Raw genomic sequence first — 1153433 nt, 5'->3', positions numbered from 1 at the left:
TTCAGTTTTTTGCCAAATAGTTTAAAAGGTTTTTGAAAAAATAAAGATTTGTAAATACTAATACTGTGTCAATGAAAACTGAGTCCTTGTAATATGGTGATTATAGAATGCAATCTGCTACTAATGGGGAAAGCCACTTAAATTCAAACCTAGCAAAGTGACCTTATCTGTGATCATTCCCAGGAATGGGCTCAAACCACATAATTCACATCTGGAGTTTGAACACACTGAGGTGGGAAAGTGTTTGGATGTTAGGATTTGTTTCAATCCATGGGTGGTGGAGAGCAGAGGCTTAGGAAAATTCATAGCCACATCTGCCTTCAGATTTCAAACCTGTACAGAGATGGGGATATAGTTTGAGCTCATCTCTAGTAATTACCAGAAATCTGAGATTTTTTAGGAGCTTTCTTAACTCAATGCAACAAACAAAATGAAACCTTGGTTGGTAAACACATGGAAATGTCTTTTAAAATGACTAAATCCCACTTTATCACTCATTGCAGGGCTAGCAGACCTTCTCCCTATTTCCTTGGGTTATTACTTTCTGTGCTCTAAAGGGCATTCTAGAGCATGTACAATTTGCACACAATATGCAATCATCACATCACAACCCTGGGTAAATGCACCTGTGGAAGTTAAGAGGGGGTGGAAATTACTCTGGGGTAGATTCCACTCTTTTTCAATGTTGTAGTGTTCCAGTTACATTCAATCACATGTGTATGTAAAAGTAATATTGATAAATGATACAGGGTAATGTCTTTCCCCCCCTGTGTAGGTAAAGAGGGAAAGGATTTGCAGAGTTAGCACAAGGGAGGTGAATGACTGTACACCTCAGATCTTTGGAAGCACTCTGCATGCTGTTCCTCTGAGGGGATGTGGTATGTAGCTATATGACTGTAGGATTTTTTTTCTTATGTACTGCACCTTTACATTTTTACAAATCTGCTGCCTGCTGGAAGTAGCTGCCCTTTTTCACTCTTTTCAGATGCAATCTGTTGGAGAAGAGAGGTACACACACTGTGCCATCTCAAGACTGGATGTAGGTTAATTTGTGGCCCTGATTATATTAAACATTCATTTGGGTTCTTTAATAGAGAATGTAATTATTACCCACAGAAAAAGTAATGCCATGCGATGCTTGAGCCCCAGTCCTGCAATTTCTGCACACACCCACAACTCTCATAAAAGTCTATGGGTTTTCTGAGAACCTTTCATTTTGCATATGGAGCTCTGGGGCACCTTTTTGGAAATTTTTCTTACTCCTTAAAGCACTCGGTTGGTTAAGGGAGGCATAGATCAAAAAGAGCTTTAAGTCAAAATGAGTTTTTGAAGGAAAAATGCTCCTTGTAATAGCTCTAGGCGATCTTTGAAAAGGGAGCAAATAACAACCACAACAAAAAATTGCATTTATTTAGCACCCATCACAGCACAGCTATCCCTGGGCACTTGACAAAACTTGCGTGTTTGCATTAAAGAAACGCTGAGAGATCACTGAATATGAATATATGTAAATCACAATATAAACTTCCAAAACATTGCTTATAACAACTGTTTTATTAAGTCACTCTCTCTTTGAGTTTTCGTGAGTTTAGGGGAAGAGGCAGGTCACATTTCAGAGTTTTCTCTCAGCTTTCAAATGTATTTGAGTTGTGTGCCATGAAGTGTATGAGTTTGAAGAATCCAGGTTTGGGAAGGTATTTGGAGATATCATCTGATTTATAATAGTGACTCTGCAAGTCATCCAGAACAGGAACAAGCATGAAGGTTTGTTTATTTGAAGGAGATACAAGTTGCTACTCCTTGCCTTTTTTTAGCTGTATTCGTCAATAAAATATGATCATAGTTTTGGGGAGACTCATGAAGTTTCCATCTGTACAGTCAGAACCTGTCAAGACAATTTTTGGAAACTGTATGGAAAACATTAGCAGAATTAAAAGCAATCTAAATATACAGTCAGGTAGCATGTGGATATAACAGGATGGCAAACACCTTATTTTTTTTAAACAAAGAAAAGGATTTGCTATTAGATAGATTTGAATGGCTAGGCAGTGCTGGAGAACATTCTGTGTTGATCACATGTAAAAACTACAGTAAACAAAATGAATTAACTCTCCATTTATGCCAATATATTCAGAAGTAGCCAAGTCACTCTTGCTATCAGTCTTTCACATTGTTGTGAATTACTGTGTGACTAAAGGGCCAAATTCCTGCTACATAGGGGAGTTTGGCCACTCTTGCAAATCCTCTGGCCTCACCTCACAGCTTCCAGCTACCCACTCATTGACCATAGAGGGGGCTGCTGCAGAGTGCTGGTCCTTAGCATGCCAAATAGGGGGTACGGGTCACATTCATCCCTGCTCCAATGCAGAGCCCGGCACTGATGTAGCAATCTGGTGAGAATGTTACATGTCCTCCTGTGCCCAATTTGCAGAAGACATGAGTCTTTTAGAACCCCTGGGTCTAGAGTGTGGCTTTTAAGATCAAGCAGCAGAGACTTATCTGTTCAGCTTATGGTTCAGTCCCCTTGTGCCCATCGAGAAAGCAGCCATCACCTAAGTGAGGCTTGCTCAGTATCTGAACTGCTGTGGGTCTCAGATGCTCAGAGAAAAGGTATCTCTGTCCAGAAGGAGTTCATAACTCACAGGTCAGTGTGTGTTAACATCTCTTTCTGTGCCCAGTCCACAGAAGCTGTGGGTCTGCTTCAGCTTGAGAGGCTGAATCTCCAGCTCAAGCTGCAGTGATTCATGCTTTTGGCTGAAGAAGTCCCCACTTTAATCCCCAGTGTTGGCCAAAATGGTGGTCATCACATGGACCAATGGGATGCAGCTTGCACCCTCCCTATCCTAGGGCTGCCCAAGGGCTGATCCAATTCCCAGTGCGGTTAGGGCAGTCTTAAGGGATGCTGTAACTTGAGCCCTGGCTGTCATGGCCTCTATGGACTTTGTTACAGCCAGATAATTGCTGGCTACCACTTCTGTTGCCTGGAATTCATCCTTTACTGACCCCAGCATGTTCCCCTGAACTGGGGGCTCCTGTAGGGAAGACAGTACAGAGCAGACTATGTTGGCTCTGTGAATAGTGGAGAAGGCCTATTGCACTGGGCATATTCCCCAGTGGGGAAACAGCTTATAGCTGCTATGGTACTATTTGGACCAGCTTATCAGGCATAAAGGGCCTATAAGTGGGATGACCAGACAGCAAGTGTGAAAAATCAGGACAGAAGGTAGGGGGGTAATAGGCACCTGAAAAAGACCTGAATATCAGAACTGTCCCTATAAAATCGGGACATCTGGTCACCCTACCTCTAGGACACTGAAGATTTCTGCCTTTTGCCACCATTCACATATCCCGGCTCCACCCAGTGGCTTTTTGCTGAATTTAGGGCCTTGCTCACATATGGCAGGGAGGCAACCTTGGGTCCTAAAGAGTTTGCTGAATATCACAAGATCCCTTTTGTTCTCTCTGCACTAAATGAATTGACACAGATTGCTAATGTATTATGTATCTATTTTGTGCTCATTACAAACAAAATATCATGACAGAGAAGTGTCACCTGCTAACATCTTCCAGTGTAAGATTAGTGATTGAAAGGAAGGGGAATAAATTCCTGTGAGTGATTGTCAGAGGAAGGTGAAAGAATTAAACAAGAGGAGGAAGAGGAAGGAGAACGTTTCACGTGTAATGGATTTTTGATGTTTTGATAATAAATATTTAATAAATTCCAGACACCGGAAGCACCAAGAATCTCTCTCTCTCCCTCTCTCAGGATATGTCTACACTGACACTGCAAGTTGTAATCCCCAGCTCAAGGATGTGCAGCTGTGGCAGCATGACTGGTGGGAGGGGCTAAATGCCCCAAGTACAATCCTGTCCAAGACCATAGGTACGTAATCAGGGCGTCCAGCCCCACCCACCACTTACACTACTCCAGCTACACTTTAGGTTTTAGTGTGGTAGCTCAACCAGAACTAGCGAGGGTTCATCTCCTCAAGCTGGCATTTACACCTTCCAGCTCCCGTGTGGACAGCTCCACTGTAATTTGCACTACATTTACTGTACAACACACAGTATGGTAGACCCTATGTAGCATGCCCTGCACATAAAAACCCATTAAGGGGAAAGGAGACTCTGGAAGCACCCTGTGCTAGTGGACTTTCCACCAACTTGTTCCATCAGAGGTTACATTTGCTGTCAAATGGTCAGAATGTTCAGTCCCTGACCCACAGATTCCCCCCAAGCTCTATGGGAAACTTGGAAGGTCCCACACAGATCTTAGGAGAAACAGTGAGATCCAGAGCAGGCACCTGAAGGCCCTGTTCCTGAGTACTGCTCTCCTGGCCTCCATGGAAGTACAGTGACAACGTCCCACTGAGCAGCCTTCGCCTCTCCTACCTAACCCACAGTGACATGAATACATGAATGAAAAGAAATGAGATCAAGTAGTCCTAGGCACTTAGATACCATGGGGGACAATGCCACAGAGCCAGCATTCCGCCCCTTTCCCTTTCTTCTTCCCTCAACCAGATATGTCTATCTAGGATTTTATACCAGGTTTCTCACTATCATATCAGAGTGTTTAGCTCCACATGATCTGGTTCCCCTTCACTCAGGAAAGTAGCAGGGACCATCTGGCCTGATATTAGACTCCAGTTACCCTGCAAAAATCTGAAGTAGTACCAGCGTAGCTGAGGGAAGAATTTGGGATGTACCAATAAGCAAATAATAGCCTGTTAACGTTAGAGTTGAAAATGGCGTTACCGTGCACAGGGGCTCAGATACTATCATGATGGGCACTAATACCAAGCCCGAAGATAGATACTACAATAAAGGAACAATTTCTACAACTTCTCTATCTTTAGTTGTTTCTACTGGGAAAAAATAAAACCAACAATTTAAGCATGAGGCTAAAAAAATAACAAACACCAATTTCTCTTTCGTTTACAGAAATGACAAGGAAGTCATGCCACACTACACAGTGGAACAAATTACAGGGTTATTGAATCAGCAAAGTACAACACTATTTGTAAACAATGCGATACTGGGCTCTGGAGAAATACAGAGGGAGTTTTTTGGCACTATTTGATGTCCTACAAAAAATATTAAATCATTAGTTCAAGCAATCAAACAGGGTAAATAAGTGAACAGACTTTCTGCTAAATGACAGTGATGTTATGTGCTCAGTGTTGATTAGTGTCTTAATTTTAATCAGCTGAGAAATCCTGCAGGGGAAATATAAATACAACAATAATTTGTTGTTTTGGAAAGAGTTTTTCTTTGTGGTGTTTCAACAGATGGTTATTTTTGTTTCCTGGAGACAGTGCATGTGCAAGCCATTTATGCTTTGATTTAAAGTGGAAGGTTAGTGCGGCATTTTTGAAATTTGCTTCCCCCCCCCCTCAGTATAAATTCTTTGCATTCTGATCTGGGTTCACATCACTGATGCTGCAAAGAGAGGAGTAAAATGAATGCAAGCATCTGTGCAGATGCACAGTGTACTTGTGTGCTATGTGTCAATTCTATAAAGAGCTCCATTAAACAAAGCAGATTGAATATTACGCTGGCTAATTCTGTTAGTTTGCTGTGCCAAAAATTGATAAATTCACTTGTTATGCACTCATAAATTTCAGCAAAGTAGGCTGAGAAACGTGCCAAGCGTAGTGACACATGTTCCTACTTCCTACCTCCACCAGTGTCCTCAGACAGGAAGAGATAACTCAAGAGAACCTTATCTAAAAACTCTTTCATATTTTTAACATAGCCTCAGGGTCCTTACTTCTTTTTTAGTCAGTTCTCAGGAAAACTCACACTGAAGTAAAAGTTGAGTGAGGACTTTAGACCACTGTCAGGGGTCGGCACCACCATGTTGCACGACAGACACTTGACAAAATTTCCGTACTTAGTGACGGACACTGGGGGGGGGGGGGGTTATGTCATTCAGTCATTCAACGTTTCTTGAAAAATTACCATGGACCTCAGAGTTTTTACCATGGACACTTGTGACTGTGTACAGACACGTTGCTGACCCCTGACCACTGTATCTACACTTTACTGCTGGTAACACTAAGCTAAACTGGCTGTTTTATGTTGTTTTAGCCTGCATACCACATCCAGTGAAAAACAAATGCCCAAGGTTTTCAGAAGTGATTAATGGCTTTGAGTGCTCAATTTAAGATACCTTAAAGGAGCCTGGTTTTCAGGAAGTGCTGAGAACCTACCCTCTGAAAATCTTGGTCCTTCGGGGCATCTCAAGTTTCCCCCGGTCGACACTCAGAATCAAGGCACTGAAACCACTAGTTACTTTTGAAAATCATGAGCAATAATTGTATTTAGAAAGTGCCCCTATTACTTTACCCTGCCCAGGGGTCTGCACCAAAAATGTCAAATAACTTCATCTCATAAAATGAAATACTCCCAATTGCTGGGCCTGGCCCAACTGTGTTCTGTGCAAGACTAGGGAAAGGGTGGGGGAGAGAAATATCCCATTATGTCACATTTACATTCCCTCAATCCTGGGGCCAGCTGCAGACTGTTTCTACTACTGCTGCAAGTGAGGATACATCTTCACTGTAAAAAAAAGGGTGTGTTTTTAATTTGGGTTTAAAATAGCAGTGAAGACTTGGTGGGGAACGTCATAAAAAGGGTTTTAGTATTTTTATCTTTGAAGAACCATAGAGTTTATCACTATATCCTGAGAGAGATGGAATAAATCCATGGAAGAATGACAGATATAACTGAAGAGAGGTCTACGGCAGTAGTAGTCTTCTGCCTAATCTCCTTTCTTATCTCTCTCTGTTTCTCTCTGATTTGAGCTTTTTATAGTGACTCTTGAGTCCTCATACAAAATCATAATTCCTCTTGTATTGGGACTTATTCTTTTGGGCTTAAAAAACATTGTTCATTTCTTAGGAGAGAGATTTTCTGGGCATCTGTGTCTGTAGTAAAGACTTACACCATTAGTTTTAGCTTCCTTTCCCTTTGTTAACCTCGTGTTTTGAATGTACATTAGCCAGAAGGATAATCTCTTTGATTCATTTTGTTAATCTTTGTTAATAAATCCTTATTGCTTGCCTTGTTGTCTATTTTTCTATGTTAAACAGCTCTACATGTCCCCCAAGATTTTCTAGGGAAAGCTCTGTATCTTTTAGTCTTTATATTGCATATTAAGCTTGTCAGAATCAAAGTCCTTTCATGTTCCAAGGTTCACCAAGTGCTGTTACTTGTTGGAATTAAACCACTGTACTATTTTATCCTTCTTTGTATGGTTGCTTTTGAACTTTTTAATTGTGTCTCTTTATACACACAGGTCAGTGTATGATACCTTCTTTGCATAATAATAACAGTGACATTTTTGTAGTATATTTGTTGTGCTTTGTTCTTACCCTTGTGGAAAAGGTCTATAGAAATAAACAGAAAATGAAAACCTTTCTATAGGTGCTTTCTGTCATCCACCAGAATATAATAGACAATTATATCCCCTGTTGTGGAATTCTACAGGTTTATTAAAAAAACTATTCAAAATGTATCATTCTTTATTAAACATTATGGGCTAGATCCTCAGCTGGTGTTGGCATAGCTCCCCTGAAGTCAAGGAAGATATGCTGGTTTAGCACAGCTGAGGATTTGGTTTTGTGGGTTTTACGAATATTTTCTATGGGAGCTTATTTGATTTCTGAAACATCCTATTGTTTTATCCCTCATTAAAGTGTTTGTTCCTCAACTACATTTCCAACGTTAATGACAGTCCAAGACAAACTATATAATAATTCTGGGTTTTCACTTGGTGGGGATGGATCCTATCTGTTGTGGGAGATCACCTTCTTTACAGGTGTCAGATTCTACTTCCTTTCAAACAGGATACAGAGTCTATATCAGGGGACTGCAGACACTAGGTCTGGCCACCTAGGGGACAAAGAGGGGGAAATGGGTAAAAAAGAGTGTTTTATTTTTTTCTTCCCAAGTGGAATCTAACAAACTGGTTACTTTCCCCAATTTTCTGTTCCTTTAGAAAAAAAGCCAGAAATGTGATATTATGACCCAGAAGTTATACACACACACACACACTCTTACACTTTGTTAGGGCATAAGGGGTCTTCATTAATCAACAAGTCTGGGAAAGTTTGGACCTGTCTGTTGTTCCTTTGTTTAACCTAGCAATCAGTGACCCTAGAGACTTAATGAAATAGGCCCCACCTAGGCAAAACTTCCTTTGTAATGTCAAAGTTTGACTCAGACTCACAATTTATCAGACCACTCTGTTTTATTAGCAAAGCTGCTCTGCTAATACATTTAGAAGTGAGCCCCCCTAGTGGGGCTTGTGTCTTTTAATTTATACAATTTTTTGGAGAACAAGTTACAGAGAAGTTACAGACAAAAGAAGAAAAAGATTTTAGTCACCACCCTTCGAGATCCCTGAGACCAGTCATGTATCTTCAATTACCTGCCACCCTTAACAATCTCCTTTAACAGCTTCCAGTTAACTTAACTAATTGCCCTTCACACCTTCCATTCTGATGCCTGTTTCTTAGATGTGCTGGCTCTATCTTAATTGCTTCTCCATTCAAAAGCTAACTGTCCCTACGTGTGCTCCCTCAGATACTTTGTAACATGTTTTGGCATGCCATCTCATATACAATGTATCCAGCATGTCCCCTTATACAATGTTATACTTCCACAGTAACTAATGGGAGTTTTACCAGAATTGGGACTGCAGAGTTGGGCCCTTGGTTATCAGACATATACCAGAAGTATTCATTTGAATATTATGAATGATTTAGCTTCCTATGTTTATGACACTGCAGTAATTGGAAAGCCTATTCCACATAATACAGAATTATTAATTACTATTTTCTCTCCCATCTTACCATAAGTCATTATTCATATCATGCACATTATCACAGTTTTCTTGGTTTTTCTTTTCCTTTCATGGAATTCTCTTTAAGGAATTTAGCTATAATGCAAACTTTGTACATTTTTTAATTAGTAAGGTATTCTTTAAACATGACTTACAACAAGATACTTGATGCAGAAATCACTGTAATAGGTTTTAAAGGTGCCTACTGGATTTTAATTGAACACTCTATGATAAATCTGTAATCACAACACATCAGCTAAACCACATACAATCGATGTGGAATAGAATTCATGGCTATAGTTGCGTGAAGGGTTTAGGATTTGGTGAACTTGTTGATCTACATTTTGGGTTCACATAATGAAAGTTTATGCTCAAATAAATTTGTTAGTCTCTAAGGTGCCACAAGTCCTCCTTTTCTTTTTGCAAATACAGACTAACACGGCTGCTACTTTGATAACTTATTTGAGTTCACAACTCCTTGTAATTTAAACACATGAGGCCAGACCCTTAGTTGATTTAAATCAGAGAATGAGCTCAATGGAGCTATGTCAGATTATACCAGCTGAGGAACTGGCCCATTTTTGTTTTTCAATAGACACTGAGTTTTAAACAAACCAGCATATTTTTCCAGCTGAGGATAAACCTTTGCTCTCTATGGTTGTTATTTCCTATGCAGTAACTAAGATGTGCCCATTGCTTTACATACTGATATTTATTCCGTACGTTAAAGAGCTTGCAATTAAGACCCAGATAGTAAAATGGGAATCTGCACAGAGCCTCCCCATGTGGAAGAGATTGCAAGATCTGGACCTAAATGAAAACAATATCAATAAAAATAGACAACACAGCAAGGGATTATGAAAGGAGGATTATTGAAAGGATTATTAATGATCTGGAGGATGGTGTGGATTGCACTCTCAGCAAGTTTGCTGATGACACTAAACTGGGAGGAGAGGTAGATACGCTGGAGGGTAGAGATAGGATACAGAGGGACCTAGACAAATTAGAGGATTGGGCCAAAAGAAATCTGATGAGGTTCAACAAGGACAAGTGCAGAGTCCTTCACTTAGGATGGAAGAATCCTATGCACCGCTACAGACTAGGGACCGAATGGCTCGGCAGCAGTTCTGCAGAAACGGACCTAGGGGTTACAGTGGATGAGAAGCTGGATATGAGCTAACAGTGTGCCGTTGTTGCCAAGAAGGCCAATGGCATTTTGGGCTGTATAAGTAGGGGCATTGCCAGCAGATCGAGGGATGTGATCTTCCCCTCTATTTGACATTGGTGAGGCCTCATCTGGAGTAGTGTGTCCAGTTTTGGCCCTCACACTACAAGAAGGATGTGGAAAAATTGGAAAATGTCCAGCGGAGGGCAACAACAATGATTAGGGAACTGGAACACATGACTTATGAAGAGAGGCTGAGGGAACTGGGATTGTTTAGCCTGCGGAAGAGAAGAATGAGGGGGGATTTGATAGCTGCTTTCAACTACCTGAAAGGGGGTTCCAAAGATGATGGATCTAGACTGTTTTCAGTGGTAGCAGATGACAGAACGAGGAGTAATGGTCTCAAGTTGCAGTTGGGGAGGTTTAGGTTGGAGATTAGGAAAAACTTTTTCACTAGGAGGGTGGTGAAACACTGGAATGCATTACCTAGGGAGGTGGTGGAATCTCCTTCCTTTGAAGTTTTTAAGGTCAGGCTTGACAAAGTCCTGGCTGGGATGATTTAGTTGGGGATTGGTCCTGCTTTGAGCAGGAGGTTGGACTAGATGACCTCCTGAGGTCCCTTCCAACCCTGATATTCTATGATTCAATGATTCTGTGAAAGGAGGAGGCAACTAGGGTGAATCAATAACATCAAGCAGTATGAGGGACAGAATGGCCCTCTTCACCCATACACCTTTTAGGCTGGCACAGGTGGGTACTTTGTGTGGCCAACCTTTCGAAAAAGTGACTAGTGATTTTGGATGCCTCAGTTTTTAGATGCTCCTTTTGAAACAGCTTACTTGGCCCCGATTGTCAGGGGATGGGGTGCTGAGCACCTTTTGAAAATCAGACCCCTATAAGGTGCCTCAAGTTGGACACCCAAAATCATTAGTGACTTTTGAAAACCTTGAACATTGACATAATCTGTTTAATTATTCTCATCTTCTCTCTTATATCCACACTTCTTGTATTCGTCATTTCCCACTCTGCCTCCTTTGCTCTATGTTCACAGTCTTTACTCAGCAGAATGTGAATCCAATAACGTATGAGTCTGAGGCCAATATTTAAAGCTATGGTGTTTGTAGGGGTGTTGAAATAGGCAGTACAATTTTTCCCACCCCTGCTTGTGTTATATCTCATAGAAATTTGATGTTATCTGATGTACCGTGGCCACCATTAAGAAATCATTTGCAATGGTACCTAAGACATCAGAATACTCCCTTACAGCTAAAATAGGAAATCACTGCAACATCTCAGATGCTGACATTTTAATGGCAGGCACTATAAATTCAGACAGAACAATAATGAAAATAGGAAGGAACTTTGGCCCTGATCATGCACTTTCTTTCTTCCATAATGTTTACTTGCGTATAATTTAATTAAAGTACTTTAAAGAAAGTTTAGATTTCATAATCTGACCTTGTGCTCTGTACACTCAGTCCTCTAAAAGGCAAACTTCATTAGTGGTTGCAAGTGATTATTATTATTAATAGTTTGTTCCACCCAAAACAAATACATAAGGTCTCCTGCCTTGAAGATCTTCCAGTCTCATTTAAAGATTGATTTAATCCACATTTCTAGTTTAAAGATGACACAATGAGGGAAAGAACAAAGAAACAAGAGAGGATAAGGGATGGGAAAGACAGAGTTACATAAAGAGACTTATGTGACGACTTTGGTCAGTTTGTGTACATCTAATAGACCATAAACTTTTAAAAAATATATCCTCTTGTTTAATTTGTTTACTGTGGCTTTGCAGCAGAAATATTTTTTTAGGAGAGATATGAATTAGCAAAGTATGGATTGGTTTTGGGAGGGCAATCCAAATATAACAGACAGCATGTAAATAGGCAAACACTTATTGTAAACCCTTTGCACACTGGCCACTAGAGGGCAGTAATTCATATACTCACATTCATTATAACCAAAGCAGTGAAATTTTCACAAACTATTTTCTATTTCCTTAAAGGAAACCCTATCTATACTGTACCCTCTTACAGTAAGTATTACATAAGTTCACTTATTATTTACAAAGGAAGAGCAACAATTTAGGTACTTAGCTAATTAGACATTTCTGTTTTTGCTTTTGACATTTACATCAACTTGAAATTTAGCAGAGTAGATTACTGAAAGAATTTAAATTGAATGTTCTAGTGATTAAGCATTTAAAACTGAATGCTAATGCATTTAAAACTGGGTTAAAGCTATAATGAATATAACATATTTAGTGTTAAAGTGGACCAATTAACAACTAAGTTTCAAGTGGAACTTATTTACATGTGCATTAAAAAAATCCCCAATTTTTGAGTGGCTAAAGTTGAAGTTATCAGTTTGGCACCTCTCTGCTGTTGATAGGAATTTGCTGCTCCTCTAATTTCTCTAGATGCCCAACCACTATCTCTTGTCCTTCTCAGGGGTCTTCTCCATCCCCTGGGAGATTCTTTCCAGTTCCCCTGCCCTAAATCAGAAACTGCTTTAGGAATAGAAGATATGGAGGTCCATCCAAACAGACGGAATAAGAACCCATCATTTCATTAACAGGAAGGCCATAAGGATGGACACCAATACTCACAGATCTCTGTGTGTGTTGGATGAGTTTGAATGACTTGGCTTCTGTTAATGATTATGGGGCAGACGCTGCTGCTGTTACATTGAGATTACTACACACGTAGTCCCATGGATTTCAGTGTAGATACTCAAGTAGTAAGGGAACCACGGAGAGTGAGAAAGGGTGTCAGTGTTGGACTCTAAGTGAATAGCTTGGATAATCCCCATTTATTGTTTTGAAGACGGGGACATTTTAAACTTATCTACAAATGGAAACTCACTGAGAGCCCACCTGGCCAAAGATCATCTCTTCGCAAAGCCTTCCTTTGGCCTAGCTGTCAAGGTTCCTCCCCCACTCTGAACTCTAGGGTACAGATGTGGGGACCTGCATGAAAAACCTCCTAAGCTTATCTTTACCAGCTTAGGTCAAAACTTCCCCAAGGTACAAAATATTACACCCGTTATCCTTGGACTGGCCGCTACCACCACCAAACTAATACTGGTTACTGGGGAAGAGCTGTTTGGACGCGTCCTTCCCCCAAAAATACTTCCCAAAACCTTGCACCCCACTTCCTGGACAAGGTTTGGTAAAAAGCCTCACCAATTTGCTTAGGTGACTACAGACCCAGACCCTTGCATCTTAAGAACAATGAACAATCCTCCCAACACTTGCACCCCCCCTTTCCTGGGAAATGTTGGATAAAAAGCCTCACCAATTTGCATAGGTGACCACAGACCCAAACCCTTGGATCTGAGAACAATGAAAAAGCATTCAGTGTTTTACAAGAAGACTTTTAATAAAAAATAGAAGTAAATAGAAATAAAGAAATCCCCCCTGTAAAATCAGGATGGTAGATATCTTACAGGGTAATTAGATTCAAAAACATAGAGAACCCCTCTAGGCAAAACCTTAAGTTACAAAAAAGATACACAGACAGAAATAGTTATTCTATTCAGCACAATTCTTTTCTCAGCCATTTAAAGAAATCATAATCTAACACATACCTAGCTAGATTACTTACTAAAAGTTCTAAGACTCCATTCCTGGTCTATCCCTGGCAGAAACCAGCATACAGACAGACACAGACCCTTTGTTTCTCTCTCTCCTCCCAGCTTTTGAAAGTATCTTGTCTCCTCATTGGTCATTTTGGTCAGGTGCCAGCGAGGTTACCTTTAGCTTCTTAACCCTTTACAGGTGAGAGGAGCTTTCCCCTGGCCAGGAGGGATTTCAAAGGGGTTTACCCTTCCCTTTATATTTATGACACTAGCCTTTACTCTGCACAATTCCTGGAGGCACTGGAAACTTTTGACAAAAGACTGGTGTATCTTTTGATACGGTATCTTCACTCCCAGTTGTGTACAGCTGTGTTAAGACTGGCCTAGTTATTTTTGACCCAGCTGCAGAAAGCCTCATGTTACATTTCACAGCATATGCACAGAGAAGTTAGACAAAAACATAAACTACTATTGCTGGAAGGCTGCAACATAGCAGAACTTTATTTCTTAGAATTCAGAATTACGCACAAGAACCCAAAAAGAGAGAGAGCAAAAGTCGGCTGCTCCCTAAAACACCAAGGAAACTCCCTGAGAATTTAAAGTGATAGATCACAATTTTAAGAGTTTTCAATAAACAACACCTAGGAGAAAGACATACCTCTTCATCTCTCCCCTCATGGGATAGGGGTAATCTTTATTTTCTTCCTCCTCCTTCTGTACTCAACTAGAGCAGAAGAGGAGTAGGAGGTGATATTCCCTTTGGAATACATTTGACATCTATTTGGCATTTTATAATTGTTGAATTCCAAGGGGATTAGCCCACCTGTCAAGTAAAAATATCAGGTTTAGAATAATGAATCATAGAAGATTAGGGTTGGAAGAGACCTCAGGAGGTCAACTAGTCCAACCCCCTGCTCAAAGCAGGACCAACCCCAACTAAATCATCCCAGCCAGGGCTTTGTCAAACCGGGCCTTAAAAATCTCTAAGGATGGAGATTCCACCACCTCCCTAGGTAACCCATTCCAGTGCTTCACCACCCTCCTAGTGAAATAGGTTTAGTTTTCCCCTGGACTAATGCTCCGAATGTATAAACTTTTACACTAATATCACTAGACAGGTTTCCACAAACTTATTTTAATTCCAAGGGAAACAGGATTTTAAAAAATAAATAAATAGCCATTCCTCCTGCAGCTTCCATTCATAGATTTTTTAGGATGCCAGGAACACCCAATCTGACCTGCAAAATACAAGCCCAAGGATCTCATCCAGTAATTTCTGCATCTAGCTCAGAACTTGTGCAATCTACACACTGCAGCATTGAGTTATTACATAAGACACTGAAATGGAAATTGACTGGAAGCTAAGTACAGGGAAAAGTAAAAAATGACTTTTTCACTTTCATTGTCAAAGATGAAGAGAAATGCTGAAGGGTAAACAAGCAGCAAAAACCAAAGATGAGTAAGATAGACTTTCAATATTTTTCTTTGTATTGATAAGTAAAGTATGATTTGTAACACAGCTAAGGAAATGTGGTTCAAAAAAATACTGAATCTGATTTTTAACCTAAAAGTATCTGACTCTGACAGAAGATAATTGAAGCCCCCTGATATGTACTGAAACAATTTAGCATTGGGCATGACTTGGTCCCCCAGTTCCGTGCTCCAGCCTTGTTGATTGGCAGGTGATCTACCCCATTTATTCACTTGGCTCATCTAGCAGGGCCTCCATCTGCCTCAGCCTTCTCTCTTTCAGTTCATGGCCAATTTGTAACCCTGACATCTCTCTCCAGCTCTTACTAACTGTAACCATGCAACTGCTCAACAGACCCTGGATTCTGTTCAACTCCAGCCCTCACGTCTGTCATCACTAGAGCACCTGCCACACCCACATAAATCAGGCACAACAGCTCAAGGTGGGGGTTAGAGCACACTTAACAAATGGGTAGACTAAGGAGATGATCTGGAGCACACAACCCCTGCTGCTGTGGGGTGCAGCTATGTAAATCTAGGGGAGATGTTGTGATTCTGTATTCTGGGCACTGCACTTCTAAATGGAAGGAGATTCTCTGCCCCTTTGCTGGGAGGGTGGAAGAAAGGGATAGTGCTATGAATCCTGCATGGAGAGAATATCATCCTGTGCACATAATCTCTCATTAGGCTTTTTTCCTAAAATAGGCAACATATTATTATTTATTATTTGTATTATTGTAGGCCCAGATTCACAAAAGGGCTTAGGTACCTAACTTCTATTTTAGGCACCTACATTGAAAATAGGGGTGTCACTGAGATCCTCCAAACCCCTGCTCACCTGCTGCTTAATCCTGTAAGTGCCTAAACTCACATTGTAACCATCAAAATTCCCTAGATGTCTACATTTCTGCCCCTGGGCACATGAGCATGCCTCACTCTAGGCATCTGGATGCCTATCTTGTGCCTAAGTCCCAGAGGCTACGTCACCTTAGTGCTCATGAAACCTGTGGCTGGCCTGGGTCAGTTGACTCCAGCTCATGAGACTCGGGCTCCAGTTTTTTAAATTGCTGTGTAGACACTCAGGCTTGGGCTGGAGCCCAAGCTCTGCAATCCTGCAATGGTGGGGGTCCCAGATCTCAGGCTCCAGTCCCAGACCAATCCTCTACACAGTACAGCAATGTTTAGTCCCGTTGTGACATTCCCCAGGGTACAATCCGGACTGGTGAACAGCTGTGTCTCCTACATTCTCCAGCCTGCGGTGCCTTTTACGCTGCTTCACTATGGGAGCAACCACTCCTAGTCTGTTCATGCACAGCTTCCAGCATGTAAATTACTGCCAGCTACACAGTCTGAGTGCCAGCCACTCTTGAATGACAAGAAAATTTTTTTCTCTGCATGAGGAGAGCTGGAGCTTTACATTAAAGGCTATTGCTTTTTCACATCCTTACAGATAAAAACATGAGTTTGAAGAGTCAGCTGATAGAAACAAAAGGAGCCAGATTCTTCTGAATGACACTGGTTTTCACTGCCATCACTGCACTATGATAGGGAGACAACGTGGTCCAGTGGATAATGCACTGATCTGAATTTCAGGAAACCTGGGATTGAATCCTGACTCTACCACTGACCTGCTGCATCATCTTGGACAGGTCACAAAATTTCTCTGTTGCTGTTTCCCCTCCCCCACTTTGTCTGTCTTGTCTACTTAGAGGATAACAGATTTGGCATGCATTGTCTCTTACCTACCACAGTGGAGCTCTGCTCTCAGCTGAGACTTCCAGCAGCTACAGTAATACAAATGAATAATAATCAATGGGGCTATTCCTGGTTTAAGCAGAATGACTGAAAGAAAAATCAAGCCAGCTGAGTTGTTTAGATTGGTAGCCTTTCAAAAGACAAAAAATCCCATGTTAATGCCTTATTCTTCCTTTGGCACATGCCACCTACTCTAGAGTGTTGTGAGCACCCAAAGCACTGTCTAAACAGTACATCGTTTGTATCGTTGATAGAGCAGTATAAGTGTACACACAGCCAGACTGTATTGATCTCTGCCAAATACTAGGCACCTGGCCCAAAGAAATCTAAAGACAAACACAAACACTACCAATCAGAATAGCATGCACATATTGTGAGACATGACAACTCTAGCTATCACATCTTAATGAAGAGGTGGGGATTGTTTTGAGTGGGGGGAGAGAGGTATCTTGGCGTATAATAAATAGGAAGCCATTTCTCATGTATGAAAGAAAGCATGGACTAAGGACCTGAAGCAAGGAAACATGCACAGATCATAGAAAGCAGAAGGAAATGCAGGAGGAGATAAAGGCAGAAATATAAGCAGGGTGAAGTAACAGAGAGCTTTGAACGTAAGGAGCTTGAACTTCATACAGAAGGAAAGTGGAAGCTAGTATAATTTTAGGGCCAATCTGGCAAAACAGACAGGAGTAACTTTACTCATCTGAGTAGTTATTTTACCACCAAAGTGTTTGCATAATGGAGACTTTAGAATAAAAAGTAGGAGGATTGATTCCCCCCCCCCTCTCCTATCCGGTTGGAATTCTCCTGTATGTGATTCTTCTGTCATTTATTTTGACTTGGTGTTATATATACTTTTTTCTGGAATTTCTGCATCTCTATATTCTTTTCCATATCCCCCTTTTCCTCTGTGTTGATTATAAAAAAGCACTGAAAGTTCTAAAGGTGATAAAAATCACAGCTGGTTTCTGCTAAGTTTACGAGCTTATAATAAGTCTTAATAAAAGTAAAGTGAGAAGTTCAGAATACCAGGGAGAGAAAAAATAATATATTAGGAAGGAAAATTTGATTTTAGTTGTGTTGTGAATATTTTCTTAGGGATGCTTTCAACCCATTCCAAGTAAATGGAGTGTTCAGCAGATGGATGGCTCTCTGTTGGCTGGCATACACCCAGCTGGGCATGTCTAACAAACAGGTGCTTCAGTTTATAGTTGTTAGCAGGCAGAGTGGTGCCAAAAGTTTTGCATACACTCTCCCTGTGTTTGCAAAGCGGGTGTTGGGGGGTGGAATTACTGAAGAGACATCTGGCAGTGTTATTGTTTGGTTGATTTGTGAAGTTACCTATGAGTGAGTGAGGTGAGAGGTTGGGCAAGTTGGTCATGAGTTGCTGAGTTTACAACTGAGGTTCCGGTTTGGGTCATCACTGGTGGAAGGCGGAGACAATTTATTGTTCCTTAGGGCAGGTCTACACTTACACTGCTGCATTGGTTCAGCTGCAATGCTTAGGTGAAGATGCTCCTATGCCAACAGGAGAGCTTCTCCCATCGGTATAATTAATCCACCTTGTGAGAGGTAGGAGCTATGTCAATAGGAGGAGCTCTCCCGCCGACATAGCACTGTCTACATGGGGGGAGCGAGGGAAAGAGTTAGGCTGGTATAGCTACATCACTCCAGAGTGTGGATTGTTCGTGGCCCTGAGCAACATGGTTATACCAATATAAGTGTGTTGTGTAGATCTGGCCTCATAAATTTAGGCTTCAGAGAACCCAAGAATAGCACTGGCTGGGAATTATTTTTTTCCCTGGAAAATTTCAGATTTTTTTTTGTCAAAAGCCCCCAAATCAAAAGCTTTCTGCCAAAACTTTAAAAATCCATTGGGAAAACTGAAATGGAATATTTTGTGTCAGGTTGACCTAAACAGAAATATTTTCATTTGGTGAACTGAATTGAATTGCTTAGTTTTTGGAGTTAGTTTGACATGCTCCCAATTTCCCCTGTATGCCAGGAACCCTGGCCAGATTTTATCTTCCATTGTGCACCACAATCTCAACTCATTGTGACCTACTGCGGTGTATCATAGGACTCGTACGGCTGTGATTCATCAGGGGAGATGTAGTCTGGCCAGGGAGCCTGGCCCATAGAACAGAAGGGGGACCTAAGGCTCCCAAACTACAGCTCCCTTTTGGGACCAGGGGAGTTCAGGAGGACACGGTTTAATGTTGAACCGAGCTGAAACGAAACATTTAGATTCACAAACACTGAAATATTTCATTTTGATCAAAAATATTTAAAAAATGTACAGATGTTTCTGAACAGAAATTTTGTTTTTTGTCTGAAAACAAAAAGCTTTTTGTTTTTTGGGGTGTTTGGGTTTTTGCGGAAAAATCAATATGTTCTACTGAATGCAGCCAGTTTTAGTGAAAAATTTCATTTAGTTAGAAACCCAATTTTCCATGGAAAACACCCTTTCAATGAAAATTTTCCACCACTCCTACCCAAGATTTTAACCATAAAGTCCTGATCAACATTCTTGGGTTATGCAGGCAAGACCATGTTTTTCTCTTTCAACTGGTGGCTGATCTCCTGTTTGTAATATGATTAAGAAGCTGACATCTGATTTTTCATTCTGCTTGGCACTATATCTTACTCAATTAGTTTGCTTTAGGTCTGTGCTTCCTTTTCTTTTCTACATACAAACCAGCCAAGAATAAAAGCCTCACAAAACTAACTAGTATATAAAGAATAGAATAGGGCCTCTTGCAGAACAAGCAACATACTCCCATGTTTTTCATGTTTTTTATGTTTTTCCACTGAATGCATCCGATGAAGTGAGGTGTAGCTCACGAAAGCTTATGCTCAAACAAATTTGTTAGTCTCTAAGGTACCACAAATCCTCCTTTTCTTTATACTCCCATTGCGTGTCAATAAGAAAAATAAATCTGATGGCATTATAAATTGATTAATTATATTTAATCAGGTTGCAAATACGCTGCATTTTTCTTTTTCTTAAATATAGTCCCAGACAAATAGGAAAATGAATCAGTACTAATTGTGTACATTGTATATGAAGTGAACTTGAAGACAACTAAAAGTCACACAAATCATCAATCTGACAGGTGATGATAAATGACAAAAATAATAGTAGCTGCTTTGAAATTATGAATATATCAAGTATACTAAAAGAGAAAAGTTAGTTCATGAAGTTGGTGTCACACTGCCTGGAGTGGCTCACGACCGTGAGTACCTACATCAGGACAGACTGTCAAAAACAGGGCAGACTCCTCAAACAGGTGGTATGTTCTCTCATTAGATTTTACCAAGCCAGTGATAAATGTGAACTCCTGGATCATTGTAACAGTCTTAGCATGGAATCACTGACAGTCCCCTTCGACTAGGGTGACCAGATAGCAACTGTGAAAAAATGGGACAGGGGCTGGGGGGGTAATAGGAGCCTATATCAGAAAAAGTCCCAAAAAACATGACTGTCCCTATAAAAACAGAACATCTGGTCACCCTACCTTAGACTCTCCAGTCTATCTCACCACCCAGGCAAGCTGGCCTTAGTGATGAATGGTCACCTACACCAAAAATCACAAAATATTCAGGTTGCTTCCAAGTCCATAGAGACCAGTCACTTACCCCAGATCAAGTGGTACCTGTTCTTACACCAAAGACAAAGCCTGTAGCCAGTCCTATAATAAACTATCTAAAGGTTTATTAACTCGGAAAAAGAAATGAGAGCTATTTATAAGTTAAAGCATAAGAACATGAGAATGGCCATACTGGGTCAGACCAAAGGTCCATCTGGCCCAGTATTCTGTCTTCCGACAGTGGCCAATGCCAGGTGCCCCAGAGGGAATGAACAGAACCGGTAATCATCAAGTGATCCATTCCTTGTCACCCATTCCCAGCTTCTGGCAAACAGAGGATAGGGACACCATCTCTGCCCATCCCAGCAAATAGTCATTGATGGACCTGTCCTCCATGAATTTATCTAATTCTTTTTGAACCCTATTATAGTTTTGGCCTCCACAACATCCTCTGCCAAGGAGTTCCACATATACACACAAATGAGTTGCAATCTAAATCCTATTAATGACAGAGTTGTAGAGATCTGTCAATTCAAAATATCTTTCAGGGCGGATTCCCCAGGTAACCCCGGGGGATCTCTAGTTCAGTTTAGTATCTCTGGCCATGTGAGAGCTCGAACAATAAAGAGATGACAAATTTTCATGTGTCTTTGTTTTTATTTCCTTCATTCAGGACAAGCTTCCATGCATGTAGCTTTTCCAAGGTGTGATAGGGCCATTCACTGATTCTTTGTATTGCGATGTTCCTTGATGGCCCACCTGATTTTGATAATCCTTCTGGATGGGTGTGGGGGGGGGAACACTCTTCCCATCTGAGTTTACAAGTTTAGAGTGAACATTTTCAAAGTTATAAAGCAAAACTTACAAACATTCCATTGAGTTTAAACACTAAAAACATTCTTATAAGACTAATACGTATTTTGAGCAACACTAACACATAAGTGAATTGGTCTGGTCTCCAGCTATGAGTTTATCAATTCTTAGCTAATGCCTGCAGCCTTGGCAAGAGCTGGCATCTCGCCCGCCACACTCCTGCAAGAAGAATCACATGGTTCTCTACTTAACTGGGATTGAGAGCTAATCATAGAATCATAGAATCATAGAATATCAGGGTTGGAAGGGACCTCAGGAGGTCATCTAGTCCAACCCCCTGCTCAAAGCAGGACCAATCCCCAATTAAATCATCCCAGCCAGGGCTTTGTCAAGCCCAACCTTAAAAACATCTAAGGAAGGAGATTCTACCACCTCCCTAGGTAACGCATTCCAGTGTTTCACCACCCTCCTAGTGAAAAAGTTTTTCCTAATATCCAACCTAAACCTCCCCAACTGCAACTTGAGACCATTACTCCTTGTTCTGTCATCTGCTACCACTGAAAACAGTCTAGATCCATCATCTTTGGAACCCCCTTTCAGGTAGTTGAAAGCAGCTATCAAATCCCCCCTCATTCTTCTCTTCTACAGACTAAACAATCCCAGTTCCCTCAGCCTCTCTTCATAAGTCATGTGTTCCAGACCCCAAATCATTTTTGTTGCCCTTCGCTGGACTCTCTCCAATTTATCCACATCCTTCTTGTAGTGTGGGGCCCAAAACTGGACATAGTACTCCAGATGAGGCCTCACCAATGTCGAATAGAGGGGGACAATCATGTACCTCGATCTGCTCGCTATGCCCCTACTTATACATCCCAAAATGCCATTGGCCTTCTTGGCAACAAGGGCATACTGTTGACTCATATCCAGCTTCTCGTCCACTGTCACCCCTAGGTCCTTTTCCGCAGAACTGCTGCCTAGCCATTCGGTCCCTAGTCTGTAGCGGTGCATTGGGTTCTTCCGTCCTAAGTGCAGGACCCTGCACTTATGCTTGTTGAACCTCATCAGATTTCTTTTGGCCCAATCCTCCAATTTGTCTAGGTCCCTCTGTATCCTATCCCTGCCCTCCAGCGTATCTACCACTTCTCCTAGTTTAGTATCATCCACAAATTTGCTGAGAGTGCAATCCACACCATCCTCCAGATCATTTATGAAGATATTGAACAAAACCAGCCCCAGGACCGACCCTTGGGGAACTCCACTTGATACCGGCTGCCAACTAGACATGGAGCCATTGATCACTACCCGTTGAGCCCGACAATCTAGCCAACTTTCTACCCACCTTATAGTGCATTCATCCAGCCCATACTTCAACTTGCTGACAAGAATACTGTGGGACACCGTGTCAAAAGCTTTGCTAAACTCAAGAAACAATACATCCACTGCTTTCCCTTCATCCACAGAACCAGTAATCTCATCATAGAAGGCGATTAGATTAGTCAGGCATGACCTTCCCTTGGTGAATCCATGCTGACTGTTCCTGATCACTTTCCTCTCATGTAAGTGCTTCAGGATTGATTCCTTGAGGACCTGCTCCATGATTTTTCCGGGGACTGAGGTGAGGCTGACTGGCCTGTAGTTCCCAGGAAACTCCTTCTTCCCTTTTTTAAAGATTAGCACTACATTAGCCTTTTTCCAGTCATCCGGGACTTCCCCCGTTTGCCACGAGTTTTCAAAGATAATGGCCAATGGCTCTGCAATCACAGCCACCAATTCCTTTAGCACTCTCAGGATGCAACGCGTCCAGCCCCATGGACTTGTGCACGTCCAGCTTTTCTAAATAGTCCCTAACCACCTCTTTCTCCACAGAGGGCTGGTCACCCACTCCCCATGCTGTGATGCCCAGCGCAGCAGTCTGGGAGCTGACCTTGTTCGTGAAGACAGAGGCAAAAAAAGCATTGAGTACATTAGCTTTTTCCACATCCTCTGTCACTAGGTTGCATCCCTCATTCAGTAAGGGGCCCACACTTTCCTTGTCTTTCTTCTTGTTGCCAACATACCTGAAGAAACCCTTCTTGTTACTCTTAACATCTGCTAGCTGCAGCTCCAGGTGCAATTTGGCCCTCCTGATTTCATTCCTACATGCCCGAGCAACATTTTTATACTCTTCTTTATAGTCCAATCTTCCACTTCTTGTAAGCTTCTTTTTTATGTTTAAGATCCGCAAGGATTTCACCGTTAAGCCAAGCTGGTCGCCTGCCATATTTACTATTCTTTCGACACATCGGGATGGTTTGTCCCTGTAACCTCAATAGGGATTCCTTGAAATACAGCCAGCTCTCCTGGACTCCTTTCCCCTTCATGTTATTTCCCCAGGGGATCCTACCCATCCGTTCCCTGAGGGAGTCGAAGTCTGCTTTCCTGAAGTCCAGGGTCCGTATTCTGCTGCTCTCCTTTCTTCCCTGTGTCAGGATCCTGAGCTCGACCATCTCATGGTCACTGCCTCCCAGGTTCCCATCCACTTTTGCTTCCCCCACTAATTCTTCCCGGTTTGTGAGCAGCAGGTCAAGAAAAGCTCCCCCCCCAGCTGGCTCCTCTAGCACTTGCACCAGGAAATTGTCCCCTACGCTTTCCGAAAACTTCCTGGATTGTCTGTGCACCGCTGTATCGCTCTCCCAGCAGATATCAGGGTGGTTGAAGTCGCCCATGAGAACCAGGGCCTGCGATCTAGTACTAGTAGTAATAATGGACGACATCAAGCAGGCTGAGGAATTTAAGGCCTATTTTGCTTCAATCTTCACTAAAAAGGTATATTGTGACCAGATACTTAACCCAATTAATATTAACAACAAGGAGGAAGGAACACAAGCCAAAATAGGGAAAAAGCAGGTTAAAGAATATTTAGATAAGTGAGATGTATTCAAATTGGCAGGATCTGATGAAATTCATCCTAGGGAACTTAAGGAACTAGCTGAAACAATCTTGGAACCTTTAGTGATTATCTTTGAGAACTCATGAAGGACTGGTGAGGTCCCAGAGGACTGGAGAAGGGCAAACATAGTTCTGATCTTTAAAAAGGGGGAAAAAGGAGGACCTGGAAAATTACAGACCAGTCAGCCTAAGTTTGATACCTGAAAAGTTACTGGAACCAATTTTTAAACAATGAATTTGTATGCACCTGGTGATAAGTAATTTGCCAAGAACAAATCATGCCAAACCAACCTAATTTCCTTGCCTGGCAGGGTTACTGGCCTACTAGATAGGGGAAAGCTGTAGGTGTGATACATCTTGATTTTAGTAAGGCATTTGAAAGTCCCATATTGCATTCTCTTAAACAAATTAAGGAAATGTAGCTAGAGGAAATCTCTATAAGGTGGTGTCAAGGCTGATTTCCCACTCTGGCACTTTGAGTGCAGAAGGTGGGGACCCGCAAGGACTCTAAAAATTAATACTTGCCACTCCAGGTTTGTATTAAATTCTCAAGGTTACAGCTTTTTCTGATCTTGGATTGGTAAATGCTCCCACCACCCAAGTACAAAACCCCTCTGAGAACACAGGAAGGTGCGCTTGGTAATTCCTTCCTGTGGGGTACCCTCAAGCCCTTTTACACACACCCCCACCACTCCAGGGAAGCGCTGAGAAAGAAAAACAAAGGAAATCAGCTGTTGCCACCAGCTAATTAAACAACATCTGCGCAAACTTCTTAGGACACAAAAACCCAATTCTGTTTTTAAAAAAGGTAAATTTTATTAAAAACAAAAAGAAAGAAAATGCTAGATTAATCATCAATTAATCATTTTTTGAGGTCCAGCTTAAAGGTTACAAGCAAAACAAAAGCATTTGGGGTTAGCACAGAGGAGTCCACAAGCCATAAAGAAATAACAGGAGATAAACCTGATCGTGTCTTCCTAGACATTTCCTGATCTACTTACATATCTGGGGTTTCAAATGAGTAGTTTCTAGGTATGATACCAATGATTTTTCATGCCTGGCCCCAAGTTTCTTACAGCATAGTTGCTCTGTGTCTGTTTCTCCCTGAGAACAAGAACAGACAGACAAAAGGGGAGGCTTGTTTCAATTTTAAAAAGTTCTAGCCTTCCCATTGGCTCTTTTGGCCAGGTACCCACGCAATTCCTTTTACCTGTGTATTGCAGTGACTTTTAACCCTTTACAGGTAAAGCAAGTAAAGAATAGCTACTAAGAGGGATTTTATAGCTAAGTGGCTGGCTGGGTCCCTAAAAGGGAGCTGCCTCCCTCCCCCCTTCCTTTATCACAGGTGGTATCATGGTTTCAGTTGAAAGACTGTACTCAAAGACTAGTTATCAGTGGTTCACTGTCAAACTGGGGGCACATATCTAGAAGGAATGCTCAGATCCTGGATCTAGTATTATTCAATATTTTCATTAATGACTAGGATTATGGAGTGGAGAGTACACTAATAAAATTTGCAGATGACACCATGCTAGGAGGAGTTATTAGCACTTTGGAAGACAGGAATAGAGTTCAAAACAACCTGGACAAATTGGAGAGCTGAAATCAACAAGATTAAATTTAACAAAAACAAGTGCAAAGTAATATACTTAGGAAGAAAAAATATCAAATGCACAACTATAAAATGAGGAATAACTGGTTAGGTGATAGGACTGCTGAAAAGGATCTGGGGGTTATGGAGGATCACAAATTGAACATGAGTTTTTGGGGAGTTAATTTGGGAATGAATAAGCTGCCATCATTCCACTAGTTACAGATGAAGGGATTAAACTGCCATCTCATCACCATTTGTACAGAGTGGTAAATGTACTTTTTTTCCCTGTATTCTATATAGTGCTGTGTTAATCTTTGACTAATCTCTGAATAAAAAATTCCAATTGAGCTGATTATTTTAACATCTTGAATTGTTATTAAATTATTATTTAATTCGAACATTTAATTCGAACATTCAACATATCATTGGACATTTTTATGAACAGGTTGGACAAACACCAGTCAAGGATGGTCTAGGTTTACTTGGTCCTGCCTCACCACAGGGGCTGGACTAGGTGACTTATCAAGGTCCCTTCCAGCCTGACATTTCTATGATTCTATGGACAGACTTCTGGGGCTGGGCAGAGTTCTGCTAACTTTACTGGGGATGCATGTGAGTGCAGGGAACTGCCCAGGAAGTTTTCTTTGCAGGATCAGGTTTTTCAGCAATTTCTGTGGTTACCATAGACTGGTAACAAAGCTAAAGATGGGGGGTGAGGTGGGGGACTGGTTTTCAAAAGATTCACTTTCGTGTCATGGGTTCCTCTTGGGAGCGAAGTAGTTTTATCTCTATTTTTACTCTAGCAATACAACATATACACAATAATAATTTGTCATGATATAGCTTACTTTAAGGTATTATGTCTGATGTAACAATATTGTAGCAGGTCTCACATTTGTGAGAGCTCAGTGAATAGACAGAAGAACTTTAAGTGCCCAGATGCCAAAAGCATATATGCATTTGTAGATTAATAAGAACCTCAAAGGTTTTCATGCTAGCTAGTTCTTTATGAGCCATTTTAGAGCAGGTCAGTCATTTTTTCATAATGGAGCTAGCTAAATATTATTGCATATGTGATGTATTCACTTAATTTTGCCTACTGTTCAATAATTATTTTGCATTATTTGACCTTCAGTTAGCTGATCAAATACTATTCATGAAGTGATTCAGTAAATATTTTTATTAGATTAGCTCTAATTATGAATCATGTTTATTCATATTAATCCATTCTTCTTGTTGCTTAGCAAACTATCTGCAAACTGATCATTGTTTACTTTGAACACATTCACTGTTTCAAAGGGTGTATTTAATAGCTTCAAGGATTGATTCTTCCAGATATGGGCTATTTGCAAACTGCTCACTTTGACTGCTTTCCATTGGTTATTCTTGTTGTGTGGTTGGTCACTTAAGTCACATTATCATTTTTGTTCTTTCTTTGAATGATTGAAACTTTTTAAACATGAAAACAAGTAACAAATATTTAATAAGGCACTTTCAGTATGAATTCATGGATGAATAGTATTTGTGCTAAGAACCCAGAGAACCAGGCGTTGTCTATGTTCTTGTGAATAAGAAATAATGTGACACTATGAATCACAACAGACTGGGGTTTTTTTGGCTTTTATTTGTGAAAATATTTGCAAATTTTTTTTTATTTATTTAGTACTGTTTGATCAATTCTAGTTGTTACCAGCTAATAGCAGATGGGCCCCATCTTGCACTGGGACTCTTCAGTGGATCATAATGAAAAGCTGTACATGTGACGGCAGAATCAGTAGAAAATGGTTGGTTATGTCAATTCAATTAACACTTTCCCTCAGGGCCACAGGGTACATTTCCTGGTTGGTATGACTGAAGCGTGGGAACTAAATCACATTCTCATAACTGAGCAAGACAGATCTATGGATTTACAGCTTCGTCCTATAATTGTAAGGAAACAAAGGTTTAGTTTCAATGCAATGCTCCCTATTTCATTTTTAAGACTAGGATTTTTAAAGGAACCTAGAAGAACTACGCACCCAAACCACACTGAATTTCAACAGGAGTTGGGTCTTCAACTCCTTCGAAAATCCCAACCTAAATCATTGTTTCTAAACATACCCCAAGAAACAGCCTGCACAGTTCCTAAATAATTAGAATAAAAAACCTGGTCACAGTTTCAGAACCATGGCTGTAATATGTGTTTAAGGAAAAAAGGACTTCACTGAAATTGGTGCTTCAACTTTTTCTCTCCAATTGTCTTTAGCACATATCATTTACTGGGATATTGTGTTTCCTAATGATGCATGCCATCTGCTTTACTGTCCTAGACTTTATTTCCGAGGCAGTGATCACTCTTTCAACCTATTCAGCAGAAAAGTGGTCTTACTGCAGGGTCTTCTTAGCGAGCTCTGCCTGAAGGTCACCCTGAATATCATTAAAATATTTCTCCCTCCTCCTTTGTCAAGTTCTTAGGCTATGTCTACACTGGCGCACACACCTGAATACTGGATTGTGTTCATGCTCGCACGTGCTCCCCTTACTTATGCCGAGAGTCCACCTATGCCATACTAGACACGGGTACAATGCCATGTACATGTGTATACTCGCATCTGTGCTGCCTCTGTAGGTACACAATGTTAGTGCTACCATTTAAGGCGTGGTATCTCATGATTCTGTGCATCACAGGGAGACACTGAAGGAACAAACTTCTTTGTTGTGCTTTGTTGGTACTATTCCCTGCTTTCACACATTTGCCCATGCTAGTTCCTGATCATGTCATGCCTCACTATTATCTCTGCAAAACTGGATGGAAAACATGGAGCAACTGGATGATGATCTGGTTCCAGTTCTGCTCCTGCTCCTTTATGCTGGACAAAAGGTTATGTAGTGGCGTAGACGCTTGTCAAGATGTTGGATGGAATTTGGGCAGCATTTTCTGACACAGCAAGGATGAATTACATGACAATTCATTCAGCTCACACTGTACCGGTATAGCAAATGCTGGTATTTTTACGGTGTGCCCTTTGGTTGACTGTCGCCTTTGGTGTAGGCGAACCAGCACAGTATGGCGGGATCACATTGTTTTGGACACCTGAGATGACCAGCAGTGGCTTCAGAACTTCCAAATGAGGAAACAGACCTTCATGGAGCATGAACCAATCCTTCAACACCAGAACACTCAATACAGGGAAGTCATATTGGTGCAGAAGAAGGTGTCTATTGCTCTGTGGAAGTTGGCAACACCAGACAGCTATTGATCCATTGCAAACCACTTTGAGGCTGAAAAGCCACTGTCAGGTCCATGGTTGTGCAGATTTGCAAGGCAGTTAACATTGTGATCTATCCATGGGTAGTTGCCATAAGAAAAGTTTCAGATATAATAGCTGGATTTCAGATGATGAGGTTTCCAAACTGTGCAGGGGTCATCGATGGTACCTGCATCCCAATATTTTGCTCACCAAAAGGGGCAATCTAGTATGTGAACCAAAAAGATTATTGTTCTGCAAGGCTTAGTGGACCAAAGATGCAGATTCATGGATCGCAATGTGGGAAACATTGGAAAGGTTCATGATGCCAGGCTGCTAGGGAGATCAGGATAGTACTTGAAGGGGGAAGGAGGGACTTTGTTCCCTAGAAACAATATGGATCTCTATGGTGTGGGTCTGTGCCAACTGTATTTTGGGTGACCTTGCATACTTACTCCTCACTTGGCTCATGAAACCATGCCCCCATATCAATGACGCTGTAAAAAGGGAATTCAGTGACAAACTGAGTGGCTGCAGAATGGCCGTGGAGTGCTCTCAAGGTAGGCTGAAAGCATGTTGGTGCTGCATTGTGCTGCTCTTCTAAGGTCTCCCATGTAGTTGCTCTATGCTGATGGGAGAGAGCTCTCTCGGTGGCATAATTAAACCACCCCCCATGAGCAGTGGTGGTGATGTTGGCAGGAGAACATCTCCCGCCAACATAGCACGGTCCACACTGGCGCTTCTGTCAGTGAAAATTATGTTTTCACATCCTTGACTCACAAAAGTTTTACCAACTAAAATGTAGACATAGCCTAAGATGCAACTGCAGCATCATCTATACCAGGAGGGTCAAGTAACCAGTCAGGGAGGGTCACCTCCTCCGCTAATTGTTTACACAAAACTAACTGCAAGCACTTAGCATTGTACAACCTAGGGAAAGACAACAGTGGACCATTAAAGTTAATGGAAGACAATGAAATGGAAAAGAAAACCCCAGTACTGGAAAACTAAGGAAGAAGAGAGTTTTCCCTGCTCTGTGTAACCATGAATTACGATAGTCTTAGGGCAAGTCGACACTTAAAATGCTGCACTGGTGCAGTTGCCCCGACTCAGCTGCGTCACTGTAGCGGTTTAATGAAGACACTCCAAGCCGACGGGAGAGAGCTGTCCCATTGGCGTAGTTAATCCACACCCCCAAGACGTGGTATTCTCACGCCGACATAGTGCTCTCTACACGACGGGTTAGATCGGTACAACTATGTCACTCAGGAGTGTGGATTTTTCACACCCCTGAGTGACCTAGTTATACTGATATAGGTCTGTAGTGTCGACCAGACCTGAGAGAAAGGGAAAAAAAACCCTTGCAAACTCTTAAAAGGGAAGAGGGTTTGAAGAGAAGTCGATCAAGAAACCAGGGGCCAGCATCTAAGCAGAGTGCTGTCCAGCGAAACACTGGATCCCTTCTGGGGCAGAAGGCATGCTGGAAAATTGTTCAGAGGCAATAGGGATCTTGTATTAAAAAGTGAATTTAGCCAACACAGAAGTGTAAAGCCTGTGATTGGATCTTTATGTTTATTTTCTGTGTATATTGTATGTGTTTGCTCTTCCTTAATATTTCATCTCTGAATCTATGATTTTCTATTAAATAAACTTCTTGTTTATTTTTACCTCAGCCAGGTCTCTGATGTGCAAACTGGGTGGAATGTGGGTGTGTCAAAATGAACTGATAGCTGGGGTGCAGGTTTCATTACTTCAGAGGTGATGAACCAGAAGGGAAAAGTCTGAGTGTCTGGTAGTTAAGAAATTGGGGAGATGGATTTGGGGATCACCCAGACAAGGAAGGGTTCTGTCACCACCTGTCTACTGTAACTCTGAGTGCCTTAATGTTGTTGTGGCTTAAAGCTCTGACACCAGTAGCTAGCTTACAAGCATAAGGTCTCCAGCCTGGCTTCCCCCTGCCCCGTTAACTCCTTGCAGCATTTCCCCACTAGCCCTTCTGGTCCCAAGTCCCCCCAAATCCATCTTCCTGAGCTCTTAACTACCACTTAGACATTTCCCTTCTGGTTCAGCTCTCCTGAAGGAGTGAAACCTGCCCCTAGTTATCAGTTCACTTTACACATGTCACACAGGTTGTGACTGATGAGCTGGTTCTGGGGTCTTGGCAGCAGGCAGACGCTGCACTCTTTTGGTCCCCCATTCAATTAGCTTCTCCCTTGGGAACCTGGAGAACATAGCGATTTTCAAAATACCAGAACTGAAAAGAGAAGTGGCTTACCACATCTGCAAAGGAGATCCGATAATCTGTGCCAGAAAGATGTTTCTGCTAAAGGTCACCCCACTGCATATGGCTGAATGGAGTGGTTTGGTCAGCTCTGAAGGTAGACAAGGCACATTTGTACTGTGGGTGAACCTGAAGAACCAGGTGGAGTTTTGCTGTAATAGAAATTTTCTGAAATATGCTTGCACGATTGGGAGATAGTTCAAATGGAAATTGACTATATTGTCAGCTACCATATGGAAATTTCATGCAGAAGGAGATCTGAACCACAAACCACCACCACCTCTGGGTTTACCAGGAATACCTGTGCCTACTTATGGACAGGGAAAGAAAGGGACATGCTGCAGCTTCATTAGGTTTTCTGAAGATTCAGCTGAGCATCGCAACCCTCACCGTAGACAACTGGAAAGGGACACTGTTTTTATCCTAATGCCAGACTGGATCTTTCTCCCACCCCTGCTACCGCTGGCTTGTGTAACATGGCTCTGTGAAGGCAAAGGGACAGAGAAAGACTTCATAATCTTCCAAGGGAGAAAAGACTGCTGTAGCTAACTTTTCCTTGGACAACCACTTGTAGGTTTTCTACAACAGCATTCTGTTCCCTTCCTCATCTGGGACCTTCCCTCTCCCACTCCATCCCCTGTTCTATGTGGCTCTTGTTTGGAAAGAGACAGGTTGATCAGAGGTGTGGGAGAAGACCTGAAACTGTGTGATCTTTAAAGGGAGAAAAAAGACTAACTTTTCCTTAAACAACCAACTAGGTTTTCTACAACTAAATTCACTACCCCCAAGTAGGATCATTCAAAACCCCTGCCCCCTGTCTGTGCAGCCTCGGAATCAACACTACCTGACTGCCTGCTGAAAAATGTGCAGACATGGGCACACTGGTTGTTTTTTTCTTTTATAAAGCTTTTGGAAAAAATATCTTTAGTTATGTAATGCTGCGGTTCACAGAAATAAATAAAGTCGTTGATTTATAACTGTCTCCCTGGAGAACCATTTCAGGGTGGAGCAGTAAAAGGGCCAGATGGAGGAAGGAAATCTGCAGGAGTCTGGTAAGAAGATGGAGCTTGACAAAGTACTGGCTTCAGCATTGCATGGCATACTATCCAGGGAAGAAAAGTCAGAGTACAGTACTTCAAATACCCTGGATCTTAAGATCAGGAATTTAGCTCCAGCACAAGAGGAGATATTGGTGGGGGGGAGGTTGGGAGACCATTGTAATTTACCAGCCTTGAGTTCCTGCTGCAGTGTAGGGTTCTCCTCAGGTTTGTAATGGGGGTGGGGGGGGGCTTCTTCAACTTGCTCCTCTGGATAAAGGAGTAGAATAACATGCTTCTCCTCCTCCAGGTCTGGGGCACCCTCTATGGTTCCTGCTGCCTCCTTGTCCATGTGCCCTGATCAGTGTCCTGTTGGACAATGAGGTAGGTGGGGCTGAGGAAGGGATCATAAGCCACTCCAAGTTGTGTATTGGGACCTTGATAGCACCAGTCAAGCTCCTTGTAGAAGGGGCATTCACGATGAGCCCTCCTGGACCAACTGTTGGAATCTTTGACCTTCTTACAAAGGTTCAGTACGTTGTGGTGATGGGGATGGAGGACTATTGAAACTTGAGAGTACATTCCTGTTACCCCCGTTCACACTGCAGACTGGCTTGGGTATGTGGGCATGCCACAGCTAAGGCATGGACTTACCCACACCCCTCAGGCATGCTAGCTTACTCGCCCTCTACTCTCCTTGAGACATGTTTCAGGGGTTTAAGTGAGGATCACAGGAGGGTTCTGGCACAAGCCCACTCAGGGACATATATACAGTTGATAGTGTAGACATACCCATAGTTTGACTAACTAAAAGGCTCAGTTGCCTACGCCTGCAAAAAAATTCCAGGGAGGGGGCTGAAGCAGAGAACATCTCTGTGTGAGTCTCCTTGTGGTTTTCTGCCCACTCTTTCTGGTGCAAGAAGCAGCATTTGTCTCCCTCGGTGCCCTATTGAAAAGGTCCTGAGGCCATTCTCCAAACCCCACAATTGGATTATAGGAGATCAGTTGAAGTCTAGGGCCATTCCCACTGAGTGGCTCCACACTGGCTCCCACTCCACACTGGCTCCAAGTCTCTGGTAGAAGTTTAAGCAGAGACAAGAGGTAGCTGTGCTGACATTCCATATAGCCATGCTGCCTGTAGCGATCCTGCAGCCAGTGGTTGCCCCAAAAATGCCTTTTAAGAGGACTTGCCAACATGGAAGGGCAGCACAGACTTCTTATTCAGCCTATTGCTGTATTGTCTTTTTGTTCACAAGGCTGATGGGTGGGAAACAACATGCATTTTTCTTTGTGGCCACCTAGGCCACTCCTGACTCTCCCCCTTCCATCACATGACCCTTTGGACCTGCAGAATGGATCCCTCTGGCATGTCTCAATGGAAAATACCAACACCTCCCTACTCCTCCCCTCCCCAAAGCCAAACACAGTCCTTTCGGAATGGGAGCAGGACTGCTAGACAGTATGATCAGGTCCTGAATAAAGAACAGGTTTTTAGTTGGCAAAATGATGCCCTTTCTAGCTATCTTGAAATTATTGCATTCAGCATTCACAGCTGGTTAAACACGTATGATGTCCTGGTCCCCAACGTCCATGAATATGAATTGCACCAGTTTCATCAGGACAGTGAGTAAAGCTAACACTGTTTCAATTCCCTTATTGGTGAAAGTGCTATTGCATTCATACACCGTGTCTCTTTACACTTCATCGTTCTGGCTGTCATTTTATGCTAAATCAGAATATTCAAGCAGTGCAAGAGGAGGAGAAAAGGGTTTCACAAGCACTTGAGGATACCAAGCAGACGTGTTATCACAGGGCGAGGAGAAAGTGTCAGGGATAGGTCCTGTGCCGGACACGTTTGTCAGCAAAAGCTGCAGCATCACAGAAAAGACACAGCATCTGGCTCTGTATAAGAATACCAAGCTTATACAAGGACATTCCCGAACATGGCTCTAGGGGATAAACTCAAACATATAGGAATCTAGGTGACATAAATTGTAATGTGCAATGACATTTTGCTTAACAAGTATCTAAAACAGTACTGTTGGGAGAAAGATTAAAAAATATAGTGGAGCATTCTCATCAGGTAAATAGCTTGAGGCAAATAAACGGAACAAGAGTTTGCACCAGTTGTGTTCATTGCCTTTGAATATAGGACACATGAATAAAAGAGAGATTGCCTATGTGGATTCCACCTGTGCTTACTGCCTTCCCCAGTGCCCTGACTGATTGGGGGCATAGTCACAAAAAAGAGCCCAGAAGACAGATTGCCTTGCTGTAATCAGGCAATGGGCAAGTGAGAGTTTGCTGAAACTACCGTGATCCAGAGCTGAAATTGCTTGCAACAGCAAGGAGGCTTATGTAGTTATGCTGAACTTCAAGTGGCTCAGTTCACTCTGGACAAGCATCCCAAAGTACAGATTCTTATCCAAAACTTTCTGTTCTGGAAATCAGTCTGGGAAGCTTGTGAGAATAGGGTTTCTAGGGAATTGCTAATCACTTGCTGAATTCATCTGGGTTAATACAATAGGCTCTGTGACATTATTTTAATATTTCCTGTCCTGAAAAAGAGGGCATGCAGAGGTGCACAGAGATTTGAAAAAAGGATGTGATTTTTTAAAAGAAAATTTAACCCAGAATCCTTTCTCAACAGCAATTTTGCATATGCAATTATTTGCAAGTGCAAATGAGGGCATCAGCTGTAGATCTCTAAGTACCTGATCTGCATGCACAATCAGGTTGTTAGAAGTCTTTTGTGTCTTCATTTGCCCTGGTAAATAGTTGCACTTATAAGATTGTGCTGGCCATTTGGGATATAAATTCTGGGTGTAAAAATTCTGTTTTTGAAAACAGGGTCCAAAAATTTGCTGACCTGTTTCTACCTAAAAAATGGTACTTGTTTCAGATTAAGGCATAAACTGCGGTTCAGACTTCATTCTAACAAGTTCACACTTCCTTCAACCTGACCAGCATTCTAAACAAAATTATGTTTTCTCTTTAAGGCAGTGCCTACTAAGGTCATTCCCCAAAGTGAGGCTGTCACAACTCTTTTGACATGAATTTGGCTCATTTTTCAGTACGTCATCCAGGAAGGTTTGCATTGTAATGGGACAGACTGTATGTATTCAAAGGAAGACTGGGATTAGAGGAAAGCACCATAAGTGACAAAATATTCATTTATATCTCTTGAATAAGGATTAAGCAGTGAAGTTATAGAAGGTTCTGGTGACTGCAGTCAGGGTACTGTAGCTGAATGTAATACCTCTGTATTTAAACATTATTATTGGAATGGAACCAAATTGTTTGACTTTCAACAACAACCACCATCAAAAAACCCACCCTGATTTAAAGTACCTCTTCAATATTTAATCTTTTTTCTGGTGCTTTTATTGGCTGATGATTTCAATTCCTATTAATTCATTAGCATTAATGAAAAGAATCTCTTCTATTTTTAATTGTTAAGTTTTCATTGGCCAAATTCTGTTTGGGGTTGCAGCAGTGTAAATTGAGAGTAACTGTAAATAATCTAGAAAAATCTAGATTTTACCTCAGTGGTGTAACTGAGAACAGGATTTGGTCCCATATTTCCAGATCCATATCAACTACATGATTTTTATTTCTCAGATCTGCAGACCGTATATTTCAAATATAAACCTGGATTATATTAGCACTGCAGACCTAGGCAGAAAGCATATGTCAAGAGGCCCATCTTTAGTAATATTGGAGCCTTCCATATGGTTCATTCTTTTTTAGCCCACATGAGAATTTAGTGCTGAGAAGGAACTAGTATCACCGAAGTACCCTCACATGTCTGCCTGTTCATTTTAATTCTGTCCCGCCACACCAATGCTCTTTTAGTCCTAGGCTATTCTTGAATTTTTTGACCACATCAGCTTCTATAAATTCTCTCATCTTTTAAATCTATAAGGGATCCTATATATTTTCATCCTTTTCTTTCTTAGGCTGCTTTCTATGGCTCTCCAAGTCTTTTTTTTTTTTTTTGTTTCTTTGTAAGTCACGTACAGTGTGATATGAACAAATAAATATACTCAAAAGTGTTGAAGGCTTTCTCAGGTTAGTCATGGTCAAGTTAGTTAGATGAGTTAAGTTTAGAAGGAAAATGATATAGTCTTAACTTATTATTATTATTATTTATTAATGTGTATTACGTAGCACCTAGAGACCTAAATGAGACCACCCCCATTGTACTAGGTGCTGTGCAGATACATAGTAAAAGACAGTCCCTTTCCTGAAAAGATTACAGTCTAACAAGACAAAGGGAGGGAGAGAAAAGAAAGGCACAGAGAAATTAAATCACTTGCTAAGGTACCCACTGTGACCCTACACCCCATATTCTTCATAGTGTTATTGTTATGACACAATATGACAAGTGGGGGGGGGAGCTGTGCATATCTTCCTCTACATTGAGGGAGGGAGCTGTATAGATTTCTATGCAGCACAAGGCAATACAATTTTGGGTTTACAACTCCAGAGCAGGTGTGCACTTGAGTGCTGGGCAATCCCTGAGCTGAGTCATCCCACACAGAGCTGATCTCAGTGTCTGTGTCCTTTTGCAGCTGGGTGTGGCCCTACCTCTGTGTGTGTGCTGGAGGAGGCTTGTGGGCCTGGCACAGCAGGACAAGGTGAGGGAGCCCAGGCTGGTGGAACAGGTGGGCTCAGTGGGACCCCAGGACATCAGGTGGCACCCTGGAATGAGGGGGTAACCTGTCACACCCTCCACTAATACCCACACCTTCATGTTGGTCCACTGAGTCTTTATTACACATTTATCTATATGGTTCCCATCACCACAGTATCTGAGCATCTCACAGTCTTAAATGTAATGTTATCGCACTACAGATGGGGAACTGAGGCACAGGTAGACTAAGTGACTGGCCCAGTGTTATATAGGAAGTCTGCTGTGGATCAGGGAATTCAACTCAGGTGTCTCGGGTCCCAAGAAAACATTCTAACCATTGGCTCATCCTTCTTCCCCCCTCACTATTGGGCTAATTGTGTATAAATTGTGCTTGATAATAGATAGCTTCCCTGGCACATGTCCCCTCCCACTCTCAGGCACACTTTCAAATGGCCTATTTGCAGTCAGCCAATAGGATAACTGAACTGAAAAAGAAGAAGAAGAAGAAGAAGAAGAAGAATTAGCCTGAGCAGACCTACAATTCCTTATATCACTGGGTGCCTCAAGACATGGTAGCCTGGTAAGAAATATTCTTACTGTAACATCATTTGTATGGGAAACTGTAGGCTAAAACACAATTTCTAAAAATTGATGGGGTTTGACTGGCTTTACAAAAACGGCTTGCTTATTGCATGAAACAGCATCATTTCTTCTACTACTTAATGAGAAAGGTAAAATGGTACCTTTTGAAATTATGGGATACTTGTGGAATGGTTACCCTTCCCTATTACACCTGCTATGACTAAAGTTGATCAACTTTTGTCATGCAGAATAAAGAAGACAGTGGGCATATTTTTAGGCTTGTGAGGAGATATTTTTCAAAACAGTCTAGGGGACTTAGAAACATGTAATCCATTAAAATTAATGAGAAGGATGCATCTAAATTCCCTAGACTATTTTGAAAATCTCAGCTGATAACTGCACAAAAGTTTTCTACAAGAAATAGCCTTGTCAAAGCCTGAACGTTTTTTTTTAATTTTTGTAATTTTGAGCTGAGCTGTCAGAGTTCAGAGATCAACTGAATTAAGTCTAAAATATCTCAAAAATTTGAAAACTGTCAGTGGAAGCCCAATTTTCCCAGTGGTCTGTATTCCTGAAAATCTAAGAATAGCTGTGTAAGACAATTTTCTGCATTAGTAACAGGATTTTAGATAACTCTGCTAATGAACTATCTTTTGTTGCTGCAATAATGAAGCAAGTCTTTTGTAGTGTGCTAAAAAATACCACAAAAACAGTTGGGTTCAATTGCAAAGTAAAATATCGAACTTGTTGAGATAGAGTTTGAATCTATAATTCTAATGAAAAATAATTAAATTTCGGTATGTAAAAGGCCATTTTTATCAGCATTGTCTTGATAAAATGAACTGACAGCTGGTAACATTTAGCTATACCTTCAAAAATATGCAGCTTTGACAGGAAGTTTGGTTTTGTGATTATAATAAGATCATTAACAACCCTGTCTGCTGTTAACAAAGGACTGAGATTAAAAGAATTCTGGAACAATATTCACTAAAGACTGGACTTTTCTTTACTTACAGGACAAGGATCACAGCCAAGATCTTCATTCAACTCTCCCCAGTTCCCATTAGCTTCAGCCACGTTGACCTGCACCTGCCATTTCAATGGAATACCATTTGGTTAAACAATGTGATCCTATGAAGAGAACAGTTGGAGTAATGGTTGCAACTTTGGTTCAAAATGTATGGCAGACATTTCTGAGTGAAGATTGTGGTGTCAGCAAAATATAATTGGAACAGGAGAATGGAAAAGTTCTATCCACTTCAATCGTTCACTATTATTCTCCATATTCCATCTGTATATGCAACCCACCTTTCAGCATTTGTTACACATCCCTATCTGTGCCTGACCCACAGCAGATCTTACTCTGCTACTGCTCTCAGCTAGAGGAACTCGTCTTTTACCTCAGGCTGTAGAAGCTCTGGCTCAGGATCAATCTCTAGTGACAACATGGATAACTGGTTAAGGGTTGAACAAGGAGATATTTTCTCCTCTCCTCTTCATCACAGGCTAGCCATGTGTACGTATGCATACCTTTGCCTTATAGTAGATGGAATAATGATGCAAGCAGCAAAGATAACTGGGTGCCTAAATGTAACACACTGACTTCATTGGGATAAAAAGGCTGAAAACTAAGATACAGAAAACTCAGATTCATCAGAAATTCACAGAGAGTAAAAATGAATCCTTGTTCAACTATACATAAAATAAATAATGCAGATTTTCTGATTCCCCTCATGCTGCTGACTGTATTTGGGCACTCACATGTAGGAATTCTATTGCAGCCTGACAAAAATATAATTCTTGATTCAGTTCAATGCCTGTATTTAGCACATGAGTAATACATAGGGTTCCTCTGGCCACAATGCTGAAGAGAAACAAAGTGTAGCTATATAGTATAGATAGAAAAATGTAGGAGTTGAGACTAAGGCCTGGCCTACATTACAAAGATAGGTTGACGTAAGCCTCCTTGCATCAACCTAGTTGTGCATGTGTCTACACTTAGATTTGTCTCCCATTGATGTAAGATCTCCATTACACCATCATGGTAACACCACCTCCCAGAGTGGTGCTGAGCAATGGTTGATGTATTGAGGTCAATGCAGTGCAAATGTGGACAGTGCACTACCTATGTCAATCCTAACAGTCCTCCAGCAGCTGTTCCACAACACTGACCACACTGGCCACAATTGTAAATTTCACTGCCCAGGGATCATGAAGAATGGAAAGCTCACTCCCTCCCCTGACCCTCTCGTAAAGCCCTGCAAGTTTTAGAAAGGCCTTTTCCTGATTGTCCAGCATGGTGAGCACACCTAACAGCTCTCCACTGCTGTGTGCAGCTGACCAGGCTGGCTATACACTTCAGATGTGTTCCAACTTGGAGCTGACAGGAGGTATTGGATCTCATGGGTGTGTGGGGAGAAGATGCTGTGCAAGCACACCTCTGGACTAGCCATGGAAATGTGGACCTCTACAAACAGATTGCATGAGGGATGCATGAGCAGGGATACAACAGGGATCAATAGCAGCGGCACATGAAAGTGATGGAACTGCAACAGGCATATCACAAGGCCAGGGAGGCCAACAGTTGATACGGGCCTGAACAGCAGAACTTTTACAAAGAGCTGCATGCCATACTTGGCAGAGACCCTATCCCACCCCCACAGCACTATGGATACCTCTCAAGTCACAGACCCTAGTGAGGAGAAGGAGGAGGTGGAGGAGAATGGGGGACATATGACCAAGGGGTCCAGCTATGCTGTGAGCCAGGACCTGTTTCAGACTGCACTGCAATACAGTGCATTCCAGACATCAAACATGAATGAGCCTGATGCAGAGAAAGGAACTTAGGTAAGTGTGTACATTTATTTCCCATTACAGAGATGGTACCCCCAATTTAGCAGGACACACCTATTGACTTTTCATTAATTTACTGATGCTAGAAGAGGTGTCGGTACAACAAAGAAAAGTGGAGTTGTTATCTGTTTTTCATTCCCCCTGTAGAGTTAGGCAGTGGGGCCACGTGGAGCAGTTTGTTTTTGTACACAGGGATGTCCCTTGAATCCTCCTGAGAGATCTAAATGAAACTTCCATGGAGATATTGTGCAATCCTCTCCTGCAGGTTTCTAGGAATGGAGCCTTATTTCTTCCACTGTAGTAGAACACCCTCCCATGCCAGTTGGCAACAATTTTAGCCGTGAGCATTGCAGTAAACTGGCTAGCAGCATATGGGCCAGAGCAGTTCAGCACGCCACCAGGAGCTGTGGTACCTCATTGTACCTTTGTTACCCCCAGGAGTGAGCAGTTAGCTAAAAACACCACAGCCCCCATAAAATTGTGCCAGTATTCAGTCCCATCACCCTGTACTCAAAGTTGCATGCAACTGAGCAATTCCCTCCTCATTTCTTCCTCCCTGGTGGGCCATACTCACTATGGCTGAAGCTGTGAGTGATGCTGTGCACAAGCACGCCAAAGCAGAAGTGTCACTAAGCTTGTCTTGTTTAAAACTTTAGGGAGCACGAGAAGGGAGTTCTGAATCTTAACTTTTGCTTTCCCCTGTGAATATACTGACAATGGCACCTCTGTGTGTTTTATCTGTAGCTGCTGTTGTTGAGGCCTTGAGGGATTCCCCCTCCACACTCGTGGAACACCAGAGCCAGTTAAGGAGAGGAAAGAAGCGGACTTGGATGACTCGTTCAGTGAGATCCTGCAAGCCAGTGTGGCATCAGATGGTGAACAGCAGACCGGAAGGATGACTATTGTAGGCTGAATTGAAAAGGAAAGAGTGGACAGGAGAAAGGCCCAGGAGTCAGAGTGGGAGATGCACCAGGACATTATGGGACTTCTCTGGCAGCAAACACAGATACTTCAGACTCTTGCGGACCTCCAGGTTCAACAATCCTGGCCTTGTCTCCCTTTGTGGTCCATGGAGAACTTAAATAAGCACCTTCCTGCACCACCTCAACATTCCATGTGGCATCAGGGGCCAAATCCCTACCTCATCACTCCACATCAGGGGACATTAAGGACAGCCACAGCTTCACATACACGGACCTGTGAGTCATGGTTGATGTATGTGTAGCTAAAATGGACATGAATATTCCTTCCCCTTCTTTAAGCTCTGTTCCATACATTTGTCAAGGATTTAATGTATTTGCTTTTAACTGGCGCAGATTTTTTGAAGTATTTTTGTTACTCAGTAAAAGTCTATTGTTTGGAAAATAATTTGCCTTTGTTAGTTTTTAACATATGCTACAGAATGCCTAGCAGTAGTGAAAGCACCCACTTAGTTGTTATTGTACATTGTGACACAACTCAGGGAATCAGTGACAAACACAGTGTAATAATCATAAATGTACAGCAAGCACCACAACTTTAATAGTTGCATTATCAGTGTTATATTCATAGATGTGCACCAAGCGCCATACAGTTCGTAACAGAGCTCCAAACTGCAGGGCCACGCAGAGAATGGTACACTTGAATGCATTACCGTGGCTTATTGTTAAAGTGCTCTTTCAAAGTCTCCCGGGGCTGTATAGCTCCACACTGAGCTCTTCTGTTAGCCCTTGTGTCTGCCTGTTCAAACTCAGCAGACAGATACACCATCTCTGCCCCTCCACCATGGTGGCAACTTCTCCCTTTGTTTCACAGAGATTATGTGGGACACAGCAGGCAGCTATAACCATTGGGACATTTTTGTCACTGAGATCTAATCTTGTAAGTAAACAGTGCCAGCATCCCTTCAATCTACCACAAGCACATTCAAGTGCCATTCTGCACCTGCTGAGCCAGTACTTGCATCTTTCCTTGGTGCTGTTGAGGTGGCCGGTGTACAGCTTCATAAGCCTGGGGAGTAAGGGATAGGCTGGTTCTCCAGGTTCACAATTGGCACCTCAACAGCGTCAATGGTAATCCACTGGTCAGGTAAGAGAGTCTCTGAACAGTTCAGTGTTCTTAAACATGTGAATGTCATGCACCTTCCCTAACCAGCCACCACGGATGGTGGTGAAATGTCCCAGGTGATCCACACACCTAACCACAGAAAAGTAGCCCTTTCTATTGATGTACTCTGGGGCAAGGTGGTCTGGCGTCAAACTAGAGATATGTGTGCTGTCTATTGCTCCTCCACAGTTCAGGAACCATCCACTATGTCCTGCATGTTGCTGAGAGTCACAAGCCCTGTGTAGTAGGAGACAATTAATGGCCCTGCATGCTTGAATGACAACAGCTCCCACAGTGGATTTTCCGGTTCCAAAATGATTTCTTACTGACCAGCAGAAATCCAGCACTGCAAGTTTCCACAGTGTGGTCTCCACTGTCTTCTTCACTGTCAGTGCAGCTCTCATACTGGTCCCCTGCAGTGAAGAGCTGGGGCAAGCTCAACACAGGAATGTGGCCTTTCTCATCCAAAAGTTCTGCAGGCAAAAGTTCATAATCCCAAGCCTGCATTACGATGCAATCCCATCAGTCAGTGCTCATTTCTTGGGCCCAGAAACAGCATTTGCAATTGCTCTGTGGACAGTCTTGAATTCTTTCTTGCTATGGCCACAGCACTCTGACTTCCAGGAAATCATCATGTTCCTCACGGCTTTTCTTGTGGCTCTGCAAATAGTGGAGGATTGTGTGTCCTGTGCGTGCGATGCTCTTGACAATAGTGCTTCTGTCAGAAATGGTGGACAGCAACAAGTGCCTCGCGGGTTTGTGGGATTTTCAAAATAGACACAAAAATTATGGGATAGAGACGGCATTATGCGGTGGAGAATGTCACATGTTGGGAACTTGACCCTGCAGTATCAGTCACCCCTGCACAACTCATTTCTGCACCACCATGCATTGCCAAAACTTCCCAAAAGACAGTGCACTGGACAGTGGTATGTTGCACAGTGGGATAACTACCCCTGGTGCACTGCATTGTGCATCAAAGCAACCACGCCTGCTGATTATGCACAGTATCGGCGCAATGTACGATGTACTAACTGTGGCAGCTTTATGCCAATGTAATTGCATCAGCAAAAGTTAATAGTGTAGACACACCCAAAGGCAGAATTCGGTAGCATCAAGGTAAGGAATGCATTTTCAATACAGAAAGAGATAAAGACTTAGTTCCAATGCTGTAAAGATATTCGTACAAATTACTAAGGCCTTAAAGAAAGTGTAGTAGCAAGTAAGTGATGTGTGCTGTGAAGGTGAGCAAACAGCACACAAAACAAGCTCAAGGATATAATTGGATGAAAGATGAGAGTCTGTGATAAATGTCATTAAATATAGTGAACAGTGAAACACTATGTTGGAAAAAAGATCAGAAATGCTGCCTGAAAATAGTATATTGACATGATTTACTTGTGCAGTGTTCTCCACAGCAAACAAGGTGCTACCAGACACATGAAATGAAGCATCTAAGAGGCACTGAACATAGCTACCAGCACCCATTTAAAAGCTAATACCAGAGTTTTCCCAACAATTGGAAAAGTTTGTTGAATAGCTGTGTTACCAACTCTAGCAATTTGATTGTGAGTCTCACAAAAGGCTGAAATATTCAGGAATAAGTTAGTTCTCATGAGACTTTCAGCCCAGCACCTTATAGTGGTTTGGATAAGGTTCAGATGAACACTTGGAATTGTGAGCACTGAACTTCACACCCTATTTTGGTTTGCCTGTGATCAGAGAGGAAAGGATGAGATTTACCCATCCATACCTGGGAGAAAGCATAATCTAGTCATCAGAACATGGGGATTTGGTTTCAAGAGTTCTAGGTTTAATTCTTGGCTCTGCCACTGACTTGCTAGTGTTGTTGAGTTAATCCATCTGTAAAATGGCTGAAAGAGTACTCACTTACCATATGGTGGATTTGTGAGACCTAGTCAATCAGTGATTGTTAGAATGCTTTGAGATCCTCAGATGAAGATTATAATCGGGGTTTTCATAATAGATTAGTTATAACCATGCAGAACAGTATTTGATTTAGTGGCAACTAGCCAAAGAACCTTACAAGAACATTACTATCTTTATTCCAAGCTCTTTGGTACATGTTTTCAATGCAAACAATGCAGAGAACTGGTGATGTCTGAAAGCCAATAGGTAAAAAGGTAACACATATGGAGAATCAGTTTTAGCCGTGGGTTAAGATAATGGATTAAATGAAAATGGAATGCCTAAAATTAGGCACTTAAATCTACATTTAGGCATCTAAAATAAGTGACCTGATGCCTGCAGCTCCCAATTAATGTCAACTGTGGTGGTAGTTTTATTATATGGATATATATCCCCTAGGAGCTAGATTAAGATATCCCAGTTTATTTCCCATTGTCTATGAAAGATCCAAGGTCTGGTCAATGTCAATCCAGTTTAATTTGAACTGGATGGGTAGATGTTATGTCCTATGTCTTATGGACTGAGACAGTCAGTCCAAATGTCTTCTTTCATCCGAGATGACATTAGCTTTCTGTCTTTCATAAACAAAGTTCCAATTCTTGTGTTGCATCAGTTAGGCCAAGGACATAGACCTGGCAGAAGTAACCTGGCAGAGCAGTATTGTTTAAACTGAGTAGGTTTTACAATATATTTACAGAGGAAATTATTCCACAAGTTCGATTTTTGTAATGGATTTCATTCTTGGTAGTGCTGGTAATAGCACACCTTTCCTGATCACTCTTGTTACAGTCTGTATGGTAACATCCATTGTTTCATGTTCTCTGTGTGTTCCCTACTATATTTTCCACTGTATGCATCTGAAGTGAGTTGTAGCTCACGAAAGCTTATGCTCTAATAAATTTGTTAGTCTCTAAGGTGCCACAAGTCCTCCTTTTCTTTTTATGGATACAGACCAACACGGCTGCTACTCTGAAACATGTCAAAAGTTTTAGAAGTTCAGTTCACTTTGGATACACACTCAAACTTCGAAATCTGGTTCCACTCAAATCTAAGAACTACAGAAATATGTCAAAATTAAAAATAAAATAAAGTCTTTACTAATTTTTTTTGAACATCTAAAAATTCTGGTTCACTTAAAATTTTTGGCAAAGTTTGGGCCGATTTTTTTTTTTTATTCAAACCAGTTTTTCCATCCCTAAACATTAATCTCAAGTGTATTCACATGGTTGTTGAAGAGGTAACTTCAGGGGTATTTCATCTGAAACACTCTTTAACTATACAAAGAAGAATTCATAGCTTTACTCTATCCTTGTGTTTAATCAATTCTTTTCAAAACAGAAACTTATTAGCAAATCCCTGGAGTAATGGTTCATGTTTGTGTTGGAAAGCAAAATAAACTTCTTATACATTCAGTGATAATGGTTTAGTTACACGCCAGGTTTTATGAAGGCCGTAATCTCTAATGTATGTCATTCCAAACAGACTAGAATATTCATTTATTTTGAGGGTGATAAATGAGTTCTAGAAGGTGACAAAGATTTGTGTCTTGCTCTGTTGATCTAACAACTCTCTGCATTTCTCTGAGCTAAGAAAAAAAACGGAGTTTTGCCAGCTTGATGGGGGAATAAAAATGCCATGGACTAATGAGTACCAAAATGAACTGAACTGAACTGAATCCAAAGCAGCTCAAACTTCAGGCAGTTTAGACTCAGAGCAGACAACTAAAATTTGCAGTGTGACATTTGCCAGTGTGCCACATTTGGGGCCACATGGGACATGATGATTTTTTGTCACAGAGAAATGTTTATTAATGAAAAAGAGAGTTACTTCTTAGGAAACCATTTCCATACCATTTGGGATTAGTTGGCAAGGAGGATGAAGGAAGAAAGTTCCTGGGGTGGGTCAGTTTAAAATTAATTGATTTTGCTGGACCATATAGGCTTGTAAAGCATATGATACAGAATTGAAAATGTGAGATATAGTCACATATGGACAGACATTTATTAGCTATTGCCTAGCATTGTTCTTTTATTTTTCTAGATTTGCAAATGCAACTAGATTTGAGAGACACAGATACAAAGAAGGTGATTACTATAAATTATTTTTTTCCACCCTCCTGGGGAGGGGTGGGGGGTGGAAGACCTTCGTGGCTGAAATATTCAAAGCCTAATCTTTGTACAAAGATGAGGTTTTTTCCTTTTTTTTTCATTTTTTCAGCTAGCCTTGACTTTATTGGGGGGTAAAAATATACATTCCCCATTCCCATATGATAATTTCTTTCCATACAGTGTGAACGCAAAAACAGATCAACATGAAAACTTGGGGGCAGGCTGTGAAATCCCTCCTCACATAGAATAGTATCTTACTCCATGAATAGTCACATTGATATCAGTGAAAAGTACTCAGAAAAGGGTTCACAACCTGACCCTTGGAAGGTAAGTAATCTTCTTAAGAAAATATATCCACAGTTTATGTTTGGAATAATTGGTTGGAGAATAAGCTAGGGTTGCCAAGTGTCCGGTTTTCAACTGGAATGCCCAGTCGAAAAGGGACCCTGGCGGCTCTGGTCAGCACTGCTGACCGGGCCATTAAAAGTCCAGTCAGCGGTGCAGCAGGGTTAAGACAGGCTCTCTGCCTGCCATGGCTCCGTGCAGGTCCTGGAAGTGGCTGCCAGGTCCCTGCAGCCCCTAGGTGCGGCCGCTTCCGGGAGTCGAGCGGAGGCAGGGCAGGCAGGGAGCCTGCCTTAGCCCCGCTGTGCCACCAACTGAGAGCATTTGAGGTAGCACCACCTGGCTGGATCCCACACCTGAACCCCCTCCCACCACCCAGTCCCCCTCCCAGGTCAGAACCCCCTCCCACATCTTAACTCCCCCTCAGAGCCTGCACCCCAACCCTCAGCCCCAGCCCTGGGCCTCCTCCTGCACCCCGAACCTCTCATCCCTGGCCTGACCCCAGAGTCCATACCCCAGCCGGAGGCCACACCCCCTCCCAAACACCCCCTCCCATACCCCAGCCCTGAGCCCGCTCCCGCACTCCAAACCCCTCGACCCTAGCCCAGAGCTCCTTTCTGCACCTCAAACCTGTCGTCCCGGGCCCCACACCAGAGCCCGCACTCCAAGCCAGAGCCCTCACCCCCTCCCGCACCCCAACCCCCTGCCCCCAACCTCCTGCCCCAGCCTGGAGCCCCCTCCCGTACCAGTTTGATTCAAACCAAAAACAATTTTTAAAAATTTTTTTTGTCAAATTGAAATACTTGATAAAATTTTTTTTGTATCAACCAAAACATTTCAGATCAACTCAAAACTATTTTTAGGTTGGTTTTTTTTTTTCATTTAGAGTCAGATGAGTCAGAGTCAACTTGAAACAAAATTTTTTGTTTGTTTTTCATTTTGTTTTGATTTTGAAAATGTTTTTTCATTGTCTTGAAATTAATTGTTTTTGTCTTAATTTTTTTATCGAGGTTCTGCAATTTCCAGGTGTCTTTTGTTTTATTTTGTTTTTTGGATTTTTTTGTTTTAAATTGACCAATTTTGAAAACAAAATGCCATTTTGAAATGAAAAGTTCATCGGAAACATTTTTGAAAAAATGTTTTCATTTTTTCAGCCAAAACTATTCATCAAATTCAACCTTAGACTGCAAATAGTTTCACTGCCCCCCAAATGCATTTTTTTTGCAAAATTACTATTTGTTGAAATTTTTTTGGCCAGTCTTATGTGTGATTAGTAGGATCTGCTAAGGGTTTACCTAAACCTATTGAAACCCTGTCTCCTTTGTGACATCCCAAAACAGTGTGACCAGAGACCCAAAAGATACAGGGGCTTCTGCTGGGACTGGTACATGGGTGACTGTAAATGTCCTATTGAATACATATAGCAAAACCTTCCAAAAGAAGCATAAACCCTGTTTATGAAAAATTGATTTTAAATTTGCATGACTAAATGGAGTAATTGCATCACCGTTATTGCTGTAGCCCTCATCCTTTTATATCTTCCGTGTGATTTGTCACCATCAGTTGTATAACATCTAAAATAAGCCCTTTGAGGCAGGGATATGAAGGTGTAATTCTGTCTTGTGTGAAGCACCAAGCATATTTTTGGATGCTATAAAATAATAAAAATGATAGCAGAGGGTCTCTTTGAAATTCTGCTGCTCTCTCCAAACTCTAGGTTTAATATAGATATAGATATATATCTTTCCATTACCATGATAACAGGTGTGCTGGGCATTGCTTAAGCCTTGCTACATAGGTGCTACATATGGAGATGTCTGCCTATTGAGAAGCCTCATGTGGGTGTGTCTGCAGCCTCTAAAAGGGTTTCACAGCAGCCCTGCATAGCCCAGTATGGAGGGCCACATTTATGGTAGGTCAGGTAGGGGCATTGAGTACTGGCTTTTAAGGCCCAAATACTGTTGTGGGGGGGTTGCACTTCCTGTTCTAATCTATAGGCTGGGACAGTGGCTGTCTGGAAATTGCACAGCAGACCCACACCCAGGATTTCACCTCTACAACCATCCTACACTCCACCTACATACAGCTGGATTACTATGGTTCTATGCATGTGGGGTGAATCTTCTCTCTGTGATACTCCTGCCTGTGGCTGATCTTGGAACATTCGAACATGGAACATGGGTTTGTTCCACAGTATGAATAGAGAAGCTGCACAAGTTACGGTAGACTCTGTTTGCCCTGAGGGGTTGGTGAGATGGAGAATTCAGAAGAGACTTGATCCTGTCTCCCATATATATATATGCATGTGTTCTCTCCTGGTTCCATCCACCTTGCAGAGCTGGAAATTAGAGGGGTTTCTACAGGGTTGGAGGAAAGCGGGTGCATCTCATAAAAACAACAATGCCCTTTGCCTTAATACCATACGCATCAGCCAGGATCTGTAGGCACAGGAAGTCTACTGCTTGTGGGAGGGAGTGGAACATGGGGACTTCACATTTCAGCATATACTCCAATCATTCAGAGGCAGATTGTTCTTGTGCAAAATTAAATGGTAAATCTAGATGCAAACTTTCCCCCTCCACCAGCGTACTATGAGGTGCTTGTGCTTATACTAATTCATTTGTGTCAAGTAATATATTACTTAACCTGATTCGAAGACAGGTGGGTGAGGATTCCTAATAACTAACAAAATGCCATTTCTTTAAAAATGTCATCTTTATTAAACTGAAGGTGGCATCTGCAGACCCTGATCCATCTGCAGAGGCAAATGTCTTTAGTTATTACTGGAATATGACCAGAGAAGAGAGAGAGGTTGAGGGAACAATGAGTGACAAATGCTGAATGTTCAGTGAAAGAATAAGCAGCGTCTTGGCAAAAGTCATTTATTTATCCAGCCAACAGGAGTGAGATAAGGGGAATCAAATCCTCTTGATGTAGGCACATAATGCATAAATGGGCCCAGGCCTCTATTCCTTGCACACAGCGCAACTAAAACTCCTATTGATCTCTATGAGAGGTTGGGGCATGCTTAGAATGTATGATTAGCCTATAGAAGGGAAGCGCTTGCTAGCGGGGCTGCCCTGTCATATAGTGTCTCACACCCCCTTTTTCATTTCTCCACTCCTAGCACAGTAATAGAGTAATTCAGAGTCAGGCCCATAAGATCCAACCATGAAGTGCAAAGTTATGGAGACTGTTACTTGTTTGCCAAGTGATTTTCAGGGCCTCATGTTATTTTCCTGCTGGAAGGGAAATTAGTGACAGAGTCCACGTAATTTTTACCATTATTTGTCTATTTACATTCATCCTTATTCTAGGAACAGAGATGGTTGCAAACTGCATATAGGCCAGTCCGTCTTGTAGAAACCTCAGCAAAGACACTGCTTTCCTTCAATCAAGAAGCAGCTGTCTTAGGTCTCTGTCTCTTTTGGGCCCTGTCTACACTTGGAAAAAAAGGTGTGTTTTTACACTGAAAGCCAACACGCTGTAAAATCCTAGTGTAGACAGCAAAGTTGCCATTTTACCTCCACTTTGCTAGGGTTCCCAGGGAGGTTCACCTCAACTATCTAAATTCAAGTAAAATTACAACTTTCCCAGTCAACAATAGGGTTTTACAATATGTTACCTATCATGATATAAAAACAAACCTTTTACCCTGTGTCACCATACACCTGGAATCCTACTGCTTAACACACATTCTTTTTGCCTTCTTCAACCCCTGTGTTTTACAACCTGGAAACAACCCTAACATAAAACCTGCTCATCTGGGATCATGTAATGTTCCAAAGTAGCCAGATGATTTATTTGTCTTTTGTGAAGCTTCTCTGCAACACACATGGACTTAAGCATGGTTTAATTGCCCCTCAAGGGATTTCTTTAACCACACACTCTCCTTAACAAAATTCTGAGTGTGGCTACTGCATGATTACTTTAACTTTTTCTATGGAAATGTTTCATCCCGAGGACTTGTACATCATTGACTCATAACCTGTGTGACCTGTTGTCATGACAATATAATATCAGTGACGATATTAATGAAACTCCATAGGTGAAGTTGAATTTAACCATAACCCATACTAGGCTGCAGAGGTGATGTGTGTGTGTGAAGGGGGCATGCGGGGTCACGTGCCCCTCCCTCCCCCTGATTTGCTGCTTGGCTTATATTGAGCATGCTCACACTCTGCCTCCCGCTCCCCCATCCGCAGGCATGGACAGTCTGTAGAATTATACTGGGATGTGCTCCATTCCCTGCTAATGGTCAGTTCAGATCCTAACTTAACTACACAGAGAAATCTTGAATTCATTTGGATACCTTCACTGATTTCAAAGGAGTTGAACCCTTCATTGATTAAACTGTAATGAACCAGCAATTACTCTGCATATACACAATTCTTAGGTCTCAGGTTGTTGGTTTTTTTAATAGCAAAAAATACCAAAATAGATCACAGGCTAAGTACTTGCCAAGATCTGCATCTGAAAATCAGCCCATATTAAAATACTAAATATATGAAATTACCATTGTAATTATTTCAAAGTATTTTCCTGCTTTCAGACTAAATAAACAAACCCAGCTCATCTTTTTTGTTATTGGAAAGGGGGATGAAATGCTCTCAGAGGATGAAGATTTCTATGGCAACTGCCAGCCTGAAAGGAACATTTTGCAGCATTATGAACCTTCTGAAAATACATTACTTTCAAACCACGTTGTATTTAATTAGTTGGCCATGCCACATTTTCCTCTATCACTTTTTCCTTTAAAAGAGGATATTGAGGTTGTAAAAGAGCAGAACATGTATAGTCATCAGATTAAATTGCAGAACACTGAAAAGGTCAAAATCATTGCAGTATAGTAATATGTTTCAGAAACTGTCGCCAAAATGGAATGGCCGTATTTGAATGCTTACTCATGCAGACATTTCAACCAAAAGTTGAAAGGGAAATATGAATTACTCCTCAAGTCGGGACTTGATCATAGGACTTTACAAGTTGATTGCAAAGAGAATCAGAAATAATAACAAATGAAGTCCCTTCTCATTCTAGAGTGTTGGTGCCACCCCACAAGGCTTATCTTTTCTTTAAGATGTGGGCAGATCTCTTCCATTGACTTCATAGGAATTATGTTTGTTTACATGAACTGAAACTCTGCCTCTCTGTTTCTGTGTCCAAATTTAAGAGATCAATCTTACCCCAATCATTTACTGAAGCAATTTAGATAGCACCATATGGAATTTACTTGTATCATTTAGCTTCCCCAGTACAGACATAACTCTCAGAATCTTTCTTGTGTGGCAGTTGTACTTTGGCTGGGGAATGATCATTTACCACAATGGACAAAATCAAAGAACTATAGTTTGTGCATTTGTGAGTTAATATTTTCTCCCTGGCATTCACTTGGAACTGTCCCAGTTGTTGAAAGCTTGAGTTGTTTATTAGGCCAGCTTCCCTATTTAAATACAAGCTGTCACTTTTCATCTGCTTCTGTCTTAGCGGCTGGTTAGTCATTTGGTCACTTGATTATCGAGGAATGGAGGGGGAAAAGAAACAGATTGGTAAACAAATTGAACTGCTCAATATTTGAAGAAGATCCAAGGGTGAAAAAGACTCAAAATATTCTAAAATCTGCTGGCTTCCACAACATCAGCAGTCTAAACTATGTTAAAGGAAAACCAACTGTTAGGATATAGATACTCAGGCCTGTCTGCAAAGGCCTGTACTTTAAGAATTTAGGGGTATTCTTATCACTTGGCTAGTTCTAGAGGTATAAAAGAGAATCAAAATCACTGTCTGCTGGTGTAAGGGCCTTCTCTTACTGTGACAATTTGAGGCCTTGTTCTTAGGCTAAGGCCTTTGGCTAAGCAGCAGAGGCAGCCATAAGCTAGGAAGCGAACGGTCACATCCTCCCATTCCAAACTAGTCACATTGAAATAAGGTGCTATTGGGCTGTCAGGCACTATCAGGACAGGATTGTATTCCTATCACCTCCAGAGAAAGGGAAGTGCCTAGAAAATGTAAAAGGAAACTTAGTTTGATAGCATCCTGTCTGGCAAGAACTCACTTATTAATAGCTGGGATGTGAAATCCTCACTTCTGTATTGTTTTGTCATTATAGTTCCCACTTTGCTATTGTTTGTCTGTATAATCTCTGTCTGGTTCTGTGATTGTTTCTGTCTGCTGTATAATTAATTTTGCTGGGTGTAAACTAATTAAGGTGGTGGGATATAATTGGTTAGCTAATCATGTTACAATATGTTAGGATTGGTTAGTTAAATTTCAGTAGAATGATTGGTTAAGGTATAGCTAAGAATATAAATTAGGGGCAAACAGGAAGTAAGTTGGGATTCGAAAATAAGGAAAAAGGAACTTGTATTTAAGCTCTCTGGAAGTTTACCCCAATAAACATCGAATTGTTTGCACCTTCAGACTTTGGGTATTGTTGCTCTCTGTTCATGCGAGAAGGACCAGGGAAGTGGGAGAGTGAAGGAATAAGCTCTCTAACACCAACGTGTTTTTAAGTATAAAGGGAGATAAGATTAACTGATTTATATGTCTAGATGAAGCAGTGACTTATACTGGAGTGTTTCAAAACAAATTGATTAATTACACCTAAGGGTATGTCCACACTGCAGCTGGAAGCATGCCTCCCATCCTGGATACACAAACACGAGCTAGCTCCATGTGAGCTAGCATGTTAAAACTAGCAGTGTGGATTATACAGCCATCTACACCTAAGCTGGGGTCAGGTAGACATGTACTCAGGCAGCAGCTGACCTCTGCTGCTGCCCATACCATAACATCCACGCTTTTATTTTTAGCGTGCTAGCTCAAGGAGAACTAACATGTGTCTATCTACCCGGGATAGGAGCCACAATCCTAGCTGCAGTATAGACCTACCCTAAGACAGTTTAGCAGCTTCTTTAGTATAAAAAGGTTTGTATCTCATTGGTTGTTCATTATGTTGTGTGAATAAACAGATTATTTCAGAGCTAATGAAAGCTTTACCTTAACAACCAAAGAGGCATAGAAGGCAGGGATGGGAAAGAACTATTAGCACAGTCAATCCTTCTCTCAGCCAATGCAGGTTTGTTACCTATGGTACATTATCCAGGGTTTTATCCAGCATAATTTTAAATATCCCACACAATGGACTTCTGCCACTTTCTTTCCTAGACTATTCTATAGCCTAATAGCTGTTGAAGCCACTTATGACGAGATAACTGGCTCTGTGGATGAAGGGAAAACAGTGGACGTGTAATTCCTTGACTTTAGCAAAACTTTTGATACGGACTCGCACAGTATTCTTGCCAGCAAGTTAAAGAAGTATGGGCTGGATGAATGGACTATAAGGTGGATAGAAATCTGGCTAGATCATTGGGCTCAATGGGTAGTGATTAATGGCTCCATGTCTGGTTGGCAGCCGGTATCAAGTGGAGTTCCCCAAGGATCAGTCCTGGGGCCGGTTTTGTTCAATATCTTCATTAACGATCTAGAGGATGGTGTGGACTGCACTCTCAGCAATTTTGCAGATGACACTAAATTGGGTGGAGTGGTAGATATGCTGGAGGGTAGGGACAGGATACAGAGGGACCTAGACAAATTAGAGGATTGGGCCAAAAGAAATCTGATGAGGTTCAACAAGGACAAGTGCAGAGTCCTGCACTTAGGACAGAAGAATCCCATGCACCGCTACAGGCTAGGGACCGAATGGCTTGGCAGCAGTTCTGCAGAAAAGGACCTAGGGGTTACAGTGGATGAGAAGCTGGATGAGAGTCAACAGTGTGCCCTTGTTGCCAAGAATACTAACGGCATTTTGGGCTGTATAAGTAGGGCATTGCCAGCAGATCGAGGGACGTGATCGTTCCCCTCTATTCAACATTGGTGAGGCCTCATCTGGAGTACTGTGTCCAGTTTTGGGCCCCACACTACAAGAAGGATGTGGAAAAATTGGAAAACGTCCAGCAGAGGGCAACAAAAATGATTAGGGGACTGGAACACATGACTTATGAGGAGAGGCTGAGGGAACTGGGATTGTTTAGTCTTCAGAAGAGAAGAATGAGGGGGGATTTGATAGCTGCTTTCAACTACCTGAAAGTGGGTTCCAAAGAGGAAGGATCTAGACTGTTTTCAGTGGTAGCAGATGACAGAACAAGGAGTAATGGTCTCACGTTGCATTGGGGGAGGTTTAGGTTGGATATTAGGAAAAACTTTTTCAGTAGGAGGGTGCTGAAGCACTGGAATGCATTACCTAGGGAGGTGGTGGAATCTCCTTCCTTTGAGGTTTTTAAGGTCAGGCTTGACAAAGCCCTGGCTGGGATGATTTAGTTGGTGTTGGTCCTGCTTTGAGCAGGGGGTTGGATTAGATGACCTCCTGAGGTCCCTTCCAACCCTGATATTCTATGATTCTATGATTTTATGAAGTAAGGAAGTTTTTCCTAATATTCTGCCACAGTTCTCCCTTTCTTAAATTCATCCTGTTACTTTTAGATCCTTGTGTTCTAAATGATCTGTCTCCATCCTTGTTAACATTCTTCTGGTGTTTATAGACTGCGTTTCTCCTTTCTATGTTGTTCAGAGAAGCTAGACATAGTGAACTTTTCTTGTCTTTTCTCGTATGTCACTTCTTCTAGAACCTTGATCATTTTGCTGTTCTACTCTGAACTTTCGCTAGTTTGTCAATAAATTTCTGTTCATGTGGTTAAACTATGGTACATGGATAATGAATTTATTTGTGTGTATATACAAGAGGTGTACTAGTGACTTCCTCTGGAAACTCATAAATTCATATATTATAAGGCCAGAATGGACCATTGTGATTATCTAGTCTGACCTCCTGTATAACACAGGCCATAGATCTTCCCCAAAATAATTCCTTTTGAATTAGAGCATATCCAGAAAAACATTCTTTCTTGATTTAAAAATTGCCAGTGACAGAGAACATACCACAACTCTTGGTAAATTTTTTTAATGGTTAATTACCCACACTTTAAAAAAATTATACCTTATTTTCAGTCTCAATTTGTCTAGCATTATACCTATCTCTTCTCGACTGAGAAGCTCATTATCAAATATTTGTTCCCCACATAGGTACTTATAGACTGCAATCAAGTCACCCCTTAATCTTCTTTTTGTTAAACTAAAGAGAGAGGCTCAAGGAGCTCAATCACTATGAGGCACATTTTATAATCTTGTAATCGTTCTTGTGGCTCTTCTTTGAACCCTCTTCAATTTATCCACATCCTTCTTGAACTGTGGTCACTAGAACTGGACACAGTATTTCAGCAGTGGCTGCACCACTGTGAAGTACAGAGGTAAAGTAACCTCTCTACTGTTACTTAACATTCCCCTGTTTATGCATCCAAGGTTTGTATTAGCCCTTTTGGCCACAGTGTCACACTGGGAGTTCATATTCAACCGATTATCAATTGGGTTTGAGCGCCTGTGGTTCTTCTCTTCAGCCTCTAAGACCACTGGTGTACAGTAACCAGAGAGCCTTCTTAAAATGAAAATACTGTTTATTTTACAGTAAGAACTAAGTATTTAGAGAAAAAGCATATTAAAACAACAGTCTACATACATCTATGTTTTACCTAAAGACTTACTATACCCTGATGGTAACCTAGACAGGCCTAACTTCTTCAGACATCCCAGTTGGTGCCTATATCCCAGTCTTCTTCCCTGGAGCATCTACCCACCTATTGATAGACAGTCCCTTCTAAACTGATATAGTTCTTTTGTTTTTTTACATTCCAGGGCTTTGGCCCTTCTCATCAAAAGCAGTTTTGTAGGTTGACTGGAGCCAGAGGTAAAATTGTCAAAAGAAAACTGATCTGGTGTTGTCTCTTACAACTCTTAATGTTTGCTGAGACATGGCTTATCATGAGCCATTCTTTTTAATTCCTGCTTATTTTTCCTGACAGCCCTCTCTTAAACTAAACCACTATATTCACACTGTAAACATCCCGTCAACAAACAATATTCATAAATTATTACAGAGCAACTCCAAATCCATCACATTTTTGAAATCTAAGGATTTGGTAGGAATGGAAACTGAAGTTCTCTGACTCCAGTGGGTACTGGATAGGACCTTTCAACACCTTCAGTGTAAATTTCCCAGTGCTTGTTTCTTTCTCTATTTCCTTCATTAGCTTGAACTTTTAGGGATAGTGGTGACAGTTTATTCTATATCTTAATCTTAATCCTGGGCCTTCCCTGTTACTAGTTCTGAATCACACCAGATTATGGAAGTTGTGTTATATGGGATACTTTCTGTATGAGTCCATGAGACACTGGACTGAGTCAGATCAAACTCATTTTACATTAGAACTTAGATCACTGTGAAACTCCAACAGCTCCAGCCTTCCAAGGGGAGCAATGGGGACAAAACATGTAAATGGCATCCAGATGGAGCTTGATAAGTTTATGGAGGGGATGGTATGATGAGACTGGCTACAAGCCATTGTAGGCAATCAGCAGCTGCTAGTAGCAAATATCCGCAATGGCCGGGGAGGGGGAACTAGATGGGGAGGGCTCTGAGTTACTAAAGAAGATTATTTCCCAGGTATCTGGCTGTTGGGTCTTGCTGAAATGCTCAGGGTTCAACTGACCACCATATTTGGAAAGGAATTTCCCCCCAGATCAGTGTGGCAGAGACACTGTTTGTTTGTTTTGCCTTCCTCTGCATCACTGGGCATGGGTCATTTGCAGGTTTAAACTAGAGTAAATGGTGGATTCTGTGTAACTTGAAATATTTATATCAAGATTTGAGGATTTCAGTAAATCAGCCTGAGGTTATGGGCCTATTACAGGAGTGAGTGGGTGAGGTTCTGTGGCCTGCAATGTGCAGGAGGTCAGACAAGATAATCAGGATGGTCCCTTCTGGCCTTAAAGTCTATGAGTCTATCAACTGCTTGCAAAAGGTGACCATACTGGAGCTGATCCTCCGCAGGTGTAAATCAGCATACCTCCCTTGACTTCAACGGATTTACATCTGTTTATGACAGCTGAGGAAATGAACCACTATCTTTGAGTCCGAGACTGCAGAAGTAATTATCACTATAGGAATTGGAAAATATGTTTCCTATACATTTAAAATCTACATTGCTATTTTTCATTGCACAAAAACAGATATAAACAACTATTCTTATTTTGAAAGCAATTATAAGACAATAATTGTAGGGGGAAACATTCCAGCTGTAAATATGTAGTAGACAATGGTACATCAGACTTAGCTAAGAAAATTAATCTGTAACTTACCCAATGAAAAATTACTTCAGCAGTAGTTTAGAAACATTGCTTAGGAAAAGTTCTGTAAAGAGCAGTGACTTTGGAGTTCTGCTCATATCTGAAAATAGAGCTGGTCACAAATGGTAAGTAGATTCATTTAGTGGAACATGTTTTGTACATTTTACAAAAAAGTGAAGAAAATATTGAATTTTTCCTCATTTTTTTGTTCAATAAAAATGAAAAACAGTGAGAACCACTTTTTGGTTTTTGAAATTTTTCCCTCCTTGTTCCATTCCCCTTGTTTTCTCACTGGCAAAATGAAAAAGAAGGGCCTAAAGGGGCTTAAAAAGGAGAGTGAAAGAGGTATGGAAAATGGAAAACTGGGGGTGGGTGGAAGGGGGTTGGTTTTGAAAACTGAAAAAATAATTAGTTTTTTGGTTGCTGGCATTTTTGCTGAAAAATTAGAAAACTTAAAAAAAAAAACAACCCAAAACTTTGTCACTAAAATTTTAATTTTTTTAAAAAGGCCATTTAATAAAAAAAAATTATTTGAATTGATAAATTTTGTCCAGCTCTATATAACAGTTTTTTTTCAAATAATGGGGCTACTTCTACATTTCATTGAAGAGAGGCCTCTGGTTCTGGACACATCCTGCTTCTGGGGGAACCCATCTGCACCACTCTGTTCACTCAGGCTTGGAGCACAGTGGAGGATTTGGGCAAAAGTCAACATCAAATACAGGGTGTGCATAAATATGCTGCCATACATTGCATTCTGGGTAATGTAGTCTTCACTTTTGTTCTCCATACTGCTCATTTAGATAACGCTTGCTGTCCTCTTTATTCTTCCAACCATTTTCCACCAGCCAGAAAGGGAGACAAACAGCTGCCTCCACAGCTGATGCCAGCATCACTCTCCTGATGCCTGGCAGGTGTTACTTATGCACAAATGGCTGCATTCCATCCCTCCAGCAAACTGGGTGCCTTAGCACTGAATTGCACTTGGCATATATTGTCCCACAATTGTTCCATCATTAATCCAGTTTGTGTGGAATTGGTAAGCTCTAGTCTCTGGAGTCCAGCTGCAAGATCAGGCCACAGGTATAAGACTTAAAGCACAGAGATGGAGCTCAGAGTTCTTGCCATCAGAAACCTGATCTCATCTGGAAACGTTCTTGACCATTATGTAGTGGTTACACATAAATAAAGTTATGCAAGAAAAGAGTCTCATGTTGGTACCACTGGAATAATTTGCTCTGAACTATAACATTAAGAACTTTGAAAGAGGCTTATCTGCAACACTGGATGTTTCATAATACTGCAGAACTTAGAACTACTTTGGCTTTTGTCAGCCACTTAACAACCAGCGGGAGTGCTCACTGGCTCCAGTTTTGACTTAGGGATCTTAACTCCTTCAGCCAGCTACATACCATTAGATGAAGGACAAGTAATGTAAAAGAATAAATAAATCATGCAACATGGAATACACTTCCTTGTAGCTGTGAATCAAAATATTTTCAGTATTTTAATGTGTACTTATATATTAATAATCTTCCTTTTTACAAGGATTATGATGAAACAAATTCTATCCCTTTGGGCCTGATTTCCTAGACTTCAGAGGCTGAGCTCCAGCCCAAGCCAAAACTTCAAAGTACCGTCTACACGGATATTTTTAGAGCTCTAGTGTGAGCCTCTCGGAACTAAGTTTGTTGACTGGGGCTGGGAGGTTCACTCCCACAGGCTTCAAACTGCTGTGGGTAGGTAGACTTACCCTCTATGAACTTAATGGTCCCTTATGGGCCTTAAAATATGAGTCCATGTAATCAAGTGTTCCTCTCACTATTACCTTTATCTCCCAATGTCACCCAGTTATTGCACCATTCAGTTACTACAGGTGGGCGGATCCCTACACCTATGCGGAACCCCTTGGAAGCCAACGGGACCTGCAGGCACAGCATGTGCCAGTATGCATCTGTCAAGGTTCCTTCCCCACTCTGAACTCTAGGGTACAGATATGGGGACCTGCATGAAAACCTCCTAAGCTTACTTTTACCAGCTTGGCTTAAAACTTCCCCAAGGTACAAGCTATTTTACCCTTTGCCCTTGGACTTCCACTGCCACCACCAAATGTTTACCTGGGTTTATTTTTATTAGGAAAGCGTTGTTTGGAAACGTCTTTCCCCCCAAAATCTTCCCAACCCTTGCACCCCACTTCCTGGGGAAGGTTTGGTAAAAATCCTCACCAAATTGCACAGGTGACCACAGACCCAAACCCTTGGATCTTAAGAACAATGAAAAATCATTCAGTTACTGAAAAGAAGGATTTTAATAGAAGTAAAAAGTAAAAAAGAATCACCTCTGTAAAATCAGGATGGTAACTACCTTACAGGGTAATTAGATTCAAAATATAGAGAATCCTTCTAGGCAAAACCTTAAGTTACAAAAAGACACACAGACAGGAATATCCATTCTATTCAGCACAGCTTAATTTCTCAGCCATTTAAAGAATTCATAATCTAACACATATCTAGCTAGATTACTTACTAAATTCTAAGACTCCATTCCTGTTCTGTCCCCGGCAAAAGCATCACACAGACAGACACAGACCCTTTGTTTTTCTCCCTCCTCTCTGCTTTTGACAGTATCTTGTCTCCTCATTGGTCATTTTGGTCAGGTGCCAGTAAGGTTATCCTAGCTTCTTAACCCTTTACAGGTGAAAGGATTTTTCCTCTGGCCAGGAGAGATTTTAAAGGTGTTTACTCTTCCCTTTATATTTATGACAGTATCTAATTGCAGCATCAGAGCCTTAAACTGTGAGCCAAAACCTGCTGTAGTCAGAGGAAAGACTCATTTTGATTCATTGGGCTTTTGAGCAGGTCCTTAAGACTATAAGATTTCTGAAATGTGGAATCTCTCTTTCATGGGTTTGCACAGCACCAGACACAATGGGGCCCTAATCCTGACTGGGACCTCTATGTGCCAGTATAATACCCATAATAATAATAATTAATAATAAAAGCCCTTTGATTAAATGCAAAATGATAACAATCTCTGTTTCAATGTAATAAAGTGCAATATATTGGGTTCCATTCTCCATAACACCTATGCGAGTGTAGGGCGATTCCATTGAACTCAGTATGGTTACTTTGAGTCTTCACCAGTGTAACTGACAGCAGAATTTGGCCCAGAATTTTTCCTCATCTTATTTTGCATCCTCTGGGAAGACTGGAGGCAGCCACCCAGTTTTTAAATAAAACCCAACACAGTTATTTTTCCTTCACAGGTAGCCTCCTCACTTCCGGTGTTGATGTCATTAGGAAACAAGGACACTTCTATACAGCAAGATTTCTGTAATCACAGAAACTCGAGGCTTACAAAAGAGGAGAAAGGTAGCAAAACTATGGTAATCAGAACACATTAAAGCAGTGGCCTTTCTAATCCATTATTCCATCTGGGACTGTGGTCAGTACCAGCTGCTTCACAAGAAGGTGCAAGAAACTCTGCAGCAGGCAGTAATTGGGTAACTTTGCCTTAGGGAAAATATTCCAACTAACCCTTTGAAATGAAAGATTGTCTATGACAGTGGCTCATTCAACTGTCTTGTAATTTTTGTTTCCTTAAAAACCTTTCCACTCCACATCTATTGCTAAATTTTAGAGGTGAAGACATTTGGAATGACTTGCTCAACAAAGTGCCATTTCAATCTGGGATTTAAGACCCCCAAATGTCCATGTTTACCAGGGTTTGTTTTTTGTTTGAGTGTCTAGACTGAGAATAAAAAGTTTGCATATGTATTTTATGCCTTAATTGCCTTGAGAAATTAAGTCATGTTAGTAGTGATAGAAAGTCAATTTTCCTTTAATTAATTGTACTTTATTAGTCCCATGATGTCCTGCTATTGAATTAAACTTTACATCACAGGAAGAGTTATTATTTTTCACATTATATGCATTCCCACACCCCTCCTCCTCCTGGGAAGCCTGAGGATTTAAGTCCTGTACCTTCACCAGAGATCTTGTTAGAGAGAAATGTAATTATTTTTTGGCACATAAGTTGGACTTTTTGGGACACTCGATTACAATATATATTAAACACAAATGTTTTACTACTGATAATTTACATTTCAATTAGAAACTGCATGACTGTGCTTATTTAAAAAAAAAGCTGATTGTTAGGATATAGATATTCTGGCCTGTCTGCAAAGGCCTGTACTTTAAGTATTTAAGGGTATTCTTATCACTTGGCTAGTTCTAGAGGTATAAAAGAAAGAATCAAAATCACTGTCTGCTGGTGTAAGGGTCTTCTCTTACTGTGACAGTCTGAGGCCCTGTTTTTAGGCTAAGGCCTTTGGCTAAGCAGCAGAGGCAGCCATAAGCTAGGAAGCCAACAGTCACATCCTCACATTCCAAACTAGTCACATTGAAATAAGGTGCTATTGGGCTGTCAGGCACTATCAGGACAGGATTGTATTCCTATCACCTCCAGAGAAAGGGGAGTGCCTAGAAAATGTAAAAGGAAACTTAGTTTGATAGCATCCTGTCTGGCAAGAACTCACTTATTAATAGCTGGGATGTGAAATCCTCACTTCTGTATTGTTTTGTCATTATAGTTCCCACTTTGCTATTGTTTGTCTGTATAATATCTGTCTGATTCTGTGATTGTTTCTGTCTGCTGTATAATTAATTTTTCTGGGTGTAATCTAATTAAGGTGGTGGGATATAATTGGTTAGCTAATCATGTTACAATATGTTAGGATTGGTTAGTTAAATTTCAGTAGAATGATTGGTTAAGGTATAGCTAAGAATATTACTATATAAATTAGGGTCAAACAGGAAGTAAGTTGGGATTCGAAAATAAGGAAAAAGGAACTTGTATTTAAGCTTGCTGGAAGTTCACCCCAAACATCGAATTGTTTGCACCTTCGGACTTTGGGTATTGTTGCTCTCTGTTCATGCGAGAAGGACCAGGGAAGTGGGAGAGTGAAGGAATAAGCTCTCTAACACTGATTACACTCACAAAAAAAGCTAGTCAAGTCAAGTTAAAGGTTGACACTAATGCACAAAAGTCAGGAAATGTGTTACCAGTTTCTTGTACTAAGCTGCTGATCCAAACCCTAGCTTGATCCGATGGAGGACCTGATTTTTAAAAGTTCACCTAGGTGCATCTGCCAAACACCCTAGGTCTGATTTTCCATTGCCCTGTACCTTGTGGAGTCTTTGAAACCTGTGCAAAGTGGGTGTAAAATGCTACCAGATCAGAATGTCAGCTTTTTAGATCAAATTTGTGCTGTTGTTAGAGACTACTCAAGGCCCAGGGCAATGGATGACTATGGGTACATGTACCCCACACAAGCCTAATATGGAGATAGCTTTTTAAGTCATCTAAAGAGAAGAAGTGTGTGTGTGGAGGGGGAGGAATGAGATATGTCTGAGTCATTGTTGCTCCACAGATGCAAAATTAGCATTCATGCCCAGAGTTTCTGGGCATGCTCAATAGGTTCCCTGTAGCTGGACTAGTAGACTCTATTGAGCAAAAGCAGACAGGGCAGCTGCTTTACAAAAGGACATGTGACCAGCATGGGTTGGGAGAAGTTCAGCTATCAGAGCAGAAAGCAGTCTGTTTTCCCTTAACTTTGAAGCATTCTGCAGCAGATTGATAATACTGTTAACTTTCCCACAGGGAAACCTTGTTAGTTATAGAAGGGGAAAATTGGGAGGAAAATTAACTTTTTTCATTTTAATTGAATACCTTGAATGTTGTTCAATTTTCACCATTTTTATCACTACGGTTCACCAACTATTTTCTTATTTAAATGTGAGATGGGGAAAGAGTCCTTTATGTTTTGCTATTCTCAGTTCATTATTTTTGTGCTGTCAAGGATATTCATTTACACATTTTAATCAATAATGATTATAGAATGAGTCAGTTAATTAGTTAGCTGATTAGCTAATTGCGTGATTCCGCAGTCCAGCAAAGGAGGAAGAAGAGTCTGCACGGGTTCCAACTGGAAATTTCTGTAAGCCAGAGTAGGGAAGCTCCTGCCACCCTGCTTTTGACCCAGCAGACTGTGTCGAGCTGATGAATAAGGACTCTGAGACTCAGGTGAACTCAACCTGAGCTTTTGGAACCCTGAGTTACTTCTCCCTGTATTTCTGCAGGGACTGACCTGTTTCAATTTATTTTGTTATATATTTCTGTATAACTGTGAAGATAATGTATGTGGATCATAAAATAGCTTTGTTTTGTAGTGGAAATTAAGCTGTTTTTTTTCTTCGCTATAAAATGTTATATAGTTGGTACTTGAGAATTAAGTGCATTCATCTTGTTTTTCAGACTTGATTGTGGGCAGGGTGACCCTCTGCAATCCTTGCTCAGAATCCTCCGTGTCTGAATTCTGGGTCTCCATGTGCTTTTCTAGCAGAGTTGTGTTGAAGCATTAGAAGAGGAGTGGTAAAGTTAACTCTGGACCACCCAAAGATTACTCACACAGTCATATACATGCAAATTGTCACAGGCCCTGCACAGGTTTCCCCTTCAGAGATTGTTTTAGGTTCTCAGAAAGGGCAGCCCATCATAAACACGTAGGCATGCACAACATCTATAAAAAATTAGATATTTCTCGGTTTTCCACGCAAACTACCTAATTTGTTCATGCACATTGGGCATTTGGGGGCTGGTTCTGCTCCCACTGAAATGAATAGGCTGTTTGTGGGCCCAGCTGAAGGGTACAGAAAAGAGTGCCCACACTTTTTAGCTGTATGTGGGACCAAACACCCTGCATTCTAAATGGAATAGTAAAAGGGAAATAGTAGCTAATCAAAACACAACCAGAACTCAGACTCCCCTGATGTTTCCCAATTATTCGTTAGAAATGTTTGGAAACCACAAGTGTTAGATCTACAGGAGGTGGTTTATTGGCCACAGAAACTGAGAATAAAGGGATATTAAATGGGGAGGCTGAGAAAAGATTTATTAGCTAAGGAAAATCAGTATGAGTAAACAGTGTGTGGTAATGAGCTAGAAGGAAGGAGGGGAAGTTTACAGAATTTCCCTGAGAGGGGGCCCTGTTTTCCAATGTGAAGAGAAGAAAAAAACATGTTGAGCAGATTGTAGCAGAGAGAGTGTGAGCAATATTAAGTGATACAATGTATTATTGTGAATAATTAGCTACATTTAAAACTTTCTCCATTAACAGTTCTTCAACTAAACGGTGACTTGGAGTTGGGAGCAACAGGCCCCCAACTGCAAGAGTGTTGTGTTGTGTGCATGTTCTCGATGATTTTTATTGCAGCCTCAGCAGAGACACAGGATCCGATTTTCAAAAGAACTGGCCTCATTCTGTTCCCATTGAAATCAGTGGAAGATTTACTATTGACTTCAATGGAAGCAGAGTTAGGCTAAAGTGGGTGAGTTTAATCCCACTCAGTGTCCAGACTGCTAAAGATATGTTGTATGAGACTAAGAGGGCAACCCCCCCAAATATCTACCAAACCCTACATTCTCTATCTTATATATCATGTAATGGTCAATCAACACAGGACAGTGCTTCATTACAATCACATTATTTTGCAAACAATAAGGTCATGTCCAAAATCTTAGATTTTGTAAACTTTTGGGGGGCAGTGCCCTTCTGAAAAACACCTGGTACACCTCTAAGGGCTCATACATACAACTCTGTACCAACATCGTTTATAATAGGTGGTTTTGCAACAATGAGTTTGTTATTAGTTGTCATTAGTTTGGATAAAGAAAAGGAGTACTTGTGGCACCTTAGAGACTAACCAATTTATTTGAGCATAAGCTTTCGTGAGCTACAGCTCACTGCATCGATGAAGCGAGCTGTAGCTCACGAAAGCTTATGCTCAAATAAATTGGTTAGTCTCTAAGGTGCCACAAGTACTCCTTTTCTTTTTGCGAATACAGACTAACACGGCTGTTACTCTGAAACCTGTCAGTTTGGATAAGTATCCAAAATGTTGTATATCTATGTGAGCTCTGCTGTGTACCCCAATAACTGTGTACCCCAATAGGCCCTGGCTTTTCCTTGCTGTTGTTCCCTTCTGAGGGAAGATCTGGTGGCTTCCTTTCCCCCCAAAACCTTTGGGGTCAAATTGCAGTATGGTCCTTTTATGGGGCATCTCACCCTCCTCAGTCCTCTCCCAGTGTTTTCCCCTTCTCTTACTCATTTCCCTGAACTTCCATCTGGTTTGGACTCCTCTTCCCTGTTAATCTATCATACCCTCCCCTGATCTTTGTAATAAAAACATGCTCCATTCAATGGTATTCATGGCGATGCGCAACTAGCTAATAGCATGGCTTAGCTCACATAATTCTCAGAAAAAATGCTTGATCACACCATTTATCACCCACAAAGTCTGTCCTGTCCATGGTGCTATAACAGTAGTAGCAACTGACTCTTAAACTCCCTTTTCATGTATCAGAGTAACAGCCTTGTTAGTCTGTATTCGCAAAAAGAAAAGGAGTACTTGTGGCACCTTAGAGACTAACCAATTTATTTGAGCATAAGCTTTCGTGAGCTACAGCTCACTTCATCGGATGCATACTGTGGAAAATACAGAAGATGTTTTTATACACACAGACCATGGAAAAATGGGTGTTTATCACTACAAAAGGTTTTCTCTCCCCCCACCCCACTCTCCAGCTGGTAATAGCTTATCTAAAGTGATCACTCTCCTTACAATGTGTATGATAATCAAGGTGGGCCATTTCCAGCACAAATCCAGGGTTTAACAAGAATGTCTGAGGAACAGTGGGCGGGGGGGGAGAATGAATAAACAAGGGGAAATAGGTTGCTTTTTATAATGAATCAACCATTCCCAGTCTCTATTCAAGCCTAAATTAATTGTATCCAATTTGCAAATTAATTCTAATTCAGCAGTCTCTTGTTGGAGTGTGTTTTCGACGTTTTTTTGTTGAAGGATAGTCACTTTGAGATCAGAAATCCAGTGACCAGAGAGATTGAAGTGTTCTCTGACTGGTTTATGAATGTTATAATTCTTGACATCTGATTTGTGTCCATTTATTCTTTTACGTAGAGACTGTCCAGTTTGCCCAATGTACATGGCAGACGGGCATTGCTGGCACATGATGGCATATATCACATTGGTAGATGTGCAGGTGAACGAGCCTCTTGACAGTGTGGCTGATGTTATTAGGCCCTGTGATGGTGTTCCCTGAAAAGATATGTGGGCAGAGTTGGCAACGGGCTTTGTTGCAAGGATAGGTTACTGGGTTAGTGGTTCTGTTGTGTGGTATGTGGTTTCTGGTGAGTATTTGCTTCAGGTTGGGGGGCTGTCTGTAGGCAAGGACTGGCCTGTCTCCCAAGATTTGTGAGAGTGTTGGGTCATCCTTCAGGATAGGTTGTAGATCCTTGATAATGCATTGGAGGGGTTTTAGTTGGGGGCTGTAGGTGATGACTAGTGGCGTTCTGTTATTTTCTTTGTTAGGCCTGTGCTGTAGTAGGTGACTTCTGGGAACTCTTCTGGCTCTAGCAATCTGTTTCTTCACTTCAGCAGGTGGGTATTGTAGTTGTAAGAACACTTGATAGAGATCTTGTAGGTGTTTGTCTCTGTCTGAGGGGTTGGAGCAAATGCGGTTGTATCGTACAGCTTGGCTGTAGACAATGGATCGTGTGGTAAGGGTGAAAGCTGGAGGCATGTAGGTAGGAATAATGGTCAGTAGGTTTCCAGTGTAGGGTGGTGTTTATTTGACCATCGTTTATTAGCACTGTAGTGTCCAGGAAGTGGATCTCTTGTGTGGACTGGACCAGGCTGAGGTTGACAGTGGGATGGAAATTGTTGAAATCATGGTGGAATTCCTCAAGGGCTTCTTTTCATGTAGTCTTTCCAATACTGGGAGTTCATGATTCAGTGGTTGAAAATATTGAATTGGTTTGATTAAATCAGTTCTTGTTTTTACACTTGTATATTCTGCTTTTTAAATAATTAGGGATTTCTTTCCTGGAATATTCTTTTCTTGATCAAATGCAAAAGCGAACAATTGTCCCAAAGAATACTTAATCCCACTGACATGAGACAGAGGTGTAGTAACACAAACCTTTTCCTGGTCTATCAGTACTGGCTTCAAGCTATGCACCCCGAGCTGTTGAGTGTCTCAGTAACTTCCTTTACCTTGGGTAGCTAGGTGCAGCTGCTGCCCTGCATCATTGCCACCTGTGTTAGACATAATTTTCAGGGTTCTTGTTGGGTTTCTCCACCTTTCATAATGCCCAAGTGATATTTCAGACCAGCCTTCATCATTGATGGCATAGCTCCAACGAGCAATCTTCTACTTCAGATGTTACACCCCTCCACAACAATAAGGTACAGGTCAGACTTGGAATGGCGGGGGATCGGCCGCGATCATGAGGCATATTATAACCAAGTGGCGGATGATGTTCAATTTGGCTTAGCCAGGGGAGACTTAAAGCTGGTACTCCACACAATCCACAACCTCAATGGTCAAGAGGTAGTCATTACAAACAGCATCCTGAACTACAGCCGGGCCATCCACATAAATCGGATGATGACATCCTCTCACATTGGGTGGAAAATTATCACAGTGCCCTGCACCAACCTCCAGCTGCTGCTTGTTCAGAGCTGGACAATTTGGCAGCCACTGTGGTTTCGGACCCTGACACTTGTACCTATGCACCAACGTTGGATGAAATGAAGGGTGACATTTGCAAACTGAAAAACGGACATGCAGCTGGCACTGATGGCATCCACCGAGAGCTGCTACAATGTGCTATTGACCCTGGAGCGGAATCACTTCTGGCCATCTTTCATCTTGTATGGAGAACTGGAACCTTCCAACCTCCCGGAAGGACAGTTTTGTGATTTCACTTTATAAGGGCAAGAGACTGTGTGGTGAATGTAGCAGCCACAGGCCGATCACCTTGTTGTCTGTGCCCTGGAAAGTGTTTGCACATGTTCTGCTGGCGCATTTGGAGCACCTGCTACATTGAAAGTATCGTCCTCAACAGTCAGGCTTTACGAGGAACAGGTCCATTTTGGCCATCCACTTGTTGTCGGAGATACATCATGAGTTCAAGAAGCCTCTGTATGTAGCATATATAGATTTTTAAGGCTGCGTTTGATTCAGTTGATCAGGTCACACTATGGGTGGCCTTAAAGGGCACTTGGACTTGACTAGTGAATGGCATAATGGAACGACTGGCTGTATACGTCTAGGGAATCAGATGTTGGCACCTTTTAAATCAGTATCTGGTGTCAGACAGGGCTACACTCTTTTGTCGGGCAATCAATTTCATAATGTATCATTCCGTCAGGTCCATAGGCATTAAGATCAGTGATCTCTTTCTCTCTCAGACCTTGACTATGCTGATGACATTGTTCTTCTAGTACAGAACCCCAACAGATTTTGGGAGGCACTCCAGCACATGAAGGAGTTGTCCATGGTTGGTCTCCAAGTTTTACGGTCAAAAACAAAGCTGCAAAATCTAGGACCAATCTAGTCCATCTGCGACTCCAATCTCTTTGAATAATGAAACTGTCGAAGGAGTCTCCAGCTTTTGCTATTTGGGTTCTATGCTCACCAGTTCCTCCAACTCTCACACGGAGGTTCTCCATTGGATTGGCATCGCAGCGTCTGCCATGGGTCATATACAATGAGTATGCAATCAACATAGGGGAAGGGATAGCTCAGTGGTTTGAGTATTGGCCTGCTAAACTCAGGGTTGTGAGTTCAATCCTTGAGGGGGTCATTTAGGGCTCTGGGTAAAAATTGGGGATTGGTCCTGCTTTGAGCAGGGGGTTGGACTAGATGACCTCCTGAGGTCCCTTCCAACCCTGATATTCTATGACTCTATGATCATATCAGCACGCCAACTAAGTTCAGGATCTATTCAAGTTGTATCCTCTCCGTACTGTTGTATGGTTGTGAAACATGGACATTATGCAACTCAGCTGGAGGCTTTCCACACAAAATGCCAATGTTGTCTATTGGGCATAAAGTGGAATTACTTCATTTGTAATGCAGATGTTTATGGTCACTCTGGTCTACAGACTACTGGGGTCATTGTCCTCAGACAGCATCTTATGTTTTTCATATATGTCGCAAGAATGCCACAAGACGTTCCAGCAAATGCCATTGAAGGTGGCTTGTAACATCTGGGATAAAATTCCACCAACTGAGGGGTGGAGGCGGCCTGGAGGCCATGGGTTCATCAAGTCTGTTCCAATCTTGGACATTCGGGCCATCAAGCCTTTGCGGCTGCACCGGAGGAGACCAAATGGTGAATGATTGTTACAGGCGACTGTACAGCGTCGGAGAAAAATATATCTTTGTGAGGAGTAATCAGGATTAAAAATTCCTTTTTGGTAGGTAGTGTAGTCCTGCGAGGGAGCATAGGATTGGGACTCAGATCTGGGTTTTATCCAGACATCAGCCAAGTCATGTGTGGTGCTGGGGACTGAGTAACCGAGAGTCTAGCTGGGGCATTTGGAAGTCCTTGAGGTTATGCACAGCCGGTTGGAACCAGATACTGGAACCTGATAGAATAAACCAGATCTCTTGCAAGCACCTTAAGCTTGCAAGACCCTGATCCTCAAAGGATTTAGGCACATAACTCCCCTGGGAGTGAGATGCCTAAATACCTTTGAGGATCTGGGCCTGAGAGATCACTGAACACAGCATCCTGTAACCCCTTTGTACTGTGGTTTACCCTTCTGTAAAATGGAGATGATTTATTTCTTTTTAAGCACTTTATTTTAATGTTACTGTATAATTTATAATTCTAGGTACTCATCCTGTGCTGGCATAGCTTAAAACACAAACAATAACTGTCCCCGATGCATATAACCACCCCAATCCCCTCCCTTCTCAGTAGCTTGAGAAAAGATAAGGATAAAAAGTGCTGCATAAAAAGCTAAGTAATACTGTGTATTCCTTTTTTTCTTCTTTATTTAATAGACCTCTGATTTGTTTCTTTCACAGCTGTTTAAAACCTGTAGAGGTTTATGTTTCTCTTCACCCAAATTACCACAGTGAAAATACTCTGGTAAGCAGAGCCAAAAGCAGAAGAAAGTATGTTGAAAGGTTACATGCACAGAGAACTTATGAAAGGAAGAACGTTCTTCAAATCTGCCTGCCAAGGAATTTTCTTTTGTTAAAATTCAGTCTCATTTTGAGGGGGAAAAATCCTTTTTCCAGGGTCAGAGCTTAGATTCCCTTGGGGAACTTCTAAAATTCCAACACTAAAATGGTGGCTCAGATTTCTCAAATGACATGTCTTTCTTTTTACCAGATTAGCATTTTTTCTCATTACTGAAAGGCTCACAAAGAATGCTTAAATAGGCTTTTCTAAATTTGCACATCCAATAGAAATATGGTTAGAATGTTACAGCATCTGGTGTGCCTGATGATTATTCATATACTCCAGAAAGATGACTATCACATGTGTCCTTACTGTTGTTTTTTAAGGAGTCTTTTGCTATTACATATGGTTGAACTCTAACTGGAAATAAGGGATAAATTAGGAAAAAATATTGATTTCCCATCTGGGCAAAGTCAGTTTCTGAACTGGATGGGCACATACCATATCAGGCATGAGCACCTAATGAAACTGCAGGATTTTGGGTGGGGGGGTAGCAATCTTGATGAACTTTAACCTTTTGCAAGGTCCCAGTCTTTTTTTGCTTTGCAAAGTGTAGACAATAACGATTAAAACCTTGGTCTGACCGAAGTTGTTGGCAAAACTCCCACTGACTTCACTGGGACCAGAATTTCACCCTAACGGTCCTAAGCTCTGTTAGTATCTGTTGGTAAATATTAATCCTCTTAGTCCTTTTCTGCTTCCAAATCATATTCTAATTGCCTCATTTTCTCCTTCATTTTACTAACCACGTTACTTAAAGCCATGCAGGTTACAACAGACCTTGTATAGCCATACCTTTTAACTTTCTTTTTCCTTTTTTTACCTTTTCCCTCTGTCTCGTCTTCAAACAACTTACACACGTATTTCCAAGGATCACTTTCATTAATTGCTTTTAATGCAAATAAAATGGTTCCTTGTTCAGTAACAGCTTATTATAAAATCGTCCAGGGTTTTCCACTTGTCGGCTGAGATTTTTCTTATTTAACCTATTTCAAATTTTTCTTCTTATTATTAATCTTACTTTATTCTTTCCCCCCAAGGTACCTTACTGCCAAAGTACCGCAGTGTGCTATGCACGTAGGCTTTAAAACAGTAAAGAAAAACACTCTGTTCCTAGACTTTTCCAGAAAACATAGTTTGCAACCCCAGGTAATCTGGATCCAAATGATACTGTTATTGACAATCACGTTGGGGGTCACCAATTTTTTGTGTGTGTGAGTTAATGGTGACTCCAGATTGTTGAATAACAGGCTCAATTGGAATTATTTAATCAAAAATGATCAATCAGGGATTAGTAAATACTCTATAGATTACAGAAAAAATAAATACATTACCACCCTTTTCTTGTAAAATCAAGAGTTGGGTCTGTGTCTCTTCTTCATTGTAATTGGAAAGATGAATCAGGTTTCATTCTCCAACTAAATTCCAGCACCAGTGTCATTATATAGAGTTCTCAAACAAAGAGACCTTCTTTGCTAAAAGAAATATATGTTTTGATGTCATTTCTATACATTCTCAATTTACCTAATTTATGTGTGAAGGAATAATTTTCAGCTCAGAGGACTAACAATTCAAGATAATATCTTTCAGTGAATCTTTCTTCCCCTGTAATCATTCTTCCCTGTTGATTCCCTAATAGGAAACATCTGCTGTAGCAATTATCCCTTATCAGTTTCCCAGGTTTATATATGCTTATGTAAGCTGTGTGTGTGAAGGGGCTGCTTTCTCAGACTACCTTGAGGTTTAGACATAGAGATGCCATAGAATATTTGATACAGTCTAATGCACAGAATTTCTGAATAGGGTTATTTATTGTTCAAGGACCAGTGATCTGGGTCTTAGAATTCAACATACTCTTTGTTACTATCCTACAGATTTTAAAGAATAGATAATATATAAATTAATCAAATATACAAAAAGAAAATGACTAAAAAGATGAACAGTGAATAATTTACTATTATTAACAGATACAGCTTATCATTTCCAGAAACCTCCTTTTATTTTCTTATCTCATGCCTAAGCCTTGGTGGGAATCACAAAGTAGGTCTTCCATCTCAAGAAATTGCCCAAATGACTAGATTATGGGAAAATCTCCATGTATCTCCTGTTGACGCTGTTTAACTGTGTATAAATAAATACATATGCAGTGGAGTAGAGGGATTGGAACCTGAGTGTCCCACAGCCCAGATGAGTGACTTAAATATGGGGCTACCAGAGTCATTCTGACTCCATCTTCCTCTGGAAGTTTTCAGAGTTTTTTCCCATGGCCTATCTCTTCCTAGAAGGGCAGATAGCTAGAGCTCCTTGAATAATAACAGAAGTGATTTGTGGGACTTCACTCCATTGTTATCCACAGAGATATATCATTTGTTCATGATTATTTAGATGTGACTAGTTTATTTATGAACTTACTTGTGAATCCTGGAATCCCACAGTTTTTAGCACAAATGATCATTCACTCCATAGAGAGAAGTATTTTCTTGTTCTCCTAGAGGCAGAGATAGTAGCTGCAGGAACTGAAACAATTTAGGTGGGCAAAAACAATAAGTGTAACCTTGGCCCCATTCAAGTCAATAGATGTTTGCAATTGACTTCAGTTGGGCCAGGATTTCACCCAATCTGGCAAAATGGGAGAAGACTGATTTCCCTGCTGTAATGACTTGGAAAGTGTCACTATGCTATAATGACTGAAAAATCTATTTACAACACCTAAAACGTTGGGTTAGCACTTGAGCATCTCACTTGACTGCTTTTAACTGCAATGCTTTTACTATGGCTGTTTATATATGTATGTACAGAGCCTAGCACTGTGAGGGTTTGATCTCCATTTGGACTGCTAGACATTACTACAATGCAGACAATTAACAATAATAATACTCAGCAGTAAAGGTCTGGAGGCTCAGACCACATATGTTTAATACAAAAGCTGCCACCCAAGGGATGAAGGGTGGCCTCGCATTACACACCACACTGAAAAAACTAGATATTTTGATCAACAACACAGACACTAAACCCTAAACAGATCCCTGATTTTTTTTTTTTTTTAAGGTCAGAGCACAGAAGAGAGGGCGCAAGGGTAAAATTCACCTCCGTGCAGAAGTTCAGCTCGAGGCCTATGTACCACTTAAGCCCTGTTTTTGAGGCCTTGTGCTGGCTGTCTGCATAGAGGTAAATTTCACTTTTTAGATCTCATTCAAAACACCTCCTGTACAGTGGGTGAAATCCTGGCCCTATTGAAGTCAATGGCAGTTTTGACACTGACTTCAGTGGGGCCAAGATCTTACCCTGAATACTTCAATCAGACTTACTGAAGGGCTGTGTCAGTCCTTCCAGGACTGGAACCTGCAATTTCAGGGACTCCTGGTTATTCTTACCTGATACTTAGAACACTATGTTTCATTCTTCAGGGGTGTATATTATAGGCTGTATGTTTTACCTGCTGCTATGTACACACATGTAGGAAACAGTCAGAAGGGTGGGAAAAGGCAATTTTGATACAAATTCCAAAGATTTGTTTTAGTTTTTATAGAAACAAGACATTGGAAATAAGCATAAGATTTGAAAGTTCATTCTTCATGATTAATGCTTTTGAATATTTACATTTAGCTTTGCAAGAAATGAGAATCTTTGGTTTCCTGTTAGATGGCTGTCGCACGATAAAATATTTTGAAATTGGATGTTACCGGTCATGGGTTTGTATTTATATATCCATTTCATGCTTCAAAAAATCAGCTTCTTAAAATGTAATACTTGATTACAGAAAAATGCTGCCCAGAAAAATAAATAAATAAAATCCTGATAGATGTTGTTCAGCTGTCTGATAGGAAGGGGAGGAATGTGACAATCTGGGAGAGGTACGAAAAGTATCATCAAAATAGCAGCTGCTTTAATTAAGTCATTACACTTGGCCCTTTTTAAAAACAAATAGCTAGTTCTGTTTAAAAAAGAATGAGCCCCAGACAGGTGTTGTGTCTGTAATAGTCAGATGCACAGGAGGGGCTGTGCACCACGAGAGGTTTTGAAGTGTGTAAGTGGGGGGAATTCTTGGGGCTAACTTCATTTTCCCCTCACGTCCTGCCTGCCTCCCCACTCGAGCCAGCTAAACTGTTATGAGACGCCTTTCACCTTAGGGGCAATTCTTGCTTCCATAGAAAAGATTCCTTCTCTTCCTGCTCACCTAAGATATATCCCAGCAACCCCACCCACGACTGGCCTTCCCACCATGAATGCTGTAAGAGACCTGCTGAAAGGAATATTCTCCCCCTGCCATGAGACTCATGATTGCTGGGCTCTCCTCTCGACAGATTTCCCACATTATTTTCCCTCTGTAAGACATGGGACTTGCCTCAGTGTACCAGAGCTCTACCCTGCAACCACCCCATCTTCTCACAGCTAATGAAGAGAAATGGCTGCAGCCCGCTGTGGTCCAATCCCAGACTCCAATCAAGTAAACCAAAGGCTTCTCCAACCATAATAATTTCTAAGGCCTCATCTACACTAACAAGTTAGGTTGACTCAGCTACGTTGCTGGGGGTGTGAAAAATCCACAGCAGTGAGCGAAGTAGTTAAGCTGACCTAACCCCTGGCATAGACAGCACTAGGTCGATGGAAGAGTTCTTCCACCAACCCACCCACAGCCTTCTGGCAAAGCGGATTCCCGACACTGATAGGAGAACCCCACACTAAAATGCTACAGCAGGGCAGCTGCAGATGTGCCACTGCGATGTTTCAAGGACAGAGAAGTCCTGATGTCCTCTTCAGCTCATAAAGCTCTTTTTGCCTGGTTTTCCACTGCGCTATGTGAAGAAGCAGCAAGTGTGGATGGCCACTTCTGGGCCAGTCTTTCCCTTCTGCGTAGAGAAGGAAACCAGGAAAAATGTAGCTTTGTGCAGCCCAAACTTTTCCCTTGGCCGCTTGTTGAAGAAATAAGATGGTGTAGGCGCTTCCCAGAGTCTGTCATATATTCTCGCTTGAGGAACTGTGGGAAGAGGTGGCTGCATTTAGTCTGATACGTTCCACCCCAAAAGAACTTTCGTAGATGATCCAAACCATTTTGCAGCAAAATCCTCGGTGGGAGCAGCACCACTCGAATTAATATTCTGGAGGAAGAATGAAAGAACAAAGACATCTCATCCTAGCCATCTGCTGCAAGAGAGAGACCTTTTTTCTATTACCTTCCTCTGTGCCTCATTGTATCCAGTGTTGTTGTAGGCGTGGCTGTCCCAGGATATTAGAGGACAAGGTGGGTGAGGTGATATCTTTTATCTGACCAACTTCTGTTGGTGAGAGAGACAAGCTTTTAAGCTTTCACAGAGCCGAAGAAGAGTTCGAAAGCTTGTCTCTCTCATCAACAGAAGTTGATCTAAATATTACCTCACCCACTTTGTCTCTCTATATGCCTATTGTCGGTTAAGCTCTGAACAAGCAATACTTGATGTGGATAAGGACAAGCTAGCAAAAAGATACTTGCATTTATTTTTAAGAAGGATCTTCTTTATGTACATGCCAGAGCAACAATTTAGAAAAGAGTGTTCAACATCAATAGCTTCACCATAGCTGAGTGCTACTTCAAGGGCAAGCTAACAAGAAAGCTGTCTCTCACTCATTTCATTTCCTAGTGCCAGTTACTAAAGAAGTCTTCTCCTCCTGCTCCTCGTTTTGCTCTTGGTAATGACAAAGAGAGCAGTGAGGGAGGCTGTGAGTTGTATCGGGCTCACTATAGACCTGAGTAAAATTTACCCAATTTTGTCTAGTAAAATTTTATGTCGACATTTTCATTATTGTGAATGATTTCATACCCTTGACATTTCACTGTATGCAAAAATTTCAAGCCCTCTGGCTAATTTTATATCAAAAGAATGTGGTAAAAATGTAATTTTCCCCCTTGAAAGTGAGCCTGTTTTCCCTTGAAAACAGGGTTCCATTTCACTGGGAAAAATTTTAATATTTCTCTAAAAAATAATGTGTATATCTCAGTAAAGCTGCCTGTGTAAATGATCACATTTTGAGGACTTAAAGAGAAGTGTAAGGAAAAAAAGATGAATTTTGATTGGGTGCTGCATCTCATTAGAAATATTTCACACACCTCTCATCAATATGTGGATAAAGGGTACAATGTGTAAGGAACTGGGCTCATTTGCTTTCCAGGGAGAGGTTGTACCCGGAAGGATCTCTTTCATACCATCACACAGAATTGCTAATGCAATCAGTAGAGAGCAGCCTCACCTTTCAGCCTGATTCTGGAGGCATAATAAATTCTGAAGCTAATTTCTACTCTTTTTTCGGTGACAGCAGTTTGAAATAGACCTTCAAAGGAATCACAGCCGTACTTTTAGCCTTTGGAAATTACATTTTCCTGTGTTTCAAGTATGTCCCATCCTTAACCTCCTCCCGTGTCCTTCCTCTCATTTCTTATGCTGGCAAGTGCTAATGCTGCCACCACGTGAGTCTTTGATCCAAAGACAATCACAGACTTTGTTAAAGTCAATGGACACTCTTTCAGACTCAATGGGAGGAGCAATTAGGCCTCTTTATGTAGTGAGATAACTGGAAACAATGGAGCTACTGTCCAAGGCTGAAGCAGAGCTAACCCATGTAGTTTCGCACAGCATTCCCTGACTGAAAACACAGGAGGCTCGGAGTTTGAATTTACAAGGTATCAGTGGCAGAGGGAGAAATGTGCCTGCTCACAACTGCTTCTCCAGGCTAAAAGGGTGCAGAGAGACCGATCTTCTTGGCACAGAATTCACTGAGCAGGCACCCAGGGTATTTCTGAAGAAGGAAACTACCTGCTGTTGTTTGTTTCCATTGTGTTCATGGAAACAGGACATCTTTGTAAATAAACAAGATTGCACCATAAAAATACACAACTTGAGATTTCTCAAGATTATCAATTTCTCCTTCTAACAGAAGCAAACCTCCAAGGCTCCCCATAATGGCTAACCACTGAGGCCAAAGGGTTAACATTATAATTGCAAAACAAAAATATATTAACTAAATTATGTAACAACCAGGAGATAAATGTACATATGCGTTGTATAGCACTATATATAATAAATATCTCACAAAAATGTTGCTTATTCAGTTTTTAACATTATATTAAATGGAGGTATGGAATTTCAGGCTGCTCCTGGCACCAACTCAACTTCTGATTTGCAACTTTTGTATGAGGTGATGGATTTTAATAGTAATGTTTCTTTCTGAATGTTCCTCTCACCACTCAAACTTTACATGCCAGAAGAGGACAATCAGGTCTGTCCAACTTTGATTAGATATGTACTCGTCAATCTATATCTCACTGTATAACTCCATCACCATCTAGCCTTTCCCCCAAATAACGACTTATCTTCCTATTTGGATTAATTTCAATAGCTTGTACTGATGAGTTGGCAACTAGTTCCATACATCAAATGTCCTTGCTTTTTATGCTCTTGCTTTTTAACTAGTAACTATAATATTCAGGTGATTTGCATGAATCTGTCCTGTCCTTTTAGGATCTTGAAAACCTTTGAAATTTCCCCTCTTAATTTCCTTTTGAGGTCTGATCTGCCTAATCTTTCTCCCTGAATCTGTTTGATTGTCTTCCACTAACCTTTTCAAGCTCAGCAAAGTCCTTGACCAAAACTGTAAACTACAATTCTAATCTAATTTTGGTCTTGCTAGTAGTTTAAACAGTGTCAGCAAAGCTGCTTCCAATTTATAATATATGTCTCCATGCATACATCTCAAGATCTCATTTACTGTTGCTAAACATTGTGCAGATGGTTTTAGCGTATTATTGATGATCTCTCGCCAGTCTTTTTCTTGCCCTTAATAAGTGCTGTGTAGATCTGCAGGGAGACTTTATTCACAAGGGAAAGCATTGAGAAAGTGGCTGGGGTGTGGGACTAAAGGTTGCTTGCACTCTAATTAAACAAAATCTTAAAGTCAAGAACTGGATTCTGTAAGTAACAAACCAAGTTCTGTTTTTACTACTACCAGCTCAACAGGTAAGAGACAAAACATAACTAACTCGTCGTTCATGACCAGCTTAATTATACTGAATGCCAAAATAATGTACTATGTATCATAGGTATGTATGTATCATAGGTTTTATCAGATGCAATAGCACCTTTCACAATAAAATCAAGTGAAGCTTGAGTGATCAATTGAAAACATGCTTGAACACAACTACGAAAATAAAAATAAGTACTCTAATGATTTGGGGAATTCTGGTGGAATTTATGAAATTGCTGGATCAATGACTGGCTCAGCAGGTGTGGGGTCGGCCATTTCTTAACAGGGGTTGTGTCATGTGCCTCCCAGATGGGGAACAATGGAAAGTCATTAACATGAATGGATCTCATTCAGGTGGGAGCGTTTTAGGAAGATGGGTTGGCTGTAGCCTAGAAAAACCAGTTGGACTATGTTTGTATACAGTGAGCGGGTTTTGCAGCAGTCCAAACCCATCCCCCCACCCCTGAAAGGGGAAACAAAGAAAGAAATCAGTGCTAGGGCTTAAAAACTCAGAGGGATTGACAGCACTAAAATGGAAGTTTGGGCAGAAGCAAGGAACAAAGGGGAATGCTTTTGTAGCAGAGGGGTTCTTTTGACTGTGGGACCAGCTAGGGAACAAGGAAGCTCTCTGCAGGAGTGAGAGATTTCATTGTTCAGCGGAAAAGCCATATTCAAGAGGGGGACTGAGGTACAATTTCTGAGTCCCAAAGAACACTCAGGAGTGGTGAGCAAGCTGAGGCAGGGAAGGGCTTGTTGTTTTTACCTAGATCTATCTTTTGTGCAATCTAAAGTAAAGAGTAATAATTGTGTTACAAAACTTTGCAAAGCTTATGTGTTTTGTGCTTCCTCTATCACATCTCCCTGGAGAGGTAGAGTGTAAACCAGCATGCTCACGTGGTTGGAGTTCTCAAAAACAGTGTGCTTAAGCAACAGCGGTGGTCTTGAAGGGGGTTCTGGGGGCCTAGAGCAACCGGACTGCAAGGTCCTGCTTCTGTGAAGGGATGATAGAGTCTGTTCCCAGGAAGTGGGCCAGAAAGGCCAAGGGGAGAGAAAGTGCTAGAGCCTACCCAGACCAAGGGAAGCTTAAGAGAGGCCTGTGTGATGGGAGCCAAATGCAGCAGCCTGGTGAGTGTCCAGCAGAGGGAGCTCAACCAGGGCTGTGACAAATGCGCATCAGCACATAAATTAATCTTAGGTTAAAGTTAAGCAATTTATCTTCCATAGCTATTGCAATAGCTTAGTACCTCACTTTGCAGGCAGCCTACTCTTACAAACAGAAATGGAATTACAGCGATGTCAGTGTGACTATAGTAAAGCTGGCTGAAATTTGCTGACAATCTTGGTAAATTTTGAATTTCAGGGGGAAAGTGGGATAGAAACACTCTGGAAAAAATGGTCTCAAAATGTTTTCCCCCTTTCAACTAACTATAAACGTAGGGTCTAGCTGAATAAAAGCTTCTGGTAGGAATATCATATATATTGTAGGTATGTGTTTATGGCTATGTGTATATCAGAAAACATCTATGTCCAGGCTCTTATTTTGTTAGCCTTTGTTCCTAGACAGGATTCCAAGGCTGGTGATCAGCCGGGCTTGTTAGGCTGCTCTTGCCTTAGCTCTGGTCACATACATTGTTGTCTTCTTCCTTCCTTTTTTTGGTCTGGTCAGGAGTTATCTCAGAAATCCACAAACATTCCTCCTCCCACAGTTTCCACATTTTGGAATAATTTAAAATCCTTTAGAGAAAAGGAGATCTACTCCAGTGCTGTTCATTAAAGCTGGTTGGAAAATGGTAAATAAGTGCTGCAATTTTTTCTTAAGTTTTCCAATTCTTTTTGATTAAAATCTATGGGTTTGTTTTTTTCACTTTTCATTTTCTTGGGTTTTAGGGATCTTCCCCCTTTTCTCTCCCTTTTGTCCCTTTTCAGTGGCAAAATAGAAAAAAAGGGAGGAGGAGAAGGGGAAGGAGAGTAAAGGGACAAAACAACCTAAACCAGAAAAGGCTGAGTTTTGACTTTTGTAAACCAAAACATTTTTGATTTTGTTGTTGTTGCTGCTGAAGGATTTCAGTTTTGGAAAACTGGCCATTTTACAGCTAAAAAAAGTTACGACTGGAAAGTTTTTAACAGTTGTGCTGTTAAACTATTCTTTAGCTTTCTCTCTCAATTGAGTTCTCAGGACTCAAACAGAGCTGCACAGGTTATCAAATAAAAGCTTTTTAGTTTTCTTTTTCTCTTGTAATACTTAACTGCTGCTCTTTCTTGTCTTACTGCGTTCAAGTTAACTATAGCCAATTTCCTTTTTGTTATTTCAGTCTTTACTTCTGACTGTCACACACTTAAAAAATATAAGAATACCTACCAGAGATATTTCCAGTACTGCTGCTGTAATCGAGACACCTACTCTCAAGCTATTACTATGTGGGCTTCACAGTATTAGCAAGTTAGGAAAGCGAATAAATTAATATATTTAATATTAACAAATGGAAGGAAAACTTCATTTATTTTCCAGCTGTTACTCTGGTGTGGCTTTTGTGAGTCATATAAAATAAAGAATAATAGAAAACACTGTAGACATGCAAGCATCAGCCTTGCCTCTCATGCTGTGAAATATAATTAATAATATTTCTAGCATGTACCTGTCTCTCTTTTGAAAACAATTTGGTAATAATAAGTGTGACTCCTTCAGTGGCTCTAAAGAAGAAAAGTAAGGGTTAGGAAGTATATGAAAAGGGGGAAATAAATCAAGGGAGAACTAGAGAACATCAGTAAGGATGAAATGAAGCCATCACAAAAGGCCCCGAGTTTAGCGCTCAAGCCAGATCCAAATGTTTCTAAGTCCAAACCTGAACCCAGTGTTAAGGAACATTACATGCCTCTAGCATCTGTAAATACTTGTAGTTTCCTGGAGAACTGTGTGAAACATTTCATATCAGTGGGAAAAGTGAAGAAATGTGCCTTTGCTGTTTTCAGTACATGCAGAAAAATATATTTCCATCTGGATTAGTTTCACCAAGTGTGCCATAAAACAACTTATTTTTCCATCTGAAGACTGCTTTATACACTTGGAATTGTGCGAAATGCACAGCCCGCTTACAGAGGAAGTTATAAAATACAGCTGGTTGCATCTCTCAAACTTGATTGGAATGTCGTTACCTACACCCTCACTAAAGGCTACTGTTGCAACAGGAAGTCCCCAGCAAGTTAAAAAAAATATATGGATACTCGAAGTTCAGATTGTTAAAATGGACAAAAAGATTCCTAGTTTCTCTAGAGTTCTTCTGTTCATGTTATATCCCCAATTGCCAGAGATTAGCAGTAAAAGACTTTGTTGCTGCTGCTGTGGGAAATAAAGGGGTGCTGTGAAAATGTTAGGAGAGAAATTGGATCTAAGTCAGAAGAGCACCCCAGAAAGTGAGGAAAGAACACACAAAGAATAGAGCCAAGGATCATCAAAATCCTTCCCTCTGATGCAGCATATATTGATTCTGATATTTCTGCATGTGCTTCTGAGGACAATATGGGCACTTGGACAATACCAATGCCCTTAGAATTGTGCAAACAAAATTAAATTTGTCAAAAATCCAGACATTTACAGTTTGTTTAAAATGTTCAAAAATAGTCCATTTTGTGAAAACCATACAACTCATGACTTCAGTGTATTACTGTGGTATATGAGCCTGCACCTTCTGTAAAAGGGGCTACAAGTTATTTGGTAAATAGACATGGGTAATTCCCTATCACAGATATACTGGCTAGAGTGGAGTTCTTTAGGCCCTTGAAGGTGTGTACATGAAGTGTACACTTGATGTGGTGGACTGAGTGGGAGCCAATGGAGGGATTCAGAGAGATGGTTGGTTGTGGTGATGTGGAAAGAGACTATGCAACTTCATATTGACCACTGGATCCATTTCATGTTCCCAACTTACAATTTGGACAACTATTTTCCTCTACAGCACAAGAACTTGGAACTGTGGACCAACATTTGGAATTCTACAGCTGAGCATCCCACTTAATAAGTTTCTTGAATGTAGGACTGATACTCTTTGTTATATTCCATTGAGATATTGTACATCCTTGACTTATTGATTCTTGACTTATCTTAATGGTGTTTTTTTTCTTTTATTTCACTTTTATGTGTTTGTTCTGATAAAAGTAATACATTTATTGAACAACAATGGAAGTAATGAAGAAAGGCCTAGAAAAGATGTGTATGGCTGAAATTCATCTCTTTGCAGAGAGCCAGCAAAAGGTCTATGCACCACTGAAGTTGTTTGCCTTAGCAGGCCTACACTATTTTAAGCATAGACAATAACTATACTATCTGTTTGTACCACACCTAACATATGGAGCTGTAATCAGGGCATCTGGGTGCTACTGTCATATAAATAAATAACAGTGGTGTTTAGGCTTTGCTCTGGCCTTCTGCACTGGGGTGAGTTTCGCCCTGTATGTATTGGCAGTGGGGGCACGAGCAAGAGCTATATTACTGAACATGCCATGGTGAGGCTAATTTTTTTCCAGGGAAAAGACATTGCATGCATGGGAAAATCTACTTTAAGAACCTACTTGCCAATGTGTCATGGGGAAGCATCTAACAATGAGGAACAGGTCAGAGTAAGGAAAAATGAGTCACAGAAGCAAGACAGGAGTAAGTTAGGGAAAGGCACCTAACTGAGTTTTGTACCTCTATTATCTTTTTATTGTCGTATCCACTTGTCACTGCACTAGATAATAAGGGAAGCTATGTGATGTATTGGGCAGTTGCTATAAGTAAGGTGGCACCTAGCCAATATGTCTATCAGATAATACAGCCTATTGCTGAATCAATCAGAAGGATGACACACTTACCACAAGGAACACCCTGTCAAAGGTGGCTAGATTTCTAGTTCATGACCACTGTCCTAGTAAATAAGTGGCTCTTTCTGTCGTTTTGAAAAAGCCCTTACTGTAGTGAATCTGAAGGAAAAGCTGTTTGACAAGGTTGCCATGTGCTCTGCTGGACAGCACATTTGTCATAGTGACAGGGAACGTTCACATAAAAATAAAGAATCAGAGGGGCCTATCCTTCATTGTCTATATGGCTGAAACTCACTTGCAAAGACTGTAGCCAAAGCAACTTGGAACAACACAGAAAAATTCTTATGTTTAAGGCTTCCAACTTAATATCAGAGAATATTAGTGAGAAATGAAGATGAAGCTCCTTCACTATTAACTAGGAGCAGATAAATGAAAAAGACCCGAATGGCTGACTACTCCCCCCTCTTCTTCATAGAATTCTATACCCTCAACATGCTCTGGGAATGGGAGCTTGGTCTGCAGATGGTAGATGTATAACATGGTTCAAAACTAGATAAAGAACTTAGCAAAGGAAAATAGATTCCTGACCGCCCTTCCTGTGTTGGTGTGGGGGGAGCCCCGGAAGGGGGTAGTAGACTACGCCTCCACCCGCACACTAGTGAGGAAGAGTCTAGCGAGGGCACGCTGGATGATTCCAGGGGCAAAAGTGGCCCTGCGATGCGTCCATGGCGACACCCGGAGCTACCAGATGGCCCGGGTGCCTTTGGAGACCCAGGGGCACTTCCAGTGGCAGCAGGTAGGGGTAATAAAGAACTTACGCTACCCGGTCCTACTGGGAGGTGATTGGGGACCCCCTCCAGGCAAAGCCGGGAGTCGGGGCATGGATCCTGGGGTAGGGGGAAAGAGGAACAAAAGGGGGAGAAAGGAAGTTTGAATCCCCAAAGGGGCAAGAGCTCCCCATCGCGGCAACAAAAAAGGAAACTCCTAGACAACCGGTCAAAGAACTTGGGGAATGTTTGTTATGAGGCAACAGGGGATCCTCCGGGCAGGAGTTTGGGCCCCGAGAGCCTGAGGAAGGCCAGGACCTGGAGGCCAGAGAGCCGAACCCAGAAGTGGGGTACCTAGGCCACCAACCACGGCCCGAACAAGAGTGTAAACTCTGCCGGGCCAAGGGACATAGAGGGAGGCCTGTCCCTACCGCGGAGAGGGGAGGGGGGCAGGAAACCCCAAGGAGGACCCGCAAGGGTAGTAGAAGCCCCGCCAAGGGCTGGATATGTCCGGCTGCAGAGGGTTGGGAGCAGGAGGAGCCTGGCAGCTCATTGAAGCGGGGAGACGAGTGGCAGGGCAGAGGGAACCCCATGAATGCCCTGCTAAAAGGGGCTGGCCGCACCCTGCTTCCTGGCAGGGTGGCTGGTTATGGGGGCCCAGGCACTCAGCAGGGGGCCCAGCTGCAGGCCCTAAAGAGGGCTGGCCCAGAGGAATAAGCTGAGCCAAGTGGAGGCAGCTGTGCTGAGTACTGGGATGATTATATAAACCCTGAGAAAAGCTCAGTCAGGGCTAACCGGGTAGAGGACAGGAGGGCTGTATTTCTGCCTCTGTACCAATCTAAGGACGGCTCAAGGGCCAGAAGACCCTGGGAAGGGTCTGTCGGGGGATAGCGGCTGGGGGAATTGGGGGCTAACGGGAGCACTGTAAGTAAAAACACGAAGGTGAATCAGCACAGGAGGGCATTGAGACTCTTTATTTGACCAGTCTAAGCACAGGGTGCAGCTGTGAGGGAGGGGAAGCCTGAGCAGGCCCTGCCATGATCTCTGAATCAATGGAGTATAGTAATGGAACATTACAGTCAGGAGCTGAAGTTTTAGCATCTACAAGCTAATTAGATCACATTGTTGAACCTCTCCTCTAGTCTATTTAACATGGCTTTGCTAACTGTCTACAAGGAATGGCCCTGTTTACCATTTCAGTACTTTCTAATATGTCCTTAAATATTGCTTTTAGTTCAACCAGCTTCCTGGTTGCTTAACGCTCATTGGCTCAGTGTCACACAAGTATTCAGACATCTTCACACAGGTTTTTATTATAAGCATGCTTTCACTGATTCTGGGGCCAGTGTAACTGACCAGAGGACTTGTTTGTTTACGACTGTTGTCAAACTAGTGACATTCATGAGAATGAGCATTCACCTTTCACCTTTACAAGTCATCATTAGCTAATTTAGTACACCGAGCCAAGTGAAACAGGTAATGACAATGGGGAAAGTACAGAAAGGTTATTTTGTCACAAGAACTGCTAATATTGAGATGCGAAGCTTTGTAGGATGCAGAACTGTACATTATAATCCTCAAATCTGACCTAGGTTAAACATGGTGTGACTTGCCTTTTACTCACGAATGCCCATCAACCCACAAGAAGACGTGCATTTGTTTTAATGCTTCACTGTGTTGTGACTACTATGAAAATTACCATAAATATATTTCAACATCTGGTGATTAAAACACTGTCATCTAAGTGGATGTTTGTTGTCTGAAAAATGCACAGCTTTGTGAGCTTCCACAGCTGGATTGCTGTGGTGACATTTCCATTATGGCTATGGTCTTTTGTGACTTTTTGGTTTCACTGTGAACATTTGGCAAAAGCAAAAACTGCAAGTTTCACATGTCGCTATTTCTTAGCCCTGGTATCTAACACGACTTTACAATGAACTGCAAAAGTCATTTCTTATTCATGATGGGTCTAAGCTTTCCTAATAGTTTTGAAATGTTTTCCTTTGCTTCTTTAATTTTTTTGCCTTTACATATTAGTACCGCCCCATCCACAAGTAGGAAAATAGTGGGGATATTTATCAACCTCCAAATTATATTAATTGCTTGTTATGGTTATTCATTAATAACTATTTGTATTGTGGCACAAGTCATAGATTAGGTGCTATATTAATGCATAACAAAATGATGGTCCCTCCCCTGAAGAGCTTAAGTGGAGAGTATTTTAGGACGTGCCCAAACATACCTGTGTTTCTCTCAGCAGTGCACGAGGAAAGATCTGGACCATTCCAGATTCCTCAGCCACATCACAATTCTACTGGTTCCAGGTTTTGGTATTCCTGGGCAACACAGTATGGGGAGGAAGGGAGCAGCCCTCAGTGGTGAAAATACAGGTTAAGGACTATTTAGAAAGTCCATGGGTCCAGATCTGATGCATTCAAGGGTACTGAGGGAATTGGCTGATGTGAGTGCAGAGCCATTGGCCATTATCGTTGAAAACTCATGGCGATCGTCCCAGGCGATTGGAAAAAGGCAAATATAGTGCCCATCTTTAAAAAATGGAAGAAGGAGAATCCGGGGAACTACAGACCAGCCAGCCTCACCTCTGTCCCCGGAAAAATCATGGAGCAGGTCCTCAAGGAATCCATTTTGAAGCACTTGGACGAGAGGAAGGTGATCAGGAACAATCAACATGGATTCACCCAGGGCAAATCATGACTGACCAGTCTATTGCCTTCTATGACGAGATAACTGGCTCTGTGGATATGGGGAAAGCAGTGGACGTGATATATCTTGACTTTAGCAAAGCTTTTGATACAGTCTCCCATAATATTCTTGCCAGCAAGTTAAAAAAAGTATAGATTGGATGAATGGACTATAAGGTGGATAGAAAGCTGGCTAGATCATCAGGCTCAACGGATAGCGATCAATTGCTCCTTGTCTAGTTGGCAGCCGGTATCAAGCGGAGTGCCTCAGGGGGTCTGTCCTGGGGCCAGTTTTGTTCAGCATCTTCATTAATGGTCTGGATGATGGGATGGATTGCACCCTCAGCAAGTTTGTGGATGACACTAAGCTGGGGGGAGAGGTAGATACACTGTGGGGTAGAGATAGGGACCAGAGTGACCTAGACAAATTGGAGGATTGGGCCAAAAGAAATCTGATGAGGTTCAACAAGACAAGTTCAGTGTCCTGCGCTTATGACAGAAGAATCCCATGCACTGCTACAGCCTGGGGACCGACTGGCTAAGTGGCAGTTCCACAGAAAAGGACCTGGGCATTACAGTGGACGAGAAGCTGGATATGAGTCAGCAGTGTGCCCTTGTTGCTAAGAAGGCTAACGGCATATTGGGCTGCATTAGTAGGAGCATTGCCAGCAGATCGAGGGAAGTGATTATTCCTCTCTATTCGACACTGGTGAGGCCACATCTGGAGTATTGCATCCAGTTTTGGGCCCCCCCCAGTACAGGAAAGGTGGAAAATTGGAGAGAGTCCAGCGGAGGGCAACAAAAATGATTAGGGGGTGGGGCACATGACTTATGAGGAGAGGCTGAGGAAAATGGGCTTACTTAGTCTGCAGAGGAGAAGAGTGAGGGGGGATTTGATAGCGGCCTTCAACTACCTGAAGGGGGGTTCCAAAGAGGATGGAACTGTTCTCAGAGATGGCAGATGACAGAACAAGGAACAATGGTCTCAAGTTGCAGTGAGGGAGGTCTAGGTTGGATTTTAGGAAAAACTATTTCACTAGGAGGGTGGTGAAGCACTGGAATGGGTTACGAGGGAGGTGGTGGAATCTCCATCCTTAGAGGTTTTTAAGACCTGGCTTGACAAAGCTCTGGGATTATTCAGTTGGGGTTGGTCCTGCTTTGAGTGGGAGGTTGGACTAGATCTCCTGAGGTCTCTTCAAACCCTAATCTTCTATGATTCTATGATGTTAGTGGAATACTCCAGATATTGTGATTCTGAGAGCACAGAGAACTGGAGAGAGAGAGAGACCAAAATGCAGGTGAGTGTAAATCAGTGGTTCTCAAACTTTTGTACTGGTGACCCCTTTAACATAGAAAGCCTCTGAATGCAACCCCTTCTTATAAATTAAAAACACTTTTTATAAATTTAACACCATTATAAATGCTGGAGGTAAAGCGGGGTTTGGGGTGGAGGCTGAGAGCTCATGACCCCCCATGTAAGAATCTTGTGACCCCCTGAGGGGTCCCAACCCTCAGTTTGAGAACCCCTGGTGTAAATCTACCTGGGGTGAATGCACTACATCAGGAGGTTAAGATAAGGGTGCCAACCTCCAGGATTGTCCTGGTGTCTCCAGGAATCGAAGAATAATCTTTAATTAAAGATTATGTCATATGATGAAACCTCGAGGAATATGTCCAACTAAAATTGGCAACTCTAGGTTAAGAGGGTGTTAAGAATTTAAGTACCCCATATTTGGAGCATTTCAGGAAAAAAATATTTTGAAGGACATTTTCAAAAAGAATGAAAAAGGTATGTGTGTAGAGAGGAAAACAGTCAAAATATTTTATAATTACCATGTGTGTTGAGTCATCTGCCCCACACTGGCCTATAAGGGGCCATAGGGAGCCTGCACAGAAAGGAGCCAATTAGAGAGGGGCTGTGAGGAGCAGCTAATTGGTGCCGGGCAGGCCCATATAAGAAGAGCTGCAGGGCAGAGCAGGTTTAATTGCTCCCTGGAGCTCAAGGAGGGACGACTGCTGGCCTTGCAGGAGGACTAAAACTACCACCCTGGACAGAGCAGTGCTGGGCAGGATTAGGTTAGTGAAAGCGAGCTCCTGGCTTGCTGCTAAGAATGGTATGCTGAGGCCCCTAGGTAAGGGCAAAGAAGGTGTGGGGAAGTGGCACAGAGAAATAGACTGAGAGGCTGCAGGGGATGCAGCACGTGGCTGCCATCTACAGGGTCCCTGGGCTGGGACCCAGAGTAGTGGGTGGACCTGGGTCCCCTTGTCCACACTCGCCACTCAGGAAGTGGCTGGACTGTCAGACTGGTATTGTCTCCTGCAAGGGTGGGGTTCAGAAGGTAGCACAGCTGGAGGGCTCTGTCCTGAAGAGGATGCCATGGTCCTTGGAATGACACGGGTCCAGAAACGGAAGTGATAGTGGGTGAGACACCATCGAGAGTCAGCACACCAACCTGTGGAGTTGAACTGCAAGATGATGAGCAGGAGGTGCTAGTGTGGTGAGTCGCACCCCGTCACTCCATGTAACAGGGACTGATAATTGTGCAGAGTTCTCTTATAGCAGCATTAATGCCATATTTCAGAGTAACAGCCGTGTTAGTCTGTATTCGCAAAAAGGAAAGGAGGACTTGTGGCACCTTAGAGACTAACCAATTTATTTGAGCATAAGCTTTCGTGAGCTACAGCTACATCTTATTAATGCTATAGCTGAACTGCTTGCAGTGAATATAATATAACAAATGCAGAAGAAATACAAGGAAAAGATATTGCACTGCAAGCAATTTTTAAACTTTTTTGATCTTATGTACAGAATAAATAAGTTTGTCAAGCTTCCTTCTCCACTCTGAACTCTAGGTTACAGATGTGGGGACCTGCATGAAAACCCCCTAAACTTATTTTTACCAGCTTAGGTTAAAACTTCCACAGGGTACAAACTATTTTACCTTTTGCCCTTGGACTTTATTGCGGCCACCACCAAGCGTCTAACAAATATATAACAGGGAAAGAGCCCACTTGGAAACGTCTTTCCCCCCAAAATCCTCCCAAGCCCTACACCCCCTTTCCTGGGGAAGGCTTGATTAAAAATCCTCACCAATTAGCATAGGTGAACACAGACCCAAACCCTTGGATCTTAAGAACAATGAAAAAGCAATCAGGTTCTTAAAAGAAGAATTTTAATTGACGAAAAAGTAAAATCAGGATGGTAAATACCTTACAGGGTAATCAGATTCAAAAGATAGAGAATCCCTCTAGGCAAAACCTTAAGTTACAAAAAGACACACAAACAGGAATATACATCCCATTCAGCACAACTTATTTTATCAGCCATTTAAACAAAACAGAACCTAACGCATATCCAACTAGATTGCTTATGAGCTCTTTACAGGAGATCAGACCTGCATTCCTGCTCTGATCCTGGCAAAAACAACACACAGACAGAGAGAACCTTTGTTTCTCTCCCCCTCCAGCTTTGAAAGTATCTTGTCTCCTCATTGGTCATTTTGGTCAGGTGCCAGCGAGGTTATCCTTGCTTCTTAACCCTTTACAGGTGAAAGGGTTTTTCCTCTGGCCAGGAGGGATTTTAAAGGTGTTTACCCTTCCCTTTATATTTATGACAAAGGTGATAAAATAATTATTTAAATTCAGGAAAAAAGAATACTAATGAAACAATCAGTGATGAGAACAAGTACAATATGTCGATGCTGGGTAGCTCTTTGTTTTGTTTTGTCTAATTTATTCTTATAGTATTTTCTGAAGTTAGATTACACACTTTAGTTTTACACCTATGGCCCCAAATGTGCTAACACATATATGTGAACATCTCATTAAGGAGACTATTCACATACTTAAAGTTACAAACATGTTTAAAAATTAAGCACATGCATAAGTATTTGTAGGATTGGGGCCGAAGCTTGTTTGAACAACCGCTGAAAAGGAAGGAAAATAGAGTAAAATAATTAATGGTGCTCCAAACATTCAGCTCCAAAGGTGATCTCAAAGACACAGCATGAAATCAAATCACCGGCTATAATTAATCACCAGACCCTCTAAAATGATGAATAAATGTGAGACTCTTGGTTTTGCTAGGAAATGATTACTAACAAAACCCAAATATCCAGCTGTAATTCGGAACACATCACTCAAAAGGCAAATGAGTACTAGGGAACTCTGAGAAAGAAAACAAGTTGGCTGTAATTGTGTGCATTTTAACAAGCAATCCTTCTCTGACATGAGATTTTTCAGGATTTTTAGTTGATGAGCCAGTTTTCCAGATGGTAGAAATCAGTGTAACTGAAATGAATTGCCATCAGTAGAGATCTGACCCATATTATAAAACCACTTATTAAACTGTACATCTCTGAAGCGCTTTTCTTTACATGAGAAAATGTTTCAGAGGTGATATCATTTCTTGTTCACTTTAGAAAGCTGTTAAAGATTGCTTTAAATTGTGCAGATGAAATAATGTTAATAGAAAATAATAAAGTAGATACATTCTCACTAATTTGGAACTCAATAGTTTGGAAGAAAAGTCAAGTAGTCTTTAGGTTACACAGATATTGCTTAATAGTCATTGAATTCTATGGATAGTTCTAGTCACTGGAGAGCTACCATATTTTTCCAGTCATGTTCTAGAAACATAATGAATTCCTTTTAATATAATAGATATTGGTGATGTGGCTGAGGAATGTGGAATGGTCCAGATCTGCAAGACTGACTTCCATGTGCACTGCTGAGAGAAACATAGGTGTGTTTAGGCACGTCCTAAAATACTCTCCATTTAAGGAGTATTCATCAGAAAACTCCAATCCAGATGCATGTTCATACTGGCAGCAGTGAGGTGGTTATGAATTAAAGAGTCATTTCTTCTCAGTCTGCAATCTGAAAGGTCAGCAACCTCTATCCTTTAGATAGCTGTTTTCTTCTCTTATTGGAGAGAGAAGCTTTTTGCTCCAGCTGGTGTTAGCCTCCAATCTGACCCCACTAGTGTTCCAGTATTGTAGTTTATTTCCCATAAGACAATGATTGCAAGATAAAGAAATGATCTTTTTTGTTCATTTTTATGAATACCTGTTGGGGTGGGCTAAAACCATCCTCCCCAAAACTCTGAATTTTCTGGTATTGGTAAATTGCTTTGGAGAATTGCAAGAACATTCTAAAATCACTGTATTAATAAACCTCCCCTTCAGTCCCAGCTGCATTCAGGACTGTAACATAGCTCAGAAATCAAAATGGGTACAAGGATTGTCCATGCTCAAACCTGTCACTTAGGCTCAGGATGGCAATCGGGTGGTTTGCCCATCCACTCCTTTGTATGTGCAGCAAAATAAAAGTACAGGTGATTGTATTAGAGCTAATTGAAAAATGGAAGGAAGGGGAGACCATGAACATTTCATAAAAATCTCTCCCCCCATCCTTCCATGTTTTTGTCAACAATTCAGCAACATTTTGGATTAAAAAAATACCACATCTCTCTCTCTCGGCCATACAGCAGCATCTGTGGCCAGAAGAGGTGCTCATGCTGGATTTCCCCTTCTAAAAAAGAGGGGGGTTTCTGAGGTCTCTGGAACTTGCTCCTACACACTATCTGAAACAGCCCGAATCTGGTGACCTTCTGGTTATGCTGCAAAAGATACCTCTGCAATACAGTTCTTGAAGAGGGCTGAGGGTGTGTTTCCTGGAATGATGAAGGAGTGCAAAGGAACTTTTAGGAAGGAGGTTGGTTGGCAGAGGGCCTGTCTGAATGATTGTTTTAATGCTGCAATATTAACATTAGGGCAAGTAAGGTGAAATGGCCCCATTGCATTCAATGGGAGTTCTGCACCTAAAGCCATAAATAGACATTCTTTTGATTATTTATATAAACATTTAAAAATATTGACTGTACAAGCAACAGTGTCACTGCCTCTGGATTTTGAACAAGAGGAGAAGAATCCTAATACCATTCTTTTGCTCCCCTTATTTTCTCTCCTAATCAAATCTTTATTTTCTGTCCTCTTCTGATTTTATTTTTTCCCTTCTAAACCTTTGTTCTGCTGTCATGCAGTCTGTAATGGGGTGTCCACCCAAGACAAGGTAAGCAGGTTAAATTAATGAAATAACCAGAGAAGCTGCGCCTAGGAGAGGGCCAGGGATTGAAAGGCTGATTGATGATGGAGTCCAGCTGAGAAATAACAAGAGGGACAGGGATGAAGCCAGGAAAATGGCAGCAGAAAGGGGCTGCACAGGAAGTAGTCTGCAGTCACTCCCTGGGAGAAGGGAGGTGTGTTCGGTGCTACGGAGTTAAGTAGTCTGAAGTTACTCTGTGGGAGTAAGGATTTTGGGCTGATAAACTCAAGGAAGAGGGAGCCAGAAGATGTCAGAAGGAGTCCAGGGAAATAGCAAAAGGTCTGGGAGCAGTTGCTAAATATAGGGTCCCTTACCAGCCCCTGGCGAAGTGGCACAGTCTTGGATGTGAAGGGAAGACTGCTATTGTTGTTAGAGAGACTTTGATACCCCGGATGGAGCGGACTATGGTGACCTGGCTGGAAGGCCAACACATGAAGAGGGAGCACCCTAAGGCGCAGAGACAGAAAGAGAGACAGACGGACAGAAGGCAGGGTGCATGAATGAGCAGTAGAAGGGAGCATTGGACCTGGAAAGCGCTAATCCCCACAGCAGCCAGGAGGAGGTGCCCTAGTAATGAGTAAATCCTGTGACGCAGTCACATCTCTCCTTTCTTACTGTGTTTGCATAGTGGCCAGCACAAAGGGGCCAATAGTGCTATGTAATACAAATAAATAATAGGGATATTTGAATTTTTTTATTACAGTTCATTTGATCTATGACTTGGACCAAAATAGATTCTGCTGTTTAAATCACCCCAAAATTTTGGGGGGTTAGATTTGGACCACTCCTGGTTGGGTTTTGCTTTTTCACCATCTCTGAACCATCTCTAGTTTTCACAGAGTAAACCCCTGACTGCAGTAACATCTGCTTCAGCATAAGTAAAATACACTACGTAGCGGAGATTTTGGTCATTACTATCCATTATAAGGGAATACCAAGAAAACCTGGAACCAGGAGAAGTGTACTTGTTTGTTTTCACGAAGAACCAAACTCAGTGCAGGCTTCTGACAAAGAACCTTGCGCAAACTTCATACACACTATATATGGCAGCAAACTGGCTTGCAGCTCCAGGAATCTAAAAGGAATTTTAAAGAGCTTTATATTTAAAGAACAAAACAAAAAGGCTTGAATAGTTCTGACCAGGAATTGTTACAGTCCTTTTTCTATACAATAGCCAAACTGTCCATTTAAGTCACCTGTCAACGTGCTGGTAGAATGAGAAAACCCAAGCCTCAATTTTGTCCCTCTTCCTAGACAAGCAGGGTTAAAGAGCAACTGATTGACAAAAATGGGGGAATGAGCAGGTTCTCCATTGCTCTTTTGTAGTGGTTTATACGAGTGCAAAGTGGGTGTAAACTGTTACCACTTTCATTGAATAGTGTTTTACCTACACTGGTGTAAATGTCTCCACAGGTGCAAGGCAACAGGCAACCCAGCTCAGATTCTCTAATTTACCTTTATATTAGACCAACTCAATTCTATGTACATTTTTGTAGTGAATTTGGTAATACACAATATTTCATGCAGCAGATTTGGTGGGAGCACTACTCCATTATACTACTCCATTGCTACTTAGAACAGTAGTTTCTGAGGGCTGGTTTACACTGAAAAGTTACATTGGCATAGCTACATCTCAAAGGGGCGTGAAAAATCCATACCCCTGAGAGATGCAATTAAGCTGACCTAACCCCAGTGTAGACAGCGGAAGTGGATTACCTACAGCGAAGGGAGAACCCCTTCTGTTGCTATGGTATGTATCTACACTTAAAACTCTACAGCAGTACAATGTAGACATAAGGCTATGTCTTGTTTTTAGAGCAAGATAGTGAACTGGAGTTTGCTACCTAACTATAAAATCCTAGTAGACAGGGCGCAACTAAATATTACCTCAGATGAGGGGTATAAAGTTGTCTTGACTACCTACATTGAGGTAAAAAACTGTCTGTGCCTTGTCTCCACCAGGATTTTACACTGAGACAGCAACTTGAGTTTGCCATCTCACTGTAAAAACACACCTCTTTGGCACACAACCTGGGTAAGTCATGCCATATATGCAGCAGTGCACTTGATAAAGACCTGTGCGGAAGAGATGCAGGATTGAATTCATGCAGGGGATGGGAGCGGAGAATAGCTGGCAGCTATTCAGCCACCCCCATACAAAAATATTACAAGTTTTGAAATGCATAGTAGGCTTACTGCCCCTGAAGAAATATTTCACCAAAGATAAAATATACAGCAGCATATCCAGTGCAGAGAATGTGCCTTGGTTTCATATTAGCTATTCTGCTACCATAGGAAGGGAAGATACTATTCAGCAATATTCAAGCTGTCAAACCCAGTGCGGGCTGTCTTTGTCCCTTTTAATCAGAGATTCCAGTACATTTTTCACTTAGGAAACTAATTGACAGATAACACATTTATATGGACATATTTTAAAACTGGAAAGACACACACATTTTAAAGTAAAGCAGGGCCCTTATTCTAAATTCTGCCAAAGGCTGCATTATTTTGGGGGGTGTTGTTTCTCAAAAAATAGGGGCAAATAAGTAAAAATTCTCCCATTTGGATGATAGATAGATATAGGTAGTAACAACTCTTTGCATGAATAAACTTAATCTCAAAGCACTTGACAACTATTTTACTTATATGTTATATCCGGTTTGGGTTTTTTCTTTAAATTTTCAGTTCTTGTGTCTAAGAACTGTCTTCCTTCATGTTTGCATAGTGTTTAGCACAATGGTGCCCTGATCTTGACTGTATTTCTTAATACAGAAATAAGAAACAATAATAATTAATAAAAATAACTAAATCTATGAAAGTTTACAGCATCCTTGTGAGGTAGGTAACTTATAGGAAATTCCCTTCACTCATCACTGAAATGCAGCTACCTCTGTAATAGACTAGAGCATCTGTTTAATTGATGCTCACAGCAATATAATACAATAGTTTAGGAGAGAAGGGGTGTGTGTGTGTAATGTATTGTAGCTAAAATTAGAGTAGGTATCTAGGCAGGCACAGAGTAATTACTTAGGACAGAATTTGGCCTGGATATTGGTGTGAACAGCTCTGCTTTTATGAAGCATTCCATGGACTTGTTAAAGTCCATAAATAGTCAGGACCTCCTGTTTATTGCTCTCTACAATAGATGAGTTCTTTTGAGAGATGTACAAATATTGTACACATTGTATAATATCACACAGTCTAGCACCTTGGAGTGGGACCTGATGGTGCAGGCCTATCAGGACTCGAGCAGACCAGCAGAGGCGAGCCAACCCCCAATGCACCTGACTACCACTGAGACTAACATTACCTGTGAATGAAGTATTATTTGGATGGGGTTTATGGTGAGAGACAGTTCTGGACCTCCATAAGATGGACAAGTAGTATCTGGGACTTGGGGATTGACCAAATTCCAGATGTATTGATTTGGATTGCTTAAATACTTGGATGTATATATATAATAATGAGTTTGCATGTTTCTTTTGACTGTTTTCCTCTTTTTCCCCAAATAAGATGATACAGTGTTCACAAGGACTCATAGTGCTTGCGACTGGGGAAAAATCTGCAAATGTGACCAAGTTTTATTTAATGTCCCAGAGCCAAGAATAAGACTAAGGTTGTGAGTGAAGGCTTGAACCACAGTTTTATTTATTTTAGAAATGGACCACAAGATAGATTGTTGTAGTATTGGCACCTGGCAGATGGGTTACACATCTATATGAGCATGGATGATAAGAGGGGTATTCAGTGAGAGAGGCTGGCAGTGTGCAGCAAGGGTCCAGAATGCCCTAAATTGAGATGGGGGTAATTTGGACAAATTATTGGAGTGCCAGGTTCCAGAGAGATGAATGCATCTGCAAGGGTATATCTTCTGCAGTATCACAGCTTCACACATTGTTAACAAACAAGCACACTTTGCCTTTTTGTTCTGTGGCTGCTGATCAAAATGGGACAAATGCATCCTTAAGAGCAGTGGAGTTAGTTATACCAGGAATGAACTTGTCCTCATTGAGGACTATACCCATGGCAAGTTCCGAATTTTGAAAAGAAGAAATTTTTGAGTCATTAGCACACAAAAAATACTTCTGAAATATTTTGTGCCTAGTGAAAGAAAACTATGTGCCATCATTGCAGGAATAGCAAAAGAGACTATTGGGTGTGACTGCAGCAGGTATTAACAGGGTGGTCGAAGAGAGGGAGATAATGCAATTGGCTGTTCAGTGCCTATGTTTATTCCTGAGGGTCAGTCCTAGGCCAGGTCTACATTAGTGACTTGTGCCATAACAGGTATGCCGTAGAATCATAGGACTGGAAGGGACCTCGAAAGGACATCTAGTCCAGTCCTCTGAACTCATGGCAGAACTAAGTATTATCTAGACCATCTCTGGGAGGTGTTTGTCTAACCTGCTCCTAAAAACCTCCATTGACAGAGATTCCACAACCTCCCTAGGTAATTTATTCCAGTGCTTAACCACCCTGACAGGAAGTTTTTCCTAATGTCCAACCTGAACTGCCCTTGCTGCAATTTAAGACTATTGCTTCTTGTCCTGTCCTCAGAAGTTAAGGAGAACAATTTTTCTCCCTCCCTCCTTATAACAACCTTTTATGTACTTGAAAACTGTTATCATGTTCCCTCTCAGTCTTCTCTTCTCCCAACTAAACACACCCAGTTTTTTCAAGCTTCCCTCGTAGGTCATGTTTTCTAGACCTTTCATCATTTTTGTTTCTCTTCTCTGGATTTTCTACAGTTTGTCCACATCTTACCTGAAATGTGGCTCCCAGAACTGGACACAATACTCCAGTTGAGGCCTAATCAGTGCAGAGCGGAAGAATTACTTCTCATGTCTTGCTTACAACTGTCCCATTAATATATCCCAGAATGATGTTTGCTTTTTGAGCAACAGTGTTACTGTTGACTCATATTTAACTTGTGATCCACAATACCCTGAGATTTCTTTTGGCAATACTCATTCCTAGGCAGTCATTTCTCATTTTGTATGTGAGCAGCTAATTGTTCCTTCCTAAATTGAGTACTTTGCATTTGTCCTTATTTACTTCAGGCCATTTTCCAGTTGGTCCAGATCATTTTTCATTTTAATCCTATCCTCCAAAGCCCTTGCAACCTTTCCCAGCTTGGTATCATTCGCAAACTTTATAAGTGTACTCTCTATGCCATTGTCTAAATCATTGATGAATATATTGAACAGAACTGGACCCAGGGTTTACAAAAGTGGCATGTTTTGTGTGTTGCATTGTACTTGTAATTCAGAGGTGATTTCTTTTTAGATTCAAATTAGAAGATTATTCATGGAAAATACTTTGTATTGAGAGTTAAAGATGAAATAAAAGTAATAACAAAATGTATGTGTGGTAAATGTCATATATCTTACAGCCAATGTGAACTTTCATAAAATAGCCTGAATATTGAGATGCAGGAGAAGAAGAGGAGTTTTCAATGATTTGATATTCCCTTTTTCATCACAGATGCATTTTCTGTCTAAAATTAATGTTTGATTTACTTGCAATTGATTTGATTTGAAACCTGCTTCTTAAAAATAAACCTTGACTGTGAAATAAAAGCAAAAGGGAAAATCATCTTGGTCAAATTGGTTTAGTGTTATCTGCTGCTACCTTTGTCATACTATAACCAGTGTCAATACATTTTCACTCACCCCTTAAAGCTTTACCCTTTATCACCCTCACTGTTATCCTTAAGGATCAAAACTCCCATTGATCTTTACAAGTGATTGGAAGGTCAGTGGCCATCTTACCTGATTAAAAATTCCTGGTTGGGGCCCCAAAGTGAAATATAATAATATCCATAGTTCTACTGCCTTTCCATTTGAGCAGTGCACCTTGACACAAATTTCCCCTGGCATTTAATAGGGGCTAGTATATCCATAACTCTATCCAGTGACTGCCTGCAGTGTCTGCTTTAGTTTCTCATATGGTATAAGGTACACATATGATGTAGAATTCTTCTCAGTGAAAGTGCACTTCAGCTTACTGCAAGGAAGAACATCAAATCTTGATTTAAAAGTTGTCAGTGATGGAGAATCCACCATGACCCTTGTTCAGTTGTTCCAATGGCTAATTATGCTCACTTTTTAAAAATGTACACCACATTTCCAGTCTGAATTCATTTAGCTTCAACGTCCACATTTTGGGGCACCCCGGGTCTCTCCTGTTGAAGCCGTTGCACTTTGGATAAATACAAAAAGAGTAGTTGGGCCAGAGAGAGAGTGAGTGGGAATGACACTAATCCAGTGGATGGGGCACCTATCCAGGGAGGAGGGGTGCAGGAGCCCCCGGGTCAAATCTCCCTGCTTCACTCACTATCTTTATTTATCCAGAGTGGACCAGGCTCAACAGGAGAGACTGAGGAAGTCCCACAGCTCAGTGATTAGAGCCTTCTCCTGAGAGATGGGATACCCCCTGTTCAAATCCTTTCCCTTCCTCTGCCAGGGAAGGGGGAGTTGAACTTGTATTTCCCACATACCAGGTGAGTATTCTAACCACTGGACTAATGAGTAGGGCACCACCACCTCCTCCAGCTGTTTTGTGTGGAGTGAGGCAGGTGCCTCAGTCATGCCTGCAAGAAACAACATAGGCACCTAAGTCAGGAGAGGGGTTCCTGTTTGTGAGTCTTCAGCAGAGCTAGGCATGTCCCTGCATCCTGGATTTAGGCACCTATGGCTGAGAAAGTGCAGGGCTTGATACGGCATCTCCCGCTGGCTAGCTTAGGTGGGCGGTCACCTAGTGTAGGTGCCTATCTCTCCCCATTCTTTGTGGAGGCACCTAGGTGCGCAACTCTGCTTTGTGGATTGCAAACAGCACTGCAGAATTGTTCCTTTGAGTTTCTAACTTTTAGGTACCCTGACACTCAGTATTGCAGCGCCTAAGTCCCTGTATGAATTCCACCCTTACTGTCTGTACTGTGACTGCTCTTATGTATAAAGAGAATTTCTGTTTCCAGAGGTATTGTGCCATCACTTTTCACCATCCCCAACTTCACTAAGAATGAGACATTATAAAATAAATTAGAACACTGCTCAGCCTTGCTTTTGTAGACTTATTTGAAGGTTACACCTAATTTGATGCAATTTTGATGTTCAGGCTCCCAACTGTGAGGAAGCCCACTAGCAGTACATCATTCATAACGAACAAGCTGCTGAGAAACCAAAAACAGCTTTAAATAACAGTTGGTATATTTAAAAAGGTGTTTTAGGTCTCTATGCAGAATAAAATGCACGTTACTGCAGCCTCTGGCTTGTCACAAACTTTAAAAGTCTGAAGATCCTGGCTCTGTGGGAAACTAACCTCTCCAGGCAAAAGATCGGCCTAATGCAGAATCCCAGTATGAAAAGTTGCATTAAGATAGTGAATGAACTCCTCTCTTCAGGCTAATTTTTGCTTATCCCACTTCACTGCTGACTGGACAGTAAACAAGAATGACAACTGAATTTGATAGTGGAATCTAGTCTTGCAGGTCATGCAAGACACAAAATCTTACATTAATATTTCCCTTCATTCTCCATAATATTCTGTATTAGGGAGCATGAGGGACTTATGTATCCCCCTCCCTGGGAATTACTATTTTTGAGAGTTATGTCTAGTCTAGCTTTAAATTGTTTGAGTTAATTATCATTACTGAAATGAATTAGGCAATTTTATAAGTAGTGTTACTGTAACATATAGCCATAACAAGAATAAAATTCAGAATGGAGGCTAAATTCCTGAGTTTTGCAGCATACATAGCTCATAAAATCTCATATTTTCTGATATTTCTAAAATGTACTGCCCCCATGCATGAGTTCAGGACTGAATGACATTTTGAATTATTGTCCATGGCTCTGGGAATTTCCTTAGCATTTTTGTAGATCCCACTAAACCTCAGACATTTAACTTTAATATTAGCCATATCATCAGTTGTTGCAAATCTGCATACTCGCATTCAAGTCAATGGCACTATGCTGTTTTACATCAGCTAAGGATCATCCCCAATATATTTGGTCGTCATGGAAGACAGGTGTCAGTGTATAGAAAATGTAATGTACCCAGCTCACAAATAAAGGACTGGATATGGAAGTTAAAGAAAGTTTTATCTGCATACAGTCTTGAGCATTAGTTCCAGCGTAAATTGTCACTGAAGAATTGGTATTTCCCAGCGCTGGTGAAAATGAAAGCAGCAAAACACCCAAATATGCTTCTAATTATGCCATGGCCTTTCTCTCTACAGGTTCTTCCCACTAGTCCTAAATGAGCTGTGACAAAGCAAGAGGAGTGAAGTACTGCTTCCATTGAAATCAATGAGAATTTTGCCATTGGCTTCAGTGGAGCCAGGATTTCATCCAAGGTGTACAGGGCTCATCTGAAGCCAATGGAAAGACTTGGGTGGGCTTTAACAGTCTTTGAATAAGGCCCAAATTCAGCAAGCTCTCTGTATGAATATGTATTTTCATTTTTTTTACTTGATATTATACATGTGGGAGCCAGAATTATTTTCATTGTTATTTGTGTTTAAGGTTGTGTCTAAAGGCCAATCAAGAGTGGGGCTGCATTTTGGTAGGCATTGTACGGCCACAGAGTAGTAGATAGTCCCTGACTCAAAGAGCTTATAGCCTAAGTAGAGAAGATGGCTACAAGGTGCAAGCAGAGGTATAACAAGCAAACAATGTGATGGCAGCAAACATCATGTTAGAATCCTTGAGATGCAGTCATGGGTTTGTGCAGAGAGATAATAGGTTTCACTGGGACAAGATGGCTTTTAGCAAGCAATATACACAAGATTCTGCTTTATGTTTTAAGGAAGAGATGAGCATACTCAGATCTGATAACTGCCTTCCCCCGCCCCTGCTCTGTCCCCCATATATATAGGACATATTTAAAGTCATGTTCATTGATCATCTTTCTATTTCTCTTGGCCGGTTTTCTTAGACTTGCTGGAAGCTTAGCATTCATCTTGCTGGATACTGTCTCCCTCATTTGCTTTAAATAGAGCTGTAGCTAATTGTTCATCAGCGTTGCCACTCACTTGTGGAAGTTCATGAGCTATCTGCCGTTTGTCAGAAGCTTTGCTCTTCATCATCGTCATCCTGAGTGTGCATGTTTGGCTTAACAACCTCCCTCCCATCCCCCAAAATGACCATTAAAAATATCATACCACTAAGAATGAGGAAGCTAAGCAAGCTGCTTTGTTGGTTAATGAGAAACAAAAATAAAATTCCCATAATCAAATAGGTCAGCTGATGGGCAAAATAAAGCATTTTTGAGATTCCTGGGTAAAAATATGGAGATGGTTCAGTAAGACATATTATGCCAATTTTTGATGTACATTTGATCAACATTAATTGGATAGTTTACAATGAAAGCCATTGCCTGTGATATTCTAACTCCAAAGATGTTCCAAAAAAGCATTTTAAGTGTTTCTTAACTTAGTTTCTATATATGACAGTGGTAACAAGTGATGCTTAAGACTGAAATTATAGGTTTTAAAAACTGGAAATGTTTCTAATGGCACAGGCATGGGATGCAGAGTCAAGACCAGGTTCTATTTGTAGGCAGATATTTCTCTGTGCCTAAGTTGATCCATCTCTATAATAGGTATACAACCGTAGTTATTTGTATTCACTTTTTTAAACGCCATGCATTCTTTGTTCTGTATGTGTTCTCATTTATTTTCATGCAACACTTTTTTGCAAATGTCACCAGTTCCTAATTATTGTTACAAAGGATGAAGTTTTTTATTCTAAATTTATTTTATGCATTTTCCAGATGTGCAAAAATAGGGAAAAGTCAGTACTAATGTTAGCAGTGCTGGAAGGGTCTCAGCAAGGCGCTTGCTGGAGGCATGATCCAGGAGCTCCATCTGAATCCGTATATCATGTTGGGGGTTGGTTTTTTGTGCGGTTTTGTTTCACTGATGATAGAATTGAAAGGTGGAATTTTCAGAAGTGCTAATTATTGGCCTAATTCAGCTCCCAGTAAAGTCAGCGGGAGTTTTCCTCCAAACACATAAAAGATGCTAAATCTGGAGAAGCAAAACATGATCATTTTTAGTTTTACTTTTAATGGACATCTGGACTTTAATCTAAGGTCTTTTCCAGTATCATGCAGGTGGCTGCACTCTCAATCAGAGGCTTTTTCTATCCTGAAATAAAACTGACTGGATTAATTCCAAGCAAGACATTCTCTGCACTACCTTCTCAGTGGAAAAGGCAATTGGTATTTCTCCAAAATCTGCTAAACTAAAAGCCAGGAGGGTGGCGGAAAATGATGGCAGTGCACACTTTAGGTAGTAAAATAAAATTATCTGAAAATCTCCTCTTTGAACTACTCAGGCAATTTCAAAACTAGTGAAGTGCACTGCAGCACTTAGAAAAAAAGATTACGATCCCAAAAGGTAAAAGTGGCAGGTGTCCCGCTAGGGGAAGTGATTTGGACTTGTGTTCTTTTATAGCCAAAAGAACTTGAGCTAAAAGTTCTGGATATGGATATCAAGGATGATCTTGCAGAAAGCGTGTTGGGTTCCAATGTTGGAAGCCTCTAAAACACCCAGGAAGGAAGCCACGTTATCATAACTTTGTCTGGTCAAAGGGCTCAAGGCATATTTCTGCATTTTGCACTTACTAATTTTTGGGTGAGTTTGTGTGGTTGTTTGTGTTTTTCATTTTCTTTCAGGTTATTTAAAGTTACGGGGTCAGCTGAGATTGTGAGTTTGGGGACTATTTGAGCCTTTGTTCCCTGGATCATCTTTGATCAGCTTCAATCAGCCTTGTGATCACCTTCCCCCGTGTGAATAATGAGGAGGTAGGGCTGACCTAGGAGAGAAGGCCTTAAAAACCAGAGGCTAAGCAACCATGGGAGCTAGCAACCAGGGAAGCTTGTAAGAGGGAGTCTTAATATAATCACTATGGTTAGGAAGGGCCACATCACCAGTGCCAACGCTGCTCCTGTCTCCTCCACCTATGTCTGTATCTAGAGAACCTGACCATGGCTATCTCTACCCAAATCCTGGTGTGGATTTGCAGACATCGTTGCCCGCATTTTCCACTCTCAGAAAGCCAGGCTGGGGGGAGCGTCCAGAGTGAAAGGTGCCTGCTGGTGGAATCTCTCAGGGAGAGCTACAGGAGTAGGTGGCCAGGCTGAGAAGCATCTGTGTGCCCACGAGGAATTCCTCAAGAGTATTCCTATGGAGACGTCCAAGGCTGAGGAAGCTATCTAGCTAAAAAGGACTGCTCTCATGCCACCGGGGGAGGAGGAAATAGCTCTGCCACAGGGAGGACACCAGCTCTTGGTTACTTCTGGCAGCCTGGAGCCTTGGTTAGCTAGAAAGATGGGGGGATATTCTACCCTGCTTCCAATTGCCCGCTCTCTTCCAACTGAAGGGTGGGGATGCCATTCAAAACCACATACTGCATATGTTGCCGGAGATGGTATATTCTGCTACTGCAGAGACAGCAAGCCCAAGCAGATGCTTATCTTGTGGATGAGGGGCAGGCCCAGTTTGAATGCTTGATCCCTATGAGCCAGCACGGCATGTAAGAATTGGTCACTGCCCAAAGGGAAGGAGGTGCCTTCATCTGGGACTAAGGAACCAGGGTTGGAGGGGCAGTTGAGACAGTTTGTGAGTGATGGAGGTAGCGTTCCTTTTAGGTATGTGGGATTTGTTATATTCCGATTGGCTAGTCTTTAGAATGACAGTCTTTACAGAGTCTGTGCTGAAAAAGGTGTTGGGATAGCTCTGTGCTTTGGAGTGAATCCTGCAATCTATCCTGTTAGACCTATTTGTGATGTGAGCATATAAATGGTTTATATTGTGCCATTTAGAAGTTGATAGGAGGGTATATTAGGAAACTATAAAACACTTGCCCTCTGAAAACCTAAGGGGTCTTAGGTTGAATACCAAAAACTTGAGCCACCCAAAATCACTAGCCAATTTTGAAAATGTAGGCCTATAATTGATTATTTACCAAATGTTCTTTATTATAATTATGTAAAGCAGAGGTTAATTTTAATGTTAGACCACAACTTTGTCAAGAAGAATTTTCTTCTCTTCTTGGATTATGCTGACTTTTTCTCTTTTGTGCTAAGAGACTGAGCAAACTGTGGATACCACAAAACAGTAAAGATTTTGGGAGGCATTAAGGGAAAGGAAAACTCAGCCAAGATACCCTTACGTCTACTGCTACTGCCTACACCTAACACCTGTTTATGTCCTGACTTCAGCTTGCCTAGTCATAGAATCGTGGGACTGGAAGGGACCCCGAGAGATCATCTAGTCCAGTACCCTCCACTCATGGCAGGATTATCCTCTGCCTTGTAACTTACCTGCTGATTGATAATAGGGTTGGCAGGAAAAAGGAAAGTACAGTGGAGGCCCTGTGTTTTTTAAATTTTGGTTATAGTAATGAGTACTTTCAGATAGTTCTGCACCAGAATTATGTGGTTTCTCCAATGTCATGTATTTATTTTGTTTTTACTGAATAAAGCATTATTGCTCTATTCAGTAAAAATTACATAAGAATGGCCACACTAGGGCAGACCAGTGATCCTTCTTGTCCAAGTTCTATCTTCCAACAGTGGCCACTGCCAGATGCCTTGAGAGAATGAACAGAACAAGGCAATTATTGAATGATCTAGTCCCCAGTCCCAGCTTCTCGCAGTTGGAGGTTTAGGGACACCCAAAGCACGGGGTTGCTTCCCTGCCTATCTTGGCTAATAGCCCTTGGTGAACCTCTACTCCATGAACTTATCTAATTCTTTTTTTTTTAACTCAGTTATACTTTTGGCCTTTGCAACATCCCCTGGAAATGACTTTCACAGGCTGCCTGTGTGTTATGTGAAGTACTTCCTTATGTTAAATTAAAACCTGCTGCCCATCAATTTCATTGAGTGACCCCTGGTTCTTGCGTTATGTGAATTAATAGATGGACAGTGGATGCTATAGTAATACTTACCTATCTCACAGGGATGTTGTAAAACTTAGTTAACTAACATTTGTAAATCACCTTGCAAATCCTTGAATTCAATGTGCTATAGGAAATCAAAATATTATTGTTCAAGTATCAGTTGGATGGAGACAGTCCCACATAACTGCAGTCAGTATTTTAAGGGAACTTTTTAATAGGCATTATAAAATGGCTCATTTAGTTCTCAAATTTATAGCACCACCTAGAACAGTGTCTGAGAATATCAAGGTACCAGCCAACTCTCAGTTTTAAAAGCAGAGGCTTTCCTTCTGAAAGGAGGAAATGTGTTCTTGATAACTCCATTTTGTCAGAAGAGGGCCACAGTTCTCCTAAAAGATACTTATGATACACATTTCTGTTCTTTGTGAAGAGGTACTAGCTATTAGCTAGGATAGGCAGGGATGGTGACCCTCGCCTCTGTTTGCCAGAAGCTGGGAATGGGTGACAGGGGATGGATCACTTGATGATTACCTGTTCTGTTCATTCCCTCTCGGGCACGTGGCATTGGCCACTGTCGGTAGACAGGATGCTGGGCTGGATGGACCTTTGGTCTGACCTAGTATGGCTGTTCCTATGTTCTTAGGAATGATTCCCCCAGAGGAAGAGGAGGAGTCCAATATGATGAAGTAATATGGTACTGAACAAGTCATATTTTTAGATGGAGGGAAAACATGAGTTGCTTGAGGAAAAAAAAATCCAGACACTTTGACTGCCCTTGTTTTCAGTTGGTTCTGGTTGCTGTTCCAGCTCCTAAGAGGAAAATGTCTCTTGTTGTGTGTCCTTATTTGGAAGGAAATGTAGAGAGTCAATGGAGTTGTAAGGAAATCAGTGGAGCTGCACCTGCTTACACTAGGGGTGCATTTGGCCTGATGACTGGTGGAGATGAGAAATACATGCCTCGTAAATGATATGTCTTGAATGACCTTTTACAAATATAGCAAGATTCTTTTGAATTGAAGAAGTGAATGCATTTATGCTAGTGCTTCCCCATGGAAATGGTGATATGGAAAAAGCATGTAGTGTAATCAGGAAAAAAACAATCAGACTTTAGATTATTTCAACAAGTCAAGGTTACTCCAAGGTCGCTGCTGCAGTTAAGAAATTCAAGGAAGAAGCTAAGCACTTCTGATCAGTGAAAGTGAGTGATAAAATTTACAAAGAAGTGGAAAAATAGCTGGTGTTGAGCTGATACAACAAATAATTAGGTTCCACAGTAGTAATAACTTGCAACTAGTTTCAAAGCTATGTAGCTTTCAAATGTTACAATAAAGTTGGTGAACCATTACAATTCACTCAAGGGCATCCTGATCCTCAGGTCTTTCTCATATGATTTGAATGGGGGTTGCATGGTACCTGGGGTGCAGATATAAAATAAATTGATTACATATAAGTTTTCTTCTATTTTGGCATTTCGTGCTTGGCTGCCCCGCAACTATTATTGAACAGCTATATATGCTTCCTTACTGGTTATATCAATTACTTGGTGCTTTGCAGTTAAATTGGTGTCAGATAATGAGTTATCGATCATTAACTGGACTGAAAGTGAGGGGATGGATGGCCTGGAGGTTTATCAGGATAACCTCTAACTGCCATGTTTGCATAGTTATCTGTCATGCTATCATGAAAGCCAGCGTTTTTAAAAAACCTACTAGGTCATGTAACTTCACTACCAAAGTTTCCTACAAGAAGAGCTGGTTAAATTTTTTTTTTGAAAGAACATTTTTGCATCAGAAATTTTTTGTTGTTGTTGAAATAGAAATATTTCATGGGAGTGTGTTGATTTCAATTATTCAAAATTGAAACGGAATGTTTTGTTTCATTCCAACTGCCTTCTTTTGTTTCAACTTTTACGTATTGTATTAATTATAGTTTATATTGTAGTTTTGAATTATTGGAAAGTTTTATTTTGATAAAGTTGTTGCAATGTTTAAACATACCAATATTCCACAATTTCCATTCTAAGACTTTTTGTTCCGATTTGGGATAAAAACAGATAAAGTTGTTGTAATTTCCCACGAGACAGAAATTCAGTTTTCCAACCAGAACTACCTACATGTTCATTGTCCAGTCTGGTAGGTATGCTGAATAATGAGGCTTCCACCTCTTCTCTAGAGAGATTACTTTACCCTATAAGTTTATTGCTCTTAGAAAAGTTTTCCTAATAATCAACCCAAATTTTCCATTTCTTAATATCATCCCAAGGGACCGCCATACGTTTTGTTTTTCCTACTGGTTGGAATGGACTTAACTCTTGATTTATACTCCAGTTGGACATATGCACACACTCACCAAATTATGCACAGAACCTTCAGTTTGTTGTTGTTCTGATAGTAAGGCAAACACTATCTCTTTTAAAAATTTTCCTAGTGGCTGTAATGATCACTTTGAAAAAATGATCATGAGAAAGAGTACTTCCTGATGGAACTGCAGCCAAGGAAAGGACATTTTTGTCATAGCAGCTCCAACAGTCTCTGCAAACTTAGATCTACAATGGACAGCCATGCCTTCATGCTCTGTCTTCTGGACAGCTCACATTTCTAAGGCTATGTCTACACTACTGCGGTACGCTGACCTAAGTTATGCAACTCCAGCTATGTGAATAACGTAGCTGGAGTCAATGTAGTTTAGGTTGACTTACTGCGGTGTATGCACCATGCTGGGTTCACGAAAGACACTCTCCGATCAACTTAGCTTACTCTTCTTGTTCTGGGTGGAGTACCGGGGTCAACCGGAGAGCGCTCTGCCATTGATTTACTAGACCCGCTAAATCAATTCCTGGTGTACTGATCGCCAGCGCATTGATCCAGTGGTAGTGTAGACATAGCCTTTAGTAGCTACTACTCCAGGGGTCTGTGGAGCATGTAAAAATAGAAGGTACATCTTGATTCAGCTGATGAGGCGGAAGATTGCTCTTATATATAATACATGTTTTTAAACATTTAATGGGGCTTCTACAGCAGAAAAAGACTGAATGTTTTCCCCATTGAATGAATCTGTTTTGTCTGCTTCTTTCATTCTGCAGGAAATTATGTATAGCACATTTCAGTCAATACATGAAGCTGCTCTGCTTAAGTCACACGTGACATGCTGGCTCTGTTTAGGAGTGGATAGAGTATGGTGTGTTTTTATTTTTGTTTTAAACCTCAGAGGAAAAAGAAACCCAATTTGTTTGTTCAGCTATTTGGAACAAAATATGAGCTGCTCTAGGCTGGTGAAAATATTATTTTTAAGCTTTTTAAAAAGATTTATTTCCGCTGTCTAATTAAAATACAGACATCAAATAGCTGTTTAACAGAATTGATACCTTATCCTCATGCATGTTTTTCATTCAGTTTGAATGAAAGACTGATCAAATGCAGCACTCCCGTGAATTCACTTCAAATCAGAATTACCCCTCGGTAAACTTTTTTCAAATCAAGCACTGAAATAAAGGATCTTTATGTAATGGTTGTGTGCAGAGATTTCTAAAAGGAGCTGGAGAGTTTGGAAAAGGAGGAAAATGGGCTCAGACTAGTACATTAAAATCTCTGAATGATAGAAAAACACTTTTAAAAAAAATGAGAGTTCATTTAAGCCTGCCTGCAGGCAGCTTTCTCTTGTGTGACTTACTCCCAAGGCCCATCTGTACATAAACATGAACTACTCTTGAACAATTTCTCTAATGTAGTGCATGAGATAAAAATGTATTTGCCTGAAACCATTGGGCATGAATTTTGTTTCACCATTATTCCTCAACAAACCATATTTATTATGGCAAACACTATAAAAACCTCTGTACGCTCCTAAACTGCTGCAAAATTGCGCTAAGTGCAGAAGGTGCTATGATTTACATCAGTGTGAGGATTTGGCACTGCAAGTCTCTTTAAATACTGTACCGGTAAGACCACAGATAAAGTATCATGTTCTAATCTCCCTAGGAAGTAGTAGACAAATTAGAATTAATGTAGAGAAGTAAAATGGACAAGGAGTTGATGGGGCAAATTCACAAAAAAGAATGATAGGATAGCATTCTGTATGTACTGAACACACATTCATCCAGTAACTCAGGAGTTAATTACTACATCTGTTATGGATGTGTTAATATGTACACCACAAGTTAGTTTTTGATATCAATTTCATCTCCAGTGGAAATCAAGAGCAATTTGATTGAACTGAATGGAATTAGGAATGATGTACTCCAGTATAATTTAGACCAGTAGGCCCAGATATCTGCTGCGCTTCTGTTGTCTAGAAGTTTCAGGAAACAGTGTAAAGGTTGTGAGAACTGGTTCTTTCCCCTGCAGTCTAATATCAGCCTTCATCTGGAGAAGTGCTGTGCTCAGAGTGATTTAGCGGTAGAGTGCTGACCTTTAGCAGTGGCTGAAGGATGGCCTTGTGATTAGAGTGCTGGCCTGGGAGTATCACACTGAGTTCCCTGCTCTGTCATTGTGTAATCCAGGGCAAACCACTCAGGGCTAGATTCACAAAGAAATGGAGGTGTGGTGCTGCTGGCATCACTTTTAAGTGCTAAAGCCTGAGTTTGGTGCTAAACTCTATGCATGGGGAGAGAGACATGGCTTAGAATGAGATTCACAAAAGCCAGCATGTGAGATGGCTCCCTACCTGAACTAACCAATGGGAAAGGCCAACCTGAGGGCTGTGTGCTGAGCCTCACCCCTGTCTTGGAGATAGATGCCTGGGGGCAGGGAGGCACCTCCCTCCATCTGGGATTCTGAGCTGAAATCTTCTCATAATGTTAGGTTCCTGTGCCATTTTAACAAGAAGCCAGGGGAGCGTGGGAAGGAGGAGAGGACTCCCCTCATAACTTTTAGCCCAGGGGTTAGGATACTCGGCTGGGAGGAGGAAAACTGCCGGTTCAGATCCCCCTCCTTCTCCTGAGGGGAAGAAGGGATTTAAACTGGGCTTTGCCACTTCTCAGGTGAGGCCTTAGCTACGGGGCTGTGGTATATTTGGATATAGGGCTTCCTGAATCTCTCCCGTTGAAACTATTCCATTGTGAGTTCAATAACTTTAGAAAATCATTGGACCAGAGAGAAAGGAAGACTGAGGCCAACTCTGATACTGTAGTCTGGTGGTTAGAGCACTCAGCTAGGACATAGATTACCGAGGATCCAGTCCTTTCTCTGCTGCTCCTCAGAGGGAAGAATGGACTTGGACTGGGGTCTCCCACCTGAACACGCTCACCACTGGACTAAAAGTTATGAGGGAACTCCCCACCACAGCCATTTTGTGTAAGCTTCCCTATAGGGGCCCTGTCTGGTAGGCGAGGTCTGAGCACACTTAGTGGATTGAGCCCCACCGGCAGGTTAGGTGGAGGAAACCTATCTTCTCCCGGATAGTGCATCACTCTTGGGCGTAGGCTTCTGGGTGCCTGGCATAGGGCTTCAGTGTGTATGCTCAGAGGCAGAGACTTAAGTGCTTAGGGAAATTTAACTTCAAAAACTGAGTGAGTTTAGGCATCTATGGGATTCAGGGAAAACAGCAAGGGCTTGTGTATCTCAGTGGGGCTTGATTAGGCAGCAGTTAGGCACCTAAGTCCTTTTGTTAATCTAACCCTCAGTCTCTCTGTGCCTCTGTTCCTCATTTGTATAATGGGGATAATATCACTTCCCTGCCATGCAGGGTTGTTGTGAGCATAAATTAATTAAAGATTCTGAAGTGCTCAGATACTACAGTAGAAGACCATGTAATACTAGAGAGTGCTGTGTTAATTTTTTTAAAATTTAAATCAAAGTTAAGTATTTTAAAGGAGATTCAAGTGGGCTCTTGGCTATTGGCTATTCTTCAATGCTTGAAATATACCCAGATTTACCCAAATGTAGCCAAACTTAAACCACACACCAAAGAACTTTGGAGAGTCAGAATTTGAATCCAGAATCAAAATGTTTTGAAAAGCTAGATTGAGCTGACCACAGTTTTCCCATCTATGGCTTATGCTAGGTTACAGCACAGTCTCTTGAAATATTTAAGACTTTGGTAAAAGTGTCAAAATTGTATAAGAGCATCTTAAGGTAAGTCTTTCCGTACCATTAACCTTTTCTCTCTTCCACCTTCCCCCGCCTGTTGTAAAGGGACAAAAATATAATTAATTAGCTGGTTCAGAGCACAAGACATTCTATACAAAATACATAAAAATCCTGAATTGTGCATGGCCCCATTCACAGGAAATAAAACAAACTTTATAGCCAAGGAGAAAAAATGCAGTTTCCAGGAAGCTAAGCGTCTGGAACAACATTGAAGGAACACTGTCCACAGTAGCAAAGCAAATGGCATAACAGAATAAAGGACTCATTGCCTGGAATATTGAGCATCATGTTGTGAACAAATGCGAGAGAGTGTAAAGAATATATATATGTGTATATATATAACTGGGGAATTGGAACTCATTGGGCAGCATTGCGAACTAGGAACAGGCACCAGGATGACGGGAGGCTAGTGCTGGCCCTAACTTGACTTATGTTGCTTTAAGTAAATTATTTAAGGTCTGTGTGCCTCCCTTTCCCCATCTGTAAAACAGGGATGCTAACACTTCACCAGATGTTAACTGTGGAGAAGCCATAATATCTCCATAGTTAAGCATTAAAATGTCTGATAAAGAGGCAACACTTTGTTATGCTGCCCCAGTAGCAGACTGGGAGTAGATTGCAACTCCAAAAAAACTCTCTCCTACTACGTGTATGTACAGCGGCTACCAGAATACATCCTTGATCTCAGCTGTAGCCTCTAATGGTATGTCTACACTACCATGAAAGACCTGAGACACTGAGTCTCACAACCCAGTAGGGTTGCCAACCTTCTAATTGCAGAAAACCAAACATCCTTACCCTGCCCTTTGCCCTGCTCCTTTCCTGAGGCCCCCATCCCTGCCCCGCCCCTTCTCTGAGGCCCCGCCCCTCTCATTCCATCCCCCCTCCCTCCATCGCTTGCTCTCCCTCACCCTCAGTCACTTTCACCAGGCTGGGGCAGAGGGTTGGGATGCAGAAGGGGGTGAGGGCTCTGGCTGGGGGTGCAGTCTCTGGGGTGGGGCCAGAAATGAGGGGTTCAGAGTGTGTGTGTGGGGGGGTCTGGGCTATGGCAGGGGGTTGGGGTGTGGGAGGAGGTATGGGCTCCAGGAGGGAGTTTGGCTGCGGGAGGGTGTTCTGACCTGGGACAGGGAGTTAGGGCAAGGGAGGGGGTTTGGGGTGTAGACTCTGAGCAGTGCTGACCTCATGCGGTTCCTGGGAAGTGGATGGCATGTCCCTCTGGCTTCTAGGTGGAGGCACAGTGAGAGGGCTCCTTGTGCTGCCCCCACCTGCAGATGCCACCCCCGCAGCTCCCATTGGATGAGAATGTGCCTGGATTCCTGGCACTAAGCTCTCACCTAGCAGCATTCATGAGTAATGGTTTCTACTGTCTCTGGTGAATATGAGACTCTGTCTCACCCTGGTCACAACTTCACTCCACAGACACTATAGAAATTGTGCAATAAGGGTAAAGCTTGTTTGTGCAGGAGAAAGAGACTACTTTTGTATCAGTCTAAGACTGTGGAACGAACTCCCACAGGGTCTGAGGACTATCACAGACCTCACCACCATCCCCTCCAAGTGAAATATGCACCTCTTTGACCTGCCTTCTCTAACATAAACAGCAGCAAATCATGACAGGGTAGTTGCCCCTTAAGGGCACTACTGCCTATTGGTTAGTTCACCCCACTCCTGTTATGGCTCTTAAGAACTGAAAGGTCCAGTTACAGATGCAAGATTGGGCAGTGGGCAGACCTGATGGGTCTGTATAGGAACAGTGAGACACTGTTCCCCTCCACTAGTCTTGGGCTAAACTTTGGGTAAGTGTGGATAACCCCTAACTTTCCCTGCTAGGGTTACAGCAAAGTCTTCATTGGCTGACTATGCGGAAGAACACTTTACTGTCAATGGAGAGGAAGGTGATGTAGCCTTTTTCTCCAATTTCTCCACATCTTTCCTGAAGTGAAAGATTTGGAGAAAGGCCAGAGGACCAGAACAAAAATGTTTAAAGGTCTATTAAACATGACCTAGGACAAAAGACTGAAAAAAATTGGGTTTGTTTACTCTGGAGAAGAGAAGACTAAGAGGGGATATAGCTGTGTTCAAGTACATAGAAGGTTGTTATGAAGAGGAGGGTGATACAATGAAGAACCACTGATGGGAACAAAAGGCTGCAGAACTGCAGGAAGTGGCTAACAAGCAAGATCTGAAGGCCTTCTATGAAGGTCTCTGTGCTGTGTTTGGCCTGAAATTCAATGATACAGCTCCTGTCCTCACAGCAGATGGTAACCAGCTGCTCACAGACAAAGGCAATATTCTCTCTTGCTGGGCAGAGCACTTTGATAGTCTCCTGAACTGTCAATCCACTATGTCCAATGAAGCCATCAACTCACTCTTGCAGCGTCCTGTCCTGGAGGAGCTATCTGTGGATCCTGCTTTGGATGAGGCTTCTGAGGCTATCAAGCATCTGGCCACAGACAAGTCTCCAGTGTGCAAATATGGAGATGCTCACCTGTTCAGGAAAGTCAACAGCCTTTTGAAGACTAATGGGAAAAGGGAACCATGCCCCAGGAGTATAATGGTGCTTTTATAGTCCATCTATATGAAAGGAAGAGAAGCACATCTAGCTGTGACATTACAGAATCTCACAGCTATCTGTATCAGGGAAGATCCTTGTATGGCTTGTCCTCAACAGGCTTATCTCTCACCTACTTGATTTGGTGTATCCAGAGTCTCAGTGTGGTTTTTGTGCTGGCCGTGGTACCATGGACCATTTTTGCAGGCCGAAAAGTACCAGGGAAGGATCATTAAAAGAACAAGGATTTGTACATGGTGTGTGTTGATATGACCAAGGCCTTCAACACAGTGAATCACAAGGGTCTATGAAAACTCCTTCATGAATGTGGCTCCTTGGAGAAGCTGATTGCTATCATCTGCTCATTTCTCAGTAGCATGATGGCCAGGGTGTGGTGACTCCTGGCAAGCTTTCCCTGTTACCAATGGCACCAAATAAGGATGTGTAATGGCTTCAGCTGTCTTTGCCATTGTCTTTTCAGCCCTGCTCTTGTTTGCATTCCAGGGCTTTGACAAAGGTGTACACATCTGGTTTTGATTGGGTGTCTAGTCAGGCCATAGTGACTCAGGGCCCACACCAAGATAATCAAACAACTATTAAGAGAGCTCCTGTTTGCTGATGACTGCACCCTCCATTGCGCGCACACACGCACACACACACACACACACACACACACTTGCGGATATTCAGCTTATCATGGATCACTTTGCCTATGCCTCAAAATGCTTTAGCTTCACAAACAGCTTGAAAAAGATGGAGGTCATGTACCAGCCAGCACCAGGCCACCAGCATCACGAGCACCATAAGCCCATCATCACAACTGACAATACACCCCTCAACTTGGTCAGGAAATTTTGCTGCCTGGATAGCTGAAACCTGTACTTTCTAGGGTGATCAGATTCTTCAGCGCCTGGCCAAGGCCAGCTTGGTATTGACAGGTTTACCCACAGGCTCTGGAGGGAGCGTGTAGTCTGCTTCAGAACGAAGACAAAACTCTATTGCACTGTTGTACTCACTACTCTCCAGCTGCAAGTCACAGATGCTGTACTGACACTGCATGAAATAGCTGGAGAGCTTCCACCTTCACTGCCTAAGATTCATCTGCAATGTCAAGTGGCAGGACAAGATCCCTGGCATTGAGATGCATGCTTATCAGGGTTCAGCTTTGCTGGGTTGGACATGTGTCCTCATAGAGGTTTCCTATATGCCAGTGGTCCTCCCTCTCCATGCACCACAGTCTGAGGACCTCTGCTATATACTAAAGCAATTCTCTACAGCCAGCTGAGCACAGGAACTCACTCTAAGGGTCGACCCATCCTCAGCTATAAAGACACCTTGAAGGCCAAGCTCAAAGCATGCGAGAGGGACATTAAAGCATGGGAACTCTGCACTGGACAGCCTGAGATGGAGAAGTGTGTGCCATGAGGCCATGTCCACTTTTGAGGAATGGCAAATAAGGTCTCGGTGGGAAAAGAAAGCACAGCATAATGCCAACATCCCCCACCTTCCCCCAACAATGACTACACTTGCAAGATATGTAATGAAATGTGCAAATCTGAGATCAGACTCACTTCCCATGGGAGAAGCTGTAAAAATAAAATAAACCCTGAACTCAAGTCAATAGTAGCTGAACACTCCTCCGCTGAAGTGATGGGACAGTCCATCGCAGGCAAGGACCCTGGAAACAGGGAGCGTTCCCAGGAGTAAGTAGGGTTTGGAAGGAAATGCTGGTACTACTGTATTTCTTTAAGGGCTCAGGACCAGGAGCCTGGCAGACAGGATGGAGCAAGGCTCTCTTTTCTCCCAGCTCACCCTCAGTTGGCTGGGAGAAAAGGGGAATAAAATGCTGCCTCCCTCATAACAGGGCAGATGCCTGTAGATGCGAAAGGGAGTAAAGGGCTCCTGCAGGGTCCTCAGTTAACATAAGAACGGCCCAGAGGGAATGAACAGAACAGGTAGTCATCAAATGATCCATCCCCTGTCACCAATTTTCAAGCTTCTGGTAAACAGGCTAAGAACACCATCCCAGCCCATCCTGGCTAATAGCCACTGATGGAGCTATCCTCCATGAATTTATCTAGTTCTTTTTTGACCCCTGTTATAGTCTTGGCCTTCACAACATCCTCTGACAAGGAGTTCCACAGGTTGACTGTGCAGTGTTTGAAAAAATACTTCCTTTTGTTTGTTTTAAACCTGCAAACAAGGAACAGGAAAGTAGTGACAGGAGAAGGCTGCCAAACCTCCGAGCCTAAGGACTAAGTGGGCCAGCTGAAGATCACAAGTTGCAGCCCAGCTCCAGGAGGAGGGCTGGGGCACCTGCCATAAGGATAAGACACAGAGAAGATAACCCTGAGGGGGCTCGTAACAGAGCTTAGAAGGCAGACTTCAGAGGAATCACTTTTGAAGAAGCACTTTTTTTTATATGGGACTTTTAGTTATGGATCCTTTTGTATGAGGTTTTGTAATAAACAAGCTCCAAAAAGGGTATTATTAAGTTAAGCATCAAGAATGCCTGAAGTGGAATTATTGTCTTCCTGAGAAGGGAAACTGAGGCAGGGAGTACACACAGTGTCAGACTAACTTAGCAAGGGGTGCAACAGGGCTGGCACACCCTTTGACACATGTACATTTAGAGAAACAAAATCCCCAAACAAAACCCTACCCAAACTCTCACCTACACACGTATTTCTTTCCCTGCAGAGAGGATGAGAGAGAGAGAGAATGAACCACATGTGAAAAAATGTCAGTCACGTCACTTAAAGTACTATTGGATAGTGCTCAGATACTACCAGGATGCGGTGGCATAAGGACCCATATAGAATCAAGTGGTAGCATGCTCTGTAACGATGATCAATATTCCATGTAAAAGTTAAAATTAAAAAAAAATTGACCCCAGCTTGTCACCACAGCGGCACCATCGCTCAGTTGCCGCTCTGCAAAATTCTGCTCTCACGCCCCCAAGATCAGATAACACAGGCAATGACAAAACTGAAATTAGACCAAACAGATCTTTAGCGCAGCTTTTACTGCTTATGTCCACAAATGAGTCTTTAATAAACCTCGGCTGAGATAAGGTTCCAAGGTTGCCTCTTTAGGAAACTTCAAGGGATTCGAACTCACAATATCCCCCTTTTTTTAAATGAGTGCATGTTAAGTGAGTGGGTGTCTGTAATGAAAGTGAAATATATTGTAAAATAAACGTTTCCTAGGAAAAATAAATTAAAATGGTTGGCCATATAATAAATGGCTATAGCATAGTTACCATGGTATCTTGTGAGAGCCTCTCTCTGGTCATTCTAATTTCACATCAATAGCTATCACCTTATCAAAACATTTCAGTGCCTCAGGTGGTCTGGCTATTTCAGATACAAGCTGAGAACCCTGGCCTTTTGGTCAATACGTCGATTTCAACCAATAATTTCTGATGTGTGGAAACGATCAATATTTAATGCCATCAGAAGTACAGGATTTCACACTTTTTAACAGCTTATGCCTCAGTCCTCTAGCATCACAGATTTAAATTGTTTGGGCTAATCTTATATACCCCAACAGCAACCAAGCTTTTCACTTAGGGGAGTGGGGGGAGCTGCATCTGGCAGACCCAGATTGTCTTAGTCCTGGCATGAGCACGGGAAGGAAAAAGGAGCTATTTGTTATGCTGATCCTCATGTCAGGGCTAAAATAAGTAGCAGGCCCCACACTCCAGAGACTGCTGCTCTGTGCACCATGTGATTAGAAGTTCCCTCAAAGTAGGTAGGAAGGAGACACGGCTGGCATGCCTTTGTCTCCCCTTTAGTAGCCCATGGAGCTGGTTAGGTGAAGGAGGGGAGCATGCTTTCCCATCCTAAGGCAACATCTACACTGCACATGCCTTACAGCAGTATTTTGAGTATATACATTGCATGCCTCATCCCCCTTCCCCGGGTGGATATAAATAGCAGTGTAGATGGTGAGATATTGCTTGGGTGAGGCATGCCTGACCCCTGTGGGTCTGTACCCTCCATGTTTCTCTACATGCCCAAGCAATGCCTCCCACAGCTACACTACAGTTTTTAGCAGCATAGCGTCCTGCTGATTCCCCGCTGCTAGAGCCTTTGTCTGCCACAAGAAGCTGCTGGAGCCTTCCCTGCTGCCTCCCCCTGCGAGCACCTTTCACTGAGACGTGTAGCTTCATAGTGTAGTGTGGACGCAGCCTGCTTTTCACTGAGGCGTGTAGCTACGCATACCCTATGCGCTGCCACCAGTGGTTTGGAATGTATCCATACCTATGTGATGGTTTGGCCCACGCACTCCCCTGTATGTTGGCAAGCACCATCCTGGGAGGTACAATCCCTGGAGTTTCCTTGCGAATGGGATAACGCCACTTAATGATGCAATTTGGTGACATCAATATAGATTCTTCCTAATGATGGTTCATATAAGCAATATACATTCGTTATCTAATCTCGCAACAAAGAGTCTACAATGCAACTGTATTCTGAGACCCACACAATGTAGAAGTAAGTAAGATTGCATGAGAATAAAGTTATAATACATTTATAAGCCAAAGGTGCAGTGGTAGGAACTACAAATGGTGGACTACACACGACTGCATGTTGGGAGAATTTCCTCGTTTCCTGCCAGGAAGACCCGCTGCCCTCCCAGCAGGAAGTTTAAGCACTGAAGCTGGGAGCAGGAGCTGTGCAGAGAGGTGGCTGCAGGACTGGAATCCTGTTCTGTGTTTTGTTACAGAATAAAACTAAAACTTTGTTCCTGGTGGTGTGTCTGGTTTGTGGTGAATACACACTGGCACACAACGCAGAGCCCCGTCCCCCAGAGTTGTGTAAAAAGTCACAAGGCCCTATCTTGAGCAAATCCTACAGGGATGGTGAACAGGAGTGTGTGTGTGTGCATGTGTGTAGGGGGGTTACACATTGATGATAATATTTATACAGATGTAGCACCTTACATGCAAAGATTTCAACATGCTTTACAAAAACTAAGATTCACAACACCCCTAGGGCCTATGTAAGTGCAATCGCTATATTACAGATTTCAGAGTAACAGTCGTGTTAGTCTGTATCCGCAAAAAGAAAAGGAGGACTTGTGGCACCTTAGAGACTAACCCATTTATTTGAGCATGAGCTGGATGAGGCGAAATGGGGTGTAGATGGGGGGAAAAGAGGATAAGTGGCCTTGCCTAAGGTCACAGACCAAGTGAGTGATAGAGCTGGAAACAGAAGCTAGGAGTCCTAATTCCCAATCCGCTGTTCCCACCACTAAACAGCATAAAAAGAATAATTATATGAGGAAACCTCTTACAGCTGGGAACTCTCATACCAGACAGTTAGTCTGACTGCAGCATCGTATTGTGGGCTGATACAGCAGTGGTGCAGAGAGCGCACTAGCCTTCCGGCATTAGGAAGGTGTCTGATTTAGCGCTAGCCTAAAAAAAACAAAAGGGAAACACGCAGTTGGCAGTTTCTGCTCAAGAGCCTCGAGACTGGCACGGCAGGAGCGTGCAGGTGAGGATGCAGGTGGCTAGGTAGAGTCAAGGGGGGCTGTTTGTGGAACACTTGCCTCCACACGGCTCTGCCTGGTGTTATGCTAGTGGACGTGGGAAATATGTAACCCACTGGTCACTGTGTGTTACCTTCCATGTCCCCACCTGACCCTGATCCACGTAGGGTATGGCTTTGGTTCAGCTTGAGACCCATGCCCCATGAAATGGCTATGGGTAAGTAATTGCATATGAGTCTATTATGGGGTTTCTTGGACTTTTCTCTGAGATATTTGGGGCTAGGCATGGTTGTAGATAGCATACTGCACTAGAATGGCCCTGGTCTGATTCCATATGATAATTCCTGCATTCTGTTCTCCTTAGAAAAGAGACAACTAAGGGGGGATATCATCAAGATGTATAAAATCATGACTGGTGGGGAGAAAGTAAATAAGGAAGTGTTATTTACTTCTCATAACACAAGAAGTAGGGGTCACCAAATGAAATTAATAGGCAGCAGGTTAAAAAAAAAAGCAAAAGGAAGTATTTTTTTCACACAACGCACAGTCAAGCTGTGGAACTCCTTGCCAGAGGATATTGTGAAGGCCACGACTATAACAGCGTTCAAAAAAGAACTAAATTCAGTTCATGGAGAATAGGTCCATCAATGTGTATTAGCCAGAATGGGCAGGGATGGTGTCCCTAGCCTCTGCCGGAGGCTGGGGGTGGGTGACGGGTGATGGATCACTTGATGATTACCTGTTCTGTTCATTCCCTCTGGGGCACCTGGCATTGGCCACTGTCAGAGGACAGGGTGCTGGGCTGGATGGACCCTTGGTCTGGCCCAGTATGGCCATTCTTATGTTCTAAATAAAAGCAACTGAGTGATTTCAGAGAGAGAGAAAATCTGTCCTTGCTCCTCTGCATGTTTCCGTAACATCTTCATTCGTATGCAAACTGGTCTGTCTCTTTCCTTTTAATACTTCTTCCATCGATATGCAACAGCCATTATAAAGAATCTGGTATTGGATTCCCAGTTCTCATCTTGTCACAGGGTTTCTAGACCTAGAAACTCCATGTACTATAATTCTGAATCTTGATTAGACTGATATTATTGGGAAGTGAATTTATGGCTTTCAAGAGTAATAGGATCAATATCCATAGAGTAATGGGTTAGGTAACCATGCCAACGCAATTTACCTGCAAGACTTGAGGGCAGGTTACTTTTTAAAACACTGAACATAGAAGTAATTAACTTGATCCTGACAAGACATACAAACAAATAAGGATGCACTTCAAGTCATCTGGAAATTCTTTAGATGAAGAAATAAGGCTAATGCTGAAAACAAAATGAATTCAGTAGGTGGTGTGCGAAACAAAGTTCCCCAGCTTGAGAAAACATCACAAGAGTTTCTTTTTCTTCTGGGCAAATATTTGTCTCATATTGCGGTCTCCTTTCTTTCAATAGGTACCTGAACTTTCTAGGTGTTGTTTGCCACGCAGCAGCACCCATGTGTAGTGGTGTCACTCAGGGTATCCTGTCACTGGAATAATGGCGTGCTAGAGATTGAAGGATGGGGCTATTTCTTCTTCTGTAGTTTTCTAGAGAGGGAGATCCAGTGTCTGCCAGGAGAATTATCTCAACCGCACTTTTCACCACCCACAATTTCCACTGAAAATCAGGCCACAACTGTGAATGTCATAGCAACAATGAAGCTCGAATTCAGCCTGTGTATAAGCAGAGTCAGTGGAGATACATGTACTTACACTGCGTCTGTACCTTTACAAAGATGCATGCTGTGATAGGCTTATGTGAGTGTATGGTATGCATCTTTTGCTAGAGATGGGAAAATGTATCCGCTGAATGTCCTGTAAAATGCAAGTATCCTGTGGGGAAGTATTCTTTCTATCCACACTAAGGTGAGTAACAAATAATCACCTGCTTATTACATTGTTAGCACTGAGAAATGCTGATTTGAAAGGTTGGAGAATTGCTCTGTAAAGACAGGCACAGCACATTGAACAATTATTGTTGTTACTTACAATTCACAATACAGCAAAGGTCCATATCACTTTACACATATGGGCCAAATTCAGATGTGGTGTAAGCCAACACAACGTAACGTACTAGGAGTGGCTTTTGGCCAAAGTCCTGGCCACAAGGAACTTAGAAATTGGCTCAGACCTATGCAATACTCTGGATAACAGCTAGGTAGTGATAGGTGCAGCTGTCAGTGAGAAAGATCATGAAAAGAGGAGCTTAAGGTAAGTGAATAATTAGTTTAGAAGAAGAAAGGTGCATAAGATACATAAGATGAAGAAGGCCATTTCAAACACAGCAGACAGTGTGAAAGGAGGCACAGAGGCAAGAGTAGGTGAAGGACACAAAGGAACAGTTAGTAGGCAGCCTTGGGAGGAGTGTTGTGGGAGATGGAGACACTCTGGTGAAATGACAAAGCAGTTGTGATGAAATGATGGAGCTTCATGTAAATCCTCTATGATTCCACCTGTGTTCCCACCCTTATCTACCCATTTGTCACCACCTTATATATTCACCTTCAGGTTTCTTCTGTTTCCCCTCCTCCCCCAGCTCACTCACAAGTGATGTTTCCATTCCCCTAACCTCTGTCTACTGGCTCTGTCCCTAAATTGTGAGCATCTTATGGCAGAGATCGTCCCTTCTTGAATGTCTGCATAGCACCTAGCATGTTATGGGAACTATCATAAAATAATAATGGGGGTGCTGCACATGACACAATAACTATATAAATTACACATAGCCCATGTGGATGCAAACTTAGAACTCTGGTCCTTCAGTTCCAAAACATAGGATACTAACACTTAACATAAAGGAAGAACATCAGTAGCAAGTTACTTACCCTTTCTGTGGGCCGTCCTCAAGAAGGAAACATCAAAGAAACCTACAAATCTTGACAGACAGTGATGTAGAGAGAGACATGTTAGTGAAACAAGGGATGGTATCTTGGCAGGAAAACATTTTTTTGTCAAATGCATTTTATTCTCCAGTTGTGTATAAATTATTCTGTGTAATGCTTTTGGCTCCAAACTCATGCTGTAAACATAATGCTAACAGCTGGCAAATCTGTCGTGCCCTGCTTCTGGTTTGCAGTATTGAATTTTATTTAAGAATAGCATCAGCTCGAAGCTGGCAAAGTGAATCAGAGTTATCATGTTTTATCTAGTGGGCCCATAAAATCACAACCTGGATCAGATCACTGGAGCCATGCGCGCTGGCTAATGAAATCACATTTCTTTACAATGGCCATATGGGCAGAGTTAGAAGATACAACTCTGTGTTAAGGAGGCAAAGAGGTAAATTATGAACACATTCTACTTGTCATACTTTGAATAGACATCCCCCGCAAAAGGGAGTGTTTTCCACATTTAAGACTCAACCTTGAAGTCCACGTAAAACAAAATTCCCATAAAAGTAAAAGAGATTTTTGCCTGAATAAGGGCTCCAGAATCAAAGTCCATTGCAAGCTGGGGCAGCCTCTGATCCAGATGATCTCAAGTCTGGGCAATTTTTTTTGGCCAAAACTTTTTTTCTCTGAAAAATGAAAATTTGGGTTGACTAAAATATTTAGCCACAAATTGTTTTGGTCAAAAATATTTTTTGAAAATAAAACCCAAAATGTTTCATTTTGACATTTTAAAAATGTTTTGATGTTTTTCATTCAAAACCACTTTGTTTCAACTATTACTTTAATTTTCTTTAAAAATGTTAAACTCTAAAACAAAATGTTTCATTTTGGGTGGAACAAAAATTATTTTTTCCCCTGCTCTTTCAGTTCACAGAAGAATTCAACCACTTTTAGTTTTGGGTTGACCCAATTCCCCCCCCCCCCCTTTTTTTTTTTTTTGGCCAGTGAACTGAATGCTGGAGTCCTTACTTTTTATCTCAGTCCTAATTCAGGCAGACATAAATCGGACTGAGCGGGGTTTGGATTTAAGGGCTTGAGTCAGTGTCCTTTGAAATCAATGGAAAGACTCCCACTGATTTCAGTGGGACTGGATCAAGTCCCTAGACCAGTATTTTATACATGTTAAGGTTACTCCTTCTCATTCGTGACTCCTAAAGAGAAATAATACTCTCCTTTCCCCCTTTAAATGGCTTTTTGCTGATCTTCACAGCATGTGGAGTAGGCTTAGCCAGTCAGGGAACCTGAACACCATATAACGAAACCAGGTAATGAAAACTATGCAAAGCAGCTTGCAAATCAAAGATGCACTACAAATAAGAAATTGTTTCTGCCAATCAGTGAGTGAAAAGCAACAGGCAAAACATTTCTCAGGACATACAGAGCATTTTCACAGAAGCGCCGCTGGACTTGAAAAGCACGTTTTAAAATGTAACAAATAGCAGAGCTCTGGAGTTAATTACTTGCAATCTGGAGCTTTGGAACACTGGACCAAGATCAAACACATTAAACTTGGATCACTGAATGCACAGAGGGGGCTTTTTAGTTCAAAGGACTTGATCGCACAATTTGTTATGTGACGGCTGACAGCTGAACTCATATGGAACCCCATTGATTTGTTTTATTTTTTTACTTCAGTGTAGTGCTGTCTGAATACAGCAGTCTGTGTGCATGCAACACATTGTCGGATCAGGGCCTAAGCATCCTCTGTTCTGATGTTACTGTTTCCTGATCTTTCTCTATTATGTTTACCCCTTTTTGTGGCTTTCTTAATCAACTCTAATTCATTCTCTGAGCCATTTTTCCTTGTTTTGTAGTTTTTTCTCTCTGTGTTTTAGGAAACTGCTGTCCTCTGAGCCCTTTCTTCTATACTCTTCCCAGCTCTCTCATTTATATAACTGCTCATGCTTGGCTTTGTAATTGCCCAATCATGTACACTATCTTTTTTTGAGCAGGCTTGAGGTAGAATATAAATAGATATTTCCTTAGAGTAATTTGATTTTACAAATGTAGTGTGGGTATCTGTAACATTGTTCTTCTAAATCCTCAGCTGTACCCAATATAAAACAGAAGTGTGTGTTAATCCCTTCAATTCCTAATCCACACATTGATAAATGGTAACTTCATATTCAGACATATTCCTGCAAACATAGGCACTGATGTAGTGCATCAGATTAGTGGGCCATCTAATCCCGTATCCTGTCTGCACCAGTGGCCAATAGTAGATGCATCAGAAGAAGGTGCAATAAAACCTTGCAGTAACCAGTTTTGGAACAACCTGACCACAGGAAAAAAATTCTTCCTAACCTCTATTAGTTAGGAGTTGGTTTGCGCCCTGAAGCAAGAGAGTTCATATTCCTTTCAAAATGCCTTTTTTCCTCTTTAAAAAATAGCCTTACTGTTCTAGCTCTGCAGCTTCTTCTGATCCATATAAATGTCCCTGGTATCCTTACAGCAGTCTTGGTTAAAATTAAGAACATTTTTGGTATTATTTGGACTTGCCAGTGATTGTACAAGCATTTATATTTATTTATTTGTATTTGTATTTATTTATACAAGTTTGGAACACATTAAAATAAATATTGTAAATCACTCATGACTAATAATAATTAATAGGCATTATTAATACTCCTACACTAAAATATTTTATATCAATTTATTATTTACCATCCTAAAGGCTCACAAGACATGTAGATTACAGCTATTGTTAACCTACCTACATTACATATCAGGAGTAGGCAGTACTCTGGTCTCCAATGATTACTCTTCAGTAGAAACCACAAAGCAGTGATGCATTACTGCTCCTCTTCCTCAAAGATCCTCCTTTGTAGGGTCCCATGGGACTCAACACTATTCTCTCTTCTCTTTGGTATCTACACGAAACCATTTAAAAATACAGTGAAACATCATGGGATTCACTACTAACAATATGCCAATGATGACACTGAATTGCAGATCTCATTCTCCACTGATGCGCCAACCATTATTACTAAAATGTCCCCATGCCTACAAGAGATTGGCTCCCAGAGGAATAGCAGCTGGCTGTAACTGTACCGAAGCAAGACCAAAACGATGCTACCCAAGAGAATCAATGTTTGCAGGTTACCCAAGAGAATCAATGTTTGCAGGCTTAGAGGGTCTAGAAGAGCAAACGATTAATTATGCTTTTCAAAATTTGCCCCCTAAGAACCATATTTTGACATGAACTACTTATAATGCTTGGAGTAAGAGCCCCCCTGCCCAACCCAACCCTGTAGATTTCCTAAACAGACTACTAGACCTTGGCTCCAGAAGCATAGAAGTAAGTCAGTCTAGATGTCCACTTACTCCTGCCTTAGAACGCATGGGTTGCCTGGGACTGAGCAGATAATGGGCGGAGCCATAGCTCCAAGCCCCAACTTGCTTCATAGAGTAGCTAAACCAGCATATTGAGGAGGGTTAGTAATTTACTGCTGGCCTGTACATCAGAAGCAAAGTGGAAGCTGGGGAGGAATTTTGACTAAGGGGGTCATCTAAGGGTTTCAGGGGCTAGGCCTAGGATGGCACAAGCTATGTGTCACCCTTTATTCAGGACTGTGCCTAAAGTCACAATCAAATCCACTGTGCGTGTGTATGCAGGCTAATGGGGAGAGAGGCAGTTATCAATGTCCTCTGGTTCTGTGTTGTTTTTTCTTCAGCTGTATAGTTTATTTAGCTGGGCATTTTATGCCTGGGGGATTTTTATTTGTTGTTAGTACCATTTGTGAGAGCTGTTGTTTTTTAAGTCTGTCTAAGAGCAGCTGGCATCTTTGTGGAGCTATTGCTGCATGGATGGTTTGCTGTGTATCTCACACACTTCCAAAGCTGTGCGGTGTGATACTATCTTTATTTTTTTAAATCACCATTCCTTTGCTGCAGTTTTTTGCAATTAATCATTGGCTGTTTGCTGGTATGTTGCTCTTCTTTAAGTTTTGGTATCCATAGAGTTGCTGCTCTCGCCCTGGAAATATTTAACAGGTGGTTTAAATGTTGCGCTGAACTCTTTTCTATGGAACATTTGTTTTCTGTATCCTTGTCTCACTTTCCACTTCTCAGTGGTACCTGTTGCTAGTACTGTCTAAAGGACACTGAAGGATATATCTCCAGCTGAACTTGGTGAGAGGCAGGACAGCTTGGGCACTTGGGATTGCTTTCAGTTCTGAGGTGATGAAAGTTAATAGTTCTGGACTGTTAATATTAATGGTTACATCTTTATCTGCTTTCCTGATTGACTTTTCCCTCTGCATTTCAGCACTGGAATTTAGACTGTCTTAAGCTGACTTTCAAGAACAGTAAAAGGTTAAAATAAATTATGGTTTCCATGATTTTTATCATCTTTTATGGTTCCCTGTTTATTTTCCCCCATTTATATTCCAGCCTCTTTTTTTTTATTGTCTGAGGGTATGTCTACACTACGAAATTAGGTCGAATTTATAGAAGTCGGTTTTGTAGAAAGCAGTTTTATACAGTTGATTGTGTGTGTCCTCACACAAATGCTCTAAGTGCATGTAGTCGGCGAAGTGTGTCCACAGTACCAAGGCAACCGTCGACTTTCAGAGCGTTGCACTGTGGGTGGCTATCCCACAGTTCCTGCAGTCTCCGCCGCCCATTTGAATTCTGGGTAGAAATCCCAGTGCCTGATGGGGCTAAAACATTGTTGCAGGTGGTTCTGGGTACATATCGTCAGGCCCCCGTTCCCTCCCTCCCTCCCTCCGTGAAAGCAAGGGCAGACAATCGTTTTGCGCCTTTTTTCTTGAGTTACCTGTGCAGACGCCATACCACGGCAAGCATGGAGCCTACTCAGCAAACCGTCACCGTATGTCTCCTGGGTGCTGGCAGACATGGTACTACATTGCCTCACAGCAGCAGTTTATTGCCTTTTGGCAGCAGACAGTGCAGTATGACTGGTAGCTGTCATCAACGTAGTCCCGGGTGCTCTTTTAACCGGGCGCCTGGGCAAACATGGGAGTGACTCAGCCAGGTCATTTCCCTTGTTTCGTCTTGTGGCGATTCAGTCCTGCACTGTCTTTTAATCTGCAGCTAGCAGAAGATGATGGCCAGTAGTCATACTGCACCGTCTTTTGCCAAGCATCCAGGTGTTGACGATGGCTAGCAGTTGTACTGCACAGTCTGCTGCCAGCAAGATGTATAAAGATAGATGAAGTGGCTCAAAACAAGAAATAGACCAGATTTGTTTTGTATTCATTTTCTCCTCCTTCCCTCTGTGAAATCAACGGCCTGCTAAACCCAGTTTTGAGTTCTATCCTTGAGGTTTTGAGTTCTATCCTTGAGGGGGCCATTCAGTTTTTCGCAAAGCCACCCCCCTTTGTTGATTTTAATTCCCTGTAAGCCATGTTGTTAGTCGCCCCTCCCTCTGTCAGGGCAACGGCAGACAATCGTTCCGCGCCTTTTTTCTGTGCAGACGCCATACCACGGCAAGCATGGAGCCCGCTCAGATCACTTTGGCAATTAGGAGCACATTAAACACCACATGCATTATCCAGCAGTATATGCAGCACCAGAACCTGGCAAAGCAATACCGGGCGAGTAGGCGACGTCAGCGTGGTGATGTGAGTGATGAGGACATGGACACAGACTTCTCTCAATGCACGGGCCCTGGCAATGCAGGCATCATGGTGCTAATGGGGCAGGTTCATGCTGTGGAATGCCGATTCTGGGCTCGGCAAACAAGCACAGACTGGTGGGACTGCATAGTGTTGCAGGTCTGGGATGATTCCCAGTGGCTGTGAAACTTTCGCATGCATAAGGGCACTTTCATGGAACTTTGTGACTTGCTTTCCCCTGCCCTGAGGTGCAATAATACCAAGATGAGAGCAGCCCTCAAAGTTGAGAAGCGAGTGGCAATAGCTCTGTGGAAGCTTGCAATGCCAGACAGCTACCGGTCAGTCGGGAATCAATTTGGAGTGGGCAAATCTACTGTGGGGGCTGCTGTGATGCAAGTAGCCAACGCAATCAAAGATCTGCTTATATCAAGGGTAGTGACCCTGGGAAATGTGCAGGTCATAGTGGATGCCTTTGCTGCAATGGGATTCCCTAACTGTGGTGGGGCCATAGACGGAACCCATATCCCTATCTTGGCACTGAAGCACTAAGCCGGCGAGTACATAAACCGCAAGGGGTACTTTTCAATAGTGCTGCAAGCAGTGGTGGATCACAAGGGACGTTTCACCAACATCAACGTGGGATGGCCGGGAAAGGTACATGACACTCGCATCTTCAGGAACTCTGGTCTGTTTCAAAAGCTGCAGGAAGGGACTTTATTCCCAGACCAGAAAATAACCACTGGGGATGTTGAAATGCCTATAGTTATCCTTGGGGACCCAGCCTACCCCTTAATGCCATGGCTCATGAAGCCGTACACAGGCAGCCTGGACAGTAGTCAGGAGCTGTTCAACTACAGGCTGAGCAAGTGCAGAATGGTGGTAGAATGTGCATTTGGATGTTTAAAAGCACGCTGGCGCAGTTTACTGACTCGGTTAGACCTCAGCAAAACCAATATTCCCACTGTTATTACTGCTTGCTGTATGCTCCACAATATCTGTGAGAGTAAGGGGGAGACGTTTATGGTGGGATCGGAGGTTGAGGCAAATCGCCTGGCTGCTGCTTATGCACAGCAAGACACCAGGGCAGTTAGAAGAGCACAGGAGGGCGCAGTGCGCATCAGAGAAGCTTTGGAAACCAGTTTCATGACTGGACAGGCTATGGTGTGAAAGTTCTGTTTGTTTCTCCTTGATGAAACCCCCCGCCCCTTGGTTCACTCTACTTCGCTGTAAGCTAACCACCCTCCCCACCTCCCTTCAATCACCACTTGTAGAGGCAATAAAGTCATTGTTGCTTCACATTCATGCATTCTTTATTCATTCATCACACAAATAGGGGGATAACTACCAAGGTAGCCCAGGAGGGGTGGTGGAGGAGAGAAGCCCCAGGAGAGGTGGTGGAGGAGGGAAGGACAAGGCCACACAGCACTTTAAAAGTTTAAAAGTTTAAAACTTATTGAATGCCAGCCTTCTGTTGCTTGGGCAATCCTCTGGGGTGGAGTGGCTGGGTGGAGTGGCCCCCCCACCGCGTTCTTGGGCGTCTGGGTGAGGAGGCTATGGAACTTAGGGAGGAGGGCAGTTGGTTACACAGGGGTTGTAGCGGCGGTCTGTGCTCCTGCTGCCTTTCCTGCACATTGGTTTGAGCCTCCAGCAGCCTCAGCATTGAATCCTGCCTCCTCTCATCATGCTGCCGCCACCTTTCAGCTTCAGCCCTCTCTTCACCCACCACTTACTCTCTTCAGCCCGCCACCTCTCCTCCCGGTCATTTTGTGCTTTCCTGCACTCTTACATTGTCTGCCTCCACGCATTCATCTGTGCTCTGTCAGTGTGCTCAGAGAACATTTTATCACAAGTGCCTTTTTTTCTCCTTCTAATCTTCGCTAGCCTCTGGGAAGGAGAAGATCCTGTGATCCTTGAAACACATGCAGCTGGTGGAGAGAAAAAAAGGGACAGTGGTATTTAAAAAGACACATTTTCTAGAACAACGGGTACACTCTTTCACGGGAAACCTTGCTGTTAACATTACATACATAGCACATGTGCTTTCGTTACAAGGTTGCATTTTGCCTTCCCCCAGCACGTGGCTAGCCCCTCCCCCCTCCCCGTGGCTAACAGCGGGGAACATTTCTGTTCAGCCACAGGCAAACAGCCCAGCAGGAACGGGCACCTCTGAGTGTCCCCTTAAGAAAAGCACCCTATTTCAACCAGGTAACCATGAATGATATCACTCTCTTGAGGATAACACAGAGAGATAAAGAACAGATGTTGTTTGAACGCCAGCAAACATACACTGCAATGCTTTGTTCTACAATGATTCCCGAGTACGTGCTACTGGCCTGGAATGGTAAAGTGTCCTACCACGGTGGATGGAATAAGGCTACCCTCCCCAGAAACCTTTTGCAAAGGCTTTGGGAGTATATCCAGGAGAGCCACAAATGCGAGGGCAAATTAATCATTAAACATGCTTGCTTTTAAACCATGTATAGTATTTTAAAAGGTACACTCACCAGAGGTCCCTTCTCTGCCTGGCGGGTCCAGGAGGCAGCCTTGGGTGGGTTCGGGAGGGGTACTGGCTCCAGGTCCAGGGTGAGAAACAGTTCCTGGCTGTTGGGAAAAATGGTTTCTCTGCTTGCTTGCTGTGAGCTATCTACAACCTCATCATCATCATCATCTTCCTTGTCCCCAAAACCTGCTTCCGTGTTGCCTCCATCTCCATTGAAGGAGTTAAACAACACAGCTGAGGTAATGGTGGCTGAACCCCCTAAAAAGGCATGCAGCTCATCATAGAAGCGGCATGTTTGGGGCTCTGTCCTGGAGCAGCTGTTCGCCTCCCTGGTTTTCTGGTAGGCGTGCCTCAGCTCCTTAAGTTTCACGTGGCACTGCTTCGGGTCCCTGTTATGGCCTCTGTCCTTCATGCCCTGGGAGATTTTGACTAATGTTTTGGCATTTCAAAAACTGGAACGGAGTTCTGTTAGCACGGATTCCTCTCCCCATACAGCGATCAGATCCCGTACCTCCCATTTGGTCCATGCTGGAGCTCTTTTGTGATTCTGGGACTCCATCATGGTCACCTCTGCTGATGAGCTCTGCATGGTCATCTGCAGCTTGCCACACTGGCCAAACAGGAAATTGAAATTCAAAAGTTCACGGGCCTTTTCCTGTCTACCTGGCCAGTGCATCTGAGTTGAGAGTCCTGTCCAGAGCGGTCACAATGGAGCACTGTGGGATAGCTCCCGGAGGCCAATACTGTCTAATTGCATCCACAGTACCCCAATTTGACCCAGCAAGGCTGATTTCAGCGCTAATCGCCTTGTCAGGGGTGGAGTAAGGAAATCGATTTTAAGAGCCCTTTAAGTCGAAAAAAAGGGCTTCATTGTGTGGACGGGTGCAGGGTTAAATCGATTTAACACTGCTAAATTCGACCTCAACTCCTAGTGTAGACCAGGGCTGAGTTATATTAGTAGCCATTGGCCGTTGGCTGCTTTGGCTCACTGGGTCTGAACTGACATTCCAAGCTAAAAAACAGGGAGATAGAATTGAGGAAAGGAGAAGAAAAGAAATGGAAGCGAAGTATCAACATGAATATGACATATGAAAGAAGGGAGTGACATGAGAGAGAAATATTGGCAAAAATGAAAAAATAGGAAAATATAGGTGAAGAATGGGAGAAGAGGTAACTTGGTGGATATGTAGCCAACTAGATGGCTCCTTCTCCATTTACAGTGACATTTGTGATAGCTTGGAGCTTGTCTCTTCACAGTTTGAAATAAGCAAAAGAGCTAGTCAAGAATTTTCCACCAAAATTTTTTTTTCTCTGTAAATGGCTTTTTGATGGTATGGAATTTTTCATATAAATTTCTGGGTTTACAAAAAGAAAACCACCTCAAGACTGAAAACATTGTGGTTCTCATTTGTTAAAACTTGGTTTTCAGAGAGGATATTTTTTTCCTGACAAAAACCTGGAAAATTCAGCAAATTTTTTTTAAATTTTGTTTTCTTTTCGGAATTTTTTTGTGGTAAATAAAATCAATTTTTCCACCAGCTGTACTAAGCAGGAATAGGTAGAAAGAGACAGGAGTAATTCTTTCTGAGTGAAATCCAGCTTTGGCCAAAGTAGTACATCTTACAACACTTCAGGAGTTTAATTTAATGTGAAAGGCTTGTTCAGCAGCCTTGTGTAAGCATAATTATATTGTATGGAACAAAATTGTATGTTTCCAAAGAAACATGGGCAGTGTCACATTTGTCTGGTTTTTTTCCAGCAGAAGCAGAAGAAAATTCCTGCAATTAAAGGCAAAATGTTCTGTAATTTTCCAGCGGGCCACTGCCTTGATGCTTTCACACATTCTGTTCTACCTCCTGTGCCTCTGGATGTTAGGGACTCCATCCTCTCCCCAGTTCACCTCCCACAGCTGGGTCTTTGCGGGGCTAGTGTGAGTGATTACATTTTCTATGCTCTCTCTCTCTCTCTCATTCATCTCTTTCTCTCTGTTTTGGGGCACTGTGAGAAGGAACTAGAAACATTATTTCTATATACTGCAGTGGGGTCTTTTGGCAGTCAGTATAGCTTCAAAATCAATTTCCCTGTAGGTTCATACTTACAAAGTGTTATTCACATGAGTAATATAAACAAACTGTGGTCATATGTAGTATCTATAAGCCCCCCTCTTCATCCACTAGAATTGAATCTGGGATTTTCAGCCACTGTAGCATGATCGAGCCCCTGCTCCTTTAGCAAAAGGAGAATTCCTTTAGGAATGAATCAAGAACAAGTTGCCGTAGCTGCTTGGGACAGCTAATAGAACTAAAAGATATGATTACATATGTGAGCTCAGTACAGTAGTTCAGTGTACTTAAGGACTACTCACGTGAGTTAGGTAGAGAATAAGGGTCATCTATCATACCAGGGCCTGAAAGAGAAAATTTCTGTATCCTAAAGAAGAGACTTAAGGATAATTGATTTAAACCAGGGGTAGGCAACCTATGGCACGCGTGCCGAAGGTGTCACACAAACTGATTTTCAGTGGCACTCACACTGCCCGGGTTCTGGCCATCATTCCAGGGGGCTCTGCATTTTAATTTAATTTTAAATGAAGCTTCTTAAACATTTTAAAAACCTTATTTAATTTCCATACAACAATAGTTTAGTTATATATTATAGACTTATAGAAAGAGACCTTCTAAAAACATTAAAATGTATTACGGGCACCCGAAACCTTACATTAGAGTGAATAAATGAAGACTTGGCACACCACTTCTGAAAGGTTACTGATCCCTGATTTATACAGTGCTTTGAAATTGTAAAAGATACCGTAATGGCCAAGAAGTAGTGTTAATAACTGTTGCAATGTATTTGGAGATTTGGTTTCTGAAATTTTGAAATATCTTTGTACCAGATAGTTATGAGCTCTCCAGCAGTGATGAGATATAGCACTGTGGGGTTTATGTAAAAAAAAGACAGGATTAAATACCACTGACACTGTTTTGTAAAAGCTTACAAATAATGTAGTGCATATTGAGGCTATCCAACTCCATTTTTCAGGAGAGACAATGTGACGTTACTGGGAACAGTGGAGTCAGACGCTTTCGCTATCCAGATGGATCTACTAGAGCCTGACTACAGAAAATTACAACTTAGTGAAAAACAACTAAACAAACATCTAATCTTTCCTCTGCTTAATAAACTCACCAAGCCAAACCCTCCACACAAACCTTGACAACTCATTGGGGGTGGGAAAAAGATGGGCTCTAGCTTTCATTCTGCAGGGAGACCATGCAGCTGAAACAATACCTGTTTAAGAGTGGGAATAGTGACTTCTACCTATCTAGATACTTATCTGACCTCATCTCTCTAGTATCTGAGCACCTCGCCATCGCTAATGGATTTTATTTTCACAACAATCCTGTGAGGTAGGGAAGTGCTTGTCCCAATTTTTTTAAAGATGGGGAACTGAGGCACAAGGTTCATTAAGTGACTTGCCAAAGGCCAGACAAGAAGTCTCTGAATGAGCCAGCAACTATATGCAAAAAGAAAAGGAGTACTTGTGGCACCTTAGAGACTAACAAATTTATTTGAGCATAAGCTTTCATGAGCAACAGCTCACTTCATCAGATGCATTCAGTGGAAAATACAGTGAGGAGATTTATATACACACAGAACATGAAATAATGGGTGTTATCATACACACTGTAAGGAGAGTGATGAAGATGAGCTATTACCAGCAGGAGAGTGGGGGGGGGGAGAAAACTTTTTGTAGTGATAATCAAGGTGGGCCATTTCCAGCAGTTAACAGGAATGTCTGAGGAACAGTGGGGGGTGGGGGAGGGAAATGAACATGGGGAAATAGTTTTACTTTGTGTAATGACACATCCACTCCCAGTCTCTATTCAAGCCTATCTCCTCACTGTATTTTCCAGTGAATGCATCCGATGAAGTGAGCTGTAGCTCACGAAAGCTCATGCTCAAATAAATTTGTTAGTCTCTAAGGTGCCACAAGTACTCCTTTTCTTTATGAGAATACAGACTAACACGGCTGCTACTCTGAAACCTGTCAACTAAATGCAGGTACAAGTACATGCTAGACCATCTGTCCTAGCCACAGTCCTTCTGCATCCCTTAGACAAATTGGGATCACTGGATTAACATGTATGCAGATTCACTTAGACCAGCTTTGCTAGAATTCACAGTAAGAATCCTATGAAGTATTCATATTAGTGTTTATATAGCTAATTGAATCATCACTTTTTTCCAGTATTGCAATAAATAGATTCCTTGTTATGAAAATGGAACAACTAAGTGATACTGTCATTGGAAAGGAATGTTGGAACTGAGTAATGATTCCCGCTGAAAGGTAAATACCAAGGCATTTGGAGAAAATAAACTTGTGAGAAAGCAGGGAAATGGGTTACTGCATTTTGTAAGTGGCAAGGAAACCTTCAGCTGGGCCCAGATTTCAATTCCAGGAACATTATTGCCAATCTACTTGTTAGGGGGCTTATTCCTTCACCCACTTACTTTCCTGGTCCTTCTCACATGAACAGAGAACAACAATACCTGAAGTCCAAAGGTGCAAACAATTTGATGTTTAGTGGGGTGAACTTCCAGCAAGCATGATTCCAGTTTCCTTCCTTCGTGTCCCCCTTCCCAGCTCTGACACCACAGAGCCTTACACCTGCCTCCCTGTTCCCATTCCTGCCCTTAGCCAAACATGATTCCAATTTCCCCACCCCCATTCCCTGTTCCCATTTCCCCCTTTAGCTAAACATGATTCCCATTTCCCCACCCCCATTCCCTGTTCCCATTTCCCCTCCCCACACGCACCCACACACCCACTTCCTGATTGACTGCAGACTATATAGTAAAACTTGAGTTCTGCTTAGCTATACCTTAACCAATCATTTTCCTGAAGTTTAACTAACCAATCCTAACATATTGTAACATGATTATGTAACCAATTATATCCCACCACCTTAATTAGTTTACACCCAGCAAAATTAATTATACAGCAGACAGGAACAATCACAGAACCAGACAGAGATTATACAGACAAACAATAGCAAAGTGGGAACTATAATGACAAAACAATACAGAAGTGAGGATTTCACATCTCAGCTATTGAAAAGTGAGTTCTTGCCAGACACGATGCTATCAAACTAAGTTTCCTTTTACATTTTCTAGGCACTTCCCTTTCTCTGGAGGCAATAGGCATTATCAGGACAGGATTGTATTCCTAATAGCCCAATAGCACCTTATTTCAATATGACTAGTTTGGAATGTGAGGATGTGATCGGTCACTTCCCAGCTTATGGCTGCCTCTGTTGCTTAGCCAAAGGCCTTAGCCTAAGAACAGGGCCTCAGACTGTCACAGTAAGAGAAGGCCCTTACACCGGCAGACAGTGATTTTGATTCTTTCTTTTATATCTCTATAACTAGCCAAGTGATAAGAATACACCTAAATTCTTGGAGTATAGGCCTTTACAGACAGGCCTGAATATCTGTATTCTAACACTACTGATGGAGTGAAAATAACATACAATAGAACAGTTCTAAAAGACTAACAGAAGAATAGGAGTACTTGTGGCACCTTAGAGACTAACCAATTTATTAGAGCATAAGCTTTCGTGAGCTACAGCTCACTTCATCAGATGCATATCGTGGAAACTGCAGCAGACTTTATATATACACAGAGAATATGAAACAATACCTCCTCCCACCCCACTGTCCTGCTGGTAATAGCTTATCTAAAGTGATCATCAGGTGGGCCATTTCCAGCACAAATCCAGGTTTTTGTGCTGGAAATGGCCCACCTGATGATCACTTTAGATAAGCTATTACCAGCAGGACAGTGGGGTGGGAAGAAGTATTGTTTCATATTCTCTGTGTATATATAAAGTCTGCTGCAGTTTCCACGATATGCATCTGATGAAGTGAGCTGTAGCTCACGAAAGCTTATGCTCTAATAAATTGGTTAGTCTCTAAGGTGCCACAAGTACTCCTTTTCTTTTTGCGAATACAGACTAACACGGCTGTTACTCTGAAACCTAACAGAAGAATGAGGTTGCAGCAGGAGTGAAAGCTGCTACCTGTTCCACTGCTTTTAGAGTCTGATCCAAAGTGTGTTTAAACCATATAACAACACAAATTGACTTCAGTGGACTTTGGGTAAAGGCTCCTAGTGGAAAACTCTATTGCAACTGCCTTAGATGGGACCTGGTAGGTTGGGGCAAATGTCCAGCAGTGTATGAGCACATGTAAGGCCCATAAGCTTTGGTATGCAGCTCAGTTGGTTAGTATCATCTGGGTGTACATGAATCAGCATTATTGAGCATGCACCCATTTCATTTGAGAGCTTAGACTCCTGTATTTCAGGAATAAAGAAAACAGCTTGCTCATAAAAGTGCACATTACTATGCTGATCTATGTTGGCTGAATTCATCCATTTGTACAGTGCTAGCAGCCTTTCTAATCCCATTGATGTGGCGTTTGGGGAAGATAGTTACAGTGACTGAAGCCCTTTGTTTTGCTATTGCCATTCCTGAGGTACAGGGTGAATGGGAGAACTGGAAAGAGATATTTGCTGTTTTGCGTACACTAGGGAAGATATTTTTATGTTGGCATATGTGGTTTTGGCTATAAAGACAATGGAGCATATAATATGGAGTCTCCATTTCATTGAATCAGACCTTGAAGTTAGTGCAAGGAGTTGTCTGGAACGTGACTGTGATGCAGCGAATACTTTAACTGACGGAGCAGAACTGACAAATATTGCACCACAGGAATGGACGGATGCTCATGGCATGGTTACGTCAATGCTTGGCAAACTATATAGCAAGGAAATAAACCTCGTAATGGCAAAATGTCAAACTTGGGCTACATCTACACTCGGAGCTAGGGTGTGATTTCCAGCTCACATAGACAAACATGTTAACTCTCATCTGAGCTAACCAGCGAAAAAAAGCAGTGTAGCTGTTTAGCATAAGCTAGCTGCCTCAAACTCAACCCTCCTTCTCCCCCGCTCCGAGTCCCATGGATACATCCTCAGGGTGGTTAGCATGTGCCGGTGCTGCCCAAACTATCACAGCTACGCTACTGTTTATAGCATTCTAGATGAGAGCTAGCATAAGTATATGTAGGCAAGCTGGGAATCACACCCCCTCACTCATAGTGTAGACACAGCCTTGGAGTCTTAAAAGGCCTTGAGTGCATAGGAAGAGGTGAGGCTACTTTCATTGGTTATCTCTCCTCACAATTTCCATAATTAGATCAGATGCATAATCTTAAGGCTAGGATGGACCATGATGATCAGCTGTTCTGATCTACATAACACAGGCCAAAGAATCTCATCCAACAATTCCTGCATCAAGTCCCTCACTTCTGTTTGAGCTACAGCATATTTTCCAGAAAGAGTCAGGAGCCAGGGCTGCTTGCGGTTACAGTGGTTTTTCTCATCAATTTCCATCTCAATAGTTTCCGGAGGGCTGATTGGACTGAACAGTCTCTTCTTAAAATAGATGGAGATCTTGACTACAATAAAGTATTATCTTCAAGGCCCTTTAGCCCTACAGATGTCTCCATTAGCAGCACCTCTGAGGTTACAACTGTTACAGCATTTTCTATTTTTACAATCTCTTTATTAATTTTTAAACAACTCTACAAAACTGCAGAGTGGACTTGCTAAAAAATCCCCACAAGCCCACAGCTAATAGAACCAAAATACGACGTCCAAACAGCACTGGGACAAGACATAGTGTTCATTTCCTTTCACAGATAACTTCTCACATTGTTTGTCCCCTTTATACTTTCAACATTTGAATTAGGGAGAGACTACGAAGGTCTCCCCTACACATGTCAGCAATAGGGAAGGGGTAGCCCTATTCCCCATGAACACTGATGGACTTGGGGACTGTCAGAGAGCAGAGCTGACCTCCTGTGGCCCCAGCTGGCTACAGAGCTGGCGGGAAATCCCACCCATGCTTCCTGCCACCAGCTCTCTTCCTGTTGAAAGATGGGGATGCCATTTGATAAAGTGTTGCATGGGCTAGAGGACAGATACTACTCTAGGGAGACTGCAAGTCCAGAGCCTGAGTCAGGGCTGTTGGTCAGGTCTAGAGGGCACCCTGGGTGCGCGGCTAATAGGAACCTGCATTGCACTGTATGCAAGACTCAGGCTGAGCACAAATGTGCCCTGATTGGTGACTAAGGGAGGATTTTGGAGGGACACTTGGCCTGTTTGCTAGCAATGAAGACTGTTTGCTCACTAATAAGTGTATTGCTGTAACGTCTACAGTCGAGATAAAGTCTTCTCCACCCAGAGGGAAAGGATGGGATTGGAACAAACTACCAGAGAGGACAGCTTCCACCACAAACACATGATATAAGCAGATACGCTATTATTAGTTAATGTATTGTGAGTGTCCAGGAGCCCCACCATGGACCAGAGCCTTTCTGCTAGGTGCTGTATAACGCAGAGCAAAAAGACATTCCCTGCCTCCAAAGGGCTTACAATGCTCAGTTACAGTGGCATGGGGTGACTTAAAGACCTATACAGACATATAACTTGAAGTGCCAGATTTTCAGAGTTGTGTTCTGTGAACCTAATTTACACCTTTTTTTATCTGTATTCCAGTAGTACCTACAGGCCCCATTGTGCTAGGTGTTATACATACACATGCTAAGAGGCAGTCTATGCCTTGAGGAGCTTACAGTCCAAATCAGCAAGACAAGACAGACAGTCAGTGGCAGGGGAACCAGAAGTAGACTGACTTGCCCAAAGTCACACAGTTGATCAATAGCAGAGGCAGGAATAGAACCCTGGTGGCTTGAGTCATAAGCCATCACCCTATCTAGTGGCCTGTGCAGTATAGGGTAATAGTGTGTGAGAATGAAGAGCTATTACTACTTATAGAGCACCAAGGATCAATTCCCTGATCTGAAGAGTTTACAGCCTCTGTCCCCAATCCTGCTATGGGATCAATACAAACAGTCCCCACACAGAATACGTCAATAGGGCTCTGCACAAGTGCCAGAGTCTGTTTGCACAGATCAGATTGCAAGAGGGAGGCCTAAATTAAGACAAGAGCAAAAGGACTTCATGGCAGAGTGAGAGGGAGATGAATCCAGGACAATTTTACCATACAATTGCTTGGGTGATTAGTGCTTGCACTGTGTTGGCTACTTTTTTTTAAGGCTGTAATTTACAAGCCACTATGATCATTTGCAAATGCACTTATTGCAAACAAACATACAGTAATGGTAACAGTGCCTGGAATTTAAATACAAATACTCAGTTCTGGAAAAGTCTGGTCCTAGAAAGGATGCGTAGAGTTGAACTAGCTGGGCATGCTGATAAGATATAATAAAGCAAGTTGGAACTGTTAGTCAAGCGGATCACTCTCCCATTTAATTACTGTTATTCATCAAGGCTTAGGATCCTACAGCATATCACAACAGTACATAGTGAGCGAGGCCAAAAGCAAAGTGATTTCAACTACTCAAAAATGCAGATTATTAACAGCTACACTTTTTTTGGAGCATGTTATTGGTTTTATAAATTGTATTAACTGTTTTTTCTCTCATTTTTGGCTCTTAACCTGTGGTTATTTCAGAAACTCAGATACCTACAGAGTTGCAATCTTGGACAATCCTTTTCTTTTTAAACACAAACAAGCAAAAAACATTTTTAAAATTCTTTTTAACAGTCAGAATTAATTCTGTAGGTAGGAAAGGCCTTGTCATGAATATCAGTGTGATCAATAGTGATCCATCACAGCCCAAGCTGTTCTGATATCCTGCATTTATATTGGCATAGCAGCATCTTAAGTCGCCAAAATGTATTGTGGACTACATGGTTGACTAGAATTGGTGCTCATGGCCATCCACAGTTATTGGGGGGAGACAGAGAGACAAGGTGGAAAAATTATTGAAACTGAACTCTGCTCACAGCTACTTTTTATTTGTGTTCTTTTGCTAGGCTCTAGCAAAGCATTAGATGCTGCACTAGTTAAAAGTTTGCTATACATAGTGGTTTGTTTATGTTCACCTCTGGATGCATGCTGACCTATTCGAGGCTTTACCATGGGGGCAACGATTGCTTCTCGAAGAAATCAAGAAAATGCCACAACTATTCATCACTGATAAAGATTTGTTTTGATTGCAAGTGGCTTAACTCTGATTTTGGAGCCCAAAGTTCTATATCTCACAACACCCACGTAGCACATAGGGTTACTGTGAGTCTTAAATTATGTTTGCATAGCTTTTTGAGATCTCAGGTGATAGGTGCTAAAGAAATGCAAATGTCAGCATGATACAGACAGAACACAGTTGCAAATAACAACTTGTCTGTTATCTACAGTGTATGCTCAACACAACTGCCTATTTTATAGGAGAATTGACAGGTGATATCACTGTGTGAAAGCTTGTAATGGTTCTAGATTCTATTATTGTTTCCACTCAGAAACACAAGTCTTGCAAAACATAATTAAGTTGTACAACTTCCTTTGCTGTAGGAAAAGACTGTAGCCTACTAAATGTAAAACTATTGCTGTGAGGCATTGATTATGGCTGTGCTAATTTTAACTGACATTTTCAGTACTTCTGTATCATCAGTACAATGCTAATACATTCTGAGCAATTACTTCAGCGCATAACCATAACCAGTGATGGATGACCCTTGAAAGGGTCGAAAAGTTGGTACACATAAAGCAGATCCACAACTTTTTTCATTCATCTTCTTAGGCCTGGAGCAACTTCAGCTCACACTTCTTTAACTTTCTGTACTGAGGCTCCTTCTTTTAGTCAGCCTTCCACCAGTGATCTGCACCCTGGGCTTCGCTCCAGACACCGTCTCCACCTTTTAATCTGTTCAGTGTCAATGAAAGCAAATTAAAAACAACAACAAATAAACCCAATAAGGAACTACCAAAATAAGTATGTAACCAAAAACATTTCTCATGAACGTTTAACTATAGAAAAGCTCTCCTTTTCCTTCCTGGTATATGTATCTGTAGCACACATTTTTTCCTGAAAGAAAAGTTTGTAGGTTATAAACCTTTCTACAGTATTTAAAAATTCATTTCTTGTAGGTAATGATCATTGGAACAAATGACCAAGACTAGATGCCTTTCAGGAAATGAGCTTTAGCCACACAAGTTATTGGTCTCAATTCCAGAGTAACTGGATGAAAATTATGTGGCCTATTATGTACAGGAGGTTAGACCAAATGATCTGATAGTCCCTTCTGGCCTTAAAATCTATGAAAACCTCTCTCTCTCATGTAATTTATCTTTTATCTACCATCCCCCTTCTCCCTGCAGCCTACATTCTCAAAGGTATTTTAGGCATCTAACTCCCACAGAAGTTCGGATCTGAGGATCTAGGCCACAGATGCGTTTTGTTTTTCTTTTAAATGAATCCGTTAGTGGTTGTGAAAAATGCTGTATTGACATGCCTGGAGATGGCTATCTAGACTTTGGCATGAGGGCCTGGCATCAGATTGGAGTTGAGGGTGTTCAGCACCTTGCAAATCAAGAGTGGAACAGGTACATCTTAGGTAGTGGCTACTCAAGCTTCCCTACTCCTTTCTGTCTATGGACTTGTCCTTGCAGGGAGTGCCAACAAAGGTGTCTATTAGTGCAAAGGGTGATGGTAGCTTCACTCCACCATGAGCTGAACTGTGACTAATTCACTTTATACAGATCTCTGAAAATCCTTTAGAAATTAATGACTTTGAATCATTTCTAACCTGGATTACCTAGCTGGGTTGGATTTCAAGCAGTCTGAAAGATTCTTTGGCCTGTTACCAATCCCCTGAGCAATCTCGGTCTCCAGCACACAGCAGTTTGAATTAAATAAGAAGTGAACTCATACCACATCAAACTGTCTCAGAACGAAATTGCTTGATTAAACAAGAGTCACGTCCTAGTGATCTGAACTCAGGACAGCAAGCCAGGAAGTCGTCCTGAATTTTAAACCTTCTAAACAATGACTCTGTCTGTGGCCTGGGACAAGCAAAGTAGGCCCCGATCCTCAAATGTAATCCAGAATGTTGGCACAAAAGTTGTGATACAAAACATCTATGCTTCCAGATAGACTGCGGAAATAATGGATGACTTTAACTATCTAGGCAATAAATTGTCATCAAATGAGCGCAGCCAGTCAGTCATTCTAAGGAGAATTGGTTTAGCAGCCTCAGTCATGAAGGACCTGCATAAGGTCAGGTGCCAAAAGAAGACAAAACTATATGCAAAAGTATGGATTTAATCAAACCTGTGTACTTCCAATGCTCTTATATGGGTTTGAAATATGGACATTGCTTAGAGAAGACATCAGGAAGCTGGAGGCATTTCATATGTTTCTTCGTTGCCAGTGGTGACTACAGGATATAAACTGGTTTGACTTTATCAATAGTAGGGGTGTATCGTTGAGAATGGGCCTTGAGAGGACTGCAATCATCATTGACCACAGGCTCTTTTTGGTCATGTTGTCTGCCTCAGAGACAAGGTCCATGCACACGGAGCTCTGAAGATCAGACTTGAGGTCAGGATGGGGGGGAGAGGGTCACTACCTGCCAGCAGTCATGTGGTCACCCAGGATTAACCTGGCTGAATCAGCTCAGTGAGGAGCTCTTGGAGCATTGGAATAAAGCCGTAAGGCATGGTCATGGACGTTCGGTGCTATGATCCTTTGCTGTCTAACTGTATAGTTGTTACTTGATGATTCTGTACCTTTGAGGAGCTGGCCTTTAGTGCCTGATCCTGAAATTCTTACTCATCTGAGCCATTCGTACTCATGAGAATACTGTTATTGAACTCAAACTATTTTTATGTGTCGGAACTGTTAAGGATTTGCAAAGTTGTGCACTTAACACTCTCTAACATCTGTAAAATGGGAACATTAATAATTACCTATATATTATACCCAACAGCAGTTTTGCTATATATGTGCTAAGTATTCATTCCTTAATTAAATTTGTTTTTCTGACCATAACTAATTAAATCATATTCTGTCTTCAGAGCCTCTGATTTAATGTGTTTACTCTTTTATATTAACCTTCAGAAATATGAATTGATGCTCCAAGAGTTAAGTGATGAATCCATTGCAGTCCCTGTAAGTCAATGTACAATGCTGTTGCTTGCCTAGAAGTTTTCAGGGGCTACTTTGTTTTTTTCAGCTTCTAAAGAGGAGTTCAACATTTATTGCCACTTGTTTTAGCATATGTTGGGTTGACATTTTTAAAAGAGTTCCCCACTGAACTTCCAAGAAGTGTAAAGACACCCAGTTTTCTTTTTTGGAGATTTCCAGCCTGGATTCTCACTTGGCCAGAGAGCTCTAGCAAATGTAGATTTTGCTTTCACTTGCCTGTATTTGTCAAGAAGGCTGTGGTTTGAAGTATGAACCTTGGTTCCCCGACATCTTCTCACCACACTGAAGCTACGCTTTTTGATTCCAGGAAAAATTATATTTCAAACTAGAAAAAAATAGAGGGTCTGGGAGTAGTGATGTGGTTTAGTCAGTCAAAAGGCCTAGTGGTCTGGGCCTCTGATTCAGTCTTTCTGTCAGTTCAGGGTGTCCTGGCACTCAGGATGAGGTCCAAGCTGGACTGACCTCTCTGCTGGTAATCCATAGGTCTGCCTTCTGTTACAGCGACTAAGTCTCCTTTGTGACTCGCACTTAGAGTTCCTATAAACCACCATAGTTGTAAGTGCCAAGGATATTTCATGAAAATATTCAGCCTTGTCAAGAAAGCTCCTGAGGGTTAAAGCTTGGTGAAAGGGAGGGAGCACCCAAAGTTATGTCTGCAAACATTGACAGTGTATAGTGCTACTTGATCTATCACTCCAAAGGATCCCAAAATACTGTGCAAATAGTAATCTTCCTAACTTCCATGTAAGGTAGTTACTATCCTGATTTTATCGTGAGGGAAACTGAGGCACCGTACTTCTGTGTGCATTTGCTCAAGGTCACTGGGAAAGCCAGTGGGAGAAATAGTTGCAATTTTGTTTTAAATTGAAAATGTTGATGGCATTTTTTGACATCTCATGGTTTGAAATATTTTCATAATATTTGTTTCCCTGGTTTTTAACTAGTAAGGCCCAGGAGTCCCGAGTCTTGGCTCTTTGTCCTATATATGCTCACTCATGTCCTTGGTATTTTGTGTTAGATGGGTAAAGGCACAAAACAAATCCAGGTTTAGGTAACCCAGGAACAGGCTCATCACGGTATAACAATCACAGATGAGCAAACTCCCTGGCTGACTCCTGCTGCCTGCACCCCCACAGAGCCACAGGGAAGTTCAGCTCTAACAGAGACAGACATCCCAAACAGAATATTCAAACAGACTTTTTGAATAACACTGACCACTGTGCAACAGTCATTCATTCTGATAGCAGATTGAAGGAATGATATGTAAAGGAACGGCGTAGTTGGCAACAAGTCCTCACTTATTAATTTCAGGCCCAGAGAACCTCCCATAATGCAAATATAACTGCCTACCTTCCCAGTATTTTGGTTTGAGATTCATTTTGTGATCACAAACTAGCCGCAGCCAAAGGCCAAAACAATATGAAGGATAACAGCTGTGACTACAGGGGAGAGAGAAAGAGATTTTTTTTTGTTCAAGAAGCCAGTTAATATTTTTTATTTGTTCGTTTAAAATACCAGTGCATCCTCAATTCCGGCAGAGCCTGTTTTGTTTGGATTAAAATCATCAGACAGTTATATACTATATACTTAGTGTACAGAACCATATTGGCACTTATTTTCCAGAGTGTCACAAGCTGGAAGGTTAATCTCAGCATATTTAATTTTCAAGATGTAAATTTAAAGGGGCAATTATGTTTTAGTAAGCTGTAAAGCATAAATGCATAACTCTGCTGCTACCATGCATTGCCCTATCAAATCCATTTGCAGCCTTCCCCTTGTCATCTGTATAGAACTGAAGCTGCTTATGCTAGTTCTCACAATTCAGCTTTAGCCTTATTCTCTATTCTCCTATCTGTGGTACTTACGTGGACCTCACCATTTTTATCTTATTTGTCCCCAGAACACCCCTGTGAGGGAGGGAAATATTGTTATCCCCATTTTACAGATGGGTGACTCATCCTTCATTCCATAATTTACTGTTCCCATTGTGTTCTTCTCCCGCTCTTGTCTCTGTGACTTCTACTAGACCCTATATGCTTGAGATCCTGCTTCCTCCATCCTTTCCCTCAAGTGATTCCTGAAATGACAGCTGTTTGAAAGGATAGTCCAGTGATTAGAGTGCTGACTTGGGCTCCAGCCCTTGCTCTGGCACAGACTTCCTGTGTGATACTGAGCAAGTCACTTAGGCCCAATTTGGAAAGGGGTTTAGGCATTGCTGTGTCAGTAGTATAACACCTAGTTGATTTAGGAGGGTGTTAGGGGAGAAATATATCAAAGATTGTGAGGGGGGGCATCTAAGTACTTTATATATAGAAAAATTTGCCTCTAGGCTTTGAGACATTGAGGAAGGATGACCTGGGATTTTTCTAGATCATCATTAGGCACTATTGTTGTTCCACACCCATCCAGCAGACAGTATATTTAGTGGGCAGTTAAACAGTTACAAACTGTTAAAGAAAGAAGTTTGGAATAAGCCAATACGGGCTGCAATCTAAATCAAAGCTGAGTGAGACAAAGGTTCATGCTTTCTGGAATACCGCATCTAAACTAGATAAAAAGGTACTGACAAAAGTCTTTAAATAAATATTAAAGTGGACTTACAATCAATGTTGCTTTGATTTTTTCCCCGTTTCTTTCTAATGCAAACACTAAAGAAAATAATGCCGCAAATATAGGTATAGATTTTTCTTCCCTAAGCAAATACTGTAGAACAAAGGTTTAGAATTTTTTTTAAAATATGAGCTTCCTCAATAAACTAAAGAATTTCCAAACAACTCCTAATATATTCAGCTTTGAAAAGGATTTCAAAATTACAAAGAAGCGATAATCTGGAATTTATCGAGCCTAATTCTAATGTACACAAAGGCCCCTTTTTCATCATTTTAGCAAAGTGAAGGATCCAAAATGTATGTGCAAATATAATTTACTTCCACTTTAAGGACTGTTGTATTAATTTAGATGGAATAAAGAGGCCCAAAATGTCAAAGGCACTAACATAATCCAGTCACTGAACAGCATTAAACAGTTTTAAATAAGATTTCGGGTTTGGTATACAGAGATCTCAGATTGCTTAGTACCACAGCAAACACACCATTAAAAATCCTTTTAAATTTTAATTAAAGATACAGAAAAGAAAGAAAAATAGTTAAAGCATTTGAAATGCAAAGTATTAAATAAAGGCTTTCATTTTAACAACATCTCTTGTTCCCTTTCCCTTTAGCTCGAAGGAAAAAACCTTCCTTTGACAATCTCTTAGATTTTATTAAAGATAGTAATAACTGTCCTTTTGGAGAAAAGAGAAGTTAGTTAAGATGGGCTGGAGTTTTTATTGTTGCTGTTGTTAAAGTCCAATCTAGTTTACTAAGAGGATAAAACAGGACAAACACATACAAAAGGGAGAGAGAAAAGAACAGCAACGATAGAAAATGCAGCTTCTGTCTCTGGTGTTGACTCTCATGTGCAACCTCGCTGCTGGAAAAAGACAGGCACAGCACACTGTCCTAACAACCACTCCAAGACCTGGCCAACTTATACAGTGTCAAGCTGTTTAGGGTGTTGCTTTTAGCTGCCTTTTTACTCACAGGCTTGTAAAATATGTAGTCTTGCCTGGCTAAGCCAGGCTCTTTTTAAACAGAAGGAAAAAGGAGAGGGAGAGAGTCTATCATCCCAGGTGTTTGAGATTCATACAGAACTGGTAGAGGTGGTGAGGTCATCTGGCTTTGTCTCTCTGGCCCAGTCTGGTCAGGACATCTCTCAGGATCAGGATGATGAAGGTCTGGGGTTGCAGCAGATGGTGGGGGTGACAGACAGGATAGTGAAACTTGCTCCAGTATCCAGTTTTATTCCTCAAAGTCTCTTGAAGGACACCAAAATGGAGTGATGGGTGAAACAGCTCATTATTTCCACCAATTAGGCCTAATTTCTGACACATCAATTTTGGTTTACTGATTTCTGGTTCCACACGTATCGTGTTTACCAAGCATGACTGTAACACAGTCCATGAGTTAAATCAGTAATCCTTTTTCTTTGGACTAATTCAGACTTTCTGTCTTGCTTTTGCACCTTTACTTATCAACATTTATTGTTATTTGTTTATTTATTGTGACATCTTATGAATTTACACCCACTTTTCTGCAGTAGAGCTGACAATTAGGGTAAATTTGTAGGACCATTTATCACAACAGAACCCTTTGCATTGCCACAGAGAGGTGTGAAGTAGCTTAGGGCTAGATTCACAAAGGGGATCTATATAGACACATAGAAGTAGAAGGAACCACGAGGGTCATCTAGTCTAATCCCATGCCAAGAGCCATGATTTGTTGTGTCTAAATCATCCAAGAAAGATGGCTATCTAGCCTATCCAGAGAAGGAGCTTCCATGATCTCCTAGGCAGTCTGTTCAATTGTCCTATTGTTCTTACAGTTAGGAAGTTTTTCCTGCAATTTAATCTAAATCTGCTATGCTGTAGTTTGAACCCATTGCCTTGTGTCCTGCCTTTTGTGGCAAGAGAGAAATTTTCTCCATCTTTTTTTATAGCAGCCTTTCAAGTACTTGAAGGCTGCCATCACGTCCCCTCTTTGTCTCCTCTTTCCCAAACTAAACATACCCAGTTTTTTCAGCCTTTGCTCAGATAGCTTGCATTCCATCCTTTTGATTATCTTTGTCACTTGTCTCTGGATCCTTTCCAGTTTCCTCCAAAGTGTTTGAATCTTCCTCCCCCCATCTTTGTCATTAGCAAGTTTTATCAGTATGCTCTCTATTCCTACATCCAGGTCATTCATAAAGATGTTAAATAACACCAGACCCAGAACAGAGCCCTGTGGAACCCCACTTGAGACCTCCTTCCAATCTGACATCATTCCATTAATAAGTTACACTTTGTTTGTGGTTGTTTAACCAGTTATGTATCCATTAAATGGTAGTTTCACCAAGCCTGCAATTCTCCAGCTTACTTATCAGAATGTGCCTAGCTGACACTTTAGGCACCTAAATTCAACATTTGGGTGTCACTTGCATTCACAAAACCACTGCTCAGCTACTGCCTAGTCCTATTTGCACTTAACCTCCTAGGTACCTAAGTTTCCATGTGTAAAGTCTCCTAGGGGCCTAAGTCCTGACACCACTGAGCTGCTCAATACCTAACTCACACCTACGCCCTGGTAGGATTCTCAAACAAGGCATTCCTCTATCTCATCTCCGTGGCCAGATCCAGCAGGCATTCTTCAACATCACCTGTCCTGCACAAAAGGCAGCCAGGAGGAGGAGGAAGAGGAGGTGGTGGTGATGTGCCCTTTACCCAGTGGCCCAGTGGTTTGGGCACTGAGCTGGGAAGTTAGAGATCTGGGTGTATGTATCTGCTCTGAATCAGATACAGATATTAATCCAGGTCTCCCACATCCTGGATGAGAGCTCTAACCCCTGGGCTATTGAGTAGGAAGGCGGAAAGGGTTGCACCACTACCATCTTCTCATTATAGCTTTGCCTGGTTTCACTCTGTACAGTGTACACGCAGATTTCACACAACCTTTATAGAAGCTGCATTGGGCACCCTGTGCATGTTGTATCTGAACTACAACAGACCCAAAGAAGGTTAGCTATTGCCAGCCAATTTCATTGCCTTGCATTCTTCATCTTCTGTCGGTGCTACCTCTTGTGAATTCCATTTGGAAGAGAAAGGATCAGATTCTCAAACCCACTAAAGCTTTGATTCTTGAAGATGTCGGCTGCATATACTTAATTTTACACATGAGTAGCTCATTGACTATAAGGTTAACATATGCATGTGTTTGCAGGATCAGGGCCTACATTTGATTTGACCTGCTCCCAGGGCCAGTTCTAGGTTTTTTGCCACCCCAAGCTCTGAGAGCCCAAGCAAAGACAAAAAAAAAAGGGGGAGGGCGGGGGGGAAGTGGCCAGAATGCCGCCCCTGGAATTGAGCCACCCCAAGCACCTGCTTGCTTTGCTGGTGCCTAGAGCCGGTCCTGCCTGCTCCATTTGCTAATGGAGGCTTTCATAAATACCACTGAATTTATGTCTCTTTTTGAATGCATCTGCAAGATATTTTGAATCCCACTCTCTTCCCCTTGAAGTTAATGGGAAAAATGCCATGAATTGAAGTTCAGTCCAAGAGACTAACTAAAGCAGAAATCTCTCTTTTGGACCAATTCAATTTCCTTATCGAACTGCACATCTAGGCTATTTTATTAGCTATTTAGAGTGGAAATTCATCAACAGCATTCCCCCCCTGGAATGGTGCTTTCCTCATTTGCACTCACCTAATTTAAAAATAAAAATGATTCTGACTGTGGAGTTCTCCAAAGGACACTTTTACCCAGAAGGTTTCTCCTTTCTTTGCTTCAACAAAACACCTGCAACCAAATCATTATTTTGTCTTTTCAAGCTACAAGTGCTGGGTTTTTTCCCCCTTCCACTTTTCATCCACAGTGCAATCAAGCATGTAGTTCCTAATCATATGGAACATTTGAAAACGATGATTCATTGTTAGGAGCACCGAGCTGGTCATTAAAATTTAAAGCAAGGTTATCAGAGTTATTTCAGTTGTGGTCTTTGAGGTAGATTTGAGGAATGACTTCCAGCCAATTACTGCACTGCCTGACTTGTGTCTCTTCAACTCTCCACTCCTCTCATCCCTGTCTTTTTCTTAAAGCAAGCCGTTGGGATGACTTTGCCATCGGATCAAGTGAAATTCTGAAGTCTCCATCTGACTATTAGCCAACACCTTTTGTGAGCCAATTGTAATATGACAGCTCTTTGTTCATATTTTAGTGTTTTCGTTACTTTTTTTTCCCCTAGCAAAAGCAGAGTTCTCTAGCATTATATTCCCAAACACCAATAAGAGAGACTAGTGTAAAGACATTTTCAGTGATCCTTTAAAATCAACCCTAAAAACTAAGTCAATGAAGATCTTTATTCTGTCCTAAATTTGCTGCAAATATACTGTCTATGGGTTTTTGAATATCCATAATAAAATATTCGTATATATTTATGTAAAACATGCAAAACTCCTTTCATCCAGAAGGATCCTAAAGTGCTTCACAAACTATGGACCCATTGTTACAATCAGACTCAGTCCATGTACCTTTTCAGCTGCAGGGAGCCACACTAGTCAGTGAGGCTCTGCATAGGTGCAGGGGTCCTCAGTAGCAAAACTAATACAGAATGGGGCATGGACGAGTGCAGCACCAGTGAAGATGCTTCTGCCAGCATTGGCGCTGGATAGTAGAAAACTGATTGACACACAGAACAGTTCCCCCTGGTTGGCTGAGGAGAAATGGCTGATCAAGCGCCCTTAACCTTAGTAACAGTGGCATGGGATCGTTAATGCAGAACACACAGGACCTCTCTTTTTTAAAGTTTCATTCAAAAATCCATCACTAGCTTTGAAAGTGAAATAGAGCACAATGGCCACATCAATGCAAGGGACTGAAAAGTAGTTTTACCCTGGCAGTCTGAATTTTTAACCTTTGAGATCAATAGCAAAAAACCCACAATGGGGGGAAAATACCTGGGGAGAGTGTGCGAGTTCCCAACTTTGTCGTTTCTCCACAAGCCATTCGTTTGCTGAACTTTGCAAAATGAAATATTTATGCAAACACCCTGGTGGCTTTCCTTTAAAGGTGGTTGTGTTTGCTTGGGAAGAAGCACAGATGGCTCTATTCACTCAGGCTACATTCTTTGCACATCACCAGTTAATTTGCTTCATTCTCATTCCTCAGCAAGCCTTTCAGCATCTGTAGTTATCAGACCTGCAAGGGTACACCTGTGGCTGGGCACAGCTTGCTCAGTGCTTCAGTCTCTCAGGGGAAGGGCTCAGCACTCAGGCGGTGGCTGGGAAAGTGGGTTAGTGCATTCCCTGTAATCTGAACTGCATGCATACCACACGTCAGTGAATTGTAAATGCAGAAAAACAATATTCCCTTGGAGAAAGCTCACACAGCAGGAAGGTGACAGTTTGAGCAACAGCAAATATTTCTAGTATAACCCTGAAACAGAGGGGGCAGAGGAAGTAGAAAGGAGTATTGTTCCAAGAATTGGGAGGCTTTCTGTGTTGATTGTTAGGGGCTAATTGTCTTGATGAAGGGGTGACCCACAGCTGCACTGCTCCAGAAGCAGAGCACAAGTTGAGACTCATGGAAAACTCCTCTCCTGTGCTCCCTTCATTTCTTTTCATGGAGCATCTTAGTCCCCTAATGTGCCCAGCCAACCGCCTAGGCTGGCCAGTAGAGGGGGTGGAGCCAGAGCTTCTACTTCTCATCCCTACCCACTTGCTTGCAGTATTTGAATAGCCCTTGTTCTTCCCCTCTCTGGCTGGAATCACAATCTGAGCAGGTCCAAGTAAGGGTGTGGGGGAAACTGTTGTCGTCCCCCTTACTCACCTGCAAAGCTGAGTAAGGCCTGCGACTATCTAGCCATGTATGGTGCAGCTGCTCTCTAAATGCTGCACTAAACATTATTTGTCCATACTTTACCTGAGCAGATATTGGTTGCATTAACCACAAGCTGTAAGTCAAATGGTAGTAAGGAGAAGCTACCTGGATTTACATCCCCTGTTGAGTTGCCAATGTTTTAAGAAGATTTTTCTGCTAGAATGCAACCTCTGCTCTTACCAGTGGATTACTTTGCAATCCTGCAGTAAGAACTCAGCAAAAGGGATTATCTCCAAGGACATTATCCTTGCTATGGATTTTGGAAGAGTATCCTTCCTGCATGACAGTACTGCTTGCTGTACATGAGTAATGGTTTCATGTGATTCAGTTTTTAACAGGGGCCGGAGTTATGTAAAGATAAACCTGTTGGTGCACAGTTCTCCTCAGGCAATCAATATCTGAACTCTATATCAGGGTAAACCATAGACAGGCAGAGCTGGGGTTGACTTTTGAACAGGAAAGTATCACTGAGCACCAGCTATTTGAGAAAGTTGCTCAGATAGATCTGAACTCTTTCTAGACCTAATACTGGCAAAGTAATATTGAAATGAATGAATGAGCACCACTACATAGTGCCTTCCTCCTGAGAATCTCAATGATTAAATGATAGGCTGCCAGAGACTGAATCATTACTCACACTGAGTAGCACCTCACACTGTGAGTATCCATGAAAATTAATCCGCAGAGTGAGGTGCTACTTAATACAAGGGTGTTAAGAAGGTGGCCCAAACTAAACCCTTCTGACACCTCTGTGAGAGGTTCTTATTTCCACTCAGGCAAATTGAGGCACAGAGAGGCAGGATCAAAAGCAAGTTATTATCTGTATTGTGGTAGAGTCCAAAGACCCCAATCAAGAAACAAGATGTGACAATCAATAGGTGGGAAGAGGGAAGGAATAAGGAGGTTAATAGTAATAAGGTCACATGGTTACATAGGTTAGCTCTGCAAAATGTGAAGGTTGAGTCAATGGAAGAGTAAGGAACAAAACACAGGAATTCTGAGTCTGTACTCTAATCACTAGATCTCTTTTGACCTACATGTCAGTGGAGCCTTTTAATGAATACGAGAAATACTGAATATCCACACTGCATGTTTTTCAGAGGAGTGTGAAGTGTGTCCAATACCGACTGAAAGTCAGTGGGATTTGGGAAATTTACTCAGGCTTCTTTGGGTTAAAAAAAAAAAAAGCACAGTTAAGAGTTACTTTGGTTTGCTGATTTCCTGTGTGTATTCTGGTGGTACGTGGATCTGTATGTCAGGGTGCATCAGATTATAGTTATCTGTAGTCAAGATGAGAGCCAAAAGAAATTCAGTGTGTTGCTTCATAAGGGTTTCTGAAAATGTTCTCTTTGGTTTCGATCCACATGGTTTCACACCTTCTAAGTTTCTCTTTGTGTTTAAAGTTGTAGTGATGGCTGAACCTGAAACCCTGGATTCAAACATTCCTAAATTTGTATGGTGATTACTAATCTAATTTAGATCTGGATCAACATTTCCTAAGTGGCCTCTTTCTTTATTTTGGACAGGCCCAAAACCCAATTGTAAGTGTGATTCACCAGTCAGCCTGCCCCCTTGTAGCAGGGTATGGCACAGCAGGGTCTCCTCCTATTTGGCATGGCTGTCAGCTGACAGTCACACCAGCCCTGAGGTAGTTTGCTTCTTCTTGAGATTCGGCCCTCCATCCAGATTATATATAATCCCGCCATTCCAGGATAAACAAACAGTCCAACAACCAATAGTCCATCAACCTCCCAATTCCAGGCTCTCTAGTCCTTACCACTTGTATCAGGGAGTTTCAATAACCCTTCCCTCTTGTGTCCAGAGGCTTCCATCCTATCTTCCTCAGTCAGTCAGTAGGGAAACCCAGGCCCCAGCCCCTCCTCTGGGTTCCGGTCCAGGCACCCTTTAATAAACAGTCAAGGTCTGGCTACATGGACCCCTGACTGCCTCCTGAAGCACTTCCTATCAGCCCTATCTCAGGGTTTTCCAAAAGCCTTTCTCTGGGCTTACTGTGCATTTGCATCACTCTCACTAAACCTCCTCTCCAGGCTCACTGCAGAGCTTCTTAGTGCTTTCAGCCATCCAGCTGGTTCTGCTGCAGGAAACTTTGCTCCATTCAGAGGTGCCAACATTTCACTTTCCCCCAGGGGTGCTGGACCGCTGCTCCGCTCCATGCCATGACCCGACTCCACCCCTTCCCCCAAGGCCCCAAGGTTAATGAACTGGATGCAGGAATCATGGAGTAAAATTCAAAGGCCTGTGTTATATAGGAGGTCAGACTAGATGATTAAAATAGTTGCTTCTGGCCTTAAAAATCCATGAAAAGCCCTCCTTGGCTGGAGAGTCCAGAAATATGATGAATTTTCTTGCTGATTTACTTGGTAAGAAAATGAAGTGTTCTGTAGATCAATTTCTAACATAAATAAAAAAACAAACAAACAAAAACGGACAGCAAATAACACACAGAGAATCAAATCCAACAGATAATACAGTGCAGCCCGATTATCCACATTGTAGAGTTGGAGGCAATTTTTTCCTTTAACAGGCTCATTCCTTTGTCAGATGATATTTATATTTGGTGTATGGAAAGTTCACAGAACATACAGCACGGATATTAGTGCATAGCAGCATATCGCATTAGCTGTTCTAATACTCATTCGTGAGTCCGCCCAAGTTGCTCCATGCATCTGCAACCATAATTGAGAAATAGGGCCTAATATTAACACATTAAAACTGGGTTCCATTGCCAGTGCAGGGAATCCTGGCTGTACCACTGACTTAATCTCTGTGCCTTGGTATAGCCACCAGTAGAACAGGAAGCTTGTTTGCAAATTGCTGAGCTCTTTGCTTGACAAGTCCTACTCTCATAAGTGCAAAATATTTGACTTCTGAACTACAGCTCATGATTGAAATGTGCCTCTTGCTGGTTGAAGGTGCAAGTTAGGTAGTTAAAGGAGACAGTGCTAGGGATTAACACCACCGGGCATTCAATTTTAGCTGCAAATTGTTCTCACAAAAACAGAGGTTGGGCCTCAGCCTGAAGCGTTACCTGAAAACATTCACTTTTCAGCATATTCTGAAAGAGAGTCTGAGCTCATAATTCGTATTGAACAATGTTCAGGGAATCTGACATGACTTCCTAGGAAGGGAAAAAAGGAAGGACAGTTAGCAAACGCAGTCTCTGGTAGCAGTGGGCTGTGGATGTAGACTCAGTGATGGTGCACTGGCTGGCAGTTTTGCTGTGTGCATGTTGAGGCAATTTCTGATCAGTCCTCTGCTGGTACAAAAGGCCCTGCCTGCAACTTAAGTGGGACACTAGAAGTGGGTGAAATTTTTCCACTGAACAGTTCATATTTGGGTCAACCAAAACATTCCGCAAATTCGTGTCGAATTTGCTGAGTTGTTTCATTCAAAGCCACTTCCCCCCCCAAAAAATTGACATTTTTGTAACGAAATGTTTCTCAATTTGAAAGTTTTTTGTTCCAAATTTTACTTCAGTTTTTATTAGGAAAAAAGGTTAAAAACCTCTTTAAAACTAAATGTTTCATTTCAGGTCAGATGAAACATTTTTGTTGACTGGAAATGACATTTTTCAGTTTGCCAGCAAAACAAAAACAACCAAAAAAAAAAACCCCCTAACCAACCAAACAAAAAATAACCCAGCAACCCACACCAGTTATTCACATAGCTCTCTAGGGTATTCCTTCACTGAAAGAGGGCAGTTCTTAACAACCTGGGTGGGTGATATTCACTTCCCAGGTATCCCAACCCTTGGGGAGTGCCCCAGCACATGGCTGAACAGCTCTGACTTTGGAGTAGGGCCAGCATTTCCTTGAAGAGCAGGGCCATACAGGTTGTGCTGGCCTATATGTCTAAAACTCTTGCTTCTCTTTAAAGTCCTTCTTCAGAGACTAAAATAGGGAACGAACAAATTAAAAACTACTTAGACAAGTTAGATGTCTTCAAGTCACCAGGGCCTGATGAAATACATCCTAGAATACACGAGGAGCTGACTGAGGAGACAACTGAGCCATTAGGGATTATCTTCATGGAAGATGGGGGAGATTCCAGAGGACTGGAAAAGGGCAAATATAGTACCAATCTATAAAAAGGACATAAGACAAGAAATAAGGACAACCCGGGAAATTACAGACCAGTCATCTTAACTTCAGTACCCAGAAAGATAATAGAGCAAATAATGGAGCAATCAGTTTGCAAATACCTAGAAGCTGATATGGGGATAAGTAACAGTCAGTATGGATTTACAAAGAACAAATTGTGTCAAACTAACCTAATAGCTTTATTTGAAAGGGTAACAAGCCTTATGGATAGTGGGGAAGCAGTAGATGTGGTACATCTTGACTTTATAAGGCTTTTGATACGGTTTCGCATGACCTTCTCATAAACAAACTAGGGAAATACAACCTAGATGCAGCTACTGTAAGGTGGGTGCATAACTGGTTGGAAAATCATTCCCAGAGAATAGTTATCAGTAGTTCACAATCAAGCTGAAAGGGCATATCAAGTGGGGTCCTGCGGAGATCAGTTCTGGGTCCAGTTCAGTTCAATATTTTCATCAATAATTTAGATAATGGCATGGAGAGTACACTTATAAAATTTGCAGATGATACCAAGCTGGGAGGGGTTGCAAGAGCTTTGACGGATAGGGTTAAAATTCAAAATGATCTGGACAAACTGGAGAAATAGTATGAAGTAAATAGGATGAAATTCAATAAGGACAAATCCAAAGTACTCCATTTAGGATGGAACAATCAGTTGCACACGTACAAAATGAGAAATGTCTGCCTAGGAAAGAGTACTGCGGAAAGGGATTTGGGAGGGTCATAGTGGATCACAAGCTAAATAGGAGTCGTGTGACACTGTTGCAAAAAAAGCACACATCATTTTGGGATGAATTAGCACGCGTGTTGTAAGCATGACACGAGAAGTAATTCTTCCACTCTAATCCAAACTGATTAGACCTCAACTGGAGTCTTGTGTCCAGTTCTGGGTGCTGTTTAGTCTGGAGAAGAGAAGACTGAGAGGGGATATGATAACAGTTTTCAAATACATAAAATTTTGTTACAAGGAGGAGGGCGAAAAATTGTTCTCCTTAAACTCTGAGGATAGGAGAAGAAGCAATGGGCTTAAATTGCAGCAAGGGCAATTTAGGTTGGACATGAGGAAAAATTTCCGAACTATCAGAGTGGTTAAGCACTGGAATAAATTGCCTAGGGACATAGGTGCTGGAACTAGTGGTGCGGGGGGTGCTGCCACACCCCCTGGCTTGAAGTTACATCAAACCCATCATATACAGGGTTTACAGTTTGGTTCAATGGCTCTCAGAACCCCCATTATCCAAATTCTTCCAGCACCCCTGCCTAGGGAGGTTGTGGAATCTCCATCACTGGAGACTTTTAAGATCAGGTTAGACAAACACCTGCCGGGGTGGTCTAGATAATACTTAGTCCTGCCATGAATGCAGGGGACTAGACTAGAAGACCTCTCAAGATCCCTTCCAGTCCTATGGTTCTTTGAATAGGCATTGTAATCACAAGAGTAAGTCACCACATTGACACCAACCAACCATCCCCTGAAATAAATCAAATCCTAAACCTAAACAAAAACCAAAGTAGCACTACCCCCCCCCCCCGCCCCAGCACACAATTCCTTCCTCTCCCCTCCCTCCCCCACTTCCAAATGGTGAAGTGTCAGAGATTCTGTTAAATCCTCTTGGGACTTTGTTGCTGCTGTTGTTTTTACATTGAAGATGTTCAGATATTACAGAGATGGGCAACAGAATAAAAATTCCCCTGTATGTTTACATCCAATGGAAATGCATGAGCCTTCCGGGGTATATTCCGTAGGCAGATTTAGTAGACTTTTCACATTTATTTGGCTAGAGATATAATTTGAATGTGGAGCTCTCAGATCCGGGTATTCTAAGTATTTCTTAATGGCTCACCCATAGTTAAGGCTGATTGTAGCTATATATGTGAAGCATGAGTCACATGATCTGTAAAGCTTTATACCTTCTCCCCGCCCCCCCCCAATACTTTTTTGTTGTAACCATTTTGTTGCAGTTGGCTGGGTATTTGTGTGTCTGCCTTTTCCATTTACAGAAATGTAGCAGAGAGTATTGCAACAAACAACATTTTCAAAATGAATTAATGCTCAAATCTTCCCTTGGGGAATTTGATTATTAGGAAATTGGAAACAAAATCTGACAAGTAAATAACCAGCTTTTACTTGTATGTGCAAATACATTGCCTTAATTTAGGCAACAAGGTAGGTAGCTGATCATTCTGAACATGCATTTGAGTGTATAAACTGATAGCCTTGTCCCCTCATTTCATTCCTCCCAGCTAGACAGCTAATTTTTAATTGTATCTCATTTGGATGTGCACTACTAGATTTTCTTCTCTGAAGTATCACGGTCAAAGATGTTCTAGTACAATGAAAGCAGAATTAGGCCAAAGGACGGGGCTTTTTAAAAATGCCCCTCTCCTTTGCAGTTTAAAGCTGCGGTGTGTCATGTGTCTTTTGCAAAATGTAGCCATCAGGCATGATTTTTTAAACCTCAGCTGCCGCTTTTGCATACACAAATAATCATGGATGCAAACGACTAAGCCCACAAATCAGCTAGCTGGACATCCAAGACTAGCAAATGAAGGCTGTACAATGCGAAATTGCAAGTACATGGGGGGGGGGGGGGCTATTAAAAAACAAACAAACAGGACCAAAATGTTGAACTGATTAAGTAATAGGGAGTGTGCTTGTTTTGCTAGAACTTTGAGACAAAGGCATTTTCTCAACCTAAGCTACTTTAGAACTGTATAGTGACCCTTGTGACATTAATTGGTAATCTCAGCATTGCTCCTTGTGGAGAAGTATCAAAAAAATATCGTGCTACTAGGCAGCAGCTGGCACCCTTATTGGTAGTCTTATTAAAGGCAAGGACTGAACTGACCATAGGAACTGAACTCTAGCCACATCACCAGGTCAAGCTGGAGAGGAGGTGAAGGACCTTGCACTGCTTTGCTTGTGCTACCTCCAGTGTGAATAAATGGAGGATTTTTTCTCCAAAGGAGTCTTTCTGACTCCCCTCATTCACAGAATATTCATTTTAAATCTCCCTACCGTATACTGTGGAGATAATAGTTTAAAAGGGTATCTGGCTTATAATGAGCCATTCTGAGTCTGACTGACCTCCTCCACCAGGCACCAGGATCATTCTCTTTGGGAAAGATGCCCAGAACGGTTGTATCTGGAGCAATTTTATTTTTGCCATCTGGTGGATTATAGATGTAACTGCAGCAGCAGGGGTCCACATGTTCCAGGGATACATTGGCAGAGTTGGAAAAAATTAAAAAAAGACACACACTCAAACCAGAACATCAGATCTGAATCCCTTCGAGTTTTGGGGAAGCCAGTTTTAGGCTGAGGTTTGTGGGTTGAGTCACCCCCCCCACAAGGTTTATTTAAACCTTTTACGTTTTTAACTGCGAATGAAAGGGTGATGCTCCAGCCAGTAGGACCCAAAGCAGAGACAGCTGCATTAGGAGGAAGGAGGTAAAATGGGGCCCATTTAAGGCTACCCTTCCCATTTAAGGCAAGTGAGAACCCCCCACTCTGGTGATATTAGGGTCCAGTGGTGCATCCCCTCTGCCCTACCCTGTGGCCTTGGGGGACAACTGCAGAGAGGAGCCAGCCAGAGACTCCAGCCTTACAAGAAGCAGCCAAACCTGGGACCTCTGGGAATTCTAGTTAAAACAGTAGAATGGTCTGAATTTCCCTGCCCTGTGCTGATTGGCTGTTTGCACCAGCAATCCCAATAGTCTTATCACCTCAGCTGCACGCCACACCTGCTCCTCCTTCCCCGCTCCATTCCCCTCTTCCCCCCTTGCTTCCCTTTTTTCCCCACTTAGCTGATCCCTAGCTAAGTAAACCCCCTGGCTCCCCCCAAAGAAACACTTATCGTGTAACTAACATGCTAGTCGCAGTCATCACATTGTTCACTCTGCTTGTGTTTTACAGTGGTGGTTCTCAACCTGTGGCCTAAGGGGTCTGCAAAAGACAGACTGAAAACTGACTGAACAGAATTCAACTACATATACAAACAGTAGATTTCCAAAGGGGTCCACACCTTCATTCAAAAATTTTTAAGAGCACGCAAGTGAAAAAAGGTTGGCAACCAGTGTGTTACAACCCTTCCCCATCCTGTGTCTGTCTTGTCTGGTTAGACTGTAAGCTCTGGGGAAGGGACTATTGTTACTGTGTTTGTACAGTGCCTACCACAATGGGATCCAGGTCCAGGAGTAGGGCTCCTAGGTGCTGTGGCAATACAAATAATAATCATAACCCTAACAACAACTTCTCTGCAATGCTTGCCTGCTTTTTGGTTTTTGTAAGCAGTCAATGAAGAACTATTTGTCAGGGAATGTTAAACTGTATTATACTAAAAGCAGCAAAGAGTCCTGTGGCACCTTATAGACTAACAGACGTATTAGAGCATGAGCTTTCGTGGGTGAATACCCACTTCATTGGCTGCACCCACGAAAGCTTATGCTCCAAAACGTCTGTTAGTCTATAAGGTGCCACAAGACTCTTCGCCGCTTTTACAGATTCAGACTAACACGGCTACCCCTCTGATACTTGTATTGTGCTAGCGGCAAAGAGTCCTGTGGCACCTTATAGACCAGGGGTCGACAACCTATGGCACACGTGCCAAAGATGGCACGCAAGCCGATTTTTAATGGCACGCTGCTGCCTGCTGGGTCCGAGTCGCCAATCCCCGCTCAGTGCGCTGCCGAACCCAGGCTGGGGCCCCGGCAGGCAGCAGTGTGCCATTAAAAATCCTGCCCGCCCTGGCCCGCTCTTCTCCGCCTCCACCACTGCAGGGGCAGGGTGAAGAAGCTTGGTCCTGCCAGCTGCTGCTGCAGGGCAGGCAAGGTCCCCCCACTCCCCTGCCATGCTGGGTTCCTGCCCCTCCTCCTCTCTCTCCCTGCTGCCGATCAGCTGATGACCCTTGCGAGGGAGGGGGAGAAGCGGAGCCGCAGCGCGCTCGCTGCTCCAGAGAGGAGGTGGGGAAGAGGTGGGGACGGGGCCTTGGGAAAGGGGGATGGAATCAGGGCATATCCCCTCCAGCCCCCTGCTGTGAGCCAGTCTGGGCAGGGAGCTGGGAGCACCCCCACAACCCTAGCCCACACCCACACCCCCAGCCCTCTGCCCTGACCCCTGCACCCCCCTCACACACACCCCAGCCCTCTGCCCTGACCCCTGCACCCCCCACGACCCCCAGCCTTTACTCCAGCACCCCCACACATATCCAGCCCCCCCACACCCCATGCCCTGACTCTTGCACCCCCCACATTCTCACCTCCACCCTCAGCACCAACCGGGAGCTCCTGCACCCCCCCCCACGTTCTTACCTGCACCCCTCGCACCAAATGGGAGCTGCCCAAGTAAGCACTCCACACCCAAACCTCCTGCCCCAACTCTGAGCCCCCTCCCTCTTTCTAGTTCCTGGCCAGACCCTACACCCCAACCCCCAGCCTGCTCCTTCACCCCCAGCCCTGTGCTCAGCGCACTCCCACCCTCAGCTCAGTGCAGAAAGAGAGGAAGAGAATGGGCTAGAACCAGGGAGAAGATAGGTACCCACTCTATGTGGGCAGGGCAGGGATCCCAGACCGGCAGCGGGCTGAGCAGGGCTGGCAGCCAGGACCCTGAGCCTCTCAGCCCACTGCCGGTCTGGGGTCCCGGCCGCCGGCCCCGCTCAGCCCGCTGCCGGTCTGGGGTTCTGGCTGCCAGCCCCTTGCCAGCCGGGGTCCCGGCCGCAGGCCCCGCTCAGCCTGCTGCCGGCCTAGGTGAACGGAACCCCAGACCAGCAGCGGGCTGAGCGGGCTGGCGGCGTAAGATCAGCATTTTAATTTAATTTTAAATGAAGCTTCTTAAACATTTTGAAAACCTTGTTTACTTTACATACGACAATAGTTTATTTACATAATATATAGACTTATAGAGAGAGACCTTCTAAAAAAAGAGCGTTAAAATGTGTTACTGGCACACAAAACCTTACATTAAAGTGAATAAATGAAGACTCGGCACACCCCTTCTGAAAGGTTGCCGACTCCTGTGATAGACTAACAGACGTATTGGAGCGTAAGCTTTGGGTATTCGTCGGATGCATCCAATGAAGTGGGTATTCACCCATGAAAGCTTATGCTCCAATACGTCAGTTAGTCTATAAGATGTCACCGGTCTCTTTCTCGCTTCTACAGATCCAGAGGAACAGGGCTACCCCTCTGATACTTGTATTATATTATTCAGCCACAAGGTGGCACTGTGTGTAAAATAGCAGGGATCTTATGATGACCACATCTGGTGTGTATAAGCAAGCTCTGTAGCTAGACCATATCTGGTCCAGGAACGCAACATGGTGTCAGGAGTAAACTAAAAACAGAAACAGAAAGAGCAAAGGTTGCAGACAGAAGGAACAGTACCAAAGGTTGGAGGATTTCATCAATATGCCACTCTTCAATGCCCCAGAGAACTTCAGCTTTGACAAACCTTCACAATGGACAGACTGGAAGCAATATTTTTCAAGAACTGGAATTGCAAGAAAACTCCACACAAAAACTGAAAGTATACAGGTATCTTCTTTAATTTATACTATGGGGAAGCAGGCAGAGAATATCTTTAAATCCTTTGAAGACAGTCACAAAGATGATGATGAAAGCATTCTGGCTAAGGTTGATGCATACTTTATACCTGAGAGAAATGTGGTTTACGAAAAACATGTTTTCACCAGAGAATTCAGGAACCAGGGGGAAATGTTGAATGTTTTATAAGAAGCTCTGCATACATTGGCTGAAAACTGTGATTTTGGGAATGCAATACATGAAAACATCAGAGACAGGCTGGTTATTAGGTTAACATATAAAAACTTTTCACAGCAGCTACAGCTGAAGAGGGATTTAACACTAGCCACAGCTATTCAAAGCAATCAGAGTTGGTGAAACAGGAGCAACTTGACAAACGTGAAAAACCTGAAACTAGATTAGCAGCTATAAACAATCACTTGTATGTCAAAAATCATCATCATAAAACTCCTGAGGCAAGGACAGAAAACTCCCAGGGACAAATTCCAGTCTACATGCACAAAGTGTGGAAAAAATCATGTCCCAAGAAGTGATGCATGGCCAGCCAGAGGCTCCTGACATAATAATCACTTTAAATATGGAGATTTTGCAACTGTTCGATGCACCAAAGTGGTCAGGGAGATGACATATTACAAACAGACAATCAAGAACCATTCTTTCTGGGGCCTATCACTTGTGATGTCATACAACCTGCCTGGAGAGTGAAATTGAATATTCATAGCAAGACTACTGACTTTAAAATAGACTCAGAAGCTGATATCAGTCATCTCAAAAGGGATTTAAAATAATCTTCAACACCTCCCACAGCTCAAGTAAAATGACATAGCTCTAAACTAGCCCTGGAGGTATTCTTAATGGCATAGACCAGTTCATGCAATGTTGATGTAGCTGTGTCCGTCCCAGGATATTAGAGACCAGGTGGATGAGGTAATATCTTTTATTGGACCAACTTCTGTTGGTTAGAGAGACAAGCTTTAGAGCCAGTTCATCACATAAACAACTTAGAAAGACAAAAGCTGTGCAATTCAGAGCATATATGATTAAAGGACCACAGACTAACAGTCTTCTCAGCCACAGCGTGGCAGCCATGATGGGCCTAGTGAGAAAGGTGGAAGAACTCAATGGAATATTTAGTGAAATTGGACTTTTGAAAGCAGATCCTGTACAAATAAGCTTAAGAGACAATGCTGAACCATACAGCAGTGGTTCTCAAAGCCGGTCTGCCGCTTGTTCAGGGAAAGCCCCTGGCAGGCCGGACCAGTTTGTTTACCTGCCACGTCCGCAGGTTCGGCCTATCGCAGCTCCCACTGGCCGCGGTTCACTGCTCCAGGTCAATGGGGGCTGCGGGAAGAGCGGCCAGCACATCCCTTGGCCTGCGCCACTTCCTGCAGCCCCCATTGGCCTGGGGCGGTGAACCGTGGCCACTGGGAGCCGCGATCGACCAACCGTGTGGACGTGGCAGGTAAACAAACTGGTCCGGCCCCCCCAGGGGGCTTTCCCTGAACAAGCAGCAGACCGGCTTTGAGAACCACTGCCATACAGTGTACATACACCTCACAGGATTCCTTTTGTTATTGCACATGCACAAGCATAAAATTATATGTGCAGATTGAAAAGGAGTGCCTGGCAAGCATATGGGCTTGTGAGGCGTTTTACAGATATTTGTGTGGACTGGAATAGTTTACACAGATAACAGACCATAAACCGCCTGTAACCCTCATTGATGGACAAGACCTGGATCAGGAAGCTGAGATGCCAGTATCTATTTCTCTGGTTAATGAGATTTAACCTCATTTCTAAATATGTTCCTGGGAAAAATCTGGTAGTCGCAAATGCTCGGTCAAGGAGCCCACCATCACACTCAACTACCCATGAGCTCAAAGATGAAGTAAAGGCATACGTGTATGCTGTGGACACAGACCTATGTCTGAAGAGAGACTATTCCAGTTACAAAAAAGCAACTTTGCCACACAATTCTAAGTTACATTAGGGGTGGCTGGCGTAAGTATAATAAGAGGTCACCAAGGAAGCGCCTATACTGTGTTGTGGTGCATGGACAATTAAGTGAGTCAAAGGGACTCATGATTAAAAGCAATTGCGTCGCATTTCCAAATGAAATGAGAGGAGAAAACATAAAACTCATCCATGAAAGACATCAAGTATTAATGGAACAACTAGTCACTGTGGTGGCTGGGCATCAGCAAGGACATAAAGAATGAAGTGTCTGCATGTGAACATTGCAGAACTAACAGGCCAACACAACACAAAGATACTTTAACACCACCACCTTTCCCAGACAAATCTTGCTGCAGATTTATGCAAATTCAGAGGACATTATTACCTGGTGGGCATGGACTATTTTTCCAGGAATATAGAACAAATGTGTTTGAGACAAAAAACGTAGCTGTGTTATCAAGAAACTGAAAAGCACTTTTGCTCATTTTGGTATTCCAGAACAACTAGTGACAGACAATGGACCACAATTCACTGCAGCAGAATTTAAGTAATTCCAAATAAAATATGATTTTGATCATATTACTAGCAGTCCACGTTACCCACAAGCAAAGGCAGAAGCTAAGAGAGCTGTATAGACAGCCAAGAAAATCCTACAACAGGAAGAGACATTCCTTGCTTGTTTGAGTTACAGAAAACCACCAGTAGCAGCTACTGGATATAGTCCAACACAACTCCCTATGGGAAGACAACTCAGAACTACTGTTCCAACTTTGGAAAAGAATCTATCTCCAAAGTGGCCACACATGAAGAGAATAGCCGAATCAGCTAAAAGAGTTTAGGAATACTTTTAGAAGAGATGTCACTCGGACAGCTGCTAATTCTAGAATACCGTGACTATGTTGATATCAAGCTTGGCAACAAGAGCACACTGTTGACTCATATCCAGCTTCTTGTCCACTGTAACCCCTAGGTCCTTTTCTGCAGAACTGCTGCCGAGCCATTCGGTCCCTAGTCTGTAGCGGTGCATGGGATTCTTCCATCCTAAGTGCAGGACTCTGCACTTGTCCTTGTTGAACCTCATCAGATTTCTTTTGGCCCAATCCTCTAATTTGTCTAGATCCCTCTGTATCCTATCCCTACCCTCCAGCGTATCTACCACTCCTCCCAGTTTAGTGTCATCTGCAAACTTGCTGAGGGTGCAATCCACCCTATCCTCCAGATCATTAATGAAGATATTGAACAAAATCGGCCCCACGACCGACCCTTGGGGCACTCCGCTTGATACCGGCTGCCAACTAGACATGGAGCCATTGATCACTACCCGTTGAGCCCGATGATCTAGCTAGCTTTCTATCCACCTTATAGTCCATTCATCCAGCCCATACTTCTTTAACTTGCTGGCAAGAAAACTGTGGGAGACCGTATCAAAAGCTTTGCTAAAGTCAAGGAATAACATGTCCACTGCTTTCCCCTCATCCACAGAGCCAGTTATCTCATCATGGAAGGCAATTAGGTTAGTCAGGCATGATTTGCCTTTGGTGAATCCAAGCTGACTGTTTCTGATCACTTTCCTCTCCTCGAAGTGCTTCAACAGAGCAAACTCAAAATCTCAAATAGATGGCAGATGCAGACCATGAAGATGACGACTCTTATTCCAAACCAACTGGAGACAGTCATTGTAACTAATGGATAGCCAGATGACCAAGTTGTTAGTGTTCAGGTCGTGTAATTAGAAAACCAGTACAACTCAGAGATACTTAAGAGATTGCTACCTACTGAACTTCAAAGACAGCATGCTAGTGTAAATATTGTAAATGGTTGGAATGTAGAATTTAAGGGGGAGATGTAATGGAATGCTAAATGTATTATACTGTTGATCTGCTAGGTGGGACTGTGTGTAAAGTACCTTATATAAATGAACCTCAGTCATACCTGGCAGAGTAGTAAAGGAACTTGCGATGAACACAGCTGGTGTGTATAAGCAAGCTCTCTAGCCAGTCCATATCTGGTACAGGAATATGACACCATTCAAAAGAAGCCAGTTGTTGGAAGCAGGCCAAAAATCAGGATTATTACTGCAAGTTTCCCTTTACTGCCAGGAAGTGTGAACAAGAACAAAGCAGATGCAAGCACAGCATGAACAGCAATAATGTGCAGATGCTCCCTGTAATGTATGTGTTAGCCAGTCTCGCTGCTATCTGTGTTCTAGTAGCAGGAGACTGATGGCTCGTTAGAACTCGGCAGGGCCTTTTTGGAAGGACAATTTGCTGCGGGGAGTAGTTTAGTGCTAGGAATGATGCCTCCTGGAAAAATAGATTCAGCATGTATTCTCCCCCAAGTGGGGCTGTCTCAGCTTCAGTAATGGGTGCCTGTGGTGAAATTCCCAGGCCTGCTGCATGCTACTTGCCTCTCTAATAATATTTATCTGGGGGCTTTGGAGGGTGCAGTGAAGTGCAAACTTAAAAAAAATAAAGTAACTGGTCTGCTTTTTCTCTGCCACAAATACACAGGTGGAGATGTGGACTAGCTGGCTGCTCTCTGAAGAGAGAGTCATGTAAGAAACTAGCAGCCATAATAAGTGATGTAAAGAAGGGGAATAGAATGCCATTAAGAATAGACTACGCCCCCCTCCTAGAAGACATCTCAAGAGAGGTGGGGCCTAGGTACTATAATGGGAGGACAAGGAGTCCTCTAGTCAGAAGACAGTGGGAGGGTAGGTCATTATTCAGACAGTGATATTTGTGTTCAGAAGTCCCAATATCATAGATGTATATTTAATACCAGAAGGGACCATTGCATCTGACCTCTTGTATATCACACGCCTTTACATTTCATCCAGTTACTCCCGTACTGAGCCCAATAACTTGTGTTTGGCTAAAGCATCTCTTCCAGAAAGGCATCCAGTCTTGATTCGAAGGCATTAAGAGATAAAGAATCTACCGCTTCCCTTGGTAGTTTGTTCAAATGGTTAATCACCCTCACCATTAAAAATGTGCCTTATTTCTAATATGAATTTGTCTGTCTTCAGCAACAACATGGTTCTTGTTATGCCCATCTCTGCTAGATGAGAACCCATTACTACCTAGTATTCTCTCTCGGTGAAGGTACTTCCACACTGTAATCAAGTCACCCCTCAACCTTTTTGATAAGCTAAACAGATTGAGCTCTAAGTTTCACTGCAAGGCATTTTCTCCAGCTGTTGAATCTCCAAATTTTCAACATCCTTTTAAAAAACATGCACATGAGAACTGGGGGCATTATTCCAGTATCGGTCTCACCAGCACCATATACAGAGTTAAAAATCACCTCCCAACTCCTAATTCCCTGTTTATACATCCAAGAATCACATTAGCACATTTTTTGCCCCAGCATTGCACGGGAAGCTCATGTTGACTTGCTTATGCACTATAACGAACCTTGAATATATCAGTATACAGTAGTATTTAACCCTCTCTACTGAATTCAGTACAGCCTAAAATTGCAGTGGATCTGGCCTTCATGACAAATTCACATTGTCCCTCATTGCCTCTTATTTTTATACCCCCACGTATACAACCCTCTACCACATGCAGACTTGTCTCAGACAGAGTCCTTTCTTTCCTCATTGACTCCCACAAAGGTGCCTTGGTAGACAGATCTGCACACAAGCAGCACAGGGGATTACAGATCACTGGCGGCCTTGAAGGGAGGTCTCAAATCACTTTAGTAGTATTTTGTTTTTACATCTTGCAGAAATGTGCTTTTTCTTCTTTGACCTATAGCAGGCCAAATTCCACCACCCTTACCCACGCTGAGCGGTATTTTATTCCATCCGTGAAGTCAAGGGGACTCTTTGCAGAGTAAAGTTCTCAATATTACAACCTTAATGTAAGCGCAATGTGATGGCCCTGGATTGTCAGCAGCAGGGATCAGACCCAGAATCCTCTGCCTTCACCAGCATGAGTTTCTGCTGCCTGAGCTGAAAGACTGATCTGTTAGCCAATGCTATGACAGCCTCTCCAATCTCTATAGCTGGCCCAGGGACAGTGCACCACACTGAGTGGGAGTGGGTTACGCACACACCCTGGCTGGGGAAGTTCATCTTGGTCTTCAAAGTCCAAAATCATCTTGTCCCTGCCCAAATCCCACTGGAAGTGGGGAATCTCAGCTTCTACTGTGGAGTGACTCCTGGCCAAGTGGGGCAGGGATTAGCTGCAGGCCACCAGATTGATTCTGGGCCAATCATCTGCACAAGGGTAGACTGAGTGATGGGAGATACACAGCTAAAGCCTAAAGACATCTTATTTTGCAGCTGCTGGAGGGATCAGGCCCAAGAGCAGCTTTACCTATGGTGAGCAGGCCAGGGGAAGTTTAGACCTAGCACGTGTCCTGACTAGCACAGTGGCCATGAGGCTTGGCACCAGGTAGCGCAGCAGCATTTCCAACTCTGACAGTTTTATTGTGACTCTACCAATTCTGGGGTGTTTTACCTGACAACATGATGAAAGGCTGCCAACTGATGCGTTTTCCTCATTCAACATGGCCACCATCCCCTCTTACTGCCAGTGGGGTTGGAGCCAGCAAGATGGCCGCCATTTCCTTACAGGCTAGCTCGGGGTAGGCAACCTATGGCACGCGTGCCAAAGGCGGCACACGAGCTGATTTTCAGAGGCACTCACACTGCCCGGGTCCAGGGGGGCACTGCATTTTAATTTAATTTTAAATGAAGCTTCTTAAACATTTTAAAAACCTTATTTACTTTACATACAACAATAGTTTTGTTATATATTATAGACTTATAGAAAGAGACCTTCTAAAAACATTAAAATGTATTACGGGCACCCGAAACCTTACTCAGCACACCACTTCTGCAAAGTTGCCGACCCCTGGGCTAGCTGTATGTGACTGTGTGTTAGGGGGCTTCTTCCTTCACGCACTTACTTCCCTGGTCCTTCTCACATGAACGGAGAGCAACAATGCCCGAAGTCCAAAGGTGCAAACAATTCAATGTTTATTGGGGTGAACTTCCAGCAAGCATGATTCCAGTTTCCTTCCTTAGTGTCCCCCTTCCCAGCTCTGACACCACAGAGCCTTACACCTGTGTCCCTGTTCCCATTCCTGCCCTTTGCCAAACACGATTCCAATTTCCTTATCCCCATTCCCTGTTCCCATTTCCCCCTTTATCAAAACATGATTCCAGTTCCCCACCCAGTTCCCATTTCCCCTCCCCACACCTACCCACTTCCTGATTGACTGCAGACTATATAGTAAAACTTGAGTTCTGCTTAGCTATACCTTAACCAATCATTTTCCTGAAATTTAACTAACCAATCCTAACATATTGTAACATGATTATGTAACCAATTATATCCCACCACCTTAATTAGTTTACACCCAGCAAAATTAATTATACAGCAGACAGAAACAATCACAGAACCAGACAGAGATTATACAGACAAACAATAGCAAAGTGGGAACTATAATGACAAAACAATACAGTAGTGAGGATTTCACATCCCAGCTATTGATAAGTGAGTTCTTGCCAGACACGATGCTATCAAACTAAGTTTCCTTTTACATCTTCTAGGCACTTCCCTTTCTCTGGAGGTGATAGGCATTATCAGGACAGGATTGTATTCCTAACAGCCCAATAGCACCTTCTTTCAATGTGACTAGTTTGGAATGTGAGGATGTGACCGGTCACTTCCCAGCTTATGGCTGCCTCTGTTGCTTAGCCAAAGGCCTTAGCCTAAGAACAGGGCCTCAGACTGTCACAGTAAGAGAAGGCCCTTACACCGGCAGACAGTGATTTTGATTCTTTCTTTTATACCTCTATAACTAGCCAAGTGATAAGAATACACCTAAATTCTTAGAGTATAGGCCTTTACAGACAGGCCTGAATATCTATATCCTAACACTGTGATTCAGGCACCAGACTACTCAGGAGATCTGGGTTCAGTTCTCGGCTCTGTCACATTGCTGTGTGATCTTAAGCAAATCATTTAGTCTGTGTCTCCGTTCAGCTCTCCTGCTCATTCTCTGTCTACGTACAGCACAAGCTGTTTAGGGCAGGAAGTGTCTCATATTTTGTGTACTAGCAAATGGCCCCCTGATTTCAGTTGGTGCTTCGGGGTGCTGCTGTGTGTGTATATATATATATATATATATGGTGACAAAGTTCCTCCTCTGCCTTGGTGGGTCCTGCGCTTATTGATGGATTTGCTCACCTCAGAGGTTCACGGCAGCCCTCAGTTTGGCCACTTTCATGGGTCAAATCTGTCATTCACTCAGTTAGCCTCATCACTGGCCAGCATGGGGAAAAGGAAGAAGAACAATCCCCGCAGTCTCTGCTGATCCACCTAGTGGATCAGGGAACAGGCCAGAGACCTTCCCCTCTGGTGGAACCCACAGTCCAGGTCAAATCCTCCAGTATCAAGTAGGGAGTTGGGGGGATGGAGGGAACCTGGGCCCACCCTCTACTCTGGGTTCCAGCCCAGGGCCCTGTAGATTGCAGCTGTCTACAGTGGCTCCTGTAATAGCTGCGTGACAGCTACAACTCCCTGAGCTACTTCCCCATGGCCTCCTCCCAACACCTTCTTTATTCTCACCACAGGACGTTCCTCCTGGTGTCTGATAATGCTTGTACTTCTCAGTCTTCCAGTAGTACGCCTTCTCACGCTCAGCTTCTTGGGCCTCTTGCTCCCAGCTCCTCACACGCACACCACAAACTGAAGTGAGCTCCTTTTTAAACCCAGGTGCCCTGATTAGCCTGCCTGTCTTAATCCATTCTGGCAACTTCTTGATTGGCTGCAGGTGTTCTAATCGGCCTGTCTGCCTTAATTGTTTCCAGAAAGTTCCTGATTGTTCTGAAAACTTCCGTTACCTTACCCAGGGAAAAGGGACCTACTTAACCTGGGACTAATATATCTGCCTTCTATCACTCCGCTGTAGCCATCTGGCCTGACCCTGTCACAATATGTGTGTGTGTGTGTGTATATATCAAGGGGAAAGGACCTATTCTGCCAGGTTCTAGAATTTTGATGTTTTGGGCAAATCCCAATCAAAATAATGGAATGGATGATACAGGAATAATTAGACGAAGAATTAATGGAGATTAATGTAATTAATGCCAAGCAACAAGGGTGTATGGAAATAGATCTTGTGAAATGTACCTGATGTCTTTTTATGATGAGATTACATGTCTGGTTGATAAAAGCAAATAGTGTTGATGTAATATGCTTAGAATTCTCTAAGGCATTTGACTTGGTACCACATGACATTTTGATTAAGCAACTAGACTGGTACAACATCAACAAGGCACACTTCAAACGGATTAATAACTGGCTAACTGATAGAATATCCTCAACAAGGAACAGGAGAATCCTCATCAACTGAATGTTTCTAGAGGGGTCCTGGAGGGATTGGTTCTTGGTCCTTTGCTATTTAACATTTTGTATCTATGAACAGGAAGAAAACAAATCATTACATATAAAGTTTAGAACATAAGAGTGGCCATACTGGGTTGGACGAATGGTCTATCTAGTCCAGTATCCTGTCTTCTGACAGTGGCCAATGCCAGGTGCTTCAGAAGGAATTAACAGACCCAAATCATCAAGTGATCCATCCCCTGCATCCACTCCTGCTTCTGGCAGTTAAAGGCTAGGGACACTCAGAGCGTGGGGTTGCATCCCTGACCACCTTGGCTAATAGCCATTGATGCACCTATCTTTCATGAATTTTTTAATTTTTTTTTCAGATGGCACAAATATTGGCAGAAAATTATAAATAATGAGGAGGCAGGTCACTAATATAGAGCAAACTGGATCACTTGGTAAGTTGGGTGCAAGCAAACAATGTGCATTTTAATATGGCCAAGTATAAAGTTATACATGCAGGAACAAAGTGTAACCCATACATGCAGGATGAGAGATGATCCTGGGAAGCTGTGACTCTGGAAAAAACCTGGGGGTACATGGTGCATAGTCAGCTGAACATGAGTTCTGAACATGAGGCTAATTCATCCCCGGATGTATGAACAGGGGAATCTTGAGGAGGAGTAGAGAGGTTATATTAGCTATGTATTTGGCAGAGAGGCAAAAGCTAACGGAATACTGATTCCAGCTCTGATGTCCAGAATTCAATATGGATGTTGAGAAATTGGAGCGGGTTCAGAGAAGAGCCAAAGAATAATTGAAAACATGCCTTAAGGTGAAAGACTCAAGGAGCTTAATCTGTTTTGTTTTGTTTTGTTAAAGAGAACATTAATGAGTGACTCCGTTATAGTTTGTAGGTACGCATATGGGGAACATACATTTGATAATAGAGGCTCTCTTCACTCTAGCAGACAAAGGTATATAACCCAATCCAATGGTTAGATTGTCATAAATATAAAGGGAAGGGTAAACCCCTTTGAAATCCCTCCTGGCCAGGGGAAAGCTCCTCTCACCTGTAAAGGGTTAAGAAGCTAAAGGTAACCTCGCTGGCACCTGACCAAAATGACCAATGAGGAGACAAGATACTTTCAAAAGCTGGGAGGAGGGAGAGAAACAAAGGGTTTGTGTGTCTGTCTGTAGTCGTCTTGGCCGGGGACAGAACAGGAATGGAGTCTTAGAACTTTTAGTAAGTAATCTAGCTAGGTATGTGTTAGATTATGATTTCTTTAAATGGCTGAGAAAAGAATTGTGCTGAATAGAATAACTATTTCTGTCTGTGTATCTTTTTTGTAACTTAAGGTTTTGCCTAGAGGGGTTCTCTATGTTTTTGAATCTAATTACCCTGTAAGATATATACCATCCTGATTTTACAGGGGGGATTTCTTTATTTCTATTTACTTCTATTTTTTATTAAAAGTCTTCTTGTAAAACACTGAATGCTTTTTCATTGTTCTCAGATCCAAGGGTTTGGGTTTGTGGTCACCTATGCAAATTGGTGAGGCTTTTTATCCAACATTTCCCAGGAAAGGGGGGGTGCAAGTGTTGGGAGGATTGTTCATTGTTCTTAAGATCCAAGGGTCTGGGTCTGTAGTCACCTAGGCAAATTGGTGAGGCTTTTTACCAAACCTTGTCCAGGAAGTGGGGTGCAAGGTTTTGGGAAGTATTTTGGGGGGAAGGACGCGTCCAAACAGCTCTTCCCCAGTAACCAGTATTAGTTTGGTGGTGGTAGCGGCCATTCCAAGGATAACGGGGGTAATATTTTGTACCTTGGGGAAGTTTTGACCTAAGCTGGTAAAGATAAGCTTAGGAGGTTTTTCATGCAGGTCCCCACATCTGTACCCTAGAGTTCAGAGTGGGGGAGGAACCTTGACATGGTGGCACAGTGGTGGGATTAACCTGAAATCATTTTGAGATCCAGTTGAGATTTTTTGAACTAGAAATACAGATTTTAAAAAGGAATTTTTAGGAAGTCCAGAAAGCAGCTTTGAAACTGAAAGCAGCTTGGTTTCTCTCTGCTTTGTGGCCAAGCAGAGACAAAAGGGGATTATCTTGTGAATTGCAGGTTTTCTTTGCCTAGAGGCAGGGTACTTAACTCCTGCAGGGAAATTCACAGTCTTCCAACCCAGAGGTTTTTTTTTTTTTTTCTTTTCTTTTCTTCCTAAAAGTAAATAGGGGGTGTGTGCTCTACCCATTTGCCTGGAGACAAAAGTGGCAGGGTTTTTTTTTAGGATTTTGATTTTTTTTTTTTTGTTTTACAAGGAGCACAGGTTTGAAAAGAAATTTTTTTTTCTTTGGGCTGGGTAAGCAGTTTTCCAAGTAGTTGGAGGTTTTTTGCTTTAATTTGGGCCCAGAGCAGAGACAAGGGAATTGTCTTTTTCTGTAGGCTGACAATCACTATCAGAGAATAGGTACTCTATTCCAGCACAGCAAAAGTTTACAGCCAAGTTTTGTTTGTTTATTTCTAAACCTCGGGTGTAAAGTTAGTTAAAAACAGAGAGGTTAGAATGGCCAAATCCTCAGCTCGACTACAGCTGGAATTAGCCAAATTTCAGGCTGAGGAAAAACAAAGGGAACATGAAAGACAGATAGAACTCATGCGGCTGGAGAAGGAGGTACAGGAGGCTGCCCACAAGAGGGAAATGGAGGCAAGGAAGCATGTGGAGGAGATGGAGAGGATAAAGGCCCAGCAGAATATACCAACAAACCCTAGCAATCCTTCTCCAGGTACCACTTCCCATCCCAGAAAGTTCCCCACCTACAAGGCAGGTGATGATACTGAGGCCTTCTTAGAAAACTTCGAAAGGGCCTGCCTTGGGTACAACATCTCTACTGACCAATACATGGTAGAGCTGAGGCCGCAGCTCAGTGGACCCTTAGCTGAGGTGGCAGCTGAAATGCCTAAAGAACACATGAACAAGTATGAACTGTTTAAATCCAAGGCGAGAGTCAGAATGGGGATAACACCCGAGCAGTCTCGTCGGAGGTTCAGAGCCCTAAGGTGGAAACCAGACATGTCATTTACCCGACATGCCTACCACATTGTAAAACATTGGGATGCCTGGATATCAGGAGCAAGTGTTGAATCTCCAGTAAATTTGCCCTTCCTAATGCAAATGGAACAATTCTTAGAGGGTGTTCCTGAGGAAATAGAAAGATACATCCTAGATGGGAAACCCAAAACTGTAATTGAGGCAGGAGAGATTGGAGCCAGATGGGTGGAGGTGGCAGAGAAGAAGAAAACTGGTCGCAGTTGGAGCGGAGACCAGAAGGGACCACCCCAGACCACACCCTATTACCGGGGGCCGCCCAAAGCCCCACCTACCTCCCAAAGAACCCTCCAGACCCCTTATCGTCCCACCACCCCGTTCTCCAGCAACCCTCCTCGCCCCGGTGACCCGTCAGCTGGACGATGTTTTAAATGTAACGAGCTGGGGCATGTAAAGGCCAACTGCCCCAAGAACCCCAACAGATTACAGTTCATTGCACCGGAATCACACCAGAGGTCCACAGGCCCAGATACCTCCCAGATACCCTTGGAGCGGAGGGAAACTGTGAGTGTGGGTGGGAAGAAGGTCACCGCGTGGAGGGACACCGGAGCACAAGTGTCAGCTATCCATGCTTCCTTAGTGGACCCCAATTTAATCAACCCAGAGATCCAAGTGACGATTCAACCCTTCAAGTCCAACTCTTTCAATTTGCCTACAGCCAAGTTGCCTGTCCAGTACAAGGGCTGGTCAGGAATGTGGACTTTTGCAGTCTATGATGATTATCCCATCCCCATGCTGTTGGGGGAAGACTTGGCCAATCATGTGAAGCAGGCCAAGAGGGTGGGAATGGTCACCCGCAACCAGGCTAAACAAGCCGTGAGGCCTAGCTCTGTTCCGGAAACTTCTATCAGGACCCAGTCAGAGGTGATGGACCTGGACCCCAGGCCAATGTCTGCAACAGCAGTAGTGGATCCAGTCCCAGAGACCCAGACGGAACCAGTCCCAGAACCGGAACCAGCCAAACAACCAACACCAGACCCCGTGTCAGCACTGAATCCAGTACTTGCAACCTCAACACCAGAGGGCCCCACCGAACCTGAACTGGCAGCAGCCGATAACCCTACACAAGAGGCTCAGCCGGAGCCTGAATCCCAACATAGTGCACCAGCGGAGAGCGGTTCACAGTCAACAGAAACAGCTCCATCCCCTATATCGCTTCCAGAGGGACCAAGCCTAGGTCCACAATCCCATGAGGAACTGATGTCTCCAGCATCAAGGGAACAGTTCCAGACCGAACAGGAAGCAGATGAAAGCCTCCAGAGAGCTTGGACGGCGGCACGGAGCAACCCACCGCCTCTCAGCTCTTCTAATAGATCCAGGTTTGTTGTAGAAAGAGGACTTTTATACAAGGAAACTCTTTCTGGGGGACACCAGGAAGACTGGCATCCTCAGAGACAGTTGGTAGTTCCAACTAAATACCGGGCCAAGCTCTTGAGCTTAGCCCATGATCACCCTAGTGGCCATGCTGGGGTGAACAGGACCAAAGACCGTTTGGGGGGGTCATTCCACTGGGAGGGAATGGGCAAGGATGTTTCTACCTATGTCCAGTCTTGTGAGGTGTGCCAAAGAGTGGGAAAACCCCAAGACCAGGTCAAAGCTCCTCTCCAGCCACTCCCCATCATTGAAGTTCCATTTCAGCGAGTAGCTGTGGATATTCTGGGTCCTTTTCCGAAAAAGACACCCAGAGGAAGGCAGTACATACTGACTTTCATGGATTTTGCCACCCGATGGCCGGAAGCAGTAGCTCTAAGCAACACCAGGGCTAAAAGTGTGTGCCAGGCACTAGCAGACATTTTTGCCAGGGTAGGTTGGCCCTCCGACATCCTCACAGATGCAGGGACTAATTTCCTGGCAGGAACTATGAAAAACCTTTGGGAAGCTCATGGGGTAAATCACTTGGTTGCCACTCCTTACCATCATCAAACAAATGGCATGGTGGAGAAGTTTAATGGAACTTTGGGGGCCATGATACGTAAATTCGTAAATGAGCACTCCAATGATTGGGACCTAGTATTGCAGCAGTTGCTCTTTGCCTACAGAGCTGTACCACATCCCAGTTTAGGGTTTTCTCCATTTGAACTTGTATATGGCCGTGAGGTTAAGGGGCCATTGCAGTTGGTGAAGCAGCAATGGGAGGGATTTACAGCTTCTCCAGGAACTAACATTCTGGACTTTGTAACCAACCTACAAAACACCCTCCGAACCTCTTTAGCCCTTGCTAGAGAAAACTTACAGGATGCTCAAAAAGAGCAAAAAGCCTGGTATGATAAACATGCCAGAGAGCGTTCCTTCAAAGTAGGAGACCAGGTCATGGTCTTAAAGGCGCTCCAGGCCCATAAAATGGAAGCATCGTGGGAAGGGCCATTCGTGGTCCAGGAGCGCCTGGGAGCTGTTAATTATCTCATAGCATTCCCTACCTCCAACCGAAAGCCTAAGGTGTATCATATTAATTCTCTAAAGCCCTTTTATTCCAGAGAATTAAAGGTTTGTCAGTTTACAGCCCAGGGAGGAGACGACGCTGAGTGGCCTGAAGGTGTCTACTACGAAGGGAAATGTGCTGGTGGTGTGGAAGAGGTGAACCTCTCCATGACCCTTGGGCGTATGCAGCGACAGCAGATCCAGGAGCTGTGCACTACCTACGCGCCAACGTTCTCAGCCACCCCAGGACTGACTGAACGGGCATACCACTCCATTGACACAGGTAATGCTCACCCAATTAGGGTCCAACCTTACCGGGTGTCTCCTCAAGCTAAAACTGCTATAGAACGGGAGATCCAGGATATGTTACAGATGGGTGTAATCCGCCCCTCTGAAAGTGCATGGGCATCTCCAGTGGTTCTAGTTCCCAAACCAGATGGGGAAATACGTTTTTGCGTGGACTACCGTAAGCTAAATGCTGTAACTCGCCCAGACAATTATCCAATGCCACGCACTGATGAACTATTAGAGAAACTGGGACGGGCCCAGTTCATCTCTACCTTGGACTTAACCAAGGGGTACTGGCAGGTACCGCTAGATGAATCTGCCAAGGAAAGGTCAGCCTTCATCACACATCTCGGGCTGTATGAATTTAATGTACTCCCTTTCGGGCTGCGAAATGCACCCGCCACTTTCCAAAGACTTGTAGATGGTCTCCTAGCGGGATTAGGAGAATATGCAGTTGCCTACCTTGACGATGTGGCCATATTTTCGGATTCCTGGGCAGACCACCTGGAACATCTACAAAAAGTCCTTGAGCGCATAAGGGAGGCAGGACTAACTGTTAAGGCTAAGAAGTGTCAAATAGGCCTAAACAGAGTGACTTACCTTGGACACCAGGTGGGTCAAGGAACTATCAGCCCCCTACAGGCCAAAGTGGATGCTATCCAAAAGTGGCCTGTCCCAAGGTCAAAGAAACAGGTTCAATCCTTCTTAGGCTTGGCCGGTTATTACAGACGATTTGTACCGCACTACAGCCAAATTGCTGCCCCACTGACAGACCTAACCAAAAAGAAACAGCCAAATGCTGTTCAGTGGACCGGAAAGTGTCAGAAGGCCTTTAACAAGCTTAAAGCGACACTCATGTCTGACCCCATACTAAGGGCCCCAGACTTTGACAAACCGTTCCTAGTAACCACAGATGCATCCGAGCGTGGTGTGGGAGCAGTTTTAATGCAGAAAGGACCTGATCAAGAATTCCACCCTGTAGTGTTTCTCAGCAAAAAACTGTCTGAGAGGGAAAGCCACTGGTCAGTCACTGAAAAAGAATGTTATGCCATTGTCTACGCTCTGGAAAAGCTACGCCCATATGTTTGGGGACGGCGTTTCCACCTGCAAACCGACCATGCTGCACTAAAGTGGCTTCACACCGTCAAAGAAACTAACAAAAAACTTCTTCGGTGGAGTTTAGCTCTCCAAGATTTTGATTTCGACATCCAACACATCTCAGGAGCTTCTAACAAAGTGGCTGATGCACTCTCCCGTGAAAGTTTCCCAGAATCAACTGGTTAAAATCGTCCTTGAGATGTGGAAAATATTGTTAGTCTTTATGTACTTGGTAGTATATTTAGAGATGCATGTGTCTTATTAACTCTGTTTTCCTAGAGCTCCAGGAAGAAATCCCAGCCAGTGTTTCACCCTAGCTGAGATTTGGGGGGCGTGTCATAAATATAAAGGGAAGGGTAAACCCCTTTGAAATCCCTCCTGGCCAGGGGAAAGCTCCTCTCACCTGTAAAGGGTTAAGAAGCTAAAGGTAACCTCGCTGGCACCTGACCAAAATGACCAATGAGGAGACAAGATACTTTCAAAAGCTGGGAGGAGGGAGAGAAACAAAGGGTTTGTGTGTCTGTCTGTAGTCGTCTTGGCCGGGGACAGAACAGGAATGGAGTCTTAGAACTTTTAGTAAGTAATCTAGCTAGGTATGTGTTAGATTATGATTTCTTTAAATGGCTGAGAAAAGAATTGTGCTGAATAGAATAACTATTTCTGTCTGTGTATCTTTTTTGTAACTTAAGGTTTTGCCTAGAGGGGTTCTCTATGTTTTTGAATCTAATTACCCTGTAAGATATATACCATCCTGATTTTACAGGGGGGATTTCTTTATTTCTATTTACTTCTATTTTTTATTAAAAGTCTTCTTGTAAAACACTGAATGCTTTTTCATTGTTCTCAGATCCAAGGGTTTGGGTTTGTGGTCACCTATGCAAATTGGTGAGGCTTTTTATCCAACATTTCCCAGGAAAGGGGGGGTGCAAGTGTTGGGAGGATTGTTCATTGTTCTTAAGATCCAAGGGTCTGGGTCTGTAGTCACCTAGGCAAATTGGTGAGGCTTTTTACCAAACCTTGTCCAGGAAGTGGGGTGCAAGGTTTTGGGAAGTATTTTGGGGGGAAGGACGCGTCCAAACAGCTCTTCCCCAGTAACCAGTATTAGTTTGGTGGTGGTAGCGGCCATTCCAAGGATAACGGGGGTAATATTTTGTACCTTGGGGAAGTTTTGACCTAAGCTGGTAAAGATAAGCTTAGGAGGTTTTTCATGCAGGTCCCCACATCTGTACCCTAGAGTTCAGAGTGGGGGAGGAACCTTGACATAGATATTAAATCTATTCAAATTGTGACTAGAATAAAGTTCATATTTTTAACAGTGAGAGTAATTAACAATGTACCAAGGTTGTGGTGGATTCTCCAACACTGAAATTTTGAAAGCTACAAGCTGCGCTCTAATTAAAATGACAGGTTTCAGAGTAACAGCCGTGTTAGTCTGTATTCGCAAAAAGAAAAGTAGTACTTGTGGCACCTTAGAGACTAACCAATTTATTTGAGCATGAGCTTTCGTGAGCTACAGCTCACTTCATCGGATGCTGTAGCTCACGAAAGCTCATGCTCAAATAAATTGGTTAGTCTCTAAGGTGCCACAAGTACTCCTTTTCTTTTTTCTAATTAAAATGGGAATTAAATCCAGGAAGTCCTATGCCCTATGGTATGCAGGAGGTCAGATCAGATGATCACAGTGAACCCACTGGCCTTATAAAGCATGCATCTATGAGTTAGAGATCTGTTTTATACTCACACCCACATGCCTGAGTTCATGAAGGCAAACACCCCTGAGCACTAGTATGCTATTTTAGTGCTAAGCTGGAGGTGGGCTAGAGTCCCAAGGTTTGGATTTCCATCTGCAACTGAATCAGAAGTTCATCACTGTTGGTTTTGCAGGGATGTGAGCCAGATAGGAAGTTTGTTTCTATCGGATGAAGCTTGTGCTTGTTTCTAGCGTAAACAAATGAAAGAAACCTGCCCTTCCCCTCTACTCCATTTACGTATCTTCCCTTTCTTTTGGTCTTTTCCCACTCCTAATTTCCTTGCACCTATTTACTTGCTGGCCTTTCCTCTTGGGACAATCACCTGGTCAACTTCTGGTTGCCAGTAGCTTAGATTGTTATAATAATGAGGCAGTAGCTTTCCACTTTCTCCGTATGCTGTTGTGTTAGTTACTTGTCCTGCTTTAATTATCCTTTTAAAATGCCTCTAACAGCCTTGTGATTAATCTACACTGTGATTATTCTGTTTCCATCTCACACTAACTCTTCCTTGGTTACTGAAATATTCATGTCTGGAGCGGGTTGTTGTGAGGCTGGATAGCACATTGTCATAATAAAGCTATATGGATTTTACATGGTTGGTGCCATTTTCTTTTCACACATTCCAAACCCTATAGATTATGTTTACTCTTTCAAAATTAAAGAGTAAATAGTATTTTTCAAATTTTAGAAGTTAAATAATTTATCAAAAGAGTCTGCTTGTTATGAAAATTATTTCCAGTTATCAAGGATAATGTATACACCAATACGTATAATCATTTATACGTCAGAGCCACAATGCAAAGTGGAACACTAAGAACAAAGTAACTCTGACCTAAATTCATAATCACACCATTACCACCAAGATGAATCAAGTGATTGGATGAGATCTGCTCTTTAATGAAGAGCAGCAAGCTGAAGCTGAAACTGAGTAAGTCAGAAGTGATGCTCGTGGGCAGAGGACAATACTTTGAAGAACTTGCAGCCACGGTGCAGTCTCTGTTGGTTGAAAATACAAACCCACAATTGGTGATATAGTGTGTAGTCTAGAAGTACTCTGATTCCTTACTTACACTGTGCTCTCACATAGACTTGTAAGACCCCCCTGCACACATGGCAGGACTAAGTATTATCTAGACCATCCCTGACAGGTGTTTGTCTAACCTGCTCTTAAAATGATGGGGATTCCACAATCTGCCTAGGCAATTTATTCCCATGTTTAACTACCCTGACAGGAAGTTTTTCCTAATATCCAACCTAAACCTCCCTTACTGCAATTTAAGCCCATTGCTTCTTGTCCTATCTTCAGAGATTAAGGAGAATAATTTTTCTCCCTCCTCCTTGTAACAACCTTTAAAGTACTTGAAAACTTATCATGTCCCCACTCAGTCTTCTCTTCTCCAGACTAAACAAACACAGTTGTTCAATCTTCCCTCACAGGTCATGTTTTCTAGACCTCTAATAATTTTTGTAGCTGTCAAGGTTCCTCCCCCACTCTGAACTCTAGAGTACAGATGTGGGGACCTGCATGAAAACTTCCTAAGCTTACTTTTACCAGCTTAGGTTAAAACTTCCCCAAGGTACAAATTAATTTTATCCTTTGTCCTTGGAATATCCTCTGCCACCACCAAACTCTAACTGGGTTTACTGGGAAATGTAGTTTGGACCTGTCTTCCCCCCCAAAATCCTCCCAACCCTTGCACCCCACTTCCTGGGAAAGGTTTGGTAAAAATCCTCACCAATTTGCATAGGTGACCACAGACCCAAACCCTTGGATCTGAGAACAATGAAAAAGCATTCAGTTTTCTTACAAGAAGACTTTTAATAGAAATAGAAGTAAAGGAATTACCCCTGTAAAATCAGGATGGTAGATACCTTACAGCGTAATTAGATTCAAAACATAGAGAATCCCTCTAGGCAAAACCTTAAGTTACAAAAAAGACACACAGACAGAAATAGTCATTCTATTCAGCACAGTTCTTTTCTCAGCCATTTAAAGAAATCATAATCTAACACATACCTAGCTAGATTACTTACTAAAAGTTCTAAGGCTCCATTCCTGTTCTATCCCCGGCAAAAGCAGCATACAGACAGACCCAGACCCTTTGTTTCTCTCCCTCCTCCCAGCTTTTGAAAGTATCTTGTCTCCTCATTGGTCATTTTGGTCAGGTGCCAGCGAGGTTACCTTTAGCTTCTTAACCCTTTACAGGTGAGAGGATTTTTCCTCTGGCCAGGAGGGATTTTAAAGGAGTTTACCCTTCCCTTTATATTTATGACAGTTGCTCTTTTCTGGACTTTCTCCAATTTGTCCACATCTTTCCTGAAATGCGGCACCCAGAATTGGACCCAGTACTCCAGTTGAGGCCTAACCAGCATGGAGTAGAGAGGAAGAATTACTTCTCTTGTCTTACAACACTCCTGCTAATACATCCCAGAATGATGTTTGCTTTTCTTTGCAACAGTATTACACTGTTCACTCATATTTAGCTTGAAATATCAGCATCTGTAACACTTTCTACCATGTCCGCAAGGCAAGGAAACTCCACCCTTTCCTGGTATACAAAGATCTGGCCTCAGTTATTCTTACCTTCATCACCTCTCAGCTGGAGTACAGCAAAACAATATTCCTGGGCATGCAGCCTTCAGCATATAAGAAACTCCAATGATTCAGAATGCTGCACCATGTCTCCTCAGCAACACAGGCAAACCTGTCCTCTGCTCTCTACACTGGATTCCTATAGAATTTTGAATCCATTTCAAGGTCTCAGGCCTGATCTTCAAACCCAGGGCCCAGACCAAGATGTGCTATCTAGAAGATAATCTAAAGCTCTGGGATGAAGACCATGGTGTGCTTATAGCACAATGGAACTCTCAACAATAAGAGTAAAGCTCATCTGTGCAGGAGACAGAGCTTTCTCTGGAGGCAACACACAAGAATAGGTATGTTTATATTTTAAAAAAAACCAAACCCCACATCCTGCTAACAAGACACTCCACTGCACACATTTATCTCCCTTGGGAGAGGATGAGAAAACCTCCTCACATGTGCCACATGTGTAGTCATGTTGCTTAATGTACTACTGGAAGGTGCTTAGATACAACAGTGGTTAGTGAGGTATAAAAACCTATACAGAATAGAATAGAAGGTCTTGTGATTAAGGCACTGGACTGGGGAGACTTTGATTGACTTTAGGCAAGGCACTTAATCTGAGTTCCACATCTGTAAAATGGATATAATAGTAGTAGAATTCCCAGATAGGCAAATTTGCCTTTCATGTTAGAAACGTGTACGAAAGACCTGAAAACACTGATCTGCAGCATAGCATTTGTGTCTAACTGAACGGCCTTGTCAAGCTCATTTGTATCTGGTAGCGTGGGTTCAGACTATTTCCAGTCAAACAGCTTCTCTGAAGGTTAAGAAAGAAGAGGGACACTGCTGGTATTCTGTTCAGTTCTGCCAGTCAGAGAAGCTTGGATAGAAGTGCTTATAAAGCCAAGCCATTTAAACAGCCAATGTAGCTCATCCTGGATTAGTGACCGCTTTACCCACCCTACTACATAATATATGGTAGAAGATCAACTGAGGCCCACTGGAGACAGTACACACAATTCTTGTTCTTGCTTGAAAGAGAAAATATGTTCAAGGAGGATTCTTAGATACTATTCACTTCTCTCTCTGTGTAATATCTTGTTTTGACTCCCCAGTCACCTTCCTTTTGTCCAGGTCTGTGATCTTCTGCAAGTGTTATGACCTGCTCCGCTGAGCTGGCCAGTGGACTTAGTTACATGGTAAGGATCGACAGGCAGGCACCCATTGGAATCTGTGAGGTTCCATGCAGGCGCAGGTGTCTGCTAATTGCAGGACTGGGTAGAGCTGTTAGGAGACTAGAGAATTAGAACAGTTCAGTCCAGGCTTTAAGGAGAAAGGTGTTTCCAGAAGCATCAATTTTCATAATATTGTTAACAAGGATGGAAGGGGAAAAGTCATTGAATTGTAGAAGTCCAAAATGGTAAGAGACCTATTCTGGCATCCGGTCCATCTCCTGGCCAATGTGGGATTCACTTTCTATGGTATATCTAGCACTGAGTTCTAGCTTGTTTTAAAATATTTTGAGTGATGGGGCTTCCATCACATCCATTGATATCATTTCACAATTTGTTCAGATTTCCCCGTTTTGAATTTTTTCCTTATTTTTCCCAGTTTAAGTTGTAATTAATTTAAATATCAAATAAGATCAGTACAGCCAAATTTATCACATTGATATAATTGCCATAGTATCTGTAACAGCCTGGACATAGAAGTATTTCTTTTAAACAATGTTTCTGAGGTTATTTCACATGATCCTGACTCTCTCCTCCAAAATATGCCAACTAAACTAAGTCATTATTTTAGCACACATTAATAATGAAGCCTTTTCCTCTACAGAGGGATGGATATATGGCCAATTGAATACTCAATGTTCTGTCCTTGAACAGAGTTCATATCCATAACCATTTATCACATGCAACAACCAAACAATTTCAGTACATTAATTCTGCCCAAATCAGCAAAAGATTCATTTCTGTGTTTAGTAGATGGGCTTAAGATGGAAAAATAAATAAAACTTATCGATACAGCCCATCACAGAAATGGCCTTTATCAAGCTAGAGTCATTGAATAAAAGCAGGCATATCAGAGCAAGCATTCTTAGGAGGCATATACAGTGCCATGGGGTGATTGATTTCCTCAGAGGTTGCTGATTGTTAATGTTATTTGTGTTTGAATATTTAAAACTGTTTAGGAATAGAACATTACGAGAAGCAACTGATGATTTTGACACTCTCTGTAATTCTCCTGGTTAAAAAAAAGTGAAGGAAAAACAAAGTTAGGTTTTTGCCCAATTGTGCTTAGTTCTGGTGTGCATAAAAAGGCCATTTCCCCCTTAAAGCTATAAAGAATATCAGGAATTTTGTTATTGCTGCTAGTGAGCTCCTTGGATGACCAGAACTTTTAGTTACCATTTGAAGAGGTAAGAGCACTGAATCCCTGATAGAGATGCCCAGTCCCAACAGTGTTGCAGTTGTTTGCTTGTTGTTAACCAAAACAAAGGAAAGGTTTTTAAGTCTGACTGTGAATTCCTTCCCCTCAGTTACTCAGCTTTCCCCTTCTTTGTCTTTGTGATGTCATTGTGTAAGTTCTCCCATATTTACAGGTGGATTAGAGCAAGCTGGCTGTGTGGTCAAGGCACTGGCCTCAGATTCAAGAAATCTTTGTCTTGTCTCTGCCACAGACTCCCTCTGTGATCTTAAACTAGTGGTTCATCATAAAACAGGAACAACAACATTTCCCTTTTCTTGTCCAGTTAGACCAGTGGTGGGCAACCTGGTGGGCCACCGACAGTTTGTTTACATTGATTGTCTCAGGCACAGCTGCCCACAGCTCCCAGTGGCTGCAGTTCTCTGTTCCTGGCCAATGGGAGCTGTGGGAAGCGGTGGCCAGCACGTCCCTGCGGCCTGCGCTGCTTCCTGTGGCCATTGGGAGCTGCGGATGGCCATGCAAATGTAAACAAACTGTCTGGCAGCCTGCCAGTGGATTACTCTGACGGGCCATGTGTGGTCCATGGGCTGCAGGTTGCCCACCACTGAGTTAGACTATAAGCTATTTGGGGCAGGAATTTATGATTGTACAGGGCTAGCACCGTGGGGGCCATATCTCAGTGGGGGGTCTTTAGGAGCTAGTGTAATGCAAATAAAAAATAGCAACAAGACCAGAATCTCAGATGAAAACACAAACAGAAAGAGGAAAAATACCTTACAGGCATTCTTTATACACAGCCAGCCAAAGAGGAAACCATTCCCTTTTCCTTTTGTAGGGCACCTTTAAGAAACTTTTGACCTCCCAAGCTTTGTTTCTGTATCCAAAACTGTTTCAAGTGGAGACCCAATCATTCTGCCCTGGCTGCTGAGGTGGATAATATAGTCTTCATCTCTTTCTTTGTGCCACAGGTAACTTGCACTGACAGACTTGAATCACTGGGCTTAGGACATCACTACATCTGTTAAACTGGCATGTGCCAAGAAGCCTCAACCCAACTCTTGTAGAGTCAAATGAACACCAATGACTTTTCGACTGTATGTTACCAGGGAACGCTCCAGGCATGGGACAAACAAGCAATGAGGAGATAAATTTCACTTCCTCAGGCTATCACCCCCACGAACCCTTTGCTAGTGCACTTTGTAACTTGAGATGGGAATTTTCCAAAGTTTGCCGAAGCCCAAGTGGTCCACTGCGCACTTGACCGGGGGCTCAGCATATATATGGGGACTCCAGGCCTTTTTGTAGAAACAGTCTGTTGATGTACGAAAGTCTCCTGAGATCTCCGGGTGCTGAGTGTTCCAGGAGGCTGTGCCATACATGATGTGTGCTCCTGCAACATTCACCCATGTACTCAAAGGGCCCTACATGCCCAGTCAGGTACTTCTGAGTGAGTGGTGCCAAAGGCACAACTAAACTTGAAGGTGCATGTTTAGCCACTCAAGCACCAGTCATTTGCTCATTGGTTTCCTGGATTCCCAGTATAAACAGATTAAAGGCATCAGCTGAGTGGGTGGAGGCTGAGAGAGAGTGTATCAGAAAAATGGCAGGGAACAGGGTATGTGCCAGACAGGGCAGGGAGCCTGAGAAAGGATTCCTCTTGAGTTTTGCACTTCTGGGTAGGGGCTTCACCAGCCACTGGTTTAGCCCAGTGCCCAACCCTGCTAGGGTGCATATGTGGAGTAGGAGGAGGGAAGATTTGTTCTGACTCAGAGACACAGGTGGTACCAATGTCCTCCCAAAAATGAGTCTGAGACAAGTACCAAAAGGCACTGGTAGTCCAGTGGTACAGATTCACTCTGGATGTCATCATGTGATGAGCTGAGGTATGGTCTGGAGAAGGCAACACAGGGGTCATAACTACAGAACCTCCCACCACCTCCCTGCAGATAAAACTTGTATAAGCTCATCTGCTCCCTCTTTCTAAAAGACTTAGTATTATGGTGAGAAGGGGAACACATAACACCCCCATGGACAAATATCTAGGACGCAAGAATTCATTTTCTGTCCATGCTAGACAGGGTGGCTCACTGATCAAATATGCAACATACAAAAAAAAAACACCCATGCAATCATATATATGTTATTTCCCATTGTTATTCATATAATTGGTAGACTATCATGCACATCAATTTTATTATGATTTTATATTTATATGTTGGTGAGTCCCCAAAACCCAATGTGTTAGACCTAGTGCAAGATATGGTCCCAGCGCTGCAGAGCTTCCAAAAAAGCATTCGCTTTACTTTTGTGCAATGCCCTATTCTTACTCGAAAGATTTTGTGAGGCACTGTGGTTCCTTCAAACTATGAGACTAACGCAGTAGAGCAGCTCTGTGTTCCCTGTTTGTCGCTGTGGATGACTAGATGTACACAGAGGCTCACTTGAGGTTCATTTCCTTGGGATGCCCTTAGCTCTGGGAGTTAAAAGCACTGATGCATGAGTAATTACATAGCTCTCAGTGCACAAAGTAAAGGTTAGTTTTTCTCTCGGGAATAGGGGAAAGGGTGGGGGACGGAGGGGGAAAAAGGGAAATGGGTCTTAAAGAAAAACACTTAGTGTTCCCTGGAGGACTTCCTGAGCCAGCCAGCACTATTGGAATTATTAGGATGCTGTAGCGAGGCGGTCTGGCTCCCCGCCGCCCCGGAGAGGGATGAGCTGGCCGAAGCCCCCTACAGATGCATAGGGCAAACACTGACAGGACAGGAAGCCTGTACTGGCACCAAGTACTGCAGTGACTCAACGTGCATCAGTGACTTCAAAGGATGCTGCACAAATACATATTCAGCAACTGAACTCTATGCATATAAATAACCTCCTCCTCCTCCCAAATATAAAGGTTTTACATGAAAGCACATTGATGTAACAGTGTCAAGTTTGACTTTAAAAAAACACAAACCAACACCCCAAAACCAGATAGCAACATTTTCTCTTTAAACTCTATTGATTTATTTCCCATACTGTTATTTTGTTACATGAAACTCTCAACTGGATTTAATTTATTAGGCCCAAGGGAGGACAGCATCTTTTTGTGCCTGAAATAAAAATATTCCCACTTGGCCAATAAAATACTGAATCATGATCAGTTTATTAGTGAGCCACTATTTTAAATTCAAAGTAAAACCTCACACATACAATTCATCATGGCTTGGTTTACCCTACACTCATATTTCTCTGCCCTTAAATGTGATATAATAGAAAAGGCTTCCATTAATCCCGACTGACAGTCCCAAATAGATTTTTTCAAGGACTCTAGCACAAAAATAAAAGCAGTGGTTTAGAACATGTCCTCAGGTTTGCACCTGGACCATCATTTAGAGATAATGATCCACCTCTTTCATATGCTAGGGCAGATCGGGAGTAATTCATTGAAATCAAGTTATAACTGTGTGAGAGGAGAATCTGGCCCAGTATCAATAGACAAGAACATAGTCACAGATAATGGTTTCCTGTTGCTAGGTAAGTGCTGAGGCAGGGAAGAAGAGATGGCATCAAGGCAAAGCAGAGATGTTTATTTTCAAAGCCAGGCACGTTTCTTTTGCTGATCACATTCTACTCCAGGAACTTCCCTTTCTGTCTACAGAAAAGCTGGGGCCTGACTTTCCCCACCCTTGTACCTATTTACACCAGCGTAACACGATTTCAGTGGCATTGCCACTGTAGTGTGTACTGGTGTATCTTAGGTACTTATGTGGCCCCCGTCAGCAGAGAATATAAGCACCTCACACTGCATTTATCCTCACAATAGTCCTGTGAGGTAAGGAAGTGTTATTATCCCCACTTTGTAGTTGGGGAACTGAGGCACAGGGAGACTTAGGGCTTGTCTTTGTGGACACAGTTTGCACCAGTTACTACACTCCAAGACAAGCCCTAAGTGGTTTGCTCAGGATCACATAGGAAGTCTGTGGCTGAGCAGGGAAATGAGCAAGGTCTCCCAAGTCGCAGGCTAGCATCCTAACCACTGGGCCAGCCCGTCTGTAAAGACTTACAGGCCCGCTACCTCATTGACTTAAAAATGGGTTTATTCTACTAGTTTGCAAAGTCGGAAGGGACAGCTGTGATCATCTAGTCTGACCTCCTATATAACACAGCCCATAGAACCTCCCCCCAAATATTCCCTTTTGCTTTGTGTGGTCCTTTATTCTCCTGGCTGTGTCTTACTACACTCAAAGCAAAAGGGAATATTTTGGGGAGGTTCTATATAGTGTAGCGAGACAGCTCAGAGGGCATGGTCTCATATCATGCTGGTACTTTGTCCTGTACTTACTAGCTGCCTCCTTTTTTTCCCCAACAGCAAACAAGCAGAAAGATGTTAAGACACCTGTCCCTTTGGCAGGTTACAAAATTCATGCTTTCAATGCGGCCAGGCCTAAAGTGTCTGAGCCTGCTCACCAACCAACATTTTTAAGAGCAGCTGTGGCATGGGAGAGTATATGAAAAAGACAATTCCCCTTGCCCTTACCTCAGTGGCAACCAGTGAGAATGACCAGAATAGTTCCTAGAGTTATAGTAGGCGAGTTTCCTCTTGTGTTGGTAGAAAGGCTTTTTGCTGTGACTCAAGAGCTGATGAGAAGAGTCTTCAGTTGGAGGAGATCTTGGCACTTCCCATCCTGTCTGATTGCTTTTCCCCCCTCAAGCTGCTGCATGTATGGGCTGGTTTCCAGTTTACTGCTGGTTATATTCCTCCCTCCTTCTCTCCTGCTTCCCAAACACACAAAGGGCAATCCCATGCTTTCACTTGGAATGATTTAGTTTAGATTAAAAGCCGAATAAAAGAAAAGTCTCAAACAGGGAGAGACTGTTCGTTTTGGTGGAATAGGGGGGCCCAGAGAGTTGAAGGGTTAAACGGGATCCTGTCACTGTACAAAACAAAACAGTTTAAATGGGTCAGGGTTAGGCGGGCCCAAGATGCCCCCATATTAATGCACCAGTTTGACTCCTTTGTAAGATACCCCCTTTTGATTCCGTTCACATTCTGGATCCCTTGGGGAAAGGCTGAATTTTTGCTATCCAAACTGCAGAATGCTAGCAATGCACAGTGTAGGCTAGGGATTATGGATTACTCTACCAGCTGGCTGTTGAACGAAGTAATACAGTGTCTTCCGCTGGCTAGATCCTTTCCATCCAGCTCAGCACGGGCAGAGTCAGCATGTTTGCTACACTGCACCACAATGATTCTTTAGTCTATCAGTTAAGTAAAGGACTTGTCATATAGCAATTTTGATGGCTGGAAGGGATTTCATTTAACATATCATGTACATTCCTGGGTCCTGTTTGACTTGTCCTGTAGATGATTTCCTACCCTGCAGGATAAATTCTATTGAGTAGTTCCTGTAGAAAAGTCTCTTGCAAGACAGGAGGGGCTATAAGCCTCTACAGCTGCAGCCCAATCATATTTAGCACCAATGGATGCTTCCAGAAGGAAAGTCTAAACTATCACCTCCAACCTCTGCACTGACTCCACACCTGCATTCCTGGGGCAGTCATTGACTCTGGTGAGAGATTGGGAATGGGCAGGGAACTCAGGATCATGCACAAGGTATACAAGCCCTCATTTTTCCACAAAAAAACTACAATCTTTCGTGCTCCAGAGGCTGTGGATGTTGGGCTGTGTGTAGGTGGTCAGTTCCAAAGCTCTTACTCACATAAGTAAATCTTTAATTGGCTAAGCCAGCCTCTTGGAGTCTTAAGAGTCTCAGGCATGTAGGGGAGTCATGCGGGTGGGTCTGCTACTGTTAAATCTCAGGTTTGCCTCTTGGCTACTTGGGGATGCGGAGCCTATTTCCGTAGCAGAAAACTTGTCCAGGAAGTGTCTCCTCTCTGCCCCCATTTCTCCCAGTGGCTGCTGTGATGATTGGTGCCTCCCTTGTCACTAGTGAAGTTCTGGTGCAGGGATAAGGGGAGGATGCAAATACTCCCCCAACTTGGCTGATTGGGGTGCTGGCATAGGGGATATTCATCTTTAGGTTGAGCTGGTTAGCCTTTCAAGTTACTCTCTCTAATACAGGGCCCATCACTGCGGTATCTAAGAAGCCCCACAAAACTGACATCCCGAATTGATGTCACCCAGGGACCTCACTACGGTACGCAAGTCACACACTACCCAGCTCAAGAAAGTTATGTGATTGGATGCTCTGCGTGCCTCTTGCTGTCTCCCCTCTGCCGAGGGGCATGAGAGTTGTTTTTATTCTGTTTTAAATCCAAGGACATTAAGTTGTCCCTTCTGCAAATTCCATGGTTATTTGTTTCTCTATATTAACTTTGAAACTTTAAAGTCTCCTACCAATTTGATATTATAATTTGGCACTGCTTGGTACCTGCAGCTCCTTAGCAATTATTCAGTACCTTGCATGGTCTCCAAGGCTGCAGAAGTTTGCAGTGATTGACATCTGAGAAGACTGTGTGTGTGTGTGTAAGTAAGAAGGGCTGTGGAGAATGGGCAAAATGACTAAGTCTTCCAAAACCAAGACAACTTATGGGGTTCCACTCACCACTAGGCACCTCCGCCTCACTGCTCTGGAGATGAATTCTTTCCAATATGCCATCCCTTTCTTGCAGTTGCTCACTCGATCACTTTGTTATGACTCAATTGCTCCCTCTTTTGTGCTTGGCCCTCCAGCCAGTTCACTGTAGTTTGCCCCTTTGGGGGGGATGGGGTTGTGTATCAAAGTCTCTCTGTACCAACCAGCCAACCCAGGCAGTCTTCCAATTCACTGCCTTTCAATGGTGCCACTTCCCTTGTGGCTGGTGGGGAACCCAGGCCCACTCTCTTCTGCTGATTCCAGTCCAGGGACCCTACAATCAGCAGCTGAGGTCTGCACTGTCCCACACATTGCTGCTCCTCCCCTGGACTACTTCCTACAGTGCTTCTCTCAGGCTCTATCTCTACGCTACCCAGGTAGGCCTGTCCCTCTGGACCAAGCATCAAAGAGAATAACTACAGAACTCCTCCTTACCACCCCTTTCTGTGCTATACCTGGCTTTATATAAACCCCAACTGTTGCTGTCCAGGTGAGCTTCCTCCTTTAATTAGTCCTCACTGCTCCTTGACTGCTCCTCCAGGTGCAGCCTAGACAATTAATTGGCTCATCTAGCCACCTTAACTTTTTCAGAGGCTGGTGTTGGGTGACAACCCCATCATAAACCTTTAACAGGATACATGAACCCAGGGGGATAATGTTGTCCCTAGTGATTCCCCATCAATTGTCAGTGAAGAGAACCACAGAGACTCTGAGAGGCTTGGGGTTTTTTTTATGGATTTTAATTGGAAGGGGAAATACTAAAATACTAGAGGTGAGCGCTTCCTAGATAGTGTATTGATGCATTTCTCATGTTCATTTAATCCTAATAAATCTAATATCAGCATTTCTTTTTCTAAGGACAAGGTGGAAATGGAAAAAACTGGTTGATGCTCTAGATTATAGAATCTGCAGGAACTATTGGACTAAAGGAAAGGCTGGAAAGCAAGAAGCTTGAGGGATTTTTTCAGGGGTCATTTATTAAACTGCCTGGGCTGGGCTATTTCTTGATAGGTCACGATAGAAAATTGCTATTTATTGAGCAGGATCGTGCCATAGAGAGAGGCTGTGCTGTCTCATATAAATGCTTAAGTATTATTTTTTAGAGCAGGTATTTGCGTAGGAGCTTTCTGACCCTTATAGCAGACATTAATTTTCTCAAACAAGTTTTTCAGAATGCAAAAAAAATATTTTTTTTTGATACATTACACTGGATCACATGGCCTCAGAAATAAATACTTCAGGGAGAAAAAAGAGCAAATATTTTGTTCCACTGAAACACCTCCCCAAATTACCAAGTCAAGACAAACACTGTGAAAGAGAAGAAACACCTTTAGGAATAAAACGCTGCTTTTAAACAAGACTGAGGCTGTGCCAATGCCTCAGGAATAAGGCAAAGTGGAAAATATAATAGGAGCTAAGGATATCAAGTCTAAAATGGCTGCCTCTCCAGCTACTTCCTCCACTTTCTGGACCAAAAGTTGTCCCTGATACATTCCAAGAACTTATTGGCGATTTTGTGTTTTGCTGTATTACTTTCTCAACAGAGTCTGGGTGGTTAAAGCCCGCTCCCCATCCTGCCCCGCATTAGTACCAGGTCCTGTGTTTGAATATTTACATTGTTTGTTTTAGAAATGTTGCATATACTGCCTAATTCTGATTTGGTGGTCTATGACATCACCCCTATTTTTTAACCCTTTTAGCTTCACCCAGAGACACTCAACTGGTCTGCCTCCCGCTTCCTTCTGGCCCTCAGAACAAGAGCCTATATCCTTTATGTAGCATACAACACCTTCTCCCTTTATTCCCTGCCTATTCTTGCTGAACAAGCTATACCCCTCTACACATGCAGTGGGTATAAGAGGTGAAGGGAGGCTAAGCCTCCCCAAACAACTGGCCCACCACCTTTGGAGCACACCGCTGCTGAAAAGCGCCCCAGCCATGCTCTGCCCCGCTCCTCCTCTTCCCACCTCTGCTCTGCTGGCATGGGGGCCTCACGTGAGGAGGTGAAGAAGCGTGCAAAAGCCGTGAGTGGCCAGCCATCAGGTAGGCAGGGGGCAGGCCCTGGGAGAGGGCAGCGAAGAGGTGTGAGTGGCAGCAAGGGGGGGTCTCGGGAAGGGGGACTGAGTGGCTCTGGGTGTGACGAGTGGGCAAGGCTTTAGGGGGAGGAGGCTAAGCAGAGGCAGGCCTCAGGGTGGGGCCACAAACCAGGCACGCGCAGCCTCCCCAAATGGAGGAGTCACGCGCTGCCCATGCCTCACTATACCAATATTCCAGTCATGAGACTTAGCCCACCAAGTCTCTGCGACGCCAGTTAAATAATAATTTAGTTTATATATACCAGGGAAATGTGGTCTAGCTGAAATTACTATAAGGTGGGTGCACAACTGGTTGAAAGACTGCACTTAAAGAGTAGTTATCAATGGTTTGCTGCCACACTTGGAGTCCCCTGTCCAGTGGGCAGAGCCAGTGGGACCCTGTAGTGGGGTTAGGCCTGGGTTTAGTATTATTCAGTATTTTCATTAATGACTTTGATAATGGAGTAGCGAGTATGCTTATAAAATTTGCAGATGACACGAAGCTGGGAGTGGTTTGCAAGAGGACAGGTTTAAAATTCAAAATGCCCTTGACAAATTGGATAATTGCTTTGAATTCAACAAGCTGAAATTCAGTAAAGACAAGTGCAAAGTAGTACACTTAGGAAGGAAAAATCAAATGCACAGCTACAAAATGGGAACTAACTGTTTAGATGGTAGCACTGCTGAAAAGGATCTGGGCTATGATTCTGGCATGTTGTATATAAGACACAGAAGGTAATTGTCCAGCTGTACGTGGCACAGTTGAGACCCCAGCTGAAGTAGTGTGGCCAATTTTGGGCACCACCATTTAGAAAGATTGTGGACAAATTGGAAAGAGTCCAGAGGAGAGCAACAAAAAATGATAAAAGGTTTAGAAAACCTGACCTATGAGGAAAGGTAGAAAAAAACTGGGCATGGTTCGTCTTGAGAAGACTGGGGACCCTGATAGCAGTCTCCCAATCTGTTATAAAGAGGATGGTAACAACTGTTCTCCGTGTCCACTGAAGGCAGGACAACAAGTAATGGGTCAGAAAGTTTTTCCTCCCATGTAACATAACTATAAGGGCATTAAGCTCTGGAATAGGCTTCCAAGGGAGGGCATGGAGTCCCCATCATTGGAAGTGTTTAAAAAAAAAGTTGGTCAAACACCTGTTGGGGTGGTCTAGGTTTACTTGGTCCTTCCACAACACAGGGGGCTGGACTGGATGACTCCTCGAGGTCCCTCCTTGACCTGCATTTCTATGATACTTACCAGATGGAAAGGAGAGAGCCTACAGCAAAGACACCTCATTACAGGCTATATCTTCTGTTGTTGCTTAAAGGATCAGAACATGCCGGGAAAGTATCTAGTAAAGGCAAAGATGAGAACTAAATGCTACCTAGGAATTTATTAGAGGGAAAGGGCTAAGCTCCTAACTCTAAGGGTTGGGGAATCTGTGCAGAAGACCACGTTCTGATGTGTTCAGAGCTAAATGGTAGGGTGTTTTGAGATATTTCATGTAATTTCAGTTTCCTAAAACATGTTTATATAATATCAATCTGGATGCCTTTTTGACATCAGTTACTGCCCATGCTTAAATTTAAAACCAGCTCATCATGACTAGTAATAGGAATGAGGCAGATCTACTTATCAATTCTCATAAAGAGAAGGAGTACTTGTGGCACCTTAGAGACTAACCAATTTATTTGAGCATAAGCTTTCGTGAGCTACAGCTCACTTCATCGGATGCATTCAGTGGAAAAATACAGTGGGGAGATTTATATACATAGAGAACATGAAACAATGGGTGTTACCATACACACTGTAACGAGAGTGATCACTTAAGGTGAGCTATTACCACCAGGAGAGTGGGGGGTGCGGAACCTTTTGTAGTGATAATCAAGGTGGGCCATTTTCCAGCAGTTGACAAAAACGTCTGAGGAACAGTGGGGGGGTGTGGTGGGGGAATAAACATGGGGAAATAGTTTTACTTTGTGTAATGACCCATCCACTCCCAGTCTTTATTCAAACCTAAGTTAATTGTATCCACATCACCTTCAGCCCCCAACTAAAACCTCTCCAACGCATCAGCAAGGATCTACAACCTATCCTGAAGGACTCTCTCAGATCTTGGGAGACAGGCCAGTCCTTGCTTACAGACAGCCCCCCAACCTGAAGCAAATACTCACCAGCAACCACACCCCACACAACAGAACCACTAACCCAGGAACCTATCCTTGCAACAAAGCCCGTTGCCAACTGTGTCCACATATCTATTCAGGGGACACCATCATAGGGCCTAATCACATCAGCCACACTATCAGAGGCTCGTTCATCTGCACATCTACCAATGTGATATATGCCATCATGTGCCAGCAATGCCCCTCTGCCATGTACATTGGTCAAAATGGACAGTCTCTATGTAAAAGAATAAATGGACACAAATCAGATGTCAAGAATTATAACATTCAAAAACCAGTTGGAGAACACTTCAATCTCTTTGGTCACTCGATTACAGACCTAAAAGTTGCAATTCTTCAACAAAAAAACTTCAAAAACAGACTCCAGTGAGAGACTGCTGAATTGGAATTAATTTGCAAACTGGATACAATTAACTTAGGCTTGAATAGAGACTGGGAGTGGATGGGTCATTATGCAATGTAAAACTATTTCCCCATGTTTATTCTCTCCCCCCCCCACTGTTCCTCAGACGTTTTTGTCAACTGCTGGAAAATGGCCCACCTTGATTATCACTACAAAAGGTTCTGCATCCCCCACTCTCCTGCTGGTAATAGCTCACCTTAAGTGATCACTCTCGTTACAGTGTGTATGGTAACACCCATTGTTTCATGTTCTCTATGTATATAAATCTCCCCACTGTATTTTCCACTGAATGCATCCGATGAAGTGAGCTGTAGCTCACGAAATCTTATGGTCAAATAAATTGGTTAGTCTCTAAGGTGCCACAAGTACTCCTTTTCTTTTTACAGACTAACACAGCTGCTACTCTGAAACCTGTCATAAATTCTCATGTTCTTTTAAATTTGTGAACCCATTGGTGTAGCCAATTAGCACGAATCAGGCTGTAACAGTAGCCCTGTACTCAGGGGATGATGACTCTTCTCATGTCATAGGTCCTTTCACAATATTAGGGAGACAAATATTATTGATGGGAGATACTGGTTAGGGCCTGATTCAGAGGTACTGAAAGCACAGCTTCCACTGATTTCCGCTTTGGGTGCTCAGCACCTTGAAAATCAGTCCCCTAGATCATTTTCTCTGCCAATACAGGAATATTCACTATGGTTTTTTAATAGTGCGTTGTCCATTCTAAGGCCCCCCCAACCATGCAAACACTTATTTGAGATTACTAATCTAAGTAAGACTTGGCCCTAACTGTTCCAAGCAACAGGATTTCAACTACTTCCCAGGGCGGATTCTCACCCCACTCAATTGAATTAGCTCACTGTCAAGAAGTGTTCCCTTATATTCAGCATAAATCTTCCCTTTTCTTAATTATGCGCTATTATTCCTAGTTATACCTAGTTTCCCCTATTTCCCCTAGTTATATTTATTCTTATTTCTATGCCATCCCATTTTCCCAAGTTCTACCTAAAAAGTTCCTCTCTTTCTTTAGGTCTCAATCCTGCAAACCCTTATGCACAAGCTTAATTTTAAGCATGAGTAGTTGGGTTGAGTTCAGTAGGATTCTCCGTGTGTTTAAAGAATGTACCCATGTGTTTTCTATGATCAGGGCCTTACTGTTCATAATTTTCAAAGAGTTCTTGCCTGTTATTTATCAGCAGTGTGCCCTTGTTGCCAAGAAGGCCAATGGCATTTTGGGATGTATAAGTAGGGGCATAGCGAGCAGATCGAGGGACGTGATCGTTCCCCTCTATTCGACATTGGTGAGGCCTCATCTGGAGTACTGTGTCCAGTTTTGGGCCCCACACTACAAGAAGGATGTGGATAAATTGGAGAGAGTCCAGCGAAGGGCAACAAAAATGATTAGGGGTCTAGAACACATGACTTATGAGGAGAGGCTGAGGGAACTGGGATTGTTTAGCCTGCAGAAGAGAAGAATGAGGGGGGATTTGATAGCTGCTTTCAACTACCTGAAAGGGGGTTCCAAAGAGGATGGCTCTAGACTGTTCTCAATGGTAGCAGATGACAGAACGAGGAGTAATGGTCTCAAGTTGCAGTGGGGGAGGTTTAGATTGGATATTAGGAAAAACTTTTTCACTAAGAGGGTGGTGAAACACTGGAATGCGTTACCTAGGGAGGTGATAGAATCTCCTTGCTTAGAGGTTTTTAAGGTCAGGCTTGACAAAGCCCTGGCTGGGATGATTTAACTGGGAATTGGTCCTGCTTCGAGCAGGGGGTTGGACTAGATGACCTTCAGGGGTCCCTTCCAACCCTGATATTCTATGATTCTATGATTCTTTCCCACCCACCCTTTGTCCTCACCAAGCTAAACTATCTAGTCTGATTTAGATCGTGCAAACTTTACTTATACTGGTGAACAATTGCTTATTGGAGGAGCTCAAAGGACTTCTTGGGTGAGTAAGTGCTTGCCAGTGTATCTAGGGGTTGTACTGTCATCCTCACTCAAACTCTTTAATCTTTCTTCATAAATCAGTCTCTAGCCTCCTAATTAATTTTTGTTGCTCTCTGTGAATTCAGCTGGATAAAGCTTACAGACTTTTTACCCTTTCTGTGTTGTGACAAACAAAAATCCTCACAAAGCTAGTCAATGTTCTTGTTTTCACTTTGGGTCACTCAGTGCAAATAAAAAATGCCTGAACTTTATACACCATACCACACAGGAGGACGTTTGTATCAAAACTTTATTTATTAAACAAAAAAATGCACCATTGGAATAACATTTCTATAAAAATGAATATGAGACTGTTCTACAGTGCATTACAAAACCCCCTTTTTCTTCATGTAGCAGTATACAAGAGTGTGTGTAGAAACAGTCATTTATTTTTACATCGTAAGCAAGTTTCCTTTCGCATAGAACGAGATTTACACTTAAATATTGCAGTCACTAGTCTAATTTGGTTAACAATGCTAGAATTTGACAATTTAAAGAAACTGTTTATAGGCTCAAAATGCCATTTTTAGGCCTTTTGTAACAACAAGATTTTTTTTTAAACTAAGGCTAGTTAAAGCTGTAGTGTAACCCATTTCGACCAGATTAAGGTATCACTAGTAGGCTAACAATTTGTTTGAATTACCTCGCAAAGCCCTTTAAAGGAAGAGAGAGCACTGTTTTCCTTAATGTTGTAATGATTAATTAACAGTTTATGTCAGTGTTTCACAGACACCATCTTTTGTGTGACCTCAGTGGCAGATACCAGTGAATATTTAGCAAGATATCTTTGCCAGTTACTCTTGAGTATTCTTATAGTTAGGTCTGAATAATATAGTTTCAAAACACAACACACTGAGACATGGGACACAGCAGCTTTAACAGCCAACTCTAGGTTTCCAACCAGATCTCCCTTTTATCATAAATTATCCAAAAGAAAACACTCTAAATAATAAATTAAATATTACTTATAAAAAGTACACCCTTCCCCCCAACCCTCCCATCCTACACATGGTGACAATTCAAAAATGTAGGAATTGCCAGGTATATTTTACAATAATAAAAACAGCAGTTTTCCCTTCTTCTACCAACATTGCTTTCTTGCACTTCAAAATACGTGTACAGCATACAGTGAGAGACTCTGGCCTGTGCTGCTTTATGACAGATGTACTGTATTGTTATTGTTTCTCTCCAATCAAAAAAGGTCAGAATGAAGATGCTTAAAATGCTGTCTGCTGAGATCTAAAAAGAAAGACTGAGCAAATTCAACTTGAAATCAGACAGGACACTTGCTGGCCAACAGAGAGACAAGTCAAACAGATAAGAAAAATAATCTCTGAACACTTTCAGTAGTTTGTGGCTTTGCTAATAATCAGCTTCCTTTATCCAGTTTCCAGTGCTTCCATTTCTGACAGAATATTGAATGCTTTTCATCTTATCCACCCTTTATGTTACTTATTTACACTGTACAATGTGTATGTTTGTGACCTGAAATATTTTTATTTTCCATATTTTTACATGCTTATATATAGATTCAATAATGTTTAACACCCTGACTCTGAAAACACATATGCATGTGCTTAACTTTATTACCGTGAGTAGGCTCAGCAGTAAGTTACACATATGCACAAGTGTTTGCATGGGGTTGCCAATCCTCCAGGATTGTCCTGGAATCTCCAGGAATCGAAGATTTATCTTTAATTAAAGATTATGTCATGTGATGAAACCTCCAGGAATACATCCAACCAAAATTGACAACCCTAAGTTTGCAAGATTGGGACCTAGCCATTTTTAATAAAATACAGATTTGGCATGCCTATTAAAGGATTCAGTGAAGATATTCGGCTGTCAAATAACAAGGGATAAGGGGCTACTGGAAACAGGATCAGAATGTTCTTATGGAAATAATCATTTCATTATGAGGTTGAGTCTTGATACAGTAAGAGACATGATTTTCTAAAGTATCACAACTGATGCCTTGGTTCTCAAGTGTGTTACTCTAGTTTTTGTTGATTCAATTCTGTTGATTGCAGTGAGTCTGCATTAGTGTATAACTGGAGTAACACTGTGGAAAATCAGACTTGAGAATAATATTGCATTTAAGAGAGGACATTTTTATAACGCAATATAAAACTCACCAGCTCCCACCAAACTCGATGACAAAGCTCCCATTCACTTCAGTGCTGAGCAGGACAAGGCCTTTTATCAACACAACAGTTCACCAAACGATTCTTACAATAAGGATGTGGGATTAGTAAATTATGATTTTGCTCTTCATGTTAAAAAAATTCTTAGGGCAAACTTTGAATGTACAAATAACTTGGCCATCATACTTCTTCCATTTAAGTTAATGGAGTTTTTCCTTCAGTGGAATCAGAGAGGTGCTATTTATGTTTGTGGTATATTTGTATATTAGTGGGGTGGTTTTCAGATTTCATTTGTTAAACAATACAAAGTTGTGAGACTAACCTGGGAATTGTGTTCACAACTAGGGGTGGGCTAACTGGTTTGGAGAAAATGAGTAATAACTCCTGAACTATTGGTAACATTGTTTTGAAACTCCAAAAAGGTAAATTAGGCCTTTGAGACTGCAATCTCAATCACCTGGGTGGCTGCTGTACTCATATGGAGCCACAATGATTTCAGTTTGCAATACTTTGCAATTCATGGCTTCTTCTGGTCAGGAAGCAGAAATTCCCATACACCATGGTTTGGGCAGCTTTTGCAGTATTATCCAGCCCAAGCCATGAAGTAATGGAGATCATATGGGAGTACACCAATTTTTCTGCTAGTTTACCAACCAAAAGGATAAATGGCCTTAGATAGGTAACTAAATGTTTGGATGGTTTCCTGAACTAAGCCTTCCAAAAAAAAAAAAAAGCCAACCATCACCAAACTAACTTTGACAGCCAAGTTCTCAAGCTAGAGGATTCTTAAACAATGAAGTTCTTGGCAGCATTCCATCTGTGAAGTCTTTCTCAGAAAAATGAATATGATACAAGATATACAGCTGCAGAAGTGTTGACTGCAAAGTCTATCTGCTACCTGTAATGGCAGCCAAGGAAACCATTCCTAGGTGTGAATAGCTAGCTACTTCCCCATGGCAGCTTTACAAATTCGTTACAAGTTGATTTATCTTTCTTTACATTTACGAGGGTGTTTGTGGTAGAGAATGATTCAGTGTCAATAATTTTTCATTTTAAATATTCTGAAAGCTTAGGAATCAGTCAAAACTGAAATAAATTTTACAGCTGAATTCACTGCAAAAGTAGCACTATCAAAATATGCCTTTAAAGGTTCTGTGCCATTACACTCATGTGAGTCTCCCATGTTTGGATGTTTATGTAGAAGGTCAATATCTTTTGAAGTCCTAATGTGGGCGTCAGTCCTTCAAACCCGTCTGTTTAACTTTACGGAAGTGAGTTGTCTCATCTAAGTCAATACAACTTTGCAGGACTGCGGACAAAGTCTGAGCTAAAATAAATTCCTGTGTTCTCTATCCTATAAATAAACTATGGGAAAGAACAGCTCATTCTATTAGCTAATACCAAGAAATGCTAAAACTTTTCATTCTAGTTAGTAAGATGCTTCTGCTGCAAGTTGAGTTTAAAATTTGCCAGGAAAAGTAGAAGTGTGCCTATTGAATACATATTTCACATAAAAAAGTAACCAACTGAGTTTTTGGATTAATTTTTAATTTCTCCATTTTCCAAATACTCTAGCCAATTACTAAGCTATGAACATTGGTAGATTACCTCAATTTGTTCCTCTTGCCAATCCAGTTTATACAGTTTAGGTTTTGCACATAAGTCTCCTTTAAGATTTCACTTGATAGCTAAAAAAGAAGCTGTAGCCCTGTGACTTATATCAAGCTAAATGAAAATAAACTTGGGTCTACAGGAAAAATGAAGGATCTCTGGGCAATAATGCCCTTCAGAAACTTTATCAGAGGAAGTCCAGAGATTCTGAGTAGGATTATTAAATAAATAGCTACTTTATATTTGCAGGTATGACTGCAAATGCCCACAAACTAGGGATGACTGAATTACTATGTAAAATTTAAGAATCTCCTCTTCCTGAAGACTCACAGATATCTAAAACCAAACCTATTCTGAATCTTCTTCAGGTTCTGAAATTTTGCATTTCTTTTTCAATTTCCATTTTCTCACTGAGTTTAGAGATGGCAATGCTTTACAATTCACAAGAAAGGCTGTCCTCGAGAAATCCAGACCAATTTTTCAGACATACAAGGGTCTAACATTTGAATCAGTGGGAGTTGCACATTCACAAAATGAATATGATAATCCATGTCACAGGACAGCCAACACCATAACCAATGTTCAAATAAGCATCTGAATATCAGGATGCTTATCCAAACAAAATCCAGCTGTCAAAACTTTTGGGGTTCACCCGTCACATATTTTAGGTAATTTTGTACCATGGATATATTCAGTTTTGGGTTAATGTTCTATGGCTCAAAGCCCCTTGTTAAAGTCCTGTGAGTCAGATACTGTTTTCCAGAGTAACTTAGACTTATTCCAGAAGAAGGGAGTGCAGAATGTGGCCCTATGGTCCCATTTCAAAATAATTGACAATCTGTGCTAGAAGGGAAGAGGCTCTTTTTCAGAAGCTGTATTGAAACCTGCCTTGCAGAAACAAGGTAGTAGGCTGGACATTATAGGATCCAATACCAAGGCTATGAATTTGGTTGTCATCATGACAGATTTGCTTGCTTTGTTTTCAGTGGAAGTTCTTAGTTACAAATCTAACAGAACATAAAAACTCAACCTCTCACCTTCTTAACTCTTAGGAAATATCTGACTAAAATCTTAGTCAATTGAATAAAAATATATTTTGGTAAGGAACATTTTCACAAACACACTAGAGTTCCTAATGAAGCATTTGAATTCCATCCTTCACATCTGATTTCCTCTCCAATACATGACTGTAGAAAATAATCTGAATTATTACTTCTGTTACAGTGCCATTTTATGCCAAATATTTTATTCAGGGATTCACATATAATTACCCACCTAATAAAAGGAACTATTAGGTTGTAAAGATCCCAGCCCTTCCATGCTCTTTTAAAATTATGACCTACTCAAGCTTGAAATCAAAGGCAGAACTGAATTGAGTAATTCATCTGAAACTCTCCTATTGAGTTTTGCAGCCTCCTAACTGATAAATATGCAAATTAGTTCCCTTTTGGTGATTCAGCTGCATAAACAGGGATTAACTCTGAATGCAGCTCAAAATTCAGCAATAAAAAGTATGCTCACAAAATTTAGTCAATTCAAACAGTTATAGTTATCAATAAACGCTGCAATATGAAGCTAGACTACTAGAAGAGGGAGGAAAACACTGAAAGGGTTCCTCTAAGTTCACAGCAGTGTCCTGATGCTAAATTATGATTGGTTGGTTGTTTTTTAACTATGACTGAACAAGGAATATTTTACTGCAATCAAGCACCTGTAATTTGTTTCCCTATTATGCAACACAGTTTCTGAATTCATTTTCTTGGATTTGTTGCTTCTCTGTAAAAACTGTGATATGTCCATCACTGTTAACCGATAAGTCTTATCTTTCACTGTGCCTGACCGAGGGTTGCTTTCCAATTTCTGCAGCCTTCACTGAGTTAAGGAGAAGCCATTGGTGACTGAATCACAGAGTTAATGGAACCGAGCAGTCTCAAACAAGAGGTGGAGCAGTAGAGAAAGGATGCGAGGAACTTCACCCCGTTTTCCTCTTTGCTGCTGTGAAAGGTGGCCCTGGAGGAGCTTTCAAATGTCATCACAGTGCAGTCTGGCACCAAGGCCACCCATATTTAGAAGTGTTCTATTCCAAGTTTAAGCACATCATTAGTGTGTGTCAGAGAAGATTGCATATCATATCTTCTTTTTGTAAGCATACGGCAGCTGGCAGCATGCCACCAATGCAGGTTTTTTTATGTTCCCATTCTCTGTAGCCAGATATAAAATGTTACCTATGGGAGGATTTCCAAATACTTGCAAAAATGGGTGGATTTTACAGCAACTCGCTAATGCATACCGCTTGTGCAAGATGAGTGATTGAAATGACAAAAGAAATGGGAGTTATTTGTCTGGTTTTGTGCTGTTGGTAACACTTCCAATCCTTTGGTGCTATGTCGTGATTATTTGTTACAGGTGCTTTCATGTAAAAAAAGTATATAAAAAACAAAAAAAACCCAAAGAGTGAACTTCCACCCTGACAAATTATGGCATGGTATATGTTTAAAAATACATTTGACTGACGTAAAACTAGATTTTCACCAAGAACTATACACCTCTATTAAGTAAAATGTGAGATAGTCATGACACCTCAAGTATTACAAAGGCTAACAGATCAAAATGAGCAATCAAGTGGCATCACCTTGGTCTCTGCTGTAGTTGTTTCACTTATTTGCAAGGGCTGCACTTTAATTGCTTTAGATGCTTGATCTATCGTAACGTAGCATATTTTTTGTTATTTAATTTTTAGGACTCATCAAGACTCTTCCTTACGTTGAATGAATGGTACTGCAGAAAGGGTGGTTTTATGGGGTTGTGTATGTGTGTGGCATATATGAAGTACTTGTATGCTGCAATGTTCTTGGATAACACAATTTATCTATTCATCAACAGCTGTTAGAAGGCTGAGCCTGTAATAGCGTTAAGTTGCTTCATTAACCCCTCCAAACTGGCCATTTGTTCACTCAGATCATCCTGTTCATATACCTGCAAAAAACCCAAATCAACAGTCAATGTGAGCAATAACCAAAATCTGTTTTAAAGGACACAGAAAAGACAAGGAGGGGCAGAGCCACTTGAAACAATGCATTAAAACAGTTGTTCTCAGATTCATCACTTTGCCCAACGGAGACCCCGTCACCTCCTTGCTCCCCTTCCACTGCAGTCAGCAACCTCCTCTCCTAGGTATCTAGTTGGTGAACTCAAGGACCAAACTCTGTGATGAGTCCTAGAGTTCCAGTATATGCCATCCAGCAGAGGTGTTGCTTGCAGTACTCCAAATCTTGGATTATTCCAGACTGGCATGAGACTGAACGAAGGACTGGGAATGCAGCCATGGTGCACTGGGATGTACTACAGAGGCTGCTCCTGGAGTTCATAATGAAGGGCCTGATTCTGCCAGGAGCTGAGCACTCCCAACTCCCATTGTAGCCAGTGAGTCTTAACTCTTACCATTGCTGTTAACGGGATTTGAGGGCACCCAGCGCCTTGCAGGAGGTATTCAGTACCCTGCAGGATTAGGGTCTGTGACAACAGTGGAAGGGGAAGTACATTGGACAGCCGACTGAGTACCTGTCATGAAACCTTAAATGACCAGCAAATGTACCTATCATTGGGAACCACTGACCTCAAAAGTTATAGAGACAAGAGTAAAATGAATGATTCTCCGCTTTTGATTCACTGAGTGAGAACTCAAACACTAGTTATTTATGTGGGACTTTTCAAAGTAAATGATTTGAAAGCACTGTGGGAAATCTGCAGCCTAAAGGTCTGGACAAAGTTAAGGATCCAATAACATAATCGTACCTCTGCAGAAATAAACTTAAAAAACTCCCACAATTCACCCCTCCACCCCCAAAACTCTGACTACCTGAAGAGCCTATTAACTCCTGTCATTATTTCCACCAAGTGCTCACACACTTGCTGAGTTTGAAAAGTGTCCCTCTTGGGAAATAAATTGCGCTGCTGTTATAAGATGTTTAGAGCCGAAATAGCATTTCATGTAATCAAATGTTCTGTGCTAAATTACTCTTTATGTCAGTAATTTTACCAAGTAAGTCATTTTCATTTCTCTTCCCCCAATACAAGACTCCGTGTCCCTTATCTCCTCTCTGCGGGAGAGCCAGCAGGGCTTGGAAGAAGTTCAGAGAAATAGTAAGGCTGCAGTAATCCACAGGACTGCTCTGTGACCACATTGTTCAGTACTGGATTTTACCCACTGGTGCACTGGCTCAGCACTACCCTTCATTCCAAGCACTAGTGGTTTCAGTCCCATTGCTGTTGTAGGGTTAGACTCTAAATCATGGAATCATGTTACACTTGTTGAACGAAGGTCCAGGTGATTGCCAGAATCAGGAAAAAAAATTCCCAACTCAGCAAGGGGAGTAAAGAAGTTTGAAAAGAAACTTCTTTAGTTAGACGAGGATATTTATCTTATCTGCTTTGGAAAGAGCTTTGAGATCTGTGGATAAAAGAACCAGGGCATAAATCCTGCAAGTAAATCTTGCATTTACAAGAGTCAGTGCTAAGCATTATTATCAACGTTACAAAGAGCCACTGGCAGCATAAGCATCACTAGAAAAAAAGCTACTGGGTTAGGAAAGGGTCAGGTAATAAAAACCAGTTTTTTGGAGATGGCTCCACACTTTGACGGCCATTACTCTAACATAACATGAGACAAATTCTCTCAGAACAACACAATAGCACATTGCTTATGATACTACTAACAATAAGAGGGAACATAATTTAACTGTTCTACATTTCTATGGGCAGCAGACCAAAAATCTCTCTGTGCATGTCAAAAGCAGATTTCTTGCTTTTTCCCTTCCCCAAGGTTTCAAACATAAGAGGATTAGGTGACAAGATGCCAGATGAACCTGTCTCATGATGCCTAGTAAGCCACTCTCACATGCAAGGAAATGAAAATAGATTGTACATAACAGTCTGTCTCCCTTATTTTTTTCTTCCTATTTAGTTTCTTTTGCTCTTTCCCCACCTTTTGTGAAGTACTGCATCTAAGATTGGTATCGTTTTAAATTTTCTGATTATTTTTTCAGACATCTTTTCCCTCTGATCCTTTCTTTTCATCTTAACTATCCCTTTCACATTATTTTCTCTCTCCATTGTCTGGTATTACTTTATAATCTTTTATTCCTTAACTTATTTTTTCTGACATCAGTTTTCTCATTCATTCTCTCTTCCATCAGTCCCTTTCTCCTTCTGGATCCCATGCTTGACAACTAGAATTGTTTTGATCTGTTAGTCGGTACAAAAGAGATCATGTAAGTAACAATATGAATTATATGTGCACAGAATACAGGTTATCTGTCCATCTCTATCAGACAGAGGCCCAGATCCGAAGGCCACTGAAGTCAACAGAAAGAATCTTACTCACGCTAGCAGGCTTTGGATCAGACCTGTTGTTCCTTAACTGCTACTCACTGGTATAACCTAATACATCAAGTAGGCAGAGATGAAGCTGTTCAACTAAAATGATTGCACAGAATATGATTTACAACTATGACCCTTCACTTAAAGTTAATATGATTTGCGATGAGACTCTTGTTTTTTTAAGATTGTTCTTACGTTAGCTGGATCCTCTGTCTGTTTGTGGCCCTCTTCTGACACTTCTGGGGCTGTTGGCACCGAGACTGGAAGCAGAGGGGATCGTGCTTTTCCAGCTAATCCAAGTGATGCTGTTTTAACCTGAGCCTTGGGAAGATTAGGCCCTGAAAGAGGAAACAAATCACAATAATAATGTATGAATAATACATATAGGGGAACAATGAGGTTTAAGCCTTCTATGCAAAATGCACTTGATTTAACTGGTTATAATTGGTTTTATATTTTCAATCCTAAATACAGATTATCTTTTCCAAATGTTCTTATATTGCTTCTTTCCTGAAGGGAAACCAATGCCGATTGGAACGCTCTTGTTAAAACTCTGTCAATTAGATTTCACTGTGAGCAAGCTCTAAATCCTATTGCTGCCATATTCAGATTGTCAAGTATTTTGGGATGTCTTTGTAATCCAGATGGCAGCTGTTTTTGCCACTAGGCCAGACCACGGTGGGCTCATCTCCCAAAATAGGACTTAAAATCCTGCCCAGTACTAACACTTCAGCATTGTGGGTGGTGGGAGAAGTAAGGGTTGCTACTTGCCACTCGTCTAATGAGACATTATAATGAGGTCCCCGGTGGTTTTTCTGGTGGAAATTAAAGGTCCTCTCTCATGTTTTATCTTTTAAAACAACTGGTAATAAAACCAGTGTCGTGGTCAATGTGTCCTCTCTACATACAATAACTTCTGATGCTCATGGATATGTGGAAACTATTGCTGCTGACATAATGTCTGGCTACTGCACAAAGTGTATGACTGATTTTAAAGACACTGGAATGGTTTGAGAATGAACGGTACAATATGAAATAAAATGTACAGTATTCATTAAAGAAATTGGGCACGTATAAAGGACTCATACTATTAGAGGTGAGGTTTTCAAAAATGGTCAGCTTTGGCATAACTCTGCTCCCACTGAAGTCACTGGTAAAAGTCCCACACTACCAGTTGTGTAAAGCCAACTCAGTCCATTGCATCTACTTTATCCCTTCTCTTGAATATCCCTTAATCTGACTCTCTTCTACCTTGCCTCTATGGACACTCAACCACTGCAATGCATATTTGCTTCCTATGGTACATTTTAGGTTGATATGCCCAGGTTATCAGCACTCTCCAGATTGAAATTTGTTTGGCAGAGTACATTTCTTGCTAGGGTTGTGGAATCTCTCTCAAAGCATGGTTGCTATCAGTTGTCAGGAGATCACTGCTAATACAGATGATCCTGTTAGGGACAATGCTCCATTTTCTATACTGTGCAAGACATTTTTTTATTCAGTTCATTTGTCTCTCTGGGAATCAAAACCAAAAAAATATATGAATGAATGAGTCTGGCCCACCAGCCTCCCCTCCTTATCTCCCATAATGTTACTAGGAGCAAGGCATTTAAAATGTCTGTGTGTTTGTCTACTCATGTGTAAAATGGGTACAATAATAATTACTTACCTCACATAGGTGAATTATATCTAGATATGGTCTTAAAACCACCACTATCTCTGTAGTATCGGAGTCATGTTAGGCTTAATTAATTAATGTTTGTAAAATGCTATAAAATACTTGTATTAAAGATGCTAGGAGAAGGTGCAAGATGGCATTATATAATATTTTCTATGTCTATTACTACATCAGTTTGCTCTCCCTCCTCCATATATAGATTAAATCATTGGGAGTAAGGTGCCTAAATACTTTTGAAGATCTGGGTTTATCTTCCCAGATTGGATTATCATACCATCCAGTCTGATATCCTGCCTCTAATAGTGGCCTATGTGTGATGCTTCAGAGGAACATGAACATCCCTCCTGGCCAAATAATACACCAATAATACCATCTTCCTGATGTCCTGACCCTGGTGGGAAATATCTGACATCCCGAGGCATGAGAACTGATTATCCTATTTTAACAAGCAAATATCAGTTTTGGTCATACAACTTATCCAGCCTCTATTTAAATCCAGACTGTCCTTTCTAAATTATAGGGTTTAACTTTAATCATTCATTGCTCTTGTTCTTCCCCAATAGGTTCCAACCTGATGAGCTCAGTCATTGTAGATCATTAATAGATCATGAAGAGTAATTCTCTGGGGCCATCAGTTGTTCTACCAAGAGGAATAACTCTACTATGGTAGGAAAGGCAGCTGCTGCAGCTGGAGCAGAGAAAGTACTCCCCTACTCCAAATAACGGATTGCAGTCATGATAGCTTTTAGTATTTTTACAGCTCTAGTGAGTAGCCTGGGGACAAAAGCTGCAGATTAATTCCCTTGCATTTCAAAGAATTGTTTTTACATTTTTAATTAGTTTAAAATGTGTATAACAGAACTAAAATACCCAGGACCCACAGCAGAAGAAACACAAAAGAGCAAAGAGAGAATGAAATCCCCCCCATTAGAGACTCCCCTAGCACATTAGTTATAAGTAACTTCCAATAAAGAATTATAAGACAAAGACTAAAAGGAAAAGAGACCCATGTATCAAGCTCTTTGATAATACAAGTTTAACTGAAACAACAACAAAAAAGGAAAGTCAATACTGACTAAAAGAGATCACTAAAAAAGATACAAACCCTTTGCTTGCTCCAGTTTAGTAGCTAAAAAAGTTCTTTAATAACTGGTGCTCCAAAGTTCCCAGTACTTCAAAGAAAGAGTAGAAGTCACAGATATCTCCAACAGATAAAATCGCTTAAATGTCACAAATCCAAGTTTCAGAGTAGCAGCCGTGTTAGTCTGCATCCGCAAAAAGAAAAGGAGGACTTGTGGCACCTTAGAGACTAACCAATTCATTTGAGCATAAGCTTTTGTGAGCTACAGCATCTGATGAAGTGAGCTTATGCTCAAATAAATTGGTTAGTCTCTAAGGTGCCACAAGTACTCCTTTTCTTTTTACACATTCAAGTAAATTTTTTAAGAAAGAAAATTTGTTTAGCTTCCATTTCCTCAGAGAAAAGTGATTTTCAAAAGGAAAGAGGCTTTTTTCCCTCTTTTTTTGGCTATTAAAGGATTTCTGCTGATGTTGAAGTGAATGCAGACACCCTCATTTGCATTGATGGAAGCATTCTTTAACATTTGTGTTTGACCAAGCAATTTCTGGACCCTGGCTGTGGCATCAGAATCCATTTGACATTATAAGAAATCAGTACGTTTTGTAAGGCATGCAGAGGAAGAAGACAAAGCTCTCAAGATAAAATGAGAAACCATCCAAACCTGAACTTTTAAATTCTATTTACACAAAGAAAAACATTATGAGTCAGAGGACATACATGGGTGTATCTATATTGATTTAAATGGAACTGTGTCCATTTACACCAGCTGAGAATCTGGCTCTATAAATTATTAATACCCTTTTGTTTGTAGTTTCAAAATGCGCTCTGTAGGTATCTGTCCGTATAAAATAGCAGGAGCAGAGACCAGAAACTGTCTGAGAAGCCTGGATGACCCAAGCCCACAATACTGGGGGCCTTTCACCAATGGGTCACAGGTGTGAATTTTGCCAGTGTTTGTAGTGATCAATGTTCAGTGGTCCACTATATGTGAAACAGTAGAGTGGTTTCAGTCCAGTTGTGAAAGGCTGGGGCCCCAACTGAGCAAAGCGCTTCAGCATATACTGAACTTTAAACACATGACTAGTGACTTCAGTGTGGCACACACATATTCTGAAAGTACATCGGCCTCCATATCACAAACCCACAATTATAGCTACCACTCTTGTTGGAGGTCTCACTGAAGAGACCAATGACTGATTGCAATCACAAAAGTGATTCCTCTGGGTCCCGGCTGAGGCACAGTGAAGGGTCCTGTGCTATATCTGTTGTGAATAAAACAGGATTTCTGTTTCCAGTACTATCCAGGCAGCGCCTTTTGCAAGCTCTGAATTCAATCAGCATTTTTTTATTTATGCCTGGCTGCCCTTGACTCCTATAGGCTTTTAAGGGACTCAAGCAATCCCGGTTCAATTCCTAGCCCTGCCACTGGTTTCCTGGGAGTCTTGGGCAGGTCATTTCCCTCCCTGTGCCTCAGTTTTACCATCTGTAAAATAAGAATAATTATACTGATCTCCCTACGTAAAGCGCTTTGACATCTAGAGATGAAAAGCACTATATAAGTGATAGGTCCTCCTCCTCCTTCCTCTTCTTCCAACCAGTGCTCACTGGAGTTCAGGAACAATTTGAATGGGAACATATCCTTGATTCTGCTGATGTGGTACAGAATAAAGTAATGCAAGCCTGTTCTCCCAATATACTGTCTGTACAATACATAACATATTGTTGTTACAAGAACTTGCTTGGTCTTTGTGACCATAGCATCTGGGCCTCAAGCCATGCATCCACCTAGGTTTAGAGCTTACTTCAATTGTTTGCATGTTGATGTGCAATGCTGCTGAAATATAAAGCAGAGTAATATAAAGTGTTCAGTAATGCCTTCTGAAACAAGACACTGCCTGGAATGTGCATCTGACAGTCATATAATATATAACTAATGAGCAAATTAAGTGTTTAATATTTTTAAAATATTAAAGATTTAAAAAGGTAAAAACACAATTTAGGTGCTGGTGTGCACAGACTACAGACTATCATGCTGACCGATACTGTCTTATTGTTCACTCATACTCCCTGATCTGTCTGTATCCATCTGTTGTCTCTTGTCTTATACTTAGCTTGTAAGCTCCCTGGGACAGAGACTGGTTTTTGTTTTGTGTTTGTACAGCGCCCAGCACAATGGAGTTCTGGTCTATGACTGGGGAGTCCAGGTGCTATGGTAATACAGATAAAAAATGCAATAAACTGTAAGCTGGTATGGGCAGGGACCGTACCTTCTTATACATTTTTAAAGCACTAAGAGTAACCTATGAAGAAAAAGAGTGCAACTGTGACTTCTGTAACTGTATGATTTATTTTTATTTATATTAGCACCCAAAGGGCCCAATAAAAATATATTTATTCAGATTCCTATTGCAGTACAATTTGACTGGAACCTTTGGGTACCACTGTAACATAACAAAGAATAAAACTAAACAATTGCTAGTCAGACTTGCACCATGCTTGTTTACTGGTTAGCACAGCTATACTGTATAATGTTTCTTTCAACAAATGACTTCATACTGTGACTTGCTTGATCTTCATGGATTTGGGGAGAAAGTAAACATTTTACATGGAGGAGAATGAGTCTATGTGAACTGCAGAAATATTCTGCTACAATATTCCTGCTGTAATGCATATTTGTACCTGTAAATCCCCTGGTAAAAATCCTGTTACTAATATGTAACTCATTATAGTAATTGGCCTTAAAGAGCTGCTTTTCTGTACAAAGACAGATGTTCCCTCCTGGATATTGTTAGAGAAAAGCCAAATTGACAATTAGCATTTTGTTTCCCCTTCAGCTCACAAAAACAACAGGCAATTTCTAAAGCTTGTAACTAAAATGACAACCAGAAAATGTTACTTAAGTAACCCTACATTTAAAGTTCCCCAGTAAATGTTTACAGACCATTATCAAACCACACACAGTATATAATTTCATGAGTTATACATACAAGAAAGAAACAAAGAATATTAAAAAGACCAAGCAGACCTTTCAAAAAATACACTGGACACAGAAGGTTGATGTGGTAAGTAAGCTCATATATGCAAATGAATTACTAATTAAATTAACAACATTAGTTTCTAATGCTTCCAAACCCAGCAGGACCCTTAAAAGAAAAATAGGAACTGCCAGCTCATGAAGAGAAAAATGACAGCGCTCATCAGGTGTAGTTCTAAGTAGCCACAGCATGAATTTACTGTTTTAAAGTTTTATTTCTCAGAAGGGTTATTAATTAAACACTTCATTTGCTCATTAGTTATACAACATATGGTTGCTAGGTGAAAATTCCAGCTAGTGTCTTATTTCAGAAGGCCTTATTGAGCACGTGACGTCACTCTGCATTATATTTCAACAGCACTGCACATCGGTGGGCAAATAAGTATTCTGTAACATCATTAAATGAAGATAACTGTAAATATATTGCATGCAAGAAGCAATATCTCAGATGGAAAGATAATTCCATAATTGTCCACTATAGGATTTCTTGCACTTTCTTCTGAAGCATCTGGTTCTAACCACTGTAAGAAAAAGGGTCCCTAACTAGATGGACCACTCGGGTGTGATTCAGTATGGCAGTTCCTACGTCCCTTTCTTATATTCTGTTCTTCCTACAAGTGTGCAGCCATGAACATCAATGCAGGCTGAGCAAGGTATCAGGATCTGAAAAGAGAATTTTGCTCTAAGAGGTGTATGGGCACACTTTAATGGTTTCAGTTTTTAACTTACTAATATTGAATCCACTGACTCCATAAAGAGTATTGGAGGGCAATAACATGCTGTCAATTTTAATTCTGAATGAATTCCCCACCCCCTTCTCCATTCCAGCTAGTATAGCTCATGGAATTTTTAGGGTTGGATCAGACCCTCAGTAAGACATGTAGCCAATTCCTCCGCACTCAACCCCCAGGACCCTAACATGTCATGTGTATAACTCATACATTTAGAGTCACTCTCTTTTTTTGAAAATAACTCTTTCATTCACAGACATGCAGTTATTTAAAGAGTGGTATTTTCCCTCCACCCCCATTTACACAGAGAGTTTTTAAAACTTACTTTTAAGGTTTCATTGAACAATACTGAGAATGAGAGGAAATACTATGTTTGATGAGGTTAACAATTTTTATCTATTACATATTGTATTTTCCCAGTTTCACCGTAAAGTGGGAATTTGCAATCTGGGAATCATTTTAAAGTAAGAAATTGCTAGGCTCAAAAGGCAGAAGCTGACTGAATGTTTACATGTTCTTGAGGAATTTAAAAGCTAATTAGGCAGACATTCAAAAGACCATAAGAAATAGACCAAGTGAGCTCAGGTAAAAGTCAAGCTGTTAACTAATTAACTAGCCTGTTACCATTGCAGGAAGGATCAACACATAACAGCAGGTTTCAGAGTAGCAGCTGTGTTAGTCTGTATCCGCAAAAAGAAAGGGAGTACTTGTGGCACCTTAGAGACTAACAAATATATTTGAGCATAAGCTTTTGTGAGCTACAGCTCACTTCATTGGATGCATTCAGTGGAAAATACAGTAGGGAGATTTATATACACAGAGAACATGAAACAATGGGTGTTACCATACACACTACCAAGACTATGAAAAGAAGGATTCTGGGTGGACTCCTCCTGAAGGTCGAAACAACAGACTGGACTTCTACATAGAGTGCTTCCACCAACGTGCACAGGCTGAAATTGTGGAAAAGCAGCATCACTTGCCCCATAACCTCAGCCGTGCAGAACACAATGCCTCAGAAACAACTCTGACATTATAATCAAAAAGGCTGACAAAGGAGGTGCTCTCATCATCATGAATAGGTCGGAATATGAAAAAGAGGCTGCTAGGCAGCTCTTCAACACCACTTTCTACAAGCCATTACCTTATGATCCCACTGAGGGTTACCAAAAGAAACTACAGCATTTGCTCAAGAAACTCCCCGAAAAAGCACAAGAACAAATCCGCACAGACACACCCCTGGAACCCCGACCTCGGGTATTCTATCTGCTACCCAAGATCCATAAACCTGGAAATCCTGGATGCCCCATCATCTCAGGCATTGACACCCTGACAGCAGGATTGTCTGGCTATGTAGACTCCCTCCTCAAGCCCTATGCTACCAGCACTCCCAGGTATCTTTGAGACACCACTGACTTCCTGAGGAAACTACAATCCATCAGTGATCTTCCTGAAAACATCATCCTAGCCACTATGGATGTAGAAGCCCTCTACACCAACATTCCACACAAAGATGGACTACAAGTATCCCCGATAATGTCACGGCAAACCTGGTGGCTGAACTTCGTGACTTTGTCCTCACCCATAACCATTTCACATTTGGGGACAATGTATACCTTCAAATCAGCGGCACTGCTATGGATACCCGCATGGCCCCACAGTATGCCAACATTTTTATGGCTGACTTAGAACAACACTTCCTCAGCTCTCGTCCCCTAATGCCCCTACTCTACTTGCACTACATTGATGACATCTTCATCATCTGGACCCATGGAAAAGAAGCCCTTGAGGAATTCCACCATGATTTCAAGAATTTTCATCCCACCATCAACCTCAGCCTGGACCAGTCCACACAAGAGATCCACTTCCTGGACACTATGGTGCTAATAAGCAATGGTCACATAAACACCACCCTATCCCGGAAACCTACTGACCGCTATGCCTACCTACATGCCTCCAGTTTTCACCAGACCACACCACACAATCCATTGTCTACAGCCAAGCTCTACGATACAACCGCATTTGCTCCAAACTGTACAAACACCTACAAGATCTCTATCAAGCATTCTTACAACTATAATACTCACCTGCTGAAGTGAAGAAACAGATGGACAGAGCCAGAAGAGTACCCAGAAGTTACCTACTACAGGACAGGCCCAACAAAGAAAATATCAGAACGCCACTAGCCATCACCTTCAGCCCCCAACTAAAACCTCTCCAACGCATCAGCAAGGATCTACAACCTATCCTGAAAGATGACCCATTACTCTCACAAAGCTTGGGAGACAGGCCAGTCCTTGCTTACAGACAGCCCCCCAACCTGAAGCAAATACTCACCAGCAACCACACCCCTCACAACAGAACCACTAACCCAGGAACCTATCCTTGCAACAAAGCCCGTTGCCAACTGTGTCCACATATCTATTCAGGGGACACCATCATAGGGCCTAATCACATCAGCCACACTATCAGAGGCTCGTTCACCTGCACATCTACCAATGTGATATATGCCATCATGTGCCAGCAATGCCCCTCTGCCATGTACATTGGTCAAACTGGACAGTCTCTACGTAAAAGAATAAATGGACACAAATCAGACGTCAAGAATTATAACATTCAAGAACTAGTCGGAGAACACTTCAATCTGTTTGGTCAGTCGATTACAGACCTTAAAGTGGCAATTCTTCAACAAAAAAAACTTCAAAAACAGACTCCAACGAGAGACTGCTGAATTGGAATTAATTTGCAAACTGGATACAATTAACTTAGGCTTGAATAAAGATTGGGAGTGGATGGGTCATTACACAAAGTAAAACTATTTCCTCATGTTTATTGCCCACGCCCCCACCCCTGCTGTTCCTCAGACGTTCTTGTCAACTGCTGGAAATGGCTCACCTTGATTATCACTACAAAAGGTTTCTCCTGCCCCGCTCTCCTGCTGGTAATAGCTCACCTTACCTGATCACTCTCGTTACAGTGTGTATGGTAACACCCATTGTTTCATGTTCTCTGTGTATATAAATCTCCCCACTGTATTTTCCACTGAATGCATCCGATGAAGTGAGCTGTAGCTCACGAAAGCTTATGCTCAAATAAATTTGTTAGTCTCTAAGGTGCCACAAGTCCTCCTTTTCTTTTTGCACATAACAGCAGTGATTCATCATGTAGAGAGTAGCTGTGTTCGTCTGATCTGTAAAAGTGGCAAAGAGTCCTGTGGCACCTTTTTGACTAATAGACATATTGGAGCATAAGCTTTCGTGGGTGAATACCCACTTCGTCAGATGCATGTAGTGGGAATTTCCAGAGGCAGGTATAACGGGGTTAGTTCAATCAGGGTGGATGAGGCCCTCTTCTAGCAGTTGATGTGTGAATGCCAAGGGAGGAGAAACTGCTTTTGTAGTTGGCTAGCCATTCACAGTCTTTGTTTAATCCTGAGCTGAGGGTGTCAAATTTGCAAATGAACTGAAGCTCAACAGTTTCTCTTTGAAGTCTGGTCCTGAAGTTTTTTGCGGTAGGATGAATCATAGAATCATAGAATATCAGGGTTGGAAGGGACATCAGGAGGTCATCTAGTCCAACCCCCGCTCAAAGCAAGACCAATCCCCAATTTTTGCCCCAGATCCCTAAATGGGCCCCTCAAAGATTGAACTCACAACCCTGGGTTTAGCAGGCCAATGCTCAAACCTTTAAATCTGCTATTGTGTGTCCAGGGAGGTTGAAGTGTTCTCCTACAGGTTTTTGTATATTGCCATTCCTAATATCTGGTTTGTGTCCATTTATCCACAAATCAGATATTAGGAATGGCAATATATAAAAACCTGTAGGAGAACAATTAAGCCTCCCTGGACACACAATACCAGATTTAAAGGCAGCCATCCTGCAGCAAAAGAAAAGGTATTCACCCATGAAAGCTTATGCTCCAATACGTCTGTTAGTCTATAAAGTGCCACAGGATTCTTTGCCGATCATATAGAGAGTTTGCCTGTAAAAAGGAAACAGCTTCCAACAGACTTGGCAGAATTCCAGTTAGTCCCCAGTCCAGCAAACATTTATACATGTATTTGATTTTCATGGGACAATTAATAGTAGTAAAGTTAAGCACATGCATAAACGTTTACTAGGATCGGGGCCTTATTTCCTATATAGGCTCCCGATTTTGCAAAGCATTTAAACACCTGCTTAACTATAAGCATAAATAGTTTCAGTATAGAATATTAATATATGTCATCTATAATAGATATTCTGTATACTGGGGCTGAATTAAGTCTTTAGTTTTGTAAGCACTGAGCCATTTCCTTGCAGCATTAACAGAATTGTGAGACACTCTGCAGGATTGGACCACGAAGGACTAAGTAAGGTACTACAGTCACATTAAAAGATATTTAAGCTTTCATTTAATTCTTTCTTCAGTCTCAGATGCTTCTGACTATAAAGAAGGTGACAGACAAAACTTGAATCTTTATTTTTTTAATTTGTAATAAATAAATGTAATGTTTTTATTGTTATGAATTAAATATTTGTAGAGGGGTTTCTGGGGACGGTTATGTATACTGCAATGTGAAGAGGTCTTTGTTTCCCCTTTCAGTTCCACAACAATCACAAAAGGATCAAAGACAACTAACGGGTTATTTGATACTGACTGTACTAAAGTGTGTGTTCTAGCTGTTTAAATGTAGTTCTGAGCTTGCTTGTAACTACATGGCAGAATGCCCCCATTAAGTGAGATGGTGCCTCTCAAGGGAATGGAATATGAAAGCATATGAAAAATATTTGAAGACTAGACTGTTTTACACTATAAGTAAAAAAAAAATGAAAGAAATAAAAAGATATTTACATCATCGGTAAAAATGGAGCTTTAAAAAATGACTTTCCCAGATGATAATGAACAGCGGCTTGACTCATTCTATAGGGGAGATGCTTTTAAAAAGAGCCAAAGTTTCATTTGGGTAACTTTGATATTGTGGGGAAAGAAATTCAAACAGGCAAACAGAAAAGAGAAAAAGGAAGAGGTCATTTTGTGAATTTCAAACGTACAATACCAGCTATTTCATGGAATTGCCAATTGGGAAGACTTTTGAAGGATGTTGATAAGCCTTATTTTTAATGTAATAAGTCTTCATGATAGATGTAACAAATGATGGGTATAGAAAGGACACTTGAAGATTAAAACAATCACAGAGAATGTTAACACGTAGAAGATGAAAGTCAAAGCCTTGAAACATACGAGATGTTTGTTCTGTCCTTTCAGGGCCTCTCCATCAAAATTACAGCTATAAACTTTAAGACCATGAAGACACTCACAAATTTCAATTGGGTATTATGATGTTTTCTTACAATTCCGTTATATGAAGTTAACACATTTGTCAGAATTCCATGAAAAATCCGGTGACTGTTAGTGTTTTACTTTACATCATCACATTGATCCTCTTTGTCTTTTAATTCTCAACAAGGAAAAAGGCTTTTCATCTCTCCTCAGGAAATATGCAATGAGATCAGTGAGCTGTCAGTATAAAATGGATGTTGCTGATCAGTGATAATGAACACAATCTCAACTGCATATTCATACATCCGAAAAAGATTTTCCTCCTCCACCTTTGTGACACTGAGCCAAGCCATATTAGATTGACTCACGCTTTGAAATGTAGACTTGCATTCTTAGAAGAATTGGAAGAAGGTAGTGATTGTATTGGTCTATTTACATATATCTTGTTAGAGGTTAACAATGTAACCAGATGGTTCCTGTCTGTTCCTGTCTTTTATCTTCAACTCAACTATCTTTACCTCAGCGAGCAGCCCCAGTGGTGCTCCCCATGCCTATATCTCCCACCCTTGGTGCAGCACCCCAGGGGGTCTTGCGAGCCATTACGGCAGCACCCTGCTAGCCCAGTGGCAGCCCACCACCTCTCCAGCAACCTTGCAGCATGTCCCCCAAGATGCTTTAGCATGGTGAGGGTACCTTTGCCCATGTGTCTGCTCTGGGGACCTGTGCTCTGTACTGTGAATAGCAAAAGCACTTTGCCCAGGCAGGAGCTGGCTGCAGAGGGAACTGGACTCAGATTCTCCGGTCCCTCATCATCTGGATAAAGGTGTGACACTCTTCAGCCTCGGCACATGACGTTATGGCCAGTGGCAGCCAGGCTGGGTCCTCTGGGGCTGAATATGATGGGGAGGAAGGGGAGAAGAGGTAGAGAAGGGTAATGGGCCAGGATCGCCAGTGGAGTCATTGTTGGGGCCTGGGCTGTGGAGCCTGTGGCCCAGAGAAGGCCAGCACAGACCCAGAAGCGGGGAAGGTGGGATCAGAAGGTGCGCAGATTCAGTGTGTTTCCCAGAGAGTCTTCCCCTGACAGCAGAGCTCCTCTGGAGCCCAGAAGGAACTGAAAACCCTTGATGAAGGGGAACCTGGTGCCACTATCTGGCCTCCCCTTGGTTTGGGGGGGGAGGTGGGGGTGAGGGGGCTCCTCCAGGGCAAAGCAGCAGCAATGGCCAGGAGCCAGAGGGATCAGTTTAGAGAAAAAGTTCAAAAGAGACTGAATTTCTAGAGCTGAGCTCACAAAGGGTGGACGGGGAGTGGCCACGAGAAGTGACTGCAGGCTCCTGGAGGGTGCAAATGCCGTGGAGCAGGGTGGATAAAAATCAATTATTCTTTTTTTAAAAAAAATCAAAATCAGATTTTTTTTTTTAAAATATCATATTTAAATGAAATAGAGGTTCAATTTTTAAAAGTAAACCTATTGTAAATTAAGTTTGAAATTTAAGGCCTAAATTTATTATAATCTATTAAAATAATTTAAATTAAATACAAAAAATAATATTCACCAGTACAGCTTTGCAGCCAAGCTTTTAAGCAACTAACATTTTTAAAAAGATAAAAGTTGAGGCTGTCACTACATTTTCTTTTTTTCCAGTTAACAACCACTGTAGAACACAAATGAATCCTAATTGTGGAAGCATTTACCTATATCACAGAGATTTCTAAGTTTTATGATATGCTTTGTACTGCAGATAATAATGGTGTTGGTTACAGATCACTGTGGTCTGCTAGCAGGTTGGCGTTATGCTGAAATATTTCATAATTGACCCAAGAAACTGATATTTAAAGGCAACCTAAGACCACCTGCATGCATGCAATATGTAATTTTTTCTTACGCTAGTGTGCACACCTTTATTTTGTTATATTTGAACTTCTTGAACCACTTGACTTTTGGAAAACTATTCTTTGTAAATGTCTATTCATCTTGCAAGGTCTTTTCTTAAAATATGAAATATTTCTAAAGCAGCTTGAACAAACTTGACAGGACATTAATATTAAACTTCAAATAACAAACACTGGTTTTTAAAAAACATAAATGGTAGTTTGATAAATTGTATGAAATCTATTGTTTCCACTTGTATAATTTCCTTACGCTTATTTGAGACAGAACTATACACTTTTTAAAATTAGATTTCAAGATCAAGTTGGGGACCTTATCTGCCTTGTGGTTTTACTTTAACACAATAGTGCCCAGACCATGATGGGGCCTCTTGATGTTAATGTAATATAAATAATAACTACAGGTGTTAACATTCTGAGCAGTAAAAATAATATTTGCCTCTAAGTTGCTTGCAAGCAAGTCTTTAAACCACAATTTGAGGACTTCAGTAGCTCAGACATAGGTTAGAGGTTTGTTACAGGAGTGGGTGGGTGAGATTCTGTGGCCTGCGTTGTGCAGGAGGTCAGACTAGATGATCATAATGGTCCCTTCTGACCTTAAAGTCTATGATTCTATGATTCTATGAACTCAAACTGCTGAACTGGTGTAAGTCACTGACTAGGCACTTGGAACCAGAGTTTGCTGAAGTGGATCACTTGATGATTACCTGTTTTGTTCATTACCTCTGAGACACCTGGAATTGGCCACTGTTGGAAGACAGGATACTGGGCTAGATGGACCTTTGGTCTGACCCAGTATGGCCTTTCTTATGTTCTTATTGATTCAGAGATCAAAAGGGGATATTAATATTAAGATGGAATTTGGGTGTAATAATATCACTGTCTATGTTTCTCTTTGAAATTTGCACTCAACTGTCTATGAACTGCTTAATGGATAATTACCTTATGCCGATGAATGCAACTAATTACCTTGTATATATAGGATACAAAAGGTTTTACTTCAAAGCCACTATTCTTCACCCAATGAATATCTGCTGTCAAGAGACTATCATAGCCTACCAGAGATCTATAAAAGTATTCTAGGGCCCTGATCCTGTATCTGAGATCTACTTAAGCTTTGTCAGGAGAATTTAAGTCTCCTCAAAACTGAGCTCCAGTCTGGATCCCCCTGATATTGGACATGGTTTGCCTATTTTGGACTATAACCTGATGACCTGATGCTGAAAAGAACTTTTTGCAACTCAAAAGCTCACCATCTCTACTATGAAACGGACCTAAGAACTTTACTCATATCTGTATGTATAATGATCTTTCAACCAATACTCTCTCTCCTTTTCTTTTTTAATAAATTTTAGTTTCGTTAATAAGAATTGGCTGTAAGCATGTATTTGGATAAGATCTGAAATATCCATTGACCTGGTGGGTAATGTGTCTCATCCTTTGGGACTGGCAGAACTTTATTTTCGATGAATAAGATTTTCAGTAATCCCCATCATATTTGACTTGGATGTCTGGGGTGGAGGCCTAAGGCTGGGCTGCTTTAAGGGAGCTGTGTTTTTGGCTTCTGGGTAACCAGCAAGGTATTGTAGAAGCTGTTTGGTTGCTGGATTGGTGAATCTAATTATTAGAAATAACCATCAGTTTTGGAGATCACCTGCCACCCCATTCTTTGCAGTTTGCTCTCATTAAGCAATCTCAGTGTACCCCCCGGACCCTGGTCACAACCTGAAAACCAGGTGGTAAATAAGCCATCCATGCAGTCTTTTTATGGATTTGTAGTGGATCTTTTGGAAAAACACCCAACATTTTCAAAGAGAGTTTTTTAGAGAAGATGTAGTGATTCTCCAGAAAACCATTACAAAAAAAAAACCACCAACTTGACAAAACGTGTAATCAATCAATTTATTTCTATAGGGGCTTGATCCTGCAAAGCACTTAAGCACATGGTAAATTTTAAAACCTTAAGTAATTCCAGTATAGTCAATAGTGCTATTCAGTAGTTAAAATTAAGCAGGGGCTTAAAGTGTTTTGCTGGACTGCGGCCAGACGTCTCATTAACACGCATGATTAAACCCCTGTGATCCTTCATCACTGAAGTATCCGAGTTGAATGGAGGAAGCTTGATTTAATAAAATGACATGGGAGCCAAAAAGTTTGAAAGGGTTTTTAGGGGAGAGGGACAGGGTATATGGGGGGTGGGATTTTGAACATAAATGACAACAGTCTTTGACTTCAAAAGTTGTGGTTTTTTTATCTGATGCTAATGTGAATTAATTTAGGATTCCAGCACCAAAAGGCTGTGAATATGCCATTAGTTTACCAAAAAAAGTTTCTAACATACCTCCTGCCCTACCAGTGTTTGCTGCAATCTCAAGACACCTGTTACTCTGTATTCTAGATAATTTATCAAGAGAAGAATCTAAACCTGCCATTTCCAGCCAACATTAAAAGATGAAGAACTGGAACTAGAAGGGCCACAGGTTGCATAGTTTTTATGCAAAGAAGCTGAACGCTCTCTTTAAAAACTATTAGGTGAATTGGTGGGAGTTAGAACTATATATAAAACGACAGTAGGATTTTATTTAAATTTTCCATTAGCAATGGGAAATATTGACTCTGAGGGGTAAATTTCTAAAAAAAGCACACAGATTTATCTGTGCAGTTAATTAATTAGTGTCAGTTGGAGTCATGTGAATAAATGCCCCTGTTCCATCACTCGATTACACCTCTCTGCTTTGTGCTTAAGTACAGTTCTGCTCCACAGGGTGTTAGATTTATAGTCTCCCCCAATTACTTCCTGATCAGATTTGCTTTGCTTACAATTAAAGAGTTGCCCTTTCCCTTGGAACACAATTAGCAGTTAACAGCTATTAATTATTATTATTATTATCATTCATATAGTAGTAGTGCGAAGGAAGCCTAGTTCTGGACCAGGAACCCCTTGCCCTAGGTGTGGTACAAACACAGAACAAAATGAGAGTCCGTGCCCCAGGAGAATCGAGCTTGCTCTCTCATAGCTTTGTTGGTTCTGCAGTGCCAACAAAAGCAAAACAATAGCAGCCTTTTGTTTGTCTGTTGCTATATTAAGCAGCTATGATTCTAAACACACAAAAGTATAATGGAATGCTAACCTGTATGATACTGTTCAGCTACTTGGTGGCATTGTGCAAAGCAGATCTTATTTAAGGTAACCTCAGCCTGTATTTGTTTTCTCTTTTAGGTATTTAACGGGGTCTGTGGAATTGGTGATGCCGCAGAAGAACAAGGTGGTGACAGTGCACGAAGTGGAGACTGCCATCCTAGCCTTATGGTTCTCGGGTAATCATGTCGGAAAGCTGAAGTGTTCTGGTACAAAGTGGATTGCAACCAAGGTGGAGGATCCTACAGCAAAAGCAACTCCCAGGAGCAGGAATATGGCCTGGGGGACCTACAGGGTGTGGTGTGTTTAAATGGAGTGCAGGTAACACTTGGAGGAAACTTTACGGTTATTTTAGTAGATCACTGAACTGTCGCCCATGAGTTCGCCCACCAAGCCAGGAAAATGACTAAGGCCACGTCTACACTTAGAGCGACACAGCTGAACCGATGCAGCTGCGCTGCTGTAAGATCTCTGGTGTAGCTGCCCTCTGCCAACAGGAGAGAGCTTTCCTGTCGACGTAATTAAACCACTCCCAACGAGCAGCAGTAGCTATGTCGGCAGGAAAAGCTCTCCTGCTGACATAGCGCTGTGCACACTACCACTTATGCTGGCAAAACTTACGTCACTCAGGCGTGTGTTTTTTTACACCCCCGAATGACATCAGTTTTGCCGACATAAGTAGTAGTGTAGACATGGCCTGAGACTTTGACCTGCTCTCTGAATGTGATTAAGGACTGGAAGAGTACCACTCGTGAACGTACTGGAGTAACAATGCCTCCTACTCCAGAATTGAATCAAGATGATGAACCATGCCTAGAAACACAAGCAAGACCTAAAAATGGACTAACGATAAATCGTGAACATCAGATTATATATAATAACGTACAGTACCAACTGATACCAGTAGTATTGAATTTAACCAATTTTTCATCTCAGCAGCTCTGTCATGGAAAATATGTGTGCCTCTATGTGCAAACGATGCAGAGTTTCAGACAAGCAATGGATGGGGTGGAGTTGGAGGAAAGTTGGTGGTCTGAGAAGGGAAAGAGTCCGGGAAAGAGAGATAAAAGAGAGACATAGGAACAGTGTTGGGAGTGAAGGTATGGGTAGAGTCTGATAAAAGCCTGCTGTGAATGTTAAGAGTCTGTTCTGATAACATTTAACAGCGTAAGCATAAGTAGAACTGCACTTATGTGAGAAATTACAGAATAATCATGTTTGTGAGAAAAAGAAAAGATAAAGTAACTAAAAAACTAGAAAAGACCAATTTAAACTAACACTAGCTCTGTACTGACAGGGGAGGAGAGTTAACAGGGAAATGTGAGATTAATACATATGTATAAGAGAAGATAACAAAAAGTTATAAATAAATTTGTGTAAAAAAGGGAGGTCAAAACTGTACTGTCCTGTGCTGGAAGTGACTGTGATGAGATCATCCCGATGAACTTTCCACTTGTAAGTGATCACCACTTGCTGAGTGTCTTGCCTTAATAAAGATGTTAGACCGACCTGCCGAGTAAGTGAATCTCAATCCAACAATATGTGGCAGAACATTAAAGGGTCTGATCCTGAACATATCTGGTGTGTAGCTCTGTAGCCAGTCCATATCTGGTACAGAAGCCTGATTTGCTAGTAGCAGCCCTGCAACCTACTGTGTACAAGAAATACATGACAGGGAGCAGATCTGTTGAATAAGATGGTGTCACTTTTTACAGTCATTTTTCCAAACACAACAGCAACTTCTTAGGCTACAACTACACGATGAGCTAGGGGAGTGATTCCCCTTGTCATATACATGTATTTCTGCTAGCTCTCATCCCGCGAGTGGAAGTATAAATAACAATGTAGCCACGGCAGCACATGGAGGGGCAGCGGAAGCACAGGTGAGCTGTGCTGAGAATGTACCCACTGGTGTCAGGCGGGTTTGCCATGACGCCCCTGCCTGTACTCTGTTGGCTGCACTGTAGTGTTATACTCATGCTAGGCTGATAAGAGGTAGAACAAGCGTGTGTACGCAAGCAGCGAATCACACCCGAACTCATAGTGTAGATATAGCCTGTAATTATGTCTTCTCTGGCCAAAGAGGCCTTTATGTATGTGTGAGATTACTATGGCACAGGATTAATTAAGTTTTATTAAATCCATTGTTTCATATTGATTTTACCTCTCATTTCTGTGGGTGTGATTTTTGTTTTTGTTTTTTCAGTTTTCTCTCTTGTTTTTCTGGTTCTTTCTTTGAAATCTTCATACAGAGGAAGAAAAGTGGCAGACACAGCAACCATCAGACTGAGCTGATTTCCTTAGGCAGGTATGCTGCGGTAACGTCTAACAAAGACAGTTAATGGGTGGCTATAACCGGGCACTGGTAGGGACTTGTACTAATGTGCTGCCATAATTTATTACTTTTTTATATTTATAGGCATGCATGCTCAACTACTTCTTGCAAAAAAAAAAAAGTTATGCCAAGAATACATGATGTCCTGACGAGCCAGAGAACATAAATCAGTCCACATTCTGTGCAACCCTCCCCTACTACTTCCGGATTATATCCAGTTTAAATCACACCTTACAGTGTGTAAGGAAGAAAACAATATCAAACTCAATTTTTCTGTACAATGATGTACTTTTTAGTTCTGTCATTTCCCCTGGCATATTGGTCCATGGGAGATTGAAAAGATGGGAATTATTACTTCTGTATATACATATTATGCAAAAAAAAGGAAAGTGGCAATAGAATACAGCACTTTTACAACTGCAAAAAAATACAAGGGCTAAAGTTATAAACCTGTGATACAGTATAAAAGGCTCTACTTAAGAGGTCACATTTTCTATCCCGCTTACAGCACACTTCCAGCTACAGAAGACAAATGGCTTGCTAATCCAGGTTCATTTAAAGTGCAGCGGATCATTTCAACAGTTAAAAGGAATTTCCACTTGTCAGGAATTTAAAAAAAAACAAAACACTCCTTTCCTGGCCATTTGTAGAATTTATGTCAGATCCATCATGCAATAAGCTCAACACTCCATCAAGCATTTTCTATTTAACCTGAAAGTCAAATCGCTTAAATGTCTATGTCCATGATTTGCAGGGAGAAATGACCGCAGCCACAGTGGAGCGTGGAAAGGAAAGATTGTGCAGTGGCTCTCATGTCTTCAGATTTAGTATTAAGAATCTGAACCAGTGTATCATAAAGCGGTGATGAAACGGTGTGATCTACTATAAAATATCTATGACATGGGCCATCTTAAAGCAGAGAGCAAACTCAATGGCCTCAAGTAAAAAGGAGTAAATTTCAGCTTTGGGGTATGTTGCATGTATGACCTGAAAAACTGGATTGTGGCCTTTTAAGTAATTTATTAGTTCCCTTATGGTAAACTACTATAGAACTGAATAAATGATGTTAATCTTTCTACAGGTTTGTATGTACTAGTTTATAGATGTTAATAGCTAATTATAACACTTCTGTATGTGTGAGATTACTATGGCACAGGATTAATTAAGTTATATTAAATCCATTGTTTCATATTGATTTTACCTCTCATTTCTGTGGGTGTGATTTTTGTTTTTGTTTTTTTCAGTTTTCTCTCTTGTTTTTCTGGTTCTTTCTTTGAAATCTTCATAAAGGAAGAAAAGTGGCAGACACAGCAACCACCAGACTGAGCTGATTTTGGTTGGCTAAAATGCCTGTAGAAAAGATCTTCTATTAGGGCTTGTTTCAATGCCCACTGGGAGGGGGGGTGTCAACAAAAAGACTCCCATTGACTTAAATGACCGTGACATTTGGCCCTTAAATTCTGTGGCCATGATTTTCAAAAACAGGGGCTTAAAGTTAGTCCCCTAAATCCACATTTATGCATATGAATAAATGGTCTGATTTTCAAAAGTGCTAACATACACAAGCTTTCACTTCATCCCAGTTCATTTAAATAGGAAGTTTCCATCACTGTTATTTTTGATGGGATAAGACACTTGCCCAACATGTGTTTGAGAAATGAGAGAGTGATGTTTTCCATGACACTCACTTAAAGTAATAAACATTTTCCTTGCTCTAAGTCAGGGATCGGCAACCTTAGAGAAAGCCCCTGGTAGGCCGGGCTGGTTTGTTTACCTGCAGTGTCTGCAGGTTCAGCCAATCGCAGCTCCCACTGCCTGCGGTTCGCCGTTTCAGGTCAATGGGGGCTGTGGGAAGCGGCGCGGGCCGAGGGATGTGGTGATCCTCTGAGCTCCATACAATTATCAGGGACTACCCACAAATAAGCCAGTGTGTCTCCACCGTGGCTCTGGTACATGGCAGCCACCTCCTCTGGAAATGTGGATCCAGTGGTCATAATTAATGTTAACTTTTGTCTAATTAACAACACAGCCTTATACAGCGTAGGGAACACAGCAAATTCTGAGGTAACATAATTACAGCAATTTTAATGGTGATCACTGAACTTTATATGGGGATGGCTAACATGCCTTTACTTCCCCCCACCACCAAATCATGAAGATTAAGTGCAAAAACCTGATTGCCAAGTAGTTCTACTGAAGTAAGTAGGCTTATTCACATAATAAGGTCAGTAGGATTTGGCCTTAGGTAAACTTGTGGTATTACATAAGGATGAACAGACCCTAACACATATAAAAATATAATTCAGTTGTAAGAGTTGGCCAAAAAAAAAAAAGACTTTCCAACATTGTAGGGTTTCTCTGCTTCTGTCTGCTGTCAAAAATTGAATTACCTGGTGATGGATAGCAGGTGTTCAAAGTAGAAACATGGTGCTTTTTTGGTAGTCCTGTAATCACTTACAGTTAGGTAACATATGCTGTGTGGCAAGAACACTATGTTCAGAGAGCAACATCTGAATATATAACAGAATTCAGTAGAGCTGAAATTTCTGAACTGCAGGTAATTGTGCCAAATTGAGCAACCCACCAAACTGCACAGCGTGAATTATCAATATTTTTTAGTTCCCATCCTGCAAACGTTATTCACACAGGTAGTCCTTATTTACCAGATAACGCTATTGACTTCAAAAGCACAACTTATAAGAATTATTCATGTAAGGATTCTAGGATATTGGGCTTATATATATATATATATATGAGCCCAATATCCTAGAATCAATATATATATTGTAAGGCTTATGTTATAAAACTCTTCTAATTTTATTGCATTTAATACAATATAGAAGAGGGGTGAAATATGGGGTGGTTTGTAGTTGTGCTATCCGAGCAGCATCCCAAGAAAGGAATCTCTTTAGAAAAGCGCAATTCCCTCTCTCTGTTCCATAGTCCATACTAGCAGCAAACAACTACCTTCCCCATGACAGCTCCAATGTGGAGATGGTGCATTGTGGAGAATGGACCTAAGATTCTACTCTTTCCCCACTTGCTTGTGACGCAGGATAGTTGGTAGATCAGGTCAATTTTTTTGGCAAATAGTGTATTTGCCGAAAAATGCAGTTTCAGTCAACATGGAACTATTTGTAAATTTGAACCAGGCCATAGATTATTTTGGGATAGGGGCACACTCAATCTCTCCTTTTGAAGCGGTTCCTCTTCCTATAAATAATCATTGGAGCAGGGATTTAAACTTGAGTCTCCTTCACCTGAGTGAGTGTCCTAAACACCAACCTAATGACTCTGTAGTGATTCTCCTTCTCTCTGGCCAAATGACTATTCAAGTACTTAACACAAAGTGGAGGAGCTTCGAAAGGAGAGGCTGAGACAAAGCCATCCCTATAGCCTGGAATAGGATGAAGCCTGGGTTCAAATGCCTGCTCCAGAGCAGGGATTCAAACCTGGCTCTCCCAATCCCAGGAGAGCACCTTAATCACTGGGACACAAGCTCTAGGGAGGTCCACCACCAACTTCTCCTCCTCCAACCACTTTCTGTATCTAGTCCTTTTAAAATGACTGGAAACAAAATATTTCAGGTCAAACTTTTGTTTGACCCAAAACAGAATTTTTCAATTTGCCAACGTTTTTTGGCATTTCTGGATTTGGTTTGATCCAAACTGATTTTTCCACTCCTATTTTTCAGAACTGCCAAGAGAACAAAAAAATCAGGTATTTGTCCATCTCTAGTAGTGAGGACTCCTGGCCCCTTACCTCTCTGCACCTGGACCCATGGTGCAGGGAGGCAACGCAGGAATTTAAAGAAGGGTCTTATTAGCATCATTCTCATCTCCTAGTGTTTTTTTCGTGTAACTGTTTTCTATTTCTTTCCATTCCCTGCAAATTTATTTTTTATTTTTAACGAGTTTGCTGTCAGGACTGCATTCCAGACAGTTTTTCTGGCAAATATACATAATCCTTTCATTATCAAGAAAGTAAACCTTGAAACAGGAGCCAAGAATTTGGCATTGGTTTAATTTATTGTAGCAAATATGAAATTTGAAACAAGACCAACTTATTCATTTGGCTCCTGATTTATTTAATTCTCCTCCCTTATTAGTTAACTCTAATTTTAAACTATTGCCTTATTCTGAATTCCCATTCCAGAAAATCCTAATGAAATGCTGGAATATTATCATAAAATTGTCTGAATTCTTTTTTCATTCTACAAGAACTTAAAGAAACTTTTTTAAGATACAGGACAGTCTATATTTTATTTCTGACAGTTAAAGCATGTCTTTTTCTTTCAAGTGAGAACTTAACTGTATTTAATGGAGCTTCCCTGTAGAGGATAAGGAATTTTAAATGTAGAGGACTGCAACTTTTAAAAAAGTCAAAATATAGGTAAGGGTTGACCTTTAATTCTACAATTCTCACCAGGATGTCACTTAGTTTCAGTTCTACAAACCGCCTCAGTCCGCAGGCACAACCATCACTGATGTCAATGATGTGACTGGCAGTGGTGTGTATAGATAGAAGGCGCAGTACATGGACATTACAATTTATAGCCAGATTGTGCCTATTAGGGTCTAGCCCAGGTTGCTGGCAGAAAAGAGCTGCTTTGTTCCAAGGGGCACCTCTGAAAGGCACTGGAAGCCTGATTTGCATTTACACTCAGGCCCCCACTTTACGCCACTTTGGAGCACTTAAGTGGGCATTAAGGACATTTATGCTCACTTCAAGGCCCCCTCCAATGGCCAGAATGATGTAAAGAAACTTTAGTGCAAATGAGTGTGAGGCTCATCCCTTAGAGTACAGCATGTGCTCCTCTCCACTGCTGCTCCTCCCACTCTCCTTTGAGGTGCGTAGCCCTCCAGGGAGTGTTGAGAACAGTCTCTGTATTTAGGAGAACACAAGGACCGCAACTGTGGCTGGCTTCTATCTGGGGTTCTGCAGCAGGAGGGAAGGTCTTTGTGTCCTTCACTTTCCTTGCACATCCATGCCGGGTGCCGGCGCAGTGCAAATTAAATGCAAAAAATAAAATGGTGGCAGTCAATGGAAAATAAGCAGAACAAAAATCAAAGCCCTACTGCAGAAAGAGGAAGGATGGTCCAGTGTCTAGGTCTTGGAATATCTGGGTTCAAATCCCTAATCTGCCCACAGATTTCCTGCATGGCCTTTGGCAACTCACTTAGGGCCAGGGCTAGATAGGTATTTAAGCTCCTAAAGATGCAGATAAGTACCTAATGGGATTTCTCAAAAGCATCTAACTAGGTTCCTGTGGGCTTGTGAAAATCTCACAATGTGCCTATCTGGATCTTTAGGCACATAAATACCTTTAAATATCTGGCCCTTATTTCTATGTGTCTCAGTTCCCCACCATTAAAATGGGGAAAACAGCACTTCCCTGCCTCACATGGGTATTGTGAAGATAACTAACTTAAAATTATGAGGTGCTCACAAACTATTCTGAGGGCAGAGGTCAGATAAGTACCTTAGACAGATAATCCCTGCATCCAGGCTCGGCTAGAATACTGCACCTTGGTGGCTAATAAATAATACCAGTCATTCTTTCCTGAATTATTACCTGTTTGAGACAAAAGTGGTGTATAAGGGACTTTCGGTTCTATTGCACTCATTGGTGGAGGTAGCAAGGGGTTGGCAAAGCTGCGGAGAGGGTGCGTAGGCCGGACACAGGCTGTGGGAATCGTTCTGCTTGGGGCGTCCTCATTGCTGGCATGTTCAGGCTGTGTCTGTGGCAGCATGGATGGCTGTTGTGGGACTGGTCCTTCACTCACCGCTGTAAGGGAATAATAAAATGAACTATTATTGAGATATTTTTTCAAATCCTATTTCTTACTTTTGTGATCATTTCCCAAAGAACGGGAAGTGCCAACCTTTAACCTTTGAGGAGCTCTAAGATATATGTAAACATTTTTTTTTCAAAAGATATGAATACATGAATTAGAAACAAGACATTCCTAAAAGCAGACATGTGCCAGAGTGCTGCAATAAATCTTCCTTCAAATAAAGTACAGAAAATGACATTTTTAGCTCCCTCTGTATATTTTATTTGTATACAAACTTCTTAAGTTCCCATCACTATTGGATCTAGGTGCCTTTAAATTGTAAAAATCAACCAAAATCATAAGTATATCATATGGATAGTGACACAAATCCCAGTTGCTGGAACTCATTACATTCTGCCCTATATTATTATTATAGCCACAGCTAATGAGAGTTGAAGACAAAAAAGGGACTTAATTTCTATTTAACCAAATACCAACATCATTTTTCCTTGAAACAGCGTAATATTCACTGTGCCAAAGCAGTCAGTTGCTGTTTTATTATCCTTTACTCAAAGTCAATTTTTCTGTGATTTAAACACGCCATGTCAACCTTCAAACATAAATCAAGGTTACTCTATGTTCTAGAGCGTTTCTTATAAAAGGCTCTCAAAAATTACCTCTCTCGTGAACTTTCTATGCCAGAACAGAGTTACAAACTTGACTAAAGTAATGTGAAAGAAAAATTAACAAAAAGGAAAACATTTCAGTGGATGAAATAATCTCTTTTTTTTGTCTGCTTTGTATCCAGACTGGTAATTACAACTGTTTACGCATTTTCATCACGGTCACTGAGCAACAGCATGGTCTGTTACTGAGAATATGCACATATTGCAAATGGAACTACAGAGAAGCTGCTCAGTGATGTTTTCAAAGAACAGTGTCAGGATAAAAGAGATGCCATGTGACAGTGCCAAAGCTTCTGAACACGTTAAGGGCATTTGTATTAATACTGTCAACCGGCGCTACTCAAAGTGGTGGTCCGCGGGCCGGGGCCGGCCCCCGAGCCATCGGCTGCCGGTCTGTGCGCACATTGGAAAAAAAATTGCTGGTCCCCCGCATCAGATAGCTTGAGAAGCACTGCTGTAAACCACTTTATTTGCACAGTCATGGGCCATGTGTGAAAGTGATAAATGCTCTGGGTTCATTTTTTTTTTAAACTGAAAAATTTCAGTCAAGACCCCAAACAGCTCATCCTTCTCCTATAGAAAACAATCTTCCTGACACTTAGATATCAGATCTAGTTGTTATACTGGGAATGAAAATACTCTAGAGGATCTGGTTGCTTTCAAAATCCAGAACTCATTGTCGAAATAACGTAATTACAGAGCCAAGACAAATCTCAAGGCACTTTATAATAATGAATGTCAATGTATATAAGTAATTACAACCTACTAGGTGGCAAAATTATTTTGAAAAACGGAAATGAGGGTTTTTGTTCCAGAATCCTGTTATCTGTTCCCAATGCAATATTGCAGACCTCTCCAGCAATTTGGAACTCCAGGCAGAGGAGACTAACTACAGGATGAGACCAAGGTCACAATCATTTGTAGTTTGTAAAAGTTTACTTGGATTGTAGTGAAGTTTCCTTGTCCTCACCTTCAGTGCTCTCTGAATAATGATGCCACTTCCTGGCATCTCCACTCTTCTTCCCTTCCACTCCCTTGCTATGTGCACCCTTTCTACTCTTCTTTCCTGACTGTTCTCTTTGGACTAGGATTTGACTTGGACCACATGCCAGTGCAGGAGAGTAAAAACACCCTTTAAATCTCTGACTTGGTGCACAGAGGTAAACTAGTGCTGTGGGAGCAGGCTGGGAAATAGTAGGGACAGAGAATGGGTGGAATGTTGGCTCCATCTCTACTACCTGCTGGCCAAGGAGAAACTGGAGAATCGTGACTCAAAGGTATGTGTCTCAGTGGCAAGGTCTTTGAGGGTGACTCCTCACTCACAGCGGTGCTTAAAGGAAAAAAATCCAGCCTTTTGTCTCTTTCTCCTGCTCTTGGCCTCACATTTTCTTTCATGATATTAGGAACAGCCTGCTTCTTCTACTGTGCCCAAGGCTATCATGTCCTTCAAATCCACTTCTTTTGGGAGTCTGCTGGCTCGCATGCACAGACAGGAGAGAACAGGCACATATTGCTAACCTCCACTGACCTGCCTGATATCTTCTGAGTTTATGATCTCAGAGAGAAAAACTTGATCAGCTGGCACCAGCAGTGTAGAGAGTGATATTTTTAACATTAGATTAATGGGCATTAGATATAGTTCCTGAGAAAGTTTTTGTATAAATCCAAGTGGGCTAGAAATGAAAGATGGTGATGGATATTGGAAGGGAAGCACAGTTGTAAAATCTGAAGACTACAATAACTTTTATTATACAAAAAACTTGATGGGGTTGAGCACTCCATCTACAATTGAAGGCAAGGATTCCATAAAAATTAGAAGGTTAAACTGGGCTGTAAATAGTGAAAGTAAGTTGTCTGAGGAAGATGTCTAGTATTTGAGAAGGGAGTTTTAAAACAATAAAACGTACATGCTTGAAAAACTAATGAGAGCCATCAATTCACAGTTAGTTCAGGTTCCTGAGGGAATGGAAGATGGAAGCTCTGAAAGTTTATTTAAATAATGGATGAAGATGAGTCCATTGCTGGTACCACATGATCCAGTTACCTCAATTTCCGACTTAGAAGCTAGACATTTGTCCTTATGAAACTCAGCATGGATGTCTAATTCCAGAAGAATTCTGATTACTTGAACAGATATTGTAGTTAAAAAATAAGATTTTAATGGAAGCTAGGCTCTCAGACAACCCTGAATATGAAAATCATTGTAGTGGGTCCCAACTGTCCTCACTGCTGAAGTTAAGAGCTTTGACAAGGTAAAAAAAAAATTGCTGTACCTTGGCACCTGATCCAAATCCCAATGAAACCAATAGGAGAACCTTCCACCGATTTCTAGGGGCTTTGGATCAGGCCCTAACTGTATGATGTCAGATGTATGAATTGTTCATTGCACATTTTTTACTGAGTGATATCTTTGAGAAGGACTCCCACTTTGAATGTGGCTGTTTGCCCCACTCTGACATGAGATAAGCCCGGGCTATCTAGCGTATGTTTAAACATGAATGGCCATCATGACCCAGAGGATGACCACGGTATCAGACTGGGATTTAGGAGGTGTGAGTTTTATTCCTAGCTCTGTATGACCCTGGGCTGCACTTTTCTGTGTTTCTGTTCCCCCTCCCATCCGTTGTCTGTCTTTTCTACTTAGATTATAAACCCTTTGGGGACAGGTTCTAGCTATTTGTACAGCACCTACACAATATGGCCATCATTTCAGTTAGGGCCTCTGGATTTATTGTTATCCAAATAAGAATAATAAATTTGCTAAAACATCAGTTTTATTCTCAGGTGAGAAGTTTAGGCATTTATATTTATATTCTTGGGGAAAAGGTGGTGTGGGTGTTGGTTTTTGGTTTTGTCTTTTTTTTTTTTGCATTTGCAAGAATAAGACCAAATCCAGCTTCACTGAAGTCAATAGAAATATTTCTGAAGTCATTTATGATGGACCCCCAAATAATTCATTTCTGAAAAAAAATTACCTTTAAAGCTATTTTTCTTACTTATCCAGTCGATAAAGAACAAATATAGAAAATGAGGGAGAAAGAAGAGCCTCAGTCAAAACTCAAGGATTGGGCCCACAGTTACATTGGGTCATGTCACACCATCATTTGTACGTGCAACAGTCCCCAATGAAATCACAGAGAAGGCCTGCCTAAAATAGAAGGCATGATATAGCCCAGTATTAAAGTATCCTTTCTCTCCTCTCTTAAAAAACTGGTTAAACTGAAATATCAGTGATTCAGCTTAACAATACTTCCTACCTAAAATCCCAGAATTAAATATTCACTGTTACAGTTAGCTCCAAGAGGAAACACTGTCAAGAAATAAGATTTATTTTAATTAAAAAATGAGTATAATTCACTTTTGCACTTTGAGGTGAAGCTATTTTAGTTCCTTGCTAATCACGTATTGTTACCTCAAAATGGTGAGGACTGTTTCTTTCTTTTTTCTTCTTTTCTTTAGCTTTTTGTTTGGTTGGTTTTGGTTTTACAACTAACAATCTTGCCTTTACTCATATTTTCATATTACTCATATTTGGTGATGATGATCTGCCCCTTAGAAGGGAAGCTGATCTATATTGGACAAGTGGAGGCGTCCATATGACCTTCAGAGTCAGCCAAGTCAGAGCACATTACAATAGCTCAACCTAGAAGTGATTAAAACGTGTTGTGGTCATGTTCACATCTGAGAGGGAAGTCTCCTGGACAGCACCATTTTGAAAACTGGAGAACAGACCTCCCCCTTGCCCCCAGTTGAGGGAGACACTGCAGCTCCTACTAGTCCTTAAAACTACTTCTTCCTGACCAGTACCACTTCAGTGTTTTTCCTAGTTGAGAATGAATCATCAGGTCTCATCCAGTTGCTCATTTCTGTCATATTCTGAGACCTCAAAGGGACAGCATTGTCTGTGCTTGATGGGGAGGAGACAAAACTGAGTGTCCTCTGCAAGTTTGATGACAGTGCAGTCCACGGCATTTCACAATCTTTCCCCGGCATCCTGAGGTACACGTTAAAGAGCTCAAAATACAGACCAGACAGATTCCTCAGGTGAAGGCTAATGGTTAGGAGGAACTGCTGCACAGAGTGAAGCCACCTTAATATGGCACTGATATATTTCCTGGGAGCAAGGATAGAAAAGCAAATGTATAATAATTGGCTTATATAGATTTCACTGATAGTGTGAAACAGACAAGCAGATCTATTATTCCAGGAGGTTCTGGTTGAGTCTGATTTAGCCCTTCATTTTTTTTTTAAAGTTTTCTTTTCAGTAGAAGATGAACGGTAAAACTTGGCTTAAGGAAGATTTTCAATATTGGAAGCTTTGAGGTCAACCATGAAGAGTTTCAGGAACAGAAAGAGGTGTTGGAGCATGGTCCACTTGGCAGAATGCACAGCAACACCCTCCCTAATGACATTGCACAGGATGTATTCAAAGATTGCTACCTCCTGATCAATAGCACGTTCAGCCATGCAGTACAGTAGGTAGAATTCACTGCAAAGGAATTACTGCAGTGCATGTATTTTATTTTTTTTTACTTTTACTGCAATGGGGCAAGAATATCATGGCTTTTTCACTGTGTAGTTCAAATGGATACAAACCTACCTTATGCACCTTCCCTAGTATGATCTTCAATTGCCATTCACTGTCAAGAAAACCCCACATGATCAGATGAAGACAAAGAAGTGGGTATGACTGAGTCAGAATCCTAGATTAATTTTGCTGAAACCAATTTCTGCAGAAGAGAAGCCGTATGGGAGACCTGGTAAGGTGATCCAAACATAAAGCAGACGCTCCAGCTGCTTTTTAATGTTGTCTGCTGGACGAGCGTGTGGGAGGGAAATGTGAAACAAGGAGTACAGCCTCTCTTTCATATGATGTGTTGCTGCCAGTTCCTGTGTCAGTGGTGGCAGCATTAGTAGCGATAGCAGGTATGTACACACACACACACAAATCTATCTAGCCCCCCCTCCATTCTACTCAGGCAGAAAGCTAACCCACCATGCTGTTACAGAAAGCTAGGCAATTGCTTGGCTGGTTGTCTGCATGTCACCGATAAAACAAACAACATATATAAAAATAGTTTCTGCCTTATGGATTTTTTTGTGTATGGAGTTTTGTGGCACTTCTTTCTGTCATATTTTGCAGCTGAGTTTCCTGCATCTCTGATGGATGCTGCAGAAGTACCAGCAGGACAGTGGGGTGGGAATAGGTATTGTTTCATATTCTCTGTGTATATATAAAGCCTGCTGCAGTTTCCACGATATGCATCTGAGGAAGTGAGCTGTAGCTCACGAAAGCTTATGCTCTAATAAATTGGTTAGTCTCTAAGGTGCCACAAGTCCTCCTTTTCTTTTTGCGAATACAGACTAACACGGCTGCTACTCTGAAAAATGTCTTCTTTGATTTCCCACCTGGTTTGTTGCATGTGTGGGAATTTATCCATAGATAAGAACATAAGCATGGCCGTACTGGGTCAGACCAAAGGTCCATCCAGCCCAGTACTCTGTCTGCCGACAGTGGCCAATACCAGGTGCCCCAGAGGGAGTGAATCTAACAGGTAATGATCAAGTGATCTCTCTCCTGCCATCCATCTCCACCCTCTGACAAACAGAGGCTAGGGACACCATTTCTTACCCATCCTGGCTAATATCCATTACTGGACTTAACCTCGATGAATTTATATAGTTCTCTTTTAATAACTCTCCTCACTTCTTCTACTCTGCTGTGTAAAAGCGAAATATTTGAAAGTAGTGCCTCACAATTCCTACTGGAGAGCTGCAGAAATATCTGCTTTGGCTCAAACACTGCTGTACAGAAATGCTCAGCTGCTCTCACTGCCTGCTTCGAGTGGTGATTCCAGGGTGGGCAGGTTGGTCAGACTCAATTCAAAAATGCATTTTTTCCCCAAGAAAAGGGTAAGCTATTGATCAGATGACTGAGGTGTGCTATGACATCCTCTGGGGAGAAGTCTGGCAAAGTGGGTGCCATGTAAAAGGATTGTTTGTGGATGGAAGCACTTGATGGGGTGAATGCTGTGAGAGGTCACAGGAGAGGTCTGGAGGTATTAGAAAAAAGATGAGGTAACGCCACAAGGAGGGCAAGATGATAGCAGCTGACCTAGCAGAGTTCAGAGACAGGAGAAAAGGGCTTTCTTTCAAAAGGAGGCAGTCATGTTTCAATCCATCCTGATGGAGGCCATCTACAAGATATGGGGGAAAGGACACCAGCCTCCTGACGAGTGCTCTTCAGGGGAGTGTCGAGTTTGTGCATGCCTTACTTTGTGTTATACTGCTGACAATTTATTAAATATATAATCCCTTGTGAAATGTACCATGCAATATACTTATGAAATGTACGGTCCCTGCTCCACATTGCTCCTGTGAACACTATTGCAGTGCCTATCAGAGGTGCAATTGCCCATGCATTCACATTTTGTTCAACTCTCCAGGATAAAGACTACACATTCCAATCTGTCAATCTTCTCTTCCATCTCCATGGGTAGGCAGAATCTAACACCTTGTAATGTGAAGTTAAAATTCTCCCTCCAAGTCTGGTGTCCATACATCACCGAGCTGTGCTTCCGTGTGTTAAATCTGTGATTATTTTGGGGTGAGGGAGGTCTATATTCTCAGAAACATCCAGCCAGAGTTAGTCACGCCCTCCAGAGGCAACTACCACCTACCCTTGTATTGGACCCAGTCATTGTAGGGGAAGAAGGTGACAATGATACTGGGTTCATGGATAGAACATCTAGGCCCACAGTCTACCCACAAGCCTTCTACTGAAATGTCAATTGCCAGTCCCTCTGGGCCTGACCATAATGACTGAAAGCAAAAATCAAACAGGATAAAAACCACTCATGGAATTTATTCTCCATGAACTAGCTGCACAGACTGCCAGGAATATGAAAAATGTGTGTGATAGATTGACATAAATATGTCAATAATTCATACCGAAGAGTAGAATAAAGTTAAGAGGGAATTATAAGAAAATATGAGCCCTCCAGCTATGATAATTAGCATGCAAAAGCATGGTCATAGGCTAGAACATATGACCCATGATGTTAGGACTGCTTATTTAAAAATAAAGTGTGAAGGTGAGGCTGATGGACAACTGTTGTGTGCATATGCTTTCCAAAGAGCATTATAAACTGTAAAGTGAGTACAGGACAAAAAGACCCCAATCTATTTCTCTAAAGAATATAAGTCTGGTAAATGTATGCCAAGGCAAGCAGTGTGGGCTAGTGGAGAGTGCAATAGTCTGGAACTCAGAAAACATGGATTCTATTCCTGGCTCTGCCATTAGCCTTCTGGGTGATCTTGCACAAGTCATTTCAACTCTGTGTGCCCCAGTTTTCCCATCTGTAAAATGGCAATAATGATACTGACCTACTTTGTAAAGTGCTTTGAGATTTACTGATGAAAAGTGCTATATAAGAGCTAGGTGTTATTATTTCATGCAAGACTGTTATATCCTTCCTGAAGGGTCCATATGTGGTAATATCTTTGTGGAAGATGCCATAGAAGGCAGTTTAAACTAAAGTGAGAGGATGAGGGGGCAAAGGATGGTATGAGATGCCTGAGTCTAAGAAATGCTGCTCTGTCAAACCATCAGGGACAAAGGGGCAATCTGGTAAAGTATGCATTCTCCAGAACAGTACAAGATTTCTTCCAAGTTTAATGGCATGACTTGGACCTATCTACATAAGTTGGTGCAGAGTTTAAGGCTAGATACATTATGCAGATTGCTTTTTTTTATTTTGATCCAATTCTCTTTCAATTCTTAATAAATCTCATTTTGGTACAAACCAAAGGGTCTTAAAACTTTGGGGGATTTGAAACAGATGATCCTGAATAGGTGCAACAACTTTCAACCTCTAAGAAGAGATGTGAAGCAAGGCTGTCTGGTGTCGCCCCTGATCAGTATTCTCAGTCCACCTGGTACAAACTAACGAGCTCTCTACCATAATGTTTTGATCCTCCAAATGCACAAGAATGCCTAATTAAACACAGATGAACACTGAGTTTAAGGAGTATATGATGACAGTGTTTTATAAGGAGCAAGTCTGCTGGTAAGAAAATATTAGTGCAATTTTGGCAAACCTGGGTTTAATATAGAGAATGCTGGGTGGGATTTTGAAGACCAATCAACATTGGCCTAATTCCGTTCCCATTGAAATCAATGAAAATGTTTCTACTGATGGCAATGTGAATTTTGACATTGATTTCGAGTTAGACCAGGATGGAGTGCTTTTTGAAAATGCAACCCACAATGTATTCTTTTTATATTGTCTACTGGTTAACTTTGAGAAGAAGAAATTAACTGCAAAGACCGCATGTATTCTTACTACACTTCAGAATAATACTGTACTACACAACTTCAGATATTTTCCTTTTTAGTACTGGCTCATACCAGAAAACATTCAGAGGAACCCAGTCACGAGGTGAGATGTCATTTTGTTCAAATGAATGTGTACACAAACTCTAAGCTAGTTATAAGCCTTCCTTTACAGTATACTGTCCTCCTGAAAAGAAAATAATACTATGTTTGCCATTTCATAGATTCATAGATTCTGAGACCACAAAGGACCCATTCTGATCATCTAGTCTGATCTACTGCAGGCCACAGAACTTTCACAAAATTATTCCAGTTTGCACGAGAACCGATCTTTTAGAAAAGCAGCCAATCTTGATTTAAAATTTGTCAGTGATGGAAAATCCAACACAACCCTTGTTCCAATGATTAATTACCCTCACTACTAAAAATGTATGCCTTATTTCCAGTCTAAACACCACTTCAAAACACTTCATCAGAGAACAAACATCAAAATAAAAGGTAAGGCATTGTACTGACTTCTTCCTGTTCCAAAGGTTCGGTCAACAGAGAGTGTTGGGAATGGCACAGGCCGGAGGGTGAACTGCGGGTGTGGATATCCACATGTTGGCGATGGCAGAATTCCTGGGTACTGGGCACTTTCTAGTGTTGGCACTGGGATGGCACTGACAACAGCTGAAAAGAGAGAGAAGGAGAAAGAGAATTAAAGATCTCTTAACATTTGTAGAAAGTTAAAAATAAATGGATGGATCTCGCAGAAAACTACAAATGGCCACATTTCCAAAGCAGGTGCCTAAATTGCAGCCACAAAATATGTATTTTGTACAGTGCCTGATACAGTGGGGTCCTGATCCATGACTAGGGCTCCTAAATGCTATGGTAATATAAAAGATAAATAAATAAACAAACAAACAATGTGTGTATGCTCTTTCTAGACAAACCAACACACATACATACACCACATTTGTATACAGAAATAGGCATGTTTCATGTGACTGGGATATTTTCACATATAAAAAGCCGCTTTTATGTATGAAACTATCTGCACACATAAATGCCTGTTTCAAGGGTGCAAATTAGGCAGACAAGTTTGAATATTTTCCTGTTAAGTGACAAATATTTGAAATGGAAATGGATGAATCAAGGCTCCAAGAGCCAGGATATGATCTTAGTGACTCTACTAAAGTTATTCCTGCTTTACACCAGTGTAACTGAGATTGGCCTTACTTCCTCAGGGCTTGGCTACACTTATATTTTATAGCGCTCTAACTTGCTGGCTCAGGGGTGTGAAAAATCACCCCGCTGAGCACAGCAAGTCAGACCGCTTTAAAGCGCTAGTGTAAACAGGCTCCGAGTGCTGGGAGCTGTGCTCCCAGTGATCGGAGCTAATCCCCTCCTGGAGGTGGATTACCAGGAGCGGTGGGAGAGCTCTCTCCTGGCGCTCGCACGCGACCACACTCGCACTTCAAAGCGCTGCTGTGGGAGCGTTCCCACAGCAGCGTTTTGAAGTTTCCAGTGTAGCCATGGCCTCAGTGTGTACATTTAACTCTGAGTGTTCTAATGGGAATTACAACCAAGAAAGAGAGGAAAGAGAAACAATGCGTTATGCAAATTAATCTCCTGAACATTTAAGGCTTCTCCAAAGCATATGAACCATTTTGGTTTGGAAACTGGCTCAAAACCTAATGAAATCAGGATTTCTTGTGAGTGAGTTCCAGTATGTTCTGGTTTTGAACAATCCAGGAACAAACAACCAATAACAAAAACAATGGGCCAAATTCTGAATTCCTTTACCGGTTTTTATGCACTTCTTACTCAGGGAAACTCCCACTGACTTTAACAAAAGTTTTGCCTGAGTAAACACTGAGTAGTAACTTCAGGATTTGCCCCAATGATGATATTTTTGGCTTATGTAGCACTTTTAGCACGTGAATTGCAAACAATATAATAAATATTAAAATAGACATTATTATTACTTCTAGCCCTTATTAAATCCACCACACAGAGTTGTAAACTGGGCAATTTGCCCAAGGTCACACAAAGAGTCAGTAATTGGGCCAAAGCTGATTCCTTATTACTTCTTTAAGCACTAAACAACACAGTCTTTGTTGGGCATTTCTGTACTTCCAGAGGAAAACGGGAGGTGTAGAACCGCACAAAACTTTTATTAAGAAATGATAGTCGTAATATTTTGAACGTTCAAAATGTCTAGGTTCAATTTACCCATCCTCAGAATAGAAATCTTACTATTCAAAGATTTAATTTCATCCGTGGAAATCATTTTATTCACACTTTTAAAAGGTTAAATAATAGTCTTCCTGTTTGTAACATTGTTAATGCACTGCAAAAACAATCATTCTGTATTGAGTCATAAAAAATCCAACACATTTATTGAAGGCCATCCCTTCATTCTTCTCCAAGATATAAGTAATAAGAATAAAAAAAAATCAGAGTATTCACTGTAATATTATATTTATGTAGAGAAGCTAAGGGAAAAGATAGCTTCAAGCATTTTCAAAAAGTCTCTGCAATATGACAAGAAATTTGTTCTGACATAGCCTAACAAGAGTTGAATTTGTATTTGATATGGATGCTTTAGGAGTTTGAAAGCAGAAATTCCCTTACCAGATTTTGGAGCTCCCTGATCACTGCCCTTCTGCGTCAAAAATTTTCAATATGTCCTATAAACATGTAATCTAAGTATGGCTTATTGAATTTACAAAGTAGAGATGCCAAAGCTGTGCTCAGTAGCCCAAAGTCCACAGATGTTGCCAAACACAGTATCAACATGATTATTTCCACAACTTGGGAAAACATACTTAAAAAAAATCAGTGATAATAAACCCCCAAAAGTGATTCATTCTATGAGCATATTTCTTCCTCACACAGATGTATTATAAAAAATAAATATACTGGAATTCTGTAGGTAAATCACAAGAACATAAAACTAAGTAGTCAAAATTTTTCTACCTCCTTTTTAAAAATCTGCCCTTATATAATGATACACTCTTATCAAGTTATTTGTTATCTCAGCACCTACCCTATTATAACATTTTGACTAAGCCAATCAGAAAATGGAAAATCTGCTGTGGTGATGCTAAGAAGGAGCACAGGTCTTTCACCAGTAGATAACACTCTGAATTCAACTGTCCTGTTTTCCAAGATTTTACTCCATAATTTGTCAACATTTTGATACAACAAATTGTGATATAGCCTCCTGCACAAACAGACTTGGGATCAAAATCCAGATCTTTGATTTTAAATGCTTGGGGAGAAGGAAGGTGTTTAGGACTATGTATCAACAGCTAGATTTCAGCCTCTTTTCTGGTTCTCAGCTCAGCTCTCAGCTCTTTGATCTGAGTATTTGACATCAATTGTGTTAGTTATGAATTGGAAACACTGCTCTGAATTGTTTTTCAATTTTGTCCTTGTGTGCGTCCAGGTCTTCGTTATTAATGAGATCAAGCCAGATTTCCACTGAGACTGTGACTTTAGCGTCATTGGACTGTAATCTGCCAAGACCCTATGAAACCCCCTTCAATTGCTTTATCAAGTTTAGTGCCTTCCTGTGAAGGAATTTAGAGACTTAAGAGTATCACAATGGCTACATTTCAATAACGATGATGGCTTCAAACAGTCTCACTTGTAGCATCATGAAACTCACCAATGTTTTTCCCTTTCACGTCAATACAAAAAGTTTCATTCAATAGCTCATTTGATCCTGAAGAACCCAAATAAACTGATTTTCTGTGCTTTTTAAGATCAGCTTAAATCACATCTATTTTGTCACTTAACAGTGCCAATGTGTTTATTTTACGTCAGAATAATGACCTCTTTTGATTTCTTCAGTCCTTTCTATAACTTATTTCCTATCACTTTTAATGTTTGGCACATTGAGTCAGATAAATTAAAAAAATACGATAAAGCCCCTCAAAAACATACCGCTTTTATTTTATGGAGAAAGAAACAGGTTTTTTACAACCCAGACTAAAAAGTTCCCAAATTAGACCTAAATGTGAGATCAATTTCTCCCGCGCCCCCATGTATCATTATATAATCTCTCTATTAGACATATACTAGTGGGAATAGGATACAGATAGAAAACAGGACCTCACCCTTCTAAAACTATTTATGATTTGATCCTAAAAAACCCAACAGCACATTTATCCATATACACTGACCTATAAAGCGGACTGATTTTACTTATACCGGTATTGTCCCATTGCAATTATAATGAGTTTGATTCTGATCTTGCCTACAACACGTCGACATCAGTGTAATTCCACTGCCCTTATTCATATCTCCCTTGTATCAGGTAAATCAGGAGTAATGCTACTGCAGCTAGTGCAGTTATTGCAGCGTCAGTCTAGTGTGAGAAAGAGGATTATCAGGCCCATCAACATCAGTGATGTGACTTCTGATTTTCTCTGAAGTAAATGAGATCAGAATCCAACCCACTGAATCTTTATCCTGTGCATTCTCCAATATTTTTTACGTTTACAACTCCCCTTAGGGAAAGTATGTCAGGCCGGAATGTCAAAGTGTGCATGTGACCGCGTTATCTACAAGTGGATACAGCCTAAAAAGGAGACAGGTCCCAAGAATGATTTTTGCCTCTGTATATTTAAGTACTTCCTTACCTTAAAGTACACGTTGTTCCATTGACATCAGTGGGACTGCTCATGTGCTTAAAGTTAAGCACCTGTGTAATGGATTGCTGGATCAGGGCCTTATAGATTACTGGTAATGTAACATATACCAAATAATGTCTAGATTTAATATGTGTTGCGCAGTTCTTTGAAACCAAGGGATTCTTTCCAGAGATAAACATCTCCATCCTGTAGTCCATGCTGAGAATCACACTGCACAGTAATGCATAAAGAATGAGGAGAACTTGTGGCACCTTAGAGACTAACAAATTGATTTGGGTATAAGCTTTCGTGGGCTAAAACCCACTTCATCAGATGCATGGAGTGGAAAATACAGTAGGAAGTCTATTATTGAGTGTCCAGGTTAGTGTTTTTGTTGTGTGATGTGTAGTTGCTTGTGAGTATTTGCATCAGGTTGGGGGGCTGTCTGTAAGCGAGGACTGGCCTGTCTCCCAAGGTCTGTGAGACTGATGGATCATCCTTCAGGATAGGTCTACAACCTATCCTGAGGGACGATCCCTTACCCTCACAGACCTTGGTCAGTCCTCGCTTACAGACAGCTCCCCAACCTGAAGCAAATACTCACAAGCAAGTACGCACCACACAACCAAAAACACTAACCCAGGAGCCTATCCTTGCAACAAACCCCATTGCCAACTGTGTCCACATATCTACTCAAGGGACACCATCATAGGACCTAACCAGATCAGCCACACCATCAGAGGCTCGTTCACCTGCACATCTACCAATGTGATATATACCATAATGTGCCAGCAATGCCCCTCTGCCATGTACATTGACCAAACTGGACAGTCTCTATGCAAAGGAATAAATGGACACAAATCAGATGTCAAGAATTGTAACATCCAAAAACCAGTCGGAGAACACTTCAACCTCCTTGGACACTCAATAACAGACTTAAAAGTGGCAATTCTTCAAAAACAAAAACATCAAAAACAGACTCCAATGAGAAACTGCAGAACTGGAATTAATTTGCAAACTGGACACCATGAAATTAGGTCTGAATAAAGACTGGGAGTGGATGGGTCACTACAAAAACTAAAAACTAATTTTCCCATGCTGATATTTCCCCCTACTTTTACTCACACTTTCTTGTCAACTGTTTGAAATGGGCCACCCTGATTACCCCTACAAAAGTGATTTTTCCTCCTGTTGTTAATAGTCCACTGTAATTGAATTGTCTCGTTAGAATTGGTTTAGTAACTCCCATGTTTTCATGTACTATGTATATCTTCCTGCTGTATTTTCCACTCCATGCATCTGATGAAGTGGGTTTTAGCTCACGAAAGCTTATGCCTAAATACATTTGTTAGTATCTAAGGTACCACAAGTACTTCTCGTTGTTTTTGCTGATACAGACTAACACGGCTACAACTCTGAAACCTGTTGTAATGCATAAAGAGTACATTTGTTGGCTAAATTTTATAATTAAGAACAGCAATGATTATAATAAATATAACTCTTTGTAACATGTGTCCCCAAGTACTGTACACATAGGAAATGTACACATAGGAAATGTGTGGTCTAGTGGTTAGAGCAGTGGACTGGGAAGTTAGGACTTCTTGATTCTATTCCCACCTACTGAATCATTGTGAAGCCTTGGGAAACCATGGTTTACTCCTTTGTAAAATGTGGCTAGTGCTATTTACCGTAGTTGTGTTATGAGGCTTAATTAATTAATATTTGTAAGATGCTTTGCGATCCTCAAATGGAAGAAGCTCTAGATGCACTATTGTTCTCACATACAATTGTAAGAGGGAGTAAGAGATGCGCTACTCACGAGGGTTGTTTGGTTGTGAATCCATCGGAATCATGAGCTTGGCACGAGTGGCTCTGCGGGCAGCAAGCGAGCGCTCTAACGTGGACATGCTACTTCCCACATCCTCCGTGTCAGGACCTAGTGAAAAGCAACACAGTGGCTATGTTAATAACGGCTAAACACCAAACTGTTTCCCTCTTTACCATATGTCTTGCAGTAAAGTGGATGGATATTTTTTCAGACATCTATCATTAAAACCGGTCACTTAAATGGTATCATCTCCTAATTGTTCTGCACAGACTACTTTGGACACCATTCCTGAATAAAATGGTTGTTTCTCATTTTCTTACAACTGTCTTTAAATGTAAATTTCTCCCTTTACAATCAAATCCTGGTTTAACTCCCCTTTCTCCCTGCCACTGAAACAAAAATTGCTTCATAAAAATGACACTAACCCTGTGCCTCAACATTTCTTGTTACCCACTTCCCTTAAAGTTCAAACAAAGTATCATGGCCAGATTTGGGTGCATAAAGTAGGACGTCTAAATCCATAATCTAGCACCTAAATAACTGGCCTTATCTGCAGAGATGCTTTATATGCACCCACCAAGTCCCAGCCAATTCAAATGATTGGCTCAGCAGCTACAAAAATCAGGCATTATACCTAGGTACAAAATATAGATGTAGGTATCTTCAGGTAGCCAAACTGAAAGTTTTAGTCCAATTATACTCATACAGAGATGTTTGGTGTAACCAAAGAAGCTAGGGTAACTATCTCTGGTCACGGAGGTACCTTATTTTCCGTGGTTTGGTACAGTAATTCCCAATGAAATAGAAGATACATTTTCTGGTTCCCAGATTGTATCATATCTCATATGTATATTATATTAATGTCACATAAGTAGTTAAACTACCATGGGAAAACGAGTTTATTATCGCCATAATAACATAAATTGAGTTTATTTGGTATCTTTGAGTAGTTCACCTCCATTTTACCTACTCATCTCCACAGGGCTATTACTTTCTAAACCTCTGAGCAGCTCATAAACTTTTTTTTAAATAAGTGTCTCTACAAAACTATTTCCTTCAAATTATCTTGATTTAATTTTCAGGACTAAAATCTCAGTAACTGTTTTAAGGTCCAAAATCTAGTGATTAAATAGGGCGAGGACAATATGTTTTATTCAGTTGATATTTTAGGATTCCTAGTACTATAAAAGTATTTGTATGTGGCCTAGTTGTTTGCATGTATTTGTATCTAGCTCTTATAGCGAGGCAACTGGTGTGCTGTGACCACTGATTATCTTGGGTTTGATCCAAAGATCATTGAAGACAGTGGAAAGACTCTAGTTGATCATAATGGGCCTTGGATTAGGGTCCATGATCATCTTACTTATGAACAGATTATAAAGTCTTTGGGGCAGGGATCATTGTTTTGTTGTATGTTTGTGAAGCGCCTAGAGCAATGAAGCTGGGGCCTCTCGGTGCTAATCCAAGACAAATCAAAAAAAGAAAAAAAGACAAACCACTATGTAAGAGTTCAAACCCTAAAATCCTGACAGCAACCTCTGATTTTTAGATCATTTTAGAGGTTTGAAATCCAATTAGGTCTGCCATTTCTTTCACACTAACGCCTGTACCTCCTATGGTAGGTAAGGAATAGAGAGTCACAAACCATAGTAGCAGCTGAAGAAATCTAAGCATTTACCATCATATATATCACCAAAGAATCTGAAATACTTAAAACCCTATGTGATTTTCCAGACTAACTTGCTTCTGTCACTCATGAATGATGCACCCATGCAAACTCATGCCAAATATACTTATATTTTGAATCTATATATTGCTTCTTCTTCCCCACCGCATTACATTTTATTACTGAAAAAAGTTTCTCTAGCAAAAGGGAAGCCTGTACAGTTTAAGGATAGAAAAGAAAAGCTAGGCTGTCTGTATACTACACTGAAATTGCATTCTTTGCATTAGAGTTTTTTTTCTCTCTGGACCAAATTCTGATCTCACTTACGATGGTGAAACTCTTTTTTACTGTGTTGTCTCTCTGCTCCATTTTTCATTTGATTTTTTTTCCATTGTGTTCACCCCCACACTATGTCATTCCCTTCCTCCCCCCGCCACCAATAGGTTCTCCTAAAGTGGAATGCAAACTCACGGCTTGTCTACATGGAGACATGCATTGCAAGCCAGGAATATACAGCATGCTAGCCTGCCGTGTTCACCATGTGGAGCCTGCAACTGCACACTAAAGCACTATAGTACACTTTGACTAGCTGGTTCACACAGTAGTGTCCTCATGACCAGTTTGTATGTGCAGGCTAGGGCACTGAAGATTTACACCCCAGCTTGCGGTGTACTAATTGACCGTGCAGACAAGCTCTCAATAACGTTTGATTTCCAGCGAAGTTCTGAGCCCATCATGAAAGAATGGAGTAGAAATCAAACATAATGCATATTCTTCTCATTATTAACCGATGCAAAGTAGCATGTCATTTTGGAAAAATGAAATGTACCTGTTCTGCAGACACTATTGAATTGCTTAATATTTGATTTCTTGAAAAATCATTCTTATCCATTAAACCAATTGGGAATATTTGATTACGATAAGCTAAAACCTTCCAATATTGTATAAAATATACTCTGCTCATCAATTGTGGGTCCAGGTGATTTTTTCCTTCCCTCAGATCTCAATTTCAACATATGTACTGCTCCACTTGCATTAGAAGCTACCCATGCAGCTAGTCATGCTGTTATATTAGACAGGAAGTATCTGCCACCATGCCCAGTCGCAGTGTTGCCAACTTTCCCAATTTTATTACAAGTCTCCTGATAATTGGTGTTTGTTAGAGCCCCAGTTGCTGGAATCTAGACTGGTTATCATCTGAGAATCCCAGATTTCATTTTTTTGTGGCTACAGAGAAAAGCTTGACAGCATGAACTCTAAATACTCCAACATCAGAAGGCAAATAAACAGAACCTAAAGTTAATTATTTTTAAATCTCGTGATTTTTTTAAACCAATCTGCGGATGGCTTGACTTGTGATTTTTGAATGCCTGGAGCTGGCAATCCCACCAGAACTGTATTGGGCCTGTTAATCACTGCTGTCATTGGTGGAGGGGGCCTGCAGCAGGGGACTCCCTCAGAGGCACATTTTAGAGCAACCACCGTAGCACCCTTTACGCATGTACATTGCACATTTCCACCCCGTGTTGGCTTGATTCTGCCGGCTGCTCCCTTTGGTGGGTCTAGACTCCCCAGTCCTTATGTCTAGGAGTGCAACAATGGGAGGGTGGCAGGCCCATGTATAAGGAATATGAGCAGCCTTTTCTCTCTCAGATAAAACTGTATCTAGCTAGGCCAAATTTGGACCATAGCACCCAGATTTATTGATTTTAGGACTGACTGTGTTATTCTGCCCCCCAAAGAGACTATTTACATATCACTACAGATGCTTGAAGTTAAAAACAACTCCAGGCAGAGCTGGGACATTTCAGTGAGCACAATGGCGGTGCTGTTACCAGACTGTGAGGCACTCTTGCTGCCCAGCTGAGTTTCAGACTGGCTGTGGCTGACTGGTGTGATGTCTTGACAGCTCTGCATCGGCGAGTCTCTTCCTGAGGGGTCAGAACCTGACGGCTTTTCAATATTCTTCATCTCCATCTCTTCATGGTGTATCCAGAGGTCTGGGGGCCTCAAGTCTTTCTGGCTGCCCTTCCTTTTACCAGCACTATGGGTAGCACGCTTTCTATGGAAAAAGTCAAAATTGAAATCTAAGAAAATTGAAATCTAAGAAAATAAAAAAAACCAAAAACCTTAAATATTAAGTGATCTCAGGTTACACAACAAATAAATCCAATTAGGTTTGTCCTACAAGGCTTAGGAACCAGTTATCTTGGATCTGGCTGCTATGCCTTTAGGCCTCTAGAGATAAATGTATTATTGCGATATGTTAAATCCCCAGGGCATGGGGGTAGGTACCACCACATGTCTGTCTAGCACCAGCTGCTTGCTGATCCATGAAGTGGCACTGGCATTAGTTCCAGATGAGGCCACTTGCCAAGCCCTTAGAGCTAGACATAAAGGTGTCTCACTGACAGCATATGTTTAGGAGATGAATGAAAGGGGCAAGTGAGAGGAAATACTGCTGTTTGCTCCAGGGGGTGGACTTGGGTCTCAGCAGGGTAGGTCATCTGTGCACCAGCTGATGTGCAATTGGAGAAAAATTCCTTCCAGAAACAATAGGGGAATTGTGAAGTTCCTCTTGGGAAGACTATAATTTCTGATTTAACTACATATAGCAACAACAATTGAATAGTGCAGAATATATTCCCATAGTGTCCTGCAGGCCTCATACTTTCCATAAATGGCTACAGCATACATTATATTTCTTAAAAGTATATTAAAACATTATTTTTATCCCACAAAAGCTAAGAAATTCAGAGTGATATATCCCACAGCAACATTAACTTTCCTCCTTATGTATATTCATTACAATATGTTCTATCCTTACAAGACCACACAGTGTATGTGTGTATGTACACAAAACATGCACGCACACATATTCAGAGACATATGTGCATCTGCTGTTACAGAAAACGTATGCAACTTAAATATAAATCAAGAGCTCTCTGTTGCAGCTACCTAAAAAGTTTCACTGGGGATGCATTATTTAAACTCACTTTAAGCAATCTAAAAATATGGAAAACGTGCAGCCCCTCTGTTTTATTTTTAATGGTATTAATTGCAGAACAATCTGCCTGAGCATTCACATAGCATTTTTCATCTGCAGATCTCAAAGCAGTTTACATAAACGGATAAGTATAATCTGATTTATAAGTGAGGAATGTGAGATACACCTCGATGAGGCCAAAATTTTCAAACTTGGGTGCACATTTAGTCATCAGAAAAACAGCAGCTTGATTTTCACATGTTGAGCACTCCCAACTCTTATTCAAACTTCAGAAACAGACTTCAAAGAGAAACTGCTGAGCTATAATTCATTTGCAAACTTAACATCATCAGTTTGGGATTGAATAGGCACTGAGAGTGGTTGGCTCACTACAAAAGAAATTTTCCCTCTCTTGGTATTGACACCTCCTCATCAATTATTGGGAGTGTACCACATCCACACTAACTAAATTGGCCTTCAACATTGATTCTCCACTTGTAAGGTAACTCCCTTCTCTTCATGTGCCAATATATATTTATGCCTGTTTCTGTAATTTTCACTCCGTGCATCTGAAGAAGTGGGTTTTTTACCCACAAAAGCTTATACCCAAATAAATCTGTTAGTCTTTAAGGTGTCACCGGACACCTCGTTGTTTTTGTGGATATAGACTAACATGGCTACCCCTCTGATACCAACTCCTGTTGAGCCACACAAGCTATTCATGCCAAAATGCACTTTATACATCTACCGAGTCATCACAGGCCTGATTGAAAGACCATTGAGCCAGGAACTCCTGAGTTCTAATTCTGCTCTGCCATTTATTTACTTGATCAAGTTGCAATCAATAAAACATTTACTTACTGCAACTATCTCGCATGGGAGTCATGAACATTCATTTGTTTGTAAAGTGCTTTGAAGATATCTGGTGCTGAGTGCAACCACTATTAAATCTTAAATGTCTTTTTGGTAATTGAATTAAAAATTAAGATGTACTACTCTTTACTTTTAAACTTTCCAATACACACAGACAGAGTATGGTATTATACAGTACACCTTGTGGAATTCACTAAGACACAGTACACGTTGAATCTTTTAAGAACGCTCTTTCCACTTTGCTGAAACATTGCCTTTTGTTATGCAGACACTAGCTTGGATGAGGCAAATAAGTGAAGACATAGCTGATAACTCATTAGCATCAGACCTTGGAAAGGATGTTTTGTCCCCTGCAGGAGAACAGCTTTTTGTCTCTGATTTAAACCAATTACTGTACCATATCATAAGTCTTCCAGCAGATAGGGATTCTATCTCCCAGCAGCTGTAGACAAATAAATAGAAGAGAAGCTCAATGAAGCCTTTTGCAATTCACCCCATTTGCCCTGACAGCATCGTACATATAACACTTGTCTGCACTTTTGTTTTTGTAACAGGCTACAGTAAAAGGAACGCAGCTGATATAAAGGTGCTAGTAAGAAAAAAATCTCTTTACAAATGAGAAGTGATTTCACTTTCAGCTCAGTTATTTCCTTCAGGTTACCATGAAAGGAGTGGAAATGACACGTCTTCCCTACCACCATTCACACCACCAACAAATGCAACCTAATGCCTGGCAGGCAAGAGTCAAAAACATAAGATGCAGCTAATGAGCAATGTCAAGGTGGGAGATGCAGAGAGAAAGGAAAAAAGCAGAAGACATATCCCAAGAGAAAACTGCAGAGACATACTGAGGATGTCTAGTGGCTGCTGACTTATTCGCCTGAACTTTATTTTACTTTCTTTAAGTCTCCACCTAGCTTCTCCTATCTCTGTACACATTTGCTACCATCAGTTACAATTGTACCTTGCCGGTAATCTTTATTTATTTCTCATATTTTTCCTTTACCCACTTCAGATGCCTAACGTCATATTCTCTACCTGACAACTTCTGAAGGACAACCTCCTATTAGCTAGCTGCTGTGCTCTGGAGTGGCTTAGGAACAGAGGATTTACCTAACTGGATCAGAGTAGAGGTCCACCTATACCAGTACCTTGCTTCTTGCAGTGGCCAGTACCTGAGTTTTTTGAACTTCTCAGGTTTTAATTTACATTGCACATGTGAGATTTCATGGTTTTAGCTTGCTGCAAAGGCCATTAATAAGCATTATATTATACAATCTAAGCACAATGTCCTTTACCATCCAATCCTGACAAACTCCTGCAGCAGTGAAGTTCATGGATTGGCTATATACTGCATAAAGTAGAATCACAAACACATAGGGCTGGAAGGAACCTCAAGATGTCATCTATTTAATCTCTCTATGCTGAGGCAGGATTAAGCATATCTAGACAATCAGTGCCAGATATTTGTCTAACCTGTTCTTAAAAATATCCCGTGATGGGGATTCCATAACTTGTGCTTAACTATCCTTATTGTTAGAAAGTTTTTCTTAATATGTAACCTAAAGTCCTTCAATGCAAACAAAGCTGATTATTTTTTGTCCTACCCTCGGTGGACATGGAGAACAATTGATCACTGTCCTCTTTATTACAACCTTTTCCATTTGTGAAGACTGTTACCATGTCCCCCGAAAGCCTTCCCTGGTCTAGTCTAAACATGGCCAATTCTTTTAACCTTTAGTCCTAGGTCATATTTTTAATATCTTTAATTTTCTCTCTATTTACTGCCCTTTACTTTATGTAATTTTGTCTCATTGTTTACTTGTACTCCTCCATCTGTCTCTCCACCTGTTGTCTCTTGTCTTATACATAGATTGTAAGGTTTTTGGGGCAGAGACCGTATTTATATTCTGTGTTTCTCCAGTGCCTAGCACAATGGGGTCCTGGTCCATGACAAACAAATAAATACATATATTCACACATACATGTGGATACTAGGGAGATGTGTTATATATAGAAGTTAAATTGCCTGATCTTTTATTAATGAATAGTAAGGCTGCACATGAGCATGGGTCACAGGGCTGTCCCCGGCACTGGCCAATGAGGGCAAACAGATGTAGTTCCCACCTGAGGGAAGTACGAGTGCCCATGTTCTGAGTGCATGCCAGGAAACTACAGAGGATATGACTACTGAGATGTTTCAGAATTTGAGGCAATTCAACGTACTTCAAGAGCTGTATCGCCTGCTGTAGGTACAACAGAACAACGTAAACCTGACCTCTTAATCATCCCACTTTCCTGCTTTTTATAGAGGTCTAAATTACTGGAAAGCTAGTATGGCTGATACATTATTCCTCCCTGAAGTCAGAGACAGAAAATAGCTATTAGGTTTCCTAATCCATCCCTCTGTCAGTACAGTGTTTTCCTACAGTATATTTTATAGTGCTTTGCCCACTCATGTTTTAAATGCCTCAAGGATGGCCTTCCCTGCTCTTGGGAGATTACTGTACACTACAGTATTAAAAACTTTCATTGTTAGGAAGGTTTCGCTCATATTCAACATGAATCAACCTTTTCTTGATGTCATCTCATTCACAGGTTTTGAAACTTTGGTTTGGTTTTGGTTAACACAGTCTCCACATCCTCCAATCTCTTTTACACAGTAGCAATCCAATAAGAGCTCTCGGCAGTGTTCAAAGCCCATTGCAGTCAACAGAAAGGCTCCCATTGTCTTGCATGAGCTTCGGGGCCAGACTTTTCAAGAGCAAGGAACCCACAGTTGAAGCGGATTGTCAAAATAACTCAGCATTCAACATGTTGAGCTCTTCTAAAAACCTGGACACTTATTTTGGTGTCTAAATAGGGAATGATTTTTTTTTGAAAATCAGCCTTGAGTGTAGGTACTAAATTCTTTTGGAAATTTGGCTCCCAGTTACTATATTATACTATAAACTCCGCTGCCTCTGAGCTTGATAAGTCAAAGCTAATTTCAGCAGACGGTGAAACAATTTAGTCACATATTCTTATATTCTTATACAGAACAGGTAATCATCAGGTAATCTATTCCTTGTCGCCTCTGGAAAACAGAGACTAAGGACACCTACCCTGTCCATGACCATCCTTTTGTTGCTCGCACTCTTTTTCAAGCATCAACAAAAATCAATGCAATAGACTTTTGACTTGCACTTAGACTAACTATTTGTCATCCTCATACGCAAAACATGATTAAATTTTATATCAAAAAGTTCATTATTTCACAATAGTATAATTACTGTATAATTCTGAATCAATTAACTGGTAAAATCCAACTCGGTGGCAAATTAGGTGACTCCAGTGGAATATCTTCTTCTTATACCAGGGCCAGATGTCACCTTTAACTTTCTGGGACTAGAGCACCCACGGAAAAAAATAGAGCACCCACCGCCAGCCTCCCCAATCAACTCCTCCTCCTCCTCACAGCACCTCATGACCGTTGGTGGGCCCTGCTGATCAGCTCCTCCCGCTCCCTCCCAGTGCTTCCTGCCCACTGCAGTCAGCTGTTCAGTGGCATGCAGAAGGAGCGAGGAGGGGATGCACTCTGGGGAGGGAGGCTGGAATGGGGCGGGAGCAGGCAGGGGTGGGAAGAGATGGGGCAAGGGTGGGGACTTGGGGGAAATGGGTGACGTGGGAGGCGGGGCCTTGGGCAGAGCGGAGCTTGAGCACACCCCGGCAACTTGGAAAGATGCCACCTCTGGTGCACCCTACACTGTCCCTTTAAAATATATGAAAATGGTCTCAGTGCTGTTTTCTGGCATTTTTTACATATATATGAATAACAGGAACAACAGATGTTAACTTTCTTTTGCAGGACAAAAGCCTCACAACAGGCTGAAAACTGAGCCTGAACTTCTCCATTTTTCAGCTGAATGGGGAGAGGAAGTCAAGTCAGGCAGTCTGGTACCTAGAAGGCATTATCAGGCATGCAGACAGATCACATTTTTCCTTAAATCAATGGAATTGATTGATTGAACAGAGATGGGGTGGGCCATGAGGGGGCTGGGTCTGGCTGTCTGATTCTGAGAAGCAGCCCTCGGCCCCAATAAATGTTTGAGCTACTTTTTAGCATCACCACACCCTCTCCCATTCTACTGTGTGCTCCCAATGTGCTCCATCAAGGGTAGGCCATCTGTGGCAAAGGGACTGGAGTTGGGAATTCCCATATGACAGGGAAATTCTCTCCACTGGCCAGTTGCATCCAGTTTCTGGAACTTTTGCACCCTCTAAGTGGCACAACGTGGCTGGATCTGATTACATATTTCAGCCTGTGATGCCACATCCTCTAAATGCTCATTTGAGGACCTTGCTCATACCATCTTTGAAACCTAACAACAGAAAAGACATTAAAAAGTGGCCACTTTTTTGTCTGTTTGTTCAGGTATTTGACAGCAACATACTTCCTCTGTTGTGCTGAAGAACGCCTGGTGCAGATCACAGCCACGATCACCACGACCACCACCGTAATGACCCCAACGGTGACCACAATGATTACTAGAAGGTTGCTGTTCTTCTGAGGCGTTACACTGCCATGTGGAGGATGCATCTGCCCTATGGGAGGTTCTGAAAAAATATAAATGACGAGAGTTTCAGCAGCAAAATTTAACAACAGAATGTAAAAAAAACAGATGTCATGTACAACAACAGTTGGCAGAGACTGCTAGATCCAGGGTATAGACCTTTTGCCCATCAGATTGCCTGGATAAGTTTTGTCCCCAGTTGAGAGAGACAAGGAAAAAAAGGTATTTTATGCCACACAAATACTTCTCTGACATAATTGATGAAAGGTCATGGTTTATGAGAAATAGCCAACTTATTTCATGCAGGAAGACAAATTACTTGACACATTATGATCACAATTTACCCCCCTTCTCCTTCAGAAGCCACCCATAAAAAAAGGCACAATTTAAAGCCTGTCTGGGGTGTGTGAATTCTACTTAAAAACAGACAGTGGGTTCAGAATGGTGTCATAAAGCACTGAAATTTATGTTTCACTGTGTTTCAGTGGTATAGCAAACAGGAAAATATTGAAGCAGTAAGGACTGAGGTGCAAGGCGTTTACTGGAGATTAATGACCAGCTGCTGGGAGTTGATGGCTATCAGCTCATTATTGCTATTAGCAGCTAAAACTGAAAAAAAAAAGCAATATGCATTTTTATTCCTTTCATAGCCTCTATTGATATTTACTGGAAAATTAATGTCTTGTGTATTAGCCAACCTGAATGTGTGATTCATCTCTCAAGATTCCATTCAGCTCATAATCAGCCACACATTATATTCTATTGTATTTATTGATATAGCTCCTCTGATGCAAGGTGTTAATCACGCTTCACTTGGAACATAATAGCAGATACAGAGGTCAATTCAATGGAATGACAAGACTGGACGCCAAATGATTAAGTTACATCATTTCAGGTTTCAGATCCCAATACCACGGACTTCAAAGATTGGGCCCTTGCTCACAAGCTTTTATGGATGCTACTACATGGTTGATGGCACATTTTTCAACTGCGTCGACAGCTTCTTGCATAATTTACATAGAAAAACTCCCCTTGCATACCATCCAGAGATGGCCCAATCATGCAGTCTTTATTTAACAAAATTTGCATTTTGGTCAAAGGAACTTTTTGCCAGAGTAAGGACTGAAGGTTCAGGATCATACATTATAGACACTAATGCAGGACAATATGAACTTTGGTTATTTTGTCTGCTAATGGATCCCATAAAGATTAAGAGCTCAGGAAAACCAAGAGATGATGACACTCAAGTTTGGAGAACTTGTCAATAACTTCATGAGCAGAGTCTGTCAAGAGTTTTCAGACAGCGGCATCATCCCAAAAGCCCATCTGTAACTTAAAAAAAAAGTGATTGTGAAGTCATTTTACCTTCATTAGAACTGAATGAGCAAATGACAAAGGTCAAAGCTTTCTAAATTGACATTTTAGCTAGTGATAAATGTAATTTTATTGTAATTTTCTATCTTCATTCTGTACTGTAGTGTCATTTCTTTATATAACAAATTAATTTGTTTAAATAAATTGACTTTTTCTCATAGTTCTTTTTCAAGCAATGGAACACGACAAGCTCTTGTGAGTTTCATGGCTTTTGTCATTAGAAGACCTAGTACAGGAATTCAGTAGTTTTTCATTTCCATATTGTGTATAAAGAATATGACATGTATAGTAAACACTGTAAAACAAATTAGCCCTTCCTCCTTCCCTAGTTCATGCATCCATCCTCTGTTCTCTCCGCAAAACTCAATTTTTCCATAAAGCCAACAACTATTAACCCAGATCCGTAAAATCCGCTAAACCAAGCAAAATAAAGAAGCTGCAAGACAGAACCTTTCTGAAGGCTTTTCAGTAAATTTTGCCTCAAAAGTCTACTTAGAATATAAACTTCACAGAGCACGGACTGTGCCTTCTGTGTCTTGTACGGAGCACATGGGTGCTGCTTAAATAATAATAATTATTCCTATAAAAACAGTAAACAAATGGCAGGTCTGGTGTTCCATTCTTAACTAGTGAAGTAGGGGTAAGTCCATGGATGTAATACTAGTATAAAATTGATACAAGATGGAGGAAATTGTTCACGGCTTATTTTAATTTTTCTCTTGCAACCCAGGATAGTGATTCATATAATAAAGTACTGACTGGATTTGTCTGATCATTATTAAGGTAACAGAATCCATGTTCACACATTTTCCTCCAAACAAGATGTCCTGGACTCTAAACCCCCCTCGACCTCTTTGAAGCCAGGAACAGCCAACCAACAGGAATAGGCACAGGAAACTTCAAAAAAACACCGTAACAACTTAAAAGACATATCCAGACAGCAGTAATCATTTAAGCACACACATTACCTTTACCTATATAAACCACAAATTGATATTTTCTAGAGGCAATAGGAAGGGTTTTCTTTTTTAAAAAATTACAGTATCTCTTACATCTTAATATAACACTTGCTGAAAAAGACTAGAGAAGCTTCTATTAAAAAAGAACACCATGTTAAATAACAGCCTTCATCCTATCTTTCACACAACATAATATCCTTTAGAAACATCCATATTTTCTACAGTTTTCTCAGGGACTTAAGACTACACAGTAAATATGAATTATCTGGAATCAAGAAGCCTCAGATTGATTATTTGGATTTTAAACAAGATTGTTCAGCTTCACAGAACTGGCATATAGCAATGCAAATGTAATTATTAGGTATTTCTGCACTTCTTCCCCAAGGGTGTCCAATGTCCTCCAAACAAGCCATTATTTTACTGTGCAACTTCTTTCTCTACTACACACTGTAGGCATGTGTCAAGGTTCCTTCCCCACTCTGAACTCTAGGGTACAGATGTGGGGACCTGCATGAAAGACCCCTATGCTTATTTTTACCAGCTTAGGTTAAAACTTCCACAAGGTACAAACTGTTTTACCTTTTGTCCCTGGACCATATGCTGCCACCATCAAAGTGTCTAACAAAAACAACAGGGGAAGTGCCCACTTGGAACCGTTTCCCCTCCCCAAATGCCCCCCCCCAAGCCCTACACCCCCTTTCCTGGGGAAGGCTTGATAAAAATCCTCACCAATTTGCATACGTGAACACAGACCCAAACCCTTGGATCTTAAGAACAATGAAAAAACAATCAGGTTCTTAAAAGAAGAATTTTAATTAAAGAAAAAGTAAAAAAAAAACAACCTCTGTAAAATCAGGAAGGGAAATACCTTAGAGAGTAGTCAGATTCAAATCCCTCTAGGCAAAACCTTAAGTTACAAAAGGACATAAAAGCAGGAATACACATCCCATTCAGCACAAATTACTTTATCAGCCATTTAAACAAAACAGAATCTAACGCATATCTAACTAGATCGCTTACTAACTCTTTACAGGAGTTCTGACCTGCATTCCTGCTCTGGTTCCAGCAAAAGCATCACACAGACAGAGAGGACCCTTTGTTCCCCCACCTCCTTCAGCTTTGAAAGTATCTTGTCTCCTCATTGGTCATTTTGGTCAGGTGCCAGCGAGGTTATCTTAGCTTCTTAACCCTTTACAGGTGAAAGGGTTTTTCATCTGGCCAGGAGGGATTTAAAGGTGTTTACCCTTCCCTTTATATTTATGAGAGCATGTAGGTAAGTCTAGTGGCCAGTAGGTTTCCGGTATAGGGTGTTTATGTGACCTGTATTTACCTACATGCCTCCAGCTTTCCTCCAGACCACACCACACGATCCATTGTCTACAGCCAAGCTCTATGATACAATCGCATTTGCTCCAACCCCTCAGACAGAGACAAACACCTACAAGATCTCTAGCAAGCATTCTTGCAACTGCAATACCCACCTGCTGAAGTGAAGAAACAGACTGACAGAGCCAGAAGAGTACCCAGAAGTTACCTACTACAGGACAGGCCCAACAAAGAAAATAACAGAACGCCACTAGCCATCACCTTCAGCCCCCAACTAAAATCTCTACAAGGATCTACAGCCTATCCTGAAGGATGACCCATCACTCTCACAGATCTTGGGAGACAGGCCAGTCCTCGCTTACAGACAGCCCCCACAACCTGACGCAAATACTCACCAGCAACCACACATCACACAACAAAAACACTAACCCAGGAACCTATCCTTGCAACAAAGCCCGTTGCCAACTGTGTCCACATATCTATTCAGGGGACACCATCATAGGGCCTAATCACATCACTATCAGAGGCTCGTTCACCTGCACATCTACCAATGTGATATATCCCATCATGTGCCAGCAATGCGCCTCTGCCATGTACATTGGCCAAACTGGACAGTTTCTACATAAAAGAATAAATGGACACAAATCAGACGTCAAGAATTATAACATTCAAAAACCAGTCGGAGAACACTTCAATCTCTTTGGTCACTCGATTACAGACGTAAATGTGGCAATATTACAACAAAAAAACTTCAGAAACAGACTTCAACGAGAGACTGCTGAATTGGAATTAATTTGCAAACTGGACACCATTAACTTAGGCTTGAATAAAGACTGGGAGTGGATGTGTCATTACACAAAGTAAAACTATTTCCCCATGTTTATTTCCCCCCCCTACTGTTCCTCAGACGTTCTTGTCAACTGCTGGAAATGGCCCACCTTGATTATCACTACAAAAGGTTTTTTTTCTCTCCTGCTGATAATAGCTCACCTTACCTGATCTCTCTTGTTACAGTGTGTGTGGTAGCACTCATTGTTTCATGTTCTCTGTGTATATAAAATCCCCCTACTTAATAATCCTGTATTTTCCACTGCCTGCATCTGATGAAGTGAGCTGTAGCTCACGAAAGCTTATGCTCAAATAAATTTGTTAGTCTCTAAGGTGCTACAAGTACTCCTTTTCTTTTTGCAGATACAGACTAACACGGCTGCTACTCTAAAACAAAGTAGGGTACTTAATAGCTGGATCTGATTTTGTTTAAGATACTATTACTAAGTTCCTTTTAACAGCAGGAGCTATGTCTAAAATATGAAGCATACATTTGTCAGCTGGCAAAATATATTCAAGGAAAGGTACTGAGTTCAGTATTCCCTCCCTATCTGGTCTGTGGAAAGTAATCAGTCTGACTTAATCAGTTAGGTGCCTTGCAATAATTGTGTATTTTCCAGACTGGCTTTATATAGCACCTCAGGTGCTCTGTTCTTCTCATTTGTTCAATAATGTGAAAACTAAAGCTCCATTAGGTAACTGGGGAGGAAAAGGTGTTGATTGTATATCTAAAACTCAGTTGATAGTGGTCAGATTCAGTTAATCTTTAGTAATCCACAGCTTTTCCTCTTGTGTCTTGCTATATCAGCTCAGGTTTAATTAAGATTGCATTTGCCAACAGGAGGTTTAACACATTGAAACAAAATGCCATGAAATATTTTTTATGATGTTTTCCCTTTACGATCTTTTGGTTCTCTGTTTTATTTCTTATACTTCCTTCTTATCATTGTTCTTATGATGTGAGATAAAACTAAAACATCTCCTACGAAGAAAATAGCTCACTGGTTTTACAATAAGCTTCTACTAGGGAAAGAATATCTTTTTGACTGGAAATATGACAGGGGATTTATTTATTTTTTACTTTGATGGTCAGCTTTTGAAACAGTCAAAAAAGATTTTTTTTTAATTTGTCACACACAAAAAAAGAGGACTTCCTTTCTGATATGCTTTTTAAAATGTAATAATTTCCTCTTTCTGTGGTTTACAATTGCTAAATCTACAATACATATAATAACTATTTAGTCATGGTTAGAACCTGCCAAGGGATAATTAAATTTTCTCAATTATCTATTTCATTTTACTCTTTAATCTCCTTTAACCTCTTTTCTCTTGCAGGCTACTTTGCACCAGTGCTTACAGAGGGGTGCCTCAGTTGGCAATGGAATGTAATACTACTGCAGGCTGCCTCATAGCAAAATCTTATCAATATCAGCCTTGTTTAAATTTCACTTAACTCCACCTGGTCTTCCTCTCTCAAGTGTACTAAGATCCGTTAATGTCTATCTAAACTACAGGATCTGAAATATAATTTCAACTCATCAAAACTGTTATTCCTCTTCCTCTACTGGCCTAGGGCATACAGGGGAAGCAGCAGACATGATATATCTTGATTTTAGAAAGACTTTTGACACAGTCTCACATGACATTCTCATAAGCAAACTAGGGAAATGTGGTCTAGATGAAACTCCTACAAGGTGGGTGCACAGCTGGCTGAAAGACCGTACTCAAAGAGTAGTTATCAATGGTGCGCTGTCAAAATGGGAGAGTGTATTTAGTGGGGTCCCATAGAGGTAATTCCTGGGTCTGGTTCTATTCAATATTTTCATTCATACTTGGATAATGCAGTGGAGAGTACGCTTATAAAATTTGTGGATAACACCAAGCTGGAAGAGGTTGCAAGCACTTTAAAGGACAGGATTAGAATTCAAAATGACCTTGAAAAATTATAGAATTGGTCTGAAATCAACAAGAAGACTGAGGGGGGACACAACAGTCTGCCATTCTGTTAAGGTCTGTTATAATGAGGATAGTGATCAATTGTTCTTCATGTCCACTGAAGGTAGGACAAGAAGTAATGGGCTTAATCTACAGCAAGAGAGATTTTTGTTAGGACACATGTCTAATTATAAGGGTAGATAGAAGCTCTGAAATAGGCTTCCAGGGGAGGCTATGGAATCCCCATGACTGGAGGTTTTTAAGAAAAGTTTGGACAAACACCTCAGTCAGTAATGGGCTAGGTTTACTTGGGTCTGCCTCAGAGCAGGGGCTTGATGACCTTGAGGTCCCCTTTCCAATTCCAATATTTCTATGATTCTGTAACACAAACTATCATACTATGAATGGGATTTTGAAACTCACCCATATATGAATGGAACAATCTTATAAGTGGTGAAGAAGGTGATGGGGAGGGAGAGAGAGGATGGGGTTCACTGCTGAAAATGGACTTAATAATCAAACTTAATTAGATGGAGTCTAGTTTAGTCTATATTTACCATTGAGGCTGCTTCTGTCAATCAAGTTCGTGTCAACTGGCCAATAGGCCCCATCTCCATGACGACCTGTTAACAGAAAAGCATGTGTCAGAAACAGAATGACAGATAAACTGATCTAAGTGTGATCTGCTTCTTGAAACAGAGTCCATCTGACAACATTTAAGCCATTAGACAGTGAGGGGAAAAGTAATTCTGTATGTGCATGAGAAAATCTGTCATAAAAGTCAACTTTTAAATGAAGCTGAATTTCAAGCCTTTGAGAGGCTTGCCTTTTTACATTCTTTCTCCAACAGTCCTTGTTAAAGGGACAAAATAAGGTGAGGCAGTAGTAACAGTCAGAATGTTCTTCCTCAAAAGCTGACAGATCTGATGGAAAAGTTAGTTCATAGCACAGATGAAAGACATAATATTGGGCTTCCCTCACATTTATGCGGCTTATGTTCATTGATGGCTCCCAACTGACATTTCTTTGAGTGCAGGTAAATTGTCATTATTATTCTACAAGGTGACAGTACATCTCATCTAGTGTCTGGGTGTCTAGTATTCCTTCTGTTACTTGCCACAGAAGATAAGTTTAATATTTGATTATATTCTTATATGGGGAAAGTAACCCCTGTATAGTTTAGTTTATAAACTGATGTTCTTTGGGGTGCTATACTTAATATTGAATCAAACCAGTCAGAAGAATGTAAGAACACTGTAAAATTGTCAAATAGTATTCCACAAGATATTAAGCAAATATATATATATATATCATTTAAATATATTTATTTAATATTATTTATCATATAAATATATATATATATATATATATCATTTTATTCCATCCCCAGAAATACTATTTTTCATGGAATTGCCATTTTTTACATTGAAAATGCAGGAATTTCAAAATGGATATGAAGTGATTATTGTTTTAAAGAAACTAAAAAATCTCCTTTAAAATTAATATTTGTTGTTGTTTTTAAGAAAAGAATATTTGCCCCATTTCACAGGTTTTACACAAACGTGGAAAATAAGGAAAACTTTGACTTCTGAGAAGTTCATATTTTGAACTTAATTTTTGTATGCTTATACCAGTAAGCAATTTTAGGGGCAAATTCAAAATGGTGGCTATGGCCACCTTGAGCCACCCAGGTGATGGATCTGTGATGTTGCCAAGGACTATGCTTATGCCTTCCCCATTCCTGGTAGATGGGGCATGTCAGGGTTGGTAGGGAGCAGGGTAGAGCTCTGCTATACTATGTTTATCTTCCACTGGTATAGGATCAATCAAGGACCATAAACCACTGGTAGAATGTAGTGCAGCTCTGGTGCAGGACAGAATCTGAGTACTTTGCCAGTCTAGGAATCCTATACCAGTAACATACTGCTCATATGGATGCAGCTTATACTAGCAAATCTGTGCTCTTGGCAGTATTACTTATTCCACCCCCATCCCTCTCAGCAAAACAAGCTGTACCAGTAAAAGTGAAATTTTGCATTTATTACTGCATTTACATTAGGGGCTTCTGCTGGCACATCTACGTTTGTCAGGGTGGGATTGCACGCTTTCACACCCCTAACCATTACAGCTATACAGCAGACACCTGTAGTATCGGCATGGCCTGAGTAATGTACTTTCCCAATAGATAGCGAGGTGACTAAGTAGATGGTATTCTTCCCTCTGAGTTCGTAATAAATCAGCATCCTAGCATGGAGTCATGGAGTCCTGTTACTTCCATTTTTCAGGTGAGACATAAAAATGAGCCGATGACCAATTCTGGACAATAAAAAACCCAGGAGTCTTTTTAGAAAAGTTGTATGGGGGCATTTAACCCCAAATGTTCTAATTAAATTCCAGCTCTGGTATCTAGTGTTTAGTTACTTCGAATCCCTCAGTAGTTGCAGCTGGAAAACATTTTCTTCACTTCCTACCATACACTATTATTATATTTGTGCATTGTTAAACAGTTGCAGCATTTCTTTCCAGAGGTAGCTGCGTTTTGGGGGAGTATGAAGTGATTCCTATGTATAATTTTGTCTATCAATTTGTAAAGTGCTTTGCAACGAAAGGAACTATATAAATGTAAGATCATTATCATCATAGGTGACTTCAACATAATCATCTTTTCAATCAGCATAATTGCACAGCAAGGTTGTACAATATTTAGCTGCAACAAGTACAGGCAAAAGTGAAATGAATGTAGGCTGCACTGTAACTCTATTTACAAAAACTGCACTGTATATAAGTAATATTCCCGGGTTTGCACTAGCAGCTTTCAATATATGGGGATAAATTGTCAATAGAACCAAGTAAATTGGGTGTCTCAGTGGGAGATGCTGGTGGGTACTCAGTATTTGTTTAAAATTTTGTCCTTACTTAGGCATCTAAGTGGGACTTGATCTCTTTTAAAAATCTAGCCCTTGCTGTCTGCTTTAACACCTCTCTACAATTTTAGATATTAGCACTCTTCAAGGCATTACATGTCACATTAATTGATGTACAAATATTTTAGAAACTGGAGGCCAATTTAAGGTTTCATGATCCTCATGAAATCATGGATTGAGTAATTGAGCAAAGTACAAACAACATGGCTATTTCAGAGTCCTAAGGCCAGAAGTGACCTTCAGATCATCTAGTCTGACCTCCTGCACATCATAGGCAACAAAGCGTACCCACTTATCCCTGTACTGAGCCCAATAATCTGAATTAGGCTACACCTAATTTACACCTCCCAGAGACTAAATTACTCTATCACACAGGCAGAGAATAGGAAGGACTGAGGTGCCACAACAGCTAAACCCCCTGCAATGGCAGGGAATTGATTTGTTGAGACTTCTTCTAAGTTCATTTTCAACTGAATTGCCCTACAGGCAAACCCTGGTGAACCTGACCAGAGTAAGAGGAACACTGGGATTCCAAAGATCAAATAACACTTACTACAGGGCTAGGTTAAAGCACAGGTAATATAGGCTTGTACCTAGAGACCCAGCTCTTGAAGTCGTATGATTATAAATAAAACAACTGTAATAGTTATTCTTGAAAATGTGACCCAGAGGTAATCAACACAGTGATGACGGTCTGAGTGGGCACACATCATGAAACAATAGCACTGAAAGGCATAAACGGCACTATACATCTTCCTGGATGTTACCGCCAAGAATTGCTGTGTAGAGGAGGGGTCACCCACTCCTGCCCTGAAGGGCTTGAAATCAGACCTAGGAGAGGGCTGCTGCTAGGGAAAGCAGCAAGCCTCGGCTGATTGGGGAAACAGCCACAGCTGTGGCCAAGCCACACCAGGGCCCAGCTGGCCTTTATAAGGCGACGAGGACACACTCTTTCTCTAGATGTTAAGAGGGAGGGGCCTAACTGTTGGGAGCTGAGCAGGGTACCTAAAGTGGAGCAGGGCTGGGGAAAGGCCAGAGGAGCTGCAGAGCTCTAGCCTGGGCTGATAGCCAATGATGGACCTATTCTCTGAGATGCTTAGGACAGCTCTGAAAACACTCAGTGTATGGCAGGAAGAGAAGAGTGCAGCCATACCCACTTACCTAAGCAAATACACCCCAACTTCTGGGGTAAATAATGGGGGGTCCTCTGCTGCCACCCCTTCCTCTCATGCTTCTGTTCTTGGGGGAAAGGAGGATGCCCCAGGATGCTCTGGTAGGGGAGGGAGAACTGTGCCACTGTGCAAGGGATGGGGGGAACAATCTTATAACTTTTCATAAAAAGAAAGCTTTCATAAAAGGAAAGCTTCTAAAATGTCTTTTTGGAGGGATAATCAGCTTCATGGCAAAGGAAAATGATTTAGTTTTATGCATGAAAGCTAATGTTTTCAAATGGTCTAACTTTTGATAAGTGTTGATTAGACTGATAACAGGGCAGAGAAATAAATAACACTTAAGCCCAGCACACAATATTTCAACAAAACTAGCTATCAGCAGTAGCTAAAATTGGATTTATGGTAATATAGATTTATTCTGGTATTAAGATAAACAAACAAACACAATTATTCAACATTTTGATTATCTTGGAAATCTACACATTTAGGAGGTTGTAAAGCTGTAAGGTAAATCTTCAACACAGCGTGCTGGAAGCTAGATGCTAAAGAGTAAATGGTGCTGGTGCAGGACTATTAATGCTGTACTTCGAGCCAACATGCCTTCTTGGAAGCTTTCTTCATCTAGCTCTGTGTGGAGCTTACCACATTCTTCCTTTTGAAAAGTAAAATGATGCACAAGTCCATTGCTACTTTGAGCCCAAGTGCTTCATTCTGGCTTCATGTCTCATTCTCCCATTAGCCTACATACTTAGTCTCATCTACACACAAAACCACCTCCTTTGTGAATCCTTCTGCACTTACAACATCACCTCCTACCTTGCTAAGCCTGCCTCATATCACTGTGATTTTTTTTCTGCCACACTCAGAACTGTTGCTATTCCCCTGTACAGTCTTCCCCTGGATGAAACCCCACCTTTCTCACTTCTTCTTCTTTAGTGGAGACCTTATATTTCCCCCTCAGTATCTGATCTATGTAGTTGGCACAAGGCTGGGTTCTCGGTACTCTGCAGTTTTTCTCTGAGTTGTGTAACGGGTGGCAGAATTCAAACTAGCAGAAATATGTTCAAGAAGTGCCAACTTTTCACTCAAATTATGCAGAAAGGATGGTTTTAACTTTGGACATCACTTCAGTGTGAATGATTTCTGACATTTCTATTTCCCATTTGTCCTCTGTCTTCAATTAGCTCCTTCTTTTGAATGCTTCTGTGACTAAAGTCCTCCACTGGAAAATGTCCTTCTCCCACAACTATAGCTGAACTACCATTATTTTTAATATGTTTTAACTTTGCCTCATCAAGGCCACAAAACTTGAAGTTCCCTCTGACTACAAATTTTCTTTTTCTTGTCAGTTCTCCAGCATTTGTAAATCTGGCATCAATCCTGCTGTAACTCTAGCAGACTTCTTCATTGTTAGCTCATTTTTCCTGATTTATGCTTCATCATTTATATTTTAACTACTGAAAATCCCTTATCTCCAAACTTCAGATATCCCAGAATGCCCTGTCCAGAGTACTCTCACTCCAGGAATTATTGCTTCCATTCTCCTTAATGTTAACTATATTATACATGGGTACTTGCTATGAAGAGTAGTGACATCATTATAGTATGTCTTGCTCTCCATGAAGGACTCATCATCTGATTCATCTGACCCAGATACATCCTTTCTTTACCAATGTTTTCAGCCCTATACTCATTTAACCCTGGGAAAATTGAGAAGTAGTCTTATTTCAGTTTACAGAAGCTGTAAGCAATTTTCCTTCCCTCCAGGAGCCATAGTTTGAGACATGATGCCAGCTATAAGTCCTTCGGCGCTGTGCATGGATACCAGCCAATGCAAGGCCGTAATATGACCATTCTATTTTACTTCAACAAAAAAACATTTCTTATGGGTCACATGATTTTCCTCCACAGGCACCAGAGCTGCCAAAACAAGCTCCAATACACTAACGGACACTCCTCAGACATAGTGTACAATGAGCAAAAGAAAATGTAAGAGAGCCCAGCTCTGCCATTTCGCGCTTCATGTTATTCATAGACATCTTCATTGCCAAAGTTAGGGATTGCCTCCTGGTTGTTCACCCTTGTATTTCCTTAGAGGTACTGACAGTTTTCAATCATAAAAAAGAAAATTATATTTAGTCAAAGATGTCTCAATTAAACCTCTTCATTGTGCCAACACACCAAAAGCAGTTTTTCTGCCATAGGATTGTTAGCACAGACAGCTTTGGATATAAGCTGCAGCATCACCCATTCCAAAAGCCACTGAGTATTCTATGTGCCTGCACCCATGGGTGATAACTTGGCCATGCACTTGGTCTGAGTCTGCAGGCTTTATCATGCACAGAAAGGTCAATCTTGGGACTAAGGCACTGGACTGGGACTGAGGAGATCCAGGTTCAATTCCTGGCTCTGTCACAGTGAGTCTGGTCTCGTCACTTAAGGTATGGCGGCACTGCCCTTGGGTGTGAGCCTCCCACCTTAAGTAGACAGACTTAGGTTTGTGGGGCTCGCGCTAATGTGCGAAAAATAGCTGTGCAGATGTTGTGGCACTGGCAGAGGTTTGGGCTAGCCACCTGAGCCAACCCTATTCCCTGGGTCTGAGCTCAGGTGGCTAGCCTGAGCCTCCACTGATGTTGCAACATCTACGCAGCTATCTGTAGTATGCTAGCACAAGCTCTGCTAACACAAGTCTGCCTACCCAGACTGCAAGGCTGACTCCCACTTGCAATGTAGATGTACCCTTAGGGGCAGATTTTTCAAAACTGATCAGCATGTTGGCTGCTCATTTCTTTTGAAAATCTGGTCCTTAGTGCCAGAATGAGAGCTGCCGGGTGTTAAGTACTATTGAAAATTTGGCCCTTAATTAGGTGCTTAAATGAAGCTGAGCTCTTAGGAAACTTGGTGCCAGTTGAGGGTGCTCAGCACTTGAAAATCTTGCCTTGAGACATAAAGCAGCTGCAAGAGAGAAGGTCTGAAACAACTGAAGCTGGCCTTCTAGCAGCTTTGGAGAGCGAGCTCAAATTGGATTGCCAAGCTGCCACCTGGGAAACTGGCTATGAAAGCCGGCCAGGTGTATATAAAAGCAGAGTAAGGAAGGCTGATGGAGACGAAGGAGCAACAGGAGTTTGAGCATGGAATTGACAGACAGGAATTTGCAAGAGGAAGTAGGAATCTGATTGCCAGGAAACCCATCCACAGGAAAGCTACCCACAAGGGCCTGCAATAGTTTGTTGTAAACACGATAGACAGAATGTGGGACTGGAAAAGTGGCACACACAAATAAGAGGAGAGATAAGATTAACTTGCTACACTGTACAGTTCAAGGTGGCAACTCCATTAGCTGCTCTTTGTCAGGAGGATTGCTACTCCCTTTTAGACTTAGATTGTCAATAATCAATAGATTGGGAAGATGACTCCGTACTAATCCACTCAGCCAGAAAGAAGGATGCCAAAGTTACTCAATCCAATTCTTGGGACTGAGACAGCCGCTTTTGCACCACTCCAGTGGCTAACCAGGATTCCTTCAGTTTTGGGAAATTCCTACCCCTGTTGCTACAATCCTCGTGTAGGGAGCATGGCCAGGGTGTTACTGAATTCCATCTATCCTCAGCGCTTGAATGGCCTCTTAGAGGTGATGGGCATAAATCAGGTCAGTTCTGGTGGGCCCCAGGATTAGGCAGAGGATGGTGTAAGAGACATAAATCTATCTGTGCCCCCACCAAGCAGAGTTCAACCACACCCAAGAATGAGGGCCACAAGGGTATCCAGGAAGTGGGGGAGGAGAGAGGCCACAGGGGAGAATATTCACAGGGTCTTAAGTTTGTTTTCCTTCAGCCAATTAGATGCTGATATATTTCCAGGCAGGAAACTGGAGTTTTGAGTAGAGATGAAGTTATCCCTTGACTACATTAGCTATATCACCTCTAGATTTGCTCAACTTTCAGTTTCAAACATTGTAGTGTCTCAGCAAAGCAAAAATTAAAACCAATATTCAGTGATATCTTTTTAGCTTCTTTCCCAAGAATGCTAGCTATGCATTGCTCATTAGCAAAGCTTTCAATGTCTCTCCCATTAAGGATGACTTTCTATGGGCTGCTTCATAATATTAGCCATATAACTGAATCCCTGCTGACTTGCGTGGTGGGGAGATGTTCCACAAACAAACGTGGCATTTTAATTTCTGTTTTCCTTAATCTCCTTGCTTATTATACATACAGAAACAGAGTATTTCAACCCACAGCATTATTTGTTTAGAAATAATCAGACATGCTGCCGAAAATCTGGTGCATATTAAAAGTCATCGTCCTCTCAGCACCTGGTAAAGACCCAAACCAGGCAGCACCACCTGATATTGCTGCTTTCTGTGTCTCAAGATTTTAGAGCACCTAATTTTACAGTGAATAACATGAGAGGTGGAGAACACTTTGAATGTCAAGGAAGGAGACTTTCAACAAGATCAAAGCACATGCGACCAAGTACTTGTGCTAACCACATGAATCCAAAATGGTTTTCAAAGAAACCTGAAAACAGGCACTATTTTCTTTGACCTCACTGCAGCATATGATGTGGTATGGCCCACGGGTCTTCTTGTTAAAAATTAAGAATCCTTCCACCATGGGTCACTGATGTCATCGAACTGCTACTCCAAGATAGACGGTTCAAGGTGCATGTAGGTGAGCAAACAAGTGCTTTGAAAAAACAGATGAACGGGTTGCCCCAGGGATCTGTTCTAGCCCCAACCTTTTTCAATATATACATCAATGACCTGCCACCAACCCAGTCATGGAAGTTCATCTATGCAGAAGACATCTGCTGAGGGCTACAGGCTCCAACTTTCTCTGAGCTGGAGAAGACCCTGAGTAACGAAGCTGCAAAGCTTGAAGATATGGTGCCTTCAGCCTAGCACCAGCAAGACAATCTCTGGCATATTCCACCTCCACTACGCCAACTCTAAGACGGAACTAAACATCATAATAAATGGCCAGAGGCTGAAGCATATCCAGTTTATTTAGGTGTGACCCTTGACCGAACACTGACATACAAAAGCCACCTGAGGAAGATAGCATTGAAGGTCAAGACATGCAACAACCTTCTCAGCAAACTGGCAGGTTCTTTATAGGGCACAAATGCTCCATCCCTAAGGACCTCAGCCCTTGCTATCTTGTATTCAAGAGCAGAGTACTGTACACCAGTTTGGAGACAGTCAGCACACATCACAGCACAGATTTGCTGACTTACAACTCAACTCAACAACGTGCATCATACCAGGAACTCTCTGACTGACTCATCTTCCATGCATAGATGACTTGTGCATCCTAATACTGGTGGGGCACAGTCTAAAGGGGAGGACACATGACCACCCCATGTGTCTCCTGTGCCCAAGGACCCCCCAGCCCTGAGCCCAGCCTGGGGCCACTGTGCTCTCCCCACCCCACCAAAGTTACCTGTGTGGGGAAAGGCTCTGTCCTTCTCCCACTGTGCCTCCCCGTGGCACATTCAGCCACTCTCCCTGGCAGCTGGGCCTATCTGGGGAGCAGAGGTGGTGGGACAGAGTCACTTCTCACACTGGCTGAACTAGGCTGCTCAGGGTCACTGCTCTGTGCAGCGTAGCAGCTGCCTGAGAGACAGCCCAGCCACCACTGCCACTGCCCCAGCCAGACTCTTGCAGGCAGCAGCGGTGCTGCACAGAGCAGTGAACCGAGTGGCCGGCATGAGAAGTGGCTAGTCTCACTGCCTCCACTCCCCGCCCGGACCTGGCTGCCAGGGATGGGGCCAAATGTGCTGGGGGGAAAGGCATGGCAGGAGAAGGACAGAGCCCTTCTCCTCCCTGGTTGTCTAAGCAGAACTCTTGAGGGGCATTTGACCCTGCATACTCCCCCCACGCATGGCGTATGCTTCTATGGCTCCTAGTTCTCAGCCACACTGCTCACCCTTACATAATGAGGGAGATTGCAGCTGGCAAGTTGCTTGAGAAGTTATGTGCCAACCCAAGCTTGCCCTTGTTTAATGACCTTTTTAGTCCACCAGCTATATCTCTTTCATCACGACACCTATTGTGGTTGAGGTTGCCATGCTAGGATGTGACAGCAGAGCCCTGTGGTGGGAAGACTGGTGCTTAACTTCAACCAGCAGTCAGTTCCTTGTCACAGACCCTACTGACTGCTTGCCCGGCTTTGAACTGCCAGGTCATCTGTGGGCCCTTCTTTACCGATTCTGGACTGGACAAGGCCTTTGTGCAGCCAACCAGCACCGTTGGGGGTCTTTGAGACAATCCAAGCTGCAGCTGTGGTGCAGATCTAACAATGATATACATTGTGGAGGAGTGTCTGCTAGCCAAATCCAGCGGTGGGCTCCAAGAGCCCCACTTAGCCACTAGCAACATTATTGCTTGGCTTGGTGAATATGTAAACCGTAAACAAATAAATAAATTTGTTTAGAAAGCAGCTGTTTGAGATGCTCATGAATTACTCATCTTTTTTATCTCTGCTATGTTCACAGCTTCCAAGAGAGACTTAGGGTAGAATACCAAAAGCCTGGAGCTAACAGAAGCTTCAGCAAAAGGTAAAGGGGAGAGTTAGCTGCCTTCTGCTGTCACAGTATGGGAGCAGGTTGCTGTCTCTAGGCTGACATCAGGCTACAGATGTATTTGCAGTTGTTTTCATACTGACAGAGAGGAAGCAGTAAGCAAAACAATGAGACGGTTTATAGTTTTCAGATTAATGATATTGAACACTGGATGGTTTATGCTTCAAATAGCCAAACCGCAACATGCCCACTGTAATCCAAACATGGCAAAGGTTGAATGACAGAAAGTTAAGTTCTCAGCATGACGAGCCTGCCTTAAAAACCCTATTTCCCTGAAAGCTAAAACAATTAGTGCTCTATTTATTCATGAGCTCAAAACCACTGAGGTGTAACGTGGTTAGGTGCAAGCCACGTGCAATGCATTCATTCCCTATCCAGAAAAGTCAAAATCCTTTGAATTCACAGGGATCTGTTTGGATGCCTTGCTGAATGCCCTCAGAATGACGAAGGCCACCATTTTCTCCAGGATTTTGAGACATGAGTCTTGGTTTTCAGTCTTGAGTGATCTTCCAGCAGTGCTTCTGATGCTAGACCTATCTGAGGAGAACTTCTTTACATCCTGCCTGATATGCTTGTTAGATCAGATACTCAGCAGGTGTAAATTGGCATAGTTCTTCTGGTCCATTGTTTTTTCAATGTTTATAAACTATAGATAAGGCAGATGGCACTCCATTGGAATTGTACATCGTGAAATTATTCCTAATGGTAGTACATTTTATACATGCCCCTGTAAATCTGTAACTCATGGGCTACCACCAAAAGGGTAATGTTATTTGAAAATCTGACTTCTCCTCAACACACAACACAATTCTAATTTGAAATAACACAGCAGTCTATACTGGCAAATTGAACCTAACCAACTCTGGAAAGCTCAAAGGAGTCATTGCATAGATTATTTATTTGAAGAAAAAAAATCTACTGAACTTCCCCCAGGATAAGGAAAATATCAACTCAAAGACTCACATGTTCCCATTGACCAAACATTACAAATCAATGATAAAACTTACCTAAGTCCACACATAAGAATCAGCTTGTCACCTGAGAAGACATGATTGCCAAATTTGGAACCAACCTTAATTCTGCATGTAACTGCTACTATTTTCTCATTACCTACCTATATACTAATCTGCTCCTATCCAGAGAAAATATGGAATGAAGAACTTGATATTAGCTTATCATATGAAAACTGGGATAGGATAAAACAAAATAAACCAACCTCTTCATCACCCACTGTCCACTTATTTAAAAAAAAATCTTAAAGAGAAACTATTTAGACTTCAACAAGACTTTGTTACTCAGCAACTCTAACAAGCTGTTTGAAAGTATCTACACACCTCGGATCCTCTTTCATGTGTACTTTGTGCCTCTGACAAAAATTCCTTCTCATATGACCTGGTCTATAATTTTACTTTTACCTTCATATTGACAGTTATTGCCTTGGAACTTGAGCAGGCCTATAAATCTCACACATTCAAAGTAAATATGGGGAACCTAAATGCCATTTCCAAATGCACCTAACCCATGGCACGAAGGCTCCTAAGGGATTTGGGTACATTTGTAAACTAGATTTTGGCTTCTCAGTGACTTAGGCACTTTTGAAAATTTCACACTCAATGTACATTGCCTTAAATCTCTGTGTACCTCTATCCTCTGCAAAGAGCAAGGGGGACTCCCTATTCCTGGACATTCAGGGATGGATTTTTCAAGGTATTTAGGTGCCTAAAGATACAGATTGATGTCAAATGGAATTTTTAAATGTGCCTAGGCACCTAACTCACAGTGAGAAGTCTTTTGAAAATAAGAAAGTTTTTGAAAATCTCACTAGGCCCTGCTTTTAAGCAGTTCACTGTGCTCTTATTTGTTTTCTTCATCTGCTGTGCTTCTTTTCCCTTCTCCTTTGTTGACAAGTGCCTGCCTTGTGCTCTTGCCTCTTTTCCTAGCTTGCTCTTTTGACCTTTTAGATACTGAGCAGCTGACAGCAGAAGTTAGTTGCCTAGGCTGAACTAGCAGAGTGGCTTTGACACTACCAATGCTCCCACCTACTTCACTGAATGCAGCTCTCATGTTATTAGAGCATGCTGTGATGACATAGCTGTCATTAAGGGTCATGGTTAGGTCCTGCTGAGCCATGTGAGTTTCTCATCCTCCCTCTGTCTCCTCTTTCCTGTAAATCTCTTTTTTTGCTCCATCCAAACCATAATCCTAGTGGAAGGATAGGCAGGGGGTTAATGAAACAGCTGCAGCAAAAGAAATGGGAGGGAGCACAGGCAGAAAATTGAAGGAAAAAATAATGCATGGGCACATTTCTCAGTAGCTGCTTTGGAACCTGGGGAGCAAATAGGTCTCATTATAGGCATGACAGTCTTTCTAGATTCCAAAGTGGAAAACTCTGTGGGAGAAACATTGGAGATTATGTTGGCAGGAACAATCCTGCACTAACAGTAGAATGAAGCAGATGCCCTAATAGGGTAAATTCTGTTATTCTATGAGAAGGACAGATGTGATGGAATACACACTAAGGGCCTGATCCAACACTCTTAGGTATGTCTAGGGTGCTTATCACCTTATAATCAAAACTCAGCTTCTAATTGGATTTTATCTTGGTGTGTGCTTCTACTGGGCCAAATCCTGAGATCCTTACTAAGGTTTTACTTGGTGCTTACTTACCTCCACTGAAGCCAATGTCAAAATTATCTTGACTTCAGTGGGGCCAGGACAAACTGTAGTTTGTGTAAGAATTGTGTGAAAACTGAATAAGAACCTCAGGATTTGGCTCATATGCTTAAGAAATTTATTAGATGACTTTAACGTACCTCTTTACTGATTTAGGACCTGATCCAATGCACATTACATACCATAAGATGGGATCCTTAATGACATACAATACTAAGTAGTCCACAGAAATGTGCTGTTTCTGCATGGTCCAAAAGGTGCAAAAGTCTTACTATTATCCCTAAGTGAGATATCATAGATGGATGGGAAATTAAAGCCTGGTTTTTACATAACACAGTCATAAATAACTCAAAATGGTACGTTAGAGCTACTCTGGAAACATATTTGTGTATAGGTAATACCAGAATGTTTCAAAACACAGAACATGAGCTCAGAATATCCTAATGTCTGTTAAAACAACAAACTACATTTATAATGTATCAATAATGTGGCCCAGTCAAAAAACTCCCTAAACAAACTCCAAATCAAAACAAACTAGGGTATTCATAGACTATGTCTGAAATCTCAATATTAACTTAACCCCCTGAATGTATTGGTTGCACTTGAATCTCAGAATATAGTAGATTAAAACACTTTCTGAAATCTATACCCAACCAAATCAAATTTTATTCAGAGTTTATTTAATCACATATATCACAAACATTCCTCAGATTGTTCAAGGGACCGTATTTTAGCCTTTAAGTTACTTTTAAAATTTAATTTTGTGTTCATGAAAGTTGCTGGATTGAGAGCATTGAAAGACCTACACAGGACAGTTCCAGTATGGGCAGGATCTGTAAAAATCCTGACCAGCTATATGATTCAGAGTTTTTCAGTTGTCAATCCTTGGTCTCCCTTCTGGGATTGAAAACAAGATTGCGGAAATCTGTACTCTAGTAACTGAGCTGAGACCACTAACTCATTTAACCAAAAAGCAATCCAGTGATAACACTTTTGTAGTTGCTGACACTGACTTTCAATTTATGGCCTACATACAAGAGTCTGCATCTCAGTACTCCATGAGACATCCTCAGGTTCTTGTGTAATAATGGTGATTAACTATGGTCTGAAGGAGTGTAACTTTCATGTCTAAGACAATTAAACCTAACTGATACATTTAAAATGTGTTTTGATTTTTTAAGAATAAATTTGTGCCTGCCAGTACCACTGGTAATATTCAAGGTGTCTTTCCATTCTATTTGACACAATTCAGATTGCCATGATACAGTTCACCAACAACACATCTAGCAGGAGCTCTATTGCTATGACTGGCATAGCTCTGGAACTGTGTTTTAGACTATATTTAATTTACGGGACACTTTGGTGGAGAGAATCCCCTACAGGAAGTGATTGGTGATGATGTAGTGGAAGAACAGCATGAACATGATTTCTATATGGGGTTGATGGACTGTGCTTGAAAATGGAAGTCAGAAGAAAGATACAGTTTAGTAACACGAGCCTGAGAATGGGGACCAGGAGCATCTCAATTCTAAATTCGGCTCAGAGAGAGACAATAGCCCCGCCCCGGCAAGTCACTTAGGCCTAATCTTCAAATTAGCATGCACCTAAACATGCAGGTCAGCACCCACAACTCCCATGTCACTGTCAGTTTAAGTACCTAATTTTAACTGCTTGACAGTGAGCCTGACACTAGGTAAGATATAGAGCTCCCTGCATGAGGATCTCAGAGTCTCAGTATGGAGAAAAGAAAAAACACCCCTATCTTATTCTGACTGAAAACTTGAGCTCCTACTACACCTATCCGTCAGCCTTGCTGTGCTATCTATCCATCCTGTTGTTTTTACCATATTGATATACTTTTCTATATCAACTTCTATGTGTATTATATATGGCTCTTCGAAACTAGCTCTCTCTATAAGTTATCTTGAGTTACAACTGTGTTTAGTGCCTATAATAGGACAGAAAGTCCTGCTTTCTCACTTTCAGTTCAAAAGAATCATAGAATATCAGGGTTGGAAGGGACCTCAGGAGGTCATCTAGTCCAACCCCCTGCTCAAAGCAGGGCCAATCCCCAACTAAATCATCCCAGCCAGGGCTTTGTCAAGCCTGACCTTAAAAACCTCTAAGGAAGGAGATTCCACCACCTCCCTAGGTAATGCATTCCAGTGCTTCACCACCCTCTTAGTGAAGAAGTTTTTCCTAATATCCAATCTAAACCTCCCCCACTGCAACTTGAGACCATTACTCCTTCTTCTGTCATCTGCTACCACTGAGAACCGTCTAGATCCATCCTCTTTGGAACCCCCTTTCAGGTAGTTGAAAGCAGCTATCAAATCCCCCCTCATTCTTCTCTTCTGAAGACTAAATAATCCCAGTTCCCACAGCCTCTCCTCATAAGTCATGTGTTCCAGTCCCCTAATCATTTTTGTTGCCCTGCGCTGGACTCTTTCCAATTTTTCCACATCCTTCTTGAAGTGTGGGGCCCAAAACTGGACACACCAACGTCAAATAGAGGGGAACGATTACGTCCCTCGATCTGCTGGCAATGCCCCTACTTATACAGCCCAAAATGCCGTTAGCCTTCTTGGCAACAAGGGCACACTGTTGACTCATATCCAGCTTCTCGTCCACTGTAACCCCTAGGTCCTTTTCTGCAGAACTGCTGCCTAACCATTCGGTCCCTAGTCTGTAGCACTGCATGGGATTCTTCCATCCTAAGTGCAGGACTCTGCACTTGTCTTCGTTGAACCTCATCAGATTTCTTTTGGCCCAATCCTCTAATTTATCTAGGATAAAAGGATTATGTTTGTGCTGACAAAACCTTAACTGTAACATTACTCGTGATACTACACTTGTTCTTTGATCAGTGAATCAAAGTACCATGTACATTCTCAGCATAGACCTGCACTGAGCCTTGCTGAGCAGTAGTTCTGGGCAAATGGAGCTATTTTCCTATTTTCCTAGCAGATTTATATAAACAAACTTGAAATAGCCTTGTTCATATCCTGGTATTATATTTGCACAGTATTCAAGACCCTATTTGAATCTGTAGTAAAATGCATGTTTATTACAGTGGAAAAGGAAGTGATTAGATCTCTTGGTGATACAAGGAATGTATATTCGTATATGATACACAGGCTAGTTCTACCTTCCACTGACACGCTTATTTAGTTCTTCACATGAATTAAACTACAGCACCATTTTTCAAAGGGGGTGCAACCGGCCTCTCTGCTGAGGCTCTGATCTTTTTCCAAGAGGGACTTGGGCAAGTCTAGAGAAAATGAAAAGAAGACTATACTTTTCCCCCCTACTTATTAATTTTTTAAAAGGGCATAGCCAATGCTGTATCTAGAATATTCAATAAATGTTCCTGTATTTTTGCTGGTTTCTACATGGATACAAGCCAGCAGACAAGAAAGAAGAACACCGCTGATCCTGACTTCATATTTAAATTATGCACCTTTTTCATGGGCAGTAGCTGTGGGACAAATACAGAAGAATCCTGAACTTGAGGTAAGACAGGCCTGGATAACCAAGCTATAGCAATTTTGTACACCACACATTCAGAAATATAACTCCAATGCCCACAGAAAAACTACAGCCCTCATCCTTTAAGTAACTCTAGGAAGGCAAACATAAGCACCAGTATGGAGCCCTACTGGGGTTCCATATGGGTGCAGGTGCCTGTCTGTACAGAGCCTGTTGGAGGGCTGAGGCCTAGATTAGTTATTTGCTATCTGAAGTGACAGCAAGAGGGGCATGACACAAAACATTAAATTGTGCAATATTATGTTATGTACATGCAGTTTTACATCTAACTTGAATTAATGCACCATACCATAATGCTTTGAAGAGCAACAGTTATCACTAACCCCCCCCACCCTTTTGTTTTCAAGCCTATTTTATGTTATATTGTTGGATTTCAAGTTGATAATCCAAATTTATTATGTGGGTAGCAAGTTAGCTGCACTGTTACCAAAATGATAACTCAAGTTTCCCTCTATTTGCATTTATTTAAAATCATTCCCAAGGTATCTGAGCAAATTGGCATCTTCTTTACACTCCTGATTTTCTATTAAGATCAGAATTGACTGATTACTTTATTGCCTCATTTGTAAACTGGCATCAAAGGTAGAAGGAACATTTTGTAACAGGCAGTCCTGGAGTTATAACAGTTGGGGATCTTACTGAAAATCAAGATGCCCCGTTTGTTTTATCAGCTAAGGCAAGTCTAATGAAATATGCTGAGATTTTTGCAGAGATCTAATGGAGTTATGTGCCCAACTCACATTGTCTTTAATTAGAAGAAGAGTGCCTAAGTGGTTTAGGCCCCACTGAAAATCATAGCCTATCTACTTATTATTCTTAATTGTTCCTCAGTACTGATAATTTTATTATTAGGGCTATCAATTAATCACAGTTAACGTATGCAATTAATGCAAAACAAATTAACTAGATTAAAGAATAGTTCCAATTAATTACCATTTTAATTGCACTGTTAAACAATAATAGAATACCAATTTAAATGTATAATAAATATTTCTGAATGTTTTTCTACATTTTCAAACATATTGTTTTAAATTACAACACAGAATACAAAGTGTACAGTGCTCACCTTTTAGTATTATTTTTATTACAAATATTTACATCATAAAAATATAAACAAAAGAAATAGTATTTTTCAATTCACCTTATACAAGTCCACTCAATCTTACGTCTTGTTCAGCCAATCGCACAGACAAACAAGTTTGTTTACATTTATGGGAGATCATGTCGCCCGCTTCTTAACTACAATGTCACCTATGAGTGAGAACAAGCATTCACATGGGACTGTTGTAGAGGGCGTTGCAAGGTATTTATGTGCCAGATATGCTAAAACATTCGTATGCCTCTTTGTGCTTTGACTTGTAGGCTGTAAAGTTTTACATTGTTTTGCTTTTGAGTGCAGTTATGTCACCAAAAAAATCTACATTTGTAAGTTGCACTTCCATGATAAAGGGATTGCCCTACAGTATTTGTATGAGGTAAACTGAAAAATACTATTTCTTTTGTTTATATTTTTTACTGTGAACATATTTGTAATCCAAAATAATTAAGAGACCACTTGTACACTTTGTATTCTGTGTTGTATTTGAAATCAATATATCTGAAAATGTGGAAAAACTACCAAAAATATTTATAATACATTTAAATTGGTACAGGCAGTCCTCGACTTTACAACGTTTGACTTACGATGAGATGTTTCTGAATTGATACCTTGATTCGACTTATGACAACTGGTTTTGACTTAATGACGCTCGGTCCTGTAATGGAGTGGATTGCAGTTCCAAGTTACGATGTTTTGACTTACAACGCAATTTTCAGGAACCAATTGTGTTGTAAGCCGAGGACTGCCTGTATTTTATTGTTTAACGGTGCCATTAAAATTGTGTTCATTCGCAACAATTTTTTAAAATCTCATGCTTAATTGCAATTATTTTTTAAATTGTTTGACAGCCCTATTTATTGCTTGTTAGGCCTGCTTAGAAAGAACAATTATTTTAAAAAGGCAAGGGTGGGGGGTTAATTTGAAACTATTTTGCAGCCCACAATTTTTCACATTTTCCAAAACAAAATAAAATTGGTTTTTCATGTAAAAGCATGAAATTTGTGTGTTCTGGTGAAAAAACTAACATTGGTTGAAATCAAATGTCAAGTTTCAAAAAGATAAATGTTGAGATCCCTGTCCCCAAAGATAAAGAATGAAATCCTGAAACCTTAGGGTGGATTTTCAAAACAGTCTAAGGACGTATCTTCACTGGGGTAGGAGGTATGTTATTACCTTGTGGTAACTTACATGATGTAAAATCCTACTTAAGATACAGTTTATAGCTTTCACAGGTGCTAGCAAGTTGAGGTACAGACTATGGGAGAGCATAGGCTTTACACAAAGCTTACACAAGTGAAAGCTACAAACTGCATTGTCTTCACTAGGATTTTACGTCATGTTAGCTAACTCGAGTTAGCTAACAGAAGGTAACACTGCACCTTTTCCCCAAGTGAAGAGAGACCTATGGGGTTTGGATACCTTCTTTCCATTGAAATTAGTGTGAAATGGGAGTTCAAATCACCTTCTTAAACTTCGTAGCCTTAAACTTTTCAGATATCATTGTGAATATTTCCCCCTCTCAATGTTTTGAATGACATTACTTATGTGGAAGATGCTATAGTTGCATTGGAAACGGATGTCGACAATAAATCAGTTTGGAGTAAAAAGAAGATGAAAATTTCCAAGCAACAGACAACACAAATAATAAAAAAACTGTAGTAAGTTAACAGCAGAAGAAAAATGACTAGTTAGACAACATTTCATATTTGATAAACATATCAATGATAATGCCTTGAAAAGTTGACTAAACTTTGCTTTTATTAAACAGGGGCTGCTGACTTGAGAAAGAAAATGATTCCTGATTTTTCACTGCAACACTTCAGAACTTTAATCTATAACCCATGAAAGGGTGCAAGAGCGGTCTGAATATTATGCTGAACTTAATTATACTTAACTGTGAATTATTCAGAAATGCAGCAGAGAGAGTAAAAATTTATTTCGTACAAAGAAGCTTGACATTTTAATTGGTCCTTCAGAAAAGAGACAAAACAATTTCCTCTCAAGAAAATTTACATCTTCCCCATCAAAGCAGCAGCCTTTGCGAAGCAGAACTTCATTAACAAGATTAATTATCATGCCAGTGCCTGCCTCATCAGGTGTGCAGCCCAGGTGAAAAACAGAATGCAAAGTGACGAGTAACATCGTTCCTAACATTCAGCACTGATTCTAAGAGAAAACGTGACAGATTGAGGCTACTGTACCTTGGTCATTAGCCATTTTGTCAGGGTGCTCGACTGCAAGAAAAAGACAATATCATTAGACTGTGACAGCTCCTAGTAGGCAAGCTGACATATCAAATCAACAATTTTGTTAGCAAGTTTTCATATCAAGTTGCTGCTCTCCTGCACTTTTGGCAGATTGACTGGGACAAAGAGAGATATTTTACCATTTTCCTGTTCAAAGAGATTCTGAAGAACAGACAGGACAAGTACAAGTCGCACTGTATTTCTCATCAAATGTAGTCACAAGTTCTTAAAAAAATAAAGCAGTGAAAACTATATATTTCCTAAACTTGCTGGTCTATGAACTTAGAAGTATCCCCTGGGAAGTTTAATTAACCTTGGAAGTGAAAAAGAGAAAGAGAGAGAGAGAGAGAGAGACACTGTTCCTTGAATGGTTTCAGAGTAACAGCCGTGTTAGTCTGTATTTGCAAAAAGAAAAGGAGTACTTGTGGCACCTTAGAGACTAACCAATTTATTTGAGCATAAGCTTTCGTGAGCTACAGCTCACTTCATCGGATGCATACTGTGGAAAGCATAGAAGATCTTTTTATACACACAAAGCATGAAAAAATGGGTGTTTTACCACTACAAAAGGTTTTCTCTCCCCCCACCCCACTCTCCTGCTGGTAATAGCTTATCTAAAGTGATCACTCTCCTTACAATGTGTATGATAATCAAGGTGGGCCATTTCCAGCACAAATCCAGGGTTTAACAAGAACATCTGAGGGGGGGGTAGGAAAAAACAAGGGGAAATAGGTTACCTTGCATAATGACTTAGCCACTCCCAGTCTCTATTCAAGCCTAAGTTAATTGTATCCAATTTGCAAATGAATTCCAATTCAACAGTCTCTCGCTGGAGTCTGGTTTTGAAGATTTTTTGTTGTAATATCGCAATTTTTATGTCTGTAATCACGTGACCAGAGAGATGGAATTGTTCTCCGACTGATTTATTAATGTTATAATTCTTGACATCTGATTTGTGTCTATTTATCCTTTTATGCAGAGACTGTCCAGTTTGACCAATTGACATGGCAGAGGAGCATTGCTGGCACATGATGGCATATATCACATTGGTGGATGTGCAGGTGAACGAGCCTCTGATAGTGTGGGTGATGTTATTAGGCCCTGTGATGGTGTCCCCTGAATAGATATGTGGGCACAGTTGGCAACGGGCTTTGTTGCAAGGATAGGTTCCTGGGTTAGTGGTTCTGTTGTGTAGTATGTGGTTGTTGGTGAGTATTTGCTTCAGGTTGGGGGGCTGTCTGTAGGCAAGGACTGGCCTGTCTCCCAAGATTTCTGAGAGTGTTGGGTCATCCTTCAGGATAGGTTGTAGATCCTTAATAATGTGTTGGAGGGGTTTTAGTTGGGGGCTGAAGGTGACGGCTAGTGGCGTTCTGTTATTTTCTTTGTTAGGCCTGTCCTGTAGTAGGTGATTTCTAGGAACTCTTCTGGCTCTATCAATCTGTTTCTTCACTTCCGCAGGTGGGTATTGTAGTTGTAAGAATGCTTGATAGAGCTCTTGTAGGTGTTTGTCTCTGTCTGAGGGGTTGGAGCAAATGCGGTTGTATCGCAGAGCTTGGCTGTAGACGATGGATCGTGTGGTGTGGTCAGGGTGAAAGCTGGAGGCATGTAGGTAGGAATAGTGGTCAGTAGATTTCCGGTATAGGGTGGTGGTTATGTGACCGTCGTTTATTAGCACTGGAGTGTCCAGGAAGTGGATCTCTTGTGTGGACTGGACCAGGCTGAAGTTGATGGTGGGATGGAAATTGTTGAAATCATGGTGGAATTCCTCAAGGGCTTCTTTTCCATGGGTCCAGATGATGAAGATGTCATCAATATAGCGCAAGCAGAGTAGGGGCGTTAGGGGACGAGAGCTGAGGAAGCGTTGATCTAAGTCAGCCATAAAAATGTTGGCATACTGTGGGGCCATGCGGGTACCCATAGCAGCGCCACTGATTTGAAGGTATACATTGTCCCCAAATGTAAAATAGTTATGGGTAAGGACAAAGTCACAAAGTTCAGCCACCAGGTTTGCCGTGACATTATCGGGGATAGTGTTCTTGACGGCTTGTAGTCCATCTTTGTGTGGAATGTTGGTGTAGAGGGCTTCTACATCCATAGTGGCCAGGATGGTGTTATCAGGAAGATCACCGATGGACTGTAGTTTCCTCAGGAAGTCAGTGGTGTCTCGAAGGTAGCTGGGAGTGCTGGGAGTGTAGGGCCTGAGGAGGGAGTCTACATAGCCAGACAATCCTGCTGTCAGGGTGCCAATGCCTGAGATTATGGGGCGCCCAGGATTTCCAGGTTTATGGATCTTGGGTAGTAGGTAGAATATCCCAGGTCAGGGTTCCAGGGTGTGTCTGTGCAGATTTGATCTTGTGCTTTTTCAGGGAGTTTCTTGAGCAAATGCTGTAGTTTCTTTTGGTAACTCTCAGTGGGATCAGAGAGTAATGGCTTGTAGAAAGTGGTGTTGGAGCTGCCGAGCAGCCTCTTGTTCATATTCCGACCTATTCATGATGACAACAGTACCTCCTTTGTCAGCCTTTTTGATTATGATGTCAGAGTTGTTTCTGAGGCTGTGGATGGCATTGTGTTCTGCACGGCTGAGGTTATGGGGCAAGTGATGCTGCTTTTCCACAATTTCAGTCCGTGCACGTCGGCGGAAGCACTCTATGAAGAAGTCTAGTCTGCTGTCTCGACCTTCAGGAGTCCACCTAGAATCCTTCTTTTTGTAGTGTTGGTAGGGAGGTCTCTGTGGATTAGTATGTTGTTCAGAGATGTGTTGGAAATATTCCTTGAGTCGGAGACATCAAAAATAGGATTCTAGGTCACCACAGAACTGTATCATGTTCGTGGGGTTGGAGGGGCAGAAGGAGAGGCCCTGAGATAGGACAGCTGCTTCTGCTGGGCTAAGAGTATAGCTTTAATAGAGACTGGGAGTGGCTAAGTCATTATGCAAGGTAACCTATTTCCCCTTGTTTTTTCCTACCCCCCCCCCAAACGTTCTTGTTAAACCCTGGATTTGTGCTGGAAATGGCCCACCTTGATTATCATACACATTGTAAGGAGAGTGATCACTTTAGATAAACTATTACCAGCAGGAAAGTGGGGTGGGAGGAGAGAAAACCTTTTGGTAGTGGTAAAACACCCATTTTTTCATGCTTTGTGTGTATAAAAAGATCTTCTATACTTTCCACAGTATGCATCCGATGAAGTGAGCTGTAGCTCACGAAAGCTTATGCTCAAATAAATTGGTTAGTCTCTAAGGTGCCACAAGTACTCCTTTTCATTTTGTTCCTTGAATAATTGCATACAAATCACCTACATATTGGAATCTAGATCTGAATTATAATGTTATTGTTTCCGCTTTTTACAAAAGAGGTTTTAAATTATTTACACGTTTTTGAATAATAATTACACAAATGATGGTGTGATTTGAAGTGCATCAGACAAGGCTTCAGAATTCAACAGACACACTGAAAGCTCCTCTGAATGGTTAGCAGCTCCCAGCAATTTATTAAATGATACAGAGTATTAACTTTCCCTTCAGATTCAGAAATAGCTATGATTATGAAAAATTATCCAATTTTCTGGTTAATAAAATTTAAGAGAAATTTAAGCTACAGGAGATTTAAAAAAAAAGAGTTTGACACACCTGAGTTTAAGTAGCTGAGTAAGTAGTCTATAAATATAGGGTGTTTTTTAAAGGTTGGTCTAGTCTCCTTTTGAAGAACACTACATAAATTCGTTACCCACCTTCATGTTATGACCACCGTGTTATCCCATGATTTAGCTTACAAGATGTTGCCATGAACAATAAAGGCCCAAGATGGTGGCAACTTACATGTAGCACAATGATATTAGTGTGTCTATTTCTGATTACGTCATCAGTACCTGTTATTGTAACTCCCCTCAGTACTTATGAAAGTTCCATGCTTGCAGCAAAGGGAAAACAGACACCTGAATGATCATCATGCACTCTATTATTTCAACTATGTTAACAGAGAAAAATGTACAGAGTTGTACATATTCCCTCAAAGTTTCTAGAAATCTTTTGGGGAGAATGGGTTTCCCTGCTGAGTAATATCTGGGATTATGACCTTCCCCAGAGAACAAATTAATTTATAAAAACATTAAACCCTTGATTGCAACTGCAGTTACTTCATTCCAACTATTTATAACATTTAAAAGCTGACCTCAACTTTTTCTGCCTCCTTCAAGTTATTAAGGAGATGTAACCTGTGATATCTACAGTGTTGTGAAATACTGCTGTGGTGGGTCAGTAGGTAACATTTTTCTCTGGCAGGTCATAAAGGTTCACGTTTTGTAGCTTAGGAGCAAGGATTTATTTTTTAACCACCACTCCAATACAGCATTAGAGGGCACTGTAATGCTAGAAATGCTGCCCCACATCAGCCTTGCCAAAGAAAAATGGGACATCGGCAATATGTATTCCTGACGTCCTGCAGCAAGTCCCCAAATAAAGACTTTCCCTGCTTATCTTGGTCCAATGGCATTAGTAATATCTGACAAAATTGAAAAGCCAAGATAATTCTCTCTCTCTCTCCTTTTTATAAACAACTGACCATGTATTTCATTCATCCTTGAAATAAAGCTTATAAATGTACTGCACGTACACAGATTTGTAGAAAATGCAGTATGTGCATTTTCATATTTTTATCTATGCATGGTGGTTTATTTTTGTGTGCGATATTAATAAACAGTTCAAATACTATTATTTTATTTGCTTCATTTAAAGTTCAGTAGACAATTATGGTTTGTTTCTAAATTGAAGCTGAAATTTAGAATCAAATTATGTTTCAGTTGAAAAGGGGGTAAGTACAGTTCTGGGATTTATTAGTTTCTGCTACAGGTGAAAAACATAAGTTATTAATAAGTTAAAATTGGAAAGAATGAGGGGATCTCCTACTGATTGGACACTACTACATTCAGACTTTCTTAGCTAGCCTTTTCATAAGGCAGTCAGAAGTAAATTCCAGACTGGAGTTGCTTCCCTATCTTGCTAAATAGTTTCCAGTTACTTTGCTTCAGAAATGTATCATTTAATGTTATTAATTTACATACAGTAAATCTAGTGGAACATTGAGATTGAAGTTCTGCTCTCCCACTTGTTACTGCATGCATCTTTAACTTCTAGAGGAATCCATGTCAATATGCAGTTTAATATTTCAACATATAAAAATATAATTTACTTCTAATTTTCTTTATATTTTTTCAGGACATCTAATGAAATCAACTGGAACCTGTTCACATAAGAACTAAATAAAACCTGAATCAGGTGATTCCGGTTTTGGTCCAACATATATAACACCAAAAAAGCGACGCACTCCCTAGTAATTAATTACGGGGTAGATAATCACATCTCACACCCTCATCTCCTCCAGGCACATAAGAACGACCTGGTAATGCCTGTATCCAAGGAATTATGTCTTAAATGGTGAATATGACCATACCCAGCCAAAGAACATGCAGGCTGATCCTCAGCTGGAGTTATGACAATTTAAAACAGCTGAAGATCTCTCCTTGGATTACATTTTGTTACCAATGGATCTAAGGGGGAAAAACCATAAGCACTTTGCTCATGTGGCAGTGATATGTACAATAAAACGTATCTGTTCTTGTACAGGTCACTGCATAGTTAGTTACTAAAGGCATGTTACGGAGAAAAAAAAATTCAGCTGCAGTTTTATAACCGACTAGGGGTGTGGTTTCCTTGAAAGAGCTTTGTGTGCTATAATATCTTAAATCAGATAAGGGGTGACTTTATAGATCTTTGATGCTTCCTTAGTTCCTTGCGGTTTAAAATATCTTGTGATCAAAACACATATTTGCCAACAGAGCATTCATTACCATAAGTCACATGCATATCTCCTGTTAATAATCATTAAGGTCAGGAAACCAACGTTTCTGCATAATGCAGAATGCACTCAAGCCTTCAGAAGCTCTTTTCGCCTTATAGGTAGAGACAGATTTGTCAAAAAACAGCTGAATATTATTGAACATGACATATTTAGGGTGGATAACATTAAATATTCACGTCAGGGTATTAAACATAGTCCTTGTAGACTATTACAAGATGTAACAAATGTGTAAATTTATCTTTTTGGTATCTCTTGATGCACTCTGATATAGAATTTATTTCCCAAATGAATTTTATGGTACTTTGTGTAAACACTACGAAGTAGGTGATATCTAGTCCATTAATCTTTTTGTTTAGTTAGATATCTGGGTCTCTGTATCTTTTGATGTCTCATTACTCTGTCATTATATTTTGATTCTTTGACTCACTTTAAATTCTCTCTAACAGAGTTCTTTTACTTGGCACAAATTGGGAGCATGAAATTAACTTGGCACCCCTCAAGTTGATAGAGACTAAGCACTTGCAAAGTGCTTTCTATTCACATTTCATGGTAGTTGAGAATGAATAATCAGGATCCTACAAATAATTCATTCAGCGTGAAACCAGACTCGGACAAGTAAGTCCTGAAAATCTGGATAGACTGTGATAAGCTCTGAACAAATTAATACATTTTTTTCATTTTTCTGACTCCTGTTAATTCACTAAAACTGTTATATGAGGGTTTTCACACTTAGCCTGAATATTTGATAACATGGTCTTTATACACATAGATAATGGCTAGCCCTCTGCCAATGCTGCTGAGTGCACTGGCCAATTCATTGCGATGCTAGGGACTGACTGAAAATGGAGTCTCCCTTTCCTCCTTCAAAAGCAGCAGGAGTAGGAAAAATGACGTTTCTGTTCCAATATTTGTTAAAGGCTGAACTTGCATAATACCTCTTTCCTACAAGGAAAACAAGGATAAGATGTATGTAGATCTACAGAGTATTGCATATGAATTGCCCTTTTGCTCAGTCATTTTCATATATATGTTTAAATTAAAGATAGGCCTGAAGCAGAATATTGGATCCAGACCTCTTACTCCCCACAAATGGAATTGGATCTGAAACCTCTGATCAGAGCTTTTCAGCTCTGGCCCATCTTCATTTTAAGCAGCCTTCTGTGAAGACATTATTTTTTATACTCAAAAGCTTTGGAATTTTTGCTCTCGAAAAGCTACAGCTCTACTACATGTGACCCCAGTTTCCTAAAATAGGCACATAGCTTATGTCACTCTATTTGTTTCTTTAATTAATTGCCTTTTAAAAAAGAAGACTTTATATACTGTCATGTAACTACATAAGTGACAGTTTCAAACATAAGGCACACAATTGCTGCCAGTATCCTTTGTGCCACTTGCAGTAATATAGTCTACCTTTTCATGGCTAATAATGTAGGGGCAGATTGTGACAGATCTTTGCATTTGTGGATTATCTCTCCACTTCCACTTTCAATGGGGCCAAACATGGTTGCAGTCCAGAGTTCCTGTAAGCACAGGCACTGCTCTCCATTAACACGCACTGAGGCACAAGCCATTGAAAAGGTCCCCCTGACCTTACCTTTCCTCCATCCTGGCCAGCAAGAGAGATATCTGGCACAGACTTGTTTAGGCCGACAAATAGTTTGTTCCAAGTAAGAGAGAAAATTCCATATGTATCCAATTAGACTGTGCCTCAGACAGTGTTGCCCTGTTCTTTAATTATTTTGCATTTGTCTGATCAATTAAAAGAAGGAAATCATAATTTTGTATCCCTATTTTCTAGATATGTGAGAGAGTCACTACTAGTTCTTTACAGCCACCAACAGAGATAAAATAAATACCGAGGTGAAACAGTATCTCACTAAGAAATTGCAATCATGTGCAATTAGCTTCCTTGTTCATGGGAGAAAATGGAATGATGTCATAGTTTTTTTTACCCAATGGTATGCGTGTGAATACAGCTGCTGCATTATTATGGCGTTCATTTTTGTCTACTATGGCACTAGTTCCAGTCTCTCAATAACGGTTTCAGAGTGCCTTCTAAAACTTTTGTATTAGTGTTAGCATAAGTGACTCCTAATGTCACTGAAGTAAACTGCAAGCATTGAAGCATGAGCATGTTGTATATCTCATTAATATACAGCTATCTAAGAGAAAAATTCAAACCTTTCAGAGTCCGGAAGAGAATAGGGTCAGAGAGCGGTCCCACTCCTTTGGCATTGCGAGCTTGGATTCTAAAGTAATACACAGTATCTAGGTTGAGGTCCATGATTTGATGAGTAAGTCGGTCACCACTGATTGACTCCATAACCCAGTCATCAATTGGAGCATTCTTGTCCAAGGTGTAAAACAGAATATAAGCTGCATAAACATTGTCTTGGTTAGTACATATAGTGCATTTTACAAACTATATTTAAAATTCAAATTTCAGACAAGATAAATGTTTTTTATTTCACCTACATTAATGACAGGTCTTTCATTAAAATCTATTTTGATGAATGTTACAAGAATTAATGCATAATTTTCCTATTTCCAGATCAGAGTATCAATTGCAGTATTCACTGCAATATAAAACATAGGATTAACAATTAGGGAAATACCTAGCACGCTTTATTGTGTTATATTTGTTACTTGTACATAACACTTGTCAAATTCAGACTCGTGATCCAGTATATCAGTCATAAGCCATATGTGATAAGTCTTTAGTGTTTCAGGGCTGTTATAAAACTAAACAACATTGATGATGCACATCATTCACTGGGTGCTCATGAGAAACCATGCAATATTTCCTGGTAACTATACAGTAAATCCATTTGAAAAAACCATGGTAACTCACTGTAATGCTATCACTGTATCTCACAATCCCCAGGAAAATAAAATAAACCACTGCTGTAGGTAATTTGATTTAGTCCTAAATTGTGCACAGGAGCCTGTCCAAAAGGTGAATACAGCTGACTCGCTGAGTAATAATGACCATAATATAATTAAATTTAACATCCTGGTAAGGGGGAAAATACCAAAGAAACCCACCACAGTAGCATTTAACTTCAAAAAGGGGAACTACACAAAAATGAGGAAGTTAGTAAAACGGAAATTGAAAGGAACAGCCAGAAAAGTACAATGCCTGCAAGCTGCATGGAAACTTTATTAAAAAACCATAATAGAGGCTCAAACTAAACGTATACTCCAAATTAAAAAAAAAAAAGCAGTACAAGGATCAAAAAATGTCACCAGGGCTAATTAACAGAGTAAAGAGGCAGTAAGAGGTAACATTCAAAAATTGGAAGTGAAATCCTAGTGAGAAAAATAGAAAGGAGCATAAACACTAGCAAGTCAAGTGTAAAAGTATAATTAGGCAGGCGAAAAACATGTTGAAGAACAACCAGCAAAAAGTACAAACACTACAAGCAACTAAGGACACAGAAATCAGACACAGGAATCTTGCAAAACAGTCAGAGGGGCACTGGATGATCGAGGTGTTAAAGGAGCACTCAAAGAAGACAATGCTGTTGTGGAGAAGTTAATTTTTTATTTTTTTGCATCAGTCTTCACTGCTGAAGATATGAGGGAGATTCCCACACCTGAGCCATTCTTTTTAGGACTCTTTTTTTTTTTGAGGAACTGTCCCAGACTGAAGTGTCAATAGAGGAGGTTTTGGAACAAACTGATAAATTAAAAGTAATAAGTCACTAGAACCAGATGGTATTCACCCAAGGGTTCTGAAGGAAAATGCAGAAATTACAGATGTGAACTTGCAGAACAACTAACTGTAGTACGTAATCTATCACTTAAATTAGCCTCTATATCAGATGACTGAAGGATAGCTAATGTAATTCTGATTTTAAAAAAGGACCCAGAGGCAATCCCAGCAATTACAGGCTAGTAAACTTAACTTATTACCTAATTTCTTGCCTAACTTACCAGGCAAATTGAATGAAATTATAGTAAAAAACAGAACTATCAGACACATAGATGAATACAACATGTTGGGGAAGACTCAGCACAGATTTTGTAAAAGGAAATCAAGCCACAGCAGTTTATTAGATTTCTTTGAATGTGTCAACAAACATGTGGATATGTAAAAACAATGAAGAGTCCTTGTGGCACCTTGGAGACTAACACATTTATTTGGGCATAAGCTTTCGTGGGCTATAACCCACTTCATCAGATGCGTTGAGTAGAACATACAGTACGTAGTACATATATTACAGTACATGAAAAGATGGGAGTTGCCTTACTGAATTGGGGGGGGGGGGTCAATTCACGAGACCAATTCAATTAGAGTGGATGTGGCCCATTTTCATCTGTTGACAAGAAGGTGTGAGTATCAACAGAGGGAAAATTACTTTTTGTAGTGACCCAGCCACTCCCAGTCTTTATTCAAGCCTAATTTGATGGTGTCAAGTTTGCAAATTAATTCCAGTTCTTCAGTTTCTAGTTGAAGTCTGTTCTTGAAGGTTTTTTTTGCTGAAGAGTGGCCACTTTTAAGTCTGTTATTGAGTGTCCAGGGAGATTGAAGTGCTCTCTTACTGGTTTTTTAATATTACAGTTCTTGATGTCTGATTTGTGTCCATTTATTCTTTTGTGTAGAGACTGTCTAGTTTGTCCAATGTATATAGCGGAAGGACATTGCTGGCACATGATGGCATATATCACATTGGTGGATGTGCAGATGAATGAGCCCCTGATGGTGTGGCTGATGTGGTTAGGTCCTATGATAGTATCCCTTGAATACATATGCAGACAGAGTTGGCAATGCGGTTTGTTGCAGGGACTGGTTCCTGAGTTAGTGTTTCTGTTGTGTGGTGTGCAGTTGCTGGTGTGTATTTGGTTCAGGTTGTGGGGCTGTAAGCGAGGACTGGCCTGTTTCCCAAGGTCTGTGAGAGTGAGGGATCGTCCTTCAGGATAGGTTGTAGATCCTTGATAATACACTGGAGAAGTTTTAGTTGGGGGCTGTAGGTGATGGCTAGTGGCATTCTGTTACTTTCTTTATTGGGCCTGTCCCTTGTAGTTGACTTCTGGGTACCCTTCTGGCTCTGTCAATCAAGCATTCTTAAAACTACAATACCCACCTGGGGAAGTGAAGAAACAGATTGACAGAGCCAGAAGGGTACCCAGAAGTCATCTACAAAGGACAGTAACTATGGGGGGTGTGAGTGATTGCTGGACCCAGACAAGGAAGGAGTCTAGTCTGTGAAAGAAGCTTATTGGAACATCTCTAAGGGTGAGATTTACCTACATTTAGTTTCCTACTGTATTTGGCTTAGACTTGTGTGGTTTTGTTTTATTTTGCTTGCCAATTTACTTTGTTTTCTCTGTTATTACTTGGAACAACTTAAATCTTACTTTTTATATTTAATAAAATCACTTTTTGCTTATTAATTAACCCAGAACATGTAATTAGTTCCTGGGGGAGCAAACAGCTGTGCATATCTCTCTATCAGTGTTATAGATGGCAGACAATTTATGAGTTTACCCGTACACGCTTTATACAGAGTAAAACAGATTTATTTGGGGTTTGGATCCCATTGGGAAGAGGGTATCTGGGTGCTAGAGACAGGAGCACTTCTTAAGCTGTTTTCAGTTAAGTCTACAGCTTTTGGGGGACGTGGTTCAGACCTGGGTCAGTGTCTGCAGCAGGCTAGCGTGTCTGGCTCAATAAGACAGGGTACTCGAACTCCCAAGCTGGCAGGGAAAACGGGCTTAGAGGTAGTCTCAGCACATCAGGTGGCAGTTCACAAGGGGGTTTCTGTGGGGTTTCTGTGACCCAAACTGTCACCAGAGATGGTATGATGGGATAACATGATTCTGGCAATTAATTGGTCTTTAACTATTCATGGTAAATAGGCCCAATGGCCTGTGATCAGATGTTAGATGGGCTGGGATCTGAGTTACTACAGAGAATTCTTTCCTGGGTGTCTGGCTGTTGAATCTTGCCCACATGCTCAGGGTTCAGCTGATCGCCATATTTGGGGTCGGGAAGGAATTTTCCTCCAGGGCAGATTGGAAGAGGCCCTGGAGGGTTTTCGCCTTCCTCTGTAACATGGGGCATGGGTCACTTGTTGGAGGATTCTCTGTTCCTTGAAGTCTTTAAACCATGATTGAGAACGTCAATAGCTCAGACAAAGGTGAGAGGTTTATCGCAGGAGTGGGTGGGTGAGATTCTGTGGCCTGCATTGTGCAGGAGGTCAGACTAGATGATCATAATGGTTCCTTCTGACCTTAATATCTATGAGTCTATCTATAAAAGTCATTGTGAATATTTCTCTGAAACCATCTGCTTAAAGTGCAATGGCAATCAAAAAGGCCCACCGAATATTAGGAAAGGGATAGCTAGTAAGACAGAAAATATCATAATGCCACTACATAAATCCATGCTACACTCACATCGTGAATACTGTGTACAGTTCTGGTTGCCCCATTTAAAAAAAAAAGATATATTAGAATTGGAAAAAGTTCAGAGAAGGGCAACAAGTACAAGTAGGGATAGTGGTGTTGGAACAATTTTTATACTGGAGGTGCTGAAAGCCATTGAACAAAACTGAAAACCCCCATATATGATGGAAACCACTACACAACAGCGAGTGCTGCTACACCCCCAGCACCTCTACTTCCAGCACCCCTGATTAGCAGTATGGAACAGGTTCCATTTGAAGAGAGATTAAAAAGACTGGGTATTCATCTTGGAAAAGAGACAACTAAGGTAGGAATTGATACAGGTCTATAAAATTATGGATGGTGTGGAGAAAAGTGAATAAGGAAGTGTTATTTACCCTGTCACATAACACAAGAAACAGGGATCACCCCGTGAAATTAATAGGCAGCAGATTTAAAACAAACATAAGGAAGTACTTTTTCACATAAGACACCGTCAACCTGTTGAACTCATTGCCGGGGTATCTGTGAAGGTCAAAAGTATAACTGGATTAAAAAAAGAATCAGAAAAGTTTATGGAGGATAGGTTCATCAATGGCTATTAGCCAAGATTGTCAGGGATGCAACCCCAAGCTCTGGATGTCCCTAGAGCGGACCTCAGAAGCTGGGAGAGGACAACAGGGGGATGGATCACTTGATAATTGCCCTATTCTGTTCATTCCCTCTAAAGAATCTCACACTCGCCATTGTTGGAAGACAGGATACTGGGCTAGATGGACCATTGAACTGACCCAGTATGGCCATTCTTAAATTCTTATATCACTTATAAAATTCCACCACATAAAACCACAGTAACTGTAAAATAAACAAACAAAAATAGAAATTAAGTATTTTCATATAAAACCAAAGTGACTAAAACCACAAGAATTGTACTATGAGCAAATTGAGTCCCTGATCCTACAACCAGATCTATGACTGGACCCTCATGTTTTTGTGGACCCCGACCAACTTACATGAGACACCACATGGGTAAAGATAGGTGAGGTTCAGATTGAATTATTAAGCCTTATGGTATTATTTTAAAACATAAGATGAAAGCCCACAGAAATAGAAATTATAGTAACCCTTAGAATAACAGAACTAATGTGAAATAATAATTGTCTTTACAAATAATTTCCTTGGCTACTCTAATTCTTGGGAAACTTCTTGTGTCTAAATCCTCAGCTGGTGCAAATCGGCATAAGTATTCTCATCAATATCCCTCTATTCACTTTAAAATAAAATAATCTTTGCATGTCCCTGTTTCCAAATGAATTTGGGGTATTAATGCAGGGAAAAAAATGTCAGAATGAAAGGCCATGATTGTACTTTAAAGATTTTTGGCATTGTATGATGTTTACAGGATTGTATACTGTTATTTAGAGGTTGTTCTAACTATGAAAGTTCTTTGTAGTCATGTATCAGTCAGCCCATTTAGGTTAGTCCTTGTGATGATGATATGAGTGTCATGTGTCATATATTACCTCAACTATGTAACATATTACAAATCATTCAATGGGATTAGTCACATTAATAAAGTTACACACTTGCTTAAATATTTGCAGCTATGGAGTTTTGGTCATTTTGCCTTTGCTTGACATTTCTAAATAACATTTGGCCACTCCTGACTGCATTATAGATTTTCTGTATGTGTCGTTTTTCAAACAATTCCACAATGAAGAATAGTTCTCCATGGAAATTTTCAAGCAAAGTCAGCTCTCACTTACAACACTATAAATAAGAAACTCCATTAAAGTTACTGCCTTTGATTCTTCTCTCACTTACACCTATGGAAATCAGGAGTAATTCTATTTAAGTCAATGGAGTTACACAGCAGAACAGAAAGAAGACTCAAGACCACTGACTGCCCATTAATATGACCATTTTTCCCTCTGAAATTGGGTTAATGTCAGAAAAAAACATTTTCTATGACAATGCATACCTTTAACATGCCTTTCTTTTGGATGTGGTCATTGAGTGTAAAGTACTGAATATAATGTACAGGGAAATAATGAATAGAGTATTTCCAACCTGAGGTGTATTATCCCTAGGAAATTTCCCGACAGATCCAAATATATCTTATTTTACTGGTAATACTGGACCAGATTCTCCACTGGTGTAAACCACCATAGTTCTACCAAAGCCAATGGAAATATGTTGTTCGGCACAGGTTAAGAATCTGATCCAATAGGCTTTGAATTACTCACACAGGGTTTATATTTAGAAGTATTCTTGCGCCAGCATTTATAGTTCAGGATGCTTGAGCGGTATGTGTCAGGAATTAGTAGTAGTATTGGTGACATACACAGACTATCTCTGACACACAGAAGATACGCTGCATGACTTCCAGGTGTCTATCCCAATAGTTTGTGTTAATTAAACCATTATGTGCATATTTTTAAATGGAATGATATTTGTCACAATAATTCTATGTCTCTTAGATGTCTATTAAAATCCTAAAGTGATCATTTAGATGCAAACTCTCTGATAGAACCTGTTATATTTTTCATACTAAATTAACATTATGGGCTTGTAATGGGTTTCTTAATTATGCATTGATGTTATCTGCAATATTTTGAACAATAAAATTTGTCATTGTGAAGCATCCATTAAGTTCAGTCCTTGTCAGTCAATATTAGAGTTTTTCTGATCATCAGTGCTTTAAATTGTTATTATAAAGTTAAACATCTACATAAATCCTACCATTTATGAGTTGTACTAAGCAACCTATCATTATATACCTTATTTATTACAATATTGCCAAACAAACTACTTATTATTAGTCATTTCTAATTGCCACCAGAAGACCTTTGCTCAGAATTACTACATTTAGAAAGTATATTAATGCCTTCAGCAATTAAAACTAAAGGATTTATATTCTCTCAGTTCTCCATCTCACTGTAACTCTGGCACTGAATTAACTACTAATATAACTCAGCATTTCTATGCAGAAAAAAAAGAAAGTTCAGATGAAATATTATAGTGGAAACAAAGAAAGATAGAAGAAGAAGAATGGAGGAGTGAAACCAGAAAGTGAACAGAGCTGTAAAATAAAAAGATAGACATGGGATAATATAAGCATTTACCAGTAATTTTTCCATTGGCTTCTAATGGAGGCTGCCAGCTGACAATGACAGCTCGAGGCTTCCCTTCCCGAGTAATGACTGTCAAATCCTTGGGAGCAGAGGTTGGTGCTTAAAAGAATGGAAATAATAGAACACAAACCATCAGTTTCTCAGCTATATACTTGTTTTCCTTAAAATGCTATATCAGGCATTCTTTATAACTACTCATTCTGCATTTACTTCTTTTCTTAGATCCTCTGATGCATTACAGATACATTCTCAGGCAATATATGTTGAGAACTAAAACCTCGATTCTTAAGGGAAACTATTGTATCATCCCACTGGTTATGGGTACTTCTGGAAACGTAGATCCTTTTTATCCCATTCCATTCCACTTTGGTGCTTATCTTTCACACTTCACTGTGGTATTTGAACACCTACTGTCCATGTTAGGGCCTCAAGGCGTCACCATATTTAATATTAATACCACTGCTACTACCATGTTACAAAGATTTTTTTGGTGCCCATCACCATTTATGAAATTAAATTAAATGAAAATACACCTAACATGAGACATTCTGGACATAGTAGCAAAGTCCTGGGAGTATTGTGTAACAATAGTACAAAAGGAGTCCTAAATAGAGCAATATATCCCATTAAATATAGAAGACTGGGTCTGTGAGTGTCTTGTGCCTTCTTTACACTGCATGTCTGTTGCATGTTTGCCACATAATCTTGCAGAGTGGCTTAGGGGTGATCATCAATGGGATCTTCTGGTGGTGTACAGACTATCAGCAGAGTGGAGAAAGAGGGGATTGGTTATTGTTAAAGAACATAATGAGGACTGCACTGAGCTATACTGTTCCTGAGCTAGATGTTCAGTGTTTGGGGTATAATATAGTAGGTGTTAACTTAGGGCTTCCTTCACTACTGGGGTAAGTTGATCTAAATTAAGCTATTATGTGAATAACGTAGCTGGAGTCGACGTAGCTTAGGTCAACTTACCTCAGAGTCTTCACTGCGCTGGGTCGATGGGAGACACTCTCCGGTTGACTTCCCTTACTCTTCTTGGAGAGCTGGAGTACCGGGGTCGACCAGAGAGTGCTGTTCCATCGATTTTGTGGGTCTTCACTAGACTCAGTAAACTGATCTCCCCGTGGTGAAGACAAGCCCTTAGATTATGTCTACACTGAAGTCTAAGGTGTGATTTCAACACAGGTATATATAACCACATGAGATTTACCCATGCAAGTATAACTAAAAATAGCAGTGTAGATGCAGTGACATGGGCTTTAATTTGGGCTAGCATTGCAGGTAAGTATCCAGGATCCTGGAGTGCTTGTACAGCCATGCTGAAGACTGTGCCTCTTTCCTAGATTCATTCATAGATTCATGGATTCTAAGGCCAGAAGGGACCATTGTGATCATGTAGTCTGACTTCCTGTTTAACACAGGCAACAGAATTTCCCCAAAATAACTCCTAAAGCATATCATTTGGAAAAACAAACAATTTTTATTTAAAAATGGTCAGTGATGGAGAATCTACCACAAGCCTTTTGTAAATTGTTCCAATAGTTAATTACCCTTACTGTTAAAAAATTATGCCTTATTTACAGTCTGAATTTGTCTAGTTTCAACTTCCAGCCACTGGACTGTGTAATACCTTTCTCTGCTAAATTGCAGAGCCCATTATAAAATAGTGGTTCCCCACACAGACACTTACAGATTGTAATCACATCACCCCATAACTGCCTCTTTGTTGAGTTAAACAGATTGAGCTTTTTGAGTCTATCACTCTAAGACAAATTTTCTAATCCTTTAATCATTCTGGTGGCTCTTCCTTGAACCCTCTTCAATTTATCAACATCCTTTTTGTACTGTGGGCACAATATTTCAGCAGCAGAAACACCAGTGCCAAATATAGAGGTAAAAATACCTGTCTACTCTTTCTTGAGATTCCCCTACATATGCATCCAAGGATCACACTAGCTCTTTTGGCAACACCATCACACTGGGAGCTCATGTACAGGTGATTATCCACCACAACCATAAAATGTTTTTCAAGGTCACTGTGTCCCAGGATAGAATCCCCCAACCTGTAAGTATTGCCTATATTCTTCAATCCTAGATTTACATTTAGACTATTAAAATACATATTGTTTACATGCACCCAGTTTACCAAGTGATCCAGATTGCTCAGACCCATCCTCTTCCTTGTTTACCACTTGCCCAATTTTTGTGTCATCTGCAAACTTGGTCAGTGATGTTTCCTTATGTTAAATAGCATTAAGTCAAGGAACTGATCCCTGAGGGACTTCACTGGAAATAAACTAACTTGATGATGATTCCCCATTTACAGTTACACTTTCAGACCTATGCTGCTATTTTTGGCTGTGCTATTGCACGTAAATCTAATACAGGTATGCCTACACATGCTGTAATCATACCTTGGCTTGCAGTATAGACATACCCTTAGAGCAGTCACACAGCTCATTGTGAAAGGCATGTGCAATATAGAAAAAGAACAGGGCAGTGCAGTGTGACCTCCACAGCTCTATCACCATCTCCTACCTGACTTCCACTATGTGAATTTTCTGAATATTTGAAAATCTGCCTCAAAGTCTTTTTTAAAATATTGTTTCTAAAAATTTCGTTGGGTTGATGTTACATCAGAAAAAAATCTATATTAAACAAAGACGTTCTAACTGAACATCTGACCCAAAATGAAAAATATATAATGGTGCTAAATACTGTGAAACAAATGAACAACCACACACTTAACAAAGAAAGGATCATTACGATATTGAATTCAGGATTCAACAGAATACTGATCAGCTAATCTTCTAATTAATGTATCAAATGACCCTATTCAAAAAAGGATCCCAAACAATCAAGAAAGATGTAAAAAGGAAGATCACATTATAATTAATATTGATAAGTAGCTGAGACGATCATTCACTGATGTTTTGGCTTAGGCCTAATGGCTACTGGATGCTAACTTTAACTATTCCTTTGGGTTTCCTTACAGATGAGCCTGGTCATGTCAAGATTTTTGATCATTCTATTTAGTAAGGCCAAAATATTCGAACAAGGATGTTCAAAATTAGGCACACAATGCACAATTTTAGTTCTTCAAATCTCTTAACCTAGATATATTTACAGTATGACATGCCTGCACACTTAACTAGGAAAATTAGTGTAACAACAATAGCCTCTAATGGGTTGTGCTTCATAAAAAACATTCAACTCATAACCGGTTTATGACATTGGCTCATCAATTTCTGTTGAAGGGCTGAAGTTTGAGTTCTGGGATTCAACAGATTGTGAACATAAGGAATTGTGAGTAAAATTAAAAGACCAAATCTTGCTCTCAGCTCTCACTAACTCCCACTGAAGTCAATGAGAATTATCTGGGTATATCAAGGGCCAAAATTTGGCTCTAATTATTGTTTTTGTATTGTGGGTGCACACTTTCTTTCCACCCCATGTTGCTGATTTCTACTGAATTTTATATGAATATTGATATGAACATTCTTCATTAAGGGAACTTCCACACGCAGAATGGGTATAAAATAGGCATTAACAATCAGAAATACAGGATCCCTTTAGTTAATGCAGCTGCATCTCCAGCTTAATTAATTGTATGTCAACCATATGGGAAAATCTAAAGATACATATACTTCCACTGAGTTTCCCCCTGTTAAATAACTGATGTGTTCAGCAGTTGCCATTAAAAAGTCTATATTTACCAGCAGACATTTCCACATTTGACATCTGGTGGTAAATGTTGATTTTTAGTTGTAACCATTGTACTTTTGCTGCTTCTTGTCATGTACAGAAAATATCACAGATATTACATAGTCATCTAAGTTTATATATTAGTTTATATATTAGAATCAACAGTCAGTTAAGAAGGAAAATATCATACTCAGAGCTATAGATACACTTTTTATTGAGCATGGGAAATACAATAAAGTAACTAAACAGTTTGGATCCTATCCAGCACAGTATATCTGCAGTCTTCTGAGCCACTCAGTTTGTGGAAGATCTCCCAGCTCTGCAGAAGGCCTACCTATTCAGAAGAAAGACTGGCCGACTTTGGAGTGCAAAACACAAAATGAACAAAAACAGTGAACCGGAGAGCTCAAGTTTAGTAACTGCATTTAAGAAACTTCCTGCCTGCTCTTCTCCCTATTTAGATTCTGCGGATCTCCCTATGCTGAGGCAAGGCAGCTCATTGGCTTGACTCAAAAGCAATTCTTCTGAAGAGCCTCAAGGAGGGAAGATGAATAATTTATTCTAAACACATATAGAATTTAATAGAAAATACTAATCATTCTGTAGAGCAGTGATACTCAGACCTCAGTGGTTCAGGAGCCAAATTAGTGATCAACATTACCCAAAAAAGCCACAGCAGTGTGAATTCATTGTTTCATTTGTATATTTAATACATATTATTCTCACAGCAAATAAGTGAATAACTTGATAAAAAATTTGATAACTTAATTGGTTAATAGCATAGTAAAAGCTGACTGGTTAATAACTTAGATTGGTTAATAATTAAATCACACAGTGTTTTAATATCATGTGCTGAAGAGAGCCTCAGGAGACACATTAAAGAGCCACTTGTGTTTCACAAGCCTCAGTGTGAGTACCACTGCTGTAGAGCATTGTTTTTATCCACTCAATAGAATTCTATACTTTGGGATACACTTCCCCATTAATATCATTATAATATTAATATGACAGTTAAAAAAGCAAAACCCAGAGAAAAGGTATCACTCTCTATTTTTTTAAGGGAGAACAGACTAGAAGGAAAATAGAGAGGTTGGGACCTGACAAGCTCCTTAGCTTCCTTTTCCTTGCAGACAGAAATAAAGGTCCAAGCCAGAGACCTCCTAACTCTATTGCCCTTTTAATATATGTTCATTCAGCTCACTGGAGGTGTTATCTTACAATAAACATTACATGACTGCTACCCAAGCAATACTTTTCCTCAGAGTCTTAAGTAGCCATCATAGTTGTATTCCTGAGAGCCCCCACTGAGCATCTGAGGCCAGCAGTTACATAAAATCCTTAATGTCTAATATCTATTCAATGATATAATAATAGTTCTAATAATAGGGAAAGAATAATGGTGACTAGTAGCGGCCTGAATACAGAAAGGTGTGAAGACAATGGGAGTGTCATCCAGGGCTTAAATTCTCATTCCCACTCAGGACTTGGGACTGTAACCCCATGGAGGGGGCGCCAGGGCTTGAGGCTTTAGTCCTTCAGGGGAGAAGGGGGGTGTTGGGGCTTCAGTCCCCACAGCGCATGCTGAGGCTTAAGCCTCAAGCCCCGGTGCTTCCAGTGGGGCTGAAGCCCTAAACCCCAGGGCTCCAACGGGGCTCTGGTGGGTTCTGACTGAATTTAAGCCTTGGTGTCATCTAAGGAGCCTCATCCACCCAGGCAGGGAGCCGCTGACATGAGACAAGAAGTTCTACAGGTAGAAAGTTTGTATCTGTAAATAACGTGATTTGAAGAGACTGCTCAACTTCGTTGTATATTTTTTGTTTAATTTTGTAGCTGTACCAGCTGCTGTAACTCCAATTCAGGATCTTTAATCCATCTGGGCTGGAGCACATGATTTAAGAGGAGAGGCTGAGGGAACTGGGATTATTTAGTCTTCAGAAGAGAAGACTGAGGGGGATTTGATAGCTGCTTTCAACTACCTGAAAGGGTGATCCAAAGAGGATGGATCTAGACTGTTCTCAGTTGTAGCAGATGACAGAACAAGGAGTAATGGTCTCAAGTTGAAGCAGGGGAAGTTTAGGTTGGATATTAGGAAAAACTTTTTCACTAGGAGGGTGGTGAAGCACTGGAATGGGTTACCCTAGGGAGGTGGTGGAATCTCCTTCCTTAGAGGTTTTTAAGGTCAGGCTTGATGATTTAGTTGGGGATTGGTACTGCTTTGAGCAGGGGATTGGACTAGATGAGCTCCTGAGGTTCCTTCCAACCCTGATAGTCTATGATTCTATGTAATGTCCGCATACAGACACCTCCAGAGCCCACAGAACTGCACATATACAATATAGTTAATAGAACTGTGGGCCTGTGGCTTCAAAAGCATCTTCTCCTCTTCAGCCAAAAAGAATCTCTGTTAGCTGGTATCAGTACTTGATCCATTCCCAGAGGCACTAGGGGGCTGGGACAGGATCACACACACTAGAGCCAGTACAAGTCGCCTTTTATGAATTAATAAATGAGAGAGACTAACAAAGCTGCCATCTTAGTCATAGAAGACTATTTCCATCATTGTTCTCATCTGATATCCGTTTTCTTTGAAAACTGAATACCAACTAGGTCACATCATTAGTGAAAAAGATCTTTGAAGCTCACCGTATTTATGATCCATATTATTGGAAACATGCCATTTACTAAATTCCACATTTGGCTTTGAGAAACTTTAGAGGAAATATTAAATGTCTTCTGTTTTGTTACCCATAGAAAAAAGTGAAGAAAATAAATTTAGCTTTTAATGTACACTGTTGATTTGTTTTGCTGGCATGAAATTTGACAATGCTACCAACTATATCAGCAGTAGTTCAGCAATTTCAATATATTTAGTCAGTTCCAGATTTTGAAAATTCCTAAATATATTTTACTAATATGGGCATCTTTAAACAAAATCACTTTTTAAAGCTATCAAAATATCTAGACATACCTGCTTCATATGTTGTGGCATGTGCAGTCATGCTCCACGTGCTTGACCTTCGACCTTTTGTTACCATGACAGAGAATTCATACATAGTGTTTGGCTTAAGGCCTATTACACTATGGCTCAAAGCTGTTGTATCTGCTGACTACAAAAGGGGGGGAAGAGGAAAACAAATATATGTTTAAGCAAGTAAGACTTGAAAAACGCAATCCTAGAAAACTAACTTCCACACACACTTTCTCCATATAACAGAGAAAATGGAAGAGCATAATAGAGTAACACTAAATAACCTTGGCACTGTAGCATGTATTTTAGTGGAACTATTATTAGTACTATAAATAAGATACTAAACTTGTTTTCTATCATTTAGACAGTTAACTAAGGTATGGAGAAAAAATGTTTAGCAGCCTCTAATGGAAGTTTACAAATACATATTTTCTCACCAGAATGGTTCTAACTAAGGCACTCTGGTCTTTCTACGTTTCTTGAATGAATATGTATTTAATTTCTTATAAAAACTAGAACTGTTAAGTCTTGTATTTTTGCTTGTTTAATTATGCATTATTTATCAGGCTCACTACAGCATGTTAAGAACAGGTATATAAACTAATATTGATGTGCATATTACATTTTTATAATGTAGATTTACCTGATCTCAGCCTGTTCTAAGGAATGACTTAAGAGACACAGCACATTTTTATCACATGAGTAGAGCCAGAGGAAAATTGCAGGATAAAACTGGTGAAAACTGAATGAAACCCTGTCTGTATTTTCAGAGCATTATGAAGCCCCATCATACTGGGCCCAATTTCTGAAGAGTTAGGCACTTCCAGTGAGATGTTGAGCATCTTCCGTGCCCACTGACAGCAGTGAGAGTCGAGGGCATGCCACATCCAGTATAATATGTGATCTCAGCTCATTTATCTGAGCGGTAAATCTTTAACTTGTACGATATATCTGATGGCCTAAAATCTACCAAATGATGCCTGAACCACTAGAGCGGGTGAGTGAAATTTATGCCCAGTTATGCAAAACATCTGACTTTCATCATTAGAATGGATCCTTTTTCACTGTTCGGTAGGATGTGTTTGGAACTCTGCAGCTCTCTGGTATTCACCAATAATGTCACCCTTGTGTAGACATTAATCATCAGCCCTAATGATGCAAGTTAAATCTTGTAAAATGTTACAATTAGCTTCGAAGGCAGTGCAGAATACTGCTTTGCTTTGCTACTCCACAAGCATTCACACTGAGGCTTTGCACAGCTGTTAAACAAAGAAGCTTCTGTATTCAGAGACAAATTCCGTCATCTTTGTACTCACTGGGACAAATCGTAGCCCTATGCAAGATAATGAGAGATTTGCAGTTGACTTCTTTGAGACTAGGATTTCACCCATTGAGTAGTCCCCCACTCTGTGAGTAATCCTAGTGAAATCAACGTGTCAACTCATGGAGTAAAAGTGGCAAAATTTGACCATTAACTATGTGACAGATTTCCCTGTGGTGGGAATTACTGTTCACCATAAGTAAGCCACTGACTTAAGTGGGACTATTTGTGGAATGAGGTACTACACAGCATGACTGAAGGAAGCTAAATCTTATAGACAGCACTGTAGAAATTAAAGTTATATTGGTAGGATGGCCCATGCAATGATCTTTGGTGGAAGACGACCAAGGGGGAGGCCAAAGACCAGCTATGTGGACTAGACATAAGCTGACTTTATGGAGACCAATTTGCATGACAGCCAGGCATACTATCATGAGTTCTGGAAAAAGGCTATAAAAGCCGCCGACCCCAAATAGGAAAGAAGAAAAGGAAGAGGAAGAAGAGCGCTGTAGGAATTAAACTTTCCTTTTTTTTCAAACTTGCCCAGATATTTCACATGCTCAGGATGAAGGGACAGGAATAAAACAAAGGGCAGGTCTCCACTATAGCACTACATTGGCACAGCTGTGCCCCTGTGGCACATCTGGTGAAGACACACTATACCGGTGGGAGAGCGCTCTCCCGTGGCCGTAATTACTCCACCTTGGCAAGAAGCAGAAGCTATGTCGGCAGGAGAGCATCTCCCGCCGACATAGCACCAGTGTGGACAGCGCAAAACTTATGTGACTCGGAGGAAGGAGGAGGGAGAGTATTTTTCACAAACCTGAGTAATGTAAGTTATATTGACTTAGGCTGTAGTGTAGACCTGCCCAAAATGTTTGGAAAACAGGCTGGGGTTGAACATGTTCTGGACACAATAGGCTTTGAGTGAACATACATTCATTGTGACTTTTTTTTATTAAAAGTCAAGTTGTGAGATTGCTGCTTCTGTCTGAACTGGAAATAACAAAGGAACAGACTGATGTGACAGATATTGCAACTGTATGCAGACCTTGGGGGAAACATTGTATCAACATTGTATACTGTGATAGACCCAGACCAGTTGGGTACAGAAGAGTAGCCTTATTGGGATCCAGGAAGTGGGCGGGCGAAGCTCGCCCACTGCTAAAGGATTCCCCCACCCGGCCTAAGGGTGGGGGGTCCACAGGACCTGGAAAACCAATTAATTACGGGGGACAACTAATGAACAACAGGGACAAGAGTGCGGTCAAAGGGTCAAACGAAGGGAACTGGACGGGGACACCGAGCAGAGGACCCCGGACAGCGCCCACTGCTCCTCATAGGCGTCAAGGGAGTCAGTGGATGCCGCCCAGAGGAACTCTGCCCGGAGGCATGAACGGACAGAGGATCGGAAGTAGGCCCCACAGTCGCAGGAGACCCATCGGCCAACCTCCTCACCCTGGTTTTACAGATGGCCACTTTAGCCAGGGCCAGGAGGAGGCTGACCAGGAGGTCCCACGACTTAGTGGGGCCACGGACAGGGAGTGCATAGATAAAGAGGTGAGGGGAAAAGTGCAACCAAAATCTTAACAAAATATTCGTGAGGAGCCGGAATAGGGGCTTCAGCCTGGCGCACTCCAGGTAGACATGCGCCAGGGTTTTCCTCACGCTGCAAAAGGGGCAGGTGTCCAGGATTGGGGTGAACAACGCCAAGTACACACTCGTGCTCACGGCCCCGTTAATGAGCCGCCAACTGATATCCCCGGCGGGCCTCGGGACTAAGGTGGAATATAGGCTGGCCCACTGGGGCTCCTCACCCTCTAGAGGTGGCAGGAGGTCCCGCCACTTTGTGTCAGGGTGGTACAGAAGAGTAGCCCTATTGGGATCCAGGAAGTGGGCGGGCGAAGCTCGCCCACTGCTAAAGGATCCCCCCTCAGCCTAAGGGGGAGATCCACAGGACCTGAGAAACCAAATAATTACGGGGGACAACTAATGAACAACAGGGACAAGAGTGCGGTCAAAGGGTCAAAAGAAGGGAACTGGACGGGGACACCGAGCAGAGGACCCCGGACAGCGCCCACCGCTCCTCAAAGGCGTCAAGGGAGTCAGTGGACGCCACCCAGAGGAACTCTGCCCGGAGGCATGAATGGACAGAGGATCAGAAGTAGGCCCCCAGTCGCAGGAAACTCCATCAGCCAACCTCCTCACCCTTTATAGATGGCCACTTTAGCCAGGGCCAGGAGGAGGTTGACCAGGAGGTCCCACGACTTAGTGGGGCCATGGACAGGGAGTGCATAGATAAGGAGGTGAGGGGAAAAGTGCAACCAAAATCTTAACAAAATATTCGTGAGGAGCCAGAATAGGGGCTTCAGCCTGGCGCACTCCAGGTAGACATGCGCCAGGGTTTTCCTCACGCTGCAAAAGGGGCAGGTGTCCGGGATTGGGGTGAACAATGTCAAGTACACGCCCGTGCTCACGGCCCCGTGAAGGAGCCGCCAACTGATATCCCCGGCGGGCCTCAGGACTAAGGTGGAATATAGGCTGGCCCACCGGGGCTCCTCACCCTCTAGAGGTGGCAGGAGGTCCTGCCACTTTGTGTCAGAGTGGTACAGAAGAGTAGCAGAAGGCAGATATACTGGCCACTGGATTAACAGTGTTCTGTTCCCTGACTGACCAGAGCAGGGGCTGCTCCAGGCTAATGAGAGCACCTGACTCCAATTAACCTGCAAAGAGTTAGGTGAGGCCATTAAGCTAATGTGACCACCTGACTCTAATTAAGGCCCCTCTGATAATATAAAAGGGCTCACTCCAGTCAGGCAGAGAGAAGCCAGAGGAGAGGAAATGTGGCTGAAGGGCTGGTTAATGAAGACACCCTCAAGTCATTGGTAAGGGAGCCTTGAGGTAAGGGAGAAGCAGGAGAGCTGTGGGGAAGTGGCCCAGGGAAATGTTGCAACTCTGGCAGTAAAAGGTTTGCTTTTTACAGCTGCTACCATTAGGGTCCCTGGGTCGGAACCCGGAGTAGAGGGCGGGCCTGGGTTCCCCCCAACCCACCACTGCAGAAGCACCTCCTGGGAGGGAAAAACAGGCCCCTGTCAGGACAGGAGGCTAAACTGTTTTAGCATGAGGCTGTAGGAGCAACAGAGACTATGGGAATTCTCTCACCAACCTCCATTGCTGGCTTATGTTGAAAAAAGCTCAAGTAGACTGTACCCCTGGCCCTAGAGAGAGAAGGGCTATGTAGTGAGTCTCTGAAGCTCACATAAACCGCCTGGAAGCGCGGGACCCACGGGGACAACTTTGGAGCTCTGCCACAATACATACAATCCCTGTGGGCCAGGGATTGTATGTATGACCGTGTCCTTCTCCACAGGGAAGTGTTACCCGAGCTGCTTCAAGAACTAAAATAGCAGGGGGTTGGGAGGAGGGGCAATTATTAAGGTGAATCACTCAAAATGTAAACTCCTCCAGAGAGATACCACTTTCTGGAGAGGTTCAATCTAGATTTTCCTGAGACTACGAGACAAATACATAGCTTTTGGCATTAAAAAAGCCATGTTTAAATTGACTCAGGGCCTTTGTTCTGATCTAGCTAATGGACAAGACTTTCTATCTTAGGGCCCCAACCCTTGCGGATTGGAAAGACTTTGGCCCTGCTAGGGCCTCAGAAGATTGATGGGTGACTTCTGGTAAGCTTTCTGCATGCGGATTGGAACTTATTGTTTTTTGTATGTTTTCTTAATGCTTTTACTGTAAGAATAAATGTGCTTGCCTAGAGAGTAACTTGTAACTGTTGGCAATACACTGTTCATAGCCCTCAGAGAAAACGCAACACACAGGGGCAAACTTTAGGCAGAGTGCCTTTCTGGGGTATCCGAGTGTAAGGCAGGGAGCTGTGCAGCCTTAAGATCTCCAGGGAGAAGGGAATGGGACAAGGGTCCTTGGTGAACGCTGGAGACCTTAGGCCTGACTGGTCACTCTAAAGCGGACCATGGAGGAGGGGATACAGATGCAGTTACCTGGAAACTGCGACAACTAGTTCATGACACTTCAGCTACAGATTGGCTAAACTAAAATTAAACCAAACCAACCAACAAACAAAAAGCCCAGAGGGGTTTGACTCTTCATCCCCCAATTCAACTGAACTTTCAATGGAAAAATAGCAGATTTGGAGACTGTCTTGAGTTCTGGATCAACTCTAATTTCCATAATTCTCCTTCAGGTGGAATCAACATGAGCCATCTCTTTTGTTGTCCTGTTCATTAAAAATAACCCTATATGATCACCTTAAGTTTTTCCATCAGGCTTGGTTGTCCGTATAGTTACTTTATAGTTACCTAAGCTTTTGTTTCCAGTCTTGACCATTCCTAGGGTTCCTTCCTATATCTATGTGTTGTAATAAGTTAGTTTCTTCAATGAGTTCCACTTATCCATTTTAACAGTTTCCCAGCAAGAAACAGGGTGGGGTGTCACAGGCAAACACAGTTAACCTGTTGAACTCATTTTACATAAGTGTGGTTACTATAAGATGACACTAACAAAGCTAGCTTTATATTTTTTGTTTGGCACCTGCAATTTTCCACTGGGCCTGCACATGATGAACACACAGTGACAATGTGGACAATTTCATAATTGTCTAAAGGTCACGATAAATAATGCTGTGCTCTTTGGAGCCTTGCTCTTACTATAGGAACTAAATTAATAAAACTGTCTTGTTCTACTGTATTCCACATTTTACTGGGAATGGGAATAAATCTCTCAATGGGTACAATTACATCAAAATACAAAACTACAGTATTTCAGAAGCCTTAATTTTTCTACACTGGAGCTTACTACACTGCCAACAAGCCCCATGTGTATGCTACATGAGCGTATAAGAATTTGGTGATCTTACGGTTTAACACTGTGGCCCAGAACAGTGCTATCTGAGGTTGAGATAGCTATGATAGTAATTGTGACACCACTCATTCTGTGATACACTTGAAAAGATGTTCAAGATGTACTGTTATATAGTTAAGCACGTTTAACTAGTATCTCTTAAGACATTTAAGATCATCAGCATCTACAGTTAAAAGACAACTGGCCTGATTCTTCTCTCATTTACACTATTGTAAATCAAAAGCAGTGATTACACCAGTGCAAAACTAGTGTAAGCAACAGAAAAATTAGGACCACTGAATGAAATTCTGGCAGATGTGTTATGGTCACTACTAGAAAAATCATGTCCAGCAGGGGGAGTGAGAAAAAAAGTTTCCACAATTATTTTGTCTCCTTTCAAAATCCACTAACACAGTAATATAGCTCAGAGTCTAAGAACAAGAACCAGATTCTAAAAGGTATTTAGGTGCCAAAAGATGAAGATAATTCTCTAGTGGGATTTTCAAATGCACCTAGGTCCCTAATTCAATAAATATTTTTAAAAATCCATCCCTAAATCCACGTTTCTAATCACAAATTCATTTACTCACTAGTGGCCCTGTGATCATAATAAGAACAATCTGTACTAGAGAATTATGTTTGGGGTGGTGACCAGTCACTTATCGGTGAACATATTTACAGTGTATATGTGCAACTATTGGGAACAATTGCATGTTGCTGAAGAAGATAGCACCATATGGCAAGAAAAGTTAATCAGTAATTATGACATGGCATGACAGGAATGGTGAAGCATGTTCACCAGGAGTGATTTGGACATTATAAGATGCAGGATATGAATTGACTATAGTATGTAAATTGATAGAGTTTATTTTTTCAGATTATTAATTATTATTTTCTCTCCTATCCCACATACATTTTAATATTTTGTTGGCATTAGTGTTTGAAAACATCTTTCATTTACAAGCAGTAGGATATTCATCCTATTACAGGCTATTTCCAAATTGAGAAGTTTCCTGTTCACTTGGTGCTTTTTGAGTGTTTGTTGCTAATATAATAAAACAGGGATTTCCAACATCGTGGTTGATTTGAAATTGGCATCCCAGTTTCATTCTTGGGTATTATGCTGTCCAATCAATGACTTTCTAACTTACATACAATATGTAAAATTAAACATGAGAACCTTCAATAATTAGATTTTTAGTGTGGCATTTTCAGGCCAATAAATACTCTTAAAAAACCGCAACTATATATATTTGTGGCCCTATTAACATGCTTGCTATTCAGGACAAATCTCCCATTGACTATACTGGGCGTTTTTCCTGAGTGAAGTACAGAATAGGTAGATTCAGGTTATTGTCAAATAAAATACGAACACAAGAAATCACAGGTCTTCAATTCATATCCCTTTATAACTTCACCTTGTATTTAGCACTTGTAGAATAGCTGGTTCTCCAACGGACAGTGTAAAAGCGAACCTCAGTAGTCTTTTGATTCTTTGGGACAGAGTTGTCTGCCCAGCTGACTCTCACTGCATCATGGGTAAGTGCAACAGCCTGGACACCTACTGGTGGGAGCATGGGGGTGGAGATATCTGGGACTGAGGTAGGGAAATCATCAAGCAAAGGATAAAAATCAACTTCTAATGGATCAATGGGATCTGGGTCAAAAACCACCAAATGAGCATTCAAAAAAAATGAATAGCAGTTAAAACAAAAACAAAACAAAACAATCATCAGTGGATACACATCACAATGGGTTAAATGATGAGAGGGGAACAGGAGAAGAACAGAAAGAGAGGCATTAATTGAAAAAGATAATACCGATATATATATATATATATATACACACACAATATTTCACTTACATTACTGTAAATAAAGCTAACTAGCAATTAATGTTATTTTGTATGACTTGTTCAAATACTTCCAGGTGTGCTTTCTTTTCTTGGCTCCAAAATGAAGTTGAAATGCATTGTTTCTCCTTAAAATGATTTACTTTGTAGAAAAAAGAAATACATAAATGATACATTATTAAAAACACGTACAAAATAGTGTCATTCTAAAAGACACTCTGATGTGTGTAGGAGTTACCTATGCTTTTCTCTCTCTCTCTCTGCAGCTTCTTTTGTTCTTTTAATGCTATTCAAAGGAGCACTTCTACATCTGCTTAAACATTTGTCAGGCAAAAGAGAACATAATTTTAATGCTAAGATGGAGGTCCCCATTTGTTGATTTAAGAATGCCAGCATGATAAATGTGTGCATCCAGGTATGGATATGTGGATAGTTGTTTTCATCTCTGAGCATGTTTCCTCCTTGAGACATAAGCACACTTCTTTTATGCATTTGGTGATCATGCTGCCTTCAGACAGATCAATAGACTGAACATAATGATATGCAGAGGTAGGTGAACTTAGTACAACATACAGAGGCAATCTGTGGTAGGTTTTATTATACAGAAAAGTTTGCTTCCATTTCCAAAAATGCAGTTCCATATTGGAAAGCCATACTTGGCAGTTAGCCAAATGCTATCTAAAACATCATGGGCCTGATTCTCCTCTCACTTCATTGTAATTGAATTGACTTCAACAAAATTAACCCTGATTTACAACAATGTGATAGGAGAATTGGATTGCATGTCTTTTTTTTAACCTCTGAGTTTTAAGTGGTTAAAATACTACCTCTTAATGCAGAAAATGTTGGTCAGAGCAGAGTCATTATGTTAAAATGTTACCTTTTAAAAATATATATTTGCAATTTAAAAGCAAGATTATGATTTTATCAACCAAAAATTTCAGGCAGCAGTAGTTATGACACAGCACACACCACCATATTTTTTTCCAAAATAACAGACTACGTAATTAATCAAAGCACAAATTAATCTGACATTTCCCGATTGATAATTACTTCAGTTTGTCAGCTTTATATGTATGTCAAACTGCTGACACTCTTTGATCACTTTTTTTTTTGTAATTAATTATTTATGACTTCAGGAGGTCACAGACTTTGGAATAAAATATACAGGAGAAAAGCATGTTTAAAATTTTTGATGAGCAACTAGATAAGCCTTTTATTGCTGCTGTTGTTGCTGCTTCATTCATCATCAGCTTCTTTAGAAGCTTGAAAATAGATGCTTGGGAATATAGAGCAATCTGGTAGTTCACCTACGGTTCCAAAATTCATTCGGACATTCTGCATAGCAGGATGGGTTGAAACTTCTTTGCCTATTCACAAAGAATATTGCTACTCTTAAGATTTCAATTCCCAGTTCTAAACTGAAATTTTCAAGGAGATTTGTCTATAAACAGTGACATAATGAACACTTTTCATTTTTGTTTCTTTTTTGCTTACATAGTTAATGCTGTAAGGTAATATGCTTTCGGTATTTTGGCAAATAAAACACTGCATCTTTTTTCTTTCCCCATAGTGACATACTGAATTCTGAAGGTCTGTTGTACAGAGGATCATGAAGAAAGACTACGTCTTGCAAAATAAATGATTAGATTCAATCAAGATAATTCAGTACTTGACACATGCCATCACTGAGCTGAGAAACGGTGGAATTTCTATAATCCTTTGGTGTCTGAAAATAGGTCCCTAAACACTTCCTCCACTTTTCAAAACAGAGTTATTTGCTGCTGTTCATGTTCGGACATCTGTCATTTAGAAATTGCATACCCTAGATAAAAAGGTTTCTGCTTCATTTAAATCTTATTTTACTTATCACATCATTTGAGATTATATGTTACACACACACACACGAATTTCTATATCTGTCTATATATACACAATTCTTATGCACTGAAATAAATACAGTAGTTAAATCTTCTTTTTCATTCAGGGCAAGTCAGTTCAACAACCACTCAGGGAGTTCAACTAAAATGCTTCTCACTTTGCTGAATGTAGTTTTTGAAATGTTCTTCCATGAATGACCCAATGGCACTGACCCGCTTCAGAAGCTGCATCCAGAGGGGTAAGAGATTAGATAGGAAGCTCCTTGTTAGAACTGCTCTTAGAAGTAAAAGAGAAGCTGCAAAATGGCATACTTGTAGAGAGTCCTTGGGTCAATTCACCAAAGTAGAATCCAAGCTTGACATACCTTTTTCACATCTGGATAACATTTCATTTATGAGAGGTCACATACATACATACATTAAAAAAAAATTCCCACAGGCTACACATAGATAATTCTTGATCTAGCATCAACATGAAACAAAAGGTCAAACAAAAACAACACATGGATTTTGAACCAAGTTAATCAAATAAAGATTTCAAAAGACACATACTTAATCTCGCAGGCCTAGCAGGAAGAACTGACCATTTCAGATACCACACCAGGAGCGATATTAACAATGTTGAAGTCACATGCTCACTGTTAGATATTACATCTGGATACGGTTTCTCACAGTTGTCTTTGCTTTTACATTGAATGTTTTTCCCCACCTTTAGGACTTTCCAAGATTTCTTAGGGGAATACTTCACAAAAACATACGGACAATGGATGGTTTTCCATTTGGAGCTACAGTGTTGCCATTTGATTTAATTATCCTTAATGGTTCACCCTAGTCAATCTGTCTGTCAATGGTCCTTTTGCTCTCAGTGACATAAGCTTCCTTCCTCCGAGGAAGTTCTTAACATGGTGGGTGAAACACAAGGAAAAACTACCAAATGATGGTGTCACTCCAGAGGAAAATCGTTTTTGTTTTTGTATTTTTTTTTGTTAGCTCTCTTCAGTCTCACCCACTCATCCCCCAACCCCATACACGTACAAAGATCACCAAAGGAACCCTAAACTTAGTGGCACCCTGTTTTTTTGTACGAAGAATACATCTATGAAGAAAAATGTTGCATGGTAAGTGAGTAGCCTGATTAATACTGGGTATTCTGTTTTGTGTGAGTTTATATCATCATTAATTATTTGCAATACTTTCCTTCATCTTATCTGAGACCTGGCTACCTGACCCTATCTATGTCTGTGACTGTTCTTGGCTTTAATTAATTAATTTAAACTTAGCAAAAATTATAAGAGATACAGAAAATAATTAAATTCTGTCCTTGATTTGTTACAGCAGCTACAATTTTAACCTGATCTTCAGATATTCAAATTGCTTTGGGATTCATGCTGCTCCCAAGCCAACTCAATCAAACTACTAACGGATGTGCAAGCATTACATTATTTTATATCAGCTAATGAAAATGTACTGCTGTAAAATATATTTCAGGAAAGTGTAATTAATTCATTATCTTATATCCATGTAGTTCAACCATTTAAAATGGGGTGGAAAAATAATAATGATTTATTTTAGCAGAAAGTTGGATGTTGAAGAGCTCTTTCTTTATTGGCTTCCCAAAATAGTTTGCCGAATATGTAGGTAAGGCTAATGATAACTGATATGGAACAAAATAAAAATCAACATTGCCAACTCACCTGTCAATGATCTAGTGGTGGCACTTTCATAGAGAGGGACTCCTTCACCCACGTTGTTAAAGGCTTTTAAAGAAATTACATAATGGGAACTTGGCTCTGCAGGCAAAAACAAACAAGGCATAACACACATTGTTAAAATCAATGCTCTGAATCAGACGGGATTAGCATTTTCATGAAAAATAAAAAAAATATGTCAAGTGAATGCCTGTTCAAACTAAACCAACAGCTATAGAGCTGCTTAGAAAGCTGTCATGTTTTTGGTTTCATTCCATTCAGGCTTCTAATTTAGGACCAACCTTATAGTCCTTTCTCAGTCTTTAATCAAAGTTCCCATTTAATTCAATGAAAGTTTTGCCTGAGTAAGGACTGCGAGATCAGCCTTTTCTTCCACAAGAAGTAACTACTGATACACAACTCTGCATGGAGTTCACACTCCCCCTGCATGTTGCATGGGGTTTTGCTTTGTGTCACTATGCAGTATGGATTTAGCGATACATCAGGAATTGGATCCGCTGGCCCCTATATGGAAGGAAAGTTGTCAGTACGGATGCTGTGGTTGCCATTCCATTTCAATGATAGGAAACATTCCTTTTTCCCAACCCCTGATGAGGTCCCCAGCTCACCACCCAGGTACTCAGGCAGTGTATTTGGGGAAGAATTTGAGGCCAAGATTTTAAGATTGCTAACTATATATCTGACTTGTTTTTTGAAATGCATGTCAGTGCATTTAAAATGTTCCCCCCACCACCATTTTGCTGGAGATTTTGTTCTGAACCAAAATTCGAACAACTCACATACCATTATAATTCCTATATTGCTGCTGAGGAGTATATCTCACTCACTAACTTTGTGACAGAAAATTTATTGGTAATAGCTATTTTACTACTGTTGATCTTACTAATATTGAGAATTTATCAAGCCTTGAGCTATCTGAATAATGCTGGCATCCTGACTTGAAGCTCAGACATTGTATATCACTCTGGTGTGCAGTTAGCGATTTATAATTTACTAACTGTTGTACTAATGAAGACCACTAATCATCCAGGGATATACATCCAAAGCTATCCAGCTATGCTGTAAATGTGTGGGATGTGAAGGACAGAAATACTGACATACAAGAATTAACTTTTGGCAACATGAATATTCTTTGATAGCTTTCTGTGTCATAGATTGCAATAGGAATATTCTAAATATATTCCCCCAAAGAAAAGAAAGAAACAGAATAGGTCAGTTTTGTAATACTTTTTGCTACTGTTTTCAGAAGAAAATAAAACAATCCATTCTGCTGCATGTTCTCAAGTGATACCTTCAGGGCCACATTTTCTTCAGTAGGGAAGTTGATAGTTATTGTATTGATGTAAATTTTAACCAAGAATGCTGCATGCTCACATATGGGCCAAACATAGGGAACCACTTTCTTGAGATTCTTTATTTCACAGAAACAAATGATTTTAAGTGAGGAGACATGAATTAATGTAACATTACAAAGGAATTGCTGTGGATAATTACTTTATCCACATTAATATTAAATGAGTTAGGAATGATAGATGTTGTTATACTGAATGAAATAATAATAATTAACAATGTATTGTATAGTGTTGCTAGTACCCCCGAATTTTGTAATTAATATTATGTTGAGCAGAAACTGTGACATATTTGTTTAATATTCAGGTAGATGCTCTGTTCATTTCCAAAAAGAGCTAAATTTTTAAAAGTGGCTAAAGAATGACTGGAGCATTCTCCATTAATAATGCTCTACACTAAGAGTTCCACAGTGATTACTTCAATTGGTATTCAGTGTAATATCATTTGTCATGATGAAATTATTTAGTATTCATGGAAACGTAATATAGATATGCATGTGATTTCCGCGATACACTACCTTACTATCTTAGATTTCTAATCTTTGTGGGTACCTGACTTTTTTTATCTTTAGGTTCGATATGAAAATATAGTTGTTATTATAATTTAAAAAAATTGCTTAGTATTTTGCAAATTTTACAGTATGATTCTACAAGTTATTCTCTGAAACATATCATGTGATCTACATGTCGAATCAAAACACATCTTGAACCTCCAATATTGAATACTTGAAATTAATTGCTCACAAATAATCTACTGACCAAAAATTATTCCTAGGAATTATTTGGCAAACAATTTCAAACAAATTCTTTGCAGAAAAATGTGATCTGTTCACAGAAAATCCATAAACAGAAGCTATATTCATCAAACACATTCTTCCTTACAACTGTCTATCGAGCTCTAAATTATTATCCACCATCCCTTATTCTCTCTCTCTCACACACACACACAGATGATACTTTCCTGCTTTCACATTTTAACTAATTTGGGTGAGGGTCTCATTAGCAAACATGGATCATGTTTCAAGAGAACTTGGTTTGATATTTGGCTGTGAGGAAAAGAATTATGGCTTTGAGTAACAAACAAGAAAAGTTCAGAGGTTTCAGTGAAGTCTGTTGCTAATTAGGACAATAAGTAATAGACTAGGTCTCATTTAAAAAAATAAAAAATAACATTTACCATACTTTAAATAGGTCTTCATCCTCTCTTTTGAGTTTCTGCCCAGATGCATTCATAGAGATCAATCATATCCCTTCATTTTGCTATGCTAAACAAGCAAGCTTGTTTAATCTCCTCTCATCAAATAGGATCTGCATTCTCCTGTTTATCCTAATAACTCTTCTCTGCAACTATTCCAGTTTGAATTTACCTTTCTTGCTCATAGGGTTACCAGAAATGTCTTCCAAATGAAGTCTTACCAGTGCCTTGTGTGATGTATTAATTTATCTCTACTGGAAATAACTTGCCTGATAAATTCTGGGATGACAAGGTGGGTGAGGTAATTTCTTTTATTGGACCGACTTCTGTGGGTGAAAGAGACAAGCTTTTAAGCTACTCAGAGCTCTTTAGTTCTGACCTGCAATGAAAATTAATACATTGTACAAGGTCTGACCTGAAGAAGGTAGCTTAAAAGCTCTGTGTAGCTCAAAAGCTCGTCTCTCTCATCCACAGAAGTTGGTCCAATAAAAGAAATTACCTCACTCACCTTGTTTCTCTAATACCCTGGGACCAACACAGCTACAAAACATGGCAAACATCCTGGGACCACATTTGATTTTTTTTTTTTACAGCCACATTACAATGGTGGCTCATAGTCATCCTGTGGTTCACCAACACACCAGGGCTTCTTTATTCCTCTGTCACTTTCAAGCAGCTTACAGCAGAAACTCTTATTATTAAACCCTAATGCTGTGGTATTTGAGCTCAATATCAGAGCTACATCCTATTCTGAATCTAAAAAACACTACAGTAAAGTCAAATACTGTTGCATGGCTAAATGTTGCCTTTTAAATTGCACCCACTGTATATTAATATTACTTATGGGGCCACTCTGGAGTTGAGTTTTTTATTTCTGTATTCAATTTGGTTTTAAAATATAAATATTTAAAATGACACTCGGCACCCTTGACAATTAAAAAATACAATCCAAACCAGTTAAAAACACCAGTGTCAAAACAGCAACCATCATACAAGAAGACAAATTTTTCCCCCCACCTCAGTTTCCACAAACCCCTAATCTTTCAATTCAAATCTACTCCCAAATTCCCCCTCCCACCTAACATTTCAGCTTTTCCCAAATGCTTACCCAATACATGTGCTTTGAAGAGTGCCCTGAAACTCAATACCTTTGGGATATTTCAGACTAAAGATGGAGTCTCTACTTACCCTGAAAAATGTGACCGTTTTACTGTTACCTGAGATGCACATTTTACTATTACCTTCCAACTGTGGTGGCTGAACTTTGTGACTTTGTCCTCACCCATAACTATTTCACATTTGGGGACAATGTATACCTTCAAATCAGCGGCACTGCTATGGGAACCCGCATGGCCCCACAGTATGCCAACATTTTATGGCTGACTTAAAACAACACTTCCTCAGCTCTCATCCCCTAATGCCCCTACTCTACTTGCGCTACATTGATGACATCTTCATCATCTGGACTCATGGAAAAGAAGCCCTTGAGGAATTCCACCATGATTTCAACAATTTCCATCCCACTATCAACCTCAGCCTGGACCAGTCCACACAAGAGAACCACTTCCTGGACACTATGGTTCTAATAAGCGATGGTCACATAAACACCACCCTATACCAGAAACCTACTGACTGCTATTCCTACCTACATGCCTCCAGCTTTCACCCAGACCACACCACACGATCCATTGTCTATAGCCAAGCTCTACGATACAACCGCATTTGCTCCAACCCCTCAGACAGAGACAAACACCTACAAGATCTCTAGCAAGCATTCTTACAACTACAATACCCACCTGCTGAAGTGAAGAAACAGATTGACCGAGCCAGAAGTGTACCCAGAAGTCACCTACTACAGGACAAGCCCAACAAAGAAAATAACAGAACGCCACTAGCCATCACCTTCAGCCCCCAACTAAAATCTCTCCAATGCATCATCAATGATCTACAACCTATCTTGAAGGACGACCCATCACTCTCACAGATCTTGGGAGACAGGCCAGTCCTTGCTTACAGAAAGCCCCCCAACCTGAACAAATACTCACCAGCAACCGCACACCACACAACAGAACCACTAACCCAGGAATCTATCCTTGCAACAAAGCCCGTTGCCAATGGTGTCCACATAGCTATTCAGGGGACTCCATCATAGGGCCTAATCACATCAGCCACACTATCACAGGCTCATTCACCTGCACATCTACCAATGTGATATATGCCATCATGTGCCAGCAATGCCCCTCTGCCATGTACATTGGTCAAACTGGACAGTCTCTACGTAAAAGAATAAATGGACACAAATCAGACGTCAAGAATTATAACATTCAAAAATCAGTCAGAGAACACTTCAATCCCTCTGGTCACTCGATTACAGACCTAAAAGTTGCAATTCTTCAACAAAAAAACTTCAAAAGCAGACTCCAGTGAGAGACTGCTGAATTGGAATTAATTTGCAAACTGGATAGAATTAACTTAGGCTTGAATTGAGACTGGGAGTGGCTAAGTCATTACACAAAGTAAAACTATTTCCCCATGTTTATTCCCCCCCCCCACCCTCCACTGTTCCTCAGATGTTCTTGTCAACTGCTGGAAATGGTCCACCTTGATTATCACTACAAAAGGTCCCTCCCCCGCCCCGGTCCTGCTGGTAATAGCTCATCTTAAGTGATCATTCTCATTACAGTGTTATGGTAACACCCATTGTTTCATGTTCTCTATGTATATAAATCTCCCCACTGTATTTTCTGCTGAATGCATCCAAAGAAGTGAGCTGTAGCTCATGAAAGCTTATGCTCAAATAAATTGGTTAGTCTCTAAGGTGCCACAAGTACTCCTTTTCTTTTTGTGAATACAGACTAACACGGCTGCTACTCTGAAACCTTCCAGCTATATGTCTCTCTTTTGTTGTGTCTTGTCAGAAACAGGGTCATAATCTCTTTGGGACTGGAAGATATTAATGTAATACAATGAATAAATAATAATATAGGTGAATTACAAAGCCAAGAGCCCTCAAAATGAATTCCCTGCCAACAGTACCTTCTCTCATATACCAAGGGAGTTCTAACTCCAGTAACGGCACCAATCTCAACTGTCGCAGTAAGGCACAGGGAGAATGGCAGTAGGGTGACCAGATGTCCCAATTTTATAGGGTCAGTCCCAACATTTCGGGCTTTTTTTAATTTGGGCTCCTGTTACCCTCTACCCCCGTCCCAATTTTTCACACTTGCTATCTGGTCACCCTAAATGGGAGTCTATCAGATAGGCAAGTCACAAGTCATTATGGACTTTACACATCAAACCCACAACCTTGAACTCTGCCTGAGAAGCAATGCAGATCTCAGAGTATTGGTATAATGTGCTCCTGACAAGATAGCCTGATTAACAAATAGGCTGCCACCTCCTGCTCTAGCTTCTTGTACCAAGTTGGTTTAAGATGTAGCCCTGTGTAGAACTTCTTACAGTGTTCTACTCTTGGGAAGACAAAGGCCTGGAGGATCGTAGTGAGGTCTGCAGAAAGGGCAGGTAAACTCCAGCTATCTTGGTCATGGCTGCCATATGACTGTTTAACAAGAAAAAGGATTCTAACAAAGCATCCAAACTGCAAATGTGATGAGTTGAGGGGGGCTGACCTGGATGATACTGAGGAGCTGCTTGAGGGAATTTTGAAGCTGTGCCATTGATATAATGCCCTTAGGCCCCCTTGCTTGTGAAGTGTTGCTGTAGAGACCTCTGCTTCATCACAGCCACTTACAACTCCCCTCCCATCTTCCACCTCTTCTATACCTGGGGTGGAGATGGAAGGCCCAGCTGCACAGGAGGGAGTTCCCCTCCAGCAGAGGAAAGCTATACTGGACAGTCACAGCAGAATTATGGCTCCTTTGAATCATTTGAGTGGCACAAAAGGTACATAACCTGAGCATCTGGCCCATTCTGTTTTCCATATCTTCCAGTTCCCTATCTCAGCCTGCCAACATCACTTCTTTTTCTCTGGATTGAACCTTATCTGCACCCCTTGAGTCCAATGACATGGAGAGAGAGCGGAGTGTTGTCAGCACACTGAAACACTTCAACCCAGGCCTCAGCCCTACTAACAACCCCATGTATAACTTGAACAGGATAGGGGTGATAACGTGGAATCCTACGTGAGTGATCCCTCAGGGCAGAAAATGAAGCACCTAAAATTATTTCAGAGAGAAATGAAAAAGCCACCAAAAAGCAGTCCAATCTGCTCCCATTTAGGTCTGTGAAACAACCACATGCAATGACCAATAGTATCAACATATGTTGACAAATCTACTGACATCAGCATTACATATTGCCAGAAAGAGATCATTAAGCAATACAACAAGTGCCAAATGCAGGTTGAAAACCAGATTGACAAGAGCTATGGACGTCTGAGATGTTGAGAGCCCAGGTTTGGAACAAAGGTTTCCCAGCACATGCAGCAACTCAGTAAGCTGCACCATTGTAATTTGAGCAAAAGAGTCTGAGTCACTGCCTACTTCAAGATTTTGCTCTTTGAGACAACTCAGTGTGTATCTGAAGAATGCTCTCTGTAAAATAAGGAGGAATTTCTTCATAATGGGAGGCACTCAGCTCTGGCTCTGGAGAAAACTGCTAAGATATAGCAAGTTACTCTATGCAGAATACATCTGCTCTTTGAGATGGATATGGTGAAGGCTGCAGAGCTGGTCAAGCATGCCAAGGGAATTCACTGCACTACCTGTAGGAATATAGTACTAGATGTGATTCTCTTGAGGGCTGGAAAGCCCAGGGAGGGATTCTGCTTTCTTCTTGAAGTTTCCTCTGAGGCAGCATGGGTGTGCACCACCACCACCAACACAAACATACTGAACTTGACAAACTGGAGAATTGGTCTGATATCAATGAAATGTAATTCAAGAAAGACAAATGAAAGTACTACGCTTTGGAGGGAAATATCAAATACACAAATAGAAAGTGGGGAATAACTGGTGAGACAGCGGGACAGCTGAAAAGGATCTGGGGATTATGGTGGATCACAAATTGAAAAATGAGTCAACCATGTGATATAGTTGTGAAAAAGGGTAATATAATTCTTGCATGTATTATCAAGAGTGTCGTATGTAGGATACGGGAGGTAACTGTCCCATTCTATTCTGCACTGGTGAGGCCTCAGTTGGGGTACTCTGTCCAGGTCTGTGCATCACACTTTTGAAAAAATGCGGACAAATTGGAGAGAGACCAGAGGAAAGCCAGAAAAAATGATAAAATGTTTATAAAACCTAACCTATGAGAAAAGGTTTAAAAAACTGGGTATTTTAGTCTTGAGAAAAGAGGGGGGACCAAATAACAGTCTTCAAGTATGTCAAAGGCTGTAAAGCATACTGTGATCAATTCTTCTCCATGTCTACTGATGGTAAGACAAGAAGTAATCAGTTTATTCTGCAGCAATGGAGATTTAGGTAAGATACTATGCAAAGCTTTGTAATAGTAAGGAGAGTTAAGGACTGGAATAGGCTTCCAAGGGAGGTTATGAAATCTCTGTCATTGGAGGTTTTTAAGAACACGTTGGACACATACCTGTCAGGAATTGTCCAGGGATACTTGATCCTGTCTCAGCACAGGCGGCGGCACTAGACGACCTCTCAAGGTCCCTTCCAGCCCTACATGTCTATGAGTCTATGTGCCTTAATGTTACAATGAAGCCCTGATTCAACATATTTTCACCGCCATTAGGTGCAGTGAGATTACAAAGAAACAGCAAGATTGACAAGTTCTCCATCTTGCATAATCTTATCCTTTCCCCTGTGAACAAGACTGAAAAGTAGACCTGAACCCAGTATAAGAAAATTATATCCTATTTAGAAACAATCTTTTAATCCTATTAGCAGCCTTTAATCATATTAGCTGTTCTCTTTATAAAATATTGTATTAGCATAGCATTAACAACATGTCATGGTGATGCTCAAAGAAGTTAATTTCTTCTTACCTAAACTTCTCCTGTAGTTACAGCTAGATAAATTAATTTTTACTTTCTGCCTTTAACTTCTGCTATGCATTGTATACAAACCACCTTCCACCTCAGAAATGGCTGCATTTCAGTGATGGATAAGATCAACACTAAAGTGGATAAAGTAGGCCAGGTGATTTGGAATTTTTGCTTGGTTGGCAAAGGAACACTTTAAGTGATAATTGTTATTATTACAAATGAAATGGAAATATATGTCTTTTGAACACATTTTCAGTAAACTAAAAGAACTACCAATATATTGGCCATTCTGTAATATACTAGAACTTGCATTTGTTTTTCATCTTTCTGTTAAATTGTATGTTGCATTATAACAGAGAGGAAATTACTGTATTTAAAAAACATGTTAGTACAATGCAATTTAAACTAGCCTTATAGGGTATACTTCAAACATTTCTTCTGCATGTCTATAAAATGTGGGTCTAACTCTCCTATTTGTTTCAGAGTAGCAGCTGTGTTAGTCTGTATCTGGAAAAAGAAAAGGAGTACTTGTGGCACCTTAGAGACTCAAATAAGTTTGTTAGTCTCTAAGGTGCCACAAGTACTCCTTTTCTCCTATTTGTGTACATGAAAAACCAAGGATTTGTGCACAAAACTGTAAGCAATGGGAGCATCTACAAATAGTGAAGGTTGAAGTTTGGCTGCAGATGTGAAAATTCAGCCAATAATATTTTCCTAGGCCAAAAGGTTTAAACTTGGTGCCCAAATTCAACCAGCTAAATACCTATTTAGGCACCTAAGTAAATGGCCTGATTTTTGAGATACTGAAGATATGAGAGTGTGAACCTCCTAAAAAAATCAGTGGCTTTTGTTTAGGTTCCTAAATATAAACGTAGGCTCCTGAATTGAGCACTCAAGCCTGAATGTTTTGGCCTATCAAAATATGACGGGCTGAACTTTCAAACCTGCTGCAGAGGATAAAGAATGATCTTATGATTAAAACGTTGGACTGGGATTCAGGACACCTGGGCTCATATCCTGGCTCTGCCACAGACTTCCTGAGAGACTTCATTTTTCCATGCCTGAGTTCCCTGATTGTAAAATGGCATTAATCATTCTGCTACCTTTTGTCTCCTCTCTGTTTAGCCTCTTTGCGGCTATGCTCTTTGTGCAGGGGTTGCCTCTCACTATATGTTTGTCCAGGGCCCAGGTGCGCTAGGCACTGGTCTCAGTCGGATCATCCAGACGCTATGGTAATACAAATAATAACAACATAATAGTATATAAACACTTGGTTACATTTAAAAAATAGTGTTTACGTTTAATTTATAATGGTGCCCAGGGACTGCAGTGTTACCATGCTGCTGCTGCCCAGGGATTCAGGGGGTGGAGAGAGGTCCTGGCTCACCTGTTTTGCAGAAAGGCCCAAGCTTGCCCTCCGTTCTTCATCCAATGCCAGTTATTAACCTAATCCACTAAAGATGTAATGGGGAATGTTATAGGAGCAAATTCTGCAGTCTTTACTCAGGCAGGCCTCCTACTGCCTTTCCTCGACTGGAGTCAGTACCACAGGATTTGGCCTCTTCTGTGACCTGTATAGTAACGTTTCACTTGGATGACTCCTTCAGCACTCTGCTTCCCTGCCTTCCGAAGACAGTCAATGAATCATTATGAGAATTAGATGTATGCATATCCACAGGGCCAGTGTGTCTTTTCAGACAACAAACAATCCTAAGGCACTGAGGTAGTAACATGACTTTCAACTGGTGAGTTTCATGATATTAAAATATTTCATTGTGATTGGCTGTTAATTGTGCCACAATATATTGGAGTCAATTGTGTATATATAGAGATACATGTACTGCCTCTAGAAATACTTTGTTTCTAAAAAATTAGGGAGTTTGATTCTCATTATAAATTCTCTCTTCTCTGTTAAACAATCATCTGCATTAATTTTAATGCAGCTCAGGAGATCCCATCAAGAGCAAATCCCATGTATACAGCAGCTTTTAAGATGTCATCTCATCATGCAATATACCTGCTCACTGATTTCTCTTGAGTCATGTCCTATGTGCATCATAACAAAGCGTACAGGCTTTCAAAGAATGACTGTAACTTGAACATGCTTAGAAATAGGTCTCCTCCCCTGTGGAGACATGAACCTTTACAGCTCCCACAGTGCATTACAAGTTCAGTGCATACTGTATAAGTTATAAAGCTAAATAAGTTTACAAAAATAAATGGCATATGTGTTTGGAATTTATGTTACAAACACAGCTGAAATCAGTAAAAGTTAAACGGTGTAGCAAAAACTAAAGCAAAAGATATATGGACAAATGAATTAAAAATGAATAACTATAATCTACAAGGCATTCTGGCTTCCTCGTAAAATGCACTCACTGTGTGAGTAGTGTAAACTTGGCTTTGTGCAGGATTTCTTTAGGTACATGTACAGAAAGTAATACTGAGACTTTTGGAGCAGGAAAAGGCTGTCTGACTTCACAGAAATGGTACTTGCATTCAGGGAAATGTGAATGTATGTACTTAGGACCTGTTTCACAGTTTTGCTCTGCTCTGCATCAGGGCACACCACTGTATTTGGTAGAGATAACAAATCTTTGAGAAAATTCACTTGTCACTTGATTATTACCATTTGGTAATGTAACTAAATTATTCCTTTGTGATATTTGTCTCATTTATGCAGGAAACTGGGTCCAAGGAGTTTATTCTCTGGCATTCTGCGCTGCTGCAAGGAACACTACTACTAAAATCTAGTTCTTATATAATTCTTTTCACCACTAGAGAGCAAAGTGCTTTACGAAAGAGGTAAATGTCATTCTTCCCACTTTACAGATGGAGGCAGCGGGAGATGAGTGACTTTCTCAAGGTCACCTAGCAGGCTAATAGCAAAGGCAGGAATAGAACGCAGGTCCTCTGAGTTTCTATCCAGTGCGCTAGTCACTAGGCTACATTGCAGCATTGCCCTAGTCTCTTGTTCTCCTGCTCAACTTTAGTTGCCGTTCTCTTCTTTCACTCTCGCGAGGATTCAAATCTTGCCCTCGATGAGTGAGGAGACAGACTCAGCAACTGCTGCAGGATTTTGGTGCATGGGGAAGAGAGGCAAACTCTGGGAGCTCATGTGAGAAATATGGGTTTGAGGGAAAGCCTGTGCATGCTGCAGTGTCCACCTTTGGTCTACAGTCTGCCCATCCATTCAGAAAAAGGAGTAATAATACTTGCTTTCTCCCACCTTTGTCTGTCTTGCCCATTTAGATGGTAAGACCTTCAAAGTGGGGCATGTCCATTATTATGTGTGTGAACAGTGCCCAGCACAATGGGACCCTGGTTTCTATTGACCCACTATTTCTGTAAAGACACTATTGCAAGCATAAGAACAATAACCAGAGTGGTAGAAGCTTGAGAGGAGATATCCAGCACGGGCCCTGTGGAGATATCCAGCACCAAGCCTCATTACACAGGTTGGCAGAAATTCACCCTGGCTGAAGGCCAGGACAAGGCCTCTGTACCACTCAAGACCAGGACTGAAGCAGCACATATGTCTTGTGTTGACCCTCTGCCCCAGAGTGAGGCCCCGTCTACACCTAAAAGAGGATGAACTAGCTCCATCACCCAGGGGTGTGAAAAAGTCACACCCTTGAGAGATGTAGTTAAGCCAACCTAAGCCATAGTGTAGATGCTGCTGGGTCTCTGCACTGAAACCAGGATCTGAGGCCACAATACAGGGAGAAGGAAAGAAGGAAGAAAAATCAGTCTGTGTAATGTTTGGTGCAATGAATCATTTTGCAGTCATTTCTCAGAGGAAGGAAATAGAATGAACAGTCCCTGGAGTTTTGAAATGCTTTATCTTGCTGCTGCTGTGCTTTAATTTGATCTTTGAGGGAGAAAGTGGAGCTGCATAAAACATAACATGTTTTTGTTTGATTTCTACTGCTCCATTTTGTTTTAAAAAAATGTAAAGGGAAGAAAAACCCTAAACCTATAATAAAAAAAACACTTTCGTTTCCTTTCATGTCTTTGTTGGAATCCAGAACTGTCATCTGCAGAGATTAAACAAAATGAAGAGATCTCTCACTCTCGGTTTGCAGCAAACCAAAATAATCATTTGCTTCATTTATGTATGAGGGTCAAATTTAATCTAATCTGTAGTTAAAAGGGAGGTGAAGTCCTTTGATGTTCCCTATGTTATGTTCATTAAAATATAACTTCAGATCTCAAGTGCTTCATCTGCTTGTATTTGTTGATATTCTCTTTGCTCTCATTCTGTGAGCAATGATGTGATCTCCAATGTTTAATGGATAGACACAGAACTATAGTGCACGACCATAAGGGAACATGGTAGCTGCAGGAAGCACAACTCTGCAGAGATAGCTGGGCATCCCATGTGCCTCAGAAAGGGTCTCTGAACTGGCTCCACATAGGCCAGCACTGAGGCATGTGATGGGGAGAATGCTATGTGCTCCAGGTTTACTTTGAACCAGTGGCTTCAACACCCTCTGTGAGCAGGTTGGCTTGGGTACAACTGCTATTGCTACCATGAGCCTTTGGCTGGTTGGGAAGTGGATTTCACCTCACCAATTTATCTGCATTTATCCTGCCTGGATCCTGACTACTCAAGCTCTACTGGTGAGAAGCAGATTTCAGCCAAAATTAATACAATGTAAAATATAATGTAGTGTTGCAACACATTGAAGAGCGACTAAATCAAATTTAACACATCCCAGAATTTTCTTGTACTGTTCTACTCACATATGATAGATGATTAATGTGAAGGAGTTTGAAATAACTCTAATTCACTTTTTACCATTTATTTTTTATACTCTTGTTGCGATCTACACTTCATTCAGTGTAGGAAACAAAAACTATCTAGTAAGTTTCACTTTGTTTTTCTCGTCAATTTCACCTTCCTGCTCCTCACAGTTATTGCAAATCTGCAACATTTGGTTTGCAAGCACTGCAGGGGAACTAATTCCATTTAACATTCATTTAAGGAGTGAAACTCCGGTTATATATAACCACTAGTTTGTAGTCTTAACAGGGTATATTACCCCTGGGGAAATTCTGCGCCACTGCACACGCGGAGAATTCGTGTCCCCTAGCAGATTTTTTTTCCTCTGCAAAAAATACATTCTGCCAGAGAGGCACTAGAGTTATGCGTTTCACCCACCAGTGGCTGCTGTGGTGCGAGAACAGAGGATAGACGCTCACCAACCGAAACAGCTGATTGAGGAATGCAGCCTCTGCTCTCTCCCTAAGCACCGGTTTCAGAGTAGCAGCCGTGTTAGTCTGTATTCGCAAAAAGAAAAGGTGTACTTGTGGCACCTTAGAGACTAACCAATTTATTTGAGCATAAGCTTTCGTGAGCTACAGCTCACTTCATCGGATGCATACTGTGGAAAATACAGAAGATGTTTGTTTTTATAAACACAAATGGGTGTTTATCGCCCCACCCTACTCTGGGGTTAGAGCAAATGCGGTTGTATTGCAGAGCTTGGCTGTAGACAATGGATCGTGTGGTGTGGTCAGGGTGAAAGCTGGAGGCATGTAGGTAGGAATAGCGGTCAGTAGGTTTCCGGTAGAGGGTGGTGTTTATGTGACCATCGTTTATTAGCACTGGAGTGTCCAGGAAGTGGATCTCTTGTGTGGACTGGACCAGGCTGAGGTTGATGGTGGGATGGAAATTGTTGAAATCATGGTGGAATTCCTCAAGGGCTTCTTTTCCATGGGTGCAGATGATGACGATGTCATCAATATAGCGCACGTAGAGTAGGGGCGTTAGGGGACGAGAGCTGAGGAAGTGTTGTTCTAAGTCAGCCATAAAAATGTTGGCATACTGTGGGGCCATGCGGGTACCCATAGCAGTGTCGCTGATTTGAAGATATACATTCTCCCCAAATGTAAAATAGTTATGGGTAAGGACAAAGTCACAAAGTTCAGCCACCAAGTTAGCCGTGACATTATCGGGGATAGTGTTCTTGACGGCTTGTAGTCCATCTTTGTGTGGAATGTTGGTGTACAGGGCTTCTACATCCATAGTGGCCAGGATGGTGTTATCAGGAAGACCATCGATGGATTGTAGTTTCCTCAGGAAGTCAGTGGTGTCTCGAAGGTAGCTGGGAGTGCTAGTAGCGTAGGGCCTGAGGAGGGAGTCTACATAGCCAGACTATCTTGCTGTCAGGGTGCCAATGCCTGAGATGATCAGGCGCCCAGGATTTCCAGGTTTATGGATCTTGGGTAGTAGATAGAATATCCCAGGTCAGAGTTCCAGGGTGTGTCTGTGCGGATTTGATCTTGTGCTTTTTCAGGGAGTTTCTTGAGCAAATGCTGTAGTTTCATTCCTACCCATGACCGCTATTCATGCCTCCAGCTTTCACCCTGACCACACCACACGATCCATTGTCTACAGCCAAGCTCTGCGATACAACCGCATTTGCTCTAACCCCTCAGACAGAGACAAACACCTACAAGAGCTCTATCAAGTGTTCTTACAACTACAATACCCACCTGCGGAAGTGAAGAAACAGATTGCTAGAGCCAGAAGAGTTCCCAGAAGTCACCTACTACAGGACAGGCCTAACCAAGAAAATAACAGAACGCCACTAGCCGTCTCCTTCAGCCCCCAACTAAAACCCCTCCAACTCATCATCAAGGATCTACAACCTATCCTGAAGGATGACACAACACTCTCACAAATCTTGGGAGTCAGGCCAGTCCTTGCCTACAGACAGCCCCCCAACCTGAAGCAAATACTCATCAAGAACCACATACCACACAAAAGAACCACTAACCCAGGAATCTATCCTTGCAACAAAGCCCGTTGTCAACTGTGCCAACAAATCTATTCAGGGGACACCGTCACAGGGCCTAATAACATCAGCCACACTATCAGAGGCTCGTTCACCTGCACATCTACCAATGTGATATATGCCATCATGTGCCAGCAATGCCCCTCAGCCACGTACATTGGTCAAACTGGACAGTCTCTACGTAAAAGAATAAATGGGCACAAATCAGATGTCAAGAACTATAACATTCATAAACCAGTCGGAGAAGACTTCAATCTCTCTGGTCACGCGATTACAGACATGAAAGTTGCGATATTTCAACAGAAAAACTTCAAATCCAGACTCCAGGGAGAGGCTGCTGAATTGGAATTCATTTGCAATTTGGATACAATTAACTTAGGCTTGAATAGAGACTGGGAGTGGCTAAGTCATTATGCAAGGTAACCTATTTCCCCTTGTTTTCCTAATCCCTCCCCCCCCTTCCTCAGACGTTTTTGTTAAACCCTGGATTTGTGCTGGAAATGGCCCACCTTGATTATCATACACATTGTAAGGAGAGTGATCACTTTACATGAGCTATTACCAGCAGGAGAGTGGGGTGGTGGGAGAGAAAACCTTTTGTAGTGATATAAACTTTTTGTAGTGATACACAGTGCATCTGTGTGTATAAAAACAAACATCTTCTGTATTTTCCACAGTATGCATCCGATGAAGTGAGCTGTAACTCACAAAAGCTTATGCTCAAATAAATTGGTTGGTCTCTAAGGTACCACAAGTACTCCTTTCCCTAAGCACCCTGTCTGCGGGGCCAGAAGAGGAGGCACATATGATGGGGGACAGACAGAGTGGGGCACATGGGGCTTCTGGGGGGGCCACAGACTGTGGTTCAGTGGAGGGGGACAGACTGGGGCAGAGGCTGAATGGGAGTGGGGTGCAGGGGCACATGGGATGGGGGGAGTGGGTGCACGGAGACAGGAGTACAGGGACACATGGGGATGGAGGATGGGTGCAGGGACACATGAGGTCAGGGGAAGGGAGGGTGCAGGGAGACATGGGGTGGGGCAGAGGTGCCTGATTGAATGAGAGAGGTTAGGGTCTGCATGAGGAAGGCTCCACTAATCCCTAATATCCCTCCCCCCAAAAAACCCCCAAACTGTTCCATACTTCTCCCACTCACACCCCAAAAGCCTCCAGCTTCACACCCAGCCTCCTTCCCAGCAATTACTTCCCTTTCCCTCGGCTCTTCCATTACCCCTGACTCCCCCAAGCCTTTGCATTGCTTCTGAGGAGTGCACGAAATGTGTTTCTGTATTGTAGTTTAAAGGAATTATTACTCAAAGTTCTTTATTAATATGCCTAGTAAGGAATCCATTTGTCAAAAAAATTTAAAAAAGAACATTTCCTGAACCTTTTTCATTGTCTGTATTGTTACAGACATACTTGTTGACAGGTATTTTGAAATAAATTACCAAGGTAATTGAAACTGGTATGATGATTTATTTTGACAAATAAAATATGCAGAATTTTAAAATATTGTGTGCAGAATTTTTGTGGGTGTGCGTGCAGAATTCCTTCAGGAGTGGTATATGAAAAGCATAGAACTACAGCATGTAAGTGTGGTTAAAATGTTTCTCTGTGTGAGTTTTATTAGTAGTATTGTTGCTTATCATTTACAGTTTAACCCTTGTTTTCCAAACTACTGGTTAACAAAGGTTGGTTACATCCCCTAGGCTTACACTGTGGAGCTCATTATTTCCATAGATGGGCAGCTTCAGTCCTACAGAGCCATTAAGCTCTATAGGGCTTAAGAGAACCAAAAACTTCCATAGAGCTGCTCTACTCCACAGTAGTGGAGTCCCTCTTCCATCTATCCTTCTAAAAGCAACACAGGAGCTTAGTTTTGATGCTGCAAAGTTTAACTGAAACTCTCAGTTTTATGAAGTGTTCAAATATCCCTGGGAGATTTTTAAAACCAGGATTTACCTGTAGATAGTGCCAACAATGTACAAATTATTTTATAGGGAAGAATGAAGTCAAAAATAGAAGTTCTTATTTGAGCAGTTTAAATCAGAAAAAAACCCCACATTCTTTAAAAAGTCCTTATCTAGATTATGTACGAGGGCTGTGTTTTAGGAGATTCAGTTCCAGGGGTGGTGAAAAAGCATCAAAGGTTTACATTAAAAAGAGAATAATATTTAAAGGTGTGTACTCCTGTTTCCCAAAGAAACCCTTTCATGTGCTTGTAGATGAACTCCTACATTACCATCATGCTCAAGGAGATCAATTTGATTTCTTTCTTAAGACGCTTAGACATGAAGGTCCATATTTTTAAAATGTATTTAGGCATAGGTGCTGCAACTCTGAATGCAGCAAAGTCTCATTTTCACAAGTGATTTAGGTACTTATGAGCCTTTGAGATTTTGGCTCCTAAATTATGTTTTCTTCTTCTGTTCATAAATAGGTAAAAAGGGAAAGATGTACTTTAAACAATGAAATTCACATTCCTTTAATTTACTGAAATTCAATACTGTGTTCATCTGATACTTGATTAGTAAGAGTTTTTTCAACAGTTAAATCGTAACAGGTGGTTTTATATCGTACTCCTCACACATAGATCTCAGGGTATTTTACAAAGAAAAGGAAACATCATTATCAGGGAAACTGAGGCAGAGACAGTTGAAGTATCTTGCCCAAAAGTCACCCAGCAGGTCAGTTACAGAACTGAGACTAGAACCCATATCACCTGGCTCCCAATCTAGTACCCTATACTTTGGCACACACTGCCTGTCCTTTCATATGCTCACCAAAGTATTGTTTATTTGCTCTCTCACATATGGTATTAACAAAGAAATAAAGCTTTAAAGATCATAAAATGTTTCATTCAGTTTATCATAGTGAATCAGTTGTTCCAGTGCCAGACTTATTCGTTTTTCACTTACTCAAAGTTTTTGCCGATAGTCGCACATTTAGTAAACTCTGGTATGCTTCTTTCCTGTTCTTTTTCACTTTTGATTTCATGAGTAAGTTTTAACACAAAGCTCCATGGAAGTGAGCCCAGTCATCTCATTACAAGGTTTAATGCCTTTTGAGTTGCATCAGTACAAAAATCATTGTAACTTATGCGTAAAAGATTAGAATGGGCATGTGTGGAAGTTCCAGTATTGAGCATTTGTCAAAACATCCATTAATCAGGCAATAACCTTGCTATTTATAATCATAAGGGGGAAAAAAGAGAGCACATTGCAAATGGGCCTTCTTGTTCGAATTATTCATTTGGGAATCAGTCAACCACTGATTCTTTTGACACAGAAGAGGTTGAATGAGAGCAGTGGATGATTGCACCTGAAATTTATGAGACTGACACAAATATCTTTCAAACACCGCAAAAGAAAATATAACAAATTCTTCACTTACAAAGCTGAAGTCATTCCAGATTTTTATATTCTGACATGCCCAAGAAGAGTATTTCCCAGGCAGTATGACCACTTTCTCATGGGATTAATCACTCTGTTTAATTTATGCTGACTTTCAAGTGTTAGTACCCGCCAATCATATTCAAGGCAATCACCACAAGAAAGGGGACCCCCAACAATTATTAAGACAAAGTGAGTGCTGTCCTTTATGCTTTTGAAGTGATTTATTCAATATTCAAACTGTACTGCTTGGGTTACTTCTGGAGCAAGCAGCTGAAGGCTGATTAGGTAATTAAGAAGACTTCTGGGATACTAAAAGTCCATGAAAACCTGAGATGAGGTGCAGGTAGACAGATTAAGGCATAATGTTTTGTTTGGGAGATCACATATTATGAAGAACCACCTATTTTGGTGTGATATTGCCAGTCACTGAGAAAAATAAAGTAATGTATTTATTGGACCTGCTAAAATAACCTATTCCGGGAGATTGTGGGTCTTTGGCTCCATCTAATGGATAGCCCATTAAGAGGTTGATGAGTCTGCTACTGCTTCCAGCTGGTGGATTTAGGGCCAGATTTGTAAAAGTATTGAGGTATCTAATGCTGCTGATAGAAACCTAGTGGGATTTTGAAAAGTACATAGGCACCTAATCCCATTGAAATTGGTACCTATCTGCATCTTGAACAGGAGAAGGAGGAGAACACTTACTGAGGAGTTGCAGGATCCCCCTACTTTAAAAATGTCTAGCTACTTATTGGCTAACTTGGGGAAGAAGGAAGCTGACTGGGTCCTCACCCTCCCTTTTTAAACCCTAGCCTAGGCCATATGGAGCTTCTTTGTGTTCTGTTCCAGCAGCCCCACTCTCTCTGTCCTGAATTGCTAGTTCAAAGCTGTGTTTTGCAGATGTTGTGGATCTGACCAATCACCAGTTTGGGGGTCAGAAAGGAATTTTTGATTCTCAGAAGGACCAGATTGGCAGAGGCATGGAGAATTTTTATGCCCTTCTCACAGCATCTTGGAGACACAGTTAAGTTAAATAGGAACAGTATTTAATTATTGATAGTACTTGGTAAGGATGTTAGTTCATTGCAACTTGTGGCCAGAAGTAAAAAACCTGGGATTTTACTGATGGACCTTGTGCTAATGGGATAGGGATGGTCCTGTGGCCTTTGAGGGCGGAGGTTCCCCCTTTTAGTACTTTGTGCCGTGTTATAGAGTGAGTGGGTGGTAGAACTCAGAAGAGTGAGTGAGTCCTAGGGGTTGGCTGAGGAGAGCCTACCCCGAGTTATGGGTTAGATAGTAGGAGCCCTGTAATCCCAGCACTTAAAATGCCTGGTACGGGCGGGTGATTCCCTCCCCTGTGTTTAAATTTAATTAAGTTGTGGCCTGTCACTTAAAATCCATCCCTGCAATGTCTACATCAATTCCTTTTGCTTACATTTCTAATACTAAAGTTCAGCTCAGGTACTTGGTGATTGCCACTCCCCTACCTGACCATCACTAAATTTAGGGTTACAAGATATTGGATCGTAAGCCTTTCGCTAGTGCACTACTGAATACATTGCCTATTCTGCCTGTCATAAATGTAAAGGGAAAGGTAAACCCCTTTAAAATCCCTCCTGGCCAGAGGAAAAATCCTCTCACCTGTAAAGGGTTAAGAAGCTAAAGGTAACCTCGCTGGCACCTGACCAAAATGACCAATGAGGAGACAAGATACTTTCAAAAGCTGGGAGGAGGGAGAGAAACAAAGGGTCTGGGTCTGTTGGTATGCTGCTGTGCCAGGGATAGACCAGGAATGGAGTCTTAGAACTTTTAGTAAGTAATCTAGCTAGGTATGCGTTAGATTATGATTTTTTAAATGGCTGAGAAAAGAATTGTGCTGAGTAGAATGACTATTTCTGTCTGCGTGTCTTTTTTTATAACTTAAGGTTTTGCCTAGAGGGATTCTCTATGTTTTGAATCTAATTCCCCTGTAAGGTACCTACCATCCTGAATTTACAGGGGTGATTCCTTTAATCCTATTTACTTCTATTTCTATTAAAAGTCTTCTTGTAAGAAAACTGAATGCTTTTTCATTGTTCTCAGATCCAAGGGTTTGGGTCTGTGGTCACCTATGCAAATTGGTGAGGATTTTTACCAAACCTTTCCCAGGAAGTGAGGTGCAAGGGTTGGGAGGATTTGGGGGGGGAAAGACGTGTCCAAACTACGTTTCCCAGTAAACCCAGTTAGAGTTTGGTGGTGGCAGTGGTTATTCCAAGGACAAAGGATCAAATTAATTTGTACCTTGGAGAAGTTTTAACCTAAGCTGGTAAAAGTAAGCTTAGGAGGTTTTCATGCAGGTCCCCACATCTGTACCCTACAGTTCAGAGTGGGGGAGGAACCTTGACACTGCCTAATTGGCGGAAACTTAACACTAGAGGGGAAAAATGCACAGGAACAAATTTTTTTTTAATGGCAGGTGACTGACTAAAGATTTAACATGTCAGAATTAGTGAGCAGAGTGTAGGTGAGGCACTCAAAGGTGCGTGACAAATCTAGTTTATCACCTGTCTCATCCATATATTACAAATATTATGTTACCACACCTTGTACATATCTATATAATGATTGCCACTGTCTGTCACTCTGAAGCTTAACGTCATGTTTGAACCCAGAGCAGAGAGAGGTTCCTGGGACAAGAGGTAGGAAAGTGGGGAGGTAGGGAAGTGTTACTGCTGGGTCCAAACAACTGGGAAGGAAGGTTGGTATGTTGCGGTTAGGTAATAAAAGCCAAAGTTGTAACATGTAATGGGTCCAGTACTATTCAACGTACTCATAAATGATCTGGAAAAAGGGGAAAACAGTGAAGTGGCAAAATTTGCAGATGATACGAAACGACTCAAGATAGTGAAGTCCCAGGCAGACTGCAAAGAGCTACAAAAGGATATCTCAAAACTGGGTGACTGGGTGACAAAATGGCAGATGAAATTCAATGTTGATAAATGCAAAGTAATGCACATTGGAAAACATAATCCCAACGATACATATAAAATGATGGGGGGGGGGGTCTAAATTAGCTGTTACCACTCAAGAAAGAGATTTCAGAGTCACTGTGGATAGTTCTCTGAAAATATGCACTCAATGTGCAGCAGCAGTAAAAAAAATGAACAGAATGCTAGGAATCATTAAGAAAGGGATAGATAATAAGACAGATAATATCATATTGCCTCTATATAAATCCATGGTACGCCCACACCTTGAATACTGTGTGCAGATGTGGTTGCCCCATCTCAAAAAAGATATATTGGAATTGGAAAAGGTTCATAAAAGGGCAACAAAAATGATTAGGGGTATGAAACGGCTAAGGGGGAATATGATAGAGGTCTATAAAATCATGACTGATGTGGAGAAAGTAAATAAGGAAGTGTTATTTACTCCTTTCTAGAACACAAGGACTAGGGGTCACCAAATGAAATTAATAGGCTGCAGGTTTAAAACAAACAAAAGGAAGTATTATTTCACACAACGCACAGTCAACCTGTGGAACTCCTTGCCAGAGGATGTTGTAAAGGCCAAGACTATAACAGGGTTCAAAAAAATAACTAGATAAATTCATGGAGGATAGGTCCATCAATGGCTATTAGCCAGGATGGGCAGGGATGGTGACCCTAGCTTCTGTTTGCCAGAAGCTGGGAATGGGTGACAAGGAATGGATCACTTGATGATTACCTGTTCTATTCATTCCCTTTAGCGCACCTGGCATTGGCCACTGTTGGAAGACAGGATACTGGACTAGCTGGACCTTTGGTCTGACCCAGTATGGCCGTTCTTATGTGCGTATTGCAGGTAGACAATGTGCATGTTTTGCACTTGCATTCTTTCTATGTGTGTTGCCTAACAGTTTCTTCCAGTAAGCTCTGTCGCCTCATAACACGAATTACATCCAGACAACAGTGCAGGCTTTTAACTAGTATAAGTGTATGCACTGGATGCTCGGCTAGTGATTATTGATAAGCTGTACTGGCAAAGTAGATAGGGCTTTTAAACTGTAGAAGCTGAGCTGAAGAGTGGAGGGATGGTTTTATGGTTAAGACATAAGACAGAAATTCTGGGTTTGGTTTCTAACTCAGCCAGAGACACACTGTATGATACTGGAAAGTCACTTGAGGTGAAATCCTGGCTGACAAAACTCACATTGATTTCAATGGGGGCAGGATTTCACTCTTGCGCTTTCTATGCCTCAGTTTGTCATCTGTAAAATAGGAATAACACCACTTCCTTTTCCCATCCTTTGGCATATTTTCAACTGTAAGCTCCTTATGGCAGTAATTCTCATGTACGAGGTGAATATGCAGTGCCTAGCTTAATAATAGCAAATTATAACATGCCCACAAGTTTATGGGTAAAAAACAATAGTAAGTTATCCTCATGTTTACATTTTCATTTGCATCCCATTGTCCATGTCTATCTTTTTTGACTGTAAGATCTTTGGGGCAAGAACTCTTTCTTATTGTGTATTGTACAGTGCCGAACACATAGATAGTTCCTGGAAAGAGGTTTATATATGCACACATATATGGTGTGTACAGAAGTGGTAGCAAAATTGCAGAGTCATGTGATAAACTACATTTATGTAGCACCTTTGACAGCCTCACCTATACAAGAATACTAATACATTCTACACACCATTTCTTCTACTCTTTGGTAGCCTTGCTTATCTTATACCTTGTTATTCTATCCTAATCTATTCCACACTACTCAAGTTCTTATGTTACCCTCATTACCATAGTATCTAAGCACCTTCCAATGGTACATTAATTTGTTGGTTACTTTTTCTGCTGCAACCCCATTCATCTACCAATTGATACTCATGCCCATTTGCATCAACTCTCAAATGTTTCACTTATGCCACTATGTTGCCTATTGGCCTGATTTTCAGATGGGCTGAGCACCTGCAGTTCCCATGGATTTTAACTGGAATTGCTGATGCTCAACCCTTCTGAAACCAGGCCACATGTGTGTTCCTGCTCCAGTCAGAATCCTTCTCTCACTCCCATTTCCAAGCTCTCTGCCATTCTCCCCTAAGATGTCCCTGCTGTCCCAGTTCATGAAGGTATGCATTTTTCTTCATTTAAGAAGCTCATAAAAGCCATTTCCCTGAGGCCCTCAAAAGTGAGTTTATAATGTTATTTCTATTAATTAAATTATCTCCAACCATGGATTTAGGTTGCTAAGGATTTACCACAGAAGTGAGTCAGCATGGATTTGTGCAAGGTAAATCATGTCAGGCAAATCTGATTGCTCATTAATGAACAAACCTATTGCTCTGGAATCCAAATTATACTTAATTAAATATTTAACATATTTCAAAACAACACCCAGAGCATAAACAAACCAAACACACACTACAGTGCATTTCAGTCATAGGGAGGTCAGATAAGTATTAAGTTTGAGCCCTGAAACAAAGGCCTAGATTCTCAGTTACACCGGTTGTCCACTGGGTATAGCTGAAATGGAGGGCCTGAAAGGAGATGGTTGAAGAGCCCCTATTCTGGGGCTGGATTTACAGTGGTCCCATCATAGATTAGAGCATCTTTTGGGCTGCTCTAATCCACAGTGGCTGGTAATGGCCTATACTAGCTGGGGGCACACCCACCAGGAGAAATCCTCTGTTAGGAAGATGCCTGGCCTTCCAGCTCATTTGCATCAGCAGAATGGTACAAAAGGGCCAAAATAAATAATAGGATCTGGCTTAAATAATTTAAAAAAGGGTGAGAGAAGAAATATGTTAATAAATTACGCCTTTAAAAGTTGAATTTAAGTGCTGATATTCATTATTTGGGACCTTGGGCCAAATTATGAAAAACGGCCCTTAACTTAAATTCTTATATGTACCTACAAATATACACTTGGTCATGAAGATTCACAGTCTGATTTGAATATGTAAATATGGGTTCTGAACAGACAGCCATTTTGATTCTTTACTAGGTCCTAAACTTTCAGAAAATGATTATTAGGTCACCATCTCCATGCAGAATCCTCCAGTGCAGGATCATTCTCTGTTGCACACAAGACAGTATAGGATAGTTTGAAATGTGCCAAGAGATAGGGCTTTCCAACCCTTCCACTAGGAGACATCTCTAATAATGCTCATATTCAGGAAGCTTTTTCCTGATATTTACCTATTTTCCCCTTTCTGAATTGTATTCTATTATCCCCAGTTATGGGGTAATTTCCTTTCATTATGCAAAATAATTCCTTTTCCTCCATGAGGTTTCAAAATTTAAGATACCTGTAGACTGTTACTGGTATCATGTTGCCCACTTATTTACTGCTTTGCTAAAATACATATTTATCTCTTTCACTCTTCAACACATCTGGGCTACATGACCATTTTTGTTGTCTTTTTCTAATTTGTCAGTATCTCTTTGGTAACAAGGTACCCAGAACTGAATGTGGTATTCCAGGTCCAGAGCTGAATAGGACCCCTTCCTGAGATGAGGTAAATACCTTTGACTTCTTAGCATCAGGCAGAAACATGGCCACAGAAAGTGACTATCAAGGTCCCTCTCCTGTGGTGTACATCTATATAGATGGAGCTGAAAATAAATTGCTGTAATTGCAACTATTATATCACACTGAAAAATTATGTCTAATGTTCTGATCGCTATCACCCTATGTCAGTATTACTAATTCACCAGGAGTCAGACTCTTGAGAATGTCTGGAGGACAGCATGAGGGTTTGTAGAACTGGGCAGGAGATGAAGGCGGAGAGGAGTAGTCAGAGCTGGGCAGTGAGTGGGTGAAGGTGATGCACCAGGAGAGTGGGAATGCAACAGGTGTGGTGTTTGCAGAATGAGGAGTTGGAGACATTATTTGGGACCCAGGAGAAGTGGAGTTGGGAGAGGGAGGGATGAAAGACAGTGGAGTATAGGGGAGATGGTCTGTGAATGCCACGGTTGTTGAATGGGTTAGTAGGAATTTGTTCTTTGGAGCACAGAGGGAAGTCTGAAGTTTCACCATTTATTTTAGGTATCAGATTTTTATTATCATATTATGTATTAACAATACCACTTAATATGCATGGTTTGTGGGACATTTTACAACAGTTGGGATAAGTCCATCTAATGCCTATCTTTTTTCCTTTCTGTCTGTTAGTGTATTTTGATCCATATCTTCTTGAAAACAATATTTCCATTAGGAAAAGAATTCTGTCTAATCATTTTGTAGTAATTTTCTTGTAATGGTCTCTAATAGAGTTAGGTGAATAACGTAAGAAATTTTGGAAGATGTTTGTTCTAATTTTTAAAAGCATTCTTTGGGCTCTTGGTTACATCACTTCAGGGTTAATTTTTTGTGAACATTTGAGCAACTGAATTTAATTAGCACAGTTGCTCACTAAAAATTATTTTCAAAGTTGTACACAAGAGTATTCACAGACATTAAGTATAAAAAGTACACATGCCAAAATTCACAAAGTTAAGTCCCTCAACCAATTAGGGAACAAATGCATATATCTGGAAAATCACAACTAAATAACACTGTTTACATTTTGAATATTTGTGATCAAACCAGAGTATAAACATCCAAAAAAGCATTTGTCCAATACATTTGAATACTGATGAAATCTTGAACAGCTAAAGAATGTTCAGAAAGTTAAAAAGAAAAAGAAAAAAAAAGGAAGCTACATTCAGCGAATAAGTTATTTGTAACTAAATATTTGCTCAGCTCTAAATAGTTTCCTCACATTTTGGTAGAAGTTTTAGAGTAATTTCTGGAACTACAATAAATTAGAACAATTGAAGCCGCATGATGCCATGTTATGAGGCATCTCTTCAGTTGCTAGTTAGAATATCTATAATGAAAGGTGCTCATTAAAAACTTTCAAGAATTTGGTTGTATAACCATCTTCTCCTGGGGCCTTGCCAAAGTCCAGAGAACATACTGACCTATATAACTCTGTTAATATAATTTCTGTTTCTAATACCTTCCGGAAAGTGGAGGTGAGACACTTCAATTCAATCTCAGTAAAGTTACGAAACAATTTAAAGTAGGATGATTAAATTTGGAAGAATATAAATCCATTTTGGAATCTAGAAAAATGTGTTTAATCATTAACTGTTAGACCTATACAGTCATTAGTAATCACTTTTATCCTTATGTTCCACTAACCTTCTTTGATGGCCCATTCAGACCTCTTTCCATTTTGCATAATAACTTTAATCTCCATCAAAACACTTTCAAGTCAGCCTTTATCTACATAACACTTTGAGTCTTTGGACTTTGGCGGCAAAGCTTACATGTAGCTCCCTGCAAGTACCTTCATGGGCACAATTTCGAGAAATTCTGAATATTATACATTTAAGGGACATGGAATATATTAAATGGATTCAGTGCTGTTCATATGAGTTACTGGGTTGTCCAGAAAAAAACAGCTCTTTTATCATATTGGTGCTGAGAATGGGAAAACTACAGTAACATCTAGCTCTGCATATTTAATTACTTAAGAATTAACCGTAGATGATAATTGTGACAATATTGTCATTATCATCAGTCACGGACTACCAATATTTAAGGGATTTAAAACACTCCTGAGAGATTTTTGATATACGTTTCTATATGTTAGTTTTTTGCATTATGGTTGTTTTTGTTTTTTGTTTTTTTTCTAATTTTTCAAATGACTTTGCCAAGCCAATTTACTTAAAAATACAAATGCCCTAATAGCCACAGAGAAGCCACTTGGTGAAGTCACAGTGAGCAATTTCTTCACAGTGCCTTTTATTGTGACACCCCCCCCCCCCCAAAAAAAAAACCCACCCCACCAAAAACAAAAAAAAAGTCCTCCTATGTATAAAGAAAGATTTTATCTGTATGAGATTTCTCTTGAGAACAGGGTGACCACAGAAATTAATCATATCTGGTTTCTTGTGCTACTGGATGCTATTACCAAAAAGGTGTATCTAGTGATCACAGAAGAGGACTGGAAGACAAGAAGTTCTATGTTCCATTCCCAGCTGTTACAACAACTATCTGTATAAATTCTAGCGAATCATTTAACTTTTGTGCCCAGCCTTAACATACAGGTGCATTATGAGACTTAATATTTGTAAAGCATTTGAGCAAGCCTAGAGCATCACATACAAATGTTAAATAACAATAATAACAAAGAAAAATAATATCCTTGAAAGAAAAAATGCTATAGAAGTAAAACAAAGAAAACTGATTATTTCTCATGACTTCATTCAAACTGTGAACCCTTTCCCCAATGCTTGAATACCAGTATTTCATCATCAAAGTACCAGTTCCCTGCATACCAGGCCCAGCATCAAGATGAACCATCAGAGTGTGCAATGAATAATGGGATAACAGAATATCTCCTTAAATCTTTTTGACAGATACAAAATATGAGTTTTGTGAGTGCCATTAAATTCAAACACTTGGGCCAGCTCAGGGAATAGCATTTCCAGCTCCTGCTCTCTTCAAAATAGGGGGCCACATGGTGAAGTGCTTATTTAGTATTTAGATTTGCTCTGAAGTGTAGGAGCCAAGCTGATATGCTACCAAAGTTGCAGTCCAAAAATATAAAATGCTGATTATATTTTGGAGTCTATCTTCAGCTCAATGAGCTTTTCATTGGATCATCAGTTAAAGGTCTACTACATGACATGACCACTTGATTAAGAAAACTTGATCCTCCCTGATCTGGCTATTATTATAGTTTTCAGCATATGGTCAAGGACAGAGAATAATTTCAACCAATCGGTGACGAACAAATAAATGCATGATCTCAGTTTAGTAGATGAATTATTTGTTCTAAATTCCATGGAGACAAACGATTTTTATTTCCTCTTTTCCCAACTCGATCATTGATGTATCTCATTGTTTTGTAAAAGCCAAGCAGAACATGATTTAGCAATAATTTCAAACACATTAAGAGAGTGTATGTGCTCATTAGAATCAAACACTGTATATAAGATATTTTATTGATTATTGTTTCCAAAGTTATAAATGTAATGTAACTAAGGTTCCATCTAGACTGTAAGTACAATTTTATTCTGGTAACCTGGTTATAACACCTTCATTGACATTCATGCTACAGAATTATAGTTATCACCTGGTTACAGGAAGATAACCAAGTACCAGTTTTGGTCAACTGCAGGAGTCAAACCTCAGTAGCCAATGCTGTTAGTAGCTGAATATTAACCATTGTTTGTGTTGGCACAAACCATACTATGGCAAACTCAGCCATTAAGTGGCTACAAATTTGGTTTGTACACAAGGACTTAGTGATAGCCTAGGAAAAGTCTCAAAAATTAGTAAACTCCAGAAGAAACTTCTTTCTTTTAAAATCACTAAAAAACAAAGAACTACCTACCCAAGTTTTCAATGGAATAGTAGCGCTGTTTGCTGTCTACTCGCACTGTCTCAGCATATGGGCTGCCCACTCCATAGCCAATGATGTATCCGCGTACAACAATGTTTGGATTCAGCGGTGGAGTCCAACTCATGACGATACTGGTTGTCAATGGCCTGACATGAAGAGAGCTTGGCTGATCAGGAACCTGAGATTCTGGGATACAAATAAAGGATCCATTAATATCCTGCTCATTGAGTTTTACCATTCACAAAGGCAGAGTTGAGATTAAGAAATATGTTATAAGAAAGTAACCAGGAATCTCACAGCTACATACATAGTCTACCTGCAATTTCCCTTCTGAACATTCAGACTTGTTTTGAACTACATTCTTCGGCAACAAGTACATTAAGCAGCTTCTTCAACATATAAGGTCTCCTTTCCTCTTTTTAAGAAAAATAGAATATCCCTCTGTTCATCCCATTTTTAGTGTATGAATACAAAGCAGATCTGAAATTATGCAGGAAAGTGGAAAATGGAAATGTTTGGAATTGATAAAAAATATTCCATAACAAATATTGAATCTTCCTGGTTTATTTGCAAGTCAAATAAGATGCTGAAATCAACTAGATGACTTATCATGGGCCAGTAGTTTAACTACAGTATTTAATGAGCTGGTTGACTTTGTAAGTGATATAATAGCATTTATAACAGCAGTGACCTATCTCATGCCTGTGAAAACTTAATGTTAATTACGAGCAAGCAAGCTTGAACTTTCTTGGACATGCCTCTCTTGGCTTGGAGGCTGCTCTGAATAATACAACAGCACTCGGATAATAAAATGAAATAATACAATGATATCTTTTATACAAAAATAAAGGGAGTACTTGTGGCACCTTAGAGACTAACAAATTTATTCGAGCACAAGCTTTCATGAGCTACATGCATGCATCCGATGAAGTGAGCTGTAGCTCACGAAAGCTTATGCTCAAATAAATTTGTTAGTCTCTGTAAGGTGTCACAAGTACTCCTTTTCTTTCTGCGGATACAGACTAACACAGCTGCTACTCTGAAATCTTTTATACAGGTTCTCTCAAGGCATATTCATTTCTTATGTAGAACTTAATGACTTGACGTGTAACTAGCACACTTTGTCTTCAGTGAACCCATTTTTACTTTAAAGAATAGATGAATAAATGCCTTTTGTTGGAGTGTATGATAGCTACTATATCACAAGTCTCTTTAGAAGAGCAGCACAGTAGCTTGTCTTTTTGAGAGCAGAAAGAGACAAGCTACTATTTTTCCCCACTGAAGAGGCCTGTAATATAATAGGCAAATGCATGCGGGGAGTGGTACAAAATGCTGGTGTAAAACTCCAACAAAAGATATTTTGAGATTGTGAAGCATTCCCACTATAAACCTTGGAAAAGACCATAAAAAGATGAACTTAACACTTTTCAGTCCTATTGTCATATATGGTACAATGGTGTCTTTGGTATTTGATGTGCTTTGAAATGAATTCTGTTTAATGCATTTAAAATCTTTTGAAGAACTATTGAATCTGATTAGTACATTACCAGTCTGATATACAAGTTTTAAAAGTTCTTTGCACTCAGTTTTCTTAAAGTTGCTATACATGGTCATAAACTTTAAGAATGAAGGAAATGCATTGAAGAATAGCTACTGACAAAACAAAAACCAGATTACACCAGCAGTGCCACAGCAAATCAAATACAATTGTCATTCATCTCCTTCTGACCTCCAGACTTTGCTTCAATGCAGAATCTAAAGTTACTTGAACGACGGTCTTTGAATACTGATGATTTTTAAAATTACAAAAGTGGTTCTTACGTGAAAAAGACATATAGTAGCAGTTTAGCACCTTGTAATAGGAAGTCGTAGAATGAAGTGATACTGGATTCCTTGTGCATGGTAGAAGCAGTAAATCTCAAGCAGTTCATGAAATCTGAACATTCAAAAAGCTCTTGGCATCAAGCAATAATCTTTTCATCTCACTTACATAATATATAGAGATTTTAACACCAGCATAGACACCCCTAGGTAGCTGTTGGGTTCAAACAATTTTATTCTGATAGGCTGAACTGTTAGTATGAAGGAATTCAAATATACGTGTCACACAATTTTAAACAGCGGTGCTACTGTTGTCTCAGTAGGAAAAAATATAAGGAATTTACCCTTCTTGTGAAATACAGAGACAAAAATGAACCTAGGGTGAACTCAACCATTTTGGACTATTTTGCCCACATAAAAGTTTTATGAACATGGAAACACAGGACATTTCAGGGGCAGAATGCATTTTAGAGACAGAAGAATTCTATACATAATTCTAGCTTAAATCTAGCACCTGTCCTACTCCTTTTACATTGTTACTTAGATGATGCCAAAAGGTTTAGGCGAACTGCAAATGTGGTTAACCCTAATCTTTCTGAATATAGCTAAGTGCTTAGCGTTAACCATCCACTCTTGGCAGAGCTTGTTTCCTTCTGGCAAACTCATGGGAACTAAATGAATTGGTTTACTTTTGAAGGTTTTGTTCACAACCAGAAGGAACAGAAATGTAACATCACTCAGATTCTGCAAAAAACCACTGCAAATGCTAAGACTCCACCAAGAAACCTTAATTATATGCCAGGCTGTGGAATTTCCATGCACAGATGCTGGAGCTGGTAGAGCTAGGGGTGCTACTGCACCCCTGGCTTGAAATGGTTTCCCTCAGACACAGGGTTTACCGTTTGGTTCAATGGCTCTCAGCACCCCCGACTATTCAGATTGTTCTACCGCCTCTGTTTCCATGGCTGGTAGTGGTTTAATTACGACTAGAAATGATGCAGAACACAGTCCTTTTGCTTAAACTTATTATCTGATATTTTTCTACCCTGGAGTAAATGAAGCAATCTATCTACACTCCTCATCTAGCCAACTAACTCTGAAATGTATTGCCTTTGTGCTGACTAGACCCACAGTTTCTTTTTGTGATTAAACCATTTCATCACATTGCCAGCCATTATTTCTTTAGGTCCCATATCTAAAATGATCCAAAATACTTCCCCTTACACAATTACAATCCGCCTTGGATATCCAAGTAGGTTCTTTATCTGCTCAAGTAGCTCATCCCAATATCACCCATTGTCAATTCTGAATATAAGCTTCTTGGATGATAATGCACTGTAAACTTCCTTAAACACCAAATATATTACTTTAGGCCAGATCCCAAGGTGGTGTAAATTGGTGTAGCTCCATTGACTTCCATGGAGCTATGGTTGTTTCTGCCAGCTGAGTATCTGGCCCACTGTGTCCACAGCCACATTCATTCATCAATGAATACTTCCTAGTTCACCACTGTTCTCTTTATCTCTTCTACTTTATTAAATGTCTATATCTGTTTACTGAAGCTGGTCAGAAAAATTAAAATGGAACTATTTTCCATAGGAAAATGCTGTTGTTAAAACCAAATGCTTTGTAAAACGGTGTCAATTTTGTAAACATTTCATTCCAGACAAAAACTGAAAAAAGGGCCCAATGTCTTCACCATGCATTAAGCAGTGGGGCCCTTTCTCCAGATGGATGTAGGAGGTAAACTGCCCCTTTCAACTTCAGTAATGGGGTTTGTACAGAAGCTGGTTGAAAGGGGGCCATTGCCTCTTTAAGGCTCGCCCCCCCCCCCGACCTCCATGGATTACCTTTCCCAGGTAGCAAGCAGGAAAACAGTACAGCCAGAAGAGGTCTGGGTGGGGAATGCTGCCCCCTCCCTTCCCAGCTAACCGGAAGGCGGGGGTGGGGGTGGAGGTTAAAAGAAAGGAGGAGTGTTTATATGCATGGAAATTCTGGAAAAGCCCTCTTTAACCTGGACAAGGTATGCAGCTCCCAGAAGGACTTAAAATATCAGCTTTGGGCATTACACTAGTCACCCCCTTTTCTTGGGGGGGCAGAAGACGGGAGCTGGGAAGGAATTTTCCCTCACCACCAAATTGGCCTAGGTGAGATGGGTTTATTGCCTTAGGTGAGTTGCTGACCTATTGAGGCAGAAAACGGGGAGGGGGGAGAGGCTGCAATGTCACAATTCATTGTGTAATGATGTGGCAGATGTCCAGTGCAAGTATTCCATTGGGAATGGATATGGATCAGATAAAAAATGGATGGGTAAAGGAGCTACAGAAGACACACTTTAAATAAGCAGAAAAAGGGGGTTTGGGGCTCTTACAATTGGTAGGGCAAGAAGTCAACTCCTCCTCCTTCATAGCCCCGCTCTCATATGAGAGGCTCAGTGGCAGAGTCCCAGCAGGAGGGTGGCTGGGACCAGAATGGAAAAGGGGAACAGATGATAGCAGCCCCCAAGAAATGATCATGGAATTACCTGCACTGTACAATTTTATCAGCCAAGTATTCCCAGGTATTTTAAAAATAAAATTGCAGCCTAAATAATACCACATTCAGGGTCTCCTGTCTTCCTCCTATCATAGATGGGCAATGTTGTAACGGAATATTTCAGCATCATTTCCAGAATGAAACATTTCAATTTTTTTCATTGTGAAGTGATTTTTCATTTTGATATTTTCTTTTTTATAATATATAATATGACCTTTTTTAAAAAGTCAAAATTGAAGCCAAAGTATATGTGGTGCTTGATTTGAAATGATTTTTAAAATCATCCCTTGGAGAATTTTTAAAAGTTGATTTTGTTCTGATTCAAAACAACGCCAAATTTCAAGATCTGAAACACTTTGTGCAGCATAATTTACATCCTTCACACAGCTCTACTCTTTACATACCTTTTACATTTAGCCCCTAGTAACTCTCACTTCCCCATCATCTTCCAGCTAAATGCATGTAAACATCTACTTAGAGCGTATAGATACATCTCTTGGTCTCTTCTTTATTGCATTTTTTTGCACTTTTATAGTCAATATCCAGTTATGCCTTTGTTTCTAACCTTTTTCCTGTCTACCTGATATTAAACATGGTGCCAGAGACATTTCCGAAAGAAGGAATCTTGAAATTCTGTTTCTATACATAAATCCTCAAACCTGCTTTGAAAGATCTCCGTTCTACTTCTACATTTGTCAACGCTTCTAACATGAATAAAGATTCCACTCTCATTGCACTCTGCAATTGTGCATGGAGTTTCTCTGACTGTAATTTGATGTCTCCTGTCCTCGTTCATAGAAGGAAAAATTCTATGTATACGTCAGCTGCTGAAGTCACTCAGAATTGCACACAAGTATCTGAAGGCTGAATCTGGCACTCCATGTTACTTGGATTCTGCATTCTTTACCTTCTGCACTATGCACATTTTGAGAATCTTAGGGCTTGTCTACATGGTGCCAAGTAGTCAAGCTAGATTCTCCAAGAAATAAAATCCTATCCCATAGTTTCACTGCATAACGTACTATCTTCTTTGTTTCATCCTTAATCAATTACTCTTTTATGTAATGGTCCAACCACATGTCTTTCATTCAGTGAATGTCGTATGTTTAAAGGTCCTTAATTCCTCAGGCTAACTGACAACACTAAGGAAGTTATTTATATTTGGGTCACTTTAGCAATTGTTGTAGAGGGTTCTCTGGAGTTCATAGTTGTATATTTTACATATTAAATTAAGGCTATCTGATATTATTTTCATTTTCTTCCTGTATTCCCACAATTCATTTTCAGAAGAAACTATACTGTAATATAGGTTTAGCTTGTCATGCTTTTAAACACTAATTCAGAGCTGAAGTTAAACTATATCACTAATATTTATAATAGCTTCCATCTGTTCAAGGCAGTAAGCAGAAACTGAAAATCCTAAACCCATTTTCCTGGAGGATACCTTTGCAAACTTGAGTCTCTTGCATCCTTGCTATTTAAATCAGACCCTATGGGGAAAGCTAAATTTCCATTTTTTAAAGCACAAAATTTGAGGCTCAAAAATAAATATTTAAAAGCTTCCCAGCTGTCAGTAAGGGCACACAAGCTTTCCAGGGAACCTTGAATAAGCAGTGATGTTTGGCTTTCTAATCACTTTAACAAAACACACTAATTAAAAAGAATATCCATAGGGGTTAGTGTAGTTCTCTTAGAAACTGTTCATCTTTGTGTTGCTTATGCCAAGCAGACATACAGTGAAGGCAAGAAAAACTGCACAAACCATAAGAGCAGAAAGGGAATTGCGGTTAACAATCCGTGCAATGGCATTTCTACTATTTAGCTGACAGTTGCAGGACTTTGCATAACTACAGTAATAAGTCGATTTCTCCCCAGAGCTTATCGAAGTATCTCAGTGGTGTATATATTATGCAACACAGAGCACGCAAAGTGTCAGACTGCTGCAGCTTCACTACAGATTTTTCACTGGTACTGTAAATGAAAATATGTGTAGACACAATATATGAAAAAAGTCTTCAGTTTAATTTGATTATCAGGGTGTTTTCATTTTCACTGCATGTCCCTGATGATTACGCTGCTAGCATCTTTGCATGCATATATATATATATTGTTGGATGAAAACAAATATGATATTTTCATACAGATTAAATGCAAATAAAAACAAATGTGTTCCAAGAAATGCATTGTGTTTCATTTTGCAATATAAATAAATAAAGCCAAAGGATGTATTTGCTTTAAAAAACAACAACATGATATTAAATATTGAGACGTGTTTAGAATATATTTATTTTTACTTACTAAGATCTACCTCCAAATGAATGGCCAGCTGCTCTCATCTTGAGTAATGTGTCATTTCTGAAAGCGCTATCCACCCAAAATAGTAGTTAGTAGAATGATAGCATACATCACCAGATACCATAGCATATTGTGGCCAGTCAGTATGGTCACATCACTTCCAGAAGTGTCATCACCTCTTTAAAATGTTCATTGGAACCCAGCTGCATTGAATACAATATTTTAGGTGCCAAGTAAGCCAGAGAGAGTCATTCCTGGCTCCTCCATAAAAATGGAATTGGACATGCTGGTGAGGAAAAATGCTCAAAGTAGGGCAGGCTGGTTGTGAAATCATGAGAAAAGACTCTTAGTCCAAAAAAAAAAAAAAAAAAGAAAGATGACAATCTCTTGTTGCCTGTTTACTTATTGACTGTTTATTCTTTCATCCATTTTACCTTTGTTCCTCTTTAGATGCTTTTGGCTTTATTTTGCTTCTGAGCCTTGATTAGTTTTTTTCCCCTCGTTCAGTTTCCCCATATTTTCTATTGATCTCCTTCCTTACATATTTGCTTCTTGACAATTTCCTTATTTTTTCCCCTCAATTTCTATCTGCATCTTTTTTGTTCCATTTTACTTGCACTTTCTTTACTTTTGAAAGTAGGAAGATGTTTCCATTACTTTCTCTTTCTTCTTTTAGTTCTTCAAATGTCTCAGTCATTGTATCTGTCCCTTTGCTTTCAGTCACTTTTTTTCTTTTATATCAACATCTGTGCTCATTTTTACATTCCATATTTTTCAGGTTCCTGTTTCTATCATCTTTCAGTTATTATGTGCCTTCATTGCCAACCATCTGAAAACAGATACTTCAAAGACAATAATCCTCAAGACATTTGTAGGCACATTTTGTTGAGTTAGAGGCATCACTATTATTTTAAGTGTTTCTCTGATTGATTATATTTATCGTTCATAATGTTATTGGTTCACTTCCTACTAATTTTCTTTCCAATAGTCATGACACAAGGCATGAAATTCTAATACCTGATAATTACAACAAAGACTTTTGATGCTTTATTGGTGATCAGACCAGAGATACAGCTTAAGAAATATTAGTAATGAAATCTATGTACGCATTATTTGGTTGGTTATTATCCAAGATTGTTATTGTATATTTTCGCAAGTGCAGCAAAACTGGGGGAAAAAAAAGTGAGACTGAAAATGAGAGTTTTTAGAGTGCCAGTGTAAATGGGGGAATAAAATTAAGTTGTCTTGTTTTGTCCCTTCCACTTCACTTGTTCAGAATGCAAGCAGGCAATCTTAATAATGGGTAATCACTGAGTTCTTCTGCTCAAAAACACCCAGACAACAGCTCCTGCAGCTATAATCACTGGAATCTAACCCAAGACCTGCACAGCATCTGGTTAAAGCTCTAGGTAACAATTAGAATGACACCCGTCAGATAAAAACCTAGAAGGAATGTGCTGATAATGTCTGAAAAGAAATGTAATTACCATCAAGATCATTCTCTGGAGTTTCTGCTGTATACCAGTCCGAGGAGGGTCCTGTCCCATTGACTGTCATGGCAGCTACCTGGAAACTGTACTGGCTTCCTTTATCAAGTCCTGTTAAAAACATAAGATAAACCAAATAGAAAAAATAGTTTTATCAAGTTCCAAAGTTTGCAACAGAACTAGAGCAAAATGAATAGTCTCCAGTAAAATTCCAACTTCCTTGCCACATTGAGTTGTGTAGATAAACAGGTCTGCACTAATATATTCATTTACACGAATAGCAATAGTGGGTATGTTCCTACAGACATATTCATTTACAACAGAACCACTGGTCACTCTAAATTTCTATTACTGTTGCTACTTAGTACCAAATCAGTTTAACTCATAGACTCAATTCTGGACCGTATGTGACTATGGTGAAGCAATCTGGCCACCAAACCTCCTATAAGTGTTTTATCATTTTATTTAGCCCATCCTGACCGTAAAGTACAAGAAAAACTGTTATGTTCAATTGCAAACATTCTCTGAAGAAGAATGATCAAAATTAAAAACAGCAATTTAAATTTATCAGTCATTGGAACTTACAATAAAACAGATAGCAGCCTTTTAAAATCTTTGTTGTAACTCTAAGTTACTTTGCTATTACAGGTTTCTACATTATCCTACAAAAATACCTGCCTAACAAATAGAGGATTGTAAAAAGTATTTACAACTGAATATTTAAGTCATCCATTTAAAACAACTGTACAATTCAGCTTCTCTAGCAATGATTTTATTATTTTATTTTTAATATTTTATTATGTTAGAGCCTATAATAATGCGATCTGAAGGAAGTTTTGTTTTTAAACCTGCACATTTAAATATGTATTTCCACTACTTTCCCAAAACAAAATACCCAACTTAATATTTTGAAATGCAGAAAATCTTCCACACATTGAACCCCCCCACAAAGACAACCAGCACCCAGTCCTCTATGCTTGGCATATGCCTACATTTGAGTCTCACTTTACAATTAGAGTCAAAACTTTAAGGACACTCTTTCTTCCTAAGCAATGTTGAATTTTCCGAGGTCAAGGTAGCTCTATTATATTTATATTAGTGTCTACAGTACAGTGTGCGTGCATAAGTATATTTTACAGAGGGATATATCATAAACTGATGATATCAGAGGAACACATTATGGAGTCATGTGATAAAACTCCCTTCATTATGTACCTTTGACCATATCACCTGCATTATTCCTTCTAATCCATCACCACCTGGAGCTCTTTTAACACTCCAAGTCTCTCAGCATCCACCACTTTTTATTTTGAAATCACCTATCAGGTGTTTCATTCTTTCCCAACAAACCTGACATTTGTATCTCCCGAAAACTACCTTGCTCCGAATCCAATAATCACTAGTCTTGCAACCTTTACTCACGTAGTCCCATTATCTTTGAGGCTATTTACATGAGTAAGAACTACTCATTGTTGCATCATTAGGTCTTAATTATGTAAAAATTATCTCCTGCGTTTGGTGTTCTGTGACTCTAAACAAAGTTGGTGTTTTTTCAACATAAATATAATTTTCGTCCCTGACATATGTATTTTTATGAGACAAATATTTTCAAATCTCAAACAATACTATTTTATTTTAAAGTAAATGGAATGGGGATATTTCAGGGGGAGAGTCTGGGTTTCACCTATGGAACTTAACTTCCTTCACAATAAACACATATTGCTGGTGCAATATGAAAATATACCTATGAGAGTCTCACGATATCCTGGACAAACTTTATGGAATTAAGATAATCTTTACTGAAAACAAGTTAAATGCTACTCATAGACTCAGACTTTAAGACTAGAAGGGACCATTAGGATTAATACTTTTGGGGGCCAATTGGTATTGCAAATGAAACAGTGTATTGTGGAATTGATGTACCTCCTTGATCAGGGAGGGGGATGCTAACGTACTTTCTCCATTATCAACCCTTTGAAGGCACCTCCCAGGAGAGTTATGCATATACTAGTTCTTCAGGATTTTTGGATAAATAGCCTGGTTTTAAACAGGATCAGTGCCGTCTTTCTAATCCAGAAAATAGACAGGATCCCGGTCCATGGAGGGCCGCAATCTTTAGGGAAGGGTTGGAAGCACTGGGCCTACTGAGGTCCATAAGACTGTGTGCTTATTCTGAGCTGAAGCTGTGAGGAACTTGTAAGCACAAGGAATCCCCTTTGGTGGGGATTTGAAGGACTGCTTCTGCCAGAATGTAATGTTAGGGTTGGGTTGAACCCTGGTAAGCTTATTAGCATGTGTGTAGCTTCTTTATTCTTTTAATGTGTTTTTTCTGTAGCGCTTTTATCTTAAGAAAAAAATAGTTTTGTACAGAATAAAAAAACAGTGTGGTGACATATAACTGTAGCAATTACACCTGTTAACTATCTCCGAAGAGAAAGCAAGCAGGTGTGCTTGAGTAGCCTGCCTATGCTGGGAATAACACAGTGAAGGAAGGGAACTGTGCACCCTGAAAATTTACACCAATCAGAAGGGCATGAGATGCAGGTCTCCACCAAAGGAAGGCAATGACTGGGGAGCTGGAAGCTTGATACTGGGTGCCCTAGCTGGGCCATTGAGGAGAAATACAGATACATCTGCTCTGTGACAACATCCTCCTCCAGAAAGAACTGAAATGAAATTATTCTTTGTTTAATTTAATGTTACCTTGAAAGTACTGATTTGGCTGCTTACACTTAGCATGGCAATTATATTTTTAAAATAGTGTAGTGTTGGGACCTGTCACACTTGGAAGAGAGATTTCCCCCCCATAAAGTACAAGAAGAGGGATGGCGAAAAAATAAGTGTGGTAGATGTCGTTGTACTAAGAGAAAGGATTTGTGGTGGACTCAGTGGTCTGAGAAACCAAGCTAGGTTTAAGATGAACAGAGGGAATTTGCTTTCATTAGGGTGATGAAATCCAGGGGACAAAATGTATGAAAAAAGCATTAAGGAGAAAAGTAAAACAAATATATAAAGGTTGTTCCTGTACAGCCCAATAAATGTCACCTGCCAGAAAAGAAATCAATGTTTCCTTGAAGTGAAAATATATTTTATTCCCAAAGCATTTAATTCATCAAAACCTTGCAAGGCTACACCATGAACACTGACCTGTGAACAAGTACCAGAGGTTGTTTGGCTCCAGTGTTTCTATCTCACCCCTGCGGGTAGTCTTTCTGTGTCGGATTTTATAGCCAGTAATAAATCCATTTTGTGTGCCTGATGGTGGAGGTAGCCAACTAACTTTGATGCTCTGTAAAAACAGGAGATGTTAATGTTGAATTTTTTGCAAAAGAAGACGAGAAATGGAGCCACAATAAATGGAATCACAAGTAAAGAAAAGTGTGGTGGGGGTAGGTGTGGGGAGGAAGAAGAAATAGATGTCAAGGCTGTTTTTTATAACAACATTGATTAATTTTAATTACTACTACTAACTTTAGAACAAACAAATGTAATTTAAACCAGGCACCAAATAAGTTTGAAAAGATTAAAACAATGATATCACAAACTACCTATTAATTGGCAAAATTAACTATACGGATGGTTGAAGCTTGGGAGATAAATAGCACGGTCTCTTGCTAGAAAACTGTCTCAGTTTCAGGAACATTTCATCTCAACAGGCCAAAGGGATGTCTCAGCTCCTTCATGCACTTCTGTGATATTACAGCTGTCATCTTTATATGTGAACATATACTGTGGCTCATCTCCACTTTCTAGTGAACCTCGAAGTTAAAAAACCACCCATGCTAGCTGTACAAATATTTAGAGACAGATTCACATCAAGAGCTTTCTACTTCCATTGACTTCTGTGGAATAATTTCTGACTTATACTAGTCCCCATCAAAAAATCAGTTCCCTTGGTTTTAATCTTATTGATGATTCTAATACATTAGAGCATTTTAGCAGAATTGTTCAATGAAGTCAATAGCACTAAGATTGATCAAAATTTGTGTAAATACATTGGCCTGCCTTTTCCAAAAATGACTTTGATTGTCTCATTTTTGGAGCACCTTAAATGAAGCCTGGTTTTCATAAATACTGACCACCACACCGTCTGAAAAACAGGTGTCTCAAACTGGACATTCCCAATACTGAGGTGTCCCCAAATCATTGGTCCCTTATGAGAACTGAGGTAGTTGCTTTTAGGATTCTTTATGATAATTCACTTTACACCATGTTATCAACAGATACAATAAAATCCCCGAAGGCATGATTGTTATCTGAAAAGTGAAATCTGAGCTACCATTTATAAGGGAGCTTTTGTTGTTCATCAGTATCTCTTCCCCAGGACCACTGTCTGGGAATTCACTCTTTGTAAGATTCTGGTCACGTGAGTACTGAGTGCCTTTAACTCCCATTGACATCACTGGACAATTAGGATGTTCAAGACCTCACAGGATCAGGGCCCTATAAAAGTAACATACCCAGTCTTCAACAGAACCTATGCAGCCAGCTTTTGGACAAAAGGAAGAGTCATCTACAGGGCAGTGGATAGTTTTTTGACCATATACAATTAATTATCATTATTGAATTGCTTAGTCCATGCACAAATATAAGTTATGGCAAATATCAAATTAATTACTGCAATATAAAAATCAATTTTGCACATCTACTGCATAGTGATTTATTGGTCCAAACCAATTATGCATTTCAAAATCAATATGTGGGGTTTTCAATCTGGTAGAACAAGCTACATTTTTCAGTTCAAGGAATGATTGTTTTTTAAAAAATGGATTTAGCAGCTTTGGCTATAAAATTGCATTCATGTAATATGTTTATGGGAAAATGCAACTGCTGAGAAAAGAGATGCTATAAACATAGACGTAATGGAGAACATAAAATAAATGCTTCTGAATTCTTTTGGGAGGTTAACAGTAATTCTGTTAACATTTGCTTAAATGAGGGATTTTAGCTCATATAAATCTGAGAACTCTGTGGGCCCTAAAAACTGCATGGTACTGTGCACCTTTGTATGATCCTGTGCATCTTTATCTCCCTCTGAAGTTAATAGTGATGGCAGACCCTTGAATGATTGGCCCCATAGGAGCAATGGGTTTGATCTCACATTCAAGGTGTAATGCATAAAACTACTTTATAGTTAGACAAGTCCCAGTCCCTTACAGCTCTACCCAAAGCTGTCACTATTATGGTAACGGTTCACTTTCACCTCAGCTCAGTCTCCATGGACACTGCAGCAATGCTTTTCATCAATAGTACTTAACATGTGACCCTTGCTTCTCAAAAATCAATGGCTAAGGCTCTGAAGTGCTTCTTCTCCTTTACTCGGTTTGAGAGAGAATAGTAATTACTCGTACTTTAATCCTTTATGTTTTATAGAAGGGACAATTTACTGAAGGAAAATATTTCACTTCTCTCGTACCAGGATTCCTAAGGAAACCACAAAAAGATTCAGCTATCAAGTTTGTTTCATGAGTCTTCTAGGCATGGCTGAAAAGAAATTTTAATAATGCACTGAAAGGATTTTTCACCACCTGTGTATTATTGCAATAATTCCACTGTAATCAGGCTGTGTACACTGGCCTGCACGTCTGTAAGGTCATCACCAGCAGCACTGTATGGGTCTCAGCAGCCAAAGATATCATTGGCTTCATTCAGAGCTGCACTTTTGAAAGTCAGACCCTATGCTTATTGTGGCACAGCAATGGACATGGCACTACCCCACTCATAACGTGGCACAGATTACAACTCTCCACCATAATGTTTAGACACATCTTCAAATGTTTTCAAAGGGCCTATTCTTTTAGTGATTGCAAACTGCACTGCATGACACACATTAGGTTGACTGAGGACCAATAATCATAGAATCATAGAATATCAGGGTTGGAAGGGACCTCAGGAGGTCATCTAGTCCAACCCCCTGCTCAAAGCAGGACCAATCCCCAATTAAATCATCCCAGCCAGGGCTTTGTCAAGCCTGACCTTAAAAACCTCTAAGGAAGGAGATTCTACTACCTCCCTAGGTAACGCATTCCAGTGTTTCACCACCCTCCTAGTGAAAAAGTTTTTCCTAATATCCAACCTAAACCTCCCCCACTGCAACTTGAGACCATTACTCCTTGTTCTGTCCTCTTCTACCACTGAGAATAGTCTAGAACTCTTTGGAACCCCCTTTCAGGCAGTTGAAAGCAGCTATCAAATCCCCCCTCATTCTTCTCTTCTGCAGACTAAATAATCCCAATTCCCTCAGCCTCTCCTCATAAGTCATGTGTTCCAGACCCCTAATCATTTTTGTTGCCCTTCTCTGGACTCTTTCCAATTTTTCCACATCCTTCTTGTAGTGTGGGGCTTAAAACTGGGCACAGTACTCCAGATGAGGCCTCACCAATGCCGAATAGAGGGGAACAATCACGTCCCTCGATCTGCTGGCAATGCCCCTACTTATACATCCCAAAATGCTGTTAGCCTTCTTGGCAATAAGGGCACACATTGACTCATATCCAGCTTCTCATTCACTGTACCCCCAATAGGTAAATCTATTCAGAAAAAGTAGGTATTGACCTGAACTTTCATCCAACATTCATTGTCCTGTTTTATAAACAATGTACACATGTTGTGTGTACGCTGCAGCTGCTGCTTTTCTTCTTCTTCTTTTTCTGTCTTTTTTTTTTTTTGCAATGCTAATGGATAACGAGGATGCAATTTTCAAAGAAAAGGTCAACTGAACATGCAAAATGTATTCACAATTACACCAACTAGATCCACAAATCAAGTAACTGCACCCAGGAAAGAATCATAGAATCATAGACTTTAAGGTCAGAAGGGACCATTATGATTGTCTAGTCTGACCTCCTGCACAACGCAGGCCATGGAATCTCATCCACCAACTCCTGTAACAAACCCCTAACTTATGTCTGAGCTATTGAAGTCCTCAAATCATGGTTTAAAGACTTTAAGGTGCAGAGAATCCTCCAGCAAGTGACCCATGCCCCACGCTGTAGAGGAAGGCGAAAAACCCCCATGGCCTCTGCCAATCTGCCCTGGGGGAAAATTCCTTCTCGACCCCAAATATGGTGATCAGCTAAACCTTGAGCATGTGGGCAAGACTCACCAGCCAGACACCCAGGAAAGAATTCTCTGTAGTAACTCAGATCCCACCCCATCTAACATCCCATCACAGGCCATTGGGCATATCTACCACTAGTAGTCGAAGATCAATTAATTGCCAAAATTAGGTTATCCCATCATATCATCTCCTCCATAAACTTATCAAGCTTTGTCTTGAAGCCAGATATGTCTTTTGCCCCCATTGCTTCGCTTAGAAGGCTGTTCCAGACCTTCACTCCTCTGATGGTTAGAAACCTTCATCTAATTTCAAGTCTAAACATCTTGATGGCCAGTTTATATCCATTTGTTCTTGTGTCCACATTGGTACTGAGCTTAAATAATTCTTCTCCCTCCCTGGTATTTATCCCGCTGATATATTTATAGATAACAATCATATCTCCTCTCAGCCTTCTTTTAATTAGGCTAAACAAGCCAAGGTCATTGAGTCTCCTTTCATAAGACAGGTTTTCCATTCCTCGGATGATCCTAGCAGCCCTTCTCTGTACTTGTTCCAGTTTGAATTCATCCTTCTTAAACATGGGAGACCAGAACTGCACTCAATATTCCAGATGAGGTCTCACCAGTGCCTTGTATAACGGTACTAACACCTCCTTATCTCTACTAGAAATACCTCGCCTGATGCATCCCAAGACTGCATTAGCTTTTTTCATGGCCATATCACATTGGCGGCTCATAGTCATCCTCTGATCAACCAATACGCCGAGGTCCTTCTTCTCCTCTGTTACTTCCAAGTAATATGTCCCCAGTTTATAACAGAAATTCTTGTTATTAATCCCTAAATGCATGACCTTGCACTTTTCACTATTAAATTTCATCCTGAAAGGTCAGTTATGCACCTAGTTGGCCATTTTTGAGTTCACATATGTACCTGATTTGCACATGCCCCTTGTTAGAAAACCTGGCCTTGAAAACTGTCAAAAATGTGGGGAGGGGAAATAGAATTAAAACAGGAGGACTCTAGAGTAAAGTTGTGTAATTGTGCTGCACAATACACAGACACATACTGTTAGGGGGCTTATTCCTTCACCCACTTACTTCCCTGGTCCTTCTCGCATCAACAGAGAGCAACAATACCCGAAGTCCAAAGGTGCAAACAATTCGATGTTTATTGGGGTGAACTTCCAGCAAGCATGATTCCAGTTTCCTTCCTTAGCATCCTCCTTCCCAGCTCTGACACCACAGAGCCTTACACCTGTGTCCCTGTTCCGATTCCTGCCCTTAGCCAAGCATGATTCCAACTTCCTTACTCCCATTCCCTGTTCCCATTTCCCCCTTTAGCAAAACATGATTCCAATTTTCTTACCCCCATTCCCTGTTCCCATCTCCCCCTTTAGCAAAACATGATTCCAATTTTCTTACCCCCATTCCCTGTTCCCATTTCACACACCCACATGCCCACCCCCAGTCACTTCCTCATTGACTACAGATTATATAGTAAAACTTGAGTTCTGCTTAGCTATACCTTAACCAATCATTTTCCTGAAATTTAACTAACCAATCCTAACATATTGTAACATGATTATGTACCCAATTATATCCCACCACCTCAATTAGTTTACACCCAGCAAAATTAATTATACAGCAGACAGGAACAATCACAGAACCATACAGAGATTATACAGACAAACAATAGCAAAGTGGGAACTATAATGACAAAACAATACAGAAGTGAGGATTTCACATCCCAGCTATTGATAAGTGAGTTCTTGCCAGACAGGATGCTATCAAACTAAGTTTCCTTTTACATTTTCTAGGCACTTCCCTTTCTCTGGAGGTGATAGGAATACAATCCTGTCCTGATAGTGCCTAACAGCCCAATAGCACCTTATTTCAATGTGACTAGTTTGGAATGTGAGGATGTGACCGTTCGCTTCCCAGCTTATGGCTGCCTCTGCTGCTTAGCCAAAGGCCTTAGCCTAAGAACAGGGCCTCAGACTGTCACAGTAAGAGAAGGCCCTTACACCAGCAGACAGTGATTTTGATTCTTTCTTTTATACCTCTATCACTAGCCAAGTGATAAGAATACACCTAAATTCTTAGAGTACAGGCCTTTGCAGACAGGCCTGAATATCTATATCCTAACACATACAGTTTGTATAAAGTTGAACAAAAATAAAAGAAAGAAGATTGTAAATTCAAATCATCTGCTGTGGCCACATCTGATGACTTCATTCAACTAACAGATGGACTATAGCTCTCTGAACACTCTAGGAGCAAGAAACAACTCAGTTCTAATCCCAAATCTAACTCTGACTTCCTACATGACCTTGGACAATCACTTACCCTATTCATTGAACAGGGCAGGAAATTTGGGAGTCAGGAGACCTAGACCTGGACTCCTAGGCAAACTCTTAACTTTTCTTTTGTTTCCCTGGGGATAACATTTACTAACTTTTGTAAAATGACCTGAGATTGTTGCATAAAAGGCTCTGTTTTAAGTATTATTTCTGCCTCAGTCTAACCGTATCTGCCGTTTACTGATATCAACAGCAACATTGTGAAGATTAATTATTTAAAGTTTGTAAGTGTTGTGTACTGTGTGCATTAAATATTAACAATAATTTCTGTTCAAATTGTATTCTTTCAAACTGTGTACTGCACATACTTACTGTGTGCTGAAAATTCATAGGAATGTTATGTATTGCACTTTAGTACATATTCAATTTAAACAAAACTCCACTCTCCCTCAAAATGAACTCAATGTAGTGAGAGATTTATATTAAATAAGAAAGTAACCCATCATTATGGAAAGTAGAATTTTCTGGAACAGACTTCGAAGCACCAGTCATTCTGAATTTCAAGTTTAGCCATGGTAGTTCCTTCAAAACCAGCATATTCCAGCAGAGTAATTGCATCCTGTCTACACTGCACAGTACCAGTGGTTCCAATACTTCTAGGGAATGATATCTAAATGCATAGGGTCATTACAAAACCTAAACCTAATTTCCCCAATACTAATTTCCCCCAACTGTTCCTCACAACTTCTTGTCAACTGTCTGAAATGGGCCACTCTCATTACCACTTCAAAAGTTATTTTTCCTCCCTTGGTATCCTGCTGTCAGTTGAATTGTCTCGTTAGACTGACCTCACACTTGGTAAGGCAACTCACATTTTTTCATGTATTTTTACCGGCTCCTGTATTTTCCACTCCATACATCTGGTGAAGTGGGTTCTAGCCCATGAAAGCTTATGCCCAAATAAATATGTTAGTCTCTAAGGTGCCACAAGGACTCCTCGTTGTTTTATCTAAATGCAGAATACCATTCACAGCAGACACCAGTTACAAATAATAACAATCTCCTAAACACATTTGATGGAAAGCTTTAAGATTAGTTTGACCCATCTTCAGTACTTAAGAAGGAATTGTCTCATAGGATCAGACTAGCAACAGTAGCCCAGCTAGTCCAGTATCTTCTCTCCAACAGCAGTCAATGCCAGCTGCTCTAGAGGAAGGTACAAGACATTTTTCATTAGGCTTCAGGAAAAATCTGTCTTCAGAAAAAAATTCCTAACCAACTCCCAATATTCAGATGCTGCCTTATGCTGTCAAGCACGAGGGTTCCAATTTCTACCAAACCCTTTTTAAAAAAAAATTACTATTAGAATTCGTGATAGATTTATTACCCATATAAATGTCCAATTGCTTTTTGAATTCTGCTGAGTTCTTGGCTTCCATGATATCCTGTGCCAATGACTTCCATGTGCTAACTGTGCATTGTGTGAAAAAGTGTTTCCTAGTATTTTGAATTTGCCACCATTCCATTTAATAGAATGTTCCCTTGTTTTTGTATTATCAGAAAGGGTGTACCTTTTTCATTACAATTACGTCCAAGTCTCCTGAATAACCCGATAGTTGTTGAGCCAATCAGAGGAGAACATGTAGACCATTTCCTGAATCAAGTATTTTTTGAAAAACATGTGGGACTTGAGAAGAAACAACGATTATATTTGAGAAACAAGTATAGTCTTCAGGTGTATTTTAAGGCAAGTTATTGCTTCAGCTTTCTCAAATAAATGTTTCCTTTTTGCCTGAGAACATGAAAATCAATGTATTATTCGAGCAGTAAGATGTGCTAACAGATGGCATAACTGTAAAGTAATTGATTTCACCAGTAAGTTAACCATCCTGAGGTGAAGGCAGCTTAATGTACTGACACATTGCTACATGTGAATTCGCTCACTTATGGGATAAGATCAATTTCCAAGAAATGCCCATTAGGTTTTATGTATGTGTAATTGGCTTCCATGGGGCAAAGATTAAGATTATATGCAAAATCCAAACTCTCTGTTTAGAAACTGAACTATGGTAGTCTCTGGAATTGGTGTATGATGTTTAGTAAGAAATAAGTGTGTCTCACTTTGAAAGAGGTCACATGTGCTTCAGTTCTGTGAGAATACAAATGAAGCCCAAGTATTACACATGATATCAAGAACCTCAGACTAAATATAGTACTTCAATTGAACACCCCAGTTATTGTGACTGAAAATAATTTACTTGTCCCCTACGTTTCAGTCCTTATCTATATTTATGCATATAAAAGAGTAACCAAACTACGGAACTCCCAGATCAACCAGGCTAGGTCCTGAGGCTCCTTGTGAAGGTTTGGGTGGAGGAAGCTTTCCCCTGAGGCTGCAAATCAGCTAAAAAGTTATCCCATGGCCAGTATTGTAGTCTTCAGACTGAAATAGCTCTCATTTCTCTTTCCTTTGTCACTCCCCTACTTGTGTCTGTGCACAGAAATCCCCATACAGTTCTGTACAGCACACTGGGGGGTTCATCTCCTGCACTGACTCCCCAAATCCATCTCTCTCACACATACATATACAGAGCAGAACCATGATAGTTTTGCCGCATATGGGAACCATTGAAAGCATAAGAGGTGAGGGAGGGCAGAATTCACTCCTTATCCAGTTACTTTCCATTAAAGCTGGTCAGAAAACTTCAGAAGCTGATGGAAAATAGGGATGACATTTTTGTGAACACTGAATCATTTTTCAACCAGCTCTAGCAATTCTGCTTATATATGGAAAGTGATGCAATGGATATAAAGGACCTTAGTTCCAACTGTACCGCTGAGACATCAGGAAAAAAAAATTAATTCATTATGTTTGATCTCCATAATAAAAATATTTAACCCACAATGTCTATCTTGCATCCTGCATCCCACAACATTCACTTCCTCTCTTGTAGAAGAGGTCTAGCAGTATTAGTTTAAAAAAAAAAAAAAAAAAGGAACAGACCCAAAACTTCACTCTAATCTAAACCCAAAGAGAACATTTTTTTAAAATCCCTAAATTCAGATAACTTGCATTTTCTTCTCACCCCTGAAATCATTGCACGTCTTGACTTTGGCTGGGAGTGGAAGTGTTAAGCTACCTTGTAAATAGACTGTTCTCATGGTAAGCCTGGAATATAAAATACATTCCTTCTCACAAGAGAGCCTGTTTACTCAAGCTTAGAAACCCAATATTTAAGACATTTGGGTGTGTGTGGGGGGCGGGGAGGGGGCAGGTCAGCTAAGCCTTCCTACTTAGAGGGCGGATCAAAACTGAACCTCTGAACATTCAGAGATTCAATTAGAAGTTCAATCACTAGCCGGATGACTTATGTCCCAGGAACAACACTGTACATACAGTGCAAGACACTACAAGGGGAGGGGGCACAGTTAAAGGGGTACTTTACTCCTTGATACATTATTGTAAATGAAATGCCCTGCCTACCTTAACACATTCCCTTGCCCCATTAGTATGTGTATGCACAAGAGGCAGCGGAGGTTTCATGTTTAATATTAAAGCTGCAGTTCCTCAAATATACTTGCTGCTGTCAGATCTCAGTCCTCAATCCTCTTCAGCATCATCGCCACTCCACACCTGACTTACTCTGCACTGTTAGGGAAGTCTTTATTGTACAACTAACTTGGAAACTGAAAATTGATTTACAAAACAGGTCTGATGTCAGTGGACAGTTGCCTTGGATTCCCGCAGTTTTGAAGTCCCCAATCATGCTGTTTTTATCAAACCACTTTTGCTCCACTGTTTATCATAACAAAAAAATTATACGAGGATTTTGACAGCATTAAGACTCTGCCAGTGTGTTTTGGGTATTTCTCTTCTGCAAATATTTCCCCAAAGAGCTCTCAAATTAAAATGATACAGTTAGATATTTAATAGCGTCTCAACACCACAAACGTAAAAAAAATATATCAGGAAAAGAAGACTGATATAACACCTAGGACCTCTTCATGGTTCTCCTGAGTGGCCCAGCCCAGAAAGCTGGTGGGATTTTCCAAAGTGCAACATTGGTTTAACTTTAATTGTATCTTGATTATGCAGTTACTAAGAGGGAGAGAGGGGGGCATAACCATATACATGTGTCTAAAGAGTTTAAACAAGTAAAGAGAAGAATTATTTAGGGTGGCACAAGACAGTATAACTAAGAGTAATGGGATGACAGTAAGTATGGAAAAAAATCATTTCTAATTTCCACTCCCTATTTTCTATGCTTCTGTGATACAATTGCAGTTATTGTATATGCAGTCATATATTAGTCATTCAAATAACTAAATAAAAAAACAACAGATATTGCTCTCATTCTTTCTAAACTAGCCTACTTTACTATTGTATTTAAATACGATGTGGGTAATAAATATGTACAACTCAGTGAAGTACTCTTTGGAGGTAAAAAATATAGTATTAGAAATACTATCTAGCTGGTTGGGAATTTTTCAACAAAAATTTTTTCCAATTAAAAAAATGCTGATTTTTTTTAAAGCGAAACTTTTAATGGGAAAAGGTCAGTTTTGATTAATTTCCTGTTTTAAAAAAAATGGAAAAAAGTTTTGAGGCTGTCAAAAATGGAACTTTGACATTTTCTAAATGAAATGTTCCAGGGGTTTTTTTGGTTCAAAACAACTTTTCATTTAGAAATGTAAGTAAATTTAGTAAAATAAATAATAAATAAAATAATAATAATAATAATAATAATAATAATAATAAAGGTCAAAACTGAAGTGAAACATTTCAAAACTGTTGAAACAGAATGTTTCAATTGACCCAAACCGATTTCCAATTTGCAAAAATTTTCAAGATTTTGACTTTTTGTTCCAATTTGGGATAGGAAATTTTTTTGAAATCTCATTTTTTTTCCAAAGAGAGGAAAACCATTTCCTACCCAGCTCTAGTACTATATCACAACAGAGGTAAAATATTAGTTTTTAGTATGAACGCCTTCCCTTCTGACTCAGGTTCATTTATTCCAGTGATATTTGCTTTTTTCCCTCATCAGCATTCTAGCTTCCAAATGGCTATAAACATGTGGACTAATTAACCCCCCATAAAGGCCAATCAGCAAATTCACATTGATACTGATTGCAGTCTCCTGGCAAAATAAGAATTCTATAATTGTTTATTGACTGTCACATTGCATATGTAATGGCCCTGGCATTTGCCAACTCCAGACGTACAGGGACAGCAAAACCATCTGCAGAAAGCCGCTTGTTCTCATGCAAATAAACCTATTAAAATTCAAACACCCATTCAACAGCCAGTCAAGCCAGTTCTGATCTACAGTACCAATTTTATTCATATGAACTGGAGTGGGCAGGGCCATTGATACTGATGTTTAGAGCCAATTTTATTCTCCTACAACTCTGTAATATTCCACACCTGTAAAATGCTCAAGTCAACTTCCAGAATACCAAGAGGCATTTCACTGTTCCAAGGTCCATAGGCAAGTATCAATACTTCAGTTGAGTTTTCAATTACAGATGCAATAATTATGCATTTGATTAACAATTAGCAGCACCTGTAGTTGGCTATCATTTAATTACTGATTACACCAGTGCTGATTACTTAAATATCTGCATGAGAGCCCTATGATTAACAGTTTATAAAACAAAGGGCACAACAATTCCAAAATAATTAGGCTATTAAGATTCAGATTAAAACCAAATCTCTAAATATTTCAAAGAGATTTCCATTTTAAACAATAGTAATGTTCTTTTCCTTAATTATGCAGCACAGATCTGAGGAGCTTCCTAGCAATCACTCTAAGGGAGCTATTCACCTGCTTCTCTCTTGGATATGGAATATGTAAGTTGTCCATCGGAGCAAAAAACAGAACAAAAACAAACAAAAAACCAGGGATCCCACCCCTTCTAATTTTGTTTATTAAATATTCATACTTCAGCAATGGGAAGTTTGATTTTTTAAATAATGCATTCTGTGATGCTGGCTGATCAGCTGCTAGCTCATGCCAATGTCCCCAAGCCTTAATGGAACACTGAAATCAGTCTCGCTCACCTGTGTGTATTGTTAAAATAGATATTAGAATTATAAGAATGTGTTTAGTGTTTAGACTTTATAGAATGCTTTTAAGTTTCTGCCTGCATTCATCTCACCTGTAACATCTGTATCCCACATTATAAAATAATATCTGAGTGTTTGCATTGTGAGCCTCTGTCACCATGTAAATCTCTAGACAGGAAAGATACTTTAACTAGCATGAAATGCCAATCTCCAGCAGAAGAAAGGCCCCTCAACACCACACAGACTAGAGTGGAACATTAAAGAGCACAAAAGACTTTGTTGTTTACCCCCATGAAGATATGTCTTGCAAGTGAATTCCTCCCATCCAGTGAATTTGCAGCTCAAAAGCAGAATGGGGAAGGGAATAAAAAACTCTAACAAGGAGGAACTGTGTCTTATTGCTGCTTGGACTCTGGGGGCAAGATTTCTGTGCATAAGGAAGAGATCCCCAGCTCCTTAGCCTGGATTAGCCCTAAAGGACATGTAGAGTTTACTTATAGAAGCTTCTATTACCTTTTGAAATTTAAGATTAAAACTCATTTTTGTACATAGGTTTACCTGCTTTAGCCTTGGAAATAACTCATTTCCTTTTCCTATTAATAAATCTGTATATATTTTATTATAGGAGTGGCTACAAGCATTTTTTGGGTGTGAGATCTAAGGTGCAATTGACCTGGGGAAAATCACTGGTCTTTTGGGACTGGACGTAACTCGAATATGACTGTGATTCACAGTGTAAAGGATCATCTATCAGAAAGTTAGGCTTACCTCAGTGGCAGATCGGAGTACACAAGGGAACTCTCTGTGACTCCATGTTAAAGCTGTTACAGTGCCTAAGGAGTTTACAGTTGATAATTGTTTGGTGAAATCTAAGTGTAGAACTCACAACCAATTTGGGGTTGGTGCCCAGGTTCTTAATAGCATGCACTGAGGTTGGTACTACTGCTGTTAAGCTACTGCAAGACAGCTTGACATATTCATCAGTCATTCCTTTTCCACAGTGCTCTTGATTTTTTTGTCATCACAACAAAAACCACGTCACTGTGACCACATTAGATGGATGAGAGAGTTCTGCAGAAATCTACAATTTACTGCTTAACTAAGGCCTGATTCTGCACTCTTGCCTTATTCATTCTGAGTAGTATCTCTCTCCACAAATAATCCCTGATGACTGCTACTCAGTGTGAATAAGAGTGCCAGAATCTGGTCTATAAAGGTTAGGGCACCAATCTTGTTCCCACTAAAGTTAAAGTTAAAACTTCCACTTACTACAGTAGTGCAGGACTGAAATTTAAAACTCAGTTGTACTCTCTCTTTTCACTGCTGTAGTTGCTGCCGTGACACTGACTGTGTGTGACCTATAGAAAGTCACTTAACTTCTACTTGTCCCAATGCAGCTGTGTGCAAAATGGGTATAGTAAGTAATTACTTACCCCCACAAAAAGAAAAGGAGTACTTGTGGCACCTTAGAGACTAACAAATTTATTTGAGCATAAGCTTTCGTGAGCTACATCGGATGTTGTGAGGCTTATTTAGTGAAGGTTTATCAAACACGTTGAGAACCTCAGATATAACACGATATAGAAGTGCAAAGTATGACTATCATTACTATTTACTTATTATTAAGGCTGCGAGTCTGTCATGGAGGTCACAGATTCCACGAGTTTCTGGAATCTCTGTAACTTCTACAGAGGCCGGTGTGTCTGGCCTGGGGGCCGCCGAGCAGCTCGGCAGCCCCTGGGCCAGCTGCACCGGCTGGTGCTAGGACAGTCTCGAGCCACCCCCCCGCTGTCCCCCCCCAGCGGGATTCCCGGGCCGCCCTCCGCACCCCCCCTCCCCCGCACCAGCAGGGGGTCCCATGCTGCATGCTGCTGCCCATCACACACCCAGCACCAGCGGTGGTCCTGGGATGCGCGCCGCCAGAGCACACGCAGAGCACCTGGGACACCCCTTACCCCAGAGCATGCAAGATTTAGTCAGGGGCATAAAGTACAAGTCATGGGCAGGTGAATTTTTGTTTACTGCCAGTGACCTGTCCATGGCTTTTACTAAAAATACCCGTGACTAAAATGTAGCCTTATTTATTATCCTGGATGCTGTCTTTCTGGTTCTCTAATTCAAAGAGTATAAATGCAGTTCTCTTGTGAAAGGTGCAAGATCTATACAGGGGCACCATCTTGGGTCTCAAGAGGGGTGGGGGTTGAAGTCTAAAAAATTTAGGGAATGTTTCCCAAAATGTTATTGAGCTAACAAAAATGGCAATTCTTCAGCCTACAAAGAAGTGACAAAACATGCAAATATTATTAAATCATATTTCACTGATAAGCTGTTAATCAAGGAAAATGTCTTGTGAATGAGCTCTGTGGGACTGGGGTGAACAATGGGTTAGAGGTAGTGTGAAGGGGGCTGTTACAAGACAAGGACCACGGGGGAGAGGGGAAGGGGGAGAGGGAGTTTAGGTGCAGGGGATTTGGGCGTGTGAAGTGGAAGTGAGGGGCTTGGGGGGGAGGAGACCCTGGATGAGGGAGGAGATTGGGGCAGCCACTGGTGGGGGAGGGTTTAAGAGCCAGAGTCAGGTTGGCCAAGGAGGTAGGGCTGGGGGTGGAGACAGGCCTTGACAGATCTGATCCTGCATCACAAAGTTGAATCGGTTGGTGGGGTTGGTGCTTTTCTGAGCCGTGCCTATACCAGCACCCACTGGCAGCCTGACTAGGCCCTTCGCTCCTGCCGACACCTGGGGCTGAGCCATCCCGGCCCCACCCTGAGCTGCCTCAGGAGCTACTTGGATATGGCAGCAGAGCTTGGGCTCCTACACAGGCTGCTTAGTAAGAAAAGGCTGGCAACAGACCACCACTGCCCCCTCCCAAGAACCAGCACACCAAGAATCTGCATCCCGCCTTCCCCCACAGCCCCTCCCCCACCCCCGCCCCAGCTCTGAGTTCTCAGCATCCTCCCTCCCCATGGGCAGCATGCAAGGAGTCCTGGAGAGGCAGCGCATTCTCCACCAGCTGGCAGCAGTCACAGCCCGCGTTCCTCCGCCACTGCCATTCTCTACAGGCAGCGGGAGGAGACCCGTCGGCATGGCACCACGCTGCCTCTGAGGCCTAACAGCACTCCCAGCCAGGGGATAAAAGTTTACCGAATGTGTCAGGTGCAAAGGGGGGGGAGACGGAAATCTTTGCTCGTTCCCCCCCATCCCCGCCTTGTGGTACCCCTGGAGGTATAGGTATCTTTGCTCATTTCCCCTCCCTCTCGCCCCAACACAATAAAGATATGTCTACACCTGGAGCTGGGGTGTGTGTGATTCCCAGCTCGTGTAAACCTACTCACATTGGCTCTCATCAAGCTAGAGCACTAAAAATAGTAGGTTTCAGAGTAACAGCCGAGTTAGTCTGTATTTGCAAAAAGAAAAGGAGTACTTGTGGCACCTTAGAGACTAACCAATTTATTTGAGCATAAGCTTTCGTGAGCTACAGCTCACTTCTCGAAAGCTTATGCTCAAATAAATTGGTTAGTCTCTAAGGTGCCACAAGTACTCCTTTTCTTTTTAAAAATAGTAGTGTAGTTGGGACAACAGGGCAGCAGCAAGAAGGTTAGCTGTGCTGAGTATGTACCCACAGGGGTCAGGCGGCTTTGTACTCAGTCCGGCTAGCCCATACTGCTTCTGTTGCCACTGGTCATGCTACCCCGGCTACACTCCTATTTTTAGGGTGCTAGCTTAATGTGAGCTATCATATGTAAGTGTGTGCAGCTGGGAATCATATCACTAGCTTACAGAATAGTTGTAGCCTAAAAAGAAAGCAGAGTGGGACCCAGCCGCCTGTATGCATGGCAGCTTTGAGCTCTCGAAGGAAAAAAAGAAGCCACGTAACTTGCATCAGAGCAGCTGACTGAGGACAATCTACAGTGGGCAAGTCACTCTGCATGGGGCTGAACCAGGAGCCAATCAATGAAGAGGTGAAGTTACAGGTGGCGTGTACAACTGCTGCTGAAGTGCTCAAAGATATAAGAACATGAGGCTGGGAGAAGGTGACCACATCATCAAGCCTGAGGAAACAAGAAACCCTCTTATGGCTGGAAACAGCCAGGAATAATTCCAGACTATTGCACAGTTTAACCAATATTCGGAATGTGTGGTTTTGAGAATGAATGTGCAATTACACATTCACACTGTGCAAACGCATAATGAACACAGAAATGGATTTCCTACCCAACAAGACACTTCCCATGTCTTTTAAAATTTCTCTTAAGAGGTAACATTTCATATGCCAGAGTCCAAGAATACCATTAATTTCTATTGACCTTTGTAAGAACTACTGATATCCTCTGGAGAAACAAAGATAGGGAATGACAGGGCCCCAGAAGTTAATAATTAAACCTTACAGACACAGGTGCCAGCTTCATCTGGGCCCTGGAGGTGCTCAATCTGCAGCCCCACCCCCACCAGACCCCTTCCTCCAAGGCCCCACCCCTGCCCCAGACCCCGCCCCTACCCCACCCCTTCTCCCTCGCCTCTTCCTGTCCCCACTCAACCCCCGCCTAGTTTTGCCCCATCCCCCAAGTGTGCTCCATCCCCCTCCTCCCGCTCCACCCAACGCATCTTGCACACCGCAGAACAGCTGACCATGGCAGGCAAGAGGCGGTGGGAGAGAGGGGGAGGAGTTGATCTGCAGGGTTGCTGGTGGGCGGGAGGCACTGGGGGAGGCGTGAAGGGGGGAGCTGGCTGCCAGTGGGTGCTAAGCACCCACTAATTTTTTTCCATGGATGCTCCAGCCCTGAAGCACCCAAGGAGTCAGCGCCCCACAGATATTCTTGGGTTAGCATATGAACCAGTTTGTTTATTTCTACTCCAGTCCCCTCCCTTCACATATGATAACTGACTCATGTCCACTCTTAACATAGCATTGTACACAGGATTGGCCTTAAACCCTTTTTGTGGGGGCAGGGAAATGAAAGGGGCTGACTGTAGGAGAAGTGGAACCTAGGTGTGTGTGCTGGGATCTGCATATTGTTTCTGAAATTTAGAAAAGTGTTTCAATGGACAATCCTCAAAACAAGCTGGGTGGTGTGTGTGCAAAAATTCACCTGAATGAGCACTTATTAGCACCACTTTACAAATATTAACTAAACAAACACCTTAACACCCTTGGAATTGGTATACAATAACATCCTCCTCTTGTAGAGGGAAAAATTAAGGAAGGAAGTCTTAGTGACTTGACAAAGACAGAGATGGAGTCAGTGTCAGAGATGGAATTAGAAGGTACTTGCAGAAGACAATAGTTAGTATTTCCATGGAATCATGGATTTTAAGACCAGTAGGGATGATTATAAACCTGTAGTCTGACTTCTGACACATCACTGGCCAGAGAATTTCACCAAGTGTTTCCTACATCAAGCCCATAACTTCTGAGCTAGAGCACACATTTTAGAATGACAGCTTTTCCCAGCTGACCATGGGTCAAATTCACCCTGCACAGAATGCCAACACAAGGCATCTGCAACACTTTTAGACCTCAAAGTAGTGCTTAAGTTGGACTTAAGTCCTGCTTAGGCCTTTTGTAGACCCCCTGCTTGAGCGTGAATTCTATCCCATGTGAATAGTTCAAGTGGGCCTAATTTTGAGCTTTTATGAAGTTCTTACTCAAGACTTTAATGTCAAGGGAAATTTTACTTAGCTTGGTCCTTGTTCCAAGTCTTTTGAATTTGGTCCAGTTACTTCAGTGGGGTTTTCTGGCATGAGTGTGTAAAACAGAATTCAGCACTGAGCTATGCATGACTTTTTGACAGGCATAAACCCCCATGCTTTTCAATACAGTGTTTTTACAACTTGAAACCCACAGTGACTATGGGAAGAATAAGTCCTCTTTGTTACTGCTATTCTCTGACTTCTCTGTCCTGTGTTTTATACAATGTTTTTGATATTATGCTAAATATTATAGACAGATTGGAAATAAAAGACTTCTCACACATTGGTAAAAAAAGACAGGCAAAATGTGAGGACCCAAACCTCTGATACCATCTAAAATTAAAATGTGAAGTTGGCATTTTGGTGAAAAATGAAGGTGCTCGGCCATTTTCCCTAGAGCAAATCAGAATACGTTAATCCATATTGAAGAGCAATTGGCAATCCTACTTTGGGTCTCCTTTCCCCAATAGTTTTTTGTATCTTGGCACTTTAAATCCTGCCCACAGTTCACTTCTCCACATTTTGCATCCCAAGGGTGATTTTATTCATAAATTCTTATTGAACTTTATCTATTCTTTTTGCTTTAAGCTTTTTGAATTCTATAAAACATTGGCTCTTTAAACAAAAGTACTCCAGCTATCCCATATTGCCTTAAATATCTCTGGCTGCAGGCAGCTATGAAAATACATGATCTTTAATAATTATTTTAGTGTTGATCTCTATATTTTCATCTTTAAATTTTAGATGCTGGAGGGTCCTATAATTATCCTGGGCACCAGACACCAAATTCATCTTGAAAAGGTAAATGACTAGAAGTTGCTAGACAATGCAACACATTATATTGATTTTTAGGATTAATGACTAGGGTCATTCAGCACAGGTCTTTAAATAGTGCACCCACTGGCATCCGTTTAATTAATATTTTTTCCCCTGCTTCTTGTGCACATTCAATAACATTAAGCAGAGTTCTTAAAAAAAATCAACTTTGCTATAAAAATAGATTTTCCTTTTTTCCCCTTTAACTTTTATAGCTGCAGAAAAAAAAAACCCTCTTCAGCTGAAAAAAATAAAAGGACTATTTCTCCAATTACAAACCAATTACACTTATAAAAAACAAAGTCAGACATTTGAAAATAAATTTCACAACCAGACATTTTTTAAATTTGTAATGCTGGTTGAAGAGCAGCAATTTGAGAAGCCAAACAAACCTGTGCAGGACTTCTTTAGCTATCAGCTAGATTTTGATGGTGTCTTTGCAGACAGTCTTGAACCCATTAGGCAAACACATTCTACATATCTGCAACTGATGTTCATAAAAATTGTGAGAACACAACCCTTTCTGTCCATCGGGCTGAGTTCTTTATACGGCACCAATCAATGTAGGATGTAGTCAGGAGCAATTCCGCTTCCACTGAAGGCAATGGGAGTTTTGCCATTGATTTTAACGGAAGCTGGATTTTCAGGGTTGCCAGGTGCCTGGTTATTGACCCGAAAGTCTGGTAAAAAAGGGGACCTGGCAATGTCCGGTCAGACACCAAAAGTCTGGTTACTGCGGACGGGGGGAAGTGTATGTGTGTGCGGGGTGGGGGGTGGGGGGGCGAAGGCACCAGGTCATCAACCTATGCCAGCCCCTGCTCAGCCAGGGGCCATCTCCTACCTGCATCTCGTGGGCAGACAGCAAGCTCCACAGCAGGCTGCAGTTCCTGTCCCATCCCTGGAGCAAAGGGAGCCCAGCTGGGGAGGGCAAGGGAGATGAAAAGGTTTGAGTGACAAAGAAGGGTTGTAGGGGGAAGAGGAGTGAGCAAGAGGCAGGGCCTTGTGGAAGAGGTGGACAGGGGGGCGGGGTTCGTTTTTCAGCCATTAGAAAGTTGGCAGCCCTAAGTGGGGTTTCTTGGATCAGCACTAAAATAAGCAAATTTGAGGGATCTCTCAATATAAATAGTTGAAGTAGGAAGCAGACTTGGAAACTAGACCCAGGGTTTTCAAAAATAAGTTAAAGTTAGGTTCCTAAAATAATAGCCTGGGCGTTCCAAGTGCTGAGTACCCACAGCTTCAATGGGAATGCTGGATACTCTACACCACTGAAAAAAATTGGCATTACAGAGACTTGGTGGGACACCTCCCATGACTGGAATACTGGTACAGTGTGTTCAGGAAGGACAGCCAGGGATTATACAAGCTTGTCCAGAGCTCCAGAAGGACATGAGAGAAGGACCAGTTGAAAGTCTCTGGGTGAAGACAAAAGGGTAACAAACAGGGGCAATGTCATTGTAGGGATTACCATCATCCACCAGATCAGAAGGAGTTGGCAGCATTTCCAGAACAAACAACAGAAATATCCAAACCACAAAACCTGGTAGTAATGGGAGAATTTAACTATCCAGACGTCTGTTGAAAAAGTAATAAAGCAAAATACAAAATGTCCCCATAGGTTCTTAGAATGCACCTGGGACAACTTTTTGTTCCAGCGGTGGAGGAAATAACCAGTGGGACAGCCATTTTACTCTTGATTCTGACTAACAGGGAGGAACTGGCTGGAAATCTAAAGACTGAAAGCAACTTGAGAGAAAGTGACCATGAAAAGATAGAGTTCATGATTCTAAGGAAAGGAGGGAGTAAGAGCAGTAGAATAAGGACAGTGGACTTCAACAAACTCAGAACTAGTAGGTAAGGGTCCATTGGAAGAATATCTAAGGGATAAAAGGAATTCAAAAGAGCTGGCAGTTTTTCAAAAAGATATTAAAGGCCTGAAATATTAATGGCCTAAAAATCAAAAAGGAATCCTACAAAAAGTCAGTTATTCACTGCACAGTCTCTCTCTCTGTCTTTCTCTCTGAGTATTGGCATGCTCCCTTTCTTTGTGACTCAGCCCTCTTGCTAGATCACAGATATATAGTCTTATATAGTCCCCTCTTCCGGGATATCAAAGTCCTTCTGGACCAGATGTCCGGTTGGCATCTCCCATACTTCTTTGCCACTTCCTAGTGGCTTATAGGGGAAACCAGACCCACCCACTACTCCAGGTTCCAGCCGAGGGACCTTACAATCAGCAGCCAAGGTCTGCACAATTTCTATCTTCTGGTCTTGCTGCTCTTTCCCTCAGCTGCTTCCTACTTTGCTTCCCAGAGGCTTTCTACACCCTTCAAGGTAAACCCTTCCCTCAGGGCCAGGATCCCAAGGCTTCTTTCACTCCCGGGTTTCCTCCCTTTCCCTCTCTAAGCCCACATTGTGACTGCTGGCTTCCACACTGCAGCCCCTTTCTGCTACAAGCCTCCTTGTTTTGTACCGTGACTAGCTTCTCACCCACCTGGGTTTTATCACCTGGGCTTTAAATCAAGCCAGATTCTCCACCAGATGCAGCCTAGAAAGTTAATTGGCCCACTGTGTGCCATGTTAACTCATTCAGGGCTGATGTGGGGTTAAAATCCAATCCCAGGTGGGTGCAAAACTAGTTGAACGATGGTACGCAAAGGATAGTTATCAATGGTTAACTCTCTACTGGGAGGGCATATCTAATGGGATCCTGCTGGGGTCAGTCCTATGTCCAATACTATTCAATATTTTCACTGATGACTTGGATAATGGAGTGGAGAGGGTGACATCAAGTAGGGAGGGTTTGTAAGCACTTTGGAGTACAGAATTATAATTTAAAATGATCTTGACAAATTGGAGAATTGGTTTGAAATCACACGATGAAATTCACCTAAAGACAAGTGCACGTACTTCACTTAGGAAGGAAAAGTCAAATACACAGCTACAAAATGAGAAATAATTGTCTAGGTACTACAACTGATGAAAAGGATCTGGGGGTGAATCCCAAGCTGAACATGAGTCAACAGTGTGATACAGTTGTGAAAAAAGCTAATATCATTCAAGGAATGTCTTACGTAAGACACAGGAGATAACTCTCCCCTCTACTCAGCACTTGAGGCCTCAGATGGAATACTGTGTCCAGCCTTGGGTGCTACACTTTAAGAAAGATGAGGACAAAGTGACATATAAGTAAAGGTTTAAAAAAAAAGACTAAGGGGGGAAATCTGATAACAGTCTTCAAATATACTAAGGGCTGTTATAAAGAGGACTGTGACCAATTATTCCTCCATGTCCAGATTATTTTTCTGGATTACAATTTTTGGAAAATAACCCATTATAATAATAAACTCCTTTAACAACCCTGGCTGGATTCCCAGTTGCTGATCACAATTAACTTCCAGAACCTGGAAGAATATTTGAGAACAGTGAAGTACCTCAGCCTGGCAGAATTACCACTTTTGGCAATTTTGCTCCTTATTCTTTGTTACAAAGTTTTTAATACAGAAATAATGTATGTAAAGATGTATTTGAATTCTCACCATCCTCATTCACAGGGACACAATGTTCATGACATTTTAGAACAAGAACTGTTAATTTCTTGGAAAGTATAGACTAGTAAGAATTTACCAAATCACCTCATGGTGTTGTGCAAAGAACACCAATGCATTAAGCAAATTATGTGTCTGGTTTCAGAGGAAGTGCAAGCTTTATCACATCAAACTGCCTTACTAAATATTATCAACCTTTCACAAGAAGGGGATCCTAAAAGAGACTGTTCCTTCCTTCATAACATGTTAGAGTTTAGGGCCTTACTCTCTACTCCATTACACCAGTTTTACATTGGTGAAACTCCAGTGGAGTTTACTTGAGTTAAATGCACTCAAAACCAGAGTGAAGAATCAACCCCTTACTTATCTTCTGACCAAATAATTATATGCATAACAAAATGCTGCACAGTGAACCATACTCAATGCCTTGTCATCACTATTCAACAAAGCAAAACCGCAGAAATATTATGATTCTTAATATTTCCATGTCCTTCTCAAAGCCTTAGTGGGCACATCAGGAGCAGTAAATTGCCAGTACATGAGCTATTCTCAGAAGTAGTGGTTTTATAAATTTGCAGAGCAAAGCATCAGAGTTATACTGGATATAAATAAAAGTCAGAGTTGGTGGTGTTGTGCCCTGCTGAGTTGAGGCACTGCTGATTTTTTTTTTTAAACATAGTGTTTTCGTCAAACGAATGACCAAAGATTGCTCAGGAATGGTCCACAGAATAAGGGAAAATGTTCATTGTAGATTATATTCCTCAGAATTTAGTTTGTTCAATCTTTAGCACCACAACTCTACAGGAAGAAGAAAGCAGCTTAAAAAAAATCTTTGTCACATATTAAATGTGACAAACCACTTCCATGGTTTTTGCTAGTTTGCTTAGTTTTTACCTGATGTCAACTCTCAGAATATTCAGGCTGTAGTTAAGATGATAGTATAAATTAGTGTTTAGGTCCCATTTGTATTTGGCATGGAAACCTAGCTTGCAGAATAGCAAACATACAGAATAAATTGTTGTTCAACAGCAAAGAGTGACATTTCTATGAACTTCCTTAAAAGAGACGAGCTTCAATCTTGCCATCTGGGTGAAAGCACTCGTATGCATATGTGAACCTAGACGGTCAGGGTCCTAGCAATGGTAATTAGGTCTTATGTAGAATTTTATAAAGAGAGATCTCAAAACGCTTTACAAAGGAAGGTAATCAGAGTTTTACTGATAAGGAAACAGACACAGGGAGGTAAAGTGTCTTGTCCAAGGCCACAGAGCATATCAGTGGCAGAGCAAGGAGAGAGTATACGGAGAGTGGGCAAAAGAAACAGTGAGGGCAAAGAATACTATGAACCCAGCACATTCACATGCAATGAGGGAAGTAGCTAGTTATGAGAGGAGGGCACAAAGAGGTCACTGGAGGCCCAGATGTAGCTTTAATCTAGTCAACTGGCAGAGTTATCTGAAGAACAGAGATGATCCAAGCCCCAAATATGGAACTAATCCAAATTTCCTCAATGTTTGGGGGTGTCTGAATCTGGGACTTTGTTTTGTACCCAGTACTACTGAAAAGTAATGAGCATGAATAATAATCATCATAAGCACATACACGGGCAGAGGGATTTTACTACACTTGATTGCCGTAAGTAGATCTGTTAAAATGTTTGCATTGTCCCTTTAATATAACTAATAAAGATGAATGCAAAAAGGATGTTGTTGGAGATTCTTCAGAGGTTAAAAAAACCCAACCCTCTGAATCTGTTCCTCATGACCCACATTAGCTTAATCGAAGAAACAGTTATGCAAGGATGTGCAGCATATGTTTTTGGTCCATACACATGTGGCTTCTCTGGGTGTATGCTGTATGAATTCAGTTTCAATAGCTCATTTGGACAAGAGAAGCAAGATGCTGAAATACTGCTGTGTTTAAATGAAAAGCATCCAGAAGACACCATAAAAAAATGCAGGGAGGGATGGAAAGTAAGTAACTCCCTGAGCATTCAAAAAACAAGTGGAGAAGGGAAGAAACGTTAAATAGATTGTCAAGTGCAAAGTGCAGTTTAATACATCAGTATAAAAAAAACTTACAGATGTGAAGATATTTAGCTAAACACATGATATTTAATATCTAGTTTTTGACTCAAAAAAAGGCAAATAATGTTGTATTTCATGATGATACCAGATCTACTTCTCCCTAATGACAATGAAAAAACAAAGAGGTCAACAGCATCATTTGGTTTCATTATTTAAATGGTAATATGTTATCGGTCTGGGCAGCTGTTGCAGCATCTAAAAATGAGCCAGTTTTGTGTGCATTAAACCCCATATATTTTTCACATCCAGATCCAATGCTCATTGAAGTTAATAGGAGTCTTCTACTGACTTCAGTGGGTATTGGATTGGGCCCATAAAATGGGTAATTGTGGACATAAGCAAGCAATGAAACCCATTCTTATATACCAAAAATTCAGGTTGTTGTGCATTTGCCAATTGATGCAAACATCAAAACTTCGGGCCTCTTTTAGAGGCCAACAAATCTTTTCTATGATATGTAAAATTACCCATTGCATGGAAACTTTTGAAATATTGTGCTTACAGTAGGCAAATATGAAGGGAGCACAAGTTAGAATTTAGCTTTAGTTCAGAATTTTCCTACATTAGTTGGTTTAATTAAACTTTTACCCTTATTCAAATGTAATTTTGTGGAGACTAAAACTTCTTTGATGATGATTTAACTATTCTGGAAGAAATACAGTCGTATAATTAGCTGCACTGCATGCTGTGTAACGAAAAAGAGTTAGAGTTGTGCATAGTTTCTGTAATAAACTCAAAGATGTTGAAGCTACTGCTGCAATGCTTCTCCAGAATAACTGTGGTGTTGTTCCATGGATAACAAAGAACACCAACTCCTCTACTCTCCTCCACTCGTCCCCCAACTCCCCTCTTCCCCCAAAAAGAAAAACTCTGAATAATACTGGAAATTTCACATACTTTCTAAATTCTTGCTGAAAGATAACACTGAGTTTGTGAAAGGAGTCGATTATGCATTAAAAGGGTACTCTGACAGTTACTTTAGAAATTCGTAGGCAAAGTTTTCCTGGCATGACTGATTCCACTGAGTATCATGTAATTTAGGCCTGAAGACAAACTATACCTTTGAACTTACATGTATTCGTGAGTGTGAAATCTACACCCACTCAGTATGGCATCCATATGTACACACAAATCTACACATAGTGTGCATATCAGAAAAATGTAGTCTCTCAGGATAAACGGTCCTATCAACATGTTTGATTTAAGGGCTAACTCTGGCCCTAACTGGTAATTACAAGCAACAAAAAGCTGAAAGACCATAAAAGAATTGTAAAGTATTCAGCAGTGTGACATTTTATATTATTTTAAAAATAAATCCTAAAATGATTTCCACATTTGGGGGACAGTGGTAGTTCCTTAAATTTTTGAGATGGAAACCAATATCAATAAGAGGAACAGTTTAACTTTATTTTTTCTTTTGAATTTTTCATCCAACCTGACACCTGTCCCATAGATGACATTTCTGCTCAGACCGTCCATTCACTAATGTGCTTTTATTCCAGAAAAATGCATCGCTATTGCAAATGACGTGGACCACAGTCCATAAAGGGCAACTGCCTTGTCTTCCAAAGGTGGTCCTCACAAGCTGGCTTCCTTACTGTCCATCCATCCTTATTTTACACTGATCCTAAACGAACTTGGAGAAACATTTGGCTTTCTTCTTGCTCAAATAAAGTGGAAAATAATGCTGCTGTTAGAATCACTCAGGATATCATCGGAAAGACTCAGAAATAACATGGTAATCATGGTACATTTTAAAACTAATGTAACAGCCTATGTTTGCTGAGTGAAAGTGCTCCCGTTTCTACCAAGCTGACTTGAGCAAGGTCCAGATGTAAATGCTGTCATTTTTTACATATAAAGAGAGAGGACGTTGGGAACTTACATCTACCTAGCTACATTGCTCAGGGCTAAAAAAATCCACACCTCTGAGCATCGTAATCAAGCCATCCTAACCCCCAGTTTCGACAGCACCAGGTTGAAAGAAGGCTACCGCCTCTCACGGAGGTCGATTACCTACAGCCCTTCTGTCGGCATGGATAATGTCTACACTGAAGAACTACAGTGGCACCACTAGTGCTGAAGCTTCGCTACTGTAGCTTTTCAAGTGTAGTCAAGCCCTAAAAATACTGAAGGAAAGACAGAGAAAATATGTGGCCCAACTAATATAAAGCTGATCTTTCTCACTGGAGACATCTAGAATATTGTTATGACAATTATATTATTCCTCTCCTTTCCAGGGACAAGGATTTAAGTTCAATTTTAACTTCTCCTTCAGGAGCATCAAAACCAGTTTTCAAAAGGATGGGTCATATTGAGAGAACCAAATTAAGAGATACACAGGAGGGTCTGGGTTTGCTAGGAGAATGTCAGATGGTTATGCTTTGTTCCTGCAACGGAAGAAGAAAGTCTATCTAATTTAGTGTGTGTGAAGAGGCAAGATTAGATGAGAGTAAACATGCATGTTGGCTGTTTGTGGTTATAAATGCCTTTTGCCTCTGGTGTAGAGTTCCAACTACTAAATAAAACTACTTTGTTTCAAGAAAGCTGTTGGTCACTGTAGCACTGGTCACAGGTTCCAGAAGACAGGACAGACAGGTGCCCAAACCTGAGTTGGACCTGCAAGGTGATCAAATGGCTGGAATATGCTGCAGAGGTGTACCAAGTTCCCAATCTTAAAATGGAAAAATTGGTATATTTCAACCGAGACAGGTAAGAGGAAGAGGCCTTACACCTGAGGTGCACTCAGAGAAAACAGAAAGGGGGCTGGGACGCAGTTAGCTTTATATTGTGACCATGGCATGCAAGTTCCAGTCTTTGTTTTCTGCAAAACTGGGTTAACAAGATAGCAGCAATAAAGCAGTTTATACTCTTATGCGGTATCTTTGCAATGGGTGGGGACAAAAACTTGGGGCCTAACCCTGGAAGACGTTAAGCACACTTAATTCCTATAGGAGTCAATGTAATCTGAGGAAACTAAGCACTATATAGGAGATGCTCAGCACCTGTCAGGATTGGGCCTCATGTATTTTGTTTGGTTCTTTGTTTAAATGAGAGCCTAGAATATGACCAAATTTGTACCGTGTAGCAAAAAATGATAATTATGGGATCCATGATTTTTTTCATGCCAACAAATTTTCTCTTATCCTTAATATGGATTAAAAACAAAAACAAAAAAGACTTAGGGCCAAATTTTCCCATAGAATTGGCACCTCACCTGCTTAGATGCTTTTAAAGATTCCACTAGGTGCCTAGCTGCATCTTTCAGTGCCTAAATACCTTTGAAAATCTGGCCTTTATGAGCCAAGTGGTATTGGCACTTGTTCCTAAGTCTCAAGTCCCTTTTGAAAATGGGACACAGGCAATGCTGAAAATTTAGCACAGAAAAAAAGCACAGAAAAGTTCAGCTCAAAAGGGGAATATTCCAGAATGTTATGAGGCCATGAAAAATGGGATTTATGATAGAAACTGATTTGTAATAATGATAGTAGGCACAACTATTGATGCCTATAATAAATTAGATCATGAAATCAGACTGGTAGCTTATTAAATAGCTTTTGTTTTAGGTATTGTTTATTATGTGTGTTATAGTGGTGCCTAAAAATCAGGGCCTGATACAGTGTACAAACACACAGAAAGAGACAGTCATTGCTCAAAGAACTTTCATTCTAAATAGATAAGACATTCATTTCATTCTAAATAGATAAGTGTGAAAGTGATTTATCTAACCCAGCAGGTCAGTGTAAGAGCCAGGAACAGAATCTAGGCAGACCAGTGCTCTACCTAGTAGACAAACCTGCCTCTTTAAAGGCAAATATGTTGTAAGATTTCATTTCAAAGTGAAAATGTGTGTGTGTGTGTGCGCGCGCGCACGTGCATTTTTAGTACAGGTCAACATAAATTCCTGTGATTTCTACCTCAAACACTCAAAACTCATGCAACTGCAAGAATGGAAAGTGAATTTCTTTCTCGTTCCTTACTCCCTAAAATAAGCCTCTCAAAGAAAGCTCTTTATTCTTGACAGCTTTTAATATTAATCTTATTCATGGACAAATTTACTTTAGAGACCTTTTAAATACTTATTTCAGTTGTTTGTGTTCAAATTGAAATCAAATATTACAGATGTAATGGAAGCTCCCAGCTACACCGAAGCAATAAGTCTGCTGTACAACTTTCTCGCAGGGGAATCTTTGAGAGTTTCAAGTGCTTTCTTTTTTATAACTTCAAAACAATTATTTCTGTAGTTAGAACACAAAAGAGCCTTCTATAGATGAAAAACATCTCTTCCAGGTTTATCCTTTATTAGAACATTATACCTTGGAAGAATGCCAAGGAGGAATCTAAACATCTCACCTTCAATTCACCAGATTTTGACAAGTCAATGCACATATAGCAACTTTACTTTCATCATCAGTGTTTAAGGTGCATTTAATAAAAAATGCATGTTTTGTAAGGGAATATTTCTACATAAGTGCAGAGTCTGATTTAAGCGAAGAGTCAAGGGGGAAACTAAAACAAACCTCTCAAAATCCTGAGGGTGACAATGTATTTCGGGCAAGCTCATCAGATCCCAGAACACATCATGGGTCATTTTCTACAAGTAGTAACAGCTTACCCTGTAAACTATGCCTCATCTCTGCAGCAGTAAGTTATGTTGCTTTGCTATGAGAGCGATGAAGCTTTGAGAATACATTTTTTATCCAAGGCACCTGACTCATTGAATTTGGATAATAGAGAACTGCGTACCTCTCTTGCAGAAGTCATTGCTACGGAATCCATTGTTGGGGGTCATAATTCGATATTTCTAAACGTAGTAGCTTATTCGCCCTTTTGACTCACAGGAGTCACTATTCCAGACAAAAAAATGAAGTCACATATGTATAATTTGATACAGACCTCTAAGGATCTAGGGCAGCATCTCTATCTAGCACTCAGGTGAGTACTTAAAAGGAGGCTTGGGTTCAACATTAGCCAAAATTCATGACTCCTAAGAGGCATATAGTCTGTGATTGGGAAACATGGTTTCAAAAATGTGATTGCTAGGGGCTAACAACATTGTGCACCTGGCAAGGCATTCGGCTAGCCCAGCCTGAGCCATCTGGTACCAACTTGATAGCTTATTTTGTGCACAGTCAGTCCCAACCCACTCCCTCTGCTCACTTCTGATAGGCTCAAGATTCTCCTTTAGTAATTGCACATCTATAACAAGATCTTACGTTATATAAGATAAGTAGCAAAATTATATAAGTGATTTTGCTCACTGGTCACAGGAATTAGCATGAAGAGTCCTAATATTTTCAGTGATATTACATATTAAACAAAACTATGCAGCCAAAACTAGAAAACTGTTTTATACCTGGATAACAAATGACCAGAAAACTACTGATAAATTTGAGGGAGTACAGAGAATAGCAATTCCAGTGATCAGCTAGGGTAGGGGAATTTAGTTATAAGAAAAAGATGACATGAACATGTTCACAAAAAAATGCGTGCATATTTGCAGACTCAGTTAATGTAATCTCGCAAAGTACCAGTTAGGTATCCAAAGTTGTTTGCACATGCAGTTTTAATGCATGTGCATGTCAACAGAATAACTGCCCACACAAATGAAGCACACATTTTTCTGAAATATATCCCTTAAAGAAATGAACATGTATAGCTTGACTAAGTGAGAACAAATGCAGGAACAAGACAACTGTCCAAAAACATATGAAGGCTATAAATGCCAAAGGAGAGGCATAACTAGGAGGAAAAGAATGAAATTAAAAATGAGAAAATTTATGCTGACATTGAAATATTAGCCACTGGAATAGCCTCCCAAGGGAAGTGAGCGATAAGCACTATCACTCAGAACTTCCAAAATTAGATGTCGATAAACACTAGAAAAATGCACGGTAGGTAACAGAGTGAATTAGGCAAAGAGTAGGACCTGATGATATAATGACTCTTTCCATCTACAATTTCAACCATTCTATGACAGAATCACATAACCCAGAAGCCTTTATTTCCTGGTTCACTGTGAATGTAAAAAACCCTCTTACTCTAGATTAATGAACCTCAGAAATAAAGTTTTCATGAAGCCAAGCTTAGATGGACATGGGCTTCATCAAAGGCATTTATTGCCTAATTTGTTTTAAACTGTCTCATATTTCTTTACTCTCCCATTGCTGTGCTCTTGTAATTAAAAATAACTTTTCCTAAAAAAGGCAATACAAAAGAGAAAGATTGCACTCAAGATTATGATTTAAAAACCTACAGTACAAATAAATAAATAGAATAAACCCTTATGGTTACAATTCTACAGAACTGCCCAGTCACTTCTGATCCTTTGAGAATGAAGGATTGTCCTATTATGTTCCCGGTCTTAACTGTATATTGCACTGTAAATGTTGCATTTCATTTTCTGGCCTGCTAGTATATTGTGAAAAATTATTAGAATTATGGAGCTTATGGGGAGAGCTCTCTGACAACTAGTTTATAATTGAACAGGGTATGGGAGTAGCATACCTCTCTCACCTCACTCTAAGAGATGGATTATCATCATCATCTCTCTTAAATGAATAGAAGCAGCACAGTCAGGTTCACTATTGACCCCATCCATAAGCCCATGAAAGTACACCATTAATTACAGTTAAACTTTAAACCAAGGGTGGGTACGTGAATATGTTCACTGAATATATTCTACTCTATGGGCACACTGAAGCTATAACTTTTAATCATCTGCTGAGGAGTCCAGTAGAAGAAGTAGGCTGAATGTCGGCATAAACCATGCAAACTACAGCTTGTGCAAGTGTGCACAAGACGCCATCCATAATTACAGACCGTTCACTCTAAGAGAGCAAAATCTTGAAACAAGCGTTATCAGCGGTACTAGCTGCCTAAAGGTGGGTGAAATCATGGCTATGCCTTCTCTGGCCCAGCCAGTGGAGCTGACATGATATGGGAGGAATGCATGCTGCATTCTTTCAGAGTATAGCAAGCACCAGGTTAGTCTGAATTTTCAGAACCATTTTGCCTATCCCAGAGACAAAGGCACACCAAACATACAATATGCAACTGGTCAAGGCTGATCATTATCCACAGATGTAACAGAAAGGTCCCAGCTCTCAAAAACTGTTCTTTAAGGACAACACTGATTCACGAAATAAGAGCTGTCAACTTATTTCTTATTGAATTCTCTGTCTGGTTCAGATAAATAATATCTTCTATTTATTCAGTGCTTTTATCCCAAATGGTTCCCGAACACTTTGCAAACTATGAACCAAATTCTTTATCCTAATGTACTTACACACATTTTGTACATGGTATAAATTACAAAGCAAGCTGCAAGGCAGTGATGAATCAGTTCCACACACACACACACACACACACAGTACCACATTTTCCGGAAGTGGTCTCTGGTTATGGACATGTAACTTTATAAGCACAAATACATGGGCAAATGGATTTAGCGCTTGTAAATTCATCTTGGCACGCGGCAGTTAGAACCTACCAACTGTAAACACTAATATTTGTGCTAAAAAATGTGTGTGCAGGTATCTGTACATTACAGATGGAGGCCCCATGCTCAGCATAAGCATCATGGAACATGCAGCCTGGTGCACACTACTACATGACACTGAGGAAGGTGGGGACATTTTTGCTAAGGTCACTTTGGCTGTGCCCATTTTCATTAGATCTTTGGGAGCAGATTTTGCAACAGTCTTCTGTATGGCCACCTTGTGTGCATGCACACATGCACAAACATTTAGCCATGCAGATGATGGCAAATTAATGTGCAAATCCCACTTGTGATTACAAATCACACACCAATGTGTGGATATGAATATAAATTGTTACTTATACACAAAAACTGTGCACACAAATGATTATGTGTTGCAAGCTGTGCATGCACAAATATAGGTCACATTTTGATAATTTAGCCCTGCATGTCCAAGGACAGACATGCCCTCCGTTTTAAAGATCTTCTCCACAAGGCCAGCATACAATAAAATCCATCAATCCCTATTTCTTTTCCCTACATCTGGAATTTGCTTCCTTGGGTTCCAGAGACTAAATCTGGAGACCTTCAGAAGAAAGTTTTCTCAAGTATGTCTTTGGAAGAGTTGATAAGCAGCCTTTAATGGGGGGTTGAGTGAGGGACTGATTGGATAGCTGTGTAATCCCCACTTGGAGTTGGCCAGCTCCTGGCACTCTGTCCTGAGCCTGTTTAAGGGGTTCTACGTAATAGACTACAACAATAATGACTATCCCCAGAGGCCTCTGACACCATCATGCCCATGGAGTCAGTGGAGGGAGTTAAGTGGGGACAGAATGGACTTACAACACCGGCTGAGGCCAATTGGGAGGGTTCTGCATGGGGTGATTTGCTCAGACAGTTTGCTAGGCCTATAAAGAGCCAGCTGCAAAGCCCCTCAGTGGGAGGGGACAGCCTGACTGAGACAACAATTAGTTTTAGTTTCAGGTTTGAGCTTTCAGTTTGGGAGCTGTGAGACAGAGAAGCAGAAAAGTTCAGGAAATCTCTGATTAACTCCCCCTCCCCACAAAGTCTTTGATCTGCTGCATGGCTCCAGCCATTCCAGCCCTACAAAGTCCAGATTAGCAGAAATCAGACCTGGTGCTGGCTATCAAGAACCAGCGGAGCTCTCCACAGGACTCCAGAACAGGGAGCCAGGAGAGGACCTTGTCCTGCCAAGGGGAAAAAGACACCGTAAAGCCCTTCTCCCACTCCCGTTTTTTGTTTTATTTAGGCTGGCCAATATTCACATCAACACCCTGTCAAGGTTCCTCCCCCACTCTGAACTCTAGGGTACAGATGTGGGGACCTGCATGAAAAACCTCCTAAGCTTATCTTTACCAGCTTAGGTCAAAACTTCCCCAAGGTACAAATATTACACCCGTTATCCTTGGACTGGCCGCTACCACCACCAAACTAATACTGGTTACTGGGGAAGAGCTGTTTGGACGCGTCCTTCCCCCCAAAATACTTCCCAAAACCTTGCACCCCACTTCCTGGACAAGGTTTGGTAAAAAGCCTCACCAATTTGCCTAGGTGACTACAGACCCAGACCCTTGGATCTTAAGAACAATGAACAATCCTCCCAACACTTGCACCCCCCCTTTCCTGGGAAATGTTGGATAAAAAGCCTCACCAATTTGCATAGGTGACCACAGACCCAAACCCTTGGATCTGAGAACAATGAAAAAGCATTCAGTGTTTTACAAGAAGACTTTTAATAAAAAATAGAAGTAAATAGAAATAAAGAAATCCCCCCTGTAAAATCAGGATGGTAGATATCTTACAGGGTAATTAGATTCAAAAACATAGAGAACCCCTCTAGGCAAAACCTTAAGTTACAAAACAGATACACAGACAGAAATAGTTATTCTATTCAGCACAATTCTTTTCTCAGCCATTTAAAGAAATCATAATCTAACACATACCTAGCTAGATTACTTACTAAAAGTTCTAAGACTCCATTCCTGTTCTGTCCCTGGCCAAGAGGACTACAGACAGACACAGACCCTTTGTTTCTCTCCCTCCTCCCAGCTTTTGAAAGTATCTTGTCTCCTCATTGGTCATTTTGGTCAGGTGCCAGCGAGGTTACCTTTAGCTTCTTAACCCTTTACAGGTGAGAGGAGCTTTCCCCTGGCCAGGAGGGATTTCAAAGGGGTTTACCCTTCCCTTTATATTTATGACACACCCATTTCCAGATTCATCCCCAGAGTACCAGCTGCGTGGGAAGGTGCTAGGGAGGGAGCTGGGGGCTGGGAAGAGTGATGAATTGGGGAAATAGGCATTTATTGTATTATTCATGTTTCAGCATTTATTAGTTAAACTTAACCCCTTTGTTCTCTTTGTCCAGTCCCAAATAAACTCCCCTTTGCCTTTGCTAGAGTGGATTTTTTGTGTGTGCAACCACATGAAATGCCATGCTGTGTTATACTCCTTGTTAAGAGTGATAGCATTTTCCCAAGGAACACCATCCCATGCATAATGGGGGGTTGGGAGGGAAGGGTGACTTGGTAATTTCTGCAGTATCCTGTACAAATCTTATTGAATTAAATTAAACCTTACTGAATTAAGTATCCCAGGAGTTCACTGTATGAAAAAAATGTATGTGTTCATGTGGGATTGTAGATAACTTATCCAGGAGACATAGCTAATACAAACCTTGAGAAGTGTTATGAGCTTCAAAGGACTCTTTGAAACGAATGTGCTGGACAGACAAAATTAAGTGAGATTGCTAGGAAATACTTGGGAGGAGGGGAAGGCAACTTCTCACCTCCTGGACCCATCCTTTTGAAGCTGCGCCCTAAAGAGAAACCATTGTCTACCGATCCCTTGTTACATGGAGGACAAAATCAGAGGCCCACTCTAGATAAAAGAATGACCCTCGGATTCCTGGATATGCTTCTCCTGAGCAAAAGCAGGTATGAACTTGTAACCGCAGAAAACCCCTTAGGTGGAGTCTGAAGAATCATTCACCTGCCAGAGACCTTGCTGGAGTTGTGGTGATTTCAGGTAAGCTTATGCATCTAGGTTCTTTTATTGTTTTTAATGTTTGCTCTATAATGCTTTTACCATGAGAATACATCCCACATTGCTTTGAAACAGCTGTGGGATAACTCAGCTGTGGCAACTGTACGATTTATAGTCTCTGAAGAGAAGACTAAACAGGCCTGCTTAGGCAGCCTTTGTTTGAAGGGGAATTCACAGTGAAAGCAAGGAACTGCAGCCTGGAACAACCCCAGTCAGGTGGGAGGAAGATGTGAGTCTCTACCCAAGAGAGGTGATGGCTTCTTACGAGTGAATGCTCTTGCTACACAGAGGGAAAACAGAGGGGCAGTCGCCCTGAACTGTGACAGAGGTGCCAGGCATCACAGCAAACCCAGGACCAACCCCTTGAAAGGAGAAGGGAGAAGCCACTTCAACAACAGATACCAGGGAAGAGGCCTGAGCCACACCTCAGGGGAGGGGCTACAGTGAACCGGGAATAGCTGGTTTGGGTGTTGGTGATATTACAGAAGGTCTTTGTTCTTTTCTTGTATGATCTCAGAGTGGAGGTCTGACCTGGAAAACATTCTATTTCAAATATTATATATAGTTTTGAACTGCAGTAAATCCTGAGATAGGTGCAATGGGTATCCGTGATTGAATAAATATCCTGAGAAGGTTAAAGGATAATATTGCACAATGCAGCTAGGGATCAGTTCTGCTGAAGACCATCACACAAATGTTACCAAGGAGTGGGTTTTCATTATTCTATGCTATTCCAAGTTGTCACTCTTTCAGCACAGGCAAGTTGTTTATCCCTTTGCAGATAAGTTTGTACATTGTTCTTTTTTTACTGTTGAAAGTAGAAATTTCCATTATGGCATTATCTTCAGAGGCAGAACTGCTGCATATTCACTTGTGAACAGGAAAATTTCAGGCACTGAACTTACATTCTGCAATAATCTAGCAGCAAAAACAAATTAAGTCTCCTCCTGTTGGATGTAAAGGATTCAAATTTAATTATAAGAAGGCCAGCATAGCTTAAGCAGGGTATTTGAAAGATTACAGTATCCTAATTCTGATTTGACCAGACTCCCTGGATCAGTCTACCTAGAGGTCTGAGAATATATATTACCAGATCACTTATTACTTCTTGGTTCTGCTTTCCTGAATGTTTCAGTCACTTCTATATTCCTTTCAGGATTTCATGCATGTCTGGGTAAAGGAATTTGAACTCAACTAAATATGAAAGACAAACAAATGAGGGGTTTTTTGTTTGTTTTTTAAAGACACTTTGCATCTCCTAAGTAGAACCCTTGGCCATTATTTTTATTAGGTTTTGGAGAAGATTCCAATACAGCACAGCAACCCTCCAATACTAAGGGGAGAGGAGAACACCAATCCACCTTGCACTGTGGTATTGCAATCTTAGACCCTGCAGTAAGGCAGCAGCGAGGCTGGACTCCACATTATCCTGAGACTCTTTCCCTTTGTTCTCTAGCTATAGTTGCAGAACAAAATAAAGTTCTAAAGATTTTGCACAAAAACAGTTCCAGGATCCTCTCCTTTCAGATGGAGGCAGCAGGCTACACAGGCTGGAAGTAATTAAAATCCCCTCTGAATTCCTTTAGTTCCTCAGAAGACAAAAAAGAGCACAGGGGCCGATTCACCATTATCATGCTCTTAGTGTAGTCATTTGCACCAGCACAAAGTGGGTGTAAAATGCTACCAGATCAGAACAATAGCTATTTACACCCATGTGGCACTAGCATAAATGTCTACACTAAGTGCAAGGCCATGGTAAATTGGGCCTACAGTCTTTAACGCAAATTAGGCTCACTCTGAAACTGGCAGTTTCCTTGCCTAGATCTGCCACAGTCCTAGTCACATTGCCAGCCATTCCCAGCAGGCTCTAGGTGGTAGTTTGTACTTCCTTCTCTATGCTCCTGACAGGGTAATAAGCTCCATGCTTATTCTTCCCCTTCCATTAAACCTTCCCTCCATGGGAAAAAAAAACAATATGGGACTCCACGGCCTTCTGAACCCATCAGCCCCTTGTCCATCTTGGGATTCAGGAGGGTACAGACGGTACATTGCATCACACAATAATCTAATTAGATATCTAGGTTTCCTAGACACCTGCCAAAATCCATAGCTTCTATCTGAATCACTCTGTTTTCCCACACATATCAAATGTACTTGAAGAAGCATGCTCCATACCCAGCATTCCCTAATATTATATGGTACATAGCCATCCTCTGGTGTCATTCAGTGCCTCCTTGACAGATTCACCATTACAAAAATGTATTGTTTTACTCTGCATGCATGTTTGAGAAAATGTATGTTGTCATCTCCACATAACGGGAAATGAAAAGATCCACCTATAAAAAATGGATACCTCTGATGATCACCTAGTAGAATATGTAGATTCCAGTGGTATAGATAAATTTTACATTCACTACTCCTAGGGAAAATAAGTGGCAACTAATAGATGAGTTTCAACTGTCTCCTATTCTAGGGCTTTGACTTTAATAGCATAGTACAGGTGATAATACCTGTGCACTTTTATTTAATTTTCTCATAGCTTTTATGATTGAAATAACTTTGTTTTCCTCATTCAGTAATTTTGAGTACTGGAAACTCAACTGAGCAATTTTCATCCCTGGAAGAAAGGGTACTATACTAAACAGTTACTAGATGTGCAATGTACATAAAGTGTACTATATTTTTCCAGGAAGTTGACAGGCACTCATTCATTTCAAAGGGGGTTTGTTTTAAACAATCACAAGACCTGTGATACTCTTTCAGTGAGAAGATTGTAGAAATCAACCAAAGTGAAAAGAAAAAGTCATCTCAAGAAGTACAGGTCAGATAAGTAGCAGCACTGTTGACAGCCTATTAACAACCTCGGCTGACTGCATCTCCTTCCTTTATATTTTATAGGAAATGTCTCTACCTTTTGATCACCAAAATGCTTGGCTATATTAAGTTTTGGATGCCAAAAAAGTATTTATCTAACACCTGGAATGCCCAGGAGATACAGTTCTTCAACCATAGCATCTTAGCACTAAACTGGCTTTGAGAGGCATCCTGTTATTTTTATTCATCACTTATATTTGAATAACTATTAATCACACTTTAAATTCAATGGTTTTCTTTTTATGGTATCATAGGGGTTTTCAATTTCTCAAGAGTGAAGAGATAGAAGCTTTCTATATGCTCCAATAGAATTTTTTGTATTTTACAAAACACTTGTTTGCCCCAAAAACTTGTATTGTGTTTTGATAGCAAAATTAAGCACGTTGCTTACTGAGTTCTAATTTTACCAGCAATTAAAGGCAATCTCACTGACCCCCATATTATAGACTTCTGAGTAAATAAACAAGAAGTAGGGAGAGATAGAACAAAAGTTAGATTGATTTCTATTGAATAAAACTGAGTGCCTACAGTAAAGATACTCCCATTCTGTAGGACAGGTGGGATTTCACAGCTGTGGGAATGAATTGCTAAACCTTGCATATATTGTTTTTACCAGAGGTAAAAAATACTGAAAATGTCAAAATCATGTAAATCTATATGGTGTGCCATCCAAATGTAAGAGAGGAATTTTCTTAAATAGCATCAGTTCAATACATCTGAGGATGCTAAAAGATCATATTGTTCAATGTATCCATCTGTATAAAAGGCAATTAAAATATAATGTTAAGAAATATCAGAAAAATGGAAAGAAAGACACCACTGTCTTTTTTTAACACTAAATAATACAATAAAAATACAATACCATTAAGAAACTTTGCAAATGCTGCAAAAATCTTATGACTCATTACACGCCACTGGAAATCAACAGAAGACAGACACCCTAAGTAGTTGACAACCCAAACCAAGTGTATCCAGAGACAGTGGAGGAATGAATTGCCACTGTGTTCCTGATTCAGTCACTCTTTTTATCGTGAGTCAGTGTAAACATTTCCAATAGCTCATTTTATTTTCATTGTGTTTCAGTTGAGGGAAAAAAAAAAACTTGTCATAATGAACGAACAGAAGTTTATAACAAACACCCACACAGCAGCATTTAGCAGGTTATTTGAATGGACACATCACTTTAGGTTGAGCCTTTACCATCTGTTTCAGTCTCTGATTAGCAACACAAAAAAAGAGCAAAATTCACAAGTGCATCATAAAATGAAAGCTAGTGATTGGAATACATGTGTGTGATCTCCCCATGCTTTTTTTGTACATCAGAAACAAATCACTATGAAAATCTGCAAAAAGAAAAGGAGGACTTGTGGCACCTTAGAGACTAACCAATTTATTAGAGCATAAGCTTTCGTGAGCTACAGCTCACTTCATCGGATGCATATCGTGGAAACTGCAGCAGGCTTTATATATACACAGAGAATATGAAACAATACCTATTCCCACCCCACTGTCCTGCTGGTAATAGCTTATCTAAAGTGATTTCCAGCACAAATCCAGGTTTCCTCACCCTCCACCCCCCCACACAAATTCACTCTCCTGCTGGTGATAGCCCATCCAAAGTGACAACTCTTTACACAATGTGCATGACAATCAAGCTGGGCTATTTCCTGCACAAATCCAGGTTCTCACATCCCCCCCACCCCCATACACACACAAACTCACTCTCCTGCTGGTAATAGCTCATCCAAACTGACCACTCTTCAAGTTAAAATCCAAGTTAAACCAGAACATCTGGGGGGGGGGTAGGAAAAAACAAGAGGAAACAGGCTACCTTGCATAATGACTTAGCCACTCCAAGTCTCTATTTAAGCCTAAATTAATAGTATCCAATTTGCAAATGAATTCCAATTCAGCAGTTTCTCGCTGGAGTCTGGATTTGAAGTTTTTTTGTTTTAAGATAGCGACCTTCATGTCTGTGATCGCGTGACCAGAGAGATTGAAGTGTTCTCCGACTGGTTTATGAATGTTATAATTCTTGACATCTGATTTGTGTCCATTTATTCTTTTACGTAGAGACTGTCCAGTTTGACCAATGTACATGGCAGAGGGGCATTGCTGGCACATGATGGCATATATCACATTGGTGGATGTGCAGGTGAACGAGCCTCTGATAGTGTGGCTGATGTTATTAGGCCCTGTGATGGTGTCCCCTGAATAGATATGTGGGCACAGTTGGCAACGGGCTTTGTTGCAAGGATAAGTTCCTGGGTTAGTGGTTCTGTTGTGTGGTATGTGGTTGTTGGTGAGTATTTGCTTCAGGTTGCGGGGCTGTCTGTAGGCAAGGACTGGCCTGTCTCCCAAGATTTGTGAGAGTGTTGGGTCATCCTTTAGGATAGGTTGTAGATCCTTAATAATGCGTTGGAGGGGTTTTAGTTGGGGGCTGAAGGTGACGGCTAGTGGCGTTCTGTTATTTTCTTTGTTAGGCCTGTCCTGTAGTAGGTAACTTCTGGGAACTCTTCTGGCTCTATCAATCTGTTTCTTTACTTCTGCAGGTGGGTATTGTAGTTGTAAGAAAGCTTGACAGAGATCTTGTAGGTGTTTGTCTCTGTCTGAGGGGTTGGAGCAAATGCGGTTGTATCGCAGAGCTTGGCTGTAGACGATGGATCGTGTGGTGTGGTCAGGGTGAAAGTTGGAGGCATGCAGGTAGGAATAGCGGTCAGTAGGTTTCCGGTATAGGGTGGTGTTTATGTGACCATTATTTATTAGCACTGTAGTGTCCAGGAAGTGGATCTCTTGTGTGGACTGGACCAGGCTGAGGTTGGTGGTGGGATGGAAATTGTTGAAATCATGGTGGAATTCCTCAAGGGCTTCTTTTCCATGGGTCCAGATGATGAAGATGTCATCAATATAGCGCAAGTAGAGTAGGGGCTTTAGGGGACGAGAGCTGAGGAAGCGTTGTTCTAAATCAGCCATAAAAACAGTCCTAAACTAGACAAGCCATTTACAACGCACACTTTGCTTCTCTACAAAAGAAAAAGGACACTAAACTTTCTAAACTACTACATGCTACAAGGGGCCACAGCAATGGTTCCCTCAACCCACCTAGCAATATTGTTAACCTATCCAACTATACTCTCAGCCCAGCAGAAGCAGCTGTTCTATCTCGGGGCCTCTCCTTCTGCCCCTCCACCCCCACGAACATGATACAGTTCTGTGGTGACCTAGAATCCTATTTTCGACGTCTCCGACTCAAGGAATATTTCCAAAATACCTCTGAACAGCATACTAATCCACAGAGGTCTCCCTACCAACACTACAGAAAGAGGGATTCTAGGTGGACTCCTCCTGAAGGTCGAAACAGCAGACTGGACTTCTACATAGAGTGCTTCCGCCGACGTGCACGGGCTGAAATTGTGGAAAAGCAGCATCACTTGCCCCATAACCTCAGCCATGCGGAACGCAATGCCATCCACAGCCTCAGAAACAACTCTGACATCATAATCAAAAAGGCTGACAAAGGAGGTGCTGTTGTCGTCATGAATAGGTCGGAATATGAACAAGAGGCTGCTCGGCAGCTCTCCAACACGAGTTTCTACAAGCCATTACCCTCTGATCCCACTGAGAGTTACCAAAAGCAACTACAGCATTTGCTCAAGAAACTTCCTGAAAAAGCACAAGATCAAATCCGCACAGACACACCCCTGGAACCCCGACCTGGGATATTCTATCTACTACCCAAGATCCATAAACCTGGAAATCCTGGGCGCCCCATCATCTCAGGCATTGGCACCCTGACAGCAGGATTGTCTGGCTATGTAGACTCCCTCCTCAGGCCCTACGCTACCAGCACTCCCAGCTACCTTCGAGACACCACTGACTTCCTGAGGAAACTACAATCCTTCGGTGATCTTCCTGATAACACCATCCTGGCCACTATGGATGTAGAAGCCCTCTACACCAACATTCCACACAAAGATGGACTACAAGCCGTCAAGAACACTATCCCTGATAATGTCACGGCTAACCTGGTGGCTGAACTTTGTGACTTTGTCCTTACCCATAACTACTTCACATTTGGGGACAATGTATACCTTCAGATCAGCGGCACTGCTATGGGTACCCGCATGGCCCCACAGTATGCCAACATTTTTATGGCTGATTTAGAACAACGCTTCCTCAGCTCTCGTCCCCTAAAGCCCCTACTCTACTTGCGCTATATTGATGACATCTTCATCATCTGGACCCATGGAAAAGAAGCCCTTGAGGAATTCCACCATGATTTCAACAATTTCCATCCCACCACCAACCTCAGCCTGGTCCAGTCCACACAAGAGATCCACTTCCTGGACACTACAGTGCTAATAAATAATGGTCACATAAACACCACCCTATACCGGAAACCTACTGACCGCTATTCCTACCTGCATGCCTCCAGCTTTCACCCTGACCACACCACACGATCCATCGTCTACAGCCAAGCTCTGCGATACAACCGCATTTGCTCCAACCCCTCAGACAGAGACAAACACCTACAAGATCTCTGTCAAGCTTTCTTACAACTACAATACCCACCTGCAGAAGTAAAGAAACAGATTGATAGAGCCAGAAGAGTTCCCAGAAGTTACCTACTACAGGACAGGCCTAACAAAGAAAATAACAGAACGCCACTAGCCGTCACCTTCAGCCCCCAACTAAAACCCCTCCAACGCATTATTAAGGATCTACAACCTATCCTAAAGGATGACCCAACACTCTCACAAATCTTGGGAGACAGGCCAGTCCTTGCCTACAGACAGCCCCGCAACCTGAAGCAAATACTCACCAACAACCACATACCACACAACAGAACCACTAACCCAGGAACTTATCCTTGCAACAAAGCCCGTTGCCAACTGTGCCCACATATCTATTCAGGGGACACCATCACAGGGCCTAATAACATCAGCCACACTATCAGAGGCTCGTTCACCTGCACATCCACCAATGTGATATATGCCATCATGTGCCAGCAATGCCCCTCTGCCATGTACATTGGTCAAACTGGACAGTCTCTACGTAAAAGAATAAATGGACACAAATCAGATGTCAAGAATTATAACATTCATAAACCAGTCGGAGAACACTTCAATCTCTCTGGTCACGCGATCACAGACATGAAGGTCGCTATCTTAAAACAAAAAAACTTCAAATCCAGACTCCAGCGAGAAACTGCTGAATTGGAATTCATTTGCAAATTGGATACTATTAATTTAGGCTTAAATAGAGACTTGGAGTGGCTAAGTCATTATGCAAGGTAGCCTGTTTCCTCTTGTTTTTTCCTACCCCCCCCCCCCAGATGTTCTGGTTTAACTTGGATTTTAACTTGAAGAGTGGTCAGTTTGGATGAGCTATTACCAGCAGGAGAGTGAGTTTGTGTGTGTATGGGGGTGGGGGGGATGTGAGAACCTGGATTTGTGCAGGAAATAGCCCAGCTTGATTGTCATGCACATTGTGTAAAGAGTTGTCACTTTGGATGGGCTATCACCAGCAGGAGAGTGAATTTGTGTGGGGGGGTGGAGGGTGAGGAAACCTGGATTTGTGCTGGAAATCACTTTAGATAAGCTATTACCAGCAGGACAGTGGGGTGGGAATAGGTATTGTTTCATATTCTCTGTGTATATATAAAGCCTGCTGCAGTTTCCACGATATGCATCTGAGGAAGTGAGCTGTAGCTCACGAAAGCTTATGCTCTAATAAATTGGTTAGTCTCTAAGGTGCCACAAGTCCTCCTTTTCTTTTTGCGAATACAGACTAACACGGCTGTTACTCTGAAACCTGTCATTATGAAAATCTGCTCACTCTGCACTGGTATGCAGACTACTGTATACAATTATATTGACTGGGGAACACTACTAAAATGCTTCTTATCCCAAATTACCTGTTTAATTGACAAAGACATCATTTTGGATATCTTATCTGATGATTTCTGTAATCATAGTGGAATAGTCGAAATATCCACCAAGTGAAGACTAGCTAGAAATAGGTAACAGCTACCTAAGAAGAGTACCCAGAAGTTGCCTACTACAGGACAGGCCCAACAAAGAAAATAACAGAACGCCACTAGCCATCACCTTAAGCCCCCAACTAAAACCTCTCCAACGCATCATCAAGGATCTGCAACCTATCCTGAAGGACGACCCATCACACTCACAGATCTTGGGAGACAGGCCAGTCCTTGCTTACAGACAGCCCCCCAACCTGAAGCAAATACTCACCAGCAACCACACACCACGCAACAGAACCACTAACCCAGGAACCTACCCTTGCAACAAAGCCCGTTGCCAACTGTGTCCACATATCTATTCAGGCGATACCATCATAGGGCCTAATCACATAAGCCACACTATCAGAGGCTCGTTCACCTGCACATCCACCAATGTGATATATGCCATCATGTGCCAGCAATGCCCCATGTACATTGGTCAAACTGGACAGTTTCTACGTAAAAGAATAAATGGACACAAATCAGACGTCAAGAATTACAACATTCAAAAACCAGTTGGAGAATACTTCAACCTCCCTGGTCACTCGATTACAGACCTAAAAGTGGCAATACTTCAACAAAAAAACTTCAAAAACAGACTCCAGTGAGAGACTGCTGAATTGGAATTAATTTGCAAACTGGATACAATTAACTTAGGCTTGAATAGAGACTAGGAGTAGATGGATCATTACACAAAGTAAAACTATTTCCCCATGTTTATCCTCCCCCCCTCCCCCCAGCACTGTTCCTCACACGTTCTTGTCAACTGCTGGAAATGGCCCACCTTGATTATCACTACAAAAGGTTCCCACCCTCCCCCCCCCATTGTTTCATGTTCTCTATATATATAAATCTCCCCACTGTATTTTCCACTGAATGCATCTGATGAAGTGAGCTGTAGCTCACGAAAGCTTATGCTCAAATAAATTTGTTAGTCTCTAAGGTGCCACAAGTACTCCCTTTCTTTTAGCCACCTAGAAGGTATCTGCAATAGAACTTTTAAACCTGGAATACAATGCTTGACCTACCCAAGGTCATGAGACCTGATTCCATTTAATGTAAATATTATTGAATAGAGATCACCATTATCCAAAACCTGTGATCCAAAAAAGCCTGAACTTTGGGGTAATGAGGATCCAGATCCAAACATTGTGGTTTTGGTCCACCGATTATTTAATGAGCACTGACTGCTGCAACTGGTGTGTTAAGCCCTGTTCAATACACAAAAGAAGTATCAGCACCTGTCACAAGAAGCTTGTGTTCTAGAGAAGACTTTACTCTACAAAAATGACAACAACCTGCTGTAGCAGAGGGGTATTAGCCACCAACTAAAAAAGGGAAAGTGAATCTCTTGAAAACAAAAAACAAAAAAAGTGTTTTGCACATTTGAGATGGAAAAATATAAGCCATATCAAGTTCACTCAGAAGGTTTCACTGAGTAACTTTTCTAAGATTCTAGTTCTCTACTGAATGTATTTCCTTCAATAGCAGATAAATTAACTATGCTCTAAGCAAAATGGTCCATAGTGTCATTAAATCATAATATCCTATAAATAACCAAACACTGTCAGCTCAATATACCCTCTTCCTATACACCTGTTGCATTGGTATTTTTTAAGTAATTCTTTTTTTAAAAAAAAGTCATTGACAAACTCAATAATAACTCAAATAATGTGTTTCACAACAACTCTGGATTGAGACATGTCAGGGACAATCATAGAATATCAGGGTTGGAAGGGACCTCAGGAGGTCACCTAGTCCAACCCCCTGCTCAGAGCAGGACCAATCCCCAATTTTTGCCCCAGATCCCTAAATGGCCCCCTCAAGGATGAACTCACAACCATGGATTTAGCAGGCCAATGCTCAAACCACTGAGCTATCCCTCGTCCATGACTCTTTTTATAAACCCATAATTGTTTGCTTTACTGCTGGCAATAACTAGTTGTGTGCCATTCAAAGTTTTGTGTGTGTGTATATTGCGCACCTTTTCTTGCTGTAAACATACAGAATGTCTTCAGTCTCAGATACTATACTACTGGATTAGTATCTTTGCGATTGACCTATAAAAAGCATTAGTAATCCACAAACAGCCTACATTATATTTTCTTTAGCTTTATTGAAACTTTTATCATGCTAAGAGATTCCTATTAAATCGCTTTCTAATAAGCACTTTCTATCTATTAAATCCTCCTTGGTCTGCCTGTGGTCTGAGCTGACGGGGAAGGGTATGAACTCTAGTTGCTTGGTCATGCAAACTTCCAGTTTGTTATTATGTGTCTATATAAACTGTCAACTCTGAAGATGAAGGTCTTAAAATGGGAGACAAAGTACTAATCAGCAAAATGGCAACTACCAATTTGCATGGGGATGTCCTAATAGCCCAACAACCTATCTGTCTACTTACAAGCACATAAAACTGATACATTAATGGAAATCCATTTATTCTCACAAGTACCATTTCTGGACATTTGCATTTCCAGAGATTGTGTCCTTGTGTCAGCCTGATTAGCATCTTTCTGTGCTCCAAGTAACATAATTCCAGGAATTTTCAACTTTCAGGAAAGCTCCTACTAACTTCAATGGGTTTTGGATTGAGGGCTGAAAATATCTAGCCTACCTACAGGCTTTCTGAACACCCTTAGCATTACAACAGGTTTCAGAATAGCAGCTGTGTTAGTCTGTATCCGCAAAAAGAATAGGAGTACTTGTGGCACCTTAGAGACAAACAAATTTATTTGAGCATAAGCTTTCGTGGGCTACAGCCCACTTCATCGGATGCATGCAGTGGAAAATACAGTAGGATGATTTTATATACACAGAAAACATGAAACAATGGGTGTGCCATCATGTGCCAGCAATGCCCCTCTGCCATGTACACTGGCCAAACCGGACAGTCTCTACGTAAAAGAATAAATGGACACAAATCAGACGTCAAGAATTATAACATTCAAAAACCAGTCAAAGAACGCTTCAATCTCTCTGGTCACGCGATTGCAAACCTAAAAGTCACAATATTACAACAAAAAAACTTCAAAACCAGACTCCAACGAGAGACTGGTGAATTGGAATTAATTTGCAAACTGGACACCATTAAATTAGGCTTGAATAAAGACTGGGAGTGGATGGGTCATTACACAAAGTAAAACTATTTCCGAAGTGACGAAAGCTTATGTTCAAATAAATTGGTTAGTCTCTAAGGTGCCACAAGTACTCCTTTTCTTTTTGCGAATACAGACTAACATGACGGCTGTCACTCTGAAATATTTCCCCATGTTTATTCCCCCCCCACCCACACTTCTGTTCCTCAGACGTTCTTGTCAACTGCTGGAAATGGCCCATCTTGATTATCACTACAAAAGGTTTTTTTTCTCTCCTGCTGGTAATAGCTCACCTTAACTGATCACTCTCGTTATAGTGTGTATGGTAACACCCATTGTTTCACGTTCTCTGTGTATATAAAATCGTCCTACTGTATTTTCCACTGCATGCATCTGATGAAGTGGGCTGTAGCCCATGAAAGCTTATGCTCAAATCAATTTGTTAGTCTCTAAGGTGCCACAAGTACTCCTGTTCCTGAGCATTAGAGACTCATGCAAACTTGACGGAACCAATTTTACTTATTTCTTTTCTGTCTGCCAGAGAAAATATTTTTCCAGTGTCTAGGCTATTTGCTGTCTACAGTTAATCCTGATTCCTAATTAATTCTCAAACCCTATAAGCTCCAAAGACAACTAGCACAAAGACTGTCTGAAAGCCTCTGGTGCAGTAACTGGCCTGAAGCACATCTCAACTCCTGACTTTAAGGTGCTCCAGAGCTCTCAAATGTGGTAGCAACATGGGATGCACACTGAGGCATTGACTTTTTTAACTGTGGAATGTTTTAGCACAGCAAAGCAATAACATCAAGAGAAAATGAGATGAAAAACTTTGCTTGAACTTAGTTTTCAGACAATATAAATCTATAGTATAAGGGTATTGATAGCCTGAATGAATACATCAAATAATACTATTTGTGATTATATTCTCACAAAAGGCCTTTGTACATCACAGAAGCTGCTCTGGCAGACTCCAGTATTCCTTCTATTGCTGTTCCCTCGAACCAGGATGGCTTAATATTCCTCTTCAAGGCAAGTAACTAACTGAGTAAATATTATATTGAAACTGGTGCAAAGATGTTTTGACTTTTCCAACTACACTGCAAGCACCCTTCCACTCGGTAGTGAGCTGAGGCACATAGGAGATTGTTCAAAAGGCTTGTAATAACTATTTTAACTGTCTGATAGCTTCAGACATTCTTTTTAGCACTTTGGTCCAGGACCTGAAAAACCTTCTGAAATGGTCATGCATAAGATAATCATGTAAAAAGAAGCTGCAGTAAACTGCGAAAAGCCAGCTTATGAATATGGACGACGCTTTCACCTGGTTTGTTCCAGAACAGGTGGGGGAGGGGGGGGGAGCAGCTATAGTCTGAGAGTGGCAGTTAAAGAGACAGAAAGCAGAAAAAACATTGCAATGCTTCAGATGAAAAGGACTCGGTTTACTAGTAGAATAATTGGAGGAACAAAGTCTCTTTCCTGACAAAGGGATGAAACCTGTAGAACAAAGAATCTCTTTCCAAAGAGGTAAAACCTACAGAGTTGAATTTTCATCACAGATGATCTACTGAGGGCTGACTGCACCAGCAGAAAGGTGCCTAATGGAGAGTATTTTGGAAACATGAAATACTTGGCAGAATGCCGGTAAAACAGAGCAGGAGACATATTATTCTCCCCCAAGGAGTTCAGTCAAAATTTAATTACACATTTTTTTTTAACTAGCATCATCAGCATGGAAGCATCTCCTCTGGAATGGTGGCAAAAACATGAAGGGACATATGAATGTTTAGCATATCTGGCACGTAAATACCTTGCAACGCTGGCTACAAAAGTGCCACGCAAACATCTGTTCTCACTTTCAGGTGACACTGTAAATAAGAAGCCGGCAGCATTATCTCCTGTAAATGTAAACAAACTTGTTTCTCTTATCAATTGGCTGAACAAGAAGTAGGACTGAGTGGACTTGTAGGCGCTAAAGTTTTACAGTGTTTTGTTTTTGAGTGCAGTTATATAACAAAAAATCTGCATTTGTAAGTTGCACTTTCATGATAAAGAGATTGCACTTCAGTTCTTGTATGAGGTGAATTGAAAAATACTATTTCTTTTGTTTATCATTTTTACAGTGCAAATATTTGTAATAAAAATAATAATATAAAGTGAACACTGTACACTTGGTATTCTGTATCATAATTGAAATCAATATATTTGAAAATGTAGAAAAATATCCAAAAATATTTAATAAATTTCAATTGGGATTCTATTTTTTAACAGTTTGATTAAAACTGTGATTAATCATGATTAATTTTTTTAATTGTGATTAACTCAAAACAATTAATCACATGAGTTAACTGTGATTGACAGCCCTAGTAATTTTATATATATATATATATATATGTGTGTGTGTGTGTGTGTGTGTGTAATTTTATAGGAATATTACACTAACAATAACTTTCAAATGACAAATGCAAAGTTTTTAATTGTGAACCACTGGCGTTTTGTATTGTGTGTGTGAATATATATATATGCGCAAATTTGGGCATGGAATAAATAATAATATTCACATATACAGTGCATGCAAGCACACCCAAGACAGAGAGAGGAAAGCACCTTCAGGAAGAAGCTTAAGAAACTCAGATCTAGGAAGTATGACCCCATGCCTAACTCTAGTTATGGGAAACTTGGGGTTAGGTTATAGAGTTTCTTTTAAACTATTTAGCCTATCCAGGATATAGTTTAGTAAATATATAGGCTAAATATTATTAAAAATAATATTGTGTATTGACAGATATTTAAAATTAAATATGATGCTTAACTGTTGCCTTGTTCTTTAATAAAATATATTTTATTTACATAATATTTTTCAAGGTACATAGGAATTGTCATACTGGATCAGAATAATTGGACTATCTAGTCCAGTAACCTGTGTCTGATGGTGGCCAGCATCAGAAGAAAGTGCAAGAATGCTGAAGAGGGCAATTATGGAAAAACTTCCACAGAGAGAAAGTTTCTTCCTATCTACCCATGGTATTTATAGACTAGACATGATAAATCAATCCCCGCTGGATCGATTGCTGCCCGCCGATCTGGCGGGTAGTGAAGACATACCCCAAGGCTATGCCTACACTACCGTGGTAACTCGACCTACACTACGCAACTCCAGCTACATGAATAACGTAGCTGGAGTTGATGTACATTAGGTCGAGTTACCATGGGGTCTACACCGCGGGCGGTCAACAAAAGAATCTCTCCCATCGACTTACCTTACTCTTCTCGTTGGGGGTAGAGTACAGGGGTCGACTGGAGAGAGATCTGCTGTCCATTTGGTGGATATTCACTAGACCCACTAAATTGACCACCGGTGGATTGATCTCAGAGTGTCGATCCCGGCTGTAATGTAGACTGGATGAGGAGCCCAGGGAGGAAGATTGTGACTAGAGAAAAACTAAAGCCAGGAGCCTGAGACAGGGTTATCAGGCTTTCTAGACTCCCTGATGGATAGTGGGACTCATTTGACTCCTGAGGACTCCACAGGAGCAACCTAGGGAGTGGCTCTGTTTAATTTTGGAAAAATTGAACAGAAACTTTTCAATTTTTTCGAAACCTAAAGAATTTTCAGAACATATTTTCCACTTGAAGTTTTGAAATTTGTAACTTTTGTTCTGATTCCAATCCAAAATGTATTTGAAATGTTAGCATTTACATTCAGCTCTAATTGGGTCTGGGGCCAGTGGATATGGGGAACGTCAGTGGATATGGGTCAGGGATTGGGTGACCGAGGCCAAAGTATGTTGGGGGAGAGACAGATTAGTTGAGGAGCCAGGATGGGATGGAAACAGGACTAGCTGAGCAGCAAAACTAGAAGCAAGGAGGTGGGGGTAACTAGACAAGGAGACTCAGTGTTGGGGGAACTGATACAGAGGGTCTGGAGGGCTAACACTAGATTTGCTGGGACTGGAATGAAAAACCTAAAGTGTGCAGACTGGGACGAGTTAGTTGAGGAGAACGGAAGTGGGAGAAGGAGCCAGGAGTGAGAAAGAGGCAAATCTGGGACAGGATGGAGGGGAGGAGGAAGAAAGGGTCAGGCTTGGGGAGGAATGCACAGAAAAATCTGTGCCCATCAGAGCCTGAACGGAACCCAGGATTCCTCACCATTCCTCTGCAGGCAGCAAATATCTGTGGAATCAACTGACACAGTCTGTGTCTCATTCTCTTCTAGCGCTGGTACATGTAAAGGATGCTATTAGTTACTCAGTTAACTCAAGCGGCGAGGTCTGACTGGTAGATATAAAGTTTACAACACAGCTGCTGACCCATATGGAAAAAATAGCATGTGATCATATAATTAAAGATTGTACCATAATGTCTACGGACAAGGGGGCTGAATTAAGGTTGCACAAGCAGACTGAATTGTGACACTGTGTAACTTTTGAGTGCTTGATTTTGCAACCTTACAAATGTTCTTTTAAGAGTTTTTTTTTAATTGTTTTGTTTTGAAGTGTAATTTAATACAGATTACACAGTAGCCTGAAAAGAGTGCTAAACAACCTAGCTATTTTATGGCTAGGACAAGAGATTAAAAACTTCTCCACCTCAATGTACTCTTCTTCCTGCCTGTCATAAATATAAAGGGAAGGGTAACCACCTTTCTGTCCCCAGTGCTATAAAATCCCTCCTGGCCAGAGGCAAAACTCTTTCACCTGTAAAGGGTTAAGAAGCTAAAATAACCTCGCTGGCACCTGACCAAAATGACCAACAAGGAGACAAGATACTTTCAAAGCTGGGGGCAGGGGGGGTGGAAACAAAGGATCTGTCTGTCTGTGTGATGCTTTTGCTGGGAACAGATCAGGAATGCAGCACAGAACTCCTGTAAAAAGTTAGTAAGTAATCTAGCTAGAAATGCTGTCATAAATATAAAGGGAAGGGTAAACCCCTTTGAAATCCCTCCTGGCCAGGGGAAAGCTCCTCTCACCTGTAAAGGGTTAAGAAGCTAAAGGTAACCTCCCTGGCACCTGACCAAAATGACCAATGAGGAGACAAGATACTTTCAAAAGCTGGGAGGAGGGAGAGAAACAAAGGGTCTGCCTCTGTCTGTAGTCCTCTTGGCCGGGGACAGACCAGGAATGGAGCCTTAGAACTTTTAGTAAGTAATCTAGCTAGGTATGTGTTAGATTATGATTTCTTTAATTGGCTGAGAAAAGAATTGTGCTGAATAGAATAACTATTTCTGTCTGTGTATCTGTTTTGTAACTTAAGGTTTTGCCTAGAGGGGTTCTCTATGTTTTTGAATCTAATTACCCTGTAAGATATCTACCATCCTGATTTTACAGGGGGGATTTCTTTATTTCTATTTACTTCTATTTTTTATTAAAAGTCTTCTTGTAAAACACTGAATGCTTTTTCATTGTTCTCAGATCCAAGGGTTTGGGTCTGTGGTCACCTATGCAAATTGGTGAGGCTTTTTATCCAACATTTCCCAGGAAAGGGGGGGTGCAAGTGTTGGGAGGATTGTTCATTGTTCTTAAGATCCAAGGGTCTGGGTCTGTAGTCACCTAGGCAAATTGGTGAGGCTTTTTACCAAACCTTGTCCAGGAAGTGGGGTGCAAGGTTTTGGGAAGTATTTTGGGGGGAAGGACGCGTCCAAACAGCTCTTCCCCAGTAACCAGTATTAGTTTGGTGGTGGTAGCGGCCAGTCCAAGGATAACGGGGGTAATATTTTGTACCTTGGGGAAGTTTTGACCTAAGCTGGTAAAGATAAGCTTAGGAGGTTTTTCATGCAGGTCCCCACATCTGTACCCTAGAGTTCAGAGTGGGGGAGGAACCTTGACAAATGCGTTAGATTTTCTTTTGTTTAATGGCTGGTAAAATAGCTGTGCTGAATGGAATGTATATTCCTGTTTTTGTATCTTTTTGTAACTTAAGGTTTTGGCTAGAGGGATTCTCTATGTTTTGAATCTGATTACCCTGTAAGGTATTTACCAACCTGATCTTTACAGAGGTGATTCTTTTACTTTTTCTTTAATTAAAAGTCTTCTTTTCAGAATCTGATTGCTTTTTCATTGTTCTTAAGATCCAAGAGTTTGGGTCTGTGTTCACCTGTACAAATTGGTGAGGATTTTTATCAAGCCTTCCCCAGGAAAGGGCTTGGGGGGATATTTTGGGGGGAAAACATCTCCAAGTGGGCTCTTTCCCTGTTCTTTGTTTATCACGCTTGGTGGTGGCAGCATAGGGTTCAAGGACAAGGCAAAGTTTGTACCTTGAGGAAGTTTTTAACCTAAGCTGGTAAGAATAAGCTTAGGGTGTCTTTCATGCAGGTCTCCACATCTGTACCCTAGAGTTCAGAGTCAGGAAGGAACCTTGACAATGCCTTATAATCAGAATGTAAGGATTAGTACCTGCAAGACAACCACCAGCTGACTGGATTCTTTGCCTATGCGGATTACTTCTAAATTGGTAGCCAGGTCTGCATCGAACAAGCAAATAGATGAATCACTGCAGAGGTGTTCAAAGAGTAGGCAGTATTCTTCAGAAGTTAATTTCTGACTGTGAATGAGGTTATGCTTACTTACCTCATGAGGGTATTGGGAGGATTAATTAGTTATATTTGTGAAGCACATTAAGAATTAATTGTAATAGCTCAATTATTATTAATCATTGAGCTAGCACACTCTTTTGAAACAGGGTTTTACTTCAACCAACATGCCTTTTAGATGTGCATGTTTGAGCATGAGGAGGAACCTAATTTTATATAGTGAAAATTATCTTAATTATCTAATATTTTCAGATAATTGTGCTTTAGAAATTTCACTGCAGCCTCCAGATTCCAGAAGTCTGCAACATAATAGCTCTAATATTTTGCATAATTTGCCATGTAGTGTCATCATCTAAGTTCTTCTAGTGTCATCATGCAAGTTCTTCTAGTTTACATTCCTGTGATCACTGCAATAACAAAGTGGCAACTTGTGCCAATTTGCTTTATCATACTTGTTATCCTCTCACAGCACCAAAGATGTGTGTGACCACAGGAGCCAAATGAAAGGATATTCACAGCATGGTACTAAGAAAGCCTCAACATCTGATTTACCACAGTTATCCGCCAAATGTCAGACACCCCATATTCACTATGTTTGGATCAATTCATTTTAGTCTGGCTGCCACTCAATTGTGTTTCTCAAGCCACACCGTCAGAGTAAAGTGCAACAGAATTCTCAAAGAATATTGAATATTTCTACTGCAGTCAATTAGTCAGATATTGTCTTCTGGTTCCCTACGTGTGCAGAGGATTCCAACTCATGAAACATGCCTTCAGAGGTTTTCACTGTCACCTACTAAAATGACAACCAGTTTTGTTGTCAGTATAGAGGCTTTGATCCCGGAATACAGAGAAGAGGAATTCACAGTTCAGTTTCACTAGTAATACCGCTAGATATAGTAGCATCAGCATCATTGTCTTACATAAATATGCAGCAATTTAATATCTCATACTCTAATATAGCACAGAAGACTGTAGCAGGCCACGCTTGATGGCAGACGGCAGCAATTATTTTCCAAGTTGCCATTGAGCTGGAATCTTGAATTTTCCTACACCCATTGATTGCGGGCTACTAAGATTTAGACATGAAATCTGACTGGCTCATCAGCGGTCATCAAAAAGTCAATAACTATGTGGTTTTTTAAATCGGATCTAACCATTCCAGTGTCATTACATGTGTAGACGCGGCAACAATTTTAAATGAGTATAGTAATTTTTTCCATAAGCCAGTCATGCTGGATAAAAACTTCCCAATTTGGAGAAATTAAGATCATTCAGGGCTACCAGTTCTATTTATTGAATTTTAGCCAAGAACATCTATGTAAGTATCTGGTAGGTGATTACACAAATTACATTAATTTCCATGTTCTCCTCTGTGAGACTGTGGACCAAATTCATACATGACATATAAAGGTGGGTATGCAGTGTAGTTGTAGCCATGTCCGTCCCAGGATATTGGTGAGACAACAGAAGTTGGTCCAATAAAAGAGGTTATTTTGCCCAGCTTATTTTGCTAATATAAAGATGGTGTCAGTTTGCCATCCTTACCCCTAACATCAAGCTACAAATGTGTAAGCATCTTTAAAATAAGTGTAACTTACCCAGAGGAGTCAGAAGAAAGTGGAGTTAAAATTACCCTACCTATTTTAACCTGTGCCTTTTACCCCACCATCTAACTTCTCAGCATGTATCCTTCACCAACGTAGACCCCCTAGCATGTCAAAAGAGAGGTGTCAAAGGTGGTCTTAGAAGTGTAAGGGCATTTTAAGTCCGTATTAGGGGGTCTACATTACACCACCTTGAATGTCACATTTGAATTTTGGCCCCATTCATTTGTTCGCAGTCAGCTGTTTGTTGAACTAGTGCATGAGTGAGCAGAGGCCACTATTAAAACATCAATGGCAATATACTGGTGTCAGAATAGTGACCTCTTTATGCACACATGGCCAATATAGCACTCCTAGCTCTGAATCAGGCACAAGCAATAATGTTTGTGTGAAAAAACTAGCTGCTTGACAGTTTTATGTTTTAAAAAGTATGATGAAATTACCATATACAGTATACTCCCACTTATCCCAATAGCCTGGAGGACACAGATTTTATTCAGATAATTGAGAGTTTGGAAAATCCAAAGGGTAGGTGCTATTCAGTAGTGGGGTGGCCTCCCCAGTGGCTAGGGGCTTGTCTACCACTTTCTTCTTTTGGTCCTGGCTGGAGGTTTCTGCTCTATTGTCTCACCTCTGCATTAGCGGAATCCCACCCTCATTCTCCAGCATAAGATACATGGGGGACAATAAAGGGATTTGGATAATGCAGATGTTCAGATAATGGGGAGGATACTGCATGTCCCTTCTGCAATTTCTGTATCCCCTTTAAAATATGAAAAAAGTACTACTAGAAGGATGAAGATCTACATATATGAAAAAGGAATTGAGTTTAGTGACCACAGGCTACTCTCCTTGTTTCAAATAAAAAGAGCAAACAAAATTGCAACATTTACAAGCTGGAGCTTGCCCTAAGCAAGCAATGTGTTGCAGCTGCTGACATTGATCACTATCAACTCTAAAAAAATAGTTTCAAGTTTGCAAGACAATTGTCAGCATCTTGACAAAACTGCCCTCCACTTCCATTACCTTGTACGTATGTTTGTACAGCAAACAAGCTCATCCTTCCCCCGCCCCCAGCAGTAGGCCATTATTATACTGACATTTCTGTGATGTCTCACATTAAGACACAGCCAACCATTCAGTGGGTCCAAAGTAACATAAAATCCACAGACCAAAAGTATCCTTGTTTGCTCTCAGCAAGTCAATTCAATAGTGTTCTAGACGCACGGGAAAACTGACTGCTACTTGGCTCTCCTATAATATATTTTTCTATTTGTCCTTGCTTGTGTTAGCATCTTCTGTTCTTTGTGTCTTTTCAGCTGTAATGGCAGTGTTACTCTCATTTACAATTTTGTTGTTCAATTTAAAAATTCTGTTTTTATTGCAAGATGTTTTCTAGTCAAAACAATTACAGAGCAGGCATTAGGTGCAGAGGACTAAGTGATAACAAAAACCAAAGAAATCAGTGTGGAATAAAATCCCTGGAAGGATTACAGAATTAAGACAAAATAAATTAGAGATGAGCGAATAATTCACAATGAGTAATTTAGCCTCCTTTCTGGTAAAAAAAACATCCATGAGAAACTTGCAATTACCTCATATTTATTAAAAATCTTTGAAAAATGTTACTCTGATTTGATTATACCCACTGCTTATCTGAACTGTGTAGATTTTCTGTGACTGGTCCTATGTGTCACATGGTATTGTTCCTGTTGCCTGAATGTGTGAGCACACAAACACTCCTGTTGCAAAGACTTGGATGTGCAAGTTTTAAATTTGGTTTCCACAGGCACTGATATATGCTGTCCTCAAAGGCTCACAGAAAAGAAACACAGCCAGAGTAGATTCAGCTTGAAATGAATATGCAAGAAATGTTCTTACTTTTGTCGCCTACCTCTAATTAACACACAGGATGAAGCAATAGGACAACAGGGAGCTGATTCTGCATAGAGAGAAATAGTTGTAACTTTTTCAAAAGCAACTAAATGATTAAGAAGTCTAGGTCCAATTTTTATATATAACTGAACATCAGGGATTTAGGTGCCTAAATCCCATTATTTTCAAAAATAACTTGGGTATTTGGATGCCAAAGTCATCTGGATATTTTTGAAAATTTTACTTAGGGTTTTTTTTTCAGATTGATTGTTTTGTCATTAATATTTTCCACATTTAGTGCTCCTGTCCAGTTTTACTGAGCAATACTGGAGGGATATTATCGAAACTGATGGCCAAATATCTTTACTAGATTTTTAAAACTGGCGTTCAGGAGCAATATTGATTGATAAAGGCAGATAAGCATTGAGTCCCTCAGCCAGTGGTAACTACAGTATTGTAAATGTATATCTGAGGGTAGGTTCAAACATTTTCACAGTGATCTCCAAACCACTTAACATTACTGAATTAAGCAGAACAGGACCATTGTTAAATAATATTTAAGACTGGCTGGAAAAACAAGAATTCTGTTTTGTGAAAAGATTTGAAAGTTTTCAATATTTGTTTTAATTTGACATTGGAAAAAAAAGTCTGATTTTTTTTCATTAAAAAAAACCACAGGAGACAGACCCATTCCAGAACAGCCAACAGCCTAATGGTTAGGGCATTTACTTGTGGTGTGGGAGGAGAAATTGTTGAAAGAAAAGTGGTCAACTGCATTGCTTTTACAACATTATGCTTATTAAGATTGCTATTACACTAATCTCTCAAGAGTCAGTATTTTGAGGAGATGTATAAATTGGTTTATGCAACAGGTCAAATTAAGGAGAAATTGTGTTTAGAATCTCATTGCTGATTTAGTTATGAATATATCCTATTTGTTATCCTCAATAGGCATAAGCACAAAAGGATCAATATCAGTTAAAGTAAAAAAAGAAAATTTACTGTAACTCACTGAACTGTAGAATCCAAACAGTTTTGACAGAGACAAAATAAACATTTTTACAAAAACCCAATTTACTAGTTTTTCACCAAAAATAAAAGTTTTAATATTAACTATATTTTTAAAGTCAACAACAGGAGAAATAAAAGCATACTGGAACTGTTTCAGAGGGAAAGTCATAAAAAAACACTTATGCTCCACACTGGAGTGTCATGGGGAGGTTATAGGCTGTGGTGCGATACCGATGGAGCATTAGGAGTATAAACACACATCTTTTCTTTACAGAACAGGAGATAAAATAGTGATAAAATATACTGGGTGAAAACCACTTCCTGTATATAAAGCCTTAGTAAACAGCTCTAAACACGAGAAGTGTGAATGCCCCAGGGAAAATCAAATCTCCCTGTTTAGATTCTTAAGTTACATCCATCATTGTAGTATTTGAGTATCTGGAAATCCACCCTCTATGTGGGGCCTAAGCCTGTGGGCTGCAGTGCAGTGCAGTCCTCCATGACTGCTACTTCAGCCTATGGGCTAAACTAGCAGCCACAGTCCCTTTGTAATACACATGAGTGTCGGGACCATATGCGGTCTTCAACTGTCCTGCTCCCTCTAACAGTGCTGGCTTAGGCAAGACTAGCTTGGAGACCATCGGGAGCGCCCCACAGCCTATAACCTCCCCATGACATTCCAAGGTGGCGCATAAGTGTTATATATGACTTTGTAGTACAGGTAAATTTCACCCTCAGGGGTCCACCAGTTGGGCAACCCACTGAAGACTGACAGAGAACAGCATTTGGCTCATACTGTATGGGGAAGGATTAAATGCAGTGACCAAAATGATTAGTAAGTTGGATGACTGGAGGGCTCACTGGGTTGGTAATGAGATACAGAGTTTGTCTTCTATCCCACCACTCAAATCCAGTTTAGCACCTGAGTTGCCGAAGCAAAAAAACAACAACTACAAAAAACCGCTGGAGCAGCCAAACCTGCAATATCGGGACAAATGGCGTCCTGACCGTGCATCAGTTGGGACGTGGGACAAAGAACTAAAAATCGGGACAGTCCCAATTTTATTGGGACGTCTGGTCACCCTAAATGTAACTACTATCTAACAGCTGATCAGTTGCCCAGATGAAGTGAGTTGGCTGTTTCAATCTGCACCCAAAGGACAGGTATCCACATCACACACACAAAAATACTGCCACAATTAACACCTTTCTGGTAGCCTGAGAGCTCAAGAATGGGATGGACATGGAGACTAAACTATTCTGTAGGTCCTAGAGGTGGTCACTACAGATCAGGACTCAGGCACGCTGGCAGGATGTGTGAGGAAGCTACTGGCAGGGTGTCTGAGCAATCTGCCTCCTTTCCCCAGTACTAAACAACTGGCTTTTAAAAAGATTCTATAACAAAACTAAAACCATGGCTCAGGGCAAAGAAACATAAGAACAATAAACCCATTTACATTTTCCAGCTGCAAAATGAAAAGTTTGAAGAATTCTAAATATTGTAATGCCATGGAGAATGGAAATGGATGGATGATATGTTATATTTTTCTTATCTGATTTTTATGCATGAAGATTTTTATTTTCTTGCAGAACATAGTCTCTCTAATTTACTTCTAGAGAGGAGGCTTTTAGCTTTTGTAAATTCAAAGATTTCTTCAGGCTGTTTGAAGACATGTCTTTTTCCAAGAACTCATCAGGCTTGCTAAATATTGCAGGTCACACTGTATTACAACCGTACCTGAGATTAGACTTAAACAAAACAAAATCCTTGTAGTTTTTTATATAGTTCAGCAGAAAGAATTTGGAAGAAAAATATATTAGAGCATTCAATAGTTAGCTCACTCTTCCCTGAATTCTAAAGGTAGGGTTTTTCAACCATGATGTTTACAAAAAACAACAAATAAATGTCACAGTTGTTCTCTGCATAACAAGCAGTCTTAGGCGATCCTATGCATATTTTTAGTGTGTTCAAACAATGTCACTGCACATGTTTATTCAGCATCAAGTACAGCAGTGCCCTGATCCTGATTGGGCTGTCTGGGGACTACTGCAATACAAATCATTCTTTTTTGCGGGGGGAGGGAATGGGGAAGAAGAGGTTGGGAGAGAATTTTATAAGTAGTGAACCAATCTCCAATTAAGATCAATATCTATTGAAGCATGTTAATAGCCGCCAAGGACTCCATAAATATGTGCTATGCTTCAATTTGATCTCTGGTTGTAATCATACCAATCAAAGAGCTGGCTGACTTTGAATCAGTTGAACTTTTTATCTTCTTGTCAATGAGAAAATTTTCCTTGTCAATTCCAATCTGATCCTTTGCCACATTTTATAATAGCAATGAGATCGGGCAATGTTTTTTTTCAGGACATACATTTTATTTTTTATTCTTGAAATAGTTTGTATTTGAGCAATTATATTTTCTTAACAGAGCCATCATCTCCATCATGATTTCCTATTTCAAAGACTCCAGCTCATTTAAAGTTTTCCTTAGCCACAGCCACTTTTGAGAGGCAACTGATTCCACTTTAGTGTCCGTGTAACTCTTTCACCTAATTTCCAGTAGAGCTTTCAAGCAAAGTTTTGTCTCAGAGGACCCAATCCAGCACCCATGCAAATTAGTGGGAATATTTCCATTGCCTTTAACAGAAGTAATTTAAAGCACTTACCAGTACGCCAGAGTCCTGAGCAGGGGCGTGGCCTCAACCAGAAGAGGCGTGGCCTCAACTGGAAGAGGCAGGGCCTTTAAATCAAGATTTAAAGGCCCCGGGGCTCCGACTGTGGCTGGGAGTCCCAGGGCCTTTAAATCACCCTGGAACTACCAGCTGCAGAGGTGGCTGGGAGCCCCGGGGATCAGGGGCGAATTAAAGGGCCCGGGGCTCCAGGCCCCTTACCACAGGAGCCCTGCCACCGCTACCCTGGGGCTCCGGCAGCAGGGCTTGGGTGGCGCTTTAAAAGGCCTGGGCTCCCGGCAGCGGCCCAAGCCCTGGGCCCCTTAAAACACCGCCAGAGCCCTGCTGCCGCTCGGGGTAGTGGTGGCAGGGCTCCGGCTGTGCTTTAAAGGGCCCAGGGCTCCCCGTAGCAGCTGGAGCCCTGGCCCTTTAAATCACCGCCGGGGAAGCCAGTCCGGTACACCGGACCGGACCGGACCAGCTTACTTGCACTTCTGCAGGATTTACATCAGGATATTAGGAAGCTCGGAATTCAACCTATGCCTAAACCAGAAGTGCCTCATCCTCCATAGCACTACACCATTTTTTAACCAATGTGACTGTACCAAAGTCCAGAATAACAATAGAGTAACACTGAGGAGTATCAGGCCCCAATGTGGTTCATGGGGTAAAATCCTCTAAAATATAGATCAGCACGTACGGCCTGATCTAAAGCCTATTGAAATTAACAGTAAGGCACCCTTTGACTTCAGAGGTCTCAGCAGCTTGCTTGCTTGTATCCTGTCTCATGCAAAGACTCTTAAGGGGCTCGATCCATAGCCCATTAAAATCAGTTTGAGTCTAAATACTTCAGTACATTTTTAGATCAATCCCTAATCTTTTCATGGTTCATATGTAACCATAATAGAACTGGAAATACTTGGGGAAGTGAGATAGTGACTATAAAGGCCAGCTGAATAATGTCATAATGAATAATTTCCACAGCAGTTAAAAGTTAATGAATAAAGATACATTGACAGACAAGAGATAAAAAGGTAGTTGTAAATTCCTTGAGTGCTGGTGGAGTATATTCAAAAAATGAAGGACCTATAGCATTGCATAAATACTCTACAGACTTCAGAGGTAGAGTAGCAACACACAAGTCCTTCCAAATGAGTAAGAGTGACACTGTGTATAGCACCTGTTCATGAATGTAGCAAAGGGCTGACACAATGGTCAGCAAAATTTAGTGAAAAATACAACACAATGCTTAGAAAGAATCTTTAGAGTAAGCTTGAAGAGTCAGATGACCAAATCCATTAAAAGAGATGGCTATGTTGTCCACAATGTACTTAAATGCCTGGGAATGCAAAGCAGGCTTTGGGAGGTTGGACTCCAAAGACTAGAAAGGAATAAACATAGTCTGATGTATGTTTGGACAGTCTTCAGTGCCATTAAATGACCAAAATAAATAAGCACAACCTTGAACAGCCTGCTTAGTAAATAGAATCATGGCATAATTAATGTATTTCATGAAGGAAGATACAAAAATATAGCAAATAATTTATAAAAAGCATATACCTGATTTAATGCCCAAGGGGTTCCCAAACTGTGACATGGTTACCCCTGGTGGTACATGAGCTCAGTGGTCCCATTCATTCATTCTTCACAGCAATTTTTAAGAAGGTGATAATTGAAACAATAAAGTGTGGGAACTGCTGAATGGCAGCAGAGCAGCTTTCCCTCTGCCGATGCTTCAGTGGTTTACCTCCCCTGTAATCTTATTTTATTCTGTTTTTCCCTTCCCAGACCCATTGTCTTCCAAGCAATAGCTGGCTGAATAATGGAACTTGCCAGTTTTATACACTAGTGCAAAATGGGGAAGGCCCCTGGTCAAGATTTGAGAGTTTCAGTTACTGTGTGAATTTCAGACTTAGCAGAAAGTCACCACTGACTTGCCCAAGGAAAATATGGCAGATAAAATGCATTTTCCCCCTTTGCAAAGAATGAAGAAAAAAGGAATAATGGAGTGTAAGACTAACCCACTGTTCATAGTGTGTTTCATGCCCCGCGCACCCATGCCTAGCCAAAAGAGGATATTAGCCTGTTAAAGCTGACAGCTAAGGGACTTGGCTCTTTAGATCAAATTGTAGAGGCTCATGCTTTTAGCTTTGGAGAGCCTGGCGGTGACCTTACAACAGTGGGGGCTTCTCTGAGATCCGAGTTGCTGGGGACCTCAGATTGTTGTATCAAGATTCCACTGTCCAAGAGAAATATGCAACTTGTTGTTCAGTGAAACTCATCCCTCTCTGTGCTGAGCCACAGAATATATGAATTTAATATAGCGCGGAAAGCCTCACCTTTCCTAGCACGCAGTTGCTAATGGTCTTCCAAGGGTTCATTAGCTCCAACACTAAGGTTTATGGGACAACTTTTCTCCTAAGCGTATGCAGTTGAGTTTCCCAGTTCCTGCTGCACTATATGGAATGGAGTAGTCACGTTCTAAGAATGCTCTTTACTGGGAAGGTGACCAGATAAGGGAGACGTAGACATACAGTGTCTCCATCAAGGTTTAGAGGATGCAACAGAGGAGTCCACCAGATACCAAGAGTAAGGAGTCCGAGAGAGCCAGCTCTCTTGAAAACAAAAATAGGTAAGAAGAAGGATCCCAAGCTTGAGTGGCGGGGCAACTGCAGGAGATAACTATGTCAAGAAGGAGTGGGCATTCTTCTTAGAAGCACTGCTTCTTTGTAGAAGTCTTGGTCCTAATTCTCCACGGCCCTGCATCTTGTGGAGTCATTTACACCTGTGCAAAGTGTAAAATACTTTTACTAAAGTCATTTATCCCTGTTTAAAATACTACCTTCTAAGAGCTTTCCATTTATTTACATCAACGTCAGCATTCTGCACTGACTTTGCACATTTCTTACGGACTACACTAGATTCAAGGCAGTGGAGAATCAGGTTCCTTACATCCAATAAAATCAACAAGAGGCTGATTTGCTGCCAGATATTGCTAATGGCCCCAACAGGACTCAGTTCACAGATAACTTGAGAACAGAATCCTCTAAGATTCTAATAGTTCTGTCTGCAACGATTTAGGAATAGCTGTGAGCTTTGCGCCCATTTCTGTTGCCAGCACGTGGAACCTTTGGAACTGGAAATTAGACAATGCATCAGCTACATGATTATTCTTTGGTGGTATATAACTGAAAAGTATTCTATGACTATTTTCCATGGCATAAATATCTTGACTAGCTATGAGACTGATTTTGATTAAGGGGGTTGTTTATTCTCAGTCCTGAGTACAGGTTTATTATCTAAATGAAATATCACTTTTTATCCTTCAGACTTTTTATCCTTTATCCCCCAAGTTGCACCTCTATACAAGACACAAAAATTGAAGAACATATAATCTCTTGTAATTCCCAGTTTGCCACAGACTGTTGACTGCTGTGCAGTACACCATGATTCTCAGCAAAGGAGAGGACAAAAGAGGAAATTAGACAAAATAAAGCTACTACCCCATTTCCAAATGTTTGTCCATTTCTAGAACTAAATCTGAATCAAACGTTTTTGAAAGTTCTGACATATTTCGCTGACTCCGTTTTAATATTCATTTTCCTTTCTGTGCCTCTGAACTAACTTCTGCTCTGAATGAAAACCGAAAGTAATGGAATGCTCACAAAAAACACCTTTGGGAAGGTCTGCAGGCAAGTTTTGCAAACACAAGAAGTTGAACTATCGCAGGCATACAAGTGTTTGCCTCAGCTAGAAGGCAGTGTAGTCTGGTGGTGAGTGAAAGGAGGTTGGAGTCAATACCGCAGGGTTGTTTCTGCCCCACTCTGCCTCTTGGTCATTGTGTAATCTCAGGGGAACCATCCAACCTCTGTGCCTCAGTTTACCCCTATGTAAAAAGGGGATAATAGTAATACTCAGCTTTGTAACAATGCTTTGAGATCCTGGGGTTTGATGCATTGTATTACTACCATCCAAACCTAAAGCATAGCTCCTAACATTTCATCGCTATAATGAATTCCAAAATCCCAGAATATTAAAACATGTAGCTCAAGCAAATAAGTACATCCACTTGGACTGAAACAATCACTCTGTATTTCTTATGTTTAAAGGAGATCATCTGAACCATCAAACTTAGGTGTTAGGTTAGATGAGTGACTTAAAATAGAGAGATTTTGGCAATGTGTCTGATAACTTCTTTACAAACTACCTTTTCCAAAGCCTGCACAGGTGTAACAGATGCCTTCAGCATAAAATCTATATGATTCAAGATATCCGAGAAGAAATTTCACTGGCTATTTTACAACTATCTACTCAAGGTCCATTTCCAAGGGTCGGTATAATCATCATCATCTGTCTTCTGTTAATGAGATTCTTAGGTATTGATAATTCTTTTAGATGGTACAATGCTTTCTTGATATCATCATTCTTAGCTGGATCTATAAATGCAATATACGGATATAGTGTACTCTCCTTATAAACAACTTGAATTGAACCTGCCCATTTGAAGGATATTCAGAAGCCTATGGGCAAGGAATTACCAAAATAATATTAGACACTGAACCACATACCTAACAATTCAAAGTCCTTGGGGGACACTGGCAGTTGTCAAAACATTAATTCAATACTTTTTGAATGTTGATGCTGAGTTGCCTAATGATACAGCACTCAGTTATAGTTAGAGGAAGCCATTATCTGATATGCCTTCCAGAGATGATACATGACAGATGTAACATGTATTTTTCCAAACTCCCTTTTTGGCACCAGGCCATTGGCAAAACAGTTAGAATTTGGACAAGAGAAATAATATTTCTAAGCTTAATATATTAAATGTTCTTGTTAAAAATGCTTCAGTCTTCATTCGATGCATTATATAATTAAATGACTTGGCTTTTTAGTTAAATTGCACCATAACCTTGGAGGACATGTGTGCATGGGTGACAGTGAGATACTAACTAAATAGATTTAGAAAATACACTTATAAAGCTAAACCTAAAGCTAAAGAAATTAAACCCATATAAATAGCTAGAAAACTCATTAACAGCTTTAGAACAAAATATTTGAAACACGGTATAATAATGCCACCCTGCTACTGAAACTTTTTCAGTGGCATAAGTGCAAAGAATATTTACCAAGAGAATGACCCACAAATGGTGTAAAGTGTAAAGTGATAAACAAAAGATATGTTGACTTACAGACTATCAGCAAATTTCTCCTTTTTAAAGGTTAAGCTCAATGTTCATTGCTGTTCTTCCCCATAAGTAATAGGTTTAAAGGTTAAAGAGCTCCTGCGATGCAGTCCTCTTCATAAGCAATATATTTAAAGGTTAAACCCATATCCTAGGGGTCGCCTCTCTAAATAGTGGTGACAATCATTGTTTTCACGTTTTTGTGTTTTTAAATATTCACTTGACTATTTTATAATACATTTTATATTTGCCCCTGGATCTCATTAAAGTTTATTCATGTCGTCATGGGTCAAAAATCTGCTGAATATTTTGAATGTTTTCAAAAACTAGTTCCCATTTAATTTTATTTTATTTTTACTCTCTTTAGTTCTTCATTTTGCAAGACTGGAGTAAACATTGTATCTTTCCTCCAGTCTCAGTTTTAAAAAAAGCAGCTCACCTTTAGAACTTGTTTCTAATAAGAATATTACTTTGCATTTATGTAGCTCTTCCCAGCTTGTTAGTGTTTTAGAAACAACAGTTAATTAAATGAGTCAGACACACACCACAGCAACTTCTGTGCTAAGTTCCAGCCTAACTACCCACCCAAACATTCCTACATCCTTTGATATAAAAATGCTGCATTGTAGAAGCACAGGACAACATTTTCAACTGGGGTGACTAAAGCTAATCACTGAAATTGGTGACTTGATTTGCAACAGTAATGAGCTCCCACAAGCTTCCACTGACTTGAGTGCCTTAGACAAGCCTTCCTACTGGAGACACAGCTCATATAGGCAAAATATATACCAGTTACAAAATAAACTATACTGGCAAAGGGACCTTTCCCCCCTCCAGCATTATTATATTTACACTGGTACTTTTGCTGGCATAGCTACGTGGTTAGGAGTGTGATTTTTTTTTATATTCCTAACCAACATAGCTGTCCCACCAGACCTCGACTTGACCATCTGCAAAATGGGGATATCTGCTGCTTAGTGTAGCTACCTGACAAAGGTGATGTGACTGAATTCTAATTAGTTCCTGATCCTAAGACCCTCCACTCCCTCTCAAGTCAATGTATGTGAAAGGCAGTCAGCATCTGGCAGGTTCAGGCCTTAATAGATGGTCAGTGCTTTGTGATCCTCAGATGAAATAAGTGTGCAGTGTAAGTGCAAGGAATTATCATAATTGCTTAATACTCTACTGCAGTGGTCCCCAAACTTTTTCAATCATGCCCCCCCTTACCTGGTCTGTACCGCGACCCTCTCCCCCGGGAGCCAGGACAGAATGTGGGGGGAGTGGGGCAGGACAGTGGAGGCTGAGCCGTGCTTGGGGCAGGACAGGAGAGCCACCGGTACCCCTCTCACTGGAGTTGTCCCTGAGTGCTCCTTGAGGCTCCAGCAGCAGCTGCTTCTGCTTCTCCTCTTCCCACCCCGTGGTGGCAGAGGCCAGTTACTGTGGGTAACTGGACTTTTAGTGTGCAGGCAGCTGGGACTGGTTCCAGAGCAGAACTGGGAGCAGAGCTGGGCTGGGTGGCACTCTCTCCCCGCCTGGGGCTGGGCTGGGCCCACCATGTCCTCCCCAGATGTTACTTTGTACCCACACCCCACACTTTGGGGACCGCTGCTCTACTGGGAGGTGTTCAGACACTACAGTGATGAGTTCAGTGTAAGAACCAAAATAGAATATAAAAGAATAGTATAGAATAGTATACCTGCCTCATTGCTTGGGTTCAGCTGGCCTTGCAGACAGCTAGTGGTGGAGATGCACATGCTACTTCTGGTCCAACATCAGGTAGCAGAATGCATGGAGGTGGCCAGAGGGGAGGAGCAAATATGATATATGCAGATTCAGGGCAAGGACATGACCCTCCACCCCCAGTCATGGTAACCAGTGGAATGCTGAGCCACCATAAGCAATTCCTTGGTGCTTTAACATAAAGGAGAAATTCATCCTAGTAATTTCACCCACTCAGTGGCATTAAAACAGGCTGTGTGGCCTAATATGTCAATATTGTAAGAATGGTTTGGGATGGATTTACATGATATTTCAATGCAGATTTCATAGGAAAGTAATTTTAAACAGTTGAACTAAATGTGTTGTGATAGACCTGTTCATCCCTTTACTCTGCTACAGTATATAAATTCCCTTCAGTACAGAGCAGTCGCCAGACCCAGATGCCAAGCAATGAAAAAAATATTTTTCCACTGGCAAATCTGGCTCCTGTGAGTCTCATGTATGTCACACTGTATCCTACGGCATGCTTCTGATGTCTGCGTCTGTTTAAGTAGCAGAAATTAATTCCAGGAGCAAAACCAGAAACAGAAAAAGTGCAATAGCATTTTAGAGTTACAGCGTTTAAAAATGGTGGCAGCCACAGTTGCATGGAAATGATATGAACAAAGGGAGGGCACTGGCTTGGAGGACTAGAATTCCACACAAAGTGGGTGGCGTGGAAATAGGCACAGAGACATTTGTAAATGAAGCAGGCTAATGGTGCATAAATGCTGGCATCATTGGTGAAGCAGCAGCAACACGAACTTACTGTGCATAACAACCCAAATGGGTCCTATTTCCAGGTTTGGCACTCATTGTGACCATGGGCAAGTCTTCTAGCCCGTCTGTAAAATGGGGATACCAATACCACTCACCAAGCTCTGAGCAGCGTTGCAAGGCTTCAATTAAAATTTGTTATTATTTATACAAAACAACAGAGGTGCCCAGTGCTTTACAAAGGAGCTACGTACATGAGTAAGTAGCACTCAGGGTGAATATAAGTTGTAGAATTGAATTTTAAATTAGACAAAGGAGTGGGAAGGGAAAGAGAAGCAACAAACTTTCATGTGATTTTTTTTTAAAGAAAACGTTTAAAAACCCATTCTGATATTTCTGAACTATCCGTATTGTAGAGTGTTGTTTTTTGTTTTGTTTTTTTATAGGGTCCATCATCCTAAGGGCTCTTTTTCATGACGAAATGCTATTCTGATTGAACATGGTTAAGAATCAAGTTAGCAGACATGATGCTGACTACAATTTGTCCTTCCCTAGGTTGATCAAAGTCAGGCTCAACATTGCGCCAGACAACCATCATGGAACCCTTACTTCTTCAGGTTTAATCATGATTAGCTGACACAGTGCTGAATGTGATTTGCCCAGGTCTACCCTGACTACAAAGTCATGCTCAAAATCATATTAACGAACTTGATTCTTGATAATTGTATTCAAACACATGAAAATTTTGCAGTGTTGACCAGCACTCAGAGTCATATGAGTTGGAGGCAAATCATCAAGCCACAAATATATGGCTGGTGGTGAAAATAAAGTAATTTGCTAAAGGCAGTGGACCTGATTCTCCACTATTTCGCCCCTTATGTAACCATTTAAACCTTTGCAAACTAAGGACAAAGTGACTGTAAGATGCTATCACCAGTTTATGTAGATATTTCAGATTTGGTAACATTTCACTTCAGTTTTGCCCTTTGTCAAATGACTGCGCCAGGCACAAAGCAGGGGAGAGTGGGACTCATTGAGTGCTAAGTATTATAATTATTACTACTGTAAAGTAAAAGAGACTATTCAACACTTTTGCAAATAAAACATTCAAAAGGATATTCCATTATCATCATCTCTTTATGCCAGCCATTGTCTCCTTCAGCATGGCTGCAACAAGAATCTTATGCTTGTCTTAACTTAAATTGATGAGGATGATCATATTGAAGAACATTCTTCTGAACCTTTCATATACAGTTAAACAACTTATATCTTTTCACACTTTATTAACTGTGTGAATTTTATTTGGGGTAAGATTCTGCAAACAGTACTTGACAGAGTACTTATTATCATAAGTAGCCCCAGTGAAGTCACACTATGCCTTTGTGATAAAAAATCTTTGATGGATCATTTGTGGGTCTTACTGTTGTAAATATTACACCCTAAGCATGGTTGGGTCTGATTCTGCTCTCAGTTACATCAGTATAAAAGTGGTATAACATTGAGTTTCTTCTGATTTATATTGGAATAAGAGAAGAATCAGGCCTGTTACCCCTTATCTCATCTTTTATTTGGAGGAATTATTACATTCCCGGTTCTAAGACCCATAACTATATTGTGCAGTGCCTTACTTCACAAGCAGTCCCAGTCACTTCAGTGGAACAACTTGTGGATGATAATTATTAATAGTAATATTGTAGAGACTAGGAAACCCAGTCATAGGCCAGGACCCCCCTTGTGGTAGGTGCTGTTCAACCAGAGAACAAAAAGATAATCCGTGCCCCAAAGAGCTTACAATCTAAGTAAAAAGCAAGAGACAACAGGTGGCTACAGACAGACTGATGGGGGAGTAAAAGGAAAAAATGAGACAATACTGGTGAGCATAATAGGCAGTGGTCTCAGCACACCAGCTTATTGTTAATTTTTTTGTAGGCATCACAGCAAAGGAGATATTTAAGGAGGGATTTGAAAGAGAAGAATGGGAAACATGCCTCTATGTTTGCTGTACAAATCCTTGATGCTCCTCTCATACAGGTCTTTTGAAGTACCACACAGATAATGTAGACATTGAAATATAATACAACTACTGCACACTTTAGTGGCTTTAAAACTGCCAATATACGAACGGGCATCAAAGTTTCTGTGCATCAGAGAAAAATTCAAAGACCGTATTGTATTAAAAAAAGCTCCATTATAACAAAAATCAAAACAAACAAACCAAAAACAGACTGAAATATTTCTCTTCACATAGAAGGGCTCTGTTCAGACTAAAGTACTTTCCATTTTAAAAACAAAATAGGACAAATATCAACTTAATAGCTATTGCCTCTCAGCTAAAATAGCAGCTGGTCTGTCAAAGAAATCAGACTGGAATTCTGAAGTGTTTAGATCCAAGACAGGTCTCTGTCGCTCTCCAAAAGAAGATTTTCTTATAATTTTTACCCAGAGCTAGAGTTATGTAAAGAATTTCACACATATCCTCTCCCACAAGAATAACTAAGCACAGTATTATACCAAATAACTTGCTTTTAAATTAACTTTCTTGGCACATGGCACATTTTTGTAGGTGGCTCATCCTACTGACATCACATTATGAATGCCACAGGTTTTGTTTTCTTCTCCAAGATTTCCAATTTTGTCAGTAAATATGAAAAAGCACAGAGCTGTATATAACTTTATGGTCAAACACTGTTCTAGGATGCATGCTACCTCCCACTGACTAATGAAAGAGCTGCCACGCGCAGCTCTGAGAGCTGAATTTGAGCCATGTAGAAGTTAAACTGAAGGAAATACACACACAAACACTATAAATGCTTATTTTTTGTAACGCTGGGATACCACAATGGAACATGCATTAGTAGAAAAAGAAGATCTGGAACAGTCAAATATTATGTGTAAAGAAGTTATGAAATAAAATTTCATGATAAGATAGACTTTTGGCCACTTAAAAGAAACACAGGCAGTTGTGATTACGGCTACTGATTGGCTAAGAATTGCCACACACAGCTCATCTAGTCTCCGATAAAACATTCTATGATTTTTGTTACTCTGTCTTCCAATAACCCTCAGCCACTTGCTTATCTCATCCCCCAGTAATATCTTGTATTTTAGATTGAAAGCTATTTAGGGGCAGGGACTGTTTTTTACTATTCAGTACCTAGCAAAATGGAATCCTGATCTGACTGAGGCCTCAAGGCACAACCACAATATAAATGTTAATAATAATAATACTCCAAAAATCTTCTATGTAATTAAATGTTTATATCTCTCACCACTGAGGAAAAATATTACGAAGCCAGAAATCTTATTAAAGTCAGCATGAAGTTTAAACAGGTATGGGACGTGTTGAAGCAGGTTATTTTATTATACAAGGTTGCATTATGAAGCATAGTTGCCTTGTGCAATATTTAAATACAATTTGGGAACTGTGCTGGAATAAAGTTCAGCTATGTTTTTTTTAATTTAATCAATTTGTGAAATGGAAGTGTTTAACTGAACTAATTCTCAGTGACTACTGTCAGGTTAGAAGAAAAGAAAGAATGATCAGGACAAAAGCTGACAGAGCGTAGTGTTATATTTTAGATCGTTGCAAAACCGAAGCAATAAAAGAAAAACATTACAAAATTCATGCAGACTTTCACAAGACTGGAAAATAATTTTAAAGTTCAATGTGAAATTGGGAGTTAAATTATGTCTTGGCAACAAATGCCACAAGAATCATATTTCTTAGCTATAAACAAATGCATTTTAAACACAGTCCATGAAACCAGTTCTTCTGCTTGATTAACTTTGTTTTTCTAGATTTAGTGAATTTACTTTTCTTTTTACTGTATTAAGATTGTTCTTCAAAAAACAACCCACATTTAGAAATCTATTCTAGCTTTTTCAAACAGTGCTCTTGTGTAGATATACATGTCTACCAATGCACTTTCTAAAGGTTGCGGGCTTTAATGATGGACAAACATGAAATGTTTCAGAAATTCACTTTGGGACCAATAAGCACTCAGAAGTTGAGATGCACACTCTTGGAATCACTCTTTTTGAATGGATTGCTCGTCAATGGTGCCATACTGATAGCTCTAGGAAGCAGAAATTCCCTATTAACAGAAGAACACTTCAGGGACTATCCACAGAATATTTCCCACACTTCCCTGCCAATGTGCATCAATCTTGACATAGTGGGAGGGCAGTTCAGATTCCATATCCAGCATTCAATCCTTTGCCTTCAGTCTCTTCAGATTGCCAAAAAGTGTGCATGTTACCAGTCATTTGGTTCTGTGATATCGAAACTTGGCCACCGTGAAAAGAACTGGGATAAATTTGTTTTGCATGGGCTACAGCACAGCAGTCCTGTAGGCCATGATTCAGCAAAGCACTTAAGCATGTGCATTAATCCATCCCCATTTAACAGAGCATTTAAATATGTATTTTAACATCCCATTGAAGCTTTATGCTTAAATGCTTTGTGAATCAGAACTAGAGTAGCACCTTCTGATTATGCCAGATATGGAAAACCTAGAGATAAAAGGCTCTATCCTTTAGCAATAGAAACATAAATATCATTACTATAGGAACAAACACAAATAACTTTAAAATGGACTTAGTCCTCCCCATTTCTGTGTAGCATTATTTCCTACAGCATATTTTCCTGTTTTTGTTTTAAATGTCTTATCACTGAATGATCTCTACATAAGGTCACCAAAGATTACCAGCTGCTCTGTGACATGTGTCTTGAGAATAAGTCAAAGATGCACACAAAGGTTTGGAATGAGATATTTCTATACAGCATTGCCTGTGGGTACTATATGTAGGAGGGTTTAAAAAGTGGAGAGTAGTACTTTTTTTAAAATACAAATTTGCATTCAAGAGAACAAGAGATGGAAAATGGAGATCAGCATGACTGAAATTTAAGTTCATAATTAACATGAGATTGCAGAAGTGTTTCCAAAACAGTAAGTTCATCCTTATTAATGAGCTTTTGAATTAACTTGTTGCTTAAGTGTCAGTGGTGCAAAAGGAAATGTCTGAAGGGCATGTTCCATTAGACCACCTGTAAATACAGATTTCACACATGGACACTTTTCCATTATGTCTGATGGCTGCTGAAATTGATAAAGTATGTATGCACATTTCTTTTAATGCTCTGAAGTGTCAACTTCAGGGTCTAAATGGACTTCCTATTGCAATGAGTTACCAAAAAAAAATTTATGTTGCTCCAATAAAACAGGGAAAAAGAACCTCCCAAACACACAGCATAATAAAATAGTACATTGCTATTTATATAATATAATGCTAACAGAATTAATACCAAACATATAAAATATCAAATGGAAGAGACATCACCAACAAAAGGTATGACTACACTGCAATCAGAGGCATGATTGCAGCACACATAAATCTGAGCTAGCTTTGATCTAACTAGCTCGAATAACAACAATGTAAGTGAAGTGACGGCAACGAGGGGTAGCAGCACAGGCTTTACAAGCGCACCAGGGACCCTGGGTATGAATTCATGTGACCAACCAGTGCTGGGACTTCACTGCTATTTTTAATTGAGCTAGCTAGATCAAAGCTAGCTCAGGTATGTCTACACATGCTTCAATCACACCTCTGAGTGAAGTGTAGACAAACCCTAAAGACTTACCTACACAGCAAGCTACTGCATGGCAAACTGGTGCACAGTAACTGGCCATGCAGACAAGCCTTTAGTGATCTCTTGGATTTAATTGACATTTGTGCCATTATGAAGGAATTTATTTGTCAACAAATATATTCATAAAATTAGCAAGATGGAAATAGTCATACACAGGACATAGAAACACTGCAAGCCGTGTATGTTGAACATAATTTCCTGGTGAGAGTTTTTCCAAAGGGCACATTTGCCTCTCTGTCTTCTAAGTGATTGTTTCCTTTGGTGATCAGTTATGATTTGGGATTACCTTTCAATTGTTCACCTCGGCTGCACTGACAGTGCTGTTGGCTGAATCCTGAATGAAAAAAATCACTACTTAAGATGTTTTACGATACCTTTCTCCCCTTGCCTCCACCATATTTTTTCTACATTGGATTAATTCCGTTGCTCAGTTACAACTTCTCAGTTGACAACCTTAAAATATCTGAGCAAGAGCTGGGTTTTGTAAAACTGATCAGTGATTTTATTCACTGCCTGTGGGTCTGTTTTGTCTTCGTAAACTAGTATGGCTTCTTATTGCGATTTCTATAGGGGCATGTACAGTGATTGTTTTTATGAGCTAATAAGTGGTTGGCATCAGCTGGTATTAATTCTTGTGTGAAGATCAATTTAACCCTCAGGAAATTAATGTAAGTCAGTCTAATATGTGCTAATATCTCATGTCCACGTTGAAAGGATTAGATTAAAGAACGCCCATTAGGAGATGGTTGAAATTCTGAATTTCTGTCCTGAAGGAAATTCCATGATTTCAAAATGGGTATCATCTCCAACCACTTAGTAAAGGAGAAATGTCAATTTTTTTCATGGAACAAATTATTCCAAATATTCCAATATTTCATTTTGACCTTATCCAAACATTTGGATTCAATAAGATGGAAAAGTTCCATTTCCACTTTATTATTTTGACATCTGTGTTATTTTCATATAATATAAAAGTTGAAACAATAAAATCCAAATCAACCTTACCAAAGCAAAACATTTAGATTTTATTAAAATGAAACATTTTGATAATTTCCTGAAAAAAATAGACAAAAATCAATGTTCCCATTAAATGTTTCAATTTTATCTGATCAGTATTTTTTTTTATGGGAAACTGTTCTGCTGGCAAATTTTTGACCAGCTCTGGCGCCTCATGTAGAGTAGAATTTCATACCACTAGGACAAAACTCATCTGTTCAGGCTGTTTCCAGATTGTGGAGCAAACTCCAACAGGAGCTGAGAACCATCAAAAACATCACGCCCCTCTGCTCAAAGTGCAAGACACACTTCTTTGACCTGCCTTTTCTAATACAATCATATAGGAGCAGATAATACATATTTATTAGGACTGTCGATTAATCGCAGTTAACTCACGCTATTAATTCAATAAATTATTCATGATTTAAAAAACTAATTGTGATTAATTACAGTTTAAACCACACTGTTAAACAACAGAATACCAATTGACATTTATTAAATATTTTGGATTTTTTCTCCATTTTCATATATATTGTGTTGTAATTGAAATCAAAGTGTATATTAGTTTTATTATAAATGTTTGCACTGCAAAAATGATAAAAGAAATAGTATTCTTCAATTCACCTCATACAAGTAATGTAGTGCAATCTCTTTGTTATGAAAGTGCAACTTACAAATGTAGATTTTTTTTGTTACATAACTGCACTCAAAAACAAAACAATGTAAAACTTCAGAGCCTACAAGTCTACTTAGTCCTACTTCTTGTTTAGCCAATCATTAAGACAAACAAGTTTGTTTACATTTACAGGAAATAACGCTGCCCTCTTCTTATTTACAACATCACCAGAGAGTGAAAACAGGCATTTGCATGGCACTTTTGTAGCTATTTACATGTCAGATATGCTAAACATTTGTATGCCCCTTCGTGGTTCAGCCACCATTCCAGGGTACATGCTTCCATGCTGATGATGCTAATTAAAAAACGTATGCATTAATTAAATTTGTGACTGAACTCCTTGGGGGAAAATTGTATGTCCCCTGCTCTATTTTACGTGGATTCTGCCATATATTTTACGTTATAGCATTCTCGGATGATGACCCAGCACATGTTGTTCATTTTAAGAACAGTTTCACTGTAGATTTGACAAAACACAAAGAAGGTACCAATGTGAGATTTCTAAAGATGACTACAGTACTTGATCCAAGGTTTAAGAATCTGAAGTGCCTTCCAAAATCTGAGAGGGACAAGGTAGGGAGCATGCTTTCAGAATTCTGGAAAGAGCAACACTCCAACGCGGAAACTACAGAACCCAAACCACCAAGAAAGAAAATCAACCTTCTTCTGGTGGGATCTGACTCAGATAATGAAAAAGAATATGCGTCGGTCCACACTGCTTTGGATTGTTAGCAAGCAGAACCCATCATCAGCATGGAGGCATGTTCCCTAGAATGGTGGTTGAAGCATGAAGGGACATATGAATCTGTAATGCATCTGGCACATGAATATCTTGCAACACCGGCTATAACAGTGTGATGAGAATGCCTGTTTTCACTCTCATGTGACATTGTAAACAAGAAGCGGACAGCACTATCGCCTGCAAATGTAAACAAACTTGTTTGTCTGAGTGATTGGCTGAACAAGAAGTAGGTCTGAGTGGACTTGCAGGCTCTAAAATTTTACATTGTTTTATTTTTGAATGCAGGGGGTTTTTTTACATAATTCTACATTTGTAAGTTCAACTTTCATGATAAAGAGATTACACTACAGTACTTGTATTAGGTGAATTGAAAGATTGAAAAGCTAAGGGGACAATAATAAATAGCTATTTACATTTTCAATTTTTTTTTTAGAGTCAACTATGTGTTTTTGTTTGTTGAGACAATGAGAATGAACAGAGCAAGACAGGGAATCAGGGAGTTCTGTTGAATGGCCCTTTGCAAGTCACTTAATAGTTTCCTTGTCTGTAAAATATTAATAATTACCCTACTTTGTTAAAACCTTTGAGATTTACAGTGTAATAACAATAATACTTATAACTTACAAAGTGCTAACAATGAAGCACATTCTTAAGCAGGCTGAAGACTCGATTGTAAAGTAGTCTAGGATTTATTCCTCACTTTGCTACAGATTTATTGGGCATGTCTCCTATTCTCTCTGTGCCTCAGTTCACCCAACAGTAAAATGTGAACAACATCTAAGTCACAGGATTGTTGTGAAACTTGTTTTGTGATACAGCAAGTACTATTTGTAAATAAGGAGTTTCATTATATGTGTTGAGGAGAGAGACTAAGTCACGTTCTTCAGGAGAACAGAACTTTTCATGGTTTCCAGAGAAAACTGAACTCCTTTACTAGTGATAGGGAAACCCGTTTGAACGCAGTAGAGTCAGCACTGTGTCAAACTCCAGACTGCAAAATCAAGTGCCACAAGAATGCTGCCTCATTAAAAGCATTGGAAGGGGCAATCCTCACTTTGTTTGTTAGAATCAACAACAAGATTACAAAGTCTCATTCATTAGCAATGAATACACATTCTCATCTAGATTGTTACTGTAAGAAGTTTGTTGTCTTAATTACACCAACTCAGGTGGACACCTTGGCCTGTGGAAAGGAAAGAAATATAATGCCCACCAAAATGACTGTCACAAAAGAGAAACAGGGATTTGGAACGGTCAGTTCTACTAATAAGGAAGGATAAAAAGATGAATGAAACAAAGCATTGTGTGGAATTTAGAACATTTTCTCTAACATAAAATCTACACATAAATAGGGTGTGTATATACATGATTACCAAATATATATATGAACTCTGACAATGAAATGGTGAACATATGGCAGACTTACCCTTGAATTAACCACTTCCAAGGAGACATTCTGAGGCATTGCACTTGGTACTAAAAGGGGAGAAAAAATTGGAAATATGTAATTAGCAGCAGAGTCATAAAAGGCTATGTCAAATCTCTCTCTTATTGGAAAGAACTAAGTATGGCTTTTCCACACACTTTATAATCTGTTCTTAAATGTGTAGTTAATTCAGGTGGCACTTCAGGGGTCCCCTTGAGAGACAAAAAAATAAATACATCTATTTGTTTCTTCTCATTTTTGGTAGACCTATTAGTGAGCCCCTTAAACAGTTAGTCAGTAGATTTTATGCAGTGATACCAAGTAGCTGATTTCAGTTACTTGTTTATTTCAGTTGATATTTATAACAAGATCTTTCAGGTAATTGCTCTGCTGAGCACCAGGCTATTAGAATACATGCATTTCAGAATTCACACTGCATTAAGATAAATCCGTGCATGTTCTCCTAATTGTTACTAGTTCTGAAGATCTCCCAGAAAATAAAAGAATTTGAAGTCTTTTTCTGATACTAGTAAAAAATTATTTTAAAATATACCATTTTGCTCTAAAAGAAAAGGAGTACTTGTGGCACCTTAGAGACTAACCAATTTATTTGAGCATAAGCTTTCGTGAGCTACCGATGAAGTGAGCTGTAGTTCACGAAAGCTTATGCTCAAATAAATTGGTTAGTTTCTAAGGTGCCACAAGTACTCCTTTTCTTTTTGCGAATACAGACTAACACGGCTGTTACTCTGAAATCTTGCTCTAAGTAATATATGTAACTGGGGAGACACTGTTTATTAATTTCACTATTAATTTTATTATGTCCACACTAGTAAACATACTTTAATTGTTAAACGCAACTAATGCTTATTTAGCACCTCATCTTACAAGCTGCTGAGCACCCTCTTTCCAGCTGCTGATGCCCTTGGCTCCCTCAGAACGGAATCATCAGACCCCCACAGGAGCAGGCCTTTAATTTGAAGAAATAACTGATTCAAGTTCCTATCTAGTTAAAATTAGAACTTCCTTCAAACAATAAATCTATTTTTATTAAACATCCCCAAAGTAAAGCTTTTGTTCATCTAGGACTCATTTCTGCCATCCTCACCCACATTGAGTGATGCCATTGATATCAATGGAATAGTATTGGGGCTTCACCATAAAGGCGGTAGAATATGTCCTTATTAGCTAAATGTTTACAGAACAGACAATTGTCTCCTTGGTGTCTGTATAAGTGAACCAGATGTGTGCTACAGATCTGGCTGTGGGAGGAGGTTTTCATATATATTTTCTCCTAGCACACAGTCAATGTTCAACCAGTAGCTTAACAGACGATATCTTCAGACATAAATTCTTGCTTTGTGGTGCCTTTGCACATTTTGTTGCCTCCTGTCACTCAGAGATCTAGACCCATAATTCCCTCTGACCTGAGTATACAAAGAGAGTGCTGGATCACATGGTAAGATGGGCTCCCTTAAATTTGAACATACATATTGATACAGCTAAATGACCATCATACATCTAGAAGCCAAGACTGTAGGTCACACATATAGAATGTGGGGGACTGTATTTTCATAGAAACATAGAAATGTAGAGCTGAAAGGGACCGTGAGATGTCATCAAGTCCAATCCCCTGCACTGGACCAAATAAACATTGACTTTTAGTTAGGAAGTTGTTTCTGACATCTAACCAAAATTTCCCTTGATGCAGATTAAGCCCATTACTTCTTGTCCTACCTACAGACGATATGGAGAACAATTCTTCATAACAGTCCTTATCTTTTGAAAACTGTTTTTTTTTTAAACAGTGACTAAACAAAGAACTTAGGGACCACAGTGAATAATCATCTGAAAATGAGCTCACAGTGTGATGTTGTGGCTAACAGAACAAATATGATCCTTGGATGTATAAGAAGTAAAATATTTATTAGGAGTAGGGAGCTGTTAATACTACTGTATGTGACATTAGTGAAACCATTACTAGAATACTATGTCCATTTGCATTGTCCACAATTTAAAAATGCTGTTGACGAATTTGAAAAAGGTCAGAATACAGTTACAAAAATGATTTGAGGTCTGGAAAACCTGCCTTACAGTGAGAGACTAAAGAAGCTCAGTCTATTTAGCTTAAACAAAGAAAATTAAAAGGACACTTGATTGAGATCTAACACAATAAGAATAAGGAGAAGATTTCTGATAGTAGAGAGATCTTTAATCTAGCAGACAAGGACAAGCTCCAATGGCTGGAAGCCATTCATACTGGAAATAAGGCATTTTTTTTACAGTGATGGTAATTAAGAATTGGAACAATTTACCGATGGGTGTGGTGGCTTCTTAATGTGTTGGAAGAACAGGATCATAATAGGGAATATAAATGATAGTTTCATGTATTACCCTAAACAGCTTTGTTCATGAAACTGAGAACTTTCAAAAAAATTGTGAAAACCAGAGAGACCCACTTAAACTAGAGTACCTAATAGCTTACTGGTTAGGTCACTCACTTGGGATGTTGGAGACTCCAATTCAAGTCTCTACTTCAAATCAGGCCCAGCAGATATTTGAACCTGGTTCCCTGACATCACAGATGAGTACTATTGTCTATTCTGGGATGGGTCTCTCACCAGGAATTCCATCCTAGATCTGAGGAAAGTTTAATCGATACAGTTACATTTCTGAAAAAGTTTCAGTTTTGAGAAATCAAAAGAAATGTTGTTGAAAAATTTCTCACCAGCTCTAATTTCTATCAAAGTGTACCAAGAAATACATGTTTTGGATGTATGGTGCAATGAAGTGTTTGACAATGATCTTTGAAACCTTTCCTCAATATATAGCACATCATAGGGGTCTGCTTTGGAAAGGATGATGAGCAATCAAGCATTTGAACATAGCTTCAGGTTTCTTAAAGTGACAACGGAGTCTTTAGACTTTTCCCCAGTGCTATTGAGGTTTGGTATGGTCTTAGGAGACATGTTCTCCAAGAAGTGTTTACAACTGAATTTATGTTCTAGATTGTGAATGTCCATTTTGTGCCTTTTGCATTAGGAGACACAGTATGAACCAATGATTAGGGCACTAGAATGCGAATCAGGAGACCTAGATTCTATTTTTAGCTCTGCTACTGACCTGTTATGTGACCCTGGGCAAATCACCTCCTGCTCTCTTCTCATCTTTTATCTGTCTTGTGTATTTAGATTGCTAAACTTGATGGGACAGGGACTGTTCCCTACTGTGTGTTTCTAGCAGTTCCTCGTACAATAGAGCCCCAGTCTTGACTGGAGTCTTAGGCAGTACCATAATTCAAATACCAATACCAATACTATGTTGGTATACAAGGTTCAGTCCAGCTGCTTAATATCTAAGGAAGCTGTGGTTGCTCATCAGTTACTCCAGAGATCGTATTCATTTCTTCATTTTGACAAATTTAGAGACAGAATCTGTATCTGTATGACACTCAATAATTCAAGTCAAAAAGAGAAGTAATTATGGTATTCCTGTGATATTACTGACCTGATCAGAAACAGTGAATAACTGATCTCACACAAGAAAGCCTGTTCTCATGAGCTATTTTACAGAAGCAAGAATTCAGATAACATTTCTATATATAGTATATCAGTATTTGTAACATGATCATCATGATGGTGTGTGAAGGAATTGTACACTTATAAAAACACTATGCTCGCAATCTACACAAAGACCCGATTTTTTTCTTCTCCTCTCCTGCCCAAGAAGCAGGAGGAATGGTGAAGAACAAGGATTGTTTTTTTCCCCCCTCTCTATCTTCTGCTGAGGACAAGTAGGAGTGTTTGTCTGGTTGGTTTTGTCATAGCGCATCTGTGTATAAGCATCATGGTGAGGCTATGACAAAGATGGGTGGATCTTTCACCTTCTCTTGGTGATGGTGGTCAGCATTCACATTTGTGGGTGCTTATATAATCGAAAATATTTTGAGGTCCAATCCTCACTAATCCTGAGGTATTTAAAAATGTGGGATTTTAAAGGCGATCTGATCAGTGCCAAAGCAACTTGTGTCTCCTGAATTCAGGTGGGATGTCTCAGCCCAGGCAGATCAAACTTGCATTTTTTAACTAGCACATTAAACTTCAATGTTGTATATAATTTGCTCTCCATTATCACCTTAGGCCTTTTTTGTCATTATTCCTTTTCCAAGTATTACTGCTATATTGATTGTCAGTTTCAAAAGATTCCTCACCCAAATGCATTAGCCTGCATTTCTCCAGGTTGACTATAATTGTTTTTCCTGTCCACATTGATAACTTTTTCATTATTTCTCTGTCCTCACTGTGTGCAACACCTCCCAATTTGGTTTCGTGTGCAAATTTAATTAATGTGCTGTTTATCCCTTCTTCCAGATCTTCAGTCAACATGCTAAATAAATCCAGAACCAGTACCAATCTGAGTCACCTTCACAGGAACATTGCTGATTGTCTTTACCTTTGTTTACTGTACTTCAGCCAATGAGACAGTACTTATAACTAAGATAATGCGATTTAATATTTTAGGCAAAAAAAAATCTGTGGGTCACTGTATCAAATGCTTTACAACAGTCTAGAACGATTACAATTGCTTTATTTCCTACTTCTACCAATTTTGTATCTTGATCAAACAAAGCAATTGAGTTTGTCTGGTGCAATTTGTTCTTTATAAACGGATGAGGCTTATTATCTATGGTTCCATTACGTTTGATTAATCATTGGTGTATTATAATCTAGGTATTTAGAGACTTCTTCTTGCTCTTGATCAACCAGTAACCTAAAGTTTAGTGAAGTCAATGGGAATACACATCCATTAACGTCAGTGGTCTTTGGATTCAGACCCAAATTCTTACAATAGATTTCGCAACTCTTTCACATTCATACAATTTTAAAAGCACCAAGTGTCCTCTCCACAGGCAATTACTCTCTGCTGTGTCATTAAACTAAGCAGGTACACAGCACAAAAAACTCCAGATTAACTCTGCCTCCATATTCAAAAACAAATGCTGCCAAGTGCAATTACACTTCAGATCATTAAGCATTGTCTTTTTGCCTTCCTTTGCTGCATCATCACATTTTCCAAATCATAGTACATTACATTTATTTTTGATGTGGCCAATCAAAAACAAACTAATATAACTTCAGATTATATGTAGCATGGGGCAGGGGTTGGGATTGCTGGCAGGAGTCATGACTGGGAGTCACTCTGAATATGAATATGAAACTTCTTATCATTCAATAAAAGAACACATCATGTATCTGGAGGCTGGGATTAAGCAGTTTTCTTGTAATCTATTTTTAACTAACTTCAAAATGCAGGGCTAAATTCAGGCCTCATTTACACCTGTGCAATCACATTCAGAAATTTAAGACAATGGGTTGCAGAGTTTAGGGGAGGCAGAATGTTGCCTGGAAAATCTTCCTTACTAGCATTGGTGCATGCACCAGAATGAACACATTTTTACTTTCAAATCCCAGGCTACATTTGTAAATCTGGAGGTTACCCAAAAAAATCATGTCGTATTTGTAAACTGAGAAGATCTGATATGGAATCTTTGAGAGACAATAAACTAATAACCCTACCGACCATTGCTACAGAATCTCTCTTCAGAACTGAACAGAAGCTTGTATTCTGTTTTTGTAGTGCAGACCACACATCCTAATAGACAGATTGTGTTGTGTGCCATATGGATTGCAGTTATTTATTATTTGTATTTTTAAGTGCTGACAATATGCTCAGGGCTGTGCCAAAAAGAAATGAAGCCAGGCCCTGCCTGGAAGAATTTATAATCTAAAATACAGACAGAGATGAGAGGACAAACTGGGAAATCAAGAGGATGGAGTAATTCCCCCACTTTTCAGGGAACAGACTGGAAACATGTCCCTGTGACCCACACCATTTCTCGCTGCTCCCATTGGTCGGGAATGGCGAACCGCGGCCACTAGGAGCTGCGGGCAGTGGTGCAAATGCAAACAAACTGTCTGGCGGCCACTGTCTTAGAGATTATATAGGAAGGAACTGTGAGAGCAAGGATGGTCTAGTGCTTAGGGGCGCTAGCCTAAGACCTGGGATACCTGAGTTCAAGTCCCTGACCTGCCACAGAATGTCCGTGTGACCTGGAGGAAATCATTTAGCCCTCTCTGTATCTCAGTTACCCATCTGTAAAATGGGGATATTAGCACTTCCCTACCTCACTGCAAGGTACTCAGATACTGTGGGGAGTAAAGGGGAGTCCGTATAAAAAACACAGAGAGGTCAGATAATATTCTTTAGTTGGAGCTAACTATACCCAAGAGAACTGGGGTTCAGCAGAACCCAAAGAAGTCCTAAAGCATGACATCTCTCACAGAGTGTTTGCATAGGAGAAATCTGCACTCTTGTGAGTTAGAACCACACAGATTCTGGTAATTTTCTGCATTAAATACTATGAACAGCCTGAATTTCCTCTGCCACTGTTACTTCTCCCCCCACCTGCAAGTAAACACATGAATAGCTCAAGTTATAGAGCCAGCTGTTGATATATGAATAACTTTATATGCTCAGTGTCCTGACTGTGTCAGTTTGATCCTCACTCCTTAATATTTAAAAAAAAATATTCCTATCATCATTATGGATATTAATTATTTTTGAATCAAATATTAAAAAAGAATTAAAAAAACTGTCTGCCAATTTTTGGGATTAAACATATTTTAAAAAATTCTTAGGCATGATCGTTCAAAGCATTTCTGGAATGGCAAAAAGCCTGACCAAATATTAACTGAGCTGTATATTAAACAGAAAACTAAACATTAAAGAACCGGTAAATTCTATAAGTCTGTGATTCTATAGTTCCTGGAATTGAAGAAGCTATAATAAATCCCTGTGATTAAAGTATATTTCTTAGACTGTACGTTAGATCCCAGAGCTTCATGGATAATTTCTTCCTACAGACATGCAAGGAAATAGTATGTGCGGCTTCTTTATAACATCATCTACTGTATCATATAGTGTGAAAGTGCCACAGAATTTAACACCAGAAGGAACCACCAGATCATCTAGTCTGACCTACTGTGTATCACAGGATATCAATATAACCCAACACACACACACTAAACCCAACAACCGAAACTAGACTGAAGCACTACAGCCCACAGTGAAGGACGCACAGAAAAAAAGAACACAGGAGGTGAGGTGGGGACCTACAGAAGTGATGACACAGCAGTATTACAGCAACAAAGAAAATCAGGTAGAACAACAGTATCAAGGCTTCTTCATCATTTTAATTTTTAGTCCTGTTCAAAATAAACCCTTGGAAGACTGAAAAGGAAATCTGTTTCTTTAACAGAATCCCTATCCCCTTTTTCAACTGTACACCTACACAAGTCTGTTGTAGTATTCATCTTGGAGAAATAAAATAAGATTACATGGTCTTTGCAAAGTGATACAGGGGAAAATGTTGGTCATTAAGTTTTAGAGAGGAAGGTTTTGGTCTTGTGGTTAAAACACTGGCCTAGGATTTTGGAGACCTATATTTAATCCCTTGCTCTACACAGCCTTCCTACTTAATTTCTCTTTGTCTCTGCTCTCCATCTGTAAAACTGTGATAATAATTTTTCCTTTCTCCCACCCTCTGTCTGTCTGATCTATTTAGATCATGAGCTTTTTGGGGTGGGAATGTCTATTACTATTTGTTTGTATAGTACAGTACGTAGCAGAGTAAGGCCCTAATCTTGGTTGTACTCTCTAAATTCTACTGAAATAAAATAATTGTAATAAGTTCTGGTATCACTTTCAGCTTCGCACTCTTTAATTCCCTTCCCTCCTTCGCCGTCCATAGCATTTTTGTGGGAACTCAGATCACTGTATGATATTATACATAAAGGGCCAGATCCCAGGCCCCTCTGCCAACTACTCCTGGGCTATTGTGGCAGTGCAAAACAACTGAAAAGCTGTCCTAAAGAGGCAACCAGAAATCCCAGCATATACTTCCCCCGTTTCCCCCCCCCACACACACACACACACTTTGGGAATATAGTAGGGGGGCAGGGCCAGAAAGCCCGGGCTCCAGCCTTTCTTTGGCCAGAAGAATGGTCCCAATGGCACCACGGAGGCTGGTATAATTTAGTCCAGTGTTTCCCAAACTTGGGACACCGCTTGTTCAGGGAAAGCCCCTGGTGAGCCAGGCCGGTTTGTTTACCTGCGTCGTCCGCAGGTTCAGCTGATCACAGCTCCCACTGACCGTGGTTTGTCGCTCCTGGCCAATGGGGTCTGCAGGAAGCGGCAGCCGGTACATCCCTCAGCCGCAGCCCTTCCCGCAGCCCCCATTGGCCTGAAGTGGCGAACTGCGGCCAGTGGGAGCCCCGATCAGCCGAACCTGTAGACGTGGCAGGTAAACAAACTGGCCTGGCCTGCCAGGGGCTTTCATTGAACAAGCAGCGTCCCAAGTTTGGGAAACACTGATTTAGTCCATAGATTGCTCTAACTTATACCAAAGGCTTAAAAGTCTCCTAGTGGCCCTAGGATCAGGGAAATGGAAAGATGTCTTAAAGACACCTTCCTCTCCTCCCCTCACTACACCAAGTCCTCAGTGTTGCAAAAAGCTACAGTTTACACCTCCCTGCAGCACCAGGGGTAGTTTTGTCTGTGTGTGCTGCAATTGCTATATTCAGTGGGATGAGTTAAAAGGGCAAAATCTAAGTTGACAGGCTCAAAATTTGACTGTCCTTGCCACAGAACATTACAATAGTTTTACAAATATCTCCTGGATACTGAAAACTCTGTTAACTCTAAAAGAAGAGGAGAGGAACCTGGGTAAAATTCTTAATTCTCTGCTGGGCAGCTCACTCCCACCAACAAAACCAAACCAAGAGCGCTGAATTAGTTTGGATTCATGATAATTTACAACACATCATCTATGTCCGCTGCCTGCCTGCTCCTTTCCTGTAAACTGAACCTGCAACTGACAAGAAGGTTGCTCTGGAGCAAAAGACTTTTGTAACTTTTAGTCACCTGCTGGCACCCAAGAATGGAACCCACTTGTGGGGACAGCATGAAGCAAATCTACTCATTTGCTTCATGTACACATATACAAAACAATGCAAAACTGGTACCAATAGGTTTCATTTCAGACCAACACCCTACCTTCTCCCCTTGCTTAACAGCAGAGAAATTAAATGCTTCTTGGGATGCCATATTCTCCATTTTGCTGTTTTCTGGAATAGTTTCATAAAAGCCCTCTCTTCAGTGACATTTTGTGCTCCCAAAGAGGTGAAATCTTCTGACAAAATTTGCAGAGGATAATTTTCAGACTCATGAATAACAATCTCTCCCTTTCTCACTTCTGATGACATTTAAAACCAAAGTGAAGAACCGAGCCACAGTACTACACTTCACAGTCTGAATTATATCTACATAAATTATGCAAAATATTCATTTTCACTTGTTTTCCTTTTGTTTTTATGATTATAAGTGTGAAGTAATTTATTCTACCAAGATCCAATCTGTATTACAAGTGATGACTGAATTAGATGGATAGGCCTAAGTAGTACTTGAAAAAATATTGAAGAGGTATCAAATGTAAAATAATTGAAAGTTGAAGTGCCAAATGAGGTGTGGGTATCACAGATGAACCTTATAAAGGATACTACAATGATGGTCTGAAACACTACAGCCTACAATAATATTATCATAGTGTTTTTACCAATTCTGTAGGATAGCAAATATTTGTTTTTTAATAAGGGAAATATTTGTAAATACAACAGAACTTGAGGCAAGCATCCTTATCTATTTAAATCTTTTCTTCCATCATAGGCACTGCCTAGATTAGGAAAAGGAAATGTTTTTAGCAAGTGTGTTAGCTAATATATTTATAAGCACCATTGTCTTTGTCTCCACTGGCTGCAAAGTGGAGTTTTAAAATGTGTTAAGTAAGTGTTCTGCTAACACGTTTGCTAAACACTTCTGTTTTCCTAAGTTTTGTCTTCACCACAAAAAATGTGTATTTTTTTTACAGCTAAGTAGCCATGTCTCTGTAAAAATGTAACAGAAACAAGGGCAGGTAAGTTCTTCATTTAAATGGAGCTAGTCAAGGTCAACTCTATATCCCCACCTGGGTGTGTGCCTTGTCTCCACTAGGATTTTACAGCAAGATAGTTACCTAGGTGTAAAAAACCACCATTTTTTTGCAGTGAAGACACTGCCCTGGTAAAGACAGCACTACTGTGAGCTTAAGTCAAACAGTGATTCAAATACAGGACAGGAGCAGAGACTGTAATTTGAATACCTAAATTCAGAAATACACAGGAAAAAACCATGGCTATCAGAATACATGCAATTATAAAAATCTCCATCACTACCCCAACACTACCACCACCAATACTAATTATTCCCTTCTAACTTTCAAGGTTCTGTTTTCCTCCAAAAAGTTGTAACAAGTTTCTAGCAGTGAAAAAAATCTACCCAGAAAAGTCATCAAGGTACCACCAGAAGGACACACACATCCATTTTTTGTACACCCAATTATTGGGCTAATTCTCCTGTCATTTACACTGTTTTTACACCACTCTAACCAAATTGATCAATGGAGTTACTCCTGATTTACAAGTGTGGGAATCAGGCTCACTGACTTCACCAGGAGTCAGAGCAGCACTTACACATGAATATCAGGCATTAGATGTTTCCAAGCACAAAATAAATTTCAATTTAATACCCCAAGAATGCAGAGACACAAACCACAGTGCAAGCCATGGGACGAGTGACTATGCAATCACTGTGACAGGGAAGAAAGCAAACCAAACATTTTCTGCTCTAGTATTCCAAATATGAGGAAGATCTAGAAACCTGTTTCTTCAGATTACCAAATATAATAAAATACTTTCCATTAAAAAGTGGTGAGGACAAACCTGTGTATAACTTCAGGAACTGGAAAGGGAGGGTAGAGATAGCATCATGCTATGTAACAACCTTCTACCAAACTAGGAAAAATGAAAAGGACAAATGATCATGAGGGATATGACCACAAACACCTGTGAAACGATATAATGGGGAGACAATGAATCTATGATTTCTGCCTCTGAAAAAGACCTGAATATATTTATTTATTTATTTATTATTTTATTTAACAGTTTACATTTTGGTAGTCAATTTTCATTTAGTTTGTTGTGCCTACCATTGACTTGAACTGAGTATATAGTAGAGGAGATCCTAAATTTGTCCTGGTCCAAGGATAAAACTTTTACATAGTGATCCGTGATGTTCATCTACAAAGTGCACATTTTTCTTCTCCTTACATTGTCCATCCTGGCACCTGTAGTTCTAACTTACCATCAGAAAGCGTCATGACAGTAAGATCTTCAGTGGATACCCCAGGGCCATATCGGTTATAAGCCAGGAATCGTAAGGTGTATTCCGTGAATTTTTTCAGCCCCTCCAGTTTGTATGATAGTCCATCAACCTCTATATTCTGGGCACATAAAAATGATAATTGTTACTAAGGGGAAACATTAAAGAAGATATGACAGTAATGCTGAGGGATGAACTGATTACACAGTAGGGCTTTTCTATGTCTAAGAGATAATGCTAAATCCTTATTTAAGTTGCTGTAAAAGGTAATTTGTAACATAGCATTGCTTGTTACAGCTCAGTTCTCAATAGATTATGATATTAAACTGCCACAGTTCAAGATATAGCTGACTCTGGTGCTTATACCTTTGGTTTAGTTATTTAAAGCACAATAGAAAGTTACCTTACTTAAATCAATCACTCCTTCTCCCATAAGAAAGTGATAGGGAAAGGAAGAAGGGAAGAGAAGGGAGAAAATAAGGACTAGGAGTCATGGAGGAATTCCAGGAAAAAAAGGAGAGAGTGAAATAAAGAAAGACAAGAGAAGAGAGAGAAGATTTTGGGGGGTGAAGAAGCCAGATAAATCTACCCTGGGATTTATGATGCCTGTGACTGTTACAGGCTACTAATAAATTAAACTGGCTCAGATGGAGAAAAAGGGAGTCCCTATTTTACTACCCTGTCCTCTTCTAAATCTCTATTATTATTTTTTTTAAGTCACATTTCAACCACATAGCATCTTTCAATGACCTCTACAGGATCACTATGCCACTTAACTTTACATCAGCTACTGATGTACTATGTTAACAGTGTGAACTGTTTAAACTGTTTATTTGCTAGAGTGCAAGATCCTTGGAGCGGAGACCATGATCTTATATGTTTCCACATAAAAACACACAGTCATTGCAGAACACCAATAATAATGATGATGCAAATTCCCTTTGTTTATATCTCTCATTTATGAGAAATACAGATAATGCCTAGACTGGGTTTATATATTTTACACTCCTGGAATGGACCTGGCCCTGAGGAAAGGGAAAATGAGCCACTGAGGAAATCAATTAGATCATATCTACCCCCATTTCATTGGTAGAACTTCCCTTAACATCAGTAGTAGTTCTGTGTCAAATATAACAGGGATTCTGTGTCTGAAAAATCTAAAGGACTGTTATAAGGGAAGGGCTCTTTGCTTCGTTTCTAGATTTTGGATAAGAAAGGTAAACTAAGGGCTTGATTCTCTCCCGCTTACACCAATCGTATGCTGGTGTGAATCCATAAGGCCTGATCCTGCTTCCATATTAGTAAATCATAAGACTAACGTGGATTTCAATAGGCCATCCCATTTACTGCCGTGGAGATACTCCTGTCTTGCACAGTGTAAGTGAAAGAAGAATGAGTTCCTCTATATATTAAAGTATTTTGTAATAGGCCTGTGTAATATTCAGCTAAAGTGGCATGTAAATTCTCACATTCAAACCTGCCAGGGGTTCCAACAACTTGATTTTCTTCAAAAAAATCCCGTCTACTCACTGCCTTTCAATGCACATTTCCAAGGTACTTAACCTGAGGAGTAACCACTCCAGTCTGTTATGCCATTGAAGCACCAAAATTTCCACTATCAACAGGTTTAAAGCTGCTGAACAGATATCCTCGATCACTTGGATTGAACGCTTCTTCTCCTTCCTGTCTGATTTTGTCATGTCATCCAGCAAAAGCCTGCTCTCACAACTAACTGAAAGAAGAACATACAGCTCCATTAACTTGCTCACCTGTTCTTTTCCAGTAACAGTCTCTGTGCAGAACAATCTGTAACCTTGGACTGGACCATTTGCATAGGCAGGGGGTTCCCAGGAAAGAAGAACTGAGGTAGGTGAGGTAGATACAGCCCGCAGGTTTTCCACTGGCCCTGGAACTTGCACTGTATGAAGAAAAATTGCCTGAATAAAAGCAGTCATTTATTGCAGCTCAGTTCCTTAATCATTTCGTTATCCTTTTGATTGCTCTGGCATATCCAGCCCCAATATGTGTCCCCAAAAGCGCACACTTTTCCTGCTATATATGACTGTGCAGAGTTGAATGTTTTTAACATTGGAGTGAAGCGTGTTTCTCTATGAGGAAGCATTTAATAGACTTGAATGGTGTTGGGGCAAAGCACGATTAATCCATAAAGAAGCTCCGCAGAGTGATACAACATTGCATCACAATAACCTTCTAAGTACAGGGGTGGCTTTGTAAAATACTGCCCTTCGTTTAGCATGTTGTTACAAGAAGTATGAGCTATACTTGTGATTAATTCCTAGTGCATGGAAACAGAGAAATTGCTCTCCTTTCCCTTCCCTCGCATTCCTTCACCTTTCTGCACTTCTGCTTTTTGTTTTGTTTTTTCTTAATATTCTCTCCTGATTTTTCAAATCTATCTACCTATCTAATATGAGGTATAGAAAAAACAGTCCAAATCTGATCAATCCCAAGACTGGTTCAAGAAAAGGAGGAACTTTAGCAGACCCATTACTCTCTACTTATAAAAGAGCAAAACTGAAAGACACACAACCTAAAATATCAACACAAAACCCAGCTTTTCAGAGAAATACAACGTAGCCTTACCATACTTCTTGAATATCTATTCAAGCTCTGTATAGACTGGCTCAACTGCTACTTGTTTAAAAATTGATTTAATGCATCATATATTGGCTTGGCCTCCTATTACCAGTGCAACAATGGGGTTTTAGTATCACTCCTACTTACATTGTTGCTTCATGTCCCTGTATATTTACTTAACCTTAGGTATATTTTATATGCTTTCCTGTAACTATCTCTTTGGATCACAAATGCATGGTTGCTAAAAGTAATCATCATAATAAAAGTAATCTTGGGCATGCACTGAGGGCCAAACTGGGAACTATGAAACACACAAGTAATCCTATTGCCTTCATGGATTCACAGTTTGCCACTGAACATTGCTAATGATTGGTAGGAAAAAATGCAGTTTAGTGTGACTGAGATATAAGTAAAAACTTTCAAACCTGGATGCCTAAAGTTAGGTCCTGATATCCATATTTAGGCACTTAAAGAACTTTCAGGTTTGAATTTCTGGTGAAAGATAATTATATGAATTGGTAAGAAAATGTAGCACATCCCCAGTTCTGTTTCATAACAATGGTTTTGTATTTGTGCAATATCTAGCACTCCGAAGATGTTACTGGAACTCAATACTTATAAAACTAAAAGCAACAATAAAAGTGTTATAAACTGCAACCATCTGACAAAATCTTGCAATTATTGGAGTTAGTGCAACCAGTTCTAACAATACTTTAACCTGGAACAGAGTTATTTTCAGGCAAAGGAAAATCTGGGGCCAAAAACACAGAAAGCTGAATTATTTTCCATTTTCAGTATGATTTCATAAAATTTGGGGTAGGAGGTGAGAGAGGAGATTTTTTTTTGGCATGAACTAACCCAAAATGAAATTGCCTGTTTTCTTCACAAATTTCATGGAAAAGCCTCCCCCCGGCCCCCCAGTGTTGCACAGCTCTATGTTTTTATGTTTTATGTTTTTCACTCTTAATTATGATTGTCACACATTATTAATGTTATGCATTCACTGTTGACTTGAACTAGTTACCAAATAACAAAAGTGCTATACTTGGGAAACTCCCTTTACCACTAATAGCCATTCCATACATAATCATTCCTCACATGTCGGGCAATGAGAAGGAACCACTACGCTGACTAATACTTTCAAGTCTGTCTCTACAGTTCATCTGTCCCTTCAGCTGGAACCCAAGGAGAAGAGTAACAGATGAGAGAAAAAGGAAAAAAATTGGCAGAAAAGTCGCAGAACAAGTGGAGAACCAATTCTGAAAATGATCTAAACTCTAAAGACTGGTGTGATCAACAGTGTTTAATATATCTGAGTTGTTGTTGCATGTCTATACCTTTTTCTTGCCTGAATATGAAATGGTCTATTCATATTTTACATATAGAAAATGCCATCAGGCAAAACAAATTTGCCAGTTATTGTGCAGTTGAAAGATAGCAGCATTACAATTCCTATAAAAGGCTTTTCACAGTCAAATGAATGTTACCAGACAATTTCATAGAAGAAAGCTGTTAGGGTAAAACTAACAGGTTTGTGGCAAGTGACAGGGAAAGAACATGATACTTTCTTCTGCTAATACCTGTGTATTTGACAATATACTAAATGCAAAGTGGAGGATATCAAAAAGACTGCCACCCGGCCCAGAGTAAAGATCATGGTTAACAATTTCATTCCTCTGGCCCAAACAGAACTCTGTAATAAGGATAAACAATGGGAGACAGAACTTTCTCAGGGGCTAGACTGAGACGTGGAGTGAACTAGTCCCTCAGGAACCAAGGCTTGTCACTCTCTACTCCAAGTGTAAGGGGCATTTCTTTGACTTCTAACAAATACATAGCAACATGTGTATTAAAAAACCCAAAACCAAACAATTCACTCGGGTGCACACACTGCACCCTCTGGGGAGAGGAGGAAAAAACGAACAACACATGCCAGATGTCTGTCACATAGCTGAATGTACTACTGGAAGGCACTCAGATACTGTGGTGATGAGCATGGTAGGAGAACCAATACAGAATTTGTAGAAAGCTAAAAATCAGTGAAAGGCTGCCAGTGACATATACTTTTAAATGGCTTTCAATATTCACTCTAATATAGAATTAATACATTTTAAAAGGTTTTTTCCTTCCAGCTTTCCATTTCATTATATTTCAGTTTGCCTGACAGGCCCGCTAATATGCTAAACTTCTCAACACTTTGGCGTGCAGAAATTCTTTAGTCTCTGCTGATCCCTGCTGACAATAATGTAGGGGGAAATAGCATTTTGTTTTGGTCCTTGTTTTCCTGTTACTTTTTTGTTTTTGTTTTTTTGTTGGTGGGAAGGCTTTAGAAGTACAGCAAGAGCCATGCAAGCAGCACAAACCACTTCTCCCAGAAAAGTCATTCTCTTTAGATCAATCGGTTTCCTGGCCAAAAAGAAACATACCCAAAGATGGGAAAGAGCAAAGATTGAGTGCTTTTTGCCCCATATGGACTGTGCATAAACTGTGAAGTCATATTTATATTTGATCATTAATACTCACATGAACAAAACATGCTAAGCCTACTTATTCCATTGAGAATTTTCCTCCTGAAGTTTGAGACACTTTTGTAAAATAAAAGCTACATTAATTGTGAAAGAATTTGATTCTACTCTCACATATAGCAGTTTTACACCACTGCGAACCCACTGATTTCAGTGGAGTTACTCCTGATTTAGACCATGTAAATGGGAACAGAATCAAGCCTAAAGCTACAAGTGGCCAAATTCTATATCATTTTCAAGGCTGGCTTTAGAAATATGGTTCCGTTCAATATCTACATAAATGATATTGTAAATAGCATAGAGAGTTCACTTATAAAGTTTGTGGACAATATCAAGGTGGGAGGGGTTGCAAGCACTTTGGAGGACAGAATTAGAATTCAAAATTGCAAATGACTGCCCAAGAAGGAGTATTGCAGAAAGGGGCCTGGGGCTTATAGTGGATCACAAACTAAATATTAGTTAATCACTGAAACAAATTACCTTGAGAGGTCATGGAATCTCTGCCATTGGAGATTTTTAAGAACAAGTTGGACAAACATCTGTCAGAGATGGTCTAAAATACTTAATCCTGCCTCAGTGTGGGGGACTTGACTAGATAACCTATTGAGGTCCCTTCCTGTCCTACATTTCTTTGATCTATAATACCTATAACTGTCTTAATTTCTCCATAACTGCTGAAGGTTCCACTGTTTCTCATTGTGCCTGAGTGGAGTTAATAGGGCCCCATTTCAGCAAAGCATTTCAGCATGTGCTTTATGTCCATTCCTATTCAGCCAAGCACTTAAGCACATTGTGCAACTTAAGCAGTTGCTTAAAGTTAGGCACATGCTTCTGGACTTCATTGAATAGGAATAGGCTGCTGAACTGGGGTGTGAGAATTTTAACATTGGTTTCAGTGCGCACAGGTTCAAACCTAACAAAAGCTGCCTTTTTTATTACTTCCAGCAGATTGTCCCCTCTGATGTGGTAGGTCAAGACAAAGGAAACGTAGGTCAGCATTTGAATGCTTAAGGAAGGCAAAAAACATTCACAGCTGCTGAAATAGAACAGTGTTTATTTTTTAAATGGTCAAAACCAATGTTTCTAGATTAGAAGTCAATTAAAAAAACTTTGTGAGCTTAATTTCAGTAGGTGTATAGAAGTAAGAGGTCCAGGACCTGTTTTTCAGTGCTCCATAAGTGCTACTGCCTACTTTGGTCATGCATAACCAGATTCATAGAATCATAGAATCATAGAATATCAGGGTTGGAAGGGACCTCAGGAGGTCATCTAGTCCAACCCCCTGCTCAAAGCAGGACCAATCCCCAATTAAATCATCCCAGCCAGGGCTTTGTCAAGCCTGACCTTAAAAACCTCTAAGGAAGGAGATTCTACCACCTCCCTAGGTAATGCATTCCAGTGTTTCACCACCCTCCTAGTGAAAAAGTTTTTCCTAATATCCAACCTAAACCTCCCCCACTGCAACTTGAGTTACTCCATTACTCCTTGTCCTGTCCTCTTCTACCACTGAGAATAGTCTAGAACCATCCTCTTTGGAACCACCTCTCAGGTAGTTGAAAGCAGCTATCAAATCCCCCCTCATTCTTCTCTTCTGCAGACTAAACAATCCCAGTTCCCTCAGCCTCTCCTCATAAGTCATGTGTTCCAGATTCCTAATCATTTTTGTTGCCCTTCGCTGGACTCTCTCCAATTTTTCCACATCCTTCTTGTAGTGTGGGGCCCAAAACTGGACACAGTACTCCAGATGAGGCCTCACCAATGTCAAATAGAGGGGAACGATCACGTCCCTCGATCTGCTCGCTATGCCCCTACTTATACATCTCAAAATGCCATTGGCCTTCTTGGCAACAAGGGCACACTGTTGACTCATATCCAGCTTCTCGTCCACTGTCACCCCTAGGTTCTTTTCCGCAGAACTGCTGCCTAGCCATTCGGTCCCTAGTCTGTAGCGGTGCATTGGATTCTTCCGTCCTAAGTGCAGGACCCTGCACTTATCCTTGTTGAACCTCACCAGATTTCTTTTGGCCCAATCCTCTAATTTGTCTAAGTCCCTCTGTATCCTATCCCTACCTGCCATCGTATCTACCATTCCTCCTAGTTTAGTATCATCCGCAAATTTGCTGAGAGTGCAATCCACACCATCCTCCAGATCATTTATGAAAATATTGAACAAAACTGGCCCCAGGACCAACCCTTGGGGCACTCCACTTGATACCGGCTGCCAACTAGACATGGAACCATTGATCACTACCTGTTGAGCCCGACAATCTAGCCAACTTTCTACCCACCTTATAGTGCATTCATCCAGCCCATACTTCTTTAACTTGCTAACAAGAATACTGTGGGAGACCGTGTCAAAAGCTTTGCTAAAGTCAAGAAACAATACATCCACTGCTTTCCCTTCATCCACAGAACCAGTAATCTCATCATAGAAGGCGATTAGATTAGTCAGGCATGACCTTCCCTTGGTGAATCCAAGCTGACTGTTCCTGATCACTTTCCTCTTGTGTAAGTGCTTCAGGATTGATTCCTTGAGGACCTGATCCATGATTTTTCCGGGGACTGAGGTGAGGCTGACTGGCCTGTAATTCCCAGGATCCTCCTTCTTCCCTTTTTTAAAGATGGGCACTACATTAGCCTCTTTCCAGTCGTCCAGGACCTCCCCCATCGCCATGAGTTTTCAAAGATAATGGCCAATGCTCTGCAATCACAGCCGCCAACTCCTTTAGCACTCTCGGATGCAATGCATCTGGCCCCATGGACTTGTGCATGTCCAGCTTTTCTAAATAGTCCCTAACCACTTCTTTCTCCACAGAGGGCTGGCCACCTACTCCCCATGCTGTGTTGCCCAGCGTAGCAGTCTGGGAGCTGACCTTGTTCGTGAAGACAGAGGCAAAAAAAGCACTGAGTACATTAGCTTTTTCCACATCCTCTGTCACTAGGTTGCCTCCCTCATTCAGTAAGGGGCCCACACTTTCCTTGGCTTTCTTCTTGTTGCCAACATACCTGAAGAAACCCTTCTTGTTACTCTTAACATCTCCTGCTAGCTGCAGCTCCAGGTGCGATTTGGCCCTCCTGATTTCATTCCTACATGCCCGAGCAACATTTTTATACTCTTCCCTGGTCATTTGTCCAATCTTCCACTTCTTGTAAGCTTCTTTTTTATGTTTAAGATCCGCAAGGATTTCACTGTTAAGCCAAGCTGGTCGCCTGCCATATTTACTATTCTTTCGACACAGTGGATGGTTTGTCCCTGTAACCTGAATAGGGATTATTTGAAATACAGCCAGCTTTCCTGGACTCCTTTCCCCCTCATGTTATTCCCCCAGGGGATCCTACCCATCAGTTCCCTGAGGGAGTCGAAGTCTGCTTTCCTGAAGTCCAGGGTCCGTATCCTGCTGCTTACCTTTCTTCCCTGTGTCAGGATCCTGAACTCGACCAACTCATGGTCACTGCCTCCCAGATTCCCATCCACTTTTGCTTCCCCTACTAATTCTTCCCGGTTTGTGAGCAGCAGGTCAAGAAAAGCTCTCCCACTAGTTGGCTCCTCCAGCACTTGCACCAGGAAATTGTCCCCTACATTTTCCAAAAACTTCCTGGATTGTCTGTGCACCGCTGTATCGCTCTCCCAGCAGATATCAGGGTGATTAAAGTCACCCATGAGAATCAGGGCGTGCAATCTAGTAGCTTCTGCAAGTTGCCGGAAGAAAGCCTCATCCACCTCATCCCCCTGGTCCGGTGGTCTATAGCAGACTCCCACCACTACATCACTCTTGTTGCTCACACCTCTAAACTTAATCCAGAGACACTCAGGTTTTTCTGCAGTTTCATACCTGAGCTCTGAGCAGTCATACTACTCCCTTACATACAGTGCTACTCCCCCACCTTTTCTGCCCTGCCTGTCCTTCCTGAACAGTTTATAGCCATCCATGACAGTACTCCAGTCATGTGAGTTATCCCACCAAGTCTCTGTTATTCCAATCACGTCATAATTCCTTGCCTTCACCCGGACCTCCAGTTCTCCCTGCTTGTTTCCAAGGCTTTATGCATTTGTATATAGGCACTTGAGATAACCTGCATTCACTCCCCCCCACTCATTAAACACTATGTGTGCACATATGTAGCCAGACTCCCAAATCCTCTCAGAGCACAATCCTTCTCACAAACCTTCTCAGTTCTTTTGCTCTGCATATCACACAGATCTCCTAACTGCTACCTCTTACTCAAAATTTTGTGCATAGTCCTTAGTTGTTTGTATTGTATCTCTCAAATTCTATACCACTCTTTTTCAGTGAAAGGGTCTCATCTTCTCGAATATGAACAACAAACAATAATCCTTTCCCATGCATCTAAATCCTGACCTGCATTTCCTTTGTCTCAAACAGTGTCAAGGTGCCTATTTCTATTTTTATTATTATCATTATGTATTACTCTAGCACTCAGGAGCCCCAGTCATGTTTATGATTGTTGGTTTGCTTCTGTTCTTATGCAACACACTTTAAAACATTTTTCTAGTGATTCATTCTTCCTTATGAGATGCAATGATGAAAATTTTATTTTTATTACATTTCACTTTCCCTTAAAACAGCTGATTCCTATGCTGATTCGCAATGAAAACATTTAGAATGTGACACATTTACGAAGCCACTTGCATTTATTGATAATAGAGTGCATGCTTTGATTGTGTCTTTGATTTTTTCCCCCATTTCCCTGTAGTTAACAGCTTTAATGATATTTCTGTAAAATCTGTTTCTGTGCTGTATGGGGAGATGTGACTTCAAAAAGCCTGCAGGCAATGTAATTATTAGCATAATGAAACCCTTACTTCCCTGCACTGTATACAGCTGAAAGATATGACAGCAGTTTGGCAAGAAATGCAAAAACTACCCTGTTTGCCTTGGCTGCTGATCCACGGGAGTTCTGCTGGACACAGGTTTTTGAAAGTAGCTGTCGCTTAAAGATATTTTCACATTTTGTTCTGCTTTGCATCGAGTTATTCTGTATTTGCTTAGATGGGTGTGCAACTATATTCCATAGTCAAATATATTAACCTACTGTATAATGTTTTCTTCACATTACTAGCAAAACTATGGGCCAGATCACATATCATCAGATATGCAAGCAGCAGGTCTCTTCCACCTGCAGGTCTCCCACTTTCTCTGTAGAAAGTTGGCTTTGAGGGGGGACGTTGCCTTCCTTGCACAAGCTCTCTGTCTATGGGGATGGGGACTAATTTGTATCTAGTTAGGGGTCTTGGGAAAACACCTCTCCACCCACTTAACTCTACTGCAGGGAATCTGATTTTTTTAAAAATGGGAAAAAGGGAGGTACAGGAGTAAGTGACTTGCTTATTGTCACTGTCAATTGCAGAACAGGACATAAAAAAGAACAGAGGACAAAGTGCACACTTCATTTACACCGCTGAAACTCCCATTGAAGTGAATGAGATTAGAATTCGGCCTTGGTCTCGACTCCAAGTCCTGCACAGTAGTCACAAAACAACACATTATACTAACAAAATATAACACAAAACACATAGGAATACACACACACACACACCTCATCTCCATGGAAGGGAAGTTATAGAAAGCTCAGATCAAAGGAAAAGACAGTTTAGATGGAAGAACTTCCCTGCTATCTCCTCTGTGAATGCATCCTTGATTAGAAAGATACAGTGTGTCTACACAGCAAACGTGCAGCTGGCCCAGGTTTGTTGACAGGCTCACCAGAGGGGAGTGTCTCAGAGCCCAGGTTCCAACCTAAGCCTGAACATCTGCAGCCTGAGCCCAAACCAGCTGGCATGGGCCAGCCACAGGTGTTTAACTGCTGGGTAGACATACACACAGAGCATTGACATCTAAAGGAATCATTACCACAGCTTTTAAGCTCAAAGGTTCCTATACTGGTCTGTGGAGAGTTGATCTGGTCACATGGGGACAGATTTTCATTTACGTACCTAATTAAAAACCAGATTTTTTTTTTTAAAAAAGGACTCAGCACCCAGCAGCTCTCCTGGTGACACTGCAGCCAGATTTTCATGCTGAGCTGTTCCAAAAAAACTGTGGGAGCTGATCTGTTGAGCATCTTGTTGGCTCTCCTCATTGTTTGCAGCTGCTAAGTTGTAGTAAGAGACAGCCTAACATATATTAAATGATGTATTAGTATCACTTTTGCACAGGAGTAATTGCTATAGTTGCCAAAGTGAAGCTACCCAGTTGCAAATGGAGGGCGAGGTGGTGATGCAATAGCGTCTGAGTCCAGGAGACAAGCTCTCTCTTAAAATGAAATTATTGTTCGTGGTTCTGTCATCGACTTCCCATGTGAGCCTGGATAAGTCACAAAATGTTTTTGTGATTCAGTTACCCTACAATAAAATGAGGAGAATGTTTTCTTTTGCCCACCTCTAGTCTTATCTATGTAGACTGCAAGGTTTCTGGGACAAGGACTTACTCCAAATATGTAGAGCTCTGTTAGGGTGTGGGATTCACCCCTGCAGCGCCACCTGCTGGTGTCCTGGGAATTAGCTCTACTTTCAGCCTTGGAGCACCCTCTGCAGGCAGGTGTCCTGCTTATGCCGGGCCCCTATGTCCCTCCTGGACCCGGTGCCCCTTGTACGCAGGGGTGCTGCCCCCTAGCAGTAACCTCTCATTTGCAGGGTCTTCCTCCCTGGGGAACCCCAACCCCCTATCGCTACCTCACCTCAGTCGTAGGCTACTGCCAGTCACCAGCTAGTCCCCAAGCCCTGGGGCAGACTGCAGTATAAGTCACTCATCACAGGCAAGGTTGGGTTTGGACCTGCTGCCTCTGTCTAACCTTCGGTTGTCCCCTGCAACCCCAGTACCTGTTGAGCCTAATACTAGGCCACAGCCTGGGGCTTTCCTGGCAGGCGCACCCCCAGCTCCTCAGGCCCTTCCCCAGCCCTGCTCCAATCTAGGTACTCTACTTAGGTCCTTGTAGCCAGGTCCCTCCCTCTCAGAAGCTAGAGAGAGTCTTTTGAGCTTCAGCCCAGCAGCCCCTTTATAGGGTCATCTGAGTCTGCCATGCTGAAGCTGCCTCCCAATTAGCCCAGCCTACGGCTCCCAGATCAGGCCTCTCTAAGGGCTGGCTTTTAAGCCCTTTGGGCCGGGAGCAGGTGACCACCGCGCTACAAGATCCTAGCACAATGGGGCCTTAGTTTCAGGGTCTAGATACTGTTACAAATACACATGATTTATAGAGGGGACTGCTTTGATAATTATCATTATGGGGTTAAAGGGAGAATGGTGATCTTATAATGCCTCCATACCAAATATGCAATTCAAGCATGGGAAAGAAAACATGTCAATTTGAAGCATCAACAAGGCTCTTCTTTCACTGACAACCCACAATTATGATAAAGTTTTATTTTAGTGGAAGTATTCAGAAGATAAGTTCATTACCACCATAGTGGATGTTGGCTGGTTTAGAGAGAGCTGTATGAAGACAAATAGATTTCAGCAGAATGCCATCCAGAAATAGTTTTGGAATCATTCTGAATAAGCTGAAATTGTTGTGCTCTCATGGTAACAGATAAGATCAATTTTACTTTATAGTAATTCCTAAATCATGTCAGATTACGTCAGACCAATACCAAATTAAAAACATAGGCGTGCTACTCAAGCACTATTAAATCAAAATTATTTTTGCTGGACCTGAAGACGAAGGGAGGAAATTGACCATAATCTTTCTTAAATTGCAAAAGTACTTCACATTAAGGAGACAATTTTTTCTAAGTAAACACAGAGGTTGCAGATCTTATTTAAAAGCTCTGGATGGACTGTGTTCTCTCTTAAGCAGGTCCAGAAACTGGAGAATTTATACAAATAATGTAATGCCTCAATTTGCATGTTTGAAAAATATGCAAAATCTCAATTGCATATATATGCATGTACATACATATATATGCATGTATGTATTTAAAACACTACCGCAGCATAAATGGGAATGATTCGTCTGAGCCAAACCAGAAACTGCCATATTAAGTTCATTGGTGTTTCTGACCCCACAGAAGCCCTGGTGGGAGGAGCTCTGAGATCATTCAAGAGGAGATTCTTTCTTTCTTTCTTATATTCACCTTCCCAGTTCACCAAAAGACTCACGGAGCCTGGTTTCAGTCCTAGCCCAGCTGGCTCAGCTCCCATAGTGAAATCCACCCATTAACATACAGGCACTCTATCCCCAATACAGCCCATAAGAACTATGCTCTGAGGTCTGCCGGGAAGTAGCAGTCTATACTTCTAGGCACTAGCCATGGAGCAACCTAGCTGAGACCACAGACTAGAGGTCAAATCCTGGCCCTACTGGAGTCAATACTCCCTGGGGCCAGGATTTTACTCACAAAGTGTTTGTGGGTAGAGTCTAACCCTCACTTACTGTTTACATCTAATTTCCCCAAGAGATTCAGACTCTCAGTTGGGAGGCCATGAGAGAAAGAGTATGCACAAACCTGTGCAGGTTCCTGCACACAGTTAACCTTGTCTCCTGGGTTTGGGCTGAGGAGGTGAGAAACAAATGGAGCATATCTGGCCCCGCTTCCCCATCCTGTCCATTCACACAGGATCCAGAAATTCATGGAAACCTTGTGGAAACCAATGTGAACTCTTACATTGGATTCGGTGTGGAAATGAACAACATGCCATGGAAACAGCTTTTCCCTCTTGTGGGCAGCTGGATCCATGATTTTTGGCTGCCCTCTGCTTGTGGAAGCAGAGAGAAGTGTGGGGCCCTGTACTATTACAACAATACACAAAAATACCAATAATCCTAGCATTTTCTAATGTCCTAGGAATGGGATAAAAAGCACGTATCAAAGGGGACTACACATTTCCATTGAAAAGGTAATATCGGGCACATACATTATCTTTTATATGCAAAATGGCATGTCATATAGAGTGCAAATAACCTGTATTGACGAGAGGAAAAAATGAACTAAAATCAATAGAAAAAAGCTATTTACTTCAGTCTTATTGGAATTCCCTCTGAAATTACTATAATTGACCCTGATACAGTCCATTCAACCAGCAAGAGACAGATTTCCACACTGGGAAGTTTAGGTGTACATTGATATCAGCCATAGCTAGACAGGCCCCATCAAAATGGTGTAAAGAGAGAATTATCCATTTCAATTATCACTGCAATGCAGCATCAAAGAACTGGGCAACAAGGGGAATAAAGGCTCATGCCAAGCCAGTGATTTATAACAAGGAGCAGGAGCAGATGCATCCATTTTGTTTACAGCATCTTGTGTAGACTAACTTCAATGTAGCATGAGGAAGTCTAGAGTAATTGTTCTCATTGCTACTGTTATAATTATTGATGCTTTTGTGGTAACTGATGCTGATATTATACTTAGATAACAGTTACCCTGGAAAAGGACATCACAAGAGACACTCCAGCTCATTCAAGTTCTGGGCCATTTTTATACCTAACAAAATATAAACTATTTTAAATAAATTCTGCAATAAATGTAAAAAATGACCTTTGTGCTCAGAATAGAATCTCTTTCTACTGTAGCGACAACCTCGCTAATCAGGAGCAATCCAATTAAATACCTGTGTGTCTTAACCTGTCACTGATTTAGAGGGCACTTAATAAAGTACTATCAATTCTACCCTAAGTGTGAAGCCAGGGAAATCCCTTTAGAGGATTATTCATAAATTCACTAGTAGAGAATCTCTGTATGCTTCTAATGTAAAATGTATTCCTGGGTTTCTTGCACTGTGGGACACAGGATGCAGGTCTCAGAGAGGGGATATGGAGTCACTCAAAGTAAGTTGTAATTACATATTTAATGTATCCATGTGAGTTTCTAACAAGATTGGCACTTTTCAAAGGAAACAGTAGAATGGTTCAAAAAAAATGTCCAGTGTATTATGCCAGTTAATTAAGATGAATGGTGAACAGTAAATAACTAGTTGGTGCTTCTTAGAATTAAACACAAGGCAATTAAAAAAATAAACTTACTTTTTGGTTTTGATGAGTTTTGTTATCTATCTCTTAGTTTACCACTGTGCTCAGTAAGGAAACTGCTCCTAATGGGCCAGATTCTGCACATATGAGGGTGTACCTTACTCCTAGAGCAATTAATATTTAGTTCTGATTCAGCAGTGTACCCAGAAAGATAATGGAGCAAATAATTAAGCAATCTATTTGCAAACATCTAGAAGACAATATGGTGACAAGTGACAGTCAGCATGGATTTGTCAAAAACAAATTGGGTCAAACCAACCTGATAGCTTTCTTTGACATGGTAGCAAGCCTTGTGGATGGGGGGAAGCAGTAGATGTGGTATATCTTAACTTTAATAAAGATTTTGATACTGTCTCACATGACCTTCTCATAAATAAACTAGGGAAATTCAACCTACATGGAGCTATTATAAGGTGGGTGCAAAACTGGTTGGAAAACCATTGCCAGAGTAGTTATCAGTGGTTCACAGTCATGTTGGAAGGGCATAATGAGTGGGGTCCCGCAGGGATCAGTTCTGGGTCCTGTTCTGTTCAATATCTTCATCAATGATTTAGATAATGGCATAGAGAGTACACTTATAAAGTTTGTGGACAATACCAAGCTGGTAGGGGTTGAAAGTGCTTTGGAGGATAGGATTAAAATTCAAAATGATCTGGACAAACTGGAGAAATGAGAAATGGTCTGAAGTAAACAGGATGAAATTCAATAAGGACAAATGCAAAGTACTCCATTAAAGAAGGAACAATCAGTTGCACACATACAAAATGGGAAATGTCTGCCTAGAAAGGAGTACTGCGGAAAGGGATCTGGGGGTCATAGTGGACCACAAGCTAAATATGAGTCAACAGTGTACCACTGTTGTCATAAAAGCAAACATCCTTCTGGGATATATTAGCAGGAGTGTTGTGAGCCGGAAACAATAAGTAATTCTTCTGCTCTACTTTGCACTGATTAGGCCTCAACTGGAGTATTGTGTCCAGTTCTGGTTGCCACATTTCAGGAAGGATGTGGACAAATTGGAGAGAGTCCATAGAAGAGCGACAAAAATTATTAAAGATCTAGAAAACATGACTTAGGAGGGAAGATTGAAAAAAAATGGTTTGTTTAGTCTGGAAAAGAGAAGATGGAGAGGGACATGATAATAGTTTTCAAGTATGTAAAAGGTTGTTACAAGGAGGAGGAAGAAACATTGTTTTTCTTAACCTCTGAGGATAGGACAAGAAGCAATGGGCTTAAACTGCAGCAAAAGAGGTTTAGGTTGGACATTAGGAAAAACTTCCTAACTGTCAGAGTAGTTAAGCATTGGAATATATTGCTTAGGGAGGTTGTGGAATCTCCAACATTGGAGATTTTTAAGATCAGGTTAAACAAACATTTGTCAGGGATGGTCTAGATAATACTTAGTCCTGCCATGAGTGCAGGGGAATGGACTAGATGACCTCTCGAAGTCCCTTCCAGTCCTGTGATTCTATGATTCTGTGATCATCCATAGATCTCAAAGTGCCTTTACAAAGGAGAGTAGGTGTAATTATTCCCATTTTGCAGATTAAGAAACAGAGGCATAAAGAAATGAAGTGAGTTGCCCAGCAGTTGGTCCTCCCATGGGGCTCTTTTTGCAGAGCTTCACAGTATAAGTCTACTACCTCCTGCCTGCAGTGCAGTACTCAGCTCTCCTTATAAGCTCCTCCTCCAGCCTGTACATGTGTTGCAGGTGTGTGCCTAAGCCCTGAGCAGTTCCTAAACCCCTTCCTCTCCTATGTGGGCGTTTGTAAACTCCATCGTAGTTGCTTAAGAATTAAGTATTTTCATTAGCCCTCTCTTGCAGTGCATGTTATTTTGATTGGAAAATGGGTTTCTTTCCTCCTCCATTACTACAAATGTTCCAGAGCAGTTGCACGTCTGTGATGCTGATTTGTTTCTCCGATCTCCACCCCATCCTACCAGTGAATGTAATAGCTATAATATAATCACATGATTAAATACTGTGTTTAACTCCAACTGACTGGCAACTGTATATTGTCACAGTGTATAGGATGGGATTATGTGACTGGCATCTGTCATGTAAAGGTTTGTTTTATTTTATATAATTTTATCTTTAAATTTCAGCACATGCTGAAAACATCCAGTTAGCATAATCTGTGTGGCCAAAGAGTGAATAAAAGAGTGTATATTATTTATTAGCTTTGACTTTGTCGTTCCCAAATCCAAAGTCCTTTCTTTGAAGTTAAAGGAATTGGCCTTTAGGATGTGTATTCATATATGGTACCCCTTATATATAGTGAATGAGGGGGTGCAAAAGTCAAAGAGAGGCCAGTTTTTCCACAAAGCTAGATTCTTCAAAAGAGTTCAACTACCAGCAGCTCCTATGGTGATGACATTTTTCTTTTGAAAATACCAGCCTCAATAATTAAAAATCATGAGTCAGGCCCCCCAGAATCACTAGATTGTCTTAAATATAGTAAATTTGAGGTTCTTTTTACTTGCCTCCTTGCTTTTGAGCTCTTAGAGTTTTTGTGCTTTTCTCCAACATTGACAGCTAGGAACTTATTATTTTTCTTATAATAAAACCTGATATTCTGACATAATTATATACATCTGGAAGCTGAGGGTCAGATTTTTAAAAGCTTTTTATGTGCTTTTTTTTGTTAATTGAAAGACATAAGATGCTGTGTTTCAATATAACTTTTTACAATGGAATTGAAACAATGGGAGGTAAAATTAAAATGCACAGCATTAAATCTACTCAGCTTGAAACTTTATTTCACCTACAAGGAAGTAGTATTCAGTACTTGGTCTGAATTAGTAGGGCTAGCTAACTTCACACCATTAAGCAGCTCCTGATTTAACTTTAAACAGTTAAACCTGGCTTGGCTGCCTGTGTGGAGTTGTTGGAAGCAACAGTACTCAGAGGTGGACGTTAGAGTAGAACAGGGTTGTGAAGCAGAAGAGCAGGTTCAGCTCTGTGGGAAGGTGTATGCAACTGTACCTTCTCTGGTTATGCAAACTTAACCTTTGGAAGCTTCACCTTGAGAAGGGGACCTTTTATTTTTGGGGAAGTTCTATGGTCTGAGTTATACAGGAGGTCAGACTAGATGATCACAGAGGTCCCTTCTGGCCTTGGAATCTATGAAAAATTCATCCACTGATCACTTATCCCATGAGGACAAGATCAGAGGCTCAAACTGTATAAAGGAGTGACTCACAGATTCTTGCTCTGAGCAAAAGGTGTTATGGACTTGTAACCACAGAACAAAAACCTTGGAGGTTGAAGTGCTGACACCTACCCGAGCCCTTGTTAGAGTTGGGATAACCTCTGCTTATTGGCATGCATGTAGGTTCTTTTATTGCTTTTAATATGTTTTCTCTGTAATGCTTTTGCCTTAAGGATAAATGTGCTTGCTTAGGAAAAGCTGTGTGGTACCTTGTAACTGTGGGCAATTTTGCTGTTTAGAGCCTCTGAGGAGAAAGCAGAGTAGGCTCCAACACCTGGCTCCTGACTTCAAACATGCCCATTGGCCTCTGGTTCCTGAACTCTGCACTGAACACCAAGCCTGCACACCCACTTCCTGCTACTGGTTTTCCACAGATGCTGACCCAGCATGAGGGAGTTACAGCATAGCATTTTGATGCACACACCTCTAGCCTGAACTGTGGGGTAGTGTAGACGTGCGCTAAATCTCTCAGATCAGAATGGATGCCAAGTAGTGCCAAATGTCATGCTGTTTGTGATGGTGCACAAGTCTATTAGAAGGAGGTGGGCCAAACTCACCAGTTCACAAATCATTTTGCAAATGAACATCCAGCAGAAGAGAAGGTTTTGTTCACAGCCAGCCTGAACCAGTGACCTAGAAATGAAAATCACCTTTCCTTCTACCCCACTCCCATTACCAGATCTATCCCGATGTCTGGGAAGAGCAGATTTATAAATTCACTGAAATATTTGACACCTTTCCAAAAACATCCCATGACGGTAATGCCCTGAGTAGATCTAGATGATGACAAGACAACAATCTGTTAACAGTCTCACTCTTACATGTTCTGCTTTGATGTGTTGTAAAAGAGTGAGCCCACTGCTTATCTCCTTGGCACGCAGCCACAATAACTGCAGCAGTTGTTGTTTTTGGATCATTTTTTGCCAATAATGATGATGGTTCCTTCTGGCCTTAAAGTCTCAGTATATAATGCTAGTCGCCCCAGGAATACCAGATTCCTGACATTAAGGGGTTAAGTTACACCTCTCCAGTAAGATATCACGAAAAGCTGACTGGCTGTATAACTTTGCCCTTGACCAAAAGCATACAAATATTGTAGAGCATATGTCCTGAGAAACAGACAGAAGCTTCATGTCATAAAAATGACAGATGGAGATGTAAAAACTACAAGTCCATTGACCCATCATCTACCTATACTGGACAACACATCAATCTGCACTTTCTGGTAAGATTTTCTAATGTTATGAGTTAATAATCCATAGACCAACAATCCACGCATTACACTGAGACATTCTGAAACCCGGGCTTCCATTGTATTGTTGGCTAGAAAAATATGTCATTACTGTTATTATTAATGTTGAAAGCGTGAGCTAGAAATTCTAAACATTGACACCTTAAATGTTTGAATGGGAAATAACTGTGATAACTGTGTGTTGAGCAATGTTGAACATTTGAAGCGAAGGGCCCGATTCAGCATTGCCATGTGACCCCAACCAGCCACAGACTAGGAGAGGTACGAACTCAGTCCCTCCAACAGTATCTGCAAAAGGATGAGTCTGCTCTGACCTTATTTTTTTTCCTATAAAGAAAACAAAATTTGCAAGTTAAAAGGACAAAGGTGTGTATGTGTTACATACACATACGCTTTTGTTCTTTAACTTGCCAATTCATCTCTCTTTCTCTCTCACTCACACACTTATCACTGTGGAGCTAGTTGTGGCTTGATAGTTGAAACTAGGTTCTGAAATGGGCTTAAAATGTGGCACAAATCCCTGTTTTCCCCAACACCTGACCTTTTTATGTGAAATTTCACAGTGTTATTTTTTATGCTCTTTGAATTTTCTAAGATGTTTTGTTTAGATACATTTTTAATAGCAAGTGTTTAAACTTGGTTGTGGCTTACATTGGTCTATGTCAATCTGATTATTGTGTTTATAACTGTTTTAAAATATTGCTTATCTACACAAAAATTGGTTGAGAAAGAAAGCTTGAGTAGATCTGGTCAACATTTTTTTAAAAGTAGTATTTAGGGATGTTTTAGCCATTGTTTGTTTAGTTGCAACGGACAAATAAAATTTTCTCTGTTATAGACATAAAAGGTGATATTTTCAAAAGCACTTGAGGGCAGATTTATAAAGGCACCTAAAGATACAGATGGATACCCACTGAGATTTACAAAAGCATCCAAGCAGGCAAGGGGCCTTACTCCTACTGACTTCAATTAAAATCAATGGAATTTGTAGATATATTTTTCAAAAGCATGTAAATGATTTAGAAGCTTAAATCCCACTGATTTTCAATGGAACATAGGCTCCTAAGTCACTTGTGGCTTTTGGAAATCCCACCCAAAATCTTCTGTTGGCAGCCACACATTTCTGTCCAGTTTTATTCTCTCACAACTACTGTACACTGCAGACCAAACACTGCAACCTTAATTCTGTCCCTTATGAATGTCAGTCTTCTAGCAACCCCTTTACAGACTAACTCATCCCAATATAATACGCTACTGTCATAAATATAAAGGGAAGGGTAAACCCCTTTGAAATCCCTCCTGGCCAGGGGAAAGCTCCTCTCACCTGTAAAGGGTTAAGAAGCTAAAGGTAACCTCGCTGGCACCTGACCAAAATGACCAATGAGGAGACAAGATACTTTCAAAAGCTGGGAGGAGGGAGAGAAACAAAGGGTCTGTGTCTGTCTGTAGTCGTCTTGGCCGGGGACAGAACAGGAATGGAGTCTTAGAACTTTTAGTAAGTAATCTAGCTAGGTATGTGTTAGATTATGATTTCTTTAAATGGCTGAGAAAAGAATTGTGCTGAATAGAATAACTATTTCTGTCTGTGTATCTTTTTTTGTAACTTAAGGTTTTGCCTAGAGGGGTTCTCTATGTTTTTGAATCTAATTACCCTGTAAGATATATACCATCCTGATTTTACAGGGGGGATTTCTTTATTTCTATTTACTTCTATTTTTTATTAAAAGTCTTCTTGTAAAACACTGAATGCTTTTTCATTGTTCTCAGATCCAAGGGTTTGGGTTTGTGGTCACCTATGCAAATTGGTGAGGCTTTTTATCCAACATTTCCCAGGAAAGGGGGGGTGCAAGTGTTGGGAGGATTGTTCATTGTTCTTAAGATCCAAGGGTCTGGGTCTGTAGTCACCTAGACAAATTGGTGAGGCTTTTTACCAAACCTTGTCCAGGAAGTGGGGTGCAAGGTTTTGGGAAGTATTTTGGGGGGAAGGACGCGTCCAAACAGCTCTTCCCCAGTAACCAGTATTAGTTTGGTGGTGGTAGCGGCCATTCCAAGGATAACGGGGGTAATATTTTGTACCTTGGGGAAGTTTTGACCTAAGCTGGTAAAGATAAGCTTAGGAGGTTTTTCATGCAGGTCCCCACATCTGTACCCTAGAGTTCAGAGTGGGGGAGGAACCTTGACATGGTGGCACAGTGGTGGGATTAACCTGAAATCATTTTGAGATCCAGTTGAGATTTTTTGAACTAGAAATACAGATTTTAAAAAGGAATTTTTAGGAAGTCCAGAAGGCAGCTTTGAAACTGAAAGCAGCTTGGTTTCTCTCTGCTTTGTGGCCCAGAGCAGAGACAAGGGAATTGTCTTTTTCTGTAGGCTGACAATCACTATCAGAGAATAGGTATTCTATTCCAGCACAGCAAAATTTTACAGCCAAGTTTTGTTTGTTTATTTCTAAACCTCGGGTGTAAAGTTAGTTAAAAACAGAGAGGTTAGAATGGCCAAATCCTCAGCTCGACTACAGCTGGAATTAGCCAAATTTCAGGCTGAGGAAAAACAAAGGGAACATGAAAGACAGATAGAACTCATGCGGCTGAAGGAGGAGGAGAAGGAAAAAGAGAGGAAGCATGTGGAGGAGATGGAGAGGATAAAGGCCCAGCAGAATATACCAACAAACCCTAGCAATCCTTCTCCAGGTACCACTTCCCATCCCAGAAAGTTCCCCACCTACAAGGCAGGTGATGATACTGAGGCCTTCTTAGAAAACTTCGAAAGGGCCTGCCTTGGGTACAACATCTCTACTGACCAATACATGGTAGAGCTGAGGCCGCAGCTCAGTGGACCCTTAGCTGAGGTGGCAGCTGAAATGCCTAAAGAACACATGAACAAGTATGAACTGTTTAAATCCAAGGCGAGAGTCAGAATGGGGATAACACCCGAGCAGTCTCGTCGGAGGTTCAGAGCCCTAAGGTGGAAACCAGACATGTCATTTACCTGACATGCCTACCACATTGTAAAACATTGGGATGCCTGGATATCAGGAGCAAGTGTTGAATCTCCAGTAAATTTGCCCTTCCTAATGCAAATGGAACAATTCTTAGAGGGTGTTCCTGAGGAAATAGAAAGATACATCCTAGATGGGAAACCCAAAACTGTAATTGAGGCAGGAGAGATTGGAGCCAGATGGGTGGAGGTGGCAGAGAAGAAGAAAACTGGTCGCAGTTGGAGCGGAGACCAGAAGGGACCACCCCAGACCACACCCTATTACCGGGGGCCGCCCAAAGCCCCACCTACCTCCCAAAGAACCCTCCAGACCCCTTATCGTCCCACCACCCCATTCTCCAGCAACCCTCCTCGCCCCAGTGACCCGTCAGCTGGACGATGTTTTAAGTGTAACGAGCTGGGGCATGTAAAGGCCAACTGCCCCAAGAACCCCAACAGATTACAGTTCATTGCACCGGAATCACACCAGAGGTCCACAGGCCCAGATACCTCCCAGATACCCTTGGAGCGGAGGGAAACTGTGAGTGTGGGTGGGAAGAAAGTCACCGCGTGGAGGGACACCGGAGCACAAGTGTCAGCTATCCATGCTTCCTTAGTGGACCCCAATTTAATCAACCCAGAGATCCAAGTGACGATTCAACCCTTCAAGTCCAACTCTTTCAATTTGCCTACAGCCAAGTTGCCTGTCCAGTACAAGGGCTGGTCAGGAATATGGACTTTTGCAGTCTATGATGATTATCCCATCCCCATGCTGTTGGGGGAAGACTTGGCCAATCATGTGAAGCAGGCCAAGAGGGTGGGAATGGTCACCCGCAGCCAGGCTAAACAAGCCGTGAGGCCTAGCTCTGTTCCGGAAACTTCTATCAGGACCCAGTCAGAGGTGATGGACCTGGACCCCAGGCCAATGTCTGCAACAGCAGTAGTGGATCCAGTCCCAGAGACCCAGACGGAACCAGTCCCAGAACCGGAACCAGCCAAACAACCAACACCAGACCCCGTGTCAGCACTGAATCCAGTACTTGCAACCTCAACACCAGAGGGCCCCACCGAACCTGAACTGGCAGCAGCCGATAACCCTACACAAGAGGCTCAGCCGGAGCCTGAATCCCAACATAGTGCACCAGCGGAGAGCGGTTCACAGTCAACAGAAACAGCTCCATCCCCTATATCGCTTCCAGAGGGACCAAGCCTAGGTCCACAATCCCATGAGGAACTGATGTCTCCAGCATCAAGGGAACAGTTCCAGACCGAACAGGAAGCAGATGAAAGCCTCCAGAGAGCTTGGACGGCGGCACGGAGCAACCCACCGCCTCTCAGCTCTTCTAATCGATCCAGGTTTGTTGTAGAAAGAGGACTTTTATACAAGGAAACTCTTTCTGGGGGACACCAGGAAGACTGGCATCCTCAGAGACAGTTGGTAGTTCCAACTAAATACCGGGCCAAGCTCTTGAGCTTAGCCCATGATCACCCTAGTGGCCATGCTGGGGTGAACAGGACCAAAGACCGTTTGGGGGGGTCATTCCACTGGGAGGGAATGGGCAAGGATGTTTCTACCTATGTCCAGTCTTGTGAGGTGTGCCAAAGAGTGGGAAAACCCCAAGACCAGGTCAAAGCTCCTCTCCAGCCACTCCCCATCATTGAAGTTCCATTTCAGCGAGTAGCTGTGGATATTCTGGGTCCTTTTCCGAAAAAGACACCCAGAGGAAAGCAGTACATACTGACTTTCATGGATTTTGCCACCCGATGGCCGGAAGCAGTAGCTCTAAGCAACACCAGGGCTAAAAGTGTGTGCCAGGCACTAGCAGACATTTTTGCCAGGGTAGGTTGGCCCTCCGACATCCTCACAGATGCAGGGACTAATTTCCTGGCAGGAACTATGAAAAACCTTTGGGAAGCTCATGGGGTAAATCACTTGGTTGCCACTCCTTACCATCATCAAACAAATGGCATGGTGGAGAAGTTTAATGGAACTTTGGGGGCCATGATACGTAAATTCGTAAATGAGCACTCCAATGATTGGGACCTAGTATTGCAGCAGTTGCTCTTTGCCTACAGAGCTGTACCACATCCCAGTTTAGGGTTTTCCCCATTTGAACTTGTATATGGCCGTGAGGTTAAGGGGCCATTGCAGTTGGTGAAGCAGCAATGGGAGGGATTTACACCTTCTCCAGGAACTAACATTCTGGACTTTGTAACCAACCTACAAAACACCCTCCGAACCTCTTTAGCCCTTGCTAGAGAAAACTTACAGGATGCTCAAAAAGAGCAAAAAGCCTGGTATGATAAACATGCCAGAGAGCGTTCCTTCAAAGTAGGAGACCAGGTCATGGTCTTAAAGGCGCTCCAGGCCCATAAAATGGAAGCATCGTGGGAAGGGCCATTCGTGGTCCAGGAGTGCCTGGGAGCTGTTAATTATCTCATAGCATTCCCCACCTCCAACCGAAAGCCTAAGGTGTATCATATTAATTCTCTAAAGCCCTTTTATTCCAGAGAATTAAAGGTTTGTCAGGTTACAGCCCAGGGAGGAGACGACGCTGAGTGGCCTGAAGGTGTCTACTACGAAGGGAAATGTGCTGGTGGTGTGGAAGAGGTGAACCTCTCCATGACCCTTGGGCGGATGCAGCGACAGCAGATCCAGGAGCTGTGCACTAGCTACGCGCCAACGTTCTCAGCCACCCCAGGACTGACTGAACGGGCATACCACTCCATTGACACAGGTAATGCTCACCCAATTAGGGTCCAACCTTACCGGGTGTCTCCTCAAGCTAAAACTGCTATAGAACGGGAGATCCAGGATATGTTACAGATGGGTGTAATCCGTCCCTCTGAAAGTGCATGGGCATCTCCAGTGGTTCTAGTTCCCAAACCAGATGGGGAAATACGTTTTTGCGTGGACTACCGTAAGCTAAATGCTGTAACTCGCCCAGACAACTATCCCATGCCACGCACAGATGAACTATTAGAGAAACTGGGAAGGGCCCAGTTCATCTCTACCTTGGACTTAACCAAGGGGTACTGGCAGGTACCGCTAGATGAATCTGCCAAGGAAAGGTCAGCCTTCATCACACATCTCGGGCTGTATGAATTTAATGTACTCCCTTTCGGGCTGCGAAATGCACCCGCCACTTTCCAAAGACTTGTAGATGGTCTCCTAGCGGGATTAGGAGAATATGCAGTCGCCTACCTTGACGATGTGGCCATATTTTCGGATTCCTGGGCAGACCACCTGGAACATCTACAAAAAGTCCTTGAGCGCATAAGGGAGGCAGGACTAACTGTTAAGGCTAAGAAGTGTCAAATAGGCCTAAACAGAGTGACTTACCTTGGACACCAGGTGGGTCAAGGAACTATCAGCCCCCTACAGGCCAAAGTGGATGCTATCCAAAAGTGGCCTGTCCCAAAGTCAAAGAAACAGGTTCAATCCTTCTTAGGCTTGGCCGGTTATTACAGACGATTTGTACCGCACTACAGCCAAATCGCTGCCCCACTGACAGACCTAACCAAAAAGAAACAGCCAAATGCTGTTCAGTGGACCGGAAAGTGTCAGAAGGCCTTTAACAAGCTTAAAGCGACACTCATGTCTGACCCTGTACTAAGGGCCCCAGACTTTGACAAACCGTTCCTAGTAACCACAGATGCATCCGAGCGTGGTGTGGGAGCAGTTTTAATGCAGAAAGGACCTGATCAAGAATTCCACCCTGTAGTGTTTCTCAGCAAAAAACTGTCTGAGAGGGAAAGCAACTGGTCAGTCACTGAAAAAGAATGTTATGCCATTGTCTACGCTCTGGAAAAGCTACGCCCATATGTTTGGGGACGGCGTTTCCACCTGCAAACCGACCATGCTGCACTAAAGTGGCTTCACACCGTCAAAGAAACTAACAAAAAACTTCTTCGGTGGAGTTTAGCTCTCCAAGATTTTGATTTCGACATCCAACACATCTCAGGAGCTTCTAACAAAGTGGCTGATGCACTCTCCCGTGAAAGTTTCCCAGAATCAACTGGTTAAAATCGTCCTTGAGATGTGGAAAATATTGTTAGTCTTTATGTACTTGGTAGTATATTTAGAGATGCATGTGTCTTATTAACTCTGTTTTCCTAGAGCTCCAGGAAGAAATCCCAGCCAGTGTTTCACCCTAGCTGAGATTTGGGGGGCGTGTCATAAATATAAAGGGAAGGGTAAACCCCTTTGAAATCCCTCCTGGCCAGGGGAAAGCTCCTCTCACCTGTAAAGGGTTAAGAAGCTAAAGGTAACCTCGCTGGCACCTGACCAAAATGACCAATGAGGAGACAAGATACTTTCAAAAGCTGGGAGGAGGGAGAGAAACAAAGGGTCTGTGTCTGTCTGTAGTCGTCTTGGCCGGGGACAGAACAGGAATGGAGTCTTAGAACTTTTAGTAAGTAATCTAGCTAGGTATGTGTTAGATTATGATTTCTTTAAATGGCTGAGAAAAGAATTGTGCTGAATAGAATAACTATTTCTGTCTGTGTATCTTTTTTTGTAACTTAAGGTTTTGCCTAGAGGGGTTCTCTATGTTTTTGAATCTAATTACCCTGTAAGATATATACCATCCTGATTTTACAGGGGGGATTTCTTTATTTCTATTTACTTCTATTTTTTATTAAAAGTCTTCTTGTAAAACACTGAATGCTTTTTCATTGTTCTCAGATCCAAGGGTTTGGGTCTGTGGTCACCTATGCAAATTGGTGAGGCTTTTTACCAAACCTTGTCCAGGAAGTGGGGTGCAAGGTTTTGGGAAGTATTTTGGGGGGAAGGACGCGTCCAAACAGCTCTTCCCCAGTAACCAGTATTAGTTTGGTGGTGGTAGCGGCCATTCCAAGGATAACGGGGGTAATATTTTGTACCTTGGGGAAGTTTTGACCTAAGCTGGTAAAGATAAGCTTAGGAGGTTTTTCATGCAGGTCCCCACATCTGTACCCTAGAGTTCAGAGTGGGGGAGGAACCTTGACAGCTACCACACACAAATCCACAACTAATAGTGCTAGGAGGGAGCAGTTTGGTAGAGCAGTATGACGAGAATAATGAGGCCGGCAGGATTAGGGCCTCAGGAGCCTGAATCTCTGAAGTGCTGTGAACTGACAAATCTCACAGGATATGTGGAGACAGCATCCTCAAAAAATCAGAGAGCTGGATTGAAAGGCCTAACATAGGCATCCAATTGTGAGAAATTTGGCCTGAGTGTTTGTCTCCTCTTGATAATACGTATGTGTGCTCTGAAATGCTCTCTGAATAATCAAGACAGTTCTGTGTTGTCATTGATGTTTGACCACATATTTGGCTCATTTCAACAGGTGGATGTTTCCCTGAGGAAAATCAAACAACAGATTAAAGACCCACTTAAACGAAAAGCTGGCTTTTCCTTGGCCTCCAGGAAAAACCTGAAAGTAGCTACTCCACACTTACTGTTTCTACCATGGGGACAAAGAGGGATTTAGAACTGAATATCACTCCCTTGATAATCACAGTATGTCCTGTCACAACAGTTATTCATTTGATTATTTTTTATAATAGAAGAAGGCCAGAACATAGAATCAAACACTTCAAGCCTGTTTTTATCTGCTTCCATTACTCCAAAACACATTTTTTTAAAATTAATGGAGATTTGCTTATGCCTAGGGTGGAGCAGACCCTGTAAGTGTTCAAATAAATTACTGCAACTCTTTCCATAATGATTTTTTTTTAGCAATCATAAATATAGTGATAGTTCATCTTTGATACTGAAAATGCAGATTTGGATGATGGATTATAACAGAGTGGATTAGCTCCTCCTGTTTATCAGTTTCCTCCTGATTTATTAGGGAATAATGGTTTTTATCACGAGGCCAAGCCTAAGGCTTTTATTCAGAGTTCGATCCTTCTCCCACTGAAGCCACTGACTTCAATAGGAGAAGGATCTGGCCTCCTATTTTTTACTCAATTGACCTGATCCTGAAAACACTGAGGACTTTCAACTCCCCTTGCAGAGAAGAAGGTGCCCTGCACCTTGTAGAAGAGATTCAGCACCTCAGAAGATCAGGTCCACAACCAATAGAACCAGAAAAGCTCCTTCATCCTGCGACTGCTCATGGAAAATATATTAAACAAATGCCAGTCCTTCCTCTAAATTACATTATCTTTCTCCTTTCTCAAATCTGCCTTGAATAGTGAGAAATGTACTGTTACAATATATTACAGTCAGCCCTGTAGCACTCTCTTCCAGTACTAAGTGACCTCTCAGATAATGGAAATGCCCTGCCTTTCAGCTCTGTCATAACGAGGATCACAATAAACTGCCACAGAAAAGCGGTTACACTGCTGAGACCCTTTAAGACCTAGACTCATGGATGTAGAGATTCATATGATTATGTTAAGGAGAACGGATTACCTACAGTAATTCATCTTCCCTGAAAAACTGGCCTCCAGTCCTGCTGACAAAGACCACACAACCACTTCCCTTGATTGCACTTATCTCATTTCCAATCACAATAGATATGTACTGAGATATAGCAATCTTCCACTCTAACCGTAAAACCTTTAGTCTGTGGATCTTTATCACTCACAACATCTGTTGAAAATTACTGATTGTGACCAGTATTTCACTCTTTCATTTCTCACTTCACACAATTGCATTTCTTTAATCTAAAGCAGCAGCAGCAGGCAGTCCTACACTTTTTTCAATAATACATAGTTGATCTGCAAAGTCAGGTCTAGTTAACCATGCCTCTCTGAAATGATATGTTCATCTTACTTAATTTTATAGATGTCGGGCCCTCCGACTTCTAGCAGCAGTGCTCACAGCAGCCACACTACACTGATTTGGCAGCTAGAGGGACTTCCATGGGTGTGGAGAGGCTGGATTGGCCCAGAGTGTGCAGCAGACAGTTAATCCTGTCTCAAGCAGCTATAACTCTTCAGCCTGTGGTTGGTTTGGTTTCTGGAGGAGGAGAATGCCATATAATGCAGCCCCTCCTCCCAAACATTGAGCTCACCCACTTTTCCATTGTCAACAGACTATGTGGCTATTTTGTGGAGGGGGCAAAGTGGCTGGGCTCCATGAATGGGGGCATCCACTTAGCCACCTTCCTCCCTGTGTGGGATCACTGGCTTTTCAGTGGATTTGCTCCCTTCTGCACCATGCAGTGTGTGTGTGTGTGGGGGGGGGGGGTTGAACATATGGCTACACAGATGGGCCTCTGTGCTGCAGTTAAGTAGGTATAATAATACTTCCCTACCTCAGAGGGATGTAGTAAGGCTTAATTAATTATTCCTTATCAAGCCCTTTAAGACTCTTGCATGGAAGGTTAAATGTAATTGCAAAGTAAAAGGATTCCATTAGACTGCAGATGATCAAAGGCAATGTTTACAGGCTGCAAATTACATGACAGTTAAGCAGTAAATCAATCAAATTATTTAACTGTATATTGACACGTCTCCCTATTAATCTTTTCTTTTTCCAACCTCTTCCAATACACACATCACAGAGAAACAGGGTTATTAAAAGGCATGTGTCATAAATATAAAGGGATGGGTAACAACCTTCCTGTATACAGTACTAGAAAATCCCTCCTGGCCTGAGGCACAAAATCCTTGTACCTGTAAACGGTTAAGAAGCTCAGGTAACCTGGCTGGCACCTGACCAAAAGGACCAATAAGGGAACAAGATACTTTCAAATCTTGGGGAGCGAGGGGGTGGGAAGGTTTTGGTCTGTCTGTTGTGTGTGCTTGCCAGACACTGATCAAGGAAGCCAGCAATCCAACTTCATTAGAATTAGTAAGTACTAGCAAGGGAATCGTTAGCTTATTTTTGTTTTGGCTTGTGATTTTCTCTGTGCTGAGAGGAACGTGTATTCCTGGTTTTCTTTTTGTAACTTTTTGTAACTGTAAGTTTGGCCCAGAGGGAAATCCTCTGAGTTTTTTAATCCAATTGCCCTGTAAGATTATATTCCATTCTAATTTTACAGAGGTGCTTCTTTTACCTTTTTTCTTTGTAATAAAGTTCTGTTTCTTTTAGAATCTGATTGGGGTTTTTTTTAGTTGTCCTAAAAAACCCCAAGGTTGGTCTGTGCTCATCTTGTTTATTCTCAAGCCTCCCAGGAAAGGGGGTGAAGGGGGGGGAGATATTAGGGGGGAGTAGGAAATCCAAGTGGTCCTTTCCCTGAGTTGGTCTAAATCACTTGGTGGTGGCAGCGCTACCTAATCCAAGATACAAGGGAAAATTTGTGCCTTGGGGTGTTTTTAACCTAAGCTGGTAGAAATAAGCTTGGGGGTCTCTCATGCGGGTCCCCATGTCTGTACCCTAGGGTTCAGAGTGGGGAGAGAACCCTGACACGTGTCTTAATAGCTAACGGTGGTGAAGATAATGGAGTTGGTGCCCCAGCAGGGAGGCTACCTTCAACAAACACAGAAAAGCTCAACCCTCCAAGCTAGAACTAGACAAATTTCTGTACTCTCTGCTGCTCGGCTGCTCTAATAGCATCTTGAAGAGTCAAAATAATAACTCACAAAGTCTCCACATGTGGTATGAAAAGATTAGACAACTTAAGCGGGCAGGGATTTAAATCTTGACTGATAATACAGTTGTGAAATTATACACCATCAAAAGCAGAGGAAAAGGGGTTGGAGTTTAGTCCAAAGGAAGATTTAATCTGGAGACAAAGACCTTCATATAAATCCATCCCATATATTTTGGATGATTATTTCAAAAGCTGGAACTTGTGCTTGTTGATCTCTTAAACTGATTACTGAGAAACTGTATGCACTTTTAGAAACAGTCATTGACAGACATGCATTTCAGATGTCCTTTTTCACTGGTTTTTATTTCTTAACAAAGCTAGATTGCATAATACTTCTGATATTTTCAAATAACACAGATATCTTGGTATTCAATTTGTAGTGCAGCTGTATATTTTATTGTACAATAGCTACATCATGTTCCAGGAGACAGCAACATAGATACTGACTGAATTCCAGCATAGAAGAGAGTTGTTTTGAAATGATAACATCATTTTGTCAAGGGGGGAAAAATAATGATGGGAAAATATATTTTCTCCAACCATCAAATTCTGATACTTTGGAGCAACCTTCAAGTTACTGAATAGGAGAGAAATTCTATTAAATACTGTAGGAGTCCCTATGTTATTTGAGCTTCACATACACTAAGAGCAACACTAGGAAGTGTTGGTGCATGTTTATGCAAGGATCTCTTATGAATGTGCTTTCTTGATAGATACATTATTGTAATTTTTTAAATTTATATATATATATATATATATATATATATATATAAATTAATGGTTAAAAGGAACATAAAAATGGCCATACTGGGTCAGACCAATGGTCCATCTAGCCCAGTATCCTGTCTTCTGACAGTGGCCAGTGCCAGGTGCCCCAGAGGGAATGAACAGAACAGGCAATCATCAAGTGATCCATCCCCTGTGGTCCACTCCTGGCTTCTGGAAAACAGAAGCTAGGGACACTCAGAGCATGGAGTCGCATCCCTGCCCATCCTGGCTAATAGCCATTGATGGATCTATACTCCATGAACTTATGTAGATATTTTTTCAACCTGTTATAGTTTTGGCCTTCACAACATCCCCTGGCAAAGAGTTCCACAGGTTGACTGTGCATTGTGTGAAGAAGTGTCTGTTTTAAATCTGATGCCTATTAATTTCATTGGGTGACCCCTACTTCTTGTGTTAGGTGAAGGAGTAAATAACATGATAATAACTAATTTACATAGCACCTTGCATCAAAGGATATCAAATTGCTTTTCATATTTATAAAGTGATTTTCAACCTGATTTCTCCTCACTCAGGGCTGAAATGCAGCCACCTCTGGTGGACCACAGCAGGGGAATAACAAGACAAAACAGCACTGCAAAAGAGTTTCATGGCAGGAAATGTAGAATACTTTGCCCAAACAAATCTGCAGTTCAGGAGAACTTTAGGGAAGCTGAATGTAATTTCCCAAGTTGGCATTGGTCCTGCACTAACATCCCTACTTGTGCTGTGGTGGTGGAGGGAGAGAGGGGTTGTTTGTTTGTTTGTTTGTTTGTAATGATCACAAATGAGAGTATCTTGGTTTTTTCTCCTGATTAACACACCCAGTGTGTACATGTGGTTTCTCCAGTCCATTCCAAAGACATTCCACACATGTTGTAGTTGGGCTGAAGGTAGCCCTTTCCTGGATTTGATTTTATTCACAAAAGGAATGCAGAATTCAACAGTATAAAATCCAGCTAAGCCTTCTCAAGAATCTTGGCATCTCAAGAGACTTGTCTCCAAGACCTCAGTCTATTTCCCCCCACCACAAAAAGCCACAAAAAGCCACATCTCCTTCACTTAGATGGGCAACAAGTCACTTGCAACAGTAAATCAGGAAACCCCATTTAACCCTTTCCACTGAGGCAAAATGTGTTACAAACTAAAGAAGATTCCCCTTCTGACAATAAAGTTGACCTACCAATTGGTGGTGCTGTGAAAATCAAAAATTGGTCCAGCCTGGGTCCCTTTCTCTGGGACACTGATTGGCTAAGTGGGACAACCCTGACATATTGCAGAATACTCTGAACTAAAGAAAGTTTATCTTCCTTCTGAGGATGAAACATGTGTGCAAATATTTACAGCTGGAGAAAACAGAGAAGAAAGTGCAAGGCCCTGCAAAGAAGCTCCAAAATATACTGAAGACTAATAAAAATATTTCCAATTAACTATGAATAGATTAAACATCTAGCAACTGGAAAATTTTCCATGCCCTTCAAGGAGACTAGTATTTCACCCTGTATATAAAGTGTGAGAAATACTGTGTGTGTGAGAGAGAGAGAGAGACACACACAATACAAAGTCAACACACCAACTAACAATATACCGTACTGTTCAAATCTAATAAACAATTCACTGATCAGATCAAATATTTTGAAAATACATTGTAAGAACATATATTATATTACAATGAAAATAGAGGGAAGTTTATTTTGACCATCCATATGGACTCTGTTACTAATATTTATAATGAAGAATTATTTGTAAACTTTAAAGAAATTCAGCATGACAAATGCAGAGCTGCTGCAGAAGTAGATCATTACTAACTCTATCTAACTTGGAAACACCATTATACCGCATACTTACATTCAGGCTGCGTGGCAACCTTGATGGATTGCGAGCTCTCTCCTGGTCCCCATTCATTGTATGCCACCACTCGGAACGTGTAGGTCTCCTCTGGTTTCAGATTTCCCACTGTAAGCTGAAGTGTCTCAGACTGTGTTGTATTCTGTGCCCGTTCCCTAAGTAAAGACATTAGCACAGCAAAATAACTTTAAAATTAACATAGCCTTCCAAGCAATACTTATTTAATAATACTTGGCAAGCTAGCAAAGTGTCGCTAATTCTTTTAACTCTGACTTTGGGCTATAGAGTTTCTTTTAGGTGCCTGAAGCATTATATTACAAATTAACTCATGCGACGGGGCCCAAGATAAATGCTGCAAGAACTACCAGAACCTCAGAAATGTTCTATTATAAACACTTAATAAGCAACACAATCTTCTGGTTCCTTCCCTGCCTTAATACAATAGGAAATGGAAACTGATGGGAAACAAATAGCTGTTCAATAAACAGAAACATCTGTGATCTTGAGGGTGAGATGTGTACTGGATCATAAACACTGGGCTAATGACAGAAAAACAGGTTCTGATGTTCTACAACTTGTTTTGTCAGTGCCGCTAACAGATGTGCCTTCTTGATGACAATGGGGACAAAAGTATACCACCACCCAGCTAGCAGTGCTGTGTTCAGTGGCGTCAGTTACTGTAGCTAATGCAAAGAGATCACACAGAGATGAAGTGTATCCATTTGATTGATTCCGTCTCCATTACAAAGGTCTGAAAAGAAGGCAAATTTGTAAAGTTTGCGCTCTGCCCCACTTAGCTCTTTTAGCGTCTTGGCAAAAATAGCACAGAGATTATTAAGTGGTGTTCTCATATCCTAGGAAGACAAACAGTCTCTGATACATATGTGCAATTCCCATGGCTGTCAACAGCAGTTGAGCACACAGATTAAGGGTGATATATTGCAAAAAGTATCTGGGAGTGTGGCCTGTTTACGAACTGAATAAGGATTTTAGCCTCAGTCCCATAAGATAAGACTATGGTTGGTCTTGTGCATGTACCCAAAGCTGGGAGAGAGAATAAAAGGAGTCCTTCTTCCTTCGCACATCTTCTCAGATTCTAGCCAGGTTACTGATCCTGGCCTCTAAGTACACAAAGACTAAGGGTGTGTCTGTTGGTGGCATTGGACTCCCTAAATAGGGCAGGAGGAAGCCATTGTTTCATGTCCTTTCCTACTGATCAATAGACAGAAGCCAGCATCAGGAGAGCATGTTACACCTTGAGAAAGGAACTGCTGTGACCACAGCTGTGTGGAAACACCCTGCATTCTTAGAGGCATTGGGAATACTCCAGGCCCAGTGCCTCTGAGGGCAGTGCTCCTCCATACTTCCCTATGCTAGACTGTGGCTTGAAAGCCACAGAGGGATAGACTCTTCTGATTTTGAGAAACAGTGAAGGCTTAGTGGGTTCAGGCTTGGTGTTTGGGCTCCCTAGAACCTCACCTTCACAGATTCCGAGGCCAGAAGGAACTATAGTGATCATCTACGCTGACCCTCTGCATAGGCCAGGCCACAGAACTTCCCCAGAATAATTTCTACAGCAGATCTTATAGGAAAACATCCAATCTTGATTTAAACAAGGTCATTGATGGAGATTCCACCATGACCTTTGCTACATTGTTCCAATGGTTAATTACCCACACTGTCAAAATTTACACCTTATTTACAATCTGAATTTGTCTAACTTCAACTTCCAGCCACTGTATTCTGTTGTACCTTTCTCTGATAGACTGAAGAGTTCTTGTTCCCCATGTAGATACTTACAGACTGTAATCAAGTGATCCCTTAATCTTTTCTTTGTTATGCCAAATAAATGGAGCTCTTTGAGTCTATCACTATAAGGCAGGTTTTCTAATGCTCTAATAATTCTTATGAGTTTTCTCTGAACCCTTTACAATATATGAACATCCTTCCTGAATTGTGAGCACCAGAACCGAACACACTATTGCAGCAACAGTTGCACTAGTGCCAAATACAGAGGTAAAATAACTTCTCTACTCCTATTCAAGATTCCTGTTTATGCATCTCAGAATTGCATTAGCTCTTTTGGCCACAGCATTACAGTGGGAGTTCAAGTTCAGCTGATTGTCCACTATGACCCCCAAATCTTTTTCAGACTGACTGCTTCCTAGGATAGAGTCCCCCATCTGAAAGCATGGCCTACATTCTGTGTTCCTAGATGTATACATTTACACTTAGTCGTATTAAAACACATATTACTTGCTTGCGCCTGATTTATCAAGCGATCCAGACCCCCTGTCATCTGCAAACTTTATCAGTGATCACTTTTTCTTCTACTTTGGCAGGACTATGTCAACACTACTTTCCTAACCACCAGGCTGCAGTGTCAGTCTGTCTCTCTAGATTAGAGCACTTGGGGGGGGGCAGGTTCAAGTCCTTGCTCTGCTTCATTCAGACAAAGCACTGGTGAATATAGTCTACGGAGCAAACCAGCAAAGTCCTACATAGGAGATAGTGGGGACCATAGGTCTCTTCTAATGGTGCAAGCAGATAAAAAGCACCAGGTCAATTTCCTGTTACATGGGCCAGAGAGCTGTGGAGTAGAGCTGCTCCTCCAAAATGGGAAGAGGAGGGGAGCTCTCCCTTTGCTTTTAGCAGAGGAAGTAGATCTGTGCTTGACCAACCCAAACCCTCTTCACCCCTGGTCTCTTCCATCTCCAAATTCTATTATTATTCTGGTGGAATCCAGAACCAAGCTACTCCCTTCTTTTGGGAAATGGAATCTGTTGAACTCAAAACCAAAATAAGCCATATTCCAGGCTTATTGACCCTGAGTGCAACTCCGCTGAAGTCAGTGAGGTAGCAAGAGATTCATGTCAATGCAGAATCTAGCCCATAACAACCTTTACATTAATTCTTTGCAATGTGGGAATTCACAACAGTAAAAAATGAAGAAAAAAAATAACTTCAGTGAGCTGTGGGATGGTCAGACACGTATTGCTATTGCCTATGAGAACCACTTTTTTGTGGAGATAAATAAGTAACAGAAGAGGCCCTTCAACGCACAAAACAGTAGAAAGGAAGTGATAAAAGGAAAACAGAGATGAAGCAAAAATGGGAAATTCTATTCACCTAAATCTCAAAAAATGAAACTTCTCTTAAGTTCAGCAGCTCCTCTAGAACTTTTGATGTGTGTATTTGCTTTTAATATCTGTTTATCTTCATCTGTGGCAATGCTACCTGCAGTGATGTCCATCTTACACACATTAGGGACAATACACAGCACATTAGGGATGATACACAGCCTCCAGCACTTCTGCAACAAATCTATTCCAAGTAATATGAAAAGGAAATACTTGAATTTTCTTTCCCTGTTATGTAGAACTCCAGTCAAGGAACTGAAGAGCCTATTTTGCCTGCTGAGTACCGTTATTTCCCCTAATAACGGTATAAGTGTATCAAATCTACACTTTAGGCTTAAAGGGCCTGAATCTCTGCTGCTTTACAACTTGTGTAGTCTGTGCAAATTGGGTGCAAAATGCTACCAATGGCGTGCGTGAAAATGCTGACAAAGTAGCGTTTTGTCCTCTGCAAAACAATGAAGAATCAGGCCCATTGGACACAGACCAGGGTGGGATTTATAACTATTTTGTTTCTCAGACCTACATCTCAGCCTACTGTTCACATCTTAATCCATTCAGAATTAGGCCTGTCAGAACAAGTGATCAATACGCAGATAGTGATTCTGGCTAGGACTTTCAAAGGCACCTCAGAGATTTAGGTACACATCCTCCATTGAATTTCAGTGGTATTTGGGTGTCTAACTCCCTTAGGCTCTTTGAAAAAACACAGTCTAAGGTGTTCCCGTTCCTGGCTAGCTTGCTCTATACTAACCAATACTTTCCTCTTTATATGCTAGAAAAGATGGACAGTATTATATTATGGCAGGTTCCATTATTTGTCTAATTCCTATTTTGGGGGGTTTCCAGCTGTCGTATTGAGGATGTCTTCCAAATAAAGTATTAGAAACCTGACATCTGAGTCTAGAAATGTTCTTTTTGCAACTGCAATACATAATTTTCCTATATGTCTTATATCCCAGATTAATGACCTGAGACTAGCTGATGTATTGTTTTATAAAATCTAAGGAGTGCTTTTATGCTTCCCCCACTTTCTCCTAACTTCAAAAAATAAGAAATGTACCATAGCAAAAGTAAATTTTCCAAACTTGACTGCGTAAGGACTGAGTAATAACCCAAGCAAGGACCTCAGGATTTAACGTGGGAAAAATAACAAAGAAAGAAGGGCTGAGATTCATGAAATCCATTCGGGACTTTATAATTGCTTTCAAGTTCACATGGGAGGCAACCCAATACTATGGTGATGGGCAGTAGTATAAAGCCATAAGATAGCTAGACAGACAGCTAGATAGATGTTCAAAAACCGGTGTTCTAAATTAGAATCATAGAATCATAGAATATCAGGGTTGGAAGGGACCTCAGGAGGTCATCTAGTCCAACCCCCTGCTCAAAACAGGACCAATCCCCAAATAAATCATCCAGCCAGGGCTTTATCAAGCCTGACCTTAAAAACTTCTAAGGACGGAGATTCTACCACCTCCCTAGGTAACGCATTCCAGTGTTTCACCACCCTCCTAGTGAAAAAGTTTTTCCTAATATCCAACCTAAACCTCCCCCACTGCAACTTGAGACCATTACTCCTTGTCCTGTCCTCTTCTACCACTGAGAATAGTCTAGAACCATCCTCTTTGGAACCACCTCTCAGGTAGTTGAAAGCAGCTATCAAATCCCCCCTCATTCTTCTCTTCTGCAGACTAAACAATCCCAGTTCCCTGAGCTTCTCCTCATAAGTCATGTGTTCCAGACCCCTAATCATTTTTGTTGCCCTTCGCTGGACTCTCTCCAATTTTTCCACATCCTTCTTGTAGTGCAGGGCCCAAAACTGGACACAGTACTTCAGATGAGGCCTCACCAATGTCGAATAAAGGGGAACGATCACGTCCCTCGATCTGCTGGCTATGCCCCTACTTATACATCCCAAAATGCCATTGGCCTTCTTGGCAACAAGGGCACACTGTTGACTCATATCCAGCTTCTCGTCCACTGTCACCCCTAGGTCCTTTTCCGCAGAACTGCTGCCTAGCCATTCGGTCCCTAGTCTGTAGCGGTGCATTGGGTTCTTCCGTCCTAAGTGCAGGACCCTGCACTTATCCTTATTGAACCTCATCAGATTTCTTTTGGCCCAATCCTCCAATTTGTCTAGGTCCCTCTGTATCCTATCCCTGCCCTCTAGTGTATCTACCACTCCTCCTAGTTTAGTATCATCCGCAAATTTGCTGAGAGTGCAATCCACACCATCCTCCAGATCACTTATGAAGATATTGAACAAAACTAGCCCCAGGACCAACCCTTGGGGCACTCCACTTGATACCGGCTGCCAACTAGACATGGAACCATTGATCACTACCCGTTGAGCCCGACAATCTAGCCAACTTTCTACCCACCTTATAGTGCATTCATCCAGCCCATACTTCTTTAACTTGCTAACAAGAATACTGTGGGAGACCGTGTCAAAAGCTTTGCTAAAGTCAAGAAACAATACATCCACTGCTTTCCCTTCATCCACAGAACCAGTAATCTCATCATAGAAGGCGATGAGATTAGTCAGGCATGACCTTCCCTTGGTGAATCCATGCTGACTGCTCCTGTTCACTTTCCTCTCGTGTAAGTGCTTCAGGATTGATTCCTTGAGGACCTGATCCATGATTTTTCCGGGAACTGAGGTGAGGCTGACTGGCCTGTAATTCCCAGGATCCTCCTTCTTCCCTTTTTCAAAGATTGGCACTACATTAGCCTTTTTCCAGTCATCCGGGACTTCCCCCGTTCGCCACAAGTTTTCCAAGATAATGGCCAATAGCTCTGCAATCACAGCCGCCAATTCCTTTAGCACTCTTGGATGCAACACATCCGGCCCCATGGACTTGTGCACGTCCAGCTTTTCTAAATAGTCCCTAACCACTTCTTTCTCCACAGAGGGCTGGCCACCTACTCCCCTTGCTGTGATGCCCAGCGCAGCAGTCTGGGAGTTGACCTTGTTCGTGAAGACAGAGGCAAAAAAAGCATTGAGTACATTAGCTTTTTCCACATCCTGTCACTAGGTTGCCTCCCTCATTCATTAAGGGGCCCACACTTTCCTTGGCTTTCTTCTTGTTGCCAACATACCTGAAGAAACCCTTCTTGTTACTCTTAACATCTCTTGCTAGCTGCAGCTCCAGGTGTGATTTGGCCCTCCTGATTTCATTCCTACATGCCCGAGCAATATTTTTATACTCTTCCCTGGTCATTTGTCCAATCTTCCACTTCTTGTAAGCTTCTTTTTTATGTTTAAGATCCGCAAGGATTTCACTGTTAAGCCAAGCTGGTCGCCTGCCATATTTACTATTCTTTCGACACATCGGGATGGTTTGTCCCTGTAACCTCAATAGGGATTCCTTGAAATACAGCCAGCTCTCCTGGACTCCTTTCCCCTTCATATTATTCCCCCAGGGGATCCTACCCATCAGTTCCCTGAGGGAGTCGAAGTCTGCTTTCCTGAAGTCCAGGGTCCGTATTCTGCTGCTTACCTTTCTTCCCTGTGTCAGGATCCTGAACTCCTGATTTATGCTTTCAAATCCTATATTCTTACTTCAGCACCTACATAAGTGATTTGATTTTCATATGAGAAGGATGAGCATCTGTTAGGGCACTAGGCTAGGACTTCGGAGACCTCGGTTCAGGTACCTGCTCTGTGACAGCCTTCCTGTATAACCTTGGGCAAGTCACTTAGTTTTTCTCTGCCTCAGTTCTCCATATATAAAGTGGGGATAATAGCACTACCCTACCTCATAGGAGTGTTGTGAGGATAAATACACTGACAATTGTGAGGTGCTCAGATACTACGGTAATGTGGGCTATATGAAGTACCACAGATAGTGAGGAGGATCCAGCAGCTCCCACTGAAATCAGGAGCCTTTAACTTTAGGCAATCAGTTTTTGAAAATCTAGACCACAACATTCATGTGTAAAATAAACAACAGTTTCTAATGTGATTCACTTGTTTATAAGATGGAGCCTACAATATGTAATTTCCAAAGGTGAATGTAGATCATCTTACATAAGTGTATCAGGGTTAATAATGCAATTACATTGTTCCCATACACCTCTTAGGTGAGCAACAAATGCTTTTACAATGTATCAAACACCTAATTAGTTGTTACAAGGTGGAAAAGTCATGTTAATGTTCCTTGCTGTGAAATGCATATTATTAATTTAATAAGGTTTTAGCACCTTAAGTTTTTTTGGTACCTCCCACTATCTTCACTCCTGGGAAGTAGCAGAAAGACATGGATTATAACAGGAAAACAACAAACATGAACAGTGCCTCTGGGAATAATTTTTAAAAACTTTAGGATGAAAATCTTTCTGGGAGATATGTGTTAGTCAGTACAGGGGTAGCTGAGTGAAATTCTATAGCCTGTATTACACAGGTCAGACTTTGATGATCTGATGGCCTTTCTGGCTTTAAGATTTTGCGCCTGTTAATTTGTGACCAAAAAGAAAAACAAATCAATGCCTTGGTCCTTTATAATATTAATGTAGGCCCTGATGTTCCCTATGTAGACCTTTACATCAAGGGGAGTCCTATTGTCTCCAAAAGTATCAATCTCTTTGCAAAATCAGGGCCTTAATTTCATTTATCAGAGAAAAAACTGAGATTTATTAATAATAACTAAGAAGAAAGATGGGCACAAACCAAAATACCAGATCCAAACACAATCAGAATTTGAAGGGTTAGAATCTAAACATGAAGGAAAGGAGTACTTGTGGCATCTTAGAGACTAACCAATTTATTTGAGCATAGGCTTTCGTGAGCTACAGCTCACTTGCTGTAGCTCACGAAAGCCTATGCTCAAATAAATTGGTTAGTCTCTAAGGTGCCACAAGTACTCTTTTTCTTTTTGCGAATACAGACTAACACGGCTGTTACTCTGAAACCAATCTAAACATGGACTTTGCTTCTTGGGCCCATGTCTAGCTGAAAATGTTGGACAGGAATATATATCACAGTATAAATACAGCATTCCTCTTTTTATTCTCCACTGGGAAGACTGAATTCTGTGAATACTGTGCACGGTTAACTAGACATATTCTGAGGTGATATTAGAACTGAATGTAATCTTTTTCTCATAATAACATGCATTAGATCAGTGGTCTCCAAACTTTTTGGATCGCGCACCCCCAGGGCCAGATCTAGGGAAGCAAAAAAAAAAAAGAAGAGCTGCCGAGAGAGCCTGCCGCCGGCCTGCCGCCAAAGACTCAGCGGTCTAGGAGCTCACCGCACTTTGGAGACCACTGCATTAGATCATGAACAAATTGCCAAAAGCAAACAGTGGGTCTGTCCTTGTGGTGACTAATGTAACACCACACAAAGATCAAATGCCTTCATGAATCAATGCCCAAACTTGTCCAGGGTCAGCCTGACAAAGACAGAGATGGGGTGTGGGTGGGGGATGGAAGATTAAAGATGAAAAGAAGAGGGAATGCAAACAAATGGCCAGCGAGCAAATCCTGCATGTTTAAATTACATCAGGAAAGATAACTGAATAAAAGTCCAATCTGGAGGCAGGTTTTAAAAACAGTTCAGCCTGAATCATGCCAACAGCCCCAGTGTTTGGGGGAATACTTGAAATCTGAACCAGGGTGTGGATCTGAATATTGAATCTAACTCCCTATTATTATGAGTGAATTTTCACAGGGAAAAAATGTGCTACACAGTGCCCAGAACAAACAGAGCCCTGCTCAAAAGACCTTGCAATCTATATACTATGCCAGACCTAAAGCCTGTGTTCAAATGCTCCTGAGTTTTGGGGGAATTAAAGAGCTGGATCTAGAGCTAGTTTCTGTGTCTTGAGTCCATTACTAATTTTAAAGACTTTGAGTAAATTTTTCAAAAGCACCTAAGTGACTTGGGAGCCTAAGGCATTGTCTACACTGCAGAGAAAAGTCAATCTAAGCTATGCAATTTGAGTTACGTCAGGGGTTCTCAAACTGGGGGTCGGGACCCCTCAGGGGGTCACGAGGTTATTCATGGGGAGTAATAACAAGCTGTCAGCCTCCACCCCAAACCCCTCTTTGCCTCCAGCATTTATAATCATGTTAAATATATAAAAAAGTGTTTTTAATTTATAAGCAGGGGGTCACACTCGGAGGCTTACTATCTGAAAGGGGTCACCAGTAAAAAAGTTTGAGAACTTAGTTACGTGAATAATGTAATTCAAGTCAACGTAACTTAGATCTACTTACCGTGCGGACCACACTATGCGATGTCGACGGGAAATGCTCTCCCATCGACCCCCTTACTCTTCTCGATCTGGTGGAGTACAGGAGTTGACAGCAGAGTGATCTGCGGTCGATTTAGCGGGTCTTCACTAGATCCGCTAAATCGACTGCCGATGCATGGATCGCCACGTGTCGATCCCCGGTAAGTTTCGACAAGCCCACAGTCCCATTGAGTTTCAGTAAGACATAGTAGTAATAGTATTTACTATTTGTATTATTGTAGCTCATAGGAGCCCCAGTCACAGAACAGGCACTGTACAAGCTGCTCACAATCTAGGTAGGCTCCTAAGTGACAAAGTAACTTTTGTAAATGGGTATATATGTCTACATGGAAAAGTTTTACAGGTTACATAGATACAGCTATCTCAGTATCATTAACTTCTTATCAGTCTAAAAGTGTCTCTTTTTGGTAAGCTTATCTCACTTGGGAAGAGGTTTGAACTGGGGCTGTTGATTAATCTCAGTTAACTCACGTGCTTAACTAAAACAATTAATCATGATTAATCACATTGTTAAACAATAGAATACCAATTGAAATTTATTAAATATTTATGGATGTTTTTCTACATTTTCAAATATATTGATTTCTATTATAACACAGAATAAAAAGTGTACAGTGCTCTCTTTATATTATTATTTTCATTACAAATCTTTGCACTGTAAAAATGATAAACAAAAGAAATAGTATTTTTCAATTCTCCTCATATAAGTACTGTAGTACAATCTCTTTATTGTGAAAGTGTAACCTACAAATGTAGATTTTTTTGTTACATAACTGCACTCAAAAACAAAACAATGTAAAACTTTAGTGCCTACAAGTCCACTCAGTCCTACTTCTTCTTCAGCCAATCGCTAAGATGAAGAAGTTTGTTTACATTTACGGGAGATACTGCTGCCTGCTTCTTATTTACAATGTCACCTGAAAGTGAGAATGGGTGTTCGCATGGCACTTTTGTGGCTGGCATTGCAACGTATTTACATGCCAGATATGCTACACCATCGTATGCCCCTTCAGGCTTGGGCCACCATTCCAGAGGACATGCTTCCATGCTGATGAGGCTCGTTAAAAAAAGAATGCATTAATTACATTTGTGACTGAACTACTTGGGGGACAATTGTACGTCTCCTGTTCTGTTTTTCCCACATTTTACCATATATTTCATATTATAGCTCTCTTCGATGATAACCCAGCACATGTTGTTCATTTTAAGAACACTTTCACAGCAGTTTGACAAAACACAAAGAAGGTACCAATGTGAGATTTCTAAAAACCCAAGGTTTAAGAATCTGAAGTGACTTCCAAAATCTGAGAGGGACAAGGTGTGGAGCATGCTTTGAGAAGGCTTAAAAGAGCAACACTCTGATGTAGAAACTACAGAACCCAAACAACCAAAAAAAGAAAATTAACTTTCTGCTGGTGGGGCCTCTGACTCAGATGATGAAAATGAACGTGTCCATCCATTCTGCTTTGGATCATTATTGAGCAGAACCCATCAGCATCATGGATGCATATCCTCTGGAATGGGGGTTCAAGCATGAAGGGACATATGAATCTTTAGCGCATCTGGCAAGTAAATATCTTGCGATACTGGCTACGACAGTGCCATGCAAATGCCTGTTCTCACTTTCAGGTGACATTTTAAACAAGAAGCTGGCAGCATTACCTCCTGCAAATTGTAACCAAACTTGTTTTTCTGAGAGATTGGCTGATGTAGGACTGAGTGGACTTCTAGGCGCTAAAGTTTTACATTGTTTTATTTTTGAAATCAGTTATTTTTTGTACATAATTCAACATGTTCAATGTTCATGATAAAGAGATTGCACTACAGTACTTGTACTAGGAGATTTGAAAAATACTATTACTTTTGCTTTTTACAGTGCAAATATTTGTAGTAAAAATAATAATATAAAGTGAGCACTGTACACTTTGTATTCTGTGTTATAATTGAAATCAATATATTTGAAAAGGGAAAAAACATCCAAAAATATTTAAATAAATGATATTCTATTATTAACAGCACAATTAATCACGATTAATTTTATCAACCATGTCATTAATCACAATTAATGTTTTTAATCGCTTGAGAGCCCTAGTTTAAACTAAACCATAAAAGCCAGAATATACTTGTATAACAATATCCATTTAAATCTGCAACCTAGTTTACACTGAACAAAGCTTTCCCATGTAGACAATGCTTTAGCCTCCCAAGTGACTCTGGCACGGTTGAAAATTTTACCATTATTTTTAAAAGTTTGACATGATATTTTCATGATATTTTAATGGAGAAGATAAACATTAGCACCCACTAACAGATGTTTATCATTACTTTTGGTCACCTGTTCCTTTGAATCATGTTTATTTTTCCTTTCAATATGTCAGCAGATAGTTTGAAAGCATGATGTCTTTTAAACGAACATATTTTCTCATGCAGATATTCTTTTGGATGCAGGTGTGTTCTGTGGTCTTTATTTATTTATTTCCTAATAGATTTAGGTTTGTTTTATCATACTTATAAGAATAAAAAACCCTGCCCTTTACCTGTAAGTGCTTTCCTTATCAGCAAGCAAAACCATTTCAGTGTTTGATCCCCTGAAGCAAGCCTACCCAAGTGCGAAGATTAAAAAGCAGGCCATCAAAAACACACCAAAGGTGAGGGTATATGATAAATGCTTCACTTCCAAAGGGGTTTCTCTTTAGAAATGTTGAGTCAGGGAGCCCTCTTGTTCAAATTGCAGCCCCACACTACACAAACTTCTCCCTCTCTTTCCCCTTTAGATGTTTTTAGTGTCTGGTAAGGAAAGACATTCTTGAAAAGAGTCCAGCTTGTTTTCAGCAATCCACTGTTCCTATTAGCTCAAGTTCAAAGACTTGCCTGGCTCTTTGGCATCCAATAACAGCATGTAATACAAGAAAGCTGATGGGGAAAGTTTAAAATTCATTTACTGGAAAGCTGGATTAGCAGTGAGGCAATAGGTTCAACCTAGCAAGTGTACAAACTGAGGAGATTTCTCAATCTGCTTCTCAAACCTGTGAGATGGATGTCACCCAGTAGTTACTGTACAACTAAAGGTTTCAGAATAGCAGCCATGTTAGTCTGTATTCCAAAAAGAAAAGGAGTACTTGTGGCACCTTAGAGACTAACTTGGTTAGTCTCTAAGGTGCCACAAGTACTCCTTTTCTTTGTACAACTAAAGATTGGCTCTAAAGAAGTTTGATGGTATGGACTTATACATATCCCTAGCATTACTGGTACTGTCAATCGTCACACAAAATTACTGTTATTCTCAAACTGGGAAGAGCTTCTTACTCTCGAGTTACAGTAATTTGCCTGACAATTTCTTTGCATGCCTGAGGTTAATGTCAGATCCACTATTTTTGTAAGGAGAAAAATAGCTCTTCTGTAAAAATAACATATAAACAATAAATGACTCAGTAGTCTATGCAAGTGCTTAAAGGAAAACTACATTCATTTGGTTCAGCCTCACAGGCTGAAAGTTCAGAAGACCAGAGGCAGTTCTCGCCATGGCTAAACTGTGAAATTTATTTTTTAAGAAAGTTTTTAATTACAATTGGCATCTTTAAGCTAAACGCTGGAGGCTGCCATCTTGCTAAAAAGATTTTTTTTTTTAAATTTTGGAAGCATGAAAACCCTCTGCAAGGGAGTGTTAACAACTTCCATACCTGGGTTAGGGCTAGAGTCTGACACCCTCACATTGAATAGTGCCTTACCCTCTGTGAGTAGTGTTACTGAAATTAAATGGAAGAAAATATTCAACCAGTGTAAGGGAATTGGAGGCCCTTACTACACAGATACAGATATAGATATGGATATATCTTGGAATCTTAAAAAAATAACAGTAGTTTTATATAAATATTTCATATTTAAATACTGAAGTATTCTTTTCAATGTTAAGCTGTTACTGGCCATTGTTGAAAACAGGATATTGGGCTAGATGGACCACTGGTCTGATTCAGTATGGCATTAAAGCAGATGAGAAATAATTGTAATAATGCTTTGCATTGTTACCATCCCTTCCATCCTCAAATCCCAAAGCATTTTATAACATCAGTTCTGAAAGTTCCCATGTGCAGTATGGGTGGTATTATTATCCCTAGTTTATAGTTGAGGAAATTGAAGCACAGATGTTAACATCCATATTTTCAAGAATGTCCATTTATTTGGGAGCATCAATTGTTCGGTGCCCAAACTGAGATAGCTAATGGATAATGCAACGATTTAGTCACAGGTATTTTTAGTAAAAGTCACGGAGAGGTCACGGGCAATAAACAAAAATTCACAGCCATGACCTATCTCATGACTTATATTATAAATACCCCTGACTAAATCGGAGGTGAGGGAGGCGCCTGGGGGCCGCTGCTGTGGGGAGCAGCAGCTGCTCTGGCCGCCCCAGAGACCGCTGCATGCTGCGGGGATGCCAACGTGGCTGGCTGCAGAGCTGCGCCAGTAACGGATGGTGTGGCAGGCTCTGTGGCCACCAGAGCAGCTGACCCAGAGCCAGCTGCTTGGGCGGTCCTGGGGTCAGCCACACTGGCCACTGCACAAGTCACGGAGTTCACGGAAAGTCGTGGAATCCATGATAGACATGGGGCCCTACTGATGGATTGATTGTGTAACATGCTGAGCATCCGCTGATCTAAATTGGATTTTAAGAACAGTCAGCTCCTCACACAGTGGTTAGCATGTTCTAGCTATCTTAGTTACTTATATATCCCCAATTTCTGTAGTATCTAAGAATACCTTAGAATCTTTAATTGATAGGCCTGTAAATTAATCTTATTTAATGCAAGCGATTAATGCGAAACAAATTGTGACTATTTTTTTAAATCTAGTGAATCAATCACAGTTTTAATTGCACTGTTAAACAATAATAGAATACCAATTTAAATTTATTATACATATTTTTACCTAACTGCACTCAAAAACAAAACAATGTAAAACTTAAGAGTCTACAAGTCTACTCAGTCCTACTTCTTGTTCAGCCAATCGCTAAGACAAAAAAGTTTGGTTATATTTATGGGAGATACTGCTGCCTGCTTCTTATTTACAATGTCACTGAAAGTGAGAACAGGTGTTTGCATGGCACTGTTGTAGCCAGCATTGCAAGGTATTTACGTGCCAGATCTGCTAAACATTTGTATGCACATTCATGCTTTCACCTGTACACGCTAAAGGTTTTACTAATAATAATTCTAAATTTGTAAGTTGCACTTTCACAATAAAGAGATTACACCACAGTTCTTGTATGACGTAAATTGAAAAATATTATTTTATCTTTTTTACAGTGCAAATATTTGTAATAAAAATAATAATATAAAGTGAGCACTGTACAATTTGTATTCTGTGCTGTAACTGAAATGAATGTATTTGAAAATGTAGAAAAACATCTAAAATATGGTTAATTTAAATTGGTATTCTATTCTTAACAGTGCAATTAAAACTGTGATTAATCACAATTTTTTTAATCGTGCAATTAATTGTGATTATATTTGTAATCGTTTGACAGCCCTATCCATATATTATCTTCACAACACAAGGTCACAGAGAAGTCTGTGGCAGACCCATGAATAAAACCCAACAACCCTGACTCCTAGGGCTGTATTTTCAACAGAAGCCCATCATTCCTCTTCACCTTTATAGAGGCTCCACAGGGCTCCCACAAATGACATCATATTTCAGGAAGTTGTGCTGTGGGCACTGTGTACTTGCAGGGTATTCTGCTGAGCAAAATGGGTGCAGTTTTCCATTAAAGAGAATGGTTTGACTCTTGCTGTAAGAATTTCTGTAATAATTGTAGGTTTCTGTTTGTTCTGTGCAGTGCATAGCACTATTTTTCTTAAAAATCCTGACATTATTGTAGCATCATCAAATAAAACATATAATGCTAGAGATAAAGGGCCAAACCCTGCAGTTTTTTGCACATGCTAATCTCCAAAAGGGGAGTTTCTTCTTTGGTAAGACTGTATTAATTATTATTGATTAGTAGTATTAAAGTAGCGCCTCTGAGCCCTAGATATGGATCAGGACCGCATTGTGTTAAGCACTGCACAAACAAAGAACACACAGTCCCTGCTCCAAGAGGCTTACACTATAAGTGTAAGATAAGAGATAACAGATGGTTACAGACAGACAGGAGAGTACAAGTAAACAATGAGAGAATGGGACTGGGCCCTTCATAGCTAAGCACATACTTCACTGTGGATAAGGCATAGTTCCCAAAAGAACCCAAGGCTAAACCTAAAAATCTCTCTTTGCAGATGCTACTCCACCTCATAAAATGAGATCAAAATGTGGGAAAAGGTTTTTGGGGAAAATGACTATACAAAATGGTCCTGGGGTGCCAAGTATATTAGTTCTCAATGATTCCATTGCAAATTCATTTACTTCTCAAATCAATATAGGTTTCATTCTAATTCACCCTCAGAATCTGTGTTCTTCTGGCTCCTGCAAGAATACCATTAACCATCACACAGTTGAGGTGTATTACAAGTGCAGTTAAGGTGAAAGTGACGTTTAGTAGACAATGATGTGAAGGAAGGGAAAATCCATCTTAACTCTCAGATCTCAGGCTGATTTTGCCCATTAGAAAAACAAAACTAAACTAAAAGCATCTTTTTCACATGTACCCTGAGCACATTAGACAGGGAATCGTGTGAGCAACAAACAAGACCCCCACAACATCTTTATTACAGAACAGCTTTTCAATGTACAATTATAAATACTTATGAAACTGAGGCATAGCACAGTGCAATCTCCAAAACACAACTCTGCTGTTAACATCTCAGTTCTCCCCTGTAATACCTGTACCACTCTTGCACCCATTCTTGTTACTCCATTTTACACCAGTGCTGAATTAGACATTGGCTTTTTTGCTGGAGCTATCCTCCTTTATCAATTAAGGAAAGCTCACCAAATTTACTTTCACTTGTGATTTTAACAGAATTTGAACCTGTTTCTCCAGAGGGAAATGAAAGTTAAATGTGCTAATCTACTAGCCATATATTAGACAAGAAATTAAGACGATAAAGTTGTTGCAAGTAAATTGGGATTGCATAAGCTACAATCAATATACTACCCTCCTAGCCAGAAAGGTGCTCTGTTATCAAGGTACTAAGCATGGTATATGAACTTAGATAAATTACAATAGACAATCTCAGTCTTCATACTGGCTATTATTGTAAAGTATTGTATCCAAAACCTCAAGAATAGTTTGTGAGACACTATTAAAAACCTTGCGCAGCTTTAGGACCATGATCACCCTGATAACAGTAGTGGGCTGCTTAAGTCATCTTAGTCATTGGCACCTACCTGTTGATGCTTTCCCTGGAGAAGTAGACAGTGTATGCCAGGATATTCCCTTTAGTTTCTGCAGGTGGGCGCCAACTGAGACGGACAAATCGACTGGAGACCAAAACAGGGACCACATCTCGGGGAGCAGAGGGGAGGACACTGGAACTTGGGATAGCTGAAGGGGAAGGAGAGGAATCAATCAGAGAGGTTGGTGGAACAGGGGATTCAGGGCTGGTGGGAAGCAGTGTAGTTGGCACAACTGATGTGTTACAAAACAAAGGGCCAATGTGAAATGGAAGTGTGTGAATAAAATGAATGGGAGGGGAAAAAAAGAGAAAACTGACAGTAAAACCACACTTTAAAATACAACATTCTGTGCAAGCAATAATCCACAAAGTTCAAAAATACAACATTCTGTGCAAGCAATAATCCACAAAGTTCAACAGCAACAAACATATATTAGATGAGCTACTGTCCTGCTAATGTTCAGAGCTTCTCTCTTACATGTATGATCACAAAACTCATAAAAATTGCATTGCTCACACAGAGATTTTTAGTTATCTGACAAACAAAAATTTTTTAGCAACTCTTAAAAATCCATTTTCCACAAGAACCACCCTTATTGGACTGGGAAAGGCAGAAACTAAGAACTCTTCTATGAATTACTTAGTGGATGATTGCTCCCAAGTGCAATACAATAAAAAGCAGAATGGAAACTCAGATTTCAGTTTTAATATTGGTACATCTGAGCATCTGTTGTTGAGTTTCAAAAAAAAAAAAAAAAGTCAAACACACCAGGTGTATAAACAGTAAAACGAGTAAATGGCTAGGTCAGGGTTTCAGGTTGTAAAATTTACAAAAGTATTTGTGTGTGTTGAACACTAAATGTTTGTCTTATTGGTTGCGGTTCCAGCTACATATTGTTTTAGCATGCAAACTCCATAACCAGCATCCACAACCTTTTTTTTCCTTTCTGACCTAATGTGAAATCCAATGCTTAATCTCCCAGGCCGGTTGCTGTTACCACAGTCACAACTTCCTTAACTGTTGTCATGGAGAAGCACAGCCACTCATAGAATACCAGCATATTCTTATAACTTTTTCAATGATCCGTGTTTCTGGTCAAGTGTCCAAAAGGTGTGTGTGGGGGCCCAAAGGGAGTGATTGTTTATGGAGGATGCAAGCTTTGTGGGGAAGTCCCCCTGGTGGGATGTGCTAGGGGTGGAGTTTTCCTCTGCACATTTATTATTGGTTTTGGTTTTGTTGTGTTGTTATTTTAAATACTATCAAATGCCCACAGAGTAGCAGACAGGCATCTTTGATATGTTTTATAAACTTCAATGAGAAAAAAAAAAAGCTGGCTCACCGTAGTATAGTACAAAATAAGCAGACCAGGAGCCTGACATAAGCCACTTAAAGAAACAGAATGCATCATTTAAAATCAGAAATTTGCCACTGATGGTGCACCTAAAGAAATTACTTTTTTCATAACTGTTCAGCTTTATTGGCCACAAAGCAATAAGCCCGATGGCTGTCCGCAACCTCTTTTTATTTTTTGGTGTGTGCTGTGAACAGTGTTATAGACATTAACTTACACTGGGCTGGTTAACAGTTCATGAACTGTGTTATCTAAATGGCATATAAAGGATGGCTTGATGTGTTCATAAAAATGCAAAAAAAAAGTAATTTGCATTGAATATTAGATCAACCAATGAACTTATTTGCATGTCCTCATCCTCAAATTCTGGAACCCTTGCTATTAACGAGATGTCCAAAATATGGCCACATCTTTTGACTATTTTCATGAGAAGAAATACTCCTTTCTATTAAATACAATACTCAGTATGGTGGGGTCCATTAAAAAGTAGTAATGCTTGAAGGATAATTGTCCTCAGTGGAAGAATTGTGAGACCCATGGAATTTCTCTATGATATTCCTCATGCACTATCTGGTGGAAAAGAAAGGCCGTAGTCTTGACAGCTCTTGACACCTGGGGCTGATTAACTAATATTATTTTATTATTTGTTCTATGATAGTTGTATTTCCTAGAAGTCCCAGTCCTGAACAGGGCTGATTTGTGCTAGGAGCTGTACAAATGCACAACAAGTGAAATTCTCCACTCACATCTTACAGCGGTGCAACTCCATTTGTTGCAATGGAATGACAGCTGATTTGCAATACTAAGAGAGATTCTGAGTTTTGGTCTAATTTGTATATCAACACCAATGCCACACGCCTTAATCAGGCCTATTAATGAATGCTAGACTGCATAAGTACATTATGGAAGCACCAAGAACCTTTGCTATGTTTTTAGTTGAATGATAAGATAGAAATTTTATTAAGTTGACAGATTTTGTAAGATCAACACCAACTTTGAGTAGGGTAATGAAAGTTCCGAGGGGAAACACATCAAGGTTGGGAGCTGGAGGGTCTACCCACTCCTTATTGCTTTCAGTAAATACTGTAGTGTTTGAAATATGCATTTTCTGCTAACTCCAGTAAAATCTATTTCACTTTTATGGTTGTTAGCAGCAAATAGTAAACATGTATTTATACTTATAATATAGAAATAACCTGTTAACTTGCCATTTATCTCAACAAGTAATATCCTAAAATCCTTTAAAGTTTCATATGAATACACTGGATGAAGTCGCTTGCGTCTGATTAGGGATGAATTTGTCCCATTTGTTCCCACTCTGTAAACAGTGGACATTTCTCTACTGTCTTGGCACCTGGAGTAATCATTTACTCCTATGTAAAGTGAGTGTAAAACATGACAGTTCTGAGCCACTTTGCAGAGGCATAAATTACTACACAAGATTCAGTGGAGACCATAGCAGCGGATGAACATAGGGCCACATTGTCAAGAGAGCTCAGTTCCCATTTAGGCACCTAAATAAACAGGCCAGATTATTAATCTGGCTGAGCTCTTTTGAAACTCTGGCCCCAGTTGTGAGAACTGAACTCCTCTGAAAATTCTGGCCATAGGATCCATCCCTGCAGGACAAAAGTCCTGTGGGAAATGGGAGGTGTGTCGGAGTTAGGTGCACAGGCAGCTTTGACACAGGAAGTTCTTATGAATAGGGCATAGGCAGAACCATCTGTATATCACCAAACTATTTTATAGAAATTAAGGGCAACATTTTCTCTGATCTACCCTATGCATTTGATCATGCCGCACCTTTAAGCAGGGAAGATGTTGTCCGGCTGGCTGAGGGAAAGGGAACGGGGCTCTATGGGTGTGGAGGGGAGAGAACAACAAAAGGTGTTGCAAAAGGGGGGAATGGGTCAGATGGCCATGCTGACTCCTCCCCTGGAACCGGAAGGGTTGAAAGGGGACAAGCCCAGACAGGAAAAGCAGGGACAGGGAGGTGAGGGTGGGAGAGGATTCAAACACTGCGAAGCGCAGATGGAGTGGGATTGCGGAGGTCAGTGGTAAGCCAGAGGTAGGACTCTCGCAAGAATGGTGGAAGGTTGGCCCCACAACGGGTGCTGGTGGGGCCCAGGGTGCCGTATTTGATTACCAAAGGCAGCCCCCTAGGCAATAAGTATCAACTGTGGGGGGCTTGGTGGGGTGTGGGGTCTGTGCACTATTTGTCCCTCTAAGGACCTCAGGATTGTAGAGGGTAGCTTGAAAATAAGAAACAAGTGCACCCTAAGGCTGAAAATCCAAAAGGCAAATAAAAATTATACAATATTTATTATCTTTTAAAAAATATAGCATGAATTTTAAGCCACTCTCATGAGTTTGGGGGACTTCACTCGTGATTTTTGAATGTTTGGGGCTGACAATACTGTAGATAGCACCCCCTAGAATACATTCGACCTAAACTACTCCTTTCTGAAAAGTCTAGTAGAAATAGATAAGCTTGCTGGAAAATCAACAGACTATGGCTCTGTCAAACCAAAGTTCAGTGATAAAACAAGTTGTGAAGTCAAGATTCCTTCCTGTAAATGCCTTCCTCAGTCCCAATTAGGCTAAACCAATGTTATGCCACAGCTGATCTCAGCTGCCATGGAGTCCCAGGAGGTGAAACGCCATTGTTCAAATAAGGCACTTACACCGCTATCCATTAAACCAGCAAGTTTATTTGCACCAGAACAAAACTAGCAGCCAGTGAGTAAAGACCTCAAGAGGTCTTCTACTCCAGAACCCTGCACTCAAGGCAGAATTAAATATTATCTAGACCATCCCTCACAAGTGTTTGTCTAACCTGCTCTTAAAAATCTCCAATGATGGAGATTCCATAACCTCCCTAGGCAATTTATTCCAGTGCTTAATCACCCTGACAGTTAGGAAGTTTTTCCTAATGTCCAACTTAAACTGCCCTTGCTACAGTTTAAGCCCATCGCTTCTGGTTCTATCCTCAGAGGTTAAAGATAACACTTTTTCTCTTGTAACAATCTTCTATGTACTTGAAACTGCAACCATGTCCCCTCTCAGTCTTCTCTTCTCAAGACTAAACAAACACAGTTTTTTCAATCTCCCCTCATAGGTCATGTTTTCTAGACTTTTAATCATTTTTGTTGCTCTTCTCTGGACTTTCTCCAGTTTGGCCACATCTTTCTTGAAATGTGGCGCCCAGACCTCGTCACAATACACTGAGGCCTAATCAGAAAAGAGGAGAATGATGTTTGCTTTTTTTGCAACAGTGTTACATTGTTGATTTATATTTAGCTTGTGATCCACTATGACCCCCCAGATCCCTCTCTACAGTACTCCTTCCTAGGCAGTCATTTCCCATTTGGTATGTGTACAAGTGATTGTTCCCTCCTTAGTGGAGTACTTTGCATTTGTCCTTGTGGAATTTCATCCTATTTACTTCAGACCACTTCTCCAGTTTGTCCAGATCATTTTGAATTTTAATCCTATCCTCCAAAGCACTTGCAACCCCTCCCAACTTGGCATCATCTGCAAACTTTATAAGTGCACTTTCTATGCCATTATCTAAATCATTGATAAAGATATTAAACAGAACTTGACCCAGAACTGACCCCTGTGGGATCCCACTCAATATGCCTTTCCAACTTGACTGTGAACCACTGATAACTACTCTTTGGGAACAATTTTCTAACCAATTATGCACCCACCTTACGGTAGCTCCATCTAGGTTGTATTTTCCTCGTTTGTTTATGAGAACATCATGCGAGACAGTGTCAAAAGCTTTACTAAAGTCAAGATAGATCACGTCTACTGCTTCCCCCATCCTCAAGGCTTGTTACCCTGTCAAAGAAAGCTATTCGGTTGGTTTGACATGATTTGTTCTCGACAAAACCATGCTGTTACTTATCACCTTATTATCTTCTAGGTGTCTGCAAATTGATTGCTTAATTATTTGCTCCATTATCTTTCTGGGTACTGAAGTTAAATTGACTGGTCTGCAATTCCCTGGGTTGTCCTTATTCCCCTTTTTATAGATTGGCACTGTATTTGCCCTTTTCCAGTCCTCTGGAATCTCACCTGCCTTCCATGAACACAGAGCAACATGCTCTCTGTGGGAAGCAGCAGTGAGCAAGCACAGCAACCAACCATATTCTGCACTAGCTGAATTTTCCAAGTGGACTTCAAGTGCAGCCCTATGAAGAGAATATTGGGATTTGGGAACTATAGTGAGGTCTTGATCCAGATGGAAGAGTTGCAACCATCTAGCCAAAGCGTAATTGCTGCGAGCAGTGAAGGTGCTGTAGGAACAACAAATAAAATAAACCACCTGTCCACATTTCCACAGATTTGAAGCACAGACACGTCACCTCCCTCCTTCAGACAGCTCTACTAGTTTCACGCTCATTTCAGGATGCAATTAAAAATAATCCTCTGTGTTTAAACCTACCTAATGGACAGTCAACTGTAGCTCCTGGATTTCACTTTTCTACTCTACAAGCACCATTTCGATTTCCACAATCTCGCTATGTAACAGCCACCTTCTCTCCTGTCTTGCCATGTGGAACAGCCTTTCTGTATCTCTGTTTCTTCTCCATTTCATGTATTTTCATGATCTTCATTTAAAACATCTTCCCATTCCTTTGATTATATCACTTACTTTGTCTCTCTGCTATTACATATAATTTAATTCTGGAATGCAGTTTGAGATACAGGTTGTGTGAAACAAATTTATTCAGCACGTGTCTCCTTCTACCCTATATAGCACTTTCTCTCCCAATTGTTTCTGCCCTGCTCAAACTGAGAGTGGACGCAATATCTACCTTCAGATTAAAACTCTCATTTTGGAGTGAAGTATGGTCAGTGGGCTAGCACATTAATTTGTTACCATGCCAACAACCTGGCTAATCTCATTTTTTTAATGTATCGGAGAGGGGAAATTGACAGTAAAGCTGTAAAGCATAAAAAGGGCTCATTGGCGAGAACGGCTCTTGTACTTAAAACCCAGTAAGTAGGCAAATGAAAGGAATAACTACTAGCAATGATTAATTAAGGTAATAAAAACTCATTATGTAATCATAAATCGTGGACATGCATCAACCGCCATCTCATTTACTGTCACTTTAAATAGAAAAATATTAATTTCTGGAGTTTGTGAAATAATGATGTGTTAAATATTTTTCTTAACAAAAATAACGCTTCTGCTGTGAAAGAGTATTACTGTGTGAAAAAGTTACTTACCAGTGACAGGAAACGGCATATAATTGCAGATGTTAAAATTACTTGTCGACAAAACACAAAAAGTTCGATATGCAACATACTCAAACTTTACATAGAGATACAGGAGGCAATCACTCATAATTAGGGACAATTATGCCTATTGCAATTTAGTTATGATTTTTTCTAGATCGATGGCAACATTCTATATGTCTTTATTACTAATAAAATGTACACCCCCTCACACAAAAGATAAAAAAGGTTCAAATGTAATTCCAACAGTGGCCAATAACAGCAAATCCAAAAAAATAATTTAAAAAAAATCATGGCCCATATTTTCAGGAGTGACTAGTAATTCTGGGTGTCTCAATTTTTGGGTGTCAGCTTAACACCATAATGGGGTCAGATTTTACAAAACTGCTGAGCACTTAGCTTCTGAAAATCAGGCCACTTAGAGTATGTCTACACTGCAAGTGGACACCCCCAGCTGGCCCGTACCAGCTGACTAGGGCTTGCGGGGCTTCGGCTAAGGGACTGCGGTGTAGGCGTGGTGTAGGTGTTTGGTTTCGGGCTTCAGTCCAAGCTATGGGACTGTCCCACCCAAGCTCCAGTCTGCACCTGAACATCTACACTGCAGTTAAACAACTCTGCAGCCCGAGCCCCAGAAGTCCGATTCAGCTGGCACAGGCCAGGCACGGGTTTTTGTGTGTTTCAGTTAGGATATTTGAAAATAAAGGCACTCAGTATCACATTTTACACTTGGAAATCTTGTTTTTAATAATAGAATCATAGAAATGTAGGACTGTAAGCCCTGGTCTACACTAGGACTTTAGGTCGAATTTAGCAGCGTTAAATTGATGTAAACCTGCACCCGTCCACACGATGAAACCCTTTATTTCGACTTAAAGGGTTCTTAAAATCGATTTCCGTACTCCACCTCTGACAAGTGGATTAGCACTTAAATCGGCCTTGCCAGGTCGAATTTGGGGTACTATGGACACAATTCAACGGTATTGGCCTCCGGGAGCTATCCCAGAGTGCTCCATTGTGACCGCTCTGGACAGCACTCTCAACTCAGATGCACTGGCCAGGTAGACAGGAAAAGAACTGCGAAATTTTGAATCTCATTTCCTGTTTGGCCAGCGTGGCAAGCTGCAGGTGACCATGCAGAGCTCATCAGCAGAGGTGACCATGATGGAGTCCCAGAATCGCAAAAGAGCTCCAGCATGGACCGAACGGGAAGTCCGGGATCTGATCGCTGTATGGGGAGAGGAATCTGTGCTATCAGAACTCCGTTCCAGTTTTCGAAATGCCAAAACCTTTGTCAAAATCTCCCAGGGCATGAAGGACAGAGGCCATAACAGGGATCCAAAGCAGTGCCGCGTGAAACTTAAGGAGCTGAGGCAAGCCTACCAGAAAACCAGAGGGGCGAACGGCTGCTCCGGGTCAGATCCCCAAACATGCTGCTTCTATGATGAGCTGCATGCCATTTTAGGGGGTTCAGCCACCACTACCCCAGCCGTGTTGTTTGACTCCTTCAATGGAGATGGAGACAACACGGAAGCAGGTTTTGGGGACAAAGAAGATGATGATGATGATGATGAGGTTGTAGCTAGCTCACAGCAAGCAAGCAGAGAAACCGGTTTTCCTGACAGCCAGGAACTGTTTCGCACCCTGGACCTGGAGCCAATACCCCCCGAACCCACCCAAGGCTGCCTCCTGGACCCAGCAGACGGAGAAGGGACCTCCGGTGAGTGTACCTTTTAAAATACTATACATGGTTTAAAAGCAAGCATGTGAAAGGATTAATTTGCCCTGGCATTTGCGGCTCTCCTGGATGTATTCCCAAAGCCTTTGCAAAAGGTTTCTGGGGAGGGCAGCCTTATTGCGTCCTTCACGGTAGAACACTTTACCACTCCAGGCCAGTAACATGTACTCAGGAATCATTGTACAACAAAGCATTGCAGTGTATGTTTGCTGGCGTTCAAACAACATCCGTTCTTTATCTCAGGAGAGTGAGATAAAGAACCTCAGGAGAGGTTACTCTTTACCTCAGGAGAGTGAGATATCATTCATGGTCTCCTGGTTGAAATAGGGTGCTTTTCTTCAGGGGACATTCAGAGGAGCCTGTTCCTGCTAAGCTGCTTGCCTGCAGCTGAACAGAAATGTTCCCCGCTGTTAGCCACAGGGAGGGGGGAGGGTTGAGGGGGTAGCCACGCGGTGGGGGGAGGCAAAATGCGACCTTGTAACAAAAGAACATATGCTATGTATGTAATGTTAACAGCAAGGTTTACCCTGAAAAACTGTAGCCACTGTTTTATAAAATGTGTCTTTTTAAATACCGCTGTCCCTTTTTTTTCTCCACCAGCTGCATGTGTTTCAATGATCACAGGATCTTCTCCTTCCCAGAGGCTAGTGAAGATTAGAAAGAAAAAAGAACGCACTCGAGATGAAATGTTTTCCGAGCTCATGCTGTCCTCCCACACTGACAGAGCACAGACGAATGCGTGGAGGCAAATAACGTCAGAGTGCAGGAAAGCACAAAATGACCGGGAAGAGAGGTGGCGGGCTGAAGAGAGTAAGTGGCGGGCTGAAGACAGGGCTGAAGCTCAAATGTGGCGGCAGCATGATGAGAGGAGGCAGGATTCAATGCTGAGGCTGTTGGAGGACCAAACCAGTATGCTCCAGTGTATGGTTGAGCTGCAGCAAAGGCAGCTGGAGCACAGACTGCCCCTACAGCCCCTGTGTAACCAACCGCCCTCCTCCCCAAGTTCCATAGCCTCCACACCCAGACACCCAAGAACGCGGTGGGGGGGCCACCGGCCAACCAGCCACTCCACCACAGAGGATTGCCCAAAAAAAAGAAGACTGGCATTCAATAAATTTTAAAGTTGTAAACTTTTAAAGTGCTGTGCTTAAAGTGCTGTGTGGCATTTTCCTTCCCTCCTCAACCACCCCTCCTGGGCTACCTTGGTAGTCATCCCCCTATTTGTGTGATGAATGAATAAAGAATGCATGAATGTGAAGCAACAATGACTTTATTGCCTCTGCAAGCGGTGATCTAAGGGAGGAGGGGAGAGTGGTTAGCTTGCAGGGAAGTAGAGTGAACCAAGGGGCGGGGGGTTTCATCAAGGAGAAACAAACAGAACTTTCACACCGTAGCCTGGCCAGTCATGAAACTGGTTTTCAAAGCTTCTCTGATGCGTACCGCGCCCTCCTGTGCTCTTCTAACCGCCCTGGTGTCTGGCTGTGCGTAACCAGCAGCCAGACGATTTGCCTCAACCTCCCACCCCGCCATAAATGTCTCCCCCTTACTCTCACAGATATTGTGGAGCACACAGCAAGCAGTAATAACAGTGGGAATATTGGTTTAGCTGAGGTCTAAGCGAGTCAGTAAACTGCGCCAGCGCACCTTTAAACGTCCAAATGCACATTCTACCACCATTCTGCACTTGCTCAGCCTGTAGTTGAACAGCTCCTGACTACCGTCCAGGCTGCCTGTGTACAGCTTCATGAGCCATGGCATTAAGGGGTAGGCTGAGTCCCCAAGGATACATATAGGCATTTCAACAGTTATTTTCTGGTCTGGGAATAAAGTCCCTTCCTGCAGCTTTTGAAACAGACCAGAGTTCCTGAAGATGCGAGCGTCATGTACCTTTCCCGGCCATCCCGCGTTGATGCTCGTGAAACGTCCCTTGTGATCCACCAGTGCTTGCAGCACTATTGAAGAGTACCCCTTGCGGTTTATGTACTCGCCGGCTTGGTGCTCCGGTGCCAAGATAGGGATATGGGTTCCGTCTATGGCCCCACCACAGTTAAGGAATCCCATTGCAGCAAAGCCATCCACTATGACCTGCACATTTCCCAGAGTCACTACCCTTGATATCAGCAGATCTTTGATTGCGTGGGCTACTTGCATCACAGCAGCCCCAACAGTAGATTTGCCCACTCCAAATTGATTCCCAACTGACCGGTAGCTGTCTGGCATTGCAAGCTTCCACAGGGCTATCGCCACTCGCTTCTCAACTGTGAGGGCTGCTCTCATCTTGGTATTCATGCGCTTCAGGGCAGGGGAAAGCAAGTCACAAAGTTCCATGAAAGTGCCCTTACACATGCGAAAGTTTCGCAGCCACTGGGAATTGTCCCAGACCTGCAACACTATGCGGTCCCACCAGTCTGTGCTTGTTTCCTGAGCCCAGAATCGGCATTCCACAGCATGAACCTGCCCCATTAGCACCATGATGCCTGCATTGGCAGGGCCCATGCTTTCAGAAAAATCTGTGTCCATGTCCTGATCACTCATGTGACTGCGCTGACGTCGCCTCCTCGCCCCGTATCGCTCTGCCAGGTTCTGGTGCTGCATATACTGCTGGATAATGCGTGTGGTGTTTAATGTGCTCCTAATTGCCAAAGTGAGCTGAGCGGCCTCCATGCTTGCCTTGGTAAGGCGTCTGCACAGAAAAAAGGTGTGGAACGATTGTCTGCCGTTGCTCTGACAGACAGAGGGGCGACTGACAACACGGCTTACAGGGTTGGCTTCAGGGAGCTAAAATCAACAAAGGGGGTGGCTTTACATCAAGGAGTATTTCAGGCAGGACTTCACGGAGAGTTCCAATAAGAAATGGTGCACCTAAGTTATTGTTCTTATTGGAACAAGGAGGTTAGTCTGTCCTCTGATTGATACATGGCTAGATTTACCTCGCTGCACCTTCTCTGTGAGTGGCTGTAGTGTGACCTAGAGGAATGAGTCCCCTAGACGGGGGGGGGGGGAGCAAATGAGTACAAAACAAATCTGGTCTATTTCTTGTTTTGATCCACTCCATCTATCTTTTACATCTTTGGCTGGCAGCAGACGGTGCAGAAGGACTGCATGCCATCCACATCTCATGGCTGCCCGGCAGAAGATGATGCAATAGGACTGCTAGCAATCCGTATCGCCTGCCTGCTCACCATAAGACGGTTCAATAGGACTGACTGCAGGACTAAAGAGAATGACCTGGTCAAGTCACTCCAAATTTAGTTCCTGCACCCATGTCTGCCCAGGCCAGGAGCACCTTGGACATGACGATGACGGCTACCAGTCGTACTGTACCGTCTGCTGCCACAAGGCAAGGGGTTGCTGCTGCTGTGTAGCAATGCAGTACCACGTCTGCCAGCACCCAGGAGACATAGGGTGACGGTTACCTGAGCGGACTCCATGCTTGCCGTGGTATGGCGTCTGCACAGGTAACTCAGGAAAAAAGGCGCAAAACGATTGTCTGCCCTTGCTTTCATGGAGGGAGGGAGGGAACGGGGGCCTGACGATATGTACCCAGAACCACCTGCGACAATGTTTTAGCCCTATCAGGCTTTGGGATCTCAACCCAGAATTCCAATGGGCAGCGGAGACTGCGGGAACTGTGGGATAGCTACCCACAGTGCAACACTCTGGAAGTCGATGCTTGCCTCGGTATTGTGGAAGCACTCTGCAGAGTTAATGCACTTAATGCACTTAGAGCATTTTCTGTGGGGACAGACACACTCGAATATATAAAACCGATTTCTAAAAAAACGACTTCTATAAATTTGACCTTATTCCGTAGTGTAGACATACCCTAAGAGACCTTGACAGGTCACCTAGTCCAGCCCCTGGCACTGAGGCAGGACTACGTCTTACTAGACCCTCCCTGACAGGTGTGTGTTGAAGTTGTTCTTAAAAGCCTACAATGACAGAGATTCCACATTCTCCCTAGGTAATTTCTTTCAGTGCTTAACTACCATTACAATAGGAAGTTTTTCCTAATCACAGAATCTCAGTGTTGGAAGGGACCTCAGAAGGTCATCTAGTCCAACACCCTACTCAAAGCAGGACCAATCCCCAATTTTTGCCCCAGATCCCTAAATGGCCTCCTCAAGGATTGAACTCACAACACTGGGTTTAGCAGGCCAATGCTCAAACCACTGAGCTATCCCTCCCCATCTAACCTAAGTCTCCCTTGCTGCAATTTAAGTCCATTATTTCTTGTCCTGTCCTCAGAGTATAAGGAGCACAATTTATCACCCTTCTCTTTATAACAACTTTTTATGTACTTGAAGACTCGTATGTCCCCCCTCACTCTTCTATTTTCCAGACTAAACAAACCTAATTTTTTTTCAGTCTTTCTTGTAGGTCATGTTTTCTAGACCTTTAATTATTTTTGTTCCTGTCCTCTGGACTTGTAGTGTAGTGTCCAGAACTGGACTCAATATTCCAGTTGAGGCTTTATCAGTGCTGAGTAGAGTGGAATAATTATTTCTTGCATCTTCCTTATCACACTCCCACTAATGCATCCCAGAACGATGTTCACTTTTTTGGCAACAGTGTCACACTGTTGGTTCATATTTAGCTTGTGAACCACAATAACCCCCAGATCCTTTTCTGCAGTATTCCCTCCTAAGAAGCCATTTCCCATTTTGTATTTGTGCAACTGATTATTACTTCCTAAGTGTTGTACTTTGCATTTGTCCTTATTGAATTTCATCCTATTTATTTCAGACCATTTCTTCAGTTTGTCAAGATCATTCTACATTCTAATTCTGTCCTCCAAAGTGTGTGCAGCTCCTCCCAGCTTGATATTGTCTGCAAACTTTATAAGTGCACTCTCTGTACCACAATCCAAATCACTTATGAAGATATTGAATAAAACTGGACCCAGGACAAATCCCAGCAGGGCCCCACTTAATATGCTCTTCTAGCTTCACTGTGAAACATTGATAACTATTCTCTGAATATGGTTTTCCAACAGGTTGTGCACCCACCTTATGGTAGGTTTGGCTAGGCTATATTTTCTTTATGCGAAGATCATGTGAGACAGTAGCAAAAGCCTTACTAAAATCAAGATATATCACATCTACTGTTTCCCCCTATCGACAAGGCTTGTTACCCTGTCAAAGAAGGATATTAGGTTGGTTTTACATGATTTGTTCTTGACAAATCCATGTAGACTGTTAACTTATAACCCTATTATCTTCTAGGTGCTTACAAACTGACTGATTATTTGCTTCAGTCTCTTTCCAGGTACCAAAAATAAACTGATTGGTCTATAATTCCCTGGGTTGTCCTCATTCCCCTTTATATAGCTAGGTACTATATAAGCCCTTTTCCATTATTCTGGGATCTGTCCCATCCTCCATGAGTTCTCAAAGATAGTGTCTAATGGCTCAGAGATCTCTTCAGCCTGTTCCTTAAGGATTCTAGGATGCACTAATTAATTAATTATTCATTGTTATGATAAAATATTATCATTGTCATCAATATTAGTTGTTTATTATTAGGGCTGGTCAAAATGTTTTAATCTAAACTGTTTTTAAGTAGAAAACTGTTATGATATTTTCTCCAAGTGTCTGCTTTACATAGAAATTTTGTTTTTTAACTGAAATGTGGAAAATGGAAAGATGTTTGTTGTTCCCTCTGCAAAAAAACCTGAAAGTTTTATACCAGAAATGGGAATTAGAGTATCTCATGGAAGTTGTAGTTTGCTCCTTATGTCTCCATTCTCCTTTTGGGCTGGGATCTCCAGTTGGACTATGTCTCCCGTAATGTACCATGGCCAGGACTTATGTTGCACAGCTTCTCTTTACCAAAAGGGGAGCCTGTGATGCATTATGGGACTTGGACTCCCGCTGGAGATCCTCATCTACAAAAAATAATGGGGACACAAGGCATAAACTGCAACTCCAATGAGGAACTACCACATCCACTTTTAGACCAAAACTTTGGTTTTTTGGCTGAAATATTTTGAATTTGATTTTTTTTTAAATGAAAACTGGAAATTTCCTGTGGGAAATTTTCAATGAAAATGACAGTTTTTCAATTTTGTCGATATATCCACAGAAATAAATAACTTTCAGAGTAGCTCAGACTTTGTGTTAATTTTACAGAAACTGTGCTAACTGTATAGAACAAACCCAAAGATCTTGCAAGCTTGCCTTATAGTGAGAGACTTAAGATCCATCTATTTAGTTTATCCAAGAGAAGGTTAAGAGGTGAATTGAGCACAGACTCTAAATATCTACATTAGGGAGAGATTTCTTATAGCCAATGGTTCTTCAATTTATTAGTAAACGGTATACAGAGATCCAGTGTCTGGAAGCTGAAGCTAGACAAATTCAGACTGGAAATAAGGCACCTTTTAATGCTGAAGATAATTAAATAGTGGAGCAACTTAGCTAGGAACATGGTGGATTCTCCAGTGCATGTCTCTATATCAAGACTGGATTGCTTTCTGAAAGATATGCTATAGCACAAACACATTTAATGGGCTAGATGCAGGAATTACTGAATGAGGTTCTATGCAGGAGGTCAGAATGGATAACCTTTCGGCCTTAAAAATCTGTGAACCTAAGGCCAAGATCTCCTTCTAGAGACTTCAGTGAGACTCCTTGCGAGTGAACAGGTCTTTTTGTAGTATCAGGGCCAATCCTGAGAAGAGAAAAGGAGTACTAGTGGCACCTTAGAGACTAACCAATTTATTTGAGCATAAGCTTTTGTGAGCTACAGCTCACTTCATCGGATGCATTCAATGAAGTGAGCTGTAGCTCACGAAAGCTTATGCTCAAATAAATTGGTTAGTCTCTAAGGTGCCACTAGTACTCCTTTTCTTTTTGCGAATACAGACTAACACGGTTGCTACTCTGAAACCAATCCTGAGAAGGGTATCCCTGGTTATGTGGAGTCCCACAGAAGTCAAAAGAACTCTAGGCAGGCTTAAAGCTCTGTGCAGTAAGAGCCCTTTGGAGGGTCAGGGCCTTAATTTGCACGATAGGATAAACAGGATGTGACCCCCTGCTTCGGTACCCAGAACTGAGAGTCATGGTATTACCCCTCTTAGTCTCAGCAAGTGAGAGCTTTGCTTCTGCTAAGCTATGTGTTAGCTCCCTGACACACCAGCTTGTCTGCCTTACCAGCAAACTCCTCTGGACTCTGCCAGTCCAAATTTTGCCTAGCAGGTAGCCATCAGTGAACCCCAATTCTCCAGTTCCTCAGTGACACCCTTCTTCGTAGTGTCCAGTCCCTCTAAATGTAGCAACCACAAAACCTTACCAAGTTTGCTGTTCATTTAAAGAGACAGTAGACAGCCACTTATGACCTTAACTGGAGTTAACAAACACTGTATTTCAATCAAAGTACTGAGTTGGTTATGCTAAAAGTAAAACAAGTTTATTAACAAAAGGATAGAGGTTTAAGTGATATTTAGTGTAAGAAAGAAGGATGGAAATGGTTACAAATAAACCAAAAGTAAAAATATGCTTCCAAGACTAAAACTCAAATTAACAAACTAGAGTTTTTAGTTCAAAGAATTTTTCTCACCACAATCATATCTTCCTTCGCAGGTGGCTAAACCTTTAGGCAGGACCCAACACATAGAGCTCAAAGTGCTTGGTTTCTTTGACTCCTTAGGTGAAGGATAATTTAGGGGTTCTCTCCCCCCAATCTTTATAGTCCATTAAATGTTTGTGATGGATTCTTTGAAAAGTAAGCCCAGACTAAGTTCTCTCTCCTGCTGGGGAATAGATGCTGTCTCCTTCCCCAGTTATTAGCTTGATAGCTTTGTTTACCTTATATGTAAATATACCTTCATTGTCTCTACTTGATGACCAGGCTGATCAGACAAGCAAATACACATTCCTTTTTTGAGGGCAGATTGGGTTTATGAATTGCTTGCCAAATATCTCTTAAAAACATAATTCTAGCACATCTTTATAACTCTTTGTACACACCTCATACATACACCACACAATGATTTTGGGATCAGTGTGTTACCAGTCTGCGTATGATACCTTACATGACATCTTTTAGATAAAGATTATGACAACAGTGTGTTAGGTGTGGTGAGTATGTTAGGCCTGACAAGAGTTGCTGACACAGTGTAATGAAACACCAATGGACTTCTGCATCACATAAGAGTAACAGAGAGTAACTAGCTAGCTACCTAGCTTATATAGCTGCCATCATCATAATACTGTACATGTGCAGGAAAGGGATGGTGTGAGGAATGACATGTTAGGTTCCTGTGACTACTCAGCATGTGCACATCTTGATGGTCAACTTAAAGTGTTTTTAATTATTTATTATTGTTGTTATTGACTCACTTCCTATGGACATTGCAGGAAAAAATGGGAGTTAAGGAAGGAATTGAGAAAAAGGAGGGTAGTGATGAGTAGTTTTGAAGCATTACAATTGAAACCTATGAAAAGACTGAATTTTTTGATTCAAGTTTCTTTTGTTAGTTTATCACCAGCAAAAATTGCCTTGATACAATATAATGGTGGTCATGGGTCACAATCTGATTTTTAAAACTTTTTGTTGCAAGTTATTCTGAATATTCACATTCAGGGGTAGATCCTCAGCTGATATAAATCAGCATAGCTCTGTTGATATTTAAGTAATGATAATGGGCACATATTTAATGACATTCATCCAATGATCTCAAAGCTTTTTACAAATATAATGTGTCACCACACACCCTGTGACACATTATCATTGAAAAGATTTATTATATTAATTTTTCTGGTGGGTATAGAGAGAGTAACTTTTTTGAGGTCATACTATGTTTGAATGGAAGAGGATGAATTTCAATGTTACCTAATTAGTAATGGATTTGAATTTTATCAAGGTGTAAATGGAGCGAAATGAAATCCATCCAAAATATTTATTCTAAATGTTTTAAATTTATAAATAGAACTGCTCCAGAGTAAAGACATCTACAGCATGCTCCCCTCACCCTTGCAATACTGCTCAGTAGTGGCTGAAAAGTTTTGAAATTCCAAGTTTTTCAGCAACACAACAACAATAAATCTATCACATAAAGGTTTATGAAAAAATAATCCTATTTTACAATCAACTCTACTGTTGATATTCTAAACACATCCAACATCCAGATGCAGAAATATGATATTTCAGGCATGACATAAAAACATTAATCTATTCCTACTTCTGAGGCCTCAATGTTAAAAGGAAATGCTACCTAAGGAGAGTGTTAGCTCCAGGAACATTAAAACACATGATTACTACTTATTAATGCACAAGAATCTATACATTGAGGAGGCTTTTGTGTACTACTGTGTTTGGAGAAGTACCCAAAATTTTCAAAACTAGTTTGACTGAACTTAAGTAAGGCCCAATTGTAATAGATACAGGTGAGGGGGGGAAAGCAAGTTGCAGGCAAAGCCATTAGGTTTCTAGAAAGTGAGACATCTTTCCATTAAAAAAAAAGTGTTAATATATATAATATCGGCTATCAGTTTTAACCCACCCTTTCATATTTTAGAATTTATGTATATGTCATAGAATCATAGAATATCAGGGTTGGAAGGGACCTCAGGAGGTCATCTAGTCCAACCCCCTGCTCAAAGCAGGACCAATCCCCAATTAAATCATCCCAGCCAGGGCTTTGTCAAGCCTGACCTTAAAAACTTCTAAGGAAGGAGATTCTACCACCTCCCTAGATAACGCATTCCAGTGTTTCACTACCCTCCTAGTGAAAAAGTTTTTTCTAATATCCAACCTAAATCTCCCCCACTGCAACTTGAGACCATTACTCCTCGTTCTGTCATCTGCTACCACTGAGAACAGTCTAGATCCATCCTCTTTGGAATCCCCTTTCAGGTAGTTGAAAGCAGCTATCAAATCCCCCCTCATTCTTCTCTTCCATAGACTAAACATCCCCAGTTCCCTCAGCCTCTCCTCATAACTCATGTGTTCCAGACCCCTAATCATTTTTGTTGCCCTCCGCTGGACTCTTTCCAATTTTCCCACATCCTTCTTGTAGTGTGGGGCCCAAAACTGGACACAGTACTCCAGATGAGGCCTCACCAGTGTCAAATAGAGGGGAACGATCACGTCCCTCGATCTGCTGGCAATGCCCCTACTTATACATCCCAAAATGTCATTGGCCTTCTTGGCAAAGAATTGGTTGTGTCTTAGTTTCACAGAATTCCTGTTTATTTTAAATATGAAATGTGTCTTTAAATCTCCAAACTCCAGACAACTCAGAAAGTTAGGGGATAGCTTTAGTTCTACATCCATTTATATTTTCATGCCTGACACAAAGAGTTTATAGTCTAATTTGACTTTACAGTTGCAATAGTACTAATATGACTTCATTATTTAACAATTCATGCTGTGATCCTAAGATGGAACGAGCTGTATTATTGTTCTCATGCAATGCCATTCATTCAGAGATCAGAAAGCATGTTGGATATATCAGTAAGCCATTACTTATATGAGGCAAGTGAATTTCACACATCAGTTAAGAGACATGTTCAGTGTTGCACAGTAAATCAGCAAGAGTAAGAAATGAGGACCAATGATGACTCCCAGTTTTTGCTTAAGTCATTAGACAATTCTCACTTTTAAGATACTGTAGATAAATTTTAACCTGGATTCTAATAGCTAGAAAGAAAGCAGATAGGAAAATACTAATGATTTAGGGTCTCATAAGTATATTAGATTAGTCCTGAAGGATCACTAGTTACGATTAGCTGAAATATTACTCTTCTCTGGATGTAAAACTCCCATTTATCTTCAGTGGGATAAAAGGTAGCATTTGGCTCTGACATTTTAAAGGAGAAATGTTCATCCAGCCTATGAATTGTGCTCCATATTTTCAAAGTGCTAAGTGCATGCACATGTTTACACTTGCCCAATGTGGGTGCAAATATGTAATATGCAGCTCAGTTTAGGTTGAGTATATGCCAAAGTGTGAGTAAATATCAGCATATCCTTCCTTTAAAATGTTAGCCTGCGGCGATGATGTTAAAGCAGTGAGTAAAAGATTGGTTCTGATTGCCACACAAACTTCACCTACTTTTGCATTTGAATGGAAATGTGTTATTTCTTGGGTCCATAATGATGTCCTTAGAACTAAGTGGTGCAGTGCTAATTTTTACTATGCCTCCTGTGTGACATTAGGGGACCTGTAATAAATACATTATTTATGGGCCCATGTTAATAATTCCTGAAGTTACTGAAAAATGGAAAGACTGAGGAATTCACACAGCACCTCTCAGGATCAGACCCAAAGCTCTTTTAAAAAAGAAAAAAAAACAGGAAAAGGAAGCTGTACAAGATTTTTGATAGATCTACCCCTGTGCTATAATAACCAGACCAAAACTGAACCATGCACCGCTTTCTCTTTTCCTCCAGCTTCTTTTTCTTAAACACAGAAAACAGAGAAGTACATAAGACTAATAGTTTAATTGCTAAGTTGTGATAGAGTGGAGGAAGGAGGCTAGTTATCTGCTGTACTCTAAAACTAGTAAACATGGACACCTCTGCAGAGAGCAATCTGTGCATTTGCTCCCACTCTTTAGCACAGATCTTACTAGGATTACATGCAGAGAAATTCTGCTAGTGCTCGGAGGGTTCTTATGAAGAGACACCAGATTTGCCCTCTCAGGGCTGTGGAGGCACTGCACCCCATTGGCGTGTTGCTATGTACGACTCTGTAACAATGCTGAAAAGGCAGCTGCCAGGGAGCAATTGGAGTTAGGCTAAAAATAGAGGTATGCTGGGAGCGTGGACTAGCAGTAGCCATTGTTCCAACCCAGAGACCTGAACAATGGGTGCATAAAGACAGTAGAATGTGCCCATGTGTTTGCTGCTCATAGTGAGGTTGAATTCCATCCCCACCAGTCCACATTTAGTGACTTCCACAAAGCCAGGTCATTTTGGTTTGTCTTGGGGAGAACAGACTTCCACCAACGACTGTTTCAGTGCTAGAGTATTAGTCATTCAGGCACCCATTGTTACTTTAGTTACAGCTGAGTAGGCAGCTCTGTTTAAGGAAACTCATCGTCTCCTTAAATTAGTGAGGGTGTGAGGACATGCTGAAGATCTGTGGGAAACAGGGACTTTAGTTTTGTCAGACACCACAATTATGTCAGAGTCAGCAGTCAGTAGTCAGGGGAATGAATTGCAAGGAAAACTTCTCCATCAGGGGTTGTGCCATAGGGTGCATACCCAACTTGGATACCATCTAGCTGCATTTTAGGTTTGCTACAGAATCACCCATGAAGCTACTGTGAGATGATGTGCAATCCCACAAGGATCACCAAGTCCACATTCATAGGTCAACATACAATGGGGATGATGCAGGCATTTTCCCCACACACCCCTCTCCCAGCTGAGGTTCCATAGCGCTTTCATCCTCTCCCATCCCTCTGCACTAGGTTTTAAAGGAATAAAAGGGAACATGGCAGACAAAGGGAGCACTAAGGCAAATGGGCTGGGCATACCACAGAGACTGGGAAGCGGCCACAGGAAATGATGGCATAGATGTGGTTTGGGGTAAGATTATGCATGGCCCTGCAGGTGTGGACAAGAAATTTGAATGTGATGAAGTAAGAGACACAATGCCCATGGAGGAAATCAAGTTATGCAGTCCACAATGTGGAATAAGATAACATTAATAGTGGTCTTTTGCACAGCCTGAAGGAGAGGGTAAAACCAGACAGGAGACAGCTACAGTAATTAATGCAGGAACAGCCAAGGATAGTGTTCTGTAAAATACAAAAAATAACAATTTGGCTGGTTAAGGGTTTTAGCAGTGCAGACTGCGAGCCAGATATTGAAGATTCAGAGGGATAAGAAATGACAAGATAACAGAAAGACAGAAAAGAGGGGAGAGAAGAGTCAAAAGGCTAAGGAAAAATACTGGACTGGTCAATGGAGTTTAGGAAAGGAAACAGCGGAGAGACTGGGAGCAATATGTAGTTCTTGAGGGCTCTTCATTGCCAACATTTACGTGGTCTAGCTGGCATCATTCATGTAAATTGCAAATGTCTGTAAAAGGTTTGTGTCTACATATTATTTACTCTGGAGGGGAATTCTGTGTCACTGCGTGTGCGCAGAATTCATGTCCCCCACAGATTTCTTTGCTTCCCTGCAGAAAATGCAAGAGCAGTCATACACCATTCCCTAGCTTGGCAGGTACACTGTTTCAGGCACCCAGAGCAGCCGGTGGAGAGGTAAATCAATGCGGGGTTGGGGACACCCCAGACAATGGCTCCTACCCTGAGCTGGGATCAGCTGCTAGTCCCATCTGGGCTGTAGGCAGGAGAGGGTGGGACTTCCTCTTCCCCTGCAAGGAGTAGCTGAAGCTGTGTAAAACCCACTCCCAGAAACCTCCCCACAGCTGCAGGAAGCTCAGCATCCTCCCCTGCTTCCTGCCCCCATCGCTCCTCAGTTGCAGGGGGAAGGGTCACTGCACGGGAGCTGCTCCCCAATCCTCCCAACTCCCCTTGCATCCAGACCTCCTGTACCCAGACATCCCTACCAAGCCTCACCTCTTACACCCAGAATCAACCTAGTCCTCTGTACCCGAACCCCACCCCACTGAACCTCAACCCCTGCATCTGAAGCCCCTGCACCCAGACAACCCTCCACTGAGCTCCCTGACCTCAAACCCCCACCCTGATGAGTCCCACCCCCTGCACCACCCTGAACCTCCATATCCAAAACCCCATGCCACTGACCTCCAACTAGCTGCATCCAGAGCCCCAGACCACCAAGCCCCACTCCCCAGCACCCAGACCCCTCCGCTGAGCCCCAACCACCTTCACCTGGAAGCCCCTGAAAGTCCCATTACCCCTGGAATCTCCCCAATGAGCCTCTTTGCATCCAGATCTCCCACACCTAGACCTCCCACTGAGCTGCCTGCACCCAGATTGTCTCAAGCAGAATCCTCTCACCCCACACCTGGATCACCTCACACTGAGCCCTTCCCCATTTGAATCTTCCCTGGTTGAGGCTGCCTGCCCACACCTGATGTGCCTGGGGCAGAGGGGCAGAGCCCCAGGGTGTTTTTGGGGCAGGGCCAGGCCTTGTGCTGTGTCAGGGTTGGGTTCAGCCTCACCACTGTGTCCGTGTCCCAGGGGTGAGGGTGTTGCAGGGTGATCTCCCACCTTTGTGTAGTCAGTGGCCTGTGCTCCCCACTGCCATGCTGGAGCCTCTGCATTTATTTACTGACAAATAAAACGTGCAGAATTTTAAAATATTGTGCGCAGAATTTTTAATTTTTTGGTGAAGAATGCCCTCAGGAGTAACATATGTAATCAATGCAATGGAATTTTGCCAACAAAATGCTACGTAAGCACATCTCTTTTACAACCATATGTGCATGAAAAACATCTTTTCTATATTATTTAGAAAATCTAGCAATTACAAGACCCTGTAAAGTTGAATTAACCCTGGGTGATCATGGCCACTGGTTATTTTGAACGGCTAAATAAAATGTAGTTAGTGGATGATCAAATTAAGGAAGATATTATTATATGAATCACAGTTGCTAATTTGTTACTACACAGGTGGAACAATACTGTGTACAGCCGCTGCAACTGTGAGGACACATGTATCATTTATTTAAATCTGTCATGAGATACAAGCAGAGGGCTGTGACAAGGATCTAAGCAGCAGCACTACAGCGTAGGGGTGGGGGAGAAAGACAGAGAAAGCACCCTTATGGATAATATTATTTTCTTCGTTGTAATAAAGTTCCTTGTTCACTGTTAGAAAAAGTGAGTTTTCTCTGATTCTTTACCATTTTCACCTGACAGCAATTCTGTCCAAAAACTAGTGTGACAAAGTGCCTCCTCTACCTTGGTGGGTCTTGCGCTTATTGGCAGATTTGCTCGCCTTGGAGCCTCACAGCAGCGCTCAGTTTGGCCATTTTCCTGAACCCACAGTCCAAGTCGACTCTTCCTGTGTCTGACCAGGAGTTGGGAGGATTTGGGGGGAACCCGGGCCTACCCTCTACTCCGGGTTCCAGCCCAGGACCCTGTGGAATGCAGCTGTCTAGAGTGCCTCCTGGAACAGCTGTGCGACAGCTACATTCCCTGGGCTACTTCCCCATGGCCTCCTCCCAAAACCTTCTTTATCCTTAGCATAGGACCTTCCCCCGGTGTCTGATAATGCTTGTACACCTCAGTCCTCCAACAGTCTGCGTTCTCACTCTCAGCTCCTAGCGCCTCTTGCTCCCAGCTCCTCACACACACACACCACAAACAGAAGTGAGCTCCTTTTTAAAACCCAGGTGCCCTGATTAGCCTGCCTTAATTGATTCTAGCAGCTTCTTGATTGGCTGCAGGTGTTCTAATCAGCCTTAATTGTCTCCAGAAGGTTCCTGATTGTTCTGGAACCTTCCCCAGAGAAAAGGGACCTACTTAACCTGGGGCTAATATAGCTGCCTTCTATTATTCTCCTGTCACCATCTGGCCCGACCCTGTCACACTAGTCTGCTATTATTCTTTTTAGAAACATGCCATCTGTAGTTAATATTATCTACGTTTGTTTATTTTCCTTAAATACAATACTTTCTGAAATGTTTTTATTTACACATTCAAATCCTTTTTAGACACAGTTGTGAGGAGTTTCTGTTTGGGTCTTTAATTATCAAAACATTGCAGTGGTACAGTTGGGAATGTTATACTATTTATAATGTTTTGTTTGAGGTATTTATATATTATATTATATTATATTATATTACATTATATTATATTATATATTTTTCTTCCTCTCAACAGCTGTGCAAATTGTTGTTCATGTTTGCAGGAGAAAAAAACAATTGGAAATACGACCATAATGATTGCTTACTTCTGTGCAGTGACCAGATCTTCATAATTAACTGACACCACACTGGAAACAAAATCAATGAACAAAAACACCAATGATCAGCTCACCAATTTCAAAAGAAGGACTATTACGTAGATCCTCAGTCCTGCAGCATTGGCTTCATAGCTCAGGTGACAGCTGTCATAATCAATTGGTCAACAAGAAAAATTGTGGGGGAGAAAATAGTTTGTTGATTGTAAGAAATTCAATCACTCGCAAATATTTCCTTAGGAAATGCTGCCCAGTTAATCTAGTCAACCATCTTTGATTCATTGAACAATAGCTGCCTTTCACAGTAAAAGCAGAAATAAACAAAAGATTTGTTTCAAGTAGCCATGGGACTTCCAAATAAATTTCACAGCCAAATATCAAAAGCGTTAAATAGAAAATGTAATTGTGATATGTGTTCAGTTCATCATACATAACATTGACTGTATTTATTATTTCTACAGGTCATATTCAGCAATGCTTTGGAATGCTCAGTAAAATGATATTGTGGCTGGAACATCTACCTAACTGTTCCTGCTCCTCATGAGCTTATTATGCATTGTTATATTTTTTTATTGATCACAATCATCATCCTTTCTGTGACTTTGCGCTATGTACAGGTGAGAAGAATCAGTAACACTGTAGGATCCAGGTGGGAATAGCCTAGATTGTTTGCTGCCGCGAAATAAGCTGTCCTGTGGCTGACCAAATTGATGAAAATTATGATGCTTTGTCACCCATCCACAGCCATTCTGTGACTGATGTACAGCCATTGTTTGTAACTTTCATCTCTGTTTACGCATCGCCACTGAATTTGGCCTAGATACTATATTGGGTTTTGTAGCCATATAAGTCAGCCTTCATTTTGATGAAATGGTCCCCCCCCCCTTCATTGTTTGAACAGTTCTACATAAAGTGATATTTATTTGACTTAAAATGTAAGCTACTGGGACCAGAGGACCTTGAAATGCTGGTCCGATTGAAGTCTTTGGGGGCTTAACCACTGATTTCAATAAGAGCCAGGATTTCAACTCTTATCTTTTATGTACTCTATGAAGCATCACATGTACTTATGGTATTCTATAAATAATATATGATAAAATATGTTGTAATCATAGCTATTTATTATTAAGTCTATTTTTGGATGAGTGTCTCATATAATTTGCCAGTTTCACACTTCAAATCTATTGAAAGAACTGGGATCTGTGTCAAATAGAAAATCACTATTTTCTGCAGAAAATTAAGTCTATTGATCTTCTGTGCTGTGGGGGGAAAAACCCAGTGGACTTAACTATAATTAATTATAAGTCAACTAGTCCAAAACATAGACAAATTTACAAAGTCTAACATAAAACGATAATTAAAATGAGAAACATAACAAAATCACTGTAATTAATCTTGATATTCTGATTTTCATTGAAAAAAGTACTAATGAAAGGTATCTAGTATCTACACTCTGGCTGAGACATTGTAATATTGGGGCCAGTAGATCCTAGATTGGTACATACTGGCTTTGGACACAGTTTTCTCAATGTAAGCAGCTGCTCAGCCATTTGCTCACTGCTTGAGTTTGTCAATCTTCAAGTCACTTTTCAAGACTTCCCCCTTTATTCAATGTTTTCCACAGGAGAAACTGGTGTAGGGTAAGATATGAGGCCTTCTGTATTTTTAGAATTAGTTGATACTGACTGAAATGATGAAAGGAAGTATGTGATTATTATTGTTAAGGCTACGTTTTAGTCACAGGTGTTTTTAGTAAAAGTGATGAACGGGTCACAGAATCATAGAATCATAGAATATCAGGGTTGGAAGGGACCTCAGGAGGTCATTTAGTCCAACCCCCTGCTCAAAGCAGGACCAATCCCCATTTAAATCATCCCAGCCAGGGCTTTGTCAAGCCTGAACTTAAAAACTTCTAAGGACGGAGATTCTACCACCTCCCTAGGTAACGCATTCCAGTGTTTCACCACCCTCCTAGTGAAAAAGTTTTTCCTAATATCCAACCTAAACCTCCCCCATTGCAACTTGAGACCATTACTCCTTGTCCTGTCCTCTTCTACCACTGAGAATAGTCTAGAACCATCCTCTTTGGAACCACCTCTCAGGTAGTTGAAAGCAGCTATCAAATCCCCCCTCATTCTTCTCTTCTGCAGACTAAACAATCCCAGTTCCCTCAGCCTCTCCCCATAAGTCATGTGTTCCAGACCCCTAATCATTTTTGTTGCCCTTCGCTGGACTCTCTCCAATTTTTCCACATCCTTCTTGTAGTGTGGGGCCCAAACTGGACACAGTACTCCAGATGAGGCCTCACCAATGTCGAATAGAGGGGAACGATCACGTCCCTCGATCTGCTGGCTATGCCCCTACTTATACATCTCAAAATGCCATTGGCCTTCTTGGCAACAAGGGCACACTGTTGACTCATATCCAACTTCTCATCCACTGTCACCCCTAGGTCATTTTCTGCAGAACTGCTGCCTAGCCATTCGGTTCCTTGTCTGTAGTGGTGCATTGGATTCTTCCGTCCTAAGTGCAGGACCCTGCGCTTATGCTTGTTGAACCTCATCAGATTTCTTTTGCCCCAATCCTCCAATTTGTCTAGGTCCCTCTGTATCCTATCCCTACCTGCCACCGTATCTACCACTCCTCCTAGTTTAGTAACATCCGCAAATTTGCTGAGAGTGCAATCCACACCATCCTCCAGATCATTTATGAAGATATTGAACAAAACCAACCCCAGAACCGACCCTTGGGGCACTCCACTTGATACCGGCTGCCAACTAGACATGGAGCCATTGATCACTACCTGTTGAGCCCGACAATCTAGCCAACTTTCTACCCACCTTATAGTGCATTCATCCAGCCCATACTTCTTTAACTTGCTGACAAGAATACTGTGGGAGACCATGTCAAAAGGCTCACAGGCAGTAAACAAAAATTCATGGCCCGTGACCTGTCCATGACTTTTACTATATACCCCTAACTAAAACTTGGGCAGGGGGGCCAGAGGTGCTCTGGGGGAGCAGTCTGGGACCCCCATTGGTGCTGTGGGGGAGGCGAGTGGTGGTGCGTGGCCTGAGACCCCCATTGGTGCTGGGGAGGAGGGTTGGCGGGGCTCGCAGGCTCACTACCCAGCTCTGTGTGTCCCTACAGCTCCTAGGGGGAGTGGTGGCCAGGGGGGCTCCAAGCACTGCTTCTGCCACAAGCGCCAGCTCTACGGCTCCCATTGGCTATGGTTCCTAGCCAATGGGAGCTTTGGGGGTGGTGTCTGCGGGTCCGGGCAGCCCGCGGAGCCCCCTGGCCCCTGCTCCTTGGAGCTGCAGGGACATGCCTGTGGGAGACGGGAAGCACCCCCCACCAAGGTAAGCGCCCCCTCCTACACACCCAAACTGCTGCTGCTGGCCCAGTAGCTCCCCGGAGCCAGAACCGGCTGCTGCAGAAGTCACAGAGGTCACAGAAAGTCACGGAATCTGTGACTTGTGCAAGCTCTGTGACAGGCACAGAGCCTTAATTGTTGTACACAAAAATGCCGAGAGGCCATGGTAGGTATATTTTTATACTTCAAACAATTAAGGCATCTCATTTGTCTCCCATCATATAGTCATAGATTTCAAGACCAGAAGGAACTATTGTGATGGTCTACTCTGACCTCCTGTATAACACTGGCCATAGGACTTCCTCAAAATAACTCAGAGAGCATATGTTTTAAAAAAGCCATCCAATCTTTATTTTAATATTGTCATCATGATCTTTGATAAATTGTTCCAATGGTTAAGTACCCTCATGGTGAAAAAATGTCTCTTATTTCCACTCTGAATTTGTCGAGCTTCAACTTGCAGCCATTGGATCATGTTATACCTTCCTCAGATAGATTAAAGGGCTCATTATAAAATGCTCAGAAAGAAAAAAATCAGGTCTTGGGCATCTCACAGTGGGCACTCAACATTAGTGAATAATTTGAATCATAATTTCTCTGCACCACAGTTCCCCATCTGTAAAATGGGGTTAATAATTCACCTTAGAGGGTGTTGCAAAAATAAATTCTTCATGAAGCATTCAGATATTATAATGATGAGCATCAGAGAAAAGCCCAGGAGGAAATTAATAATTCTCTCTTTAGAGCAAGGTTTCAACTGATTTCTGTAAATAAGGCATGACGCCACGCATTGAACATCAAGGAGAAAACAATGAGAATAGATTCTCATTAAGTGAGCACCGTCCATCCTGGGCACAGAATGAGGCGCTGGCAAAAAAGCTGATTTACAATTGCAGATGCAGTAAACCACTATTAAAGACACCGTCTCTCTCCTCAGAAGAAATCAAATCTGTGGTTTGCAGCAGCAGTAAGTGATCAAATTCTAGTTTATTTTATTACAAAACCCAGTCTGGCTTAGTTGACAAATGGAACTGTCCCTGTCCTTTCTGACCAAACATATCTGCCTTTGAACTTTGCGACTATGCCCTATAGTTTGCAAGCTTTATTCTCTCTCTCAAAATCAAATCAACCTGTCTTACAGCAGTTGCCGCTAAATTCACAAGGCTCTACAAGCTGCTATACAGTCTACTCTGGCTTGGAAGGAAAATTAAACTGTTGCCGGACTATCTGACAAAAAGAAAGGTCTTTGGACTGCCCGACAGCATATTCAAACAGAGGCTTTATTTCAAGTATGCTCAGCAGTGCCCTTCTCCTTGGTTCCACCCCTTCTCCCAAAGCATCACTTGCATGGCTGGCATTCGTTAAGCCTATCCCCCCTCACCTCTGACTGGCAGTTTAATTCTTTTGCTCTGCTCAGCTCTCCCCTTGTGACTGATAGCTCAGTTTTATTGCCCTGCTCAGCCCCATGCCTGAGGCAATTCAGCTTCAGCCATCATCCTCTCAATGCTATTGTGCATTATAGTTCTCAGTCAGCTTCCCCTGCTCTCCTTGACTGGCATGCAGGAAATTTGACACTTCTACTTGTCCCAAGGTTTTGGAGGCAATAGGCATTTTCCTGGCCTGCAGGTTTATGATGATTATTGCATAGTGACCTTATCTTTGCAATGAATCTGTTTTTAATAAATTGCATAGCACCTAGCTACTATTGTTATAGATTGGAAACAAACCTATAAACAAATTAATCAAATCTCTCATAGCAATTTTCCTTAGGAGGAATTTTTAATTCCTGAGTCTGTGCAAACTTCACTTCGGCATGCTGCAAAGAACTGGCTGTACCACCATTGCTCACAGCGGAAATGAATGTTAATGTTCCACAATGGGTTTTTAGGCCTCTTGGTTAAGTGCAAAATCTGTATGCCGTTGTCTGTTTGTTTTTAATTGAACATTTACCACATTCCGACTCTGTGAATGCTAGGGAAAAAGCAAAGCTGAGCTGATGAGTGGCTTTACTATAATAAAAATGATTTATTAATAGGTGGGGATAATTTTACCCAAACAGACTGCAGTTTGATCAGAGGAAACAACCAACCATCAAGAGCAGGGTGGAAAAGAGATCATGTGATGAAGGCATTAGGTCTGGCACTCAGCAGAGCTGGGTTCGATTCCTGAGTTTGGCGCAGTCTTTTACTTTCTGTGTTTCAGCTGCCCCATCTGTAAAATGACCATAATAGTCTGTATTCTTCTTCTGTATTTCTTTTAGCATAGCACCTAGAGGTCCCAGCCTACTAGGTGCTGTCCAAATATATGAGAGACATTCCCAAAGAGTTTACCATTTTAGAGTATGTTGACACTGCAGTGAGAGGTGTTATTATAGTCCGGGCAGTCATTTCCATGCTAGCACAGCTAAAAAGATTCGTGTATATGCAGAGGCATGGGCCTCCATGCAGACTAGCAACACAAGTACATACCCAGTGTGCTTGTACAGCCTCTTCTGAAGCCCATTCTGCTACATCTGCACTGCTATTTTTAGCCATGCTGAGATCACACTGCAAGTTGAAATGAAGACATACCCTATATTCAAGTCATGATGCAATAACAAGGTGCAGTGAGGATAAGTGTATTAATGTTTGAGAGGCACTCAAAACGTAGGGCGAGATAAGTACTGACACAGATAGATGGGAATATAAGAGGCCTTCTCCCATTTCTAAGTTCCCAGGTGTCATGCTTGCTTTGCTCTTACTATTACCTTTTCCTGATGGAGGAGCTTCATGAGTTCAGTCATTTTCCATTTCCTTTTGAACCCAACATTTTATTGTAAACTCCTCTGTGTGCAAACAAGGTGGCTAAAATAAATTTTACCGTCTGTGATGGGGTGTACAATCCCCACACTGAGCAACAAGGGCTTAAGAGCTTAGTTTGGGCTCAGCCAGCCACACCTGCAGCAAATGCTCCATCTGCTGGAGGAGTTAAAAGGCAGCAAATTAGCTTAGTTGGTGAGCAGCACTGAAGGTGAGCAGATCTGCAGTGCAGAGTGGAGTAAAACCTAAAGGCTCCGAAGCAGCTGCCCAAAGGGGCCCTGTCATAAATATAAAGGGAAGGGTAAACCCCTTTGAAATCCCTCCTGGCCAGGGGAAAGCTCCTCTCACCTGTAAAGGGTTAAGAAGCTAAAGGTAACCTCGCTGGCACCTGACCAAAATGACCAATGAGGAGACAAGATACTTTCAAAAGCTGGGAGGAAGGAGAGAAACAAAGGGTCTGTGGGTCTGTCTATATTCTGTCTTTGCCGGGGATAGACTAGGAATGGAGTTTTAGAACTTTTAGTAAGTAATCTAGCTAGGTACGTGTTAGATTATGATTTCTTTAAATGGCTGAGAAAAGAACTGTGCTGAATAGAATAACTATTTCTGTCTGTGTATCTTTTTTGTAACTTAAGGTTTTGCCTAGAGGGGTTCTCTATGTTTTGAATCTAATTACCCTGTAAGGTATCTACCATCCTGATTTTACAGGGGGGATTTCTTTATTTCTATTTACTTCTATTTTTATTAAAAGTCTTCTTGTAAGAAAACTGAATGCTTTTTCATTGTTCTCAGATCCAAGGGTCTGGGTCTGTAGTCACCTAGGCAAATTGGTGAGGCTTTTTACCAAACCTTGTCCAGGAAGTGGGGTGCAAGGTTTTGGGAAGTATTTTTGGGGGAAAGACGCGTCCAAACAGCTCTTCCCCAGTAACCAGTATTAGTTTGGTGGTGGTAGCGGCCAATCCAAGGACAAAGGGTGGAATATTTTGTACCTTGGGGAAGTTGTGACCTAAGCCGGTAAAGATAAGCTTAGGAGGTTTTTCATGCAGGTCCCCACATCTGTACCCTAGAGTTCAGAGTGGGGGAGGAACCTTGACAGGCCCTCTGTGAGGAAAGGGAGGACCCTCTGCAGAGAGGGAAGTATTCTGTGGCCCTGGACAGTGGTGACTCCCTCTTGCTTCCTTGGGATTTGAATTTTGCCATCAGGCGAAGGCCTTGGACTGAGGTGACCGCGGCGGGGGGGGAGGGGAAACGAGAGGAAGAGGCCCAGGCTGGACAGCCGTAAGTAGTCTTGGTTGCCAGGTTACTGGTAGCTAAAAGGGCCCAGGGTCAGAGCCTGGTGGAGTGGCAGGGCCTGGGCTCCACTCCCCACAACCCCCTTGGCAGTCTGGGGCTAGGCCACGCTTCCCAACCAAACCCTGAGTGAAGACCAATACACCATCTAGCTTCAAAATAAACACATAAAACAAACAGCTGAATTCAGATTGACTGTTAAAAATTTCACTGTTTCAATCTGGCCAGCTCTTGAATGACTTCCTTCACTGCTTGTAATGCACACAACGCTTTTGGTATGACACCGGGCACAAACAGCTGGGATAACAAGATCACCAATGAAATCAGCAAACAGCTCAGAAAATGTTACCCAAAGAGCAGTTCAGGAAGGTCTACCTCTTCCAGATGTACTGGCTGCTTTATAGCTGTCATAAATATAAAGGGAAGGGTAAACCCCTTTGAAATCCCTCCTGGCCAGGGGAAAGCTCCTCTCACCTGTAAAGGGTTAAGAAGCTAAAGGTAACCTCGCTGGCACCTGACCAAAATGACCAATGAGGAGACAAGATACTTTCAAAAGCTGGGAGGAGGGAGAGAAACAAAGGGTCTGTGTCTGTCTGTAGTCGTCTTGGCCGGGGACAGAACAGGAATGGAGTCTTAGAACTTTTAGTAAGTAATCTAGCTAGGTATGTGTTAGATTATGATTTCTTTAAATGGCTGAGAAAAGAATTGTGCTGAATAGAATAACTATTTCTGTCTGTGCATCTTTTTTGTAACTTAAGGTTTTGCCTAGAGGGGTTCTCTATGTTTTTGAATCTAATTACCCTGTAAGATATCTACCATCCTGATTTTACAGGGGGGATTTCTTTATTTCTATTTACTTCTATTTTTTATTAAAAGTCTTCTTGTAAAAACTGAATGCTTTTTCATTGTTCTCAGACCAAGGGTTTGGGTCTGTGGTCACCTATGCAAATTGGTGAGGCTTTTTATCCAACATTTCCCAGGAAAGGGGGGGGTGCAAGTGTTGGGAGGATTGTTCATTGTTCTTAAGATCCAAGGGTCTGGGTCTGTAGTCACCTAGGCAAATTGGTGAGGCTTTTTACCAAACCTTGTCCAGGAAGTGGGGTGCAGGGTTTTGGGAAGTATTTTGGGGGGAAAGACGCGTCCAAACAGCTCTTCCCCAGTAACCAGTATTAGTTTGGTGGTGGTAGCGGCCAGTCCAAGGACAACGGGGGGAATATTTTGTACCTTGGGGAAGTTTTGACCTAAGCTGGTAAAGATAAGCTTAGGAGTTTTTTTTCACGCAGGTCCCCACATCTATACCCTAGAGTTCAGAGTGGGGGAGGAACCTTGACAATAGCCAAGGCACAGCCAAAGGCTGTGTGTACCCAGAGCTGCGCTACCATCCCAGCACAACAGTGCATACTGCATCTGTAGTGCACGCATGGTGCAGGGACCTTTTGTGTGGTTCAATCCAGCTGAGCATAAAAGTCAGGGAACACAATAATGAGATCAGGGCAGATAACTGGATGGCAATCACAGACTGGAAAGATTGCTCATTGAAAGCACAACCACTATGATCCAAAAGCACAGATTATATCAGCGTTACTGCACATCAAAGATGGTGTGTGCCAGGGTTCTGGGGGCTTAAATGGTATCTGCGAAAAATAAGATGAGAATATGGCTATAAAGCAGCAACTTTAATTGGCTAGGACATGTTTAATGGTAAGGAAAGAATATCCAGCCAGAATAAAAAGGGGGTATTTTTCCCTACATCACAGAGACGACTGCTTTAATAAAGCCCATACATCTTTGGCAGAGTAAGCAAAATCATCACAGAACTGGAGGCCTTCCAGACGCCCTGTGCAAAATGGATATTATCCAGTAAGGTATCTCAAGAAAAGTGTTTTTAAAAGAGAGAGATTTGCAGTTACTGTGACCTTCAAGACTTTTAAAAATAAACCATATGACTGCACAGAAGGAGAAGAAAGCCTGCCTATGGGTTCTTTGAAGAGGTGTAATGCAATCAGAATGAAGTGTTGTAGTGATCAGCAAGTGACTCAGATGTCAGGGATGTTATCTGTAAGGTGGCAGGTCAGTCTCAACTTGCTGCAGTTAACTTCCTGAATGATCACTAGGGGCACAGGAAAAGTATATCTGGAGCCCTGAGTTGGGATGGGGTTGGGACTCGACTGCAACTTCCATCATCAGCCAATGTCCTTGAAAGGTCAGTGGACCTGGTTTGCAGCATGTCACAGACCGCGTAGGCTCTTACTTGTCTTTTGTTGTAGTCAGGGAGTTAGTAGCCTGAACCATGCTCTGATTCCTCCCTGAATCCAGTAACCCTTTCCCACAGGCTATCCCAAGAGTTCTGAGTGAGCACATTACCACCTCAGACGTTTGGGGCTACTAGGTATTCACCAGCGTCCCCTGATCCCACAGGAATTTCAGGGAGCAGGAAGCGGTCTGCCTAAAGACAGTAACAAAGAGTGGCAGAGGGAGTGTTCCTGTCTTTGCTACTGTGCTAGGAACTAGGGACATTCTTCCTCATTCTCAACCTTCCCAAAAGATGATGTGGATTGGGACAAATGGCAACACGAAGCTGTGAGATGGAGATGGAGCCACTCAGTGACCCTGAAATACCCTCGGGGAGAGGCCATAGGCCCAAAGGCAGGACTGTTTATTTATTCACAAACTTCATTTCTGTATAGATATTTCTACAGCTCTCATCTCCCTCACATCCAACTAAATGGACGAGTGGTGCAGTGTCGTCACGAAACCGCTGATGACCTAGGGTGCACAATGGGTTTGAGGGGAAAGGGAGATGAAGCTGTCTTGAGGGAGAAGTTTCTTGGGGGTCCAGATTCTGCAAAACTCCAACCTCCTGCAGGGAATGGATGGTGCCAAGCCCTACGCACCAACACCGAAAAAAGTCTGATTTGGTTAGCTTATGCAAACAGAACCCTGCAGGGTTTGCTCATCCCATAATAGGCAGATGTACTTCTGCCCCCTAATGACTGGCTTACAGAAAATAAAAGTTCAACTACTGTTAAGAGGTAAAGGAGAATAAGACCGTGATCCTGTAAACACTTGTGCTTACTCTTGCATGTGCTTAACTTCACACACATTGAACTCAATGGACCTGCTCACATATGTTGAATTAAGCATGTGTCTAATGTTTGAAGGATAGGGACCTAAATGATTATACCCTGTGTTTCTGGAGCCAAAAGTTAAAGGCATTAAATGAAATCTGTTCACAGTCTTCCCTTGCAGCTTTGTTTTTTACTCAATCAAAAGATCTGCATGATGTCTATGGCAGTTGATTCCCAGATTTCATGTTTTTGTTTTCAAGTATTAGTTGCCAAAATAAGTAGCTGAGAGGATTCCCAGCCTGAAAGAATTATTGCTTCAAATTTTCTACAATTCACCCAAAATTCTACAAGAAAATCAAGGTACAGTGACAACACAAAAAAGAAGTGACAGAGATTTGTAAGGTCTTGGTACGATGTGAAAAGACACGTAAAAACATTTTCTATTCTACCCTGTTCTCTACAATGATAAAATTGGTAGCTGCAGGTTCTGTTATCAAAATGACACAACGACAAAATGCATATTTTAGTTGTGTTTGCTACATGTTTTCCTAAGATAAAATTTTCCTAGAATATTGAATTTTACAGACATAAGAAGGAAACCAGCTGAGCTAATCTATACCTTAATGAAACTCACTGTGTCCCATTAGAAAAGCAGTTTATTTTAGACAACAGGAAATATATATAGCAGGTTACGACACTAATGGTTTTGTTAACATTATCTACTTTCACATAGATTTTAAAAGAATTAGACATTATAATGGTAGTGGCTGCTATCTTTAAAGTTGCTTCTTTTTATAGGATGTGGAACTTGCCAAACCAATTTGCAGCAGCCTCATCAATGAAGTGCAGACCCCTCAAATCTGGTCAGAGGGCAGTCATCAGTGATGTGTGTGACATTGTCTGTCTTTGGCCATAACCACATGTGGGATCCTCTCACTGGCCCCAAGTAGGAAGATTGGCTACACATTGACCCTGGCCCATTCCAAATCAGTTAAGCAGAGCTCCAGAGTGGTGTGGCAAATCGAAGCTGGGTACATGGTTGATTGGGTCAGTTAGAAGAGACTTGTTTCTAACATCAGCCGCAGACCATTCTTCACAGCATGTTGATATCACAGAGAAATCGGGGCAAGGCAAGTGGCCCCACAGTGGGTGTCTCAATGACGGCGCGCTCTTGAAGGGTCAAAAAAGTTTGTGTATAGTGGGAGGCTCAGTCATCTGCTGTTGTCAGGTCCAGAGACACAGATCCTGTCTTCATTTTTTTTTCTGAAATCTGTTTTTGATTAATGTTATCAAAGCTAGAATTTGTTTGCAGATGGTCTACTTCTCCAAAAACCTACTGGCTCAATGCTGAGTATTGACTCCATTTCTGGAGAGATGCACTAAAGAATGAGATGCTCCATCACCTTGAATAGCACAGACGGAGATATTTGTTGATAGCTTGCAATGTTATGCGGGTCTTTCCCCAGTTTTGGGACAGCAATTTGATATTCGCCATGTCTTCAGAAATTAATGGATCAGTGTTCTTGTTGCACACTCCATGAGTACCTGGTTTGTACTGGGGAAATTGATGATCCAACCAGTGGACCACATTTGAAGTCCTTTTTAGGGATGAATCTTGGTCACTTGCCAATCAAAATTCCTGATGTAATTCAGCTCCTCTCCCCCTCCCGTGTTTCAGCTATTAGGCTAAAGGCAGAGAATAGGGATTGTTGGCAACCAAATGGAGCATTATCAGCAATTAAAAGTTACTGAATGGTTTCCATACTAATTTTCTCCTTACAGTCACTCATAAATTTCAAAATGTTAACCTATCAGGTTGCAATTTTCCAATGCTAGCATCTGCACAGCTGTGACTATGTTTTGAGGAGGAGGAAGAAGAGAGATTGGGGTGGGAAGAAACATTTTACTCATTATGGAAAAAAAAATCTTCTGACCATTTTTTATTGCAATGAGTTTCATCACTAAAATTGGAGGGCCCGTAACATTGAAATTTGGCCAGGAATGAAATGTCACTGATAAGTGACTTGGAGCGTTCAGAGAATAGGGTTTTGATTAGACCAAATTATGAGGCTTTGAAAGTTACACTCCACCAGTGTGCAGCACATTTTGACTAGTGGGTGCAAAAAGCTTGTAAAGTGTACAGCTACGTAAGGCGGTGTGTACTTGATTAAGAGCTTGTCTACACGATGCGGCAAAGAACACCAGAGGGGTGCGATTTGTGAAGTGCACTAACATGCTGTGCTCAAATGGCCCCATGTAGACCCTGCTGGAGTGCTCTATCTAGTTCGTGTTAACGTAGTTCTAAACGCTGTACCTTTTATAGTGTGCCAGCAGGTCTACATAGGGCAGTCAGAGTGTAACACATTAGTGTGCTCTACAAGCATACCCCTTTAGTTTGCTTTGCTGGTGCTGTGTAGACAAGCCCTACCCTCCTGAATAGTATTGTGTACTGTACATGGGCTGAAGCAAGGGCTCCAGTGCTCTCAGGCTTCCTGAGCCCCCTTCTCATGGACTCTTCAATCCCCCAGGATACTCTTCTTGTTCTGGTTCTCCTAAATGGCTAGGAGTCCTTAGCCGTAGACTTGCTGAGGCACACAGGAGGGAAGTGCCAATTTTTAAGTTCTGTGGCATGCCACCAGAATGTGAGTAGTGCTGCCATGTTGTGATTTGAGTAATGGAGGGTTTCAACCACAGAGGACCCGCTGCAAGAAACTTCATCAACAGAATTCACATCAAGGGAGACAAATCTTATTTGATATATAATTCATATATTAGTGCAATTAATTTTTAAAGAGATGATAAAACAATTTCTTGTCCCCTCCCCTATCTCCAACTCCTTTCCTTGGAGGATCATAATCATAGTGGCTGTGGTCTGAAGTGCTGGTTTTATTTCTTTTCCGGGATAGTGCTTTGAACTGAAATAGCATTTGCTCACAGAAAAATTGGAGGATTCAACAAAATAATCCTTCCCTTTCTAAATATTAAATGTGATTTTATTTTGAACAGTGGTGTCAAAAAATAAAAGTGCTGATGTTTTGGCTGGGGTTACAGTTCCTAATCATCTAAGGAGACAGACTTAAAACAAGTCTATAATAATCAAGGAGTCTAAATAATTGAGCAGAGACACACAGATTGGGGGGATGTTTTTTGTGTAACAGCATCCCAAGATTAATTATTCATAATCATGATGATGATTATTAGTCGTGTAAGTTTCACACTATATCACTTGTAAATTACATCACTGATTCCTATAACCAGAGAGGTTAGAACAACACTGAGTTAATTTTCCTTCTATTTATTATAATCCGCCATCTAAAATTCAATATAGGAGGAAATGGTTCTCTAGCATGTGAAAAAGAAGAAAACTCCATTTATTAAAGTGACGACTTCTAGAGCTCAGGTTTAAAAATCAGATGTTTAATTATGCCCCAGATCCTTTTCCCACTGAAGTTAATGGTGGCAAATCTCTCATTGATTTCTAGGGTGCAGGATAGTGCCTATAAATCAGTATGGAATTAGAAACGACACTAAAAAATGTGACGTTTAGGGCTGAACTGTGATACCCTCATGCACATTACATCATGAATAGTTTGCAGTCAATGGGGCTACTTGTGGTATAAGCTACTAACCCTGGGTAAGAGTTGGAGGATCTGGTCCCAAGTATTTAGGTAAAATATACACTATGCTGACATGAACATTGGTAGTCAGACTTGCATGTTAAAAGGAACAGTTAAATCCATATCACTTGTTGATGCAATATACTACTTATGGGAAAAAACTGAAACAATGGGCAAGTGGAACATGATTTCATTGGTTAAAGAAAAGGAAATCTTCTCAACTGGGATATGTCAAACTGCAGCTAAAGTGGTAGATGGATAAAACAGCTTTCTTCAAATTTCTTATGAAACACAGTTCATCACAAATTGCTGGCAGGTGGAAGCGATCACAAATCCTGCCAGTAAAGTTATTTTACAGCTATTCACTGATGGGAAAAGGGCACAAGGATTTTATTGCCAGCACTTTTCCACTATTCAGCAGATAACGTAATATCTGTAATACAAACTACCATGGTCTCTGTGATATTGAATTCTCTGCGACTCTCGCAGAAAGTAACTACTCAGTTTACAATACAAGACAATGGATTATAAAAAAATTATCTAAGACACCACCCAGGTATTTATGAATGTTTGCTCCTAGCCCTGAATTTTTGAAGTCAATCTGCAACCATGTGTTGTTGGTTTTTTTGCCCCACTGACAAAAATTAGAAGAAGTTGCCCTATAATACATGGGAGAAGTTGCAGTTTTCTTTTTTCAAATGCTTTAAACAAGTCCTTGGCTTTAAGATTCAGACCGGAAGTGTTCCGAGTGGAGTAGTTAAGTCTCCTTGAGATGAAGTTTTCAAATATTTACAATTAAGCAGGGCTTTTTTCATTTTTAAACTATCGGTAAACTTTTTGTTTTTCATTTGCACAAAGATAAAAATAGCTATGCCATTGTTCTTAAAATGTTGGATGAATATTCCATTTCAAAGGGCAATGTAATACACACACAGGCTTTTGGCAAGGGAGAGGGAGGAAATAGGAACATTTTTATAAGGGACCTATATGAACAAGCACAGTATTATAGCTTTAGTTTGAATAAGGTGAAATACGTAAGACATTTTCCAGTAAATGAGATTGTAAACAGGCAATTGCTAGAAAAATTAAAGATAATATTTAAGCAAACTTTAGAAAAGACAATGCATTTCATTAGCTGTGACTGACATGCCAGTTGCAAGACGCAAAAAACAAAAAAAAAATAAATAAAAGGAATGGAAGCATGGTCTAACAAATAGCACAAAGAAAACCTCCATGAAGAAAAGGGAAGAACCATTAAAAAAAGCCTCTTAAGAGCACGCCAGGTAGAGACATGACAAAGGCCAACACACAACAGATGGAGTTTGCCCAGCTTGTTTTCCTGCACATGCTTGTGGAAGCATGTGCAGGAAATGTAAGAAAAAACAGGGCTTGAGAGGTTGTCTGTTGGAGCAAAGGAATCAAGGAGATAGGTAAGTCATACTTATTTTCAGGGATCTGTGTCCAAAGACAGTATTCACTGTTTAACTCAAGATCTAAAATACTATTAAGTTTAGAACTGATTCAGGAGATTAATGCAGGGACAGAGATGTTTTGTTAGAACAGTCCAAGGTAGTGATCAATAGCCTAAAAGGAGAGATAAGGTTATCTGGGTCAATTAGAAGACCATACCACCTATGGCAGAAAGACAAAGAGCATGTGCTTGTCATTAATTGATCCATGGTAAGTATCCTCCTTGACATGAGCTCCAACCATTGAGATGGGCCTCATAAAAGAGATAGAAAAAGCAAATGTGGTGTTTGGTGAAAATGTCCTGCTTAAAGGGAGAATTAGGGTGGATTCTATTGAAAGAAAGGGATGTACCCTATTTTCTCAGCACAGTATAGAGGATACCAATTCTGCTGTTTCTAAAGCGAAGGAAGAATTGGAGAAGAAGGACAATTTAGTAGAGTGCATAATTGAACCAAGAGAATCATTATGGTGCCTATTATGAGAATGGAAAAAGGCTCAACTGGACTCTGATTGTTTCTCCAGGAAGAGGGTTTTTTTTCTTTGTTTGCACCAAGAAGCTAAACCCACTGAATTTATGGGTAAAGCTCTCTGAAGCTCATGATGGGAAAGTAAATCGTCCCCTCACAGGGGCTGAGATCTCTCTCAGTCATTGTGCTCCACTGGAATGATGAAACTGTTAATCCCCAAAGGTCACATTTGTGAATATGGGGCACAGAGTCTTTTCAGCAACTAGTCCAGGACTATGAATCTGCTTTTTGGCAGACCACAGAACTCATTGCCTATAGAACAAAATGTAGGACTTTATTTAGTCTACCCTACCACAAGAGTAAGAAGACAGGAGAATAAAGAGGAGACACACTCACATGTACATGTTGAAAGGAGAGGTGTGAATGAGAGTAATTCCAGCAGCCTCCTACAGAGGAGGGAAAAATACAATCCAGAAACCTCCTAGAGAGGAGGGAGAAATACAATCCTATCTTGTTTTAGCTCTTTTTCTGAGAGGCATTCAAGTATTAACATGATGGGAGCTTTTTGAAAACATAGATCAATTAGAAACTGTAGATTAGACAGCTATCCTATTTTAGCGGATGGGTTAGAAGAACTTCAGAGAAGTCATGTGCTTCTCCTTTGTTGACTGTTCATGCCTGTCACCTAGAGTTATGACAATAGAGATTGAGTCCATTGGAATCAAGACAAAACCTCTTCTTTGATAAAGAAGAGGCAAGTAAAGAGATGGCCCTTGGGAATGATTCTGCAATGGGGGAATAGAAAAAAGCACAAAACATAGCATCTCCAGCAAATGGAAATATCCCTCCCTTCTACACAACCCCAGCAACTGGAGATGGAGGGGTCTAAGCGTGTTTGCTCGTTGTTGTTGTTTTATTTTCTCTCTTTAAACAGGAACCTGCTCATATCATGAGGACAGTGCGCCTGGTTATTAATTTGCAAACATTTTTAAATCTCTTCCCTTAAGAAAGTCTGCAAAAATACACACAACGTTTGAGGTAAATGAGAACGGTAGAGTTCATTTAAACCAGAGTTTATCATGCAAGCCAGAACCTACAGGGGCTCATGCACTAGTACTGATTGCAATGGGTGTGAGCTTTCAAAGTTCAAGGTTATAATTGCATTTGGACATTTCTTTAATCAGATGTATAAAATTTCTTCATGTGTATTTCATTTAGCCCTAAATAAATGAGCTGACTTATTTTGACAAATTTGTGAATCCAGTCAAAATGTAATCAAACAGAAAGGTCTGCAGAAATCTATAGCTTTGGCCTGGTCTATTCAGAGTGATTTGAAGGTCTGACTTATTCTATACAGGAGCAACTCAGCACTTTGTGGATGATCTGCACATAAATAATCTACCACCATGGCTTGAAAGAGTGACCGAATGCTGCTCTTTTTGCAACCCTAGAGAGCCATTTGTTCTGTCTAAGACTATTGCCACAACACTCTCCCTTCTGCTTGCTTTTCAAGGATTGCTTCTTAATTTTGTACTTTTTCAGCTGATTGTTCTAAAACAAACCTCCAAAGTTTTACCATGCACTGCATACCAAAGCAGGAGAGCAAACACATTCCAGTTTACTTTATATATAGAATTACCTCTTTATGTGACTGCTGTTAGTTTATGCATGAGCTGTTTCTCTGGGGAATACATTATGTAGCTGGCAAACACTGGCTATTCCATGGAGCATTAACCATTTTACATAAAATCAAAAACAACTTAAATATTTCCATTGTCGTCGGCATCATATCTGATGTGCAGCAATAAGTGGAAACATTTCATTTAAAATGGATACAGTTCTAAATTGAGGCATTACCAAAATTTGAAACAAATGCTACCAACTGGTGCTACTAATGACTATTTGGTAGAAAGTAATTTAATCTATATGAAAATGAATATATTATGTTTTGTTATTATCACAAAGGGACATTAGAGATCACCAGCCAGTTACTTTGGTTTTTTTTCACTTCTTTTAATAACAGACTCAAAGTGTAGCCATGGTTCACAACAAGGGCATCAACAAATTTTAATCCAGGGGGAATTCTGTGCTATTGCATATGTGCAGAATTGATGTCCCCTGTAGATTTATTTGCTTCCCCATAGAAAAAAATGACTTTCTGACAGGGAAGCAAAGGGAAGGCACAAGAGTGGGCATGTGACCCACCCCAGCAGTATGTTTCAAGTGCCCAGAGCAGCTGGCAGAGAGGTAAATCACTGTGGGGCAGAGTGAGGGAGTGGGGAAGACTCCTACCCTATGCCAGGCTCAACTGCTAGTCCTGGCTGGGCTGGGGAGGACAGGACTTCCTCTTCCCCTGCATGACACCTGGGCCTGTGTCAGACCCATCCCCAGATTTCTCCCCCAGCTGAAGGAAGCTCTGCACCCATTGCTCCTCAGCTGTAGGGGGAGGGATTTCTGTACAGGAAGCTGATCCTCCATCCACCCAACATCATGTATCCGGAACCCCTCATCCCCATACCCTCCTGCTGAGCCTCACCCCCCACACACCCAGAACCCCCCTCGATGAGCCCCACTCCCCCTGCACCTAGACCACCCCAACAAGCCACCCGCACCCTGATCCCCACCCTACTGAGCCCCAACCACCTTTGCCCTGACCCCCCTGCAGAGTCCCATTACCCCTCCCCCCTACAAGCCCCAGTGCATCCAGATCTCTCCTGCGTCTGGATCCCCCACTGAGCCCCCCGTACCCAGATTGCCCCACACAGAACCCTCTCAACCCACACCTGGATTCCCCCCACACTAAGCCCCTTCACACTTGGATCCTGGCTTGCTGAGCCTGCCTGCCCACACCTGTTGCACCTGGCATGGAAGGGCAGGGCCCTGGGGTGTTTCTGGGGCAGGCCTGGTCCTTGCGCTGTGTCAGGGTTGCGTGCAGCCGCACCATTGAGTCTTTGTCTTGGGCAGGGGGGGAAGGACTGCACAGTGATCTCCCACCTCTGTGCAGCCAGTGGCCTGTGCTCCCCAGTGCCATGCTGGAGCCTCCACATTTATTTGACAAATAAAATTTGCAGAATTTTCCCGAATTTTAAAATATTGTGCACATAATTTTTTTTTTTTTTTGGTGCAGAATGCCCCCAGGAGTAAAATTTGAAGAGGCCTGATTCCAATATCACTTAAGCTAGTATAAATTAGGTGGAATATCACTGAAGTCATCAGAATTGTATTGTTGCAAGTGAGATCACAATCAGGTCTTATGTATTTCCACTGAGACTATTAATATGTTGTCTCCAATGCAGCAAGGAAAGGCAGGGACAATAGGGAAGCTAGCAAGTATTGCTCCGAGGACAAGGAAAGTAAGATTGCAACCTACATTGGCCACCAACACAGAATTTAGTGATGCCAAATTAAGCAACATTCTTCAGTAATTCAGTAGAAAGCAATCCAAAGAGATAAGGTTGCTCCTGACTGGTTTTTCTCAGCTTAATATGCCTGCATTTAATTGCCTATTGCCAATTAAGTCCAAATGCAAGGCAGGGCTCTGATAAAGATAAAAGAACATTAAGTTATAACTCTTGGCAAAAGAGTGTATGGAAACTGAAGTAGTCAAGCATCACTGAACTGAGCAAATGACTGGACATATATCTCTAGTTAAGATATGTCTCCGTATGGCTACATTTTGTTTTCTGTGGATACATAAGGCAATTTATTTTTAGGGGAGAAAACAAAGTTTGTATAGGACAAAATAAATCTGTACAACAATATGGTGTAGGATGTTAAAAGAAGAGCACCATTTTGATGGATATTTGATAAATAGTGGGCTAGATTCTCAATTTCACCCAATATCTGTTAAGTACAGCAGTGTAGGGAAAGACGTCTGCTGAAAGGCAGACGTCTGCAGCTTCGTGATACCAGGGCCTGTTCTGTTCAGACCCCAGTATGGTTTCAAGCAGACTCAGAACTATGCTGCTGACTGTGGCTCCTATCAGCTGGGGTTCATTATGCTACAGCCCCACCCTTGCCTCTCTCTGGTATGCCCCTGGCATCCCACTACATAGAAACATAAGAATTGCCTATTTGATCAGACTCAGGGTCCATCTAGATCAGTATCCTGTTTCTGAAAGTGGTCAATAATGTAATGGAACAAGAGGAGGTAATACAGAGGCTGGCTTTGCCTGCTCTATACCCAGTGGGGACTACTCTTGCTTGGGGAATCCCCAATTGTGGAGATCCAGCCGGCTTCCACATGGGTCACACCAAGGGAGAGCATGTGGTCCTATAATAATTAACCTAAGAAAATAGCATTGATTCTCTAACTGTATTAACATAGACAAATGTATAGTCCAGGTGTGGCCAAACCACAGCTCATGAGCCGCATGTAGCTCTTTTACAGTTATAGTGTGGTTTGTGGAGCCTCCCACACCCCATCCCATTCTCCACCTACCAGACTGGAAGGGGGAGCTTGGGGCTTCTGCCCTGTGGCAGGGTGTTGGGCCTAGAGGCTTCTGCCCTTCAGGGAGGGGGTGTTAGGGCTTTAGCCTTGCAGGGAGGCATTAGGGCAGAAGCACCGCACCCCAGCAGGTGCTGCCCTGTGTGGCAGGTTGTGCGTGTCTTGCGGCTCTTGAACTTCTGAAGTTAAAAATATGTGGCTCAGAGAGTCAGTAAATTTGGCCACCCCTGGTATAGTCTCTGGCTGCACATAATATATCTAGATCATTTTGTCTGCTTTATAGTCCATTCACAGAAAAGTCTCCAAAATGAAATGTTACATCTCACTGTATTTGCACCCTGTATATATATATATATATATATATATATATAAAAGATAGAATATACATCAGCTGTTATTCTCGTTTAAGCTTAGATTTTACACTGTTTCCAAAAGTACATCCAGTGCCTTGTCATTTACTGGATTTCAAATGAATGTTTAAAATACTATTTTGAACGTTTCATTTTGAACCTGTGGAATCCTAGGAACCCATTTAATGAAAAACCTCTCATGACACAAGCGGTGCATAGTATTGATCCTATAGATCAGTCATGAGCTAGCAGCTCAGCAAGAGAAAAATTAGGCTGTGATCAAAACAAATATCTTACTTCTTTGACATGCAAGTCCGTATTCCAATCTCATTCTTGAAACTGTGAGTACAAATGGCACATAAACAGTAACAGACAATATTTGGAAAAGGAAATTTAAGTACAGAGGGATCGAGCCGGGGGTACGGATGAGGAAGTGTGGCCTTCTATACAGATACCCTTTTTTTTTCCCTTCCTGGATGGTGCTAAAATAACAATGCACAACCAAATGAGTTTGAGGGGCAGATAGGTCTGATACAAAGGGTTAAAATATTTCTATGCCTGAAAGAAGGAGTTTCTATCTGTATCTTAGAACAGTGGGAAAAATTTATTTTTCAGTTAGCTGGCCATTCGGGGGGAAAAAATTGATTCAGGTCAAACAAAACATTCTGGGTTTGTTTGTTTGTTTTTTGTAAGCAAAGCCAACGAAGGGCTAGATTCACCAAGCTGGTGATGGTGGTGCTGCTGCCACCCTTATAACCTTTATCTCAGGGGTTGGATGGAGGAGACCTAGATTTGAATCCCCACTGTTGAGGAGGGCCTTGAGCCTAGGTCTGCCTCCTTACAGATGAGTGCCCTAGCCACCAGGCGATAAAGTCATTGTCTCTGGGGCCCAATGACTACTCAAGTATTTACACAAAGAGGAACAAATTCAACAGAATAACCTATGGCCCAGTGGCTAGGGCATTCACCTGGGAGGGGGAGACCTGGGTTCAAGTCTCTGATAGGGTACTTGAAGGACAGGTGGCATAACAGTTAGTACATCTGAGTTGCAGGCCCTTGCTTTTTCTGACTGGGCAGTAGAGGTGCCTGGTTTTTCATCTTTGGCTATGAACCTTCTGGCCTCCACTCACTTCTGGGCCTCAGCCCTCAAGCAGGTGTGATGGGGGACCTGAGTTCTCCCCTCCCCCAGGTTCCAGTCGAGGGTCCTGTGTGAAGCAACACTGACAGGGTCCTTCCTGCAGAGAGTGTAAGGCCACTGCCCTGGGCTACTTTCTACCTATGGCCCTTCAGTTTGGGACATGGCATCCATAGTCCAGTCTGTAGTTTCTCTATCTTGGAAGAACACCCACTTGCGTACCTTTGGCAGCATCCTGCCATGGCCTCAGGTCCCTCTAGGCAAGGTCAGATGTACAGTTGTAGGGGCCCTAGCCCCAGAATGTTCTGACAGTGAAACAGTAAAGTTGTCTCACAGTTGGGTGCTCCTCAGTCTCCCCAACAGTCTTTCTCTCAGTCAGGGACACAGTGCTTTTCTCCCAGTGGCTGTCCCAGCTCCCAGATTTGCAGTGAAGCTCCCCTCAACATACAGAGGCAGAGCTACCTCCAGTCAGCCGTGAACTGAGCTGGGTTCTCTCCTTTTCTTCCGCCTCCAGGCCTGGCATTGGCTGCAGGTTTAGCAGGGCAGGGTTAGCTGGGCCCATAGGCTCTCAGGCTCACTTGAACGCTTTTTCTGATGGTGTGAGGTTTCTCCGCTCCATCACATTTCGCTATTCCAGAGCAGAGATTCAAATAGGAGTCTTCCGCATCCCCCATGAGTGTTCCCACCACTGGGCTAAAGAGCACAAGAAGGACACTACCACCACCAGCACAATGTCTTGTGCCAAAATCCCTTTATAACTCTAGACTGAAAATTTGAAACGTTTTGTTTCAACATTATGGAGCGTTTTTCTTCTTTTTGTTAGGACAGAAACAATTTCTTGAAACGGACATGCATTCAGAAAATGTTTCTGTTGACCTGAATCTGTATTTTTTAGCAAAAAAAAATCCAACAACAACAAAAAATACACTTTTATCCAAAACATTGTAGCCAGCTCTAGGTACTAATATGGCCTAATTACTGTCGGGTCTGAATGTGTCACAATCTTTAATGCATTTACCTTCAAAACATCCCTGTGAGCTATGAAAATGCTATTATCCATATTTTATAGATGGGAAACTGAGGCACAGCGTGTCTAAGGGACTTGAAACTGGGTCTTCCAAAATCTAGGCAAGAGTCCTAAATGGCTAACTTCCTCTCACAATACAGCTACCCCAAGGGAGAGGGGAAAAGAAGAAATTTTATTGTCACAGGGAATTAAAAAGGAAGGAGTCCTAGCTTTTCTATGTGACATTCAATGCTTGCTTCAAGCCCTAGACGGTCCCAAGATAGTTGATATATTATTTAACGTCAATTTTAGATATATTTAAAATATATGAGTTACCCTTTTTTCTCTCTCTCTAAACTCTATACAATTGGACACATGGTAATTCCCTTTGCAATTAAAGCAATACAAAAAATAACCCCAATAAATTGTTTTAAACTCACTACAACATTCCTAAAATACTTTTTGATAACATATACAGAAAATATGGAAGTGTGATATGCTGTGATAGTTTTGTCAATACCCAGGAGTCCCCAGCACTCAGATGCCTCAAATGCATGCCAATAAAACCCTTAATAACTGTCAAGTGTTCAATATGGCTCCTATCCACCAAAGCCTTTAAGCATTGACCTTAGCAGGAGTCCTCACCTGTTTAAAATTAAGGATGTGTTGAATGCTTTGCTGGATTGGGATGTTTAGATATATATAAACATAGAAACAGAAGATCTATATAAATACATGAAATACACTCTCTCACACACACACACGCAGTAGAAGGTGGTGCTTGACAATAGCTGTTAAAGATAATAACAGTGATCAACAGGGATCAGAGCACCAGTCAAATTTCATTCAGGATGTGTTGATGCTGTCTTCATATACTTTACAGTGGGTACCTAACATAATCCTATGAGGACAAGCTGCAATATAAAGCGTTTGTTTTGGTTTATTTATGAATGACAATGGAGGGAACACAAAACTATCCAGCATACACAGAACTGGCAGGTTTTCTGCTATGTTCCCTAAGTGAAAAGTGAGTGGTTTGATATATTTTTAAAATTCATATATTCAAATAAAAAGATAAGAATCTCTTAATGCAAAACACTACTTTAAACAGTAGACATTTTCTGCTTTACAGATCGTGCTTTCTTTTTCAGGTCATCAGGGTAATGTAAAAAATGGCAGGCAGACAAACTGCCTGAGGCAAAATTCAAGAGTACACCAAAGAGTACATTCAAACAGTGGTCACACTAGAATACTTCTCTGAGTCTGGTATGATGGCAAAAAGCTGAGGTGTTAGAATACAAATTGTCAGAGACTGATAAGAAAATAATCTATCTGCAGCAAAAATGCATTACATTTTCCAGGCTCCAGAAATTCACGTTACATTGAAATAAGAACAGGAGGCAAAAATGGAACCATATAATTTATCCCAAAGTGTAAAACAATAGTTTTGGTGGCGATTAGTTCCATTTAGATATTGGTTTAATTATTTTTTTTAATTTTACAGCTTATTAAGAGTAAATTTATTGTGATCCAATTGCTACAAATTGTATGTGGAAAAATTCCATCTAACCAAGAAGTATCCTGATAATTTATGAAATCTGATAAAAATAATCTGCTTTACTGCCGTTAATGGCATTGCTATACATGATAAAACTGACAGGTCATGGGGATGAAAACCACATACATGACTGTTTTTGTTATGCCTTCGGTCAGCAATCTCAATGACAGGTGTTTGGTTGTGTGTCTGTGGTATGGTTTTTTGCATATTTAGCAGCATTTTAGACTTCTTAAGAATTTTAAGCTCAGATCAGGAAAAGTTATAGGACCTTTATAATCTAATTTTCAAAAGCTAAACGGCAATCACAAAATATTCACACAGAACTCATTGCATCTGCAATCAGATACCATTTTATCTAAGGGAGTAACTCCAACACCTTTCAGTATGGAGCAGATGCTTATCTTTACTGGTATCAGCCACTAGAGGGAGACACGATCACACGCACTAATCCAGTGTATGACATAGAATCATAGAATATCAGGGTTGGAAGGGACCCCAGAAGGTCATCTAGTCCAACCCCCTGCTCAAAGCAGGACCAATTCCCAGTTAAATCATCCCAGCCAGGGCTTTGTCAAGCCTAACCTTAAAAACCTCTAAGGAAGGAGATTCTACCACCTCCCTAGGTAACGCATTCCAGTGTTTCACCACCCTCTTAGTGAAAAAGTTTTTCCTAATATCCAATCTAAACCTCCCCCACTGCAACTTGAGACCATTACTCCTCGTTCTGTCATCTGCTACCATTGAGAACAGTCTAGAGCCATCCTCTTTGGAACCCCCTTTCAGGTAGTTGAAAGCAGCTATCAAATCCCCCCTCATTCTTCTCTTCTGCAGGCTAAACAATCCCAGCTCCCTCAGCCTCTCCTCATAACTCATGTGTTCCAGTCCCCTAATCATTTTTGTTGCCCTTCGCTGGACTCTCTCCAATTTATCCACATCCTTCTTGTAGTGTGGGGCCCAAAACTGGACACAGTACTCCAGATGAGGCCTCACCAATGTCGAATAGAGGGGAACGATCACGTCCCTCGATCTGCTCGCTATGCCCCTACTTATACATCCCAAAATGCCATTGGCCTTCTTGGCAACAAGGGCACACTGCTGACTCATATCCAGCTTCTCGTCCACTGTCACCCCTAGGTCCTTTTCCGCAGAACTGCTGCCTAGCCATTCGGTCCCTAGTCTGTAGCTGTGCATTGGGTTCTTCTGTCCTAAGTGCAGGACCCTGCACTTATCCTTATTGAACCTCATCAGATTTCTTTTGGCCCAATCCTCCAATTTGTCTAGGTCTTTCTGTATCCTATCCCTCCCCTCCAGCGTATCTACCACTCCTCCCAGTTTAGTATCATCCGCAAATTTGCTGAGAGTGCAATCCACACCATCCTCCAGATCATTTATGAAGATATTGAACAAAACCGGCCCCAGGACCGACCCTTGGGGTACTCCACTTGATACCGGCTGCCAACTAGATATGGAGCCATTGATCACTACCCGTTGAGCCCGACAATCTAGCCAGCTTTCTACCCACCTTGTAGTGCATTCATCCAGCCCATACTTCCTTAACTTGCTGACAAGAATACTGTGGGAGACCGTGTCAAAAGCTTTGCTAAAGTCAAGAAACAATGAGCCAGCGTATCTATTTGCACGCCATGTTACCAATTCTATGGGCGTAAATGCTATCACAGAATTTTGAAAATCCAGCCCTTAATGCCATTGCACAGTAAATATTATAATGTCAGTCCAAAGCCACAGCTAATTGCCAGGAAAAAGGAACTTAGGCAACAGTTGCAACCATCACTATCCATGATAAAAGCTGTCAGAAGTTGGTAACATGTAAAAAGTATTAAACAACAGAGGAACACATCCAGGGTTCAAGTCTGAAAGTATCTTTCTCCCCACCACATTTTGTCAGTGTGTTGAACGAGTAGCATGGATTGTAAAATATTCAGGAAAACACATCTCCAAAATACTGACTTCGTAGAGTAAAAGTTTCAGGCCAACACTCTTACTTTAAGAAAATAGTAGCACAGGTTTTTATTCTCTAATATGGTCATATTCCCTGTCTATGGGGTTAAAGAAGCTGCCTCTCTCCAGGCAATCAGAAAGAAGCACATGTTGCTGGAAATCCACAAGGGGTCAGAATATTTCATGTTCTACCATCTCTGTCCTAGCATGACTTTAGGCTAATGAGCTACAAACGGCCTTGTTTTCAGCTGTGTGTTAACTAATTTGTCCTTTTTGTGTCTTCAATTTATACCATTTGGCTGTTTATCTGATTATACCTGTACATCAGGTACAGTAGTCCAATATGTAGCTCACATTAATTGCACCTGCAAATTGCAGGCAAGAAAAGGGAATCCAGATTTCAAAAATCTAACCCTATCTTTTATCTTAAAACGTTTATCTTATTGTATTTGTGCTGCTTAAACCAGTCATTTTGTGTTATGCTCTAACAAAAGGTTGGAGTCTTAAAATTCCACTTGTCTGGCAGGAAATGAAATCTTTTCTATTTTTTAAAAATAATAATAGTGAATAATAATACGTAGTTCTGATATAGCTCTTTCAATAGATCTCAAAGTGCTATACAAAGCGAGGGAAGTAGCATTATCCATTTTTATAGAGAGGACAAGTGAAACAAGAGAGATGAAATGCCTTGGCCAAGGTCAAAGCGCAGGTTGGTAGCTGAGGTGGGAATTGAATCCAGGCCTCCCTTGTCGTAGCTCATTGCTTTATCTGCCTCCCAAGGAGTCAATGGCATTCATTCCATAGGGCAGATGGTATTTTAATGCTAAAATACTGCCTATAGTTTTGAGTAGCTTTGCCCTTATTTCTTTTATTGGGGATTACTGCAGTGCTGACATTACAGAGTATGACTGACAGAATAACGTGAGCAAGGATTTTAAACATAGACATAGGATTCTTACCATGTGTCCATACAAAGGAATAGTTGTGTGCAAGTCTTATACCACTGTAGTATCCAGTGATAATGAAGAATAGCTACCTTAAATCTACTATATACAATAGAAACTGGTTAGTATTCTGGAAGAATTGCCTCAGTCCACCGCCTGCTAATGTCTGAAAGCTGCCATTTCTAATGCTTTAAAAGCTGCCTCCTTCATAACCTCCACACTTAGGATAATTGCATATGCCCTGCAATGGGTCAAGAAGGATGCTCATGTCCTATACAAGATGAGGAAAATTAATTTTAATGCCTAGAAGGAAGGAACTGCTGGCAAGCCTGATAATAAACAGAATTGATTCTGTGGCACAAGACTCTTGAAGGCAAAGCCAAAAGGTTTGGAACAACTGTCTAATGCATTGCTATCCTGGGTTGGTGAAAAGGGCATAGGAGAAACTCAAAAATCAGTAGAAAGCGGGCTTCAATTTCTTTTCTTTGCTTCACTACAAAGGTCACATTCTGCTACAAGATAGACACATCACACTCAGTTCCTAATGAAATCAACGAGAACCATGTGTAGGGCAATATTTGGTCCAACATGTTTAAGGAAAAAGTAACTGCTGGAACAAATAGCCATGCATATCTGATGTTGAAGAAAAGCCAGGGTGTGACTAATATATTGGAGAAATTGTTAAAGAGCGTTTCCTCTTTATGCAAAGATTGCCCCTGTGATTCCTCCAAGGTTATGAAGTCCTTGCATTATCAGGTCTGAAAATACTATTAGCTCAAGTAACAGATGTCTGGAGGCGGATCTGCAGATGTAACTTGTGCGTGTAATTTTTTATTTAAACATTTTGTAAGGTTATTTATTTGTTTATTTTTACCTTAAGGATCAGTGCAACTTGCTTATTTTTTGCCAGCAGCTCCACCATTCCCTCTCACTCTGGCTCCATATAGATTTTGCATACACTATTTGCATAATGGAAGAATTTTCCATAAGACAAACACTCTCATAAAAAAAGGCCAAGCATGTAAATACCAACTGCATATACATTAGATGGGACAATTATGTTCCAGAATTTTGCAATTCTCAGTTACCAGATGAAGGATTTGGTTAGATAGATTACATTCTCTCTCATCTAGCCATCTACAATCTATTAAATCTATCTATGGACAGATCAAATGAATTATATTAAAAGAGAGGTAGCAAATCAGGTGTTTTTTGTTCACCTCAAGGCTTTGGGTTCTCAAAAAATGGTATCTTGAGGTCTGGTTAAAATGTATTATATAGAGAGCTGGATGGGAATTTTCTAGCAACTGAATTTCTGACAGAAAATGCAGTTTCTGCAAAATCAAAATTTTATGCAGAAAAATCTAGACTTTGCTGAAAAAAATTATTTTTCATTGGGGCACTCACAATTAAACACTTTATTTCTGGTCATTTTGACCTGAATAAGAATATTTCATTTTTTGAACTGACCCAGAAAATTTAGTTTTGAATCAGTTCAATAAAACATTAAATTGCATTTTCCTGTTGTGGTGCATTGCCTCATGGAAGTTGTAGTTCAAGTCCTCATTCTCTCCTATGGGCTGAGCTCCCTGGAAGACTACACCTGCCATACGCAATGTGGATTTTCTTCTCACCAAGCTCTGTGTGGTGCATCATGGGAGTCACATAACTCTAGAGTTTGAATTTGTGATGCTTCCAGAGTATAAGACCAGAAGGGACCATCATATCATCTATTCTGACCAATAATTTGTGTTTGATTAAAGCATATCTTCCAGAAAGGCAGACGGTCTTGATTTGAAGACAGCAAAATGGAGAATCCACTACTTCCCTTTGCAGTTTGTTCTAGTGGTTAATTATCCTGTTTTCAGGTGTCTAATTTTTATTTGAATTTGTCTGCCTTCAGCTTTCAACCATTGATTCTTGATCATAGATTCCAAGGCCAAAAAGAATCATTGTGATCATCTAGCCTGACCTTCAACCTGACTTTCTGTATAACACAGGCCAAAGAACTTCTCCAAAATAATTCCTTCAGCATATCTTTTAGAAAAAATTCCAATCTTGTTTTACAAATCATCAGTGAGCTCATTATTAAATATTTGTTCTCCATTGTAATAAAATCATCAACCTTGACTGTAATCAAATTTCCCCTTAACCTTCTCTTTGTTAAGTTATTGATTAAGCTCCTTAAATATATCACTATAAGGCAGGTTTTTTAATCCTTTAATCATTCTTATGGTTCTTCTCTGAACTCTTTCCAATTTGTCAACATCCTTCTTGAACTGTGGGCACCAGAACTAGACACACTATTCCAGCAGCAGTTGCACCAGTTCCAAATACCAAGTTAAAATAACCTCTCTGCTCCTACTCAAGATTCCCCTGTTTATACATCTTCCTCCCAGCTGATCTGGCTCAAATTTTTTTTTAGCATTGTGAAATTGGCCCTTTTAAAGCACCAAGTATGGATAGATAGATAAATCTATCCCTGGCCTGGACTTTATTCTATTTGCACAGTATAAATGTAATCAAGTCGTGATCACTTGTACATAATTTACCAGTATTTTTTAGTACTGTGATCAGTTGCTCCTTGTCTGTCAAGATGAGGTCTAATACAGAATTGAATGAAACACTTCTTGAGTTAGGAAATTGTCATCTATAATATTTAGACTTTCCAAGGATGTTTTAGTACTAGCAGCATGAGACCTCTGACATATGTTACTCAGATTGGAGTTCCCCAGGATCACAGAGCTTTTTCCCCCACACATTACAGATAGATGTGTAAGGAGCAGGTCATCCTGTTCCCTAATGTGATTGGATGGTCTGCAGCACCCGATTTTGTGCTTTATCTGTTAAGACAGTGATCCATAAGCAATCAGGATCATTTTCTTCCCAGTGATCAGTGACTTGGAAACAGGTAATGCCTTTCTCCCCAAGATTCAAGAGTGCTTTAGTACCTGGTATTTTCTGTCCATTAAGGTACTGATACCCTGTAATCAAATCATCTCTCAAGCTTCTTTTTGATAAACTAAACAGATTGAGCTCTTTAAATTTCTTATTACAAGGCATTTTTTCAGCCCTCAAATAATTTTTGTGGATGTTTTCGGTGACCTCTCCAACTTTTTAACTTCCCTTTAAAAATGTGTACGTCAGATGCTGTATTCCAGCATTTGTCTCACCAGTGCCACATGCAGAGGTAAAATTCCATTTCTATTCACTACTCCCTGTTTATACGTCCAAGGATTGCATGGCTTTTTTGGCCCCACTGTCAAATTGGGAGATCATGTTATGTTGCTTGTCCACTATGATCCTTAAATCCTTTTCAAAGTCACTGCTTTTTGGCATACAGTCTCCTTTTCTGTACATACGGCTTGCATTCCTTGTTCCTAGAAGTATCATTTTGTCTTTGGTTGTATTAAAACCCATTTTGTTAGAATGGGCCCTGCTTACCTCGTGATCCAGACAGCTCTGTATGACTGCCCTGCCCTCTGTAGTGTCAGGGTTAGTACTAATCCCCATGGAACCCCACTAGAAATATCCTCATTCAATGATGATCCAACAATGACAACTACTTTTTGAGTACTGTCAGTTAGCCAATTCTAATCCAAATAACAAGTATTATACTAATATTGTATAGCACTGATTTTTTAATCAGAACTAAGTCAAATGCCTTATAAAACTCTAAGTATATTACCAAACTTGTAATCTCATCAAAGAATGATCTTAGGTTGCTTGCCAAGACCTATTTTTCATAAACCATGTAGTATGGAATTAACTACATCCCTATTCTTTATCGAGTAAGTCCCACATCCGCTTTTTCTTTATTTTGCTGAGGACTAATGTCAGGCTAACTGACCAATAGTAACTGGGGTCATTCTGCTTACCATTTTTGAATATCATCACAACATTAACACTCTTCCAATCTTCAGGGATTTACCCAGTATTCCAAGATTTATTAAAAATTAACATCAGGGGGCCAGAGATCTCCTCAGCCAACTCTTCTAGGACTCTTGAGAGCAAGTTATCCAGGCCTCTGGGGAGCATAAGGCTCTCTAACTACTTTTCCCAGAGGCATTGTGACACAATGGAAAACTGCAGTTTAATGTTGAACTGACACAAAATAAGCATTTCTGGGACATTTCAACTAAACTTAATGAAACATTTGATTTCAGGAATGTTTAAATATTTTGTTTTGATTGAAATAATGCATTTCAACATTTCTGGAATCAATTTTTTTAGGAATATCTGAAAAAAATTGAAATATCAACTTCCAATGTGGGCTGAAAACAAATGTTGAAATTTTGAAATTTTGCTCAGCTCTAATTATTTATTTCTTTTAGAGAGGCATCAAATCTTTCCCTTTTCATTTCTATTTTCCCTCCAAAACAAAGTTGAATCCATACAGAAAAGATTGAAATACCAGAAATAAAGCCTGTTTGATAGTAAAAAGTATGTATTGCTTTGTTTACATCAATTCAATTCAAAACTAAGGATATTGTGTCTGAATTAGCCTAAAGTTCATCTAATGACTGCCAGGTCTAAACTGGAATTTATGAAGCCTTCATATAGTGACACCAGGCACTTCTTTGATCTTATGCCATTTCTAGCAGACTAGATAAAATAATTTTTAATTTTTAAGTCAATAAAACAGAGTCTTGCTCTTTTGAAAACACCCAGGAAGCTCAGGTACCTTTCCCACGTTTAACCTTCACTAACACTTTAGGCAGCTGCTAAGTTAATGGATAAAATGTGTTCATAATTTTCTCTTATGTTTTCTCTCATCCTCCTCCAAGGAACTATTTTTCACAATGGAAGAATGCATTACATAAATTCTTTGTTTTAAACTAGCACATTGACTCCTCCTTTAGCTGAGTGCATCTGAGGATAGTGAAGTATTATCCCTATTTTTACCTACAAGGAACTGAGGCCCAAGGTAAGTTAAGTGACTGGCTCAAAGACACATGGGAAGTTGTGCTTTAGCCAGGAATTCAGCCTTGGCCTCCCAAGTCCCAGTTTGTTGCCTTATCCACTAGCCATTTCTTCCATCTTGTCTAGCGTGGCTATTCTTCTTGCCCTTTGCCCAGTCACACCATGGCTAATACAAGAGTCTTCTCCTTTGCAGCCTTGCAATTTTCATTTTTCTCTTATCCTTCTTGAAATGTTTTCTCTCTCTTTCTTTCTCTCTCTCTCTCCTACTCTTATTTACTCATTTACCTATCATAAGAATTTGTAAGGTGGCTGTCACCTTGGTATCTCTTTAAGCATGAATATAAATTAAGATGCAATTAATTTACAAGCATATTTTTCCCTTATCTAAGTCCCTTTATTCTCACCCCTTCTTCTCTCTTTCTAATATTGTAATTAAACTTTGAAACTACATTCTTTAATTCTGTAAAAATATTTTAGGAATAAGGTTTGAGTGACAGAAGCTAGATAAATATAGTATTGCACTGCACAGTCACTAGCAAAATTTTAGCATAGTTATTTGGTAATGGTATCATGGACAAGCACAAAAATACAGAATAAACATCCTGATATATTCTGATCATAGGAAAAAGTAATTAACCATTCCCCCAGCCCAAAACAATCAGTGCAGCATTTGGCTGGCATTTAGACATTTACCACACTTTATTGCTCTGTCCAATGTAAAGGACTTAAATATGGCACCTTTTACTGGCTTAAGCCTAAACTGCCAAATATCTCTCTCTCTCTCATGCACACACCAGTGGCACAGACCCAATACATAGCAAAATACAACCAAACCCAAAAATGTAATCAATTTTCATCCATGACTCTCCAGCTCTCCCTAGTGGCAAATGGCAGATAGTGATAATCATGTTGATGAAGGAAAAGGTGTCCCAGAAAACCACCCACACACTGCTGGATGATATAACAGTCACTTCAAATATGCATGAGAAACACAATAACTCTAACCATCATTAGAGCCCTGCAAACACTATAGCTACTGGGTTGGGTTGCTTTAGAAACCATTTTCAAAGCTCATTGTGAAGTGACTCTGTTGTCATTTATATCAACCAGCACAGCTGTTTGCTTTGTGACTATTTTAGGCTGCCCAAAAGGAGATAATCAAGGCCCACCAATCCTTTGCTTTACTGGAAAACCTTTAAAGAAGATCCAAATAGGACATTGGTACTCAATTAACGAGAGGGGAGCTGAATGAGCAAGAGGAATCGCTTATCAGAAGTGGGGAATTTTTAAATGGCCTTAAAACGTCGTAACACCTCAGTCAAGATCAAGGATGTTTTAGTCCATTGTGTGAATCATTAGAAGTTGTGGGAAGCAAATTCTAGCAGACTGTTCACTTTACACAGAAGAGTGTAAGGTGTGCTTCAAAGATTTGAATTTCAGCTGGTATATAGCATATATGGTATGGTTTATAGTATGATTTTATGTGTTACAATACTCTTTACACGTCACTTAAAGTTTAAGGTTAACTCACTAGTTTGTACCAGCTTTGTCCACGATACTGCCCTATACTTTCCCACATCTCATTTTGAATACTACATTCCAAATGTTGTTAAGCCATGAAAGAACTCTCTAGCTGTACATATTACAAAGTACTCACGCATCTTTGCTTTGAGAAGCTTCCTATTTTCTAATGCTGAAGCTGACATCAGGTTTGCAGAGTTTTGTGGGATGCCTGGCATGGGTGAACCGAATTGTAGGAAGAGCTAATACATTTAGTTAACATAACTTCCCAACACCCACATATATACACTATAGATAGTATTAATACCATGCACATAATACCTATTAATGTGGTATGCCTAACATATATGTATTAGCTAACACAGGGTTTCCTGACCTTGGTGCCAAATGCAATTGCAGTTAGATAACATTTGTCCATAGAGCAAGCAGCAACACTAGCTCAAGTCTATGCTATAAAAAGGCATTCTGTTATATGCGGTTCCTCTGAACTGAAGGAGCTAGCAAAGTGCTGTTGGTGGAAAATAGTGGAATCAACATTGTACGATTTGTGGGACCTAGCATGATGAGTTAGTACACATCTGTTGAAATTCGTAGATGTTTTCAGTATAATTTTTTTGCAAGCCAGACACACATTCTACTAATTCTAGCAAACAGTGAAAAAAAGCCATTCTTGAGTCCTTCCATTGTAAACCAGTCCTTTGGGAAACCAGAATAGCTGCTATTCAGGGATTAATAATGTTTCAAGGCTAAAGTAAACCCGGGGGAAGGGCTAAAACTTCCTGCTGACATCAGGGATGTTTTTGGTGAAAAAGCTAGACTTTAACCTGCAAGGGTGAGGGGTTAAAGAAGTAGGTTAATCAAGGAATTACGAGGAGGAGGAGGAGGGAGAAGCAAAATGACTGCAGATGATAGACATCAGTAATGCATCTCCCAGGGATTAAGCTTCCCTCATAATTTACAGATTTACATGCATACATTCTTCTCACCTCTTCATACAATAGCTCAGTTTGTATAAGTCGATTTATTGCCAAAGTATTCTATTCCTGTTATGTAACCCATATGGAAACTACAAGCCTAAATGCATCGTCCTGTAGCTAAAGGTTTTAGCATTACAATTTACTTATTGACCCATTTCACTGTGGGATATTAACATTCTTCATGTTTGTCTGATTGTCTTTAAAATTCTCCCTTTGAAACTCCTCACATTTAGGTGTGCAGTGATCACCATTTTTTTAAAAATGTATTCTTATTCTTAAAATGGGATATTCTCTTATTAGTTATTCTCTTAGGCTGAATTGCTTCGTCTATGTTTCCAAGGCAACAGACAGGAAGCAGGAGTTAAGCAGAATCTTTCATCTGGGGAGGGGATGATGGGAACGGATGAGGGAGTTTGAGCAAGGTCAGGCATTTACCGCTGAATACAAATCTGTCACGCCTAATAGATGAAGCTCTTTAGTTTCTGAGCTACTCAGGCTGCTCCCAGCAGCCAAGGAGAAAATAAAAAGACACTCAAGCATGAATGCCAATCAGCTTGTGCTGGCAACAATGATGTATATACATGTGCCATAGCAGCTGTACCAGAGTTGGCTATGGATGAAAGGAGAAATTAAATAGGTGTCAATAATTATAGAAGGTCAGGATCTAAAGCTCTGAATATTAAATATATTTTAATAATATTGGATGAAAGAACAGGGAATAGTAAACCAACAGGCTCAAGAGTCCTGGGCCTAAAGTGCAGGGAGATTATGTAGACGTTATATTGGAAAGGCAGCCAGGCTGGCAGGTGGGAATCGAGAAAACAGAGGGACCATGAGACGTGACTGACCAGCAAGCACATGTTTAGCAGCTGCAGCTCTTCTGGATGGCCTACAGGAGGAGCTGCAGCCATGTTGGCTGGATGGAAAGGGGGAACAACATGATGGTTAGCGTGAGAAGAATTGCAGAAACTGGTCAAGGAGAGCTGGCTTGTGGGGCGCAAGGAGTGGTGAAAAGAGAGAGAACACAGTATGGCATTCATCTCCTGGCTGCTATGTGGTAAATCAGAACGAAAGGGCAAGATGGCACACAAAATATTAGGTATATTAGTGATCCTACACCAATATGGGGAGCCAGGAGTTATGCTCTATTAATGATCACACCTGGAAAACTGGGTTCAAAGTCCATCATTGTAACAAAACAAGGGCAACGAGGCTGGCAGCTCTTACATTCTCCATGACCATTTGTTAGTTGATCATCGCTATAATGATGTGATGCTTTTGCTACCTCTGAATCCCCAGAACAGAGTCCTCACTTAAACTTTCATAAAGAGGTTTTACACAGCTTAATGGCACCTAACATGAATGTCACCCAGAGTTTGTAATTCCAGATTATGCTGTCTTTATTCAAAACTCCCGTGGTATTCAACAGTACATGTACCTATAAATGGCCTGTGTAAGGAATGCAGTATTGTGCCCAGAGTAGTGAAAGAAATATATTTGCTTAATTTAACACAACAGTGTTCACCGAGACTCGTGTATTAGAATTAAAATCACAACTATCAAAGAATAAGTGGATCAATTTATATTACAAGCATTTTGCAGTGACTCCCCGCCCTGCAATTTCTTTTGCGAGGAGTTTGTGAACTGCTCATGGGCTGAGATGCTTTATAACATTGAACATGAGATGCTACAACCTGCTTAGGGCAATAATATGACGGCTGACTGGCTCTTACTTGGGTGCATACGGTATGGGGGAGAGGTAGTATGCAAGCAGTATTCCATCCCATCACGTCGTGCACAAGTGCTACTCTCAGTTGCAATTCCTGAACTCCTGAACTCCCCTCTGAATCAATCCACTAAGGAAAGGATTTTGCAGCTCTGCTTAGTTCCTAATGCAGGCCAGTGGATAAATGCCACATATAGGCCCTTTATTTGGTAGAAGACTGAATGAAAAAACTATAAAATGGTGGTTAAGCTTTTTTGGGAAAAAAATCAATCTGAGTATAATCTCCATCCCATGCTAATTATAAGTGATTGCAGATGACGTGGCGGAAATGTACTAGTTAAACTGAACCTTCCTGCAGAGAAAGCATTCACTGTACTGCTATACTTTGCTCACCGATTCATTACCGACATAAGGCTGCTTCCTGCACTTTGTAGAAATTTTTTTAATGGGATTTCAGGTAATTAGAAGCCAGCGAATAAAACATTTTATGGTTTAGTTTTACAGTTTGTAAAGAAGTATGCATAGTTACATAACATAAGCAATGTCATACCACATGCAGGTTTACATTTCTGTGAAACAGCATGGTTTAAAACAAGGCATTGTTAAGCATGCCTTGAACACTGTGCAAAATATCCATGATTTTTATTATATTTAATAGGTTATTTTTGTTCTATATCACTAATATTTACATACAGAGATACATTTCACCAAGTTAGGTGCTTCATAAAGGATTGTAAAAATACTGACAAGGGGTAGTAAAAGAGATTCTGATCTCATTTGCACCAATGTAAAACCAAAGTAATTTTGCTGTTTTCAAGGGAGTTCACATCTGAGGAACTCACATCAGAATCTGACCCATTTCTTATTGCTAGACTGGTTACGCATGGATGCTGAGTTCAGGGCATAGAGAACTCTAAGGCCATGTCTACACTACCTGCCGGATCGGCAGGTAGTGATCAATCCCCGATCGCTCTGCTTTCGACTCCGGAACTCCACCAGGGCGAGAGGCAGAAGCGGAGTCCATGGGGGAGTGGCGGCCGTCGATCCCGCGCCGCGAGGACGCGAAGTAAGTGATTCTAAGTCTATCTAAGATACGTTGACTTCAGCTACGCTATTCTCTCAGCTGAAGTTGCATATCTTAGATCGAACCCCCCACACTCACACCCACAGTGTAGACCAGGCCTAAGACACATAGACCAAAACTGAGATAAAACTGGATGAGAAAAGAAATGGTGTACAAGAAAAAGTGTGGTGTTCCTCCTGCCTTTACTAGCCACCTTCAAATTCCTCTTTCTCTTCCACACCTCTTCTTCAGCTTGCCCAAACTGCATGTGAAAAGTGTGGGTATGGCACAGACATCAATACTCTTGGACTCTGGGAAAATGGCCCATGCCAGCTGCCACTGAAGTCAGAGAAAAGAGTCCTACTGACTTCAGTGGGAAGTGGATTAGGCGCCCAAAGTAAAGGAAGTTACCAAAATATTAGATTCTCATTATTCATTACATAGCATCAGATTCTGCTCATCTAACTCATGCTGAGTAGCACTGCTCCATGAGTAGTCTCCTTCATTACAATAGCACTTCTCACATAGCAAAGTATTACTCATTGAGAATAAGGAAGGCAGAAGCTGATCCATCATGATGAGGTTATCTGGTTCTGGTTTATTTAGTTCCTGTTTCTTTTGCACAGTTAGTATTTGTGACAAATATTTCAAGGTTCTCATTCCAACTGTATTAAAACAGTTGGATCCATAAAATTGTACTTACCAAACTTAAACTGCTGGCACAAAGGCTTATTGACAACAACTGGGAACAGTTGTTGCAGCTTGAAGGATGGCTATAAAGGTTTGGTAAGGAAAATCCTTCCAGTTGTTTCTCTTTAGGGAATCTTTCACATGAGTGACTGACCCAATAATCTACCATACACTGATGGAACAGACTAAAAGACTGCTAATTAAAAGATCTAGATTTTCTTATTCCTGGTTCTAAAAGAAAGAAATGTTATGGGATACAAAGAAAAGCCTTTACAATCCATAGTATGTTTTCTTCTACAATAGAATAGTACATTAGAACCTCAGAGTTATGAACACCAGAGTTACAAACCGACAGGTCAGCCATACATCTCATTTGGAACCGGAAGTATGCAATCAGGCAGCATCAAAGACCATAAAAAGCAAATGCAGTACAGTACTGTGTTAAATGTAAACTACTAAAAATATAAAAAGATATAAAGGGGAAGATTTTTTTAAAAAAAGATTTCACAAGGTAAGGAAACTGTTGCCGTGCTTGTTTTATTTAAATTAAAATGGTTAAAAGCAGCATTTTCCTTCTGCATAGTAAAGTTTCAAAGCTGCATTAAGTCAATGTTCAGCTGTAAACTTTAGCAAGAACCATAACGTTTTGTTCAGAGTTATGAACAACCTCCTGAGGTGTTCGTAACTCTGAAGTTCTACTGTAGTGCCCTTCAAATACTGTATGCTTTGACTTGAAATAGGTTGGTAGCTGTGCTTGAGATCCTGTATTACCCATAACAGAACTCTAGCTGTAGGAAACAAGGAGACCAGAAGAATTTTCAAAAACTTTGAAAGACAAAAATATTGTTTTCTACAGAGGGTACATTATTTACACTGATGAAGTTATGATGACATGTAAGCATAAAGGGCCTTATGACCTTTTCATTTATAGCATTGTAACACCAATGGCTTCAGTGCAATTACTCGTGATCAATACTGGTATAAATGTGAGAAGAATCAAATCCAAAAAATTCTTAAGAGTTGATGCCGTGGGGACCTTATTTAGTGTCTGGCTCTAAGCCAGTGAGGAAATGACCTTCCGAGTAATTTTTGTCTATCTTCTATCAAAACCTTCTGGTAGGTGTGTGGAAATCCAATTCTGCTCTCAATTAAACTAGTGTAAATCAGGAGAACTTCCCTTTAAATCAATGTAGTTACCCCAGATTTACATCAGAATATGTGAGATGAATTTACCCCAAAGAATGGTACTGACAGCCTGCCGATGGAGCTGTATCCAGCCCTCTTACCACACTGGAAAGGATACCATGGCCCTCTCTCTTTCAAGGGTGGTGGGAAGCAAGGGGAATAACTCAGATATCTCTCACTGTTCCGGCGGGGGCTTGCAGAACCCCTCAGGAAGAAATGAAGGTCTCTTCAAAGAGGAGACATCAGAACAAAGGCCTCCTCAGCTGCAGCCACAATGGCACAACGTATCTCAGGAAGAATGTGTGCACAAATTCAGTTTAAGTCTCCTTTGTGCTGTCCCAATGCAGAGTGGACTGTGAACTGGATCAGTCTCCAGGCATACATTAGCACATTTTTAGGCTATTCTATATTACACTTACCAATGGCTCTAAGGGCCCTGACAGTAGCCAAAGATCACCAGGAGATAGGGAAGGGATAGCCATCCCCAGAGGCTATTAATGGGGAGCACAGTGGTGTGGGAGCTCTAATGCCAGCTCTGTACCACTGGAGTCCATCCTCCCACGGATGGCTACATCAGCTTTAGGCCTGCCTTATGCTGGTGTCTGAAACGCAGGAAGAATCTGGCTCAAAAAATTTAATAAACATTGTAACCTAAGAGAGTTACTTTTCAGATTTACCAAGAAACCTCCACATTTCAATTTACTAAATGAAATCCTGTCCCCTTCTATACAGGTATTAATAGTAAATGCAGCTACTTATGAGCACTTAACTGAATGAATTCGTTTTCCTTCTCTTAATGGCAGCTGCAAATAAGTTTTACTCTGAATTTACATTTCAAAAGATTTTTAAAATCAGATACAGAGGTATCATGAGCCCATGAGAAGAAGAAAGATTATGGGCCACTAGAAGGAATCTTATTTCTCACACTCATACACGTGTGCGCACACACAGAGTAGCAGAGGACTAATTTCTCAATTAACTACTCTTCAGAACAGTGGTAGCTGCAAATATGACAAAGAGATAATACCCTGTGTAAGTATTTGCAGGAAGTAGACACCAGGGCAGCAGAGAAATTCTCTGATGTGAGTAAGAACAGTTGGATGAAATTAAGAAAAGAAAAATATTAAAGAGCTTGAAGGGAAAATCCCCTAGTTGTGAGATCTACTAGCTTGTGAAAAAGTCTCCCAAAAGAATATGTGAAACAAGTGGATTAGGCTGGATGAAGACCTAGAAAGAAACATACTGAGGGAAACAATCCTGCCATGGCCGGTGGCTGAGTAATAGATACCCAGTTATACAGCCACAGCTTGCATGTGGTGAACGAAGTCAGTGTGAGTCCCTCTGCATAATCCAGTCCTCGGAAGTCTTTTTAAGAATTAACTTTTATGATTACATGAATGCTCATAGTAAACTTGGTGACAGATTCTGATCTCAGGTACAATGGTCTATGTTTAGCAATTTTACATCAGTGCAACTGCAATCAGAAGCAGGTCCTCAGGTGAAAACTGTGATAATTGATGCATCTTTTTTAAAAAAAAAAATCAGAACACAAATATTCCATAGAGTATGTGGCAAGGGCACAGTTTTAGCTTGCATAACTGATAACCCCTATCTGATCCCTCCACTAACATTCCAATTAATATAATTGAAGGGTTCCGCATGTTTAATTTTGACAAAGACAGAGTTTAGATTGAGAACCTGTGGACTATAAATTCTAACCTTTGATAGCTGGTCACCTTGGCCTTCTATACCTTGCAGAATTGGAGTGTATTCTGTGCAAAGAGTGGATTTTACTGCTGCAAAGCCTCCACTCCAGGGGAAGGAATCGAAAGGCGAGAATGTTGCTGAATATAAATAGGAATAAAGCACATTATAATTACAAATCTGGCTATCGGATGTACAGCTCTAAACCCTGAAATGATAGGCTGACACTGTCATCCCAGCCCAGACACCAATTACAATTACATCTAACTGAGGCCACTGAGCCAGACAGAGGAGGGGGCTGGATGAAAGAGGCACCTTCTCAGGGTTTCATCTCCCAAACTTCCAAGGAATTTCATTCTGCAAATTATCGGTGGATCACCCAAGCTAAATAATTAATGTTTAAATAAGGTGCATGAGATTATTCCTGAGTGGTGGGAAGAGGGAAGTGGGAGGGAAGGATGGAGAAGAAAAAGGGTAAATAGAGGAAGCCTGTTTTATCTATCACTCAGAGAGAGAAGATATTTGCATTCCTGCAAGAAATGTGCCTGTTAGGAGATTGCACAAGGCTTTTTCTGGTCACTGTTTGATCCTGCAGATGTAAATAAGTAAATAAATAGACAGACAGGATGGTGATGGGTCACAGTCCACATCAGAACAAAACAAAGAAAACATCATCTTCATGAACAAGAGCATATTCTGAAATGTCAGAATGCAAGAGTGCTGTTTTGATCTTATTAAGAGATTTGCCTGTTCCTAAACTCTAAACTGAGTTTGCCCTGCAAAATCAATTTGTGAGCTCATTACGCAAATCCATATTATACTATTTAGTCTATATTTAACACTATAACAAGGATATTCAGGGTGAATTAAGTAGATTTTATTTCTAGGTTGCAGAGAGCCAAAGCTTGCCCTTCCTCTTTTAATTCTTTTCTAGGCTCTAATCTTTTAACACTAACCAAAAATCTTTTGCATGTAAAAGGAGACAGACTCTCTCTCTCTCTCTCTCTCTCTCTCACACACACACACACACACACACACACACACGAAATGAGAAGGGAAAACTCAAGACAGTCTTCTATCATTGGATCTTTAAGTGCTACTCAAATCAATATATAACAGTCTTCAGGGTGATATTGACGATATACTTTTTGTTTTCTTATGCTAATGTTCCCGTCCTGTTACAACAAAGTACATCATTGATGCAGTACAATCCTCAATCACTACAGAACAAATAGCCTGCAATATTATACCATATATACGGAGCGCACAAGCATCTGTTACATCAGTGGAAGATAAAAAGGCTTTTCAAGCCCATTATGGAAGAAGATGTAGCATGCTCATTTTGCAAGGCAGAACTTTGCCATCAATTATATGTTAGTAATAACTCCACACTATTGGTCTCCCATGATGAGCACTGTGATGCCACAAAGAAAGGTCTGTTCTGTTGGCTTACTCTGTGAGTAGGAGTTAGAACTCTGAAGAAATCTCCTGGGTAAATATTGCTGATTTTTGATGGGTTTCCCTTGTTAATCTATCAGTATGTGAGGGAAGGGAATATGACTTTCTGGTCAGGAGGAACTAAGGGCTTTTACTGGGAGATGCTAAAGGAAAAAGGTGGAATACAGCTGAGTGAAAATTTTCCAACAATACCCTTTTTGATGGAAAATTTTGTTTTTAATTAATTAAAAATGTTTGCAGAAAGTGTCTGAATAATTTCAGTTTTTTACTAGCAAACCAAAAGAAACAAAGAAAATTATTTTTTTTTACTGTTCAGTAACACCCAAAAATCAGTTTTGATTTTCTGACACAACATTGAAAATTCATGTGGGAATGTTGACGAAGCCAAAAATGTTTTTGTTTTCAATGTAATTTTCCACAGAACAACAACAAAAATTCTTGACCTGCTCTGATTAAGGGCAAGCAGAAGTAGAGGGATAATACAGACCTCTAGGATTCCCCCACCTACCGATGAGGAAAACCTTTGGACCCTGCCTCCTGTAGCAGACACAGTATTGGGTCCCATAAAGGGACATTTAATCTAATTTTCAGAAGGTCCCCGCTTCCTTTAATAGCTCTGCTAGTCCTGGTTGCAGAGTTACTTCACAGCTGTTCCACATCCCCCTCTGTATCATGGCATGGATCCAGTGATTCACCTTAGATTAAAATTCCTACACAGATGCCCAGGGCAAGGTGTGGAATTAGCCCAGTGATAATGATCCTGAACACTTGTGGAAGCGTTTCATTCTCAAACATTAATTCACTCTACCGAGGCTAGATGGTTTCCTCTAAACTTCTGTACCAATCAGTAATATTTTCTTTCATTTTATACCCGAAAGGATGGAGCTCAGGTACAGCTGATCATATGCTGTGAACAAACGCATCACCAGTTTTCGATCAAGCAGCATCCTAAGTGGGCAGCTTGTGTGACGGCATGCTCTCTTCTTCTAAATCTTTTAGAGTCAGGGAGCAGAGCCAGCAACTGAACATTACTGACAAAAAATGCCTAATGATCAGCTTGCTGTTTCCCCACAAGCAAAACATGCTCAGATATGTCTAAGCCTTTCTTGCCTTTGAACAAACAGCTACTCAAAAGAAAGGCTTCCAGCTTTAAATCCTTCCTTTCCCGTTGTGAGGATGACAGGCTAGAACACTAGTTATAAAACCAGTCAGTACTCGGACAGCTTGCAATGAATGTGGTGATCTTATTACAATGGGGCTTAGTGCTGCCGCTCCATCTAAGCCTCCATTAGAAACTAGCATGTTTCGGAGAAAGTGGAGGGTTAACTCTTGGATTAAATTTCCCTGAGCTGACACATGGCATGTAAAGTCAGAGCCCCAGTACATATAACTCAAGTCAGCAAAACGATGTGGTAAGCACACTTGTCTAACCTAGAAGGAAAGAAACAATTTGGAGTAAACAAGTCCACCTATCCTAGGTACTTACATGACCCCACACCTCCATTACTAGAGTATTTGGGTACCTCACAGTCTTTATTGTATTTATCGTCATCACTCCTGTGAGGTAAGGAAATGCTATTATCCCCATTTTACAAAGACTTGAACCCTGGTCTCACAAGTCAGTGCCCTAACCACTGAAAAAGTCTTCCTCTGTAAGACACTGACTGGAGAATGGAGGAGAATAGCCACATGTGGAGGTGGGAAATCCTCTGGAAAGGCATAGATCCCTTTACAAGGGCCACCAGAGTTCCAGAACAGCAAGAATTCCTGCTTCTGAGCAATTCTTAATTTTTTTTTTGAGCTTAAGGAAATTCCTATGTAAAAATCTGCATCACCCTGGAATTAGGGATGAAATAATTTATCACTTCAGCAAATAAACTCACCAGAGAACATTAGTTAAAAAAATAAAAAGTCTGGAAATTCCAGATTCAGATTTCTACTTCAGAAACAAAACGCACAGTTGATGTCAGACAAAACACCTTAACTGCCTAGCACAATGGCAGACAGTTTACAATGAATGTGGTGGGTGAATAAAATATCTTTAGGGCATACCTACTTTATCTCTCTAACATCTTGGGACCAACACAACAATAACAACACTGCATGTCACACAATGGCACTCCAACAGCAACCAGAGAGAACTTCAGCTACCCACCACAAAAGTTTACCCATTTGTGTCCTAGAAAACATTACCTGCAGTACAGTGCTGAAAAGGCAAAGTTAAGGGTGTTTGGATAATCTTGGACCCTTTCAAATGTTTTAACTTGTTTTTGAAAAGTGTAACTTTATTTTGAAATACCATAGCTTTCAAATATTTGTGTTTGTTCTGAGAAATCTACAGTGCTCTCTTAGGGATTTCTTTCATGGAAGTGATAGAATATTTTAATCTTAACTCCAGGTTAGTGAAGTTACTTTACCTGGGGAGATTAAAAATGATCCAGACAAAGCTCTTAAAGGTAGATTTAGCTATACTTGTAAACAATTTAGAGTTTACAGTTGCCTCCAATGTGATTTATATGGAAAAGTATATTACCATTTTGCACCTAGCTATCCCTACCTCTTAAATTTACAAATTATTGTGTGGAAGTTGCTTATGCTCCCTAGCCTCCATATATAATCTTTAAACTATAACATGGCACAAAGGGAAATGCTAGACTTGTTGACACATTGCTGTAATTGTGCATAAATCCTTGTTGAACCTACACTTATTCCTTCCCAACATAACCACTGAAATTTCACATTTTTATAGGTGCTTTTTGTTATTTTCAAGCCTGGGTGCAAATGTCAGCGTATTCAGTTCCACATTTAAGAACTCAAGCTAGCACTAAGGCACACAAAATGGGTTTCTAACTACCTGTAGTAAATGTTAACATGGGTACCCTAATTCACCCTATTGATCAAGAAATATTTGTGGAGGATAGGTGGAATATTAAGATTCTAGGAGAACTGTGATTGTCAAGAGGGAATCTTGTGCTTTGTTTTAAATCTCCATTCCCCCCAAAAGGAGCCCAGCTTCCAAACTTCAGTGTATAAATTGGGGTACTCAAGTTAACATTTACTGTAGGTACCCAGATACCCATTTTATGTGCCTTGGTTCTAGTTTGAGTGCTCAAAAGTAGATCTGAGTGCCCTGACATATGCACTTATGCTTGAAAATTGAGATCCAGTTGTGTCACTTCCTGCTTTCAAAATAGGTTAGCAGGATAACAACAATCTCCATGATGACTCCTCTGAAACCTGTACTGGAATCACTGTTCAAGTCACATTCACCTCTACTGAATGTCAATGCAATTTCACCAGCGATGTGTATTAGCCCTTCTCCTTTATCATTTTGTTTGGTTTCTTCTCCTCTTGTTCTTTTTTCCTTTCATTTTACAGTCAGCACCAAACACCCTGCAGAAGCTAACTGTTCTGTTTATGGCTAAAATATGCTGATGCAGCTGGGCTTCCTTTAAGCACTTAATTATGTGATACCTTGAACAAAAGATGCAATGACTACTACATCTTCACTGTGTACTTGATTTCCTTCGTTTATGAGTAAATATGTGCACGCGTATATCACATGTATAATGATTGTCTCTTTGTTCTTCACCTGTAATTTAATGTAAAACTCAAAAAATAACCACATAACATTATATATATATTGCTTCATCCATGCAATCGGAAGTCTGCAGTTCACAAGATGGGAAATAAAACAAACCCAATAACCTTCTCAGTGCACATTACTTTTGAGAATTGCCACATTCAGAGATGAGTGGAAACAGATGGATAACTGTTAGATGCAGGTAGCAGTAAACATCAACAATTTGAATTTCCCAAACTTAACTGACATTATAACCTATTAAGGCTTAGCTAAAACTTGACTCAGCAAATTCTGGGGATTTTTTTCTACAGTGCTAGATCGCTATGTAATATGCTATATTACTGTAAGTGAAGACGTAAAAGCCTGAGCTTGTGCCAAACCTGAATGAGAAACTATTATATGAGCTAAAAGAAAAGGAGTACTTGTGGCACCTTAGAGACTAACCAATTTATTTGAGCATAAGCTTTCGTGAGCTACAGCTCACTTCATCGATGCCCACAGTATGCATCCAATGAAGTGAGCTGTAGCTCATGAAAGCTTATGCTCAAATAAATTGGTTAGTCTCTAAGGTGGCACAAGTACTCCTTTTCTTTTTGCGAATACAGACTAACACAGCTGTTACTTTGAAACCTGTTATTATATGAGCTGTTTGTCAGTATATAGGTCTGTTTGTTAGTCTGGGATAGAATTTTGGGTTTGACTTTTTGATACTCTTATACTAATATGTGTAAACAAAGGACAAAGACACTGTGATGTTGCTTCTGCCTAGTCAAATGGATTTATTTGAACAATGGGAATAGATAAAAGCAGTTAAAGTGTTACTCAGAGCACACTTTAAGATTGCCTCAACCCCTATCTGAAGGCAAAATCAAGCAACCAGTCAGAGGGGCAAAAAGGCTTGGAGGGGAGGTATAAAACACTAAAAGACCAAAGAAATGCCCGTCCTGACCAGAGCACAACCTCACTCCTTATCCCTCCCATTGGGTACAAAAGAGGTGGGATGAAGACCCCAGACCCAAAATGGAACATGACCCCAAGTTGTAAGGGGTGGGACTGTGGGTGTGCATTTCAGGTATAATTATGCCTCCTGAGGAGAGGGGGATGAGACACTGGGAAACAAGACTCTGTGGCGTCAGAGTTATGGAATACATGTTTGCTGGAAACAAACCCCAATAAACATTGCATTGTCTACACTTCAGACTTCTGGTCTTCTGCTTTCTGTCCATGTGACAAGAACCAGGGGAAAGGGTGAAGGGAAAGCACCCTAACACCGTTCAAGGAAACATTTGCTTTGCACACAAAAATTCCTCCTTGGAAAATGAGGCTTCCAGGGGTATAACAGTCTAGTCATCCACAAAATGCTTGAATCATAGAATCATATCAGGGTTGGAAGGGACTTCAAGAGATCATCTAGTCCAACCCCCTGCTCAAAGCAGGACCAATCCCCAACTAAATCATCCCAGCCAGGGCTTTGTCAAGTCTGATCTTAAAAACCTCTAAGGAAGGAGATTCCACCACCTCCCTAGGTAATGCATTCCAGTGCTTCACCACCCTCCTAGTGAAAAAGTTTTTCCTAATATCCAACCTAAACCTCCCTCACTGCACCTTGAGACCATTACTCCTTGTTCTGTCATCAGCTACCACTGAGAACAGTTTAGATCCATCCTCTTTGGAACCCCCTTTCAGGTAGTTGAAAGCAGCTATCAAATCCCCCCTCATTCTTCTCTTCTGCAAACTAAATAAACCCAGTTCCCTCAGCCTCTTCTCATAAGTCATGTGTTCCAGTCCCCTAATCATTTGTGTTGCCCTCCGCTGGACACTCCCCAATTTTTCCACATTCTTCTTGTAGTGTGGGGCCCAAAACTGGACACAGTACTCCAGATGAGGCCTCACCAATGTCGAATAGAGGGGAACGATCACGTCCCTCGATCTGCTTGCAATGCCCCTACTTATACATCCCAAAATGCCATTGGCCTTCTTGGCAACAAGGACACACTGTTGACTCATATCCAGCTTCTCATCCACTGTAACCCCTAGGTCCTTTGCCTAGCCATTCCATTCCTAGTCTGTACTGGTGCATGGGATTTTTCCGCCCTAAGTGCAGGACTCTGCACTTGTCCTTATTGAAGACCGATTTCTTTTGGCCCCATCCTTTTAATTTGTCTAGGGCCCCCTGTATCCTATCCCTACCCTCCAGCGTATCTACCTCTCCTCCCAGTTTAGTGTCATCTGCAAACTTGCTGAGGGTGCAATCCACCCCATCCTTCAGATCATTAATGAAGATATTGAACAAAACCAGCCCCAGGACCAACCCTTGGGGCACTCCACTTGATACTGGCTGCCAACTAGACCTGGAGCCATTGATCACTATCCACTGAGCCCGACAATCTAGCCAGTTTTCTATCCACCTTATAGTCCATTCATCCAGCCCATACTTCTTTAACTTGCTGGCAAGAATACTGTGGAAGACCGTGTCAAAACCTTTGCTAAAGTCAAGGAATAACACGTCCACTGCTTTCCCCTCATCCACAGAGCCAGTTATCTCATCCTAGAAGGCAATTAGATTCGTCAGGCATGACGTGCCCCTGGTGAATCCATGCTGACTATTCCTGATTACTTTCCTCTCCTCTAAGTGCTTCAGAATTGATTCCTTGAGGACCTGCTCCATGATTTTTCCAGGGACTGAGGTGAGGCTGAATTGCCTGTAGTTCCCAGGATCCTCCTTCTTCCCTTTTTTAAAGATGGGCACTACATTAGCCTTTTTCCAGTCACCTGGGACTTCCCCCGATCGCCATGAGTTTTCAAAGATAATGGCCAATGGCTCTGCAATCACATCCGCCAACTCCTTTAGCACTCTCGGATGCAACGCATCCGGCCTCATGGACTTGTGCTTGTCCAGCTTTTCTAAATAGTCCCGAACCACTTCTTTCTCCACAGAGGGCTGGTCACCTCCTCCCCATGCTGTGTTGCCCAGTGCAGTAGTCTGGGAGCTGACCTTGTTCATGAAGACAGATACAAAAAAAGCATTGAGTACATTAGCTTTTTCCACATCCTCTGTCACTAGGTTGCCTCCCTCATTCAGTAAGGGGCCCACACTTTCCTTGACTTTCTTCTTTTTGCTAACATACCTGAAGAAACCCTTCTTGTTACTCGTAACATCTCTCGCTAGCTGCAATTCCAAGTGTGATTTGGCCTTCCTGATTTCACTCCTGCATGCCTGAGCAATATTTTAATACTCCTCTCTGGTCATTTGTCCAATCTTCCACTTCTTGTAAGCTTCTTTTTTGTGTTTAAGCTCAGCAAGGATTTCACTGTTAAGCCAAGCTGGTCATCTACCATATTTACTATTCTTTCTACACATTGGGATGGTTTGTCCCTGTAACCTCAATAAGGATTCTTTAAAATACAGCCAGCTCTTCTGGACTCCTTTCCCCCCATGTTATTCTCCCATGGGATCCTGCCCATCAGTTCCCTGAGGGAGTCAAAGTCTACTTTTCTGAAGTCCAGGGTCCGTATTCTGCTGCGTTCGTTTCTTCCTTGTGTCAGGATCCTAAACTTGACCATCTCATGGTCACTGCCTCCCAGGTTCCCCTCCACTTTTGCTTCCCCTACTAATTCTTCCCGGTTTGTGAGCAGCAGGTCAAGAAGAGCTCTGCCTCTAGTTGGTTCCTCCAGCACTTGCACCAGGAAATTGTCCCCTACACTTTCTAAAAACTTCCTGGATTGTCTGTGTGCTGCTGTATTGCTCTCCCAGCAGATATCAGGGTGATTGACGTCTCCCATGAGAACCAGGGCCTGCAATCTTGTAACTTCAGTCAGTTGCCAGAAGAAAGCCTCATCCACCTCATCCCCCTGGTCCAGTGGTCAATAGCAGACTCCCACCACGACATCACCCTTGTTGCTCACACTTCTAAACTTAATCCAGAGACTCTCAGGTTTTTCTGCAGTTTCATACCGGAGCTCTGAGCAGTCATACTGCTCTCTTACATACAATGCAACTCCCCCGCCTTTTCTGCCCTGCCTGTCCTTCCTAAATAGTTTATATCCATCCATGACTGTACTCCAGTCATGTGACAGGTTTCAGAGTAGCCCCCATGTTAGTTTGTATGCACAAAAAGAAAAGGAGGACTTGTGGCATCTTAGAGACTATCAAATTTATTTAAGCATAAGCTTTCGTGAGCTACAGCTCACTTCATCGGAGGCATGCATGAGTCATGTGAGTTATCCCACCAAGTCTCTGTTATTCCAATCACATCATAATTCCTTGACTGTGCCAGGACTTCCAGTTCTCCCTGCTTGTTTCCCAGGCTTCTTGCATTTGTGTATAGGCACTTGAGATAACTTGCTAATTGTCCGTCTTTCTCAGTATGAGGCAGGAGCCCTCGCCTCTTGCACTTGTTCACACCACAACACATTTCTTCTTTTTCAAGGTTTAAATTAAATAAAATAAAAACAAGGCTTTGAATTTATAGTAAGAGTTCCTATATTAAGTGATAATAATTACACTTAATTGTCTGCAAGTAACTAATACGAGACTAGGAAGTACATCATTTTTCATACTCATAGATAGTCAATTCAGTGCTATTACCTAACAAATTAAATGCTAACAAATCCTGAAGTGTTAAGACTAAGTGCGCACTTATTCATTCCATCTTGTGATTCTTCTGAAGTTACTATGTAAGGTCAATATACAGTAATGGATATTGTAATTAGCATCACTTAATACAATGTGTTAGCAAAATGCCTTCTAGTTTTCTCCTGACTATTATTTATTACTATTATGTATTATTTATTAAGGAAATAAAAAAAACATATTCATTAGATTCTGTAGCTGGGTTTAAGAAAGAACTATCAATTTAAGAGGACAACGTAGCCTTTTTTATAGTTATTTTTAAATTAAACTATTTGTATATAATTTAATAACTAATACTCTACCTTCTAAGCTATAGATAGGAGATTCTCTCAAACACTAAGTTTTCAGAATAAAGTTTGTAAAATTCTATCATATTGCTATTGGGCCTTAATGTTTTCATCTTTGTTATTTTCTAAATTTGAATTTTCAAAAGGTGTCTAAATGACTAAGGAGCCTCAGTCCTGTCAACTTTCAAACAGAATAAGGTTCCTAAGTGAATTAAGTACCTTTTGAAAATGTTACCCTAAAGCCCATTTTCAGAAGTGACTTAGGTGTCCAAGTCTCATTGAGAATCAGTGGAACTTTGGCTCCTAGATAGATAGATAGATAGATAGGTAGATAGATATAGATATATGGGCCCATTACTGTTGTATCTGAGAACCTCTCAATCTTTAAGAACACGCCTCTAATGTAAGGATGTGCTAATATTCCCATTTTACAGATGGGAAATAGAGGCATAGCAACGCTAAGTAACTTGTCCACAGTCACAGAGGAGTCCGTGACAGAGCAAGGACTTGAACCAAGGACTCCCAAAAGCAAAGCTAGTGCCCCCACCACTGGATCATCTGTCCTCATTAAATCACTTTTGAAAATGGACTCTGGAAATTGCTCCTTGTGATGGCTTACTACAGCCTGAAGTTGGCAGCCTTCAGCAAGGCACACATCTTCTATCAGGCTTTCAGCACAGATAGTTTTAGGCTGGGCTCTGTCACAAGGCAACTTAAGTGGAAATGTTTTAAACCAAAAATAATTTGGCTAACTTAGCATTTTTGCATGGCTTCATTATAAATTCACAGTCATGATATTATGGTGAAGGCCATCATAAAATACATAAACAAAATTTATATTTATCCTTATTATTACTGCTTATATGGTGCTTTACATTTGAACAGCACACTAGCTATGCATATTAAAACAAGGGCAATCAGTTCTCAAGTTTCAGGGGATAAACACGTCATGATGGGGTCAGGAAGCCATTCCCCATCTCATTTATGGTAGTGTACACCTGGCTATATGCTTTATGTTAGGATTTTTTGGCTTTCCCCTGAAGCTTCAGTTAGTAGCCACTGATGGAAGCAGGATTCCAGGCTTGATAATGACATAGTAAATTCTCAATACACCCGCCATCAATTAGTATACACATTGAGAGAGATGGCCCTAGCTCCGACCTGCCACAGGTGAGCAGCGGTGATTACACCACACACTCATACAACTCTGCCCCCAAACACCGCTCTGTCTGCAAAGAGAAGGCAAGGAGATAAAACGTATTCTTTTGCAGCGTGCACTGCAACTTATGAGAGCTCTCTTGTCATTCCCACTCCTCCTCCTCCTGTACCACTCGACCTCTGGCTAACTTACAGGAAATAGCATTGTAAACTTTGCTAGTCCCTTTGCACATCACAGATGACAAACTCCAGCTCATTCTTCCTTCCTCTGAGGAAAAATGTAAGGATTTGTCTGTTAAATATGTTGACCTGGAGGAAAAAAATGGGGAAACATGAGTATAAGGCTAAAAACAGCGATGTAGTGGGTGGATGTAGCATCACTGAGCCCGCCTGTCCCACCAGCCTGCATTCCCCTTACTCTGTGCTGCTGTGACAGGCTTTCAAGCCCCCTTCCTGCACACACACAGGTAAAGACACACCCAGATGCAGCTATATTCACACAGATGCTGAGATCAGCTCTGCATGGGATAGCTCAGCTAAGGATTGCCCAGCATGCAAGTGCACACCCCCTCTGGAATGTAAACCAAAAATTGTACTGTCTTGCGCTGCACAGAGAACCATACAGTGTAAATTCATAAAGTTTGCCCTCTCCCTCAATGTGGAGAGATATATGCAACAGCTTTCTGCCCCAAGTATGAGTTCCACATTGATTTTAGAGACAAAACAAAACAAATATATTAACTACAAAAGATAGATTTTAAGTTGTTATAAGTGATAGCAAACAGATCAAAGCAGATTACCTTAGTAAATAAACAAAAATCATGAAGTGACCTTAACATACTAGATAGATAGGATATAAATTAGCAAATTCTCACCCTGAATGATAAACAGGCTGGCACATACTTAAGGCACAAGCTGCCTTGGCTTTTTCAGGTTTTCATACACAGGATAAAAATCCTTCTAGCCTGGGACCATCACTTCCCACAGTTCAGTCTTTGTTTCTCAGGTGTTTCCAGGTGTGTTGTTGTAGAGAGAGTGAGGTCCCCCCATGATGTCATTTCCCCCCTTTTATATCTTCTCCCCACTTTCTGGAAAGCTCTTTCGCTGTGACCTGGGTCAAACAGTTCCACTGCATAGTGCTATCTCTGAGAGGTTTCTATTGTACACGGTTCCTGGGGTAATCCTTGTTTGTGTGCATCTCCGCAATAAAACCATTAACATTGTGTGACCTTTTTACTGTCATCCGAAAGGTTGCTTGTGGGTGTTTTCAACCTCACAACATGGTTCAGTAACACATACACAGCCAAACTTCACAACTTCACATATGATGATAGCACATACAATTCAACTACATATTACTGTCTAGCAGATCAAGACTTTTAGACACCCCACAAGGCATACTTTGTATAAGGCATATCCTAATTACATGGCAGTGGTGAATATTGGGGTGTCAGGATGTCACCGTACCCTATACTAAATTGCCAAGGGGGCAACAACCAGCTGCAGCAGCACCCTCTGCCCCAGCACTGCAACCCTAAACCTGGCCTAGTTAGAAGGCAAGGCCCAGAGAAAGGGGAGGGGGAGACTTGAGTGTGGCAGTTTCTGCCCCAAGGGGCTGGGCCTGGCTTCCCACTCCAGACATTGCAACCTGGTAGATGGGTATGACCCTACCAATTTCACGGATGTGAAAAATGTGTCATGGACCATGAAATCAACCCTCCCCCATGAAATCTGATCTCCCTTGCTGCTGGGATCCCAGGGCTCCTAGCTGCTAGTCTGGCCATGCTAGGGGGCAATAGGAGTTGTCCTTCCCCTGCACTGCCACTCTTGGTGGGGCGATCAGATCCACCTCCAGAGGCAGTGCAGAAATGAGGGTGGTATATCCTCCCCTGGGGGCTTCCACTCCTGGTGGCTGCAGCTGGGGCGGGGGCAGCCCAGGCTCGGGGCTTCTTCCCCCTGCCACTCCAGCTGGGGGCTTGTAGCCCAGTGGGCTAGCTTGCCTTTATTATAGTCACTGCTTTGCGTTATATTCTGCTTTGCATTATATTCAGCAGTAATGCAACAGGTACATGAGATACATCTAAGGCTCGCCTGCTTGCTTGCCTATATATCTTTTCTTATTTTCTTATGGGCTTGATTATTTGTTTTATTATAATAGGTTTATATTATAGACTATATTTTGGCTGTAATGCAAGGGACATACAAAAAGTCCTGTATGTTGAGCTAAAGCAAAGTTAGCATACATGTTTGGGACCTTTCACCTAGATACATGGTGGTGAGCTAAAGCATGAGGTCCTTATATGGTTGTGACCTTTAACATAAAGGATGCATTGAAGTAGGTTGGCATAGGGGGCTTCCTAAATTCATACCCTATTAAACTTAACAGGTACACCACAACATGGAAGTTGGAAAGAACTGAAATAACCGGTTGGGACAGAAATAACAAATGTGATACCTAACCACAAAAGGGCCATAGTAACAAATTGACATATACGATAATAAGTTGAAATCATTGATACACTACTCTATAGAAAAAAGACACTCCAACATTAGTAAGGTGAGGAAATACAAATAAGGAAAAGGGAAAAAATCCCCTACTGAATATGCATGAAACATAATGGCATCAGCGTAACGTACTATAAAAGTGGCATCCCAGCCTAGGGGTGGTAGGAAAAAGATGTAGCTCTTGGGAAGTGCCGGAATGATGGCCACTGGTGATGAGGGAGAAGGTGATGATGATGAGGAAGATGACGGCTAACATTTCAGGTTGTTCCACAAGGGATGGTGTGAGTATATGGATGTGCAGATGTACATTCTGTAGTATCTCTATCTACTTTACTGAGAGTGTTTGCAACTGTGCTAAATAAACTATATTTGTAAATATAAAAGAGTTCTTACAGTGTAAGTGTTGCAACTGTGCACATCGGGGTTCCCAACTATATAATAATTTAAACAATACTGGGCCTGATCTTGGGACAAGAACCTGTCAACCTCAGTTTAATAACTGGGGATTCCTAAGTAATCAACATAATTAATACACAATCTAAAGATCAGGCAACAGGCTTCCTCCACTGCTCTATCTGGGGCAGCCTGGGCTCTGGGCTTCCTCTTGGGGCTTGGGGTGATCCAGTAGGGACTTCTGCCCTGGGGCTTCTTCCAGTGCTGGAGCACCCATTTTTCCTGAGGTGCCCAAACTGTCAGGGGTCCCTGCCTTAATCTGTCCCTGGTGTGGATTAGCAGCTAGGAGCCCCTGGCTGGGGCACTCCCAGCAGCATGGGGAAGATCCTACCCACCTCCAGGAACCTCCTCTAACTGCAGGAAGCTTGGAGGGTGCTGCTTTCAGAGCCCAGCTCTGAAGGCAGCACAGAAGTGAGGTTGGCAATCTTGGGATACCCCTTCAACAACTTTGCAACACCCTCCCCCCCCCCGCCCATGATCTCCTTTTTGGTCAGGACACCCCCACCCACCCCCCCGGTTACAACACCATGACATTTCAGATATAAACATCTAAAATTGTGAAATTGAAGTGAAGCTTGCCAAAAGTTTTCTTTTTAACCCTCAATGCTCCATAGTCTGTAGTTTGAAACTGCCTCTCCCATTTCCTGTAGCAGTGGATGGACACAAAATAACTGATTATTAAAATATTTCCAGTACAGTATATCCTCCTTGTGTAACATAAATAGCCCATGTAGTTTCCTGTTGTCTAGTTATTTTATGTAACAGATGATTTTCTTTATCTTTCTGTTTTCAAATTAGCTACTTCTTATAATGTCTGGAGCTCCCAATGGTAAATAATATTCTCACGTATCCATGGTAAAGTGTATATCCATAAGTTAAAATTTGTTTAACAAGGAATTTATTAAAAAAACATAATTGACAATTATCCATTTATGTGAGTTGATTATTTCAGGATTATATTGATTAGTTTCTTTATCTGTTTTTGCACACTATGGAGTAAATAATTCTCCTCCCGCTGCTCCCTCCTACCCCCACCAAGCTATTTGAAGGATGGATCTGAGTGAAAGTATGGGCATTAAGATAATAATTGTTTGCAGGTTCTTTGGAGAGAATTTTCCTCTGGGATCATGTCCATCATATCTGCGGTCATGCATGTCCATGATATTTATTTTTTTAGATGTACAAATGATGTTTTTTACAGTTCTAAAAATAAACAATTCACTAACAAAAACCTCACTATTAACCATCCTGTTCTCTTCATGAAGTACATACTGGGGGCTTTATCTAGAAAACCTCTAAGGTGGACAACGGATCCTACAGATTATAGAAGGTCCACAGGGATGGTCCTTCTTTAGTGGAAGCAGGAACAAAACAGGGTAGCTTTGGAGCATAGGCGGAGGCTGAAGAACCCAGGAAAGCTGAGCTGTAGAAGATGATAGAGTTAAACATTTTGGAAACAAAGTGATTATTTATTATTTTAAGGGATACAAAGGGGATGGTTATTACAGGAGAATGATTGCAGCCTTCATTATGGAAAGAAGAGCAATTTCTCCAATATGTAATTCAAAGATGATGAAATGTTAAATACAGTGCCTCCATAACTATAATCTCAGCTAAAAGCTAAAATTTCAGTTAATTTTCCCAGGAGGCTCACTTGCTCCCCAATGTCTAACCAATATATATTTAAATAGCATTTAACATTTTAACAATTCCATCTGGAATTCTAGAAGAAAGGTTATAATCTGTGTAAACTCACTACCCATTTAGCTTGCATTACTCATTTCAGTGTTGTCTAGTTTCAACTCAGCATACCACTGTATTTACACTGAACATAATTTATGGGTCTGAATCAGATCTCACACTGGTTTTATAGTTGACATCAGTGGTGTTACTCCTGTATACCAGGAGTAACTGCTGTTTAAGTCAGCTCAGAATCAGATGATCAAGCTACACGTTTGTGTAATGACAACAGAAAGATTTGGTATCAGAGCAGGATCACAGTAACTAGAGACAGAAAAGAATCTTAAGATCTTCTGATTTACCCCCTACCAGACACTATACTGGATATCTCCAATAGACTATGCATCAGCCATTTGAATAGATGACACACCTAATTTTAAGTTCATAGGCTGGCCAAGAATATTTGCAACTAACTAAAATGCCAGTAGCCATGATTTTACGAATCTCATGGAGGATAAATGGTCATCTATTTATTTTCTCCATAATGTTACTTTAGAGAATAAAAAGATTATTAATTTACGTAGGGGCTTTTTGATAAACCTGATCTTGGCTATCAGAAAAAGAAAACTCTGTTAGCTCTTTTACATGTCTTGGACTCTGTTCCCTCAAAATTAATGGTTACAAAAAGGGGTTGGTAACTATTTATAAAAGACTATATTGAAACTTCATTAGGCTCTTGTAAATACTCACCAACAGAGAATACTGGATTTAACAGGTCATTGTCTATGCCTTAACAAGAAGCAGATTGTCACAGTTGCTAGGGGTAACCCTTAGTTTGAGGCCTGTGGACAGGCCAAAACTGAACAGCTGTGCAGTGCAGAGCTCACACTGAGTGTGAAAGATATGGTGACCGTATATTGACTAAATTTAAACAGAGAGGGCTATGTACTTCCCACCATGGTCGGCCCCAGCACTTAATTTGTATTTATAGCTGGCTTCTCTGCCATCTGTGCATGCTGGCCTTCTCAACATCTCGGAGGAATTGGAGTGGCATTGTTTGAAGATCTGATTAAATAGCTAGGAAAAAGTAATCCATCATTTATAAAGGGAAATGGAGACAGTTACAATAGTATCCCGTAGCTCTTTAGGATTTTGTCTTCATTTTCTTTTACTTTCATTCTAATCCAATGCCAAACACAATAAACACTGACCAAAAGTACAGAATTTACGGACAGCATTTGAACATCTAGGTGGAAACAGTAATGAATTCTCCCATTTCCTTCAGACTGGTCCTATTGATAAATAAAACTACATTATAGTTCACGATGGCCCCTTTTCTCCAGGGTTGCACCTGTCTAAATATATTCCAGAAGCATGAGCTAAATGCAAGATTCAGCTTTAAAAAAAAATCAAACCCTTCCTCCCCACCCACCCCCACAAAAAACCCTTTTTCCCCCCATTATGATGTTTAATAGGGATGAAGTTATTTTTAGGTACCATTATATTGTTCTGCTCCCAGCTGCCCATCTTAAATATCGGTGGGGTTATGTGCTATGTATAGTTACTGTGCCAAGGTTTTTTCTTTAAGCACCTTCTTATGTTCATGTTTCCCCCAACGGAAAGGTAACACTCTGCACAGAAGGAGAGAAATACTCATCTGGCTTGATTCTGCACTATGCAGGTGCAGAGTGCTGAGTGCATAAAGGCCAAGTAAAAAAGTGATGAGCCATACCGGGAGCACAAGTGTAGCCTGATCCTGCTGTGCAGACATCCAGTCTATTAATAGCATGAGTCAGGCCTCAGAGGAGAGTTGTACAGTGAAGTGCCTCATTACCACAATGAGGATGAAAATCATGCCTCTGTCCAGGGTTCCCATGAAGCAATGTCACTGCGTAGCTGCATCCCCTGCTAGCAGGCACAGCTCACAGTGGGGGATTACTGCACAAGGGAGCTGGCTTGGGATGTGGGCTGGGAAGTGATCCATGGCTTCCCCAGGTGCTGCCGGAGTTGCATTTTGGACATGGGTTGGTTGGAGAAAGAATGAGTGAATGAAGGAGGGATTGGATAGCAAGGGAGAGGGAATGGGAGTGACAAACTGCTAAGAGGTTTAAAATTTGAGCTCAAGCAGTTATTCATTCTGTACTCAGGAACAAAGATAGAGAAAGGACATTGGTCCTGTTCCCTTTTCTGTTTACCGTGTGTACTTGTTGTGAGGGAAATGCTATGCCAGGGACTCGAGACTAGTGAGGACCTAGCAGTTAACCCTGGTTGTGCCCACCTGGAGTTACCACTTGCATTTGCACTGCAGTGCAACTACCTGGCACATTACTGCCCACAGGGCAAAGGCTTGCAGTATCATAGCCTTTCAGGAAATCAATGGTCTTTAACAACACATTACAATGTTACTAGAGTGTTCCATATTACTTGTCTAAAACACTACAGTGGGTGGGTGTGTTACTGTAGTTATGGCCCACTAGTGGAGAACACTGTTTTTGTTTTTGTTTTTTTCAAATTATGGCAGCGTTTAAGTAAAGCTTTACAATTTTAAAATTATTCTGTGCACACTTTTCAAAACAAATTCTATAGCATGTGCTATAAAACAGGTCAAACAAGATGATGAAAGTGGTCCTTTCTGGTTTTAAAATCTATCAACAACTATGAACTGCCAATTTTCTACTTTTTCCAGTCCAGGTCAGGGTGTGAATGAACTATGGCTGCATCTACGCCACAAGCTAGGGTGGTGATTCCCAGCTGGCAAAGACATGCCTGTGCTAGCTCTCATCCAGCCAGCATGCTAAAAATAGTAGCATAGCTATGGCAGCATGGGTAGCCACCCCAAATATGTACCTGTGGGGTCCAGGTGGGGTTAGTGCTGGGGGCATCTAGCCCATGACACTCCTCATCACTTATCGTACTATGGCAGCTACACTATTATTTTTAGCACACGAGCTCAGAGAGAGCTAGCTCAAGTATTTCTACCTGGGCTGCGAATCACAGCCATAGCGCCAAGTGTAGACATAGCCTATATTTCTGAATATTCACTTGCTCACAGCTTAATGACACAATTCTACATAATTAACAAACACAGCAGAACCCACTTCAAGTAAATAACTATCATATAAAACACAGAAAGCACATTAAAGGCATTTATACATGTTTTACCTTACCTGGTTTAAAATGAATACATAGTTTTTATGTATTTACAGTTTAATATTCCATAAAGAAATAAACCCCATCGGTATTGGCACAAGAAAGGACAATTTATAATTCTTGTGAAACTACTCATTTCTGGGCCACAGAAACACACTTTTGTTCCCTTGTTGTATAAGAGACACCAGCCTTTCAATCAGTCCTCTTTGCTACCCCTACCATCACAGTGCTAAATTTCACCTACCTTTTCCCCTATGACAAATATTCTGAGTGTTCGCTGAGGAGCCATACAATATTTTATTCTCCATTCCATTTGGACTATTTCTTCCATCTCCCCCCTCCACACACACACACTCCCCCTGGCCCTTTATAATCCCCAACCTCTTCTCATATTTCAGCAAGATGAAACCAGTGGTTGAAAGGGAAGACACTGTCTTTGATTTTTCATGCTGAGATTCTGACCTCCAGTGTCACTTCAGGGATGCACCCAGCATCTGTAATTGTCCCAGTGACAGAGAGTCTCAAGGTTACACCAAGACAGACCTGCATCTCCCCTAGTGCTAAGGAACACACTGTTATAAGTCAAGCCAGCCAGCTAGCTAAATATTTTTTAACATGGCTGAGAATAAAGTGTGGGGGGAGGAATAGTAGATGCCCAACTAGGATTTATGCTAATTGTATTAATCACTGATATGATCCTCTGTGTCCTTTGTATCTTACCCGGCTCAGGGATGATTAGCTGTGCGCTGGTCTGTGCATTCCCGGCATCATTTTCAGCTACACACTGGTAAAAACCTTCATCTGACTTTACAAGGCCCAGAATCCGCAAGTTGCTGCCACCCTAGAGAGACAAAGAGGGGAAAGGGAGGAAAATAATTAGAAAAAAACTGTCAAACTGAATGTCGCTTACTAAGGAGCTTCAACAATATTTTGTTTGTGAAACAAGAGCAGAGAGTACTAGGAAACATCAGCCTCCGTTCATAATGTCTTTGTCTCCAGTGGATTGTAATAAAATGCACATTCATCGCAATCAACTGATTCTTTTTGTTCTCTTTGCACCACTCTGTTACAAGGATGGTGCTTGTGCCCTTATTCACGCTGGGACAGAGGAGGGCCAGCCCAATACCTTATGCAACAATTAAACACCATATTAAAAGCTAGAGTGGGACTTGAGTGGGGAACAGGGCTTTGTATTGGCTCTTTGCAGCAGGGGAGATAAAAAAGAACTTCCAACTTTTGTACCTTATGTATAAACAGCATTCTGAAGGTCAGATCCTACATCATGCCATGAGACCCAAAGACCAGCAGCAACAGAAGGGTCACTCATTGTGTGCTGCTGATGGGCAGGATTTCAGTTTTAGCTGCTGCTAGCACTAGCAGAATTAAGTGATGTGGCAAATGTTGGCTTCTAAGGGACAATTATTTGCATAAGAAAATGCTGCAAGAGAGATTCCCTTGCTATAAATATTTCTTCAGGAAATAAAAATTGAAAGGATAATTCCCCTCCACATTATAATAATAATAAAGGGACTTTCCATTCCTTGGCAAGTACACTGATTGCTGTCTGATCCTCCTCATAACAAACAGTGATGCTGCATAAAGTAGCATGAACTTGTGATTCCATATAACTAACTGAGTAAATCTTCTCCACAAGAAAAATATGGTAAAAACCAACCTTTATTCATTGGAAGAAGTTTAATTTACAGGAACATAGTCCATTTCACTGATTATAATGGGCATTCACTAGGAAATTGGCACTAAATATTGCAATCTGATCTATATGAATGAGACATGCTAACTTTCTTATACCAAAGTCATCAAAAGAAAAATATTATCTCATGGCCTGTGGATATTTTTATCATGCTGTAACAAAAGATAGATATATTAGGGATGAGATTTTCCAAAGCACTCTACAGTGTCTCAACTCTGCTCCCACTGAAATTAGTGATAAAGCTATCGTTAACTTTCATGAGACTAGTTACGCCAATGCTTTTGAGAATTCCACCATTGATGTTTAACTTTTAATGCCCCACATATAATGCTATTTGGGTAATAAAAGATGGGAATGTGACATGGTATCACACTACCTATTATGTGCTATGGCGACAAACTTGTGTCATATGATAATGGTCATGTCAAATGACCATTATCATGATTAATGTAATTGTGGTGAAAATACTTTGCATTTGAAGAAACTGATGGATCATCATTGAAAGATCAAGTTCAGCAAATATGTTCTAAAACAGATTTGAAAACAATGCAGGGAGGGATGCCAGTTGAATGTCATACCTGTGGCAGAAATATCTGTTTCACTTTTAACTCCTATGAAAAGAAATTGCTAAGAAGCTGCAAGATCTGCACACTTCTGTGAATTCCAAATGGCATTTGTTAGCTCCCTTTTAAGAGCTCTACCTTTCTCACTTACGATTACTTAAAATGCGTACTGCAGTGTATCCTTAAAACAGACGCTTAAGGATATTAAGCCCCGTTTCCCCTTTGTCCGAGTTTATCCCCGTTGTTGCATTGTGGCTCACAGCCTGTTTTCTCTAGCTAGAAAGGCCCCATGCAGATGTGTGAAGTATCGCTAACCTCCATTGTAATTGTTGATCCGCTATCTTCAAATTTAAACATATCTATTTTTAGAAGGACAGATTAAGAAGTTGTGCATTTAACAATAAGTACACTTGATGACTGACCACTGTTGTATTCTTCATCCGCCCACATTCACTTCCTTCCCTTTGTTTGTCATCCCTTACTAACTTATGTCTGAAAGTGTAATCTCCTCGGAGCAGGGATTTATCATTTTTTGTCTGTAGTAAAGCATCATACATGACACTGATGGCACTTTATCAATAATAGGTGATAAATAATAATTTAATTGAAAATATGACATGAAGTTATGGTCAATGCTCTGTTCTGGAGGAGAGCCTAAACAAAAATCTAAACCACTGTTGAATGAAAGAGTAAGGGCCTGATCCAAATCCCAGTGAAATCAGTGGGCTTTGGGTCAGATGGTAACAGTGCACTCTGGTGCTATATCCCCTTTGTCCACCAGGAGGCAGGAGAGATTTTTAATCAGTTTTGCTTAGTTTTGCTTGTTTCCTGCTTCTGCTAAACTAGTTAAAACACTGGTTATGAAAAGAAGGAACAAATCAGAAATAAAAACATACTTTAAAATAAGTCAAATAGTGAATTTGCAATGACAAAAATCAGATAATTACCACTATCTGAAAATAATCACTAGGAATGACCACTTCTCCATTCTTGATCCAATCCACGGTAGGGACAGGCTTACCAGAGACAGCACATTCAAACTCAATGTCCATACTTTCGTAGGCATAGAGGTTTGAAGGGTGATTTAAAAACCACGGAGGAACTGCAAAGAGAGAGATAAAAACCAAAACAAATAGTGAGTGGATGTGAATGTAAATTTAGCAACCTAATAATTTCACTAGGCCTGGAAAATATTAGACAGAAATAGAAAACATATCTGCAAATCAAATTACTTCCCCAAGCCCTGTTTTTTTAAAAAAAAAAAATCAAATACCAGGGAAAACATTTATTTTAGTGAATACAATTTAACAGTCATATGATTTTTACAAAAAGGAAAGCTTAAAAACCCAGTATGGAGAGTATGTAAGATTTGTGTGAAATATACACAATAAGCACCTTGAGTAACCAGGGGTCTGATCCAAAGCTCATTCAATGGACCAGGTGCCAAAAGCATGCACATTAATATGCAGGTAAGTAGCTTTTAGACAAGTACACAGTGCAGAATGAAGTATATTTAGGCTTGAGAAAACAGTTTCATATAACCAAGTGGAACTTATGACTGGATTTACAAAATATGAGGATTTCACTAATAAGAATGAATTTTGTCCATGATGATAGAAAGAAGAAACAATCTGGATTATTTTTGCTGAGGACAAATGCTTATTAAGATAGCAATTATCTGTTGCCTTGTATTACTATAATGTATTCCCACTTTTGCAGTATGGTATATGATATGCTAATTTAATTTAATTTCTTCATTACCATAATACTGGTATGATGGAGATTTGCAATTTGAGGAAAACTGCTAATAACATCAAATTTCTAATGAGATCCCTGTCACAGAAAAAACAATTCACATACAGTTCATCATCTTTCACAGGGGAACAATGTTCACTATTTTGAATATTCATAGTTGCTAGGAAGCCAGATTACATTCATTTCTAGGTAGCATCCATGGCTTCTCATTTGAACAGAAAATGCAATTGTATTTCTCAAGCAACCATTTCCAATGTCTGATTTATAATATATCTAAATCCATTAAAAGCGGGGGGGACTGACATGAAAAGACTATTAAGGTTGCAAAATCACACACTCAAAAGTTAGGAAATATCAGAATTAAGATTGCTTGTGCAACCTTAATATGACTCCTTGTGCTTATACATTATGTGTCTGTCTTTAATTAAATGGCCACAGGTCTCCTGCTTCTTTTAGTGCACAGAATGGACATGACTCGCTTTATTAGCCATTATTCAATATTTTGTTTTCTCCTCATTGTTCAACATGTGGCCCTATGCCTTTTTATTATTTATTTGGCATACGCAGTCCAGTCAAGCCAAGCCACAGAATTCTTATCAAGGATGTTCAAGGCACAAAGACCTCCAGGAAACTGCAGTTCTCAACAATGTGTATCATAGCTTGTGGCTGCCCACATTGACATAGTAGATTGTCTCTGAACCACTACCGACATTCCACTGCAGCCTTATTTACTGTATACTGTTCAAACCCAGTTCTCAACATAGAATTAAAAATTTCCTCCTGGGCTTTTCTGTGGCACTCATCACTATAGTTTCTGCCCACTTCAAATTAATTAATTAATTTTCATAACATCCCTGTGAGGTGAGGGCAAGTATCCCCATTTCACAGATGGGGAGCTGCGATACCAAGACCTTTAAGAAATTAAAGGTCAAAGATGTCCAATAACTTTGGTTGCCCAACTTGCAATGCCTAGGATCTGATTTTTTTTCAGAGTATACAGCACTATATAGCACTTTACATGTTCAAAACTCAGCTTTCACAGACATCTATTGCAGTTGTGAGTGCTCAGCACTTCTGCAAATTAGACCTCAGGATCTCAAGTTGGCCACCTAGAAAATGAAGAACACTGTGGCCACCTGTGTAAAGTTTTGCTTAAGTGACTTACCCAAAATCACATAGGAAATCTGTGGCAGGCAGAGATAGAATCCAGTTCTCCAGGGTGGCATTTAATTGCCTTAACCATGAGTCCATCCTTACTCTTCCTGCAATCTCCTGCCTCACTCACTACATACCTTCAACTTGTGCAACAAAGGAAGTAATGTTATGACTCAGGAATCCTATGTTCTACTCCAGGTTCCAAGGAGAATATTATCTAGAAGTTATATAGACTCTTCTGCCCAGGACCCTTGAAACCCTCAGAACTTCTCAATGCCAGGGTTCACCATTCGATAACAGCAACTCCTATCAGACCTGATAAACTCACTACATCTAACATGACCTCCTGAGGTCCCTTCCAACCCTGATATTCTATGATTCTATGACACTTCAATATCATTTATTCGCAGATAATATCAAGGCATTAAATGAAAGCCACAGTGACACACTAGTCACCATTAGCATTGTGAGATGTATCTACAGATGGTGTGTAAATTATGTGTACCTACTAAAATATATTTTAAACTGTGTAACAAGGCAAAGATAATAAACAGGTTTTCTGCCAGACAAAAGAATGGCCATTCACCTACTCCTATGTCTGATGTAAATTAAGAATTGTAAGCCAAACACAATGGGAGCTACATTTGCATTCCAAGTCACAGTAAGGATATGATGTCAACATGGGGGTCAGCACACAGGAGAACAAACAGAAGGGCTCCTCAAAGGTTTACTGGACTGTAAGGAGGGGGAAAGAAAAGCACTTTGTTATCCATTCATGGAGGAAATCCCTTGAATAGTGTGGGTTGTTCATGAAAATTTGGAGCTTGGTTATGACTGAAAACCAGAAACTCTGTCAAAGACTGAACTCTTGGGACAAAGTCTACTTTATTAAATAGGAGCGGTAACCATTAATAAGTGTAGACTTAGGATTGCATTTTATGTTTTTTTCTTATATGTGTAACCATTTTTGTTTCCAGTCATTATCCTTACTCATTATTTCTTAAGTCTTAATCTTTGATAATAAATTTAGGATTGTTTCACTGTAGCTATATCTCCATGGCCTTGAGTTGTACCAGTCAAGCTGTGTGTATGCTGTTCTCTTGGGACTTACAAATTACTGTGTCCAGTGATAGGGGCTGGACATTACAGAGGGATGCTTCAGAGGAGCTTAGAGACTGGGGTACACCAGATGTTAACCTGCAAGGCAAAGTAAGAGCTGGCAGAGCCATGAGGAAATTATTTGGGTGACTAATAGCCTGGTGGTGTCAGGGAGCTGACACCCAGTTTAGCACCAGCAAATCTCTCTCTCGCTAAGATGGGGAGGGGGTAACATGGTGACACTATCCTGGGCACCCCTTTAGCCTGTCCTTGTCCGTTTCCCAGTTTCTTCTCTACCTCCCCCTCAGCTCAGTCAGGGTGCTTAATGATCGGGAATATCTAAAAGAACAAGGTCCAGAACCAGGATAGCTAAATTAATGCTGATTTTTAAAAAGGCTCCAGAGCCGATCCTGACAATTACAGGCTGGTAAGTCTAACTTCACTACCAGGCAAATTGATCAAAACTATAGGAAAGAAAAGAATTATCTGAGACACATTTCAGAGTGGTAGCCGTGTTAGTCTGTATCAGCAAAAAGAATGAGGAGTACTTGTGGCACCTTAGAGACTAACAAATGTATTTGGGCATAAGCTTTCGTGGGCTAAAACCCACTTCATCGGATGCATGCAGTGGAAAATACAGTAGGAAGATATATATACACAGAGAACATGAAAAAATGGGTGTTGTCATACCAACTATAATGAGACTAATAAATTAAGTTGGGCTATTATCAGCAGGAGAAAAAAAAACTTTTGTAGTGAGAACCAGGATGGCCCATTTCCAACAGTTGGCAAGAAGGTGTGAGTAACAGTAGGGGAAAAATTAGCATGGGGAAATAGTTTTTACTTTGTGTAATGACCCATTCACTCCCAGTCTTTATTCAAGCCTAATTTAATGGTGTCCAGTTTGCAAATTAATTCCAATTCTGCAGTTTTTCTTTGGAATCTGTTTTTGAAGTTTTTTTGTTGGAGTACTGTGACTTTTAGGTCTGTAATTGAGTGACCAGGGAGGTTGAAGTATTCTCCAACTGGTTTTTGAATGTTATAATTCTTGACGTCTGATTTGTGTCCATTTATTCTTTTGTGTAGAGACTGTCCAGTTTGGCCAATGTACATGGCAGAGGGGCATTGCTGGCACATAATGGCGTATATCACATTGGTAGATGTGCAGGTGAACGAGCCTCTGATGGTGTGGCTGATGTGATTAGGTCCTATAATGGTGTCCCTTGAGTATATATGTGGACAGAGTTGGCAACAGGCTTTGTTGGAAGGATAGGTTCCTGGGTTAGTGTTTTTGTTGTGTGGTGTGTGGTTGCTGGTGAGCATTTGCTTCAGGTTGGGGGGCTGTCTGTAAGCAAGGACTGGCCTGTCTCTCAAGATCTGTGAGAGTGAGACACAGATAAACATGGTATGTTGGGGAAGAGTCAACATAGCTTTTATAAGGGCAATCATGCCTCACCAGCCATTAGAATTCTTTGAGGCTGTCAACAAGCATGTGGACAAGGGTAATCCAGTAAATATCGTGTACTTGGACTTTCAGAAAGCCTTTGACAAGGTCCTTCACCATAGGCTCTTAACCAAACTAAGCAGTCATGGGATAAGAGGGAAGGCCCTCTTATGGATCAGTAACTGGTTAAAAGATAGGAAACAAAGGATAGGATTAAATGCTCATTTTTCACGATGGAGAGAGGTAAATAGTGTGGTCCCCAAGGATCTGTACTTGGACCTGTGCTATTAAACATATTCATAAATTATCTGAAAAATGGGGTAAACAGTGAGGTGGCAAAAACTGGAGACGATACAAAATTACTCAAGACTGTTAAGTCTAAAGCTGAATGTGAAGAGTTACAAAGGGATCTCACTAAATGGGGTGACTGGATGACAAAATAGCAGATGAAATTCTATGTTGATATGTGCAAAGTAATGCCCATTGGAAAAAATAATCCCAACTATACATACAAATGGACAGTGTCAACATTTGCTGTTACAACTCAAAAAAGGTCTTGGAGTCATTGTGGATAGTTCCCTGAAAAGATTTGCTCAATGTGCAGTTGCTGTCAAAAAAGCTAACAGAATGCTAGGAACCATTAGGAAAGAGACAGATACTCAGACACAACATATTATAATTCCACTATATAAATCCATGGTATGCCCGCACCTTGAATATTTTGTTCATCCCATCTCATGAAAGATATATTAGAATTGGAAAAAGTACAGAGAAGGGCAACAAGAAGGATTAGAAGTATGGAACAGCTTCCATATGAGGAGGGATTAAAAAACTGGGGCTGCTTGGTTTAGAAAAGAGGTGACTAAGGAGGAACATGGTAGAGGACTGTAAAATCATGAATGGTGTGGAGAAAGTGAATAAGGAAGTATTTTTTACCCTGTCATATAACAAGAACTAGGGGGCACTCAATGAAATTAATAGGCAGCAAGTTTAAGACCAGCATAAGGAAGTTCTTCTTCACACAATGCACAGTCAACCTGTGAAACTCATTGCCATGGGATGTTCTGAAGACCAAAAGTATAATTTGGTTCAAAAAGAATTAGATAAGTTCATCAATGGCTATTAGTTAAGATACTCAGGGATGTAGCCGCATGCTGTGGATTTCCTAAATCTCCAACTTGCCAGAAGCTGAGAGCGGATGACAGGGGATGGATCACTCAAAAGTGCCCTATTATGTTCATTCCCTCTGAAGCATCTGGCACTGGCCAACGTCAGAAGACGGGATACTGGGTTAGATGTTCTGATCAAGAACCATGGCTCTTCTCTGATATAAGAGAATGCTCTGCTGGAAGAGCAAAGCTCATTTATGCAGGACTCAGATCTTTCTGAGGGGCCATCGAAGGATGGAATGAACTCCTGCAGCATCTCAGAACCACCACACATCTCACCACTTGTCACTCCAAGTGCGAGGCATACTTTAATAAAAATACTCAGCAGCAGAAACGTTTCAAATCCACAGACTATTTCCTCCTCATGAGAGAGAGAGAAAGAAGAACTACATGGGGCAGATGCTTCTTTTTAATGAACTCTTGGTAGGCAATCATATACCCCAGCGATAGATTAGAATTGAAAACAGGTTGTTTTCGGAAGAAATGAAACAGAATTAATCTCCCAGAACACTAGCAGGAGAATGGAAGGGATACAGGTACGAACTGAGCCACATGCAATACTATAAGTTACTTTAATACATAGGATTGTTGAACAGAGAACAGAAATATCATAATATCATATCAATTCATATCGTATTGTATAAAAAGAGCTAGTAGCATCCACAATCTTTAATTTTGTGAAAGCTTCTTAGCGTCAGTTTCCTGTCATGCTTATCAAAATATAGGTGTGATATTGTATAGTTGTAGATAAGGTATTTATTTTAATCCTTCACCAATTACGTAGTCATAGTGATAAATTAAACTAAACTGATTCCAAAGCCCAGATTCATGGCCAGAAATAAATTAACCCCAAGTCCAGCAAACTTCAATTTCTAATCTGAGCTCCCATATACCTCACATTACCTCCAGTGATAGGCAATAATATTTACTAGCTAAAAAGCAGAGAGAAATCACTTTTCAATTCACTTTAGGAACACTGAATTGGTGTTTTGAATGAATGAGGAACAAGAATCTTTTATAACTTCTCAACTCAAATCTGTAGAAGAGGAACAACATGAGGGTAAGCCACATGACTCCTCTAAAGAATAATTTTGTAGAGCTTTTCTATTTATATGAGCAGATAGACTTATGCAATGGAGTCAAGAATAGATATTCACGTGTTTCGCCTACTTGTAAGTAACTAGAAACCATCTTTTAATTCTGGTCTAGGAAGTGGCATCAATGAACCAAAGGCTCCTTTTTTCCACTCCAGCTTCTGTTCTCTAGTCTATGTAAGGTTACGTTTCCATTGCTTTGAAATTCCAAGATTTTCCACCAGCATTTCAGAATGATCTGCTGGAGCTTCTCTCCATAGCACTTCACAGTGATGTATAAAGGACAACAGACTGCCTACAATGTAACATATGTTTTGCTCTATACAGTGGGAATATTCAGCAGCCCGTGGGCAGTTAATATAGGTAGGTGGAAGGGGGCAGTGGGATGAGAAGAGGGGGTGGGGGGAATTTGGGATGTGCAGGACTGTGGCGGCGAGAGAAAGGCGACTTTCCCCAGCTCCAGGGTTGCAGCTGCCAGGGAGAGACGGCCCTCCTTCCCAGCCCCAGCTTGGAGGCTGCTGCAGCGGGGGAGAGAGAGAGAGAGACCCCCCCTCCTTCCCAGCCTCAGCTCAGGGGGCTGCCATGGCGGGGAAGAGAGGGCACATCCATCGCATTGGAAAGGTAAGACTACTGATATTAAAATATGAGCTGTGTGCTTTTATTTGTAGCACAGAAAACACTAATGATTATTATTTTTTTATATATAGCACTTTTATCCAAAGCGCTTTACAATAGTTAGCTAACGGTACAAATAACATTTGGAAAGATCATTAAGCAGTCCGCCGAGACCCGCAGCAATTTTCAAGTGGTCCACACAAAAAAAAGTTTGAGAACCACTGGTCTAGTGGGTAGGTAAATTTACTGGACTTCTATGATATCTTGACAGCTGTACTATTGACTCACTTTGTTACCTTCAGCAAGTCACAAAATCTCTCTGTTGGTGTTTACCTATATATATACATATATATATACACACGGGGGGGGGTAGGGGAGGGGAAGGAGAGGATAATATATGCCTGCCTAAAGGAGTGGTGCAAACTTTTGTTAATTAAACATATAATGCATTTTGAGATTCTGAGATGAAAGATGTTCTTAGTACAATGTTATTATTAGAGCTGTTGATTTTTACCATTGCTTTTTCCTAAAAGTCAGTGAACATTTAAAAAAATCTCCATGCACTATTTTGTGGCTGGTTTTGTTTGGTTGTTTTAAGTGTGTGAGAGTATCCTGGCATAGTTCACAATATGGTACATGCACTGTGTGTTTGTGAATAACAAATGACAAAAATCGGATGGGTTTTCATTTGTAGTTTGCAAATTCCCAATTTTCAGCCTGTGACAGAAATATAAAGAACATATTAATATTCAAAGTCCAGGTCATGTTTGAAGCTTCAGGATTTCTATTGTGGCTTATAAAAGGAGAGTTAATAAAATCACTAGCCCCTCCCAACTGGTACTTGCCGCTGTCTATGTGCAGTGGGAGAACATCATAGGGTTGTCTCAGTTAGAATATCAGCGGCTCAAAGGTACCACACCAGGTTCACAAGGAAGCCCTGCTTTGCCTTATCCAACTCACACATTCAGCAGCACTGAAGCAGTTAATTTATTACTAAAATTAGGAGTTTCAAAATAGTTGCTGTCACTGTTCTTGTCACTCAGAAAATCTGACTGAACTTCCATGCCAGCTAAGTCTCACCCAGGACTTTGGGAGACCCAGTGTGTGGTGATTCTAGACAGCATAGGCTGCGTTCTGTGCTAGCCTGGCAGTTAGAAAATGAGATCCACAAGGTCCATATCCAGTGTCCTTCATAAAATATCCCCGCCTTTATAGTCATTACAACAGAGTCCTGAATCTCCTCAGCCACACAGGAGGCTGCATTGACCACTAGCACTGAGCTGTGGGTGTTATTTGTATACTTAATATAAACTGGTTATTTAAAGTGGAAACTTCAAAGTGGGTGAAATAGCCTGTTCCACAATGAACCCTATTACTTGCCATCATAATGAGTTTGCTAGAGTATATTCCACTTGGCATTGGGAATAGGGTTTTAAATGTAAATACTTATACACAAATAGTAAAATATTGGGTTTCTGGGCCTTGTAAATATCTTAACATGGCATGATGACACTCAAAGAAAGACAGGCCACTTAGTACTTTGCAGTTATAGTTTCTATTAGCTGCACACATAATATTTTATCAAAAACTAACTGCTATTGTATACATTTATTTTATTTTGTGGTTAACTAAATAATCTGTCATTATTATTCTTTGTTTTGTGGTAGCACCTAGTGTCCCTAGCACTATTGTGCTAGGCACTGTACTAACAAACAATAGAAAGACATCCCTAGCCCAAAGTATAAGAGCCAACAGACAGATACAACAAAACGAAGGGGGAGGTGAGGGGAGTGCAAGATAATAATGAGATAAGTTGAACTGACTGCAGAGAGCTGGGAGAGATTTAGACCCACTTATCGTCAAAGGATGAGTCTCCCAAAGAAAGCAATCCACTACTTTTATACTTACCTTTGCAAATTATAAAGATAAAGCTTTTGATCAGTGCAGCTATGTTTCATGGGCCAAATTCTGCTTTGATCCCTACTGGGCTGCTGGTGTTTTATGTCAGATTTTGGTCTAATCACTTTACATATAAATAGTTACCCACCTGTCACTCTCTGGTATCTTAGCTATAGCGGCAATGATAGTTCAAGGAACGTACAGGAGTTTAACACTGCAGACCATGCAGTGCATATATCACTAACATCCCAAAAGTCACTCCCATAAGTTACTGATCATAATTTGATCACAAAGATCATAATTTGATCTTGCCCCCGCAATACTACAGATGCAACTTTCAAGCTGATGCTTTAGGCACCCATTGACATTGTGTAGGTGATGTGTAAGGTGTTGTAAAATAGATTTCGTATAGACTCAGTGGATCAAATTCAGAGATGGGTGAGAATGTAAGTTGCAGATTGGTATGTGGGTGAGACACTGAGAAAGCAAGTAAATCCAACAGATTCTAAATTGTTCCAATGCACACCGTGAGGGGATCAGAAGAAGATACACCAGCTTAGACTCTTCTCCAAATTTGGCTTTGTGATTGTAGTCACTGTCATTTCTCAGGGACTTCTCAACGTGAGCAGAGATAGAAATTGAAGCAGAATCTTGAGAGTGGTTTGTGAATTCTTGCTTTGTCGTTTGCAGGAGGCACCACAGACAGTGAGTAAGCGCTACTTTCAAACTTTTTCACACTGCTTTAAAACTTTACTTAAATTAGACAGCTGGGGTGCTGTGACCACTGCCTATCCTATTGACTGATATTGTCTCATTATTTCCTGGTGCACCCCTGTTTGTCTGTCATATCCACCTGTTGTCTCTTGTCTTATACTTAGATTGTAGAGAGACAAGGTGGGTGAGGTAATATCTTTTATTGGACCAAGTTCTGTTGATGAGAAAGACAAGCTTTCGAGCTTCTGAAGAAGAGCTCTGTGTAACCTCGAAAGCTTGTCTCGCTCACCAACAGAAGTTGGTGCAATAAAAGATATTACCTCACTCACCTTATCTCTCTAACATCCTGGGACCAACACAGCTACAACACCACTGTATACATACTTAGACTGTAAACATCTGGGGAGTGATAACACCTTTTTGTTGTATGTTTGTACAATGCCTGACACAATGGGGATTTGATCCATGACTGGGGCTCCCAGGTGCTACCACAATACAAATAACTCATAATAATAAAAGAAAAAGGAAATGTCTCCTGTGATTTGTTTTTCATATAAAAATCCTTAATAAGGGGAACATTGGTGAGTACATTCTAATTCAAGCAATTTGTGGTGGGGTCTTTGTTGTTGTTTTAACTGGAGTTGAGAGAAAAACACTGAGAGCAAATTTAGTGAATGTAGCTGCCTCTGAAGTCAGAGGGAGCTGTGCCCATTTATATCTGGGCTGCATCTTGGTCAAGGAAACAGCAAGAAGATACAAGACGTTTAACTGGATATAAGAGAGTTGAAGGACAAAAATGGGATAAGAGGAAATATATTCATCTATTAATTCTTTTGTCTTATTTGTCTTAGTCTAATCCATGCATTAAAGTCAAATAAAAAATGGGAGCTGTGTAGCTCACAAGCCATGAATACATTTCAGAGTCTGTCAAAATCATAAACCACTCAATCTTTGCTTGTACAGTTTATTATGATGTTACCAGAAACCCACAATGAATTTATAGACTTGTAATTCGTAGATACCCATGAGTTATTCTGTATATAAACACACAAACGCAAGGAGTCTGACCTCTACTTGTGAGACTATTCGTTTTCCACCCTAAAACAGAGTTGTTTCCCTCTCCCCCATTTTTCTTTATTGCTGTATTTTTCTAGTCTGCAAAAAACATACATCCACGTCATTAGGTCTATGAATATAACACCAGGCTCATGCTGGGAAGAAGGCAGTTAGGATACCAGGGTTATCCCCATTTATAACTATGCCAGTCAGAAAATGAGGGAAGAAAAAGAAACTGCCTTGCATTCAGTAAAGATAAGCTAAGGGAGTTACTTACCAGCCCTAAGGGTGCAGTATATTTATCAGTTCATGTTTTCCCATAAGCAAACTATGGGATCTGTACTTTTCTCATGCAAAAAAAGGGTCATAATCCAGATTACATTGTTCCGCTTCGGGAGTTTGGACTGGAGTCAGTGAGAGGTTTATGTGGGGACTGAGAGTAGAATATGGCCTGAAGTTTGTAATCCTTCTTCGATACCCTTGTATCTGCTCATCCATTTCCTTCAGCTCAGTGATGATACCTGGAAAGTACAGCGATTGCTTGATATTGTCTGATATGCTTATTTACGTGTTGAGTTTGGTTGTGTGTGTGTGTGTGTGTGTTTTATTTTGTCTAGGGAGTTTCATTTGTAGCTGGTTGTATATCTGAAGAGGTTTATATATGCACACTTTTGGTAATTTATGTATGTCCCAAATTTTAGAGAAGGATTTCTTTTTACTAAAGATGACACTACCCTTAGTAACATATATGGTTTCTTTGGCAGATACATTGTAAAGTAGTAAACTGAGAAAGATTTAGATACTATAATGAAAACCTTTAAGAATAGTTATGTGCATAGAAAGTTATTGATAGGACCCATAAATAAAAGAAAAAATAAAACAAAAGCTAAGAGCATCTGTATTGTTATTTATATTGCAGTAGTTCCCAGGAATAAAAGGTATCCAAACATTTTCAGTTATTATCTTTTCTGTTGAAATCAAAATGTTCATCTGAACTTTTTGTGGGAATGTTTCTCAAGTACAAACTGGAATTTTTGATCTCAGTCTTAGACTCATAGACATTAAGGTCAGAAGGGACCATTATGATCATCCAGTCCGACCTCCTGCACAATGCAGGTCACAGAATCTCACCCACCCACTCCTGCGATAAACCTCTCACCTACGTCTGAGCTATTGAAGTCCTCAAATCATGGTTTAAAAACTTCAAGGTGCAGAGAATCCTTCAGCAAATGACCCGTGCCCTATGCTACAGAGGAAAGCAAAAACTCCCCAGCGGCTCTTCCAATCTGCCCTGGAGGAAAATTCCTTTCCGACCCCAAATATGGTGATCAGCTGAACTCTGAGCATGTGGGCAAGATTCACCAGGCAGGTACCCAGGAAAGAATTCTCTGTAGTAACTCAGATCCCAACCCATCTAACATCCCATCACAGGCCATTGGGCCTATTTACCATGAATAGTTAAAGATCAATTAATTGCCAAAATCATGTTATCCCATCATACCATCTCCTCCATAAACTTATCGAGTTTAATCTTGAAGCCAGATAGGTCTTTTGCCCCCACTGCTTCCCTTGAAAGGCTGTTCCAGAACTTCACTCCTCTGATGGTTACAAATCTTCATCTAATTTCAAGTCTTCAAGTCCTGATGGCCAGTTTATATCCATTTGCTCTTGTGTCCACATTGGTACTGAGCTTAAATAATTCCTCCCCCTCGCCGGTATTTATCCCTCTGATATATTTATAGAGAGCAATCATATCTCCCCTCAACCTTCTTTTGGTTAGGCTAAACAAGCCAAGCTCCTTGAGTCTCCTTTCATAAGACAGGTTTTCCATTCCTCAGATTATCCTAGTAGCCCTTCTCTGCACCTGTTCCAGTTTGAATTCATCCTTCTTAAACGTGGGAGACCAGAACTGCACACAGTATTCCAGATGAGGTCTCACCAGTGCCTTGTATAATGGTACTAACACCTCCTTATCTCTACTGGAAATACCTTGCCTGATGCATCCCAAGACCGCATTAGCTTTTTTCATGGCCATATCACATTGGCGGCTCAGAGGCATCCTGTGGTCAACCAATACTCCAAGGTCCTTCTCTCTCTCATTCATATATGTGCCATAACCACCAAGCTATTCTGTATGTCTTTCTCTCATATATATATATATATAACACGTCACCTGGGATATAGAACACCAAGGTTTAAGTCCCTGCTCAGAATCAAGACAGACGAGGGACTTGAGCCTGGGTCTATTGAATCATAGAAGATTATGGTTGGAAGAGACCTAACGAGGTCATTTAGTCCAACCCCCTGCTCAAAGCAGGACCAACCCCAACTAAATCATCCCAGCCAGGGCTTTGTCAAGCTGGGCCTTAAAAATCTCTAATGATGGAGATTCTACCTCCTCCCTAGGCAACCCATTCCAGTGTTTCACCACCCTTCTAGTGAAATAGTGTTTCCTAATATCCAACCTAGACCTCCCCCACTGCAACTTGAGACCACTCCTCCTTGTTCTGTCAACTGCCACCACTGTCAACAGCCAAACTCCATCCTCTTTGGAACCCCCCTTCAGGTAGTTAGAGGTTGCTATCAAATCCCCCCTCACTCTTCTCTTCTGCAGACTAAACAAGCCCAGTTCCCTCTACCTTTCCTCATAAGTCATGTACTCCAGCCCCCTGATCATTTTTGTTGCCCTCCGCTGGACTCTCTCCAATTTGTTCACAACCTTTTTGTAGTGGGGGGGGGGCACAAACTGGATGCGATACTCCAGATGTGGCCTCACCAGTACAAAATAGAGGGGAATAATCACTTCCCTCGATCTGCTGGCAAGGCTCCAACTAATGCAGTCCAATATGCCATTAGACTTCATGGCAACAAGGGCACACTGCTGACTCATATCCAGCTTCTCATCCACTGTAATCCCCAAGTCCTTCATGGGATTCTTCCATCCTAAGTTCAGGACTCTGCATTTGTCCTTGTTCAACTTCATCAGATTTCTTTTGGCCCAATCCTCCAATTTGTCTAGGTCACTCTGGACCCTACCCCTACTCTCCAGCATATCTACCTCTCCCCGCAGGTTAGTGTCATCTGCAATCAGGTTGGTCAGGCATGACTTGCCCTTGGTGAATTCATGTTGATATATCTTTCTCTCTGTTTTTGTACTGAAACATTTCTGAAGGTCCCCACACACACATCAGAAATCCAAATTCCAAAACCTCAATTTTTTTCATAAAATAGAATTGTTGTTTTTAGCCAGCTCTGCCTAGGACCCCTCCAAGCATGCTAGACACTGTAAGAACATATAATTTTTTAAAAAATAGTCCCGTCCAAAAAAGCTTAAAATCTAAGTTTTTTTAGCAATCTAAAGAGTTCTTAGGAACAAAGGAAAGACATTTTTATCCTTAGTAACGTAGAGCTGGAAGGGACCTTGCAGTCATCGAGTCCAGCCCCACCCAGTGAGGCAGGACCACGTATATCTAGATCAGTGGTTCTCAACCTATTTACCATTGTGGGATGCATATGCAGCTCTCTCTGTGTTTTAAACATATATACTAGCTCTATGACCCTGAGAATGTCACACAGGCCACAGCTGAATGCTGATTGAGCCACAATCAGCACATGGGCTGCAGGTTGAGAACAACTGACCAAAACAATCCTTGACAGGTGTTTGTCTAACGTGTTCTTAAAAACCTCCAGTGCAGGGAATTCCACAACCTCCCTTGGAAGCCTATTCCAGCACTTAACTACCCCTGTAGTTGGAAAGCTTTTCCCAATATCTAACCTAAATCTGACTTGCTGCAGATTAAGCCCATTTCTTAATGTCCTACCCTCACTGAACATGGAGAACAATTGATCCCCATCCTCTTTATAACACATCTTAAAATATTTGAAAATTGTTATCAGGTCCCCCCGCTCAGTCTTCTTTCCTCAATATTAAACATGCCCAGTTTATTTTTTTTCCTCATAGGTTGAGTTTTCTATATCTTTTATCATTTTTGTTGCCCTCCTCCAGGACTCTCTCCAGTTTGTCCACATCTTTCTTAAAATGTGGCATCCGCTCCTGGACACAGTACTTCAGCTGAGGCCTTACCAGGGCTGAGCAGAGCACAATAATTAGCTCCCCCACATGGTTTTCAGCAGTACTACTGCCCCGCCAGTTATTTCCCATTTTGTAGCTGTGCATTTGATTTTTCCTTCTTAAGAGTCCTATTTTGCACTTGTCTTTACTGAATTTCATCTTGTTTGATTTCAGACTAATTTTCCAATTTGTCAAGGTCATTTTAAATTCTACTCCTCTTCTCCAAAGTGCTAGCAACCCCTCTCAGGTTGGTGTCATCTGTAAATTTTAAAAGCATACTTTCCACTCCATTATGCAAACCATTAATTAAAAAATATTGAATAGTACCAACCCAGCACAGACCCCTTCAGCACCCTGCTAGATAAGGCTCCCCAGTTTGACAGAGAACCACTGATAACTATTCTTTGAGTATGGTTTTGCACCCACCTTATAGTAATTTAATCTAGACCACATTCTCCTACTTTGTTTATGAAAATGTCCTATGGGATTGTGTCAAAGGTCTTACTAAAATCAAGATATATTATGTCTACTGCTTCCTCCTATCCACTGAGCCTGTAATCTAAGTAAAAAGTTTTTGTTCTTGATGTTGACATTGCAGTTGGCCTTTGCATAGGGTCAAAGAAAGAATGAAATGGAATTTTAGCCCAGATTTATGTGCCAATGTCCCCACTACTAATGCTGTGGGGGACATTCAGCACAGAAATATGGACCCTAATGTGCAGTTCTGTTTATTTGCTAGTACTCTCATTGATGTAAGTGGGGCCAGTTAAATGAATAATGATTTCAGGATCAGCCTGTCATCAACTAACTTTTTAAAAACAAATACCATGGCTTCTCTTGCAGATATCTGGTGTATGTAACATCATATATTAGGACATCTAGGCACCAAAGATAACCAAGATATTTTATAGAGAGAAAAGAATTTTTAAATGGTTAGTTTATATGTTTCTATGCTGAGTGCACCCGGCAGTCTTGCTGGTGGGGTCACTCAAAGAAAAAAGCTGGGTTTAACTCAATTGTAATGTTTCTTTTGCAGTTCACCACTAAATGTGCCACCAAAATTATCACAGGTTGACAGTCTGGTTCTAAGAAAACAGTACTGCGGCATCTTCCAAAGAGTTTCTTGAAAGGACAGTCAAAGATGTGCCTTTCCTGGAGATTCTACACTGGCTTAGAATGTTGGATCTCATGTCTGAATACTGACAAATGGGGCTTCCTCCTTAAGGTACACAGGAGGATGCATTTACTACAGAAAATGTCAGAGAATCTCTGTAATGAGTCTGCAAAGGAGCCTTAGCGACTAATTGAGTGCTTGCCAGCAGGAACAGCTACTTTAGAGAGCTGCGTGTTGGGATGACCTCAATATTTCTAGAAATACCTTCTAAGAAACTATAGCTGACCTTACGACAAAAGGACACATTTTTAACTCAGAGTAATGGCAGCTTTTCCTAATGCAAAGTGTCTTCTCTTTGTATGTTTGAATAAAGAATGTGTTTCTACTGACCCAAAAAAGATAACAGCTGTCACCCACTGCCCAACCTCTGTCAACACTGAGACTGGGAAGACTCTTAAGTGCATGTAGTTAAAAGGTGGGCTTGTCATCTCATATATTCAGATCTTTTAAAAACATTTCCCTTGCATTTTTCAGTGTTAAATTGCAAAACGTGTGATTTTTTTTTAAAAGCTACATGTAAGCCAATGCACCATAGTCTAACTGTGTTAGACTGGGGTAAATTCAGAGTAGCTCCATTAAACCCACTGGAGTTACTCATATTTACAATGGTATAACTTAGGGAAGAATTTGACCCCTTTATTTATTCTCTCCTCTGTTTGTCTTCTTAAAGTCTGAATAACTGCTTTGTATCATCTGTACATAACATCATTTGACAGATCAAATATCCCCAGGTCACGAGAAGCTATATTGGACTAATGCAGTGAAACTAAAACATAGGACAAAGGAAAGCAATAGTAAGGAAATGCAGGGTTTTTAAATTGCTCTGTAGATATCAACTCTCCAAGTGATCATAACTTCAGCTGGGAGCACACATATCTGACTCTGCTTCCGACCCCCGCCACCTGCATCCATCTCTGCTGCTTGCTCCTGACCAGATAGCTCTTATTCAACCCCATCTGCACCATATCTCTTCCATGACTCTTCCACAAGGGTGGACCCTTTCGGCAGCCAGCATTCTACACTGATCTCGTGCAGCAGAATGAGGTGCAGGATCACTTCTGAAATCACTTCAGGATCAGGGTCTGAGTTTATAAAGTGCTTTGGGATGAAAGGTACCATTTAAAAGATCAGGCATCTTTTCTCCTTGGCTCTGTCCTCAAAACAGGCAGGGCTAGGTCACCACAAGATATCCAAATTCAGGGCACCTTGCAAGTAGCCTCCATAGTCAAAGTTCCTATGGATACCTGACTGGAATTTAAAGTAGTCTTTCAGAGAAAGAATACTCCTCTCCAGGTGAGCTCCATTTATGGGAGTAAAATTGGCCTAGTATTTTGTTAAGGTTGCTTTGTTGAAACTGGGCATTAACATGAGACATTTCAAGATAAATACCAGTGAGTACCCGCCCCCCCGCCACATCCTGCTGTATATTGCAGGTACACTTAATACATGAATCATGTTAGTATTCCTGCAAGGAGAAGCCTTATTACTGAAAATGGTGTTAAAATGCAGATATCATTTCATGGGCTAGCAAATTTTTTTCTTTGACAGGTTAACAAACCTTTGTTGATTTCTTTGACAGGGTGATAACCGTTGTGGATAAGGGGGAAGTGGTAGATGTGGTATGTCTTGACTTTAGTAAGGCTTTTGATACAGTCTCTCGTGACCTTCTCATAAACAAACTAGGGAAATACAACCTAGATGGAGCTACTATAAGGTGGGTGTCTAACTGGTTGGAAAACTGTTCCCAGAGAGTAGCTATCAGTGGCTGATAGTCAAGTTGGAAGGGCATATCAAGTGGGATCCCTTAGGGATCAGTTCTGGGTCCAGTTCTATTCATATCTTCATCAGTGATTTAGATAATGGCATAGAGAGGACACTTATAAAGTCTGCGGACAATACGAAGTGGGGAGGGATTGCAAGTGCTTTGGAGGACAGGATTAAAATGCAAAATGATCTGGACAAACTGCATTTGTCCTTATTGAATTTCAACCTATTTACTCAGACCATTTCTTCAAAGTACTCCACTTAGGAAGGAACAAATCAGTTGCACACATACAAAATGGGAAATGACTGCCTAGGAAGCAGGACTGTGGAAAGGGACCTGGGGGTAACATAGTGGATCACAAGCTAAATATGAGTCAAAATGTAACACTGTTGAAAAACAAGCAAACATCATTCTGAGATGTATTTGCAGGAATGTTGTAAGCAAGACACAAGAAGTAATTCTTCCACTTTACTATGCGCTGATTAGGCCTCAACTGTAGTATTGTGTCCAGTTCTGGGCGCCACATTTCAGAAAAAAATATGGACAAATTGGGGAAAGTCCAGAGAAGAGTAACAAAAATTATTAAAGGTCTAGAAAACATGATTTATGAGGGAAGATTGAAAAAATTGTGTTTGTTTAGTCTGGAGAAGAGAAGACTGAAAGGGGACATGATAACAGTTTTCATGTACATAAAAGGTTCCTACAAGGAGGAGGGAGAAAAAATGTTTTCTTAACCTCTGAGGATAGGACAAGAAGCAGTGAGCTTAAATTGTAGCAAGGGCAGTTTAGGCTGGACATTAGGAAAAATGTCTTAACTGTCAGGGAGGTTAAGCGCTGGAATAAATTGCCTAGGGAGGGTGTGGAACCTCTGTCATTGGAGATTTTTAAGAGCAGGTTGGACAAACACCTGTCAGGGATGCTCTACATCGGGGTAGTCAATTATTTTTTGTCAAGATCCTCATTTCTGGATCAAGGTATAATCAAGGTCAAGGCTCTGAAGAAAATAATAAAAAATACTAACAATAATGATAATAAGTAAATAAAAACATTTTGGGGTCTGTTTAAAAGCATCTGGTGGTCTGGATTTGGCCCACATCTGCCTATTGACTACCCCTGGTCTACATATCCAAACCGAGACAGTAAGTTCTCAATATATCTGCCATCAGACCAGCCTTGGAAACAATAGTGTCTTAAGAAAAATAATACTGATATTCTACATAAAGCCTTGCAGTTCAACCAAGTAAAGATACTTCTTGTCTTGTTTGATGCTTTTTGATTATTTTCATGCTTCTATAGTTTTCAACATAAAGGTCAGTTAGTGCAGAAATTCACAACAGCAGATCTTCACGGCTATGAAGAGGAACAGACTAGAGCCATCAGAAATGAAAATGAAATATCACTGTAGTTACACATGAAAGGTAGCTGTAGAGGATTTGGAAATATGCCAAGTGGTTAGAGCAGGCATGGGTGGTCAGGGCATTTTGAGCTTGATCCTCAATTGTAGCTGAGACATCCTCAGTGCAACTGGGGAGGTGCAAGTGGGTGCAAAGGTTATTTTTAACCAATTGAAGTCTCCAGTTCTGGAGTCAACCAATGGTCTAGCATAACATAGAACAGCCTCGGAATTTCTCTCTGTTACACCCAAATTTTCATGATCCCAAGGGGTCTTTCCAGCAGCCAGGGTCCACCAAAGCACAGCTATGCTCAGTCAACTCATTTTTTCCCTGTGAATGCTTCCTACATTGCTACAGTTCAGGGTGGTGTGGACTCAGCTATGTCCCAGCTAGTGGAACTCCACAGCCTGGCAAATCTATCAGAGAGATAAGAGGATAGGACAAGAAATTATCATCATTTACCCCTTATTTCCTATGAAAAAAGAGTCAAATTGAATGTCACATTGACCAGTTGAGAAGCTGCCAACCTTTGCTACTGTCTTCATTATATATTGATGCAAAAATCATTTTATAGAAGGGATTATTTTCATTGTCTCCATTTTAAAATAAAAAAAAAATACCCCTATTAATAGAAGTGCCAGGACCACACGTCAGCATTGAGGGAATATGCAGGGATCATGCCTAGCCTAGCCTAGCCGTAAAGCTCTGCAAGGGTGACCAATACTATACTAGACTTGAGAATATTTTGTTAATTAAGTCTAGACTCTGGACTGTGTGTTATGGTTTTGTTTTATACATAACCATTTGTTTCCAATATTTCTAGTTGCTGCTACTTGAATCTCTATGCTTTGTTAAATAAATTTGTACTTGATTTCACTATAAACAAATCTAAGTGTGGTGTATTAAGCAGAATGGTGAGCCAAGGTGAACCTGGTACTCTGGGGTATACTGTTTCTTTGGAAGCAATGAATCTTACTCTTCCCAGGGTACGCAGGATTGTGAGGCACATTGCTACCACATGCTGTTAGCATGAGGAAACCTTGTCTGGGCCTGCCACAGGTCAGGTCCCCAACTCCTCTGGCTGTGGACAACACAAGCTTTCCCCTCTAGGCCTCGCTGGCCATGCTTTCTCTCTACAGGTTAGTGATTGCCAAACTGTAACCCTTGAGCCCTCTGAGTGTCTCCCTGGAGCATCCAACCCCTGGTCCACTGAACACTCACAGTATTCACCAACCTGCTGCTTCCAAAGAAGCTGTACACCGTGGCGTACCAATTTCTCCTCAGATCACTGCTCCATTCAGCTCACAGCATTTAAATTTTACACTCTTTAATATTATATGCAAGATCCTTGTATCACACATGCGAAATTTGTAACATCAGCATTTCAGTCCCCTAGCCTCTGTTTGTCAGAGGGTGGAGATGGTGGCAGGAGAGAGATCACTAGATCATTACCTGTTAGGTTCACTCCCTCTGGGGCACCTGGCATTGGCCACTGTCGGTAGACAGGATACTGGGCTGGATGGACCTTTGGTCTGACCCAGTATGGCCATTCTTATGTTCTTATATTATGCTGTTAGGTTATGACTGTACACATTCTGCTCTTACAGAAAAGACCAATAGAATTAAATAAGTATGAAATCAGTTGAATAGGGATGAAACTAATAGGGATCTACACACTTTTAATAGGATATACAGAGATTACTTTAAAAACCCATAGAATATCCTTTCTGTAGATTTTATGAGCCATTGTATAGAATTCTTCAGCACAAACAGAAAAGGAGGACTTGTAGCACCTCAGAGACTAACAAATTTATTTGCGCATAAGCTTTCGTGAGCTACAGCTCACTTCATCGGATGCATGCAGTGGAAAATACAGTGGGGAGATTTTATATACACAGAGAACATGAAACAATGGGTGTTACCATACACACTGTAACGAGAGTGATCAGGTAAGGTGAGCTATTACCAGCACAAATGTAATTTTCTGTTAAATTTTAATAGAATGTGTTTTAAATCCTATGGAAAATGTATCCTTTTCTATAAGGACTTATAGAACCAATCATAAATGAATTATAAGAGCATTCTCTTCTAATAATCCAAAATATTGTAATGCCATTTTAAGCAATAACATTCTGGATCATTATTACAGAATAAAGGTGTAAGTTTTGTTGTAATATGGAGAAGCATGCATGAGGGATTTTGCCCCTATATTCTAGGCATACAAACAGTTAAATCTCACAATACGTTACAAAAAATACTGCTTGTCCTAAGTACAGACTTCAATATGATTCTTGAATGAAGATGCCTGTTTGAAGACCACAGCAGCAGGATGTTAATAAATGTTCTCTCCATGTAATCTACTCCTAATAGGGAAAATAGGGAGAGAAATCAAAGGTCACAGTTATCCGTCACTTCATAACAGCCTGAAGATTTTATTTTAGTGCAGCCTTTATGACTTACAGTACAGACATCAGTTATTGATCATACACCATCTGCACTGTGGATAAATGTGCCTTATTTTTTCACTGTGCACTTTATACCTAACAGTGGGCAAATTTTTGCCCTTGGATGCGTGAACATGATTCCCATTGAGCTCAATAACAGCTGAGCATGTCTCAGACACCAATATGCTTGGAAGCTTCTAAGGACTGGGATTTAGCTAAATTGTGACTAGAAGATGTAATAGGAAAGAAAGATTTAACTCATAAGAAAAATTATAAGAACAGTGGAATTTTCCCAGGCTATTTTATTTTTTCATATCTTGTCTCTGTACCTGAGGATGGCCAATGACTACAAAAAGGAAGACAGACCAAAAGGGACATGAATTTTATATTAATAGAGAATAGCTCAGATATTCACTCCACAAGAGCACTGCAGCCATGGCCTTTCATGTCTTTTAAAGAAAATTTTCAAGCCTTTTCTAAGAGGACTGAAAATAAACACCTACCTCAGGCCCTTACCCCTCCTCTATGCAAGCATAAGCATCCTGGTCCCTGTGTTTTGTCAAAGCTCAAGGAGGAATATTTTTGTGTGATTCTCTTGTTAAGACACATGCACACACTCTGCAACACTTTACACTCATTGCAATAGCACTTTTCACCCAAGTATATCAAAGCTCTTTGCAGATGTTGAAAGTCACCAAGTAGTTTGCAGACGGGTGAACTAATACAGAGAGAGAGAGTGTGTGTAGAGGACTTTCTCAAGGTTGTTCTACGAATCTTGTGCTATGTATCAGTGACAATTATAAAACAGCATAATTAATCTGCATCCCTGTGTGGCAGTCTACACTTTTAAGAACGCTGCCCCTTCCTTACTGGGCATCTGTAGCCAAAGCCGTAAGTTTTTTTTGGTGGAGGAGAAGGGGTTATGAAAATCCTTTTCTGGACTGTCTGCCCCAGAATGTTCACTGTAAAACCAAGTTGTCACTGTGTCTATTACACAGAGCTGCTTGTATTTCACTTACATAATCTCAGACTCTTTTTTCTTTTAAATTGAGGTTCATGGGCAGGTAATCACTGGGTTGAGAGTCCTCCCAAGTCACAGACTCTTATTATAACCATTAGTTCCCAGCAGAGAAAGAAAGTGACCTAGGGACTCTCCTCTCTAGTCAGCTCAATAATTGAGCCAGATCTACAATGTTCTGCTCTCCCCAATACTCTGCACCAAGAGAAGAATATCAGCTGGTATTCTCATTTAATCAGAAATTAAAGAGGCTACAATCAGATGAAAATACTGGACATGTTGGGGGAGGAATAAGAGAGAGAATTTTCCTAACTGCCTCTCTCACAGTAATGTGTGTTTTTAATCTGTTGCTGTCTCTGTAGCAAGCTTTGGTCATCAAAGGGCTTTGTTTGTTTATTATTTTACTTATTTTACAACTAGCACCATCACCAGGCTGCTTCTTGGGATGCAAGTCTCGCACCTGGGAAATGTTCCTATCTCTTGTGATACTGAACGTTTTGCAGAGTAACAGCTGCAATAGAAATTACAGCAGCGTGTCCCTCTAACTCAGGATTTGGTTGATATTACAGAATGTGGCTGAACAGCCTGTGGGAGCAGAAGACAACAGGGTAGCTGTGGATATTAACTTTTTCTTTTTTAAAAAAAACTTTTTTCATTACATCTGAGAGCTATGCAGCCTGTAGCAACAGGTTGTGGGGAGATGAGAGTCCAGTGACATATAAAACACACAAGAAAGAAGGTAGTGTGACAAATTGTAATGATAAGGCTGTGTAGGTAGCTTGCAATGTAGTGAAATGAAATTTATTGCCAGTGCTATGTTCTGCTCTAAGTGATAGGGCTCTATACGGGCCTATTGTGCACACAGACCTTTATGATTCCATAATTAAGGAGTGGGAACAAGGAGTCCGGTGGCACCTTAAGGGCTAACACTTTATTTGGGCATAAGCTTTTGTGAGTAAAAAAACCCCACTTCTTTTTTTTATCTGGTTTTTTATCCACGAAAGCTTACGCCCAAATAAATCTGTTAGGCCTGGTCTACACTATGGGGAAGGGATCGACCTAAGATACGCAACTTCACCTACAAGACTAGCGCAGCTGAAGTCGACGTATCTTAGGTCGACTTACCTCATGTCCTCACGGAGCGGGGTCGATTGCCGCCACTCCCCCGTCGACTCCGCTTCCGCCTCTCGCCATGGTGGAGTACAGGAGTTGACAGCAGAGCGATCAGGGATCGATCGATCACTACCCGCCAATCCAGCGGGTAGTGTAGGCGTACCCTTAGTCTTTAAGGTGCCACTGGACTCCTGGTTGTTTTTGTGGATACAGACTAACACGGCTACCCTCTGATACTTAAGGAGTGGGAGTTGTTTTCAATTTCAATCACAGAAGATGTCTTAAGAAAAATAATAGACTCTAGACCCTACCTTAGCTGATTCAGGATTGTTTCTTCTACTACACATACTAATAAACTAATGGGAGCTGAAGGAACACAGCCCCACACAGGACCGGGCTATGGGCAACGTGCCCAAGAAGGTGACATGGCCAATATTACATAGGAGGTCAGGAATAGACTCCAGATCTTCTAACTCCCATTCCTTTGCTGTAACCACAAAACCAATGCTTTGTCCAATCTGCTTTTAAAATGTCCAAACAAGGAGGTATCCGCTATCTTCTCTCGAGTCTATTGCACAGAGTAACCAACCAAGAAGCTTTTTTTCCTGGTAGGCACCCTGTAGTTTCCCTTTCCTAATTTCATTATGTTAACCCCATGTCACTGGGTGTACCTATTCTAGCATGTCCTGCTGGCCAAGTGTGGCATTGTAGGTCCTCCCTGCCTCAGTTTACTTTAATGTCATCAATAAGTTTAACAAAGCTTTATATAGGAAACAATGCCCCTTCTGAGGGGTCCAGTTGATTTATCAAAGACCCAATGAAAATATAAGAAGGGCTTCACCCTGGGATCTTAGCTAGGAAATAGAATAATTCAGTTTCTCCATCCCCACCTGGGTCCACCACTCCCCTGCAGTAGGGTTCTCTCAGCTCGGGTCCCTTTCCTGGAATCAGGTCTCTTGCTACAACATGGGAAGAACCCTTCCACAGATCCAGGGGGTCTACAGAGATGTGTCAACTGTCGCACCTGTCTGGGGCAGCAAATAGTTGCTGCCAGCCTGGGCTTCCTGCTACTATTTGGGAGTTCCCTCTGCCTCAGAGCAAACATTCCAGGTTCTGGTGAGCACTCCTGCTCAGCTCTCCTGGGAACTTTAAGGCTAGAAGTGACCATCGTCTAGTCTTACCTCCTGGACATCACAAGCCACAGAGCTCCTCCCCTCAAGAGCTTTCTGTCTCTAGCATCCACCTCAGCTGAGACTTTATCAGGCTTATTAACTAATTAGCGAACAATCAGACACTCTGATTGGGGTATACAAAACCTACACTGGAGAAGAAGGGGTTCAGGAGCAGATCTGGGCCCAGGGGGCCCTGCCCCACTGCACCTACAAAGCCTGCATACACTGGAAGTGGAGCTTAAAAAGAGAAGCAGAGCAGCTCAGAAGCAAACACCTAATGGGAGGAACATCCATGGAGCTCTGGCTGCCTAAAGTTTGGAGATACTGACCTGAACAACCTTGCAAAGGAGGTACTGGTGACTTGTGAAGGTCAGGAACTTTAATGTTGTGTTCAGTTCTTTATTTTTCCCTGCAGGAAGCGGGGATCCTGGTAGGAAGTCATCCAGGGAGGCAACTACATAGCATACCCCAAGATGCAAGTCTTAGCTGGCTACCATTGGGCCCTGGATTGGAGCCTGGTGGAGAGGGTGGACCAGACTCTCCTATCACCCTCTAAGGAGGGGACATTGACAGAAGTCCATCTCTTAGCAGGGAAGCTACCTGGAGTCCAGATTCTGAAGGTGCAAGGGTCCAGATGTTAAAACCCCAACCCAACGAGAGAAGCCCTGAAGTCCTTACTGACTACTGTAGATTTCTGCATCATCGGACTCTTCATGTGTACCCCAAAAGAAGTGCCCTTAAACTTGTGACTGGGATTCTGGCCTGAGTTACTGAAAGGACAGACCCCCAAACACCAGATCTATGGTGAGAAAGGCGAATGCCCAGGAGGAAGACAACCTGTCACACCCCCTGCCATATCTACAGGTGTAATTACTTCCAAATAGGTCTGAGTTGGTCCGCTCTCCCTTGCAGGAGCCTGTCACAGGTAGGCTGGGCCCTGACTTTCCTTAAACGTGCAGCCCCCATGACCCTCCAGTTATGCTATGATCTCTTTTGGGAGATCAAAGTTCCCATTTAATTTGGGCACCAGAATACTTGCAAATATATGCATTAAGGCTGATGAATGGTTGGTGGGGTGTGTAGAGAACAGGTGTGTAGAGCAAACACAAACCAGGAATCCAGTCAAAGCAGCACCATTTGCATTTGCCAAGGCAACTCTGAACATTGCAAGCCAAGTTTGTTTTCTGCCATGCTGAGGTATGGTGACAGTCTGTCAGAGTGCAAGAGCAGGCCAGAGGGACAGTGCTAAAAAAGTTATCATGTACTATTTATATGGCCCAAATCATCATAGTATCTCAGTGCCTAGATGGGCAGAAAAGGAGGAGTTGGATCAATTAAAGAGGCACTATATGTAATATTTACTATATCTAACACTTGTGTTTATGCTGTCTATGCTGTTTTACATGGGCAAAATTCTGATACTGTTTATTCATGCTAAATACATGAGTAAATAATATTCAAACCAACAGGACTATTCATGGAGGGAGGTACTACCGAGCTTGAATAAGGGTGGTTGAAATCTGTCCCACAGAAAGTAAAGTGATGGTCTCTGCCCGACAAATCTTACAATCTAAGATGAGCAGGTCAGAGACAGAACGCAGGACAAATAATCAGTGAGGGAGGAGTTAATGGAAAAGTAACAATATTTTGTCCCTTCCCCATTATTTACAAAGCTTGGGGGAGTCATGAGGCAGTCCTGACTTCTGAGTCATTAACAATGAGTCTAGACAAAGCACTGGAAAATAATACACTGTAGGGAAGAATATAATATAGTCTTTTCCAGCTCTAATTTCTCTGTCTCCCTGTTTCTATACCAGCACACGTCTCCTTTCAAAATGAATTAAACTTGGTTAGGTGTAGACTGATTTCAGTTGTGCCCAGTCAGCAATCAACCTCTTGCCTAACAAAAACCATCTAAAAACTGCAATTGGGTTAAAAAACATGTACTATGCTGGTAACTTGTGAAGTAGGGTTTCTTTTCTTCAATTCCACTAGCTTGGCCAAGATACAATATGAATAAAATTATGCAAAATGTTAAAAACACTTTCAATGGAGTAAAGGTTGTTGGAGGGAGGGAGGGGGAGTTTCTTCCCTGTTCTGCCATTCGATGCTCTGGGGACACAATAACCTTTGTTCTCAGCATTAAAAGTTAAATGCAGATAGATGAGAGGGAGTTAAACAGGCCCCCCCTCAGCTATGGACAGTCCATTACAATACTACCCTTATGCTTTGGGTGAGGCAGTTGTATTTTGATCTGATAGAAAGGAATCAACAAATTCTAATTTGATTAGCAAGGAAGAATGCCAAATAATGTTTAAGTAATCCAAGATTATTGGGAATAAAAGTGTTTCAGTTTTACATGTGGTGTTCAGTGAAGCATAATTTGACAACTATTGTTTCAACAACAGCCAGGTCATTTACTTCAGAAAACTATGTGAAGCCTTTTGTTCAGGAAATGGGCTGTCACACTTTACAGTACCAAGGGGGAAGAGGGACTAAATTGTGACCCCTCCAAGTAACAGAGTGCCTGGTCTGTTCCTGGGGAGGTGCAACTACACACTGCCTCTTATTGTGGCGTTACAATCGAGACCTAAATTACTTGCCCGAGCAAAGGTATCAAGTTAATAAAATGGCAGAGAATAGGAAGAAAGTCCTAAGTCCCTGTCTTGTTTCCTCTCTCAGAATAATAAGTGGTATTAAGATGCATATTTAGAGTATGTATTTAAAAAAAAATACTGCCATAAATCACAAAAGAAAGGTCAGATCAATACATGTCTGCTAAAACAGGAACTGAATAAAATATCATTGTTTTTTGCCAATATGTTATTTGTGGCCAAATGAAATATCATACTTTTTAGGAGCGAAGTCACACACAATGGTTCGGAAACAGTTTCCAATTATTCTAGTTCCACTGTGCATTTTCTGTTTATTGCCATCTTTTGTGTAAAAGTGAAAGCAATTCCACAAAAATTTGAAACTACATTGTGGTATCACTACTTTCCTATCAGTTACCTAAGCTACTCGTCCTTTTGTAGGCAACCTTAGGTACTGTAGAGCTCATAGTTAAATATACATATAAGAGATAATAATACATTCGGTCATATAGCTTGAATATCTTTCTATCATACTGTAGCATCTCTACACTGACTGGAAATATGACCACATGCTGTTCTTAGATACAAAATACTTTAAGCCTGTTATTAGAGACAATGTGGGTGAGCTAACATCTTTTAATGAAAGTAACGAATTTAAGTTACACTCTCGAATGAGCTCACACAGGAAAATGATAAAAGACAAAAACACCCTATCACCTGTGTGTGATTGCATTGTGAAAAGTGTTCACTCTATCTGACTCCTATAAGTAGTTCAGGGTTTGCAGTACAGTTTGATACATCCTTTAAAATGTCCAACTCCACTAGACCAGCCAATTTTTTTGTTTTGTTTACTTGATTGCTTCACCTACCTGCTTATCCTATTGGGATCCAGAAAGTGGGTCATGGGCAGATATTTGAAGTATTGCACCTAACTGCACTTGGCAGAAACCCGAGGCTTCACTCTTTTTACGTGTTAGCCTTGTGCCTGCTAGGAAAATGAACAGTTACTGAAAATGGTTCTTAGCACTGGTTCCCAGAAAAAAGGAATTGAAAAATGATGTACATGCTAGTGAAGACCTGACAAAACTATTTTAACACCATTTCAGAAAGCATTACTAAGATTTGGTAGATGCAAGCTTTAGAAAATTCTCAATTTCCTAGTGTAGACAAGCTTATTGAGATTGGATTGAGGAAATTCTCAATCCAGTACTGTGCAATGGTAATGTAATCTCTTTTGCCTGATCTACCCTAGCACTTAATCAGTTTTCAATATTAGTTCAGAGAAATCAATGCTGAAACACATTTTCAGCAAAAGTTCATTTTTCTGGGTTCAGAAAGGGCCTTCTGGCAACACTCAGAGTATCTCATGACAAAAAGTATTTCTGAATTTGTATCTTCTCAACTCTATAGTAATAAGTGATGGACCTTTCACATTTGGTAGCAAATCTTGTGGCCCTCACTTAGGTCCTCACTGCAGAGTTAGATGATCAAGAAACAAGAAGTTGGCACCAAAAAATCTTTACCTTTTGTTATTTTACCACAGGAATCCGCCTCTAGTTCTGTCTTCATCTCTCTCTCTCTTTTTTTAAGCTTTAGTTTTCTCTCTTTTGATTAAGGTACAGAGCTCTTTTGAAAGGAGAAATATACAATGAAAAAATAACTTGAAAGGGAAAAAACCTGGGGGGAGGAGCAGAGTCACGAGAAACCTTTCACTGAAAATTAAAAACTGATGAAAGTAAAAGAAAAATGTCTCACGTTACACAAAGCCTATCAGAGGGAATTTGTTTTTTATATATTCAGTGCTAACTCCATATTATAAAAAGAATGGATGAATAAGTTGGGATAAAACACAAGCTGATATGATATGTACTGACAGCCAAAACTCAAGCTGAACTTCTCTGGTGGTTTGAAAAAGTTCGGGGAACATTTTTTTAATCTTTTTTTATTATATTTTTGTGTCCTTCCTGATGAAAGTTAGGACCAAGCCATACTTGTGCTAATTTTAGGTGAACTGAAATCAGGAAAAATATCAAAAATCTTGCAAGAAATCCTGTTCTCACTAAATTTCCAATCCAGCAGCTTCTGGCCTGCTTCCACTGAAGTCAATATAAGCATTTCCTCCTCAGTGGAAGCAGGATTCTGCCAATCTGACAAATCTATATATTTCAGATGGTTCATTACATTTTGGAGTTTATTCAAACCAAGCAGAGCCCCTAAATTAGAGATATGTTTGAGCCACAAAATTTGAATCTCCCCCAAAATTGGCAGATGTTTTCAGCCAAGGAATTAACTTCTAATTCCAAACTTTCAAGGGAAGCCCGTTGTTATTTAGCTATCAAAATGACATTTATTATTGTATAGACCAGTGGTTCTTAATCTTTCCAGACTACTGTATTCCTTTGAGAAGCCTGATTTGTCTTTGTGTACCCCCAAGTTTCATATCACTTTAAAACTACTTGCTTACAAAATCAGACAAACTTACAAAACTGGCACAGCACACTATTACTGAAAAATTGCTTACTTTCACCATATAATTATCAAATAAATCAACTGGAATATAAATATTATACTTACATTTCAGTGTGTAGAGCAGTATAAACAAGAGTTTGTACTGACTACACTAGTGCTTTTTATGTACCCTGCTGTAAAACTAGGCAAATATCTAGATCAGTTGAGGTGTTGTCGTCGTCCCCCACCCCCAGAAGACCTCCGCATACCCCTGGCTGAGAACCACTGGTTTCGACCCCAGTCAGTTAACATTCTGTCCCAGCAGCACCTTGTTTTTGTTTCAGTATACATTAGTTTTACTCTTCAAAAGGGCCTCTGAACCACATAATCCCACACTGGGACTGCACAGAGCTGCTCTCAACAGAGCAAGATGTTCTGAGGTGCCTCTGAACACCCTGCACCCCACAATCTGGATCTCCATCCTAGCTTCACTCAGTCCATGATAGAGTGTGGTGATGGAGGCGGAAAAAGGATGAGGCAACTTGTTGTAACTTGTTTTATTAACACATATAAACCAATCCTGGAATATCGGTGTGTGCAGGCAAATAGTGTGCAGGCAATCTTCATACCTGCAGAACTCTCAGCCCTTTCACCCCAACACTCATGCCCAGTTCCAAAGGATCAGTTCTGGCTCAGTTAATTGACTCTAGGTAGAGAAATTAAGGCAGTGAGAAAACACCCTCCTTATTTGCCTCAGCTCCCACAAAAACTGCAACAAAACACACTTTCAAATCTAAAACTTGCTCACATATTAAGACAAAGACTATGTCTAACAGCAGCATCTAGTGACCCCAGCCATAATATTCCTTCCATCTATGCACACTGAAGTCCACTGAACATCAGTGAGTTTGATGCAAAGAAATCACTCCATTTCTGCCCAACTCTAATGATTTATATTCTCTTCTTCTGCTGATGGATCTCAGAAACATCTTTTCTATTTTACTTCATCAAAAAGCTAAGATGATGGCCTCAAGGATTTTCCTGTTATAGTCACATGTATTTTCTAGCTTGGTTCATTGCCTCCAGACCTATATCACAGATGTCTATATCACACTATGTTTTCATGCATTTTGCTGAGTCACCACAAAAACTAAGCCCTTCTAAATCTGGCTGCATTATTCCTCATTAAGGACAAAATTGACATTGATCAGAACGCAAGATCTGAACTAAAATGGAGAGCATATTGTGAAACGGAAGTCCTCAGTATAGATTCAAGGTCATAATTCTGCTTTATGTCTTCAAATTTGGTATCATCGGCACATCGAACTGTACCTCTTTCCATCCACCCTATTTAATATCTCTCTATTTCCTATATGTTATATATATACACACAAACATGACAAGGAAGTCCCCAACAAATTACCTCTTGACGTTGTCATGTTCTTTCCAGCTAGAAATAATACTTATGTATTGCCATTTTTCTGAAGTTTGACAATTTTCTGTCCAACATGCAATTTTACCCCCTATGTAGTACCATTACACTGTACCACATCTTACCAGTTATCTTCAATGTGGAACCTTATTTACATATTAAACCTTAGTAAATGGCTTTGGAAAATTTAGCATATATCTCCAACATTATTTCTCTAGTCTACCATGAAAGTAATATCTTCAGAGAACATCAACAGGTTATTTAAGCAAGACTGTCTTCTCATAAATTCATGTTGACTGTCTTTAGTCAGATTATGTTCTCACATTAAATCCCACAAAATCATTTCTAATATCTTTCTCACAGCTGATGTTACCCTCATTTTTCTACTAATACTTACTAAATCTCCTGGCTAAATGTAATATTTTGATGGCTAATTTCCTGTAATTACATTATTAGTTTGAATATCTTAAATTTCTGGCCAAAAATAAACAAAACAATGACCAGAATCACATTTGATTTTCAATGAGAACTTCTCTCTAAAAAATGCACTTTATACCAGTGTTCCATGTTCTTATTCAGGGGCCTTATAGAAATTAATGAGCTGTGCATCATTGGGACTGGACTGGATCCCTCTGTGACTATATACTGTATTTGCAACTATACAACCTCATTATTCTCCTAAAAAGAATGTAGGAAGCTCTGAAGAATAAGAATATGCTACTGGAAATAATCTTTTGAATGCTACATCTCTTTTCTTTCTATCAGCTTTATGTGATGAATGAGGGCTTATTTTTAAGTTTAAACCCTCCCAAATAGGGGCCAATCTCCTGGAGAGCTGAGCAAAAACACTTGTCAGAGGCAGGCTCCAATTCCTACTAATGCAACAAGCAAGCCTTTGGAACTATTTTACTCCACTATCCCCATGTTCTAAGGAATTGTTAAGGTCTAAGATGAAAGACATGGAAACTCCAAACAGAACAACAGGGTACCAATTTCTTTAATGTCCTCATTTCCCCTCCAAAAATATTTTATATTAAAATGTTAGTACATTTTTATTTGAATTGTATTTTTATGGATTCAGGAAATTAGGTTGAAAAAAAGGTGTAGAGACCATCTTTGACTGACCAAATATTTGTCTAGAGCAAGTTGGTTTATGCAGTGATAAAGGAAACAATCTGCCTTTCAATCTGCAGGCCAGAGTTTGGTTGCACATTCCACATTTGCTCTGTCTGAGTGGAATTTCTGTTGACATTAGTAGAAGATTTGAGTGCAGAAAAAGCATGAGAGAGCCACGCTACACAGAGGAGAAATTTGCATTTCCTGTGGCTTTATATTTTAATGAATATGTGTAATATTTATCTAACACCTTTCATCTGGACAAATTGACAGATTAATTCTCCACTGAAAGAAATCTCTCCTCTGGTATGCAGTGTGAAAACTAAGTATACCACATTCTGCAGACTGCAAAGGTGGAAAAACTTTTGGCCAAGAGCCGTGGGGCAAACACAACATACTATTCAATCTCTAATGTCCACCCTCACCTTCTGTATTAAGATTCCATCTGAAATGCACACATATGCAGAGAACTGCATGGTAGTCTATGTATTTCCAAAAGATGAAAACACCAAGTCTATACTGCTAGTACTTGAATTTGTGTTCTAGGGAGTTTTGACATTCCATGCCTGATGGTCAGCCTTTAAACTATTCCCTCTCCCAGCTCTCACCTTTACTATTTGACCTGGGAAATTTCAGATTTGCTACGTCCTTTACGCTTGCATACATTCAACTCTTTTGTAAGATTTTCATACAGTAAATGACAGTCTTAAAAGTAAATGCATTTCTATACATACCAATAGCAACCAGCATCATTAACTCTCATATCTTACATGTGTGACAGACGTAATACTTTGGAAACATGGAATATTCAAAGACTATTATACGGAGATGTGACAGATGCTATGGACCCATGGAATAATCAGTGACTATTCTGCCAACTTTATAAATATTATGTGTATCTTCCTGGGAAGGCTAGCAATTACATTGCTGGCTCAGTGGGTGAGCTAAATGATTCTTCATACAGCAACTAAAGTCATTGCAGGAAGGGGTAGTTAATGCAAATTCTTAATGCAGATAAAAGTCTGTGAAAGCTTCATTTTGTGGGGAAATAGTATAGTCTGGTTTGACTTAGTTCAAGGGGCCTTGCAGACAAAGAACTTAAAACTATACAAAATGGCTGCCCCTGACCTAGGGAGGGAAGTCACTCCCACTCGAGCCAAGAGAGACAGGACCTGAGAAATGAGCCTGAAGTACTTGAAACTTCTCCTGGTCTTCATGTGGAAGTTGGATGATTGCCCAGAAAGCTAGACCGAGCCATTTATTATTTGTATATGTTTTCTCTCTAATATTTTTTGTTTGAATAAATAGTACTTTGCTTTTTGAGAACGGGTTGATCACTGGTTAACCCTGTCATTGCCCCTAAGAGAACAGGACTGTGGGTGCTAAACTAAAGTTAGACCTGCAAAGATCATCTCAGTGAATTGCAGCCTAAGTCACAGGTCTGGAGGGCGAGGATTGTGGCATCCTATCTCAAGATAACTAGAGGCCTGAAATCGAAGAGGGAGTGCTCTCAAGTGATCATGAATGGGTCAGAAGTGCAGTTACCTCAAGAACTGTGACAACATGGATGCGCGCACACACAAAAGCCAGCTTTGGCTACATCTTCCTCATGGTAAGGGAAAGAGAATGTACATAAGCTTCAGGGGTTTGCTCTGCAGGCTTTGTAATTAGCACCAGAGAAAAGAAACTGAAGCAGGTTTATGTGACTCTGGAAGTAATTGTCATCCTGCTACAGATGAAGAGCATGGAACCTTGCTGCAAGTGAATGGAGGAATATGAAGAAGCATTAATGTGCAACATCCTTGTTGAGTGGGACAGAGTAACGTCATTCTGCTAACCTGGTTCTGTAAGGGATATTTTTACTTATCGGTTGAACACACAACTGTTACATATGCTTACCATGTTACAATGTATTCAGGTTAAGTAATATTTTGATTTTTAAGTTTGACTTTTATGCTCAGATCTATGTATCTCTTTATCTAGCAAGCTATTACTATGGACTCCATCATCATAGTGCTTGAGTGCATCTTATAACAACAGCTACCTTGACATTTTTAAAGGGTGCTCAGTTGTATATTTCTTTGTTCTCCTCACATAAATATTGCATAACCACTCAACATAATCTCCTGCATATTGGTAGAAACTACAATGAGGAGCCATGTGAATACCATAGATTAGCTATGGCTTTGAGGCTTTCAAGATATAAGAAATGAGCAAACCATTTATGCCATTCTGCTAGCAGGCAAAAGGTTAGAGTTTGGTATTCAGTGACCTTTGGAGGTTAGTGTTTTCTTCAAATAAAAACTGTACTTACAGTGACTGTAAGAGCACAGACTACCGCAATTCCAATGCACTAATGGTTTGTAAGTTACAGGGAGATGCATAGCTATGACCTGCCAGATTAAAAAACCATGACATGACATTTAACAGCTGGATGGTTGGGATTCATGGACTATGGAGCATCCCTCTTGGCAGATACAACAACAGATCAAGAAAATGTTGTGTTTATCTGGAGCTATGGATATTTTGATGGGAGAAAGCTTCAATTTAATTAGTTTAGCTCCTGATTCCAAGGTTTACACCCATTCAATCTTAGGAAAGGAATGCATAATTCACCATCTCTAATGGCCTCTTTTGTTTCCAGGACTGATTTTAATGTTTTATTACTTGTGTTAAAGTATGCGGTCCAGAATCTCAGCAAGCATAAATAAGTGTAGCTCCACTTCAGTCAGTTTGCACTAGCTGACCTGAGCTGAAAGTTTTTGGGCCTCTCTCACTCTTTATCAATGAAGTAGCTAACATTAAGCACCAGTCTGTATGCTGCTTTGTTTACCACTGCTGGCATTGCACCCTCAGGGAACCTATGCTTTCAATCACAATGGTCCCATCAGTGAACACATTGATTAATTTAATCAGGGGTTCAGAAATCAAATCACAGTTTAAATCTTGCCTAAGTCAACCTATTCGTTTCAACAAGCTATTTACAATTACTGGGGCATCCATATTTATGCTCTTTTGAACTCCATTTTTATCAGGCGTACGTTATATTAGTTCGTACTTACTGATTATTTATAAAGTGGCTTGAAACTACATGTCTTAGAAGTGCTATAAAATCAGAGCGGGGTGTTGCTCATGTTAATATCTGCAATCTGTGAAAGCAGGCAGAGCACTAATGGGTTGCATTTCAAAATCTTGCTTGTGTTAAATACTGTAAGGCTCAGGAGCTTATAAATATTGTAGAATTAAATGTTTCAAGCCTCAATTGAACCTAATATAGTGTAATTTTTTAAAAATCATCTTAGTGAGCTCTAGATCTCATTGGGAATTTTCCATCAGAATGATTTGCTGATGGAAAACAAAATTTCCACAAAATCAGAATTTTCTGTGGGAAAATATTGATTTTGCTAAACATTATCAATTTTCCATTGGGGAAATCAAAATGGAATATTTCATTCTAGGTCGGTCCAACCTGAATTGGAAGTTTTTTGTACTGATGCAAAATGTTTTGTTTCAAATTAGTTCCACAAACATTAAACTGCATTTTCCTATCAGTGCACTGCCTTTTGAGATTTGTAGTTTGCTCCCATCCACCCACTGTGTCCTAGGGTTGAACTCCTGGAGGAATACATATCGCATAACGTAATGCAGATTTCCCTTGGATCAAGCTGTGTAGGAGTCACATGACTCTGGGTGCATTAAGGGAGATGTAGTCTGGTCAAGAATCCTGGCCTATAGGAGAGAAAGGGGGCAGAAGGCTCCCAAATTGCAACTATCATGAGGCAATGTGCCACAACAGGAAAATTGCTTTTAATATCGAACTCACTCAAAATGAAATTTTGAATTTTTTTAAAATATCTGTGCTGCAAAACATTACCGATTTCAACTTTTTGTCCTGATTTGGGACAAAAACAAATTTTGAACTGTCAGAATTTCTTTGGGATAGAAGTTTGAAATTTTGCTTAGCTGTAGTCAGTTTTAAAAAATGTCATCTGTTCCCCCACTACCTCCCAACATTAGAGCAAAATTAAGAAATGAAATACGGCTTGTCAGTCATGTTCTTTACCATAATCAGTGCCAAATCTACATGCCAGCTACATACCTGAATTTGAAAGTTATGGACTATGGTGGTTTTTATATAATAATGATGGGATTTGCAAAAGCACTGGCCTGACTCTGGGCCCATTGCAGTCAATGGGAGTTTTACCATGGACTTCAACAGACTTAAAACAACACTGAATACTTTTGAAAAGACCACTCCACTAATATAAATGCCGCTCAAGTTGGTAGCTAACAGAATTAATCACCCATGAAAGCTATTTGATGGTTTATATGAGATAGTATCCTGAAGTGTAAATATTCTTAAGGAATCAGGACAGACTAGGAATGAGCATATCTAGACATATCTGTAGCTTTTCTTTTTTTTTTTTTCTTTTCCTTCCGTTATTTTTGTATGTCAACAGCCCAACTCAGTTTTAGGAGTTATGGAGATAATTGGGGCAGCCGGGGGTGGGAGGGGGGAATGACAGCTAAGTCTTTATTGGACTTGTGCCAAATAAGGGAATCTGACTCTTTAATTATTTCCTTAAAGGCTAATAATATAGCTCGACCCATAGTAACAGTCTGATTATTACTAGGCCATTTGGAATCTATTACATTTAATCAGCTACTTAAAGGGTTTGCTTGCGCTTTTGAGTAAGAAAGGAAAAATGCCTACATTAATGCAATATTGTAACTGAAAATGTGCATGCAGACGTCAGGAATTTCCAAAGTTAAGTTTCCCTGACATATTTCAAGTGAGTAAATGCTGCTTTGGGAAATTTAGGATTAAAGATGAAGACTTAAATAAAACAAAACAAAAAAGAAATTTTCAGGATTATTGGGGTTTTGTTTTTATGATAAATTTCTGTTTAAATATATGTTTTCTAACACATAACATATACAGACCCACAAGATCCGTGGTCTTGAAGACTGAAAAGAAAATCTGAACAATTGGCTAGCTTCTACTTTCAGCTACACCTTTGTGAATCAAAGACTCAATGTCACTGAAATCATTGGATTTACAGTGGTATAACTTTATTATATATGTAGCTCTGTAGAGGTGTATGATGCTTCAAAGAACCAGTTAATATGGATTCCCTGATCATAACACTTTTCATTCTAATTGAGAGCAAACCAAGTGCAAAACTTCTGATCCATCCTCATGATGGTAGACTTTCCATTACACTCCCACTGTCACAAGAGTTCATTTTATGTCTTGCCTACAAGATATCTTGTCTTTCTGAAAGAAGAGATCTGAAAGCATCTGAATTTCTGATTTAAATAGTTTGCGTGCTTTTGTAGGCAATGCTGCTATTCATAGGTTTTTCCTCCCCTCCTCCCTTCCTCAGATAGATTACTTCATTCTACATAATTCATAAACAAAGAATTGTTTATGATTTATAACCATGTAAAATTACCTAATCCTTCCACAAGTGCAGTCCCTTTTCTCCAGTACTCCATCCACTACTGGTATATAAATCAATCATCAGTGTGTTAACACTACTGCACATCACAGGCAACTAAGGAGATTACACACTAAATAATACATATACCTCTAGTTGCCTTTTCAATGTAATTCAGCCATAGAATAATATATAAAAAGAACAAGAAAAAACAAATTATGTTATTTACAGACAGCACTAGCGTCTCAGGAATCTTGGAATACTCACTATCGATCCAGCATCAAACTGACACAAGAGAGAAGCCTCTATTAGCTCTTTAAACTGGGTTTCATTTATATTGATGTTGAGCCATCAAACAGAATATAAGATTTTGAAAAGACCACACCCTAAGGCCCCGAATCTCCTCTTACTTACACTTAATGACGTTGCACTGCCAAAGTTAGGACTATTTACCTTAGGTACTCATATCGTCTCCATTTCTAGAGTATCTGAGCTGCTTGCAACATTTAAAGGAGATATGTACCCTCACAGGATCCATAAGAGGTAGAGAAGTCACATTAGCCCCAATTCACAAAGGGGAAGTGAGAGTATAAGTGACTTATCAAATGTAACATGAGAAGTCTCTGGCAAACCAGGGTACTGAACCTCATAAATCCCAGATTAGTTTTTTAACCACTCTACCATTCTTCCTCTAGGTTCTGACCCTCTACTCACATTGAGTAGTATCCTGCTTAACATGTTGTCTCATTCAATGGGCTACCTCTGAAGTATGACATTGTCCGGTGTGAATAAAGGGTTTGCAATCTGGCCATTATTTTGTAAGAAGTTTGCACATTAATTGATTCTAATACTACTTTGCCCTTTCCATTTTCCATTTGTAAATCTCAAAATATTTTACTAAAACTAATCAAATAAATTTTACTATATTCCTCTGAGATAGGTACTGTATTGTTATCCACAGTATATACAGGAGAAGTGGAACCATGGAGATGTTAAATGAATTAACCAAGGTCCTACAAGAAGAAAGTGACAGAGCTAGGATGAAAACCAAGTCTCCTGACTCCTTGTCTTATCTTTTTGTTCTCTTACAGTGCCAACTGCAATGGGGCCCTGGTCCATGACTAGCCTCCTAGGTGCTATGGTATTAAAAATAAATAAATAAATAAATAGATAGATAGATAGATAGACAAATGCTTCCTCTCAAAGATAATCGAGATACCTTGAACAGTGAAACATTTGGGGATTGATCAATGCAATCCACAATACAATCAAAGGGAGTTTCTACTTATTGACCACAGAACTGGACCTACATGGTCAACTTAAACCTTAACTACAGCCATAATTGGCAGGTTTTCACATAAAGCTAAGGTAATTTTTCATATATAACCAGTAGCAGAGGACCACCTGATTTAAATAAAGTACACAAATCAGAACGGACTGAAAACTTTGCCCAAAACTTGAACCAAAGCTTTTCTGAAGTTTGAAAATGAGTATATTTGTATATATCCAAACTATGTGCATTGTCTTTCGGCAATGAAAGAAACATAATACAATTAAGAAACAAAAACAGGTTACAAAAAGCAAGTTATCTGAGTGAGAAAACTCTCCTCCAGTCAACAAAATTAGAGCCTGAACCATTGATTCTCTCTCACCTCACCATAAGAAGAAACTGTATTTCCTTTAGTAACTGGGGAAATACTCAACCAAGAAAATCAAACATACACATTAGGATAATTGACTGGATGTTCTTCAGAGTTAGTATGTGAAGGGTGGGATCAATGGTAATGAGATCTTCTAAAGCTGTTAGTGTCCGTGTATCAAATTGACATGGTAATAACCTTGAGCCAAATTCTATTGTCATTACTGAAGGAAAATTCCACTTCAGTTAGAAGTTTTACCTGTATGGCAGTGGCTCACTAATATAGATATGGCCCATTGATTCTGGATATGGAATAGGCTGAAGACCCTGGCTTTTCAGCATCGACTCTTCTAACAATAACTTCAGAGCATTTACAAAGCATTTAACCACTGGCAAAATTTCCTATACTTATTTCCAAAACAAGAATGTATATTGAACACTGACCATGCATTATCCCATGCTTCTTTATTCTGCACAGTAAATGTTAACAGGAGAAATACAGCAAGAAAGTCTGTTCTGATTTTTGCTCTTTCACTCCCCCGTTCAGCCTTACTGGTTAAAAACTTAGAGCTTTTTGCTCATGAGAGTCTATGTTCAGCTTTAATACTTGAGAGGGTCAGACAGTTCAGATCAGCATCCAAACTTCTGAAAAAGCTACTACTTTATCAGAATCAGAATCTCCAAGGTTTTTGAGGCTTACCTATCATTACTAGAAGGCGGCTGCTGCAACACTACATAGAAACTTGTCACTTAACAGATGAAGGTTGCTGCAACACCGATAGAAACAAGAAGCAAAATCCTGGGTCTAATACTGCACTGCTTTCACCCTATGTAATCCAACTGAAATAAAGGAGATTATGCAGCGTGAAGTCATCAGATAATTTTGTCCACTGTAATTATAATGCAAAATAAAATAATAATAATAGTAAAGAGACTGCAATGAAGTTTTATAACTCAAGCACTTCAATGACCAATGACACTTAAAAGAAGTAATATGGGGAAATTACTGTAATTGCAAACAGCTCTGTTGAAACTAAAAAAATTGTTTTATACACAGATTGGGATACAGAGGAACAGTAATTAAAGTTTGTTGCTTCACATATGTTATCCCTTGGACCGGTTTGGTCCCCTAAGGCTTTTTAATGGGCTAAAAGTTATCACAGTCCACTAGTCAATTTCATGAAGTTACTAGAGCAGCCAGAAATCACTTCAAATTTATATTGCCAGAAGTAAATAGAGTACTTTCCACAGCAGAGGAATGGTTAACCTCTGGCCTTTCACCTAGAACAGTGATTATCAAACTTTTGTACTGGTGACCCTTTCCACATAGCAAACCTCTGAGTGCGACCCCCCCCTTATAAATTAAAACACATTTTTATATATTTAACACCATTATAAATGCTGAAAGCAAAGTGGGGTTTGGGGTGGAGGCTGACAGTTTGCGACCCCCCCACATAATAACCTCACGACCCCCTGAGGGGTCCCGACCCCCAATTTGAGAACCTCTGGCCTAGAATATCCTACTCAGCCAATCAGCGCACATTTATAAAAACAGAGTTCCACCCAATTTTTCTGGAACACGGATAACTCTGGAATAAAACCAACCATACAAAGATATTTCTCAATTTAACTAGAAATGATGCTGAAGCTTCAAAATGACAGTGTGCCTTTAAGTCCCTTTACAGCAGTAAGTAGGGAACTCAAGCCCTGTTGGTACATGAGCTTTTTTTTTTTTTTCCCTTTTTTTTAAAAAAATCTCCACAAGACAGTACTCGGAGGAGTAATAAGCCATAAACCCTCTTGCACTTGAATTTTTTCTCATCTCATAAAAATAGAGATTAGTCTCAATTAGGGCTGTCAAGTGATTAAAAAAAATTAATTGTTATTATTCGAACAATTATAAAAATTAATTGTGATTAATCGCATTGTTAAATAATAATATAATACCATTTATTTAAATATATTTGGATGTTTTAGACATTTTCAAATATATTGGTTTCAATTACAACACAGAATACAAAGTGTACAATGTTCACTTGATATTTATTTTTTATTACAAGTATTTGCACCGTAAAAAAACAAAAGAAATAGTATTTTTCAATTCACCTAATACAAGTACTGTAATGCAATCTCTTCATCATGACAGTTGAACTTACAAACGTACAAAAAAACCCTGCATTCAAAAACAAAATGTGAAACTGTAGAGCCTACAAGTCCACTCAGTCCTACTTCTTGTTCAGCCAATCGCTCAGACAAACAAGTGTGTTCACATTTGCAGGAGATAATGCTGCCCACTTTTTGTTTACAATGTCACCTGAAGGTCAGAACAGGCATTCGCATGACGCTGTTGTAGCGGGCATCGCAAGATATTTACATGACAGATGCACTAAAGATTCATATATCCCTTCATGCTTCAACCACCATTCCAGAGGACATATGTCCATGCTGATGACGGGTTCTGATAGATAATGATCCAAAGCAGTATGGATCGATGCATGTTATTTTCACGATCTGAGACAAATGCCATCAGCAAACGGGTGATTTTCTTTTTTGGTGCGTTGTATTCTGGAATTTCTGTATCACAGTGTTGCTCTTTTAAGACTTCTGAAAGCACGCTCCACACGTCATCCCTCTCAGATTTTGGAAGGCACTTCAGATTCTTAAACTTTGGGTCAAGTGCTGTAGCTATCTTTAGAAATTTCACATTAGTAACTTCTTTGCATTTTGTCAAATCTGCTGTGAAAGTGTTCTTAAAATGAACTACATGTGCTGGGTCATCATCTGAGACTGCTATAATATGAAATATATGGCAGAATGTGGGTAAAACAGAGCAGGAGACATACAATTTTCCCCCAATGAGTTTAGTCACAAATTTAATTAACGCATTATTTTTTTAACAAGCATCATCAGCATGGAAACATGTTCTTTGGAATGGTGGCTGAAGCATGAAGGGCCATACAAATGTTTAGTATATCTGGCACATAAATACCTTGCAATGCCAGCTACAAAAGTGCCATGCGAACGTCTGTTCTCACTTTCAGGTGACATTGTAAATAAGAAGCGGGCAGCACTATTTTCCGTAAATGTAAACAAACTTGTTTGTCTTAGCGATTGGCTGAACAAGAAGTAGGACTGAGTGGACTTGTAGGCTCTTCAGTTTTACATTGTTTTGTTTGTGAATGCAGGGTTTTTTTGAAAGCTGCACTTTCACGATATAGAGAATGCATTACAGTAGTAGGAGTGAATTGAAAAATATTATTTCTTTTATCATTTTTACAGTGCAAATATTTGTAATAAAAATAATAATATAAAGTGAGCACTGTACACTTCATATTCTATGTTGAAATTGAAATCAATATATTTGAAAATGTAGAAAAACATCCACAAATATTTAATAAATTTCAATTGGTATTGCTATTGCTATTGTTTAACAGTGTGATTAAAGCTATGATTAATTGGGATTTTTTTTAGTTAATTGTGTGAGTTAACCGTGATTAATCAACAGCTCTAGTCCCAATATTTAAAAGACTTAACATCCAAATATGAAGCTATTTAAGCAATACTTGATGATGTCTACAGCATGTGATATATTTAGTTTTAAATATACCATTCATTACAAATTTATTTCTACAAATTAGCTTGTTAAAAGTACTACATACAAACCAAAAATGTCACACAGCTTGCAGTAACATACCAAATGTTTGTACTTCATGGCCCAGTTCTGCTCCCAGTTGTGTAAACCAGGCATATAAATCTACACACGTCAAAAGCAATTTCAGCAGTATAAAACCTGTGAGAGTACAGAATCAGACCCCATACACGCACTACTCTTGAGATGTAGAAAGTATCTGCAATACTCCAATTCATTTCTCCCCTGCCATCTGTTAGGAAAGCAGTGTGAGTATGTGTGAGCACCTGTCTGGTGGGTCATGAGACCAGAGTTCTATTCCTTGGTCAAGCGACTGAACGAAGGAAGGTAAAATGAAATCTACAGCTACAAAATGGGGAATAACTGGCCAAGGGTGGTACTGCTGAAAAGGACCTAGTGATGCCATAGCTGGAGTATTGTGTCCAGCTCTGGGCACTGCACTTTAGGAAAGATGTGGGCAAATTGCAGAGTCCAGAGGAGGGCTACACAAAAATGATAAAAGGTTAAGAAAACCTGACCTGTGAGGAAAAGGTTTAAAAAACTCATCATGTTTAGTCTTGAAAAAAAGATGACTTAGGATGGACCTGATAAGTTTCCAAATATGTTGCGGCCTGTCATGAGGAGGACTGTGATTTATTGTTCTCCATGTCCTCTGGAGATAGAATATGAAATTATGAGGTTAATCTGAAGCAAGGGAGATTTAGGTTAGATATTAGGGAAAGCTTTCTAACTATAAGGGTAATTAAGCACTGAAATAGGCTTCCAAGAAAGGTTGTGGAATCGCATAACTGGAGGTTCTTAAGAACAGATTGGACAAACACCTGTCAGGAATGGTCTAGATTTACTTGGTCCCACCTCAGCGCAGGGGTTTGGACATGGTAACTTCTTGAGGTCCCTTCTAGCCCTACATTTCTATTAGTGTGGGACAGGCCTCAGCAATATAGGGGTGATCTGAAGAACAATGTGGAAGAGACCAAGGGCACCAATTAGGTAGGGCTGCCCCCAGAGTTTCATACAGGAGGTGTGCTCCCAGGTGGAGCTCTTAACTGCTCAGAATTAGTGTGGAATGTGAGTTCTGCAGAGAGGTGCTTCTCCCAGCTTGTGTCCCTGGGGCTGGGAGTCAGTGTCTGGTTTACAAACAGAGGCAGGGTTATTAAGAGAAGAAAAAGGCTGGTAATTAAATTAAGGATCTAGAAGTCACTAGATGAACCTGTAAAAAAGGAATCCCTCTGAGGGGAGTGATGGAGGGGAAGGGGGTTTGAAGAGAGAACACAGGGACTCAGAAGAAATACAGCCAAGCCCTTTGAGCCAACGTTACATTCAGAAAAGAGGAAGATGTGAGGAGCATAAGTGAAAAGATGGGGCCAAAACTCAGGGAAGGGATAGCAGTCATATACAGGAGTCCCTACTCTATCTGTGGTACTTATATTGCCCCATCACTGTAGTATCAGTGCCTCACATCACAGCCCCTCGGTGAGGTAGAGCAGTATTTTCAAAGGTATTTAGGCACCTAGTGGGATTTTCAAAAGCACCTAGAAGGTTAGGTGCTTTGTAAACCCCACTAGATGTCTAGCTGCATCCTTGGGTGCCTAAAAACCTTTGAAACTCTGTCCCTAAGGCACTGACCTGAGGTCATACAGGAAGTCCATAGGGGTGAAGGGAGGAAAGTAGAACCCAGGTCTCTCAGCTCCCTATCCACTGGACCAGCCTTTCTCTCTGCTGCATGCTGCAAAAAAAGGCCTCTGATGCATGGGAGAAAAACCAAGAAGGCCAGTTCTCTGAGACTCCAGCAATTGGTCCCAGGTGATTGGGAAGGATGTCATGATTGACAGTATGAAAAGCCACACAGAGGTCAGGAAAGATGAAAAAAGAAAAGAAAGAAAGAATGAGTCAGATGTGAGGAGAGCACTTAACCACCAATGGGTGGCAGGTTCTGCCCTAGGCTGAGTTGTACAGCAATGCCTCCTGTACAATTTTAGCTTTTAATGGAAAACCATTTTGTTGTTTAATTTTTTTGTTCCGAGTTTGAGAAAATGAAGGAATGAGAAAGTGTTGTATGAGTATCGGATGTGATTATACAACAAATTCTTAGAGTTTCAGCTGTATTCAGGCCAATTTCCAGAACAAAGAACAGAAATTGCATCCAGAGTCCATAAAGTCAATGATTATTGTCATGATTTGTGTTATTCATTGGGCACCATGTGTGTGCTCAGCACTTTTCAGAATATGCCAGAAAATGTATTCCCTGAGCCATTGTATATAAGATGTATAACTCTGGATAAGATGGCTCAGATATTTAAATATGAAGTGTATAGTTATTGACCACACATGTTATCACTTGTTCACTGTGATGTTTATATCTATGAGTGGAGGCACTGATGGCAATAGAAGTTTTACTTGATTAAGTACTAGAAGATTGGACCCTCCTACTTTCTTTCAAGAGGAAGAGCTGCCCAGAGCTCCTGTGCCTGTTTATTTTCCTTTCTTGCCTGCAGTGGCCCTGATATACCTCTGAAGTCTTAATTTTTTCCCCAACTTTAAAACGTTGAATTTTTTTGGTGCTTGATTTAAAATGTTCTCCTGTGAAAACTGCAACTCAATCACTGTAATGTTGTGTTTAAGACCCTTCTGGACCCTTAGGAGTCTTAACCAGAAGTGAAAGCAGTGCTGCCAACTTTCATGATTTTGTCACGAGTCTCATGATAATTATTGTTTTCCTTAAAGCCCCAGATCCTGGAGTCAAGTGATATGTGATTTCAGCCTTCATTCTTAAAGAACCGCAAAAAAAGTGATAGAAAGTAACCTAGATTTTTTTTTCAGAGTAACAACTGTGTTAGTCTGTATTTGCAAAAAGAAAAGGAGTACTTGTGGCACCTTAGAGACTAACCAATTTATTTGAGCATAAGCTTTTGTGAGCTACAGCTCACTTCATTGGATGCATACTGTGGAAAGTACAGAAGATCTTTTTATACACACAAACCATGAAAAAATAGGTGTTTACCAGACTCCAGCAAGAGACTGTTGAATTGGAATTCATTTGCAAATTGGATTCAATTAACTTAGGTTTGAATAGAGACTGGGAGTGGCTAAGTCATTATGCAAGGTAACCTATTTCCCCTTGTTTTTTCCTACCTCCCCTCCCCCAGACGTTCTTGTTAAACCCTGGATTTGTGCTGGAAATGGCCCACCTTGATTATCATACACATTGTAAGGAGAGTGATCACTTTAGATAAGCTATTACCAACAGGAGAGTGGGGTGGGGGGAGAGAAAACCTTTTGTAGTGGTAAACACCCATTTTTTCATGGTTTGTATGTATAAAAAGATCTTCTGTACTTTCCACAGTATGCATCCGATGAAGTGAGCTGTAGCTCACAAAAGCTTATGCTCAAATAAATTGGTTAGTCTCTAAGGTGCCACAAGTACTCCTTTTCTTTTTGCTAGATATTTCTACAATTGTTTCAATTATTGTATTCAGGAGTTAGTAACAAATTAAGAATATACATTAAATTTTTAAACCTAACCAGCGTCCCTTAAGTGACTTGACAGAAGATGTCAGAACATGTTAGTATTAGAGCTGAGTGGGTCTAATATTTAATTTTCTTTCTTTATATAGGAATTAGAAATTATTATCTGACAGGAGCACTGTATCTAAGTTATCTGCAAAAAACAGGGGTTTTCAGGTGCCCAAGTATCCTCTGGAATCACAGTTAAAGTTGCCCCCTCACACCAAAATCTGAAATGGCACCCTGGAAGAGACTCAGGACATGGCTTTGGGGACTGAAAGGAGCTAGGAAAACTTTTAGTCCAGTTTGAAGACTGAATGCAGATTTGTGTGGCTCTTATTTTACTGATACAAGTTTACAAATCTCTGCAGAGTTTAGATCGGAGACAGGGCTCATCCCTGACATCCAGGAACCAGATCTGAACTTCAGCTAAGTTTGGCTGATTCAAACCAACTCTCTAGCTTTGATTTAAAGCACAAGACCTTTCAGAAGAGGTTGGCAGTTTGCTCTAACTAAACATCAGCCCTCTTTGGAGGACAAGGCCTTTGCTACACTTAAACCCTATTTTGAGGACTTAAGTAGTGTATAACCCTCTGCACAGGAGTGAATTTCATCCTCAGTGAAATATTAAATAACTACCAGTGCCTCATGGACAGTTATGCTAAAAATAGCTCTGCTTCTATAGTCCATATGTCCCCTTCTTCTCGTCCTTTGTTCTTCCTAACTAATGACTTCTGTCTAAAAATGGGATTTTGGTTACTAAAATGTGTCTCTAACCCCTGGTGGCTCATTTCCCTGCTCAAAGTGGAAATCCTTGAACTATCAGAACTGACTGCTGTGGAAGCAATTATGTCATTGTGAAGACAGAATTATAACTTCAGGTGAGAAATAAGCTGTAGGAGTAGATAAACATGAAAAAAAAAGATCCTGTTTTCATGCAGATGTCTTCAATTATAAAAAAACCTAGAAGAAAAATACAGAAAATATAGGACATAAAAAAGAGTTGTTTTTAATAGAATGTTTATTGAAGATTTTCATGACACATAAATAGCTCTTTAAGTGGCAAGTTACTGGTTTCCTTCAGATTATATGCTTTACAATCCAATTGCATTATTGAAATGTCTTCCATCCACCAATTTATTTACCTTAAGTACATCGTGTTATTTTCATACTCTGATACCAGCCTTTACACAGAGTGTTTACAAAATGGGTTTAGGGCAATTTATTTATAAAAGTGACATTTTCACCAGCATTTAGTGTATATAATCCAGCCTATGAATTCTGTATTTAGTCTTATTCATTACAAAGATTAAACTTTTAGCTATTTTATAGCAGTGGAATAAAATCACACCAAAGCAGGAAAAAAAACATAAAATGTATTGATATGCTGATAAACATCTTCCTTATTCTCATAGATTCTAAGAGCTAGCAGGGTGATCTAAGCAAGGGATTCAGAGGAGCCTGGAGATGTGGTCCTGATACTACAGCTAATTCACTATGTCACCCTTGGCAACATATGTAGGCCTAATTCTACTCACTTTATGGCCCCTTCACACTGCTATGGGTTTTAAAGTGAGTGTAAATTAAAGCTGATCAAAACGTTGATGAATTTTTCAACAAAAAATTTTGTCAAGAAGTTTTGGGCTTTTTAACCAGTGTTGGTATATTATACTTTAAGGCTCCTTTCATTGGCAGTTGTATAAAGGGAGCCTAGTGTAAATGAAAAACTGCCCCTCTTTGCCTCAGTCATGCCATCTGAAAAATGGAAACAATAATGCCCATCTTTATAAACTCATTTAGAGCTCCTTGGATGAAGGTTTATATGTAATTACTCAGCATTAATTATGAAAGTGCTCTTATTTTTAACATTAAAGGTACACTGATCAGTTTGAGAAAGGGAATCAAATTTGAAAGAATGATGGTATATATATGCCTGATATATTATGGCTGACATTTATTACATCATGCAGAATACTATACTTTCCTGAATCATTAAGAACAAATGAGGAAATGTTATAAGCACCCCAGGCCAGGTTTTCAGCTGATATAGCTTGGCATAGCTATATTGAAGTCAGTTTCAGGGCTCCTCACTCATCTCAGTCCAACCTTGTGTCACACATTGTGACTAATTACCCCTTGGGCCCCAAGGAGCTACTTTTTTTTAGGCTGCTGATGGGAAAGGCACAGAGACAGTTTGTTTCCCTGTATATGTTTCTTTCCCATCTGCATGCTTTGCAGTGAGGCACATTATCTAAATTATTGGTCAGTCCACATATAGCCTACCTAAATTCCTGCAGGTTGTATTCTATCAGGACCAGGTCAAATTTGTTTGTGCATAATTAAAAATAAACTATCTTGAGTATCATAGAGTCTCTATTGGTGGGGGCAGAGGCTAGGACAGTTTTGGCCAGGAACCCAATGGGAGGAGGTCATTAGATACTCAGATTATAGGATGGGACAGAGAGAGAGAGTCATTGGCAAAGGATGGGGTAAAGATTTCAGTGTCTGCCTACTAGAAGAGTTCTAAGCAATGCCCCTATTTTACCCAACTAACACAGTCAAGGTGAAATGAAAAGGATCATATTCATGTGTCAGTAATAATTAAACATCAATCTTACATTCACTCTAATGTATGATGTAAGGGTACATTTACTCGTTTTGCTAGACTTAAGGATTCTGGTTCATCAAAGCCCATATTGCCTCAGTGCTTATGTCCAAACAGTGAGGCATTATGTGTTGTAAAATGCCCCTGTTCCACATTTAGCAAACTATTACAAGAGAAAAAAGTATAACATTAAGAACTGTATGTGCCCTATTATGACAAACAGTCTTCATAATAATTAGATTAAATACATCAGTCTCTAGAGGACATAATTTTATCACTCTATAACAAAACACCATAAACCTGCTGCTATTCCCAATAAGAATAACAGTTCTGATTAGACCAGGGGTGGGGGTGGAGGGTTGCTGCAGTAGATTTAGACAAACTGATCATGGCATGAAAGCAGCCCAGGGACGAATTAGATTTTTGCGAAGAATAACTGCAACATTAACTAAACACCACAGAACTGGTATAAGGCAATATCACACAACTGGGCCTAATCACTTTTTAAACAAATTTAAAATGGTAATAATACTTGATGCATTTTACTTTAAAAAAGCATTTGTCATATTAATTTTAAAGAGATGCTCCTATGGCTTCACTGCATCTTCCGAGAGGATAAAGTACCACTCAGGCCCAGTGTTGACGTGACGACCAATCTCAGTGGCACTGACATTTCAAGTTCTTATTCATTAACAATTGGACAGGAAATAAGCTACTTCCCTCCAGGAAATTAAAAATAAAATAAAATATCAGTCACAACTGGGGATGATTTCAGAACTTTTGATACACTGATGTTTTCATTCAGTTTAGGGATTGTTTGCATTTTCTACTTACTCTATTAAAACATGACAATATTTAAAAAAAGTTGTCTTTCCGCTGGGTACACAGCTGAATAATTGTGATGGACCCAGAATTAGACTGCACTCATCTTCCATCGGCTACAGCTATGTTAAAAGGAATATAAGCCACACAGCTGGATGGCCAACTTGTTTTTTCTTTTAAGTATCTATTCTCTGTATGTAGTGTAGTTGCAGCCATGCCAGTCCATGGCCACTCTATCTTGAATGGTCCCTGAGAATATGTACTAACTACTTATGCTAAACAATCTGCTCTACCTTGCATTTAGCTGTAACACTTGGAGTACTTCTCCCAGACCAGAAGAGCTCTGTGTGGCTCAAAAGCTTGTCTCTCTCACCAACAGAAGTTGATCCAATAAAACAGGGGTTCTCAATCTTTTTCTTTCTGCGGTCCCCCCAACATGGTCTAAAAGCTCCACGTCCTACCTGTTCCACATCAACTGTTTTTCTGCATACAAAAAAGCCAGGGCCGGCGTTAGGGGATAGCAAGCAGGGAAATTGCCTGGGGCCCCACATCGTAGAGGGCATCACAAAGCTAAGTTGCTCATGCTTTGGTTTCAGCTGCAGGTGGTGGGGCTTAGGGTCCCGGGCTGCAGTCCTGCATGGCGGGGCTTTGGCTTTCTGCCTGGGCCCTAGCGAGTCTAATGCCAACATGCTCAGTGGATCCCCTGAAACCTGCTCATGGGCCCCCGGTTGAGAACCACTGCAATAAAAGATATTATCTCACCCACCTTGTCTCACTATTCTCTGTCCTTTTTCTATGCTATTTGGGTTTATTTTTCCCGCTTCTTGTCCACTCCCTGTAGCTCGATAGCAGTGGTAGTTCATGTGGAAATGGAAATGTGAGGCAATATTTTTACTGCAAGAATTACCAGCTCCAAGGTAATTTTGCCAAACACTGAAAGGTAAGAAAATAAATTGAAATATTCCAACAATTCCTTGGCCAAACTCATTCTGACACTGTGGTCACCAACTAAGCAAACACATGGATTTGATAGTATAATTTAAAGTGTAGTTCTATTGTGAAAAGTAACTCTTCAAAAGAACAATATAGGGTTCCATGTTTATTATCTCAGTGATATCCAAATAAACTTTGGTCAGTTCATAAGTAAAATTATTCAGAGAAGGGGGTGCAGGGTTCACACTACCAGCACTGCAAATTCCCCTGGGATCTGAATGTCAACCTGCACTCTCTTCTTCTTGCACAATTTCACCAGAAATAAAGATTTTTCAGGCCAAATTCTGTCCTCAGGTAGACCGTTGGCTGCCTCATTTTCTTCAAGTTATGGTCTTGTCTTCTCCAAGAGGGTTGAGACCCACTTTCACTTGTTCTGTAACAACCTAAGATTGTTAACCTACCGTACACAGTGCAAAAACCTTCTTTCTTCACTGGTTCATGGGGAACTGGGAGATGCATAAAGGTCTAGGAGTGGTTAGAGGTAAAAATTCTGGTGATAACTTTGTTAGTGAGGTTTATTAAATGATGTTGCTGCCAAGAAAGCATTATCTGGGAGTAATCGTTGGAATCCATTAATTTTACTATATTCATTTCTAATGTTTGTCAAAGATGTATAGATGGGCAACATTGTTCATTGTAATATAGGCAGGAATAAATAAAATAAATGACGAAGCACAAAATTCAGCCCTGAAATTAGAACTAAATTAATAATTCTGTTGATGGCAAGTGAAAAAAGAAAAAAAATCTCAATTCATTCTCCTATAGCTGGTCTGACTACAACTTAACAGGAGTAAAAAGTAAAAATAACAAAACCTCCACCACTTACTTTTGTCACTAAAGTTGATATGGCTCTGAATACACACAAGGAGAAAACCTCTGATCCGTTCCTAACTATACCCACAAGAAAGAAAGAATGGAACTAACAGGACATTTGCTGCCCTCATATTGTTCATTTTGCTTGTGTGTTCCACTCTTCCCCCCATCACATGTCTGTCTTGTCTATGTAGATGATAAGCGCTTCAGGACAGGGACTATGTTTTTGCTCTGTGTTTGTACAGCACCTAGCACAATGGGGGAACCTTGGTCCATGACTAGGGCTCTGAGGTGCTATGGCAATAAATCATCATCATCATAGTCGTTTTCAGAGTAAAACAGCACTTTAATAACTTCTCAAATAAACAGTCCTCCATTTGAGCTAAGAACAGCATTAGCTATTGGTAGCATTATCTTTACATCCTCTGAAGGCTGCAGCCACAGTAGAGCAACACCAGGCTGAACTGGTTTGCCTATCTATAAACGTACACAGTAGTGTGAGTACCATACATTGCAGCACATCTGTTATGACAAAGGCATTGATGTGGTCAGGAAAACAATGAGACACAACACCAGAGTATGGTTAAATAGAGAGGCAGCAAATTCAATTAAAACAATTATCCACTTGGGGTAACCATCCCCAAGCTAACCAGACCTAGCACGACTGGTCCAGTGTGGACTACAACCGGCACCAATGGGGTACTACACTTCTCAGGGGTAGTATGAAGGTCATGGCCCCTCTACACCCACGAGCTGCCCAGGAACCTGCCAAAGTTGTGGCAATTGTAAATTATGCCCCCAAAATCAAACCTCCAGGATGACACATGGCAGTTTACAAATTTTGTCATAGGGGAAGAATCCCTTCTAAATCCCAAAACTGGTGATGAATCCAGGCCCTGGCACCAAAGAAGAGCCAATATACTAGTGTAAGGGTGGGGTTGAAATAGAGAGCCCCAAAAAGCTAAGGGTCTATGCAGCAAACCATAACAACTTCCTTTGTCACTCCTTCTATATCAAACTCTGTGACTTGATAGATTCCCTCTTCAAATTCTCAGGTCTTACCAACTAGTAACTCTTGAAACAACTGACAGTTGACAGTAAATGAAATGGTAAACTCTGGTTGGAATGCCATACCTGGCTTCTACATATTCGGTTGACTGACATCCCCTTCTGACATTATTGAAGATTTGCTTTTAGATTTTTCAGTGTCAATTTTGGCTATTACGTTATCAATCTTACCACTCTTAATTATTACATCCAAGTCTAGTTCTCCTCCTGTACCCCAAATTAAAATACAGTCCAAGCTTGCTGCCTCATTGCAGATAACTACTTATACCTTGCTTGGCTAAGAAGTTGTTACACAATGACAGAACTAACCTACAGTCCCGATGTGATGATGTGCTTGCACTGAAGTATCCCATTACAATTAGTAAGTCACACTTATGTACATCATTCCTGGCGATTTGGCACATTGAAGGCTGCTAAATAATTCCTCTGACTCTCCAGGGTCATTATCACTTGTCAGGGCACAGCACAAAATTCCTGAGACCTTGTCATGCCCTGATTGAACTGAACCAGCTGCCAGATATATATTGACAGGGTCCATGACTTAAGCTCTCTTCTCACCAGATCTGACAAGGGCAGAGCAGCTCCTGGGTAATATAATAAACCTGATCTGAACAGCTACTGTACAAGAGGGCTTTGACATCAGTCTTTGTTTCTACACTTCTTTCCATATATGTCATTTAAAATGAAAATATCCATAGTATATAAGAAAAGGAGTACTTGTGGCACCTTAGAGACTAACAAATTAAGTACTCCTTTTCTTTTTGCAGGTACAGACTACCACGGCTGCTACTCTGAAACGTAGTATATAAGAAGCTCCCACTGAAAACGTACTGTCTGTGCTATGAAGATTTGCTTCTTTACTTCATATTCTTCAGTCAATTTTTGTGGTCACGGATTATCATTATTAGGTTTGTTTTCCCTTTCTGGTCATTGCACTACTTCTTTTCCTAGGCCTCTAAAATGCTTTATTTTCCAAGGTAGAGCTGCTAGCTTTGCATAGGGCTTTTCCATTCATCCTAGCTCAGCATCAACACAGAGAGAATAGATTCATACCACTGATCTTAAGCTAAGCATATTGATGCAGAGGAATAAGCACTGTAATTAAATCAAGCAATATATACCTAGCAAAGCACTAACTGTACACTTTAATCAGAACCAAAAATATATTGACACCTTTTCCAAATATTAATGTAAAGCACCTTGAAAGCTGCTGCTTTGCAGTTTTAACATGGTGTATGTAACCAGTTTGGATGTTCCATCTATTTGTTTATATGATCAAAAGGATTTGGGTGTTCAAATAATAGCCAAGAGATAACACAGCATAAAAAAGGCCTAGGCAGTCATTTTTCTATGATGGCAGAAGGCAAATGTAAACTGGATATACTAAAGCTCCAGCAAGAGCTACAGAGATAAGCTAGCCTGGGTGCACTTTCATTGACTTCATCATTGTCTCCCACCAGCAAGCTTGGCTTTCACTTAATAAATGGCACCACAGTGGGGAAAACGCCATGAGAATAGTATTGATTTTTTTCTTCCTTTCTGACATTTAAGGCACACGGGGCTTTGTTAATGGAAGAACAACAACAACAACAAAAACCCATGATTAGTGACCTCAACAGAAAAAGTACTGCATTTCTGCAGGAAACTGACATGAATTAATTCAAATCCAAATCCTATGGAAAGTGTGAATAATTTTACATATGGTAGTACATTTTATTGGAATTACCTGAGACAGTACAGATTGCTAATTAAGGGCCTGGTCCAGAGAGGAGCAGAACACCTGTGATTATATAGGAGTTGTGGGTGTTTAACATACATCAATGTAACAAAGAAAGTTAACCATTAAATACATGAAGATTTCACTGTAAAGCTTTAGGCACATGAAAACTAACTAAAAGAAGCAGATCAATTAGTAGTGAATTTTTCTCCCAAATCTGCTCTCTTCCCCCTCCCTGAAATCCTTTTCAGCTTGATGGGAGCTCCAACGGCATGCTTGATATTCTTCACTTGATGATACCTATAGGAACAGAAGTTAGAGAAACGGGGAAGCACCACACAAAAAAAGCACTGAAAGCAGCAGCTTTGAGACTGAGACGCAGAACTTGGTGGGAAATACAGTTTCTGATAGTCTACCTTCAATATCTTATCACTAGCATGTACCACGACTTAAAAATAATACAAAGGTAAATCAAAGGTTCCTCCTACAGAAGTACTCCCAGTGCTTATTACTGAAAGAGAAAAAAAGGAATCTTTTGCTTCAGCCTGAAGCATACTGTGCACCAGGAAGGAGAAATGAAAATAGCGTGAACAGCAGCGGCAGGAGCTGTACCAAAACTGTTTCACCACAATAACTTTTATGTGGTCAACTAGAAGGCAACTAGAAGGCCAGAACAACAGTGTCCGCCCTATTAAGCTTATAAAAAGATACTGAGATTGTCGGTCTTCTTCACGGAGCAAAAAAGAAAGCTGACTGACCAGTGAATGCATCCAATGAAGTGAGCTGTAGTTCACGAAAGCTTATGCTCAAATAAATTTGTTAGTCTCTAAGGTGCCATGAGTACTCCTTTTCTTTTTGACCAGTGAAATTAAACCAGTCACAGAGGGCAGGAATCATACTGGAAAAAGGATGTCGTCTGTTTGCCAGACGGAGAGCCCTAAAGACAAAAGTCCTTCAACAACAGTACAAATATAGCATAGGAGCATTGGCAGTGCAAATTTTCCCTTGCCATCCCATGAGCGATTCCTCATTCCTGACCTGGACAGACCATATACAAGATTAGTGGGGTCCATCAGCACAAATTCTCATTCAAACCTTGGCCTCCTGAGTAAGCTAATAAGAGACAATTAATAGGGGGGCTTAAAGGAGATTAACACCTCACCACTGAATCCACCAAACTAATTTCCATACAAGTATAGTGAATAACCATGAAGCAACTTTAGGCTGCTACTACTTTGGGGTGGCCTTAACATATGCTTAAATGCTTTGCTGAATCTGGGCCTTAGACACGGCAGGTTCCATTAGTGCTCCCTTTGGGCATGTAGCCAGCTAACAGAACAAGCTTTCCAAATCATAGATGTAGCAAGAATCGGTGTCTGTAGTGATCATTTTTTTCACTCTTTTTGAATACTTATTTATCCAATTCATGATCAGAGCATTACTCAGTCAGGTGGTAGATCATCTCCTTTTATTATTATGCGGTCATATTTGCTCTTGTATTCTTTTCTGAGCATCTCTCACCTGCCTTTGGTAGCAGAGGAGAACAAACACCATATATGGTGACAGGTTTCAAAATGGTAGCCATGTTAGTCTGTATCAGCAAAAACAAAGAGGAGTACTCGTGGCACCTTAGAGACTAACAAATTTATTTGCCATAAACCCAAATACATTTGTTAGTCTCTAAGATGCCACAAGGACTCCTCGCTGTTTTTGCAAACACCATATAGGTGTTCTCTACTAACTATTTTCCTTTCATTTGTCCCGGCATGATGGAGAGATGCATATTTTGCAATTACCCCCTCTAAGCCATTATTATTATTACACTCCAGCATAATTATTTCCCTGCAGATTTGCACAAGAAACTACTTGATGGGAGCAGTAAACAGTGCTAGATTTCTCAACTTTAATAATTATTATAATTTTTGAATGTTTCTAGAGAATGCAACTTCAACTATCCTGCCTATCTGCTTAAGGAATAGCCTCTATTTTTGGGTCCGGATCCCATGCAACTTACAAAGGCAACACTCCCCTGGGAATGAAGAGCAAAGGATTAAGCCTTTTGCCGAACCAAATACATCTCTTCAAGCCTCTTTCCTACTATTTCTATTCTCAGTTCACCACTGACTGGTTCCAGGAAAAAGCACATAATAAAACAAACCTCTCTCTTGCAATGTGGTTCAGGCTCAAGCTATCCTGTTCTCTGTATTTTTGACATTCACATCTTCAGGACCCCCTACTGGTATGTTTAGCCATAGTAACTTGGAAAATCTGCATTTTTCAAAGACTCCTGGGTTTCTGATGCATCCTTTTTTATTCTTTAAAAACAATAACTAACCTCCTTCCTTGCTCAAAAATAACCCAAATTTATTGCTATAATGCTAATTATTCTCCAGGGCCTTTGAAATAGAAAGGTGAAGTGGAAAGGGTATTTATTTGTTTATTTTGTTGGCTAGTTATACTTTGTGAGGGGGGGTTGAAGTGAAATGACTTCAATAATAATTAAAGATTTACCAAAGGCAGTTAGAACTTGGGATAGGTACCCTTTATAATATTTATAGAAATGAAAGTAAATAAATAGAGATGGGCAAATGGGTTTGAATAAAATGGGAACCAATGCAGACAGGTTTCTGGTGTTGGTAGTAAGTTAAGCTAACTTTTTGCCTCTTATTTTAAAAAAAATTAAAATGCCCGTTTGTCCTGTTTTGGGGTTTATTTGTTTTTGTTTTGTTTTTTTGGGGGGTGGGGGGTGGGGGGAGTGGAAAGCACCAAAATATTTCAAGAAAGGCTGCTTTTGATTTGTTTCTGACCTAAAGGTACTAGAAACTAAATGAAAAATCGAGAATTGTTGGTAATCATCTGGAAAGCAGCATCTTGTGAGCTTTTCCACTCAATTTCCAGACCAAAGGATTCAGATAAGTGTTCAAGATCCAAAGACTAGAAACTGAAACTAGACCAATTCAGACTGTAAATAATGTACACATTTTTAACAGTGAGGGTTATTAACCGTTCATTGAAACCAATGAACCAATTTACCTAGAGAGGTGGGGGGGGGTTTCTCCAATACCTGAAGTCTTTGATTTAAAGAATGAATACCTTTCTAATGACAGGTTTCAGAGTAACAGCCGTGTTAGTCTGTATTCGCAAAAAGAAAAGGAGGACTTGTGGCACCTTAGAGACTAACCAATTTATTTGAGCATAAGCTTTCGTGAGCTACAGCTCACTTCATCGGATGCTTATGCTCAAATAAATTGGTTAGTCTCTAAGGTGCCACATGTACTCCTTTTCTTTTTACCTTTCTAATGGATATATACTAATTCAACCAGCAGTTATGGGCTTGAAGCAGGAATCATTTAGGGAAAATCTACGGCCTGCCTTATGCAAGAGGCCAGACCATCATAATGTTCCCTTCTAGCTTTAATATCTAAGAGTCTTTGGTTATCCCTCGATGCAAGGATGATGTCTGCCAAGAGGGTTCATTGGTGGGTTTTTAGGTGGCTGAGGATCCCAGTTGGTGCCCTGCAGATTTTCCCACAGAGGTGACAGGTATAATCGTGTGGTTGTTAGCTGGAGTGTTGTACCCTTCCTTTCCTCCGTTGTCACTTCTCTGTCTCATGAGCACATCTGTTCTCCTTAAAGTGGGCTGTGGTTTGGTGTGTGGTGTGGCACCACTGTGTTCTGTTCCGCACCAAGTCCTCCCAGTTTGTTGGGTTGATGCCTTCCTTTTTAAGGTTTACTTTCAGTATGTCTTTGAAGCACTTCCTCTGCCCTCCGCGTGCCCTTCTTCCCTGACTTAACTGAGAAGAGTGTTTGCTTCAGGAGGCGAGTGTCAGGCATACTTACACAGTAGCCAGCCCAACAGAGTTGGTGTTTCGTGACTTGCACTTCTACACTGCTGATGTTGGCTGCAGAGAGAGCGCTGATATTAATTTGTAGGTTTTCCCAGCTGACCCTGAGAATCCTCCTGAGGCAGAGCTGCTGGAACCTCTCCATCTTCTTGAGATGTCGTCTGTAGGTTACCCAGGTCTCACACCCACAGAGAAGGGTGGGGATGACAACTGCCTTGTAAACCAAGATCTTGGTGCCTGTTTGCAGATCCCTGTCATTGAAGACTCATTTGAGTACTATTCCAAGGATGTGCTGGCACAGAGAATCCTGTATTCGATTTCTGTGTCAATGCTGGCTGTTTGGGAGAGGAACGTACGGAAAATGGTCCACTTTTTCCAGGGGTTCTCCACTGACGGTGATTTGTGGAGTATGAAGAGTAGTTTGTGCAGATGAGGGCTAGTGGAGTACCTTGACTTTCCTGATGTTCAGAGAGAGATCCAGGCTGTGATAGGCACCTGAAAAAAGATTTAGGGTGCTTTCCAGGTTGGCCTTGTGTGTGCGAGAATGACGCAGTCATCTGCATACTGAAGGTCAGTGATTCCAATTCTCATGATCTTAGATTTTGTTTGGAGATGTCGGAGATTGAGGAGTTGGCCATCCATATGATACTCACTCCCGATTCCGTCAGGAAGGCAGTCACAGATGAGAATCAGGATCACAGCAAGGTAAACTGAGAAGAGTGTTGGAGCTATAACACAGCCCTGCTTGACACCAGTGCAAATGAAGAATGGTTCGGTCTCTGACCCATTGCACAGAATGGTGGCAGTCACCCCATCATGGAGTGGTCAAATGATGGAAATGAATTTCTGTGGGCACCTAAACCTGCAAAGCACCTTCCATAGGGCATCATGATTGATAGAGTCAAAGGCCTTGGTTAGATCGATGAATGCCATGAGCAGTTCCTGATGTTGCTCTCTGCACTTCTTCTGAATCTGTCATGCCACGAAGATCATGTTGGCTGTGCCTTGGGATGGCCTGAAGCTACACTGTGATTCGTGGAGTTCCTCGGCAAGGGGGAAAGGTGGTTTAGTAGGATCTGGGCAAGGATCTTCCCTGCGATGGAGAGGAGGGCAATACCTCTGTAGTTCCCGCACAAAGATTTGTCCCCTTTCTTGAATATTGTAACAATGTTGGCGTTCTTAAAGTCAGGCGGAATTTTTTCACAGGTCCAGATTTTGTTGAGGAGTTTGCTAAGTTTGTGCAGGAGGTAAGTGTCAGGACTTGGGCCGCTTATCCAAACTTAACATTTTTTTCAGTACTTAACACAAAGGCGATGTGCAATAGAATTCATTTAAAAACCAGAGAGCTGTAGAAAGCTGAATTTTAATACTATCTTCCCCCTACAGTAGGTGATAGTCAAAATGGTTTCTATTACAAAGTATGCATCCTCTCTGAGTCCTGGATGCATTCTGTGTAAAAGGTGAAAAGGCAAAACGTTAGTAATCTTATCTTTGTAGCCCATGTGTGAGGTATTACATGATGCTACATAATAATGCACAATATAGATCTCTTTGCTTAGAAACTCTTCATTTAAAACCTTTTCAATCATTTATTGATGGTTTGCTTTCAATAATCCTTTTTAAAAAATTATGCAGCAAGGATTCTTTCCAGCATTTTAAGTACTAAGTAAATGACTGCGTAGGATGTCTCAAGTACCCAAGGAACATTTGAGCTGATGGAAAGCAAACATGCTAGGTAAACTTGCTAGGTACGACTGGGCTTACTGGAAATATCTTGTGGAAGCACTGATTTAGCATTTTCTAGGTAGCTTATAGTAGTTCTGACTTCAAGATCTTACAAATTCATATTGTGCCGTGTCGCTTCACATGTGTAGATTTCCTCATACAGACTCCAACTGCAGCATACACACGCTTCCAGAGTAGTGCTCTCACCCTCTCACCAACAGGGAACCCAACTGTACAGTGACAGAAAAATCAGAATTCTGACTGCCTTAAAGAAGCCCCATGCTGGTAGTTTATAGAGTCATGCCAGAGGATCTTGTCCCCCCCTCCCCCTCACACACATACCCAAGCACCACAAACAACAACACGCCTATGCCAACAACATTTCTAAATTAAACAAACAACAATAGAATTCCTTCTCCTTTGGTGAGTTTGAAGGCTATATGCCACTTCTTTCTTGGGTTGATGAAGGTGGCTTAAAAGTGTTAGAGCTAGAGCCCTGTGTAGGAAAGGCACAATAAAGGCTCAAACTTCATTGCTGTACTCTGATAATTCTGTGCAGCAGTGGGTGCTCTAACCCCTCTCTGGCCACGTAGTGAAGGATATTAAATCATACTGCAGAATAACTACCCAGGTATTCTAGCATGTATAGTACACATTGCTGTGAGAAAGACATTGGCGGTCTTATTGGATCAGCACTACTGGCTATACAGAGTCAGAAAATGCTATTAGTCTCATTGTTGAAAGGAGCCACATGTCTGTCTTCCCAACCAGAGGTAAGGTACCATGACAGCAGCAGCTACACAAGCAAAATTGTGCTTCTGAGGTGCAGGGAGGAAGTTCACAGCCTTTTCCTGCATATAAGCAAATTAGGCCTAAAGTTACTGAACATGCCAGCCTGGACATCAGGGAAAAGAAAATGACATATCCAGCAAAGGGTTGATATGAGAAAAACCTGAGATGAGAACACAAATATGAATTTAGAGTTCCCCTGAAATCACACTCAGCAATTCAGTATTATTTTTCATTATAGCCGCTTGATTTTGTTGTGGTAGTGGTTAATGCTAATTGTTGTTAGTAGTTCCCAAAATAATTCTTTCAGATACTCAAAAAGGGGCATTCCCTGCCCACAGATGTTCAAAATTTAAGGACGGGCAGACAATTACGCAGTACTTAGTGGAGCGGAACAAGAAATAAGGAAATTTGAATATGAGAAGCTGTCCTTAGCTCATTCTGTAGCATCCTCCCATTGCTTATTTACTCTGAAGGAGAAGTTTCATGCTTGCAGCTAATGTCTGTGGGCTGCTTTTTAACATTTGATATTTCAAGCATAATTAAATAGATCACGAAGAAGATATACAAGTTGGTTAAAGATACATTCAACGTCTCCAAAGAGTACCATCCACATGGACTCTTTGCTGCTTTTATGGAGAAAATAGTTTCTCAGGGGATACCTGCCTTCTCAGTTCATGTTATTTAACAGGACCTCTGAATCAAAGGCAACCTTGATGTCCATTCTAAGCCAAGGTTCCCCTGGGGTGAGGATGATACCAAGTTGGGAATCTCTGGCACTGCATTCCTTCAGTGCTTCACTGCTATCATCCATTGTCACAACAGCTTAACTGATCACTTAATAGGCTACATCCTCTCAGCTCCTGTAAAAGTTTAATGGAATACATATTCTAACAAATATGGTATTTTAACATCAAAGCTTATTATCCTCCTCTTGAGCCACACAGGAATGTCAAAGGGAGAGACACATGCAGAATGGAGGGGGGGAAATTAATCAAAACAAAGGTCACACTTTATATAATTATGTGTGTGTTCCATTTACAAATACTTTATAAATGGTTAATAAATGATAAATGGATGCCATAAGCATGTTACGGACATGATTTATGTGTGCTATAGATAGTTCTAAGCACATAAGTAGGTGTTATGGATGATTATGCAACATAGTCATAAGTAACATATTGCCCTTTAAGTCTCAATAACTGATTACCATTTAATAACATATATGTTAAACAATTATTAACCATTAACAAACTACAGAAATAGAACCTTAATATAAAGTGTGACCAAATTGTGTGGTTCACTTAACTCTGTTGTTCACTCGCATCAGTAGCATGCAAGTATTTTATTCAGGCTAGCTTTCAAATTTCACAAGGAATACAAAATCTTTCTGTCATATTAGACTCTTTAGTATAAACATTCGGAAATGACCTGTAATTTTATACACACAATATTATGTTATACCCACAACATTATACCTACAAGTTTGGAACCGACAATTTTGCGCTTACAACAAGCCATGGCCCCAAATGGTAGCAATTAAACATCCAACTAAATGTGTCAGTCACTTTCATTTGTTGCCGACACCAAACACCGGGTGAAAAATCAGAAGCTGGTTTGAAGTTTGGCTGAAAGTCAGGCCTGTTTACCTCTGCTTATCTGTGGAGCCGTTTTCTTGCACGTTCACCTTCTGATCTGACTTCTCATGCTTTCTTTGCAGCATTTAATTATGTGACTTTAGCACACGACTCTGGATTACTTTGCTTTACTAATGTAAATCCACAAAGACAATGGAATTAGCCTCTGAAGCTAGTAGCTTTGCTTCAGATTCATGTTAGTATAAATGAAATAAGAATCTAGTCCCTACTAAGGTGGAATTCTCTATCATTTGAGGTCATAATTCAGGTTGCCATATTTCTTCTGTAGTTCAATTTAAACAAATATTTTATACCTATTTCACAGAAACTTGATGGAATAAGGATAATCAATGGGACACAGTAATACCAGGGTTACAAAATATATTGGAAGGACAGAACAGATTGTGCTGGTGGGGGAGTGGCACTATATGTGAAAGAAAGCATAGGATCAAATGAAGTAAAAATCTTAAATGAACCAAACTGTACCATAGCATTCCTAAGTGGAGCACAGGATCACATCCAAGAAATGAATATAGCTGGACCGCTTGGTAATAGTGATCATAATATAATTAAATTTAACATCCCTTGTGGTGGGGAAAACACCACAGTGGCCCAACACTGTAGCATTTAATTTCAGAAAGGGGAACTATACAAAAATGAGGAGGTTAGTTGAACAGAAATTAAAAGGTACAACACCAGAAGTAAAATCCCTGCAAGCCACATGGAAACTTTTTAAAGACACCATAATAGAGGCTCAACATAAATGTATACCCCAAATTAAAAAACATAATAAGAGAACCAAAAAAGAGCCACAGTGGCTAAACAACAAAGTAAAAGAAGCAGTTAGAGGCAAAAAAGGAGCATAAACTCTGGCAAATTAAGTGTAAAAATACAATTAAGAAGGCCAAAAAAGAATCTGAAGAACAGCTAGCCATAGACTGAAAAATAGCAAAAAAAATGTTTAAGTACATTAGCAGGCTTTCTGCTTCTGAACAACCAGTGGATGATCAAGATGCTAAAGGAGAACTCAAGGATGATAAGGCCATTAAGGAGAAACTACATAAATTCTTTGCATCGGTTTTCACAGTAGAGGATATGAGTGAGATTCCCAAACCTGAGCCATTCTTTTTAGGTGACAAATCTGAGGAACTGTCCCAGATTGAAGTGTCATTAGAGGAGGTTTTGGAACAAATTGATAAAGTAAACAGTAATCAGTCACCAGGACCAGATGGTATTCACCCAAGAGTTCTGAAGGAACTCAACTGTGAAATTGCAGAACTACTAACTGTTGTCTGTAACCTATCATTTAAATCAGCTTCTGTACCAAATGAATGGAGGATAGCTAATATGATGCCAATTTTTTAAAAGAGCTCCAAAGGTGACCCCAGTAGTTACAGGCTGGTAAGCCTGACTTCAGTCCAGGGCAAACTGGTGGAACTATAGTAAGGAACAAAATTGTCAGACACATAGATGAACATAACTTGTTGGGGAATAGTCAACATGGTTTTTGTAAAGGGAAACCATGCCTCACCAATCTACTAGAATTCTTTGAGGGGGCCAACAAGCATGTGTACAAGGGGGATCCAGTGGATATAGTGTATTTAGATTTTCAGAAAGCCTTTGACAAGGTCCCGCTTCAAAGGTTCTTAAGCAAAGTAAGCAGTCATGGGAGAAGAGGGAAGGCTCTCTCATGGATTGGTAACTGGTTAAAAGATAGGAAACAAAAGGTAGGAATAAATGGTCAGTTTTCAGAATGGAGAAAGGTAAATAGTGGTGTCCCTCAGTGGTCTGTAATGGAACCAGTCCTATTCAACATATTCATTAATGATCTGGAAAAAGGGGTAAACAGCAAGGTGGCAAAATTTGCAGATGATACAAAACTACTCAAGATAGTTAAGTCCCAGGCAGACTGCAAAGAGCTACAAAAGGATCTCTCAAAACTGGGTGACTGGGGAACAAAATGGCAGATGAAATTCAATGTTGATAAATGCAAAGTAATGCAAATTGGAAAACATAATCCCAACTATACATATAAAATGATGGGGTCTAAATTTGCTGTTACCACTCAAGAAAGACCTTGGAGTCACTGCGGATAGTTTTTTGAAAACATCCACTCAATGTGCAGCGGCAGTCAAAAAAGCGAACAGAATGTTGGGAATCATTAAGAAAGGGATAGATAATAAGCCAGAAAATATATTGCTTCTATATAAATCAATGGTATGCCCACATCTTGAATACTGTGCGCAGATGTGGTCACCCCATCTCAAAAAAGATATATTGGACCTGGAAAAGGTTCAGAAAAGGGCAACAAAAATTATTAGGGGTATGGAACAACTGCTGTGTGAGGTGAGATTAATAAGACTGGGACTTTTCAGTTTGGAAAAGAGACGACTAAGGTGGGATATGATAGAGGTCTATAAAACCATGACTGGTGTAGAGAAAGTAAATAAGGAAGTATTATTTACTCCTTCTCAGAACACAAGAACTAGGGGCCACCAAATGAAATTAATAGGCAGCATGTTGAAAACAAACAAAAGGAGTATTTTTTCTCATATAATGCACAATTAACCTGTGGAACTCCTTGCCAGAGGATGTTGTGAAGGCCAACACTATAACAAGATTCAATAGAGAACTAGATAAATTCATGGAGGATAGATCCATCAATGGCTATTAGCCAGGATGGGCAGGGATGGTGTCCCGAGCCTCTGTTTGCCAGAAGCTGGGAATGGGCAACAAGGGACGTATCACTTGATTACCTGTTCTGTTTATTCCCTTTGGGGCATCTGGCATTGGCCACTTTTGGAAGACAGGATACTGGGCTAGATGGACCTTTGATCTGACCTCGTAGGGCTGTTCTTATGTAACAAAGATATTTCCAAACATACTGAAAGAGGGTAGTATTGTAAGTGATAACAGAAAACCTGTTCCCAATATCTTTCCAGGAAAGCACCTAAGTGTGTGTTTAAGTTCATCCCTATTTAGGAAAGCACGAATGCATGTGCTTGACTTTAAACACATGTTTACGTAACATTGACTTCAACGGGATTTAAGCACAGCTTAAAGTACTTTCCTGAACAAGGACTCTTTCTTCAACCAGAACCAATGAACATGCACATAAGAATGGCCATATTGGGTCAGACCAAAGATCCATCTAGCCCAGTATCCTGTCTTCCAACAGTGGCCAATGCCAGCTGCTGCAGAAGGAATGAATAGAACAGGTAATCCTCAAGTGATCCATCCCCTGTTGCCCATTCCCAGCTTCTGGCAACTTACACTTTTGTAAGTTTATCTGAATCCAATCCCTTGAAGTCTACCCATCACTGCATTACATTTAAAACATGACCCAGAAGATAGCAAAACCATGACATGATCTGAAGATATAAAGTTATTTATATTTCTTTCATAAAATGCAGCATTGTATCATTAGTGTTATGCCTTTATGAAGTTTTTAATCAGAGTCCCTACACTGACAGTATAAGACCGTCTCCCCTACGCTTCATCATCAAGGAAGACAGAGCATTGGCCTTGTTCCTGTCTCACTCCTGCTCTGTTCCAGTCCTGCCCTGGTTCTGCCCCTGACTTGTTCCTGTCCTGCTCCAGCACTGCATTCCCTTCCTGGTTCCTAGTGCCAGCTCCCAGTTCCTGACTTTGGGTTCAACTTCTATTTATGGTTTCTGGCTCTGGCGCTGACCCCAGCTCCTATTCTGGCTCTGCTTCCTGGCTCTGGTTTCTAACTTCGGCTCTGACCCTTTGCCCCCAACTAAGGTTCCTGGCTCCCTCAGCCCAGTTCTCACCATTGAGATGAACTGCCAATGCCCACTCTGACAACCTATAGGAATGCAGGGGTGAATGTTTGAGCTTCATAAAAATCAGTGAGTGTCATGGCTCTATAATCCAAAGAGTGTTTTCATTCAGTAAGGTAGTGGTGTAACACCGACAGACCCTGGTCATCCGCAGGCGGGCGGGATCGAACCTGGGATCGCTGAAGCGTAATGCATGAGCATCTACTGCATGAGTTAAAAGCTACATGGCTCTTAGCTAAGGCTGTAGCAGACTCATTCTTCCCTAAGTGGTCTCAGGGCCACTAGAAGAGGACAGAGCACCACACCCAGGAGGTGTGTGGGTTACACTGGTCTGGATTTAAAAGGGGGGAAATGTGAAAATTCTGTTGTTTTTAAGTGACCTTACTTGACATTTTCACATACAAGAATATTGACAAAAAATTTAAAATAAATCTTTAAACTAGGTTAACAGTTAATCAACTTATTTTGGTTCCCCTTTAGCAATTGTTATTGATTCTGAAATAAAATAGTGCTATGCTATTAGTTAAAATAATGGATAGCAGGATAGATCAAATTTCTGCATTAAAAAAAAATCACTCAGTGAAGCAACTTGTACATTAGTCACAGAACTATTTAATTAAACAGAAATCCTGATGTAACAATGAAGTTGACGTTAAAAAAAAATACCAGCTAAAAATGGAAATGTAAGAGACTAGTCAGTAAGATTCATATGATTCTGGGACAGATACAGAAAATATATACAAAGTACCTCTCTAGAATGATAGCAGAGAGTCCCTATGGCTTTAATTTAATTAGCATAGGTATTATAATAATTGGAAGAAATAGCTTGAAGAAACATATCAAATCAACTATAAAACTTCAGGTGCTGAGCATGATGGACATTTGAAGCCCCAGTCACATGATAAGGACAAAGATTCAAATAGAAATCATAAGCAGACCTACTGTATTAAACAATAATGCACTAAGATGCATCTAAAAACATATGAAAGTAGAACATCCACATCAGACTACATTAAGATGTGAAGGGACTGCAACCCTTTTGGGGAAAAAATGAATACCTAGAATTTAATTTTGAAATCTGTTATACTCAAATGTAAGGTGGAATCAGCCTTCCTCAAATGTAATATTAGGTCATTAACACCATAAGCTTCAGTACCCATTGTACACGTAGGAAGTGAGTCACCGATAATAACTAGTGGGTATATGTACACATGTGTGCATGTATAATAAAATACACACACATTCACATACACCCAGCAGAATTATGAACTGAATAAAATATATATACTTTCAGCTGAAACATTTAAACTAAGTAGCCATGTGATATTACTGCTATAACACTATTCTTTATCTCCCCATTGCTTGTTACCCAACTTCTCATACCATATTTAAATAAGGACCTTGTCAAGGTTCCTCCCCCACTCTGAACTCTAGGGTACAGATGTGGGGACCTGCATGAAAAACCTCCTAAGCTTATCTTTACCAGCTTAGGTCAAAATTTCCCCAAGGTACAAAATATTCCACCCGTTGTCCTTGGACTGGCCGCTACCACCACCAAACTAATACTGGTTACTGGGGAAGAGCTGTTTGGACGCGTCCTTCCCCCCAAAATACTTCTCAAAACCCTGCACCCCACTTCCTGGACAAGGTTTGGTAAAAAGCCTCACCAATTTGCCTAGGTGACTACAGACCCAGACCCTTGGATCTTAAAAACAATGAACAATCCTCCCAACACTTGCACCCCCCCTTTCCTGGGAAATGTTGGATAAAAAGCCTCACCAATTTGCATAGGTGACCACAGACCCAAACCCTTGGATCTGAGAACAATGAAAAAGCATTCAGTTTTTTACAAGAAGACTTTTAATAAAAAATAGAAGTAAATAGAAATAAAGAAATCCCCCCTGTAAAATCAGGATGGTAGATATCTTACAGGGTAATTAGATTCAAAAACATAGAGAACCCCTCTAGGCAAAACCTTAAGTTACAAAAAAGATACACAGACAGAAATAGTTATTCTATTCAGCACAATTCTTTTCTCAGCCATTTAAAGAAATCATAATCTAACACATACCTAGCTAGATTACTTACTAAAAGTTCTAAGACTCCATTCCTGGTCTATCCCCGACAAAGACAGACTATAGACAGACACATAGACCCTTTGTTTCTCTCCCTCCTCCCAGCTTTTGAAAGTATCTTGTCTCCTCATTGGTCATTTTGGTCAGGTGCCAGCAAGGTTACCTTTAGCTTCTTAACCCTTTACAGGTGAGAGGAGCTTTCCCCTGGCCAGGAGGGATTTCAAAGGGGTTTACCCTTCCCTTTATATTTATGACAGACCTCATCCTTCAATGTTCCCCCTGGGTGGGTTTCTGTGCTTGAACAGGAGTTTCATAGGATCAGGTCCCTAGTCTGTGTACTCATTGCAGCTCATTGTCCCAGTCCTGATCAGCAGAGCTACACCCAAGCTCACACCACTGCAAGTGCTCATAGCAATAGACGTACCCCAGCAGAGTACATAGCACTGTACGCGGTATGAGATTCAGGGCTTCATCCCATTTCCATTAAAGTCAATGGAAAAAAACTCAAGCTGGCAGGTCCTAAATTCTTCTTTTTTATTACAGAAAGCCCAGCACATTTTTAGACACCGTAATAATTTATATTCAAAAAACTGATCAAAATGTGACCATTAGATTGACTTTTGACTGGTGCTGTGTGTATAGCTAAGTTATATCTCCATATAATGTTATGCTACTCAAGATAATTTTTTTTTATTTTTTCCATAGTTTATTGAAAAAAAATTACCACAGAGAATACTGCAAAAAGCAGCAACAGAAAAGCCCTATCCACAGAATCGACATTGAAATAAGACTTCTATTTCTGTAAAATGTCTGTACTGTCTTATTAACAGTATCTAAATTAAAAAAATACAATACATGGGAAGTTATTTCCCATGAGTAGGCATGATGTGCTGTTGTTGCAAGAAATAGCTTAAAATATATTGCTTGTTTCATACCAAGCTTTAAAAAGCCAATATTCAATAAAAAAAATCTGATCCCATTGAAAAATATCTTTTAATAACTATACCATACTACTCACACCTTTAAGGCTACTGCATGGATTTTGCATATTTGATGACAGCACAATCTTAGAAACAATGCTTAAATCATGTAATGGCTGTCATTTCTCCAGCTAAACACCTCTTCTCATACTCATAATATCTGATGGGCTTTGTGACACAAGTCACCACTAATTGTTCCCTTCTGCAGTGCACTGAACCTTTATACTCTTTGGTGCCGTAAGTTCAAGTCCCAAATGGAAAGTCAAATTCACAGTAAGACAGCAGTGGACTTGGGGACTCCATTTCCCTTGACATACAGGTCTTTCTCCTTAGTGAAGATGAGGGAAGGAAGCAACTGGAACTAGAATTGTCCCAATCAGCTTAAGCTTGCCTCCTCCATGCATCTGAGCAAGGAGGAAGTTTTAATAGACATCAGCCAAGACAAAGGCTTCCAGTGTCTCCTACTGATCTCCCCAATGTTAGTTTACAAACATGGTATAAGCATTATAAAAACAAACATTTGAGAGAATCTAAGAAAGGACTGAAAACAACAGCTTGTGTCATTTGCTTGCCACAAAGATTTTGGGGCAGTGTATATATCTCAAGGGTACCTTGGAAAGTGTGTGAAACTGACTATATATTTAGCAAATAAGGACAGCATTTCCTATATATTATTGTATCTCATGAATAGCAGAGACTCATGACAAGCTCAACATCATTCACACTACCTGCTGGAAGTCAGAGAGAATGCTCCTTATGCAAGAAGATAATGTGGTCCAGGGATTATAGCCAAGGACTGCATTCAGAACTATTCCTGGTTCTTATACTAATGCGTTGTGTAATCTCTCTTTGTGCAGCAATAAAATTTAGATGTTTGGTTCCCACCTCTGAAACCAGTTTGAGATCTACAGATGCAAACTCATTATCTAAGGCTGTTGTCGGTAGTGGAGAATTTAAGAGAATTTAATGGGAATTAAAGTGGGTGTTGGATACCTAACTTCACTTTGTGCCTTTAAAAATCACCTCCTAAATAGTTAAGTATTATTAGTTAATTAAATGTTTGCAATTTTTTTTTAATGATAATGACACAATGTTCATTTTGGCAGCGTCACACAAGTTTATATGTGTTAAAGCAGACCCAGAATTGAAGCATAAATCTCTAACATGCAGTCACTGAAAGCCAAAATTTCAAGTGTAACTCAATTAATAAAAGTAAATTTAAATCACTTCCAAAGGAAAAGGAAAAGATGGGAGATAGAAAGCAGCAGCATCTGATAATAGGAAGAGGTGTAAAGAAGAACAATGGTGGTGATTCCCTCTCCCAGTAGACCTTGCCTTTATAAACACACTAAAATCAACTATGTTAAAAATAAACATACAGCTTGGATCAGCTGCCTTTTATTCCCAAAAAGATAAATAACTTTGTCAATTGTGAAGAAGCTAGTAATGCATAGCACAGGTGCATAGCGTAAAAAAACATTCCCTGACATAGACTCAGTCTGAAATTGAAATGTTTTGATTCACGGGTAAACAAGATAATAGAGCTGGGCTCATGTTGCTTGCACGTAGTTTGCCAGCAGCATGCAGGGAGGCAAGAGAACTGGGCAGCTGATGTTGGAGTGCAGATTCAAATAAAGTAAGAGTAGAAGTTTTTACGGATCATGGATTGAGTGGGGGGCGGGACGGGGGTCTGAGCTACCTTCATTTTCCTGATGAAACTGGGTGGAGTAGGCACCCCTGACTGAAATTAGCCATGTGCCTGCAGGTCCAGTCTCCACAGCCGGCCAGGAAGAGAGGGATCAAACTAAGACTGGATTGTGGGGAGAATGTAGAAAAGAACCCAAGAGCTAAGGAAGGTGATCATGACTCCCAACTCAAAAGGAAAACACAGAAGTTAAGTACTTTATAACAGTACTGCTTCCTCTCTGGGTTTCACTCATCCTTTCTTCTGAAAGCTATTTTATTTCCTTTTCCTATCACGCTCTATGTAAATAGTACTAAAATAGGGCAAGCAATGCTGACCTTACCCACCTCTATGCCAAATATCAAGGTGCCCAGGTGTCTGCTCATTACCCTGCAGCAAATTATCCTATAGTATCATTCAGCATTTGTGTCTAAACCAACAGTGACAGCTTGGATCACATGTTGTAACTCATCACCGTACATGTTATAAAACATGAGTTCCACTTAAATTGTCCATAGGATCAGATTTTCAAAGACAAGAATTCCTCTGATCCTCCTCCTCCCTCCACCCCAAAAATCCTGCATCTCTCTACTAGTTCATTTGGTACCATTTGTGTACATAAGGAGCAGTGGTTTTCAACCTGTGGGCCGTGGACCCCTGGGGGTCCACAGACTATGCCTAAGATTTCCAAAGGGTCTGTACCTCCATTCAAAATTTTTTAGGGGTCTGCTAATGAAAACGATTCAAAACCACTGCTTTCAAGACAGTGTCAGACAAGAATAGGGCCTTGCTATATCACTGAACATGCTGTACCACAATGCTTCCAAAATATGAAACACATTGAAAATGCTTGCAAACTTGTGAGTGACCTCCCCTTTCACTCTCAATTGTGTCTATATCAAGTACTTAATTAGAGAAAGCAGCCTAATAAATGATGGCGCTAGATTAAAAGGAAAAGAAATTCCAGTATATAATAGTGAGTCAATGATGCTGAGACTGACACATTGCTTTGTGATAAAATGCAACAGCATGATCTGAATGTTACCTGCAGAAAACCTAACAAAATGAAGGAGAAAATAAAAAGCAAAACAAGGAGAGAAAAATATAATTGGACTATTTGCATTGATAATACCAGGAAACAGAATATATAAACTAGAAGAAAAGACACAGGGGGAAAAAAACCAAGTCTATATTATTTTTTAAATGGCCAAGTGGATTTATTTTCTAGCAGGAAAAAAAAATCATATTGCATGAAATAGGCTCCAAACAGCTCAGATATACAGTGTTTGGTTATGGGAGCAAACCATATGCCCCAGATCTCAACTCCCTCCAAACTCTGGAGCAGTTTGCAGCTAGCTACACACTTTTTAAAAAGCTGAGAGGGGAAAAAAGATCAGCTCCAAACAACTCTAAACTTTGTGGAAGCGTAGATCTGATTCTGGTCTTTGCAGGTCAGACCCAATATCTCAGTTTGTAATACCAAATCACGTCCAAAAATAAATATTACATTGAAGTTATAATTCCTTGCTCATAATGATCCAAAAGGACTTATAACCCATCTGTTCCTGTTACCTTCATTAGTGAACCTCCATTGAAGGGGACAAACCTTCCTATAATCCACAACTACAAAACTAATTTATATAAGAATTTTTAGGTAGATTTTAATTTCAGCAATAGACTCTCACTTAAAGTCCTTGTTTGCATCTATTCCTATTGCATTGCTTCCACTACTGTAGATGGATGAAAATAACCCATGAAAGACACGACAGTAAAACATCTGAAAAACTCAAAACAAAGCTCTCTTCAAGGAAATCTTCCCTCAGATACTGAGAAGAAGCTCCTATTAATTTTGTGGTAGCTATATCTGAGTATTAAGAGCAAAATCCAGCCGATAGTTTTCATGATTGTTGATTCTTCTCAATTAGACTATATGCACGCAATGGCACCAAAAGGGGAAATATATGCTTCTAGAGAAAAGGGAGAATGAAAGCAGTCCACTTTTACGAAACACAATCAAAGTTATTTGGAGGATAAATGTTGCTAGGGATACTTTCTTGATAAATATGGTCTGAAAGTCATGTGATTATTATTTATTATGCACCAAAAATGTGTGCTTAGATTCTGATCCAGTGTCCAGTGAAGTCAATAGAGAAGATTAGAGAGAGAACTGGACAAGACTCAAATACAGATCTAGGATCAGATTCACCACCTGGTTAGCCCACTTTTACACCTAAATATGCTGCTCCCTTAAGGAGCTTGCCATCTGTAAAACAGAAAGATCAGACAAGACAGAAAGATCACACAAGAATGCCTATGACTCAGAGGAAGGTGATGCATAAATAAAATATCTATTTTATTCACAAAATTGAGTTAGTTATGGCACCACAGGGGATAGCTTTTTTAGGTCTTTCAAGGAAGTGTGTTTGCAGTAGGGATGTGAATAAAGGGAGACTGGGATTGTTCTAGAATACCTGTAAGAAGGTGAAAGTTGGAGGATTGAGAAACAAGCTGAGGAGCCTGGAGTATTTGACAGAGTGAAAAGGAAAATAGGTAGGATGTTTCAAGGAAGATGACCAGAGAGGAAGGCATCATTGGGCAGAGCCTTGGAGGCAAAGAAAATAATCTTGAACTTAAATGTGGAAGATGAAGGGAAACCACTGGAGTGAGTTGAGCATGGGAATGATATGGTCCAAACGATGGGCCAGGAAGATTGTTTTGGCTGCTGCCTTTAGGATGGACTGGAGGGGGAAATCATGCTCTCCTGATTATATCAATAGGCATCAATCTGGTGGGGCCTGGGTCATGTTTCACAGTAACAACTTCAAAACCCAGCAGGAAGCCAAATTCTGAAATAACATAAAAAATAAATGCATATTGAATTAGCTATTTAGATCAAAGACAACGAAGGTCAGAACTCAGGGGATTAAAGAACAAAAATTATTACTTCTTTATCACACAAAGGCTAATCCCTTCAAGACAAGTATGTAGGAGATTTTTTTTCCATATGTTTTTAGAAAAGGAGAAGAAAAATAAACTACAGGGAGGATTACAGAAAAGAATCATCTCTGGGACTGTCAGAGAAAAGATGCTTTTTTAGTACTTCCTCTGACCTGAATGAGTAAAATCTCAGCATTTCTAGGGCAGCCATAAAGATGACACATGTTGGAACGTATTTGCCAGCTTTCCAGCCCTGTCACTTGATTTCTCTAATGGCCTAGAAAATGCACATACTGTGTCATGGACATACATAGTAAAGGACTATTATTTTACACATTTACAAGTTTAATTCAGAAGGACAACACATTTCCATTCACACACCTCCTTCCTCTGCTGGGAAGAAATAAAGAGAGTCAGTTGAAAATACAGGTTATGTTTGTGTTGGTTCCTCCAGCATGTTCATGATATTCTTTTTTCAACCTGACCACCAGTTTCTGACATTCAATATCTCAGTAAAGTGACTACCACAGCATTTATTGGGTAGTCTACTACAGGCTATAGCTCTGTGTTTAGGTGCTATGTTCCTCTACAGGACAATAACATATGTACAAGGAACAAGAAACTCTCCAGTTTTACTCAGAGTTAACTCCTAATTCTTGAATTGGTAGGCAGGATTTACCTCCCTTGCCCCCTGGGGAAGTGACAAAGAGTTCATCTCCCAAATTTGGAGGAGTTGCTGAGGCCCACAGCTATGTGTGCAAAGACCTATCTTCCACCTCCTTAGCAGTACAGTACCAACAGAGCTACTACTGATCGGGGCTCTTCCATTTCAGAGTGGAAACCAGGAATCCCATCCCCAGAGCAAATGGCATTTAATGATCATTCAATTAGCACATTTTTTTGTTCAAATCACAAGACCTTAATACTTATTTAGTATACATATCACTCTAAACAGGAAGCATCAAACACACAGTACAGAAATCTTCACCACAGTAGTTGCTACTAGGTGTACACTATCCTATTAAAACTCAAGAACCACTGGAGTGATTTGAGCATGGGAATAATATAATATCAAGATCCTAAAATAATAGAGACTGTATTGACAGCTGGTACTAAAAAGTATCATGTCAAAGCTGTAAAATACTTGGTTTTGAACCATATTCTAAATGTTTTCTTGTTTGATATTAAAATGATCCTGATGGATCTTTAAGGTCATTACTCATAATTAGCAATGGGTGAACCAAGGGATAAGTATCCAGAAGTTTAGCTGCTTAAGTGAACTCTCTGGTCTATTATCTGCACGTCTGTACAGTGCCTCGCACAACAGGGCTTTGATCTTGGTTGGGGTCTAAGGTGTTACTGTCATATAAATAGTAATAATAAAATTTATTCAAAGGCTGGAAGTTGAAGGCAGGCAAATTGAGACTGGAAATAAGGTGTACTCTTTTAACAGTAAGAGTAATTTACCATTGCAACAATTTACCAAGGACCATGGTGGATTCTCCATCATTGACCATTTTAAAATCAAGACTGGATGTTCTTCTAAAAGATATGTGCTAGGAATTATTTTGGGTAAATTCTATGGCCTGTGTTATATAGGAGGTCAGACTAGATTATCACAATGTTCCCTTCTGGCCTTAGAATCTAGGAACACATCCCTCAAAGATTCCAATAAAACAACAAAAACAGTGAGTCACTCTGGTCATGAGAGGAATAATTCCTTTAAATTCAAACCATGTCCTGAGATAAGGCAAGCAGGATTTGACCCTGAGCATGCCATTCCCTTCCAAAACATTCTGAGCCGTATAGACCCTTACTGTATTACACAATGAATTATTGCTTAAAAAATCCTCATTAAAGTTGAAATCCAGCTGTCCTTACTTGGGCAAAACCCCATTGAAGTCAGAGTGGCTTTTGGTAGGGTATGAAGGATTTGGTCCATTATACTTGCAGACAGGTTGTATGGGTCTGGACAAGATGCTATTTCTAAGAAATATAGCAGTGCATTACACACACAACTTTTATGTGAGATCCTTTGTGTTGTTTTTCTAAAAAAACATTTTTGTGCGTCTTAGAACAGATTTTAATTAAACAACCGACTGAAACACAGTAGCTTTTGGTTGTTGCAGTTTGATGGGGAACAAAAAAATTAGCCTAGTACTGCTCATTGCAATGTTAGAAAATAAAGCACAGGAGGCAATGAAAAACGACCAGTCATTTCTTTTCTCCCAGCTGATACATATCTTATTTATTCTTCCTTGTAATGTGTGAATGCTGTGCCATGCCCTATTTTGTCTTCCACCTCAATTAAAATGTTAATTTCTGCAGCCCATCTCTAATTCCAAACTGCTCCAGGCAGGGGAATTTAAACTGCTCTTAATAAAACCAACTACAGATGCTGCAATAAGATTCCTTTCAGACTCTTTGAAATCTATATTTTTAATGGTATTCTGTGTGTTACACAGTTATGTCATTGCTATGAACTTTCCCATAAGAGCAGTATTTGAAGAACTATGCATTGTAGATAAGCACTGGCAGAACTCCATACAAACATGCACACACCACTCCTTCAACAATTACTTATGGCAATTGCTCCTTTTTATACCTATAAAAGTCATAATGAAGTTAACACACTTAGGATTGTATGCCTGAGCTCTGCATCTTCAAAGTTCTCAAAACCTTTTCATGAGCCTAATCTTTACCAAATTAAGTTTTTAATCAGTAACTAACAATCCTACATTGGCAGGGAAATGGACTCAATAACTTTATAGTTTTCTTTCCCCTCTTCTCTGAGTTCTGTGATGCTGAGCTAATGACTCAGAAGATAAATGTCACTCTCACGTTTATGTGAAGCAGTCCTGATGGGTGTATTTCTAATAATGGAGGCTTACAGGAAATCTACTCAGTTAACTCCAGGAAGGGCTGAAATCCAAAGTGAGGATTCAGAATTAACTCCTGTCCACAATATTGCTGTCAGTAAGTCCTTGTGTGGACAAATCTTGACTCTTCCCCTCGCCCCCACTCACTTTTGCTGGCACACAAGAAACAGAGAAAATACCAAAAAGAAAAGGAGTACTTGTGGCACCTTAGAGACTAACCAATTTATTTACATGAAAGCTCATGCTCAAATAAATTGGTTAGTCTCTAAGGTGCCACAAGTACTCCTTTTCTTTTTGCGAATACAGACTAACACGGCTGTTACTCTGAAACCAGAGAAAATACCAAGTTCTCCTGTGGTTGGGGGGGAAGGCCATGAACAAGAGATGCAGTGGTCTCCAAAACTCCTGTATACCAAAGAACAGGACGCTCTGTAGTAATAAAGTCCCAAGATGAATTCACTCCTACACAGGATGGAGAACTGACTACATGGATGCACTGCACAAAATTCCACTACAGCCCAAGAATGTTCTGGTAACTCAACTAATTTACCACGCACACTTACACATAATAATAACCCCTGCACAGTGGTCTACATTTCAAAGCTCTGCATGACACATGGCAGTTGTATTGAGAATAGAGTACCAACACTGGTATTCCACATCCTGCCAACACTTTGGAGAGGGGGCTTTTAATCCCCCAAATCCCTGAACAGCTGCATAAAAAAAATCTAGATGAGTATTTGTGGCTCTTGACATATATCGTGAAATGGGAATGTCTCTCCTCTCACTTCCTCTTTCATTCCCCCTTTTAAAAAAAAAAAAAAACAGATTATTTGTATGATGCTCTGACAGTTCACATCAGCTCTGATATAAAAATGGGTGTACTTTTGCAGTCCCTTAACTGAATGTTTGTGTGTCCAACAGCACTGTCAACCTTCCCTACTGGCCTAATTCATAAAGAGTCTGAAAAATAATCATTATATTTGATCACTCTAACACCTCTTCAAATGTATATTAGTCTTCTCCTTTCCATTCCATTACAATTTTGTATGCATTGGCTCCAGCAGATCTCAGGCCACTGAATTCTATCATGGACAGATCTGAGGACTTGAGAAGTATTTGGAAGATCTCTGTAGAGTACAGCTGACCTTACAGCATCTACAGATTTTTGGAAGTTTTAAGAAAAGGGAATGGGAAATGTCTGTGTTACAAATATTATTTATTTATTTATTTCTGCTTTGAATTTGCTTTCACCTACTGTTCTGACAATATCTCACCATGGAGATAACAACAATCAATCAACCAATTCTGTAAGGCACTATGCACGATCATCTCCAAGTCAAGAAAATCAGGCCACTTTGATTTAGATGCCTATTGCCAAAATTTAGACAGCCAAGTTTAAATATTAAACTCAATGCCCACAGTGTTACCCCACAGTCCATTCATACAGTTTTCTCCCAATTTATTAGTGAGTCATCTGGACCAGAAAGTGAGTCAATGGAAGAGGCTGGATTAGAAGCCAGGAGTTCCCACCTTCTACTCCCATGTTTAGCCCAATAGAACAAAATAGTTTGCAAAGGCCCAGGATTTATAGCATAACAGATAATGGGCTCATTGCCTATTATACAAATAGCCACTTTAAAACATGATGCATATGGTGAGGCTGACGAAGCCCTTGCTGATCTTCCAACCAGGGACACTATGGCAACCACAGTGGAGATGTTGGTGCCAGTTGGAAATGGAGTGCACAAGTTCAGTACAGGGTCTGTTGGCTGCTCACAAGAGGGAGAAAGAAACATTAACTGGATTGGGCTCTTCTCAGAGTTTTCAGGGCTAAAGAAGGAAATGACACTAAGTAGCTGAAAAAAGAAAGAAGAAAAGTCAACGTGAATGAGCAGGTATAGACAGAGGGCATGTTCCCTCCCCCACTGAGTTTGTCATTGAGTTTAATGTGGGGATGACTGGGTTCAAACTAATTAAAATGAAAACCATATGAAACAATCACGTAAGAAAAGGCAAAGTAAGGAGATTTATAGATGTAAGAAGCAACACACATACATTAGAGGAGGATCAATGCAACAGTGTAGCTGGAAAGAATGGTGAGAGGAGCCCATCAACCCACTGCTACTTCCTCTGAAATCACAGAACTAGAAAAGTGTCCTATTACTTCATTTGAGTGGACAAGTTTGGAAATCATGGTTGGGATTGTAGTTTTGCTGGACACTAAAGCAGCCACCCTTTAAAAAAATCTGAATTCTGAAGCTGAGGCATACTGATCCCTCTTCCTGAGCTGACAAAGCATACTCCACCCCCACAGTAAAGCCAAAACTTCTGTGTAATTCATTCAATGTTTCAGGAAAGAGAATTGTAATAAGGAGCCAGAAGCAAGCAGCTAGATACCAATAAACCCCACCTGTACACAAAAAGAGAAGATCAGCAAGGCACCCAAAATGACAACTATGTAATTATACACAGGGCTCCATGGACACTGAGAAACAATGAGATCAGAATGAGGCAGGAACTCCTCACAGAAACATTAATTTATTTAATCACCATACAACAGCCTTCATTCTTGCTCTCTCCCTCCACACTCAAACACACACATTTGTGGATCATAGTTGAACATACGCATTGGCATGAAGTCTATTCATAGGAACTGTAGAAATGTGTTATCTCAAATGAAACTGTAAAATCAAACTCTAAAACTCACACCCATTTTAAACTGAAATAATTAAAACCATTTATAACAGTTACCACACCATAGTCTCTGAGATACCAAAGTTTCTCCTATAATTGGAACAGGAGATATCCACTGGTAAGTGTGTAGTAACTGTAGGCCAACACTGAGTTTTTAATAGCAATCAGTGAATTTTATTTTTAGGGAGATGTATGAAAGGGGCTTCATGTACCATCCCAGGGGGACATACAGCAGACAGATTCGCTGAAAATATTTAATGACAGAAGAGGACTGACAACTTGGAATTCCACACATAGAGGGACTGCTTTGCTTCTCTGGAAGTTGAACTAGTCTCACTCAATTCCAAAATCCACAGTCCTGAACCTTTCACTGTTAGTATAACTACTGTTAAGCTCATACACCACATTTAATCAATTCACTCCTACTGAAGTCAAAGACAAGGACTTAAGCACATGCTTAAACTCTTTGCTGAATCAAGGCCAGGGTTAATGATCACTGTCTTCTAAAAAAAGCCATTTATTTAAAACTCCAGTTCTGTAGACCATATGCGTCTCCCTATACTTGCAGTCAATCATCATGGGACAACTGAAATAGAACAAAGGGCAGAGATTTGTGGATCAACATTTTCAGTTATTCTTTCTTAACTGTATACAGCAACATAGTGAGGTGGGTGTTTTGAATGTATTTGTGTTTCCATAGAGTTAATCAATGTGATATCTGAGCAACGGACAAAATTTAATGGATTAATCCTCATAACACCCCTGTGGAGATCAGGAAATGTGATTCTTCCCAATTTGTAGGTGAAGACACAGAAGGTTAGATTCTCAGCTGGTGTAAAACCAGGGTAGCTTTGCTGTATTCAATCAAGCTGCACTGATTTACAGCAGGCGATAATTTGGCATACAGAAATTAAGTCTCCCAGAAATCTACAGTAGAGCCAGGTATAGGAATTTTGAGTCCTAGTTTTGTGCCTTAATCATAAGATCATCACTCTTTGAAAATGCATGTTCTTTTTCTCCTAAGACACTTATGGCAAAGGAGCCATTTGTGAATTTCTTGTCAATATGGAACTTTTAAATCATTTTCATAGTATTTATTTGCATGCTACCTGTTATAAATATAAGTACTGTTGCTACTGTTGCCCTATCACTAGATCTTCCCTGGGATAATGCCAAAGAAAACAACTACAAAGAACTATAGCCAGCCCAGTCGTGCCAGCAGCAGGCTACACTGCCAACTGGGAAACCTGATTTCCACTGGGGATTCAGGCTCTGAAATGCCAAACCAGAGAAAATAGAGCTCATAATCAAGGTGGTGCTTTCAGCTCCCATCCACAGAGATGAGGAGCATCTGTAGGTCTCGTGGTGCCCTTCATAACGATTCTAGAAAGTATTATCAGCAACAAGTTTGGAAGGAAATATTCATCTGCATTCTCAGTCAAGGAAAAGGTACATTAGACATCACCAGCATTCTGTATGTGTAAATTGAGAGAGGAAATAAAACAAAAGTAATACATAAATCAGCTTCTCAATCAATCTCAAATTGAGAGAGAATTTGTTGAGCATGAATTCACACAATATTTTTCCATGAAAATAATCTCAACCGGTAAGATGGACCTTTTGAACATGGGCATCAAAAATTCCAAGTATTTTATTTAGAAATTAATTGTGGGGCTGGTGTTAATAGATCCTTCTACTGCTGAATTTCTGTTGAATTTTGTTCAGCCCTTGAATCACAGTTTGACATTTTTAAATAGATACATGAAATGGTCTTGTCAGTAGCTTATCATTTTTGAACAACTGGCTTGGTAGTCAAACCAGAACTAAACTGGGCAATGAAGGAACAGACTGAGTTTATAAAGGCACTCCAAAATTCATAAGAAGAGGAACCAAACTTTTAACTGTGGTGGGTTTGTTTTTGTTTTGTTTTGTTTTTGCGGGGGGGGGGGGGGTATGGACATGCACATTTGCCACTTTGGCCAATGGTGAAATTTCAACACCGTAGTTTATTTATTTTAAAACAAATGATCCCCAAAGGGCAACAAAATAGCAAATATTTCACCCATAAAAACAATTTGTGGTTTCCAGTCTCCTCCCCCTGCACACACTATTGATATGTAACAATAAAAAGTTAAACATTTTGTGAAAGCAGAAAAAACACAAGCTTTTACCCAAGCAGTGAGGACATTCCTCACAGGTCTATTTGCTTTCCAAGAGTTCATCTTGATCTGTTTCATTTTGATTGTAACACACAAGATTTTGAACTTAAGTTTCTTCAAGTTATTGAATTTCTTTTCTGAAATTCAGTGATTTATTCCCAGTCACTACTAGTTAGGTCAATATATTAGGGACCCCAAATCCATATTCTACAGTCCTTAAAATGAGAGAAAATTTGATAAACATGACTTCTCAAGTAGGTTTTTATTAAGTCTGTTCATGCAACACAGGGTGGACAACTTCTGTAAAATGTATGAACCAAGACCACATTCCTAAGAACATGCAGCAACTTCAAAAAGATGCCTGTGAGCATACTCCATGTTAATTATCAGGCTTGCCTCATAAATGACTACAGTTTCCAATATGTCTGCTCAAGGAAAATCTACTGCAATCTTTAGGTCTCTCCTCTTTGTGTTTTTTTTTTTTTAGCTTGTAAACTGTTTAAGGCTGTTTGAGACTTTTTTGGTTGCTGTGTGTTTATACGCTAATTAACACAATGGGGTTCTGTCCATGACTGGAGAGCCTAGGTGCTATCCCAATAAAAATATCATCTCAGAAGTTTTCCTAAATATCTGTGATGTAATAAGTTAATTGAGATGATTAGTGAAATTTGTGAACACTTGCAATAGATAAGTCATGATATTATCTACTGGCTCAGCATAATCCTCATTAAGAATAGCCTTTTGTCACAATTTTCTATGACATGACTAAGTTCACAGTCTTGGGAACCTTTTCTCATGATCTCATCCCAACTTCTTCTCACCATCTCCAGTTTAAAAAAGAAAAGTGCTGCATGTGTCTAGGGAAATGAGCTAAGACTGAACAACCAGGGAAATAACTTGAGACGGGACAACCAGAAAATCCTCTCTCTCTGAAGGGGAAAAACAAATAGACCATAATACAACAATACAAGCTGGATGAATGGCATCCGCTGTGACAACTTCCACCAAGTAGATCTTTTCAGTTAAAAACACCTCCCTATGGAGCTCAAGAAGGGTATCTCTTCCCCCCCCTTCTGTTTTGTTTGTTCTCTCAAATGTAAGCCTTTTCCTAATCCTACAAACACCTTTTCAATGCAAGCCCAGTGGTCACTGCCAATCTCACTTGATTATTTACAGGCTGTTGCTTTCTTAAATGACATGCTGAGATGGGGCAGCCTTCTGAAAATCAATCGTAAAGTGCTCTGAGACATCTTCAGACAAGCAATATATGGGGCCCAGTCTCTCTCTGAAGTGTGACTGAGAGATGTTTCTGCTCTGCCTTACACAATCTAGTTTCTCTTTGTTGGGGAACTCATGAAAGAAGAAGTCAGTTCCACTCAACAAGATGTGCAAGAGTTCAATCTGCTTCTCAATGCAATGAGTTGTTGACTTCATCAGTTATATACTGGTCATCAGACTTCTCTCTCCTGCCTGGGTTAGGTATCATTTTACTTTTGACTTACTGAGTACAGTCCCATTTTAGTAAATTATACTTACGTCTTTCCACACAGTGAGTTCTGCAAAATCAAAATCTGAAAAGGGAAAGGCAAAGTTTCCTACTGAATGACTTTGTTCACCTCTTCAAATGTTATTCACAAACATCAATTTCAAAAGGTGCTTGAACATAGCTTTCCATTGTAGCAGGAGACAGATGACCATACAACCTTCATTCCAAAAGCCAGCAATGCATTATTCAGAAAGAGAGGCCAACCAACATATAGTCAGATTTGAGACACCTTGTCAAGGTTCCTTCCCCACTCTGAACTCTAGGGTACAGATGTGGGGACCTGTAGGAAAGACCCCCTAAGCTTATTCTTACCAGCTTAGGTTAAAAACTTCCCCAAGGTACAAACTTTGTCTTGTCCCTGAACCGTATGCTGCCACCTCCAAGCATTTTAAACAAAGAACAGGGAAAGAGCCCACTTCGAGACATCTTCCCCCAAAATATCCCCCCAAGCCCTATATCCCCTTTCCTGGGGAAGGCTTGATAAGAATCGTCACCAATTGGTACAGGTGAACACAGACCCAAACCCTTGGATCTTAAGAACAATGAAAAATCAATCAGGTTCTTAAAAGAAGAATTTTAATTAAAGAAAAGGTAAAAGAATCACCTCTATAAAATCAGGATGGTAAATACCTTACAGGGTAATCAGATTCAAAACAGAATCCCTCTAGGCAAAACCTTAAGTTACAAAAAGACACAAAAGCAGGAATATACATTCCATCCAGCACAGCTTATTTTACCAGCCATTAAACAAAAGGAAATCTAACATGTTTCTAGCTAGATTACCTACTAACTTAACAGGAGTTGTAAGGCTGCATTCCTGATCTGTTCCCAGCAAAAGCATCACACAGACACACAAACCCTTTGTTCCTCCCCCCCCCCCCGCCCGCCTCCAGGTTTGAAAGTATCTTGTCCCCTCATTGGTCATTTTGGGTCAGGTGCCAGCGAGGTTATCTTAGCTTCTTAACCCTTTACAGGTGAAAGGGTTTTGCCTCTGGCCAGGAGAGATTGTATAGCACTGTATACAGAAAGGTGGTTACCTTTCCCTTTATATTTATGACACACCTTGATACCAAACATGAAAGCACCCCAGGCAGTTTAATACTATCATGAAGGAGGTAGCTGTCTTTTGGACTGTATCTCTCTTCTCAAAAAGGAGTACTTGTGGCACCTTAGAGACTAACCAATTTATTTGAGCATGAGCTTTCGTGAGCTACAGCTCACTTCATCGGATGCATACTGTAGCATACTCACGAAAGCTCATGCTTGCTCAAATAAATTGGTTAGTCTCTAAGGTGCCACAAGTACTCCTTTTCTTTTTGTGAATACAGACTAACACGGCTGTTACTCTGAAACCCCTCTCTCTTCTGTTTTTCTTTTTTCTTCTTCTCCTTTCCCCCAATTTAGTGTTTTTAGGAAATGTAGGTCTGGAAGGGATCTCAAGAGGTCATCTAGTCCACTCCCTTGCACTAAGGCACAATTAAGTATACTTATACCATCTCCAGCAAGTGTTTGTTTAACTTGTTCTTAAAAGTTCACACTGAAAGGGATTACATAGTCTCCCTAGGTAACATATTCCAGAGCCGTATCTATCTTTATAGTTAGGAAAAACTTTCTAATATCAAACCTAAACCTCTCTTGCTTCAAACTAAGCCAATCATTTCTCATCCTACCCTCTGTGGCCATGGAGAACAATTGATCACCTTCCTCTTTATAACAACAACTTTTTACACATTTGAAGACTTATGTCCCCTCTCAGCCTTCTCTTCTCAAGATTAAACATGCCCAGTTTGTCAACATTCTTTACAGGTCATTTTTTCTAAACTTCTTATTTTTGTTGCTCTCCTTTAGACTCTCTAATTTGTCCATATCTTTTAACAGTGTGGTTCCCAAAACTGGACATAGGACTCTAACTGAGGCCCCACCAATGCTGAGCAGAACTGACCAAGTACCTCCTGTCTTGTGTCTTAAATTCAACACACCTGTTAATATCCCCAAAATGATATACACCTTTTTTGCAACTGCATCACATTGACTCATTCAATTTGCAATCCACTATGACCTCCAGATCATGTTCTGCAGTACCACTGCCTAGTCAGGTATTCCCCATTTTTAAATGTGCATTTGATTTTTCCTTCCTACGTATAGTTCTTTGGACTTATCTTTATTGAATTTAATTTTGTTGATTTCAGACCAATTCACCAATTTTTGTCAAGATCATTTTGAACTCTAATCCTGTTCTTCCAAGTGCTCGTAACTACTCCCAGCTTGGTACCAAGTATCAGAGGGGTAGCCGTGTTAGTCTGTATCCACAAATAAGTGTGGAGTCCGGTGGCACCTTAAAGACTACCTGGTTTATTTGGGCATAAGCTTTTGGCATAAGCCACTTCTTCAGATGCAAATAAACCTGTTAGTGTTTAAGGTGCCACCGGACTCCTCCCAACTTGGTATCATCTGTAAATTTTATAATTATACTCTCCACTCCAAGGCATTAATGAACATATTGAATAGCACCTGATCCAGGACAGACGCTTGCAGGACTCCACTTGCTAAGTTCTTTTTTACTTCAAACCAAAAATAACTACTCTACACCATCTCTATAGCACATCACATTCAAAGGCAGCACTGGCTCTCATATTCAAAGTAGTATTTCTCCTTACTTTATTAAGGCAATGCAGACATTAATATACATTCCTGTAGGTCATAGAGTATTTTCAATTACAGAGAAAAAATGTGAAATCTTTCTCTACTTGCTATGATCTATAAGGTGCTGATCACTCAGAGCATTTTAAAGATAATTGGCATTCTGCAAGGCCATCGGAGTTCTTTGGTTGTTTGGGGGAAATCGTATAACGACAGAGTAGTAGATAGAGATGAAATGAGGTACTGCTTCTACTGTGATTTCTCTGATTTGACTGTGATTGGATTTTGTTTAAGTTAGGGCTTCTGAGTATAGTATTATTTGTGTGTGTGCTTAAGCAATTACAGGGCTCCCAGAATCTTTGTGTGCATGCCTCCTTATTATCATTTTACAAATCCAAATAAATAAAATGTGGTGCCCAATTACTAAGCCAGCTGGAAGCTCAAAATGTATGTGCAGTTGTACACCTAATTTATGCACACAATTAAGATAATATGAGCAATTGTACCTACAGGGCTGGCCCACAACATTTTGGCACCCGAGGCAGGGAGCTCAAATGTCCCCATGTCCTCTCACTTTGGCCAAAACTTTGAAAGGTCTCAGTTCTGCTTTCTTCCTGTTCTACTCCTCTCATAGTACTGCTCTGCCACCTACCCCAATAAAGGAGAACAACTTAAAATGCCTTGTTCAAAATTTTTAAATGACAATTAACTTTCAAACACCTGAACAGCAAATATCACTTTTCTTGTCTGCATAGTAAACACTGGCATTTTTATCTGTTTGAATAATCAAAGTGGTGTTTTCCGTGCCTTCTTGGTTGCAAAGATTTGGACTGCTTCCTGCTGAAGGTCCACAGTCTGGGCCAGCTCATGCTCTGTTGAGATGGTTGCAAGGCCGACCAGCCTCTCCTGAGTCATTGTGGAGCATAGATGTGTTTTTATTAACTTCAGCTTGGAGAAGCTGCATTCTCAACTGGCAACTCTTACAAGAAGTGTTAGAAGTATGCGCAGAGCAACAAAAGCATTTGGAAAGAGGGTGGTCATCTTATTTGTGCACATATATTCCAGAACAGCCTTTGGAGTTGATCCTGCTGAAATGTATCTTGAAAGGGCTTTCAGTTCATCACCTAAATCACTCGCTTCAATATCACATGTCATCATGTGTCAACACTGTCTCCAGTGCCCTGCATTGCTGGTGTAAGTCTTGTTCAGGTACAGTGAGGAGTTTTGGAATATCATACAACATCCCAAATATACTGCTGTGTTCCTTGAGCTGCATGAAATGTTCTTCAACTGACTGTATTGCACAATCTAGCACCTGGTTAAAGAATTCAACTTTGAATTGTTGTTTGGGGTCTCTTATGGGATTATCCCATGCCTCAAAATCAAAATGTCTTCTTCTTTGGTGACTCTTGTATTCTTGAATGGGTGGGAAAATAGCTTCAGTGTGAAGTTCCTCTGCCAACTTCTGTGCACTCTTCAGAACATTTTGAAATCCCTCATCTGACCAGTAAAACTGTAGGTATGACTCTGCTTTGTCCAGTTGTTCCGTTGCTCCAGATATATCAAGGTCAACACCTTGGAGTCTTTTGCTTACAACATTTATTTCAAACAGTATGTCATGCCACAACACTAAGCCGCACAGAAATTTGAAGTTATGTATGTTTCTGGTGACTCCATTTCCCTCTGCCACTGTTCTCCCACAAACAGTTCCCATCACAGCATTACCCTCCATAATGACAACTATGGCATCCTCTAACTTCCCAATTTGGAGTTTGATAGGCTTTATCGCCTCCACTCGACTTTCCCATCGTGTAGCACTCAGTCATTTCAGTATCAGAGAGGATGTTCCCAGACGTTGGTTCAAAATTTGCCATCGATGAGTTGATGTAGAGAAAAATACAAAGATGCTTTGAATTATATTAAAAAATTCAGCAGCCTCATTAGAAGCTGATGCTGCATCACTGACCACCAAGTTCAGTGAATGAGAACTGCATGGGACAAAAAAAGCTTGAGGGTTTAACTCTCGGATACATGTCTGCACTCCTCTGTTCTTTCCTCTCATGTTGGCACCATTATCGTAGCCCTGACCTCTCATGTCAGCTATCGCAATTCTCATATCTTCCAGCTTTTTAAGAAGCACATTTGTCATACCAGCTCCTGTAGTACCATCAATGTCAATAAATTCTAGAAAATGCTCTTTGACAGTCACCATTGCAGACACGTTTTCACTAGGTTCTGTTGCTGTTACAAAATGCACCATTAAAGTCATTTGTTCCGTATGGCTGATGTCAGGTGTGTAGTCCAGAATAACAAAATAATATCTTGCTGACTTCAGATCTGCCACAATCTTCTGTTTGACTTTTGTTGCCAGTAACTGTATGATCCCATTTTGGTGTACATTTCTTGGGTGGTGACTCTTCTTAGATGTTTCTGGAGTATAGCATCAAACTCAGCCATCAGCTCCACAATTTTAAGGAAGTTGCCATTGTTTGGCACATACAGCTGATCTGAAGTGCCACGCAGTGCTAGGTTTTGGGTAGCAAGCATTCTCACAATGGCAATAAGCCTTTTCAGAACATTTTGCCAGTAAAGAGACTCTGATGCAATCTTCTCTTGATGCTGATCATCTATGGTGGCCTTTTAACTTTAGTCTCATCTCAAGCTCTTTCCACCTATGGAACGCTCTCTGGTGATTTGCTGCCTTCTCCTGGCATGCCAGATTTCTAGCCAGATTTTTCCAGTCCCTGTAGAACCCAATGCGGCTGGAACATTAGGAAGAATCTGCCACAAAAACAGTATGCAACATTCAGGGTTTCTGAGTACATAAGCCATGGCCTCTCCACTTTGTCATTGGAGATTTCATGCCAGTAATGTGTTGGATGGAAACTTCTATTTTCATTGTCTTTGGGAAACATGAAGTTTTTCACTTGCTGTGGCCCCTGCAGTACAAGGAAGTCCCTCAGGCTATTGCTCAAGTGCATCCACAGTCCTGGATCATCCAGATTTAAGGAACTAAACTCAGCAGCAGCTGTTTTTTGCACCTCCACCACACTCTTCTCTGATTTACACTTTTCTTCAGGAATGTGCATGGTTACATCCATTTGAGATGGAGATACGGATGCTGCAGTAGCTGCCAGGTCACCTTCACTCTGACTAACTGGAAGATCAGGCATCTCCTCACCACTCACATCTTCACTGGGGCTGGAAGGCTCACCCTGAACATTTGTGTCTATGTATCTCAGGAGAGCTCCTTCCTGCTTAGATAGAAAAGCTTCCTTTGCTTTCTTTTTCTGAATGCTGCCCCAGAGGGGCGTTTTCTTCTTTCACTCATGACTGCTGTTCTGTGCCAGCTATAGTGGCTCTCAACACTCAATTGAGGGGGACAAATAAGCAGGCTAGTAGCAGGGCCCCAGTGAGGGAAGACATCAGCGTCTTAAGGGCCTAACTGGCTCCTACTACTTCAGTTGACTGCCTGTTCTCCTCAGGTGGGTTCAGGGAAGCAGCAGGAAATAGGAAGCTCCCCTGAGAAGCTGGTGTTAATCAGTCCAAGCTCCTGGGGGTGCTACAGAGGTACATAAGAGGCTCCTCCTCTTCTCGCTTCCTGCAGCTCCTACTGCTTTCTGTTATTCCCTCACCTCTTCTCCTGCCTGCCTGTTAGGTCTCTCGTGCCCTCCTTCCTCCAGCACAGCACTCCACCATCTCTGTGCATCTAGAGCAGAGAGAATACAGATGCACCAGCAGCAGACACAATTTTCTACACTCTGGGTCCCAGTGATGCCCCCCCCCCACAGTCTGGCACCTGAGGCGACCACCTCAGTTTGCCTCATGGTAAGGCCAGCCCTGTGTACCTAATTAGTCATCAGTTGTGTTGCACAATCTTCCTTTATCTTGATATCTGTTCTCATATAATACATTTTAGATTTCACTCCTTCATCCAGAAGACAAAGCAGAACCTTTGTATGATACTCACTTTGATAGATCGACATTCCAAGTCAGCTAGTGAGGGCTTCTGCTTTTTGGGGTTTGTTTTTTGCAATATTTGAGTTCTATGTTGATGTCCAAAAAACAAGGGAGGAGGGGGTTGGGGCTCTCTCTTTGTATGAGCTGTAATAAGTGGTGTGTGTGTGTGTGTGTACACACACACTACTCTTGAGAGTAGTATATACTGCCTCATGTATACCATTTGCAATGGCATTGCATGCTCTGGAAGCTCTGACTTATGAATAGAGGAAAACAACAACAAAACAAAAATACAAACACAATATCTAACAAATATCAACACTCTCCTTCTCACTGAAATGCTTCCTGTTTCTCAAGGATGACAATTTAAGACTTCAGTAAGCCTTTTTTTTTTTAAGCTACTATAGCACATTGGGACTTACAAAACAGCTGCTCCAAGTACTAAACAGAGCAATAAAAAAAAAAAAAGAAGCAGTAGAACCAGAGCCTCATAAAAGCAGGACAGTCCTATTGGTGTGGTAAGAGTCAAGCAATTCTGCATGCATGTCATTGTAGTACTAAATGTTAACATTAGGTATCATAATCAGAGATGTATTGGCTATCACATACCCCATGCAACTGGCACTTCAGAGTCCTTTCCAAGGTATGAGATAGGGTGATGAAAAAGATCAAACATTTCTACCCATTAGGCTTCACACAAAAGTGTGATAAAATTCCCCCGACGAAAGTAAAATAACAATTTTGGAATTTTTTTTTATTACAAAAGCATTATTTCCAGTACTATAATAAATAAACAAATAATTTGTGTGGCATTATAATTTAAGTATGATATTACAAAAGGTCAATTTTCTTTTTAAAAGGTTAAGGTCTTGCTGATTAGCTTTAGTTTTCTTTTAAAGCCTGGAGCATTTGAACCATCTCAAAACGCAGGGCATGCAAAATACTGTGGTGTATATATCAATTTTTCAAATTCAGTTTCTGAAAATTCTGACATCATATCTGGTTTCTAAAGTTTTTCCTGAGCATTACTAGTGAAAGGGATACTATTCTGCTCTCAGTTCTCTTAAAGTAAAAATTTAGTAATTCCATCAGCTTTGCTGGATTCACTCCAGATTTACTCTGATGAAATCATGAGCAGAATTTGATCCAAAGTGTTCATTTCTTCTTGGGAATGAATTGAAACAACTTTGATGTTTTTATATGTAATAAGCTCTAGGTACAATGTTCAGGATAGTGCAGAACTACTTAACATTCATATAGAGGCATGTGTTCTGCTTAGAAATAAAAGTGTTTCAAATATAAATAAAATATAAAATGAGAACTGACTTGCGGAAGCCCTTTCTTTTTGTTTCCTGAGGCAACAAAACCATTTCAGTTAGTAGCAGTGAAAAGCTGAGACCAACAGAGTACAGAGTTGTAAAGGCCTTCCATAACTCAATATGCCCATAATTCAAAAAAATCATAATATCTCAGAGACGTATCTTCAAATGTAAAATAGGGCTGTCAAGCGATTAAAAATATGTTTTAATTGCGCAATTAATCACACTGTTAAAGAATAATAGAATACCATTTATTTAAATATTTGTGGATGTTTTCTACATTTTCAAATATATTGATTTCAATTGCAACACAGAATACAAAGTGTACAGTGATCACTTTTTATTTATTTTTGATTACAAGTATTTGCACTGTAAAAAACAAAAGAAATAATATTTTTCAATTCACCCAATACAAGTACTGTAGTGCAATCTCTTTATCATGAAAATTGAACTTCCAAATGTAGATTTATGTTAAAAAAAACTGCATTCAAAAATAAAACAATTTAAAATTTTAGAGCCTGCAAGTTCACTCAGTCCTACTACTTGTTCAGCCAATCGCTCAGACAAACAAGTTTGTTTACATTTACAGAATATAATACTGACTGCTTCTTGTTTACAAAGTCACCTGAAAGTGAGAACAGGCATTCTCACAGCAATGTTGTAGCCGGCATCAAAAGATATTTTCATGTCAGATGTGCTAAAGATTCATATGTCCCTTCATGTTTCAACCACCATTCCAGGGGACATGCATCTATGCTGATGATGGGTTCTGCTCAATAACAGTCAAAAGCAGTGTGGACTGACTCATGCCAAGCAGCCCACCATGCTGAAGACAAGAGGGAGGAGAAGCAGGAAGCAGGGGGAGCACATGGATCACTTCCGTAGTTGCTCCTGGACATGATCTCATCTCCCCCCCACCCTGAGGATGTCTCCGCTGCTCCCAGCCCCATAGAAGCCACATCCCAGCTAGGAAAGTGAGCATTTGTGTTGCTTTTGGTTTCAGGAACAGACACCCACTATTTCAGTGAGAGAGCAAAAGCCAAGTACAGCACCTAGGCTGTAACGTTTTAAGCCATGTTCCACTGGTGCTAGATGATTAATATCATGAACTTAAGAAGTATTGAAAATATTGTGTGGGTGGTAGGATCAGTGGGTATGCACAGGAAAGGTGGACAGCAATTTACCCAAGTGGACAAGTACAATCCAGTGCAGTTAACATTGCCCTGACTGAACATCCTTCTATTCCCACTGGCTGAACTATTCCTTCTTGCTTTTTTTAAAATTTTATTATGTATGCAGATACAGCACACTCAACAGTCTGCTGCCCCACATAAAGAAGATATATAGCCAAAGTGACGTTCAGAATTGTATTCAGTGATGCATTTGAAGATAATGTGGCTCAGCAAAGATACAATGCAGACTTAACTACAAACACTGAATAACTATAGTTTCTGCTTTAACCCAGATCTACCAGCACCAGTGACAGATGTAATAGTGTGTGGGATTTGGGAAGAAGAAGAAGACAGAAAACGCTGATTTAGGAAAAAGCTGCAAAAGGCAACCTAGTGGAAGATTCACTGAAGGAGAACTTTGTTCTTTTAACCATGGTAGCCCTTCTCCAAATGTTATACTGTAGTATGTATTAAGGAGTATTAAGAATTTTATATGTAATATCTTGGAAATAAAGGTTCACACCTTGCTGTCCTTACTCAAGCAAAACGTCCATAGATTTCAATGGGAGGTATGATTGTGTATGGCAAGCAGGATTTGACCCGAAGCATATGGATGATCTATTGAGGATGTTCTCCTTGGAATACTCTATTTTCTACAGTCACAAAAGTCAGTCACGCCATCGTTCTGTAGCCATTCTATTCACAGAGAATCACAGGAAATTAGGCATCACCTGCTAAACAGGCCACAATTCAAATTGTGCCACGACAGCTAAATTCCTAGGTCCAGTTAATAATTTTCAATTAGTAGCATGGGAGCCACAAAAGAAGTAAGATTTGATAAGATGACTAATCAGTTAGAATGTGAAAGCTCTTAAATAGAGAACTCTGGGTAAATGAAACAGTGCTTATGAAAATAAAAAGGAAGAATGAAAAAAGTCTTGATCCTGCTCCACTAATAACCATCAAGTCTCATGTTGGAAATTGTTTTTCTAAGTAGAAACCACATTAGCATATTGAAGGAATTTCTTTGGAAAAAAATTACTGACATGCCACTGACTAAATATAGCATTGATAACTGATTAGGGTTCAGGTTTCAGAGTAGCAGCCGTGTTAGTCTGTATTTGCAAAAAGAAAAGGAGTACTTGTGGCACCTTAGAGACTAACATTTGTTAGAGACATTTAACATTTGTTAGTCTCTAAGGTGCCACAAGTACTCCTTTTCATATTAGGGTTCAAACTGAGATGTTTTATATACAGACGTTCAAGTCAAGATTCGTCCCTCTCACCCTCAAGTGTGAATTGTAGTGTTTCTAAAAGGTGCTAGATGAAGTCTTCTATACATAGTTTACACAGCAACAGTGACTTCCTCATGGTATCCCACAAAACATAATATAAAGAGACAACCTGAAAGGGTAGTTCAGTCTCCATGTAAATTCAGTTCTTGGCATTTGTGCTTACATTGCTGAAAGAGAAGGAGATCAATGTAAATTGTGGTCATGACTTTTTGTGATGCAGACTTCTGTCCTCTGCAAAACCATAAAAATCATTTCACGTATGGGTACCTGACACCATAGTTAGTAATAATGTTCATTTTCCACTACCCCAGTTAAATTTTTAAATAAGGGAGATCATAGCTGAAGGTGTAAGATTAAAGATGAATGGTTCTATTTCTAATTGTATGAGCCATTCACTCTCTACTAATGCTAAAGCCACTTGGTTTTTGTTTTAGGAAGACCTCTCATGGATTATACTCTTAAAAAAAAGAAAAGGAGTACTTGTGGCACCTTAGAAACTAACCAATTTATTTGAGCATAAGCTTTCATGAGCTACAGCTCACTTCTGAGCTGTAGCTCACGAAAGCTTATGCTCAAACAAATTGGTTAGTCTCTAAGGTGCCACAAGTACTCCTTTTCTTTTTGCGAATACAGACTAACGTGGCTGTTACTCTGAACTCTTAAAAAAAAATTCCAACTTTCTTGTTGTGAAGATGCTACATCTCTTCATTTTTCAGCTGACACCCACAACTCTTTATATTGTTGATACTAGAGTTGGTAAAAAAAAAAATCCCATTTTATTTCTGTGAAAAATTTCTAAATTGTTTTGTTCAATGTTTTTGCAGAACATTTTGATTTTTTGATGAAAATATTTGAAAGGAAAAACACATGCATTTAATTTCTTATTGATATGTTTGGTTCCCTTTGAATTTTCATTTCATTTTGTTTTTTTGAAAGCCAAAATTAAACAAATGTGTCATTTTGAAGCCTAAAAGGTCATTCTGTTTCATTTTAAATTTTTTATTGTGAAAAAAAATCAATTTTTTTCCTAAATCAAATGGTTTGTGAAATATTGATGAAACTACAATTTTCATTGAAAAAAATTCAAGTAGAATCACTTCAAATAGCTCTAGCTGATGATAAATAACTGGAAAACAGAAAATTGGGGGCTGTTTTCCAACACGGTATTACTGAGTTATAGCATGCCATGAGGAATTTACACATTAATGAGAGATGAGAATTTCTCCATCCTGTTTCCATCTTCTAAAGCCATTCATAAATATGGATTGGAAGATCAAGCAAAAATTTGCCCCATTAATTCAGAGGTCAGGGCAACTTTGTATGATATGATTAATTTATTTATTAAATAGAACAAAATAATTTGCCTTCATATATATGAAACTCTTGTGCACACTGTGCTGTGTTTTGTAGAGTTTGTGCAGGCTACAAAAAGTCAAAAGACGACTTGTATCTTCTCCTCCCCCACAAAAAATATCCCACACTCTATGTATTGGGTACCGTCTTTATGAAACACAATACTGAATTAGATTTTTCATGCTACCTTCACAGAGAAATAAGTGTCCTTTAAAATATGGGCCCACATAACCAGAGTGAGGGAGCTGGGTTTTAGGATGAAAAGATTCTGTGTGTGAAATTACTGTATCCATCATTCACATTTTAAAAAATTCCCTTTTGTCCTCAGAGACATGAGGAGAGGACAAGTTCCCCCTGTTAAACACTTATTAATGAGTTTCTGGTCAGGGATTGTTTAAACCATGAATTATCAGGAATATGCTCTTCATTTTAAGAGAAGCTGCATAAAATTCTGCTGGAATATACTGCAGAAGTTACAACACACTCACATAGGAAAGAGTGGCTGCACTGAAGAATAGAACACATTTGTATGGAACATTTCAGATTTATTCCTCTATCTAAAGGGGTCATTTTTCTTTTCTGTCTCTTTCTACAGATATTATTTATGGTAAAATAGAAAACGACAGAGAAAAATGGTTTGTGATAAACTATCTTTTTGTTGTTGTTGGGGTTTTTTTGAACGGTTGGGTGGTGAGGGGAAAAAGCTTTTAAAGCTGCAGTTTTTGCAACCAGACTGAATTCAAGAACAACTTCTGGTCTCCACATCCATTGCCATGGGGAGATTAATGCATATGTGCGGAGATAAACTACTTGCTATAAAACTCTATGCTGGGAAGAAACATGGGGAGTGAGGTAGATCCAAAAGGCAACCAATCTTAATATTCCGCTGCTTGGAGATTACTGCCATTAAAAAAAATTTTTTTTCAAAAGATATTTTTATACCCCACCCAAAATCTGTGAATTGTGCAACATTTCTGGGAAAGCACCAATTTGACAAGAGTTTAATTCCAAGCTTCTATTACACAACCAAAGAGGAATTAATCCCTCACAAACAGCACTAAAATCCCCAGAGACCGGTTTCCTACCTTGAGTGGAAAGATGGCTTAGTGGTTCGGGTGCTAGTCTCACAGACCTGTTGTAAGGACAAATTCCTTCAAGATTGTGAGGACCTCAAAAACCACAATACTGAGAGCCATGCACAGTAAAAACCTCAATTGTATGAATATGGATTTTATGAGTGACTGGTTTTATTATTTTTTTCTGCCACAAATGTGAATTTGATCCTTCAGCCAATGTTCAAGCAGCTGTACAAGTTTGAAAAGAAATAGATTTGTCAGCAATGAAGGACTGCAATTCTCTCAAATTAAAATTGGGCACGCTGTATACATTTGTTACCATTCATTACATAGAATCATAGAATATCAGGGTTGGAAGGGACCCCTGAAGGTCATCTAGTCCAACCCCCTGCTCAAAGCAGGACCTATTCCCAGTTAAATCATCCCAGCCAGGGCTTTGTCAAGCCTGACCTTAAAAACCTCTAAGGAAGGAGATTCTACCACCTCCCTAGGTAACGCATTCCAGTGTTTCACCACCCTCTTAGTGAAAAAGTTTTTCCTAATAACCAATCTAAACCTCCCCCACTGCAACTTGAGACCATTACTCCTCGTTCTGTCATCTGCTACCATTGAGAACAGTCTAGAGCCATCCTCTTTGGAACCCCCTTTCAGGTAGTTGAAAGCAGCTATCAAATCCCCCCTCATTCTTCTCTTCTGCAGACTAAACAATCCCAGCTCCCTCAGCCTCTCCTCATAAGTCATGTGTTCTAGACCCCTAATCATTTTTGTTGCCCTTCGCTGGACTCTCTCCAATTTATCCACATCCTTCTTGTAGTGTGGGGCCCAAAACTGGACACAGTACTCCAGATGAGGCCTCACCAATGTCGAATAGAGGGGAACGATCACGTCCCTCGATCTGCTCGCTATGCCCCTACTTATACATCCCAAAATGCCATTGGCCTTCTTGGCAACAAGGGCACACTGTTGACTCATATCCAGCTTCTCGTCCACTGTCACCTCTAGGTCCTTTTCCGCAGAACTGCTGCCTAGCCATTTGGCCCCTAGTCTGTAGCGGTGCATTGGATTCTTCCATCCTAAGTGCAGGACCCTGCACTTATCCTTATTGAACCTCATCAGATTTCTTTTGGCCCAATCCTCCAATTTGTCTAGGTCCTTCTGTATCCTATCCCTCCCCTCCAGCGTATCTACCACTCCTCCCAGTTTAGTATCATCCGCAAATTTGCGGAGAGTGCAATCCACACCATCCTCCAGATCATTTATGAAGATATTGAACAAAACTGGCCCCAGGACTGACCCTTGGGGCACTCCACTTGATACCGGCTGCCAACTAGACATGGAACCATTGATCACTACCCGTTGAGCCCGACAATCTAGCCAACTTTCTACCCACCTTATAGCGCATTCATCCAGCCCATACTTCTTTAACTTGCTGACAAGAATACTGTGGGAGACCGTGTCAAAAGCTTTGCTAAAGTCAAGAAACAATACATCCACTGCTTTCCCTTCATCCACAGAACCAGTAATCTCATCATAGAAGGCGATTAGATTAGTCAGGCATGACCTTCCCTTGGTGAATCCATGCTGGCTGTTCCTGATCACTTTCCTCTCATGCAAGTGCTTCAGGATTGATTCTTTGAGGACCTGCTCCATGATTTTTCCAGGGACTGAGGTGAGGCTGACTGGCCTGTAGTTCCCAGGATCCTCCTTCTTCCCTTTTTTAAAGATTGGCACTACATTAGCCTTTTTCCATACACATCAATGAATTATTAATAAATTAACGTATGCACCGTATGTACTGTAATTTTGAGATGTTTACTTTTATTAACTTTGATTTTATGAACACCTCACCCCCAGGGAGTTAATAAAATAGGGGCTCTACAGTAAGTACTTTGGATACACAGTATGTATCTAGCCACCTCATCTCCTTATTTGCTCCCTGAAACTCAGTCCTTCAAACCACTGTTCACTTAGGAAACTGCCCTCACCCCACTGACATCATTAGAAAATCCTCAATAAACCGTGATGATAGTATATCAGTGATTTGTAAGTAAGAGATCCTAGAGCTATGCTGAACTATATCAGTGAAGAACATGCCATACATACTCTAATTATCCAAATCCTCATACTTGAAAAATAAAACATAATAAATAAAAAAGCAGCAACAAAACAAGGAGGGATGAAAGATCAACGTTTTAAAAAAAAAAAGAACATGAACTGAAAAAAACTAAAAGGGGTGAGACACCCATAGTTCTTCTAAATATAAACCGTCATAACACATAGCTCTCATACAGCAATGTTCATCCATACATCTCAAAGAACTTTACAGAGTAGGTTGATATTATTATACCCATTTTACAGATAGGGCAACTGAAGTACAGTGAGATAAAGTGACTTGCCCAAAGTCACTGGGAAAACCAGTATGGAACTGGTCTCCTGATGCCCAGTCTGGTGCCTTATCCAGCAGGCTAATCTCATTCCTGCAAGACGTAGCTCATTTGGTCATCCATCATTTACTGGGTGCCTTGACTCAGCTTGCTATGTACATGTGTTTTAGGGGCAGACACTATATGCTGTGCTCTCACAAACAGCATAACACAGTCCAACCATATTCTGAAAGAGTTTTTGCCCCTCCCTCCGTCCTTGGGGTTCAGATAGTGCTTTTACTTCAGATTTCAATGTATGAGATGCCTAGCAGGGACCCAGTCAGGCTGGCAGTTAGCTCCAAACTCTCTTCTGTCATTCTGTAGGATTGTCTTCTTCCTTAATACACAGAGCTACAAGAAAAATGCAAGCTTCCCTCTTAAAAAGGCAGTATTTGTTATACCATATGCAGTATTAATTACTACTGTAATTTTAGGCAGAAGCAACCATACATGGTACACATTCCCATACAAGTCACTGGGACTTTTTCTCCAATGACTGAGATTAAATAACTATTAAATTACTGTGCATGGCTCTCGGTGTTGTGGTTTTTGAGGTCCTCACAATCTTTAAGGAATTTGTCCTTACAACACCTCTGTGAGGTTAGCACCCTAACCACTGAGCTATCTCTCTGCTCAAGGTAGGAAACTGGTCTCGGGATTTTAGTGCTGTTTGTGAGGGATTAATGTTAGAGTCTTGTAATGTGACTGTCTGAAATTCCTCTTTGGTTGTGTAATAGAAGCTTGGAATTAAGCTCGTCAAATTGGTGCTTTCCCAGAAATGTTGCACAATTCACAGATTTTGGGTGGGGTATAAAAATATCTTTTGAAAAAAAATTTTTTTAATGGCAGGAATCTCCAAGCAGCGGAATATTAAGATTGGTTGCCTTTTGGATCTACCTCACTCCCCATGTTTCTTCCCAGCATAGAGTTTTATAGCAAGTAGTTTATCTCCGCACATATGCGTTTATCTCCCCATGGCAATGGATGTGGAGACCAGAAGTTGTTCTTGAATTCAGTCTGGCTGCAAATTCTCCTCTCACCACCCAACCACTCCAAAAAACCCAACAAAAAAAAAAGAATTTGAAAATGATTAGCTACCCATTCAGTTTAAAGTATATATTTATCAGTTGCTAGTGTGCTGGCATAAACAGATGACTGAGAAAAGCTGCCACGCTGCAAATTATTGTGAACTAAAGACTCTGGCAGTGAGACAAACAATATATTTGTAAGACTGTTAAAAATTAACACAGAGTGAACAAAAATGAATCCCAGCCCCATGAACCAATAAATTCAAAAACCATTTGAATAATATTTGAAACTCTAATTCTAAAGGTACTCTATGCAGTTCAACAACACTTCAATCTCGTTTAATTACATGGAACAATTTGCTTCGTAAATATCAAAAATGTATGCACTATCAATATACATACTTTTCAAATTCAGTATTTCTAGATAATGGCCAAAATTGATACTTCAATTAACTCCCATGCTAAGTCACTCAAGTAGCAGTCTCACAGATTGATTCTTTTTGAAGCAAAACTATATATACCTAAATTAGTAAAATGTTCCCCTATAACAACTAATGAACTTTACATTTGCAGACTTCAACCACATTCAGGAAACCCTCATCAAAAGAGAAGCTGCATGCTGCAAAAATAATCACGGATTTGACCACCAAAGTATTAAAGAAAAATTTTCAGAAAAATGGACTTTTTGCTCCAACTTGACTAAAAACATTTATAGTTTTGTGAAACTCATTAGACAACCCCAAATCACACGAGTTTCTTTACAGATTTGATTCTCAGCCCAATCTCATCACAAACTTTGCAAACAAACGTGAGCTAATTTAGTTTCACAACAAAACTAGTGAATTGAGACAGTTTTGACAAGTTTGCTTTGAGTTCATTTGAGTCCAAAGTTCAAAGTGAGCCAATCCACACAAACCGTGAACAAAGTATTTTTCCATGCATTGCTGTGTTTCCGTGCATTGCAATCTCTTAAATTGCAAACATGAGAAGATATCTAACTTGACTGCTTCTGAAATACAACAATAAATATATGAGCTGAAACAAAGGAAATTAACCCTTAGCTCTGAAACTTTTATGAGAAAAATAAGGGTTATTTTGATGGCAGTGACATTAGGATCTTTTGGGTTTGGGGGAGGTTGTTTCTGTTTTCATTAAACCAGAAATTTAATGAAAGAAAGTCCAAAAAACTTCCTTGTCAAGTTGGCTAATAGGTAGCTACTACATGCCATAAAAAATGCTTTTACTAAAATTCATGAGCTCAGTATTGCATTCTCTAGAGTTCAAAGTATGCTGTGCATACTTAGGGTGGGTTGAACTCCCAGGACTTTGAAGCAAACATTCATCTTGGAACAATCAGAGAGGTTCATAGACTTTTTAGGCACATCATATGGGGGGAAATGCGGGGTGGGGGGGAAGAGCCACAGTGAAAAAGAGAGAGGGTTTCATCAGATGGAAAACAAGTCAGAGAACAGATCCATTAGTCTCCTCCTTCCATGGAAAAAGGGATTTGGTTTGGACTTAGCTGGATAACAGAGAGGAGGGGGCAGATAAGGGGTAAGACATGGTTAGCAGTTAGAGCAAGGAAGTGAACTAAAGTAAAAAGAGCAGGTGGACTTTGTGGTTATGGGGAGAGGGCTTTTCAACACCTGAACAAAGATTCACTCTTGGTTAGAGGGATGGTTGAAGGCTCTGAAAGGTTCTTCTTGTGTACAAGCTTATATGTCTATCCACAGTTTACAGAGTTTGCAGTGTGATTCTTAAAAAAAAAAAGCTATCAAACATCCCAACTATGGGAGATGCATCCATTCTTGCAGGAACACTGATAGTGAATAGGAACATGAAAACCATAAAATGTATATTGTCAGCACAAAACATACTGCATTTCTGGGACTGTGTAATCTTTGTTTCTGGATATTTTAAAATGTTTAGCCCTCGTAAATATTTGCATAATGTGTCTTTTTTTCCCCAGATGGCTCCTTTAGAGAAATGTATCTTGTGGCATATAATCTTCTGTTACTTCCCACTGCTTTATCAAAACTATTTCCTCTCTCACTTAAAAAAAAAAAAAGAGTTCATTAAAAATTGCTCCACTCATTCTTTCAACGAAACCATCAGTGTAAAAATGATAAGATTGCCAAGGGGGAAACCTTACTGCTGAAGGTTAAGATAACAGGAAGCTTCATGTGACTTTCCCTTCTATAGCCTAGCTAAAGTTCAGCGAGAGTAAGCATGTTGCAGTCTGCTGATGCCTTATTCTCTGTTCTAGCTAGAGCTGTCTGATTAGTCTGCTAGTTTTCTCACTGAGATTTAATATCTACGCATAAACAGCAGCTCTCTCCTTTATATGAGAAAAAGAGAGACCTCATTTTATGATTTCTTCTTATACATAAAAGGTGCTTAAAACACTCCTGGTTAAGTCTAATTGGCCTACAGCTATGGTTTAATTCGATAAATTGAAATAAAACATTGCTCACAAACCCCATGCCAGGCTTAACTAATATGCATATAATAGACTTAAAAGGGAATCAGAAAGTAAATCCTAACTATATTGGTCTTTCCCAGCTACATACAACTAAAGTTATTCGGAGCATTCTAAAATGCTGCATATTTAAAAATTCGTTTCTCACTGATCACACTTGTGCTTTTTATTTTTTAATGCAGTCAAACTCTCACTTCACTTCTGGATTGTTTTGAGCACTATGTAGATGCTACAGTGTAGAAATCCCATGTGCCCGTGTAATAAAAATGAGTACCATAACGGGCACTAATTTGACAATATTAAAGCATGTAATATTAAAGCTTGTGCCAGGTGCAGTCTGTGGATGGAGAATTTCAGGGACTCTAGCAGCTTTCGCAACTTATCCTGACTCCTCTTACAAATATTTTATACGGTCATATGTAATTATGGAAAAAGTCAAAGCAAGGATGGGTTGCTGCTGGCTGTATAGTTATTATACATTTAAATACATTTAGGAATACATAGGAAGATCTTTAGTTTACTTTCCAGCTTCTATTTTAGGTGGAAGAGAAAAGTAGTGCACCTCATCCCAAAATCCACATTTATTTAGCAATCATTTGGGATTCACCTAGGTTTACTTATGCAGTTTATATGAACAATGATGTATCCATCACATAGATACAATTCAGTATTCCCCTCAGGCATATCTGAATTGTGTGCCTGAGCTAATAGATAAATGCAGATATTAACCCAGCCACCTTTTAGGAAGCCTTTGCTATGCTCCATACAACGTATTTTAGTTAACTTCACCTGAACCATTTGTTCCAACAGCTTTGAAAATCTGTCACAAATGGAACACCCATACTGTACACAGATTGACTGTACACTGAATACAGGTAGCATCTGAGTTCCCCAATGGGCACTAGCAGATCACCACTGTGGGAGCTGTAAATGACTTCAGTCTCTCTCTCTCCCAGCAAGTGGTGAATATACTCAGGAAAGCTAACATGAGGCATTTCTTCCAAGAATCTAAAGAACAAGGGATTGAAGGCTTCTGTGTGCATCATAATATGGGCTGAGATGCAGTAATTGGGACAGTTCTGACATTGGAAGTCTTCTATCCAGCCATCCATAGGGTGCAGTTAGAGGATATTATAGACCATACTCTGGAGACTTTTTTTCCTTCCCCTTCTCCCCCCCCCCGCCCGTTTCTTCTTCTTCTTCTTTTTTTATAAATTGAAGGTTTACAGCTGCACCGATGTGTGTTAATTGTGCTCATTTTATGCGGATGACTGTATAATCCAGATCTGATTGAGTGGAATTCACCATTCACTTCACTTAGGATCTACTAAAACCATTAAGCAAACTGAGGTTCAATCACTCTTGTCAGAGATTGAATCAAACTGGAACTTTGAGGCAAAAGGGTAGAGACTGATCCAATGAACATTGTCATGAATGTCATGTTATAATAATATATAATATTCAGGCTTTCCACAAAATCTTTTAAGTGTCATGCTTTTCGTTTTCCTGTAGTCTATGAAACTGTACACACCAAATGTGGTGCTTTAGATGTTCCATCTGAGGGACAGAATTCCACTTCCTAGAATTTTCCTCGACCAACAACAAAAATCAAACCCAATATATTATCAATTCCATTTTTTCAAATGATAATAATGAAACTGGACAACATTTTACAGGTTTATAAATGTATCAGCCTAAAATATTTTTGTCAAGCTTTTTGCTGCAGAAAGTGCTCCTGAGCGCTTCAATAAGTGTACACCCAGAACAGTAGTGCAAAACACTTTGACAGAAACAAAAAAACACTTATCCCATTACTGTATATATTTATGCAGTCTTGAACTTCTAGCTTAACAGATCATTCTCAGAAGCATTCAGCTACAAGCACTTCTGTCCATTCTGCTAAGTAACAAAACAAGATGGTAAAAATCCAACAGGAAATTTGAACATATTAAGGTGAAGGTACGAATCAGGAAAAAACTCCTACCAGAAAAATGAGACCGCTCATCCACAGAAAAGCTTTGTGCTGAAAGAGGCCTAGTTCTCTTAGGACTCCAGCAGCCTAATCACTCCTGGTTTTGTTTGTTTTTTACAAGCTGTTTGGAGTGTCTGTGTGTGTGTGTGTGTGGTGGCATGATCTGTCACTTTTACTCCACAAAACCAGTCAGCGCTATAGGGAAAGTCCCCTTTCATTTCGTGTTTTCCTAGCTTCTTGTCTTCTATCTTTGGAATGTGCCTAGCACACCGGCGATGCTACTGCAAATAAATAAATACTATGTTAACATTCATAATATATTAATGTCGAGACAGTCCTATGATACAGAGGTTTCTAGCTTTATTATCCAACACCCACAGGAGAAGATGCTGAGTGATACAAGCCCAGCACATGCAATGCAATATTTAAGAGCCTTTTGCACTGTATTTTTGAAATTACCCTTAAGGCTAGAACTCTCAGAAAGGCTCGGTACCCATAACTGGGGCCAGATTTCAAGAAAGCTCGGTGTCTGAGTTCTTTTGACAAGCTAGCTGTTATTCAGGTGCCTCAGAGGGAATGAACTCTTTCTAAAATTTGTCCCCGATTTGGGTACTGAGCACTTGAAAATATGACCCTAAGCTCTTTTGAAAATCTGGTCCCATAACCTCTTGTGTGGAGCATGCTGTAGTGGGGGTGTGGAATTCACTATAAACAGAATAAAGATGCTTTCTTTCAAGATTTATTTATTTATTGGGGCTTATTTATTTATTCGTTTGTTTGTTTGTTTTTCAGTGAATCATTTTGGCAGCAGCTGATGCCAATAGCTCTTAACAAAAGAAAAACCCAAACCAAACACATCCACTCAGCCAGTGTAAACTGAAAAGTAATTTCAGTTTTCCTCAATGGGTCATTTTTTGGCAGGTGGAGGGGTTGGTTTACAACTATATTTAATGACTTTGCCTTTATGCAAAAATAAAAAATGTTACTTATTTCAGATACTAATAGGGAATAGCAGCATAGATGTGGCAGGTACTGACTGGGGTGTAGAGAGGTGCATAGGGCACTACCCTACGATTCTGACGTGTCTTTACTCAACTCACCTAAGTAGTGCTTCACCATCTACACTGCTATATATACACCTGTGCTCGGGATGCATACAGTATATGTACTCTACACATTACCATAAGGTTAGACATAGCCTAAATTCCCATAAATGACACTCCTTTCCTGTGGGTTAGGAGAAATTTTAAAGGGCTAGAAGTTTTCTAAGACATGTGTACTAATTAATCTTTGAAACAATGAGAGAGATAGACAGACATTCTTCCCATTTGACAGCCGGAGAAAGTTAGGCATTTTGGGTCAGAGTTGTCTTGATTTACATCTGCTGGGAATCTGCCACAGTATTGTTCAGGGACCGATCTCTCAGGCGTGATGAACTGTCCATTCCACTAATTTGCAGAGTCACTCAGAAAATATAGATCTTGCCAGTCTACAGCCTTAACCACAAAATTATCCTTCCTCTTTTGAAGGACAATTGGTATCTACACTTCCACTGTTAAGGTCTGGCCAATAATAATTCACGTAATTTGATAATTTAGGCCCACTTCCTATAATTTGTTGAACAAGCAGAGTCTGTTTTGCCCACATGCAATGAATTGCAAAATCCAGGCTCAAATCATGAAATTGTTTTCTTTTCTGACCCTTTAAAGAATAAGGAGAAGTGAGTTATAAATACCAGATTAATTACTGGAGGAAGAAAGAAAATTGGGGTGCCATTACAATTGACATTTTCTCCTGCATAATGTAGAATAGTGCAGGGAATGCCAAGAAGGCATAGAATCAACATCCATAACACAGTGGTAACCATTAGTTTTAATTTATTAGGTAGTTTGCTAACAACTATATTGTGTTCTATTAGAATTTATTACATTTTATTGTCTGTTACCATGGATGTCAACACAGGCTTTACATACTCATAACTATTCTGAGTCAGAAGCAGCAACAATAAAACTTAGCAAAATCCATTCAGTCACAACCCTAAATTGTAGCAATGTAGAAGATCGTGGAGGTTAATGAACTGACATTTTGGCCTGATTTTCAAAGATGTGTGCTCACCTGCAAGCCCTGCATCTGAGACCAGACAACCTATGGGCAAATTAGTTATGAAACAGCATACAAACCAGTTTTTAAAATCAGTCTGAGTCAAGATAGTGTAGTTGCTAAGCAACAGCATTAAAAGAATGCATGATTTTTTGTTTGTTTGTTTGTTCCTCTATTCTGTTGCTTATTTCTCAGGGGGGGGAGACAAATATTTAAATTGGAATTTAATAACTGTTTTGCTTTTTAATTACACAACATTGAAAAATTAATGAATAATATCTGGGCTTCTGAAGAATAACAGAAGAGAGAATTATACATCTGCATGCATAGTCATGGTCATCAGGGTGGTAAGCATGAGTGAGAGGGACAACAAATGAAGCTATGTGCCTGCTGTGTTTGTATATGGCCCAATCCTGCTTCTGAAATAGTGGGGAAAGTCCACCTTGACTCCAGTGTTATCAGAATAAGGCCCTAAATTTTGACCCTCATGAGCCAAACATCAATCAACGCAGTACCAAAAAAAGTACAGTGTACAGCTTAGTGTTCCTACATGGACATAAGGTATGGCCTTACATGTTAGATGAAGATAAAATTTTGAAAAACACTTAAGTAACTTAAGAACCTAAGGGGGAGATTTTTGAAGGCACAAGGAGCAGTTAGACTCCTATCTCTCACAGAAAGTTATGTGGAGTTAGGCAGCCATTCTCCTTTTGTGCCTTTGAAAATCTCCCACTGTACCATTTTCAAAAGTGACTTAGGTGCCTAGGAACCTAACACCCATCCACTTTCAATTAGAATAAGGCTCCTAAGTGCCTAAAAGCCAGATTTACACAGGTATTTAGGTGCCAAAAGATACAAATAGGTGCCTCGTGGGATTTACAGAAGATTAACTTGAAGCCTGTGGGAGTTAGGTGCCTAACCTTTTGAAAATCCCAATAGGTACTGTGACAAAGTTCCTCCTCTGCCTCAGTGGCAGATTAATGATTTTTCCACCCCTAGGCCCAGAAATAATTGCCGCCCCCCCCACCCCAGCTCACCTCCGCTCCAACTCCGCCTCCTCCCCTGAGCATGCCACAGGGTCCTACTTCTCCCCACTCCCTGCCAGTGCTTGTGCGTGAAACAGCTTCGCAAAGGAGGAGGGGAAGGGGGAGGAACGTAGCACGTTCAGGAGAGGAGGTGGGGCTGGGGCAGGGATTTAGGGAAGGGGACCAATAGGGGCAGGGAGGGGGTGGGGAATGGGGGCAGGGAAGGGGTGGAGTTGGGGCAGGGCCGGAGGGTGCAAACTGGCATCGGGGGAAGCAGCCTCTGGCTGCTATTATAAATTTGCCGCCCCTGCAAATTTGTCGGCCTAGGCATTAATACACCGCTGCTCTGCCTTGGTGGGTCCTGTGCTTATTGGCGGATTTGCTCGCCTCAGAGATTCACGGCAGCCCTCAGTTTGGCCATTTTTGCTAGTGGCTCAAACCTGCCATTCACTCAGCTAACCTCATCACTGGCCAGCATGAGAAAAAGGAAGGAGAACAATCACCGCAGTCTCTGCTGATCCACCATGTGGATCGGGGAACAGCCCAGAGACCTTCCCCTCTGGTGGAACCCACAGTCCAGGTCAACTCCTCCTGGGTCTGATCAGGAGTTGGGAGGTTTGGGGGGAACCCAAGCCCGCCCTCTACTCCGGGTTCAGGCCAGGGCCCTGAGTGCCTCCTAGAACAGCTGCGTGACAGCTACAACTCCCTGGGCTACTTCCCCATGGCCTCCTCCCAACACCTTCTTTATCCTCACCACAGGATCTTCCTCCTGGTGTCTGATAATGCTTATACTCCTCAGTCCTCCAGCAGTACGCCTTCTCACTCTCAGCTCCTAGTCCCTCTTGCTCCCAGCTCCTTGCACACATGCCAGAAACTGAAGTGAGGTCCTTTTTATACTCAGGTGCCCTGATTAGCCAGCCTGCCCTAACTGATTCTAGCAGCTTCTTAATTGGCTCCAGGTGTCCTAATTAGCCTGCCTGCCTGAATTTGTTCCAGCAAGTTCCTTTCTGTTTCAAAAAAAAAAAACTGCCCCTGTTACCTTACCCACGGAAAATGAACCTCCTTCATCTGGGACTAATATATCTGCCTTCTAACTCTCTTCTGTAGCCATCTGGCCTGACCCTGTCACAGTACCTATCTGCATCTTTAAACACCTTTGTACACCCAGTTCTGAGTCTCTTTTGAAAACAGCCCTTAGACTCCTAAATCATTTAATCGGTTCAGAAAATTTTACCCCAAGCCTAAAAAGTGATTCCTTTGACAGTTTCTTGAGGAGAACACATAGGCAGCTGCATAATACAGATGCCATAAGTGGTTGCCTAGAGCAGCAAAGCATCCAGTAACTGTTTGTGTGGGTGACAGCAAGTTGGTGTGATAGAGCAGTACGGATTGGCATTTGCTGGTTTGCCTATCACAGAAGAATCGTTAGTGTTGGCCATAAGGGGGATGTGTATCGGTGTCACTACAGAATATTGAGATATAAATAAAAACAGGTTTCAGAGTAGCAGCCGTGTTAGTCTGTACCCGCAAAAAGAACAAGAGTACTTGTGGCACCTTAGAGACTGACAAATTTAGTCTCTAAGGTGCCACAAGTACTCCTGTTCTTTTTGCAAATAAAAACAGAGCATTCTAGTTACCAGTATAGTTGTTGTTCTGCAGATTTGAGGACATATGTGCAGTAGATCATTAAACTATCCATACAGAACAACAGATTACTACCTGCTATTGTGATGATCTGTCCTTTTTGTAGAATAGATCTCACTTGTTATTATGCAGTACAGTTGAATCTTTTTATAAGGCTCAATATGAGCAATTTCCATTCTGATTGTTATAGAGTATCTGACTGATCACTACAGCCAGCTCTACAAAATGATATGTTTCCTAAATTAGAGAGTTATGCATAGAAGTAGCAAAGGCATCATGCCAATACTGATCTTCCTGTGCAGATGGATTCAAACCGGTTTTCCCACAGACCGATGCATTTCCATTGCCACAACAAAGATCTGGGGAAATCATCCTCAAATTCAGTATCTCCAACAATTTCCCCTAGGTCATTTTGAGAGAGCACCAACAACAAATAGCTCCTTTCTACATGCATATTCCGCTGTTGGGTTGAACATGAATATGCATATTAGCTGAAACTGGCAATAAGTGGAGTTTTATTCAAGCCTTTCCCATAAATAAGTAGCACAAGAGAGGTGTGGCCTGTGCATTTGTAAGAACCTAGCCCACAGGTGTATTGACAAGGACTACTTTTTCAGAAGTGTCTGAATGAGTTAGGTGCTCAGTTCCCACTGAAATTCAATGTAAATTAGGTGCTTATTCTTAGATTACCAAACACCGTCCCCAGACATCCTTGATCTGGGTTCATTTTCAATTCACTCTTGTGAGAGCCCTTTAAGGCAAGACACTAGCAGAATTTTTTCTATCATGCTGCTACAGACCGAACTGCTCACATTTGCACCAACAGGTTCAAGAAAGCAAGGAACACAGCAACAAAGAAAATGCTATACTGGATACAGCAGTGCTCATCTTAGTCCAGCATCTGGTCTCGGACATTGACCAGTACCAGCAGATTCAGCATAAAGCAGAGTAAAGTTATGGAACCCCACCTCAAAATGGAAAGTTTCTTCTTTACCATTCATTCATTAGATGTCGACTAATGCATGGAAACATAGGGGCTTATATCCCTACCAAAATTCTATTTTTAAAAACTTTGTTTATAACAACTCTGGATGTTTTCATTATTCATATAAAATGTCCATTCTTTTTATAATCCTACTAAACTCTTAGTTTCAATGCTACCTTCAACATCCTTCTATATTCTAGCAATAAAGTTTTCTTTCCTTGAGGCAAACTTGAACCAGAGACTCTAAGCAGACAAATCTTCATCACACCCCTCCATTTCTCCCCACACTTCTGCTTTTCTCTTTTTATTTCTGTTTCTCACCAAAAGCAAAGTTCACCTGCGATGCAAATCACAAGAAGGCTTACTTATGATCAAAACCTGTGAGGTACCTAGATTTCTCCACCCTCGGTGATACTGCCTTTATTGTGTGAGCCTTGCATGCAGGCACCCAACTTATGGGGTAAGAAAAAACTTCCATCACAGCCTTAATAAAAACAGAGGGTCAACAAATATAACTTATTCTGTATGACACAAAGTCTACAATTTTCAATTACTTAAAAAAATGCTAGAAAAGGATTTAATAAGATTTTAAGATAAATACGGGGTATATCCCCAATAGCACTGCTTTTCATAACATTTGCAGTAACTGCATCTGTATCATCTTCATCATAATTCTTCCATTTTCTTCATAAGCATGATGCAACAGTGGATGGAGTGATTCTCAAGGAAACATTACAGCCTCTCAATCAATTGCATAAAACACATTCTGAACACTGACCAAATGGGTGTTTACTAGATGGAAAATAACTGCTCCTATGGAGCCCTTAAAGTCTATTGATCGCATAATATGTATTTTAAAAATTTTCTAAATAAGAGAAAACAAAGATGAAAGGAAATATTGATCCATCCAGTTCAGCCCATCTTTTGGAATGACTAGCTGAATTTTAGTAGGTATAAAGTTGAAGTGCCAGCACTCCTCAGAGATTCATCCATTCTTTTTTATGTTTGCAGCTCTTGCGACTTCTTTGAGCACAGGCAGCCTATCCCATTTCCCAACAGCACAATGCAAAATATTTTCCAATGCCCAAGCTAAATACATTACTTTTACTTCATTCATGTCAACGCTTAAACATATTTTTGATACTTAATATTACTGTGAAAACACCAGGAAACAAAAGACATCAATGCAAAGCATGCCCTTACAGTTCCATGGAATTTAACCACACAATTCCCACTAATGCCACGAAGAGATAAATCGTAAAAAGAATGAGAAGAAAATGGACACTGCAGCATGATGAAACTGACAAGCCTCTCAGCAGCACTGAAGAGCTGGGGCATGGGGAAGCAAAAGAGGAGGGACTTCGATAATGGTAAGAGGAAATGACAGGGTGGATGAGTTATCCTCTTGCATCCTTAGTTTGCTTCTGCATTCACTTCTGATATATACAGAAGAAATTTAAAAAAAAAACCTCTGATATCCTGTATTCTACTTTTGGACCTTCACCTCATATTGATGGTAAAAATGACTTGAAGGGAGTTTTTACAGCCTTTTGGGGATTTAAGATTTATTAATTTTTTTTAAAAATGGCCTGGGATAATGCATCATGGAACCATCTTTTGGATGGTCTGTTTCCACTTTAGCTTTCCATTGCATACATAAACATACAATGTTCCAAACAGAATGATAGATTCAGTTAGAGAATAAGTAAAGAGCTTCAACTGTGTTTGGCATTCAGAATAAAACACCTGACTGAACAATCTACGTCAGCTAGCTGCTGTGGGATTAGCTATTGGCCACAAACAGAACATTCAAAAATATTAACAGAACAGACTGATATGGGATCCTTAACTCACCCTACCATGCAAAGGTAAAGAGGGACAGATCCTCAACTGGTGTAAATTGTCTTCACTCCAGCAAATTCAATGGAATTATTACAATTTCTACCAGTTGAGGATCTACCCTGGAATGTTTCTGTGTCAGGGATTTAAGAACAGTGAATGATCTTTTACAATGTGGAATTATTTTACCATTGATGTTTAGTAATATGGTATATACTTGGACATATTTTTCACATCCAGAGTAGACTGAATCCTTCTTATATAAATGCTTCATGATTTGTGCCAAGCAGGGTAAGTTTAAAAGATGCTTCTGTAGCCTTAATATACAATTGACTGGCTTTTGTTCCTAGGCATGTCAAACAATGTTATTTCAACACAGGGCTTTTCCCCTAGCATTTACTCTGTTCCTAAATTATTCACACACAGGAACATGCTCCAGGCCTCCATCAGTCAGTATTTTTCATCCTTTTGATCTGTGCACACATATTCTGGCAATGGATGTTCCGCAGTGGAAATAAAACCAAACAAAGATTAGATTGACCATCCTTTGCAATACCGACTACCTCTTAGTCTTGGCAAACTAAACTAGACTTGTTGGAGACCTGGCTCATAACACCATGGAGGCTCATCTTTCTTGCTGGAAAATAAAACTGATGCAAAAAACAGTTGGTCCTGAAAACTCAATAGTAAAAGGTGCTTGTTTCCCTGGCTGCAGTTTGGAAGCATTTTCTAAGTTGTCTCTTTATAGATTACATATAACTTGCTTTGTAAAAACTACGAACGGTGTTTTTCTGTGAACACCACCTTTTGGACCCAATCTTCTGTTCTTGTTGGCAATCTCTGTCTAGTCAGTAACCTGAAACCATGCAAAGCCAGTGTGCTGACCTTGCACTGCTGTGAAACAATTCACTTCTGTATTGCTCTGTATGCGACATTTACAGGATCTTTAAATCACAGAAAGAAAGAACAACAATTATGTTATGTACAATAATCTCAACCCAATTAAAAGTAGCTTTGAGATCCAAGTGCAATTTTATTATGAACCTGAAAATATGTCACATTAATATGGAAGTGTTTATTTGATTAAAAATCTTCTTTATCCTCAAAAGACTATGTACATCTTCCTGGACTTGACAGGCACAATTCTAACTCTATGTTATTTGAAATCTGGCAGTCACATTATGTTTGCCATTGGAATGTATAGAATTTAGAGACTGTCAGGGATATGCATTCATTACAATAAATGCTTGCAAAAGTCAGTTTTGCAAAATTAAGCTCCAATCCAGTGACTGGAACTGGAAACTCTGACTCTCACTCCAGCATAACACTGTGCTGAAATCAGTGGGATTCCATGCTGGAGTAAAGACCTTTGCTTGATCAGTGCTATAATCCAGCCCATCTCAGGCCCATTCTTCCATACAGAAATGGCTAAAGAATCATAGAATCATAGAAGATTAGGGTTGGAAGAGACCTCAGAAGGTCATCTAGTCCAATCCCCTGCTCAAACCAGGACCAACACCAACTAAATAATCCCAGCCAAGGCTTTGTCAAGCCAGGCCTTAAAAACCTCTAAGGATGGAGATTTCACCACCTCCCTAGGTAACCCATTCCAGTGCTTCACCACCCTCCTAGTGAAATAGTGTTTCCTAATATCCAACCTAGACCTCCCCCACTGAAACTTGAGACCATTGCTCCTTGTTCTGTCATCTGCCACCACTGAGAACAGACGAGCTCCATTGTCTTTGGAACCACCCTTCAGGTAATTGAAGGCTGCTGTCAAATCCCCCCTCACTCTTCCCTTCTGCAGACTAAATAACCCCAGTTCCTCAGCTTCTCCTCGTAAGTCATGTGCCCCAGCCCCCTAATCATTTTTGTTGTCCTCCGCTGGACTCTCTCCAATTTGTCCACATCCCTTCTGCAGTGGGAGCACCAAAACTGGATGCAATACTCGAGGTGTGACCTCCCCAGTGCCAAATAGAGGGGAATAATCACTTCCCTCGATCTTCTGGTAATGCTCCTACTAATTCAGCCCAATATGCCATTGGCCTTCTTGGCAACAAGGGCACTCTGATGACTCATATCCAGCTTCTCGTCCACTGTAATCCCCAGGTCCTTTTCTGCAGAATTGCTGCTTAGCCAGTCGGTCCCCAGCCTGTAGCCATGCATGGGGTTCTTCCTTCCTAAGTGTAGAACTCTGCACTTGTCCTTGTTGAACCTCATCAGATTTCTGTTGGCCCAATCCTCCAATTTGTCTAGATCACTCTGGACCCTATCCCTGCCCTCCAGCGTATCTACCTCTCCCCCCAGCTTAGTGTTGTCTGCAAACTTGCTGAGGGTGCAATTCGTCCCATCATCCAGATCATTAATAAAGATGTTGAACAAAACCGGCCACAGGACCGATCCCTGGGGCACTCTGCTTGATACCAGCTGCCAACTAGACATTGAGCTGTTGCTCACTAATATCTAAATGAAATCACTAAACTTAATCTCTTGAGAAAGAGATTTTGTTCAACCTTTAAATTCACCTTCCAAGATCAAACAGGAAAAATTCCAACCCCAAAAGATGAATGCTTCTAAAAGCTTAAGACAATCTAGAAAGAAGAGTTATAAGGGACACTCATTAGCCAACCTAACCATAGCAATCATCTTGCCAGTGATTGTCATCATTAAACAGCCTAGTCCTTTAAAATCATTGCCAAGCATGCAGCTGATTTATAAAGTGAGGAGGTAATATTTACTGGACTTTTAAACTTTCTACTGCACAAGGAGACACAACTGACATCCTGCCAAAAAGGATTTGTACGTGAAATATTCAGAGTTAAAAATTTGGCAACAAATATTATTTAGCCTTTCTAGCAACTTCATTCCTTTCTGCATTTTTTAGCATTATGGCCAGTACAGGTAAGGGGTTGTTTTAAGATCCTCAAGAGAAATGATACCTAGGATCTTTCCAGTGAAAGACATTGGTTTTCCTGCCAGATAGTCTTTTATCTTTTAAATAATGAAGCTTTCGCCCTATCATGTGATGCAACTAACTTTGATCTAGTATTGACCCATTCACATTGCATTCAGGAGAAGATTTAATTATTGGAGTGTTTAATTTTTTAGGTGACACATGTAAAATGCTTGCCCGCCCTTTTCTCCAGAACATACTCTTACACGAACTGTTTACATGAAAACAATTATCTTTCTAATAAACAATGGATTCTTTACAACTAAATGTGCATTTGCAATTCACAGTTTTTGTTTGATAAATAACTCAACTTTTTCTGAAGAACATATACGGATTTATACCCCACCAATGGGAAATGAATAAACCATCAATTAATTATTACATGTCTATAAATTAGGCTGATGGTATGAGCAACTCTGGTAAACTTCTCAGAGAGTTTCCTACTTATGGAGATGAATTTAACAAATATATATGTCCAATTTTTATGAAAATAAGGATATGTGGGGATTTCTATTGCCCTCCATTAGTAGGTGTGTCGTTTTTGTTGAATCTTTTACATATTCACTATAGCAATACAACATAATAATTGTTGCTAAGCAATATGATACATGGTGTTAATTTAAAGCTGCCACCCTACATGCTTATGAAAATAAATGACCAAACTTTTAAAAGTTATCAAAATTGTACTTCCAAAACTTACACCCACATTTCATTAGCTTATGTGACTAGACACTTATGCAAAAAAACCCAACCCACTTTACTTTGCATATACAATTGATTGTTTTGCATGCACAATGTTTGTATTATGCATTTTTATTATGTATTTTGCATGCATTTGCATGTTTCTGTGTCAAATTTAGATCTCGTTTTCATTGTGTCAGTGATTGTGCTATCCCTTTATGCTGGTACAGCCCCAATCAAACTGTGGTCAATAAGTAACAAGTGCCACCTTTTGAAACCTCTCTTCTACCATTCATATATGACCATTATCACTGAAGTATCTGAATCCAAGTTTGTCCCCAAAATTGTAGTACACTCCCCGTTACATATTTCTCTCTGTATAAGCATGAAAATAAATGCAAAGTTAATTTCTATATAATGCATTTTTAGCATAACATTATTATATATTTATATAGAGTCATAGTCCAGCGATAGTAAAGTGCATTATAGAGAACAAAGACATGGGCTGAGATTTTCAAGTCCCGAAAGGATTTGGATATGAAATTTCTATTAACTTTCATGGAAACTGGATAGCCAAATCCTCTACAGAGCATTGAAATTTCAGCTTTGGCCCATGCCACAGGATCCTGCAATCTACTATAGGCGAGAAAAAAAGAAGATTCACATAAATAGCTGCAGTTCTTTATAATTTCATTGTTGGTTTCTGATCAGCATCTTTCGGCAAAGCTAAATAAGCCTTTTATCCCAGAAGTTTTCTTCCATTTCTGTGTTTGATTCTTTGCAGATTGGAAATGTAGGTTTACAATAAATAGTTAAGGTGAATTTTTTGCAATTATAAAATCATTTTTTAATTTTCAAAATGTAGCCAATAAAACAATATATTGTATTAATGTACCTAAAGCAATAGAAAGAAAGTTTCCATCATGTGTAATTACTATAACGTTGCATTATGATTTGATAAAAGGATATTGTTATACAAGCATTGAATATCCTATAATCCAACTTTGGGCTCTGTTCTCTAATGGAAGTATTTTAATGCATAAGCTTTAAAACCAGAATGCAAAATGAACAGCACATTGAAATTATGCTATTGTTTGACAAAGTATTATCTATGTAGTTTCTTGAATCTTATTGAATAATGCTAATGCAGCTTGGTATTGTTCTCCGATTAAAAAAACACAACACTTCTCAGAATTTATTATAATTCTGGTTCTATTAAAATTTGACACAATAGGGGAGAAAAGCCTGTTTCAAAATTTCTAGGACATCTTTTCACATGTTTCTCAGACAACATATTTTGTTAGTTAGCCACTAAACCTATCATCTGAAATAGAGGAGAAAACATTTTTATGTAGAAGGTAAAACTAGAGTGACCAGATGTCCTGATTTTATAGGGACAGTCCTGATATTCGGGGCTTTTTCTTATATTGACCTATTATGCCCCACCCCCTGATTTTTCTATCTGTTCACCCTAAGTAACACAGGAAATCCTCACTGCATCATTGCTCAGTGGGTAGCATGAAAGGTGATCTTCCAAACTTGGGGGTGGGAAACAACATATTTTTGCTTGAATTCCTGATCTTCAACCCAAAGGTTTTTAAAGCCTGGCCATTAAAAGCAACAACACAGGCACATAATACCAGATGCTAAAGCAAGGCCATGGAGTCATAAGAGAAAGAGAAAACAATAAATCAATTTCAGTAAGCAATACTATAGTTATGCACAACTTGCTAAAATAAGATTGCAGATCACCATTGTCTCCATTTGTGATGCCATAAACAAGAAAAAACAGCTAACTGAATGGAGCAAGCTGGGATTTGACACCAACAAATATTCTACTAGCAATTAGATTATAAGCCATAGACATCGTAAGAAGTTTTATTCTGCTGTTTTATGTTCTTCCATGAGGTATATTGATTATTTGTATACACCGTTTATAGGTGAGTGAAAATCCTGTTCAAAGAAGGGTGGGAACTCCACCAGCTTAGAGATAAGTACATGGAGACGCACAGAGGAAGGAGTTATATAAACGCTAACGGTTATCCACGTTCTTGGGAAAGCAAAGGACTCCTCTCGAACAGAGTCTGGAAATCTGTACTCACCCATAACTGTGAGCTGGGCAGAGGCACTACTGTTCTCATTCTTGTAGCTGACAATGCAAGTGTATGTCCCAGAATCGTCATCAGTCACATTAGAAATAAGTAAGTTACTGCCAGCCAATAATGAATATTTTTTGGATCTGTAACATTGACAAAAAAAAAAAAATCCACGTTCACATTAATCTCCTAAGAAAAGTACTCAGGATCTAAGGTACTCCACAGAGACTTTTTGGTGAGCTAGCTCTGATCTTATAATGTTGTTATTAAATGTGATAATTAACTTTTGAATGCCGCTCTACCTGATTTAAATAGCATTTCATAAAAGAAGGCATTTATGGCCAAATTCTGCCCTCAGATGTGCATGCACAGCTGCAAAGGAAGAAAACAGGAGTTTCATGTGCACATCCAGTCTTATTATTACTTAAAATGAAAGCTTGATCTCCTCAAAGCTGAACCAAATTGACAACACTTAAAATGGTAGTTAATGTTTTACCCTTACTTCACCCTGGGAAACAAATTTTCATTACATAAGAGACCCGAGTATTAAATACCTGACAGGAATAATTTCATCTCCTCGCATCCATGTGAAGGTGGGTGTGGGAAACCCAGAAACACAACACTCAAGAACGGCATCTTTTCCCTCAAGGGCTACCACATTTGATGGTCTCTGCAGGAAAAATTGCTGTCTGTGCAAACCTGGATCTGTGAAGGAAAAAGAGAGAGTTATCAGAAAATGCTGTTTGATTTCAGAACAGGGAATCAAAATAGCCTGTCACTAATGGACTCAAGGAATTCAGGTCTTCAAGTCTTCTCTCTGAAGAGGAAAAAAAACAGTAATAAAGAACTATAGAAAGGACTATGGAATGGAGATCTGATGAAGCTGTTTGTGGATGGAAGCCAATGGAGCTGCTTGATTCTGGGGCAATGTTATCTTTTTGAATAGCTGTAGAAGCATTCTTTAGAGATTGGAGTCAGAGCTGAGTCTTGGGAAGGCCACAGAAAAAGTTGCACTCAAGCAAGAAGAGACAAAGGCATGTATAATGATGTCAGAAAAGCTGGGGTCAAGGTAGTCACGGTATTTTGAAAGTGTTGATAAGCAGATTGATAAATATGAGAGGTGAGAGAGAGGAAAAGGGAAACTCTAGTAAATCAAGGAAGTCATCAAGATTATGAACCATGGACATAAACGGAAAGTCTGAATTGAGAAGGAAGTTAGGAGAAAGAGGAGTGTCCAAAAAGCTCCTTTGGCTCAAGGGAGGCTCCTGAGACAAATTTACTGGGTGATGTTGAGACACAGCTTCAAATTCAGTTGGTAGTAAGGAAGGCAGAAAATAGACAGAAAGGGTGACCAGGAAAGAGTCAAAGTAGTGAAAAGATTGGACAAAGACAGACAGATATTCCTATATTTGTTTACTGTGTATATAATAGCAAGCATCGAGAAGTTTAACAAAGGTATCACTTTACTTTACAGGGTAGATAAAACACTTGAGAACAGAACTGTGGAAATTCCTGATATGCCATGGGGATGAGATGTCTTAAGTCTGTTCCAACTCTATTTAAAATGATTTCAGAATATATATATATATACACACACACACACACAGAGTAACTACCATTACACATACTTCCATTTCACCTGACAAACACTGACACCTGCAAATCTCACTTAAGTTAGCAGGAAGCCACAACATTTAGGATCTCAGGTCCAAAGTAATGGTTCTGTTTTACCAAACATATAGCTAGAAATTTTATTTATTTGTATGCACTGGCTGATCTGTTGCTCCATGTCTACCATACACCCAGCCTTCCAAGATACACATGCCATGCCCAACTGCAAGTTAGTAGACACAGCACAGGATTTACTTTGTGAAACTCTATGCACTTCATTATGCTGGAAGTTGGATTAGATGATCAAACTGGTCGATAAGATCACTACCTTAGAAGGTGTAACTTAAAGATACAGTAGACATAGAGAAATAAAATCTAAATGCTGCTTTAAAAATGCCAATTTTCCAAGCTAAAAACAGTTGTGAACAGAACTGAATAAGAGACAATATTTGAACATAAAAATTTGAATGCCAATTACGAATTGTGACTGCTTTATTATATGCTCAGAAAAACCCACTCTTCTGCTACCATGAAAGAAGGCTTCTTTGGTTAAAAAAGTCCTGATTAAGAGGGGAGATAAAGGCAGCAGTAAAAACTAATATACAGAAAACAAATTAAAAAGTGTGGAAGCTGATAGCAATGAATACAAACCAGGAGTTAGGAAATGCTAAAAATGAGACCAAAGGTATCAATGAAAAAAAGAAAATTTGCAGCCAGTAAGCTTAAGGGCATTAAGAAATAATTCTTTAAATAGATCAAGAATAAATTAAAGATAGCACTAGAACAGGTCCGAATAACACTCAAGGATGATAAAATTATGCATCATGATGCAAAAAAGGCAGAAGTATTCAATAAATATTTCTCTTGTATATTTGGAAAGAATCTGTTTGATATATTCCTATATTACAGTGATAATTAAATATCTTTTACTCCATCAGAATCTAGGGACAATGTTAAATTTGATAATGGCTATTTAGCATCTTGTTTAGCCATTCTTAAAAAAATGTTCCCAGATAACAGCATCCTCCTTTTTCAGATCAAGCCATTATTAACTGGAGGTAACTCAATGAAGCAGAAAATAGTTTTATTTTAAAAAAACTGAAAATTTTTCTGATCTGTTATTTCTCAGGCTGTCAAGCGATTAAAAAAAATTAATCGTGATTTATCACACGATTAATCATGCTGTTAAATTATAGAAAACCATTTATTTAAATGTTTTTGGATGTTTTCTACATTTTCAAATATTTTTATTTCAATTACAATATAGAATATGAAGTCTACACTGCTCACGTTAGACTGACCTCATACTTGGGAAAGCAACCCCCCCATCCTTTCATGTATTTACAGCTGCTCCTGTATTTTCACTCCATGCATCCGATGAAGTGGGTTCTAGCCCATAAAATCTTATGCCCAAATAAAATTGTTAGTCTCTAAGGTGCCTCAAAGACTCCTCGTTGTTTTTGCTGATACAGACTAACAAGGCTACCACTCTGAAAACTGCTTACTTTGTATTTATTTTTTATTACAAATATTTGTATTGTAAAAAAAAACAAAAGAAATAGTATTTTTCAATTCTCATAATACAAGTACTGTTGTGCAATCTCTTTATCATGAAAGTTGAACTTACCAATATAGAAGTATGTGCAAAAAATAACTTCATTCAAAAATAAAACAATGTAAAACTTTTGAGCATAGAAAGTCCACTCAGTCCTACTTCTTGTACAGTCAATTACTCAGACAAACAAGTTTGTTCACATTGCAGGAGATAATGCTGCCCACTTCTTGTTTATAATGTCATCTGAAAGTGAGAACAGGCATTTGTATGGCACTGTTATAGCCGGCATCTCAAGATATTTACATGCCAGATATGCTAAAGATTCATATGTCTCTTCATGCTTAAACCATCATTCCAGAGGAAATACGTCCAGGCTGATGATGGGTTCTCCTAGGTAACGATCCAAAGCAGTGTGGACTGATGCACATTCATTTTCATCATCTGAGTCAGTTGCCACCAGCAGAAGGTTGATTTTCCCTTTTTTGGTGGTTCAGGTTCTGTGGTTTTCGCATCAGAGTGTTGTGCTTTTAAGAATTCTCAAAGCACTCTCCACACTTCGTCCCTCTCAAATTTTAAAAGGCACTTCAGATTCTTAAACTTTGGGTGGAGTGCTGTAGCTATCTTTTGAAATATCACATTGGTACCTTCTCTGAGTTTTGTCAGATCTGCTGTGAAAGTGTTCTTAAAGAACAACATCATTGGAGACTGTTATAACATGCAATATGTGGCAGAATGCAGGTAAAACAGCAGGAAACATACAATTCTCCCCCAAGGAGTTCAGTCATAAATTTAATTAATGCATTATTTTTTTACAAGCATAATCAGCATGGAAACATGTCCTCTGGAACGGTGGCTGAAGCATGCAGAGGCATATGAATGTTTAGCATATCTGGCACATAATGCCAGCTACAAAAGTGCCATGTGAACGCCTTTTCTCACTTTCACGTAAATAAGAACTGGGCAGCATTATTGCCTGTAAATGTAAACTAACTTGTTAGTCAAGTGATTGGCTGAACAAGAAGTAGGACTAAGTGGACTTGTAGGCTCCAAAGTTTTACATTATTTTTGTTTTGGATTGCAGTTATGTAACAGAAAAATCTACATTTGTAAGTTGCACTTTCAAGATAAAGAGATTTCACTACAGTACCTGTATTAGGTACATTGAAAAATATTATTTCTTTTGTCTATCATTTTTACAATGCAAATATTTATAATAAAAAATAATAATATAAAGTGAGCATGGTACACTTTGTATTCTGTGTGTATTTAAAATCAATATATTTGAAAATGTAGGTAGTCATCCCAAAATATTTAATAAATTTCAATTGGTATTCTAGTGTTTAACAGTGTGAAATATTAATCACAATTATTATTTTAATCAATTAATTTTTGAGTTAATCGCATTCGTTAACTGTGATTAATCGACAGCCCTAGTTATTTCACGTGTTTTTCTCTTGCTTCAATTTTGCCTGGCCAAATTTTTGATATAGCTGAAGTGTATCAGATACACATACTTTAATGGAAACCCTAATAAAAATGATACAGCTAGATTAGTGACTTTTTAAATTGGAAAATGCTTATCTGAATGTGAAATTGCCAAATTTCATCTAAATCTGAAATTTATTCAGCCTTTCTTTGAGGATAACTTCAAATCATAGCTTAAACTATTTAGATGAAATAACTAAGATAGACTCAAAAATCTAAGTTGCAAGGAAACTTGTTTATTTATATAAATCTTCCTTAGACCAGAATTTTAAAACAGGAGGCTTGGTGCTTGAGCACATTTGCCCACCTGCATTAGCACATGTAAACAACATGATTGTGTGGACAAATGGCAACCAGCACAGGCAATCACGCGGTTTCTCAGTATACATATGTATAATACCATTGCATAATCGTGCTTCTGCTTTTTTTTCCTCCAAAATTTGTTATTTACAGTCATCCAAGCCTCATTTGTCTGATTTCTCTCACCCTCTGACAACCTATTTCCTAGCTGGGCTACTTTTTTTTTATATCTCTAGTAGTTTCTAAATTCGCATTGTTGTGCCTTAGACTCAACCCAGCTGCCTCTCTCTCTCTGTCATCTAGCTGCTTCTACTTATTAATGTACAAATTTCCTGGCACAAGAAGGAGGAACTGTGCTGTATGGTAACAAACACCATTTCAATATCTGCCCCACTAAGACCTTAAAAGTGCAAGGCAGATCTCTATCTGAACTTTTCTTTCCTGCTTAGCCACAGAAATGCTAGTTGAAAAGGCAGCATTATCTACACATCCGTATTTCATTTGCTAGTCCACTTCAAAAGCAGATACAAATTATAAATGAGTAATTCTTGAAACATCAGCAGAATTGAATGAAATCTCTACCTGAGTGAGGGAGTGCAAGGCACGGCCAGAGACTGTAGCAGAATGGTACATAAAGATCTTAATAGAAAATCAGTTACAAAAAGAAAGGATGAGGAAATCACCTACAATTTTCTGAAAAGCAAAGGGAAGAACAGAATCTTTGGTTTCAGATCCCTGAAGTCTACTTAGAGATGGTAGGAACTCCTGCACAAAGGGGGGCAAGACCCTGGAAAGTGCTGAGGACCTCCTGGAAGTTGATGACTGTGCTCTCATCTCCCATATATGTCAATAAGAGTTAAATGTGCTCAATGTTTCCCCAAAGATGATCAGCCACAGAATCAGGACCTTAGCCCTTCCTTATGCCAGCTGTATAAAGGCTATAAGTAGTTTTGGAACAAGAGGGATCAGGTAGTAGCTAATAAATTGTATTTAATTGCTGAGCAAATATGATATTTTGGGTATTGAATGCTAGTCCCACCATCAATATTTGGAAACAAGAATTGATCTGCTATCTCAGGCTATCAAACCTGACATATAATCCTAACAAATAACTGAACAAAACTCACATGTGCTGGTTAACTGGAATGTGAAAAAGAATGTCAATTTTAACCTAAAATAATGCAACTGAAAATAACACACATCACGGTGTTATACAAACTTTTTTTTGGTGCCATGAAAGGAAGAACGGCTTTTAACACACACTGATTACTTAACAATTAGTGTATTTATTACCGTTACTTTTTGTTTTTTATGTTTGATTGGGCAGATCCTCAGCTGATCTAAAAAGTCCAATGAAGTCAGAGGAGCTATGTCAATTTAATCAGCTGAGATTAGGGTCCAATATGATTTTATTAGTGATATTCAGTGAAAAAACATCTATTGATTATGAAAGTTTACTGGATTATATTTTTACTTAGCAATAAGAAGTAAAATAGCAATAAAAATATTACAAATTCATTTCCTTTATTTTTGCCCAAATTATATGCAATTTGTCACTTGTACTTGTCATAGTCACACTCTATACATGAAGACAGAAGAAAAAAGGGAAGAAGAAAAGAATGTCATAATAAAATAAATAGAAACTAAATACTGTAATAACACTCAGCTATGCCTAAAGAAAAAGAGAAGTGGTCAAAAAAAAGAATTCACCCTGCCCCTTATGCATCCTTCACAGACATTGTAGTCTGACACACAATGATCATGAAAGCCTAGTACAGACAACCATAGCCCCCTCTGCCCCAACCAGTTAGTAGACCTGGGATAGCATATACTGAACCATTTAAAAGGGGGTCATTCAGGCCCATGCTACCCCAATGCATGTGGATGTCTATGTTCCACTAGAGCATCTGGACGCTCGCCCAGTTCAGAGGGAGTGCACACTGAACGCTCTCAAATATTATGGCAGGGAGCAATTAGGCATGATCTTTTAATGAATCTGGAGGCCCCGGTTTAAACACCAATAGCTTGAATCTGTCCTTACATAAGAATGGCCAATAGTCCATCTAGCCCAGTTTCCTGTCTCTGACAGAGGTCAATGCCAACTGCGTCAGAGGGAATAAACAGAACAGGGAAATTATTGAGTGATCCATCCCGTCATCCACTCCCACCTTCTGGCAATTGGAGGTTTAGGTACACCCAAAGCAGAGGGTAGCATCTCGGCTAACAGCCATTGATAGACCTATCCTCCATGGACTTATACAATTCTTTTTTTGAATCCAGTTACGCTTTTGGCCTTCACAGCATTCCCTGGCAATGAGTTCCACAGGTTGACTATGCATTGTGTGAACAAGTACTTCCTTTGGTTTGTTTTTAACCTGCTGCCAATTAGTTTCTTTGGGTGTCCCCTGGTTCTTGTGTTAAGTGAAGGGGTAAATAACACTTTTTTATTCACTTTCCCCAAACCATTCAGGACTTTATAGACCTTTATCATATCCCCCTCAGTTGTCTCTTTTCCAGGCTGAAAAGTCCCAGTCTTCTTTAATCTCTCCTCATATGGAAGCTGTTCCAAAACCTTAATTTTTGTTGCCCTTCTCTGTACCTTTTCCAATTCTATATATCTTTTTTGAGATGAGGCAATTAGAATTGCACACAGTATTCAATGTGCTCATACCATGGATTTATATAAAGACATTATGATATTTACTGTCATAATATCTATCAATTTCCTAATAGTTCCTAACTTTTTCTTAACTTTTTCGATTGGCGGTTCACATTGAGCAGATGTTTTCAGAGAACTATTCACAATGACTCCAAGATCTCTTTCTTGATTGGTAATGGCTAATTTAGAACCCCATCATTTTGAATGTATAGCTTCGATTATGTATTCAAATGTGCATTATTCTGCATTTATCAACACTGAATTTCATCTGCCATTTTGTTGCTCAGTCACTCAGTTTTGTAAGATCCCTTTCTAATTTCTTGCAGTCTGCTTTGGACTTAGCTACGCTGAGTAATTTTTTATCGTCTGTAAATTTTGCCATCTCACTGTTGACCCCTTTTTCCAGATCATTTATGAATATGTTGAATATCACTGGTCCTATTACGGATCCCTGGAGGACACTACTATTTACCTCTCTCCATTCTGAAAGCTGACCATTTATTCCTATCCTTTGTTTCCTGTTTTTTAACCAGTTACTGATCCATGAGAGGACCTTCCCTCTTATCCCATGACAGTTTACTTTGCTTAAGAGCCTTTGGTGAGGGACCTTGTCAAAAACTTTCTGAAAAGTCCAAGTACACTAGAGCCACTGGATCATTCTTGTCCACACGCTTGTTGACCCCCTCAAAGAAATGTACTAGATTGGTGAGGCATGATTTCCCTTTCGAAAGGCCATGTGGACTCTCCCCCAACACATTGTGTTCATCTATGTACCTGGTAATTCTAGTCTTTCATATAGTTTTCATCAATTTGTCTAGTACTGAAGATAGGCTTACTGGCATGTAATTGCCAGGATCACCTCTGGAGCCTTTTTTCTTTAAATTGGCATCATATTAGCTACTGTTCAGTCAGCTGGTACAGAAGCTGATTGAAGTGATAAGTTACATAGCACAGTTAGTAGTTCTTCAATTTCATATATCAGTTCCTTCAGAACTCTCAGGTGAATACCATCTGGTCCTGCTGACTTATTACTGCTTTATTTATCAATTTCTTCCAAAATCTCCTCTATTGACACCTCAGACTGGGACAGTTCCTCAGATTTGTCACCTAAAGAGAATGGCTCGGGTATGGGAATCTCCCTCACATCATCTACATTGGAGTTGGATACAAAGAATTAATTTAGGAAGTACTTTTATCCCCATTTCACAGATGAGGAACTGAGACCCAGACAGATTAAGTGACTTATCCAAAGTCAAACGGGAAGTCTGTGGCAGAGCAGGGAATTAAACTCTGGTCTCCCCACTCCCAGGGTAGTGCCCCTCACCATAATTTATTGTTATTATTAATCATCATTTACTGATTATTCCTTTAATCAAACCAGGGGTATGTTGTAGGTCTGTATCGTATCTTATTAATAAGGGTTGTGATGCATTTAATCTCATATCAAATGGAATTAGGCAAGAATAATTCAAATTCTGTTTAATATCTCACCCCGTAAGCCTCCCCAAGTAGGAATAACAAAGGAATTTGCAGGGAATTTGGCTCATTCAGTGTTACAGAAATGGAGAGTGCCTGGCCGGAGATAGAGACTGTCACTACTGCATTTGAGCTATGCTGTACATTACTATGAAAATGGGAACTGGTTCCATACAATGACCTATTTTGCTGGCCTGCAATACACAGTTTCTCATTCTACTAAATTACTTTTGCACTACAGTCCATTAGTAAGAGTTGTTCAGCTGAAAGAAAACTATCATATCATATATATGAATTTTGCTGAACATATTTGCTAATAATGTATATCAGGCCAGTAGAATGTTATTTTATTATTGCAGCAGTTTTTCTATTGCAAACTGCAGAACAGATTCCTTTAATATGACATTAATGTCTGTAAGTGCTCATAGTCACATTTCTAAATTTGATTAGAAGAGATAAGATTCAGACTTACTAAAACCCAATTTTGCTCTCTCCTGTCACAGAGACAAGGACAAACCAATTCCCTGACCTGATCTTACCATCACGCCTAGAGGCTGCATAGTTAATCCTACCAAAAAAGCAAAGGTTATGTGTGAACAACGATAGAGAAATCCGTCATTAAAATGATACTGATCTGTCAATATACAGACTGCATTAAAGTGTATAACCACAATGTATGAACGTGTTTGGGATTTTGCTTCCCTCCACCCCAAAGGAAATTCAGGCCTGGCTTAGCAGAGCTATAGGATGTCATATGAGCCTATGCGGATAAGCAATAAAGAGGTAAAAAGATCATAACATTCGTACGGACACCCATGAAGAATAGCCATCAAGGCATTCTTCTTGCTACAGTATTTGCAAAATACATTTACAGTCTGCAAGAGAGGCAGTGTCAACTAATGGTTGGACTATGGGATTAGGAGTCAGCTTTGCGGCTGCTTGCTGTGTGACCTTGAACCTTTGGTTTTCCTGACCTGTGATGGGAATAAAAATTTTTACAAGCCTTTGAAATAATGAACATCTTATTATTGGGATTATTACTTTTAGCTATTTAGGTGGAGAGTTTTGGGGTTTTTTTTAAATTAAATATACCAGAATTTTTTGTCAAGAAAACAGTTGCTTTGGAAAAGCTTCTTCCGCTGCGATTTAATTGTCAGTGGCAAAATGTTACAGAATGAGGAACTGTAATATAGCTAAATTAGTCCATATCCTTAATAAATTATGAATTCACGCAGTCAAGAATATATGAATGTAACCCTGCATAATTCCTTTAACCCCACTCAATATTGCTCTGTTTATACATTCAGGGATTGCATTAGCTCTTTTGGCCACAGGGCCACACTGGAAGCTCATGATTACCATTACCCCCAAGTCTTGTTCACAGTCACTGCTTCCCATCCTGCAAGACTAGCCTGCATTCTTTCTTCCTAGATGTATGACTCTACATTTGGCCACACTGAAATATGTATTGTTTGCTCACGCACACCTTACCAAACAACCCAGATCACTCTGTATTACTGACCTGTCCTCTCCATTATGTACCACTCCACTTCCCCAATCTTTGTGTCATCTGGAAACTTTATCAGTAATGATTTTATGTTATCTTCCATTAATACAAAATGTTAAACAGCACAGGGCCAAAAACCCATCCGTGCTGGACTCCACTAGAAACACCTCTGCTCAGTGATGCTTCGCCATTTACAATTACATTTTGAGACCTATCAGTTAGCCAGTTTCTTAATCCATTTAATGTGTGCCATATTGATTTTGTATTGTTCCAGTTTATTAATCCAAATGTCATGTGGTACCAAATCAAACGGCTTACAGAAAACTCAGTATATTACATGAACACGATTATCTTGATCAAGCAAAGTAATCACATCAAAAAGATAAAGTTAGTTTGATAAGTTCTGTCTTCTATAAATCCATGTTGATTGGCATTAATAATATTACCCTCATTTAATTGTTGATTGACCCCTCTATCAACTGTTTCTTATTTTTCTCAGGATCAGTGTCAAGCTGACGGTCTATAATTACCCACCTAATTCTCTATCTTTTTAAAATACTGACACAACATTAACTTTCTTCCAGTTTTCTGGAACTTCCCTAGTGTTCCATGATTTATTGAAAATCATCAACAACAGTCCAGAGAGCTCCTTGGCCATCTCTTAAAATTGACAGATGCATGTTTTATCTGGACCTGTTGATTTTAAAAAGTCTAATTTTTTAACATCCTCCTGAGTTACTGTTGGAATGGAAAGTATTTCATCACCATCATATGACATGAATATATTATCTGTCTTTTTTCCCAAATACAGAACAGAAATATTTGTTGAACACTTCTGCCTTCTCTGTATTAATATGACAAATGTACTATTTTTATGTAGCAATGGAAAAGTACTGTTGTTGGGACCCCTTTTGTTCGTAATATACTTGAAACAATCATTCTCCTTAACTCTTCTGGCCACCAGTTTTGTCTTATGCTTCTCTTATCATTTTTCTGCAATTCCTAGCATCTATTTATATCAATCACTATAAAATTTCCCTTTTTTTATATTCAATATATATATATCAAATACACACACACTTCCCATCCCAGCCAGCCTTGTTTTCTAACTAATGTAATCTCTCTCAATTTTGGCTTTTTGGGTATCTAGTAAAATATATTTAAACTGTTCCCAATTATCACTTGCATTTTTCTATTTAAATTCTTTCATCCAGCTGATCTGGCTCACAGTTGTTTTCTGTTGCACCTTCCGTAGTTATAGCTGCGTCCACTATGACTTCGCCCCTCCAATCCCTGGCCCTGCCCTTACAACAGGACTTGTGTAGGGAGCCTTCTAAAACTGCCTATTGCTACCTTACTCAATTCCTGCACGGGGAGAATTCTCTCCAAGCTGGACCCTGGGTTTTTCTGGTCCCTTTACACTTCAGAATAAAGAGTCCATAACAGGAGGGAGAGGACATCCTCTGGAACCCTTACACACAGTCCCCTCTTCTAAACATCTGGCAATCCTGCCTAATTCTGGACAATTATTGGACAACTACTGGCCCCCATTACATGTTGCAGGTAAACACTGTGTGCTGCAACACTGACAAAACCTAGCCCCGAATCTGGCACAAGTGGCTATGAGTCTTGAACAGCTGACGTAGCAGCTTCTGTGCCACTCCTCCTCCCTCCACCTTCAGTGGATGTATGACAAACAAAGGTGTATGGGCTTCTTTATACCCAGAAGATCCCAGCTGTACAACACACAGCAGGTCCAGGATTGGAGAAGAGTGAAGATGAGCTTTATGCAACCTTTTCACACCTCTTTACATGCCTCAGCTGTGCAATTCTCAGCATCTAACCCAGTATTTCTAATTTTTCAACTCTCCTATGATAGAAGAAATATCTTTCATCATTTAGCACGCAACAGTTTTCATTATTAAATATGTAGTGCCATGATGTGGTGTAAAATAGCTTTGCCATTGAAAAGTAAAGGCCACTCCAAGGCTACGGCAGGTATTCTTTTTGACTGCTTTCCATGCATATTGTGCCACATTGATTTAAAGTGAAAGGAAATAGTCCACTCTTGTCTCTATCCCCGAATTTGTAAACTAATCTATTCCCCACTTATTGACAATCTCCAATCTAGTTAGATCATCCTCAATCTAGTTAGATCTCATGAAGATCATCCTGTACAATGGGTCTTCAAATAACAAATTGTATTTCAAATACATTCAGAGGCAAACTACATGATACTATTATTGCCCTTCTTCTGACCTAAGTCCGTGCATCGAATACCTTAAACACAAAACTCAATCCTACCCAAACTAATCACAGGAAAAACCCTAATCTGGCAACAAGCCAAGGAGTTTTGAGCAGACAAGGAAAAGTCAGAAGTTTCTTGGTAGCTATTTGTTATTGCACTTACAGCTCTCTCACTCCTGTTATTTGACTTATACCAGTTCTATGCAAAAAGTGATATGACTAGGTATATATGCCTATATCTGTACTTATTTCCCCATCCGTCTGCATATATGCTATAAACAGTGATATTGGTATGTTACATGTTGTATAGCCAATGGGTTGGCCTATTCAGAACAGCATCCCATTATATTCTCTAAGTATCACAGACTACCTATAAAATTGTATACCATATCTGGAAAAATATACATTTATGAGTGGATGGTTATTTACAGCCAGGACTGAAATTAAGGATACTGTTTTGTTAACGCTTAGCATAAAGCTAGCTTGGAAATACAAAACCTTTATATAATTAATGGGTATGCCACATAAAAGAGACTTTCATAATGGAAAAAAATGAAACTACATCATGCTAATGATATGGATTTATAGTTCTGTGTTGTGCTTCCATAAATTTCAATCCCACTATGACTAAATAGCAAGAAAGCCTGTCTCCCCCCTCTCCCACTTAAACCTTTCTGAAAAAATCAGCTTTTGGATTGAAATTATCCCTGTTTGGCCTCTTCCATAACGGTGAATTTTCCTCGAAAATTTGAGCAAAATCATGACTTATGAGAAGAGCATAGGTATTTTTGAAATCTAATACCACCCCCTAACCACCTCATCCATATGGCCTAAAGAATGAGCAATAACTCCAGAATTCTATTCCCACTTTTTCCACTTATTGGCCTTAAAACACTTCTCACTTGTCTAGCATGTTAAAAACACACGTTAAGCTTCACAAAACCTGTGTGAGGTACTGAATTATCACTCTGCACATTGCAACTTTGCCACTCTTTATTCAAGAAGCTTCTCTCCAACAGTTCTCGGCATTCTTGAGCATTCAAATATGTGCAAACCTGTCCTTTCAAGTTCTTATACCGCATTGTTATGAGGAGAGGCTGAGGGAACTGGGGTTATTTAGTCTTCAGAAGAGAAGAGTGATGGGGGATTTGATAGAAGCCTTCAATTACCTGAAGGGTGGTTCCAAAGAGGATGGAGCTAGGCTGTTCTCAGTGGTTGCAGATGATAGAACAAGGAGCAATGGTCTCAAGTTGCAGTGGGGGAGGTCTAGGTTGGCTATTAGGAAACACTGTTTCACTAGGAGGGTGGTGACACACTGGAATGGGTTACCTAGGGAGGTGATGGAATCTCCATCCTTACAGGTTTTAAAGGCCCGGCTTGACAAAGCCTTGGCTGGGATGATTTAGTTGGTGTTGGTCCTGCTTTGAGCAGAGAATTGGACTAGATGATCTCCTGAGGGCTCTTCCAACCCTAATATTCTATGACTATTCACCATGGTATACATTGCCAATATACTCATCATTATGTGCTATACAGTACATTGTACACAGAGTGTACACACAGAGCAGAATTCCTCTTCACTCTTTGTATTTCTGTTTCCTGCTTAAGGTATAACCAAATGTGAATAAAATGTTTAGGGTCAACAATTTTATTTTATTGGGTCTTTCATTTTTTCTCCATGAACTAAAATCACAGTTCTCCATTGAACTGTTGACATTTTATTTTATTACTCTAAGTAATACTACAATACTTACAGTATTTCTGTATACTTACTAAAGAGTGCCATGACTGACAAATTACAGAACAAATTACATGACCTCAAACACAGAGTTTAAAAATTATGTGCTAGGGTCACAAATCCACAGGATCAGTAACAGGCCCTAGTTTTGGAACAGTCTCTTGGAGGAACTTTTTCAGTGTACTAGACCTGCCCATCACCAAGGGGTCTCTCACTCTCTCACTTCCCCCAGGGTACAACAGATGGCCTCGCCACCTTCTTGATTGAAACTCTGGGGCTTTAGCACCCCTGCCTCACACCTTGAGCATTGCCCAGTGAGTCCAAATGAGACAGGCTCCTCGTAGAGACTTGTACACTCATCAGGGATTAATGCACCTCACCAAGCCTTTTCAATGATTCTCAAATAGCATTGTCAACATAGTAGGATTTATTAGTCAATTGGAACACAGCATAGGAAGTCCTGAGGGTCAGCATAGAGAACTGAAGGTTAAAGCACATAAACCATTCTGGTTAGTCCAGAACCCTGCAAAGCTGTAGTGAACCCCCATGTTCAGGATGTTTGTCTCTCTCTCCATCTGACCTACTTCATCAAATCCCAGGTGAGAGCCCTGACTCCTTCCAGCAGTCAACTTTTATCCTCCCCACCTCACATCTCTGTCCTTTGTTCTGAAGCTGGGGGATGTTGCTCAGCTTTCCTGCTAAGAGGTGGGGAAATACATCTCTCTATGGTTGCTTGGCATCAATGTCCTGGTGACTGGATTTGTCATTGTTGTCTCAGATTCTCTGTTGCTATGGGGTTGGCCTCAGCCAGTCTTTTTTCAATGACCCATTCAGGCTCAGACAGCAAGGTGATATTCATACCTGTGTCTCTTGCCTACCCTGAGAGCAAAACAATCTCTCTACCCCCCTCCCTGCCATCGTAGCCTTGCAAAAATTGAGGGAAACTGAGGCACAGATAGGTGTCAAAATATTACAGAAAATTCCCACTTCGTTACAGCGAGGCCCCCAAATCATTAGATTAAAAAAATAATCTGAGGATTTTAAGTCAAATAATAAATATTGGGTTCTTTTTATTTGTCGTCTGGTTTCTGAGCCAGTGAGGTACACTTAGACTCCTCAACCATGAAGGCTAGAATTTCACTGCTTCCTCTCACATAAACTAACAATTACTTGAATCCAGAAGCTGGGGATTTAAGTAAAACACCAAATATTGCAAACCTGGTGATCAAATTGTAAGCCTCGGCTACACTGGAGTTAACATTAAATATTTACACACAGTAAATTTCAAACACATCATTAATGACAACTAAGTAAAAAAAAAAGTGCAAAATCCCTCGTGTGTAGTGAAGAAAAGAGTTTGGCAATTGGACCAGGCAGTAAAAAATAAGATTTTTTTGTATTTGCAAACTTCACAAACCCCAACATGCTTGGGAGGCAGAGGACAGTGAAAAATTCCTTTCTAACATTGTATTGAGATGAAGAGCAATATAGAGACAGTTTGCTGAGAATCATTCAGTTGAGTTGACCTAACTGTTCCATTACAAAATAAATGAATGCTCCGATGATAGGCGTGCTAAATATAGCATTGAAAAAAAGTCTAAAGCAATAATTTCTGTATCAGTATGTTGTTTGGGCTGATGCTGGCATCTCCCTTATCTCCAGTCTTTCTCTGAGTCTTTTTTTTTAAATCCCTCATCCTATTTCTTGGCTCCTAGTTCTATTTAGCTGTATTTAAATGCATGTTGTTCAAGTGAGCCAAGACCACTCGCCATCACTATTTACCACTGCACCAATTTTTGTGTCATTTGCAAAATTTACCAACACTGATTTTATATTTTCTTCCAGATCATTGACAAACATATTGAATAGAACTGGGCCAAGAACAGATTCCTGTAGCACCCCAGGGGATCAATTTAGCCTAATAGTGATGACTTTTGTTCAACTGGGACAGTAATTCCACTTTTATGAGAACACCTTCTCCCAGTGCTGTGGGTTTAAGTGGTGCTTAAGCAGATGTGAAGTTCTAATCTCTGGTCTTTTAATGTAGAAGTTACTTAACAACCATCGAAGTATATCTTAGCCCTTCATGCAATTCAGAGTGTGTCTTATTACTTCAATAGGAACAGCAACTTTAAAAAAAAATCTCTCTCATGTCGCCCTTACGTCTATGCTGCATTCACCCTCCTCCCTCTCACCCCCCCTCCCCATAAGTACAAGTGTGAACATGGAGCTGATCACTCAAAGGCAAATTAACTCTATTTTTCATTAAATAAGAACAGGTTGCAAGTTTTTCTTCATCCTTGGTACAGCACATTGTGTGTGATTTTTGATGGGGGGAGAAAGAGGGAGGCAAATTCTGCACTGTAATTCAGCAGAGGTAGACTGTGTGAGACAAAAGAGAAGACTCCAGAATAGGTAACACTATACCCATCAATGTTATCTGTCCCTAAGGACAATGCAGGGTTATTATTTACAAAAGGAAAATTAATGGTTTCAGACAATGAACGGCACAACTTATGCATTGGGGGGAAAAAAGTCATTGCACTTCAGCAGGATACAGGCTTCTCCAAAAACCAACTGGACCAATCAATTTACATCAGGGATGAGTTTGGGAATGATTTTGTATCATAGATTCTTTTCTGTGTACAATAAGATTCTTTTCTCTATATTGATTAGCAGAGTGTATGTGGTGATGTGAGTGTCTCTCTTGTTTTCTGAAGTCTTGTAGTATCTGTCCAAAGTGTCTGGTTGAGGTTATGTTTCTGGAACCTGAAGAAAAGGGGTGCATTTTAATTAAAGGTTAGGTCTGTGCATCGGGAATAAGAATTCTGGGGGAAAATGTGTGTTGGCTATTCGTAAAACAAAAGAAGAAGTGAAACAATGTAAGGGTGTTAGATCTTGGTTAAAAGCCTTTGCTCAGATAAGCATCCAGTAGTTCCAAAGCTCATCCCAAGTTTATCCAGTGATGCGCTGGAGTTTGATAGCAGAGGCTAGTGGCTCTCTTGTTGAAATTCTGCCACCAAGCTGAAGGCAAGGTTGGCTACTACTACACCATCCCATCCCTGCCAGAGATGACTTACCTCAGGTGCTCATAATAGTACATTGCAAGAGAAAATGTTTTGCCTTTGGAATAAACCAGATTACACCAATTGGCAGATATTATCAAAAATATTCTCATGGGAGGACACTCCCAGACACCCTTATCTATTTGATATTATAAGAGTTGAACTTGGTGTCTCTGTCTTTGGTCAAGGTAATGACAGCACATTTTGTGTTTAAATGGGAAAATAAATGAATAGATTCTCCAGTCCCTCAGCTCTCCTCTCTGCCATCATACACACATCAGGTACATGGGATTTACCATAGGCTCAGAGGGATATTTACAGGATCCCCCTTGTTAAATCCTGGGCAACACATCACTGAGTTTATTGATGTTTATCCCAAATTCAGCCATGTTGACCCAGTGCTGAAGATACTGAGAACGGGATTTCTTATGAAATTTCCACTTCTCTTTAGCTTCACTGAGGTTGGAAATTCCAAGAGAATACCCATTTTCCCAGGATTTCGGCACTACTGCTTCCGGTCCCACATGGAATAAGGAAGTGCAAGAGCTCAAAGTAAACTGAATTTTTCCAGACATCAGAAAAGATTTGACTTTAGTTTGGGTTTTGGATGATGGCCTGAGAAAACTTGCATTTTATCCAGACTATCCATTTCCCATATTGCTAGTGAGGATCATAGAATCATAGAATATCAGGGTTGGAAGGGACCTCAGGAGGTCATCTAGTTCAACCCCCTGCTCAAAGCAGGACCAAAACCCAACTAAATCAGGAATGTTGTTTTCGAAGGTGGAATTCAAGAGACTTCTCAGTGTAAAGGAATGCTGTCAAGACCTATCTTTCTATCAGATACTGCTCTCCGAGTTGTGCCTGCACTGAAATTCAATGAGGGCTGGAAGCACATATCTACAGGCTGAATTTGACTGAGAGTCTCTCTCACCAAGTTTTTAAGTGCTCTCTTAGAAGACTAAAGGAAGACATTTCCCTACAAAATGTTTCTTCTTTTTACTTTTTTCCCCCCATTCTGATTTTGGAGGAACACACCTTGCTTCTACCTATTTTTGTTTGGTAGTGTCTCGTTTATTTACAGCATTACTGATCATGTCACAAAAATAATTTCAGTTATAGGTTTAATGGTCTAAACAAATTTGTGCTCTTTGGTGGATAAATGGATTAAATGTGTCAAGTTTTGTTTTGCTCCCCATCCCCACTTTCAAAGCAAAAGAATAAGAGTATTTATCCATGTTTAACTAAATTTCCCTTTCTTTAAGCAATAAGGTCTATAGATTATAATGGAACTTCCACCTGCTTGCAGCTTGGGGCCAGCCAGACCTGTCAGTAACTGGCAGCAGGGGAATGCCCTGCCCCCGAAGTATCCTCCAGTTGAGAAAGTTTCCACAATCAGGATAATTCAAATACACTTTCTTAAGTTACAGATTTTGTTAAATATGCTTTGAGGAAAACCACAACAATTTCTCCTACTGCAGAAGATGGTAAATTCCACCAAAGGACAACTAACCCTAATCTTTCAATGCCAGTTTTCATCTCTATTCTGTTTAATCCACTAGTCTCCAGGATGAGCCGGATCTGTGGACCTTATTACCTGAAAAAAAGGCAATTTTCAGATAAGTATGGATAAGTTTTCCTATTCTTGGAGCCATTAAAATTATTTTTTGTGCCAATGTGCTTCAAGAGTGGGAAGCAAAATTATTCTTTAAATATGGATACCAGGCATGGAGAAAAACTCTGCCAAAAGGTTAAAAAAAAATGACGCTGGCTAAGACTGGATGACCAATTTTCAGAATTTGGTGAACAAATGGCCATCTAGCAGATCTCAATACAGGAGAAAATACTACTCTGCCCTGAGATTGTCAGTGTGCTCCTAAAGACTGGACTTCGATGCTGAACAGAAGAAATATTTCTTGGATTTATTTAAGGAATAAATGTTATGATAGTTGTAAGGACCACCTATCTGAATTAAAAATACAATACGGGGCCTCATTAGAGAAAGCTCCCAACTTCAAATAAAAAAAAATCAGAATGAAAATTGTAGCCCTTGAAAGGCCTACTCCATTGGATAGAGAACATAACAGCTCCTGCAAGGGTTTAACCTAGGTAATGCTGTAAAGAGCAGAATGAGGTTCCAAGGACATGTTCTATTCCCTGGGGCTGGAATAAGGTTGATGATCAAGAAAGCATTTGATGTTGGCATTTGTACAAAAAACTTCCTTTTCTTGAACATGCTAAGAACTTTATACTATAGAGACTTGATCTTTTTGCTTGGACACTGTTATATACCCATAACCAAGCCTTCCTGGGCTGGGGTCACACAAGGATATGTTTCACTGTCTTAACATGGTAGTTAAACCATGGACTTTGCACCCTCCAATAGAATAGGTTCTATATGTTGATTTCTCTGTTGGGCTCCATGAGAGTAATCACCACTTCATCCAAGTATCCATTTTAAACCTCACTGGTCCTGCAATAGCAGAGCTCTGTAAGATAGGCATCTGAAGATCCAGGGCCAAGCTAATCAAGCCTGAGTATCATAGTCTCTACATCCAAAAAGGCATAAGCTGTATCTCATTCTGATGTTTTGTATTGTCCTGTGGAGCAGTGGAAAAGGTGAGAAGATGTAGCAGGGACCTTGCCCAACTTTGCAAGATGCCATTCACTGCCTAAGATCCTGAGCCCTGACACACAGAAAGGCCCCAGGGCACTTTATTTTCTGTTTCTAGTTGCAAAGGAGTTGATCACCAGCCCATCGAATTACTTATGATGAGTGAGATATTTCTGGGTGCAGAAGTCACCCCGTTACTCCAACTTGTGCCATGTAGATCTTGATGCTGTTTGTCTCCCCCTTGCACAATGGCTGGGGCAGAAGCAGCTGGGCCGGTACTTTTCACTGGGCTGGGGTCAAAGGCAGGAGTCAAGACTAGTGACCAAGGTGAGGCAGGAGATGAATACCAACGTCAAGCCAAGCTGGGATCAATGGCAGAAGTCAGGAACAAGATAGGGCAAAGATGAGATCTGTAGCAAGAAAGAGTCTTCATTCCTGCTTGGACAGCTCTTTGGGACAATGTCCTAATTTAAATATTTGGTGTGGACTAACCAGGTGGCTGCAGGATTCTGTCTCTCTGGCCTCTTCAGACAGTGTTTCCTGCAGTTCCTAACCCTCTTCACGCAAAAAGAAAAGGAGTACTTGTGGCACCTTAGAGACTAACAACAGTATTTCCTGCAGCGCCTAACACTCCAATAATTGTTGGGTGCTGCTTCCTTGGTGGCTCAGGACCCTGCAACAATGAAGCACTGGAATGGGTTACCTAGGGAGGTGGTGGAATCTCCTTCCTTAGAGGTTTTTAAGGTCAGGCTTGACAAAGCCCTGGCTGGGATGATTTAGTTGGAGGTTGGTCCTGCTTTGAGCAGGGGGTTGGACTAGATGACCTTCTGAGGTCCCTTCCAACCCTGATTTTGATGATTCTATGAACCCTGATTATAACCTGCGAATCCTTACACCTTGTTGGGCAGTGCACAAGTTTGCTCCACCCAAGGCAGGAGAATCTCTCTGGGGTGGAGTTGATTATGTTCTTCCTACTTATTATGAAAATCCTATCGGACACACTGACTGCTACAACAACAACAGGTCTGTTATCCATGAAGTAGGGTGACCAGATGTCCTGATTTTATAGGGCAGTCCCAATATTCAGGACTTTTTCTTATATAGGTGCCTATTACCCCCCAATCCCTGTCCCGATTTTTCACACTTGGTATCTAGTCACCCTACATTGAAGATACAAATGCTGTGAGACTCAATGAATCTCTATGTTTTAGTGGCTGTTGTAATCTCTTTCTGGTATACATTCCCTGAACTGAACTGTAAAGATCACTTTTTAAAAAAATCTGATTCTCTGCAATCACCTGTTTCAGATTCCAAAGTCAGAAGGGACCATTGTGGTTATCTAGTCTGACCTCCTATATCACACAGTCCCTGAAAAAATTCCTAGAGTGTAACTGTTAGAAAAACATCCAATCTTGAATTAAAACTATGCCACTGGATAAGTTGTTACAATGGTTAATTATCCTCACTGTTCAAAATGTAAATCTTATTTCCAGTCCAAATTTATCTAGTTTTAACTTCCAGCCATTGCATCATGTCATACCTTTCACTGCTAGACTGAAGGGCCCATTATCCAATATTTTCTCCCTATTTGGATACTGATAGACATGAACCACATCACCCCTTAAATGAAATAGATTGAATAAAAAGGTTAACTCTTTGTGTCTATCATAATAAGTCACATTTTCTAATCTTTTAACTATTCTTGTGGCTCCTCTCGGAACCTTCTCCAATTTATCAACCCCCTTCTTGAACTGTGGGCATCAGAACTGGGAACAATATTCCAGCAGCAGTCACACCAGTGCCAAACACGGAGATAAAATAACCTCTCTACTCCTACATGAGATTCCCCAGTTTATGCATCCCAGGATTAAATTAGCCCTTTTGGCTGCACTATTGCACTGGGAGCTCAGGTTCAGCTGCCTATGCACTACCATCTGCAAATCTTTTTCAGACTCACTGCTTCCCAGGATAGAATTCCCCCATCCTGTAAGTAGGGTCTACTTCCTTTGTAGATATACACATTTACTACATTAAAATGCATATTGTTTGCTTACATCCCACTAACCACTCACTTCAGATTGCTCTGTACCTATCTTCTGCATTATTTACCACTGTTCGAATTTTTAAGTCATCTGTTAATTTTATCTGGGATAATGTTATGTTTTCTTCCAGACCTTGATAAAAATAGTAAATAGCATAGGGCCAGGAACACATCGCAGCAGGGCCCCACCAGAAACACACTGGCTCAGTGATGATTCCCTGTTTACAATCATATTTTGAGACCTATCAGTTAGCCAGTTTTAAATCTATTTAAAGTGTGCCATGTTAATTTTATATCATGCTACATTTTAAATCAAAATATTGTGCAGTACCCAAGTCAAATGCCTTAAAGAGGTCTAAATATATTATATCAACACTATTAACTTTTATCAGCCAAACTGGTTATCTAATTTAAAAAAAAGGAAATCAACTTAATTTGAGAGGATCTATTTTCCAAAATCCCATATTGATTGGCATTAATTACTACCCCTTTATTCAACAGGGTCCATATCAGCCACTCCATTATCTTGCCTGGGATCTATGTGAGACTGACAGGTCTATAATTATCCGGTCACTCTGTTTACCCTTTTAAAATACTGGCACAAAATTAGCTGTTGTAAGAGCAGAGAATATATAGCAGAGCTAGATCTCTGTCAACAGATGAAATAGAGTGAGATGTAGATGGGTTATCTGGAATTACTGAACAGGTATTATATAAAATCTGGATCATTGAATCATGCCTGTGTATGGTTTAGAATTCCCAATAGGCTCCAATATGAACGAGTTCCATCTCAGTGATACCACTTGTATTACATTATGGCCATCTTCATATTTGTGCACATTCTTCTGAGATAAAACCTTATATCTGATAGTATTCATTCTCAGCTCAGGCCTATAATTGACTTCCCAGGCATCATATGTCTGTGTCTGTCCTAAATCCAACATATTCCAGGAAATGTATAACTTTGTGTGTTTGCTTCAGCTTTCTCTGTACAGAACCCTGATCAGAAAAATTGTTCAGAAAGAGGTAAGTAAATTTCCTTCTTCCCTGTGTTGAGTACTTTAAATATATTGTAAATATTTGATTATCTAATGCTGATAATCTGGCCTTCCTGCCCTAAGAAGGAACAATTCTATTTGTGGGGAGGGGCATACATACATGGATGCCTAGAAGAATCAGTATGTTTATGGCCTATTCTTTTCTGCATTGATCCACCATGCTGCACTCTTCTCATGAGACAGGGAACCAGGTGCTGAGGATCAGTTGCCCTGCTGCATTCCAGGGAGGGGAGCAGAGGAAACAAGGCTGATTTTATTGTTCAGTTATTTATGGGAGCTTGTCCCCATAATCCTGCTTTTGATGGCGAAATGAAATTGGGTTCCAAGATTGTAATCCACTTGAAATATTTTCAGAGCCATTTCCCTGTCCTAAAAGAGGCTGGAACTACTTATGTCCCTCTCCCAAATAGGCCCTTTCTGGGTCCCAAATAGGGGTCTGGGATTCTGGGTCTCAAGTCCCCAGAATCACAGCCCTCTGTTGTATGGGATCCACATGAGCCAGATAGGTCTTGTTCTCTTCTGGATGCCTAATCCTGGTATATCAGTAGGGGGTTGAGGGGTGATTACAGAGGTCACAGCAAGGGGAGGGAGCTGGACATGAAGGCGTCCATACTGTGCCCAGTGCCCTCCATCCACAACTCATGGGGAAGCAGATGGGGAGGAGGTGGCTGTGCTCCACAGTGTGAAGCATGGCCAGGGCCCACGTGCAACCACGTCTGGGGTGCTGGCACTTTGACTTCACTCCCATGGCAGAGATTGGGGAACTACTTGCTCTGGAGTCTGTTCTTTTCCAATCCTGCCTGCCTCCTTTCCTGCCAGGGGGAAGGGTATCAAGGTAACCCCTCCTGGACTGAGTTGGGAGGGAGACTGCATCTACCCACAGAATTGGCCCAATATTTCAACAAGACGCTCATGGGGAGGGGCCACAGTCCACACCTTTTGCCTCTTACCTCTTTCAGCCTAGCTCTCTCCCTGAAGCCTTCAGAGCACCAGTGACTGCCCATGCCTCAGAAGAGGAAGCAGAGCTGAGGATACAATTCCTCAAATGGCAAATTATTGAGAATTGTTTATCTAAGAATTTGAAATGGAGTTTGGAATTTCCCTATGAAAAGCTCAGCAGCTGGGAGGGCTGCAACCACTGAGGATGCAGAAAAAAAACTGCAGGGAACTTTAGGAGGTGGTGTATTAACTTGCTACCAGCGAATGTTGGGTTTGAGTCTGCCCCCAAGCTGCAAGCAATCTGTAATGCATCCAGAGGAGTTGGATTTGGGAGCTATAATCCCAGTCTATCCCATGGGTTTTGCCCTGGCATCAGAATCTAAGATACAGAGAAAGTCTGAATCTCACAAATCCCATTCTGACAGGTTCAGAGTAACAGCCATGTTAGTCTGTATTTGCAAAAAGAAAAGGAGTACTTGTGGCACCTTAGAAAGCTTATGCTCAAATAAATTGGTTAGTCTCTAAGGTGCCACAAGTACTCCTTTTCTTTTTACAAATCCCATTGGCTCTGCCCATCAAATCAATGGTTTCCAGAGCCATCTACCACTCCCCAAAACAGAGAATAAGCAGAACTCTGTGAGCCATGCCCCTATAAGAGATCCATGCATGGACAGATCCATTCTAATAGTTCAGAAGTAAAATTCCGGCTCTGCCAAACTCAGTGGCAATACTCCAAGTGGCTTCAGTGGGGTCTGGATTTCACTCTGGCAATCCAAGAGACCTGCACTGTGCCCTTTGGCTTAACTAGAAGTCACATATACCTGTGATCATCCAGCAGGAAGGCGTTTCCCAGCAGATTCTAAAAAATATGATGGTTAATGTCTTTGTAGAACTTCACTGGTGTTTGCCTATAGACACACAGCACTAGAAGGCAAGGCATTTCTGCACAGAATCATCCTGCAGAGCAATCTTCTGCTGCTCAATTATATTCATGATAATATTTCTAGAAATAAAGAAGCTGGAGCTAGATGGAAGAATATTGGAGTGATGGAAAACCTGGCAGGCCAAAAGGTACATAGAGTGAGATTTGGATACAGGAATGAATATGGATATAGATACAGGAACATAAACCTTTAACTAAAATTGCATCAGCTCTCAAACCGTGGCCTATGGAAATTTGGCTAGTTACATAAGGTCAGTGACTCACCTTCACACCCAGAAGCTTCTAAAGGTCTCCAGGCTCTTCAACATAAAGAACTTGGAAACCTATAGAAGCAACTGAAAAGAAAACTTAACTGCCCCCATTAGGAGTGGCAAGGTGGGTGAGGTAATATCTTTTATTGGACCACTTCAGTTGGTGAAAGACAAGCTTTTGAGCCACTATAATTGGGGCAGCATATAAGGACATATGGTAAAAGCATAAAAGTAAAAGCATAAAAGCATAAAAGCATAAAAGTAAAAGCATATGGTTCTTACCGGTCAAAACTCTGACTTCTGCTTCATTTCCAGTTCTTGAACTAGCAGGATTTTTTCCAAGGCATCTATAGATCCCACTGTCTCCTGCTTGGATTCTGCTAATCTGTAAAGCTCCAGAGGGCAAGACAGCCACTCGGGTGTCACTCGGGCTCAGGATCAGGTCTTCCAGGTTTTTTTGCCAGTGTACCATCGGCATAGGCTCTCCAACTACTTCACACTTTAACAAAATTGTGTCTCCTGCAAAAGCTGTGACAGATTCTGTCTGGGAAAGAAACCTCAATGGTCCTGCAAGCACAAGGAAAAGAAGCAATTATATAGTCACTGAAAATATAAATTGCATGCTGTTTCTATGTTGATCTGGATTTAGTTAATCATGCAATCTGAAGAATAAGTGATGTTCAGACAAGTACGTTGAGGCTTCCGTGGCTGCTGAATGACTATCAGTGTGCCACTAATGAGTGTAATTTAAAGAAGAAAATAATAGATGTGTTTATTGACATAAGAAGAGTACCAAATAGCAACCCGTTGCTTACAAACAACTTCAGGAATAACTTTTATCAAAGTACAAACACCATGTTATTCAATACAAACTATTCAGAACAGGATGAAATTCAAAGAACGATGTACTGAAATTAGGTAGGGTTAAGAAACTTTTGTTATTTTTCACAACTTTCCACCTAATGGAATCTTTCTTCCATGCTGCACATCAAACTGTACGACTGACATACCCTCTGAAAGGGTACTATTTGTTGTGTTGAAACAAGGGACGTATATGTGCATGTTATTGCGGGGGGAGGGAGCAACGCCTATATTTAGGCTGCCTACCACTCTTCATTATGAAGGATTCTTGCAGCCTATTTTTGGAGAAGTTCTAACACAGCTGTTGTTTGCAGCAGGTCTTCAAAATTCAATAGGCCGCAAGGCTTTGAGCTAGTCTGTTAAAAAAATCACCACTTCCCCCAAGGAATGCAAATGAACGATTTAAGTATCTTTCAAAGCAATAGTGGCAGCAGCACTGGGAACATATGGGAGCTATCAGAGGTGAACCCACTCCCTAGACCCGACACATGGCACCAGTAGCTCATTCCACCCCTTCTGGGACAACCACAGTCTCTTGGTAGCAACTAATGTAGTTAGTCCTATGTCTGAATTGGTAGCACTCTCTGACTCAGAGTTCAAATTCTGCTGATGTATGATGGCAGGGTTACTACAGGGGTAGATACTAGAAATTGTTTGTAACTTTTCCTTAAAAAGAAATTACCTACAAAAATGCACGTTTACCAACCAAAACACTCCCCACCCAATGCCTAATCTGGCATTAGGAAATGGCAGATTTATGGTTGCCAATGCAACATTAATTCTGCCCCCTCATGCATATGAGCATGATACTGTCTTTAATGATATGATCAAACTATTCCCACCCACCCCAAGTACACCAGCCTTATTCCAAGCATGGGATACCAAAATTAAAGGCCAGATCTGTGAAAAGTCAAGTAGGTAGAAGCTGCAAGAATTGGACCTGGCCTGAGTGATTCAAAGATAATGCCCAGATTATAGGCCTCTATGGTGATGTTATCAATGGCAACAGAAAACTGAGGGAGAAGGGGAGAGGGAATGCTCAGTTGCCAAATGATGACGAGATGTCATCAGAGAAACAGGCTGAAGTTAGGGTTTGGATAGAGGGAGACAGGTCTTTAGCAGAGATTTAGATCTGTGAACCATCAGTATAAAGATGCTATTTGAAGCCACCCTCATGGATAAGATCATTTAGAAATAGGAGGTAGAGAGAGAAGAGCAGGTGGACAAGCACAGAGCTTCTTGGAGAGGCCTATTGACAAAAGGAGGGAGTGAAGAAAAAAACCCATCAAAAGAGATTTTGAAAGCAAATTGGAGGGGTAGGAGATGACCAGTAAGAGGCAAGAGCCTCAAAAGTCAACAGAGTACAGTACTTCAAAAAGTAGGGGAATGGTCGCTGGTGTCCAAGGCCACCAAGAGTTCAAGGAGAAAGAAAATAAAGGCCCTGGCATTTTGACCAGGAAGAAGTCACTCAAAAGTTCACTGAGTGGGTAGGGCAGAAACTAGTATGGTCTAATAGATGTATTGTTAGAGTTGGATTCAGGAAACCTGGGTTCAATTCCTGTCTTATCCACATTTCCTGTGTGATTGGGGTCAAGTCACGTAATCTACCCATTGTCTCAGTTCACCACCTGAGATATTTCACATGAAGAGGGAGGGCAGGGGTGTGAGGATGAAATCCATTAATGATTGTAAGCTGATCAGATATTATGGTAGCAAGAACTATATATTATTATTATTTATACTTCCATAGTGCCTAGGAACCCCAGTCATGGTCTAGGATCCCATTGTTCTAGGTGCTGTACAAACACACATATAATATACACACATTTAGCTAAATAGTCAAGGATGGAGTTGGAGGAGAGGAACACATGCATCCTTTAACTCAATAATGAATTTTAATGACAGTAACTGCAACCTGTGAAAAGGTTCCTGCATGTTAAAAAAAGTCATACTGCATATTGTCCAACATGTTTAGTACTTTGTAATCATAATGATCACAGTTAATACATATTTCAAGAGTACTTTGCTCTGAAAAGAGAAAGAACAACTAAACTCTACATGGTAGTTTGGAATTCCACACCACAGGTGAACAGCCATCAGCTGCACCCTTCCATAGTCTACAGAAAGATCAAAAATGCTACATTTCAAATTAAGCTGTTGGCACAGACACAGGATGAAACAGCTTTTCACACACAGCAAAGCTGAAATGAACTAGAAAAGCAGAAGCACTGAACGCTTTCCATTTTAGCTTTGCTTTAAATAAAAAATTAAAAAGTTAAAAGCAACATGAGTGTGGACAGAAAGCTTTTAAAAGCCACTGCTACATCCATGTCAGCAGAAAAGAAGGTTCATGAAAGTTTAAGAGAGCAAAACAAACAAACAAAACCTGTCCATCAAGATAGCATATGACCAAGGCTTTTGTCACAAACAGCTGGCTGTCCTCAAGAGTCCATGCAATAATCCCAAGAGTCTCCATTTTAGGCAAATAAAATAAATAAAATAACTGCAGGACCAAGGCTGATTCTCACTTCGACCTGGCCACCCTAAGTAGTGACTCCAGAACTCCTTAAGAATGTTAGGCATAATACAAACAACCATCACCCTCCATACGTCACAGATTCATTTATTGTAGGAAAGGAGGAACATGCTTCACTTCACCTGGAACCCCTGTGGCACATGCACCTTTCACCAGACACCACACAAACCCCTTCGTGAGTTCTGTGTGGGAATCCAGACCCAGAAGTTTGGGGTGGGGTTAGAGAGAGAGGAGGGTCGGAGGTCTTCCTTCCAAGCCCATACGCAAAGCAGTGCAAGTGACTGCAGACTTTCCACTCCTGCTGTGGAAAAAGTCCTTCTAAACAAGGGTGTACTGGGGACAGTGGTGGTGGTGGTGGCTGAGAGAGATATGCCTATTTCAGTGGTGAATTTGGCTCTTGTCAAGGTTCCTTCCCCACTCTGAACTCTAGGGTACAGATGTGGGGACCTGCATGAAAACCCCCTAAGCTTATTTTTACCAGCTTAGGTTAAAACTTCCCCAAGGTACAAACTATTTTACCTTTTGCCCTTGGAATTTATTGCTGCCACCACCAAGAGTCTCACAAATATATAACCAGGAAAGAGCCCGCTTGGAAACGTCTTTCCCCACAAAATCCTCCCAAGCTCGACACTGCCTTTCCTGGGAAAGGCTTGATAAAAATCCTCACCAATTTGCATAGGTGAATACAGACTCAAACCCTTGGATCTTAAGAACAATGAAAAAAATCAGGTTCTTAAAAGAAGAATTTTAATTGAAGAAAAAGTAAAATCAGGATGGTAAATACCTTACAGGGTAATCAGATTCAAAACATAGAGAATCCCGCTAGGCAAAACCTTAAGTTACAAAAAGACACAAAAACAGGAATATACATTTCATTCAGCACAGCTTATTTTATCAGCCATTTAAACAAAACAGAATCTAACGCATATCTAGCTAGATTACTTACTAAGTTCTAAGACTCCATTCCTTTTCTGATCCCAGCAAAAGCATCACACAGACAGAGAGAACCTTTGTCTCTCCCCCACCCTCCAGTTTTGAAAGTATCTTGTCTCCTCATTGGTCATTTTGGTCAGATGCCAGAGAGGTTATCCTAGCTTCTTAACCCTTTACAAGTGAAAGGGTTTTTCCTCTGGCCAGGAGGGATTTAAAGGTGTTTACCCTTCCCTTTATATTTATGACAGCTCTACTGTATATAACACACACATTGTTACAACTCATGGAAAAGATGGAGAAAGACACTATAGTTAGGATTTTCAAGAGTGCCTAAGTGATTTAAAAGCACACGACTTTGTGACCCCCAATGGGACTTGTGCTCCTAAGCTACATAGGTGCTTTTGAAATTCTACCCTGTAGATGGCTACAGATTGGTGCAGTGTGGTATAAGGATTTTATCAGTCACAGATTGGATGGCCATGTTACGTTTGCGAGGCAAAGTCACTAGTTATGTACTCAGCCCAAAGCACCACCACTCGACACCACCATACATTCTATATATACCACTTGTGTTACAGAAAAGACATTTTAGGCATGTTTTAGAGAGTTTTAAAACATTATTGGGACTTTTCATTTTTTCTAAGGTCAGGTACCTTCATTCTCAGCCCAAGCATTCAGAACACAGAGAGAGCCATAAAAAAAAAGTTTCAAAATAACCTACCATAGGCTTTTTGTATATATATAAAATGTCACGTTTTTAAATTCTGATTTCCTGGGTCCTTGCAGGGCTAGAAGCATGTGCTGTTCCACTGGAAAGCAGGGACCTTCTCTTTTCCAGTGGTTATGTACAATGCTCCTGTTTATAGGTCTCCGGGATCCCACTATAGCACACCCCAATGCTGTCACTGGTCCAGGACTACATATTGCCTGGCAAAGGCCTCAAGTCTGTACAGTTTTTATGGTGAAATTCAACAACATTATTAGGCTTTTTTTAAAATTATTATTAAGATAGTTCTTTTGAAGCTGCTCAGAAGCCTGGAATGTTGTATGCTGGTTCGGGGAGAGGACTAATGAGTAGATACTGAGACAGTCAAAACATTTATCACATGGTCAGCAATTTATCACAATGTTTTCCCCGCACCTAAAGTATTTTAAATATTAGTTGCCCCAGACACAATCCTCATTACAGTACTGACATCTGGTTCAAATGCTTTAGTCTGGCGTTGATTCCCTTGCATAGTTATACTAGTTTTAAGACAACCATAAAAATAAACCACTTCACAGTTCAGGTTCATGCCATCTATGGCTTTGAATGCACTGGGCTAGCTGCCTTTCACCCACTGTCTCAGAGCATTACACCCAGACCTGCTTTTTTAATTCTAATCTGAAAATGACATGCAGGTCTGATTTGCCCTGCAGCCTGGTTGGCAGCCTATCAGGATCCACATCTTTCCCTATAGAAGGTCTAATTATTAAGTAATTAAAGTTCATTTAATAAAAAGGCTTATCATTTGGGGGACAGACCTTGGGGTCTGGAGCATGCTTAGCTATTAAATATTCAGCAATTTAGTAACAGTCAGTAAAATCCCATGAATGAGAGCTGCTTTAAGTGTTTTGTTTGTTTCAAATTAATGTCTGCAAGGTTACATAACATCAAGGCAAGACCCTTTTTTCCACTTTCAATGCACACAGTAGCTGAAGGGCAGGGAACCAAGTTAATGAAAAGGAGCTATATGCTTCTGTTAGGTTCAGGCAGCACCAAAGGAAGAACAGATCTTCCATAAACCTCTTCCTAATTAACTCTCCCTTATTTTTATTGTTTTCATTTTGTTTTTTTAATCTTTCCTTTCCCATATTTTTATTCTACTTCATCAGAAAAACTCTCCACACTAGCTGAGCCAGGGAGTCAACAACAAAGAAAGGGGGAGAAAAGTATCAGCAAGTATTGAGTATTCATTGCTTGCAGCCAGACTTATTTGGGCTGTAATACTGTATAAATCTCACACACTAAGCTGGGTCAGGATTGGACAGTACTTGTACAAGGACCTTAAAGGATAAGTCATGACAATTCTTGCCTGTAAGTGGAACTCTTCTATTGGGATTGTGCTGAATCAGGGTGACAGAGTAGCGTTTGGTGGCACTGAGTTGCTGGAGATGCTGTCTTTTAAGAAGAGATGTAAAAATGAGGTTTTGGTCACTTATGGTCATCACAGAACCAATGACAGGGTTCCCCATCCACCAACAGTGAATGTTTTTGGCTCAGACACTAAAGTTAAGACCCTAATTCCCCTTAGGGCAATTTCTTTCTATCCAACTAAAATAACTTCTCATCTCTGCAGTTTCAGAGGGCTACGGGATTCCTTTTTCCTTCCTCTCCTAAATGGTTGTGAAGTATTGCTGTGCACCACACAGTTAAATAACGGATGTGTTCCTTCCAAAATGTTGCTGCATTTTAGGGGTTGATGAAGAAAATGGGGCCCTAAATGCTTTGGTGGAATTCTAGCTTGGGGTGAATGAATGAAAACATTTGATGGAGTGGCACTTCAGTTTGCTGAGGCAGTATGCAGAAGAAATGTTACAAAAGAACATGTATTTTAGCATATGGTTAAATAAAGGTAATTTTGTGCTAGGGTTAATTTGTATCGTCATCATCTAAATGGTTCTTTTCTTGTTACAAATCACACCTTGGGAAATTGGCGGCAGTAAACCACAGTAGAGGTAGTAACATTGATGAAAAGCTTCTGGTAAAGCTATATAATTTAGATTTCTGATTTAGAAGAACCTACTGGGAGAAAATTGAAGTTAATGATATACATTTAAAAATACTTTTATAATGGAAAGCCAACCAGAGAAGATGCCTCAACCACTACAATAGAGCTATTCTGAGTCCCTTTTGTCAACCTAATTAGAAAGATTCACCAAGCTTTTAAGTTGTTCAACTTAATGCATCTTAATAGGATATTTTATGCCTATGCAATTACACCTAAAACTTAAGCACTTATGGTTTTCAAAAAAGAAAACTTGACCAGCCAGTGACAAAGGACAATGAATGGGGAAAACAGCAAAGGCTGGAAAGTGAGGGTACAGCTACACCACAGGTGAAGGTGTAACTGTAGGGCAGATGTGCACCCGAGTGAGCCCTGGGTATGTACTTGGGTTGCTTGCCCATACTGAAACCCATGCCACCATGTCTTCACTATTATTGTTAAACATGCTAATTAGATTAAAAATAGTGCAGATGTGCCTCCCCCTGTTACAATTATACCTTAATTTGTGGTGCTAATGTACCCTGAATGGCTCAAGAGCAGAGCAGGCCAGGGCTAGGAGAAACAAAGGAAGCTGGTGAAACAGTCATCTCTGCTCTGTTTAAAACTACACTCCCAGGGGAGGAAACGTTGAACCAATGTTCAAGCTTTTGCTTAATGACATTCAAAGCCTTTCATTCTGACAGGTTTTGCCTCTGGCCAGGAGGGATTTTATAGTTCTGTATACAGAAAGGTGGTTACCCTTCCCTTTATATTTATGACAAACACATTTATACTGAAGACATTTCTGAGAAGCAGGCCAGTGTTATTACCCCCATTTTGGGGAACTGAGGTAGAGATGGACTAAAGGTAAAATTTTCTAGCGGCAACTTAGGTACTTAGGAGTTCCACTAAGGGCTTTTCTACACTACAAAGTTAAGTAGACATGAGGCAACTTACGTCGACCTAACTTTTGGGGAAATCTTGACAGAAACTTTACAGGTGGAAAGGAAGCTTAGGTTCATGTTGTGGAGTTAGTTTTCAGCTATAGATAATAAAATAAAAACAGAACCCAGAAGGAGATAAGTTTGGACTCCAATTCAGGTCTATGCACTCTGCCAAGAATGGGGTGGGCATTCAACTAGTTCACACAGACCCATGTGGGAAGTTACCATTTGGCAACAAACCCTGGATCCATCAGTCTAAGGACATCAATTACTTTCAGACATTCAATTTTTCCCCCATTTAAAAAATATTTGAACAGATACTCTTTATGTTCAATATTTGCCCGCCAAAAAGTCTCCTATTATTATGCTATTCTGATGTTCCCTTAGTTAGTGCCTCTTTGTTTTGCCATCCCAGAATGAGTAATATTGCTTTCTGCCAAGAAATCAAAAGAAGTTTAAATGTTTTCAACCAGCTTCATCCCCAAAAACAAAGCATTTGGACTCACTTCAGAGGAATCAAACTGTTTTCAATCCAGGCATCTGAGGGTAAAGTGAGATGTCATTTCTGCAATTTGCGTTTCACACTCTATTACTGAATTAGGAGCCTATTACTGCATTTCTGCTATAATGCCACTAAATCTTTTTCAGTAGATTCTGTCAGTAGAATTTCACCTTGGATATTTAGGGGGTCAAAATGCCATAAGGTTTGCATATTATATATCATAAGCCCACATGACATCTCTACAGTTGAGTTCCACCTGGGTTTGAATCACTTTGAGCATAGCTATTTGTCATCCACACTAGCTGAACTGTTAATTTTCAGTGACAATACACCTGTGGGGAAACAGGAAATATTACCCTTATTTTTTTTAATCCACTGACAAACCCACATACTGCTTTGTCCCTGCTCAGACAGAAATCAGAGGGTACAAATCTCTTCATCTTCCTTTCAGCACTTCTTGCCAAGGTGCTAGTGACTTGCAGCCAGTAAATGTAGTAGGCTTCCTGCCAATCACCAATGGAACAATTTCATCTGCTTCTCAAAACAGGAAGTCAGCAAGAAAAAGTAACAGGCCTGTCACTGCTGAGGGATCTAGAAGGAGCCATATTTCAAAATCTCTTATTAAAAACAATAAAAATGGAGTCTTTGTCATCCACATGCCATGCATTGGTAGTACATGTGTCATAAACAATGTAGTTTATTAAATTCAAAGTAAGTAGTTTGGAGCAGGGACATTGTTTTTATAAGTGTTTGTACAGTGACCAGCACAATGGAGTGGGATCTCTCAGTGTTATTACAAAAGAAATAATTAATAATCCATATATTTATTCTTCCCCGTAGTTAAACTATTTAGTTTCTCAATCACTTTGAAGAGACCTTTGGAAAATTTAAAATTCCTTTGGCAAAACCATAAAAGCGCTTTCCTAGATCACTGACATCTTCACCTCTACTTGAGCTGAATGGCTCACAATTGTCTGCCATTAGGATGCCTGAGAGATTCCTTGAGCAATGTTGAAGGAAATCCCTAATGCTCTGTTATGGAAATAGAGTGATATCATGCTCTGGGTAAAGAGATGGTGTATAATATGTCTTGGCCTCTGAGGATGAGCAATTGCTCCTAGACCCTCACAATTGTATTCTGCTGCACAGGAGACCTACAGCATTTCCATTGGGCAGCAGCTGCCACAAACAAAACCCTGTCGAATGAAGGGCTCAAAGCTCAGGCAACCCACTACCCTAATGGATTCTTCATTGTGAGACAGTGATAATGAGCCCAGCAAATGTAACAAAGGTCAGTGTGATTTGTGTAAAACTAATACATCTGTATCAGCAAATCCTTTTCATCATGGCTTATGAATCCAGCTCTATATTTTGGAGCTGAAGCTTTTAGAAATCTCAACAGCTGTCTAATGTGACATGACCAGTAGTTTATTCCTTAGTGATATCATGAGGTATTCCTAATATGACAGACCAGTTCTGACATGCTGAAGGTCAAACTGTTCAGTCAGAGGATTGACTTCTGTCATAACCAGCAAACACATTGCGTTTAGACTAGACTACAGGGCAGAAAATGCTTATGTACATTACCTTTCCAACCTCTAGCTTGCAGCATGGACCATCCATTTTCAATTTTTGGAAAGTGCTTGGATCCAAAACACACCAAAGATAAAAAACAGTATAGCATGCTGCTGCTGCATATCCTCCACTCTCTACAGTAAGAAGAAAAGGAGTACTTGTAGCACCTTAGAGACTAACCAATTTATTTGAGCATGAGCTTTCGTGAGCTACAGCTCACTTCATCGGCCCGATGAAGTGAGCTGTAGCTCACGAAAGCTCATGCTCAAATAAATTGGTTAGTCTCTAAGGTGCCACAAGTACTCCTTTTCTTTTTGCGAATACAGACTAACACGGCTGTTACTCTGAAACTCTCTACAGTGGCTTTCTACTGAATATTGAATCAAGTTCAAGGCTTCAGCCCTTATTTCAAGCCAGATAGGGTTTGTCTAGGGAGCAATTAAACACCCGCAGCTGGCACGAGTCATCTGGCCTTGCAAGGCTTGGGATACAGGAATGTTTAATTGTAGTGTAGACTTTCTGGCTGGAGCTGGAGCCCAGGCTCTGGGACCTTTCAGGATATAGAACTTTCTTAGGTGCTTTTCCCAGATTGTTGAATAAAATTCCACAAGAATTAAGGACTGTCACAAATCTCACCACCTTCCTCTCCAAGTGCAAGGCACACTTCTTTGATCTGCCTTCTCTAACAAACGCGGAGCTGTGGGTACATATTAAAACAAAACTAAAAAACACACAACAGCAGCAAGAGACCCTCCCAAAACACTCTACACTACAAACATGATTCTTCTCATGGGGAGAGGATCAGAGAGAGAACAAACCACATGTGACAGATGTCAGCGATGTTGCTTCAACTGCTGGGAGGGTGCTCTGATGCTACAGTGATGAGGGTGGCATAATTCTATATAAAACAGAAAACACTTTTCCACCAAATTAAGCTGAGTTTGAACAAGTGTTGACTGTCATAATTATAGTGTTAGTTTTACCAATTATTACTACCTTCATTTTGAGCCCAATTCTGTGTTGAGCACCCTTAACTCCCACTTACTTCAATGGGCACTAACTTCAACAGACATTAAGGATGGCAATGTTTTGCCACTTTGGACCCATTGTTTGTTTATTTACAGCAGGGTACAAAGCTCATTGCTTTCCAAACATTCAAGAAGGATGGCTCAGAGCTCACAGTCTGAGCAGACAGACAAGCTGGCCGATATCAGGGTAAGGGGAACAGCCATGGGCAATCTATATAGGTCTCCTTGTTTCACAATAAGCAGCATGACAGAAATGGGTTTTTAAGAGGGACTTAAAGATGGACAGGGTAAAAGTCATGTGGATGAGGTCAGGGAGGTGACACCAAGCATAGAGGCCCGTGTGGAAGAAGGTACAGAGATGATTGTGCATGAAGCTGTCAAACAAGTAAATAAGGCTGGGGACACTGGTGGAGCAAAGGGGAAAGGGGATAATACAAAGTGAGAATTCCTGCCCAGTAATGTCGATTATAATTGAATTACTATCAGGTAATGCTTTTAGCACTTTGGTTCAACATAGTTCCACTGTTCACATCTGCTGCCTGAGAAAACTCTGCAGGCCACCAAGCCTGTAAATGCTAATTGTGATTCTTCAGGGGGTGATAGAATGATGGTAGTGCCCTGGAGGACCCACCTTCACAGGTCCTTGCTTGGGACAGGATGTTGTAGAACCCTGAGGCCTCCCAACAGGGGCCTTAAGGGGCCTGGCACTCTCCTAATAGTTCATTATCTAACAGTAAAAACTAGAGAGAAGTACTGAAGAAGCAAAGTAGTTGAAAGGTTCATTCTGAGGAACTACACACCCAAGAATTCAAAAAATCACAGTTCAGGCCTCAAAAATCATGACATCATTGTCTTAAAATGATGAGGTGGGGAGGAGGGGGTTGTTGTTTTTTAATTGTTTTGGGTTGTATTTAGCTGTGCTTTGCTTTTGGCTTTTAGGGCTCAAGTTTATGCTTTTCTCTCCAACCATCAGAACTAGAAAATTCCTTTTTTTTTTTTTTCTACGTAAACTGAGATTCTCACATAATCACATGTATCCAAGAGCTAGGACTTTAAAGAAATCACCAAATATCAGGAGATTTGTGATAAAGCCTCAAGAGTTGGCAACACTGTATGCTTATTAATTTATACTGTGAAGGAATAGTGTAACATTACATAATCCATATTATGAGCAGTGTCAAATACTACAGAGGCATGAACATGTAAGAAACTTAGTATACTAAGCATTGTATCATTATAGACAGAAATATTTGTATAATACAATGAAATTCCTCTTATGCCCACAACATTTATATATTTATTTATAAAGATACAGTTAAATCTACTTGCTACACATGGGAAGATTTGGTCAGGAATGTATTATGGTTTTGGGATTTTTTTGGTAAATTATTAGCTAATAAAATTATCCTCCCGCCCTCCCCCAAAGAAGTTATTGTCTTGCTCATGGAAGCAGATGGAGAGTGATAGGAATTTGGGTCTGGTAGGTTGTAAGGGACCAGGGCATAAGTGGTCTGGCCTAGCGGTCACAGCTGTGCTGGGGTCCATGTCAGAGACAGTAGTGATGAGCAAGGATTGGCCTCCTGGTGGCACTGTGCGAACATCAGCTGTCCCAGGTTCTAATCTCTGGTTCCTTACATCACCCACCACCACTTCAGAGGCACCCTTCCTCCGGATAGGTTACAGACCTGGTTTATCTAAGTGATATTGATGAAACCTTTTTCCAAGTCAGGGTCATGGACATGGGCAGCAGGTTCCAAGGAGCATTCTTCACTGGTTAAAAGACATGGAACAAAGGGTAAGAATAAATGGTAAATTTTCAGAATGGAGAGGGGTAACTAGTGGTGTTCCCCAAGGGTCAGTCCTAGGACCAACCCTATTCAACTTATTCATAAATGATCTGGAGAAAGGAGTAAACAGTGCGGTGATTTGCAGATGATACTAAACTGCTCAAAATAGTTAAGACCAAAGCAGACTGTTAAGAACTTCAAAAAGATCTCACAAAACTAAGCGATTGGGCAACAAAATGGCAAATGAAATTTAATGTGGTTAAATGTAAAGTTATGCACATTGGAAAAAATAAACCCAACTATACGTACAATATGATGGGGGCTAATTTAGCTACAACTAATCAGGAGAAAGATCTTGGAGTCATCGTGGATAGTTCTCTGAAGACATCCACTCAGTGTGCAGTGGCAGTCAAAAAAGCTAACGGGATGTTAGGAATCATTAAAAAGGGGATCGAGAATAAGATGGAGAATATCTTTTTGCCCTTATATAAATCCATGGTACATTCTGAATACTGCATATAGATGTGGTCCTCTCATCTCAAAAAAGATATACTGGCATTAGGAAAGGTTCAGAAAAGGGCAACTAAAATGACTAGGGGTTTGGAACGGGTCCCATATGAGGAGAGATTAAAGAGGCTACGACTTTTCAGCTTGGAAAAGGGGAGACTAAGGAGGGATATGATAGAGGGATATAAAATCATGAGTGGTGTGGAAAAAGTGAATAAGGAAAAGTTATTTACCTGTTCCCATAATATAAGAACTAGGGGCCACCAAAGGAAATTAATGGGTAGCAGGCTTAAAACAAATAAAAGGAAGTTCTTCTTCACTCAGAACACAGTCAACCTGTGGAACTCCTTGCCTGAGGAGGTTGTGAAGGCTAGGACTATAACAGGATTTAAAAGACAACTGGATAAATTCATGGAGATTAAGTCCATTAATGGCTATTAGCCAGGATGGGCAAGGAATGGTGTCCCTAGCCTCTGTTTGTCAGAGGGTGGAGATGGATGGCAGGAGAGAGATCACTTGATCATTACCTGTCAGATTCACTCCCTCTGGGGCACCTGGCATTGGCCACTGTTGGTAGACAGGATACTGGGCTGGATGGACCTTTGGTCTGACCCAGTATAGCCCTTCTTTATGTTCTCCGTGACCATAGCCGTCCCGATTGGTTAGGTAGTACAGTATCCCACTCTGCAGTTAAAGTCAAGGATAGCATGGACTACATATTTTTCATGCCCCTGGATCTGGACTGGCAGAGGTGGTTGTTGGGACTGATCAGGAAAGGGGTCCTCTGTGTAAGTCTTCAGAAGGGATACATGAAAAACTAGATGTACCTTAAGTGATCAAGGGAGCTGCAATTTGAAGATGATGGGGTTTTTGCTGACAAATCCGGAAGGGTCTGAGGACCCTAGCTTGCAGGATAGCCTGTGCATGCAGAGGTGTCTTGCTGCAAGCCAGACCTTTTGATCCATCATGACAGCTGGGCCTTCCTGGCATTGATGATCTGAGTACCACTTGTAGTTCCTTGTCACATCTTTGAGGTTATCTTTAATCTCCTCATGGATATGGTGAATTTGTTGGATCCAGTGAGCAGCTGTTGGGTTTGGAGAGGCTGCTGGCAAGGCCAGGTGGAAGGAAGGGTGAAACCCATAACTGGCAATGAAGGGACTCTACCCCATGGAGGAGTAGTTGGCGTTGTTGTATGATAACTCAGCATAAGGAAGAAGGAAGAACCAGTTGTCTTGATGGTCGTTGACAAAGCACTTTAGGTATCACTCTAATACTTGGTAGTCCTCTTCATCTGCCCACCTGTCTGGGGATGATACATGGAGCAGGTAAAAGTGCAAACATCCATTAGTCAGAGTGCTTCACACCAAAAGTGTGAGACAAACTGTGGGCCTAGGTCTGAGGTGATATGGTCCAGAATGTACAAGGCAGCTGGCCTTTGTCCTTGCTGGAGTCTTTGTGCTGAGTGAGCACAATGAAGGTCATTAAAATGTGGAAAATGCTCACAGGCAGGGGTGCTGGAACCTTTTGTATAGTGGGGGTGTTGAGAGACATTGAACCAAACTGTAAACCCTGTATATGATGGAAACCACTTCAAGCCAGGGAGTGCAGCACCCCTAGTTCCAGGACCTATGCTCAAAAGACGGCATTCCAGTCTTCTAACACCCAGCCATCCTGCACTGCTCCTTGGCTGTGACTCTGTAGGAATATCAGCTTTATCAGGCTCAGAAGACCTGAGTTGTAGTTCCTGGATCCTTGCACAGATTTACTTACATATCTGTAGGCCCCTGGAGTGATCAGATCACGTAACTTACCTTTGAATGAGACAAATTTGATAAAAGCATCTCTAAATTCAGCCCTGAAATATAGGGCAATGAAATGAGTGTTCTCTATATGGCCACTACACAGGAAGAAGCCCAGGCAGAGTCAAATGCCAATTTGAGAAACAGATTGGTATTTTATTGAATATTAGCTGGCAAAACTAAATCATTGGATATGCATAAGAAACCATTTATCACTACTATTGTTTGTAGTGCAGCATCTCCCAGAGGCTCTGATCACTATCATAGCTTTTGTGGTAGGTGCAGTACACACACACACAAACGCAGGTTCAGAGTGTTGTTTGTATGTTAAAGATCCTATTTAAGTCCATGTCTCCTCAGATTTGACCATTACCTGTCCACACTCTTCCCCATTTTACTCTGTTCTATAAGTAAGGCAGTGGACTGACAAGAGTCTTGAAACACTCTGCATCTAAGCAAAATATCTGCTTGAAACTACCCCGTGTAAATCCAGAAGAAACCCGCTAACTCTAAAGCACAGAGTGAGGAGACTCAGAGCACAATCTGGCTCCCAGTTCTTCACCTTACTTTCACCCATGTTTACCCTAAACTGGCACTTTTGCTAAAGCACAACACCTTTGCTGTCCTTGCTGGATACCATGCAATGTCTTGCAGGGTAAGTTAAAACTTCACTGTATATGTCATTTTACTTTAGTGAACAACAGAAATCACAGATACTGGCCAGGGCGCGATATTTTCTCAAGCTTTCCCTCTCAAGAGTGTAGGGGCAAAGGAACTAGATCCTGACAGAAAGGAACAAGTCATGTATGTCCATTGGTTTACTAAATCTATTTGTCCGGCTTAAAGGACAGAAGCATGTTCTAGCGTACAGAAAAATCCTTCAACTACTGATGAATAAAGTACACACGGAGGGTCGAACCCTGCTTTATTCATTAACAAATTCCCATTGACTTGAATGGGGACATTCCTTTCTGTCAGGGTGAAATTCTCATGCTCGTAGCACCAAACTGGAGAGGGAAAACTTCTGAAGATACAACAATCTCTTCTGCCAGGGCTTAGCTTGTCTTCTTTAAAATAACAACAATGATCATAAAGGTTTCCGAGTAGCAGCCGTGTTAGTCTGTATTCGCAAAAAGAAAAGGAGTACTTGTTAGTCTCTAAGGTGCCACAAATTTATCTGAGCATAAGCTTTCGTGAGCTACAGCTCACTTCATCGGATGAATGCATCCGATGAAGTGAGCTGTAGCTCACGAAAGCTTATGCTCAAATAAATCTGTTAGTCGCTAAGGTGCCACAAGTACTCCTTTTCTTTTTAATGATAATAAAGGCTTTCCATTTATTATTCCATAATAATGGAAACCAAATGCAGCAACCTGCTAGGGTTATTTGGATTGAGTACTGTAGCATTGTTACGCTTTACCACAAATCCAAAGTAAATCAGCAGTAGCCTTCAGCACCAATAAATAACATGAATATTTTATGCTATATCATATCTAACTTCAACTTTATTTTTATCCATAGCTGAGGATGGGTTACGTGAAACTGAACAGCCCCAGTGAATTCTTCAGTATTATGTTTTCCGTATGCTTACTGCCCCTCTTCCCCCGCCACACTCTCCTCCCCCTGAATATTATGCTCAATGTTTGCATTTCTCTGCTCTTTATATCAGGGTTAGATGGAGATATACTGTAGCAGTATTAAATTTGTTCAGTGAAAAATAAAGAAGTTACATTACAGTGCATCTTAGGTGGCCTTGATACTTCACAAAAGGAGAAAATAATCCAATTTTATGATGCACCTCTCTCCTTCCACCCTTAGACACCTCCCCCGGCCCTCCATCCCATGCCAGGAATCTCAATGGGTTAGGAAGCAGCTGCTCATCTCACCCTTTCAGCAGGCAGAAGGATAGTAGTCAGCAATAATCAAGAGCAACAGGAAAAGTAAGAGGAGAGCAGATAAAAGTTGGGGCCATCTACTAGCCTCTAATAATCAAGCACTGATATGTTTTGCACTTACATAATGCTGTTTGACCAGTGCGCTCAAAAAGAGGTATAAATGTTCATCCATTCACAAAGCCTTTCAGTTCTTTTGTCAGGTAAGCAAGCATCATTTTGTCAGAGACACATTTTACTGATGGAAAAACCTATAGAAAGGAAAAGTCACTTCCCAAGGGTATACAGGGAGCCAGTGGAAAAGCTGGAAGTAGAACATTGGAGTGGCATCTCCCAGACCTCTGCTCTAACTACAACACAACATTTTAAAGGAAAAGGATGCTCGGGGAGGCAGTGCCTCCTAGTGATGAGAGCCTTACGACCAGAGTTCTATTCCCAGCTCTGTCTCCGGTCTATTGGGTGGCCTTGGGCAAGTCATTTCACCTTCCTGTCACTTAGTTTCCCCAACTGTAAAATGGCGATTATGGCTCTTATCTCCTTACTGATGAAATCACTATATAACAGCTAGGTGTTATTATTTCTACTCATTAGAGGCTCTTATACGGCCATAATCACCGAAGAATCTGAGTACCCTTCAGTAAAGTGTTAACTGGCATGACTAAAATCTGCCATGTGAAGTTTATTTGCTTTAATATATTCCATTATTGTAACAAATCTGTAGCTACATAACTCTTTACGGTAGTTCCTGAGCTGCTCACCACAATCATTTGGAACAGCTGAGATTGAACTCAAGTCCCCTTCCTCCTAAAATACAGACCCCTTCCATTTAAGGAAATTCTAATTTTCTACATTAGAAGGGCTGGGGAGTGGAACACATACCCCTAGGCCAGTTCATTTAAGTATTGTTTCTGAAATAAAGGTATAAGAAGCAAACTTTTCATTTAAGACAATTAATACACTGGGTAGTTTGTTATTAAAACATTGCTACACATGTCACAACTTATTTTCAAATTCAATGGCAAAAATGTTCATTAACACAGAGTTACTGTTGCCCAGTGATAGCTCATGCCCCTACAGAATGCTAAGTTTTGCAAAACTCAAACTTCTAAAAACAAGGAAGGCCACACAACCTTAACTCTGCCTTCCTGGAGCTGGCATGAGCCACTGAGAATTATCTGCAAGCATTCTAGTTGCTTTCAGTGTTTTAGGTGTAGCTGTACTGAATGGTGGAGCCAGTAAGTGGGACAAGTTGTCAGAGGTTTGTGATATGAGGAGATCAGGGAATTAATCAGAGCTGTGATTGTGAAATGAGTAGATTTGGGTCTGAGTCATCCCCCCAACCACCTCCAAGAGTGATGAAAGGAAAGAGATGAATATGTACTTTGCGGTTCCAGACTGCACCATTTCACTACAGAATTTTGTAGGTTGTGTCAGTAGCACAAGAACTGTGGTCTTTTTACTATTGATATTGTCAGTAATGAGATGGGATAGGAGAGCGGCCTGTGGATTTAATGGTAGCTAGGGGAAAGCATAGGTTAAAGTGGTATCCTGTGTGCAAGTATAAAGGGGTGCAAAAGGTTATGAAGTGCTCGTTAAATTTTATGAGTGTGGTATTCTTTGGGGGAATGTAGGAACAGTGTAGGTAACGCCTGTCCATTAAAGTGAAAAGGCACAGCTCCCATCCCTGCAGATCCCAGTTTATATGGATGCGGAAGGAGAGGGCCTCAAACCCCGCAAGAGGAGCAGGATCTCCCAGATTCCAGCACACTCAGCAGACAGGTCGAGGCCTCAGAGCCCTGCTGTGGGGTAGACTCCCCCAGATCCCAGCACATACACTGAGGAGCAGAACCCATAACTTCATCTGCTATCTCGAGACCCTCCCACTCCTCCTAATCCCCCATCCTCCTTCCTTGAGCCCCAAGCCCTCTTCCTTCTCCCCAATACTATAATACTCCATCCCTCACTACAGACACAAACCCCTCTCCCTCATTCCCACTTATTCTTGCACCCCTAATCATCCCTTCCCTCCCAGTGAGCATTCACCTATCTCATTTATTTTCTTTTCAAAAACAGTGTAAGCACCTTCTTATTTATTGGCTGTACTCAGATTACATTTCTCCAATATAAAATAAAATGTAAAATAGCCTTGACGGGGCAGATTTTTCTCAAATGTTTACAGCTCATTCTCAGTTCTGCCCAAAGTGGATTTCAAACTTCAAAGTCACTAAAGTCTGAGAACGTAATGAAAATGCTGATTCCCCACTACCCAGAGGCTGTACCTTGGGAACTCCTTGCTCAAAGGAACCCACCCTACCCTACACGCTCCTGAAGCATAACAAATTTCACAACAATCAGTTTAAACATGTGGATTTTAGAGCACTTAGAAGAGTCATCCTTTAAACAGGAAGGGCTTCCTAAGCTCAGCTAAATCAGAGCTAGCACTGCATTACAAGATTGTACAAAATTAGAGGGAAAATGGAGGAGCGGGGCTGCACACATCCATCAGCAACATAGCAGGCTCACAGGGGGCTAATGTGGCCCATTCACCTAAATGAGATGTTCTCATCTGAGAGAGAATGCACAATGGAGACGAATACAGCCTGAAACAATAACTCTGAAAAGGGTGAACTGCTCCATTCATATCACTGGGTGTTGCCATCCCCCCTGTCCAGTGCAGCCCCAACCCCCTACTTCTCTCCACCCCCTAAAATGCCGTTCCCCTGCCAGCAAGCATTTCCCTTCTTTAAAAAAAAAAATCCCACACCTCACAGAGACAGATTTTAGCAGTATGCTTCCTGATCTTTTCCAGATTTCTGCCCAAAGGGAACTCAAATTGTCCCTGGGTGAGGGGGGCTCAGGATCAAGGACTTAGCCTCTTGAGCTACCTAAGCTCTTGAGTCCCATAAAGCATTCCACTTACAGATCCTCTTAGCTAGGCTCTCTACACATGCTCAGTGTGATCTGCTAGGTTCTCGAGTAAGGGTCAAGTACCAGACTGGAAAACTAAACTCTTGCTCATAATTTTCTAAATTTTGTTCACCCAAAGGGCTAGTGGGTGCCATGCACTCTATGAGGTTAACCCTCAAGTCACTGAGACCCTTGTACTGAGATCAGAGCCTTGGTTTGATCTCTAGGTCAGGGGGGGATGATACACATCAAACATTGCCAGAATATGCAAACCTTTAGAAACGCTGTTAATTTTGGGGCGGCTGTATTTCAGGAACCTCTTGCTCAAATGACTCCACATTTGATTCACTAACCGTACCCCACACCTACATGAAGCACACCAAATTTCAAGGCAACCTGAGTAACTGTGCAAATTTTACAGAACTTAGAAAAGTAGAACTTTAAAATGGAAAGGGATTTTTCAAACAACTATAGGGGATCTGGTGCTACCCTTTATTATTAATATTTTAATAAAAAATTATTATTAATACTAATAATAATTAATAACCATCCTAAAAGCAAGTTGCTTTAGACCCTCACAGTGTTTCTGGTATCAGCAGAGATGCAGAATTCCCCATCTTCCGAGAAAACATTAGCAATGGGCATAGAGAAACAAAAACCAGGTCTATTTCCAATTTGCTATTAGCAAGAACCTTTTAGTGGAAAGCAGCAGTAGCAAAAGATAGTTCATCTGATCAGCAGTGCTTAAACACAGAATGATCTGCTGTTTACTAAACTCTCCCTATCAAACCCATGAATAAGTCTTAAAGTCTCAAAGACATGCTAGGCCTGCTATTATCCAGTGATGATCTTTCACTAGTTTGTACCAAAACTGAGGGCTTGCTTCAAATATGTTACTGTTTTACATGTCCTGTCTCCAGTAACCAACCTGCCTCTGTCCCACGACTTATCTCCAAATTTTGCTCCCCCCCCCTTATTTTTTTTTAAACTATGTCTGCCATCCCATGCAATCTAGGCCCCTTTAAGCCTTCTCCCTGAGGCAGCTATAGCTCCAACAGAGCAGATCCTTTCTTGGAGTGGATATGGATTCTCCTTAGACCACAGGTTCTATCTACAGCGGATTCTGAAATATGAAGACTTTCTCTGTTGCACTCTGGGAGGGATTCTCCCCTCTCCTGAGAGCCATGCACCGCTTCAGTTTTACTTGAGCCTGAGGATTTAAATGGTGCATCTTCACGGCCTCTTTGCAGGGGCCCTGATTTACACAGTCTAACACAGCTGACGACTTGCCAGAACAGAAGGGCTGAATTTATTTTGCATTAGCCTTCAGGTAATCAAAAATAAATGCACATAACTCTACTTCTGTTAATCACCAGGAACATGTTTGTTGTTTGAGATCTCCAGTAATAAAAATCTGCAGTTGATTGGCTTTATCCTCACCTTGCAGATACCTTGCAGGAGCTGTGTTTTATGGCTCTGGGCCACACAACAGGCAATCCTTATCTTAAGTATTCCACCAAGGAACTTCCAAGGTTTGCTTTTTAGAAGCATTCTTGCAAAAAAAAATACTCTTCCTAGTCCTAGTTAATATGCAACCTAAAAGCCTAGTTTGGGCAAACAGAACAAATAGAGCACAATACTATATTGTGCTGATATCTTTACTTGAGTTGTTGTCCTCATCCCCATAATTTTTCTTGAGCCAGACTTCTTACTTAATCCTTCTTATAAGCAGCCATAGATATGACAAATGTCTGTCTTCACATTGGAGGACACTGAGTCAAACTGATTCAATCCCTTCAGTGACTTCTCCTGGCCTTCTGCACCATATACAAGCTCTTGATTTTCAGGGCTCTGCAAACTGCCCTCTTGCCTATATCTCATCAGACACCTTCCTAAATCCTTTCTTGCATGATTCATTTTGCCAAAGCCTCCACTTGACTGCTTCCTTCAACTCATTCTCCCATTTGTGCCTTCTCCCCTTATATCTGAAAAGATTTTCCTTGATCTTGTGCACCAAACAACCAGCATTCCACTACTGAAGCCTCTCCTGAAAACCTGTGTTTTCCTCAAAACCATCAACTCCATCAAAAAATTAATTTAAGTACCCATACAAATATTTATAGAATAATACAAATAAGTAACTACTGGGAAAGTTCACAATGCAACTAGCTTTTACTACCTCTCAATGCCTGTGATGATGTCTCACCTTTTCAGGAAATAGAAGGTTAGGGTGGAGGTTGACAACATAGGAGTGCTAATACTAGTTAACTAACGGGGAAGGAGCAGGAAGGGATAAAATGGGACTACAGCTGCTTCTGCCTCCTGAATATAAGGCTTTGTCTACTCCACAAAGAGTTTGTCGGCAAAAGTTATGCCACTTTAATTAAAGCACTTTAATTAAACTGCTGTTGCATTTCCACACTCGCTCCTTATGTTGGCAGAGTGCGTCCACACTAGCAGCTCTTGCATCGACACAGAGAGCAGTGCACTGTGGGTAGTTATCCCACCGTGTAGCTGGCCACAGAGTACTTTGGGAAGGGTTTGCAATGCCTCGTGGGGAGGTACAGCATCACATGATGCAGATTTCTCAATCCCATTGTTCCAGGGGCACCCTAGGAGATTGTCAGCCACTTTTCAACTGAAATGTTTGAGGGGGGGGAGAGTAGGGCGTGGGGGGCATAGGGAGCAGACAGCAGGCTGACTGACCTATCCTGAGGCAGGGGGAGGAGGACACCCCTCCCCATATCAGCCCCCGGCTCTGCTTAGTACAGCAGTCTCCCTCCGCCCCTCTTCCTGGCAGAAGCAGCCCGCTCTGCTTGCCTGTCTATGGTTCTGTGGTTCCATCTGAGTTCCCTCACATCCTCCTCAGCTGCTAGGAGCCATGTCCTGAGCCGCTCTGTGAGCTCTCCATGCTGAAGAATGTCAAAGCAGCACAGCAGTTCCTCCCCCATCCACCCGCCACTCTCCACAGCAGCAGTCTGCCTCTTGCTGTGTTCCTAGTGCAGGGCAGAACAGCAGCATTCCCCTTAATGTTCCCCAAAGGGAGCAGCAGGCTCAGCTGTCTGATACTTCCTGGAGCTTTGAAAGAGGAGAGGCGCATGCCTGCAGGGCAGCAGAGATCAAAACAGTGAGCAGAGCAGTATTGTGGGATACTGGGAGAAGCCAGTTATGTCGACATAACTAACAGCAGTGTCTCTATTCTGATGCTTTGTCTCTCTAACTTTGCTGCAAAAAGCTTTATGCCTCTCATCGAGGTGGTTTTATTTCATCGGCAAACCAGCAAAGCTTTGCCGCCAAAAGTACTTTGTAGTGTGTACACCTCCACTGTTTTGTCAGCCAAAGGCAACTTTTGCCAACAAAACTTTGTAGTGTACACAAGGCTTAAAGGACTAGCTTCCAGAAAAGGTGAGAAAGGCTTCTGTAAAAGAGTGGATCTAAGGCCTTGTGTACACTAGAAAATTAGGCTGACATAAATATGTCACTCAAGGGTATGAAAAATCCACACCCAAGTGGTATAGATAAGCTGACCTAAGTCTCCATGTAGACAGCACTAGATCAAAGGAAGAATTCATCCATTGATCTAGCTACACCACTGATAAAGAAAAGAACCAGAAAACAACCCTATAATCATGTAAAGCTAGCCTCTGTCTTTTTTTCTGTGCTTTTCTGTCTTCTCTCTAAGGTTATGGGTAGAAGGAATGTGAACTGTGTGTAACCTGTACTCCCCGCTTTGGGGAAAGAATTCCTTATACAGATAAGCCTCCATGTGTATACCTACCCCAGAACTTCAAACAGACTGGGTTAACCGGCTTGAACTGGAAGAGATATCACACTGTATGTTGAACCAGGCTATAAAAGCCCATCTCTGTTCTTTGTTCGGGGCTTCACCATTTTCCTCTGTAAAGGAATTGGTGAGCCCTTCAGCTGTCGTACTTGCTAGCATTAAAGTGCCTCACTTTATCAAAGAGCCAAGACTCTGTGTTTTGTTTGGCTAATACAGAAGTCCAGGGAAGGCTACCCTCCTAACCCTAGACGGGAGGGGAAACCTTTTTCCCTAACAATTTGGGGGCTCGTCCGGGATTGCTGCTTCTCCGGACCGGTGGACGGTCGGGACTCTGAATCCTTCTTGCCGGCACCTGGGTTGCTTTAACCCTGAAGGCTTCCCGTCTCTCTTCCACCCACCGCTTCGGCGAAATAAGGCATCCCTAAAGGCACTAGGGTCCGGACCTATTGGTGAACACCGGCCGGTGGGAACTTGGTGAGTTCTGAATTTTTCCTTTGTGATTGTCTAGACAACAGCCAGAGGTTCCGTCTTTGGGAAAAGATTGGGGGGGGGGTCCAGTAGAACTGTTGATCCTTCTACGCCTCTGGGCTATATGTTAAAACATTATGATAGGGATATCAAGGCCTTACAATCGGATGGCAACAAAGCTTTGTATAAGTTTATATTTCTGTGTCAAGGTCCCTGGGTGGGAATGATGCAAGACAACGCGGAACCAGGAAATCGCTGGCCGGGGGAGGGAACATTTGAGTTATATAACATTGTTCAATTACGAAAAGTATTGTATGATTTGCAACCGCGGCAACTTAAATATTCTGGTGTATGGATAAGGGAGACCGAACGGTGCAAAAGCGCCAGTGTAACTCCTAGTTTATGTGCTGAGGTAGAAAAACGTAAAGCCATGCGGCCCCCGCCCTACAGTCCAGAATCTAGTAATGCTGACCGGAAGCTAAAAGCGTCAAAGTCTATTTATCCCCAACTCCCATTGAAAGAAGGGACCCTATACCATTGGAAGAATGTACCTGGCTATGGGGTGGGGTACTGCAGCCTGACCCCAATGCACCCACACCCCCGAACGGGGAGAGGAGCGGCCCCACTCTCCCCCTAGCTACCGATATCCCCACAACCGACACAGAGCTGGGGGACCATCCAGAGGCTGGCACATCTACCAGGGGGTTGGCACGTCCTGATCCACGACACCCCAGTGATGCGACCCCTGCAAAGACCCGGTCTCATAGTTCTCTAGGCACACCTAAGGCAAAAGTCACTGGAGCTGCAATAGCTAGTGCAGTCCAAATGCCTATGCGACAACTGCCGAGCGGTAGGGGGGGGACACAGATGGTGTATGTCCCTTTTACCAGCACGGATCTAATGAATTGGTCATCTACTTTTCCCTCATTTCGACAATATCCGGAAGAATTTATTAAAAAGTTGAAGGGTATTTTCACAATGTATAATTGTAATTATGATGATGTGGAGATGATTTTGAATCAAGTGCTAAATGAGGGTGAGAAGGAAACGGTGTATAAGAAAGCTAGAGAGGCGGTGCAAGGCAGGGCGGCTTATCCGCAAGAGAAACCTGAAATGGATTGGGATGTTCCAGAGACCGTTCGAGAGTGAGATAAAATGAGAAAGCGAATCTTAGAAGCATTCGAGGATATGTCTAAGCCTGTGTATGATTGGGGAAAGGTAGATGCATGGGTTCAAAAGCATGAGGAGCACCCAGGGGAATTCTTCCACCGCTTTTGTAAGGTTTTGAAAAACCATGGCGGCTTAGATCCAACCTCCCCTGTAGCAAAAACACAAGTGATTGGCCAGTATGTAAAAAACTTATTACCATTCGCTCGGAAGTATGTGTGTAGTCAACCAGTTTATGAAAACAAAACGCTGGAGGAGGTGGTGGGGATAGCAGCCCATGCCTGGAGGAATAGGAAGGAATTAGACACTAGGAGGTCCGAAAAGCTCCTTAATCTGCAACTGCAAGGTTTCCAAGACGGCTCTCGGGGACGAGATGCAAGCCGTAGGAGAGGAGGCTTTCGGGGACAAGGCGGAAGAGGAGGCAGCTCTACCCAGGGATGGGGACCACAAGGTCAGAACTTCCAGACACGGCCCGGGAGGGCAGGGCCAGATGAGTGCCAGCGGTGCCGACAAAAAGGACACTGGGCTGCCCAGTGCCCAAATTACCCCCGCCAGTCAGCTGACCCTCTTATGCAAGCCTACCAGAGAGTACAGGAAAGGGGGGGAGAAAAAGGGAGTACTGATTGAAAGCTAGCTGCCCACAATGCTTCGTCCCCCTTGCCAGGAACCCCCTCCGCTTCTTGGACAGTGCAGTTGGATGCAAACCACCCGGAACTTCCAGTTGTGGTGGGAGGAAAAACTTATTCAATGTTAATTGACACCGGGGCAGATAGAAGTACTCTGCAGGACCCCAACCTTCCTACCACTTCTGCAACTGTAAAAGCTATAGGTGGCTCCGTGTGCGCCCTTCCTCTAACTGCGGAGCAAACGGCCCAGCTTGGCCCGTTATCAGAGGATCATAGCTTTTTAATTGCAACTTCCTGTCCTGCAAATCTATCAGGCAGAGACTTGTTATGTAAACTACGAGCAACTATAACTTGCAGCCCGGAGGGGCTATATATCTCAGTCCCTACTTCCGTCCCTGAAGCTACGGTAATGGCATTGTTAGCCACTAATGCCACCACAATGACACCCAGTGCCCCCCTTGTCCCGGCTGAGTTATCTGATAGTCCTGAAGCATTGTGGGCCTCGGCGTCCACTGAAACTGGACTTTTAAAGTCCGCAGAACCGGTTTATATCCCTTACCGTACAGACATCCCTCTGCCCTGAAAAATGCAATATCCATTGCCTAAAGAGGTCATAGAGGGCATTCGGCCAGTCCTACAACAGCTTTTAACTCAAGGAATCATTAAAGAGGCTACCAGCCCTTGCAATACACCTATTCTTCCTGTTAAGAAACCCAAGCCTGGCCCCGATGGCAAACTGGTTTACCGTTTCGTGCATGACCTCCGACTGATTAATGCTATTGTGATCCCGAGAGCTCCGGTTGTTCCCAATCCAGCAACTATTTTAACTGCTATTCCCCCAGGAGCTACTTATTTTACTGTGATTGATCTGTCTTCAGCATTTTTCAGCATCCCTGTGCACCCAGACTCACAGTTCCTATTTGCCTTTACCTTTACCTTTGACGGATGTCAATACGTATGGACCCGCCTCCCTCAGGGCTACAGGGAGAGCCCTACCATCTTCAGCCAGTATTTAAAGCGAGATCTGGACTCTATTTCATTGACTATGGGTTCTACTTTGATTCAATACGTTGATGATCTGTTATTTTGCTCTACAGCCAAGACTGCCTGTGTACAAGACACTCGAATCCTTCTTTTTGCATTGGCCGAAAAAGGTCACAAGGTGGCACTCTCCAAGCTACAGTTTGCCCAACCCGAGGTGGAATATTTAGGGCATCGTATTTCATATGCCTCTACTGCACTTACTCAGGACAGGATTGAAAGCGCTCTGAGTATGCCGAGGCCTACCACTAAAAAACAACTCCACCAGTTACTGGGAGCAAGTGGCTACTATAGAGCCTGGATTCCGGCTTATGCGGAGTTAGCGCACCCCCTCACCAATTTGCTGCTGGATTCCGTTCCCGAACCCCTGCCATGGACAACTCTACACAACAACGCCCTTACCGCCCTCAAACAAGCATTAACTTCTGCACCAGCCCTGGGCAGACCGGATTACGCAAAGCCTTTCACCTTGTTTTGCCATGAACAATCTGGCACGGCGTCTGGCGTGCTAACTCAGCCCTTTGGGCCTGGCCAGCAACCGGTGGCTTATTTTTCGGTCCTTCTTGACCCAGTGGCTCAGGGTCTTCCGCCCTGTCTCTGCGCTGTTGCGGCTGCCGCTATATTGGTTGAGAAAGCTTTGGGACTTACCTTGGGCCACCCTCTTCTAGTTCAAGTGCCTCAAGCCATTGCAACGCTTCTTAATCATGGATCCACGCAGCACCTCACAGCAGCCAGATTGACCAGGTACGAGTTGGCCTTGCTCGCCAATCAGGCTGTTACCCTACGCCGCTGCGAAGTCCTGAATCCTGCAACCCTTTTGCCTCTGCCTGAGGACGGGGAACCTCATAATTGCCTCCACTTGGTGGATTTGATCTCCACGCCTCGTCCTGACCTCTCCGATATTCCATTGCAGAATCCTGACCTCCAATTGTTTTGTGACGGCTCCGCCTGTCGGGACGAGTTTGGGGCCTTACGAGTTGGCTATGCAGTCGTTACCCTGATGACAACGCTTGAAGCGCATGCCTTACTTACTCAAAAGTCAGCGCAAGCAGCAGAACTCCTGGCGCTTGTTAGGGCCAGTCAATTAGCTGAAAACAAAACTGTGGCCATCTATACTGACTCCAAATATGCCTTTTCAGTATGCCACTCTACTGGACAACTTTGGAAACATTGTGGGTTCCTTACCTCCAGTGCCTCTCAGATCTCCCATGTTGCCTTGATTTTGGCCTTGTTAGAGGCTATTCAACTCCCTGCAGCTGTTTCGGTTACACACTGTCAGGGCCACTCCTGCGCCTCGGATGAGGTTTCCAAGGGAAATGCTGCAGCCGATTCGGCGGCCCATCATGCTGCCCTCTGTGGGGCTCCAGCCCCTTTTCCTTTTTTGGCACCCCTGCTACTGCAACCAGTGATGCCAGCCGTTTTGCTCTCTGCCCAGCAGACGACGCCCCCGGCCGAAGTTAGCCATTGGAAATCCATTGGATGCCACCTAAATGAGGACAACCTCTACGTCAGCCCGGATGGTCGTCCGGTTCTCCCAAGACAACTCCTCCCTCAGGTTTCCCAGGCACTCCACCTGGCCTCGCACCTGGGAAAGGGGGGTTAGTGGCTCAAATGGAGAAATTGTTTTTTGCTCCGGGGGTCCATGCAGCTGCGAAGACCGTCACTGCACAGTGTGAATTGTGTCAACGGTATAATCATCAAGGAGCAATCAAACCACAAGTTATGGGACATTGCAAACTGCCTGAGTACCCATTTGCTGTGGTCCAGATGGACTTCATGGACTTACCACCAGTGACAGGACTAAAACACTTGCTTGTCCTGGTTGACCTTTTTTCAGGGTGGGTTGAGGCTTTCCCCACTCGAAGGGCAGATGCAGTATCCGTAGCAAAGTGTCTCCTCAAGGATATTCTTCCCCGCTTTGGGATAATGACTCGCTTGGAAAGTGACCAAGGCCCCCATTTCACTTCCCAAATTATTCAACACTTAGCGAAGGCCCTCGGCATAAAACAGGCCTTGCATACTCCCTATCATCCACAAAGTTCAGGAAAAGTAGAAAGGGTGAATGGGCTGATAAAAACCCAATTAGCAAAGCTATGCGAGCAGACTGGATTAAAGTGGCCTGAAGTGTTACCCATAGTGTTAACCAATCTTCGTAATACACCCCATAGGAAGCATTCGTTGACACCGTTCGAAATTCTATTTGGCCAACCCTTGCCGATTCCTCTAACCAGTGTAGACGGGTTTGCCCCAGCAAAAACTTCATTAATGGCTGGGCAAGATAAGTTGGCGGGTTATCGTCGCATGTTGCAAAATGCATTGAGTGATGCGTGGGCCAGAGTAAAAGATGCGCAACCTTTACCGCTTGATACTTGTGCGCACTCTCTTTTTCCAGGTGACTTTGTCTGTGTTAAAATCCATCGAAGGAAGCATTGCCTGGAACCAAGGTGGTCGGCCCCGGCCCAAGTCCTTCTGACTACTCCAACTGCAGTGAAGGTCGAGGGCATCGATAGATGGGTGCACTGCAGCCACTGTAAAAAGGTTCCTGCTCCAACATCCCCAACGACTGCCATCACAACCGCCGCTTCTACATGAACTGTGTACCGGTCAGTCAGCAGAATTAGAAGCAGTTACAGAACTCTGGAGCATTAGTTATACTGTTACAAATATTGTATTAATATTATTTTTTTTGTGTTGTTAGTAGCTGGTAGTGTTTATAATGTATGCATGGCTATGGGCGCTAACCTGGACCTCTGCCCTGGGGGCTTGGGATAAAAATACGTTTCTACAATTAGCCCAACATTTAGCCAACGCATGGAATGTTAGTGATTGTTGGGTGTGTTCCCACTTCTCCTCCCATTCACTGCAAGGGTTCCCCATTTTGCCAGTTCCAGCGCTCCTCGATTCTTGGCAAAATGGTTCGGCGTGGTACGGCCAAAAGGAAAAAAGGGGAAGGGGACCCATAGATTTTAGGACCTGGATCCCGAACCATCGCCCAGACTTGCTTGTTAAGGCCCCCTTGTGCGTAGAGAAAAGGTCGCTATGCACCCGAGGTAAAACTACTCTGGGAAAATACCCAAAAACCCACTGTGAGAAAATTCTAATTTTGGGAAAAAATGCAGGCACTACTCTTTGCTGTATCCCAATGGTACTGAGGTAGCCAACTATGGCCATGCTGGAGGCTATGTGGGGTACATTTTCAGAGAAAACACGACTCAATTTGCTGGCCTTACATTATGGAAATTGGGGGGGATAGGACCCAATCCTGATGATGCTGCATCCCTGGTGGGACGATTGCAGGATGTTTCTCAGAACTCAGGGGGCAATAAAGGCAACTATAGCATAGTATTAGGAGATCACCATTTATGGTGGGTTTGTGGTACTTGGGCAGGAAAAACCTTGCCCCCAAAGTGGTTAGGAAGATGCACGGTGGCCTTCGCCTGGCCAGGAGGGATGCATCGTAGAGACTTAATAGAAATCAAAGACACAACTCGACGAACCCATCGAGATACCAGTTATAATCCTATTGTCGAGGAAGGCAGTGCAGGCATGCGAGCCTTCCATATTCTTTTTCCGTGGGTGGGGGTGGGCCAACTTGAATACGCTCTAAAAAATATGTCAGCCGAAATGGTAATATTTACTAACGCCACTCGAGATGCCATCCAAGCCTTGCAAGAAGAAATAAGCTCACTAGCCCGTTACAATATGCAAAACAGGTTGGCCCTGGATCAGCTTTTAAGTGCGCAGGGAGGGGTGTGCACATTTCTCAATGCCACACGCTGCCTTTTTTGTGAATCAAAGCGGACGCATGGTCACGGATACTAATATAATTGCAAACGTGTCAGCCTTCTTTCATAAGCAGGCCTATATTTCTCCCAGTGTGGGCTTTGACTTATGAGGCTGGCTCACCAGCTGGTTGCCTAACTTTGGATGGCTAAAAACCTTGTTTGTGTATGGAGTGGGATTCCTTATGATTGTGGGTCTGCTGTGTGTCCAGTTGTTATGCCCTCTTCCACCGGGTATGTACCAAAGCCATGAGCCCAGCAAAGATATTATATATAAGAAAGGGTGGTGTTAACCAAGATGAAAAGCATATGATCTTGTTAAACAATGAATAATGAGCCATGTAAGATAATTATCTTCAGGCTCAAAGGGGGGAACTGATAAAGAAAAGAACCAGAAAACAACCCTATAATCATGTAAAGCTAGGCCTCTGTCTTTTTTCTATGCTTATCTGTCTTCTCTCTCAGATTATGGGTAGAAGGAATGTGAACTGTGTGTAACCTGTACTCCCCGCTTTGGGGAAAGAATTCCTTATACAGATAAGCCTCCATGTGTATACCTACCCCAGAACTTCAAACAGACTGGGTTAACCGGCTTGAACTGGAAGAGATATCACACTGTATGTTGAACCAGGCTATAAAAGCCCATCTCTGTTCTTTGTTCGGGGCTTCACCATTTTCCTCTGTAAAGGAATTGGTGAGCCCTTCAGCTGTCGTACTTGCTAGCATTAAAGTGCCTCACTTTATCAAAGAGCCAAGACTCTGTGTTTTGTTTGGCTAATACAGAAGTCCAGGGAAGGCTACACTCCTAACCCTAGATGGGAGGGGAAACCTTTTTCCCTAACACCACCTCTCGAGGAGATGTATTACCTACACAAACAGGAGAATCCCTCCCGTCAGTTTAGGTCGTGTCTACACTACAGAGCAACAGCAGCACAGCTGTGCCGCTGTAGCGTTTTAAATATAGACAAGCTCTCAAAAGGCAATCTGAGAGGGAATAGCTTTTAGGGAAGAAGTTGCATTTCCCCCTTCCTGAGTGACAGGGATCTGTGCAAAAGTCACCCTGACAAAAAACTTGTATGCTTTTTGTTTTCCTTTGCTACTATAAAGCTTTATTTAAAAAACAAAAAACCAAAAACCTAGGTGAGTTGTGGATATCAGCTATTTCCCGTGCTTAAAGTTTACTAACATTGTACCACAATCCTCTTCCTTTCATTTAACATCGCCTCCCAGCACCCTCAGTGTCTCTTGTCCTTTTGTTTTAACCCCATTTTAAAGTAATGCCTTCCAAGAATAGCTCTTCCACCATGCATATCTCTATAAAGCACAATGTATGTCTCTAGTGCTATAAAAACAATCATTCACATTGCTAGAGAGAATTCTCCAAATCCTGTGGTTAATCCTTGAACAGTGACAGGTGCTAATCCGTCCGGAATCAGAGAGGTCTAAAGGCTCTCTCAATGGGCTTCGAATGCTGATTTCGAAAGAGTGGAATCTTTTCTGTCCAGTGGTTTCAATACAGCTCTCATCCAGAGTATGTCTATGTGAAGTTGTAGCTCTGAAGTTACCAGGACGACCACAAATGAAAAATGAATAACATATGCAGTTCAGTAATCACCAAGACTGGTCAATGAATAGTATCATGGATCCCCACCCTACAGACACATATCAGGTGCAGTCCTTTTGACTTCAGCAATAAGTTTACAGGAACAGGACCAAGGTTAATATCTGCATCCTGAATTGCACTAGAAGAAAGCTATAATGCATTAGCTTTTCCTTTTTGGCTAAAGAAACTAATTCTGAAATTCAGACTCTGAAGACTCTTAAAAAATATTATTTCCTCCAAACAGCTATGTCAGGGGATTTTTAATTACGAATCGTTTTTTAAACAATTACTGAAAAACGATTTTGTTATTTATGGTCAATGTTTAGACTAAAAGAGGATGCTTTAATTACAAGATTATTATTTTCTCATTGGTAATGATTTGGCTCATTAGAATGCTAATCCCTTTCCTTCATTTTACTGACTGTTGTAACCTTTCTGGTGACTTTGATAGTATAATTACTCACTTATGACCTGATCCTGTGAGCTGCTGAGTGCTTCCTGGGGCGGGGGGGGTTCTCAGCACCTTCAACATCCGTGGACTTCTAACAATGTCCAGGACACTCAGCATGTCCTACATTCAGGTCTTTCTAGAGAATATAACTGCACAGTGAGGCAATGACTAGTGCAACATTCAGCCAAATAAAAACAGTGAGCTAGCAACAAATTGTTCCTCATATTATGTGCATGTTTAATGCTTGGTGATCACTCAAGACACTTGCACTGTTTCATCTTTGTGGCCTCTTAAGGATGAGATGTTTGATTCTAATTACACAGTATATCACAGAAGTGTCTAGCCAGCAGAATTCAAATAACAACCAGCTCATATTTTCCTAATATTTCCAACCATTTAACCACTGGGACATTTATAAAACTCTGTCTTCAAGGTTTGACATTTTAAAAAGGCACATGAATCATGCACAGAAGTCTTAGCAAGACCAGACATGAAGGGAACAACTACTTTTCTTTAAAAAAAAATTGGTATGGGAATATAACTCCTGAAACAGGGTTACTCGGCAGTGTTATCACTTGCATAGCGTGGAAAGAAATAACAAAGATTCTAACCCCCGCCCCCCACGCACCTCTACAGTATAGCTTCAAATGACCACCTCAGTTTACCAATTGTCTGGCCAAAATCTATGCTTATATTTACCCAATAGTCCCAGACGTATTTTCAGCAGAAAGTACTTTTCTCATCTTTTCTATCAGACTATAGCAATTAGAAGTCACTCTCTGAGCTCAATATACACTATATAATCAAATCAATGTTCTTTGCAAGATGACATTTTAAGAATGCAATACATTTCAAAACTCTAAACTCTTTAAGGGTTCAGATTTGGGCATCCTTAATAAAAATGTACCTTAAATCTACGAGTAGTTCTGTTGAAACCTATGAGACTATTCACAGAGCATCTGATTTTGATAGCCTTGCCTCACTCTGAATAGTACCTTACTCCCCAAGTAGCCCCACTGATGAGTAAAGGAGGTAGAATCTGGCCCTAAATATGTGTAAAAAAACCCCATAAGTAGCAGTTCTAGAGTTGATGGGAAGTGGATGTTAATTTTCTGTTTATTTTCCATAAACCAATAAAAACTATTTTCAACAATAGAGTACTTGCAGTTTTAAGTATTAGCATAGTACAGATCTACAGATTTGCTTTAAAGTAATAGCTTTATGCCTAGTCGAATATTTGTCTGAAAGGAATGTATGTTGTATAAGTCCCATGGGCCCATTTAATGACCATTGATCAAGGAAGCTTGATTTATAATATTTTTCCCTTCAAATAATGAAAAAACATTTATTGCATATTGAGAGAGGCTATCTTTTATTGGTCTTATAATTCATTAGTAAATCATAACATACAAGACATCTCTACAGTGTGGAAAAATATAGGCATTAAAAAACCTTGTTAACCTTGTCTTGCTAGCAACTATCATCTGCTTTTATCAGCTGGAGAAAAAATACACAATAGAATAAAAGAAATTTCAAAATGTTTATCATCCTTCCTTCAGGATGGGCAGGAATGGTGCCCCTAACCTCTGTTTGCCAGAAGCTGGGATTGGGTGACAGGGCATGGATCACTTAGGGATAACCTGTCTGTTCATTCCCTTTGGGGCACCTGCCATTGGCCACTGTCAGAGGACAGGATACTGGGCTTGATGGACCTTTAGTCTGACCCAGTATGGCCATTCTTATGTTCTTATGTAAGAAACACTCTGAAGAGTTACAAAGATTGTAATAAGAAAAGGAGTACTTGTGGCACCTTAGAGACTAACCAATTTATTTGAGCATGAGCTTTCGTGAGCTACAGCTCACTTCATCGGATGCATACCGTGGAAACTGCAAAAGACATTATATACACACAGAGACCATGAAACAATACCTCCTCCCACCCCACTGTCCTGCTGGTAATAGCTTATCTAAAGTGATCATCAAGTTGGGCCATTTCCAGCACAAATCCAGGTTTTCTCACCCTCCACCCCCCCACACACAAACTCACTCTCCTGCTGGTAATAGCCCATCCAAAGTGACCACTCTCTTTACAATGTGTATGATAATCAGGGTGGGCCATTTCCTGCACAAATCCAGGTTCTCTCACTCCCTCACCCCCCTCCAAAAACCACACACACAAACTCACTCTCCTGCTGGTAATAGCTTATCCAAAGTGACCACTCTCCCTACAATGTGCATGATAATCAAGGTGGGCCATTTCCAGCACAAATCCAGGTTTTCTCACTCCCCCACCCCCATACACACACAAACTCACTCTCCTGGGGCGGAGGGTGAGAAAACCTGGATTTGTGCTGGAAATGGCCCAACTTGATGATCACTTTAGATAAGCTATTACCAGCAGGACAGTGGGGTGGGAGGAGGTATTGTTTCATGGTCTCTGTGTTTATATAATGTCTTCTGCAGTTTCCACGGTATGCATCCGATGAAGTGAGCTGTAGCTCACGAAAGCTCATGCTCAAATAAATTGGTTAGTCTCTAAGATGCCACAAGTCCTCCTTTTCTTTTTGCGAATACAGACTAACGCGGCTGTTACTCTGAAAGATTGTAATAGTCACCTACAGGCAGCAAGACTGGTCACCACTTTGATTGCTAGGCAGTTTTATAGGATAATTACGTACCACACCAATGTCATTAGAGGATATTACCAAGACAATTGTGAAGTTTGCATTATCACTAGCTAGGATGACCATACATCCTGTTTTGGCCAGGACAGTCCCCTTTTTAAGCCCTGTCCCAGACATCCCAATTTTTTTTGGTAAAACTGGCCATTTGTCCCATTTGCTCTTGCCAACTGACGATCAGTTTTGCCAGAGAAGTGCGGTGTGCCCCTCTAGGGGAGCACAGAGGGAGTTTCAGGGGGAGGGGCAAGTGGTGATGCAAGGCTAGGGTGACCAGATGTCCCAATTTTACAGGGACAGTCCCAATATTTGGGGCTTTTTCTTACATAGGCACCTATTACTCCCCCATTCCTGTCTCGATTTTTCAAACTTGCTATCTGGTCACCCTATGCAAGGCGCTGGGTGGCAGGATTCAGGCGGCCAGCTCCAGCCCCAGCCCTAGGCAGCACAGGGCTCGGATGGCCAGCTCCAGCCCTGGGCAGCAGAGGGCTCAGGTGGCCAGCTCCAGCTCTGGGTGGCATGGGGCTCCAGTAGTGCAGGACTTGGGCCGGGGCGATGTCAGGTGGCTCAAGCCTGTCCTGCATGGGGGAGGAGCAGCTCAGCCCAGTCCTACGTGGGAAGGGAAGCACGGAGGGCTCAGGGGAGTGGCAACACCAGGTGGTTCAGGCCAGCTCTGCAAGGTATCCTGTTTTACTCTGGGATATATGGTCACCTATCGCTAGCTACCATCAATGTCCCCAACAGGCTTTTGGGGTATCATTCCCATCCCTTTGAAGACACTGAGAGTCTTGCCACTGACTTCAGTTTAAATAGAAGCAGACCCTTTATTCTGAAGTCTTTTAAAGGTTTAAAAAGTAACACTTCAGAAAAGATGAATATCACCTATAATTTTTACAGGTATGAAGGCTATTCAATTATCCAAATAAAGCAAATATAGGTAGAAGTGCTCTTATTCCATCACATAAATGGGACATATTTACCTCTCTGTATTACACAGTTTAATCGATTTAGTACAAAGGAATTATTTTAAATTAGTCCTGAGACTAATAGTCCATTTGCAGCTTTTACATTTTCTCCTTGTCATGGCATTTAATCAACTACGATTATTTCAGAATAAGTGACTGCAGTATTAACACCAATAACTCTTCCAAACTAATTAACATGGAAACTCCCTTGCTATCTCCCAAATAATCAAATTGCCAGCCAGTGTCCTTTCAAACTAATCTGCACTATCTCAATGAAGGCAGAGACAAGAGTTTTATCCAAGAGAAACAAAGCTCAATGGAATTTATGTGGAAGGTCCTGGGCAGTGATGAAATAGAGATAGGTCTAAAATGATCTGTGTTAAATGTACACTATGTACAACCACCTGACATTTGTGGCCAAATTCTCAGCAGTGAACTGGCCTCTTTGTACCACTAGAGACATACAAAGGGAACAAAAAGTAGGCAGATGATTGCCCCCTGTGGGTAATGCACAGCTGGTGCAACCATGTCTTACCCACCCTGTGTATTTCAGAGGTAGGAGGAGATGAGGCTAGATTGTGGAGAACAGATATTGTGAGTTTAGTTCCAGCAGCCCTAAGGCTGCTCTAAACTGCCAGGACCAGTTTTGAACCAGCCCCAGCATCAGGGAGCCATAACTCTGTTTCTCCGTAGATTGCTCAAACGCCCACTCCAAACTGGGGCTAGTGGACACTGGGCCTTTTAACTGTAACTGTTATTCTGAAAACTTAATGCTTGACCCAGAACCTTTCCTTGCTTCGTTTATATGCTCATCCACTCATGGCTTGTCTACACTTGCAATTTATAGTGCTGCAACTCTCTTGTTTGGGGGGGGGTGAAAAAACACCCCCTGAGTGCTGCAAGCTGCAGCGCTGTTAAGCACCAGTGTAGACAGCGGAGGCCGTTCTTTTAGAGCGCTGGGAGACCTCCCTCCCAGGGCTGTGACCACACAAGCCTCTGACCCAGTAAAATTCCTATGCTGGTCGCATGGTGTTCTCCAGCAGGGATTTCTCATTGCACTTCATTTTACTCCACATTGTCACATCCCACACGCGCATTTCTTAAAGCAATGCTATTAGTTTTGCTTTCCTCATTTTGTTACCTGGGCAATACTATATTCTCTTAATCCTTCAAAGCCAATCCAGACCAACACCAAATTAGAAAGATATTCTGGCATCAAAAATACATGAATGAAATCGTTGTGCAAATCAAGGCACTCTTTCCTACTTCTAAATATATTTACAACCTCATTAAGCCTGGAAGCAAATCTATCTTCTAAAAAGACTGCAAGAAGGTTCTGTTGCTCAATACTTTGACTTCTCTGAGAATAGACAGGTACTGGAATTTCTGGCTGACAGTTTTAGAAGTCACTCAATATCTTCCTACAGTATATGTGGAAAAATCACACTGAATCTTCCAATAAAAAGGATTCTCTTGAAATTAGTCCTTTGGAAGCCCACAAAGAGAGGGGGAAAAAACATCAATATGAACAATAGCCTTCATCTTGATTTACTTTACTTGAAATTTCAACTGCAAATAAAAAAATAGATATGTTCCATGCAATTTAGAGGCATTGTTCCCCTATCACTGGAACTCCGTATTTCAAGATATATTAGATTGACTTGCTGTATAGTTTAGTGAGTGAAAATAAATATTACAGGCTGTTTAATATTTTCTTGAGCCCTTTCAGAAAGGAAGAGTAGAGAATTTATTATAATCATCAATTATTTTACTAGAGCTGACTGGAGGATGACAACTCTATTTTGAAGCAACTTTCAAAGGTTTCAAATTTTGTTTTCATTCTGTGTTGGAACAGAAACAAAGGCACATGCTTGTGAGCATACGTAGCCTTTTGGGAGACCCAGCTTAAGGTCCCTGCTCTCCCCGATTCAGAGCAGAGTTTTTCATCCCGGGTCACTCGAAATCAGGCCACCAGGCTATAGAGTCTGCCTTTATCTCTTCCCCCTTCTCCCACCCAATGAAAACATCACTGAAAATGACAAGTCTCTGAAAAACATTTTGGCTTCAATAAAACAGCATATTTCAGTAAAATTTAATTTTGCCAAAAATGTTCTGACCAGCTCTCACTTTTATTCAAAACAGTGCTAAGTTCTTTACAAAAGCATTATCTTCTAATAGGAGGATATTTTCAGGTTGTTCAATATTATACAGAGATGCATGACAGTGAAGGGATAATTAAACTTGGTCTTCTCAGGAGAAATCCTTGATAACCAAGAGTCTAGTAGTAAAAACACATTTAGCTAAGGGCCCAATTCAATGCTTATTGAAGTCAGAGTCTCTTTCCACAGACCTTAAAAGACATTGGATCAGGCCCTATGTTTATGTAGACATCAACTGATGCTATCAAGTTTTGGAGATGTATATGTTCTTGAGAGGTTTGCCGTCATTTTTGGGTGGGGTATTTGTTTGTTTTCTGGAGTATGGCAAAGTACACATCATTAGTGTAAGCAGAGTCTGAATGAGCTCTCCCCTGACATCCAGTGATGAGCAGAGTGGGAAAGACTTTAGGAACAGTCCATATTTGTATAAACATACCTTCTCTACCTAGGTATTCAGCTGTGCCAAAATGATCGGTTTTGGCTGGTGTTGGGATAAATAAAATAAAAATATCTAACCCTTTTCTGAAATCTTGCTAGTCAACTTAAGACTTAAGAAAAGCAAAAAGGAAAAGAAGGGTTTTTCCACCAATGCACTATTAAAATCAGAGATTTTTTTGTTGAATAGTTTAATTGTAAATAACCAACTATAGTATTTTTAAAACTATGTTTTAAAAACCAATTTTTTAAGTTAAAGGCTAATTATAGTTCTCTGAAAATTCTTTACAAGAATGGCGTGCACCCAGATTAATTAACTTTACTTCCTAAGAACTGGGAGTACTTCCAAATTTCGACTGGTATGATTACTATACTTCCATGCAAAATGTTACCTAAAATCCTGCCTTGGTTAAATGATGTCAGAAATGCCGTTATGTATTTTAAATTTAAACACAGAAATAAATCTCCAGTATGGATTCATAGAATCCAACACCACATATCTGTCTGATTAGAGCTCACCAATTGAATGCTATTGGGACTAACCTAACTGGAGTAAAAACACATTCTTAGTAGGATAGTAGCGTCTAGAGGCCATGCTCAGCATTAGGGCCCCATTGTGCTAGGCACCATACGAACACATAGTAAGAGTCCCTGTGATAAACAGCTTATATTCTATATAGACAAGGCAGTCAAATGTGGAAGGGAACAAGACAGAACCTACCAGAAGAGCCCTGGGAATTCAGGCAGAGAGATTAAGTGACTTGCCCAAGGTCTCACAGTAAGGCTATGACAGAGCTGGGAACTGAACTTTGATGTCCTGAGTAAAGCTGGGAGAAATTTTTCATCCCACACTCTTTTTTGCTGAAAAATGCCGCTTCGGGTGGGCCAAAACATGTCATGAATTCATATTGACTTTGTCCAATTCTTTTAGTTGAAACTCCTGCCCCGCGCCGCCCCCCAATATTTGTTTTGACATTTTAAAAATTAAACATTTCAACGTTTCAATTTGAAACAATTTTCATTTTGAAATTTGCTTCAACTTTCTTTAAAATTTAAATTCAAAAATGAAAATGTTTTATTTCAGGTCTAACAAAATGTTTTGGGTTGACCCAAAATGATTTTTTCTTTTTTTGCCAACAAACTGAAAAATCAGTTACTCGTGCTCTAACCCCTGATTCCCTGTATAGGGCCCAAACCACAAGATTAACCTTCTACTTGTCTTTGTCTCATTTTAGACACTATCATATTCTGTTTTCTGTGATGTTTATTATCCATGAGTATTCTACAATAGTTCCACAGGTTTTGAGAAAAGATCAGATGAATGAAGAGCCCATGTTAAGCCTTTTGCTTAACTTGAAACAGCTGTTCTACTGTCAGACATACAGTAAATCTATGCACAGTGTATTCCACCTTCAAATATAAAATTCTGTAATGAAAGTATTATGCTAGAAATGGGACAGAGAATTTTCCAATAAATAATCAATTTATAATAGCAACATTTATGAGTCAATCCACAAAGGAACACATTATATTGCCTGTACTGTTTTTGATATTTGAATGCCATTCACAGCATTCACCTCATTTATACCTCAGCGTATGTATTGTTTGATCATTAGGAAATGTTTTGTGCATGCTGCTTGATGCTCATGGTTATTGGATTTAGCATTTGTATCTCAGCTAGCAGCAATGATTAGTTATAGTGTTTTCCCTGTAGAGTTAAAGAGAAGAAAGGCAGAACTGGACAATTCAGTAAGACACTAGAATGGTTTTGAAAACAAAACTGGCATGAGCTATATATGTAGTCTGAAGAGTAGGTAGGGAATGTATATGCATAACTGACCTAAAGAGACATGACCTTGGTCAAATGCCAATGGCTGCATGATCGGGAAATATTGCTTAGAATAACTAAGGTTACCCTGATGAAGGAGAGCAACAGACTATATATTCCAAAATAACAGAAAAGCTGAAAACAAGGTTTTAAAATATATGGGAATGAAACCACCTGATTATGATTGGAGTCTACTGCATAGATTCCAACATGTACAATTGCCTCCTGAGAGGAAATGTGGCCTAGTGAGAAACTCTGCCATCTCCCAAAGACAGTCAGTGAATGACTGCAGTGGACTTTTTCTTAGGAGTGAGTTCCACAACCAAAGATCCTAAATTTAAGAAGAAGAAAAAAAAAAAAAAAAAGACAGACAGACCTGCTCTTGGCCTAATCCAGATTGAACCTAGAGCAAATTAGCCCCAGCTAACCATAACTGCTAGACAAGGATACAGAATACTACAACCTGAATGATTTGGAATCTTGGCCAGTAAGATTTTTCCTTCACTCCTGCCCATTTTATAAAAAAATATTACCCCATTGCTGTGCATTATTTGTGCTGTTGCATCCAAGTTCCCCAAAGACCTGTCCACAACATTAAAAAAAAAAAAAAAAAAACACTTCTTGTCCATCTCAGAGGAGAGTCCAGGAACTGAATGGGAGTGGAGCTTGAACTATATTCTAGAGTTGGTTCTTCCCAGTGGGAAAAAGGTTACCTGTACTGTTTTTATCTTATCGGTACAGAAAGGATGTCAGTCTCCCAGGCTAATAATATGATACTTTGTACCTAACCTAAATATCACACATCCTTTAAAAATAGAAATAAGATTTACCATAAAATTTCTGAGACTGAAGATTCTCTATAATTATTATTTACAGTATGTATTCATCTAGGAAGCCTGGAATTGACTAACAAGGTCAGATAAAATAAGAACCCCTAAAGATATGTCCAAAACTCCAATGCAAGCCAAGTATTTTAAGGTGAACGTGAATAAATTTCATGAATTTGTGTTTCTCCTTGTCCCATTTAAGTTTCATTTTAGAATTGCTCTCTGCATTGACGGATATAGTTTGAATCAGAATCAGTAATATTCCATGACTGTTCTCATGGCATTTCTCATGGGTAATATGTAAGGATAATGTATTTACAATTGAACCTCAGAGTTGCAAACACCTAGAGAATAGAGGTTGTTCGTAACTGAAATTTCATAACTCTGAACAAAACATTATGGTTGTTCTTTCAAAAGTTTACAACTGAACATTGACTTAATACATCTTTGAAACTTTGCTATGCAGAAGAAAAATGCTGCTTTTAACCATTTTAATTTAAATTGGGGCTGTTGATTAGTCGCAGTTAACTCACGCAATTAACTCAAAAAAATTAATAGTGATTAATCACTCTGGTAAACAATAGAATACCAATTGAAATTTATTAAATATTTTTGGATTTTTTTCTACATTTTCAAATATATTAATTTCTATTACAGCACAATACAAAATGTACAGTGCTCACTTTATATTATTGTTTTTATTACAAATATTTTCACTGTAAAAATGATAAAATAAATAGTATTTTTCAATTCAACTCATACAAATACTCTAGTGCAATCTCTTTATTGTGAAGGTGTAACTTACAAATGTAGATTTTTTTTGTTACATAAATGCACTCAAAAACAAAATAATATAACACTTTACAGCTGACAAGTTCACTCAGTCCTACTTCCTGTTCAGCCAATCGCTAAGACAAACAAGTTTGTTTACATTTACGGGAGATACTGCTGCCCGCTTCTTGTTTACAGTGTCACCTGAAAGCAAGAACAGGCATTCACTTTTGTAGCCAGCTTTGCAAGGTATTTACGTGCCAGATATGCTAAACATTCGTAGGCTCCTTCATGCTTCGGCCACCATTCCAGAGGACATGCTTCCATGCTGATGATGCTAGTTAAAAAAACAGTGCATTAATTAAATTTGTGACTGAACTCCTTGGGGGAGAACTGTATGTCTCCTGTTCTGTTTTACCCACATTCTGCCATATATATTTCATGTTATAGCAGTCTCGAATGATAACCCAGCACATGTTCATTTTAAGAACACTTTCACAGCAGATTTGACAAAATGCAAAGAAGGTACCAATGTGAGATTTCTAAAAATAGCTACAGCACTCAACCCAAGGTTTAAGAGTCTGAAGTGCCTTCCAAAATCTGATTGGGACGGGGTGTGGAGCTTGCTTTCAGAAGTCTTAAAAGAGCAACACTCCGATGAGGAAACTACCACTGATGGCATCTGACTCAGATGATGAAAATGAACATTTGTTGGTCCGCCCTGCTTTGGATCATTATCGAGCAAAACCCATCATCAGCATGGACACATGTCCCCTGGAATGGTGGTTGAAGCATGAAGGGACATATGACTCTTTAGCGCACCTGGCACATAAATACCTTGTGATGCCAGCTACAAAAGTACTATGTGAACTCCTGTTCTCGATTTCAGATGACATTGTAAACAAGAAGCGGGCAACATTATCTCCTGCAAATTGTAACCAAACTTGTTTGTCTGAGCGATTGGCTGAAGTAGGACTGAGTGGACTTGTAGGCTCTAAAGTTTTACATTGTTTTAGTTTTGAATGCAGGTTTTTTTGTACATAATTCTATGTTTGTCAGTTCAACTTTCATGACAAAGAGATTGCACTACAGTACTTGTATTAGGTGAATTGAAAAATGCTATTTCTTTTGTTTTTTACTGTGAAAACATTTGTAATAAAAAATAAATATAAAGTGAGCACTATACACTTTGTATTCTGTGTTATAATTGAAATTAATATATTTGAAAATGTAGAAAACATCCAAAATATTTAAATAAATGGTATTCTATTATTGTTTAAGCGCACGATTAATCATGTAATTAATTGCGATTAATTTTTTTTAATCGCTTGACAGCCCTAATTTAAATGAAACAGGCACAGAAATAGTTTCCTTACCTTGTCAAATCTTATTTTTTAAACTTTCCCTTTATTTTTAGCAGTTCATGTTTAATGCAGTACTGTATTTCAATTTTAACTAATTTCTCTTGCTTCTTTTTCAGTGTTCATTATCCATGAAAAAAAACAAGCCAACGCAAAAGCCCACCAATTTAAATGTTCGTTCAAATAGCACTAAAAGAAAATGCTGCAGCAAAACATACCGGCACTAGTCTTTCTAATGACATTAAAAAAGAAAAAGTATCCAAACTTCACTTTCCTGTTTAAGTACTACAGGATAAACTACGTAGACTTGAAAAAAAATCTATGGTACTCTGCTTGAGATTGCTAATATGCTTTTTTGCTGCCAAGATGCATAGCTCTTGAAGCATCATTATGTTCATTGGTGAGGCTTCAGGCTATTGTTCAAGCCACTGAAGATAGGTATGGGAAGCGCTCTTCTGCCTGCATGTGTGGGATCTTCTGGACATTCTCTCCTGCCTCACTGGCTCTCTCCTTCCGCCTAGAGTGGCACCTGGGCTGCCAGTGCTGGTGGGGGACATGGGCTGATTTAATGGGGGAGCTGCTGCTGACTAGGGGATGCCACACGCCGAGCTCCCACTCCCTGCCATCTCCCTTCCCCACTGTCTCTTCCCCCTCCCTTTTCCCACAGTTCTGCCCCATCCTCCTCCACCCACTCCCACATCCCTCTCTTCCTGCCCCATTCCCTTGTCCCCTTCTCTTCCCCAACCCTGTCCTATTCCCCTCCCTTCCCCACTGCCTCTTCTCCCACCTCATCCTCCTACCCCCATTTCCCCTGCCACACCCTGAGCCCTTGCCCAGCCTCACCGTGGGCACTCACAGTTCTACAGGACACTGGATGGTGGCCATGCAGGGCACCCAGCACACATCAGAAGGGGAAAACGACTGGTGCTAGCACCCAGGAGGTGGCATTCAGCTGCAGAGCTGTCCCACCCCCTCCCGGCCCTGGCTTGCAGGGAGAGGGGTCGAGGGAGCTGGAACCTGCATGGTGGGGGAGGCACAACGTGGGAATGACAGAGCCCTCCTCCTGCTGGCAGGCCGAGCAGAGCAAGCCCTGGGCAGCTCGGAGCTCACCCACATAGTGCTGTGCACACTACCATTTATGCAGTTGAGATTTATGTTACTCAGGGGTGTGAAAAAACACACCCCTGAGCTACATACGTTTTGCCGACATACATGGTAGTGTAGACATGGCCTAAGGGTAGACCCAGGTTCATGTCTTATGATTTTGCTTTATATTGTAACCATCTGTTTCCTTCATTCTCTCTGGTTTCTAGTTAAATTTTAATTCTTCCTTATAATAAAATAAAAGTAGGTTTCTTTAAGTGCTCACAAGTGCTAGCTGGTTTACAGGAGCAGTGATTTGCAGATGAAACTCAAACCAAGGCACACTGCTTCTCTGGGGACAGAGGATCAGGGATTTCTGAGAGTAGCCAGCATCAGGGGCTGGATATCACAGAGGAATAATTTGAAGGGACTCAGGTGCACCTATTGCTAACTTGTAAGGCAAAGACCAGGATGGTATAGCCAAGAGGAGAATGCTTGAGTGGCTGAAAGGCTGGTGGTGTTAGGATGCTGAGACTCAGCCAGACCCCGACAAGACTTCTTCACACTGAAGGCAGTGGGTAACAAGGTGACTCAGTCCTGAGAGCCCTGAGAACTATCATGACGATGGTGTAAACTGGTGGGTCAACTGACTGGTCAGTGCATCAAACAGTCCCAACTGTGACAGGATTTCAGTCCCTTTTCTTCAGGGTTCTTTCCAAATCAAGACAGTTCAGCATTAATCCAAAACATAAACCCAGGGTCTCTTGCAAGAGCCCACCTTGTCCCTGCCAATGTAACTATCCACTGAGCTGTTTGTTGGACTTTTATCAGAGGACCAGGTGGCCTCACAGACTATCAACTGGTCCCTGGCCTAAGTCCCATCACTTGAGAGGCAGCTAATCAGTCACTGGTGGAGGTAATTCCAGCACCCTTATAGGGCCATCCCATCCTCTGACAGATGGTATGTCAGCAATGACAGAGAATGGGGGCAGGGAGCATGGAGAAGGTTGACTTTTCATTTTCATATTACAAACTTTAGCGGATAATGTTTAAGTGAAATATATTTCATGCTGGAATACTTTCCATCTCGCCTGGATCACAAAATAAATTATGCAGGCAGTTTAATTTATTATATTAAAAAGGCTGTAATGACATGGTTATATTTTTCACTGTATGGTATATATTCAACACTTCATGCTATTTTAGAGTATAAATTTGTACCACAGTGATCTTTTCACAAAGTGATGCGTTAGCAGTGGTAGATCAGAGTTTATAATAAGGTTCCATTTATAAATGGTTTATGAAAGGTAATAAATAATTAAAAGATGTTTTAAGCGTATTACAGACATGAAAATCAGATGTTATGGTAGATTTTAAGATCATCATAATAAATAATACCGCCTAGCACTTATATAGCACTTTTCATCAGTAGATCTCAAAGCACTTTACAAAGTAGGTCAGTATCATCAGTCAAAGATGTTATAGAAGATAACAAGCAACCAACTGACCTCTTTAATAATCTATAACAATTGATTAGCTGCTTGTTAAACTGTTAACCAATTATTAACCTTATATGATTTATAAATGAAAACTAAATATAAAATGGCACCCGATTTTTTTCCTTAGTTACTTTATAGTACAGAACAATTAATGAATTGTATTCTAGGGGTTTTATGCCCTTCTGTGATACATGCACCACTGTTGGAGATAGGATACCCATCTAGATCTAGATGGACTATTAGTCTGTTCTGGCATGACAGTTCTAGTGTACCTAGGGTTTACCTGATTTCCTGCACAGAGATAATTACATAGACATCTATTCCACCCTTGGTGTCAGATGCCAATAATTTGGATTTTTTTCATACTTCAAACAAAAAAATGTGGCAATACAAGACACTGTTTCCAAGTAAATGATAAATGTTTATCTCCCCTGGATCTCTGCATACATGCTGGAAAACAGGTCAACAGCAAATGTCTAAAGGCAAATGGAGAGATGGGATGGGTGGGTGGAGAATAAATACAGCCCAAATGGACAATTGATATTTACTGACAATAATTTGGGGGTACTGTCATTGGCACATGGGGAATTAACTTGAACAAGTACCATTAGATTCTACCATTAAGACCCCACTTGTCACTCAACGTTTTTGCCCCTGAGGAGCTTAAAACTTTCATCATCAGCACTTAGCATGCTATATCTCACTGACCTTGGCAGCATTAAAGAGGTCACACGGATGAACAGGTTTTGAACTATTTTTCCAATGCATTAAGCACACAAGGCTTCCCTCCACCATCCTGCCTATTTTTATTTTCAGGTTTGTGATGGGGAACTCTGCTAAAATATCCTGTATCCCTGCTCACAAAGTATCAGGCCTACAAAGGAAAAAGTCTTTGTTTTACACAGTAACATTCATTTCAAGTATTAATGTTACTAATGTTTATATTAGAGCAGCTCCTCCAGACCCTAGGCAGGGAGCTGTGACCCTATTGCGGTAGGTATTGTACACAGTCTCTGCTACAAAGAGATTACAATATAAGTATATGAAAAGGTACAACTCGTGGCATCAACAAACAGACCAGGAAGCATCAGGTACCATTGAGGTGATTATAAGCAGCAGGATAAGTAGTAGTCACCGCTTACCAATTGCCTGGCCGTTGTTAGTCTTAAGGAAGAATTTGAAGGAGGACAACACAGTGGCTTTTTCAGGGGATCCTCCCAATCATAAGGGGCAGCATGGGAAAAAGCAGGAAGGTGTTTGGGGGAAAATTGGACTGATGTGTGACAAAAGCTGGCATCTTTGCCGGAGCAGAGATGGGGATTTACACCTCACTATTTAAACAGATATTGTAGAGGTTGGTAATTCCAAAATTTAATTTACCTTCCCCTCCCTACCAACCCCCAAGAACTGGGCAAATAATGAATTTTTCCATTAAAAAAAAAAAAGTTTAGTTTTGGGTTGAACTAGAAATGAAATTCTTCAGTGAATCCTTTTGACCTGACAAATTTCATTTATATTTTGGTCATTTTGACAGAGGAGGACTAGATCCACAAAATACTAAGAGACAGCAGGGAAAGACAACCTCCTTTATAACCTTTAGTCCAATGACTAGGGTACTTTCTTGGGATGTGGGGAGACCCAGGTTCAATTCCCACCACTGGCTAATGTGGAAAAAAGATGTGAACTTGGGTCTCTCACATTGCAGGAAAGTGCCCTAAGCCACTGGGCTATTGGGGGAGTTCTCGACCTCTCCTGTTGAAGCTGTTCCACTTTTTCTAAATAATTAAAAATAGTCCTTGGAGCTATTTAGATCTCCCTACACCCTTGGTGAGTGCCCCAACCCCCAGGTTATGGGGTTCTAAGAACAAATTTTTTGGTGGCCTCAGAGTGTGGCCACCAACTCTTGCTGCTGGTCATTCTCACACTTTTTCCAAAAATACATAATTAGCTTTAGGAAAAACAAATAAATATGCACACAGATATGTCCAAATCATTGTAATTTATTTATTGTTAGCTAGTAATGTCTGTTTTTAAAAGTGATCTTAACAAACATACAAATATCACTTTTCACAGCAGACTTACTTAGCCCTGGCAAACCTGGGGACAAATTAAGCCCCGGATGGGGAATCGGGGGGGAGACAGCAGGAGTCAGGGACAATTGGGATGCGGTGCTGGGGGAGACAGTCAGGGGCCAGAGTCCCATGGTCAGGGGATGGAGCTCGAAGCTGCATGGCCAGAGACTGGGGCCTGCCACTGCACAGCCAGAGTCCAGGGCTGGAGCCCAAAGCCCCACGGCCGGAGTCTGCCATGCCACCACCCCAGGGATGAAGCCCAAAGCCTGAGCCCCACCGCCCTGGGAAGATAGAGAACTCACCAGCTGCCTGCTCCAGGAAGATAGAGAACTCACCAGCTGCCTGCTCCTCCAGTGTTGTGCCCCAGTTGTCTCCAGAGGGGGCAGGGTCTGACCCCTGCTTGCAGCCCTAGCCACCAACACCAAGGTAGTTGGTGCTGCTCTCCCCCACTTCCCCCACCCCTCATCACAGCCCAGGAGGCTGTGGCCACAAGAAAAGCCCCTGATGGCCGCATTTGAGAAATGCTGATTTAGAATCATTCTTACCCTTTTCTCCCAGCATAATGACTGTCCTTAATCATTTTGATTTTTTTCAGTTCACCTGCAGTTATTTGGCAAACTTGGTACAAATTGGCAAACAGTTTTGGGGTATATATGTAGCGTAGCTGTAGCCATGTCCGTCCCATCCACCTTGTCTCTGTAAATAGTTTTGGTGTCGATGGAAACTGCATTTTTCAATGAATAAACCAAGCTACTCACACTTTTCTATCTGTGTCAACCCAGGAAACTCAAGTTATTCTTTTTTTCCAAATGAGTATTTCAATGCTGTCTTATGACAGGACAAAGCCACCACCTCAGTACTTGCAAATAGAGGGTTAGCTCCCCTGCTGTACTCTCCTGCAAATTTCATTTCAATTTTGGGGGATTTTGACAGAGGCCAAGGAGGACTAGAATGACAAGCTACCTGGAGACGGAGGGGGAAGATGGAAGGGTAGGGTAATCAGGCAGAGCTGAAGGCCCACTGGGACTTAGCACTAATCCACTGAGGCTCACTAAAACCAGTTCCCTGTTAGCTGGAAAGAAGAAAGCCAGAGGGAACGGAGAAAGGAGGTGGAATTCTGGTACCATCAGCTGAAGTGCTAGAATACTGTCCTTTTAGCTCCTGAGGAGTCTTTTCATTTTGCCTTTTCTTTATGTTTTTTAAAAGTGTTCCTTGTTACAGCCCAGGAACCTTAAAACCGGTGAATAAAAGGGAAGAAACTCTCTTGGCAAAGAGCTGTGTTCTTGCTATTGAAACAATTTGGGCCACTCCACTAGCTTATGTTATCTTTCCCCCGCCCCATACAAATGAAGAAAATGATGCTAGTCGCAGCCCAGCATGCATGAGCAACCCCACAATAATAAACCACAGTGTGAGAAATGGAATAAAACAATTTTAGGAAGGAAACAAATTTCAGTTCCATGCACCCAAAGATATATGTATAAACAGCAGCAAGGGAAAAAATGTTTTAAAAACCATCTGAAAAGGCTTTCGTGGCATCAGCTAATGGTTGTGTATAAATCTAACTACTTAGAATAAATCTTTAAACAATCATGAACCAAATGAAGAATCCATGCTTGAGCTACTTGAAATATGTATTTGACAATATCAACTATGTTTTCAGAAGGCAGCGGGGCAGGGAGGAGCCAAGTCCTTCACCAAACATCAATCAGCTAATCATTCTGCCTAGTTGCACAATCATTTCCTCTAATGAGAGGTTTGTAATTGTCACTCATGATGACTTTACACATCCTTGCTGATTAGTGCTGGAGAGAAACATCTCTGTAACCTGCTGCTCCCAAAGTTCACATCCCCTGTTGTTGTGAAAAGTCTTTTGCCTTTCACATGTTCTAACGGTGTGTGAAGCTGTTAGGTTTGCTATTTATTGCTGGCAAAGTCTAGCACACACTCACCAAAAAAAAAAAAAAAATCACCCTCAATTAGGGGATTATTTCTGCTTCAATAAAAAAGCTCACCCTACAGAAATCTGTTTTATCTTTCCAAATGTACAATGACTGTACATACGTGTTTCCACAAAGTAAGCACAGCAACTTCATAATGTGGCCTAAAATTAATCTCTTTATCTGATTTGGTTTGACTTAATCTGGCAAAATTTAAAATGAGAATTTTAAAATAAAGCATGATTTTCTTCTAGAAAGCTGATATAATCACAAAATGCAGGTCATTCCTCAGTTCTGACGCAATGGCAGGAGTTTGAGAAAACAGCTAATGCTTTTGGATGAATGCTGGATGGATTTTTATCTTTCCTTGCCTACATATCCTCAAAACAATCTATATTGTTGTTTTCAGTTAAAAACAGTCTATGGCTATTTCCAGGTAAAAATATATGCCCTAGTCCATTCCCCTTTAGGTATAAAGACACAAAAAAACAGACTGTTCACTCTTATACTGTAATATATTACTTGGAGCTCTTTACAATTCTTGTCAGTGTAAGATTTCATTCTTAAATATATAGTTTCTGGTTTTTTTAAAAGTGACAAAAATCACACTGATGTCTGAAAATTTGAACCTACAGTAATTTTAGGCATTATTTGTAACTAAAAAAGAGGATTTCTTTTTAGTTTTCTTTTTCAGTTTGTTCACTTCCTGCATTTGACAGAGCTTTTGTTACAGTCATTTGCATTATTTTCTTTTTATAGGACACTTAGGCTCTGATCCTCTGAACACTTACACACATGCTTAACTGTACTTACCTGTGTAAAGTTAAGCATGTGCATTAGTCTTTGCAGGACTGAAATGTTAATTTCTTCTTTTATAAAAGACCACGATAACCAGAGGAGCAGAAAAGCATTACAAAATCTTTGTTTTTCTAAGAAGGACTTTCTTTTTTTGGATTCAAGACGTTATTTAAAGGACATGATTCAAGATTTTATTTCACATATTATCAAAAACTGTAATTGATTATAATTAGTTCATTTAAAAAAATCAGTCAGCCAGTCAGTTATATAATTGATATTTTCCAGTGTAGCCGTTTTCAAGTTCTGCAGGTCTTGAAAGCCCTTGTGATGTTAGGAAAAGCTTTGGATTATCACAAGTTAGTATCTGAACTAACTATATGGAGGACCTCATTGCTACAGGCTTCAGGGGTAAACAAAAAATATTACTCATGTATTTTTTTTTTAATTTCTCAGATATCTACTTCTATTCTGTATTCATCTGGAAGTGTTGAATAGGACCATCTAAACTGCCTTTAACAGTTTTTCATTATATAAAATGCATAATGATGGTGCTTCAAATAAAAATAGTTGTCTCGGTCATCTTTACTGTGGCACATTTGCTGGAGTAGCAAGACATCTGTACCTACTAATATTTACTAGATATGAGCCTCAAGCAAAATCTCAAATACAAACTTTAGCTATCTAAATCTATGTTTTCCCACCAGCACCTATATTTATAACATATTGAACCAAACCCCACCAGACGTGAATCTCCCCATAATGACAAAGTGTTCAAACTCTGTGTCTAAATTACTCTGATATAGGGTCATCTCTAGTCTTAACCTTCATACTGAAAATGTACAAAAGGCAGCGGCGTAAAAAAAAAAAAAAAGAGTATGAGTGTATTCAGCTACAAATGAGAAGAAAAACAGTGTGCTGTCACAGAGCGCAAGTCATCCGTCAAAGGTTCCCTTAAAATGGGAATGTAGTTTCTATATAAAATCATGATATAAATTAAACTACTGTCCTAATCCTGCATATGCTTAACTTTATGTATATTAGTAGTTCCACTTAAGCCAATAGAAATACTCACATATGTAAAGTTAAGGATGTGTGAAAGTCTTTCAAGGATCAGGGCCTTAAAAATGGCAGTTTGCAGTCTGGCTACAGCAAAGGAGCTTACAATAGTGACATGAATATTCACTAACAGATCTACTCTTATTATTCATAATGTGTATTACATTAGGTCATACTTATGTGGTACCCACTCTATGCTAGGCACTGATTTATGAACCATGGCCTTGTCATTCTTTTTGATCACAGTTGAAAGTGAACCTCATAGCAGGAATACTCTAAAAATCAGTGTTTGGAATATTATCACACCTTGCAAAATTCTATTTACCCATTCATCTGGGGCAACTAAATTCTTTTGGGCAGACAAGTAAAATATCCTTTAGTTTTTTTTTTTTCCATTCTCATCAATCATCATGGCAAAAAGCAGACAAGTAGATTCTGTGACTGTGACAGATACAGCAATTTCCTACAATGTCCTTGGAAAACCTTACCGAATTAAGTTTAAATAGCTTTGGAGTCCAACGTATCAGAAATGCAAAGTTTATATATTATTATGGAATTGAATGTAACTTCTATAGCAGGGATGCATGACCACTGTAAACCCTAAGAAGTTAGAACCCTCAAAGGACTATTTGAAACAATGTTCCAGAAAAGAATAAACTTATGGGACAAAGCTAAGTGGATTTCCCAGGTAACCTCCAGGAGGAAATGAATGTGAATATGCCATCTCCAGTTATGCAAAAACTCAGACTTTTGAAGTTAAAGCCTGAGGAGGGGACTTTTTGTCTGCTGATCATCTGTTATATGAGGCCCAGATCAAAGGCCCAAGCTGTATAAAGGAAAGAATGAACCATTCACAGTTCTTGTTCTGTGAGCAAAAGCTGTTACGAACTTGTAACCACAGAAAAATCTGTGTGTCGAGTTTGAAGGACTGATACTTACCAGAGCCTGAGGTTTCATTTAGGGGTGATCTCTGGTAAGCTTATTAGCATGCATATAGGTTATTTTATTTGTTTTTAAATGTGCTTTCTCTATAATGCTTTCATTTTAAGAATAAATGTTTGCTTTGAACGGGCTGTGTGATACCTTATAACTGTGGACAGTTATGCTGTTTATCGCTTCCGGAGAGGAAGCAAAGTGCAGATGCTGACAGTATGCATCTGATGAAGTGAGCTGTAGCTCACGAAAGCTTATGCTCAAATAAATTGGTTAGTCTCTATGGTGCCACAAGTCCTCCTTTTCTTTTTGCGAATACAGACTAACATGACTGCTACTCTGAAACCTTCCTGAACTGTGAGCTCTGACTTTATCACAATAGTTACATACATTCTGTCTTCTTCAGAAACATCCTGAAATCTCTCCATTGTGGATTTCAAAAGTGTAACTATATTGCTAAAAGGGAAATTAAAAGCTACACATCAGATCAGATCAGAATGCACTCATTTGCACAGAGTTGCTGTTTTACCCCAAGATCACCAGGAGCTTTCACTAGAAGACTGCCTGAGGAGCTGATGTCCTGACAGATACTATACTGGTCTACACTACACAGTTAGGTAGACAAAGCAGATTATGTCGACCTAATTGTGTCAGTATCTATACTACAGCCTTCCTCCTGCTAGGACACCAACATCGGAACTCCACCTCCAAGGTTTATGTCCATGTAGTTACGGTGACACTGCATCCCTTACGTCGACTATTGGCTGTTTAGCCCATTTCACGGCAGAAGCCCCAGCAGCTTTCCTCCCGCCTGCTCCCAGCTGGGAGCCAGGAGAGAATGGACCTGCTCCCAACTGGGAGCTGAGGCAAGAAGCCCCACCGGCTTTGGACACACTCCCAGCTGGGAACGGGGAGGCCTTGTCAATTTCACAGCTCACTTGGTGAGCTTGCTCAGCTCCCAGTGGGGAGCAGGCGGGGCAGAGAGGGGCAAGAAGCCCAGGCAGCTGGACCCCCACTCCCTGGGGCAAGAAGCCACTTCCAGCAGGGAACAGGGAAGGGAGAAGCCCGGAGTGGGGAATGGGGAGTGGAGCGGGGAGGGGGACAGCCTGTCGGGAGCCTCTGAGGCAACTGGGCTCCCAGCAGGGAACTGCCAGGGGAGTAGAAAGACTGGGTTCTCACCTACCCACACTGCCTTTCCTAGATCGGTGGAAGCGCTCCTGGTGAGGACGCACACCACCGATGCAAGGAGGGCAGTGTGGACATGCACCACTGCAGTAATTACTGCAGTAACTAGAAGTTGACCCAATATATTGCCTAGGGAAGTGGTGAAATCTCCATTATTGGAGATTTTTAAGAGCAGGTTAGACAAACACCTGTCAGGGATGGTCTAGATAATAGTCCTGCCATGAATGCAGGGGACTGGACTAGATGACATATCAAGGTCCCTTACAGTCCTATGATTCTATGTCAGGGATGGGCAAAATATGGCCCGTGGGCCGCATCTGGCCTTCAGACCTTTTAGTCCAGCCCTTGAGCTTCCGCCGGGGAGTGGGATCGGGTGCTTTCGCCGCTCCATGCAGCTCCCAGAATCAGCGGCATATCCCCCCTCTGGCTCCTACACGTAGGGGTAGTCCGGGGGCTCCACATGCTACCCCTGCCCCAAGAGCCAGCTCTTCAGCTCCCATTAGACAGGAACTGCGGCCAATGGGAGCTGCAGGGGCGGCATCTGTGGATGGGGCAGTGTGTAGAGCTGCCGGGCCAGCACTGCGTCTCTGTATAGGAGCCGAGGGGGGACATGTCACTACTTCCAGGAGCTGATTGAGGTAAGTGCCACCCAGAGCCTGGACCCCTGACCTCCTCCTGTGCCTCAACCCCCTGCCCCAGCCCTGATCCCCCTCCCGAACCCCTCAGTCCCAGCCCGGAGCACCATCCTGCATGCCAAACCTCTCATCCTCAGCCCCCAGCCAGAGCCCTCACCTCCTCACCCCCTCCCACACTCCAACCCCCAATTTCATGAGCATTCATGGCCCGCCATACAATTTCCATATACAGATGTGGCCCTCAGGCCAAGAATTTTGTCCACCCCTGTTTTCGGACTTACATTTCTAATGTAGACATATCCTCACCTTAGGTTTAGGATGACGGTTTAGATTTTGAAGCTGAAGTGTGTTAAGTTTGGGGTTGAATGCTGAAATCTCATGAGCTGTTTTCATAATATTTTGATCCCAAAGGGTGCACATTTCACAAAAAGTGCTTGTTTTACCAGATTTAAGCTATCTTGAATTAGGGAAATAGCACTACATCAAGTTGTTCTTGTGAGGTTTCTGACACATTAGAATGTACTGAATCAGATCAGGAAATAGCTTCCTTTCAAAAATATGATTAGGAATCAACATGATAGGTTTCATCCAGCTGTACTGAGGTTGGAAACTAAACACCAAATCTTTAGGGTAAGGAGACTGGATTTGAGATTTTACTTTAGACCCACTTCTACTTTCCTTTAACTGAACTGTAGCCAATTAGTATGCACTTACATACATAAATTATCTGACGGATTCACATTTTACCAGATGTCAGCATTATTCACCTCTTTTGTAATAAATAGAAACATACTGACTTACACATGACTGTGGTCAGCCAATTGTGCGCCGGGATTTTTCTACTGTCTGTAACAATAGAATATTGGACATTCTCGTTACTGGAAAGCTTGTCCCTTCCACCAACAGAAGTTGGCCCAATAAAAAGATCTTACCTTACCTAACTTGACTGTCTCATTTTTATTTTGAAACATTTTGTATACCAAATGCCATTAGGATTAATGGAAGTCGTGTTTAACTCTAAATCATTCTGATGAGAAAATACAACATAATTTCTTTGGGAGTATTAAGGGTCTTCTGATTTAAACAATATCCTGTGGAAAATGGAGAAAATTAATCTTCTAATTTGACCTGGATGAGAATAATGTACATTTTAAAACTTATTGAATATGAGAATTGCACCCTCACGAGAGCACGTGTTGCAGTGAGAAAGGATCATTTATCAATATAAAGGTTTTAAAACATCTTGGACCACTGTGTGAAATTATTTCTGAAATCGTGTTGAGTGATGAGTTTAGTAGAAGATCCACCGTAAAAAATTAGAATGAAGAAAAGTTGATATATTATTATATCTCATATCATAATAATTCTGCTTGTTATCATTAGATGACAACACTATACCATTACTTTCTTATAATTTTTCTGTTTAGAGAATTTTTTGTGATCAAGATCCCACCACCCCCTTCCCATTTTCATAGGTAGAATGATAATTTCTAATTGCCCTGAAGGAAAAACATTTTTATCAACTAGAACTAGCTTATAGAGTCTGAAAACTACACTAGTATTTATGCCTATATGGCAACTATATTAAGTAGAAAGAGCTCCACATTTTTACTTTGAGAAGAAATGGGAGAAAAATTAGTATTCTCAAAGTATCACTCTCATTCACACTTGCATATGCCAGAGTACACCCCAAGACTGTGATCTATGTCACCTCTCCATAGTTTGGGTTTCCTTTTATCTTTAACATTTCTCTCCATCAGAGCATTAAAATGAAACCTCACAGCTTTCACCATATGTATTGTGCCTCACTCACTCCAGCAAAGCAGCAAGGCTTTGTATTTACACTTTCATCACTCAGTGAAATCATAGGTGATTGATTATGTCATTTCTCCTTTCTCAAAACTGTTCATCGGGGGGAAAATAAGGATTGTACAGAGCAATGAAGAAACCATGTTTTCGGAGATGTTAAAGTTCTCATGTAAAACAAGTATCTCTCCCAGGCATCAACCACACGTGACCATGTCAATACAATTAATCTCTTTTTAGTTTTCAATATTTTCTTAGTAACAACACACTGTCCATTTTCAATGGTGCATAAAATTTAAGGGAAAACAATATCTTTTTGGAAGTGTTAAGAATAACTAGGTTTCAACAAAAGTTTTCCATCAAAACTGTCTTTTGATGGAAAATTGGATTTTGACTAAAAATGTTCATGAAAAGTGTCTCCTTTCCACAATAAAAGTTTTAAATTGTGTACTTATTTATTTAAGTTGAAAAGCCAAACACCTGAAAACTGAAATTCTTTATCCAAAACCCAAAATATTTCTGCTAAAATTCAGAATATTTTTATTTAATTATCCCACCACGGTCCCTGACAGGAGTTACATTTCACTTTCCACACATCCACATTCTCCTCTGTTGGCTGGGCTCCCTAGACAGATTACATCTCCCATGATGCACAGTGACCAGATACTTTCATAACACAGCCACGGCCCTCAAGATAATGGCAGACTGCTCTTGGGGGATGTAGTTTGACCAGGGAACCCAGCCTATGGAGGAAAATGGAAGTATGAGCCACCCAAAATATAACTCATGGCACCATGGCAGAATGGCAGCATTTCCAAATCAAAATATTTGAGTTGTCGGCTGAAATATTTTGGTTTTTCATTTTTTCATTGAAAACATTTGTTGTGGAAAATGTCAAAGAGAATGATTTCTTTCTCTCCCTTAAATTTTCCACTGAAAAAAAGCTGATTTTTCAACCAGCTCTAATTCTATCCAGTACACAAAGCTGTGTGTTGAGGCGAGGGAGCCATACATGCAGTCACAGGTTCAAATCTGAGCTGAGAAGCTGAGCACAACAAGTAGTATATGGGAATGAACAACTGTGGAACATGACTGTTCATGTTGCCTCACCGCTTCATTTCTTTCTCCCCTTTCAGATTATTTTTTCTTTATAGCCTTCTCATTCATTGCTTCAGTCTTGAAAAATATATATGAAATAGCCCCACTTATGAGCAAGAATAGGTTTGGTTGGCACAATCAGGGCTATTTAGGTAAATGGGAAGGTGGGAAAATATAGCCAAAAACCTTGTGTTTAGGGAATTTTCTTTATTTATAAGAAATGAATTAGTGTCTAGGCACCAAATTTATTACTAAGTCTTGTAGGCAAAGATTTTAAAGGGACTAAGGAATTTGGATTTCCAGGTCCCATAATTTTAACATATAATTGCCATGTTATAATAAATGGCAGTTATACCTTGCTTAGGCCACAGGAGAATTTAATCCCAGGTGTTTTGGGGGCAAGGAAAGAAGTAGACTTGTAAGTGTTATTAAATACTGTCACAGAACCTTCAGAGTTGTGCTGAGCTTGGTACTCCTTCTAAGCTGGTAACTGGTAATCAAAGTAAAAAGGAACTCCATGGTTAAATGAACTTTTCATTCAAAGTGACTTAAATTGCTCCATTTACATGTTATTACGGGAACTTTACTTCAAAAGATCAGTGTTTCCAACTGTAAGGAAAGAAGTAGGGTATAGCCCAAATGTCATCTTATCTTAAAAATGTACATGCACACAAATATCCTGCATTAAAAAAAGACATTATGGTTACAAAGTCAAGCACTTATACCATTTATGATTTATCCTCAGAGCAGGTCCATCCTGTGCATTGAATGAGGGAGGTATCCTGTGGGGGAAAAAGAGTATGTGATCATGTAATTAAAGACTATCTGAATGTGTGTGCATAAGGAGAATTAAGGTTGCACCGGTAATCTGAATTAGGGAATTCCCCACATTTTGAGTACTTGACTTTGTAACCCTAGTAGTGTTCTTTTAATGTAGTTTTTGTGTGTAATTTCCTAGATTTTTAAGAAAGCGAACTCTGTCATGCAGTATTGTATTGCAATCAGGGGTAGAACCCTTGGATCTATCACACAGATTTCTGCCTTTTGATATAACAGAGTAGTAAATAGCAGTAGTAGGTTGTTCTCATCCCTTGTGGACCAGCATTAATGGGACATAGAGGACATTTTGCCAGTGGGTTTCACAGATGTTTGCTGACAGCATAGGAATAGTGAAATACAGGAATGTTGGGTTCCATTCCAGGCTTTGGAGGGGCATGCGTTCTATTGGTCATAGACTCTTCTGCCCATTTCCTCCAAGCATAACTTCTTCTGCCCCATTGCCTCCAACCTATCCTTGTCCCAGTACTGTCTCTTCCCTTTCCATGACTCCCTGTCCCATTTTTTTTTTTTGGCCTTCCTCTGCAGTGTGGGGCATGGATCATTTACTGGAGGATTCTCTGCACCTTGATTCTTTAAACCATGATTTGAGGACTTCAATAGCTCAAACATAGGTTAAGGGTTTATTACAGGAGTGGGTGGGTGAAATGCTATGGCGTGTATTGTGCAGGAGGTCGGACTAGAAAATCATAATGGTCTCTTCTGACCTTAAAGTCTATATTCCTCACCTAGTTCTAGTCTCCACTCCTAAGACTTCTTATTCTAGTCCCAATCTTCTAGCCCAGTGAGTCCCAGTCTCATCCCTCCAAACTGCTCATGTAAGTCCCAGTCTCCACCCCAGTCCCAAGCCCTGTTCTATCCACACACCTGCTCCTTGTCAGATCTGTCTTCCTCTTCCTCCTGCCCCAAAGGTTCTCAGTCCCAGTCTCCTCGCCAAGCCCACCCCAACTCCAGTCCGACTTTCTGCTTCTCCCACGCCCCTGGTACAGCTCTTTCCACTTCTGAATTCAAACAGGCATCTTCCTCCTCCCTGCTACCTGGGCCCAGTGGAAGAGAGTGAGGGCATTGACAACATAGGAGATACAGTCTCACTGTTGTCAGTTCAGGTGCTTGAACCTGGACCTGGCACGACCCACAGCATCCTAGAGCTACAGTTGCAGGGAAAGTCCTGCTGAGCTCCGGGCTAGCACATGCCCAGCGTGGATAGACTCTTCAGAGAGTTTAGCTCTCTCCCTCTCCAAACACAAGGGGTTTAGAGGCTGATCCACAGCCAACTGAAGTCAGTGGTTATTAATATCAATAAGGCTCAGGCCTTAGATTGTGCTCCTCAGGAAGCAAAAGACTGGGACCTGGAATAAATTCCTAATAGAATTTTCCTACTTGTACCAGATGGAACTATAACCGAGCACTATAATAAAGTGCTGTCCATGTGCAAAGGTTTAATTATAGACCACTGCTGACTATAGAACTCTAAGCACTTCAGGCAATGAAAAGCTTTTGCCTGTAAATGACACCTTTTTATTAGAGCATCTCTAAAACATTTTATAAACATTAGTTATGCCTCAGTGTGCTCCTGTGAGCCAGGCAAATATTATTACAGGTATCTCATAGGTGAGTAAACAAAGTGCAACGTGGTTAAGTAACATTTTCAAGGTCTTAAGCAAGAGAAAATTTGGGATTGCATCCTGATTTTCATTCCTCATGTGCTAACCACTAGTCCCCACACTCTAAACAAAAATAACTTAACAGATGTTCCACTTTATTGCCATGTATATTCTGTCAGGTTGGAGGTCTCAGAGATTAAGATACCACTGCCTAAAACACACAAATAAGTCATGTTTTGCTTCTCAATGGCCACAGGCTTGTGCACTGTGACAGATGCATGATCATATCTTTAGCCAAAGATGTTTTTCCCCCTCAGTTGTTGTTGTAGTTTTTTGAATTTTAATGAATGTTGTCCTACGGTCATGCAGGCAGAAGAAGATCAATGCTACAGGGCACAGATTAGTGACATAAATTATTCCATCCATATTAATTAAATTTTCATTTGGGGCACTCTCTAAAATACTACGTTTAAATGTAGAGATTTACTCCATTAATTTACTAAAATGAATTGTTTTATTTCTGTAATTAAAACAGTATAAACTACATTTTAAAAATAGAGAAAGGCTGAGCATTTAGATTGTCTGTTTACCATTGTAGTCTCCAATTCTACAAAGTCTATGGTGAGGTTCACTACATAGATCTCCACAAGGAATTGCACTCTAAACCCCCAATCCTGCAAACACTGATGTATGTACTTTACTTCACTCATGATGATAGTAGTCTCATGCACCTCAGTGTGACTACTCTCATGAGTAAATTTAAGCACTTGCATGTTTGTAGTGTCCATTACATAGTTGGCTTTACAGTTCACCACTCTACAAAAATTGTAATAACTTAGTTGTTCAGACAACAACTTCACAAGACCTATCATTCTGGTGGAGACTCAGACAGCACTAGAAATGGAATGTTAGAAGACTGTGGGACCAGACAGTCTACAAAGTGTGGCATTTCAAGCATTAGGCCATGGGGGAATGGTGACGATGATGAAATTCAACTTAATTCCCCATACTGGAAAAATGCCAGACAAGTGATGAAGGTAGGACCAATGTGCTAATCAAGTGTAAAGGGGATGTGCCGGAATGTAGTAATTAATGACCCATCAAGTTAGTGAGTCACAGGATGAAATGGCTGGAAAGAATTATCAAAAAAGACTTTGTAAGGAACTAAAACATCAAGCAAGGAAGATCAACAGTGGATGCAATGTTTTCAGCTCAAATATTACAGGAGAAGCAAAGAGAGATATGCAAAGAATTGCATTTAGTGTTTGTTCACCTTCAGAAGGTTTAGAGTTCCTAGAGAACTGATATGGTAGTGCCTGCAGTCACACCGTCTGCCTGAGATAGCTTCAGACTATCATGGCCATGTATGTGGGGAGCAAAAGGATGTGAGTAGCTGCTGCAGTGAGTAGCTGCTGCTCATTCACTGTGAGGGTAGGTCTACATCAAGGATCAGCCTTAAGCCCATTTCTATTTGTCACTGTAATGGATACCTTGATGATTATGTAAGCGGGGGAATAGTCCTGCTCTTGTGGGGAACTTTCCGTGCTTCTGCACTATCCCAGTGAAGTGGACTAGCGAAAGGATCTGAGTCCTCATTCCCACTTCCTTTACACAGTGGCCTCCCTGCCCATAAAGACTCCCCTTCCACTCTCCTGTCTGGCAGAGTCCTCGTAACCCCAACAAGGCTGGGCCCAGGATTCCTGGGGGGCTCGACCCCCAACCCTGCTGTGGTCACCTAGGACAGGGGCTAGGGTGTCCCCACTCCGGGGTACTCTCTCTGCACTGGGCACTTCTCTGACCCACTGACCATTACATACAAGTTAAAGCAAATGCAAGTTATTTAATCAACAATTAATTTTAAAAAGAATAAGGAAAAATGGGAAAGGTTAAAGGAAACACATCACCCCGCTCTGTGGCAGGGAACATCACAAACAGTGTCTCTGGATTGTCAGGGCAGTTCACAGTCTGCTCCTTGTAAGTCCCAGGCCTTCTTCTCAGGCCCTGGCTGTGCTACAGGGATGCTGTGGGTTGGACACTTGCTCTGGTGGTGGCCACACGCTCTCAGGCTCTAAGTGGTAGGACCCTTCTTCCCAGTGTCGCCCCCGCCCTGTTGGGGTTACGATCCAAGCCTGGCCTGCAGAGCCTCTTGGCTGAGGCGTCTCCCTGTGCTGGGCCCACTGCCCAGGGTCCTTCTCGCTCTCCCCAGCTGCTCACTGCACCCAGCTCCGGACTGCTCCAGCCCCAGCTCCACCACTCGGTCTCTGCACTGCTGCTGCTGCTCTGCCTCCAGCTCCCTGGGCTGCTTCTTTGGCCCCTCTGGCTCTGGTTGCTACAGCTCTGCTCCCAGGACAGGTCTGCTCTGCAGGCTGCTTCTGGGACTCTGCTCCCAGCACTGACCTGCTTCGTGGGCTGCTTTTCTGGCCCCTCTGGCTCTGGTTGCTGCAGCTCTGCTCCCAGGGTCAGTCTGCTCTCTCTGGGCTGTGCCTCTGGCTTTGGGGCTGCAGCTCTTCTCCCAGGACAGGATCTGCTCTCTCTGGACTGCTCTTCTGGTTCCTCTGGATCTGGCACAGCTCTGCTCCACAGCTCAGCCTGGGCCCCGGCTTTCTCCTTAGCTCGGCCCCACTCTGTCTGACCCAGGCAATTCCAGCTCACACGGAGGACGGGACCTCCCTGGCCCCTGACTCCCTGATTAGGCTGCCCACCCTGTCATTGAGGCTGACCTGGAGCATTGGCCTCTCCCCATTGTTCCTGGGGGCTGTCAGTCTCAGGGTCCTGATTCTGCATCGACCCTTCCCCCTTTTTAGTACTGGGAGCTAGAAAACCAAAACACCCCCACTGAATGTTAGTAAGGGGGCAACAGTCCCCTTACAATTAGAAGAGAGGGTTGATGGACCATCGTTTCTGCTGATGATGCTAGGTTGTGCCATGAAGATAGGTATGAACTGAAAAGGGATCTAGAACAATGAAGGGCTGCATTAGAAGAAAATGGTTTACAAGTCAGCTGACAGAGGACAGAATACATTTGCTGTGTGGTGGAAAAATTAACCACGCATTGTGTTTGCATCAGAACGAAGCCTGAGGCTCCTTTATTGATTACAAGCGCAGTGGGGTAATAGGTCTAAGTAGCTGCCCCCCGGTGCAAAGCACACACAGCTTTTTAAAGCTTAAAACCACAGACAAATTACACATACTTTTGTCTTAATTACCTTATTTGGAATATAGCAAAACAAGCCTTTTCTGTTATTGACAGGTGTTTTCTTTGTGGTTAACAAGCTATTTCTTGTTATTGACAGGTTGTTCTTTTGCAGTTAAGGTTTCTTAAGCTGTGCTGCTGCAATAGCCTTACAATGGAATTTTCCTCACTTTATTTTTATGCTTTATATACACAGTTAGCTTGACCAAAGTTTTAGGTCCACTTGGGAAGTTTAGGCCTACCTGGGTCCACTGAACTTTTCCTCCACAGCTGCTTCACTGAGATGGACAATGAGAAGCCAGTAAAACTAGATAGTATAGAATTCATTAAACACTGCATCCATTGTTGATCTTCCTTGTATAAACCCAAATTGGTTGTTGCTTGCTTGATGTTCTAGTTCAAATACTTAATTTCATTGTTGAGCTATGATGGGAATATAGATATTAGGAATCAGTTGAAGAGCTCTTGATGCAAATTAAGGGAGTTGATGGGGATTCTTTAAAAAAAGGGAAGAAGGAGAATCCAGGGAACTACAGACCGATCAACCTCACCTCAGTCCCTGGAAAAAAACATGGAGAGGTCCTCAAGGAATCCATTTTAAAGCACTTGGAGGAGAGGAAGGTGATCAGGAACAGTCAACATGGATTCACCAAGGGCAAGTCATGCCTGACCAACCTGATTGCCTCCTATGATGAGATAACTGGCTCTGTGGATATGGGGAAAGCAGTGGCCGTGATATATCTTGACTTTAGCAAAGCTTTTGATACAGTCTCCCACAGTATTCTTGCCAGCAAGTTAAAAAAGTATAGATAGGATGAATGGACTATAAGATGGATAGAAAGCTGGCTAGATCATCGGACTCCATGGGTAGTGATCAATGGCTCAATGTCTAGTTGGCAGCTGGTATCAAGTGGAGTGCCCCAGAGGTCAGTCCTGGGGCAGGTTTTGTTCAACATCTTCATTAATGATCTGGATGATGGGATGAATTGCACCCTCAGCAAGTTCACGGATTATACTAAGCTGGGGGGAGAGGTAGATACTCTGGTGGGTAGGGATAGGGTCCAGAGTGACCTAGACAAATTGAAGGATTGGGCCAAAAGAAATCTGATGAGGTTCAACAAGGACAAATGCAGAGTCCTGCACTTAGGATGGAAGAATCTCATGCACTGCTACAGGCTGGGGACCGACTGGCTAAGTGGCAGTTCTGCAGAAACGGACCTGGGGATTACAGTGGTCAAGAAGCTGTATATGAGTCAACAGTGTGCCTTGTTGCCAAGAAGGCTAACGGCATATTGGGCTGGATTAGTAGGAGCATTACCAGCAGATCAAGGGAAGTGATTATTCCCCTCTATTTGGCACTGGTGAGGCCACATCTGGAGTATTGTGTCCAGTTTTGAGCCGCCCACTACAGAAGGGATGTGGACACATTGGAGAGAGTCCAGCAGAGGGCAATGAAAATGATTAGGGGGCCGGAGCACATGACTTACGAGGAGAGGCTGAGAGAACTGGACTTGTTTGTCTGCAGAAGAGAAGAGTGAGGGGGGATTTGGTAGCAGTCTTCAACTACCTGAAGGGGGGTTCCAAAAAGGATGGAGCTCAGCTGTTCCTAGTGGTGGCAGATGACAGAATAAGGACCAATGGTCTGAAGTTGCAGTGGGGGAGGTCTAGGTTAGATATTAGAAAAACTATTTCACTAGGAGGGTGGTGAAGCACTGGAATAGGTTACCTAGGGAGGTGGTGGAATCTCCATCCTTAGAGGGTTTTAAGGCCCGGCTTGACAAAGCACTGGTGGGATGATTTAGTTTGGGTTCGTCCTGCTTTGAGCAGGGGTTTGGACCAGATGACCTCCTGAGGTCTCTTCCAACCCTAATCTTCTATGATTCTCTGTGACAAGAATATGCCAAGTAAAATAAAGAGCAAAGGGTATAAGACCATGATTAAGTCAGCCATGAACATTGGCCAGTAAGAAAGAGAGAACAACAAGTACTTCCCCCAGCTAAGATGAGAATGATCAGGTGGATACTGGGTAAGATGAGAGCTGATAGGCTATGCAATTAAATGGTATGAGCCGCGATGCAACCCCCATAATGGAAACTACATGAGAGTATTAATTGAGATGGCTGGGTCACATGAGAACGAGATTTGAGATATGTTGGCCAGAGAGTAAAAGGTCTGGTAGTCACGGGACAGAGACCGTGAGGAAAACCAAGGAAAAAGATGGTTCGAGATTCTGAAGGAGGACAAGAAGAAGCTTGGTATCAGCTTAGAAGATGCACCTGTCAAGAGAGCTTGGAGACAAAGTACAAGAGCTGCTGACCCCAATTAATGGGACAAGGTAAAGAGGAAGAATTTTCCTTCACCCTCAGTACTGCATTGCTTTCAGGTACAACACGTCATAAACCATTATACTGTTATAACAACGCCTCTTAGGTCAAATCTAGGTCAAATATTAGGTCAAATCTTCAGAAAAACTGCATCATGTATTTCCTATATAATTGATGTTCACCAGAGGAGACTGGTTCCAATCTAAAACCCAGTATTATTAATAAAATCTCTAAAAATGCGTAGCACCTTTCAACAAAGGATCCAAAAGCACTTTACAAACATTAAGCCTCACAACATCCCTGTGAGGGTAGTTAGCATCAGAGTAATCATCTTGCAGATGAAGAAACTGAGTCACAGAGAGGTTAAATAATTTGCCTAAGGTCACATAACAAATCAGTCGTCCACCCACCAAGAAAACCGAGGTTTATGAGGATCCAGTCTACTGTTCTATTATGCAAAAACTCCTTCACCAGATCATTTTGAGGAGGAAAGATTCATTATTAATAAACTAGAGGCAACATTCTTGTCCATGGAGAAAAATATTCACTTCCTATTAAAATCAATCAGGCAATTTCTTTGCAATTTTCCAGTGAGTTGCTGAGCTGTATAACAAGCCTTCCACTTTATGAAATTAATACAACCCTTTACATTTTCTCACCAAACCAGTATAGCATACCTTGCTTCTCTTAATCAACTTTGGGCTACCCAGAGTACTCATTAATTTATGTACAGAGGTTATGGGTTTTTTTAACTAAAGAACAGAGTTTTTCTGCAAACACAGCATTTTTTCAAGTTTATCTTTAACCAGATATTTATTAAAAATAGTTTAATTTAAAAAATCTGTAAATTTGATGTTTTATACAGTATGTTCCACTTATTCCTCTTGGTAGACTTATTCAGGAAGTTATTGGGACATCAGTTCATTGTGATGGGAGAAATGACAATAACTGGTGCTTAATTGGGACAGTAGTAGCATAAACTCTGATACAATGATGATGCAGTTTGCCTGTATCCAGTGGTTAATTGCTGTTTATACTCTTTCTGCACTGAAGTATTGGCCAAAAAAAATACACATTTTTCATTACCTCCACTCACCTTCTCCCTAAGCCCCAAACTGGAACTCCACCTTCTTCATTACTATTGGCCACTCACTTTCCCAAAGCAAAGAAGACATCTGCCACTTTCTTACACAGCCCATCCCCCACACACTCACACACTCTCTCTCCTTGATTCCAAATGACAGAACACCTGTTCCTACCACCAACAGCCAAGAGACGCATGATCTATCTGTCATGCAGCACCATAGGTTCCAACTACATTCTGCTCCCCATTCTTTCCCTGATGCTCAGCCTAACTTGTTTACTTCACTACTCTGCTAGTTCCTAGAACAAGAAACAGGTAGAGAACAGGCAAAAAAGGCAGGTGAGTCATATTGGGATTGCAAGCTGAGGCAGAGAGAATGTCCTAGGAAGTGAGAGTGTGGTTGGAAGAAACCAGCTTCTCCCAAGAGTCTTGACCTGGCTTTGCTTTCAGGCAGCCAGAAAACTCTCCTCTTTCCTGATGCCCCTTGGGAGAACCTAGTGGCATCCATCAGGCTATAGTTAAGTTCCTAAGGGTTAACTAGATCCCAAATTCATAGCATTTATTAAGTCAGAAGGGATCATAGATCATCTAGTCCAGTGTTTCTCAATCTTTTTAATACCAGGGACCAGCTTGCTGCCTTTCTAAATTGTGGGAGATCTCAGGGACCAGTGCCGGTTCACTGATTGGTCACTGAGAACCACTAATCTAGTCTGACCTTCTGTATATCACAGACCATTACATTTCACTTCGTTATCCTGATATTGAGAGCAATAACTTGGGTTTGAGTAAACCCAAACTTATACTGAGCTAAAAGTGTATCTTCCAAAGACACATCTGGTCTCGATTTGAAGACATCAAGAGATGGACAATCTACCACTTCCTTTGGTAGTTTGATCCAATAGGTAACCACTCTGATCGTTAAAAAATGTGTGTCCAATTTCCAAATTGAATTTATCTGGCTTTAACTTTCAGATATAGGCTCTTGTTATGCTTTTCTCTGCTAGGGTAAAGAACCATTTAGTACCCAGTATTGATTAGAATGAAGGTACACACTACAAGAAGGATGTGGAAAAATTGGAAAGAGTCCAGCGGAGGGCAACAAAAATGATAGGGGACTGGAACACATGACTTATGAGGAGAGGCTGAGGGAACTGGAATTGTTTAGTCTGTGGAAGAGAAGAATGAGGCAGGATTTGATAGCTGCTTTTAACTACGTGAAAGGGGGTTCCAAAGAGGATGTATCTAGACTTTTCTCAGTGGTAGCAGATGACAGAACAAGGAATAATGTTCTCAAGTTGCAGTGGGGGAGGTTTAGGTTGGATATTAGGAAAAACTTTTTCACTAGGAGGGTGGTGAAGCACTGGAATGCGTTACCTAGGGAGGTGGTGGAATCTCCTTCCTTAGAAGTTTTTAAGGTCAGGCTTGACGAAGCCCGGCTGGGATGATTTAGTTGGGGATTGGTCCTGCTTTGAGCAGGGGGTTAGACTAGATGACCTCCTGAAGTCCCTTCCAACCCTGATATTCTATGATTCTATGATACTTATTCACTCTAATCAAGTTATCTCAAATTTTCTTTTGGATAAGCTAAACAGATTAAGCTCATTTAGTCTCTCACTGTGAAACATTTTCTCCAGTCCTCAAATAATTTGTGTGACTCTTTTCTGCACCCTCTGCAATTTTTCAACTTCTTTTTAAAATGTGGACACCAGAACGGGACACAGCATTCCATTGCTGGTCTCACCAAAGCCTCATACAGAGGTAAAATGACCTTCCTACTCTCTTGTTTACACATCCAAGGATTCCATTAGCCCTTTTTGTCACAGCATCCTACTAGGAGTTCAGTTGATTGTTCACTATGACCACTACTGTCCTTTTCAGAATCACTGCTTTCCAGGACACAGTCCCCCATTCTATAGGTATGGGCTGAATTCCTTGTTTCTAGACATACAGCTTTGCACTTGGCTGTATTAAAACACATTTGTTGGAACTGACCCCTGAAAAGCAGAGAGTATCATGTTTATTCTATTACTTTTATTCAGTAGAAAAATTTACACTATTCTGTGGGTTCTCAGACTTTTCTTGTGATGAAATATCCTCTTTGCCCATTCACAGTGATGGATACACAAGTGGACTAGCTCAATGAAGAGGATTCTGTTGAATTAGATTAATACCGTACAGCATGCATTTTTGTTCTGTAGCAGGTTTCACTTAAAGTCTGTTTCCAGGTATCGTGTGTTAACCTGAGAAATATTCCAACTTTTCAATCTTCAGATCCTTTACAGGGTATTGTGTTTTCAAATCATCTGTGTAACAATTACAATTCTGGACTACTCCCCTTTTAATTGAGTGGTATCATGTGTCTTAATTTCTGTTTATATACTGAACTTCCCCAGCATAACAAGGGAAAGCATGTCACAGTCTAGCCACAATCCGAAGTGTAGGACAGAGTTTTAGTAACACAAAGCATTAGTGGCCATAGCAACCATAATACAGTGACCTTCTGGCCATTTAATTATGGCATCAATCAATATTACTGCATCAAAGGAAAACTGGGGCAGTCCCACAATGGCCTAGAAGAATCACCTAAGAGTATAATATTTTTTTCATCCTGTCTTAAGGAAGATTAGAAATAGTTGTTACACAACAGGATGAGCCGTGAGCTACTAATGGAAAAAATACAAAATCATATTAAAATCTTAAATTTGCAACTATGTTAAAACTGGCAGCGTCTAGCAAGGATGGGGCTAAGCACTTGTTTGTGTTGGAGTTTGTAAAATTACACAGTGTTCCAGGATTATTATGGATCTTGTCAAAACTACTCCAGCGGCAGAAGGGGAGGATTATGATGGAATTGACTTCCTCAGACTGATTTTAATGAAAAGTCAAATTTCTGAGACAACATTATAATAACGTTTCCACTTCTCTCCACAGCCTGGAGCACTTTTTTTTCCCCTGCTGCTTGTCTGTTACTAAGCTGGTATCAACACTTTGATGTTCTTTTTCTTGCCAAAGCATGTTCTCCCTGCACATCCCTTTCTGGAAAACATATGGTTTCCAACACACCAATATAACTATATTGTGTCAGACACAGATCAAAGAATCATGCTGTCACATCTGTCTGAGCAAAAGAAGCAGTTTGTACTTGATCCATAGCATCCTGTAGGACACAGATGCTTATTGTAAAATCAGCAATACTGAACACTGTAACAATTAGGTATGTTTTCTGTAGATATCCAATTAATATAGACCTATTAGATGTCCAGATGAGGAAAGAATGTCTAATTATTTTTATAACTAATGTAGTTTACACTGCTATACTGAGCAACTTAACCACTAGTAACTGAAACAAACTAAATTCTTTTGTAAAGAAATGAGCTTGTGTTCATGAAAAATATTGACTTTAATGGAGTTACACCATCATAAAATCTGTTTACGGGAGTGGAGAATCAGGACCAATAGGTAAGAATTAGTGAGATTATGCTATATTTATAATTTGCTTTTTAAAAAAAAACCTTTAACTTTTCTACTTGTCAAAGTTGTTTATAAACTGGGCCATATAGAGGCTGACTTCTTCAAATTAAACACAGTATGTCAGTTACAGAAGCTGATTTGAACCCAGAAGTCCTGGGGTGAAATCTTAGCACCACTGAAATCAATGGCACAAGTACCAGTCACTTAAAAGGAGCCAAGATTTCGTTCCTTGTGTATCAAGGGATTGTAGCCCAATCCCTTGAGCTAACCATAAAACCACAAACTCCTTTTTTATTTGTTTATCTTCTCACTTTAATCAAAGAAGCAATAGGTGCTGCAAATCCTGTATACTCATAATATCCTGCCTGCATGGAGATCTGCTATGAATTAGGAAACAGACTTTGTCTGAACTCTGAAACCTATATGACAATTTATTATTAAATATTTCCCTTATAATTTTTAGTTTGTTTCTAGGATGTTGCAAGAAGAGAGGATACCTCTCATGTATTTATCATTTGTAAATGGTCCTGAACTATAGCTAAAAATCATTCTCTAGAGTATATGTACCTTATATGGCAAATGCCGAAAGAAGTTCAAATCCTGTGGGGATTGAGTTTTTATGAGAAATTCTTCACATCTTTTCTTCTCTCACTACAATATGGATCACTACTCTTTTTACTCAATTATCTATATAAATCAAAAATACTCTGCATTTAATTATACTGTTTTAACAACCTTTTCTTTGAGAAACAAAACATACTATACTGTTTGGTATTAAGTTTAATTTTCCTGACATTTGATTTTGTATGCATGCAGATCTCAGCATGAACCAAGGGACACCTTAGAATGTATTGGCTCTACATTCAATTTTCCTGTTTGAGGTGTTCTTTTAAAACATACTATTACTCTGATTTATTATTTGTAGCACATAGGAACCCCAATCATAGACCATGACCACGTTGTGCTAGGCATTTTACAAACAGACCAAAAGGATGGTTCTTGCCACAACGAGCATACGATAATTTATGAACAGAACAAGAGCAACGGGGTGGATACAGAGAGACAGAAAGCAGAGTACAAGGAAACAATATTGTAAATGCAAATGCATAAATGTAAAGTAATATCAGGACAAAATTAAACAGATAAGGAAGTGAACTTGCTTTAATGTTATAGGTACAGCTCATCATCCATTCTGTATCCATTGTCTTTATTTCATTTTCCTGACTTTATATTTATGAGGGACAAATCTCCCTTGATTGCTTCCAACTCTAATCTCTCCAGGTCACTCTGGAGTTTGGTTCTGTTTTACTGTGTGTTAGAACAAAACACCCAATGACGAAGATTATGAAGCAGCCACAACAGGATGTTTGGTTGTTTTCCATTTACTGGGCAAAAGCCTCTGGAAACCCTACAAAGAGAATGGGTTACAATTAGCAGGAAACACTGCTTGAAGTCTGCTCACTGTGACAGAAATAGCTCCAGTGACCACCAATGGTGCACTTACCAGGTCAAGAGAAAGTGTATTATTGCTATCATGGGGAAATGTTTCAAAAAGAAAAAAAGAGAATGGCACCAACTGAGAGTCTCAGAGTAAAAGCAGTTCCTCTGTTGCTGATATCCTTGCTTGCAGTGGTGCTCCATAGCCTATGATCTCCTAAAGTAAGCAAAGTATTGGATTTCATATAGCACATTTAGCTTTAAAGCAGGTGAAAGTTGTATTCACCTGTTTCATCCTGCTATAATGTTACAGCTTATTCAAAAGGTAAAAAAGTAGAGCTAGAAAGTTAAAGATACTTCAAAAGAGTCCAGAAGTTTTTAAGACATTGCCAAGGTTGAGCAGCACTTCAACCAATAAGTGGTCACGTTTGGCATTTCACAAGTTCGCACTTAAGCATGGTTTTACTTAAGTAAATTCAACTACAAATCAAATTCAATTTCCTAATTTTCAGTTTTGTAACTGTTTGTGAGTTAACAACTTGCACAGTAATGCTCTGGTTACTTATTTAGAAAAGAGAGAGAGAAAGAGAGAGAGAGAGGTCTTTTGATTGGGTCTCAGGCTGGAAAGTCAAGTCTGCTCTAGCCCAAAGATGTTTTACAATGGTGCTCTCCTCTCCCTCCCCTTGCATTAAACACCAATGTGCAAGGCCAAATATACCATTTTGTTGGTGCTTTTGAGGTGCATCCTCATTGCTTTGGTCCCCATACATGGTTCAAGACCATAGCTATACACTCTGTGCATACAGAATATGGTTGTCAGCTCTGTTCTGTGTCTAAGGTAAAGTATCCCCCAATCTTTAGATAGTCTGTCCTCCTGTCCTGTGCTGTATCAACAATCTCCTCCCTAGCATAAAAGTTTGCACAGCTTTTCATACCTTCACTTTTGTAAAGGGACCTCTCACGGGGTGCCTAGCTCAGTGTGTCCCTGCAACCCAGCTCTCTGTCTCAGTTTCCCTATTCCAGTGGTAGCAGTAACTCTACACAAGCTCTCAAAAATACAGATAGCCCTTTAAGGGGTTAATTTATTAGAAAAGTCCCACAACTATAATCCAGATTTTCCTAGTGCAAACGATACATTCCTTTTTCAAGTCCCACTAGTCATGAATACCCAAGTACAACTATGGGCATGTCCCAGCTCTCAGGTACAGCTCTGGCATCTGATCTCTGTTTCATTAGCAATATATCATGCAGAAATCACGCAGAGTTTTAGCAAAGAGATCTTTACTGAGCATACAGAAAGGCCATGCTAAGAGAGCTGTGTTTGTCTATCGTCAGCCTTGCCCAGCTTGCACCATTCTGCTGAAGGTATCACATCAAACTAGGTCTCCTCTTAGAACCTGACCCTCTTTCTCCAGGTCCACTCATGCTACAATCTCCAACAGTAAAAATTCTCTAGGCTGTGTTTCATCCTCACTTACACTTGCGATATCCTGCTGTATCCAAATCCTGTCCCTAATGATACTTGTGTAACCTCGTTGCCTTCAGCAGTGCACACAGGTGTAACTGACAGGGACTTAGTAAATGATTCTGTTAAAAGATGCACATGAAGGAAATAAAACCCAGTTCCCTCTCTCTTAGCTCTACACTTTTAACAAGAGTAAAACTCAGCAAATGCTTATCTTTCTCACTAAAGTCAGAAGATATGACTCTGAATATATACAAAGAATGGAGTTGTTTAGCAAGGAATTGGTGGTGTTAGAGTAAAACCACCCTTTAAGCAAAAAGAACAGGAGTACTTGTGGCACCTTAGAAACTAACAAATTTATTAGAGCATAAGCTTTCATGGGCAGCTTATATCTTTAGCTTTAAGCAGTCTATTCTCTTAACAAGTATTCAAAAGAGAAGGTTCCCTTTGTTGACAAAGTACTTTTTTGTTTGGTGCACAGAAAATGCAATAAATGAACAAATCTCTTCCCTTGACAGGTCTCTTTTGCATTGCATTTTGTCTTTTGGAACTGGAAACTTATCCATTTATCAGATTTATTCCTTTATCAGGTCTTCAGCAGAAAGGTTTTCATTGTGAGGTGGTTCCTGTGTCTGAGTCAGAATAAAGAAAATGCTTCTTTTAGCAAGCTGGTTCTTATCAGGGATTATTTCATTGGGTCTCTGGCTAGTCTGAAAGAAAGGAAAATTACTCCCCAGTAATTCCTTTCATCAGTTTCCTCTTTTCCCATTTTAGGAAGGAACATCTCAAACATCCAGTCCTAGGCAGTGCTCCATTGGAGCAAAGCAGTCCTGAACCCAAAGGACTTCTCTTGCAGAGACCTAGAACCACTGCTCCTACCCTGTCTACCGTAGTCTCTGCAAGCCCGCACAAGAGTAGGACTGAGGAAAATGGGGCATGAGCAAATTTATCCTTTGCCCTTTCGCTGGAAAAAAAATGGCAAAAAACAATGGCAGGAACTGCAGTAATACTTGACCTCAGAAACCGTAACAAGTGATTAACTAGCAGGGATTCTTGTTAAAACAGGTGGTCTCCTGGGAAGGAAGGGAGGAGAAGTATACACTACTAGGACTTAACCCGAAAGACATGAATCAGACCAAAGAATTGGAGATGTTTCAGGGTAGTTTGGCTGCCAGAGTGGCTTTTCTGCAGTGTGTTTGAGAACAAATCCTATGGTATGAATCATATTCATCTAACCCAGGGATGGAAAGGCTTCCATTTGCCCTTACTAGGGTATTCTCATTAGATACTACACCTAACTGGTTATCTTTGATTGTTAACCCACACATCATCTATTCAGCCTAGAGAGATATTTTGCTGATCCATATTCCAGAAAACAAATTTTACACTATAAGCCTATTAAACTGCAACACCAATCATTGTGTCATTTCTACCATAAAGTTAAGCAGTCCACTGAGATGGCTTTAATCAGGTTTTCTTAGAAATCAATTGCTCCTCACAATGTACTCTCAGACCTACTATTATTATCCTCCTGATATTCATGGTTTACTGGTTGTTTTTAATCATGATACAATGAAACCCTGTTGAAAGAATAACTGTGAACATGAAAATGCTAAGCTATGAAGCGTTCAGTACTGTTAGACGTAATTATTTGCCTAAAAGTTCTTCACTGTAATATCTCCTCAATAAATAGAGGATCTCTAATAGCTTTCAAGGGAAACTCAGTAATTGATGAGGACTATGAAGGCTTATTGAAAAATTCCCATGGGTGCTATTGATTCCAGAAGATGCTGCTTGAGCCATCCATGTATGCTGAAAACTGCAGAAATATAAAAGGGTTAATAAAGTAGATGCTGAATGTTCAGAGGATTAGAGGGGGCATTTCAGCTAGAGAGAGGAGAAAAAGAGAACCAGATAATACCTAATTACTTTAAAAAAAATTAATATATGGCCAGATTCTCAGCTGGTGTGAATAAGCATAGTGATATTGACTCTGCAGAATGCAGGAATCTTGCAGTAGAATGTATGGACTTCAGTGGACCCATGTTGAATTATATCAGCTGAGAATTTTGCAAGCCATGTTTTAGAACATGTAAATAGCTAAGTTTTCAATAACTCTAACAATATGCAAACCAACTGTATTCCCAAACAAAAGACCAAAACCAACTGTGTTTCCAGTTCTTGGAATTGTACTTCAAGTATCATGATTTTTCTAGAGTTCTTAAAAATGTAACTTCTGAAATCAAGAGCTTAAATCAGAATCTCAGCTGTAATTAAAAAGAAAAGTAAGTTTCTAGCCCTTATGGTGTGGAGAAAAGCTTTAAATTGTGAAGCCACTGTATCCCTGCGGCTCCACAGCCCATTTCTTTATTTTTGGGACTGAGTCAAGATTTTTGAAAGCCTGAGGTTGGCAATACTGAAGGCCTATGCAATCCACAGTCAGCTAGACCTAAATTCTGTGGCAAGATTCCTGCATTCTGTAGCACTTTTATGTGGCAGGTTTGAAATTCTGTGGGGGCTTCATTTAAATTTTAAGAATGTGTTTGTTCAGTGAATTCAATGGAGTACTGAATAACACAATCAGTGCCTTAGGTCCTGTGTTATTTAAAAGAATTTTAAATTAGAAGTATTTTCCACCATCCCTACATTTTCAGTTTTCAGAATGCCAGTGTTTTTTGTATTGACAATGCAGAACCACACTGTAGAAATTGGTAAGGGCATGTCTACACTAAAAACTTAAGTCAATCTATATATTAGGCTGACTTACAGCCACCGCAGTAATTTGCAGTGGTTCATGTCCACACTACCCTCCTTCAGTTGGTGGTGTGCATCCTCAGCAGGAGCGCTTTCACTGACTTAGGAGGGGCAGTGTGGGAAGCTGAGAGCCCGGGCTCTCAGGGCTGCTCGCAGCCCCCCGCCGGGAGCCCAGCAGCTGGCCGGGGTCTTGCCTCCCCACCAGGAGCCTCAGGGCAGTCGGGCTCCCAGCGGGAAGCCAGGATTACTTAGGACAGCCTGGCTTGGAGCAGGGAGCCTGGGCAGCAGCTCCTCTGGGAGCGGAGAGGACTTTCATGTCAATTTTATAGCTTCAGTGTCCTAAAATTGACAAAAGAGAGAGCCAACAGCTGACGTAAGTAACATAAGCTGCTTTACCTTGACATAACTGTGTAGTGTAGGCCAGGGCTAAAAGTGAATATGGAGGTTTTGGCAGCTAAATAAGGGGTGGCTAAGGCTTTTTGCACCTGAAGAGGATTGGAAGTCAGTCACGGATTGTATGATAACCACATTAGTTTACACACATGGATTTTCTCTGTCTCAAATTTCTGCTTCTTTCACACCAGATTTCAGGGCCCTCCTTTTCCTACTGTTGTGTCTTTCGCTCTTTACTTAACAAAGCATGAGTCCCAAATTACTGTGTTCACTAAATACACACAAAAGTGTAAGGTCTACTATATGTGCAAGAAGAGAGTTCATAAACTATTTACATGAATACTACCCTATTCCTATGCACTACTCGTAGCATGAACCAAAGGTCATAGCACGGATTGTAGCTTGGTTTTATCACAATGGTACCAAACGGTGGCATACTAGCAATATAGGAAAATAAGAACAGCCATAGTGGGTCAGACCAATGTTCCATCTAGCCCAATATCCTGTCTTCCGACAGAGGCAAATGCCAGGTGCTTCAGAGTGACTGAACAGATCAGGCAATAATCAAGTGATCCATCCCCTCTTGTCTACTCCCAGCTTCGAGCAAACAGATGCTAAGGACACTCAGAGCATGATGCTTCATCCCTGCTCATACTGCCTAACAGCCATTGATTGACCTATCCTCTATGAACTTATCTAGTTCTTTTTTGAACCCTATTATAGTTTTCGCCTTCACAACATTCCCTGGCAAAGAGTTCCACAGGTTAACCGTGCATAGTGTGAAGAAATACTTCCTTGGTTTGTTTTAAACCTGCTGCCTATTAATTTCATTGGGTGACCCCCTACTTCTTGTGCTATGTGAAAGAGTAAATAACATTTCCTTGTTCACTTTCTTCCCACCAGTCAACATTTTATACAACTCTATTATATCCTCACTTAATTGTCTCATTTCCAAGCTGAAAAGTCCCAGTCGTTTAAATCTCTTCTGATATGGAAGCTGTTCCATACCCCTAATAACTTTTGTTGCCCTTCTCTGTACCATTTTGAATTCCAATACATCTTTTTTAGAGATGGGGTGACCAGATCTGTGTACAGTATTCAAGATGTGGGCATACAAGAGATTTATATGCAGGCATTATGATATTTTCTGTCTTATCATCTATCCCTTTCCGAACAGTTCCTAATATTCTGTTAGCTTTTTTGACTGCCACTGCACACTGAGTGAATGTTTTCAGAAAACTATCCAAAACAACTCAAAGATCTCTTTCTTGAGTGATAACAGCTAATTTAGAAAAAAGAAAAGGAGTACTTGTGGCACCTTAGAGACTAACCAATTTATTAGAGCATAAGCTTTCGTGAGCTGTAGCTAATTTCGTGAGACTAATTGGTTAGTCTCTAAGGTGCCACAAGTACTCCTTTTCTTTTTGCGAATACAGACTAACACGGCTGTTACTCTGAAACCAGCTAATTTAGATCCCATCATTTTGTATGTATAGTTTGGGTTATGTTTTTCAATGTGCATTACTTTGCATTTATCAACATTGAATTTCATCTGCCATTTTGTTGCCCTGTAACCCAGTTTTGAGAGATCCCTTTGTAACTTTTTGCAGCTGCTTTGGACTTAACTATCTTGAGTAATTTTGCATTGTCTTCAAATTGTATCACCTCACTGTTTACCCATTTTTTTTCAAATAATTTATGAATATGTTGAATAACACTGGTCATAGAATATCAGGGTTGGAAGGGACCTCAGGAGGTCATCTAGTCCAACCCCCTGCTCAAAGCAGGACCAATCCCCAATTTTTGCCCCATATCCCTAAATGGCCCCCTCAAGGATTGAACTCACAACCCTTTGGTTTTAGCAGGCCAAAGCTCAAACCACTGAACTATCCCTCCCCCCAATACTGTATAGTACTGACCCCTGGGAGACACCACTATTTACCTCTCTCTATTCTGAAAACTAACCATTTATTTCTACCCTTTGTTTCCAATCATTTAGTTACTGATCCATGACAAGACCTTCCCTCTTATCCCATGACTGTTTATTTTACTTAAGAGCCTTTGGTGCAGGACCTTGTCAAAAGCTTTCTGAAAGTCTAAGTACACTATATCTGCTGGATCACCCTTGTCTACATGTTTATTGACTCCCTCAAAGACTTCTAATAGATTGGTGAGTCTAGATCATGATTTCCCTTTACAAATGCCATGTTGACTCTTCCCCAACAAATCATATTCATGTAGGTGTCTGATAATTCTGTTCTTTACTATAGTTTCAACCAATTTGCCTGGTACTGAAGTTAGGCTTACCGGCCTGTAATTGCCAGGATCACCTCTGGAGCCTTTTTTAAAAATAGGCATCACATTAGCTATCCTCCAGTCATCTGGTACGGATGCTGATTTAAATGACAGTTTACATACCACAAAATAGTATTTTTATTTGCAAGTTCTGGGAGCAGCACCAGCATCGCTATGTATTCCTGGCAGAAAAATTAACATAGTGGTAGAAGATGCAATGTTCTCCTCTTCCTCCCTGCCACCACTGACCATATGCCATCAAAATGGAAAGCAGGATATAAACATGGAATTTTGCTGCCAGAGGTAAAAAACATACTGCCAATCGCCAGGAAACCATGATGGCATGCCAATGACAGAGCACTGGTAAAACAATGGTATCTGTTAAAAAAAATCATTTAAGATAAATGTCCTCCCTCCCTGTTTGAAGACCCATCTTTCTGCTGCAACACACTCTGCTCTTAGTCTTCCCTTTCTTCTCTCCAAACTCCTCAGCCCCCTTCTCTCTACATTCATCCTCCTCTGACTCTACTCCCAATCTCCTTTATTTGCTCTTCAAACCTCTCTGCCCCAGTCACTTACAAGTCTCTAGCTTGGGATGTCAAACAAAGTCACAAATTTGAGATACAATGTGGTGTAGAAGACAAGCACCAGATTAGGAACTGAGGTACCTCAACTCTATCCTTCGCTTTGCTACTGACTTCCTGTGTAACCTAAAATCTTATATGCCAGACTTCAGCCTATGTGAGTTCTTAGAGCGGAGTTATAAACCCATAAAAATGGAGTTTATAATGGAATGCTGACAGATTTAACTATAGCTACCCTAATGGGGATCAGTATAATAAAATGAATGCAATCACTCACTTCATTTTACCAGATTTGATTGCTATGGAGAAGATTAAGAAACTTAACATCTTGCACTCCACTAAATTGCTTTTTTCCCCCAGACTTTTCCTACTGTATCTAGTAAAATGGTATGCCCTTTGTGATACCACTTACTTGTAAACATCATCATTTTTGTCTCCATATTCAAACACATACATTTAACAGCTTGCATTAGCATTCTCTTCTCTATAGCACTTAATTTCATATCAGGCCAATTTTACTCTGAATCTGATTCAAATTAAAGCTGAGTTATTATGCAAGGTGCAAAGTTTCAGTTTAAGTAAAATCAGGACTATTTTCTTTTGTTTGATTGTTTGTTTTGCATGAAAAAAATAGCCTAATAAATTTTAATCATTTCAATCTTTTCAAATTGAAAGCTTTTCAAGAGCATTTTTGCACTTAAGAATATAAGACATGCTTTCTATTTCCATTCTTAAGGCTTGTATAGAATCATAGACATTAGAACTGGAAGAGACCTTTGCGTCATCCAGTCAATCTCCTGTCAATGAAGAATTGTCTCTCTCCAGGTGAATAAGGAATGAGAGAGTGTAAGAATGATACATTTCTCCTTGTAAATCGGTGATCATCCAACATCAATTTTGGCATGCAGTGAAATCTGGAGACATAAGTTTCCCCACACCTAGCTTGTCAATCAAATCCCCAAACTGTAAAGTGCACATGAAATAATTCTATTGTTCAAATGCAGGCAGCAGTTGGGAGTAGAGAAATCTGCCATGCTTTAATTAATTTGCTTTGATATTGTGCTTTCTGAAACTTGGAGATTGACTCAATTCATATAAACATCTCCTTCCTGCAGTGACATTCTGTGGCATCTAAAATGACCTGCTTCTCATTTGCCCACCTGAGGTCACTAAGGACAACTAGAAATGTTGTAAACAGCTCCTCTCATCTTATTAAACACCACTTTTGAAATGTGTATAGATTTCAAGTATGGGAGGTCACGATACCATTAGAGAGGTTAAACTGGAAACAAGAAAGCATGCAAGTGGTCACAAGATCATTTCAAGGTACACAATTAAATTAACCTATACAAATCTGTGCAGGTGGCTACATCTATATTACTTATCTGGGACAGAGAATGAAATCCAGAAATGGGGAGAGGAATTGTCAAAAAGGAAACTGACTTCTGGAGATGAGCAAATTCCACAACGCATTGTCTACAAATATTCCTATTTTAAAAAAACGAATTTACTTTAGCTGGGATCATTCAACCTTTTGTACTCACCCTATGTGAACATTTCGCTTATTGACTTTTACTAGCATGAATGCATGGGGAAAGCAAATCTCAAAGCTATGTGGAAACTAAATTTTAAATCCATACTTCACAAGGTATTTATTCCAAACGGCCTGCATGGTCATCCAATTAGGGATCAGAAAAAAGGTAGTGTGAATTATCTGACCAACCAAAACAAAACAACACCACTCAAACGTCAAATAGAAGTATAAAATTCTTGTACTGAACTGTTCACAATTTTGAAAAAGAATATCACAGGCTTCAGCAAATATAATTTAAAAACAAATATATCCAAAGAAACGGTGATCTGCTCTTGATCATTTTTATGCTAGTTTTGTCTAAAATTATTCATTGTGAATTATTTGCTCAGCTCTATGTATTTCATAAGAAAAGCCTTATTATCTACTCTATGTCACAAATAAGGGCTTAAGATTTCAGTATTTTTGTCTCTCTCTGTGCTATAAATTGCACTGCAGATTATAAGGAAATGAATGATTGAGGAAATATCCCAAAAGGTTTATTATTAATATTTCACATGTTTATGTAACCCTTCACCCGCAAAGGATCTCACCATGCTATGGAAACCATATCAATAAGGCACTTCGGAAATGCAGAGACATCCTCTGTGAAGGGTGTCAAGCAACCACACATATAGTGCTCCACATCTGTAGGAAGATGGAGAAGTTTTCCCAAAATATCAGTGAAAATCCCTACTCTCACAAAGACTCCTGGAGATCTTTATTATGAATGCAGAGCAGACAGCCCTTTAATATCTGGCCTGAAAGACCAGCACCCAAAGTGGTAATCAGTTTATCTACCTCAAAAGGATGATGGGTTGAGCTGAATCATGGGATTTGAACCTGAGATTCTAGAGGTTTCTGAACAAAAAACTTAGATCACTAAGCTAGTATCACAGAGTGACACTGGCCCTCTAAGAGGGATCAGAGTAAGTGAAGCTGTGACTCATCAACTGCCTTCTAATTGGGCTTAAAAGAGGACACCTGGGCCATAGAGGGGGAGAGACCTGGTGAGCAAAGGTTGCCTTAGACCACAGGCAGAGTCAACAAGGAAAGGGCAAGCAAGAGCTGCCTGAGAATCAGGGGCAGGTGAGAACTGCCAGAGACCAGGGGCATGTGGAAGGTCCTGGAAGGAAGCTGTAGTTGGTTCCTGGGAAAAGATGGGGAGGTCAGGCAGCAGTAGAGGGAGTTGCCTGCTAACATCTAAGTCGGAGAGTCAAAGTTGAGGACCAGCAACTGCTGACATAGCTGAGTCAGAAAGCTGGGCCCAGGGGAACAGTGAGAGGGTCAGAGGGAACGAGAGCTGCTCTTTTGGAATGATAATTTCCCACCAGAGAGACTGGGGGAGGTTCCCACTGAAAAGAGTGGGGATATACTCCTGCTGGAAGGGCTAGGCTGGCTGTCCTGCCAGAGGGATAACCAGAGGGACAAGGACAGACACAGTCCAGGTGTGATGGAAGATGCTAGAATGTGTTATGTCAATGGATGTGCTGTCTGGGGATTTTAAGGACTATTTGTACTTGTGTGATAAATGGACTATGTTTTGGGATTTAGAATTTGGACTGTTCACACAATGATTTTGTAATAAACTAGCCTCATCCAAGGGTATTATTGAAGTAAGAAAGCATGGCATAGAGTTATGGGGGACTCTGAAGGAGGGAAACCTGATATAGGTGGGATGTTATGCCACAGGAGAATGACACTTTAGCATGAACCAGGAAAAAATATATAAATAGGTTTTGATTTGATCTGGGCAAATAACTGATTTTGCAGTTCACTGGCAATTCTTTAAAAAAAAAATCACTTTGACCCAAACTGAATCTAAAAAATGTCAGTAAATTAGAGGGGGAGGGGGAATTTAGTCAAATGAAAGTTTATTTGCTACCCAAACATAAGAATGGCCATACTCGGTCAGACCAATGGTCCATCTAACTCACTATCCTGTCTCTGACAGTGGTCAGTGTCAGATACTTCAGAGGGAATGAACAGAACAGGGCAATTTTGAGTTGTCCCATCCCAGCTTCTGGCAGCTGGAGGTTTAGGGACACCTAGAGCATGGGGTTGCATCCCTGATCATCTTGGCTAATAGCCACTGATGGACCTATCCACCATAAACTTATCTAATTATTTTCTGAACCCAGCTATTCTTTTGGCCTTCACAACATCCCCTGATAATGAGTTCCACGGGTTGCATGTGTGTGGTGTAAAGAAGAACTTTGGTTTGTTTTAGCCCTACTGCCTATTAATTTCCTTGGGTGACCTCTGGTTCCAGTACTGTGAAGAGGTAAATAATACTTCCTTATTCACTTTCTCTGCACCATTCATGGTTTTATAGATCTCTATCATATCCCCCCCTTAGTAATCTCTTTTCTAAAATGAACAGTCCCAATCTTTTTAATCTCTCCTGATATGGAAGCTGGTCCGTACCCCTAATCCCTTTTGTTGCCATTCTGTGCATCTCTTCGCATTCTAATATACCTTTTTTGAGATAGGGTGACCTGACCTGCATTCATTACTCAAGGTTTGGGCATACTATGAATTTATACTATTTCTGTTTTATTATCTATTTCCTAATGGTTCCTAACGTTCTGTTAACTTTTTGATTGCTGCTTCACATTGAGTGGATGTTTTCCAAGAACTATCCACAATGACTCCAACATCTCTTTCTTGAGTGGTAACAGCTAATTTAGACCCCAGCATTTAGTATGCATGGTTGGGATTATGTATGCCAAAGTGCATTACTTTGCACTTATCAGCATTTAATTTCATCTACCATTTTGTTGCCTAGTCACTCATTTTACTGAGATACCTTTGTAACAATTTTCATTCAGCTTTGGACTTAACTACTTTGAATTATTTTGTATAGTCTTCAATTTTTCCCATCTAACTGTTTACCCCCTTTTCCAGATCATTTATGAATATTATACACATTACAGGTCCCAGGGCAGATCCTGGGGGAACCCCACTATTTACCTCTCTCCTTTGTGAAAACTGACCATTTTTTCTACCCTTTGTTTCCTATCTTTTGACCAGTTACTGATCTGTGAGAGAACCTTTCCTCTTATCCCATGACTGCTTAGTTTCCTTAAGAGCTTTTGGTGAGGGAGGGACCTTGTAAAAGACTTTCTGAAAGTCCAAGTACACTACATCCACTGGATCACCCCTGTCCATGCTTGTTGACCCCTTCAAAGAATTTTAAGAGATTTGTAAAGGTATCATGCCCCACCAAAGCTGAAAAAAGAACAATTTTGTTTAGTTTCTGGGTACTTAAATGTAAAAGCAAAGGCAATGAAGGGCTAGATTCACAAAATGGCTGCAGGAGGAGATGGTGCACCCAACATAACTTTTAGCTGAGGCACTCATCTGGGATGTGGGAGAGCCAGGTTCAATTCCCACCTCTGCCTGATGCAGATCAGGGGTCTGAACTTGGTGTCACACATTGAAGAGAAATGCCCTAGCAACTGGGCTATGAGATATGATGGTGTGGGGCTCTCTCAATCTCTCCAATTATCTATATATAGTCATTGGAACAGGAACATGGACTTGGGTCTCCTACCTCACAGGTGTGTACCCTAACCAATAAGCTATCAAGTCTTTCTCTCTCTCTTTCTGATTCAATGACTAAAGTATTTTATATAAAGTGGAACAGCTTCAACTGGAAAGACTACCCTTATAGCCCAAGGGGTAGGGCACTGTCATGCAGTGTGAAAAACTCATTTCTAAATAGCTGCCCTAATCTGAGGTGCTTAGATATTACAGTGAATAGATTCATAGAAATATAGGGCTGGCAGGGACCTCAAGAGGTCATCCAGTCCAAACCCCTGCACTGAAGCAAGACCAAGTAAACCTAAACCATCCCTGATAGGTGTTTGTCTAACCCCTTAAAAATCTCCAATAATGGGGATTCCACAACATCCTTTGGAAACCAATTCCAGAATGTAATTACCTTTATAGTTAGAAAGGTTTTTCTAATATCTAATCTAAATCTCCCTTGCTGCAGATTAAGCCCATTACTTCTTTTCCTACATAGAGAACAATTGATCACAGTCCTCTTTTTGTAACTGCCCTTAATATATTAGAAGACTGTTATGGTCCCCAGTCTTCTTTTCCCAAGACTAAACAGTTTATTTCCTCAGAGGTCAGGTTTTTCTAACCCTTTTATCATCATTTTTGTTGGTCTCCTCTGGACTCCAATTTGTCACCTTTCCAGAAGTGAGGTGCTCCAGCGCTACATCTCAAGTACTAATACTCGCATCACACGGCGACACTGAAAGAAGATCCAATAATAGCAGGCCTTACTTTGATACTTCTACTTTTTAATTGTCTGTTACATCACTATTAGGCCCAGAGGGAAAAAAGTCACAGTAAAACTGAAAGCAAGATTAAGAGAAATTATAGACTGCAGAAGAACGAACAAATTTGTCTAGGTTGCAAAACAAATAATTCTAAAGCTGTTGGGGACTTAGATTACATAACTAGTGTCAAGGACAGCCTTAGGCAAAAGTGACACAAGTGAGCGGTTGGCCTCTGTAGTCCTACACTAACTCAGCTACTCACAGTCTGGCCTCCCAAGTGGAAGATTACGGCTGAACAAGTATAAAACTGACCCTGGGCAGTGAATTTGTTCAGATGGACAGCAAAGGAGAGCAAGAAGGGACCAAGCTATGAGCAAGAGAAGATGTTCCAGATGGAAAAGCACCTACTACAGACTGCACGTGAATTATGACATGCTAGGAACTAAGAGCAGGACAGGCCTAGCCTTTCCTCAGTGCCTGAATGACTGGTCAAGCTGGAAACAGGATGTTGTGGGGAGGAGGTAGGATGGGAAGAACAAAAAAAACCCCGTAATGACTCAAATAGTTTGCAGGTAACCATAGGTTTAGGGAAGTTGCCTGAGTCATAAAGGCTGTTTCTCACCAAGATAGGTGCATACTAATAGATTCCTTGCTTATTCTACCATGGGAGCACTTGTGGAGATACCCGACTTAGGAAAATTAGACCATTACATTAATTAAATTTCCTTTGTATCAGTTCTAAACATCATTCACAAATTTTAATTTATGCTTGAAAAGAAAACAGAAGAGTGACATCAGTAATGATCAGTACACCCATTTATTTTCAAGCTTAAAAGCATTATGACTATAGCACTTATTTAATTTGGGGCAATAAAGGACAAGTGGGATGAAATTAATAAAGGGAAAATTGAGGCTTAATGTCCAGGAAAACTTCCCAAGAGATTTGTACAGCAGACTTCCTAGGAAATCACATCACTTGGGACTTTTAAAACCAGAGTGGACATAGCATGAGAAAATGCACTGTAGGGAACACTAGATTGTGAGTCACCAAATCTGCTAGTTCTCTGGAAACCAATTGGTGCCTGGAGACTGTGGAGAATCAGGCCCCAAGTCAGGATGCAAGTGAACAGTCAGGCATATTATTTGGTTTCCCAATATGTCCTTCTAAGTTTCAGATCACAGCATAATTAAGTTTTCAGTTTTATTAGAATGGTGCTTAATCTGCTGTAACAATGTGATAGAATGGACATTTGTATGTGTGTGTATGCACACATACGTGTAAATCTTACAGTGATAACAATGGGACATTAAACAGTAATAGCACAAAGTGTGCAATCAGGAACAGTCCATTTCATTAAGTAAAAACACAATTAAGTAGTATTAGTCATCAAGTGATATAGGAAGCACTCCTGCATGCACACACTATTGGGCCATGTAGCTTTAAAGAGAGAGAGAGAGAAGAAAAAGAAGAAAAACAAAACTTCAAGATCATCCTTCAGCACAACAAAATTAACCAATTCCCAAATGATTTCTAAGTGGTCCTACACACCAGTACTCAGTGTGCTGCCTAGGTACAAGTTTATCTTTAAATTATTCACCAACTCAATACATAATAGAACCACATCAACTCACAGGCCTTTATAACATATTGAATTTGAATAAAAGAATCATGCTTTGAATATAAAAAGAAAAATAGGGAAACGTCATTGATAAAAAGTTCATAAAAGTCCAGTCACACTACTGAATTTACTATCAGATGGTCATATTTTTCTCAGAGTTTTCCAGCATTATTGTCTCTTCTACTGAGTTACTAAGATTTAGACCTTTGTTATTTCAGCACTTATCAAGAAACTCAATTTTTAGAGAGCCACAAGGGATTTTTGGAAAGAAATTGGTTTTAGTTTTCTTCTACAAAATTATTTTAAAAGTTACTACCTAGATTTTATTAATTTCTCCGCAGTATGGCTCACTTTCATTGTTACACAAATAACAGTTTTTAAGACAAATGTGAAATCAGGGTATGGCTGCAATCAAAAAGATTGCTATGTTGGGGACACTACACCAGACAAATAGGATGCCAAAGGAAATAACACAGTCAAGGTCAGGCAGGTCTAGAGACCTACCACTAGTTGGCTAGGCATTGTATGCAGGGACATGAACAGTCTGGGATTAAGATAGGAACAATCCACGGGCAGGAATGAATGGCAATGCTCCATTGTACACATAAAGATGCTTTGGGATGAGAAGAAGAATGAATCAAATTAATACTTGACAGCTTGAGAGGTGGACATATGTTAAAGGATGCTTGCCTCCTCTATAAAAGTGAGTATCATAGAATCACAGAAATTCAAAAAGGAACAGACCTAATGCTCTCTCTCACATTTTCTAGTGCTGTCTCCAGTCTAGCATTTGCTAATATTCCACTGACATTTATTTTATTTCATCCCATTACCCCTAGGTAATGTATAGCCCTTGTGACCCTCTAAATCAGCGTTTTTCAAAGTTCAGGTCATGACCCACTACTGGGTCACGGCAAGTAAGGTACTGGGTCGCCTTGCTCAGCACCCAGAGACCCTAGCAGCTCTGGTCAGCACCACCGACCGAGATGTTAAAGGTTCCATCAGCGGTGCTGCCCGGCTAAGGCAGGCTAGTGCCTACCTGTTCTGACACCATGCTGCACCCCGGAAGCAACCAGCAGCACGTCTGGCTTCTAGGTCATGAGGCACCGGGCACTACCCCCTCCCCAAGCACTGGCTCCCAGCCAATGGGAGCTGAGGAGATGGTGCCTGCAGGCAAGAGCCATGCGGAGATGCGAAACGAGGAGCCAGACCTGCTGCTGGCCACTTCCGGGTGCAGCGCAGTCCACGGTGCCAGGACAGGTGGGAAGCCTGCCTCTGCACTCTGGCTGCGCTGCTGACTGGGAGTCGCCGGAAGTAAGCCCATGCCCCAATCCCCTGCCCTAGTCCTGAGATCCCCCAAACCTGGACCCCCTTCCCGAACCCCAAACCCCTCATCCCTGGCACCACCCCAGAGCCTGCCCCCACAGCCCAGAGCCCTGACCCCCCTCCCACACCCCAACCCCTTCCCCCAGCCCAGAGCCCCCTCTCAAACCCTGAACCCCTCATTCCTAGCCCCAGCCCTCACCCCTTCATCCCAACCCTCAGCCCCTCATCCCCAGCTCCACTGGGCCGTGGGCATCAACAATTTTCTTCAACTGGGTCGCCAGAAAAAAAAGTTTGAAAACCACTGCTCTAAATAATTCATTTTAATCTTAGTTTATTAATGCCCTAAAATAGTTGTAAATAGTAATGCTCCTTAGTCTCCTTAGCTGTTAATTAAACGTGCTGTGCCACACATCAATAGTTCTTTTAAAATTATTAGTGGGTTTAAAGTTTTAAAATTAGGAAAATTTCTCTCTCTGTTGGAGAGCTTTGATCTGGGATTCAGATTTTTCTTTCTTCACATCTATAAAATTTTAATCTCAGGTTCAGCCATGATCCTATTCACTAGCTTTCTATTATTCTGAACTTGGCAATACTGTTAGAGAAATTACAATGTGGAACAGTCCCCTGGAATGCATGCCCCTGAACCATGGATGCTGGGGGGCACTGGGGTCCCCAGTTGCCCACCATGAATCCAGGCATGATTCCCTGGGAACCCTGTCTTGGATTTACCAAAGTTCATTGAACCAGCAATGTTTTAGGCAAAACACTTTGGACTCTAAAAATTGTGATTTTCTGACTAAACTTTCTCTTGTTGGAAAAATTCCAACCAGCTCTACTCATTAGGTGAATGTACAGTATCTAGGAAAATGCTGTCCTGTTTCTTATTGGGATTTTTAGGAACAATTTTAAATAAAATAATAACATAAATAATAATAAGTAAAAATTCACATTACCATCCCTATCCATTTGCAATATTTTAGCATTCCACATGCCACCATAATATAGCTGCTAAGAATTTTATAACTAATTTTATTTAAAACACATATTCTAAAAGAAAATTCACTGAAAGATTTTTTACAGATATTGTGATAACTAATATTTTAAGCAGAGAGGAGATTTAATCGTGCTTCTCATACTGTTATTCAGAAGATAAGTGAGAAAATTTGCAACCTGAAAGTCCCATTGTGTTTAAAAAATATTGTTCTATTTAAATTGTCCTTTGCAATAAAATGAATTGATTTGGCTTTTTTACCACTGAAGAACAAAAACTAAGCCCATTTTGAGTCACAAATGTCTAGGCATATAGGAAAACTCTTGTAGTTAGTTTGGCATAATACAAAAGACATGTTCTTTCAAGAATAAAAAACAGGTTTTGGATTGTTTGCAGTAACATCCAAAATCTGTATCTCATTCCAACTGCACAGTTACCACAAGTGGCTGGAAAGCATGAAAGACTATGTGTATGTTGTCAGAATCCAGGGTCCATTCTACTGTGTTTAGGTATTGTAAGGTGCCATACAACAGGGTTTACAGGTATCTCACATTAGTACTTGTGTAGACATTTATCTTCACTGATTTCCACAAGCAATAACATATGGCAAGATGTTCAGTTACACCAGGGTAGCCAAAAGCATTGGGTCTGTCACAAGTATAGCCTGTATGTTTGTCACATCCCTGACTTCCTTAACAAAAATTGATACTTCACTGTTTCTTCTTAAAACTCTCCTCAGTCAGCCCACTTCTGAGCAAGACTACTGAATTAATTGTATACAAGTTTGGCTCTATATCCGGTGGTGTGGAATATGAGTTTCTAAATGCTTATAAGGTTAAAGTCTGAAGGTCTATGTACCACTTATGCTCTATAGGTTCAACTGGGGTTCAGGTTGTCCATTAGGCCATTCTGTGGGCCCTCTATGCTGGGTATCTTCTACCCCATAACTACTGAATAATATAAAAGGCTCAGTTCTACCAAAGTGACTCACCCTGAGTAGTTTCTTACTGCATGAGTAGCCCAACTGATTGCAATTGGATCAACAGAAATACAGTAAGATATTACTCAGGGTGAGTGAGGTGGCAGAATGTGTTCATAAATGATTTTTAACAGTTATCGCTTTAGTCATAATTTGCCACAACAAACAACGTAATCAAATTTTTGGATGACAAACATGCAGACTGATCAAGAAGCATGAAGCTGAAGTGCAGGAATTCTGTATAATCTAATCTTTTGTCTTATCTTTTAATACAATTAGGATATTGGGGCCAACTAGTTCAGAAACTGTCTAATTCAGAACCCTAGTTTGACACTCAAATTCCTGCCCTTCCTTCTTCAGTCTAATTAACTAATCTGTATAACCTGTCCTACCTTATTTTTCACCATTACAAGAAAAAAACATGCCCCATTGTGAGAGGGTGTACCAGGCCTTTGTGGACACTGCTGAAAGTCCCGGCATCCTAGTTCATCCCATTCCAGCAAAGTGACAGGAAAGTAGCAACGAAGGTGGATCCTCCAGGCCTAGAGCAGCCCATCAGAGCCCAGAAGGCTCAGATAAAAAGAGCTGCAGGGCCTTAGCAGATCAGTTCCTTGCTGGGACCAGAGGGGCAAGGAAGGATGCTCCTGTCTGGCCAAAAGAGTTTGAGAGATAACCAGAGATTTTTTTTTTCCTGGCTGAATTTTTCATTGCTGGGTTTGAGAGAGAGAGAGCTGAAGAACCTTAACCATGAGATAAGGGTGATGCTAAAGGGGCTAGCATGGAAGAGGCCGAGAGAAGCAGCACAACTAATTGAATCAAGCAGGAGATAGGTGCTGTTTATAGGATGCTTGGGTTGAACCCGAAGTAGCGGACTGGCCTGGGTTCCTCTGCCACTGCAGGTAAAGTGGCATAAACTCAAAAGGTGCATAGCTTATTTGGAAGCCAGAACAAAGGGCTGAATTTAAAGGGCCCAGAGTTGGGCTGAAGACCCTAGCAAGGACAAAGAGACTTTTATTTGCTAGAGTCTTTAATACCCTGGAAAGGGTTCATTCTGACTTTATAATTTGACCAGAGGCCCAAGCCACTGAAGACCAACCAGGGTCAGTCAGCAGCCCTTACGTGGCACTAGGGATGTATAAAGGGCTGTGGTTCACATCCAGCAGCTTGGAGGTGCTCAGGAGGTGAATGTCCCATGACACCTACATGGAAAAGTTTACCCCTCTCAGATTAATCTAGTTGGTAGCCTCATTCAAAAGCCAATTGCTGCATTAAGAACAACAGACTTCCCTCAACCCCCCTCAATAAAAGAGCAATGTTTTGGGTTGGTTAGGGTACTGTTAAAGCCAGAGACTTTGGATCAGTGACCCAAGAATGGTATATGAATAGAAATCAAATTGCTCAATGTAATGTCTGTATCTGAAGACCTACCCATTACTAGAAATACCAATAATCAGTAGCCTGTTAAATTGGGACTTTTAATAAGATGTTAGAGTAGGAGGCAGCTCTTAGTTTCTCTTCGCTGCTCTCATTCCCACTTCAGCCAAGAACACTTTTACAACTGGTGAGTGTCAAGGCCTCAAGAGCCCTTGAGAAGGTCCTGGAAAATATGATTTGTGGTACATGGCAGGTTCCATGCATAAAATTTCTTGACTACAGACAGCTTTCATTTGACACATTTTCTTCATTAAATAGCACTTTAATAAATGAGAAGGGGGGAAGGGCTTTAAAAGGGCGATATACTTTCAGTACTCTTGAGCAGTTTGTTCTAAGCAAAGTTGACTGTTACCTTTTGCAAAAGGATCTGTTTAGCAACCATGTTTCTGGTATCATAACTGATCACAGAGGTTCAAAGCTCAACTGATAATATTAACCAAAGATCTATCCAGAGCTTCTCCTGAATCCTTGATATCTGCCGTATTAATTTTGATGGAATTAAATGCACATAGGTATTAACATGACCCTGTCACTGTACAAGACAAAACAGGCAAACATGGTTTTGATTACACAGACCTTGGCGTGCTCAATCCCCTCAATGGCAAATACACCATTAAAAATTATTTACCTTTTATTAAAGATACAGAAAAAGGAAAAAAGTTAAAACACTTGAAATGTAAAGTATTAAATAAGACTTTTATTTTAACAATATCCCTTATTCCTTTTCTCTTTAGCTGTAGAAATTTTGTAGAGGAAAGAAAAACTCTGCTTGACAGTCTTTTAGATGGTACTAATAGTGGTATTAACTGTCCTTTTTGGGGGGAGGGGCGAGAGAAGAAGTTAGTTGAAATGGTCTGGAGCACTTTATTGCCCTTGTTGTCAGAGTCAGATTTCCTTGAAGTCAAAACAAGATGCACACACATAAGGGGACAGAAAACAAGAGAAAAAATAGAAAATATAGTTTCTGTCCCTGGAGCTGACTGTTACGTGCAGTCTCATGGCTGGAGAAACATGGGCACACCACATAGTCTGCTCAGTCACTCCACGAACTTCCGAACTAGTACCAGCATCGGGCTACTTAGGGCATTGTTCTTAGCTGCCTCTCTCATGAAGGGCTCACAGTTGTGTTCCAAAAGACTGAATTGTCATTGCTGGCTAAGCCAGACTCAAACAGAAGGCAAAGAGAGAAATAGGAAAGAGAAGAAAGAAGGTTAGGAATGAAAAAGGACATGCAAGGGAGGAGTTGAGAACAGAAACTCAAGCCCCATAAATATCACTCTTTTCAATTCATCCATCTTCCACCTGGTATCACTATTCCCCTCTGTCTCTTTTAAGGACCCTGAACGGGTTGAAGAGTGGGTTAAGCCCATCCTCTCATATTTTGTCCACCAATTAGGCCCAATTTCCAACACACCAATTTTGGTCCATTAATCTCCAATTTCATTTGCCTCTTGTTTACCAACCACACATCTCACAGTCCTTGGTACCAGTGGACATTTTTGTTTGGTTTAATTCAGCCTGTCACCCTTCTCTACTTTTTTCCAAATAATGTTATTTAACAATCTGAGTTGATCTTCCATTACTTTGGACAACTTAAAGTACTTGCACAACACAAGCCCTGTAAAAGCAGCTTCATGCAGTGATTAGTGCAACTTACTGGAGTGTTAAACCTTTATTTCTCCTCTTACCCTTCTTCCCTACCCTGTCGTATCTTTCATTTGCCTGTGTCTTAAGTCAGCGGTGTGCTGCCAAAATTTTAACAAGGACTTCTTCAAATATTTTCCAGCTCCCTCAGGAATACATCTGACCTTCTGTCAGCAAAATACTCTTCCCACACTTCAAATAACCCCACAAAATGTAGCAATTCTACACTCTTCCCACACCAAACAGCGGCATCAGTGATTTCACTCTCACCCACATCAATCAGTCCCTTTAACATGCCAGGCTTCCCTCTCCCCTGCATCTTTCTTTCTTTTAGAATAACATCTTGGGACCCCAGTCAGGGATTTGGCCTCATTGCTGTACAAACACCACAAGGACAATCCCAGCCCCATAAATCTCACAGTCAGGGATTTAGGCCACACACAACCAATGGATAAGTTGACAGGGAACAGTAGAGACAGGTGCGTTTACTTAAATTAGTAATCAGCAGAAGTCCAACCAAAGCCAAACAGCATCTCAGAGGATCCCTTCTTAGGCAGCTGTTCCTCAAAACAGAGGTGATTGTAGCAGGCAGCTGTCCTAAAGCCTCCGTCTTGGGGTGGTTGGTCAGGTAGAGAGTGGGTTGGTGAAATGGGTGTTTTCTGGTAGGTTGGGGATGTACGCCCTTGGTTCTTGAGGTGGGAAGTTTTGTCCGACTGAGAGGGGTCTACCCCACCTTGTACAGGGATCAAGTAGGGGAACTAGGTCTCCCATTGCTATTAAGGATATTAGGTTGGGGGGTAGCTCTCCCAGGATGGTGTGGAGGGCTCAGTAAGTAAACAGGCCTTTGCTGACTGGTATGAGGAGTCAGCAGGAAAGTGGGTTTCTCCAGATGGTGTGGGCGAGTGGGTCTTCAGTGACTAGTATATTGGTCAGGTTGGGGAGTGGATGTCCCCTAGACCAGTGGCTCTCAACCTTTCCAGACTACTGTACCCCTTTCAGGAGTTGGTCCCACCACCTGTGGTGTTGAGCATGAGGGTTTTCCCTATGGGACTCAAAGAACAGGTTCCTGTATGGATGTGTAGGAGAACCCTGCACTGAGATGGATGTGACTGAAGGAAGGTCTTCCTCCTCCTTGGTATCTTCCAACTAAGGGGGCACCAGCTGAAAAAGGGTGGAGAGTCCAGTGGTACTGGAGAGTGATAGTAGTCTGGAGAATGGGGTCTCAGTACTGAGAGGTATGTGGTACCCATGAGTAGTGGAGATTCCAGTCCATCTGCCACTGATAAAAGTCTTTTGAGTATCTGAATTCCTGTGGTACTGAGTGGAGGATTGGTACTGACATAATAGCATGCTTGGCAGTTGAAGCAGACATACTGTAGATTTTGAACATACCAAAGTAGGCGCCAATGGTCTGACACTGGTTTGCATGGTTGTACTGAAGATCCTGATTGGGGAGCTACTAATGATGGAGCGGTGCTCAGTGGTACTGGTTTGGAGGAGTGCTTATCCTCCTTGTCCCTTTTAGACAGTTCCAGGGCTCTGTTGGAAATGTGTTTCTCTTAAGAGTTCTGGGATTTCCCAGACCCACCAGTTCTGGAGGAGGAGTCTTTTGCCTCTACAGTGCTGAGCTGAGAGGTTGGGGCTTCTGATGCCATGGACTCAGCAGGGGACGGGGGTCTTTTGGGAGCAGGGTCCTTATGATAACAGTCAGCAGTTCTCTTTTGGGACCCTTCATTGAGGTCTCAAGAGTTTTGCCCCTCTTAGGCGAGATCTGTGTTGAGGTCAAAGGGGAACTTGATCTGCCCAGAGACAGATGTCTGTGGGAAGGTCTTCTGACCTGACTCTGAACTGGGTCAAAAGGAGCACTCCAGCAGCAGCTTGACCTCACAGTTCTTCCTTGCTCTGGATTTAAGAGCCAGGCAAAAGTTACACTTCTGGGAGACATGTGACTCTCCCAGGCAGCTGACACACTTAGAGTGGCCATCACTGACCAAGATAGGCTCCCAACAAGAGAGGCAATGTTTGAATCCTGGAGAGTCGGGCCTGCCCTGCCAGGAGAGAAAGGCTCCCTGAAGTGAGAGAGAGGACCAAAGTTAATCCTCACACTACTTATCTACTAACTATGCAACTAAAACCAACTAACACTAAACTATAAAGAAGAAGTTCACTCAGGCATTCTCAAGGCAGACACGCTAGGGCTCTGTCTTAGGCCGAGGTGGTTGAGAGGGAACCGAGGGCAGATTGACCGTGGCAGCCCTATGTAGCCTCAGTGCATGGCACGAGGATGTATAGGCAGGTCAAACAGACACTGCAAACAGGAAATCTCTGATTAAGGATGCAAGAGACACAGGTGTACCTGAAGTAGAACACTCATAGGGACATTACTCAATGAAGAATTTTTAGCCCACCTCACCCAGTCTGCTGCTGAAGGAATGGATCCCATCTGCGTTCAAGTCGAGCAATCAAGTTGCATTTTCTAGGTTTATCTTTGGAACAAGAGTGGCTACAAATTAATTTTTCTTCTTCAAGAAAAAAATTCCTTTCACATGACCCAAAGAATAGCTCCGTTAACAAGGGAGCTCTCCAGTTGCTTCAAGTACCATCAACTCTGATTATTAGCATGACTGTAAAAAAATACTTACCTAGACTCTCTTTCCTCCAAGGAGATTAGAGACTTGGCTGCTTTCAACCATTGTAAGACCAAGGACCCTGTGCCTGCAAGTCTCCCATAGTAAATACAGTAAGATAGGGGAATATAGTCCAGCTCTGGATATCTACTCGCAGGAAGTCCAGTTCAAGTTCTGACCATTCTAGGCAGCCAAAACATTATTTCAGTCAGAGCCAGATCTAGTAACACACTGCTCAAGATCAAAAGAAAACCTACTGCCCTGTGAAATATTTTAATAATGGTTTACAATGATCCTACAGAAACAGGCTGAAAGCTAGATGCCATGGGATACTAAATATAACAGGGGTGGGCAAACTACGGCCCGACTGTCCTGCCTGGGCCCTGAGCTCCCGGATGGGGAGGCTAGCCCCCGGCCCCTTCCCCATATTCCCCCCACCCTGCAGCTACACTGCCGCGTGCGCAGCGTGGCTTGTGCCCACCCACCTCCCAGGCTTACAAATAAGTCTTTCCTGCCAATCTGAGCGGCACGATAAGGGTAAGGGGACAGGGGGAGGGCAGGAGGTGCCGGGAGGCGGTCAGGGGGCAGTTGAATGAGGCAGAGGTTTGGGGGAGTGGGCAGGAGACAGGGAGCGTTGAATAGGGGGTGAGGTCCCAGGGGGGCCAGGGAGCGGAGGGAGGTTGGATGGGGGTGGGGTCCTGGGGGGGGGGCAGTTAGAGACAGGGATCCTGGAAGGGGGTGGTCAGGGGACAAGGAGTGGGGGAGGGATGGATGGGTTGGGGGTCCCAGGGGGCAGGGGTGTGGATGGGGGCAGGGCAGTCAGGGGACAGGAAGCGGGGGGGGTTGGATAGGGGGTGAGGTCCTGGGGGGCAATTAGGGGTGGGGGTCCCAGGAGGGGGCAGTCAGGGGGCAGGAAGTGGGAGGGGGTGGATAGGGGACGGGGGCCAGGCTGTTTGGGGAGGCACAGCCTTCCCTACCCGGCCCTCCATATCGTTTCACAACCCCGATATGGCCCTCAGGCCAAAAAGTTTGCCCACCCCTGAAATATAACAACACTTCATTATTTAACCTTTCATTCAAGGGTCTCAAAGCAGTTTGCAATGATTAGCTGATTAAGGCCTCACGCCACCCTGTAAAGTGGAGTACAGTTATTCCCATTATGCAAAAAGGGAAACAGACATGGAGAGGCTATTGCCTATCCTTTTAAGTGCCCACTAACTTGAGGTGACGACATTTTTGACACACCTAAAGCATTCACAAAGGCCGAGCACCTACCATCCCTTGTGTCTTCAGTTGGCACTGTGGATGCTTGGTACTTCTGAAAATCATATGTAGGAGCACTAGCTCAGGCCCCCAAACAGTGAGTCACCCAAAATTATTGGCCACCTGTAATAATTTAGGCTCAAATGGTTATCATATAGAAACTCAGTGTTAGAGCCATAATGAAACCCAGGTCTCTTGATGACCAATATTCTGTTCTCACCACTATATTATACTTCCTCCCAGGTACTTCAAAAAAGAGCTACAGAAATTAAGGCTACAAATTTCAATAAGTTGTATAATGGATTCTTGTCAGTGCGGAAAAAAAAGACCTAAACTGAAAAACAAATTATGCACATTTTACGTCCCACAGAGGTTCAGCGTTTTATTTTTTCTAAGGCTGAATTAACTAAGAAAGCAGTTAATTTCCAATTTCAAAGATTTCTTCTTGTTTTGAAGACAATAAATATGCAGCAAATATCTCACAGCAACAAGGAGCTGATTAGACATATTTAAGCAAGAATAGTTGCTTGTCAAAAATAATTCATGTGTCATGTCTGGCTTTATTTTATTTATTTTTGGGGGGAAACCAAACCACACATTTCCGCCAGAAGAATGTTTCCCTACATTTTAATGCTTCTTTAAAATTGTTCTCACAAGACAACGTTTCTAGCAGTTTAAACGACAGAAGAGTTATTCCTACCTGCTACAGTGACTTTAGCTGTCCGACTGATGATAGCCCCAATACCTTCTAAAGAGGCCTCACATTGGTAGAGACCCTCATCTGGCTTATGGTGCCTGGAATGGACTATGCTTTGTATCAAAAGGGAACCATTGGCCATCTGCTGTCTCCTTTCATCCACTGCCAGATTTAAGAAGACTGCATCTTTCTTCCACTTGATGACAGGAATTCCTTGATCTGACTCCACTGTGCAATTCAGCAGCACATTACTTCCACGCATGGTGACAGCATCTGAAGGCTCAGTCAGGAACCGCAATGATGTAAAACCCTTAACTTGTGAACCTAAAATAAGAAAAGCTTGGTTATTCATTCACGTACAGGGAGATAGATGCCAGTTCTGGTGCATTAACTCATTGAAGAGTACGAACACAAAATCCCAGAATAATGACAGGTTTCAGAGTAGCAGCCCTGGTAGTCTGTATCTGCAAAAAGAAAAGGAGGACTTGTGGCACCTTAGAGACTAACAAATTTATTTGAGCATAAGCTTTCGTGACCTGAGCTGTAGGCCACAAAAGCTTATGCTCAAATAAATTTGTTAGTCTCTAAGGTGCCACAAGACCTCCTTTTCTTTTTGAAAATCCCAGAAGACACTTTGGGTGCCTGGCGAACAGTCTGAGAATTAATTTAATTTAAAATAGCATGTCTCAGCAAATTGACTAAGGAAAACCAAGATGAATATTTTGGTGCCACCAGTTCAAATACAATATTTACAGAAGGGAGACAAATATGTAAACAAAGCAAAATACCTCTAACCACTCCCCCCCCCCCCCGCAAGCATTACTTCAGGAAACAACTTCCAACGTGTTCAATTTGCTCTAGTGCAGTGGATCAGTACAAAGCCTATGCACTATTTCAGTACCATTTTGAGGGTATAAGTGGAATTTACTCTAATTGGCTCGTAGGGCTTGTGCTGGATCCCTGCACAGAGCTGAATTTCACCATGAGAAGTTTGCAAATAGCACTTGGGTGGCTTTGTATTTATGAGCAACCTTTCAGAGGAGATTAGACAAATCCAGAGTCTGGCAATCTTCTGGAAGTGCTCCCAACTCTTTGTATATGATGAAGCTTTTCTCCCCTAACCAGAATGACACTCACATCTGTAGGAGGAAGAGAGTCTGAGACATAAGCCCTTGTATCAGAGGCCTGGTATGAGGCAGGACCTGCTCACAGAATTTGGCAAGAACACGGCTGATATTGCAGAAAAACACATTTCTAACAAGTGCTAGTCACAGAATGCTCATGCAAACACATGCCAATGTCCAGTGGTACCAGAACATCCCGATATCAAGGATGGTACAAAAATATTACCAAGGATAATAGGAACACACTGACCCATCCTAAAAGATAAGGTCAGAGTGATAGTACATAATAGAGATGTTCTGATCTAACCAACATGTACAAGATGAGTGATAACTAGCGATGTCAGGGGGCAGTAACTAACTATGTCAAAGGGGCAAGACTAACTTGTTTGTATCAGGGTATAAAGATGTATCTCAGAGGGAGTATCTTTGTCTGGCCTTAGGGAGGAATGGAAAGTCCTGCCATTCACTGAGCTGGTCCATTGTTATGGGCATGCATGTATTAGTGGTCTGGCAGAGTCTGCAGGATACTAGTATCATGCTTTGTCAACAATACACCTGGCTGGGTGCCTTCATCCCTTAATGGATCTTGTGGTCATTGGGTGGTTCGCTCAAGGTCTGCCGTGCCACCTGCCTGCACAGGGCTGGGGCGGAACATAGAGGGAACGAACACACACACACAGAGCCAAACAAACATCTATCAACATCTAACCACAACATCCTCAAAAACACGTCCTCTTGACTTCTTTTCCATTCCTCTGCAATAAAGAGAGCAACGGGGGAGATACTGAAGTCCCTTGGATACCAGCTGAGAAGGTGTCACAGCAGCAGCCATTACAGGCTATTCTTACGCCATAAATGTGTGACATCAAGAATGCATGACAGGGCTGCAAAATGCAGAGTCTAGGCCCCTTTGCAGACCTGCAGAATTAGGAGGCAATGGAGAAGAAGATGGAGTGAGAGGCTTCCATGGAGGGCCCATGATATGAATATAAACCTTAACTGATAAAGACTAGAAAACTGTTAAGATGCTTAAGAACTAGTAGATTTTATTACATATTCTAATGGCACAATAAAAGGAACGGAAATGGCCCTGATTCTGATTTTCTACTGGATTGCACCTTTTCCAGTCATTTACACCTGTGGAAAGTGCATGAAATTGGATTCTGATTTGGTAGCATTTTACATGCACTTTCCACAAATGTAAATTACTAGGCCACGGTCCAGGTGTGGAGAATCAGGCCCTATAATTTCCATCGATTGCTAAATGGTATCAGAGAGTCAAAACTTATAAGACATTGCATGTCTTTACAGCTGCTGACTGTGAATGGAAACAAGGCAGATATTTTCTGTTATGCAAACCTTTTCCTCAACCTTTCTTCCACAGATATGCTATATATAGCATTCCTAGCTGTTAAGGGTTGGGTTGACAGTGTGACCTTGAATTGCTTGGCTCCTGATTGACAAAGCCTCCAGTATATGATATTTCCAGCCCCTCGCCAGCTACCATCCTCCTCTCCACATTATCTTTACTCTGACCATGTTCTAAAGGAAGAACAAAATTAATTGACTGGCAAAAGATGTATTCAAGGCCTGATCCTGATCTTGCTCACGTTGGTTTAATTCCAATTGAAGTCAATGGAGCTACACTGGTTTCAGCAACCTAAGATTGCATATTGGTGGAAGGTACACTTTTGTCATGAAACTGTTGTTAGTAGCAAACAGACCCATTTACAATTTAGGCAAGTACAGTTATCTTAAAAACATTTATTGCTTTTTATTCTTCCATAGGCCTCTGGTGTTTGTTTTTAAACCACAGCTTCTTGTTGGACATTTTTATTTATACCACCAAAACACAACACATTTTAACACCCAGCTGTTTATGACAGTATGTTAATGAATTTATGTGACTAGTATCAGAAGTAAATAATCCACTTCTTCTGAAACAGTGAGGTTATGACAGATTTCAATTCAGGGATTTCATAAATTACAGAAGTTAACTTTCTTTTCATGCAATTACCCTTGCAGTTCAGTCACAATTTCAGCTATTCATATCCTTTGCAGAAGCCATAGTTATCTTAAATTGCTTTAGTGCATAGTACCTAAAAGCTTGAATAACCTGTAATGCTTTTGGAATGTGAATACAATTCAAACCCTTCTCTGAAATATTGCTCCTGGAGGCTGAAGTGGTGAGAGGTTGAAGAAATGATCATATGCTTTCAAAGACAATTTCTTGGAAGTCCAGGAAGGAGGAGGGATTAAGAGACAGGTTTTTAAAGGTATTTAGATGCCTAATGATACAGATAGCCACCTACTGAGATTTTCAGAACTGCCATAGTGCCCAACCCCTATTGAAATCAATGGCAGTTAGGTGCCTAGATGCTTTTGAAAATCCCACTCGGCTCCTATCTGGTTAGATACCTAGGAATTAGATCAAGCAACCCCCAACCAAAATATTAGATCTTGAATGCCAACCAATCTTTGGGAACATTCCAAACCATGTATCATCATTATTTTAACAAGGGACTTCCACAAACCTTTTCCTCCCTAACCTGTAGTAAACTCCGGGTACCAGAGTGCACGTACCTGCAGACAGGAAGGCTGAGGGACTGAACATTGTTCAAAATTTTTATGATATGTCCAAAGATTACCCAGATTTAGTCTTCCTTAGATTAACAGGGAACCAGATTCCAGACCAGAGCTGGACTTACAACCCTAGAGCCTGTCAACTGGAACACCTTGGTACTCAGAAGCCCAATCATGGAGAGTTTTAAGGTAGAAACTCACAACGTAAATTGCACTGAGAAACCAATATGAGGGCAGTGCAGTTTATGAAGCACATATTAAAGACATTCTATGTAACCAGGCAGCAATATTTTACACTTGCTAACGTGTTCAAGCAGTCATCACGTGTGGCCTTATTTCTAGTGGATTGCAGTAATCCAGCTTTCTTGTTCTTCACACACACATTTTATAGTTGGACTCCAGGTCCTCTGGGAGAGAATATAATTTCTTGATGGAGAATAATATTTTTTCCTAGTGAGTGTTTAATTAGTGCAGCAAGAGTTGAAATCGAAACAGAAAGAAAAGATGCATTTATGAATATATTTTAGAAATTCCAAAATTGAGTTTAGCTTCCCAAATGATCTTCAAACCTATTTTTTGCTGAGACCTAAATAAATTCCACTTAGAAATCATTGCTCTGCACCACTTTCTCACAACATTGCAACTCATGGTGACCTTCCTTCTAGTGAGCAGCACTGGAAATAGCTTCTTCAGGGCACAAGAAGGGGGGAGGGGGGAAATCCCACAGTGTTTTCCCTTATTCTGCCAAAAGCGGAAATGCCACCTCTGAAACGTTCCTAATGCCCAGCACAGGGACATCTACTGAAGCCAATAGCAAAACGCCTGCTGGCATCAATGAAAGGAAGAGTGGGCTGTTGGGAACCAGATCTGAAGTCAAATCTTTGCATGGCAAAGCACTGTCCCGGATGATTATCTCTTCAGCTACAGCCAGTGGAGGTTTTTAATCTCATGCTATTGGAAGATGTGAAGATGCTGTAAAACTTCTTTAGTATTTGTCTGAGTCCTTGAGAAGACGCTTCCCAGCTGTGCTTTACCTTAAATATCTCACGAAATCCAAGATGAGTTAACAATGTAATGGAAGCACCTAAATACAGCACAGTTTACAACAGGCCATTAAACTCTTCACCCCTAGTATTTGGAGGAGGGGTGGGATTTGTTTTTCCATTCGAGATGGCCAATGGGCTCATTTTATTTCTAAGAACCAGACTGATATTTTCCAGCTATGTTTAAACCTCTAGACTACTAAAACTTATGCCAATAGCTGAAATTAAGGGGTGGAAGGAAGGGGTAAACTAAGATGGTAGCTGTAGAGAAGCTCTTTTAAAGTATACTGCAATATAAAATGTCTCTTCTACAGTTTCAGTGCTTTATCTGGCACCTTTGATCACCTCAATTTTTTTCCATCTTTAATTATATTTCCCTTGCAATCCCTCAGAGTTGCAAAAAGCTAAACATTAAAATAAAAAGTTTGTGATTATTAAACTCCCAAGCATTCAACATCAAAACCAATGAAACTGAATCTTGGATTTGATGTTCATCAGCGTGTTTGGAAACCCTATGCTTATGAACGTTTGGTGAATATAGACTGAGGTTACTTGCAGAGAGCCTTAATTACTTCCATGGGATTGTCTGCATAGGTAAATGCTAACCAACCTGAGTAAAATTTGCACAATTGAGTCCATGCCTGGGATGTTGCTGCACTTCTGTCACAAAAGTTTACCTCCCTTGTGACTTTTCCCCAACATGTTCCTTTAGGTTTTATGCCCCTCAAAGACATCTACAATCAGAGCATGAGATGTGTGTGCTTTTCTAATTGTTTTAAGTGTTATAACAATCATCAGCTACTTCCATTGCAGAGACAGAAGAGATTTCACAGTTGCAACAGCATTTGACCAAACAACCCTGGGAGCTTTTTTATTTTTCAAACACATATTAAGAAATAAAAACTTTTGCACACAAATTATTTGAAATCTGCAAATGTAAGGGTACCTCCATCTATCAGAAATGTGGTAGCATAATATACTAGCTGAACTAAGTCAATTATAATAAAATGCATTTATGGAAGCCCTGAGTATTTTTCTCAGGGGCCATTTTGATTTTGTCTACAGATCCTGCATTAAATTAGCTTAGTGCTCAGACTAGTAAACACTTATTTACAATTCCAGGTAGCGTACAGTATAGCAAAACTTGTCACAATTTTCTATGTGCTCCAAATCAGCTAAAACTGAAATGAGGCTTCAAATATAATAAAATTATTAAAAGGAACGACCTCATTTTAATCTAACTTGTGTAGCGTTGATTGTTGGTGCTGAGCACTTTAAATTCTAGCCCTTTTTGAATATCTGGCCCAACATGTGCATTAATATTACATGTCACATGTAGAAAGACAAGTCTGCTGCCCCCAAAGAATTTACAATCTGATTCAAAGGAGCACGGTACATAGAACAACTCTTCAGGCATTATATACAATTCTGTAGTTCTCTATAGTGGTACATCATCTCACTGCATTTTAAAATAGTTCTCCTGTAGTGTTTTGGACTGATACTGTAGTAATTTTTATTAGGAAAATTGTGTCACTAACTCCCAAGAATCCTGGTGGTTACTGAGCACATATAAAGAGTAGGTTTTCAGTTTAAACATTTAGTTTTGACATTTGTAATTTAGATTTTTCATTTATGTATTTAGTTGAGTTTAGAGCTGGTCAAGAATTTTTTGATGAAATTTTCTTTAATTGGGAAATGCCAATTTGTTGAAACCAAAATTTTTCATCGGAACATATTCGTTTTAACAAAACCTACCTAGGTTCAATCCCTGTTCTGCCTGATCCTACAATGAGAAGACAGTTTATCCATGCAGGAAACAGAGCTCTTTAGGGCCAGTCCAAGGCTGTGGCGTGAACTCCCACAGGAACCAAGGACCATCACAAATTTTACAACTCACAGTTCCCTGTGAAAGCTGCACTTTTTTTACCATTATTTCTCTAATAAATACATAGCAGATGGACATAAACTAAAATAAAAACCCTACCAAACTAAAACACCCCACTACAGACACATTTCTCCCCTGGGGAGGGAATAGGAGAAGAATAGGCCTCATGCAATTGATGTTAGTCACATCACGGAAGGTGCCCAGATATTATACTAACAAAGGTGGTACAGGTTTCAGAGTAGCAGCCATGCTAGTCTGTATCCGCAAAAAGAAAAGCAGTACTTGTGGCACCTTAGAGACTAACCAATTTATTTGAGCATAAGCTTTCGTACATCCGATGAAGTGAGCTCTAGCTCACGAAAGCGTATGCTCAAATAAATTGGTTAGTCTCTAAGGTGCCACAAGTCCTCCTTTTCTTTTCACTGAAGCTCAGCTGCACTTATGACCAAATATGGCCATTCTTTGGCAGCCTACAGAAACACCACATGACACATCAGGACAGAAGTTGCCACTTGGAGCTGCAGAGGAAATTCGGAGTGGCAAAGAGTTGGAATCTGGCCAACCTTAGTAGTGTGAACTACTTTGACATAAAAAATGCTCCTGGACCTTTAGTGATGTGAGTGTTATATTTCATCCAGAAGACATTAACTCAAACAGCACATGATCCCCTGGCACCATAAGGGGGCATTGCTTCCACACTGACTCAGAAGGTGCCTCATCACCTCATCCAGGGCCTACCTTTTCCCTAGGTTTCTCCCATCTTAGTACTGCCCCATCCTGACCCTGCTTATGTGTGGCCTAGTGAGGAAGATATAAATTCAAGCGTAAAGAGTGTTACCATTTCAAAAAGTATCAGAAGCAGAACAACTCCTTTCACTCTTAACAGAGAGAGGCTGTCTTATCTTTTCATTCGAAAAAATATAAGATTATACACTGTCGAGGTCATGCCACAGACTTGACCAACTTTGCTAGGGCTGCTTAATATAGTTCACGAGAAATTAAGTGTTCATCTTTTTGGGATTCAGAAGGAAAACATCAAGGATTAATTCTGTAATAATTTGACAGGTTTTTTGAAAAATCTAGACAAAGTGGTAAAATGTACAGAGCCAGAGTAATTGCAGAGAAGAACTTGCAGCTCATTCCTTCACTGCTGGATAATTTTTAAGACTTTTTATGGACACTGAATTAAAAAAACCTGACAGTTCTATAACTGGAACACACACTGCATAATCCTGTCTCTCTGATTTGTTTTTAATGTTTTGCTCATTGTAGGAGTACAAAAGTCAGCTCTTTTCTTATACACTGTTGTTAACGTCAGCCACTTCTTTCTATCTTCTGCAGAAAACTCAAAGTCAGATCAAGAATAAAGTACTCTCTACTTAAAAGAAACTCTCTTATTAAAGGAATACTATGTCCTGCAATCACTACTAGCAGCTACAGAATCTCAGTCTCCTCACAAACTATGACTGTCCTGTAAGATTCTGTCTATGGCTGATTTCCTGTTCCCTATAGGCTCCCTGCCCTCTCATCCACCTGGCCCGCTGCTTTTCTTGACCCATCTGTGGAGCCCAGCAATTGTATCTGGCTCTCTGCTGGGGCCTCTGCATTAAAGTTTTGTGCAGTGTAGGGTTCCAGCTGTGAAAGGGACCCCAAAATACTTTATACACGGGAGGTGAGTGATTTCCAGATTGCTGGTCTCTGGGGACCACTCTAAGGAGGTACCACAACTTCTGGGCCCTACAACTTTAGCATAAAAGTTACCCTACAAACTGCTCCAAAATTTAATAAATTTTGAGTTAGTCTTAGATGCAGTTAAGTTCAGGCGAGTTCTTATTTCAACTCATCCACTGGTGGCTGTTGAATGTGATTTGTTGGTGCAATTTTGTGTTATCACCTATACTCAGGTTGTTGTCAGACCTTTTACTGCATGAGCCAAAAGGATGTTGTTGTTGTTGTTTTTACGATCATATTTAATGCTGTGCACAATAGCTAGCTCATACAAGCCCCAAGCAATTACAGGTATCTATGTGAAGTTGGAACACGCTGGTTTCCTTATGTAACCTATGCACTATGCATGCTAATTTGAACACAAAAGTTCTATGGGAAAAAATCCTGCTTTAGGTCTTTTAAAAGTACCGCAACATTTTCAGTCTTCTCCTTTTCAAAGGTCCAGATGTGCTAATTAAGTTTGCTTCTCAGGGCTAAAGGGAGTTAGGAGTAGAGGCAAAATGCTCAGGCCTGGCAAACAGCATTGCTTTAAGGTGTTTAAAAGCAACACTTCCAATTAAAAAGACACCATCAACATGAAAAAATAAAATCCCATTTCTGTCTGAAAATGTTGTACCTACTATAATTACAGGTACCATCTAAGATAACTGTCACTGAAAGAAGGTAGGAGAAAGACTTTTTCCTACAGCGTTTACTCTATTTGACAGCACTCAGTCTCTTTCATTATTCTCCTGTATAGCCATCTCATTTTCTCCACCAATAGGAAAATAGAAAATCCCTTATCAAAATGTTTTAATGCATTTCTTTTTAAAGTTCAGGACGTGCTATTTAAGGTGTTCTCTATCAGAAACCGCTTTCTTTTCTGTCTCTCTCTTTTTAGTTAGTAATTAAAAACAAACAAACAGAGTGTCTCTCTTTAAGGTGCAGTGCTATGTTGTCAATCCCATCCAATCTGCTGCATCCAAAAATGTACTGAGCATTGATTGAAACCTCTAGAACAGTGTGATGTCAGTGGGGGTAAATGTGAATGAGGGGAATCCCCAAAGAAGGGAAGCACCAATATATGAAACGTTTGGGAGGTATAATAACATGTAAATAGTTCAGAGAGGGGAAACCTGGCCTGTAGTACAAGAGAAGAAAGGGGAAAGGAAGGGGGAATCTGGGGGGATGGGAGAGATGAACTGCTTGTTTGCTAACTATGAAATAATCTAATAATCCTATTTTCAGAAGATGGGTGGGAGAGGATGAACCACCAGGATTTAGCCACAGGGTGTTGTGGGAGGTACAAGAACCCAGTTCACCAGGCATCCAGCCAGTCTGTGATACTTACTGAACCAAAAAAGAATCCACTGGGATCAAGCTTAGAGGGAAAGAGAAAGCAGGCTGGAGACAGCAGCCTGGGAGCTGTGTGCAAAGACAAGGAGATTGGTTTAATTGGTTTAATTGCCTCTGACTGGGCTAGACTCTGGCATGTTCAGTGGCTTGGGATTTACAGCAGAACTGTTCACTTCTGCATTGCAGGATCAGATTGAGCCCCCCCTCCCCCCAATCCTCCTATCAGGGCAATGCACAAGGCCAGATACCTGTGGCACAAGCTACCCTCAAATTGGCAAGATGGGTGCAGGACCTAGGCCTGTTACCCTTCCACAGCTGGCACTTTCTCAAAAGATGGCAGAATTGCCACTCCAAAATGCCTGAAGGAAGTCTATCTATTCGGAATCTGAGGTTCTCACTGCAGCAAAGTCACCAGGAAGAGTCTTGGCTTACAGCAACCAAGACTACCCTGCCCCACGTCCCTTCGTTGACACCACAATCTCCTCAGCTATTATACCATGTACTTTTCCTAAAATAGTTGAAAGGTTTAGAAAAACAACAAATATTAATTAATCTGCTTATCTCTATCACATGCTTACAGGCACACTTCCTGTATTTCCTGATGCCTCCAGGTGAGAAAGTAGCACAGTTCAAAGCTTTAATGAATTATTACCCATTTAAAAGACGATCAAGACAATAGACTACACCCAACGCTACAATGTAAGACTATATTTTTATTGACAACAACATAAACCATGAGATCAATACTCAAGTTGTATGAACATGTCAGCAGAAACAAACCAAGGCCAGAAATACAGCTTTACATTGTGCACAGTTAGGTGTACTTTGTTGTAAATAATAGACAGAGAAACCAAATCAAAACAAAGTCATTTTTCTGTATCAATCTGCCTGTTCTTTCCTGACAGAGCCACACAGTGAAGCTTGTTGCTGGCTTTATGAAAACATCCTCAATGTACAAAAACCTGATTTTTATGACATTAACTTATTTTGCAACAGGTATGTCAAGGTTCCCTCCCCACTTTGAACTCTAGGGTACAGATGTGGGGACCCGCATGAAAGACTCCCTAAGTTTATTTCTACCACCTTAGGTTAAAACTTCCCCAAAGCACAAAGTCTTTGCACTTAGATTAGGTAAAACACTGTGACCACCAAGTGTTTTAGACAAAGAACAGGGAAAGGACCACTTGGAGTTCCTGTTTTCCCAAAATATCCCCCTAAGCCCTTAAACCCCCTTTCCTGGGGAGGCTTGAGAATAAACAAGATGAGCACAAACACCTTGGATTTTTAAGACACAAAAAACCCAGTCTGATTCTTAAAAATGAGAACTTTATTAGAATAACAAAAAAAGATAAGAGAACAACTCTGTAAGATCAGAACGGAAGATAATCTTACAGGCAGTCAGATTCAAAACATAGAGAATCCCTCTAGGCAAAACCTTAAGTTACAAAAAGACCCAAAAACAGGAATACACATTTCCTCCAGCACAGGGAATTTACTAGCCAAAACAAAGAAAAGCTAACGCATTTTCTAGCTAGATTATTTACTAACTTTACAGGAGTTGGAGAGCTTGCATCCTTGATCTGTACCTGGCAAAAGTATCACACAGACAGACAAAAACCTTCCCCCCACCACTCCAGATCTGAAAGTATCTTGTCCCCTCATTGGTCATTTTGGGTCAGGTGCCAGCGAGGATACCTTAGCTTCTTAACTCTTTACAAGTGAAAGGATTCTGCCTCTGGCCAGGAGGGATTTTATAGCACTGTATACAGAAAGGTGGTTACTTTTCCCTTTATATTTATGACAGGGTATTTTGTATGTTGTTGAAGTTTCTCCTACTACGGTTTGGGTTTTTTTGGTAACTTCTTTTTGGAGTCAGGAAAACAATAGGGTATTGTGAATTATAGGGTTTTGACTCCGCTGAGGCATGTGGTGACACCATGAGCCCTTCACTCTTCTAGTTTACGTAGAAAATCGAGGTAAAATTCTAGTAGAGCCAATTTGTAATTGCCGTTTTGTATTTTTAATGTAATATGATACAGTACATTTATGTGAACGCCCCAGCATCCCACCCCACCCCACCCCCACCCCAAGTTCATGGCCTGCATGTGTTGCTACTTCCCTCAGGCTCCTAGTGCTATAACACATAATTGTTGTATAGAAAGTCTAGCCCTCTGCCTTCAGAGAACCCTGGTTGGCTAGACAGCTGGTAGGAAACCCCATCCCTAATTCCTGCTGCTAGCTTTTGTTTGGCTGGAGGATGGGGATGCAATTTGAGAAGAGACTGTGCAAGTGGTGCTTCTGCTGCAGGGGGGAGGGATAGCTCAGTGGTTTGAGCATTGGCCTGCTAAACCCAGGGTTGTGAGTTCAATCCTTGAGGGGGTCATTTAGGGATCTGGGGCAAAAATGGGGGATTTGTCCTGCTTTGAGCAGGGGGTTGGACTAGATGACCTCCTGAGGTCCCTTCCAACCCTGATATTCTATAATTCTATGACACAGAAGGCAGAGTGTGAGCCCAGGACAGGTCTAGGTAGCACCCTGAGCACATGGCCTATATAATAAGCCTGCACTGCACGGTAGGTGAGAACAAGTCTGAGTGCAAAGAGAAGGAGGTGCAGTGAGCAGGAACTAAGGGATCAATGTTAGAGGGCACTTTGAGTGTTTGCTGATAAAGTTGGTGGAATAATTTCTGGCTGAAGGAGGGTTCTCCACAGAGAGGCAAGAGATGGGAGTTTGGAACAGAAGGAAGCCCTCACCATAAGAGTCTGCTGTAACTGCCCTCTCACCTCCATCTATCTAATCTGCCTGGAATATTTCTAAGGCACCTATAAACCTGACATCTGAGAATCATTGTAGCTTCCCCATTCTTGTTACTAGGGCTTAATTCAAATCCTAGTGGAGATTCCCGCTGACTTCAATGACCTTTACACCTACTGATCCTGCTTCTCTTCCTCCCCCCTCTGATAGTTGCATCTGATGCTCAGCCCCTGGGGTCTTGATCTGATCTTTGTCTGCTGGGAGAACAAGAAGCCTTCCTTCTTCCTCCAAAGGGTCTTCACTTTTGCCCTAGGAGTGGGAAAGCTTGAGGTTAAGGTAAGGGGCAGCAGAGTTGCACCTGTCAAGCAAAAGGCAATACGAAAGCCTCCTTTCCTTCCCCTTTCTTTGGCCTTCAGGAGTGCTGTTGCTGAACTCTTTTATTTGGCAAAACAATACGAAAAAGAAAGCTACCTTCGACAGGTCATTTTCCTACCCAACCCAGGTGCCCCTTACTTCTTGCTCTCAGAACAACAGATCATCCTGTGGTTGTGGATTGCTGATGGTTCATAGACTGTAATTTGAGAATTTCTCTACTATTTGAAACTATGGTGGATGATGGGAGGGATACAGAACTGGTTCGGATAAAATTATCCCCCAGAGCTTTCAGTAGATCTTAGACCAGAGGTGAGCAAACTATGGCCTACGAGCCACATCTGCCCCATGGGACTGTCCTGCCTGGCCCTTGAGCTTCCCGGACAGGGAAGCTAGCCAGCCCCTGGCCCCTCTCCCGCTGTCCCCCCCCTCTCCCGCAGCTTCAGCTCGCTGCGCCACCAGCGCTCTGGCCTGCTGCTCCTACCGGGCAGCGCAGCTGCAAGCTCCTGTCGCTTTTGAGTGGCATGGTAAGGGGACTGGGAGCTGGGGCGGGGGTGTTGGATAAGGGGCAAAGGGTTCCGGGGGCAGTCAGGGGACAGGGAATAGGGGGTGATTGAATGGGGTGGCGCGGTCAGGGGATGGGGAGTGGGAGTGGGGGGGTTGGATAGGGGGTGGGATCCCAGGGGGCAGCTAGGGGCAGTCAGGGGACAAGGAGCAGGGTCGGGGTGGATGGGTTGGTGGCTCTAAGGGGGGCAGTCAGGGGGTGGGAAGTGGGAGGGAGCAGATAAAGGAGGTGGGGGCCAGGCTGTTTGGGGAGGCACAGCCTTCCCTACCCGACCCTCCATACAGTTTTGCAACCCCGACGTGGCCCTCGGGCCAAAAAGTTTGCCCACCCCTGTCTTAGACTGAAGCATTTTCTGGGATTTGTAAATAAGCCTGACTGTATTGTATCATTATATTCCTCTCTCTGCACATCTCTACTCATCTGGTTTACACATGGAATGGGAAGGCAAAGAATGCCATGCAAGAGTTTGTTCCCGTTATATGCAGGTGCCTCCTTGGGAGCATGGGGATGTAAACTTGGTCTCCTAGGTCAATCCCACCCATTCCTAAACAACATTGGCTGGCTCCATGGCAAAGTAGGGGTTTGGGGAGCTAACACCCCTGCACCCCCCAATTCAAGGCAGAGTATCCATTTCCCGGCGCCATGTCATCATTTGCATGTGTTGTGCCAGCAGAACCCAAGGAGTGGGTCAGGCCTGTTTTCATTGTGTTCATTCTCGGCAGGCAAGTAGGGCATCCAGAAGAGATATCCACAGAGGTAGAACTAAACAGAGCTGTGGAGGGGGAGGATGACAGAGATATTTAGGGTTTCATAATTATAGGAGGTGGTAATTGATGCAAAGAGAAAAGACAAAGTCACCCAGAGTTAGATTGTATAGGGAGAAGAGGAGGGGGGACAAGGACAGAGCAAAAAGGGACACCAGTGTTGAATAGAACAGGGAACGGGGAGATCCACTGAGGGAAATGTTGAAAGAGCATTTAAAAAGTAGGAAGAAAGCCAATGCAGGACAGAATCAAGGCCAAGTTGGAGAATTGATGTGAACGTGTCAAAGGCAACAGATGGATCAAAAAGGATGAGGATAGGGAAGAGGTCCTCACCCCTGGCCAGAAACAGATCATTAGTGAACTCAAGGAGAGTGGTCTCAACGAAAGGGAAAGGACAAAAGTCAGATTGCACGAGAGAGAAAAGAGGCAATGGGAACAGACAGAGGCATTTCTGGTGAAGGGGGTGAGGGAGAGCTAGGGATTTTGGGGATTAGAAACCCAGTATCTTGCTTGAAAATAGAGGGAAAGGTGCCAAATGAAGTAGGATGGAAGGATGGATAAGAGTGAGAGGTGTCAGGAAGGTACGGGGTCAAGAGAACATATTAATAGGTTGAAAAAGGAGAACCCTAGGGAGAACTTGGAGATGAGAATAGGGTTGAAGGGGGACTCAGAGCATGGAATGTTGGGGTGCACACATGTAAAGATAGAGAATTGTTGTAAAAAACAGCTCCACCAGTGAGATCTGTGTAGTAAGCCAACCAAATCCAATTTAATAGAGAAACACCAAAGCTCCTATGCAATGCTACAGCATAACACCATTCGAACCCACACTGCACTTCCACAGTGAAAGCACTTCTCAGAGAGACAATATATTTAGGCAGTATTTTTTCTTGTTTCCATTTTTGTTCATTCTCTAAATGTGTTCCCTCCTTCCTCTGAGGCCATTTAGTAATGCAATAAATTAATTTGTACTTTAGAGTGATCTCTTTAATCCTTTTTGTTCTCTCCCCTCCCAACCAAATACACACTTGTAAATTTGCATACATTAGCATAATGAAACATTAATTACATAGTATTCCTGATTGGACAAGCACAGCGCTTCAATCAATCTCAATAACTTGCATTGGGAAGGTGAAACTGGCCAGTCTTATCAGGACAACATAATAGACACAAACACATCCACAGCGGCTGTTGTGAGTGTGATTTATATGCACCATTGGAAAACAAAAAGCAGAAAATTATAAAGAGGCTAATAAATATCAATTATCTTAATGATACACAGACAAATTGTATTCTGTTGTTTATGTTAGATTCTAGGGCTGTGTTTGCAGTGGGGGATGACAAGGGATGAGCTGGCACATCCCCAACAGCATAGGCTTTACCTACTTCCCAACCCACCACCTGCTTCAGACACTAACAATAGCTTGAAAAGCTCCTCCTGATGAGTTCAACTGGAAATGGTTCAAGTCAGAAGGGACCATGATGATTATCTAGTCTGACCGTTTGTATAACACAAGCCACGGAATTTTCTGCATTAAATCCAATAACTTGGGCCGGGAAGAATAATGGCGCCCATCTTCCCCTTGAAGAGGAGAGGATCCATATAGTATGGAATCCCCTGGCTCTCCTGCCTACCCATGACAAAGTCCCACTCATCACTGGCGCACTAGAAGCATCCATGGAAGTTAGTGTCCACCTATTGTATGGATTCATATACATACCCAGCCATACAAATTAGAACTGGATTTACCTCTGACAGCAGAATTACAAATAAAAATAGCTGTTCCCTCTTTGTGTCTGCGTGTACATTATCCCACTTTATCCGCTCTAAATTTATAAAATGTAGAGGGACAGAGCAGTTCTCCCTTTCATCCCTAAATTAAAGTGCTCCCATTTTTAGTAAAAGACTTCTGGGAGAACAGCAAAATGGTCTTCATTAACAAAACAAACTGCGCTGCTACAATAATGAATGGGAGTGGTAAGGAAATAAATGGTGTATTCTCTGCAGATGCAGAGCCTTTCCCTCTTGACACAATGAAAGTGCACGCTATAAAGCCATGAATGAATTGTTACAGCTTGTGAAAAATCTCAAAGACATTTTTAAATAAAGAGCATAACCTGAACATAATCCAAATTGTAAGACATCCGACAGCAAATGAGACTGCTGGATTGGGGGATCACCAAGTGAATATCAGCAAGCCATTACCTTCACACTTGCGGGTGCATCAGCCCTTCCAAAAGGGAAAGATTTGGTTTCATAATCAATCACAGCTTCCATGTCTCACTTTCCTTTTAACTCAATTAATCCCACAATTTCAATTAACAAAATTATCGCCTATGGAAATATAGCCTAGACGAACTTACTATAAGGTGAATACACAACTGTTTTGAAAAGTATACTCAGTAGTTGTCAGTGGTTCACAATTAAATGAAAGGTCATATTGATTGGGGTGCCACAAGGATATGTCCTGGGTCCAGTTCTATTCACTATTTCCCTAAATGATTTGGATAAAGGCATAGAGAGTACACTACCAAGCTGGGAGGGGTTGTGAGCACTTTGGAGGACAGGATTAGAATTCAAAATGATGTTGACAAACTGGAGAAATGGTCTGAAATAAATAGGATTAAATCCAATAAGAACAAATGCAAAGTACTCCACTTATGAAGGAATAATCAATTGCAGAAGTACAAAATGGGAAATGACTGCCTAGGAAGGAGTACTGCAGAAAAAGATCTGGGGGTTATAGCGGATCACAAACTAAATCTGAGTCAATGTAATACTATTGCAAAAAAAGCAAACATCATTCTGGGACGTATCAGCAGGAATGTTGTAAGCAAGACACAAGAAGTAATTTTTCCGCTCTAATGCACACTGATAAGGCCTCAACTGGAGTACTGTGTCCAATTCTGGGCACTACACGTTGGGAAAGATGTGGACAAATTGGAGAAAGTCCAAAGGAAAGCAACAAAAACTATTAAAGGTCTAGAAAACATGACCAATGAGGAAAGATTGAAAAAACTGGGTTTGTTTAGTCTAGAGAAGAGAAAACTGAGAGGGGACATGATAACAGTGTGCCAGTAGGTTAAAGGGTTGTTATAAAGTGGAGGGTGATAAATTGTTCTCCTTAGAACAGAGAACAGGACAAGAAATAACGGCTCTAAATTGCATTAAGGGAGATTTAGGTTAGACATCAGAAAAAACTTCCTAACTGTAAGTGTAGTTAAGCACTGGAACAAATTACTGAGGTAGGTTGTGGAATCACTGGAATCTCTGTCATTGGAGGTTTATAAGAATAAGGTAGACAAACACCTGTCAGGGATGTTCTAGGTAACTTAGTCCTGCCTCAGTGTAGGGGACTGGACTAGATACCTATCAAGATCCCTTCCAGTCCTACATTTCTACAATTAGAAATATATAAGGACAACCTGCAATACACAAATTGGGGTAAACCGCAATATTAGCATTTGAAATAAATCCCCATCTTCAGATTTAGGTGATATTACAGAAATAGATTATTTGCTACCCTGAAACATAAACACCTTTATTATGTGAATTACTGTAGCACCTAGAAGACCAGGGATGGGGTAAGACCCCGTTGTGCTGTAGAAACACAGATTGTAAACTCTTTGGATCAGAAACCAGCTTTTTGTTCTAAGTATATATACTGTATTCTTTGCACCAAAACTAAGGGGCTGATTCTTTCCCCACAGGATCTAAGTAATTCTCATGTATTTCAGTGGGAGTTAGTCATGTCTTTCATGGGGAAAACTGAACCCTACCTGACTTACACACACAATTCAGTTGACTAAAACCTAAACCAGGGTCAGAATCAGTAACTTTTTCAACTCAAAAAATGTCAGGGAAAAAATTTTGAAATTGTTAAAAGTAAATGTTTTGACATTTTCAGAACAAAAACGGTTTGGTTTTCCAGCTCAAAATGACGTTTCATGTCAAAATATAAGCTAATTGGACGGAATAAAAAGTTTAAAAGAGGAGGCTAAATAATAATCACTTTGGCTAAATAATGAAAAAGCCATTGGAGCAGAGCAACTAAAACCCGAGTCTCCCGCATTCTGGGAGAGAGCACTAACCATCAAGTGGGCACCCTTGCTCAATCTGAGTCATTTTATGCAAGCTCGCCTCGGGTGAGTTAGACAACTGGTCCCTTCCCCTGGTTTGTGAATCACAATGAGACTTAGATGGGAGATAGGCGTCCAGACACCCACAGGGGAGCAGAAGTGCGCACTCTCAGAGGCAGAAACATAGGCACCTAAGGAACTTTTACTGCAAAAACTCAGGTGCGTATTGAGTTTAGGTGTCTCCAGGGTCCCATGAGAATTCTGTCCATTGCAGTGGTCCTAAAACTGTGACTTAGGCACTCTTGCATTATTTTAGATGTAATATAGGAGCTCAAAGATGTTAATATAATGCAGTTACTGTCCAAAATTAAACAGGGTTAAACAAGGCTCAGGGTTTTGTTTGCACTGCTCTTAGGCTGCTTAGTACCAGGGCAAATAGAAGAATTTTTAATAGTGTAGCCTTTTATTAAAGATAAAGAAAAGAAGGAAATAGAGTTAAAGCATTTTAAACGTAAAGTATTAACTTTAATTTTAACCATAGGCCTTATTCCCTTTCCTTTTAGCTGGAGGGGGTTTTTAGAAGGAAAACCCCTTTGTTTGACAGTCTCTTAGACGGTATCAAAGATGGTAATACATGTCTTTTTGGGTAAAAGAGAAGTTAGTTGAGATGGGCTGGAGCAGTTGTTGCTGCTGCTGTTGTTATTAAGTAGGGTTGCCAGCTCTCTACTTACACAAAACCAAACACCCTTGGCCCACCCCCTCCCCCTCCTCTGAGGCCCCACCCCGCCCTGCCCTTTCTCCGAGGCCCCATATCCCCTCCTCCTGGTGCTCGCTCTCCCCACCCTCACTCACTCATTTTCACCGGACTGGCTCATGGGCTTGGGGTGCAGGAGGGGGTGAGGGCTCTGGCTGGGGGTGCTGGCTCTGGGGTGGGGCCAGAAATGAAGAGTTCAGGGTGCGGGGAGGGGGAGGGGGCTCCAGGCTGAGGCAGTGAGATGGGATGAGTGAGGGGGTGAGAGGAGTGGGGCCAGGGATAAGGGGTTTGGGGTATAGGAGGGGGCTCTGGGCTGGAGCCAAGGGTTTTGGAGTATGAGAGGGGGTCCGGGCTGAGGCAGAGGTTTGGGTTGTGGGAGGGGATGAGGGCTCCAGATCGGGGTGTGGGCTCTGGTGTGGGGCCGGGGCTGAGGAATTTGGTTGCAGGAGGGGGCTCCAGGCTGGGGCAGATGGTTAGGGTGGTGGGGGGAGGGCTCCAGTTCAGGGTGCAGACTCTGGAGTGAGGCTGGGGATGAGGGTTTGGGGTGCAGGAGGGTGCTCTGGGCTTGGATCAAGGGGTTTGGAGGGTGGGAGGTGTATCAGGGCTGGGGAATGAGGTTGGAGCATGGGGGCGGAAGAGGTCTCCAGCTGGGGTTGTGCACTCTGGGGTGGGTCTGGGAATAAGGGATTTGGGGTGCAGGAGGGTGCTCTGGGCTGGGACTGGGGGGTTCGGAGTGTGGGAGGGGGCTCTGGGGTTGGGCAGGGGTGCAGGGTGAGGGCTTCGGCTGGGGGTGTGAGTTCTGGGGTGGGGCTGGGGATGAGGGGTTTCAGGTGCAGGAGGTTGCTCTGGGCTCGTATCGAGGGGTTCGGAGGGTGGGGGGATCAGGGCTGGGGCATGGGAGGGGGTCAAGGGTGCAGGCTCCAGATAGCACTTACCTCAAGCAGTTCCCAGAAGCAGCAGCAAGTCCCCTCTCTGGCTCCTACACAGGGGCACAGCCATGCAGCTCTGAGTGCTGACTCATCCACAGGTGCCATCCCTGCAACTCCCATTGGCCGTGGTTCCTGGCCAATAGGAGTTGCAGAGCTGGCACTTGGGGCAGGAGCAGTGTGCAGAGCCCCCTGGCTCCCCTACGAGTAGGAGCTGGACTGGGGACATGCCTCTGCTTTCGGGAGCTGCGCAGAGCCATGGCAGGCGGGGAGCCTGCCTTAGCCCCGCTGTGCCACTGACCAGATTTTTAATGGGCTGTTCAGCAAGAGCTGCCAGGGTGCCTTTTCGACCGGGTGTTCCCTATTGACCCTGGCAACCCTATTGTTAAAGTCTGATTCCATTTCATCTTAGGTGGCATCTGGAATTCCTCTGGAGCTGGTAGAGGTGGCCTATCATCTGGATCCCTCTCTCAGGACCAGGATGATGAAGGCCTGGGGTCCTAGGAAATGGCAAGCATGGTAGTCATGATAGTGAAACTTGCTCCAGCAGTCTCCGGCTGTTCGTCCATTTTTTTTTTTTGGACTAATTCAGTCTGTTTCCCTTTTCCCATCAACATTAGTTATTATAGGTTATTGTGACATCTTATGAACTTTCACATACTTCCTATAGTTGAGCTAACGATTAAGGTAGATGTGTAGGTCGAATTACCACACCAGCACCTAAACAGATTTAGGCACCTAACTCCTTTTGTGCATTCCGACTTTAACTTCTTTGTGCCTCAGTTTACCTACCTGTAATGACGACACCTACCTCACACAGGTATAGTAGACAGTTCATTAATGAAAGCTTTGAGCTTTTTGAGATCCTTAGATAGAAAGGCCATGTATGCCTTATATATTATATGCTGTGAGTTTTTACTTCTTACTCTGACAAAGCTCCCTACAAAAATAAGTAAATAACACAGCAGTGGCATGTGCAGGAAAAAAGAGTCTGAAGTCCATATAAATAGATGAGGATAAGCAATGTGAAAAGCTCAGTTGTTAAATGTGTCCTTTGAGATTAGACTGTAGAGAAATCTCAGAGGTCAGTTCACACAATTTAGTTATTCATATTAAAACATTATACCACAACAATAACTTGCGGTCAATTTTATGTTTGGAGCAAATAAATCTGAAACCCCACACTGTCCTATTATGAACTGTATACCTTTGCTCATAATAAAATTATTTTTAGAAGTTTGCCAGCTCCAAGGGAAAACAGAAGGAACAGTCCTACATTAAATTATCCACTTGAATGAGTTTCCAAATTGAAATCACCAAGATTGCAAGTACAGAGTTGTAACTACACGGGAATCCATTTGAAATAATTTCAGATCTGAATATCGCCATACGGTCCTGTTGATTTCAATAGAGAAAACCTACTCAAGTGGATAATATTATGCAGATGGGACAGTGGCTTTGGGGCCTTTTGCCAAGGCCTTGTACGCTCCTGGCCACCCCTGCAGCCAAATGCTTTTTGATTAAAATCCATATGGATCACAAGTCTTATGAAAGAAAAACTGTACAGCAAAATATTTGTTACCCCTCAGTTAGGACTAATACTGCTGTTGTAGCCATATGGCTAATCTGCTTCATACAGTACTCCACACTACAATGCTCTAGACTCAATGCTCTTTGAAAGCAAAACTTCTGGAAACTGTGAAAGGCTAATAGTTCTACAGATATGAACAGAATAGGCAGGGGGGAACCACAACCTTGCAGAAATATTCAGCATTCCCCTTGATTCATACAGTGCATGAAATGTGTTAAAGATTTCCCCCCCCTCTCCAAAATATACCTTGAAGAGTATAGATTGTAACCAGTTTGTACATTTGAGCCAAGTTTTCAAAGGGGCCAATAACTTGACCTCCATTTGTTTGCAAGCCATTGTGCTTGTGCAGTTACTTGCATATATAGTGTTTGATTGAGCAAATGATTGCATTTGCAGCTGCAAATTCTGTTAGCAAATGAGTTTTAGGCGTATGCATTTTATACTCTGTGTGCATAACTCCAGTGGTTAAGCACAAAACTAGGAGTCAGAAAACCTGAGTTCTCTTCCCAACTCTGCCACTGACCGTTGTGTGGCCCTGGGCAAGTCATTTAATCACTTTGTACTTCCATTTCTCCTCTCATAAAATAGCCCCAGTCCTGCCAATTGAGCATTTAGACCATCAGGACCTGAATATAATCCAGTATGAAATGGAAAGCCATGAAAGGCATTAGTGAATCAAACGATGTGTTGATATCATCCTGGGCTGCTGAGTAGCTGGGCTACTACATGCTGAACCAGCAGCAGCTTTTTCTAATGCCTGTGTTTTCCTTCCGTAAGTCTGTACTTTCCAAGAATCCAACCCGCAGGTCATGAAGGCCTGGATCACCGTGCCAAAGTTTGCATTAGGTTGGATGAGGAACACTCTGGCTACTATGGGAAATTAATTAGCAGCCTTTTAAACTCAGAATGGCTAAGGTAAAACACTGAAATGAGTTTGATGACTGTCTACATCACAAAACACCATACAGGGTTCCCCGGTATCAGCACTCTGCAGAAGGGAAGGCAGCGCCTGCTCACACAATGCTTGGCTCTCACTACAGCTGTCATTTTTTCCCCCTTTCACGACGACTGAAATTTCTCAACAGATACCCAAAAGGGGCCACCTACAGCTAAAAAAATGTAATATTGCTTCAAGGAGCACTACAGATGACAAACCTGGCTTTCTGTCTTGGTGAGCAGTCCATTTAAAATGTTGTATCATCGAACGGTTTAATGCTTGAAATAGAACACTCATTATTTACAGCTACCAAAAGTGTGCCAGGTGTTTCATGGAAGACTGCCAACATCCTCTGCCTCACCACCCATTTCGTTTAGTTACATAAAACCTTACACAGACCCCTCTGCCCTTGAGGCTATGTAATAGGTTTCTGCACCCTGCTCGTCTGTGCAGACACATCTTGGCCCGATGACAGACACTCATTTCTGGCTCATTCTACAGAAAACTCCCAGAATGAGCCAAAAAGAGCCAGACTTTATTTAATCTTAGAGACTAACCAATTTATTAGAGCATAAGCTTTCGTGAGCTACAGCTCACTTCCTCAGATGCATATCGTGGAAACTGCAGCAGGCTTTATATATACACAGAGAATATGAAACAATACCTATTCCCACCCCACTGTCCTGCTGGTAATAGCTTATCTAAAGTGATTTCCAGCACAAATCCAGGTTTTCTCACCCTCCACCCCCCCACAAGTACAGGTGCAGGAGAGTGAATTTGTGTGGGGGGGTGGAGGGTGAGAAAACCTGGATTTGTGCTGGAAATCACTTTAGATAAGCTATTACCAGCAGGACAGTGGGGTGGGAATAGGTATTGTTTCATATTCTCTGTGTATATATAAAGCCTGCTGCAGTTTCCACGATATGCATCTGAGGAAGTGAGCTGTAGCTCACGAAAGCTTATGCTCTAATAAATTGGTTAGTCTCTAAGGTGCCACAAGTCCTCCTTTTCTTTTTGCGAATACAGACTAACACGGCTGCTACTCTGAAACTTTATTTAATGCTTCTTTCCACTGCCCCTCAGCATCTGACCTGATTCAGACTGGGCAAAGGCTCAACGCAGACAATTTTAGAAAATAGTCAGAACCTAATCTATCTCTGAGTGAGATGAGGGGCAGAAAATGAGAGAAGGCAAACATCTATGGTAGCAGTTTCTGAGGAAGAGGACAGGTAAGAGGTTAGAGAAAGTTAAACAAAAGGAAACTACCAAGACTCCTAGTTCTGCACCAATTTGTAACAAGGCAGGGCTTGCCACATGACCCACTGCCATAGCCTGTCACTTGTAGGCAGTTCGATTGCCTACAAACTTCAACATAACACAAACACACACAGTTCTTCACCACACCCTAGGCAGCTGGGCTATAACTCCCAGGGATCTCTTCCCCTTTGCCTCTCACTACCTCCTCCTCTCCCAGGGGACTCTGGCAGTCCTGCTATTTCTGCTTCTGATTCCTGCAGCTTCCTAGCTCCAACCTGCCAGGTTGGTTACAGACCCACTCATTCACTCCCACTCTTCCAGTGGTCCAGGTACCCTCTTTTAAAGCTTTATCTGTGTCAGCTGATGAAGCACAGGTGTTCTGGCCCTGCTCCCACTTACAGGGTCAGCATCACCCTGAGACACCTTAATAATGTCTAGTGGTTTCTTTTAAAGGCAGATTATAAAATCACAAAAAGAAAAGGAGGACTTGTGGCATCTTAGAGACTAACAAATTTATTTGAGCGTGAGCTACAGGGTGCTACAGCTCACGAAAGCTTATGCTCAAATAAATTGGTTAGTCTCTAAGGTACCACAAGTCCTCCTTTTCTTTTTGCGGATACAGACTAACACGGCTGCTACCCTAAAACCCATAAAATCACAGTGACTATTATTATTTTTTGTATTACATTCATACCAACTGACACCAGGGCCCCACTGTGCTAGGCACTATATGAACTCACAGTGAGAGACAGCCCCTACCCTAAAGATCTTACAGTCTAGACAAAATAGGGCACCAAACAGAAGCACAGAGCCTTGGCCACTGTCACATGGCAGATGACAGGGTTAGGACTAGAAGCCAGGTTGGCTGCCTCTCTGCTCGGTGCCCAGGACATGAAAACACACTAAACCATCAGCACAGTGTGTTGAAACAGTTTTGAGCACAAATCACTATTGGAGCCACCTCTTGTGAACCCAAGCTAGCTTCAGTTTTTTTTCAGCTCAGAACCCACATGATCACTTTGGAATCAAAGCTCTCACTGAGAACCTGCCAATCTGGTTCCTTGTGTCACCACATATGCATATAATACAACCACCTCCCATATAGCAGAGCCTCTCTCTTTGCCGTTGTGAAGACTGTAAACCCATGACTCATATTTCATCCATGTTAAAAACATATCCTTAGAGATGGGACACTGGAACCTCTAGCTATAGATTCATCAGCATGGGCAATGATTACAATCATTTTAGATGGGAGTCTGTGCACATTTGATTCACATATGTAATCACATGCCTAATCTAACTCATGCTAATCTGTTAAAATATAATTAGTACTTTATATTCCCAAAGGACTATACAAACATCTAGTTAATCCTCAACAACTGAGAGAAAATAGCCCCCATTTAGCAGATGGAGAGAAAGAGTCACATGTAAGTTAAGGCACTTGGCCCAAATTCACACACTAAATCAGAGGCAAAGCCAGGATTAGAACCCAACAGTTCCTTGCTCGTCATTCTACCCCTTTACTCACTACACTAGGATGTCACTCTCTAGCTGTTACTTCCTCTTAATGGTAGCATATTCTTTCCTGAAAAGTTGTTTTGACCTTGCTTCGTTGTCTAGCTGCTAGGCAACGAGAGGTTTAAATTGATACTTTTTGGAGTCATGCCATTAACAAATTTTCATGCCCCATCATACTTTTCCTTTGCTGAATTATTAGTGCTTCCTTCCTCCATGTGGTTGTTCCCTTATACTGATACACATGTCAAAAGAAGAATCACTGAACAGTGGGAGGAAGAGAAAGCACAGAGTTCACACAAAGGCATTTCTGAATGCCAGCATGACAGATTGCATACCACATATTCACAAAGAAGCCCATTAAGATCACTTGGGGTGTCAAAATTATGTAACATGAGACGTACAGCCTGCAGGCACTCTACAGGCTAACCAATGTCTGGAAAATGCACCTAGGAAGAAACTGAATCACAAAGGAATGAATCTATATCCTGGATTCTGTGTTAATATGTGACCAGCTGAGTAGTCATAAGCCTGACTGGTCAACCACAGGGTGTACAGTATGTTCATTTCTTCAGTGGGCCTGTAGAAAAGAGGAGATTTTTCTCACACTGTGACAGACACCTATGATTGCGCAGATAGCATGGATATGCATAAGATCAGAAAGCACAGAAAATATAAATCTGTTCCTGCTTACAAGACCCTAGCTAGGAGAGCATTCAAAGTCTATATGGGCTCCAATCGAACCTCTTACAGCACATTAACACTGAAGGGAACCATGGGATTCTTCTTTATGCATGTCTGCTTCTCTCTTGCTAACAAGCACCTGGATTAAGGTGGTTGCAGAAACGCACTGGGTTAGTCTAATTCTGTCATTGTGCTCTCCATGCACACCTACGTGACTCAGACTGATTTTGTTAACACATGGGCATGTTAAGAGATGCAACTTAAGTAGAGAAGGTCTGGAATGATCAGGGGGATATTGCCCAAGTTGTGAGTCTGAGTGCCACAGAGCTAGTGCCAAGTGGTTCCTGGCTTCTGAATCAGGGTCAGGCAGCATGATGAGAGATAATCATGGAAAATTATAAGGGGTTGCAGCCACTGTCAGAATTGGAGTGATAGAATGGAGAACTTTGTGAGATGGAAAATTATGGTGCAATAAGGGGTTGGTGCAAAGGGGATTCCATGGAGACCACAGGGGACAAAGTCTTCTGCACAGACTGACTTGATTCTCTTTATTCTCTCATGTGGAAGTATAAGTGTATTAAAAACATGTTGGAAACTAGAATCTCCACCTTTTCCTTCATCTGTGAGCCAACAGACAAGTCAACCCCCTCAGTGTTAAAGAGCTCGGTGATTTCATTCCACTCTTTCATTCTGTGATATAGCTTCTCAGTCTCCCAACATACAGCTTGTTTCTAGACTGGAAGAGGGGGCCCTCGAAAATTCTGTTCTTGGTTACATCGGATTAAATCTACAGTAACTCGATTGCATACAGCAGATTTACATCAGAGTAGCTGAGTGCTCAGTCCAGTCATACAACAATCCCATCGAAAGAAGAGACACCATAGGCCAAATTCTCCTCTCAGTTACACTAGTGTAAATCCACTGAAGTGACTCCAGATATATACCAAGGTATCTGAGAGCCTGTGTGAATCCAGATTATAGAAAATGGCTTGTCTCATTGGCAGCAATTATGCTATAAATGTAAGCAATTTATTGAGTTAGTCACTCTCCAACGGTTGACTTTTTCCTGGAGAAAAAGCCGTAATTGTACTGGTGCCTGGTAAGGCTGTGTCAGCCTCTTCTTTAAAAACACCATTTTTCAAAGGTTTGCAACTCAGCCATCAAAGTTGGCTCCATGTGGAAACTTGGTGGCTACATAAAGTCCCAGCTTTAAAAGCAGATTTTATGATGGCTGTTATTTGTCCACTAAAGGATGATGTGTGTTGCAAGAGAGAGGCCTACAGACTCCTAAATACACACAGTTAACCTCTTCACTGCTGCCAACAACAGTAGCTTCTGTGCAATGGAACACACTCCACACCACAAATTAGCAGTATTTGAATCAGAAACTTTCACTACCAAAGGAACCAACTTTTGATACTTGAGCTAAAAAGGTTGCTCCCTGAGCTAGCAGCAGTAGTTAACCCCTAGACTAGCCACCAGAAGGTGGAGGCATGGTGCATGCTTTACAAGGGTGTTACATATGGTTCCTATACGCAAGTAGCAAGACAGGCACATTCAGTCTAGATGGTTTTTATTTAGGATTAAGGAAAAGAAGAAAGAACAAATATAAAATCCCCAAGGGAGAGAAAATAGAACATATTTCTCACTCTGTAAAATCCTTTTGTCTTGAAATGCCTCCTAGCCCTGGCCTTTAGCAGACTTGTTGGCAAACACCTTAGCAATAAAAGATACAACACATAGCTGCATGCACAACACTGTGTTCAGGTCTTAGAGTAAACTCTTCAGGACAGAGACCATGTCTTCATATACAGTGCTTTGCATAATAGGGCCCCTAGATACTACCGTAATACAAATGTTATTTTACATGTACTTACATGTAAAACATGTAACATTTAACATGTGATTACTGCTCCCTTTCTAAAGGAAAAACAATCTTTAGTCTACATGGTTCTCTAACAACTTCTTGATATTGCAGTATATTTTTTAATATTTCATTGTTCTTGGAGACTCTGGTTCCATTGTGTCTTGCATAAATATGTAAGCCATAAATAAGTCATATGAACGTGTAAACACTGACGGTGCTTGGTTTGCTTGCATCTGCCTATATTTGTATCTAATGCAATAAGTAAAGGAGAGAAAATAGGAATAAAACACTCAGTGTGAAAAGGTTAGGATTCAAGCATTTTCCTTTAAAGTACTGGCACTTCTGTAAATAAACAGCATTTGGTAATTTCAGTTAGGCGCTAAAGAGGTTTTAGCCCCCAAATGGCCCATTTCTACCAATTATGCCAATTAATTAGCAAAAAAAGATGGAATAGTGGTGCTTTGGTTTCTCTAGAAACAAAAATAGGAAGAATGGTAAACCATTTAGATTAATAAGTAGTCATCAAAATACTCTGACTGACAATCAGTGTAATGGTGCATTTATGGTACATATGGTTTATAACTGGTTGCTCATTGTATCTGTTCTGCACACTCTAAAGAAAGCTGTCTGTAAACAGCTCCTCTAACATATGAAATAATTGTCATTTTCATGTTAAAAAATAGAACGTACAAAGATGTGGATGTGACTTTTCAAGAAGAACATCTAAAACCCTTTCCAATTCGGACATTGCCTCCACTGTAAAAACAGTATTCACTTCCAAGCCAGGAGATACTGTCTCTCATATTTTAACACATTTAATGGTAACATCAGGAAGAAACATCTATTACAAACAGATTTTTCTTACTGCATTTAAGGAGAAATCTTCCCCATAAAAATAGCTTTGTTAGTAAATTTAAGATCAGAATTTCTTTTGTGTCATTCCTTAAAAATACAATGAACATGCCACCACCAAAACCAATATTTTATCTTTCCCACAGAAGTAGTTCACAAATTATACAAGTTCAATAACTCCAAATGCAGCCATCTCTGGGGTTGAGGACATAGCTCACAGCCTAACAGGGTGGGGAAAGGAACTTTTGCCCGGAGGTTAAGGGGCAAACTCCTAGGACACGATTTTCAGGCTCGTTTGTGGCACAAAGAGATAAGGGCCTAGCAGAGAATTCTCCTTTCATAGGGTAATGTTTTGTTGGTGCGTTTACACTGCAACTGGACTCTGTATCTTAATTTCCCCCTAGGTGGCACGTTGGGGAAAGGGGAGAGCATAATGGAGTTCTGCTCTACTTTTTCTATCCTCAGTAGTTAGTGTCCATTAAGGACCCCATATCAACGGTTCAAATTAATGCTGCTCAGAGCCGAAATAAGTCCCATTGGGGTCAGGGCTTGGGAATCAAGAGCTATAACTGGCTCTCTGAAACAGAGCTCTGGCATAGAAGAAAATCTGCCCCGACTCTTCAGAAAAGTATCATGAGAACTACAGAGCTGAAATTCTAAAATCAGGCTCACGTAATTATATGGCTTATTTGTGTACATAATTACAGCAATTTCCATGTGCAAAAACCGGCAGTTGCATGCAAAAAATTAGGCACACGTGTTTTACAGTTAATTGGGCATCCTTTAAAAAAACAAAAACAAAAAACCCTTCAGGGTGCAGAGAGAAGAATTGTTTTTCAGGTGTCATTTGAAACACCCCCATACAATAAACCACTAATAATTTAATTTTCTACTTTGCATAGATAAAAGGGCTGAGACAAGTTTGCTAGAATTTCAGCACGTAATTCTACACCATCATTTTTGGCATTAAATACAGTACATAAATAAAACATATCAGAATATTTCATTTTAGAGTTTCCATCACCTTGGAAAGTCGACTTTACCGTGATTATATGGAACTGATTTTTGGCCATGCCTCAGCCTGTTATTGACTCCAGTTTTTAATATATAAATAATAGTGTGAGTGCATATCCTAGTGGAATAAGGCTTGCCTTTGCATTTCTGTCTGCCAAATATTTTTATTAAAGCAATTAAACAATTATTCCCCTTACTCATTCAATATCAGGTTTCCCTTCAGCAAACACTCAACCACTGCTGTGGATGCATCAAAAGCAGAGTATTTTTTGTAAAATCATACTAATATAAAAATAAACTACCCATTTATTATCCAATTTTGCTGTATCTTAAAAAATAAAGAGGTTTGCAACTTTTCTTACTTTTATTATTGTGATTTTAGTTCTCACAAAAGATGCCAGATGGAAAATGCTGAAAACTGAAACTATAGGTTTACATTTATGTACTGATTTATTTTTGCGTTCCTCCCAAACATCACATGTGGGCTGCTTTTAGAGGTAAGATACCAAGCTAAAAGGTCCAGATAGTATGTTGCTAATTGTGTTCCTAGCCTGTCCAGCTCTCACATCTCACAACTCTAACCAGTCCCCAGAAATCATAAATTTCAGGCCCTCCCCTTTTAATACAGGTGATTACAATAAGTCGGATACTTCTACCAGTGAAATCAATAGGAATTTTGCTATTGACCTCAATAGGTGCCAGAGGAGGCTCAATGTAGCTATGTCTGATTCTCTGTTCCTGGAGACTGATGACTGGATCCTGTTCCGTTAGCAGGCTGACCGAGGGAAAACCTTGGATGGTACAAAGCCAGCAGACCTAGCTTTATGGCACCAGTTCTTCATATCCACTATATGTTGGGGGTGTGGAAGAGAAATGCAGTGCACAGCACACATCATTTTGCTATCTGGCACAGTGACTGGCTGCAGCTGGTGCGACTTAGAGCAGCCCTCAGGGTGCTCTAAGGGCTTGTCTACAAGGGACATTACTCCACAGCAAGCTAAGGTGTGACGCTACATCATGCTAGCTTGCTGGACAGTAACATCCAGTGTGGAACCTGCTACAGTGCACTAAAAGTTCCATAGCGTGCTTTGATGTAGTCCAATTTCAAATAGCAGCACTCCAGAACTTTTAGTGCACTGTTCACATGGGACATTACTGTGTGGCAAGCTAGTGCGCTGTAGAATCGCACCCTGGCTTGCACACAGTAATGTCTCATGTTGATGTGCACTTGCACCTGGGACTATTTTGGCCACTTGCTAAGCAGGATCAAAAGATCTAACACGTGGCTTAATGTTCTGTTTTTCCCCTAACCCATCAGCTACTCCAAGTGATTCAGTCCTTAGTAGTCTAAAAATTTTAAATGCTTATCACAGCTACTGTTATTGTGATGAAGCTGAATTTCTTAGCACAGAAAACACAGTTTCAACAAGAGAAATAAAATTGATGGCAATAAAACCCATAATGAGATTTTTGTAACTCAATTGTAAAAATAACATTTTAAAATAGCCAACCATCTATCCTATTAGGTAATTTGTTATTATTAGAAATCACCATGTTTTATTTACCCAAAATATCCCAGAAACTCAATTAGCCTTTGATCAGATCTTATTACAGCTATAATATGCTGCTAGTGATGACATTTACTATTAGTATGTGTTTGTTGCAAAGAGTCCTATATATGTTTAATTATTTAACTTCTATTGGATACCAATACGCAATTACATATGTTCAATATATTTCAATTAGTGGCACGTACCTTTTGCTGCTTTGACATCTGCATCTTTAAAAATGACCCACTACCAACACAATGTAATTACACTGTATTCCATTAGGAGAGATGGCATATTTTGAAGACTTTTCTTTTACCAAATCCACTTCAGTTTTGGGTGGGAGTAATATTCTAATAATAATTCTAACAATACAGTGCTCTCAAATATCCTAGACACTGCATTACAGTTAATTAATTAATACAAGGGTATATTGTACCAGTCATTTAGGATTTTAAGTAAAATCTTACCTCCATGTATTCCAGTACTCTCATTGATTTTGTGGTTCTACTCAATGTGATTAACAGGGGGCAGAATATGGCACATCCAAGTACTAAAAGAGATCTATATCTCACCATATAACTGATTTTCCTTGCCCATTAATCTGACTATGGTCCCCATCTCTCATGCGTAGAATCATAGAATACCAGGGTTGGAAGGTCATCTAGTCCAACCCCCTGCTCAAAGCAGGGCCAATCCCCAACTAAATCATCCCAGCCAGGGCTTTGTCAAGCCTGATCTTAAAAATTTCAAAAGGAAGGAGATTCTACCACCTCCCTAGGTAATGGATTCCAGTACTTCACCACCCTCCTAGTGAAATAGTTTTTCCTAATATCCAACCTAAACCTCCCACTGCAACTTGAGACCATTACTCCTTGTTCTGTCATCTGCTATCAATGAGAACAAACTAGATCCATCCTCTTTGGAACCCCCTTTCAGGTAGTTGAAAGCAGCTATCAAATCCCCCCCTCATTCTCCTCTTCTGCAGACTAAACAATCCCGGTTCCCTCAGCCTCTCCTCATAAGTCACGTGTTCCAGTCCCCTAATCATGTTTGTTGCCCTCCACTGGACACTTTCCAATTTTTTCACATCCTTCTTCTAGTGTGGGGCCCAAAACTGGACACAGTACTCCAGATGAGGCCTCATCAATGTCGAATAGAGGGGAATGATCACATCCCTCGATCTGCTGGCAATGCCCCTACTTATACAGCCCAAAATGCCATTGGCCTTCTTGGCAACAAGGGCACACTGTTGACTCACATCCAGCTTCTCGTCCACTGTAACCCCTAGGTCCTTTTCTGCAGAACTGCCGTCTAGCCATTCGGTCCCTGGTCTGTAGCGGTGCATGAGATTCTTCTGTCCTAAGTGCAGGATTCTACACTTCTCCTTGTTGAACCTCATCAGATTTCTTTTGGTCCAATCCTCTAATTTGTCTAGGGCCCTCTGTATCCTATCCCTACCCTCCAGCATATCTACCTCTCCTCCCAGTTTCATGTCATCTGCAAACTTGCTGAGGGTGCAATCCACACCATCCTCCAGATCATTAATGAAGATACTGAACAAAACCGGCCCCAGGACTGACCCTTGGGGCACTCCGCTTGATACCGGCTGCCAACTAGACATGGAGCCATTGATCACTACCCGTTGAGCCTGACAGTCTAGCCAGTTTTCTATCCACCTTATAGTCCACTCATCCAGCCCATACTTCTTTAACTTGCCGGCAGGAATACCGTGGGAGACCGTGTCAAGAGCATTGCTAAAGTCAAGGAATAACATGTCCACTGCTTTCCCCTCATCCACAGAGCCAGTTATCTCATCATAGAAGGCAATTAAATTAGTCAGGAATGACTTGCTCTTGGTGAATCCATGCTGACTGTTCCTGATCACTTTCCTCTTCTCTAAGTGCTTCAAAATTGATTCCTTGAGGACCTGCTCCATGATTTTTCCAGGGACTGAGGTGAGGCTGACTGGCCTGTAGTTCCCCAGATCCTCCTTCAGTGTACTTCAGTTGACTCCCTCTCGCACACATCATGAAGTGTAAAAATCTTTTGCACACCTTCTCAGACCTAAACAACTCACTCTGGCCTACATCTCAGACTTTTCTCCCACCACATGTCTCTTCAAACCTTCCGCTCTGCTGGTGATGCCATCCTTGACGTCTTATTTGACTATTCCAATCACCCCAATCTTGGTACCTTTTCCCATGCCACCTCCTATGCCTGCAGTACCTTTGAACACCAAGTCACCGGTGTGTCCTCTCCTGCATAGCTCCTACAATCTTCCTCCTTTTATGATGATCCAAAGTTGGAAATTTATAATTATGGAAAGGATCACAAACAAATCTGTTATCCACACCGCTCTAGATTTCACAGTGTATTTTGTCTTTTATCTGTTGGCCTGTAAGCTCATTGGGGCAGGCAGTGTCCCACTTTACACTGTGCTCACTTTACAATGTTTAGCACACTATTTTAAATCTAAAAATAGATAGCAATACTATGAGCGGACCCCGTAGCTCAGTTCAGCAGGCTTACACACTTGAGTCAAAGAAAACATTCAAATCAGGTACAGTAAGGCCACGAAATCAGAGCCCTTGACACCAGTCCTGATCTCACCACTTTTGTTATAATCACTGATTGACATGCTTCTTACCCAAAATGCCACCCAACCTTAGATGAATAGCATGCTGGTATCAGCTTGTCCACACCATCTCATTGTAGAGCACTGGTATAGTATAAATATCAACTTGTTATGACTCAGTAGGCCCAATTATGATCTCACACCATTTTTTCATCAGTGTAACTCCAACGACTTTACTGGACTTTCTCCTGAATAACAGTATTGTAAATGACATAAGAAAAAGGACACTTGTGGTTCCCTATTTACATTTTGAACCTGCACACATTGAGATAGTTCGAAATTGACTCAAACTCTTTCTTCCCGTCTTGATGGCAAATTAAGTCTCTTTTAAATATCTAGTTCATTTGCAGTAATTGCAATTGTGTGATCAGACAAAACCAGCCCTGTACAAAGCACAACCAGGGGATTTTCACCTTTGAATTCAATGATTCAATGTGCGGTCATTGAAAAAAGGTATAAATAAGGCCTGGTCTACACTGGGGGTGGGAGAGAGTGGAGATCGATCTAAGTTACGCAGCTTCAGCTACGTAAATAAAGTAGCAGAAGTCAATGTACTTAGATCTACTTGCCGTGGTGTCTTCACTGCGGTAAATCGACAGCTGATGCTCTCCCGTCAACTCCACCTGTGCCTCTTGCCCTGGTGGAGTACTGAAGTCGATGGGAGAGCGCTCGGCGGTTGATTTATAGCGTCTAGACTAGACACAATAAATTGACCCCTGCTGAATCAATCACTGCCTGTCGATCCAGCCGGTAATGTAGACAAGCCCTAAGTATTGTTCTCTGGTCATTGCTTGCCATTTTCCCAAGTCAACTCTTAGACACTCTTTTAGCACAACATTGTATTGTTCAAAAGGAATAATCATAGTTGGTTGGGTCAAAGAGTCTAGTGCTCTAACTTAAATAAAGTTGAAGTGTAAGATTCTCCACTCTTTGCCACTAACATAGTTAAATACTCCAGTACAAGCGATTTCAAAGTGAGTGTAAAATGTTATCGATCAGAATGGTAACATGGTCATATATTTATGAAAATGCCATTTCTAAACAGTTTATTTAGCATTCAGAAATGACCAATAGGTGTTATAAGCATGTCACAGATGTGTAATATACTTTACAGATGGCTGTACATATATCAGTTGAGGTATTGTAAGTGTTATAGGCAGTTATAAGCCCTTGTTATATTGACTTGCTGGACTGAATAACAATTGATTAACCATTCATTAAGATATCTATTATTCAGTTTATTAATACTTTATAAACTATTTCAAAATGTACCTTTAATTTAACATATGACCAGTAATGTTTTATATGCACGTTCCACTTGTATAAATGACTACAAAAGATCTATTTACAATGGTAATTTTGTCCCAGTGATGGCAAAATGCTACCATCTAGCAGTGCTTTGCAGCCATCTTACAGGGATGGAATTGATTACACAAGGGATGAGACAGTGCAGAATCACGCTTGATATGTCAGCTACTATTTAGTGAAGCAAACTGTAGAACAATGGTAAAAGAGAATACATGGCAGAGTTTGAAAAATGGATAGATCTTAAAAACTAGCTGGCAAAAAGCACATTCAGCAATAGTCTTCACCACTCAGCAAAGAAAGGCCAATCTACTGTGTTTAAAACCACTCAGATATTACTCAATGTAGGTATTATGCTCTGAGACACATATGCTCATAAAATATAGAGATCGAAGTCTGCCACTAGCTATAGAAATAGATTATGAGTGCTGTTTCTACAGTAAGGAAAGAAACAAAGGCTTTTCAAGATAACGCAATCACTCATTGACAGAGATGACACGATATGGCTCTGCTTTTGAGACAAGCTCCAGATGTCACAATCAACTAAGTACTCTGTCAGGTGTGTTGACAAGTGAGCTTCTTGATCTCTCTGATGCTGTTATTCTGCTTAAGGAAGAGAGAGGAGAGAAACTTGAACCCGTAAGCCCACTACATTCAGGAAATGACAGATGAAAGAAATCTTTAGAGAAAGAATATAAAATTCAGTGCCACAAAAGTTCACCTAACAAATCAGAAGTTGTCAGGTCAAACAAGTCTTCAAGATCTTTTAAAGTGAAATGTTTTTAAATGAATGATTTGATATTATCAAATCAAAAAGTGGCACCTTATGAACACTGGCAACATTTGTAGGCTCACTCACTAGCTTCTTGCATAATCAGTTTGCCAAATTTGGCAGGTCTAATTACGGAGACCTGCTGAAAAGTATCTGATAGTATTTGTCCCACAGAATGAGACTAATATTAACACAGTTAACCACTTTCTGCTGCCTGAGTTTCAGGATTTTTCTTTTCTCTTGTAAGCAATTAACAGCAGATAAAATTGAATAACAGATGAAAGATCATCACAGTTGTTTGATGAATCGGGTTCATTTGGTAACTCACAGAGGAAAGAAGAGACTCTGAAAGTTTGGAAAGGTAAGATAATCTTCTTAGTCTACTTTTTCCTTCATGCTGCTTTACTTGGTGAGGGTCGAGGTGGCAGCATAAAGAGTAGGGAAGACCAGACCTCCTTTTCCTCTGCAACAGGTGACAGCTCCTCCTGGAGGATCCCCCAGTGTTTCCAGGGCAGCCGGGAGATATCATCCCTCCAGTGTGTCCTGGGTCGGCCTCAGGGCCTCTCCCCAATGGGACATGCCTAGTATTGTTCCAATGGAAGCCCCACGGGGGGCATCCTTATCAGGTGCCCGAACCACCTCAACTGGCTCCTCTTGATCGGGAAGAATAGCAGCTCTACTCCAAGGCCTTCCTGAATAGCTAAGCCCCTCACCCTGTCTTAAAGAGCAAGCCCAGCCACCCTGCAGAGAAACCTCATTTCCACCACTTGTACCCGCAATCTTGTTCTTTCGGTCATTTCGCAAAGTTCATGACCATAAGTGAGGTTGGGGACATAGAGCAACCTGTAAACTGAGAGCTTCATCTGAGAATTCAGCTCCCACTTCACCAGAACACCATGGATCAGTACAGCACCCACATCACTGCTGCCACTGCACCAGAACAAGACCCCTAGATATTTGAACTCTTCCACTAAGGGCAGCTGCTCCCACCTCACCTGGAGAGAGCAGTCCACTTTCTTCTGGGAGAGGACCATGACCTCTGATTTGGAGGAGCTGATTCTCATCCCAGCTGCTTCACACTCTGCAGTGAAATGTTTGAGTGCACATCGAAGTCGGAAGAAGCAAGGAGGACATTATCATCTGTAAACAGCAGAGATGGCACCTCTGTGTCCCTGTACTGGATGCACTCAACAGCTCATCTGTGCCTTGATATCCTGTCCACGAAAATCACGAACAGGAGTGGGGACAAGATGCACCCTTGGTGGAGTCCAGCACCCACCTTGAACAAACTCAACTTAATGTCAAGAATCCGAACACAACTCTCACTTCAAGAATAGAGGAACTGGATAGTACGCAAAAGCGGCCCCGGCACCTCATACTCCCACAGCACTTCCCACAAGACATCTTGGGGAATGCAGTCATATGCCTTCTCCAGGTCTACAAAACAAAGTTAGACCAGATTAGCAAACTCCCACCACTCTTCGAGTAACTGTGAGAGACTAAAGAACTGGTCCGTTTTTCCATGGCCGGGACAGAATCTGCATTGTTCCTCCTGGATCCGAGGTTCAACTAATGGGTGTAACCTACTCTCCAGCACCCTGGCAGAGGCTTTGCCGGAGAGGCTGATGAGTGTGATCCCCCTCTAAGTGGAACATACCGTCTGGTCTCCTTTCTTAAAAGCGAAAGCCCAGGCTTGGGAGGAGTTTGGAGAGACCATGGGGAATGACAGCTTCAAAGGTGTTCTGCAAACCATTTGTCACCTTAGGAGGGGTCAGCGGGACGTTGCCCAGGCTGTACTTAGCAAGGTTGGTGAAACGCTGAACTCAACTGAAGAGAGATGGAAGGAGCACTCTGAGGAACTCCTCAACCTGATTGACATGCCCCCCTTTCAGGAGACAGCTCCAGAAACCTCCAGTGAGGTCGGATCTATTTCTGATGCTGAGGTTGATACAGCAGCAAAGTGCCTTCATAGTGGTAAGGCATCGGGGTGGATGAGATTTGCCCAGAGACGTTGAAAGCACTGGACAATGTTGGGGTGTTCTGGTTAATGCGCTTCTTCAATGTTGCATGGAAGTCGGGTGCAGTACCTCTGGACTGGCGAACTGGGGTGGTGGAAGATAATATTTTAGATGCTTATACTCAGCAAACCTCTCAACTCTTTAAGCTTGTCCCAACTCTTGGTATTTAGATACACAAATAGAAATCATCTGAACCAAAATCCTCGATCAGATCACATTGAGGAATTATCAGAATAAAATCCTGGGTCTGGATCCAAATGTTTTTTCTGGCCCATCTCTATATTGTGGCAAACCAACATCTTGGATCTGTACATCCACAAACATTTGTGTAAAATTCAAACCCAGAACACAATTTGAAATTCAAGCCCATTTCTATAACATGCTGATGAAGAAGCAATCATGGTCCTTTTAGTAATCTCAGGCAATACACATACAATTCTTCTTTGGAGTAAAAAGATACAGGGTCAATGGGAGCTCTGGTGCTCAGCACCTCTGAAAAACAAGGCCTTGTTATCTACAGAGAAATGCTCAAAAATTGATGCAAGCAAAATTCTAGGCCACTTATGAACAATTTAAGTTGTGGGTGTGCATAAATTATAAAAACAGAAATAGTTCACTATTCCACATTAATGGCCCAAACATTATAACACTTACTACACTGTTTGAGGCTCATTACTATACAAGACTATGACTGCAGAACAATATAATTGTGAGGTTTTTTATTTATTTTTTTTTAATAAGAGGTACTTGAAGACCCCTTATTGAACTGTAAGGTGGGAAACTGAGGCACAATTCCACCCAATTTAGACTTAATTGATTTGAGCCATTATTTATAATTTTTTAGACACAATCATTGTCACTTATAATTTCTGATCATACATTTATGACAGAGAATAAACAAATAAGATGGAACAGGTCAGGTCCCAAGTTACCATGTTCTGGGGAATTGGGAAACTCTTCATGACGGTTGTCTCAGTCTCTAGTCCAGAACTTTCTGACTTGGGCCCTTGTTCATTTGTTTTTCGTATGTTAATTTGTGCATCTATGTCTACACCATAAAGCATCTCACATTACATATTCATTAGTTCTCTTCCAATCAATGTTAAGATTGTGTTTTACATAACACATACAATACACATGCACAAGGTTCAATTTACATAATTTTTGCTGTCTACACTAATTTCCTCTTGTTTTTTCCTAACCCCCCCCCCCCCAGATGTTCTGGTTTAACTTGGATTTAAACTTGAAGAGTGGTCAGTTTGGATGAGCTATTACCAGCAGGAGAGTGAGTTTGTGTGTGTATGGGGGTGGGGGGGATGTGAGAAAACCTGGATTTGTGCAGGAAATAGCCCAACTTGATTGTCATGCACATTGTGTAAAGAGTTGTCACTTTGGATGGGCTATCACCAGCAGGAGAGTGAATTTGTGTGGGGGGGTGGAGGGTGAGAAAACCTGGATTTGTGCTGGAAATGGTCCACCTGATAATCACTTTAGATAAGCTATTACCAGCAGGACAGTGGGGTGGGAGTAGGTATTGTTTCATATTCTCTGTGTATATATAAAGCCTGCTGCAGTTTCCACGATATGCATCTGAGAAAGTGAGCTGTAGCTCACGAAAGCTTATGCTCTAATAAATTGGTTAGTCTCTAAGGTGCCACAAGTACTCCTTTTCTTTTTACTAATTTTCCTGTCATCATGTCACCTTACTCTTGTTTTTCCCAGTGTAGGGACTTTTTAGCATTGTGTTTTGTGTATTTTACTGTAATGATTAATTTAGTCTTATTGATGCCCTCCAACAGAATACATTCCACTAACAAAACATCACCTTTATCCTCTCAGCTCTGAGCATTACTTAAGCACACCTACGTGAGGGAGAAATTGTCAAGACAACACTCATGTCAAGCAAAGCTATGCCAAAGCCTTGGCATAAGTACTATCCTGGCCTATCCAAACTCATTCACTGTACGTAAGCATAAACTATTAACATTAAATCAAAATTGTAACCCTGATTTTTACCATTCAGACATTCTTCATCTTTGATCATCATAATTCAAAACATATGTATCATCCTAAATTATTCATTAACCTTAATTTTTTTATTTGAGTAGGAGAGTTATGGAGAACAAGGTGACCTTAATGTCAGTGTTTTCTAATCTTTTCCAAACATGGGTTTTAGAAGATTTTTTGCTTAAAGTTTGTAAATCATTAAAACACCTTGTCAGGAATTTTGCCTGTTGCACTTCGAAGTGCTTTATTCAATTTTAAACCTGTGCCCAACAGAACCTTAGCAAAATATGAAGAAAATGTATAGTATACAATAAACGGAGGCAATAACAATATGCCAGAATAAGTCCCCAAACAAGAGCAATGCCTCCAGGAGAGCTACATGTGTGCAGTACCCATAGTAGACACTAAAATGCTACCTATCTGTAGAGGGCAAATATCTTCGGATACTATCCCCTCCCTCTTTCTTAACTCCCGTAGCTGAGTGAGACATTAAAAGTTATTGCACACTGCTGATTGACAAACACAGCCATATCACAAACACATAACCACAGTTCAACCATCACCTCCAAAGGATTCCAGCTATACAAAGCTTTTGAGGTACCAAAACTCCTCATGTTCTCACAATGATTTGGGTCTGCACTATAAATGCTCGCATCCGAGTCCAATATTAGGAGAGTAGGTGAGTGTTTGGGCACATGCTAAAACATCAAGCATTTAAATGAGGTGTACTCTACCCCCTCCAGAGCTGCAGCCAGCAGCCTTGTTTTAAAGCAATGATCCAATCTATCAAAAACAGCAATATGGCAAAAAAATATGTGGCAGGGAAAGGATAAATTAAAGGCCCTCACCATCTGGCTTTCAGGGTTCTTCCAGACATTGAAAGCTCCTTTTCAAAAGAGTGGTTAGCATTCTAAGAGTTCAGACCACTTTCTTACTACCATACCTAAAACTTTCACAGATGCGGTCCAATTCGATACACAGACAACAGCCTGGGAAACCTCAGCATTCTCACTGCACCACAGAGAACCAAATTCATCTTTCCATTGCACGGATGTAAGACCATAAGTGGGTTTGCATCCCTGTGTGACAAAGAAAAATTGAGCCCAAAGCTTTCATTCTGAATATTACATCATAATCCAATCTCCCAGCAGGTGTCACTGTGGCACGAGGAAGCACATCCCCGTGAAACTGCAGTGACTGACTACTAGCCAAGATATTCTTGGTGGTGGTGCCTCAAATCCAGCAAGCCCCATTTGTTCCTCTCAATCACTTACACACCTGATTACTGTAATCACACTTCATAGCCTCGGGGAGCAAAGTCATCCTTCCTTACATTAATTTAAGCAGTAAGCCCATTAAAAAGGTGCATGCAAAGAGTGTGCGGGATGAGGAAACAAATAAATCTCAACTGGTATTGTACTTATTCCTACTGCCACCTCTGTAAGAAGGAAGCCATATATGTTTCTGCAGCATCCCTAATGTAAATAAAATTCTTTCAAACCTAGGCATAAAATAAATGAATGGCAAAAAAGGCAACAGTAATAGTTCATTTGCTACAAAGCCTACAAAATAAATACATGTGGATTTCTAATATTGCACAAATGGAAAAGTCCTATAGTAATGAATAGGAAACCCTAACCTTTCTGTACATTTTTAGTCATTTCTATGAGAATTACTAGGAAATTATATCCCTACTAGAGAATTTTATAGAATTACCAAAAAAATCTACAAAAAGGTTAGCATTTTCTGTTCAGTTCTATAGGTTTTGAGAATAATTTTTGTAACAAGTTTCTGTAAAATCCTATTAGGTTCCATTCTTAGTAAATTCTCTAAGATCTTTCCATTACGTAGTAGATAGTCCCAGGACCATCAGATTTGGTCCTCTATAGGCATGCATCAGCCCCCGGTCAGTTGGGTCCAAAAGAAAGTCTTTAGATTTAGAATCATATCCGTTAGACACTAATTTTGAAGTGATAGGAATCTATTTCATCTTCTGTAATCAGCATTTTAGCTGGGAACCATTCAGGAAAGCAACAGGAGGCCCCACTACTGTCAGAGCTCACCGTGCATGCAAAAGGAGCAGGATGCAGCATTACTTCAGAAAGGCTAATTACTGCCTAGTGTAATGAAAGGATTTAGTTCCTTCTGCTAACACTTCAGATGATCATGGCACGGAATTAAACTATAGCTGATCTTTACCAGCAGGAGGAGAACACAGGACTCAGTTGCTGTGCAAAGGAAATGCCATGTTAAAGGTTGGAATGCCTCAGCTACCTGATGGTTAAGTTTCAGAGTAGCAGCCCTGTTGAACACTCAAACAGCACCTACCAAACTACTCAGCAATAGACAGCAAATTCCAAAGGTGGGGGTTCATCTCGGAGTGCGCAGTTCAGACTTGGTGAAGTACAGTAGAATGGCTGTGACAGGATTTTAGCACGAATCTGAAGGTTGCAGCTAATCTCCATACAAACGTCTATTTTTTTTAATAAATAAATGCAGAAAGTCATAATGGATGCTTGTATAGTGCTTGTCCTGTCCTTGACGCATAGAAATTGCTTACTGTATGAATTCACCAGCAATAAAAAAAAAGTTACAACTGATTGCCCTGCCCAGATGGAAATGTCCTACAGAATTTTATAGGTGTGAAAACTAATAAGGTGCTATAGAAATTATTCTGACAATCTGTAGACTTCAACGGAAATGGAGGTCTTTCCTATAGACTTGGGTTTGGGGGCGTTTTGTTTTGTGTTCTTGTTTTTGAACCATCCTACAGAAGGTCTATAATAATTAAATGTTATGGGATGATTAATTGAGAATGAGATCCTTTCTATATATATTTAGATTCTGTAAGATTTTTACCACAGGATATAATTACAAGGAAAGCGTAGACTTGCGTTGCATATAGTCATTTGGCTACTCTGTGGGAACTCCTGGTCTAGCGCTTGCTCTCTTGCTCCGATAAGTAACCACTTTGTTATCTAATTTTTTAACGACCTACAAAGAGAACAGCCTCCCTGAGTCTCTCTGTGCATAACACTATTTCGGTTTTAAACTCCCTTGCTCTCTCTAACCTCCCAACAGGCTCTCTCTCACCCCCAAGTAACACATTGTGATTTACTAAACCTGATATGAAGAATCAGTATGGATCAGCAGGCAAGTGTGAACAAGAAAACTCAATGACAAAACATTTTCAAAGAACTTCTTTATAAAACAAGGATCTAAGCACCTTTAAAAAGATTCAAACCAGAGGCGTCCAGCCCATGGGTTGAGGCAGGTAGCAGATAATTTATTTCTGGCATAGCTGTACTTTACAAGGGACTTCAGTGAAGTATATAACAGCCTTATATCAAAGGATAACTTTTCAAGGAGCAAACTGTATAGAAAGAATGCACTAAATCTAATGATCAAAGACACCTGAGGACACAGGGAAAGAAAAGGGTGATTTTATGGTTTCCTCCATTCCTGTAGTGCTGGAAATCATTATTTCCTTGTCAGACAGCAGCTAGGATTCCCCAGTGTTCTGAAGCGCTTGTGTGTTGCTAAAACTGTCACTTTATCAGGGTCTCAGAATGCAGGGTGATTCCTGATTCCCACATTCCTTCAGAAGTTCAAGGCAATCATGTGTTTACTACCTCCCATTTAGCAACACCCTGACCTCATTGTTAGTCCAACCAATATTATATATGCACTGTTAGAATCCATGAAACAGAAATCTGTTCTCACACACATGCCATACCAATGACTTCAGACTGTTGTTCTCACGTAAACAAAGACAAGTGTGGGGACTTCAATGGAACTTCTTTTGGTTAAGGACTATTCACATTAGTAAAGATTTGCAGAATGGAGTTCTTGGTCTGTACTGTGTAAAAAGCAGATGAAATCCTGTTTGTCTTGTCCACCCAAGTAGTCCCACTGACTTAAATGAGACTACTCATGCAAGTAAGGGGAGCAGAGTTTGGCACAATAGTAAAGGGATAGGAAACAAAATAAGGAACCAATCCTACCATCTTTCCTTATGTGAGAACTCCCTGCACGTCTGAGTAAGGCCAGCAGGACTGGGCTTTCTGTTAGCAGTAAAATAGAAAATGTTTTTGATTTGTCTGATAAATATGCAGTTTCTATTTTCAAAAAATCATACTCCAGGGGAACTTGCATGATTCTTTTTCATTAGCACTTTAAACAGATACATCCCCAATTTAAGAGACTTCTTTCAAAACAAGTTCTTATCTTAAATTAACATTTTAACCATTGTATTCAATAGGAAAAGTTGGCTCCTTTTTGGCTCATCCCTTTTTCTCAGGGCTTTAAATCAACATCTGCCAGATGGAGGAGCTCGTGGAACAACTGACAGGGACCCTCGCTTTCCTAGTTTTCACTCATGTCAGACAAAATGTCAGAGACTCCAGAACTGCTCTTGGCAATACACAGAATGGAAACAATCCAAATTCAAGCAGTTGAAGGGGCTGCACAATCACTACACAAAGGAACTGATGTGCTGAATTCTGACAATGATTACATATAATTGTATCATTACCTAGAGTGAAATTAATGGACGGAACTATTCAGGAAAATATGAAAGAAATTAGCTTTGAAGTAGCATAATGGAAGATTTTAATTGTGGAAGAAATCAGTCACTTTTTTAAATTACTGGTTATGGTGCCGTCAAACATACACTATCCAAATATCTTTGTCACTTGGACATCCATACTTTTTTTGTCTCAAATCACAGCATTATTTTACAACAGCCAAATGTTTGTAAGAAGCATCTTCGTTTTGATGTCTAAAAAAGTACATCCAAAATCTTAGTCCGAATTCATATTTGTCGGTGATGGAGAAACTGCATGTTTTCAGATCAATAAGTGAAAGCCAATATTTACTGATTGTTTCAAAATACATACATCAGAGCAAGTTCCATTCAAGCAAGACGCAAACAGCAATATTTCAAAAGGAATCACATAGCTGTAAAGGATTTGCTCTCTCTCTCTCTCACAGATCAAAAAACACCCAATAACTGGTTGAATAACAGTTTGCAGTCCGGTGCTGAAAGGGAGCATTTCTATTCCCAAGGAAAATAAATGAGATTTATCATCTGCAACTTGTTACCCAAACTAGCATAGAATAAGGCACAGAAGCTTTTGAGGGAAGATATGGCACCAATTATGACTCCGAGATGCTCTGGCAGTTTTAAACAAATTAACTTTTTTTTTTTCCTTTTAAACAAATTAAACTCAGTTGCACCACTTATTATTGAGAAGTTCATATTCAAGGTACTGTAATGGACAAAACTCAGGCAGTCAATAAGACATGGAATTTGTGGCCCCATTAGTAGCAATTTAGTCTTTCTGCTTATATATTTACTAACTGCAAGATTGGTAGTGTTCCTACAAAGCTCAATGTTTCCAGTACAAATTGAGTTACAATTTGCACAAAAGCCTCCAACACAAAACAAGTTGAAAGCATGCTTAATGAACTCCAATCACTAACTGAGAGCAAATTGGGCTGGATATAGTTTAACTTACTATATAATTGTGTGGGTTTCTAAGAAGGGGAAGGTCCCTCATTAGAAGCACTGAGAAGAGAGTTGTATTGGTGATACAAAGACAGTACTTTACCCTCCTTGCAGTTGTGAATGGAGCACTAAGTCTCCCTGGCATGTTGGCTAATCACATTACAGAATGAGCTGGCTCAAATAACTAACTTAATTCCAAATCAGCAAAGTAGGTTTGCTTGCTTTTGGCCTCTCTGCAGCAGGTAAGCTGGATCAGCAGTAGTACTATAACTAACATAATTGGATTTAAACATAATAAAACAAGGGGAACTGGTCTGAAGGGCTTTCCAAAGCACTTCCCAGCCGGTCAGTGAAGTCAGTGGGAAATTTCCCTGTGTAAAAATAGAGTCCAGCCTTCAAGATCCGGCCCACAATTTATAGGAAAAAAAACAGTATGAACATATTCATTGCTTTATCCTTCATGACAGCCCGCTGCACTAATGCAATTCCCACAGCCTGAAAGTTGGGGAGCTTTGTCTGGACTAGAGGGGGGGAAAGAGTAGTGTCTCCTTTAAGAGTCCCCCCTAGTTTGGGAGTAATGAGGGAGGTTGGGACATGGGGATGGGGTGGGGAGAGGAAGGCAACATGATTAAGGCTAAGATTTAGTCTGGTATTTTTAGTAAAAGTCTTGGAGAGGTCATAAACAAAAATTCACAGCCCATGACCCGCCCATGACTTTTACTGTATAAATACCCCTGACTAATACTTAGCAGCTCCTGGGGCCTCTGCATGCTGCTACTCTGGGGGACTCCGAGGGGGCCAATGGTTAGCCTCTGCACTGGCCGTGGAGGCTGACCGACCCCAGCCACCCGCTGCTGAGTCCCAGGGTCCGCTGCTCAAGTGCTCCCCAGGGCCACCCCTGGGACTGCTGGTTGGCCACTCCCCTGGGCCAGTCACCCAGGATTGCCTGAGTGGCAGCTGGTGTAGCTGGCCCCAGGGCCGCCACCATGACCACTGCTTGGGCACCCCAGGGCCAGCCACACCGGCCACTAAAGCTGCAAAAGTCACGGAATCTGTTACTTCCGCCACCTCCGTGACAGAATCGCAGCCTTAATCATGACGTGAGCTGGTGGGCAGGCTACTGGGTCTCAAGTAACCCCATTGGCACCTGCACATCTACGAAAGAGAGTATATAAATCACATCCCTCCTGCTTGAGACCCCTCTTATGCCCAGATCAGCAGCTCCCACCCTCTCACCTCTGGGATTAGTGCAGGACCAGGATTTTACTCTGCAGTGGGCATTGTGGTAATTACCTTTTTGGGGGACCCGGAAGGAATTTTTCCCTTCGTGTCAGATTGGCTGGGTGGGATGGGTTTTTCACTTTCCCCATAACAGCTCAGAGACCCAGTGGGGCAGGTCAAGTTCAAATTGTCACATCTTAGCAGGTGGGAGGTGCCCAGTGAAGTTACTCCATATTCCACAGGAGGTCCAGTTCCCTGATAAGCCAGAAGTGGAAGAGGACTTAGGGGCAGGCATCTCCTAAAGAAGTTGGGGAGTGGGGTTGGGACTCTTTATGTCTGGTACAGTGAGGAGACAACCCCTTTCCCCCAACCCCTTAACATTTATATGAGAGGAGGGAAATAGAGGCCCAGCAACAGGCTGGGGAACAGCTGTGGATGGGGTGGGGTGCCTGAGAGCAGCCCACTACTGGAGATGATTAAAAAAGGAATCATGACCTGCACTGTACCAATTATTGCCTGGTACTTCCCAGATGAGCTAAGTTAACAAAACTGTCACATAATTTAAACCACATCCCTTGCATCTTGTCTTTTTTTTCCTCGAGTCCAGGACAATGCTAAAGCTGTAATGCATCCAACATAGTGCAAAACCAGAGACAGTGAATTACACAACAACTTCCTACTATGATATTACATGGAGAGGAGACAACTTCTTGTAGTACAGTATTTACAAGCCGTATGTAACTTTACCCTGGTTTCATTATATGGGCTGCCATCCTCTTGTGCTTTGGACTGCAGCAAACCAAAAAAATTAGGCAAAACGGCAACCTGATTTTGATATGAAACCATTCATCAACCCACCTTTGTGACTCTTACTAAACCTGGTCATCCTGAGATGAATTTAGGGCTGAGCTAATTTGAGTTTGCAGGTGAGCAGATTACTGTTGGTTAATCTGAACTGACTCTTGTAATTATTACTATATTATTGTGGTAGCACCTACAAGCCCAAGTCATAGACCAGGACCCCATTGTGCTAGGTGCTGTACAAACACAGAACAATAGGACTGTCATTCCTAATGAGTTTACAATCTAAATCATGAAACCCCTGAACCACCCAAATTTTGCCTGGCTTCATGTTTTATGGGGAATCCAGCTTTGACATCCGAATGTTTACATGTTATATTAGAACATCAATCAGATCCATTTGAACTTATTTAGTATAGAAATCAGTCCGTAAGTCTCACAACAGTCTCATAAGACCCTGGTGCTTCCTGATTCCTATCAGGTTGGAAAGACCATGGCAATCGCCCTCTTCCTGGCTTCTCAGCACTTCTGTTTCCAATGCCAGCTACAGAAAGGGCAGAGGCAAGTAAAAATAGTAGGAGAAAATAAACTGACGATTGTTTCAGTCTCAAAAAGTTTTTGGTTTCGGTTGAATTTGAGGTTTGAATAAATAGTGATCCTAATAGTGATGTTTTGGCCCATCCCAGTAATTTGAGGATGTACCCACTGTCTAGCTTGCTGGGATCAACTTGATAGGTTTTTGTACCTCCTTTAAACCTGTCAAGAGTCTTATGCTTAAGGTAAGAAGGTAACCAAATCCTCAAAGGTAAAAGCAGATCCTCTGATCATAGTTCCAAAACATGGCTCCACTTGCTTATGTGCAGTCTGTCTAACACAGCTGCTCTCATCTCAGAATCCCATAAATAATATTCTTTCAAAGGAAATGATGAAGCCCTGACATAAAACTAATATTTTAAAGCTCTATCCCTTGTAGGCTACCAAACTTCCCTGCTGACCCTGCTCCCATGGGTCCATATTGATTTTTCAATTAAAAATTTATCAGGACTTGAGGAAATAATAAAGCAGCCAAGATCAGTCAGAGAGGTCCGAGGGATTGGAGGAGGGGGACCGATAGGGAAAGATAGTTGCTTTGAGGGACTGAAAAGGACCCAAGATTCGAAGAGCAGTTGATGCATGCAATATCCAAATGTAAGGCTAACATAGGTCCATTACAAAGGGAGTGAGAAAGACTGAACAGGGAGGAGGAAAATGGAGACGATCAATGGAGTTACATTCTAGTGAAAAGGTTAATTAAATCTTTTGCTGGCTTGTACTTTAGGAGTCACTTTTCCTAATGTAAATATATAAAGTGCCCTTTTCCGAGCATCCATTTACACAAACAGTTGGTGCATAGGAAAAAACCCCACAATAAATCACTATACTTTCTGAAAGGTAGAGTGGTGCAAATGTATAGCTGTTGACCTGCAAATAAATCTCACTAGACAGACACGTCTGTTGTTGCCTGGTGCATTAACTACCAGCAGGCTTTTTTTTTTTTCTTTAAACAACCACCAACGGCAGCTCACAGTATCGGAACACACTATTCCAATAGACCCAGGCAGACCAGTGTGTGCCGACCAGCATGCATACATCTGTTTGGCTAGGTCAGTCAAGCCGCTTTGCCAAAGCTCAAGGAACAGAAAACATTATAAGCAGAAGAAATTGTCACTGAACCTTCGCTGTATTTGCGTTGAAGATCACTGCTAACACCACAGCAATTTTTCTCTCTCACTCTCAACCTCGCTTGGTCACCCTGACTATCGTTATAGCTGATGAAAAAAGTTCAGGTTGCATGAGAATTGTTTAATGCAAGCGCTGGGATGCAGCTCATGTCAAGAAGCAACAGAAATAACAGCAGCACCCACAGAAGGCAGCAAAATACTTATTTTTAAGGTTCCCCTAGCAGAGAAGCTGGACAATTTATGTATTTGATTTTTTTAAACCAAATCCGGCCTCCACTGCATTTTGTCTCTGCATTCTGTAACACAGACCAACCTACAAAACTCTTCTTGATTTGTGTGTTTTGAAAATTAGAGAGTATCCATGTTACCAAAATAATTGCATTTGATAGAGTTGGAGGTGGTGGGGGGTGGGGGGGAGAGGAGGAATTATTGCCATACTTTCTTATCAACATGCCAAGATTCATAAATTCTCATATGCTTGAATAGAAACATCACGTATAAAATCAAAAACTGAGGGATGCACTTTCTTCTGGGAGCTGATAGTTTTTCTCTTTTTGCCAGAAAGCCGTCTTATAATACTCTCTACTACAATGTCATAGGGTGTTCGCACAGACTACAAGCTGATCCACAATCTGAACAGAGGTTTCCAAAGAGAGGCTTTCTCTTACCCTTACAGAGAGAAGTCATTTAGTAGCTACAGAGGATTGACCAGAGAAAATGTATTCAAAGTAGCAAAGATGACACAGGGCCAAATTTGGGCATTTAGCTACTGTCCTCTGTTGGGATTGAAGTGGCAATGCCCCCCCGCCTATGGGAAACTCAGGAAGGTACAATACCTTCTCGAGCAGACCACTCTGAAAGAGGACTGCATGGGCTGCACCAAGTCTGTGGCTGGAGAAGCCTACTTCCCTTGATGCAGCCAAGCCACCCTTCCCCCTCTGGAACACAATGCAGCCAGATACTGCAGCATCAGGGGTTCCTGAATGTAATAACAGGCTTTCACGCAGATTACACAGGGGTGGACTGAGGGGCTCCTTGTGAATTCTCCTCCCCATGTGTCTGTCTAAAGATATTCCACAATACAGCCCCAAATTTTCTTATTTTGCTTTTTAAAACCTGCTCCTATCCATGGCTCTAGACCTGTCTGCAACTCAGTCCTTAAACACGTCAGGCTGACCATATGCCAGCATTACAACCTTCTCAGAATGCCTAGGCAATACTTTCTTCCCTTTCATCCCAGCCCCTTGGGAACAGTCTGGGAAAACAGGCATTGCAGCCTGCTCTGAAGGTTACCAAATCTGGGCTTTGTTGGACCAGGAAAGGAAAAATCTCCAGATGCTATGAGCTCCTAATAAGGACTACCTACTCCTATCCCACAGACAAAAGTATCCAGAAACTAAGCTAAAGTGTCCCACTGTATCTCATCTGTCAGGGTGGAAAAAAAAATGGAAAAAGGCATGTTTTTCACAGAAAGGAAAATGACAGCCATGAAATATGTGATTATGCAATATCAAGGTCCAGAATCTGTTGTCTTTATGTTCAGGGTAAGAATAGGCAAAGTTTCCCAAAGGGCCCAGATTCAACCAACTGCTGTCTTCATACATAAAACATCCTGTATTTGTAGCTGGTCTAAGTCGCCTTTTGGTGTGTCCAGATCAGACCCCAAAACTATGAACACCCTCAAATTTTAGGGTATTCAAATTTAGCCTTTACCCAAGATAAGCCTTTGCTGATAACAGGCATAACCCAAACACCAAAATTTGATGAAGGAGGCAAATTGGTTGAAACTATAATAAAGAACAGCTTTATCAGACATGCAGATGAATGCAATATGTTGAGGATCAGACAGCATGGCTCTTGTAGAGAGAAATCATGCCTCACCAATACGTTAGAATTTCTTGAGGGGGCCAACAAACATGGACAAGCGTGATCCAGTGGATATAGAATACTTGGACTTTCAGACAGCCTTTGACAAGGTCCCTCACCAAAGGCTCTTATGCAAATTAGGCAGCTGTGGGATAAGAGGGAAAGTTATTTCAAGCATCAGTAGCTGGTTAAAAGATAGAAAAAGTGTAGCAACAAATGGTCAGTTTTCACAGTGAAAAGAGATAAATAGCAGGGTCCCCCAAGGATCTGTACTGGGACCAGTGCTGTTCAACATACTCATAAATGACTTGGAAAAGGGGGTAAATAGTGAGGTGACAAAATTTGCAGATGATACAACATTAATCAAGATAGTTAAGTCCAAAGAAGACTGCAAAGAGTTACAAAAGCATCTCACAAATTTGGGATACAGGGCAACAAAATGGCAGATGAAATTCAATGTTGATAAATGCAAAGTAATGCACATTGGAAAACATAATCCCAACTATACATACAAAATGATGGGGCCTGAATTAGTTGTTTAAACTCAAGACAGACATGTTGAAGTCACTGTCGATGAAAATATCTGGTCAGTGTGGAGCGGCAGCCAAAAAAGCTAACAGAATGTAAGGAACCATTAAGAAAGGGATAGGCAATAAGACAGAAAATATCAGTGCCACTATATAAATCCATGGTACACCCACACTCTGATTATGTGTGCAGTTCTGATCACCCCATATCAAAAAAGAAATTTTAGAATTGGAAAAAGTGCAGAGAAGGGCAACAAGTTTCCATATGAGGCGAGATTAAAAAGACTGGGACTGTTAAACTTGGAAAAGAGACAAATAAGGGGGGATATGACAGAGGTCTATAAAATCATGAATGGTCTGAGGAAAGTGAATAAGGAAGTATTATTTATCCCTTCACATAACACAAGAATCAAGGGTCACCCCATGAAATTAATAGGCAGCAGGTTTAAAAACAAACAAAAGTACTTCACACACATTCAACCTGTGGAACTCGTTAAGGAACGTTGTGAAGGCCAAAAGTATAACTGAGTTCAAAAAAGATTTATGTAGTTTAGGTCTAACAATGGCTATTAGCCAAGATGGTCAGGGATGCAACCCCATGCTCTGGGTGTCCCTAAACCGTATACAGTATAACTATTGCTGCCAGAAGCTGGGACTAGACAAGAGCTTCCCTTAATAAATGTCCCTGTTCTATTCATTTCCTCTGAAGCATCTGGCACCGGCCACTGTGAAAATACAGTGTACTGGGCTAGATGAACCATTGGTTTAACCCAGTATCTCCATTCTTATTTTCTTATGAGAGGATTCAAAATCGAGATCATGAGCTGGGATCTACCTCACACTGATCTCTTGTTCATCTGTAGTTCCTGTTAGTGTTGTTGATTGTTATATGAACACACTGAGTAGAGAAGAGACCCCTAAAAGGTTATAGAAAATCATTTTAATTGATATCTGCACCCACTGCACAGGCAAAACCTGTATAATGCAGCAGAAAACAAAACAGCCAATTGTACACGTGGTCTGTCAATCATGCATGCCACTGGCTGTTTTGTTTGTTCAAATATCTGTTTGCTGACATGAGCATGGTCAAATTTTGAGGGTCTAATATAAGAAGCCAGTTTGATGCATAGAATGTCTCTATTGTACATTTATTGGAGGGTGGGGGGTGGGAAGGAGGGAGAGGAATTGCAGAGCACCTAAGAAGAAAAGTGTAACAAAAAATACATTTAACAATTTAAATAGTGATGAAAATGAGCTGAAAATTTCCAATCATTGGGGTTGTTCATTCCATTATCACAAATTTTAATTCCAGAAATGCAATAGTAAAAAGAGAAAATATGCGGGCACATGGAACCAAATGATGCCATTGTGATGGTAAATCAGATTGAGAAGGGAAAATGGCATCATCTGGACCCTTTGATGTTATAAAAACATATTGGAAAAACATCAAAAAGCACTACTTTGCATTTCATATGAAACAAGTTCACTAATATAACAGAGGGAACTGAGAGGAACAAGCAAAAGGCAACGTTTATGATAAATGTCTTATTTTTTAAATTGTTCAGTTTTAATCGCTCATTTCAATCACTCATTCTCCCCAAAGATTAGTGATCAGCTGCCTATGATCAGATTGATAAAAAAATAAACAGTCAGTGTCTGTCCAATTTACCTTGCTTTTCAGAAGCATATAATGTAGCCTGGAGAAATTTGTTTCTCATAAAATCAAACTGCAGAGATACCTGAATCTGATCATCATGATCCTCCCCAGCAGGGGTCACTAAATTAATGATAAATATAACATAGGCTCTACAAATTGAAATATATATTTTGCCAACAAAAAAATGCAGCAGGACTTCTGTCTGCAGAGGTTTCTTTTGAAATCTAAAAACTCTTTCTCTAATAAATGGTTAAGAAGAAAGAAAACTGATGATTCAGTTTTATGAGGCTCAGTAATAAACAAAGTTAGCATAGCTGCAAATATATATATCATCTGCAGCTTGTGGGCTTCTACTATTATATACTAAATCTACCTTTGACCTTCAGAACAATCTTTCTTAATATTTTATATCTTTAGGATGATACTTATAAAACCTTGGTCAGAACTTCAATTGGCGTAAACTGTTGCAGCCGCAGAATCTGGTCTACTGAATTCAATGGAGGTATTCTGATTTCCACCAGCCAAGGTTCTGGCCGCTCCTCTAGATGATTAATTGCAAAGTTCTCGTGTCATTTTTGTCGATAGCACTAAGTATAACTTTAAATATTCCCAGACTTCAGGAAAAGTTCTAGTAAATAACTAAATTCTAATGAGATGTTTTCCCTTAACTTCCAAAAGAAACAAAGACAAGATTTGAAAAACAGCAGCTTTTTTTCCCCTTTACTATCACCATCTTTGCACAAATTGTACTTTCTTTAATCTGCATTCTGTCTCCTCTTTCCACACACTTCAGTTCACTGACTAGATTAAACTCCTCATTTACTGATCTTTATTAAAAAATAAAGTATGCAAGTTTTTGCTTTCCCCTCAGTGGAGCTTCTTTGTTTCTTAAGTATAAATGAAAGGGAAAAATCTTGAAAAAATGTTTCAGAGTAGCAGCCATGTGAGCTGTAGCTCACGAAAGCTTATGCTCAAATAAATTGGTTAGTCTCTAAGGTGCCACTAGTCCTCCTTTTCTTTTCTTTTCTTTTCTTTTCTTTTCTTTTCTTTTCTTTTCTTTTCTTTTCTTTTCTTTTCTTGAAAAAATGTGTTGCTCAATGAATATGTTTAAGTGTCGACATGTCTGTTTCCCTTTTTAATTTTTTTTAAGCTGGCACATTCTCAAAGTTGCATTGTTCACTTTGAAGTAGTTTCCATTGTTTCCCCAGCAACCTTATCAAGGACTTTTGACAGATGACCCGTCAACAGCTCGTTACTTTGTCTTCCAAACTCCTTATCACCCTTAATTTTTATTGAAAAGGGACAATCTGCTTGGCCTACTGCCTCTTCCTCTAAGAGTAGCAGTTGGTAAGCCAGGAGTCGCCATGTACCCACTGGCTTTTATGCAGAGCATGCCTGCGTCCCAATTATCCCAGGAGAAGTTCTGCATAAATTAGCAGATATTGTTACTAAAGCTGTCAGGAATAAATTGTTCTTATTTGCCACAACTGTCAAATGGAGAGAGGGGGTTCCCAGATGAGCTTTGACACAGCACTGCTGCTCAAAGGCAGAGATGCAAATGCTACCTCCTGCCAGGGTGTTGTCCTGACGCCTCCAGCCATGTCTGGGAGATTTTTTTATTAATTATTATTATTATTATTATTATTAAAGCAACAGCCATATTAAGAATATCAGGTTTCTGTATATATGCCAAAGAATCATTGCCTTCTTCAGTACAGAAAGCCAATAACAGAACAGGACAGTGCATACTATTATCATTTTCATTCCCAAATTTCGCAGGCCTTTCTAAGGGCAGGCCTATAATGGAAACTTATGTCGGCAGAGCTACATCTCTCAAGAGTGTGAAAATAAAGGTGTAGACAGTGCTAGGTTGACCTAGCTACTGCCTCTCGGGAAGGTGAATTAACTACAGTGAAGGGAGAACTCCTGTCACTTTAGTGAGTCTCGACACTGTAGCATTCTAAGTGTAGACTTAGTCCAGATCTACACTGCAGGCCTATACTGGTATAACTGCATTGCTCAGGGGTGTGAAAAATCTACCCCCCTAAGCGACAGTTCTACTGACCTAACCCTTCCCCCCTGCCCATGTAGACAGCGCTATGTCAATGGGAGACCTTCTCCCGCTGACCTAGCTATCACCTCTCAGGGAGGTGGATTAACTATGTCAATAGGAGCTACAATGCTGCAGCGCTGTATGTGAAGACAAGCCCATAGCCTAAAAAGTAGAGTTGAGGAACGGAGGGCCCAATCCTACTCCCATGACAGTCAATGAGAAATTTGCTATTGACATAGATGGGAGCACTTTGCCTTTATGGTAATTTACAAAGTGGGAGCAAAAAAGTATCTAATGTTGTTTTTACTCCACCGGAGAGTATTCATTCATTCATTATGAAAGACTTTGGACCCAATTCTCTATGGCCTCATACTTCGTCTCATTGTTCACACCAGTGAAAAGTAAATACAAATTGGGTGTAAATCACCTACCAATTCAAACATCTCTCTCACGTATGCTGGTGGTAGTGGTTTGCACCTACTTTTCACTGGTGTCAGTAACTACACAGGTTTCAGAGTAGCAGCCGTGTTAGTCTGTATCCGCAAAAAGAAAAGGAGTACTTGTGGCACCTTAGAGACTAACCAATTTATTTGAGCATAAGCTTACGTGAGCTACAGCTCACTTCATCGGATGCATTTATTTGAGCTTATGCTCAAATAAATTGGTTAGTCTCTAAGGTGCCACAAGTCCTCCTTTTCTTTTTGTAACTACACAGGAGCACCAGAGGACAAGGAATTTGGCCTGTGAACTCTTCTCACTGGAATGCGTTACCTAGGGAGGTGGTAGAATCTCCTTCCTTAGAGGTTTTTAAGGTCAGGCTTGACAAAGCCCTGGCTGGGATGATTTAACTGGGAATTGGTCCTGCTTCGAGCAGGGGGTTGGACTAGATGACCTTCTGGGGTCCCTTCCAACCCTGATATTCTATGATTCTATGATTCTATGTGAGACACTGGGCCCACTTACCTATCCTTTCACTTACACCTGTGTAAACCAGAAGTAACTCCACTACAGCCAATGGATTTACAGAGGCAAAAAACTGCTTTCTCTGCCTTCATCCAACTAAACTGAAGAAGGCCTTTTTCTCAGTACATAAAGTTTTATGTCTGGGAATATTAGTTGCTTGTGTGGAGTTACTTCTGATTCAGACAAGTGCAAGCAAGGGGTAAATCAACTCCAAGGACTTTCATCTTGTATTATTTTGTGTTTGGTGGTAGAAAATAGAGGCCCAATTCAGGGAACCAGTTCTTATTTTGCTATATGCCGCACAGGCATCCAATAAAAAAAAAGACAGTCCCTGTACCAGAAATCTTTAAACCAGAGACAACAAGTGATGCAACAGATAGACAGGAAGAGAACAAAGTAACAGAACATCAAATAAAGCCAATGTTGGTCACAGGAAATTTTGAAAGCCCTTTTTTTTTCTAGAAGTTTCTTGGAAACATTTTTCTACATGAAACCAACCTCCCCAACTTCTTCAGATTTCAAAACCCAACAATATTTTCAGTTTTTATTCCCCTCCTTTTTCTTCCTCCTCCACACCCATTTCCAGCATTAAGGTCAGCATATTACCACCTTCCTACCCATTGTCATTATATCTTCCAAACATAGTGAAAGGAACATCTTCCATTAAAAAAACACACACAGATATAGGTTGCTGTGGGTTCTCGGGCAGACACAAAAGGAATAACCAGACAGAAAGGTTGTTAATTCTCTGATTCTTGCCTACAGCACAAAAAATAAACAATACCTTATATGATTTTGCTATTAAGTATATTGCAACTGCTCTGAATCAACAACAAGATGCAAATTGATCCACTGATTGTTTCTGCTTGCACATTCTTATGCAACATTTTAAGTACAAGTGATCATATGCTGGATCTTTCTGATGTGATGGGGTGTCCACCCAATACAAGGCCTGAAGGGGTTAAGGTGATGAGGCAGACCAATTAACCACCTAATCTGCCCCTGGAGGAGAAGCCAGTGAGCAAGGACTAGTTAGAGATGAAGCTCAGCTGGACAGAAACAGGAGGTGCCTGTACAAAGACCAGTAGCTGAGAGTAGAGGGGAGGATGCAGAGAGAGAAGCTGCAGTCTCTGTTAGGATGTGGGATGGCAAGGTAGGATGTAGCCTAGGGATACAGCAGTAAGGGACAGGACTGTGCAGACCTTGGCTGCTTGTTGTAGGGTCCGTGGGCTGGAACCTAGTGTAGAGGGTGGGCCTGGGTTCCTCTACCAGCCACAGGGGAAGTGGCACTGTAAAGGGCATTGAAAGAGAAGACTGCCTGGAACAGTGGGTCCAGAGAGACTTGGCGTGTGTGTATCCCTTCAGAATGGGAAAACGACAGTGACCTGGCCAGAGCGCCAAGCCACAAAGCAGGAGCAACCAAGTCCCAAGAGAGCAAGACTGCAAGAGTGATGGAGTGCGTAACAGCAGGAAGGGGCATTGGACTGGAGGAGCTAATCCCCAGATGCGGCCAGAAGGAGGCACTCCAGTGGTGCATAGAGCATCCTGTGACAGTGATAATTTAGTACACTTAAGTATCAGGGCTGATAGGAACAAAGGTGTAATTCCAATAAATTAATAAGGTTAATCTGCTTCATACTACTATGTTACCAGTACTGTTTACTGCTTCCAACTACTGTACACACCGGCTATGCATCAAAGCTATTGTTTCTAGCAGCCAAGCCATTTCAGAGAAACCCTGCCATTTCAATTGAACCCTATTTACTTTGGAATATGTGGGTTCCATCAAAATTCAAATGCTTCATGGAAATATGTTTCAGAAGAAAACATGGGGTGGAGGGGGAGTTCAAACAATGTCAAAACGTCCCATTTCAAAATTTTTGGAACAAAATGTTTTGTTGTGGACCAACTTTTCATTTAGTATTTTTTTAAAAAAATTGTTCTAGTATACAATAAAAAACTATAAAACCAGAACAAAAGGTCTTGATGAATGCCAAACTTTTTAAAAGAAATTTTTCCATCCTAAAGAATTTTGAAATTTTTGATTTTTCAGTTCTAATTAAGAATAAAGCCAAAATCTGAAATTTCAAAATCCTTTATACAATTGAATTTCCTTTCGCTACACAGCTCTACTCTGGAGTTCAATCCTTTTCCCACGTACATTAAAGGGAGTTTTGCCATTAATTCAAAGGAAACAATATTAGACCCTGCTCCATCTTTTTTAAGCAAAGGGTGTGATTTTCAAAAGCACAGCTCAGGTGGGAAAAAATATCTTTTCTAAGTTAACCCTTCCCCGAAAATATGACTTTTTCTTTCTATGTCACATATTAAATTTCTCCTTTATGACTTCCAGGACATAGTTACTCATTCTATCTGTCAAGAAGCTTTGGTTGACTTCAGTACAGTGACAACATCCTAAATATAGTCCTAAATGAAAATAAATGTGTTTTTGTAAGAGAAGAAGCCCAGATTTCAGATTGTCCACTGTTTATGGTGGGTAATGACTCAGTTTATGACAGGTTTCAGAGTAACAGCCATGTTAGTCTGTATTTGCATCATAGTAACAATTCAGATACAGAAACGTATTGTTATACTGACACTCAATTGTTGATTTATTATTCATTTTCTGTATCTATTTGGTCTATAATCTAAATAATTTCAAAGCATTTTGACATAATTGAATTCTGCAGGAAATTAAGTTTTTCTTTAAAATGAAAGCTGAACAATTTTCCTGAGAGTTCAAACTTTGAGATTTATCATCAAAATGTAGCTACAATTTCCTTCCTAGAGTTGTTAAAATATTCATTATGAAATCATATTCACTGCAAATTTTAAGAATTTTGTATAAAATGAGTTGAACTTATCTTCTCCAGAAGAAAGCATTAGGAGTGGGGCATTACAAGAATTTGTGTTTTTAATACTGAACCAGCTCTACAGATAGCAAATAAACTGCTGCAAATTCTACCGCTCTCATGGAATAATTCTTTGTTTATATCTTTCTCCATTATTTAACCAGCTGTAGTGCTGGTATTAAAGCTTACACCTCAAACCTTCAAAATCATCTTGAAGTCCATGGGACTATGTGGAAGTAAGGGCCTGGGCTTTGGAGGATATGAAAGAAGGAAAAGATCTATTATGGCTTGTCCACAGGAACATTTAGCTCACAGCGAGCTGAGGTGTAAATCTACTCTGCATTAGCCTGACACGCACTAACAGTTCCTGAAATGGGACTACATCAAACCACACTGAGGGGCTGTTAGTGCTTGTCACCAGGGTCCACAAAGAAAGTTAGGGTACAGCAGGCTAGCACAGGGTAGATTCACACCCCAGCTTGCTGTGAACTAAATGTTCCTGTAAACAAGCCATTAGACTGAGTCAATTTCCTTGCTAAATAAGAGTATATACTCCTGATAGGAAGAGGCATTCTGTCTTATTGGGGTGGAGAAAGATGTATGGTTGGACTGGCAGGAGAATGACCAATCCTTTGGGTCCTGGTTGGAACTGGCAAGACCTCTGGACCAGGTCTCCTTTGCTTCCTCTCTCCCTACCCAGATGTACTCAGGCTTGTGGGTGGATGGAAGCTGAAGGTGGGAAGAGTGCAACAGTGGACCGCAGCAATCCTGGAAACCCAGATATAACTATCAAAGCTGGGCTTCCAGGATTGCTGTGGGTCTAAACTAATCTCTTTTGGGATCAGGAAAGAATTTCCCATCTGGGCAAGACTGGCAAAGTGAGATTTTTTTCATGGTCTCCACAGCATCCCAGAGGCCTGGTAAGTAGCGATGATAAATATGAGAGAGTAGCCAAAAAAAAAAAAAAAAAAAGAGAGAGAGAGAGAGAGAGCAAGAGAGGGATAATAAATATTGGCACAACTTGTGACCAGGCAGTTGGAGACTTCAAGGGGCCAGGTTATGGGGTAAATCAGAGCACAGAACTAAGAGGGATTGATGCCCCCTCTTAGCCTGTGTGGAGAGAAAAGGTCTTAAGTCTCAGCTCTCTGCTGTCTGTCCCTCATTTCCCCTTGTAAGTGGAAGGTGGTGGGACTCAGCTTTGGGCTGAATCAGGAATTGAAGATGGGGCTTTGGTTAGGGGAGCCAACGTTCATTCTTTGGTCATATGACAAGGAGCCATTCAACCCTTCACTGGACCCAATTAATGCCTGGTAATTTGGTGGAGGGTGCAGGGAGTGGGAGCTCACCTCTCCTCCCTGCTGTTTCCTCCTTCCCCTACCCCCTTAGACATATTTCATAAAGTTGTGTCCCACCACTTTAAATCCATTCACCCATCTCTTGTCATTCGTCTGCATGTCCAGATCAAGATTTACTGGTTATTTTACTGGCAGCATAGCTAATCGGTATTAGAAGGCTGGCCTGTAGTTAAGGTACTAGAATTTGGGCAATCTGAATTCAGTTCCTGGCTTTGCCACTGTAGTGTGAGGCCTTGACAAAGGAGCTAGGAGAAAAGTAGTCCTAGCCCTCCTTATATATCTGCATGTGGATTTAGACTCTGATGATAATTATAGAAACACTGTCTAACCATTAAACATCACCATGCACAACACTGTTGAATCTCCTATATAGATATATATGTTTTCCAGCATTATTGTAAATCAAGATCATATTATCTAGTTGCAAATTGGCGACTTCTGGATGACTTCCAATCTCTTTCATGCACATCTGCTCTATACACCAACAAAATGTACAGCACCCAGTGCTGCAAAATTCAACATAATTTCAATATTTTGTATAATTAATTATATGTAATTAAACATAATGTAATTACATTTGTGTTGTCTGAGGGAACTTCTTTATAATTAGTGTGCCATCAACAAATGACTTTTTTCTTTCAGTTTGAAAAGCAGCTCAGAGAATGGAGACATCCCATACATTTATGATATTTGTGAAATAACTACAACACCAACCAGAAAAGAAAGATTCCAACTCATCAACCTCCAGTTTTGATTATCCTCCTTAGTAACACAGGCCTGTCACAAGCCCAGTGGCATGTCACCACAAATATTAATAACTTTCCATGTAGCCCTGGCTTAGAGTTCAGAGGTCAGACACTATCCTCCTCTGCTTTTATCTGCAAGAATGGACAGCTTGCCAGGAGATCAACAGAGACAGCAAGCATACCATCCTCACTCTAGTATATGTCAGCATGGCCAATAAAGCTATGTCTGTCTACCTGTCACACTTTCATGGGTCAGGAATTTAATTAGACTACAGTTTGGAGAAAAGCGTCTGTTTAGTTGTTCTCTTCAAATTTATTTATAGTGGCAATTTTGTGGGGGGCATTTTAAACTAAATTTCCATGATGTGGACGTGGACAGTGTAACTTCATCAGTGCCATTTCAGAAGTCTTACAGTACTTAAAACTAATGGCCCATGTCATATACCAACTAATATAGCAATGAAGAGGTTCTGTTCTGAACTCTGAATCTGGCCTTCTGGGTAACCTTGGGCAAGTCTCTTCATCTCTCTGTATGTGTCCACCCTTTGTCTTATCTATTAAGATTAGAAACTTCATGGCAGGAACTGTCTCACACTATGCGTATATACAGTGCCTAGCACAATGGGACCCAATCTCAGCTGGGGTCTTTAAGTGCTACGATAATACAAGTAATAACCATCAATTCTTTATTATACCACAGACTCATTTTCTTTCAGAGTAAGTCCTGGGATTTCATGGTAATATGCATCTTTATTTAGAACAGCCACTACTTAAAAAACAAACCAAACAAATCAGTATCTATGACATCATCAGCTCTGATTGACTGCAGCCTTTCCCTGTACGTAGAACGGGAGATCACACTGGCATCTCAGATACTGTGACATAAATGTTGTTTTTTCATAGCAATCCCAATACATTGATATAGGCACCGGTTCTCAGTTCACCCAAGCAACTCCACTGATTTCAGTGAGATTGGCCAGGTGAAAAAAGAGCAGAATACAGTTCATAATGTGCTTGTTAAGGAAAATTTACTGGCAATACTGGAGTCTTCTCTTTACCGAGACAATTGCAATATTTTTCCACACTATCCTGCAGGGTGACCTGTTGGTTTCTCTAAGACACATTTGAAGTCAATTTTAAAATGAGGCATACACAGACTGCAGCACTGGGTACCTGCACAGTGTGATAAATGTCAAGGAGAGTTTCTTTTGCTAGCTCTGGACTTTGGACTAAAATTTGTCTCATTCTGTGACATGAAATTGGTTGATGTTCTTGCTTGGTCTTTCATTCTGAGTAATTTTTTACTGGAATTCTTTTACTAATGCAGTGCATCTTGAATCCTTCTTTCCAACAGAATTTAACTTTAAAAAGGAAACCTTACAGAAAAAGTCACACTAGTTTATTTTTTAGTCCAATTTTGTCCATAACATTGTGTCTATTATTGTACTCTGTTTTTATTTTTCTTGCGACCACAGCACCCAAATTCAGCCCTATCCCATATAAAGGTCTTAAACCTGATTCTGATCTCACTCCATTTACCTCAACAGGGTTATTACTGATTTTACATCAGTTAACAATCAGATCAGAATCTATCCCTTTATCAGCTTTCCTTTATGAAGTCTATCACATAGGGTTATGATTTCAGTGTTTCCAGGCACATCATGCTGAAAAAATCTCCCCTCCCCCAAAACAGAATATCGTCATTTTGGGGCTTGATCAGTGAATGCTCAGAATTTTGCACAGGTGCTCAGAACCTTTCAGGATCAAATCATAGACCCTTTTTTGGGTGCCAAAATAGTAAAAAACAAAACAAAACAAAACAAAGTCTTTCACTTTTAAAAAAGATTTGTACAGATTTTAAAGTTAGGCATATCTGTCTGCATGCTGTGATAATGACTTTCCTAAAATATGGATTATATGTATCTATGACACAAAAAAACCCTCCTATATTTAAAAGAAATTTAAAAAAAATCAGTCTGTGGCAGACAACTAGCTTTGAAAATTTCAACCTGAAAGGATATAGTGTGGCAAAAGCTATAAGCAACTGAAACAGGGTCTTTGAATGCGAAATGTCAGGCAATCTTAATTATAGGCTGCACTACCAGCTTCACCTATAATACATGGATTGCAGGCTTGAACCTCTGGTACAGCAGACAGAGCTATTTTCTGTGCTCCACAGAAGACTAGTTTTCAAACTCAAACTACTACCCTGCTAATCACAAACTCCTGTTGTCTTTCTGAAGCAGTACCTTCCCTTTCTGGGATCTGATTTACATTAAAATATAGAATGATGGTTTAATGTGACCATGTTTTAACTTTATCTTTCTAAGAAAGTGAGGAAATAGCACACAGCTTTTCTACAGGCAATCAAATTTAATCAAGCATCTTCTTGATAGAAGCTTGAGAAACTATCTTGAGAATAAAGAATATTTAAATCATTCTGGACAAAAAAGCCTTCCAATTTAGCAAGGATCATTCCAATAGGAAGTTTTGTTGCCAGGAGATCATAACTCCAAAGCATCAGGATGGTATTCCCCCCCCCCGCCCCATTTTAAATAAGAAATGTTCTACAATTAACATGCTTAACTGATAATGAACAAAGGTATCAATGTTGTATCAGATACTGAATTCAATATTCAGGCCAGATCCTCTGGTGATGTAAATCCTAAGGGTTGTACAATATTATCTAGCTCCATGTTCAGTAAGTTACATGTTCCTCTCTGTACCTGATCCAAAGAATACAGTTGTGCTACAGCTTCCACCTCGCACAGCGCTGCTCAAACTTTTTCAGTCGTTCTCCCTGTGACGCGGTATGAGTGAAACATGACCATTTATATCATTAATATTGTGACTGTTAGACAATTACAACAAATCTTATACAAAGTATGTCATGTAAGGTATCAATGGAAAAGTAACAGTCTATCAGATAAAAGAAAAGGAGGACTTGTGGCACCTTAGAGACTAACCAATTTATTAGAGCATAAGCTTTCGTGAGCTACAGCTCACTTCCTCAGATGCATTCCTCAGTAGGAAGTGAGCTGTAGCTCACGAAAGCTTATGCTCTAATAAATTGGTTAGTCTCTAAGGTGCCACAAGTCCTCCTTTTCTTTTTGCGAATACAGACTAACACGGCTATTACTCTGAAGTCTATCAGATATGATTATCTTGTTTTTATGTGTGTATCATTTTTGTATCTGAAGTAATAGATATTGACTATATACTGGCATCCTACATACGTGCGGTGTTCCTGATTAACACCTGCCAGGTAAAATCTACAGTGAAGCCAGATAGCACATTTGTGAATGGACTATTCAAGTTGATGGCCCAATCAAAGAATATTTACCTCACAATGGGTCACAATGGCCACCTTCCTGTGGACACCTTAGCCAAAGTATGGGTAATGGCTGCTCCTATGAATCATTGAATCATGCAAGGACCTGTGACTTGCTTATGTGACCTTGGACTGCATCTTGTGCCTGTAACTTTCCTCAGACTAAGAATGAGAATATCCCCTCCACGTGGGTGAAGATATAAAAGATCCATTTTATAGCATCTCCATTTTGCCTCTTTCCTGCTCTGATCTCTGGACCATGGACTTACCCTAAAAGGAGTATTATAACCAATGAACTGAGGCCCTTCCAATCTTTTAGAAGTCACCAGTGACTTCGCAAGGCAGCAGTCTGTAACATCACTGCTAAAAACCCGACACATACACTGATTGCAAAGTTCTTGTATTTGATTTCCTTAACCATTTTAACTCGCTCCTCCTTTTTTCCTCTTATAAATAAACCCTTAGATATTAGGTACTAAAAGATTAGCAACAGCATGATTATTGGGTAAGATCCGAGTTATATATTGAGCTGGCTATGTGGCTGATCTCTTGGGATTAGAAGGACCCTTTAATGAAATTGGTTTTAAATAACCACTCATCATAAAGTCCAGTATCTGGATGGTGAAACAAGGGCTGGGATACCTAAGGAGACTGCAGTTTGGACTTCTTGTTAACCAGTGTGGTGAGACAGAAGTTTACTTTTGTTACTGGCTTGGTATATCTTATGGAAGAATAACCACCAGTTTGGGGTGGGTCTGCCCTATTTCTCAGAGGTTTGTCCTGAATCTGGTATCCTCAGCCGCTGAGGCACAGTGACACCCCCCTCTGACCAATAATGGAATCCGTCTGCGCCCACCTCCATTACTGTACAGCCAAGGCTTCCTCAGCAGCAAAGCTTGGGCTGAAGGCAGAGCTGGGGGTGGAACTGGGACGGTCGAGGAGCTGGGGCTCGAGGCCAACCTGGTCTGGGGGTGGAGCAGAGGGAGAAATGGAGCTGCAGCTCGGGTCATAGCTGGTCTGGGGCGGAGAGGGCGTAGCTGGGTCTGGATGCAGAGCAGGACTGGGGACTGAATGGAGTTGGGGGAGGAGTGAGGCTGGGGGCAGAGCTGGTCTTGGAGGGAACAGTGCTGGAAGCATGATGCTCCCTCTCCGCCCTCTGTGGGGGCTGGCCATGGCATTGCACCCCCAATCATTCCTCCATGCCCCTCCTGCACCCACTAATCATGCCTCCATGCCCTCCATGCCCCACAGTTTAGGGAACACTGAGCTAAAAGAATTAATCTTTAATAGTAGAAGACAATGCTTTGGTTCTGGAGGTCCCAGGTTCAACTTCAGATGATGGCTAATCTGATAATTTTTCTAACTGCACTATGTTTTTATAGGGGCAGTGGTTGTGTGGTTGATGGAGTTTGCAGTGCGACTATAGTTCTTTTTATATACCTGTGTGAGTACTCATGGTGGAGATGTTGCCATGCTGAACAACTCATGATTCATGCTTTTTTATTTTAAGATGAGACATGCTAAACAGTAGAGAACAAAAACTATTTTTTTGCTACATACTCTAACAGTTTATAATAAAATCTGAACCTCGCTGAGTCATTTTATGTCTGAAAGATTCTTTCCCGTAAGGGGGGGAAAGAACCATTTATATTTTCACCCCTTATAACTCTGCTGAATGAGCTCTTTAATTTATCGTGCAGAATACACTGTCCTTCCTCCACACTTAGAGAAAACACCAAGGTACTTGTTGAAAGGCAAAGGAAGTACATGGGTTAATGGAAAAAAGGCAAAGGTTCAGCTGCTTAACACGATGTATTCACCCTTTATGAATGCTTCAATTCCACTGCACAGCACAGAGGAATTTATTCCTGCAGTCATGCATGGAGGATTTAAGGGTGGCTAGCTTGTATTTATGGCATGTTGCAGATAAACAATACAAGCATTTTCCTGACACAGATAGCGAGAGTGCTTTGTTGGGGAAATGCAAGGTGTCAGAAGGAGAGCTGGTCAGGAACTGGAAATTCCAATTCAGAATGAAAAGCCAAAATCTGTAAAATTTCCCAGGAATTCTGAAAAACTGCAATTTGGGACTTGTGAGCATTTATTTTGGTAGTATCCATTTATTTTGACTCAGCTGGAAACCTCAAGTGAAATCCTGACCCACTGAAATCAATGGCAAAATCCCAGTGACTTCAATGAGACAAGAATTTTACTCCAAGTATCCAGCATGCTCTTCTCTTCCCATTTTCAGCTGCATTAGGAATCAACATTCATAAATACCTAGCAAAAGTCCAAGTATGTTAGTTTATTGAACTATAGAGAAGGTGACATTTTATATTTTTATAAGAAAAGCTGATTAACAGCAGTGAAACGTTCATAGATTTTAAGGTCATTTAATCATCTCTAGTCTGACCTCCTGTACAGCTGAATTTCATTCAGCTACTCTTGTACTGAGTCTAATAACTTGTGTTTGGCTAGCCCATATCTTACAGAAGGGCATCTAGACTTGATTGCAAGACGTCAAGAGATGAATAATCCACCACCTCCCTTGGTAGTTTGGGCCAATGTTTAATCATCTTCACTGTCAAAAATGCATGCCTTATTTCTAATTTGAATTTGTTTGACTTCAGCCTCCAGCCATTGGTTCATGTTTGTGATGGCTGGACATAGTAGTCGGAGCCAGAGTCTGCAGTCATGGGACAGGAGTCAAGAGTCAGCTGGATCAGGATACCAGGAGGTCAGAGGCAGAACCATGAGTCACACACCAGAGTCAGGCCAGATCAGGATACCAGAGGCAGGAGACAAAATGGAAATCAGGAACCACAAGTCAGAAACCAGTAGTCAAACTGGGTCAGGATGCCAGGAAATCAAGATAGGGGAACAAAGGCACACAGGCCAGAGCAAGGTGGAGCCCAATTGTTCAGATAGCTGCTGGATTAAATGGGGCCAGTGGACAGATCAGCCACTCTGGGACTCTGCCAATCACACCTCAGGGGTAGAGCCTCACACTCAGGCTGAGCCTCAAGGGTCCCAGGTAAGTTATTGGCCGCAGGCTGCTGGGTTGGAGCTTGGCTGCTCCTGGGAACCCTGCAAGCCTGGGTTCAAGATCCTTTTAGCTGCAAAATCTAGTCACAGAGACATCTGGTGTCTTTACAAATCATCTGCTTTCAGTTTTCAGGCACCAGGGTCCAGATGACTGAGCTCAGGAATTCCTGGGTTCTGTCACTGACTTATTGTGTGATTATAGCCAAGTCAGTCAACCTCTGAGTGTGAATTCCATCATCACTGAAATGGAGAGAATCACTAATAAACCCCTGCAATACTGTTGTACTTTGGAGATGTAAATGCCTCTCTGAAGGGCTACGTATTACCATCTAGGGCCCTTTTCTCTATTTTTTATCTGCTACAGGGGTCTTTAGGTACAGTTTCTGAGCTGGCTCCGGAACTTGTCTCCATCTCCTTAGCACTACTCTGTTGACACAAAGGGGACAGAGTAGGACAATTCCCAAACGGTAATGAAGTCTAGAGCTGGGCAAATAATGGATTCTTTGGCAATTTAGAAAATCTGGAAAACATAGTTGGAGGTCAGAGCAGAACCAAAAATGTTTTAAACTGTTGATGAGTTGGAAACAGTGTATTTTGGCTCAAATGAAATGCTTTGTTTGACCTAAACTGAAATGTTTTGTTTTGATTTTGGAATATTTTTTTAATGTCTCTGCATTTTTTTAAAATTAAATTAAAGGAAATTTCTAAACAAAAAGTCATTTTCAATGGAAAAATCAGAGCATTTCACTTGGAAAATATCAAAATGAACATTTAGATTTTTTTTTTATCTTTGGGGCTTTTTTCAGAATCAGCAATTCAGCAAACCCAACATACAATTGGAAAAACATTTTTGGTGTCACCAAATCTTCATTTTTTGCACCCCAAATTTTGATCAAGATAGTTCACCCAGCTCTACACTACATGCTCCTGTGCAAGCACAGGGGGCATTCCTCGATGGACCAGTGATGAACCCTGATGATCCTAGGCTGGCAACAGTGGTCCCAAGTGTGCATCAGTTAGGCTGCTCTAAGTTACACCAAAAGTCAGTTCAGACCCTGGTCGGTCACAAAATCAGGGGAGCAGAGAGGTGGTTCAGGGTCAAACTTTCTGTCTCCTGCCCTGAATCCAGTTTGGCCAGACCTGAGCATCGGTCCCTATATTCAAGTCCCACATTAAATTGTTTCACATCTAGTTGTTGCTATCAGAATGTTACTCTAGGAAAGGCCCTGAAAGAAAAGACATGATGCTACCTTTCCTGTTTGTTTGTTTTTTTCCTTTTGTCTTTGTCTGCTCTCGTCAGGGGGTGGATCCTTGGCCTTTCTAAAGAGACTATTACACAGTTTGCCAATCATATCAAAGAGCAGCAATTGCTCAGTATCTTTCTGCTATGATTCCACAATGTCAGTGCCTACTGAGATGAAGAAGAAAAGGAAGAGCATGATAGTAATTTGTTTCCCCTGGCAGAAGTTGGTTGTGTTGGTCATGGATTTCAGTGCGCTGCTACAGCTCAAGCTGCAGTGACAGCAATGAAGTCACATATTCATAACTCAAAGCACAGATGGCATATTTGTTGTTTTTGTTAAAGTCCTGTCTAGTCACACTGAGTACTTGTTTCATTTCACTAGCACATCACAGGCTGCACTAGGAGCTAAAAAAACATATAATCCCTTAAACAAAGTAAACAGGAATAAATAGATTAAATATAAATTTGTTATTGGTTTTTGAGTAACAGCCGTGTTAGTCTGTATTCGCAAAAAAGAAAAGGAGGACTTGTGGCACCTTAGAGACTAACCAATTTATTTGAGCATGAGCTTTCGTGAGCTACAGCTCACTTCATCGGATGCAACTGTAGCTCACGAAAGCTTATGCTCAAATAAATTGGTTAGTCTCTAAGGTGCCACAAGTACTCCTTTTTTTTTATTGGTTTTTGAAAGTTCTGTCTAGGTACATTGGACACAAATTTCATTTTCCTCCCAAAGCACAAGCCACACTGACAGCACATAAGTCAAATATCCTTATCTGTCTAAGCACAACATAGGCATATTTCATTTGCTGGCATCAGGACACAGCGAACTGCTTCAACCATCTCAACAACAAACTATCAATGCGTCCTTGTCATTGTAATATTTCACACATTCTCTCTATTGCATGGGTGCTCAATTATCTCTCAAAGAAACCTATTCTCCTTAATCAACTCCCATTGGCTTTTAATCTGGAAGGAAAACTGGGCCCCCATAATGTCAAATATAACAAAAGAGAAACAACATCACAGGAGGGGAAGAATTTTCCAAAGCCAGTCATCTAAGTTCTTCTCTCAAAGTCTCTGGATTTTTTCCCCTTGATGTAGCAAGCAAATTTGTTAGAAAAGATTTTCAGCATGCATCTTGCTAGCACTACTTTTACTTATTCTCTATATGGGTGAAGAGTGGTATAAGTTCTATCACTTGAGACGTTTCATACCAAACAACACACTTCAAAGAACAAAGCACTTGAAAGTGTACCGTAAGGAACAATCCTGCTGTGGGCCACAGATGATAGTTTTCCCTCACTAACTTCTATGATTCTATAACACAGCCCAGCTATTGAAATGGTACTAGAATTCCTTCACCATTCTTCTCTACCCCCAATCTCAGGGGGAAAACAGAGTACATTTATTGCTAATGGAACTAGAACCTACAGGTCACCCTTTTCCTCTTTCCACAATCTCAACAACAAAATATTCTTCAGGATGAAAAAAATGGAGGTAATCAAATCTCATGCCTTGTGGTGCAACATCATCACCCCAAGAGTCAGTAAGGATGACTCTTATCCTTCCATTGAACAATTGTCCAGGTCCACTGATCGAAAATGTTTTCAACATCCTCTGAAGTTTGGATCACTTGCTAGAGCCAGGCTGCTGATGCTGTCTAATACTGTGAAAAAGCAGCAAGCCAGTGGCATACCCATTAGCAGTAGCTGAAAAATTCTGTTACACCTATGCTTTGTCCTAACAATAGAGAGCAAGTGGCTAGTTTGGAGTTTTTCTTATGTGCACGAGAAACTCAACCTTCTTCTTTGTTGGAGGTAGACTATTTTCCCACTAGTGTGTTATACACATTGGTTATGTTAAACGGTGGCTTTTACTGACATTCCCCACTGTAACATACATTCAATTGCGATCATGCTGATTGCATTGCAACAGACAGTAGTGGCACCACGCTTGAAGCAATAGGCAACGGGCATCTAACTTTTTTAAGGATGAATGTGAAAAACTTCCCAGGTTTATATGTCTTTCCTTTTAATGTACCACAAATTAGATAAAACTGCATAGTCAGAGGAACTGTAGCAAGAGGAATAAATGTATATGTAAAGACTCAAGAGTGGATTTCTCTGTCTTTCTCCTACTCCCTGCAAAACATCTGAGTGTGACTCCCACCTCTGAAAACAATGTCTGATTGCCAATTCAGGATGAAACACCTGGAAGTTGGATATGCACAGCTGTCTAAGACTGATTCCTCTGCAGAGTAAGTCACACTATTGTTTGATTTATTGTGGGTTGAGAAGTGGTCCTACTAGGATGAGAATAAATCTATAGCACCATTCCAGTGACTCATTTTCTTTCCATTTCTTCCCCATTCTCTTTCCACTATGCTTCTTTTATTTCTAGTGCATACTATAGTAATGGCATGAAACACGTTATTGGATACAACATAATGGCATTTCAGACAGTCATTTGAATGTATTGAACACAATCCACATCTTTTGAGGTACCAGATAAGCACTTTGATATGAGAACATTCAGATATTAATGGGCAGGATTAGCTCAATGTGCTACCATTCTCTGGTCAACAAGCTATAGTCAATGGACAAAATCTAACAGCATGTGTGCCCTTAAAATTCAACAAAAATGAAGTTATCCATTCTTATGTTAATAAAAATGATTATATGTGCAGGATTTTTCCAGTCATGCACCAAATTACATTACTGGCATATTATTTCTGTTGCGTTTCTTACATTAAATAGATTTTAAATGTTTAATAAAATGTTTGTAGACAATAGTTAGAGGAGAGTATAAAAATTACTCTGTTAAATCTCATTAAATGTAATTTCTTTCTGAGGTATCCTAGTTCAAGACAATGGATTCCTGGTTTCCTATGAATTATGTTAAGAGACAGGTATGTTTCATAGTTAAATTTCTGAATTGTTTTTCCAAGCTTTCAAAAGCTAGTACTATACTTAGTGGTAATTTTAAAAATGTGGCTAGCAGCATCTAAAGAAGAAACTAAATAGTAATATTAAAAAACTATTGATGTAAATGTAAACTTAACTGTATGTATATGCATTAAAATAAGGTTTCTTGGTGCCTTATGTTTTCAGAAATAAGTTACTATACAAAAATTTGATAATATTCAAATTCCACAATTTTCAGCAGACATGGTCACTTATCTTCTTAAGTGCTTCTGAGTGTACGATGGCAACTTTTGGAATTGACTTTATTTTGCCTAAGGATATATAGTATCCTGTACGTCTTTCTGCTCTCTTTCTGCTTCAGAGAACCCAGTAGGGACACTTCTAGAAAGAGGTTGCCACAGGCATTTGCCAAAGATGGGATTAGCATGGGATTTGGCATTTAGATGGACACCTCAGTTACTTGTATGCAGTGTTGTTGTAGCCATGTCGGTCCCAGGGTATTAGAGAGAGAGAAGGTGGGTTAGGTAATAGTACTGTTACTCACCCAACTCAGTTACTTGGTAGTTTGTTTAACATTGAGTTAGTCTTATTTTCCAGTGCAAAAGACTAGAGATTGATAACAGATCTAAGAATAATGAAGCAAAATAAGATGGAATAAAGAAAATGAGGCAGGTAACAGGAAGTAGAGTAGCATTTTATTTAAACTAGATAGTGTTCTATGGGAAGGACCAGACACTCTTTCCTTTACCTTCATCATTACCTTTATCCTATAGATTAAGACCAAAGCAGTCTAAAAGTGTCACGTCTCCAATACTCGCTGGATACATTGATTTTCTTCTTCTTTTGAGTGATTTTCCATGTCTCTCAACAAAAGAGAAAATCCTTCATTGCTCAGAGACTGGCAGCTTTTTGTATGCTTTTTTAGGCTGTTAGAAAACACTCTGATTTGAGAGGTTTGAAGGGATTTGGTGTCCTTTGCTCTTTGAGCTCTCTATTCTGAAGCACATCTCTCTTTTTTGGGTATTTTGGACAAACATAAGGGTCACGCTTGAAATATGGATTTATTGAAAAATAACTTTGAACAAAGAAATGCAAAGATGATCATGAAAAATACAGCATAGTTTGAATTCTAGAGTTTCCATAAACATATAAAACAGCTACATATATAGATAAATAGGACAATGATACACCGCACATTTATGACGTGCCTGTTCCCTAAAAGTATGACTAGAAATATTTTATTTTTATTTCTAATTGCTATCAAGCCATAAATAATGAAAATGCCATTCATTCTTTGGCGCAAAATTTACCCTAATGCCATTTAAGCCCCAATTAAGCCCACAGGGTGGGATTTTTGAAAAGTACTCAGCACTGGCCTAACTCTGCTCCCACTGAAGTCAATGGGAGTCCTACCACTGACTTCAGTGGGGTCATCTTAGGCTGACATCGAGTGCTTTTGAAAACCCTACACTTAACATGGAGTCAGCAGATACATAAGGCTTTGCAACAGCTAGCTGCAGCAGGGTGCATTTCACCCTTTGAAAATCCGAGTTGGATTTTTCCCTCACTTGAACACTCTACTGATCCATCTTCCTCCAGCAGTGCACAATGACTGATATTTCAAGGGATGGGGAAAACACACACACACACACACACCACCACCACCAATCTAGCCCAGTGTTGTGTATGGTAGAAAACTATACTTCCTGACCCTTGCAGATAGTCATCTTGGATTTTGCAAAGGATGACATCTGAATACATGTAACTTGCAAAATGTCAAATGTCCCTGGTGATGAAAAAGTCAAGCCTGCCACCTCAGGGTGCTGCAGAATTCCTGGTTGCTGCAAAGTACACAGAGCCTGCCTATTGGAATTCCAATTGCTGCCTTATCCCTCTTGATCCTTGCACAACAAAAGCCAGTGGTTTACTTATTATTTACACTTCAATAGCAGTTTATCTTTCTAGGTGCCCAACATCACTCAAATAAATTGCTATATCATGTGATCGATACAACAACAGTTGGGCCACAGCAAAACACGTAAAAAAGAAATTAAGCCACTGTGAACTTTTGAAGACTTTTGTCCTTCCAGTTTAACTGCTGAGGCATAAGGGCAGAATGACCCAAATTGAGTTCTGCAGCTTGCGCCAAAACACAGACTATACCTTTTCACGTTGCTCACAAGTCACTCAAAAGTGCTATACATATATTTTTGCAAAATAAGAGACTGCGATGAAGACCAGGGAGTTCATGTCTCAATGTAAACATACTAAAAAAAAAAAAATATGACAACACATCAGATGTGCTTTATTTCCCACATCCCTCTCCACACCTGCACTGTATAAAGATATGCAAGCAGCAAAACCACATGGAAATAAATTGTCCAGAGACACGAAACAACCCCTCTCCCCCCGCAAAAAACAACAGCATAAAAGCCATTACCACTCTCACCAGAAATAGCCTGTGATGGGTTCTAGCAGACTAAAGCTGGGCAAAATTGGCAAACAATTTTCACAAAAGTTTGTGCATAATTTTCCATTATTGAATTTAATGTTATTTTTCCCCACCCCAAATAGCTGATTTCTATGGGGAAATGGGCAGTTTCCACATTAAATCATGTGAACAATCAAAACATGGTTTCTGTCCTGAAGTGGAGAAGAAAATTGTCCCTAGAGGCCACATGATCTAATAGACTGGGCATAGGACGGGGAGCTAATAACCTTCCTGTTCTGCCACTGACTATGTTTTGCACTTACATGGCAATTTACGTGGGTGATTTAGCTACACCACATAATACCTCGACAAAACAGGTAAATATTATTGGCCCCCTGGGGAAATGAGGCTGAGAGGGGTGCCTTTCCCAAAGTCACACAGAAAATGAGTATCAGATCAAACTCTTTTAGACTCTTACACTGGCCACCATTCCACTGACCAGTAGTGCACCCCCACATCTCAAATTTTCCCTGTATCTCAGTTTTCCCATTTAGGGGGACAGAGACACTTAGTTTGCTACATGACAGTGATACTGGGGGTGATGGGCTAGCCAGGCACAACAACTGCTATCTCCATATTGATGCAGAAGAGTCTCGCATCAGTTCTAAAGCATTTTTATCCCAGAAAATACTAAAAATGAGGCAATTTCTGAACCCCCAAACATGGAAAATTTGTCAAAAAACAACATTTTTAACAAATATTTGTCCCTACTCTGGTGGAAGTCCTCTCCTGAGTCTTCCCAAACCAAGCTGAACATCACTGGAAAATAGATCATAGGGATAATCCTGCATTGACTGAGAGGGATGGACAACATGACCTAACAGCAGAGATAATTCATTGCTTCACTGAGAAAATAAAATATGGTAATTTTACCTTCCTTGCTACAGTGTCTCTTTGGAGAAATAGGTGTTTGAAAGAAGTAGAGAGCCACTGTTATAGAAGTGCTCCATATATGTAAATAGCTACTTAGTGGATAACAGGCCCGTAGATGGCACTCCAGAATATAGAGCATATACGTCCTGGGTTTTGTAGGACTTCTTGTTGTATAACTTTTGTTTTGTAGGACTTCTTGTTCTTGAGTTTCTTGTATAAAACTTCTTGTTGAGTGCTGCCAACGGCATCCTCTTGCAGCTCTTTACATCACCATTCGCACTTGGAGCATGGAGCAGCAACTTTATTAGTTCATAAGCTAATACTACATGGAGAATAGACTCAGTTCTCACTCGGTGGCAGCAATAATGTGGATGCATCACCTACCGGAATATTTTAATACGGGACAATTTCTTATTATGTTGAAACAAATACTACGATACTATTGCATTGTGCCGTTTGTTGAATTAGTGGCATAGATCTTCCATTTCCAGGTGGAGGCAGATATCTTTGTATCTCAAAGTAGGGAGTGCATATGTATCCCACTGGTGTGTGTTAATAGTTCCCCCTCTGTGCCCAATCCACAGAGGCTGGGAGTCTGTTACAGCCCCAGTTAAAGTGCCAGGGCTCCCTAACTGAGGCTATAACAAACTCAGCCTCCGGGGATGAGGCAGGAGGGATCTGTAACACATACTTTGACCAGTGGATTACACATGTTAATAGTTTCACAGTGCAAAACCAGAAGGGACCATTAGATCATCTAGTCTGACTTCCTGAATATCACCAGCCATTAAATTTCACCCAGATACCCCTTCCCTATATTGAGCCTATAACTTGTGTTTGACTAAAGGATTTAGTCGGCAGGAGACTAAGCTGTTGTGTGCCACACACAGAGAACAGGAGCGACTCAGAGGCTCCCAAGAAGCAGCAAGGGTCTTGGGAAAGCACTTGCACTTCAGTGAACAGCGTAGCAGCCACAGCATAGGGCTGAAGAGTGCTTTTAAAAGAGCCCCTTATCAAGGAGCACACATGCAGCTATGAAGCTGTACAGCCTTCCCTTAAACGTTTCTCAAGTCACCAGCAGTCCAGCAGGATTTTCAGAGAGGTAAAATCATGGATTAGAACCACTCTGATTCAGCATTAAATCATATGAGGAGTAACGCTATTAAAGGCAGCGGAGATACACCTTTGTAGAGTGCAACTGAGTGTCTGTGGGTCTGATTCTCCTCTCAATGTTTCAGAGTGGCAGCCGTGATAGTCTGTAATAGCAAAAAGAACGAGGAGTCCTTGTGGCACCTTAGAGACTAACAAATTTATTTGGGCATAAGCTTTCGTGGGCAAAACCCCACTTCATCAGATGGGTTTTTGCCCACGAAAGCTTATGCCTAAATAAATTTGTTAGTCTCTAAGATGCCACAAGGACTCCTCTTTCTTTTTTCAGTTGCAATGGTATCTTAAGTCAATGGAACTATGTGAAATTACAGTGGTGTAACAGGCAAGAAAATGTGACCCTCTCTATGTGAAATTAGAATCTCTCCTATGTTGCTTTTGAAGAATGTGCAGAACAAAAAGGAAACATCCTCAAAAGTATCAGTTGATTTACAGTGATGACTGGTCCCAGGGTTCTGAAAATTAACATCAATTCTTCAAGGAGCCATGACATGGAATATCATGAATTTTTCATGCCTGCAATATACTTCCTCAATGATTGTTCCTTCTAATACAGTTGCTAATATTGTTTGAAATTCACATTCTGAAATAGGCTATTACCATTTCCCCTACCACAAGACATAAGCCACGTGTGATATTAATATTCATATTTCCCCTCCCCCGCACACTAATACTTTTCTTACCAAATCCATTAATACGATAATACTTTGGTAATGAATTTGCAAAATGTCCACACAAATACTACATAGGCTAATACAATGAAAAACTGTGGAAACATTATACATAATTCATTAGCTTTTGTGACAAAAGGCTTCCAGAAGCAGTGTTTGGCAAACAGTAATAAATTTGAAAAGCAGCTATCTGATTAAAATGTATAGCTGATGATAGAGCCACTGCAAACACTGAACAATCTTGCTGTTCATGCACTGGCAGCCACACCAGTTCATTGACTATGCAGAGTGCCTTTCCAGGCTTCAGGAAATCGTTACAATTAAGGATTTAAAATGAAATTATTTGTGCTGGCTATAACTTTTCATGGGAAAAGTTACTTGTCTAAAAGAACCCAAGAGGAAAAGCGGGATGGGAGGTGTTTGTCTTGTTAGCCCAGATGAAAGGCCTGTAAATGGTCAAAATGTTGACAGGGAAACTAAGTATTCATAAATAGTCAGGGTATCACACCCAAAGAGGGGGATGCATTTATGAAGGACAAGCAGGATTTCTTCTGCAGAATTTTCTCAATAGCTCATACGATCAAAATCTATTCCGGTCTTATAGCGGTGGTAGGAAGTCATACAAGTATTATCACTGGAAATATTATTACTTGTATTACAGTATTCAGAGTAGCAGCCGTGTTAGTCTGTATCCACAAAAAAGAAACGGAGTCCTTGTGAGTCTCCAAGATGCCACAAGTACTCCTTTTCTTTTTGTATTACAGTAGAGGTCCCAGCCCAGGTTGGGTACCGCTGTACTAGGCATTATACATACACATAGTAATAGAGTCCTTGACCTAACGAGTTTTCAATGGAAATAGACAAGAAAAACAAGGATGGGGGGAATAAATATTACTATCCTCAGTTTACAGATTAACTGCTCACAGAGGAAGTCTATAGCAAAGCCAAGAATTGAATGTTGATTTTCCATGTCCCAATTTAGTGCCTTACCTGAAAGACTATTTTTCCTCCATAAGAAGGAGTGATAAACATGAAGGGAAAATTAAATGTGTGGAGGTAAATCAAATTCTCAAAAGATGAAATATTATGGGAATCAGCACATTTTTGACTTGAGGGATGTTACTTTTAAGAAAATAAAAGACTGATACAGTGTAGGAATGGCATGAATAGAGGGATAAAAAAAACCAGCTTAACTGCTTCCCAAACCTTTGCACATTTTGAGAACAAAGCCATTTTTGAGGTTTTGAGATAGATCTATTTAAATTACATAGACCCACACCCCTTTTCCCTTCATTTTCACATGACATTTTTGGAAAGGTTATTCCCTTAGAATATATGTGTGGAAATCTCACAAGAATGATTTCCAACCCAATTTTGCATATTTAATGGGATAAATTCTGCTCGAAAACACCCTAGGGTAAATCTAAAGTAACTCCATTGACTTCAGATAAACTTTGGATAAGCACTCATATCTTATGGATGTTTATATGGAACTCAAATTCCAAATCTATGATGGTTTGGACATCTCTGCTGCGAGGGATTGATTGTATGGAAAATCTATGGCTTGAAAGTGGAATATGCTGTATTTAAGAAATCGTTTTGACAAGCACAATGAAAATTCATTGTAGTTAGCCCAGGAAACGACACGGGAAACAGAGACCAGTGTGGTTAAGCAGGGCTGTAAAGATTAGTATAATCAATCAGAAGGCTTTTAAAAATATATTAACAAGCTTGGTTGGGATGGCGGGGAGACTATCAAACAATAAGTAGAAACAAGATAAAGGATCATTAGAGGGACAAAAAGATACTGACCATATAACTGCATCGTTCAAAAGAAGAACAATTTTGAAACATACATTGTAGCGGACATGCATCATCATCATCAAATGTATACAATGTACTGAGGACTGTTGCGCCACCCAGAGCGACCATGGTATCGTACCAGGCATTGTAGAGTGAAGTTCCCAAATCTGGCTCAGTCCTGTGAATACATGAATCTTTGGGGCAAACCTGAGGTGACGGCAGGTAGCGTCAAAGCATGCACCCCTGGATGTGTCCAAGGAAAGTCTGAGAGGACTCTGTGCTGAGGTGTTTTTGTCCATCCTGGCAAAATGGCCAAAGAACATGCAACACCGCTGTCATAAAATAAAAGGGAAGGGTAACCACCTGTCTGTATACAGTACTATAAAATCCCTCCTGGCCAGAGGCAGAAAAACCTCTTACCTGTAAAGCATTAAGAAGCTCAACTAACCTGGCTGGCACACGACCAAAAGAACCAATAAAGGGACAAGATACTTTCAAATCGGGGAGGTGAGGGGGGAAAGGCTTTGTCTGTTCCGTGTGGCTTTTGCCAGAGACAGAACAAGAAAGCAAGCACTCCAACTCCTCAAAAAGAAAAGGAGTACTTGTGGCACCTTAGAGACTAACCAATTTATTTGAGCATGAGCTTTCGTGAGCTACAGCTCACTTCATCGGATGCATACCGTGGAAACTGCAGCAGACTTTATATATACACAGAGAATATGAAGCAATGTATATATAAAGTCTGCTGCAGTTTCCACGGTATGCATCCGATGAAGTGAGCTGTAGCTCACGAAAGCTCATGCTCAAATAAATTGGTTAGTCTCTAAGGTGCCACAAGTACTCCTTTTCTTTTTGCGAATACAGACTAACACGGCTGTTACTCTGAATCCAACTCCTCAGTAAGTATTTAGCAAGGAAATGTGTTAGATTATCTTTTGGTTTTGCTTGTGATTTTCTCTGTGCTGAGAGGAAGGTGTATTCCTGTTTTTTCTTTTTGTAACTTTAAGGTTTTGCCTAGAGGGAAATTCTCTGTGTTTTGAAACTAATTGCCCTATGACATTATCTCCCATTCTAATTTCACAGAGGTACTTCTTTTACCCTTTTTCTTTCTAATAAAGTTCTTTTTTTTAAGAATCTGATTGGTTTTTTTAGTATCCTAAAAAACTCAAGGCTGGTCTGTGCTCATCTTGTTTATTCTCAAGCCTCCCCAGGAAATAGCTTGGGGGGATATTTTGGGGGAATAGGACTCCAAGTGGTCCTTTCTCTGATTCTTTGTTAAATCACTTGGTGGTGGCAACATTTACCTAATCCAAGGTACAAGGGAGAATTTGTGCCTTGGGGAAGTTTTAACCTAAGCTGATAGAAATAAGCTTGGGGGGGTCTTTCATGCGGGTCCCCACATCTGTACCCTAAAGTTCAGAGTGGGGAGGGAACTCTGACAACAGCTTTTGAATGTAATGAGTGAATGGAAGAAGGCTAGATCTCTGTAAGATTATGGCATTTCACGCAAAGTCAAACCACTCTATGCTCAGAATTTGCTACTGACAGCACATACGGAATGCCTCTAGCCACTCCAAGTCTGCCTGTAAGAGGATCCAGGTTTGATAGATTCGGAACTTCATCTCAGCACAAAGATGTTTTCATGTTATTAAAGGGTACGTTCCACTCCTGTTCTCTTGCCCTGCAGAAACTGTGCAGACTCCCCTTGTTGTGCCTTCACAGTGCCATTTATTTTGTGGTCCCTCCACCAATACCACTACAGTTCTCATGCAACGATCAATTTACAATATTTTCTGTGCTTTGGCCCTCTCATCAGGACCTGCTTAGGGGAACAGAAGTGTGCCTTACCTGAGGCCTCTGAGGGTATCTCTATACCATCCCCGCTTTCTTCTTCCCATCCTCCTATATAGTCCTGGGCTAATTGGGCTGGCTGCTGGCTTTCATTCCCCAAATAGGCAGGTTCTTTCCAGCCAGCTCCACTTTATTCACTTAAATGGGGCTGGCGTGGCAGAGGGCTGATTCTGCAATCCTTCTGCTCAGCACCCTGTCACACAGCCCCTCTTAACTCGGGTCCTGGAAGTCAACTGGAAGTATCCCACAATTCCATGGGACAACTTCCTTAGTTCTTTCTAGCCTCACAATCTGCAATCTGCTCTATTGAACATGGAAGCCAACCCCCTCTTCTTTGTGAACGGCAGCAGCTGAGGTCAGCATTCTCTTCTGATCACCTGTCTGCATTCATACTATCAAAGAATCCCCTAGGTTTGCAATGGAGAGTGAACTAATCAAGCCTTTTGCAGAAGCCAGGGGGTAAGGACAGTGTCCATTGTCACCCTTCCGGTACTGAAACCCAATTGCTGTGGATGATGTCATCTGTTAAGCAGCGGCTGCATCCTAGTAAGCAGAACATGAGCCAAAACCTTTCCAAGCACCAATAGGAATGAGACAGGCCTGTAGTTGCCACACTCAGTGTGAAATCCTTTACATGTGTACAGAGAACCTATGATGCCAATCTGCTGCTACTCTCCCTGATGCCAACTCTTTTAAAACAGCTGGCCAATGCTCACTGGTTCCAAAGAACTGTTGAGCAACCAGGGTGGAATGCCATTAGGTCCAGAAGCACATCCATTGCATAACTTTAGGATGGCCTTTTGCACAGTAGAACCTCAGAGTTAGGAATACCTTGGAAACTGAGGTTATTTGTAACTCTGAACAAAAGTTATGGTGGGTCTTTCAAAAGTTTACATTGAACATTGTCTTAATACAGCTTTGAAACTTTACTATGCAGAAGAAAAATGCTGCTTTTAACAATCTCAATTTAAATGAAACAAGCAGAGAAACAGTTTCTTAATCCTGTCACATCATTTTTAAAGCTTTCCCTTTATTTTTTAGTAGTTTATGTTTAACACAGTAGTGTACCATACAATATTTTCTCTTTTTTTGTCTCTGCTGCCTGATTGCATAGTTCCAGTTCCAAATGAGGTGTGTGGTTGGCCAGTCAGTTTGTAACTCTGAGGTTCTCCTGTACTTCCTTAAGTGTCGCAGGATCAATGTTCATCATTGGGTCTTCTGTATGGTTGCTAGGTCACACGGCTCTGGACAATCATCAGCACATGCATGCTTCAGCATTGCTTTAATAACGTGTTTTCCATCTATATAGGACCTTGTCCATTGATGAGCAGGGAAAGCCATTTGGTTTTGTGATGGGAATGTTAGAAAGCTAATTATGGCTGTCAGACAAGTATGTAAAAGCCCTGTGGCAGGATAGATTGTTGTGCTTTAGGCTGTCCTCTGTTTTTGTCAACCAGAGAGATGGTGCAGATCTCATGGTTATGTTTTGCCATAGCCCAGAAAATGCCTTCCAACCCTTTATGTTCTTGGCCATCTCCCTGTTTGTGCGCTGCTGCCTTTTTCACTAATATATCAAAGGACTCTTCAGAAAAGCCAAGGTTTCTTGTGAGACTATTGTGCAGATGATTTCAGCACTGGTGTGTGATATAGCATTATATATACACTAAGCCAGGCTATATCCATATCATCTGAGAAGGTACCAATATTACGTATGTCATCTTCAGTGGCCTATGTGTATTTCAGAGCTTGAAAAGGATCCTTGGAAGGACACTGGGCATTGTGCTGTTGATGGACATCTGGCTTGAGAGGAGTTGGAAGATGTAGTGAGAGCTGAGCAACAACTAGTCTAGGGTCTGAGTTTGCTGCTGCTTCTGCACTACTGAAGACCTGGTGACATTTCATTATGGAGTGATTTCTGAGAGGATGCAGTTAGTTTCTTTCATGACACATCTACTGTTTGAAATCCAGGTCCATCTTGTTATTGAGGTAACTATACCAGGATCTCATGACAGACAAACCTTGGCAGCACACAATTTAGAAGCCAAGCGCTGTCATTTGGAGATCCCAAACCGAAAGGGACCTATCGCAGTTTCACATCCAGTCATTTGCTTGTAATCCTTTCTAACTTTCTATCTTATATTTGAATTCATTTAAAATCCTATTTTCTTTTGCTAATAAAACTTTTTTTTTAATCTAAACCAATCCAGTGCTAGGTTTAAATTGAACTGGTTGGTAACTCCGGTTAAAATAGCCAAGTGTGCAATATTGATTCCTTAAAGGGCAATGGATCTTAATCTCTATACTGCCCAGAAGAGGGCTTGACAGTGCAGAACACATTTTTGAGAAAATTTGGGAGGGACTGGGAGTGTCTTGAGGTCACCCTGCAACTAATAACCAAAGCTGGTGGAAGCCCGAGTCTGACTGGTGTGTCGCTGACAGGTTGTTGGGATCAGAGCTGCTGGACCAGGACTGCAGCTATACACAATCAGGGTGTGACTTACACACTGGTAGGCTGTTTATGTGTGGTCCAGATTGGAAGCTACAAGAGAAAAGCATTGTGAAGCACTGAAGGTTAAGCATTGTGGAGCAAGAGGTGACACAACTTCACACTGGTCTGGATAGAACCCCAGAGTGAGACAACTTCCCAGTAGGAAGGCATTTTCATGCTCTCTGAAGATGCATAAGTTACTTTCTCATCTCCCACAAAAATAATCTTTGAAGACTCTATTGACAAAGCAAGAAGCTGGGATCAGTTTAAAGAGAGAAAGATGAATTGGGAAACTGGTAACAGGATAGAGAGACCCTTGCACCTTTAAGCTGCTAGGTAGAATGTGTCTGAGGCTGACATAAGAAGTTTTTTCAACCCTAATGGCTGTTTGGTAGCCTGTGCAAAAGGGGTTAGTGATCAGTTTTCCTCCTGTTCTTGAGGGACATCATAAAAACCCAACCTATGCTGAGTGGCATTCTTATGGAAGTTCCAGCAGAAGAGTCAAGGACACAATGTGTATGGAGACAGAGATACTCTTTCACCCTGTGCGCCCCCACAGATCAAGAATGAGACACTCACTTGGCAGCGTGGAGACAGCTGATTGAAATCACCTCTTTCCCCAGCATCCAGCCAGTCTCTATGGCTGATCATCCATTCAGAAAAAAGATAGCAAGTTTGTTCCAGTAGGTGGATTTTCAATGGATTCCTTTTGGCTCTACTTGACACCCTGGCTTTGAAGAAGAACAATGGGTGAGGTGGACTACTGATTTTAGAGCTACTAATTTGCCTGTAGAATCCCACTTTCTGCCCAGCAACCTGTTACCAAACAGCCATATTCCTTTATGGGCCTGATCCAAAGAGCATTGAAGTCAGCAGAAAGACTCCCCTGGACTTCAATGGGCTGCAGACAGGGACAGCTCTACCAATTTTGCTGACCCAAGCAGCTGCTGCTGAATTGCCGCCGCGCGGAGCTGCCACTGAATTTCCGCTGCGGGACACAGACGGCCGCCCCATTCTGAATGCCACCCCAGGCACCTGCTTGGAAAGCTGGTGCCTGGAGCCGGCCCAGGCTGCAGATTAGGCCCCATCTGGAGCAGTACATTTCAGGGTCTCTTTAAAGAGCTCAGCTTTATCTTCCCTTAGAGATTTTCATTTTCATACTTCAGCCATCTCCTTTGTTATAAAAACCATTTTACTGCAAGGAAATAAAGATCTTTTTGTTCCCTCATTCAGAACACGTGAAACAAAGTGAGCCTTCCTCCCCCTCCCCCTCCCCCGAACACACACTTGCATTTTTCATCTTTAAAAATATGAGCACATAAAAAGGGAATAGAAATGTTAATTTATATTTAGGTCTAGAGGAACCTGCAAAGTTTTAATTACCAGATGCAAGTCTCAATTGAGAGTCATTTAATTTTTGCCGAGATTTATGAGGAAGCACTCGCTTAACAGAGTTTGCACTGGAGCATTTAAAAATGCTTTATTGAGAGAATTTCATCTTCATAATTTACTGCACGGATTTAGACTTCTTGCTTCCCCCTCCCACCACTTTCACTGTGGAAGAAATGAATCCTTGCCCTTGAAGTGGAATTCATGGTTGGGGGCTCTGGGAGGATCCAATGCACTTGCCACCCAATCTGAATGAAAAACAGGAAATTCAACTGCAACAACAGAAAACAGGGTTACTGGAGCAAAGCTCCTTTTTTTTTTTGTTAATTTATTAGTCAGGAAAAAAAAATCTCTATGTGCCTAGCACACACTTGTGCATCACTGAGTTATTCCACGGTCCTTGCTGACATTATGATAAGCCTGAAAGCAGTCTTGCCATGAAGAGGTGCTGCTTCTTACTGCCAGCAAGCTAAAAAAGAAAAAATGTGAAGGGTTGAGGAGCTGAGGGAAACAAGAGAGACAGAAACTTGAAAGTGTGAAAGTGAAAGCTCAAATATGGAGGAAGAGAAATGTCACCAGAAAAAATAAAAGGAGTACTTGTGGCACCTGTACTCCTTTTCTTTTTCGAATACAGACTAACACGGCTGTTACTCTGAAACCAGAAAAAATGTTATACGAAGTAGGGTATCCTTGAATAACCTTGTTTAGAAAATTGCATAAAATAAGTCAATCTATGTAATCCAGTTACAAACTGTTATCTTATGGGCTTTATTCACAGAGAAACTGTGTCATGAGATTAAGCCACACAAGTAAACATGCCTGGCTGTAGCTTACTGGATCAGAAGACAAAAATCCAAAATAAAGAAAGCACTAAGAGGACAAATATAATGTGGTCTTTTTTAAAGCAAAACAATTAGGAAGGAAGCTTGTGAGGTAATAAAAATGCAACCTCACTCCACTGCACAGCCCTGTAGAGAATAATTGTACTGGCTTCATTATATCAACATTCATTTCTCAATGTCTTTTATTATATGTAAAAGTTACTTGGTTTTCAAAGAGAGACACAAAGATGTCTGATTGCGCCTGATGAATCTTCATGTTTCCTCTGCTGTCAGAGAAGGTTTGTTGCCAAAACACTTTCATCCTCACTTTTCTTGTTTTTGAGCAGAAATGCATTTCCAAATGATGGTTTAAAAACAAAATTGTAGATTTTCCCTTGTTTTCTAGTTGAACAATTGGTATCGGTATATGTGACACCTCTCCCATGTCCCTTAATTGGAGGGATGTTACTCCTTTTAGTACTATAACTACCTATGTTCTACGCAAGTGTTGTGTTCTTCTGTCTTCTAAAGTAATCCAGAGCATGCAATTTAACACATTATTAGTCAAGCATTACAGACTACAGAAACCCAACCCTGCTGGAAGCCCCGCCTTCCAAAATGGAGGATGATCATTGGTCTGTACAGCCAAACATCCTTATCTGAGGACACCTGCACCACACATATGTGGTGTCCCTCACCTTTATTGTTAAATGTTATTTACATCAGAAATAAATAACCATGAAACTAAAACTATAGAAAGAGAAACTTGTAACAATGGAAAGGAATCCCACAGCATGTTAAGTGTTGGGCAGGAATAGTGTTTAGGTGTACCTCATTATGCGTCATTCCCAAAGCTGGACCTTGGCAGATTCAGCGATACAGTGTGGCTAGGTGGGGAGTCTGATACTCCTATGCAATCGAAGAGAGGGTTATGACATATCCAAGAGGGCAGAGAATTCCCCCTAATAACTTGATCTGTTGGATCATCGTTTTATGCATTGAGGTGACCTGCAAAGGTGTATATGTGAAATTACATTCGAAAATCACTTCCTTCCACAATAGTTCATGTTTCACTCTTCTTACTTGTGAAGTCATAACAGCTATGACCTCTTTAGCCATCCATGGAGTCTTCCTGAAATAACAGCGTGAGGAAACTTGAATTTCTAATTTAAAAGAGGGAGGAGCAAGGAGCCCTGCTTAAGGGGCTAGACAATTGCAGTTGCTACAATGTCCCATTCCCAAAGAGTCAGAGAGGAGGCAGCAGCTGCCTGCCTTCCCACTGCAGAATGAGGAGGAAGAACCTAGGAGCTCCATATTCAGCACAACGTGGCCCTAAGGAAAGGAAAAGGGTAGAAACATTTTTCCCCCTTTTGCACATCACTTTCAATGTCTTCGTCTCATGCATTACATACCTCTTACCATGACTAGTTCGCAGGCACTGTAGGGGCCTGAACCTACTCCCATTGAAGTCAAGGGTAAAATTCCTGTAGGATCAAACCCTAGGAGCATCTCCGCTGAACTTCCCCCACACATAGTCCTACCGCTCCCAGGAGTCCCGATCCTGCTGTCATACAAGTCAATGGCAAACTCCCTTTGACTTCAGTAGGAATGGTGGGAGCTTATCAGTCTTTGAAAATCAGGACACTTATTCAAGTGTCTGAATATGGATTTAGCTGACCAAGATGGAATGTTTTTAGCCTTAGAGCTGTGCGATTACATGAAAAACCACCTTTGGCGGGAAAGAAATCCCTTCCGTCCAAGATGCATCCAAACAGATTGAGAGGCAGCTGAAAACTCTCCCTTCAATTCATTCTAGGTCATACCTCAAGCATTTCACCCCACCCCCACACCTGACCTACTGCCTGCAGAGGGAAGCAATGCATGCAAAACAAAGCTAGAAAATGATTTATGATGCAGTTCTCTGCTCTGCTGCCATATGTAGTCAGCATTTTGCTTTGGGAGTAGAACAGCAACCTCTGTCCCTGAGCTAACAGACAGTGTTCTATGCAACTTCCAGGAGCAGATATGATCAGACAGAAAGGATTGTCCTACATGTCCCTTTTGTAATTTCCTTTAGAACTGTGCTTCAGACAGACCTACTCCTAAATGACTATGCATTCATATCACACTGCTGTTCTTTCTGCCCTAAGGGACATATAAAAGAAAACATACTTTTGGGGGGAGGGGAGGACATTGAGACAAGTAGAATATGGAGAAATTTTATCTTGGAGAGGAGTTCAAAGATACCTCATATTGAGATTTCTCAAACTTCAATAGAAGCCTTAAAACGGCATAATTTATAGTTCTTTTCTTGGACTTCTGTTCTTGGAACAGTGGGATTTAAATGATGCTGTAAGACATTTTACTGACAAAATCACAAACTAGAGGCCTGGAGATTGGTTGCTAATTTGAAGCTCGGCTCATATTCATTAAAATGTTCACCAGGCTTTTGGTGAACCTGAATTTTGAAGACCATAGTTCAAGTTATATTTTTTCACTGGAAACCATAAAAAATCAGGTGGATTTGCATGGCTTTGAACCTCAAACCAGGAATAACTTGGTTCTCTGGGTTGAGTTTTGAGGTTTGTTCGTTACCCATTCAAGATGAATTCAAACATGAACAATAAACATACAACATGGCAAATGACTGCCTAGGAGGGAGAACCGCAGAAAGGGATCTGGGGGTCATAGCGGACCACAAGTTAAATATGAGTCAACAGTGTAACACTGTTGCAAAAAAAAACCCCGAGCATCATTCTGGGATGTATTAGCAGGAGTGTTGTAAGCAAGACACAAGAAATAATTCTTCTGCTCTATTCTGTGCTGATTAGGCCTCAATTGGAATATTGTGTCCAATGCTGGGTGCCACATTTCAGGAAAGATGTGGAGAAATTGGAGAAAGTCCAGAGAAGAGCAACAAAAATGATTAAAGGTCTAGAAAACATGAACTATGAGGGAAGATTGAAAAAACTGGGTTTGTTTAGTCTGGAAAAGAGAAGACAGAGGGGACATAACAGTTTTCAAGTATGTCAAAAGCTGTTACAAGGAGGAGGGAGAAAAAATGTTTTTCTTAACCTCTGAGGATAGGACAAGAAGCAATGGGCTTAAATTGCAGCAAGGGAGGCTTAGGAAAAACTTCCTAACTGTCAGGGTAGTTAAGCACTGGAACAAATTGCCTAGGGAGGTTGAGGAATCCCCATTGTTGGAGATTTTTAAGAGCAGGTTAGACAAACACCTGTCAGGAATGGTCTAGATAACACTTAGTGCTGCCATGAGTGCAGGGGACTGGACTAGATGACCTCTGAAGGTCCCTTCCAGTCCTATGCTATGATTCTATGAAAAAGCAGAAGAAAGGATTCACTCAAAAGTTCAGCACCTGTGAATCAACCTTGCTGATTTTCACAACAGTGCTATTGACTTCCAAAACAAGTGGTTTCTTTTAGAGATTATCTCACACAAGTACTAAATAAAGTTGCACAGTTTAAGAAAACTAATAGGACTTGTCCATCCTCAAAAGTAGCAAATTTGAGTACATAACATCCCAACTGTTTGAAGTTGAGAACTGGAACTATAAATAGAGTCCCTTGAATTCCTACACAAAGAACCTATTAGTTTATAACAGCTATTGTCTTACTAATATTTATGCATTGTTTGACTCAAACTTTGTGCTGTTGTGAAAGAACAGATTTCAGAGTAGCAGCCGTGTTAGTCTGTATTCTCAAAAAGAAAAGGAGGACTTGTGGCACCTTAGAGACTAGCCAATTTATTTGAGCATAAGCTTTCGTGAGCTACAGCTCACTTCATCGGATACATACTGTGTTTTATGCATCCGATGAAGTGAGCTGTAGCTCACGAAAGCTTATGCTCAAATAAATTGGTTAGTCTCTAAGGTGCCACAAGTCCTCCTTTTTTTGAAAGAACAGAATTAATCTTTCTGTAGCGTATATTTGTGTTTGAAGGGAACATAATATTATAAGTTCTGTCTCTTTAAAGATCAATCAGCCAGGTACAGTTTTACACCTGCAGCCAGGGACAAATGACTTGCACACCAGGATCCAATCACCTTTGCTATTTAGGTTGACTAAAGTGGTATCTGAAATGCCATCATGTTAGAGAGGAGATTGGAGGAAATACCCTTAGAACTGAATGGTGTTGCTGCTAGGAGGTACTGAAGACAATAGCGATATCACAGAGGCAATTCTATTCCCCCCAGATAGCACATGTGATCAGATGTTCCATTGTTGAGAGGCTGATGTTGACCTAGTATGTTGATGCACTTCATCTCACCTTCAATATAAAAAATGGTCACATGCTACTGGGATCCCAAGGTGCAGAGGAGAAGGGAGGAGGAGGACAGCAAGAGACACCTGAAGCTACAGGTCATATGCCAGGTATGCAACACAGCAAAAGGATCAATGATTAGAGGACAAGCTAGGAAACAAGGGTTGCTTATTTTTCTGTAATTAACCCAAAAGAGGACCTTGATCTATGAATAGCTAAATACCTTAAGCATTATTTTCTTTTAACAGGATTTTTTACTTTGTCTTCTTGAGAAATCTTATTTTACAACTCCAGTGATTGTAGACTATTTGGAAATGTCACTCAAAACTCCCTGAAGAGGTGAAACAACCTCTAAGGAGCAAGAGCGAAGAAACAGTGTCTGGAAACTACCACATTCAGAACTTTCCATCTAAAGGCCACAGGCCTTCAGGAAATCCCTCATAGAATGTAGGTTGCTTGCAGTACTATAATCCTCCAGGTACACAGGAAATGCTTCATGACCCCAGATGAGAACACAGTTTCAAAAGCCTAGAGTTACAGTTATGTCAGATTTCTCCTTCATATAGAATTATTAATGCTTCAGTACAGTAATACCTAGAAGCTCTGACTGAAACAGGGCCTCATTGTGCTAGGCACTGTAAAAATACATAGCAAGAGACATTCTCTACCATTAACAGCTTACAATCATAGAATCACAGAATCATAGAAGATTAGGGTTGGAAGAGACCTCAGGAGGTCATCTAGTCCAACCCCCTGCTCAAAGCAGGACCAACACCAACTAAATCATCCTAGAGACGGCTTTCTCAAGCCAGGCCTTAAAAACCTGTAAGGATGGAGATTCCACCACCTCCCTAAGTAACCCATTCCAGTGCTTCACCACCCTCCTAGTGAAATAGTGTTTCCTAATATCCAACCTAGACCTCCCCCACTGCAACTTGAGACCATTGCTCCTTGTTCTATCATCTCCCACCACTGAGAACAGCTGAGCTCTAGCCTCTTTGGAACCCTCCTTCAGGTAGTTGAAAGCTGCTATCAAATCCCCCCTCACTCTTCTCTTCTGCAGACTAAATAAGCCCAATTCCCTCAGCATCTCCTTATAAGTCTTGTGCTCCAGGCCCCTAATAATTTTTCTTGCCCTCCGCCGGACTCTCTCCAATTTGTCCACATCCTTTCTGTACTGGGCAGGGGGGGCCAAAACTGGATGCAATACTCCAGATGTGGCCTCACCAGTGACAAACAGAGGGGAATAATCACTTCCCTTGATCTGCTGGCAATGCTCCTACTAATGCAGCCCAATATGCCGTAGACTTCTTGGCAACAAGTGCACACCATTGACTCATATCCAGCTTCTCGTCCAATGTAATCCCCAGGTCCTTTTATGCAGAGCTGCAGCTTAGCCAGTCGGTCCCCAGCCTGTAGCGGTGCATGGGATTCTTCCTTCCTAAGTGCAGGACTCTGCACTTGTCCTTGTTGAGCCTCATCAGATTTCTTCTGGCCCAATCCTCCAATTTGTCTAGGTCACTCTGGACCCTATCCGTACTCTTCAACGTATCTACGTTTCCCGCCCCCCCCAGTTTAATGTGATCTGTGAACGTGCGGAGGGTGAAATCCATCCCATCATCCAGATCATTAATGAAGATGTTGAATGAAACAATCTGTATATATCAAACAGACAAAAGTTGGGAGGGGATGCAGAGGCACAGAGAGGAAATGACTGGTCTAAGGTCACGCACTAGTGAGCAGCTGATCCTGAATAGGATCCAGCACCCTCTGAGGTCTCTGGACTCCAGGTTCAGCGTCCTATTCCCCTAGGTTATGAAACCTTCCACATTAGCTCAAACTTTTATTCCTATACTCTCTTGCTGACATTCTTGTTTCCTTCTTTTACTACTGAAAATGGTATGGCTCTACACTAGTCTAGAAGGCACTGCTCAATGCTTGTCTAGAAGGCTAAAATATAGAAATATATGAATTGGGGTTAACTTCTGTTTTCCAAGTAAATTTCCAGGCCCAAAAATCTGCTCTCAAGGTAGCAACTACTTTGACCATAAAGGCTTGAAACTAAATGGGTGAAGCTGAGATGAAGGACTGATTTACTTTATTAAGACCCTCCAAAGATCTGAAGGGTACCAGGAGACTGGGATAGTCCCCTTACAATGTGAAGTATTCACACCAAATATACATTAGGTTCTCCCCATCCAGCCTTGAAACTGCGACTTGATGTTTCAAAGATGTTTGGGCTACCCTACATTTCCATGAAAGCGGTTGTCATACAGGTGGAGAGCTCTGCCATTTAAGTGACATTTTCTACAACACAGGAAGAGCAGTTCACTCCCATTTAGCTGTTTTAATTTGAGAAAGATCATTAGAGAATTGTTTTCCTCTCTGATGCTGGTGCAAATGATGTGTTTCACTGTTGCTTTTGTATGTGTATATGACTTCACTGTTTAAATAAGCTCACTTGAGGCTATCAGCCTTGGAGTGCCTTATAGAAATTACTTATGATAAAAATCTACTGGAATTTTGGGTTCCTTGTATGCAGAATTCATTAAATTTAAAGGCCAACTCTTGTCTTTGGATAGTCTCACACAGCGTCAATGCAAGACACTAGGAATTTGTTGTGTAAAGAACTAAAGGCACAACATACGTAACATGACAGAACCACATGGGCATAGTGGGATCCAAATAACCACGATTATTACAGGCAAAACCACGCTACTGCTCTGGCAAATTTCTGGTGGCTTCTGAAGCACAGAAGATTGAGGACCAATACAAACTATTTAAAGGGATAATACCTAATTCTTATACCCTATATGCTTTTTATATACCTCATTGCAACAACACTCAGAGGAACAAGGATTCCTCCCATATACATTTTCAGTAGCACTGAGGTTTTCTGCAGTTTCACCTCTTTAAGTACTCTCTGATAATCCTCTGTGAAATTACAGAAGCAGTAGACTTCGTATCAAGCTCCATGTTAAGTCTTATTCCTTCCACTTGTAAAGAAATCAGAATAACCCCATTGTTTCTTGTCTTCTAAATAAAACAGCTGTAGAGATCCTCTAACATTCTCCATGTTACCACCTGCAAGCTGAGGAATCTGAAACCATCTATTTCTCTCATAATGTGGTGGCACTTGCACGTCTTCCGCTTGTGCCCCAATTTGTTTCAGTTTCCACTGTGTTTCGCCTCACAGTAACAATAATTTGCATTGTTAGGCCACTTCCCTCAGCTGAAGTTCACATGATTTTTGCTCAAATTGCACTTTTTACCTGATCTATTTTATTTGTTACACACATTACATGATGCTTTTGCAGCTCCCTGGCATCTTCAGGAGCTTACTCCATTAACAGAGTCATTTCCAGAGCACACGTGAGGGTTGAATCAGCCCAAAACAACACCTTGTTTTGGATTATTCCACTTTGTATAATCACACACTGACTGGTCCCTTATCGCATCCCTATAAACTCTTTCCAAACTGGCAATGTTAATTTTCCTAACCCCGCATATACTGAGAAATTGTTTCATTTTTGTTTTGGTTCCATTAATAAAACCGTGAGTGCTCTGTAGTCAACAGTGGCTTTTGGGGATATTGTAGAATTTCCACAATCTCAAGCATTTGGTCTGCTGATTTAACTGTTGAACTGATAAACTATGCACCTGATTATAAATTTTAGCTCACATTGCACTCTGTAAAAATGTCAGTTATAGTATTAGCAAATATATATTGTTCCTGATTGTTGATATAGGTGGGTCAGTCCTCACAGAGCTATCAAACAAGACCATTTTTCTCAGTCAGTCAGATATTTCTCTCTTAAAGAGCAGTTTATGCTCAGTCGTGGCGGCTTCAGGCTGCAGTTTCCTTGTCAGTTTTCCTTGCCTCTGTATAATGACAGGTTTCAGAGTAACAGCCGTGTTAGTCTGTATTCGCAAAAAGAAAAGGAGTACTTGTGGCACCTTAGAGACTAACCAATTTATTCATAAACCAGTCGGAGAACATACACCATAAATTCATAAACCAGTCGGAGAACACTTCAATCTCTCTGGTCACGCGATTACAGACATGAAAGTTGCGATATTACAACAAAAAAACTTCAAATCCAGACTCCAGCGAGAAACTGTTGAATTGGAATTCATTTGCAAATTGGATACAATTAACTTAGGCTTGAATAGAGACTGGGAGTGGCTAATTCATTATGCAAGGTAACCTATTTCCCCTTGTTTTTTCCTACCCTCCCCCACCCCGACATTCTCGTTAAACCCTGGATTTGTGCTGGAAATGGCCCACTTTGATTGTAAGGAGAGTGGTCACTTTAGATAAGCTATTACCAGCAGGAGAGTGGGTTTGTGTGTGGGGGCGGGGGGTTAGAAAACCTGGATTTGTGCTGGAAATGGCCCACCTTGATTATCATACACATTGTAAGGAGAGTGATCACTTTAGATAAGCTATTACCAGCAGGAGAGTGGGGTGTGGGGAGGTATTTTTTCATGCTTTGTGTGTATAAAAGATCTTCTACACTTTCCACAGTATGCATCCGATGAAGTGAGCTGTAGCTCACGAAAGCTTATGCTCAAATAAATTGGTTAGTCTCTAAGGTTCCACAAGTACTCCTTTTCTTCTTGCCTCTGTAGTAACTCTCTGTTTCGCTGTATTCCTGGATTAGGATCCCATCCTTGTCACCAATTGTGGTGTTTTACTCTTTTATACAACAAATGTAACATGAAGAACCATATGGGCACAAAGAACAGGAGTACTTGTGGCACCTTAGAGACTAACAAATTTATTAGAGCATAAGCTTTCGTGGGCTACAGCTCACTTCATCGGATACCTAGAATGGAACATATAGTAAGAAGAAATATATATACATACAGACAAGTTGGAAGGCCATAGGCTCGCTTTCATGCGCTCGCGCTCTCACATACACACCACCGCTCCTGCTCTGGCAGGGTTCTGGCGGCTTCTGAAAACCATGATGTCCACTAAAGAGTTCAAAAACTATTTTAAAAGGGACACTACATAATTGTGTATACCCAAGCGTGAAATTTACCACCGGAGACCTACCTTCCGGTTTCTGATACAAGACTTACCTGAGAAATTATTTCCCCCCTTCTCATTCCTGAGGCATTTGAGAAATGAGTCAAAAGCACAGTCATTTTATAAAGAGTGATGAGATGGGCTATTATCCACAAGTTTCACAGTCCATGGAAATACTAAATAGGTAACACTTTCCTCAACATCACAAAGCTGCATCTTTCGTGTATTTGTGATATGCCAATAACAAAGTGCTATATCAGGGATGCCACCCCAAATTTTTCTCACGGGACGCACAATGCATAATAGCTCCAGGGGTTCTGGTCTTCTCCAACAAAATTCCTGCCTGGAGCAAGGAAATAAAATTGATCCACCCACCAAATCCTGTCAGTGGGCCCTCAGTAAAACCCTCTCATGTCTGCCCTCCAAAGGGCTCTCCAGCATCCCACCACATGCAGTTGCTTACCAGAGTGCTCATACTTGTTGCAGGTCCTGAAGCTGAGCAAAAGAAACACTGGTTGCTGAAAGAGGGGTGAGACTGTGCAGGTACCCAGGGGGAAGCCCTGGGGCATGAGCTGTCCCAATGCAGCCACAAAAAGGAACAGTGCTGGCCCCTCAGGTTTGGCCCTTTGAACCTCCATCATGACAGAAAGTCAGCAGGGCCAAAATTTAGTGAGTAGCATTGCGACCTGTGAACAGGAGTCATAGGGCATCTCTAGTTTGGCCTGGGCGGCGCGGGGGGGCAAACTTAATGACATTGCAACCTAGTACAGGGGTTTGCAGTCACTCAGATTTGGCTCTGTGGCCCCCACGCCCTGAATGGTGAAGCGACCCCCATGTACCAGATCACAATGCCACTCGTTCACTTTTAGCTCTGCCACCCTCTGTGATGATGAAGGGCCACAGGGCCAAACCTGAGTGGGCAGTGGGGCAGTCAGTGCTGGTGCTCCTTGCCACTGCCATGGGGCCAGCTCTGCCCCTGCCAGGGGTACGCACAATGTGTAACATACGTACTGCTCTAGGTATCCTGCTATATATATGTAAGTGGTTATTATAAGTAGTATATTTTTAACTGTCCCATGGCCTAGCCTCCTTGTTTTAAGGTGCAATTTACATCTGCCACAAATCTGAACAATTCCACCTATAAAATTTTCTTATTTACTCTAGCAATCTGGTTGTTAGAGGTGCAACTAAGAGCTGTTTCCATTTTTAAAATGTGTGCACACATTCTGAGGTCCCAAATTGCATGTCCTTGCTGAAAATAAATCCTTAATTGCGTGACTGTTTTGCTGATTTTCCTACTTTGTTCAAATGCACATTCTAGAACTGTAACATCTCATTAGAAAGACGAGACATTGGCTAGTAATTAATGAATAAAAGTAATTATATTTATATCACTCTGGAAGACAGATCACAGTAAAAGGCTACTATTTATACAGTAAAAACAGATAGTTGGTAGAGGTGGGGAATATAATTGCTAAGGCATCCATATTTCCTTGCCGAGAAGAAAACCATGAGTTTTGGTCTGAATTTATCTTTGTCCTTTGATAGACACTGTATTGTATTTTTTCCTCTCCCCTTCCAGGGAACCGGAGAATTTTTGATCTTGTCATTGTTCATTTTTCAAGTGTAAATACTTTAGATTTCTTTAAAAATGTATCATATAAAAGACTCAACCATTCCTACAGCTGTTAATTTTTTTCCTGATGAAGAACAAAGTTACTGTTATTTTAAGCACAAGAAAGAAGGGATGTGTCAAGGATCTCGAAGGGAAGGAACAAATGAGATCGGAATGAAGAATTTACTAAACTGGCATCTGTCCATTTGATCTTGAATAGAGCTGGTTAAATTATAAAATATAAAAACAGCCAAAATTCACAAATTATTCTAGCAGCTTAGATCTTAGGTTACAATAGGGAGAGCTGGTAGTGGCCCCTATATTTGCATTGCCTAAATATTTCCCTTAGTAAAGATTCTTGTGACTATTTTTGAAAAGATCTAACACCTTTATTGTTTGCAGCAGACGTTTGAATTTCACCAAAGAGAAAGCCCTATGGATAGAGAAGTGCCTTGTCTTTGTCCCATGGAATTTGGCTCAGGTTTGGCTGAGATATAAATTGCCAATTCTCCGCTTTCACTTGGGTGGTGCACATTTTGGCAGGCAGGCAAAATAAATGAACATTCACATACTAAGGCTGGGCCTCTGCTGCTGGGAAAGTGGTAGCAGCAGGACATGCTGTACTGGGAATTCCTGAGAATGGCATATGCATTTTGATTCAGTCTGAAATTATATAATCATTCCCTCTTTTTCCACAAGACCCTTGCATCAGTCCATGCAGACACTGGATGCACAAAGGGGCAGAATGTTGCTTGCACGGGCAACTCTAAATCTGACATTTCTGAACTTTTGAGTGCTTAACTCTGCAACAAACATTCTTCTTGTAAGTAACATTAAAATAACTGTTATTAATACAACTTGTCATGGTTAAAGGGTTAGCAGCATCTCTGTCCCCTTTCTGGTCTCTGAGGCTCTCTCTTCAGGTGTCTGGTCTCATGCCTTTACCTATCTTGGGGTAGAATTTTGTAATTCTCCCACTCTTAGACAGGCCCTGGGCCACAGCAACTTGTGCATTATCCGTTCTTAATGTAGCAGGTCCAATTAATAGATTCCAAGGCCAGAAGGAATCATTGTGATCATCTCGTCTGACCACATGTATAACACAGGCCAGCTGACCTTCCCTCATCTTAATTTAAAAATTGCTAGTGATGGAGAATCCTCCACAAGTCTTGGTTCATTGTTCCAATGGTTAATTACCCTAATTGTTAAACATTTATTTCCCTGTTTATCTAGCTTCAACTTCCAGCCATTGGGATATGTTTCTCGGCTAGATTGAAGAGCCCATTATGAAATATTTGTTCTCCAAGTAGGTAATTTTAGACTGTAATCAAGTCACCCCTTAAACCTCTCTTTGTTAGGATAAGTAGCTCCTCGGGTTTATTGCCATAAAGGCACATTTTTTAAATCCTTTAGTCATTCTTGTGGCTCTTCTGTGAACCCTCTTCAATTTATGAACAGCCTTCATGCATCGTGGGCGTGAGAGCTGGACACAATATTTCAGCAGCGGCCACACCAGGGCCAGATATAGAGGTAAAATCACCTCTCGACTCAAGATTCCGCTGTTTATGCATCCAAGGTTTGATCCTCCGCTGGTACAAACCAGCATGCCTCCCTTGACTTCAATTGATTTACATCACTTTATGCCAACTGAGGAACTGGACCCTTGTCTTTTTAACCACTTAAGTCCAAGACCGCAGAAGTAAATATCACTACAGGAGTTGTGTATACACTCCTATATATTTGAAATCTCCTTTACTATTTTTCATTGCACAAAAATAGAGGTTCAGAGCTATTGTTATTCAGAAAGGAGTTGTAAGATAGCAATTGTAAGGTGGGGTGGGGAAGGGATTCCAGCTGTAAATATGCAGTAGACATAAGAACGGCCATACTGGGGCAGACCAAAGGTCCATCTAGTCCAGTATCCTGTCTTCCAACAGTGGCCAATGCTAGGTGCCCCGGACGGAATGAACAGGGAATCATCAAACGATCCATCCCCTGTTGCCCATTCCCAGCTCCTGGCAAACAGAAGCTAGTGACATCATCCCTGCCCTTCCTGGCTAATAGCCACTAATGGACCTATCCTCAATGAATTTATCTAGTTCTTTTTTGAACCCTGTTATAGTCTTGGCCTTCACAACAGCCTCAGGCAAGGAGTTCCACAGGTTGACTGTGCGTTGTGTGAAAAAATGCTTCCTTTGTTTGTTTTGGTGGCCCCTACTTCTTATGTTATGAGAAGGAGTAAATAACACTTCCTTATTTACTTTCTCCACACCAGTCATGATTTTATAGACTTCTATCATATCCCCCCTTGGTTATCTCTTTTCCAAGCTGAAAAGTCCCAGTCTTATTAATTTCTCCTCATATGGCAGCTGTTCCATACCCCTATTCATTTTTGTTGCCATTGTTGGAACCTTTTCCGAGTCCAATATAACTTTTTTGAGAGGGAATGACCACATCTACACACAATATTCAAGTACCATGGATTTATAGAGAGGCAATATGACATTTTCTATCTTATTATCTATCCCTTTTTCAGTGACTCCCAACATTCTGTTCGTTTTTTTGACTGCCGCTGCACATTGAGTGGAAGTCTTCAGAGAACTATCCACAGTGACTCCCAAGGTCTCTTTGCTGAGTGGTGGTAACAGCTAATTTAGACCCCATCATTTTGTGTGTGTAGTTGGGATTATGTTTTCCAATATGCATTACTTTGCATTTATCAACACTGAATTTTATCTGACATTTTGTTGCCCAGTCACCCAGTTTTGAGAGACCCTTTTGTAGCTCTTTGCAGTCTGCCTGGGACTTAACTATCTTGAGTAGTTTTATACCATCTGCAGATTTTGTCACCTCACTGTTTACCCCTTTTTCCAGATCATGAATGAATATGTTGAATAGGACTGGGCCCAGTACAGACCCCTGGGGGCAGGGCCATCCCCACCCATTCTGGGGACCTATGCAACCCCCCCCGCACCCTGCAGGCTTGCAGTTCCCGCTGCCCGTGAGTGCAGGCCCAACCCTGCAGCAGTTCTCATGGGAGTGGGGGTAGGGCTGGGGCGGAGCAGGGGTGGGAAGGGGTGGGGTGGAGCGGCGGGGCTTTGGGGAAGGGGGAGAGTGGAGCGGGGGCTGGGGTGGGAAGAGGCGGGGCTTGGGTGGAGGCCACAGGGAAGAGGCAGAGCAGGGACTGAAGCAGCACGCAGCTGCCTAGGGCACCAGGAAATTTGGTGCCCCAAGTTTCCTGGTGCCCTATGCAGCTGCGTACTTTGCGTATGGGTAGGGACAGCCCTACCTGGGGGACACCACTGTTTACCTTGCTCCATTCTGAAAACTGACCATTTATTCCTACCCTTTGTTTCCTATCTTTTAACCAGTTACCAATCCATGAGAGAGCCTTCCCTCTTCTCCCATGACTGCTTACTTTGCTTAAGAACCTTTATTGAGGGACCTTGTTAAAGGCTCTCTGAAAATCTAAATACACTATAGCCACTGGATCTCCCTTGTCCACATGCTTGTTGGCCCCCTCAAAGAATTCTAGTAGACTGGTGAGGCATTTCCCTTTACAAAACCATGTTAACTATTCCCCATCTATGTGTCTGACAACGTTGTTCTTTACTATAGTTTCAACCAGTTTGCCTGGTACTGAGGTCAGGCTTACTGGCCTGTAATTGCCAGGGTCACCTCTGGAGCCCATTTTAAAAATTGTCATGACATTAGCTGTCCTCCAGTCATTTGGTACAGAAGCATCAATGATGCAATAGTGCATCATTTTCACCTAAGCAAAATAGCCTTTAATCAACCCAATAAAAATTACTTCAACAATAGTTTAGCAACATTATTTGGAACAATGTTTTGTAAAGAACTATGGTTTCAGAAAGTCAAGTTGTATGGGCACATCTCGTCTGCCTTGCCTTAGCCCCTTATTCATAGCAGCACAATCGTTTTGCCAACAGTAACTGGTAAGCTACAACACTGTGCTGCATCAGACCAATAATTCAGTATTCTGTGACTACTTCTTTACCTGCTGAGTGTTGCCCTCCAGCTGCCCTCCCCGTCTCTTTGGAAATTATATGCAAAATGCTCTAAAATATACCCTTTTGTACTTAATAAACTACCAGCAGAAAATGTATTCTAGCCAAGCGCCCTCAGATTACTTTATTTGTGTGAGGCTAGGAAGTTGGATGGCATAAGCCAGTCTCTGTTTTATTACAGCACAGGTTAGTTTTCCAACAATACTGGCAGTGGCTCACTTCCATCTACCAACCGTGAAATAGCAAGCAAAGCCAAGTAACTGAGCAAACTAAGTACACACTTCTGCTGCTTGAGGGCCTCTTGTTCAGCTGCCTTCTTCCACCATCCTCCATACCAAGGCTAATCACAATCTGGAGCCGTGCCAAATTGTCCTATCAAAACCCCTGACCAGTCTCAGTGTTCATTCCAGAGCCAAGTCTTGGGTCAAGTTTACTGAGGCTGTAACCCTTTCACTGAACCTCAGTCGGTTTCTGGTTGGCATGCATTCCACACAAAAACTCAGTGAGGAACCCAGGTGCTCTCCAATCTGAAACCATTAAGAAAAGACAGTGGTTATCGTTAAATTTTGGGGCCACCAGAACCTAAAATTCAAAACAAAACTCAGAATGTGGGGAGAACAGCAATTCTTATGACCCAGAACTGCAAGCAAAAAAACACACCCCAAAAGTAACCCAACTCTGATCTCATACTATGCTGGTGTAAAAACAACATGAGTTCAGAATCAGCCCAAGGTTCATAGGAAACTCTACCAAATGAATCAGTCTAGTAATTTATGAGCCAGATTCAGGTGTAAATCCACAATAATTCTAACATGGAAATGGTGCACAGGCAGCATAAATCTTATTTGGAGCATGGGCGCATCCTGCTGATCAACATTTCTTCATTACAGCCAAAATAATCCTTCCCTGGAGCATCTTATCTGAAATCCACCCTGCTGTTTGGAAAGGAGGTTTTAGCTTTTAAGGGACGATCCTTCAAGATCCTGATCCCTCCTGCCAGGTGCTCAGTGTCCTCAGCTCCCAGTTAAGTCAACTGGAAAGGAAGCCACACAGAACCTTCAACAGACAGGATCAGGCACTTAGAACACCAAGACAGAAGCCCAGATGTCTTGAGTTCCTTGGAAGATTAAAAGAATAAACGTCTCTTAACTTACCCAAAGCTCCTGAAAGGAAATGCTGTTTTGTTCTGAAAATGTTTTTTTTAAAAAAGCCTCTTCCCAGCATTATTGAGAACAAACTGTCTTTAAGGAAGAACATGGAGTTATTCTGGAGTTTACACCAGTGTAAATAAAATCAGAGTCCAGCTTTGTATCTTACTGGTAATGCTAAGCTTTGAATTCTTTGTCTTTATAGCTCTTTCTTTTGTTGGACAATTTTATGTTTTCTGCTAAGTCCTGATAAACAGTTTCAGCATAAAATCAGTATTTCCTTTCAGGAACTTCAGGTAAATTCAGTTGCTCTCAATTCTTTTACCCTGGGATTTTCTGCGGAACCTGAGGGAGTTAGACACCCACAAGTCTGCAGTTTGCTCACATGAATAGGTGCTTAATGTGAGTAAGAGTTGCACAAATGGCTCCATAATGTTTGTAAATCACTTTGAGATACTCAGGGAACACGAGCTTTAAGTTGAGCAGTATTTTAGTATAGTTGCCTACAATAGTAAAAGATTAGGAAAAACATAATGTATCAAACAGATCTCATGTACATATGATATTGCAGAATTAAATATATAGTTATGTTTTATATGTAATCTGTTTGATTTATGGGCTTAATGTTATATTAAAAACTCATGCATACAAAATATTTCTGTATAGTAGCAACTTGCTTATTTGCACCATTACAAATTGCTGAATTTTGCCAGACAGTAAGCAAACAAGAGAATGGGTCATGTATTACAAAATTGACTTTGTTTGCTAAGGCTGTGATTTGCAGAGGGGCCTAAAAGGAGTTAGGCATAAACCTGCAAGGTGTCTCCAGCAGCCCATAGGATTAGGGCAAGATGCTGATTGTTGATTAACTTTAATGGGAATTGCAGATGCTCAGCAACTCTCTGGATCAGGCCCATATTTTTTTGGATGCAGTTTGGTTGTGATTATTTGATAATCTTTCATCATGGACTTACAAGGCTACAATTCAGTGGACACCATTAAAAACCCTCCATATTCTTGCCCCTGGTAGCTCCTGTAACCTTAGTAATTAGACAACACTTTTGGGCAGTGGCTACAATTCATGTTATGTGGGTTAGCCTAAGGGAGAGAGCACTGGACCAGGACTCAGGAGATGTGGGTTCTATTCCTGCCTCTGGTCTGCTGTGTGACCTTAGGCAAGGTACTTCACTTCTTTGTGCTTCCGTTTCCCAATCTGTAAAACAGGGATAATGATACTCACTTCCTTTGTAAAGCCCTTTGAGCCTGTTGATGAAAAGCGCTATAAGCTAGGTATTATTACAGCACTGAATACGTTGTCACAGTGTTTAACAAATTATAAACTAAAACAAACACACTGGACCAACTTTTTAGAGGCGAACTTATCAATACACAGGTCAAAATGTGCGTGCCCTCACAGTGACTGCAAAATTCCACAATTTTTTCATATAAAATAGCCACCTGCATATGGTAACTGACATTCATTGGTGTACATGCAGAATTGAGACAGGTGAAGCATTCGATTGAAGCGTACACCATTTGTGCTCCACTTTGAGAATATGTCCGAAGGGATATTCAGCCATGCATATCTAGGTTGCTGATTCAAATCCACCCCATTGTAGAAATGACCTGACGTCGAGTTGGCTCATTCCATTTCCTAATGGATACCCAAGAACCACCACCACAATTAATGTTTTCACTGGTGGCAATAGAAAAGTTTCAAGGACTGAATAGTTATAAAAACTGAAATTCCATCTCCTTGCTAAAGGTGATCTCTTCTGACCAGATCAGAGGATCACTGGAGGAATAGCACTGCTGCTATCCATCCTGTACCCAGTCAGTGAATAAACAGAGGAGTAAAGTTTCCAAGGGCTGGCAGTCTGGCACTTTTCTTAAGGGATTCCAAAGAAAAGAGGAGAAAATTTGGCTCAGTGTGTCAAACTATATTTCTGAAATGATGGAAATCGGCCAGTTCAGTATTTGAAATCTGTTTAGCTAGAAGGATTTGAAATATCCAAGTGACATGAATACAATGTGTGCGTGGTGCACTGCCATAATTAAATGTTTCAAGAGGAGGTTACACTCAGACTGTCAACAGCATTAAGCAGCCTTGGGAAAAAGGCTACAGAAAACAAGCTACTGTAAAGAGAACTTATGACACCTATAACCATAGCTGAATTGATAAAGAAACAAGACAACAAATTCCCCAGTGGTGGGGAAAATGAAGTGAAAAGAAATGGTGGTGGCTGAATTAAGGCCCTGTCAAAGGATGTCAGATATTGTTTTCTTTTGGTCGGGGGTGGGGAGGAATGTGGTTGACATGAAAGCTGGAAAGAATATGATTTTAAAGGAGATAAATTGAGTATCACTTTTATCTCTCCCCTTCCGTTCCCCGTCACAGACACACACACTCCTCTCTTTGCTCTGGACTTCTATAAGTGAAACAACTGCCAGACAGTTTTGCTATTACTTGAAATAGATATAAACCACTTGGGGCTTTTTAACATTGTGCCTGAAAATCATGTAACAGATAAAGCTGCTGAGGAGACTCATAATAATCAATATAAAATACATTTCAGAGGGCATTTTAATTAATTTCCATCAAACATGACTCATTTATTTTTCCAGTATTAAAAACGGTGACAAACTCTGCTGTATGACTCCCAGATAGCTTGCTTTTCTTTAATTGCTATAAGACAGTAACCCTGACCCCAGCCGGCAACCTATATCATTACCACAGAGAAGACCTGACCGAATGTATTGATTGGATTTCAGAAGCAGGATGAACTGCTGGATCCAAATTTAACTACTCCCATTATCCCTAATCAGTTATGTCTTTGCTCATGAAATACTCACTGTATGACATTCAAAATCAAGTCCAGACACAATGATGAAAAAGTTGCAGTGAGGAAACAAACTAGAATCTGACAAAGTACAGTCAGATAGCATTTAGGAACAGGTATAGGAATTATGAATAAAGTGTATATTGCAGAAATGCCAGTACATCACTTCAGGCTGCTGGCTCCAGACAATTTTGAATTTGCAGTATGGCATTTTATCCATTCTCTATTGATTCTGGCTTATGATTACCTGCAATTTACTTGTGTTCTACATTTATTATACAGTACCATTTTTTACGCTGCTCACAGTGGCAATACTGAACAAGTAGCAGGTTCATCTTAGTAGTTGCATAGCAGCAGATGTAAGAGCCTAACTAATGGAGTACAATAGCTTATTAGTTATAATTGCTGTTTTTTCCCTGGTTTCAGTTGTCCCACATTAAATTGAGTGTCATAATTTTAAGATAAAATCTACCATTGCTTTATACAAACCTGTCATTAATATTAGTTTCACCTCAATGACAATCTGAGATGATGTACTAAAGAGCTTAAATTCTGAAACAGATTTTTTCTTCAAAGAAATTAAACTCATTATTTTGTGGGGAAGGGGGTTTCCATCAGCCTTGTGAGCTTCATTTGATCGTACAAACAGAGCTTTAAACACCACCATATTTCCCTCTTGAGCAGTGACAGGTTAGGCTTCGTTTGGCGTAGCTGCAAACAGTGACAGAATTAAAAATTCAACAGAAAACAAGCTTTTCATTCCAGAGAAGATATTCATAACCTGATGGGTAAACATGAAGAATGAGACAAGCTGGTTGTATGAATCTTGCATAGAAAAGATTACTCTGCTTCACGCAAGAAAGTTTAGCCGCTTTATTTTGTGTCTTTGCAGTGTTGTTCAATTCAAAAAGGGGTTTTGTGCACACAGATATTCCTGTCTTTCCTGTGCCATATCAAGAGGTAGCACTGTAGTTCTCATGATTTATAACTGTTTTTTAATCAATATGTAATTAACTATTCTGCTTTGAGAGCTCAAATACGCTGCTGACATTGTCTGATTGGCTCGGTTTGGTGAACTGCTGCAGCTGATGGCTGACCTAGTTGAGCAAGAAGCAGCGTGCATTGGCCAGGTTATGAATCCAGATAAAACTAAATCTGTGTCAATTACCATCAAGCAGCCTCTAGCTCAGTATTGACCTGTCCAGATGGGACACTGACAGTTGCCACCTGCTCAGATACTTGGGCCAGTGCTGGAGGTTGGTTGACAGATGTGGACACTTATATAGCAGCAGCTGCTGCCATGTTTTGGGCCCTTCAGAAGCCTGTGTGGGGATGTTGAGACATCAAGTTTGCTACAAAGCTGTCAATCTATAGACCCTTGGTTATACCTGTGCTACTGTATGGCCATGATACACGGGCACTGAGGAAAGCTGAAGAGTAGTGAATTGGTGTTCTGGAATTTTGTCATCTTAACAGTTATTCCATATGAAGTGGCAGAACAAGATCAAAAACAAGGATATTTGTAGCCAAACCCAGTAATTGCCTCCATCAGCACTGGTTCAGTTTCGACAAATTTCTTGGTATACATATTGGGCTGGAAGACCAACGAATTATGAAAGATGCTTACCAATGAATGTCGCTACAAGGCCAGTGATAACATGGTTGTCAAAAGCTTTGTCATGATAGTGGATCATCAGTGACACAAACTGAGTAGCCAGACTGACTATGTTAAGGATCTAGGTAGAGAATGATCTGGGTGGCACTCAATCTGCAAGGAGGCTAAGGCCTTGTCTACACTACAAAATTGAGTTGACTTAAGTAACGTTGATGTATAGCCGCCACATTAATTAAACCGCAGTTGCACGTCCACACGTCATTCCTTGTGTCAACGGTGTTCATCCACAGTAGCAGCGTTTGTATCAACACAGAGAGCAGAGCACCAGAGCTAGCTACACCACTGTGCAACTTGCCACCAACTAGCGCGGGGTGTTTTCGGAAGGGCTTGCAATGACTCATAGATGTAAACAAGTCCCTAGGGGTGGCTGGGAACATGAGTTCAGCATCCTATGGTGCAGTTTTCCCAATCCCCCTTTCATAAACCCCACTAACCCATACATTTGCCATCTCTGTGAGAAGCATGGATCCTGCACTGCGCTTCAGTATTGCGCTGAGCATTACAAACACAATGAACCTGATCCTGCAGTATTTCCAGAGCTGAGAGTCTGATGATGCCTTGGTGGATGTGCCATGGAAACAAACAATTCAAGATTGGTTTTGGCATTCATGAGATGCTGCACACAGAGGACCACCAGTTCTGGCCCCAAGAAACAAGCACGGACTGGTGGATCACATTCTTATGCAGATATGGGACGATGAAGAGTGGCTGCAGAAATTTCAGATGTGCAAGGCCACATTACTGGAGGAGCTTGCCACAGCCCTCCAGCACAGCGACAATAGGAGAGCTGCATGCATGGTGGACAAGCAAGTGGTGATCACTGTGTGGAAGCTGGCAATGCCAGACTGCTACCAATCAGTCAGGAATCAATTTAGAGTTGGTAAATCCACCGTGGACATTGCTGTGATGCAAGTGTGCAGGGCCATTATTTGCATCCTGTTATGATGGACTGTGACTCTAAGTAATGTGCAAGAAATAGTAGATGGTTTTGCAGCTATGGAGTTGCTGAACTTCAGTAGGTCGATAGAAGGCACACATCCTTATTCTGGCATCAGATCACCTTGCAATGGAGTACATCAATTGAAAGGGCTACTTTTAAATTTAATATCCCTGTGGCGAGGAAAACACCACAGCAGCCCAATGCCATAGCATTTAATTTCAGAAAAAGGGACTATGCAAAAATGAGGAGATTAGTCAAACAAAAATTAAAAGATACAGTACCAAAAGTGAAATCTCTGCAAGCTACAGGGAAAGTTTTTGAAGACACCATAATAGAGGCTCAACCTAAATGTATACCCACAAATTAAAAAAAACATTGTAAGAAAACCAAAAAAGTGCCACCGTGGCTAAACAACAAAGTAAAAGAAGCAGTGAGAGACAAAAAGGCATCCTTTAAAAAAGTGGAAGTTAAATCCTAGTGTGGAAAATAGAAAGGAGCATATACTCTGGCAAATGAAGTGTAAAAATATGTTTAGGAAGGCCAAAAAAGAATTTGAAGAACTAATGTATTTAGACTTGCAGAAAGCCTTTGACTAGGTCCCTCACCAAAGGCTCTTAAGCAAAGCTCTTAAGAATGTAGAGAGGTAAGTAGTGATGTCCCCAAGGGGTCTGTATTGGGACCAGTGCTGTTCAATATATTCATAAATGATCTGAAAAATGGTGTAAACACTGTTGTGGCAAAATCTGCAGATGATACAAAACTACTCAAGATAGTTAAGTCCCAGGCAGACTGCGAAGAGCTACAAAAGAATCTCACAAAACTAGGTGACTGGGCAACAAAATGGCAGATGTGGTCACCCCATCTCAAAAAAGTGGGGATATGATAGAAGTCTCCAAAATCATGACTGGTGTGGAGAAAGTAACTAAGGAAGTGTTATTTACTCCTCATAACACAAGAACTAGGAGTCACCAAATGAAATTAATAGGCAGCATTTTTTCCACACAGTGCACAGTCAACCTGTGGAACTCCTTGCCAGAAGATGTTGTGAAGACCAAGACTATAACATGGTTCAAAAAAGAACAAGGTAAGTTCATGGAGATGAGGTCCATCAATGGCTATTAGCCAGGATGGGCAGGGATGGTGTCCCTAGCCTTTGTTTGCCAGAAGCTAGGAATGGGTGACAGGGGATGGATCACTTGATGATTCCCTGTTCTGTTCAATCTCTCTGGGGCATCTGGCATTGGCCAAGACAGGATACTGGGCTAGAAGGACCTTTGGTCTGACCCAGTATGGCCATTCTTATGTTTTCTATAGCGTTGCAAGCTCTGGTGGCTCACCATCGTCATTTCACTGACATCAACACAGGCTGATCAAGGAAAGTGCATGACACATGCATCTTTAGGAACACAGGCCTGTACAGAAAGCTGCAAGCAGGACTTTCTTTCCAGATCAGAGGATTGCCATTGTGGATATTGAAATGCCAGTAGTGATCCTGGGAGACCCTGCTTACCCCTTATTCTCATGGCTCATGAAGCCATATACCAGCCACCAACAGCATCAAGGAATGCTTTAACAACAGGCTCAACAAGAATGATTGTTGAATGTGCCTTTGGCCACTTGAAGGGCTGCTGGCACTGTCTACTCATGAGATTAGACCTCAGTGAAGAAAATACCCCTATGGCATTGATGCCTGCTGTGCACTTCATGGTAACTGTAAAGCAAAGGGGGAGAAGTTTCTGCAGGGGCGGACTGGCTGTCTGCTGATTTTGAGCAGCCAGATACCAGGGCTATAAGAAGAGCTCAGTGAGGAGCTATTCAGCTCAGGGAGGCTTTGAAGGAGCATTTTAATAGTGAGCCACAGTAATGTGAGTTGCTGTACTGTGCTGTGCTTGGTTGGTTTTTTTTTTGGTTTTTTTTGTTTTGTTTTTTTGTTTTTTTGGGTGGGGGGGTTGCACTGTGCTATGAACCTTGTAATGAGTGATATGTGTGCTAATATAACAATGCAAAAACAACTATTGCTATTATCTTTGAATGGTGGCCACAGCCACCATACGTTAGAGATTAATAAAGATGAATTCAGTTTCCTAAGATAGACTTTTATTTCACAGCCATGCAAATATACCTGCTTCAAGCTGAAATAAACTTCTTACATACAGGTAAAAGTATCTTTAAGGGGGAAGGAACAGGGAATTCACAAACATATACACCAACCTAGTCTGTCACAGCTCGGTGGACGTGCTGCTATCACTGTATTCAGTGTCCTTCGGAGCAGCATGGTTGGCGTACTACTGTGGCCCCAAAAGAAATCTGGGCTGTGGGGGTGAGGGGAGTGTAGGGAGGTCCTGGAATGCAGTTCTGTATGGGATGCAGGAGGAGGTGAGCACAGATGCACTCAGCCTGAAGTTCAATTAGGGACTGCAGCATGTCTGTTTGCTCCCTGGGCAGCAAGGTCATCTCTTAATAAGGTGGTTGAGGTGGGGTCACCGCCAAAGATGGCAAGCAGCTCCTTGTAGAAGTAGCATGTCTGTGGCTCTGCCCCAGCATGACTGTTTGTCTCCCTTGCCTTCTAGTACACCTACCACAGCTCCTTAATTTTCATGCGTCACTGCTGCGTGTACCTGTCGTAACCCTTCTCCACCATGCCCCAAGCAACCAGCCTTAGATGTCTAAGTCCCATGGCTGGATGGGAACTGTGACTGCACAGTCTTCTCTCCCCACAGACACCACCTTAAGTGTACTCCATGCAGGAGCAGGTCTGCTGCGTGGCTCCAGCATGGTCAACTGCTAAGTTAGCTCTCCACTCTGAGCAAATAGGAAATGGAACTTCAAAAATTCCTGGGGCTTTAAAAGTGGAGGAGCATGTACCAGTGTACCTGGCTTTCAGGCAGTGGGGTCCAAAACAGTGATCAGAGTGGCCACAGTGAGGCATTGTCGACGTAAGCGACTCAATGTCTACACTGACCCTGCATCGCCCTGACTATGTCAACCTACACGCTATGCCTCTCACCAAGGTAGATTTATTAGGTCTGCATAACGGGCAAGTTAAAGCAGCATGACGAACATTGTAGACACCTACAGAATTAGGTCAACATAAGGCAGCTTATGTCAACCTAACTCTATTGTGTAGACCAGGCCTACATCCCTCTAGAATTTGCCAGGACAACAGTGATGGCAATGAATTAGCATATTACTTTTAAAGGCACCATAACTGTATGGGCTGCTATGAAGATGACAAAAAATATCATGGGTCTCACCCAAAGGGCTTACAATCAAACTCAAACTATTACATTTCACAGAACTTTTCAGGTGCTAAAAAGTACAGAGACATTGTTGGAGTATAGATCAGGTTTCTAGATACCGTGGTGATGGATACTTTACAAAAGCCATTAGATGGTAGTTATAGAGCTTTGCAAAAGAACTGGGGCTTAAGGAAGCATTGGCAATGAAGGCAGTCCTCATGTTGAAAGTCAGAGTCTGCTGCAAGCCAAAGGAGTGGGATGTAAAAGATAAAGTCAAAAGTGGATAAGGGAGAGAAAGGGAGTCTCAAGGGAAGAGGTTCTGATAATAAAACAACAAGTGTTACGCCAGCAAGAGCTCACTAGCAATTCACAGCACATATCCCTATGTTCTTTATGTCAAGAACAGGACCATTTTCCTAACAATGGAAAAGCATCCCATCGGGATCACAAAAGGGTGCTTAATCCCAGGCAATGCCCCTTTCTACACTGGTACCAATGTGTGTCTTAAACAAAACTTATGGGTCAAATACCATCAGCATAAGTGGGTACAACTGCAGTCAAACAGTAAACCTGGCCCTCTATCTTGCACCGTTACTAGTCAATAAAAGTCAGCATGCTGAAATTTTAAGGCAAAAATGAAAGACAGTGACACACTCCCTTACAGGATCTTTCCAGTTACTACTTTTGGGTAGAGTCTAAAGCAGGTTAAAGTTTCACCCTTTTCGGGGGGAAGGGAGGGTAAAGAAAACCATTTTCAAAAAAAAGAAAAAAGTGTGGAAAAAAATTACCAAAAATATCAGTTTTTTTCTGAATGTTATTTTTATTGGTAATTTACTGAAATATGTTTATGATAATGATTTTAAAATTTTCAGTTGCCACAAACTACATTTTTTAAGATGATTTCAATATAAATTTAGATGAAACGTCTATTAAAAGGAAAGTCACAAAAAGTATTGGTACAAAGTGAAAGATGGGTCTGTTCTGAATTCTGCAAAATGAAGACCACTTTTTTCCAAATTTTAACTTGCTTTATTAAAAATCAAATGTCAATTTAACTAGTTAGATATATCGTCACTTGCTGTAATTCAGCATACTGCCATTGACTTCAGTCTGCACCTATATCCTTAAAGAAATATTGTATTGAATAGTAGGGAAAGATCCTGTCTTATAGTTAAGTAGCTTAAATTTGGCTCTGAGCTACATCATTGTAGATCTGCAGTAATTCCAAATCAATGGGCCAAATTCTATCCTTTTACTTAAATCACGTGCAGTTCCATTGAAATGGGTAGTAAATGGTGTAAGTGAGGGGGAAATGTAACCCAATATACAACATGCAATGGCGTAAGAGAGCAGAATTTGGCCATGTTATAGTTTTACACTTCACAAAAGCTTTCAATGCTAGTGCCATGCCCGTTATTTCAGCATGTCCAGCTTTTTTCCTTATTTTCTCTGTTTTAAAATCTTTGGCCAGGTTTGCCAGTTAGAAGAAAGACGGCAGAGAAAAGATTCTGTAAACATCCTAATTGGTGTGATTGCATATTTTCTGCGTTGTGAAGAGTGGCAGAAGTAATATTGACTGATCACTGCCAGCTGACGGCGAAATGTCGAGACAGGGTTGCAACAATATACTTTGTGATGAACCAATTCTGAATACAAAGTTGAGCACGGAGAGCAGAAATTAAGTGAGAATGAAAAAGCATAAACACTTCTGATTAACAGCCAATAGCACCAGCTGGAACAGACAATATAACAGACCTCCTAGAGCAAAAGGGTCAGCTACGCTGATGACAGGCTTGGCAATGCAACCTTGTTAATAGCAAGGTGAAACCTCATTTGCTCACAATTTTATAGGCTGTTTTGTGGACATCTATTGCAAATTGATGTTAGTAGATGGAATTGTATTTAGCTCCGATTCTCTGGCAAAAAGAAGGATTAAAAAGAGTATTTTAGCGAGATGATCTTTGACCAGCAAAGCAGATGTGAGTTACAGCTGCCCAAACACCTTCAAAACAACAGTAACAAAAAACCCCATACAAGTCTGTAAATCTGGTTCCTGAATGAGTGGCCATGTGTGCTTTTATTAGGCTCTCACCAGAGTGCCATGAAAGCTGATAAAGATCTTCCACTACAACAAGAAAACAATGTAATTGTTGAATGCTGCATGACATTGCAGCTCAATTCAAAAATAGTTAGACAACGAAAGGTATTTTCAAACAGGACCTTCAGTAATAAGTAGAGGCTAGTTAAAGAACATTAAAAGGCATTTAAGCTTCATTGTCTAACCTCATAACTATTACACTTATTTGCACTTTGAAATTGCCATATCAAGATTTCATTTTAAACCCCAATATTAATCTCTGGTTTCTCTTCAACATTCTAGCTCTGTAGTTCTGTTTAGTTTCACCTCTCTGGAGATATACAGAATCTTTGTGAGTTATTTATAAATAAATCAAAATTCATCTTAAGAAAGGATGCATGTTTCTTTGTAAAGAGATTATGAAAAATGTGGGAACTAAACAACACCGACCTCCTAGTGTAGGACCAATGTAATATTAAATCTGGCTCTATTGAAGTCAACAGAAGTATATACAAAACAGAAGTATATACAAATATTCTAGATCTGATTGTGAGATGTTGACTATCTCTTACGACAGCTTATCATAAGTTTATGGAGGAGATGGTATGATGGGATAACATGATTTTGGTAATTAAATTGATCTTTAAATATTCATAGTAAATAGGCCTAATGGCCTGTGATGGGATGTTAGATGGGGTGGGATCTGAGTTACCCAGGAAAGAATTTTCTGTAGTATCTGGCTGGTGAATCTTGCCCATATGCTCAGGGCTTAGCTGATTGCCATATTTGGGGTCGGAAAGGAATTTTCCTCCAGGGCAGATTGGAAGAGGCCCTGGAAGTTTTTCGCCTTCCTCTGTAGCATGGGGCACGGGTCACTTGCTGGAGGATTCTCTGCTCCTTGAAGTCTTTAAACCACGAGTTGAGGACTTCAATAGCTCAGACATAGGTGAGGTTTTTCGCAGGAGTGGATGGGTGAGATTCTGTGGCCTGCGTTGTGCAGAAGGTCGGACTAGATGATCATAATGGTCCCTCCTGACCTTAGTATCTATGAATCTATGCTGACCAATGTTGTCTCATTGTTTCATTATACTCTCTTTCTCAATCCATCTTTTGTTTCTTGCCTTAGACTGTATGGGCTTTGAGCAGGAACAATCTTTTTATTCTGTTTGTACTGCACCAAGAACAAATAGTCCTGGTCCATGAATACAGCTCTTAGTCATGGACCAAAATAATACCAAATAATACCACCAATTACAAAGTTCTGATTACCTTGAACTAACTTTAATAGAGGTTGAGGGTGTTCATGTCAGAAGATCAATTCCAAGGTCCTAATCCTGGAAACACATATGATAATATTATATATTATATATTTAATTAGTCCAGCTACACTCACTGAACCAGATCCTCAGCTGATGTCCACAGCTCCATTGATTTCCAGTAATCTATGCTGATTTACACCAGTGGGGGATCTGGCCCAAAAGCAGTATATGTGATTACAGAATCAGGGCCCTAGCTCCAAACACTTGCACTTTACCTTAGACTAGCACACGGACAATAAGGTTTCTCAGCCTCTATGAAAGATAGCTTACATTAGTTGTCGAAGGCAGTGGTTTTCAAATATTTCTGGGGACCTAGTTGAAGAAAATTGTTGAGGCCCATGACCCAACAGAGCAGGGGATGAGGGGTTTAGGGTGTGGGAGGGGCTCAGGGCTGGGGCAGAGGGTTGGGGTGCAGGGGTAAGGGCTGTGGGGTGGGGGTGCAGGCTCTGGGGTGGGGCTGGGGATAAGGGGTTTGGGTTGCAGGAGCGGGTTCCAGGTTTGGGGAGACTCAGGGCTGGGGCAGGAGCATGGACTTACCTCCAGTGGCTCCCAGTCAGCAATGCAGCTGGGGTGCAGAGGCAGGCTTCCTGCCTGTCCTGGCACCATGGGCTACACTGTGCCCCAGAAGCGGCCAGTAACAGGTCCGGCTCCTAGGCGGAGGCGTGCGCAAGTGGCTTCACGCAACCAAGAGGAGTGGTTCTCAACCAGAAGTATGTGTACTTCTGGGAGTACACAGATGTCTTCCAGGGGGCACATCAACTCATCTAGATATTTGCCTAGTTTTACAATAGGTGACATAAAAAGCACTAGTGAAGTCAGTACAAACTAAAATTTGTTTATACTGCTCTATATACTATACACTGAAATGTAAGTACAATATTTCTATTCCAATTGCTTCATTTTATAATTATATGGTAAAAATGAGAAACTAAGCAATTTTTCAGCAATAGTGTGCTGTGACACTTTTGTATTTTTATATCTGATTTTGTAAGCAAGTTGTTTTTAAGTGAGGTGAAACTTGGGGGTGCGCAAGACAAATCAGACTCCGGAAAGGGGTACAATAGTCTGGAAAGATTAAGAGCCATTCATCTAGAGGTCCCAGGTTCAATCTCCACTAATATCCCATGAAGTGGCACTGGAATTAGATACATTTTGCAGTTTCTTCTCCTCCATAAACACACTGATGCTGCAGAAGAGATCATTATTGTTTATTCTCTCTAAGTCCTTGTCTACACTTGTCTCACAGCAACTTTCTCATTCAGGCATGTGAAAAAACACCCCTCCTGAGCCCTGCAAGTTTCAGCGTTGTAAAGTAGCAGTGTAGACAGTGCATCAGCACGGGGAGCCGCACTCCCAGCACTGGTAGCGACGCCCTTCGTGGAGGTGGGGTTTTTATAGTGCCGTGACTACACAGCCACGTTAAAGCGCTGCTTAACATTGCTAAGTGAAGACATGCCCTTAGAAGAAAGTATAAGTATGTCTTTTTCTAAAGTATTGGATCATTCAGGGGTGAGGATTACCTAAATTCAGAATATATGAAAGACAATGACAGCTCCAGACGTGCCATGATCACAGTTTATAATTATATGTTATCTTTAAGGTAATAATATATCTTAAGAAAGAATTACTGACAGTCTGAGGAGATAGAGGAACAAAGAACAATGGCCTGGAACTAAGAGTTCAATACTTGAGATCAGAGAAGTTCTTAAAGGAAAAAACAATTACTGGAAAAGACTTCCAAGGAAGATGGATGAATCTACTCTGGCCACTGAGTAAGGGAAGTCTGGAGCCAAGACTCCATCTATTCCCTACTCGTCTCCACGGGGAGGTAGGTAGGTAAGGTGGGTAAATAGCCTCGTTTATGACCACATATCTGAGCCTAAGGTCCAGGTGGCACATATATACACACATACTTTCTCTTACCCACTTGCATGTGTTCTCTAGTCCGAGTTACAATCTAGCCAAATGCATTTACCACAAGGGGTAGATTTTAGAGTAGCAGCCGTGTTAGTCTGTATCTGTAAAAATAAAAGGAGGACTTGTGGCACCTTAGACACTAACAAATTTATTAGTGCATAAGCTTTCATGAGCTGAGCTGTAGCTCACGAAAGCTTACGCTCAAATAAATGTGTTAGTCTCTAAGGTGCCACAAGTCCTCCTTTTCTTTTCAAGGGGGGGTAGTTCAGTTTCCAGGTCCTTTCAGGCACTGTCCTCTGTCTGGTGAAACTGCCAAGAAGGTTGCCAGTTATTGCCAATTGGGTTGCTGGTTTCTGTGAAGTTTGAACAATCAGTGTAGGCCTGATTCTTCACTGCCTTGCACCTTGTATGGTCACGTACACAGTGGTGAGCTGGAGCCGGTTCGCACTGGTTCGTGCGAACCGGTTGTTAAATTTTGAAGCAGTTTTAGAACCTGCTAAAAATTGTTACGGCTCCCTGAGATCCCAGCCAGGGAGGCTCCCCCAGCTCCTCCCCCCTCTTGCAGAGCCTCAGCGTGCTGCACCACCGGCACCAGCGCCCTGGACCGCTCCTGGGCAGCTCTGCAGCTCCAGCCGCTTTGAGCGGCATGGTAAGGGGGTGGGGCTGTGAGCTCCGGCGGGCCGCGCGGCATCCATTCACGCTGCCCTGAGCAGCATGGTAAGGGGGCTGGGCCGGGGCTGGGAGGAGGGGTTGGATAAGGGGCAGGGAGTGGTTGGAGGGGGCGGAGGTTCTGGGGGTGGTGGTCAGGGGACGGAGAACGGGGGCGGTGGGTTGGGTAGGTGTGGGAGTTCCGAGGGTCTGTCAGGGTGGTGGTGGATGGGGTCGGGGCAGTCAGGGGACAGGGAACAGGACAAGTTGGGTAGGGGGTGGGGTCCTGGGGAGCAGTTAGGGTGGGGGGTCTCGGGTAGGGGTGGTCAGGGGACAAGGAGCAGGAGTGGGGTTGATTGGTTGCAGGTTCTGAGGGGGGCAGTCGGGGGCAGGAAGTGGGTGGGGGTCGGACAGAGGACGGGGACAGGCTGTTTTGGGAGGCACAGCCTTCCCTACCTGCCCCTGACACAATTTTGCAATCCCGATGTGGTCCTCGGGCCACCTTGGTCTAGTTTATTATTTTATTAACAGGGGTCGCACTTGCCTTGATGTCATGTTGATATGCTTTTAATAAAGCAATACCTGGTTTCTATTGCAATAAACATGTAAAATATTTTTTTATTGTTAAGTCTGACTCCCAATGACTCCGTGCATTGCCACTTTTTATGGAGAAAGGTACAAAAAATACATACTGTGGCACATCCCTTAAATCAGAACTTTTTATAGGGAACCAGTTGTTAAGATTTTGGCAGCTCATCACTGCAGTGTACACCTGCAGAAGGAAGCATTTTTATACCCAACTTTCCCTTCACTTTGCAAAAGTATGGATGATTATACAAGGTGCAAAGGAATAGATAGTTGGAACCTTTTCTATCCCAGGTCACATATTTGCTACCTCTGCTCTATCGTAGAAAATACAAAAAACAAACCCATTCTGACAGCTAATAAACAAAAAAAGTGAAAACTTCCCATAAAATGTATGTTTTTTCACTAGGCTCTAATGCAGGGTCATGACCCCTCAAGGGGTTACAAGGTCGTTACATGGGGATCATGAGCTGTCAGCTCCATGGGGCTGACAGCTCCAAGCCCCAATGAAATTAAATTAACTCCCCCTCCCATTTTTAATTTATAAGGGGAGGGGGCACACTCAGAGGCCTGCTGTGTGAAAGGGTCACCAATACAAAAAGTTTGAAAACCACTGCTCGTGTGTGTCTGTCAACCAGAAACCGTGTGTCTGGGCTGAGTTAGGTCTTGGAATGGATAATGAAGAAGTAGAGAGCAAGAGAGAGCATCCACATGCTGGCTTTTCAGTAGGTGAAACAAAAATCCAGTAATGTATTTTGAGGATTATGGTAAATAACTTTCAGAGATGACCGGCCTAGACAACTGGGTATCCTCAACTTATTACAACATATAATAAACAGCACCAGCAACAATAAAGAGTAACCAGCACAGGTGTCAATAAGAAAACATACAGTTCCAGATGTAATAGTAATAGACAGTGACTCTAGTGTCCTCCTGAGAGACATGTATCCTGATGTGAGTTTCTGCATAACTATAGTTCTTAATAAAAAACAGACTTGCAGCTGCACAAAAACTCTTTAGGAATAAAGCCTGTAGCTCTGTAAAGAAATACATCTCTTGAGAGCAACATCAGATCCCAAAGCTGATTTTTACATCCAAATGCTGGCAACTATAAAACTAGAAGCTTGTTTGCTCTTATGAGCCTGTCAAGAGTGTCTGAGAAGGGTAGGAAGATATTCATTTTGTTGTAACAGTTGAAGGAAAAAACATCTGATCAGAGAACTCCTTGTAAATGACTCCTTATATAAAATGGTTTCTCTGATTTATCAGAAAAACAACTCATATACTACCTGCCATCAGGAGGAATTCTGCTCTGCAGATTTCAAGTTTGATTTAAATTACATGGGTGTAAATTGGAAGTAGCTATTCTGCAGTCAGTATAGTGACACTGATGTAAAACCTGTGTAAATGACTACAGCATCAGGCCCACTGTAGGTATGCTTGGATCAATTCACCCACCAATGGAATGCAGTTATAGGGAAGACTGTAGTTAATGATTTACCAGTGACAACACCTCTATACAAAAGCTGATAAGTAGTAAAAAATAACTGGCCTGATTCTGATTGTATCAGAATGAAGAATCAGACTCAACCTGCCCAACTGAATTATTGGAGAAATACTGGGTCCACTAGAATAAAATTAAGTGATAAATACTTTGGTCAAGACACCAGGATTAAATAATTAGTAGTAAGGATTAGGGAAGAAAAATGTTCACTTATTTTATTAAAAATAGGATGATCTAACAGTTAAGGCACTGGAAAGGGTTTGATTCCCTTCCCACTTAAGTAAAAACCATTTATTCATGACTGAATATTGGTGACATCACAAAAGAATTTTGGAAGCCTTCTTGATCCATTGCTAACTTTGAATATTCATCAGATGACCTCCCAGATATTTGCTGCTCACCATTTATCCACCTCCTCACGGGTCATCCCCTGTTACAAAGACCCGACACCATTCCTTTCATGATAACTTTCTTCGGGTTATTTCCATCTCTACACCTTATGTGACCAAAGTACATAAATTAATTTCTGCCAGCTGAGTCCACTTCTCTTCAATAATATTTCTAGCCTAAGCATTCATCTTTTTTTCTGTCCAGGAGATAAGCAAGCATCCTTGTCAACACCACATCTCAAAGGCTTCAATTTTCTTCTGGTCAGCAGTATTAGTTCCCTCAGCCTCTCCTCATAAAAGTCATGTACCCCAGCCCTCTAATAATTTTTGTTGCCCTCCGCTGGACTCTCTCCGATTTGTCCACATCCCTTCTGTAGTGGGCGCCCCAAAACTGAACGCAATATTCCAAATGTGGCCTCACCAGTGCCGAATACAGGGAATAATCACTTCCTTCAATCTGCTGGCAATGCTCCAACTAATACAGCTCAATATGCCATTAGCTGTCTTGGCAACAAGGGCACACTGATGACTCATATCCAACGTCTGGTCCATTGTAATCCTCATGTCTGTTTCTGCAGAACTGTTGCTTAGCCACTCGGTCCCCAGCCTGTAGCAGTGCATGGGATTCTTCTGTCCTAAGTGCAGGACTCCGCACTTGTCCTTGTTGAACCTCATCAGATTTCTTTTGGCCCAATCCTCCAATTTGTCTAGGTCACTCTGGATCCTACCCCGACCCTCCAGCATATCTACCTCTCCCCCCAACTTAGTGTCATCCACAAACTTGCTGAGGGTGCAATCCATCCCATCATTCCAGATCATTAATGAAGATGTTGAACAAATCCAGCCCCAGGACAGACCCCTGCTTGATACTGGCTGCCAACTAGACATCGAGCCATTGATCACTACCCGTTGAGCCTGATGATCTAGCCAGCTTTCTATCCACCTTATAGTCCATTCATCCAATCCATACTTTTTAACTTGCTGGCAAGAATACTGTTGGAGGCCAAATCAAAAGTTTCACTAAAGTCAAGATATATCACATCCACCATTTTCCCAATATCCACAGAGCCAGTTTTCTCATCATAGAAGGCAATCAGGTTGGTCAGGCATGACTTGCCTTTGGTGAATCCATGTTGACTGTTCCTGATCACCTTCCTCTCCTCCAAGGGCTTCAAAATGGATTCCTTGGGACTACAGACCTGGTATTTCTGTGAGTGTTCAATGTAGAAGGGGCTGGATACTACAGACAAATGCTTTGAATAGAACCAGGAACTGGGGTACACAGATTGTTAGCTTGCATAATAAAATAAGGGCTGGCATAGCCCAAAGACGAGTGATTACATGTCTAACAGGCAGATGGCATCAGGGAGCTGATACCCAGAAGCATAAACAAGTCTCCCTCATGCTGGAGGCAGGGGGGTAACAAGAGGACTCTCAGTCCTGTCTGGGTACCCCAAGAACCATCACACCTTGCCCCTCTCTGAAACCAGTTTGCTGTGGTGGTAGTTCTGCTTCTAAACATTCGCTGCAGATCCTGGATTATGTAGAGCAGAGCTTTGCTTGTGTGCGATATCAGGGCGAGAATATGGTCGTTACTACACTCTTGTGTCTCTTTTCTTTGGTAAAGGCAGAAAGATTCCTTTCATCTAGTCATCTGGCCAATTTCTAGTCATCCATCTATCACTGCAAATTTTCCACACGAGATCTATACCACAGTCACCAATCACTTTCAGCAGTTCTGCCGGTATGTTATCTGCTCCTGGTGCTTTCCTAGGCTCCATTTTCATAACAGTTCACATCACTTCCTCTCACAAGATTGATGGCTCCAACTCCATACTGTATTCATCTTTCTATTGTTCAGTATTGTAAGTGGCTCTGATGAGGCATATAGATTTCGGTATCAATTTCTCTATTACTATTTGATATTGTCACCTTGGGTGAGAACTCTGCCATCATGATCTTTTATTATGCTTGATCATGGGGAAAACTTTTTGTAACAGGCCAGACCACTGTGAACGTATGTTTTGTATTAGGACTCTTTATAATTCTCAAGTTCCTCTCCTTATGTCCTGATGCATTCACTCTTGCCTCTCTTGTCTGCCTTTGAGTCTGTCTGCTGAATTCCATGTACTCCCGTCTATATTCTTCCATTTCCAAGCCATTCTGCATCTTTTTTTTTTTCGCCAGTTCAAACACTTTCTTGGCTAGCCACAACGCAGTCCCATGCAGACTTTTCAAAATGTGTGCTTTTGAAGTTTAAGCATAATAGGTCAATTTTCATTTTATTCCAAAGATCATTCAGGCTGTTATCCTCTTTCACCTGTGACAATGTCTCAAACATATTCTGGATGGAAATCATGACAAATTACACTGGAGAGGAGGTTCTAGCCATTAAGAGTGTTGATTGTAGTTATGATGGTGCTTCACCAAATCTTATGGGAAGTACAGTGCATGTTTGCACCAAGGAAAAGAATGACGTGAACCTTCATAAACAAATCGTTAGAGTAGGAATGTGGAATGTAAAGAGTCTGTAACAAAGGAAGTGTGCCATTGTGACCAAAGAATTGGAAACGTATAGGAGAGAAATATGTGGAATCTCAGAGCTGTGATGGAATGGTAAGGGTCATTTCATGGTGCTGGATGGATATGCAGTGTACTACTCATGATCCAAGAAAATATGGGGGGGGTCTAATTTATCTTATCCAAGGAAACATTAAAATGCATGCTTGGATATAACCCAAGCAGCAACAGAACCATAACTATTTGCATTTCAGCAAAGCCAGCTGATATGTCCATCATCAGGTTTATGCTCCTACAAACAGCTGATGATAATGCGATTGATAAGAAAAAACTAACGTGCATACTGGGTCAGACCAATAGTCCACCTAGCCCAGTACAATAGAACCTCAGAGTTACTAAAACCTCGGGAATGGAGGTTGTTCGTCACTCTGAACAAAACATCTTGGTGGTTCTTTCAAAAGTTTACAACTGAACATTGACTTAATACAGCAAAACTGGAGCTCGAGCATCCAATGAACAAAGACTTTCCCAACTAAAGATTGGGCATTAGACCATTAACTGTTAGCCTCAAGCATAAAATTAAAACTTAAACAGTTAAGGCATTCAACAGGCCTACTCTGTCTGCGCTTGTCCAGAATGAATTAAACTGTCTGACTTCTTCCCACTTTACTCAAGGGTAAATCCATTGTAGCCATTGGAGTTTCTCTGATGTAAAAATGGAGATCTGGGTTTGAGTCTCAGCTTTGCCACAGACTCACCGAGTAACACACTTAACTGGTCTATGACTCAGTTTCCCATCTTTATCTATTTAGATTGTAAACTCTTCATAGTGGGGAGTGTCTCTTATGGTGTGTTGTATTGCACCTAGCATAATGGACTCTCAATCTCAATTTAAAGTCTCTAGGTACTATCATTATACAAGTAATAATTACCATTAATTATACTATAATAATACACTTCCTTATTTTACAAGTCTGTTGTGAGGCTTTAATTTTTAGTGTTTGTAAAGAGCTTCGAGATCCACAGAGGGAAGGGCTAACAGGACTGCAAACTATTATTAATATTGTCATTACATTCTGTGATTTCAGTATAGCAGGGTTAGTGCTGCTCTGTTTTTACTTTGAGTTGCAGCCTTATCATTAATTTGGGGTGCAAAATGCACTTAGCCACCAAAGAATGAATTATTAGTGAATTAATTATTATTAGTGACATGAATTAGTGAATTAACTATTATTAGTGACATGAAGCAATTAAATTAAGAAGATGATTGTTGAGACACAGACTTTATGAGTTTTATTATACCACAATCAATGTAAGCAATGTCAGACCTAGAAGAAAAAATGACAACAACAACAGCAGAGTCCACATCATATATACTCATGAATCATGGGACTCTGGGTTCACCTTAAAGTGAGATTAAGGATTCAGATAGCCACCATTCTGCTTTCCCAAGATCCTGCTGAGGGTTGGATTCGAGTCCCTTTTAATGAGCCCATTCCTTACACCTATGTATTTCCAAGACCATATATGGTTAAGTTTTGGCCTCTGGTTCATGTGTGTCATTCCTGCTACCCATTTTGGGGGTTCTGACAACTGTTGTAAGCATTTGCACAGCTAGGAGATTCTCTGTACAATGTGGTTAAGGAAGTCGGGCTAAATAAAGCCTCTGCAGTCTAGACAGTTTCTCACAAGATATATATTGCTAAATCTTCTAACCAAAGGTTACTTACTAACACTAACTTTTAGTAGGCCTAATGTGGCCTGCGCTATTACCACCACCACTAGGCCTTGAACTAAATACCAGCCTTCAGGCTAACTGCAAGGCTCATTTTAAACAAAATGTTTAAGCGTCTTTGTTTATTCCTATTTGCATTATAGTTTTAGTTTCATTTGATTGTTTACCTGATCACCTGAGCTCAGGCCATGGGTCAAAGGTCAGAGTTTTGCAGGTTCAATCAAATCCAATATTTCAAAGAGAAACTCAGATGAAACTGCTGAATTTCACCTGAGTTCAGTTTTGAAACTGTTGGGGACACTGGGCATGGCCACTAGGTAACTTGAGGGGATGGAAGACCACAAGTGTCGATGAAGCCCCCTCGCACTAGGCCCAGTGTCATTGGCCCCCCGCCTGGAGGCACACGCAGCAGCTCTGCGTACTAGGCCCAAGTGTCCTTGGCCCCCCGCCTGGAGGCACACACAGCAGTTATGCTGAGGATCTGCAACACTATGTTGCAGAGTCAGACTGCCTGAAACTAAACAAGGCCAAACAGGGCAGATATGGAAAAACAATGCTGAATAAAGCAGCTTTATGTATAGTTTAACAAATGATACAAAAAACAAGGGAACTAGCTGGTAACTGGATTGGCTGGCTATATGGATACTTAGGGCAGCTTGCTATTGGATAAGTATGCTGAAGAAAGGATGTATAAAAGCCTGTGTAACTTCCTGCTCTGTGTACAGGATTTGAGATTCTAATCTCCCTGTACCTTTTTGAAGCTTCAAATAAACTTTTCTGCTTCTCCACCCCGTTGTGATTATTGAGTGAAGCATACCGGGTAGCGAACCAACCCCTGCTGTTGTTTTACCTCTCGGCACTGGGTGCCGGCAACAAAACCTTTTGAAGACAAGTAGTCCTTGGGATTTTCGAGCAAAACAACACGTCACCTGGGGCTGGTTTGAAGCATGGCACAGGTTTGTCCAAAAGGTTTGTGAGCTTTAAATAATCTTTTGATTAACTCAGTCTTCACTACCAGTTTGTAACAAAACTAGACCCTGAATCAAGATCATGGAATCAAGATCACAGAATCAAACCTGTTCAAACTTAGGGGGTGTTTGAAACCTGGACTGAGTCTCAGACCCAATACGTAATGTCACTGGGTGATTTTGGTATGTGGCCCTTCTCATTATAAATGAATCATATCACATGCTCTAATCTCAGTCTGAATGTTCCTGAACCATGGACTAGTCAAAATCTAGATCTAAATTTTTAACCCATCTGGAAATAGGGAGCTGAAAGCAGGCAAGTTCAATATCAAAATTGTGCATACTTTTTGCACAGCTCACCTTGACACCCCCAACCCTCCAATGCTGCGATATATGACCCACAAAAGAAATGAGAACCTGGAAAAGGACTCCAATTTTGGTAACTGAATTACACTGCCTGGTTGCCAGGGCTCCAATTTCCCCAGTAAAAGATTCAGCAGACATCTATTTGTTCTTCCATATATGGCACTATGCAAATATTATGAGAGAGTTTAACTCAACATGTGAGCTCCTAATGCTTTCTCTGTCTTCTCTAAGATAGTCTTTAATTAGTCAATAATTGCTTGAAGGCGCCAATTGATTGGCATTATAAACACAGGAAAATGAAAATGGTCCTTTTATTTCAGAGCTGTATTTAAGGTTTAGTAAAATGTTAGCAGTATATCATTAAGCAGAACAGAGCAAAGCTGCCTACAAAGCACGTTCAAGAAGCATGACTAAACACCACACTATCCTACTTTACTTTTCAGATTAGGCTAGCGACAAGAAATAAAATGAGGATAATGCATGTGCTGTTCTACGAGACATCAAAATACTATATTCTGCATTGTCTTGCTTAGAAATACCCTCACACTTCAGGGGAATTTGACAAACAGCTGCAAAAGCTCAGCAGCTCTTTGATGTCATTTCTGGTGAGATTTGTGCTTTCTTTAGCTGCAGAATGCTATGTGTTCATTTTATAAAGGCAGAGATAGGTTTCATCTGTGCTTCTGTGGATTTCATTAATCTGTTGTCAGGGTTTAATGAAATACATTGTAGGCTGGTATTTCTTGAGATGTCAGCCCACATCCATTTCCCAAACCTACCCTCTTTTTTTGCCTACTTTTGAGAAACTGTAGTGTCTGAAAAATCTTAAGACTAGTCATTGACAACAAATGTAGCACAACCCCTTTAAACACTAATATCATGCTGAACACCAATGCAAATAATATATTCATGAGGTGTAAGCAGAAGGAAAGATTTGGGTACTTATTTCCTACACATCTGCATAAAAATATTTGTACTTGGGTCAACTTTAGATTTGAAACAAGTAAATAGCTAAGACCAAATCCTGCCTTCCTTGGTCCTTATTCAGGCAAAATTTCTTTTGAAATCAATGGGAAATGTGTCTTTGACTGCAATATTGGCCCAAAGGGTGTGTGTCACCAACCTCTCATTAGCGTCTCCTGTCAGCTGGTTGCAATCCTGTGCTCTTTTCCTCAGCTCCTGCTGCGCCATTCGGCTGCCAAGCTCTCTAGGCAGCTCTTCACTGTCTCAGCCCTTCAGCCAACTCACACAGTCAATATGCATGAATGAACCCCTTCTGAGATAACAGAGGTCCAATAAGGACTATCACTGTTCCCTTGTTAGGTTTCAGAGTAGCAGCCGTGTTAGTCTGTATTTGCAAGAAGAAAAGGAGTACTTGTGGCACCTTAGAGACTAACCTATTTATTTGAGCATAAGCTTTCATGAGCTACAGCTCACTTCATCGGATGCATCACGAAAGCTTATGTTTATGCTCAACTAGATTGGTTAGTCTCTAAGGTGCCACAGGTACTCCTTTTCTTTTTGTTCCCTTGTTAGTGTCTTCAGCCTTGTCTCTGGGCTCAGTTCTCAAACATTTCTGGGCTACCTGAGTCCTGCCGTGTTCTAGAGCATTGCCTCAGGGCTTTCTCCCTGGAGATTCTTTGTCTTCACTGTTTCTCAATGCCCCAGCTCTCCAATGAGGTCATCTCTCAGGGTCAGTCCCCTTCTGGTGTTCACCAGACTGTCTGTCTGTCCTGACCAAGGTCTTCACCCCATCCCTCAGCCCTTCACATTCAAATCCTTTACTTGGGCTTCTCAATGAGACTTATCCCCTTCTTGGGGCTTAGGCCACTTCCCCAATGACTGGTGGGGGGAACCCAGGCCCACACACTACTATGTGTCCCTACCCAGGGAACCTATGAACAATAGTCATGCCCTGCTCCCTTTAACTCCTTCAATTAGCTGCTACAATTTTCCCTGGGCTTCTTCCCACTGGTCTCCTTCCTTTCACCCAGGACCTTAGGGTTACAGTTATCAGGTCCTTGCAGAAAGCAAAATGCAGCCAGAACTCAAAGTCTGGTTATCATTCAGTTTTCTATGGCCAGAGAAGAGCACCCGGCCTTGCTGCTCAGGTCCCAGCCAGCAACTGACCTGCTAAAGCCCTGTATCGCCTTTTAACTGAACCTGCTGGGCTGCTTCTTATGAGGCCTCTCTAGGAAGGTCTGGATGACCCACCTTTTCTGCTCTTCTCCTGGGGCAGGGTGTAGTAGGGCCTCCAGAGGGCCAGGTATACCCTGTCACAGGGTGGAATACATATGTAAGGTTGATACACCACTAAATAGGTATAAGTGAGACTAAGGGCTTGTCTATGCTTAAAACGTTGTAGCTGCTGCAACACTGTAGTGCTTCAGGGAAGACACTATCCATGCCAGGGGTGGGCAAACTTTTTGGCCCGAGGACCACATCTGCGTGGGGAAATTGCATGCAGGGCCATGAATGTAGGACTGGGGCAGCGGGTTGTGGTAGGGAGTGTGGTGTGCAGGAAAAGGATCAGGGCAAGGGGTTGGGGGGCAGGAGAGGGCTCAGGGCTGGGGGTTGGAGTGCAGGACGGGTGTGGCAGGGGGCTCAGGGCAGGGGGTTGGGGTGCAGGAGAGGTGTGGGCTCTGGCCCAGCTCCGCTTACCTGGAGCAGCTCCGGGGTGGCAGCGGCATGCAGCGGGGCTAAGGCCAATGGGAGCTGCAAGGGGCGGTGCCTGCAGGCAAGGGCAGCACGCGGAGCCCTCTACCCTTCCCCCTCCCCCCGGGGCCACAGGGACATGGTGCCAGCCGCTTCCGTAGTTTGTCCACTCCTGATCTATGCCAATGGGAGGGCTTCTCCCATCCACATAGGTGATCCACCTCCCTGAGAGGCAGTAGTGAGGTCAATGGGAGAATTCTCCCATTGACCTAGTGCTGACTGTACTGGGGGTTAGGTCAGTCTAATTGCATCATTCAGCCGTGTCGATTTTTCACTCCCTTGAGCAGCATAGTTATACTGACCCAGTTTCCTAGTGTAGAGCAGGCCTTAAGTGGAGCATATCCCTTGCGCAGGTTTTCTGAAGAAGGAGGGAATATTACCCAGAGTAAACAACTCAGTTCAGCTTACTGTGATCACACACACACACTGGAGTTGAAGTTATTAGTGGGAAGAATAAAAACCAGTGGGAAGAAAAAAAGTGACAAACAGGGAAGTGCATGTTTCAAGGTCTAGGTAATGGGAAAAATGCCTTTTATGGCTACCAGTTCAAGTCCAGACCAGGGCAATAGTGACCAAAAGACATTTTCACATGATGGCGATTTGGTAGCCTGTTTGAAATGACTTGGTGCTGGGTGGCACCACAGTTCCTAATGGATGGGGCATCCCGATAATGAAACCATAAGCACCCCAGATGGCAATTTGTCAGCAGATGACAATTTGTCAGCCCCAGAAAGAATGGGCATGAACACTAATTTATTCTCTCAGTGGTGGTCCTTCTACAGGCACAGTGAGGGAGCAGTGTGGATAAAACTTGTTTGCTGCTACCCAGATTGTAGCAGGTCTGTGAATAAGTATAGCACTTTAGTCTTCAAGGCTGTCAGTTGGGACACTTTTCACAAACACTGAAATTCACTAATGATTTAAACCAAACTAATGATTAGCAATACGATAAAATGCCCATCGTTGCTCTGTTTACGTTAGTATTTCAAAAGTATTAGGGACAGAGGAGTAAATCAGAAACCTCACTTAAATATTTTCCTGTGAACTTCCCAGCTGATAAGTATTTTCTAATTAAATTATTCAAAGCAAACTGGCTCATAATAACTGAGGTTTTGCTCACTAACATGCCTCATCTGACAGAATCCCAAATAAACTGAAGATTACAATTTTTTTGCCCAGACCAGCTGGATTCTAAATTCTTCCCTGACTAAAAAACCATAAATCAGTCCATTTTTTTGACCATCAGAATGAATCCAGACTCTTATCTGAACAAAGGAAAACAGCTAGGTAGGTGGGAGTTTTAACTCCCTCGATCTGCTCACCAGATATTTTGAAAACATTTTAAAAGCACCTGGAACTAGAACAAAACTGGAAAGTCTCGAAAAACTGCAGACACATCTATATTTTTGGTGCACGCCCATGAATACTGGATCAGAATCCCACTGACAGCATTTCTGATACACAGCGTATTTCCTGCAAAGGAGAATCTCTACACTTAGTCTCTACACTGGAATAGAAGACCCATGGAATGGCTGTGGCTGGCCTGGGTCAGCTGGTGTGGGTTCACGGGACTCGGGCTTCAAGGCTTCACAACACAAAATTGTTGTGCAGATGTTAGGACTCGGGCTGGAGGCCGGGCTCTGGAATGTTCCCCACTCATGGCGCTCCCAGAACTTGGGCTCCAGCTCAAGCCCAAAGGTCTATGCAGTAATTTAAAGTGTTTAATTGCTGTGTAGATGTACCTATGTCTTAATTCCCATAGCCACACCAGCTAAAATAAGTTCAAGTTCATTGTTTTAAAGGCATGAATCTTGCATCTGCTGTTAGTCCAGCTCTTCTGCCTAGCACTGAACCAAACACTTGCAGGAAGTTTACTTTGCTCAAGTACTGATTAGCAAGCAATTAAGCTTCAATCCCAACTCAAACCTATTTATGAATAAGAATGAGTCAAAGAAGAGCTAAATTGTTAAAACTGGCTCCTGGTAGTCACAATGACATATACTGTCACTTTATAGATAGATTAGATAAATTACTCTTGATAGATGTATAACCACTTCTAATAGTCCATTTTATGTTAGATTTCAGAGTAACAGCCGTTTTAGTCTGTATTCACAAAAAGAAAAGGAGTACTTGTGGCAAAGTGAGCTGTAGCTCACGAAAGCTTATGCTCAAATAAATTGGTTAGTCTCTAAGGTGCCACAAGTACTCCTTTTCTTTTCATTTTATGTGTTTGCTAATGGAATCATGAATACACCTTTAAAATGGAAACCACAGCTAAAATAAAACAGTGCTTTTTGGAACAGCTAATTTAAAAAAAAAAACTTGGTACAGACATCTTGGCAGCAGTGAGAAGCGTAAAGTATATTAATAAATGTAGACACATTGGGCTAGATCAATAACTAGTGTAAATTGGCTGAATTCAGTGGCGTTACATCACTTTATACTAGCTGAGTGTCTTGCTCAGCTGATATTTCTGTGCAGGTTGATCTAATGTATTGAGCTACGGTAGGCATTTCTGGAGCATGCTTTACTAAAGTAATGAGGAGTAAACTGTACTGAAGATCTGAAGAAACCAGAAAATGAAGTTCACTAGCTTTCGGATGGCGATATATATATTGTACACATTCACACACACACACAATGGGCCAGATTTTCACAGGATGCAAATCAGCATAGCTCCATTGACTTCACTGATTTCAATAGAGCTACACCCAATTTACAAGAGCAGAGGATCTGACTCGATATTTCTTTAGTTCTAGATTTATTTATTACACATATTTCTAATGGCCCCATCGCTATACATCATGGGCATGTCTTGTTTTCCACTGTGGTAGATACAGGAACTAAACCTAGATGGACCTTTTAGATTTTTTGTCTTCAGAGAACAATTGTCCCACTTATTTACTGGCTAATCTCTTTCACAAATGCCGGTTAGACAGGAAAAGCATTCCATATTCTAAGAACTTTGCATGCAATCACGTTCTATTTTGATATGTGGATAGCATCACTGAAGGTAACTGCTGGTCCCAGGTTATTGTTTATCCAGATAATCTTCCGTAGCATTTATGTTATATTTATACAGTAAATATGCAAACGAGAACAATCTCAGATATGAAGAAAAGCCTCTTACGCTGATTTGAAGCCATGCATGAGAAGGCTGGCTCATACCAGACATCTAGATGACATGTCAATAATAAATATGCATGCATTAACTCATTGGTTTTTCAGATATGAATCAGGCTGCTGTAAAATTTTGATGGAATATTTGATAGAAAACCACCTTGCAAAATTACAGGAGTAATTGTGTCTGGAGATTAAATTGTGAATGTCGTTAAAACAACAAGCTGCCAGTTACTGTGGTTTCCTTAAGCAAATTAAGTCCAGCCCTTGACTAAGAGGTAAGTCAACATTACAGGGAAGCCCCAGAGGGCCTTTTTCAAGGAAATTTCCCTTAATTAGGGGTTTTCTTGTATCATATGAAAACACAAACAGTATTAATTGGCTAGCATGAAAAAAAAATTTGTTTTTTCATCAATCATCTATCTTTGGAGTTTTTCTCGGAGTCATGGCATTAGGGACAGCATGGCATTAGGGAAATTAGGCTGTGGAATTTCAATTATGTTTAAAATATTTAGGAAACAATGACCATGATTGGGTTGTGGGGTTTTTTTAAATGGTAAGTTAATAGAACAGGCTAAATTTTGGAGATGGCTCTATCAGATGAATTCTCCTGATGTAGCTGCAATGCAAAATGACATTATGCTTTACCCCTTAGAGGCCACTTTGATTTCCAAAATACATTTTCATAATTTCTTCCACCTATTGTACCCAAGGAACCATTCTCACAATTTGACAGATACTTTCAGATAATGGCAAGCATCTAGATATACCCCCTGTAATGAAGTCATCCCCCAGATAGTTGTAATGATAATGGAGATAAAAAAAATGGAAGGTCAATTTGATAAATACAAAAGGAGGAAAGTGGTGTCACTTCAACTCAAGCTGAAACAGGGCTATTATAGCTAATTGCTTGAAGGCTTTATGATAAAATATGATCTTGTGGTTAAAGTGCAGGACTGGGACTTGGGAGATCTGGATTCTCTTCACAGCTCTGCCTTAGAGTTCCTGTCTAACTCTAGTTAAGTCACTTAGTCAGTCTTTGCCTCAGTTTCCCCATCTGTGAAATAACATGATTTAATATTTACCTCACAGTGGCGTTGTGATGCTCAATTACAGCTAGATCATGGCATTTTACTATAGCCCTGAATATGCTGTGACAGTAACACCCCCAGTGTGCCTCATGAGCTACATGAGTTGATGTAGAAGTGGTTGGGGGTCACAGCACTGCCTTCTTCCTGCCATTTTTGGAACCTATGCATCATCCCCAAGGGGCACAAAGCAATCAGTCCTCATTTTCCCCTCGCCGCAGGGACTGCGATTGTCACTGGCTCTTGTGTATCTGTACAAGGGGATGAGGCTCTGTGTACCTATAACCTAAGGGGGAAAGAACTTCAGTACAATAATATTTTCCATTTTTGCCTTTCAAGCCAGATATCAAAATATTTTACAAACATTAACTCATTACACTTCAAAAGACCCCCATTATAGCACATATAGTGCCTTCTTTTCTATCTAAGGTAATTATGGCTCTCTTTATTGAAGTATCTGAACACCTCACAATCTATCTTTAGTGTATGTATCTTCCCAATGCTCTGTGAGCTAGGAAAGTAATGATTATCCCCATTTTACAGATGGGCAACTGAGGCACAGAGAGCATAAAGGACTTATCCAAGGTCATGAATGAAGCCTGTCGCAGAACAGGGAATTTCACTCAGGTTTCCAGCTAGTACCCAGCCCACTGGGTCATTCTTCCTTCTTTTGTCAATTTATAACATTTATATAAAATATTGTTAAAACATTTATCCATAGATTTCAAATTGTTCTGCTTTTTCCAGATTTCCATAAGTGGCCGTTTTACCTTTCCTACGTGTCTTTTTAACCAGGAGACCTCTTTACTGATTCTTCACTTCATTTTTAGCCCATTGCTGTTTTACATCTGTATCCCAAGTCTTGTTCTGATTTCACATACAGAGAGGACAACGTATCATTTTTCAAAAGATGATTTCTAGATTATGGAAAACTACAAAAAATATAAAGTCTATGAAAGAGCACAGAGCGTGACTCTTTTGTTGCAAGCCGGAAGCACCTCTGAGAACAAAATGGCTACTTAGCTTTGTGCAAAGGAAGAATGCGAATGCTTAGAAACAAAGGTGCAGAGAACACCAAAAAACAGACATAATAGTTTAATAGCTATAAACACCACACCTGCAATGTATGTAAATATTATATCCACTTGAAAGATGAGAACATTGAAACAGAGAGATACTAACTGACTTATGAGGTGTAAACAGCATAGCCAGGAGCAAAATGTCTTCACTATCAATCCTTACGTTCAGCAGACTAGACCACATTCCTTTTCAAACTTCTCCAGCTCTTGGAGGGTCTATATTATTAATTTATTGAGACGAGGAGAGTTTGGTAGACACACTCTGGTCAATGATCATTCTCATTTTTATTTTCAAGGATTCGGTCTTCTGTTTGCACCTGTGCAGGAATAGTCTAAAAATATTATTCCAAGTCACAAACTGTCCCCTGGGAAAACAGCTAGAAGGCAGGCTTATTGTAAGATTCAGACCTTTTTCCTGGAAGAGAATTTGCACCTGAGGGCAGAGTGAAATTGGCAATATCATAAAGCTGCAGGAGGAGCCCACAGGTTTCCATTTACATGACAGTTGTGTTTCAACCATCAGGTCAACTGCTGCTCATTACTATAAGGTTGACTGCCTCCCTATTATGACTGTTAGCAGCACTGTTAGTCTCTGCAGATGCTTCAATACTCATTACTCTTTGTAAAGGAAGTTCCTAACATAATGCCTGCTAGTAACTTTCCCCCAACTGACAGCAAAATTTGTTACAGAGCTAGGCAACCTTCCAATACTGAGGGAGAAAAAGAAAAAGAAAAAAAAACAAAAAAACCAAAACCGCTGCTCCTTTCTGTGCTGAGCCACAGTTCAGCATTCTTGTTTCATTGTTCATACCATAAATGAATTCTGAGCCACAATTACTCACTTGTTTGTACATCAGTAACGACTCTGATAAGTTGTAACTGATTGTCCATACCTGCTTTTGATAGCACAGAACCTGTCCACCACAAAGAAGACTACTGCTGCTGTGTAGTCCTCTTTGAACTGCAGACTACAGGCTGCTTTAAAGGGCTACAAACAGGTTTACTTTAGACAGTAAACACTAAATAAAAGACAGGTCTTTGTAAAGACAAAGACAATGCATGTAAAAGGCAGGAAAACAGACAATCCAACTACCTATGGAAAATGTGAAGCCTTACTATAATGTTACCTTGTCAAAGCAGTATCTGTGCCACTGAACAGATTGTCATTTTCTCTCTCCTTTGTTTTCTCACTGCTTTGAAGATAGAAAGCATTGTGTGAGGAGAACAGAGAGTCGAAGAGATTGTCTTCTGGCTAAGACATAGGACTGGGAACCTGGATGCCTGAGTTCTATTTCTGATTCCACCACAGATTTCCTGTGTGATCTTGGGCAAGTCACTAATTTACCTCACTAAATGGCAAATAATTACTAATAAAATGGGGATATTTCCTTACATCAGTGTTCATAAATGGGGTTCGCGGGTTCATTCATGCATGCATATAAAGTACTCTGTGACCTTAAGAGAGAAAATGCTACAAGAGAAAATGCTACAAAAGTACTAAATATATGCTAGGGATTTTAAATAATTCTCTCAGCTAACCTTTGGCTCAGATTTTCTTTTTTAAAGAACAAATTAAATTAATATGTGAATGAATATAAAAAAAAAATCACATAGGAAGGATTTTCCCTAACATACTTAGGGTCATGCTACTGAAACACATCCTTCTATTTTCCACCTTTAAAGCTGTGCATCCTAATTTGAGTGTCAACTTCTGTGCAATACACTTTTTGTTTGTCCTAAAAATGTCAGTTGGAACACCTGATTAGCATGAATAAAAATCATAGAATTTGCAAACACTGGATAAACCAAAATTATTGTCTCAAATGTGGGTGTGCTATTTTGGCCATGCAAATATAGAGGAAGGTTTTGAAGCTGCTCGCACCAGCGCTCTTAAATTGCCCCTGAAAAATACATGCCTGTAAGTACAAATTATAACTGCATATGTGTAGAGTAACATCTGCTGCAGAAGGATGGACCAAAGCCCTCTACAACACTAAGTCCTGTTGCACGGCTGGGAGGCAGACTACCTGCAAAGGCAGCCCTCTGCAATCACTGTATGCCACATAGATTGGTTCTGCAACAACATCCAGTAGGCTCGAACAGAGAATGGATGTGGGGGATAGAACAATGGATGTTTGTCCAGGGATCAGTTCTCAGTCCAGTTCTGCTTGTTATCTTCATCAATGATTGAGATAATGGCATAGAGAGGACACTTATAAAGTTTGTGGACGATACCAAGCTGGGAGGGGTTGTGAGGGCTTTGGAGGATGGATTATAATTCAAAATGATCTGGAGAAATGGTCTGAAGTAAATAGGATGAAATTCAAGAAGGGCAAATGCAAAGTACTCCACCTTGGAGGAACAATCAGTTGCACACATACAAAATGGGAAATGACTGCCTACGAAAGAGTACTGTGGAAAGGGATCTGGGGTTCATAGTGGATCACAAGCAAAATATGAGTCACCAGTGTAACACTGTTTCAAAAAAAAGTGAACATCATTCTAGGATGTATTAGCAGGATCATTGTAAGTAAGACATGAGAAGTAATTCTTCCATTCAACTCCACCCTGATTTGGCCTCAACTGGAGTATTGTATCCAATTCTGGGTGCCACATTTCAAGAAAGATGTGGACAAATTGGAGAAAGTCCAAAGAAGAGCAACAAAACTGTTTAAAGGTCTAGAAAACATGACCTATGAGGGAAGATTGAAAAAACTGGTTTTGTTTAGTCTGGAAAAGAGAAGACAGAGACAGGACATGATAACAGTTTTCAAGTACATAAAAGGTTGTTACAAGGAGGAGGAAGAAAAACTTGTTCTTAACCTCCGAGGATAGGACAAGAAACAATTGGCTTAAATTGCAGCAAGGGCGGTTCAGGTTAGACATTAGGAAAAACTTCCTGTCAGGGTTGTTAAACACTGGAATAAATTGCCTAGGGAGGTTGTGGAATCTCCATCATTCGAAATTTTTAAGAGCAGGTTAGACAAACACCTCTCAGAAATGGTCTAGATCAGTGGTGGGCAACCTGCAGCCCATGAAAGTTTGTTTACATTGACCATCCACAGTCACGGCCGCCCGCAGCTCCCATTGGCCGGGAACCGTGGCCACTGGGAGCTGCAGGCAGCCGTGCTTGCGGACAGTCAATGTAAAGAAACTGTCTCACGGCCCGCCAGCGGATTACCCTGACGGGCCGCTTGCAACCTGCGGGCCGCTGATTACCCACATCTGGTCTAGATAATACTTAGTCCTGCCGTGAGTGGGGAGCCCTAGGGGGCCAGTGGCTGCTCCAGCCATCGCCAGGGGGTGGGGAATCCTGGGGGGGGCGGGTAGCAGCTTGGGGAGGGAGCCCCAGGCTAGCCGCTGCTCCGGCCACCCTGGGACCACTGCCAGGAGCTGCTGAACTGTGGCTGCTCTGCCATCCCCAGGGCCAGCTGCCTGAGGCCGCCAGAGCAGCAGCTCCAGCACTGGCTGCGGGGCCACCCGAGTCCAGCAGCAGCCAGTGGTGCTGTCCCCAGGGCCTCTTTCCCATGTATTTTTCTTCCCAAACACCTTTGTGAGGTAGAGGAGTACTGGTATCTTCATTTTGCAAATGGAGAACTAAGGCACTCAGAGATTAAGTGACTCGTCCAAGGTCACTGAGAAGTCTCTGGTGGAACAGGGAGTTCTCCTAGGACATGGGAGACTGGAGTTCATCACTGGACCCGCAACCTAGCCCCTGAACCAACGAGTGAATTCCGTGCAGCTACATTGGTTTACACCATCTGATATCTAGCCCTATTTATGTAACTGCAGTTTCTTATTTTTTTTCCCCACAGTGTCTTCATCTTCCTCTGAAACAAATGTTTAAGTCTTGAATAAAAATGTCTGAAGAAAATATGAAAAGACAGACATTAAAAAGCAAAGTACATGATTTTCCATAACCAACACTGATAGCATCAGATTAATAGAATAGATTGTGTTGATAAAGAATTGTGATAGTGGAAAACTCAGAGACAGTGACAGAGAGTGTACTGTATCAGCACAACTATTTGCTGTTACCAAAGGAAGCCCATTACTAGAGTAGAGGTGTTTACCTTGATTTACTCATTGAAAAGTTGGCATATTTGCCAGTAATGCTATTCAAATATGGGAGGTACATTGTCAGGAGATAGCGGCCCTTCAATGATGTATTGTCTATCCTATTATGAGCTGCATCGTGGAGGAAAAAATGTTAGTCTACCTCCTTGACAGCAAAGGACAAGGTGACTAACTATCGGTTTGTATATTTAAAGACCGTGAATCATGACAGAAAAAAAGCTACAGAGTTGTTTAGGAGAATTCATCCCCTACTCTCAGGCCTTTAGATTTTTGAAAGTTTTATAGCGTTGAAATATTCTAAATCTGAGAAAGCATTGACTTGGTGGACTGAATTTATTTCCATGAGATTTCTTGGTATACCTAAATCTGTCCAGTTTTATAATTCACTCCCAGAAATTCTTGAACTCTTCTACATTTTGGATCTTAGTAACTATAGCTCTGCCTAACAATTTATGAAGGTTATAGTATTATGTTCAAATGACGTTAAGGGAAAGGAAGTGTAGCTGAAAAGAATTACTAGCTAAAAAACTGAAGTGACTTGGAAACGTTACAGATGTTATGAATTCTATTGCAGCCAACATGGTTTTATTTGAAGGGCTTGATTTTCACCTATGCTAGGTTGGTTTTGTGGACACAGTTTTGCCCCCACAAATAACTGGGTCACATTTAAATGCCTGCAGTTAACTATGGGCAAAAAGTGCACTAGTTACATTTGTAGGTGCAAATGGGTAATTAACATTATCCTCACAATATAAATCGCAGGTACTAAAATGTGCAGGTATATGTGGGCATGAAATTAAACATGCCACACACACCCACAAATAACCCTGTAGTGAAAAGGAGTCCTTAAATGCCCCAAATTAAATACACATTTATATTTAATATTATATCACACACACACACAGAGACAGAGAACTATGGTCTTAACTAAACTGTAGCTTGTGATAGGGGTACTGGCAACAGACTAAGTACATTTTAAAGGCGTCTAATCAGGAACATGTTTTCCTATGGACTTATTAATAGAAGGGGTAGACAATGCACTGGCCAAAAACATGCAGGTATTAAGTGGATTGGTGACATACATTATTAAATTATACCCTGGGGCAAAAGGATTAATCTTTAGATTATGGTATGCAGGGTTCTCCCTATGGGAGCATGACCCTTCACATGCCTTCCTGGAAGAGATTGTACTCCTTCAATTGATCTTCCCTAACTATCTGCTAATTGATCATGCATGCTGTATATATTTAGCCTGTCATAACCTATAAAGTATAAACAGAGTCATTCCCACTGAAAAAGCCCTGCATTGTTGTAATGCCATTTTAACCTGTAGTCTTTCCCTACATTTGTATAATGATCCCCAGTACCAGGCTAACCAACTTTTGCAGATAATTTATGCTTTTAAATAACACTTTGCATCTTACATAACCTTGCATCTTGTATTAATGGCAATGAATTTTGTCTAAAATCACCCCTGTGAGTTAGGAAAGTATTAACTCCATATCGCACATTAGAAAATTGAACTGCAGAAAGTTTGAGGTCCAAAAGTTACACAGGAAGTCTGTTGTACAACCAGAATTTTGCTTTTGGTCCTCTGCTTTAACCATAGGACTGTCCTTCCCTTCTTAATGACATAAAACTTCAGTGCATCTATAAACTCACCCAAGAGGCGGAAAATTATTTTTGGACTACTATGCATATACGTTATGTGATTTCTGATTGGCAACAACATTAACAGGCACCAAATTCACTTTGATTAGTCCCAAGTTTGGAAACGTAGCAAAGTGTTCAGGTCTCCAACTGCCAAAAGCTCAGCAACCAGGGTAGGGAAGGGCGGCAGGCATCCTTACCTTTCCTGAAGTGCCCAGTTATTGCAAACATCCCTTGGAAGAGATGTTTGCTGCCCACCTTCCCCACAAGCAGAAAGATGTCTCCAAACAAACGTCTCCTAAGCTTGAGAGGAAGTTTTATACTGTTGTGACAAAGTTCCTCCTCTACTTTGGTGGGTCCTGTGCTCACTGGTGGATTTGCTTGCCTCACAGATTCACAGCAGCACTCAGTTTGGCCAATTTCATGGCTCAAGTCTGTCGTTCACTCAGAAAACCTCATCACTGGCCAGGATGGGAAAAAAGAGAAGAACACCCCCTGCAGTCTCTGCTGAGCCATCAAAAAAGAACAGTTAATTTAATATTTAGGATATTCATAATTATGACTCTCTTGAATTACCCAATATGCAGTTGGAGGCTCAGTGCTAGCCAGGAATAAATTATGGACTCAATTATTTAAATAAACTTGCTTAATAAATAGCAGTAAAATTAGCAGTGTCCAATGTAGTCCACCAGGCTGAGTTTATTTTAAAACAAACAAACAAACAAACAAACACACACACACACACCACTGCTCAAACTGGTTTAATTGGTAACAACCTTTGAAAGTCACATAACACTGTCTGATTTTTGCTTGCACCAACCTATGGCTATTGAAAATTGCACGCACACTTCAATTTTCTTCAACTTTTCAATACATTTTGTAAGATGCAGATACTGGGATCTGTTAAGAGACTCAGCGCACTGTAAACAGCAACAGGACAACAAAACGTCATGGAAACACAAGCGTAGAGAGGGACTAAATCCAGAACCATTTATATTACTCTCAAACCTCAATCCTACATGGTATTTTGGGACTCAGATTCAATTGGATCTGAACCCTCCTTGTTTTTTCGTTCTGCAAAACTGAAACCTAACCAACATTTTGCAAAGTAAGGAGTGGGTCAGCCTTCGTTTTGCCCAGCTCTAAAGGAAGTGTTTGTGTTACAAAAATGCAACTCCATATCAATTAGTCCCATGAACGTCCTGCTGAAGTGCACGGGACTGAAGTTGTATTGAAGCGTCAGAAAAGAAGAGCACATTGACAGGGACCTTCACGAGCCTTCACCTCCCCGTTGAGCATCAGTCAGGATCAACTGGTACAATAAGAACTTTTGGTGTGAGAAATTCTCACACTTTTGATTTCTTATTAGTATTATTAATTAGTAATAATAATCATTTGTGTCTGATGGTGCCCAGAGTGCCATTTGGGGCGGGGGCAGGTGGGGCTCCTTAAGAAAGACAGGACACACAGAAAGATGGAGGATTTCAGAGGCATAAATGATCCTTCTGTTTCTATGTTTCTGAGAAATGAATAATCAATAGATCACCCTCATTTTGGACCACTATCTCTGGAATTACATTAGATGCTATGTTAATAAACAAATAAAAGCAAAATATAAGTGGTCTTGGGCAGTAGCTGTTTGGGATGAGTGAGCAGAGAATTGGGAAAAAAAATCAAAGAATGGAAAGTCCACTAAGTGGAAAGGTGTGTAGAAAAGAATATGAACTCATTACTTATAATAATCCTGAATTAAGTATTCAAACAGAACCTGATCAAGTCAAACTCTTTATCTGTTTAATGATGACCATCCTTCTTAACTAAGTGTGCTAGAAGGATGTTCATTTGGAAATCATCAGGAGGCACTCCTAGTATTTCTATCAGAATTCAGTGATCTGAACCAGTAGAAGGTATGACGCTGGCAGACCAGGTGACAGCTCTTGCCTCAGCCAAGCCCTGACAAATTCATTGCTGGAAACCAGTCTCTTTCACCTGTGTGTTAGTATGGTTAAGGTGGGTATTGGACGTATAACAAAGTGTTTAATGTTTGGTCTTTATGAAATGCTTGTTAGTTGCTGCATGCCTTGAGGTCACTTTTTCTTTATCGCATGCTATAAGGTAATATTTAAGTTTTTGCTTTGTAAGTGTAAAAAAATGGTTGCTCCGAAACTGAGCCAAGTCAGGAGGGATCAGCTCCTATCCTGGAAAGACGACCTGTCAAAACTCAATGGGCCATTGTGGGACACCACAATACAACTCAGGAAGAGGCTGTGTGCAAAAGGGCTCATCCCATCAGCTTGAATTGGAAGAAGAAAATAAAAGTAACTGATGAGAAAAGTTGTCTTCTTTTGCTGTTCGGACTCTCACAGGGCTGGAGCTACAAAACAGAAGCAGAGATTTCCCAGGTTCAACCTGGGTTAGCCCTAAAAGACTTTCAGGGGTGAGAGATTACTACAACTCTATCACCTTTTGAAACCATAGACTAACTCATTTTGTATATATTTGTTTGCCTGCTTTAACTTTGCAATAACTTTAATTTCTTTTCTTAGTTAATAAACCCTTAACAGTTTACTATAGGATTGGCTACAAGCACTGTCTTTGGTGTGAGATCTAAGGTACAAATTCACCTGCAGTAAGCGACTGGTCTCTTGGGACTGGGAGCAACCTGAGTATTTTGTGATCTTTGGTGTGTAGCAACCATGTATCACTAAGTCTAGCTTGCCTGGGTGGCTAGATAGACTGGAATGTCCCAGGGATTCCATGGTAATACTGTTAGTGCTTTACAAGTTCACATTTGTTACTGGTTGGTGAAATCTAATAACAGAACATGTAACAATTTGGGGTCTCTGCACTGCTTCTCAACAGTCTGCACTGAAGTTGGCAGCCATGATTGAAAGCCATTCCAGCCAGCATAACAGAGGGGTTTCTCAAATTTACCAATAAACATTCATCTTGGAATTATTTCTTTAGCAATCAGTCAAAGCTAAAATGTTGTATTTGTTCTATGGCTTTCACAAGTACATGGTAGTGATATTCCAGCACAATCTGTCTTCAGATTTGAATGAAACATGAGCAGCAGAAACACTGCACCTTTATCTTCATTGTCAGCTAATTTTTACAGACAGAAAACAAGTTTCCTCATTTATTGATTCTGACAACTTGAAGACATTAGGAAGGTTTGCTGCCTTATGATTTCAGCATTAGCGTAAGGAAGAAAATTTGAATGACATGACTATATTGATTGCCAATATTTTTACTTCAATTAGCATTCACTATAATCTGGAAATTAGAAATAGCAAAAGATGCATAAATATATATATTTTCATCTTCTGTCCTCCAATGATCCTCCTATTTCAAGCTGACTTTGTTGAGGGAAAATGGTGGAAGCCACAGAAATCTGAATTTGTGCACAATGCAACAGTCCATTTCAACAGCAGGAAAATTATATTTTATTCTAATGCTTGTGTCTTAACAGGAATGTATTCTATATTCTTTCTGGGAATACATTTTAATTCTATCTTTGCATTTGTAGGAATTGTCATTTGGGATTCTACTCCATGGGAGACAACCTCCAATTTTAGCCAATCATCTTGCATAATATGATAAACTAAAACAGAGAGAACAAATACTTCCTGGAGGAGTAACATTATTCTCAGTGAAAGAGTAATCTTGCTTGCTAAAATTAATTGAGCTCCTTATCTTCCCTGCAGATCTATAAGAATCCGAGGCATTTATTTTCACCAGCATTTCCTAGAATTTCTTGCTTCATTTTGGAACTGTTCTATCTTAAAGAAGATTGAATGACCACGTCCAAAATAAATCGGAACCTCCTATACAAATCTATTCCAAATGATCACCCATTTTTAACACTGAACTCAGAATGTACCATTCTTCACATTCTGAAATGTTTAGCTTTGTATTGCCTCCTTCCAATCTCTTATTGGAACAAGACCTGGAAGGGTGACAATGTGAAAGAACCTGTTCTCACAGCATTTCCAAATGGGACTGGAAGCAGAGTGCCAGATATTTCATCACAAAACTTGAGTTTGTGAGATTTCCAACCTAGTTTTGCAGACCCTTAAAACTTTCAGATATGATTTCACAGATTCTAGGCCTGAAGAGACCATTGTGATCATCTGGTCTGATCTCCTGTATCACACAGGTCAGAGAACTTCCCCAAAATAATTCCTAGAGCAGATCTTTCAGAACAATCTAAGGCCTCGTCTACACTTGCAAGTTAGAGCGCATTAAATCAGCCCCGGGCGCCATAACTCCTGAGGTGTCCACACTGGCAAGGCACTTAGAGCGCCCAGACCCCACGGCTGGAGCACGCCTGGTAATTCACCTCCACGAGAAGCATAGAGCTTTCTGTGCCCGGGCTGAAATGCCGGGGTGTCAGTGTGGATGACGTGTTGCATTACTGCACGGTGATTGGCTTCCAGAAACGTCCCAAAGTCCCCTGAAGTCAAGTGGCCCCTCTGGTCATTGTTTTGAACTCGGCTGCAGGCATGCGAATGTCCCCTTTCAAAGCTCTGTTCTGACAGCTTGCATGCTTATTTGCTCTGGGACAAAGTAAAGCATTACTGTGGAATGCTCCTGCTGCAGAGGCAGGCGTGCGTGCCTGAGAGAGAGAGAGAGGCGGGTGGAGTGGGTTGATGTCAGGTTTCCCCCTTCCCCCTGCCGTTGTCTGAACTTACAAGATAGCAAGCTGACACACTCTGCATCCCAAAACACACACTCTCCCCCCGCCACATACACACAACACACTCCCTGTCATACTCCCCATCCCCTCATTTGAAAAGCAGCTGGCAGTCTAGTTGGATGCCCATGGAACCACGGGATTGGGAAACCTGCATCATGTGGTGCTGTGCCTGCCCCATTAGGCATTGCAAACCCTTTCCAAAGCACCCTGCAGCCACTTGCACACTGGGGTAGCTACCATAATGCACTGCTCTCTGTGGTATTGCAAGAGCTGCTAATGTGGACATGCTCCACAGTCACAAGGAGCACAGTGTGAACACACAGCAGCGCTTTCTCTGCTGATGTCTCCAAGGGCTGGTTTAACTCCTGGCGCTCTACATCTGCAAGTGTAGACGTAGCCTGATTTAAAGATCGTCAGTGATAGAGAATCCACCACAACCCTTGGCAAGTCGTTCCAATGGCTAATCACTCTGACTGTTAAAAATGTACACCTCATTTCCAGTCTGAATTTGTCTAGCTTTGACTTCCAGCCATCGGATTATGTTATACCTTTCTCTGCTGAATTAAGAGCCCATTACTAAATATTTGTTCTCTATGTATGTACTTACAGTCAGCAATCAAGTCACCCCTTAATCTCCACCAAGAAAAAAAAAAGTTATATTAACTGTGTCATGGGGGAAGTTTGTACCCAAATGCATTCAGAAACTAAGAACAATTATTCAATGTTGTAGGCAAAACCAACTCTATTTAACTAACAAATTGAAAGAACTAGCAAGAGTCTCCTGAGTCTGCAGTGTTTGGAGCAGAATACCTAGCCAGAAGATCCTCTCAAGAATGTTAGGCAAAGAGAGCCGGCATCAGACCATTCTGGCGTGAGGATACCTAACAAGCCTGGACTTGAAGGGATGAACCTATGAAGAGTACCTTGGAGTGACTGTATGCAGCAACCACCGTCACTGCAATACATCATCAATTAGCATATGCAACATCCTCAAACAGCATATTTGGATGGCCACAAGTTTGTGAGTTAGCGTAACTTATATGGTTGTGGGGTACAACATTACTCCACACAAGCATTATAGCATATGTAAATTAAATTTATGAAAAAACCCACAAGTTTGATTAGTGAGGGAGATATAGTTATCACTCTTACAAGGCAAGATACTCTCCCTAGAAGCAAACAGGTACATAGAACTGCTAAAAATACAGGGTAACAGTGCAACATGTTTGGAGCACATTTGTAGCCCACATACTTTTTGAAACAGAAAAAAAAGTTTTTATTCTACATATTTTTTTTCACCTCATTGGGTGGCTAGGTGACAATGTCCTAAAACAGCACAACTGGAAGGCCACTAGTTCATGAGTTATCGTAACATATATGCTCACAGGATACAACATTACCTCACAAACATGGGTAAATTAAACAGATTGAGCTCCCAGAGTCCATAAATATAAGGTATGTTTTCTAATCCTTTAATCACTGTCATGGATCTTCTCTGAGCCCTCTCCAATTTATCAACATCCTTCTTGAATTATGGACACGAGAACTGGACACAGTATTCTAGCAGGTTTCAGAGTGGTAGATGTGTTAGTCTGTATCGGCAAAAAGAACGAGGAGTACTTGTGACCAGGGCCATATACAGAATACGAATGGGACTTTTTAGATATTGAAGCAGATCAGACTTGAACTTGATATCTTTTGAGGTTTACTGTGAGTTACCACAAGCCAAAACCATGCAAAAAATTTGAAAAGGATGATGCTACAGCCACACAGACTTGGGTGACTTGATTTTGCAGAGGTTTGTGCATTTTAGTTAGTTACCATTCACTTGGCTTCTTACACCCTAAATTTTTATTTCAGATTAGCATTCAAATTATCTCAGAATCTAAGAGAGAGACTCCCAGAAACCTAAGATGTGCTCAGACAACATTTTGGATTTGATTTTGGATTTTTGAAAGCCCAGAAATTGAAAGATGTTAATCTGCAGAGGTTTCATGTGAGCTCACCTCCAGTTGAAACCATTGAGTGTCACCTAGATTCACAATGACAATATAAAAGCATGATTCTGACACAAACTGTAGTGGTCTCAAATGATCCTAGGTCTTTTATTTCTTTGAAATGTTCACAAACCTCTTTAAACTTTGTCTGAGTTTTAAGTTTGTGATGAACCGCACAGACATGGGTGAGATTTCCATGTTTCGGGACTTCAGTGCAAACATTTCATAATACCTATGGAATACAGAATCTCCCCCAGTATCCTAACATTCACTCTGCTTAGTGTGTTTTCTAATTATTACAGTGTTGCATAAAAATAATTGCACCTACTGAAAAACTAGTGAATCTGCCCTTTGTATTTCTGAGTAGGAGGATTCTTTACTTCGCTGGTTTCTTCCAAAGGGAAATCCTCCTGTAGGAAAAATAAAAACTAGCATATTTTTGGCTTAAATGAAAGTAGAAAGAGGAGAAGTGTCAGAGCTGAAACAGAGCTTATCACAGTGTGTGGAGGGTGGCATTACGTGTGTGGAGGTGCACATCTTAGAATGAAAGAGGAAAAAGGAAGAAAGACGCTAGAGAAATGAATTGAAAGTGGATGAAAACTTGTTAAAGCTTCTTTCTTTCTTCACACATTGAGAAGAACTCAGACTAACTGTCAGAAAGCTTTCTGTTCTGAGAGAAACTAGTTGGTCACAAGAGACTCATGGGTCAGTAAGTGACAGAAAAAAAGCAAAGGATGCAAATGAGGACAGAAGCAGGAAAAGAAAGGGCTGAACCATATAGGTGATAGGCAGTGAATGGTGACAGCAGTCTTGAAAACAAAACAAAAAGAAGAGGTAGAAGAGGAAATATATTTTACACCTAGATACCACAGTCACTGGCACCATACAAAGAACAGTTTGCGACTCTAGAGAAGTAACCTAACACTTATATAGCACTTTTCATCTGTAGGTTTCAAAGCACTTAGCAAAGGGAAATTGGTATCATCCCAATTTTACAGATAGGGAAACTGAGACAGACAGTTGAAGTGACTTGCCGAAGGCCATCCAGCAGCCCAGTGGTAGGGCTAGGAATGTAACACAGGTCTTCTGAGTCCCAGACCAGTGATATAGCCACCAGGTTACACTTCCTCCTAGCAATATCAATGTTTTTCATTGCAAATTCACTTGAGTTGAGGTGAATTGGAATTGTCACACTTCAATGCCTTAGATCAATTTGAGACTCACTTTCTGCTTGATAATGAAAGAATTTTTCTAGACTATAATATGGATGAAATTCAGCTTGGGGTTTTTTTTAGTGCTAAAGAAAGCCCCAAGAACCACACAATGTTTCCACCTTGTGGAAAGATCTTGTGGTTAAGGAAGCAGACTTCTTCTCCTGATTCTGTGACTTTGGGCTAATCACTCGATGTCTCTGTGCCCTGGGTTCCCCCACTGTAAAATGGGTATAATAATTTCTTTGTCTGGTTAGATTGCAAACTTTTCAGGACAGGGGCTGTCTCTTACCATGTTCATTTACAACATCTAGAAGAATGAGGCCCCAATCTCAATTAAAGCCTCTAACTGCTACCATAATAGAAGTCATTAACACTAATAATACAGTGTGCTGGAGGACAGCGGATACAAAGTAGGCTCCAGGGGAACTCTCCACTCCTTCTGTGCTATGGAGCTGGGATTCACTCCTACTTCAGATAGCTTAGTGTGCAGGAGGTGGGAGTTTCAGCAGACCAAGGGAGAGGCTGTACCTGGTATCTGGATCGTGATTATGTGGATCCAGTAATCTCCACTGAATCCTAAGATCCACTTAGTTTTCATTTCTCCTTGTGGCAGAGTCAGCTACAGAACCTATTGTTCTGTAATCAACAGTACTGGTAATCAACCACCAAAATGAGATTTTATTCTAAAATTGAGGGGGGGGGAACTTGCAGAGTTTGGATTAATTTTGTCCCTCTGTACGTTTTTAAATCTGGCCCTTTATTTAGACATTCCAGATCATCCCCCTTGCAGTGCAGGATTGTTGGCTAGAATATATTTTCTAGCACTTTGTCCATTCCAGTTTTAAATTACTTTAATGATGGCGTTTTGACCTCACTGGAACATTATTCCAGTTTTATAGATCCCAATAATAATACCCCTCCCCTGATGCTATCACTAGGCCTAGTGCTTTTATCTAAATTTCTCTTTCTGATCTGCTTGTGCTGCTGGGTGTATCCTTCTGGAGAGGAGAGAGCCATTGGAAGGGCATTACCAACCAAAAGCACAGCCGGTAACAGACAGAGATGAGGGGCAGGGGTGAATGACACACTACCTAATTCAAAGCACTCCTAAATGATTCATGATGGGAGGCCTTTTTCTAATTTGTTTGCTTTAGGAGGAGTACGAGGCACTGCGTAGGATAGATGAGTTAAGGAATCCTTGAGCTTACTAATAAGCCCAGAAATTTTCTTGGAGGTCCTGCTAGTATCTTTCCCCTGCTGCTTTAATTTCTCTCCCCTGGTGCACAAGTAGCCAGCAAATAAACCACATGTGCTCTCTCTCTGAGCTCTGCTTCAGTGCCCAATTCCATGAACTTTCACATGCTGCCAGGGGTGAAAGTAAGTCCAATGATTTACCAGTATGCTGGGGCCAGCTCTGGCCCCGGGAAGGGGCAGAGCCTAGGGCAGAAGGGGCAGGGCTGAGGGGGTCAGAACCAGCCCCAGCCCACCCTGTAAGGTAAGTGCCCCACCGCCTACTTCTCCTTCTCCTCCTCCCCCCCACCGGGGTAGCAGCAGCAGCCCCGGGCTCCGGGGGCTATTTAAAGGTCCTGGGGCTCCCCTGCTTCTACTGCCTTGGTCCTTTAATTAGCCGCCGGAGCCCTGGGGAAGTGGCGGGGCTCCAGCAGCTATTTAAAGGATCGGGGCGGCAGAGACAGCTGGAGCCCCGGTGCTTTAAATAGCCCCTGGAGCCCCCACTACCCCAGGGGCTATTTAAAGGGCCCGCAGCTCCCCTGCTTCTACCGTCCCGGTCCTTTAAATAGCCCCCAGAGCCCTGGAGTAGTGGCAGCGGGGCTCCGGGGGCTATTTAAAGGGCTGGGGCAGCAGACGCAGGGGAGCCCAGGGACCTTTAAATGGCTGCCGGAGCCCCGCAGCCGTTACCCCAGGGCTCCAGCAGCGGGGCTCTGGAGGCAATTTAAAGGGCCTGGTGCTGCAGCCACTGCTGGGAGCCCCAGGCCCTTTAAATTGCCCCCTGGGGAAGCCAGGCTGCCCCAGTACGGTGCACCGGCTCTTGCCAGTACGCCCTACTGGGGTGTACCGGCTTACTTTCACTTCTGCATGCTGCTCAGTGGGATCACAGTAACGAAATTTCCATACTGTACTGTCATTTTTGCACACATGGTCTCTGTTAACATGTGCAAAATGAAACTCTCCTCCTCTAACCCCCAATCTGTTACTTCACCCTTAGTGACCTGCCCATGGTCACTCACTTATTACCCAAAGTACTGTAAAAAGGAAGGGGTTTTTAAACTGCTGCACTAAGACAAAACATTAGTTCAAAGGTATGGATTGTTTACAGTCTCCTGTTAAATATAAATATAGTCTCCCATTAAATATAGCAAATGTGGCCCAAAACTTCTTTACAAGAAGTCTGTAAATCAAATAGGTTGCAGGACTAACCCTTATAAATAGTTAGAAGACAGTAACCTCATATTTGTCGAGTGATGAGAAGGGCATATAGGATTTTTGAAAAAAATAAATGTGGTCTAGTTGGACTAGCAATTAGGAGACCCGGCTCATCTGTCCCCAGTTTGGTCATTGACTCCTGCTTTGACATTGAGCAAATTGATAAGGGCTGGTCTACATGGGCAAATTATTCCCAAGCAAAATAGGGTGTGACTGTAAAGCTCTGTGACAATTGGTCTGGTCACTAGAATTATTCTGGAATACCTACAGCAAAATTTCCTTCTCAGTGCAGGAATATTGTGAGGCTAACTTCTTTAAATGTTTGGAAACTGGTTGGAACTCTTTGGATGGAAGTTGTTAGAGAACTTCAAAATATTCTTATTTTTCTAAAAATCCCTCGTTTATCTACCAATCTATAGGTGAGGTGGGGAAACAAAATACTTTCATGTCAAGTCCAAGACAGAAGATCAATGAATTATTTAGACACCAACCAAAAATTTCCTTGACAACCAGGTGATGGGAAGAATGGACAGGCCAGCTAAAAATTCCGTGGAGACTTGTAATTGCAGAAATGCGATACTGATTTGATTTCCTTTAAAGAGTGATCTGATAGTTTTAATCAAGATTGAATCAAATGACAAATAATAAATCACAGAGAAGAGTTCATACCTGAATAAATAAACAACAGCTGCTGAGGGTGGAAGGGGGAATAAAAAAGGAAAATGTTTAAGAAATCTCAAAAAGGATTGATGATCAAGGTAAATGCCTCAATTTCTTTCCTATAAGAAAAGGAGTACTTGTGGCACCTTAGAGACTAACCAATTTATTTGACCATAAGCTTCCGTAGCTCACGAAAGCTTATGCTCAAATAAATTGGTTAGTCTCTAAGGTGCCACAAGTACTCCTTTTCTTTTTGCGAATACAGACTAACACGGCTGTTACTCTGAAACCTTTCTTTCCTATGGCATTTTGGTGATAAGGAGGTTGTGATGCAGGATGTTAACATATCATAGCCAGGTGCGTAGCTTAAATGAATACTGTATACCTCAGGCCAGCTGAGATTCTGCGGCTAATGGTCTCAAGATCTTATAAATCTTGAATGTGGGATAAAAGGATTTCAATGTACAAAAGTAGGGGGAAACCAGACTCCATTGTCAGTGCATATATTCCTGTTGCTGTTAGGATACTGGTGATAAACGTCACTTCTGTCAATAGGAAAGGAGTCCTTGTGGCACCTTAGAGACTAACCAATTTATTTGAGCATAAGCTTTCGTGAGCTACAGCTCACTTCATCAGATGCATCTGATGATGAAGTGAGCTGTAGCTCACGAAAGCTTATGCTCAAATAAATTGGTTAGTCTCTAAGGTGCCACAAGTACTCCTTTTCTTTTTGCAAATACAGACTAACATGGCTGTTACTCTAAAACCTGACTTCTGTCAATGATTCTCCCTCATTACTACTAAGGTGTGACTAGTCTCTCACTGGATTATGAAAATCTGTGCAGCTAGAAAGCCATCACTGCTGCTATCTCAAAAATAGAACATACAGCATCTTTATAAAAAGTTCTGAAGCCAGCAAACATTCTTGCGTGCAAGCCAAGAGGACAGGGAGGAGTCTGGCAAATTGCCGTGTGTGGTGCATTTCCCCCAGGATCTCAGTGTGCATTACAAATATTAATTAATTAAAATCACACATTGCTCCAGGGTCAGGTAAGTGTTATGAGGCCAATTGACAAATGAGCACATTGGGGCACGGAAAGATTCAGGCCAAAAAGCCACTTTTTTCTTTTTCTTTTTTTTTTTTTAAATGTGGGTGCCTGGATTTAAATACTTGTATGCAGATTTAGTCTCTATATAGCACTTCTCTGGCCCCCCTCACATAGTAGCCGAGCAACTCACAAGCTTTAATACACTTCGCCTCGGAACTGCCCTCTGAGGCAGGAAGGTGCTGTGGTCCCCAAAGCACTTAGGTGAAGAACTCCCATTGATTTAAATGAGAATTAGGTGCCACGGCCCTTCTGGAAACCCCAGTGCGCACCTATCTGCTTCTTCAGGCACTTAAATCAGTGCTTCTCAAATGCAGCCACTGTGGCTGCGACCACAGCCTCCTGGGCTGTGATTGGAGAAGGGGAGGCAAAGCAGCGGCCCCTCCACCTCCCCGTTGCTCCTGGATGCACTGCCTTGGTGTTGGTTGCTGGGACCACCAGCAGGGGTTGGGTCCTGCCCTGCTCTGAGAGTGGAGGAGAATGCTGCTGCTGAGTTCCTCACCTTCCCAGAGGCTCTGGGGCTCAGGCTTTGAGGCTTCAGCCCTGGAGTGGTGGGGTGGCAGGCTCTGGCCGTGGGGCTTCCAGCTCTAGCCCTGGGCTCTGGCTGCGTAGCAGCAGGCCCCAGACTCTGGTCACAGGGCTTCAGGCTCCCGCCCCCTGCTGCTTCTCCCAACCCCTCACCCCCATCGCCCCTGGCCCCCATTGCCTCCCCTGACCCTCCATCCAGGGCTTAATTTATCCCCAGGCTTGCCAGGGGTGAGTAAGTTTGCTGTGAAAAGTGATACTTGTATGTTTGTTAATATCACTTTTCACACAGACTTACTAACGAGCAATAAATAAATTACAATGATTTGGATGTGTCTGTGTGCATATTTATTTGGTTTTCCTAAAGCTAATTAAGTATTTTAGTAAAAAATGTGAGACCCCATCAAAAAAAATTGTCCTGAGAACCCCAGTTCTAAATACTTTTACAATTCTGGCCCTAAGTGACATGCCAAAGGTCACATAGGGAGTTTATGGTGGAACAGGAACTTGAACTTGTGTTTTCCATGAGACCCAAACTAGAGTCCAAACTAGGTTTACCAGGTGTATGGTTTTCAACCAGAATGCCTGGTAGAAAAGGGACCCTGGCCATTAAAAGTCCAGTTGGCAGCACAGCAGGGCTGAGGCAGGCTCCCTGCCTGCCATGGCTCCCGGAAGGAGCGGCATGTCCCCCGCTCCAGCTTCTATGCGTAGGGGCAGCCAGGGGTTCCGTGCACTGTCCCCACCCCAAGCGCCGGCTCTGCAGCACCCATTGGTTGGGAACCATGGCCAATGGGAGCTATAGGGGAGGCACCTGTGGAGGGGGCAGCATGCAGAGCTGCCAGGCTGCACCTCTGCATAGAAGCCGGAGGGGGGACATGCCATTGCTTCCAGGAGCTGCCTGAGGTAAGTGCCGCCCGGAGCCTGACCCTATCCCATGTCCTAACCCCCTGCCCCAGCCCTGGTCCCCCTCCTGTTCTCCAAATCCCTCACTCAAAGCTGGGAGCACCCCCTGTACCCTCATCCCCAGCTCCACCCCAGAGCCCACACCCTCAGCCAGAGCTCTCACCCCCTCTCGCATCCTCACCCACTGCCTCAGTCCAGAAACCCCTCCCACAGCCGGTCCTCCTCATTTCTGGCCCTACCCCAGAGCCCGCACCCCGACCCCCTGACCCAGCCGGTGAAAATGAACGAGTGAGGGAGGGTGGGTAAAGCGAGCAACAGAGGGTGGGGAAGAATATCAGGGGCGGTGCCTCGGAGAAGGAGCAAGGCTGTTCGGTTTTGTGCAGATAGAAAGTTGGCAACCCTAGTCCTAACCCGTGGATCATCCTCTCTCTCTTGGTTTTATTTCCTGGTTCTGCCACTGATTTGCTACACAGCTTCAGGCAAATTACTTTTTAGTTGAAAGTTTTTAATGTCAAAGCCCTCTACATATAGATATAACATGCTTAAAGTTAGTCACACACAAGTCAGTGGGAAAGCCAGGAATGGAACCCAGGAGGTCCTGACTGCTCCAAACACCATGCACACTTCCCAGATAAAAGGTAGTTTCCTCAGGCAATGTATTGTACAGCTAGTTGTAATTTATAATGACTGCAAGAAGCTACTCTAGTTTTAATCACTGGCCAGTAGCACTGTATCTATCAAACTAGTATCAGCCATATTGCTGGAGGCTACATCAATCTCTCCCGACACAGAACATCTAATAATTTATAAATAATAATAAAGTATATTAGAAGCACACAGCCAGGCAGATATATTGGGTCAAACTATTGGGATATATTGGGACTCACACCCTATGGCTTTGTAAATCAGTACAAAATTTGGTCCTTCAGCAGTTTTAGCCTTTCAGCAGACAGTTAAAGGAAAAGTTTTCCAGTGTGTAGACCTATTTTATAATAAACTACTCATTATTTTCTTAGACAGTCCTTCCTTCCTTCTCCTGTCTTTTTCAGAGGGCTATTTAAAGGGCCCTGGGGCAGTAGCAGGGGCTGGAGCCCTGGGGCCCTTTAAATTCCCACCGGAGCCCCACCACCACTACCCCAGGGCTATAAATTGCCATCTGGGAAAGCCAGTCCCAGTACGATGCACCGCTCTTGCCGGTATGCCATACTGGCTTACTTTCACCTCTGCTGATAGTACTTGTGTTGACTGAGTTTATGTTAACTAGGTTCCTGCTAACCCGGCCAGCCAAAAGCAAAACAAAAAAATAAGCACACATCTATAACATTTGTGAATTATCCCTGCGGAACCAAAATGTTACACTATCAATCTTTAGCATATCTATCAAGCTCTCATTTTCACAGTGCTGTATAGACATTAAGACAGAAATTTGCAAAGGTTCATAGATCCCATTAATTCCTACATTCTCTTAGACATGTTTGAAAATCCCACCATAACCAAATAATTCTCACAGTACCATGGTAAGGTAGGTAAAATATTAATTTCCATTTGACAAATGGAGAAACTGAGGCAGGTGGAATCATGTAACTTTTACTTGGTTCAGCTATTTTGTACCCTGGACAATAATGAAAATTCCAGATCTTGCTTCTTCTTTGGATTAGACAGGAATTATGATATTGTTGGATTGCTCAGGAGTGCCTGTCTTGAAACAGTTCTGACTTGTAATAGTTATTGTTTTGTAACAATAACTATATGCACCCTGTTACTCCAGTGCGAAACCCTAAGATCGATATACATGGCCAAGTGCTAACTACAAGGCAGAAATAAATCTATATGCACACACACACACAAAAGAGAGAATTGTGGGGACACTGTGAAACCTGTGGCTAAAGGCCCCCTGAGTTGGGAGAATGAAAATATGACACTCTCAGCTCTCATTTTTCTTTTAAGTAGTAAGTTTCTACCCGTTTTCCTGGTGAGGAGAACAGAGAGACATTTTTATTTGTCCATCACCATCACAACCAACCACAATTCTGAGAATCTTTATTAACTGGCAGCAGCTGAAGAGAAACACAGAGGCCCTGGATTTTATAGGATCTACAAAATATGTAGCTATTTTCCTTGAAAACATACACCGATCACTGATGTTGAAAAGATATCAAGATCACCACATGTAGATGTAGAAGACTCAGTTGTGTCGGTGGTGTATTCTAATCTAAAGAACCATCCCATTGTCCCTTCCACAAATCTTTATGCCTGCCCTGTGAATAGCAATGTAACAGCAGCAAACAGGAGCCATGCATGTGGGGGCAGCAACCATTGTTATTCAGGCATGCTCAAAAGTGCTAAGGCTGGCTTTGACACTTAGTATATTATTATCCTCCAGCACAATTCAAAGGAAGAGAAAGGCCAGTCCCGATGCTCCATATTCAACTCAATTACTTTGTTGTCACTTACTTAATTGCTGTTCCAAAATTGTGACAGCATTGCCTAAAAGTTTATGACTGCTTTCATTTTCCAAACATACAAAGAACTGCACAGGGAGCTAAATATGCCTTTAAAAAGAGCCTATAATTTTTAACAGCAGAACAGAGCATCCATATGGAAAGGTGATGTACGATTACTGTCACAAATGGTCTGATTGATTATTGATTGCAATCATCTACTACTTTCCATGATGAAATTGGCTATAACTCCTTATTCAGCTACTGATAACGCTGTATCCCTCCGATTCAAAGGCAACATATGCATTCTGCACATGATAAATCACTCAGTGCAGAAAAAAACAACCCACCCATTCTAGGACAGCAACAAAGGTTTATTAGATGCACAATGATGTAGTACACAGAAAGCCTACAGAATTCTACTAAAAAGAAAAGGAGTACTTGTGGCACCTTAGAGACTAACCAATTTATTTGAGCATAAGCTTTCGTGAGCTACAGCTCACTTCATTGGATGCATACTGTGGAAACTGCAGAAGACATTATATACACAGAGACCATGAAACAATACCTCCTCCCACCCCACTCTCCTGCTGGTAATAGCTTATCTAAAGTGATCACTCTCCTTACAATGTGTATGATAATCAAGGTGGGCCATTTCCAGCATAAATCCAAGTTTAACCAGAACGTCTGGGGGGGGAGGAGGTAGGAAAAAACAAGGGGAAATAGGCTACCTTGCATAATGACTTAGCCACTCCCAATCTCTATTTAAGCCTAAATTAATAGTATCCAATCTGCAAATGAATTCCAATTCAGCAGTTTCTCGCTGGAGTCTGGATTTGAAGTTTTTTTGTTGTAAGATAGCGACTTTCATGTCTGTAATTGCGTGACCAGAGAGATTGAAGTGTTCTCCGACTGGTTTATGAATGTTATACTTCTTGACATCTGATTTGTGTCCATTTATTGTAGAGACTGTCCAGTTTGACCAATGTACATGGCAGAGGGGCATTGCTGGCACATGATGGCATATATCACATTGGTGGATGTGCAGGTGAATGAGCCACTATCAGAGGCTCATTCACCTGCACATCCACCAATGTGATATATGCCATCATGTGCCAGCAATGCCCCTCTGCCATGTACATTGGTCAAACTGGACAGTCTCTACGTAAAAGAATAAATGGACACAAATCAGATGTCAAGAAGTATAACATTCATAAACCAGTCAGAGAACACTTCAATCTCTCTGGTCACGCAATTACAGACATGAAGGTCGCTATCTTACAACAAAAAAACTTCAAATTGTAAGGAGAGTGGTCACTTTGGATGGGCTATTACCAGCAGGAGAGTGAGTTTGTGTGTGTGTGGGGGGGGGGGGCGGAGGGTGAAAAAACCTGGATTTGTGCTGGAAATGGCCCAACTTGATTATCATACACATTGTAAGGAGAGTGATCACTTTAGATAAGCCATTACCAGCAGGAGAGTGGGGTGGGAAGAGGTATTGTTTCATGGTCTCTGTGTATATAATGTCTTCTGCAGTTTCCACAGTATGCATCCGATGAAGTGAGCTGTAGCTCAAAAAAGCTTATGCTCAAATAAATTGGTTAGTCTCTAAGGTGCCACAAGTACTCCTTTTCTTTTTGCAAATACAGACTAACACGGCTGTTACTCTGAAACCGGAATTCTACTGAAAGTCCCTATGGTCAAAATTCTGCTCTCAATATTGAGTCCTGAAGGCATTGCTCCTTAGGGAAAGGCTTTCATTTTTCTGTAAAGCATCAGGCACGGTTTTGTGTGGTGTAACTCAAGACAGGATCTGACCCATTGTTTTTAGGAAAACCTGTAAGTGGAAGGACAAAATGCTAGCCCTCACTATAAAATCATCTTTGAAGAATGACTTGCACTGTACAGCATATTCAAAAAGTTATTTCCAGCTTGGTTACTCAGGCCTCAGTTATGCCATGTAGACCTAAATCTGTGCTGGGGTAACTGCAGCCAAAATTCTTCAGCATGGTCCAGCGCTGGAGGAGGACTCTTGCTGATACACCCTTCTGGGTAGATTTCCCTCAGTGCACTAGATCCATACTGCAAGGTGGAGCAGAGAAGGGGGAGGATCCCCACAACATCTGAGTGCAGTTCCTGCTTTACCATGAGTACAATAACAATTAATTGTGAGGGGCCCTTAAGAAGAGTACACAAGGTAGGTTGAGGCTCCTTTGTTCTCATTTCCCCACTTTCCCACCCTGTTAAGAAGCAGTCACTAACTGGCTTCAAGGAACCAAATGTTCTACCCATGTGAAAATAGTGACAAAGATGTTCAGCTATTTCCTAGCCAGGTGTGCAAAGGTTATGATGATATCAACACCTCTAAAAACAGATTTCCATTGTTGGTGTTTTTCCTACCTCTTAACTTCTCAATTCTTTGCTGTTCTAAAATTGTTTATAAATAATAATGTTTTGCACTTCATTACTACTTCCCATTAGTTGATCTCAAAATACTTAAGAAACAACTAATGACATTAACGCTGGCAACCCCCTACTCCTCCTCCAGGAGATAGGAAAGTACAAAATATTCACACACTCATTTTACAGCTGAGGAAACTGAGGCACAGAAGATGAAACTCGGGAGTATGAAGGCACCTGTATGAGTAGACTGGGTTTTAGAAGCTCTGGATAGTCACAGTGAGAGTTGGATGTGCTCATCTATGCAAATGAGATCACTTATTTAGATACCTCAATAGAGCACATTTTGAGGTAACTTGCATGAGATCATCAAATCAGTAGAAGAACTGGGGATAGAACTCAGAAGGCTGGTGGCATCTAAGTGGGGTTTAATCTCTTGGACCACAGCTGCCTTCATAGGAACGGATGTTGAAAAATATGGGGCTTCATCTCAACTATGTGCTAGCAAGGAGTCAATGTTTTGTCATGCCATGATATTGCATCAGCTAGTTCACTGATTAACATGGTGTAACGAGCACAGAAACATGGTTTTTCTACTAAAAATTAAAGTGCTGTGACTTTTTTTTTTTTTAAGACCAGACAAAGTGCTAATAGTTTATATAGCTGCCTCCCTCCAGTTGCAATTGCTGCTGCAGACCAGCAAAGCAAGCAATCTCCCTCCTGTTTGCACATCTAATGCAGACTAGGAGGCTGGTCTGACTCCAGTTAAAAGGATCATGTCTGTTTAAGTAAAACATAAAGTGAGGCATTTAGCCGATTCTTGAAGAGAGATCTCAAATTCACTCAGTGCTTTGTATTTCAGAGTTACAAGAGCAACTTTGAAGTGAGCTGTAGCTCACGAAAGCTTATGCTCAAATAAATGTGTTAGTCTCTAAGGTGCCACAAGTACTCCTTTTCTTTTTGCGTATACAGACTAACACGGCTGCTACTCTGAAACCTATAAACACCAAGTGTCAGACATTTCTCTCAGGGATTTCATAAAACAACTGAAGTTAAGACTGCAATGAGATTCAGTTTTGATTTTCACTGACTAAAGGACACTTTTATATAGCACTTCTTTTGTCATTCTCTTAGTTCTTTGTGATATTCTTCCAAAAGTCTGGAAATCATTTTTTCCTTCTCTCTTCTCATTTTACCATGCGTGGAACTGAAATTAACATGGCTGTTTGACTGAACATCAACTTTTAAAGGTTATTTTATTGTATACAAACATCTTTGTCTAGCACCCACTATCAGCTAGGAATCTTTATTAGCTGACTGCCAGACAACATAGAATATGTCTACACTGCAACTGGCAGTGTGCCTCCCAGCTCAAGGAGACAGATCACCTGCGCTCCCTCCATTTGAACCAGCACATTAAAAACAGCAGTGTGGACATTAAAGGACAGGCAACAGATAAAGCCATGTTTATACTACAGCTGCATCTACACTTGGAGCTCGGGCGTGATTCCCAGCTCATGTAGACATACTCACGCAAACACTCAGCAAGCTAGTTGGTCACTAAAAATAACAGTGTAGCCACAGAAGCAGGGGCAGCAGTGAGCGGCAGCATGGGCTAGCCACCTCAAGTATGTATCCACAGGGGCTTTCAGCCCACGCCACCACCCTGCTACCACCGCTCCACTATTTTTAGGGTGATATCTCAATGAGAGCTAGCACTAGTATGTCTACTTGAGTTGGGAATCACAGCCCTAGCAGCAAGTGTAGACATAGGCTACAAGGGCAACTGTGGTTGTACCTTTAATCTAGCTAGAGCGGGTAAAATCATCGTGAAGACATGGCAGCATGGGCTTTATCATGAGCTAACAATCCCAGTACAAGCCCACTGGGGAGTCTGGGTATGTACTCAGGTTGCTAGCCTGCATTAAAGCCCATATCACAGGCCTTCACTACTGTTGTGACCTGTGATAGCTAGACAGAAGCTAGCACAGATAAGTCTACCCATGCTACAATCACACCTTCACTTGCACTGTAGACATGCCCACAGAGAGCACAAGGTATTTTTCTGTAGACCCTAAAAAGGCAATAGTCGCATGGATTTTAGTTTTCTTTTTTAAAAGTGTCTAAGTGTCTAAGATTTAACACCCTGAGCATTATATACAATAAGCCTTTGTGCTGATCCCAGTATAAAATTGTAATCTGAATGGAACTTTACAGTGTCTCTTGTTGGGTATCCATCATGTGCTCATATAGTTGCTTAGGGCAACAGAGCACTGAATGCTGGGATATATAACCTCTGTGGAACGTACCTCAGGACTGACTTATTGGCCTTATCGTCAGTGGGCTCTGGATCAGGTCCTAAACCATGAGGGCAGTTGCAGTCTACTCCATTTATGCAAGAAGTGGGCCTTGAGTTACCAACGATTTTTGGTTGAGCAAAGTTTCTGCAAACACTCACACAGCAAACCCTACGAAGATGGTAGATTTTTGTAAACACTGCTGATACTAAGCAGTTTTAGTGATTAAAAATTAATCTCAGGAAAACTGCATAAGGCAAAATATTTTCCACTTATGTTAGACTCAAAATTATCTATTTAAAATATTCTATATCTATATATATATCTACAGCTACGTTTCCTGTTCTTTTCCAAACCCCGGGGTCTCAAAGGCTTGATCTGGGTACCCCTTCACCTACGCATTGTGTGCATATTAATACATTTAAATTGCTACATATGTAAACATTAATATGCTGATTTAGCAACTACGGAACTCTAGATTTTCCAATTACCTTTATTTTCATTCACACTTCTAACAAACAATAGGACAATACCCCATCAATTAAGTATAATTAAGCTTAATAATTGTTTAAACTTGTCATCCATAAATCATGACCAGCAAATCAATAGGAACGAATTAATCACTGGTGGCATCATTAGGTATGTTTATTTATAGAGTATTTATAAAATACATAGTGTTGTAATAGGAAAAAAAAGGAATACACATGAGTTTGGAGTGATAATATTACTCATAAGTGGTGAAGCCATGGGTGAGGTCAGACCAGATGAGTCGAGTACCCATAAGATTTTTATACAACACCACACCATTTTATATGTTGTATATGCCAAACTCAGGCACCTGTGAAGCAGCAGAAGTCTAACTCACTGATCAAGTCAAAGCTGGAGGGAAAAACTGTAACTAATGAAGGTTTAGAAACAACAACAAAACTCCTAAAATTTAAATTTGATACATTGTATTGTGGTAGTGGCTAGGGGCCCCAGTCATGTCCCAGGACCCTATTGTGCTAAGAGCTGTACAAGAAGACCAAAAAGATGGTTCCTCCACCCCCTCCCGCCCCCCCACCCCAAAAAAAACAACACAAACAAAAGAAACAACTTAATGTCACAGTTAAGAATCAGGGGTTGGGATTTTCAAAGGAGTCTAAGGAAATTAGGCACCCAAATGCCATTGAAAATAAATGGGATTTAGGCATCTAATTCCTACTTTTGCTCCTTTGAAAATCCTAGCCAGATAGCATTTCAAGGTCTGAGTTAAATATACCATGCCTCCCACTTGAAAATCTCCCTCTGTATTTGGCCTTAAACTTGTTGCAGATCTGGGGCTGAGTACTGCTTCATCTCAGGCTATAGTACTTTTTTTAAAAAATAGAAAGGGTAGTTTGAAGTTACTCAGAGGTTCAGAACATGAGTAATACTCCCAGGTGGGGATGGATTAGCAGATAAAGTGGTGAAAGGTGAGTGCAGCAATGCAATTGATGACTTCTCTAGTAGACATCTCTGTTCAAAAATTTAAAAAGGTTTTGCTTGCAAAAAAAAAAAAAGTTATGAACAGAACAGCAAATCCATTGATCAACTGGTTCTTGAGATACAGGTCTTCTAGTAGAAACCAGCCAGCTGAAGGATTCTAATGGCGTCTATATAATTGTTCAAATTAATATTTCTCAGTGGTGTTCATGCCTTTCAATCCTAATATAACTTATCACATTTATAAATGTGCCTATCACCATAGTATCTACACTCATTTCATTATAGTGGTAGCTACTGATATTAGATTAACTAAATTATCATCCTGATTATATACAGTATACTCAGATTAAAATAATTATATTCAGCCTTCGGGCCTGAATCTAGCATGTTTTGAGATCAATGGGAGTTTTGCTTCAGAAAGAATTGCAGAACTGGGCCTTGAGAGTTTAATATTATATATTCTTGTATTTTACTAGATAATTTGAAGTCTTCTAGCTCTTCTCCATGAAAATAACAAATGCTTTGTTTAATTTGTATTTGTTAACAACCCATTATTAGTAAATGCTTCTTACATGAGAGAAAGAGAGAATATATTTTTCTAAAAGGTCAATATCCCCTCCTCATGGTCTGCCAGTTACCTCCAGGATGTGCCATTAACTTACTGTGTAATGATTCTGCACTCTTAAAAGCAACTAATTATGTGTATGCTGCCCAAAGTTGCACAGAGGTGTAATTGGCCCTGGAGCTAAAGGACGAGACAGAAAAACACAGGTCAGCTAAAACCCATAAATGCTATATCATCAGGTGTCGTATGTGGGTCTTTAGTTAGAACTCTTGACTGCCAAAATTATTTATGTTGACAGGCATGCTTTATTCTTCTTTGATAATTTATATAATATTCGTATTTTTGTTTAACTATGCTAAAATGTCAACTGTTACTTGAAATACAAAACGAAGCATTTGCTATGTGTTAGATCTATAGGAGTTTATAGTTCACCCAGTAAAGGCTACGGAAACTTCCACAGATTATCACTTTCATTACTCTGGCCTAGAAAAATACATCTTTTTTTTTCTTATTAAATGGTTCTCCCAATTCCTTGATATTATCAATAAACAAACTTAGATATATAAATGTTACTGATCCAATGCCAAAAAGTTGTCAGTGGTGTATAAATTAGCATATATTAATACATAATTCACCATTTGCAACATGGCTTTGTTGAAAAATTGATGAAAATTCATGAAAGAATCTTTCCAGATTATGTTACACAATAAGCATGTAGCCAGTGGCATTCATAACATAAAGGTAACAGTTTAGAGTTGCCATACGCATATTTTGTCTATTTTAAATGTGTATTTTAGACTCTCAGACACAGATTATGTATACAATGTATTGTGTATATGTAAATAAGAGGTGTGTGTGTTTATTAAACGTTTCTACTGTTTCAAAACATTCTATTGTTTTCAGGGATGTTCTCTATCTCTAATAAGGAATTCTGCTAAAAATGATAAAGTATTCTATTGTTCTGAAAAAAGTTAAGTGTGCTGACTGTATACAATATGCAAATATTGGGGCTGGAGAAAAATTGTGTGTCTATACTGTTTTTAAATGGAAATCTGGATTTTTGATGAGACAAATTTTTAACAGAAATTGCTTCCCACAGAAAATGTTGCCTTTGTCAAAAAACTGACACCACCACAAAACTTTTCAGTGAAAAACAAAAGGGTTTTGGTTTTTCAAAAAAAAAAAAAATAATTTCTACATGGTGAAAAAAATCATTTACTGCCAGCTCTAACAAATATATCAGCACAGATGTGTATGGTCATGTGTAGAGTGTGTATGTAAATACACAAATGCCAATCCAAATCTCTCAATCTATTCCTTATTCTCCTATGACCACATTATCTAAGTTTCATAAAATATCTATGGCGGACAGCAAAGCAATGGTCCTCTATCTATTTGGATTTAATATATTTTGGTGAGGACTTTCTTACACAGATACAGATATAAATACAAACACAACATGCAGCATTTATGCCACACCCAGTGTTCACAAGTCAAATGTATGCGCAAATGAAGCACACTGTAGGCATGCTGGTTAACAGTATTTCTTTAAGGGTAGGGAATGAAAACAAAAGAGGTGTTGTAAAATCAGAACAGCTATTCAAGCAGCAACAGAAAAGCTGTCCTTAGGCACCAACCTTGGAGTTCATTCAACACACTATCAAGACATGGGTGCCTTTTTTATTCCAAATTTATCATCTGAACAAGGCAGTGTCTTTTTTACATATTCATACAACTGCAAAACTGATCAATTTATTTTATTTTTAGAATAGCCCTGCAGCATTCCCCCCCAGAAAATGGATTGCACTCACTCAGTACATTCCACTAGAAAAGTAAGTGTTGTCTAATTTCCAGGATTATGTATTTATTGCAATATCTTAAAGACTCCTTGTAAACTAATTTGAAATAACTTCATTGTTTAGAACTGAAAGTTTTGATTGCATTTGAATTGACCTGACTCAATGATTGATACAAGAGAGAGTTTGGATTCTTTCCAGGAATGATTTACTCATCTCCACTCCAAGCATCCTGTTCACATTGAAGATTCCCCTCTATGTGATGTCAGTGAAAACAAATATTTGCGCTCATGAACTCTAAATCTGTGCTCTAAATCAAATCAAACAAGATGCATTTAGACAAATTTAATTGTGTCTTTGCAAAACTGAGTCCCTAATAAAACTCCCTTATTGAATTTGGAGCCACAGGTGACTGCAAAGTATCTTTTCATTTTATTTATGGGACAGTGGAGATGGGCTGCATATTTTTAAAGACACCTTGACAGTGAATATGAATGAAATCTAGAATGGATGATTATTCAGACTTACAATATAGTAGTACCCATAGGGCCCAATCAGACCAAAGGCTTACAATGACACAGTCCTTGCCTGGGAGAGCTTACAGTCTCACAAGACAAGGAGGGAGAGGCAATCAAATAGAAGTTATTGCATTGATAAGCTAGTGAACACAGTTGTCAATTTCCTTTCTATCTGAAGATATGTCGAAAGGTAAAAACCAAGGTGGGGGGGGGAGAGGGAGGAAGAAAAATCAGCTCCTCATGGAGAGTACAAAAAAAATAAGCCCTGGGACTTCTCTGAATTTTTCCACCCTCAACTACAAATTTTAAGATGAAAATAGACAGCGAAGCTATAAGAGGTCTTGGCTTTATACTGAAATGTAGCTGCAGCAGCTGTGAGAAACTACATCACAACTGTTAAACAGCATGCACACCTTCCTACCCATACAGCACTTACATTTTATGGGTCGGAGCCACATGATACCAGAGGTGATGGCATTACCACTGAGACCCATTTAGGGATAAAACATGAATTTTCTCTCTGTCTCTCGCTGATGGTTTCTGTCCATCACGGTTCACTAGAAGTTCTTCACCTCCAAATCAGGCCCCACTCAGCTGCCAGGCAACCCCCAGCCGGAATGGCAATTAGCCAGATGTCAGCAGTCCTATTATCTCCATTGCTCAGTTCTACATTATTTAGTCACTGCAGGATAACTGCAAGAAAAGAGAAAATTACAGGAGAGAATCCCACCAGGACTCCACTTTAGAAACCTGCAAGGAACCTGATGGAGGGCCAAAAGAAATGCCAAAGTGAGGCAAAAGTAGCTAAGCATGCTCTCTCTTTTTCTGTTGTGATTAATGTTGTTTTTCTCACCTTTAACTCTTTGCTGGAAGAGAGAACAGGCTCCTCTGGGCCATTGGGAGGATGACAATATTGCACAGAGTTCTTTTTACTTGGCATGCATCGGCAAAATTCTGTACATAACTTATCCATTTTCTCGAAAGCACTGGCTTCTACCATCTGAAAATATGGGGGCTGCCGTATACACACAGCAAAGAAGCAGGTGGAATGTGTCTCATGTTTTATTTTACAAGAGGGAAAATGTCTCTTTGATGGCAGACTAGAGGAAACTATGTTTTACGGAAAACAAAATATCAAACTTGTTTATTTGAGTCCAACACCGGAAGGGTTATTATTTTCCATCCCTTTATATTGTAAAGAGGTGATATATCTGCAAAGGGGGGGGGGGGACAGAAATGACACAAAGATGTAATAATTGTGAAACCTCAGGAAAACTTTTATTTTTTACCTACCAATATGCCTTTGCATTTTAAAAAAAGTGTTTCAAACTGAGGGGCATGCTTGTTAGTGTTTCTGGGTAATTATACAGGGTCATCAATTAATCAGCACTTCAGATGCCCAGACAGGAGATTAATCAGTGGCCTGAGAGAAAGATAAACCATGGATGATGAAAAGCAAACATGACAGCAAGTCTTGGTAAATACTTAAAGTGTGGTTAATGTTTGAAAAGGGACTCTGTAAAAGTGACATTGCAAGGGTCCCTATTTATTCTTTGCTTGCATACAGATTAGAATCAAAAGATCTTTTTCTAACCACCAATAATCTACACACTACCCAGAGGTTGAAAATAAAGATGCCTTCTTTCTACTTCTTGCATTTTTACAATTTGCACTTCCATAGCAGCTCCTGGCTGAGAAATTCAAAGTGTTTCATAACCCTTCATGAACTAAGCTTCACTACACTCTTGTGAAGTAGGTAGGTTTTATTACTATCCCATTTTACAGATGGAGAAACCAAGGCGCAGAGAAGTTAAATGCTTTGCTGAAGCTCAAAGATAAGTGGTCCCACTGTGACCAAGGAAGGATAGGAAGAAGCCAGGAGTAGCTATGCCCTTACTGCTGCTAAAAGAATTTAGAAGTCCAAAACAGAATTGTAAAGGGATGTTGGTTGATGAGACTGAGGGTACACTGCAATAGAACACCCATGGCTGGCCCATGTCAGCTAACTTGGGCTCACGTGGCTCAGGCTGAAGGGCTATAAAATTGTAGTGTAGACATTCAGGCTTGGGCTGAAGCCCAGGCTCTGAGATCCCACAAGGAGGGAGGGTCCAAGCCCGAGCATCTACACTGCAATTTTATAGCCCTGCAACGCAATCCCAAGTTAGCTCAGACAGGCCAACCGTGGATGTTTTATTGCAGTGTAGGCATACCTTGAGCGTAAGTTACTCTTTTTCCTCCAAGATTTCATTCTGCACTGAGTCCAGGGCAATCTACAACTCTTCAGAGAGAGTGAAGGCAGTCTCCTTTCTGATAACAGGACTTCTAATTAATGTGGGTTCTGCATGGTAGGACAGTGGCACCTTCCTGTATCATTCACACTGGTTTTACTGTGACAGGAATCTGGAGATTTTTGCAGACTAACACTGTGAACTTGGCACAGGTGATTTTTTTTTTCTGCTTGGATCTGTGGTAGCTACTGGATGACTGATGTAGACTTGTAGGAAGTATAAATTGGGTCAAAAGTTCACTTGACTGCCCATCATCTATTTTGAGATTCAGAGGTTCTCTAAAGGAGCTATTGGCTTATGAGGGCAAGATCAACTGCTGAGTCCACTTTAGGCTGAGAATTCCAAGCTTTGTGGAATGTACTCTAGGGTCCAATCTGAAGACTTTTAGGAGCTTCTGGACCGGGCTAAACTCTGTGGTTGGGTCAGGCATGGCTGCCACCTTTCATTTGGAATAAATGTGAAGACAACATTGTATTCAGGTGGCTGAAACAATAGCAGTTAGCACCCGAAAACCAAAGGCACATGGAAAAGCTGAACAGAAGCTGAATCAAGTGGCCCACAGTGTTTCTAATCCAGGGGCTAGGGATTTGATTGGTGGACCTGTTTGTGTGTGCGTGCGCACACGAGAGACACTCCAGACAAGCTGATGTACAACAAGGCAAGGAGAAGCTACACAGAAGCAGTGAAAGAAAGCCAAGCAAACATAGCGTGGAAGCACCATCACGTAGTCTTGAGATAAAGCAAGAAGGAAAAAAAAGTGTTTTGAGTACAGAGGGTTGGCTGGGAAAGCAGGCTTGGAATAGCAAACAAATGAACTGCCTCAAGCTATAAGAGTCCTCTTATGTTCAGAGAAGCAGGACTTTGTATGTTCCTTGTAAATAAATAAGATTGCATCAAAACCAAAATTTCTGACTCCCTCACCAATTCCTACTCCCAAAGCACGGTGCATTCCTCCAGCCTTGCTGAGGCTAAAGCCCAGTGAGAACACTGCGGTACTCTGAGCACTGCCCCCATTCCCTGTCTGGGAACTGCTTCCTCTGTAGCTCCTTAGGCTGCTGTTGCTGCTCCAGGCTGATTCTTTTTGCTTCTTGTTCCTGAAAAAAATCGTAGGCATAAACAACAGAGGCCTGAGGAAAAGACATGGTGCCTCAGCAAAAGGTGCCAGCTGTTCCTTCCCAGAGAGGCTGGGTACAACTGGGGAGTCTGAGGCAGGAGCTGGGGAAGGATGTGGGCCTAAAGCCAAAGCTTTGCTCCTGAGTGGAAGCCACCTGCCTGATGGACAATGAGGGAAGCAGCACCCCTTTATCCACTATGACGGCAGCCAAGCCACAGAAACAACAACAAATAGGCTCCTTGCAGGAGTGAAGGTGCCATGATGAAGTGGAACCCAAATGAACAGTGTGGAGAGACCAGCTTTGGGGTCCTTCCCAGTGAATGCACTGCATTCATGGAGTTGTATTCCTTACCGTTTCTGTGGCCTGTTAATGCCCTCCACACTGAGGGGATTAGAGAAAGGAAATTTTGTGAGTTTAACCTTGTGGAGTTTCATGGGCCAATTGTTCCCTCTTGTGGATGTTTCCATGGCCCTTGATTTTTTAAAGCCAGCTTCATTATCCCACTATAATTATTTTTTTTTAATATCACAAAATTGGAGAGTTTATATCTTACAAAATATAAGCACATTTTACATGTTATTAAAAATAAAACATGGCAAATACATTCTGTGTAGACTGCCTCTAAAATATACCCAAGTTCAGCTGTGATATACATATGTTAAACCTTCCAATACCACACAACAGTAGTCAGTTATTTTGCATTTGAACCTACTTTCCACTCTCCCAATAGCACAATATTTGCAAATACTACATTCATCTAGGTCAGTGTATTTTGAAAATTAGAAAGAAATTGGAAAATGACACTCCATTTCCTGTGCTCTTGCTTAGCAGATCTGACATCATTTGATATAAGTAATTAGTTAAACCTGACTGGTTTGTATTAGAAAGGAAGATAGCTAACCCGTAACTAATGATGTTATTAAACAAGTCATTCGCTTTCTCCAGATACCCGAGCCATGGACATTTTTTGGTCAAGCTTTTTCTTATGCTGAGCAAGCAGTGTACTCTTGTGCTTAGAGAGGGGAGTTGGCATCAGGCATTCTGGATTCAGCCACTTACAAATGTTATGACCTTGACCACGTCTCTTCATCTCTCTGTCACCTCCATTTATTTATATTGTCTTAATATTTCTGAAGCAGCTTCAGATCCTGGGGATGAAAAACACTAAAGAAATGCAAACTATTTTTTCACTGCTTCCAAGTATTTAACCTCTAGACATATATATAGTGTGTGTGTGTCTGTCTGTTATATGAGAATCTGTATTATGCACATTGCCTAAGCAGCTGGATTCATTACAGCATTTAAAAACACAAGTGATGCTCACAACATGTAACAAGTTAAACTAATCCCACCATTGGCCACTCTGACCCACCAGTGAACACATTTCACTAACTGCAGCTGCATGGCCAGCAGTCAGGAAAATGCTTAAAATAAAGTAATAGCTTGCAAAAATGCCCTGACGATCATCAAATTCCCACTCAGCTAGACTGGGAAAGAGAACAAGCAGAGCTGGGGACCTACCACCAGCCCTCAAGAGATCAAACCTTTAGGTCCCCTAGATGGAAAGCCTCTCCTGATATCTGGAATCCAGCTGTGCATGGAGCCCCACAATACAGCTGGCTTCTCACCCTTGATCAGTACAAATCACTGTGAGCCTAAACTTTAAATGCAATGATCTAAAAGATCAATGATTCACCTACAACTGTCACTTTAGATCATCTATCTAGTGTATTGTTAATGATTGTTCTTTAAATATTTCACTGAAATGCAGGGCAGAGGGAAAAGTTATACTGATGGCTAGAAAGAGCAAGACAAGATGAGAAATTAGCAGAGTCTTTAATTATGGCAGCATCAACAAGTAGCACCTAGGTTCTTTCCTGCTGACATTTTTAAAGTATAAAGGGAAAAGGTGGTGTTGTTTGCTCATGACCACATTTACTGAAAACATTTGTCACAGAGACTTACACACGATCAATCCAATCCTGTGCAACCGCTCAAGTGGCCAACAAAAACTCAGATGCTTAATGGAGAGGGCCCTCTCATAAAGGAGGAGCAAAGCTGAACTCAGTGGGCCAGGTCTTCCAGTGGAGCGCGGCTGCTTTGCACCATACCCGTGGCACCGATGCCATCTGAAATGCCCAGGGGAAGATTATCCACTATATGAGGAATCCTACAGTAGTGCACAGAAACTCTTACACCACCCACTCACCATCCTTGCTTGGAGGAAAAGGGGACCATGTGGCAGGATCCCCTCTACTTTGTGAATCCTCAGTTGTGTTAGAATCATAGAATCATAGAATATCAGGGTTGGAAGGGACCCCAGAAGGTCATCTAGTCCAACCCCCTGCTCAAAGCAGGACCAATTCCCAGTTAAATCATCCCAGCCAGGGCTTTGTCAAGCCTGACCTTAAAAACCTCTAAGGAAGGAGATTCTACCACCTCCCTAGGTAACTCATTCCAGTGTTTCACCACCCTCTTAGTGAAAAAGTTTTTCCTAATATCCAATCTAAACCTCCCCCACTGCAACTTGAGACCATTACTCCTCGTTCTGTCATCTGCTACCATTGAGAACAGTCTAGAGCCATCCTCTTTGGAACCCCCTTTCAGGTAGTTGAAAGCAGCTATCAAATCCCCCCTCATTCTTCTCTTCTGCAGGCTAAACAATCCCAGCTCCCTCAGCCTCTCCTCATAACTCATGTGTTCCAGTCCCCTAATCATTTTTGTTGCCCTTCGCTGGACTCTCTCCAATTTATCCACATCCTTCTTGAAGTGTGGGGCCCAAAACTGGACACAGTACTCCAGATGAGGCCTCACCAATGTCAAATAGAGGGGAACGATCACGTCCCTCGATCTGCTCGCTATGCCCCTACTTATACATCCCAAAATGCCATTGGCCTTCTTGGCAACAAGGGCACACTGCTGACTCATATCCAGCTTCTCGTCCACTGTCACCCCTAGGTCCTTTTCCGCAGAACTGCTGCCTAGCCATTCGGTCCCTAGTCTGTAGCTGTGCATTGGGTTCTTCCATCCTAAGTGCAGGACCCTGCACTTATCCTTATTGAAACTCATCAGATTCCTTTTGGCCCAATCTTCCAATTGGTCTAGGTCCTTCTGTATCCTATCCCTCCCCTCCAGCGTATCTACCACTCCTCCAAGTTTAGTATCATCCGCAAATTTGCTGAGAGTGCAATCCACACCATCCTCCAGATCATTTATGAAGATATTGAATAAAACCGGCCCCAGGTGTTTTTAGCTTCTATGGTCATTGCTGTACAGCAAATGTTAGTTCAGCCCTTAGCCTAACAGAGCACAGCAGAAGAGACAGCCTGGTACAGCAGAGAGAACATTGGAGTTGGGGTCAGGAGAGCTAGGTTCTATTCACAGATTTGCCATTGATTCACCATATGCCCTTGGCCAAGTCACTTAACCTCTTTTCCTAGCTAGGAGAAAAAAAGCAGGGGGGGGGGGAGAATGTCTAGATGCTGAGATACTGCAGTGTTGGGTGGGAGCAGCAGAACCACCAGAATAGGCCTATGCAGGACCCTAAGATCAGAGAAGTGCACAGGTGAACTTTCAGCCACCATTGCCTGCTCACTCCAATTTCCATTCTGTACAGTCTGGCGGCACCTTGGAATCTGGCCCCTCTCACTCACAATGGTTTTACACTGCACTTACTTCAGTGAATTTACTCCTGATTTACAGTGGTGTAAGTGAGCAGGAAAACCAAGCCCAGTGCATTTGACATTTTGGGGTAGGCATTAAGGCAGGATGTGATATAAAAAGGCTGGTGTATGGTACAAGTTTTTCTGCATGTGATATTTCTGTCCCTGTTCAATTTGGGGTGAGTTAAGTTATTAGTTATCCCATAAGGAAATGATATTAGTCCTAAGAATGCAGAACCCCAAACTTTGCTGAAAATGTGCTGAGCGCACTCTGTGAAATGACGCTATCCCTTTTTTGCTACAAATGCTATCTCCGATTATTTCAAATGCAGAGGACTTCACTCACACTGAGTTTGGTTTTATATAGGCAGTAGAATCCTCTTCTAGGAACAAATCCTGAATCTCTTTACTTAGCTCTTTTATCAATGGTAATTTTGCTTGAGTAATAGAATACAAGTAATAACTACAGAGGATTTGGCCCATGGCATAGCCCTGGGGACAAAGAAAATTGATAGATTTGGGATGGATGTTGTACAGAAAGAAACAGTGGACATGGAGAAACTTAGCCCAAAGATATTGAAACCTGGTGTGACTGCACCATTTTTCAGATTTATTTATCCATGCACTTGTAATTCCACCAAACATACCACCTGACTCAAACACAGAGAGGCTATGACCATTGGCTTCATGTCATCTTAGGGGAATGTAGGACTGCAAAACACACACAAAAGCCAAGATCCTGTGAGCACATTAATACATCTATAGTTCTTATAACCCTGGCAGAAGGTGTGAACAGCGACCCTTTACAGCACACCATTGAATGTCTACTCCAGTTCTGTTAAAGAGGTCATCAGCAAGAGGTTCCAGAAAAGTATCACAGCTGCTTCACAGAATTTCTCTCTCTCTCTTTCTCTTTTTTTTTTCCCCCCATTCTGACAATTTGGTATTGTCCGTTATGCCTAAGAGTTCACAGGCTTCCTGTACTGACCATGCAGTACAGATCTTTAAATAATACAACACCTAGCTCTTATATAGCACTTTTTTAAACATACATCTCAAAAACACTTTACAAAGGAGTTCAGTATCATTATCCACATTTTAAAGATGGGGAAACTGAGTCATGAAACAAAAGCAACTTGACCAAGATCACCCAGTAGGTCAATAGCAGAGCCAAGCACAGAACCCAGATGTGTGTTTAACAAGTTGGGCACCTTATGTTTATTTAATTTCAATAGGAGTTGGGCCTGAGGGTTAGATTTACTAAAGGACATAAGCACCTATCTGCCACTTTAGGTGCCTAAATCCCAGAATCTGACCCCACTCAAATTCACAAAATTCATGCTCAGCTGCCACCAAATCACATAGGTCCCTAAACATACTCAGCACTTCTGTTTTTGCAGTAAAAGTTCCCTTGGTACTTATGTTTCTACCTCTGCACATGCATCTGGACATCTATGCCCCAGAATGATTCAGGAACCAAAATTGTTCCTCCACCTAACTCCCTTGTGGGGCCCAATCCAGTAAGCATCCTCAGAGTTTACCTACCAGATTGGGCCCTGAAGGCAAACTTGTACAAAACAGCTAGTGGGAGGGGTGGTGGAGGAGGACTTCCCTCATACCTTTTAGCCCAGTGGTTAGGGTACTCATCCAGGATGTAGGAGACCCCCACTTCAGGTTGCCTGAGAGGGAGAATGGATTTGGACAGGTATCTGCCATCTCTCAGGTGAGTGCTCTAGCAACTGGGCTATAGGATATTCTGATACAGGAGTTCCCACAGCCCCTCCTGTTAAAGATGTTCCACTATGGATAAATAATTTAAAAAGCCATTGGGTCAGACAGAGGGAGAGCAAGCATGAGAATGACTGTACCCTGGTGGTTAAAGCACATACATGGGAGACCAAGGATCCAGTCCCCCCATTCTCTAGTATTTGACAGTGTTACCTAGAAATGAGAGAAAGTTTGCTGTACCTGCATGAAGCAGCTCTAGTGAAGTTCAGAAGCACAGAGAAGAGACATTAGTGAAGGAATTTCCTTGCATACAAGCCACTTAGCAGAAGGTAACTAGCCTATCTCTAGCAGCCTCCACAAGAGGGAATGAGGTGGCTCAGTTTCACCTGGGAGTAGTTAATTCACTGGGTAACTGGGAGGCAGTTAATTAGGCAAGGAAGCACCTGGATGGAAGTTTAAGGACCTCTGTTAGAGAAACTCTGAAGAGAAAGATAGCTACTAGAGAGACAGAGAGAGGATCCCTCTGGAAGATTGGTGAGAAGCTACCAGCCAAAACCAACACTCCAAAGAGGGAGAAATGGAGCAGGAGGCTAGAGAAAACCACAGAGATAGGAATTAGCTCAGGGAACAGAAGGGACTGAGAAGGGCTGAGGAGATCTAGGCCTGATTAGCCCCTACTGAAGAGCCACACTCAACCACAAGGGAGTATGTGGGAGGTGACTGTGCCCCTTCTACACCCAATCTTAGCTCAGATGGTTTCTCTGGCTCTTGGGTACTGATTCTGGGAGGCAGGCACTATCTTCACCTAAGTTAGAAATTACATGGAAAGTCAGATTTACTTAAGTGGCAGGTTCTCAACCACAAGGGAATTGCTCAATATATGCAAAGAGGCACTCTACCTGCATGTTGAGGAAAAGTTATATAATTTAAACATGAATTTTATTCAAGCTTTATTAATAGCAAAGAAATTTGCTTAACAGAAAGAAAAGTGAACTACTTTCCCCAGTTTCAGGGGAAAATGGCAATCACTTAAAAGTTCCCTGGCTTTGCTTTACACACAGGGCAAAAGTCATCCTGGCTGTACATCTATCCAAGTCACTGATCTTATAGTAGAGATGAATTTGGTCCACAGAGATGAATCTGAACTCTCTGGGGAAATATTAATGCTGTGTGTGATAAATTAGGAGATATAGTAGGTGGAACCCCTAGAAGTAAGATTTTTTTTTCAGAGTATGTGGAAGTTTTCCCAGGCTGTGGTTAAAATAAACATCACACTTGGAATGTGCTTGCTTCTGGAGCACCTCAGTAAGATTATGTGAGTTATTGAATTGTGCTGTGTATGCAAAACTTCAGGCAATTCCATGGTAGTGTAATAAAGTATTTGTCAGGTTCCACATTGGAACAATCAATGAACTGACTATTGGCAATGCTTCTATTGATACAAGCATAATGCACAAATATTTTACTATGATATAAAATAGGCAGAATGTTCAGTTCTTACTGCACAATTAACTGGTATTCCTCATCACTAAGTGGGAATCCTATATTGTGATAACAGTGCTTACAATATGATCCTCTAAAGCAGTGGTTTTCAACCTATGGTCTGCAGGGCCCGGGGGGGGTCCACAGACTATGTCTAAGATTTCCAAAGGAGTCCACACCTCCATTTGACATATTTTTACAGATCCACAAATGAAAAAAGATTGAAAACCACTGCTCTAAAGTAACCACATAAAAAGGAAAACATTCCTTTGGGTTTCATATACAGGAATGTGCCATTAGAAGAGCATTTCTGAAGTGATGAGAACACTTCTGAGAAGTGGGGATTATATGCAGTCAACGTCAGCAGAGGTGGAAGTAAAGTAAATTAATTCCTGACTCCAAGCTCTCCGCTAGAACAGGTGATCTCACCATTTGAGGTACCTTCAGTTTAAAAAAAAAACAAAAACAAAAACACATAAAACAAATATGATTGAAAGTGTCTATTACTTTTTCTCAAGGAGACCTGAGCTTCACCTACTAGCTATTTCATGGCACCAAACATCTATTAAACATCCTTACATGCTTGTAACTCATTTTTCCTTCCTCTCTCATAGACAGTATTGCTTCATTGCACTAGGGGCAAAAATTAAAATCACTGTTCCTTTATGAAAAGTCTAATGGGAAATGCCATGTTGTTTTAAAAAGGAAAGCAGTAATGTGATGGAGTCCAGAGCGCCGTAAGATCTGCTGTGATCCAGATAGATCAGATACTATTGCATTCAGACATGGTGGTGACAATATAAAATTCTTGCAAACTAGTGATCAGAGACACCTTAGTTTAGCAGTAATTGGACGTGATTAAAGGACACGGTAGGCTGTTTTAGTGGTAAAACAGCTAGGTGCCACACAAAGAATCAGGGTTTGAGATTCATCCTCAGGATGGTAGAGGTCTGGAGTACTGCATGTACAGCCTGCTTGTTTCACAGGGTGAAAGAACCACCTTATCTTATTTATTTTCATTGTATGAAGAATACACAGTCCAACATTTTTCTCCAGCAAGATCCATTATGATATCATAGATGACATCTGTACAACTACAACAAGGAGTCCGGTGGCACCTTAACGACTAACAGATTTATTTGAGCATAAGCTTTCGTGATATCTGTACAACTGTTTCACTTTATTTTACATTAAGTCTTAAGGGCCTGTACTTCCTTCCCAAAATGATAGCAAGAGGCAAATTCCTGTGTAAAAACTACATCCTAAATTCCTAACACATTACTACCAGTCAGAGGTTCTCTGTTCTCAGTCATTTGTAATTCATGAATACTTCATATGCACCCATGCACTGCTGAAGAAGCTCTGCACAGCATTGTTCTGCAGACATTTTACAGATATTATTGCATGTAAAATGGAGAAAATAAAAGGCATTCTACCATTCTGCTGAGTTGGAACACCTTCATTCTGTCACCTGTGATGAGGCTCTTCAGCATACGGAGATGGGGAAAGGAAGGGCAATTCTGGTAGTAGTGTACTGCTACTATCAGTGAGGGCATATACTATACGTAGAAGACCTCCTGCTGAAAAGTACCAGAGACGATTGGGGAAAATCACCACATGCTTTTAGGCAATCTGTATCTCCTGGATCATTCCTTTGCCAGAGCAATATTGTTCCCTACACTATATTCTTCAGATTTTTCTGTAGCTCATTTGTAAATATTTCAAGCAATGTGGCAGTCACCACGTTGGCTGGGAAAGCTAGCATTAAGGTGTTACGGTATGAGTAAAAGGGGACTAGAATGAGACCACCATGAATTATTTTCACATGTGATCCAAGTTACCATCAGAATTTAGATTTTCAGAGATGGAAGTCTAGCCACTAACTCACAGCGTCACTTTGATATTGCTCTCGTTTTAGTGAAACATATGAACTTAACACAGATCATCAATCCAATTGTCCATCTAGTTTGCTATCCTATCTCAAATAGCAGCCAGATGCTTCAGAGGAAGGTTCAAAGTACTCCTTGATAAATAGTTATAAAATAAGCTGCCCAGGAGAGCCCCCCAAATGAGACCAAGAGTCAACCCACCGCCACCTCTCTTCCTTCAGGGTGAATTCTTCTTCCAATGTAGGTGTCTCCATGGGTGTAAAGGGGTTTGCCAGCTGCGTGCCCATTCACACACATACACACACACACAAATTGTGCCTCTGGGGTTAATCTGGCCCACAATGTATTGTCTAGATGTGTATTCTGTATACCTGTTTGGAAGCTCCATGCACTTTTTCTTCTCCTGCTCTAACTGATTGTTTTGAGGGTCTTTTGGCTAATAAGAAACCAATAGTGCCTGCAGCTCTGCACTCAGGAGCAACCCTGCAACAACAAGTCACACTGCACACATACCATGGAGGAAAAACTAAATCACTGATCCAAGGGCAGTTGTTACTAACACCACCAAGAGCAGATATTTAAAACTAATTATTAAAATGCCTTGGGGTCAGCACGATGAGGAAGCCTGAGCCAGGCTGATGCAAGGGAGAAGGCTGCTCTCCTTTACACCCGCAAAGAGCTGCTCTCCCTTCCACCAGGGGTTGTTTTGACCCCTAAAGCAACCTGGAATCCTAGTCAGGCATTTATTTCTATGCTGTCTGGCTCAGGAGATGCAGCACAGATTCTGGCCCCTTCTTATTTTTATATTGATTGACTCTGGGTCTGATCCTGAAAGTGTGCTGAGCAGCTGGAAACTCCAACTCACTTTCATGGACCAGTCATTGAAAGCCTATGGGAACTTTGCTGTTGACTTCAGTGGAAGCAGGATCATGCCCATTGCATACAAGTACTCAACACAGTCTCAGCATCAGCTTCCACCCCCTAGTTCCCCTTTTTCTTCTGGCAGAAATTATCTGTCTTCTTTCCTTTTTTAATATCAAAATCTCTAAACAATTGCATTTGGGTTTGGTAAGACGGCATTTTCATCATGAAACTGACATGTACAACCTTAAGAAAAGCCTTTACAGTGAACCGTTTGCAAGTAAATATTGGGATTTAAACTGATGAGAAACAGACTGGGTGTTGCCTGTCAAAGCCCCAAAGGCCACATAATAAATGGCTAGGTAACAGCAGCTCCAGCTCATTGAAATGCAGACATTATTCACCGAAATTTCATTTGCACAGCTTATTCTCCACTGCCTCCTTAACAGATGTCAATGAATCAGATACACGCATTCAGTGAAATGAAGTGCAAATACCACTGATAATCAAGAGGAAAGCGGGTGGAGGCACAGAAATGCAGTTCTGATCAGTTCCTGCCAGTGTCTGCTCCGCTACTGCAGCCATAAAATTCCCTCTTGAGTGTTTGAGGTGCCAGTGAGGAAGAGGCGATTAGGCATGATGGGGCAAAAGATTAGCATCCTGTCTCTCTGTGCCACTGTGTCATCAGACCCATAGAGAAATGTACCCATAATGTAACATGGAAAAGTAATGGGCCATTCACAGAATGCTAGAAATTAGACATGGCAAAACAACTATACATTATTTAGAGCAAAATTTTCAACAGTGAATTAGAAACTTAAGTCCTGCTGACTTTCAGTGGGCATTAGATTCCTAAATTACCTAGATGCTTTTGAAAATGTTACCTTTACTGTACCCCATTGCCAAGGCATGTTTGTTCCTACACTACAGTTAGTGCTTTCGGGACTCTTCCTTTTCTGCATGAACTGCATGGAATCATCGATATACAGAAGCTGTTCAGATACATTTGAATATCTACCCTGATTTATGTTAGCTATAAACTCATACCAAGACATTAAGAAATGGGACTGTCAGATGTTACAGAGGTTCTGTCAATTTGTAGATGTGTGTATAAAATTCTAGGATTATTTTTGCGATGACATCTCAAAAATCAGGAAGCTCTCATTCAATAAGGGACACAAAAAGGATAATTAGGGTTTTCAATTTTGTATCTAAAATTAGCGCTGAGCCCCAGACAAGACTGTGTCCTGCCATCTAAGATATTTAAACTGTGTGAGAATATTCAGAGTGCGTCTGAACCATTTGTGTGACCTTTGGCTTTTTACTCTCTGCTTTCACTCTATTTTAAAATGACTTATCTCCTCCTCATGTGTGTTTCATGGCTCATATCCATTTCTGTGCTATGGGCCAAATTCTCTGCTGGTCTCAATCAACATCACTTCTTTTAAGTCAATGGAGATGCGCTAATTCATACCAGCTGAGAATATGGCTCTATACTTGGTTTCTATTATAATTTGATTTCTTTTTCTAACAGAATGTCAAAATAGTTGTTCTTTTTTAGGCTACTTTGCTTTATTCTGTTTTTTAAAGGAATGCCCTCAACTTCAAATTCAACCAAATTTCTGTCTAAAACCATTATAGCAGTGTTACAAGTAGCACCAAGCAATACCATAACTGAAAGCCAATAGAGAGGTGGAAAAATCCTTCTCTTGTCCATGTGGTTATTTTTGTGGATTTGAGAGCAATTATTATGTAGTCAGTTTCACTGTCCCTTTTGTGCCCCAACCCCCAACTCTATGTCACTCATTAATTTTCCCTTGCTTGTGGGTCTTTCACACAGCAACAGGAGATAGAAAAATCATTTTATAATAGATAAATGGGATTGTAAAACCACAACAATTGACAGAAGAAGGTGTAGGACACAAAACTACTTTATTAAACTTAATTGTTTCTTTACTTGAATTTTAATTCTGATTTTGAAATTGGCTAGGTTTCAAAGTAATGTGTCCCTTTAAAACATCAACAGTATTAACATTAGCGGGGAAGAAAGGTGGTTAGTGCATTATCCCAGTACTTGGGATATGCAGGTTCAATTCTTTACTCCACCACAGACTTCCTGCATGACTTTGGGCAAGTCACATGATCTCTCTGTGCTTCAGTTCCCAAGCTGTAAAAATGGGGATAATATCACTTCTCTACGTCACTCTAATGTTGTAAAGATAAATACATCCAACATACTGAGGTGCATGGATAGTATTGTGATCAGAGCCACATAAGTGCTTATGATAGGACATAGGACTTGGCAGATCTGGGCTATGGTGCACCTTGTATGGTATCCTGCCTTGGGCAGTAGCCACTGTCTGATACTTGAGAGGAATGGGGGAAAAAGCCCTACCAATGTCCCTAGCTTTCTGGGAAATCCTGTACACAGAGGTAGGAGACTGATTCCTACTGACATGTGAGTAGAGCTGGCAAATTTTTTTTACAGCTTTTTTTTTTAATGAAAAATGGCTTTTCAACTCAAATGAGAATTTTTGCAGAAATTATTCATTGAAGTTAAACGTTTCTTACTTTTTAATGAAAAGCAAAACATTTGCTTTTTGAAAACTGAAAACTGTTGTTCCCCTGCCCTCACCCCCTGCATGTTTTTTGTCCCTTTTCTCTCCTTTTCCAGTGGAAAAAGGGGAGGGGAAGGCAAGAAGGGGAGAAAATAATAAAAAGAGAAAAAATGTTTTTAAAACCTGAATACGGGGGGGGGGGGGGAGTTTTTTGAAAACTGGAAACTGAGAATTTTTTCAATTTTAATTTAGACAAAAACCTGAAAGATTCCACCAAAAAACACTAACATTAAAATTTCCCATTTTGTTTGAATTTCCCCCCTGAAACAATATAACATTTTTCAATGAGCTCTGCCTACAAGGCAGTTCCTACACTCTGAAACAAAAGATTTGCATCCACTTCACTTGCACAATTATCAGTGTTACTACTAAGTCAGACATTTTTTCCTATGGGTTATACAAACTTGGAACAGCACCCTGAGAGGTATCTATGAAAGTATTTGATCATGTAGGCCATCAAAACATTAGGGAGCTCAAAATGCTCAGTGTGTGAATGACTGTGCCCTAAGATCTACCAAAATAAATAGCTTCATCACTCAAAAAAGTTCTAAGGGTCTAGTTCTCCCCCAATGTCCCTGCTTCCATGTAGCTCAATGGCAACGTTCCCCACAGACTTCAGTTGAGCAGGACCAGCCCTTTAGTGCCCCAAGCTTGAAAGGAAATCATTTGGGGAGAGTATGCTGCAGAGAAAAACATTTTCACTGGTCAAAAAATAATAATTAATATCACTGGAGACTTTTAAGAGCAGGTTAGACAAATACCTGTCAGGGATGGTCTAGATAATACTTAGTCCTGCCATGAGTGCAGGGGACTAAGCTAGATGACCTCTCAAGGTCCCTTCCAGTCCTATGATTCTATGATTATCGATTCATAGACTTTTGGTTTAAAGACAGAAGTGCTAGTTCAAGGGATTCTACTGCCCTAGGCAAACGGACTTTTTTTTGAATGTTTGGTATCCCAGAGGAATCCATGCTCATTTTAACAAAGTCCCTTGTTCTTCTTCTGAAGCAAAGAAAAAGATTTATTGTTAGTATAGGTCTGGGAAATGGATCAGATTCTGCTGTCAGTTATGCTACTGTAAATCTGGAGTGACTGCACTGCAGTCAGAGCAGACTCTTCGATTTTCACAGATGTAGTAGAGCAGAATCGGGGCCCTTTTCCTCCATTCTTGAACCAAGTGATTTACTTGTTGCCACTTTATTCAATGGTCAGAATGGTCAGATACCGGGCTGGGACACTGAACATGCCAAAAGCCGTGGACAATCCCTCATTTCCTTACTATTGCAAAGAGACATCCACAATACTTCTGAAGAAGTCAAAAGGACTGTCTGAGTTCAGAGTGTTTGAAGGGGCTATTAACGAACCGTTGCACTTTAAAAAGTCAACTAAACTTGGATGGTTTCACTAGAGACCACATCCTCAGCTTTAATCACGCCTTATATTATGTCCCACACCTGTGTCATTGGAACACAAATAAATATTTTAGAACAAGGAGCAGCTTTGCTCTCTACTCTTTCTTCCCCCCTCCCTTTTTGTCTCCACTGGTCTCTGACATGCCATTTTTCAACCTCGTTAAAAGCTGCTGTTATATAAATTCCTAGACCTATTAGTATATCTTAATTACTGCATCTTGTGCTACTCTTAGCCTCTTGTGAGGCACAATTGTCATGATTTATACTATACTAACAATGATATTTTTATATTAGTAAGCAATTAAAGAACTGAACAGCACCCCTGGGAAGTTCAGAAAAGCTTGGAAGATTCACCATCATTTTGAGTTATATCTGGTCTAATTGTATTTACAGAAACCTTCCAAAAGAATAAATAACTTGTCAAAATATTTGCAGTGTTCAGAATAAATGTATGTGTAAAGAGCATCATTAATGGCTCATATTTATTATAGCAGTAAAACAAAGGTAAAGAAAATGGACTCTGATGAAGTTACACAGGGAAATTGATCAATAGATTTTAGGCTTGTCAGACAGAAGAAAATAAAGCTGATTCAAATACTCTTATGGTCTTTGCAAACAGTACAAAGATGACAGATATGGTCATTAGAGCATATATTCCTTTAAGTTTAATATTACAAAAGTGACAACCATGCCATGTTAGAAGTTGCAATGCTCTGACTACAAAATATACTTGCCACCACAGATGCAATCAAAGCAGGGTTTTCCCATCAAGGCACACACCACCATGCAGATATGCCTCTATCTTGTGCAACTGTATATATCACTCAGTAATTAAAATTAGAAAAGACAGTGAAAGATACATGACTGAACTTGGTTTGTCATCAATGATAAAGTGGTTTCAAATAGCAAGACTTTGGGGGGGGGGAAGGCAGGGGGGAATCCTTGGCTGGATTCAGTGGTATAAAATAGACTATTCCTTTCATTCAGCTCCCTAGGGGTCCAGATTCAATCACTGTTGCAAACACTGATAGTGCTTTTCTGTACACATAATCCGTTGAGTGGCATGAACAAGTAGTGCTCAGACCAAGTGTAGGTGGGAGAACTGGGCTCTATGTAGCAGAAATCCTGTCTATTCATTTATTTAAAGAAAGGTTTAAGAACAAAGGTACAGAACCTTGAAGACTTTGGGTACCAGTCAGTGAAAGGTTCACTTTTACCCTGGGTAGCATAAAATAGTTTCATTGTCCCTCCACTAGCGTGATCTTCAGAAGTGCAGAGCACACAGAAGTGCAGAGCACACAGTAGCTTCCGTGGAATCTTTTGGGTGGGTGCTCAGCACTTTTGAAAAGCAGCCACAAACAACTAGTGGAAAGATGCCTGGCTCTGACTCAACTTCTCCTTTGTTCACACCTTCCGCTATCGGTGATGACTCCACCTCATAGCCCTGTCTTCAATAGCCCAGAAGAGAGTTGCAGATTAATCATAGCAGGGCATGCGGCATAAAATATTCAACACTACTGCCTTCTTCTACTTTCAAGGTGAAGGCGGGAAATAATTTTCAATCTAAAAGCTATCAATATGTCAAGCAGGTGAATATACCTGGCTTTATTTCATGGGGAAAGAAATCTGAGAACTTTCAATCTTTTGAAGTCCTTACTCAGGAAAAAAATCTGTTAAAATCAATGACCATCTGAGAGCTTATCAGAGCAAGAGCTGTAAGATCTGTCCCTTCTTATGTCCCCAGATGGCTTCACCGTTATGCTGTTTTTCCCAAGTCTATTTCTTGTATCCATATGTTGTCTCTCATTATATACTTTGACTGTTTTCTCTTTGGAGCAGGGACAATCTTTTTGCTATAAGTGCTTAGCAGAATGGGGCCCTGATCCTTCAGTGGTGTTTTTAGGAGCTATCACATTACAAAAAAAAACAACCGATTATTGTTCTGAAACATACAGATTGTGTGTCTAAAGTGACCGGAGTGAACATAAATGTGGCCCTTCATATGAAGTTAATGAGGTTATACAAGCACACAGCTCATGTTACATTCATGTAAATGTAAAACAAGCCATTTATATTGATGGTGAAAATATGACCTCTTGCATGAATTATGCTACACACACTCACACATAGCAAGGATAAAACAACTCTTCCACTGCCCACCTTCACAGATAGTCTACACAGATCCATTGTACTTACATATCTTGTACAAATAGAAATAATATATTAAGACTAGAGACCTTGATCACAGCTTGGATTTTTTCAGTTATATATATCAGGCTCTTCATTTTTACACTTTGACAGCAATTCAGAGTAAATTTTGAATATACATAGTCCAGAGTTACCTTTTAACTCTCAGTTCTTATTTACAAGGCTTTTTCAGATGAGTATTCATTAATAGCAATCAAAATAATCGTATACATGCTATACAACCACATAAATGCTAGTGCAATTAATAGTTGCTCTTTCTTTTTTAGCCTTCATTTTATCTTTTCATCCAAGTCTATAGCAATACAAAATATGGGTTTTTCCTTTCCCATATTACTATATTTCTGTTAGTCAATGGTCTAATACAGCGGTTCTCAAACTGTGGGTCAGGACCCCAAAGTGGATTATGACCCCATTTTAATGGGTTTGCCAGGGCTGGCACTAGACTTGTTGGGGCCCGGGGCCAAAGTCAAAGACTGAGCCCCACTGCTCAGGGCTGATGACGCGCTGGAGAGGTTTTAGTTGGGGGCTAAAGGTGACGGCTAGTGGCATTCTGTTATTTTCTTTGTTGGGCCTGTCTTGTAGTACATGACTACTGGGTACTCTTCTGGCTCTGTCAATCTGTTTCTTCACTTCAGCAGGTGGGTATTGTAGCTGTAAGAATGCTTGATAAAGATCTTGTAGGTGTTTGTCTCCGTCTGAGGGGTTGGAGCAAATGCGGTTGTATCGTAGAGTTTGGCTGTAGACAATAGATCATGTGGTGTGCTCTGGGTGAAAGCTGGAGGCATGTAGGCAAGTATAGCAGTCAGTTGGTTTCCAGTATAGGGTGGTGTTTATGTGACCATCACTTATGAGCACTGTAGTGTCCAGGAAGTGGATCTCTTGTATGGACTGGTCCAGGCGCATCATCAAGGATCTACAACCTATCCTGAAGGATGACCCATCACTCTCACAGATCTTGGAAGACAGGCCAGTCCTTGCTCACAGACAGCCCCCCAACCTGAAGCAAATACTCACCAGCAACCACACACCACACAACAAAAACACTAACCCAGGAACCTATCCTTGCAACACAGCCCGTTGCCAACTGTGTCCACATATCTATTCAGGGGACACCATCATAGGGCCTAATCACATCAGCCACACTATCAGAGGCTCATGATATATCCCATCATGTGCCAGCAATGCCCCTCTGTCATGTACATTGGCCAAACCGGACAGTCTCTACGTAAAAGAATAAATGGACACAAATCAGACGTCAAGAATTATAACATTCAAAAACCAGTTGGAGAACACTTCAGTCTCTCTGGTCACTCGATTACAGACCTAAAAGTGGCAATATTACAACAAAAAGACTTCAAAAACAGACTCCAACAAGAGACTGCTGAATTGGAATTAATTTGCAAACTGGACACCATTAAATTAGGCTTGAATAAAGACTGGGAGTGGATGTGTCATTACACAAAGTAAAACTATTTCCCCATGTTTATTCCCCCCGCCTACTGTTCCTCACACGTTCTTGTCAACTGCTGGAAATGGCCCACCTTGATTATCACGACAAAGTTTTTTTTCTCTCCTGCTGGTAATAGCTCACCTTACCTGATCACTCTCGTGACAGTGTGTATGGTAACACCCATTGTATATAAAATCCCCCTACCGTATTTTCCACTGAATGCATCCAATGAAGTGAGCTGTAGCTCACGAAAGCTTATGCTCAAATAAATTTGTTAGTCTCTAAGGTGCCACAAGTACTCCTTTTCTTTTTGCGGATACAGACTAACACGGCTGCTACTCTGAAACCTGTCCAGATAGGCACTCTCCTCAATCCTAGGTATTCTAAAGTGCATATCAGTACAGCATCTAACCATCAGCGCTCATGAAAAATAAAGTTACACTGTTACTGGCAGCACCAAGAATCTCACTACAAAACAATAAAGATCTGAAACTTAGTAGTCATGCTTGTGGAAATGGAAACAAAGCATCATTACATAATGTGATCGTAGTGTCACAGATTATTCAGGTTGGGAGGGAATTCTAGTGAGCAATAAAATCTATCTTCCGGCATAATGGCAGAATATTCCTAAATTGTCTGTGATACATGGTGTATGAACTTTGAATATCTCAAATTACGTGATTATGTCTTGGTAGTTTGATCCTGGCTTTGGTACTTTTGGAATTCTAAGGCTACACAAATTCTGAAGAAATAAAATCTTTAAAGCCAACTTTTCAAAAACCGGGGTCTAAAACTGATTTTCTTTGCATCTAAAAACTTACCTTTGAGTGTGCAATTCTCATTTCTGGGCACGCGTTTGGTGGTTAGACAACGAAGTGCCTGATTTGCATGTGTACCATGTCTGTACAGGCAAGTCTGAAACTTTATACGTGCAAAGTGCAGCTACCTGTGCAAACTGGATATCTGTGCATGGAACTGGCTAGTAAAGAGTCTAGATTACGTTAGTTAACAAATACACAAATAGTATGTGCAATTATGACAAATCCATACATCGATTAAGTCTGCAATTGTGTGCAAGGGGCCCTAACAGCCAGACTTTTTCTGAATTATACCTTTCGTGTCCAAAAAGCTTGAAAAAAATTGACTATTTTAACTATGCCCATAATACACGTCAATTGGGTCAGAACGATTGGTAATGACGCATGAACAGGAAAGAACACTGCTTGACTTTCAGTCCCAGAGTGAGTTTGTCAAGCAGACTGTTAGAAAAAATGACAATAATATTTTCCTCTCATAAAGAGAGCAAATTTGATCTGGAATCAGTGAGACACAATAAACATGATTCCAAATTCAATATTCAGAGTCGAACTAAACTTTTAACCTGAAGTCTAACTTCTAGGTAATTTATCAGTCAATAATTATAAATAAAAATTGGATGACTTAAGGACATAACTCCACTGCAAATAAAGCTTAAAGTGTGTAGAGTTGTAGTCTTGACCCCAAACTTGCTATTAACTGATCTAAAGCTTTCAGTCATGTCCCAGTTATAATAGGGTTAAATTCCATCGAGGCTCCAATTTTGAATGTGTTATAACTGGGTGTCCTGCAAGAATTGGTTGTACAGCACAGACAAGCTTTGTCAAGGTTCCTCCCCCACTCTGAACTCTAGGGTACAGATGTGGGGACCTGCATGAAAAACCTCCTAAGCTTATCTTTACCAGCTTAGGTCAAAACTTCCCCAAGGTACAAAATATTCCACCCGTCGTCCTTGGATTGGCCGCTACCACCACCAAACTAATACTGGTTACTGGGGAAGAGCTGTTTGGACGCGTCTTTCCCCCCAAAATACTTCCCAAAACCTTGCACCCCACTTCCTGGACAAGGTTTGGTAAAAAGCCTCACCAATTTGCCTAGGTGACTACAGACCCAGACCCTTGGATCTTAAGAACAATGAACAATCCTCCCAACACTTGCACCCCCCCTTTCCTGGGAAATGTTGGATAAAAAGCCTCACCAATTTGCATAGGTGACCACAGACCCAAACCCTTGGATCTGAGAACAATGAAAAAGCATTCAGTTTCTTACAAGAAGACTTTTAATAAAAATAGAAGTAAATAGAAATAAAGAAATCCCCCCTGTAAAATCAGGATGGTAGATATCTTACAGGGTAATTAGATTCAAAAACATAGAGAACCCCTCTAGGCAAAACCTTAAGTTACAAAAAAGATACACAGACAGAAATAGTTATTCTATTCAGCACAATTCTTTTCTCAGCCATTTAAAGAAATCATAATCTAACACATGCCTAGCTAGATTACTTACTAAAAGTTCTAAGACTCCATTCCTGGTCTATCCCCGGCAGAAACCCAGCATATAGACAGACACACAGACCCTTTGTTTCTCTCCAAACCCCTTGTGTTTTCCTTAACCGTACAGACAGTGATCACTATAAAATGGGGAAATAATTTTCTTGATATATATCAAGACAACTATACTTTAATTATTGAAAATTAGACAACTTGTATGGGTTCATCACTGATTTTTTTTTTAAGTAATACTGTGAAATCCTGGCCCCACTGAAGTCAATGACAGTTTTGCCATTAGCTTCCCTTCGGGTGCGGGGGTCAGAATTTCACCCACTGTGTTATCCATTCCATATTGTTGTGATAGATAATTGATGTCAATAGTGGTTATCAACATAAGAATGAGCAAACTGGATCTGAGTCTGTCATGGGGAAAGGAGGAAAAGGAACATGACCAGTTTTCAAAAAACGGGAAGCCATATGTGGAGTCTGGGTTTTGATGCATGTTTGTTTACTAGGTCGGGCCAATTGTTACAAATTCTCAGTAACACAACAGAACTAGTTTCTAGTAGAGGAGACCTAGAGAAGGTTTAGAACTTTATAAAAACAGTTGAAAGCAGTTGCAGAGATTCATTGATTCACAGATATATAAAGCCAGAAGGGACTAAAGCAGAACCCCGTTTATCCAGTGTAATGGGGACTGGATCCAGATTGGATAATCAAAAATTCAGATAATCCAGAGAATGGGAAAGTGTGAGGCTGCAGCACTGTCTAGCAGCCACAGGAGAGATCACCCGCGTGCTCTAATTGTTCGGTTAATGCAAAGTGCTGTTATGCCACCCGGCTCTGGTTACTGCCTCCTCATTCCCTGACACACCCATGGCTGGGAGCTGGGGGATAACTGCAATCAGATTGTCTCCCAGCTCCCACAGCCAATGGGAAGACAGTAACAAGTGCCAGGTGGCATGGGTGATGGAGAGGTGGCTGGGCCAATGAGTGCATTGCGACCTGGTTCGTGAGCTCCTTGTCCCAGCCTCCACTCTGTACCTCCTGAAAGCCTCCTCACTCTCAACACTATGGCTGATGCTCAGATTTGGGTGGGCTGTGGACTGGGTGCTAATTGCGTGGGCTATGGCCAACCCAGGTCCACTCACGGTTACGCCCCTGCTCATCTCCTCCCCCCCCCCAAAAAAATAGTATTTTCAGCAGCTTCCTATGGGTGGGCCAAATTAAATGATCAAACAAGCCACCCATCCTTGCTTTAATCATTCTCATGACTCTTCTCTGAACTCTGTCCAATTTTTCAGCATCCTTCTTGAACTGTGGACACCAGAATTGGATGCAGTATTCCAGTAGTGGTTATACCAGTGACCAATACAGAAATAATATGACCTCTCTGCTCCCACTTAGTATCCCCTTGTTGATACATCCAAGCATCGTATTAGCCTTTTGGCCACAGCATTGCACTGAAAGCTCAGATTCAACTCATTATCTACCAGCACTCCCAAGTCATTTTCAGGGCCCTGCATCCCAGGATACAGTTCCTAGATGTATGACTTTACTTTTGGGCATACTGAAATGCATATTGGAAGCCTGCTATACTGATTATAAATAGAGGGCTGTTGCACTGCTGAAAAGGTAAAGAAGATTTTAGCACAACCCCTTTTTAAATTCCTGTGTAATCTTTAAATACTAATAACCAGGTAGTGATTAAGATCCAAGACATTGGGGTCAAGAACTCTTACAAAATGATAAAGTACACAGTTTTGAAAATGAGAATGATTTTTTTTCTCTGGTATAATACACTATGATCTGTTTTGAATACTGTTTAGAGCTGTAGCTGCTAAAGACTCCGTATCATGGGTTCAATTATTATATCCTTCAGAGAATAAATTAGACTTTTTTCACCTATTTTCTATTCATTAGTATTTTATAGTTAACTCTGGTATTATGGAATCTTGTCATGCGGGAGTCCATTTCCAACATAAACCTGAGACTAGGTTTTCAGCATAATACGTTTCTAATTATCATTTTGTTTCTGATTTCATTAGGTAAATTCTTCATTCTTATCCAACTGATTTTTCACTCCTACACAGGGAAGTGTATTCTTATCAAGTATGATTTTCATTTGGCCAAATATCCATCTTTTGAAGAAGTTCAATGCACAGTCATCAACATTTTAAAACTAGAATTCCTAGTTTAGGCTCCTAAATCAGTTGCCTGGTTTGCAGGGGTGGTGAGCTCTCACAACTTTATATCTTCACAGTTGTAAGTGCTCAGCATCCTTCAGGATTTTACAGGATCGAGCCCCAACTGCTAATCACACAAACACTTTGGCTGCTTATCTGAACGATACAAACCTTTAGAGCATGTACATTTTGGCCAGAAGTCTCACAACAGGTTTCTCAAAAGATATCTTTCTTCCAGTTAGGTCAGAAATAATGTGAGAACATTTATTTTTGTTTTGTTCGGATTTCTGGCCTTTTTCAGAAAATACAAAGGTGAATGGAAGGAGTGGGGAAACAAATTTAATTGATCATTTCAGTATTTTGAGGGTTCTAGGAATGGCCAGAAGTTTTGGAGATGGCAGAAGAGAGGATTTTTTAAACCAATTTAATCATCCCTACTTACAATCTCAGGCACTTTCTCTGCAGCAACAAAACAAAAACCACCTGTGAGAGGAGTGACTGCTTGAATTTTTGACATGCAGAAACTCAACGGATTTTGTTTCCTCTATTTTTCGTTAATGAGAAGGATAAGCTGTTGTTTCTTAGGATGGAGAACTAAGTCTTGAAAGCTACTTGATCCTATTTCAGAACTGCACAATAAGAATTGGTTGGCTGGCTGGGCAACTTCAAGGCAAAGTTTGCAACTTCAACACTTATGCAGATGATTATGGTGATATAGCTCATCCTAAGCTGGCCATGTTATATAAGCATTCTGAAGCCAGCATATCCAGCCCCAAGAGGAACATGCCAGGATTTAAGTAAGGGAGATTTCCTCACACAGTATTCTCATTATTGCACATACCATACAACAATCTGAAGCAGGAAGGTCAGATGATCACTTTGCCTAGTGGTTAGCTAATGGCCTTAGGGTTTCTGCCACTTTAGTCATCCCAGGCTGTGGCCTTAATCACTCCCTTGTGCGCCAACTACTCCCCCAGAGCTCAGTCACTACAAAGTAGCTGTGGGGAGGGTGTAAGGTAGGGGGACCCAGGCCCACCTATTCCATCGGATCCCTAGGGATTCGTCAAAGTTTCCAATCCTGTTACTGAGCTACTCCAAATTATATTTCCCCTGGGTCACTTCCCACCAGTCTGGAGCTCCTCAATTTGGGGCGTAACAGACTCTTCTCAGTCTCTTTGTGTCCTGTTCAGTCAGTCAACTTCTCTTAGGGCTTTCAAATCCAGAAGATGGGGGTGGGAATCCAAGTCCCTGCTGGTAGAGCAGCCTTCACAAAGCTGTTGCCACTCCTAGCTCAGTTTCTACCTCTCTCCCTGGTGCCACATGCAGCTCATTTCCGCCTTTTCCTGGGCAACCAGTGTCCTTTTAAACTGTTCCTCTACTGGAAACCTGCCTTGCAACTGTTGCGGGGCAGGACCTCTCTACCCCAATATTGTTCTGCCCATCACCCTGGTTCTGTGTGGGGCCTGTAGACCCCATCACATGGTCAAATTCCAGACTGGTGACTTCAGTGGAGTTGCAAGCAGTTATTCCAGGTCTGAACTTAGCCCCCGATTTGGTTTTTAAGGCCTTGTACACTGAAGTGCATGTTTATTAGAGTCCAAATAAGGACACTAATTGTCCAAAGTCACGTTCTCATTGGCTAGCTACCTGGACACTTTTCATCATAACTCTCAAAGTTACATGTAGCCCAAAACAAAAAATCTCTCTGCCCATTAAGTTAAATGGATGGACTGAGGGATAGGAAATTGACAGGGTGCACTATGAAAGAAAGTAGCAGAAGCTTGAGGAGAAAGATTGATGTTTACATTTCGCCTGTTCCTCCACAGTCCAAATCTGCCCTTTCAGGAGCAATCTGTGACATTTTAGCCACCTGTGATCCTCTTGTTTTTGTAAAGGCTACACTAGAAACTAATCACTAATAATCCAAATGTAGCCAGTTTACCAATGAAAGTATCACATTGCTGCTGAAAGGGAAGCTGGGAGTAGTGCAAAGGGGTCTAGATAATAAATGGGGGGTGAGGGTGGGCGGGAGATGACAAATAAATGATAAAGTAGAGAAAAAAATGTTTATAACCTTTTCACCGCTAAGTTTTTCCCTGATACTGTCTCTTACAATTTTTCTAGGGATTATTTTAATAGTGGAAGGACACATTTCAAAGTTCCACCTCACCTCCCAAAATGTTGTTCAGAAAGGTAGTTTACAATGTGTGAAGTTTATGAGCTATATTCTAATAGCAATAGGCCACTTCAGGGTAAGCACTAGTGGGCAAACTGATTTACTTTTTGGATGGCTGAATGCAAGGCCAGCCTACCCCAAGAACTTTATAATGCATACCCTGTTGTGGCTTATTGCTGTACTAATTCCCATTATAGCATATGCACTTAAAAATATTGAGAGATCAGTCCTCCTTTTGTTCCCAAAAATGCTGAATCAGGAATAAGCTCTATGATATGACTACCCTAATGGGAAACTCTTACAAAATGTAATGGGGCTGAAGCCAATAGGATTCTATATAAACTTATCAGATTTCTACAGATGTTATTCTTAAAAAAACCCTTGAGAATGTAATGTAGAATATCGTTTCTATTGCTTTTTGAACAAACATATAGAATTCTATACCAGAGGTTTAATTTTCTATTAAATTCTATAGGACAGCCAAGAAAAGTTACCATTCTCTATTTTATTCTGTAGGATTTTTCATAAAACTAAAGGGCAATAGAAGGTTTCTCTATGCTATCATGCTGCAATTACCCCTGCTGAATTAATAAATACGATCTTTCTATTCTGTGGCTTTAAAATTACATCCACAACTGATTGCATAGATGAGCAGCTATAAAAATATTTTAGAAGAAATATTTCTGTGCCGTACAGTTGATGGGCAGTTTGGAACTGAAAAGGATTGCAGCTTGATAGCCATTTTGTACAACATTGAAGGTCTCTCTCTCTCCCTCTCTCTCTCTCTCATTGATTTTATACTGTAGGCATGTTGGTACAGTAAAGATCAAAATAAGTTAACAGAGCATGTTGCTGGCATTTATCGTTGAACTAGAATTTAATGGATTAGTTAAGGGGAAAAAATCTTTGCAAACATAATTTTGGAATTAGCAGCAGGAGGAGGAGTAACAGACTGAAGTGAAATTAAAGGATCATCAGGAAAACTGAGTAGAATAGGGCAGCACGTTTTTCTGGGATGGAGACTGCAGAGTATCTTCTCACTATGATGAGATAACTGGCTCTGTGGATGAGGGGAAAGTAGTGGACGTGTTGTTCCTTGACTTTAGCAAAGCTTTTGACACAGTCTCTCACAGTATTCTTGCCAGCAAGTTAAAGAAGTATGGGCTGGATGAATGGACTATAAGGTGGATAGAAAGTTGGCTAGATTGTCGGGCTCAACAGGTAGTGATCAATGGTTCCATGTCTAGTTGGCAGCCGGTATCAAGCGGAGTGCCCCAAGGGTCGGTCCTGGGGCCGGTTTTGTTCAATATCTTCATAAATGATCTGGAGGATGGTGTGGATTGCACCCTCAGCAAGTTTGCAGATGACAAAGGAAGGAGAAGTAGATACGCTGTAGGGTAGGGATAGGATACAGAGGGACCTAGACAAATTGGAGGATTGGGCCAAAAGAAATCTGATGAGGTTCAACAAGGACAAGTGCAGAGTCCTGCACTTAAGACGCAAGAATCCCATGCACAGCTACAGACTAGGGACCGAATGGCTAGGCAGCAGTTCTGCAGAAAAGGACCTAGGGGTTACAGTGGATGAGAAGCTGGATATGAGTCAACAGTGTGCCCTTGTTGCCAAGAAGTCCAATGGCATTTGGGGATGTATAAGTAGAGGCATTGCCGGCAGATCAAGGGATGTGATTGTTCCCCTCTATTCGACATTGGTGAGGCCTCATCTGGAGTACTGTGTCCAGTTTTGGGCCCCACACTACAAGAAGGATGTGAAAAAACTGGAAGACGTCCAGCGGAGGGCAACAAAAATGATTAGGGGACTGGAACACATGACTTACGAGCAGAGGCTGTGGGAACTGGGGTTGTTTAGTCTGCAGAAGAGAAGAATGAGGGAGGATTTGATAGCTGCTTTCAACTACCTGAAAGGGGTTTCAAAGAGGATGGATCTAGACTGTTCTCAGTGGTAGCAGATGACAGAACAAGGAGTAATGTTCTCTAGTTGCAGTGGGGGAGGTTTAGGTTGGATATTAGGAAAAACTTTTTCACTACGAGGGTGGTGAAACACTGGAATGTGTTACCTAGGGAGGTGGTGGAATCGCCTTCCTTAGAAGTTTTTAAGGTCAGGTTTGACAAAGCCCTGGCTGGGATGATTTAGTTGGGGATTGGTCCTGCTTTGAGCAGGGGGTTGGACGAGATGACCTCCTGAGGTCTCTTCCAACCCTGATATTCTATGATTCTATGATTCACTAGCCCTGATCCTTCTTGAGCCACAGATTCCCCACCATGTGGTATGCCTGTGGAATAGCTTCCATGGCCTCTATGGGAGGAAGAAGCATCTTACAGAGATGCAGCTCACTCTTCCATGGTCCCAACCCTAGCCAGTTCAGCACATAGTAATTATCTTGGGGGGGGGGGGGGGAGTGGGATAGCTCAGTGGTTTGAGCATTGGCCTGCTAAACCCAGGGTTGTGAGTTCAATCCTTGAGGGGGCCATTTAGGGATCTGGGGCAAAAATTGGGGATTGGTCCTGCTTTGAGCAGGGGTTGGACTAGATGATCTCCTGAGGTCCCTTCCAACCCTGATATTCTATGATTCTATAGATCTAAGAGTGTTATATTGCAATTCATCATCACAGTATCTGAGAGCCTACCACACAGGAGGCATCGATGTTGTAAGTGTCATTTTTGCTAACGTTTCTCAGTGTCTCTTAAAGACAATCAGGCTAGATCTGAATAAATGCCTCTATAAATTCATTCCCCCTTGACTGCAAATGTTTTGGCCCCTGCAATTTCATGCTTTGTCCCAGGGCTCCCTTCTGCCTATGTGCATAGAGGGGAGCATCAGGAGCACAGTTATTAACTAGATACATTCTCATACTCTGATTTTCCCATGCTGCAGTCCTTACCTGTAACCTCACTTCCTTCGGTGGGATTTGCCAAGGGGAGGACTGCAGGATTTGGCCCTGCAGTTGCACAAACCAAAATCTACAGCAGCAATTTAAGATACTTCCATCCAAAAGTTAATGAGGTTTAACCTGCACTCTCTTTAGCAGTGGTGATGGTGCATGAGAAACAAAGAATCCATTTATAATTTTGAGGGTTGGCAGTTAGGATAAACATATTTTTGCTCATAACTAAAATACACTTTATGGAACCTATGACAGGCAATAAACATAGAACCTTAAAATGCCATTTTTTCAGTCACTTTTCAGAGTAGAACCACAGTTCAAACAACATATAATTCAGACCAAAAAAAGTGAGTTAAGAAACACCCATTCTATGAATTTAAAGTGCTAAATTTACAACATATTTTAACTTTAAAATAAATTACTTCTGAAAATTCATCTAGGTCCCTTTGCAGTTGACAAACTTGATTTTTAGGTATTTTTACTTGTTCTCCTCTTCCTTCAGGGTGTAGTATAGTAATGCATTTTTAAGGGCTTTCCAAAGAACATTTATATCTTTGAAAGTTTTACTGAATTGCAAGTAAATGCATATGTGGATTACTCTGGAGGGGAGGGGAGGAATGTTCTTGATAAAACTATGAAATCCATGAAATTAAAGTCCCTGTAGAACTATTCAGGAATCAAATTAAGATGAGAAAGACTCTCTCTTTTCCCACTTAAAGGGTAAGGTAGCTTTCACCCATTTCAGGCCTCTGAAACAACTATACACCAAACACAGTAACATCTTATTTATAAATGATGCTCTGTAACAATTTCATCCATCAACTTTCTAGAATTAGAGAGACAACCTGGCTAATTCTCTCTTGTGTTTTTATAGCACCTGATCCCCAAGTGTTTTAGGACCATATACACAGGAGATTACAGCTATATACACCATATGGTAGTACAGCAAATTCTAGAGTGGAACATAGCAACAATGTTACACAACATTTTAGGACAAGAAATAAATACTACTGTATCCAGTTGAAACTTTAAGGGAAATTCAGGGCTAAAAACCACCATGTTTGGGGGTAAAGTACCACAGAATCTTTAACAGTCCCAAGTCATTAGTACCTTGGATTTAAATCTCACTTGAAAGAGCACACTGCCTCCTGACATCGATTCAGTAATAAGTCAGAGGGGAAAGGACCCCCTACCACATCGCCTCCTTTTGGGTATTAATGGAGTGTTTTACATTCCAGCAGTGACCAGGTATAACCATGCTTAGCTTATAAGTAGGGCTCCATGTTTGTCACGGAGGTTGCGGAAGTCACGGATCCCGTGACTTCCTGAGACTTCTGTGACTTCTGCAGCGGCCAGTGTGGCTGACCCCAGGATGGCCCTTGGGACAGCCAGACTGGCCACTGCTGGAGTGGCTCTCTAGCCAGCTGCTCAGGTGGCCCTGCAGCCAGCTGCTGCTCTGGTGGCCCAGGCAGCTGGCCTCAGGGACTGCCCAAGCAGCGGCAAAAGCAGCTGGCCCCGGGGACCGCCCGAGCACTGGTCCCAGGGTGGCCAGAGCAGTGGCTGGCTCCGGGGCTCCCCACATAGCGGCGGCCGGAGCAGCCACTGGTCCCCCAGGGCTCCTCGCCCACGGCGACAGCTGGAGCAGCAGCTGGCCCCCAGAGCCTCCCCACCCCCACAGCGGGCCCCCTTGGGGATTCCCCCTGCAGCTAGTGCTGCAGGTTCCCTCCCTCAACATTCAATCAGGGGTGTTTATGATATAAGTCATGGACAGGTCACGGGCTGTGATGTTTTCTTTCTTGCCCATGACCTGTCCATGACTTTTACTAAAAATACCCACAATTAAATCATAGCCTTACTTACAAGATAAGATCACAGTTCAAAGTGCTATTGTGACAGGAGGTTCACATGAACATCATTAAGTATTTCCTTCCTAGATGACAGGTTTAGAGTAGCAGCCGTGTTAGTCTGTATTCGCAAAAAGAAAAGGAGGACTTGTGGCACCTTAGAGACTAACCAATTTATTTGAGCATAAGCTTTTGTGAGCTACAGTTGAAGTGAGCTGTAGCTGACGAAAGCTTATGCTCAAATAAATTGGTTAGTCTCTAAGGTGCCACAAGTCCTCCTTTTCTTCTTCCCAGATGGGATATGGAGTTTGCAGTTTTTTGACCTATTCATAACACCCACTCAATTTCTGTGCAATGCACTGTGGAACTCTTGCTAATGGTAGCCAGAGAGTTCCACACCTGTAACAGGGAGAGTAGAGATGCCATACAATGTGTGATGTCTGTTCTGAAAGTGGAAACGTTTCACAACGTGGTCCCTGGTGGGGCTTGTCTATTCTACCAGTTAGAGGCAGCAAAACTGCTTTAGTACTGCACAGAAAACTAAAGTGCTATGAACAAGAAAGCAAAGAATGAGCCCAAGAAAAGCCTGTGCAAACACCTCTTCTTCAATCTTGTTTTTTAAGTGTTTGAAATTCATATCATGGTTCAACATTAAACAGCAGCCAATAGAGACAGAGACTACAAAGGGAAAACAAATAGATGTACTGCAATTTTTTTCTGAATTGTAATATCCTGTAGTCTTAAAAATTCCACTTTGGCTAAAGGAGATTTTATGCACTAAGCTCTTTTAAAAATACATATTCTCTTCTTTCAGGATAACTGAAATATTAGGGCACTCGTTTTTGTAAGTGTCATCCTTCTTAATTACAATGTGAAAACAGAGAAAGAATGAATTGGCTTAAAGGTAAGTAACATGAGTGAAATATTGGCCCCATTGATTCAACAGTAAAACTTCCACTAACTTCAAAGGAGCCAGGATTTTCCCCCAAATTTCTATGCAACCAGAAAAGCATCAATTCATAACTATCCAACTGTGGTATTACCTAGACAGTGCTCATAATGAAAAAGTCAACATTTGCCAACAGCCTCTGACCCTACAAAGCTAGCACTGTTTTTTTCCTATTCCAAGTCACCAGAGAAAAACTAATATCTCGGGGATAAAGTGGACACCCCGAAGAACACGCCAGCTGACTTTTAGATATTTTAAACAATGTTACCTCAGTAAATGCAGTATTCCCATAGTAAGTACAGGGAAATGTAAGGAATACTGCAAACAGTAAGTTTATATTAGCTATACCTAAAAGAACACTGGCCAGTTTTTTTAGCACCAACTACACTTGTATTCACTTGCAGTCAATGTAAACAATAACCACTGTTCTGTATAGTGCCTTTTATTTTCTGAAACAAGATAAAACCTCTGCTGGTTTTCTATCAGCATAGAAATGCCATAGTTATTACTAAAACTGTTCATATTTGCTTTTCAATTCTCACAAAGGAAAATGCCATCCAATTTTTTTTTAATTTCTTAAAAAATAATGACATCATCCCAAGCCATGTGACAAACCAAGCCAAGTTCAGTGCAGAGCTGTGTGTGCAAGTCAAACGCACCCAGTTCGGTGCAGAGATGTGTGTGTGCTGCAGATTAATTAAGGGCAGAACCATTATTATTTTGCATAACATTTTTTTTTCCACAGACAAATTAAGGGAGCTGAGTCAGGTTATAATGATAGAAGCTGAAACAATCAATAGGAACTCTCAGAGCTCTAGAGTTGACAAGCTCGGCAACAAGCCACTTTCCCTCTGATCTCCCCCCACACCTCCCAGACGGGTTAAATTTTCCGCTCATTTTCATTGTCTGAGATTTAATTTGGTTCCTGCCATGTCAGTGAGGGGCAGGAGGTGGTCACAGCCCCTCTGCCTTTCCAGCCACAACCATGGCCCTGACAGCTACCAAGCCAGAGCTACAACAGCTCAGCACCCTGCCAGTAAATGAGGCAGGGCTAATGCTGTGTCAAGAGGCCATGTGGACTGCCATTAAAATTCATTACCGGCACAAGATTGAAGGCCTAAACTGATGCTTTTGACAAGCCTGAAATCAGCAAATGAGGATGGGAAGGAAAAAAAAGGCATGAAAACTTGGCTAATTTTACAGCCTGAATCTTCTTTTCTCCCTCTCCCCACTTGTTTCATTTTCCTTTTAAACTAATATAACATTAAATTAACTGCTTTTATTTCCCCCACTAAGCCTATTAGGATTTAACTATGGAAAGTTTAAGTCATTTTTTTTCTGCTTAAGTTGTCTTGGTAGTGAAAGGCTGGGCTCCAGCTGTCAGGCCCCCCAGAGGTTCAATGAGATTAATCCTAAAAGATCTTAGAGTCATTCCAAAGGCTGTAACAGCCCTGTATCTTCAGAGAAAACTGTTTTATTACATCCTATCAGTTGAGTGTGGGGTCAGAGCTGAATGTAGGCAGTTGGGAGACACATGAAGCATTGAAGGCAAGTGAATCCTTCCTGTTTTACCCTTGTTTCTGGTAACCTGAACGACACACTTTGGCTTTTGCAAAACTGAATCAACAGGCTCTGAATGAGCCCCTCTCTCAACTAGTGCTGACTACACTGGACGTACTCCTGATGTATGCTGGTGTAAACAATAGGAGAGTCAGGTCCCTGGGGTATAGAGTTACTTCAAAGGTCAGTGAATGTGATGCCCAATTCTGACATCATGCCAGCATAAATCAGGAGTAATTCCACTGACATCGATGGAATCACACCATTCTTCTTAGCATATGCGCAATGTACCTCAGGTAGCACGTGACCAAGATTCATCACCAAATCTGGTCCACCGGTTAGATCGTTAGCTTCCCAGCCCAAGCTGGGTACTGACAGAGAATGTGAGAGGAACACAGATTTACAAAGTGCTGACTCTGAATCAAGTCCACCATTTCGCTGTTCTTTATCTTTTAGGAGTTAGTGAACATGTGCAAGTTAGACATAATACTAATTTGCATTTCTATATTACTGTTAATCAAGGGATCTGAAAGTATAATACAAATTTATCTTAAATGCCATATTACCCTGGTGAGGTAGGTAAATATTATGATTCCCATTTTACAGATGAAGGAACTGAGGCATGGAAAGGTCAAGTTTCTTCCCTAAAGTCACAGGAAAAAAGTGGCAGACACAGCACTAGAACCCAGAAGTCCCACACCCATTCTTTGACCATTTACACTGCCTTGGCTTTCCCATATGCACGTAGGCATTGGTTTTCAATCTTGCAATCCAAATAAAAGATCCTACCACTCAAGCTCATTAAAAATCGTAAGTTTGGTTAAAAAAGAGTGCATATTCCCATATGTCGCTCAGGCATGTCAAAAGGGCTTCTTCAGTTTCAGGCATGATAGCATTGTGCATGAGAACCTGTGCATAAGGAAGAGGATTAGGACCCCATTCAGTGGATGGTTTGTGTCTAGTTACCCAGAGGATTTCCTTTCTCAATCTAAAGAGTTAAACAGCACCGTCAAGGAAACAGCACTTAACTTAGGCAATGAGTCAAGAGACTATAAAGCCTGTTGTAGAATTGTATGCATGACTCCCTAATCCTGTCTCATTTAATAATAACCATTAAGCCAATTGGTCAGTATTTAGCACTAAAATATATATATATTTTACTATTCCCCAGAGCTTCTTTTTCATGTTGTAGAAGCGAACAGAGAGAGACAAGGCACTAGAATGACCTAAAAAGCACCACAGTGCTCCAAAAACACAGTTCTTAAGGTCAACAGAAAAATTCAACACATGCTGTGTGCTTAGTTCCTGTTTTACTTCATGAGTGATACACACACCGTTTATTTTCACAAATTGAATACACTACTTTAACCTAGAAAAACAGTCTCATTTTCAAACATCTCCTTTGTTGTTGGGACTTTTTTGCCCCCCAGAAGGTGCTCTCTCCTATTAGGCCTGAAACAAGAATGAAAAATAAACTTTAAAAAAAAAACACACACAACAAAAAAACTCTTCTTCAGTATACACTGAAGAAGGATGTTCTTATCTTCTAGTAAGTTGAACACAAACACACATATACATATTAAACAGGCGTGATGGAGGTATCTCAGTAAATAAATAAGGCAACAGAACTTGTTCACAAAGGGGCCTGAATGTGTATACCACTTCAGATATGTAGAACAACCAGTTTCTTTAATAAAGCAGTTCAGGGATATGCTAATCTCAATGCTAAAGCACAAATGAAAGAGTGTGATCCAGGGGATAAGACATGGATGGAAACCTCAAGAGACTTGAGTTTTGTTCCTTGCTCTTCCTCTGACCTGTTGTGTGACTTTGAGCATGTCACTGTGCCTCTGTATCCCCTTTCTCTGTGTCAGCTATTTAGACTGTCAGCTCATCAAGGCACAAGCTTTCTCTCATTATGAGTTTTTACGATGCCTATCACATCGGGTCCTCTAAGTGCTATTATAACACAAGTAAATAATGGGCATCAAACACTGGAGCACAATGATTTAAAAACACTGATAGTTTCAGGTTTCATACACAACAGAGGAGGCCATTTGAATAGTTGCTGACTTGGGGGAATATTCAAGCTCCATGTTTTTTCAAACTTTCCGAAAAATACTATGCCCAACCCAAAACCTTATATGCCAAGAAGGTGCACAAATAAGGGTTTATCATGTAATTGCAGAGATTATGAGCGAAATCCTGGCCTGACTGAAGTCAATGGAACAAAAATCCCATTGACTTCAATGGACCTTTTATGATCACTTTTCCCATCCCTAGCCTACGAAAGAGCCCTGCATTTTATTTGCCAGTGCTTTACCCAGGCAAGCCACATGCAGCATATGAGAGGCCCACTGAGGTACTAAAGCCTAGTGGTGGGACTTTCAAAAGCACTTAAGAGGATTAAGCACCCAATTCCCATTGAAAACTAATGGGAGTTAGGTGTATAATTCCCTTAGATGCCTTTAAATATCCTCCCCATCCACATGGGTTTAATGCACCAGAGTGGCCACCTCACTAGGTACAATGCATCTTCCATAGATGACGTGTTAACTTTTGTTCTCTGCTACCTTATGATCATCGAGAGAGATTTTTTTTTCAAAGGAACTTTAGCTGTGTAACTGCTACTGACTTTCACTGGCGGTCAGGCTCCTACCTGGCCTTTTGTTATTTTTAAGTTCACTCCCTATAAAACGAGTTATTTACTATGGCATTCATTGGTGTGATATTATTTCATTTGTATTGCAAATGTAAGTGCCTTGAATTATGAAGACATTAATAACAACTGAAACTGAACATAGAAAGCAAAGCACTAATAAATTACAAGTAAATGCTTCATATTAACAGCCAGAACTTTTGCTTGAAGACATCGGTCAAGGCTTCACCAATGAAATTAATTTTTAAAACTAGTAAGGAACAAGTTTACTAACCACTGAACAGGCTGTAGAGGATTTTCAAAGACCCAGCAAACATCTTTCAGAAGAGGTCAAGGTACCGAGGGGCTAGACTTTAAGCATTTCATTTTCATTTTCTGGGGAAATCCTCACAGTCTGATATTGAAATGACTGGTAATTATAAAGTACAATGAGGAGGATCTCAGCTCCCTCTTCAGGGAAAGCCAGGGCACTTCTTTGTTTAGCTTTGCAGTAAATCCCTATGGCCCATGTATGATATCTAAAGTTGCAGAAGACTTGGGAAGAACTACCTGGGATACTTTGGCCCTGATATTGTCGTCTTTACTCAGGAAAAATCTCTGAATTCAACAGGAATTTTGTCTGTAATTAGTTCAGAATCAAAGTCATTGTCTTCATAAGAAATGTGTTAAATGAAGGTCAGCTGTCTTGCATTACTGTATATTTTACATTCATTAAGAGCAGCTAGTATTCAGGAAGAGAAGCATACAATTTTAATATTGTTAGGTGAGACATATATTAAGAAGCAACTATCAGAAATTTTACAGTCTATGTAAAGATAGAATGTCTAAAGAACCTGGGCCAGATTCTGATCTCACTTGTATTGGAGTAAATCCAAAGTGATTGTAAGATTGCAAGTTAAGTATTTAGGGCCAGATCCTGCTCCCACTAAGGTCAACGGCAAAGCCTCCACAGAAATCATGGGCTCAATGTAATGCTCAGAGTAGAGCAATTATGGAATCATTCCAGATTTACACTGTGTAACTGAGATCAGAGTCTGCCCCACACAGTATTGAGATAGAGAAATGAGGTGTTTATCTACTCTAAGGCCTGGGCTACACTGGGGGGGGATCGATCTAAGTTATGCAACTTCAGCGAATAACATAGCTGAAGTCAGCGTACTTAGATCTACTTACCATGGTGTCTTCACTGCGGTAAGTTGATGGCTGATGCTTCCCAGCCGACTCCGCCTGCGCCTCTCACCCTGGTGGAGTACCGGAGTCGATGGGAGAGCACTCGGCAGTTGATTTATTACGTCTAGACTAGACCCAATAAATCGACCCCCGCTGGATCGATCGCTACCCATCAATCCAGCAGGTAATGTAGACAAGCCCTAAGGTATTTATATTGTGCTCATCACCCAAGTATCTGAGTGCCTTATTATAAATTAGACAGACATCACAGACAGAGATATACAGTTAGGAAATAGAAAACCCATAATAACAGATTCAGCAAGAGACATAATATTTGCATAATAAAAATATCAAGTTTTTTTTATTTTCCTTTCTCAAAGTGTTACATTTCTTTTAAACAATGAAAGTGGAAATTAAACAGGGCAAACCTAGCTACAATAGGCTGAATAGAGCCACTTCAAGCACTAGACCTTAAACAGATGCTTCTTTTGGTAAGATAAAGGGCCCTCTGGCTTCTTTAGTTAGCTATTGTTGTGCCAAGTTCCCTTGGGGGGGATCTTTAAAAAGTATGTGCTCACATTGACATGATGTGCCCATTGTGTCTTAACAACTGTGCAGTGGAGGCCTCAGTGTGGAAATGAGGAGGAAAAAAGCAGCGCACCTGGAGTCCTGCCTTCCTTGCAGCAAGGAGTCATGGGGAGGGAGTTTGGTGACGAAATGATTTAGTAACAGATGTCTATTCCCAAGCCGGGAGGCCCTCAGCTTGGTACAACTACACAGAGACGGTTAAGTCCCCTGTTGGAATATAGTTTAGTCCTCCCAGCAGACAAACGAATTCCTGGTAATTTATTTTACCCACTGCTGTGGCTTGAGGTTTCTCCTGCCTGCAGGGCATAAATTATAAAAGCACACTGGACAATCTGCTGGGATTTAACTGATAGCTTTTTGAAATTAAGGAAATAAACCCATTCCTTAGGACTCATGAAAATGTATTTCTTCATGTTTAAATATAAAAAATGAATCCCCTGAATAAGCAAAGGCGTAAAAATCTTTATTAAACCATAAAAAGTTAAATATTACTTTATTATTTAAATAGAAATTTTCATTATGTAAATAGTAAAATTTGCATAGCTAATAGTCAGCTAGCAAAAGCTAATGGGGACGACATAGATAATTCCATATACATAATGCTGTTAATGCGCCACTGCTAAGGTTTGAAAATATCTGTTAATGTTTAGCTTTATGGTAAAATATTATTATATGGGCTTGCAGCTGACCCACAGGGTTTTTCATGTATATTTTGATGTAACAGTAGATTTATAAAATGGGTCATTCTGCACCTAATTTTGCATATACAGTGACTTATCTGTCTTATAGGGCTTTTGATTGAGGGGTTGGAAGGCAAAAGAGAGTGCTGATGTTTAGTTTTGATTTTCAGGGTGGTGTCTCTTAGTTTTCAGTTAACATTGATTAATACCTTTTGTTTGGCAATAAAAAAATGGTATATGCATCAAAAGAGGAAATCGACAAGGTTCATTTTATAACCAAAAAATAAAATACATAAATGGATGCTGTACACAAATTTTGCATGTGCCAGTTGCGTGTCTCTTTGAATCTGCTAAACCCACCTTTCTGCATGCAACCCAACAACTGTACATACAAAAGGGTAAATGCACATGCAAAACAGACAATCGCATGTACAAGCCTGGGTTGTGGATGTGCACTCCTTGAGGGGCACTGTTGTGCTGTCTTTGAAGTGTTGGCCCTCAGTCTATAAAGGCTCAGTGCATACTCAGCCAAAACACTCATTCACAAGGGCAGACATTCTCTTCCAGTACTTTAAAAACAGTATGAAGGAGGGGAGAGGAGAGGAGGGGAGCTAGTATTTTTCACCATCCCTTTGAGCCTACAAAAGTCCCTCTAGGGGTTTCTAGGATTAGTGGGCTTTGCCAGCCAGAGGAGGGCGAAGGCAACGTATAGATCCCTGGAAAATCCAGAGAATCTCTGTTGGGAAATGCCTGCAAGATTTGATGCTGCTTCTTGCAGCTTTACCTCCAGTTCTGCTCCTTCTTTCCCCTCTCAGAGAAGGGGAAAGTGAATAGGTGGTGACCTAATGGTAGAACAATTACTGAATGAATGAGGGGGCAGAGATACTGAGGAGCAGCACTGAGGAGTTGTCTGTCTGCCAGATGCCCAAAAATACATGGGATTTCCCATTAATCAAAGGACATCTGCCCTCCTGCTCCCTCTGCAGACACACAAACACCGCCCTATCTCAGAAGGATACTGTGCCCATACATAATTCCTGAATACATTTTACCATCACGTGAGATGGTTTAGCCCAGGGAGAAGAATAAGAGTGCCAAATTCATTTCCACATCTGCACAGTTCTAATATCACTTCAGTGAGACTGTCTGTGCGCTTAAGTGCTTTGCTAGAGTAAACCAGTACTCCGTCTCCTGCAAGACTCTATAACTCTACAGCTCAAGTCTCCAGAGAAGAATGATTACTACACTATCATCACCACTTCCTATAGCCTGCACAGGATACATTCTAGCAAACAAGTAAATCGTGTGTTTGTTCCATTGGCTGGGAACGGCAAACTGCGGCCACTGGGAGCTGTGGGCACCTGTGCCTGCGGATGGTCGATGTAAACAAACTGTCTCATGGCCCGCTAGCGGATTACCCCGACGGGCCACGTGTGGCCCATGAGCCCCAGGTTGCCCACCACTGCGATAACCCATCTCTACTTGTAAATTATAAAGTAATGTATTAATAATTGCTCACCAGAGCTCCATTCCTGCTCCCATTTAGGTCCATAGTAATATTCCAGTTAACTTCAATGGGAACAGGAATACACCCCTCCTGTTATGCATAGCTAGCGAAGGTGTTTGCATAAAGAATGGAGACGTGAAAAAAGTAGTTTAATAACCTGGGGATAAATTACACATATTAGTTACTTAAATACAATATGTTTCTATATCCTATTTCTTCCACAGGAGGAGACAGGGAGGTTGGACAGGAGTTCTTTTACTTTGGTAGATTAAAAAGGAACAGGAATTGTCCAGTTTTCTGGAAAAAAATATTTCTAATTTTTTTTTAGCGTTCCACTAATTTTACCAAACCTTATAGTAAAACTGCATAATACTAGTTCTTCCCCTTAAAAATTATGCTAGTCGGACTTTTATTCTGATAACCTGTATTTGTTTTTAATTACAAGAAAAGATTTTATGATTAAAGTTTAAAACAAGCCAGCAGATTTGAAAAAAAGTTAAGGGAACAAAAGATTTCTCATTTTATACTCTCTCTCTCTCTGTAGCTTTGTTCCTTAATTTCTCTGCCAGACAATAGATGTACTGAAGATAGATATTATTCATAAATATTTCTGAAATAGTATCACTCAATTCAAACCCTTAAAACCCTTAAAAACCTAATAACCCTTGTTATTAAATGGACCAGAATTCCATTTAACAACAAGAAAAATGCCTGAATTTTAACAAGCTGATTCTTCTTCACCTTGTAAAACCTTTTGTGTTTACCTCCGCTTCTTATCTATTCTCCTGGAGAAATATGAGGGTTAGCATATCACATACCATGACCCAAATTCATTGATGATGTAATACTGATTAAGTCAGTGGAGTTACATGGATGAATTCGATCCAGGGTGTTTAAAGTGAACGCAGCATCCAGGTGTAAAACCCTGAGCACTGCTCACTGAGTCTGGAATTATGAGTGTGATCCATTTATTTATCAACTGCCATATGAAGCAGGCCCCACAGCTTACTTCTTTAATGTTTGTTCTATAAGCTACGCCCTGAGAGTTCAATGCTTTCTCATAGACTTTAAGGTCGAAAGGGACCATCATGATTGTCGTGTCTGACCTCCTGCACATTGCAGGCTACGGAACCTCACCCACCTACTCCTGTAATATACCCTTAAACTCTGGCTGAGTTACTGAAGTCCTCAGACCATGATGTAAAGACTTCAAGTTACTGAGTATCCACCATTTACATGAGTTTAAAACCGCAAGTGACCCATGCCCCCATGCTGCAGAGTAAGGTGAAAATCCTTCAGGGTCTCTGCCAATCTGACCCAAGGAAAATTCCTTCCTGACCCCAAATATGGTGACCAGTTCGACCCTGAGCATGTAGGTAAGACTCACCAGCCAGACACCTGCAAAATAATTCTCTGAAGCAAATCAGAGCCCTTCCCATCTTGTGTCTCTCCAATGGAGATATCTGCTGCTAGCAGTGGCAGGTCAGCTACATGCCATTGCAGGCAGCCTGATCATACCATACGCTTTCACTCTCCCTGGTATGATTGTGTCCTATTTATTTAAATTAAACATTTCATCGATGCCTGTTATGAATTGTAATTCATAACTCAAAACTACTTCTTGAGGTTAGATCTCAATGAAAAGAATTCCAGCAATGAACACTATAAGGTGGGTAGAATGCACTATAAGGTGGGTAGAAAGCTGGCTAGATTGTCGGGCTCAACAGGTAGTGATCAATGGCTCCATGTCTAGTTGGCAGCCGGTATCAAGTGGAGTGCCCCAAGGGTCGGTCCTGGGGCCAGTTTTGTTCAATATCTTCATAAATGATCTGGAGGATGGTGTGGATTGCACTCTCAGCAAATTTGCAGATGATACTAAACTGGGAGGAGTGGTAGATACGCTGGAGGGGAGGGATAGGATACAGAAGGAGCTAGACAGATTGGAGGATTGGGCCAAAAGAAATCTGATGAGGTTCAATAAGGATAAGTGCAGGGTCCTGCACTTAGGACGGAAGAACCCAATGCACAGCTACAGACTAGGGACCGAATGGCTAGGCAGCAGTTCTGCGGAAAAGGACCTAGGGGTGACAGTGGACGAGAAGCTGGATATGAGTCAGCAGTGTGCCCTTGTTGCCAAGAAGGCCAATGGCATTTTGGGATGTATAAGTAGGGGCATAGCGAGCACATCGAGGGACGTGATCGTTCCCCTCTATTTGACATTGGTGAGGCCTCATCTGGAGTACTGTGTCCAGTTTTGGGCCCCACACTACAAGAAGGATGTGGATAAATTGGAGAGAGTCCAGCGAAGGGCAACAAAAATGATTAGGGGTCTGGAACACATGAGTTATGAGGAGAGGCTGAGGGAGCTGGGATTGTTTAGCCTGCAGAAGAGAAGAATGAGGGGGGATTTGATAGCTGCTTTCAACTACCTGAAAGGGGGTTCCAAAGAGGATGGCTCTAGACTGTTCTCAATGGTAGCAGATGACAGAACGAGGAGTAATGGTCTCAAGTTGCAGTGGGGGAGGTTTAGATTGGATATTAGGAAAAACTTTTTCACTAAGAGGGTGGTGAAACACTGGAATGCGTTACCTAGGGAGGTGGTAGAATCTCCTTCCTTAGAGGTTTTTAAGGTCAGGCTTGACAAAGCCCTGGCTGGGATGATTTAACTGGGAATTGGTCCTGCTTTGAGCAGGGGGTTGGACTAGATGACCTTCTGGGGTCCCTTCCAACCCTGATATTCTATGATTCTATGATTAACAGTAAACTTCCTTTTTCATACTGTGCAGGATGTTTCATTTCCATAAACAGCAGTGTAACAGAATGAACTCTGCTCACTTCCACATAAATCAAGCACTAAATAAAGGGGAACCATACTGACGCATACTTTGAAAAAGTAAAATGCAAGAGACATTTTCTGTGGAGGAAATGGTACCAAGGATTCCACTCTGTGTATGCTCTATAAATGATACCAAAAATTTTTTTATCACCAGTCGCTCCTGCCACTGGCATCTGCATCCATTTTTCACACAATAGGAAAACATTTGAGTGGAAAGAGGAGTTGGCTTATGAAAGTCTATTTCTTGTCATTTTCCTAACAAAGGATGAAAATTATAATGTTTATATGCATATTTCTTATATATAATGCATTGTCTGTCTTGTGTATTTAGATTGTAAGTTCTTTGGAGTAGACACTGTCTTTCATTATGTAAAATGTCTAGCACAATGGGGCCTCATCCACAGTCAGTCTCTTGGCATTACCATAATAAGCAAACATAATAATCTGATAGACACAGCTTGGACCATAAAATAAAAGGATGAAACAAAAATTACCTTTATAGAGAAGGCTTATAGACTTAAAAGGGATAAAATTAATAAGATTCTATAGAAAACACTCTAAAATCCTATAGAACTGAACAGAGAATGATCTCTTCGATAGGTTTTTTTGAACAATCCTATAGAATTGCACAGCAGAAATACGGTTCCCTGTTAAATTGTGTAAGACGGTTATCTTTTTAAAAATGTTTTTCTATTAAATTCTGTAGTACATTCTTAAGTGCTCGAATACTACATTTTTCTATTTGTGATATGTGCTCTGAGATACTTTGAGACAATAGAGTCTGATAGAACACACTAGTGTTACAACTTTGTCACATATATGCCTACAACATGAAGGACCAAGTGTGTCCAGGAAATTTATAAGCCTGTTTGGGAGTTTACCTGACATTGTGAACAGTTGGGCTCACAACCCTGTTGCAAACAGGAAGAAAAAAATGGTTATACCAATAATACATTTTTAGTGCTGTCACCTAATTTGCATTCTAGGTAATAAATTGCATGATTTGGTTCATTTAATTTCAGACATACAAAAGTTACAATATACTGTGTCCTTGTGGCACCTTAGAGACATGCCACAAGGACTCCTCGTGGTTTTTGCTGATACAGACTAACACGGCTACCACTCTGAAACCAGGTTTCAGAGTAACAGCCGTGTTAGTCTGTATTCGCAAAAAGAAAAGGAGTACTTGTGGCACCTTAGAGACTAACTAATTTATTTGAGCATAAGCTTTCGTGAGCTACAGCTCACTTCATCGGATGCATCCTGGTTTCAGAGTATACTGTGTGTAAGCTATTGAAAAGAGAAAAGCTAAAAGCACAGACCTTTTATTAATTGCCTCCATTAAATGAAATCCAAGTGAATGGAATTATAAATAAAATGTTAAGATGCAAAGCTGCAGTATCTATTGTGACAGGGTCGGGACAGATGTCTACAGGAGAGTAATAGAAGGCAGATATATTAGCCCCAGGTTAAGTAGGTCCCTTTTCCCTGGGTAAGGTAACAGGGAAGGTTCCAAAACAATCAGGAACCTTCTGGAGACAAGACAGACAGGCTGATTGGCTGCAGGTGTTCTAATCAAGAAGCTGCTAGAATCAATTAAGGCAGGCTAATCAGGGCACCTGGGTTTAAAAAGGAGCTCACTTCAGTTTGTGGTGTGCGTGTAAGGAGCTGGGAGCAAGAGGCGCTAGGAACTGAGAGTGAGAACTGAGAGTGTTGGAGGACTGAGGAGTACAAGCACTATCAGACACCAGGAGGAAGGTCCTATGGAGAGGATAGAGAAGGTGTTGGGAGGAGGGCATGGGGAAGTAGCCCAGGGAGTTGTAGCTGTCGCACAGCTATTCCAGAAGACACTCTAGACAGCTGCATTCCATAGGGCCCTGGGCTGGAACCTGAAGTAGAGGGTGGGCCCAGGTTCCCCCCAAACCTCCCAACTCCTGGTCAGACACAGGAGGAGTTGACTTGGACTGTGGGTTCACGAAAACAGCCAAACTGAGCGCTGCCGTGAAGCTCCAAGGCGAGCAAATCCGCCAATAAGCGCAAGACCCATCAAGGTAGAGGAGGAACTTTGTCACACTATGTATTCAAACATAAGAGGGACTTCTTGCTACGAACTAGGAAAATCAAGTCCTAAAGGTACAATAATATGAAGCAGCCAAAGATTTATCTTTAAACATATCCAAATGAAAATATGTGTAAGACAGTGTTGTGCAGTCCAGAGGCTTGGTTCAGTACCTGCCCCTGCTACTGACCTACTGAGTGACCTTTGGCAAGTCCTTTCACCTCCCTGTGCCTCAGTTTGTCCATCTAAAACACTTGCCTTCTGATATTATATTATGCTTATAAAAGGCTGTGAGATCTACAGGTGAAAAGCACTATGTTGAGAGCTTATTATTGTGTAGGGTCCTGTCATGGAGCCAGTGGCCCTTAGGGAGAATCAGGGCTTAGCTGACCCATGATGACCCTGTAAACCACACCTAAGAGCAGGTGGTGGCTTGTTAGCCAATTAGGAAGGGAGCAGCTGAGTTCTATAAGACTGCCTGTGCAGTACAAGCGGGAAGCTGCTCAGGTAGGAAGGATGATCTGAGGTGAGAGGAAGGAGAAGAGTTCTCTCTCTGGGGAAGGCCTGGGACTGCAGGCTACAAGGAGCCCACAGGAAGCAATGCAGGCTCCTGTAGGGGAGGAACTCTGATTTAGGGCTTGGAGGTAATTGGGAGAGCCCCAAAGGAAGTCTGATAGACCCTGGGGAAGGGAGACCTTTGGTTATTAGCTCAGGGAAGAGAGCTGGTGGATGCCTTTGGAGCAGCCCAGCAGTTTGGCTGTAGCAGGAGAGCTGAGCCACAGGAGTAGCGCTAATTTCTATCATGTACCCCAGGAGCAAGGGGCCAAGTGTTGAGAGAGCGGGACAGGGAATAGAAGAGACTCACAGGGTTCAGGGTAGGCTCCTGAGGGGGAGCCCTGAACTAGCTCTGAAACAGGAGACAGAAGAAAGGCCTGGAAGGGGCAGAGCACTTGTTTATGTTGGATTTGGATTCCCAGCCGGGAAAAGCCTGGGGAGTCACAACTCTGATGCAAGTGAGAAGGAACTGTGAGCTGAACTTTAGATCTTGTTTTCTTTTTTGCCCTTTTCAGCCCCTCTTTCTCCCAGTGACTGAAATGATGGCAACCAGAGAGCTGGGAGACTAGATAACTGTCTCATCCACCCACATATTGTACTGGTTGTAAAAGACAGAATAGTGCACCATCTGGGTTAAACACAGTGCTTTCTCCTCCAGCACTGAGGCTCTCGTCTGGGGCTACAACATGCTCATATTTTCCGTGGATTGGGCACAGATGGGACCTGTAACACCCACTTAGCAGTGGTTACATTTGTACACTCCCTAGAACAAACAGCTGCAGATACATGGTGACATTGCTGAATGCAATGCTAGAAGGTGAGCAGATACTACAGCTATGAACACAGTATAAGAGCTTCTATAGACTAGAATAGAGCAAGGGGGCCGTGATTAGGACCTGTGGGCTCTATTGCAATATAAATCATAAATAAATCATACGGAAATAATTGGTGCTCCTGCATGTAATGGGGATAGCAAACAAAGGTGATAGAACATACAACCCCCACCTGTCGATACTATCAACTGTACATACACAGATGGATAATGCTGCAAAATGAATACTCAAGCATCTGCATGTCGACAATTTTATGCACACGCACACAGTTGTCAGATGGGAGCCCCTTTTGAAAATTTGGCCTCAAAGAACAGCTCATGTCATGTAGAACTTGTCATATTGTATCAACTACAGAATTCCAGGTTCCTCGGATCATTCACAAAATTATCCAGGCAAAGCTCTATTATGTTCAGTGGAACATATTCCTTGAATGTTAGTGCCATGGAATTAATATGAGATAAAGGGATCATTAATAAAACTAGGTGAAGCATAATTGATCTATGAAGGTTTAATGACAACTCCAAATGATATAGCATAGAACATCGATACATCTCTCCATCATCATGCAGGTTTTCACTGTTCATGATGATGGATACAACTGGAAAGCAAGGTCTTATCTTCATTAATGGCTACATGTAAAAGCTTTTCATTACAAGATAGACTATTATGGCCTTGATTTATTAATTAGGCAGGCATTTTTGTAGCCCTGAATAATTTAACCAAAAGGGCAGTAGCTTTGTACTCCAATCTCTTAATGGTTCAGAGAAAGGTCCCACCTGTCTCTTTGGTACATTGAAAACCTGCAGCCATTTAATTGAAATTATAGCTAATTACTGCAAGTGAACAAACACCAACAGTTCAGCTATACTATGGTTATCAGCTAGCCAAACTGCTCTCTCTTCCTTATCAATGACATTTTTCTGGGACTCCTACCACAGAACAACAACAAAGCCTAATCTGAATACTAGGGGGACGGGTGGCAGTGAGAAGTAACAGTTATGCAAATGAGTTGTACCTTTTGAGGAAAGCTCTGACTAGAACTGATGTTTCATCATACCATCTACTGCCTTTTAATTTAGCGGTTTTTTAAATGACCTCCTTGTTGATAATCCAGCACCTCTTCCCTTCGTGGTGAGGGAAAGGGGTTACAACAAAATGTCCACTTAATGAAACTTCCATTTATTACAGACAACTTCCGTGGAATATGTAGCAAATTTTGGCAGAATCTGTTCAGAGCTCAAAATTTCTCCTGGCTAGGAATTATTAGGCTCTCAGGATCTCTTAGTTAGTCTTCCGCTAAGTGGCAAGCTCTTTGGGGGATGTTTTAGATGCAGGAGGATGGTTGTATGGTGAAAGCACAGGAGTAGGAATCAGGAAGCCAAGGTTACATTTTCAGCTCTTCTACAGATATTCTGTACGACACTGAGCAAGTCACTTAACTGCTCTGTGAGCCAGATTCTTTAGTTCAATGCAACCATTGTGTACACCTCTTTACAACCCCGTTTTAAGGGCTGTGTCATAAATGGATGCAGTATGGCTGAAACACACCTGTAATCCAATTAATACCAGCAGGTGTAATAGCCCATGACCAGCTGGCATAGGTTAGAGCAGCCTTTATGCTGCTCTAAATGACATTGGGACCTGCATAAAATTGGCCTCCGCATCAAAGAGCTGCAACACTTGATAAAGCCCTGGCTGGGATGATTTAGTCGGGGATTGGTCCTGCTTTGAGCAGGGAGTGGGACTAGATGACCTCCTGAGGTCCCTTCCAACCCTGATAGTCTATGCTTCTATGAACACTACCTTTGCAGGGCTGCCTAGTAAGCTGAATACCGTGAAAACTTGGGCACACGGGAGAATCTGACCCTGGGCCTGTGCTCCCTTATCTGTAAGTGGGGACTCTGCCTACTGAAATAGGTGTCATGAGCAGATCTGGATGAATAATTGTTTGTTTGTTTTTTGGTTTTCTGGCAATTCCAAAATAACAATTTTAAAAAATTGTTTCAGGCTGAGCCAAAAACAATTCTTTAAAAACAAATTTCAGCTAATTGAAAAGTCAAAAATATTTCAATCTAGGTAAAACCAAAATATTTTGTTTCAACCAGACTTTTTGTTTGTTTTGATTTTAGGTATTTTGGCAAAAGCAAAGAAGGACTAGATTCATAAAAACACACAGGAACATCTGAGGAGGAGAAGCAGCAGCAGCACCCCCACTTATAACCCTTAGCCCAGTGGATATGGTATTCTCCTTGGCTGTAGAAGACCCCCATTCAATTCCCCCCTCAACCAGATGTGAAGAAAGGATCTGAACGTAGGTCTTCCACGTGGAAAGAGTGTGCCTGAGCGATTAGACTATGGATTAGGCTGCTGTAGTTCTTTCTCAGTCTCTCTTGTTGAAGCAGTTTCATGGCAATAAATAATTGGTAATTGGATCTCCCGCAGCCTAAATGAGTACACTAACCACCAGCCTATGGAGTAATTCTCACTCTCTCCCTGGCCCAATGCCTGTTCATAGTGGCAATTCACTGACCCTCATGAGGATAAGTCTGGTTGTGGGAGCAAAGTTTTTCCATTTGTGGAGACTAAGGTCAAAGACTGTTTTATGCCACATGAAACAGAATTTGCTTTCTAAACCAGGTAATATAATTCTCCATAGTTAAACATGTCTCTGAAAAAAATCTATATATGTTTGTCTGGCATCAAGAGATTAATTTCATGAGCTCACAGAATGATTACAGCTTTCTGGAGGAGAAGATAGAAATAGTGATAAGATCACATTCAATCCATCCTCTCTTCCACCAAGTAGCGTTGACTAGCTTTCATTTTCTGAACATCACTGGAGGTATCAATCTCACTCATGGATTTCAACTTCCATTGATTGTGATGAGCATATAATAAAATATTAATATGATAAATTAGTTTTAGCAGTCACTTCTGGCTTACTGATGCTTCTCTGTGCATTTTTATTATGTATTGTGCTCCATTTGAATTTTTTAAAATAACATAAAAAGTAAAAGTAAATTTATGCAACACATCTCCAGATCCATTATCTGGGACATGAGATGATGCACAATTACACAAAAAATAATACACAGTAACCAGCTAAGACAAGTTTCTGAGTGGCAGAGAAGTCAGAGTAGAGATGGCTCCAAACCAAAACTCAGCATAAATGCCTTCAAAACTCTTTTGGGAGGATGACAGGAAACAAAGAGAAACATGAGTTGGATTCAAAACCCAAGATCCAAATTGTGTTGGATCAAAAAAATGGCCATACTGGGTCAGACTAATGGTCCATCAAGCCCAGAATCCTGTCATGTGACAGTGGCCAATGCCAGGTGCTTCAGAGGGAAAGAACAAAACAGGGAATCATCGAGTGATCCCAGCTTCTGGTAGTCAGAGGCTAAGGACACCCAGAGCATGGGGTTGCATCCCTGACCATCTTGGCTAATAGCCATTAAATCTGTTTTGGATTAATTCTCTTTCAGATTTAACCAAAAATGACAGAAATACTGCAAAGCAGCTGATCTTGTAAGCTTTTCACCATTCAAGATTGTAGGAAATTCATTACAATTATGGATACCATGAGAGTTTCACTACTTGGAATTGAAAGGCCATTATGTGCCTGATTTGGTTAGAATACAGAATCCCAACCCTCCCACTAACCAGGATCTAAATCTGAATTTTGGTTCTTTAGCTCATCTATATCATGTCCATAATTTTCATTCCTATTTGAAGAATGTTCTTGTATTTAATTTGAAGGAAAGTTAACAGAAAGTCTATAAAAAGACATTTTATTTCATTGTGTCTTAATATTCTATATGAGAAAGCAGACTGTGTCAAATCTTTCCATAGTCTATCTCCTTCATTCTCAAAAGAATAGAATGCATGCTTGTGTTAATCATTTTACTCTAGCTTTGATTTCACATAATTATTGTTAATCATAGATAGTATCTTTAAATAATCAAGGGATTCTTCTTATATTAGTACAGTTTTTTAGAATGTTTCTCATCTTTTCATTTTTTATCCAAACAGAAAATTTTCTATGTGACTTAAGTCCTACTCCTCATTAACCAATTTTAAAGATGTTTCACCATGAAGTATTGGTGACAATCTTGCAAACATTAGGAACCAAGATTTTCATTATTTTTTTATACCATACACAAATATTTGCCTGGTAAATTTAAGCCTAACTTGTGCATAATGAGACAGCCCAGGCGTGTTGTGACCATTTGGAATTTTGCACACTGGCACACTTAGACCCCACTCATCCAGCATGCATGCTGAATCAACTTCATCCCAGTGCAGAGGGAACAGCACCAGTCCAATCTGTCACTTAAGTTCCACCATTTTGTTTTACTGCTACTTGCTAATTTACCTGTACTAATACAGTGATATCACACACCTATGTAGACCTAAAATAATACGGTCAGTTCCCTTTGTACATTTTCTTTGCCTTTGTCTCCAAAGTCCCAAGAACTACAGGTTTTTTACATTCCCCTCCACTTGATTCTCTCCATGGACTTCATCTACAACATTAGAGTCAATCTTCTTATCAGAGGCTAAAATACAGAAAGAACCAATTAAAAATTACTTAGACAAGTTAGATGTCTTCAAGTCACCAGGGCCTGGTAAAATATATCCCAGAATATTCAAGGAGCTGACTGAATAGATATCTGAGCCATTAGCGATTATCTTTGAAAAGTCATGGAAAATGGGAGAGAGGACTGGAAAAGAGCAAATATAGTACCAATCTATAAAAAGAGAAATAAGGACAACCCGGGAATTACAGACCAGTCAGCTTAACTTCAGTACCTGGAAAGAAAATGGAGCAAATAATTAAGCAATCCATTTGTGAACGCCTAGAAGAGAATAAGGTGATAAGTAACAGTCAGAATGGATTTGTCAAGAACAAATAATGTCAAACCAATCTAACAGCTTTCTTTGACAGGATAACCAGCCTTGTGGATGGGGGGGAAGCGGTAGATGTGGTATATATTGACTTTAGTAAGGTTTTTGATACTGTCTCGCATGACCTTCTCATAAACAAACAAGGGAAATTCAACCTAGATGGAGCTACTATAAGGTGGGTGCATAACTGGTTGGAAAACCATTCCAAGAGAGTAATCAGTGGTTCACGGTCAAGCTGGAAGGGCATATCGAGTGGGATTCCACAGGGATCAATTCTGCGTCCGGTTCTGTTCAGTATCTTCATCAATGATTAAGATGATGGCATAGAGAGTACACTTATAAAGTTTGTGTATGATACCACGCTGGGAGGAGTTGCAAGTGCTTTGGAGAATAGGATTAACATTTTAAATGATTTGGACAAATTGTAGAAATGGCCTGAAGTAAACAAGATGAAATTCAATAAGGACAAATGCAAAGTACTCCACTTAGGAAGGAACAATCAGTTGCACACATACAAAATGGGAAATGACTGCCCAGGAAGGAGTACTGCAGAAAAGTATCTGGGGGTCATAGTGGATCACAAGCTAAATATGAATCAACAGTGTAACACTGTTGCAAAAAAAGCAAACATCATTCTGGGATGTATTAGCAGGAGTGTTGTAAGCAAGACATTAGAAGTAATTCTTCTGCTCTACTCCATGCTGGTTAAGGCCTCAGCTGAAGTACTGTGTCCAGTTCTGGTCACCACATTTTAGGAAAGATGGGGACAAACTGGAGAAAGTCCAGAGAAGAGTGACAAAAATGATTAAAGGTCTAGAAAATATGACCTATGAGGGAAGATTGAAAAAATTGGATTTGTTTAGTGTGCGGAAGAGAAGACTGAGGGGCAGCAGGGTAACAGTTTTCAAGGATATAAAAGGCTGTTACAAATAGGAGGGAGAAAAATTGTTGTTCTTAACCTCTGAGGATAGCACAAGAAGCAATGGGCTGAAATTGCAGCAAGGGTGGTTTAGGTTGGACATTAGGAAAAACTTCCTAATGTCAAGGTGGTTAAGCACTGGAATAAATTGACTAGAGAGGTTGTGGAATCTCCATCATTGGAGATATTTAAGAACAGGTTAGACAAACACCTGTCAGGGATGGTCTAGATAATACTTAGTCCTGCCATGAGTGCAGGGGACTGGACTAGATGACCTCTCAAAGTCCCTTCCAGTCCTATGATTCTTATCTCTCTTAAGGCTTTACAAAACTCCACCATCTGAACTAGTCTCTTAGCACATTTACCCAGCCCCTCAGCTAATGAGGCCAGCCTTGATATCCCATTTGTCAGTTTCTCCCACAACTGTCTTCATGCCTACTTCCCTGCACTGCCATGCCTGGAACACCCTTAGTGAGCAATCCTACTAATCATTTCTCCATTCCAATCTATCCTAAAGACCCACATCTACTGTGATGACTACAAGAAAGTGACTGACTGATAATGGCGAAGGTTAAAGGTAACTAGGAACAGTCTGTATGTATTTTTAAAGAAAAAGATGGAGTATATTACCACAACATGACCTATCACCCGCTTCAACACTTCATTTCTACATGGTACTCCTCAATCCTAACCATTGTATGTATTGTATTTTTAGATTGTAAACTCTAACAGTAGAACAGGGACCATGCCCTCTATAATGTTTGTACAGTCCCTAGCATATCAAGGGCACGGTCAGCAAACAAATAAAATGACCACTATAAACAATTCAGAGTAGGCCACCCTTCCCTGTTTCTCACCCAATTCAGCCACAGGTAGAGATATTTTTTATTAATTAAAAAACAAAGTTGGAATATTTTCTTAAAGTCTAGTCTTGCAAGGTGTAGACTGTGTCATATAACCAACTGAGTACCTTCAACTCTCATTGACTTCCATGGGAGTTGAGGGAATCTCAGCATTTTCCAGGATTAGGCCTCCATGAAACAATTCAAAGAATTAAATAATAATACAATATATATTTTAAGATATGTTAGCTTTTGGCTGCATCAGCCATGACTGTGTCCCTTTAACCATGATGCATTATGAATGTCTTTTAAAAGTGCGTTGATTACAAAGGGGAAAGCCACTGTGGCAAATGCATAACAAACAGCTGCATCTGAAGAGCTGGCACATGGCATGTGTGTTGTTCCATTGCAAATGCAATCAGAAGTGCAAAAAAGATTATTGCAGTCTGTCTCTGCAGAAAGAACCATGTTTGTACCATGTCATGAGAAGTAAAGAACATTATAATAATCAAGACAATCTATATTTTTCATACCCTGTGCACTTGTCAAGTCGTCTTTATTCTCTTAACAGTTGATTGGGGGGAGTGAGGGTGAGGGGGGAAAGTCACTTGAAAGGCTCTGATTTATTAAAAATGCCTTCTTTCAAACCAAAAGAAAGAGATTTGTGCTATCCGTAAAAGCAAATGAGCCATTTTTTTCTAGCTTTCATCATCAGAACCTCAGAAGCCTGTGTGTAAACTACCTTCAGTATCGACTTCCAAAGTTCTATTTCCACAAGGAGCCAATTGAAGCAGAGTCACTGTAATCCCAGATCTCACTGTAATCAGCACTTTCTCTGGGCCAAATCCTGCATTCTCTGCTCAAGATTTACTAAGCTAAAGTTCTCACTGACATTAACGGAAATTCAGCCTGAATAATTCACCAGTGAGGACTCCAGGATTTGGTTCCATACACCACTTTGGTAACAACTTAAAAGGTATGTGTACAAAATAATCATTGGAGAGCATTCAGTTTTCCAAAGCTGCGTGGTACCCCATTGATTTTGGGCACACGCATCATAGTGAAAACAGCTATCGTTTAGGTTGTTTATAGGTTACAAGTGCATCAGAGAAACTCAGTGAAGTTCTCCATATCAGTACATTGGCTCTCCTGCAGGCATGTCACCACAGCCAACTTCATTAAATCAACACAATCCAGGGGAAATTTCAGACTTGTTCCAAGTCCCAGCATTTAATTCTAAATTGATAGCTATCATGTCAAAATATTTATACTCTATTGCACCAGGGATTAATCTAAAGCAACATTTTACTTACAGCCTGCCCATGTTTCCCCAACATTTAGCTAAGTGGTTTCCTCAGTAGGCTTACTGCACTTAAAACAGTATGTTTGGTTCAAAAAGTGGAAAGAAATGCTGAGAACATAACATGCTACGGGTTGAAAAAGGAATCAAATTTACATTTCTGATCCTCTTCTAATGACCTTTGAAGGGTTTAAGCTGCATTGTGGAAACTAGGTGACATAAGGTTCAGCGTGTTAATGTTCTTCAACTAAAACGTTGGGACTGGTCTATAAAATAAGTACACGGTCCCCATTCATCTCTCTCCAGCATGTGTTCTTTCACACTAAAAGAAACTAGCTGACTAAGCTACCTGTGTGTTATTTTCTGAAGAAAAATCCCAACACCTCCTATTTCTTCATGCAGTGTACTAGCTATTGCTTAGGTTCTGGTTAATCTTTGTGATTATGCCCATTACTCCCAACTCTTACTGTCCTTCTTGTCCATGCATTGTTTCTCAGTTTATAAACTCTTCAGGACAGGGATCATATCTTATTTGTATAGAGAGGCACCTGGATGCTGTTAAAATACTAAACAATAATAATGAGGGAATAATATGAAGTGGCTTAGTACCAAGGACCAGACAGTTACAAACAAGTTCTAGGGAATTCTATTGCCCACCAGGAAATGAACTCACTCATTTTTATGGGATCAATAAAATCCAAGTAGCTTTAGACACTCCAAAAGAAGTCTAATGATAGGAAGATTTGAAATGTCTTCATTCTGATAGGGCGGGATTACAAATGACAAAATAGCCAGATCTATCCAAAAGCAAAAGAATGTGTTAGCTCTGTGATCATGAGAATGTTCCATTTAGGGAAATACTTTTCTGTATGAACCTCCACCCCTTTCAATATCCCCTTACCTTCACACAAAAGGGCACGCAAGCCCTTGTGTGACTCAATTGTAAAATGCAAATATCACCTACTAAGCAAAAATACATTGTAGAAGATTACTAATGCTTACAAATTCGAGCTTGAGCTGAAAATACTATTTAAAAACATCTCTGCATCTGAACTTTGTTTCAGGTTTGTATTTGAAGTGCATAACATACACAAATATACAGAGCTGCTTGTAAATTTTCCAACAGGTCATTTATCTCATCAGAAAAATTCAATTTATCGATATCTTATCGACCTTCAGAACCATATCCATTTTGACAAAATTCTGATGAAAACCAGACAGAACTCCATTCCTGACACTCACCTGCCCAGCTCCTTAGCACCCTGCCTTGGTCTCAGACTTAATGGCTCCTCAGCAGGCTGGGCTTCCAGCCTCCCAGCTCCTCTTAAGCCTGGAAGACTTGGCTCCGTGTGCTGTCCAGTTCCCAGAGCTCCCTGGGGAGCCTCAGGGACATTTTAAAATTCTCATCCCATGGTAAACTTCAAAATTTAATTTGTGTTCTGTTTCCAAACAATTTTTTTTATTTCCCACAGAGTGAGAATTCCAGATTCTCCAAATAGGTATATATCAAGTTTTCTACTGCTGGTTTTTCTCTACTACTGTATTCATTATTTCCCTGTAAAGAGGAAGGCAAGTAAATACATATCGGATGTAAGATTATTAATTGACTAAAATCCCTCTCCTTTTATTAGGGAAAAAAGTCATGCTGTTCTAAAACCTGATATTTTTATATGAATCAGCAGAAGAAAAATATCCGCTGCATTGGCACTAATAACATCTAGTAACTTTTGATGTCCAATAGCAGGGAATTGTTTTCTTCATACTCCACAGGGCATAGTCTGTTCTATGTTGTTTCCCAATAGATGGGGTACGTTGAATAGATTCCACTGCACTATACAGAGTGTTAGGAGGTTTTCTGTTGAACTAAAAAAAATGCAGACTTTGTTGGAATTGATCACCATTTAGCTTTCAACTTAACCCACAAATCAAACAAAGCTATCAAATAGTTTTTAAGATCAGCATAAAAGACAGACCAGGAGATCAAACTCAAGAGCATGAAGGTCTCTTTGACAGGAATTCTCCAAGATGCCAGGTTTAAGGAACAAGTAAATCATACAAAAAATAAATAATCCATGACTACTATGACACTAGAACAGGTAACAAAACCATTTAGCCTTTGTCTCATGAGGTTAATAAACATAAATTTAGTTGTTCTAATCTCAGACGTAAAGGAAAATACAAAAAAACCCATCAGATTAGCAGGCCTTGGAGAAAGATGGTTCTTCTATCTCATCACTCAGTAATTTAAGGCAAAGAAATGCTACTGACACTGTTTAGCAACAATCCAGCTGCCTTTCCTCAGTGTGAGTCAAATGCTCATTATTGCAAAACTAAATTTTGGAGAGGCTCCTTTCTCGTTTTGACTTTTAACTTATGGTCCTTGCAGACTTTAGTTTGCAAAGTGATTTGGCAGTTTCTGAAGAGAGAAGAGTAAGGTTTGCCAATCATTTTGGACAGCTCCCCATGAGGCATCAACTGAAAAGTCACCATTGCAAAGCCCCTTGGAGGATGCCCTCATTAAAAGAAATGTCTGAGATGGATCAAGATTTAGATATTTGAAAAAGCCTTATTTTTAATGGAATCTAAGAGACCAATATTTCTGTGCCTCAACACAACAAAACACCCACTCAAGTCAATGGACTAGATTAATATCTCAGCATAAATCTGGAATAACGCCACTCTGTTATACACTGTATTTACAGCAATGTCAGATCAGACTCTGGCTCAAGTAGAGCATTTTGGCAGAAGAAGTAATGTATGATTGGATTTATTAGCACTGTCTGAGGGCAGGTGTAAATTCATCTTTCTCTACACTAATTTGGCTCAGGTGCAAAATGATGATATGACCAGTATGATCTGGGCTCTGCCATATCCTGAGCATACACAGAAGTATTCTCTGTGCCCTCAGAGTTCTTCTAAAAGTGGAAACACTGGCTCATGTTTCATTAATAGCAAACAGACCATGAACCCTGATTTTAATACAGCGCCATTTAGGTGCAATGCTTGCCATTTAAAGAATGCCGGAAGCATTAATAACGCTTCTTGACAGGCTAAAATCAGGATGAGGTCTCCTTTTATAACTAAGATTATTAGCATTACATCTGACATGTCCATTTTTGCATTATAGGTTAGTCTTCAGAAAGGGCAATGCCATGAATAAATATCACATATTTTTACCATGTTCTCCTCTTCCCCCCTCCGCACCCAAGGGCAGACTAATACCAAGCTCTAATACTGCTCATTCGATTGACTCTGCCCAAACAGCCTTTTATCAGGCACAAGCTACTTCTTTATGATGGATGGCTACAGTTTACGGCATAGCTGTCATTTGCAGGCACAGTTTGGAAATTCTCCTTCACAGGCAGAATTCTGATGAAGCCCACAACACCATTATCGCATACTAAACTCATTAGAGTGAAAGGAAGGAGATGGTGGGCTGGGATTTCTGAAGTATCCACTAATCTTGTGTCAGAAAATAAATTCAATTTCTCTCTGTGGGACCTGACCCAACTTGAACTTTTGTTTCCTATTAGCCACCAGCTTCAGTTAGAGGTTGCAAACCCACAAGGATGTTTGGAGTATTTCATTTTACATTTTTAAGGTTAAGGAAGGACGAGGAGACTCAGACCTGGCTGAGAAATAAGCACTCAGAAACAAACGTAGCTGCATTGATTATGTCAGTGTAAAGCAGATGAAAAATATTCTGCTAGCAAAAGATATCAGCATCAAGTATACTTGCTTAGGAAAAACAAGATGTAAGCATGCATAGATAATTGGTCCTTGAGATTTCTCTCTAGCTCTCAGATTATGGTAAGACAAAAACAACCATGACAGTGTGGAGATTTAAGTGTTTCTAATAAACAAGAGGAAATTGTAGCAACAATTAATTGAGCAAAGGGAAAGAGTCAAGATGGGGAAAACTTACACACCAATGCATTTTGAATTGTTGGATCAATAGAAACATCCCTCAACTCTAATGCATTCATGTCCTATTTTCACAGCACTCCTATATCATGTCATCCACATTTTGGATTCCATATCCTATTGTAAAGCATTACTGATCCTCTAACAAATGGCCTTGGACAAACATGGGCATCTCCTGCTCAGTTCCATCAGTTCAAAATTCCACTGACGGAGAGTGCCTCCAATTGCTCACTGATATTCCTAAAAAATTAACCGTAAAGAGAAGTTATCAGCTGTTTGCTAAATCAACAGATCAAGCAAAGCCAAGGTGGGTTAACACACGAACAAACCTTTCACTAATTTACAAACAACAGCTTCTGAAGTATTTCTACCCAAAGATACTTTTTTGGTAGTTTTTTAATAGCAGCAGCATATTTTAAATTATTTTGATTCTGCCCCGTGGTCATTCAATACAGAGCATCTGTGAGTTTGGCTCAGAAGGGTTCATGCACCCATTTCTCGGCACTGAATAAACCCAAACGCTCAAAACAAAGCTCAACTGAACTCAGAACGTTTTGCCTGGGTTGCCTGAAACTATGTAAAAATCACTGAGTATTCTCTAGATTCCACCCGAAACCATACCCCGGCCAGAGGGTCTCCGTCCAGAGTCACTGAAGATTCATGAGCCCTGACAAATTGTTGGTGACTTCAGTTTTTGGGTTTGTAACCTGGTCTCAAATTTCACTATGATGATATCACATGCAGATTTGCTTGATATTACTTCCTGTTTCACACTACCCAAAATACACAACACAAGTAGCAGCGCCAGTAAAATACAGGCGTCATCCAAATTATTCTGCGCTACCATCATGACAAATCTAACATGCATTGCCCCAACAGCTAACAAAGTCTGATTTTCCCAGAAAGCAACAGGGCTTGAATAAAATGAACATCTCAACTCTGCAATTTAGAATCCTACTAATACATCAGCTATTTAAAAAAAAAGGCAAAAATCTCTCCCTGTTCTGTGAAACATTAACCATGCACTACCCCTTTCTTCAATCTCTTCTCCCCAACTTTCAGAGAAGTGGCAGCTGACAGAGGAACTGCACCATTAAATGTGAGCACTATAATTCAAATTCAAAATGCAGGCAAACAGCCCTACTCACAGGTCTGCTTAACATGGACACATATAATGATTATGAATCTTGCCAGTCTCTTGGACTCACCCGTTTAAATGAGCTTCTTGGTGCATCCTATGGTGTTTATAAAATCTGGCACTAGTGACTAATTCATTATTTTTGACAGTTTAGGATGAAGTGTCTTTACTATAAGGACAGTAAATCAGGACAAGCCTGCAAATGTAGTTGGTTTCTTTAAGATTTAGGCTGGGACTTTCAAAGGCTCCAGTCCTAAATCACTTAGGAGCACAAGTCCCATTTACTTTCAGTGGGACTTGTGCTTAGGGTTTCCAACCCTCCAGGATTGTCCCGCCATGTCCAGGAATTAAAGATTAATTAAGTCTATTACTCTAGCAAGCGTGGACTACTTGAAAACGGGGGGACCGGATCATGTCATCAATCACTAGGATGAAATGACCTTGACTAAAGTGTCTTTGCATTTGAGCCTAACTTAGCTGAGCCTAACTCATGATCCAGTCCCTCAGTTTTCACATAGTCCGTGCTTGCCAGAGAAACAGTCCTTATTTTTAAAGTGACCTCGTCCCTGTGTTGCTTTAATGCAAACCCCATGTCATTGGAAAGCTCAGTTTTTGTTTATTTTAGCATCAGATTGAACAGAACAATCTTTTTAAAGGGATTTATGTGCTGTGGTATATGTTTGACTGCACCATATGACTAAATGTTGCCGCTTTCCCAGATGGGAAGAGGCTACATGAGCTAAGTAAGATTGCGTTAATGTGCAAAATTAATACAGTTCTCCTTCATAGGTCCAGAAGGGCACATAGTACCTAAACTACTCTTTTACAACACTCCAAGTAACCCAAGCTAATGTCTGTTTGAACACCATATGCATAAGAAGTGTTGTAGGGCTCTGCTGATTAAAGCTGAGAGATCAAACGGAAGACTAGCATTTCAGGAAGATTGCATTAATTTTGCATGCAGTCAAGGTGTGATTGCACCTCATGCAGGCTGCATTTTGAGCACAATAGAACAGGAGGCAGTGAAGAAACAGCAGGATTAAGTAACAGAAGGACTTGGGATTCGTTTTCTCTAAATGGATAATCTTGATGGAAGAAACCGTGATTTTAATAATCTATTTCATGTGCTAAATTGTCTTACTGAAAGACATAATTTCTTGTCCGATATAAATGGTAATGTTTTACTGAAGGAGGTGGAGATTCCAGGATAGTTAATCTAGCTGGAATCTGTAACAAGGGAAGTGGGAGTGGTAGAAGCCCCATCACTTGGGACACTTAAAACTGAATGAAAGAAAGCACTAATAATGTTCTCTACGCGGCAACAAACCTGCACTTGTAGGTGGGGTGGATGCCCAAAATATTTTTTGCATCTCTAATGTATATTGTTCTCTCACTATCAAGAACAGTCCAAATTCCTATCCCAGCAAAAGATAGGTTTGCTTTGTTGTTGAAAACGGCAAGCACAACTGATTTTTATTATCCCAGTATGTCTTTTTGACAGTGTTCGTTAGATGGTAATGTGAATAGCTTATTGAAACATACAAGACAAAGGGTGTACTGAGGGCAGGATGGGAATCAAAGGTGGGCAAATGATGTTGCTCTCATCTCTAGTACAGAGGGAGTAACATCCATTTTAGATACTGTGTCCACAGTCGCCAAAATAATCTGAGTCATAGGGAAAGGTACGTATCAATCTAAGCAACAGATACAATGAAAGCATAGCCTAGGAGGAGGAGGATTGTAGTAAAGTGGATTACTTTAGGAGCCTTAGTAAAGTGGATTGCTATCATTATGTTGATGTATGGGAAATTCTCTTCAACTCTACAGGTGGAGAATGGGAAACAGCTAGCTCATGTCTAGCATTCCAGGTAAAGCTCTGCAGGGTGCTTAGCACTGACAAGTGGGTAAAGATGCTCCAGCCAGTTTCCTATCTAACTGCAGACTTCAACAGAGAGTTGATGTTTAAGTGCTTTCATCATCTTTGCCACCTGTGAAAAAGACAGCATGGAAACCAAACAAATGTTTCAACAGCTGGGTGTGCAATGGATACTCTTTGGAGAATACAGCAGATGAAGCAGAGGTATTTTTCTTACACACACACACACACACACATACATGTTTCTACTGGCAATCTGGAGTGGAAAAAAAACCAAGGAGTACTTGTGGCACTTTAGAGACTAACAAATATATGCCACAAGTGCTCCTTGGGTTTTTTTGTTTGTTTGTTTGTTTTTTGCTGATACAGACTAACACGGCTACCACTCTGAAATCTGGACTTGGAGTTTCTGCAGAGTACAGAAAAGCAATCAGCAGGTTAGTTGAGACAACTGTTGGAGGAACAATGTTATAAATGGGAAGGGCAAGTAGGGTCAGCCAGCAACTAGGTTAGCAGATTACAGAAAGGACAGAAAAAAACACCATCACTAATACTGAGCCTTGGGTAATAATATCAATGAAAAAAGAGCAGGATAAACACTTATGTGAGAGGAAAAGGAAAGATGAGCTAGTTGTAACCCCTTGTTCACCAAGGACCAGGAACTAGAACAAAAATTACACAGGCAGATTTGGATCCTGGGATTAAAATCTGAACCTCTGCATGATCTGAAAGGGTTGGGAGAGGAGAATTCAATTTTAGCTAATCTCTGCTAAGTACAAATAGCTGTCATCATAGATTTAGATTTACACACTATCTCTGGCTCCCTCCATACCTGCATTTAGAGACAAATGCTTACACCTTTACTCAGGCAAACCTCCCACTGAAATCAGTGAGAGATCTAAAGTAAATGGGAGTAAAGAATGGGGAAAACACTTAGCATTTGGCCCTTTGCAGGGTGAGATCAAATAATCCTATGCTGTACATGGTGTGTTCTGGATCAAGAAACGGTGGGGCATCCCACATAAAATTAAAAAATATGAAAAAGAATAAAAATAGATTACGACAAAAAGGTCAAGGAGAGACTTTCTCAAGAAATGAACAAATCCTCAGGACTTCTTTTTTATTTTTCTCCCTGTGTTCTCCTGTAGTGAAGAACTAATGTATTCCAGTGTCACAAAAGGTGAGACACACAAAGAATTCCTGTAGATCCTACAGACAATAATATTTTGTCTTTGCAGTATTGCATTCTTGCCTTTGCCAAATTATATCATATACCTTCCAATAAGAGAAAAGTTTTATTAATGCCATTAGAGAGCACTTAGGTAACATAAATTAGATGCAAGTGGACGGGAAGTTTCTTTATTTTGTTCCTCTTTCTACTTAAAAGGAAAATAGCACATACACATCAGAATAATAACACACATCAAGTATCTAAAGCCAGCAAATGTGTTAATATATCAAAGGAGTCAGAGCCAGTAGGGTAAACCACTGTCTTACTCTAACAACACGGACATCTCTATGCCAGATCATGAGAGCGAATGCATTATTAAAGAAACAATAACAGCAATCATACAACATGTTGAAGATAAGCGGTGGTCAATGAAATCCTGAGAAGGGTACAAGGATCAGCTAAAAGGAGATACAACTCTTTCAAGGCTCGGACAGCAGTGGAGAAAGCAGCCTGTCAAGTAGAGAAAGATAAAAGTGGTAAACAGTGCAGCAGAGGTGAACCACAGATAAAATAGGGAAAAGGGGAAATCAACAAAGGCAGTTCTGACATTTCTGACGTTCTGCTGCAATGCACTTAGGTTTCCAGGATGTCAAGGGCTGAAGATATTTTCCACAGCAAAGCTTAAAAGGATCATGCCGTGAGAGAAAGGAGGCTGAATTCTATCTCACCTTCAAATGTTTTGCCACGTAAAAGATTCATCAAATGATTCCAGATATTCAGATATTCTGGGAAGGAACTTCAGATGGGGAGGAAATCTGCCCAGTTAAGGTAGAGTCTAAGGCCCAACTCCCTTCTCACTTTTGTATGTTCATATTTCATATGAAAATGTTCTCCATGCATTTAATTAGGGTAATGATGCCCTAAGAACTCAAGCAAAGCCTCTCTGTGTCATGAAATAGGAGTGTCATAAACAGGGCCATCCCTAGGCATTTTGGTGCCCTATGCACCCACACACACACACGCAGAGGGCCGGGTTGGGGGGGGAGTGGCCCCAGGCCCCCGTGGGTGGGCAGGAGCAGGCTCCACTTCCTGCCGCCCGGTGAGTGCAGAGTGGGTCTGACCCTGCACTCACAGGGCAGCGGGAAGTGGAGAGACTCGCCCCAGCCCGCTCCTCTCCCCTGGCTCCCAGCCTTGGGTCTTGGGGGGCAGGGGAAACTGTCCCCCAGCACGCACCGGCAGTGTGGCTGGGAGCCAGCGGCATGGAGTGGGCTCGGGCAGGGTCGCTCCACTTACCGCCACCAGGTGAGTGAAGCACCCAACCCCTGCTGCAGTCCTCAGGGGAAGGGGTGGAGTGGGGGCAGGGGTGGAGCAGGGGTGGGAAGAGGCAGGGCGGGGACGGAGCAGGGCCGGGGGCCATGGGGAACAGGCAGAGCAGGGGCCGGAGCAGCATGGAGATGTGTAGGGCACCAGGAAATTTGGTGCCCCAAATTTCCTGGTGCCCTACGCAGCTGAGTACTTTGCATATGGGTAAGGACAGCCCTGGTCATAAATGTTACCAAAACAATGATAGAGAAGAACATAAAGAACTACAAAACTGCTAACCACCATAACAGTCAAATCAGATCTGCATTGCTAAGAATAGTTCTTTTTTTCTGAAATGCTCCTGTAATTCTGAAACTTTTTCCATCTGCTTTACTAACACTAGTTACATCAAGTCTTTTTAATACAAGACTCAAACCTTGCTCATGTGAGTATTGTTAACAGTACCGTTCATGCTGAGTAGGAGCGCACCATCCTAAATCCTGCAGATTTTACTAGTTTCTAACTGAGGCCCATTGGAGGCTCAGGGCAGCCATTGTAAGCCTGAATCAGATACACCAGCATATTTACCTTCTGCTGTAAATCAGCCCTTATTGCATCTTTACACATCAATTTTGCTTACCCACTTCAGTCAACAGTCAACATTGCCATTTTCTTCAATGGGAGTTACACCTCAGTAGGAACTACAGGATTTGGCAAACAAAAAGAGTGTAAAGAAAAGCAAATGTATTTCACCCAACAAGAAAAGGAGTACTTGTGGCACCTTAGAGACTAACCAATTTATTTGAGCATAAGCTTTCGTGAGCTACAGCTCACTTCATCGGATCAAAGCTTATGCTCAAATAAATTGGTTAGTCTCTAAGGTGCCACAAGTACTCCTTTTCTTTTTGCGAATACAGACTAACACGGCTGTTACTCTGAAACCTTTCACCCAACAGTCTCCCTCACGCAATGCCAGCTGCAGCTGCAGCATTCTCAGCCACCCCCAACTAAACTGAAATGTTACTTTTGTTATTTCAGATCTAATTAAGTCTTCCAACTTTTAAAATCCTTTGTGCTAAATCCAAACCCCTCTCTGAAGTAATTGATTAAGAATATAATGGAATGCAGCTTTCCAGTGCTGCAGGATATGATCTTGAGCCTGGTTCAAAGCAAGAAGGTTGAGAAACGAGACAAGAAACTTTTCCATACCCATTCAAGATAAGTTTGAAAGGCCTTGGGAAGGTCAGAAAGGGCATACATGCAGATGGGAGGTCTGGGATTTATTGAGGATGACCAGCAGTAAATCACAAAAATCTTCAGCTTTGGAAGACAAGATGAATCAACTGTGTGCCCTTCTTGCCAAGAAGGCTAATAGCATATTGGGCTGCATTTGTAGGAGTGTTGCCAGCAGATCCAGGGAAGTGATTATTCCCCTCTATTGAGTACTGGGGAGGCCACATCTGGAGGACTGCATCCAGATTTACCCCCACCCCCATCAGAAAGAATGTGGACAATTTGGAGAGAGTCCAGGGGAGGTCAGTGAAAATGATTAGGGGGCTGGGCACATGACTTATGAGGAGAGGCTGAGGGAACTGGGCTTATTTTGTCTGCAGAAGCGAAGAATGAGGTGGGATTTGATAGCAGCCCTCAACTACCTGAAGGGGGGTTCCAAAGAGGATGCTAGGCTGTTCTCAGTGGTGGCAGATGACAGAACAAGGAGCAATGGTCTCAAGTTGCAGTGGGGGAGGTCTACGCTGGATATTAGGGAAAACTATTTCACTTGGAGGGTGGTGAAGCACTGGAATGGGTTACCTAGGGAAGTGGTGGAATCTCCATCCTTAGAGGTTTCTAAGGCCTGGCTTGACAAAGCCCTGGCTGAGATGATTTAGTTGGGGTTGGTCCTGCTTTGAGCAGGGGGTTGGACTGGATGACCTCCTGAGGTCTCTTCCAACCCTAATCTTCTATGGTTCTATGAATCCAGATCTCTGGCCCAAAGTCAGAACTCACAAAGAAGTGTTTCCTGTACATGGGCATCTTCATTCATAGTAGTTGATGTTATCACAAAAGATTAGAAAAGCCATAGATACTTTGCTATGGCTTTTAAGCAGGAAGGTACACTGAGGTTGCATTTGAAGAGTATATTTACAAAGCACTCAACAGACAAGCAATTCAGAACCTTATTACAATTGGTTTATTACAAAGAAGTGCAGTCCTACCTGTTGCCTATTGATTGTATACTGATCATATTACTGATTTAGTTTCCACAATTAGCACACTGAAATTTGGTAAGTTCTTATCCCAAGATCAGGCCCAGTATTATCAAAATTACTGTTCAGCTTAGGCGTGGGAACTAGTGGTGCAGGGGTGCTGCAGCACCCACCAGATTTTCTGTGGCCACATCCTGCCCGCCATGCCATGCCTAGGGTCCCAGCACTGTGGGCCTGGCGCCCAGGGCTTTGCTCCTGACCCCACACCTGGGGTCCCGACTCCCAGCTGCAGGACCCATGCCCAGGGCTGTGTTCCTGGCCCCGCACCCAGGGCTCTGCACGCAGGGTCCCAGCTGCCGCCAGCCCCACACCCAGGGCTCTGTTCCTGGCCCTGCGCTTGGGGGCTCAGCTCCTCGCTGCCGCTGGCCCCACACCCAGGGTTCTGTTCATGGCCCTGCACCTGGAGTCCACATGCGGGGGTCCCAGCTGCTGCCAGCCCTGCACCAGAAGCTCCGCTCCCAGCCCAGCATGCGGGGTCCCAGCCTTGGCTGTCTTACCCCTGTCTGCGTGTCTCACTCCAAGCCCCGGCCCCGCTCCTGGCCCTAGCTCTGGGAGGTGGGGGTGGCACAGACAGGAGTAAGGGGGGGTGAGGTAAAAAGTTTGGAGTGGGGACCACTGGTTTTCAGCACCCCCACTGTAAAAAATGTTCCAGCACCAACGGTGTTCAGTTGGGAGCCCTGATGCACATGGTTGCAACACTCACACTTAGGAAATCACACTATATTTATAATAGTTTGGTTGACAGTTAGCAAATTCACAAACACTCCAACCCAGTAAGGCACGTAGAGGGAATACAGAATGAGCTGAGCATCCATATACTTGCACTATCCCTTGTAAAACAACCTAAAGTGTTAGTTATCATCTTCCTCATCTTCCCCCTCACCATCATCACCAGCGGTCATTTCCCAAGGGCTATAGCTCTCCCTCCCAAAGGACACAGGCTGGGATACAACTTTTACAATGGTGGGCTATCACCAGCAGGAGAGTGAATTTGTGTGGGGGGGTGGAGGGTGAGAAAACCTGGATTTGTGCTGGAAATGGCCTACCTGATGATCACTTTAGATAAGCTATTACCAGCAGGACAGTGGGGTGGGAGGAGGTATTGGTTCATATTCTCTGTGTATATATAAAGTCTGCTGCAGTTTCCACGATATGCATCTGATGAAGTGAGCTGTAGCTCACGAAAGCTTATGCTCTAATAAATTGGTTAGTCTCTAAGGTGCCACAAGTACTCCTTAACTTTTACAATGTGTTACGCTGATACCACTTGTTAGGATATAGATATTCAGGCCTGTCTGCAAAGGCCTGTACTCTAAGAATTTAGGTGTATTCTTATCACTTGGCTAGTGATAGAGGTATAAAAGAAAGAATCAAAATCACTTTCTGCTGGTGTAAGGGCCTTCTCTTACTGTGACAGTCTGAGGCCCTGTTCTTAGGCTAAGGCCTTTGCCTAAGCAGCAGAGGCAGCCATAAGCTGGGAAGCGAACGGTCACATCCTCACATTCCAAACTAGTCACACTGAAATAAGGTGCTATTGGGTTGTTAGGAATACAATCCTGTCCTGATAGTTCCTATCACCTCCAGAGAAAGGGAAGTGCCTAGAAAATGAAAAAGGAAACTTAGTTTGATAGCATCTTGTCTGGCAAGAACTCACTTATCAATAGCTGGGATGTGAAATCCTCACTTCTGTGTTGTCTTGTCATTGTAGTTCCCACTTTGCTATTGTTTGTCTGTATAATCTCTGTCTGGTTCTGTGATTGTTCCTGTCTGCTGTATAATTAATTTTGCTGGGTGTAAACTAATTAAGGTGGTGGGATATAATTGGTTACATAATCATGTTACAATATGTTAGGATTGGTTAGTTAAATTTCAGGAAAATGATTGGTTAAGGTATAGCTAAGCAGAACTCAAGTTTTACTATATAATCTGTAGTCAATGAGGAAGTGACTGGGTGTGGGTGGGCATGGGCATGGGCATGGGCATGGGCATGTGGGTGTGTGAGATGGGAACAGGGAATGGGGGTAAGAAAATTGGAATCATGTTTTGCTAAAGGGGGAGATGGGAACAGGGAATGGGGGTAAGAAAATTGCAATCATGTTTTGCTAAAGGGGGAAATGGGAACAGGGAATGGGGGTAAGGAAATTGGAATCGTGTTTGGCTAAGGGTAGGAATGGGAACAGGGACACAGGTGTAAGGCTCTGTGGTGTCAGAGCTGGGAAGGAGGATACTAAGGAAGGAAACTGGAATCATGCTTGCTGGAAGTTCACCCCAATAAACATCGAATTGTTTGCACCTTTGGACTTCGGGTATTGTTGCTCTCTGTTCATGCGAGAAGGACCAGGGAAATAAGTGGGAGAAGGAATAAGCCCCCTAACACCACTATGTCTAATGTATATTCAGTAGGAGTTTCTCCTCTTTTCCTTATTTGTATTGCCTCACCCTACTAATGTTGGGATGCCAATCTCCCATAGGTTATTAATCCTTTTCCCTTGCGCTTATTAGCATATACATCAATTAGTTACTATGGCTTTCCTGTGGTCAGACATCTGCTGATAGGCCTGACTAAAAATATCCCAAGCTGCTATAAACTAGCATTTTGTGATTACCTACCAGCAATTTAGTCATTACATCTTCCTATCTTGTGATATCTTATGAGCTAGGGTTACTCTTGGTTAGCTATTCATGTTAAGGCTTTTTGGACCTCATGCCTTAATTAGTTTAACTAAGCTATTGTCTTACAGGTCATGAGGCTTGTAGGCTCATTGCAATATTGCAGGGGTGACCAGTCTGTGGCTCTGGAACCACATGCGGCTCGTCAGAAGTTAATCTGCGGCTCCTTGTAAAGGCACCGACTCCAAGGCTGGAGCGACAGGCGCCAACTTTCCAATGTGCGGGTGGGTGCTCACGGCTCAGCCCCTGGCTCTGCCACAGGCTCCGCCCCCACTCCACCCCTTCCCGCCCCCTCCCCTGAGCCTGCTATGCCCTCGCTCCTCCCCGAGCCTCCCTCCCCGAGCCTCCTGCATGCCACAAAACAGCTGATTGGGAGGGAAGGGAGGCCCTGATTGGTGGGGCTGCTGGTGGGTGGGAGGCGCTGGGAGCTGGGGGAGCGGATGGGGGGCTGCTGATGTATTACTGTGGCTCTTTGGCAATGTATGTTGGTAAATTCTGGCTCCTTCTCAGGCTCATGTTGGCCACCCCTGCATTATTGCCTTAACATATACCTATGCCTCACCAAGCAAATACACCTATACCTGTAGGCTATGCACCACATGATAGTTGAACATGTTAGTGATTGCTACTGACATCAAAGACATACCGTCATGATTAAAACAGAGACGTGCTGTAAGTATACTACTTAGAGGAATAAAAATAACTAGATTTCCTCAAGCCTGAAGAGCTGTCCTCACAGGATGCACTAGCACCAACAACTTCACATACAACTCAAGTGCTGTTGAGTATGGAATCACACTGGATTCTGAGAGCAGAACCTGGTGCAATATGTGTTGAGGTGGCCCGTAGGCTTCTGATTTATTGTGAACTTTAATCAAGCATGGAGGAAAATGAAACTTTAAAAATGGTATTCTGTTTTACAGAAATATAAAATTAGGCATAACAATTTTGAATATAAAATTAAGATTTCCACAAATATCCATTGGCACTGTAAGTTCTCATTTTGAAACCACACAGAAGAAAGGAAGGATGGTCCAGTGGTTAGGGCTCTAGGACTCTACCGTGCTCTGTATGATCTTGGACAAGTCATTTAATCTCTCTGTGCCTCCGTTTCCCATCTGTAACTTGGGCACAATAAGCACTTCCCCACTGCACAGTGGTGGTGTGAGGATGAATACATTAAAGTTTGTGAGGTGCTTAGATACTACTGTGATGCGGGCCCTATAAGTACCTCAGATAATCAAAGTTCGACATCACAATGACAATCTTTTCAAATGAGGAGAACTAGAAGAGATGGGACAAAGCCAATTCTTCAACATTCCCGCCTCTTTAGTGATTAAATAAACTGCCTCCGAGTTTTGCGTTTTATTTTTGCTGTCATTTTCTGTTTATATTTTTGTTTTATGAATTCATGCAGTTCTACGAAGCGTACCACTACAGCATCTGACGTGGGGTGAAATTCTGTGCTCCGTCTCAGAGATGGAGCACAGAATCTGTAGCACAAGTGGAAGGGGGGCTTATGGTAGCATTAAACCGCCTTTGTGCCCTCTCAGTCCTGGGCTTTTCAGGGGCGGAAAAGGTCACTGATGTACTTTACTCAGCTCTAGGGACCTCTCTAAGTTATGGCAACCTCTGTGGGCTGCCCTGTGGGCCACAGAGGTGACCAGAATTACCACAGGATTGTGTGCTTCAGCCTGGCCTAACATCCTCACATACCAGGGCTTGTGAAAGGGTCTTAAGGAGGCAGCCAGGAAAATCTTCCCCCAGCAGGAAGTGGCCTTTAAGGACCCCTTTGTGCCATTCTGGCATTTTACGCAGTGTAAAGGGGCTGGAGCAGTGGGGTCTGAAAATCTCACCCAGAATATCTGGAAGCTGGATCAGAAATAACCACAACCTCTAATGGGCCAGAGGAGGATTATATTTATGTAGGGGTTTGTTTCTGCTTCCCCTTGACCCTCATCAAGTCACCTCTGCCCTTCTGAATGCCTTAAAGGATATCTCTTTTCCGTAACTTAAGGTGGCGCTCACAGACCCGTTTTTAGAGGCAATACATTACACATCCATCTAACCCATTTCATTTTTCTGTGTTTTCTATCCTGTACCTTAAAACAAATATGAGTTTGGTTTTATCTAATCTGGAAAGAATCTATTCGAGGAAACACACCTGTACCATCTTGGAGAAGTGTAGTATTCACCTGCTTTCAATTCCAAAAGAAGGCAATGGAGGTATGTGGGAAGGAGTTTGAACAGAAAAGTTGTTGGTTGGAATAGGAGAAGAGGATGCCAGGTCATTTCACAAAAATTATTCTGGCAGAACCTAACCATAGGCTGGGCAGGGGACCAAAAGAGATACAGACCAAGCGGGCAAGAGTGGATAAACCTTTGCAGAGTTATCTTCCCCAGCTGATTCAATGCAACATTCACAGTACTTAGCCTTTGGCTTGGAAGGTGAAATTCATGGAATCCCTGGAGACCACACAGAATAAGGTTGTCCCTCCACCTTTTGCAGGGATATTTCAAGCTGCAGATTTTTGCACTGGTGTAAAATTCCTAACCCAGCACTAATGCATTGATTTTCAAAATCCTCCCATGATTTCCATGGTACCGCCATCACACTGGGTATCACCACTAATATTATTAATGTTGGAGATGGCTACTTGGTAAGTTAGATTGTTCTTCATTCCCTTTTTCTCCCCTTCTTGTGATGGAAAGATCCCAGATCTCTGCCTGCTACCAGGAAGCAAGGAGATAAAAGTCAGTGGATAAGTTAATTTTCTAGCTTTTTTTGAAGTTCTAGGCTAGAAGCTGCTATATTAAACACAAAATTATTGTGTGTTGCTGTTGCCATAACACAGAGAAAAGCAGATAGCTGTCCAGGACTGAAAAGTCAAGAGTATAGCAGAATTTTACAAATGCAGAATCCAAGAGCTGGACTTCTGTAGAAATGTAGCAAATGCAGTGACAGCAGCAATTCTAAGGATCTCAATAACCTTTCGGAGGGAGCAATTCACTACCTAACTCAGAAGCAGAGGGGAGCACCATCTTAGATACTTCAAACATATTAGCTGCATAGACATGGACCACAGACTATTAGGGGAGAAGCTTTAGAGAGAAGATGTCTGTCAGCTGAGCCCCATTACTGAGATTGTAACATCCTGTGTGGAGTTAAGGTCACATTGCTGAGTTGAGTCATTCTCTCAAAAATATTCATCCCTGGCTCTGACAGGAATCTCCACCCCAAAGGTGGCCAGTAACCTAAAGATGATAGATTCCTGGGGTTCTGCAGAAGAGAAACAAATAGGAGAAAAACTGGATGGAAATCTGTCACTGAGGAGCAGTGTAGTCACTATTTGGTGAGAGAAGGCAGAGACCTGAGTTCCAGTGTCCAGCAATTACAGTTTCCTGAAGATCAGAGTCCAAAGCCAGCACTGCAGCCCCTGAGGAGCTAGGGACAGTGAACACATCCAGCCCTATGTGGTGATTGCTGGGTTGCATCAGAAGGTTTAACATTCATATTTTGGGCAAACCCCAAAGACGAGAAAAATCTTGGCAACCACCACCACACCCTCCAGCACCCTCCAGATGAAAACGAATAGTAATATATGGATGCAGAATGTACTAGGTTTATATACTTTCCTTTCTCTGTCATTTAAAACTAATTTCAATGAGTGAGGTTGCCCCTGCCCCAAGCACAAGCAGGAGGAGGGCTGGAGAGGGGGATGAAATGCGATCCCCTCAAAATCCCTGTGCCATCATCCCCAAAAGTCAGCAAGTTTTGCTCACCACAGAAGAGGCTAACGGAATACCATGCCCCTAAAACCCACTGGTTCCAGAGGATTTGCAGAAAGCCCGAGCCATCTGCAGATGGTCCTGTGCATCCACTGAAGATCTGACCCCCTCCCCTCCCGCCCCCACCACTGTGTTGTGTGCTCCCTACCAAAGACTCCACCTGGTCACAACTGCCCTGGAGATATCTTAAAAAGAGGGAGCCTCACTCACTGTAGAGGGGCTCTGCAAGAAAGATAATGCAGCTGCATTTTCTTGTCTGTAAACTGCAGGAGGCCAATAAGCAGGATGTACACTCTCATAACCACACTCCCAATCCACTCACTCTTCCCTCATTCCCTGCCCCTTGCCTATACAGGTCTCTAGAATGCCATCAGTGCACGTGGAAGAGAGGACAGGGCTGATGTTGTGAAAGTGGCTCAGCAGAGGCAAGATCTCCTGGGTGTGGTGTTCTGTCCCATCGAGTGGCACAAGACCACTTAGAGAGAGAGAGATTAATGAGTCCACTCTACTGCCTTAGCTAAGGGACATATGGCTTTTAGCTCATGCAGTAGAGGCTCATGCATTTAGTTCCAGAGGAGGGCCCAGGTTTGATCCCACCCACCAACGACACGATCTATCGGTGTTACATATGCATGGAGGGTCACATGAAGATCAGTGTGGTGGACATGGTGCTGCACACACATACAGTTAGGAGAATGCATTTGACTATAGTACCACCTGCTGTCATGTATTCAATATGCTGGATAAAAAGATGTGAACTTACAAATAGCTGCCTGAAGATGGTTTGATTCCTCCCACCCCATGCACCCACTTTAGTAAGTACAATATCCTTCCCTTATACATCTTTTCCATTGAGTATTCCAGTCAAATATTAGTTCTAATCAACAATTCTCTTAGCTTTATTATTTTAAACCCCTTTATTCTAAAAAACCCCACTAAAGTATCTTTAGAGTACACGGGGGGTTATTTTTCAAATGATTTTTACAAAGTAAAAAAGGAGTAAGAAGCAAAAATAGTAAGTAGCCAAGCGTTACTTAATTAAAGCAATTTCTGCTCAGATGAGACTCACACAATGGCAATTCTTAATAAGGTGCTGGATGTTATCAGGCAGAAAAATTAGACAGCTAATAACTATGCAGGGAAGTATGCCTGATGGTAGTAAAGCTTGTGGAGGGATGATGGTTCATGGATAGAGGACAAAAGATAAGTAAAAGTGGATTAAAAAAAGAGATAAGGAAGGTAGCATTTAAAATGCAAGGCCAGGGAAGTAGTAAAGATGTGTGCCAAGACACCAGGAAAGACAATTGAGTCTCAGGGACGTGACAAGAATGAACAGCAGGCAGACTTGTGGAGGGTTTTTCTCCTGGTTCCAGATCAGTAGTATGAAAGATTAGTCTGTTTGTCTCCTAACGTGTTAAACAAATCCTTCAGCCAACTTCTCCTGACAAAAACTATTCATTGAGAGGGAGAGAGAGAGGAAGACAAGTGGGCTCCTGGACGCTAGATGCAGATCAGGAATTAAAACAGCAAGGATATTCAAACATGGAAAAAAGAAGTGATTACTCAACTAAGTGAGTTATCAGTATCTGCAAATAAGTGGAATTATCCCTCCTTTCACAAGATAAATTATCAACTCAAAGCAAGTAATTGGTCTGAGTATGATCCATGTCCTTTCTATGCCTACTGTCTTTGGTGTGGCATAGTCATACTGATAATGCAGCCCGATCGGGTTTGCATGCCAGCTGAGGGTTTACATTCAGTTCTTTTTGTGTAACATTAGTGGCTTTGATCTCCCTTTGATCCACACTGGGGAAAAAGCACTCAGTCAAAGAAAACAGAAAACAATTATATTGCGTCTAGCTGTGGTGGAAGGAAAGAAGGACATGTTAGCAATTGATTGACGTTCACACACACACACTTTGCAACCTGTTTTCATGCACAGCAATGATGGTGCTGACACTTTGTTTCAAGTGCCAGCTGACAACTGAAACAAAATACATAAGAAGCAAGAGCCAGTGCTACTTCACAACATCTGGTGCTATAGATCCATCCTTAGCAGAAACAATCGTGTCCTTAAAACAAATGGATAAATGAAGGTCCATACATGGCGCACAGCTAGCACAGCTTTCCACTGATGATGCATAGTAAATAAAATTCTTAGATCCAAATTTTCTCCTATTGTGTAAAGGGAAAAAAAGGGGTTAGGTTGGGGGAAAAGCTAGACTTCAAACTCCTTCATACTAGAAAAATGCACAGTGCGTCCTGTTCTCTCATCAAAGCATGGGAGCTTGACACCTGAACAGCAATCAGCAAGGGTAGCAAAGGAATGTGCCATATCAGAGAGAAGCAACATTTATCCCAAATGCATTCGAATTTATGGCACCTGGGACAGAAAATACATCAGACTGCCAGTAACCACAGAAATCAACTCTTCTTTTTGAAACCCTACTATACTAAACACAGGAGTAGTATAAGGCTCTGTTGGTTTTATTGGTTACAATGGGAAACGGAAATCTAGTTTACAGGGAAATCAATATAATGTATTTACTATTTGTGATAGGAAAATAATTTTACTAGCTATTATATGTTCGCAATAAACCCATTATACCAATTGCCATGTGGAACAACTTTTTTGTTATAAATACTGGACTAGTTTCCAAGTATACCAGTTTTACAGGTATAACTAATAATGACAGGTTACCAGCATAGTTCGTACAGTGGCTTCCATTAAAGTTTTGCTACTTTTGCCTTTGCAGTTTAGATAATATGACCATTGTATCTGCAGCATTCCTTAAAATATCCCTATTATTGGAACAGGAAATACTACATAGGAATCACCATACAGGATTGGACCCATGGTCCAGCTATTCCAGTATCTTGTCTCTAACAGTGGCCAGCATCAGATGCTTCAGAGGAAGTTTCAAGTAACTCCACTGCAGTCACATGAAAGCAGGCAGACATACCTCTCAGTGTCCCACATTGAGGGAACAATCCCAGTAACTGCATCCCCTGCAGGATGGGGTAGGAAACACCTACTGGGCACACTCAAACGCTAAAGGGGCTGTTGAGAAATCGGGGCATAAGCAATTGCTTAGTCTGCTTTCACAGTGGCTCTTTTCCCTTTTCTTTCACTATGTGCTTATATTATTTAGGTAGTTGTTCATATATATTGACCAGACAATGGCAGGGAATAGGGGAATTGGAAGTACTTAGGCTTATGTGTGTATTTATAAATACATAAATACTATTTCCACAGCATATGTATATTTCTACTTATAAGTACTTCAGTAATGGTATGCTTGGCACTTTCATGTAAGTCCTTTTAATAGCCACTTACATCAACACTGGATCATATCCACATCAAACATATTATGGACACTCTCCCCCAATAGTAATGCAAAACCAAGCAATAAATGGCACATATCCCCAAAGTACATACATTTCACAAGACAAATGCTGAGTGAGAGATCATTAGGATAACAATGTCACAAACAAGCAAATTTCAATTTTTTACTGGTCCATTAGGCAACTACCCACTGTCCCAGCAAAAAGCAATGATCCCCCAACCAACACCACAACTAGATGGGAGGAAGGGAATAGGAACATGTAAGTCTGTCTTGCTTTCAGTATTTATTTCTTGCTCACTTTTTGCCTTGATATTGGAGGGGAGTATTTGATCCTGACCCCCTCTTCTTATATAGAGGAGCTACATCCATTTTTTCCACAGAGAGTCTAAAAAGTGAGCAAGGGCAAATCATGTGCTCTGCATTGCCCTTTCTGTTGCTAAGGTTAGGAGAACAGTGCAGCTTACTTTGTTGTAACTAATGACCTTTGAGAGAATTGGTTGTAACTAGGGTTGTCAGTTAATTGCAGTTAACTCAAGCGATTAAGTCAAAACAAATTAACTCCATTAAAAAAATTAATTGTGATTAATCACAGTTTTAATCACACTGTTAACCAATAATAGAATACCATTTTATCTAAATATTTTGGATGTTTTCTACTTTTTTCAAATAAATTGATTTCAATTACAACACAGAATACAAAGTGTACAGTGCTCACTTTATATTATTATTTTGATTACAAAAACTTGTACTGTAAAAACAATAAACAAAAGAAATAGTATTTTTCAATTCACCTCATACAAATACTGTAATGCAATCTCTTTATCATGAAAGTGAAACTTAATAAATGCAGATTTTTTTAACTGCACTCAAAAATTAAACAATGTAAACTTTAGAGCCCTACAAGTCCACTCAGTCCTACTTCTTGTTCAGCCAATCACTAAGAGAAACAAGTTTGTTACATTTACGGGAGATAATGCTGCCCACTTATTTATAATGTCACCTGAAAGTGAGAACAGGCATTTGCATGGTACTTTTGTAGCTGGCATTGCAAAGTATTTACATGCCAGACATGCTAAACATTCGTATGCCCCTTCATGCTTTGGCCACCATTCCAGAACACATGCTTCCATGCTGATGATGCTCGTTTAAAAAATGCATGAAAAAATTGGATTTTTACCCACATTGTGCCATATATTTTGTGTTATGTCAGTCTCGGATGATGACCAGCATATGTTGTTTGATTTGAGAATACTTCCATTGCAGATTTGACAAAATGCAAAGAAGGTACCAATGTGAGATTTCTAAAGATAGCTACAGCACTCGACCCAAGGTTGAAGAATCTGAAGTGCCTTCCAAAATCTGAGAGGGACAAGGTGTGGAACATGCTGTCAGAAGTCTTAAAAGAGCAACACTCCAATTTGGAAACTACAGAACCTGAACCACCAAAAACCTTCCATTGGTGGCATCTGACTCAGATGATGAAAATCAACGTGTATCATTCCACACTGCTTTGGATCGTTATCAGTCAGAACCCATCATCAGCATAGAAGCATATCCTCTGGAAGGGTGGTCAAAGCATGAAGACGCATACAAATGTTTAGCATATCTGGCACATAAATACCTTTCGATGCTGGCTACAACACTTTCAGGTGACATTTTAAACAAGAAGTGGGTAGCATTATCTCCCATAAATGTAAACAAACTTGCTTGTCTTAGTGATTGGCTGAACAAGAAGTAGGACTGAGCAGACTTGTGGGCTCTAAAGTTCCACATTGCTTAATTTTTGAGTGCAGTTAAAAAAAATCTGCATTTGTTAAGTTTCATTTTCAGGATAAAGAGACTGCACTACAGTACTTGTAGAGGTGAATTAAAAATTACTAATTTGTTTATCTTTTTACAGTACAGGTATTTGTAATAAAAATAATAATATAAAGCGAGCACTGTACACTTTGTATTCTGCATTGTAATTGAAATCAATTTATTTGAAAAAAGTAGAAAACATCCAAAATATTTAAATAAAATGGTATTCTCTTATTGGTTAACAGTGTGATTAAAACTGATTAATTGTGATTTTTAAAAAAAATCTTGTGATTAATCATTAATTTTTTAATAATTTGACAGCCCTAAAATGAACATAATTAAATAGGTTTGTTTTTTATCTCTGAGGTAGATTACCTTTATGCATAACCTTGTGTCATACGGGAAGCAAACTTTTCAGGTCTCAAAGTGAAGTCCCTAAAAAATCATTCATCTAAGCAATTGTGGAATACAGAAAACTGACACTCCATAAACTGCTTAGTGGTTCTTTAGAATACTCAGGGGCTTTCCTGAATTGGTTCAGTCTTATTGATCATAAAAAGATCAATCAGTAAGTTACATATGTATACAAACAAAATACAGCAAAATATCTTTAGGGAACTGCATTACAAATATTAAAGCAAACACACTGAAATAGATTTTTTTTAAAAATAAACCCACACATTCAAATGCCCCACCCCAAACAAGATATATATGAAATGTCCCATATGCAGAGCCTTCTATAGATAGAGTACCAGCAACAGTTCAGGAGTCCGCAACTAGGTTACTACAGTGAGTGAATAAGCTCTCTTCACAGACATATTGCTGAGTTCATTAACAAAGCAATGAGGGGAAACCTGCATTGTAGCTCTCTGCAGTATGACTAGCCTGCAACACTGCAGTTTGCAGTGCTGCCAACTGCTTCGTTTTTACTGCAGAAATAATTGCTTAGAGTCTAAAAAAAAAATGCACCACCACCAGGGTTAGTTGACTGATATCCTTTGAACTGAGTGTAGGAAAGTTACTGAAAGATATTCTTAACTAAATTCTCCACTTTCAATAGCCCTAATTTTGAACAATGAAAAGTAATATTATCTATATACCAAACTCTCCAGTCCAACGAGAGTTTTGCTTGAGTCAGAAATTCAGAATTTGGTCCTGTACTAAGAATAGGAAAATAAAACTGCAGCCTGAATTGCAAGAATTTCATTTGAAGATGCTGAAAGGTCTGTAGAATACCGAGAAACTGTAATTTCTAACAAAGATGTCTGGGGGACCAGGTGGCTAAAGGAAGGTATTGCTATCAGAATATACTGAATAGCCTTTCCCCTTTACGTGGCTGGCTCAAATTCAGCCCTCATTTGTACTGTCTGAAAGTTATGCCGATACTGTAGATTAAACACATTCGAGGAAAAAATATATCTTTTTTATTGAAAAATAAAACAGAACACCAGATTCTCAGCTGCTGTCAATCAGTGTAACTCCATTCCGTGCAGTGGAGTGCTTCAATCTTTAGTGAAAGATCTGGGCCTATATTTGCAAAAAGCCATTGTAAGTGCCATTGCTTTCTGAGCTAGGGCAACCTTTGTTACTTCTACATATGCTAATATGAGTCTAAATGATGTGAAATGAACACAAGGCTCACCAGCCGCCAGAAGCAGCATGGCCACAGTAGGTAATGTAACCCAACCTATAATCTACTGATCTTTGACAGCTCACTCACACAGGCAAGCCACAATTGGTCACATTTCTGATCTTCATTATGTGTGCTGCGTTGAGACGTTTGGTATTCTACACCATGTTGCTCATAAGATGTGTGTCAACCTTTTTATTTTTTTTTTAAACTGGCTATCTGCCTCAGCACGCAGCTTAAAATGAAAAGCGAAGGTAACCCACAGAACATGAAATTTACAATGCAGAAACAGCACAGTTTCCAATAACTATTGTATTTTTCTCCTCATTTCACATCATGCAGTGCTAATATTACATGTAGGTTTGGCTAGACTCAGTAGTACAAAGTAGCTGCAGTCATTTTCTCACGTGAAGCCTAAAACAAAAAAATGACCTTATTAGACCTTATGAATGACCTTATTAGATCACCTCAGTTGCACAGAAATTACAAAAAAAATTGCAAAGGAATTGTTTGAATTTATGATAGGATTCAAAGCACATTAGTTTAATTCCAGATTGTTCATTTTTATGTGGTTTTATTTTGTCTTTTCTCCCACTAAACATCTCCATGACCTTTCACCGAGGATATCAATGGCTGCATGATAATTTTGCTTTTGCACATAGAGATAGATTTAACAGTAGCTTTATGTGTTTTGTTGTTGTTGTTGGTCTGGTTGTATGATCTTAATCTTCAGACTTTAAAAAAATTACCAAGAAAATGTCAGAAAGAAGTCTCATTCTGTGAATATTCCGAACCTTCCAGATGTGCCTTTGTTTATCTTGTTCTATATTTGCTGATCTGATCTTTAATTTGTCATTAATATAATAGCATTTGAAATTATTCTTTTAAGAGCACAGAAGTGGTGATCATTTTCAGAGGATATGATTTTTAAGAAAGGTTTTATTTGAATAGGTTCTGGTTCAGTACATCATTACAATAAGCCACGGAAAAATATAAAATTCTATAGGAATTTTCCTTCCAAAGTGTTTTATCCTTTCACAACTGCTGCTGCCACCCTCAACATTATTAATATTGTATCCATCCAGTACTTGCAGCCCAAGGAGGCTTCAGTATGATTACCAGAAAGAAGGTTCAGTAATGTTTGAAGGTTTTTTTCCCCCAAATTGACTTTACATTTCAAAGAGTGATATGTGCGGTGTTGGTTCCCTACACTGTGCATTGTTCTGTCTTTCTAAATCACCATCAGGTTAGTTTGCTTTGCATATCATTTTCTCCATTGGAGTTCCAAAGACATCATCATAGGTGATGGATGTATTCCAAAGTGTCTTACTGCCACGGAAAACAGAGGAACTCCTGCCACATTGAACTCCAAGATTATCTAACAATCATAAATTATAATTGGTAATATTCAGATGCCTCATGCCTTTTTACAGCAGATGAGATGACATTTGGGGAGGGGAAAAATAAAGACAGCTATGAGTCCAGATGGCTTGAAGCTTATAACATGAAAAACTGACAGCACTGTGGAAAAATAAAAAAAGGCGAAGAATGAAGGAAAAAAACAAAGTGTCCCCATCTGGGTGAGTATTCCATAGTGTGAAGGAAACCCCTCATCTTTAGAATGTTGAACAGCGGAATTCCACCTGCCCATACACACTTCTAAACTCACATTTGCAATTTGCTGCTAAAAGTAACAAAAAGGCTAATTTGTTGGTGTTAAAATCTTCTGCAATCTCTGCAAGCCAACTGATATCCCTGTCTCTTGCAGTGCAAGACTGTTTTTGAGAGAAACATAAACCAATTAAACGTCAGGAGCAATCAACTTCTGCATTGTTCATGCAACACGGAATGGGAACATTTTATAGAGCTTCTATTATTAAAGTTAATAAAAATGAATACACAAAGCCCCAAGGACCTGTAAATCATAGAACTTTATCTGATCACAAAATACCAGCATTAGCCACCCTGCAAGGTTACTCCAACATCCAATGAAGCACCTGAGAACCTCTTGCTCTATACCTTGCATCTCATGAAGATTTTGTATTGTGTTGTTTGAGGCACACTGGAAACTGTCTCTATTGAAATGCAGCACAAAAGAAGTTTGCTCTTCATCAGTGAATTACCCTTTATTAGCTCTGTGATTGCAGTGAACCATAGGTGGAAAAAACATTATCCTGGCTTGTGTTGATAAGCTAAGTAGATAGATGAATGACAAAGAGCAGGAGACAATAAGAAGGCTGCATTTTGTGGCAAGGTATTTGGAGCAAGGCTAGTTTTTGTTCTATGTTCATAGTACATGGACCAGTTCAAGACAGAACAAGAAGCAATGGTCTCCTGTTACAGTGGGGGAGGTCTAGGTTGGATATTCGGAAATACTATTTCACTAGGAGTGTGGTGAAGCACTGGAATGGGTCACCTAGGGAGGTGGTGGAATCTCCATCCTTAGAGGTTTTTAAGGCCCGGCTTGACAAAGCCTTGGCTGGGATGATTTAGTTGGTGTTGGTTCTGCTTTCAGCAGGGGATTGGACTAAATGACCTCCTGAGGTCTCTTCCAACCTTAATCTTCTATGATTCTAAGACAAAAGTAGTTAGAGATGAGGCCTCACAATCATTAATCTACCTGGGTTCACTACCCACTTCTACATATGACAGTGACTCACTGTGTGATGTTGGACAGATCTCTTAACCTTTATATACCTCAATTTAATCTCCTTAACATAGGTACACTAATTCTCCTACCTCACAGCTCATAGCTGTAAAGCACTTTGAGATCCCTTGGAAGCGCAACAGAAGTATATAGTCTTTCTCAGTGGAGAAAACATTAGAAATTATACTGCATGGAACAATCCTATATCGCAGGATGGATGGGAGTGCCAGGTAACCCAATATTCAATTCCTAATTCCTCTGATTTATTATTTTTTAAAAGCACTCATAAACATACACATTATGTATGTATCTTAGAGCTGAGTCTGAATCAAATCCCTATCCCTAATACCCTTGAACTTTGGGAATGTTTGTCCCCAAGACAGAAACCCAGAGCCAAACGCCTCCAAACTTTGGGAAACTTTACACCTCAGATGACTCTGTAATATACAGGGACAGACATATGCATACTAAAGAACTGTTATAAGGCAGGGAGACCATAATGCTCAGAATCCATATGCCAGCTGTAGTAATTCTGCATGTCAAGTAATATTTTTACATTTCAGTGTCCAGACTGTTACAGAATCTGTGAGTGTTGTGGTACATTTCCTCCTCCTCAACATTGTTTTAAGACTTGTTACACTCAGTGCACAGTAATTGCAGGAAAGTCACATTCTTTCTACTTCCACCAAAAGATGGGAACAATGAAGGAAATGGCAGAAAACTCTATTTGCTAAGCATATTTGCTATGCCATCGATGGCTTTGTTGAGAAAACTCTTGCTCAGGTGAATTGTGTCATGTAATCCCACTGGACAAAGTTCATCCCTGAAACAGTGGAATCTACACCAGGGATTAATCCAGCCCACTAACTACCAAATAAGAAATCCATACAACCTTTCTGTTATGCTGGGTGGTTGCCAGCTTGCCAATTTGAAAACCAGAGCCATTTTAAATATCTACTGATCATGAGTTTTCACACATGGTGTACAGCCTGTTCTCATTAGGTTAGTAGGTAGACAAATGTTTATCAACGTTTAGATAGTTCTCTAGATAAGAACTTTATTAAAAGAAGACAGAAAGACACAGAGAAATCTATTTTTAGTGTGCTTTGATTATTTATTCGTGATGCCGTCCACATGGAAGCAGCTCCATAAGCAGTATGCCATCAAATGACATTGGTCCAGACAGCATTGCAAGCAACATACATAATACCACATGGCATACTGCCTCTGCTCCAGCATATTTTAGCAGCAAGGAACATGAGTAAACCAGTTTGCATTGCAACATCTATTATTAATTCTTTTTTGTGTGTGTTTGCTTTAACAGTTGTTAATAAAAATATTGAACAGGTGAGAGCTTTCAAAAGGTTTTGAGGACCACAGCCGGCAGAATCCTTGTAAAGCAAAGTTTTTTCATATGAATCTAATTTAGAGATAAAAATCTCAATTGGAATCAAACCTGGCCCTTGAATTGCTCATGTTTTGAATAAACACACTGATGGTACACATTAGCTGGATGGGTTAGCAGGATGACCAGAGGTAAATTCTACTCTCATGTGACTTGCAGAGCTCAGATCATCCCTGTGAAATAAAACAAGCTGGTTTGGCTTAATCTAATTCATGGGGTGATTACATATAGGGGAAATAATATAAGGCCCTGAATCTGATCTCCCTTAGGCTATGTCTACACTAGAGATCTTACAGTGGCACATCTGTACCGATGCAGCTGCACCGCTGTAAGATCTCTCATGTAGCCGCTCTGTGCTGATGGAAGAGAGCTCTGCCGTCTATGTTATTAAACCACTCCCAATGAGCAGCAGTAGCTATGTCGGCGGGAGAAGCTCTCCCGCCAACATAGCACTGTCCAAACTGACGCTTATGTTGGTCTAATTTATGTCACTCCAGGGTGGCATTTTTTCACACCCTGGAGCAACATAAGTTATACTGACATAACTGGTAGTGTAGACAGTCTTACACTGGTTTTACAGTGGCATAACTCCAATGGAGTTACTCCTGCTTTATGCTGGGTGTGAGACTAGAAACAGGAGCATAGAAGTCACAAAGTATAATAGGGCTGAAAATTAGCAGCTACGTCCAAGGACAAAGCTCTACCGTTTCTCATGCTTCCCTACGGGAGAGAGTATAAATGGGCCACTTATGAGAATTGTAGTTATGTAAGAGTATCCATACACTGAAGTGCATCCCAACACTTCTTAATTTACACTTCAACCACTTCTAAAACCTCTCCTCTATCAGGCAGGTTTTCTTTGCAAGACCAAGTTTGTACCAATTTCTAGCTACTGTGCAATTATAATATACTATATATAAAAAATAAGAGCCTAGTAATCACACATTGAGCCCTGGTCTACTCTACAAACCTATGTTGGTATAACTACGTTGCTCAGAGGTGTTGAAAATCCACACCTCTGAACAACGCAGTTATGCTGACCTAACTCGGTGTAGACAGAGCTGCTGACGGCAGGGCTTCTCCTGTTGACATAGCTACCACCTCCCAGGGAGGAGTCCCATGCTGACAGGAGAACCTCTCCTCTCGGCGTAGGTAGCTTCTTCATCAAGTGACACCAAGTGCATAGAATCACCAGGGTCGCTAGGCTGCTGCAGTGCTGTAAGTATAGACAAACCCTGAGTCAGGGATGGATTAGGTCACCTCTGCCAAGAACAAACTTCAAACTGAAACAGTGCAGTACTCAAAATTGTAGTCGCTGCAAATCTCATGAACTTTAGCATCATACAGATACAGAAAAGCAATCGAAATGTTGATGCAAACTAGAATCTCTACAGAAATCGTACTTGAAAAACACTTATTCAAGCGCTTCCTTTGGAAGACATTGACCTTGTTATGCTTCAGTTTGTATTTTCATTTTAATAATTTCAAGCCGAAATATGGATGCATTTTAGTTATTGGACGATACTTTTCTAAACAAATTCCAATGCTCCTTTAATAGTATTACATGCCGAGGTATACACTGTCCCATGGAATGAGCCATAACAATCTCCCAGAAGTCAACAGGAGAAAAGGCATCCGATCTTTAAATGGAAAATTTTAGCAGAGCACAATTTAAAGTCAATGATTTTAAAATTAAAAAGTGAATCTCTTATGTATTTGGCAAAAACTACTGAGAATTTTGAATGAATTATCCCCTGCCTTCTTTTCTGCCCAGATATCAGCTTCTGTCCTGAAGCATGAGAACTTATTACCATTATTTTAACTATAAAAGTTATTTTATACACAGAACTTTTGAACTATAATGAATTATGTCCTGTGTATTATTGTCTTATACAGTTATAGTTCTATTTCTGCTATAGCAAAACTTTCCAGGTCCCCCCTACAGCAAATACTCTTATACTGGAGGTTAGAGGAGTCCCAGAAAGTTTGTCTTTGATCTGTGGGCAATGACAAACCTCACTGAAGCTGCTGGGCACACTAGCTGCTTTCCATTCAGGCTAAATGAGGGAACAATTAAATGGGCCTTTGTTTAGGTATAGCTGAAACAACAGACGTCACCAACCAAAGACAGGTTTCAGAGTAACAGCCGTGTTAGTCTGTATTCGCAAAAAGAAAAGGAGTACTTGTGGCACCTTAGAGACTAACCAATTTATTTGAGCATAAGCTTTCGTGAGCTAGCTGTAGCTCACAAAAGCTTATGCTCAAATAAATTGGTTAGTCTCTAAGGTGCCACAAATACTCCTTTTCTTTTTACCAACCAAAGACTAGACTGAATGTAAACACAGGGGGTGGGGATTGATTTGACTGCAGCTGCTTGTGTGTGTGAGGCAAAGAAGCAGAAGCAGCCTGCAGGCAGAGAGAAGCAGATAATCAGGACACAGCAAGAGAGGCAGCTCAGTGTCCCTGACAGAAAGCCAACAATATTCACTTTTTGGACAGAGTACTGGATGAAAAGAGGCATGGAACTGCGAACTGCCTCCAATTTGATTCCTACTGTGTTCAGGGAAACAGAACTTTGTGTATATTATTTGTAAATTAACAGGATTGCAGAGCAAAGAAATAATTGCACCATCAATTTCTCTTCCTAATAGAAACAACCTGCAAAGTCCCAAATATTGGTTAGCTGCTCAGGCTAAAATAGGCAGTGCATGTACAAATTGGCAAAAAAGAAAAGAATTACAATTATGCTGCACAGTCATTACTTACCAAAAATGATGCAGTCCCACTAATTTCCTTATGAATTACCATTATATGTCTGACAGGTATTATACATCAAGTTTCCTGATCCTGTATTCCTTATTCACTCAAAACTCCCACTGATTGCCATTGGCAGCAGTGGGAAAAGGCAAGGAATGAAAGAACGTGCTTCAAATATAATATTTGTAATACATTTTGTATAACACTCTTAATGTATATACATTTGCAATTTACACTAAATTCAATGAAAGTGGATCTGATGTTTCCACAACAGTTATAGAAAATATTTCTAAGTAGGTGACTTTATTTTCCTCAGCACATAATATTTAACATTCAGAAATGCTTAAAATATTTCATTTATTTCAAAATATACTGGACACTGTTTTAGCACTTTTCATTTTCATGCTCAATGGGCTTTAACTTCAAGCATCAATTTATGTAATTAATCCTAGGAATCTCTCTATGGTGTGTAAAATATTATTTATCTTACAACTGAGGATACTGAGACAGGGAGGTTAAGGCCAAAATTTTCAGTCTTGGGTGCCAAAAGATAGTTTCAATTGGATTTTTGGAGGAATGAGTTCCTGCAACTCATTCAGCACCTCTGAAAGTCAAACCGCTTATTTAAGAGCCTAAATATGGACCTAAATGCCTAATCGTAGGTCCCCTAGTTTGAAATTTCTGCCCTAAATGACTTGCCCAAAGCTACATAAGAAGTCCTAAATAATAATTTTGACTAACTCCCAGCAGTGTACTTAAACCAGTGGATCAGAACTCCTTCAAATAAACTGCCACAAACTCTCCAGCCGACACTTGCCAGTTCACTAGCAGACATTACTAATTATTATTATTATATATTACTTGTATTACAACAGTGCCCGTCTGCCCTGGTAGGGATTGAGGCCCCATTGTGCAAGGCACTAAAGCAATAAATAAAAAGATAAGAGGACAGAGTTGCAAGTATCTGCCACCTACAATCCCCAGACTCTACCTCTCCAAAGATATTGGCTGCATATCTTTAAAGCATTGATGTCAATTATTTGTAGGAATGGATCTATAATTTATAAAACAGTTTAATCAATGGAAAACTGGAAGCGAGACAAGTCCAAAATATAGACCATAAAATATACAGTATCTAGTTTATAATCTCTGAAATCTTAGGTGCATTTGATTCATAAGAATATATTCTCTACTCTTCCTCCCCTCCCCACATGTTCAATTTCCTGAGTTACCAAATGGAAAAACTCGTTAATGAAAGCTCTTTGCATCCATAACTCAAGACATAGAGCTTCTTTTCAAACCCGGCAATAAAGCACCATTTACAGTTAGGACTGGTTAGATCAAATACCAACTAATCCAAATGAAGGAAACAATGTGGCAAAAGTAATTGCTCGTTAGCAATCACCCCCCAGCTGCAGCATTTTATACTGTGCAATGAAGTATGCCATTGAGAAGCACAACTCAGCGTCAAAGGACATGGTGATATAGGGAGAAGACCCAGTAAAATCAGAATCACTGACCCGTATTTAGCATGTGTAATCCAGCACTGTAACTAGCAGGGGGGAAATTACAGATATATATGATATGATATATAGGAAGCTCAGACAATTCAACATGTTGCAGACTTGTATGAATCAAAACTATACAAAGAGTTAATAAAAAGAGAACAATGTTAAAAAACAAAATAAAATTAATGCACTCGAGACAGAAATCTTTGTCTAGTCATTCAAACTCGATTTCTGGTTACAATCCATCATATATAAATTCATCTGTTCATTTAACATACACATGTGATTAATTATATTTTTGACCATGAAAAGGAAGTTGAGATAAATGTATGTTTTTGGATTTGCAGCTATGAGCACAAAGAGTTGAATTAAAACAAGAGGATATGTATATGCCCAAAATGCCACCACCTGAAGATTTGTAGGGTGCAGTAGCTACACTTTCCTATCTGGTTTCCCTCCTCTACTCACCCAAGACTCACAGAATTTATATTTTGGAGGCTCTCCACTGATGCCAAGAATTTAGCAAGATTCAGATAGGGATTGGTTATTTACATGGATAACAAGAACATCAAGAGTTTTTATAGTTAATGCTAAAAAAAATGGAAGGGGTATGGGGATATAAACCTCATGTTCAGGGTTTAAGGCAATCTCGAACTATTAGGGATTAAGATAAGACTTTCATGGGGCCACATTTTCCCACACCTGCCTACACTGGGGTTTCTTGTATCTTCCTCAATCTAGTGCTGGCCACTGTCCAAGGCAGGCAACTGAGTTGGCCAGATAATGGATGTGATCTAGTATGCAATTACTATGTTCCTCCATATGTAAGCCACATGCTGAACTGTGGAGGCATATCTGGGGTCTACATATGACTAACATGATAGGGTGTGCAGGGCACTCGTTTTAGCATGTTCCCCACTCCTCTGATGCACCAGTTCTGTAGGGATAACTTCTGCATGGGTAGCTAGCTATGCAGGAATCATGAGGGAGCCCAGCCCATATTGGCTGCAATATGTGCACAAAATTGTGTCTAAGGTTCCAAATACAAAAGAGAGCCAGAATTTTGTCCGTATTATTTTCTTTCCCATTTGATTTGTACAGTGAGTAAAGAGATAAATAGCATGAGCTACTGAGCAAAAACAGTGAAGCTACATCTTCCTTCCCAACACCCACAGTTACATAAATATCACCTTAAAAGTTTACTAGTGATACTGCTACCAAGTGTGGCTTTGCTTATTAATACTGCCTTACTGAGTCTTGTTACCAGCAAGAATCTTACTGGCATAGACAGGCCATCTTTATTTTTTCCCTCCAGTGCCTTTTTAAGTGTTAGGGTCAAAGTGTGTCACCAGTTTTTAAGTCCACCTCCTCACTGATTCCAATGGGACATTTAGGGGGAAAAAAATCAATGGCACAATATAGGCCGTAGTTATTACTCAGCTTGTTTTGACGGGCTCTCTTCTCTTTCTATAGGAGCATTCTGAAATCAACAACTAGGCTGCTCCCACTCAAGAGGCTGGTTGCTTAATGATGCCTGTTTAATTTCAATTCATTAACTCTCTGCAATATGTAATTATTATTCTCCTCTTTTAAATATGAGGAATGATTTTAGTAATCTACAAGTTTGGGAGAACAAAGTTGAGTTTTGCTATGCAATTTATAGACTGCATCTTGGCTTTTAACCAGAGGAAGCACTGGCTTCTACTCCTTAGAGGCTCAGGGAACAATTGTGGTTTCATTCCTTTTCAATCCCTCACACTCTGTTCAAGCATCCTGCCAGCGCTGCCCCTCTTGAAATATACAGCATTTTTGTTCTTAAAGAAAATGACTATTTTTAGCTCATGAAATATGGTATAAATCACAGTGTGGGTCAATGCTTGCTAATTACCCATGACTAAATCCCTATTTAATATATTGATACAGAGAAATGCCAAATAATTATGCCTTCTCCCCCTTCTCCCTTGCTGCACAACACAGCCATAAAATATACATTAAAGAGGCCTTCTTTTAGGAGAGCAGGTGCTGAGCCTACATACTGACAAAAAGGCACTTCTGCGGTGTGAAATACGTTATTGAATTAGCAGTGAATGCATTAGTTAGGTCTGAGTTATGCTTTGAACATTTAAAACGTACACAGCCACACCATTTCCCTCCCTCCTCCTTTCAGCCCATTTTCATGGTGAAAAATTAATTCATCGCCTGATGAATACAATTTGGGACACACCAGGCAGTGGAGAGGACACGAAAAAACAAGGAGAGGAACAACTGAGATCCTGGGTGGTTTGGAGAAAATGGTCTAAGAGGAAAGATAAAGAGAATGATACATATACAGACAGGATTAAAATGAAAGTTATTGCAGGTGGGATAGGAATGGGGTCATAAGATTCTCATTTAAGGGGGGCAGAAGGGCAGGTCTGAGAGAAAAGAAACCTTGTGGGTGACTTCAATCTCTTATCCTCTCTCAGTGGCAGATTCTCCTTCCCTAAAATTCAGACAAAAGTTCCATTTAAAAAAAAAACCAAAACCCAAACCCGTTAAGGGTATAAAGTGCAGCAATGTACTTGTCTATCACATTATTTAAAAAACCTAAGCAATTAAAGCCAGGGCAATGAATAGTTTATGACATCGTAAGTCTTACTCTGCCACATACACAAACACATTTTTCTTACCCTGTATGAAGGAATGAACATTTCATCAAGCTGACCCATTGATTTCTTTTGTAAAGCATTTTTTGCTATTTTGAGGTCAATATCTAAATATTGCCTTTTACGGGACACTGTTAAGAAGGATTTATCAGCTATTATATTTATCAATTGACAGTAGATATTTGGTCAACTACTTACAATTGCTGTTTCTTAAGAATAATGGAGGGTATGGCATCTAATAGGAAGAGTGTATAATATTGTGAATACATGGCAAATTATTCATGTATGTGGTCCTGATTTGAAACTCTCAGATATATATGGATGCAAGAAAATACGTAATTACTTTATATTTCTTTTTCAGAAGAACTTTGTTTCCTGCTTCATATTCTGAAACTCCTGTCGAATGAAAAGGATTTAATTGGTGTTAGTGGTAAGGACAGTTTGTGTTTTGCTGAAATGTGTATGTCTTTGTGTTTTATGAGAAGAATGGACCACATTTTCCTCCGTTGTAAATCACTGTGGCTCTGTTGATTTGAATGGAGCTGTTGTGCCATTAGCGCCAGCTGAGGATCTGTCCCAATGCCTTTATTTTCAGTATGCGGACAGGGAAAGATTTATGATGCCCTCACTATTGTTGTGATAGTACCCAAAAGCCCCAAAGGGGATCAGAGCTCCACTGTGCTCAACACTTTACAAACACAGAGTAGCAAAGAATCCCTGCTTTGAAGAAGTTAGCACCTATGTGTTTCATTGCTTTTAAGAGCTTGGGTGTTTTACACAATGTGAAAGCTAGAGGGCATAGTTATCACCAAGTAACCACAACCGGTTTTGGAAACAAAGAAGAATTAAATTTGGGGATTTCCCGGGCTTGGGGGTGGTTGCTTGTCTCAGTGTCTTGTTTCGTCTCTCCCACCCCATACCCAGCCCCATGGTTGTCTCATCAGACATCCATGACTCTACCTTCCCTCTCCAAATCTGAGCCCCCTGGATCTTCTTTTATGTCCTGTGTCTCCAGAGCAGGCCTCCTCCAATCTCCACTGCTGTTGGGCGGGGAGGGCAGGATGCTGAAGTGTGGTGTGGTAGGCACAGTCAAAGAGCAGAAAGGGGAAGACACACTTGCCATCCCTTTCCAGTTTCCTAAAAGAAGCTGTAGTCAGAACGAACAGGTCAGATTATGAACAGGAGGCTGCCAGGCAACTCTCCAACACCACATTTTACTGGCCACTATCCTCTGATCCCACTGAGGGTTACCAAAAGAAACTACACCATCTGCTCAAGAAACTCCCTGCTATAGCACAGGAAAAAATCTACACTGACACACCCCTAGAGCCCCGACCAGGGGTATTCTATCTGCTACCCAAGATCCATAAACCTGGAAACCCTGGACACCCCATCATCTCAGGCATCAGCACTCTTACAGCAGGATTATCTGGCTATTTGGACTCTCTCCTCAGACCCTACGCTACCAGCACTCCTAGCTATCTTCGAGACACCACCAACTGCCTGAGGAAACTACAATGCATTGGTGATCTTCCTGAACACACCATCCTGGCCACCATGGATGTAGAAGCTCTTTACACCAATATTCCACATGAGGATGGACTACAAGCTGTCAAGAACAGTATCCCTGATGAGGGCAGGGCAAACCTGGTGGCTGAGCTTTGTGACTTTGTCCTCACCCACAACTATTTCATATTTGGGGACAATGTATACCTTCAAGTCAGTGGCACTGCTATGGGTACCCGCTTGGCCCCACAGTATGCCAACATTTTTATGGCTGACTTAGAACAACGCTTCCTCAACTCTCGTCCCCTAGCGCCCCTCCTCTACTTGCGCTACATTGATGACGTCTTCATCGTCTGGACCCATAGAAAGGAGGCCACTGAGGAATTCCACCAAGATTTCAATTATTTCCACCCCACCATCAACCTCAGACTGGACTTGTCCACACAAGAGATCCATTTTCTGGACACTGAAGTGCAAATAAGTGATGGTCACATAAATACACCGGAAACCTACTGACCGCTATACTTACGTACATGCCTCCAGCTTTCATCCAGACCACACCAGACGATCCATTGTCTATAGCCAAGCCCTAAGATAAACCGAATTTGCTCCAATCCCTCAGACAGAGACAAACACCTATAGGATCTTTATCCAGCATTCTTAAAACTACAGTACCCACCTGGGGAAGCGAGGAAACAGATTGACAGAGCGAGACAGGTACCCAGAAGTCACCTACTACAGGACAGGCCCAACAAGGAAAATAACAGAACACCACTGGCCATCACATACAGCCTCCGGCTAAAACCTCTCCAGCACATCATCAACGATCTACGACCTATCCTGGAAAATGATCCCGCGCTCTCACAGACCTTGCGAGGCAGGCTAGTCCTCGCTTACACACAGCCCCCCAGTCTGAAGCAAATACTCACCAGCAACCACACACCACACCACAGAAACACTAACCAAGGAATCAATCCCTGTAGCAAACCTTGTTGCCTACTCTGTCCCCATATCTACTCTAGTGACACCATCAGAGGACCCAATCACATCAGCCACACCATCAGGGGCTCATTCACCTGCACAACTACTAACGTTATATATGCCATCATGTGCCAGCAATGCCCCACTGCCATGTACATTGGCCAAACTTGACGGTCTCTATGTAAAAGAATAAATGGACACAAATCAGACATCAGGAATGGTAACATACAAAAGCCAGGAGAACCCTTCAATCTTCCTGGACATTCTATAACAGATTTAAAAGTAGCCATACTTAAACAAAAAAACTTCAGAAACAGACTTCAAAGAGAAACTGCAGAACTAAAATTCATTTGCAAATTTAACACCATTAATTTGGACTTGAATAGGAACTAGGAGTGGCTGCTCACTACAAAAGCAGCATTGCCTCTCCTGGAATTGACATCTCCTCTTCAATTATTGAGGTGGACTACATCCACCCTGATCGAATTGGCCCTGTCAACACTGGCTCTCCACTTGTGAGGTAACTCCCTTCTCTGCCTGTGTCAGTATATAATGCCTGAACCTGTAATTTTCACTCCATGCATCTGAAAAAGTGTTTTTTTACTGATGAAATCTTATGCCCAAATAAATCTGTTAGTCTTTAAGGTGCCACCGGACTCCTTTTCGTTTTTGTGAATACAGATTAATACGGCTAACCCCGGACACTTAAAAGAAGCTTCGTGTTTCTTCCACTCAATGGGGACTCTGGAATGCTTGCAAAACAAGATGATGCCTCAGAAAATATGTAATTACTTTACATTTCTTTTTCAGAAGAACTTTGTTTCCTGCTTCATATTCTGGATGCCAGTGGCAGTTGCTCCAGCAAGAGTCTGGAGTACGACCAAGAGCACAATGCCCGGCTGTGAGAGGAGGAGGAACTCGGAGTGAACAATTCTGGCTCAGGAGTGGTGGCCACGTGGCTGCTTGTTAAGTGAGAGGAGATACACCCTTCGTGTATATTGGTGGCAAGCAACCACTTTGAAATATTTGACTGTAAATCCCTGTGTACGTGCACAATGCAAGAATAACAATAATTAAGATCTGCCCAAAAAAACTGCTAGGAAAAGTAGTGCAACATGAGGGGAGTGACATTGTCTCATTAATTAGCCAGAAAACATTAGAGGTGATAGATTTTAAATAAAATCATTGCTACATTCAGCATAAATAGCACACAGATATTTTAGCGGTGGAGAGGCAGTTTGGGCTTGTGGCTAAAGCAGCAAAGAAGAAATTGGGGTTTTTGCAATCCTGCTCTCAGCTCCACTACTGATTCGCCAAATTATGTGGCGTACACCATTTGGCCTTTCTGTTCTTCACTTTCTTTATCTGGAAAAGGGGAACCATAACATTTACTGACATTTTGAAAGGCACAAATAGCAATTAGATGCCTAACTTCCATTGACTCTCATTTGTGACTTTGAAAATCTCCCCTGAAATGTTTTGGATTCATTCAGTGAAAGCTGCTATAGAAATGCAAAGCCTTCTGCGAAATGATAGTGGTCTCAGTGTGTGATTAGTAGTCTCAACAGAGAAGCTGAAGATTTCATATTCAGGGGCAGGGTAACCTGAACTAACTACCTCTGGAGGTCAGGATGAGACACATAGGTAGGACTTTGTGTGGAAGTTTTCTGCTATTAGACAGTGAAACCGACTTCAATCCAGCCTCTTTCATAAGCACTGAGTTCACTTTAATTTTTTTTCTCTTTAAAAAGAATCCTCAAAAAGGCAGCGGCCAGAGCCCCTTAAAGCCCTAATGATTCTGTAACACTCACTGTTTTTCAGAAGACTTTTCTAAAATTATGTTTTAGTGGCACTTTGAAGAAACGGTGCTACATGGAACTGCACTACAGCTCACATTATTAAATTCAACCCAGGAGGTTTATACAACATGAAGTTCCTTGACTATGATAGCCTATTGATTAGTTTGTCCAAAATGCAGCCTCATTTATTATGGTTTGATTTAAGCACCTAGAGCTCACTGGAAAAGTAATTCATTTTTATCCATTTCTGGCCAAAAAAAACAAAAACAAAACAAAAAAACCCCACTCCCTCTTTCCATTACTACCACCCCAAAGCAATGCTGTTTTAGTTTTCCCTTTTGACTCTCTGAACCACAGCTAGGACTGATGGTGCTTGTTCTGCACCCAGTTTGAGAAGCATTACACAGAAACTGTTGCAGAAGAAGAAAACCTCTCTTGATTCAGCAGAGATAGAACGCCCCGCCGCCCATTTGCTGACACAAACATCTTCGACTGTAAAATGAACATATTCAAATGGATATGCCAGTAATTACTGAAAACATGGACTAGCATATTTAGGAGACTGGGTCAGCATTTTTTGCATTAAAAGTTAATGCTCTTCAAAAAAAAAAAAGGCCATTATTTTACAACAAAACTTTTCACGAATAATTATTGACATCTAAGTTTTCCGCAACATATTTTATCAAAATCATTGTTGATTTTTTTTTGTTTATTGAAAACTCCGCTTTTAGTAAGTAAAGACCAATTTTGTGAAGCAGAAAAGTTTGACAACAATTTTGAGAATAAATACTATGAAAATTTTCACCCAGAATGGGTCCATTTCAAACCTTCTAAAGTGGAAATTAGATTTGAAACTTTTTGGCATGATTGTTTTCCTGATTTTTGACCAGCTTTGACATTTGGTTCTCAACAACAGAAACAGAATTAGAAAATATGAATTGCCATATTGCACCACCGCACCAGCCCATCTGCTCTAGCATCATGGTCCTATCAGTGGGCTTGTCTCCACAAACGCTTAGTTCATGGCAGAAGGGTCCACCTGGACACTTAATGCACAGCAGGCTAGTGCGGAGTAAATTCACACTCCAGCTTATTGTGAACTAAATGTTCGTGTAAACAAGTCCCTAAGGTTTCTAAGTGCTTAAGTCCTCTCTGAGAATGAGACAAAGGTTCTTATGTCATGTAGAAGCTTTTGAAAATGCTACTACTTCTTGCATTCAGTTTCATGGTTTTGGTTCAGGCCATCTCTATTAATATGTTATACCTCCCAAGCCATGATTTATATACTGGGGGCTCAATTTCCCAAAGTATCTGCCTCAACTACACATGCAAATCCCACATACTGTATGCATATTGGAATGGGAACATAGGTACACAAAATACAAGAAAAAGTTCCATTTGCATTCAGCCTTTAGGAAGCCACTTTGGAAAACTGGGCTTTGTTTACACAAGAAACTCAGTAGCCACTAGTATGCAGCCACCTCTAGGGTGAGTTTAGGCAGCCATTTTGGCAGCAACACAATACAACACTTATGGAGAGGGGAAGTGAAATACAACTTAAATCAAAAAGTGTCTTGCCTGGCTGCTCATGTAAGAGCATATAAAATGCAAACACAGACCTAGCTACAGTTCCAGCCCAACCTGGTTGTAGCTTCAATGATCACATGCAGAAATTATGACTACAAGCTACTATTACTGATGCCAAAACACACCACATACACAGACACCCTGAGTGTTTGAAATAATTGGCTGTTTTTACTATTTTGTGAATTTAGCAGCTGCATGAGTAATACCGTTACTATAGTCAGATGCGATAAATCTTCCTATCTAAACTGACAGAAGGTCTAAATAAAATGTGTTCTCTGTGCCTCTGACTTGCTCAGAGTTTGAGAGACTCTCCCCTGCTCTAATTGCAGTGACAGCCCTCATTAAAACTGAGAGCGCAACACAGAAAACAAATACAGAGGTTGCAAGACAACACAATTTTATTTGTGTGCTGTCTTGCCCACAGACCGCATCATAAAATGCTTTATAGAGCTGCTGTTAAATAATGCAATTACAGAGTTAAATAATAGCAGAGCAATTTTAGGAGGGAGACATGAGGGAGAAGAGATATGTTTTCAGCAGAGTTCTGAAATGAGACAGAGAAACTCTGAGGCAGGGATAAATCAGAGGCTACTTTTTTCCCAGCAATGGCAAGTCTAGAGAGGCTGATGCTGGATGAGGGAAAGTAGTCGAGAAGGGTTTAGAGATCAATAGGGCAGTTTTCACTGGATTCTGTAATGAGTGGAGAGCCAGTAAAGTGACTCACAGCTCCGAAGGATGCAGTGAGCCAGAGGGGGAAGAGAAGAGGGTCATCATTTGCAGAAAAGGTCATTCATGTGAAGGAGAGTAGATTCTCTTAGAGTCGTGGACTTTAAGGCCCGAAGGGACCAGAATGATCATTTAGGCTGAACTCCTGCATGACACAGGCCATAGATCCTCATCCAGTAGTTTCTGAAGCAAACCCATAACTTCTGTTTGGGATATAGCATCTCTTTCGGAAAGACATCCAGTCTTGGTTTAAAAAAAGTCAACTGTTGGCATGAGTGCACTCTTATCAAAATCCATAAAGCCACCATCTCTTCCTCCTTCAAATCCATACTTAAGACTGACTTCTGCTGTAATCCCTGTTGTCTCACAAAGGTTTCAGCTATAAATCATAAGCCTCTATTGTGGAAATGGAGAAGAGAGAAAAGATTGAACATCTTTTCTGTATGCTTTGTCACAGTTTCATCAAGCTTTCAGGTAACAAGGTGATGGGTACCTCAGAAATACCTAAAACAGACATAAGTGATGGGGAAAGAGACCGACCAAACTAAAATCACAATACTTTTGTTGAAATCATTTACAAAATTTTTGATTTATTGAAAAACCAGTTTTCAGTAAGAAAACAGTCTTTGGTAAACTAAAAAGAATTCAACAACAATTTTGACTTTATGATTTTTATAAAAATATTGAACAACTACCATGTTCAATTTCATAAAAAAATGGAAAATGCATCAATTTCAAACCCTGCAAGATGGAAGCCACTTGAAATTTTTCAGTGAATTCCAATTTTTTTGACCAGCTCTAGGATTACGGTGTGATATGTGATCAGAGAGACCAGAAATGGCTATTTTCTCTGCATTTACCATAAATGGAAAGATTAGGAGATGTGCCATTATTAACAGGAAAGGTGAGGACCTAGGAAAAGATTTTAAGAAGGAAGAGGACAGTGACAAATTGTAGAGAAAATGTATCAGCGGGAAAAAGTTTTTGACAGTGGTGGGAGCACAGATGTGGATAATAGGATCAAAAAATAAGCATGGAAGGGGTTTGAGGAAGTGGCTGGTTTATTATGTTAGGAAAGTGCCTGAGGGACAAGGAAAAGGTAATACTCTAATGGACAGAAATGGAGGCGTCAGTATCTTACATTGGGGCAAGCACCGATTGATAGAACAAAGCCAATTCCTTGCACTTGGCTGAAGAACGGCTTGGAGGAGAAAGTAGAAAAAATGTTCCATAACAGTTGCTCTTCAAGATGCGCTGCACATGTCCATTCCACTCTTGGTGTGTGTGAGTGTTCCTCACACAGTTGTTGGAAGTTTCTCCCTCGGCATACCCATAGTGCAACTCGAGCACCCTCTGCTTCCATGTGCCACTGTGTTCAGGTACAAAGAACAGAGCCACCCCGACTCCCCTCTGTTCCTCCTTGCTGGAAAACTCCAATGCAAAGGGATAGGAGGGCAGGTCATGGAACAGACATGTGCAATGCATCTCAAAAAACAACAGTTAAGTACAGGTCAGTAACCATTTTTTCTTCATTGAGGGATTGCACATGTGCATTCCACTTGTGGTGATTCACAAGCTGTGATATCAGGAGGTGTGATCAGAAGTCTATCTGAACAAGGACTGAAGGACAACTGGCCCAAATCTGGCATCGTCTCTAAAGCGCTGAGTGATGGCATAACGGGATGCAAATGTGTGCACTGAAGACCAAGTTGCTTCCCTACAAATGTCTAGGATAGATATCTGAGCCAAGAAGATCGCAGAGGCCACCTGCGACCTTGTCAAATGTGCTGTCACTCTGCCTGGCGGGATAACATTAGCCAGGTCATAGCACAAACAAATATAGGAGGCTATCCAAGATTATATTCATTGAGAAGAGAAGTAGAGCCCTTTCATTCTGCCTGTGATAGCCACACACAGCTAGGAAGACAAATAGGTGAGCAAGAGACAAAGATGGTACCATGGATGATGAAGGTGCTGCTTTAGGCCCAGATTTGATGGTGCCTGCCCCAGCACTGGCGTCAACAGTACTGCTTTAGCAAATGAGTGAGAGAAGGAGTGCTTTGATTCTGACGGCAAGCTACTAGATTCTTTGTTCCCTTAGGTAAACTTAGGAACAGGTGATGTTTCTCTCCTGGCAGCATCCTTGGAAGCCTTATGTTTCTTCCTGGACACTGGAGAAGGTGAATGGTGCTGGGACTCAACCAACATTGGAGGAGCACTTCTCACAGAAGCTGAACTGCTCGGCACCCTCTCTGAGCAGGAAAGCTCAGAAGGTGGCCTCAGAGCAGCCTTCATGGGAGTTTCCCCCCCCAATCCTCATCAAAGAACATTCAGCCTGGCCCCCCTGTCTTTTTTGGTCCTTGGCTTGAAGTCTTTACAGATTTGACATTGATCCTAATGTGAGACTCACCCAGACACTTGAAATAACTGGAGTACCTGTCACTCGTGGGCTTTGGTTTAGAAGATGTAAGACAGGGCTTGAAGCCTGCTGACAGAAGCATTCCTTGGTACCAACAATGGAACCCCAAACTTGGGGGACCAAGAAAAATAACTTTACTAACAAAAACTTATCTCATAGACTTTAAGATCAGAAAGGACCATCATACTCATCTAGTCTGACCTCCTGCACATCGCAGGCCACAGAACGTCACCCACCCACTCCTGTAATAGACCCCTAACCTCTGGCTGAGTTACTGAAGTCCTCAAATCATGATTTAAAGATTTCAACTTACAAAGAATCTACCATTTACACTAGTTTAAACCTGCATTGACAGGTGCCCCATGCTGCAGAGGAATGTGAAAAACACTCAGGGGAAAAATTCCTTTCAGACCCCAGATATGACAATAAGACCCGGAGCATGTGAGCAAGATCCACCAGCTGGATACCTGGAAAAGAATGTCCCATCAGTGGCCATTGGAGATATTTGCTACTAGAAATCACAGATCAGCTACATGCCATTGTAGGCAGTCTCATCATGCCATCCCCTCCATAAACTTATCAAGCTTAGTCTATTACTGACACTAAAAACTATAGAAATAGGTAACTATATAAAATTATAACATGCTGAAAGAACTTGCTAAAGCAAGCAAACAAGTTCCTATAACTGCCATAGGTGGTAAGAAAACTGAGGAGGGTTGGGGCACATCTCGCCTTAATATGGCGCACAATGGTGAGCGGCAGCAGAAGGCGCATGAGCTGCCCTGATCGGTACCACTGAAGGAAACATTTCAGACAACTGTGTGCAGGGCACACACATCGAAAGTGGAATAGACATGTGTAATGCATCTAGAAGAACAACAGTTACAGAACAGGTTAGTAACTTCGTGCAATCACTCAAAGAAGAAATGTGGGCAGAGAAGAGAGTTGATACTGCTGACTATGGGATAAGAACTGCCAATGCTTATGGAAATCGGGGAGCAATTAGACTGACCAGCCCTGAAGATATCTCTGTAAAGTACCTCATGAGATAACCAGGTTTCATAGTGAACATGGAGATAGGGCATGTGCCATTGGTCTTCAAGGCACTGACTTGTGTACAGAAGAGGCCTGTGTATTATGGAAAGCTGAAGTTCAGGGACAGTGTGTTTTTGACAGAGGGGCAGGCGAAGGATCAGCAAAAGAGGGATCAGAGATGCAAATCAAGCCAGTGAGGCAAAGGTGTCTGAGAAAGCAGGGAGACAGGCTAGTTTTTGGACAGAGTGAGACAATGAAGATAGTTGCTCAGACAAAAGCAGGGGAGGTGTTGATCCGAACAACAGAAATAGGAGATGAAGTTGATGATAATGGGAAAGAGCAGTGAGGAAGCTGAAAGAGACATGGCCAAGGGGCTAGTGAATATGCTCAAAACACCAAACTCACCTCTGCTGTGACACTGGGGAAGTCAGGGGACATGCAGTAGGTATGAATTTGACTTTTTTTTAAGTGAGTGCATGGCTTTAGAGCCTCTGAGCTGTTGTTGGCATTGGTTTCCATCTCCCCTGACACATACTTTTCACTGTGTTGTTGTTGTTGGAGACTGGTGTTTAGATATTCAGGTTTGGGTGCTGGAAGGAGACATTGCCTATTAAATGTAAGATGGTAAATCTCAAAAAATGTTAAAAAGTCATGGAACCAATAAACCTACATAAGACATGGCCATTCATCACACTGCTATTCATTTCATCCCCTTTCCTCATCCTTCAGTTGTAAATCGCCAAGCAAGGCCTTGATCCTTCATTCAGATCCATGCGGGCTGTGTCTGGGCACAAGGGCTTATTCCTAGATCTGATTGTTGGGTCAAGCTGGAGTCTAAGATTTTTGGGGTAAGGACTTTGTATGTAAAGCGCCTTATTGGCACTATGCAGGTAATAATCATACTAAAGATGCTGAATTTAGATTTGATCTGCCATGTGACACAGCCTCTCAGCAGCACTGGAGATGACTACCAGAGGTTTGCAAAGTAAAATGAACAAGCAAAAAAATCTCAACCTCCTGATAACACTGAACAAATTATGCAGCCCAAAGACCATCTATCACACATTACAACTGCACCTCACTGTTATCTCAGTAATTTGCATTTTGTTTTATATAAATTTGAATTGGACTTATTTATATTATCCACTCTCCCTCCATATGTTTCCCTTTATTTTGGCTTGGGTTTTCTTCTTATTGCTTGCTCTCTGTGCTGATACAGCACCTATAGTTATAAATCATTAAAGTTTGACAGCACTGTTAATATTGGTATTCATGCGGAGTTGACATTTTAATAGCATCCGCATGCAGAGATGTGTCATACAGATTTCCTAATGGTTGGAGTTAGCTTTGTTAACATGATTGTGACTCATTTAAATACATACCTTAAGACATTTGCAAGTGTGGAAATGTAGGAGTTCCTGTCATTAGGATGGGCAATATCATATTTCAATTCTCCAAATTACACATCGGAAGCATTGAAAAATGAACAAATACATCCCCACAGCTTGCTATCCATCATTACGAAACATGCGTTTACCTGGAACTTTGGAATGGACCCAGTTCTGCAGCTTTTATTCCAGGCTCTCTTTAAAGTCATGCCTGCCATGATGTCTACAAAGTACTTGATAACGGTAAAGCCACTGGCATGATGAGCCTGCTGCGCAGATCCTGTTCATTTCACTGTTGCCTCAGCCTCCTCCCTGGCTGTTTGTTGTAGCCATGTAATCTCCTAATATACGCTAAAACTGTAAACTCTTGGGGGGCAGGGAGTATCTTTTTCTTTAAATGCGTGTACAGCATCTAGCAAAATAGAGCTCTGTTCGCTCATTGGGGCCTATAGACACTACCACAATAGTGAACAATGATCAGCATTGTTATGATAACCAAAACCAATGAGAGTTTCGCCTCAGTACAGATAGTCTTCAGGATTTGGACCCTCATATGTTTGTATGTACAGGGCCAACTCCCAAAGACCTCACTCAATCCTTGCTCAGGCAGAGCTTCCATTGACCGAATAAGGGCTTCAAGATTTGGCCCATGAAAAGCGTACAGATATTCGGCCCATGTTCTCAAAGAGAGAAACTGAATATGCATATGTGGAATACAAGCCTTTTCAATTGCCTTCAGAAACTAAATAATGCTACCTCAGACTTTGCAATAATCCCCAGTTACATCCTAGAGCAGGGGTGGGCAAACTTTTTGGCCTGAGGGGTCACATCAGGGTTCCAAAACTATATGGAGCGCCGGGTAGGGAAGGCTGTGCCTCCCTAAACAGCCTGGACTCCGCCCCCTGTCCGCCGCCTCCCACTTCCCGCCCCCCTCAGAACCCACCACCCATCCAACCCCCCCGCTCCTTGTTCCCTGACCGCCCCCTCCCAGGACCCCCCCGCCCCTAACCGCCCCCTCCGGGACCCCACCCCCATCCAACCCTCCCTGTTCCCTGACTGCCCCGCCCCCTATCCACACCCCGGCCCCCTGACTCTCCCGTCCTGGGACCTCCCACCCCTAACCACCCTCCTGGGACCCTACCCCCCTCCAGCTCCCTCTGTTCTCCGTCCCCTGACCGCCCCGCCCCCCAGAACCTCCACCCCATCCAACCCCCCTGCCCCCCTGGGACTCCCTCCCCTTACCCAACCCCCCCGCTCTCCGCCTCCTTACCATGCTGCTCAGAGCACCAGGAGTGGCAGCCATAAATAGTACACCGTAAGAAGCACATGCCTACAGGGAGCAATTTAATACACATCCAGCAGGTGCTCGCAGCCCTGCCACCCAGAGCACGGGAGGCACGGCGAGCTGAGGCTGCGGGGGAGGGGGAACAGCAGGGGAGAGGCTGGGGTCTAGCTTCCCCGGACGGGAGCTCAAGGGCCAGGCAGGATGGTCCCATGGGCCAGATGTGACCCGTGAGCCACAGCTTGCCCACCTATGTCCTAGGGCATAATTTAGATTGTAAACTCTTCAGAGCTGGGGCCATCTTTTTCTTGTGTGTGTGCATACAGCACCTGGCACAGTGGGGTCCTGGACCATGACTAGGACTCTGAGGTGGTAAGATAAAAATAATAATAAATATTAAGGTAACTATCAACTGATCTAATACAAAATTCAACCTTTTTAAAGCACTGCCATTACCCAGCCCAATTTTAAATGATCCAAGCAACTGGTCTTCCAGAATTTCTCTTGGACAATGATTCCACACTCCAATATATCACACCATGAGAAAATTTACGCAGAAATTAGCCTAAAATCTCCTTGGTATCCCAAGTGCTCCCAAGTTTACCATTCCCAATCACTCTTCTTTAATCCTGGATTTTTAAACTTTGCAAATATCATATCTTTCCTTAAACAATAACTTAGTCAAGTACCACGGTGCTGCGGATGTAAGCTGTAATGCTGCCATTACATAGAACCTCATTGTCTGCAGTTTTGTGGGAGTTAGTCCCTGGGCAAACAGTCTGGAGATGTGGTTCTCAGATATCAGCCGCACAGTGGCCTTAAAATGGATGCATCACTACAAAAGGCACTTTAAAAGAGTTATAAACAGCATTTGTTATAGTTCACTGCTATAACCGGAGCATAGAAGGGGGTGCGTAGCTGCATACAGATTAATGATTAAAGTATTTGGGACACTTTTGAGAGACAATCTTTGCCTGGGCAAAGTACATAACATAGGTAGTTTATCCTATTTGCACAGGCAAGCTCTGCCTGCAAACGCAGACTGCCAGACCTCATTGGGACCCCTAGCCTAACAATCCTATTGTTTTCCCCATAGGAGGGCATTTAACCAGCTTTTGTAAGCCTGGGTTTAGGATGGCCATCTTTCATGAATGAAAACCTTTAAAGGGATCCATTAATCACAGCTGGACTGGGCCTGCTTCACAGCATTACTGCTTCTAATTGAAGATGCAAGACAGTTTTGCAAATATGAAAAAAAACAATTAATTACTCTACTGTGGTGAATATCAAGGGCAAGCTTCCACTCAAGCCAATGGCAAGTTGAGCCATAATTGATTTTCCTGGACTACACCCTTTAAATGAAGTGTTTGTGATAAACTCCACAGACCACAAAAGCAATGCTTTCTCCTTAGCTTGACTCTCTCTGTAAAAGCCCAGTGCTAACGTCATTCCACTGTGGCCAACAGGCAGACGTATATCTGATGTGCCAACACAGTTTCCCATTGCATTTGTCATTGCGTCTTCCAAATGGGAGACTGACTTCCCTAATTTCTTTATTTAGCCTCCACAATTTTACGAAATGAGTTCCATCACTGGCCCTCAAAGGGTGAAGGACAGGATGGCTGCATAAAGTGATATGTAAATGCTTGCTATTCCTCTCTCACCCTGGCAAGCTGTTTTCAAAAAGTGTATTTTATGACGTACTATTAATACTGCACAACAGGTTTAAGTAATCTCCACACCAGCCCTAAGAGGTGGGTCACTATTATTCACATCACGGATGAACAAAGGAAGAGATGTTAAATGACGTGCCCTTGGCTACAGAGGGGAGACCGTGTCATAGACAGACTGGAACTCAGGTTCCCTACTCCTACTGAAATGCTCAGGCCGTTAACCCACCCCCTTACATAAGTGGGGGGAGGCATACATGGGAGCTGAGCACTTTTGAAAATCTGTGTATAAATAACTATATATAAATAAAAAGGAAAGGAGGACTTGTGGCACCTTAGAGACTAACAAATTAATTTGAGCATAAGCTTTCGTGAGCTAGAGCTCACTTCATCGGATGCATTCAGTGGAAAATCCAGTGGGGAAATTTTTTACCTTCAGTCCTTTTGGTATGATGTCCATCTGTTTGCATTTGGAAAGGAAGATGATGCCTGTCCGTATGAGTTTTTTCATGAAGGTGATAGATTTCCACTCCATACGGCTAAATTTCAGAAAACCTGTCATTATGCAAGGCACTGAATTTAGCCGTATGGAGTGGAAATCTATCACCTTCATGAAAAAACTCATACAGACAGGCATCATCTTCCTTTCCAAATGCAAACAGATGGACATCTTACCAAAAGGACTGAAGGTAAAAAATCTCCCCATTATATTTTCCACTGAATGCATCCGATGAAGTGAGCTGTAGCTCACGAAAGCTTATGCTCAAATTAATTTGTTAGTCTCTAAGGTGCCACAAGTCCTCCTTTTCTTTTTGTGAATACAGACTAACACGGCTGCTCCTCTGAAACCTGTATATAAATAAGGAGCCAGATTTTCAGAAGAGCTCAGTATGCTGTGTGCTGAACTCTTGTAAAAATCTGGCCGTGAGTGTCACAATGGGAGCCGGTGGGTATTGAGCACTATTGAAAATCTGGCCCCCACTATGGGTGCAATTTAAAATCTAGCCCCAAATAATAAATCAAAATAAAAACAAGAGAAAACATCTCTAACACCACTTAAATGTACTTGTTCCCTTTCTTTCCATCCCTTTTTAACTGTCTGCATATATATAAGTTGATCATCTTGAGAATTCATCTGGAAAAGTGGGGCATTCACTACAGCCAGAGAAAGCAGAAAGGACCTTTTCTTCATAGCATGTCATCCTCTCAGAACCAGATAAACTAGATTTCGATTATTAAGACCCAACAAAGGTCACTCACCTGTTGAGGTAGCCTTACTCACTCACCAAAAGGTAACCTTAACTAAAGGCCACCATATCTTCGAATGAATTTCGGACTTTTTTAGTGATCAATTGCAACAGCAAGTGTCAGACAGAACTTGTGGGGAAAAAAATCAAGATATGGGTTATAGCATCTAAATGTGAAAATAGGCACTGCACAGTATATTAATCCTGCCATTGTTCATGCCTGTTTCACGCTGATCTTCCAATCTGAATTTGAGGTGGCTGGAATTTTAGGTTGGATTTTCAAAAGATTCCGAAGGAGTCAGACGACAAATTTCAGGTAACTCACTCCCAGTCTCCTTTGAATATTCCAGCCTTAATGCTGATATTTTCCAACAGGCCAAAGTCTGACATGGCTACTTTGCAGGTTCAAGTCTGAGTACAAATGCTTCTAACTGCCTTTGTACCCAAAATACAGATGGATAAAATGAGGCACACAGAGATGTGAATGATTTGCCCAAGCTCACTGACAAGGGCAGAGTCAGGAATAGAATCTAGATCACTTGTTCTAACCTTTAAAGCAAACTGCTGCAGTGAGAGTTGCACATGGATCAAGAGCAAAATAAGCTCCAGAGAACTGCACGGTGGACTGGGCAGGCTTGGAAAGGAAAATGTTTAATCACATACCCTCTGTAGACTGTCAACTACCATATTGCCATGAGGATCCAATCCCATCTGATGTGATGCGTGATAGATGAAGACACTTGAGACCACATTTTCAGTAATTGATGCCAAACCTGTACCCTCAGAATTTGCATGTCTACTTGCAAAACCCACATTTCTTTGCAAAAAGCACATTTTTATGCACAAACCAACAAATTGCGCATGCAGCCCACACGTGGAATTACCCATTTTGCATCTACAAATTCTGACTTGCAAACACAACTTTCCCATGTGCAATGGATTTGTCTACTAATTTTTCAGGCCCATCTTGAGAATCAACCATTGAAACTTTGGCCATTGGAATTATTGTCATGTGCTTTTTCATAGCAAACAGAGCATCAAGTTGAATTTGAGTTTATGGTACTGGTGCTGTATGTTACGACTATTTAAACATCTGCTACTTAAATATATTCATTAATGTTACATCTACCTCTATAAATGAATCCATCTTCTATTATGTTCTGCAGAGACCATTCATTCTCTCTATTTGCTGTGTTATTCAGTGAAACCGCAACAGAACATAAGGGTTGGGTGGGAGCAGTTGCAGTCAGGATCATCTGAATTTGTATCTGTTTTTGTTATGAATTTCAAATAGTTTTTCTACTGGTCTAAAGAAGCTTTGTATTGATGCCACAAAACAGCTAAGTCAAAATATGTGGGGAAAAAAACATATCTGACTTTTATATTTTTCTTTAAAGGAATTTTGGGTTTCAGTGCTTCTATAACACAGTCAACTCTCCTTCAACATGGCAAATACCATCCTGACCTTCGTTAGTGCCATTAATTCTATAGATTTATTTTTTTACTGCCATGATTTAATCCCTTGGCCGCTCCTCAGTATTGTTAATGAACGGAGCCTGTGGGAGGGAGCCATGCCAAATGAAACATGATATACTCTCATATCTCTCTCGAGGTGCCTGAAGTGCATCAGAACAGCCACTGAAAATACGAGCAGGTCTGAGGCACAGTACTATTTGTACTGACAAGGAAACGAAATATGGAACAAATGACAATGTTTTCAATTTTGGTGATAGGTTTAACACAGTCATCAGCTTTGTTTTGTTATGTTTCTTTTCCTAACGCACCGTTACCAGAGAATCACAGCCCTTGAAGATAGAAAGAACCTGTTCAGTCAGTGACTCCAGTGAATCCAGTCTGGGATTGTCCCGTACATGGGAAAGCGGAGATTATTTGTATTACATTATCTTTTGGAGACCCAGTCAGAGTAAGCCCCCCATTGTGTTTGGTGCTGCACAAATGCACAGTAAAAGACCTAATCTAACCTACTTTTAAATAATCCAAACTGTGAGCCTTCCATCCTGGCCTCTGAGGAATTATTCCACCAATCTCAGCATTTCTCTGATACGCAGACAAGTATATTTTGCTTAATTTCATCCCACTATGGCTGTGTCCTCATTGTACTTACTCCCCCTTATTCCAGTTCCTCTTCCCATTGAAGAGCTACATTGCGCCTTGGACTGCATGTTCAGAGTGTAAGAGGGAGCCAGTGTGTCCCTGCACAGACTGGCCACACCTTGGGTTTTGGGGCACAGAATTAATTCATTAGGGTGCATGCGCCACTACCCCACATCCTGAATCAAGGGTACAGGGAGTATTGGGTGGAGCCTTGAAGGCTCTGACCCCCAAAATGCATCCAGTTGACCTGGCACAAAGCGTGTTGTAATCTGATGCTGGTCTAGGCCAGCTGCAAATACCACCTCCCAGCCTGTGACAATCAGGGTGCAGACACCCTAAGGGGAGAACAGGGGTTTGAACTCCGAAAAGTAAGCAGTTGAATCAACTAGTTGTATACATTAATTGTGTACAGAAATATGTCCAGTACGGTCTTTTATGAAAGCCTGTAGCGTTCTGAACTTGATGGTCATTATGAGGTATGTATATAGACTGTGGTTATGAATCTATGTATTTATGTATATAGAATACTAAGTGCATGACCTGTACTATGACATTAAATACACTTCACAGCCAGTTGTTTACACAACACCAGGTACAACCAACCATGCATGGTACAACCCAAGAAAAGACAAACGATGGAGTTAAAGGAAAGACACTGAGACACCCCAGCTACCAAGCTGAAAGGGAATTTCCTTCGCTCTGAGTAAACTTGGATCACCATAGTCTGAGCGAAAGGGGAAAAAACTGCAAACCCTTAAAAAGAAGGGGTTTGAATGAAGGCTATCCAGAAACTGAGGGACAGTTTTAAAAACAGGGTGTCTGGGAATGCTGACTCCCTTCTTAGGGGTAGGGGCACACTGGGAAACTCTTCAGAGTCAATAGGTAACTTATATTAGACAAGGAAACTTACCTAATATAGACGTGCAAAGCCTGAAGTTATGTCTTTATGTTTATTTTCTGGGTATGCTGTATGTGTATGCTTTCCCTTACTATTTTACCTCCAAATCTGTGATTTTTCTGTTAAATACATTTTTGTTTAGTTTTATCCCAAGCAGGTCTCTGCTGTGCAAACTGTGCGGGTTTCAAAGTGAACGGATAACTGGGGGGCTGTTTTCACACCTTGGGGGGGTGATGCACTGGAGGGGAAAAGGCTGAGTTTCTGGTAGTTAAGAGATCTAGGTAGACAGATTTGGGGAGACTCAGGCCCGGAAGGGCTGTTGAGGTCATCCTGCAAGGAGTTAACGGGGCAGGTGGAAGCCCGGGTGGGACCTTTATGCTGGTGGGCTGGCTATTGGTGTCAGGGCTCTGAGCCATAGCAGAATAGCGCTAAGACACCCAAAGTGACAAGGCCGACAGTGACAGGACCCATTACTGGTCTGAGTGATCCCCAAAACATCACACACACTCTTGGAGCAAAAATGGGGAGGAGCAGGGAGGGAATTGTAGCTCCCTGGACCACAATTCCTTCCCTGGGATGCGCCTGGGGTTGCCCAAGCCCCCATCCACTGAAGGCTGTGTCCATCTTGCACAACTTAGCCTGTAATGTTTACACCTTTTCAAATACTGCACATGGCTATTGTGTGTCCCATTAATCATCATTTGGCCAAGCAATTACAGAGTATAATAGACATTGCTTTGGTGATTACTTTGGTTCCAAATAGAAGCCTCTCTATCATATAGCATAACAGTTACAGCATTAAGTCTGACTTTTTTTTTTAAACTGGAACTCTAACTTACGGACTCTACAGCCCTAAAATGGCATTTTAAAATAATTAGGAACCCTTTCTCACTTTTCTAATTAGTACCCTGTTTTCAGGCATCTGGCAAAGGTTACAATGGCAAGCTGCTCTTTGCGATTTTTTATTGATCTCAGTATGTTCCCTAATGGTAGGTTTATATCATCAGCTCTGTTCATTTAAGTCTGGGCACACAAAGCCGATCCAATTCTAAAGAGGGAAAAAAAGACTCAAGAAAAATCTTTAATTTCTTTTGGGTTCCCGGGGGAGTTTCAGTGGTACAAAGATCAGGAGAGGAACTTTCTAGGATCATTGACTTTTAGACCTATTGAACAGAAAACTATTTCAATTTATCTTCTGTTGTTAAAAAGTATTTTTGGCTACTTCACTCCAGAGTTTGTGGGACCGTGGCCCAGTAAAGATTTTTGTGGCTTAGCTCAAGGGCCTCTTCCACCTGGAAAATTATGATGCCACAGATGATACATTTGGAAGAGACTTCCCGGGTTGTCTATTCAAACACCTGTATCTCCCCTTTATTTGTACTAATTCACTCCAAAACCAACTTAATCTACTTTCAAATTAGATTCTCTAATTTGCAATAACTGGTCAGTTAATTCAAAAGAAGAACTGAGTATTGTGGATGTAGGGCATTTTAATTTGAAAAAACAAAACTTACAAGAAAAGACCTCCTAGTGTAGACAACCTCTCAACTTTCTTATCCTAGCCATACTGCCTGCAACAGCAACATTAATTCAGGAATTTTAGGATATGATGTTATTATGGGTCAACTCCTGCTTCCTTATCACGTAAATAGTCTGACTGAAAACAGAATAAATAGTGTGAATGCATAAATAGTAACAGGCAATATATGAGCATGACGGAGTATACCTTATCTATCACTTGCTTTTGTTAGTAATGACCATGTACATTTCCATTTGTCCCATTTAATTATGCACTGCGGCTAGCTTTCCATATATAGCTATACCAAACTCAGCCATTCATCATTTCTGTTGTTTACATTCTATTCAGTTTCAGTTCTCCCTTGTTCTTATTAAAGTTTAGTTTGGTTTAATTTTAATTAAGTTTAGCTAAGCTTTTGTTCACAAATCCAGTCTCCTTGCTGTCATTTACAAAGAGTTCTCGTTTTCCTCGGAAGAGATTTTTATCCTCGTCTATGTCCCATAATAACTAAGCTTACATCCCAGAGGCAGCTGCTACTGAAGTAAATGGGAATTTTGCCATCAACTTCATATAGAAGCAGGATCCCTGGGAAACAAAACAGATGGGGGAAGTGGGGTTCCCGAAGGATTTTGAACCTTGGGAAAGAGCTCTGAATAGGCTGGTGCTTTTAAGAGCTATATGCTGGAGAAGTAAAAGCGGCAACTTAGGACTTCCTGTGGTTTCAAAACTTTTTATGAAAAGCTGGGAACATTTTTGACAGAAGGGTCTCCCCCCAACCATTCTCCTTTCATTGTGTCTCTCTCAGTCTACCTCCCCCACTCACTCTTTCTTCTTTCTCTGTAGCTGCCCCTGTCCTCCCCCACATTCTGAGGGGTCTATTCTCCTCTTGGTGTGTAACTCACATTAATGTCAATTGGAGTTATGCACGCGTACGAAGGGGAGAATAGACCCCTTGGAGCGGAGCTAATTAAGCTCTTCTTTAGAAGTCAGAATCTGCAATCTCACAGACATCAGTAGCCTGCTGTCAGTCCGGTGCATCCTGGTTTGTCAACCCTATGCACCTGTTCATTTCTGGGTTTCCAAGGGGTACCAATAATTCAGGTTGGGGGCCAGGCAATTGCCTACTTCACCTCTTTGGGTACAGCCAGGACAGAGTCTCACTTTTAAATCATTCCCTAAATGGACTTTGGCTATCAAATATGTTGTGCGCATTCATTTTTATGCATACTGCAGGCTAAATATTTCTCAGTTAGACCTGTGCAACTCCACTGACATCAGTGGGCTTGCACAGGTCTAAGAGAGCAATATTTGATCTTGTAAGTGTTAACCCCCTAGAAACCTTAATTATGGTTTGTAGACACCATAATATCTGCTTGGGATCTCCCCTGGAGGAACCAATACAAAAATAAGTAAGAAAGCAAGCAAGCACATTTTAATGTATATCCTATCTGGTTATGTTCCATTTCTTTCTCCTCCATTCCCGATTCAGCCACCTTTCTGTGAAATTCCATTGCTTCTAGGATCAGAGTATTAATCTCTTTGGTAGTTCCTTACCCTTACCCTTCGTACCCACTAAGGTCAAGCAGGATGCAGCTAAGTACCCTACTTACCCAAGTAAAGCCGAGTTGGTATTCAGGCATTATTCTGCCACCTATAGTCACAGTTCTTCACTTGAATATCGTAATGCTTTCTGTCATTCACAACCCAGCAGGCTTTGCACAAGCTGTTAGCTACAACAGTGTTATGTCATCATGGTAAAGAAGGGCCTAGGCCCAGATTCACAAAAGGGCTTAAGTGCTTAACTCACACTTTAGGTGCATACATCCAAAATTTAGGCACCACTGAGAGCCTCAAAACCCCTGCTTAGCTGCCACCTAACCCTGAAGGTGCCTAAAATCCCTAGGCAACTACATGTCCCATGCTAAAGTTCCATAGGTACCCAAGTTTCTGTCTCTGGGCCTGTGCACTGCTGCCTCAGTCCTGACAGACAGCACCTGTCTCATGTCTGTAGGGCCCAGTCCAGTAGCACGCTCAAAGTACTTCTCCAAAACAGCAAAATAGCCAGAGGAGGGCCCCATATAACCTTTAGTCCAATGGTCAGGAAACTCACCTGTAGGAGGAGGAGATCCCAGTTGCATTCTGACCTCTGCCTGATGTGGAGAAGGGATCTGAACATGGGTTTCACACCTCTCAGGTGAGTGTCACAATGACTGGACTATAAAGACTTTCTCACTGGTCCAATATAGTTTAACTATAAAAGTGGAACAGCTTCAACAGGGGTAATGGCGAGACCCACATCAGAATATCCCGTAGTCCAATGGTTAGGGCACTTGTCTGAGAGCTAGGACACCAATGCTCAAATCCCTTCTCCACACCAAGCAGAGGGGGGAATTTAACCAGGGTCTTCCCCCATCCCAGGGGAGTTTTCCTAACCTCTGGACTAAAAGTTATAAGGGAAGCTACTACAAAAACAAACTAGCATCCTTAGCCCAGCACTGAAGAACAAGCCAGGACACACAACCCTGAACTCTAGAGCATCTGTACTAAAATATTGCCTTGCTACAACAAATGCTGTAGTCAGAATCAACCACAAGTTGTTAGGCTAGAACAGGGGTGAGCAAACTTTTTGGCCTGAGGGCCACATCTGGGTATAGATATGGTATGGCGGGCCATGAATGCTCACCAAATTGGGGTTGGGGTGTGCGAGGGGGTGAGGGCTCTGGCTAGGGGTGCGGGCTCCAGGGTGGGGCCAGAAATGAGGGGATCAGGGTGTGGGAGGGGGCTCTGGGCTGGGGAAGGGACGGTGAGGTATGGGGGCGGGTAAGGACTCCAGCTGGGAGTGCAGTGTCTGGGGTGGGGCTGGGTATGACAGTTTGGGGTATAGGACGGTGCTCCAGGTTGGGACCAAGGGGTTTGGAGGGCGGGAGGGGGATCAGGGCTGGGGCAGGGGGTTGGGGCTCTGGGGGGGATGTCACTCAGGGGTGCAGGTTCAAGGCAGTCCTTACCTCAAGCAGCTCCCAGAAGTAACAGTATGTCCCCCCTCCGGCTCCTATGCAGAGGTGCGGCTAGACGGCTCTGTTGTGCCCTGCCCCCTCCGCAGGTGCCGCCCCCGCAGCTCCCTTTGGCCGTGTTTCCAGCCAATGGGAGCTGCGGGGGCGGCACTTGGGGCGGGGTGAGTGTGCAGGGCAGAACCCCCTGGCTGCCCCTACATGTAGGAGCCAGAGCGGGGACATGCCACTGCTTCCAGGAGCCACACGGAACGGCTCCCTGACCCTGCTCCCTAGCTGGAGAGCCAGAGAGGGGGGTAAGCCCCAGACCGCGATCCCCAGCAGGAGCTCAAGGGCCAGATTAAAATGGCTGGTGGGCCAAATGTGGCCCACGGGCCGTAGTTTGCCCACTCCTAGGCTAGAACCAGGAGTCACTGGGTGAAACCTATGGCCTGTGTCATACAGGAAATTACATGATCACAATGGTTCCTTCTAGCATTGAAAAATCTAGAGATCAGAATACTAAAATAAGTGTGTGCACATGTGATGGGAGAAAAGAAAATTCAGTTTTAAAAAAAAGTTTTTGTTTCAAGCTTCTAAGGAGAGTAGGATAAACATTGAGTGATGGGAGGATATTATTTTAAAAAGTTATAAATCATCCGGTTGGAGGTGACCTCTGCAGAATTTGAGACCAATAAGCTGTCCATGGCTCACGGGAAAACGTAAATATTCTGTTTTAAATTACATACATTTTAGATATAACAAATTAAGCATTTAAATCTCCGCCTGTAAAGTGAAAGGCATGAATATTATATCAGTAGGTAAATTCTGTATTTCATATACATTTTAATGGTAGGTGAATGGCCAAGTTAGCTCCCTAAGGCTTAAAATATAAATACGAGACCTTTAAACATGTAACTACCTTTTACAACAATACCTATATTCTAGCTGTGAAAACAGTGCAGCCATCTTCCCCGAGGCCCTTAACTATGTTTCATATTTTACTCACAGGGAAGTGTTTTGCTGTATATTGTAATGTGGCGTTTAACAACCCTTCCAAGCATTTTTTTAGAAAAGAAAATACTTAACGGTCCAAATTCACTCCAGGTGGAAGTAAGAGCAAATCCACCAAGTACAATAGAGTTAGGCCCATTTACACTGGTTCTGAATTGGACCCATTGAGTAGAAACATGTTTCAGTTTGCAGGTGGTTTGTGCAATGTTTAATTTATTTTTTTTAAATGAACAGGCAGCAGGTTTAAAATAAACAAAAGGAAGTATTTTTTCACACAACACACAGTCAACCTATGAAACCACTTGCCAGTGGTGCTGTGAGGTTAAGTTCATTGACATTTATAAAGTTAGTTGAGATCTTTGGATGGAAGACACCATAAAAGTGCTTTTCAATGTATTCATATTATTTTATCTGCAATACTTAACAAAAAAGAGGCCTTATTTTAATATTACCCATTAAGCTTTTATTTTCTTGCTGCTGCTGTGTTTTGTTTTGTTTTTTTAATTTCAGCTGTACAGTACAACATAAATTATACCAGGTTCCCATTCTTAGTGTATTGGAATAATTATAATTTTAAATGCACAAAAAATATTCAACAGCTAATTAAGGTTTGCATTTAGAGCAATTAACAAATCCTGGTGTCAAGTACTTGTTTGTAAAAATGTTCCCAAATGACATGGAAACACTAAGTCGGCCGTACTAACACATAATTCTTCATCGGAAGGGGAAAAAAATAGCTCTCTGGCCCACTGGAGCACCCCTGTTTTGTTCTGCAGGAGACCCAGGTTGAACTACCAGTGCTAATAGTTTGCTGCCTGGACCAACAGAGAACTATGCTCATCTTCCAGTACCAACATCTGCACAACTAAAAAGCATAACTGATAGACTCTAAAGGGATTGCCATTCAGTATTCACTAAGGCAGAAGGATGAATGAAGCACAACCATAAACTTAAGCTCTAGTTCAAGCAGGAATTATGTTGGGGAAGTTCTATGGCTTGTGTGAGAGAGTGCAGGAAATCGGACTAGATGATCACAGTTGTCCCTTCTGGCCTTAGAATCTATGAACAGAGCTTCTCAAAAATGTGAAGGGGAAAAATGGAGGGAAATGGAAAGGCTTTCTGCGCCAAGTCAGGGACATGGAGACCAAGTCTGGATGAAAATGGCCACTCCATTCTGCTAACCAAACAGGCAAGTTTGCTTCAGTCTAACCTAAATGATGGGAATAAGGTATATCACTCTATTAATTAGCTAAATTGCGCACATAGCTAGCCTATATAGACACACATTCTCATTACTGTAGCCCTCATCTAGTCTCTCCCAATTCCTCACTCATTATATCTTGTTTTATGTTGGACTGCAGGCCCTTCAGGGCAGGAATTCTCTATGTATTTGTACAGCATCTAGCACAATGGAGACTTTAGGCTCTACTGTAATTCCTGGATCTCTAGAAATGAAAGTAAGACTTGACTGTTGACTAATGGAAAGTTTCTGTTGCCGAGGCATTTTGGAGACATCCAATTTCCCCCGTAAGATACAAAACCAAGATTCTGACAAACCAGGGGAAATTCAGCAACTAAGATATAATGTTTGCATTTAAAAGTTGGACATTTACAATAAGTAACCACACTATGTACGTGAAGATAGGTACATAAGATATAAAGATTGCATTTAAAAGTTGGACATTTACAATAAGTAACCGCACTATGGTACATGAAATGTAAGTGGTTTAGAACAGGATTAACGATGTTATCTCGGATAGTACAGTATTGCCAATCCTAAGCACTCAAACAATCACGAGTCAGGTCCCAACAAATCATGAGATTGGCTTAGAAATCATGCAGTATTTTTAAAAATAAGTTTTGGGTTCTATTGTCCTTCTGGTTTCTGAATCTTCAGGGTACATTCAGGTCACATTTTCAAGCTTTTCTCCACAACCATGAGGGCTTGAAACTTTTTTTAAAGAAAATCTGAGATTTTCACATAATTACTAGATTGCAGGAGCTGTGGCTTTAAGAACAACAAGAAGTGTCATAAGAATGGCAAGAAAATCTTGAGAATTGGCAAAACTGATATTGCAGATTAGTAACAGCTGTTAAATATTTCATTTTTAATGCTGATTACTGTATTATTGCACCTAGGATCACAGCTAGGCTGGAAGAAAATGGAATACGGTTACAGAAACTCATGGGTTAAGTAATTGCTTTTCTATGCATGCACTTAACTAAAAGACTCTTGAACAAGTTTTGTGTTTCCTTCCTCTCTCCCTACCATACATGACACTAAGAACGGAGAATCATTAGAGATCACATGACACTTTTTGCCAGAATAGGAGGTTTGACCCAAGTGTCTGTCCCCATTCTACCTTGGATAATCACATTCTGCTGACCCAAATCCTGTGCAGAGTCTCAGAAAATGCAGCATAAACATAAAAGGAGTGTAAAACACTTACTAAATAGGAAAAAAAGAGATGGAGGTACTTGTCCTGAAACAGCCTGGTGCAAAACGACCATTTTAGAACTGAAATTGGTTGTTTCTGCCAGATTTAAAAGGCCATCTCCAAGAAAGGCATATGGGAAAGAAGTTGCCATAAGAGATTAACCTTGTACAGAGTACAGTAAACAAGGTCCAGACAATGATTAATGAAGGTGTTATATCGGCATGCCCCTTATCAACACTATATCACACAGATGTACATGTTGTTTTTAAATTTTATATCCTAAATGGTTTGGTAGTGTTCTGTGTTTTATATCTTCTGTCTTTCACCCTAGAGGTGCCTGCATTTGAGGAATAGCCAAAGTGATTCCTGTACAGTTTGCAAAGCTAGGAAGAGAAAAGTGATATAAGACATTACTGTTATTAAAAATTGCCTTTGTCAGGAGTTAGACATAGCATTTATGCTTGGCAGCAAGTGCTTGCTAAAGTTAATACTCCAAATCTATTTAACAGTAGTTGTACTAATATTTATTTTGATTTTCATTACCAATCAGAGAGATGGACATAATCACTGAACTGTTGCTTGATGTTAATGCATCACTTTGAAAATAAAATGGTATATAGGTAATTAGACTCTACAGTTTGTAAGATGAGCCAATTTCAAGTCCAACATATTTTTGTTTAATTATTGCTGCATCTCATCTTAAAAAAATAAATAGTCTGGCTCTCAAAACTGTTTTAACTATAGCTGGTTGAAAAACAAAAATCACAAAACTTTTCTTTCAAAAAACACCATTCTATTGAAATGAATTCCTCTGGACCAAACTTTTGTTGAGAAGGTTTCTCAGAATTCCAGAATGGAATTTCTAGTCAAAATGACAGAGGGGGGAACTAGAGTCTCCCACCTCCCAGATGGCTACTTTAACCAGGAGGCTATTGGCTATTTTTAGGCCTTTCTCATTCAGGTTTTTTATGAAAATTCAGAACAGCCTCATTTTTGTTCTGCGTCAAAACAAATTTCAAAACCTCAAATTTTTTGAGAAAAAGGAATTGTTGTTTTCTGGACATCCTTTGTTTTAGCTTATTTTAATTAGCTTCTGTTTTGTATTCTGGCCTGTCCACATTAAGTGAATTTGGCATATATTCGCTCACATCTATTGGACTTTGATATCTGTATCCCCCCAATATCAACAAATATTGAGATGTATCTGTGGACTTATCCCTTGTTAGAGGATTTTTAAGTGTGCAGCCACCAAAAGGATTGTGGTTTTTTTTATAACCCAACCTTTCATGAAACTAATAACTTAAAAGCCATATGGTTCTCTTTCAACCATTTTTAGACAAATATCAGAGTTATAATTCTGAGCATGACCATTTGCAAACAGAGACAGTTCTGTCAGCTCAGTGAAAAATCAATATACAAGGGGGGAAAATAGCCTTCCCCCACATCCCACTGTGCTGTGTAAAATTATCGTTTTTAGGGAACAAGGCATTTTCTGGATTAATCCTTCGAAACCACATCAAAGAATCAGATCTGACTTCGAACTCTCTAGGGTCAAAAGAAGCCACAGCTGTCGATCGAAACAATTTATTAAAGCTAGCAAAAGATGCTCTTGGGAAGAGTCAAGCTCTATCTGTATTATTTTACTACCTACCTTCAGCTATGTGTTTTAGGGTGGGTTTTTTGTTTTTTTCCCCAGTCTTTCCATCTCTGTTTCTTCTCAGCGCTGAATGAAGTGGGTGTGACAAGAACCACTATATATTTCTCACTTCAAATAGACTAATCAGATGGCTCCATTTCACAGCCTAACCCAATAATTAAGGACTAGGTTCTGATCACCTTTGCCCTGTGGGGTAAAAATAATCCTTAAAAAATTCCACTGATGTCAATGGGACCGCTTGTGTAGGTTGGTACTACTCAACATGAGTAAGTGTATTCAGATCTGTCCCTTACTGACTATCCTTCCAGCTTTGTCACAGCAGTTGAGTCTCTTTCCCTGTTGAACTTTCCCTGTTGAAGTGATACTTGAGGAAAAAAGAGTAACCGTGGCTGGAAATGAGGCCACTGAGCAGCAAGGCAAAGCTGTAACAAATGTTGCAAATTTATAAAAACAGCTCCAAAGCCATATGGAAATGCAATGAGTGTGTAACAGGAAAACGATGTTCCCCACTTAGAGGCTGAAACACAGAGCACTAGTTCAGTAACCCACAGGGATGGCTGAAAACGAGGCTCAGCTCTTGTTCCCAACCTTGTGGAGCTGGACACTTTAAACACCTATGAAGGGGTTAATTTAGACATATAAATGCTCTGGCAGGCAGCACTGCCCTTCCCTCAACCCATGACCAGCCAGCGAAGGTACATTCTGAGGATATAATGTGTATAGTCTGAGAGCCTGCTGGCATACTTGGAGTGGGGTGGGGGCACAGGGAGGGCTGTCTGTGGACCTGGACCGAAATGGATTCTCTCTCTCGCCTGCTTGTTTGTGCAGTTTAATTTCAGAACAGTTGATTAATCTCTTACTCTCAGTGAAGTCGTTTGTTATTTTCCTAACTCTGAAACAGCCCCTAAAGGCCATTATTCCAAACAAAACATTTGATACCAAACTTAAACCCTGATTCTGGACTGCTAACAATTTTCTCCTCTTCTAGGTTTACCGCGGCCATGTGTGGTGTTGGTCAAGCGAGTCTTATGGGATGACTGAAACAAATGTCAGGCCTTTCATACCCTGCTCTGGTGAGGCTTGGCTTATATCTATGTGATGTATCCACAAGTCCCATCACTGAATGGGTCTGGACACATATACAAAGACACCATAGTTATCCAAGAGGGATAGAACCCATGACCTGCATCAAAAGCACAAGTCCTTGCCATTTTAGCTTGAGAAATAACTAATGTACCCCAGATGATATTAAGTACCTTACTTTCAGTGAGGCCAGCCAGTACAAAACATGTTCATACACAATATGCGGGTGTATTATGCAGTGATTAATAATATATTGAGCCAAATGCTTATTTGTAAATCCTCTTAAGTTACTTATAAAAATTATATGGGGCCAAATCCTGCAGTTTTTGGTCAGCAAAAACTCCCACAGAAGCCAAGTTTATGGGCATTTTGACTGACTCTGTAGTGCAAATTTTGGCTCTATGAATGAAACTTGTCTGACTCTATAACCTAGTTATTGGTTTTTAGTCTCTCTATGCTGTCTGTCCATCACAATAATCAAGGCCTGGCATTGGAGAGTGCCATTTATTGCTCAACTCTTACAACAGAAATGACCCAAATTTAGGATCTTCATGTACTCTTCACCATGTATTGTCATTTTGTCCTCACTGATTTCAACACTGCCCTGTGCCATAAAACTCAAAGTCAAGACATATGCAGTGCTTATTGTTAAAGCTAATGCTGTCACCTGCATAATGCCTACTGATTGTTCCTATGTTTTTTTTTCATTCTTAGGAAGCTCAATATATAGATTCATATGAGATTATATCATTGTTTATAAAGGGCTGTAAATTTGCATGGCACATCACAAGAATCTAAGGAAAATAAATCTGGGCCCAGCCAGTCCTTGGCTACCATGGAACCACTTCTATCTGGGCCCAGCCAGTCCTTGGCTATATTGGAACCACTTCCATCTTTGTAATGATACCCTGTTGTGCTCTGCTAAAAGGCCCTGTGGATATTTTAACTCTGACACTCATTGGTGTGTACTGTGAGCTGTATGCTATTGCCTGATTTTGCAAAACAGGAAACACAGGCCATTCCCAGACGTGGAGTGTCAATCTATTTTTCTATGTTCCCTCTCTCCCCAGATGTGTATAGTAGAAAGCACTAGGTATAAACTGTGGTGGAATACTGTATATTGGTGGAGATGGCATTTCTGTGTTCTGGGAGAATTTTGTGTCTCAGCCAAGTAATCTAAGACAACTTCATATGTGTGTGCAGCAAATAATGGTACGAAGAGGAGGGTAACAACAATTACATATATTTATTATTTCTCTTGATGTATTAAAATGCACTCAACCAGTGCTCTGGCTATATGTACAATCTCTGTTTTAAAAAAATACACATTGCAATAAACTTGGTAGTGGAGCAATGTATAAGTGCCTCTGTCATCTTCCCCTAGAAGAGAAAATTCTCCCAGTGAATCTATGCAACTCATACATACCCTTTCCCTCCCCAAGGCAGGCTGGGTGAACAGAGAATATTTGCAGCTTCAAGAAGTGCAAGCTCATGCAAACTAACAGGAGAAGCAAATTAAACAGAGCAAGACTTGTATCTAGCTAGTTCAGATATAAGATGAACACCACTCACCCTCTTGACACCCTGAACCTTTGCCTATCCTTGGAAGCAACCCCAAAGCAACTTCTTGTTAAAAATTCAAAAAGGGTATTTCATCACACAAGCACTGCAGGGTTCTACTCTTAGGTAGATTTTGTATAACTGTCTATCAATGATACTTCTAAGGGACTTCATAGATTCATAGAATATCAGGATTGGAAGGGACCTCAGGAGGTCATCTAATCCAACCCCCTGCTCAAAGCAGGACCAATCCCCAATTTTTGCCCCAAATCCCTAAATGGCCCCCTCAAGGATTGAACTCACAACCCTGGGTTTAGCAGGCCAATGCTCAAACCACTGAGCTATCCCACCCCCCTTCAGTATCTAATTGCCAATTATAGGGCATGTACATATGCTGAGAATGTGTTTTTCACATTGGAGAGATGGGCAAGGAAAGAGCAGAAGAAAGAGAGGGATTATACCGCAGCAGGGAGTGAGTTAAAAAAAATAATCACTGCAGCCCCCCCAAGAATGACAGATAGTTCAATTCCTGGACTAGTGCCAGTGTGAACAGTAAACAAGACACGACTCACTGTCTTGCACCGATGGGGTGCCCTTGGAGCCTGCCCCAACCTGAGAAATGCCCATACATTTCACAGCATATTTGTTTTAAAGATTTTGACCACCTTCGACTCTTAGTTACACTCATTGGCTTCAACAAGTTGCCATGAATATAACTAAGGGCAGAATTCAGTGCTCATTAATTACATCTGCCAATTTTTTTTTAACGTATGTTTCCTGACTAGAAAAAAAAGCAGCAGCTGTCTTTTCTGAGAGGGTTCAAAAGATAGAACACAGATTATCACACTTTATCTCCTAGTGGTGGAGTCCCCACCTAGTGCCTACCATGTACCACCATGTCTAACAACTGTTCTTTCCTGGCCTACCATTCTGACTTCTAGTTCACTCTGGTTATAAGTGAAAGGAATGTTAGGCCCCCCTGCTGGTCTCCAATATTGCCACTGCAGCCCGTGCCTGCCTCTCTCCTACCTTCTGGTCAGTTTTTAAACTTGTCAAGAAATTGCAGCCTTGCAATTTTACTGTCTCTGAGAGCACTATAGTTCTGATCTGTCTGTTGTACCAGTTTCAATGCTGGCGAGATTCAGCAGCTGCAGCTATTGAAGGTGGTCTTGCTAGTTCTGTTTATGTGAATGAACAGTTCACAGAGAACTGCTTATTGTCAGCTGTGGTGCATTTTTTAAAGATAATGAACATATTTCCAGTAAAGTTTGTCCCCTGTCTTCATCTTTTTGACTCAAAATCACTTAGGTAGAGCTGCTGCCTGTAGGTTATACCCAGTCAAGTAAACAAAACAGTACGTGGTCTTAAAATGTTTCATTTTTTTACCATCATTTTTAAACCATCATCTGCACAGGCGCAGTGAATCCATCCCTCCCATTCACACTAACCCAACATAACCCATTCTTCACCTTCATTCAGTGTCTTAAGCTGCATGATGCATATACTCTATAGTTCCTTTTCCATTTTTACTACACTCTGTCTTCCACATCTTCTCAAAAGCCTAGAGGGCAGAGAGGAGAGTGTTACATTTATCCCTTTGGCCACAGAGGTACTGTAAGTCCACTTCTACTCTCTCACATCCACAGCCAATTCCTCTCCAGGGACCCTGGTGACAGAAAATCTACTTCAGAAAGTACAGAGTTGTGGCAGCACAAAATAGAGACTAATTCCCATATGCCAGGGAATATAAGGGGACCATGTGGCCATGAAGTGACCATGGACAGAGGATCCACTGGTTCTGGATCTCTGCTGACAAAGTGCCAAAAAAACTCTGCTGAGAATAGACCCCATATCAGAGACCCTGAAGGAAGGCTGAAACAAAACAGTGTCTACCTATACAGCCAGCCCTCTCCTAGGATAAATCTCTTTCCAGTTCATGAAAGTTATTTACACCGTCCTTTGACAATTTTTCTGAATCTGGCCCATTGTCTGATATTGTACACAATGTACATTGCTGTCTTCCCGCTACACAACAAAGAAATCACCTGCACGGTGCCAAAAATCTGCTTTACTATTCTACCTTGCACACCTTCCCATCTCGAACCACCAATGATAATATCACTAGGAAAGATGTCCCAATTTTCTATTGCAAAATCTGGCACTTCCCCATACTGACTACTGTGCATGTGTATCAATCATTCTGGCATTTTCTTTGATTCAAATAGAACAGGGAATCGATCATTAATTCACACTCCGACTTCTCTTTTCTCCTATGGGGCTGGTGGTCTTTAATGTCATAAATTTATAACTTTTCACTGTTTATTTGGCCCTTGACATTGACTTAGGCACCAGAGGTTTGGATAAACATCTGTTAGGCATTCGTGTTTTGGAATCTTAACATAAACACACTTCCCAATTTTCCCATCACCGACATTCTCTGGCAGCCCTTGATACATACAGTTAAAGCTGTAAAACAATTTCCAAATAAACCTCTATCTAAAGCATTTCATGTTTTATCTTCTTCCTAAGATGACTGGTTTTTCTAAGCAAAGCTGGAGTAAAATTCCTTCCACCAGTTTGTAGTTATCGGAGCTCGAAAAAAATTACACTTTAAAAAAGTTCTGATCATTTGTTTTCCACTGGGTGACAACTAGGAAAAAAAGGTAGAAGTCAAACTTTACAAGTAAAAAACCCTCAGTAAGAGTACAGGCCAAACTTTGCCAATATTTCTCCACCAGAATAAACCCACTGACTTCAATGTAATGTGAGTGAAAACTACCTGTGTGAATAGGTGTTTGCAGGGTCAAGTACCCAAGTCTGTGCTGTAGAAGAGGGGAACTCTGTGTCATCCAGTGGAATTCACTATACAGCAGAGATAATTCACAGATGGAACATTAAGGCTTCAGGACTTACGCACTTTGTTTATGGGAAAATAAAGTTCTGAATATTTGAAAATACAGCACTATGTTCAGTGTGGATATGACAGGATGTCTTTCAAAAAGATTTGCTATAGCTCAAACAGACATTGGGGGCTTGATGAAGGAATTACTGGGGGAGGTTCTGTGTGGCCTGTGGTATGTAGGAGGTCAGATTAGATGCCCATAATGGTTTCTTCTGGCCTTAAAAAAATGAACTTGTGCAACAAATTTACTGTTTTACAGTAAGCAGTTATCATTTATTATTGAACGCTTACTGCTGTGACCCTTACTTTATATTTTGGAGAAAAAGTGCTACATACATTTGTCATAAATATAAAGGGAAGGGTAAACCCCTTTGAAATCCCTCCTGGCCAGGGGAAAGCTCCTCTCACCTGTAAAGGGTTAAGAAGCTAAAGGTAACCTCGCTGGCACCTGACCAAAATGACCAATGAGGAGACAAGATACTTTCAAAAGCTGGGAGGAGGGAGAGAAACAAAGGGTTTGTGTGTCTGTCTGTAGTCGTCTTGGCCGGGGACAGAACAGGAATGGAGTCTTAGAACTTTTAGTAAGTAATCTAGCTAGGTATGTGTTAGATTATGATTTCTTTAAATGGCTGAGAAAAGAATTGTGCTGAATAGAATAACTATTTCTGTCTGTGTATCTTTTTTGTAACTTAAGGTTTTGCCTAGAGGGGTTCTCTATGTTTTTGAATCTAATTACCCTGTAAGATATATACCATCCTGATTTTACAGGGGGAATTTCTTTATTTCTATTTACTTCTATTTTTTATTAAAAGTCTTCTTGTAAAACACTGAATGCTTTTTCATTGTTCTCAGATCCAAGGGTTTGGGTTTGTGGTCACCTATGCAAATTGGTGAGGCTTTTTATCCAACATTTCCCAGGAAAGGGGGGGTGCAAGTGTTGGGAGGATTGTTCATTGTTCTTAAGATCCAAGGGTCTGGGTCTGTAGTCACCTAGACAAATTGGTGAGGCTTTTTACCAAACCTTGTCCAGGAAGTGGGGTGCAAGGTTTTGGGAAGTATTTTGGGGGGAAGGACGCGTCCAAACAGCTCTTCCCCAGTAACCAGTATTAGTTTGGTGGAGGTAGCGGCCATTCCAAGGATAACGGGTGTAATATTTTGTACCTTGGGGAAGTTTTGACCTAAGCTGGTAAAGATAAGCTTAGGAGGTTTTTCATGCAGGTCCCCACATCTGTACCCTAGAGTTCAGAGTGGGGGAGGAACCTTGACATGGTGGCACAGTGGTGGGATTAACCTGAAATCATTTTGAGATCCAGTTGAGATTTTTTGAACTAGAAATACAGATTTTAAAAAGGAATTTTTAGGAAGTCCAGAAGGCAGCTTTGAAACTGAAAGCAGCTTGGTTTCTCTCTGCTTTGTGGCCAAGCAGAGACAAAAGGGGATTATCTTGTGAATTGCAGATTTTCTTTGCCTGGAGGCAGGGTACTTAACTCCTGCAGGGAAATTCACAGTCTTCCAACCCAGAGGTTTTTTTTTTTTTTTTTTCTTTTCTTCCTAAAAGTAAATAGGGGGTGTGTGCTCTACCCATTTGCCTGGAGACAAAAGTGGCAGGGTTTTTTTTTAGGATTTTGATTTTTTTTGTTTTGTTTTACAAGGAGCACAGGTTTGAAAAGAAATTTTTTTCTTCTTTGGGCTGGGTAAGCAGGTTTCCAAGTAGTTGGAGGTTTTTTGCTTTAATTTGGGCCCAGAGCAGAGACAAGGGAATTGTCTTTTTCTGTAGGCTGACAATCACTATCAGAGAATAGGTATTCTATTCCAGCACAGCAAAATTTTACAGCCAAGTTTTGTTTGTTTATTTCTAAACCTCGGGTGTAAAGTTAGTTAAAAACAGAGAGGTTAGAATGGCCAAATCCTCAGCTCGACTACAGCTGGAATTAGCCAAATTTCAGGCTGAGGAAAAACAAAGGGAACATGAAAGACAGATAGAACTCATGCAGCTGAAGAAGGAACAAGAAAGGGAGGCAGAACAACACCAAGAGGCTGCCCACAAGAGGGAAATGGAGGCAAGGAAGCATGTGGAGGAGGAGAGGGAAAAAGAGAGGAAGCATGTGGAGGAGGAGAAGGAAAAAGAGAGGAAGCATGTGGAGGAGATGGAGAGGATAAAGGCCCAGCAGAATATACCAACAAACCCTAGCAATCCTTCTCCAGGTACCACTTCCCATCCCAGAAAGTTCCCCACCTACAAGGCAGGTGATGATACTGAGGCCTTCTTAGAAAACTTCGAAAGGGCCTGCCTTGGGTACAACATCTCTACTGACCAATACATGGTAGAGCTGAGGCCGCAGCTCAGTGGACCCTTAGCTGAGGTGGCAGCTGAAATGCCTAAAGAACACATGAACAAGTATGAACTGTTTAAATCCAAGGCGAGAGTCAGAATGGGGATAACACCCGAGCAGTCTCGTCGGAGGTTCAGAGCCCTAAGGTGGAAACCAGACATGTCATTTACCCGACATGCCTACCACATTGTAAAACATTGGGATGCCTGGATATCAGGAGCAAGTGTTGAATCTCCAGTAAATTTGCCCTTCCTAATGCAAATGGAACAATTCTTAGAGGGTGTTCCTGAGGAAATAGAAAGATACATCCTAGATGGGAAACCCAAAACTGTAATTGAGGCAGGAGAGATTGGAGTCAGATGGGTGGAGGTGGCAGAGAAGAAGAAAACTGGTCGCAGTTGGAGCGGAGACCAGAAGGGACCACCCCAGACCACACCCTATTACCGGGGGCCGCCCAAAGCCCCACCTACCTCCCAAAGAACCCTCCAGACCCCTTATCGTCCCACCACCCCGTTCTCCAGCAACCCTCCTCGCCCCAGTGACCCGTCAGCTGGACGATGTTTTAAGTGTAACGAGCTGGGGCATGTAAAGGCCAACTGCCCCAAGAACCCCAACAGATTACAGTTCATTGCACCGGAATCACACCAGAGGTCCACAGGCCCAGATACCTCCCAGATACCCTTGGAGCGGAGGGAAACTGTGAGTGTGGGTGGGAAGAAGGTCACCGCGTGGAGGGACACCGGAGCACAAGTGTCAGCTATCCATGCTTCCTTAGTGGACCCCAATTTAATCAACCCAGAGATCCAAGTGACGATTCAACCCTTCAAGTCCAACTCTTTCAATTTGCCTACAGCCAAGTTGCCTGTCCAGTACAAGGGCTGGTCAGGAATGTGGACTTTTGCAGTCTATGATGATTATCCCATCCCCATGCTGTTGGGGGAAGACTTGGCCAATCATGTGAAGCAGGCCAAGAGGGTGGGAATGGTCACCCGCAACCAGGCTAAACAAGCCGTGAGGCCTAGCTCTGTTCTGGAAACTTCTATCAGGACCCAGTCAGAGGTGATGGACCTGGACCCCAGGCCAATGTCTGCAACAGCAGTAGTGGATCCAGTCCCAGAGACCCAGACGGAACCAGTCCCAGAACCGGAACCAGCCAAACAACCAACACCAGACCCCGAGTCAGCACTGAATCCAGTACTTGCAACCTCAACACCAGAGGGCCCCACCGAACCTGAACTGGCAGCAGCCGATAACCCTACACAAGAGGCTCAGCCGGAGCCTGAATCCCAACATAGTACACCAGCGGAGAGCGGTTCACAGTCAACAGAAACAGCTCCATCCCCTATATCGCTTCCAGAGGGACCAAGCCTAGGTCCACAATCCCATGAGGAACTGATGTCTCCAGCATCAAGGGAACAGTTCCAGACCGAACAGGAAGCAGATGAAAGCCTCCAGAGAGCTTGGACGGCGGCACGGAGCAACCCACCGCCTCTCAGCTCTTCTAATCGATCCAGGTTTGTTGTAGAAAGAGGACTTTTATACAAGGAAACTCTTTCTGGGGGACACCAGGAAGACTGGCATCCTCAGAGACAGTTGGTAGTTCCAACTAAATACCGGGCCAAGCTCTTGAGCTTAGCCCATGATCACCCTAGTGGCCATGCTGGGGTGAACAGGACCAAAGACCGTTTGGGGGGGTCATTCCACTGGGAGGGAATGGGCAAGGATGTTTCTACCTATGTCCAGTCTTGTGAGGTGTGCCAAAGAGTGGGAAAACCCCAAGACCAGGTCAAAGCTCCTCTCCAGCCACTCCCCATCATTGAAGTTCCATTTCAGCGAGTAGCTGTGGATATTCTGGGTCCTTTTCCGAAAAAGACACCCAGAGGAAAGCAGTACATACTGACTTTCATGGATTTTGCCACCCGATGGCCGGAAGCAGTAGCTCTAAGCAACACCAGGGCTAAAAGTGTGTGCCAGGCACTAGCAGACATTTTTGCCAGGGTAGGTTGGCCCTCCGACATCCTCACAGATGCAGGGACTAATTTCCTGGCAGGAACTATGAAAAACCTTTGGGAAGCTCATGGGGTAAATCACTTGGTTGCCACTCCTTACCATCATCAAACAAATGGCATGGTGGAGAAGTTTAATGGAACTTTGGGGGCCATGATACGTAAATTCGTAAATGAGCACTCCAATGATTGGGACCTAGTATTGCAGCAGTTGCTCTTTGCCTACAGAGCTGTACCACATCCCAGTTTAGGGTTTTCCCCATTTGAACTTGTATATGGCCGTGAGGTTAAGGGGCCATTGCAGTTGGTGAAGCAGCAATGGGAGGGATTTACACCTTCTCCAGGAACTAACATTCTGGACTTTGTAACCAACCTACAAACCACCCTCCGAACCTCTTTAGCCCTTGCTAGAGAAAACTTACAGGATGCTCAAAAAGAGCAAAAAGCCTGGTATGATAAACATGCCAGAGAGCGTTCCTTCAAAGTAGGAGACCAGGTCATGGTCTTAAAGGCGCTCCAGGCCCATAAAATGGAAGCATCGTGGGAAGGGCCATTCGTGGTCCAGGAGCGCCTGGGAGCTGTTAATTATCTCATAGCATTCCCCACCTCCAACCGAAAGCCTAAGGTGTATCATATTAATTCTCTAAAGCCCTTTTATTCCAGAGAATTAAAGGTTTGTCAGTTTACAGCCCAGGGAGGAGACGACGCTGAGTGGCCTGAAGGTGTCTACTACGAAGGGAAATGTGCTGGTGGTGTGGAAGAGGTGAACCTCTCCATGACCCTTGGGCGTATGCAGCGACAGCAGATCCAGGAGCTGTGCACTAGCTACGCGCCAACGTTCTCAGCCACCCCAGGACTGACTGAACGGGCATACCACTCCATTGACACAGGTAATGCTCACCCAATTAGGGTCCAACCTTACCGGGTGTCTCCTCAAGCTAAAACTGCTATAGAACGGGAGATCCAGGATATGTTACAGATGGGTGTAATCCGCCCCTCTGAAAGTGCATGGGCATCTCCAGTGGTTCTAGTTCCCAAACCAGATGGGGAAATACGTTTTTGCGTGGACTACCGTAAGCTAAATGCTGTAACTCGCCCAGACAACTATCCCATGCCACGCATAGATGAACTATTAGAGAAACTGGGAAGGGCCCAGTTCATCTCTACCTTGGACTTAACCAAGGGGTACTGGCAGGTACCGCTAGATGAATCTGCCAAGGAAAGGTCAGCCTTCATCACACATCTCGGGCTGTATGAATTTAATGTACTCCCTTTCGGGCTGCGAAATGCACCCGCCACTTTCCAAAGACTTGTAGATGGTCTCCTAGCGGGATTAGGAGAATATGCAGTCGCCTACCTTGACGATGTGGCCATATTTTCGGATTCCTGGGCAGACCACCTGGAACATCTACAAAAAGTCCTTGAGCGCATAAGGGAGGCAGGACTAACTGTTAAGGCTAAGAAGTGTCAAATAGGCCTAAACAGAGTGACTTACCTTGGACACCAGGTGGGTCAAGGAACTATCAGCCCCCTACAGGCCAAAGTGGATGCTATCCAAAAGTGGCCTGTCCCAAAGTCAAAGAAACAGGTTCAATCCTTCTTAGGCTTGGCCGGTTATTACAGACGATTTGTACCGCACTACAGCCAAATCGCTGCCCCACTGACAGACCTAACCAAAAAGAAACAGCCAAATGCTGTTCAGTGGACCGGAAAGTGTCAGAAGGCCTTTAACAAGCTTAAAGCGACACTCATGTCTGACCCTATACTAAGGGCCCCAGACTTTGACAAACCGTTCCTAGTAACCACAGATGCATCCAAGCGTGGTGTGGGAGCAGTTTTAATGCAGAAAGGACCTGATCAAGAATTCCACCCTGTAGTGTTTCTCAGCAAAAAACTGTCTGAGAGGGAAAGCAACTGGTCAGTCACTGAAAAAGAATGTTATGCCATTGTCTACGCTCTGGAAAAGCTACGCCCATATGTTTGGGGACGGCGTTTCCACCTGCAAACCGACCATGCTGCACTAAAGTGGCTTCACACCGTCAAAGAAACTAACAGAAAACTTCTTCGGTGGAGTTTAGCTCTCCAAGATTTTGATTTCGACATCCAACACATCTCAGGAGCTTCTAACAAAGTGGCTGATGCACTCTCCCGTGAAAGTTTCCCAGAATCAACTGGTTAAAATCGTCCTTGAGATGTGGAAAATATTGTTAGTCTTTATGTACTTGGTAGTATATTTAGAGATGCATGTGTCTTATTAACTCTGTTTTCCTAGAGCTCCAGGAAGAAATCCCAGCCAGTGTTTCACCCTAGCTGAGATTTGGGGGGCGTGTCATAAATATAAAGGGAAGGGTAAACCCCTTTGAAATCCCTCCTGGCCAGGGGAAAGCTCCTCTCACCTGTAAAGGGTTAAGAAGCTAAAGGTAACCTCGCTGGCACCTGACCAAAATGACCAATGAGGAGACAAGATACTTTCAAAAGCTGGGAGGAGGGAGAGAAACAAAGGGTTTGTGTGTCTGTCTGTAGTCGTCTTGGCCGGGGACAGAACAGGAATGGAGTCTTAGAACTTTTAGTAAGTAATCTAGCTAGGTATGTGTTAGATTATGATTTCTTTAAATGGCTGAGAAAAGAATTGTGCTGAATAGAATAACTATTTCTGTCTGTGTATCTTTTTTGTAACTTAAGGTTTTGCCTAGAGGGGTTCTCTATGTTTTTGAATCTAATTACCCTGTAAGATATATACCATCCTGATTTTACAGGGGGAATTTCTTTATTTCTATTTACTTCTATTTTTTATTAAAAGTCTTCTTGTAAAACACTGAATGCTTTTTCATTGTTCTCAGATCCAAGGGTTTGGGTTTGTGGTCACCTATGCAAATTGGTGAGGCTTTTTATCCAACATTTCCCAGGAAAGGGGGGGTGCAAGTGTTGGGAGGATTGTTCATTGTTCTTAAGATCCAAGGGTCTGGGTCTGTAGTCACCTAGACAAATTGGTGAGGCTTTTTACCAAACCTTGTCCAGGAAGTGGGGTGCAAGGTTTTGGGAAGTATTTTGGGGGGAAGGACGCGTCCAAACAGCTCTTCCCCAGTAACCAGTATTAGTTTGGTGGTGGTAGCGGCCATTCCAAGGATAACGGGTGTAATATTTTGTACCTTGGGGAAGTTTTGACCTAAGCTGGTAAAGATAAGCTTAGGAGGTTTTTCATGCAGGTCCCCACATCTGTACCCTAGAGTTCAGAGTGGGGGAGGAACCTTGACAACATTAATAAAATGAAATGTATATATAGTTTGTGCATATGGAGATAGATTTATTGTCCCCTTTTGTAAGTTACCACCAAACTGAAGGCCATCCTTGAAATTAATGTGCTGAAATCTAGTAGTCAAAGAGCTTAACAAGTTTTGGGAAAAAATAAATCTATCTCCAGCCCTTGATAAGGGAGATACACAAAATCCTGACTAGTACAGGTAAAATGCTGAGGAAAATGTGATTGTTCCTGTCCAGAGTAAGTGCTGAAGCCCTGAGTGCACACACCATCTAACTACTGAATTACTTTTGCAACTGCCCAGGTAAAATTCTAGGAAAGTTCCTGGACTTACATAGGAAAAGAATAACCATGACTGCCCATTCCCTATTCCTCGTCAGCCATCAGAGCAGGATCAGTGCATACCCTTCATCAGAAAGGCAGACAGAACAAAGACCTTGCAACTATTAAACTTCCTGAATCATTCAGCAGAATGAGAGGCCTTACCATCAGAATACCTGTAATCTTCCTGTGTATTAAGTGATATACTAGAGAAGCCATTGATACATTTCCATCAAACCTAATTAATCTAAATCAAAGTGAACTTCATGCCTATTTGGCTACACAAGACACTGGTACAGTTCATGCACAGGAAACACTAACATTGTTTACCACATGGAGCTTTTGGTCACCTAGGCATAGGGTAAAATGAGACATGGATTAACTAGGTCTGACTGTATTTAATTTACTATGCAAACAGCACAGTAGAATCTGTAGTAAATCCTCTGCGTGAGGGGGGGGATGAAGATACCAGTTCCTCCTGATCAGAGAGTGCAAAGGTCAACACATTTTTAACTATGCTTTGGCACAAGACAACACGTTTTTAAAGGACTCTTATCAAGGTATTTTTCATCGTTTTTTCTATAATATTGTTTTATAGTGAACATCCGTGGAAGCTTGACTCTGAAATGTCTTACTGTTTGTATCCCACTCCTCTTTAATACAAGCAAGATGGGTTGTCATTTTGGGTAATGCAGTGCCCCTATATGGGTCAACAGTAGCAATGATCAACTCCAGGACCTTTGGGTTTTAAAGAATAAGCCTCAACTACCTGAGCTAAAAAAGACGGTTCAGTAAGTCAAGTCAGTCAAGCTCATCAACCTCCCTAGGCGTCCCAGCCGCCACGAGAGGGGGACAGAGCACCACACTGAGTGGTGTGAGGGTTACACTTGTCGTTTTTCTATCTGTAAAATGTGGATAATACTACTTACCTTCTTTGCAAAGCAATTTGACAGCTACTGATGATATAAAGTGCTATATAAGAGCTAGGCATTATTTTTATTGTAAGGTGCTCAAGAATGTCCAAATGCTGTTTTAGTCATTTTTGTTTGTTTGTTTTTTAGACCAGAGGGTGAAGTTCCCCTTTAAGAACAGGCATAAGTACCACATAGGTCCCACTTAAGCCCCAGTGCATAGACCTTCTGAAACAGGCTAAATTAGGGCCTTACTCACCTTGACAATGTCCTTTTAGGAAGACCTTTCAAAGAGTTCTGACGGCGTTTGGAAAGTTTCTAAATATCTGTATTGCTTCGAGTCAAGTGATCGGAGGATTCTTTCCAAACCATTGGTCAGAACAGATATTTGACTCAAGTCTTCCCACCCTTTGACTTCGTAAAGGAAGAGACTACTACATTTGTTCCAAGGGACCATGAGAGGAACGGAAATGAGCAGAGGCAAAGGGTGATCTCATGTACCCATAAACTGGTGATGATGGCTCATTTTTAAGTAACGACTAACCTAGAAATAGAAACATAACCAAACAATTATTCTATCCATCAAAATAGTCAAAGTTAATGTAACACTGACACATTCCGGTCGCAGGCGGGCAGGATCACACCCGGGACCTCCGGAGCTAAATGCATGACCCTCTGCTGCTTGAGCTAAAAGCCACATGGCCCTTAGCTAAGGCTAGAGCAGATTCATTAATCTCTAAGCGGTCTCAGTGCCACTAGATGAGAGAGCGCACCACACCCAGGAGGTGTGTGGGTTACATTAAACCTGGCTAAATGCAGAGTTCAACATGAGCTTCCAAATCCCAAGAAGGTACTAAACACAGTGCTGACGTCACGGTTCCATTGAGTAGCTGCTGGCAGAGCACAGAAAAGCCATGCATGCAGCAGGACCATGTGTCCCCTGCATGTCGTACATCTGTACTCCAAGAGACACTCTCCACAGCAGCGCAACACAGAGTTGAGGACTGGTGGGACTGACATTCAGGCCCTAATTCAGCAAAAGATTTACTCATGTGCCCAAGCCCATCCATATCCAACAAAGCACTCGAGCACATGCTTAACTTTAAGCACCTGCTTCAGCCTCCTTGAAGTCAAAGGGTCTTCAATGCATGCCTAAAGTTAAGCATGTGCTTAGGGATGGACTGTTGAATCAGGGCCTGAGTCCCTCACTACACATGTTCAGCAACCCCACTAGCTAGAGGGTTAGCAGCTACTGCCACATCTCCTGGGCTCTAAGCTCTGTGCTCAGGTTCCCTTGAAAAAGGCCGTTTATGCAGGCTTTGTGCATAGGCCCTGGATTTTTCCCAGAGAGAGTAGAGCATAAAGCAAGCTTTCAATTTGATCATGGACTGAGAGGGGGGTTTTGTTTTATATTTTAAGACCTGTTTTCAGGGTGCTGTGTTTTTCCCTACAACAGCAAACGAAGCCGCTAACACCTGAATCAGCATAGCCAGATGTAGTCCTGTGTTCCTCACACAACATTAGAAAGCAGCATAGGGGAATGAGCTCTACTGTGGGCAGGGAAAGAAAGAAATGCTATAGTACAGTGGAAAAAGTGAAAGGAGGGACTGATTTTATTTTGTACATTACTTTGATATCCGAGCACCTCGCAGTCTTTACTGTATTTATCCTCCCAACACCACTGTGAGATAGAGAAGTTTGGGTCCTTCACAGAACAACAAAGGAGAGAAACATCTTTAAAACAGGAGAATATAGCTGTAAAACCAGATAAACTGACAGGAAGACCCCTTTTTATTTTTGAATGACAATTTCAGATTGATGATATCCCTTTTATACTATAAAGAGAGCCCGGCACTCATTCATGCACAAAAATAATTGGCCAGATTTTCAAAGGAGATCAGACCCCAGTGGGGTGAACTCTTTGGAAAAACTGCCTGTAAGTGTCATAACGAGAGCTAATGGGTGCTGAGCCCTTTTGAAAAATCTGTCCATAAAAGTGACTGCTGAGACCTTGAAAATTTGGCCCAAACTCTTTTGAAGTTCTGTCCCCACAGGTGTGCAAACCTAGATCCAAAGACAATGGAAGTCTGTTGCAATAGCAGTTACTTGGGTATAGCACTTATAGTTAACGAACAGTGTTTTGGGACTTTCATTTTCACTGTCAGATAAAATTTTAACTAGATTGCTCACATAAATTAAACACCCATTTAAATGAAGGATCACAAATTTCAAACTGGGGAATACTGAAATCCAGCTGCCAAACATACTTGCCGGGTAAATATTTCCTTCAAAACCATAAAAAATATATTATATGTAGGAAACTCAACTTTAATGCATTACAAATCAATATTTCCCCTCTCCGTCTCCACATTTACCATCTCTGCACATATCAAGCGAATTGTTTCAAAAAGCACAGATGTATAAAAATTATTCCAGTTTCCTGAAAAACTCAGCTGGAAACAAATCCAATCAAATGGAATAATAGAGAGAGCTTGATGTCTCTATGGCAGCCTATAGAGCCTTAGGGACAGGTTCTGTTCTTAAGTGTTCAGCTTAAGCTGAAAGCATTGGAGTGACTGCGTTTACATCAGTGTAACTGAATGCAAAATTTAGCCCTAAAGCACCTAACTTTCTTCTGATAACAGTTTTGCATTGTTGCAACTCCATCACCTTCAATTAAGTCCCTACTGATTCACACTAGCATGGGAACAGAATCAGCCTACAGAATCTAAGCTCGTCTACTTTTTCCTACATTTATTTAAACCATTGGAAACCTTTGAATATAAGAGATCTGTGTAAGCTCAAAAGCTTGTCTCTCTCACCAAAAGAAGTTGATTCAGTAAAAGATATTACCTCACCCACCTTGTGTCTCTAATATCCTGAGACTGACACAGCTACAACACTGCATACAGGCTTTCTTAAGACATTGGCAGTGTTTCCTGGGTTTGGCCAGATAGGGAATACCACAAAAACTGCCTTTTTCATGGCTAATGAACAAGTCAACTTCTGCTGACACCTGGAAGTGCAGATACCCAGAAGAAAATTAAAACAAAGGAAAACAAATCCTAATCCTAATCCTAATCAAAGTTAATAAAGCTTTTTCAAACTTCTAAAGACATTTGGTTAAGTTTGGGGTTTTGCAAAGGCTTTAAAAGTCATAGTTCACCAAACCATAATTTCAGTGCACAGCAATTTTGATTTGCATCCAATCATTTGTTACAAGCACATTCATTCCTCATGTTAAATTCCCTGTGTCTGTTTTTTGGAGGTGAAAGTGGGAAAATCCAGGGTATAGTGAGAGTTTGCCTTAAATTGAATTCCACTTTTGAGATAACCTAGTAAATGCTGGAAATACAGGTTCTCTTCAAAACTATGTTCCCAAATAGCATTAACTATTATACTTGATAGCAGGAGTCACTAAATTTCTATTTAAAAAGTGCTTATTTAACAAATGGTTACATAATTTGTTTCATGGATACATAATTTTTTCAATGAAACATCACCTCTAAGAGAAAGTGGACATATGGATTAATTGAATATATGTTGGTCAGTGCCAATTTAAGCACAAGTATGGAAACAGTCCTGAATGTTCATAATTAAAACAACAACCCTGCAACTCTATGCTACATGGTTTCATTATTATGGTCTCTTCTTTTAATGAAGACATAGCACAGCACTTTGTTGGCCTAATTTACACTATAGATCAAAACTACATAAAATTTCCTAATACTATAAGGGGAAGAGAAATTTCTATATACATGACTTACAGTGCTCATTATTATTTTAGGTTATGAAAATAGCATTACAGCACAGTGGCAAATGATTGCTAGGATGTGCTTAATCTGGCAGCAAATTTCTGGTTCTCAGAAACCCAAATAATATTAAGGCTATTTTGTCCCTACCAGTAATAGCTAAATCTGCTGTTAAAGCTAAATCCTTCCAGCTTGTTTGCTCAAATGTTACATATCACTTTATAAGATGGGAAATAATGACCATTGTGGTGTTTATCTGCAATTTTTCTATCAGAGTTAATAGCATTTCCAGCATTTTAGGCAGCTACTATTGTTTTCCTTACTATCAGTCTACCAAACTCTCTTGCTTTCTGTTAAACAGTGAATATACAAAGGGCTATATTTTACTCTCATTTACACATGTCCAACTCCCACTGAAATCACTAAATAGAACAGTGGGCAGAATTTAGCCCACAGACTCTCGAAGGATTTGCAGGCCCATACTGAAGGATGCAAATTATAGCATGATTTTTGTCCAGTAAATTAAAGCACTCACAGCCAAGATTCCATGATTCTCACTTACATCAGTGTAACACCTGATTAATATAATGCGACTGAAGTCAGTGGAGCTATGCTGTATTCAGACTGGTGTGATAGAGAGGAACAGGTCTGACACTATTCTACTTGGGCTTTAAGTTAAGCAAATAATTATTGAAATACAGGAAACTATATTAACAGTGATATGAAGTTTCAGAGTGTTGGCAACAATTATGTATCTACCTGTGCAGAACGCTAAGGAGCCTTTCATCCGGGTGAGTGCAGACATCCAAATGCCCATTTGTCCCAGAAAGTGACAAAGATAATCAGCAAAAAGAACGAGGAGTACTTGTGGCACCTTAGAGACTAACCAATTTATTTGAGCATAAGCTTTCGAAAGCCAAGGATCATAGTGAGGTGCTCTCAGGTCTGTGCTGCGCCAGTGATATTGTTCTTATTGATGAAATCCAAAACTGTCCCTCAGGGAAGTAAAAAGAGAGCTATAGATAGTCTCTAAGGTGCCACAAGTACTCCTTATTCTTTTTGTTGATACAGACTAACGTGGCTACCACTTTGAAAGACAATCAGGTGTTTACTGTGACATTAAAACACTAAGAATGGGGAAGGGAGAATCTTTCTGATACCCGTAGGATGCTAAGAAAAGACAGAGTGCCTGTAATATGCTAACTGAATGATGTCACCCTCTAGTGACGGGGCCATAGAAAGGATAACCAGATGATCTCATACCATTGAGAAGCCCATCAATTTCCTTCCTCAGAGATTAGAGGAGGATTTATTACATATTTGAAGATACACACCAAATTAAACCCCATTACCACAAGAAACCAAGGACATGAAATCTGCTCACTTAGTTCAGAACTTATAGTTACTGGGACTGATCCAAAGACCATTGAACTCAATGATCCGTCTTTCATTGATATAAATGGGCTTTGGATCAGTCTCATTAAATATATCTACTACATGTTTCTCACCCATTATATTTCAAACATATCTTATTTAATGTTCCACTGTCCCACTCTTCCCACTCCTCTGTTCAAGTAGCCTTTCTGCCACAAGAAGCCTGCAACTTGGGTTCACAACAATACAGCAGGACAATAAAAACCTACAAAGCCATACATTGCAATATCAAAAAAGAGCAGAATGAGCTGTGCTCATTAGTTGTACCCCTTATGTTGTTAGAAAGTTGGCAATGAAGCCCTCTGGTGGGAAAAATGTGGACATTCCTGCAATACAGAGTATGGAGACAGGGTACATATGTTCCTTATTTTCTTATTTACCTTTTCTCTTACTGTTATCATAAATTTACTGTGTGGGGTTGCTGTGCATCGGGCCAGAAGGTGTGTAATGAAGAGAGTGGTGACATTAGAGGTAAAGTGGGTAAGTCACCTGTGATAGCTCATATGAATACAGAGGGGCGTTCTCCATCTGTTCTTCAGTTCACCAGGGCAGAGAATGTCAAGAAAATTATCTGGTGTGATGACAGAGGGGGTGGGGGGGGAAAGCTTTTAGCTACTAGGGAGTGTTTTTCCACTTACCATTCAAAGACCAATGGACCGAAAACAAGAACATTTTTTTCTTCAGCGTAATAGTTTGTGAAAGACGTCGTCAAATGACTTCAACAGAAGGTTTACCTGTTATTCTTACATAATTTAAAGACCAATTACTCCCTCAGGGAAGTCACATTCCTAGGATTTTTGTGGAGACAATTATCCACTAATATTCTTATGTGCTACATTCCTCCTATATGCGAAGCAACACATGTTCAGGCAATATGATTAACAAAATCCAGCTAGCTGGGGATAAATGAAGAGAGGATAAATCCATAATTGTGCTTTTGTGGAACTACCTTTTATGTTTTATTTATTGCTGAGCTATCTCACGTGTTCATTTGGGTTGTATCAGTATTAGTAGGATTAGCTTTTACAATAGTAATACATTACATTTGTATAGCACTTTTCTTCTAAAAGAATCTCAAAGTATTTTACCAGTTGAATCCCCGACTCTGTAAAGATTTTCACACTTACTTAACATTAAGCATAGTCTCACACTGACAGCAGTCCCACCACTGCAATGGAGCTGCTGCTGGAGTGGAAGGTAGCAAAGGTGTAACAGTCCACTGCACAGCAGATGAGGAAAGGAAGTGAAAAATAATTTATCTGATTGAAAAAATGAAAGGGAAAATTAGGGAAGCAGCATGCAATTAACCAAGTTGGAATTTGGCCAAGACACAAGTAGTAACATCCCTGCTCATGAAAAGAGACGTGGCATCATTAATAAACCGCAAGTGGTTAGGATTTTGGTTTTACATTTCAGTCAAAATATGAGTATTTCCAGAAACACCATGGCCCACTGTTGCTTCCCAGGATCATGTGGGTCATTTGCCAGAATCATCTGGGTATATTCACTTAATTCCCTACTGTTGCAGGGTTTGGGGCACTATTGCCCCTTGGTCCCGCCTATTCTCTGCCTGTGGCTCGTAATAGTTTAGTTTCCTCAGGGCTATGAATTTTTGATGAAATTTTCATTGTTGTGTTTAGTATGTGGATGCCGAGTGGTGTTGGTGGACTGTGATATGCAGGAGGTCAGTCTCTATGATCTGGTGGTTCCTTCTGACCTTAACCTTTAGGTCTCTATGACCTGCTGCAGCATTGATTCAGTTTTATCTTTGAGAAAAATGCCACCAACTGAAACATCAGCCTCGCTTCTCACAGCAACTGGGTGTTCTTTGGAAGTTTCTCAGTCAAGCAGTGACCCTGGCCAACCCCGCATAAATGGTTTACTTATTTCTGACACATCACATTTGCATGTCGTACAGGAATATACTGATATAGGGAATAGTACGGAGCACAGCATAAAGTAATCCTCTGCAATTTTTGACAAGATAGAAGATGTCAGTAATAAACAAAACTAAACAGTGCCTATCAGTTAGCTGGCATATGAATGATCACACACACAATTCGTTTACAGAGGCAGACTTTGGCAACGTGAACAATAAATTACACTGAATACCCATCAAATGTAAAGATCATTTGAACTGCACCAAGGTAATTCCACTTATCCACTGTCTGAGAATTCTTTAGTAATATGGGACCAAACCACTCAATTTTTAAGCAGCATTTCCCATTAAAAAAACAAACAGTGAGGAGTACTGCTTTAAAGATAATTAACGGTACAACATTGACCATGCTTTTGCTATAACAGACTCCCAGCATTACAGCTCTCTAAGTCTCGTAGCTCATAGTGACAGATAATCTTGTTTATCCTGCGTTTTCACTGCAGTATCTTTCCTTTGCACTACTGTTGCAGCCGGAGGCCTCTGTGACACCAGTGCTTGTTGGTGTCCACCTCTGATGAGTAGTGAATGAAATAACCAGCAAAGAATCTATAGCTCTCTTTTTACCTCCCTGAGGGACAATGTTGGATTTCATCAATAAGAACAATATCACTGGCAAAGCACAGACCTGGGAGCACCTCACTATGATCCTTCTATTTTAGATTCCACTCGAGTTTTCTGTTAGGATTTAAACTTATTATCCCAAGGCTCACAGTTTCAACGCACTTTGTAATGCTAGATAGTTTGATAGCTATGTTTAACTGCTGCATCTCCCATTCTAAGGATGTACCATGAGAGCTGATGATAAAAATAGCTGGACAATGTGGCTAAAGCGTTGCATGTTTAACAGACAAGGCTCACCGCACAATGAAATCTACCTTGTCATTCTCAATTCATGGCCTCACTCTGTGATACTTCGAGAATTTGCATTAAATGGAGCTTTAGCTTAAGAAAGAGTACAAAGCCCAGTATTATTTCACTGCCTGTTAGAGATTAAAAATATTTCACTCTTGATTCACAAAGACAATCCAAAACAAAGCAACTGTTCCAAGGGATTGGGGTGGCTCTTTGCCAGCATACACGTTTAAGCAGGAAAAAAAACCCATCAGTATTGGAAAATTTGCTCATTTTAAAACTATCCATGCTTTTGTCTCATGTGAACTGTTAGCAGGGCATTATAAACAACCACAAGTGCCCACATCCTCACAGTGGTATCATATGCCATTGATTTTAATTGTGTTTTATTAATATGATACAATTCAATTATGCCCAAATCAAGATATAACTAATACTTTAATAATATAATACCAGGTCCTAACAAATTCCCTGCACAAAGATGAAAACCTGATTACGTTACTGATGCTAGAATAACCTCAGCAGTCATGTTATAACACTTTTAATATCAGTACAGCTGCTTTAGCAAAGCCTGATTAGTCTACTGTGGTTGTGAAGAAAGAGTTAATATCTATATTATGATGTGGAACATGCAAAATCATCATCAGCAAATTGCATTAAAAGGTTATTGTTCAGATAAAGATTAGCTGGTCTAAATTGGTGTAACTGCATTTATGTCAATGAAGATTTACATCAGCCCTTTATCTGGCCCCAGATATTAAGTGAATCCTTTTCTCTGTTATTATAACCTCTAGGTCATCAAAATGAACAGATTTTTTTTTAAATCTAATTTACTCTTTAATACTTAGAATTTAAGAAAGCTGCTGGAACAGTGTGGAAGTACAGCTGTTTTGTTTATGTCACGTTCCCCAACACTTTTCAGCCTACATGACCTCTATTTCAGATTAAGGAAAACCAAAGAAAGAACAAATATAGAGTCTTGATGAGAGAGAGAAAGAGAATGCATAGAGAGTCAGTATGGAACGTTATGCATCAGAACTGAAGATACCTCTGAAATGTACCTGTCATTCCATGGGACATCACTTGTTTTAGTTCCAAAATTTGGTGTGTCCCCCCTTTTATTCCCAAACGTAATTTACATCAGAAAGACTCATTAAATTGTGTTTTATAAAAGGAATAATTTACACTAATGGAATGACTTCTACAGCACTTTAAAGTTACTCAAATGAGTGATTTTTGGTGTCCTTCATTTGTAACTCTGTCAAATATTGGTTCCCACATTTGGGCAGTTGAGGGGTATTTTTTAACTATAAAATAGCAGTTGCCTTATAGTTGTCCCTGTAGCAGGCAAGGAAACTCTGTACATTTATAGGTGGCCATGGAATGACATCTTTCAATTACTGCAAAAAGGTACATAGACCATAGTTTCAATTTTACATTTCACTCATCCTAAGCAGGAAAATGAGATTGATTAGAAACAGAAGTGAAACTAGCCAGTTTCACACTGTGATTCGTAGATATGACATGACAATAATGTTCATTTGGAGTTTCCAACACTACATTAAAACGTTTAATTTATCCGAAAAAGTTTTCTTTCACCAAAAATTTCCCCAACCTCCTTTTTCTAAAGCAAAGTCTAAATCTAAGGCCTTAAAATGTACAACAAGATGCTCTTCACTGATTCAGCTGAACCTTTTCAATCTTGTGAGCAGAGAACTGTGTTGTTTCATTCTTAAAACAAAAGAGGTGAATCTGCGGTGAATAAGGGATGGGGAGTTACGGAAGTCTCCTTCCCCAAGTGCTCTTTCAGAAGCATACAGTATACAAAAGGAGGTGAGCAAGTATAAACTGATTTTTACTTTGGATAACAGGAATACTGTGTGAGAGATACCGTGAAATTTACAAATGACTATGAAATTTACAAAATGTGATGAATTGAGGGAAAAAACCCACACATCACAGCAAACAAACTACTGTGAAATGTCATATACTTCCAACTTACTTTCACACACACTACAAAGCCCAAGGGTTTCCTTGGTGAGCTCACACAAACATTTCTCCATGAGACTCATAAAAAAAAATGCTATTAAAAAACCTGAGCTTTATAGCTGTCCATCAGGAGCTTTACGAAAACACCTGCCACCAAGATAATGGCAAACAAAACCTCAACCTGAACAAGAGCCCACAGTGTTTGAATAATACAAAGGTAAAGTTCAGAACCAGGTCACAGCATCAGGGTATCATTCTGAATATGTTCTGTTGTGTGTCATCAGCTTCGGAGAATCTGAGAGAGGGAAGGAGGGGAAAAGCTGAGGGGGCATTTTTAAGTGCCATTTTTCCTGAGCATTAGAGAGGCAGCAAAGGGCAAAGAGAAAAAGAAGAGCATGTAGACTGAGGCCCAACTGAGTTCTTTAAAATACTTTTCCCCCCGTCATGTAACAGAGAGGAAAAGCGTGGATATTCTAGATAGAACCCCCAAAGAGTGTTTTTTAAATGCTTTTTAGTCTTCAGCTAGCAAGAGGGAAAGGATCAGAGAGAACCTCAAAGAGGAAGGAGGTCAGCATGTGAATTGAGCACCAAATGAGCACTTTTAAGCAGGCATGGCTGGGGACTAAAGTACCTAACTTCCACTTGGTATGCCTGCAGGTATCCCCCAAGTACTCCACTATTTCATTAGAAGTCTGTTCAACTTATAAGGAAGCAACTTTTTTAAAAAAATTATAATTCTTTTGGAAATCTTTCCCCTAGAAAGAAGCGCTTTATATGATTATATCAATCATCCTTGTCCATGACTGCAACATCTCCTGCAATCACTGCTTTCTGGAGCCAGGTGGAAATGCCTACCAGTTTAGCTGTCAGTCAGATAGTTAATACAGTCACAGGCCTTCAGACATCCCGAGCAGAGAGATTCCGGAAATTTGTTGAACCAATTTTGGCTTTCAGATACTTTTCTTTTATCTTTATGTTACCTTAAAATATATTCAAAGATGAAAACAATGATGTCAATAGGAAAATGTTGGACTGAGCCCCTGAAAGAATATTTATAGGGCCAATTATTGGCTGCCCTCACGGTCACCCTCCCTGTCTCACACAGAATAATCCTGACAATAGCAGAGTAAATAATGTGTAATGGGACAGGTGAGGCTGCATACACAGACTATCCGTGCCTCTATGGTCAATTTGTTTAGCCTACCCAAAAGAACATCAAAAGGTGACTTATCATGGTGTATACCTTCATACGAAGAAAATACCAGGTATGAAGGGGCTCTTTAATTCAGCAAAGAAAGATGTAACAAGAACCAATGGATGGAGATAGAGTCAAACAAATTCAGATTAAATATAAGGCCAAAAAAAAAAAACTTACCAGTGAGGGTGATTAACCATTGGAACAAACTACCAAGTGGTGGATTCTCCATCTCTTGAAGTTTTCAGATCAAGACTGCCTTTTTGGAAGAGATGCTTTAATCAGGCAAGTTACTGCACTCAGTACAGGTGTAACTGGGTGAAATACTATGTCCCGCATTATACAGAAGATCAGACTAAATTACCTAAAGGTCCTAAAGGTTCATTCAAATGGATGAATTTCTTAATCTAATTCTCTGTCAGTTTGGTGGGAAACCAGAACTGGGCATAGAATTGGACAGATAAATTGTGATTCAGGATTCCCCTGTTGGCTGCAGCTTTTCAGGCATGAACAACCCAAGCCAGGATTTGGCCCTAAGCATTTTCCCTTGGAGATTTAAGACTCAGCTCTCATATCCACAACCAGTCAGGGAAAGGAGACAAAGCCAAAGTACCAGTATTTTTTGCTTACAGAATGTATCGTCCTCTACTGTACCAAAACACCAGGCAAGGAGAGCAAAATTAGCCTCAAACCAATTTACCATGCCACAGCCTCTCGCTGTTCTCCTTGCTTTTTTGTCTAAGAAAATCACTTTATTCTATCAGTCGCTGCTGCTGCTACCTCCGATCAAAGAGCCACTGTGGTGGTGGCGTAATGAAAGCTACTGGAGCAGTGGGCAAAAGTACTCTGGTGGAGATTAACCCTGAGCTGGAAGGGGGGCTGTAACAGAAGACATCAAGAAGTTTGGGGAACAGAAAGCAGCAATGGGAGCTAATGTAGTTCAAGGAGGAGAGAAAGGCAGCAAGCAAGTACTATCTGGAAGAATAGAAATTAGCTATCCATACATCCCATCCATATATATACATGGACTATTCCACCATAGTATCTGAACCCTTCATGTATTGGCAGGTGTGTACAGGACAATGGAACCATACATTATGTAAAAATTTTAAAAAATAAATTGAAACTGTATTTCTATTTTAGGGCTCTTCTGGTCAGATGAGTTTTGCCTTCAGTTCAACTCATCTCCAGAACTCAATGGTAGAATTATAGCCTGGCAATTCACAGTGATCTCCTATTTATTCCACAGTGTATATTATTACACAGGACAGCAGCAACTGCACTGTGTAGTCTATATTTTCTGTTTGCAGAGTACCTTGGACTTTGGACATCGTCTATAATTCATGACCAGGAATCCTAGATGACAAGTAATCTTCTTCTGTATTCATATTAAAAACAATTACATTCCTGATTGTATTCATTTGTGATTGGTTACTTGTAATTGTCTAGGAAATTGAGAGCATAAATCAGGTATTTTAGCTATTATGACATTTTGAAGTGTGTTCCCATGTGTTTATTGTACACTTCTCCCCAACATCCAGTTGTAAGATCATAGTAGAGGACATTGGGAAGTATCTATTTCAATAAGTCCAACTTCTTGGAAGTTCACCATATAGAACCCCAAGGGAGGATGGAGCAGATATTAAAGCAATTCATAAATTCTAAGGCCAGAAGGAACCACTGTGATCATCTAGTCTGACTTCCAATATTACACTTGGTGTTATCCAAGGCTTCAAGTCCTGCAATAAGTTGAGCCAGGAGTCCATCATGAAGCTGAAAATCAAAAGAAGGAAAGCACAACAACAATTGGTTCCAATCTCAATAGTCTCATCAGCCAGTGCTCAATTAGGGCCTTGATCCAAAAGTCCACTGAAGTCAAAAGGAGTGTTTCCATTGATTCCAATGAGGTTGGGATCAGGTCCTTAGAAAATACATGATGTTCCTGAAACTTTACACTTAAAAACAAATAAAAACATACCTTCAGAAAGTGTTACAAGGGTTTTTCTGCTTCCCAGCAGATGTTTACAACAGTCCTCTATCAGATCCATCCATCTATCTACCTCCTCATTCTCTCTGCATACATTCCTGTTTGCCTGATTATTGCTGCCTTTTCAATTTCGGCTTTGGTATTTCTGAACTGGGGGGGTGGGAAGAGAGGAAGGGGGAGAGTACAAAAAACTTCCTGTCAGTATAGTTAAGCAATTAAATAAAGGGCCTAGGGAGGTTGTGGCATCTCCTGGATGTTTTTAAGAGCAGATTAGACAAACACCTGTCAGGAATGGTCTAGTTATTATGTAGTCCTGCCTTAAGTGCAGGGGACAGGACTAGATGGCCTATTGATGTCCCTTCCAGTCCTACACTTTGGTGACTCTATGTGAGCTCCCCCTGCAGGCAGTGTTTGAAAATGACGTTCCCATACAGTACTAGTGCTTGAGACAGGTTGCCAACTGATCAGCAAAACAGTGAAACTGAGTATTTACGAAGTGTACAATAGTACTGATTGTGTCATTTCTATGTAGTACCCCATGGATAAAGTGGTCTCAAAACTGCATCTCTTGCATGTAAAGACAAGTTATGAAGACAATTTTTCACAAACTGTTTGCTGATGATTGTGCTTTATTGACCCATAACATCAGGGGCTTTCAGTTGTTTACTGACTGCTTTGCATGTGCAGCAAAATATTTTGGCTTAATGATCAGTTTAAAGAAGATTGAAGTCATGGTCCTGCCTTGGGAAATACTGCAGCTACTCAAATTGTGTCGATTGATGATGTACCACTCAAGATCATTGACAAATTTTGCTACCTAGGCAGTGTCATTTCATGAGATACAACGACTGACAATGACATTACAAAGTGCATTGGTGCAACCCGTGATCCATTTGGAAAACTTTAGCATCTCTGGAACAAACACAGTGTCAGACTGCAAACAAAAGCTGATGTTTGGCATGCCATTACCATCACAACACTCTTGTATGGCTGAAATACATGGACTAGTTATCAATGCCACATAAAACCTATGATGTCTATGGTGGATAGTGGGAATTAAATGGCAAGATTTTATTCCAAACACTGAGGTCCTTGAGTGCTGCAGCATCACATGCATTGATGCTTTTATAATGAGAGCACAGTTGAGGTGATGTGGCCATGTGGTCCGTATGCCTGACAGTAAAATACTGAAAACCATCTTTTGTGGAGAACTGCAGACTGGAACTCATTTTATGGACAGACTAGGGAAATGTTATGAAGACACTCTTCACTGCAACCGTCAATCTTGCAACGTTGACCTCAACACCTGGGAGCTCTTAGCCCAAGACAAGATCCGAGGGTGGTAGCTCTGTCACCTCAGACTGAAAGATTCCAAAAGCTTGCATATATGGAGTTGTTTGAGGCTTAAAGCAATGCACATTTGTCTACAATTGCCTTCATCTGTGGATAGGACTGCCGGCCTGAAATTGGTCTTTGGTCTCATCAAATTTGATGGGAAACTCCTTCAATAAAAAGTAGAAAAACAGAGCAGTTTTCCCTCTTACTCTCTTTGTGTTCTAAGAGCTTTAGGGGGTATATTTGTAGCAAGAGTAGGAACAAAATTTTCAACTGGACGTTTAATTTCCATGGTGATAGTATCTCTTTAAAGAGTTTCTCCGTATTTTACCAATACTTTGGGCAACCGCTTAACCAGTTTTCAATATAGTTTGAGTATTCGTAGCATTTATAAAATTACAGTACGTATTGGTATTCCTGCTGGTAAATGATTGCCATCAATGGAGACTGAAGCAGATATTTAATTGTGAATTTTTTCATGTCTCTCTGTAGCTGTAGTTTCCTTTACCATGAGGGTATCTATAAACTACCAAATGAGATGTTCTTACATTATCCCAGTATAGCTGTAGTCTTTCACATCAAATTTGAAATTGACAAACACTGTTTAAAAGAAACAATTTTGATAGGTCAGTTATCCATTTTGTTATCTTTCAAGAAAAATATACTCTGCTTTATCAGTGTATTGATTATCAGAAATCACAGACTACTCTTTATAACTTTCAGCCATTGCCTTTCATGGAATAAAGCTAATTTGATAGCTTTCCTTACAGGATTCTATATGGAAGACCCAAAGGAATGCATCCGATGAAGTGAGCTGTAGCTCACGAAAGCTTATGCTCAAATAAATTGGTTAGTCTCTAAGGTGCCACAAGTACTCCTTTTCTTTTTTCCAAAGGAATGAATCTCTTTAATGCCTAAGACAAAGACATTCTACCAACATTAAACCAGGATATGCAAGCATCAAGCATTCTGAGCATTAGTTAGCAATTACAGTTGCTTATAATCAGAAAGAGTGCTAAAAAAAAGACAGGTTTCAGAGTAGCAGCCGTGTTAGTCTGTATTCGCAAAAAGAAAAGGAGGACTTGTGGCACCTTAGAGACTAACCAATTTATTAGAGCATAAGCTTTCGTGAGCTACAGCTCACTTCCTCAGATGCATATCGTGGAAACTGCAGCAGGCTTTATATATACACAGAGAATATGAAACAATACCTATTCCCACCCCACTGTCCTGCTGGTAATAGCTTATCTAAAGTGATTTCCAGCACAAATCCAGGTTTTCTCACCCTCCACCCCCCCACACAAATTCACTCTCCTGCTGGTGATAGCCCATCCAAAGTGACAACTCTTTACACAATGTGCATGACAATCAAGCTGGGCTATTTCCTGCATAAATCCAGGTTCTCACATCCCCCCACCCCCATACACACACAAACTCACTCTCCTGCTGGTAATAGCTCATCCAAACTGACCACTCTTCAAGTTAAAATCCAAGTTAAACCAGAACATCTGGGGGGGGGGGGGTAGGAAAACACAAGAGGAAACAGGCTACCTTGCATAATGACTTAGCCACTCCAAGTCTCTATTTAAGCCTAAATTAATAGTATCCAATTTGCAAATGAATTCCAATTCAGCAGTTTCTCGCTGGAGTCTGGATTTGAAGTTTTTTTGTTTTAAGATAGCGACCTTCATGTCTGTGATCGCGTGACCAGAGAGATTGAAGTGTTCTCCGACTGGTTTATGAATGTTACAATTCTTGACATCTGATTTGTGTCCATTTATTCTTTTACGTAGAGACTGTCCAGTTTGACCAATGTACATGGCAGAGGGGCATTGCTGGCACATGATGGCATATATCACATTGGTGGATGTGCAGGTGAACGAGCCTCTGATAGTGTGGCTGATGTTATTAGGCCCTGTGATGGTGTCCCCTGAATAGATATGTGGGCACAGTTGGCAACGGGCTTTGTTGCAAGGATAAGTTCCTGGGTTAGTGGTTCTGTTGTGTGGTATGTGGTTGTTGGTGAGTATTTGCTTCAGGTTGCGGGGCTGTCTGTAGGCAAGGACTGGCCTGTCTCCCAAGATTTGTGAGAGTGTTGGGTCATCCTTTAGGATAGGTTGTAGATCCTTAATAATGCGTTGGAGGGGTTTTAGTTGGGGGCTGAAGATGACGGCTAGTGGCGTTCTGTTATTTTCTTTGTTAGGCCTGTCCTGTAGTAGGTAACTTCTGGGAACTCTTCTGGCTCTATCAATCTGTTTCTTTACTTCTGCAGGTGGGTATTGTAGTTGTAAGAAAGCTTGACAGAGATCTTGTAGGTGTTTGTCTCTGTCTGAGGGGTTGGAGCAAATGCGGTTGTATCGCAGAGCTTGGCTGTAGACGATGGATCGTGTGGTGTGGTCAGGGTGAAAGCTGGAGGCATGCAGGTAGGAATAGCGGTCAGTAGGTTTCCGGTATAGGGTGGTGTTTATGTGACCATTGTTTATTAGCACTGTAGTGTCCAGGAAGTGGATCTCTTGTGTGGACTGGACCAGGCTGAGGTTGGTGGTGGGATGGAAATTGTTGAAATCATGGTGGAATTCCTCAAGGGCTTCTTTTCCATGGGTCCAGATGATGAAGATGTCATCAATATAGCGCAAGTAGAGTAGGGGCTTTAGGGGACGAGAGCTGAGGAAGCGTTGTTCTAAATCAGCCATAAAAATGTTGGCATACTGACAGCAAACTTTATGGAAAGAAAGGAGGAGAGAGGGTGCATATGCAGTGAACACACTATTTGTTATTTCATGACGATCAAAACCAATAGCAACTTGGGATATCCCCACAAATGCTCATAACGTTTGAGAAGGAAATCTTTAAGGTGGGAGTGAAAAATATTTGAAAAGAAGTCTGATACAATATGGTACAATGATTCTGCTGCTAAAATCAGCGTAACAGTATGGCCTCAACTCCACCTTTAAATTTGCACTCAACATTCTGTCCCCTGGGCTTGAAGAGTAGGGATAGTGACACCTAATTTTTGTGCACCCAGAATCTCAGGCATGCATACACAAATCAAAGAGTTTGCTTGTGCAAATCTGAATTTGGGGTGTGCAAAGCGTCCCAAAATTACAAAGTCAATAATTTACCCATTTTATTGAAAAAGCCCAGACTTCAGAGAGGTGATATGCTTTCTGTTGGGTGTTGACTCAATGAGTGTTGAAGGCATTCAACAACTTGCAAGATAGAACCCTACATATGCAGATCTCACACTGGTTCAAATCAGGAGCAAGTCCACTGAAGTCAGTGAAGATACATTACTACAATTGTGGTATAGGTGAAATCAGAATTAGGCCTAACATGTTTACTAGAGATATAAAATGTAAATCAATGATTCACCCAAGGGATTATTTTAACAGAATCGTGTGAAATTCTGTCTTTAGATAATTAGTCTTGAAGGCCTCTATGAAATTTTGTCATTATTCATTTTACACAGGCAAAGCCAACATCTTCAGAAATTTACTTCTATTTATACTACAACAAAGAGAGATTGTCTTCATTGGATCAGTCTATACCAATTCTGCATTTCAATGAGAAATGAAGTTATAAAAATGAAAATATAATCTGCCTTTGAGGGTCAAATTCTCCTACAAATTTTGCTCTTGTAAATATGGAGTTACTCTGCTGATCTAAATGAAATTACTCCTATTTACACTGGTGTAATTAAGACCAGAGCCTGACCCTTAGTTACCAGTGTAAAAAGACAGATTCTCCACTTATTTGACTCAGCATAAATCAGGAGTCACTCTACTGAAGCCAACACAGTAACACTGGTTTAAGATGAGTGTAAGAGCAAAATCAGGGACGGTTCGGTCTAGCATGTTTTTGAAGTATTGCAATGGGAAGAACTTCTTATGGTATGGTAGTAAACACATTTATTTAGTGATCTCCACAACGATCTCTTCCATTAGAAGTACAGTTGCAAAATCAGTTTAGAAACTGTATCCTTGTAGCTGCATTTGCTGTACAAACAGCCACATAGAAAACTATTTTGATTTTATAACCTCTCTTTTACTAGGCAGAAAATAAGAGCCAGGAGTTCAATGATGGATCTCTAAAGTACATGTGGATGAAAGTAAGTGCATTGTGAGACTGTGAGGAGTTACTCTGAAAGATCATCAAAGAGAAAACGTTTTATTAAAGGCAGCATATCATTGAGGGAATTCATGAAATGCCACTTATGCTCAATAAGAAACCAAACTGGGCAGCATAAAGAATACACGCACATACATATACATATCTTGGAGACTAGGTTAAAGCACAATCCAAGTGATAAGCAATATTGCAAAGTAAAGTCAAAGAGAATACAGTGATATATCACATGCACACTGCACAAATCTAATGCTGACCAAAGGCAGGATGCTGATGAGGCAGGACTGGTGATACAAAACTAGATTTTCCGCTAGCAGAGGGAAAAGACGCTGGTGTGGTGGCAGAGGGAGCAGTCAGCTACAGATAAAGGACCCACTGGGCAATTCAGACTACACTGTCAGCGTACCAGCTCTTGTCTTAGACTGATGACCCAATTATGCAGATCTTACTCAGACAAAACTCCACATGGACCTCAAGTGGGTATTTGGAGTGACTCACTCCAGAAGACTTGGTTTAAGTCTGAATAGTATGGCTGTCTATATCGTGGTGGCACTGTCATGGCTTGGATTCCAGAATAGACAGCTGGTGCTGTGTTATGTGCTGGGAAGTATGTTGGAGGGGAATTCAGGAATGAGAAATAAACGGAGGATGAAATTCTGACTTCAAATCTGGAGACACTCCATTGAAAGAATTAGTCCAGATTTACCCACGTGTAACTGAGAGCAGGATTTGGCCTTAATTCTGCACAAACTGGGGGCGGGGGAGTAAAAAGAGAAACAGAAGGCAAATAGTGTTTGTATAAACATAAATCAAGTAATTATAAAATGACAAAGCTGCAAATATATAGACTGAAATGCTTGCCCTCAATCATGACCGTCACAACTTTTAAGAATATGTAATCAAATACCCTAAGCCTAACCTAACACACTCGTATAACCCATGCGTCATAACACAGAGGGCAACTCTGCTGCATGTGAAATGGATGTTGTGACAAGTCACTGTCGATTTATACTGCACCACTCAGAGAGAAAGGGATTGCCATATTGGCCAGGCACCACAAGGTTCTGACATGTTGTACCATGCTAAACAGCATACCAAGATGTGAGAGTAAAATAACAAATAATCATGTTGGGTTTTGTTTCCCCCTCCAGACAAAAGAGTAGTTTGCATTTACTTAATTATGAGTGGCAAGCAAACTATATAGTGCCATATATGTGTTTACTTTCCAGTATTAAGTGCTAAATAGTCAGAGATTTGGTTCTAATTAATAATGTCTTTTCCTGTTCTTTTTCCAAAACAGCGAACATTGCCCGTCAATTCTTGCTCAGTAACATATGCCTCTGTGCATTCAGATTTTGTGCAGAGAAAAGAACCTTTTTTTTTTTGGATTTTACTTTTGATCGCCTACCACATAACATTTTGCATCTTACAGACAATGGAAGTGTGAATGGAAGGGACTTGAATGACTTCATTCAGGCACAAAGGTAGCATATTCCTCCTCATATGTTGACACTGTGCAACACTGCTCTTTGTTATTAAAGTTTTTAACAAATTCTTACATCTCCAAACCAGCTTTGGGGTTTAGTTAGAAAGTGTGAAAGGACACAGTCCCATTGTGCATCTCTATAAGCCCTTTGTTTCTAGTCAACAAATCTTTAAATGCCCTGCCGAATGGGAATTTTGCCAAACAGCAAACCAGCTACTTGGCTTTATTAAGGGCACCTCCTACTGGTCCTTTCATAGAGTGAATTATGCTTTCTTCGCTACCCTAGTCCCCTACTAGGTTTCTGAAAAGAGAAAATAGCTACTAAGAAGAGTAGTGGAAACTCAGATTAATGAGCAGAGGCCAAAGCCACTTGAATAACATTTCCTTAAAGACGCAGGATCTCTTATTTTGTCAGTTGAATCCAGAGATTGTGAAAAGAGGGCTCAAAACAACAATCTCAGGAAGGATCTGGAGGCTAACCATAGGGAAAACTTTGCACAATTCTAGATTGCAAAGGACAGATCAGGGAACTTGGTACAACACAGAGATGCATATCTCCAAAAAGCAGCACGATAAATACACATTATACGCAGAGAGTGAAATGCACAACCAAAATGTACAGCTAGGAAACAACCTGATCCTGTAATGAGTTCTCTGCATAATATCAGACATCATTCCCCCCACGACATCATTAAGACAGTGTGCATCCTCACTCCCTTCCTCTCTCTTGCATGCACACATGACCCCAACTCGCCATATGCCCGCAAAGAAGTCTGCAAGTCAATCATCGTTCCAGAAGGAGGATCACTGACATGTCTCCCAACTACTAGCCTTTAAGGTGGAAATTCAAGAGACACACCTATTATCCTGCTCTGATTGCCCAAGTGCCACCTTCCATGCAAGTTATTGCAGAGGACATTGTGACGGACACACACAAACACACACACAAAATGAACCTTCTTGTATTTAACAGAAGCATCTTCCCAATTCACTTACTAGCTCTCCAAAGCAAGCCAAACAATATATATATATATATTTTAAAAGGAAGCATCATCTATATGAACAATTTAAGGCATTTCTATTTGCATACAGCTGATATTCTGAATGATACTAGTCTAGGGTAAAGATCTTTTTGCAAAGGCTTTCATATGCAGCACTTTCCCCATCATAAAAAAAGCTGCTTTAGTGGGGTGTGGGGTGTGTGTGTGTGTGTGTGTGTGTGTGTGTGTGTGTGTGTGAGAGAGAGAGAGAGAGTGTGTGTGTGTGTGTATGGGGGTGGAGGGGGCTATCGGTTTCTATTGTTCAGCAGCAGCTGGTGTGGAAGCAATTTGTGTGGGTTTATTTTATTTATTTTTGCTTTTCATGCCTCTCTCTTTCTAAGATTGCTCCTAATGAAACCCAGCTCATTTTCTTCTGGAGAAAAAATGATCACTGGAGAATAATATTTTCCCACATACATTCTACACACACCACACACGCACACACACAGAGTCACCTACAAATCGAAGCTGCACTTTCTTAGTTCCTAACACTTCTCGATATTACTCCAATTCCTGAATTTTTTTAAAAAAATCTCTAATTCCCAGCTCTTCTCTGCCTCCAACATAGATAGCTCCTGAGCATCACAGTATGAATACCCCCTCTTTCCTTCTCTATCCTAATTCAATATACAAACCAGCTTTGCCATTTTTAATCAGAAAATGTGCCTGCCAAGTGCAAGGAGAGAGAGAGAGGCAGCCCCAAAGAATATCAATCAAATGGAGTTTGGAGAGCTCTGCAAATAACTACATTTTCCATCTTGCAAACTAATATTTTGCTTTTCATCATTTACCCTTCCCCTACCGTCTGAAAAATATAAATAAATCTATAGATCCCATCTCAGCCTAAAGATAAAAAACAAAGCCACAGGCAAATAAATCCAGTTGCAACAGTGGTCAGGTGCAAAAGAGAAAATACAAACCAGTGTACACACACACACACACACACACACACACACACACACACACACTATCAGCACCTCCTTCCACATTTCTCCTTTATTTTTCTGGGTTTCTTTCCTTTCAGTTGGTTTTCCTTTTTCAGAGGCTGCTCAGGGTGCTTCTAAACCGGATTTCATCTCACTCCTTTCCAAATCTATGTCAACTACCTGAAAAACCCTACACTGATCCACAACAACAACAAAATTGAAAGGGGGGGGGGGGAAGGCCGATAACACATAAGAGATAGGCACATTCCTTAGGGTTTTGCAAAATTCACCCTTATCCATGGAGTGCAAAAGACAAATAAGGCAGTGATCACTTACCGGTGACTTGAAGATTCAGGCTGATCAGAGAAAATCCGAAGAGTAGAAAAGCCAGCTTTGGTACCCAGACACATCCAAGACTATTCTCCATATTTCAACACACACCTACAGAGATTTGGGTCCTGAGCACCAGCAACAATCACACACACAGCCCCTTCTGCCTCCTCCTCTTCTGTTTTTTCTTTCTCCAGTCCCCACTGACAAAGCTCAGCAAAAGGGGGAGTTGGGGGATGTGGAGGGAAAAAGTTATATTCAGTCCAAGAGCCGCCAAGCCTCCAGATTATGTTAGGAAACAAACTCAAGGAAAAGGGGGAAAGGTGGGGAACAGTGCTCCCACTGCTGGAAAACCATACATGGAAAAATACTGCAAAAAAAAGCGAACCAGGGTGCATCAAAAGATTGGGGGTTGCTCCATTTCCACAGCTGGGCAAAGTACAAAATATATATGTATTTATAAAAAAAAATTAAAAATCAGAAGAATACAAAAGGGAAAGCTTGTGATTTTCTTCCTTGTTGGCAGATGTTGGTGTGGGGGGGGAAAGAAGGGGAAAGAAAAAGGGGATGTAAAGCTCTCACTTGTTACTGGAGCTGTCCACCAGCAGTATGTGAGATGGGAGTTAGAGCTGTAACATCCATTGATCCGAAGAAGTGGAGGGCTGGAAGGGAAAACGTGGAGAGAAACCAACCGGATCACGGGAAAGATTCCACTGGAAAAAAAAAAAACAAAAAAAAACCAACCCTGAGCCCTGCTGCTTCCAGCAGCTGCAGTCACGGAGTCTACATATGAATGAGCTGGGATGCCCTCTGTAGGTAAAGCGTGGGAAGTAACTTTTCCTCAACGGAGCTATTTAATACAGGGCATGTCCCTTCTTATGTAGCTAGCTCACCTCCTGTTAGTATAAAGCTCCCCAGTTTTGGTCTGCAAGGGGGTTGATTGGTTTGCTTAATCTGCTCCTAGAAGTCTGGTCTGCAGTGACAGGAGTTTAAACCGTTAACAAAGTCATGCTGTTTTTTAAGCTGATCAGCCTTGATTCTTCCATCTCACAGTACTGCCAACTCCAAGCATCCAAAACTCAGGAGTCAGACCCCAAATAATTGCAGTATAAGCTTGTTGATTTTTACAAAAAATTGAGTTATTTTCATTTATCTCCTGAAGTTTGAGATTTTAGGCTTCACTTTTCCATGCTTTCCACAGCAACCATGAGGACAAGAAACTTTTAAAAATGAAAGCTGAGATTTCCACAAAACAACATGATTCTGGGAGCTAGATTTTACGATAAACACCAAATATCACGAGACTTATGATAAAATCACGAGAGATGGCAACACTGATTTTATCCTCACCATATTCTTTTTATTTTGCAATATTCACCCTGGCATAGGATGGGTCAAATAACTAATTTGTTCACTCTAGTTCCCAGCATCTCTAGGCTGCCAGTACTTAGTCATCATCTTCTGCTGGTATTGCTCACCATTTTGTCCTTTCACACAGTAAGGAAAAAGCGGTGTTGTAATAATTGATCCTAGAAACATACCCTAATTGTAAGCTCAATTGTAAATAAGTGAATAAAAGTTTACAAAATGCTCCAATCACATGTAATAATAAATGTTGATGGGAAAAGGTGGAAAAAGAAAACAAAAAGACTCGGGCCAGGTCTATACTAGCGCTTAACTCGATCTAACTTACGTTGCTCAGGGGTGTGACACAAGTTTCCTCCAAGCAAAGCAAATTTTGCACTGTCCACACCAGCGCTATGTCGCCAGGAGATGCTCTCCCACTGACATAGCTTCCACTTCTTGCCGAGGTGGAGTAATTATGCTGACAGGAGAGCGCTCTCCCATTGGCATAGTGCATCTTCACCAGTACTGCAGTTGCGTTGGTGCATCTGTGCTGATGTACTGCTATAGCGTAGACTTGCCCTAAATTAGTCCAAACGAAAAGGCCCACTAATATAATTCAAGAACTGTGCTAAAACCACACTTGGTAACCAAAAGAAATGTGGAACCAAAATTTGTGTGTCAGAAATTAGGCCTAATTGGAGGATCGACTAATAAGATGGGCTAGTGTGTCCCATCACTCCCTTTTGGGGTCCTCAAAAAGAAACTTTGGGAGGGAAAACTGGCTACTGCAACACTAGCTGACTGAAAGAAGGGGAATCATAACTTGTCACACACATATACCCACTCTCTCCCTGGGAATCCAGAATGACACTCCTGTACCTTCAACATCCTGATCCTGAGAGATGTTCTGACTAGACCAGGCCAGAGAGAGGGACCCAGATGACATCACCACCTGCTCTGGTTAAATGCCAAATATCCTCTGGAACGTGAGACTGTCACCACCCCGTCACCCCCCCCCCCATCCGTCATTTTCCTTCTCCACTTAATTTCTACCTTTTCCTATCCCTCTCCTTTTACCTTCTGTCTTATAGAAGTCTGACTTAGCTGACCAAACTGTATATTTTGCAACACTGCCGTAAGCCTACAAACACAGAGGCAAGTAAAAGCAATGGCCTAAACAACCCCATACTGGTACAAGTTTGCCAGGTCTTGGAGTGACTGATCAGACCATGTGCTGTGCCTGTGTTTTTCCAGCAGCAAGGTTGCAAGTGAGCATTAATATCAAAGAAAGAAGCTGCCTTTTCTCCCTTTACTTTTCTTTTCTACCCTCATGTGTTTGTCTTGTTTTGTCTTCTAGGAAATGGGATTGGACTTTAACAACAGCAACAACCACCACCACCACAACTCCAGCCCATCTTCTCTCTTATCCCCCAAAAGCACAATTATTACTATGTAAAAGACTGTCAAACAAGCTTTTTTTTTTTCTTCTCTTTCTAAAGACTTTCTTGAGCTACCAGGAAAAGGAACAAGAGATGGTGTGAAAATAAAAACCTTACTTCATACTTTACCTTTCAAATGCTTTCACTGTCTTTCCTTCTTTTTCTTTATCTTTATTAAAAGGTTTAAAAGACTGTTAGTGGTGTGTTTGCCATGGAACTGAACAGGCTAAAGTCTCTACATGCCAAATCCTTGCTTAAAACTTTTTCACGGTGGACAGTGAGAGAGTCGTGTCCACTTTTGACTCTTTGGGCCCATATATTCCACCTAAATTAATACAACAGGGCAGAGCAAATGAGCCAGCTATATGATGACATGCACTTACCAGTTGAGATGCTGGGATCCCTAATACTATTAGCAGCCTAGCTCAGCTGGCAGCACTCTTACTACTGGACTATAAGGGCTTGTGCTCGAGACCCACATCAGAATGTGATACGTCCATTACAAGAACTATAATGGACAGTGTGCAGTAGCTCAAGGGAGGATGTTCCATTGTTAGAGGTGTTGTCCTTCAGATGAAACATTACCTACAGTTTGACATTCACACATCCCTTTCTGGTGGCTGTACATTTAAGGGATGGTGATCAGGACAGCACTACCTGAGAAGAGTAGGGTGTAACTCTTGTGGCCTGCACAGCTGTCATAAATATAAAGGGAAGGGTAAACCCCTTTAAAATCCCTCCTGGCCAGAGGAAAAATCCTCTCACCTGTAAAGGGTTAAGAAGCTAAAGGTAACCTCGCTGGCACCTGACCAAAATGACCAATGAGGAGACAAGATACTTTCAAAAGCTGGGAGGAGGGAGAGAAACAAAGGGTCTGTGTGTCTGTCTATATGCTGCTTTTGTCGGGGATAGAACAGGAATGGAGTCTTAGAACTTTAGTAAGTAATCTAGCTAGGTATGTGTTAGATTATGATTTCTTTAAATGGCTGAGAAAAGAATTGTGCTGAATAGAATAACTATTTCTGTCTGTGTATCTTTTTTGTAACTTAAGGTTTTGCCTAGAGGGATTCTCTATGTTTTGAATCTAATTACCCTGTAAGATATCTACCATCCTGATTTTACAAAGGGGATTTCTTTACTTCTATTTACTCCTATTTCTATTAAAAGTCTTCTTGTAAGAGAACTGAATGCTTTTTCATTGTTCTCAGATCCAAGGGTTTGGGTCTGTGGTCACCTATGCAAATTGGTGAGGCTTTTTATCCAACATTTCCCAGGAAAGTGGGGGTGCAAGTGTTGGAAGGATTGTTCATTGTTCTTAAGATCCAAGGGTCTGGGTCTGTAGTCACCTAGGCAAATTGGTGAGGCTTTTTACCAAACCTTGTCCAGGAAGTGGGGTGCAAGGTTTTGGGAAGTATTTGGGGGAAAGATGTTTCCAAACAGCTCTTCCCCAGTAACCAGTATTTGTTTGGTAGTGGTAGCAGCCAATCCAAGGACAAAGGGTGGAATATTTTGTACCTTGGGGAAGTTAAGCTGGTAAAGATAAGCTTAGGAGGTTTTCATGCAGATCCCCACATCTGTACCCTAGCGTTCAGAGTGGGGGAGGAACCTTGACAACAGCATTTCCAATCCTGGAGTCTTTACCAGGGCAAAATTCCCATAGAAGTCTAAAGTCTCATATAAGGGGGCAGGAACTTCAGATTCAACCTTCAACATCTCCTAGGCACAGCATTGCAAAACTTTGTCATTGATGGCTTGACTGCGTTGACTTTTGCACAAGCTTTTTCCTGGGAGGTGTGGTTGGCATGGTTTCAGACTGTAGACCCTAATGTGAACTATTGATTGGGAAGGTGAAAGGCAATACCAAACTGGTCTTTTCTTTAAATCCAGAAATCCATTCCATGATTACCTATGCCAGGCCAGGACACAGGTAGACCATGCATGGTGACAGTGTGTAGCCCATGCTGAAGTTCTCGGTCTGCAATCTAGGGAGGGTAGGAGCCATAGGGTTTGTGGATGTCCAAGAGCCTCAAAAAAGAATCCACTTACTGTTTGTTACACCTTAGACCTGTCTTTTATCTGTCACAAGCAATATTACAATATTTAAGATCTAAGCATTGAATATGGGTGGGAGCTTTGACCGAGAAGATTTCCCATATGACCAACTGATTAAAGTTTTATTCTGAATTCCAAACCAATATAAAACTGTGAAATTTACCAAAAATTACATCTTGACTTCCTCATGTCCCATTCTACCCTTGACCCTCCCCAGTCCAACTTCCACTTTCCACACTAACTATTCCACTGAAACCTAAAGTCACTGATGACTTTCTACTGGCCAAATCGAAGAGGTACGTCTCTCTTCTCTTTCTCCTTTCTCTGTCTGCTGCCTTTGACACTGTTGATCACTAAATTCCTTCTTTATTTTGTCTTTTTTCTTGGCTTACATGACCCTATAATCTCTTGGATCCCCTCCTATCTTACAGACTGGTCCTTCACTGTGTGGTAACTTTTCTCTCTCCCTTTAACTGCTGGCATCCTTCAAAACTCCTT

General features: G+C 41.0%; 1 protein-coding gene and 1 long non-coding RNA gene across 3 annotated transcripts; both read right to left on the bottom strand.

The window, feature by feature from the left end:
- Window positions 1-27346: 27346 nt before the first annotated feature.
- Window positions 27347-72646, bottom strand: LOC311521361. Its single transcript, XR_014711866.1, has 3 exons — window positions 72521-72646; window positions 38526-38600; window positions 27347-27668 (listed from the first exon to the last, which is right to left on the bottom strand). It is a non-coding gene; the product is annotated as an uncharacterized lncRNA (long non-coding RNA).
- Window positions 72647-200298: 127652 nt separating this feature from the next.
- Window positions 200299-1148536, bottom strand: DCC (DCC netrin 1 receptor). Of its 2 annotated transcripts, none has more exons than XM_084629005.1 (29): window positions 1148104-1148536; window positions 828820-829140; window positions 731141-731425; window positions 705924-706074; window positions 705376-705512; window positions 587529-587683; window positions 585028-585148; window positions 499930-500086; window positions 483207-483361; window positions 451281-451429; window positions 449494-449632; window positions 438199-438248; window positions 360403-360544; window positions 357256-357366; window positions 349109-349303; window positions 320030-320125; window positions 316022-316260; window positions 308408-308546; window positions 301723-301830; window positions 294389-294583; window positions 286302-286334; window positions 266656-266721; window positions 259557-259719; window positions 253100-253326; window positions 249590-249706; window positions 243659-243814; window positions 233920-234132; window positions 209392-209534; window positions 200299-206793 (listed from the first exon to the last, which is right to left on the bottom strand). In XM_084629005.1, the coding sequence occupies exons 1-29, from the start codon at window positions 1148192-1148194 to the stop codon at window positions 206704-206706; spliced, it is 4344 nt and encodes a 1447-aa protein (XP_084485131.1). In that variant the 5' UTR covers window positions 1148195-1148536; the 3' UTR covers window positions 200299-206703. The 2 variants fall into 2 exon arrangements, with proteins under 2 accessions (XP_084485131.1, XP_084485132.1); XM_084629006.1 differs by having other exon boundaries at window positions 316022-316200.
- Window positions 1148537-1153433: the final 4897 nt, after the last annotated feature.

This window comes from Lepidochelys olivacea (genome assembly GCF_965140295.1).
Source record: "Lepidochelys olivacea isolate rLepOli2 genome assembly, chromosome: 5".
Lineage (NCBI taxonomy): Eukaryota > Metazoa > Chordata > Testudines > Cheloniidae > Lepidochelys > Lepidochelys olivacea.
The sequence above is the reverse complement of the archived record's forward strand: the minus strand, read 5'-3'. Positions and strand labels throughout refer to the sequence as shown.

Excerpts from the sequence above, each read along its gene's own strand:
- DCC (XM_084629005.1), bottom strand. The coding sequence starts at position 1,148,194 with ATGGAGAATAGTCTTGGATGTGTCTGGGTACCAAAGCTGGCTTTTCTA. Across the intron at positions 438,249-449,493 it reads TGTCATGACGCTTTCTGATG|TACCAAGTGCAATGCCTCAG; the intron begins GTAAGTTAGAAC and ends CTCCCCTTTTAG. Across the intron at positions 266,722-286,301 it reads CAAAATGGCTAATGACCAAG|GTCGTCATGGAGATGGGGCC; the intron begins GTACAGTAGCCT and ends TTCTGTTAACAG.